At 39.1% G+C, this 1,045,917-nt stretch overlaps 2 protein-coding genes and 1 long non-coding RNA gene across 35 annotated transcripts in view; 2 read left to right on the top strand and 1 right to left on the bottom strand.

The window, feature by feature from the left end:
* Nucleotides 1-272,245: 272,245 nt before the first annotated feature.
* ESRRG (estrogen related receptor gamma) lies at nt 272,246-880,119 on the top strand. 33 transcript variants are annotated; one of them, XM_070501489.1, is made up of 10 exons: nt 272,246-272,375; nt 274,251-274,330; nt 453,635-453,723; nt 579,740-579,821; nt 697,524-697,939; nt 724,479-724,595; nt 815,127-815,237; nt 818,840-819,001; nt 864,061-864,330; nt 876,232-880,119. In XM_070501489.1, exons 5-10 carry the CDS (start codon nt 697,537-697,539, stop codon nt 876,474-876,476), a joined length of 1,308 nt encoding a protein of 435 aa, XP_070357590.1. In that variant the 5' UTR covers nt 272,246-272,375; nt 274,251-274,330; nt 453,635-453,723; nt 579,740-579,821; nt 697,524-697,536; the 3' UTR covers nt 876,477-880,119. The 33 variants fall into 33 exon arrangements, with proteins under 33 accessions (XP_070357590.1, XP_070357589.1, XP_070357587.1 ...); XM_070501488.1 differs by lacking the exon at nt 579,740-579,821 and adding an exon at nt 575,595-575,722; XM_044762909.2 differs by lacking the exon at nt 579,740-579,821 and having other exon boundaries at nt 272,247-272,375.
* On the bottom strand, nt 815,526-821,723 carry LOC139042553 (uncharacterized). Its single transcript, XR_011499397.1, has 3 exons — nt 821,097-821,723; nt 817,066-819,010; nt 815,526-816,243 (listed from the first exon to the last, which is right to left on the bottom strand). It is a non-coding gene; the product is annotated as an uncharacterized lncRNA (long non-coding RNA).
* A 67,314-nt stretch (nt 880,120-947,433) lies between the features above and the next one.
* Nucleotides 947,434-1,045,917, top strand: part of USH2A (usherin) — a 743,449-nt gene continuing 644,965 nt past the window's right edge. Inside the window, exons 1-9 of the mRNA XM_070501449.1 lie at nt 947,434-947,666; nt 948,289-948,971; nt 952,571-952,736; nt 1,009,476-1,009,608; nt 1,030,956-1,031,019; nt 1,033,301-1,033,595; nt 1,035,120-1,035,304; nt 1,035,774-1,035,995; nt 1,037,594-1,037,687. Coding sequence (XP_070357550.1) covers nt 948,493-948,971; nt 952,571-952,736; nt 1,009,476-1,009,608; nt 1,030,956-1,031,019; nt 1,033,301-1,033,595; nt 1,035,120-1,035,304; nt 1,035,774-1,035,995; nt 1,037,594-1,037,687 — 1,638 coding nt within the window. The 5' untranslated portion in view covers nt 947,434-947,666; nt 948,289-948,492. The remainder of the gene's footprint in view (nt 947,667-948,288; nt 948,972-952,570; nt 952,737-1,009,475; nt 1,009,609-1,030,955; nt 1,031,020-1,033,300; nt 1,033,596-1,035,119; nt 1,035,305-1,035,773; nt 1,035,996-1,037,593; nt 1,037,688-1,045,917) is intronic.

Below are 1,045,917 nucleotides of genomic sequence, written 5' to 3'. Positions count from 1 at the left end.
CCTTTCAAATGCGTTTTTTTTTAAGGCTTTATTTTTTTAGAGCATTTTTAGGTTCAAAATTAAGGGGAAGGTATAGAGATTTCCCATATATCCCCCCATCTCCCCCATTACCAACATCCCCCACCAGAGTAGTAGTTGTTAGAATTGATGAACCTGCATTGACACATCATAATCATCCACAGTCCACACTTTACATTACAGTTCACTCTTGGTGGTGTACATTCTGTGGGTTTGGACAAATATATAATGACATGGATCCACCACTATAATATCAGAAGTGTAGTTTTGCTGCCCTAAAATTCCTCTATGCTCCACTCTAATAGGTTTTTGAAAATTTGTAAGTCTCCAAGAGTTTTTTAAAGGGGGAGAAGGGGGTTTGTGCATGTAACAGACCATTTCCAGGGGGTCCCCTAAAGAAAGTACTGCCCGTTAGGGAGAGGAAGGTCAGCCTGGTATTTGCAAGCCTTGCTGGTTTGCGAAATGTACACATTTCTTTTAAGAATTATGTTCCTTCCTGGGAGATTGCAGTCAGAGGACGGGTTGGTTACAGACTACCAGGTGAGTGGCTCTTTTGAAACATTCTTATTGGATAAAGTAACCCTGTTGTATGATTATTTTCCACAAGTTTGTCACTTAGAAATTTGCCATTTTTAGAAAATGCTTTATGTTGAATTCTCATTCTGTCTATGTAAGGGGAAAAAACTGGGGGAAATTGTCTATATACTGGCTTAAAACTTCTTTCTGGTAATATAGAGGGCTCTAGGGTCTAGTCAAAAGATTCTTTTTCAATTCCATTGCCTGAAAATCTTCTAAAATCATTGAATTTTGAAAAGCTGAAGTTGGAGCCACTGATAACACACAATAAGGTCATTATAAGACTCGTCCCAAATTGCTGAGGACTTGACTGTTGTTTGTCATTTCATCATGTTCTAACCCTCATAGTGAGAAAGAAGAGAACTTAGACCAACTGGAATGGGGGACTCCTTAATTAAATATTGCAGTCTTTATGAATACTTTTTATCATTGCCCTCGTGGACAGGTACTCATCTCCTGAAGCAACTGCTCTACGATGCTTACTTAGCTTGGGTGTTATTTTCTAACACCCTTCCCCCCAAAATAATTCATGTTTCCATTTTCAGCTCATAGAAGAAATTTCTTAATCTTAACCTTGGGAGCCCTCTATATGGCTCACAAAGGGTTTAAAATATTTCTTATTCTTTGGAAGTGTTTATACAGAATAGATGAATCAATACTCAAAGCAGAGAAGAGGCAACATCGCAAGGTTCGCCCACACTCTCACACAGACGTACACCAGAAACGCATCCATGCCGTCACCATTCAGTCCTTAAGAAACATCGATGCAGACCTGATATTCTGTTTGTACCTGAACTTTACTGGAGAAAGAAACACTTACAACTAAAATATGGAATTTTTAATAAATCAAATGTCTTTTAAGATATGAAGCCCACTTATTTATTTGTTTTATATATAGTTACAGTTAATTTTTATGCCCACAGAGCCAAAAGCATCCACAGGAGTTTGTGATTTAGAATGTCTCATTCATATGTCCTTTAAAAGGTGGTAGGATTTTTCTCTGCTCCTTCGTGAAGTCACTCTCTTCTCTTCTACAGTATCTGAAGCCTCAGATCGAATTAATTGATTGTGCTAAAAATTTGAGAGAGTGCATAAGTCTCTTCCCTTACTATCTAAATTAGTCATTCCCCAGCGATACCCAAGAGAGGCTGAGCATGCCTACATTAAGAATGTGTAATTTTTTCTTTATATACTTGTTATACTTGATATTGACCAGACTGTGTGCTGGGATCATTCCTTCCTTCCTTCTTCCTTCTTCTCTCCTTCCTTCTTTCCTTCCCTCCTTCCTTCTTTCCTTCCCTCCTTCCTTCTTTCCTTCCTTCCTTCTCTCTCCCTTCTTCTTCCGAACGCAATTTTTAAGGCTATGTTCCCCTCAAATTTGTTTGCTTCCATTTTTTAATTATATGGTACCTCTTTAAAAGAAAATCCATTGCTAACTAAAATTTACCAACAGTTGTTCTCAGTATTTGAAAACATAGATTTTCTAACTCATTCTGTGGTTATCAAACAGAAGTTAAGACAATAGACTTAAAGATATGCATAATGTATACATATAGGTGTGTTTACAGGGCACATATGTGTCCACTATACAGACATGATTGCAAAATCTTGCAGTTTATTCATATGCTTATTTCACCATTGTGAATTGATATAAGTAATTGAATCAACAGTTGCTTCTTTTCAATACATTTTCATTTTGAGCAGATATTTCATGAAAGGAAAATCACTGTTGACATGCTTTTTAAAACCATTTCCTCCTGTGTTTTGTCTTTCTAAAAAAAGAAGTGATCTAAATTGATATTGTACAATGAAGTTGGTTAGCAAAGAATATTTTGGATTTTTTTTAGTTTGTTTTTTTCTTTTGGTAGAAAGCTATATTAATAGTACAACAAAGGATGAAAGAATAAAGCATAATATTTAAAAATGTTATTTATACGCAGTCATTGTCTTTGTGCTTTAAATGTTTCCCTCTTAAACTAATAAAAAATACAGTTGAAATTCCCTTTTTTTTTTTTTTGTTGATGAAGATTGGCCTTCAGCTAACATCTGTTGCCAATCTTCCTCTTTTTGCTTGAGGAAGATTGGCCCATAGCTAACCTCTCTGCCAATCTTCTTCTGTTTTGTATGTGGGTCACTGCCACAACATGGCTTGATGAGTGGTGTAGGTCTACATCTGGCCTCCAAACCCATGAACCCCGGCCACTGAAGTGAGAATGTGCCAAACTTAACCACTCTGCCACCAGGCCAGCCCCAAGTTGAAAGTACTTTAATAATTTTTTTTTAGTTCTACCCATTGACAATTAACATGTAAGTGTGCAGTTAAATTCATTTTTAATCTTTAAGTCCTGGAAAATTTCAATATTTTCAACAGAATTTTAGAGGAAAAAAAAGTTGCTAAATATATTTGACTCGCACATTTATTCACAGCCGATTGTACCCTGTTCTACCACATTTTCCTGTGTTTGTTTTCTCTAAAGGTGGGCTAACTTAAGGTATCTTTCCACTCAGAGATTCTGATTCTAAAGTAGCAAGTACAAGTTCTCTCTCTGGCCACCTGAAATATGATTCAGAATCAGATGTGTTACAGTCACTCCATTTCCTTCTGGAAAGCTGTCCCTTTCATAAACATGGTTGGATATTTTAAATATTTGGTAAGACTGATTAAAGTGTTGAGTTCCATTTGCTATAGGAAGCATCTCACTATGTTGATAAAATTTTATCTTTTCTCCCAAAAGACTAAGTAAAATTGTTAGAGTAAGTGAATTTTTTTTTAATCCAATAGGTATTAAACACTCATTTATGTAACAGGTTTGCAGGAATACTCCACTGGCAAGTGGACCATGAAGGCTCCTTCTGCTGGGTTCTACTAAACAAAGACTCATTACTTTACACACCTGACACCTTAAGTAGATCCAGATTTGTCTCTGGCGAGTCAGTGCCCATTAACTGCTAGGAGTATGATCTACTCTTGCCACTTTTAGTTTTATCTGTACATTAGAGTTGTCTTCTGTCTTTGAATTGTCACACAGTTTAAATCATTCCCAGATTTCACAGACCTCACTCCTGTTGCTTTCTCAGAATGTCCTGTGTTTACTCCTTAATCCTTCAAGGAGGAAGTTAGATGACAATTGAAGGCTCTTTTTGTGTTTCTGTAGGTTTTTTTTTTCTTAGTTTGAATTTTCAAGATAAATCACCATCATTTTCAATGTGTGTATAATACTTGATTCTTCAGCCATAAGATGGTAGTGACAAGATTATATTATGATAGTATTCCAAGTAAAAAGAAAACACCCAAAACTATTTTCTACCTATTTATAAAACTATTTTCATCTCCTATAAAATTTCAAAGAAATGTTTACTTCTTCCTGAAGGCAGCATTCTTTAATAAAAGCAGAAAGGATAGCATAGCATACTAACTAAATATATAGTTAAAATATGCTTTCTAAAAGCAAATTCTTACATCCCTTATTGAGGTGAATTTCCTCAAAAGCTAGAATTTCATAGTTATGATAAGCAAATAAGTTTAGGAGGGGAAGTTAAGATTCTGTTAGATGGCTGTGTGGCTAATGCGTGATTCTAAAGTTCTTCGTGGACGGCTGTTATTCATTATGAGAACTATAGATGACCCACGTACATGTGCCAAGTATGGAATTCACAAATAATTTTTTAAATGGATGTAAAACACTTGGGAACACACATTAAAGGCGTGCAATTTACAGTGCAAAACCACAGCACTTCTAATGCAATGGCTTCTGTTGTCTTTAGGTTCTCAGCAGGAAGTGCAGGGGTCCATAATCTGTAAAGCTTGGCTCTTGACCCTCCCCCATCCTTTATATGCCTCTCCTTTTATTGTACCACTTCTAATTCCTTTCCACACATCCTGCTCTACCCCACATGTTTTAATATCACAGGACAGCCTTCCAGAACGAGGAAACAATCACCAAGCAGAGGAAACCAGCATGTTCTGACTCCCGTGCCGTTGCATTTCTCCATTAGGTCCCTTAACAACTCAGCTAGAAACAAGCAGCAGATTTTTGCCCCACTCAGTGAGTAATTGTCTGCGCAGCCCTGACAGATGTGCAATATAGCAGCTTCTTCAGGAAAAAATTAACAGTTTGTCCAGCATGTCAGCTCGCTCTTTTTAGTGCTTGGGAGGTCTTGGCCCCATTATGGATGATTTAGAAATTGAGGCAAGCGAAGACCAGCTGCCCGCGCTGAAAGCCTTCGTTAGTCGCCCTCATCTGCATTCCAGGACTCACTCCCATCCAGAAATTGGTGGAGCCCCTCTGGCCACAAGATGAGTATGGGCTGACAATGCCTTGATTTGTTGAGAGAGAGAATAAATGGGTTTTTCAGAAGATGAAGAAATATCACCATTACCGGCCAATTTACAGCATTTTATCTGTTCCTCAAACATGTCACTTCTGTTATTGTTGCATGGTAATTACATAGTGAAACAGAAAGAAAACAAATTCTGGTTACGTATTCAGATGGATTGCGAAATCGTATAATCCTGATAAATGCCCATTTATGATACACATGGATGAAAGGTTCATTTTAATTTTGAATGGCTAGCTCAGCCATAAATAGGATATAGGATTAAATTCCAGAGAATCTGATTACATAAAAGCAAATCGTCTTTTTCTGCCCTTTTTCAGATCCAGGAAATTCAGGGAGGTACCGTAAGACGTTTTCACTGACAGGCCTTTTCTGAGACAATACAAACAGTGAATTCAGAATTGCATTCTGAAAAGAATGAGGACTTCCAATGAAGCTGGAGAGTTATCTTGTTCTGAGAATCAGTCGGTCCCAAATGCTGCTCAAGAAGCAAGTTGGGCCTAGACCGAAATCTTTCCAGCTTGGAGGAATGGCCCTATGTTTGGAAACTCAGGTTCCTGGTCCCTTTTACAATTTCACCAAACATTTGGATACTGAAATCAAATGTTTCTTCTTGTGTCCCTCTTTGTCAGGTTATTTCTCCTCCATTGTTGTGAGGCAGTGCTGCCTGTGGCAGTTTAGCTGAGCACACAGACAATGAAAAGCTTGAGATGGTAAGGAATAAGGGGGGGCTGGCCCCCCAGAACTGCTACTTAAAAGTGTCAGGTGTGTAAAGTAATGAGTCTTTGCTTGGTAGGAACCCAGCAGAAGGAGCCTGCGTGGTCCACTTGGCAGGTGAGTATATCTTGCCGTAAACCTGTTACATAAATAAGTATTTAATACCGATTGGCTCCCAAGTATGCTGTGGCAGGGAAAGAAAGATAGAAGAGGCACCCCAGCTCTTATCTGCCTTTGCCCAGGGGTGACGCGTGTCACATCTGTTGAGGATCCATTGGCCAGAGCTAGTTACATGGGCCCACCTGGATTCCAGGGGAGCTGCAGAAATTTGGGGAGCATGTAGATATTTGCAAGCACTATTTCTGCCACATAGTCTTAATATGACATGTCTAGACGTAAATATCAAAGCGGCATCTACCATATTTCATTGAATCTAAGATGCCATCAATTTTAAGATGCACCTTAATTTTGTGTACTGTTAAGAAAGAAAGAAGAAAAAAATACAATCCACTACTCATGGTAGGATGCAGCCCAATTTCAGAAATCCTAAAATGTGAGAAAATGATACAATATGTTCTCAAGTATCAAATGAGTGGTGCAGAGAAAAAAATTCTAAGGAATGTCAGGAAAGGCTGCATGGAGGGGTGGAATTGGAGCCGTTCCTTGAAGAATGATGGGGTTTCACCAGAAACAAGGAGGGTTCATTTTTACCAATAGCTGCCACTGTGTTTGTTGACCTTATATGATATAAATGGTACAGGCATTGGAGTTATTCCAAGCTGAATTCAATGCCAAGCCCTAACACCTTCTATGTGATTTGGGGCTAATCTTGTAAGTTTCAGGCTCCTTTGCTGAAGTTAGGAATAACAGTAGCTACTTCATTGAGTGATGAGGTCTAAATGTAATAATGCATATAAAATACCCCAGCACAGTATCTGGCACATAGTAGGTGCTTTAAATTAGGTATCATTTCTTTTCCTGTTTCTAATGAAGTGATAAATTGTTCTTGTTTCTTTACTCTTATGGTTGTGAGGGCAAGGTCAGAGAGAAGTGTTAGCACATTTTTAGTTTGCTAACAGTTCCTAATAAAGATAGTGATATTAAACAATCTTCCTAATTTCATAGCCTTTGGTGGATAATAGTAAACTTAAAATAATAATAAACCTCAATAATAAGCTTCTGCTGTAACTCCAAATATTTGGTTTTTAAAAATCCATTGACCTAAACCTGTAAACAATAAAAATACAGAATTCAACCACCTGCACTCAACAGTTTCTTCCTAGCTGACTGAAAGTCATTCAGGAACCATTGGCCATGCCCACCAAGGCCTTTGGGACCTTCCATGGCTCTCTCTCACATGTTCTGCTGATCTCACAGAACATGGAGACACAGAACCTAGTGAGAATGTAGTTGGCCCAGGACTAATGCTAATGCTTTGACAAATTCCTCAGATTAGGTAATCCCCAAGGCTTTGCCCGCATGCAAGCCCAGCCTTCTGTGGTAGGCCCTATTGAGTCACCTGCTGCAGCTCTCATCTTCTGGGAACAGTTCCCAACACCACCACCCTTCCACCATCTCCCTAAAACAATTCCCAGGAATTCGGAATTAGAACTAAGAAATTTCATTCTGCCTTGGTGTGACCGGTCTCTTGAATGGAGAAGCCATTGCACTGGGAAGAGGAAGACAGTATGTAAATGAGATAAAGGATGGACCAGAGAGCAGAGAATGAAGATGGAAAGAAAAATATCTGGGTTTCCTATAGTGGTGGAGCCTCGTTTAAGGGAGCTAGATGTTCTCTTCCCAAAAAACCAGAGGACCATTACTGGGAGAGTGGAGGAAGCGACAGTTTTCTGTAGGAGAGTATGACATCTCTTTCCATAGAACTGGCCTTCTAGATTATTGAGCATTATACTTACCACGTGAGTCTAAACGTTTTATTAGTGAGCAGGTAAATCAGAGGGTGAATCATTCACGTTACACAAAGATTTTTCATGCTGTGAAACAGCACAGAGTTCCTTTAGGTAGCATTTTCTCAGGTGCTTATTTACAGATCATTAAATACTCAACAAAGGAAAAAAGTAAAAACTGAAGTGCTTAAGCCAACATTTATTAAATATCCATCATAGATTCAGATAAAGCAAATTAAAATCATAATGACAGTGATTGTTCAGTTTTTAGATTTTTATGTTAGCAGACAGGAAGTTCAAATAACAGCCGGTCCAGGTTCAGACACCTGAGCATGCTACTGTGGTTATGATTCTTTTCTGAGGGTTTATCCTCAGTCTCATAAGACACCATTTTATCTTATAATAAATGTTCCTTTTTCGTACAAGTTAAGCTTTCTGTTATTTCTATATAGTACTAATTTTCTGCTGGATATTGACTAATATTTAAACGTATTATAAAACACCAAAAAGTGCTACCAAAACTTGGCCAACTGAATTTTCTCTGATTGTGCAATCATCTAAGAATTTATAGTTCTCAAGGAGCTATTACACCTTATAACGTTTTAATAAAGTTGCACCTGTGGCAATGGAGTATTTTAAATAACATTGCTTGATTTTTCTTTTTTTCTTTTAAACTGAGCCCAACTCTATCAAATTCTAACCTAGTGATCCCTAGCTATAGAGGAGTCCCATTACTTCAAGGGACTCCCATCAGACTGGAGAAGAATTCTGAATATTAGTTACTTTACTTTTTAAATATGTTAATGAATATGTGTCATAATATTTTTCCCTGAGCTGTTTTATAGTTTTTATGTGTCAGAGAATAGAAGAGAGTGTGGCAAATCTGGGAAAGATGGTTAGAAGCCACTTCCTTCAGTTTTTCTGTCCCATCTTATAGCTGCTTGCTTGCCACACTCTCAGGCTACTGAGTTCTACTGTTAGTTGGTGAGGGGACATGGCTGGCATTGCTAAAATGGTTCCCTTGGAACCAGCAGCTGCCCTCTTCACCCGGCTAGCTCTCCACCTAGCACCAGCCCATCAGACAGGAGTTCCAGGGCCCCTCTACAGGGAGGAAGCAACTAAGGAAGAGGAAAAAGGCAGAGAGCAACACTTTACTTCCAATGGTTTGCTTTCCTTTTATATCTGGGACCCAGAGGCATGAGTTAAGCAGAAGGAGCGCTGGAGTAGGAGGTGGAAACCTAGATTGAAGTTTGGTCCATCCCTTACCAATTCAGGACACCTCCCTGACTGTTCTGGTTTCTGTATCCAGAGCTATAAAATGAAGATGTTGAATGGGAAAAGGAATTGATGTTTCTGAGTGCCTGTTCTGTGCTGGGGATTTCATACCTAATTTCCCTGTGAACTTCACAGAAAGGTGTTACTACCTCTCATTGGTCTTTCTCAGTTATGGCACTTAACTTCAATAATGCAGACTAACTGGGAAAAAAAATTATTCCTAAGCCAGCACAAAGTCCAAATTGTTTCATACTTAAGGATATGCAATGTTATCATCATAGGTAAATTACTAGCAATTTAAATGAACATTGAATAAAATTTTATGTAAACTAATTAATATTCAAATCAGTGTTTGTATGCAAACAGTATTTCTATAGTAACAAGAGGTTTGAAAATGTTATTTTTCCTAAGTACTTTACTTCCTTTGAAACTTGCTTCTGCTGTTAATTTACTTGATAAACTATCATTATAATGCATAGGCGTACTAGCCCACCCCCAAATTTCATTTCCCACAAATTCCAATTTCATGGGTCCATATAACTAACATTTGACAATTCCCCTGGTATATGTCAGCCTCCTGATCATAGATACAGGATAAAATTAACTTAACAACAAGGCCTTGGGCAAGAGTCCATGCATGATTTCCCAGAACAGCGAAGAAGAAAGTGATGTTTTTTTCTTTTAAAGAACTGATGTCCAGAGTAGTGACCTTAACTCCATATACAATTTGAAGAATTGGAACGGGTTCAGAAAAAATCAAGACAAATGATTAAAGGCTAAAGGGACTGATTTTAAGAAAAATATAGGCAATGAATAATGTAAAGTTTGCTAAATAATGACCACAGAAAGGGTTTAATAGTCCCAAGAATATTTTAAAGACACAAACGTCTAGGAGGAAGAGAATTATTTCAAGAATTATCTTTTAGTTCTAGAATGGGAAAAGTATGGACTGGTTGATTTAAAAATTTTTTTTGAAAGGAAAATAGTGTTTGAGTAAAAGGAAACTGAAAGACATCTACTTTAATGGAAAACATTAAACTAATCGAAGGAGGAGCTCTCATCTGAATCTCAGAGTGAATTCACTGAAGCCCTTTGTGAATCAGTTAAAGGCAATGATTCAGCTCAACTTGGGTGTGATGGGCAGAAATAATCTAACACACCTGAGAGTCTAGCCTCAGGCTATTTCCAAACCACGTTGGCAGTAGGTTGGGCCAGGACAGGATTTTGGCGCACCTTCTCACTGGGCACAGCGTTCTCTCCATTCTTTTGTTGATGAGTAGCATAAGGTTTGGCTGTGACCCTTTCTGTGTCTATTCTTTAATCTGACTTTTGCAGCTGTGAAATAGCCAAAGTACCTCACAGGTCATTAGGCTAGGTAAACCGCTCATTACAGAGCAAAATGAGACCAATGATAGTCATATTCTGCCAATGCAGAATGTGTCTACTTCCTAGCATCTAATTAAATGCCACTTGCTAAGTATTTATGGAGCATCTACCATATGTTTATCACTGTGCTGGTCACTGTAAGAATTCTTAAGAATTTCTTATTGTACTCACTGCCCACAAGGGACTTAGAATCTTTTTGGAGACATCCGACATATATTCTAGAATGACATTTAAAAGATTACATAACAAGACTTACACTGGCTCTGGCCAATGAGCTTGGATATCCATCTCCATGTGAAGGAATACCAGCTATAAATAACTGACGTAGTATTATGGTACGTGTTGGTGAATACCAGCCCTACTTAAATCTGATTTTTTTAAAAGTTGGAGGAAAAAACTATGCCTAAAATGTTATGTTAAATATAATCACATGTCAACATATATGATGAAACATAAATGCTGTATATGCTGCCATTCCCTGTCCATGGCAGACAGCATCAATCAATAATGGTCCTCTTTCATGACGAATCTGGGAGCAGAGTCCTTGGCAGTCAAAAGCAATCAAAGTTAACTCTTATGATGAAGTGCGTTTCCAATCCTTTGTAGACACCATAAGTGTTGGTCATAGAAGAAGGATATTATCAAGATACCCAACCACACAAACCTCTCCGATGATACTTTCTTGATATTTTTCAGGACTCTTTCTTGCTTATCCCTTAATGAAGTGAATCTCCTGTCTTTCAGGTGTGCACATATTGGTTTTTCCCATTTCCGTTCCTTGCCTATGGCCTTCCTCTTGTCTGACTAAAAAGATTCCCCAGTAATCTGAGTCCATTTAGAATAGGTTAAATCTCTTCTCTTTCTACCAATCTTACCCTTACAACTTTCTTATGCATCTTTTCTAAGCACTGATTAACAGAGGAAAAATAATATTCTTAACTTTCTTTGAAGTAGGCATTACTTTTTAATCTTTCTCCCATCATTTACTTTGTATCTATCTTATATCTCCATTTTCATTTTAAGCTCCTCAACACAAAAAGTATATACCTGTCCACTTTTAGTTACACCATACAAGATGATAATTGACCCATAATTGAAATTAGACCAACTAAATGAAAAAGAAAAATTCTACTGGCTATATGAAAAAATTAAGGATGTTTAAAATTGCCTCAAATTTTTAAGAATGCCAAAATCAGAATAGCTGTTTGCACAATTTTATTTAAGGGAAAATACTTTTTCAAGCAAATGCAGTAGAAATGAGTGTAAATATTTCACACAGGGCTACCTCCGGCTGGTTTTCTTAACTAAGAGGAAAAGTTCACAGAAATCTGTAAACAAAATGCCCGCCAGAGGTGACAAGAGAACAGTCAGTTGCCTTCCCTCCAGTGAGTGTAATTTCTTGGTGAGGCCAGCTGGCATTTTACAAAAGTTTACCTGGTGTCAAACCTGCTGGTAACTGTGTTGTTCTGATTTAGAAATAAAGGATTGACTCAGAGGTGTCTATAAAGTCATTCTGCAGGAAGATAAATCCCAACTTGAACAGCAAAATAAGAGGTGAACCATTAGCTCCGGCTGCTGTTTGGACCTCGTGCTTAACTCCATCTTCAGGTTGTCAGTGTGGCTGGGGAGGAGGTTTCTGGTCAGGCTCCAGGCTGGGCTGAGCAGATGCAGGTCTGTGCTCGCTCTCTCTGCTGGATGCTGCATGCTGCCTGTGGAGGATGCTGCCATCTCGAGCCCTGTGTGAATGAATGGTCCCCAAGTCCACAAAGTGGTTTTTGAAATCTGAATAAGAGCTTAGCTATCATCTACAAAATTGTGGCTCATCGAGTAGGAATTATGAAGAGATCCTGTTTTTCACTTGGTTTTATTGGCAAGCATTCTTAGTGAAACTGACTCTTTCCATAATAAGCTGTCATCGGACACAATTGTTTCGGGATATCGTCTCCCGGTTTGATTGCAGGGTCTGCGAGCTTCAGACAGTAGGAATGCAATGTTTAAGCTTCTTCGCTTATTGCCTGCTGGTGTCCAAATACAGGATTTGGCAATTTAGCCTAAAGCCTTAGTCTCTCCCACTACATACATCCACTCTGGGAGGTATGGGGAATGCAACTTTCCCCAGGCTCTGAGACAAGGGGAGGCCCCTAATGCTGAAATCAGAGCCAAAGTGTGGGCCAGCCTCATGCATAACCAACTCACAAAATACAGTCTGACAAACCCCTTCCAACAGTTGAACTTTGAACTCTCCGCCACGGAAATAAAAATAAATATATAACAGCTAAATCCTCATAAATGCTGAAAAGAAGCAGCTGGTAGCCGAAAGACCACTTTAATAACAGGAATAAAAATAAAGCGAAAGTAGGGTACAAAAAGCTTATATCTGTTAAAAAAAAAAAAAGAACTCATGTAAAGAGAGATCAAAGCCATTTCTATATCCTGCATCCTTGTAGCAGAGGAAGGCAGGAGAAAGGAAGAAATTTCAAAATCAGAAACCATTCTGATACTCCCACCAGATAACAGCACACAATGTATTTTTAAAATGCCTATGTTAACATACTCTGACACGATAGGTCTAGAGTTATTTTAATTTCTTCTTGCATACAACAAAAATGTTGATGGAATAGGGTTCTTTATATAGGGGCATCCACGTTGACCCTGCTTAGCATCTGAGTCCTTGTTGAATTTTCTTAACAAAATGCTTTCTTTTAACTGCATTCTCAAGTTCTTTATGACTTAGTAGCCCGTCTATTTAGTGTGGCTCTGGCCACTATTACGGAATATTGATTACCCATGCCAGAATTCGAGTACATGTGCAATGTAAACAATGATTGATAAATTTAGTTTGTTTAGAAAACTGGGAGGGCAACATTTGAGGCTGTATATCAAGGTGAAACCTGGCAGGATTTGGAAATTTTGAGAGAAGTCAGTTAACTTTCTTTTCTTTCTGCCCCCACAGAATATTCAACCTAATACGGAAAGATAAGAGTAAGATTTTGAGATGCAGCATGGTATACTAGAAAAAGCATCCATTTGTGGTCCGAGTCCTGGGCTCAGCACACGCTGGGTTGTCCTGGGCAGCCTGAATCTTTCAGAGACTCGTTTTCCTCCTTTTTCTGCTCTCACTTTCCCAAAGGATTGTCATGAAGATCACATGAAATAACATCACGTAAAAGCATTTTGAAAATTCAAATGCTATGTCACTATGTACAGAAGCGTTGGTGACAAGTACCTCCAAAATTTATATAAAGCTATAGATGATCAAATATGAGAGATACCCACTTACAGAGGTGATTAAAGTAGGTTAGTTTTTCTTCTGAACCATAAAGAAAATTAAGCCTTCCGTACACAGAGATGGACGTCGGTATTGTAGGTGGAGGGAACAGAGTGTAAATAGAGGTAAGAAAATGTATACAAGGCTTGTTAAAAATCTGGAAGTAGTCTCCTTTGTCGGGATATTTAGTATTGAGAAAATTGTTGTTTTTGGTGTCTATATTTTAAATGGCAAAATTTCCCATTCTTTCATTTCGAATGTTAGTTACAGCAGCACCAACTCATATACCACATGCCACATCTAAATGGGTAAATATTTACAGCTCAATCTGTATTTTAGCTTTTCTACACAATAATCCCCACTGCAGACCGTGTTAACATCAACCATAAAAAAATTCAAAATAGTTTCCCAATTTCCTTTGCTGCTCTTTGCTATAATGGCTGATTTTTTATGTTAATGTTTCTATTGTTTTAATATTCTTGCTTTTCTCATTCATATTCTAAGAGATTATTGTTAGCGCCAGCTCATTTGATTTATCATTTAGAGAAAGCACTTGTTCAAAAAGTCAGCACTGGATATTAAATGATGATTGCCTGCAATGAATTCCTTCTCAACATCTGCAAAGACAATTTTGCCTTTTTTTCTTCCACTTAGCTCTAAATGAGAGATCTTAAATATATTTAAATAGGCTTCATATTGGCTTACAGAATATCTTCTTAAAATCTAGGATGTTAAAAACAGTAAAGTTTTTAATGCTTATTTTTTTTGGTTAGAGTAAAATGCGCACACATATGGGGGCCAGCCCGGTGGCATTGCAGCTAAGTTCACATGCTCTGCTTCAGTGGCCCAGAGTATGCTGGTTCAGATCCTGGGAGTGGACCTATGAATTGCTTGTCAAGCCATGCTGTGGCAGGTGTCCCACATATAAAGTAGGGGAAGATGGGCATGAATGCTAGCTCAGGGCCAATCTTCCTCCACAAAAAGAGGAGGATTGGCAGCAATGTTAGCTCAGGACTAATCTTCCTCAAAAAAAAAAAGAAAGATGCACACACAGGTACCAAGATAACATTGAAATATGGTACATATAATCTTTCCCCAAATCCTAGTTAATACTGTACAATTAAAATATTTCTGTTCCTTTTCATATTATTTTTATATTTATAGACAGCATTATAATTTATCTACTGCTCTTAATTTCAGAGAATATTTATTTCTTTTTAACCATTGAATCATAAAAATACAAGCAGGAAAGAGTGAAGATGCTATTTTAAAATAAAATTTTAAGTTTGTTAAGCCTCATCCAAATGGAAATACATTAGAAATGCTATGTGGCCATTCCAGCTGTATTTTTAATGTGTATATTCAGCGTTGATTCCTAACAGTTGGCTGGGGCTTCTTAACATTAAGGTTAAAGCAAATAGGGTAATCCTAAATTAAAACGACATCTCAAAGGAAAGTCTGGTGTAAACAAAAAATAAGTATTTTATTTTGTCTTTAGAAGAGATATCACTGAGACCAGAAAACAATTCAAAATGTTACTTTCATTGGTTTTTGTCACCTTTGTGATAGTGTCACCAACTCACTGCCCCGAGGAACTCACGGGTGGGTTTGGAAGCATTTAACTGTTTAAGAGATGCAATCACCAACCACCATTAGCCAGACCAAGCCCCACCAGGAGTGCAAGGCCTAGGAATGTGAAACGGTGCAGCCGCTTCGGAAAACAGTCCGATGGCTCCTCAAAATGTTAAACATAGAGTTATCATATGACCCAGCAATTCTACTCCAAGTGTATACCCAAGAGATCGAAAATACATGTCTACACAAAACTTGTACATACATGTTCATATCAGCTAAGATCTCCCCTCCAGGAGGAGTTCAGGCCTTATCACCATAACCTGCAGTGTATGTAGAAGCATGTTTTCCAACTGAGCCTGCACAAGCGAATACCCGCCTCTTGCCTTTGAATATTCATTCCCCATCCCAAATAAAAGGCCCCTGCTTCTCTTTGTTCAGGGACCGCCATGACTTTGGAAATGATTCCATGTGGCCTCCTATTTGCCACAAATAAGTTCTACTTTGTGTGACAACTACTTCTAGTCGAGAGTGTGGTTTTAACTCTGCCAGGAGGTGAACCCATTTGGTTTGCTAACAATAGCATCTGCTATTTTATTTGATGCCACTAAGACATTGATTCATCCATTCAAGAAACATTTCTTGACCACCACCATGTACCAGCCATGATAGCAGGAGCTGGGTAGGAGAGGCAGAAACGTAAAACCAAATAAGCTACACTCCTTGCCTTAGATAATCTTAGATAATAAGAGAAAAACAAGTACATAAACAAATAACTGTAATAGAATTTGGTCCAAACTAAAGATAGGTCTGTTCAAAGCATTTCATAAATACACAGGAGGGAACAACCCACTCTATCTTCATGTGAGACAACACTTTAGCTGGATCATAAAGAATGAGTGGGAACATGGCAAATAGAGAAGAGGATAAAGAATTATTCAAGGACAAGGTAATCACTCAGACAACAGCACAGAACTGTGAGAGCATGGTATATTTTTAGGAAGAATAAATTGTTCGGTAAAAGTGGAATGAAGGGATTTGGGGAGCAGTGATATGAGATGACGATGGATGTAAAATGAGACCAGGCAGAGAAGAACCATGTCTTCCATCCTAAGAAGACTGGATTTTGAAGCTGGGTACCTGAGGGTTACTGTAAATATTCAATAAGAACATGATTGCCTTTTGACCTTGCTCCCAACACAGACGTAGATGAATCTGGTCAATTTGCTGTTTTCTTGTTTAACTTGAGGGCTGACTCAGGTCTCAAGGGTTTGTGAGCTAGTTTTACAGAAGAAAGAGAATGCGTTTGGGGAGGTCGCGATCACCAGGTGGCCAGCCCCCAGCAGCCATTGCAGATTGCCCAAGAGCTTATCAAGAGTGACCCTTTGTTTCTCTGAAGCTCCTCCTGCCAAGCCCCTTAGCTCTATAAAACCCTCTGCTTTTTGTTCTGGTTAAGGCAGATTTGAGTCAACCCATGCTCCCATGTTCTTATCTTAGCCAACTTGAATGGGGCCTTTCTCCATCTCCAGGCACTGATCTCTCAGTGTTTGGCTTTCTGTACATTGGGCACACAAACTTGAGATTAAGAGGTTCAGTATCAATTTCATCCTCTAATCTGTGGATAGTGGGGAGTAGAAGTCAATGGAGTTTTCCAAGCAGAGAGATGACAGGCTGATGGCAACGATTATCCTAATATAGGAATGACTAGCATTTATAAAGCACATACTCTATTCCAGGCATTATTCTACATGCTCCATGTATTATAATATGATGCATCCCTGTGATGACTCCCATAACAATCCTATAAGGTTAGTACTCCAATATCTCTATTTTTCAGATGGGAAAATTGAGGCACAGGAAATTGAAATAAACTGCCAAATGTCACTGTAAGTAGCACAGCTGTGATCTAAACCTGATAGTCTGGTGCTCATCCTCCCAACCACTAGACCATAATGCATTGCCGCATTCTTGTTTTAGAATCAACCTGGCAGTGGTCTGGAGAATGGACTGAGTGAGAGAGAGAATGAGCACATTTAGGGGACTATGCATTCATTCGATAAATATATAAGGTGCCTACAGTGTACCAGTCTCTAAGTTAAGTGCTGGAGATAACAGCAGTAGATAAAATAATGTCCCTCTTTTCCTAGAGCTATCAATATAGAATAGTCTAAAAATGGTGAGTGTCTAAACTAAGAGACAACATTACATCAAGAATAGGGAACAAAATCAAGAGATAATTAGGACCATGAATAGGCAGACCTTGGTGACATATGAAAAGTGAACAGCGACAGAGAGGTGGAAATACAAGAAGACACTAAGTTTTCTAAATGGGGCCACTGGTTGGAGAGCAATGCCAATTTAGGGCAAGATCAGTTTGGGAAGAAGATAAAGAATTTCAGACATGTTGAAATAAAGGTACCTTTGAGATATCCAAATGGAAATACAGGTCCAGAGAGCCTTTTAAAACATTTGAAAATATTTTTGTGCCATTTTATACCCTCCTTTCCCAACGTAAAGAATTCTGAGACTATAATGCACAAATTAGCCTTCCATTAATAACTCAACATATGCTTATTAAGTGTTTATTAAAGTCAAGAACAGGGCCAGGTCCTGGGGATCCAATGGGGAGCAGGATAGATATCATCCCTGGCTTCTGGTTCAAGACTAAGCATGCACATCTGCCTTAGGTCTCATTAAAATGAATACAAAGGGATATTTTCAAAAGAAGAATGAAAATTATAATAGTCCAAGAGAACAAGAAAGGAGGCCCTCACTGGAGCTGGAGACACTCAGGCCCTCCACCCAAAAGAGAAGCCACCTTACCTGGGCAGTCTCTGCCTACCCACTCACTCCTACTTATACATGGGAAATAGCCTATTTCAATGCCCTACCCACAACACAGAGCTCTCAAGGGAAATGCTGTACATAACTGTGAGCAGACCCCTGCCAGCTGCCCACATTGACCAACGTAGCTCTTCACTTGTAAACATACAACCGAGGATCACTGACAAGGAAGAAAAAGAACAGCATAAAAGAAAAGCCAAGATGGGATAAAGCATAGTACTGTATTCTGGAAAAAGAGTATGGATTCTGGGAACAGACTCCCTGGATTTAAATCCAAGCTTGGTCATTTATTAGCTGTATGGCCTTGGGTAAGTTACTTAAACTCTCTTTGCCTCAGTTTCTGCATATGAGAATAATAATAGTAATGATGAGGATTATTTTAGGCTGGTTACTGTTAAAAAGTGCAGATGAGAAGGAGGTTTTGAGGAGTGGAATTTGCTTGTCCTTTGATGAGAGACATGTGCATTTGTGAAGGAAGTCTCCATCTGTGGGGGGTGTCTCCTTCTCTGCACCAGGAGAAAGGAGGGATGACCTTATCTCTAGAAACTCTTAATGGGGACAGGAAGGACTTAAATCTTGTTTATTGTTCTTGTCTGGTAACCTCATGTAGCTGACTCCCCCCACTACCAATATCCTCTTTTGTCTTTAGCTGAAGATAATATTTAAGGTGGTGGCTTGTGGCATTTACTTAATCCGGTTTGATTCTTATCTAAAAGTTATAAGACCACCCAATAACCAGACCCCACGTGTGCTGATATCATTTTAACAACTTTTTTTACATATTCTTTCCTTTGTCGTGTAAAGAGATAACTCACATACCTATGTCTTAAATTTAGCCCTACTCTCAACCCATGTTTGCAGCAGCAGCAGCAGCAGCAGCAGCAGCTCCTACCCATGGGTCCTGTCCCCACACAGCGGCTCTGACTGCCTGTGGGTCCTGTCCCCATGCAGCAGCAGCTCTTTACTGCCCATGGGTCCTGTCCTCAGGCTATTCCACACTATTCTCTAAATGAAAGAGCACTACTGCCAGACTTTGAGAGTCCAAGAAATCTTTCTTTCAACTCCTCGGCTCACTGATCCCCCATCAGTAATAATAGGGTCTACCTTAGAGGATTATTATGAGGAATAAATGCTTTCACAATTATAACTTTAGAACAGAGCCTGACACATCATAAGATCTATATAACTATTTATTAAATAAAGTAAACAGTGCAAATGACTCCAACCGGCACAGATATAATTTAGGGAACAAAAGAGAACTTTAAAAAATTTTAATTGGTATCTTTAGAGACATCTGAGAGGCTATTGCTACTAAAAACAAGAATAACTTGCCATAAAAAAGACCAATCAAAGTACAAGAAATTATTCTTGGAAATTAAAAATACAACTGCCAAGATAAAAAAAAAATTGTATAATGGAGATGAATAATAAATTGGTCAGGACAGAAAGAGGAGTGCCATCAGCATCATGGTGGAGGGAGCTCTTCCGTAAGACTATCCTCCCTAAGATACAATGAAAAGGACATTCATAAACCAATAGAGGATCTTCATACAACAAAAGACGTCTGAGAGACCCACACAGCCATATGTCTGAAGGTGGAGGTGCTGGACCCCTGGGAAGAAGGGGAAGGAGGTAAGGGAATCTCCTCTCCCTCTCCCAGTGGCAGCAGCCCAGGGTGTGGGACTGCACACAGCTCTGAGAAAAGAGGGGGGAGGGGCAGCTCTCCATGGAAACACCTTCACTTTCTGAATTCCCTCAGAGCCCATGGGAAAGCCTCACACAGTGGTGGCTAAGCTATTGCAGGGATGTCTTCATCAAGCTAGCACCCCTGGAGAGCAGATAGCAAGGGGAGAGTGAGAGTGTCCCCAAGATCACACAGGCAAAAGAAAGCACCCCTCCCCCAACCCAGCACTCCAATTCCACTAGCCAGCCAGAATGTCCCTGCATATGTTAGAAAAGCAGCAGCTGTGAGCAAGCAGACCAGCAATCACAGACAGGACCTGTCGGCATAGATTCTAAGGACAGGCACAGATGCCAGGGGTCATGGCAGGCTCAGAATATACAGATCCTGACACCCACCCCCCAAGTGGCAGCAGGTGGAATCTGTGACCAGGTACCATCACCATGCAAAGGCACAAATCCACGGTATAAACAGTCTTAAGAAATATATTAATATTCCAGACAATAAGGAAAATGACAAGCACCCAGAAACCAACCCTGAAGCCACAGAAATTTACAATCTAACTGATAGAGAATTCAAAATAGCTATCATGAAAAACTCAAGGAGTTACAAGAAAATGCAGATATACAGTTCAATGAAATCAGGAACAAAATTAAGGAACAGAGAAATTCTTCACAAAAGAGATTGAAGCCATAAAGAAAAAACAATCAGAGATGTTGGAGATGAAAAACATAATGAATGAGGAAAAGAAAAATCTGGACTCCCTGAATATCAGAGCTGATAATATGGAGGACAGAAGTAGTAGTCTGGAGGACAGGAAATGTGTCAGATGGAAGAGAGAGAACTGAGACTAAAAAGAAATGAAGAAACTCTCTGAGAAATATCCAACAGAATTAGGAAATGCAACATAAAGATTATAGGTATTCTAGAGGGAGAAGGGAGGTAGAATGAAGCAGAAAGCTTGTTCAAAGAAATAATAGCTGAGAATTTCCCAAACCTGGGGAAGAACCTGGAAATACACGTAAAAGAAGCTAATAGAACTCTTAATTATATCAATGTAAAAAGACCTTCTCCAAGGCATATAGTAGTAAAACTGGCAAAAGTCAATGGCAAAGAAAAGCTATTAAGAGCAGCAAGGCAGATGAAAATAACTTACAAAGGAACCCCTATCAGGCTTTCAGTGGATTTCTCATCAGAAACCTTACAGGCTAGGGGAGAGTGAAATGATATATTCAAAATTCTGAAAGACAAAAACTTTCAGCCAAGAATACTCTATCCAGAAAAAATATCCTTCAGATATGATGGAGAAATAAAAACTGTCCCAGATAAACAAAAGCTGAGGGAGTTCATCACAAGACCCTCCTACATGAAATGATCAAGAAGGCCCTCATACGTGACAAAAAAGAAACTGAAAGGATTTACAAAGCCTTGAGCAAGGAGACAAATAGGCAGACAAAATGTGAAAATGCAGCTTTCTGTCAGAATAGGTTAGCAAACACTTAATTATAACATTAAAGATAAAGGGAAGGAAAACATCAAAAATAAATATAATCTCGTCATTTTAACCACAAGCTCACAGCACAAGACGCAATAAGTTGTGACAACAACAACTTAGAAGGGGAGGAGGAAGGGATGGAATTGGCTTAGATTAAAGAAATAAGAAGCTCAGAAAATGGACTATCTCATCTACAAGATTTTTTTTATACAAACTTCATGGTAACCACTAAACAAATAACGAGAAAAGAGACACAAATGATAAAGAGAAAACTGAGAAAACCATCATAGAGAATTACCAAACTGAATTGGAAGTCTGAAATACATGGCATGAGAAAAAGGGAAATGCAGAACAAATGGAAAACAAGATATAAAAAGCCAGCATTGAGCCCTCATATATCAATAATGACTCTGAATGTAAATAGAGTGAATTCTCCAATCAAAATTCACAGAGTGGCAGGATGGATTGAAAACAAGACACAACAATATGCTGCCTCCAGAAAACAAATCTCAGCTCTAAAGACAAACACAGGCTCAGAATAAAGGGATAGAAGACGATACTCCAAGCTAATGGCAAACTTATATCAGACAAAGCAGACTTCAAGATAAAACAGGTAAAGAAAGACAAAGAGGGGCAGTATATAATGATAAAAGGGACACTCCACCAAGAGGACATAACACTTATAAATATCTATGTACCCAACACAGGAGCAGCAAACTACATAAAGCAATATTGACAAGCCTAAAATGAGATATTAACAAAAACAATAATAGTAGGGGACCTCAACGCCCCACTTACCTCAATGGATAGGTCATCTGGACAGAAAGTCAACAAGGAAATAGTGGATTTAAACAAACAACTAGACCAGGTGGATTTAATAGATATATATATGTATATATATATATGTATGTATATATATAGAACACTCCATCCAAAAACAGCAGAATATACGTTCTTCTCAAGTGCACATGGAACATTGTCAAGGATAGACCATATGTTGGGAAACAAGGCAAGCCTCAATAAATTTAAGAAGATTTAAATCATATCAAGCACCTTTTCTGACCACAATGGTGTGAAACTAGAAATCACCTACAAGAAAAAAGCTGAGAAAGTGACAAATATGTGGAGACTAAACGACATGGTACTGAACAACAAATGGACCATTCAAGAAATTAAAGGAGAAGTCAAAAAATATCTGGAGACAAATGAAAATGAAAATGAAAATATAACATACCAACTCATATGGGATGCAGCAAAAGCAGTCCTGAGAGGGAAATTCATAGGAATGCAGGCCCACCCTAACAAACAAAAATCTCAAATAAGCAATCTTAAACTACACCTAACAGAATTAGAAAAAGAAAAACAAAGCCCAAAGTCAGCAGAAGGAGGGAAATAATAAAAATTAGACAGAAATAAATGAAATTGAAACCGACAAAACAGTAGAAAGGATCAGTGAAGCAAAGAGCTGGTTCTTTGAGAAGATAAAAAATATTGGCAAATCCTTAGCCAGATTCACTAAGAAAAAAAAGAGAGAAGCCTCAAATAAATAAAATTAGAAAGGAAAGAGGAGAAATTGCAATGGATACTACAGAGTTACAAAAGATTATAAGAGACTACTATGCAAAACTATATGCCAACAAATTGGACAACCTGGAAGAAATGGATAAATTCTTAGGTTCATACAACCTCCCAAAACTGAATCAAGGAGAAACAGAGAATCTGAATAGATCAATCACATGTAAAGAGATTGAAGCAATAATCAAAAACCTCCCAAAAAATGAAAGTCCAGGGCTGAAAGGGAAGAGATTGGAAAATATAGGACAACTTAAGAATAATGGAGACTAGATTTGTATTTAGCATTAATTTGCTAAGAGTTCTAGGAGAGAATGAAAGCAGTGGAGGGGAGAGAAAATAAAAAAATAATCAAAGAAAGAAAATTTACTTGAGTTTCAAAAATATAAATAAACAATATAAATCTTGGCATAGAAATGACTCACCGAGTGCCAGCAGGACAAATAAGAGAAAGCTCTTTTTGAAGGGGTAAGAGAGGTGTGTGTGTGGAACATATTATCTACAAAGGAACATAAATCAAACAGACATCAGACTTTTCACAGCAACTAATGGATGCTAGAAAATATTGGAGCAGTGTTTTCAAAGTAATTAAAGAAAAAGCTTTGAACCTAGAGTTCTTCTAGCCAGTAAAACTATCAGTGAAAAGTAAGAGGAAAATAAAGACATTTTTAAACATGCCAGAGCTCAGAAATCAGACTACTTTTGAACTTGATATGAATAAAACTCTTTCAAACCCTATAGGAAAAAAGTTATTTGAGTACGTTGTCCAGCAGAATGGAAAAGAATCTATGAAAGGAGACATCATGGATATTAAAGTAGAGAAAGAAATGATGAGATCAGAAAGATTAAAACAGAGTCTTCTATACTGAAGGAATTGCTTAGCTAGGTTTAAATGATGTAGGATTGGATGATTCCTTCTCTTCTAAATGACTCCTTCTATACTAGTTGGCTCTAAAATTAAAAACATCTACATAACCACAATATTTTAAAAGCTGTTTCTTGTTTTAAATTTTTAATCAACCTGTAGACAAAACCTGGAAGGTCTAATGATAGTTACTGAAGGAAAAATAAACACGATTTATCTTGACAATGAAAATAGTAATAATACGAAACAAAATCTGGGGAGTTGAAAAATGTTCATTTTCTCACTTCCCTCATGGCTAGTTAGTAGATACTAAGTTGATAAATTAAGAAATAAGCAACAAATATACCACAGGTAAAAATAACAATAATAAAACATGGGCCATGGAGATGAGATAAGATTGTAGGAGATTGGGTTAATTATCGTGGAAATATACAAAATAACATTGGGATGTTGTTTCTACCTTTTGGGAGGTTTTGATGTGACTCAAAAAATAAAGGTCAAGTCCACCTTCTGTCTTGTCACATGGCTGCCTCTTTCTCATTCTTCAACTCAGACATCTTCCCTGGAAGACCTTCCCAGGCTATACATCGAAAGTGGCCTGTTATTCCACAAATGTCTAATCTTAGATAAATTGATTTATGACATCTCTTAAATAAATCGGAAGTCCACAGAAAATGGCATGGTGATATGGTTACGTAAGTTCAAGCCGGTGTTGCCTGGTCTAATAACTCTCCACTGGCAATGAATGAGGGGAAGCTAAATCGTGGGTCCATTTTATTCAACTGATTTTTTTATATCTGTAGTTCAAGAAACATACTTCCATAAATCTGAGAACATTTTCTAGCTGGTGAGTGTCTTCTAGACTCCACATAATTGTTATTTAGGGATAGTTATATACCCATGACAGCTCAGGAAACACACATAGAAGCAGACATGTAAGATAATATTAATTCCTGTCTAAAGAATTACATATTGGAAATTAACCTTAGGAAGATAGGTCACACGTTGTAATGTATAAATACATAGAAGAAATATTCCGTTGTGTATAAGGCCGTAAATTTTTAGAACTCACAACCCAGGAAGAGTCATACCGGAAAGATACATAAATGAATCAAAACAGAGTTTTAACATATTAGTAAGTGGCAATGCCAAAAACAGTTCCTAAAAGAAACTGGAATACAGTTTCAAAGATTCATCTGAGTATGGACATCAGTCAATACGTTTTAAGAGAAAATGCAGAGATACAGTCAATCTGGAAAGTCAGTTATGAGAGCTTTTACTATATATATGTGACTCTATATGTAAACTATATTGTATATGTATTTTATTTTACTATATAATAGACTATTTATTTTACAGTATGTAATCTATAAATTTATAGTGATTTCAAAGAGGACAGCCCTCTTTCTAGCCTCTGAAGCCACATTGGCAGGTAGACTGCAGACTGGACAGACTCTATTCCTGATTCAGTTTGAATCCAGGAGCCACTACGCAAAGTTGGATGCAAAAGGAGAATGAGGGTCTTGTTCCAGAATCAGTTTCATTAACGGGTAAGGTAGCTACTCAAACCATCTCTCTCACTTATGAGTCAGGGGATTCATTTCCTCAGAGCTGACATATCTCAAATAAAGGCAATATGTACCTAAGACCCCTGTGTAGATGCAAACACTCCTGAAAGGGAACAGGCCAGTGGCACATCACTGGTCATTCATGCCTGGGAATATAGCAGTTTGTAGAGAAGTAGTTCGTGTGGAGCAGAAGGAAGACTGGAGGATTAAAACAAAAAAGGGATGAGCATGGTGGAATATGATAAAAGGAATAATAAATGTCTAATACTAAGACACTATCCAAAAAGCAAGAGATGTGACTATATTAAGAATCTAAAAGAAGGAGAATTTTTTAAGGGAGAGATTTGAGGGAAGGGAATAAAAGAATGGACAAAAACCTACTTCCAAATATTTCTTATTGATAGTCCTGATATCAGTAGAATAAACACAGTATTTACAACCATGCAACCTAATTTTAAGTTCCAACTCTGCCATTTTCCATTTTAACGTCATTAGGGAAATCCTTCACTTCTTGTAGCCTAAGTTAGACCTGCCTGGACTACCAGCATGGTGAAAACAATAAATAAAAAGTGTTGACAAAAAACAGAGGATGCTGTTGTTTAGAAGATAAAAGCTTCTTAAATTAAACGGTGTTCTGGAATAAAGATAGCCTCACGGGTAGCTGTGGAAATGCAAATCAAAACAAAGAGGTACCATTATTCCACCATCCATTATTCATCCATTAATGGGAATGGAAAGAACTGGTAATGCCCGGTGCTGGCATGTATGTGGGGAAACAGGCTTTCTCATACATTTCAGGTGAACGGCTATTATATTTTGAGAAGGCAATATAGCAATATCTTCTAAAATTTAAAAAAGGCATATCCATTGACTAAACAAATTTCACATCTGAGATATAAAATCAATGATACACATTAATATAAGTACAAAGATATATTGCAAAATCATTTCTAAAAACATGAATTGGTAGAAAGTTATATATCCAGTAATTGAATAAATTCTCATTCAGATATGTCATTTAATACTAAGCGTCTCTTGAAAGCAATATAAGTATATATATGTTTGGGTTTAGGAAACTGTGCATAATATATTGAGGGAATGAAGGACTTATGCAGAATAGTATTCCTATTAGAAGCTTATTTTGTTTTTATGAAGAAAGACCTGATGTCTGTACATACATATTCGAATGAAGATGGGGACAGATGTGAAAGGAGGCTGGTATCTCCATCATCTCAGGTGGCTACAAGTGGAGTGACAGTGAGATGCTATTGGTTTGTTCATCTTTTCACAAAAGACATTAACTTTTGTAACCTAGAACACATTTTTTGAAAAGAAATAAAAGTAAATCCATCATAGTTTTTAAATTACAACTAATTTGATGGTTTAAAGAAAAAAGCTTGGAGGATTGAAATGAGATCAAAGAACCTCTCCTAACATAAATAGCAAAAATGATCTTGGGGCCCGGCCCGGTGGCACAGCGGTTAAGTACTCACATTCCGCTTCTCGGTGGCCCGGGGTTTGCTGGTTCGGATCCTGGGTGCGGACATGGCACCACTTGGCAAAAGCCATGCTGTGGTAGGCAGCCCACATATAAAATGGAGGAAGATGGGCATGGATGTTAGCTCAGGGCCAGTCTTCCTCAGCAAAAAGAGGAAGATTGGCCATAGTTAGCTCAGGGCTAATCTTCCTCCAAAAAATGAAAATGATCTTTAGGATATATCTGGAGCCCTTATGAAAATATTTACATATTATACAAAACTAAAAGAAAAGGTAATTTTAGGTTTTTAATCTGTGATGTCTCATATTATATTTTTAATAGCAGTACATTATGCCTATCACAAGTATTTAACAGAAAAAAAAGAGTAGCAATTAATGAAGTGAGAAAATTTCATCATTTAAATGTGCATCTCTACTATTGACAACTTTTTATTTTAATAACATGTTCCCCCTAATAGAAAAGGTACCACATCGTCATGGAGAAAAATCTCAGAAATACACAAAAGCACAAAGAACACAAAAATTTCCTGCATCCTACTTTCTTCATCCATGTTTTGACAATGTAGTATATATCCTTCCAGGTATCCATCCATCCATCTACCCCTCCAGCCTTTCCATCCACATCCATATCTACTATCTATCTATCCATCTATCTATCATCTAATGAATTGTACATAATTTTTTTAAATCATCAAAAATTCATCAATTTAAATCATCAGTCTTGTAAGTTGCTTTCTTATCTCACTTGAGAATATCAGGAACTTTTTCTTGTCTCCCACAATACCATTTCAGTGGCCACAAAGCATTCCTGTGCATAGCTATGTAATAACTTATTCTCTAGTTATCTGTGACTAGATATTTAGACTGATCAGTTTTAGCAGAAACAAAATACGTACAGCACGTCTACCCAAATTTTTTTAATGCTTTCTAACATAGTTTTGTTAGTACATTTTCATTTTGGTTTTTAGGTAAACTTAAATTTTCTTAGTTAATTAAAGATTGTATTTGGTAAGGGTGCCTGAAACTTCAAAGGATGGTGGCATCTCCGGAGTCTTACACATGGCGAAACAAATGGATATAGATGGTGTGAGGGGTCTGGGTCTCCAGAGAATCTGGAGGAAAAAGTCAGTGGAGCCTTATCAAGACCGACACCACGCCATGGTGACCAGGGGCAAGGATGCTAGAAGACTCCATAGCCAGTTCTTCATTTTGCAGTGGACCTGAATGAAATGATGATAATTATTGATCCAACAAACTATAATCGCTTTCCCTAAGTCCTTGGGGACTGTTGTGCAAATGTGTACTTAGGGACACTTAAATACTGCTTATTAATGGCTTGACAGGCCTAACAGCTCTAAAGGAGCCATTAAAGGACCATGGTGTAAATCCTTCTGAATTCTCACTTCTCAGACTCAACCTGTTGGAGACTGTCACACATAGACTGAATCAGGCTGCTCAGAGCAGTAAGTGATGCTCCAACTTCTGAACAATACATCCACAGTATCCAGAGCAAGTTGGCAATTTCTTCGGAAATTCATTGCTTTCCCCCACCCTTCTCTCTTTAACACAATGTGTTTAATTCATTCTCTTAGACATTTAAAAATAGCCTATGCAGTTCCTTAGTAACTTTATCTCTCATTTTTCTAATCCATTTCTATAGATTTTAGAACTATAGTAAAAGCTTTTGGATACTTACTAGTCTTTACGATGACTAGAATAAAGTGAAAAATTTATTTCTGGAATTCTTACATTGCTAAATATTTCATTCTGGATTGCCAACCATAATGACATAGTCCAGCTGGTAAAAATGAAAACTTTTAATCCTCATTATTGACTCTGGAGGCTTCATGCAGTGTGGTATATTTCACGAACGCATTTTCAACGACCTCCAAAATAACATTGCAATGGCGGGAATGCTGAGCAAACTTTCGCTCCAGCGTCACTCCAGTGCTCAAGCCGGACATTGTTTTTCCTTTCATAACCAAGTTCCCCTGAGACACTCATGAAAGCAAAATTACAATTTTTCCCCAGCGTAGATCTCATTTTGCGTTATCTTCTTTGTTTTACAAACCTAATCTGCAGGACTTGAACTTCCAAGGCCTGTGATACGTTGCCGGAGGAGCACACAAGAGTTTAAATTGCATCTTTTCAATGCGTTCTGGCACTGCAGCCTGAAGCCAATACTTGTTTTTTAACTGGCAACCTGCCTCCCACGAATGGACGAAGCAGATTGCCTCTTTGCTGAATCCTTAGACAAGGTGCTGATATAACAACAGTGGACAAGCAGCTGGGAGCTGGGCTGTCAGCCTGTCACACACTGACAAATCTGTTGTTCATATTCAGGCAGGATGTGTGTATTCGCTTGCCATCAGTATCATCCATCTAGCGCGGGCGGTGCGGAGTGGCCTCTCCCGTGTGCCTGTGGACCAGACGCTGTTATTACATCGTTCGGAAGGGGCTCGACTCAACAACTCATTTGCTTTTTTATGATGGGGCCTGGCAAATGAGACAAGATAGCCTGCTCAATTTTTGTTTCTCTTTCTTTCTTCAACATACCAAGACAGCCTGGATTGCCATTTCATGTCACATACATAAAATCATAACTCTAAATGGCTCCAAACTGATTTCCTGACAATCCGCGCGGTGGAAGGAAGGGCGAATATGAGAAATAATAAATTCAAGTGTTGTTGTTTGAGGGGGCAAAAAATCATTTGAACACAATGTTGGGTGGTTTTGTTGTTGTTTTTTTGCCTTTTATTTTTCAGGCAGGACTGACTTTCAGAATGATCTCTAACAATTTCCCCTAGAATCACTGAATTTGTAACACTCAGACTCTGACACTCTCTGCAGACTCATTTCAGGCTGAATGTGAAAGCCCACCTGAGACTAAATTTACAATTCCCCCGTCAGACCATATCTATATTTATAGGGGCCTTTGTAAATCAATGAAATATATTTTCTTTTTTAAATGTAGGCATTTGGGGGAATTTACGAGTGATTGAGGCTGTATCCCAGAGTTTCTGATAGGATGTCATTTACCGCTTGTTGGTCCTTACCTGGAAAATTTAAAAACAAAATTCTGGCTATGGATTACTGCTTTGAATCTGTTAAACAATGTGTGTATATATCCTGTTGTCTTTTTCCATATGACATTTAGCATTAAAAAATTTCATATTCCCAATGTTATCAGTAATACATCATTGCAGTTTGTAATTTAATTTTAAAACATTCTTCTAGGTTAAAGATACTTTCTGTCAGTAAAAAACAGTTTAAGTAATAATAATAGTATTTATTGAACTCTCATTATTTATTAGACTTGTTTTGCTGTATTGATACTTGTTAGAAGAAAGAAATCTATTAATTCTGTAACAGGTAGAGCAGTAGATAGAAGAAAACTGTTAACAGTGCAAATGAAAAAGCCCCAAAGAATAGTTTTCATCTTCTGTTCACTATCTAGAGTCATATTACACCCACATGATGATTCTTGTATAAACACAGAAATTAAGCAGTGATATTTACTACCAATTTTCCTAAAATTCTTTAAGTGACACCACTTTTAAGGATTGTCAAGAAAGCTATGTCGTAGTAAAACCTTAATAATAGTAAATCAAAATTATTTATATATGTGGGATAAATATATATACATAATGGTCTATCATTTAGGAAATGCAGCTTCTGGGTCTGTTTCTAGTAGCTTAATGTGAATAGGCTTTTAACTGAGGAAATATCTTTGATTCCTGGAAATATTATTATCCCCTCGATTTCCCTTGGTTTAAGGCATCACATAGCTTTAAGCAAGTCTTTTACTCTGTTACAACATATTTCCCGCATTTTTATGGATGTGAATGAGAAGAAAAGTGAAAATACTCTATGTTTAAATCAGTAGTGCAGAAAAAATATGAAAGATTGATTCATACTTTGGAAATGAGTTTGTCCTAATAGAAAATAAACCGTGAATTTTCAAGAACGCCAAATAACTCTTGTCAACTTTAACAATACCCACGTTAACTCCTCTATATACTCCCAAATTTTAAGCTTGTGCCTATTTTGAATACAATCATGACGTAAATTCCTCATCCTTATAAAATTTACGGAGGGTCTTTATTCTGCCCGGAGACGCTAGTGATTTTTGATTGACAGAAAGATTACCTAATAAACCTTCACTACAAACTAATTAATCACTTTGAATACAACACTAAATTGGCAGGCATAAAAAAGCAAATGAGATGGGTGTTGAAACCCATTTTCAAATGACCTTAGTTAAAAGCAAAGTACAGACTTAATTCTTCCTTCCTGGTGCCCTCTTCATGTCACAGGAGCTGGTTCAAGTGGATGCTTGCACCCCCCTCCCGCCATGCCTGCCTGCCGCTCCCTAACAAGCATTTAGTTACGAAACTGTGCTCCCTAACAAGCATTTAGTTACGAAACTGTACGAAGGATCAACAAGTATTTGCCGAGCTCTGGAATAGGAATATAACAATGTTGCCAGTTGGAGTATAAAAGGTCAAGTGTTCATGTAGTGTCCTACACCTCCCACCTGTCTCTGCTTCTGTAGCGCTCTGTCCATATTACTGCAACAGCATAATGACTTTTTATATGTCTGTGAGTTTCTTACAGGAACATCTTTCATTCACTTCTGCATCCTCCACACACGGCATAATATCCGGCACTCAAGACTTGTGCAGTAAATGCATGGCGTCTAGAACAGAAGATGGTGGTTTTCAGTCATCCTTTTGACTTGAAATTATTATTTCAAGTCGAAAGCTGTACTATCAATTCTGGCTAGAAAGACAATGTTCCTTAATGGAATCAAGATCCCTTTTCTATTGTCTAAAAAACAGAAAGACAAGAGCCAGCCCTGATGGCATTGTGGTTAAAGTTTGGCGCTCATTGCTTTGGCTGCCCCAGTTTGCTTGTGGTCGCAGAACCACACCACCTGTATGTCAGTTGCCGTGCTGTGACGGTGGCTCACGTAGACGAACTGGAACGATTTACAACTAGGATACACAACCATGCACTGGGGCTTTTGGGGGGGGGGGGGGGGAAGAGCATGATTGGCAACAGATGTTAGCTCAGAGTAAATCTTTCCCTGCCAAAAAAAAGGAAAAGAAAGAAGAGAAAAGGGGAGAAATACCTTGGTCAGTCCTAACCATTAAGCCAACTTAATGTTATACATATGATCCTGCAAGTTGACTGAAGTTTAAGATAGTTCATTACACACTAGTCCTGTCAATTTCATGTTTGTCTGCCAAGTGGGTGACATAGGATCCTTTTGGGTTTTTTCCCTCAGTATATAGGCATCACCACTAACATATTTCATCACTTTGGTCCCACCAATCTCTGGGATTAACAACTCTGTTAAAGGGGAAAAGATTTCACAAATCCATTCAAGGCATATATTTCACCAAGTCCCGGGTCCACTTTCCTTTGCTGTTTATCTCAAAGAAACAGACACAGTCCCCCAGAAATCCACCTTATTTGCCACTACCCTCTACCTCCGGCTCACTCCGCCACACAAAGAATGCCTCCATCTTTTGTGCTGTATATGGTATATGATCAAAGGACCAAAGGTGGAGGTATGAGGCCCTGCAGCAACAAGAAAACATTTTATAGATTCTTTCTGTTCCCACTTGCAACAAGTAGCCTCTCAAGGTTTATCTGATACTCATCTTCCAACCTCAGGCTGACAAATAAATGAGGACAAAAAATAAACATGGGACAGTCTAAGAAAGACAGGACTAGTAATTTATTACTTTGGAAGGGCTCTCCCCACCCCAGGCTCTGTCCTGAGTTGGCCCCTCTCTGCCTCCCAGTGTTGCCCGTGGCAGCTTTTGTCTGCTGTCCTCGTTCATGGCTGGCTGCCTGTGCTGGATGAGTGGGTCCCAGGATCTGTCTGTTGAGCTCCAAACACAGACATCCCTCCTACCAGACAAGCTGTGGCTTCCTGGGATACTAATGAGTCCCAGCCTCTTTACTGGGTCTCCCTTTCCCCAGCTCCCTTCCTCTGCCTCCTGTCTTCCTTCCCCCACTCCCAGCCCAGCCCTGTTCCTTCAGCTCTCTGCCTCCTTGCTTTTATCCAAGCTACTCAGAGACAGAGAGGAGAGAGGAATTATTTATTGTGCGTCTGTTTAAAATGAAAGGCTTTTACATTTTAATGAGCACTAAATAGGTTCGAGGAAATATTGTTCATTAGCTGTAATCTGTGGAATTGCTTGAGTGAACTTCCTTCGGAGGCTTCTTTAAACGGTTCACTCAAGTAAAGCAGTTTGTATGGTAATTAAGGGAGCATTTTTCTGTCAACATCTGTGCTGCTATTTATAACAGGGGAGGTAGCTCGCAGCTCCACCGGAAGAGTAGGAAGGGGTCCATGCTGAAGGATGCAGGTGGGGTGGGGTTGAGACATTGGTTGGTAGGGGCACACCTATTTCTTCTTGTCACCTTTACAACCACGACAAGCTCCTTTTTCTTGCTTTCCTTCCACTCAACCTCTAATAATTCTAAAAAAGAAAAAAATTCTTTCCCACTCTTCCTGGCTAGGAAGAATTATCTGTTTGACATCTCTTCATTAATCACATCCTTCACTTGGCAGCCCAGGCAGGGAGATTCAAGCTGCTTTGGAGAAGCAAGTGGGCTTCAGCTTTGTCAGATGGGTTCTTTCTGTCTGCCATCCAGTTTTCTCTCCATCGCCCTTCCACACACATACCACGGCGTCTAGATACCAGGATCGGAACTGTGGGATTCAGGGCAGGCAGAGATTGCTGGGAAATGAAGAACTAAATTGGATCCTTCAAACTCCTGCTCTTGTAAGGAACCCTACAGAGGGACAAGACAGAACCATAACCTGGGGTGAAGTGGGAATTTGTGCAAGTAGAGATTAAATCAGGAATGTTTATATGGGGAATAAGACAAGGACCCAGTTCCTGGATCCAGTGAGGTATAAGGTCTGAGCAAAACCAGGAGCCATCTGGATTGGTCATGTTACCCTTGAACAACTGGTGAGTCTTTTAATCTGCTCTGACTAAAGGCAGCACTATTCCAAATTTCTCGAAAAGAGCAGTTATTTTCCCCAGCTCTGAACGTCGTAGCAATCCAGGGACAAAGGTCAGACAGATCTTAACTACTGAGGGAAGACTAAAGATCATTTACCAGCTAGACTGGGATTCTCACGGGCAAGAAAAATATTCTATTCAGCCTTCTGTGCCTTCCTTCCTTCCTCTCCTTCCTCCCTCCTTCCTGCCTTCCTTTTTTTTTTTTTTTTGAGGAAGATCAGCCCTGCGCTAACATCGGCTGCCAATCCTCCTCTTTTTGCTGAGGAAGATTGGCGCTGAGCTAACGTCCATGCCCATCTTCCTCTACTTTATACGTGGGATGCCTACCACAGCATGGCTTGCCAAGTGGTGGGTAGGTCCACACCCAGGGTTCAAACCCGTGAACCCCAGGCCGCCCGAAACAGAACATGCGCACTTAACTGCTGCGCTACTGGGGACCCCTCTTTCTTTCATTTTTTGTACCTAGACAGTGTCTGACACATAATGGGTACTCAAAATAAATATCTTTTGAATGAAAGAATACATGATTGAGGATTCTGTCAAGAGTGGGAGTGACATAATAATGGAATGGAAGTGACAGTGATAATTGTCTACTTTTCTTCTCCTGGGGAGCTTTTCTTTAATTAATGAATTAGTAAAGAATCAGCAGACTTATAATTGAATACTCTTGTCCACCCGTTCAAACTCTTGATTTGGATAAATATACTGAGAAGTTCACACTAAGTGCTCATTGAAAGGGGTTCTAAGGGCGCATAGAAGCTCAACTTCTAACCAATTCCATCGTAACTCTAAATATCAGGCACTCTCTCTCTTTATTAAATATCATCTTCACTGACAGAACGTGTTGTTAAGCACAGTATTTTATCCCTATGCTATTTTTGTCTTGAGTGTATTTGTATTTGATTATTGATGTTTGGATTCTGTATTTTGTCCCAAGGCAATTTCACTAAATGATTGATTTTAAAGAGTCAAATAAAGACCTAAACAAATGTAGTAAACTTCAAATGACTAAAGATAATTCACACTTGGAGATCATGTGAATAACCCGGATCTACATAACTCCCAAGTTACTATCAGTTTAAAATAACTGCCTTGTTACACTCGATCAGTGTAATCAGCCTGGAAAACCTGTTCATCGGAGTTTTGTTCTTTCCCCACAAGACATCATGGTAGCAGAACACTGAAGACAAAAAGAAGAATGGAAGTAAATAGCATTGGATCATTTTAGTGTTATTTCTAAACCACTATATGTAATATACCTTTGCAGGATATGGTACGAGAGCAACACTGCTGAGTTAGTGGAACCAGAGTGCCATCTGTAAGAGTTCTGGAATTTAATTTTCCTACAGGACACACCACCAGCCTGTAGATTAAGCCTGATCCCAGCCCTCAAGGGGCTTTAGGTATAACCCTGGAGACAGATTTTAAATCAATAAGTACAATGGGGTCTTCTGGATCCCGTCACAGGTGTATGTACTGGATAGAGGGGAGCATAAGAGGTAATCTTCAATACTACCTGGGAGAAAGAGGCACCAGGAAAATCCACAGGAGATACAGATGGGTCTGGGGGAGGTACGTTGAGCTGAAGGGGTCAAGGCTGAGAGTTGTGTAAGCATCCTGAGGAATTTCACTTCTGCTTTTTATAGACAGTGGAGAATCACTGAAAACTTTAAGAAGGAAACAAGCGAGATCCTATTTGAGTGTTAGACCCCAGCGGGCAGCAGTGGAGATGGGATTAGAAGAGTAGAATTTTTGAGCCTTGAGGGAAACCAATTGAGAATCTATTTTTAATAAAATTACTTCTAATTTTGTAACATTACAAACTTGGAGAAAATACATAGGGAAGACTAGTATAGTAATCCTGCGAGAAAGGACAAGATCGGAACTATAGCAATAGCACTGATGATGGCCCATGGAGAAAGTCAGATTTTTCTACAAATACAGTGTCTATAGGACTCGGAGATGGACTAAAAGTGGTGAATGAGGAAAAGAGAGTAACCTTAGCAGGAATTTTAAGGTTTATTTATTCAACAAAGTTACTGATTGCTCATTATTACTGTTTAGACTCATTATTATTATTATTATTATTATTATTATTATTATTGTCACTGTCATTAGCGAGGCACAGACCTAGGCTCTGGGAATAAAACAAAGCATCAGACTTGGTACCTGCCCTAAGATTCCAGTATGGGTAGTTAATGGTGGCACCCCTCCCTCCCATAATAGGGAATCTTGATGTAGAAGCAGATTGGGTGATGTTTCTTTTTTATAATTGATATATATTTCACGTAGCATAAAATCCACTCGTTTAAAGTGTGTAATTCAGTGGCTTTTAGTGTATTTGCAAAGTTGTACAACAATCACCACTAATTCCAGAACAATTTCATTATGCCAAAAAGAAACCCTATACTCAGCTGTCACTCCCCAATCCCCCAGCCTGGTAAATCCAATATCTCAAACTGAATTTATTTTAGGAATATGTATCAGAGATACCTGTGGGGTATCCAAGTGGGGTCACATAGGAGGTCCTTGGATCCGGAGCTCAGGGAAGTCTGTATTGAAAATGGAAATTTGGGAATCATTGGCTGGGGATAGCCCAGTGGCACAACAGTTAAGTCTGCTTGCTCCACTTCGGGGGCCTGGGGTTCACTGGTTTGGATCCTGGGTGCGGACCTAGCACCGCTTATCAAGCCTTGCTGTGGCAGGCATCCTACATATAAAAAAAAAAAAGAGGAAGATGGACAGAGATGTTAGCTCAGGGCTAATCTTCCTCAAAACAATCAAACAAACAAAAAATGGGAATCATCGGCAAACAGGAGCTAGTGGAAGCCATGGCAGTGAAGGAGATTTCTCAGAAGGAGGAGAGACGATCTCCAGTCACTGGCCTGGAAGAAAGCTAACATTCAAGGTTTGAGTAGACCAATGGCAGCGTGGTTTGAGTCATCTGAACTGCGTCTTTCCACAAGTACAAAATTCATCTGGCCATTGACACACACATGGAACTTCCTATCTGTAGAAAGCCAGATGTCTATGATCATTATTTTTCCAGATTGACTCAAGTGAACATATCCAGAGGGTAGGCATTACTCATGCTCTTTTGGGTATCATTCTCTGCAAATTAGCTGCTATACTCACTTAAGGAAATCCTAAAAATATCAGATCTTTGCATTTTTTTAAGAATGAGATTTTAAGTTCATTAAGGAGAGGGACCTTGTCCCATATTTCTTCCTGTTCTCACTGGACACAGTGTTTATATATAGGGAATTCGAAATAAAAGTCTGTTGATCAGAAGAAATGATTCTATGGGTACTTATCACTAATAAGACACAATCTCCATATTCATTCATCTAAACATTTATTCATTTAACAAATATACTGAGTGCCTACTGGGTACTGCTACATGGATGCAGTTCACAGTAGGATGCAGGTTAAAATGTAAAAAAATGGATGCTCGTTAAAATGTAAACCAGTAAAACAGGTTAAATCTTATGGATGAAGTTAAAATATAGATATTTTCTTGTTTTACATTTAGATTTTATATTCACATCTTAATTCTTGTTTATTAATAAAGCAAAGATAACTGGTGAGTTAGTTATAAGAATCAATTTTAAAAGATAAGCATGTTGACTTTTAATGAAACCAGCCAGATTTTTTTTTTTCTTTTGGTGAGGAAGATTGGCCCTGACTTAATGTCTGTTGCCAATCTTCCTCTTTTTGACTGAGGAAGATTGTCCCTGAGCTAACATCTGTGCCAATCTTCCTCTATTTTTTGTATGAGGGATGCCACCACAGTGTGGCTTGATGAGCAATGTGTAGGTCTGCGCACAGGATCCAAACTCACAAACCCGAGGCTGAAGAAGCAGAGGGCAGGAACTTCACCACTGCGCCACTGGGCCAGCCCTGATATCATCTTTTTTTTTTTCCCCTAAAGATTGGCACCTGAGCTAACATCTGTTGCCAATCTTTTTTTCTTCTTCTCCCCAAAGCCCCCCAGTACATAGTTGTATATTCTAGTTGTGGGTCCTTCTGGTTGTGCTATGTGGGACACTGCCTCAGCATGGCCTGATGAGTGGTGCTAGGTCCACACCCAGGATCCGAACTGAACCGGTGAAACCCTGGGCCAACAAAGCGGAGTACACAAACTTAACCTCTCAGCCGTGGGGCTGGCCCCCGATATCACCTTTTAAAATGATTTCTCTTCATGGTTGGCTATGTGGTTGTTTTTAGTCTTGTATATTTTTAGCCCACTTAGGTAACATGGGGTTAGATATTTTAAAGCAGTCTCTTCAAAACTGAACAGAGAGTTTCCCTTCATCAGCTTTGTGTTCAATTTGACTATTTAGTGTTTATTACAGAAGTACTATATGGTGGCCGACATCGGATTATTTTAAGCTTGAGCCAATTTTTATTACTGTATGTGAAAAAATAGATTTTGACAATGGAATTTGGCATATGTAATCAATAAACCACAATGTTTTGCAAACTTAGGCTTTTAGCCTAATTGAGGTGTCATTGCAAATGTCATCACACTAAAATTCAACGTTAGGACCGACAGGGTGTAGTTGGGACCCCATTAACATTTGTTTTGGCATTAAAACTTGATGCATTCAACCGCTTTCTGCATACATTAATGGTCCCCAAAACATGCCTCGGCGTGACATGTTTTAGTGCATACAGAATGGTTTTTGGACTTTCCACTTGATTTTAATCCTTCTTCCCCAAATAGTTTCTGAAAAGGGCCTTTCTCAGCCTATCACCCACCTTTTAAAAACTTACAACTGCAGTATAAAAGATAATTGGAACAAACTTATTAGACTGTTTTCCTCTGCTGTTTGTAGAACTTTTACATGAATATGGACCTGGAGAAATAAAAATCACCGCTGGACACAGACTAAGGAGGAAAATTTGTTTAGACCTGAGTTAGAAGAGAGGACTTACAAAGTTCTACTATTTCTAGGTATTTTCAAATGCCGAGTAGAATTTGGAAGAAGCAGCTGAAAAGAGCTAAATTACTTTACATAAGTAATGGCAAGTATGATGGTTAAAAAAATAGAAGGAGGGTCTGAGGAGGGGTGAAGGGAGCAAGAAGACGAGTTAAGGCAAAGCATTGCAAGAAATATGTCAAAGAGACTGTTAGCATCTATAACGGGATTTGTCATGTTCAAGTTCTAGTTGTTTGTTTTCCTGCATATCGTCAAAATTCTCTGAAGTCGGATATGCACAAGAATGCCTCGTGTGACTGCTGTGTTGATTTGAGGATAATTCCTTCCATTCCTTTAATTTCATGTTGGAGGCGATGTGATCTGGGAGAAGGACGGTCCCTGTGAGCCAACAACTCACTACACAAGCTGTGCATGGAGCAAGTTAAGAAAGAGAATTTTCTAGAAGGGCTCTGGGCATGAAGCACAGTCCACACAGATACCAACTGAGTCACCCTCAGGGAATTACTTGCCTATTTTATTTATACCCTGTCTTGATCCAAAAAAGATTTTGGCCAAGGTGAATTGCTTAATCTCTGATAGCCTCAATTTCCTCCTTGATAAATGGCAATAATAATTCTGAGATGAGTACTATTTTGAGATGTGTTTTTCAAATTTCATTACCTTTCCATTTTGATCCCTCAGATAGAAGGCTGGACAGCACCCCCTAACTGAATCCACCAATTTTAGGTATACTATTCAGAAAAATTCCAGTTGTTGATTTTGAATTAGACTGGATTATGATCAGATTTATGGCTCCTTGGGTGTTACTCTGTGCATGTGATTCACTTATTCCTCATAAGGTTGATGTGAGGATTCAATAAGTCACCATACCTATGAAGCACTTAGAATAGAGTCTGTCAAATAGTGAATGTTCTGTTCACTTTAGCTGTTTTGGGAGGAGATCCTGTTTTGAAAAATTAATATGCTTTATTTTTTAGAGCAGTTTTAGATTCACAGCAAAACTGAGTGAAAAATACAGAGTTTTCACACACCCTCCCCTCGCCCTCCATGGCCACACACCCTCTACCCCCCCACCATCAACATCCTGTATCAGCGTGGTACACTTGTCACAATGGATGAACCAGCATCGACTTAGCATGATCAACCGAAGTCCATAGTTTACACTAGGGTTCACTCTTGGTCTTGTACATTCTATGGGTTTTGACAAATATGTAATGACATGTATCCATCACTATAGCATCATATATAATAATTTCCCTGGCCCCAATATCTCCTATTCTCCACCTATTCATCCCTCTATTCGCCCAAACCCCTGGCACCCACTGATGTTTTTACTTTCGCCATAGTTTTGCCAGCATATTAGCTTTTATTAAAAATAATAAAAAATCATTATTGCACCCTAATAGGAAGGAGGCATTTTATACAAATTATTTTTGTAATCCTCATCATAGCATTTTGTATAGTTTATTTTATTTAATCCTAATCACAGATTTACAATGTAGGAATTATTATTCTTATTTTACAGATGACGAACTCAGGCTCAGAATTTAAATTGTAATGCCTTTCACTTACCTGTAAGGTATTAAAATTGTCGAATTAAAAATGGTTTGGTGGTTACCAAAGGGGAAGGGGGTGGGGGAGGGAGAAATGGGTAAAGGGGAACACGTGTACAGTGACAGATGGTAACTAGACTTTTGGTGGTGAACATGATGAAATCTATACAAAAGTCAAAATATAATGATGCACACCTCAAATTTACATAATGTTATAAAGCAATGTGAGCACATTAATAAATAAGTAAATAAATTTTAAAAATGGTTTACATTTTGAATTACAAATTTATTTGAGATATTGCATTGGCTATCCCAGAATTTTTATATATCCTGCTTTCAACTTAAGAAACCTATGTATTAAAAGATTATTCACTATTACTACTATACTTAATTCAATACAATATCTTTATAAACTAGTAACTATTGATGAAATATAGATATGAGTCCAAGATTTTAGGATATGTTGGCCTAAGTGTTCATCTTAATTTATAAAGTGAAGTTTATAAATTTTGCAGTTTATCAAGTAAATTCTAAGTTGATACTGTATTGATAGAAACAGATGAATAAAACTCCTACTGTATTTGCAACTTAGTCTTAAATATTTGATCAAAAATGTTCACAGTATATTCAGGAATTGATCCATATGATGATATTCCTATATCAAATTCTGAGATAAATTCATTTCTCCTCTGCCTTATTTAAACCATTTCATTAGTTCTAATTTTTGACATATTATCAAGATCACATACTTGCTTCATACTTTGCTCACTAATACCATCATTCCTGCCTGTTTGAAGCCATCACAAACTATGAATGGATTACAAGTAGAAATACTTCAAGAGTGTCACAGTACAATTCAGTATTTGACATCCAAACTGCTTCATGAGTAAGTGGACTTACTCCTAGGATGAGCTAAGGAGATACATCAAAAAAATTTATTGGGGCCAGCCTAGCAGTGTACTGATTTGCATGCTCCACTTCTGTGGTCCAGGGTTCACCGGTTTGGATCCCCAGCGAGGACCTACACATCACGTATCAAACCGTACTGTGGCAGCATCCCAGATACAAAATAGAGGAAGATTGGCAACAGATGTCAGCCCAGGGCCAATCTTCTTCACCAAAAATAATAATAATAATAATAATAATCAATGAACCTAGTAAGTAAAAATATCTGAATACACTTCCTTATCAACACACTTCTCAAATTTGTCACAGCTACCTGCTTTTGGGGCAAGGGAGCAAGCATCAGATACTATATCTTTGGAATTTTCTGGATTTTTGCTGGGTAAAAAACAAGGTCAAGCATTTCTAATTCTTAACTTTCAAACACTGAGAAAAAAAGTTTTATAAAATTTTATAATTTCTTTGTGCACAACAAAGCATATTATGAGGGATGCATAGGAAAACCCATATGATTTCTGCTTGCAAAGAATCTCCAATATATTTGAGAAGAAGAAAAAATGTTTATATATCTACAGAGCCTACAGGGGAAAGACTGTGGAGCAATGTGTGTGAGCCTGTGTCCTTTCTCTCCACCAATTCAATTCCTGCTCATCCTCCAGCACTCTTCTCAACACTGAAGTTCGTAAAGACCTTATCAGAATCCTAAGGATAATCTTTATATTCAGAATTCCTTAAGCTCTGAGAAAGTCCACACCACGCTACATTTTAGCTGCTTATATTACTTTCCAACTATTGCATATAAATTCATTAAAAAGCAGAATAAATCACAAGTCCTAAGAGAATACACGTGATTCCTTCTCCCTGGAGTGCTCTTCCATGTCGCTTTCTCTGACAACCACAGATCCCTCCTTCAGCTCTCACTTTCCCGTGGGAAAGAGTTGGGTTGGATGCTTCTTTTCTGTGCAATACAATTTTCCCTCGTTTGTCCCTTCCAGGAAGACTTACGGTTCTTGAGGGCTGGACTCTGGGTTGTCTTCTGATTTATACCCAAGGGTTAGTAGAGTACTGAATACAAGGTTGATGCTCCGTAAATATGTGTTAAATTAACAAATAAGATTTGTGACCGCATTTTATTAAAGATTGTGTTGAGATGGTTGTGGAGGGAATGACTGTCAACTATTTTTTGGAAGTCTTCTATTCCCTTCTTTTTCTCACACCCCATATTTGTCCTTTCATAAATCCTGTTAACTCCGTCTTATGTCAAGAACCTAGGCTTTTCTCACCAACCCCACTTATAAATACTCTCTTTTGTTCAACAGACGCTGTGGCTGATCACTGAGAAAAACAGCAGTGGAGACTACCAGTGGCTAACACCACACACCTATTTCTGTTACCACTAACATTATAACAATCCAGCGTATGACTTATAAAACTCTTTAACATTCAAATTTCTGATTTTGTTCTCATAAGGTGCCTTTAGAATAGATATTCTTGTGCCTTAATTTAGTGAGGAAAAAAACCTCAGAAAGATAGAGATACGTCCAGGGTGAAATAAATAATTAAATGAATAGAATTGGGACTAGATCCAAGGCCTGTGATTCCTAGTTCAATGCTGATTCCCCGATGTTAAAAACTTAGATATTGTGTTCTGTTAATCTCACTAAGATGTTTTATGTTACCCAACAATTTCATATTATTTTTCCAAGTGTGTAAATTAAAACAAGTTAGATGTTCCATGAGATTAATTAAGCACATTTTTCCCTAGTAAATATGCTGGAAAAAGGGGGGAAATATGCATACAAATAATAGTAAGATACAAATGATCAGAAAACAATGCCCTCAAAAACAATCAACATTTTCTCGGAAGTCTGCTGAATATAACAAGCAAACAGTCTTAAAGGCCATGTGAAATGAGATTTCAGGTTTAATTTTGTTGCTCAGAATTACCTATCTTTCTATAGGTTATGCTATTTACCCCAAGTCAACATTTGATGAAGGTTATTGATTTTTTTTTTTCTTTTGAAGAAGAAGATTAGCCCTGAGCTAACATCCACTGCCAATCCTCCTCTTTTTGAAGAGGAAGACTGGCCCTGAGCTAACATTCATGCCCATCTTCCTCTACTTTATATGTGGGATGCCTGCCACAGCACGGCTTGACAAGCAGTGCATAGATCCGCACCCAGGATCTGAACTGGTGAGCCCGGGCCACTGAAGCAGAATGTGCTAACTTAACCACTGCACCACCAGGCTGGTCCCTGAAGGTCATTGATTTTAACCTCATTTAGTACAGTACTATGAACATTCATGTATATGAAATATTAAATATTAATAATTTATTGTTCTCCCTACCACTTTCATGTAGGTGATTGATATATTTTCCAAATGGATTTTTTTTCTGTAACTCCAAGGAAATTGCAAAAACATTTAATAAGTATTCAGAGATGTATATGGCTGGAGATGGCAATGAAAGAGGCCTACCATTCACAGAATCACTGGTCCTTTATGTGCTAGTTCAGAGCTGACACCTTTGATGTGCCCTCTTGGCTCACTGGTGTCCATCTTGGGTTGCGTCTTCCTTGAAGGAAGGATATGACCTTCCACCATCTTTGTCTGAGCTCACTTGGTTGCAAGGAACAGAAATTCACTTAAACAGCTCAAGTGCAAGGCAGGGAAGGAGATTATTTTAAGAAAGGAGGAGATCCCCTGGGAGCATTTATTACTGGGCAGGGGACCAGCCAGACTTCACGGGACTGGGAAATTGTTCCAGAGCTCCTCTAGCTATTTTTTTTTTTTAACAGTTGCCTGGTCTCTTATCTCTGCTTCTTTCTGCTTATCTATACCCTTATTTTCTATATTGACTAATTTCTCCTGCAAGTCTTTGGTTTCTGCTTACTTAATCTACCACGTTCTGCTTTGTTGTGGCTCAAACTGGAACTTCAACTCTAAATGATCTTTTAGTTCCAGTGTCTCTGTATCTTCATTGGAGAGAGGGTAAGAGAAGGCAGTCAAAAAGAAAACAAACAGCAAAATCCTATTGGCTCAGCCCAGGCTAGATATTAGTTCCCTTTGGGGTCATGTATCTAACTCTAGTCTGATCAGCTGAAGCCAGAGGGAGGCATAAGAAGGGCTGCCTAAGCCTACCCATGGGGACTACAGATTGGGAAGGAATTTCAAAGAAGGAAGTAGCAGCTGAAGGCGATGACAGTTGTTTCTACTATGTCTGTAGGTCACTTGATAGAGTCCTTCTATGCTTTATGGATGACAAGTCTTGAAGAAGACAAAGGAGAAACAAGGAGATCTTTCCCTCTCTCTCTGACTGTCTCTGTCTCTCTCACACACACGCTCACACAGACATGCACACACACAACCCAATGTAACGGTTTTAAACAACCTTCTGTCTCCTTTTTGTAACTATTTTCCATAAATTTCACCTTGTCTTAATAAATATCATTCCATATGCTTCTAGTTTTATGGTAATGATGAGCAAGGGGAAGGAGAAAAAGGAGATACGAAGTCACATTATTATTACAGTTGAATGCTGGAAAACCAGCGGGCAAGTTATAATTTACTGCTGTTCGTTAATCAGGTACCGCTTAGATCTCAAATAGAAGATTTCCTACATGCATATTCTTGTACGTGGTTAGGAGATGAGTATAATAAAGATAAACATTCCATGATAATATAACATTTTGCATTGTCTGGTAAGTTATCTTGTGAATGTGTTTTAAAATCTAAGAGTTTTGTTTTGTTTTGTTTTGTTTTGTTTCTCTCTGTGTAGAGCTTTTATTATAAATTTGTCTGTATACCATGAAAGGCAACCAAATACCATAAAAGAAACAATATTTTGATCTCATCAACCTTGGAGAGTCAATGCAGGGAAAGAGGTTTCGGTTTTAGGAGCCAAAAGTAAGAAATAGAGAGAGAATGAACACTGGCATGGGAGTGTTTGAGGCTCAGGGAGGAAAGCACGTGATCAGAGAAGAATCAGGGATCTAGAATCTGGACACAGAGTGTGGTTGGACAAGAGGCAACGCTGAGGGTCAGTACCTGGCAAGCAGGAGTTTGGCAGGCATTTGCTGCCTAAGGATGGGACACCTTCTCAGATCACACACAAGCTACAGGTCTGGACTACAGGCTGACATGGAGCAGACCCCCAGAAACCTAGCCAAAGGGAGACTTGAATAAAGAGTGATTAGGAGGAGACCCAAGCAAAGTCCAAGGCACTAGGGCAAAGCTAGGGATTTTTGGCAATAAGGTTTGTGAATAACGGCTGTAAGTGCTCTTGGCATGGGGGATAAGAAATCCCAAGAAGATGAGGATTCCTGGGGTTGGGGGTGGGGAGATAAATCTAACACCTTTTTACTAGGAAGGACTTAATCTTGCTTATATCCTGGCATAGATCCTACAGAAATAGCTAAAAATATAATCTGCCTTCTGATCTCAACAGGCCATTACACATGACGCAAATATAGAAATATTCGAGACAACATACATAGTAATAAAGTTGATATAATTATTATCTTGACTATAATATATTTTATGGCATCTACTTTGGCAAACATCTTGTTCATTTGAGGGAAGTTATGTAAAAGCTTGTTAAAGTTAACAGTGTGAACATTCTTGAGCACAATCTTTCTTTCTTTATATATTCAGATGTTTGTCTAACTTGTTTAAAAATCCACTCACTACACTTTGCTAGTAAAATGTATTTCCTGCCCTCAAAGAGATTAGAACGTAATAAATCCATCTGATTTTGCTTAATATTAAATGACTAATGTATATTGTTAGTTAATGGTGAAATTCAATGAAAATTTAGTATTTTAATTTTGGGAAGAACATTCGCTGGGGAAGAGAAATTTTTAATATTTACCAAGCCAATTGCTACATAGCATTTACAAGATCAGATAAATGCCAATATTTAAAAATGTTTAAGCAGCGTGTTCTATAATGCTAAATATAAATAATTCTGTTAATATAAAATGTTGATATAAAATATATTGATATATTAATTTCAAAGTAATGTCAATGCAATGTTTATATTCTTGGGATTATATCAAAGATAGTTTTTCACGGCAAAGTTTTTTTTTAAACATTAACTACTTTATGGTTGTACTCTGAATGAGTCCTCATTAAGCAAAGCCATAAGCAACCTGTTTATTTTGCTTATGTGTAGGACCATTTGGATTTAAAACATTCAAAGCACCTTAATGGGCTGATAAAATATCTTCATTTTACAGAAACTTGATTAATTTCCTTCCTCAGACCGCTAAAGGCTTATAATCATCTATTGAAATGGAATTTCATTTCTTTAAAAAAGTGCTAGAAAAAGTGAGTTCAGGCCACAGAATAAAAACAATCAGAATGTAATATGGTGTTTACTGAACAATATATCTAAATATGCTCTTTTTCAAATGGCACACTCCAAGCCAATGAGATTGTGATACGAAACAGATATGAAAGGAACAAAACCTAAAAGAAGCACAATCATTGTGCCAGTTATAAAGCTCTCTTCAAACACGGTTGCGTGGAGAATTATACTGTTAGCATTAACTACTCTGCTAAATGTAATTTCAGAGCAGCTTGGCTATGCTGGGACCAATAATGTTTCAGCAGATGTTAACAGTGAGGGAATTTAAAGATTACAGACTTTCATGGGTGTAGTAAAGCTGCGGTGGGAACAGAAATATTACCGTAGCTGTTATGTTCTGAGTGCCTCGCATTTACTGACAAGTAATACATGAGTGATAGTGAGGACCAAGGGACTGGAACTTTATACTTACTGGTCAGCAGCATGTAAATTCCATAAATTAAACAAAGTTTTATGTATTCTTCATTTCTTTTCAGACTGATCTTCCTCAGAGGGCCTTTGTTTCACGTTAATTCCATCATCAAGGCTTTGTTCAACCATACTGTTCTCTTTAGGAAAAGTAGAGCCTCATTCAGGGTTTGCTTCCACACATATAGCCCCATTATTTTTAAATCTTGGAGTGGTCTCCATGTGGAACGTCAAGGAAACTCAACATTTTTTATCATGGGCTCCATCAGCCTACCACTCCTTACATAAATCCCAACCTTGTCGATTTAAGAGACAATGTTCAGCTTACTTCTCTCCTTAATGATCTAAAAGGAACAATACTGTGATCTCCGAAGACTTGAATGGGAGAAAATTTGGTTAAGGGCATTATCTTCCCTTATGCATAATCTGGGGGTAAGGACAGTTTACCCTGGGGACAAATGGAGAATGGACAAAATGGTTCATATATTCCTTGGTGTGACCTCCAGGTTTTTTTAATGGAGCCATATAATCAGCCACTAGACAATAAAAAATTCTTGATGGGCTGGATATATTGGATCCTAACAATCCCATTGGATCTCAGGACAAAGCCAAAGTTAGATTATGAGACTTGGAGAAGCAACAGTGAAGTTATACTTTTGTAATACAACCAAGTCAGCAATAGTTTAAAAAAATTTAGATTGTATTAAAGTTGGAAGCTATAAGGGTTAAGTTGATAGGGTTTCGTGACTTCCAATAGACATAAAATTAGCCATCAACAAATCCATTTTTTCTAGCCATCTGGACACCAAGCAACAACTTCATAGATATCAGACCTCACCCCACCACACTGGCCAGACACTGGAGTAGAGTTTTCAAGCAACGTGTTGCGTATGGATATTCCCATTCAAAATCCTGAGGCCAGCCATGCCCATGTTGAGCCCTCAACTGGTACTTCTACCTTCTTCTCTCTCCTTCACTCACTTGACTCGTGTGTACATCCTTCTTGTTGCTACATAGTCAGCTAGATTGAGAGCACGGATTGTTTTATTTCTTGTTGTTCCTCTACCCATTGGCACTTTAACAGTCTTTGCAACAGTAAGCAAAGAAACAATGGAAAGAGAAAGGAAGAAGACATTGCCAAAGATCTTAGCCCTAGCTAGCTAGAAAGTACATACATTTCAGGAAATTGTGTTAAAAATATTCTTAAGTTATATGTCACTGTGTAAACATTTATTTCTGAATTTTTATATATAGTAGTCTGTTGGTGTTTCTATTTACCATAAATATTTCTTAATGTTTAAGTAAACCTGTGAAATGAATAGCTGGAAGGCACATTAATTGGTCATCTGATCATTTAACTCATCTTGTTTTTTGTCAGAAGGCTGAGGATTTTTTTTTCCCCAGAGATTCAAGAAAAGAAGAGTTTCCTCAATAACTATTCCCAACAACCATCATTATACTCACTTCCCACTGTTATGGGCAAAGGAAAATTGTATATTCTTAAATGCATAAATGTTGGGGAATAGTGACATATTATGGTTTAAAGTCAATGTTAGTCTCCTTTTTATTTCAAAAACGAAATTCTTTTTCTGAGTCCACATTACTGGTTACTTTTACGAGCTGTGAACGGTCTGAGATTTTACCTGTTTGTAAACTAAGAAGTTAGCCTGTTCATGGATGCTAGCAGAAGACACGAGACTCCTGGGTCAGAGATAAAGTACTGTGTTACTTATGACACAGGTAGAAGCCAGAGTATCAGCATTTGCACCAGCTCCCCAAGCCCCAATTCCCACAAGGCAATACAAAGAGGGTCACATGGTACCGGTACACACAGTGGGTTATGCTACAGGAATTCTGAGCTTCAAACCTGCCCTTTGTTCTGGAGAGAGACTCCATCTGTCTCTTCCAAGGCTGTTTGTTCTACAAACAACATGAAAAGACAGTCTGGAGGAAAGGCAGAGAGTGCCTCTGCTCACAAGATGTATAGACACGTGAAAGACCCATGGAGAAGGGTCGCCCAAGAGAGATCATCTAGAAGTGTCAGGTTGTTAACCTTTTACCTAGAAAGCAGTTTTATTGAAACATCACTTTCCAGCTCAAATGGGTAAGCCCCTGTGGTCTGAGCTGTGTGCGAGGTAAGATGGCAGCAGAGTTCTCTGGTATTTAATCATTCTATTTTTTTTCTTCTTCTCCCCAAAGCACCCCAGTGCATAGTTGTATATCTAGTTGTAGGTTCCTCTGGTTGTGCTATGTAGGACATCACCTCAGCATGGTTTGATGAGCAGTGCTAGGTCCGTGCCCAGGATCCGAACTGGAGAAACCCTGGGCCACTGAAGTGGAGCATGTGAAGTTAACCACTTGGCCATGGGGCTGGCTCCTAATCCCTCTTGCATGGATTCTGAGACAGATCTTCTTTCAAACAAATTCTTAGTCCACTGCAGGATGTATAAAGGGTAGAAGCTATGCACTATTGAAATATAAGTGGTGAAAGCAGTTTTAATTTTCTTGCTGGCGCTATTATCTTTTAAGTCCTAATAATCTCTCTCATGCACAGGCCTTGAGCCTATAAATCTGGACAAGTTCAATTAGTGATGTGGTAGAACTTTTCCTCGACAGTGCAAGGCTCTGATAAAAGCAAACAATACAATTCCAGCATGCTGCTTATTAAGGACGGAGACACCCACACGGCCAACGACAGACTGAAAGCCTTTTTATTTTGATGGTACTATTTCACTGTCTATCATAAACTAAGCGAAGCAGGTTTTCTCTATCCTGCTCTGCTTTTATTGGATATAAATCACCCCTGACAGGAAGTTTTATGCCTAAACCCGTTTACTGTCCTTGTTGGTAGTCTTTAAATTAATATTTATAAGCTGAAAGAGGCCTAAAAGGATACAGCAGTAAAATAGCTAAATGCTTCAGTTGGACTTGAACTGATATCCACCTCCTTGACCATTGACATTTTTTAATTACTCCTGACCCAGCCATCCCATTCTCAATGCTGTCCCTATGCCCACAAATCACTGGCTTTGGTGGAATTGTGGTGGACAAAATAGGAGTTCAGAAGGGTTGAGCCGAAGCCGGTGTTACATGTGAGTTTTGAAAAAACTCTAGTAGGCAAGGATAGAGACAGAAGAAAAGGAAAAGAAATTTACAAATGAGTTAAGCAGTGGCTGAAAAATGATGGCTTAGGAATTGTTCAAATTGGGATTGTGTAATGACGGATCTTTTAAAATTCATAAAAATGCACAGCATATCATAAAGTTACCTCCAAATCAAACACAAAAATCAATTGTTGAATTTTAATGTACGACGTTATCCTCACACTGTGGAGCAGACGAGGTTGATTCCATGCCTCCATTCTTCATTGTTGCCTTCTGTTAGCAGCTCCGATTATACTAGCCTTATTATGAGCAAGGGTCTACACCAGTCTTCCTTTGTCTAGCCATGTGCTGTAGGCAGGCTGCCCCAGCCCCACAGGGTGACTCTTGGACAGTCCAAGTCAATCACAGTATAGGCATGGGAATGTGACACAATTCTGGCCAATGTGATAGGCAGGAAAGCTAAGTAGGGAGCTTCTGGGAAATGCTTCCTCGCTTTCAAGAGACATAATGAAGAGTGGCCCATTTTTGCTCATTGTCACATCTGGAACTAATGTGGCCTTCTCGCCACTATGAAGGTAGCCAACTGGAGGTCAGATCCAATGCATAGAGGAAGACAGAGCCAATGGAATCTCAGGGAAGCAGAGTTGAAGCCCTGACATAGCACTCCTGAATATTGCCTTAACTATGGATTTCTTGTTCCTGAGGTAATAAAGTCCTTTATTGTTTAAGCCAATGAGAGGTAACACTTTCCAGTGCTTGCATCCAAAATCATCCACTACATTAAGATACATGGTGTTACTTAGGATGTTGAGACCTTACAACAAGTTCAGCATTTATATTTAAAAATACAGTATTAGAACAAGATAAGCATGTATGAATCCAGATTTTCTATGAGTCCTTACTTTTTCCTCCCTAAAATAAATATCTTCTATGAGTTGCATCTCTCTAGGAAGGTTTGTATCTCAGAATTCTCTTTTCCTCCTCTATCATCCCTCCACATGATTACATCTGTTCTTGTGTATGTTGTTACATATCCTTATTGCTTCCAATGGCACTGTATCTTGCTATTCCAAAGGCCTCTTTTTCTAGCTGTTCAAAGGGTGTTTAACTTGGACCTGAAAGATACTGAAGCATTGTCTTTCTCCAAACATATGCTGCTTCCTTATTTTTTCCATCTCTGCTGAGGAGAGTAATCATCTGTTTCATCCTTCACCTAGGAGAAGTTCTTGCCATCTCCCATGCAGTCAGTTACCTAATCATACCAATTGTTCCTTTGTGGTGTCTCCTGATGTATCAGTCAGATATTTGGGCTGCAAGTAAGAGAAAAGAAATCTGGCAATATCTTTCAAAATGGGAATCAGTTGAAAGGATATAGGCAGCTCCAAGAATTGATGGATGGCTTATAGAGCAAGCAAAAGGAGAAGGGGATGGGATTCCAAGCACAGGAAAAGTCAGGTCTCTATCTTCACTCCACTGCCACTGCAAGAATCTAATCTCACCTTCAACTCACATTCTTTTATCACTTCTTTAAGATTCAGAGTCCTAGGAGACAATGTCCCATTTGTCTAACTGAAATCTCATGCCCCATCCTCCTCTCTAACTCCTACTATCCAGTGGAAAAATGGAGAGCCTGACCCCTTTAGATTCCGTAGTCAGAGATGGACAAATAGACACTGACTCACCAAAACCACACACAATAGGGGATTCCTTCAAAAGAGAAATCAAAAACTCATAGAAAGGAGTGAGCATAAAGGGTTGGATGCTCAACAGAAAAAACCAACTAATGTCCACTAACCATAAATTTTATCTTTCAATTACCCCAACACAGCTTTAGTCCAGATCCCTGCCACTTTGTGTATTTGTTGCTGAATCAGCCATGTATCTGGTCTCTCTGCCTAATAGAACTATCCATGCCACATGCCCACTTCAATCACCTTGTGGCCTAAATTGGGAGATTTTCCTGCTCAAGGATTTCTCTTCTTAAACCTGAGAAGCTCATCACCACGTCTCAAGTTGTCTTTCTTATTTTGTCTTCAACATGACTCTTCAACATTTTCCCAAATTTACTGCCTCCTTGTCTGTATTATTTGCTCTCAATCTATTTTGATTTTGTTTTCTTTTGCTCCTGCACTTCCTTTTTCTCTTAAGTCCATCCAAAAATATTCTTCAATCAATCAATCAATCAGTCAATAACTGCCTCCAAGATTGTTTTCCTACCAAATCCCACCATCTTTATGTAACCTCCTCATACTCAATCTCTCTTAATATTTATGTATGAAGTAGACTAGTGAGCTATACAACATGAATTAGACAGTAAATCAGGAGAGAAGCATGAATGTGCCCCACTTCCTGTTGAAGGCTAAACAGACGGCAGGTCTGCAGACAGAAGACTTTCAATAAATATTTGCCATCCCATTTGTCTCCATTCCCAATGCCTGCCTCTCTCAGGCAATTACTTTCAACACTTCTGGGTGTTTCTTCTAGTATTTTTTAAAACATATTTCTGAAAAATATGGTTTTCTTAATTTTTCAATTTTAGGTATTTATGTCATGCTATGGAAAGAGTAAATTTACCTCTCTTATACCTCATTTGCCTCTTAACTCTTTCCCTCCCCCTCCACTCCAACACATCAATATAGCAACTGTCTTCCTATTTTTCCAAAATAGTTAGACTACTGTTTTTGGCTAAGGCATTATTTAGTAATTACATTATTTGGTCTATGGAAGTATTATGCACAGCTTAGTCACATGATGTTCTGTAGATATATTTCTTTTTCTCCTAGAGTTAATTACCTAGGTTTTGTCATTAGCTTAGGCTTTTATGCACCAGTCATTAATTCATCCCCAAACTCCCCAACGGATTTCTATAAGTTCTTTCAATATGATCAACCACACAAGAAAACTTAATCGGTTTCATATTTCCCTTGGTAACACCCCTCCTGGAGCCCTCTGACTTCTTGCTGTAGCCTGTGCTATCAGCTCTTCAGAATACCACTCAACTGGTGTTTCTGCCTGCCCTTTACCATCACGCTAGAAATCCTCTTTCTTGGTTTATTCTCTTGTTTTTAAAGAGCACATACTTTAATAATTTCCTGAGAAAATGATACATGGGAGGTAAAGTCTTTTTTCAGGTCCTGAATGTCTAAAATGTTTATTTACCCTCACACTTGATTGTTAGTTTAGCTGGGAACAAAATTCCAGGTTAGAAATCATCACCTCTTAGAATTTGGAAGACATTTCTCTTCTGTTTTCTAGCTTTTAGTGTTGCTGTTGAAAAGACTTGTGACATCCTGACTCCCAATCCTCTGTATTTCACCTTTTTTTGTTTTAAGATCTCTTTACCCCTAGAGTACTGAAATGCACGATGGCATGCCTTGGTATGGATCTTTTTCTTTTTTATTCCTTGTATTCTGAATCAGCTGGTCTATCAGAGCTCAGGTTGTTAAATTCAATGCTCAGTTCCTAAGCCTCATCTAACTTGACCTAGTAGCTGCCTCTGACATAGCCACTCTGACATGGTCACTCTCCTTTCTTCACTCGTCTTCCAGAACACTCTTTTTTCCTCCTACCTCACTGGTCACTTATTTGCACGCTCCTTTACTAGTTCTCCATTTCCCAGACCTGTTAAAATTGGTGTGTCCCAGAACTCAGTTCTTGGACCTCTTCTCTTTTCCCTCTTCACTAACTCTCCTGGTGATCATCTCCGTGACAGCTATCTTTATATACCACTTGTAAACCCCAGACCAACGCATTCAACAGCTTCCTTGACATCTCTGCTTGCATGGCCAAAAGACACCTTAAATACCAAGTATGCTCCTGTCTTAGGGCCTTTGCTTATGCTCAACCTTATCTTACAATTGTTGTGTCAGATTTTTTTATTTCTCTGATATTTACAGGAGTTCTTTTCTTTTGATGGCATCCTGCATGTGCACATGTGTGTGTGGCAGGGGAGTTACAACCTCTTCTCTAATCTTTCTGAGGATATTAACTACAGGGTTTTGAAAATGTTTTCCTCTCTTTGATCAGTTCCCTGCATCACCTCTCTTCTCTCCACTTTCTTTGCTGTTAGTCTCACCTTTCCTGGTAGAGACTTTCCTCACATATCTGGCGATCCCTTAGCTGTCTGTTTATCAACCAGGGTGAACCTCTAGGAGGCTCACTGGAAGCCTTGTGGGGCTTGTTGACTGGTAGACTTTACCACAGGGTGACCCAGTAGGGACTAGCCATTTCACTGGGGATCCTTAATTACAGAATTTTTTTTGGCTTTTCTCTTGGATTGCTCATATTTCTCAATCTACTGCCCAATGAGTCTAAGTCGGCATTTTGTTCATCAGACAGAAAGGAGCTGTAGTCTCACTGTTTAGCAAATTTTCACTTAATGGCCCATTTTTAGTCAGGTCTTCCATCCTTGCCTTGCAGACTGGTGTTCTAGAATGTAAAGTCTCTCTGGGTGGAGATTCCAAAGAAAGGCCCTCATGTCTTCTTCTGAGGCTGGGGAAGGGTTGCTGCCTGGCTGGGGGAAAGGATCTGAGAGTCTAATTGCTCTTTAAGGAAAGTTTCAACAAATCCTGTTTTTATTGCCCCCACCAAGCACTCCTGATTCTTTGAGTTGCTTGTTGCCGCTAATTCCTGAGGCAAGATTCTCAGGTAAAATCAGCCTCTCTCTTAGCTTTCCTCATGACAGGCTCAGGTTCCAGCTTTCTTGGGTCTGCCACGTCAAGGGCAGCTTCTCCATCCCCCATTTTGCAATTTCCAAAATATTGATTCCGGTTTCCCTCTGAACCTTCTCTCTCATTTTCTTTGTCTTTGCAGATTTATGCCTTTTTTCTTTCTTCATTGTCACTTTAGGATAGTTTCAGAAGGAGGCTGAAATAAACAGGTGTGTTTATATAATAGATCTTCTTTTATTACATATTTGACTTGGAAAACATAGGAACTAAATCTGCTAAGTAATATGCATCACCCTTCTGGGTAATGCTGTTTTTTGTCAAATGCAAACTGTGATGTGAAATAATGAGATTGGCTTTCTGATGTGGCTCATAATCCACCTCCAACGGCAATTTAAAGAAATCAGTGTCAAAATGTTTTGAGCAATAGCTGCCTAACCTCCAAGTGTCTAACCTCCAAGGGGGACTACTTTGTAGGGGACAATGCTCCTTTAGATGTTTTAATTCTGGTTTTGTCTCAACGTCGATTTTTACTTGGCTCAGATAATGCTTCAAAATTGCTCTTTAGCTGTTTCTCTTGGGTGTGTTTTGTTGGGGAAATCCTTAACTCCACCAGGGAGCTCTGTGACTCTCCAAGAGTGGCCATTGAAACACCTCTATCAAAACCATTTGGGAAATTAGTAAAAATGCACCTTCCTGAGCCCCAACTCAGACCAGATTGAACCTGAATATCTGGAGGGTGTTAGCCTGGAATTAGATTTTTAACAAGCATCCAGGTGATTTTTATGCACAGTAAAGTCTGAGAACCACTGCTTTAACTTTTTATGTGATTTGTAGTAACCTCCCCTCCACCTTATATTTGTTGGGCCAGGAGCAAGGGTACAAATGGAGGCTCATTTTCCCTATGTCTAAATATTTCTAAATCAATCAATTAAAAAGTTATAAATTAATGTGAAAATTGTTACAAATAATAAATTCCTTTCTTTTAGTTTCAGAGGTATCCCTTCATAACAGCTTGGAAGGACATTTTCAAATGTAGCATTCTCAAGCTTCTCAAAGTTCCAGCTAGGACATGGAAATGTGGAATGAGCTGACTCCATCCTCTGGCTTCCAGCCTGTGGCTTGTCTCTCTTCTCTTCCATCCCAGTTCAGATTCTCACTGTGAGTGACCTCAGGAACACATGTAGGGACAGCCCTATGTCCAAGCTCTGGGCACAGCTCCTTCGCAAACTGTACCCCTGGGGTTCAGGGGTGAGTACACGAGTGGGACAGTTCAGCCTCAGGAGTTGGATCCCTGGAAGGTCCTGAAAGTTGACTCAAGAGCATTTGGGCAGACAATTCTGGGGTCTTCAGTACCTGGACCATAGTTTTGAGGGAGGAGTATAGACTCAGTGTAGCCCCACAGACTCCTTACCTGGGATAGGGTGTGGCCAGAACCTTTTCCCTAAATCTAAGGGAGGTACCGTTCCTCCGTTCCTCGTGCAGCGTATGACAGCACTAAGCATTTAATTGGATGTAATAAAAATGAGATACATCTGATTAGTTTTATCTTGCTAAATGAATTTAAAGCACTGTTGTTGATCCTTAGTGAGGCATACTATTGTTTTAATCTTACAGAGAAACACAGAAGGACAAAGGGCCGGCCCCAGCTCATGCAAGTGTGAGACCAAGGAAACTTCCTGGCTTTTGTCATTTATTTAGCACGTTGAGGCAGCCAGTTAGCTCAGAACATTCTGAAAAACGGTGGTGACTCAGATTCCTGGGAAAGACCCTGAATTACTTGAACCTGTGTGAAAAAATTCTGACACTGAACACACCTTCAAATACTGACAAATGTGGATTGGTTTCAGCACACCCAGCCTCTGTGAGAACTTGGATGCTTTTTCAGACTTAAATTCAGCTTATTTGCATTTCTGCAGCATATAAATGACAGCCAGAGGAAGCATTAAGCAAGTCTTGCCTCCTGAGGTGAAAGAAAGATTAGAAGACTCTGTTCAGCACAGGGAATCCAGCTGAAGGACTGTGTTACAGTGGGTCAGAGTGAGAACAGGCAACATTGTGCCTGGTGGCGGCCTGGAGGCCACTGAGGCAACAGCCATAGGACTGTCCCAGGGGGCTTTGGCTCCTGTTGACTCTCCCGGGTGGTAGTACAGCCCAAGGGGAAAGAAAGCCCCTTTGTTATTCTCCAACTCCACTCACGGAAGGAGTCCCCATCATTGATGTCAGCTCACTTCACAACTAAGTTTTGTGACCAGGGAACCAGGCAAAGAAAGGGTCCCTGGGGATCTGTTCAACAACTAACATGGTCTGTCAAATGTTTTTCAGACAAGAAGAAACTATGTGTTCTGTTTTGCAGAGGTCGCTGTCCCCATTTTGCAGATATAGCTAGAAACCTGCTGAGAAACTTACACATTTAAAGCCAAGACCCCTGCAAAGTGTTCCAGCCCCAAGTGTCCTAAAGTTACCTTAAATTCATTAGCATCTTAAATTCTCCTCCTCTGGGAGGGTCCAAACAGCCATTTTTAGATGATGCAATGTATGTGATAGTATGTTTACCTGCTACAGCAGTTCCACAGTTGTTCCACAGTTGTTACCCAGTTGTTACAAATAAACATTGTATCTTCTCCTTTCTTGTGTATAAAGTCTCCAGCCCTGGGCTCCGAGAGACACTGCATTGAGAGCTATCCCTGGTGTTCTCCATTGCATGTGCAAACAATAAAACTTTTCCTCACCTACTTCTGCCTCAGTTGTGTTTTTTGGCTCCACACTCACCAAGAGATGAACCCATTGAGTTCAGTTACAGTTTTATCCTCAGCTGTAATCTTTCCCCACACATTTCTCCAGGAGCTAGTCTAGGCAAAGCTGGGGGAGGGGGAACCCAAAACAACAAGAAACCTATGCATATCAACATGGAGACAGAGCAGCATGGACACAGGGCTCCTATCCTGGAGAGACTGTGCATTGTGGCCAATGACTGAGCACTCACTCCCAGGTCAAGCAATACACGTTTGGACTTTCTGATGGAAGCAATGCCTGTGCATTATTCAGGACTGTAGAGTGTCAGAGACCAGGATTCAAATCCTGAGCCTTCACCTCACTCACTGGATGCCTTTAGGAAAAATATCTAAACTCCCAAAGCTTCTATCTCCTCTTCTAAAACGTGCCAAATACAATATCCTTGTGGCACGTTTGTCGAGTACCAAACAAGATAACAAATGAGTTCTATAAGAGCAGGAAATGTTGCCTGTTTGTTTACTACTTATAATCCCAGGACTCACAACAGTGACTGGTACACAGCAAGTGCTCAATAAATATTTATTCAATAAGTGAATATAGAAAAGCAGCAGTCATTGGTAGATGGTAAATATAAAAAACAAGTTCTCTTTATCTGAATTTTATTTAAAGCATTATGATGGCACTATAGTTTGTGTTTATATAACCCTCATAGATCAGTACTTTGAATAGTTTAAGAATTCAGTCATTCTTCTTGACTGTAAATAATGACATCAAGGTTCAATATTGTTGAAAGTCCGATTGAGTTTTAATATAGTACAATTTTCACTAGGACTGTGATTTCTAGATCTGTCTCAGATATCACGTGTAGCCTTTTGAGCAATTTCATCAGCATTGCCTGTTACTTGTATACTGTATTGAATGACAGTGAATTAGGTTGCATTTTGCTTTGTGATATGATAGGAAGAGCATGGGATTCAGTCTCTGATGACTGGATCCCATGGGATGCATCACATGGTGGCCATGTGATATTAGGAAGTCACTTAACCTTTCTGAGTCTTATTTTTTATATGTGTAAAATGAGAATAATAATATTGTCTTATAAAACTCCCAGAATCACTGGGAAGAAAGAATGAAATATGCAAAATATAAGCTAATGTTGTTATTGTTTGTTCTACTGGGTCAGACTGGTGTGAAGAGTGGATGAAGGTCATGATGCTCTGCACTTGGGATATATTGAGGGAGAAAAGCCAAGACTGAGGACCCTTTTGACAGTACAGCCTGGTGATATGGGCTGAGATGTGGTTTTGGTGGACAGGACTCCTGGGCAGTTGTCAAAAGAGAGGCAAGGTCTGAGGCTGTCCAGAAGGCAAAAAAGCAAACTACCAATGAAAAGCTTTGGAGACAACTGCTGACAGAGCCTTTGCTGTGTGGAGATGACGAGGACTCCATGGTCATCTTCTCTCAGTCCCTATACCAATGGCCTGACTTATTCACCTCTGGACAGCCGCCTGGCTTCCTCTCCAGTGTAGCTCCCATGTTGTCTCTACAAGTCTTAACACTTATTTAGCACCTACTGGTGACAGGTGCTGTATCAGTTTGCTAGGGCTCTTATGACAAAGTTAGAAAGCCTCAGACAGGGTGGCTTAAACAAGAGAAACTTATTTTCTCAAGTTTCTGGAGGCTAGAATTCGAGGTCAAGGTGTTGGCAGAGTTGGTCTCTTCTGAGGCCTCTTTCCTTGCCTTGTACATGGCTGTCTTCTCCTCTCCGTGTCTTCACACGGGCTCCCTCTGTGTGTGCCTGTATCCTAATCTCCTCTTCTTATGAGGACAATTGTGGTACTGGATTAGGGCCCACCCAAATGACCTGAGTCATCCTTAACAACCTCTTGAAAGACCCTGTCTCCATACGCAGTCACATTCTGAGGTAACAGGTTGGAACATCAACATATGAATTTAGGAGGGGGACACAATTCAGCCTGTGACACTGTAATTTATAATAAGAAATATGTATTTGATCTTTGTCCCCTATTCTGGCCAGAGGTCCTAAAACCCTTGGAATTTCCTAAGTGATGTGAGCCACAAAGGTGTCTTTTGTTGTGTTAATGAGGTGATTTGTGTAATGCCCCTAGGTTACCTAAGGATGGGGGCTCCTAACCAGAGGATTACTGGTTTGAATTTTCAGTCCTACCCCCACTCCCAACCTCCCAGGCTAGAGATTGAGTTTAATTACCAGTGGTTTCACCAATCACACCTATGAAATGAAGCTACTTTAAAAACCCAAAAAGACAGGATCCTGAGAGCTTCCTGGTTGGTGAACATGTGGAGATTCCGAGAGAGTGACGTGTTCAGAAAGGGCATGGAAGCTCCTCCTCCTTTCCCCATACCTCGCCCTAGGCATCTCTTCCATCTGTTCCTGAACTATATCCATTTATAATAAACTGGTAATCTAGTCAGTACAATATTTCTCTGAGTTCTGTGAGCCACTCTAGCAAATTAATGAAACCCAGGTTGGGGTTGTTGGAACCTTCAATCCTTAGCCGGTTAGTCAGAAGCACAGGTGACAACCTGTGCTTGCAACTGGCATCTGAAGGAGGGGGGACATTCTTGTGGGACTGAGCCCTTAACCTGTGAAATCTGATGCTATCTGGGTAGCTAGTGTCAGACCTGAGTTGAACTGTAGGACGCTCAGCTGGTGTTGAGAATTGCTTGGTGGTGTAGGGGAAATCCTCTAACACACACCTTCGCACACCCTCGAATTGGTGACCAGAACTTTTACAAGCCCATATCAGGTTCTTTACCCAGTGTTCCAGGGTCGTTGTTCTTTTTCTCATTTAAGAAATTCGGAAACTGGGGAACAGTGAGGCTGAATCGGTTGCCCAAAGCCACACATGGTTTCTAAATGCTGAGTTTAAATTCAGTTTGCTGGAACTTCACTGCTTCATGCTGGTAACCAATTAAGAGAGTCTCTATCACATTCAAGGCACTGGCTGCATAGATGGAAGAGCAATAAGTGTAAGTAAACGCCCTTAGACTTCCTATTTGCTTTTTCAAGCAACTGCTCTGATATCTGGACCTGAGTCAAGCAGGATTATAATCCTGCCACTGATTACATTTTCCTGCAAATCTCTGCCATTCTTATGAATACGGTCACACTGATGTAACCTCCTCCTCCGCGCCCATCCCCTACCCCAAATTTTCCATTATCTGAGCAAAGACAACTTGAAATGTTTTTACGGTAAGTGCTTTTAAGGAATATACTCCATTTCTCTCTTGTGTGAACCCATTTCTATTACTGTTCTTCCTTGAATTTAAGGGACATGGAACCTGTATTACTTATAATGTTCTCTCTTCTGGTGCAAGTTTGATAAGTGTCTTTTATTGTCATTTATAGATTGTACTTAGTAGGGCCAAAAATGCACAAAGACCAAGGTCAGACCTGTAACACCCATTAGCGTTAATACTAACATGGGACAAATAAGCGAGTCAGTAAATGAGTGTCAGTGAGCTATAAAATAGAGCGTAGTGAACCAGCTCTTTCAGCCACCTTTTATAGACAGAAGCTGGCTGCCAGAAGATGTATAGGTCTAATAAATCAACGGCAAGGAATTCCAAAATGGGTAAATCAATAGGCAAGCCGTCAGTGAATCCTACAGGTGGATGACAATGACCCATTGGGGCCTTTAAACCTCAGCCAGAAGCTTTAGCCAAGATAGTCTACAATGATAGATGAACTGAAATGATAAATACGTCTGTGAAGGGAGCTTGTATTGTTTGCATTTTTCTCCAAACCACCCTTTACGTACGCAGTGCCAATATAAACTTACTTTTTAAATCCCAAAGAATTGTTTCCTAAGAGTCTCATGGTAAATTCATACACCTGGGGCTGAGCTCCAAGGAATTAGGTCATTTGCATAAGTGATTTCAGGTGTGACTCGTTTGCTACATAATTAGGCTGGTTACCATTTGCATTTTACACATGTGCAATCATGCCCAGGCTGTTGATGAAAGCGTATATTAAGGCCTCCTTTCTCGAAGCTAATGTGGCAACATGTGTAGAAATACTACTAATCTTTCACTTGCTATTTTACCTCTAGGAAGCTAACCTAAGAAAGTCATGTGATGTTGATAAAGATGTTCGTTTCATCGTTGTTTATAATTTAAAAAATAGAAATATCCTCCTAAATGTCCATCAGTAGGAGACTACTTAAATTAACAATGATACATTCATCAAAAATATTAATTGCATATAGTAAAGAGATATTGTCAGGGAAATTTAATGATATGACAAAATGCTTACAATTTAAATTTAGATTTAAAAACAGGCTACAAGACTATTTATATAGGCAATATGATCATAATTATGTTTTAAAGTGATTTTAAAAATTATTAGAAAATATATCAATTAAGATATTATCCCTGGTTTGTCTTTCTTCATATTTTTCTTTATATTTCCAAGTTTTCTATAAGGATCTGAATTATTTTTGTAATTAAAAGGAGCCTCTTATCTTAGTTCTTTTCCATTGATCTCTTAATTCCACTTAAGAGAAGCCATCTTAAAGATATACTCCAAAACATTAAAAATATCATTATTAGCAATGACTGCTATGTGAAAAAAATAGAAACTTCGTGGGGCCAGCCCTGTGGCTGAATGGTTGAGTTTGCAAGCTCTGCTTCAGTGTCTTGGGGTTTGCCAGTTCAGATCCTGGGTGTGGACCTACACACCGCTCATCAAGCTATGCTGTGACAGCATCTCACATAGAAGAGCTAGAAGGACTTATAACTATGTACTGGGGCTTAGGCAAGAGAGGAGGAAGATTGGCAACAGATATTAGCTCAGGGCCAATCTTCCTCACCAAAAAATAAAAAGAACAGAAAAAAGACGTGAGAACTGTTATTGTCCATATTTAAAACAAAGAAACCAAAAAAAACCCTTCCTAAATGTTTCACACTAGGTTGAGTAAGAAAATTATGATATAGTTATATGATAAAATATTGGGAAGCCATTAAAGTTACATTACAATTTTGTGAACTTTTAACAATATGAACACTACATAATGTTAAGTAAATATTTACTGTATAATATTGTATATATGGTATAAATATTCATAACTTACAGTAATGAATTTTCCAAAATGCTAACTGTGGTTTGGATCTTTGGAAGATAACTCCATCAATGTACATTTATTCTTATTACTTTATTTTTCAAATATTCTACCATAAATATGTTTAACATTTATAATTGAATACTAAGAAATGAACCTTATTTTATCATTCTAAAGTCTGTCTTTGGGTATTAGTCCACAGTTTGGCATTGTCTTTCCTATACAAATCACACCCAGAATGTACTCCCCAAGACTTATGTTTCATTAAAATGCTACAAAACCTTAAAGACACTTGTGATGCAGTCTGATGGTAGAAAACTTCTAGATTTTTTGTAATTTATCCAGTGTTTTCTTTTTTTTTACATTTTTTTCCTTTTTCTCCCCAAAGCCCCCCAGTACCTAGTTGTATATTCTCAGTTGTGGGTCCTTCCAGTTGTGGCATGTGGGACGCCACCTCAGCGTGGTTTGATGAGCAGTGCCATGTCTGCGCCCAGGATTCGAACGGAGGAAACATGGCCGCCTGCAGCGGAGCGAGTGAACTTAACCACTCGGCCACGGGGCCAGCCCCACCCAGTGTTTGTATGTCATCTTTATGCTACTACAACTTTTAGTGACTTTCTGTCATTAAGTTTTCCAAAGAATTAACTTGGTTTTCTTAGAAAGCACTCTTCTTCTCACTAATGTTTAATCCATTTTTATAATACTTAGTTAATTCATATTTGTAATAGCAAGTACAGCTTGCATAACAGAGTTTGGGAACAGACACAATTGCGTCTTGATAAGCATCCAGCTCAGCTGGGAGGGTCAGAGATGCTCAGGCATGCTAGAGGGCAGCCCTTGTCTTTAAGGAGATCATGCAGAATGGGCAACAGTCAGCGTGTTTACAGGGAAGTGGGGAGCACAAATTAATCTGACCACTGAAGTGGCATGCTCATTGAAGGTTTAGCCCCAGTGCTAGATACTAGGGATACAAAGATGGATAAGACCCATGCACTGTTTAGTTAGCACTAACAGTTGACACCTGAGACCAGGCCAAAGTTCCTTAATTTGTTCACGCCTATGATTGAGCCACGTGTAATGGAACCTCCTCTGAGAATATTTTAAATGTAAGAATGAAATTGGAAACACACGAAAAGATGCTCAAACTTGTTAGTCATTAGGGAAATACAAATTAAAACCCAATGAGATACCACTGTCTAACTATTAAGATGATTACAATTTTTTAAAAACCTGACAATATCAAGTGTTGGTGAGGATGCGTAACTACTGGAATACTTATGCATTGCTGATGGGAATGCAAAATGATACAGCCACTTTGGGAAACAGTTGGCAGTTTTACATAAAATTAAGCATGTACTTATTATACGACTCAGCAAGTCCACTCCCAGCTATTTTACCAAAAGAAATAGAAACATAAGTCTACATGAAAACATGTATTTGAGTGTTTGTAGTGGCTTTCTTCATAGCTGCCCAAAACCAACACAGTTGTTCATCATCTGGGGAGTGGATAAACAGACTGTTGTTTATCCATGCAATAGAATACTGCTGTGTTATAAAAAGGAAAGAATTACTGATACACGAATTTCAAATGAATTATACTAGGTGATGGAAGCCAGACTCAAAGCTACATGCAGTAAGAGTCAATTTATAAGACATTCTGGAAGAGGCGAGCCCATAGAATGGAGATTCAGTTGCCTAGGGCTTCAAAAGGAGATAGACCCATGGCGTCGTGGTTAAGTTTGGTGCACTCCATTTTCGCGGCCCCAGTTTGCAGGTTCGGATCCCGGGCATGAACTGTGGCAGTGACCAGTATACAAAATAGGAGAAGACTGGCACGGATGTTATCTCCGGGTGAATCTTCCTCAACAACAACAACAAAAGAGGAGATGGAAACAAGAGAGAGGGAGGGAAGGGGCAGGATCTGAACTGCTATCCCATTAATCACAGCAATTTTTCTGTTTCAGCTTCATTTATCAGTAAAATAATACTTAAGACTTAACTCTACATTCCTTTTCAGGAGTCCTACAGGAGCTTCAAGGGAGTATGGGAAGCACATTACGTTTATAACTTGGGAGGCTGAGTTACCTCTCAGCTGAGAAGCTATGGATGATATAGTTTTAGTCTCTTCCCTAAGGAAGAAATTAATAGGCCGAGCTTTTTAGAGAGTAAATAACAAAGAAGGTTTTGAATCTCTAGGTTCTCCGGAGGGTTGGGTCTGCTCAGTTAAATATTGACTAAATAAAGGCAAAAATTTATAGCTCCTATTAGGCTGGTTTAAAACTCCGCGGTTGCTAAAGAAATTTAATTTTACCAGATGAACTTGAGGAACACATTTTAATACCAGACAAGTAATTAATGCTAGTATTTTAACTGTTTTTTTAATTTAAAAAATGTAATTACTAAAATAATCCTGAGTATACTATATTCCTATTGTAAAAAAATTCAAAGATATGGGGATCCTCTCACCTGACCTCATTGTACCATCTCAGTCCCGTTTGCAGAAGCTACCACTGTTAGCAGGTGACTGTGTGTCATTCTGGATTGCCCTGAGCCTCTGTGCACGTTCAAAGATCTGTTTGCATGCATGTGTGCATTATTATTTAATATACATGCACTTTTAAACTTATTTTTACATAAATATATACATTTGTGCAAACACACACGTCTGTTGTTTATTTCTTTTAACGTCTGACGATATTGAATTGAACGCATTGAAAATTTCTCAACATGCTTTTAACTGTTCACAAGGTATCATGGCTATATTTCTGTCACTACACATAGATTTCTCTTATTCTTTTAAACTTTGTACCATTTTTTATAGTGTGGATGGTATTATAGTTTTTATTTGTAACCGACTAGTTTTATTTGAAAAGCGGTACATAAATATGATTAAAAAAATTCAAACAGTACGTACGAAATGTATATGATGAAACGTTCTTCTCACTCCAGACCCTTGACTGCTTTATAGTCTTCATACCAGTTCCTTGTGTAGACTGGCACGTGTTCAAAGGCATTCTAAGAATATATAATTATATATATATATATATACATACACATAAACACATATATACACATATAGGTATATGCTAATGTTTTGTATATATTATTGTATCTGGAGTATACTTCCTTTTGTGTTAAAAATACTTGTGTGTGTGTATTTGTGTAGTATGTGGGGATATCATATATATCATGTGTAATATAGTTTATCTTATAAACGTATTGAATATTATATATATATAACATTTTTGAAAACTGAAATATATACTATACCCTCTGAACTTGGCTTCTCTCATTTACAACGTATCTTGTAATTTGTTCCATGTTACTGCACATGGATACATTTCCTTTTAGACAACTGCATAATACTTTCATATGGATTTATCAAAATTCATTCTACTATCTCCCAACAAATGGACATATATGGTATTTCCGGTCTTCTGTAACAAGTAACATTTCAATGAATTTTCTTGAAATTACAATGTTTTATGTGTGAATAAAAATTCCTAGAGGCGCCATAATTTATGCACCCATTCTTCTACTGACATTTAGTCAATTCCAATATCTTATTATTAAAAACAGTGTTACAACAGACACCCTTCCACATAGTTCTTGGTGGACATGCATGAATATTGCTCTAGGGAAAATATCAAGAGTTGGAATTGTTGAAGGTTTATTAAAATTTAATTTAAATAGATACTGTTAATTTGTCCTTCAAAAAAGCTCTATTATTCCCACCAAATGTAAATGAACAAATGTTACCCATACACTTACTATCAGGTAAATTTTGTTGACAATTTGATGAGTGGAAAAAATGGCATTTAATGATTGTTTTCATTTTAATTCTCCTGACTCTTGGTAATGTTTAGCATGTTTTCATGGGGTTGTTATTTGTAATTTTCTTTCTGTAAGCTACCTGTTCCTATCCCAGACTGGTTTTATTGAATTGTTTTTTATTGCTTCATAGAAATTCTTTACATATTGTGGATTTTATTACTCTTTACTCCATATACATTATAAATATATTTTCCCTGCTTTGGGCATTTCCTATGATTTCTTTCTTTTTTCCTTTTTTTTTTTTTTTTGAGAAGTATTGGCCCTGAGCTAACATCTGCCACCAATACTCCTCTTTTTGCTGAGGAAGACTGGCCCTAAGCTAACACCTGCGCTCATCTTCCTCTATTTTATATGTGGGATGCCTACCACAGCGTGGCTTGATGAGCAGTGCATAGGTCCGAGCCCAGGATCCGAACCAGTGAACCCTGGGCCTCTAAAGTGGAGTACGTGAACTTAACCACTATGCCACCGGGCTGGCCCCCTTATGATTTCTTTTGACACAGAGGTTTTAAATTTTGATTTAGCCAAATTTATCCGTTTTTTTTTACCTTTATAGCCTTTGCATTTTATGTCTTGTTTAAGAATGTCTTCTGTACATTCCCCTATTTTTACTTCTAACACTCTTATTTTTAACTTTTAGTTCTTTAATCCGTCTGTAATTTATTTTTATGAATCATGTGAGATAGTGAGCTTTTTATTTTTAAAATGGGTAATCTTCCAACACAATTTGTTGACACACTCTTTCCATATTGACCTAAAATTCTACCATTATCATATGAGAAATTTCCATGCGTCCATGACTCTGTGTCTGAATTCTCTCTGCTTCTGAATTCTCATGGATCTAGTTTTTCCTAAACCAATATCATGGTGCATCAATTACTAAGTTTTTAAAAAAATTTTGGATCTGCTGGGAGAATCTGCTGACCCTACTCTCAAAGTACTCTACTTTAAAAAAGTATTCCTGATTTTTCTTTTTACATTTTCTTTCTTGCAGATGAATTATAGAGTTAACTTATCAAATGTCATTTTACAAACTCTATTGATATATTAATTGAAGTTGCATTGAATTTAAGGGATAATTTGAAGAGTACTGTCAGCATTTAAACAGCAAATCATTCTGTTCCATGTAATCATAATTTTTAAGAGTATGGGTAAAAAATTTCCACGCTAGTTGAGGAAAATATATGACCAGGTTTATTTTTGCATTCTGCCATTTTGTACTCCATCTTGCAGTAAACTTTTCAACACCGTCCTAGATGCTTCTCACCTGTAATTTCCACTGAGTAGCAATCAATTACAATGGAACTTTATTTTCAGTTAGAAACGAGTCTGGGAAAACAGGTTTTGACTAAGGAAAGACCAAATCAGAGTCAAGACTGATCTCCTTTTCCTTTTTGCCCCAGTGCTTAACAAAATGTCTGTACTGTCAGTTTACTGGGAGCCAACCTCATAGATAGATGTTTTACCACCCTTGTATGGGGAAGATATATTAAGCCAGACTTCACTATTTTAGGATTTTGTGATAATTTATCTTTAGCTGGACTGATGATTCGCTTTTGCCCTACTTAAAAAGAAAGGTTTACTTAGCCAATTAATAGTGTAAATAGGCAGTGAGCATGTTTAAGCCACTTTGAACCCTATTTTTAAGGGCTTTAGCAAATTAATTTTATGCAAATGGTGTTGCTAATGCTACTGCTGCTAATCAGTTCATTAAAGCCAGAGGGAGCAAACTTTATTTTGGCAATTAGTTGAAGTTACTATATGTATTAAAAAGTACTAAACTGCATTTCTTCTAAAGTGTACGATAAATTTTCACTTTTCAGTAATTCAGACTTTTCTCCTTACGTAGCATGAAATCATAAGCTTATTTAGACTTTTGACTTGGGTAGTTGGAGGGAGGTGGCATGACTTGGAACTAGGAACATTAAGGGTCATGATGACTTTGACTGCAGGGAAAATGCACTTGGTCGGCTCATACCCATAACGGACAGGCTCACCTGCAGGGAACAGCACCACCATCTCCGATGGAGAGAAGCAAGGAGGCCACCCGCTCTGTCTTTCACCGACAGAGAAGAGCTGCCATTACTCAATAGGACAATGATGTGCCCTGAGACTTTATCAAATGTCAGGCTGCTGTGGCATTCAACTTTAGTCCCTGCTCCGGAAACACCATGTTGTCTGATAGCGTTTGGAACGAGAGACAGAGCAGGTGGCAACTATCGATGTGACCTTTCAGGTTATCTACAGGACACTGAGCGCATGGAAAGGGATAAAGTTGACATTTGTGGTTATGATCATTCATATTCTCGTCATCTGTCCATTGATCTAAGACACTGGTCACATCAATGTCTAGAAGCCCAGTGATAAATGTGACATCTGACTGATAGGCAAAAGCTCAAGTGAATTTTGCCATTTATTATTATAATTATTGTTGAGTCAATTTTCCTTTCCCCAATTCTGGGGGGGGGGTAGGGTAGTGAGCTGTCAAAAGGAAAGAGATGGCTGCCTAACGTCAGGGTGAGCTATAGGAAATATTTTGATGTAGAAAAACATTGTCTTTCAGCAACATATCTGCTTCCTTCTCTAATCTTTCCTCCATAAAATAATTTTTAAATGATTAAACTTATCATTTTGGGAGGAGGGTTACATTTACCAGATGCTTTATGTACTTTATTTCTTTTTATTCTCAAGTGTATTCATTATCTATTGCTGTGTAACAAATCCTCCCCAATTTAGCAGCTTTGAACAACAAAGTTTTATTATGAACCAGATTCTGTGGTCGGGAATCCTGGTGTGGCTTACTGGATACTTCTGCCCAGGATTTCTCAGAAGGTTGCAATCAAGGTGTTGGCCCAGGGCCCCTCACAAGGCCATGCTCAAGGTGACAGCTGGGGGCACATCTGCTTCCAAGCTCCCTCACAGGGCTGTTGGCAGGCCTCAGATCCTTACTAGCTATGGGTGGGGACATCAGTTCCTCTCCACACGGGGGTCTCCATAGGGCAGCTCACAACATGCCCGTTAGAATAAGTGAGCTAGCAAGAAAATGACAGTCAGTGCCTGAGATGGAGGTCACAGCCTTTGTAAATTAATCTCAGAAATGACATCCCATAACTTTTGTTAGAAGTGAATCACTGGGTCCAGCCCACACTCAAGGGGTGGGGATTACACAGAAGTTAAATACTAGGAAGAAGTAAGCATCCTTCAGGACTTCTTAACATTAGCCCTGAGCTAACATCCACCACCAATCTTCCTCTTTTTGCTGAGGAAGATTGTCCTTGAGCCAAAATCTTGTGCCCATCTTCCTCTATTTTATCTGTGGAACCATCTTCCTCTATTTTATATGTGGGATGCTGCCACAGCATGGCTTGATAAGTGGTGTGTAGGTCCATCCCTGGGATGCGAACCAGTGAACCCCAGGCCTCAGAAGCGGAGCGTGCAAACTTAACTGCTGTGCCACAGGGCCGGTCCCCTTCAGGACCTTCTTAGAGGCTGCCTACTACACAGTAGGGTCAATGGGTAATGGAGATACCACATTCCTTACATGTTTCAGAGACAAGGCAACTATTTTTACAGAGTTACGTGTAAGAACACAGGTAATATTCCAGCACAGAGATGTGAATCAGATCGTTCTGCTGCCTTGCACGCCTCTAATCACCACATGATACTGCCTCTGCAGATCAGGGGCAGATTCCTCACCCTCAGGTGTGCCAGAAAACGAGTTCTGCTCTCTCAGGAAAAGGTGAAATAAACACATTCTGGCTGCTAAGACTCACTCCCAGGGCCAAAGCACTAACGTTTTTGAAAAAAAACCTTCAGTCTGACATAGCTGGCTTTCTTCAACTACTGGCTTTATCACCAATCAGCTCTGTGATTTTATTCATGATTCCTAGTATCTCTGATCTTCATCTTTTCTTATTTTTCAAACTGGAGCAAAAAATCACCTCTTTCATAGAACTGTTTTAAAGTAAAAGCAATAATGGGGCTGGCCCGGTGGCTCAGCGGTTAAGTTTGCACATTACACTTTGGCGACCCAGGGGGTTCGTTGGTTCGGATCCCGGGTGCAGATGTACGCACCGTTTGTTAAGCCATGCTGTGGTAGGAATCCCACATATAAAGTAGAGGAAGATGGGTACGGATGTTAGCTCAGGGCCAGTCTTCCTCAGCAAAAAGAGGAGGATTGGTGGTAGATGTTAGCTCAGGGCTAATCTTCCTCAAAAAAAAAAAAAAAAAAACTGTTTTCTAGGCTAGCCTGGTGTCCTAGTAGTTAAGTTTGGCACACTCTGCTTTGGCAGCCTGGGTTCAGTTCCTGGGTGCAGACCTACACCACTTGTCAGTGGCCATGCTGTGGCAGGTGTCCCACATACAAACTAGAGGAAGATGGGCCCAGATGTTAACACAGGGCCAGTCTTCCTCAGCAAAAAAGAGGAGGATTGGCAGCAGATGTTACTCAGGGCTAATCTTCCTCAAAAATAAAAAAAAGATAAAAGAGATAGTATGTGTATAGATATTTAACTTTTACCTAACATACATAATTCATTTATATATAAATTTTATATGTATATCTGCATATACATATATACACTTTATACAGACACACATATATAATGTATAATTGGTGATCATACCCTAAACAATTGTGGACATTCAGCAGACAGAAACATTAATATTTTCTTTAAGCAAAGGAGCTTTACTTGAGCTACAAAAATCGTTTAGATGACTATCACTGCCTATGATTGGGGTCAAATCTTTAAAGGTATTCCATTCTTCATTGGTGAGGATTTTAAACTGATTTACCCAAAACCTTCCCTCACAGTCAGAGACATATGCAGGGCACCAGACTGGGAGAGAGTTGGAGACTGTGGTAGGATCAGCTGGGTCATATATAAGAGTTGGTGCCTTTGGAAGCAAAAGGTGCTTTGGATGGGAAATTAATTTTAATTTAGTACTGTTTCACTCTCCCTCTCCCTCATGTATATCTCTGAACTGAATACCATGGGTTGAATACTACCGGAGTTAAAACAGAATCACGCCTTCTACTCTACCCCTTATTTTTCCCATGTCCACCCCAGACTATTGTTATCCTGAATTCAATTCTTCCGATCCTTACTGAACCCATAACATCCAGTCTGTCATGGTGCAATTTCGCTATCCCCACTGTCATAAATCATTCCAATGGCTCGACTCATGAAACACCAAAAGGAGTGGAAGTGAATGGATGTAGAGGGCAATTTCTGTTTCCTCTCCCTATCTATTTTTTGTAAGCACAGACATTTCTTGGAGATATTTTGCTACAGAAAAATCTCAACCAAGTTTTGATAAAATGTATTTTGTTCTGTAGCTTATCGAAAAATAAGAGCGTTGTTGGTGTTGGATGGTTTCATGCACCAAAGTGTTAAGAGATTAGCCGCAATGTATCCTTGGGCTTCTTATGATTATTGATTTTTTTCTTAAGCTGTTTTTTTAAGAGGAGTAGTGGTCAGCCCCATTGCCCCCACAGACTTATGGACAAAAGATACCCTGTGCATTTTTAAATAGGACTTGAGTACTAACTCATATCTTCTTTAAACTGTCATGAATACAATACTAATTAAAGAGGATTAACTGACATTTGTAAAGCAACTACTATGTGAAAAGCACTGGGCTAACTATTTTCACCTCTGTTGTTTAATACTCCTATCAACTTTATGAATTATTATCATTTTCTAAATTCAGTGGATAAGCTTAAGGAGATTAAATGATTTCCCAAGGTTATATAGATAGTAATTCACAGAGCCAAGATTAGAACTTACACCTTCTGACTCCAAGTAAAAACCTCTTTCTGTTCTATGTCAAACATGGGTAGAAAGTATGGCCACATTTTTTAATGTTTGCCATTAATTACATAGGAGAGATATATTTCTGATGACATTGAGTCTTCATTCATATTCCAAGGAAGTACTTGCCAGTCTTATTGTTTTGCAGGAGAGCAATAAGAACTTCTATTTTAAATTTTGAATACCCTGCCAATTTCCTTACCCAAATTGCCTGCCATTAGAACCACAAAATTAGCATTCAAGGGTGAGGTGTTCTCTAGGATGGAAACCAGTCACGGATGGGAAAAAGAAAACACAGCCAGCCCTTGACTAATGAAGATAGTAGAGGACAGGAATAACTGAGGTCTGTAGCGAATCCCCATTTTTTTAAATTTTAGCCAGTAGTTTTAAGCTTTTTCTCAAAAAATCAATCTAACATTTCCTGAGTTCCACTAGGCAGAAGCTAAATCAAATATAATGTCAATTGGAATTAGGTTCAGCGATGGAAAAGGATACTCCCAAAACGATGAGTTAAATAGTTAGTTTCTCTGTCATATAAAAACAATCTGGAGATGGCTAGCACAAGGAGTGAGATGGCAGCCCCAAGTCATCAGGACCCAGCTGTCTTTTAGAAGCTGCCTCTCAGCATCTCTAGGATGTGGCCTGTGCTCCTGTCCAAGATGGCTGTGGGCAACAACCATCCCAGACACATTTCAAGCAGCAGGATGGAAGACAGGAGAAGTAGAACTCTACCCTCCTTTTAAAGAGACTTCCTGGAAGTCTCACATGACACTGCTCCTGATATCAAGATCACTAGCGTTAATACCATGGGAAGCTGGGAAATGTAGTTTTAAGTGAAGGTGCCAATATGTCTGACTGAAAATAATGGTTCTGTTAATTTGAGAGAGAAGTTGAGGATAGATCGTTGGTGGCAGTAAGAAATATCTACCCCAGATATTCAGCTACTTTTAACTTTTTGGGCTACGTGAAAATAATAACATCTGATGAAGTGACCAAAAAGCTGGCAATCAGGAGAAGTTTCAAGGACACTGAGTGCATCACTTCCTGGAAAACCAAAAGTGGAATGTAAACTCTCCATATTTAATAACTTTTGCTATTGGAAAATGTGGAGACAAAATCTTCACAGAATAAGAACAGCAGAGCATGGCGAGACCTATGATCCAACAGCCTTTGAGCGTGGCAATAAGAGATGTTTGCAAAAGAGAGGGATCACTTCGCTGATGAAAACCTGAGAAGTCTATTAACAAACATCTTCGCTTTCAGTACTAAGCTACATGGCCTGAGCATATGTTAATTTATTGAAGCTAGGCTTGAAACTATTCAATCTTCAACGTATCTTTTGGTGTAATGAAAATTTATCACCTACTGTATAAATTAGTACTTGCTTTAGTTGTCCAAAATTTATCTCTGTCAAGTTTCAAGCGCCTCTCCTTTAAGCTACCTAGCGTTCTAGGCTATGGCAAATAAGATTTGGCTCATTCTAGTCAGTTTGTGAGGAAAAAGTTACGTAGCGCTTCTGCCCCACCCTGACATCCCTCCTGGCGTTGAACCTGGCAATCCCTTTCCAAAAGGAAAATAGTACAAGTCTCCATTGTATATATTTAAAAAATGCCCTCATACCACCAAACCCATTCTTCTTCGCTTCTGCATCAGTGTTGCTTTCCTGTGCTGACCACATTTTTTCTCACTGTCGATGCCCTGACTACCACAGAAACTAGTGGTAACTGCATAGCTGATTGAACATAAACATTTTAGACTTAACACTTACGATTTTTTCTTGTCTTGGCTCAGCAGCTAACTATGTGACATTTTATCTCCCCGGGCTTCGGTTAACTCAATTGTAAAATGAATGAGTTTGGGCTAGACGGTTCCTAAGATCTCTTCCAGCCCCGGAAAAGTCAATGATCCTGTGACTCTACTGGCATAGGATCTGATAAAAGTGTGTTGGGAAATCCCATTCTTCTAACCACACAGTAGTGAATAGATCTGCCTATTCCTAAAAATGACACACAGGCTCCATCTGCCTTCTGCTAACTGCCAGTGGCGACCCAATTGTCTGGTCACCTTGCTGTCCTAAAGGCACTATGTTCTCTACACTACTCAAGAGTGAAAAGAAATTACTCTATGAGTTGACTTACACATAGTCAATTCTCAATTAACTAAACCAAGGAGGTATAAAGGTATGGATAAGTACAGATTCCAATTAAGTAGAAATCACTCATATTTAGTTTTGGCACTGTGGCACATTTTGTGGAGCACTGAGTTCTGCATAATTATATATTCTCCTGTCAAAAAAACTACATGTCTGTATATTCTGATGGCGCACGTTGCATCCAGAAAAATACTCATGCTGGAAGAGACTAGCCAAGAAACGGTGGTAGATAATCCACGTGTGGATAATCAAGAATGCAATTTCATCTACCATCTTTGATCAAAAAGGACTCGAAGCAGTTTACAAAATACATGGGACACCATGTCATTGAGAATTTATCATATTCTGTTCAATCAAAACCTCATGCCAGGGCAACTCACACATTCAACTAGGTGCATTTGTCTTTGGTAAGTTTGCAGCTAGTCAGGAAGAACTCTTAGTACGTGTGGAACTTTTACAAATAAGATAATAACAGCTCCCCTGCTGTGTCAATAAATCACCACACTTCCTATGTTAGAGACTGACAGCAGCTGTCAGAACACGGTTTCTTAGAGTTGCTCTATAAATACCATCGAAAGAGCCAGATTGGTCTTTTACAGCCTTGTTATCCTAATGAAATCACTCTGCTTCCTAATCTTTGCTCCAGACACCACCAAGGTTGGGCAAAGGAAGCCCCATCTCCCCAAATGACTCTAAACACCAAGTTTGGATGACAGATTAATGATTGGATCTGCCTCCCTATTAATTTATTTGCAAGAGACACCTGTGCCAATAACCTCGTTAGGGTTTAGAGCTTGTCCCTAGAAAGGCATGCCTTCCCCCTCACTGAATCCGCTTCCCATAATTCTTAATTACTTTCTATTGCCTGGTGGGGAGCAGGCACATGACATGGAAAATTTTATAGGGTCTAATCATTAACCAACTCTGTTCTCAAGTGGAGTTAGAGTATTAGAGAAAATGGTCTGTCTCAGTCCCCCGAGCTACTTTCAAAATCATTGGCCAAAGGAATTTTCCACGTGCATTTTCTGCTTGAGAGCCAGTCCCTCAAAGGGAACAGCAAACACCTTCAGAGCACTTACTTTGCGTCAGGGGCCGCCATCGTTGTTACTCTAAGTTTACAGATGAGAAGACTGAGTCACAGAGAAGTGTCACTTGCCCAGCTGGGAGAGCCAGGATTCAAAGCCAAGGTGTCTGGCTCTTACAACCATGCTCTTCTTCTTCTAGAAAGGAGACTTCAGGAAAGAGGCAACCAACTTTTGAACTTAGCCTTCTTTGTTTTTGAACATTTATCCAAACTGTGTTGGAGCTAACGGCAGTTCTGAGATACCCCTTCAGCATCACAAAACCAAGTTGCTCAGCAGTAAATATTTGAATTGCATTCTAGCAGCTGAAAGTCTGTTTTGTGTATTTGGCTCTCAGCTTCTAGTCCTGTGATTTGCAACTGGACTGCACACTGGAATCATCTGGGATGCTTTAAAGAATTCTGCTGCACAGTCTCTCCCTCTCTGTCTCTCTTCCATCATCTACCTGTCTGTCTGTCTATCTATCTATCTATACATCTATCCATCTATCTCTATTTCTATGTATCATCTATATCTATCTATAATCCGTCTATCTCTCTCTCTATCTGTCTGTCTATCATGACATAATGTCAAATAATGGTAATTCTATGAAGAAAACTAAAAACAAGAACGAGAATAGGGACTTATGGAGAGAGAGTGTTATTTTAAAGAGGGTGTCACCTCTGAGGCGGTGACATTTGAGAAGAACCTTGACTGAAGTGAGGGAGCAAGATTTGCCAACATGGGGAAAAGTGAGTGTTTCAAGCAGTAGGAACTTCATGTGCAAAGGCCCTGAGATGGGAGGACATATGCTTACTCTGAAGAACAGCAACGAGCTCAGGGAGGCTGGAGTGCAGCTGAGTGAGGCAGAGACTGGGAGAGGATGAGGCTGAAGAGGTGGCCAGGCACCAGATGGTGTGAGGCCTTGCAGGTCATGGTGGGGAGCCTGGATTTTACTCCAAGTGTATAGAAAAGCACTTGGACTCTATGAGCAGGAGAGTGGCATGATCTTGCTTATATTTTAAGTGGATCACTCTGGCCACATGTGGAAAATGAACTGGAAGGAGCAAGTATAGAAGATGAGACTAGTTAGGAGGTGTATGTAGTTTCCATAAAAAAGAGGCTATTAACTTAGACTGTGGCGTGAGCAGCAGAGGAAGGAGAAGGGATATGGGACTTGTTGATAGACTGGACGGACACGGGCTAAGAGGGAAAATGAGGGGTCAAGGATGGCTCCTAGGTTTTATGCCCGAAAAGTTGGATAGTACTATTTACAGAGGTTTTACAAAAGAAGACTGGAGAGTAGCATGATTATGGATTGGGAATAGGAATCGGGAGTCTGTTTCAGACACAGTAAGTTTGATTTCTCTTTTAGACATCCAAGTGGGACTGTCAAGTGGAGAGTTTAATAGTCAAGTCTGGAGCTCGTGAAAGAAGTCAAGCATGGAGATATAAATCTGGAATTCATCAGCATACAAATAGGTGATTTCTGAATGCTTTATAAGCCTCCTAAATCATATTTTTAAAAATATATTCACTGCTTAACTGTTTTTCTAATGTATATTTCTAGGTGCTTTAATCAAACTTAAATGTGAATGAAAACGTTGTGAATCATTTTCAGGCACCTAGATTCTCCTTGTTCCATCCCAACGTTGAAGGAGTTATATTTATTCCCATTCAAGTTCCAACCCATTTTTTCCATTTCAGCTTCAAATTCTTTTCTTTATCTCCTCTTATCTTTACTAGACTATTCCCACTCCTTACAAGTCAGATAATTTCAGAGGGGAATTTTCTTTTACAAAGACACTAAAATCCTTCAGTGTGAGTTGAGCTATGAATGCCTAGGGATTGAGGTGGTTCAGTGGACTAATAACTGCCTTCTCACCTCTGGGATCCACGTTCTAATATAGCCTTTGATTAAAGTGGCCCTAAATCATCCTGATTATCATTGCCCTTATTATAAAGTGGGCACCACTCTAATTTGTGTCGAGATAGTTTAAGAAGTTTTTTATCATTCATGTAACTGCCGGCCCATGAAACTCTCATTAGATTTTCTCTCTTACATCTTCTCCCTTTGAGCACATATGTGTGAATGGCCTGATGAGAAATAGAGATTTGGCCATCATTTGTTTAATGTAAGACCTGCAGGTACAAATGTACTTGCTTCTCAAAATGTTCAAAGACCAGCTCTGCTTCACTACTTTCTCCTCCTCTTCTTGCTTCTCCTCCTCCTCTTCTTCTTTCTCTCTCTCGTTTTTTTTTCCATTAGATGTATTAAGTTGCTCTATATTTTACTGCTAAAAAGGGAGCTCAAGAAACAGAAATGGACAACAACCATCGACCATTCCAATTCATTTCTAAACTATCTTTATAGTTGACCCAAACATTGATGTGAAGCCAATACGTTGATGATATAAACGAAAGATTGAAGATTATCTTAACTGCAATTAAAATTTGTAAGTATAAAGGTAAAGTCTTACACTGAGATTCAAAGATCAATGTCAGGAATGCAGCAAATGGATGGGGTCTTGGATTGATAATCGTTCTCTTGGAAAATATTTGGTGAGGGAAATTAATTGGCCCAGGCTCTGAATAGGCTAATAGCAGTGGAAAGCAGCTAGATAGTGCAAGAAACAACCTTCATTAATGGAAGCACAGTGCCCAGATCAAGGGAAGTAAGTGTCCCTTTGGCCAAGCCACATCTGGATTTTGTTTGCATATTGCACCACAAAATACTGACAAAATAGAATCTATCTAATGAAAGATGAGGATGGTAGGTAGTGAAGAGAGCAGAAAATCACATCATATAAGGTACTGATGAAGCCAGTGGATGTCTTCAGCCTGTGGAAGACCTAACAATAAGAGTAGGGAAGGTTTGGGGAAGTTAGAGCATGAGAGTTGTCTCTAAGTATTTGAAGGACTACTGAGTAAATGATGGGTTAGCCTCTGTTTGATGTAATTATAGAGGACAGAACTAGAAACAATAAGAAGATACATGATGGTGGTTCTTAACCTTAGCTGCTCCTCAGAATGATCCATAGAGTTTTTGAGATTAAGATTTCTGCGCCCCACTCCTACTGACTCAGACTCAGTGGCTCACAGGTAGGGCCCGGTAATCTGTAGTATTGAAAATGTTTCATGGAGAATGGTGCTCACTTTGGTTTGAAAACAGCTCTAAGGAGGCAATTTCACTTTAAGAACTTATTTTCTAACGATTTCTACTGTTCCAGAGCAGAAACTGAAATCAGTCTGCCCTGTGGGGGAAGTAAGCCACTTATTATTGGAAATGTCCAAACAGTGGCTAAATATTGAAGGGAAGATTTATCTTTTAAGAGCAGGTTGTGCTTAATGACTCCAGAGGCCATTGGGCACTTTACAGACCTATCAACTCTACCAGGGCAGGAATGGTATCTGGGTGCATTTCTCCCCAGTGTTTGGGTCATTGTAGGTGCTCAAATATCTGCTAACTACTGAATGAATGAACACAAGTACCTTCAGCCAGCAGGTAACAGGGACATAGTGGCTGGAATCTGATTTCTAAGACTCCTTTCTAAACCCATGCTACCTCACACCCAAACTTCAGTCCCTCTGTGCAGCATCTTCTTCCATTTTCCTCCACATTGGCATAACAGAAAGTCCCAATATATACATCCTGTGCCACCGAATGTCAATCAGCTAAAATGTAACATAAATGGTAACTTACAACATGAAAGTGGCTTTTCATGGTAGAAAATAAAACACAAAGTAATACAAACAATTGGTGCCATTTTGTAGCACTACCTATGTCCATCATGTCGCTGTGCCCCAGGCCTCACCACCAATCTCACCCTCCACCCCACAAGCATCTGCTCTAAGCCAGCCTCCAGCTTTAATTTCTCCACCTGCCTATTCTTTTCAGTTACCAAGGTTCCTAGTATCTATTTCCTTCAGAAAATGACCATATAGGACTTTAAAATTTTTATCCTCAAGATTCTCTGATTCTAGCAGGAAGAAATCACAATACTTTTTAATGCACTTCTCTGTCAGCTCAGAACCAGGAAGGTTTCCTCACCATCTGCTATACCCACCATGTTTATTTCCACTTCTGTGATTCTGTAAACGTTCTTTCTCCAAATCCAAATCCAACTCATCTTTTAAGATTTAACTTCGAGATACACTTTCCTCATGGAATTTTCCTGGATTACTCCAGATTTTGCTGATCTCCCCTGTCTCTGATCTCCTATAACATTTATATTCTAATCCCACCATTTGTGGTTTAACCAACTCCTCTCTTAAAATATTGCCTAACAGTGTTACCCTCTGAGAACATAGGATGTATTACATTGCTTGGTATTTTCCAGTGTTTTGGCCTGGATTGCACACAGCATATTTCCTTAGAAAATGCATACTTGTTGATTTCATGTGAGATTAAGTGCATCAATCTGGTTATGTTGAAAAACACCTGACATTGGAATTTCTTTGCTAATTTCTACACGAAGAGAACCAAAAATCCTACTTTCTGAATTACACACAGCCTCAGAGAGCTGTGTGTGTGTATTTATAATATGCTGTGGTTATGCCCAGACTCCCTGACTTCTAGAAAGTTCCATGTCCAATTCTGACTCATCTCCATTCTCACCACAGGCTTCACTCCCACCCAAGGCTGAAAAGGATGATGAAGTCCAGTTTGTCAGGATTTGTTACTTGCTAGCAAAGTAGTCACACCTTTGACAGAGCTGTCAGATTTTTGTCCCCAAACCAAATGAACACACAAACTGATTTTCCTCCCTCCAGACTGGAGGACAGTGCTTTAAATCAACTCCCAGAAATAGTTCAAGTCAGTGGCTCTGTACCAGCAAAAGCCAAAGGAGGGTAACTCTTTATCCGTAGATCGTCAGACTCCTAACAAAAGTGTCATCAAGTTTTAAGAAATTATTACATGTCCTTCCTTAGAGGAGGGCAATGGAGACGGTAAAGGGAAGCGGGAAGTCAGACCAGGTGAATGCTTAATGCCTTAATAAATGACACACAATCATCCAAGTCCGTATTTTTACAGTGAATGAAGAAGCTAGATTAGTAAATATGGAAATGAAATATCCTCAGAGACTTACAGAGAAAGAACAAATAAGAAATATTAGTAGTAGTTAATAATTTATAAAGTTAACATAAACTCAAAGTAAGCCAAAAGGAGTTGAAAATGATGGATAGTAAAAGATACACAAAGGTATTGGTAAAGAGGTAGAGGAAGGTGAGTTCCCAAGTAGATACAGGCTCAGATTAGGGCTTCTAACTTTAAAAAAAACACACAAAACATTACTTATCGGGGCTGGCCACACGTGCTTCAGTTTACACACTCCACTTCGGCAACCTTGGGTTTGCCAGTTCGGATCCTGGGCATGGACATACATGCTGTTCATCAAGCCACGCTGAGGCAGCATCCCAAACAGAAGAACTAGAAGGAGCTACAACCAGGATATACAACTACGTACTGGGGCTTTGGGGAGAAAAAAAAGAAAAACAAAGATTGGCAACAGATGTTAGCTCAGGGCCAATCTTCAAAAAAAAAAGAACATAACAAAACCCCACTACTTATAAAGATGTTTATTACTAATAGCTACAGGATAACCAATAACCGGAAGATCTCATTTGATTTAAGAAAGATTTGATGTGGATAGTTCTTGGAATAGAGAGTATCTTCCATATGTCCACTCTCCCCAGCCACCTTCAAGCCAAACAACTCTTGAGCTGATCCTATCACTAGACAGGCAGGGCCTGGAGGGTGGTGTGGGCCAGAACAGGGCTTTTTTCCCTGCATAATACTTGGCCTGTAGAAATCCATGGACCAGAGAGAGAGGCAATGCTGGGCTGCATGAGTGTTCTTGGAAGAGACACTGGGGAGTTTTTGAACAAGCAGTTTGAGTTCTACCAACCTCAAAAGCTGGGAAAGCACCAGCTTTTGAACCTGGAGAAATGGGAAACTTTCTTAACAAGAAATTGGCCACTTGCCAGCTGGTGTATCTTTGACTCAGTGCAGTGACTGCTGTTCCTCCAACTATATGGAATTGCTAACTTTTAAGCTACCCCAGCAGCAAGAGCTGAGCCTCAAGGATGAATTCAATCATGACAAGGAAAAGGGGAACATAACTCATTTAAGGGGATCAGTAACCAGAGAGATGAAACATAAGCAGAGTACCCAGAATATGAACTAGAACTTTCCAAGGGAGACAGACGGCAGCTTGAATAGCCACAAAGGAAAAACATATAAATAAAAACATATAAAAAGACTTAATTACAGCATAAAATGCTTTCTGGAAAAAAATACTTACCGAATTTTAAAAATTTCAGTAGTTCCAGGAGCTCTAAAGTGCAAATAGTAAGAGTTTCAGAAGAGGAAAAAGGAATAGATGGAGGAAAGGCACGAACTCAGTACATAATAGAAAGACAAGACTTCAGTCTGCATTTTGAAAGTGTTCATGAAGTTCTAGGCAGGCTTGATGATAAAGCACAAATTTAGTGCATGGTAAAACTTCTGAACTCCAGGAGAAGCTTCTAAATATTCTAGACTGAGTAACACAAATTACTTAATAAAAGAAAAAGAAGAAGAATCAGACAAACATCAGACCTCTCGGCTACAGCATTGAAAACTAGAAGATTTTCAGAATAACAGCTACGACTACTGGATGTAAAGACTGTGAGCCCCAAAAACTACTCCCAGCTGAGATAATATTTACCCATCAGAATGAAAGAAAGAAATTCATAGATATGCACTCTATCTGAAGAGAGTACTCACAAAAAAGCTTTCATCAAACAGCAAGTGAATCAGAACAGAGATTTTAAGGTAGAAGATAAAGAAATGAGAAAGCAAGTGATGAACAATAAACACTGCAATACATACAGTTAAATCTAAACAATTAATGATAGACCAAGGTGTGATATAAATGCTAAATAATGATGTTAAAGTAGAAATGACATTCCGTAAAGGAAAATCCAATAATTACCCCAAAGAAAAAGTGTTACATTATTGAAGCAAAATAGGAGTTAGTGGGTGTAGGAAAAGTGGGGAATAAAAGCTTCCCAAGTACTGTATTTATGGGAGGTGCTATGTGTACTGTGGACTGGATACATAAAAACCTTCTGAAAGTTGCATCTTATTGGGATGGACAGAAGCAGTGGAAGAAAAAAATAGAGGGTACATTACTAGCCATCTTGTTTCCATAAAGGAGTACAGACATGTGTGTTTGATTATGACTGTCAGGAATGGAAAGATAATCACTAGTAGAATTATAAAAAATGAAAATAATAGAACTTATAAATTAAAAATGGTGGAAAGAGAATGATGGTGATTTGATAAAACCAGAAAGAGGAAAGATAAAGGAAATAACAAAGTAATCACAGAGAAATAAAATGGTAAGAATAATATCAAAGATACCAGTTGTGACACTAAAGATGCATGGGCTAAATTCTCCTAATGAAAGAACATCACGTTGGACTGAAAAGCAAAACTCAGTTATATCATTTACAAGAAACACATTTTTAAAAAGCAATTTAAAAAATATTGAAAATAATAGGATAGACAATGAAATACCTAGTACATGGGAGAAGAAGGATGAGGAGGAGGAAGCAGAAGTTATGTGAAAGTCAGACAAGGAGAAAAGTAATATTTGAAGAAGGAGGCAGAGTAAAGAGGGAGAGTGCATAGTAATAAAAGGCAATCTACAAAGAAGATCTGAGTAATAAATCTGTGGTTATCAGACAATAAAGCAGCTAAACATATAAAGCAAAATATCTAAAGAAATGCAAAAAATACTAGCTAAAAAATAATCATTGTGGGTAATTTAAATATGCATCTTTTAGAATTAGGTAACTATAGTAGATAAAGAATAACTAAGAACACATATTAAGGAAATGGAAATTACAATTGATCAACTTTATATACTATGAATATAGACCATACATTGCCTTTATATTTCCAGTAAATACTAACAAAAATTGCTCATGTATTTGAGTACAAAGAAAATCTCAAAGAAAATCTTTAAACATGATTTTAAAGGCCATATCCTCTAATTATAGCCCAACACTATTATGAATAAATAATGAAAAGATGATCAAAAGTCTTCCCTTAACCATTTGGAAATTAAGAGACACTCTCCTTGCTTGAAGAAGAATATTTAGAAAGCAATAAAAAGGCGTATTTCACCTAACACAATTGTATGTCTAGGCTTATGGCTTTAACTGTATTTATTATTAAAATCCAAAGACTAGAAATTAATTGACTCACTAGTCATTTTGAGATTTTTTTAAGTTCCTCAAAATAAAACAACAAACAAAAAGAGGAAAATAATAAAGATAAAAAGTGTAATAAATGAAATAGAAAATAATTAATGGAATTTCAAAAATGGAAGTCTTTCTTCTTTGGGAAAATAAAAAGAAAGGGAACTTATAAAATAGATAAACACCTTGGAGCCTAATTAAGGAAAAAGAGAAAGAGAAAAAGTAATCAAAATTAGAATAAGGAAGAAGTCATAACTGCAGAAACAGGGGAGATTGAATATAAAAGGTAACACTAGATTTAAATCCGTTGAGAAAAAAAGAAAACAAAAATAAATTGAGTGATTAGACACGTGTGTGGTGATGGATTGTAATTAGTTTTTGCGTGGTGAACTTGTAATCTACACAGAAATCGAAATATATAACGATGTACGCCTGAAATTTATATAATGTTATAAACCAGTATTACTGCAGAAGAAAGAATCAAAAATCAGAAAAAAGGCAGAGTAGGTATTTTTTCAGATGCAAATAAAAAGACATCCTATGTTGTTGGGCGAGACAACTTAAAATTACAAAAATACTAATTACCCCAATATTTATTACAATCTCAACTAAAATTAAAGTAAAAAGCTATATTTTTGAGGAACTCAAAGATGTATTCTAAACTCTAATCAATAATTTATTTTAAAAATTCCAGAAGGAAAAATAAAGGTCCACTAAAAGTTAAGTAGCCCTGGAAAAAAAGAGTGAAGAGGGGAGACTTCGCTTACAGGACATGAAGAGATGCTTAAAAACCACGGCAGTTCATTATGATACAATTCAAGAATGGATGAATAGCCCAATGGAAAGATTAGAACTCTTAGGACCAAACCAACATGAATTTAATTTTTGATAAAAGGCTATCACAAATTCAGAAAGAAAGAACAGACAATTTAGAGATGATGTTGACTCACTCGATAGAGAAAAATAAAATGTATGTCTATTTAACACCAAATACAATGACAGACTCAAGATGGATAAAAGAACTAAACGTGGAAGGTAAAACTATAAAGTTAATAGAAGATAAGGTAGGAGAAAATCCTTCTCGCTTAGAGGTAAGCCTATTTTCATTAAAATCAGGAACAAGACAGGGTACTTGCCATTTCTATTATTGTTTTGAGGTTTCAGCATATACAAAAAGACAAGAAATGAAATAATAAATATAAATTTTTGAAAAGAGGAAATTACATTCTTTCTCTTTTGCTAATATGGTTCTTTATATCTAGAAAATTTAAGACATTCAAGTGAAATGAAACAAAAAAAACCCTGCCAGAATTAACAAAGTAAGATGACCTGATGCAAGAAACTTATCTTTAAAATCAATAATTTTTCTTTATCCTAGCAATAATTAGGTAGAAATAAAAAGGAGGAAAAAAGTTTCATTGATTAATTGACAAAAGACTATCAATACTTAAAAATTAATAAGAAAGGTACAGAACTTCTACTAGAAAAACAGATTCACTTTAAGGACATAAAACAGATCTAAACAAATGGAAAGCTATACTGTTATCTTGGATAGTGCCATAGACTGAATATTTGTGTATTGTCGTGTACCCCACCCCCGCCAATTCACATGTTGAAACTTAACCCCTAAAGTGATGGTATTTGGAGGTGGGACCTTTGGGAGGTGCTTAGGTCATGAGGATAGAGCCCTCATGAACCGTATTAATGCCCCTGTAAATGAGACCCCAGAAAGCCCCCTTGCGTCTTCCACCATGTGAGGACACTGCGAAAAGATGGCCATCTATGAACCAGAAAGTGGGTCCTCACCAGACGCTGCATCTGCCAGCACCTTGATTTTGGACATCTCAGGCTCTAGAACTGTGAAAAATAAATTTCTGTTGTTTGTAACCCACTCAGTTTACGGTATTTTGTTACGGCAACCCAAGCCGACTTAAGACACATAGGAAGACATAAGATAATAAAATATCAACTTTAAAAAACTGATGTGTAAAACTAATGTAGATCTAATTAGAATCCCAATACAAACTTTCTTTGGTTGTTTTTTTAAACCAATAATATTCCAAAAGCAAAATATTTAGGCTAAAATACCCAAGAAAAATAAGAGAGAAGAATGGCAATGGGGCATATGCCTTACTACAAGTTAAACTATGCTATAAATCCTTTGTAAGCAAAAGGATATGGTTTGGCAAAGGAATAGAAAAATGGACCAGTGGGAAAATAGCAAGTTCAGAAATAGATCCCAGGAAATAATGAAATTTAATACATGAGAAAGGTGATATTTCAACGCAGTAAGAAAAGATGGCTGTTTTGCAAAAAGTATTGGCACACTGACTATCCATTTGAAAGTCAAAAAATCAGATCCCTTCTTTGCATTCTATAAAAAAGTTCAAAATTGTTTCATCATAATTCACTTTTACAAAGAAAACAATAACAAATTTTCAAGCAAATGTAGGAAGCTGTACAAGTAATGTAGGGTATGTGGACAGAACGGAAACTAAGATAGATACATTTGATTACATCAAATTTTATTTAATTTGGTATGGCAAGATATATGATAAAGGAAGTAATACTATTTAACATTTTATTGAGTACTGTACATATACCAGACACTATCCAAATGTTTTTGTATATATTCCCTTATTTATACCATCGTAGATGTTACCCCCATTTTACTGAGGAGGAGAATCAGGCACAGAAAGATAATATGTCAAGATCATATAGCTTGTATATATTTAGCTGAGATTCAAATGTAAGGAATTGACTTTAGTTTCTACCCATTTAAACACTGATTTTAAATGCTTTATTTTATTATGAGACAAATGATAAATTGTGAAGAAATATCTTCAATACTTTTGACAGATAAATCTACAGTCAACAAAGAGTGATTATAAATTGAGAACAAAAATTCAAACAATATTGTAGAGGAACAGGCAAAGGTTATGAATAGAAAATGTATAGACATTCAAGTCTGATTTGCCAACCACATTGGAAGGTGAATTCACATTCACTTAGGGAAACATAAAAGAAAGTAACAAAGAAATATCATTTCCTCGCTGACTGGAAAAAGTGAAAGAATAATAACACTTATTGTTGGTAGAGTTGTGAGAAAACGCTCACTCATACTGTATTAGTCAAGGCAGTTTAAGCTGCTGTGAAAATACACGCTGAGATTTCAGAGGTTTAATACAATAGAGGTTTAATTGTCGCTCGTGTACAGTCCAAAAAGAGGGAGAGGGGTATTCCTGAGGGGAGGCAGATCTCTTCCAGGCAGTGGTTCAGGAAACCCCTTCCCTTTCGTTATTTTTATTCTATCATATTCAACACAAGACTTCCAAGACACTACTCATCTGCATCAAATCCAAGGGGAGAGAGCAAGGAAGATCAAGCATGGAAAGACTTTCTGTGCTAGATCCGGAAGTGGTATATGTCTCTTCTCACATTCCATTGGTTGGAAATCGGTCACATGGCCACCCCTAGCTGCATGGGAGTCTGGCCAGTGCAGTGTGACTCAGTGTCCAGGAAAAAAAGGAAACTGGTTTGGTGAGAAATAAGTCAGTCTCTGACACACATACATTACCAGTTATGCATTCTTGGAAAATAATTCAAAACCGAAAAAGAGATTGAGTAAAAGAAGGTGGACCAGCTAAAAATGAAAATGTCAATCATAATTATAATATGACCTCATTTGTAATACATATGTATATATATACAAAATCACATGCATGAAAGAATGGTTACTAAATGTTTTTAAAATTTTAAAAATTTGTTTTATTTTCCAGCTTTATTGAGATGTAAATGACATGTAACATTCTGTAAGTTTAAGGTGTATGACATGATGATTTGATACACGTATATTGTGAAACAATTACCATAGTATGGCTAGTTAACACCTTCATTACCACACGTATTACCACTTTTTTGTGGTGAGAACATTTAAGGTCTACTCTCAGAAATCTTCAAATATATGATACAGTATGGTTAACGATAGTCACCATATTGTACATTAGATCCCCCAAACTTAGTCATCTTATAACTGGAAGTTTGTGCCCTTTGACCAACTTCTCCCATTTTCCCCATAGCCCAAGACCCTGGCAACTCTGCTCTCTGTTACTGAGTTCTGCTTTTTCAGATTCCCCATATAAGTGATGTCATACAGTATTTGTCCTTCTCTGTCTGACTTATTTCACTTAGCATAATGTCCTCAGTTCCATTCATGTTGTCCCAAATGGCAGTTTCTTTCTTTCTCGTAGCTGAAAAATATTCCATCATATATGTATACATACATCACATGTTCTTTTTTCATTCCTCTATAGACAAATGTTTAGGTTGTTTCCATATCTTGGCAATTTTGAATAATGCTGCAATGAACATGGGAGTGCAGATATCTCTTAGAGATCCTGATTTCACTTCCTTTGGACATATATCCAGAAGTGGGACTCCTGGCTCACATCACAGTTATATTTTTAATTTTTTGAGGAATCTCCATACTGTTTTCCATAGTGGACACACCAATTTACATTCTCTCTGTTAGTGTTTCCCTTTTCTCCACATCCTCACCAACACTTGTTACCTCTTGTCTATTTGATAATTCCAACAAGTGTGAGGTGATAGCTCACTGTGGTTTTGATTTGCATTTACCTAATGATTACTGATGTAGAGCATCTTTTCAGGTACCTGTTGGCCATCTGTATGTCTTCTTTGGAAAAATGTCTATTTAGGCCCACTGCCTGTTTTAAAATCAGATTGTTTCTTTGCTATTCGTTATATGGGTTCATTATATATTTTGAATATTAACCCCTTATCAGATATGTGGTTTGCAAATATTCTCTCCCATTCCATCACTTACCTTTTCATTTTGTTGATTGTTTCCTTTTCTGTGCAGTGGCTTTTTAGTTTGACGTAGTCCCACTTATTTGTTTTTGCTTTTGTTGCTTGTGCTTTTGGGGTCAATCTAAAAGATTGCTGCCAAGACCAAAATCAAGGAGTTTTTTCCAAATGTTTTCTTCCAGGAGTTTTATGGTTTCAGGTTTTATGTTTAAGTCTTTAATTCATTTTGAGTTAATATTCACGTGTAGTTTAAGCTAGGAGTCCAATTTCATTCTTACACATGTGTTTATCCAGTTTTCCCAACACCATTTATTGAAAAGACTATCCTTTCTTCCTTGAGGATTCTTGGCTTTTTCATCAAATATTAGTTGATTGCATACACAATGGTTTATTTCTAGGCTTTCTATTTTATTTCATTGGTCTGTGTGTCTATATTCATGCCAGTACCATAGTGTTTTGATTACTATAGCTTTGCAGTATAGTTTGAAATCAGGAAGTGTGACGTCTCTAGGTTTGCTCCTCTTTCTCAGGATTGCTTTGGCTACCTGGGATCTTGTGTGGGCCCATATGAATTTAGAATTGTTTTTTCTACTTATGCTAAAAATGACATTGGAATTTTGATAGAGATTGCATTAAATCTATAGATGGCTTTGGGTTTTATGGACATTTTAACAATAGCAATTCTTCTGATCCATGAACATGGGATATCTTTCTATTTATTTATTCTTCTTCAATTTCTTTCATCAGAGTCTTATAGTTTTCAGTGTACCGATCTTTCATCTCTTTGGTTAACTTTATTCCTAAGTATCTCATTGGTTTTGATACTGTTATAAATGGGATTGTTTTCTTTATTACTTTTTCAGATATTTTGCTGTTGGTATATAGAGATTCAGCTGATTTCCGTATGTTGATTTTGTATCCTGTAACTTTACTAAATTTGTTTATTAGTTCTAATAGTTTTTTGATGAAGTCTTTAGGATTTTCTACGTATAAGATCATATCAACTGCAAATAGAAACAGTTTTACTTCTTCCTTTCCAATTTGGATGCCTTTGATTTCTTTTTCTTGTTTAATTACTCTGGCTAGGACTTCCAGTACTGTGTTGAATGGGGTTGGTGAAAGTGGGCGCACTTGTCTTGTTCCTGATGTTAGAAAGAAAGATTTCAAACTTTCATTGTTAAGAGTGACATTAGATGTGGTCTTGGCATAGATGGTGTTTTCTTTCAGCACTTTGAATAAATCATCCCACTCTCGGCATGTAAGGTGTCTGTTGAGAAATCTGCTGATAGCCTTACAGAGAGTCCTTTGTAAGTTACAAGCTTCTTTTTTCTTGCTGCTTTTAAGAGTCTCTCTTTGTCTTTGATTTTTGACAGTTTTATTATAATGTGTCTTGGAGAAGATTTCCTTATGTGGAGTTTGTTTTGGAGATTATGAGTTTCATCAACTTGGATGTCCAAATCTCTCCCCAGATTTGGGAAGTTCTCAGCCATTATTTCTTTAAATAAGCTTTCTTCTCCCTTCTCCCACTGTTCTCCTTCTGAGATTCCAATAATTTGCAGAGTGTTTCTTTTGATGGTATCCCATAGATCTCATTGACTTTCTTGACTCTTTTTTGTTCTTTTTTCTGTGTTTTCCTCTAACTGGGCTATTTCAAGGATCCTATCTTCTAATTCACAGATTCTTCATTCTAATTATTGCATTCTGCTGTTGATGTTCTCTCTTGCATTTTTTTTTCAATTCATTCATTGTGTTTTCAAGCTCCAGAATTTCTGTTTTGTACTTTTTGATGATTTCTCTCTTCGTTAAACTTCTGATTATGTTCATGTATTATTTTCCTGATTCCTTTGAATTGTCTTTCTGTGTTTTCTTGTAGCTCATTAAGCTTCCTTAAAATAGCTATTTTGAATTCTTTGTAGGGTAAATCACATATATTTGGAGCTGGTTACTGGAAATTATTATGATTCTTTGGTAGTACCATGTTTCTTCAGTTTTTCTTGTTCTTTGAAGTCTTGTGTTTCTGTCTTAACATGTGAAGTAGAAAATCTCCTCCAGTCTTTACTGACTGACTTCAGAAAAGAAATACTATCATTTAGCCCTGCTAGGGCTTCTTTTTTCAAATCTTCTATGGATATACCTGCTCCACACTTCCTTCTCCTTCTTAAGGAGAATTCTTAAGCTTGTATGCCCTCTCTTGACCCCACTATGCACTAGTCCAGGTGCTGAAAGCCTCTCTTTTGCTTTCCAAAGGGTAGTACTAAAACTCAAGTTTGTGGCGTTTCCACAGACCACAGGTTTGGGCCAGCTTTCTGCAAGTTCTCACTAGCTATCTGCCAAACCTCACTCTCCTTACCATTGGGAGCATGTACAGGGGCCGGCCACAGCATGGATATGAGTATGTGAGGCATATGGAGTGTTGGGTGTGCTCATAGGCCAGTTGGGCGAACCCATGGGCGAGACATCCCTAGCATCTTGTGGGAAGGCTTTTTGTTGGAGTCCATGACCTGATAAGTAGGATTCATGTCCCCATAATGCCCTCTGAGAGTCCTAGCTGCTGTTCTCCCAGCAGCTTCCAGCCCCCCTGTAATGCAGCTCACTCCTCAGTACCCTGGATGGGGTGAGAGAGAAACGGGCCACTTTGGCAGCATCCTGCACGGCTGGGGAAGCTGGGTGCTTACTCACACCCTCACACTTTACCCTGCAGAAGAAATCACAGGCCAAAGAGGTTTCTCTTGGCACTGAGCTCTGCTGCCTTGGAAGAGGGGTCACATGGGTAAAGTCAAACTGTTCTTGTTACCCTCTCCAATGCATCCAAACTCATATTTTTGCTCTAATGGTGTTCTGGGTCTTCTCTGGAAACCAGGACTTCCACATCAGCTCTCTCATCTGTGGGTGATTGTCTAAGACAGTATCCTCCAGGGACCCCCAGACCATGGCTGAGAGGGACTGGAGCTGGTTCACAGGCTGCTGCAGGGTCTACAGCCGGGACTGAGGTCTGTCTGCCTGTCACCCAATGCACAGATGGTCAAGACTCCTCTGGAGTACCTTGAGCACGGTGCTGGATCCCACAGCTCCCACAAAGGCACTTCTGTCCTTAGATGGATGCCAAATGCTGTTGTTGAGGGAAGGATACTGGTGAAGAACATCCTATTCGGCCATCTTGCTTACTCATTCTGCTCGTTACTAAATGTTAATGGTGATTATCACAGGATGGTAGAATATCAAGTGATTTTTATTTTCTTCTCTTTACCTTTATTGATTGATTTGCTTCTTTTTTTTAAATTTTCACAATGAGCAGGTGTCGTTTATATAACAGAAAAAATGAAACTAGTTTTACTGTGGAGGAAAGAGTCTTTATGATACTGAAATGAAATTTGCTTGCTCCCATCCTTTGTTTTTGGTTCTTGCTGAGAAAATAGTAAGATATTTATACAGTTTATGTCAAATTGCCAATCAACAACAATTATATTCCTGCCACAGATGATTTAATCTTCAATATGATATACTTATTTCTGGATTTTTGTTCTGAACATATATGCCATGAGCTTGGAGCTAGCAACTACCTACTATTTATTCAACATTTACTGTGTCAGATCTTTTTTTTTTTTTGAGGAAGATTAGCCCTGAACTAACATCTGCTGCCAATCCTCCTCTTTTTGCTGAGGAAGACTGGCCCTTAGCTGATGTCCGTGCCCAACTTCCTCCCGTTTATATGTCGGACGCCTACCACAGCATGGCTTGCCAAGCATTGCCATGTCCGCATCGGGATCCGAACCAGAGAACCCCCACCAAGAAGCAGAACGTGCGAACTTAACAGCTGTGCCACCGTGCTGGCCTCTGTGTCAGATCTTTTCAGCACATCCTCTCAACTGTTTCTCGGGTAAGAATAATTGTCTCCATTTTAAGATGAGAAAATTAACACAAGACAAACAGCTAGTAGGTAACAGAGTCAGTCTTCAAATCTAGTCCTGACTCATTTCAGAACTTGTACCATTTATCATTATGCTCTGTCACTAAGTCTGCAAAAATAATAGACCATACATCCTTGTCCTTACATGCCTGTAGTTTGTCTATTTATCTGCAGAGGAAGCTCATAAGTAGGTGTCAGCTCATTTAATCCTCATAGCATCTTCAGGAGGCAGAAATGTCTATTTTTAGAGATAAAGCAAGTAAAGCCAGAGAGAAGTTAAGCTCTTCCCAACACTGCACAGAATGTAGACAAGGGACAGGCCTTCTGCAGAAAGTGGTTCCTAAACTGAACCTCACCATTTCGTTCTCCCTGGAACTTTTGTGCTTTGAGATTTCTCACTGATTCGTGCTTCAAAGAAGCCTATCCAGGGGTCTGCAACTCCAGAGAACTTCTAGACTTATCTCACACTAAATATGAAGAATTAGGCTGCAAGAGGATCCATGCATTCCTTCCAAATTATCAGCACCACATTAGACTTAATAAACCATCTCTTCCCCAAGAACTCAGAGAGTTTTTCTTGTCATTGGAATCAATAGAAACATGATTTTGCCTTTTGTGCAGACAGAAAGAAGAGGTTTAAAACTATTGAGTAGTCTTTTAGTGTAACTCAAATTTCTCTATCCATCCTCAAGCATGTGCTCAAACAGAATCGACCAAACAGGAGATTTGCATGTTGCCAATTGACATACCTCAGGTCACAGATGTCCTACCCATTTGCATGGTGTGTCCTAGTTTGTTTTCCTTGAGAGGAAAACAGATATGCTGCGTACTCAGGGAAAAGAAGTAAGAGATTGAAGCTGGTTATAACGTTTCTATTTCTAAAAGACCTCTGCCTAGCCATGGGTTATTGGAGTACAAGCTGCTTTGTGTCCGTGAGGAGGTCCTCCAGCCCACCCTGCCCCCCCATCTCTGGCCCAGATCCCCCTCACATGGTCCGAGGACTGTGTTCATCACCTGGAGTGAAAGCTGACAGGAATGAGCCCAGGCAGGGAGCAGCGAGACACGCACACATTGTCATGCATGACTGGCCAGCAGCCATCAACGGCAATTAAACATGGAGAGCGAGGGATCTTTTTGGACAGGTTCAAGTTCCCTGGCACTGCTGTGATTAGATGTTTTGCACTGTCGCCCTGTAGTCAAGATGTGACATATTCCTTTCCTCTTGCTCTTTTCTCATCTCTTTTGTGCCATCCTGGTGCTGCCTGATCACCCAGCACAGACATTTAGATAACTTCATTTCGACAAGCCTTTGGTTAAAGCAGATGCAAGAGGAGCCAAATCAGAGTGGGTCCTAATTCAAGGGAAATCAGGTTTTTTTAATGCTATAATATTTTCCAGATGCATGAATTTTAGCTTAGTAGTTATAACCTGCCAAGGAGGAATTCCTGTCATTATTTCCTTTTCTTTGGGCTAATCTACATCCTGAATTGGATTCTGCAATTTGGTTTCTTTAGAACTCTGCTGTTTTTAAGGGAACTGAAAGAATGCTAAGCTGTGTTGTTTAAGTGTCTTTGGCCACTTAATCCTTACAAACTTTGTGATAGTCAGGTTGCTGTAATTCTTAAAATGGTTGATATGTAAGTAAACAGAATATATAATTATGAAATTGGCCTTGTGGGGAAAAGAAAGGGGTTCATTTTAACAAGGTTAGATACTAGTTTGGAGTACAAGGGATATGGAATTGATAAAGGAAAGAAACCCTGTCTCTCTAAAGATAAATGAAAACAGAAGGAGGAAATTGTCATTTATCTCTGCCCCTAAGATCTGCCTACAATCATGATTAATTTCTCTTAGTATGATCATTCCCATCGTTCCTCCATTAATTGCGTAATTCACCAATATTTAAGGAATGCCTTCTATGTGCGAAAGGTATAGAGTGGGGATACAAAAAGTATAATTCAATGTGACACTCATTAAGCCCCCATATGTGTTAGGAACTGTTGCAGGCATGGGGATACCAAGAGGACTAATGTCAGATGCCAGCTGTCAAGGAGGGGACGCAGATATGTCTACACATAAATGCAAATAAGAGAACCCGAGAGGTGGGATCCAGGAAGTAGGACTGTGAAGTCACAAAATTGTAGCGGCATCTGTATATGGAGCAGATAGAAAACAAATATCTATCAGATGCAACAAAGTGAAATGATTTTATAAGTTGTAACTGAGAGGGACGGGAGATAGTAAAATGTAACTAGCAGGTAGGAGATGATCGATTAAATTAAAAGCACAGTGTCTATTTTTACTCCTTTAAGATGGGTAAAATGTCATTAATGGAGATAAGTGTGCTGTGTATTGTTCTATTATTGGGAACATAAAAATGCTTGTAATGCTGTTCCTTGCATCAAGGCTGGCCTCTCTTAAGTTTTTAAATATTAAGGTCTCCTTCGAGGGTATTTTAGGAATTTAATCCAGAAGTTTGGGAAAGTACTATTGTACGTGATTTGGCTCCGAGTTAGGAAGAAATGTGTCTACTTCATGACTTAAGGTATTCCCTTTTGCCTCCCCAAAACTTGGGTTGAAAAGTAAGAGCTGTAGATAAATAGGAGGCTTTTCTGGGGGTAGACCCAGGGTGACAGACTTAAGCTGTTTGAAAGTGAGATCACTTACATTTTGATACATGACAGAGACTCTGCTTTCTTGCTGAGGAACAGTCCCTGCAGGTATCCTGGGATGTGGGGCTCATGACTTGCATCCTTATTGTGTGAAAGGAAACAGGAAAGGGACCCAGTCAATCCAAAAGAGAAAAGCGGTAAACGAGAAAGTGTGTGGGCTAACCCTGGCTGGAATTTCAGTTCTCTGCCTTCCTGGCTATGTGTTTTGGAGCTAGTTTCCTAACTTCTCCAGGCCTTAGCTTCCTGTACTGAAAAAGGGAAATTATACCTGTTAATAGGGTTATTATGACATCAGAGGTAATGGATTTGAAACGTACCTGACCCTTAGAAGGTGGTCCATAATTATTACCCATAATTATTGTGATTATTATTGGGTGAGTTCTAGCGACTGCAGCCTTGGAACAGTCTTGATGTTTTTTACACAGTTCAATAGGTGCCGGTTAGAAAATAAGAGGTAAACCAACAAAATTGGATTCTGGCTCTTTTAATTTTATAAACCCTATCTAAGCTCATAGCTGGCCCTGGTGGTCTAATGACTTAGATGCGGTGCTCTCACCACTGCGGCCCGGGTTCGTTTCCCAGTTAGGGAACCATGCCACCCATCTGTCAGGTGTCATATTGTGGCAGCTATGTGTTTCTGTGATACTGAAGGCTGGGCCACTGGGATTTGAAATACCAGTAGAGTCACCCGTGGTGGACAGGTTTTAGCAGAGCCCAGACAAAGGCAGACCAGGAAGAAGGACCTGGCCCACCCACTTCCAAAAAATTGGCCAGGAAAACTCTATGAATAGCAACAGAGCACTGCCTGTTATAGCGCCAGAAGGGGAGAGGATGTTGCAAAAAGATCAAGCAGGGCTCTGCTCTGCTGTCCACAGGGTCACCGGGAGTTGGAATCAACTCGATGGAGCTAACAACAACCAATTTCAACTTATGCTTGTAGTTTTGGAGTCCAGCCTTCAAGAACTGTCTGCACATCGTTAGCATCCTAATTCGCTTCTAAACATTTTTAGTGTCTGCTCCCTTGAAAAGTGTCTTAAGAGGATTTATCTTTAATGCATGGGATCTAAAGAATTAAGCATGTCAGGGCATCAATACTAGAAAAGCCACTTGACATTGATTTTTCCTCTCTGTGAAATGGGGATAAATGGATCATCCACTACTGAAGTGTACCTGAGAAGTAGCAAATAAAGCTGAATGGAAAGCAATGTAGGCAGCAGCTCAGTGTGTGTATCAGTTATCTTTTGCTGTGTAACAAACCATCCCAGAACTTAGTGACTTAAAACAATAATCACTTGTTAGCTCTCAATTCCATAGGTTGGCAATTTGGGCTGGGTTCATTTGGGCAGTTCTTTTGATGGTCTCACCTGGGCTCACTCATATGTCTACAGTCAATTGGCAAATAGATTGAGGGCTGAGTGGTCTAGGATGGCCCCACTCACACGTCTAGCAGTTGGAAGGCAGCCAGCCAAGACACCTAGGTTTTCCTTGATATAGCCTTTCCAGAAGGCTAGTTTGTGCTTTTTCATAAGATGGCCTCAGGATTCTAATTGCAGCTAGAGAAGGCAAACTCTAATATTGAAAGCAATTTTTGAGCCTCTGTTTGAAACGTATTTGTTAATGTTCCATTGGCCAAAGCAAGTCACATAGCTAAGCCTAGAATCAAGAAATAGAATCTGATGGAGGAATAGACTCCATCTCTTCATGAGAGGAGCTTCAAAATATTGTGGTCATTTTTTTTCTATCTACCACAGTGAGGAAATATAAATGAAGTAGGAGTCCCAGTTCTACCACTGGGCAGAAAGGCAAGGGTATAAAGGTCTAAATAATTTACAGAGCACCTGATAAGACTAGAATTGATGGAGCTTACTCAAGTAAAACTTCAAAAAGATAAAAGATCTTTTGAGCAGGTCTTCTGTGAGTAGGGGTGGATGGGAGGAGATTCTGCTTAGTACAATAGAGACAGCCAGATTTGCTATTGCTGTTAAGAAACAAGCCACATGGGGGCTGGCCCCACTGCATAGTGGTTAAGTTCAGCATGCTCTGCTTTAGCAGCCCAGGTTTGTCAGTTGGGATCCTGGGCATGGACCTATACCACTCATCAGCCATGCTGTGGTGGTGACTCACAGACAAAATAGAGGAAGACTGGCACAGATGTGAACTCAGGGCTAATCTTCCTCAAGCAAAAAACGAGGAAGATTGGTGATAGATGTTAGCTTAGGGCAAAGCTTCTTCATCCTAAAAGGACAAAAAAACAAGCAACAATCACATCCTGTTGGTTTGGTGGGCTGGAGTAGAGAGTTCAAGTTGTACAATTATGAAGAAGGTGGACAGTCAAGCTGATAAGTGCCAGTGGGAAAAGGATCTTTAATTAACGCTTAATTCTCTAGAAGGCAAAACAGGTTCTACTCCTAGCCTTATGATTCACTGAAAAATAAAAACTTTTACAAATTATTTCACTTCCTTGAAGCCTTACCTATCAAATGGAAATTATGGGATAAATAATCTATATTCTATTTGTGCTTTAAAACTTGATTTTACCTTTAATACATTTTCACTCAGTTAATTCATTTAGATCCTGCCTGCTTAGAGCTTACAGAATAATGCAGAAATAGACCATTCATTCCTCCATCACATATTTACTGTGTAATGGACGGTGTGCTAGAACTGGGAAACATCAGTGAACAAGATGAACAAGGTCCAAGTCATAGCTGATGGATGGAGTGGGAGCGGGGGAGAGAGAACTCACAGGGAAGCAATCAGCCAACATGACAGGTACCAATGATGTTAAACGTCACGAGAACAATCAACAGAGTGATGAGATAGAGTAAGTATGTGTGTGGGGATGAGTGGGTGTGTGTATATCAAAGGCTACTTTATTATCACCAAGGAGGTCCTTTCTGAGGATAAGACACTTAAACTAGATGAGAGGGAGCCTGACATGTAAAGAACAGATGTGGAAGAATGTTCCAGACAGAAGGAATAGGAAGTTTAAAACTCCTAAGGCATAAACAGGTAGTGAAAACAGAGAATCGTGGTGGGGAAAGTACAGGGCTCTACAAGAAACTTTGTAAAATCAAAGAAGAGAGCCTCAATCATGGATAGAGATTCTCCATGAGCCAAGCTCTTAAGCACCAAATAGTCCTATGAATAAAGACTAGCAGAAATCCTAAAAGACACTCAGGGATTTGAGAGACACTAAGAAATTAATTTGTACCTTAATCACAAGCAATACCAATTACAAAAGAAAATGTTGGGAGATTAGTCTACGGAAACCAATGGAAGTGACTAGATGAAGAATTCTCTCATGAATTCAAATATAAAACTGCAAAAAGATTGACCCAGGAAGACTGAGGCCCACAATGCGAAAAGCTCACAAAACTGGAGAGAGTAATAAAGAAAAATCTAACCATATTTGGAGACTGGAGGACAAAGATGAAAGAGACGCATATTTTGGGGATGTTTGGTGTAGTACTTAGCAGGTAGGTTATAGAAAGAAAGCCAAGTTCAACTCCCATTTGGCCTCTATCTCTTGTATCAAGTAAAATGATACTCAAAAATTAAGCATGTAGAACAAGAATGTTGAAAAAGACATTGAACTTCAGGATAGGGAACAGTGATGGAGGTCCTGGTACAGATAAAGCAGGCATAGGAAAAGAATGAGCTGAAGTATGGGGATATACTTGGGAAGGTTTGACATCAAGTGGCCAGTTATTTGTTGATAATACATCCTTATTTGCATTATCAGCCTGTATTATTATGGTTTCAATTTTGTCTAAAGATGAAGGGCAAATAAATATATTCTGCTTAACAGAATATTAATGGCACTATGGAATCATTTCTGTTATAATCAATATTTACATTCTCATGGAACTTCTTTCTCAAAAACTGTCTTTTCATTTCTACCCTCATTTATCACAAAACTTAGTCAGTTTCTTTCACGACAGACTAAGGTAATTGCTATGAGCTGATAATTCATTACCACCATCGTCATCATCATCTTCAACAACACCTTTATAGGGTGTATTGTGCTCTGGCACACTTTATCTTATATAATCTTTACATCTACTCTGTGAGGCAGGCAGAGCAACTATGATTTTACCCCCGTCTATAAATGAGATAGAGGAGCCTCAGAAAGTACGAGCAATATGTCATGATAACAGAGCTAGGAAGTTGCTCATATATACTCAAAGCCAGATTTTTCATTCCATGTCCAGTGCTTTTTATACTTAACCATCTTGTGTTCATTAACTTAAATACATCTCTCTCCCCTCCCCCCAAAATGTGGAATAAATAATTCACGAGTTTTAATTTATGAATGTGCCATTTGTGTACAGAGGATTGTCCAGGTTACACTTGAATTTCAACGTAAACAAGCTAACATCCCTGATTTTTCTCATTTCCATGCTCTTGACATACACGCTGTTCCTCTGATGAAGACACTTCTCAGGTCTGCTTTTGCCTCAGTGATGAAAGGCTCAGTGGGGTCCAACACACTGAGTTATTAGGGTCCTGTGATCCTGTGTTTTGTGACACTGTGTTTGGGAGGATTGCTACAGCCCATCTCTATGAGCCCCTCCAGCTCCCAGGGCTGGAGTTCTCAGGCCTTCGGAAGATAAACATCTTAATAGAACAGGAATGTAAGATCTCTATTATCACTCCAGAGGAACCAATTCCGGAGTAATCCTCCGTGTTTGGCTCATCTCACCAAATCCTTCTCTAAAACACAGCACTGTTCTCCTACAACGAGATAATCTGTAGGGAGAAAACTTACAATCAAAGAAGGGAAATGGAGAAGAGTCTGGCATTTCTTGTTAATTTGATAGTTACGTCTTAAACAAACAACTCAGAGGCATTTGAAATGAGTTATTTATTTTGCCTCTGACACCCCTGTCTCAGAACAAAAGCAAATGTACTATTAATTCTAATTTGCAACACTAGTCTGATTTCGATTTCCATCTCAATTTACTTATATGCTTTGTGGTGGTGTGGGTGTGTGTTTAGGATCCAGAGATGTTACAATAGAAAGATTGGAGTGTATTGAAACAGATGCTTATGAGGATTTTTGCTCGGTTTTTAAGTTTTACCTGTCTTTTGGTAAGTTTCCCCTCAATCTGCATATCACTAATTTGGTGATACCTATTCTTTTGAAAAGTGACCCCCTCTTTTTTTTTTCTGAGAACCTCTGAGTATTCCGTTAACTGCTAGATTGGTTCCACAATGTCTTTGTAATGGCTTTTTGCCTCCTGGGAGATTTCTCTCTATCTTATATCCTTAATTAATAAGTTCTTTACCAATTGCCACACAATAATAGAGTATTCTTTTAAGCTTAGCAAATGTGTTGGTGCTTGTTAACTCATTCTAGGTCTCTATCCCAGAAAATCTGTGTTGATACCACTGATGGAATTTCCACGCACACAACTGTAGGTACTCTAGTCCTGAGAGAAGGATGGCACAATGGATTCCCCAGCCTTCAGATGAGCTTAGGCAGGTAATCACTTCTGGGTGGGAAAGGCTATGTGGCAAATAACAGCAATAGTTGTAGGAGAACAAAGATTAAGAAAGTCATTTAGATTCTTGAGTGTTCCTGAGGAGAGAAAAAACCAAAAGGTGACATTACCAGTCCCCTGTCATAATGCATCTGACTACAACTTCCCAGGGGCCAGTAAGATGCAATTCAAGAGATATCTCCCCATCATCACCTCATTTACTCCTTCACTCATTCATTCTTTCAATCATTTTTCATATTCTTCAGTGGTTATTATATGCCAGGCTTAGACTGACAAAGAGGAATGAGACACAATCCTTATTCATAAGAGGAAAGTCTGTCAGGTGTCTTCCTGGAAGACCAAAAGAACAAGAGATATAGGGAGGGAGGAAATTACCAGTTGAATATTCTTCAGACAGCATAGGGAAGACTACTCCAGCCCATGCCCTAAGGACTTATATGCCATACTCTAATGAAATGTTAACCTGAAACTTTTCAAAGGACTAAGGGGTCCAAAGTAAGAAGCTAAAATGCCACCACAAACTGAAAAGGGGAAGGCATGGGAATGAGGAAGGGAGAGCTTGCAAATCCATTGGGAGTTTGATAAGATTAGAATATTAAATACTAGATTTGAAATACTAGAAAGTAATGGGCCTAAAGGAATAGTTCAGATCTCTCATTCTGTAGATGAGGAAACAGGCAGAGAGAAGTTAAGTACACCGTCTGAGGCGAAATAGCCAATGAGTGGTAATGTGACTCTTGCCTTGCCTTTCTCCATTCACGCTAGTGATGTCCTGCTGACTATTTCTGCACTCAAGTGTCAACCTCACCTCCTGCCTTCACATTCCCTCTGCCCTACTTCAGTCCTTCCTTGCCTGCCATCCAGACAATGCAAATAGCCACCTTCTTGATTCTCTTCTCCCAGTGTTTCCCACTCTATACAGCCCCCACTCAGAATTGGTTCTTTATTAAGAGCTCCCTGTTGCAAAATCTTTGATGGGTCCTGTGCCCTACTGACTAAAGGCGAATTAGGTACAGCATTCAAAATCCACCTAGATCTACCTCCAACCTGTCTTTCTAGATTCTTCCTACATTTTCTTATGAATCCTGTGCTCCAATGGCCCAAATCGCATATTTTACAGACCAGTTCTAAGTATTTGCTCCTGCTTTCCCCTCTGCTCCCATTCAAGTAACATGCATCACATACTATCCGAGGTGTTGGAGACACAAAGTTGACCAAGATAGACAAGGTCTCTGTTCTTTTGGGGATGATCTCCTAGTGTAGAGCCTTTGGCCAGTGTCCGTATAAATTACCATTTTCTTTATGTGCTATGACCCAAAAAATGTTTGGGAAACACTGTTCCAGTAAATGACTTGAATCTCTTTCAGTTCCTTCACTGTCTATCAAAATCATATCCATTCTTAAAGATTCAGATCAAATGCAAACTTCTCTATGAAGCTGTCCTCAATTCCCCCCATTGGTAATTTCCCGTCTGTGTGTTCATGTTTAAGTCCTTTGCAAGTTCATTCCATCAACAAATATTTATTGGCTACCCACTAAAAATGCCTGGCATGGAGCTAGGAGTTAGGGTTACAGCAATGAAGAAGAATAGATGACTCCTTCATTAGACCATAAGCAGGGACTATTGCTTACTCATCTTGGTATCCTTATCCTATTTAAAAGATTTCTGGATTATTTCATTATCTTCTACATTAAATTCACAATATGCTTAAATGCACAATTTGCTTAATGTATTTTATAATAATAATGATAAGAGTAGTAGTCATAATAATATTAACAATAACAATGGCAGGGCTGGCCCAGTGGCATAGTGGTTAAGTTCATGCACTCTGCTTTGGCAGCCCAGGGTTTGGCAGTTCAGATCCCGGGTGGGTCCTATACACTGCTCATCAGGCCATGCTGTGGCAGTGTCGCACATACAAGGTAGAGGAAGATTGACACAGATGTTAGCTCAGGGCCAATCTTCCTCACACACACACACACAAATAATAATAATAATGGCTTTCCATTCAGTTTCATTTAATCATCACAATGATCTAATGAAGTAGTTATTCTCATCATCCCCCCTTTACAAATGAGAAAACTGAAGCACGAAATTGTTAGCTAACTTCCTCAAGGTCACATCAGTGGAAGGTGGCACAAGTATTCGATAAATGCTTAGTGAGTTGACGTGTGTCACCTAATTGATCCCATCTTGAGGGCTAGGTGATATTTAAAATATAATTACTAAGAAATCACTGGCATGTTTTAGTGATTTTTTGAACCCAAATAACCAAAAATGTCTACAACCCCTTTATCCCAAAGTAAAATTGAGATCATAACCCTGGGGAACTGCACAATAAGCCATTCGCCAATTAAACACAAGAAACATGGGATGGATTAGCAACACCCAAGCAGTAGTAGTTTCATTAGAAGGTGAATTAATCACTTGCCAAAAGAGTGATCAAACTGGCTGTCTAACTCTAGAGGGTTATGCAGGCTTGGTACCAAGAAGTCACTAAACAAAATCAGTAGTTTAATAATGCACCTACCTGAGGGAGGGGACCAGATCAGAGGATCTCATGAGTCTGTCATTCTCTTTGGTTCTGCTCTGGTCAGTGTTGCGTCACCACCTTCTCTTCATCCTACAGTTCTTTTGTAGATAATACGCATTGCTCATGGGCCCACCCATCTCTGCCTTCTCATTGCAAGGCAAAATCTCTTCAGAAAAATGCTGTGTCAAGAGCAAAATGCCACCAAAACTAAAAATCACAAGAAGACATAGGAAAGGACTAAGTCTGCCGGGGGATTTGGGGAAGGGAGAATGTAATTACCTGAGTTGGAACTTGGCCAGCAGACAAGGATTAATGCAGAAACAGGAAGGTTTCCATCCTGTGAGGAGTTCCAAGCAAGCCTTTGGGACCAGAGGTGGTCAGGGTCTACGCATTACGTTTCACTTGATTTCTGCCATGCCTGGGAACACAGTGGGCCCTTGCTGAAACATGAGTTCCAAACTGACTTAAAGCACAGCATTGCTTCCTAAAGCATCAGCATTATCAATTACTCTGGACAGTCTAGGTAGCAAAAGGGATTTAAGTGTTGGCAGGATTATGAAGTGCAGTCCAGCGTGTGAGGAGAGAGGAAGGGAGGACGTGCTATTTCAGGAACATGGACAGGTTGTACTTAGAAACTCCCTAGTGGCTCTCAAATCTTGTTCCTCCCTTCCCTTCCCACGGCCACCAACAGTTCAAGTTTTTTCCCTTGTATTTGGCAAGGATTGTGGCAATGAGGACACTAAACTCTCGGGGGAGCTCAAGCTTCCCTGGTGGGTTATATGTCCTAAGTTGAAGGAGAAACTCTTGACGCTGCTTAGAAATGCAGTGTTAATGGGTGTTGTGGTAAGAACCAAAAAGTTGATGGCCGTCCCTCTGTCAGGAGTCCCTCTGTCAGGAGCTGCCTACTCTCTTGGATAGTTCCATCTCTCTTGTGCTGTCGCAAAGCAGCCTGGGACTTCGTACACAAAAGGCAAAAAAAGCTCAGTGATTCAAAACAAGGGGCAGGTCGCAGGGGCTGGAGGGATAGGGGAGCTATTGTTTAATGGGTTCAGAGGTTCAGTGGGGGAGGATGAAAAGGTTCTGGTGGTGGAGAGTGGTGGTGGTTGCACAGCAAGGTGATTTTTACCACCTCTAATTATAAAGTTAAAAATGGTTACAATGGTAAATTTTATGTTATGTATATTTTACCACAATTTTTAAAAATCTTTCAGCATGGATTTGGATAGATTCAAAGATTTAAATTTCTGGGGTATTGTAATGTTGGCATCTTTCAATAAAGTTACATCACTCTTTAAAACAAAGAAATGGCGTCAGGGGCACATAGACTGGGTGAGCCTCTCAGGTCAATCACCCTCCATATTCATCCTCTCCATGGGAAATGTGCTCAGAGAAAGCCAAGCCTGGAGTCCACCCTCTCATCTTGCAGAGGAGGAAACTGGGACCAATACATCAACCCGTCAAAATCTCAGCCCACAGTCCTGAAATTTCTCTCTGTGGCCGTGATGCTATTATCCCTTTCTATACTTTGCTCAGGCTGTCACCCAGGCCCTCACCTCCTAAAGCTTTATGTGGCTCGCTCATCCCCTCAAGACTCAACTCAAATATCACCTTCTTCTGTTGGGGTGCATGAGACATCCCTTCTCTGTGCTCACCTGTATTTGTTGTCTTTATCTCTGAATTAGTGAACTTCCAGAGTGTCAGGACCATCTTTAACTTCTCACCACAAAGGCAGTGTCTGGCACACAGTAGGTGGTCCGCAATATTTATTGCACTCAACTTCACGTAACACGAATCCCCTAAAGAAATCCCATTCTCCAGTTCCCACAAAGACTCCAGAATGACCAAGCTTAGAAAATGACCCACTCTGTGCAAGGAGAACTCAAATTTCTGTGCAAGGAGGTCACTGGAGAAATACGCAGGTGAGAGAACAGGGGCATGGAGTGGAAGCAACATCCAAACTCTAAATATAACTCTAAACCGGAAGCACGCTTCACAGAGTGACAATCCTCCACCACAGCACCAAGGTAACTTGGCTGTTTCATTCACTCCTACCTCCACTTGATGTCACTCTCACTGCCCAGTAGAACTGTGTCTCAAAGGCCTTTGGTCACAGAGCTCTTTGGAAAAACACAGCTCATCCGGGTTTGGGAGGCATTGGGGCTTTCCCAATGACAGAGTTACCTGCCATGCATTGTCCTGCCTGGACTCCCTCCCCCTTACTCCAAGAACAAGATACCCTCATCCAGTTTCATTTCCAATTTCTTTATCCTGAAGACAACCCAGAGAGAGATCTAGTACTTGTGATGCTTGGTCCTGAGCCAGGCATGGAAGGGTGAAGCACGCTTCACGCCTGAGATGGGAATAGGGACTAGGGATTAAATTCAGGAGCTTTTCTTCCTGTTCTCCGTAGGGACTTTATTTTTTCTGCTGTGAATTCTCCAGTTTATAAGTTGACCAAGTATATTTTTCCCCAGGATAGAAGTTTGCTTTAGGCTAGTTTGTAGTTCCTGAGAATGCAAAAAATAAAGTAAGAAACATAGCGTGGTCCATTACACAGAGTGAAAGAATCGGACTATCCTGGTTCTCTTTGTGGCCTGATATTCATTTACTAAGTGACCTTGAATGGGTCCCTTAAACAGACTATGTCTGTTAAAGGTGTTTTTTAAAATCAGATAAGCTATGTGGATAGTTTTAGGGTCACGATGAGAAAAATGTGACAATCTTTCTAGAGAACTTTTGAGGAATATGCACAATATAAAGCCTGGCTGGCATGATTCTCCGTTCTGAATCTGATCAGTAACTTACAACTTAGGAAATTCACAACGGTAAATACGAGAGGCTAGAATCATGAGTGTACTTTCTCCTCTCCTCTTTCACCCTGTAGCAGTCTCAACAAAGTGCCATATGACTGAGAATGAAGCACTTAGCTTCTTTAAGCCTGGATTTAAACAATTGCTCACAGTGAAACCCAGCTCTCCCTGGTGAGCCATTCATTGACAAAGCCCATTGGCCAGGATGAAGTACTTTGGGGGCAGCTCAGAGGAGCCTTGATCCTCTCACTGCTGTCTGCTTGTAGCCTGAGCCACAAACACTTGTCAGTTCACAGTTATTTCCTGGTGTCGTGGTCCAAATGAGATCTGACGCTGCTGCAGAATCGTGGCTCTTGTTCCTCTCCAGCCTGGGCATAAATGCTTTCTTTTTCTTTGCTGCTCCCTCCTAGTCAGTCAGGTGTCTTGAGGTCTTAGGTAGCTCTGAGGAGGGTCTGGGGAGCCTCAATGACTCAGCAATGCCTCCCGTTCTCTTGGGTTCCTGTACCTGCATGTGGCCTTGGTGACACTCAGACGAATGTCATCCAGATCATGCTCCAATTGAAAAGACAGTTATGTTAGCTGTGTACATAAAGGATCAGGAGAGCCACAGACAAGTTCCAGTTGCTTAAGAAAACAAAACGTTTTTCAAAAACTTTCCTTTCAAAGCCCCTACCGTTGATAATATATAGTTATATATTTTGTTTGTTTGTTTAAAATTGTGTTCCCCATAGCTGGTGAATTCCACAAGAGCACAGACCACGCATATTTTGTCCTCATTGAACTCCAGAGCCAGGGATGGTATACGGCTCATGGTTATACTCACCAGGATAATATTTAGTGGAAAAAATCAAACTCTTCGGAAATCTTTATTTCATAGACTCTTAAGGATTTAAAGCTGACAAAAGGGCTTTAGTGATTATCTTCTTCAATTTCCCTCTTTTGCAGATCAAGACATTGAGTCCAAAAGAGAGAAGTAACTTACCTAAGGCTATATAACTTTTTGGCAGCAGGGGACTCTGCTTCTGCAAGTTGGTTCCTATTGATTCTAGTTTGTTCCCTCTGTGTCCTCAGGGCTCGAAGAGCTCCTGGTCCATGGTAGGTGTCAAGATGTAGTTCCAGGGACCGCAGTGTGAGACCTCTGATCTAACAACACCAAGCTTCCTGTACATAGCTGAGACAACAGACACAGCCGAGATACTTAACCACAACATCTGGGACTTGATTATCCTTCATCCCCACCCATCTGTCACACAGCCTCTCCTCAGGGTCACCCACTGTGCACACTTCTACTACAGCACTTACCATATTAGAATGAAACTTGTTGTCTGCCCGTCGCTCCTATACAACTTTAAGCTCCTTAAGGAAAAGCATTGTTACCGAGCCCTAAGGGATGGGTGATCCACAAGTTGGTCCTTTTGCCCAGAGCTTTTCGTGCCAATAGAACGAGACTAGGTTCAGAATAGCAGAGCAGAAACGTTATTTGCTGATCAATGAATGGAGGAGGCAGAGCTTGTGCTCTAAAACAGCTTGTGCTGGAAGGGCAGGAGAGCAGGGTTCTTATGGGATGTAAGGGGGCGAGGGGTCTCCGCGTCATCACTTGGAATGGGGGCATTTTGGGCATGCGCAGGTCTTCCCTTCTTGCACACAGCACCTTTTGCACACATTTCCTTTTGCACAAGGCACTGTTTGCATGCATTTCTTTTTGCACACAGCACCCCATTGCCGTTGCGGACCTTTCTGGTTTGAACCAGTTGTGTGGTTTGGCCGTCTGCCAATGCTCTGCCTCGGTTCCTGTAAGCAAGCACAACTTAAAACAAAGCCTTAGACATGGAAAATGTTTTAGGGACTTCTCTGGGTGACAGCATGATATTCCCTCTCATCTCACTGTTGGTCTAGCACAGTGCCTGGGACATAAAGGGAGCCCCATAAATGTGTATGGGTGGGAGAAGAACTGAAAACAATTAGGAACATTCACTGTATCCATTTCTTCAGACTCGTGTGCCAAAGATCGTCTTTTCACACCCTGGTCTTCCAAACTCAGCAGACACCAGAGAATAGTTAAGGATAATTAAAATTGTGAGGAATGTTTGCAGAAGCACTTGTACCATTATACCCTAACCACACGTGATGTGTGTTCAACCAGGGGAGGAACAGTGCATGGAGGTGCCGAAGGAACAAGGAGATGTGTGTACAGAGAAGGAAGGATTAAGATAAATAAGGCTATTTCCTGGCATGGAGCACCTACTCTCCAAATGTTGTTGTTGTTTACTGTGAATATTAGATGCATCGGGCACATTATCCAACTTTGAAAATGAATAATTTACGTGGTGTTTCTGCACAGAGTGCAAATGCAGCAGCAGGGTCCTGGAAAACAGGCTGAAGGATCCTGTCTGGGCTGCTGAACGGAGTTGGGGAGTGCATTACCTGGTATAGGTCCTGACTGCGAATATTCTAGATGTCAGAAGTCCTGATGAGGGCACGCGCTTTGAAGTCAGAGCCCACTTAAAATCATGTCTCTGCTACTTTCTGACTGTGTGACCAGAGAAAATTGCTTAACCTGTTTGAGCTTCAGTTCCTTCATCGGTAAAATGGAGCTAAAATCTTGGCCAGTCTGAGGACTAGGTGAGATAATGGATCTACAGGGCCCAGCACAGGTCCACGCAGTTGGTAGATAATGAATAAATGGCAGCTATTATTATTCTACCAGCAGCTTTATAATATTCTGTATAGTCACAGAGATTTTTAACATAGGCTAAATGGATTCTCTTAATATTTTTAATAAAAAAAATTAGAAGGACCTTGATCAAATGATCAAAACACAGTTCCACCTTCACATGGCAAGAACAACGGTACCAGCATTCAAGGAAAGCTCTAGTGCACTTGTTTAGATTTTGTCATGATTTTGTCAATATGGGAGTAAAAATTGTCACTCAAAATAAATCCAAAATTAAAGTGGAAACTGAAAATGACAATGTTATTGTTATTATGTTTAATAACTCTCATTTAACAATGCCTAATATGTGCCAGAAACTGTGCTAAGAGCTATCTAACTAGGATTTCCATTTATTCCTCCCAAGGATTAGGAGGGACTTAGTCTTATTAGAAGATAAGCTCTTTGAAGTAGGTACTGTTCTAGGCGGTAAATACTATTATTGTCCCCATCTTAGAGATGAGGAAGCTGAGGCTTGGAGTGGAGCATCTCAGGAATGAGCCCAGAGATGAACACATGTGGCAAAAGTAACTCACCAAGGGGGCTGGCCCTGTGGCCTGGTGGTTAAGTTCACTGCACTCTGCTTTGGCAGCCCAGGTTTGGTTCCCAGGCATGAACCTACACCACTGTCGGTGGCCATGCTGTGGCAGTGGCCCACATACGAAATAGAGGAAGATTGGCACAGACGTTAGCTCAGGGAGAATCTTCCCTAAGCAAAAAGAGGAAGATTGACAACAGATGTTGGCTCAGGGCCAATCTTCCTCAGCAAAAAAAAGTAACTCATCAAGGTCACAGGCAAACAGTGCTTGGGACAGGACTCAAAGCTAGGTCAGCCTGATTCACAAGGTCATGGCCTCCCCCACAACCCTATACAGCTTCCCATATACATAATAAAGAATCATTCCATCAGATCTAAAGTCAGGTTTCCGAACCTGGAAACCAGGAGTCCTGGTTTCTGAAATCCCTCAGCATTGCTGATTTTACTGTCCAAACCAAGAAACATTTAGTGGGAATGGTACAACGTTCCAAGCTCTGTGCTAGCTGCAATGGGGGATTTACTAACGGACAAGTCCTGATTTTGTCTTCAAAGCAATTTGCAAATAGCAAAAGATATAAAAAGAAACCAAAACAGGGTACAGAGTTAGGCGTGGGCAAGGGGCAGAAGTGCTGAGTGAGTAAGAATCCAGGCAGCCTCTATCTTCCAAACTGGAACACTTTTGCTCTAGCGTGGGCCTCTTTTAACTCTCGTTTGAGTAGCACAATTCAAGACAAATTTATGCCAAGATCTGGGGCAGGCAGGCTGGATGGATTGCTTTAAAATCCACAGACTCCCTCCCGTCTGGCCCATCAATCCAGAATGCTGTTTTTTTCCCAAGATATCTCAGACGCGCTATCTTGGCAACTAAGTTGCATATCTAAGTTGAAATCGTAGGTTCAACTCTGCTGATATCTTCCTGGTAGTCTGGCTGCTCACCTTTTCCCCTCTCTGTCTTTTAAAAATGTCAGCATCTCATCTTAGCTGTTAACAGAGTGTCTTAGGAAACTCTCTTCTCACACTTCTCCACTCATTTCCTCAGGGTTTCTGGTTTCAGGCATCCTGGGCTAAGGCTGGCTGGTTAGAAGTGAGGGTGGACCAGACTAATTTGCAAAGAGGGATTAATTGGTGGAGGTTGTTCCTTACAAGGCATTTCTGGCATGCCTGCTGTGTCTACGGGGCAGGAACTCACAAAGTTTATGTGGTTGTTTTCAGAAATTAGTATATGATTTGCTTTTTCGTGTTTGACTTTATTTTTAAAAAAAACACTGGTTTCAGTTGGAAACAAAGGCAAAAACTTCATTTTAGTGAAACGCATGAAAGTCATGATATAAATATCAGAAGGCCTAAATAGGAATATGTACAGTATAGAGCAGCACATTTTGCTCCCAGCAGCAGTGGTCCATGAGCATGGAACAGTGTGAAATATAGGAAGCAAAGCTATAGGGATAAGAAATATGCAAGGGAGGTTTCAGTGTTCTTGGGGGACCAGGACAATATCAAGAGAAGATGGTAATGGGTAGTTTGGGGACTGCTTAGGGGTGTCAGTAAAGGAACCATGGAAGGAAAGGAGTGAAAGAGAAACAGACCCACCTGGACAGGAGGAGAAGGGAATAATGCTTGGGAGAAGGAAGGCGCTAGAGACAAATTTCTATTTCACTATTTTTCTTAGGTCCAAAAATGTTAGCTGTAACAACAACCCCATCAGCAGCAGCAGCAGCAGCAGCAGCAGCATCACAACAACGATAATAAAAGTAGTCTTTTACTGAATGTTCTTTATCCTGTGCCAAGAATTGTGCTAGATGCTCTCCAAGCACTTTCTCAGTTCCTTATAACAACCCTGCATATGAGTATAAACGATTTCTATGTAGAAACTGGCGCCCAGAGTAAGTCACGCAAGGTCAGACCATGGCAGAGCCAAAATTCAAAGTCAAGTCTCTCTGACCTCAAAGTGCTCAAGAATGCATCTTTCGCAGGTCTCATACCACACTTTCCAAGGTGGTGTGACACCTTGGGGATGGAAGGACGGGCCCAGATCACCTACTGTGTACCCAGTAGTGAGGGCAGGGGTCCCACCCCTTTCAGACCCCAGTCATGGCACAGCACACAGAGCCCCGACTGAGAGGATGATGGGCTGGAAGAGGCTTTGAGGCTTCTGCTCATGGAGGCTCATTCTTGGAGACTCAGAGAGATGAAGGACTCAGCTTTCCAGACTGCTGGTCCCAAGCCTTTTCTACTTCTTCAGAATTATTTTTATCAATAATAGCTACAGTTTATTGAGCATTTATTAATGCACGTTCTGCACGAAGTAAGTTACTCATTTCAGTCTGCACAATGTTTTTATTATCATCTATATTTTATTGATGAGGAAACTGAGGCTTTGAGGAAACGGCCTCATTGTCTGATGTTAAGAAAAGACAAAATAAAAACCTGAAGAGGTCTGTATAGAATCTTCAGAATCCCCCAGCCTCCTCCTACCAAGCTCAGTCCTTGTTTAGAATTCTCTTTGGCATGTAGGCCTGCCCTGTATTATGCAATGTGGGTCTTGTTTTCTCTTGTAAATTTGTTGTCTTTGTTTCATTTAATTTCACGTGAACATAAGCCCTAACTCACATTTGATTATATACTCCTTTATCCTACCCCACGCCATGCCTTATATAAGGTCCTACATGCAGTATGTGCTCAATAAGAATTTTAATTCAACATTTATTGTGAACCTACCATGTACAAGTCACCTTACATAGGTTGTCTCACTTACTTCTCACAGTGATGTTATGAGATACGGAGTAAGTCCCCGTTTTATAAACAAGGAAGTCAAGGTTTAGGATGCTTAAGCAGCCAGCCAAAGCTGATTTGGTGAGAATCAGGCCTCAAAAAAGAGAGGACTGTAAATGAGACCCCTAGGAAAACCAAAAGCATCCAAAAAGAAGTCTGTTTCTCTCAAGTCAGACAAGCGGTTTCTGTCATTTCAGTGTTCACTTTAAGGTAATCAGAAATTTTCATTAGCCAAGAAAATTTACATTCATTTTTTTAGTGGCCAAAACATGATACAACAGTGATCAAAAAGTCAGATTACATCCAGAGTAGAGATTTCAATGTATGCTTACAGATGCTCTCAGGCCAGGCTGTTACCCCCAGGTCCCCATAGTAGAGACATTCATTAAGGCTATTCTATCCTCAGTTGTGTAATCACTGTTCCTTTTGCATTGATCAGCCAAAATGAAAGAAAAACTGCATTTATTATATCTAAAATATGATCGGGGCCGGCCCAATGGCGTAGTGGTTAAGTTCGCACACTCGGCTTCACTGGCCCGGGGTTTGCCAGTTTGGATCCTGGGCACAGACCTAGCACCACTTATCAAGCCATGCTGTGGGGCATCCCACATAGAAGAACTAAATGGATGTACGACTAGGATGTGCAACTATGTCCTGGGGCTTCGGGGAGGAAAAAAAAAGAGGAGGATTGGCAACAGATGTTAGCTCACGGTCAATCTTCCTCACCAAAAAAAGCATACCTTAAAAAAAAATCATAAAATAAAATCAATTTAAAAAATAAAATAAAAGAGATCAGTGGGTATTCCACCCATGTTTAGGAAAGAGCTTAAGTAAGGGAACAGGGTCTTAGGTTGACATCTTTGATGTCAATAAACCAAGGTTGCAGATCCATCCCCATACTGGGGTACGGACTTTCAGAGAAGAAAAAGCTCCTCTTTGTACCTCTATTGAGCATATCTAACTTTATACAGTTTTCTCCCAAATAAGTGTGTAAGTTCTGGAGGGAATCTTGTGGGTCTGCCTAACTGGGCCAGCCCACTACTATGACAGAAAAGTTCTTGCCAATAATTCCTCAGTCATCACTGTTTTGTAGATGAAGGAAAGAACACATGCAAACGAGTTACATACAGCCAAGACTCCTTCATTCGGATTTCATTTGAGCATCAGACTTCATTAAGAAACTACTACGTCCCGGACAATGGGCCAGGCCCTGGGTGGACAAAAATGAATAGACAAGGTTCGAGAATTCAAGCAGCTCATGGTCTAGTTGGGGAGGATTATTCTGTGTTGGTGAAAAGCATAAATTACAATTAGTTTTAAGGTCCTTATTTCATAGAAAAAAAGGCAGTCAATTTGAATGGCTCAATTAGAAGTGCACTTTCTTGGGCTCGGAAACGCTATTTGTGGGTCCTAGAAATCTGTGTTTCAACCAGCCATCTGGGTGATTCTGGAGCAGCTGAAGTTTGAGAACTGCTGTATGAGAGCATGCGACACAGGAATTGCAGAAGATGACAAGGTGTAGGAAGGTGGCATAGCATAGAGGCACTGTCATGGACGTGCAAGGAAATTTCACAAAGAGATGCCACTGAAAAGTCTTCAAGCAAAGGACAAGCATGATCCCCATCTGCATTTTAGAAAGAGCTAGAAGAAAAGCTCCCTGAAATGTGCCTACTGTAATGATAGCAGACATATGGATGTTCACTATATGGCCAGCTCTGCAGAAGTGCAGAAGGAACCCAAGCAAAGCCAGAAGGCAACATCTGTGACTTCTTTTGGCTGTTAGGATGATCCTCCAGTCATGATTTAGAAGTTTAGCCGATTGTTATTTCATGAATGCAATAAGCTTCTTGGACTAGGTTTAAATCAAGTCATAACCTTGCCACTTCTAATTTGTCTACAAGATAGTCCTTCACAAATATTACCCTGTAAGCACTTTAGACATATTGACACCTTTATTTCTCATAGTGACCTTATGAGGTGCTATTATTATTGCCATTTAAAGGTGGGGAAACTGAGGCACAAAGGGGTTTCATAACTTGCTTAGAGTCATACATCTGGTAAGTGACAGAGCCAGAATTTGAACCCAGACCAGAGCCTAACTTTTCAGCATTGCCCCAACCACACTGTTCTGAGTTCCACTCCTATGGGTATGAAAATCAGTATGCCTATTTTTGTTGTGGGGGCTGGGGAGCTCCAAGAGACATTTAGGCATTTTCCAGATGCTGAGTGTGATTAATTTACACTATGTTTGTAGTTTTCCTGAGGACTACAGGGAGCAGGTGAAGTCGGCATATCTAAGAAACTCTGTCCAGTGGCTCATCATCCCAATTTGTCCACATCCATTAGGAATCGCTACAAACCCCGTGACAGGTGCCTTGCTGAAGATGCCACTAACTGAGCACTGAACTCTTTCTGTTTTGAATTATTTCTAACATGCTCTGGAGAACAGCACAAGCCTCTCCTGCTCAGAGGCTCCTCTGCATAAATAGACCAAGTGTGGGAGTTCTAAGGGCCAACCATCCCTAAGGACTGATTATTACCCAGCCCGTATGCTAAGCATTTTTAACAGACATCATCTCACGTAATAACCACAAGAACCAGAGGTGGAAATCACTATCTCTATTTTACCTATGAACCTGAGGTTAACTCACTTGTCCAAAATCATAAATAATAGAGCTGGGACTTGGAACTCAGTCCTGTCTAAAATAAACCCCTTGCTCTTTCCAACTTACTGTATTTGAGAGACACTTTCATTTGCCTCCCCAGAACGCTTCCATCCTTCATCCTCACTGACAGAATCCAGTGTTGTTCAGGCTAGCAAAGCTTCAGGCAATGGGCCACAGCCAACCATGACAAATGTGATTCTGGATTTCCCAGCCTCCCTTGCTGCTACAGGTGCTCCTGTGATACAGTCTGCTGGGGGAGATTTCTGGGAAAGATTGTGTTTCTTCCATAAAAGGAGACAGACATGACTGGCATGGATCTGTTCACCTAATTCCCTTCATCCTACCTTGGGTGCTGGCCTATGGCTGAATCGAAAGAAGTCATCTTGGAAGAATGAGGGAAAAACCAAGGAAATTGGACAGATAAAAGCCCCGATATGAGCCAACACCAGAAACCATTTACTACTTGACTTTTTTTTAAGTTTATTTTTACTGAGATATAATTGACACATAACACGGGGTAAGTTTAAGACTATAGTGTGTTGACTTGATATATTGCAACATAATTACCACAGTAGCTTACACCTCTGCCACATTGCATAATTTCTTTTCATCGATTTGGCATTTTGTGGTGGGAACAATTCCCATCTAGTCTCCTAGCAACTTTGTAACACAGTGTTGTTGTCTATAATCACTATGCTGGGCATTAGCTCTCCAGCACTTATTTATCTACTCATTGCAAATTTGTACCCTTAAACCATGTCTCCCCAATTCCTCTACCCCCGAGCCCCTGAGAACCCCCATTCTACTCTTTGTTTTCATGAATCTGACTTTTTTAGGTTCCATATATGTGATATCATACAGTATTTGTCTTTCACTTATTTCTTATGTCAGAAAAATATGCTAGTACAAGACAGGGTTTGTGTTTCGTTACTTGCAGCCAAACACATTCTCACCCGCTAAACTCTGTTCTGTCACTGAGATCTCTTCTCCTGTTTCCCAAACACATGTCCTATGAATTGTGATCACATATGATCCCTTTTCCCCCCAACATAAAGGAGGAATCATGGGTTATGGACAATACTGTGCCTCACAGACAATGAAGAGGTAAAGATCTTGTTATTTTTGTCCCCAAATCTGGCTCTGTAAAGAAATTATAGTTTATCTAAAGGAAGCTCAGATTTTCATTCTGCAAAACATAAGGAAACACCATGCATCCACTTTGCCATTATGTTCTCCTTTTTCTTTAATTACAAACAAAATGTGCTTCAATGCAACCAAGTAGATTCAAGCATTGAGAAGGAGAAGCGATTGGATGACATTCGCAGACGTTTGAGGGAGCGGCTCTCCTCCTCTGTTGCTTTGTGTGGGGAGCAGTGAGGACTTCGTTCTGCTGTAAGTTGCTCTGTGTTCCTCAACTCCACGAAGGCAGGAATACAACTGTCCTAATTCTCACACCAAGGGCTGTGCCTTCACAGAAGAAAACAACTCCTCCTTTTCAATCCCTGGAATTGTTTAAAAAGAACATTTTCTTTCCTAAAATTATAAAATGTGGACTTGGGAACAGCCTTGGGAGTCATTTGGTTCAATCTCTGCTGTCAAATAAATCAAAGTGAAAATCAGACTACCTTTGAAAAAAATTCCTTGAGAAGACAGATACCACAGTCGTCTTTGGCATAATTTGATTAAACTCGTGTCGAGTATTTCTTCCTTTGGCTTAATTGAACCTCCTTTCTTTAGTTAAAAATGTAAAAAAAATAAAAAGGGAAAAAAGTCCCAGAATATTGCTTATTCTCAAAATAATATTTTATGGACTTGCCAGTAATTACTAATTCTTTCTTCCTGTCCGAGACGGAACAAGTCTAAATATGAGTCATCTTAGAATCTTTACATTTTCCATGTTTCTATTTCATCTTTCAGAGTTAGGTTCAGGTAAGACCGTAAAATTGGGATGTGTAGGTCACACGGCCCTCCAGCCATCTGCTCACACACCAAATCCTTGTCCGTGTCCTTTTCTTCTCTGCTGCTTTCATCCTTCCCTCCTCCCAACCACACACAGACAGACATCTTCCATGGTCTTTAGCATCTCCCAACTCTCCTTGCATCTGGATGGAGGGGGAATTTGCTTCTCTCGGACTCAAAATATTCCCCATGGGCCCCCACACACTCAGCCTTCAACTAGGCTTGGTTGTTTTCCTTTGATATTCTGTTCGCCATCTCCAGGATTGCGGATTTGTTTTTTTTTAATGTAGCAATTCAAACTAGACGTGGGGCTGAACTCTCAAAAGGATATAAGCCTAGTGATTTCCTGCCTTTTCCTATTTTTATTTCTTTGCTCTCCATCCCCTTTTTCTGGGTGAGAAAATGCATTTTCTCCTCTGCCAGAGACCACCAGTCCAACTGGCCCCACCCATCAGGCTCGGGTAGTCAGGGAGAAGAAAGGAAGTTGAAAAGTAGGACTTACTCCAGAATTAAGTGCAGCGTGAGCCAGTGTTATCGACAGAAACTCTCTTCCTCATAATCAGTCTGCAGATAGACTCAGAGACTTGGAAGGCCTCACGCTTTGAAGAGGAGCCATAAGGTAAAGCTGTGTCCTGGCCTAGCCAGCGGCCAGCCTCTGAGTGATGGGTTGACACAACCATCCTCTGTCAGCACTACTGTTTCAGTCATCCCTGGAGACCAAAGTGAGCACAAAAGCTAAGAAAACCATGAACTCCAAAGCAAATGGAGTCACTCTCAAGGTTCTGTAAGTGGATTCCGCCTCAAAATGTGACTAACTTTCCTTTGCATCTCAGAGCACAAGAGGAGAGTCCACGGCCTATTTTCTCTGAAGAATATTATGTTTTCTAATTTTATACACTTCCAAACCTGTCTTTTCTCTGTGGAGACAACATTTCTCTTCTCTTTATTTACCATTTCTCTTCTTTGTATTTTACCATTTCTCTTCTTTCTATTTACCTTTTCACCAAATACAAAATAAAAAATTTTACACATATAACATATTTTAAAAAGTGCTCTTCTTCCATAAAGACCACTGCACAGATCCCTGAATTTTATTTTCTCTGTCTTTTCTCCTTTTCTGGTGTTGCTTTATGACGGTCTCCATGAGGATTTCCACAATCTTATTAATATTTAACATTTATTGTTAGTCTCTTGAGCCACCACAGAGACATATATTATCTCTTTGCAAGATTTAACGTCACCCTTTAGTGATTCATACTCTCAATGGTACACTTCCTACTTAGGGAAAAAAACCTTCTTCATCTCCAAATTAAAGCGTTCTGTGCCCAGCTGAAGTTCCACTGCTCAGGCAGAAGGAGCGGGTATAGATGATCAAGTTATTTATACTTTGTCCACCAGGGATCAGAAGTATTTCACAGAAACTTTTGGAATTATTCAGCTCATGTCCCATGTTTATATTTCTTTTGAGGTGCCTTAAAATATAGACTTTAATTAAGTTAGAAACTTAGAGAGGCCAAACTTATTCAACTTTGCACTCTCTGAGCAAAGTTTGCTTGGCAAGCAAATACTATAAACTCAATATCTTGGGATTGATTGACCTATCAATGGGAACAAATTACTTTTTAATATTTTAGCAATGCCCATCCACATACCAACAATTAACATGCTTATTGAAAACGATTCTTCTTTTTTTTGCTGGGAAAAATTCTCTCTGAGCTAACATCTGTTGCCAATCTTCTTCTTTTTTTTCCCCCTCTCCCCAAGGCCCCAGTGCGTGGCTGTATATCCTAGTGGTAAGTCCTTCTGGTTCTTCTATGTAAGACACCACCACAGCATGGCTACTGACAGATGAGTGGTGTGGTTCTGCGCCTGGGAATTGAACCAGGGCCATGGAAGTGGATAGCACCAAACTTTAGCCACTAGACCATCAGGGCTGGCTTGAAAATGATTCTTATCTATTCAAAAATGCAATCGGGGGCTGTCCGGGTAGTGTAGTGGTTAAGTTTGCATGCTCCACTTCAGCAGCCCAGGGTTCACTGGTTCAGATCCTGGGCACGGACCTACTGACCCCTTATCAAGCCATGCTATGGCAAGTGTCCCACATATAAAGTAGAGGAAGATGGGCACAGAAGTTAGCTCAGGGCCAGTCTTCCTCAAAAAAAAAAAAAATGCAATTGGCAGATTTCACTGGGAAATACTTTGTTGGTTTCTTTTGAGTAATGTGAACTCCAAGACATAAGCCTGAATTATTATTTTTTTAATAATCTCCAGTGCTGATTTCTATATTCCAAATTAGTCATTCACCTAATTAGTGTTTTTGGCTCCATCCCTACAATAAGAATTTGAATTTGCTCTGTAGTCTACGCAGTTCAATCATCTAGGTTAAAGTGGCAGACAGGCCTCATTCTAATCTTGACTCCATTTTTTCCTTGCTGTGTGACCTATAGAACAAGCATTTAATCTATCTAAAAATATTAGTTAGCATAATACCAGGAATAACAATTGCACTTACTGAGCTATAACTAAGTTTTAGTAACTTTCATTGGAGCATCTGCCAGTCATCTCTGATGGGTGAGAAAGTTCACATAGAGGGTCAGGTGACCCTGACCACATCCCTGAGCTGTGTACAAAGCAACATTATGTCACAGTGTTGGAGCCGTTTCTTCCACCTCGTGGAGAGCAGACACAGACCTTCCCCAAATGCATCCAATAAAAATTTCCAGTAGAGGTAAAACAAGGGATATGTTCTAGTATATCTCTATTTTAACATTTTTAATTATTTGATAACATTTTTAGATGAGCTACATGCTGTTCTCTTGCTCTCTAGGTTCTCTTGCTCTAGGAAAATAAGCACCTCCGATAGAGATTCTTCTTATCTTTACACACAGGGAGGTAGAGGAGTTCAGTGGGTAAAGGCTTTGGAGTCAGGATGCCTACAGCAGAGCCCCAGCTTTGCTATGTACTAGCTGAGTGACTTTGGACAAGTTAATTAAGCTCTCTGAGCCTCCATTTTCTCATGAGTGGAAAAGTAGGAAATAGTGGCACCTCCTTATAGGGTTTAACAAAAGATCAGTGTGCCCCGGTAGTCCAAGGTAAGTGTTTTCTTGCTCTTTATAGTGATATCGTTATCATTGATTTCAAGAAGCATCTTATGCGTCTGCAGATGATCCTAAACAGGAGGCATTTCACCTCCAAATATTCAGCCTCTGGTTCAGGAATATCTCTGCAATGTCTTCCTTTTTATTTATTTAGTACTCTGCTTTAATCTGGTTAAGTTGGTTGTTGCATTTGCCCCTCCTTTTGAAGATCTTTAAAATAAACTGCCCTCACCCCAAGAATTAGCCAGACAGCTCTAGTCTGGAGTTGGAACAAGAAGGTAGGGAGCATAAGACAACAATCTACTTTCCTGGATATTCTCTCTGTTTTAATAACGAATGCTTCTTAAGTGCTTGCTAATATTATTACTCCCATTTCACAGATGAAGAAAGTGAGGTCCCCAGAGATTGAGTGGCTTGTCTATGCTCATGCAGCTGGTAAGGGACAGAGCCAAGATTCACCCATTGCCTCTTGAGCTTGAGTGAGTCAACTTTGGCCTGCCTTGCCTCCTTCTCTAAACCAAAAAATCCACTTCAGTCCTTTTTGTTTTATTTTCTCACTTGGATTCTGTCTTTACTTCTTCAGTGTACCCCACAGGAACAAATAACCATGTTCCTGCCAATCTGTCACACCTCTCTCCTATAAGCATCTCGATTAGGATCAACTCACTATAGGTTACTCATGAACTGCCTGAGAACTATGCTTTCTCCAGCCTTCACAAAATTGTTCATCAGGGGGCTTTGTTTGTGGGGGAGGGTTGCATGAACAATACACGCTTCTTACTTTTCCAAGTTAATAACCAAGTGTCATATGGATACAGGATACAGAGAGATACAGATTTTAATTGGATTGTTTGTTTTTCATTGCTGAGTGGTAAGAGCGCTTTGCAATTTTGGATACCAGTCACCTAGCAGAGAAGTGTTTTACAAATATTTTCTCCTAGTCTGTGGCTTGTCTTATTAATTTCTTAACAGTGTCTTTTTGAGGGAGAAAGTTTTTAATTTTAATGAAGTCCAACTTATCAAACTTTTTCTTTAATGGATCATGCTTTTGATGTTGTCATTGCCAAGCCCAAGGTCACCTAGATTTTTTTCTTAGTTTATCTTCTAGGAGTTTTATAGTTTGGCATCTTTCTGTTTAGGTCATGATCCATTTTGAGTTAATTTTTGTGAGTAGTGTAAGGTCCAGATCTAGATTCTCTTGTTTTTGCTTGTGGATGTTCAATTGTTCCAGCGCCATTTTTTGGAAAGACTATCTTTGCTCTATTGTATCGCCTTTGCTCCTTTGTCAAAAATCAGTTGACTACATTTGTGTGGGTCTATTTCTGGGTTCTCTATTCTGTTCCATTGATCTGTCTGTTCTTTCTCCAGTACCAGACTGTCTTGATTACTGAGCTTTATAGTCAGTCTTGAAGTCAGGTAGTGTCAGTTCTCTGACCTTTTTCTTCTTCAATATTGTGTTGTCCTTTCCACGTCTTTCGTCCTTCCATATAAACTTTAAAATCAGTTTGTCAATATCCACAAAATAACTGGCTGTGATTTTGATTGGGATTGTGGTGAACATATACATCAAGTTGGGAAGAACTGACATTTTGACAATGTTGAGTCTTCTCGTCCACATACGTGGAATATCTCTCCATTTATTTAGATTTTCTTTGATTTCTTTTTATCAGAATTTTGTAGCTTGCTTTATGGATCTCATACATATTTTTCAGATTTATACCTGGGTATTTCTTTTTGTTTTTGGTGCTAATGCAAACAGTATTGTGGTTTTTTGTTTTTGTTTTTGTACTTTTTTGGTGAGGTAGATTGGCCCTGAGCTAACATCAGTTGCCAATCCTCCTCTTTTTACTTGAGGAAGATTGTCTCTGAGCTAACATCTGTGCCAATCTTCCTCTATTTTGTATGTGGGACACTGCCACAGTGTGGCTTGATGAGCAGTGTGTAGGTCTTCACCCAGGATCTGAACCCAGGAACCCCAGGCGACTAAGGCAGAGCACGTGGACTTAACCACTACACCACTGGGCCGGCCCTAACAGTATTGTGTTTTTAATTTTGAATTCCAATTATTCATTGGTTGCATATAAGAAACCAATTACTTCTGTACATCAGATATAGATTTTAAAGATCATATTTATTACTGAGTAAAGCTGGATTTGAGGATATGGATACAACTGTGGCTGCCTAACACTGCACAGAGGATGAGCCCATCCTGCCTACCCACTTAGACCCAGCTGAACCACCACAGGTGACTACCAGCCTGCCGCAGGGAGATGACCACAGAGAGGAGCTGAGAATATGTCCTGAGGACGGGCTTTCTACAAACAGAGAGAGAAACCCAGAAGGGGCAGAGCTATCCTTACTATCAGACAAGTCACTGCTTCTCTCAGGGGCAGGAGAGAGGTCAGGGGTTAAGAGAAGTAAGGAACACAACTCAAGCAGAAGCTGTCTGTCAGGGAAACAGAGACTGTGGAATAGAAATGCCCTCCAAAATCTTAACCAGCATCTCTAATTTGAAAAGATTAGGGGAGGGCCCCCTGGCAAAGTGGTTAAGTTGGCACGCTCCACTGCAGGCGGTCCAGTGTTTTGTCAATTCAAATCCTGGGCACGGACATGGCATCACTCATTGAGCCACGCTGAGGTGGCGTCCCACATGCCACAACTAGAAGGACCAACAACTAAGAATATACAACTATGTACCGGGTGGCTTTGGGGAGAAAAAGGAAAAAAATAAAAAAACTTAAAAAAAAAGAAAAAGATTAAAAGCATCAAGACAAAAAGAAAAAGGTAAAAGTGACCTCAAAAAGTAATTTGCTGTGTTTTTGTGGTGGTGTGTGTTTATGGGTGTGTGTTTATAGCATGTATATCAAACCTCTGCATAATCTGTCCTACTTAAAATACTCTCCCCTAAGCTCTTACATGCAGGGTAACTCACCAGGAATCCTGGTTTTCTTTCTAAAGTAATGTGCCATTTAGTAGTAAATTATTAATCATAAAATGTGGACCAAAAAAGCACAAATAAGCATATAAAAGCTACTTGTCATGTCACCACTCAGAGTTCGGTATTTTCCTCTACGCAGATGTACATAAACATATACATTTAAAAAGAGGGTAGTAATGTGTATATATATATATATATTTATAATCTGCTTTTTAACTTGATACATCTTGAAAATTTCTACATCATTAAATAAGCTTTCACAAGATGACTTTCAATGTCTGAGTAGTATTCCATTATACAGATATGTGGATGTACCATACTCTAAGTCAACCCCATTTTCCTAGACTATTAGGTTGTTTATAGATTTTCTCTATCTCAAGCAATCTTATAAGAACATCTATGTTCATAAATCTTTGCACAATTGTCTAATTATTTCCTAAAGTTACAACCCTAAAAAAAAAACTTCCTGTATCACTAGGTATGCCCATCTTTAGCCTTTTTAAACATTTTGTCAAACTACACTTTCACCTGCAACTCTCAATGAATTGATTCTCCTGGTTTCTTGATGATGCATTGGTAGTAAATTTGCCACCTTTGGAAACTTTTTACAGCCATTTAGGTTTTGTTTAGACCATGGACGCAAGAATTTATTGAAATCTTTCTGGAAAAATAATTGAATTAATGTAGATTCCAAAGTTAGAAAGTGGCTGAGAGAGCTAACCCCCCAAATACCAGCACATGCATGGTTGTGCTCCAACTTTCTAAACTTCTCAGTGTAATTGAGACTGCTTCTTTGGATAAAATGCTGTATGGAGAGAAACTCCTTAAGCTCTGAAATACCTTTTTACCTAGATCCTGATAGACAGCAAAATCTGTGGTGTGACAAATGGCATCTGACATCCAGGAAGGAACATATCCTGAAAAATAAATCCATATCTCTCATCCATCTCTAATTTCAGGGGACAGGCTCTTGTGCAAGATCCATATCAGCCTGTGCCTTCCACAAACACCAAGTCTTGGTTTTCTGGCCCTGTAATCAACTTGGCTGAAATGCAGTTACAACCCAATCTGAGTTAAACTTTGTTCCCATAAAGAACTCTGACATACTGCTTGTCTAAAATTGATTTCTAAGGAGAAGAATACGTGAGCCACCATTAGAAAGTCATATTTTTGCTGTTTTTTTAAAATAGATTTAAAGAATCCGTATTTTTGCATTCATATATATATCCATCAATGTGTTTGCGCTATTTGAGAAGAATATTTATAATAGACATTAAGTACTTAGGATCTTTTTGATGAGTAAATCAAAGCACAGCACTGTTAAAAATTAAGTATATAGGAGCTGGCCCCATGGCCGAATGGTTAAGTTTGCGCGCTCCGCTGCAGGCGGCCCAGTGTTTCGTTGGTTCGAATCCTGGGTGCGGACATGGCACTGCTCATCAAACCACGCTGGCGTCCCACATGTCACAACTAGAAGGACCCACAACAAAGAATACACAATTATGTACCGGGGGGCTTTGGGAAGAAAAAGGAAAAAATAAAATCTCTAAAAAAAAAATTAAGTATATATAGTCATTCTTCTTATAAATATTGAGTTCTACTTTGTATTTGGTATTGGTGATAGTAAAATAAATATTTTGATCCAAACTTAAGAATCTCTCAACATAGTTATGAACATCATTAGTCTTGTTGAGGCACTAGCCATTAGTCTGAGAAATAAAATCAAAGCCACAATGAGCTAGCACTTCATACTCACTAAGATGACTATAATAAAAAAGATGGACAATAACAAGTGTTGCCAAAAATGTAAAGAAATTAGGACCTTTTGCATTGCTGGTGGGCTTGTAAAATGATGCAACCACTTTGGACAACAGTTTAGCAGTTCCTCAAAATGTTAAACATAGAGTTACCATATGACTGAGCAACTCCACTCCTAGGTGTATACTAATGAGAACTGAAGACATTTGTCCATACAAAATCTGTGCGTGAACGTTCATGGCAGCAGTATTCACATTCCAAAGCCAAGAAGTGGGAGCAAATTACCATCAACTGATGAATGAATAAACAAATTGTGATAGGTCCATACAATGGAATATTATGCAGCAATAAAAAAGGAACAGCTTGCTGTAACATGGATGACCCCTAAAACCATCATGTTACATGAAGGAAGCCAGGCACAAAATGCCATATATTATGATTCTATTATAAGAAATGTACAGACCAGACAAATCCACAGAGATAGAAAGTAAACCAGTGATTGCCAGGACCCGGGGGAGGAGGGAGTGGAGATTGAGTGAAAATGGAATGGGGTTTGTTTTGGGGGTGATAAAAATGGCCTGGAATTAGATAGTGGTGATCAATGCACAACCTTGTGAATATATGAAATACCATTGAATTGCACTCTTTAAAAGAATGAAATTTATGATATATGAATTATATCTCAATAAAGATATTAATTTAAAAAAATATAAAGAAATTTCCAGGATAATATGATTCATCCCACTAGTAAAATAGGTTACCAAAAGGGTGGGGAGTGGCCAGCCCCATGTCATAGTGGTTAAGTTCAGTGTGTTCCACTTTGGAGTCCCAAGTTCATGGGTTCGGATCCTGGGTGCGGACCTACACACTCGTCAGCCACACTGTGATGGCAACCCACATAGTAAGTGGTGGAAGGTTGGTACAGATGTTAGCTCAGGGCTAATCTTCCTCAAGAAAAAAAAAGAGTGGGGAAAGGCTTCATGAAAGCAATAGGTACTAATAACTGCCTTAAATCAAGGATGCATAGGAGCAAGGTTGATGAAGGGAGCAGAAAGAGACATCTAAGTAAGGGAATGATGCAAACACCTAGTAGATATTAAATAAATATTTTTTGAATGCATTAATGATTTTGGCGATAACTTACTTGAAAATGTCATGAGAGCCCCCTTTCCAGGGGCCAAGATACTTGGGGACATGCGAAAACTATATGACCAAACTGGATTGAGAAGCATTTGGCTGACTGTACAGCGAGAAAGTTACGATCTTATTAGTTTTCTCTGATGTAAAACACCTGTAAATTTCTCTCTCTCTGTCATCTCTCTGCCTAGATTGATCCCTGATGAGCTCTTAGAAGAGATTATTGCTATTCTTTTGATCCTAGACTGTGTCTACAAATACAAATATTAAGCAAATGCTAATCATCTCCTATCATATAAAAAGGCAAAATTGTGTTGAATATTTTCATTTTTAACTTTTCAAACAACTTTCTCGTAATAGAAGACTATAGACTCATGTGTATAAATTCCATACACTTTCTGCGTTATGAGTGATGTTTATAGTGTCCATAGCTAATCTCTTCTATTCCTATTCAAGAACATTTAAACATGCTAAATGTTTAAAATGTATTAAAATTAAATTCAAAACCCACAATTTGAATCCCAGTAAGGTTTCAGCTATGGAAAAATTTAGCTAAACCAATGAAGGTAAGAGATGGCAATTAAATGGAGTTGGGTGCTACATAGTTTAACTTTAAGAAAAACACACTTAACCTGCATATTGTTCTGTACCATTGATTTTAAGAAGAAGATTTAGGGCTTGGATGATAACAAGAACCAACCTGAGTAAAAAACATTTTACCTGGGAGAAACTGTCAGTGGTTTGCAAACATGAAGAGAAGAGAATAGATGTCTGAGAGGTGAGTTAGAAGGTAATAGGATTTTGCCCCACTATGGAAACTTAAGCTACAGATTGGAAAGCTTTTATGTGCTATCGCCTTTTGAGTGACAACTGTCGATAGGCGTTGAGCAGTGGAGAGGTCAGTATGGATTTTTCTCTAGGTCTCCTGCTGCCATTGCCTGTCACGAGAGTTGTCATTTTCAAATCACTTATATGCATTCAGCTATTCTACTGCATCAGAATGTAGCAAAAACATCGGGGTAATAATAATTATTTGTTTAAAAATTTCTTCATCTCAACTCATACCAGGTTGGGAAATGCTCTGAATTCTGTTTAAAGCTTCTTGCTTTAAAAATAGGTTAATAATCTGCAAGTAATTTTTTTTCAAGGACTTGGATAATTTAATCCTATAGTGTATTTTATGTTTCCCTTAATGAATAGAAAATTACTTTTGTTTAAAAGACTTTCATTTACTCTCTTGTACATTTTTCATCTGATGGAGAGAAAAATCAATTATTTTAAGAGTTAAGTTCTTTCTGGCAGTTCATTTAAGTAAATCCTACTAAGTTAAATGACCGTCAGTATTTTTTCCTTATTTATCAACTCCAAGAAAAGTGCTATAATGTACAGAAGTGGAATATAATTTGCTGTTGAGGAAATGGCATTGATTTTCCTGTCGGTTAAAGACTGCTAGTTGGAATGCAAGAATAATATGTTAACTTCTACTTGACAAAATTTACTTGATAAGAATTATTCTAGAATTGGAAAAAGAAGTGGCTATTCCCATATCTATATGACCAACTTACGTCTCATGTAATAAATGCTAAGGTGGGAATAGAGAAAGAGTGGTGAGTTTGGAATAATTATAAGCAAAATCATAGCTTAATTTAGATGTTCATAGTGTTTCGAAATATATAAAACACTCTTACATACATGACATAATTTAATTACTAACACATGAATTGTATATAGTCAGGAAATGGGATCGCTAAAAGACCGCTTTCATATTGCAAATTAAATTATATACTACATCTTAGGGCCTGTCTGCATTTGATCAAAACACATGAGGTACCTATATCTGTTTCATTTCATGAGGTGCTAACATTTGATGAGGTGTCCACAAAACTGTCAAAATATATAAACTAGCAGAATATATACACTTCTCAAGGGTAAAGAGCATATCTTTTATTTGTTGATTTTTCTATATGGGTCCAGATATTGAAGTGACACAGTCAGTAACGATTTGATGTGCTATTTCTCCCAAATGCATTAAATAGTGAGACATATTTGTTGGAAATTTAGTGGGCTCTCAAACAGCTCCCTTCACCCCTAGCTGATTCAGGACCAATTTGAAGACAGGCGAGGAGTGAAGCAGGAGGAGCTCTGAGAGAATGTGGCTCAGGTGTGCGGCAACAATGGGCTTCATGACATCCTCCCCCAGCCCCTGGAAGACCAAAGGACGGGAGGTCTTCTTCACAGGGACAGAGCCTGCCGAGGTACAAACAGTGGAGCAAGAAGCAAAGATGAAAGAGAACAGGTAGTGGAACGAGTAAGGTTATCAAGTCCCGTTCCTCCTCCCAAACTCATCAGTGTGACGCTTTGGAGGCAAGTGAGGTGGCAGAGAGAGCCCAGAGCGACTCAAATGGATGTCCCACCTCAGTAAAGTCCCTCTACCTGGAAATGTGAGGCAGACGAATAAGAAGGTACTCCTAACCGCTGTCAACAACTAACAGAAAATAAATACATTCTCTATAACATTTTTAATAAATAATGTTGTGTTATGTGACGTCCTCAAAAATAATTCTGTTATGTGATTTTGGTGAATACTTGTACAATGTGTGATTAAGCATATATGTAAAAAATAAAAGAGAGAGAGTCTGTTAAGAAATCATCCTCTTAAATACCAAAACTAGGCGAGAAACACCTCCTGGTTATTTCTTGCGCTGTAAATTACCTCAAACCAAGAGAGGTTTGAAATAGTTTGAAAACGTTTATTCAAATATACATAGGAGAGCTGAAATCTACAATACTGCCAATAAATTTATCATTTAAAAGTTGTAAGCTTTAAAATTTATATCACATAGCAGATAATAGTAATAGTCAAAATAATATGACTGATACTTATTGAGTATATACTATGTTCTAGGTATTATATTAAGCATTATATATGTTTGTTCTCATTAAAACTTCAAAACTGCCTTAGGAGGTAAGTACTATTATCATTTTCATTTAAGAAATATGTACTTGACTTGAAAATTCCATACGGCAACATTCAAGTTAGATCTTATCTGTATTAACTGTGTTTTCTCTTTAATTAATGGGAGAGATAAACATACATCTTATCTTATCCTCTATCTTGGTAAATAGAACCAACGTCAGTTTTCTACATGTTGGCTCTTAAAATTATTCTAGTGAGGGGTATGAAAGCTATTATATGCCTACTGCGAGGCAGGCATTGAATAATATAAATGATTAGTTCAGACACGCAACGTGTTGTTTCAGGAATTATTAGTAAGAACAAATCAGAAAGACCTGGATTCAAGTGTTAATAGCACCTCTTTCTGGCTGTGTACCTTAATCTCTTAAAGATTTGGCTTTATCCTCTCGAAAATGGGAATAAAAAGTGCTAGGTACCTCACGGGGTTATTTTGAGAATCAAAGAAGATACTAAGTGCGAGAAGTGGTCTAAAATGAGTTGCATACATAGATGCAGCCTTTTCTCCTTTATTTTTCTGGGTTGCCCCTTCTTTCTCCAGCTCACCCCTGTGCCTTCTTGTGCACTCCTTCTCAAAGCTTGGTCCCTCCTTGCTCAAGGTGTGGACTTGGCCTTTCAGCATTCCATGGTAGTTGTATCTGTAGTCACATCATGTTGCTCATGAGTTTCTGTCTGCAGCTTGACTACAAATCACTTATTTTTTAATTTTAATTTTATTTTCATTTATTCATATTTATTTAATTAATTATATATTTTTATTTTATTTTGTGTTAAAAAATAAAAAGTACAAATATAAAAAAGCTGAAAAATACCTATTCCACTTTGGGATCAGGCTTAGAGAGAAAACACCTTTTTCGTGGGAAAGTCAAAGTCCTCGGAAAGGACATCTATCAAAATGAGATGAATTCCCTCAGAAATACATACTTTTTAAAACTAAAATGCACATGTTAAATAAAGGCCATGATGTTCAGATCCTTAAAGACACAAGGCTTTGGATTTTGTTTTTATAATGTCTTCCTAAGGTACTCCTTTGGTCAAGCTTTCTCGGATCCAGTCTCCACTCTTGACTTTTATTTGGAAATGAAACGAGAAAGCCACAATGATAGTTGGAGACTGCCATCTGAAGACCAGACATGAGCTGGAATTAGCTTCTATCAAGTCACTGACACAGGCTTTTCCATGGCGCCTGTCCTCGATCCTCTTTGAATTGTAAAGTGCTAGGATTGAAGGAATACTAGAGGTTAGACAGCTCAGAGGTTCCCTTCCACCAATGGAATATCAGAACCTCTTAAAAGATTTAAAAACACAAACATTACTTGGACCTAGATTAGCTCAATAGGTGAGAGAAGCAGATGCTAATTTCTAGACCTAAAAGTCTGGAAGACGGTTGGGGGACCAGTAATGTCACATAAGATGGAAACGATGTGCAGAGATTTTTAGTCTGTCTACCCCTGTTGGAGGGCTTGAAAAAAATTTTTCATTGGGGTTGAATGTGCTGGTTGTCCCCTCTTTCCAAAATGGTCCATCTCCTCCTTTTCATCCTCGATGTTTCCCAAATTCACCTCCTTGTGGCAAGATGACTCTCAGTGCCCAAATGTGTGTGAAGACAGGTGGCTTTCTCTACAATTCAACTTCATCCCTATTTCAAGCTTCCATTCTACCAGGGCAGGGAAAACCCATCTCAAGCAACTCAGAAATACTTCAGGGGCCATTCAAATGCCAAGATATCAGGGTGGAGATGAGCATAGACTCCTCACTGATATCATCTACACTGTTGGCATTCCTCATTCCTGTGGTCTATGGGTAACCCCCACCTCTGTCCACCATGGTCCACTCCTCTGGCTTTGGTTAAGGTCACCAGTGCCCTCCACATTGCTAAATTTAAGAGACCATTCTTGTTTTCCTCTTACTAAGATGCCCATCAGCCTTTGATCCAGTTGACTATTTTCTCCTTAAACCACTCTTTCCCTTGGCTTCCACACACCACACCCACCAGGTTTTCCTCTGGTCTTTTTCTTGCCAATTTTTTTTAAAACCTATCTCCATATCCTTCAAGAGAACTTCTGTTTTGAAAGTCTTCTCTTCTCTCTCTCCATTCTCTCCTAGATAACATCTTTTATTCCCATTGCTTCAACTACAATCAAATTTTGTTGACTTAGAATTTGTATCTTCAGGCCAGAGAAAGTGTTTCAACTTTATACTTGGATATTTGATGATCAACATGGCATCTCTACTAGTTGTCTCAAAGACACTTCTGAGAACAAATCCAAAAGTAAATTTAGAGTCATTACCTCCACAAAACATGAACCTCTTCTAGTTTTTCCACCCAGAACAGTATATTCTTGAATCTGTCCATTTCACTCTTTCCCCTGTACATCAAGTCCTATGACATCTTTCCCCCAAATGTATCTTAAATGCATTTGTATCTCTCAATCTCCACTACCGTGACCTGAATCCAGGCCACCATCATTTGCTTCTTGGACCACTGCAAATGGCCTCCTAACACCCATTCTTTTCTTTCTCTAGTTTCGTCTCTTCAGAGTAACCAGAGCGATCTCTTAAAAATGACCCTAATCATATTACACCCTTCCAAAAATTCTTCAGAAGTCTTGTGATTGCCCTTAGGATAATTTTGCTAATATTTACCATAATCTACAAGGACCTGTATGATGTCATCCCTGACTGCATCTCCTGTATCATCTTGTGTCACTGATCTCCCAATCATTATGATCCAGACACACTTTCCCAACCAAGCTCCTACATAGATCAGAGTGTTGGTACTTTCCTTAGAGTTTTAAGCTTTCCTTTACTGTCATGGTCTCCATCTTTCCTGTTTACCTGGATAATCCTTCACACCTAGACAAACTTACCCATTGTTTGCCTTATTTGGGGCAAAGTTTTCCCCCAAATCTTCAAAGTACACCTCTTATTTTATACTCACACAGCAGTATGAGCACTGCATTTGTTTAATGTCTCTCTTATTCATTACTGTATACCTAGTACCTAGCACAGTACCTGGTAAATAGTAGGCACTCAGTAAACGACTATTGGATACACAAGTATACAGCCTGTATTCGTTTCTTGTGGCTGCCATAATAAACTACCAGAAACTTTGATGGCTTAAAACAATAGAAATTTATTCTCTCACAGTTCTAGAGGCTAGAAGTCCAAAATCAAGGTGTCAGCAGGAACATGTTCTCTCTGAAGTCTCCAGGGAAGATTCCGTTCTTGCATTTTCCAGCTTCTGGTGCCCCCAGGCATTCCTTGGCTCGTGGCAGCATCATTCCAATCTCTGCCTCCATTTCCACATGGCTCTCTTCTCCCTGTGTCTCGTTGTGTCCTCTCCTCTTCTGATAGGGCGCCAGTTATTGGATTTAAGGTCCACACTAAATCCAGGATGATTTCATCCGGAGATCCTTAATTACTTACATCTGAAAAGATCCTCTTTCCAAAGAAGGTCATATTCTGAGGTTGCAGGTGGACATGAATTTTGGGGATCACCATCCAACTCACTACACAGCCAACCCCATGGTACTTCCTGCTGTTCCTTTTCTCTCCCTCCTGCCACCTCATCAGCTGGAGTTCATTAGAAAAGCTGGCTCCATCGTTAACATTTACAGCAGGATCTTTCTCAGCTGCTCAATTAGAGCTTAATTCCTGAAATCAAAATAACACCTTGGGGGGGGGAAGTCCCCTGTGATTATTCTTATTGGCGAAACAGGGAATATCTTTAGAAAATAGACTCTGGAGAAGGGAGAGAATTATTTAGCTTTCCAAGAGGCTGAGCATAAAAATGACACATGGTACCTATTTCAAACAGGAAGTGAACTTAAACATAATATTCACTTCAATTACATGTGTGAATGCGAAAAAAGAAGTGTATGATTTTGAAATCCATGATCACAGAATCAGCTGTGAATAATAAGGGGAGAAAAACTCTCAGATGGCCCAAACAAGCATTAGCTCAGTTAACTGTTCACTTTACAAATGTGTCTTGGGAAGAACATTCTATGACATGGAGCTTCCCATTCATAAAGAGACCCAGCCAGAAGCGCTCAGAGCACCAAATTCATTAAGTAACCCCAACTCTCTGCCCCTAAACCTGAGAAATTCAAGGTAATGATTTTCATATTCCTAGCATGTGGTTATACTTCCAGCATATTCCATGTCCTCTATACCCACTGGCCCTTGCTTTGCCAGACTTTCACTGTTGCTGATCTTGTGTAACCATGAGAAGGAGCTAATGCCCAATGCTGGCAAGCAGATGGTGAAGTTCTTCCACTCTTATGTTCTGATGGCAATATAAATAAATACGAATCATGATTAAAGTGATTTCAGGATATATGTGGGTTTTTTTGGAGGAAAATTAGTCCTGAGCTAACATCTTCCGCCAATCCTCCTTTTTCTTTTTTCTTTTTTTTGCTGAGGAAGACTGGCCCTGAGCTAACATCCATGCCCATCTTCCTCTACTTTATATGTGGGATGCCTGCCACAGCATGGCTTGACAAGCAGTGCATGGGTCCACACCCAGGATCTGAACCGGCGAACCCCAGGCCACCGAAATGGAACATGCAAACTTAACTGCTGCACTGCCAGGCTGGCCCTAGGATATATATTTTTAAATGTAAAATTAATTATTATGCCTTCCAAATTTAAGAGATTTACAAACATTTACTGAGCACAGGCCAGGCTTGGTGAAGGGCAGGGGGTATACGGAGGTTAATAAGGGATGGTTCCTGACATCAAGGAGCTGAAGTTTCATAGGGGAGACAGACATGTAAATAAATAATTATGACACAGAGGGAAATGTTAAATAATAGAACTATGCTCTTGGTTCAGAAATAGGACCAAAAAATTAAAAATCCCAAAACAACAACAACCAAAAAGGAATGTGTTCAATCTATTTGTATGCAAAGCAGAGAAAGGTTCCCAGAGGAGGGGTCTGACCAGATTTTTAAAGGATGAGTGGGGATTTTTCCAGACAGGCAGTCTTGGGGTGGATGGAAGGAGGGAAGAAGCAGCAATGTTGGGAAAAGGAGTAAGTTGTGCAAAAGCTGGAGACGGGAATAACAGGGATTGTCCTGGGAACTATGTGAAATTTGATAATTCTGGGACATACTGTGAGTTTGGGGGCCAGAGGTTTGTCTTGAAAGGTAGACAAAGCCAGATATGAAAGTCTTGTGCATCACACTAAGAATCATGGGCCTAGACCCAGAGGATTTATTGAAGAGATTTAAGCTGTGTGTGTGGTGGTGGCAGTGGCGGTGGTGGTTGGGGGGAAATATGTTCATAATTAACCCATTAATTTCACTCCTATGCCTGGTGGTCTAGTGGTTAAGATTCAGTGCGCTCACCACCATGGCCCAGGTTCATTTCCCGCTCAGGGAACCACACCACCCATCTGTTGGGTGTCATACTGTGGCAGCTGCATGTGGCTATGATGCTGAAAGCTATGTCACCAGGATTTCAAACACCAGCAGGGTCACCCATCGTGGACAGGTTTCAGTGGAGCTTCCAGACTAAGATGGATAGGAAGAAGGACCTGGCCACCCACTTCTGGAGAAATGGGCCATGATAAACCCTATGAATAACAGCAAAGGATTGTCTGATTCAGCACCGAAGGGTAGAGGATGGGGCAAAAAGCCCGGGCAGGGTTCTACTCTGCTGTACACAGGGGCACTGGGAATCAGAATCGATTCAAGGGCACTAACAACAACAAACTATTGAAATAACCCTAAAATAGTAAAGACACCTTTACTCCTAATAATAAAAAGATAGCCCAATAGCAAAAAGAGCATTTATTATATTTTTGCACATCAAAATAAGGAAATGTTATGTCACATTTAGAATATAATGAAAGACTTTGTAGCCACAGGGCAAAATTATATACTCTTAAGCATGCCTTAATATAAATAAAATAAGGTGGAGTACTCATAAACTGTGAAATTACTCCTTTATCCAATTCTTTGATTTTTCTACTGAATTTCAAATGACCTATAAGTAAATGTCACAGTGAGCATAAATGTTTAATAAAAATTAAATTAACTAATATTTATTGATGCCATTTGTTAATAGCTTAAAAAAATCATAATATTCACTTTTAAAAGAAGATTCTCAGCTGTTATCACATTCTCATCAAGCAAAATACAACCAAAAGTTGTATCTTGCTGTTGGTGCCAATGAACGATCATTGTCCACTAAGTCACTGAGTGAACATATTTGCCCAGGAGAAATCAGTGAGTATAAATCGCGGTGTTCAATTCCTGTCCTCTGTGTACTGCTCTGGAATTTGTAAAGGGCATGAAGGTATATTACTAAAGCGTGTGTCTGATGCACAGGAGTGAATTGCTTATTAAACAAGTTTCGGTTCTTGCCTGGGGAATTAAGAGTGTTTGGTTATTCAAGAACATAATTTAGTTTGTCTGGGTTCAACCTTCACACCGGTCTGAAGCCGCTGGCTCTCCAGCCCCTCTCAGAAAGAATATGTAGTGTCTGAAGTCTCCATGCAAGAATAACCACACAGTCCACCCTTCTCTAAGGCCTAAGGCAGGAGACACCAATGCTAAGGCCACCGGGAAAAGTCTCATGTCATGATGGATTTTTTTTTTTGAATAATAGTTGAAGTGACTCAACTACAGTAGGAAGATCTAGTAAGGTTCTTAATTTATCCATAATTAACTTATTCATTCTTTCTGAGGGTTTATTGGCTTCCTAGCAATGCCCAGCATTGCGTCTGGAGCTAGAGAGGGTAGGAAACTTTGTGAATTTACCAAAAATTATTGAACGGTATACTCACCATGGGTGAACTTCACAGTACGCAAATTAGACTTCAATAGAGCTATTGAAGAAGGAGAGAAAGAGGGAGGGAGACAGGTAAACCAACTTATCCAACCGTTGCAATGGGAATTCCAAAAGGAAGAGGGCGGGATGGAATAAAGTCACTTTTCCTAAATGTTAATCATTCATTAGTAACTTTCCATTATTTGCCTTATCATTTAATATTTATATTCTTATTTATCGAATAGGTCTCTATTTTTGGCTTTTTTTAAAAAAAATGTATAACAACTTTATTGTAATAGTTCTTTTTAAACCAGCTTATCTTTTTTTAACCTAAATTGATTAATTTTAACAGGAAGAAGAAAAAAGAGATGCCCTTGGCCTCTAGTAGCTAGACAATGTAGTTAGAGGAGATAATATACGTAAATATGCATCCAGGTAAAGCAAATTGTATGACAAATCAAATTTTAATCAATTAAATGCTATAGTTAATGAACAGAAAACAAACATTGTAGAAATTGAGAGAAAAGTGAGGTTACTGTGGGCTAACTTTGTGAGGAGAGTAAATCATAGAGATATTGGGAATTGACCTGGACTTTGCAGAATGGGTAAAACTTGGAAAGATGGTGGAAACAAACAATATTTGATAGGGTCCCTTTTTGTGCCCATATTATATGCTTTACACACAAGTGGCATTTATTATGTTATTTAAATATCATGGTAATCATGTAAAAGATATACTGTTACCCACAGGTTATATATGAGGAAGTTGGGGCTCAGAGAAGTTAATGGACATGCTCAAGGTCACACAATTTATAAGAGGTATAGTCAGATTTCAAATCCATGTCTGTTTGGCAACAAAGGCAATGTTTCTTCTGGAAAGAAGAACATTCTCAATAGGAGGAAACGGTATGAGTGAGGGTGTGAAGTCACGTGTACGACATGTGAGGAGCCTCTCCTGCTGGGAACAGAAAGTTCTTGAAAAATAACTCACCTCTCTCCACAGAATAATGATCTACTATGATAGTACGTCTTTCCACAAATAGAAAAGGAATGTTTACTGTTGAGAAAAAAAAGGAGATCTGGATCCCAGGGATTTCTGCTCCCAGCCAATCGGATGATTTAAAACTGTGGTTCTCTTTAGTAGTGCTGTATTCTTTAAGACTATCGTGTTTTTCCTTCTCTCCATCATGGGGCTCTTCCTCAGTGCAATGACTATACTAGTCTACCGCAAGCATTTTATTATTTCATATGCCCACTGTGGCTCAACAGGAAGATACCCCATCCCTTAAACACACAAACACACACACATGGCCGTTTGATGGCACGTGAAAAAGGATCAGAGTATCTTCTTTTGTTTCTTTGCAGTAAAAACTGGTATGAATTATGGTGTGAGCAAATAGAATTTGATTCCACTTTGAGAGTCAGATTCCACTTTGTCAGTCTAGTTCTTATTGTCTAATCTCAGAGGTAACATGTAGAAATGAAAATATCTGGGTTTAACTTTTAGATTTTTTACAGGATTTCTAAACAATATTTTTTGCATTTAGCTTTTTTTAAATAAAGATTTTCTTTCCTTTTTCTCCCAAAGGCCCCCCGCCCTGCCCCGCCCCGGTACATAGTTGTATACTCTTCGTTGTGGGTTCTTCTAGTTGTGGCATGTGGGACGCTGCCTCAGTGTGGTTTGATGAGCAGTGCCATGTCCGCGCCCAGGATTCGAACCAACGAAACACTGGGCCACCTGCAGCGGAGCGCAAGAACTTAACCACTCGGCCACTGGGCCAGCCCCTGCATTTAGCTTTGAGTTTAAGATAGATAACACATGCACCTTGTCATGTACCTGTTGGCCATTGTATATCATTTTTGGAAAAATGTCTATTCAAGTGTTCTGTCCTTTTTTTTTTTTTTTTTTTGAGGAAGATTAGCCCTGAGCTAACATCTGCTGCCAGTCCTCCTCTTTTTGCTGAGGAAGACTGACCCTGAGCTAATATCCATGCCCATCTTCCTCTACTTTATATGTGGGACACCTACCACGGCATGGCTTGCCAAACGGTGCCATGTCCTCACCTGGGATCCAAACCAGAGAACCCAGGGCCGCTGAAGTGGAACGTGTGCATTTAACTGCTGCGCCACCGGGCTGGCCCCTATCCATTTTTAAGTCATATTTTTTTTTGTTGTTTTTATTGGGTTCTATGAATTCTTAATACATTTTGGATATTAAACCCTTAAAGATACATGATTTCCAAATGTTTTCTCCCATTCCATGGATTGCCTTTCCTTTTTGTTGTTGGTTTCTTTTGCTGTGTAGAAGCTCTTTAGTTTGATGTAGTCTCATTTGTTTACTTTTGCTTTTGTTGCCTTTGCTTTTGGTGTCAAATCTAAAACATTATTGCCAAGACTGAAGTCAAGGAGCTTACCCACTGTGTTTCCTTCTAGGAGTTTTATGGTTTCAAGTCTTAAAGATTCAAATCTTTAATCCATTTTGAATTGATTTTGGCTTTGGTTTAAGATATGGGTCCAGTTTCATTGTTTTGCATGTGGCTGTTCAGTTTTCTCAACACTGTTTTTTTTTTTTTTTAAAGATTTTATTTTTTCCTTTTTCTCCCCAAAGCCCCCTGGTACATAGTTGTGTATTCTTCGTTGTGGGTTCTTCTAGTTGTGGCATGTGGGACGCCGCCTCAGCGTGGTCTGACGAGCAGTGCCATGTCCGTGCCCAGGATTCGAACTAACGAAACACTGGGCCGCCTGCAGCGGAGCGCACAGACTTAACCACTCGGCCACGGGGCCAGCCCCTCTCAACACTGTTTATTGAAAACACTATCCTTTCCCCACTGTATATTCTTGGCTCCTTTGTTGTAAATTAACTATTTCAACGATCTCACATTTTTCCACTTGTATTATGGTGAATACTCCCAACTAAGTAGAAAGACAGTGGATATACAATAGATTAACACATAACTCCATGGCTAAAACTACGTGGTGGCCCTTGATTGCTAAGCCTTTGTGCTGACAGTGAAAGCAGCATTTCTTGCCCTGGCCATAGCTTTGTTCTAACTACAACCCTCTTTACTTCCCCTGGCCTCAAAACTAGATTTTTAAATTGTCAAGATGCAAAGAGACGGAGAAACTATATCTACTGGGGAAGGGAGATGAATAAAGGGGGAACTGAGTTTGGTCAGAGTTCACGTACATCATCTAACTGCATGTCGTACTATGGCTAATACCATACTACATGATTATAACGACATGCTCTTGGAAACTCGAAGTATGTAAATCACAATATATGAAGTTTGTGAAAGAATTACAGAGAGCAGAATAAAAATATTAATGCGTTCCAGAGTAAGGTGTTTATGTCACCTATAGGTTAATAGCGTATGCATTTTGGGAGTAGACAGGAGAAAATATTCATCTTGGGAATAAAATCAAAGTTTAGACATTGCAAATCTTAGTTGAGCTGGGTTGAAAAGAAAGTATCAATAGTTTTGTACCAATTTATACTGTTAAGAAAAGAATGCTTCTTCCCACTCCTAATGTTGCATTCATTGTCAGTGGCACACAATAGTATAACCCCTGGTCTTCTCCATGCCTTTACTCAGTTTTAGGGAAGTGGAGAAACTACTAGTAAAATTGGAAAGTATAAACTGGAGATGCTAGACTTAGCTCTTCCCTTCTGCATCTTGGGAGCAAGCTGCTCATAGGAAACAGGCACTCCCTTCAGCTCCCATGGGGCAAGTTCTTTCCTCATCAAGTGAGGGGTAGCGGGGAAGAGTGGCGCCGTCATCCTCCAGCCTTGCCTGAGATGGAGCACATGTTTGCCTGATTCTCTTGTTCAGTTAGTAGGTCAATTTCACTCCAAATACTGTAGACACTATATTGCCCAACTTCTCTTTTATCAGTAACAAAAGTGACATTTTGCTTTTATCTGCCGACTCGTATTATTCCTCAATTGGCTCAGAATTCATGGGGGCAAGAGGAGTGCTAGCTATTATTTTATTTTTTCGTCAGTAGCAGCATCACTTAGCCATTCTTTTTGTATTGTTTTATTTATTGTCTTTCACTTGTGGGATCAGAAACCAAAATGCCATTTGTAAAATACTCGAAGAAAGGTACTATATAAGAAATGTGCTGTAGCATCATAACACCAGCAAAGCCCAGTGCCCATAGGCGACACACGGTGCAGGAGAGTAAACATACTTCTAAATTCAGCTCATCTTCTATGCGTTTCTCCAATAGAGTCCACATTGCTGCTTTAGTGTGCCATATTTGATGCATTCTATCTCTAGAACAGATTTTAAGTTTGTCTTTCAAATTCACTTTGCAGCAAGAGCTCTTCTTGTTGCATTTCTAGCTTTGACGATTCCCTGACAGAATGTTTAGAGAGAGGCTGCGTTTATCATTTCTGTTATCATAATTTAGGGTAATTTGTTGAATTTGTTTCTCTCTTAAGACAGAGTTTAGAGAAGAGCAAGCAGACCAAAAAATTGCATTTTACAGTAATGAATGTAGGAAAAGATCTATAGATAATCAGAACATGAAACCATTTAGTTCACTGTTCAGGATAGTGTGTCCCATTTCATGACAGCAAAGATCTACTTGGCAACCATAGAAATATTTTTTCCTGTGGCTAAAAATTTTGAATTTATTCTGAATACCAATGTTGATGTTCTTCAAATCAATATTGTGAATCTGTTTTCATGTCTAGAAGCTGGTATCACCTTCAGCTATGTTTTGCTCTCCTCATCTTTCCCTGGATTGCTCAGACACAGCCAGTGTTCCCATTGATTATGGCACAAAAACTTTCTTTGGTTTGTTAATTATTGTAAATGGGTTCTTATGGATGTTTTATACAAGATATTGAGTCAACTACTTGAATTTTGAAAGATCAAATTCTGAATGGGATTACTTTGCAATGGACCCTATTTCACAGGGTTGAATGACTAAATGGCCACCATATTGCCAATGCTGAAACCGACTCTACTCAGTTATTGAATGCTTATTAGGCGCTGTACACAGTGCTAGGCCAGAAACAAATGCGCATTCCCTTGGTGTCAATCGAGTAGTTACTTTTAAATCAGTTTGGCATCAATATTGTTGGCATCAATATTTTTTATCTCTTTAAAGTTTTCTTTTCTATTCCATGCAAACTGTCATGTTCCTCATTGGTTATTTGAAGAATTTCTAATTATACGCTGGGTAGAGATCAGCTCCAAAGAATGCCAAAGGGCCAATGACATGGAACATCCATGGATGGGCAATTTTGGGATTGAAAAATTTGGTAAATGACAATTTTTTTTTTTTGAGGGAGATTAGCCCTGAGCTAACTACTGCCAGTCCTCCTCTTTTTGCTGAGGAAGCCTGGCCCTGAGCTAACATTGTGCCCATCTTCCTCTACTTTATACGTGGGACGCCTACCACAGCATGGCGTGCCAAGAGATGCCATGTCCACACCGGGATCCGAACCGGCGAACCCCTGGCCACCGAGAAGCAGAATGTGCGAACTTAACTGCTGCGCCACCAGGTCGGCCCCCAATTTTTTTTAAAATTCGCACTTTATTTCAGACAGAAATTAGCCTGACTTAGAATATCCATTTCTCTGATTGTGTTTTGTTTCCCATTGGGTTTCCATTCTGTGAAACAGAGCTACAGGAAATTGTCGCAGGAAATGTGTACATACGTGTGGGTCTTAGTTAAAGACCTTGTCTCATGCGGCTGGACAGCGCCCGCAAGAAGTCAGGAAGGTGGCAATTCAAACCCTCCTGCTTTTGTGTCACGCACACACACCCACACACCACAGAACAAGTATGATGAAAACAAATTATTATAATGAAGTAAGAAACAAAGAACTATTAATAAGAGGAAAAACGTCAATAAATATTGTTTGTTAAAAGACTCTTTCTGGGGTGGCCCAGTGGGGCAGGGGTTAAGTGCACACGTTCTGCTTCTCGCCGGCCCAGGGTTCACTGGTTTAGATCCCTGGTGCAGACATGGCACTCCTTGGCAAGCCATGCTGTGGCAGGCGTCCCACATATAAAGTAGAGGGAGATGGGCATAGATGCTAGCTCAGGGCCAGTCTTCCTCAGCAAAAAGAGAAGGATTGGCAGCAGATGCTAGCTCAGGGCTAATCTTCCTGAAGCCGCCCCCCCAAAAAAAACAAAAACAAAAAAGACCCTTTCTGAGGCTACATGCCACTTAAACTTTATCAATGCCTGTGTTTAAACACAATACAATTTTCTGATAAGAAATTCAACTATATTACTCAGCATATAACAAGCACTGTCACTTTTTAACACTTTCTGGAAAAGGGGGAAATAGTTTATCCATTCATTTATTTTTCCAACTTTTGTTTCATATTTACTATGTGCCAGATTCCTTGAAGAGTTTTGCAAATAGAAAGTAAAATCGAGTTTCTAGCTGTGGGAACTAACAGTCTGTGTAGAAAGACGGATAACTAAATTCACAAAAACAGTGTTATTCAATTTGTGCTATAAATATGGCTACTCATGACAGCTTAAATTTAATACATTGCATGTTTTGCCTTAAAATCATCAAAAGTGATGAATCCAAAAACCAATCAGGAGAGAGTAATCATTATGAACATTCTTAATTCTAGTGTACCACAGAAGCTTCTTCATGGGGAAATTGTTCCTATTTAATTTTATGTCCTCCGAGGATCCCTAAAGTAGTTGAAAATGTATAGATATCTTATTTACGCTCCTATATATGAGATCTTTGGAGAATTGTGGCTTTCTAGAAAACTCTCAAGATTATTTTACACTCATTGTTACTCCTACAAATAGCTTACATTTATTGAGCCATTATTATGTGCACGCCTTTATACACACATTATCTTATCTAAGCCTTATAGCAATCTTATAAAGTAGAATTTTACATTTGAGATACCTGAGGCTTGAAGAAGTTAAATAACTTTCTTAGGATCCCACAACTATTAAATGATGAAGCGAGTATTTGAACCAAAGTCTACCTTAGTCTGAAATCTTGCTCTTAACCACTAGATTTATTGTCTCCCATTTTGTATAGAAGTTTCCATCAGTTTTTCTGCATTTCTGAGAAATGAGTGGAAAAATCCAAATAAAAGGAATGAATCACACAGGTTCTGTTGGTAATTTAATGTTAGAAGCTATTTAAATTGTAGGTAACTACAAAAAAAAACTACAAGTAAGGGGTCTCCATTGATATACAATTTTGTGGCAACTGATGGTTGTTTTATTGAAATACACATTATTCTCCAGATCAATAAGCCAAGAATTGGAGCAGTGGTTCCTGTCTACTTTTAGCAATGTCTTTCCACTCTTGCTTTCAGCACTGAGGGTAAGGACTTTAAAAAATGTTGATTCAGAGTGAGAAGACTGATGGGGAACTTCAGTAGTCTGAAACAAATTGTTTCTTATAATACCCAAGGCAGCGTACAGGATGCACTCAAAGTTCTCTTTAAGACCTGAAAATGAGTCTGGCTGGCGGGCCTATTTATAAAGTAAGGCTTTTGATAAAAATGTGTCTTGCAGCACATTAGGTTTGATTTAGCAAAGTCCACAGAAACAGTGTATTGGCCTTTGGAGCCTCCTCCTTAGGGATTTGGGTACACTGAATTACCCAGGATATTATCTAGACGTGAATAATGCCATGTTCTTGCCTCTAGTAGCTCCCTAAATCACTGGTCATGAGAATTTAGTGTTGATGCATCATGTTACTTTTCTGATGAGTCATGTTACATTACATACTCTTTGGCAGGGAAGAAGCATGTCATTTTGCTGAAATGAGTTACAGCCGGACACCGAAACAATGCAGAAAATACACTACCTAGTTAGAAAAATCACCTCATCAATAGGCCTGAAATATCAAACAGCTCTAATGAAAAGTACAGAATGTTCAGCCTGGAAGCCAGCAAACAACTCTCACCCAATCTGCTTTTCACTCTGCAGTCTCTTCATGGACTAAAAAGGGGCACCAAGTTTTCAGTTTCTAACACTCTCTTGCAACATATCACTCTATTTTAAAACAATAAATCACTTCACTTTTTGCAAATGCCAAACAACGTGTTATACTAAAAAGAACTCAGCTTGGAGTCAGAAAAATTGAGGTTCAGACAAGCCATTTCCTAGGTTTGACTTCAACCAAATTCTCCCAGCTTCTCTATCCTTATAGATAAAACCTTGCAGAGTTACAGTGTGTTTTGAAAGAGATCACTGATGTAAGATGCCTAGCACGATGTCTGGAGTCAATGAATACGTGGGAGTTACGTTTTTAACGGTTTCTTGTTACCCTGACTTTCCCAGATATATAAGCAGGATGCCTTTCTCCACGTGTTGTATTTACTCAACTCAATCAACATTTTATTTTTCTCTTTTTGGAGTTTCAGTCTTGAAATTCTGTGAAAAAGTGACACAGGACAAAAACTATGAGTCAGAACCATTAAGCATGTATGTCTCTGAATGAGTCGTTTGATCTCTCTGGAATTCCATTTTCTTTATAATATGTAGGAAGTGGAGAGCATCCTGAAGGTCCCTTCCAGCTCTGAAGTGCTATAATTGTATGGTTTGAACTTTCAAGAGAGGTAAAACCAGATCAAGAGAATGTTGTGTCCCTGGTTACTCCTTTAAATACTAATATAAGCTGATTAATGTCCAGTTTGTGAAACAAGCCATTTGATGAAAGATTCCCATAGTGAGAGAGAAGGCTTATCAGATGGCACACAGGCCAGGTCCACAGTAAGAGTATAAATGAGTGGTCAAAGAGAAAGAAAATTGTTCCAGATCTGATTGTGACATCTTGTCAGTATGGAGAATCTTAAGAGCATGTTGTAAATAAAGACAAATTCTTTTATAGATAAATTGAAATTAACTACGATGATGGCTAATCGATATTTACAACGAAAGCTTGATATAAATGACACGAATGCGAAAAATTAAGACTAACACTTGTTAGTCTTAGGCTCTATTCTTTCATCATTATAATCAACAATTATCAGAGTTATTTGATAAGCATCAGAACAATTCAATATTGAGCATATTTTATGACTGGAATGTTTATGAAATACAGTGTTTACTTTCTAAGTAAGCATTTCACAGAGAAAGTGACATTGATGGGCACTGGAGGAAGACTTTCTCTTTAAGAGCAATCACATTTTCTGAAACACTCGATCTACACAGGATTGGGAACCATGAGGGAAACTGCTGCACTATTGAAAAGCCATGTGGGTGGTAGAACTGAAACTCTGGAGGACCTATTTCAGTTGAGCATTCTGGAGACGCGATGACTCGCTAATGGGTACTTACAGTCTTGGTAATAATGTACTTAGCAGCACCCTGGCAGCCTACTTTTATCTGTAAAATAAGGGATAGTAACAGTGTCTACTTTATAGGATTGCTATAAGGATTAAATAAGATAAAGCTTCGCACATAATAAGTACTCAATAAATGTAAGTTATTGTTAGTAGTAATGAGAATATACTACTAAGGAGTACTTGGGAACTTTCTAGAAATCAAAGTTCCCAAACGATCTCATATCCAGGAGTCTAAATAAGATATTTGTACATCTTCAACTATATTAGGTTTTTTTGGTAGATATTAAACTAAAGATACAGAGTAATATGCCTCCTGAGAGAATTCTGTGTGTACTCTGGAATAAAGAATATTCTTAATAAATGGTAGTCTGACAATTCTTTTTAGAGAACTCATAAGTTGGGAAGGGGTGGAGTAAGAGCAGATTGTGGTATTTGAAACTGTTGGAGAAATAAATAACATGCGGAAATTTTTTAGGATCCACTGTATGAATTGTAATGCAAGAAACAGCAATCCTGACTTCTGACAGGTCTTCTCAACATTAGGGCACAAAGCTGAGCCAAAACATCACAAAGGAATTTTCTAAAGATGGGAAGATCCTTTGCCTGCTTCCCTGATTCAACCAAAGAACCAACCTTAATAAAGAAAAAGATATCCTTTCAGGTTAAAGCAATATCACTGATTACAGCAGAGCTCTACATAATGGAAGCCTTTTTTTTTCGATTACATAAGCTTTCTGAACCTTACCACATAGGAGTTGCTTCTGGAAATCCAGGTGAAACTAATAATCCGTTAGGACCTTTTCAAGCTGCAGAATAAAAAAGTTGGTTTACATCTGTCTTGACAGTTGGAAAAACATGTTTGTAGGATGTTTGCTTCTTAAACAACTAAAGAAATTTCGTGTCATTTCGTAATAATAGAGAGAAAACCATTATTCCCATTGTGAATCAGGGATCAAACAACAGAAAAGCACTAGTAACATCTCAGCTGAGTATACACATTTGGAGATGATGGAAGAAATAACTAAATTTGAATCAACCCAGACTAGATTTGAAGATAAGACAGTTGTTTCTCGAAGTGACATTTTTAAACACAAATTACATGGTTCTTTTAGGTGCCAGTTGTGTCACTTGTAGAATTCAGGTTTTTTTCTCACTTTCTTCAGGACTGAATTGGGCATCTACAAGAGATCAGTAAAGGCCCCAAGAAGCGCTTCCTTGCCTTGTCTTATTTGGCTTTGACTGCTTCAACACCATCATCCAGATTCTCTCTGGCCCCTCCAGACATCATAAAGCTTCTCCTGAAGTCACAGAAGCAAAGATCTTCTCAGCACCGCTCTTGAAAAGAGAAGTGAAATTCTCTCCTCCACATACTCCGCAGTGCCTCTCTTTTGGGACCACCCAAACACCAGTCTCCACCAAATGCCACGTAGAGACATATACTCTTTTAATTCTTTAAGTGTCAACAGACAAATGGATGTGTGCTATAAACTTCATGTAAGGCTGGGACATTATCTTTTATCAATTCTAAATCCATCATAAATGTTATATCTTTGTGGAGTACAATTTGGTGTTTACTAGAAGGGTTTCTTCACAGACTTTCAGTCACTAGGATTTTTAGGGATTGGTTTTCATGTTTTGAAATGATTCACTGGTTTTCTAGGGAGTCAGACACCCTAGACCGGAGCCTGTTTTTGTCCTGATAAGATCCTATGGTAGAAAAAATAATCCTAAAATACTACCTGGTGTCTTTTTAAATTTCTGGTAGCTCCTAGAGTTTCCCAGTTGGCCCATACATAGCTTTCCACTCATAGAATTAATTTCATTCCTGGCCTCAACAAAGGCAGAGCCAGGCTTTCACAAAGAAACTCAGCTCAGAGTTTCAAAATGAGTTTTTCAGAGCCCATGACAGAGATAATGGTCTGAAAGCTCAAAGGGCTTGTGGTTTGTAAGAGTCAAGCTTATGAGAAAGACATGTTTTCGAGGAAGCTAAAAACATGGTATCTTAAAACTAAGCCTAGGAACCTTGGGTCTATGAGTTCTATGTGTTTTCCATACTCGTTGTTGAAGCCCAGTTCAGTGAATGGGCCGAGGGAGGTAGGTGGAGGGAGGCAGAGGAATGGTCTGTGGTTTCCTTTAGCTCACAGCAGTGGACCATGAATGTGGGTGAATGTAGGACTTTAGAAGAATATGAGGCTAAATAGGAAGGCAGAGATCAGAAGAAGAAGTGTCCTTCATGCCATCCTAAGAAATTTGGATTTGATTCCAAAAGATAATAGGGACCCATTGAAAGATTTAATGCTGGAGAGTAATATAGCAGCTTTTCTCTTAGCAAGATTTCTCTGGCAGCAGCGAGGATAATTTATTAAGAGAAGTGGGAGTTATTTGACTTACGGCATTAGGAAGTGAGGAAGTGCTGTAATCCAGAGAAGGCATAAAGAGGGCCTAAATTAAGGCAATAGACCCTGAGGAGGAAGATGATAGAGCAGATTATTTAAACATAAGATTTGTGGGACCCCTTGACTGAGGATGTAGGAGAAGGAAGGATAGGGAGTTTCATGGGTTGACTCCAGTGTTTCCATCTCAAATACTGGTTCTCCCATTCATGGAGCAATGGAACTGAGGGCAGAAAAAGAAGTCGGCATGGTGGGGAAGGGTTGGAGATGGTACCAATTGTGGACATCTTACATTTGAGGAGGCAGGCAGAAGGAGCTGAGGATTTTGAATTGAGAATCTAAACTTGGTGGCAGATGATGCCAAACAGTTGGGTAAGATTTTTACCTGTATACTTTCTGCTACTCTGAGTCAATATTGTTTCTATCTCTTTTTCTAGATAAGAAATTACCTTGTTTTCACCATGTATAGAGCCGCATACATTTGGTAAAGCACTTTGAATTTCTTTAGGACACAGGAACCAGGTAAATATACCCACTATTTTCCAAAATAATTTCATTACATATCTATGATTCACTGTAAACCCTCCTAAGTTGGGAAAAATTAATTTGTGTACCTTCTAAGCATTCTAATTATTTTTGCATGTCCAACCTTCATTTTCTTTCAAACTTTTTTCTTCTTCTGCCCAAAGCCCTCCAGTACATAGTTGTATATTCTAGTTGTAGGTCTTTCTAGTTCTGCTATGTGGGATGCCACCTTAGCATGGCTTGATGAGCAGTGCTAGGTCCACACCCGGGATCTGAACTGGTGAAACCCTGGGCCACGGAGGTGGAGCATGCGAACTCAACCACTCGGCCATGCAGTTGGCCCCCCAACCTTCATTTTCTTGATTGAGTTTTTAGGGATGAGTTTTGAATTGGACTCAAAATCTAGTTCAATTCACTTCATAGGTGAAGAAATTGGGATCTAATCTCTGTCCCTCCAGAAGGTCATCCTCCAGCTATGACTTCATATTTTCCTCTTTCTCCACTTTTCTACAGCTTGGCTATTTCCATCTCTACTTCTTACAAAATTATCCACCTTCTTTATTCTTTCTTTTTTCTCTCCCTCAACACTTCTTCAAGCATTCCAGAGAGCAAGCTCTCACCCAATGAAAAATTAGATGATAATATTTTTCAATAATATTTGATATCTTTACATGGAAAAGACGTTGTCCTCTTTGGGTTATAAAAAGTAAATAACTTACTTGATATCCTTTAAAAATTACAAAAGGAACCTTTTTTTTTGTTATGGTATAGCTCCATGTATGAATTCTTGCACACTGAAAGTGTCTGATGGGTGTTTTTATATCTACAACATGGTGTTGAAGTTGAGTCTGGATGATGTATAGTGGTACTGATATATTTTTTATGCTTCATGTACTAAATTTTTAAAAAGTTACACCTGCAGATTTTTATCTGTGTTCCATCAGCATAAACACTCCAGGATCAGCACTTTTCAGCTCTCCCATGAAAAGTGATGAGGTCTTGCAAGGACTGGGGTCATATGATCTGTCTCAATGCTGTCTTAAACAGTGCCAGAAGCTAGGGCATAAAGTGAGTGCTATTTTGGCCACACTTTATCGAATTCCCTCTCCAGATGCTCTACATATTTCACAGCAGAATTAGCAACAGCCATCACTGTGGAAGATCATAAATGTCCCAGCTCCTCTCTCAATCCCCAAACCAGTTCACAGCTACTACTAGCTGAAGTTGATGACAAACTTATTCCATCCACCTGACTGTGCAAAAAGGCCATGTGCTGGAGGGCTGTGGAGTTCCAAGGGGGAGAGTAGGGCGGTTAGGGGAAGCATCATGGGAATACAAAAAGTTGGCTTTGAAGACTGAGATTTCCTTGCTTGACATTCTGTTTATTTTATAGGGCCTGAGAGGGCAGCCAGTAACTCTCAACCATGCTTCAGACCCTGAGCCCCAAAATGGACTTGTCATTTTCATTCCAAACTCACATAATCCTCCCACAAGCCCTTGCATCTGAATCCATTGTAGCATGTTATTTGCATAGCCAAACATTTCTTGAAAAATTGCTCTGGGGTGAGCTTACCTGGGAATCTCTATGGTGTCATCTGAAATAAAGTGACCAGGATTTTAGTTTTCGTTTAAAACTGCAGTCTGGCTCAGCAATTCCGTCACAGTGATGTTAACGCACAATGATATTCACAAGAGCCCGTGCCCAGTGGGAAGGTGTATTTAGAAGTTTTTCTTTCCATGCTGCTGGTTAAGGCAAGTGGATCAGTCTTCTTAGCATGGCATTACCTCAAATATAGCAAAAGACTGTCAGCAAATAAGTGCCCAATCAAACGAAATCTTCATTTTTATGCTACAAAATGGGAACAAAGCACACACCTGAACTTCAGGACCCTGCGGTAATCTTTATTATCTTTATCCACATGGCCAACATGACCAGGTGATAACTTTCAGATATTTTTCTCCAATGTTTATTTTTCTGATCAAGCTGTATGAAAACTCTAAATGGAGACACTTTCCTTTTAATGTCCATCAATAATTTTATACTTCCAGTACCTGACTTCTCTTTCTAACATCTGCCCTCTGCAGCATTAGAAATACCGGGAGATTCATTTATGTGAATGATATATGAATTTTAGGACATTTGTGTGCGTGTGAGGAAGATTAGTCCTCAGCTAACATCCATTGCCAATCTTCTTCTTCTCGCTTGAGGAAGATTGTCACTGAGCTAACATCTGTGCCAATCTTCCTCTATTTTATGTGGGATGCTGCCACAGTGTGACTTGATGAACGGTGCTAGGTCTGTGCCTGGGATCTGAACCTACGAACCCCAGACCATGGAAGCAGAGCACGCAAATTTCACCACTACGCCACTGGGAAAGCCCCCCGTGACGTGTATTTTTTTTAAAAAATCCCATGCCTCGTTAATTATTAGTGTTTTGGTGCTCAGACTTTTAGGATTACATATAATTTTAGGCCCCCAAAATCAGATTATCCAGTTATTGTAAATAGCATCCACTAATTTTCTCCAGTTTTTTAGGCTATTGACTATAGTGACCATCAAATCTTGGACTCTAACGTTAAGGAAAATTGTCCCTTAGGAAAACAGTTTTGAGGAGTTTAAACAAATTCAGCTCCCTGCATGCTTGATCCAGTTGATTGAACTATTTAAGGTGTTGATAAAAATGAATGGACGGAAGAACAGTCACTTTAGTGGTTTCAAGTTAATTTAAATCACATTGCTTTCCATCTTATTTTGGTTTATGTATTTAAAAGTTCAACTCATAGGCTTTGTTTAATTATAGGGGAAATATATTCTGCCACCCTGAAGTCTCTATAAGAAAATCAAAGATTCTTTGGCCTGGAAGTTATCTTGAGTAACTGCCCACACCATAAACTGCCTTCAAGCAGAAACATACCAGTATCATCTACGTGCTTTTATATTTTAAGCCTCAAGAAAGGACAGTTTCACAGCTGTACCCATGTTCCCTTTGCTACATCCAGAAAGGTATGTCTTCTCTACTTTAAGTGTCTGCTTCCCATCCAGTACCTCAAACACACACACACATACACACGCACCACCCTCCACGGTCGTAGACCATTTCCTATAGTTTCGTCCTTTCCAAAAACCTTTGTATATAACACTGGCTTTACAGCGGTTGAAAACACATCCCAGGTTTCTTATCCAGCTCTCTCCTTTGGCTGGGGTTGTGCGGATGTTAATGGCGACTGGTGGGGGTGGAGCGAGGCCTCTGTTATCATGCAAGCAATTGCTAACTGTGGACCTCTGACTTTGTGATTTGTTCTTTATGGACTCGCCTGCAGCCAATAAGCAAAATCAATAGTCTTCGCTGAAAAGTAAGCGAGTGCCAGTGTGTTATGTGACAGGTGAAGATACATGTGCTTACCAGGGGTCAGGGGGCCACATCAAATTTCTCTCTGACTTCTTTTCAAAAAGCTCAATCCATTTAGGGAGCATTCGTCATTGGAAAATGTTGCGGCGCGGAATAAGAAAGGCTGCGGCTCTTCTTTTCTCATTTAACGATGTTTGTTTTCAACAGCCTGTTCAATAATGTCACTGAGAAGAAATTATGTGAGAAGAATAAAGTGCTTAGAGTCTATTTATTTATTCATTCATTCATTTCTGTAGACTAACACGAGCTGTTGCTTTCTCATGTATATTAATACACCTGCGACATTTGTTTGCTCTATTCCTGTTCAAGAAATAGGTGAGTCTTTTTCTATCGCCGTGGAATTGATTACCTGTAGTTTAAGTCAGAGGGAAGGTTATACGAGCTTGGTGGGAGACACACATATCTCCAAGCCAATGTTACGGGAGGATGTAAATCTCCTCAATAACTTGGCTTCTGATAAGATGCCAAGAACCTCTTCTGTTTTCTCCTCGGAACTATCAGACATCAGGCAATTTTGGAGAACGATATAAAATAAAAGACTAACGAGTGCAAGTGGACTCAAAAGAGCTAAAATAAAATGGGCTTTTAGTCTTTGATATTTTATCACTGCATTTCTCCCTTTGGCTCCTCATATTCGAATTTGTTTGGACGTTCAGCTCAGAACCAGGTTTTCACTCTCAAGCAGGATTTCTTTTTTTTTTTTTTGTGAGGAAGATTAGCCCTGAGCTAACTACTGCCAATCCTCCTCTTTTTGCTGAGAAAGACTGGCCCTGAGCTAACATCCACGCCCATCTTCCTCTACTTTGTATGTGGGATGCCTACCACAGTGTGGCTTCTGCCAAGTGGTGCCATGTCCGCACCTGGGATCTGAACCAGCGAACCCCCCACCACCGAGAAGCGGAACGTGTGAACTTAACGATTGTGCCACTGGGCCGGCCCCACAAGCAGGATTTCTTAACCTGGTATTAAATTGAAACAAGTAAGGGACAGGGGATTCTCTTTTCCTTTTCTTATTCAGGAAATTTTGCAGAACCTGCAAAAGAACATGAACCCACAGATCCTGCAGTAACCAAGCAGGGTCATTCAAGGGACAGAATGCTGAGCAACAGCCCTGTGGTTGCCCCTTGGCAGGGGCTGAGAACACAGTGTCACGGGGCATGTAGTCTGTGGCTTTGACTTGGAAATGCTTCTAAAGGAACAGTTACATTTAGGACATGTTTATGCCGAATATAACTTGACTGTAGTGATTTCTGTAGTGATTTTGTTTTTGTTTTACAATCATAATCAATGTGTGTTTTTGCAGTGTGTCATTCCGAGGGCAAACATACACGCTTTGTTAAGAACCAATATAAAAACTAAGATGATAACCAGCAAGAGCTGATAAATGGAACCATGAGGCGCTTTGAAATCCTTTGAGGAATCAGAAATCTACGGCATCAGAATTGATGCTCAATAAGATTACAGCTTAGCTCATTTACATGTACTCATTACAATGAGAATTCCTACCTGCCAAAAGGATATATAAAACTCAGCTAATATCCTGCCTATTTCATGTTATATTTATTATCACAGAATTCCAGTGTGCAAAAGTAATTTGGGCAGCATCTTAGAGTTTATTGGGCCTCACGCATTTCTCCCTAAACATAGTATCAACTCCTTGAAAGTCAGGATTGTGTCTTATACTTCTTTGCATCCTTTGTATTTCAGCTACCAATTCGGTCTCATATGAGCAAAATCTGAATCTGAATTTGAGACTGACATATATACGCAAATTTATCTGCTATGTCTATACGTAAAATATACACATGAGATACATAAAGGTATGCCAAAGTAAGATCATTTGTTTTTGAATTGGATAAAGCTATATATACGAGCTCCAATTTTGTTAGCACATTATCACAGTTATTTTGTATTTATGTTTATAACAACTATGATAATAGGAAATGGAATAGAAGTCTTTCCTTTACAGGAATTCAATGCCCATTCCAATAAGTTACCTGACTACACTGCTATAAAGTAATTATAGAGGGACAAATGCTCTTCTAATTTTATTTTGTGTGCATGAGGAAGATTCACCCTGGGCTACATCTGTGCCAGTCTTCCTCTACTTTGTATGTGAGATGCCACCACAACAGGGCTGGTGAGTGCTGTAGGTCCACACCTGGGATCCAAATCTGCGAACCCCAGGCTGCCAAAGCAGAGAGTGCAGAAGCTTAACCACTTGGCCATGGGGCTGGCCCAATGTACTCTTCTAATTTATAGGTATGTAAACTCCTAGAGAAATGTGAAGCTATGCTGACCAATGTGGTAGCCATATGTGGCTTTTGAGCACTTGAAACATGGCCAGTCAAAATTGATACATGATTTAAGTATACACTACAGACCAAAGTTTGAAGACAGTATGAAAAATACAACGTGAAATATCTCGTTCATTCTTATTTTGTTGATTAGATGTTGAAGTGACAGTATTTTGGATATGTTGCATTAAATAAAATATATCATTAAAATTAATTTCACTTGTTTCTTTTAACTTTTTGAAATATGGCTACTAGAAAATTTGAAGTTTTATTTGTGGCTCATATTTTATTTCTATTGGGCAGAACTGATAAAGAATGACTATCCAATTTAACACAGGTTGTCACAACCAAATCATTATATCAGAGCCACTTGACCATTTATATAAATATCATTTCCTATTTGTATAGGCTATAATTAGAAGACTGTCACATTTTTCTACCTTTTTCCCTTCAAAAAAGACATCTAGGGGACCGGCCCAGTGGTTTAAATTTGCATGCTCTGCTTCAGCGGCCTGGGGTCAGCAGGTTTGGATCCCTGGCATGGACCTACATGCTGCTCATCAAGCCACACTGTGGGAGCATCCCACATATAAAGTGGAGGAAGATTGGCATGGATGTTAGCTCAGGGACAATCTTCTTCACCAAAAAAAAAAAAAAAGATATCTAATGAGTAACTACATGTGGTCAAATATTTCATTTTCATTATGCTTCTTACAAAAATGAATTTATAAACCAAACCAAAAGTGTTGCTTGACCTGGTATGCTGAGTTTTGGGGTATAAAAAAACAGAGTCACACTAGCAATTTGCAAATTTATTCCTTGACAGGTAGAAACCATGTGCAGATTTTTCTCCTGTTAATAGTGTCCACTTACCTGTTTGCCGTCCTCCTCCTCTGGCAATCTTGTTCCTTCGTGGTTCACCCCAACATCACTACACCTTCAGGTTCCCTCCAAATGCCCTAACTCAGAGTTTTCATGCTGTACATTTTTACGACTCTAGAATTGGGATGCAGTTCACGATCAATGATATCATAAGCAGTATGGCATAGTTTAACTGACAACATTTTTTTCTTTCTTAGAGACAGTTAAAATCATGCTTCCGTCTATAATGGATAGTATTTTAGATTTGACGAAAAGTGGTGAATCATGTACAGAAGCTTTGTGAAACACAGCTTTCAGGACCCCAGCACATACACAATGAGCCATAACATTTGGCTGGTGCGGCTTGGTAATCTGCTCTTGTCACACACTCTCTCTGGGATTCTAATGTCGTCCCAAGACCAATATCTCAAGGAACCACCAGTCTCAGCTCTTGTTTCTCGCAGTGTGGGCCCCCTGACAATGATGTCGATTCAGTTCATCCACAAAGCAACCTGTTAACCAACAACCGTTTTTACTTAGTAACAACAATTGCTAGGCCCTGAGTGGGCCACAAGAAATGGGTAAAACAGTTCCTTTTTTCAAGGAATTTATAACTTGCCTTTCACAGTGCATCAGGAATTTTTAAGTTGCAGCACTTTCCTGAAGATCAAATGTTGTATCCCTTTTGTCATTCTGGACAATCTGAAGAGAAGCATCGTTCAGTGGCAAGTTGACTAGTACCTTTGTGAAGAGACAAGACTGTGTGCTGACTGCTCTGGAGGCCAAACCTCCTTTTACTTAGCAATGGAGAGTGTAGGCCCAAACCTGTGCCAGAGATGTAATTTGAAAGCTGGATCACAGGTTGCACAGGAGGTAACGAGTTCCCATTTTTGTCTTAATTAAAACTTTAATGGCTATAAGGACTGAAGTTTCTCCTTAATTCCACACCAACTGAGGACAGAAGTCTCAGTCACTTTTATAATGTTGACCCAAAGGTACAAATAAAAGGGAAAAAAGCTTGACAGTACTAGGATCCTGTGTTATCCAGGTCGCTTTGAGCCCCGGGCCACGAGAACATTACTATCCCATGGCTTAAGTTATCTCCTACCTCTAACCTAGCTACTCGATATAGGTCCATCGACCTGCTGAGGCCCTTGAGGGACCATTTGGAGGAAGACGAGAGGCACATTCACAGAAATGGAGCTGGAATTTCAAATACTCTGAGAACGCAAGCAGCTATGCTTGGTATCGTATTGCAAGAACTCGACGGTCCCTTATGTGGCATCCATTGAAGAGCAACCAGAAGGAGCTTTGCTCCCTTCCCAGGAGAAGTTTTCTATTTGTCCAGTTGCAGATGGTTGAAATTTTCCATTGGAAATTCCTTTGGTAAGGTTCAGATATTTTCTTCGTTAGCCTGCAAATGCACTTAGTAAATATGACATATTAAAGTATCATTAGTCATCCATACCTTGAAGTCAAATACTTAATCATTCATTCAACCATTATTTATTGAGCCACAGGTATAGGTCACACACCGTGCTAGGCACTGGGAAGATAAGGTTAAGCAAAAGCAGGTACAGCTCCTCAACTCATGGAGTTTACAATCTAGAAGTAGAAACAAATATTAATAGAAAAAAATTGCAACATAAATGCATGAGCATAAACTGAGGTAAATACAAGAGAAGAGCATCAGCTTATGCATTAGACACTAGTAATAAAAGGACTTGAAACTAAAGTAGGAGGTCAAGGAAGGAAAGCTTCTTTGAGGAAATGACCCTTGAACTAAATCTGAGATAAGAATAAAGGGTAGGAATTGACTAGGTAAAGAAGGAAGGCAGTGTTTGAGCCTAACTAGAGTGGATTTCAGCCCTCTTAAACACAGATATTCTTTGATAGGATTTCTTTTTCGATAAGATTTCTTATTGACAAATCAAGAAGGATGGTATATCTGCTAGAACATGAAAATACCTTTGATAGATTGTTTCTGGTGTGTTTGTGAAATGAATCTTTGCATATTTATAAAATAATTTAATTGTAGTAGTGAATGGAATTTCTTTAAGGGAGTAGAGAGTATATAAAGCTCAGACAATTGAAATGTATGTGTAATGCATATATTTATTTTAGAAAACACTTTACTTTCTTCTCTGAACCAGAATGGTCTGAATCATATAAAAATAATTTGCGTGTGTTTGTGTGTGGGTTCCCTTTCTAGCACAGAGACTGCTAAAATAAGAAAAGGCTGGTCATCAGGGGGAAGGATAAAAGAGAGACTAAAACTCAACAGATGTACAGTGTAGATCATCCATTCTCAGTGGTGGCAGGAGAAGAAGTCAAGGTTGAGGGGAGAAGGAAAAATAGGAGATTCTGAGCCACTAATGGTTGAGCAGTGTGAGGTTTTCCAAATAGTGAAAATCGACACCATGGCGTTTTTGGTGCTGCTATACATTCTCTGAAAAAGGTAGCACACAAAAACTCTTTTTTTCCTGAATGAATTACATTGATTTAAATTATATCTAGCAAGTATTTTCGTCTTACATGCCAAGTCATACAGATCAGAAGCACGTTCTTAAGAGTTGAGTGTAGGATTGTTGAAACAACTTTCTAGAACAAGGTGGAGCCTCCCCTGCCTGGGTACCATGTCAGCAAATCGAAACTTAAAAACTTTCGCGTCCCTGTAAATGGTTCACTTGATCGAGTATTCAATATATCCAGTCAGCCCATCCCCAAACGCCAAACCAACTCTGAGCTCTACACTTATTTCCTTGTTTCTTCTCACCCCAAACCAGGTTGGCTATGTGGACCCAGCCAAACCCATATCTTCTATTTGTCTCTTCCTTGTTCCTTATTCTGTATCCTATAAAAGCTTCTTAACTTTCAGCCCCATTTTGCTGTTCTCTGAATGGAGACTGTCCACTTCACGAATTGTTAAATAAAGTTTGTTTGCATTGTCTTCTAAATAATTATCTTCTAATCTAAATTATCTTCTTTAATCATTTTTTTAACAGGATACAGAAACCATCTCTGGGCTTAGCAGGAAAGAGCATGCCAACTCATTAGCAAAGCCTATCATGGACCAGGCAATAGTGGTGTGATAATTTGTCCATCGCATTTTTGCCATCCCTGCTCTCAGCAGTCTCATTACCTGCCTTTTTCATGTTTTTCTATTTCCTTTGGCCACCTAGAGCTATTTCAAGAGACAAGGAAAAGAAAATCAGTTTTCAGATCTTTAAAAATTTTTAGTCTTACAGAAGCAACGGCAGCACATCGCTAGTTTCTTTCTTTTGATTATTTTAGAGGAGAAATAAAACCAGCAAACAACAAAGGCAATTTCTTTAATGTAAAGTTGAAAGTTCTAAAAGAAATTTGCATTTCCAGTGCTGGAAAGTGTCAGGTCTTTTTTGGACTCAAATCCCCTCATGTCACATGAGGGCAAGAAGGGTAATGTTTATAACATTTGAATCTCTGAACCAGTGACTAAAAGATATCAGTGTTACTTGGCTGAGACATGAATAAATATTCATAACGATGGCATGCACATAGCTAATTGAATGACTTTCGTTAATATTAAACTAGGTATTCATGGATATGTGCCTTTTTCTATAATGAAAATACTGCCTTGGGCTAGTTTTGTTTTTCTTGTCTAGAACAATTTATGTGCTTTCACTGAAATGAATATAAACTCCTATTCTCATGACAAAAGAATTCACCATTAATTTGAGGAGAGAATTTCTTTATTCCCTTTGTGGCATACTTTATGGAAAACGCAAGCCCTCAACTTACCTTGAAATTTTTGTTCATGCATTATGTTTAATTTCAACAATACATTCAACGTCTATAAATAGAGATTTCCAGCGTTATTAGGACTCGATGTATCGTTATCAAGTCCTTAAGAGATTTTTTTCTGATTAATTTAAAATGTGATAAAAACAAAGCAAAACCAAGTAAAACTGCTATGTGGCTGTGTATGTGAAGTTTGAATCTAATATCTTTCTTATTTCTTCAGTCTGTTTTTGCCCATCTTTTTTCCTCCCTTTCATTTTTCCTTATGTGCATGGCAATGGATATTTGGGTTTTATTAGCTGCTTTGCATTCATTCTCTCTTCTTAACAGCACCCTGACTTCCTTTTGGAAAATGATCTCTTTATTGTGACTGGTCCTAGTCCTACCTCCCACTAAGAAGTCTGAGGACCTGTAGCCACTCTCTCGTTGGCACTGGCACCATCAAGGGAGCTGGCAATGACCTAAGTTGGACCAATTAGATATTCTCTCTGAGAACTTTGAATGTTAAAGAAGGTAGACAAAGCTGAAATGAGCTCTTGAAGGTGTTCCATCTAGGAGGCAGGGTGTCAGTGTCCTGACCAGCCTGTTCCTGTGAATGAGATGGCTGTTCTGTTTCTTGCTTCCTAGACCTCCAAGTGTCCTTGGTTTCTGCTCATTGAGCAGCCCTTCCTTCCACCACCAGTCAGCTCAGTCAGCCCCCAATATCCTTCCAATAAGTTCCCTTTAGCATAAGAAAGCCAGAATCTAAGAAACACAGACACATACTCATCTATTTTCTACTCTTCTCTCTTTCTATTAAGTGATGACATTCATAGCTCAGCAATTTGGGCTGTAAAATAGCCCCCTATCAGATTCCAGTTTGCCAATACATTGATTCATCCCCTAACATTTGCCTGATACGACCTGATGAAAAGTTTCTGTGACCTGAGCAATACACTGAACACATGGGTATATAAAACTCACAGTATGGGGGCTGGCCCCGTGGCCGAGTGGTTAAGTTCACGCGCTCTGCTGCAGGCAGCCCAGTGTTTCGTTGGTTCGAATCCTGGGCGCGGACATGGCACTGCTCATCAAACCACGCTGAGGCAGCGTCCCACATGCCACAACTAGAAGGACCCACAACGAAGAATATACAACTATATACCGGGGGGCTTTGGGGAGAAAAAGGAAAAAATAAAATCTTTAAAAAAAAAAAAACCTCACAGTATGACCCAAGGGTTCCTTCAATTCACAATCACTCTATGGTGATGGTAAATGAATTGAACTTGAAGCTGTGGAAGCAACTAGACTTATCATGTCAGAGCCTCAATGTCACTCATTTGTTGTTTTCAGGGCTTAGAAAATCAAGAGAAGATCTCTAAAGACCTGAGAGATGCACAGGGATTGGTTGCTATATAACCTGCTACTCGGGGCTTGCTCACAGGACTTATTCTAGGGCAGAGATTTCCAAACTTGGTTAATAATCAAAATTACCTAGCATCTTCTGTGCAAACTCAAATTGGGCATCCTGACCCAATTCAGGAGATTCTGAGTCACTAAGTCTGGGGTGTAATTAGTGTTAACAAATGTGTGCTATTTAAAGAGAGGAGGACACTATAGTCAGGGACCCAAAACGAGATGATTTTGGCAATCCAGAGGAGAAATTTTGCAGTTTCCAAATTAAGGCAGTAATAACAGAAAATGAGAAGGAAGGAATGGATTTGAAATATATTTAGGAGGTAAAATAAACCAACTATGCTTATGATTCATTTAATGGGGTTGAAATAAATAGAGTCAAGCATGAACTGTAGATTTTAGCTTAGATGACTGGGTAGATCATGTCTCATTGTTAAGACAGGAAATACTGGAGGAAGAGCAAATTTAGAAAGAGGTATGTTTGGACAGAATGAGTTAAAAGGTTTTGTGTGATGCCCAGGAGAAATGTGCAGCATGAAAACATGGTCTGGTGCTAAGGGTAAGGCTAATGTCTAGAGATACTAATTTGAGCACTATCTGCATACAAGTGGTGGTTCTAATCATAGAAGGGATAAGATCACTCAAGGGAGGTTTGGAAAAGAAAATGTTGAGTGTGGATTAACCTTTCAGGAACATTAACATTTAAGGAGCAGTAGGAGAACAAACCTGGAAGGAGGTCTGAGACGAGATGTCCAGAGGAGAAAGGAGAAGAAGGAGCAAGTATAGACAGAGAAGAAGAGAATACTATGAAAGAGGAAGCAGTCACTATTGTCAGCTACAGCAAAGGTCCATGAATATAAAGAATGAAAAATGCAACTTGAGTTTTCAGAAGAGCTCAATACATTTTTGACCAAGATTGACAGGTAAAATTTTGAGAGCAAACTTCAGGTAGAAGTGGGTTGAAGAATCAAGTAGACGACACAGGTAGGCAATTCTTTCAAGAATCATCAGGTATTTCTTTAAGTTCAGATCTTCCATCCCATATATAGGCCAATCTTGGGTTCACAAAATGCCAAGCATCTCAATTCAGTGTATATGCAGTCAGATACTGCCCTAAAAGTTTCAACTGGATGGCAGAGATATTTAGCTGTTCACCAAAAATTCACGCAGCCCCTTTCCTTGTGTAGGATTGTTTCTGGTTGACAGCTGTGAAGCCACAGGCATTTCAAGCAGCCTTTGTGTTTAAGTGTGGCCATAAGACTAGTTCTCATCAATGTAATGAGAGTAGAAGTGATAGCTGTCACTTCCTGTCTGAGGCTTTAAGAGGCAGGATTCTCCACTTTTTCTTTCCTTTTCTGTCAGCTATAAGCAGAAGACTCCAAGACCCAAGGTCATGGAAGAGCACAGAATGGAAAGAGTCTGTGTATGCTGATCATTCAAGAGGAAAGCCACCAGCCAGCCAGGAACATCTGCATTGAATCATTATGTGTTACGTTACTGAAACATTGGCATTTGTTTGTTTGAACAGCTTTAATACAAACCATATCTGAGCATGATATGGACCAAACTGACAGATAATTGACTTATTTTTAATTTTTTTTATATATATGGCTGTATTGGCATCATAGATATGTAGGTTATAAGATTTATTTGATACAAATCTGAGATACTGTGGTCCATCCTCCAATTCTCCGTTTACAAACAGCTAATTTAAACTTCAGTGATGCTATTCAAAGGTAACAAGTGGTATTAAGTACTAATTAACTGATCAATTAATTCAATTTAGAAAGCAAATTAAGATCGTCTGGTAAATAAAATGCAACTTTTTCCACTAGATGATTAAACTTTAATGATTCACCAATTATTTTCCTTGTGGGTTACATTAAGATATCTTCCATTATTTCTACTCAGATAATTATTTGATAGTATACCTATGTACCAAAAGAATAGAAATAAAGATGTGATTTTTTTTTTTCTTAAATACTATCTTGAAAAGTAATGCAGATTTTGCTCTGGAGCCAGAGCAGCCATGTATGGCTCTATCCTCCTCAAGAGTGGAGTTAAAATCCTCTCCTGCTCCACTTACAAACCATGGGTGCAGGCAAGGACTGTGTGCATGAAGAAGGAGGGGACATCTTTTTCTAGTTTGTACAAAGGCAACATGTGGGAGAGCACTGACCCTTGACAGTGACCCTTTCTTTCCCATTTAATCTTGGAGCTTATTTCATACAAATACATAGAAAGCTACATTTTTCTTTTTAATGGCTTCGTAAGTTTGATTAATGGACATATTGAATTACTTTCAAATATTTGCTCTTATAGACAATACTGCCTTGAATATCCTTGTACATATGTGTGAGGATTGTTCTAGGATAAATTCGTCAAACTGGGATTGCTGCCTCATAGAGATGAGGTATTTGTGATTTTGACAGGTACTATCAAATTACACTCCATAAATTTTGGATTAATTTACAGTTCCTCCAGTAATAGACAAGAGGGCCTGTTTACACTCACCTCCAACAACGCATGTGCTAGCTGACTTTGGATCTTTGCTAATTTGATGGGTGAGCAGCCTCTTCTAGAGCAGTTTCATTTTGAACTAATTGTGAGGGGAGGATCTTCTCATATGTTTAAAAACCAATTTACGCCTCTTTCAGTGAACTGTCTTTTTATTTGTATGGTAAGCCTTAAAATTCTTCCATTTTTAACCTTTCTTTGTCAAGATGTTTTTAAGTGTGTGTTTATGGTATATATCATATGGTTGGATTTTACATTTTGGTACAATTTGAGAGTCTTTATCTTTTAATAGGAAAGTGTATTTCATTTATATTTATTGATATAAAATCTACCTTTCAGTTATAGTACTCTTACCTTTTTATGTTGCTCTCATTTTTATGCTTTTTCCAATCTTTTATTGTACGATTTTTGTTTTCTTTACTTTTTTTTAATACATTTCCTTCTGAATATTTGTATTCTATTTTTAATCCTCTAGTGATAAAATTTGCAACTAAAATTTACAAGATATGGGGCTATCCCCGTGGCCAAGTGGTTAAGTTCACGTGCTCCACTTCAGTGTCCCACGGTTTACCCGTTTGGATCCTTGGTGCGGACATGGCACCACTCATCGGTCCATGCTGAGGTGGTGTCCCATATAGCACCACCAGAGACACTCATAACTAGAATATACAACTATATTCTGGGGGGCTTTAGGGAGAAGAAGAAGAAGAAGAAGGAAAATATATATATATATATATATATATATATATAATCCTTTGGGCAGTATCTACTGTTTCTCTACTTCAAGCAATGATGAAATTAGTATATTTGTATTTCTTCCGAACTCTCATCCTCCCACACTTAATTTAACTAATCATATTGTTGTTATTAGGTTTTCTAGAGCTTTCCTGTGTTGTAAATATATTTTAACATTTGCTACTTAATGTGTTAGATTTATATCTTTGGACACCCACTTTCCCCTTCCCCCATTGTAAAAGGTGAGGAAATTAAGCTATGTACACTGCTTCCCTCCTTCTCCTCCCTGTCCACCTCACCATTACTTATTGTATTATTTTTTTTATTAGAGTAGTTTCAGAGCAGAGAAGAGAGAAAATACCACTTTACTCTGCTATAATTGGAAGTCTCAATTCATCTTTGTCTACTCCATAGTAGTAGGTACAGTATTCTGCATGTAGTAGTTACTCAGTATATCTAAAATATTGAGCTTGACCCGTCCATGGTTGAAATGGCCTGGAAGAGTGATTTGATCCATTTGAGCTTATACACTCAGGTATAGGGAACACTCAACAGTTACGGGCCTTCCTCCTCAAAGGTAGAGGATTTACCCCTGAGCTTATCATATGAGCAAGAGCAGACCAGTGCTCATGCTCGCTGCAAGTGGACAGATTCCAAATGTGACCTCCAACAGGGGCTGATCCATGCAGTTACAGTTCCTCCTCTGAAAGTCATCAGTCACGTAATGGTGGAGAGGAATGAAGGAGTGTGTAATAGAGGCCAGGAATTTTTTACTGGAGAATCTCTCTCCATATGGAAGGAAACATCAGGAAGAGGGAATGTGTCTCCCCCCACCCTCAACTATCCCATCCCAGTATCTCACCTGTTTCATATAGTTCCTGAAACACTTCCTAAGCAAACTAGGCAGTAACTAATAATCACAATAACTAATTCTAGAAGGAAGGTAATCTATGAGAACACTTTAACCCATAATTACTCATCTTTTGGCATTTGGGATTGTGGCAGGCAGAATAATGGCCCCCAAGGATTTCCACGCCATGCCTTAATCCTCAGAATTTTACAGCAAAGGGGTCTTTGCAGATGGAATTAAGATTACAGATCTTAAAATAGGGAGATTATCCTGGATTATCCGAGGGGCCCTATCTAATCACTTGAGCTTTAAAAGAGGAAGGCAGATGAGTCAGTCAGAGAGATGCAGCAGAAGGAGAGGTGGCAGAAGAGATGCTGTGTGATAAGGGTTCCATGCACTGTTGCTGGTGCTGAGATGCAGAGGACCATGTGCAAGGATTGGAGAGGGGTTTCTAGGAGCTAAGGGTGGCCCCCAGCAGAGAGCTAGCCAGGAGACAGGACCCCTGTTCTACAGCCACGTGGAACTGAATTCTGCCAACAACCAGAAGGAGACTGGAAGTGGAGTCAAGTCTCCAGAAACTAATGCAGTCCTGCCGACACCTTCATCTCTGCCTTGACTTACTCAAGCAGCATGTCAGCCTGCCGTCCCTGAACTTCTGACCTACTGAACTGTGAGATAATAAATCTGTGCTGTTTTAAGCCTCTTAAATTTGTGGCAATTTGTTATAGCAACAGTAGAAGACTACTACAGGGATAATTCAAGAAAAAGGAAATCCACTTTGGAATCTGGTGGTCTCCAATGGCTGTCCTCAAGATCTGTGTAGTCCAGCCCATGATATGCAGACACTCGACAGACAGGTAACTACAGGAAGCAGCATGTAAGTGTAAATAGACTTGAAGATCAGGCACTTTAAAATACCTCTATGCTATTAGGAAACAGCATAAATAAAAGCAATTGATCATTCCCTCCATTCGACAAATTCAAACATCCCAATCAGTTGCGGGCTTAGTTTTCCTAGTCTGACGATGTGTGAAATTGAAATTCGAAATGTAACTTTCATCACTCCTTCCTTTCCTGGTTGCCACCATCCCAACTGAGTCACGAAGGTAAGCTCCGTCAGTCAGAAGAAAGTAAGGACTAGGCGCTTACCACCTTCTGTCTTCAGTTGATATCTTGCGTTTCCTCAACAGAACATTAAAACAGTGAACCTGTACATTTCTATCGATGGGGTGAGTTGTCTTGGCCTGAGATAATGAACTAAACCGATAGACACTTTGTTCAATCAGATAGCTAAGCAACAGTGACAACCTAAAAGTAAATCAAAAGGAAGAACAACTTGCCCACAAGTTTTATTTTTCATTTAGTATTATTATTAGTTATATTTCTGCTTACAAATTATCTAAATGTTTTGCTTTGGAGATATTTGTTTCACTTAACCCTCACAATATTCCCAGATGTAGATTACAGATGATCATGGAAGTACAGAGCAGTTAAGCAAATTCACCAAGCTAACACAGTAAGTTCCTGGCAAAACTGGGGTTAGTACACAGGTTTTCTTATTCCCACCCACTGTTCATCTCACTTTGACACTGATTTTTTTTCCAAATAAGGAAATCCTCATTGTCCTTTAAATGTCCAGCCAGATGGATGGCCCTAAAACCCATCCATTGCCTTTCATTATAACCCAGTGTGTTACCAGTTCACAAAATAATGATTTCTCTTTCATTCACCATGTAACAAATGAATAAAATTTTGAGACAAACGCTTTTGTTAATTAAAGAAAATTTTCCCTAAACTTATAATTATCATTATTGCCTTCTAGAAAAATGATGATTTGCTGATTAATACAGTCAGACACTGCATAATGACGTTTCAGTCGATGACAGACCACACACACCATGGTGGTCCCATGAGATCAGTACCATATAGCTTGGGTGTGTAGTGGGCTATACTATCTAGGTTTGTGTAAGTACATTCTATGATGTTCACACAATAATGAAATTGCCTAATGATGCATTCCTCAGAATGTATCCCCGTTGTTAAGCAACACATCACTGTATTTAGGGAATTAGGTCTCATTGTTAGTCCTCTTCTGCATATTGTGTAGCTCTCAACGACTCACTAAATCTTAGCTTGTTTCTCCTTTGTTGATGGGTTGCCATCCTTGCTCTGGGCTGCCATACAGAAAAGAATTGATCCCTTTAAATGGGAAGATAGAAGTGTAAAGAGGAATTACATATATGTGAAACCAAAGAGGTTTAGTGATTTTCATACAAGGAAAAATCTGTTCTCATAGGTTATCTCTGAAAGGATATAAAGGAGGGAGATTTTCCCTGTATATCCTTTTGAAATTTTGAATTTTGTACTATATGCAAACTAGTACCCATTCTGAAAGTAAATTAAACTTGAATCTTAAAAAGAAAAAAGTTAAAAATAAAAGAAGTCATATAAACAAACAAAAAGCAAGCCAACGAACAAAAAGGAAAGAGGAGTACAGCTGTAATGGAAAATGTTAGTTGTCTGCCTAGATCCACAGGATCCCTTTTCCTACTTTCTGTGGCCTTCCCACCACCACACCCACCTCTCCATGCTTCCCTTCTATGGACCAACACCTGTGCCTCTGCCCTGGGGGGCTGCCCTTGGGCTACTGGGGCCATTTTGCCCACACTACACAGAGAGATCTGGATGTACCTGGGAGCTTGCATTCCAACTGGGTGGCCCTTGTCCAAAGACTGATGGATATAGAAGTACCAAAGTCTGGATCCCTTGCTTAAGATCGGGACAGTTCTGAGGTGTCACCTACACTCCAAAGTTCCTCTCAGAGATCTATCTTTGGAGAGACTTTTGCCTGAAATGGCACCAATGCTGGGCTTCTTCTCTTCTCCTGTGCTGCCTTCTTCACTCTTTAACTGGTCTTCCTGGGAGCATTTTCTGAAATTATTTGTATACAAATCCTCATCTCAGGGATGCTTCTGCAGACCTCTCCTGAGATAGTTGGCACTGGCAATGGGTCCGAGGAAGCAGACTCTGGGGACCAGATTCTGGAATCGGCTACTCAATGGTCACCTGAAAACAAAGGCCCTTTTATTGGTGCTGAATGGAGTAGTGACTATCCCTGGCAATAGCATACAGTCACTAAGACTTTCACCTGTCTGAAGTTGGGCTGGCCTACAGATGGAAAGGATGCTCTGACTCACTGGCTCACATTTGAAAGGTATGGGGGAAATCCCCAATAAAAGAACTGAAATGGGTTGGTTGTTGCTGTGTGCTATTAATGCATTAAAGAAAAATACACAGTTAGGTCAGTCTCTTACCAACTTTATGAATGACAGCAGGGCTTTAAGAGTGTTTAAAGAGACCCTTATATCCTTCAGCTGGAGGGAAGACCGAGCTGAAGACCAGGCACAGGACTCAATTGTTGGAGTAACAAAACTTCAGAGAAGGCTGAACTTACCTCAGCAAATACCCTACACCAAAATCAGGGCCCTAATAAGAAAGGAGGGGGACCCTGAGACTCAAGATATGTACTTCCTAGTGGACACGCTATAGAACATGGAATCTGTAGAGGCTGTTGAACCCTCTGGGACTGCAAAATTGACAAACTCTTTTTATGGGGGATAGCAGTTCCCTTTGTGCTTGGAAATTATTCAGAAGCCTCAAGTAAGGTACATTAAAGGTACACTTGCTCTCTTCATAATCTACCCCCAACCTTCTTTCTGACCACTAGACAATAAGTAGAATCAGGCCTCACTATGGCTTAATTAGGGAAATGCTGGGCTTATTAAAGGACGAAGAAATTATTTGCCAAAAGATTGTAGGATTTGGGTCATATATACTCTTAAGTCCTGAGAGAGCGGGCCTGGAAGTACATATTGAGGATGCCAGAACAAGATGGTGGATAAGGGAGAGTTTGTTAATATAGGGCCACTCTCCTGTGACTCAGTATTTAACACTCTGGCAAGGGCACCTGGAATTTGTCCTAGTATGCTGCTGGAATAGCTCCTGGAAGCTTGGAACAAATAACAACCTGGCAGAGTATTGAGAAAGAGATCAAAAAATTTAGAGGTATAGCATGACTATGTTCCTCATGAAGGCCCCCAGGAAGTTCCTTCACTAGAGCAGTGAAGAATGTGTGGGGGAGCAGGACATCGCAGCATTATTAAATTCAGCAGTGCTTGAGAGGAATCTAGAAAGGGTGGTAGAAGAGAGAGATGATAAAATGTCATCACGTCAGGACCAACTGCAGCAGTAAAGACTGTAGTTTGTTCGACTAACTCTCAAACTTACAATTTATCCCCAGAAATTTTGAGTAACCACCACCTTCAAGAATTTTTTATAGAATGGAGTGAACTTAATATGAAACGTGAGAGGGTTTGAGCAGGGAAAGGGGTGGACTGTAGCAGAAAATACTGGTACTTTGCCCAGAACCTCTCAGATTGTTTGTGATATTTTCCGTGCATAAACTCCACTGCCCCCATCACTGACTTCTCTGTGTTCTTAATGTCTGGGACTTAAAGCTCTTCTTTGAAGGACTGCCCTCAGGCTGCTGGAACTGCTTTATCATACACCTGGAGAGGAAATTGTGTCCGACTGGGGTTTACCTCTCCCTTAGGCTGGCCTTTGACAAATGACCATCAGGTGCCAGAACGTGACAGTCCAGCTCCTTTGCCTCTGCTGGGATAACTCTGGGGTTTAATTTGTTCTCTAGAGTTCTCTTGAGAGACCAGGCTGAAGGCCAAGCTCTGTGGCACACAGCCGGAGAGCACATCTGTGCTTAGCTCCCTTACGTTCCCTATTGTGTGTCTCACTTCCTTACTGGATTCTCCTGGAAGCACTTCCTGAATAAATCACTTCCATAAGGATCTTCATATCAGAGTTTGCTTCTGGAGGACCCAATCTAAGACTTCAACATTTAGTCTCATGTATTGTTGATGGAACTAACCATTAGTAAGACTTTTGGACAGCAGTTTGGCAATATTGCCAAAGACAGTCCACAGACTTTTAAAATATGTATAACTTTTGAACTACCCACCCCCATGAATATTTATGCATGGTTAGGTTTAATTCATTGTAGCTTGTAACAACAGTGAAATAGAATGAAAACAATCTAAATATACAATAATAGGAGATTTCGTCAGCATGGAATATTAGTGATTGGAAGTCAATTTATTTAAGAAAAAAGAAATAAAGAAACAAAAACATTCCTCTCGTATGTTCAGGCTGGTCTTCACCATCCAACCTGTCTACCTAATATCTCCTATTATGTAGAAACTTGTTCATTCATGAATCTGACAGTGTTTTAGGAGGCATTTCTAAATCATCTGGTAGTTAAGTGGGAACAAAGCTGCACTTGGAATACCAAAATCTTGATTCAATTCCAGTTATTCTATTTACTACCTATATGAAGCCTTGAGCAAACCACTTTACTTCCATTGCTTTGAGAATAATTTATGTTTCTTCCACTACGAGAGCAATAAAATCTGGGGTTAATCAAACAAAGGATGTGCTGGCTTCATTGCAGTAGGAGTCAGTGAACAAGATGGATAGAAAATATTAGCCCCAACAAAGCCAGTAATATTATCCAATGGTTTAATCAGACAATCCAGGGTGAAGCAGGGTTGTAAACATTAAATATTTTATTCAGGGATGTCTAAATCCATTTGAGGGTGTGAGTGTAGGAGATATTGACAATTGTTCCTCAATATGCATGCTTTCCTTCTTTGACAGTAACAGAACTTCTGATTTGGGCAGAAAAATAAAGACTACATTTCTCAGCTTCCCTTGTAGTTAAAGGGCAGCTGTGTGCTTAAATTCTTCCCAATAGGATGCAAGTAAATATAATATGTAACTTCTGGATGGTGCCTTAAAGAGAAAGGATGTTCTCTCTCCTTTCCTCATCTCGTAGTCGGAATGTGGATATAGGGGTAAGCCACCTTCAACTATTCAAAAGAAGGTAATGCCCTAGGAATATTTTTATTTGTAAGTGTTCAAAAAATATTGGCTGTCATTATGATGCACAGATTCAGGCACATAGTAGGTACTCTATAAATATTAGTTTATTTTTATACTAGTCTGCTTGGGCTGCCATAACAGAATACAACAGGTTGGGTGGCTTAAACAATAGAAATTTATTTTCTCACAGTTCTGGGACCTAAGAGTCTGAGATCAAGGCGTCAGCAAATTTGGCTCCTGGTGAGAGCTCTCTTCTGGGCTTGCAGACAACCACCTTCTCGTTGTGTCTTCACATAGACTTTCCTCTGTGCAACAGAGAGTGAGAACACTGATGATTCTTCCTCTTCTTATAGGGATCCCAGCCCTGTTGGATTAGGACCCACCCTTATGACATCATTGAACCTTAATTACCTCCTTAAAGGCCCTATCTCCAAATATAGTCACATTGGGAGTTAGGATTCCAACATATGAATTTTGGAAAGACACAATTCAGTCTATGACAATTTTGCTCATCCATCAGTCAGTATCTTCATATATAATTATTGTAAAGAAGAGACATATTAGTAAATAAGGAGATTCCTGGTAACAGTGTACATGAATTTCCTAAACTTTGATATATACTTGTTGAGTCATTTGTGTTGGACGTCCTAGCAATCATATGCTGGTTATATAAACTATGTCTAAATGCTTGTATTGGTACAATGTGAGGGATTTGATTTTAAATAGATTAAGTTGATAATTTTTCTACACAGTGGCAAAGTTAGAATGCTACTATTTTTGTTTCTCTGCCAATAAAAAATGTTCAAGTTGGCCGAAAGTCATGGTTGAAAGCTTTGTCTTTTTCTTTTTCTGAATGTGTAGCATTGGTTAGACTCTAATCTCTGCAAGTGCAGAGATGATATTTTTCTAGTTCATCACTACATAATAGGTGCTCAATAATATTTATGAATAAATGAAACTGATTTTTCTTCTTTGCCTATGCCGTAAGCCCTTGGATGGATCAAGTTCTGCCTTATTTTTTTTTTTTGATGTTGATCTTCTTTACCTCACTCAATGTCTAGCATGTTGGTATCCATGCAGAAAACCCTTTATAAAAGCTGAATTTGTATGACAAACTTGTAGAAGTTTTTATAGAAGTTCAAATGGTAAAACTCCTTGTCTTAGATATAAGAAGCCCTTTTTAAAGTTGGTACATTTTACAGAATAAATTGCATATTTTGGCCTTAAGAATATCAAGCCAAGATCCTTTCTAGGCTATTCCTCAAAAAGACAGACACAAAAAGTGACCAACACGTTGATGCTATTTACAAGGAATTTCTTTCCCAAAAAGATAATCTGTCGTCCAATGAAACATTTGTTCAATTTTTCATAATATTCCTGTGAATGTTACAGACCATTTTTAATAGAAAAGCCCTAAAATATCTATAATTCAGATACTGGGGACTCAGGAGTAGTGACACAATCTCAGACTCCACCACAAGAACATGAAGTCAGTGTTCAGGCGCTTATGCACCAAGCACTATGGAGAGGGGAATGCAGAAAGGGTGGGAGAGAGGAGTGTGGGAAAGGGCACAGAGGGAGGAATGGGCCTTCTGGACATATGTGAAGACAGTGACAAGGTTGGTCTCACTAAAATAAAGAATATTTCTATAATTTCCTTAAGAATGAGGTAGAACCTTTCCGTGAAGCTTATACTCATCATTGACTATACGAACTCCAGCTCCATCATTCTGTTGCATTCAAGTCTCTTCCTTTAAATAACACACACACACACACACACACACAACTTCCTGGACCTCACAGGTCCCTTTGGCTACTTGCCTATCTCTCTCCTTCCCCTGGCAGTTACTTGTATTGTCTGATTCCACAAGCTAGCACCTACTTGTTCTTCAATTTCCACTCAGCTGTCACCTTCTTACAGAGGTGTCTTTGGCCTCACTTTAGTCAAATACCCCTATTATGCACTCTCATAGACTCATGCACCTCTTCTCTTTAAACCTGAGCACAAATGTAATTTCACATATTTGTGTGTGATGATTTGATTAATATCTGCAACTCCACTAGACTGTAAGCTTCATTAGGGCAGGAATAGTGTCTACTTATGATGATTATTATTATTGCTATGGACCTAACATTTATGTCCCCCCAAATTTATATGTCGAAGTCCCAATCCCCAGGGTGATGGTATTTGGAGGTGTTGTCTTTGGGAGGCAATTAGATTTAGATGAGGTCCCGAGGGTGGAGCCTCCATGTTAGGATTAGTGTCCTTACAAGAAGAGGAAGAGACCAAAGCCCTCTCTCTCTCTACCATGTGGGGAGACAGCAAGAAGGCAGCCATCTACAAGCCAGGAAGAGAGCCCTCACCAAGAACCACATCTGGCCACACCTTAATCATAATCACGGACCTCTCAGCCTCCAGAACTGTGAGAAATAAATGTCTGCTGTTTAAGCTACTCTGTCTATGATATTTTGTTAAAACAGCCCGAATTGACTAAAACTATTATTATCATTATTATTATTTCTATTTTCCAGCCCCTAACACTTCATTGGAGAAAAACCTGGCATTAGGGGCAAGGAATTGTGAAAATTTGAGACAAGCCCAGTCCCTGAACAGCTCCTGTGTGTCACATGAAAGGTACTATTCCAAATAATTAGGCTGTTCCATGTCTTGACATTCTCTGGCACTTTTTGAGGTTGGCACCCAGCATAACTGTAGCTTTCTCTTGTTGTATGCCTATATTTCTCTGATTTGCTGTGTGCCTCAGCTGCTGTGAACACGTCTCTCCACACTGAGTTTTGCCTTAGACAGCCTCTCTTTCACGATGACCAGATGAACAGTGGTCACTGCAAATGAACTTGAGCCTTACTGGCTTTCCTCCACGCAAGCTGCTTCTGGATGACAATCCTCTGCCTCTTTCCAGATGAGCCGTTGTGGTCAATCTACCTAAGGCTGAACCTGAACATTGTTTCTATGGTGAATGTCTTTTCTAGAGCTTGCTTAGCTGAACTGATTATGGATTTATGAGTCTCTTACGAGCAGCTGCCGACCAGGCCAAACCGTCTGCTGGGGAATTTGAGAAAAACGTTAACTGGGGCTGAGTGGGAGCTTCCCAAGTTCAAGCTCACCCTGACATTTAGTGAAGACATTCGGTGCACCTAGCACAGTAGCCCGGTCCCCCCGGCTTTCATTAGTGTGATGATGAATTCCTTCCTTGCGGGGTTGAGTTCACTGAACCAAAGTGCGTGCTCACAGCCTACATCTGGCCAGGAGACAGGTTGCCCCTGGAAACATTTCTAGAAGCCAGGTGGTCAGTCTCATGGGAACTGAGGCCTTCTTGGGGTTCAGATGTCTGAACTATTTGCCACAACACCTTTGGATGTTACGAATCCACCTTTCAGAAAAATGCAGAGCAATTTGGAGTTTGCCATGAGACACTCTGGCCTCCTCTGTGGCTCGGTGCATATATAACCTCTGGTGAGAACAATTTAAATGCACCATTAATCCCTCGATGGTCACGAGTCGTTGTACCCTCTGGGGTTTCAGCGGCAGTACAACTGGCATCTACTTTCTCATGATTTAGCAATGAAGCCAACAAGCTTTGGCTCTGGATCTTGCTTCTTCTCCACAGTTTTATTCCTGATTCAATTTGTTGATTTCTTTTGTCATGAGAACTTTCTTTGGCTTCACCTGCTTGAGTGCCAATGCTTGGGCGCAGCGTAATGTTTTTGACTCTTTTAGAAGGTGAGCATGTAAAACAGAAGACAGGGTCTTATATTCCTCTATGGTCCTAACACCCAGTACAGTGCTTGGAAAATTGTGGATGATCAGTACTTATGGAGAACTGAACAAAATTCTTTTACATCTCCTAAAATTAAGGCTCTATATTTCCCTACTGTATTCTTTCGGTTCCTTTAATAGGAAATTAGGTACCAGTTATCATCATTATCATGATATCATTTTCTCAAAGGTTGTGCTTGTCATTACAGAAAGAAAATTTTATAAATGTAATTTTGCTGCTATAGAAATATAGTTCAAGGTGAGCAATGTTGTCCTGGATGTGTGTTGCCAGAAGCACAAGAGAATAAAGCATTAAATCAAAATAGAAACCTTCAGGTCATATTCAGGCGTGACTGCAGAGAAGGGAAGCACATTGCACTTCTCCAGGAGGCACCACTAACTTTGTGGACTATTGAGAAGAACCTCTTCTGCGCCCTTTTCTAGACACAAGGCAGACCCTCTGTCTAGAATCACTAAAGTTCGGGCCTGGAAGCAACAATAGAAAGCATCTAATCTAACCTCTTCATTTTACAAATGAAGAAACTATGACCCAGACAGTTGAAAGGACCCGTCCAAGGTAACACAGGTAGTTGGTGGCAGAGCTATGCATAGAATACAGATTTCTGAAATCCAAAGTTAAGATAATATATACAAAGTATCCAGAAGAGAATGTGACACGTGGGACCTACAGTGAGCTTAATGGGGGCTCCAAAAGATAGGTCCATGTTTATGTCCATGGAATGTGTAAATGTTACTATTTAGACAAAGAGTCTTCACAGATATAATCAAGTTCAGGATCTTGAGATGAGAGCATCCTGGACTACCTGGGTGGGTCCTAAATCCAATGACAAGTGGCCTTCTAAAAGGCAGAAGAGGAGAAGATATGGATAACAGAGGAGGAAACGATGTGACCACAGAGGCAAAGATTGGACACAGATGCGGCCACAAGGAATACCAAGAAACACCGGAAGCTGGAAGAGTCGAAGAACACATTCTCTCCAAGAGCCTCCAGAAGAAGGGTAGCCCTACTGACACGTTGATTTTGCACTTCTGGACTCCAGAACCACGAGAGAATAAATTTCTGTGGACTTAAGCCTCCAATTCTATGGTAATTCGTTACGACAGACACAGGAAACAGATAGGTAGGTGTTGAAGAAGTAAATTCTATTCCTTAATTCTGTTGCCCACTTCTTCCCTCTGCGTCAGGATGTTCACAGATCACTTCTTATTTTAAGTAAATGGCAGTTAGAGCTACTAGGAACCCCACTCAGCACCATGGCTCTGGGATCCAAGGTAATGTAGTGAAGAGACAGATCCGTTGGGCTCATTGAGTTTTAGGAAATTTTATTGATCACCTGATGCCTACTGGTATCTTGGGGGCAGGTAATAAAATATCCCATGCCCAATTTACAAAAAAAATTTTTATAACGATTTATATAGTTTTGGTCCTTGTTCATGTTATATAATTTTCCTCAGTTCATCCCATGCCCTAATTACCATAACAATCCACATCTCACAATATGCTACAAATGATTTATCAGGACATCTGGAAGAAACAAACCTGCAATGGCTATCTTAGCTTCCAATTCCAAGAAGATTATGAATTGAGATCCCATTTTTAGCTGCTGCTTATGAGCACTGGGCATCATGTGAAAAACGTACTAGTTCTCAAACACTAGAAAAGTTGCCAGGTAGACCTGGGCACTGTCAACGTCTCGACACACAGATACATCTCTGTCCTTCTTAGTGGCCAGCCTCATCTATAGACAAGATAAATATACAAATACAGAAATCATATTTGCCAAATAATGGGAAAAGAAAGGGCACTACTCCTCTTATAGGAGTCCTAAGACAAAAGGGATTGCCAGCGACCACCAGCTAGCCCTGTAGAAAATGAGATGTCAAATCTTAACAGTAAAAACATTATCCAGGGAGAGCAGAGTACAGAATAGTCCAAGGCCAAGCTGACTGCAATACTTGTCTCCCTAAACTGGGCAGGGACAGGCTGAAAGTCTTGAAAGAGTGTGTTCTCTTTCTTGCTACTACCAACAATGACTGCCAGTCGAAGGGCTTCAGAAAGAGAGAACAGAGAGGCTGAAATCTGAGAAGATAGGAAGGCTGTCTGAATAATGACACTCACCTTGACACGGCTCCTGACTAAGGCCTGCTCAGTGAGCTGCATGGCTGCCATTACCATGAAAATCAAGATATTCCAGAAAATGCTGGTTGTTTTAAATTTTCTTGGTTTTCTCTTGTGAAATGCAATTCTCTATAAAAGGAACCAATGAAATGACCATCTGTCAAGCATTTCTAATACCTCAGGAATGAATGAATGAATGAATCAATCTAATATTGTTTCCTTTTGATTGTGCACAGGAGTTTTGTTCCTTGTAGCAAGTATATCTTGGGGTGAACTTAAGATACAAAGAAACAGGGCAAGTACTTAATATATAGATAACTATTTCCTCCTCCCTCTACATTTAAGGAACATTCTTGGATAATAGACTCAATTTTGAGAGAACTCTTGAGTCTTTTTGGTCAAATATTCCAGGCACTTAAATTTCGCCCTAAATAAAAAGCTGCCTAATAAATTGGCACACTTCATTTCCAGCCTTTCCCAAAAGACTCTTTCATTCCCCGATGGGCTTAACAAACTGGGGATGTTCATTAAATTAGGATTACTATTTGACTCTGACAGACAAATGTGTTTCCTGGAGCAATGTTGCTTGTACATTTAGAGTGTTATATTGCTTTGTTTTAAAAGACATCAGACTGTTTCTTGGTGTGTTAGCAAGAGAGCGACATTAATCCTTACGGCCTCAAGTAAGAATAATTTTTCAGTGAATACAGCAGTGGGATTACAGCATTCAGGGATATAGAGCTATACGTCTTGCTGCCATAAAGCTAGGTTTTCACAAGATTTTATACTTTGAGCAATGAGTAACAAAATTCTCTAAGATTTGCTGATTCGTTCATTCAGAGTTTTGTTTCAGCACTCAGCACATATCTATTCTTCTGAGTGTCTGTTCTTTTTCCTTTAGCTCTCAGGGCAATTTCCTTGAAATCTTTAATAACAATAACTTGATTGACTTCTCTTCCATGAGCAACTGAAGTTTACCGCGATTTGACTTTCTAGTCTTACTCGGCTCTTCATTTCTCTTAGAATTACTCTTTTCATCATCAAACTTCTGGAAACCATTTGTTGACTACCTTTAAAACATTTCCCTGAGCCAAAAAGAGAAATCTGCATTTTCCTATCAGAATGCCTCACCTTCTGAAGAATTTCCAGAGTGGCCTTGATAAATATTAGCAGGAGCTGAATTTCTCCTCCTTTTCTGTAAGAGAAGAAAACAAATCTTTAATGTCTGAGTTGATGTTGCTCTGATGTCCTGTGCAGAGTTAGCAATATTTCAGATGTTTATGGGCTAAGAAAAAATAGCTTTAGAAATAAAGGACTTTTCTAGCTGCTTCTGTCCTAATGTTACTAAGAACAACAATTTCCTTCAGGAGCTTGTAATGGACTGATTCTGCAAGGAGGAGGTGTGTTCCTGGCTTTACACAAATCATGAATCAGCTCAAGGGAAAAAAAGATTGTATGTGGGATGCTATTTATGAACTGAGTCCAGCTTAACTGAGTCTAGTGTGAGTACTTGCTCAGGAGCAAATAGCCAAAGTTTTGGGAGGGTTAGATTTTTTTTTTAGTTGTTCATTTTAAAAACCAAGATAAACAAATAATCTTAGAGCACATGAATTTCTTGGATTCAAAAAAACTTGTTAAAGCAAGGAAAACTTATACCAGCGTTGAAAAGATAAGACAGCCCAAAGAAGAGCTGAAATCAGGATAAAAGAGTACAATTGATGAAAGCAATTTAAATGGGTTTTTGTCAAATAGTCACAGTGAAAAAATACTCGAATAAATCAACGGGCTTCGTTTTTATCAGAGGCTGACACCAATGAGGACGTTGGACTGGACAACAGCCAGTGCCTGACAACAGAACCCATCTTGTTTTTCCCTTCCTAAAGTGGCATCCAGACGTAGTTCAGCACTTGGATGGAGTATTCCTTATTGCACTTAAACCAATCAATATTTATTCATCTCATTGCAACAGAGCTCAAAATGTAACAGAGAGCTGCTTAAGTGTTAACTTAAACTCATATCTTAGCTCCTTGATAACTTTCTTGTATGTGTGTGTGTCGTGGAGACAAAATAATTGGACAAAGGGCTATTTGGGGGTTTTAATGGGTTGCTTGCTTGGATACCAACAAATTCAGCCCTGGGAAGGTCATGGAAGGATACCAAAACAACGCTCTTTCTATTCCTTTACCCCCATATCAAACCAATGCTCATGGTTGAGATTAAACCCTACCTCTTCCAAAAATCTCTGGCTGCTCCAGTGTACCACGTTCTCTCCTCTGAACTCTTACAACATTTGTCAGATGTAATCTTCATCATCGATGTGACATATGCTAAACTGCACGTCATGTACTACACTGCAGTGTGCTTGTTTAAGTCTTGTCTGTGGCGTGCCTCATCACCTCAATGAAACTTCAACTTGCTCAAATGTTGGAATTGAGTCTTACACCTCATGGTCTCTCTACCCAGCAGAGAGCTAGGCATACACAAGGTCTTTGATTAATTAATTAATATTAATTTAAAATATGTTTACTTATTTTATTATAAATAATGTAATTAATTAACAGTTAATCAATTATTCATTTACTCTACAAATGTTCATAAAGGATCCACCCATATAAGTGCTGGAGATTCAAAACTGATAATATCTCTGCCCTCATGGGGTGTGTAGTCTAGTCAGGAAGACAAACAATAAACAAATAATGAAACACATAAATAAAATAATGCCAGATTGGGATATGGGTTATGAAGAGAAATAAAGCTCGGTGAGTGAATAGAGAGAATTGGACTACTACTTACAGTAAGTTTCTTTGAGAGAGAAGGAATTTATCTCCTTGGTTCCTTCTCATCTCCTTCTCCCATTGGTCAAATTTCTCCCCATAAGGAGATAACTACCTTCTCCTTCTGGGCATATCATTGGGCCCTTTGGCAGCTACTTGAGAATTTGGATTCCTTATTCTGTGGTGTGGTCTTTCATCCAATCTGGAAGGAGAAGTCAGAAATTAGGGGGGTGTGGTTGATAGGGCTCAGATGACAGAACCGCAGATTTAGGCCAAAGTGGTGGTTCAGGCAGAACAAGTAGCTGAAGGCCTAGGAGACGGGTGACACTGAAAGAATATGAGGAAGCAAATAATATGTGCTTAATACAGTTACATTTCATTCTACTCAGACACACTCACATCCTCTCCATTTATATCCAATCCTATGCTACCATATGGGCTGCCAGAGTGTGTGTGAGCAAGATGCCCTCATTTCTTCCTGAGAGGAGAGCCACAAGCTCAGTTTCTTAGTCCCCTTCAGGGTGATAGCCCATCTCAAACTCCTGAAAGACCTAAGGCCTGATGCGGTGACCTGGACATTTATCCCCAAGGAGGCCGAGACATTAGTTGCCCTTCTTTATTGAGTTGCAATTGCTGTAATTGTCCATTAACAGTATTACTGGACCTGGAAATTTAAAAAATGATTCCCCTGGGATCCAGACATACTCCTCCCTATCTAATTATGTTGTGTTGTAGCAAGCCAAACTTCTCATTGTAATCAGGGTCAATTGCTCTCCATGATAATTAGCTACAATTATTCCAGTAACTCCTGCTGGTGTGCTGGCATGAGAAGCCCAAAGTGGGCAAGTGTAGTCAGAGCTTCCAGTTCAAGGGAATTGTTACTGTTTCTCCTGGAGGAAGTGTTCCGCATCTGAAAACCAGGACTCTATCCTGGTAGAGGTTTAGGCTACAGGTGTATGAAGTACCAATTGCACAGGTGCGTCGCTGAATGTGATGGTGAGATGGTCCATTCCAGCTTCCTTCTTTGGTTCCCAAACTCATATTCTACTTACAGAGAGATAATTCCATATATCACTCATTGGTTCGATGAATATACTACATACTGAAAGACAATACCCCAGACCCATAAGATGTCCCCCAGCTGCACCTTAGCTAAGCCTTCAACAGCTGACTGCTTTTGGATAATGGGGTACATGGTAAAACCAGTGAATTCCATGATCATGAACCCACTATCATATCTTGGTAACAAAAGCAGTCCTTTATTCTGAGGCTGTGGTGTGTGGGCTTTCATGTTGATGGCGAAGGCGTTCTGTAAGCCGTCAGGTTCTATACATGTCTGGCTGGCAGAGACACTGAGAGCAAGGAAGGAAAACTCTTATTCAGATTATATGCCAATTTGAGTAATTATGAATCTCTGCCTTTTCAAAGTAGAAGTGCAGAGCTATCTTTGACATACTAGTAGGTGGCTAGTTTGTGAATAGGGCCATATCAGGGGCTCAGCATTGTTTTCAGCCAATTGGGTGCTCAGCAGTGTCAGCAGCTAGAGCAATCTTGGTGGAAAGGAATCCATGCTGAGCCCAGAATAGTCTCCATCTTTGCCACCACGGCCATTCCGTTCATAGGCCCCTTGTACTGAAGTGACGTTGAACAAAGGCCAGCTGACATCCCCAGAAAAGATCGTTTGTCCACGTGGCAGGATGATGAGAATCTCTACTGCAGTAGAGATGTTCTTTGGTAGGCATCAAATTGAGACACAAAGATCTTCACCCCCATACGTCCAATCACATGGCTCTTCCCCAGACCTCCTTGTACTGATCTTCCAGTATTACTCTTTTCAGGCCCCTGGTCAATCAGGTAAACCATTTGCTTCTGCCTAGGAATCAATACATATCCATATTTCAAACTTCAGACCACCTGCCTTCGTACAAAATGCACAACTAAGTGTATCTCTCAAAGCTCTGCCCACTGGGAGGATTTCCCTTCCCTGCTGTTCTCCAGGCTCCTTTAGGTGGAGCTATAATGCAGCAGCAGTCCATTTCCAGTTAGAGCCAATATTCACAATATTCATCTATAAACTAGACCTATGTCCTTTTCTCTTCTGTTGGATGGTCATCAGGAAATCATCCTCCACCCCCCAACACACACACATACTCATCTCTAGTGAGGCCATGGTGTAGACTGAAGAAGTGTCATCGTAGAACAGCACAGGTGGGTGATAAGGGAGTCTGGGCTGCCTCTCCATGTAATTTGCTTGTGCTTTATGGATCTGCTTGAGGTTGGTCCTCAACGCATCACTTCCATCTTGTAATGAATAGCTGCCATGTCTGCACGATTTTATAACTCGGTGAATCCACTAATGCTGAGTTCGTGATGGGTAGCTCATGCTGAAGTCATTTGGGCCCTGTGGTCAGATGCTCAGTGTCTACGATGGCCAAGTAGTAAATCAAGAACTGTTTTACAAATGTGGAATGGTACTCCACCACATAAAGCATAGTCGTATCCCAGCAGCCTAAGGTCCTGAACTAAGGTCCTGCTAGATATGCCACACAACAATCTTATTCATCATGGAAATTTGTAGCACCATAAGATGCTGATACAGCCCAAGCCTCAAAGAAGCTCTCATCACAGCCTAGACCACACAGAACTCCCTCTTGCTATGAGCTTCCTTCCAAAACAGAAAGCTTCATAAATGGGTCATATCAGTATTCCAAAATGCAGTATAGCATTGCTTCCAGAATTCAAAGGGATCCAACAGATACTGAGCTGCTTTCTTGATGGTAAAATGAACAACGTACAATTTGATCTTCATCTCAGAGGGGATATCCCTGCATGTCCAAAGCCACTAAACTGCTAAAATCTTCACCAATGTGGTAGTTCTGTGAAGCTTTACGGTTTTCTCCCACTCTGTGGCACGCAGATGCCTTACCAACACTGTAGTATCCTTGCCATTTCCTGCTCCTCATGGCCAGTTAGCCTGATATCATCAATAGAGTGGATGGGTGTGATATTTCATGCAATATAAAGATGATGAGGTCCCCATGGATTATATTATGTCAAAAAGCAGGAGAGTTAACATAGCTCAGGAACAAGATAATGAAGGTATACTCCCGTCCTTGCCCTATAAATGCAAACTGCTTTTGATCCTCCCTATTACAGAGTTTCTAGAAGAAAGAATTTGCCAAACCAATGCTGACATACCAAGTACAAGAGGCTGTGTTCATCTTCTTCAGTGATGACACCATATCAGACAATAGTTGCAACTGAGTCTACCAAGTAGCTGAGTTTACAGAAGTTTATTATCATCTGCTAAGATCCATTAGGGTTTGGGAGACCAAACAGGTGAATTAAATGGACAGGTGAGAGACCACCATGTCTGTATCCTTCTGGTTTTTAATGACATTACAATCTCTGTCCTTGCTTTAGGGAATGTAATTGGCTTCTGATTTACTATCTTGACTTGGGTGGGAAGGTAGGAGGGACAGTATTAGGGACCCGGTCATTTTCCTATAATAATGACCCTAATTCCCATGTTAGGGAACAAATGAAGTTATCCACTCTATTACTTTACAAGGGCTGCCATGATAAAAGACCACAGACTGAGTGGCTTAACCCAGTTTACTTTTTCACATTTCTGGAGGCTAGAAGTTCAAGACCAAGGCGTCAGCAGGTTTGCTTTCTTCTGAGGCCTCTCTCCATGGCTTGCAGACGGCCACCTTCCCACAGGGTCCTCACGTGGTTTTCCTGTGTGTGTGCACATGTCTGTGTCCAAATCCCCTCTTCTTATGAGGACACCAGTCATACTGAATTAAGACCCACCTTAACAGCCTCATTTAGCTTAAATACCTCTTTAGAGAACTTATCTCCAAATATGATTACATTCTGAAATACTGGGGGTTAGAGCTTCAACATATGAATTCAAGGGGAATGCAATTCAGCCCAAACAATGTCTTAGGTTGTATTCTAAAATCCCATTATTATGAAATAATGTTAGAAAATTCAATTTAAGCGAAAATTTTGAGCTAGTTCTTTTATTTTTTGAATTAGGCTTCTCTTGTTTCATTCAAAATAACCTCATTTATAAATAGCCTAGAAATAAATTCTTAATTGGGTTTATAGTATATATATTTTAAAATTCCGGATGGTATATGCTGCCTAGTTCTTACTCCTACTCCCTAGCATTCTCTGGGTGCAGATTTGTTAAAGTGCAGTGAGCCTGGGTCAACTTGTGCACATGGTTTTCCTAACATCTGGGTGTTAGAGAGTCATTACTGAGGGATCCCACAAATGATGGTCCCCAGGTGTTCCTGAAGGATTGATTCCCTGTGCAGTTCCCAGGAGAGCTAAGGATCGCTGTTGCTGTTCACACATGGAAAGCAAAGTGAAGAATTGAGTCAATTACGTGAATAATGAAAGCTTGAATGAAGCCTTCTTCTCGCTATCTAAATATTTCAGGAAAATGTGAGGGCAAGGACTTATAAGATGTCTGAAAGACTGTCCCTATTCTCCACTTTTCTTAGGGTATATCCATGCTTTTGATATCAATACTTCTCAAACACGGGCGATTCCCCCCACCCATCCACCCAGGGGACATTTGGCAGTGTTTGGAGACATTTTTGATGTGACAACTTAAGAGCACTACCAGACTACTGGAATCTAGCAGATATAGACAATGAAGGCTGATAACCAGCCTACGATGCACAGGACAGCCCCCCACAAGAAAAACGTTCCAGTTCAAAATGTCAATAGTGTCGAGGTTGGGAACCAAACCGTGTTCTCTACAAGTTTATCTACATCTATGATATGTTACACCCAAAGATTTGTTTGGGAGAACTGGGGGAAATTAATAGGGTTCGTTTTTCTCTTTGATCATATTTATTGAAATTATAAAGCAAAAGTCCTCATTCAAAAGGGGAAAAAAAAGACAATCGTACTTAGGATACTGTGTAAGTCGCTAATTTGGGCCAGGACAGGGACCCAGAATGCATATAGAAAACTCATTTAAAAATTGCATTATAATTTTACTTTTAACAGGTAAATCACACATTTGAAATCCTAGCACAGCACGACAGATATGAACCACATTTTTGGTTGAATTTTGGTCAGATTTAAGTGTTTCTGCCCTACAATTAGTTTCATGTTATGTATCTGAATTTTATATCTTCAAAATCTTAATCTTGCAAAGCAACTATCTTTTTAAGAAAATTATACATTGTTCAGAAGAGTGGTTAGGGTGACTGCATCCTTTAACTCAAGTGGAAACTTCAGAAATTTTTCTTGTGGCATTAAGTTTTCTTCAATGAAATGGGGAAATGATCATTTTACCCACTGTTGATCTTTCCTACTGTAGGAAATTTAGTAGTGTATTTATGAGAAACATAATATTAGTGCTTAGATTAGCCACGTGGCATTGCAAAATCATAGAAATCCTAGTCATCAAGAAATGTGAGGAGGCCAGCTTCCTGGCTGAGTGGTTAAGTTCACATGCTCCACTTTGGTGGCCCAGGTTCACTGGTTCAGATCTTGGGCATGGACCCAGCACTGCTCATCAAGCCCTGCTGTGGCAGCAACCCACATAAAGGAACTAGAATGACCTACAACTTGGATGTACAACTATGTACTGACTGGGGCTTTGAGGAAAAAAAAAGAAGAGGAAGATTGGCAACAGATGTTAGCTCAGGGACAGTCTTCATCACCCCCACCCCCCCCAAAAAAAAGAGAGAGAGAAAGATGTGATTTTTTGATTCATGCCTCACATCCCTCATCTCATATCTCATAGGAGAAAGCACCCCTGAGGACACAGTAAGCTTGATTCTTTTCTCTAGGTTTTCTTGACTTGTCAGATTATAAGGAACACCAGAGCACTGTTTAAAACACATTTGCAAGTAGATATATTTATTTTAAAACAAGATCTCCAGGTGATTCTTATGCTGTGGCAATGTTGCAAAATACCACTCTAGGGTGTGGGTCCTCAAACTATAGCCCATGAGCCAAAACCATTCTGCCACCTGTTTTTATAAATAAAGTTTTATTGGAACACAGAAACACCCATTCATTAACTTATTATCTACTACTGCTTCAACACTATTATAGTGAAGTTGAGTAGTTGCACGTGGCCTGCAAAGCCAAGAATATTTCCTCTCTGGCCCCTTATGGAAACAGTTGGCTGACCCTGCCCTAGACAGGGGTAAAATGGGAAGTGATAGATAGGGATGAAACAGACTCACTCTCTGCCTAAAACTGCAACATAGTACTTGCTCCAAAACAAACAGAGCCATTTATTTAATTTCCCTGTGAGTCAAGCAATTTGAAGGAACTAATTTGCTGCTTCAATTAATCAAGACTTATTGAGTCCAGAAATGCTTTTAGAAATATTTTAAAACATGAAGACCTCTGCCTTTTGGGAAGTTGGCCCAATAAAACATATATAAGTCACTTAAAGCAAAATTATGTGCTCAATTGTATACTAGAAATTCACCAGAACGTAAAGAAGGCAAGATGTGATAAGGAAGGTACTAAGATTATGCTGGGCACGGAGAGAGTGAGTAGTAAATACGTACTCAGTCGGTTGACTGCTTGACTGACTAGTTTATTGGTGGATACATATCAGGAGAGTTTGCATCTTGATGAGAAATGGGAAATAAGATTGGGTACTGAATTCATTATCTATTGTTGCATAACCAATTACCCCCAAACTTAGTGGCTTAAAACAGCAAATCTTTATTTTCTCACACTTTTTCTGAAGGTAATGCGTCTGGGAAGAGTTTAGCCAAATGGTTTTGGTTCAGGATTTCTCATGAGGTTGAAGTCAAGATAGAGGCTGAAGTTGCAGTCATATGAAAGCTTGGGGTTAGAGGACCACTTCCAAGATGGCGCACTCACATGGTGTCGGCTGAAAGCCTGTCTGTTGCTGGCAGTAAACAGGGGAGCTTCATTCCTTAACACTGGACCTGTTCACAGGGCTAGTGAAGTGTCCTCACCACATGGCCACTGGCTCTCTGCACAATGAGTGACCCAAAGGAGAAAGTGAGACCAAGGATGAAGCTGCAATGCCTTTAATGGTCTAAGACAGATATGCCATCGCTTTTGCCATATTCTACTTGTTAGAAATGAATCAGTAAGGCCGACCTGTATGCAAGAGGATGGGAATTAGGCTCCCACATTTAGAGGGAGAAGCTTGAAGGATTTGTGGACATATTGTAAAATCACCACATACTAAAAAGAGACGTGAGTCAAAGCGAGAATCTGGGACTAGACTAAAGAAATGATGCTCTTCTCATCAGGCTCAGGAAGGCATGTGATGTTTTTCCACCAGTAAACCCCAAGCCATCAGCCATCATTAATCAACTGAATTATCTCATCTGTGGATTTTTCAACTGGCCTTGTCATAAACCAGCAGAAGGATGTTTTCTCTTGATTTACACAAGATAAAGAGAGGTGAGTCCCATAGGTTCCTCTCTCTGCATGCCCTTCCTCTTTTACCAGAGAAAAATAAGGGGAAGAGGGAAAAAATGTAACATTTTTTCCCCTTTTATGGCTCCGGCGTGTATACTGTTAAGCCATGCAGAAAAATCGTGATGCTTAATGATAAAAATACTAAGAAGAAAAAGGAAAATAAGTCTCTGGAGTCATTTACAATAAGAAGTATGAAATCTTACTTTTCATAGGTATTTAATAATAGACTATTGGTAAGTAATTACTTTAGTTTCATTTACAGTATTGGCTTGGTGTTTATACAATTGTATCTTCAGTCTTACGTCTTTTTTTAAATGTCATTAACCATTAACATGTGTGCTTAATATTACAAGCTACTGGTGATGAATTACAGGTACAGCTCAACTTAGTACCACATTTGTAAAGATGGTTCTAATAGTACCATTAACTAATTAATTTATTCAATATTCAACCATTCCTTAAATCTATTTTACCTGCCTCTCTCTGTGGTTTTGAACATGTAGTACTCTTTCATCATTCTTTTGGTAAAATATTATCTCAAATTTCACCTGAGAATCCACCTCTGGCAAATACTTCAAGACTTGCCTGGGGTTGATAATATTCTTAATGTCAAGGGGTGAACTCTGATGGCCTTAAGTCAATCAGCACATCCTATCCATCTGGCCACAGAGATAGGAATGAGTGCGTGACTCTATTCAGGCCAGTGAGAGAAAAGACCTGGGCTCTTTTTCAACTGTTGTGTGAAAAGGCTTAACTCCTTTCCTTGGAAGCCATTTTGCCGTCAGGTGGGAGCACCTTGCTTTGGAGTAGAGAATAAGCATGAAGCTCACACCACACCATAGAAGGAAGAACAGAGGGAAGCAAAGAAATGAGTCTTAGTAACACCACTGAGCCCCTGGATCCAGACTTAACCAAAGCCAGAGTTGAGTTTTCTGTCACTTGAAAATCAAAAAAATCTAACTGATGAAATATTTACTTGTTTGATTTAATTGAGCTCTTTTTTGTTTTTCTGTATATGGGTTTGCTTTCAAAATTCTTTGTGTATAGGCAGCACAAATTATATCACTGGGCACTCACTGGGCCATTTCTCAAGACTCTGGTTCAAGGAAATATTATTACAGTTGAGTTGTCTCGTTGTTATGTGAGCTTGGGATGGGAGAGTATGATGGGTTTTTGTAAGCATTAAGTTTCCCTGTGGGGCATGTCATTTGAGGCTTGCGTTTGTCATGCTTACGGTGCATTCAAAAACACTCACTAAATTCAATCTTTGAATTAAGCTGTAACCAAGCTTGTATATTCATTAGAGAAGAAAAATTCTCCTCGAAGAAGTTCAAATTGTTTATTGATTTTCATTTCTGTGTTCAAAGGAAGCCTGGGTAAGTCTGTCTCAGCACAGTCCCCATGGGATTGAACAGCCAACAAGAGCATCACATTTAAACCCAACCAAGCAGCTACCAACCAAAATGGGAGGATTCTTCTAAAACTGTATTAATAAATAGTAAGAGGACGAGATTTCCAGCTCAATAAAGTTGATTCTTAACAAGGAATAACAAATTTGCCACAGCTGGCAATAAATGAGAATTTAGGGGGAAAACTTGAAAAAAAATGGAAACAAAATAGGGGAAGTAGAAAGTGCATTTAGGTAGCTTCCTTTGGCCTATGGCTATGGGTAGAGAGAGAATTTTAAAAAATCAGTTCTGCCTCAACTTTGATAATTTAACTGTCTATGAGGTAACGCCATCGCATGCCCAATTGGGAGAGTGTATGAAGTGATTCAAGAAGGGGGGTGTTCCGTTTGTTAACAGCCACGTTTCTACATGAATGCCCTCTCAGGCACCTCTGAAAGGGGGAGATAGATACCAGTTGATGAAAAAGAGTATAAATATGAATATTTGATGTGTCTTGTAGCAAAATCTAAAAATTAGCTTTTAAAAATGAATGTGAGGGTTGCTGAATTTTCATGGCCCTTTGATAGATGTTTTCTATCAAAAAAAGCCACCACATCCTGATACAGATTGGCTGTAAAATCTTTGATTGCCTTCATTTCCTTTTAGAAATAAGATTAAACATGTTGCATCTTACCAAGTATAAAGATAAGCTTAGGAAGATGGATCTTCTCTCCTACATTCAAGGTTGTAGCTAAAGCGTTTTTGAAAAACACCAACATTTTAGTTTTTTATTGGGCCTGAATGACTCAACAAGAAAATGGACCAAAATCAGTTTTAAAATCAACCAAATTTTGTATTAGAAAATTATATGAAATGGATTTTTGCCTTTCTGGTATAAAATAAGAGAAGACATCTGTTGACTATTCCACTCCTCCAAAACTCAGTTTTTAGCCTCGGTTCTGCCAATGCTCTCTGTAGGCCTAGAAAGAACTTACTTTATCTCTGTGTAAGTTTCCTCATCTGTAAACTGGGGAGAAAAGTATTAGTTGCACCTAAGAAGGATGTTTTGAGTATGAAATATGATAATGTTGGCAATAGTATTTTGCAAAAAGACAAGCATGTAGAACTACAAAGTTTACCAGCAGGAGTGACGCCGATGTTATATGGGTGACATAAAGCAAAGCCACATCATCAGAAAAGCAACTGCTGAGAGCTAATAGAAGCGTTATCTAACAAAGATCGTTAGATGAAAAGTTAAGAACAATCAATGTCTTCCATACAAACAAAAGTATAACAGGGCAAACCTATAAGGAAATAGTTGAGTCCCATACTATCACATCAGCAAGCAGAAGGCATTCTGGGAAAGTTACCTGGGAGATCTAAGTCAAGATAATTCTCAGAAACTTTCCACACTATGGGAATACTCAACTTGGGAAGACTGAGAAAAGAGAATATGTAATTACAGGATATCAAAGTATTCAAATTAAAATGCAAAATCAGCCATTACCTACACAAAGATAAGGAATCAATATTTAGAAACTTTCAGCAGATTGAACATTTTGACTGCTTTTGACCCCAATGTTCAGCACTGAAGACTGTCCCAGACATGGAGTCAATTCTACAATGAGCAAAATTTCCATCTGATAAAGGTATTAAAATAAACTTTATCAAATTTAAGGCAAAAACAATCAGGCTGCCTCCAAAAAATAAATTTACAATAACTGGCTAGATTAGTAGTGATGTTGAGGGCTATGAACTATGTCAACATGATGACATTCATGTGAGAAGCCTAGGGAAAACGCATGGGTCCAGAGATTTCTTCCACTTATCTGCAAGGCTTCATTAAATTGCATAATTATAATTCTAAGAAAATAATTTTCACCATTTGGTATTAAAAGGAATCATTTTTTATTGAAAAACCTTGTCTGAACAAGAAATCTAATTTTTCAAAAATGCAGTGAAGTCCAGTGTAACAAAGTACAAGCAACATCTTTCCATTCTGGTCCTGGATCGAGCACTGGTTCACTGTGCAAGCTTAAGTAAATTGTTTATGCTTTCAGTGTCTACACAGACACAGCAAACATCCAGATATGAGTGAAGAGTATAGTCCTTAACCCAGGTATCTGTTAGAGCTCCAGGACTGTACCTTTCTCTGGTGACCAGGAAGTTCCCAGAAGAGTTCCAAGGGCCTTGGGTGCCTGGGGGTCCTACGCTCTGCAGAAAAACTGTCACACAGTCCTTCGCTTTCAAGATCCAGGGCATCCAGCTAAGCCAAGCCTCTTTTCCTCTTATAACTATAATCAACTGATTTCCAGGTTACTACCTCATATTCATTGACTAGCCTGGAATCCAGCTTACCATTTTCCTTTTTATTCCACCTCCTGACATCATTCTTAGTCATTACAATGTGCAATGAGCCAGTCAATAGATGAGTTCTTGGACTTCCTCAGCTTCAATGACCCTCACTTCTAGTCCCTTCAAACCTCTTGTCCTCAGGGTCACATTCTGAAGCTTCTCTTCACCTAGAGAAACTCTCTGTCAGCCTTAGACTCAAATATCTCTCTCTTGGAATATTACACACTTTCCTGGCAGCTCTCTTACTACTTCTCTTCTACTCCAGAGAGAAATCAGTCCTTTTGATCCCCTAATTGTTTCCAATCTATCAGAGCCCTCTTGGCTTCATGGCCTTTGCTACCCAGCTTGGACCCCATAATTGGTGACCTGCACCATTTTCTTACTGGTGCCTACCACCAAGGGTCTCTATGGCCTCCTCATTCCTCTTCCAGCCTCATCACCAGGCACTGCCTACCTCATCTTCTATTCAAGAAGAGTACCAACATACTTACAGGTCTCTACAAACATCACACAAGGCTGTGTTATGTCTTTGAGCCTTGCCATGCTGTCTGAAAATCTGGATCAGGGATCCTTTCACCTAGAATTCTTCCCTTGACACTTTCCCCCAGGCCTTTCCCAGACGGAGCTAAGGACCTCAGTCTTTGCACACACTGCTCTCATGGCCATCACAGCACTGACCACATGTTAGTGACAAGATCTGCTAACATTTCTGGCCTTCCCAGGAAACTAGAAGCTCTCCTGGAAGAGAGACTTTATCCTTTTAATCCTGATTCTCCAACACCTGTCAGAGTAGCTGGGATATTATAGGTGCTCAATAAATATTTCTTGAAATGAAATGAACTAAATCTCTGCTCTTCTTCCATACTTGCTCTTCAAATTCTCCAATCCAAACTAAGCAACCAGCCTTCTTTATTCTCTTACCACAGAAAGTCACCTACCCATTATCCTTCCAGAAGGCCAACTCCATGAGAGCTTGGCTGAGTCCCCAGTGCCTAGAACAACCAAGCAAATATTATATGTTTAAATATTTATGGAATTTGAATATTGCATCTAAAGTTACAGTTTTCCAATAATAGGTGGGCTCAAAACATGTGGAATTTTTTTCTTACAGTGGAGCAGCTTTTTCTCTTAGTTTCATCAGAGATTACTCCAAAATTCTCTCAGTCTCCTTCAGCTTTCTCACACATCTTCAGCTGATGACTCATACTTACGAGAAAAATTCACTCTGCTAAATACCAGTACTTTCATCAGCCTGATTATTGACTAACGTTAGGACTGTAACTCCACGCTTTCAACACAGGTAACATAAATAGGTCCATTGAAAAAATTATTTTGAATTGTTGTTAATAATTATTTGTCTTATTAAGTCATCTTACAATAGCCAAAAAGCTATACTGCACCATTGTAATCAACAACTAATTCACCTGGTCTGCACATATGGATGTCTGATCATGTGATCTACTATAGAAAATCTTGGGTGATCCCAAGGTGCAGAAATTAGTGTCGGCTATCACGTGAGTCACTCTTAACCAATAAGAGAAAAAGCATGGAGATTTTAATTATTCAGCTCTCTGCCCATAAAGACAGGAAATTTTCCATTAGGGTTGGGGTCCTACAAACACTGGTTGGTACTTCAAGACAGTTACACATCTTGCAAACAGTAATCCACCTAAACATATCTGGAAGGCCAATTATTTCCCCAAACAAAATCCAATTAAAAATGAAAAGATTAAATCTGTTTGATCTTTTATCTATGTTTAATCCACCTAAATCACAAGACCAAGTATTTTACAGTTTCCAGATATTTGGCTTTAATTTATTCCTTTCCGTATACGCCCTATGCCTTTAGCTCAAGAACCTTTCTTATCATTGCTTTCAGAAAAACTATAAATAAATGCAGGTAAGCCACTTTCCCAAAGTTCTCAAGGGATCAGTCAAACTTTCTTTGTATTAAGATTTTGTTGCAACAGATGTTACTTGAAATTGGGGAAAATAAGAGTTAAAAGTTTCTGGCTCTTCAGAATATATTTATGTCTAAAAGTATAGCCCTACCCAACATCTCAGATGATGCACAATCTTTGTAAAGACATCTCCTTTAAAAAACAGTCTCCGGCTTCAAAGGGATATTTCATTGCAATGTGATTTGTTGCAATGTAATTTAACCTGGATATAAGCTATAATCAAAAAGCAGAAAATGGCTTATCTGCAAATTGAGAGACACGACATATCAAAGTACAGAAGCTTTATTTATTGCTTAAAAACACAGAAGATTTATTTATGACTGAAAAATTATGAAGCTAATTTTTTAAAAGTATTGAGTTCAGAAATAATGAGTTTGGAACCAATTAAATTAATATCATTGATTTGAAACTAAATAAAAGCTTTTTTATTATTGTCATTATTTTTGAACTTACTATGTCAACTCAATAAGTGTTCGTTAATTAAATTAATTGTTTTTACTCAAGAAAAATAGACTTTTACATTAATGTCATCATTTATTTCAATCCCTGAATCAGACTTTTTCCCATACTTGGAAAGTTTTCTGCTGGTTTGCAAACTATTTGTCCAATTTCCAAACAAGCTGACTTCATTACAAGAACCAATATATAACCTCAAAGTCCAGAAAACTTTCAAAACAAATGGAAAGATCAAATGTGACTCACGCTGTCGAACATGCCCTCCTAGACTAGAATATTCTTACTACCAGAAATAAACATTACATAGAATTTTATTTTTTTAAGGTATGCTCTTTGGTGAGGAAGATTGGCCCTGAACTAACATCTGTTGCCAATCTTCCCCACCACCCTATTTTTTTCTCCCCAAAGCGCCAGTACATAGTTGCATTATAAATCATTCTAGTTCCTCTATGTGGGATGCTGCCTCAGCATGTCTTGATGAGCAGTGTGTAGGTCTGCACCCAGGATTGGAACCAGCGAACCCTGGGCTACTGAAGCGGAGCATGCAAACTTAACCACTCGACCATGAGGCCAGCCTCTAAATAGAATTTTTTTTAAGAGAAAGAACATGAACTAGAATGTATTTCTAGAAGGAAAAATAATGTGCATAAAGAAACAAGGGCAAAAGCAAAAAAGGGTGAAAAGACTAGAAAATATGTTTGCCTGGAGTTAACATACCCCATTGTAGTCTTTCACAAGAGAAAAGCGTATTTTTACTCATAAGAGTCTATTGTTAAAATCTTCATATTTTACATCATAACCCTTTTAGAGATATCATTTCCTATCAGGAAAATCAGCTCAGAAAACCAGGTAAAGGAGAATGTGTATTTCAACATTTATTCATGTAAACTGCTGGAAAAAAAAGTCTTTGAATATATTCATAAAGCGATTGTGGCCGGCCTGGTTTTATAGTGATGCCACATTGATCCAAGTCATTGAGAACTTGCCAGATTTTGTCTATGTCATTTGTTTGTAATACAATGGATAAGACTTGGTTTCCCTGTCTTGAGATCAAAGCACTAAATTAAGGTATATTCATGCATGACTTAGAGTGCTGCTGAATTACTCATGGCCAACTGAAACCTAGGTATGTGGCTACAGAAAGGAAAAACAGTTTTTGGAGGTGAGTTATTGGTCTGTATCACACCAACTGAGTGTGGGCCACTATAGCAACAACTGAAAATACAAAGTCAGTTCCTGAAGGAATTCATAATCTATTAGGGAGACAGACACAAAAAGAGATCATCATAAAATGATATAAAGATGCAATGATAGAGATGTTCTCGGACGACCCATATTGTACTGGGCCTTCTGGTGCAGTTCACTGCAGAAAGCGTTTCTCTCTTTTCAATTGTGATTTCAAAAAGTAGTCTATAAACCAAAGAAGTTCAACAATTTTATGAATTTGGCCTGATTACCTCGGTCAAGGTTTTTGTGGCAATTTTAATGTGTAGCTTCATATCTGTTGGATGGTGGACAACCCAAGAGTTGGTGCTTTAAAACTAGCCTGAATTTTAGATGGCTAAGATGAGTTCATTTCAATTCAATATCCTGTGCTCTTCAGAAACCATCTCCAACCTTCCTTGGTATGCACGCTGGTAACAGAATCACTTGCCACAAAGTAATTTGAATTTGAATTCTATTTTGCTGCAGTCTTAGAGCTTATGAGAAAAAAGTTCTTGCCAAAAACTCTGTTACAAATAGTTCTTGCAAAATCAGCACCTGGTGGTCCTTTCTTGGGTGTACTCTGGAGACTAGCGTTTGGCTACTGTCTTCTGAGTGATGTCTGATATGCTCACAGGCCTACCAAGCTGCAGCTTCTGTCCCCAACTCTCACCATGTGGGCCTAGGCTGCTTAATGGAGTTTCTCTCTCAGTCCTTTGGGTTGTGTTCCAGTTTCTTAATACTCCCTAACACATCTGTCTGGTCCCCTGCCCAGTTCCTGCTTCATTCTTCTCTCTCAGAAAGTAGACCTTACTACTTCTCTGAGACCTATTCCAATCTGATAAAACTCCCTAGAACCATGATTATGGAGCCACATTCTTCAGAGACTCCCGACATTAATCCTTCCATCATATTGGGTTCTTTGGATAGTGACCCTCTGAAAGTCCTGTGTTTACCATACTCCCTCGTTTAGAGGTGACAACAGTAGTGCCAACCACCTCCTCAGGTTAAACTCCCCAGCCCCAAGTTCACTATTCCCATAAGAATGCACTCTTTCTGGAGACTTACTTTATGTTCCTAGCTACCCTTGAAACTAAGACCATGAAAGCTATGATAAACATCTTTACTGAAATTGGAGCATAATTTTATAAATCCTGCTCCCTCCCTTCTAAGACGGGCGCAAAAAATAAGAGTAAGGAAGAAATTTGGCTATAGATGTCTGACATGGCAGAGGTGGTTCAAATGTTTCTGAGCCCTTGGTATGTTGCAAGCAAGGCACTAGGCAAAAGGAATCTTACAGTAAACCAGACAGAGAAACAGCCACAGAAAATATTCATGGTCTGATTGCAGAGATGGGCAAGTAAAAAAACAATAACCTTACAAGATGTGCATGCTGTGTCAGGTGCAAGAATACAGTGTGACAGCAACTTATGAGGGTTTCCTAACCCCGTTGTAGGAGTTCAAGGAAGATTATTTTTTTGGGGAATGATAACCACACTTTGATATTAACTATTGAGACAATTGCTGGATAAAGTAGAAGAAATAGAGAGAGGCTAAAGTGTTAGGGGAAGAGGCGCTACTGACAATACATGCAAAAGAAGAGATAAGAGAGAATATGATACATTTGGAGTCCCAAAAATCTTTCACTCTTGTAGGATTGTAATCACTAGAAATAGGTAAAAACCTAGAAGTAGACTCTAAAATCAATATGAAATATCCGGCATCCATAAAATTCATCTCTAATTTCTCCATGTAAAGATGCTCAAAATGTTTATGTGGCAAAGGTACCTAAACTCTTTGACTTCCCCTATTACAATGGGCCTTAATGTTCCAGTCTACCATCCTAAAATCTGTCATCGTCTCTTTGCTTTCTAGGTCTTCAAGGGCTGTGATGAAAGCAAAAATGGAACTCCCAAATGAAATACTGAGGCAGGTTTTGGATTGTGACAACACAAGAGTAGCTGACAGTCTTCATGGGTGTGCAATAAACAAACACATGGGTGAGGTGGGGGATAACAGTGGTGGGTGGTAGACTAGGAAAGACTGGGAATGATGATTTCAGAAGAATGGACTAATGGAGAATAAGGAATTTATTTTACTGTCTAGAGCATTGTATGAGACTATGCTTACAGAATGCAGGACTCAATTTTTTGCCTGGTTGCTTGGCTGTCTGTAGCCAATTGCTACAGTCAAATCCCCCTCCCTTCTAAGGCTGGTGCAAGTAAGGAAGAAATTCATTCAGACCCAAAACAGTGAAATTGTCTTCTGGTATCTTTTCACTTCTACCATGAAATTGACATTAGGTAACCCATTTCACTTTTTTCCTCTCCCTTTCTCCTCTATGAAAATTTCTCTCTCAGATCCCTCGATCCCACCAAGGTGTAAAGGAAGGCTGGATAATAATTAATGCTCCAAAGGGAATTTATATTTTAATGGATAAATGCCTAGCTCCTGAATTTCTAGGCATCAATTGTCAATTAGGTTAGAAATATTTCAGGGAAGCACTGGCACCACCCTGCTACCCAGATTCTATATCTGTGGATGGACATCTACTCTGCTCTAATTCATATGCCTCTGAGAAAGCATTTGAAGTATCCTGTTCATCTTGAATTGCTAACGCCATCCTGAGCAAAAAGAACAAAGCTGGAGGCATCACAATCCCTGACTTCAAAATATACTACAAAGCCATAGTAATCAAAACAGCATGGTACTGGTACAAAAACAGGCACACAGATCAAGGGAACAGAACTGAAAGCCCAGAAATAAAACCACACATCTACGGACAGCTAATATTTGACAGAGGCGCCAAGAACACACAATGGAGAAAAGACAGTCTCTTCAACAAATGGTGTTGGGAAAACTTGACAGCCACATGTAATAGAATGAAAATAGACCATTCTTTTATGCCATTCACAAAAATAAACTCAAAATTGATCAAAGACTTAAAGGTAAGACCTGAAACCATAAGACTTCTAGAAGAAAATATAGGCGGTACACTCTTTGACATCATTCAAAGAGGATCTTTTCAGACACCATGTCTTCTCAGACAAGGGAAACAATAGAAATAATAAACAAATGGAACTTCATCAGAGCTTCTACAAGGCAAGGGAAAACAGGATTGAAACAAAATCACAACCCACCAATGGGAAAAAATATTGCAAATCATATATCCAATGAAGGGTTAATCTCCACAATATATAAAGAACTCACACAACTCAACAACAAAAAATCAAACAACCCAATCAAAAAATGGGCAGGGAATATGAACAGACATTTCTCCAAAGAAGATATACTGATGGCCAATAGGCACATGAAAAGATACTCATCATCACTGATCATCAGGGAAATGCAAATCAAAACTACACTAAGATATCACATTCCCCACTTTAGAATGGCTAAAATAACCAAAAAAAAAAAAAAATGAGAAATGTTGGAGAGGTTTTGACGAAAAAGGAACCCTCATACACTGCTGGTGGGAATGCAAACTGGTGCAGCCACTATGGAAAACAGTATGGAAATTTCTCAAAAAATTAAAAATAGAAATAGTAGCCGTCCCACTACTGGGTATCTATCCAAAGAACTTGAAGTCAGCAATTCAAAGGGACTCATGCACCCCTATGTTCATTGCAGCATTATTCATAATAGCCAAGACATGGAAGCAGCCTAAGTGCCCATCAACTGATGACTGGATGAAGAAGATATGGTAAATATATACAATGGAATACTACTCAGCCATAAAAAACAATAAAATCATCCCATTCACAACATGGATGGATGTTGAAGATATTATGTTAAGTGAAATAAGTCAGATAGAGAAAGATAATCTCTGTATGACTCCACTTACATGTGGAAGATAAACAAACATGCGGACAAAGAGAACTGATTAGTGGTTACCAGAGGAAAGGGGGAGTGAGGGGTGGGCACAAAGGGTGAAGTGGTGCACCTATAAGATGACTGACAATAATGTACAACTGGATTTTCACAAGGTTGTAAACTATCATAACCTCAATTTTAAAAAAATGATAAAAAAGTATCCTCTTCCACAGGAAGGCCACTAGGTCTGAAGTGTGTGGATACAGATGACAGCCCTGGTCCAGGAAAGCATCTAACCTAAGGAGGTCAGACAGATAAAAGATAGCAATGGGAAGACCAGGCAGAACTAAAGAAAGTGAAAAGAAAGATGGTAGCAGGGAAGTCTCTGGTAGCAAGTTCCCAGACACTAAACTGGAACGGAGGGGCAGGACTGAAGTCAGGAAGGACCAGATGCTCAATTACCTAATTAGGAGGATCAGGGGTCAGAGTCAGACTTTATAGCAAGACTGACGATGGTGAATCTCAGACACTTTCTTGACCTTTAAACCAGCCAAACATATCCATCTACCATGTGCCCGCAGAAGTGATGAGGCAATAATCAAAGGCCTCCTCAACTCTTCTTGACCTTCAAGCCCCTCACTGTGTCTCTCTGATGTCTATACTTTATTTATGATCTTTCTCCTCTCCATCTGCATTTCAATCCCTTATCCAAGGCTAGGACTCCTCCATCGACTCTCCTTAAAACTTTACCACCTTGGGTATTCTTGCCATGGCCAGCCCATCATGAGGCAAGCCCCAGCTCCAGCCCATGATCTGGAACCCCATCTGACCTTTCCTACTTTTAGGGATAGGACATTGAGACATTAGGATTGTTCTAAAAGCCTGAAACAGGACTAAACTTACAGATGAAGGAAGCAAGTAGTCTATGCTTTAGGAAAATAACATAAACAACCTGGCAACTATTAAACACACCTTTAAATACAAATGGCTTCCAGACAACACGCAGTGTCTCTGACAACAAAAATAATAATATTTTGAACACACTTCCAACCACGGATTTATTCTGTTTTTGTCACATCATAAAAAGTCATAACCTCAATATTTACTTAATAGTGACTATGAGTCTTCTCTTTCCAGCCCTGTGTGAAAATTTTCCACTCTGTGTGTGAGCATGGCACTTATTCTCAATTTTATGCTTCTGAGTTCTCAGTTCACTCATGTTATAGCGGCTCATGATGATTGAACTGAATAGGACATATATATATTATTTTTTAACATTTCAGGTCTCTTTTAAAACAAATTCAATGTGATTAACCATACTGCAATCTAATTCAGACATTGAAACAGTATAAAAAACCCTAATTTTCATAACAATCTGTTAAAAACCTATGTAATTTTTTATTTCAATTGCTCCACCATAACACCCAGGAGCATGCTTCATTCTCCACATCAGTGAGAAAATCTTCAAAAAGAAACAATGGATCTAAGACCCACTCCTGAAGGAATCCTCCTGTCCCTCGTTGAGAGAGTCAGCTCACATTTGTACATTTCCATTAGTGAGAAATATTTCCAATGCCGTGAAGATGCTAATCTCAAAAGCTGTTTTTATAGTATGTCATTGGCAAGTCGACTTGCTGAAGAGCATTCTAATCAGTAATGTTGAACGCCTTCCATAAACGAGATGGCTGTCGCTGAAGTTCTCTTGTTTCTGTCCCGGGTGGCAATAAAAAAGAACAAATAAAAAGAGAAAACTATAATTGGTCTGGTAATTGAGCCGTGCAAATGTACTATAAAGAATGGAAACAGAAAGAAAAGCCACAGAAATGGTGGTATTCCAGATAATTCAACCAGCATTCCAGTAAGTCGCCAGTTCGTCCTGGTTGGCATATCCAAAAACATTTTTTTTCTTACTTTTTAACATGAAAGGAATGTCAGTGACGCTTTGGAAAGCAAGAGGATTCACTTCAGGATTTCCTCACTTCACTAGTGGAATGTGAAGATGGATCTGAAAAGGCTGTCATTTTATTCAGAGCTTCATTAATTTGACCCTTTGTCCTCACATCGGGAGCATAAAAGAGAACTTTTTTACTATAGCTGGCTGGCATATGACAATCTGAAATATTTCCCACCTCCTCCGCCCCCAGTTCTTTGATTTCTACCTAATCCCTTATCAAAGGAAATTTATTAACAATTTGCATTGGGGCATCATTCTGCGGTGAGGATGCATTCTTCTATAAAGAGAGCACGTGTCTGCCCTACACTGTGAAAAACTCCACCAAGACGAATCATTGATTGATACAGCCCCTGTTGAGACCACTGGGCAGAAAAGAGGACCAAAATAGCTAGCAAAAGGAAACAAAATGTTTTAATTCCAAAACTCAAGTTGTCCCGGGGAAGGGTAATTTTTGGGCACAATATGTCACTATGGCTAGTAAAATTTTTTAATCCAGCAGCTCTAGCACTGTGGATAAGCTTTTGAATTAAAAGTCTTAAGTATGAGTATAAAATAAAGAGCTGTAACATGGAGAACTCTGGTCATCATAGCTGAAGGTGACATTCAAGTGAATGACCTTGTCTTGCTCCTGTTGCTTCCTCTCCACCACACACACACACACACACACACACACACGCATACTGAGATAGTGGTGTTAGACAACTAAAATATTGTAACAACAGTGGAGGGGATGACCTGGCACAGTGAAAAACCACCTGTTTTCACTAATCACACCATGTGGCAGTGACTGCAGACTCTCCAGCTTCCCCCTCCACTTTCCTACAGGTGTTTGGAAGTCAGCATTGGCCCTTTGTGTGAAGTATTAGTTGTAATATATTCGGTGGTGGTGATGATAATTATTCATGACAAATCATTTCACAAAATCAGTCAAAACATTTATTGAACACTGCTAGGTTCTAAACACTAGTAACTGAATGTATGGAATTGAACGAGACACAGCCGTTGTCCATAAGAAGCTTATATTCTAAGAGAGAGACAGACCTTGCCCCCCCCAAAAAAACCAACACATGTAAATAACCATAAAAGTAGTTTCAAGGGGTCGGCCTGGTGGTGCAGCAGTTAAGTTCACACATTCTGCTTTGGTGGCCCGGAGTTCGCCATTTTGGATCCTGGGTGCAGACCTACACACTGCTTGGCAAGCCATGCTGTGGTAGGCGTCCCACATATAAAGTAGAGGAAGATGAGCATGGATGTTAGCTCAGGGCCAGTCCTCCTCAGCAAAAAAATTGTTTCACGAGGGCCAGCCCAGTGGTGTAGTGGTTAAGTTCAGCACACTATGCTTTGGCCTGGGTTCGTGGGTTCAGATCCCAGGTGCAGACCTATGTCACTAGTCAGCCATGCTGTGGCAGCAACTCACATATAAAGTGGGGGAAGATTGGCACAGATGTTAGCTTGGGACTAATCTTCCTCAGCAAAAAGCAAACACAGTTTCTTGTGCCCACCTGTATTTTGAAGAAGATAAAATGAGGTAATATAAAGACAATTATGTGGGAGTGGAGGCGGTTGTTTGTTGGGAGTCATCTCTGAGGAAGTAAGAGTCAGTATTTGAGTTGGATGACATTTCAAAAAAGATAGCCATCATGGGATCTGCGGGAAAGTGTTCCAAGCAGAAGATCAATTAAGTGCAAAGACCCTGAGATTGGAACAGAATTGAAAAGTTCAAGATGTAGAAATGAGGGCCACGTGGCTGGAGCAGGCTGAACAAGAGGAGGAGTGGCAGGTGGCGGGAGATGCAGTCAGACAGCAAGTGTGGGCTCAGGCTTCATAAGGTTTGATAGTCATGATGCAGAGTTGGATTTTATTCTAAGCATTGAGATGAGTATTTTTAGAAGCAATTTTTAGCAAGAATAGTGGTGGCTAGCAAGTGTCTAGATTTCTCTTCAGCAGGCATTTAGACTATGGCATCACTACAATCTAGCAACCACTGCAAAGTAGCTATGACAGCTATGTTATGACGGCTTTTCTCCAAGCTCAAGGTGAATATCGAACTCTTACTCCAAGGGTGAACTATTGGCCCTGAATTACATGGAATATCTGCAGGATGGGATTATCCCAGCCTGAGTCACCAGGAAGAAGAATAGGAGATTCTTTGGTGACAAGACAGTGGTTAAAATCATATCAATTTTTGAACATTTCTTTGGTAAAGTTTAAATACAGTAAAATGGGTAAAGTACAGTAATCTTAAGTGTACTGTTCACTGATTTTTTTATTGAGGTATAATTGACATATAGCATCATGTTAATTTCAGGTGTACAACATAGTGATTTGATATTTGTATCTATTGCAAAATGATCACAATAGTCTAGTTATCATCCCTCATCATACATAGCTCCAATTTTTTTCTTGTGATGAGAACTTTTAAGATCTGCTCTCTTAGCAACTTTCAAATAGGCAATACAAGATTATTAACTGTAGTCGCCATGTTTTCCCTTGTCCATTACATCCCCATGACTTAGTTATTTTATAACTGGAAGTTTATACCTTTTGGCTCCCTTCACCCATTTTTCCCATCCCTCACCCCCCACCTCTGGCAACCACCAATTTGTTCTCTGTATCTATGAGCTTGGGGAGTTTGGGGCATGTTTTTTGTTTTTTTATTCTACATATAAGTGAGATCATACAGTATTTGTTTTTCTCCGTCTGACTTATTTCACTTCACATATTGCCCTTAAGCCCCATTCGTGTTGTCACAAATGGCAAGATTTCACTCTTTTTTATGGCTGAATAGTATTCCAGTTTGTGTATGTGCCTGTGTGTGTGTGTATTAATCACACTTTCTTTATCCATCCATCACTGGACACTTAGGTTGTTTCCATATCTTTACTATTGTAAATAATGCTGCAATGAACATGGGGGTGCATCTATCTTTTCAAGTTATTCTTTTCATTTTCTTTGGGTAAATACTCAGAAGTGGAATTACTGGATTGTATGGTAGTTCTAGTTTGACTTTTTGAGGAATCTCTATACTGTTTTCCATAGTGGCTGCACCAATTTACCTTCCCACCAAAAGTGCACAAGGGGTTCCCTTTCCTCCACATCCTTGCTAACACTTATTTCCTATCTTTTTGATAGCAGCCATTATAACAGGTGTGAGGTGATACCTTATTGTGGTTTTGATTTGCATTTCCCTGATGCTTAGTGATGTGGAGCACCTTTTCATGTACCTGTTGGCCATCTGTATGTCTTCTTTGGAAAAATGTCTATTCAGATTTTCTGCCCAATTTTTAATCAGATTGTTTGGGCTTTTCTGCTGTTGAGTTGTATGAGCTCTTTATATATTTTGGATGTTAACTCCTTATCAGATAGATGGTTTGCAAACATTTCTCCCATTTGGTAGGTTGCCTTGTCATTTTGTTGATGGTTTCACTGCTGTACAGAAGCTTTTTAGTTTGATGTAGTCTCATTTGTTTATTTTTGCTTTTGCTATCTTTGCTTTTGGTGTCAAAAAACCATTGCCAAGACTGATGTTAAGGCACTTACTGCCCATGTTTTCTTCTAGGAGTTTTATGGTTTCAGGTTTTCCATCGAAGTCTTCAATCCATTTTGTGTTAAATCCAGTTTCATCATTTTGCATGTGGCTGTCCAGTTTTCCAAAGACCATTTATTGAAGAGACTATCCTTTCTCCATTGTATATTCTTGTTTCCTTTGTCATAAATTAGTTGATCATATAAGTGTGTGTTTATTTCTGGACTCATTATTTTAGTATTTTGTGATTCCATGCAAATTTTACAATTGTTCTATTTTTGTGAAAAGTGTCACTGGAATTTTGATAAAGATTGCTTTGAATCTGTAGATTGTTTTGAGTAGTATGAACATTTTATCAATATTAATGCTTCCAATCCATGAGCACAGAATATCTTTCCATTTATCTGTGTCTTCTTCAATTTATTTCATTAATGTCTCATAGTTTTCAATAAAGAAGCCTTTCATCTCCTTGGTTAAATTTATTCCTAGGTATTTTATCACTGAATTTTTACTTAAGTATATACCATGTGATCACTATTCAAATCAAGACATAAAATATTTCCAATATTCCAGAAGGGTATTTCATGTCCCTTCCCAATCAATATCACTCTCTCTCTCAATATGGCAGTCATTCAGCTATTTAATTTAACTTTAATTTAACCATTAAAAGAAATATAACCTTATTTTGGCTGCAAGTTTTGGGCCAAAAGTACATATTTAATTTTTCCTTAGAAAACTTACCTCAATTTTTTTCTTCTACTATATCATGAATGTTTTCCATGTATATAGGCATATTTTATAGCTGGTGGCTGCATAATGTTCCATTGTATGGATATACCAGTGGTATATATACCACCTTATATAACCAACTCTCAATAGCTCTGCCTTAAGATTATAATCAATTTTGAGCTATCTTGAAACAAAATAGCTGTGAAAAACCTTGCATTACCATTACGAGCATATATTAGTTTGCTAGGGCTGCCATAGCAAATACAACAAACTGAGAGCCTTAAACAACAGAAATTCATGTTCTCACAGTTTCGGAGGCTCAAAGTCAAAGATCAAAGTGTTGGCAGATTTGGTTTCTCCAAGGCCTCTCTCCTTGGCTTGCAGATGGTGGCCTTCTTGCTGTGTCCTCACATGGCCTTTTTCTGTGCATATGCATCACTCTATGTGTATCCCTATTCTTCTTTTTCTTTTTTTTTTTTTTGAGGAAGATTAGCCCTGAGCTAACTACTGCCAATCCTCCTCTTTTTGATGAGGAAGACTGGCTCTGAGCTAACATCCATGACCATCTTCCTCTACTTTATACATGGGGTGCCTCCCACAGCATGGTTTTTGCCAAGTGGTGCCATGTCTGCACCCAGGATCCTAACCAGCTAACTGCGTATCTCTCTTCTTATAAGAACACCAGTCATATTAGGCTAGAGTCCACACATATGACCTCATTTAACCTTAACTATCTCTTTAAAGTCTCTGCATCCGAATACAATCATATTTGAAGGTATGAGAGGTTAGGAATTCAACTTATACATTTTGGGGGAACAAAAAATAAGAAAGCCCAAATTTAAAACTCAGGAATCAGTCATTGATTTTTATCTATTTAAACAAGAACTTTCCTTTTTCCTTGGGTGAGATCATAGCCTCTAATACTGTATCTTTTGACTACTGTTCTCTAACAAACAGACTAAGCTTTTCAAAGTCTGTGGAGGACTGGATCCTAGGAGAAAAAAAAAGAATATGTCTACAGGCCTTTCATAATACCTAGAAAAACTAGCCCATTGTGTTATATCTATTTTAAAAATAGAACTGGACTTCTGCTTCCAGCCATGACATGGTAACTGGTTGTAGATTTTCCCTTCTGCTGAAAAATAACTATAAAAATGGACAGAATATACAAAGCAATTATTTTCAGGCCTATAGTAGCAAGCATAGCAGGACTGTGATCTTTGAGAGAATGAAAGCATACAAGATAAGCCCCATGATTGTCCTGGATTTCTGCCTGTATCACTTTTTTTTGCCATGGCGATGAGAGTTAGAGCCCAAGAGGAACAGAACTCTAGGTGAGATGAAGAGGCATGGGTTAGAATTCTAGGCTTCTAAAGTGTCTGGGATTTGCAGGATGGAGTACCAGAGAGAAAGGAGCTACACAGAGAAGGGAACCTGGAAGTCTGGGAAGGGATTCTCTGCAGTCCTTGGCTGTGCACCAGGATACCTAAGCACAGGGCAAACCTCTGGGAACCTTAGCAGGGACTGTTTCCTATGGATGTCATAACTGAAGAGTAATACTAGAGATCATGATACTCTGATAAATATTAAATTTGTGGGTGAAAAGATGTCACTGAGCACATTGGGCATTCCATTGAAACTCCAAAGGACCAAAATTTAGGAGCATGGATCATGCTAAAAATAAGAGCCTCATCACAGGACTATATTCAAAATTGAACTACATGTGCTTTAACAAAAAATAGAACCCTCTATGATGGGACCAAAAGGATATCATAGAAGAGTACACACCTACTTTAAGGAAAGATGACATAATCCATATTCTATGCAACGTTTCATTCACACTGTCCAGCAGACAATAAAAATTACTAGATATGTGAAGAAACAGGAAAATGTGACCTATGTTCAAGAAGAAAAAAAACCCAACACTGTGATTAAGCAGATATTAAAATTTGCAAACAAGTGTATAAATATACTCAAGGACATAAAGGAAAATATGGTGATGATGAATAATGGATGAGGAATCCAGAAGAAATGGAACCCATAAAAAAGATATAAATGGAAATTCTAGAATGAAGGGAATAACATAAAAGAAAAAATCACTATACAGACTGAAGAGCAAATTGAAAGTTACAAAATGAAGCATTAATGAAGTTTAAGGTAGAACAATACAAATGACCAATTCTGAAGAAAACAGAGAAAAGAGATTGAAAATAAATTATCAAATCCTCAGTGGCCTATGGGATCATATCAGTAAGACTAGCATTCAGATGTGGTATATCCACACAATGGAATATTATTCAGCCTTAAAAAAGAAGAAAATTTTGACATATGCTACAACATGGATGAACCTTGAGAATGCCATGCTAAGGGAAAGAAGCCAGTCACAAGAAGATGAATATTGTATGATTCCACTTATATGGGGTACCTAGAGTAGTGAAATTCAGAGAGAGAAAGTGGAATGATGGTTGCCAGGGTCTGAGGGGAGTTGTTGTTTAATGAGTACAAAGTCTTGGTTTTGCAAGATGAAAAGAGTTCTGGTGATTGGTTGTGCAACTACTGAAAGGTACATTTAAGAATGATTAAGATGGTAAATTTTATGTGATGTGCATTTTATCACAGTTTTCAAAAATTGAAAAAAATATATAAGATACAGCTGAAAGAGTGATCAGAATAAAATTTACAGCTTTAAATACTCCTCATATAAAAGAAGAAAAGTTTATAATTAATAAAATAAGCTTCCATATAACAAAGGTAGAAAAATAAGAAAAAATTAAAGCCAAAGTAAAGGCAGTAAATAATAACCTTGAGTGGAAAGAGATGAAATACTAAACAACAACAACAACAATGTAAAAATTAGTTAATTAAATTGATAAACCCCTAGCAAGACTGATCAAGAATGAAAGAGAAAACACTAATTCCAATATCAGAAACAAAAAAATGATGTATATGTGTGTGTGTGTGTCTGTATACACACACACACACACACACAGATCTTACAGACATTAAAATCATAAGAAGGCAATATTGTAAATAACTTAATGCCAATAAATTGTACAACTTAGATGAAATGGGAAAATTTCTTCAAAAAACACACAACTTATCAAATTCTGAATAGACCAATATCAATGAAAGAAATTAAATAAGTGATAAAGACCATTCTCACATAGAAAACTGAAGACCAGATTGTTTTAGTTGTGATTTCTATCAAACATTTAAGAAATAAGTAACACATTCTTACATAAGTGTTTTGAGAAAATAAAGAAAGGAACACTTCCAAACACATTTTACCAGGTCAACGTAACTCTGACACCCAATTTGACAAAGACATTACAAGAAAAGAAAAGTGTAGGCTGTGGCAGATCAGAATTTGCCACCCCCAATGGTGTCTCTTTGGATTGATTATTTTTAAGAACAAAATACTCCAAAAAAGCTTTGACTCTCACCCTTACTGTCTAAAAGAATTTAAGTTAGGGGGCCTGTTTCAGGAAGGAGCTATCACCATAGATAATTCTAGGTGTTGGAAGACTGGGAGGAACCTTGCTAGGACCATTTTCCTCAAAGTTCTCTCTCTCAGATCCCATTGTCTATAGATGGTCCAGCAAACATTTGTTTACCATACATTTGATTTTCCATCTCCATGTGAATTGCCTTCCTCCCCTTTAAAATCTCAAACCACTACCCCCACCATCCTCCTTTGTCTTTAGCTAAAGATGGTATTTAAGGTGATGGCTTCAGCCAGTTTGGCAAGTTCTCAGTTTTCCTGGGTTTCTCCCATACATACGTATTATTAAACTTTGTTTGATTTTCTCCTGTTATTCTGTCTCATGTCAATTCTTAGAGCAGCCAGGAGAACCTAGAGGGTAGAGGAATAGTTCTTCCTCCCTTACAAGGACAATCTCTCTCATGAGCATAAACATAAAAGTCCTTTGAAAATTACTAGTAAACTGAACCCAGAATTACTTGAAAAGATTATACATAATAACCAGCTGTAATTTATTTCAGATATATAAAATTGGTTTAACATTTGAAAATCAATCAATGTAGTTTAGCACATCAAAAGGGAAAAAAGGATAAGATAGAATCTATATGATCATCTCAATAGACACAGAAAAAAAGCACTTGACAAAATTAAACACATATTCCTGATTTAAAACAAACAAGCAAATCTTAAGAAATCTAAAACTAGAAGAGAACTTTTCTCATTCTGATAAAAGGCATCCATGGAAAACCTTTGGCTAACAATATGTAACGGTGAAATATCAAACAGGAAAGAAAGTCACCACTGCTTTTCATCATTGTATTGAAAGTTCTAGCCCATGCAATAAAGCAAGAAAAAAAAATAAAGGACACATAGACTAAAAGGGAAGAAGTAAAACAGTCTTTATATGCAAACAACATAATCATACATATATAGAAAGTCCTAAGAATTTTCCAAAAAAACACATCTTATTTAATAATGATTTAGCAAGGTTGTAGTATACAAAGTCAATACACAAAATCGATGGCATTTCTACAAACTAACAGCACTGGAAAATGAAATTTTGTTTCTGTTTAAAGTAGCATTAGAAAATATAAAGTATTTAAAAATATATTTTTTAAAAAATTGTGCATGTGTATTACCTTTCCAGTTGAAGCTACAAAACGCAATGGAGAGAAATTAAGAAAAGCCTTAATAAATCAATTTGTTGCAAATTGATCCATGGATTCCACACAAAATCTATCAAAATCCCATCGGGCATTTTCTTAGTAGAAATTAGCAAGTTGATTCTAAAAGTTTTATGAGAATGCAAAGCACTTGGAATGGTCAAAATAAGCTTGAAAAAGGACAAATTTGGAAGGCTGACTCTACCTGATTTCAAAACTTACTATAAAGCAAAAGTAATCAAGATAGTATGGTATTAATGTAAGGAAAGGCAAATCATTGGAATATAATAGAGTCTGAAAATTTACTCATATATAAATTTTCCACTGATTTTCAATAAATGCATTAAAGCTATTCAACACAGAAATTTTAACACATGGTGCTGAAAAAATATGAAGAAGTAAATGAACCTAAATCCCTCCCTCACAGTACACTCACATATTAATTTGAGATAAGTTGTACACCTAACATTAAAAGCTGTAATATAAAGCTTCTAGAAGAAAACAGAATAAGGTGTGACCTTGGAATAGGCAAATACTTCTCAGTGAGAAAAATTGTCATAATGTTCTTCATCAAAATTAAAACTACTGTTTACCAAGGAAAGTCTCTTCAACAAATGGTGCTGGGAAAACTAGACAGCCACATGTAAAAGAATGAAAATAGACCATTCTCTTACACCATTCACAAAAATAAACTCAAAATGGATTGAAGACTTAAAGGTAAGACCTGAAACCATAAAACTTCTAGAAGAAAATATAGGCAGTTCACTCTTTGACATCAGTCTTAAAAGGATCTATTTGGACATGATGTCTTCTCAGACAGGGGAAACAATAGAAATAATAAAGAAGTGGGACTTCATCAGGCTAAAGAGCTTCTACAAGGCAAGGAAAAACAGGATTGAAATGAAAAGACAACCCACCAACTTGGAAGAAATGTTTGCAAATCATATATCTGACAAAAGCTTAATCTCCATAATATATAAAGAACTCACACAATTCAACAACAAAAACATCAAACAACCCAATCAAAAATGGGCAGGGGATATAACAGACATTTCTCCAAAGAAGATATACTAATGGCCAATAGGCACATGAAAAGATGCTTATCGTCACTGATCATCAGGGAAATGCAAATCCAAACTACACTAAGATATCACATTCCCCGCTTTAGAATGGCTACAATAACCAAAACAAAAAATAACAAATGTTGGAGAGGTTTTGAAGAAAAAGAAACCCTCATACACTGCTGGTGGGAATGCAAACTGGTGCAGCCACTATGGAAAACCGTATGGAGATTTCTCAAAAAACTAAAAATAGAAATACCATATAATCCAGCCATTCCACTACTGAATATCTATCCAAAGAACTTGAAATCAGCAATCCAAAGAGACTCATGCACCCCTATGTTCATTGCAGCATTATTCACAATAGTTAAGACATGAAAGCAACCTAAGTGCCCATTAACTGATGAATGGATAAAGAAGATGTGGTATATATATAAAATAGAATACTACTCAGCCATAAAAAAGGATAAAATCGTCCCGTCCACAACAACATGGATGGACTTGGAGGGTATTATGTTAAGTGAAACAAGCCAGATAGAAAAAACACAAACTCTGTATGATTCTACTCATATGTGGAAGATAAACGAACACATGGAAAAAGAGAACAGATTAGTGGTTACAAGGGGGAAGGTGGGATGGGGGTGGGCACAAAGTGTGGAGTGGTGCACCTATAATATGACTGACAAATAATAATGTGCAAGTGAAATTTTACAATGTTGTGAACTATCTTAACCTCAATTTTAAAAAAAAGCATGAAAAACTTCTGTTCACCAAAAGACATATTAGGAAAGTGAAAGAGCAAGCCACAGAGTGAAATAAAATATTTGCATTACACATATATGACAAAAGACACATCTAGAAGATAGAAATCCTACAAATTACTTACAAATAGAAAAATACCCAGTAAAAATATATGCCAAAATCTTGAAAAGACACTTTACAAAAAAATTATCTGAATGGCCAACAATCACATGAAAATTTGATCAACACCATAGTCATTAGAGAAATTCATGATAAAAATCAGAATGGCTTATCACTTCACACGCAGAAGAAAAGTTAGAATTAAAAAGACTGAAAACACCAAATGTTGACAAAGGTTGTGGAGCAGCCAGAGCCAACAGTACAACTACTTCAGAAAATCGTTTGATAGTTTCTCATAAACTTAAAAGTTTACCTACCCCATCACCCAGTATTTCCACTCCTAGATATATACTAAAGATAAAAGAAAATATATGTCTACAAAAAGACTTCTACAAGAATGTATTTAGCAGCTTTCTTTAGAATAGACCAACGTTGTAAACAAACCAAATGTCCTTCAATAGGAGAATGAATAAATAAACTGTAATATAGTCACACAATGCAATACTACTTAGTCATAAGAAAGTATGAACTACTGATACACCCAACAACATAAATCTCTAAAACACTAGGTTGAGGGAAAAAAGGTCAAATGGAAGAATATATGCTGTGTGATTATATTTATGCAACGTTCAAGAACAGGCACAAGCAATCTACACAACAGAAATTTAAAAACAGGCAAAAGTGGTTGCTGATGGCAGGGAAGAGATTGGAAGAGGGCACAAGGGGATTTTCTGGGTTGATGGAAATGTTCTGACTTGGCTGTTGGTTGTATAAGCACAAACATTTGCCATAAGTCATCGAATTCTACACTTAAGATCTACACACTTCATATATAAAAATTTTACCTTAATTATCAAAAAGTTAAAGTTTTCAAAGATACAATACCTTCATAAACAAATCTATCACCCAAATAATTTTTGTGGTGACTGTTAGTCCTGGAAAAATAGAGAGCATGCTAGAGTACGTGCCCAAGTTTATGTTTTAAAATATAATAGAGAGGCTCTCTTTAGAGCTCAGAATCAGATCTCATGTCTTCAAATGCAACAGTGTAGTTATACATTAAAGGTGAGAGGATTAAAAATAGAACCTTCTAAATTTCCCTAGAAATAGACCTGCCCATGAGGTAGCAGCAGCAGCAGCAGCTAGAGCCCAGGCTTGATCTCTGTTGCCACCTTCCCTCAGCCTTGCTTTGAAGACAGAAGTGGGTCATTTGGTCTCCATGGCTTTCAAAGGCTGCCAATATGAGAGTTAGTCGGGTCACTGGCTTTCTGAGAAACGTCCCCCAAGAAACGCACTCAGATTGCCTGCTCCCTAACTGAACCTGATGGAATGTGATTGTAAACAGCAGTATTTCAGGGGAAGTGTGCCCCAAATTCACCTGGTAAATCACAATCATGATGATACATTTTTGTTCTCCCATCCCACTTGTCCAGTTCCCCAACAGATTAATTGGGAATTGTGTGAAGGCTTGCTGTAGAACTTAATCTATGAGATGCCTAGTCCTTACCTTACTCCTCTGGCTATCAGTAATCAGTAAATGAGTCCTCCAGAAGAGGAAGAGATCCCAGGCTTGCCAAAATGGGAGCAAGGATTGGCTGGAATGGTTGGAAGCTATAGTATTCTCCACTCCCTCTATAAGGACACAATAGAAAATGCATCCCTATATGACCCAGCTGTCACTCTAGATTCCACAGAATCTTAAATGATAGCCATTTGCACAAACAGGATTCAAATGTATCCTGAATTTTATTTTAATTATGAACCAAGAAACTGTGACGACAAACATACCAGGCCATCTTGGCAATATTGTTCTATACCACAGAGCTAACTGCTCCTGATGATGGTCAGAAAATTTGATTACTGTTCTATCAGCTGTGTCTACAATTATAAAAATTTTGAAAAATTAACTAACATCTGGGCATTTGTTTACCTGAATTCCACAATTTAAACTGCTATTCAATAGCTTTTTAGCTGGAGGGTTAAAACACTAGATCCTGGACACATTTTAGTGACACCCATGGGGGTGGTAAATGAAGAAATCATTCACAAATGCTGATATAGAGAATGCGTCATTTTTTATTTACATCATAAGTGTTTATCACCTATTTTGTTACTCAGCCCGTTTCTTGCTCCAAAGCAAACTACCCAAATTTCGTGTCTGGCTTTTTAAAGAAGACTTCATGGACACAGTTCAGTGAAAGGGAGTTCCCTTTCAAAAGCACACACATACACACAACCACCCAACAAGACCCTCCATCATTTCTTCATGATCCTATAAAAGGGACAAAGGGGAAGACAAACATTTATGGAGAGGGAGATTTTTCTCATAATGGCCCCAATAAATATGTTTGTTGTAGAGAAATAAATGTGGAGGGAAGACACGCAAGCCTGATGTTGAAGAAAGGCTTGTTCATACTTAATACATTGGAGAAATTTCCAAGAGCTGTTCAACCATGTTAAAAAATATTACCCCTGTAATGCTGCCAAGGACAGGGAGACCTATGGTGGCCAGCTGAATAAGTGCTGGCCGTTCCAGTTAAAGTGCCTGGGGGCAGAAATAATTTACGTACCCAATTTTTCCAGCATGTCAACAACTGAAATTTCAAGGAGGAATGCGTGTATCAGGGGCATACAGGCTACTTGTTTATACACACACGTGCGCACACATATACATGTACACTGGAGAGTCCCTGAAATGTGTCTTTTTTCAGAAAGTAAGAAATCGAGTGGAAGAAAATGTGCTGTCCATTTCCACTGACAAGAACCCTACCACCTCCCCCATGCCCTGGGATTACCTGTGGGCTAAGAAAACAATCCAAAAAACAATCTAAGGATACGGGTAATTCCAGAATACAGGTTGAAGGTGATGGCATGCTCTAGTCACAAATAATAAGAGAAAAGCCACATATCTGTAAGCTACTTCAAACATCATCCTCCAAAGCAAATTACTACAATTAGGAAAGCTAGACGACTGCTATGGTTCTTTCTTCCAAATGATACTGTTCACCAGTAATAAGATAGCTAAAAATTCAGATTTCACAATAGAATTGGGTTGGTGCAAAATCCTTCTCTGCCTGTGGCAAAATTTATTGCAACTCTGAAATCTCTCTGCCAATCACAATTATGATCACGAAACCGAACTGGTATTGCAGGTCATATAACCAAGTTTTCAAGGAGAGGATGACAAGATGGATAGGAATTTAATGGATTTATGGTATTAGACAATGAAGAAAAATACCTGTCTGGACTAATCATAAACTTTTCTTTAGCTGCAATTAACCTCATGTTGAAATACTATGTGGAGGCTGTGTAACTGATAGCACTTAAGGAAAGCAATGAATGTGTAATTGTCTGGAGCTTTTTGGAAAAAAGACTCTTGGAAATGAACATTTTTACCAAATAATATAACACTCTGGTTATATTTAGAGTGTGTTTAAAAGAATATTTTAGAGCTTCAGCTTACAATGAGAGATACCCAAGCATTGGTCCCAGTGCCAAAGACAGTGACCAAAATACATCTGTTGCTCAAAAAATTTTTGCTAAATAATTGTCAACATGTAAACCGTAAGAAGGGTATCATGTCTATGCCATTAACACAGTAACATTTGAAACGAATTTAGTGCCAGAATGAAACCTAAAGTGAAAGGACAAAGCTATAAGCTCCTTAAGAATAGAGATCTTACACTTTCTTGTTGCTATTGTGGTTTTTTTCTTTTCCTCCCCATTTTACATCCTGCATTTAACACAATGCCTGGAACATGATGGACACTCAAATATTTGTTAAAAGTATATTTAATAAGTGCCAGCCCTGATGGCCTAGTGGTTCAAGTTTGCCACTCTCACTGCTTTGGCAGCCCAGGTTCATTTCCTGGGTGTGGAACCACACCACCATCTGCCAGTTGCCGTGCTGTGGTGGTGGCTCACATAGAAGAACTGGAAGGACTTACAGCTAGGATACACAACCATGCACTGAGGCTTTGCAAGGGAAATAAAAAGAAGACAATCGACAACAGATGTTAGCTCAGGGCGAATCTTTCCCTGCCAAAAAGAAGTAAATTCAATAAATAAAACTATTTCCAGTCTCTGGTAAAAATGGTGTCTAGTCTCTGACCCTACACTTCAAACCATGTCATTGGTCTTCACTTACCTCCCCTAACAAGGGTTTGGTCCTGTGATAGTCAGGAAATAGTCTTCTACCAGAGTGGGAGGGAAATAATCAGTTAAACTTGGGCAAAACAATGTTTTAGCTATTAGATTTTATCTGATTTTACTTGATTTCCATGATATTTCCACATTCTTGGTCCTGATTTTTGACTTGAGCTACTTGAGTGACCTTTCCACGCAGGTAGTTTTAAAGGTATCATCTCTTACTTATCTGTGTCCAGCCTTGGGCCCACAGTTTCCTGTGACCTAGATATGTACATAGACTTACTTCATCAGTGCACTCTCTCTCTGAATCTTATTCTGATCCCTAATTATCTTTAGAATCCCAGATCATAGCACAGCATTTCTGGTCTCATAGAACATAAAAGAAATGGAGACTGGAGCTCTATTAATATATGTTATTGCTACATTCTTTGGTTTCAGGATATATTATGTGATGATCTTAATGTGCATGTACAGAAATACTTCTTGATAGGCTTGTAATTTTTTTAATTAAAAAAACTTTATTGTGAACTATGAGAATAAAACTCCCCGAATGCATAGTGGAAGGCAGCAAGTATGGAATGATTATTCCATTGTTGTCAAATAATTTGAATTGTTGTAACATAAACTGAGTTTGAATTTACCAATAAATACCAAAAATTACTATTTTTGAGTGTGTGTGTGTGTAAGTTCTGCTTTAATTTGCAAAGTATCCTGAAATGCATTGCAGAATGATTATATAATTTATTCTCCAAACTGAGATACATTTGTGTGTGTGTGTGAGGAAGATTAGCCCCGAGCTAACATCTGTGCCAATCTTCCTTCATTCTATATGTGGGACGCCACCACAGCATGGCTTGATGAATGGTGTATAGGTTGGCACCTGGGATCCGAACCCATGAACTCTGGGCTACTAAAGCAGAACGCAAGAACTTAACCAGTATGCCACCTGGCCGGCCCCCAAATGGGGACAATTTCAAGAGTGAAAGGGTGCACAATGAATAATTATCCCAGGACAAAAGGCATAAACTGAGACTGTTCTGAGAAAACTGGGATGTACGATCACTCCCAAAGAAGGGACTGGGGCTCATTTCAACAAAACTGATGGACACCTGGAAGTAACCTGCATGGCAACCAACACCTAGGAAACTCCGGTCAGCAGGTGCCCACATTCAGCCAGATTGTGAGTCATCATTCTGGAAGAAATTGGGTTTTCAGTCTGGACTTTAGCAGTGTTTTGTAATCTGTTTCCTAGAGATCTGCCAAGTTCTGGGTTGAACACATGGACTCTCTGAAAGCATCCATCATGAATTGTTTGGAACAAAAATAGATTTCAGAAGTCCCAGGGAAAATATTACAAGATTTCTATGAAACAGAAATGAGGATTAGAAGTATATACATACAGAAATGGTAGGACAGGGGGCAAACGGATGCTAGAAACATTGGAAAGAGGGCAAAACTTTTAGAGCTAGCTAATGGCTATAAGTATATAAATATGGTATATTGATTAAATTGAAAAATTAAGCTCTAAAAGAAGTCTTCTCTTACTGTTTTGTTATTTAAGTTTTTGGTTATTTTCAAAATCAGTAGTTGAAGTGGGATCTAATTTACCTTGGGGTCCTCGAAGGCATTCACCATCTGCTCTTATGCACCTAAAATCCCCCTAAAGAACGAATCCTTTACATGTGCCTTCTGTCTTGGATACAGATAGTTTCATTTCCGTGGCCGAGTAGTTAAAGTTCCACACGCTCCACTTCAGCAGCCTGAGATTCGTGGGTTTGGATCCTGGGCGTGGACCTCCTCCACTCATCAGCCATGTTTTGGAGGCATCCCACATACAAAACAGAGGAAGACTGGCATGGATGTTAGCTCAGGGCTAATCTTCCTCAAGTGAAAAAAGAGGAATATTGGCAACAGATGTTAGCTCAGGGTGAATGTTCCTCACAAACAAACAAACAAAAAATATTCTCATGATATAAGGTACTGAGATAGGCAGAATTCTAAGATGGTCCCAAGATTCCCATTGCCTGGTCTACCTGCTGTATAATCTCCTTCCCTTGAGTGTAGTGAATATGATTATGATAGTTACTCCCTTGATTGGGTAACATTAAATGACAAAGATAATGACATAGTCGCTCTCATGATTACTTTACTGGAAAAGCTGATTCTCAGCAAAGCTTAGTGTGAGGACTAAATAGGCTGGTTAGAACCTTCTGAATTGAACAAAGCCTCCCAGTTACAGGCAGTGTCTGAAAACCATAGGCTATGACACTATTACAGTGGGGGAGGGGGGGCAGAAAAGGCACACCCTCTGCACACAGCAAATCCCAGAACACCGAGGAGCTTAACTGGGCATGCTCATAACTTCTCCCAAACTCACCAGTTAGATAGCCCTCTCATCCCGCCCTCCTGGTGAAGGATGGGGCAAGGGAAAGAAGGTTAACCTAAGGGAGCTGCCTCCACATGGAATTATGAAGGCAGAGAAACATAAAATTTTCCTCCCAACAGAAAACTAGAAGTATATAATCAATCAGTTTTGTTACTTTATCTTGAATCTAGATGGCTGAAATATGCCCCTCCTCCAACAATTGAAAGAGTGATGTGGAAATATATAACGAATGCTCTCAATTCAATAATAGGAAGGCAATCAATCTGATTTTAAAAGAGACAAAAGATTTGAACAGATACTTCACCAAAGAAGATATATAGCCAGTAAGCCACTAAAAATATCACATCATTAGTTATGAGGACTAATTTCCTTAAGACTAACCAAGGAAATGAAAATTATAACCACAATGAACTACCAAAACACAAACACTAGAATGGCTGAAATTCTTAAATCTGATAATACCAAGTGGTGACAAAGACATAGAGCAAGTAGAACTCTCATATGTTACTGGTGCAATGCCAAATGGCATAGACACATTGCAAAAGAGTTTGGCAGTTTCCTATAGAATTACATATATATTTACCATAGAATTTAACAATTCCATTCCTAAATACTTACTTACCTGAGAAGAATGAAAACATACGTCTTACACAAAGAGTTGTAGATGACTATTCATAATGGTGTTATTCACGATAGCCAAAGGCTGAAAATAATCCAAATGACAATCAACTGGAATTGCCTAAGAAAGCTGCCTCCACACAGAATCATGAATACATAAACAAATTGTGGTATAACCATACAATACAATAATACTGATCAATAAGAAGGCACAAACTACAGTCATGCTCTGCATAATAATGTTTCAGTCAACAACTACCACATATATGACAGCGGTCCCATAAGATTAGTACCATACAGCCTAGGTGTGTAGCAGGCTATACCATCTAGGTTTGTGTAAGTACATACACTCTATGATGTTCACGCAATGACAAAATCACCTAACAAAGCATTTCTCAGAACGTATCCCTGTTGTTAAGTGATGCATGACTGTACAAATACATGCAACAATATGTTTGGATCTCAAAAGTATTGTACTAAGGGCCTGCCCAGTGGCACAGCGGTTAAGTTTGCACATTCTGCTTTGGCAGCCCGGGTTCACTGGTTCAGATCCTGGGTGCAGACCTACTCACCACTTATCAAGCCATGCTGTGGTAGGTGTCCCATGTATAAAGTAGAGGAAGATGGGCATGTATGCTGGCTCAGGGCCAGTCTTCCTCAGCAAAAAAACCCAAAAAAAACAAAAACGAGGAGGACTGGTAGCAGATGTTAGCTCAGGGCTAATCTTCCTTAAAAAACCAAAAGTATTGTACTAAGTAGAAGAAGCTGTTTATAAAATATGATATATTTTCATTTACAGAAAGTTCTCAAATAGGTAAAACTGTAGTTATAGAAAGCAGGTCAGAAGTAACCAGAAACCAGAGGTAAGGGAAAAGAGTTGAATGAAAAGGAGAATGAGGGAACTTTGGGGGATAATGAAAATATTCAATATCTTGATTAGAGTGGCTGTTACATGATTATATGCATTTGTCAAATCTCCTGAGACTGACACTTAAAATGAGTGAATTTTATTTTACGTAAAGATTGTAATTTCAGTCCTAAGATTATTTAACCTCTCAGGATACTGGAGAGTGATAGTCAGGGTTGCTGCATGTGGTTGTGTAAATTGTGTGTGAAACCTGCTCAGCTGAGTGCAGAATGCCCATCTGAGAACCCCCATAATCCCAGCTATCCACTCACTTGCATCCTTTCCCTTGTCTCACCCAAACAGCACAGAGAGCATCCTAAACCTGAAGTGGCAATATATTTGCCTTCTAAAGGCTTAATTAGGAAATCTTATCCATGCAAGTATAAAAACCTCAACTAAGTATGAGGCTTTACCACATTTGGTAGAATGGGGACTGAATAGATACTAATACACGTAGTGGACACATCTTGTCCATCTGCTTAGTACCCACTTACTTGGGCACCATGCCTTCCTCATGCTATAATTATCCATTTGACTCAATGTAAATTATGTGGGGTGGATATTGCCCTTCCTCCACCCCAAGTTCCAGGGTGGGCTCATAACCCAGGTCCAGCAAGTGTATTTCAGCCCCCTAGCTCCAGTATTTGATTCATGGAAGGTCATGTGACCCAAAGAGTAAGTTAGGAGTTGTGTTCCTCAGGATTGAAGGTAAAAAGACCACATAAAACTAAAGCTCTTGGTAGCTTTCTTTATGCCTCATAGAAAGAACCTGCCTGGGAATGTAGCCAAAAGCTAAAAGCAAAACTGAGAGCTGAAAATAAACAGAGCTCTGACAATACTTTTTGGGCATTTGAATCCCGCCATGCATGAACTTTTCAGGTCCTAGAGCCAATAAATGTCTGTTACATTTAAGCTAGGCTGAGTTGAGTTTCTGTCACATGCCACCAAAAGAGTGCCAACTCTTACAAAACATAGACTATAGGAGACTTCATATGACAGAACAAAACCTAAAATGTAGAAAACTTTACTCCGAATGATAGGCAGGTGAGATGTTGAATATTGAATTGGTGTCAAGACCCTCACCCTAATCCTAAAATGACCACTGACTCACTTTGGGACACGGAATCAATATCTGGAGCTTTCTAGGAGCAGTTTTCGCATATCAAAAATGAGAGCATTGAACGAATCCACTTTGAACTCTGATGCTGTAGGACTTTATGGCTGGCGGAATGAGAGCCCTAAACTGTTAGTGCAAACAATGCTCCTGCAAGATTTCCCAGTACACGTTATCAGCCATTGATAAGCACAGAGACCTTATTTTATAACCGGCAGAGAGGGTGTGGGTCTGGGTGGGAAGAGAAAGGACATGGCAATGGCAACACTGAGACTTCTTCATAAGAGTTCACAGGCGTTGTGAGAGGAAAGGCATGAAACAAGAAGGGGCAGCTAGGGAGGACACCGTGTGCTGAGACACTTGAGCACAGACTTGTGCAGGAGGCTCTGTTTGGGAGATTCCAAGAAATAACTGAGGGATACTTGATGGGGAGTGGGGAGGGAGATATTCATAGCCATCAGGCGAGAGGTGGCTCAAGGTTCTGATATACGGTCATGGAAAATAACTGAAATATGGAGACTGGCCTGGTGAGTAGTGGTTGAGTTCGCACGCTCCACTTTGGCAGCCTAGGGTTTGCTGGTTCAGATCCCAGGCATGGACCTATGCAACATTCATCAAGCCATGCTGTGGTGACATCCCACACACAAAGTAGGGGAAGATTACCACAGATGTTAGCTCAATGATAATCTTCCTCAAGCAAAAAGAGGAAGATTGGCAATGAATGTTAGCTCAGGGCCAGTTTTCCTCACCAAAAATAAAAATTTTTTAAAGTATCTGAAATATGAAAATAAGCTCAATGTTATTCATAGTAAAAATGAGAATTAAAATTATGCTGAGATAGTATTTTAGCCTATTCATTATTGCTTTTAAAAATCACTCTAAAACTGAGTGACTTATAATAACAACCATTTATTACCTCTCATGATTCTGTGGGTTGACTGGGCTGAGTAGAGTGGGTCATCTGGAGGTATGACTAGGCTGGAACATCCAAGAAGACTCATTCCCATGGCTGGGTATGGCTGTCTGGCAGCTCAGCTGTGGCTTTTTTTTTTTTTTTATTCATTTTTTATTTTTTTTTAAAGATTTTATTTTTTCCTTTTTCTCCCCAAAGCCCCTCCAGTACATAGTTGTATATTCTTCATTGTGGGTCCTTCTAGTTGTGGTATGTGGGACGCTGCCTCAGCGTGGTTTGATGAGCAGTGCCATGTCCGCGCCCAGGATTCGAACCAACGAAACACTGGGCCGCCTGCAGCGGAGCGCGCAAACTCAACCACTCGACCACGGGGCCAGCCCCTCAGCTGTGGCTTTTGACCAGAGTACCTTGGCTCTTCTCCACGTGGTTTGCACTTCTTATTGTCTGGGTTCTACAAGCTGAGCATTTCAAGCTTGAGTAAGCGAAAGCTGCAGATCTCTTAAGATCCAGCTCCAGAAGTTACACAATGTTACTTCCACAGCATTCTGGTGGTCTGAAACAATTCACAGAGCCAGTCCAAATTCACAGGCAGGGGATATAGACTCTGCCTCTCAATAGTAGGAATGCAAAGAATTTGCAGCCATCTTTAACCCAACACAACTTGTATAGAAGAAAATTCGACAATATCCATAAGAAGATAAAGACACGTATACTTTGACTCAGCAATTTATTCATTCAGTATTTTTTGCGATGGTAAAATACTGGGAAAAAGATACACAACTATCAACAAATCATGGTACATCCATGCAATGAAGTAAAAACACTGAGAATATGCTTTATAATATTACATGAAAATATATCTAAGATGAATTACGTGTGAAACAATGCACAGAATATTTTGTGAAATATAAAAATATCTAAAGTAAATTAAGTGATAAACAACAAAGAGCATATTGTTAAATTCATTACAATTTCTGGGATCAAAGGGTTCAAAAGAATAGCTCCAGCTCTATTATCTCTTACCTGCAATCTTTGACGCCAAATGGTTTTAGAATTCAGAGTATTTTGGATTTTAGAAATGTGTTATTGGACTTACACGCCTAGTGCAACCTGAAGAGGCACCCCTTAATCAAATATATTGATATTTTGGTGGTAAATATTTGCAAATTCATGTCAAGTAAGATAATTTAAGACTATAAATAGAGGGGCTGGCCCTGAGGCCAAGTGGTTAAGTTTGCATGTTCCACTTCAGTGGCCCAGGGTTTCACCAGTTTGGGTCCTGGTTGCAGACATGGCACCGCTCACCAAGACATGCTGTGGCAGCGTCCCACATAGAAGAACTAGAATGACTTGCAACTAGGATATACAGCTATGTACTGGGGCTTTGAAGAGAAAAAAAAGAAGAGAAAGATTGGCAACAGATGTCAAGGCCAATCTTGAAAAATAAAAAAAGACTATAAATAGAGATTTTTCAGAAAAGCAAATAAAGAATTGTAGACTTGCCTAGACACACATGCACATCCCTTTACTTACATAATATATCCATATATCCATAAGTGTAAATACATTTATTTAATTATTTGCTTGAATGTGGAAAAAATATCTGGTGAAGGACGTATGAAAAAATAGTAATGTTGGTCACTTCCAGGGAGGGAAATCTGTGACTAGACAACAGACGTTGTAGGGTAAATACCCTTTTATAACTTCTGAACTTTATATTATATAATTGTATTCTTATTTTAAAAAATAATTGAATAATATTACATTTTTCCAAGTCTAAACACTGTGATACAGCAATTCTACTTAGTATCTACTCCTAGAGAAATGTAAATCCATGCATACAAAGAGACATGTATAATATTATTGCAGCACTGGTTGTAACAGCTTAAAAATAGAAATAATCTAAATATTTATTAAGAGTAGAATGGTTATTATTCACAATAGCCAAGATGTGGAAGCAATCCATGTGCCCTTCTACAGATGAATGTATAAGGAAGATGTGGTGTATATACACAATGGAATACTACTCAGCCACAAAAAAGGCAAAATCGGCCCGTTTGCAACAACCTGGATGGACTTTGAAGGTATGATGTTAAGGGAAATAAGCCAGACAGAGAAAGACAAATACTGCATGATTTCGCTCATATGTGGAAGGTAAACAAATACATGGATAAAGAGAGTAGATTAGTGGTTACCAGAGGGGAAGGTGGTTGGGGGGATGGGTGAAAGGGATAAAGGGGCACATGTGTATGGTGATGGATAAAAATTAGACTACTGGGAGTGAGCACAATGAAGTGTATTCAGAAATTGAGAAATAATAATGTACACCCAAAACTACACAATGTTATAAACCATTATGATTTCATTAAAATTACTGGGAGAAAAAAAGAATGGAATGGTTAATAAATCACAGTATAGTCATATAATGGTATACTATGCAAATTTTAAACATTAAGATATATATACTGACATGGAAATCTCTCCAAGATACATTGTTGAATATTAAATAGCTCAATCCTCAAAAAAAAGAACTATGAATTCAGTACAAAAACATTATTAAACGCATGCACGCATACATGCTCAAACATGGCACTGAAAAGGATCTGAGGGTCCTAAGGAGCTTCAGTCTCTGTGTGGTTGCTTTTTTACAATGACAATTATTTTTTTAATTACTTGTAAAATTATACATTAATGAAATTAAATTAAATAAAAAATAAATACCAACTTTCGTCTCAAGATGGTGGATTCGGCACTTTCAAACAGTGGCTACTGAATTCTAAGGCTCACTTTCATCTTCTTCAGAACTCGTTCCACATGATTGAAATAGAAGATAGAAAGAGACAGGAACAGCTAAATCAAATAGTGGTGGTAAGTAGAACGTAGTGATACATAATAGGAGAAAGATTAGAAGTAATAAGCAAATAAAAACAAAATAAGACCATCACTTCCGCTACCAAGATACCAGGTAATTTACTAAAACGCATGGTAAAAATAATTATTTTGTAGAATTCTGTGTATGTGATTCCAATCAGTGAAACAAGGGCTGGTTAGCTGTCCTTCACATATTCTTGAAAAAAAATTAAAGGCCATTTTCCAATAAAAGTGAGATTGATAATGTGCTATAAACTGTCATATAGAATCCTTTCTGAGTTGAAATGGGTGCGAAAAAAATGGACTTTATTCTACATTTACGGGAGCAGTAGAGTGAACGTCTCCATTTCCTCATTAATTCATTCAAAGACAGGGCCTGAATTTTCCAGGTGAGATATGCAGATCTCGCAGAACCTGGTAGAAAGACAGGCATTCAAACAATCACAGCAAGCAAGTGTCTAAGAATACGGCTGGTAGACCACTCATTTGGGCTTCAGGGAAGCATGGAAGGATGGTTAGAAATTACTACCAACAATATTGTCACATCTAATACTTTGAGTCCTTCCTAAGTGTCAATCACTGTGCTATAAGCTATTCACTCTTTAATTCTTTCAACATCCCTGTGATGTAGATATCATCATTATCCCATTTTTCTGGTAAGGATTCTGATGGGTAGAGAAATAATCCCTTCGAGTCATACAGCCAGTCAGGACTGGAGCTGGATTCCAGCCCACATCTGTCTGGTCCCCGTGCCCTTTCTGTTTTGAGGAGCCATGAAACATCACTGGCCTCAGCAGGTGAGCTTAGCTGATATTTGATTGACAGGTAGGATTTGATGGACACTATGCCACTGGGGGGAAGTATAAGAGAAGGCAGTGTTTTTGAAGATCAACAGCTGGTTTAACTTGGCTGGAACTCAGGGATTGTGAAGGAAAGTGGCAAGACATGAGCCTGGACACATAGGCATAGGCTGAACCATAAATGGGTTATATGTCAGTAAAGGAATTTGGATTTTATCATATACACGATAGGGAGATACTGAAATGTGAGGACAAGTCAAGGATCATAATTCTGGCAGCATAGAGTGCAAAAGTTCTAAAGGTATTCCAGAAGTAAAGAGATCAATTAAGAAGATGTCTGAAGAGTCCAGTCAAGACATACAAGTATCTTGAACCAGTAAGAGTGGAGAGAGGGTCAGTGCGAGAATTGGTTGGCCTCTCTAATCCATTTGTTATCCTTCTGAGAGAAAAGTAATAGAATTGTGCTAAATAACAATAAATAGAATTATTTAGGCACCAAATGTACTGTTTCATTAACATTCACATTCCAACACTGTGGCTACAGCCACGTGTTGCTGTTTCCCCCCTGATTTTAACTCTTGGGCCATTGACCCCAGCACCAGAGCAATTCCTTTATTAACATAGGTCTGAGAGAGTGTTGATTTGACTTGTTGGATTTCATAGCTCAGAAGAAGATGGAAAGATATCGTACAAAGGTAACGCATTTGTCAGTGACTTACTACATGAAACGGATGGTCTTTGCTAACTATCATCTTGTTTACTAATTTGCAAAGTCTTTGTGTTTTCTATTTCCCAGTGTTCCAGGGTGAAATTCTCAACCAGGCTTGAACTGGGAAAAAGATGAAACTCAACTAGGTTAATTTTGCTGCTTGACTGCAGCCCTGGTAGAGGGTTGGTACACGAGGAGATTGAAAGTATTAGTTAAAAGCGAGACTTGGGATTTCTTTTTTTCCAATTATCCAATCACCACGGAAAATCAAGAGTCAGCCAGAGCGTCAAGGATCCTCCTGTGAATGGAACACATCTCATGTAAATGAGTGCTTATAGTGGATTACTTTGGGCTGCCTTTTCAAGTTGAAGGACACATTTTTTAAATGTGTCTATTTTAAAAGAGTATTGTAGCTACTACTTGTCACTATCCAGGCAAATATTTAGGGACTTAAATTTTAGATATTAAGGACAATTCTTTTCCCTAAGGAAAACGATCGATTTTAAATCTTTGTTATCAGAGACAAGAATTTAAGAATTTTAAAAATTCTGAATGCTAATAGCAATCAATACTAATTGAAAAGATTTGCTTTAAGTCCCTCTGTCACAGAGGAGGCAAGTTGTGCAAGGAGTGGTCCTGGTGACCAGAAGCTGGGAGAGCTGGTTTGCTCCTCTGTACCCACCATCATGATGGTATATTGCCCAATATTCCAGAGTTTCCATTTCTCCAGCTACAAAGTGGAGATAAAAATGATTTCCTTTATCTCTCCTTGGCTTTCTGGAGAAGATAAGTGATAGACCCAGGCCCACCACTTGGTGAAAAAATGAAGATTTTGGTTAATCAAATTTTTGGGCGTTTTTGAGATGACAGGAACAAAGACAGGGTCTAATTGATTTTTCCCACTAAACTGACTGACTTTTAGTTTCACTGAATTGATGCAGTTGGCCAGTGCTTTGGTCTACATTCTTAGACTGATCCCCTCTTCTCAGACTGATCCCACATCCCGTCAAGCCACGCTCTGCTGATTTTACCTTCCAAATAGTTCTCATCACCGCCTTCTCCTCTCAACACCTCTGCCACTTCCCCGGTTCAGTGACATTGCATCTTTCAACAAAGGTTGCAGGAGCTTTTTAAGTGATCTCCCTCCCTCCATTTTTGTCCTATTTACATCTCCTCTCTTGTTGTAACCAAAGTCATTTTTCTATAACTCAGCTCACTTGCCTGTGGCTTCCTATTTCCTGTGGGATGAAGTCCATGCACCTTAGCCCGACTTGCAATAATTTTCATGAACTTGCTCCCCTTTGTGTCATCAATTTTTGCTCCTTATGTTTCATGTCCTAGTAATATCAAAGCTCTTGCAATTCCTTGCCTACACCAGGCTGTTTCATCCCTCTAAGACGTCCCTCTACCTGGGACATCATTCCTACTTTTCTTCACCTAGGTCACGTTCCTCTTTACTTAAGGCTTTGCTAGTCATCATCTCCCCCCGGAAGCCTTCCCTAAACATTTGATTTGAATTGAGTCTCCTCTTCTGTTTTCATAGCCCTCTGTTCTTGCCACTACCAGTGCACTTAGTTTTTATACCAATGTGGCATTCCCACACAAGAATACAAGCTCTTTAATAGCAGGACCGTATTTTGATCATGTGTGTCTCCAAAACCTAGGACAACGGATGGTGCTTGGGAACCCTCAATAATGTCCCTTGCTCTGATTCTCCCTCGCTCTTCTATCCTCACTCTTTTGTTTCCTCTGTAGAAATTTAAAGCTGGAATTAAGAGACCATCTGGTTCAATTCTTTTCTCTCCAACCCCATTTACAGAAGAGAAAACTGAGGTCAGAGTTGTGTGCCCAAGATCATACAGCCAAATAGTGGCAGGGCCAGAAATAGAGTCTAGTTCTGCAGAGAAAAGGGGTTAAACTAAATTACACAAAAGTTACCATCAAGTTCTTGGCAGAAGGCCTAGCACATAGTAGGCACTTAGTTAGCGGTAATCCATTTCTCTTCTTAGCCCGGGAGTCTTTCCATGATGCCCATTGCCTTTCTGTAGGAGAAACTCTTCTGACTGCTTTCTTTTTGCTCTTCAGTCTCTTGGGTAGATATAGCTACAGTGATCAGAGCTTTGAAAGTACTCGAGAGGAACCATATTTTATAATTCCAACATTGCTGACTGCAGAAGCCGTGCCATTAAAAATGTTAACTCACCAGGACCAGATACACCCCAATGAGGGTGCAGAGTTTTCCTGTTACATTTAATTAAAAGATCATTTTTATGACAATATCATATTAGGGGTGATAAAAGGATCGTAAATTGCTTCATGAGGTCACCAAGAAAGTTCCAATGCCCCATTAGTTTTCATTGTCCAGTCCCTGGATATCAACACTCACTTTTATCACAAAGTACATAAAATATATGACCTTTCTGGTTGCAGTACACAAATGTTCCCCAAAATCATATTGAAATTGTTTCACATCTGAAACTTATTACTGCCAAGGGCAGATGTAAAATGTGACTAATATTTTATATGCCATAAAATGATGAAGTTCTGGAGAATTACAGATGTGTGTGCTTCGATCTCTGAAACTTAACGTGTCCTTCTGTAAATACCACAACGCCGACCTCCTATTTTTAACGATAAAATTACAACGTAAAACATACAGTGGAAAACTGTATAGAAACCCTATTGGTAAACAGAGAGGATAACTGTTTAACTGAAGCACGTGCGTTTGCTGTTTAGAATGGAAGAGAAAATTATTTTAATTCTGTTACTTATGGAAAGATGGATGTTATTCTGCAAAGATGCATTTTATCATAGTTATTAAGAAGTGATTTTATACAGTGTCAAAAAAAGGCTAACTATTAACCATAGCTTAACGGAGAACACATCAATTTCCACAGAGGTGACGGAATCTTCCATGTCTTTGTTACTTTGCTTAGGACATGCCTGCTGAATATTCGAAAAATCAGACTGTGAAGGAATTTCCAGAATTTGGATGCTCCAAAGTGGCTTTACAAAGCACTAATTTCTAAAGCCTTTATAAAACGATTTTTTTAAGACCTTCACTGAAAATCTTGATATTTTTTTATCACCTGCTTTGCTCCTCTTTCGAAAGGAAGTGACCAGCCAAAACTGTCTGTATGCAACAAAAAGATAAAAATTTCAATTAGGCCCAGTGCTGTCATAAGCAGACCAAATGAGAAAGCTTGAGATAATCCACATTACATATTGATGTCTATCAGCGCTGAGCCCACAGCCGTGTTTCATTCCAGGCCCCTTTTGTAGGTTTGGCAGCCACTGCACCCAATAAAGGCCTAATCATATTAATTTATGCCCCTATCAATTATACATTCAGATTCCCCAGATAGCTTGTCAGTTTTTATTCACTATTTTCCGAAAAATACGCCTATTACAGTTACCGTGCAAATAGTAGGACTGTCAGAAATGAAGATTTAAAGAACGTTACTTAAAAGAGGTGGGCTTCCTTAATTTATAAATGTTGTATTATATGTCACACATGTGCTAATTTTAAAATCAGGTGCCGTGTGAAGATAGATGTCACATGAAGGACTTTTGGGAAAGGAGGGGAAACCGTCTCCATCCCTTTGTCGTGTTTTAATAGCTCCTCAGACCAAATGATCTTTGGTCTATCTCTGTAAACTATCTCAGATATTTTTTATTTGAAGCCATCATTTATTTTTGTCTCTCCAACAAGAAGCATCAATTAAATAAGACTTGAAAGGCGCTCTGCTCACGCTCTTTGGCGTTGTGTGGTTCAAGGTCCTGTGAAGGTGGTCCTCGGAGCATCTGTGTACTGTCTTTGGAGATGCTATCTCAAGGCTGTGGCTAAGGCAGAACTGTGCCCCAGCATGGTGGGAGAATCTCCATCTATCAGCAAGGGATGAGAGACCTTCAGGATCCCAGGAACCAGGAATATTGGGGACAATTCTGCCAGAAAGTGTAGCTCAAATCCTAAGATTCTGGGAAGTGGGCAGTGACTTAGCCAGAGCAGGAGGAGGAAAGCAAATCGAGTCTAGCTCTGGGGCCCTCTGCTTCTCCTTTTTTTGCCTCCATTCCCCGTGTCAGCTGCCCACTGGTGTTTGTGCCTACAGGACTTTGCTAGCTGATAACTAGTTCTTGATGACGTAATTCTGAGTTGGCTCAAAGCTGAACCTTTCCAAGAAGAAGTGCAAAAAAGGGTCTTTATGTGGGTGACCTGAGTGGTCACCTAGCCACTATATGGAAGGATAGGGATGTTGGATCTGTTCAGATCATGTTGGGCATGGGAATGTCTTTTGTTCATTGGTGAAAAACATATAGAGGTCTGGGCCCCGCTGGGCAGCGCAATAGTTAAGTTCCCACGTTCCGCTTCGGCAGCCCAGGGTTCACGGGTTTGGATCCCAGGTGTGGACCTACGCACCACTTATCAAGCCATGCTGTGGCAGACATCCCGCATATAAAGTAGAGGGAGATGGGCACGGATATTAGCTCAGGGCCAGTCTTCCTCAAGAAAAAGAGGAAAATTAGTGGCAGATGTTAGCTCAGGGCTAATCTTCCTTAAAAAAAAAATAGAGAGATCTATAAAAGAGATGCAGGCTGATTCATGGAGCTTAGGTTCTATTGGAAGGGTGGTCAGCCAACAAATAAGATATCATTACAAATTGTGTTAAGTGTTATGAAGATGAATGTAGGATATTAGGAGAAAGCACATCAGGGGACCTCATTTTGATGGGAAGGTCCGGGAAGGCTTCCCTGAGGAAGGGACATTGAAGCTGAGAATTGAGTGGGAGTCAGCAGGGGCAGAAGAGCAATCTGAAGACACAGCTTATCTCTACTTCCTAACTCCGTAGAAATGACAACGAGGAATTTGAAATTATAAAGCCACAAGGACAAAATGAACGAGAGCAGAAACCACAGCAGATGTGTTAACAAGATGCAGGAAGCTGGAAAATCTAGTTTTACTTTGGGTTCCCCTGAAAGCAGAGGGTGAGAAAAGCCTTATATGGGAAGTGAACCAAGAGAGCAGAGATGCAGTGTCGGGGTAGAGAGAGGGGAATGTGAGACAGGAAAGGGGGGTTCATGAGCTGGTTACTGCCATGCACAACTGGGTCTCAGATCCTCTGGGGGCTTTCTGAGGAACTGCACAGAACCAGCTCAGAGCAGACTAGAGCATTCATTCATGACTCCCTCCTCCAACCATGAAGGGCTGCCTCCAGAAGTGTTAACTCTTGTACTTCTGGGTTGCCTCCAGGCAAGGACTTCAGACAGCCCCAGGGCAGCAAAGCCCAGAGAGGCTAAGGTGATATTTGATGTGGGATGCAGGCAGTGTGCATGGGACTGTCTACTGGTGCCCTGAAATCAGCTGGATTGAGGGCTTCTGGCCGACAGTCTCCCACAAGGTTTCTGCCACGGACAGAGAACAGAGGAAACAGGACTCTAACCGCCTGCAGGCGGAGCACCAATAAGAACAAAGCTGGCTCCCATAACAAACCCCACGACCTCTGAAGGCTGGGTGTGACATGGAGTTGACAGCAGTAGAATTGCTTGAAAGTCTATGTAAGTATTTGCTAACCCCAGCACCCTTCCCCCAGCCCAAGCAACCAAGCAGCTTCTCCTCCCTCTGCCAGAAGAATGGAAGCTGTTTTCCAAGGATCCCAGTGGGGACCGCCAATGAAACACAACCATTAGTGATAGTAATTGCTTCCACTCCTTGGCTGTCTTTTTTTATCTTTTCTTTCACAGTATTCTGAATAGCTGTAGTCTTTTTCTCTACTTTTTTCTTTTTACTATTTCTTATTTTGTTTATGTGGTTCTGTTCATTTTTTAATAAGGATCTTCCTCTATGTAATGTGAATCCCACAAGAACCCTTGTATGTGTATGTCACCAGGAGCTACTGTGCAACAGATGAATATTTTCTAAGTTCTATACTCACCCCATTGGAAGGAAAATCTGCTGAGTTGCTCTCTAGCCAGACACCTGTTCCCATTGCTTTCACCTTGGTAGATAATCCTCAGAGAATTCCATTTCTCAATTTTATCAAGTTCCTTTCTGCACTCTTCCATTCTCCCCCTCTACCTTGGTTCCAGGCCTAAAAGTGATGTGGGTCACTTCCACAAACATATCATTGAACAGAACTAGTCCAGTGGCCCAATTAGATGCAAAGGAGGCTGGGAAATGAAGGCCTCTTGTGCCCAGAGAGAAAACAAAAACACACTGCCTTGTCGCTGCACAGTGACCCTGGTCAATGGCCAGTTTCAGTATTCTCCAATCCCAAGAATATTATTCTCCTGCCACCTCACCCCCACCCCATTCGACTGGCACTCATCTCTCTCTGCACACTGACTTTCAGAGACCAGATTTAAATACCCACCACATGGAAGATACTGTCCTTGAAATGAATAAAATAAAGTTCCTGGTGTCATGAACTTCCATTCTTTGCGGGGAAGATGTGTGCATGAGCAAGTAAATGAACTAGAAAAAATCACATGGCAATAAGTGAGGTGAAGAGAATTCAACGAGGCAGTAGGATAGAGAGTGATAGGAGGTGGGGAAATCCTCTCTCAGATGAACACATTTAAGCTGTGGTCTCAATGAGGAGCAGTCCACCATGTCAAGATCAGAGGGAAGAATATTCCAGACAGAGGGAGCAGCAGATTCTTTGAACCAAGGACAAGCTTGTTAAATTAAACTGCTGTTGATAATGGGGGAGCCTATGCATGTTTGGGGGCAGAAGCTATAGGGAAAATCTCTGTACCTTCTGCTCAACTTTGCTGTGAACCTAAAACTGCTCTTAAGAAAATAATGTCTATTAAAAAAAAGAGAGAGAGCAGAATGAGATGATGTTGAAGAGGTAGACAGGGATCAGATCATGCAGAACTTTGAAAGCCAAAGATTCAGAACTGTCTCCTAGGTGTTGTTATAATTCTTCGCATCTCCTTTTTTGCCCATCCGTCTTTGCAATGCACCTTCACAGTGGCTCTCATCAAGAGGTGGAGTTTACTTCTCTGCCTCTAGAATCTGGGCAGGTCCTGTGACTTGCTTTGGCCAATGGGACATTAGCAAACATGACATAAGCAGAGGGCAGAAAAGTGTTGGTGCCATGGGGCTTGCTCTCCCTTGCTCCTCTTTGGAACTTTGAGTCCACCACGGGAAGAAGTCTGGGCTAGCCTGCTGGAGGGGAGATGTGGAGAAGAGGGGAGCCATCCAGGTAAATCCTTTCCTCCTTGGCCAACTAGCCAACCACAAGACCTCCGAGTGGGGTCCTCCTCAGACCATCTGCCCCAGGGGAGCACTCTTGACTGGAATGAATAATCGTTCAGCAGACCCACAGAATCAAGAGTAAAAATAAACATGTGTTGCTTTAAACCACTAAATTTTGGGGTGGTTTGAAATACAACCAAAGCTAACTAATCCAGTGTTATGCGAATCCTCTGGAGGGTACTAAGCAGAGAAGCTACCTGATCTGATTTGCGTTTGCGTGGTTTTTTAATAGCTCAGCAGCAGTGTGGAGGGTGAAGGGTGAAAGGGTAACGGGAACAGGAGATCAGTTAGAAAGTTAATGAGGAAGTCCAAGTAAGAGATGAAGGGGGCTTGGACAAGTCTGAAAATGTTAGTAATAATAATTGCTGTGATCCAGTTTCATGGTTTTCAATATCACGCACTTGCTGACGACTCCAAATTTACATGTGTAGCCTGGGCCTCATCCATGATTCCTGACTCATACATCCAATTGTGCCTTCTGGACATCTCCATTTTGAGGTCTAATTGGCATTCCCAATGGAACAGAACTGGTAATTCCTAATGATTCCACCTGCTAAAAATACATCAAACCTGCCCCTTCTATAGTCTTCTTGTTCTCAGCAATTGACTATCCCAAACTTCCAGCTGCTTAGACTAAACACCTTACAATCATCCTTGACACCTTTCTCTTACATTCCACCCACAGTCCTGTTGCTTTGGCCGCCACAACACGTATCATTGATCCAATGTATACCCTGATCCAAGCTACCATTACTGCCACATGGATTATTGCTATGGCCGCGTAACTTGTTTCTCAGGTGCTTCCACCATTGCCAACTGTATTAGGTTTTGATTGCTGCGTACAAATCATTACAAAGGGAGCGGCTTAAAACAACACAAATTTGTTGTGTATTATTTACTGTTAAAACAAGTTATTATCTGACTGTCTGTGCATCAGAAGTCTAGGAACAGGTTAGCTGGGTCTTCTGCTCAGGGTGTCATCAGCTGAACTCAAGGTGGCAACAGTCTCATGGGAAGCCAGGGTCCTCTTTCAAGCTCACAGGTTGGTGGAATTCCATTCTTTGTAGTTGTATAGCAGAGATCTTCATTTCTCACTAGAAACAGTGTTGGCCATGGACCACTCTCAGCAACTGAGGCGGTCTGCAACTCCTCACCGTGTAGCCCCCGTGGGCATTTCTCCATATGGCTCTTTGCTTTCTTTGAGGCCAGCAGGAGTGCACCTACTGCTGCTGCTTTTCTTTTCAAGGACCTACCTGACTAGTTCAGGCCCAGGGAGCCTCACCTCCCTATGTCAGCTCGAAGTCAATGGATTCGTAACACAACCACAGGAATGATCCCCCATCATATTCCCAGGCTCTACCCATGCTCTGGGAGTAGGAATTACACAGGGTATGTACACCAGTGGGAAGGGTCCTTGGGGACCATCTAGAATCCTGTCTACCACGCCAACTTTAATTCTGTTCGCCAAGTAGCAGGTAAAGTAATCTTGCTTTAAAAGAAAAAAAAAATTCAGATAATGTTAATCCTCTATTGAAAACACTCCAAGGGCTTCCCATCTCAGTGAAAGGAAAAATAAAGCCTTTATCTGGTCTGCAAGACTCTACGTGATTTGGCCCTCCATTGCTTTTCTTTACTTTTTTTTTTTTTTTGGTGAGGAAGAGTGGCCCCGAGCTAACATCTGTGCCCATCTTCCTCTACTTTGTATGTGGGATGCTGCCACAACATGGCTTGATGAGCAGTGTGTAGGTCCATGCCTGGAATCCAAACCCATGAAGACCAGGCTGCCAAAGTGGAACATGCAAACTTAATTGCTACACCACGGGGCCGGCCCCTCTCCACTGCTTTTCTGACCTCATCTCCTCTCACTCACACCCTTGCTCAAGTCATTCCAGCTGACTTGGCATCTTACTGGTCCTTAAACACACTAAGCATGCTCCCATCTCAAGGACTCTGCATTTGTTATAGTCTCTACCTGGAGCACACTCCCTCCAGATATTTGCACCCCTCCCTCATCACAAATTAATACATTCTACGCATCTGATTAGAAAGCCATTCAATAAATATTCTGTGTCTCTCCGAGTCACTTTTCATCTCCTCGACCCTGTTTTATTTCTCTTTTTCCCACTGAGTGAGTTTGCCTCCTCCAAGATGCAGATGACAAGATGGATTTAGAGGCACAAGGGGTTTACCGGAGGAGTTACCTTAGAAGGATAAAGGGAGAGGGCGGAGGAGGAGGTGGGAGAAGCCTTCAGTCTGCAATGCAGGTGTGACATCTGTGAAAGGAGAGGCGAGGGGGAAAGACTGGGGAGGCAGGGCAGGTAGGGAGGGCCTCAGATGGCAGTGCGGCTCTGAGAAAGCCTGGACCAAGCTGATGGGAGCATCACAGAGGAGCCCCACGTTGAGCAGAAATGGCCAGGCTCAGGCACCTGTGCTCAGTCACTGTGTGGGATCAACCTGGGTCAGAGGTCTCAGTGTGGACACAGGAGGGGGTCCAAAGGCATGGTGGTGGGGGCCATCAGCTCCCTAAGCTCTTCCTAGCTGGTTCTCTTAAAGGAAGATCAGCGACTCACTTCTACAGTAATGCAGCTTTTCTGTATATTTACTCATTTCTATCACCAACTCCCCCACCCCAGTAGAATGTAGGCTCCCTAAGGCCAGGATCTCTGCTCTGTTCCTGCTATCTCCCCAGTGCCGACCACATAATGACCACTTATAGCATTTGTGAATAAATGACTAATAAGAGCTAATGTTTTTTGAATGTTTACTGTGTACCAGGGATTGTTAAAAGTGCTCAGACTTCGGGGCTGGCCCAGTGGCATATGGTTAAGTTCGCGTGCTCTGCTTCAGCAGCCCAGGGTGTGCAGGTTCGGATCCCAGGCATGGACATAGCACTACTCATCAAACCACACTGTGGTGGCCTCCCACACAAAATAGCAGAAGATGGGCATGGATGTTAGCCCAGTGACAATCTTCCTCAAGCGAAAAAAGAGGAAGACTGGCAACAGATGTTAGCTCAGGGCCAATCTTCCTCACCAAAAAAAAAAAAAAAAAAAGCGCACTCATACTTTAACTCAACTAATTCTCACAACAACTCCATGCAGTGGTTGCTATTTTTGTCCCACTTTACAATGAGACAACTGAGGTAGAGAGAACCTGAGCAACTGAACTAAGGTCTCGTGTCTGGCAAGAAGCTCAGGGTTTGAACCCAGAGTCCAGGCTCTCACTGTCTGCTTTATTCTCTCCCCTTGAGAGAATAATTGCATTCAAACTCAGGATATGGCTGTAGGTAGAATCAACAGGATTACTAATGAATTTAATGAGAAAAGAAGAAGAAACAGAAAAACCAAAGAGCACTCCTCAATATTTGTCTTGGACAGTTTGGAAAATAGTAAATATTGAAATGAAAAAGATCGGGGCTTTCTCTAATCTTTTGTAAGTTTAGGGTAAAAATTGTTATAGCCAGTTAGTTTTGAGAGGTGTATTAAAGATCCCTGAAGTCACAAAATAGACATCTGAATATCCAAGCGTGGATTTCTAGGAAGCTGGAAATGCAGACTTAGAATTCGTCATCATACAGTTGCTATTTAAAGCCAAGGGGCCAGATGAAAACTTCTACAGAAGCTACAGAGATAAAGACGTGAAGGAGACTCAGGGAAGAGCCCTGGCTGGATCTTGAGGGCATTATGCTGAGTGGAAAAAAAGCCAATCACAGAATGTAACATACTGTGTAATCCCATTTGTGTAATATTCTCAATGTGACAAAATTATAGAGAATAGATCAAAGGTCACTAGCTGTTAGTCTCGCTGAGGGGTAAGTGTGACTATAAAGTGATAACACGAGGGATCTTCTTCGTGATGATGGAATGGTTCTGTATTCTGGTTGTAATGATGGTTGCACAAAATTATACGTGGGATAAAATTAAACACACAAACAAAGAAAGCACTTATTAAAATGGTGAGGGGCCATCCCAGTGGCACAGCAGTTAAATTCACGTGCTCCAGTTCAGCTGCCTGGGGTTTGCCTGTTGGGATCCCAGGCATGGACCTACACACTAGTTGTCAAGCCATGCTGTGGTAGGCATCCCACATATAAAGTAGAGGAAGATGGGCCTGGATGTTAGCTCAGGGCCAATCTTCCTCAGCAAAAAGAGGAGGATTGGCAGCAGATGTTAGCTCAGGGCTAATCTTCCTCAAAAAAAAAAAAAAAAACTGGTGAAACCCAAATACGAATATGGTCTGTAGTTGAGTTATTAGTATTGTAGCAAAGTCGACTTCCTGGTTTGGACAAAAGTGCTCTATTATATCAGATGTTATCAGTGTGGGGAGCTGCATGAAGGGTACACAGGAACTTCCTGTACCATTTCGATAACTTCTTGTGAGTCTGAAGTGCTTTCAAAATAAAAAAATATTAAAACATGTAAAGACATTCTTTCTGTAAAATTGCTGTCTATACATTTATTTAGATTTCTTTAAATGTTCTTCAATAAAATTTTATAATTTTATAAAGTCAAAAAAAAAGAAAAAGAACAAATTCCATCTAAATTCCTTTTGCTCCTGGATTGAAATATTGTAATAAAAGAAACAGACTGCATGGAAGTGTCATTCTTAACACTGGGGGCCATGAAATTCATTTATTCTTTCAACTGAACACGAGTACCCACGATGTGCTGTGCAATATGCTAGACAGACAGAGATGCATGTGTACATCAGTGGTGCACAGGCCTGGCCTCAGGGAGATGCCATTCTAGTGCGGGACAGGCCACTACACTAACAGCTACAACGCAATATTTTACAGGTGATTCAAAGTTCTCGTTGTGGTTATCTTATTATGGGAGATTTAGAAAGGAAAGCAGTCCCAGTTTAAAACCCTATAAATACTTACAATTTTTTTTAAAAGGAAGAGACATTAACTTTGTATTAGTCTTCAAGGTCAGAGGACAAGATTATTTGGGTTTCCAATTTTGCCAGACTTCAGCTCCTAATACTATTAAATCATTTCCTAAGCAAGAAAAATGACTTGGGTCAATAATAATTAGGCTATCCTTCTACCGCTCAGACCTCAGAAGTAAATAAGCCAGTGGAAAACCTACCCAGTTTTCATGTACACTTAGTGAAGTTGGAATAGGCAGGAAGAAATCCCCGCTTCTCATGATAGGAGGAGATTGCAGAATTATATGAAGACTGAGCCCTGATCCCAAGGAGGTGCTGCTGGGGTTGGTTTGTTGTTTTTCTTGAGACTCAAATCAACCCCTTTAGTTTTCTCCTAATAGAAGCCTTAGCAGAGACAAGCTGGGATGCAAAAAGGAGAATCCTAGACAGACAGAATGACCTGCCTTGGCATCAGTGGCAGGAGACTAGGAGAGACTGCAGGTTAGGGTCGCTTCCCTTTTTGCCCACTCTACCCAGTGAATTGTCCTTTTTTCCCTTTTAAAAAATGGTTGGAACTTGATGAGGAAGAAGTTATTTACATAGTCTCAAAGAATTTTCCACAAATTATCTATCACTTTAAAATAGTAACTTGTGATAATGGAGACATCTGGCAGACACACCTTAATCAATGATCAGAATTAACTAACTTCATCCGTGTCAGGACAGATGGACATCACTCAATGAGGCATTAAGAAGGACTCCACATCCCTTCTGGGGTATTCCTGCCCAAAATGGAGAAGCTGAATCTAACCATGTGGAACCATCAAATAAAGTCATATTTCAGGATATTCTACAAAATTAGTATCTTGTACTCTTCAAAAATGTCAAGGTCAAGGGCCAGCCCCAGTGGCCTAGGGGTTAAACTTGGCACACTCTGCTTCGGCAGCTCAGGTTTGGTTCCTGGGTTTGGACCTACACCACTCTGTTATTGGCCATGCTGTGCTGGCAGCCTACATACTAATAGAGGAAGATTGGCACAGATGTTAGCTCAGGGTGAATCTCCCTCAGCAAAAAAAAAAAAAAAAAAAAAAAAAAAAGCCAAGGTCCAGACATAGAAAGGCATAGGAAATGTTCCAGGTTAAAGGAAACTAAAGATATATGACAACTAAGTGCAACTCATGATCCTGTATTGGAATCTGGACAGGGAGAGGGGAGAGGGGACAGCTCAATTAAGGACATTATTGGCACAATTGGCAAAATTTGAAAATGGATTGTGCAATAAATAACAGCATTGTATCCACATTAAATTTCCCGATCTTGATTATTGTGTTCTAAGTATATAAGAGACTATCCTTGTTCTTAGGAAATACACTCTGAGGTATTTAGAGGCAAACAGATACAATCGTTCCAATTACCAAATAATAAAGGGAAATTTTGCATATATGTATACATGTGTGATTACGTATATGTGTACATATTACGTATAATGTATACACATATGTTACGTTACATATATGTATACGTGTGTATATCTATATATATTTATATACTGAGAGAGAGAATGATAATGCAAATAGGGCAAAAAGTTAATTGGTGAATCTAGGAAAAAAAGGAATATGGGAATTTTTTGAATTATTCTGGCAAGCTTTCTCTAAGTTTAAAATGAAATCAAAATGGAAATACGTGCTTGTCATTGAGTGCTCCAAGTGATCAGCCCCTTTGCGTGCATTACGCTGAATTAGGGTGGCGATTTTCTTCAGTCTCCAGAACCTCTGACTTGCTGGGGATCCATTCCAACCACAGGACAGCGGCAATGATAAAGGTGTGCACAGAGACTGTGAAAGCACAGAGAAGAGGCTCCTGACTCAGGCTCTGGGTAATAAATGACTGCCCATGGTTGGTGATCCTTGAACTAAGTCTTAAAGGATGGAGAGGAGTGGGCCAGACAATGGTGAGCTGGGTGGCAGTAGTGTTTGCAAAGGCAGGGAGATTTTGTATGTCTTTTGGTTCCTAAAACCAATTCTCTGTCCTTCCCCTCTCTGTGTCTGGAAGGTTGAGCTCTATGGACTACACCACTTGGTCTCCCTTGCCCTCCGTCTTCCAGAGGTCTGACCAATGGAAGACACTAGGAGGAGATGCAAGGGCAGGCGGAGAGAGAGGGTGGGTTATTTATTCTCACTGTGGTTTTGACGGTTCCTGTGTAAAGCTACTGCTCCTGTGACCAGACCCTTTCCTAGTTCCAGCATTCTCCAGGCTTCAGCATCTGCATTTATTCCTCTTGCCTCTTGGATCCTGGAGTAGTAATGGCTTCCTGCTGTTGCTAGTTCTGGGTGCCTCCCCAGCTTCGTTGGTTCCCCCAATTGCCCACTTTCCTGAAAACAATTCCTCATTAAACTATTTTCCGTTAAATTTATTTGCATATGTCATGTGTTTCCTCTAGGTCCCTTCCTAAAACACTTGGCGTGCCTGGAGCAGAGGGTAGATGGAGGAATGGTGGGCAAGGAGACTTACACGGGGCAGGGGTTAGACCAGAAAATGCCAGCTTTGGCTTTTATCCTATTATTGCAACAACCCAGACTTTACAGAAAGGACAGCACTGTGTGGGGAAGAGAACTCTGCCGTTAGAGAGACTTTAGTTGTGTGACCTTGGAAAGCGACTTAATCTGCCTGAGCTGTTTCCTCATTTATGAAAAGAGATTAACCTCGCAGGGTTAATGTGAGGAATAGACGGGGATGGAGCAAGTTCGCCTGAAAGCCCAATTCCAGAACCATCTCCTTCAGAAGGCTTCTCGGACTGTGTCAGTTCCTAGTGACCTCTCCCTGCTCTGAATGTCTGTTGTGCGTATAGTCACAGCCCGGAGTTTATACCTCATCATCCGTAATTATTTCATGTATATATCTGTATAGATGTTTTCTGGGCTTCTCCAACTACATTTGGAACTGTTTCATGTAAGTGGCCACGTCTTACACGTTTTTGACTCTCTTCATGTTGGGCACAGTAGGAACTTAATAATACCTCTTGGCTGATAAATGGAGAGAAATGATTTTGAGCATCAGAGCATTTAAGGACTCCTTCCTAATTCCCTTCCATTTTTTCTGACCTCTCTACCTCTACTATGACATTATTGGAGCCAAGGGGCACATAGGTATGTTGACATTTGGAAACTAGACTTTTAGTGGTGACCATGAGGCAGTCTATACAGAAGCCAAAATACAACGATGTACAGCTGAAATTTACACAATGTTATAAACCAATGTGGCCTCAAAAAAAATAAAATAATAATTGTAAAATCAAAATGAATGAAAAATCTTTCCTTCCTTCCTTCAAGCATATCTTTTAGCATCTACTATATATTAAAAGCCACAGACATTTTTTATTTGTTTCATTCACTATAATAATTTAGGAAAGGGGAATATAGAATTTATACACAGTTCCAAAATTAAGCTACATTCATGCTTCAAAAGAAAAAGTCTGGGTGAAATGATAAAGAAGAGAAGGTATTTCACAAGTAGACGTAACAGGGTCCCCTCTGTCACTGTATAAATTTTCTGTTTCTTTTGCCAAAGTTGTTTGGATAACCATTTTTCTTCTCCATCTTCTGCAGTGCTAGGTCTTTCCATTTAACAAATGTTTCCTTCAAGAGAAATGAGAAGCTTAAAATGAGTAGAACTAGGACTAATATTACCGTAACACTTGATAATTTTCTCACATTGCCTCGTTAATGTGCAGGGCACCGGCGAGGTCATTAAATATGATGATTATCACTTTTGGCCAAATTAAAATATCAAGGAACAGAGAGGTTAACTCAGTTCCCCACTCCCTACACACAAAGTTATTGTTGAAACTTGTAAATGGAACTCATTCTAAGATTCAGCCTGATTTTCATGGTCTCTCATTTCCCTCTAAATGTCTTCTCTAGTAAAGAAAAAAAAGAAGAAGAGATCCTAGACCAGAGAAAACTGGAGTTGGTTTTTCTAGGTCTGAAGGACCTCTCATGCTCATTTCCTCATGCTCTGTCATGCCGGAAACAACCCAAGACTGCCCTGGCCTGGACATGGTCAGAAATGGAACTGGTTAACAGCATGGGGCTGGTATCAGGCCAGTGTAGGTCCTACAGGCTGTCGCTTTTATGTGCTCCTTCCCAGGAACTCTCAGAAAGTGGGGTTCCCACTGGTCATGGAGCCATGGCTCCAGGAATGAGGTGGGAAAGAAGCTCACGAGCTTTTTTTACCTCTGTACTGAGATTGTGACTCAACAACAAAAAGAACCAAGGAAGGAATGACCCCCAACCTGCCTCAGTGTATTTATTTCCCCATATTTATCATTGACGAAGCCCATTAGCCCAATGCCCATTATTGACCTAATGTCTAGGGGCCTGGCAGTTTGTGTCCATGAGGAAGGGGGGCAGAGTTGACATACACGTACAGCTGCATTCCCAGAGCAAGTAGTCAGACCTTGGGCAAGTGCAAAGTGCAGGACCAGTCTAAAGAGACTAGTCACCCCCAGGACCAGCAGGCTGCAGCGGGGGGATGTGGGCCCATTGGAGGGAACTATGCCAACATTTTAAAAGAAGCAAGAAATCTGAATTTCTGTGGGAATATGATTTATGGAATCACTTAAGGCTGGTGTAAAACATTGTGAAAAGCAAACATTCCATGAGTAACCAGTTTACGGCCCCTTCGATAAGCAGAGATGCAGTTTGATTAATGAGCATGGTATTCATCTGGGGTTGGGGCTCCCACAGCAGACGCTGAGATAAGGTCTTGGGCGCAGGTAGTCTGTTGGAACATGATTCCAGGAAACACATGTGAACAAGAAAAGGGAGAAATGTCACTAGGCAATGCATTAAAGAGCAAGTTACCTCTACGGACAGCTGGTGTCCCATCCCCCTGGGACCCACTGAGAAATCTTGAAGAACACACTTTAGAATTAGAAGGACTGGAATGGTTGGGGCATTTACCCACGGACTCTCGTCCCTCATTGGTTGACAGCTGCCCCCAGAGGAATTATTGCATATGCATACTTTCAGGTTGCTCTTACTTACAGGGTAGCAAGCTCCATGGGGCCGTAGAAGAGAGATGCAGGTCAGGTGGGAAGCTGACTATGTGCTGGGAACCACTTTCTGCGCCCGCAGGTAAACTCAGGTGGGCTAAGGCAATATGAGGCAAGGCATTGGCAGCACGTGCTGCGCCTCCCTGGTCGGAAAGATGCTTTTCCTCCTCACCCACAGTTACATGAGATTGGTGACAGGCTTGAAGTGTAAATGATCCAGGTGGGAGAAAATGGGAGCTCAGGTTAACACAACACTTTTACGGCTGTTCTTTTCCTATGTGTGGCTCTAGCTAGGAGATAGAAGGGAGACGATGCGAATATTCTGGAATGCAGGAGAATAAGTAGAGGATGCAAATGAAGGAGCATTTTCTTCCACTTTTAAGACTAACTATCTCTATGATAATGAAAGAATTAAACGTGTATGTTGCTCAGCCTGTCATGAGAAGCTTGATGTTGTGCTCCCGTGTGGGGCTGTTTTTTGCAGAGTAGGGAAAAAGTTGACTGACTTCTCAAAGATGATCAGTTTCCCATATAGACACAAAGGGACCCTGAGAGGTCATCAATTCAGTTCAATAAGCATTCGTTGAGCCTTAATATTAACCCACTTCTCTGCTTCCTGTTGTGGCAGAGGGATATGTCTGTCCATATTTTAAACAGTGCTTTTGAGCTCCAGTGTGCAAAATAATCAACTGGGGAGCTTATTAAATGCAAATTCAGGGAATTTGGAACTGCATTTTAACTGAAGTCTACCAGATCCTGGTGTGGGTGGTGTAGATGACAGTTTGAGAAACTCACACCATAGCTTCCTACCACATCTGCCTCCAGTCCTTAGTGATGGGACCCACTTGATATCTTACATCGTTTTGCTGTCACTGAAGCCTGACTTGGAAAATTTGTACAAATGAGTATTGGTTACAGTTTTGAGGAAATTGGCACATTTACTATAAAGCTTTCAAAATAAGGACAGCTGTTGAAACATCCTGAGCTTTGAGAGACCAACTGTAGGAGTGAATGTGTGTGTTCACATGCATACGTACAGTGGCGGTAGGGTAAGTGTGGAACCCAACCAGTGATTTTAGAAGCTATTTTCATAGGAAATCAGCATCAAACAAAATCAAGCCATTTGCTTTTTGTAAACACTCACATGCTGGTGTCTTGGAATTTTTTATAAGAGGACGTTTGCGACTGGTAGAAGGTAAAATTTTGTTGGACTATCCAAAGGGACATTAGTTTTTGTCTTTGTCCAGTAGTTTATACTCAATAATTACAATGTTTGTAGCTACTAGTAGCCTGTAGCTGATGTCTTTTCCCCATATTTACCTATGCCCTAGAAACTCTGCCAGTGAATTGCAGGGTATTTTTCCCCTCAGTTTTGTGATGATTCCAGTTCACCAACAAGATGCTAGAGTTTACTCTGTCCCCTGGATGTCCTTTAGGACATACTATTGAGGCTATTGAAGGTTGGGACAAAAATATTCAATGCCAAGAAAGGGTAGATTATATTCAATAATGTGATGCCTGGGTAGCTTCTCTTTATATGATGGACACCCAGGTGACAAGTGACTGGAGGCCACCCTGTCCTCCTTAGCCAGACATGCCTCTGTCCATGGAGGGAAGGAATAGTGTTAGTCATGGACTGGAATAGGCCTGTTGGTTTTTGCTTCCACCTCGCATTTCAGAAGCAAATACATATCAGAACTGTCTCTAGAATACTCACAAATGTTTCATATTCCCCTCAAAAAATACTTGAAATATATTGAGAGATCATATTGTAATTTATATATGTGCCTTAAGAAAGTCCCATCCAGGCTGTAGTGTCCTTGGGCTGAGTGCCCATGTTTAATAACTTTCTCCAGCAAAAGCACTGTTTCGAGTGCCCCAAAAGATATGTTCTCCTTGACCTCTTAAGATGTTAAATTTTCTCATTGTTCAGATGGCTGCTCGACTCTTACGGTGCCATCACTATGCAGTCTCTTAAGTGGGAAGAATTCATGAAACTCTACCACCCTAAGTGGAGACTTCAATTACTATCCTTCTTCTTCCTGTACTAAAAATTCAAGAGAGAGGGGTCAGGGAAAATAAAGAATGATCTGGAAACGGGAGGCAAAAGAATATATCCTAATGGTTATTGTATTAGTCTACTAGAGCTGCCATAAAAAAATGCCACAGGCTGGATGGCGTAACAGAAATTTATTTTCTTACAGCTCTGGAGGCTGAACGTCCAAGATTAAGTGCTCTCAGCATAGTTTTCTGGTGAGGACTCTCCTCTTGGCTTGTAGATAGTTACCTTCTCACCACTGTGTCCTTACATGGCCTCCTCTCTATGTGTGCACGGAGGGAGAAAGATCTCTGGCGTCTCTTCCTCTTCTTATAAGGACACTAGTCCTATAGAATTAGGACCCCACCCTTACTACCTCATTTAACTTTGATTACCTCTATAAAGCCTTTATCTCTGGATATAGTCACACTGGGCACTAGGGTGTCAACATATGAATTTTGTGGGGGCATAATTGAGTCCATAACAGTTACTATCAGAATTTTAATTTGTAAGTATTGATCAATAAAATTTCATATACATAGGAAAATAATTCTTCTAACAAAAATTGTTTCAATACATATAATTTGTTCTTGTTTCTCTCTTTTTTGGCAATCCAGCCAATCCCATATCATCCTTTTGTTAGTAGATTTCATATATGAATATAACTATACGATATTTACATCTATCTGTTTATATCTGCATATAATACTTCTATATATAAAATATAGCTATATAGGGGCCGGCTAGGTGGCATATTGATTAAGTTTGCATGCTCTGCTTTGGTGGCCCGGGGTTTGCAGGTTCGGATCATGAGCCAGGACCTAGCACCACTTATCAAGCCATGCTGTGGCAGCATTCCTACATAAAATAGAGGAAGATTGGCACAGATGTTAGCTCAGGGACCATCTTCCTCACACACACAAAAAACAAAACAAATAAAATATAGCTATATAGAGAGATGCAAATATATATAAAGTGTATATCTCTCTATAAATGTACCTACAATACATCTATATATACACATATGCAACATATCTTTATATATCTATATACAATGTGTATATCTATCTATAGGTCGATAAATAAACACAGAGAGCTATATAGTGTGTACTTATATACTGAAACTTCAAGTTACTTCTCCCATTGTCCATCAAATGAAATATAAAAGTATCAATATAGGGGCTGGCCTGGTGGCAGAGTGGTTGTGTGCACGTTCCACTTCGGTGGCCTAGGGTTCACCAGTTCAGATCCCACGTGTGGACATGGCACCACTTGGCAAAAGCCATGCTGTGGTAGGCATCTCATGTATAAAGAAGAGGAACATGGGCCTGGATGTTAGCTCAGGGCCAGTCTTCCTCAGCAAAAAGAGGAGAATTGGTGGCAGATGTTAGCTCAGAGCTAATCTTCCTAAAAAAAAATAAAAAGTATCAATATATACTTGAAGGCTTCCCATCCTTGAACTATCAAACTCTAGTTGTCTTCTGGAACTTACTCTAGCCAAACTCACTGGCCTGTCATTAGTGTTCATTTGCTTTTCAGTTGGCAAGCTTCCTCATTTTGCAAATCACTGAAATGTGCCTCCCCTAACTCTCCACTAAGACTTGTGCTCACTTTCCTCCGAAACTCTAATCAAAAGGTACTTTATGCCAGGGAAAGAAAGAGGGAGGGAAATAAGGAGGGAGGTGGCAACCTCCCTACAATGGCTCCTTCCTCCAGAAGAGTCCCCCTTAATTGCAGCATTTCCTGAGCACCATTAATTTACATTACTTAGCTTTGTCCTTTCTGTGTGTTCTTAAAAATTTGTACATCCGGGGCCAGCCCTGTGACCAAGTGGTTAAGTTCGCGTGCTCTGCTGCAGGGGCCCAGGGTTTCGCTGGATTGGATCCTGGGCAGGGACATCGCACTGCTCATAGGGTCACGTTGAGGCGGCGTCCCATATGCCACAACTAGAAGGACCTGCAACTAAGATATACAACTACGTACCGGGGCGATTTGGGGAGATAAAGCAGGAAAAAAAAATTGGCCACAGTTGTTAGCTCAGGTGCCAATCATAAAAAAAAAAAAAAAAAAAAAAATTGTATGCCCTCTAAACACAGAGACTAAGACTGAAGCTAGAAGATACCAGCCAACTCATCAATTGGGTAGGAAGAAAGATTAGTCAAACTCTCTACTTAGCTGAATCAATCAACTTATTGACAGAATGACTTTTACTTCTGCCACTTTGTTTGGATCCTCCTACAATACGGCACATCACTGAGTCTATACTCATTAGATGCTCTCAAGGAAGCTGACACAGATTCTTTCTATGCCATAGAAAATAACTGGTTGAAAAGTGAAATTTTAGGCCTATAGAATTATCTACAGAATGCCAAATAACGGAATCTACTTTTTGTTAACTGCAAAAGTCATGTTTTAATCTGAATTTTCAGGCTTGATTGAATTACTGTTATGAAATGACCATCTGACCCAGTTCTGGGAGGTACAAAAAGAATTATTTTTATCTCAGAATACTTGAAACACACATATGAAGAAATATATGGATATTCACTATTCATATTCATTCTATACATACTGAGATTTTATGTCAGTCTAGTGAAATACGAGAATTTCTTCAGTTCAGAATAATTTCTATAATCAATATATCTCAGATGGTATCATTACCAAGGGTTTACTCATATACACACACAGTAAAACCTCATATATGAATCCACTGTTAGTAACAAATTAAAAAAAATAAGAAAAACATTAGTACAAAATTTCAAGACTGTCCCATGTCAAAATTTTACATTATGACCAATTACCACTGCAATTTCTGTTTTATAATCAACCAAGGAATGGCTGGCTGCCTATTTTGAGTGCCCAAAATTGGTCCCATGGTAGGTGTGGAAGTTTGGTCAGAATGACTTACCATGCTCTGTAAAACCAAACCAAACAGAGCAACTAGTCTACCAGGTCCTTTCAATTGTGTAGAAAACAAAGGAACAAAGTCACATTCAGTGTGGTCCCTGCCCCCAATCACCTGGGGTCAGTAGCAGGAGGTAGCAACAAGATCTCCTGGTTTTAACCATGTTTCTGTTGAAATCATTTGAAGCAGTGTTTTATTCGTGTGCTCTGCAAAACACTTATAAGTGAGATGCTCCACAAGAAAAGGATTCCATGGTCAAGCAAGCTGGAGAAACACTGACAGCTATGTCTCCTTCTAGGAGATTCTTAATGTACCTTAGCCTATTACAGGCATTGCAAAGCCACCGCGTACAACAACCTTTTAACTGGATTTAAAACAATATTTCTCTTAACATTCGTTTGGGAAATGCTGACGGGCAGATTTTAGTTTGGTCTTAGACTAAGCAAACTGATCTAACTTTTCAATGACAGGAAGATATTTGGGGCACTTTCCTTTTTGTGGTTAATTAATATAAAGGAAACCACAAAACTCTTAAAAAATTCCAAGAGCCCAATTATGACAAAGACCCCCATACTATTCCTCAAAAAGAGTAAAGGTAATAAGTGACACAATACTAGATATCTGGTACTGCCTTGTATTTTCCCACTGTCATCGAGCTGGTTTTTCAGCTGATTCAAAACCTGTGCTATACCAGCTGACCCACTGGGATCACCACAGGCTATTTCATAGGAATTTGCTAGAATAAAGTAGTGGAGAGGCTCCAGTGTATACATTTAAACACTAGATTCTGCACAGAAGAGAAAGGCATGCTGTAGTATATCTCAGTAATGACCCTTTGGATACTCTTATTTTGTGTCTTTTGGAGTTGTGCTTACTGCCAATACATCTTAGAGACGATATTTCACTGTGAAAATGATGTGTGTGTGTGTGTGACTCTCTGATAGCAATACCATCTGAGAAATGCAAGAAAAGCTACTGCATCAGACCAGTGGTTTATTCCAAACCTGTATTTTATCTGTGCTTTGTTGTACCAAGAAATGATGGAGCGAATCAGTGCTTGTGCCGTCCTTTGCTTTCTTCTAGGTAGTATGTTTTCTTGGCTTTACTGTCATCCTGAGCCTTGTTTTGGAGGGCAGAAGAATGCTTAGGTCATGTTTAGTTTTTATAGCCTCATTTAGTGGAAATGGATCCTTGGGGCCCAGTCTATGCCCATTGCCTAAATTTAAAGTTCCTTTTCTTGCAGGTGGCTTAATTTATATTTGTCGATGGCACAATGAATGCAAATAACCACGCGGGTGACCTTTAGGAGGCTGTAAGAGCCAAACCAGTTATGTGAGTGACTTGAATTCAGAAAGGGATTTTGATACATTTTTTGTATTTCTACAAACACCTTTTTCTTATAGAAGGAAAATATTTAATCACCGAGGAGGTATTTTGGAAACCTATAGAGAGCTAATAAATGACCCTGGGTTTCAAGACCACACCACTAGATGAGTTGTATGCTAAAAGGAAATCTGAACAGAATTACAGAACCACGAGAATAGGTCATCTGTTCTGTCCATTTTACCACTTTCTTTTCTGTGCTGGCAAGTCTACACCGATACCTAAAATGAGAAGATAATTAAGACTGGGTGATGACCTAATATGAAGTGATATATGAGACAAACAAATTGTTTTTTCATGATCTGAGAGCTCTTGTTAGGGAGATTCTCTCCAAGAATCTGTCTGAAATGATGCTTCGGCAGCAGCTAGTAAGGAAATCGGGTAAATGAAACACCTATCTTTAACCACAGAATAGCACTCTCTTTGTTTCCACAATATCTACCCAGTGATTAAGCAGTTCCCTTCCTTAAGAAAAAGGTATTTGTAGAAATGCTAATAATGAAAGAGACTCCTTGTCTGGAAGCAACAATGCAGAAGCTCCTCAATCCTCAAAATTTTTACTCTATTTGATCAGTAGAGCTAATCCCACAAATCTACATATTTGAGGCTAATAAAACTTATTTCAAATATAAACATGCCTAATTTAAAAGTTTATTTGAAATAAGAAAAAAGAAATGATTCTTCTGCACAATCGGGGGAAAGGAAAAAAGGGAAGATGACTGAGACTTTTCACTCATGTTTTGTGCTATCAGAACCTGTGTGATTCATGGCCTATTCATCTCTCCTCTCGCCACAACCCACCGCTAAGTTCTACTTTACTATCTGAAGGTCAGTCTTAACTTTAAGCAAGAGCTTCGCCAAACACCACGGCATCCAGTATTGCCACCCGAGTTGTTCTGATTGCTGGCACTCCAGTCCTGAAGACTGATGGTCCAGCTTATTCCACGATTCCCAACTGTCTGGTCAGTAACCCACCTTTACGTCGGTCTTAAGGAATGGATGCTTTTGGCTTTTTGATGGGTTGGAGGCTAGAATCTGATATTTTTTTAAAAATTATTTTATTGAGGTCATATTGGCTTACAACATTGTGTAAATTTCAGGTGTACATCACTATATTTCACTTTCTGTGTAGACTGCATTGTGTTCATTGCCAACAGTATAGTTTTTATCCATCACCATACATATGTGCCTTTTTACCTCTTTCACCCCCTCCCCACCCCGTTCTCCTCTGGTAAACCCTAATCCATTTTCCTTATCTATGTGTTTGTGTATCTTCATCATATGGTGTTTGTCTTTCTCTGATTTATTTCACTTAGCATAATACCCTCAAGGTCCATCCATGTTGTCACAAATGGCACAATTTTGTCTTCTTTATGGCTGAGTAGTATCCACTGTACATATATATATCACATCTTCTTTATCCATTCATCCATTGATGGGCACTTAGGTTGCTCCCACATCTTGGCTATTGTGAATAATGCTACAATGAACATAGGGGTGCATATGTCTTTTTGAATTATTGATTTCATGTTCTTTGGATAAATACCCACTAGCAGGATAGCCGGATCACATGGTTAGAATCCAATCTTTGAAGTCCACCCTAGTTGCCTAACTATTGGACTGGCACATAGACTTTCTCTGTACTTCCTAATGTCTACCAGCTTGGGGCTCTGGTCATCTCCTGATGGTGGTTTCCCTCATACTCTGCTTTGCTTGAGAGTGATTCAATGAATTTAATCATTCTAGCTATATTCTGTGACATAGCAAGTGTCTCATCTGTAACAAAATTGAAAAAAAAAACCTATAATATCAGAGCCTTCTTAGAAGATACAGTAAACTCTTCATTACCAAACTAATGAGAATTATAGAATCTTTGCTGACTCATTAGGATCATTTGAGTTTATTGAAAGGATTTCAGCATGGCTTTATTTATGGGAAATAGGGGCACTTAAATTGTTTAAAGTTAATGAAGAAGGAACAGAGTTTGGGCTGGTCTCCTCTGGTGACTTACTGGTTGGAAATCAAATAAATAAATAAATAAACTACTCTTAGAGGAGAAAAGGTAAAATCTCTTATGATGAAACTTGTAAGAAACAGCTTTAAAATCTATGAGATCAGAAAATATACATTATATTGGACAAAAAAAAAAAAAAGAACATTGAAACTAGGTTGAGGCTCCTGGAAGTCCTTACCCATCCAATAAAGCAAGAAAAGGAAATCAAAGACACACAGATTGGCAAGTAAGAAATAAAATTATTTGCAGACAACATGATTGTCTATGTAGAAAGTCCCAAAGAATCTATAAAAAATAAATCTAGAACTAATAAGTGAGTCCAGCAAAGTGGCAGATACAAAGTTAAAATGCAAAATCAATCATCTCTCTGTACCCCAGCAATGAACAATTGGAAACTAAAATTGAAAACAATACTAATATTTAAAATCGCACAAAAAAAGAGAAATGCTCAGGTAGCAATCTAATAAAACACATCTAGGATCACTATGCTCAAAACTACAAAAAGCTGATGAAAGAAATCAAAGGAAACCTAAATAAATGGAAAGATATACCGTGTTCATGGATTTGAAGACCCAACCTAGGAAAGATATTTAATTCCCCCGAAAATTGATCTATAGGTTGACTATAATTGCTATCAAAATACCAGCAGGATTCTTTGAAGACAGAAATCACTCATTTCTAAAATTATATGGAAAGGAAAGGATGTAGACTAGCAAAAAGATTTTGAAAAATAAGAATAAATTTGGAAGAATCATATCTCCTGATTTTTACACTTACTACAGAACTACAGAAGCAAGACTGGGGGCGTTGACAGGGAGATAGACACATAGATTAATGGAAGAGAATAGAGAATCCAGAAATAGACCGACACAAATAGGGCCAACAGAATTTGACAAAGATGCAAAGCCAATTCAATGGAGAAAACATAGGCCTTTCAACAAATGAAATTAGAACAATTGCACAGGCAGGCAAAAAATGAACCTTAACCTAAATCTCGTACCTTATATAGAAATTAACTCAAAATGGATCATAGATCTAAATACAAAATGTAAAAATAAAAAACTTCTTGGAGAAAATCTTGGTGACCTGGAGTTAGGCAAAAGTTCTTATTCATGACACCAAAAACACAAATCAAAAAAGAAAAAAATTGATAAATTGAACTTCATCCAAACAAAAAACTTTTCTTCTGGTAAAGACACTACTAACAGAATTAAAAGACAAGCTACAGACTGGGAGAAAATATTTGCAAATCACATATCCAACAAAGGACTGTTTCCAGGATTTATAAAAAACACTCAAACTGAATCATACAACACAAAAAACCCAGTTTAAAAATAGGCAAAAGACTTGAGCAGACATTTCACCAAAGAAAATACATAGAAGGCAAATAAACTCCCTGCAAACATGGTTAAGATCATTAACCATTAGGGAAATGCAAATCTATAATGAGATACCACTGCACACCTACTAGAATGGCCAAAATAAAAATTACTGATAATACCATGTGCTGGTGAGGATGCAGACCAACTGGAACTCTCACACACTGATGGTGAAAAGGTATGGCCGCTCGGAAGATAGTCTGGCAGTTTCTTGTAAAGTTAGACATACATTATGTGGCCTGGTAATCTCACCCCTACATATTTACCATAGAGAAACGAAAACACAAAACTGGCACATGAATGTTTATAGCAACTCCATTCATAACTGCAAAAAAGTGGGAAAGAACACAAATGTCCTTCAACAAGTGAATGGATAAACAAATTGTAGTATATCCATACAAGGGAATACTACTCAGCAATAAAAAGGAACAAATCCATGCATGCAAAAACTTGAATAAATTCCAGAGGCATTATGCTGAGTGAAAGGAGCCAGTCTCAAAAAAAGCATGCATACTGTATGATTCCATTTTGTGACACTGAAAAGATGGAGCTATGATGACAGAGACCAGATCAGTGACTATTTGACATTACAGATGGGGGTGGAGGGAGGGTGTGGTTACAAAAGGGTAGCACATGGGAGTTTAAGAGGTGATGGAATTGTTCTGGAACAAAGAAGATAAACCCATCCCCCCAAAAATGAATTGTGAGTCACAGGATTACACCCAGACAGAAAGTGCAGAAATACTTGGGTTCATATGTAAAGAGGAGCTGTAGGTGAGCGGGCCTGTAGGATGCACAGATCTCATTTTTTTTTAACTATTTTGAATTAATTATAGACCCAAAATAAATTGCTAAAACAGTACAGAGTAGTCCTGTGCACTCACCACCCAGCCTCCCCCTAGGTACCATCTGACATAACTATAATATATTATTAAAACCAGGAAGTTGACATTGGCATATTTAACCAGATTACAGAAAGAGACCCAAGGACACACGTTTGAGGAATGGCAGGACGTAGTCATACAGAGAATTAAAAAGAAATTTTAAGGAATTATAGGGAAATTTTGCTGTCCAGTATCCAGATTGTACTGGTGGTTACACAACTCCACAGACAGTATGTGTTGAAATTCAAAGAACTGTACCAGAAAAGGGTCATTTTTACTGTATGTTGTCATATTTTTATGAGAATCTCTTCTAAAAGAGGGGTAGCCTTCTAACTTCTATTTAAAATGTGAAATTGAGTAATTGATTTAGACTTGTGACTACAAGGCGATAACTTACTAAACTTAGGAATTGTGGAATATCTAAGAAAATTTTTAGTTCACCAAACACATATGCATCTTTTAGCTGTGTAGAAGTTATTTAATTCCTTTGGAAAGTTCTGTTAATTCAGCTACAGATAAGTGAACTGTTTAAAAATCAACTAGAATAAATACATTTATAATCTGTTTAAGTGCTTGGAGGTATTCAGGTAAGTCTGTAAAAGGGAAGAAACATTTTTGAAAACCTTTTTCTAAGTGACTGATCAAATCCGCAGGTTTAAAGACAATTTAATATTTGTAAGCTGATCTTAAGAGCTGAAGAAAAAGGTGAAGTTTTGAATTTGTCGTTTTAATCTCTTGAATATCAATTTTGAAACCCAAAATAAATTTTCTGGGAAAAAGACAACTTGATTGATCAGCGAAATTGTCAAGTGGCCCTAGGATCCAGGACCAAGAAACAAATGAACAAGACTAAAAAGGGCCACTTAGGAAAAGTCAAGAATTTAGTCTAAAGAAAGAAAAATGGAAAAATATTCTCCAGGTACTCTCTCTAAGTTAAGGAATGTGACTACAAAATTCTACTGAATAAGTAAAATAAAATATAAAAACACTCAGGGCCACCAAGTGATGCAGTGGTTAAGTTCACACTTTCCACTTTGGTGGCCTGGGGTTCACCAGTTCAGATCCTGGGTGCGGACCTACACACTTCGTACCAAGCCATGCTGTGGCAGGTGCCCACATACAAAATAGAAGAACATTGGCACAGGTGTTAGCTCAGCGCCAGTCTTCCTTAGCAAAAAGAAGAGGATTGGTGGCAGATGTTAGCTCAGGGCTAATCTTCCTCCTCAAAAAAATAATAAAATATATATATATTTATATATATAAACATTCTTGATTTCTAAATTAAACAAAGGTGAAAGAAAATACCCAGGATGGAAGGGAAGAGAGTCAAGATTGTTAGCAGAAAGATAGAAAGCTGGAGAGACAGACTCAGAGAGTTTCACATACAGAAAGTCACAGAGTGATACAGGAAGGAAAAAAGTTCTTTAAGTAACATTCACAGTGGGCAATTTTTCAGCATACTGTTACTATTTAAAGTAATTTTCCCGCCCCCGCCCTCAGCAAAGATTAAGGCAAAGTAAACAACTTCCTTGGTTCTTGCCAGAAAAGAAAAAGTCCAAACTGGTTATCCTAATAACATACAGTGAATTAGGAAGAGCACCTGACTAGGAGCTGAAAAATATGGGTTCTAGTCTCAGCTTTTCCTGAGAAAGCACACTCATCTTCTCTGATCTGCAATCATATTTAAATGGAAATAATAATCGCTGCTTTGCCTCTGCCACAGAATTTTTATGAAGATCAAAGAGATAATAAATGTGAATTTTGAAAAGTGTAAATCACTATATACATAAGATATGATTATCATATTTAACTGATGCAAATGAAGAGCTCTAAAGGAGTAGTAATTCTATTTGAATACATTTCGTTGTGAAAAGACAGGACTTTGTTGTATGTGAATGTTCAAGGTATTTGTGGTTTTGATTATCTCCTTCCACCCTAGCCCCAAAGCAATGATTTTCTTATTCTTTTGCTTAAAGTCTGTTTCTCCTTCTATTTCCTCATGTTCTACCACCTTGCCCACAAAAGCTCCTCTCTAAAAGTAGTTAAAACTCCAAAATAAGAGAGAACTCCTGTAATAAAAAAGATAATTTCTCCTCCCCAACCCTCCTCTCCGCCAAAAAAGCAATTGCGAGTTATAAGATTAGGTGCAGAGGGTGCAAAAATATTTGTATTAACATGTAAATATGAGCTGAGGTGAGACTGGCTTTTAATATGCATAGATCAAATTTATTTAAAAAAACATTTTATTTAGAAATAATTATAGACAAAAGAAGTTGCAAGAAAAATGCAGAGGCCCCACATACCCATCATTTAGCTTTCTCCCAATGGTAACATCTTATATAAACATAGCACATTATCAATACTAAGAAATCGACACTGGTGCAATTAACCAGACTATAGAAGGAAAGCTCAAGACACAAGTTTGAGGAGTGGCAAGAAATTAAAGGGAATTGTAGAAAAAGATAAAAAACCAAGAGTCAGTGGTTTTCAGAATGCCCTGATCAAGTGGAAGGAGCGAGAATGTGGTTTGTTAGAAGACAGAAGAGAGTTCACAGGTCAGATGTGGAAAGAAGGCATTTGAGGCAGTGTTCAAAGAAGCACATTTCCTTCAGTTTCTCAGTGATTTAAGATGGTATAAGAACCATGACTGGGTTTACACCAGAGGCCTGAATGAAGAATGAACAAGAAAGAAGAATGGTTAAGATGTATGTTGTACGTGAGATTTTGTCAAATTGAACTGAATCATACTGAGATTCTCTCCCTAAAACTTGTCTAATTTTCATTCTCCCAGTGTCTGGGCAACCTGCACCAGGAATAAACATCCCGGGTGGTCTAGAAATTAATAAAAGAAACCTTAATTACATTGGAGTTGGGAAGGCCTGTAGGGGGAGCTCTCATACCCTAACACATCATCAATTACACCAAACAGGAAAAGATGGACACTTGCATTCTGGACAGGAAGTAAAACTTCTTTACTACTGAAGGAAGACTTCTCTCCCCGCCTGGCAACAGCCCAGCCAATGAGAAACTCCACAGCTCAGCCAATGAGAAGCCATTGCCGCTCCGAACTGTTACCTTCCTTCCCCCAATGGATTTTCTTTTAGAACAGCCCCTCCCTATTCCCCTTTTTTCTCTATAAAAGCAGCTTCCCACCTTTCTTTTCCGGATTTGCCTACGGTTTACCGTAGCATGCACATCTAGAATGTCAATTCTTTTGTCTAACCCCAAATAAACTCATTCTGAGATAAAATAACAGGCAGATTTGCTTTTTAAGTTGACAGTGGGGAGGTTGGTGTGGCAGAGTCGGGAGGTATATGGGGAGAGAGAGAGAAAGAATCATAATATGAAGAGTCCAGCTTTGGGAGGAGAAAATCCTAACCCTTTTGGCAGGCGGTGAAGTAAAATCCATTTTCCAAAATGGGACATTTTGTTTGCCAGCAGCCGGGGTCCTTATTTCCTTATAACTTCAATGAGAACTCTTAAAGCAGCCCAGATCAAGTTTTATTGCAGCAAGTCAGCCACAACCAAAATGTATGAAAAGCAAAAACACTTTCAGTATTTCCAGTACGATGAAATAACTTGAGTTTAATTTTTATTTCTATTATTCTCTTGAGAGAATACTATTCTCTTTTATTCAATTGATAAATAATTTCAAAATTCCTCTGCTCTCCTTAGAATCATTCTCTGCAAGAGTCATATAAAGACTTGCAGGAAAGTCTAATTTATGTCTTTGACGCACTTTACGTGATCTTTACATTTTGACCTTGTTTATATTTTCAGAAGCCATGCGAGGAATTGTGGAGTTAGTCAATAAGATAATCCAATCATCAATAAGATACAAACTTCTTGTTTATTAATACATGATTAAAAATGTATATGATAAAAAGATATCGACTGTAGCCAAGTGTGTGGATGACAAGAACAATTATGGTTTAGACTCCTAATCACTATGTGAGCTGTGTACCCCAGCAAAAGTCAATAGTCTGTTTAAAAGTCACAATACATCCTTTTCGTCATCGTCTTCTTTTTTAATTTAAAGTCCAACAATGGGACTTGTTATCTTTTCTTTTATATCTGGGTTTACTCTCGTAACTTTAATTCACTGAAGAAACATTTGTCGCACAACCACCCTGGCTCCGATCCCACATTGGGCTCGATGATACAGAAAACATTCCTGCCCACAAGGGGCCACATGGACTGGATACCATCTAAATCTTCAGACTAAAAGAAGGAGAGGAGACCAAATGCATCAATGTTTTACCATCCTCATTTAGAGGTCAGTCACCAACAAGCATGAGCTCTGACTGTTTTAGTAAGGGTGTTAGTTTGTGTTCTCCCTTGCTATCTCCTCAGATAAACGCATTTTCCAGAGACCAGGGGTACACTCCATGACCCGGGAATGGAGTATGGACCATAGGCACCGCAGCAGCATCTTTGGTCCCGTTAACCAGCTAAGCCGCCCAGACAATTAAAGCTTCACAGGGACTACGATTATGCTTTTATAAACATAGACAGAAATGGGCACGTGTGTGTAACTTACATTCCAGTGAGTCTGAAATAGTTAAGCAGAGAGCTTTGAGGTGGCTGCAGCCAAAAAAGATGATTACTGTTTATATCAGATATTAGGAGGAATCTCTATTTCCTCAAGATGGAAGAAGAGAAGAGGTCTTTTTTTTTTAAGTCCAATCTGGAAACCTTCTTCCCAGCAGATTATAAACGGTGCCTTCCCACTGCCCAGCCTCTGCCCCCACTAAACATAGAACACGGGTAGGAGAGACAGAGATAGAGAGATGAGACAGAGAGAGAGAGACAGAGAGAGAGAACTACAATGCAAAACCACTTCATAGTAACAAATAGCTGGTGGCAGTTGCTTTGCAGAACCATTGAAGAAAAACAATCCTCTTAAACACTGGCTTTGAGCAGATCTGGAGAGTAGCTATAGTGTAGCAATATGGTTGGGAAGGCCCTTACGTAAAGTGTGGGCTTTGGAGAACTAAAGCGAGGATCTGAGAGCTTGGGCATCCTTTGCAATTATTATTAAAAGCTTGTATATAAGGAAACAATTTCGATCCATCCTAACATGACAACTGGACACACACAGGAAAAAAGGACGAACGAAGAAGAAGATAAAGGCTTATTTCCTAAAGCCAACCATAGATGACAGTTTCAAAGTTGGTTTAACAATTAGAAAAACAGAAGTGTGGAAGTTAATACCACCCCACTTGAAGCCACTTGTAATTGCTTACGGTATCTTTTTGCTAATACTAAATCATCTCCATCCATGGTATAAATTCAGTCATTCTCAAATAACCCTTTTGTAGCCCTAATTATAAAGTTCCTGTTTAACTTTGAGTAAAAGTACACAGGAGTCAAAGTACACGAGACAAGGTCAGCCAGCTGCCTGCCAAGAGACCTCCTAAGATAGTGTTTATAGCCCATGGAGAACACACCAGTTCCAGAATATGGTCCTTAAATTCAGAAACTTGATTTGGAGACTATGTTAAGATTGCATTCACTTCTGAGGGTTAGACTCAGGATATCACAGCTAACAAAAGCCTGATGTATAAAACCAGGCTAGTGCTTAAGAGTGTGTGGGCTCAGAGCGAAACAGACTAGTGTTTGAATCCTGGCTCTGCCATATCTTTAGCTGCATGATCTATGCCAGCCTTTTTTTCCACCTGCAAAGTAGAGATAACTTGCTTTAAAGTTGTGAAGTTTTTAAAAGATTATTTGGGAAATGTATATAAATTCCCTGTAATACAGCAAGCACTTAATAAATGGTGGCTACAGAAACATAGATTTACAGCGAATAATGATATAACTGTTGTAGGATCCAGGCCTTGGGTATAGATGTCCAATTTCTGCACCATTAACCCTCCCTTACCTGACTCTCTCTTTTTTCTCAGAAGCTTTCCTCAGGAAAGATACAAAATGAGTGGTTGGGCTTGTGCATAATAAATTAAAAATCACGTTCCAGTCTTGTGTTTCTGAGATTACACTTGGGCACCTTATCTGGAGTCTTAGGTGTTCCCTAACTTGGCATATTTACATCAACTCCTTGGTAGACACAATGCTTAATCACATTGTCACATTTTAGTCTCTCAGCAGCCAACTTTCTTTGCTTTATTTCCACGTTGTGTAGGAGAATTTCCCTCCTACCCCAAGCCCTGCCAAGAGTCCTTAGCTAAAGACTCTTTCTAGTTAAACTTGCAGATCTATATCTGGCTTAGATGGCCCCACCTGATAGTGACACTTATTTTTGTGGGCAACAGAGTGGACAGTCCAGATAAATAGCCCAGATGACCAACCTATCAAGGCCTTCCTCCCTAAACTAGTGAGTTTCAGATACATTTTTAGAAAATAATAGTTATTATTCTCCTGGGCACGCACATACACTAAAATCTGTTCAGAAATATCCAACTAAATTGTACCCACAGATTCCTAATGCTGACTGGCGGGTATGCAGCAGGATAGCATCTCTCTATATCTCGGTTTCCTCATCAGTCAAACAAAGCTAAGAGAGCCAACCTCACAAGATTGTGCGAGAATTACCTTGAAGAGCACATACAAAGCACAAATGCCAGTATCTGGTGCAGAATGAGTACCCAGTAGATGATAGGAATGGCAACAGTGATGGAGACCATGATGATGGAGAAAAATTTAACATATTCTCCCTTCTCCCCATTAAGGTAATTTATACTCCCCAGTTGTACAGCGTATTGCTGTTCCACTCAATAGAATACTAAAATACTCCAAAATATGTTTGTTGTCTGTCTTGGAAACATTATTGGGATTAATATTCTTGTACTAATTCGTGCCATCCACCAGGCTATTTTAACGTTTGGGGTTGTATGCACATTTTTTCACTTTTAATGGATAGAAATAAAAATATTTATGGATTTTGTCAAGCAGTAAGACCTAGAGCCTAAGAGCTGGAATATGCTACTAATAACTTATTAACATTATGGAAAATGATTGATTTTTATTATGATTTATAAAATTTATTTTATAGACTAGTTTTGGGTTCAAGACAAAACCTAAAAGCAGAAAATGTGGAGAGTTTCTATATACTCCCTCCCCCACAAGTGAACAGCCTCCCTGACTATCAACATCCCATCCCAGAGTGGTACATTTCTTCCAATCGATGAACCTACACTGACATCATTATCAACCAGAGTCCACTGTTTACATTAGGGTTCACTCTTGGTGAGGTACATTCTATGGGTTTTGACAAATGTATAACGACATCTATCCATGATTATAGGATCATACAGAATAATTCCCCTCCCCTAAATATCCTCTGTGCTCTACTATCCATCCTTCCTTCCTCCCAACCTCTGGCAACCACTGATCCTTTTACCGTCTCTACGGTTCTGCCTTTTCCAGAATGTCATACAGTTGAAATCATATGGTATATAGGCTTTTCAGATTGGCTTCTTTCACTTAGTGATACGCATTTCAGGTTCATCCATGCCTTTTCATAGCTTGATAGCTCATTTCTTTTTAACCTTGAATAATATTCCATTGTCTGAGTGTACCGCAGTTTATTTCCCCATTAACCTACTGAATGACCTCTTGGTTACTTCCACATTTTGGGAATTATGAATAAAGCTGCTATAAACATCCATGTGCAGGTGTTCACGTGGACATAAATTTTCAGTTCACTTGAGTAAATGCGAAGGAGTCAACTGCTGGATACTATATAAGAGGATGCTTAGTTTTGTAAGAAATTGCTGAACTGTCTTCCAAAGTGGCCGCGCCATTTTACATTCCCACTAGAAACGAATGTGTCCTTATTGTTCCGCATGCCCACTAACATTTGTTGTCAGTGTTTTAGAACTGGGACATTCTAGTAAGTGCGTAGTGTTATCTCATTGTTTTAATTTGCGATTTCCTAATGACGTATAATATTGAACATCTTTTCGTGAGCTTACTTGTATATCTTCTCTGGTGAGGTATCAGTTCCGGTCTTCTACCCATTTTTTAAATTGGGTTGTTAGTTTCTTATTGTTGAGTTTTAAGTGTTCTTTGTATATTTTGGATAACAGTCCTTTGTCAGACATGAGGTTTGTCTTCTCATTCTCTTGATATTGTCTTTGACAGAGTAAAAGTTTTAAATTTTAATGAGGTCCAGCTTATCAATTGCTTCTTTCACAGAGCATACCTTTGGTGTTGTGTGTAAAAAGTCATTGCCATACATACCCAAGGTCATCTAGGTTTTCTCCTGTGTTACCTTATAGGAGTGTTTCGTTTTGCATTTTACATTTAGTTCTATGATCCAATTTGAGTTAATCTTTGTGAAGAGTATAAGGTCTGCGTTAAGACTCATCTCTTGGAGCCAGCCCTGATGGCCTAGTGGTTAAAGTTTGGTGTACTCCGCTTCGGCAGCCAGGATGCATTTCCTAGTCAAGGAACCCTACCACTTGTCTGTGAGTGGCCATGCTGTGGCAGCAGCTCACACAGAAGAACTAGAAGGACGTACAACTAGGATATACAGCCATGCACTGGGGCTTTGGGAGGAGAAGAAAAAAAGAGGAAGATTGGCAACAGATGTTAGCTCAGGGTGAATCTTTCCCTGCAAAAAACAAAAAAAAGACAATCATCTTAAAAAAAAATTCATCTTTTGCAAGTGGATGTCTAGTTGTTCCAGGACCATTGATTAGAAAGACTATCTTTGCTCCATCGTATTGCTTTTACTATTTTGTCAAAGATCAGCTGACTCTGCGTGAGTCTGTTTCTGGGTTCTCTGTCCTGTTCCACTGACAAATTTGTCTCTTCTTTCACCAATACCACACTGCCTTGATTACTCTAGCTTTATAGTAAGTCTTGAAGTCAGGTAGTGTCAATTCTCCAACCTCATTCTTCTCCTTCAATATTGAGTTGGCTACTTTGGGTTTTAGCCCTTTTCATATAAACTTTAGAATGAGTTTGTCAATATCCACAAAATAATTTGCTGGGATTTTGATTGGAATTGTAGGGAACCGATAGATCAAGTTAGGAAGAACTGGTGACATCTTCACAATACTGACTCTTTCTCTCTGTGAACATGAAACATGTCTCCATTTATCTAGTTTTTCTTTGACTTCTATATAGCAGAGCTTTATAGTTTTCCTCATATAGATCTTGTGTATATTTTTTAGATTTATACTTAAGTGTTCAAGTTTTTTTGGTGCTAATGTAAATGTGGTGTAATTTTGGTGGTAATGTGTGTGTGTGTGTGTGTTTTGTACAGATTGGCCCTGAGTTAACATCTGTTTCCAATCTTTCTTTTTTTTTTTCTCCCCAAAGACCCCCCAGTACATAGTTGTATTTTCTAATTGTAGGTCTTTCTAGTTCTGCTATGGGGGACGCCACCTCAGCATGGCTTCATTAGCAATGCCACGTCCGTGCCCAGGATCTGAACTACTGAAACTCAGGGCCACCAAAGCAGAGGGTGTGAACTTAACCATTCAGCCACGGGGCCTGCTCCTTGTAATGTGTTTTTAGTTTTAAATTCCTTTTGCTCATTGCTAGGATATAGGAAAGCAATTGACATTTGTATATTACCCTTGTACCCTGCAACCTAGCTATAATTGTTTATTAGTTCCAGGGGTTTTTTTGTTGATTCTTCTGAATTTTCTACATGAATGATCATGTTATCTATGAACAGAGACAGTTTTATTTCTTCCTTCCCCATCAGTGTACCTATATTTCCTTTTCTTGTCTTGTTGCATTAGCTAGGACTTCAAGCACAATGTTAAAAAATAGTGGTGAGAGGGGACATACTTGCCTTGTTCTTGATCTTAGCAGGAAAGCTTTCAGTTTCTCACCTTTAAATATGATGCTGGCTGTAAGGTTTTTGTAGATGCTCCTTATCAAATTGAGGACGTTCTTTTCTATTCCTAGGTCACTGAGAATTTTTATATTGAATTTATGCTGGATTTTGTCAAATGCTTTTTCTGCATCAATTGATATGATCAGCTGATTTTCTTTTTAACCTGTTGATGTGACAGATTACATTAATTGATTCTTTTTGAATGTTCCACCAACCTTATGTATCTGAGATAAATCCTCCTTGGTCATGGTGTGTAAACCTTTTTATACATTCTTGGATTAGATGTGTTAATATTTTGTTGAGGGTTTTTGCATTTGTGTTAATGAGAGATATCGGTATGTAGTTTTTTTCCCTGTAATGTCTTTGTTTGGTTTTGATATTACAGTAATGCTGGCCCCATAGAATGAGTTAGGAAGTATTTCCTCTGCTTCTATATTTTGGAGGAAATTGTAGATAATTGGTATAATTTCTTCCTTAAATGATTGATGGAATTCAGTGAAATCATCTGGGTCTGGTGCTTTCTGTTTTAAAAGGTTATTAATTATTTATTCAATTTATTTACTAGATATAGGCTTATTTAAATTGTTTATTTCTTCTTGTGTAAGTTTTGGCAGATTGTGTCTTTAAAATAATCTTTTCACTTCATCTAGTTATCAAATTTGTGAGCATAGAGTTGTTCATAATATTCCTTTATTAGCTTCTTAGTGTCCATGGAATATGTAGTGATGTCCTCCCTTTCATTTCTGATATTAGTAATTTGTGTCTTCTCTCTCTCTCTTTTTTGTTAGCTTAGCTAAAAACTTATCAGTTTTATTGATCTTCTCAAAGAACCAGCTTTCAATTTTTTTGATTTTCTCTATTGACTTCCTGTTTTCAATCTCATTGATTTCTCATTTAATTTCTATTATTTCTTTTATTCTACTTACTTTGGATTTAACTTGTTCTTCTTTTTGTAGTTTCCTAAGGTGAAAGCTTAGATTATTGATTTTAAATCCTTCCCCTTTTCTAATTTATGCAGTCAATGCTGTAAATTTCCCTCTAAGCACTGCTTTTACTGCATCTCACAAATTTTGATAAACTAACTGTATTTTCATTTTTATGTAGTTCAACATATCTTTCAATTTCTCTTGAGATTTCTTTTTTGACTCGTGTTATTTAGAAGTGTGCTGTTTAATATCCAAGTGTTTGGGGATTTTTCAGCTATCTTTCTGTTATCAATTTCTAGTTTAATTTTATTGTGATTTGGAAACAGACATTGCATGTTTCTATTCTTTTAAATTTGTTAAGGTGTGTTTTATGGCACAGAATATGGCCTATCTTGGTGAATGTTCCATGTGAGCTTGAGAAGAATGTGTGATCTACTGTTTTGGATCAAGTAGTCTATTGACGTCAATTATATCCACTTGATTGATGGTGCTGTTGAGTTCAACTATGTCCTGACTGATTTTCTGCCTGCTGGATCTGTCTATTTCTGACAGAGGGATATGAAAGTCTCCAACCATATAGTGAATTTGTCTATTTCTCCTTGAAGTTCTCTCAGTTTTTACATCATAAATTTTGATGCTGTGTTGTGAAGTTCATACACATTAAGAATTGTATGTCTTCTTAGAGAATGACTCCTTTATCATTATGTAATGCCTTCTTTACCCTGATTACTTTCCTTGCTCTCAAATCTGCTTTGTCTGAAATTAATACAGCTACTCCTGCTTTCTTTTGATTAGTGTTTGCATAGTATATTTTCCTCCATCCCTTTACTTTTAATCTGTGTGTGGGGTTTTTTGTCAGGGTGGCGGGGGGGTGGGCGGTGAGAAAGATTTGCCCTGAGCTAGCATCTGTGCCAGTCTTCCTCTACTTTGTATGTGGGACATTGCCACAGGATGGCTTGATGAACAGTGTGTAGGTCCACACCCAGGATCCAAACCCATGAATCCGGGCCACCGAGAAGCAGAGCATACGAACTGAACCACTATGCCACCAGGTCTGCCCCAGCGTGTGTTTTTATATTCAAAGAGGTTTACTTGTAGACAACATCTAGTTGAATCTTGCTTTTTGATCCACTCTGACAATCTTTGTCTTTTAATTGGTATATTTAGACCATTAAAGTTTAAGTGATTATTGATATGATCGGATTAGTATCCACCATATGCATTACTATTTTCTATTTTTTGCCTTTGTTCTTTGTTCCTATGGTTATCTTTCACAACTTTTCTACTTTTTGTCGTTTTAATTGAGCATTTTATATGATTCCAATACCTCTCCTTTCTTAGCATACTGATATATTTATTGTTTTACTTCTTTTTAGTGGTTTCTTTAGAGTTTGCAATACGCATTTGCAACTAATTCAAGTCCACTTTCAAATAACACTATACCATTTCGTGGGTAGTACAAGTACCTTATAATAACAAAATACTCCTCATTCCTCCCTCCTGTCCTTTGTATCATTGCTGTCATTCATTCTCACTTATACATAAACTATAATCATTGAACATATTGTTGCTTTTATTATTTTGAACAAACTGTTATCTATTAGATCAATTAAGAATAAGAAAAATAAATGTTTGTATTTTATCTCCACTACACCTTCTTCAAAGCTCTTTATGTAGGTCTAACTTTCTGACCTATGTTGTTTTTCCTTTCTCTGAAGAACTTCTTTTAACATTTTTTGCAATCAGCTGTTCTGGCAACAAATTCCCTCAATTTTTCTTTGTCTGAGAAAGTCTTTATGTCTCCCTCACTTTTGAAGGATAATTTCACAGGGTACAGCATTCCAGATTGGTAGCTTTTTCTCTCAGCTCTTTAAATATTTCACTCCTCTCTCTTCTTGCTTGCATGATTTCTGAGGAGAACTCAGATGTAATTCTTACTTTTACTCCTTTATTGGTAAGATTATTTTTTTCCTCTGCCTTCTTTCAAGATTTTTCTCTTTATCTTTGACTTTCTAAAGTTTGAATATGATATGTCTAGGTGTAGTTTTTCTTTTTTCTTTTTTTTTGACATTTACCCTACTTGGTGTACTCTGAGCTTCCCTGGATCTGTGGTTTGGTGTCTGACATCAATTTGGAGAAATTTTCAGTCATTATTGCTTCAAATACTGCTTCTGTTCCTTTCTTTCTTTCCTCTTCTGATATTCCCCTTGTGCATGTTACATCTTTTGTAGTTCTTGCACAGTCCTTGGATATTCTATTCTCTTTTTTCTTTTTTCCTTTTTCTCTTGCTTTTCAGTTTTCAAAGTTTCTATTGTCGTATTCCCAAGCTCAGATAATCTTTCATCAGCCATGTCTGCTCTGCTAATGAGCTTATCAAAAGCAGTCTTCATTTCTATTACAGCATTTCAGATTTCTAGTATTTCTTTTTGATTCTTTTTTAGAATTTCCTTATCTCTGCTTCACTGTCCATCTGTCCTTGAATGTTGTCCACTCTTGCCATTAAAGCCTTTAGCATATCAATCGTATATATTTTTTAAAATTCCTGGTCTGATAATTCCAACATTCCTGCCATATCTGATTGGTTCTAATCCTTGTTCAGTCTCTCCAAATTGTGTTTTTTGCTTTTTAGTATGCCTTGTAATTTTTTTGTTGAAAGGTGGACATGATGTACTGGGTAAAAGAAACTGCAGTAAATAGGCATTTAGTGATGTGGTGGTAAGGTGTGGGGAGAAGGAAAGTGTCCTATAATCCTATGATCAGATCTCAATCTTTTGATGAGCCTTTGTCCCTGGAGTGTGAATTTCACCAGTGCATCTCAGTGTTCTCCCCCATTAGGTGGCTCAGGATGGCTAGAGGGGGCTGAAGTTGAATATTTCCCTTCCCTGGGATAGGTTACGATCTGATAAACCCCTATAGGTTAGGCTCTGGCAAATTAATTTCTCCTGCAAATAGTCCTTGTTTTAAAAAACCCAGAATGTCATGGCATATTTAAAAATGTTTTATTCCCCCTTCCTTCTGCTGGAAGTATGAGGGGATTTTTCTCTGATATTCACTGTGAGGACCTGGCAGAGCTCATGGAAATAGAACTCACAAAAGCATGGGGTCCCATCCGTAACTGGCTCCCCTTGGAGATTTTAACTCTCAGATTTGTACACACTGAGCCTCTAACAATTTGTCAATTGCAGTTCAGATTTTCCAACCCCAGTACTGGTTCCTGAGCTCTTGGGTTTCTATTCCCACAGGTTGTAATTGTCTGTATTCATCTGTCTGTCTCTCCAATTTTGGGGGCAGCAGTTTGCCCTCTGACCTCACTTCTCTGATGGCTTTAAGAAGAGTTGAATTTTCAGTTTGTTCAGCCTTTTACTTGTTGTTTGGGTGGAGTGGTGACTTCTGAGCTCCTACATGCCAGACTGCAATCATTGGCTTTTGAATATCCATATTATCTAGCTCATACTTCTTGGAAATGAGTATGAATAAATGGCTATAGAATTAAGCACTGACTTAACAAAACTTCTGTCTGCTTTTTGATTTGGATCTGCCGAATTAAGGGCAACCCATTGTAATGGTCTGTTTTATCTTCGTTAGCCATTATATTTCAAAGAGCCTATAATATTATGACCTGTGACAAAGAAAATCTTTGAGGGAAAGATAGAATTAGTCTGTGAACATAACAGAGAGATGAATGGGTAAGTAAATAAGTAATTTTCTCAGATCCCCCATATCCTACAGTCTACTGAAATCATTAATACATCCAGAAATGTTTAATGTCAAAATCCAACCTGAAGGCAAACAAATTATTTCTTTACCTTAAAGAGAATACACATTAAGGAGTAGCATCTGATTTGTATAAGTTTTAAATGATATGCCAATGCCCAGGCAGGTACAGTAGTGTTCCTCATCACGCCTAAGCTCTCCTCGTATTTTTGCTCCCTCTCCCTGCTCTCTGATAAATCTTGCCAGAGAGATTTCTTTTGGATTGCAGACATACACACAATCTCATCTGTATTTAATGCTGCGAGTAAGATGTGCATTTTTAAAAGTAAATCTTTTTATTTGGTTTGGGCAAATTCATTCACATTGTTGTTAGTCCCTCTTGTCACTTCTGGCACATAATTGTCCAGGGCTGGTTAGAGTTGGGCGATGTAATATGCAGCCCTTGACCACGGACACAATTAGCCCACAAGATCGACTCTGGGCCGTCTTCTCACCTAAACAACCAAGCTAATCAGCCAGAACAGTTGGCTGTTCTAATTATCCCTGAAATAGTTAATTGAGTAAAATAATGCAGCTGGTTAATTTTTCTCTTATATAATATTAAGCAACTATTTTTACTTTTATTCATATTATATTGAATTACTGTTTTAAAGTTGAAGAGTTGAAAAAAATGAAGAACTTTTGCACAATGGGGGGTAGGAGAAATTTGTTCTGTAATACCTAACACATCTAGGATTCAATTGAAAGGCAGAGACCTTAGCTACCTTCTGGTAGGTCAAACCAATGCACTGGTGATATTTGCAAGCATCTGGAAACAAGACATGAAAATAGCTTATTATTTAGGCGCGTGCATATTTACATGCCATTGTGCACGCACATTTATACAATAGTGCATGTTAGTTCCAAATATTTTAGGAAAAAGATGGATGGCACCTTTTTACTAATTATATCATTTCATTTTTTTCTTTAAATACCTTCTCTAGTGACCAAAAAAGCTACAACAAATGGAGGAAAAACCATAACATCTCTAGTAGGATGTCTTCATTGGTTATCACAATTCCTGATAGGGATTATTCTCTTTTTGTGTGCTTGTTTGTGTGTGTGTAAGATTTTTGTTTCACTTTGTAAATTCACGTGTATTACACCTGTACTTTGAAAATCTGAGCATGATTGTTCTCAAAGAATTCCACAACACGCTGAGTGTGAGCAGAAAGGAAAAGTGATTTTTAAAAATGTGCTTATGTTAGTCTCTTGGTTTGGGGCCCATAGGCTTCCTTGTCGCCCTGCCTTGATGACCACAATTTAAATGTGCAGTTTTCTTTTTAAAAAAATAGCCTGAGTGATTGAACAGATTCAGACCAAATAAGAAGCCAGTTTCCTTCTGATTTCAACTTGACATTAAGGTTCCTGCTGTTTACAGACTGCTGGAATTCGGGGAGAATCAGTAACATGAAACAGAGTTTAGGTAAGCTTAGATGCAGAGAACTGCTGTGGATACTAGACAATGGTGTTTGCACAGCTTATACAATGTCTGGAGAAGCAAACATCTTCTAGAACCACTCTTATGATCTCTGACACCATCATTCCATGCCAGTGTGGCAAGATCTTAGCTATCTGTTTTTTTCTTTTAGAAAGATTGGCCCTGAGCTACCATCTGTGCCCATCTTCCTCTACTTTATATGTGGGCTGCCTGCCACAGCATGGCTTGAGAAGCGGTGCATAGGTCCATGCCCAGGATCCGAACCAGCAAACCCCAGGCCACCACTTAAGCAGAGCACAGAAACTTAACTGCTACCCCACTGGCCCCAGGTCTTAGCTATCTTGATTCAAAAGTCTTACCTCTACCAAGTAGCAAGAAGTGAAGACTGATGACACAAAGGAGAGCGTTTATCTAATGAAAAGTTTCTCTAAGTCACTAAGCAAGTTAGCAGAACGTTGATAACAAAACCTTTTTCCTAAATACAGAGTCAAATCGCCAAAGCTCCTTTCTCTAAGCAATTCTTTTATTATATTTTATACTGTTAATCCATTATTATAATTTAAAAAAAAAGGAACCAGGAAGGCTAGCTACTTCAAATACTCCAAAATCTCCCAAAGAAACGGGTTGTTATAGGCCAGTTAGGTGCTGAGGGCCTGAAGGACACAGGAAGATTCCTGCGTCTTTAAAGTCTATATGGTTTTCCTATAAGCCACTTACCTACTTCCTTGGAGAAAGACAGAAGGGGGAAAACAAGATAAATGCTCACAGGAACTGATGATATAACACCGTGCAGCTGCTAATGCATATGGATGTGTCATGCAAATGTCCCCAGCAGAAACACGTTCTTTAGTTTAAGCCTGTAACCATATTCAGCAATAAAAAGAGTTTCCAAATCAAACTGCTGACTCCTTTTTTTTTTTTCTTATCAAAACACTCCAGCATCCATCTTACCGGGCAGAGTAAATCAAAAGAACCAGCTGGAGTTACCGTCTCTTGTTTTTTCCTGGATATCAGGTGTGTGCTGCAATTTTGCAGATCAATTTGTGAGCTGAAATAAGTAGCTGTGGTCCACTAAAACTCAAAATAAAGCCATTTGGGCAATGCTTGTGCTAACATTCCAAAGGCCTTGTCTTTGCAAAGGGACATTGTAATTTACCAACTGATTGGTTTTTTTTTTTTTCCTGACTAAAGACGTGTGTTGATTACATCTTTATCTGACGAGAGAAAGATCTGGAGGAACTCGGAAGAATCCTGAGGAACAGAACTTTGTTCTCTTGTCTTTATCTTTTCTATTCTTTTACTTTTCGATTTTGCAGATTCTCTGATAAGTTGATAGGAAAAGTAGATCCAAGGGGAAGGACAAAAAAAGAAAGAGACAATAAGAATAAGAAAGAAAAGGGGTGGAAGGAATTTGGGGAGCAATCTTGTCACCTTAAATTTTCCAAAGCATCGACACAGTGAGAGCAGATAGCTGTGAATTTACTGCGACATATACTTCTCCTCGTGCTGGTGCTGCGTATTTATTGAAAAGTTCTGTGTGGGGGAATGAAAAATGTCAAACAAGAAACTTCAACTGTTACCTAGAGGGGACGTTAAACTGTAACTTGGGGACAATTCGCTCCAACTTTTTTATGGCTGGGAGAAGGAATACCACTTTGACATTTTTTTATAGGGATGTATGCTGAAGCTAAGCACTTAGAAGAGCGAGGCAGTTGAGATTAGATGCGGAAAGAGAAAATGAGTACGTATCTGGGGATTAACCTGCATTTGCGCTCTACAGGGAAGCAAGCTAGGCACTCACTTTGAAGGCACCACTCCAGCGAAACGCCATCAATTCTGAATGAAATTACTTAGGGTGAAATTGCGTATCTGCAGGTGGCATCATGTGATGCGCTCCCGGGTTTCTTCCTCCCTCCAGCCGGGGTCTGACTAGCTTGGCTGGAATAGCCAGACTCCTGTGAAAGGGCCTACCGTCCCCAAAATAGCCACTAGTTTCCTTTGCCCTGGCCTGACAGCAGCGCGCTCCACAGAGAAGGACACATATTCCTCTTTCTTAGAACTAGGGGCCCTAGAGGTGGGGGCTTAGCCTCGGAGAGCCAGGGGCGAAGGCGAGGAGGTTGGGAGGAGGAAGGCCAGAACCGGAAAGGGCAGCCAGTGGCTGGTTCTCTTTCCACCTGGAATGTTGGCCGCCGCTTCTATTCATTAACAGAGAACTCAGTCCATTCCAAGAGCCCAGGCTGGGGACTTCAGCTCAGGCCCCAATCAGGCTGGTTAGAAATGGCTTTAGGGATCTTCCCTCCCATTCCCGCCCAGGGTCAAGTCACATTAAAGGATGTAAGAAGCCTGCTCCAGGAGCTGGCCATCTACTCTTTTCCTTTGTTGTTTTCCTAGAGGTGAGGCGAGGAAAACGTTCACAGAAAGAGAGCGATCGGTTGCAATTTGCAGCCCCGCCCGCCCCTCGACGCAGGCAATTCCTCGCACGCATCTGGCGGCGCGGGCCAAGCGGCATCCGCGCGGCTAATATCCATATTTCGAGGGGGAGCCTGGGCGGCTGCTTCTTCGCCGGGTCAATGTGTTAATTAAAAGTTGGTCCGACTTGGTCAGCACGCAGTCCCAGATGTGCTTAACAGCATGCAATTAACACATAAGGCAACTCTTTTTGAAGATACCAGAATTGAAACCCCCCCCAAAGAAACGCCACCCCACCCCTGCCCTTAACGTGCAATTGCAATGGCAAAGAAGGGAAATGTCATTAAAAAACGTAATTAAATGTGAGCCGCCGTTCTTGAAGGGGGAAGGGCTGGGAAAAAAATTCTCTAAATCTATATATTTCAAAAATAAATAGCAAATTGATTTTTTTTTTTTTTCTGCAGGACGTGCAGGCACGAGATCCGTTTTCCTCAGTTCCCACCCCATGTATATTAAACAGCGGGCGCGGGCGGCGGCCGCGCGGCGCGGTGACCCAGCGAGCGCACTGAGTTCCCGGCCTGGCGCGGGTCCGCGCGCAGCCGCCGCCGCCGCCGCCTGCGATTGCAGAGGGGCCTCTGGCAGCCAGATTGGTTTCTACATCCACGGATAATTGCGGCACGCTCACTTGCCTAGCGTCCTTCCTATTTTCCAAAAGTGCAGAGGAAGGGAATGTGTGTTGGGATAGAGTCAGCCTGATAAAATATATTTATATGAAAAGTGAAAGTACTGATGGAGACGCTTAATATCATCATCGCCCCCAGCGCAGAAGCCGGTCCGGATTCCACTCGCCCGAGGCTGCTTCTCCCAGCTCACGTCCGCCCCGCAGTTTTCTACCTTATTTAGCCCTTTGCACTGGGTTCTCAGGGCCCCCACGACTCAGTTGGCTTCTGTTTGTCCTATAATTCGGTTTTACTCATTTAATATTTTTCTTGTCACTTTTCAGGGCCAAACAAAGACCCAAATCTGTGAGCCCCCCATTCTCCCCTATACGCACATTCACACGGGCACGCGCGCGCACACGCACTCACACACACACGACTGCCAGCTCCTCACTTGCCAGGGTTTGCGGAAGCTGGATGAGGACTTGGTGCCCAACTGGGCACCTCGACGCCACACGGAGCCTCTTGTCAACTTCTTGGTTATCATCTTAGACTTGTGTCTTAGGATGGTTTGGTTTCAGGGATGACGTGATTCCATCACTTTCACCACCCAAAGGGGGACCAGAGGTAGCCATTCTAACCAATTAATTGTATGTGTCGTATCTAAAGGGCGTACCTTATTGATGACATCTAATGAAGCAAATAATGGATTTGCAGTATCTTGGCTATTCATCTGGTCCTTCCAGAAACCTGGGTGTTAAGGAGAGATGGATGGTGATAGATGGAGAGAGAGAGAGGGGAGAGGGAGGGAGGGGGAAGAGATGGGGTCGGCTACAGATCTTTGCAAACGGATCAGATTTGTTGAGCGTCAGCGAGAAGGCACTGTGAGCCATGATTTAAACAAGGGGCAGCATCATTGTTAACTAGTGTCCAACGACTGTCCCCACCCCCACTCTGCCTTCCCGCCGCTCCCTTCTTTTCTCTCTTTTGTAGGATACAGAAGGTGAATAATGAAACCATTTTGCTAATAGTTTATGAGCCATGAGATTGGAAATGTATATGGATAGACCCGAGCACCAGACTAAAATCATTTGAAAGAAGCGTGAGGCTTGGCAGAGAAAGAAATCCGCCGTGTCCTCTCTCCCCAGCCCGGAGCGGAATGGGACGGAAGAGGTGGCCTCGTGCCTCTCCGCTCCATCCGAGGGCAGCGGCTTGGCCCGTCCTCCCGCCAGCTCCTTACCCTCCTCGTCTCCCCGAGGGGCTACAGCGAGAGGGAGATGAATTGGGGCGATGGCGAGATAGCGAGCGCGGGAGATCATCGTTATCACCAGGATTTTTCTTCCAGCGATGGGGTCTAAAAGATCTATCCCACCGGGCGGCTTTCCCGAGGCAGAAAACAATAGACGTGAATTCGCGCAGCAGACAGCCACCGGGATGCTGTCTGTGCGTCTGTCACTTCTGACCCTACAGGGCCTGTTCCCCTAGTACGAACACCCAGAGCTTTCGAGAAACGCCGCAAGCACCCATCCGACCCCCACACTCGGCCCGCGACGAGGTTCCCACCCGCTTTCTTTGCGCACTTAGTACAGTTTCGAAGCCTGGGCTCTAGGGGCGGGATGAGAGGGAAACCGAGGGAATAGGGGGCAGTGTGTGTGGGGTGAAAGGTAAGGCGCTGGCCTGCACCCTCTCTTCCCAGCCCACAAAGGGGCCGCAAAGCCTGGGGAAATTCTCGAAGCCAGCTCGAAACAGTGGCCCAAGCCAATGGCCCGCGAGAGACCGCCCCACATCTGGCCGAGCGTCCCGGAGAGCGAGGGCGCGCGGGAGAGGGCGGGCTCCGCTGGAGGCGGCTGGCTCCAGGCCGGGCTCCCCAGGCAGGTCAGCAATTGGAGCGGGAAGGCCAGGACAGGTACGTAGCAAGGGGCACCCAGGGGTGCCCCAGGACGCCCGGGCTCCGGCCGACTCCATCTCGGGGCCCCCCTTAAGAGTACTTCGGGCCGGGCCGAGGGGTCGGGGCTCCAGGCGCTTGGGGAGGCGAGGACAGCGCAGCCGTCCGCCCAAGCGCCCGCTGCGCAGGCTTCCCGGGGGCTGGAGCTAGGCGCGTACCCGCCTGCCTGGAGTCGGGGACAGTGCGCACATCCTGCAGGGAGCGCGGCCACTGTTAACTCCCTTAGTACCTCTGCCTTTTCCCTCTCCTTCCCAACTCCGCTGGAATCTGGGGAAAACAAAATAACTTTTCCGCGGCCGGGGAGCGAACTGACGGAAAGAGGAGTTAGAAGAAGTGCGAATGGGGGAGCAACGGCCCCAGACCACCTGCACCGGAGACCCTCTTTGATCTTCCCCCAGGGGTAGGGGTAGGGGTTAGGCATTTGACATTTCCGTTTGCAGGGGGCAGGATGGTGGTGCTGGGCAGTGGAAGGCAGTGGAAAGAAGCAGCGCCACGGTTCTCGGCTCGCCCTCCCTCCCCCCAGCTCGAGGCCTCCTTTCGCCCGTTGGGCGGGCTTGGCCCCCGCCTCCGCAGGCCTGGCGTGGAGAATGGACCCTCCAAAGGGGGGCAGTGCAACCTCCTTTCGCCTGCGGACTCTCCCCTGCAGCATCCTCACTTTCTTCAACCCCACACCCACCCCTACCACTCTCCTCTTGACTGAGGTTCCCGTGAGACATCCACCATAAATTTAGTGAAGCAGCCACCTGAACTGGGGAGTTCGGAGTAGAGAGCGAGTGTCTGTCGCCCTTTGGGGGGTGGGGATATTTTTGAGGAAGTACCTAGAAGGAAAATGAAAATCGAACCAACTCAATCACCATTGGCAATGGGGCCCTGGCTCAAGGGAAGGGGGAGGGTGGACGGCGAGGGGTGTTCTGGAATCCCAGGCAAATAGATCTCTTCCGGTGGGCGGGTGGGCGCGGGCTCGGCCAAAAGGTGTCGGACCGACCGGGGGAGCGCGCGGGGAAGACCCCAGGGCGCCCTCCGGCAGGACACGCTTCCCCGCGAGCTTGCGAGCGAGGAGAGAAGGCGGCTGTGCGCCTTCGCTCTCCCTGCCCCGTCTGGGCCGAGTGTTCTAGTCAAATTGCCAAGAGCCGGGTTTGGGTAGCAATGGAGGGTTGCAGTTGCCCTTGGGAAGGGAAACCTGCACTCCAGGAACTCCTTCGTGCCTTCTGTAGTCTCCTTTCCCACTGCCCTCCCAAACTTGGAATTACCTAAATTCTAGTCCCGGCATCCGAAGAAAACCCCAAATCCTGGCAGTTTTCCGCTCTCCCTCTGTCGCTCCCGTAATCCCAGGGGAAACCCGGCTCCAGGTTCCCTCCCCCTCCCTGCTCCAGCCCACGCCAGGCGCTCCGCTCTCCTGGGCCTTTGCCCTTCCTGCCTGGAGTGCCCAGCGAGGGGGTGAGGTGAGAGTGGAAAGGTAGGCAGATAGGGAGGGTCAAAGAGCAGGAGTGGGTCCCCTCTCTTGCAAAAATAACAAAACTCTACTGTGAATTCTATCAAAATTAAATTCCACCCCCCACCCCCCACCCCCCAATCTGTCCCCTCCCAAGTCCAGCCCGGAGAGTGGCAGGAGAGGAGGTCGGGTCGTCCCCGGGAAGAGGGAATCCTGCGCAAATTTACGCCCGCTCTTCTCATTTGTTAGTTGATTCCGTCTAAAAGTTAGCTATTTATAGGCTACGCGCGGCAGCCCTGCGCCCGCTTCCCAGTGCGAAGTGAGAGAGGACCCCGCGGCGCCGCGCGGACATCTCGATTGTGTCCCGTGATTTGCTGTGTTTTGTTTCTGCCCTCACCCGGCAGGCAGCCGGGGAGCCGATCGCCGGGACAGCCGACGCCACCCCCTCGCAGGAGTTGAGAGCGCGGCGCTGCAGTCCCACCATGTGAGTCCGCGCTGACCCCGCTCGGCGCGCGCGGGCTGGCGGGCGCGGGGGAGGCGCTGCGCTCCACCGAGGCGCTCGCGCCCCCCCGGCCGGCCTCCGTCTCCGCCTCCGCCCCTGCGACCTCCAGCTCCTTTCTTCTCCCTCCTCCCTCTTTGATTTGTTCCTTCCTTTTCTCTATTGCCGTGCATCTCTGACTCTCTCTGCTCTCAACTTCCAGCTGAGTTTGCATCTGGTCACAGAAAGACACAAGCCTGGCCTTTACGTGGGAGGCGGGGTGGGCTGGGCGTGTGTGTTTTATAAAGAAGAAAACTGTGGGGCTGATGGTGGGGGAGCTGGGAGCGGGGGGGGGGGGGGGGGGGGAGGCGCGGGATGGAGCCGGCCTGGAGCGCGGCCCCGCGCGCTGGGGGAGGGGACGAGGCGCCTTCGGATCCAGATCTTTCCTTCCGCTCGGCACCGACCGCGAGACGGGAACGCAGTGCTCACGAAGCCTCGCCGTTTGGGACCATCCCTGTGCGAGGCAGGGGCCAATGTCTTAATCAAAATCGCGGAACCGCCCTGGAGGAGGGAAGGACGTAGGCACGGGCTGAGGCTAGCTGGGAAATAGGGTCGGGTCCCTACATTCCAGATAGAACTGGGCGCTGCGATGCCTTTTTTCCCCAGCGGCTGCGAACAGGACTCGCTGGCGCAGGCAGGAGAGGCACAAGCGGATCGCGGCAGTCCGTGGACCTTGATCTTGTCCTCTTTTTCTAAATGCCAGAGCCTTAAAGGATGCTTCTGTGTTTTAGAACTGAGACGTCAAGGGGGCGGGGAGCAGGGCTGGCTGGAGAGGTTCCCCGAGCCCCGGGTGAGAGGAGCGCTAGGGCGCGCGTCTGCGGCGCCGGGAAGGGCTGTGCGCGCCGAGCCCCGGCCAGGCCCGCTTTCTCGTAGGTGCTTGGCGGCGGGTGTGAGACTCATGCACCGCGGGTCAAACTACCCTTTTCCCCCAGATCCTCGGTACGACGTTTGCGGGGAGGAGGGGCAGGGAGGCAGAGAAGATTGTGATTGAAAATGATCCAAGGCTTAGATCCACTTGGGCGAAGATAAGAGCCCCACTGCGGAGGTGGGGAGAAGTTAGGAACCAGTGAGGGGAGAACCGCGGCCTCGCTTCCCGGCGCGCACAGGGCCCTGTGCCCTCGCCGGGTTAACTTCTTACCCGCCACCAATTTCTCCTCTCACAGCGTATGTCGCAATTAGAATCCCCCTGTGGCCTCATGTCCGAAGCGCTCAGTCTGCCGTTCCGGATAGACTAGTAGGGAGCCAACACCCAGCACTGGTTTGTGGCAGTGCCACAGAAAAGGGACCTTCCTTTCCAGCGTCTGTGCACCCAGATCCCCGTCACAGAAACGGGGAAGGAGTATGTGCCCAGCCCACGTCCCTGCTTCCCTCCTGGGCTCACACTGCTGGGGCAGTCCGGTTCAGACAGGACGGGGGCCGCCCAGACCTGACCCAGAGCTGCCCGGATTCTCACCCCGGCCTGCCCCAAACAGCTTTCCAAAACTCGACTGCCAAATAGAAAGCAGAAGGAAGGTTCTGCTGCTGTCCCCGGGACACATGCGGGGTTATGGGTAGATCAAACTCAGTACGACTCTGTAGGCAGAAACTAGCGATAGGGACCCGTAAATGTCAGAATTCGGCGTCTGGGGGTGCGATGTCTTAGTATCCTCCCCCTTGCCCCCAATCCCCCGACAGTAAATGCCACTCAGCTTTCCTGTCACAGGCTTGCTTGAGTCTCTAGTCTTCTTCTAAGTCCTAAGAGGAAGAAAAGCAAAGAAGGAGAGAACGAGATCAAAGTAAGAAAGATTGAAGTTAAGAGGAAATGAGGGAAAAGATGCGATGAAAGAAAGGTATGGTCAGAAAGAATGACCTCTAGCTAACTTTTTCCTCCTTGTCCCCTTTGAAAGGAACACGAGGTTTCCAGAGCAGTGGAGGTAGCCCAGGACAATCACCCGCCCTACCCCACGCCCCCGCAAGTTCTCTGGCGGTGGCCGGCTAGTGGACGCGCATCCGCTAACTTGCGCTTCTCAGCCTCCCCAGTTCCCCACCCTCAGTGACATTCAGCTGCCCTGTCCCCAGTGTGCTACACACGCGTTGCTCAGGAGCTGGTCAGTGACGGAGAAGACCGAGCGCGCCCTCTCTGCAACCCCTGCGATTCCACTTTGGCACAGAATCTGGGACCGCAAGGTGGGCACAGCGCACCGGGCTCCCGGACTGCGGTGGGAGAAGAGTGCTCCTTAAATCTTCATGCTTGTAGGAGTTTTGGGAACCAGTCGGGCTTTTTCCCGTCTCTGATGGGATCTTAGAACTTGGGCGGTCCCTCGGCTCGGCGAAGTAAAAAGATAAACTTGCCCTGAGCCCTGGCTTAGCTCTCTGGGCAGCCATGCCACGCCCGCGGTATCCTTCCAGTTCTGTCTCCTGGCGGTAGATTCGTGTCTGTCCCTGTCCTTCATCGCTTTGCCTCTAATGCGTGGCTTTCAGACCCCTTGAGGCTTTATCCGCAGGCGGAGGTGTAGATAGGAAGGACCTCAAGTTCTCTTCCTCAGTGTGAGTAAAGATGCCATTCCATCCGGACCAAACTAGGGAATAAACTGTGTGTATGGAAGGACGTGAGGGCAGAGAACGAGAAGGCCTGTTTGTTCCCAAATAACTAGTGATGGAAGAAGAAATGCCACTCTTTCCAGAACAGCTCGTGTTTTCAGGGAACTCTGGAAAGCACCAGAACAAGGGATTGTCCTGTTAGAAATTCTTCAGATCTGCGACCTATGAACCCTAAGAGGAGGCACTGAGAAGGAAATCGTGCACAAGAGTTTGGCAGAGAATCTCCTGTGCCCACCTGCGAGAGACCCTGCCCTCCTTAGATGGTCATAGAGCATAGTTAAAATCAGTGGCCACCATCTTATGGGACAATCAGAGCATAGGCACCTGACAGACAGTCCCTAAGTCGTGTCTTGCTGGTGCCAGGAGCTGCTGTGTCTTTGGGGGTGGGACGATCAGCTTAAACCATCCTAGACCAAGAGTTTCATGAGCCTAGAACCTTCCACCGCAGTATGCCAGCCCCTGCCTTCTTCCCCTTCACCCCCAGTCCCTTGGCCACCATCCTGTGCTCTCTCCAGCATGACTCCAGTCGTCCCCCTCCCTTTCCTCAGCTAGACTTGTGAGTGGGAAAAAAATTACTCTGCTGAGTATGTGTGGATGGCTGAAGGCAGTGACCCCCTTTCCTAAAACCTGGAGCAATGCCTTTCTCTATCTCCAGGAACAGTCATTCTTGGGTCGGTAAACCCCCAGGGCTCCAGCCATGGGGTCATTTCTAACCTATGTTAGGAATCCCTAACCTGTATGTTCTCCCTTTTAGGGACGTCTCTTGCTAAGAAGTGAGAGCTTAGAGGAGCTGAGTACAGACTCCTTCCAGGATTTCATTTGATCTTCACATTTACACATATCTGTGCAGAGAGTTGAGGCCTGAATGGTAGATGGATGAAAGGCTTTAGGCAGAACCCAGAGAAGAGCTAAGTGACTCTGTTGGCAAGAAATTTCCATTCACCCCATGCTTTCCTCTTCAGTCTTACCAGTTTAATTTCATTTTTCCCCCTTAGGTGAAGAAATGGAATTCTCAGCTTATGTGACTGTTTTTGCCCCATGTTTAGATGTATTTTGTGACTGAGCGTCTTTAGAATGAGACCAGTGAGTACATATGCAATGTGCAAAATCTTCTGTGCACTCCTTTATCTCACTTAATTTTGACATAAAATGTAAGCATTTATTCTCATCAAGTTCTTGTTCACCTTCAACAGGTTGGTTTCAGTTTCTGTATTTCTCAGATTTCCTTACAATAACAGTACCCGAACCAGATATGTTTAGCTTCTCTGAGCCAGGATTCTTCCCACTGCATTTCTCCAGGTCGTTCTGGCTAAAACTGCCTCTTCTTTCACCTGAATGAGACACTTCCTCGAGATGAAAGTGAGGGTCTTTTTTTCTAAAACCTGAATTATTCAAATACTTGTTCCTTTTTTTTCCTTCCGCCTGTTTAGAATGAACCTGGCCATATTAACATTTAAAGAGGCTTCTCGTAAGAGATGAACATGACTTTTTATGTAGAAATTTTCTTTGAGATTTTTAAAATCATAGTGAAAGTATTCAACATAATTTCAGGAGATTGTATCTTTGAAATTCATTGACAACAAGATTTATTTTCAGAACTTTCTGTGTAACTTTGTCATGCTGCTTTAAAATGATATTTTCTGCCCTAACTGAATCTACCATCAAATGTTTAACAAGTATATATTGAAATGAGGTTTCTTCCCTGACTTTTAAGTTTTTTCAACATTTCCCGTTTTATAACCCAGTTGACAAGAAAGTTTGTAGCTCAGAAAAATTATTTGCTGCATATAGTATATTCTACTGGCCCATTTATATAATCTATGTTTTATTGTTAACATTTTAATAGTAAACAAAGACATTTCTTTTTGAGAGAAAATATGTCTTGTGTTTCAAGGAGTCTTACTGAATAATTAGTTTTTCTCCAATGTTCTTTATTTTTTCGATCAGCTGTATCATTGTTTCCTTTTCATTTATTTCATGTAAATTCAGGAAAGATTCAAATAACTGACATGATCAATCATATCCCTCCTCTTACCAGAGTCGTCACTATTCTATTATTTTAAATCAAACATTTTAATGTAATTTAGAAGGGGAAAGTTCCCACATATATTCATTTATGAGTGATGGCCGAATTGGCTCAACTGTTGACGAGAAACATTTGGAAGTGAAGATGTACTATCAGAAAAGTTGAAATTTCTACTGGCAAACTGAGAAACCAGAAACGCCATTCAAGAGCAAAGGGCTACTGATAAATGACACAGTGAAATAGAAGGAATAAGGACAACTTGTCAGCTGCGGATTTTTTAGATGCAGTATTTCACTCCTTAATATCATTTGGGTGATCCATCGGGTAGGGTACTTTGGGGAGAAGCTTCTTGCTTTTCCTATTGGAAGTTCAAGCCAGTATTTTTTTTAATGAGGTACAGTTTCAGAGACCATGAAATTCACTGTTGAAACTGTTACAGTGTAATGGCTTTTTCCTACTTTCACATTGATGTGCAACCATCACTACTGTTTAAGACCGGAACATTTCATCACGCCGGAAGTAAACCCAGTACCTCTTAAGCCATCACTCCTCATTCCCCTCTGGTCTCAACCCCTGGCAACTACTAATCTGCATTCTATCTCTATGGATTTGCCTATTCTGGACTTTTCATAACTGAACTCATTTAACATTTGGCCTTCCATGTCTACTTTCTTTCATTTAGCCTAATGTCTTCCAGGTTCATCCATGTTGTAGCATGTGTCGGTACTTCATTCTTCTCTATGGCTGAATAATGTTTGCTTTTATGGATATACCACGTGTTTTTGTACACTCCTCAGTTGATGGGCATTTGGATTGTTCCCCCTTTTTGGTTATTATGAATAATGCTGATATGGGTTTTATTTGACTATATGTTTTCAGATCTGTTGGGTGTATACGTAGGAGTGGAATTTCTGGGTCATACTGTAACTCTGTGTGTTTTTGGAGGAATTTTGTGTTAAACTCTATGTTTAACTTTCCACAGTGGCTGCATGATTTTACATCCTTTCCGAAACTTCTGAGGGTTCCAATTTCAACACAGCTTCGCCAACATTTATTTTCTTATTTATTTATATTTTTTAAATTATAGCCATACTAGTAGGTGTAAGTGGTATCTCCCTGTGGTTTTGATTTGCATATCCCTAATGACTAATGATGCTGAGCATCTTTTCATGTGCTTATTGGCCATTTGAATATAGTCTTTGGAGAAATATCTATTCACGGTCTTTGCCCATTTTTTAGTGGAGTTGTTTGTCTTTTTGTTGTGGAGTTGTAAGAGTTCTTTATATATTCTGAATATTAGATCCTTATAAGATATATGATTTGTGAATATCTATATTTTCTCCCATCCTCTGGGTTGTTTTTCACTTTCTTGATAATGCCCTGCAGTTTGTGAAGTCTTTAATTTTGATAAAGTCTAATTTAGCAGTAGTTACTTTTCACAGTAGGTGCATTCCTGATACACAAGAAGACTCAGATTAAACATAACACAAAACAAAAATTTAAAACTCCAGACCCTAAAAAAGAGAAAACTGTTCTGTAATGTCCAAACAGCGACTTTATCAAATGCAGACTATCAGGCAGCAGGCAAAAATTACTGCTGTTGCTCAAGAAAAGGAAACAGCCACAGCTACATTGACCTTTCCCTTAAAAGAAGTCTTGAGTTATTCAGATAAGGTGTCTACCCCAGTGAATGAGATCTTTTATCTCAAAATGACAGTAGTTGTTTTTTTTTTTAAATTAGCATTATCAAATTCATCTACCAAGAAATTTCAAATAATCTCCTCTGTTTAAATAACATTAAGGATCTGCCTTAAACCAACAGCAACCAGGAAAATCAAAGGAAAGGTTGACAGGATGTTCCTGACTTAGCAGTTTCTAACACACAGCCACCCACGGGCTTGTGTAGCCAGGTGACATACTTGTAAAGTTCCCGGAATAAGGTCTTGGAGTAAGAGAGAAGAGAAAGTAAATTATTGCAAAACATTCTAAAAATAAAAATTAATAATAGAGGAGGAATAGAAATGGACGCTATGGGATGCAAAGGTTTTGCCTATTCTCTCAATTAGGCTGCTTTGTGATAATTAACTTAATGGATTAAAAATAAGCAAACAGTGGTTTGAATCGGATCTTCATTTTATGTAGTCATAGAGTAAGAAAGCTTACAGTGAACACTGATTTAGACATCTCTGATTCTGTTCATCGGAAGTCTTGGACCGGATTCCTGCATCTGTCATTTTATAGAACATGCTATTGTCCAGACCACCGGATGCTTTCTAAGTGTCTGTGCACAAGAGTTCCCGTATGAGCCACATGCATGGCTGTCATTCTGAACAGCCCTGACGGCTCCTGAGGGAAACCCAGTTTCCTCATTGGCAGAGTAACACCTTCGTCCCTCAGTTATGGTGGGCAAAAAATAGAATACAACGTGAAAATTATAAGACATTTTGAAGTTTTAGTGTGTGTTTCTTTGTGTAGCAGTCACAATGAACCCAGTGTGGTCCTAAGATTCAACAAATATTTAAAAATTAAATTCTCCAATAACCCTATGAGGTGGGTACTGTTATTTTCTCCCTTTTTTTTTTAAAAAAAGATTTTATTTTTTCCTTTTTCTCTCCAAAGCCCCCCAGTACATAGCTGTATATTCTTCGTTGTGGGTCCTTCCAGTTGTGGCATGTGGAACGCCGCCTCAGCGTGGTCTGATGAGCAGTGCCATGTCTGCGCCCAGGATTCGAACCAACAAAACACTGGGCCGCTTGCAGCGGAGCGCGTGAACTTAACCACTTGGCCACAGGGCCAGCCCCTATTTTCTCCCATTTTACAGATGAGAAAACTGAAAAGCAGAGTTTTTAGATAAGTTGCCCAAGGTCATAGAGCTGATAAGTGGCAGAGCTGGATTTTGAACTCAGACAGTCTGGCTTTAGAGTCCGTGTTCTTATTACTATGTTGTGCTGCTTATGTTTAAAATCTAGAGACTTCAGGTGATAATTGGAGTTTGTATGAAATGATTCAATAAATATTTATTGAGTATCCATTATGTGCCAGACTCTCTGAAGACCTTAGAAGGTCTGGGAATGCTGGGCTGCATTACTGCATTCCGTCATGGCAATAAACAGCTGGAGTTGAGTTGTCACTGCCATCTTTTAATGGGATCACCCAACTTGCCTTGATTCATTCATATGTGCGTGCACCCTGTAATCAATCACATTTGCTACTATTAACATGAGACACAGGCAATGAAAATAGATCACAACCAAAACACTAAACAGAAAGGCAAAAATGAACGTAGAAAATAAACATCACAGCAGGAATTTAGTTCTGTGATAGTCTCTTGCTGCTGTCATTAACTGCAGATCAATGAGCCAACAAGATTTAGTGGGTATCCTCTGAATGCTTGAGCTGTGGAATAAGCACTCAAAATTTAAGAGTTTAAAATCAGAAGAGGGAGAAAAACCAACATAAAAAAAGACTATAAAGTAATCTATAGGAAATATAGTAAAAATCCCACTAGTTGGAAATATTTAATAATTAGTCTTTTAGGCAGAGATCTCTCAGTCGTGGAGTTAGTTTTCTTATTTCATGCACAAAAGGTAAATAACAAGCAATATCAGATCTAGTCCAAAAGGCAGGCTTCAAAGTATGCCGTGAAGATGGGAAATAACCCCATCTCTAGTGTTTTCAAAGAATCTTGCAAGTATGATTGAGCAATATTCATAGCAATTACACTGAATGCTCCAGGCTCCAGAAGAGTCTTCTGAATGGAGAGAAAATGAAATGTGATGAGTACTGTGTTAGTACATGTATTCCATTGCATCCTACTTTTCGAACAATGGTTAATTATTATTAATGAGGATACTTGATAAGCAAGAACCTTCCTTTTGTAAATATGTAGATACCACCAAAGAGTTTATTCTAGTTGTATGCCCACTTAAGAATGAAGAGTCTGCTTTTTGAAGGTCTGCTACCAAGCAGAGGAAATATTTTGACGTTCTCAATGTTGTGGCGAATGCCACATAGCTTGGTCCTCGCTGTGACTTGACCAATACCGTGTCCATGAGCATGAGCCAGATGTTCTGTGGAGCACTTTGCCAGGCTGACTGACAAGGACGCCTACAGCACTATTGGCCCAGCCCTGTTTTATCTGTCTTTAAATAATCAGCAGCCACACTTTCTGTGTTGAACACTTGCTGTAATGTAGTTTGTTTAGTACTATTGAATGTTAAAATAACTGTGAACTTACTGATTCATTGAACAATGTGTGTTGAGTGCCTGCCAGTTTTCAGGGCAGAGTTTTACCAATGCTTTCTGCTTATACAATGCTATAAGGTGGGTGGGTAGGTAGCTAGGTAGGTAGGTTAAGAGATGTGTTATGAGTCCAACAGAGAGGAAAGTGAGCTTAGAGCTCACTGCCTATGACCACATAAGTAGTGAGGGTGCAGATCTGGGCCTCAATCTCAGGCTTCTGATACCAAGTCGAGGGCTGCTCTTCCATAACATCTCTTGATCTGCATTGCTGAGAGTGTGTTCCACCTGAACACCTATGTCAGAATGACCTGGGGTATTGGTGTAAAATGTAGAATCCTGGGCTGTAGTCTAGAAATACTGAATCCCCAGCACTCAGCTTTTTTTTTTTTTGGGTGAGGAAGATTGGCCCTGAGCTAACATCTGTTACCAGTCTTCCTCTTTTTGCTTGAGGAAGATTCACCTTGAGCTACCATCTGTGCCAGTCTTCCTCTATTTCGTATGTGGGTCACCACCACAGCTTGGCCACTGACAAGTGGTGTATGTCCATGTGCAGGGGCCAAACCCAGGCAGCTGAAGTGGAGTGCACCAAAGTTAACCACTAGGCCACAGGGCCAGCCCCAGGACTTAACATTTTTAATAGTCCCCTCAATAGATTTTTATACACAGTAAATATTAAGCATCGCTGGTCTAGATACTAAAAATCTTGAAATATTTGGTTAAATTAATTTGACACTAAGAAAAAATAGTTTGAGGAGAAAGGAGAAACTTTCTGACAACAAACAAGAAATGTCAGTGTACTCTTCATAGTTACCTCACAAATTGAAAGTTAAGTGAGATTCAAAGTGGTCTTCCCATTTGGGGAGGTTGTCCTTATCTGAAGTATTTCATAGAGTTGTGATGGTTTTTATAACACAGTTTTATAAAACATGTCTGTGAGATCCTCCGTCCAGGGCACATTCATTAAGTCATCAAATATTTATTAAAGTGTCAAGTACTATGTTAAGCACTTGATGACCAGCAGTGAAGAAACAGTATGGACCTTGACCTCATGGAACCCACAGTCTGCTGAGGAGAGATGTTAATAGGTATTTTGCCCTGAAAGCTTTCTTGAAGACAAATAAGTACGTGAAATAATGGATTCAACAGGTTTCTTCTCTGCAGGACTGTCAGAGCCTTCTGTGTACTCCTATGTACTGTGAATATGTGAGAGAAGATTCTCGCGTGTGATGTTTTCCAGACTTACCACAGCATCCTTCGTATAAAGACCAACTCGTAGGTCTCGTGTTCTACAGAACACCTTTTGGATCACACTCTGCTTGCACATTTCAGTGAAGTCCTGTCCTGCTGGAAGCCCCAAATCTGTATATATCTGGCGTAGATCTGGGGTATACTATGGAAATGGAATCCCAGTGCAGCCCCACCTCCCTGGGTAGTTTTGTTCCTATATCCTCGTGAGCCCTGGGGCAAGCTGTGGGCAGACTTTAGTCAAAGAATTAGTGTCCAGGGATATAGATCAACTTCGGACTGTCTTCCGAGGTTGGGCTGGGTATGAATTTGAACACGGACTGGATCCCAGGAGATGCCTCTGGTCTCTCCAGCTGGGGGCTGGTTAAACAGAGGAACTATTTCAAAGTCTTTCAGGAATGCTAAGGCCGTCTTGGAGCATTTGATGTGAGAAGAGGAGTGTTAATGGGGATCACGTGTAAGCCTTCTACACGGAAGGCTGAATACTATTTGAAGACCACTCGGCTTTTGACTAGGTGTATAATCAGATTATTTGCTGAAAAATACCTCCTGTCTATGCATTGCCTACTTTTCTGAGAATGGTTGTTGGGAAAAGGAAAATATAAGCATTTTCAGTAGGCTACCTAAATCCAGTTACACTCAGTTTTTTGCCTTTTCTTCTTCTTTTCTTCAGGCAGTGGCTGTATCTAAACAGAACAAAGTGACTTGGCAACTGCTCAGATAACTCAGAGTGGTGTGTTCACCTGATGGATGGACTTAAATAGTTTGGTTGTTGACATTTATCAAATTACCCAGCGAACTGCCGCATCACCGCCTCGTTTCATGCAGGTGGAAAATTCTTAAAGAAGCCTCTTCAGAATTGTTTGTTTTTCTTAGTTATCATAATATTTAAAGATATGTTGCTTTATTGTTTGTTAAGTACATGCTTTGTTCATTGGAAGGTCTTACCACAAAGGCTTCCTCACGGATATACAAAATAAAACAAAAAAATGTTACAGTAACTTTTTTTTCTCAGTAATTTTTCCCAATACTTTTCCCAATAATTCAGGTAATCATCACCTGCATAGATAAATACTGGAGACACACTTCTTTTTTTCCCTTTTCCAGAGTTGCCTGAATAAATGTTCACCTTTCTATCCTTTGTGAGGAGACGTCAGATCTTGAAGTTTTAGTCTGTTAAATTCAAAGTCTAAATTCAGTTTGTTGTTTGAATCACTTTGAACAAGAGAGTTTAATGCAATTGCTGTCTTCAGGGAGCTTCTCTCTTAGGTGAGGAGGTGAAGAGTAAGTACGTACATTGTTGTAATACCAAATAAATATCTGCCAAATGCTAAATGAAAAGGTTCTAAGGACAGTGATGGTCGTTCAAAGGAGTTTAGTCTGGCCGTGAAGAATTAGACAAAGCTGACTCCAGGAGACTGCTTTGAGATTGGTCTTTAAAAATGGGTAGCAGTGGAATTGGTGGAGCAGAAAAGAGAAGAAATGGGCTTAGGGTTTTGTGTATAAAGGCAAGAATGTGAATAAAGACACAGAAATGGGAAAATAGGAGGCCTATTTGGGACACAGTAGAAGTGTATTTAGGATGGAGGAAGCAGGGAAGTGAGAGAGAAGAAGATAGAATTTAACATTTCTGAGGGCCCCTTAGATGTGATACGCTGTTAGGTGCTTTATCCACCCATATTTGCTTTTCACCCTCACAACAAGCAGGCCAGATTATTATTTTTCTTTTTGGTGAGGAAGAGGTAACATCCACTGCCAATCTTCCTCTTTTTGCCTGGGGAAGATTGTCGCTGAGCTAACACCTGTGCCAGTCTTCCTCTATTTTTGTATGTGGGATGCTACCATGGCATGGCTTGATGAGTGGTGTGCACGTCCACATCCGGGATCTAAACCCGTGAACCCCATGCTGCCAAAGCAGAGCACGCAAGCTTAACCACCATGCCACCAGGATGGCCCCACAAGCAAGCCAGATTTCTTTTGAGGCTGCTGTTCACCATGATTCCTGTACCGTTTCCATTGTACAGTCACGTCTCTTAAGCACAGGGATGTGTTCTGAGAAATGTGTTGTTAGGTGATTTTGTGGTTGTGCGAACATCATAGAGTGTATTTACACAACCTAGATGGTGTAGCCTACTGCACCCCTAGGCCATATGGTATCTTATGTGAGCAATGTCATATATGCAGTCCATCATTGACTGAAACATCAGGATGCGGCGCATGACTATATAGTGTTTCTGCTGGGAAGTGACTGCCAAGTGACTGCATTTCCCAGACTCCTTTGCAGCTCGTTGGGGCCAAGTGATTGTTCTCAACAATGAAATGTGCATATAACTTCCAGGCTAAAGTGGTTTGGAAGCATGCGTGCCCTTTTCACTGTGGACTATGGAAGTTAGGCTGTAGACAAAGGACTTCAAGATCCTAGAGGAGAAAGAGCCATGGGATGGAAGAGTCTTGGGTCTTGCTCGGTATGCAACTGGACTTCACATAAATGAGAACTAAATTTCTTTGTGTTAAGCTACTGAGATATGGATATTTATCTTTATAGCAGCTAGACTTACCTTAATTAATATGGATATTATAGGCTTATATAATACAGGCTCATAGATGTAACTTACTCAAAATCCCATAAATAAGAAGTGGGACCAACACAAATCTGGCTCTGTCTTGAAGGTGCTTCTTTTTTTAATTCTATTCCCATGGTTTTATCTGTATGCTAATAGGTATCAATTCTCCGTTGTTGGTCCAGACCTCTTTTTGGTGGTCCAGACTGGTGTAGGCAGTTACTTAATGAATTTTCCTACTGGAAAGTCTGTATTATTTAGGGCATAAAATAAACTTTAAAAAATAAGTGCCCAGTATACAATGGATTAACTGTCTTTTTTGCCCCCAGAATAAGTGGTCCGAGTGCAATGCTTGGTCTGACCTGTCTGCTCCATTGACCCTTTGTTTTTTCCATAGTGTTTTCCTGATATTCCCTAAGGTGTTGTCTCATTGGCATAGTTAAAGCTAACCCAGCTCACATGTGAGCCTAATCACCCCTTTTGCCCTCCCCCCACTTTCCCTATGGTAACCACCAATCCAACCTCCAGTGAGATGTTTTTGTTTGTCATTGTTTTTATCTTCTACTTATGAGTGAGATCATATGGTATTTGACTTTCTCCCTCTGACTTATTTCACTCAGCCTAATACCCTCAAGGTCCATCCATGTTGTCACAAATGGCCGGATTTCATTATTTCTTATAGCTGAGTAGAATTCCATTATGTATAAATACCACATCTTCTTTATCCATTCGGCTCTTGATGGGCACCTGTTGCTTCCAAGTCTTGGCTATTGTGTATAATGCTGCAATGAACATAGGGGTGCAAATATCTTTATGCTTTTGCGTTTTCAAGTTCTTTGCATAAATACCCAGCAGTGGGCTAGCTGGATCATATGGTAGATCTATTCTTAATTTTCTGAGGATACTCCATACTGCTTTCCATAGTGGCTGCACTAGTTTGCACTCCAAAATGACTTCCTATCTTGTGCTCCCTAACTTGGTTAATGACTACACCACCCTCCTGGATGCCCGGAGACCAGATGATATACTTTGACTTTTTCTTTTACCTTACTCTCCATTGTCAGTCATTTTCATCTCTTAAATGTCCTTTGAAGCTCTCTGCTCCACTTAGTCCTCTAGATCTGCCTTGCTTTCTGCCTTCATCATCGCTCACATAGACCTGTAGGATGGCTGCCTACCTGGTCACCCTGTCTCCAGTATCGACCTATCAAGGACATCCTTCACACTACCAGGAGAGTGATTTTTCTAAAATGCAAATCTGATGATCGTTTTACTCCCTTTTTACAACCCTTCAGTGATTTCCCATGGCAAAAGTCCAAATTGCTTTGCAGAGCACAAAAGGCCCTCTGTGGTTCAGGCCCGGAGTCTCTCCAGCCTCATTTCTGACACTTTACTGTTCCCTTCCCCCAAACAGATCACACCCACAGCTTCAGTTATACTGAGCTGTGTCAGACAGTTTCATTTCTTTGTGTCTCTGCTCCTGTGTTCCTCTGCCTAATGAATGATTATTTATTTTTCAAGACCCAACACAGCTGACACCTCTTCTGTGACATTATCCTAACTCTTCTCTAGGCAAAGTTCATCACTCCTTCTTTGTTTTGTTTCTTTGATTCCATGAATTTTACTGAATAGCTGTTCCTTTTAGGCGTTGTGTTTAAGCGTTGGATGTGATGGACAGAAAAAGATGTGGTCCCTACCTTGTGAAGCTTACAATCTAATGGCAGAGTTGGACATTAGTCAAATATTCCCACAAACAAATGTAAAGCTATAGCAGTGATAAATATGATGAAGAAGAAAAAAGGGCACAATGATTAACCCATAGTTGGAGAATTTGACCTAGTAAGGGATTACAAGGAAGACTTGCACTGAGGAAGTATGCTTAAGCTGAAATGAGAGGGATGAATTAACTGGGTAAGAAAAAGGAATTGTGAGCAGAGGTAACAGTGTGTACAAAAACTTTCATTAGGAGGGGCTTAGGGATTGTAGGGGAGGAAGAAATTTCCCGTGACCCTCATAGGGTCCCTGGCTGGGTCTGAAAATTAAACCCACAAAGATAGATTAATGAGAGAAAATCACACAAAGTGATTTCATGTTTTATGTGACATGAGAACCTTCCTAAGGAAATGAAAACCTTATGAAATGGTTAAACCTGAATGTTTCTGTGGTGGGTTTGATGAAGAGTGGAAGGTCATGGAAAGATAGGATAAGGCAAAGAAGATGAGCTAAGGGTGGTAAACTGGGGGAGACTTAGCAAGGCCTGTTCATCTGGATTCTTCTCAACGTCCCTCCATCTTGGAGACAAGAATGTTCCTTTTCTCTGGGTGTAGAGAGAGCGCCCTTTAATAAGGGTCTTATGGCCTGCTTTAGGAGAGAAGGGTGGGAAGGTCAGAGTGACCTTCCTGCTTCTGCCATTTTCTCAAAATCCTTCATATTAAAATTTTCAGTATGCCAAGGTGCATTATTTTGGGGTTAGCATATCCTGAACCCCACCAGGATATCTGAAGGGACTGAATAAAGACCAGATTCACTGGGGGCAGGGGCGGGGGCATCCAGGTACAGGATGAGGCAGGAAAAGTAAGTAGGAGCTAGATTCTGAAGGAGGTTTCTCTTCGTTCTAAGAGGAATGGAAAGCCATTTAAAAGGAGATGGGAAAAATATGATCAGAGTTTTTGGGTTGTTTTTTTTTTTAAAAGAATTCATCCCGGCTACTGTATGAAGAATGAATTTGAGGGTTAGCCGAGTGGATCATGCTAGACTTGTTAGTTCAGACAAGAGATACTGGTATATTGAATTAGGGTTGTGATAATGGAAATGAAATAATTCGTATTTAGGATTAGATATGGTTGGTGGAGGAGGAGGAGGTGACAAGGATGGTCCCTGTGTTCCTGGATGGATGACGAAGCTGGTCATGGAGTTAAGGAAGACTAGAAGAAAACTAGTTTGGAGAGAGTTTGAATGTGAGGTGCCTGGGGCTGTGTAGGAGGAATCATTTCACTGTGTGTTAAGCGTATTTCTATTACTTCACGTACACTGTATTATAATTACTTTTGTGTGTGTTTCTCTTTATGAGATTATGAGCTCCTCAAAGGAATGGAGCCACATTTACTTATTATTATTATTACTCTTATTCATTTCTGTATCCCCAGTACCTATTACGGTAATTTACTTATAATATTTGCCCAGTAAATGTGTGTGAATAAATGATCTATCTGACCGCAAAGCCCACACAGTTTCTCCTGCACCAGTAATAGGGGCAAGAAAACACTGGAATGGCAAGTCGGGGCTCAACTGTAGAGTGTTTTTAAATACCTGGCTAAGAAGTTACATGATGACACAGAATGTAATTAAACCGTAAGTTTACGTTTGCTTCCAATCCAACCTTTGTTTCAAATAATGCTTCTGTTATTTTTAAAACCCTGTCATGTTTACTCAAGGGACATTCTCTCCTCAGTAAATCCTAGCCAGCCAAGCTACAAGAAAAACACGGAGATCATCCTCAAAAAATGAACTATGCCTTTCTGTTGCAGGAGTAAATGAAATTAGAAGGCATCTGCAGGAAGACGGTCGGCAGATACAAAAGAAATGTAACGAGGCCTATTCATTTTCTCACTCTTTCTTTCCATCTTCCATTGGAAGTTAGCACTCCACCATTGGGGCGTATCTAGAGCCGGTTCCGACATTCACATTGCTGGGTTATTTTCACAGCCTGGATGTGGCGGGATTGATGTTGAAGAGCCACCACTATTTCTTGGAGTCAGAGTGGTGGAACAATATTTTGAATCTGTTGAATTTAGTAGTAACCACACAGACAGCCTCTATGTATGGTAAAACACAGCTATGTCTATAGATGCCCTGTGAAGGGTTTGGGATGTGGGCCCCTTAAAACTGGATTGTGCAAGTCCTCATTGGAACTCAGTTGGTATACAATAATGAATGGTGCTGTTCCAGTTTCATTAACCCAGACCAACATGAGAATTTTTTCTACTCTAATCCTGAAATTGGATAAAATGTCCTTTATGGTTTTATGAGAAATCTATATTTTTAAGGCCCCATACCTATTGCACCCCTACATGAAATATGCAGACAATTGAGGCCTGAGTGTGTATCTTTTTTTCCCTTTGCACACATTTTTGTGTGATTCTTTTTCTTCCTTTGGAAGAGTGTATGATTCCTATCTAATGAGAACAAAGGGAATAGTGGTTGGCCTGAATGAACCTAGAGTTTCTTCTTATAGATCTTAATGATGAGAATCAGAGTTGAGCATCATGTGACTGATGGCCCAATCATATTGATTTTAATGACTGGTTGTGGCAAGCGTGAGTAAATATAGCCACAGCCTCTGAGACCAGGTCTACACAGTGCAAAGTGCAGATCTGGAAGTTATCCAGTAACTTCAGGCCACAAGGATGGCCAAGCTGAATGTAGGTCTTAGAACTGTGGGTGTTTGCATGAAGTTGAGTAGAGTGGCTAAGAGCCCAGGATCCAGAATCAAACTGCCTGGTTTCGTTTCTTCTCTTAGCCACGTACGAGTGGTATAACCTTGGTCCAGTTATGTAACTCTTTGTTTCTCAGTTTCCCCACATTTAAGATGAGGTTAGTAATATATTTACTGCATAGGATTGTTGGGAGAATTAAAAGCATTAATATTGATAAAATACTTTGAATAGGGTCTCGCACATAGTAAGTGCTAAATAATTTCTAGCTACTGTTATTACATTAGGAAGATGCTTAAGGTGGGGGCTTTATAAAGACAAAGATTTATGAAAGCAAGGTCAGTGCAACTTTTGGTGAAATGTAAAGAATTTTGAACTTTTTGCTGAAGCATTAAATATACATTATCTGCTTGACCTTTTAAACGGAATTATTTTAGAGACTGCTTTCTATAAATACTTTCTAAAGGTATTGCAAGTATCAAAAAATGTTCTAGAGAAGTTGAAGGTATAGGTGTCATTTAGTGAAGGTTAAAGACCTCAAGATGATTTTGTTTGGTGAAGAGAAAGCCAAAGAAAATTGACCAGGCTGGTCTTGGAAATGGGTTTATTAACAATTATAATAATATCAACTCTTTATTGAGTACTTACTACGTCACAGGGACTTTATTCAATTTCACTTTAATTCTTTAATTTCATTTAAGTTTTTAATCATTTAACTTCATTTAATTCTCATAGAATTCCATAGAGTATTGTTATCATTGTCTTACCTATTACTACACTGAGGCTCAGAGGGGTGACATGGCTTTTCAAGGTTCCAAAATTTAGTCCCGGAATCGGAATTTGAACCCACTTATGACAAACTGCAAAGCTAGTATTTTTAACTTCTATGATCTATTTCTCTCTCTATGCCGTTATTTATATTAATACCTATTATCAATATGGCATTTAATGCACTTTAAAAAGTCTTATAAGTTAAGCATTCTTTAAGTCCCAATTTAAAGATAAGAAATTTGAGGCTTAATGAAATTGATTGATATGCCCTGCATATCCCATTCATAAGGCTCCAGATTTTCTAATTTATCCACAACCAGCTAATGCTGGAGAGGCTGACCAATTCCATACTTACCACCTACCCAATGGGCTTATGAATGGAGAGCGAGAGCAGAAACACCAATGAGAAATAGATTCGAAGTGGGGGAGGGCAGGCAGCAAGGATGTAGGGAGCAAAGCAGAACTATAACTGCCCTGCATTGTCTCTGCAAGTTAGAAAATATCTAATTTGTTGTCATATTCTCAGTAACATGAAGACTGACTCCTTTTATTTTCTGTTTTTCATTAATGACGTCAAAATTATAACAGAAAATATTTCAGTTAGACTTCAGTAAGAATATGATGACTTCTGGGTGTTAAAATACTAAGAGGTTGTGGGGAATTGCTTCCCCCATAGTTTGTAAGAGAAGATATTCATCCTACTTATTACCGTGTCGTATTTCAAGTAAGCATCGTTAGGGTCAAAACATTCGGCTTTTTGATAAAATATTGTCAGTAAGTCCAGTGGATACTACAGGAGCTAGCTCTCTTCTTTAAACACATCAGGCAAATCATGGGTTGTTACTAGTTTGGTTTGAATTAGTAGCAAATTGTTATATTCTATTTGGGAACTTGCCAATGAGATGACAACCAGAGTTAGGACCTGCCAGCGATCACTGTTATCTGTGGTGATGGCTTTATACATTCCTCTCAGGATAATTAAGATATTTATATCCATAAAATGGAAAAGTGCTTCACTTAATCTAGTTTATCTATAACATCTACATAGAATCTAGACATTTTAACAGTCTGAGTATGAGGTGAGGATCTTGGAAAGAAACGCAACGTGAGTAGATCTTTCATTCAGTCTTTTCTCCTCTCCGTATCCACTTAGGCCAAAAGTTACCATTGAGAGACAGTCCACGGATTGGAAATGAGCCTGCCATAAACTCATTCATTCGTTCATGAAATCTATATGGAGCAGCTGTCAAATGATAGACACTGTTCCAGATGTTGGGTAGTGAATGAAACAGACAAAAGTCCCTGGGCTCATGGAACTTATATTCTGGTGGAGAGATAGATAGTGAACAATGCGAGTAGGTAAATATATGAGATATAAGGTAATGACCAGTGTTATGAGGAAAAGAAAAAAGATGGGAGGGGGTATGAACTGTTTGGGAGGGTGAAATTTAGGTCAAGTGGACAGGGAAAGCATCCGTAAGAAAGTGCCTTTTAAGTGCACACCTGAAGGAAATGAGGAAGCCAACTTTACAGACATCTGGGGGAAGAGCATTTCAGGCAGAAGGAAAAGCAAGTACAGAGCTGCTGTGTGAGGAGCATGCCTGGCATGTCTGAGCAAGGAGGACAGTGAAGCTGGAGCACAGTGAACAAAAGGACGAGTGTAAGAGATGCAATAGAGAGGTCGTGAGGTGGGAGGGTTACAGATCCTGTGGGGACCGGTAGGTCAGAGTTTGTAGAATTTGAATTCCTATCATGCCAAAATCAGGTAGATGGGGGCAGAGAGGGAGGAACTGTTCTAGAACATGCATGAATGAGACTCTTCATTTTAACTGACATTTATTGAATACCAACCACATGGCATGCACTGTGCTATACTCTGGAGACCCAAACTTATTTCTCCCAAGTGAAGAGTTTTAGACATGGATAAACACATGCCCAGCCATATTGTCCCTAGAAGTTAAGGGAAGGCTCACAATGACCACAGAGACCCCTCTCACCAGCAGCACAGAGTGACTGCTCGCTTCCTCGCTTCCCACATGCAAAACATCTCTCCAGAGAAGAGAAGACACAGTTAACGATAAAACTTTTTAGCTCTCCATGCACAAGTGACAGTGTACCCATTTTATGGAATAACAATGTTCTTGAAAAGTCATAGATAAATGGAATTGGGTTCCAGTGAGTTATAAACAAATGAATTCTAAGACATTTGTAATGCCAATAAATATATGACACCATCTTGTGAAATGAAACAGCATCTCATATTTTCTTCAGTAAGGCTAAATTTTCTTACTCTCCAAAGCAAGAGTATAGCTGTAATTAGACACCTCAATCAGGGAGGACTGATTTTCTTCAGCCTTGCCGAAATTGCCCTGTAGCAAGAGTTACATCTTTCTGGCTGATGGGCTACGACTGCCTTTTGTATCCAGGTCAGGAGGATATTGGTTATTTTCTTCTTGGTTGTTTTCTTCTACCTGGTACTTGTTTACAGTTTCACCTATCAAACTAGCAGGAAACATCAAATTTTAACAGTTTTTACCTTTTGTGGTGCAGCGTAAAGAAAGATCCCTTATCTGAGGCTTACCTTTAAATAGGGTTAGAGGTCCCACTCTCTCTCAGTCCAAATTCCTAAAGGGAAGAGTTGCCAAGAATTTGCAGGTGTCTTTAATTAGCCACAGTTTGCCCTCTGGTAACAAATTAATTATATTCTTCCCAAATGAAAAATACTCTCATTCCCTCCCAAGGCCCTCAAAGTCTCTTCCCATTGTAGTATTGGTTTAAAGATCAGGATTTTGTCATCTAAATCAGGTCCACACATGGATGGGGCTCTCTGGAGGGCAGTTCCTTGAAAACGGTTTCTCTTTATCTGAAGCCCTGTGAACTAAAAAGGTAAATTTCTGCTCCGCCCACATCCCTAACTCAATACATAGTGCTATCTAGGGATAAGAGAACTGCTGTAAACACTCCTATTCAAGTGTCAGGAAGAAACTTTGGGAGGTGATGGATATGTTTGAAAAAAAAGGGAAGGAAGAGGAATGGGGGGCACCTAGTAGTTACTGATCCATAGCAATTCTAAAATTGAGCTGGTTGCATGTTGCCAGTTCCTTGATTAGAGTGCAGTCTTGCTGCCTCAGAATGATTCTCTGAGGCTCTTGTCTCTACTCTTTGATGCCTTGTTTCCACCTTTGAATCTGCCTTGCCCCCACCCGCCCGAAAAAGGGCCCATGTTTGCAACTGAGTAGCTGTCTCTGCCTGTTTCCTGCTGGTAGAAGATTGGGAGTCTAAAGGCCTCTTTTCATTTTCATTTTGTATTTTCTCTGTCTGTTTTAGTCTCAACTAGCAGCCCTTCTACCAATACAATTCTCTTAAAAACATATGGGTTTCCCATGACTTGTTGGAATTTACTTTATTAGTCAAAAGCTTCACCTGCATATCTCTTCAAGATACATCCTTCTCTGCCTTGAGTCCTGTGTGAAGCTGCTGTAGGATAACACTTAAGATGCTTGAAAGTTCTATTGTTCTACAGAGAGAGTTTATGAAACTTACTCTTGGAATCTTAGAAAGCCCTTTGTGTAGCTGAATGGTTCTGTGGAGCGCCATCTCAAATCTTTCTGAGGTCTTAACAAAGACTCCTGATTTGATCTTTATCTTGAAGCAATTAAACCTTTCTTACTTTGAGAATCCTTTCTGAGAGTGACTAGAGATGAGAAACAGTTTCTTTTGAAACACAGCGAATCCTGAATCTAAATACTGCTTAAAAAAATTGAACAGTCTCTCCTTTAACCCGTCTCTCTCTTCTTGAATTTTATTATAGGCAGTTGGAAGAAGCCAAATAGCACTTTGAATATTCTGCCTGGAAATCTTAGTCGTATTGTCAGGATCATTAGGAGCTCTGTCTTCTCCATCATCCACATTACTATAGGTAATAATTTCCTAACTGTTCTGCCCATGTTTGATTCAGGTCCCCTTTTCTCCAACCTCCCATATATTTGACTCTCTGTCCTTCAAGTTCTCAACTCCTTGAGGCCCTTCCAGCCTTCACTAACCATCTCTTCAACACCCTAAGACCTAGTGCCTGCTTCTTCGTCCCAAAACCAATGCGACACATTTTAGATTTTTCAGACAGAATACCACTTCTGGAAACAAATTCTACTTCAGTTATGTATGACTATGTGAAAACTCACCCCAAAACTTAGTGGCTTAAAACAGTCACTTTATTTTGCTCATGATTTTGTGGATCTGGAATTTAGGAAGAGCTTGGTTGGACTGTTGGTACTTGGAGTTTCTTCTTCAGTGGCGGTCAGATGTTGACTAAGGCTGTGGTTCTCTGAAGTAGCTGGACATCCATGTGTGTCACTTGCATGACTGGCGGTTGATGCTGGCTGTTGTCTGGGAGCTCAGGAGGGGTTGTCAACCTGAGTGGCTATATATGGCTTTGTGTTGTGACATGGTCTTCTCACAAAATGGTGGCTGGATTCTAAGAGAGGATGTCTTGAGAGAGAATGTTTCAAGATACTCAGATAGAAGCTGCAAAGTTTCTTATGAGTCAGCTTTGGAAGCTCCAGAATGTCATTTTTGTTGAATTCTAGTAGCTTATATTGAATGGGTGAAACTATTGTCTTCTCAATGAGAAGAAGAACAAATAATTGGTGGCCATCTTTAATTTTCCACATGGATTATCAGAACCCTCTCAAACTACCCCAGATTTGGGGAGATATTGGTGATGTGTGCTTACTGATAGCCAGCTAGCAGCTGAAAATTTAGGAAGTTGTTCAGGGGAATTTGTGGTTCAGGGGAGGTACATAAGGAATTCCAATCTAGAGAAGTCTTCTTGCTAGAAGCTTTTTTGCCCTGAAAAAGTTCTGAAGTTTATGAAATCTTGTAAACCTTTAGAAGATGCCTTTCTTTTCTGGCTCATTCATATTGTTCCCATAGTTTTGAATGCCATGGACTAATCTGTACATAAATTTTGAAATTGTGTGAGTTCCTGTCAGAAGGGTCCATTTGTTACCTTCAGCTGGACAGTCCACCCTGTTTTATAGTCTCTAGCAAGACTCAGTGACCTTTTAACAGTAGTGTATCAAAATCTTGACCTTTTGTTTTGGAGAGCTGGGCGCTAAGAAGGCTGGAGTGGTAAAAAGTGTAGTCATACCCATGTGTGAAGGGGTATGGTAGGCTCCTGAGCTTATGCCAGCCATGGAGGCTTAATGGCTTTCAAGATGTGTGTTGGAGGGGATGGAAGGAGGGGGACCCAGGGCAATTTCAGTGAGCCTTTATCTTTGTCAGTCTTTGTGCCGTCTTGGGCTCCTGGTCCCCAGTGACTGACTTCCATCCTACCTCTTAAGGGGAGACCTAGTCCTACGACACTTTCTTGTATGGCTGCACACTTGGAGCAAACAAGTAAAAAAATCAGGACTTTTCTGGAACAAATTGGACATTTGGCCCCTAACCCTGAGTGGCATTCATGAACGGATAGGAGTGGAAGCAGGGTTGATTCTAACAGGGAGGAAACTAAAGCCAGGAGTCACTTGGGTAATGTTCAAGATCAGATGCATGCAATGGTTTGGAAACTGAGAAATCACAGCAAAAATCAAAGGCAGTGATCTCCTGTGGTCAACAACAGGCCAGATTTGGAGGATGAGATCAAGAGAGAGGCAAACCAGAGCAAAGGTTTGCTGTGGTTATGAGCAAGTTGAAATTCTGTGAATTAGGACAAAGTGGTGAAAAGTGACCACATTTTGGAAGGCAAGACAGACAAGTTTAGGTGATTTGAAGGGATTTCCTTACATAGGGATGGTATAGTGGTTTCCACTCACCGTGATCAACTGGTAGTTGCTTTTCAGAGTGTTTTGTCCAGAACAATTCCAAGATCATGTTTGGTATGTGCATGAAAGGGTGCCATGTTGATTAGCAATGTCTGCCATGGTTCCCTAGGCTGGGTGGGGTAAGCAGTCTGTGTGCCATGGGGCTGTCATCTGTGGCCAAGCTGATGAGGAGATGGCTGGCACATGGACTCTAGGGCGTGGCCTTGACAAGCTTTCTGGTTAGCAACAAAGTAGGCTAACTGAAGTAGCTTGGGATTGGAAACTAATTGAACAGGGATAATTTACCCCTGAAAAATGTCAGAGTTCACTTACTTCAACTTAAAAATGCTTTAAGGATCTGATGTATTCTGGAAGCCAGGAATTAAAACCTCTCAGAGTTTACTAATACCAGAGGTACTCATGAACTGTGACCATTTTGCCACTAGCCTCTGATTTTTATTGGCCTCTTTTCCACTCATATTTTTTAACTTTGCTAACTTCGTGTGTCTCAATCCCCCAATTTTTTCTTGAACATTGGATGACTTTAGACTTCCTTCTATCTAGAGTACTTGGCTTCCTTGACTATGAGAGCAGGTCAAGTAGATGATAGAAGCTCCCGCCAGCCCCCAGGGCAGGAGTGTGTCTGGTGATATGGGGAAATGTGTGGTTTAAGAAGGGGCTTAAGTAGATTTTGATATGGCATCTGTGGAGAGTATTGCCCTCCACCACCATTAAAAATTGCGAATGTTTACTATTTCCTAGGCTTCTTTGATGATATATCCAGGATGATTAGCACACATTTGGTCCTGTCCAAAATGTTTATCAGACATTTGGTTCACGCAAAAAGGTCCTTGATATTTGGTCATGTCCAAAACGTCCATCAGACATTTGGTCCATCAGACATTTGGTCCATGCCAAAAGGTCCTTGACATTTGGTCCTGTCCAAAAAGTCCGTGAGCATATTTGATTCCTGCCAAATGGTTTTGGACAGGACCAAATGTCAAGGACCTTTTGGCGTGGACCAAATGTCTGATGGACCAAATGTCTGATGGACATTTTGGACAGGACTAAATGTCCTACGGGGATCCAGAACTACTGAGTGTTTCATCTCGTTCATTCTAGAACATAAGCAAGCAAACACATCTGAATGCGTTTGATCGTAAGGAAAAGGAAAAGGAGCTTGGCTTTATACTTCTTGCTTGGGCATAAGATGGTCTCTGACTCTGGACCGGTAGGTGTTGAAAAGGAGTATAAGGAATAAGTATAGAATTTGTAGCCAATTTCCTGTGTGTTTTTGCTCAATGTCCCTGTAAAGCAGTGTTGCACAGCATCTAAATGGAAGGAAACTCTCATTCTCATTCCATATCATGAAGTTCTCTTGGAGCATTGTGTTCACTGGTGAAGAGAATTCCTGGGAACCTTGGTGGGAAAATCAATCTGATGCTTTGCTCTTGTGCATTTTCTGGTGTCCAAAATTTGTTTGCTGGGTAAATTCCTTGTCTTTTAGACTATCCCATTGCATTTTAGGGTATGGGCTACAAGATATCATAATTTAACATATGTGCCCATGCAATCTGTTGTAAATAAATTATTGTAATTTTTTTTTTAAAAGACCCATTTGATTTAATTCAAAGGAGTTCTCACAAATACGATCAGACAGCTGTAATGAACTATGGAGGTCCAAGTGGTGGAGAAATGATATGTGTAAGAGGAGACGGGGAATGACTACAGGGAGGTAGCATATAGCAGGACATTCGAAGGATGACTGAGATTGTGACAAATGGAACCAGTGGTGGAGTTTGAGAGAGAATCCAAGGTTTGGATGTAGTGACAACTGTATCTGGTTTTGTTTGAATAGGTTAAGAGTATGTATGGTAAAGAATTAGGAGAAAAGCCAGGAAAGATTTTTAAAAATTGTAGAGAGACTTGAATGCCAGTTTGCGGTATTTGTTTTTAATTTGGTGAGTTATGGGGAGGTACTGGATTTTTTTAAGCATAACGGTGAGATTATGAGAGTCGGGAATGACATGCTTTAAAGAGAGTTCATCTCAAATGGGCCACTCTGTTTATGAAGATTTTTTATCTATATAAGCACATAAATATGTACATATAAATTTCCACAGCCAAAGGGAAAGGTGGTATTTTATGGCATAAAATTATATTTTTTTGGCTCTGACTCAGCACTCATAAAATCTAACTATTTCCAAGCATAAGAAAGATGGAAAACACTATAACATCTTAAATAATTGTATGGAGGCCCATCCCCTGGCCCTTGTGCATAAGTAGCTCATACTGAATTTTAGGGGAGTTTTTTTCATACATTATATCTAATAGGTAACTTCTCTGTGAACTTCCAGTTCAGTATCTACAATGAAATGTTCGTGTATGCATTTAAATGCAACTATTAAGAAGAACTTTAACCTGTTCTTAGGTCTGCTGCTTAATAAAACAAACTTTCCAAACTAAGTCCGAGGAAAAGATGCAATATATATGTATAAGTTTCAGCTTCCAAGTAAGAGGAGGCAACTAGAAATCACACAGGACTCTCTATCAAGGAAGCATTGGCATTTGATTTGGCCATGAATAAGTGATGGCTGTAGTTTGAACGCTGGGTAATGTTGCCACTAATAAAAATTAATGCGACCTAAGCTATTAATACAGGCAGGAAAGTTGGACTCATGTGGAATCTGGTGAACATCAGTAACGGGCATCTTTTCAAGTGTCCTTAGGAAGAGAAGACTCGAAGTTCTGTTATTTACTTATCTTTAATTTTTCTCATGTAACATAACAGAGTGGCAAATTTTTCTTGTTTTTTTCTTCCAAGTTCTAAGCTTAAGCCAGATTATTAACATCAACCAGGGGATATTGAAATTAGTCAACATTTGAGTTCTGCTGTAATATCTTGGCTTAGCTTCCAAAATAGGTTAATATATAAAAAAAGATCAGTCTAATCCATACATTCAGATCTATTAAAACTGTTTATATTGTTTCTGTTTTTAAACTGAGTAAACTAGTAGGTGGTAAACTGAGGGCAAAGGAAGGGAGAGCAGTTTTTAAATCATGATAGGCATATAGAGCATGGTAAAAGCATAAAATTAGGTAAAATCCATTGTCTTCCGAGAAGAATTTTTACTGTGTTGTCCACTTCAGAGCAATCGGAGTGAGTCTGGCATAGTGCGAAGTCAGGCAAAGGAGGTTGTCAAGGTTAAGACAGGAGGGCTGGAGACCGGGTTATGGTCACAGGGGGAGGGTGACAAAATTCAAAGCCGAGTGTCTCATGTCAGCAAAACTTCAGGCTGGCCAAGCAGCTTGTAACAGGAGAGTTGATGTTACCAAGAGATCTGCTAACGGAATTTTTGTTTCAAAAAACCCCCTCTCCTGATAAGTGAGGCTCTTTATCCTAGTCAGTTCAGAGTTTTCTTTGTCCGTTATATCCTGTACCTAATAAAACCGTCAGTGTCTTTTTCTTTTTTTAAGATTTTTACAATTTTTTTCCTTTTTCTCCCCAAAGCCCCCTGGTACACAGTTGTATATTCTTCATTGTGGGTCCTTCCAGTTGTGGCATGCGGGACGCCACCTCAGCGGTGGCCTGATGAGCAGTGCCATGTCCGCGCCCAGGATTCGAACCAACAAAACACTGGGCCACCTGCAGCGCAGCGCGCGAACTTAACTGCTCGGCCACGGGGCCAGCCCTGCATCAGTGTCTTTTCTAACCTTGTCATCTCAGTTCACACTTAACTAAATACTTTCAGGGCCTAGTTATAGAATCACTTAAAAACAACCAAAGAAACCCCCACTGAGACCAGGTGATGTGAGAGAGAGAGAGAGAGAGAGAGTGTGTGTGGGGGGGGGGCGGGGCGAGGTGTTTGTGGTATAAGCTGAGGGTCTTCCTGAGCTGTGATGAAGCAGAGAGGGACAACCGAGAGGTGGTCTGGCCTTCATACTGCCATTTACTCAGAGAAATTCTCCTTTAAGCTCTTATATATGGAGATTCCTGGCACCATTACTTTAAAAAAACAATGATTCCCTTGCTTGAAAATTGTTTGAAATCTATTGCTCAGAAACTATTGCATTTAAAACTTTTCTGTAATCTCAGATTTTGTTTTTTTTGTCCTTAGAAGAAAACTTATTTTTCTCTTCTTTAGTAGTAAAGCCCACCATTTTGGGGATGTTGCGTCAATGTTTAATTTCTACACAGAGAAATGAATTCACCACAGTCGGATTCAGTCCCTGATTTAGCTCTTCAAATGATAAAATTATGTAGTCTCAAGGTTTATTTTTTTCTTCTAGAAAGTGAAATAAGGTGAAGGTCAGTATTTTTATTAGTTTCTACCTCATGAAGCCTCTAACCTTTCCCCTGGGAGACTCCAGGTCACAGAGCCCAACAGCTTCACGTGCTTGGAAATCATGGGCCAGAAAAACTAAAAGTTGAGACTGCAGGTGGCTACTAGGGTGGGGCGGGGGCCAGGTGGATGGTCCACCTGCAGGTTGGGGAGGCAGTCAAAGCGGGACATTACTGCGTGGAATCTGTTACCATGGAGACAGTTGGGCCCTCCTGTAGGAGTCAGCCTTGGGGAAGTCCAGGCTGTGGTAGATGATGACTGTTCCAGCCAACCAGGTTGCACAAGGGAGATCCATCAGCATCAGTCCAGAAAGACAGGCAGACTCTGGGCTTTAGATAGGACCCATGCATAGGGCCAGCATTCTGGAGCTGGGTTAGAGTACCCAGACCATTCTGATTGAGGCTTGGGAGAGGAACAGCTCAACCCAAATCCTAGCCCACCACTTGCTACTTCATGGCCCTGACTGAGTTATCTAATCTCTCTAAACTCCATCTTCTGTCAAGCCTATAAAAATGAGATAGTGCCCACAGTGTAGGGTTATTGTGATGTTAAAAATAATAAAATACTTAGGACATGCCTGAACCACACAAAGAATGCAACTGATGATAGCTTTTTAAAAAAATTGGTTATTAGGATTATGTCTAGAGCAAAGTGGGGATTTGATTATAGGAAAAATGAGTTCAGTTACTGGGGTTGGGAACCGGGTCAGTACAAGACCGGAAGAATGATGGTTCTGACATGATATTTAGGCTTCGTGGATTGCCCTTGACCAGAGGATGGATATCATGCTTAGAATGGAGCTGAACTTGCTTGTGCATCTGATGGGGTCTCTTTGGGAATGAGAGGGTCACAGGGACTAGGAACTAGATAGGATATTGCACTTCCTTTAATTATCCAACTGAATTCGCATGAAACCATGCTTAATGCATGATCCTTCAAAAGCTCTTTCCTAGAGACCAACCCGTCATGTGGACTTTCCCCAAGATTTGTTACCCACCGTTCAAGCCTCACCTGTAAGGAAGAGTTTTATGATGAATCACAAAACACAGAGTTTATAAAGTTGTTCTTTATTGCAAAATGCAAACTATTAGATATGAAATATACTATGAATGGGAAAACTCCTTTTCTTCACTTGATGATGTCACTATTTCTTCCACTTCTCCTTACCCTAACGCCCAGTGCCTTGAGCCACCCAACACTTGGTTGCTCCAGACTCTTTTCTACCTCTGTCTCCACTTCAAGACACTCCAGTTCTTTGGCTTCAAGACCTTGCTTGGGGACTAGTCAGCTGATAAGATAATGCTGTCTCACTCTCATACAGCCCATTATCATTTACAAAGTGCTTTGGCCCTTTGATCTCTTTTTCTATCTCCCTCCTCAACAGGGTGAGGCAGAAATCCTCTCCATTGAAAGTGGAGGAAATGAGGCTCAGATAGTTGAATCGCCCAGGACCTCTCAACTGGTAAACAATAGAGCAGGGTCTAGAAGCCAGGTTTTCTGAGTACAAGCTCTGTGACTTTCTCCACTTTACCATGTTGACTGCAAGCTGATGGTGGCTTACTCTTTGCTCCCCTCCTATTTCATTTGTGTTTTTTTTTTTTTTTAACACTGGTTACCAGACTAGGCACTGACTAGGTACCAGCTCTCAGCTCTCAAAACATGCTGTCCACACCAGCCCTGTTCATAGGGGCCACATGGGAGAAAAAGATGGTCCTGTCTTTGACTTCGTTTTTCTCTTGAGTCAAAGATAAGTGTATGATAGATGTAAGAATTTGTGAAACTTAAAAATGAATAGGCATTGAGGAAAGAGCAATGTTCGAGAATGTTTTGGGTGCAGAGGCCTGTTCTGGGAACAATCATGGTGTGTTATTCTGTGATAGCATCCAGGATCAGAGCAAACAGTGATTTTTTTTTTTTCATAATGAGTCAGTTCTCATTGCTCCTCTTCTCAGGACCCTCCAGTGGCTCCCATCTCTCTGATCTCATCCACTATCATTTTCCAGTGCCCCACCCTGTCCCACCTCTGACTCTGCTTCAGCCACTTGAGTCGGCTTGCTGTTTCTTGAACAGAAGGCCTTCACGCTTGGTGTTTCTTCCTGGGATGCGAAGAGGTTATACTTCCTTCTTTGGGCGTGAGGAAGCCACTTGAGGATTGTGAGGCAGGGAGTGGCATTAGTCACCTGCGTAATCCATTCTTTGACATAAATACAATCATGTCATTCTCCTTTTTTCTTTTGTTTTTTTGCTGAGGAAGATTCACCCTGAGCTAACATCTGTGCCAGTCTTCCTCTATTTTGTGTGTGGGATGCCACCACAGCATGGCTGATGAGTGGTATAGTTCCACACCTGGGATCTGAACCTGCAAAGCAGAGCACGCCAAACCCAACCACTAGGCCATGGGACTGGCGCCTGTCATTCTCCTTTTAAAATCCTTTAACTGCTGCCCATTGCAGCATGACATCCAGACTCCATAAACTGACTGAGGGACTCTCCATCTCCCCATGCTCTGCTTCATACTTCCCATTCTCACAGTCCAGCTGAAGGAGGATGACTGAGGGAGGATGCTTTAGTCCCATACTCTCCATCAGCTCCCTACCTCCTCCAAGCAAGCCCAAATAAACATGTAATTAACTTACTAAAACTGTGTGCTTCTGTATCAACCAAACTTCAAGAAAAATCCCCAACCCAAGCCTTCCGGATGGAGTCCTTGAACCCCTGCAACATAGAATGGCAGAGGCTATGCTGAACAACACAGAATTATTTGGAATCTCCTACTCACAGCATATTTTCCCCTCTGCCCAGAAAGCCCCCTCTCTCTTTTTTTTGTTTATTTCCAGCTTTATTGAGATATAATGACATATAACATTGTATAAGTTTAAGATGTACAATGTACTATTTTCATGTATGAATATATTGCAAAATGATTACCACAATAAGGTCAGTTAATACATCCATCACATTAGAAAGTTACAGTTTTGGGGGGGTTTTTTAGCAATGAGAATTTTTAAGATCTACTCTCTTAGCAACTTCCAAATATACAATACTGCATGGTTAATTACAGTCACCACCACATTGTACATTACATTCCCAGAGCTTTTTCATCTTATAACTGGAAGTTTGCACCTTTTGACTACCTTCTCCCATCCTCCCCCGCCCCCACCCTGGCAACCATCAATCTGTTCTCTATTTCTACGAGTTGTGTGGTTTTAGATTCCACATAAGTGAGATCATACAGTATTTGTCTTTCTCTGTCTGACTTATTTCACTTAGCATGATACCCTAAAAGTTCATTCATGTTGTTGCAAATGGAGTGATTGCCTTCTTTTTTATGGCTGAATGATAAAAAACGCATAAATATATAAATATACCACATTTTCTTTATCTGTTCATCCATTTATGGACACCTAGATTGTTTCCCTGTCTTGGTTGTTGTAAATAATGATGCAATGAGCATGAGGGTGTTGATACCTCTTCCAGATGACTTCACTTCCTTCGGAGATATACCCAAAAGTGGAATTGCTGGATCATATGGTATTTTTAATCTTTTGAGGAACCTCCATACTGTTATCCATACTGTTATTCATAGTGGATGCACCAATTTACATTCCCACCAATAGTGCACAAGGGTTTTTTTTTCTCCACGTCTTGCCAGCACTTATTATCTCTTGTCATTTTGATAATAGTCATTCTAACAAGTGTGAGGTGATACTTTACTGTAGTTTTGATTTGATTTCCCTGATGATTAGTGATGTTGAGCACCTTTTCATGTACCTGTTAGTCATTTGAATATCTTCTTTGGAAAAATGTCTATTCAGATCCTTTGCTCATTTTTAAATTGGATTATTTTTTTTCTGACTTGTATGCATCATATATTTTGGATATTAACCCCTTATCCAATATGTGGTTTGCAGATATTTTTCTCCCATTGCATAGGTTGCCTTTTCATTTTGTTGATGGTTTCTTTTGCTGTGCAGAAGCTTTTTTTTTATTTTAATTTTAATTTTATTTTATTTATTTATTGTTTCTGAGGAAGATTAGCCCTGAGCTAACATCTGCTGCCAATCCTCCTCTTTTTGCTGAGGAAGACTGGCCCTGAGCTAACATCTGTGCCCATCTTCCTCTACTTTATATGTGAGATGCCTACCACAGCATGGCTTGCCAAGCAGTGCCATGTCCGCACCTGGGATCCGAACCGGTGAACCCTGAGCCACCGAAGCGGAACGTGCCCACTTACCTGCTGCGCCACCGGCCGGCCCCAAAAAGCTTTTTAGTTTGATGTAGCCCCATTGTTTATTTTCGTTTTAGTTACTTGTGCTCTGGGTGTCATATCCATGAAATCATTGCCAAGACTGGTGTCAAGGAGCTTTTTCCTTAAGTTTTCTTCTAAACGTTTTATGGTTTCAGATCTCACATTTAAGTCTTTAATTTATTTTGAATTATGAGTGGTGTGAGATAGGGATCTGTTTTATTCTTTAACATGTGAATATCCAATTTTCCAAGCACTCTTTATTGAAGAAGCTGTCTTTTGTCCATCAAGTATACTTGGCTCACCTGTCAAATGTTTGTTGATCATCTATGCATGGGTTTCTTTCTGGATTCTTGATTCTGTTCCATTCGCCTATCTGTCTGTTTTTATATCAGTACTCTACTGTTTTGATTACTATAGTTTTGTAACACAGTTTGAAATGAAGACATGTGATGTCTCCAGGTTTGTTGTTCTTCCTCAGAATTGCTTTGGCTTTTATGGGCCTTTTGCGGTTACCTATGAATTTTAGGATTTTCTTTTCTATTTCTGTACAAAATCCCATTGGGATTTTGATAGGAATTACATTGAATTTATAGGTTACTTTGTATGGTATGGACATTTTAAAATATTTCTTCCAGTCCATGAACATTGGGTATCTTTCCATTTATTTGTGTCTTTTTCAATTTCAGTCACCAAGGCCCTCTCTTCTTTCTTATCCTTTTCTCTACCATATCAGCTTCCTGGCTTACTATACTAATCCACTAAGCTCATGCTTGACCTTCTTTGACCCATTCTCCCCCTATCCCATGCCATGCTGTCTTGGGGTTTTTTTCTGTCCACTTCTATAGGGTACATGTTACACATTATAGAAATTATCTGTGTATTTGCCACTCTCCCCCAAAGACTAAGAGCTTCTTGTAGACAAGGCCATGTCAGATTTACCTTGGATGTGTGAATGATGGATGAGAGAAATATTGCTTGGAAGAGAGTTGGTTTTCAATAAATGCTTTTTAAAGAATAAATGACAAGAACTAAGCTCTGGACAGGTTATTCTGAAATCTGAGTGAGAAGTAATTGGAAAAATTTCAACTTGGAGGTGCAGAGAATAGTTGGGAGGTAATTTCATTAGCCCAGGCAATACACAATGGAAACCTGAACTAGAGAAGTGTCAGCTCATAATCTGTGGGCCCCAGTTTGCTCATCTGCAAAAGCAGAGTTTTAACAGCATCTGTGTCATAGGATTGTTGTAAGGGTATACTGTGCTGAGAGCTCAACACATATTAGTTTATTTTAAAGATATGTACTATTATTGTTTTAAAGATATTAGCATCAGTCCTGTGTAGTGGTGAAGAGCACAGCTCTGGACCATTCTGTCAGGATTGACTTCCAGTTCCCAACCTAACCAATTTATGCCTCAGTTTTTACGTCTTAAAAATGGAAATAATAACAGCACTGAATTCAAAAGATGGTTGTAAGATTTATGTGAATTAATGGATATACAGTCTTTAGCCTTGGCATGTAGTAATGTCTTAATAAACCTTGGTTTAAAACACACACCACATGCAAGAGTGGAAAAAAAAATCGTCGAGGTAGAATCAACATGACTTTATCACTAAGTGAATGTGCATGTGGGTGGCTGTGTATTTGTTGGCATGGGAGGTAGAGTAAGGGAGGAGAAAGAATCTGAGATGAATTTAGTTTGGAGACTGAACGACCCTACAGATAATTGGTAGCTCGAACCAAGATTGGGAGCAGAGAAACTAGAATGAATTTGAGAAGTTGGGCCAATGGGATTAATTCACATTTGTGTCTCGTCAGTTTGAAATAATGATGGGCATCTATGTATTAATGGTAAGCAAGGAGGTTGGGATTTCAGATGTAGAATTTATGATTTAAGAATTATTAGCATGTAATACTTTTAAAATGATAATACTTAATATTTATTGAAAACCATGAACAGTGTGCCAAACATTTGATATACGTCATTTTACTTAATGCTCTCAACAAGCCTAGGAGGTAGGTACTATGATTAGCTACATCTCACAGATGGCGAAAACTGAGGCAAAGGGCAGATAAGTAACTTGCCCCAGTCACCTGATTAAATGGTCAGCAAGATTTTTGACTCCAGGCAATTTTATTCTGGAGTCTACACTCTTCATTCTTTTTTGGACTGTCTCCAAGGCAAAGGTTGAAGCCATGAGGTTGGCCAAGAGAGCATGTGAGAAGGAGGATGTGTCCAATAGGGATGTTTTTGACCTAACCATCCACATCCTTTCACTTGGAGCCTTCTCACTACCAACAGGTTCCTTTTTGTAAAACAAAATAGTAAAGACTCCATAATTGTTGGGTGAGTGAGTGAATGATTGGATGTTAAAGGTTCAGACTTTGTGGCTGTAAACTAGAAGAAGGTTCATTGGCTGAGACTGTCCTGGTAGCAGGGCTCTCAAACCCAAGTGCACAAAGAAAACTGGATGCATCAGAATCATCTGGGATGGTTGCTCAAAAACAGACTCCCAGTTCCCACTGCTGACAGCGAGTCGGGGTCAGCCTGGCACGCTGTGTCTTTCGTAAATGCCTGGGAGATTCCGATGGGCTGCCAGTTTGTTACCCACTACACTGACCAACCAAGATCGCCTAGGGTCGGAATGTATTTTTGTCACATAAAATGCAGGCATAAAGGTTTTCTTGTGTGAGTCCTAAACCAGCTAGGAAGGTGATTTGAAAAGAGGAATTCCCAAAATGTTGAGAGCAATCACAGGATCGCTATGGTAATCACATCGCCTCCCCAAGTGACTGTTTTGTCGGGAAATGCTCATTTAGATTTGTAGTTTCTAGCGTGTTTAATAAATACCACTTTCATTACTGAAGGAGTCTCGCTTCATAAATGTAATTTCTCTAGATAAAAAGGATAACATAGAGAAGCAGAGCCTTCATCTGTCATTATTACTAAGTATTCTCCACTTCGTTGTTACTCTCTGTGTTTGGAGAGGCATTGGTCAATTGGGTCATTTTCTGAGCTCCATGGACCATCATCCTCTCTGCTTAGATTTGAATTGTTCACGGCACTTTGACCTTTACAGAGAACAGCTCCACAGTGATGCTAAGCATTGTTATTATATGGCGGGGCCTTTGTGAAATGACAGGGGAGGACCCAGGTAAGACCTGTGCTACCGGCTGACTTCTAGTAGAATTCTATAGAACATTCCTCAAAAGGTGATTTGACCTATGGCAAATCTGAATCCAGGCAATGATTAACATAGTTCTATCAGGGGTCTGCTGAATTTTTATATCTTGGTTTTGGTAGATGGAAAATAGTTTCCTGGCCTGGTGCCTTAGGCCTCGGTGTAATTAATTCATGGCTATCTACACTTATATTAGGTTTCACAGATACTGTTGGAAACATCTACCATATACTTTATCCCACAATAATTACACAGAAAATTAAAAAGAATCAATTCTAGTTTAACCATCTTTTTGCTTAACCAATTTTTTTGCTCTGCTTACAGGTCTAATTGGTTTAATTCTCATTTTATTTTTCTATAAAGTAGGAATCATATCCACTTCATTAGATCGTTGTAAGGGATAACTAAGAACTAGAAAAGATATGTTTGAAGAAACCCTAACCGTGGAGAAGATACTTTTATTTTGAATTTCTTCCATGGCACATTTCTCTTTGGCCTCTCATTTGTACCTTCAACACGTATTTCTTGAACACCTACCTAGGGCCAGGTACCCTTCTAAGTACTGGAAATATCATCGTGGAAAAAAAAAAACCCAGCCAGAAAATGCCCTGCCTTTATAAAGTGTACAGTCGTAGAGGAGGAGGCAGATAATAAACAAAAACAGAAAATTATGAAGTCTCTTACAAGGTGTCAGGGCTTTGGGGTGAAACAAGAGGAAAGCAGGTGGGGAGGACTGCAGTGGGGACAAAGTGGGGTTTCAGTTTTAAATTATGTGCTCTGGGGGGTCCTTTCTGAGGGGGTGAAACTCAAACATTAAGTCTTAAAGGAGGTAAGGAAAGTCGTGGCAGCTTTTATTGAATGGCGTTCCAAGGGACATTAGCCCTGAGAAATGCTCAGCTTAAAAAGAGATTCATTGTTCCATGTTTGGAAATAATCATTTTTAGAGATTTATAGTGATTTTAGCATATTAAGTAATTTGAAAAGGCCTGCTGGAAAGAAACTTGTTTAACTCAAACATTGTTAACAATATTTTCCTTCCTCCCTCACATGCCAGAGCAGCTAGAGCATAGCTCCGAGGCAGCCTTCAAATGTGGGTCTGACCCTGCTGACCGATATTCAGTATGGCTGCTGAGGCAGAATGGTCCAGGGAAAGTGCTTCTGTTCTGGAACCCTGGACCCAAGTGTGAGACCTGAATCTTCCCCTTGTCCCTGAGCAAGTTGAGCATTTTTTACTTTTAGTTTTATCATCTATCAATTGGACATAATAATGGCGACTCTGCAAGTTGTTTTGAAGATTAAATAAGGTGTGAAAGTACCTCCTGCGTTGTAAGGTAGTACAAATACAGGTATCTTAGGTACTTTTTATTTGCCTTTTTGGTACTTGGGACGAGTCAGTCCACTGTTATTACCTTGTCTAGGGTTCCTTTATAAGGAGCTTGCACCCAAGGGGGCTGAAGGAGAAGAAGTGAGCATCCTGGGTCTGTGAAAGACTAAAGAGCTGCCCTGTTCTGGACCAGAATCCCAAACTCAGGCCTTATTAGCATCAGGCTCCAATCAGCTAAATGAAAGGGCCACAGGCTTGTTTCTCTGCCTTAGCCAGTGGTTCCCAAACTCTGGTGCACCCTAGAATAACTTGGGGTTTTCAAAAAAATTCCCGTCACCTGGCTCCAACCGTCAGACATTCTGACTTAACTGCTATAGGATGTCACTTGAGCATCAGGAGTTTTCAAAGTTTTCCAAGGGATTCCAGTGGGTGGCAAGGTTGGGAGACCACTGACATAGCTAATCCCTGTGATCCTCTTTTTTTAGCAGCCTGGCCAAGAGAAAAGTGTACAAGTTGATGGTGGTTACAGATCGATGAATTTGATTTTCTTTCCTTCTGGGAAGGTAAACAGGCAAGAAGGAAGAAAGGGAGGGCACAGAATTAGTGTTGATCAGCTGTCTCTTTTTGCCTTCATGTGCATTATCTCATTTAATCCTCCCAAGAACCCTGATACTTAAATATTATAATTTCATTGAAAGATGCAATAACTCATCATAGAGAGCTTAAGATCATTCTTCAGGAATTTGAAATGGGACATTCAGTTGTGTTTTCTGGGTTCTTTCTACCACCCTGTGGCAGCCACTCAACCTCCCTTTAGGTCACAGTGTCCTCTCTCACCTTCTTCATTTTCCTCTCCTTAGCTTTCCAGCAAAAGCTGGTATCCAGCATTTATATATCATGTCAAATGAAGTCAGTGTTAACCTTTTTTTGGAGGGAGGGGAGGATTTGCATTTTAAGCCTAAATATGATTGGGAAATGACATACTTTATTTCCTGATCAGAACTGTACACTTAAGATGGCATAATAACAGTAACTGTGGGAGTTTTACTAGAGAAAAGCCCCTTCTAAGTAAAACACACATACCATATAAGCTCTGGGCTATCAGTAAGGCTGGCCCTGCTGTTTTCATTTCCCAGATTAGCTAAAGAATTTTCCTGGAATAGGAACAGATGCAGGCGGATGCTCTCCTCTGATTCTAATGCATTTAACATTTGTGGAGAACCTACTGTGTGCTAGGCACTAGGAGGAAAAAGATCACGAAAACATCAGTTACTCTAAAGGCATTTACCGCTGAGCAGCAAAGACTGACATACTGATATAATTAAAGTGAAGTATGATAAGAGCAGTCCTAAAAGTATGTTGATGGGGACAGAGAGAAAAGAGTGATGGACCCCACTGGGCAGTCACAGGGAGGAGGGTGGGACGCTGCATCCGGGAAGAGTTCATCAAGGAGGTGACCTTTGAAGCTTGGGGTTGGGCTCACTCATGCCATCCCTTTGGTGATCACCTAAACACCAGTGCTCGCAGGATCACTCCCTGAGGATGGTAGGGCATCTATTCAAGAGGAAATCCAGGTTGTAAGAAGTTGCATGACTTTCCCTGGGTCGCAAAAGCAGGAAGAGAGAGAAATTAGACTCATGCTCAACTGTTCTGACTCCAAGTTTTGTGTTCTTTCCATGGCACTGAGTTTCCTCTGCTGGTTCAGCAACTGGCAGGGCCACATAGCTGAGAACATAGTCAGTGACTTGTGGCATCGGGTGACATCTTGATGATTTTTTCCAGTTGAACCTGGTTGCCAAGGAGAATTCTTCCTCCCTTCTGAACCCAGGCGGTGAATGCACAATCTCATATGGAAAATAGAGCTTTGAAATGAAAGAACTCCAGAAAACCTCAGGTGTAAAATAAAATTTGAGATGTATAGTTCTAGTTGGAAATTTCTGGTGCAAATACAGGGGTCTATAAATATCTAAAATCACTTACTCTATTTTGCCTTGGCTGTTATATAATTTCATATTTCACAAATTAGATTTTATTCGAATAAATGCAATTTTATTTCAGACGTTCCTAAATCATTTACATTCATAATTTCTTTCCCATCTTTATTACTAGCCGAAGTCACTGCCAATTCACTAATGATTCCCAAATAAATTTCCCTGGCCACAGATCTCTTCTAAATCTTTTCCAACGCCAGGGGATGCTGGCTGTTCCACAGGCCTTTAAACCTAACATATCCCAAACCAAATTCATTATTTTCTTAACATGGCCTTTATTTGTACCTCTTTAACATCCGATCGTTAATTCAGTTGCCCAAGCTAGACACTAAAGTCTATTGATTCCAGTTTCCTGCCAAATATCCCTCCAGTCTCTCCTTGCCACCTCTGTGCTATAATTCTGCTCTGGGACCCCATCCTTTGCCAGCTTACAGCTATAGTGGACCTTAACTCTGCTCCCCGAAACAATGAGAATTTCTCACACCAGTCTGCCGTTTTTAGCACACAGAGAATTATCCAGCCAGCTTAAACAAAACCAGAAACCTCTTCTTCCTTTCATTCGATATTCAAATCTTTCTAAAAGGCTGGTACATTCTCCTGTGTCAGTTAAGTAAAATACCTGGAAAATAAATTTCTTTGCTGATTGAGGCTTTTATTGTGTCTCAAGGCCATCATTCTGAATACTGATGATTATTGCATGCTATCCATGTTGTATTCACCATGACATTTGGCTTGAATGAATGTGTCCTTCTCTTTAAGATCAGTTTTAAAATAAACTATTCTTACATCAGTGGTTCTTAACCTTTTTGGAGTCATGAACCCTTCTGAGAATGTGCTGAAAGTTATGGGTCTTCTCTTGAGAACAGTGCACCCACGCACACATTTTGCCTACAACTTTAAGAGTTTCTTAATTCATTCATGGATCCCTAGAGCTATCATGCAATCTGAGTTGAGGATCTCTGCCTTCTATGAAATTGTTTTCATTCTTTTATGTCAGAGGCACGGTATACATTTCTATTTTAAATAAATGTTCTAATGAACGTGGTCCTACTTGATTTTATTCGCTGTAATACTTTCCCACAGTCTGTACCGTGTCTTTTGAGTGTGGACGGCGACAGGGCAATTGATCTGCACAGTCATCCTGATTCCACCCTTAGTTAGCTGCAGGCCTTTGTGACGTCTTATAACTAGCAAGACGTAGTAGAAATCAACTTAGATTCTCAGCCAGGAGACCTGAATTCTTGCTTCCATATGCCCTACTAAGTTCGCAAAATTTTTACAAACACAACTCTGGTGTAAAGGAAGCACACTGCCATGATAATATTTTGCTGTATTGTTCAAGTGCATTCCCTTCTGCTATTTCATTTTCTCCTAACAAAGACCTGGTGAGAAGGTTGATGAGTTAGAGTATTCAATGCATAAGGATAAATAGAGAAAGGGGCACAGAAGCTTGCTCAAAGTTAGTTATATCAGGAAATATGTACGAGGTCCCATTCTGGTTTTAACCCCCAGGTCTCTTCATCACAGACCTGTGTCCTTGAACTAACTTCATGATTTAATTCAAGCTACACATGAGTCTAAGGCATCCAGGCCGAAACGGTTGGATCCATTCATGTCAAATTAGGTCTGGACAACAATCTGATAGTGCTAGAAAGAAAGTAAGTTGTAGGCAAGCATGAATGGTGACTCATGACGTTTTGGCTGATATGGTGTGCTACTAGTACACTCAGTTTGTCATCATTTAATCTCATATTAAGGGGACCATCTTGGAAAAGGTAAGTTTGAACTTATTTTTGCGTACGGATGTTTTTCTGAGCTATACTTAACTATACTTGGGAATTAGAATATGATCTTTGTTAACTTAACCTCAGCTCAACAGCATATTTTTTGTATCCTCCAAAAAAGAAAAAAGAAACCAGTTTTACTAGGCTGCACCCTCTCTCTCCCTCCTTCTTTCTTATCTCCTGTTTCAGACTTGTAGAAGCTTAGAGCTGCAGGAACCTTGCAAATTGGGTAAATCTCTCCTTGTGCAAGAAGGAAACTGAGGCCCAAAATGATTAAGTAATTTGCAAGACGTCACACACAGTTGATCAGTAGGAGATCCAAAAAATAAGATCACAGGTCTTCTGACCACTGGTCCCCCCCCCCCCTTTTTTTTTTTGGTGAAGAAGATTGTTCCTGAGCTAACATCTGTGCCAGTCTTCCTCTATTTTGTATGTGGGATGCCACCACAGCATGGCTTGATGAGTGGTATGTAGGTCTGTGCCCAGGATCCAAACTCATGAACCCTGGGCCACCGATGTGGAGCGCAGGAACGTAACCACTACACTACCAGGCCAGCCCCAATTTTTCTCTCTTTTTAAGCAGAAAAATTAATTTCTTGACGCTGAGAAAACTCAAAACATAGAAGATAAAGGCTTGTAACTGCTAAAAATGTCATAAGGATTTAGTTTACAGTTGTTTTCCAAATACTACAGTTATACATGTGTTCACCCTCCTTCCCCGGGAACACACTCTCATTAAGTTCTACCTCATGAAAATATGCTTTTCCAATGAAATAATGTCACCTTTGATCTTTCTTGGTGTTCTGTAGGGTCTGTCTGAAATATGGAGAAATAGGCTTGCAGTTTCTCTAGTTAAAAGGATAAAACTTTGGCTACATAAAACTTTCAATTTCTTTCAAATTGAAAATGGGCCTGCTAGTCTCCAAAGGCAGTTTCGTGTCCATTAGTGCCTCAGAAGCCATTTAATGAGAGCCAGTGCTATACGTGGCCCTATGTTAGGCAAACCGGAAGAGACAAAAAAACAAAAAAAAACCCCAAAACAAAAAACCAACATAATTCTGTCAGAAAGGAATTGAGAGGTGAAGAAGAAATTAAAAAATCATCCCCAGGAACAGTTCAAGAACAGTGATGTCATATGTAGGAGTGAACACTGTGGAACAGAGATAGAATGATCAACACACCCAAGAGGAGTAAATAACGGCTTTGTGGGTGACGAAGGATTTGAGCCTCGCTTTGACCAATGGGTAGAAGTTGAATAACAATAAGGCAGAAAAGGGCATTGAATGTTTGGGCACTGACATTAGAGTAGGAGTACAGACTGTGTGAGATGGGCAGTGGGTGAGCAGCCTGACTAAACCACAGGTGCATGATTTGAGTCATTGGAAAGAAAGTTGAATAGGTAGGCAGAGAGCTTGAGAGTGGGGACTCGAGCCACTTGAATTGGAATCCCAGCTGTGTAATTTTGGGCAAATTACTTAACTTCTCTGTGCCTCCATTTCCTTAAGGAAAACGAGAATACCAAGACTCCCTCTCTCATTTGTTCTTGGGAAGATTTAATTAGATTTACAAAGTCTCAGCACAAGTCAAGTTTAGAACAGTGCCGTCTGTGTGTTCCATCCACCTTAGTAAGCGTTTTTACGCCCTTTGGTTCGCTTGAGCAGTGAAACCAAACATGCTACAACAATATTAACTGTTATATTTCGGGTGAAAACAGAAAATAAAGACTTGAAAGCAGTCCGAGGAGTTTGAACTGGGATAAACAACAGAGAGCCGTTCTTAGGCCTAATTTGATTGAGAGAGTCTGGCCTTAGAAAGGATCTATTCAAACCTCCAGAGAACTTGAACACTCTACTCCAGCACTTTGCTAGTCGCTCAAACGTCTCACCCCTGGGGAAGGAAATCACTTGGCTGCCTGCACTGGCATGTGGATTGGTGACAAACAGCATGGAAGGCATTTGTCGGAAAAAAAAAAAAAATTGGATTTCAAGGGATTAAAGTTAGTCAAATTGTTATGGTTCTTCCTCTTTGCCGTGGGTCTCTAAGGGTCCGGTTTTGAGGTTAATAAGTAAAAAATCTGGAGAACCAGGTTGGTTGATTGAATATTAACGAGCTTCTCTTGGATAGTTCGGGAAAAGTTACCCGTCACTTCGAAAGATGATGCCTACTTGAGTTTTGAAGAGGCCCTTACCTTTCTTAAGAGTCATCTTTGACACTGGTACCTTCTAAGCCCTGGACAAGTCTGCACCATTTCATCCTTCTGGCATTCCAAGGAGAGCCAGAGAGCCACGTCCAATCATTAAGAGTGGCGAGGCATTGTTCAGGTTTCGGAATGTGTCTACTACTCAATAGTCCTGCGACCTTCTTAGGTTTGCCTTAGCCAGTCTCTTCTCCTATTCTGTTCGTCTGATCTTCGCATAATTACAATGTCTTGCCTATGGAATTTGCTAGTGATTCTTGGTCTGTGACTCTAAAGAGAAAAGACCTAACAAGTTACTTGCTATTTTCATTAAACTTAGCCAAGCTCTCAAATAGGTAAACTATTTTTAAACCTACAGCAGCCGCCAATCCTCTGGGATAAATTCAAAAGTTTTTCTCCCGATCGGCTTTGCTGTTCAGATCTGAGACACTCCTGTCCATGCTGTATTTTTTTGCAACCTCGGCTTCTGCTGTCATCCTTTAGGAATTTGGAATCAGGAGGAACAGTGACTTTACCAATACATGATGGTGACCAAGGTCAACAAGAGGCTTGGGGAAAAAAATTCCAAACTCCATTCTTCTACGCCAAATGGGGAACTAGTGATTAAACAAGGCAAAGTATTTGCCAGACCTGGCGGTAGATATTTATTTTTCAGTAACACACACATAGTGATTAATATACACAATATTATGATTAATTGAAGCTACATGAGACATACCAACGTACGTATAAATAAACACAAACTAAATATTGTAAAAAGACATGGTCTCAGCTTTACCTGTCCTGTGGCCACACCATCTAAAAGACATTCTCATATTTGCAGAAATAAATATTAAGGGTTATTCTTGAGACTTTTCCTACTGATTCTAAAAAATATCATTAACAAAATGACAAATACATGAATAACCAGCAATAATATTTTCCTATAAAAAAAAGTTTTCCTGCTGTTGTAGAAGAATTCGGATAAAAGCCAGTTATCCTTTCTGCCCTTTCCAACTCCCCTAGTGGGGGAGATGCCAGGAGACCCCCAAATTTCGTGATGTGTCTGCAGAGACCCTGAAATCCCAGCTTGGGCTTTTCCTTCTTTCTCTTTCTGGCTCTCTCTTTTTCTTCCCTGCCCCCTCCCCATTTTTAAAAGGCTTTAAAGAACATCTCTGGGAGACAAAAATAGCACCAGTTGTGAGAGGCCTACACACTGGGAAGGCAACTGAGAGATGCAAGTCAGCAAGAGTGGGCGGCGAGCATGAGTGTCCGGCCCCGGGTGGATGCTCCTGGCCGTCTTGGTGCCGATTCTGTGCCTGGGCCCGGTGGGTAGAAGGGAAAATGCTTTTTTAGGGGTGGGAGGTGGGTTGGGGAGATTTGGGGTCCGCTAGTCAAAGGAATGGATACCCCAGCCTTGGGGCCGAGGGCTCTTCCTTCCCCTCCCCCCACGTTTTTAAAATTTATTTGGCCCAGGCGGGGATGGGCGATGGTCAAAAGGGAGCAGTTGGCACTGAATGTCACCCTGAAGGTAAAATGAAAGACAAAAGATGAATGCAGCCTTGGTTTCCGTTTGCAGTGGCTGCGGCGGCGGCAGGAGCAGCCAGATTTAAAGGGGAAAAAAAAAGCACACGCACATACACACAGATCTACACACCCAGAGGCGTCAATTATGCCAACGCAATAATGCAATCACATCCTGACAGTGCCGGGCATTTTTTTTTTTTTTTTTGCAAAAAATAGATTTATTTTGCAAAAGAGAAAGAGAGAAATGCATGCAGACAGAAACGTGCACATACCACGTAACCACCCGAGGAGAACCTGGCAGCCTCTCGCTTCTTCTGCCAAGTTATCATTGAGAAAACAGACAGGCATCATGACGTCCTGGGTCACAGGGAGTGCGGACCGACGCTACCAAGAGAAAAGGGAGGCGCCTCGGCGCTCCGGCTAGCCGCGGGCGCCCCTCTGCCCCTCGCAGCCCGGCTCGGTGAGTCCCCAGCCGCTCGGGACGCGGACCCCGGGGGCCAGGCCGGCCCCGCGCCCGCGGGGGCAGAGCGGGTGGCCGTGCCCTTGCCAGCGGCGGGCCGGCCAGCACCCCCTCGCCTGCTGAGGTCGCGGGAGCCCAGCGAAAGGAGGCGTGTGTAAGATGTGCAATGTTCCTGCATGGGGGTTTTGTAGACTTTCCTAGCCCAAGAACCCGGCTTCGGCTTCTTTAAAATCCCCGACGACTCACCTGCTTAACCTGCTGCAGTTGTGACCCTGCCAAGGTAACTGGTCCAAATCCTTCTCATCAACGTCTGGAGACAGACATTTGCATCGGGGGCATTCTCGATTTGCAGTCCTGGTGGAAATCTCTATTGCCACCCCCTTCCCCCTTCACTTGTTTAGAGTCTCTTGAAAAAAAAAAAAAAAAGGTGCCACCCCCCCCCCCCCCCGCCCCCGCCAATAACACAACCATAAGTCCTGTCCACCTCGGGTAGACTTGCCTTTACCATGACTGCAAAACTGTCAGCGTGTGTGCTAGAGACACGGATAAATTCTGATTTCAGTGAGATTTGTTTTTTAAACACCTCTCCCCTCCCCCCTTCCTGGAGAGAGACTTCAGGGCTTGGGAAAGTGGCGAAGAGTGAGGGCAGAGTTGGGGCACTGGGACCGGGAGGGGTTGGGGAGAGTCCTGGGGTCTTCTGGGGCGAGGGGATAGGGGAAGGGGTTATGGGGGAGGGGGTGGTGTCAGGAGTTGAGGACTGCTGTCATGGGCTGGAAAATCCTTCTGTGATTGCTGCTGCTGTCGTCCTAGGGGTCTCCCTGCCGTCCTCTACGCCTCGTTCCCTCCTGTCTCCCCAACCCGTTCACCTTCCCGAGGGAGTCTCTGAAGTTACACAGAGGTCACCCGGCCATCATTTAAGTATTTCAAACCACCTACCCCCTTCTATCCCTCAAGTCTTGTCAGAAGCATCTGCAGGACAGCGGTTCCCCCACTCTGCCAACCCCCCCCCCCCATGTTTGGTGATGGGAGACCCCCTAGAGAGAAAGACACAGAGGGCAAATCTCCTCTCCTCCCCTTCTCTTCCTTTGGAAACCTTTTCCTAGCTGCACCCCCTCCCCCTTTCGGGTTCTTATTGAGCAATTCTAGAAGAGTCCGGAAGGGCCTGGAGAAACCCCCTCCACCCTCAGTGCTGTGGAATGATTATGTATGCGTTTATTTATTGTGCTTGCTTCGGTTGTGTTGTGAATTTCCACATGGGTCTGCTTCAGCCAGGGAAACACGTTTGCTGTGTTTCTGTCGTAGTACCAGAACCAGCGGCCGTACAATAAGACACAGACACATACAGAAAGCAAATGATTTTGCTAACGTAAACCAGAGAGCAGTGTTGAAAATAGCACCTTCTCTCTCCCTTTAAAAAAAAAAAAAAGAAAAAAAATTCTCAGCATGTGAGTTAAGAGAAACTGTTAGGTCCGCATATGACCTCCTACTACTTTCAAAACCCTCCTGCTTAATACTTTAAGTCAAGATCAGTGACCTGCAGATGTTTTGAAGTGTTTTGGAGCAGCTGAATGACTTGGTCTGATTTTGAAGAGAAACTCTCCTTTGTTTCTCACGCTGTCCAAAGACCAAATAGGGGAGTGTGTTTGGCAAATGCCCAAATTCAGAAGCAGCAGGCAAGAGAGAAGAGGAAGAAATGCCCTCGAGCGAGCGGAAGGCAGGAGAATGTGAGTGGGGAGTGGGGTCAGAGTTCTTTTTCTTTTCCTGTCCAGTAGATTTGATGGTATCGAAATGAATTAACCAACCTGAGAAACAGTTCTGTCATTGTGGGAAAGAGAGGGAAATTTAAACAGTTCTCAAATCCGAGCTGAGGAACAGCTTACAGAAAGAAGATACAGGAAAACATTGATGGGGATGAAGTGACATGGATGGGGCTTCTTTTCCTTCAAATACGAAAAGAGTCAAGTATATGGCGAAACTGGCCTAGTTGATGTCTCAAACATAGATGTGTCTGAGATGCATGGCTTTGTTACTTTTACTAAAACAATTCTCATAACTCTTTAAACTCGCGTTACGTAGAATTAGAAGTGGGTATATTGAGAATGGTATCATTTAGCACATAAAACCGTCCATTGACTGGGGTGATGAAAGTAGGTAAAAGATCATTTATTTCTTTAATAAATCAAAATAGCATTTAAGTCTTGGTGCATGGTTTGTACTGAAACCTCCTGGTCTTCTTTAAGGGGAATTGTGAAAGGAGCAAGGAGCCTTTCTGATGGGTATTGCTTTAACAGAATAGAGCAGATCAATCGATTAGGTTTCCATGTGTGTGCCGCTCAGTTTGTTCTGTGCAATTTTTCCAGAAATTAAAAGGTTGCCAAGAGAGTACCTGTTCCCATCTCCTCCTGAGTACCTCTTATTACTGCCACAGTATTTCTATATTAAGTGATCTTCGAGATATTTCATCTTTCATTTTGAGTTCTGAATTTGAATCAGCATGCGAGTGGCAGGGCAGCAAGATAAGGTAGAGCTAACTATGCAGACAGCTGAAGGGCTGGGAGAGAAAGTGGTCCTGGAAAACATCTCTGGGGTTGTTCTCAGTAACCGTGCTTACAGGGACATTTTGGTTACAGCCAGAATTTTAGCAAGAGCCTACCAGAGGTAATGGGCTTATGTTTGAAATTGATCTTAAGTGTCTCTTTTTTCTCCTTCACAGACATGCTATGCACCTTAGCCGAACACTCAGGGCCCAACTTTCCTGGTGCCTTATGACATTTTGTAACACAGACAAATCCTTGGATTAGTGTGTCACAGAAAAGGGGGTTATTTACGAGGTGTTCCTTTTGTTTACAGATGTGTCAATACAAGTAGCAGTAGTACTGTTTTATTATTTTTTAATGTCTTGCGTCCTCGACTCTGTTAAATGCAAAACAAATCCTACTGAGAAAGTGAAATTATCCCTTAAAGATTGACCTATGACATTGGTTTCACTCACTGAAGATCTCATCATCCTGGTTAGGGGAATTTATGATATAAGGCAAGAATTTTGTATCTGTTTCAAAATTGTTGGAAAACTAGGGGAACAGAAGGATTTTGAGGGAAATGCCAAAAGCCACATTAATGAAGAAAAACACTGTTGAGATGCTTTTGAATAATAGATAGGCTATGTAATGGTCAACCACAAGATAAAATTTTTACACAGTATTTTTATGGCTTTAAATTGGCTGCATTGTAAACTAAGCTTACTACTCTGTTAGGTCATTATAGTTTTCAATTATTTAACATTTCTGGCCAACCTATCTTCTGTGGTCTTTTTCTGTACACATCACAAATGATACGTACAGTAGTAATTGTTTGTTGTTAGTGTGTGGGCTGTGCAATGCAGCAAGGTTTAATTTTAACTTCTTGGGACCAATATTACAAAGAATGCACAGAGGAAAAAGAATGTTATGGAAACAGACCGAGCCCTATGAAATGGAGATAGCTACAGCATCAAAATGTACCTAATACAATTTGAGTTATTCTCACTAAGAAACCTTGACAGTATCTGCCTTCTAGGTACGGTGCATTTGGAAACATATCTCCATTTAAATGCAGATCTTCCATTTTCTCTAGGGAGCAGTTGGTAAATCTTTCAATTGAACCACTGGTATGAGAAAACCAACTGAAAATTTCTGCATGAACAATAGAATCTGTCATTTGGAAGTAACGATTACCAAGTTTCGTAATATTGTGATTTTTTTATTCATTTACAATATCTTTAGAAAGTCAAAATAATGTACTGGGGCCTCTTGTGCAAACAAAGAAATTTTCTCTTGTCACTTTGTTGTCAGTTTTTTAAAGCTGTGAAAGAACACGACTTTGCAATTCAGTTTTTTGGTTCGCATTTCCATCCCGGTAGAGTAAATGTGCCTTAGGAATCAGAGCAGAGAATGATAAATAAGTTCTGTGTGCTCCTCACTCTCTCCTGCTGGAGGATGGGGTGGATGCGGTGCTATTGGAGAGCTTAAGGATCTTTCTCTGGAACGATGTTCTTTTGATTAGTTTGAACCTAATTTATAATCGTACTTTGTGTTGGAATCAATGGGGGTGGTGGCCAAGAAGGAGAGCCAGACAGATGCTGTGGGGTCTTCTTTTAAGATATGACTGCAGAAAGTAATACCGTCTTTTGGAATAGAATGCAGATACACTGCTTTATGGTTTCGGATCTTCAGATTCAGGTAGCTGGAAAAATCTTTGCGAATCTTTCAATTCCTGAAGTATACCTTGTGATAGTATTAAGACCCTGTGTATCGTTATCACGTAGCTAGGGATGTTTTCTTTTTCTTAGAGATTAGATACCATTCATTTACTCAACTCTGGTGAGTTCCAACTGTGCAAGGACACTATTCTCTTAGCTTACCTCCTCCATTGAATTGGGTGTCAATCTTACCTCCCATACTCCCTCCAATGTGTACACCATGCACCGATATTTATGGTGTATTTATACCATTATGCTTGATCACACCTGTAGTTGAGAAGACGAATCATTGGTACTTTTAAATCAGGCCTCTGTTTATATTTCTATTAGAAGGATGCTTTGTTCATTTAAACAAGGGAATGATCATAATTACCACAAAAGAGGGTTCAATGTGTTTGGAATCCCTGTGATAAAGGGCAAGACACTGGCAATTCAAAGATATTTTATTTACTTATGGCTGCTTATGGCTGTTTCCGATGGCACATCAACTAAAATAAGTAACCTAGATAGAACTTTATAAAGGATACTAATTAAGGAATATACTTATCTTACTTCTCTTCTACAAATTAATTTTTTTTAACTGGGCAAATATGCATATCTGAAATAGTGATTTTTTTTTACTGTTTTGAAGATTTAACTTCAGAATGCTAACTTTATATGAAGCCTAGCAAAACTTTTGTATTCCTGTTCTGATAGATACTTTGCAGTAGGATAAACAGTGTTTCCAGATATCTGTGTTACCAGAGTGGCCCATTTAAATTAGGTTTCACTCTAAGATATATTAGATTAATAAGGCTGATTTTATGACCAATATAATTTATATTTGTGAATACCTGTTTTTATTAGCACAATTATAGATTATAAGGCAAATTTCCATATATGTTAAATACTAAGAACGAGAATAACTAACATTTGTATAGAGTTATAGCTTATAACCATACATTATCCATAAGCTGTTCTTTAGAAGAATATATATTGCCCTTTCTCACTTAAAAAGGCAATCGCTTTTTACAATGCAAACATTATATGAAAATATTCTTTTATCAGAGTTTCCTCCCTCCCTTCCTTCTTTTTTTCCTCCTTCTCTTCCTTGCTTCCTTTTTTCTCCTTTCCTATCTTAATGGGGGAAAAAATCTGATGACTTTTTTTTTTTTGGTCGAGCACGTATAATTGCTTATCACACATTTCTATTAAAAAAGGAGCCATAACCAGCAATCCAACATGATTTTTGGAATATATCTTCTGCCTACCAGTGTTCTTGAGGAAAATGTAAGGTTGCAGAAATCATTTCATGCCCTGTATGTTTTCAAACATAAATCAGGAAAATTGTTAGCGAGTTATAGCTCTTCTTAGAGACTGTGGCTATCGTGCTATAGTAAACACAGGCTATATATTTTTCCAAGTTATTATGTGTGGAGAGAAATCCTAAGTTGGCTATTGAGATGAACAGTTTAATTCAGTTATTAGAAATTCATTTTCTATTTAGTGGGAACATTTATTTTCCTAAGGTTGCAGAAATGGGACATAATATTTGATGAGCCTTTGGATCTATCACCTTCAGAGATAGAAATTTGCTCTTTTTGCCTAATGTGTATATTACTGAACATTGATCTTTAGCTGAGGATCAGTCAGAATGGTCCTAAGCAGAGTTTATAAGATGATCTGGTTACCCATCTTCATTGGAGAACAGTGGGTCTTTGTTTCTTTATTTCTAAAATGAAGGGGTTCAACTTAATGCTCTTCAACTTACATGGCCCCTGTGATTCCGAATTAAGTGATTGATTAATAATGAATCAACCAATTAACTGTACTCCTGTTTATTTCTGTTCTATAAACTAATTATTTACTTAAGTATGGCCTTATGCCATGACTAGAAATATTAGTATGTGGAGTAGTAAATGAGTTCAGTAGTTTGAAATGAAAGCCTCATGGAATTTAGACACTCAAGTTCACATTAAAATTTCTCATTTGTAGATCAGTTATTAGATATACAAAACACACATTTTTTTCCCACAGGAAACAAGCTTAAAGGTTGATTACTGTCCTAGGTTAGACCGTAAAAGCCTATGTTACTTATTGCAGTGAAATATTGTATATCAAGGGTGGAAAAAAATGTGAGAAACAGTTCTATTATGATACAAGTGATAAACATAACATAAAAGCCATAAAATTGAATGATAGTTTATCATTTATCTAGACTCTGGAGAGTTGATGTTTAAGAGAATGCACATATAACTGGAAGTTAAAAAGATAGATGGAAACTATTGCAGAGTATCTGAAAGGGATGTTTAGAAACTTTCAGGATTTTTAGAGGCTGGTTGCAAAAGATGCAGTTTGTCTTTCCCTAGGAATAGTGTAACATTAGCACCACTTCTAAGTTTATCACCTGTGATGAGATCTTTTTAAAATTATTTTATTGAGGTCATATGGGCTTAGAACATTGTGTAATTTCAGGTGTACCTTATTATATATCAGTTTCTATATAGACCGCTCCGTGTTCACCACCAATAGTCTAGTTTTTGTCCATCCCCGTACATATGCGTCCCTTTTCACCTTTCACTCTCCCCCCATCCCCTTCCTCTGTGGTAGTCACTAATCTGTTGTCCTTATCCATGTGTGTGTTTATCTTCCACATATGAGTGAGTTCCACATATAAGTAGTTGTCTTTCTCTATCTGACTTATTTAGCTTAGCATAATAACCTCAAGGTCTATCCATGTTGTTGCAAATGGCACAATTTTGTCTTTTTTTATGGCTAAGTAGTATTCCATTGTGTATATATACCACATCTTCTTTATCCATTCACCAGTTGATGGGTACTTGGGTTGCTTCCACATCTTGGCTATTGTGAATAATGCTGCAATGAACATAGGGGTGCATAAATGAGATTTGTTTTTTGACACACAAATTCATTGAAAAGCAGGAGAGTGAGGAAAGCTGGAGCAAAAAAATTATTCCCTGAAATAATTGGCCAAGATGTGAGAGAAGAAAATATGGGAGGCAGCTGAAGATAGAAGAGAGAGGCATGTGCATGAGTGTGTATGTATGTGTGTGTGTGTGTGTGTGTGTGTGTGTGTGTGTGAAAGAGTATCTGGTCTGCATTGAAGTGATCTGTGGAATGAGAAACCAAAAGGAAAAAGGGGGAAACTAATGTGTGCACACTCTTCCTGAAGGGAAAGTATTGTATGTTAGTTCTGTGTAAAATCTTTAGAATTAGAGTTAGAGCAGCCATTTTGAAATATTTGCTGGGTCACTTACTGCCTGTATGATCTTGTGAAATTATTAAATTTTCTGATTTTGTCTTATATGGAAAAATGTGAATACTAAAAGCATCTTCTTCCAAGATGGTTATGAGAGCTAAGTGAGACTCATGGGTATATGTTTAGTTTTAGGTGTTGAGGAAAAGTCACTGGGTCGACCAGTTCTCCATCCTGACCAGGTCTGAGCAAGTCCTAGGCCAATTTGTTCAGCTCCAGAGTGGTCTTTGGTAGGCATGTTTCTTGTCCACTGTGGTCCAGGAATTGTGGTAGGTATTTCACATATTACTTTCTTTAGGGAGGAAGCAGGAAATAGTATGCAGCTGGCCAGTTGAATGTAGCAAGCTTGGCAATTCTAACGTATGTGATGCCAGTACGTGAGGAGCATATTTACTTTCCCTTACAGATGGCCACAGCTTGTCTAAATAAACAAGTGAATGACTTTGGAAACAAAAACAATGTATTCAATAATTGTTTTCTTTGTCTCAAACACTGCCTATCATTTACACTTTTGCCATGACATTGATATTAATCTAAAGTTCCTGGATTTTTGTTAAGGCTGAAGGAATCATTGCTTGGCAGTGAATACTTATAAATAATGATATAAGTTCTATTTTAAAAAAAGATTTCCAGGATATAAGAGAACTAATTAATGTAACACATCAGTTGAACTCCAAGTTCTAGATTCTATACCGGTCTCTTTCAAGAATATTTCCATTTTTATGTATGATTCATTGACAAATGTCTAGCCAATTTTTCCATCAGAAATGGACTACATTTCAAAGCATAAAATGAAGCAGTAGTTCCATAATTATTCAGGAAATTTGGGTTGTTTGTGCAGACAATGTACTTTTATAAAGGAGATCCAAAACTCTGCTTTGTTTCTACCTGACGTTGACCATATGCTCTGCTCTGATTCACAAGATAATGATCAATGGTGGAATTCTACACTTGGTGAGCTGGTAAGCCTAGAAACTGAAGTGAACCTAGAAATCAAGAGATGTCTTGGGATCAAATTTGAATTTAAAAGTAAATATTTAGTCGCTCTTACCAAAATTCTTTAGGCCCTCCATGTACAGAATAAGTGCTAAACAAATGAAGAAAACAGTCTTTGGGTGGTTTTATCATGAATCAATGTTAAAAACTTTGACATGCATCTAATTATTTGGCAGTTATTGGAGACGTACCATGAGCCCTGGAAGGCCACAAATAACCTCCAAACCATTATTTGTTGAGGAGTTGTAGCTCCCTATTAGGTTGACTATAGGTGGTAAAATTGAGCTTGAGTTTCTTTTAAATTTAGGAAAATTTATTAAACACGTTATATGTTTAGTATGATGCTAGGTCTGTCAGAGAGTACAAAGGAAGTTCAAGATACAGTCTCTCTCTTAATGGGACTTACACAGCTTTACCTAGTACCATATACACACATGATGCTATTAAGATAGCACAATATAGAATTGTGCAGAAAATGAATGCTCCATGCCAAATTCATACGTATCCTCTAAAGAGTATGCGACAGAATCAGAACTGGAGTTGACGTTCGGGCTGCCATTTACTAGCTGTGTGACCCTCACCTCTTTAAGCTGTAGTTTTCCCATTTGCAAATTGGGCATCGTTTCCTTTATCTCATAGGATTGTTATGAGACAAAGTATTTGAAAGTGTTTTAGTGCTTTTTGCTAGAGACTATGCAAATTACGGGAAGGAAGGAGGAAAGATCTAGCACTGGCAGCACTTCCCTTGAGCGTGGGGTCCCTGTCTCTGTTGACTTTGTACCCCCCGTTTCTGGCACTGTGTCTGGTTCTGAGAGGGGATGCAGTAAATGTGTATAAATGCATGCCTGCCAGGCACGGGGGTAAACCCTTGACATAGGTTATTCTTTACATCTTCAGATAATCGTGTATGGCAGATATATTGTCTCCATTTCATGGATAAGGAAACAGGAATTCAGAGATTTTAACCAACTCCTAACCTCATGCAGATAGAAAGTAGTGGAGTCAGGAGAGGAAGCTAACCCTCTCTGGTACCTGAGCCCAGACTTACATTATGTGGGCTCTCCAACGTAAGGGAATTATCATTACGTCTGAACAATAGTGTGGCCGAAATGAAAAGTGAAGGCCTTGGATGATTCACCAGTTGCCCAGGCAGCTCCTGGGCGGGCTTTCAGATAAGTCCGGCAACACTTCCCTTGCTGCCTGACACATTTATCACGGCCTTTTGTGAAACTGTCACTTCTTATTTCTGCCCTTTGAAGTAAAATACAAATAGTGAGAAAATACCATAGAACAGACTATAAACTAGACTATAATCTAGACTTGTCATAGGGACAGAAGGGAGAGGAGGGCAGTGAGGAACACGTAGATGATGAAGTAGTTAACCAATAATTTGGATTAAGTTTGTTACAGCAACCAGGAGCGCCCCCCATCCCCACTTTCTTATGTGCTCTCAACTTTTCCTCTTGCAAGGTCTGGAATTTCCATTCTCTTCCATAGTACGGGTGTTAAAGAAGGTGATTCCACTCTCCAACAGCATGTTCCATGTTCTTCCATGCTTGCCTGTTCCTACTATCCTTATAGCCTCATTATAGTAGTAGGTTCAGCTGGAATAAAGTTCTATAGACACGGCCAGTTTATAATGAACAGTAATAAAATAGTCCCCACCAAAACAATCATTTTAAAACTCCAGCCTCTGAATTTGGAGGCAGAATACAGAATATAGGGACCAGACCACCCAACCCTGTCTTTTTTTTTCCTCCGTATATTTACGAGGAACGTCAGAGGAGTCTTAAATACTCAACACAGGATTAGTAACACCCCGTGGCTTTGAAGGTTTATATAAGAAACAGAGGGAAACATATTTTAAAAATTGGGATTCATTTTTTAAATTCTGTGAACATATAGTCGATGGTAGGTCAGGACAGCGGAGGTAGAGATCGTATTTAAGATAAGTCCAGGGAATACCTTACACCGTTGTCCGAGTCCGGTCGGTAACAATGTTTGGTTTCCCGGGAGCTGCGCTAACACACTCGAGATGAAAGCCGGTGGGGAGACACTTTCCACACTCCTGCCTGACCTGCGGTGAGTCTGCTGGGTTGAATTGTGTGAAGTTGTCAAAGGTTGCTGTGCTCTCCAGCACTTGGCACCAGCGCCGCTGAAATGTGATGCCATTGGTTTTCAGTAAAGGTTCCTTTCTGCAGGGCTGCAAACACAGATCAGGCTGCTACTGTGTATACACAACCAGGGAGCAAATCAACCAGCACATTTCAAGCAGCCTTTTTAACCCTCAGACTTTCCAAGATCTCCTCTCCACGCAGGAAGTTTGCTTCTGTTGTCAGATTTAGCACTGTGCTCTTGTCATCAGATCCGAGCTAGGCTCTCTGCTGCACAGTAGAGAGGCTCCCTTAAGACATTTGTCCTTGAAACTGCACCAAACTCTTGGAAGAACCCAGAACGTGTAAGTATGTATGATTTAGGCAGCAATAGCACAGGGCAGAGCTGCAATCAACCATTATACAATATCCGATTAGCAGTGCAGGAGGAATTTTTCCGACGTTATGTTACATTCATTTTCAATTCGTTCTGAGGAAACAAATCAATTCTAGCTTCTGATACAGTGACTTTGCAGTAGATGGGGTTGTAATATGTTAGCTTTAACTATTTGCTGCTCTCATTTAGCATTTTGGCGTGACTTGTGGGACAATGATCGTGGGCATTAAACTATAAAACTTCTAAATTTTTATTAGGAATTATAATTGTTGGTCATGTCCATCTTGAGAAACAAGTTTGCTGTGGGGAATGTTTTGAAAGAATTAACCACATAAATTCATGGACAATAGAAAGAATTTGTACTGTTTGTGCTCTTAATAAGACATATTAGTTTGCAGTTTTAATTTACTGGTAAAGAGCATTCCACTGAGGTTTTGTCTTAATTGAATTCTACCCAGTGCTGTCTGTTTGGTGTTTTACTGTCTTGCATGTATCTGTTTAAGTTACTTTGCTGGGGTTGCAGACTGGTTAAATCTGTATTTGGGTACTCTTTAGATCCTAAGAACATTCAGGTAAAATAAATGCTCACCAGATTTTGGGGGGGGGGGCGGTGAATTTGCTTTAAAGGGTGGTCGTATTATCTTGGAAAGCTTTTTAGATGCACAACTTGAATGGCTGTCAGATGGAGACCACAGACGAACATTCTGAGTCTCTAAGTCAAATCTCAGCTTGTCCACTTTTGCAACTCCAACTAAGAAAAGCCCATGCCCCTTTTCTATCAATTTTTAATATGCACCAATACTTATATTTATAAGATTAATTTCTCTCAGATTAGCCTGATTGATGGCTGGATTGTGGTTTCTTAAGAGCTTGCTCCCTGAACCCCACAGCAGAGCTGCATTCCATTTAACTAGTGAATGTGAAGCGGGTAACCATGGATTCAGCCACCACTAACTGCCAGTGCAATGACTTGTTGTAAACAATACAAATGAGCCAGGAGAGCAGAGGCAACCAGACATGAAATGATTTTAATAGAAATTACGGTAAAAGGTCATGTGATCTGGTACCAGCTTCTGTTCAGTTTTAAAGGGAAAGCCTTTCTTTTCTCCCCCTTCCTCCCCCTCACCTATTTCTAACCAACCCAAGTAGGTATCTCCACAAACTTAGCAGGTCCCACTCTCTGCTTCCATGGAGAAGGGTGGCCAGTGTGATTCTGGGCAAAGTGTGGTGACTTGTGGATTTTCACCGGTAAGTACCTTTATTTTAGAAACCAAAAGGAAATCTGTATATTCCAGGGCTTCCTTCATGGAAGGTCACGCTGATTCTGTGCTAGAAGTCCTCAAGCTTTGATAGGAGACGAATAGCTAATTTTGTTTTTTAGCTTTTACATGATGCCACTGTCTTTTCTCTCCCTTCCAAAATCTCTGAATTATTTCGTAACCCCGGTCTTTCTGAAAACTATTTGCATTAGAAGCAACTTCTGCAATATGGTAATGAGCACAGGCAGATACTCGGAGAAGCGCTATACTTAACCTCAAGGTTTGCATCCACGCAGACCTTTGCTGAGTTCTACAAGGACCAGGTTTTACAATGCTATTTGCATGTCTCTGATAGAGAGGGTTTCCATATGTGAAAATGATTGTATTCATAAATTTGCCTTCAGCCAAGAAATGTTAACAAATTGTACCTGTGTTAAGTGCTAACCTCATGGTGTTTGGTGTACTGATATCAGCTATGCTTAGTAAAAGGAAATGAAAGAGGAAACTCTGGTTTTCAAAGTTGGGGAAAAAATGGACACACAGAATCTAGACTGGGAGGGAGAACCTAGTTGGTACCCAGTGTGTAGGAATTGAAGGAGCTCAGAGAACCACAGGCACTTTAAGCAAAGGTCTGGCTCTAAGCGTGTTGTATCTCAAGGTGAAACAGACCTGAACTGGTCTCCTGAGCCACACCACCCTCTACAAACAGATGGCATAAATAATTGCATCGTCTTGGAACAAAAGATAATGATGTGTTTATATTTTACCTCCTTTTAACATACAGATGCTTCTGAATAGATGCATAATTGTACATTCATAGATGGCATACTGAATAATAGAATTTCAGGTGTTTATTTTCCTATTAATATCTATGCCACGATAGACCCAACCAGCACATGAAAAAAGCATAGGGATTATAATTTAAAAGCTCAGTAAGCCGTAAGAGCATCAGCCCCCTCTGTATACACTCAAGAGTTTTATCTAGCAAACTCTTTGTTGACATCTGTAAGTGTTAACAGAGTACTTATATTTAAGCTTTTTCTTTTCTAAATTAAACTTTTTAAAGATGTTGGAGTGTCTTGCTGCATGCTGCGATGGAAGAATTCTTAAGAATGTTCTGGTTAGTTGTGGCCTCATGGTCTATTTGATAGTCTAATATTAGCTTTATTTATCAAAAAGAAATGAAAGAAGAAACTCTAGTTTCATTTTGTGGGGGGGAAGAAGCCATTTGAAGCTGATATGGGAACACGAAGTCCAAGTGAGGTTTTGGGTAAATCGTCATAAAACACATTATTTTAACTTTTCCTGGCCTTGATTCTCCAAGTTGGAGAACAGGAATAAAGTGTCAGTTACACAGCATTTAGGAGCCCAATCCTTAGAGTCAGACCTGGGTTGGAGTCTTTGCTCTGGACCTCACCGTACTTAAGGTTTTGAGCAGAGTGACTTCACCTCTCTCAGCTTCCACATCCTCATCTGTAGATTGAGGGTAATAATGCACACCAATGGGTAGGTGAAAGGGTTAAGTGAGATAATGCATAAGAAGTATCTCACACCATGGCTGGCATATAGTAAGTGCTTAATAAACTGTTGCTGGTTTCACTGTCATTTCTGATTGAGGAAACATACAGTTAAGTAGAATCCTGCTTCTAAGGGTTAGGTTAGAGAAAGACAATATTCACATCCTAGGTTGGTTCTGTTCCAGTGACATTTGTCCACTGCAGTCACTTGTCATTGCCTGGGAGATGGCCATTCAATTTCTAGCATAATGTAGTGTTTTATATAACATATACTAAAAGCCAAAAGTAGTATTTTATTACTGTATATTTTTTCATTTTCATGCAGATTATTTAGGAAAAATAAGTTTTTTTGTATTTGGGAATTCTGATACTGTGGGTATTGAGGCAACATGCACATTTCATCTATAATCCTATTGTTCGAGTTGAGAGCAGAGGGACACTTAAAGGTCTAAGACATCCGTAATGACATCAATCCTAAAAGCTTAAAACTAGTGATTACTGGTTGTTCTCAAAGACTATCATATATGCTAAAGAGCAGTGATAATTAACAGGCTAGTAAACATGGAAGTTATATGCGACCAAAGAGACATTTCTTGAGAGGATGGTCTCCAGGTTTGCTATGTCCTTCCACCTTTGAAATCTAAGCATCTGATTCTCTCTCTCCTTCCTTCCTCCCTTCCTTCCTTCCTTCCTTTCATCTCTTCTTCCCTTCCCTCCTCCCTCCTTCCTTCTCTCCTTCTCTCCCCCTCCCCTCTTTCCTTCCTTCCTCCCTTCCCTCCTTCCCTCCTACCTTCCACCCTTCCATCCTTTCTTCCTTCCTTCCTTCCTCCCTTCTTTCCTGCCTTCCTTCCTATCCTTCCTTTCTTCCTCTCTCCCTCCTTCCTTCTTTCCTCCCTCCCTTCTTCCTTTCCTACCTCCCTCCCGTTCTTCCTTATTTCCTTTTTTCCTCTCTTCCTTCATCCCTTCCCTCCTTCCTTCTAGCCTTCCTTTCTTCCTTCCTTTTAGCTCTTATATATTCTCTCAGCTATATAGTGTTTTCTTTTCCTTTGTGAACCAGAGGGGTTCAGGGAAGAGGAAAACAGGGACAGGAGACCCACGGTCTTTTTATGTCGGCCCTGGTTTTATAAATGGAAACTTTAAGAGGAGTCAGAAAAATCTGCTTTTCTTTTTCCTGCTATTGAACTGGAGAGGCACGTCTGAAGTGACCTGCAGACCCCAGGGAAGCCTTGCTCAGTAACTATTTGTTGATTCATTGATTAAGCGGCATGGAGGGAAGGGGCATCGAGCACGGAGATTCCCTTAGTAGTGAAAGCTTTGAAACCCCAAGCTGCAACGTGCAGTAGGATGGCTTCTCTGTGACCTCCCGACAACTAATCTCCTTTAAGAACTGAATCAAAGCAGTTAAAGGATTTTGTCAGATGGATTTTGCGTACAGTTGGGTTTTTGGCAGTTACATGTGGAAGGCAATACATTCTTCACAAGGATACGATTTTTTTTTTCAGAAAGGAATGAAGACAAGGTGCCAGCAGAACTCTCTAGAGAGGGTCTCTTGTTTATCCATGGTATTGTTCAGGCCTGGACAGCTGTAAGGTGGATGACTTTCTCACACTTCCCAGCCAACCTTCTCCTTAACCACCCTTGTCTGATAGTCTGGTCAATAGGCACACTAAGGCAGTGGGCCTTTCCCCATAATCTTCTCTTCCAAGGGCAGAGAGAAAGCCTGTGAATAGAATTGATAGCATAGGGGTGACAGTGGGTATCTGCTATCTATTTCTAAGGAGATCAGAGTGTAGAAATTAAAGCTGGAAACTATTCATTTATATGGATGGAGAACACGTCCAAAGTCACACAACTTATGTGTAAAACTAGGGCTTGAACTTGGGATTTGTGCTTCCTAAGCCAGCACTCTTTTGAAAGCTCCTACCTTCTAGTGAATAGACTGCAAAAGAGAGAGTTTATATCACAGTGGAAAAAATCCGGCTTAGGAAATGGTAAGACTCTCCTCAAAGGATTGCTGAAAAGTATCCTATAGGTCTGGTTCTAACCCTGAAGCCATAATTTATGAACTCTGTGATCCTTGGGAAAGATACTGAACCATTCTGACCTGTGGTTCCCTTCACTGTAAAATTGAGATTAAAATAACTAATCAATAAATATAACTAAGAAATAAATATAAGGCTTGTATTTTAGGCTTATTGTGAGCATGAAGTAAGATTACATATGTGAAGTGCCTACTCCAGTGCTTGACACAAGATAGATATCAGTAAATGTTATTGCCATTCCTCTTCCCTTTTCAAGGTCGGTGGTGGAGTCATGTATGGTTGGATTATGAGACAAGGCTTTTAAGTACGCATCTGGAGTGGTGTAGCTCAATGGCTTTCAATATTTTCTTCTCTTGTACACATAAAGAAAATGTATGTGCGCCAGCCCGGTTGTGTAGTGGTTAAGTTCGCACGCTCTGCTTTGGTGGCCTGGGATTTGCGGGTTTGGATCCTAGGCATGGACCTAGCACCACTCATCAAGCCACACTGTGGCAGCATCCCACATAAAATAGAGGAAGGTTGGCACAGATGTTAGCTTGGCAACAATCTTCCTCAAGTGAAAAGAGGAAGATTGGTAACAGATGTTAACTCAGGGCCAATCTTCCTCTCACATGTGCATGCACACACACACATACAAAACAAAACTTATGTGAAGAGTTACCACATGCCTGGCATAAAGTGATCAATAAGTAGTAATATGATGGTGGTGATGATAACGGTGGTGGTGGTGATGACAAAGATGCTGCTGCAGGTGGTGTGATGTGCATGTACCACAGATGAGCCCAGGGCTACAAGCAGTTCCCAGAGCCTTAGTTTGAATTGCACTGTTTTCTTTCCTACGTTAGAAGGGAAATCAGAATGTTGGTGAATAAGAACTGTGCCATTATAAGTGCCTGCACACTCATTTAAATTAAAAAGAAAATAATCGGCAGACATGAGGACTTTATTACTGGTAACAAATTACTAGCAACATACCAGTTGGTCTAGAAGATGCCATCTTTCTTGAGGGAACTATATTTTGAAAGATGCTTTATATCACAGCTCTGGACCTAGACTATGGGTTTGAACTCTGGATCAACCCACTCCCTAGCTGTGATGACCTAGGGAAATACCTGAACCTAAGCCTCTATTCCCTCATCTTTCATTGGAATAACAATGGTACCCACTTCATACGATTATGAATGAGTTAACCCCTGTAAAGTACTAGGAAAAGTGTCTGGCACACAGAAAGTCCTCAGTAAGCGTTAGCAATTTTTGGAGGTTTCTGTCTTCCAGCTGTTCGGTAGGGCAGCAACCTATCTTGAGATTCTCTCTCAAGATTGCCATTATTAATGTGAGCCATGGTGTCATCAATACGTAAAACTTATGTTTATCTTTCACATTGTAAAAGCTGATCTTTATTGTGCATTTACCATTTAACCGGGCATCCTCTCATGTGCTTTATATGGTATCTTAATTGATTTAATTCTCCCATTACTCTTATGAGATAGTGTTACCCCCATCTTATAAATGAGAACATTGAGCCTCCAAAAGCTGACAGAACTTGCCTAGCAGGAGAATGACAGAGCCACCCTCAAACTTATAATCATCCCTGCGTGTCTTCCCTGCATGGCCTCCTTAAGTTAGAGACCATTTGCAGAGGTGGTGGGAAAGGTGTATTTTCTGGAATGAAAGAGAGACCCAAGAATCATGAAATGGATTTATTCTAGGGCATTCAGAAGACTCAAATCAGAAACATGGAAGATGATCATGGTAACAAGCAATTTAATTTAGTTACTTACTTAGAAAATCTAGAAATATAACTTAATTCTATCTTATGGACAGGAAAGGATAAGAGTCGGAGGTGGAAAAGGAGAATAATGAGGAGGAGAAGGAGGAAGAGGAGGAAAAGGAGAAAGTGGTGGGGGAGGGAGGCTAGAGATCGGGATTGAATGAGAGAGAGAGAGGCCTCTCATTTAACATTCAAGCAGTTCTGATGGTCTAGGATCATCATCCTCCCCTTAGACAGGGCAACACAACTAGAAATAATGGATGCGGGATTTACACTATGGTGTTTTACCTTTAAATCCAGAGCTTTCTTCAACTACAGTATGCTACCATTTGTGACATCATACAAAGATATAGACACATGGAGAGAAAGAAGTACGGGTATATTGACATGGGGACAAATAATGTTAGAACCATCTTTTCGCTTTTTCAGATATCAACATTGGGGATTTTCTAAAGTCCTGTTGTGCTTTTGCAAATATAGGCATACGTTAATCTATATGTAGGAGATTAGATGTTTAATAATATTTAATACTTTTTATTTAAAAGTAGTTTTTACCTTCCTTATTGAATTAATTAAAAAAAAAAGTCTTGTGAGCTAAAGAAGTCACCTTTTCTTCCCAATTTTACAGAGGAAGAAACTGAGTTATACACAGGTTAAATTATTTCCCTAAGATCATAACAACTTTGGCAGATATGAAAGTCATTCTCTGGTTTTTGGCCCTCTAGAAAAAGATAATTTCTCTTTACCATGATGATCCCTTCTAATTGGTGTCGTTATCATTTAGTCAACTTCTGAGAACTTGGGGACACATGGATGCAGGAGAGTCACTCCTGCCATACTATTGAGGGCCTTTCCGGGAACCAGAAATAGAGGACTACCCTTTCATGCAGGTTTTGCACTTGCCTGCAAGTCTGGAATACCATCATCTGATCTTTAAGGAATGACATAAGGGCTGTGGTTTACAACATTCTTTTTTCCCTAGAATCCAGGCTGGACACGGGAAAGAATCCTGTGCCTTCTTGTGTTTTAGCCTCCTAGGGTCCACCAGACGCTGTGGTGTCTTCCCCAGACAGTTGCCTGCTGCTCCCACGATATGTCGGACTGGCACTCTGTTCGTGGAGCAGATGGAGTTCCCTTCTGAGAGATACCTCCTGCTCTGCCTGTTTGTTTGGAAGATATGGGTTTGGGGAAGTACGGGGGACCAGGAGAAGAGGGGTGTACCAAACTGTTGTGTGAGACCTGAGATGCAGGCCAAGGCAGAGTTGGAAGAGGGGAATGGGAAACTCTTGTCGTTTTCAAGCTTAGTGCCAAGCCAGACCACCTTCTTAAATCAGCTTAAGCAGGATCCCTGAAGTTAAGCCACTAGGCAAAGGCCCTCAACATCCTTCTTGGAAAAAATAATGGTAACTGCCAGTTACACTTTTCAGTGTTTATTTATTTTTTGGTTTTTTGTTTTGTTTTGTTTTTGAGGAACATTAGCCCTGAGCTAACATCTGCCACCAATCCTCCTCTTTTTGCTGAGGAAGACTGGCCCTGAGCTAACATCCGTGCCCATCTTCCTCTATTTTAAATGTGGGATGCCTACCACAGCATGGCATGCCAAGCAGTGCCATGTTCGCACCCAGGATCCAAACCAGCGAACCCCAGGTCAGCGAGAAGTGGAACGTGCCCAACTTAACCGCTGTGCCACCCGGCTGGCCTCCACTTTTCAGTGTTTAAATGATGGAGGTAGAGAGGAAGCATTGCAAGGGGGACAAAGTGATGGCTTACTTCTTTTTCCTTTAGAAGGTCATGGAACCATCTGACTAGCTTTGAGCAAAGCTGCTTGATAATAACTGTGCTTGTTGATAAATAATTGTTTTCTTACTGTGTCCACTAAAATAACATGCAGAATGACTCCCTTCCACTGTTTCTCTAAATTTAAGTATTTCTTCTAATAATACGTGTTATTTGTGTAGTGAAAGTTTATGAAGTCACAAATTATCATCTCCTTTTTACGGCTGAGTTAACTTAGCAAGATTAAGTGGCTTGTTCGGAGTAATAGAGCTTGTTAAAGAGAGAGCAGAAGACTAGAAATTGGGTCTTCTGACATCTAGATCTTCATTGATTCCACCTCTTAGAGAGTCCAGTCTTGGAAGAGGGTCAGTGCAGGGTAGGACTAAAGACTGGGTGTGAAGTAAATTAGGAAGGGGAAGAAACAGCCCTGAAATGTTGAAGAAACAGCTTGCTCTGGGTGTGGTATCTATGATGACACGGTGGTGCAAAGATTCTGATTTTTGTCCTCAACTGAAAAATGAAGGAAAGGGGAGGCTTGGAGGCTCACAGAAGATGCAGAGTACCTCTCTCTACCCAGTCCTCAGGCTTTCCTCTCTTTCTGAGGCCAGGCAGTAGAGTGGAAATATAATCTGTGCTTCTCAGAAGATGGAATTGAGGCAGCTCGAAGCAGAAGGGAAATGACCTTGTATGTGCAAGTTTAGTGCCCGCGTTCATGTGTAGTCCCACCCACTTTACCATGTAATAGAAGAGTAATCCTTGTCAGTAACATCATCCTAAAAGTGAAGGCACAACTAATAACATCCAGTGTGTGGTTAGACAGTACACATTCCTTCATCAAAGCAATTAATACCCTTAGGATAAAACCATGTTAGCCTGATACTCAGTAAAAACATGAGTGTCGTGTTTTTTTACCCTTGGAACGAAACCATCTAAGTCACGTGGATATCAGAAGGTGATGTGAATGCATGTTCTCTCTCATATGAGCTCTGTTTTACTAATATCGGGTAAATGAGATTGTAAGACAGCTCTGTGTAGGAGGGTGAATTTCTTGGCTGGGCTTAATTCTAAGACTATGACAGAGAAATTATGTATTCTATAATGGCTCTGAAATCTTCAAGTTGATCTGGCATTAGTCAGCATTTGACCATAGATTCCCGGTAGAAAGTCCATTCAAGCTATTGCTAATGCTTCAAAAGCACTGTATGTGACTGGCAGAGTGAACAAACCAGTGTCATCTGGACGTCAGCTTTTTGCCCTCAAACCATCATTAACCAGTAGCAGCTACCAGCTAATATTTCAGCATTACTTTTAGAATGTCAAACTATTAGTCATCATATGGACAATAAATATGTTCAATTAAAAGATGCATTTTTCAAAGCAAAATGGGACTTTGGGGTACCTCAATGTTGTTTGTACTCTAGCGGTTTACTCTATATTTCTCTTCATTAGATTATTTAATAATCAGTTTAATTTTAGTAAAGTTTCACTTTAATACTTCTAAAAACTAGAGGAAAATATTGCCTATACTCATTTGCTATTTTACACAGACACAGTACACAGCAAAGGTAAAAGATAAAAGATCAATTCTTATGGATCTCATAGTTCCAAGCCTTTAAGGCTGTCTTATAGAAACTTTGTAATTATTGTGGGTAATCTTGCAGAAAATTAAATGTTGAGTTTGCATATGTGAAGAAGTTTGGACTGTTTTGCTCACCATAGCTTGTTAGTGCTAAGCGGCTCCCTATCCCTGACAGGCTTTGAGTTTCACTTCACTGCTAGTTAAATGCTATTTGTGGAATAAGTGAAATCCACCGTGGGGCACACTGTCTTACGTCTGAGGCATATTTTAGAGAGCTTGTGTCTGTAGCTTACGTGTCTGTTTCAAAATGACTCTAGACCCGTGGTTCTCAGCTAGGGGCACTTTCGCACCCTCCTGCCACCCCCCAAGGGACATTTGGCGGTGTTTGAAGGTGTTTTTGTTCATTGCAACCAGGAAGAGTGTGCTCTTGGCATATAGTGAGTAGAGACCAGGGATGCTTCTAAACATCATCCAATGCATAGGGCAGCCTCCTACACAACAAAGACTTATCCAGCCTAAAATGTCAACAGTGTTGAGATTGAGATCCCTTGCTCTAGACTCTTCCGGAGTTTAGAAGGTGAGGGAGAATGTAGGTAACTTAAATATTTTCAGATTTTTTTGTGTGTGTGAGGAAGATTGGCCCTGAGCTAACATCTGTTGCCAATCTTCCTCTTTTTGCTTGAGGAAGATTGTTGCTGAGCTAACATCTGTGCCAGGTTTCCTCTATTTTGCATGTGGGACACTGCCACAATATGGCTTGATGAATGGTGCTTAGGTCCATGCCCAGGATCCGAACCTGTGAACCTAGGACAGCTGAAGCGGAGTGCACAAACTTAACCACTATACCACTGGGCTGTTCCCTATTTTCATCTTTTTAAAATGGCTGATTATATGATTAGAATTTTCCTCATGGGATGTAGAATAAAGATGAAGAATGCAAACAAGTCACATGGTTGCTTTAAAAAATATTTGGAATATAATATGTGTTGTGGCTAATTGAACTGCGTACAACCACCACCATCCCAACAATATCAATAGCTACGAATTATATAGAGCTTACCAGGTACCAGACACTGTCCAAAGCATCTGTCCTTATACTAATTCAGTTAATCCTCAACGCAATTCTGTTGAAGAGGTACCACAACTGTGTCCTCCAATGCACAGACACTTCAGATACTCGAGTCTGTAGGAATAAGGTGAGCTCCTGGCAGCAAGTGTAAGGAACAGAGCAATGGCAGCGCTGACAACAATATATCTGGAAAGAGGAAGGCTTTATTTTTCTAAATGCCCCTGGTTGCTCAAGCTTTTATTCTATGGTGCGATTATTGCAAAAGTGCTTCTCTGGGAAAGTAGGATTGCCATCATAAAGCAGGTTTATATTTGCTTCTACAGGGAGAAAAAGAGAAAGATTTTATAACTCTCTGCTTGCCAGTGCCGCACCTGGCCCCATGCCTGTCTGCCTTTTCATCTCCAGTAGCCATTCTCGACTGAACTGGTCTTCAGGTTCTGTGTAAATGACAGACAGTGAGTATCCACTGCTCTCAGCCTTGTAAACACCAAGTGGTCGCTTACACCTGTGGCGGTCACCGTCTAGTTGGCTGTCCTTTGAGTCTCGTTTCCAGAGTTTTCAAAGGGATATGAAGCGCTTCCTTTAAATTTCATCATCAGAGTGGGTTTGATCCACTAAAACCTCATGTTTGAAAGAAAAATAGGTAAAATTTCTCTAACCAGTCCCCACGGGAGATTCTCCCAGAACACACTTAACAGTGGATTTTCCCCTGGAAATGCCACACTGAAGATCATATTCCCGGTGTGGATTTCCGTGGGAATGGGAAAGTTAGCTAGATTTGCTGCTTTCACATCTACTGAGGGTTTTGAGTCTAGGGAACTAAGTTTGTCATAGCTAGACTTGTTGCCTTTGCCCAACTGGTCTATTGTATTAAACCTCAGTTGCCATCAAAAACTGGAAAGGAAAACATCACAAATCACTAGAAATATATCAGCGTTGTGAGCAGCAGAATTTATAGGGCACTAATGGATCCTTGGCTATTTATCTTTCTAGTAGCAGTTGCAACACCTCTGTCTTTTTCTAACTATAAAAGGCCTTCCTGTCAAGGAGCTGGAGTCCCCAAGGATGGGACTGGAGCTGGAGAAAGGTGGCACCCTAGTTCTTGTTTTCTTTCATTTCTTACTCTCTTCTTCCTTTTCTTTGTTGCCCTCTTCATTGAAAACCCAAAATAGAACACAGTAAGGATACATTCAAGTTTGGAGATTCTATACAGAGACTGGCATAACAGGGGTAGACAGTAGGATGGAAAGAGGCCCAAGTCACATGTTATTCATCCCCTTCTGTTTCGAAGGATAGCCATCATTCATTTATTCATAGTGGGCTCCTCTGTGCCTAAATGCTGATTCCTACATGCAATTCCTAGGGACTTCCTTGTTCATCAAGTTCCAATAAAGTCTACAGGAATGCCCATGCTTTGGAGGATATCTAAGATTTTCCCATGTTAGCTTCAACTTTCTCTCAAGCTCCTGGCCTCACTAACTGTTTTCCTCTTTGGAGAAAGGACCTGAAATGCGGGTGAATTATACCCACATCAGGAGGGGCTGTGCCTCTTTGGTTCCATTTGGTAGGAGCAGATCTAGGTTCTCTGCCTGACTTTGCCTTGGATCAAATTACTTAACCTTGCTCAGTTTTCATGACTGTAAAAATGGATTAAATTATATGTGTGTATATATATATGTATTATATTTAATGTACATGTAATATATATGAAGATTAAATGATGTAAAATATACAAAGCACAAAATATAATGAGTACAGGGTTTGGTGGTAACACTACTGAACACATTACCGTATATACTACTGGAGTCTGGAGAAACTTGCCTTAGGACTTAGCTTTCTTCAAGTATGTCATCCAAAGAACACAAATCTAGAATTGTCTCTGTACTCATTAACATGCAGGTTCCATGCCTCTAGCCCAGTGGTTTGAATAAGACTCTCTTGAGGGTGGGATCCAGTCACTTGGATTTTTAGAAACAGCTCATGTGATCCTCACTCACTTCAGAGTTTGAGGAGCACTGGGTTAGCCAATAGCCTTTCCCGCTCAGTGACGCTCTTTCTCTCTTACAGTGGTATAGCTAAATCTGGAGAATTCTAGCTCCTCTAAAAGAAGGTTCTCTTCTACCTAATGGAGTCCGTCTTCACGTCTAATAGCTCCCTCTCCAAGTTTATAAGCAGTCCTTTTTATGGTAGGCCCCACATGGTTGGGTAACCTAAATGATGTGATAATGAGGATGGACCAAAGGTCACAAGATTGTTAACATGTGTGAGGAGATTGTAGGCTTAGCCTATCAGGTGAGGGAAAGGTTAGCACACCAACTGTGTCCACACTTCAAAGCATGGAGCTGGTTTGCGCACTAACTTAATTACTTGGGCTGTTGGTATCTTTGATGAGCACTTCTAGACCCCGGATACAGTTACTTCACGGGAGGAGACAGCGGGAGGTGGCTTGTTCACTGGCCAACTTCCTCAAATGCTTTTTAGAGTCAGCTCAGTCGCTTAGTCTTCTCTTGCTCTTGGATTAAATATAAAAATAACTATGTAAAGCATATCAACCCTCTTTTCCCTGTCTGCTGAAACTGCAATCTCCTATGCTTTTTCTAGAACCCATTAAAGAGGAAGAAGGAGGGGAGGGGTAACAATATGGAAAACCCCAAAGCCCCACATCAGATATTCCCCTGAAACAGATCCTGCTGTTCGATCTCAACTGAGAGAGAACAGAGCCGGTCACAGAGGTACCTGCTTGGTTAAGGGTTGATTAAGTAGGCTGAGCCTGTCCTTCTTCTCATTGTTCTTCCTTTCTCTGTAGCCATATTATTTTTATTGACATCTCCACCAGAAGCCTGGAAGGGAAAGAAATACAACCCGAACCAGGTGATGTTTTCATTTCTAAGCTGTAAAAGTGTTTGATGTTAAGAAACCTTGGAGACTGTGGACTGAAGGGAGGCATCTGTCTCTATCCGGTTTTTGCTGATCCAAACCAGCCTTGTCCCTGTTTCCAGCAAAACAGGAGCACTAGTTTGCAGAAGCTTTCCAGAGAGAAGGACTTCAATCTCTGACACTCCCCTTTGATTGTAGCTCTCGGGAACAGATTTTCTCTATCAGGTGTGGCTTTAATTTTTTTCACCTCCTTACAAGGAGTAGTTTTGTGTTCATGTTCCTGAGTGGTGGGCATTATTTTGGAGCAGCTGATCTGTTGACTTTTCTGCAAGTGGTGTGATCTGAAATGTAAAGAGACAGGATTACCCATACCCCTCACTGCACTGAAATTGAATACGGTGCCCTGTTCTTTGACACCAAAATGTGGCCTGCTGTTGAAAAGCCAGGATGTTTAATAGGCAGAGACCAGGGGAGAAATTTTCAGCTTTTCATCCGTTTCATTCTTGTAAAGTCTCTCACACAGTGTGCCACAGCTTTCAAAACATGGTCATTTTAATGATAAAAATGCCGTGGAGAGCGTTCCAGGGCATCACGCAAAACCAGCTGCGGCATCCTGCGTGACATTCCAAATATTAATACAAATAGAATTAATTCACACGCCAGAGGTGTCTCGGGAATCCATTTTAAGTTGGCACTTAACATGGGCTTGAGATTTCCCCGTGACCGCCCAGGTTGAGAAATGTTTGCTAAACAAGGCAGTGCTGGGCCGTCCTCAATCTATAAACTGGCTCAAACTAATTCACGAACTAACGCCTGATTTTAACTAGAAGCAAACACAGGTTAAAAAGTAGATAGTGATTTCATGTCTTTGGTTAGCAGTGAGGTTGTTACAAATGTTATTCCTGGCCTGTCACTCAATTTATTTTGGGGAAAGAGCAAAGATGATACATCGATCATTAGTGGATGATTTAATGGCATAATTTCTTAATTCATTAAAGATTTACTCTAGGATTGAAAATATGTCTGGTTTGTAGATTCGGTGAAGAGGACGCTGATTCCTTGCTCCTTGCATTAAATTTAGTTTGTGGCTAGACTGAAGTGAGACTTTCTGTATCTTTCTACTTCTCCCCGGCCTTGTCCTTCTATTTCTGCACAGTGAATTTAATAAAGAAACTATCTTGGAGTAATAATTCCAACAAGCCCTGGACGTTCCTTTGGGGGAAGAGGACTGACCTTTTACTGTTTTTAATAAAACCTATGTGAATTTGGGCTTGCCTCTTCTGCGGTCCAGTGCCACTGTCTTTTTATTCCATATTTAAGGGTGGGGTGAGCCCCTTTATTTCCTCTGAATTGGTAGCATGAAAGTGGTCCGGCTTCTGGGAGCTTTGTATCCCTCAAGCCTGTTACATTTGGTAATTATTTACATGCATTTAGCCGCTTTGATTTATATTATCTCTTTGGTGGTGGTGGTTAGATTTTGTTCTTTATTTGTAATTTAACACCCCACCTATTTCTAAAAGAACTAGGAAGTCATGCTTTTGGAATACGAGGTTGAATTACACTCTGGTGTTTGGCAGGCCATTTTATCCTAACTGTGACACTGGCAATTTTAAAAGCTTCGTTTTTGTCTTTGTCTTGAACGAGGAGCATTTTACACGTTATTAACTCCTGAAAATCCCCCTGGATGGATAATTTGGAACGGAAGAACTTAAGACCTTTTGGGGAAAAAAGAACAAATCCACAAAATCTCTTATGATTATTCTTTATGGTCACTAAAAATATTTAGCATACTAAATAAAATAGCCTAGCCATCAAAGTTTTATATAGTTTAAAATAGAATAATGGGTATAAAATAATGATTCCTAAGGGATTTCTTATCCACCGTCTCAAGAAGATATCTGTGAATTTGTTTTGATTTTTCCGGCATATCCAGAGATATTTATTCCCTTGTGTCTGTCTGTTTCTTTATCTGGTGCTCAATGTCGTTTTGATTTTGTAACTCAAAGTTGACTCTTTTTCCTCTTGAGTCCTAGCATATTCCCTGAGAAACAGAGTAATTTAGATGCTTGAGAAGTCAAAATGCTCTGAATAAACTTAACATATATGACACAGTGAGCAGGTTTCTATTAAATCCCAATCAACAAAGTTAGGGTGGGTTTATCCATGTTAACAGCATCCGTGCATCCCTCTTCAGCCACATAAGGGTACAGTTTCGTGACCAGGGTTTATTTTGCATCATCTTTCTTTAGCTGTCGCTTAATTATACAAATATGAGAATCAAGTAAGTGATGGAAACATTAAGAAGTTCAGAGGAAAGGGGAAATCACTGGACTCATAAAAACCTTTAAGTGGATCTACATTATCTTCTAAATTAAATATAATTCTGCAAAGACTTTTGTTGACCTTCCCAATATGACCTCAATCATCATTTCCTAGCATTCTTTCTCACTTCAACCATGTACTGTGCATTGCCTTCTCAGTAGGAGATTGGATGGCAGCGAGAAACTCATACTCTTTTAAAAAACATATTTTTGTTGCAAATAAAGCACAAATAGAGAAAACTACATCAATCAAATGAATCTCCTGATGTTCTGTGTATCTGTATATTGTATATATATTGTAGCCAGCCCTGGGGGTTTACTGGTTAAGATCCGGGGCTCTCACCACTGCAGCCTGGGTGTGTTTCCCAGTCAAGGAACCACACCACCCATCTGTCGGTTGTCATACCATGGCAGCTGCATGTTGCTGTGATGCGAAAAGCTATGCCACTGGTATTTCAAATATTAGCAGGGTCACCCATGGTGGACAGGTTTTGGCAGTGCTTCCAGACTAAGACAGACGAGGAAGAAGGGCCTGGCCACCCACTTCCAAAAAAAAATGTCCATGAAAACCCTATGAATAGCAGCAGAGCATTGTCTGATACAGCTCTGGAAGGGGAGAAGATGGTGCCAAAAGACCAGCTTCCGCTCTGCTGCCAATAGGGATGTTTGGAGTCAACTAGAGGGCACTAATTGACTAGGGCACAACAAACAAGCAATATATATCATATAAAATATGTGTACATATATGGGTATATGTATATATGTATTGAATATGCATTGTATACTAGCCAGGACAAGAAATAGAATCTTATCACCCAAAAAACCCCTCCATGTGCCTCACCTAATCATAGCCCTTTGTATTTCCCCCGTAAAAAACCATTGTCCTATTTTAATAGTCACTTTGTTATAATTTTGGAAATAGGTTTATCAACAAGTGTGCATCCCCACACGCTATGTTCAGTCTTGCCCATTTGAAAAAATCGGTACGCCTGTAAGTCTCTTTTAATCTGTAAGTTCCTCCTTAATCCCTTTCATTTCCTTACAATTTATCCTTTGAGGAACCCCGGATGTTTGACCTACGATTTCCCTGAGCCTGAATTTTCCCGACTACACACGCCTAGTGCAGTTCAATCGTTCCTCTCCCTCTGTGTTTCCTGTAAATTGGCAGCTGGATCCAGAGACTGGATCACACTCAAGTTTAATCCCCTTGGCAAGACTATTGGTGGTGGTTGGCAAGGGTACAACCATCAGTGAAGCTCAAATTGTCCCACTTTAGCCAGTGGGACCTCTTTAAGGTGGGTCATTACCTTAAAAACCTTGAAAAACCTTTGGTAACTTCCCTGCTCTCTGGTAATACAAGATGTTCCAGGTTCATCTTATGTATTTCCTGCTCTAGGTCTGGAATCAGCCATTTCTCTAAGAAGCTATAGTTTCCTTAGGTGAGAAATGCTACAGTTTGGGCACTAGGCATGCTCATTGCTCCTGGCTTGGTCATTGTTTCCTAACCCTTTGTAGAGGACAGGATTGGGGATCTATCTATATCTATCTCTATATCTATTATCTATCTATATCTATATCTGTCTAATAATCTTGTAAGAATAATAGATATAAAACTATATAAATATATTTAATTTAAATTACATATATCTGTATTTTTATGAGTTTATTTTATTATGTATTTTATGAATTTACGAGTTCGTATTGATACTTCAATTCAAATATGAGATTACTGAGTTTTATTTAACCTCTTCTGTATTACATTTGTATATCCTTCCTTCCCCAAGAATCTTGACTGTCAAGGACACATGGGATAATAGAATTAGAATATCCCATAAGTACGCATTTGTTTTATCCTCTGTTATGCACACAGTTGTCTCAGGAGACCAGTACTTAGACAAGTACCAATGCACTTATTGAAAACATTAAAACTTTTTTCGCATATGGGTCCCTCATCCTTCCCTCATATTTACATGGTTGTGCTTTACCTACATTGTCAGAGCATATAGCCATTAGATACTCTGCTCTCTACCTTTTAGCTTCCTTTTAGTCTTAATTCTGTAGGTAACTAGGTATTTAAATATTTGCCACCAGTCCATATGTTGAGGGTCTCTCTAATTGGTTTGATTGCCTGAAACTCATTCTCTAGTCTTCAGAAAGGACTCCTGGGAACAATATTCTTTCAATTCTTGCCTATATCTGTAACTGCTTGAATCCTTTATACTTGCAAGTCAGTTTTGCTGGGTATAAAATTATTTTCTTTCCTCTAATGTATCAAATAGGCAACTCTATTTTCTTCTGACCTAAAGCATTGCTTTAGAAAAAGTCTGATAATAATTTAATTTTCTTTACACTATAGGTACTCTTTTTGCCTAAAAACCCAAATGATTTTATTAGGTCATGTCTTGGTATTGGTCTTTTGGGTCAGTATTGTCAGGTATGTGGTATAATTTTTCAATTTCATTTCAAGATTTTTTAATATTTTTGGGAATTTTCTTAGATTATGATTATTAGAATTTGTTATTTCCTTTGCTTTCTTCTTCAGAATCTCTTGTTATCCATTTATGTTCAATTTTCTTTGCCTACCTCACTCTTTGTCTCTTTCTCTTAAAAGCTTTTTACCTCCTTCATTTTGATTTTATTTTTAGCTTTCCTCATTTTTACCTTTTATATTTATTAAGAGATTATCTGTTGTGTTTATTTGTTTCTAGTTTAGTTGGCACTTACAACATGATTTTTTTCTTTTATTTCTAATTATTTTATGAGCCCTGTGCCATATTTTTGAGTTTTTCTATTCTGGTTGTGGTGTCCTTTTATATTTTGTATCATTTCTTAATGTCTTGAAGCTTCTTTTGAAATGATAAGTTATAATTTCATCTATTTTGTGAGAATGTCTTTCCAGCATGCATTTGTTGTTTTTAGGGATGTTATTCTGCTTCTTATTCTCCTTTGTAATTACAGTAACTTTGTATGGAATTTGGCCTTGATACTTTTCCATTGTTCATTTTTATGTGAAATTAGTTTTCCTGACCTTTTACAGTGAGGTAGGGTTCAGGAAATCTCACTGACTTCACAGAGCTTTCTCTTCCCTAAGTGTGTGTGTGTGTGTGTTGTGTCAAAAAAAATATGGTAGATTGCTTTCTCTGATTCTCTGCCTGCTTTCCCCTCTTCCACTTTGAGCTAGACCTTGGCTTTCTGTCAAATCTCTTATATGCTCAAATTTGATGCTGCTCTCAGAGTTTCTCATTAGTGGGGGCTTACAGTGGAAGAGAGTCTTGTGGCTTGATAGGTCATGGGGCTAACCTGCTCTCTCTCTCTATCCCTTTCTATCCTACTTGCCATGGGCCTCTTGCACTTAGGTCTTAAAATGGACAAAACCCCTTCCAGTTATAGCTGTTCTTCCAAATTGGCCCAATGAACTTCCAGTGAGTACTGTTGGCTGTTTTAGGGTTCTTCTGTCCTCCAGTCCATCAGATGTCATTCCCATTATTTCTTTCTTCTTCCTTTCCAGAGGCTGATTCCCTGTAGAATTTATGGCCTTTGGTGGTTTGCTCTATCACCTTGTATTTTGGGGTTCATGAGGAAATTTTTCCTCCTGGTTTTGTTTTAATGTTATCCATGAGTTTTGAGTTTTGTTGCCCCATTGTTCTATTTTTGTAGTATTCAGTGTATTAAAAACTATGCTGCCATTGCTACTAATATTTTTCTGGAATTCTCTCCCCTCATAGTCTTTTGAGTAGTGCCCTATGTGATTAGTGGCATGCATCTGAGAAACAGCAACCCAGGAAAAGGGATGCAGCTTGGATCTCCAGAATGGCTTTCTTCTGTTGAAGCTAACTAACCCCAATAGGGTGGAACCCATGAACACAATTTCAGTGGCACTATGTTCTAGCCAGCTTAGCTAGCCATTCCAAGTAAAAAAAAGTCTTACATCCTTTTGTTTTTGTTTTGGTATGAATTCAGCTTGTCTTCCCTTCAGTAAACATGAGTTCCTATTTGTCCCTAGATTGCATCCCAAAATAAACATATGATGACCTATAAAAATAGCCATAGTAACAAAAGATAAAATATAATTAATAATATCTGATTGAGTCCGTTAGTCAAAGTGGACTAACTGCTGAAACAAACACCCTAAACATCTTGGTGTCTTAAAGTATTTCTCGCTTAGGCCACAACCTAACTTGGATTGGAGGGGAGGAGAGTGGGGTGCTCTGCTCCACATAGTCATTCAGGGACCCAGGGCCATCCTGCAGGACCTCAGAGTCTGAAGCTCTGGAAGAGAGAGAACATAGAATATCTCAAGGGAGGGTTTTAGGGACCAGTGATGTCAAACATCATTTCTACCCACAGGCTACTGGCCGGAGTTCAGTCATGTCAGAACTATCTGACAGCAAGGGAGGCTGGGAAAGGTAGTATACCTGTGTTCCCAGGAAGAAAAAGAAATGGACCTTGGTGAGCCCAGCATCTGCCATGGCGAGGGAGAAGGATAAGGAATATTTACCAGGGTAGAGAGGGTGTTTCAGCCAGAAAAGAATTGTATAAAGGCCTGGATGTAGGGATGAGTATGTTGGTTTTGGAAAACTGAAAGAATTTCGGTATGGTTGGAGCATCAGATGAAGTTGGAAGAGGAGGCTGTGGTGGCCTCCTGAGAACAGGCTTGCTGATTATTATGGATTCTAAACCTTATCCTATGCGAGAAAAAGGGCTATCGATGGTTTATAAGCAAGGAAGTGCCATAATCCAACTGGTATTTTTGAAAGATAATTTTGGTCCCCAACTATTACCAACAGTGTGTCTGAAATTGAAGAAGAAACCTATTCCAAACCCTTCTCCATTAGGCACCTAGTTATCTACACCCAGGAAAAACTGAATTCACCTCTGCCCATCTAAATCATGCTTACTTGGTAGCCTCCATTAACGCGCTACAATCACAACCAGAGTCTGCAGTGAGTTCTATAAATTCAGACTGGAAATGTAATTTCAGATCTCACCGGGCCTGTGTTGTTTCAGTGATATTATAATCAATGGCTGGAGCTCCCTTTGAAGCTCATAAAGTGACCTCTTTTGACATTGATTTCTCATCTATTTTTTCTCTGACCTTTCTTCACCTCCTATGTCTCTTTATTTGCTAAGGCATAGTATTTTATTGCCAGGCACCCTTATAATAACCACAGTAGCCATACATTTAGCTTTGTTCAGGTCATTACTACCTAAATAGATGCTGTTGTGGCAAGATCTAGTCCTACGAACCAGTGCTGTAGCACTCTCAGAAGGAGACTGTTTTGTTTTTGTTTTGTTTTGTTTTGTTTTTTGTGAGGAAGATTGGCCCTGAGCTAACGTCTGTTGCCAATCTTCCTCTTTTTGCTTGAGGAAGATAGTCCCTGAGTTAACATCCATGCTAGTCTTCCTCTACTTTGTATATGGAACACCACCACAGCATGGCTTGATGAGCAGTGTGTAGGTCTGTGCCTGGGATCCAAACCTGCAAACCCTGGGCCGCCAAAGCGGAGTGAGCGAACTTAACCACTACACCACCGGGCCAGCCCCTGAAGGAGACTGTTTTTATTCTATTAGAAGATATCAAAGGGTGCTGTTGATAAGCTTGCCACATGAGTTTAGTTCTTTCTTTTGAGTAGAACTTTGAGCCCTGAATTGAGAAAACCTCAGAAAATGATCACAATTATGGCGTCATACCTCCCATGGACATTTCTGTGTCTTGCTAAAAGCCTGTAGGAGGTTAAATAGGAAAGTAAATGAAATGTGCATCTTCCTTAGAGAAGTGTGTGGTTTGTCTGGCATTTATGCTCCCCCCAGTGTGACCTTTAGAAGAGAATATGATCGATAGCCTATTGGATCGTCTCTAGTCTGGCTGTCAAGATCCAGGAGGGGGAAGTTGAGGGATTTCAATGAAAAGCATCTGAAATGGTGAAGTGCAAACTTAGTAGAAAAATACTCATGTTTTTTCGGTAGTTTCCAGAAGGTTCCTAAGCACCTGATGTATGATGGGCTTTTTCATTTTGGGCATCTGCTATCTTTGCCTAGCTCAACATTCCAGTGAGGGTTTTTTTTTTTTTTTCAGAACTCAAAACTGAACATGTCAGCAGTGAGCAGCCGCCCAGCTTTGCTAAGAATGCCATGGCCGACAGCTTCACAGCTGTTGAGGAATTGGCTGAGCCTTCTTGTAAAGCAGTGCCATACACAAGAGCCTTTGTGGCATTGGGACCCACCATGGAGTTTCTAAATGCCCTTACTCCTGGAAAAATATGCCAGCCCCTCCTTACCATGTTGCCCCAACGTCTGGTGATAATAACCATGACTGTAGTCAGCCCTTTGGTAGCTCTTGAAAGAACACAAAGGGACTCTTCTTCTGTGCTATCAGAGTCAAAAACCAAAACAAAACAACCACCGTATTTTAGGAACAAGACCATTAATTTATTTGTCATGCCACTCAAATTGTTTGGGACAAAAGAAATGATTTTGGGAGCACTATAAAAATTTTTGTTTTAATATTTATTCTTGAATAATTCAATAGATGTCTAGTGACTAGAAAAAGATTGACACCATTTTTCTATTTTAAGGGGTTTTTTGGGCAACCACTAAGCTATGTAATTTTGATATGATTAAGGAAGAATGAAGGAAGGAAGATGAAAGAAAAATACCTCTTACTCTCCATGTTCATCTCCCTGTGGCCTATTTATTTTCATCAGAACTCCCATAATATGCAAGAGCCCTCTTAGTAATTAAGGGTGATTAGTTCATGGACTCTGGCTGGACGACACGAGATTCCTTAACCAACTGCCCCAGATTGCCCCTGAGAAACCATTTAAGGAATGTCTTGCAGTTGTTAACTATTGCCAGCAACCACATTACAGTCCTTATTATCTCCCACCCCAATAAGAAGGTATAAACTCTCCTCTTCTGAAAGTCCTTATTGGTCATTGACTAACAGTTGCCCATTAGTAAGCCTAGAAGCCTTCAGCTAAGTCAAGGGGAGCTTTGGGTCTGTTTGAAGGACTCTTGGGTATTTTGTCAGAGCTATTATTAAACACCTGGTTTTGAACACATAGATCTCTTAGATCATTCTAGAAAGATAGGGAATGAGACAGAGTAACATTCCAGCATGAATGTAATATATAGTTGTTATTCATGTTGTAACAAGGAAATCACTTGGAATAATTTACAGATGGAGATTCCTTTCATGCTGATGTGTTTGGTCACTATGAAACTTGGCCCAGCATTTGTTTCAGGGTTGCCCATTGTGCCTTTAGATATAGGCAGATCATTTTCTGTACCAAGTCTTACAGTCGATCTGTTTTAAATCACCCCAGTTCATTCTGTGGCACTTCTTCAAACGTTGTATTGTATAAACACTTTCTTCATAGTTTTAAAATTCAATTTCAAAATGCAAGGTCGATTTCCATTTTATATTCTTAGTATGTCTTCCTGTACACCTTGAAATTCTAATGTGGTACTTTATTCAAAATGCATTCCCTGCTCTTGCCATTGTTATTTTCACAGAACTTTTGAGTATTTTATAAACAGGAAATAGGACTCCTGACGGGTTAAGTTGCTTTTGCATAATACCACTCAGCTGTTGAAAAACACGTCGGTACGTAACCCAGCTATCCTGTTTCTCAGGCCAACTCTTATTCCATATGGCTCGTTTCTCACTCACCTCTTTAATACAGAAAACGGCACGGTGACTCTTCCAGAAACCTAAGTAAAGGATGGTGCATGCCAGTGTGCATGCGTTGACTCATAATCATTGCCCTTTTAATTTGAAGCTTTAGCAGATGGAAAATTATTTAGATATTGCAGAAACAGCAAAAATAATGTTGGCCTCCTCTCAGCTTTTGCCTGGAGAAGCCCAAGTAGCCTGTTTCTTATAATTAGAAGGTGCGTGTGAACTTGAACAGTTAGCACAGCGTCAGCTACTGTGAGCATGAACGGATTCACCTTTTAGAAGTGACAAGTGAAGAAATCAGCCTAAGGTTGCCTGGAGCTTTCTTCAGGATAATACCTGAAGGGAAACCCTTGTAGGTTCAAGCCAAGAATTATCAAGTGACCCAGTCCTGTGTATCCATGCCCCACCCCCCCGCCCCCCCGCCATTATCTACTCTTTCTCTCTTGTCTCAGAACCACCTGAGGACATGGAACTGCTGACTTCAGCTTCTTGGCCAGTGCATAGTTCTTAGGTCCTGGATGTGAAAGAAGGAGGAAAAAAGTCTTCACAAAACCTTTCTTCCGTAATTTCATTTTCCCTGTTGTCAGCCTATATGCACATCTTAAAAAAATTTCTCTTTCTACCTTGGAGTCTGTTCTAGTCACTAATTCTTTCTCACACCTGGCTATTTCTAACCCGATGGCCAAAGCAATGCTCCTTGGCTGGAGCAGTCATTTTAAATGACGCTATTTTTATCATTTGGAGCTCTAGAAAGGTCTTCTAGTAACAGACGCAGACACAAGTCTTAGTGATGCAGAGCGTTAGGCCAGGACTATCCCCAGATTTCCTGATTATTGGTTTAGTGAGTGCTTTATTTTGGTGGGAGTCCCATTGGCTGTGACCATTTATAAACAAGCAAGTTGAGGGAAAGGCAGTACAGAGGAGGAGATGTGAATAATTGATCCCCATCTGGCTTCGGGCAATGGATAGCCTGGCCCTCCTCCTCCTGCCCTGAAGATCCTGCTCCTCCAACCAGAAGGTCATCCTGAGAGTATTGGTTATTGGAGGTTGGCATTTCCTCCACTGATACACAATCACCTGCGTCTCTGTGGAGTTTCTTTTGAACAGGAGGAGATGCTCAACTTTCCTGCCAGCAGCCTCCAGATGAGGAATCATTCACATGCAGAATGTCTGGCCACTCTATTATTCAAACTTGAGTTGTCCCCAAAACGACCTATGACCTCAGGTGATAAAGTTGCACGGGTTATGTGGTCTATCCCATCTCATAGAAAATAATGTAGTTTTTCTGGGGAAGCTGCTATATTTTATCAAGATCTTTCTCGTGCTAACCTAATTTCTGTTGGTCTGCATGTAATTTTACTACTTCAGCAACTTCCCTGGGCCAAAGAATCCATTTATTAAAGCTCTGTTGCCAGAAGTTCTTTTTCACCCCCCTGGCTCAGATTTCTTGGCACATCACTGGAGATGATTCTCGGGGTCCAGGTCAGAGGATCACCTAGGTAAGATTGCCTTCTAATAAGGTTCTTTGACATCTCAGTTATTAAATTCCTTTGAATGGGGTTCAAGCGCATCTGACTTACAGTGAAGTTTGCTCTATGTGGAGAATGCCATAAATCTTCTGATGGGAAGTTTTCTCACATTTCTGCTGTGCTTTTTAGATTTACTTACTTTCCTAATCCAAAATGAAGCCACCTCTTTCCCAGAGCATGTAGTCTTCCCAAATGGGAAGGAGAGAAGACCTTTTCTGTTCTGTATCGTCTTCCCAAGTGGAAGAGGAGAAGACCTGATTCCACTTTTCTTTCTGCCCCATTCTGACTCACTTTCTTTTCTTGTGACCTCTGTCTTCTGGCTACCAGAATAGCTGCTGTTGATTTCTCACGAGTGGCACTGGCTGGTCTCCCTGGATTGGAACAAACTCCAGTGCAGCCTGTGGTGTGGGAAGAAGGTGCTTGAGGCTCAGGCTGCAGCCATGGGCTTAGGAATTGGGTGGAAGGCGCTGGGCAGTGGGGAGAGCATGAGCGCCCAACATGGGGCAAACCCCTTAACGCGTCTGCAGATCTTCTTGACATGGCTGATGGACACACCAATTATTCTTTCCTTTTCTCTCCTCTGCTGTGTTACCACCTTATCAGCTCCTCCAAAGAAATTCCACATGGGGATTTTCCCACCACGGTAAGAGTTATTACTTCTCTTCTTCAAGAAGCCTTACTAACTTTAGTTATTCTTTTATCTTCAAAGAGACATGATTCTTGGTTCTGTGAATCTCATGTTAGCATTTACCAGGTGATTTCTTGCAGGTACTAGTTCTGTGAGGTGGAGAGAAGTGTTCCAGGTAGATAGGTTTACGAAACTGTGCACACTTCATCCTGCTTCTTGGAGATTCACAAGAGCATAGTAAAGGCTCTGAGAATTCCTGCAATGAGGAAATTAGTTTTTTGAGTAATCCTAGAATTTCCCATCTATAAAAATTCTAGTCAGAGAAAACTTGCCTGAGGAAGAAATAGCTAAGTTCTGACTTAGATGATGACTAGAATTTGAAGTGAGGGAGGACCTTGAGTGGTAATATTCTGGGCTGGGGAAATGAAAGTTCAAGGAACTCTGAAGACCATTGTGACTGGAGAATAGTGCACTAAAGTGAGAGAGGACCTAGATGAAGCAGGAGGTGGTGGTGGTGGTGGAGAGCATTGGAGGGCCTGCTCTGAAGGGCTTATTGGCCACATTAACAATTTTGATCACTATCCAATGGGCAAAGGAAAACCTAAGAAGAGTCTTCAGAATCAATATGATATAATTAGGTATGCATTGCCAAAACACCACTCTGGCTGCAAGTTGAGAGCCGATAGGAGGAGGGCTGGGGTATGTTGCAGGACTGAAAGTTTACTCACACTCTAAGTTTCTACTCCAGTGAGTAGCAGGGAAATGCATTACAGCCTAGTCTCCTCCAGTTTTAAATCATTTCCTTTCATTCAAAATGGTCCCATTCAGGTAACTGCTCAGAGTTCTCCACCCGGTCTCCTCCCCAAGATGGCGCTACTGGAATGGGAGAGCTACCTATGCTTGAGGCATTGGGGTGGTGGTGGGGGACCTAGTGTCTGCATATGAGTCTGTGGTTGGCTCTCTGGGTCTCACTACTGCCCTCTGCAGGAATGGTACTTCACTGTCCACCTGGTCCCTGCTGCCCTGCATCCATTTGCTGCTGAACTCTATGCCAGATGAACTCACTCTCTGTTCTGTTTTAGTTAGAACCTGGGCTCCTCTTTGCTGCCTCATTTGCACTTGAGCCCTCTGGACTTGTTGCATCGTGACTGCCTGGAGTCTGGCCCTGTGTTCCCCTGGACTCTAGTATGGTACCGACTGCCTCCCAGCCCTGGCCCCTAGTGGGCACACAGGACCTTCTGCATCCTTCTTTACTACACTAAGGCCAAGGGAGCAACTAGGGAGCTAGACTCAGTCTTTCTTTCCACCTCTCCATGTTACCCCACCTTCACTGTGCTGAGTTGCTCCAGGTTGGAGTTGGGGGGCACCCGGTAAGATGGTCCCAAACAGGGAGTGGAGAAAAACTCTTTAGGTGCCTACCTTCACCAGCACTCCACTCCAGAGAAATGAGTCAAGACACAAATTTCATGGTCTGTTGCTGCTATCTCTACCTATCTTCTTTCTCCCCTGACACCCGGGGCTGGAAAGGTGGGCTAGTTCTTTTCTCTAGTCCCATTTTGTGTTCCCTCTCCCTTTTGGCCTATAGTCAAACACTAAAATCCAATCTAAAAGCCAAAGATCTTACTATGGAATTGAGAACTCTCTTTCTTGCTCTCTGCATAGCTTGGCTTTGAGGCTTCTGTCCAGCTACAGAGGTCAAGCTTTGAGTCTCAAACCTGAGCACTGTGTTCTTTTTTCTTGGTCACTCCCATCTACTCCCTCCACAGGGACAATAATCCTCATGGCTCAGCTGTGGAAATGGATAGGTGCAAAGGATTATGATTTAATACATCAATTTAACATTTCCAAAATATTCTCCCTATTAAAAAGCGGGAATGAAGTCGGCTAAGAGAGCTATTAGTAACTTGGATTTGGGTGATGACAATGGGGATTGAGAGAAATTAATGGATTAGAAAAATATCTAGGTGGTAGGATTGACAGTCCTTGGTGCTTGATTAAATAAGGTGACTCGATTGCATGTGAGGATCTCAGGTTTCTGATTTTCATGGATAGATGGCGATGCCATTTGCTAAGACACAGAACACTGGAAAAAGAATTGTTCAGGGCGACTAGTCCACTTTTGGACATGCTATGTTTGAAGTTCTTGTGAGACATACAAGTAGAGATACCTAGTAATCAGTAAGATGTACAGATTTAGAGCTCAAAAATGGATGTTGCTGTAGGAAATCATATCCTAATCATAAGGGTGATTGGTGACTATGAAATTAGAAGAGTGATAACTAGATTAATCAAATGATAAATAGTTTGATGCAACTATCTCACAGTAGCCAGGGCTTACCAATGAGACCCGATGATAAATAAGTCTGTTGGTTAATATTCCCTCCCTCATAGCACATCCATGGTTTGCAGCTCTGCCCCTTCTTCTGAAGGACCCAGCCTGTACTGACCTATATTTACATATTGAATCAGTTCACAGCAAATCCTTCCAACTAGGGAATAATTTTGTCTCTTCCCAATGATGTTGCGTATCTGTATTCTGATCCCATTCTGTGTTCCTTTTAAGATTTTACTCTCAAAAGTCAATTTTATTTCTGTTATTACTGTATTTCCTAAATACTTGCAAAAATATTGATGAGTGATGAAGCTAGAAGTGTAGGTAGGAGCTAAATAGCTAGAAGATGTTTGGACTTTATCTTAAGGTAGGCAATGGAGAGCCATTGAAGGGTTTTAAGCCAAAGAGTGAGTAACGTCATTTGGGTGTCCTTGACTAGGATCTAACGCCAGCAAGTTGATTCATTCAGTCAATTCAATACCTATTTATGATCATCTTTTTTGTATAAGATACAGTGCTAGAGCTATGCGGATATAAAATTAAAAGTTAAAAAAATGTCTCTTGTTTTTATGCTAGTACCCATTTGGGATATAAGTGGAAAAAGTTGGCATTAATTTTAGGTTTGATTTGCAAAGGAATGCACGGCATGGGATGTCAATGGTTCTTGACATAATTCCTTTTACTGAAGGCAGCCTTAACCCTCTCAGGTCCCATCCGTAGACATTATCCTTTTCAACACTGGAAATGCATTCCTACTTGTTCTTGTGGTGTTCATCTTGTCATTTAGCAGAATTATTTTATTATTCATCAGATCCCTAATAGAAAGGCATCTCAATATATCCTAACTGTATATTTTGGTTTTATTTTTAAATACTAAAACAAAATGGAAGAAGCGAACAAACCAAAGACTTTTGTGGGAAAATTACATATTCCAAAAGAAATGTAGCTGCATAGGAGAATGAATGTATGTCTGAGGGAAAGTGGCAAAGGGGTTCTTTCAGCATTGGATTGTAACATCCCTGACCAGTTGGGTGAAAATTGTTTTGAAGATGTATTACATTCCCTGATCAAATGGAAAAAAATGACACCTGCCATGGTATCTAGGAAACACCCGGCTAACATGGCCAAGAGCCACACGCTCCTTCCCACATGGCCTTGCTGCGAAAGCTTTCCAATAGCCCATCCTTGGCAACTGGAGCAGCCTCGTGCCTCCTCATGGAGACCCGCCATCTCAGAAGATTAGGGAAGCTTTCATTATTTCAGTATCTTCCCTTGGAAGTTCCCAAGTATAGTTAATGGGTGATCTTTTCTTTCTAACATTTTACCTAGCAATTCTCCCTTTTCTGCCACTTTGAATACCTGCGTCAACTTTGTAGATATTTTCACTTTAGATATACGAGTCTGGAGGTTTGGTTGGAACCATGTTATATTAAAAATTTCTATCGGATGCTCTTCAGGGTTCTGCCAATAGTTTCCTGGGTTTTGAACTTCCAGTAACTTGGTATTACGGTTTTTTTGGTTTTCCAGTCCTGCAGGGGTTAATTTTCTTCGCTGCTGTTAGTGTTTGATGTGAATCCTTGTATATTAATGTGGTTTTTGAAATGAAAAATCCCTACATGCACAAAGAGTGCCTTGGATAGTTTTGCATTTGCAAGTAAAGCCCTAACAAATGCTCATTTAAAAAAATATATTTTCCCAGCTGAGCACATTAAGGCTATATGCTGTATCTTTGTATTCACTTCAATAAACCAGGTGTGCTTCTGGAGATTAGCTATTTTTTATAAAGAATGATTTTGAAATAAATGACAATGGGCTCATTTCTCTTTATGCTGAGGATAACATTAAAGGAAAACGGCCGTGATTAGTTTTAATATCTCAGATAGCTTAATGAGTACTTACTAAAATTGTGAATGTGCGTGTGTGAGCGCATGGGCGCAAAAGGTAGATATATGTGTACACATGTGCCTGAATAATTTTCTAACATCTTAAGTAATACCTGTCAGGGGTTTTAATAACCCAGTGCCAGTGAATTATTCTAGTGGCTGTTTTTGCTGAGGCTTTCAGCAGGAAGTCCATTTTCCTGTGGAGCTGGGTTTTTTTAAAAAAAGTGCCACTCAGAAAATATGAAAATGGACTGGGATTTTATGTGTCAATGATAGTCAATGATGGCGTGCGTCTTCATAAGTTAGCTGAAGCTCTTTTGCACCTTCCGTCTCATATGAGGTGGGAGTCAGCATAGAGATGGGAGGTGGATGGGTTGGGTTTGGAATAGTTAGTGTGTGGATTACGTTAGGAACCAGTAAGAGACAGATTAAAGATTTCCAGCAAGGGAAGGGAAATTCCACATTAACTTTTATAGAATGAACTTGGAGTAGGATGGAAGTGTGTCATTCCATGGATCTTTCTAGGACAGTCCTGTAGTTAATGAATAAGAGTGAGTTCGTGCAGATTGTGGGAGGGGCCCCGTGGTTGAGAAAGTTAGGTAAGCGAGAGCCTGGGGTATTAGAGGGCTAACAGAGAAGTGGCTAATCACAGGGGCCAATCTGGGCAGGGATTCCCATGTAGCCAAAAGAGAGGGTGGTGGGCAGAGTCATTTCAGAGGGATCTCTTGGCCATCCTGCAGAGGGGAAGGAACCGCTGTGGGCTGCATTTCAAGGTCCGCTACCTAGTTCAGAAAACTTGAGAGGTGATTATTGCTTTCTTAGAGAATTCACTAAGTCTTGATTTTTTTTAACTTTTCTAAGATTGGCACCTGAGCTAACATCTGTTGCCAATCTTCTCTCTCTCTTTTTTTCTCCCCAAAGCCCCCCAGTACATAGTTGTATATTCTAGTTGTAGGTCCTTCTGGTTGTGCTATGTGGGACGCCACCTCAGCATGGCCTGATGAGCAGTGCCATGTCCGTGCCCGGGATCCAAACCAGCAAAATCCCAGGCTACCAAAGCAGAGTGCGCAAACTTAACCACTCAGCCATGGGCCCATCTTGGTTATTTAAAGACAGATTATCTAGGGTACAATAGTCAAAGGATCCATTGGGTTTTCTTTTTCCTTTTTTGGTTATTTTTTCCCTTTTTCTTGCCTTTAGCTATTTTAATGCTATTGATATTTTTCTAGAAACTGGGGAAAGAAAGGTGAAATTAAAATCTGGCAGTTTTTTTCCTTTTGTTCAGAATTCTGGTTGCTGATATACAGAAGGGAGGAGATTGAAGCTGTTGCTAATATGCAGGTGGGCGAATATCCAGGAAAGACAGTTATGTCTGTTTTCTGTAACCCTAGATAATCGATCTTTAGCGCTCCATTTTGAGTTCTCAGTTTTCGTTTTGTTGTATGGGCACAATCTATATAAAGAGCTTTAGCAGTTTGTCTTTAGAAATGTGACTTAAATTACTGTCTATATGTGTTCTTAAGAGCCAGGATGTGGATGCAGATAAACTTTATTCTTCTGCCTCTTATCCTGAGAAGCTGGCTCGATATGAGAGTAATGAAAATAAGAATAAAAATAGCTAAATTTAAAACTCTGGGTTAAGATAATGGCTCTTGAATAAAAGTATTGAGGAGCACTATTGACACAAGATTCGTTTTTGGCTATCGTAAGACTGAAAAGGGTCAGCAATGATGTGTTTCATTTCCGGAAGTATGACAGAGAATTTTGGTTAATGAGACCTAACTGGTGCAATACTCATTTATTATTGATAGGTTTTGAAAATGACACAAAGTTTTCAGGTTGAGTCTGCTGATTTTATATTGTTTGTGTAAATGGGAGAGAGAGGCTTCCTCTCTGTAACTGAACCCAGCTTCCTCCTTTCCATTTATGGAAAGCATCTTTGTGGCCCAATTTAGCCACGATCGGTGAGGGCGCTCACTTTGCTGTGTCTAGGATTGGAATGTGGTATGATCGCCCCATAGATATATAAAGTTTGTCTTCTTTGCTGAATTTCCTAATGGATGTTGGGGCTTGAGCATCTAGTATAAGGCTATCATGGAGTGTTTTTCTTGTTGTTGTTTTTTGTGAACACCAAAAAATGTTTAATGTTTGACATTAAATTTGAACTGGAGCTGGGAGCAAAAGGAGAAATAAGGATTTATGAGAGTGTATTTTTGAGGATACAGGGGAGACATCAGGCCATTGAGTAATGGGGTAACTAATATCCCATTCCAGAGAAGGCGGTATCATACTATGACAATGGATGGAAATTGTGGCTTTCTTCACTAGGAATCAGGAAGCGTCTCTCATGGTACAGTGGAAAAGCTGACAAACAGCAGTTCCCTGGCTGTGTCACCAGAGCTCATTGCTCCTTGCCAAATCAAAGCTTACTGGCTGCTCTCATTTAAATAAACCCTTTTGGAGAGCTTTTTCAAAAAAGTGAACAGATCGGGTTTCTAATTTTAGCTGTGACAGCTTATAATTAGAAACATCTCCAAACATACTTGTTTACAAACACCTGCACCAATCCTGTATGTTTGCTGTTTTAGAATGGGCCTGTGGTGGCACGGAGAATGGGGGGTGGGGGGGTGGAGTCCCTCTATTAGTGTATTCTCTTACTGCTGGTGGATGTCTGCAGTGTGCCTGTGTGTGTGCATGCGTGTGCACGCATGTGTGTTTGCTCGTGTGTGTGTGCAAGTTTTTTCTTTACTTCCTCTTGGGTGAGTGCCACAAGCCTCTCCAGCAAATGTTCTGGCCTTCGTCACGCTGCAGAGCTCTCCTTTCTTGGGAATCAAAGAAATCGGTGGTCAGTTGTTCTTTGGGACATGGTTCGATTTAAAATGACACCCTAGAGAGAAATTTTAGTGACTAATTTTAGCAATTCAGGATCTGCATTAGATAAAATGCTTTCTCTATTTCCATAATTTCTATATTTATATGTCATTCAGCATAATGTATAGCTGAGTGATTCAAGAAAAACAAATGGAGAGCTATCCATCATATAAATAATTCTACATTTTATCAAAGTAGAAATACATATCTATGGTTAGAATGAGCCCACCTGTGGAAATGATGGTTTCTTTCAGACTGAAATGGGATGCTATGAGGCAGCATCAAACGATGACAGCAGTTGAAGGATAGAAGTCTAACCTGGTTCTCCATGATTCCAGATCATAGAACATCTATCTGTTTGAGAACTTATAGTGCGTTGCTTTGAATACAACGGTCATGATATTTTAGGAGAAGCCTGGTTATTCCTTTCAAAGAATGTAAAGGAAATATCGCATGCCAAAGCAAGACTGAAAATAAGAAGTAAAATTAGAGCACGTGCTCACAGACCAATATCTAATTCTAATTAAACTGGAGATTCTGTGGGAAACGAAGCAGGTGTTGGCTTTAACTGACACTTGAGTCTGCCAGCTGGTAGGGTGACAGTCAGATGCCTGTTGACTCTCTAATATCCAAGACCACTTAATGTTCCAGAGAGGAAACGAAGTAGAAACAATAAACAAAAACTATGTATACAGGGCTTGTTGTGGAAACTGATTTATCCGGAGAAGGAAAAGATGGAAAATTTACTTTTCAAATCTAATCTGGATCTAGCTAGCTTCTTTACTGTCATACATGGGATCAATTAGATGAAGTGACTATTTTAAGTCTCTAATGAGTCTGTTCCTTTTAAAATTATGTACTGTATTCTATATGGATGGATGTGTGCTTATGTGGGTGAGTATGTATATAGACATTCTTTCAACTCCTGAAATGCGCTACCTTTCTACCAACCTGCAATGAATGTTTAAAGGATTTAATGCATTTGCTGTCTTGTATCAGAAGAGTGATGGGGGGATTAAATGAGGAAAAAGGGCTTTTGGCACAGCTTGCAGGCTGTTATTTTCACCAACTGTGGTGTCAGCTATGATCTTTTTTCAGTGTTTCTGACTACGGGGCCTCTTAGCGAGAGATCCCTGGGTCTCTGTGATTTCATTTTTTTAATAAAAAAGATGAGACTATTTTTCAGGCTTTTACTGAGCACCCACTCTGGATAGAGTTTTAAGCCAAGATTGAGGGGGAGGGTATGGACTAATATAGGAGACCACCCTAGCTGTTGAGGGTGCCCAGTGTGGAGGAGAGGGGCTGAATATTTGATAGGGCTATGGGATGTATTGCCAGAAGCTACCAATAAAACTCAGCATGCTCTATGTTGAAGTAATTGATATGGTATGTCTTTCCTTCAAGCCTAGCCAATTTCTGAGCCTCGCTTTGGGTTGAGTGGAGTAGGGCCAACAGGGTCAACATCTATTGAGTACCACTGTGTACCTAGCACAGCTACAGGGAGTTGGGTTTGAAGTCAAATTAGGTTGGTTGGAATCATTCAACCTAATTACCCGCTGGCAGCGTTCTACCTTGGACAAATTACCTAACTTCCCTAATTCACAGTTTTCTCATAATCCAAACAAACCATCTCAGGCTTTTTGGAAGGTTAAAGGTATACCAGCATTGCAAAGATATTTCACAGGAGACAAAACAATTTAACTGTTGATAGAAAAATCCCAAAATACTTCAAAACTCAAACCCACATCAGTGAGAAAAGAAAAAAATAGTCTGATTGCTAACTTACTGCCATAAAAGTTGAACTGAAGGGGCTGCTCCCGTGGCCAAGTGGTTAAGTTCACGCGCTCCGCTGCAGGCGGCCCAGTGTTTCGTTGGTTCGAATCCTGGTCGCGGACATGGCACTGCTCATCAAACCACGCTGAGGCAGCATCCCACATGCCACAACTAGAAGGACCCACAACGAAGAAAATACAGCTATGACCTGGGGGGGTTTGGGGAGAAAAAGGAAGAAAATTAAAAAAATCTTTAAAAAAAAAAAGTTGAACTGAAGCAACAGTTTTACTTATTAAATCTCAAAGTAAGAAGATGAATAATCTGAAAAGAAGGATAAAATTCCAGTTCAAAAGCAAGTGAATGTGGAAAGGAAGGAAAAGGGGATGTTTTCTTCTCTGTGGCGGACGAGTGTCAAGATGACGCGGGCATCCTCTCAGCTTCCTTCTTCATCGGACTGTAGACAGGAGACAAAGCAGTGACTTCAGAACTTTCTCAGCGAAGCTGCTGAAGAGACAGAATGTGACTTCACCAGCCTAGTGACTTCTTCCTGCCATCTGCCATGGGCGGTCCAAAGATCTATCCAGTTGCCACTTATATAACCCATTTTGAGACCACCAGTCTGAAATTTCTTTTTTTTAAGATTTTATTTTTCCTTTTTTTCCCCAAAGCCCCCTGGTACATAGGTGTGCATTTTTAGTTGTGGGTCCTTCCAGTGGTGGCATGTGGGATGCTGCCTCAGCGTGGCTTGATGAGTGATGCCATGTCTGGGCCCAGGATTCGAACCGGCGAAACCCTGGGCTGCCGAAGCAGAGCATGCGACCTTAACCACTCGGCCATGGGGCCAACCCCTGAAATTTTAAAAGAATATAGTGTCAGAGTTGTGATGAAACAGAGGCCAGGAATATGAGGGCAATTATGTATGCCACGGGAGATATCACTACACATCAAAATTAAGCTTTTAGGGGGCCAGCCCAGTGGTGTAGCAGTTAAGTTCACGCACTCTGCTTCAGCGGCCCAGGGTTCGCTGATTCAGATCCCGGTGCAGACCTATGCACCGCTTATCAAGCCATGCTGTGGCGGATGTCCTACGTATCAAGTAGAGGAAGATGGGCACAGATGTTAGCTCAGGGCCAATCTTCCTCAGCAAAAAGAGGAGGATTGGCAGCAGATAGCTCAGGGCTACTCTTACTCCAAAGGAAAAAAAAAAAATAAGCTTCTAGTTCTTGTTATCCCTCATTTATCTCTCTCTCTCCCCTCTCCTCTCCTCTCCTGTGTATGTTATGTGTTTTGTATGTGTGTTGTGTGAGTGTATGATGTTTATCTTTATTTCCCATGGAGTCCAGCCTGCAAAGATTAAGACAGAGTTGATGTTGTCACATGGATCACTCCGTGACTGGTTACAGAATATTACTCTTCAGGAGACATTGAGACAGAGTTGGAAAAAAAAGTCTTCCAATTGCAGGAGCTTGCATTAATGGTGGAGAAACAGAACATACCGTGGTACAAACAATTTGAGAACACATCAAAAGTTTGTGAAAACAAGTACAGGTTGACAAGATGAAACCTGTGTGTAAGTGCTTTGAAAGGAAACTTGTGGTGGATTTAGTTAAATCAGAAAAAATATCAAACTTGTGCAGTAGTGAAAATACTCTTCTTAAAAAAATGTGGAGGGGCGGGATGTTAGATAGCTACCCTTTCTGAGTATTCGAGAGGGATCTCAAGAGACCAGAGATAAAGGGGAAAGCAAAATATTTGTCATCAGGGAGCAGAGTCAGGCTCCTCGAGTCCTTTGACAATACTGCACCCAGTTTTTACAGAGCAAGCGCAGCCTGTGACCCGCAGGCAGGCAGCCTGGAAGTGATTGCTTTGACCTTGGAGAGCTTCTTCCAGTCGGGATTCAAAGAAAGGATGCTGCTTAGCTCACAACTTGGGCCTGACTGAGGAGAGCTAAAAAGGAACGAGGTAGGGACCAGCTTGGGAAAAGAAGGACCGTGATGTTGACCAATTGACTGGTTTCTTATTATGTATGATACTCATATGAATGGGGTACAGACTTCGGCCAGAGGCACTAATGTGACTTGGGCTAACATGGGAGTCCTAGATTTTCTTCAAACTCTGAGAAGTACTTTAGCATTTCTTTGGAATAGCTCTGCCTCCAGCTCATAATTTTTTCACAGAATCTCTAAAGCTTTAACTTCCAGAGAGTTTTTGACTTTTGTATGAAACCTAAACATCCTGTTAAATATTGCAGGGCCTTGTGATTCTTTTTCTATATATATCTCACTTCTGTGGCCAGAGATCTTTGAAGGGGCTGGCCCCGTGGAGAGAACTGTCTGTAATTTACTAAGAATACAGGCCTGCTTCTCCATTGGCATTCTGAGTAACCTTGACCTCATTGCTCAAGTTCCAACTTCTTATATACCCGCTAGGACTAGTAGTAACAACAAGACCTATTGATTATTGAAAAAGTACATTTACACTTTGCTAAATATTTTTTGTAATTGAGATATAATTGACATATAACATCATACTAGTTTCAGGGGTACTAAACACTGTCTATACATCATCTGTTTAATTCTCACCACAATCTTAATGAGACAGATATTATTAGTCCCACTTCAACAATGATGAAATGGAGGCCAAGGCATGTTCAGAAACCCGGCCAAAGTCACACAGCTGTGATGTGAACTCAGGACCAGCCTGCTCCACCTTGTCCTCCACTAACAAGGAGGATTTGGTATTGAATTAGAAAACCTTTTGAAATACTTTGAACACGTAAAAAACAAAGTTATTTGTAGATAGAGGGAAGGTGTTCTTTTCCGTATAACATGTGGAATCCTAGTTCTTTTTTTTTTTTTTTTTTGCTGAGGAAGACTGGTCCTGAGCTAACATCTATGCCATCTTCCTCTACTTTATGTGTGGGACGCCTACCACGCCTGGCTTGCCAAGCGGTGCCATGTCTGCACCCGGGATTCGAACTGGTGAACCCCAGGGTGCCAAAGTGGAACGTATGCACTTAACTGTTGCGCCACCAGGCCAGCCCCAGGAATCCTAGTTCTTGACCCTCTAATTTATGGTGAAATGTTCCATCTTGGATAGCTTGCCAGCAACTCCTCCATGTTATTGAAAACACTGTTAAGCACACAGCGTCCTTGCTGTGATCCACAGTGCTCTGTAGTCTGGTTCCTGCTCTGTCCTCACAAGCCTCTGAGCACAAGGGAGAAAAGAAGGAAGAGTGGGAGGGACTGAGCTGTCTCACCTTGCTTCCGTGCTTTCGACTTGCCCCCATCTTTGTTGATCTGTGTTAAAAAGGTTTTGTGAGAGAAAAGTTGGCTTTTGTGTCAGGGGAAGCAGCGATTGTCCCGGTGGTTCAGATGCCAGTACCCTGGACAACAGAACAATGTGTTTAATTGTTCTGTGGCCAGCGTGAAGCTTACGAGAGTGCCAGATCCCCAAGTGGTTCAGAGGACTAGGCTGAATTGGGGAGCAAAGTCCCTCCAGGCCGATCTGAACTTCAGAGTCAGGCATGGCAGGGTTTGAGACAGACCAAGAGGAACAAAGAAATTTCAAAAAGACATGTTGAAACAATAACCAAAAGAAAAAAACCCGAAGCCTGACTTTGACATAAAAGGATTTCAGAGTTGAAAAGGGAGAATTTCAGTAATGTGGGAGAAACAGGAATGTCTTCAGTCTTCAGAGGCCATTTCTGCTCTAGCCTCGCTGAGCTCACAGGACTGGGAGCACGCTGTGGCGGTTCAGAGGAGGCATGGCCTCTGGGACTCATGGGTTTTGAATGGGTGATGGATGGAGCAAGGGTACCAGCTGGAACTGGGCATTGCAGAAATGAGGGCAGGTGCTTCCGGAGGGAGAAGAGCTGCGACACAGCAGGGATTTGTTTTTTCTTTCACCGTTGTCCCTCTGTCCTGGCCATGGGCCACTCTGCCTCCCTTCGCGGGCTGCACTCCGAGCAAAGTCCTTGCTGGGGACTTGACACAGCACTCCGCCATTGCTAATGAGGTTTCAGGGGGTGCTTTTCTAAATAAATAAAGGATTACAGGTGTACCTCCTCTTCATCTTCCCCTCCCTTCAATAAGCCTTAGTCATGGGTTGCTGCAGGCATGCGGCCACAGGGGACCGGCTATGCCTAAGGCTATCAGTGGAGATAGCTATTTAAGAGGTTTTACTTTTACTTCTGAGCAGCCAAATTGTGCATGTAACAATGGGGACCAATTATCGCACAATAGAGCATCCCCGATGAAACATAGAGAGCGTGTGTTTAATATGCAGTGAATGACACCATCTTCTCCTAGACAACGAGAACATTTCCATGCTATTTGGAAGAGCGGGGCTTCCATTCTAAAGTCTTCGCTGCTTGTGGAAGTGATATGTACTATCATTTCATCCATGATTTTCCAAACGATCACCCCAAACTAATGAAACAAGTGATAATAAAATGTCACCATTTACGTTCATATATCTGGGATATATAACTCTTCTGGGTTCGAAGTATCATTTATATGTCCTTTTCTTTGGAAATTGGATCTTGTTGGGTTCTATTTTTTCTCAAGTTCAAGCAATTATAGTGTGGAACAGTGTAAAACCCTTAAAAAAAATCCATCCTATTGACGATTGTTGTCCAGTCATCCTGAATTGAACATGAATCCTACACTGAGAATTCTCATTTCCCGAAAGCTTCTTAAAATCTATTTTGTTCTCCAACAGAAGTCACTGGGAAGAATGCATTATCTACTCTGGATATTTCATAGAGGAAAAAGCGAGGCCCAGAGAGGCTAAGGGATTTGATCCAAGATCATAAAATGAAAGAACTGAATGGTCAATGGAGAACTTACTGAAAATTTAATTTTCAATAATTAAAAGGCAATGTATATAGGAGAGGCATTTCTATTAGAAAATATGTGGTTAGTAGTGCCTTCTTCATATAATACAGCAGCATAGCTTTCACTGGTCACATTTAAAGTGACCAGCTCATCCTGGTTTGCCCAAGACTGTCTTGATTTTGGCACTTTAGCAAAATTCAGAAAGTCTTGAATTCCAGGAAACCTCTCAGGCCTGGGCCAGCAAGGATGGTGGGTCACACTGAATTTGGCCAGGAAAAAGAAAAAAAGCTACAATATTAGGTTAAAGTTGTCAGATTTTCCCCTAGGAAAGTTTCTTCATACTCAGCTATTTTCTCTTAAGAGGGAAACTGAACTCTGTAGGGTAGCAATGTACTAAGTCTGTCGCTACTATGGTTAGACAGGGGGAAAATCAGCATTGACTCTGGACTATCCCTTCCTTCTCCTTCTGGAATTCTCTTATCCTTTCCACCACATTTAGGACAAAGGCAGGAATATGGAAATTCTCTCCAAGAATAATTTTTCTGGCACTGTATTCAAGACTGGAGGATTTCTATAGCACCCAAACTCTGCAAGAAGCAGCAAGGGGGAGGGGGTTGGGAAACTTTCTCTATAAAGGGCAAGATAGTAAATATTTTAGCCTTTGTTGGCCACATGTAGTCTCTAGAACACACAGTCTCTCTCTTTTGCCTAAGCAACCTTTTGAAAATGTAAAACTCTTTTTGGCTTTCAGGGTGTATAAAAATAGGCTGTGGATCAGATTTGGCCCCCATGCCAAAGTTCTGTAGAACGTTGCTGTCCAACAGGGATATAATGTGAGTCACATTTTTAATTTTAAATTTTCTAGTAGCCACATTACAAAAAAGCTAAAAGAAACAGGGAAATTTAATTTTAATAATGCGTTTTACCTAACCCGATATATTGTAAATATTACCATTTCAACATGTAACCAATATAAAAATTATTAATGAAATATTTTGCGTTTTTTGCTACTAAGTCTTTGAAATCCGGATTAGCCACATGTCAAGTGTTGAGTAGCCGCATATGGTCAGTGGCCACCATATTGGACAACCCAGCTCTGGAGCCTCCTCCTAGTGTATAATTTGACAAATGTTCAGCCTCTCTTCTCTAGTCCATTAACCTGTCAAGGAGCACAGAAAAAACGAAAAGATCTTAGAACTGGAAGGTGGTTTAGAGATCATCTAATTTAACCCTTCGTTTTGTAAATGAGGAAGCTGAGGATCAGAATGGCTAAGCAGTTTGCCCAAGGTTACCCAGCTAGTTTAGCAGCAGACCTGAGACTAGAACTCAGATCTCTGGAGCTGCCAGTGACCTTCCCACCCCACTGTGGCGGGGGGGGGGGGGGGGGGGGGGGGGGGGGGGGGGTCTCTCAATTATGTAAAGTTGGCATTAGTGACCCTCTGCCTGGGGGTTGTCGGGAAAATGGTTGATTCTTTGGTCATAGTGATGTGTTTATCCTATGCACAGCTCAATGTTAAGTCCTCCTTATGATTTGTGGGAAAATTGTGGGAGGTCTGGTTGGGAAAGGGGTTCTGTCTGTAGCCAGAGAGAAAAGTGGAGAGAACAGAAGACCTGTGCTTTGCTCACCTGGATCACGGACATGTAGATGAGAATACGTGCATGTGCGTGCGTGCGTCATGTGCGCATGCGTGTCTGTGGGGCGCTGCTCCTGGACCATCTTCTTGTCTCTTTAACGTAGACAGCATCCTAGATAAAGGTGGGATCTGTGGGCTGGAGTCAGGCGTGGTGACGAGGATACTGAGCGTTGGTGGTTCTCTTTTTTTTGCCTGGGAAATGCCTCCGCCTTGTCCTAGAGGGAGGACTCAGTTGAGTAAATATTAGTTGTGTAATCAGAGTAAATGGAAGGAAGAGAAGTTTCATTGCTTTACAAGCAGCCTAAACCCATGCCTTTCCTTAGGCATTGTCTTTCTTTTTGGTTAGTGTGCATTTTCTTTTTTGGCCCTGACTCCTTTTCTGCCCACTTAAGGGAGTTACAGACCAGCTAAAGAATTTTATGAATAGGAAAACCCTGTAGCACATTTAGCTTGGGAAAATGTCCCTTAGAATAGATTGTTTCTGAGTCAAGTGTATAAATATTCTGGCTCAAGACTATACCCTTTTTTCTTAATGAATTGGTCTGGCGGTAGTTAAAGCCAAGTGTGGTCTAGCAGAGTGCTCCAGAGAGAAAATTGAATGGATACAAAGCCCAGTCATAGTTTTCAACTTTATGTAACGCGTTTCGCAATATATTAGAAAATTAACTTTACGACAACTGGCAGAACCTGTTGTGTAAGTCGGTCATTTTGAAAGTAGTTTGGTGTCTTTTCTTCTTTTACCTGACCATCCCTCTTTAGTGAATGTTGAAGACACAAACAGCTGCCATGGGGCCTGCTCAGTTTCCTGTTAAGTCATTCAAATTTATCGTCCCTTACAAGTCAATTTCCAAGCTAGTGAGTATAAAAAAGGAATTTTTCATGGACTACTTTAAAAGAGGGCTGCTAATCAATTTTTCTTATTATTTTATGCCCTCTGCTTTTTACACTACCCCCACCAGCTGGTTAATCATGCAAAAGCTGAACACTTCATTAGCCAGTGCATGTTCGCCCATGGGCATTTCTGTAGTAAATTAGTTCTTTCTATTTATACAGGTAAGTCAGGGCCAAAAGTCTTAGAAGGTGCCAAAGGTAAGGGTGTAGAATTAATTTCTTCTCCTTCTGTTTTTTTTCTTTTTTTGAGTTTTATAGAGAACTCATTTTAAACTCAGATCTCTGTGATGCACAATTACTTTTGAATTTAAAAGGAAATGGGAGGAAGGTATTTTTCTGGAGAGTCCAGTATTAAAGTATAGGGATGGCCAAAGTGGTTTTTGGTACAACCTTTGAATTTCAGCAAGCAGGGGCATGGGGTGCCAAACTTAGTATTTTTTTCAGAGCAAGACCCAGAAAACTATTGTGAAGAATCTTCAATTCAACGAAAGGCAGGGTAGAGACTAGACCAAGACATCAACAGATTCTACTCCAGCGCTGGTGCCATATACTCATGTAGTTGGCTATATGGCCTATGCACAAGCTTATTAACTACATATGTTGGGTTTTTTTTGGGCATTTGTGCTAATTTCCAGGAATTGGAAAATATTCTTTGCCAGTTTTATTTTGTCACAAAAACTACTTCTGTATTTGAGGGGAAATAGTGATGGCCGACTCCTGAAATTTGCTGTGCCTCAAGACCCAAAATTCAACCCGGAATCTCTCTCACTCCTCTCCTGGGAGGAATTATTTTCACTAGAGACTCTACAGTTTTGCAAATTCAGCTAAACGGGCAAAGCTCGGACCTCGTCTGAACTAATCATCAAATCTTGATAAGTCTGTCCTCAAACGGAGTATTGGGCTTGTGTCTACTGGCCACAATTCTCTGCATGTATGAGTATAGTTTCTGTCTCCAATGTGAATTCTTTTAGTCTTTCTGTTTTCTGCACAAGAGTCTTCCAGCAACGTTTACTCTAGTTGTTTCCTCCGTGGATGTTGTAAGTCCTTCCAGATCTCTGGAGTGATAATGGTGATGGAGGTTGAATTCATTCCTTCCATAAAGCTGAAATAAGATGCTATTCTGTAAGGTCTGTAACCCTTTATAGATTATTTTAAGAAAGGGGACATGCACCGATAGAGGTGGCAGGGGTCCAGAGGTTGTATAGAAATTCTAGGAACGGGATCCAGAGGGAAATGCAAGGCCAAATGCTTATCCTTTGAATTTTTGTGATGCTTGTTACAATTCCCAGAAAATGGGGATACATACCGGTTGATGGTTGCTTATTCTCTTTCCCAACTCTGGGAGTAAGACATTAGTTTGGAAAACCTTGACAGGCATGAAGATTAGAGAAATTGGCACAACAGTTATGTCCAAGTGACACTCTTGAAAGAGAAGACATCTTTCATTCATTTCACTCTTTAAGGTCAAGTGTTGTACCATATTGTTATCTGTCTGCTTTGTCCTGTCATATTTTTATGCTTGGGGTTTTCATAAAATCCCACCATAAGCTAGGAACCCAAGCTTTGCCTGACAGGTTCCACCTCCCTCTGATCTGTGGATAGCTTCGTTTTGCTTGATAGGCCGATGATTGCTGGGAGTGAAACTTTCTTTTCACGTACAGCTTTAATTCTAGTTTAATGCTGTGGTTTGTGGCTCTGTCCTTGTAGTTTTCCATTCCTGTTTAAGCACTAAAATCTATTGTTTGTCTCCATTTCTAGATGACATAATTGTGTTGCTAACTGGCAGGAGCAATTAAGTGTACAGCATTATGAAGAAATAAAGGTTCCAGGCCCTAAGATTTAACATGATTTCTAATTACACTGAATCCCCTTCATAAGGGTGGCTTTTAAGAGCTGAAGAATGCATGTAAGAAAGAACTAGAATGTAAGGAGAGAGGAGATGATTCAGTGGAGGTTTTGGTGAGCTGATCGTCTCTAAGGTGATCCATGTCGCTGGGCAGAAGATTGGTGACCATTTCTTCTATTTATTATATGAGTTCAAGCTTTATTCATTCTTTTTTGGGAACTGGAGACAGTAACAAAATTGTTCTCTGTGATTTCTCTGGAATTGTTATAGTCAGTAGGAAGTTGTTTTGGGGGACGGTATGTTTTGCAACAGGATGAACATGTGGCCTTTGTGGTGGGCGATTTTTTAAAAAATTTACATAGAACACTGAAAATTCTTACCTTATAATATACATCTTTTCAAGCAATCTTGGAGGACATGACATGCAGTAAAACCTAGAAAAGAAAGTGTACCACCTGGTCAGAGAAATTCTGACAGTTGAGTGAAACCATTAATACCCTAGACTGGGCTCTTTTTGGGGGGGTCCCAGCCAGGGTTGGCAGAGAGGGTATCCCTTTTGACGGAACACAATTTTCCAGCAGTGGAGCTCTCCGTGGAGTGTTTTTTGTTAAGCGAGTCATCCATAAGGCCCCGTAAGCTGTTTTGTGTAACAGTATGTTGCAGGCTACAAAGTTAATGCAGTTAATATTCAACTGAACTTTTGGGGGGTTACTAATCCCTTAGGCGGATTCGCTAGAAAAGGCTACACATTAATACACTCCAAATCAGACACCCCCAAGTGGATAGCCACACGTGCTATCACATGTAAAACATTAGACCATTTTAACCAAACTCAGGGCAGAGGTGCTGTTTAATCGTTTCTGGAGCCCTGACCTTCTCTGAACCCATAACTCTTTGAGAAGAAGTGAATAGCCTTGAGTGAGTGGACATTTTACATACTCTTTAATTAACACTGAGTGATGTCTTTAAGACTCTTGCCATTTGCAGGGTCTTCCAATAAGTGTGACCGACTTGGTTCTGATTCTCTGCTGAGTTTAATTGAAATGACGTCTTGATGGCATCTCTTTCTTTGCCTTAAAGGGAAAGATGTTCTTTCGCTTCGTGGGGCCGATGGCTGGATCCAGGAGGGGATCCAGTCGACAGGTAGAGTGGTGGCTGTCGCGTAGGCCACAGGTCAGGGCTCTTTTCATGCCTCGTACTCAGGTAGGAATTGAATCACATGTTGCTAAAGTTCCATGGGGCCCAGCAGGCCGGATGAGAGGTCAGGAAACTAAAGGCGAGATGTTCAGTCACTATCCTCCGCTCACCTCAGAGGGGAAGAGTGGGACAAAGCTTGTTCTCTGCTGGGGCTCCTGGGCTGAGATTTTTATCATTTTACAAGAATTTTCCTTTTTCAGCTATTTCTCCTCTCATCTTAGGCCATGCATTATTCCAGATAGGAAGAATATGGAAAGGGGAGAATTGAAAATCAGAATGAAAATGGCCTCCCACGACTATGGTAATTTAATGGTACTGTAACCATATAACCATATATTAGCAGTTTTCCAGGCTGAGGATCTCCTAAGACTTTGGTGTGGTCCTTCATCTTAAACATGATTTGTTAGTATAATGAACATTCATCCAATATTTCCAGGACACTTGACTTTGGTTGTATTCTTCTATTACCACATCAAACGTTTTGATCCTGGGTTTCTACGTAATATGAATACGCACTGCATTTGGACCTTTCTCCATGGGAGTCGGCAAGGACAAGAGGTCAAGCTCCTAGAGATCACTGTCTTACTGGTGCACAGCCTTAGTAGGTAGTAGAAAAACATTACCACTTGAGAATGACTAAAATAGAACTTTCAATGATCTGTGGACATTCATGGCTTTCCCCACTGTCCTTGACCCCAACTAGTTAAGTTAATTTTCTTGTGCACATACTTTATCCACAGTACATATTGATTTACCCCAGAAGTTAGAACTAAAGGTCTTAGACTGATGTTATTTAGGATTTTTAAAAAGAGATTTATTTTTGCCCACAATTACTTTAAATAGACATCATTCTATTGAACTTTTATTTTTATTTTATTTATTTATTTATTTTTGATGAGGAAGATTGGCCCTGAGCTAACATCTGTTGCCAATCTTCCTCTTTTTGTTTGAGGACGATTATTGCTGAGCTAACATCTGTGCCAGTCTTCCTCTATTTTTTTTGTTTATGTGGGATGCCACCACAGTGTGGCTTTCTGAGCGGTATGTAGATCCGCTTGTAGGATCTGAACCGGTGAACCCCAGGCCACCGAAGTGGAGCACATGAACTTAACCACTATGCCACTGAGCTCGCTCCTGAACTTTTATTTTTGATGACTGAAACTGGTGAAATCATTTTGCAGGAACACGTGCTAAATAATTCTGGCCTTGTTTTCACTAAACAAAAGCGATCTGTGGATACCTTTTTCCTGTTTCCTAGATTTCTAAAGACTTTTTTGAACCTGATGACACTGTAGACTCCAGGACCGACCAGGAATGGCTCTTAGCCTTCAGCATGGATCCTGGTACCCCAGCCTTCCAGCCCTTGGGTCCCTAGTAGGATGATGAAGAACATGGGGGCGTGTTTAGAAGTACGGGGCCCACAGTCAGGTGACTTGGCTCAAAACCTGGTGCTGCTTCTTATGAGAGGAGTGACCTTGGGCATGTTTCTGAAACTCTTCATGCCTCAGTTTCCTCCTACATAAAGCAAGAAGGATGTTATTAAATCCTTCATAAAGTGGTAGTGAGGAATAACTAAAATAGTGTTCATAATGTACTTAGCACTGTGGCTGGCCCGTGGTAAATGAACACTAACCTTTAGTAGTGGAAGCAATATATATAATGGTTAAAAGCAAAGACTCTGAAGCCAGCCTGCCTGGTTTAAAAATATCTCTGCTGCTAATCTGCTGAGTAATCTTGAGCAAGTTGCCTAATCTCTCCACACCTCAATTTGCTTTTCTGTAATAAAATGGGTTAATAATAGTATCTACCTCATAAGGCTGTTGCAAAGAACAAATAGGGTGGTGAATATTAAAACACTCAGAATAGTTTCCAGCATAATAAGTGCTGTGTAAATCTTGGTGTTATATTATTATCCTTATAGGTGCTAGGGAAGAAGAACTAAGACATAGTGAAGGAAAAGTAAAAGATGTTAAAGATTGGAGTAAGTGAGTAGAAATAGAGAGAAAAAAGGAAAAATGGGACAGGGAAAAAAAGATGGAGATTAAGAATAAAAAAAAATTGCATTTGATGGTGAATGATTGCATGATGCTCATGTCTCCAGGACTCGGTGTCTTTCTCTCTTTTTCATGGAAGTTAGAGTGGGTGGAGCTGGTGGGTGTGGAGTGGGTGATTGCGAAGGTCCCTCTTGGCTCTAACCTCTGGTGTTGTCATCTGAAGCAGCCATGACAAAGACAACCCATGTGTGTTAACCTGACGTATGTACAGCTCTCAACTTTCTTTGAAAACCATATACTACAGTTGTGTCTTCACCATTCATGGCAAAACCATTTTGTTTTCCAAATGCAACATGTAAGTTTAAGATGTCGTTTGAATTTTCTTGCCATGTTGTGACTATATCTTCTAGCTACCTTCCCTATTTAAAAGATGGCTCTGGGGCCAGCCCCACAGCCTAGTGGTTAAGTTTGGCATGCTCTGCTTTGGTGGCCCAGGTTCGATTCTCAGAAATGGACCTACAACACTTGTCAGTGGCCATGCTGTGGTGGAGACCCACCTACAAAATAGAAGATTGGCATGGATGTTAGCTCAGGGCAAATCTTCCTCAAGCAAAAAGAGGAAGATTGGTATAGATGTTAGCTCAGGGCAAATCTTCCTCAGCAAAAAAAAAAAAAAAAAAAAAAAAAAAAGGGCCCATCTAATCATCCTTTGCCACATGTGGTGACTTTTCACAGACTGATCTGGAAGTTGTTAGTCCTGATGGGCAGTCAGAAAGAGCTGATGTATGACACAGATGGTCTTCACCAGGTATAGGTTCTCAGTCTCTGGGAGGGTAAGTATTCCCCACCCCTACCCCCAACTTTTAGTTTGGGGAGTGGGGTCGTTGGGAGGTGAGTGGTCATATCACAACAGAATCATGCCAAGGAAGTTCACACTCCTATAATTGTTCCAGGAAAGCATTGCAAAGGAGATTTCCAGAGCTGTTTGTAGATGGGTGGAAGGTGACTTTTAAATTGTAATTGGTGTTGTATAAGTCTAGCTGTTAAAGATTTTGCCTTCTGTCCAAGGAGTTCCAAGGAATGGTAAAAACACACCATCACTGACCGGTGATTTCAGTGTCTCCAGGCTCTGTCTCTCCATTGAGGAACTGCCTCAGGACAAATCAACCTTGTCCTTCAAGAAGCAGGAGTAACTCGTAGCCTTGGGAGACTCCCCCTGAGTGCCATGTGGATGCAGGAGGCAGGAGTGATACCCAGAGTTTCTCTGTGTGTCTTCCTTCCCACTTCTGGGCTTCTGCTGCCCCCTCTGTACTCTCCAGAGTGGCCTCATCCATCTACAGGGATGGATACACAAATGCAGCTGATTCCATTTCTTTAAATACGTTGAGGAGCCAACTGCAAGAAAATCTTAGGAAATGTTTTAGAAGCACACTGGTTTTTGTTCAAGCCTAATGTACATTTTGATAAAATGATGCATTAAAGTGTTGCATTTGCTTCTTTTCTCCATTGTGAAGGGATCTTGGCCAAAGTAGAAGGATATAATGGTTTGATAAAAGAGAATGGGTTGGGCAATTTTCTGTGCACCCACCCTAGGTTAGTTTTCAGAAATACATCCATCCTCGTACACAAAAGGAATATTTATTTAGAAGATGTGACAAACTTAACACCTTAGTCCCACTGGACTGTCAGCCTTGCTGCCTCCTCACCTCCCACGTGTCTGTTGAATGCCTACAATGAGTAATATTGCTCCAGATGCTGAGGGTGCCACACTGAACAAACAGAGCTTACAGTGCTTCCTAAAGCCTTAGAAGGGCCATGCTCCTTGGTCATGGAATCCTACAGTCACTAGACATACTTGTCAAGGTGCCAGGTGAGCACAGGGTCGATGCCTCCATTAAGCTGGCCCTGGTAACTGCTGTTGCTGCAGCCTCCCAGCCGTGAGGACCATTGGGAAGAACTCATTTGCTATAAAGTATAATCAGCATTAAAAGAAATGACCATCAGTAAATTTGGGAAGTCTTCATTTTAATTTCCTCGCCTCAGTGTGTGCATATGAGCGGCCTGCTATTTGCATATGGGAATCCTGTCATAACAATTTCAGGAAGTGATTTGTTAATAATCAAGTTCTCCGAATGGCCCTAAATCTGTAATTGATGTGGGTCTGGATAACGCGTCCCTTCCACCCGCCTATTTTGGGGACCATGTTTTTGGCAGAGTTTGAGCCAGAATGAAAACTAGCCATCAGAACAAAATTTAGGACAGCTGGGGTGCTTTGCAGCAAAGACTTTTGGCTCCACAGTTCAAATAATCACAATAGCAGCTCAATTTAGCCTTTGGCTGAATGGCTTTGGCAGGGCACAATGAAAAATAATTATTTCATGGCCTGCTTATTTTTCCCTTAACCAATAAACTCTCAGACCTCTTCAGGCTTATGTAAATATTCTGCTGTGGAGGAGGCTGAGCACACCATAATATCCCCATTTAGGAAATGGTTGTATTTCACCCTTGCGGAACGGAAAGCACAACTCAACAACTTTTTGAGATATCTGTTTAGGATGGGGAAAAGAAAAAAGATGGGAAGAAACTGAATGGCTGGAAAGTGAGCCCACAGTCACAGCTGCAGAGAAAAGAAAGTTGAGTCCCAGGCCCTCACTTAGAAGGCAGGGCTTGAGGACGTGTTATTACATCCAATGTGGAAGGAACAATATTGAGCAGAGTATGCTGGGCTGTGCTAAGTGGAGTATAATAATATGGAGGAACAACAGACTAATCTTTGGAGCTGTAGCTTTTTAGGCTGTAGATAATGGCTCTCAAAACTTTTTGTGAAGTGCTTGCCTGGTTAACTCTCATTGCGTTCAGTATGCAGGGACTCTGTCCCTGTTTCTTAAGTCCTTGCTTTCGCCCTGGGTTATTTGAATGGAGTCGTGGAGAGGTGGATGAGATAAATGAAGCATGGCAGCAAGCCGAACAGCCACCCAGACCTGAAGCCCTTCAAGGTTTTTGCTCAAATCCCATCAATCTCCTGTATTTTATATCTGCCTTTTCAGGTCAGCTGCATCTCGGTGCAGGGCATCTGTGCCACTTGATCACCAATTCCTATTCAATGTGAGTCCATGGGTTTGCAGCTCAGTTGGTCAAAGCCGAGTGTTAATGAGATATTGGTCATGGGTTTGATCCCTACAGGAGCCGGTTAACTCCATTCTGTCCCATTAACCCCCGCCAGCTGCCTTAGGTCATGGGTGGAATGGGGTGAGAGAGTGTGAATGGCTCACTACAAACCATCCCCATTACTGGGCAACCAGCTAGTCCAACTGACAGTGGGTCAGGAATGTTCTCTCTGAATGGCAGCAGATGGAGCATCAGAAACCATGAGCTTAACGCTACTTCCCCTCCCCTGTGTGTGTGTGGGTGCCCGGGTGGGGGGGCATGTCAGGGTAGGGGTGGGCGTCTCTACTGTTATGAAAGGGTAGGTTTTTCCCGCTTTGAAAATTCTGCACCAAATCAAACTCATACTATGATGTTCATGATCTGGGTTTAATGAGTGGCATTTCTTCTCAAAGTATCTTCTTAAAAAAAAAATTGGTAGTCATGTCATGCATCAGGATGAATTTCTAAATGTAAATGAGATTCTCCCAGTAATTTATTTACATTTGTTTTCAGCACAACAAATGAGACATCACGTAGCTTCATAATTTTCCATGACCGAGTCACCAGCATGCAGTGTGTAATTTACCATGATTTAAGATGCTTATCTGTAGATTTTTCAACAGTACCTTATAAGGCTTAAACAAGAGAAAGAGAGCCTCTGTACCATTTCACTTCTTGCTCTCCTTGTCTTTGCCCCCCTCCCCCACAGGTGTTCTGGGGCCCACTGAAATCTCTAATCTTGCTTGCATCTTTGAAGGATCTTGTGTGGACAGTAGAAGATATTGGTCTTTTTTCCATTTCAAGTTGGGCTGTTATCACTGACAAAACTCTGATATAAAGAAGAGGAAGCAGTATTTCCCTTTGGATGTTAGAATGCGTGAACACGCATAAGTTACTGTTCCAGGCTTGGTTCCTCATTGTAAAATGTTATAGTAGATAATCTCAACAGTTTAGCAATAGCATTCTAGGCCAAGGTGGAAGATAGACTGTGTTTGATGGATAAGTGAATACTTTATGAACTCTACCCAAAAGCTTGGAAAGTTTATTATATTTTCCTGCAGTGTGTGTGTGTATATATATATATATATATATATATATATATATATATATTTTTTTTTTTTTTTGATGAGGAAGATTGTCACTGAGCTAAAATCAGTGCCCATCTTCCTCTATTTTGTATGTGGGATGCCTACTACAGCATGGCTTGATGAGCAGTGTGTAGGTCCACACCTGGGATCCAAACCCAGGAATCCCAGGCCACTGAAGCAGAGCATGAACTTAACCACCTTGCCATCGGGCCAGCCCCTGCAGTTTTATATTTTTAGGTTTAAAATGTGGCACTATGATACTAGCCTTCCTCAATGGTGAAAATCCAGGTCCAAAATAGGAAAAGATCTCCTAAAATTTAGTAAGGGTCACTTAAATGCTAGTTGCCCCAGGGATTTGTGTGTGTGTGTGTGTGTGTGTGTGTGCTTCTTGTTGATTTGAAGAAAGCAATGTGAGGGAATACCAGGATCTTTGAGATTTAGGGAACAGCAGGAAAGGGAGAGGCCACGTAGTAATTCTGCGGCCCTGAGTGAGCCTATGGCTGAAGGTCCCTAAAGAGTGGCATTAGGGAGACCAGAGATCTGGCCATTTTATCTGGATACCTAACTGTGAATAATTCACAGTATAGCCTTGCCCTATTCTGAGCAACCATGGAGATAAGGAAATTAGAAATACTTTCTAATTAGAGTTAAGATGTAGAAAGGGATTTTTTTGAGTATGTTCTCTGAGCAAAAGTTTCTAGTTTTGTCCAGTAAACAAATATTAAGAGCTTTCTGTTAGACAGCTAGTGTACTAGGCATTGAGGATGAATAAGATATAGACACTCCTGCCAGTGCTTGTTCTGGTCCTCTTAATGTAAAAGAAAACCTCATTTCTAGAAAGAAAAACTAAAGATGAGTAAAAGAGAAGAACAAATGCCACAGGCTCAATAATTCTTAATACATAAAGCATCTTCTTTAATTATTTGTCCCCAATTCACCTGGAATGTACTAGTTAGTAGTTTCACTGAATAGTATTTGAATATCTCAGGTATGTGTTTTGGTCCCAACAGATTATCCTTTCAATCTTTGCGCAATCTAAGCATTGTCCTGCTTGGAACATTTTTCTCTTTACACAGATATGCTTACAAGATATTTGTCAGGCTTTTGAAGACATTGGCATGTAAGCAAATGCTATCAGTACATTCAAAATCTCCTTTGGAAGTGGTGGGAAAGTCATGCGTTTGTGGAAAATTCTGTGGATCTAAGTCTTCCCTCTGAATCTTTCTTTGCTGGAAAGCTTTCCAACTTTGAGGCAAGATCTCATTAGCCAAATTCCAATCTTTGTCTAGTGCTGGTGATAGCTGCTTAGATGCTATCTATTTCTAGTTTGTTCGCTAGAGAAAGGTCAAAAGCGGAGAATTTTCTTCAACCTGAGCATTAAGCTGTTTAGAGTTCTTCCATGAGAACCACAGATAGAGAATAAATCTAAAATTTATCTTATAAATAAAGATCACTCACTCCTGGGTGGTGGATGGATTGGATAGAAAGAGGAAGACCAGTCTAGGAGGCTGTCAAGATAGACCGCTGCTTTACACTGTACTTGCAAGGTTTGTCTTCCTGTTTTACTAGAGAACCTGGCCTGACGATGTGGAAACTCAGAGAGTTTTAAAAGAAGGGCAGTGGGAGGATGAAAGAGTTGGGGTCTCAGTTCAGGAAGGGAAGTGAAATGAGAATAATTTAGTCAAGATGCAGAAAGGCCAGGGGAAAATATAACAACCATATTTCCATAGTAAAGTTTGACTCATATATCAATATATAGTTCAAATCGCAAATCTATTATCCACAATTCTGAAATCCAAATTTGTTTTATAAGTTTGGCCACAAAACTTATTTGGCAGCAAAATCTGACCGTAACTGACATCAAGCTAATTACATTCTTTTGTTTATTCCACTGTGTGACTATGTGTATCTTTTGCTACAGAAATATTAGCGGTTTTGATTATAGCCCTGCTGAGGGATTGTGTGTATGCCTCTTGTTATCGCTGCAGCTGCTGCCACTATTAAATCTTACTATCCACTAACATTTATATAGCATAATATGGCTTTTAGGACATTTAATATTTTTTTATTTCAATTGACTTTTTCAAAAACTGCATGGGATAGATACTATCAGTACCCCATTCTAAATACATGAAAAAAACAGAGGGACAAAAAAGTTAGGTGACTTGGCTAAAATAACATATTTAACAAAGGGTCAACCAGGAAATGAAGCTCTAATTTCTCTTTTTTCTCTAACTTTAAACAAAGTAAGCAAGAATGTCCTGACAGGGAATACTACAAATAGTGCAATAGGTTCCCCTTCTTTTGAGTTCTGTAGACTCTCTTTTCTCCAGGGATCTTGTAAATAAAAAATCAAGATAGATTCCGTTGTATCTGATGTGACTCAGATGTGATCCTGTCTGACAACAGCATGAATAATAACACTTTCATTTATTCTCAATGTCAACGAGGCTGAGAAGAGTTGTTTTTATTATATTATGTTCTTCTCCATTTGTGTGTTGGTAATTTCCGCTATAATGTATTGCATTTCCCTCCTCCCTTGGCAGAAACTAGTGAAAAGACTAGCGTGATGGCCATCGATTAGAGACTCCTCCACAAGGTAGTATAGCTGTAGAGCTGGCCATTGGATAACAGAACTGATGTCTACAGTTCTAAAACAAGAAGCTTTTTACTTGTATACCATGGCAGAGCATTCTGTCGCAACTTCTGATCTATAGCGTGCTTATTGCTGAAGTCAACATCCTAATGTTACCAAAGAGAAAAACCCTACATCACTTATTGATTTGCAGTCTGTTAAAAGGTGACAAGAGGCTCTTTTGGTTATGTCTCAATAAAAGAGTTCACTTCTCAGATTTTCAGTTCTCCGATGTTGTCTAAGGATAAACTATATACACACATGCCCGGATAGATAGGCATCAGGTGTCCAGGTTGATATTTACAGTTTGTAAATGAATTCTCTAAATACTCATATTTTACTCAGATTTTGCGTTTCTTAATGACATTGGCCAAACTGGATCCGTTTATAACAAAATTTAACAGAATACCTAGCTTTGGAGACATCAACAGGGTCAAAGCGAGGGGATATAAGGGAAATAGCTTTTGAGGGTTCTCTTCCTGAAATTGCAGGTAAATTATTTGTAAGTGTGTGGTTGCAGGGAACAAATGCTAAAACAAGATTTCCAGCCTAAATATTTCCCCCAGCTGATGATGATGACGACAATGATGATGAGGATGATAATGGAGAGTAGAGGTTGGAGGAGGAAAAGAGGCGGGAGAGGAAGAGGAAGGAGGAGGAAAATAATGGTAATAACTTAGGTTTGAAGAGCAGTTTACAGTTTCACTAAATGGCTCTCAGAGAAGTAAGGTAGGTCAGGCATTATTTTAAAATGAGATTGAGTCTCAACTAAATTGTTACTGGTATAAGGTCACTTCTCCGATCACTTGAGAAGCCAGATTCCATCTCATCTGACTTGAAGTTTGGTAATTGTCCCATTATGCAATCTCAAAAAAAAAAAAAAGATACAGCGTACCTATCTTTATAAAAGTATATGAATAATGCTATACTTATGATGAGTAAGCTGAGAGCATCTCCGTCTACACTATGTTATATATAGTTCATATAGAACATACAGTACTTTACATTAGAGAATATATAGTACATATTTGTGCAGTTTAGCATTTTGTTAGACTAAATTTTATTCTTATTTTGTCACTCTCTCCCTTTCCTAAACTCTCTGATTTTCCCACCATCTTTTTGTCTATGTTCTAAGATTTGTACTTCACTGGACTTTTTGGATATTTTGCAGTAAGAGCAGAGAGATAGATTTCCCTTCCAGCCTACTCCCCAAATCGGCTGTTTTAGCCACAGGAAGGAGAAGGTAAGATCAACCCAACTCTCCTTCTTGATCTATTTCTTCCCATTCTCACTCAAAATCTAGCCAAAATAATCTGAGGTCCTTGAAATGTCACACCATGCTTTGTCATGCATAATTAAGTTCCTCACTAATACCTCATATCTTATACATATATTTTCAATTAGTGATAAAATATGACGGAGTATACAATTTTAGTTTATGAAGCAAATTTTCTTACACTAAGATGGCATAAATACTTAGAGATTCTGTGTAGAGAAAAAAAAACCTTCAAATGGAATGATGAAAAGAAATTGTGTGAGTTTGAGCTAAGTTTTAAGAAAATGTCTACCTTTCTATATATTTTACTTCCTCCAAACTATGGATTTAATTCATGTTTAGGTACTATAAATCTGAAGCATAACCAAGGGGAAAAATTTGGTTTTCTAGCAGGGGTCTGCTTGATGGTCCATAACAAATGCGAAATTTGGCATTTATATAAAAGGGAGCTAAAAAAGACCAATAAAGAGATGGCAGAAATTGACTGCAGCCAGAAACACACAAAGTAATGCATACCCTCAGCTCCTGCACTGTTTTCAGAAATCCGCGAGCTGACCTATAAGGGGTCCTGGGCTGTGTTGGTATGTGGAGTAGTATAGAGAGATACTTGTTATACAGAAAATAGATGATTAGATTCAGGTTCCTAGGAAGTTGTGTTTAGAGGAGGATCACTTCATTATTTGCAGAGCATATTATTCCATGGGTTTCTGCTTTATTTTATTAGTGATGCTTGGAAAGTATTCAGGATTCAGTTGCTTTTTGGGCTCTAATGAATGTCTGGGGAGTGAGGGTCCTGAGAAATAGGAGATTTGAGTCTGATTAGTACTTGGTGTGGAAGTCGTGCATGTTATTTAATCATATAACCAAATATCCAAGAGGCTGGTAAAGGTGGAGAATAAATAAATGAATAAAAATAAGAGGAATTGAACCCAACTTAAATCTAAGGTAACTAATATGCTCCTCTTTTCATATCATACATGCGTCTTCTCTCTGGAATCTTTTCTTTAAAAGGCTGGGATGAAGAACTTGTCCAGTAAATATGGCAGGCTGGCCAACTCCATGATTGTACTCGTTGGGAATTTCTTTGGGAAGACTGTTCAATGCTTCCTATTACTTCAATCTTCTTACATGCACAGTTTCATAGGGGTCCAATATCATAGGGGAAATGTGAAGAATAAGAAACCAAGGAGAAAAAACAACAGTGGAAGGCACTTGTTTTAAAGCAACAAGTTATGAATACAGATGCGGAGCAGAACGGTACAGAATGAAAACAATTGAGGGTTTTGATAGATATGTTAGGAAAGAGTCACTGAACGATTTCCTGTTAATTCTGGGGCACTTATACTATTTTTAAAATATCCCACAAACTTTTGCCTGACAAAGAAAGAGTACAAAATAAAGCCTTAGTCTCTGCAGTGACAGCTATTTCCATAGCAACCTGCCTGTCAATCAACACCCACTTCATCGAGCTTCAGAAAACACCCCCAGAAATAAATGTCAAAAGTCTTATGTGAGTTCCAAATTTAAATCAAACTTTAAAATAAATTAAAATAAGAACCCAAACACCCACAGCAGTCACAAAAGTAAATTTTATTTTGGAAGGAGGGAGAAGGGGGTAAAAAGCAAAGGCCAAAGGATTCTTTAAGCAGAGGCAAGATGGAAAAGAAGGAGGATAGGCGTTCTTCAGCCCTTTCCTAAGCATCACTCACCTAAGGAGCATCAGCTGTAATCCATCCATATCTTTTTCTGCTTGCTTTGATGCTTGGCTTTCATTTCCATGGGCATCACATTTTATTCACCCTCTCTATTCCCTCCAGTGTGCTAACGGTTCAGCCCCTCATTTTGATGGTATGAGGTGAGACAAGGTGCTAATAGCTGGTCAGGGGGAGGAATGTGCTGTCCTGGGTCCCTCTTTCAGGGATGACATTAACTAACACTGATTGGCTCTCCTGGCAAGTAAGATGATCTCACATGCCATTTTAGGTCTTTATGTTGAGACGAAGAATTTAGCACTAAGTAATTCCCACTTCTTTTATCTGGAGATGGTACATTTGAAGCCTAACACCACACTTCAGGGGTAAGTCATCTGACTTCACTTCTCTTTTCTATGAGTCTTAAGTTCCTTAGCAGAGGGACATTTTAAGGAGCTGTAAGTTATCAGAGACTATGGGATGCTCATCCTTCAAAAGTGGAACATGTTGAGTTAAATTGTTAAAATGTCTATGGCCGTGGAAGCAAAATCGATGAGGGTTATACAATTTCATGTTATTTGCCAAATTTATTATCAATTGTCATTCAACATCATATCAATTCTTATACCTCTGCATTTTGCTATTAATGAAATGCATTCTTCAAACACGCCATTCGCATCCTAAAGTGATAGATGCTCGGAAAACTTACTTGTATATGGTCACCTTAGCAGCACATCTTTTTGCTCAGTGTGTAATAAAGAGAGTTTGTGATAGTCCTGTTAGGGATTGGATTGTGTCCCCCTCCCGAAAGATATGTTGGACTACTAACCCCCAGCACCTCAGAATGTGACCCTATTTGGACAGAGAGTCTTTACAAAGGGAACTAGGTTAAAATGAGGTCTTTGGAGTGGGCCTTAATCCAATATCACTGGTATCCTTATACAAAGGGGAAATGTGGACACAGACACAGATGCACATAGAGGAAAGAAAATGTAAAGAAACTCAGGAAGAAGATGGTCATCTTCAAGCCGAGGAGAGAGGCCTGGAATGGATCCTTCCCTCACAGCCCTCAGAAGGAATCAAGCCTGTCAACACCTTGGTTTCAGACTTCTAGCCTCTAGAACAGAGACGACAAATTCTGTTTTAAGCTACTCAGTTTGTAGTACTTTGTACGACAACTCTAGCAAACTAAGAGAAGTCCCAAGGGTCTAATTCAGTGATGTTCAAAGAACTCAGTGAGCCTTGCTCACTGCTCATTGTGGAAAGAGGCTGGAGAGCTTCCTGGCAGAGTATAGTCACTGAGGGCAAATTGGGAGACCAGGGAGGGGAGGTGGCTCAAGGAATCTGGAAGGAAGGAGAGAGATGCTCTCATACTCTCCACTTCTTTTAGCCTAAACTTAGCCTCTGAGTTTGCCTTTGTAAAATTGCCAATGTCAACGTCAACTTCTTGCTATCAGTAACTGAAAACAAGGGCTTTCTAATGCTGTCAGGTTAGGAGCTGTTCCAAATGCTGTCAAATGAGGTGTGCATCAGTAACTGTTTCCAAGATAGTAAATTGGGTCCATGAGCTTCTTTTCCTCAAATTTTATTGGAGGTCTGGGGCCTCTAGGATCCCATCTTCTCATCACTTTTGTTATTTACATCAGCGGATATTGATGGAATGCCTCTTGTAGGCATAAACATTTGCATGTTTTATTAGATTCTCAAATTCTAAAGGAAAACAGAGTCTTAAGTACTATAGAAATAAATGGGCTTCTCAGAAGGTTGGCCAAAGCCTTTGATGGCAATCCGCTAGAATTATGAAGATCTAGTCAGGGGGCAGATTTACTGAGGTGCTGGTGAGATTTAAGCACCAGCTCATCAAACTTGCCTGGACCCACTCCAAAGCTTTGTTTGTAACTCTATCTTTATATTTTTTTATTCTTTTTATTACAGAGAGCCCCTCTTCAATTGCATAAGTTTCAGCCACCTCGGGACGGGGATATGTCCCTGGTTCCAATGATGGTGGGACTTCTAGGAACCTGTAAATCCTGCAAAGGGAGCAGGAAGCCAGAACAAGAAGAAATTAGCACAAGGCTGAGTACAAAGATCAGGGCTAATGATATGAATAGTCCAAATGAAACAGGTGCCCGGAAACTAGTGGTCAAGGATGAGTTGAGTTTAGCCACTCACAGCCTCTCTTCCTTCCAGAGCTAGTGAAAAGAATCAGCTAATTTTACAGTTTTCCAAGTCACCACTCACATGGGCTCTGAGAAGGCCAGCCTTGCTTCCTGGCACTGTAACGGCCACAGGTACACTTGTTTACCGAATGCCAGAGAACTCTCATTTCAGTTGGGGCTTTCTTTTATGTTGCAAATATAAGCTAAAATCAGGAGAAACAGGTTTGGAGGCCAGCATTTTATATCACTTTTACTTGGCTTCTTTCAGTGCTAGTCAGGCAATGTGTCATTTTCTCTGTAGAGTATATATACAGCTGGGAAATGAGTTATTTATAATAATAAGACTTTGCACGTATGTAGATATTTGCATAGTAAGCAGATCATATGGAGTTGGTGGCATCTGGTGGGTAACCTTGGAATCATCAGTGTATCTAATTATTTAATGTGGCTTGTTGGAATTTGCAGAACGTTGCCCATGAATATTTTAGCCTCTTGGTGCTGAAAGCTGTCTGCCAGAGATCAAAGGCATTTTCAGATCTAATCTGTCTTTAGGGATGGGTAAGGAGGTAAGGGGCTGGTATCGTAGAAAAGAGAATCAAATTTCCCCATCTTCTTTCTTTTCTGCCTCGGCTTCTCAGTCTCTACTGCACACCTAGCTTAATCTTATTTAGCCATATTTTGTATTCAAGGTCATTGTTTCCCTGGTCTTTGGCTATGTTATTCCAACTCTCTTAGCCTCTCCAGACAGTCATTCTTCATGACTTCTGTTCACAGGGCAAAATTCAATATGATGGTCCATCTCCACCTTTCATTCCGTATCTTTGAATGAAAAGATAACCTTTGACAATGCTCGGTTCTTTATGAAGATCACTCTAGCACGTTGCCTGACGGGTGGCATGTATGTGGGAGAATTCATTTGAACAGATTTTCTATCGAAGGATAACTACACCCTCAAATCACACTGGTAATCAGAACCAGCCGCCTCATTTCTGATGATTTTACAAATCAGTTGGGTTTCAAAGATGTGTCCACATGACGCTGTTCCCACACAGAGTTGTTTTAGCTGCAGGGTTGACTGCTTTTCTCTCTCTTTTTTCTCTTTCCAGCTGCATTCGTGAGTGTTTTCATCCTTTGCTAAAATATGTTTTTAAAAAATGTGATTAACAGTCATTTTCAGATACACATATTGGCTCTTCTTCGCCAAAGAGTCACAGCGTGCAAGAACAGGCAAATATCAAAATAATACAAAAGGGTATGTTTATTTATCAGAAACTGAGTTAATGACTACATCTGCCCGTCTCATTTTGGGCTGGCTGGGATCATCTCTGCTTTTCTGATTTGCTGATGTTTCCCCCTGCAGTGAAATCTCCTCGTTTGGTACCCCGTACATAAAAAAATCCCCACGGTTGTTCTGATGTTTATGCTCCGAGTGTAAGTTAGAGCGATTTAAAATTTGAAAACTATACTCAATGGGTTGTGCTCATGAGAAACTTGGACGTGGACGTCTGGCACTCTGAGCATTTCTTAAACAACTTTCAGATCTAAGCTCTTCGTGCCAGACACCGTTAACAGTAGACAATGAACTGACGTGCTCGCAGAGCATCATAAAGCAATGGGAAATTTACCTTTGTATTATAGCCTGCCATTTTTGTTGGTTTATTTTTCAAGTCAAATAAAATCGTGGACTTATTTGAGTTGCTTGGGGCTGTGTCTTTGGATATTTTGGGCTTGACAGTTTTGAAAGATCCCAAGGCCAGTGGCTTGATCACCAAAGGACTTGCACCTACTCTAGGCCAGTTTTGGCATAAGTGTACATTATCTGCCATCCTATGGAATAAATTTTAAAGAGCAATCATGGAGGTCATACCTTAAAGGAATAAGTCAGCCAATACATAGTATCCCCCTGTGACCTCTGTGTTGTGCTAGGTACTCTGAGAGAGGGAAGAGGGGGTAATACCTAGTTTTCAGACATGTAGAATTTCAGGTTGACTTGAGCAGGAAGCATTTAAAGAACAAGGAAGCGGAGTAAAATTACAGAGATGGAGATGAATGTGACACATCGAGACATAAAATATTTCTCTTACCATAAAGAATGAGGATATTTTAACTGCTTGCAAAGATAAGTTTGGACATCTGCAAGATAATCCTCCCAAATATGTTCGCGTCAGGTAATAGAGAAACCTGGCCACTAATGTATCTGGTCAAAGTTTTAGAAAGGTGTTTCTTGAATTTCTGAGTCCTGCAAAATATTCCTGGTGTCTGGCGGGAAGGTGCTCATTTAGCCCGCAGTTGGGGAACACTGTTTTGTTTCAGTAAGTGTCTTTACCAGAGAAGGAAGTGGGATTTGTTTCAACACAGTCACAGAGTAAAACCTTGGAGGTATGGACTTAAGTGGTAAATCAAGGGCCACTATTCCTGATTAATAAAATAAGATCTGTAAAATTTCTGGAGGTAGAAGTTGGGATGCTATTTCACATGGCCACTTGTCATTGACGTCTGTGCTGCCTTCAGAGTTTAATTCTTTATCACTTCTTGTCTTCCTTAATCCCCGCTCCAGGAGTTCTGACAGCACCAGCAGCACCAGCCTAGAGAGTACAAACAATCTAAGGAAATACAGTGTGTTTCCCATGCAACTTCAAGGAAATCTTTCCCAACCAGTTGCCATCCAATATCCCATTGCGTAGATATTCTAGAGCAGTCGCTGGAGGCAAGGCAGCTGCTCTGTGCTTCCCTGAGCACATATTCTGACTGTGGAGAAATAACATAGTGTGTGGAAAAAGCTTTGCATTTGGAATCAGAAGTCTATGTTCAAGATCTTGGTTCTGCTATTCAGCTTTGTAACCTTGAACAATTCCTTTGCAACTTTTTAAGTTTCACGGTACTCATCTGCAAAAGGGAGATAGTAAGATTTACCTTGCTCATATCACACTGGCTGTCAGGCTCAAATATGAATGATTTATCCTGATGAAGATTTTAATGTCTGCTGCGCTGGGTTTGTGGTTTTGGTGTTGTAGCTCTTTTGTCTTAAGTGCCTAGTTTTTTAGGATACATTTGAGCACAGTGGATTAAAGGTGAGACCGTGATGTGGGACTAGACCCATGGGGCAGAAGAGCTGAGGGTTTTTGACTCTCCTTGGTAGATGGTTCTTCTTGTTTATATCATGGCTCCTATCTTGAACACCCTATGGATCACTTCAGACCCTTCTCTTCATCTGCATCTGCTCACACCTCCATCCCATGATTGGGTTGGGACTTTTTTTCTTATTGACCCCTGACTCCACAGCACCTAGAACCATGTTTGGCACATAGTGAATGCTAGTACATCTATGTTGAATGAACGGCTGAAGGAACAAAGGAAATAAGAAAGGAAGGAGGGAGGGAGGAAGAGAAGAAGGAAGGAAGTCCAAGTAAAGACTTCTTTGATAGGTTTAGAAAACTTGGTTTCATCAAAGAAAATTGCCTAAGAATAGGACAAGAAGGGGAACCGTCTTATGGAGACTTCCTTGATAAAGATATTTACAAGACTGAAGTTTGTCACTCCCTAATCCTCCAAAAGGAAGTCATAAATGATTTTTGACGATAATCCTTACAAGTGCTGATATTTTCAGGCACTGAGCTGAAGATAAGGATAATGTCCCTGAATTATCCAGTAGCACAATAACAATGTTCGCAGTTTGTTCTGAAAATGCCATTGGCTTAGAGTTTCTTTCTTGTTCCCACTTCCCCCTTTGGAAGGAGAGACTGAAGTTACTGAGTTAGCAGTTACATGGTAGCATGGGAAAATATCTGAAAAATTCTAGACTGAAACCATATGGTGATGGCTCTCTCTCTCAACTTTCCCTCCATAATTTCCAGAGGAATTGCGAAGTCACATTCAAGTCTTAACTTTTTGGGATGGTGGAACATTTTGCTACATTTAGAGTACTGTATGTGTATGTATAAGGGATGATGAAATATCCCTTTTGCTCTTTTTGTGAGTTTCCTGTGAATTTGATCTCTGGCGTCTCTGAGCTCATTACAGTCCTTTTAAAGATCTAAAGAAAAATCTTGATGGATTACTTAAAGCATTAAATCACAAGAATTACAATGGTTATTAGAAACCCTAAACTGGTGATAAGATTTATCAAGTACTTGTGGGGAAGCGAGGCTTTATTACTGATGGCGATAAATAAAATAGCACAGCAGCTTAAAAAATTACTTTCACAAGATTTCAGTTTACTAAATAGTTAAAATCAATCATTGTTATTAAGCAAGTTTCAAGGTAGCTAGAGTGCAATATTGGCTCCACACGTCCTGTGAGTCTTATTGAAGTTATATATTTATTATAGTCTTAAAGTGAATAAGCTAAATTATCAATGATATTATTAATAGGATAAATTTAAGTTATATATATTAATCACTCAGATAAGTATATCACCAATAATATTAAATAAAAATTGTGAGTCTTTACAGTATCAAATTAATTGTTGTAATATTTAGTTATATTTTTTAACATACTTTAAAATGATTATTAAATTTATTGTTAGCAGGATAAATTATGTCGAATATTGAGCATGTGTTTATTTTTCTACACTGTATCATAGTATAACAAAAATTTTTTAAAAGTCTGTTAATAAGCCCAAAGGACTTAGTTCTGTGGTTTCAAAGCCATTCCAATTCAACCTGGACTCAGCCTGAGTTAAACAATAATCTCTTGGTTTTAAGATTGAACCAATTCTCTTCCTAATTATTATTTGTTGCTGTATTGAAAACAAGGTATAGCATACTTGGGGATAAAATATGTATCAATAAAAAGCCCATGATTTACATGGTAATGAATTTAACTGGCTCTGAAGTTGACAATTTAAAAGTAGGTGAGAGTGTTTTTCCTGTAAACTTATGTAGGCTACTTGACTTAGAAACGCATAGAAAAAAAGAAGAGAGATTTTTGATATAAAAAAGTTGTGGTTTTGGACCTTTTATGAAAATTTTTTTTTTCTAATAGTCAGAAGAGCCATTTCAGAATCAACTCTAACGTTACCATACAAGACATGAAATGAGAATTCAGGATAGTGTAGATGTCAGGTTATCTTTTGAGTTAAATGTAATAAACAGCAGAACTTTCTCTTTGGTTGACATTGACACTTTGAGAAGGAAAACAGGACCGAACAAGTCCTTTTGTATGTTGTCCCATCTCTTTAACTTTCCTCAAGTCCTAAAACTTTCCTGTTACTTTGGAGGGCTTATCTGTGAATGCCAAACAACGATTGTGATAGAAACTTCTATTGATTTGACTGATTGAGCTGGTTGTTGTCGTGTGTGAACCCAGAGTGATTTTAGCATAATGGGGCAAAGATACCAGGCTTGGCTTTAAAACCTAATTTTCACTCTTGCACATGCCACTGTTAAACTGTGTGTCCTTGGACTTATCATAGAACCTTTCTGGTCTTGATCTTCTTCGAAAGAAGGCGGTTGGGTCTGCATAGTTCTCAATTTAGGATCCTTGCATGAAGTAGTGGGGAAATAACTCATTTTCAAGATTTAAAAAAGTCTAATGAAAATAAGACATCAAATGGGCACAAGCTAACTAAATTTTCTTTTTGATTTTGCTTTTGGTTGGAGTTATATACCCTCCTCTTTTTTTTTTTTTTTTTTACATCATTGAGTTATCTTATATAAATTCTGACTGGCAATAACATAGCTTTTTATTAATAAAAGTAGAACCATTATTATTAACTAAATACAGTTTAATTGCCAAACACAAAACAGTATGAGTCATGGGAGAAAACTCTAAAAGATGTCAAATTTCCTTGGTAGTAAAATGTCCAGGTCCCTTTTACTCTTTTTAGTTCAGTAATTTCAAAGTGACGTACTATTTGCCATGGCAGCTAGATACCAAAATATTATCCTCACTTCACAGGCATTATATCTAACTGTCAGACAGCATCATTCATGAGAATAAACAAATGTTTTTGGAATAAATCAATTGGTTGACATAGTCACACAGATTACTTTCTTAACCAGCACAATCTGTTTTCTTTCAGAACTTTAGATTACAGGCCCATGGTTTGCTATATTTGGGGAAATCTTGGATTGGGTACCATTTGCCTCATTGTAAATTTGGTCGGTAATCCATTCTGCTTTATTTTTAAATCCTCTCTGAAACTTGTGTAAACAGGCAGGATAAATAAAGTGGGTAAAACGTACCTCATTGTGTGTCAGTTCTACTTTGCAGAAATCACTAAAGAGCGAGTGCTAGGTTTGAAGCTCTTTGGGAGGTTCTACTGGAGTTTCCGTGCCTCCAGTGCTTATTAGAGTGTCTGGCACACGGACCATGTTTAATTACACAGGACCTTGGTAAATATCATGGATCAGGGTCAAGATTCTAGTATTAATTTCTTGTTCCTTTTTTTTTTTAAAGATTTTAATTTTTCCTTTTTCTCCCCAAAGCCCCTGAATACATAGTTGTATATTCTTCATTGTGGGTCCTTCTAGTTGTGGCATGTGGGACGCTACCTCAGCGTGGTTTGATGAGCAGTGCCATGTCCACGCCCAGGATTCGAACCAACGAAACACTGGGCCGTCTGCCGCGGAGCGTGAACTTAGCCACTTGGCCACAGGGCCAGCCCCAATTTCTTGTTCCTTTTGACTCTATAGACAATACTTTATCCATTCATGTGCTTATGATTAATAAAATAATTGTGAGTATTCATTGTGAGTTGTCATATTTCCAAATTAGAGATTGCCATTCAGTTAATTGTACTCTTGGAATTAATGGTGACTTCCAATTTTTTTATTTTTTTGGTCCAACCGTATAACTACTCATATGTCATCTGGTCATCGAAGTTACTTTTATGATGAAAATCAGCAGATTAAAAATAAGCCTCAAATCTGATCGAATGCAATAGTGGATCTGATTCTGTAAAGTATTTATTTAGATATTTCCCCTTTCCAAAATTTGCATGACATTATTTGATTGATAACAGTGAATTACTGATTATTAATACTCTGAGTTTTAGTTAGAGACAAGCAAATAAAACTTAAACACACACATTAATTTGTTATTTTTGGAGTGTTTCCCTTTTCAAAACAAACAGGGCCCAGATTCATTTTAATAAACGAGAAACTGATGTTTGTTGAATAAAATTATTTGTACACATTACCTTTCTTAATCTTCTCAACAGGGTAGCTAAGCATTGTGTTCCCTGTTTTGCAGATGGAGAAACTGATGCTTGATCACTTTAAGTAATTTGCTCAAGCTAGTAAGTGACAGAGCCATTATTCATACCCATTTTTTTTCTGACTCCAAAGTCCATGCATTTTCAAACATTCTATATCACTTCAAATGAGTCCTTTTTTAGTTTTGGTATTTCAGTCAAATGAAAGTTTTTGGTGTATATTTTTGCAATTCCCAATGTAGTTTTATCTGGTTGTGCTCTTATTCCTGATGTTTAGGTTGAGTTCAGAAATTCAAAAGCAAGTTCAATAAAATAAATGTTGTAAACAGTAGCTAAGTGATGACCACTAGAATGTTTGGATGTTAGAAAGTATAACAGTTATCTATTACTGAGTAATGAGTAACTCCAAAACTTACTGTCTTCAAACAATAATAAGGACTTATGCTCTCTCATGGTTTCTGTGGCTTGGAAATTTGGGTGCAGCTTTGTTGGGAAATTCTGGCTCAAGGTTACTCCTGAGGTTGTGTGTCACCAGGAAGCTCCAGTTGGACGTTGGCCAGAGTTACAGACAGAGGAAGGTTTGAATGGGGCTGGAGGATCCACTTCCAAGGTGGCCAGTCAAACAGCTGGCAAGTGGTTTCCTCTCCCTGTGAGCCTCATCTCATGGCATGGTGGCTGGCCTCCCTGGAGTAAATGATTCTTGAAAATAAGGCAGAAGCTGCAATGTCTTTTATGACCTGGCCTTGAAAGTCATGTACCATCACTTTAGCCATTTTGAAGTGGTCACGCTGGCGAGCCCTAATCCACTATTGATTCACTACTCATACAAAAGTGTGAATATTGGGAGACGAGAGTCATCACAGGCCATCATGGAGGCTGGCTACCACAGATACAAATACCATATATACGTAATTTTATAGATAATTCTTTTTATTTCTGAGGAGGATTTGCCCTGAGCTGCCATCTGTGCCAATCTTCCTCCATTTTGTGTGTGGGTCGCCGTCACAGCATGGCTGCTGATGAGAGGCGTAGGTCCTTGCCTGGGAACTGAACCTGGGCTGCAGAGGTGGAGCATGCCAAACTTAACCACTAGGCCATGGGGCAAGCCCCTGTGGATCATTTTATATCTGTACTAACTCCTTAATTTGAAAGAGTAGGAAATAGAATCGAGGACTTTTCATTTAACCTTAAGGAAGAATCTAACTTAAAATGAACGTTGTACAACATGTATAACATTCTCTTTATTGGTTCTAAACTCATTAACAGTTGGAGATTGGAGCTTGGCTTGTGTCTAATAGAGTTTCGTCATGAAGGGCCCTTTACGTACGCTGAAGGGTTTAAGCTATCCATGCTTAGCCATTACCTTTTGATGAGCAGATGACTTTTCTGAGGTAAAAGAGATTTTAAAACATAGTTCTGGTTAGTCACCTTGTTCAAAGTGCTGTTATGGCTCGCATTTCCCTCAGTAAAAGTCAGAGTATTTATAATGTCCAAGAAGACCTATCCTGAGGTGTCCCCCCTCTCCTCCCTCAGCTGGTCTCTCACCCTCCACTCATGTCTCTCCTCCTAACACCATGGCCTCCTCGCTATTCCTCACACCTACCAGGCTTGCTCCTGCCATAGAGTCTGGCGCTGGCTGTTTCCTCTATTGAATACTCTTTTATATAGTCTTGTGATAAACTTCTTCCATTATTCAAGTCTTTCCTCAAACGTTACCTTTTCAATAAGGTCTACACTGACTATCCTCTTTCATATTGCTGCCCTTAGCCTAGAACAATGAACTGGAGACATAGCAGGTGCTTGAACTTTTTTTATCAAATAAAAAAATTATTAACGAAGGCTTAGGGAGGTGCTGATGCTGCTTTTACTGCCCAAGGCAGTTTGGTATCATCCACTTGGCTCATTTTCAGACACTGGTGCTTGGTCTTTGCAAAGAGTTTCTAAAGGCAGTAATCAAATGTGAATGTGCTTTATTTCTGTGGGAGATTTCCTGTTATTCAGAAATCAGCACCCGTATCTTTAGAGTTGTAACATAAAAAAAGAACAGAAGAAAAGAAAAACACTTCTATTAATGCATATTGTAGGGGACAGGTTGATATTATTTAAGAGAGAAAATTAATTGAGCCATTTCTGTAGACATTAGACAAATTATTTCACTCAGAGTTAAAAAGCAGCTTGGGAGTATTAAAATATAGGGTGCCTGCATGCACTTTATGATGGTCTTAGTTTATGACCTTATATTGCTTTTATTTCTCTATTAAATCAAGATATGTCTCATTGAGGCTGCCATCCCATATGACACAGCATGGTTCACTTTGATGCGTGTGAGCAGAGTTCTCTTGGATTGAATGGCAAACTCTATCTGTCTTTGACATGCACAAAGTGTGGATGACCTCAGGCTGGAGTATTGTCAGCATAGATCTCCATGCAACGGGAACTGATTGGACAGGCCCTCACCATGTGGGTTGAATGCTTTGCTGAGCTTCCCCCTTCCCTAACCCTGAAGGTGTGTCTTGCTTTCTCCTCTGTGGGTTCCCTGTGAGATGTCCCTACATGGTCCTTTGCTTGGAGTTAGTACAGCAGGAGACAACTGAGCTTTTAAAATTTATGAAGCATCTAAAGAAATCAAAATTTTATAAAAGATAACTGTTACGGGTTGAACTGTGTCCCTTCAAAAGATGTGGAAGTTCTAACGCCCAATACCTAAGAATGTGACATTAATAAGTAAATAATAAAGTCTTTGCAGACGATCGAGTTAAAAGGAGATGAGGTCATTAGGGTGGACCTTAATCTGGTGTGACTGATATCCTTATACAAGGGAGAAATTTGAACACAGAGAGAAACACAGGGAAAATGCCATGTGAAGATTGGCTTACACTGCCATAGGTCAAGGAACTCCAAAGATTGCCAGGAAACCACCAGAAGCTACGAGACAAGAATGGAACAGATTCTCCCCCACAGCCCTCCAAAGGAACCAACCGTGGTGACATCTTGATTTTGGACTTCTGGCCTCCAGAACTCTGAGGCAATAAGTTTGTTTTGTTTAAGGTACCCAGTCTGTTGTACTTTGTTACAGCAACTCCAGCAAACTAATATAATAACTATTCACTTATGTCTCATAAAGCAAGCATTAAACAGCATTCAGATGACTACAATGATCCACTTAGCACATTTTACATGTGAAAAAACTTGAGTACAAGCAAAGATGTATAGAATAGATTATGCTCATGTAATGAAGTAATTGTTTAATCCACGTTTCAATGGGATGTTATTTGTTAATTACAATAGCTTGATATTGACTTACCTGCTACAAAATGACTGCAGATATTATTTGGGTATTAGAACAGAGGTGTGAAGAAATATTACCCCTTTAAGAAGCTAACATGGAGGGCCAGCCCCGTGGCACAGTGGTTAAGTTTGCACGTTCCGCTTCAGGCGGCCCGGGGTTCGCCAGTTCGGATCCCGGGTGCGGACACCGTGCTGCTTGGCAAAAGCCATGCTGTGGTAGGCGTCCCACGTATGAAGTAGAGGAAGATGGGCACGGATGTGAGCTCAGGGCCAGTCTTCCTCAGCGAAAAGAGGAGGATTGGTGGCAGATGTTAGCTCAGGGCTAATCTTCCTCAAAAAAAAACAAAAAGAAGAAGCTAACGTGGAAATGATCTTGTCTAATCTCTTCATGTTACAGAATAAGCACTGTAATTAGCCTCAGTAGGACCACACAAGTTAAGGAGGCTGGATTCCAGACTCTCACTCACTTTTTGTTTTTGAACCAAATTTCCTGTCTTACAAATTATGAATCATCATAGGGGAATTACTCAACCAGTGTTTGCTGAATGAATAAACAAATCGAAAGATTTTTAAGCAAGGCTTTAGGGTTTTGGTAAAATACCATATATTTTTCAATAGTTTAAGTAGATAAGAATTTTCTCTCTTATAATAGGAAGAAAAGGGGATGTGGGCTGGTCTTGAATCCCAGTGTGCCCACACTTTGCTGTGTGAGGTTGGGCAAGTTAGCCCCCTAGGCCTCCAGAGTCACATCATCTTCATTACAGAGATGAGAATACCTTGCAAGGTTATTGTAAGTATAAGATAATGTCTATAAAGGATGGAGCACAGTTCTTAACATGTAAGTGCTCAATAGCGGCTCTTTGGATTTAAGCGTCTTCAAAAATGGTACCCATAATACCTTTATATATCTGAACTATGGTGTCCATATGGCAAGTCCATTCAAGCTGGCTTTATGTTAACGATGATGAGGTGTGAACCCAGTTCTAGCTCTCGCCTTCCTCTAATCTTCTTTTTATCCAAGAGCTGGGCATTCTTACGCAGAATTAATTGAGGCTGTGTGGTCCAGAGAGGGCAAAACTGAGTAGTTCGCACAAGAGTCCAGTCCACAGCCTTCTCTTTTCTGACAAATTGTTGTACTCAACCCCAGCAGAGAGACGTAAATAATCACAACTCCATGCCACGGGTGATTATTTCAGTAGTGTGTAGGAGAGGAGGACGTGGCACACTGGCTCCAGCCCAGGGTTCCTGGGTTGCATGAACCATGCAAATATGAGTGTCCATGTTGGGTTATCTTTTCTGCAATCTGATTCCAAGGCTGGATATCACCCAGGTTCTCTTGATGGTCATTTATCATTTTGTCATAAATTATATAAATTTGTTGAAATGCATGCTAAATCCATTTATATTTTTCTTACTTTTCCAATAACGTGGGGTTTATGAGATCTAGAAGTTCATTTCATGCTGGATGGAGGAATATTTCTACTTATCTCTTATAAATAGAGTGATTGGGGTATACTCATATATGCACACTGCTGAGACAAAAATCACTGAAAACTGATTCTTAATTGTGATAATATAAATAAAATGTGAGCAAAATGCTAAATTATATAGGGATGATGGAACGATAGAAAATATTATACATGGCTTTATATTTGCAAAAGTGAAGTAATGGCTGGGTAAAATATGCCATTTTCAAAACCTATTTTTAGACTGATAGTGCTCAGTGAAATGAGGATAGCATAGTAAAATAATAAGAATATAATTGTCCCGTGTTGGTAAGCAAACAACACTGGCAAAGGTGTAGAAAGAGCATATTATTAACATTTGTAAGTTCATTTTTAGTTTCTTTTGTTTTTTCCTTCATCCTAACTTTTTCCTGCAGCTTTAAGAAGTAGACTTATAGACAACATTAGTATCTATTCTTCAGATCAATCATCTATTTTACATTTTAGGTATTTAGCTTGTCTTGCATTTTATTGTAAGAAACAATTGCTTGCAAACAGCATCTTTGTTTCACAAGAGGTTAGCTGCTTCCACTTGAAATCACAAACCTTTGTGATATTAAAATTAGCTCCTTAACAGGAACTATGATGTCACCAAGGTGGCGGGTGAAGCAGCCGCAGTGTACCAAGGGGATCAGTCCTCAGGAAACAAAGATCCTGTTTTCATGCAAATACCTTTAACAATTGAAAAAGGAAAAAAAAAATTGAGCATGGATGAAAGAGCTATTGGTGCTACCTTTTAAGAGAAATTGCTTAAAGCTATTTAGCCATGCAAACTGATGACCTTTACGGTTCTCTCAAGGTTAATGGGGTCCAGGAAAATGGTAATGTAATAATTTGGGTTTCTTGGATATCCCACTGACTTACATTGTATGTCCGTCAAATTTGCTAGCATTTTCTACAGTGCAGGAGGGTAGTGTTGATTATAAAATGTGTTTGGAATCCCTCTGTCCTTGTGCTAAGCTCCTTTCTACTTAGAATGGTCCAAAGTATATGAGGGAAGATGACCTCAGTAGGGAAATTGTATCAATTCTCCCTTTTATTCAAATTCAATGGGAAGCTACAATTTGTAGCCCAAATATAAAATAGTAAAGCACATTTGTTATAGGAAATCTGTAATGTAATATCACAACGCTTAAAATCTGAGACATTTATGACCAGAAAACCTCAAAAGTTGGGGATTCAGTAGGACCGTGTTGGGGAGATATGCGTCTAAAATGTCTCCCCACTGTTCCCTCGTGAAGGGAAGCTGCTCACTCCTTTGCTGAGGATCCAGGAAGTGAAGATGGACCTGGGTCTATGTTTGTGTCCACACGGCTGCCAAATGAAGTGGCTGCGGGTTCCTTGCGCAAATATCCTGCTGGTGGCAGGCTCTGCAGGGCCACCTTTAAGGAGCTCTTGAGAGGCCAAGAGTTTTGGCGTTATCAAGAGGGGCTCATTATACCAAGGGAATCAATTTAGAATGACTTTAATGGGATTGGAGTCAAACTGCAGTATACCCTGGTGACAAAGAGAATTTAAAGTACCCTGTATTTATTATGCCTTTCTCTCTTTAATTATGTCTGTCTTTAATATTCTACTGTTAGCTCCTTTAATGTTTTTCTTCACCACGTTTTTGGCATTTTTATGATTTGCAGTTCCATTCTAAATGGGCACATGTCATCTAATTCTATTGAGAAAAACGCCCCCGTTTCCTGTGGCTTTTGGCCAAGCCATACTGTTACTTTTGATGCTGATATTTTTTTCCACAGATTATGTAGGTTGTGCAATACTGAGTAGAAGATTCTTTGCAATTTGAAAAAGAGATTTAATGCTTCCTTTTGCAGTCTCCTTGCGGTCATTGGTGATGTGTCTTACGGTCAGATCCTTAACACCTAATACAGTGTCTGTCCGCTGAGAATACTTAGTAATTGTTAGCTGAATAAAGGAATGAATGAATGATATCAGTATTCGGACCTAATCACATTATCTTCTTTAATATTAATATAAAATAGGGTTTTGTCCTCCCTTGACTGAGTTGGGGGAGGGCCCAGCACTTTTGGGGTATAATGAATAGATAACAAGGTAGACTGGATCAAAGTCCAAATATTTTAACCTTTTTGGACATTCCTTGACTTTTTCCTCATCTCTCATTCATTTGTTTATTTATTTATTCAAAGGTCAAAATAAGACCCCTACTATGTGCGAATTACCATATTACATTTTAACCTCTTTTCTTCTTCTTGCCTGTTCTTTGTCACTTCTTCTCCTCTGATTTATCTCTTCATCTTCTTTGATTTTTACTCTTCTTTTTCCCTTGGATCTTACTATCTCCCTCTCATCCACTTTTCCTCCTCCCCTGTCCTTACTGTCTCCATGCTTCCCCCTTCCTTTCCTTGATCTCCTTTAGTAACTATCACTTCTACTTCCAATCCTCTGCATATATATTTCTTACACTCTCCTTTTAAGAATACATCCCATCTCCTTATCTACCTGTTCCTTCTCATTTCCTTCTTTTCCTTCTCTGCAAAGTCCAAAGAAGCAGAGATATAGTCATGGAAGGAATCATTCCAGACTCTTCCCCTTCATCTTAAAGACTTCAGATTTGTTTATAACAACCACTGACCCAGTTGATTCTGTGATCTTCAGGTAAGATCATGCCAAAAACTCTTCAAGCACAGGATAAACCATCCTTTAAAAAAAGAAAAAGTAAATAAGAGCCCTCGCCAAAAGGCTCTGGTTTGATTTTCCTTAGTACCCCATCTTTGGAACCCTAGCTTTGAGTGGAGATCCCAGTTCCCTCTCCATTTCTGGTGGTTTCTGCTTTATGTGCAGAGAGGCCCATAGCAAGAAAAAAAAGAGCAGAATTTGATCAATGTGATCAGGTTGGTTTATCACACAACAAAAAGAATAGGACAAATATCGTCATGGAAGAGAGAAAATGCTATAAGCCATTCTTAAAATTCTGGTCTCTTTTATGTATTTATTAAACTAAACTAAACTCTAGATATCATGTTAGTGACTAGGGATTCAACAATGAACAAGACACAGCTCCTCCCGAAGAGGATAATATTCCATTGTAGGGCGGTGAGTTGCATGATGGGGCTATAAGAACAGCACCCAATGCAGAACTTGGAAGGATGAGGATACACTCCTTGGAAGCCATGACAGTTACGCTGAGGCAAGAAAGATAACTTAACAAGACCTAGGAAATGTGGGGGGAGGCAGCAACCCATACCTGGCAATTGGAACAAATATAGGAATGACATGGCTGGGGCATATGGTTTCTGTGATGCGACTACAGAAAAGGATGGCACAGGGGTGAAATCATAAAGGTCTTATTGGCTATGCTAAGGAATATGAACCTCATCCAGAAGCAATGGAGAGCCACTGAAGGGTTTTAAATAGGGGAATGACATTTTGGAGAAATGCTCTGAAAGTATCATGGAGAATGCTTGGAGTAAAATTGCAGACAGGGACGAGAGAAGGGTGTAGTATCAAGGGGAGAGATGGCAGTTGCCTTCCCTAAGGTGGTAATGGTGATGATGGAAGTAAGTGATGAATTGAGGGTATATGAAGCGGATAGATAGACAGGCCATGCTGATAGATTGGATGCAAGAGATGAAGGAGGAGCAGGAAGTCAAGAATGGCATTCAGTCTCTTGGGTTCTGAGGAAACGTATTATTTCTGAGGAGTCATATCAGTTGTCTTTGATCTTTAAGTGCAGCCTAGTGTTCCTAAAAGCTTCCAAATTGACATCCCTGAAGACTAATGCCATCTTCTATCTCATCACAGTGAACAGCAAGGCTAGCTTATGAAGGTGCTCTTCATCTGTTTGCAGAAATCCTGCATAGCAAGAGCAGCACCACAGAGGGTGGTAGGCATTGTCTTAAGTTGTTGAACACTTTGGATTGAACTGAGTGTTGTCCAATAAATGGCTAAAATATATTTCTTGTTGTCTGTTATGCATGAATTCAGTCAAAATTGTTGTACCAGGATGTGTATACGTGTCTGTGTTTATGTGTGTATGTATGTACACGTCTTTATACGCGTATGTCCATTCACAATGTGCATATGTGTGCATACGTGTGTGTTTGTGTGTACAGATATATCTCTTCCAGTTACCCCATCACTGAGAGGATCTTGTTTAATGCCTTTGAGATGATGGTGGTACTTGTGTGATGGGTACCTAGGAATAGGTACTGGAGAGGAGCCATTAACCCATGTCCGAAAAAGTAAGCCAAACAATTGTTGGTTATGACTTTTTTCTCAGTGCCTAAAGTCTGGGCTAAATTTGAACTGGTGACTTCGAAGTGAGTGACCCCATAGCCCATTACCAGTCATTATGTAATACACTTTAGAGAGAGAATTTAAAGAGCCTACTATGGGAAATGTAGTTAGCAAGCTCAGAGATATGCTTACATTTAAGAACTCTCAGAAACACACTTACAGATTTAAGAAAAAAATCTTTGCAAGGAGTAAAATGTGCTTGAAAGAGATGATTCATTTTATTAGAGCAATTAAAACATTGGCTCCTGTTTTCATCCATCATACTCAAGAAATAAAAATATATTGGAGAAAAAGTGATATTTACCTGGATATAAAATATAAAATATAAGGAAGATAAAAGTCCATTTTTCTGAAGGAAGTCACTGAAAATCTGCTGGAGGTTATAATTCAGGCAGAACCTCATCATTATGGACCAGGAGCCGGAGTGAGATCATTGTGGAACAGGAGCCAGAGTGAGCGCAATCTCTACCCAATATTTTTTGAGGCACAAACGTAGCCAGGAGTGAGTCATTCAACAAGGTACCTCAGAGGTGGAGGGTCTTGGATATAAATGGGCAAGACTGCAGTACAGGAAAATCCGTCACCTTAACCTTGGATGTGCCGTCATCGTCTCCCGGTGAGTTCACAGAAATCAACTTCTCTGATTCCGTTCCGTGCCTTAGGCCGTGTCCACACTGCAGTGATGCTCAGGTGACTCAGGGATAGCTCATAAATCCGACTCTCTCTGCTCCCAGACTCCAAGTGATATAACCCTTCCTTCTTGGGTTGCAAATAAGTTACATGAAAATAACATGGGAAATTATTAATGTGTGTGGACTTTGCTTGTTGCCTTCCTCTGAGAATGTGCCAGTGACGAGAGACCTGGGGACTTTGGTTCAATCAAGGAAAGGTAGGAGAAGAAGGGAGAGGGTGAGGGAGGGAGAACTTTCCCTCACCTTGTTTGTTTATTCAACAAGTGTCAGCCGGGGTACCAAGAAGAACTTGGGACTTAGAGAAATATTTCTTGGAGCTAAATGTACTACTTTGCAGAGTTGTTTTAAAGGGTGAATGAACTCATTCCACACATTCATTCATTCATTGAGTGTTTATTGAGTTTTTATTAATTGCCAAAGAACCAAGCACGAATGATAGAAAGTGCCTGCTCTTGTGGAACTTACATTCTAGTGGGTTGGGCTTGATCTAATAAACAGTTGAACTAATAAATACATAAAGTATCAGCAGGTGAGTGATAAAGCAAGGTAAGGAAGGAGAGGAACAAAATGGTGGTGCTATTTGAGGTATGAGATTAGGGGAAGCCTCTTTGATTGAGGAGGTGCCACCGTACGGTGACCTGTGGATGAAGTGAAGAGAGAACAGTATAGGGAAGCATCTAGCACATTCCTTGGCACATGGTTAGCGCTTAATCAGTGGTCACTATTGTTATCATCACGGTCATCATTATCCTTGATAATAATGATGCACAGTAAGCTTGCATGCCCTTTGGAAATTTTGGGAGTCTATAAAGCATTATAAGAAGTTTGCTTTAGAGCGCACTTGGAATTCTGTGTATATAAAAGTTGTTAATTTTCAGTTACAATTTGACTTCAGAGATAGTGAATAACGTCTCAGAAAAATCAAGAAAAGCTGATTGTTTTGTGTGGTTAAATATCTTGCAATTTTTTTCTCCCTTCAGTACAATGAAACATTTCTTGCCCACCTACTTTGTGTTGGGCACTCTACTGGGTGCTGGGTCAACGAAAATGTGCAATTGAGTCTCACGAAGCTTAAAATCTTATCTTTCCCCCTCGTAATTCTAGGCTCTTGCACTATTTGTTTCAATAGAACCTGCTGGAAGGATTTATATGCTGACAAGGCTCTATCAAGTTTAGAAAAAAACAAGTTGCATTTGAGTGTTAACTTTGATGTTTGTTTAGTTTTATAAAATATGTAAGAGGCTTTTCCATTAGTGAATAAGACTTTCAAAAAGCTCTCAGAGTCTCATGTCACAAGCAGTAGTTAAATATCACTAAAGGGGAGTCACAAAGACTGACAGCTTGGAAACTTAAGCACAGTTTGTGGTTTAGGATGTGTGGCCAGAGCGCAGCCCCCATTCCCAACTTAATTGAGGTCATGCAGGTCCAACTGATTCATTTGGTCTGAAAAATCCAGACTACATGGGAATCCAGAATCCACGTGGCAGCCTTCTGTTATCCTTTGGCTTTGTAAGCAGCATGTAACACCCTATCTGGGGAAAGTTAGGAATGAAAATCTCAGCCTATGCATATTTCAATGCTGGAAGGAAGTGGAACTTGGGAAAAGTGATTGACATCTAAGAGACACATATGGGGTGCGTTAAGTGGCGCAAATAAAATACACCTGGAAGTTGCTTTCCAGCTGTTCCTGCTCTTTCGGAGTCTGCAGTTTTCTTTGGGACCAGACATGGCACCTACTCAGAGAGGCCTCCCCTACTATAACATAGCCATGGGTTATACACTCTACCTCCTTTCTCTTTTTAATGTTCTTCAGAGGAATGTTCCATTCTGTTCTGTTCCGTTCTGTAGTTGCCTATTAGGCGTGCATTTATGTACTTATTGACTGTCTCTCCCATTAGATGTGTAAACCTTGTGAGGGCAGGAACTTTGTCTTATTCACCTGTGTATGCCCAGTGGTTGGCCCAGAGTAGGCTCCCAGTGAAGATTTGTTGAATTAATGTGTGTGGCAATGATGGATGATAGCGGCAGGAGTAACAACAACAAAACCTTTCAGATTCTGGAGAGTTTGGCTAAAGACAGTCAACACTCTGTGAAGTCAGAGCAAGGCTTCTAATCTTTGGTCAGATGGCAGGACACATGGTGCTCTTGCTAGGACCACATGAAATAGCGATACATGAAATTAACTATTTTTTCTCAACTTTATGATACAAAAGTGATACTATGTGCCAAATGTTAAAAGAACTATATGGATGGGACTAATAAGTTGTTTGCATTGATTGTTTTAAAATATGTACACTTTTAACCTTTAAAAAAATTTTATCTTTGCAATTTGGATAAGGAATGTTCTTATACAACTTTAACAGTAGGACTCATTGATTCAGATCACAAAACATCTATGTTCTGGGGTGGGAGTGCATATTGATTAACATCCGCTGCTCTAGAAACATCATCTTTGCCCTTCATCCTGTCCTTCAGGTTATATCCTTTGCTGACGCCACTGACAACATCTGGATGGTTTTACCCAAGCGTATCCCCATGTTGGAAAAATCTCTGATGACATTTCTTTGTGAGTTCAGATAATTTTAAGAGAATTGCTGGATATGACAGAGATTTTCTTAACATTTCTGTGAATTATTTATGTAGCTTGTTAATCATCCACGTTTCAACTAACAGTCATTGTAAAAAGCTCAGGCTATCCTCCCTCTCCCTGAACCTCACCCCCCTACACACACCATTCAGCTAGGCTAAAGCCAAACGAAACTTCTCAGAAAGTAAATTTTCTGGAAACTTCAAATATGCCAGCAATTACTGATATAGAAGAATTTTCCTCTCACCAACCCTTTCCAGTGGAAAATGTCTTGCAAACACTTACTGTTGAGGCATAGGTGGAAGCCCATGAAAATCCAGATGTACTGCCTGGAAGCAGAAAGATGCAGGAAGACACTTTTTCTCTGAAAATGAAGGAAAATGTGAGCCGTCACTGAGTTGTTGAGCATAGCGAATAATGAGTACACATCAGCATGGCAAATTGTAGGAAGGAAATGTGGTGCTGTATTTAAAGGCATGCCTGTGTATACGTGTTATCAAAGATTTGGGTTGAAGTTTTGATTGATGGTATGTTAGAAATCATATTTTCACCTAGGGCTTAATGATTTTAACTGGAGAAAGGATGATACATTAGGTAAATCTAGAAATCTTGTTTTGAATGAGAAGATACTCACACTTGATGTTTAATTCCATCTTATTGACAGGAATTACCCACCCCCTCAGTTTTCAGATGAGTAATTAAATACAAACAATGGGCCCTTGGGCAAGCAAGAAAGGCTCCATCTGCACGTCTGCCTTTCAGGTCTTATGGCAGAAGGGTGGCAATTGCCATTCCAATGAAAGGGATGTGACTGAGGGGCTACAGTTAACTCTTAGCCTTCCTTCTAGTGGAATAGAAAACTTGAGGCACTCCAAAAATGCATGTGAGGCTTTTTCTTGTTTTTTATGCATGTTTATTTTCTCATTCTGTTTTGTCTGAATAAGTATACATCATAGATGTTCTCCTTGAAAATGCGGTAAATTCCTGGGGAAAAGGGAAAGGCTACCTAGAAGTGTCTGGTCCTGCTCTCTGAAAGGCACAGGTCAGCTGGGAAGATACCAAGAGTAGCATTTGTAGGGAACAGAATCTTAGCCAGGGGAAGATATACATGTGAGGTCAGCAAACCCAAAGGCTTACCCAAGCAGAGGAGCCAAGTATGAACTGAATTGTCAAGCCATCGAATCGGAACCCAGTGGATCTGAGGGATGGCGTTCTCAATCAAAAGGGTGGAAACTAAGAACAAGGCCAGAGGCAAGTGCTAGACAAACAAGAAAACTAAGAAAGGAGCCCCATAAAGCAGGCAGGAGGCAGCCGGCTTGTTGCCTAGAGCCTCTGTCCACAGCAAAGTCACACCCTGAGTGATGAAAGTTAGAATGAGGCAAGCAAAGGACAAGTGTGAGAGATTGTGGACAGAAGTCAGGGTGAGACACAAATGTCACAGATAGTCCAAGAATTCTCTACAGTTTTCATGGAATACCTAAATCCTGATGGAAAGGCATTTTTCCCCTTTAAGTCTCTTAGTCAAGGTGACTAGAAAGCAAAGATGCTGATGGACATGTAGAGCTTCTGGAGTTAAGTATAAGAAGTAACGTAATAGTAATTATGCAACTCTGGGTGTGTCTTTACATTCTTCCAAATGAGTTTTCTCCGTTGAGGCTTAAATGCCCCAGAGCCTTAGTTTGAATACCCACAGAAACAGACCCCAAGACACGGATTCAAAGGCAAGTAGTTTATTTGGGAAGTGTTCTCAGTAAAAAGTGAGGAAGTAACACAGAGAAGGGAAGGCAGCCAATGAAAGGTTTCATTATCAAGGAAGTTACTTCTGTGTGTAACTGGAGCTCAGTCCCTCTCGGAGGCCTCCGAGTGATCCCACCAAGAGGTGAAGGAGATGGAATGTTTGTACACCGACTCTCCTGTCACTCATTGGTTAGGGCTGCGGTAGGAAACTGATTCCCTGGCACATCGCCACTGCCATGCAAGCAAGCAGGTACAAACCATCATGGTGGCCAGAGAATGCCTTCTGGCAAAAAAATGCAGGTGAGGGCAGCTGAGCCAGTCTATACTAAATTGGTAAGGGAGAAGGGATGTGGGCAGGGACTGGTGGCCTCTGCTATATCTGTACATTGAGCGCCTTGGCTGACTGTCCTGGTCTTAAGCTCATATGGCAAAAAAAGATAGACAAGAAATGAGTACCATCATCAAACTCTTGACCTGGGCTCCTCTGTGGGGCCTAGTTGGAAAGCTTAGATGAAACCTCCAACATTCCTTCACATGCCTTTTCCCCCTGAAATTAGATTTTCCCTTCAAAGAGGAAGTGGGATTATAATGACATCACATCTCTTAGGAAAGTACACGCACTCAGATGTTCCCAACCGTTAATGCTGGAAAGGTATTTCCAAGCAGGAGGAGGAAGCTGGACCAGGCAGCAGCAATGATTATTCTCCTTGGAGAACCAGTGATGCCATTGGCTTTCTGCTTCTCCATGGGTTGATGGCTTTTCTTTACGTTTTTGGCCCAAGCATGGCTGCATGCTCTCTCTCCTTGGCACAGCCATGTTAGAGAAAGGATATAAAATAAAAAATGCAAAATTAGCTACAAAAGTGAATATTTATCCAGAATGAGAAAGGAAATCACAACAAATTTGAAATTTAACGAAGCCTACAAATATCACGACATTAAAAAAATTCAGAAAAATAACACAATTTTAATTAACTCCCTGACACTCCTATAAAACATTTTTTCCTCCCTTTTTGGCTACATGCTCTTTGATTGCCTCTTCATGTGACAACAAAGATTTTATAATATCATTTTCTATAGAGAGAATAGAAAGATAATTTAGTCTTTCCTCTAGCATGTTGATTGAAATTTGTTCTTTGTTATTGATGGCTTAAAAAAAGCTTCTTTCAGTTGTGCTACTCATTATTGGCAATGTTATGTAAATTTGTAGGATTGTTGCCAAATTTTTGGAAAAATTCTATCAAGCTTCTTTCATATATGAACTGTGAGATTTAGAAGAATTTTCTAGACTAGCATTTTGCTTTATACATTTCAAACCTGTTCCTCTTCCATGACCACATACATTCAATGCCAGGCCCCAAAAGGACATGTTTACATCTCAGTGTGACCTTTGGCCTTGTGTTCTCAGACATGGTGCCTGTGGTTGATGAAGTGGTAACACGCTCCCGCAAGTTTCTTCTCCATGGGTGTGACTAGCGGTAATTTAACTATGTGTGGAGGCGATTGTCAGCCACATAAATATAAGCTACTAAACCCACTAAATGTATTGCCAACTCAACGGTCCATTAGCTAAATTCCAAGAATGCCTGTGGCCACTCCTAGGCCACTCAACCAAGGAGAAGTATGGAGGGAAAGTCAGGGATCAATTGTAGTTAAAATATCTTGCTCTGGGAAATGTCACCAAATATACAACCATGTGTACACAGGGCCTTAGGAGGGACCTCCATAGTGAGGCGGGACCTGAAGCTTAGATTTCTTTAGCTTCATGATCAATCTACCTTTGCCCACAGGGTGGCCTTAGAAGCTGTCATGGTCTTAACTTATTCAGTTGTGTCTAGGAGATCTATATTCTAGTTCCCAAGGACTGGTATACATTTGTATGGATCTTGTCTACCCCTTTGTTCCCAATTTCTTGACTATCTCTATGTGGCAGCCCCGCCTATTCAAACTGACTCTTCTAGATCAAGTCTAAGGCAAGAGTTTTAATGTGTTTATCCTCTTGGGACATTGCCACTAGCTGTCCTGAGTGCCTCCCTCCCCCATGAGTGATAAGATGATGGTCGTTGATACCATAAATGACATCAGACAAATGGCTTTTGAGTAAGACTTGACCACCGTTGCCTTCCACAATATAGAAGAGGTGAGTTTTATCCCATTTAACTTTATGGGAAAGCAACTTCTTAACTGAAAGTGATAAACAGATCAGTTCCATGAAAAATACAGCGGTGATGAGAATTTTTCCATCATAGGGAGATACAAAGCCATTGACTAGAATTGAGACATCAGGGGAGCAACTTTGCCTTTGGAATGTTTGGAGAAACTTGCAGTGCCTATTCTTTCTCCAGCCTGGCTCTGAGGGTGAAGTTTCCAGCGTATTCCTCCGAGTTTTATTGGCCAGCCTCTTCCGGTGTGGGGAGGTTCTCTGGGGGAGGCACATCTGGCAGCCAAAGAATCTCTTTACCAGGGATCCTTTCCTGTGGGGTTGGGAAAACAGTGGAAGGTGATTTAGAAAGCTGCTCAAAAGAATGTCTTCTCTATCCCACCACTCTGATACTTACAAATGCATTTTGAAGTTCAGAGCTATCCACAGACTCTCTCCAAGTGCTCTTTTACAGATTTGGTTTTGTGAAACTGGACTTGGGATCTGGACCTGCCATAAAAAGGTTCCACACTGGCAAAGTCCTCCAGGATTCTGAAATTGGAACCTCACGTTTGCCTGTGAGGACGCCATTGCAATAATAAGGAATAATAGTTACAGACGCTGGTGATCTGTATGAAATTATTCTTGAGTTTATTATTTAATAAAGAATACTCAGAAATAGGCAAGTAAAAAATGCCATTTACGTCACAGATGAAAAGGCTACATATACGTATTAATGTAATTCATTCACAGGTTTATGGACCCACGCTTCTCCTGGGACTCCACAAATCCACATGCTTGTAGACCCCCTCTCAGTTTGACAGGAATGTAGATTAGTCACCAAATATTATCTATGAATAGACAAGGATTATGCACATAATTCTCTAGTGGGTTCCGTAAGGGATTTTCTCCTGTAGTATACAACCTAGGAAAATTTTGAGGGGGGCAGCCCAGAGATTTTCAACCATTTGGGTTGGGTGTGCTTTTGCTGAGCAGACGTTTTTATAGACGCCTGGGCCATCCTCACTCCACAAAGAATCTTTGTAAACCTTTCCTCTAGTCAGCACTTTCCTGTTAGAGGAATGGTTAAAATTATCAGGTGTCGTCCCCAAAACAGATGTTTCTGCCAAAATGTTGTAAAAAGCAACCATCTTGAAGGTGCTACAAAAACAAATACTTGCAACTGAAATATGTACTCTGCTTGTTAAGACTTTGCCAAATAAAAGTTTGATGTTTAGGGAGCTATTTCGCATAAAACTAGTGCCAGTTCCTGTGAGAAGGTCATTCCCCAAGTGTAGTATGTATTCAACTGGAGATGGGAAGGTCTTAAAGTCATCGTAAGGATTTATTTTGAGCTCTCCGTTCTTCAAAAGAAAAAAATATGCAGAAGACTATATTCCTGCCAGAGGCTCAGAGAAACCTGGACGTGGCCCTTGTTTCTTTTGTTTCGTGAAACAAAGCATGAAGTTTGCTTGAATCCCACACATGGGAAGCTCTGAATGTACTCATGCTCTTTGGTTATTTATAGCACATGAGACACCACCTACCCTCCCTTCTTATTATCTCTCAGCCCCCTCCCCCCACACCGTGGCCCTATATTTAGATCTGAAGCTCATCTTTAGACACTGTGTGACCACAGCAAGGTTGTGCCTCTGAGAAGTGTGGCAGGATCTGGGGTTATTTTGCCTAATGGAGGAGACATCCATTTGGAATATTTTCACCTTCTGGGGGACAAGGCTTTGCTCTATGTAAGAAACACAATTAGCAGGCAAGATCTCTTTGAAACTGTTTTATAGAAGGAAACATTTTTGTAATAATCTGGTGTTCATTGCAAAAAGTGCTGCTGTCGTGTATTACCAACTTTTTGGAGTAGATTCTTTAAAAATATATGTGTATAAATATTCATAAGAGAGGGATCACTTTATTCATATTTGGTAAAATAAAAATTCTAGTTAAAAACAACAAAAGTTTTCATCCAGAAAGATCTATGATACCTACTTTTGAAAGAGGAAATAAATATTTGGAGATATGTCAGGAAATTACCAAAAAAAAATAATCAATGCCACTGTGTTTCATATTAATTTTAATAATATCGAAATACATGCTAAGTACATTTCATGTATTATTTCATTTAATCACCATGCTACATACCAGGTGTGTAGTAGTGTTCCCACTTTGCAGATAATAAAACTGGGGGTTTGAGAGTTAAGTGACCTCTTCAAGGTCACTGAGCTGGTCAGAGTTCAAACTTAGGTGGTCTGACTCCTGGGCCAGAGCTTTTAACCGTTATCCTAGTTGCCCTTAGATACAATTCTTTGATGACTCATGTTATCTTGTATGTGTGAAGATAAAATTGATAATGATTGTGACCTAGGCAACTGCAGGTGGCCTGAAAAGACCAGTGCATATAATGTCACCCTTTATACGGGCAGAGTCCTTACTGCACATTAAACTCTAGGTGTCGATTCAGAAATATCAGAAAGCGCCTGTGTATTGCTTGTTGTGGGGTGGAGTTCTCCCCTCCAGCTCTCTTGCTGGCTGGAAAGAGTAAATTTGGAAGCCACGGATTGTTTTTAAGTAAGGTGTTCTACTATCTACTCTTCCATTCCATTAGGATAATTTCCTTTCTTTGCCTTTTCTGTTGAAAGTGCTTTATAAAACCACAAGCTCTGCAGAAATTGCCCTTGTCACCCTCCCCTGGCATCCCTGCCCGTGAGTACAGCATTGGGATAAGCAGGTGCACTCTGTATGGGAGGAATGGGGAAAGATATGCTCCAGATATGGCGGGGCTTTGTTTATGGGGGAAAACAAGCAAACAGTGACAGAGGAGCTCTCAGTTCTGTTGTTTAGACTTAGCATACCATTGCCCATCTAGGACAAATCACTTTTGCCTTGTTCCTTTTCAAATCTAAAAAAATACTTTTTTTCTCAGAAAATACCCAGCTTACACCTGCGTGTTTTCTATCTGGTGAAAGGGAGTACTGTGGTATTTGTATTAGAGAACTTAACATTTTGTTATTTTCTTCTTCTTGTCATGGCATTGGGTGCAGCTAAGCTGTTGCAGGTGATGTCAAAGTTTCATGTTTAAAAGCATCCGTTTTTGAAAACGGGGAAAAAATCCTGGCATTTTAGGGAAAGGTTTTCTCTGAAGGAGGGAGGAGAAAAATACGGAGAATAATGAATTCATCAAGCTGAAAATGCATGAGGCAGCGAAGCGCCCAGGCTTCAATACATGGCAAATGGAAAGAGAGCTCCCATTACTGTCGAGATGCACAGACAGAGCCCTGCTAATCGCTTGGTCATGCTTGGGAGACACTAAGTCATCACAGGCCATGACATGGTGAGAACAGGGTGCCAGGGGTTTGTTGTAAGAAAAAATTGTTGATTTGACATCCATAACCAGCAGCACTCCCTTCCCCAACCCTCATCCTCAGATGACAAGCCTTGGTTGGAAAAATGCTTGTATGTATGTGTGAGTGTGCACGCGTGCGCATGTGTGTGTGTGTTTAACTCTTTAGGTTCAACACAATTGGAAATAATAGGGGAGGTAAAAATTGTTGAGTAAGTGACTGCTTGAACCAAGAGATTCATTTTTGTTTATTTCCACAATTTATTGTCTCATATGTAGATCTGCAGTATTAAATCTAACGTAACCAAAGTTAACATTTATTAGGAGTTCCTTTGTGCCAGATGCTGTTTTGAGTTATTTACTTGTATTAGCTCATTGATTCCTCATGACAGCCCTAGGAAATAGGGTATCATTATTGTCTCCATTTTATAGAAGATAAGTAGCCTGACCAAGGTCACATAATTAATGAATAGTGGAACCAAATTTGGAACTGAGATTGGCTGACCCCAAAGCCTATGCTGTTGGTCACTGTGCCTAGCATTAGATTATGTCCTTGGAGAAATCCAGAGAAACCAGAGAACAAATTAGTTGAAGAGACAAAGTATACTTTTTCGTTCTTTCAACATATTTTATTGAGTAGTATAATTATGGTAGAGTGGCAGGAATGACATGTACATAACTCCAACTTAATACCATTCTTGCTGTAATGGAAAGATGCATTAGGGCCAGGGGTGGCATGGAGGAAAAGGCACCCCTGTCTCTGGGGATTGCTTTCACATGCACTGCTATATAACCAGTTGCTAGCGTCATAGCTGGCTCTCTTAGTATGTACTCGATAAATAATACAGTCAGGAAAGGATGCAAATGGATAACATTGGAGCTGAGACTTTATGGATGAATAGTAGTTTCCCTACGGACAAGGTGGAAAAAGCCATTCCAGGATGAAAGAAGAATGTGTGTAAATACAGGAGATCACCTGGAATGTTTTAAAAACTATACTGGTTCTATATTGCTGGAGCATAAAATGGAAGATGAATGAGTGGAGGCAAGAGAGGGAGCCAGGGTTGGTTAACAGGCAGAGTTATCGTGGACATTGTGTACCATGCAGTGGGATATGAGTTTATCTGGAAAAGTGAGGAGATCATTGAAGTAAGAGGTTAGGGAAGCAGGCCTTGGATGATAGATTGAAGGAGTTGGGGGAGTGGTCAAGACTAGCGTCTATTGCACTGGTCCTGGATGAGGTTATGGGGGTGTGAACTGGTACAGTGCCTGTCGAGTTGGAGAAGTGTGACAGATTTAAGCAATAGTCAATAGATAGAATAGATGAAGCTGGTCCTTCATTAGATATGAGGAAAGAGGAGATGGGAGGAACTGAGGATAAATTTCTGGTTTGAAAAACATTAGCCAGGAGTGCTGCCGTTAATTTGATAAGGAATGTGAAAAAATGGAACAGATTGATTAAAAATTGTGAGTTTAATTTTGTCAATTTTGTCAGGTTTAAGGTTCCTTTGAACTATATGTCTGGAGACATCTAGAAGACAGTTGGACATTATGACTCAAACTTAGGCAACAGGGCTGTATTTGAACAAGAGCCATCAGCAGACATGGAGGTCATAGCTAGTGAATTTTACTAAGCAAGGCTGTCGTTCCATGCATGGTGGTGCAGTACAGAAGGCAACCATTAGTACTACACAGATTCACAAATACGCAAGACAGAGTAGAGTTTAGTAGGCTATAGATGGGGTTATTAAAAGGACTTCATGAAACAAGGGATTTGGGACTAGAAAGTTAGGTTTTAAATTGAGGGGGAAAAAAAGAAGGGCAAACAACAGTTTTGTATGGAAAAGTCCTTGGGTTTAGCAATGTGATGTTTTAGAAGCTTCTCTTGGGAGATGTCCATTTCAAATATTGGATCATTTGGCCCTGGAGATTATGGTGCTGTAGGAATTACTTTAAAAGGAACTAGTGAAACATACACGCTTGTATTAAATCATTGTTAAGCTCTCGTCTGAAATTGGACAGCTGACTATATGTGTAATGTGTTGATGATGGTCTTCCTCTAAAGTAAAATTTTGATTTTCAGTCCAATTATTAAACACATATTATTGTCCTTGTTATGGTACCCATCATAGTTTTAAGTACTTTATATCTATTAACCCATTTAATTTTCACAACACTTCTATGAGGTAGGAACTCTTATTATCCCATTTTACAGACAAGGAAACAGAGGCGCAGAGTTTGAGTGATTGGCCAAGCAGCTAATAAGTGCTGCTTCTGGATTTTGAATCCAGATGTTCTGGCTCCACTACTCTACACTATATTGTCTCCCTGATATCATGACCAGAAGACCCAAGAATCTAAGAATCCTGGCCGTGATCAAGCTTTCCATCTCGTGAGAACCCCAAGGGATGTTTATGACTGGCAAATCACAGGTTAGGTTGGGGGTAGAGAGTGGGGGTAATACTTTATTGGGGCTGGGTGTTTGATGCCCGATCCCGAAGCAGAACTCTGGTATGTTCAGAGGAGAAGCTTATCATCCCATGAGGCCAATCCTTAGTCACACATTACACCCTTCAAGGAAAGGCCTGTCCAGCACATCTCCACCAGGGAGGAGCTGGGGCTGGAGGAGAGAGTCCCAGAGAGGGGGGAGTGCTAGAGGGGCTTTGCAGTTTTCAGACTCAAGCTACTGTCAGCTACATCTGTGCGTATACCTGGCCACCTTCCAGGAGAAAAGGAAAGAGGGAGGAGGAGGAAAAGGGAAAGAGAGCATGGGAACAAATGTCCATTCTCAAAGGTGGGCTGGCTAGTCAGATGGAGTGAGTGAAGGAGAGGAGGTCCCTTAAGAGGTTTCACCTCTTTAAGCATGTAGCCTAATCAACTCCAGAAATGTTTGCCTCTGGGAAAAGACAGTGGAGAGAAGAGGACAATAAAGGAGAGAGAACTTGGACTCCTTCAAGAATCCAAAATGGCCCGCAATTCTCATTTCATCAATGGATACACAGAGAAAATTTCTTTCTCAATACAAGGTACCTGTACATTAAGGGAACGTGCATAGCGATAGCTCTTTCTGCCCTGTCATTGAAGAGATTGGCATTCACAAGCATTGCACACAGCCTTGGGGAACTGAGACTTGGGGTTGGCCATGGGGTTAGAAATATGGATAGAGATTGAAAGACAGATATTGGGTATGCCTTTGCAGAGTTCAGCCCACAATGCCTAGGAGATCTTTCCTGATTCTCTTAGAGTATAGATGATGTCTTATTCTCTGTGTCAAAAGAATTCAAAAATCTGAGTTTTAATACCAAATTTGATACTAACTGTGTCCTTTAGGCCAGGAGCTAGCAAACTTGTTCTATGATGAACAGATAGTAAATATTTTCTGTTTCTATTCAACATTGCCTGCCCTTGTAGTGCAAAAGTGGTCTCAGGCAATACGTAAATTAATGATTTTGGCTGTGTTCCCAAAAAACTTCCGTTTAAAAAGCAAATGGGGGTAGGAGGGTAGAAGCTGGGTGAGGCAGGTTTGGCCTCCTGGCAGTCATTGCCAACCCTTGTTTTAGGCAAATGACTTGACTTCCCCATGTCTCAGTTTCCCTACCCATGCAGTTGGTTAATTATTCTCACCCAACAACTCAGGAGCTTGCAAATACCTGGCATAATAAATAGTTCATAGAAGAAATGAGGCTGGGTAGAGAGACAGGACATTCAGGCTCTTGGAGACCAAGGCACCAGCCAGTTGTGGCACCTTGGGATTGTACCTACTCTCAGTTTTTAAGGACCTTCTCAGCTCTCACATTCTATGTTGAAGCATTTGAGAAAAGCGCTCTCCAAATATAAAGTAAAATTAAGACTATAAGTGTAACTACAGATTTACTTCAAAAACTAGACCACCTCCTCTCTTAGGTTAAAAACAGAAGTACAAGTCCTTACTGGAAAATCAGTTTCTGTAGTCTCTGATTTTTAAGAACTCGTCCTCCTAATATCCTTAAGTTGCCTTAGAATTTGACTCCTAAGGGATTGACAGACAAGGTGCAAAGCCCTAGCAGGAGGCAGAGGAAATGTGCCATAGTCTAGAGGATGGCAAAGAAAGTTTCTCCTAAAAAATTTTCAAGCCAATAATGGAGTGAGGTTATAATTTCTTACTCCAATGTGATTCCCAGAATTTCTCCAAACAATGTGAGAAACAGACATAAAAGAAAAAGAGATGACATTCCACTACCTTTAACCCTTTTGTGAATATAAATGTAAAAAGTACTGAGTGTGATATAAGAACGAGAGTGATTCCATTTTTGCTCTAGCTGCTCCATACTCTGGAGTACACCGTGATTAAACTGATGTGGGCGTGAGGGGAGGGGAAGCCCCAGATTCTCTTGTTTCCCCTCTGGTGCACTTGATTTAAGGCAGGATACAGAATGGAATGTGCCTAAACCCTCCCTTTCTCTCCCCTTCCTTATGAAAGTCATCGGAGTAATAAGGAGGAAAGACAGATTCATTTGAGTACAATCCATCATTTAAGCACAAAACAAAACACAAACCTCATTATTGAAGAGTAATAAAAATGAGTCTAAGTGGCAGTTAGGTTCCTACAAATAAAAATTGCTACCCCTGCTGCCATTGCTTGTCTTTGTGAAATGAAGAGTTGAATGCTACCTTTGTTCAATGAGCCCATAATTAAGAGGTGTTTAACATTGAAGGCTATTGCTTTAAAAAGGTATTGCCGTGTAAATGTCAGACCAATGGAGACACTGGGTTATGAAGGTTACATCTGCTAAAGGTAAACTTAATAACACAGCCAGTGGGACCGACGTGGTTTAGAGATTCACCCAATGGCTTAAACCTTTGCAACCTCATGGAATAGCATCCTAGTTTAATTCTTTCGAACTTCTTTTGGTTTTAAGCTGGGAGTGCTGGAGTCGATGGAGGAAGGGAGTAATAATATGGGTGCTTTACACATACACACGATTTTAGAAGCATTTTCTCCTTTAATATGTTGGGTTATACTTACGTAGCTGAAAGTGACTATTAATTTGGAGTCATTAAAGTGCCTTGTATTTTGCATATTTATACATCTTGAACACCTAACAACTTCTTCATTCTATTTGTATTAGCACTAGCAACTTTGCTGGATACACCTTTCCGAGTAACTTGGAATGGATGCTTCTATTAGTTGGTGTTAGATACATTGCAAGCCATGCTCTGAAGGAGATTTCAGCCCTGGGAGAATTTTAGAGCTAATGAACCTCCGGAGATGGTTAGATCTATCATGGAAAGCAGTCCTTTCTTGCAATTTTTGTCACAGCTTAAGACAGTTTGGTGCTGAGCTCTTTGGGGTGAGAGGTTAAGGTGATTTGTCCCAGATATCTGCTCCTTGAAATGGAATATGTAAAGAATCCTACAGGGGACTGGTACGCAGAAGGTGCTCAACAAATGTGGTCCTTTCCCACTGATGTAAGAGATGTTTTGGTTATTCCATCAGTTGCCAGTTTTTTAATCCCTTTGATTAAGGGTGGCTCTTTGCAATCAAAGAGATTAGATTCCAGACCTCAGTGTCTCTAGCACCCCCCCTCAAGGCTTAAAAGTAGAGTAACAGAATCTATAAAATTCTTTTAGAATTCTATGCATGCCTTTTCAATGAGCACTTTGTATTTCCAAAGTGCTTGAGAATCATTGATTTCTCTAACTAAATGAGACCAGAGCCAGAATAAAGGAAGGACCCTCCAAGATCCAGGACAATCCAAGTTGGCAGGACAGTGACATCACGATAGAAGAATTTATGTCTCCTATCACCCGAGCTCAACCCTTGCTCCTGGCATCCTGTGCTTTCTGGTTTTCTTCCTTTTGGATGCTGGCTGGACCAAAAACTAAACAGAAGCTGCTGCTTTCTGTCTTCCCCTTTCCATATCTGTCCTTGATCTGGCCAGATTGCTGTATTAAAAAGGTGATAAAAGATAGGACGTTGAAAGAAGAATGTGAAATAGGACGATGGTTGTTCCTTGGTTGATAAAGCAATCTGATCTCATTTCTGAGTCTCCAGTTGCTGTTTGTTTGTATTAAAAATGTCTGTCAGGGTAACTGTTCTGAGTATATTATCCAAGGTAATAACATTAAGTAGTTTTGCTGCAGAATCAGTAGGAGGAGCAAAAATATACGTCTGCTGATTAAAAATGACACAAAACAAATTTGTTAACTAAGATAGATAGCCTTGACAGTTTGAGCATACATCGTATGATGTTAAAATCCTATCCAAAGTTTTTATTTTTTTGGCAAAAAATTAATAAATTGCTTTTTAAAGTATGTTTGTAGCCTGCTGAGAAAATTCTGAAAAAAAAAGAGAAGGCTAACCCAGAAACTGCCCTCCCTATTCTCCGAGGGGAGAGAAAAAGAGAGAGAATGGTGGGGGTCTGGGAGCGACAGAGACCTGCATAGTTCACCCAGGGAAAGTAATTGAAAATGCTAATTCTGTGCCCACAGACTAAAACTTTGAAGGACAGGTCCTTGTCATTGGACTCCTCGAGAAACAGCAGAGCAGAAATAAAAATAGATCATTGACCAAAAATACCCCTTTCCAAATGAGAAGTTTTAAAGTGCTGCTGCCCAGTTTGCTGTTGAAAAGATTACAAACCAGCCTTTTTATTCTTTACCTGGAGAACTTGGGAGACTAACGTACATGTGTTTTAGAGATAGACATATTATGAATCTCAGTTTAAGAAATGTCGAGATCTTTTTATTGCTATTTTTCCCCCCGTTTGGAAAATGAATTCCCTGCAAGAGGCAAGTCTAGGTTATTGTCAGATCAGGAATTTCAGAGGATTGAGTCAATAGTAAGTTTTGAGAGGATGAGCATAGTGGAAGTTACCTACTTTTTTCTTTAAATAAACAGAAATGTTGATGATGATTCCAATTATGCTAATAATCCTTTTCCACTTTAACTGAAAGCTCACAAGTTACACCAGTATTTGTGACTGATTTGCAGTGTTCTAACCAGTGGGATACGGACAATTACGGCAACATAGTTTTGGAAAGTGCCCTGATCGTATAGTACATTAAAAACTAAGCGTGAACTTAGTGGTTCGTGAGAATTGAGAATGTTAGAATGCAGGGCTAGATTTGGAATCCATTCCTTCTTTCTTTCTTTCTTTTATTCTTTAACATATATTTATTGATCCCGCACTGTTCTGGGCACTGGGCATACAGCAGTAACTAAAGGAGACAGAGCCTCTGTCCCCATAGAACTCACATCCTGGTAAGAAAGTAAACAGATTAACAATAATAATAGACAGTATGTCAGGTGATGGAAAAAGTAGAGTGAGGGAAGGAGGGTTGGGTTGTAATTTAAAGTAGAATGGTCAGGGAAGACTCCACTGAGAAGATGACATTTGCAACAAGACCTGAAGAAGTCGAGGGGGTGGTTATGTGGATGGCTGGAAGGGGTGAAGCCAGGTAGTGGGAACAGCAGAGACAAGCATTCTGAGGAAGGGAGGTGTCTGATATGTTCAAAGAAAAGACAGCAGTGGGACTGGAGTGTGGTCTACAAGGAGAGAACAGGAAAGAAATGGGGGCAGACTAGGTGTGGAGGGCCGTTTAGGTCACTGTCGTGGCTATGGCTTTTACTGTGAGTGAGAAGAAGTCATTTATAGGATTTTTTCTTTTGCAAGGAAGATTGCCTCCAGGCTAACATCTGCTGCCAATCCTCCTCTTTTTTCTTGAGTAAGATTTTCCTAAGTTAACATCTGTGGCAAACTTTCTCTAATTTGTATGTGGGATGCCACCACAGCATGGCCTGAGGAGTGGTGTGTAGGTCTGCACCCAGGATCCGAACCTGCAATCCCCGGGCCACCAAAGCAGAGGCCGCAAACTTGACCACTAGGCCACCAGGCCAGACCTGCCATTTATCAGATTTTGAGGAGAGGAGTGCGGTGATCTAGCTTACACTTAAAGGATCGTTCCAGTAGCTATTTAGAGAATAAACTGAGGAGAGCCAGAGACAGAAGCAGGGAAACCAGCTCGGAGGCAAGGCAGTATTCCAGGGAAGAGGTGACAGTGGATTGGACCCTAGAGGTACAGAGGGAGGAGGGGAGAAGTGGTTGGGGGTCTCTGAATATACTTTGAAGATAATGGCAGCAGGATTTGGTAATAGTTTGGATGGGGGGTAAGAGAGAAAGAAAGTCTTTGAATTGTTGACTCTCATTCCACAACCTTAAAAACCTGAGATGATTTCTAACTCTAATATCAACTCTAACAACGAAAACTTATGTGTGCGCCTATACTGTACTTTAAAAATTGAAAAACTTTTATTTACCTTATATTAGTTGAACTATACATTGTTTTAACTCATCCTTCATAGTAAATAACAGAGGCCTGGCGATATTAGAAAACTCTTTACCAAGTTTGCCAGTCCATGGCAGAGCAGACACTTAAACTCAGATTTCCTGAAGAATTGGTATCATAAAGATAGTATTCCTAATTAAGTGGTGCGACCATAGCTTATGGGGTTCCAGCATTTCGGTTATCTAGAGTTTTTTTGAGGAGTTGAGTCAATGCAAAACATTTCTAATACTGTTGTTAGGAGTTACGATAGTATGTGAACATGGATTATCTTTCAAAGATGGAGGTGCTGACCTCCAACGAACCACATTTGACCAGGCACTTGGTGTTCTCTTTTGCTGGTAACTAGCAATTAATTTACCCAGTTTTGGCCACTGCACTCTCAACCAGTGAGTCTTGTGTAACCCACTGGCAGTTATTTGTGGTTTAGGGATGTCTTCTGAATTACTGGAATAGAGCAAGACTAATTAACCTAACCAACAGATGAAAATATGACTTCGACCTCTGTAGTTAGGATGCTAACCAGCTGACTAACCTATCACAGTTTACCATCTGTTTATGGATGTGGGCAACAACCGGCATTGTTTTAGCATATCCAGGGCTTCAGCAGTTGAGAAAGCCAACTGGCCACGGTTATTGGTCTAATGGATGGATTCAAGGCTAAAGAGTAAGTTGAACTATCTATTAATGGAAAATAATATAAATAGAAAAAAAGACCTACCAGTTTATTTCATCAGAGGTTGTAACATATAAACACCTTAACCTCAAAATCATTAGTCTTGAATATCTCAATCAATATGGATTCTCTCAAAAATCAATTTGCCGCTACAAATATGATTGTTTAATAATTCACAAGTGATGGACCTTCAGGCTAGAAAAGGTGAGTGTAGCTGAAGGAAACGAGGTAATCTCCAGCTCCAATAAGATTTCAATTAAAAGGAGACAATGTCTATGAAATATAGTTTAATGTTAGACGTGACGATCTTTCATGTGTGTGTGTTTTGAGCTGTATGTCCTACTGGGAAGATATCACTTTAGTTCAGTTTCATTGTTCGCTTTCAGATCAGAGCTATTTAGCTATTTTCCTGAAGTATCCATAAATATTTTATTAAAATAAACCATAGCAAATTTCAGTTTTACTTACTAGATTGAAAACAATAATTTTAAATAGCTAATGACTGGTGCCAAATCACATAGACATTCTCGTCTGCAATATTGGAGAGAAAGGACATATGACTCTTAGAAGGCATTTTGGTAACTGTTTTCTGACTTTTCTGTTTTACATCAGAGAAGGCGATGTTTTGTAAATTTTGCTTTTGGAGTGGCCCTTGCTCAATATCATCAGTTCGGATCACATGAATTCCCAGTACTTGTAATTCTAACATATCTCTTTCACGATAATCTGTTCGCTGAAAAGATGTTTTTAAGCCTGGCTTCATGAGCGTGGTCCCCTATCTGGCAATTATACAATGTGGACATAGCAATTACTGATGATTCTTACAGGTCGCGCTTTGATTCTCTTCACTCTCCATCTGGAATCTTCCAGCCCGAAAATCTCTTTAAGCTGTCATGAGGAGAGGCCGTTTTTGTATTTTGATTTTTTTTCCTCAAACAGCAGTTTTTGCAGCCACTGACTAAAATGGTCTTCTACATTATTTTATAATGGAATAGATAACCGTTGGGATAGGGGTTGCCAGGGTCACTGCTGTACACCTAGGAGAATGTCCTGTCCCCTGAATGACTTGGTCCTCCCCCCACCCTGGGCCACACCCCCATGTAGGGCTGGGTGACCTTTCTATCTATTTGCATAATCTTCCTTCCTTGGATTTATTCTCCATGCCTGGGTCAAAAAATGGGGCTCATTAATAAACATTTATTGAGCACCAACAGGGTATTTTGTTCCAAATATATTCCCTTCCCTGTAGGCTTGGAATCCACAATTTTGGCTCCCAGCAGTCACCTCTGCCCTGATTTTGAGAAGAGTAAGTTATCTAAGCAATTGAAAGGACATTCAAATATTTGTGAACTTCAAAGGGAGGTAGTCCTTCATCTAAAATGTCCTTTTAGATGGTCAAAAATTTCTAAATAGTCTACTTGTCTAGTCAAGTCCAGTGAAATGTGAGTTTCTGGGATGCAGATAAGCCTTGATAAGGTTAAAAATATTAACACTCATAGATAATAATTAGGTAATCAAGTTGAAAGCATCTGTTCAGTTAGGTGTGAGGACTGTAGAGAGAGAGAAAAAAGAACCTCATAAAAATTGAAGAACATTGTCAAGGTCATCGGCATATAATTTTTAAAGTCATTTGGGCTAGGTGCCGTTGTGCGAAAAATTCGATCAGTAGGCAAAGTTGAAGAAGACACTGTGTTGTTAGGATGTGTGAAGCATTTTACTGAAGCATGATAAATAATTGAAAATGCCTTTAGCAAATTCCTGTTTTAATGGGAAAATACTTTGTCATGCAGTTTTTCAATTAGTATTCACTAATTCAAATTGGTTTATCGTTTAGCCAAATGCACATTAGATTTTTAGCGATGCATTTTCTCATCGTCATTTTTCTTTGTGGATTTTCCTGTTGATAGTAAAACTTTGGGTGGCTTTAATAATCTTTCTACTGGTGGTTCTCACCATTTTTCTGCTTGATGCAACACCTGAAAGATTAAATAAAAAATCAGCATCAGTGACTCAGTTAAACCTGATTTGGTGAAGGACTATGGGATTTGTAGCTGTTTGAATTAGAATCTGGGATAGGGAAAGGGGTATATTTAATTTGAAATAAAGAAGGTGGTGATTCTTTTATGTGCTTTTACCTCCTCCCCTCAGATTCAAAGGAATCCACGTGTAACAGTTTTGAAAGGCATTGTCTATCTCAGATTTAACATTCATCTTTGTAAATGTCTATAGAAGAGCCAACAGTCCAAAATATGCTTCCTAAAACATCAGTCAGTCAATTGTTTAGTATTTCTTAAGCACTGAAGGTGAACTCATCATTGAATTACTTCAAGACCCACAATCAATAGAGATCTAAAGGAGATTCTCGATCTAATTTTTTTTTTTCAATTTGGTGAAGGAAAAGGCTGACCAAAAATAAAATTGCTTGATTTCCATAAGGGACTTCAATATTCATTCATTTATTATTTAATGAGTACCCCCACAAGTGGGTAACTGCTATCAGAAGGATTTTCTTATGTTTACATTTGTTTATTGCCCCCCTTATCCATTAAGTAAGTTCTATGAGGGTAGAGAACTTTGTGTGTCTGCCTTATCCACATAGCTTAGAGTAACAACTGACACATAGTAGAAATTCCATATATATTTGTTAAATGAATGCATGAGTGATTGAATGAATAATTAAATATGTGCTTAAGAAAGATTTCTCAAACCAAGTGACAGGTAGTCTGAGACCTGAAGATTCTGTAGGAGTTAGTCTAAGAAGAGGCGAGAGTAAAAGTAGAAGAAAATTCCTTGCAGAAGAAAAAGTGAATGGCGATACCATTGATATTAGCACCCCAAAAATGAAATACTTAGGTATAAATCTAACAAAATATGTGCAAGATCTATATGAGGAAAACTACAAAAGTCTGATAAAGAACTAAATAAATGGAGAGCCGTCCCATGATCCTTCCTGGGGCCTCAGGAACATGCTAGAATGAGGAAATTAGAGCGAGAAAGTTGAGCGCAGTGAGAGAGGAAGGTCAACACTGGAGAATCCCCCAGGATAGGGATGTATCTAAATCACAGGTGAGCCTGCTCCCACTGAAGGCATACACCTTCCTGAGTAGGAGTGGCAAGTTTCTACTCTCTGCTCTGGGTCCCCTGGATTCTGTTTACAAGATGATTACTAAGAATCCGAGTTGGAGCCAAAGGGCTTGGGGACAGTGAAGACAGGTGAGTGGACTTGCTGTGGGAGCATGAATCCTCTCTTTGTTTACAGGCTCAGAATTAGAATCTGTGGACACCCTGAGCAACTACCTGGTGCATTGGTTGAAGCAAAATTAATGAAAGCAAATTAATCCTCTGTCAAGACTTTGTAATCCCACCAAACTCCTCCCTTATGATGACATCTCTATGAAAATGTGAGGGGTCACTAATGAAAGAGAAATTCAGGGATGTCCTTAACATTTGCAGGGTTAGGGCAGGAGTACAGTACGTGAACCACAGTTGTTCGAAAGCTACAAATCAAGGTAAGAAATTGTTAAAGAAAACATGTTCTATTGTTCTGCCTTGACAAATAGATCTTCATGATCCTTTTTACGTAAAGTCTGGTGCGCATACCAGCAGCATCAGTATCATCTCAGAGCTCATTGGAAATGCACACTTGCAGGCCCTACCTCAGATTTACTGAAACAAAATCTACGTCATAACAAGACCTCCAGGGACTTTGTTGGCACATGAAACCTGGAGAAGAACTGTTCAGGATGACCTGGAATGCCGAGTTCTAGTGTAGAATCCCCAGACATCTTGGAGTACTGCCCCAGAACGTGGCAACATGACAAGAACTGTCTCTCAGCCCCCAGCCTTTATCCGGACCCCCTTCTCTTCTTACTCCCAGCTTCTCCCAGCATCTCAAAGTGCCTTGTGCACCCATGAATGGATACCCCAGTCTACACATTCACATCCCTTTGAAATAGCTGCTTTTTGACCTCCCCTTGGGCCCAGGAGTGTACCATTGGCAGAACAGTCAGCCACTGGGAGGCTGGAAATTCAGGCCTGAAGTAAGCTTAGGACAATTAGAGTAGGGCCTTTCAGGATCCCAGGGCTTAACAGGATCTAGGGCATGGGCTCTAGGTGGGCACATCCCCTTGACCTTATAGACATTTCATACCATGGAGAAGAGCACAGCCAAAGATGGGCCTGCTAAAGTGTGGGGCCCAGTTGGAGTTCCTCTTGCTCTATTCCGAGCACGGTGCTGGATAAATCTATCTCTTTCTCTGGCTATGAGATTATGGTGGTGATGGCATTCAAACTAGAGTGTCTTCAACAAAATCAGGTAAAGAATAGGTGGCAATTTGCTCTAGAAAACTCATCCACATAGTGAAAAAAAATGGAGCTGTTGAAAGGCATCCAGTATCATAGACCTGGGGGGATTATAACTCTGGGATCTGAGCTTCCTGCTCCTTGGAATGGTTTGGAGGAAAGATGTATCATGAAAGACTTAGGAGATTGGCCCCTGACACAATAAATACGAAGAGTAGGGAAAAAAACCATGTGTGCAATTTTTCAGTTGAATAATATTTGACGTGTCCATAATAAATTTAACTTGCATTTTTATGGTTAGTCAAAAGCTAGCTCCCTAAAAGATATTTTGTCCCCTCTTTCAAAATCTGACTCTCCATCAAATGGAATTTAAAAAAAAAAAAAATGTAATGAAATGTGATTAGTGCAAATGTCTGTGAAATTTATTGTACTATTAAAATCCTATCGGCTCTTTGTTTATGAAATGTATTTTTCTGTATTTGAAGTTTAGGAAGCCTTGATAATGAGGCTTTGAAGATTCATGGCCTCTTTTCTATGGCTTAATTTAGGCTCTATATCAAATATGTAAAATAACATTATATCTTCCCACCACCTCCGTGAATCATGCATTTTGTTATTATTTCCCTGCCAGGGCTTTTTTCTTCTCTTCTCCTTTTATAAATACAGAACTACTAATAGTGGAACATTTTTAATATAGAGAGCCAGTATCTAGAGCAGAAAGAAGGAGGAAGTTTGGACAATAATTTCTTCATCCTGGTCTACCTCTAGGGTTAGATAGACGCATACCGATTCACGTTCCTTGTCAGCCACCACCCTCACCTTCATGTACACTAATTCCATTTTTGGAAGTGTGTATTCCATCCTCTACTACTAATACCCAAGCTCCTCATGGCCCATCATTCAGTTTCTATGGGGAGTGAATGACTTGCTCAGCAGAGTTGCCCATGGGGTACAGAAATTGAGATGATCAGGCTGCGTGGTCCACTCCGGAGGGAGATAAGATCGTTGGTGGTACACTTGTGTCTTAAGGAACCATCTGGTGATTTTTGATCGTCCCTCCATTTCATCACAAACAGCTAAGGCCATTCCTCATCCCTTCCACAAGCAATTCTTAGGTTCTGCAATTGACTTTTCTCTTGACGTACGTTGCACCAGTGACTTCACATTGTTCTAAGGATAAAGACCAAAATCCTAAACGTGGCCTAAGAAGTCCCTGTCTGGGGGCCAGCCTGGTGGCACAGGGGTGAAGGTTGCTCATTCTGCTTTGGCGGCCCGTAGTTCAGTGGTTCGGATCCCAGGTGCAGACCTACACAGCGCTTACCAAGCTACGCTGTGGCAGGCGTCCCACGTATAAAGCAGAGGAAGGTGGGCACGGTTGTTAGCTCAGGGCCAATGTTCCTTAGCAAAAAGAGGAGGATTCCTGGCAGATGTTAGCTCAGGGCTAATTTTCTTTAAAAAAAAAAAATCCCTGTCTTGTCTGGTCCTACCCTCCTCTCTCACCTCATCTCACCCATGCTCTCCACCCTGTGCGCCTGCCCTGCTACCTCCTTTCAGATCCTTGCCTTCACCATTCTCCCTTCTGCCACTGGATATTTGCACCTGCTGTTCTGTCTGCTTAGAAATCTCCAAGTCTAATCTCTGCCTAGTTAATACCTACTGTTTGCTCAGATATCTGCTCTATCTTCTCATCCTCAAGTAACCCTGACTTGGCTTCTCCGTATTGGTCAAATCTCTTTATTGTACACTTTCAAGGCATTATTTTCAAGAACGTGGCTTTGAGTAACGTCTGCCTCTCCCCCTGACCTGAAACTCCTTAAGAGTAGAGACTGTCTACTTTGACTTTTCCTCTGTCTTCCCAACACTTATCAGGGCCCTTGAGGTCCCCTGTGGGAAGGATGTTCCTTTTTCCTGGGATTGCCCAAGGCTGGCCCTGAATGTTTGATATTTGGCAAAATTCCATCAAATTTTATAGGTTGGTGGCTCATTTAAAAACACTTCATTTGGGAATAATGGAGGGGATAGCGAGGGCTTCATACAACTTTTTCAAGAGGGAACCAGTAAATGCTTTACAATTTCATGGTTTGATGCTCTTAGATTATATATGGTATAGGTTGTCTTTATAAGACTGAACTGGCTAAGGGATTTTATTAACATTGAGCCCAATTTTTACCCTGGATGGTACCAGAAAGTGTCACATACTCTATCCTTCTACTTCTAGGCAAGCTTGTTTTCTTTTCATTTTTTTTTTAAAGCATGCTTTTTGGTGAGGAAGATTGGCCCTGAGCTAACATCTGTTGCCAATCGTCCTTTATTTTTGTCTCCCCAAAGCCCCAGTGCACAGTTGTATATCTCAGTTGTAAGTCCTTCCAGTTCTTCTATGTGGGATGCTGCCACAGCATGGCTGGATGAGCAATATGTAGGTCCACGCCCAGGATCTGAACTGGCGAACCCTGGGCCACCTAAGCAGAACACGTGAACTTAACCACTACACCTCTGGGCCAGCCCCCTAAGCAAGCTTGTTTTCATTCTCTCAAACATGGTGGTTTCTACCTCAGAAAGCGGCTCCATTCCTTCCCTTGTAATCAGCATCACAGTCAGAATGCTTTTTCTGCTGCCTAATATAAATTCCTCTTGCTATGATTTAATAAGCCCATTTCCTTTGTTCTTTCCTCAGGGAGAATCCGTTTAGATAATTATTCTTTAAACAGATGAATCACATTTATATAGTGTCTTCGAGTTTACAAAGTGTTTGCAGTACGTCATCTCATCGAATCTTTGAGCAACTCAGGGAGTTGAGTATTATTTCCCCTCCTTTCACAAAACAGCCCAGAGAGATTATAGAACTTATTCAGGGTCACATGGCTTGTCCATGACACAGATGGACAGATGAGTCTCACATCCAGGTGTTTGTGTTTCTAAACCCCAAGTTGTCTCCACCGTATCAGGAGCCACCATCTGTATGCAAGAAGAGTGGTATTTACCTGGATCTTCCTTTGGCTTATCACCATCTTGTCATATTAATGTTTATGTTTTCTCAGTTGCTATTTTCCACACCTGTTTTCATTTTCACTGTTTGTTTTCTGAACTCTAAGTTTTCTGTGTATAATAGTGGTTATATAGCCTTGAAATACAGTGTCTTTAAAAAAAATACAGTGTCTTTAAAAAAAACAGGGACCGGCCAGGTGGTGTAGTGGTTAATTCACGTGCTCTGCTCCTGTAACCTGGGGTGTGCAGGTTCGGATCTAGGGTGCGGACCTAGCATTGCTCATCAAGCCATGCTGTGGCAGCATCCCACATAAAATGGAGGAAGATTGGCACAGATGTTAGCTCAGCGACAATCTTCCTCAAGCAAAAAGAAGATTGGTAACAGATGTTAGCTCAGGGCCAATCTTCCTCACAAGAAAAACCAAAAAAACCCCACAGACTTTAGAAAGATTAGATGTCAGTGATTCTTTATATAGTGCATTTCTATTCATACATTCTGGTATCGTGCTGGCTTGGTTTTTTAGCAACGGAATTTGTTAGCCCAACAATGACTTTTATAATTTAACAAAAAAAAGAGAGAGAGAAGGTCCTACTTGTGGGAACTCGAGATCTAAGGGACAAGATAACAGATACCAGACTTTACAGGTTAGATATCTAGTCTGGAATCTTCCTTCACACCCCACCCTCTGCCATGCTTTCCTGTGGGAACACTTTTTTAAACATTCACAGACAAAAGGGAATTTTTGTCACTTAATTATACTATGCTTGTCTTCTTGGGATGAAAACAGAGAGGAAATCAGAAAAAGACTGTCACAGAGGTCCCTAGACAATAGGAAATAACCAGGTACCAGCATTCAGTAGTCCTTGGACAACACCAACGCCTCACACTGCAGTTACCCACCTGTTGGCCATGGTGCACATCTATAGTAAGAGTGCTGTTCTTCCAGATTCTTCTGAACTACTTCCTTCTTCTCTCTAGTTCTTTCCATTTCTTTTGTTTATTCCATAGTTTAGAATTAGAACAAAGCTTAAAAATCAGACTTTTGTCTTTGCAGTCTGACAAAAAGGAGAAGAAAACACTTTTTTCTTTATTTGGATTGTGTAAATTATGTCATGTTTGACTGTTGTTTTAGAATCATTAAGAAGTTTATTAGGTAAAATAATTGCAATCATGGGCTTGTAACAAGAGCCGTACTAGGTAACTCTTTTAAGATGAATAATCTGTGGTAAAGAGTGTGTCACAATTTATTTTGTGTGTGGATATGTGTGTGTGTTTTTCTCTTTTAGCCAAATGGTTTTCAATAGCAATTACTGAAGTGTCAATGACCTTCTGGTTCAATTGAATTAAAAAACTTAAATGAAGTTTTAGTAGTATCAGTCTTTGCTGTCATACAGGTAATTGAGAACATGATATATGCTACAACAATGCCACCTATGGTTAGTAGCCTTTGTTTAAAGCAAGGTAAAATTTTACATATGCTGCAACAGAAAACAGCCGAAAATAAAAGTCTGTTAATCAACAATGTTTATGGAGAACCTACCATTAAAAGCACAAGGAAGAAATAAAGAAATAGTAAGAGGATGGTACTAAGACAGTGACTCTTTCAAGGAAGATAGGACTATAGTTAAAAAAGAAATCTTTAATGAGAAATAGATAATATGTGTCCCAAACAGCTTCTAAGAGTAGTGGCTTCCCCATTTATTTTCTTTATGATATCCTAAGATGAAAAGATTTTCTGACTTTTAGTTAGATAGAATTTATCAATCTTTCTCTTTATGGTTGGCACTTTTTGCGTTGTCAAAAATAATTTTCTTTTTCCTAACAGCTTATAAAGATATTCTCGTGTATTGTCTTCTTAAGGTCTCAAAGGTTTGCTTTTCATGGTTTTTAATCCATCTGAAATTTGCTGTTGGCTGTAGTATAAGGTTGGATTCCTTTTAAGGATCATCAGTTATCTTAGCTCCATTTACTGAATAGTTCATCTTTTCACAGATCTGCGATTTACTTTTATTAGGTACCAAGTTACCATCTGGAGTGGTCCTATTTGGTTCTATTGATCCATTTGTCTATCCTTATATAAATATCATATTGTCTTACAGTAGCCTTATGATGTGTCTTGAAGTCTATAGAAGAAATTGGCAGAAGGATGGACAAATAAATCTGGTATATTCATAAAATAGAATATGATAGAGCAGTGAAGTCAATGAACCACAGCTATGTGCATCAACAGAGATGAATCAAGAAGCTTGATTTTTCAGGAAAAAACGCAAAACAACCAGAAAGGAGTATATACAGCATGATACCATCTTGAAAGATCACGTAGAAATAAATCTAACCGATGTATCGTTTAGGGACATATTCTTGTGGTAAAATTTCTAAGAAAAACAAAAGAATGATATGCACACAATTCAAGATAGTCTTTGCTTCTGGTGAGGAATGAAGCTGGATGTGACTGAGGAAGGGTCCACAAATAGCTTTTGGTGATGCTCATTGCTTAAGCTGGATAGTAAGTTCAGGAAAGTTCATTCTATTATTATGTTTCATAATTTACATATGTGATACATAAATTCTTTTCATGTTATCTATTACAGGAATAATTTAAAACTATAAAATATGTACGTTATGATAATTTTATAAAAGCACATGCATATTAAAAATTTAAAACCTCCAAGGGACTAGAATTATGTTTTCTTTTTTTTGTATTCCAGACTTCTTTCTTTAATGTTCTAATTCGAATTAAATTTATACACATAGATACACATATGTGTGTGTGTGTGTGTGTGTGTGTGTGTGTGTGTATATATATATATATATAAAACATTTGGACAAACTGATACAATATAATACAGTTCAAATTCTGGCTCTGGGACTGACTAGCTGTATAAACTTAACAAGTTATTTAAATACCCTAAGCCTCAATTTCCTCATCCATGAAGTGGAAATGGTCCCTCATGGGGTTCTTGTTAGGATTAACAGTTCCTGGTGCTTGATAAGCAGTCAGGAAAGATTATTTATTTATTATTTATTTATTTTGTTATTGCTCTACTTCATAGAATCTCTATATGTGGGTGTGTATACAGATAAATATATATATATATATGTAATTTTTCACTTTGTTCTAAAAAGTCTATTTGGTTCATGTGTTTACTTAGCCTCACTTTTTAAGAAAACATGTCATGGATTTTAGCATTGTGTTTGGAAGCACAATTTTAAGGTTTTTTTCTTTAAATAGATGTATTTGCAGGTTTTTAAAGGAAATGTAGTTGAAGACAAAATTTGTGTGTTTCAGTTTGCAGACAGTCCAGATACACAGTCTTCGCAGTACTTTTTAGAGGGTTAAAAATTTGTTCTAGGATCTGGGAATATGGCAGCGAACACCATATTTGTGGAATGAAGGAACATACAGCAGTGAACAAGGCTTCCCTGTTCTCATAGAGGTTACATTTTGGTAGAAGGAGACAAACAAACAATAGAAAGAAAGAGAGAGAAGGAGGGTGGGAGGGGGAGAGAGAGAAAAGAGGAAAGAAGGAGGGAAAGAAGGAAAAAAGGAAGGAAGGAAGGAAGGAAGGAAGTGAGTAAAAAATAAGTTTAAAAGTAAGCACATCTTAATGCTAAGTATCATGGAAAAAATAAAGCTGGATAAGGGGAATAGAGAATGCTGGAGATGTGGTGGCTGTCTTATGTGGAATAGTCCAGAAAGTACTAAAGGAGTGAGAAAACAGGCAGGTAGATATCTGGGACAAGAAAGTCCCCACAGAGGGAACAGGGAGGAGACTCTGAGATGGTGCTTGGTTGTTCGAGGACACGGGAGCCTGCAGTAGCTGGAGCAGCCGGAGCAGTGATAGGAGACGAAATCATGGGGCTCCTTGGCGGCAGATTCTCTAGTGCCTCAGTGGATGTTGCAAAGGTTGTGGTTTTTACTAAGTGAGCTGACATGCTACTGGACTGCTCTGAGCAGAGGAGTGACAAGACCTGACATATTTTTAAAAGATCACTCTTTAAAAATGGGCAAAAGAGTTGAACAGACACTTCAAACAGCAGACAAATGGTCAATAGGCACGTGAAAATATGTCCAAATTCATGAGTTATCAGAGAAAGGTAAATTTAAAAGCGTAATGAGATACCACTTCATACCCACTAGAATGGCTAAAGTTAAAACCAACAACAGCAACAAACCCTACTGACAACAATGAAATGCTTGTTAAGTATGTAGAGCAACCTGAACTTTTTTCATTGCTGGCGAGTGTATAAAAATAGAACATTTGCTTTGGAAAACAGCTTCTATAAAATTAAAATTTTCTACCCTTTGTGTAGCAATTCCACACTCAAGTATTTACCTGAGAACAATGAAAACATAGGCCCAGAAAAAGTCTTGTACAGAGTGTTTGTGGCATCTTTACTCATAATAGCTAAAAACTGGAAACAATTCTAAGTATCCATCAATGAATAGTGAATAAATTACAGAGTACTTATGCAATGGAATACTACTCACTAATCAAATGGTATGAACTACAATTACACTCAACAACATGAATGAATCCCGTAAATATTATGCTTGCTGTGCAAAAGGAAATTAAGTGCAAAAAAAATTGCGTGATATACGTTCCATTCCTGTGAATTCCTGAAACAGGCAAAGCTAAGCTTTGATAACAGAAATCAGAATACTAGTTGCCTCTGTTTCAGAGGTAATTGACTGGAAAGGGACATAAGGAAAGTTTTCTGGGGTGATAGAAATGGTCAGTAGCTTGATTGAGATGGTTTTAAGGATGTTTATACATTTGTCAAAACTCAACAGTTAGTACTCTTAAATTCTGTGCATTTTTTGTAGGCAATAGTTAATTAGTAACCTAATACTTTAATTTAAAAAAGAAAATAGTATCACTCTAACTCCTCTGTGGAGGAGATTGAAGAGGGTAAGGGTGGAAATAGGAGACCAGCTATGATGCCATTGCAGCGGTCCAGGAGAGAGAGATGATGGTCGTGTGGATCAGAATGGTAAGGATAAGTGATGAGAACTGGTCAGACTCTGGATATATTTTGAAGGAAGAACCAAATGGATTGCATGAGTGGTGTTAGAGAAAGAAAGAATCAAGAATGTCTCTCAAGTTTTTTGTCTGAGCAACGAGAAGATGGAAAATATTGGGGAAGTGTAGATTTAGTTGAAGGGTGAGAAGAATCAGGAGTCATTTTGGAAATGTTGATTTTGAGGTGCATAGTAGACATCCAAATGAATTGTGCTGAGTAGGAAGATGGATAAATGAGTCTGGAGTTCAGAGGGGACATGTCAGCTAAAGTTATAAACTGGGGATTTGTCAGCATATATGTGGTATTCTAAACTGTGGAGGCTAGCTATGATCACCTAAGGAGTGGGTGTAGAAAATAAAAGAAGAGGGGGCCGGCCCATTGGCACAGCGGTTAAGTTTGCACGTTCTGCTTTGGCAGTCCGGGGTTCGCCGGTTCGGATCCCGGGTGCGGATACGCCACTGCTTGGCAAAAGCCATGCTGTGATAGGAGTGCCATATATAAAGTGGAGGAAGATGGGCATGGATGTTAGCTCAGGGCCAGTCTTCCTCAGCAAAACGAGGAGGGTTGCCAGCAGTTAGCTCAGGGCTAATCTTCCTCAAAAAAATAAAAATAAAAGAAGAGGTCCAAGGACTTAGCTTCTATAATGATTAAAGGATGGGGAAATGAGGAAAAATCAACAGAGGAGACTGGGCAGAAGTAACCAGTGAAGCAGAGAGCAAAAAGAAAGTGGGATCCCCAAAGCTTAGCAAAGAACATAAGAATCTAACTGATCCTTTTCCACTTCTAGGTTCTTTTTAATCACTTTTATCCGTCACTCAATATTTTTAGCATCACGGTGATATGGTGCTTTTCATAATCTGTCTTCATAATCTTGAACTCTTTATCAACTTTAGGATTGAAAGTATAATTTTAAGGTTATTGCAGAATACCAGGGTTTTGTCTGGCTTTCGTTTTACTTTGTTGTTTTTTTCTATTTTAGTTAAACTTTAGGTTTTGTTTATTCCTTGATTGAAAGCTTTTGAGGGTTAAATGATTGGCACATGAGTGACACAGGAATTGTTCACACCAATCTCTGTTAGCGTCCAAAATTTTATAATTTCTTCTGAAAGACTTGGCTATTTCTATTGTCCGTAACTTGCATTGTGAAGCATGTGACAGGCAAGCTCCTGTGTACACAATGGCTTTATTTCCAGCGCAGCACCACAGGGCAATCTTTTTTGAAGGCATTTTAAGAGATTCAAATTTAAGTTAAAACCAACTCCATATGCTGTTGCCAATGCAAATAGTTCCAATGAGGTGACAATCAGATGAACTGCTATGTTCACATGTGCTGGGGCAGGATCACTATGAGATGTCATAACTTACTCCTCTGCCTGTCAGCTGGCAAGTACCTTAATGGAGGAAACACAGCACATATATTCACATGAATGATACCCATTTGTATAGGATACCCTTGGTATTCGGAGGCATACATTATATATACATATTTAGAACCTGATTAGGTAATCAGAATATTGTTCAACTGGTGGAATGCTCAAGCCATGATCATTCGCTCATTTAATATAACGTCCCTTTATTTACACATGCCTCCATCAACTAATTAGCAACTTTTGAGTACATTATATTTAAAATGGCATAATGCATTCTTCTTGTGTTTCCTTAGAACAGGCCAAGATTCATATGTTAAATTAAGCAGCAAGAAACAGGAATAACAATGGCGTTTCCAGAGCATAGAATGAAGCGACCTCAACTTGGTTTTGCTGGCTTCCAGGCAGAGATAGGGATTTTTTTTATTGTTGGGTGTCTTCACAGAGCTTTCTTGAAAATGGCCATATGCAATTTGTGACACTTCTTCAGTGGAGAAGGGCTGTATTGAGGTTTTGTCCAAAAAAATGTTATTATACTGCATTATTACTTGTGGCATTTTTTTTACCCATTCAGTCTTACAATTAAAGAAAAGTAGTGTTGGAACTTGCATTAACAAGTCCATTATCTCATAATTTTAGAGAAATACTCAGAGATGAGATATTACGATGCAACCTTGCTCGTAAGCTAAAAATCCAAGCCAACAACTAATTGATGTTTCGAGATAATTTCTCTTCCCTTTAACAATTAAAAAATAAGGTTGAGCCTGGAGTCTGTAAAGAATCCAAAGTCGGGATCAGTTTTTATTTTGCATAGACTTTTAAATGTTTTTCTTCTTATTAGTCTTATGATTTCTTTTTCCATTGCCTCCCAAATTAGGAAATCATTAATGATGGACCATAGTATTGTTTTTACTATTTACAACTTTTTCCATAAAAAGAGCATGGATTTATTCATTTCTCTAAGCATTTTGAAATAAGACATGAAAGGGTATTGGAGCTACGTTTTATGTTATTTCTAAATAATTTTGACTTTCTTTCTACTTTGCAAGGGGAACCTTGCTGGTACAGCGCTTTGATTTATGACGACATCACGTCCTTTCAGAGACAACATTATTATGTCACTGAACCCGAAGTGGTGAGGTCAAAAGTACACATGAAGTAATTATGGGCCTGGAAGACCAGGCTTCAGTTCAAAGGAGAGCCAGCAGGGCCGAGAGTGAGGCTGAAGAGGCCAGGGCAGAGGGGAAAGAAAAGAAGAAAGAGAAGAAAGCAAACCCTGAAATATGGTCATTGGCCTGAGCGGAAATTTTACCCTCAGCATTTTCCTCCTCTGCTTTGGGAAATGAAAAAAAAAAAAAAATTAATGAAGGAAAAAAAAAGCCAGCCAGCCTTTAAAACTTTACACCATGGCATTACTAAGAAAGGCTTTGGAAAACAGAGGGGTTACATAAATGAGAGCAGGTGCGGTCGTGCAGAGGTAACTATTCAGCATATGTAAGTGCAGTTGGAAAATCATTGTCTTGCAGAGACTACTCGAAATTGGTCCCTAATGGCCTTGGTTTTTGTCATATGGTCTTGATTATAAGGCTAAAATTGCATTGCCATGCCTTTACTGTGAATGAGATGGATGGATAATTATTACGTGCGTTGAATACCTTTCTGCAAGGAGGAAGCAGGACATCCCTGGTCACTGTAGCTACCATTTCGCGTGGCTGTCAGAAAAGCTCTCAGTGGCCAATTCATTACCATATTTATGTGGAGGAGAAATGGAAATGTGCCTCGGTGGTTGGGTGTGCACACTCCCACGTTACGTATACATATGCAGATTGTAGACAAACCCGCGTGGCCCAATGTGAGTGACTGTGAGGCAGTGTTCAGAGAAGCAGGAGCATTCATGGAAATGAGGGGTGCAGAAATGAAGCAGTGAGCTCTGCAGAGAATTGAGGACTCTTGGTGGAGTCCCCGTGCTCATTGCGGGCACCAAAACAGTACCAGCAAAGATGTAGGACTCAGGTTGATATGTTGCAGGAAGTTTAAAATGATTGACAATAGGAGGTGCCAAGTAAACAAGAAGTGTTTATGGAAGACCAATGTTTTTAGATACACTAGAAGATAAAAAAAAAAGTCTTCCTTACATTAATATGTATTTTTAAAACCAATTTTGCCATTTTGCACAGCTCTCAGGATCCACTCAAAAAGTAGGTATAATGACAGTAACTAAATTTCCAGCTGCTGCTTCTGTGGAGGATAAATTTCATGGCTGTTTATTAGTCACCACCACCACCCCTTCTGGCGAGTACATCAGGGGTGTGTGCCATGGGGAATAAGAACAAACCCAGTGCTTTGTCCCGAGTGAGTAAGAATCAGGATGGCACTGAGGTCCCCAATTATGATCACACAACTCATTCATCGCAGCAATATTTATTATACATCCTGGCCTTGGGGGGCTGTGACTTCGCTTTTCCATGAAACTCTTTGCAAAATATGGGCAATTAGCTATGAGGGCCACTATCTCTTCCACCCTGAGCCTTGAACTTTGAGGCCAGCACTGAGGGGAGAAGCAAATCACAATTCGTGAAGCGCTTATGGAAAGTCTAATGTGAAAGTGGACACAGATTCGAGAGAGCAAGGTTCTGCATCCAAAATCAGCGTTTGGAAGTTTTCTGATTGTGGGATATAATTTGCCACTCAAAGCTCAAATAGTGTGTGTGCATTGGAGGGGCTACGCAAGTTGATTGATCAGATAATTAATCAATCATCCCAACTGTTCTGCTGGTGATATTTTGATCACTTTCCTGCAGGTTGTAGGTTGTAAGTTAAGGAGTAGCCAAGACATTAAGGATGAATGTTTCTTTGTAAATGAAAGAAAAAGAGGGAAAAATAAGAGTGTAGGACCAATGTATATATACGAAGAACCAACATATTATGTGGAACCAATGTGTGTACGTGTGTGTGTGTATATATATATTCCTGTGCAAAAATATTCAATAGAAAGTATCAGAAAACCTGTACTGAGTATTTTAGCATATTTAATACAAGTTTTTATTCGCAGATATATATATTGCAATACATGGCTCCATTATACCCATTATCATGCTATACCACATGGTAATTAAATCTGGGATTCTGGGGCAATAAAACATGAGAATTACACTATTTCGGTGCTGTTTTTAGCTTTCCTTTCTATTGAAAGATGCCAAATTAGTAGCATTTTATGATTCCTTATTTAGCTCTTTTAATAAGAAGCAGAAGCTAAAAACAGCCCAACCAAGCAGTTGAGGTCTTATCACAAGCCGGTAAGATCAATAAGCTAAAAAAAGTATGAAAAGTTTTTGAGTGACAGCTTAAAAATGGAAAAATTAAATATGTATCACTGCCTTCTGCTCCATTGTGTAACACAGAAAGCCCATTTTGGCAGTACGTTTTTAAGCAGTCAAGGAAGTGATTTGTTAGTATCAGTGGATTTGTGTTTATGTTTCATGCTGTAAACTATGCTTATAGCAATATATCTGTATTAAGGCATTAATACGAGGAGTGCTACCTAAGCTTAACATCACTAATATTGTTCAAAGTGTAGTTTATTACGCTATAAATAGTAACATCAGTATTGACACTTGCTGCGTCGTCTAAGTGCCTGGATAACTTGTCGGATGCTAAATGGCCCTGCTGCTGCTGACAGTTTATATAACATAAATAGTGACCACGAGTGATATGTCATGGCTACTGCTGCTGTTTCTACTCTCCTTTGGTCTGCAGAGGAGTACCGAAGCATCACTAGCTTTTCCTGGTGTTTATTAGAGGGATATCATGAGAGGAAATCATATCTTGATTTTAAACATTCTTATTTCACGTGACCACAAATTTTGTGTCCCAGATAAGAATAAATAATCATTGTCCATAGTAATGAAAGGATACTTAGCTAATCAGAAATTGAATTGGGTTTAACTTTCTATACCCAAGCTAGGTTTTTACCTTGATACGAAACTGCTTGCCATTTATTCGTTCACTTAACAAGTTTTATTTTTATTTTTTTAAAGTGGTTATTAATTTGATGGTTCTTCTGTTTAGCTTTTTTTTTCTTTTTTTTGATGATAAATATTGGCCCTGAACTAACATCTGTGAGTAGAGACCAGGGATGCTGCTAAACATCATACAATGCATAGGGCAGCTCCACACACAACAAGGACTTATCCAGCCTAAAATGTCAACAGTGTTGAGATTAAGATGCCTTGCTCTAGACTCTTCCAGAGTTGAAAAGGTGAAGGAGAGAGTAAGTGGCTTAAATATTTTCAGCTTTTTGTGTGTGTGAGGAGGATTGGTCCTGAGCTAACATCTGTGCCAATCTTTCTCTATTTTGTACATGACACACTGCCACAGCTTGGCTTGATGAGCAACGTATAGGTTCACATCCGGGATCCAAACTGCAAACCCTGGGCCACTGAAGCTGAGCACATGAACTTAACCACTATGCCACCGGGCTGGCCCCTTAACAAGTTTTAATTGAGGATTGACTGCTGTCTTAGTCCGTTCGGGCTGCTATAACAAAATAGCATAAACTGGGTGGCTTGTAAACAACAGAAATGTTTTGGCAAGCTGGAGAGTCCAAGATCATGGTGGTAGCAGATTTTATGTCTTGTGAGGTCGGCTTCCTCGATGGCTGTCTTTTCGCTCACATGGCGGAAGGGGCAAGGGAGCTCTCTTAGGCCTCTTTTGAAGGGCACTAATCCCATCAGGAGGGGTCCACCCTCATGACCTGATCACTTCCCAAGGGCCCACCTCCAAATGCCCTCAGTGTTGGACATTGAAATTCACCATATAATTTTGTGGGGGACATAAGCATTCAGTTCATAGCAACTCTATATGGTGGACACTGTTGCCAATGACCAGTATATGTTCTAAATTTGATTTCTTTTGTTGAAAATCAAGACAGTATTTCAATCTGTTTGAATTTCACCAGATGCACTCTCTTTATTAAAGGCTATAAACAATGAAAACGCTCTTTCTTAAAAATTGGCTTCAGGAGGCAAAACGGTCACATAAATCATGAGTATGCTAATTTATCTAGGTGTTCCCAACTTCACTTTGCAAAGGCTAATGGCATGTATTAAATTAAGCTTGGAGTTCCTTACAATTGAAAGAGAATAGTCATATCTTGTAATTCATTCCTTCTTTCATTCAACATACTTTTATGGAGCACCGGCTATGTGCCAGAAACCGTGTGGCTCTCTGGAGAATTAACAATAAATGGAACACATCCTTTATCCTAAAGACACAATCAAATGGTATCCCATTTTGCTGAGGTAATCCAAAGGAGTTATGAAGAAGTTATTTTTCTCCCAACCTAATAAAAGAGAGGAATTCGATGCATGATATGATAATGATCAAACACAATTTTGTGAGTTTGTAATTTCTTGCTAGTTTGTTGTAGAATATGAGAGAAGTAAGCTCACTGAAATGCTCAGATAGTCATGTCCTTCTCCTGCCCTTTTCACCTCAGATGTCTTACTTTTTGGAATTGATTGGGTGCTGACAAGAAAGATACCAGTTTGGGTAACCCATAGAGGATAGACAGCTTCTGATGTAAGATATTAACACGAGGTGTGCTAGCTATGCTGAGTGTTATTAATCTTATTTAAAATGAACGTAAGCAAGCGTTGACTGCCATTGTTCAGTTGAGAGAAGGTAAGTCCCAGAGAAGATGGTGAGCTGGGAGAAGGGGCCTTTTCTGATCCAGAAAACAAGAAATACATGTTTATCTTTTCAAAGCCATAAAAGTTTGTGCCTTGATGAAACCTTTCATTCTCTCTTAAAGAACCTTTAATATTATTTCACTTATTTTGTGGTGAATAAACCTGCATCCTTTGCATGTTTGCAGATAGTGGCTATGTGGTTAAAGTACAGGAAATAAAGAATAGGGGGGTCACCTGGAAAGTTCTTTCTCTCCTTTCATCCACATGCAGAACGAGGGAGCTGGATGGAGATGGATGTGGCCGGTCAAAACAGCTCCATTCAAGAAACCAGGAGAAAAAGGAAACATTAAACTCTAGAGCTTCTGGATGGTGAAGGTGTTGGGAAGGCAGAGTGCTCTCTTCTTTTCTAGTTGGTCCATCGACAGCATCCAGAACAGTGTTGTGTCCATGATAGATGCATCCCTCCCCTAAAGTCTATCAGAGTTCCGTAAAGAACTCAAAGCACATTAAACACGTTGGCATTTCTTGGACCCTAAATAGATCTCTGTAACAGTGCACAAAATGATGGCGGAGTAAAGGCTAGCAGCCCAGGGACCTATGAAATCCAGTGGTTTTTCATTAATTCCTCATCCCCTCCTTTGTTAGTTGAAACATTCTTCTTTGGTCTAAAAATCAGCTAACAACCATATGCAAAAAGCTTATAAACAAACACCCACTTGAACCATCTGGTCTTGTAACACATACAAGTGATTAAGCTTCAGAGCTATGATTGTTAAATTTTTAAAAACACAACAATCCCAAACACCCCTAAATAGACTCCTTATACAAGTTTATAGGGAAGAAAACGTCTGATGGTTTACATAGTAAATAATATGGAGAGATTAATATGATTTTTAAATTTCTCTACTTCTCTCTCTCCCTTTCTTTCTTTCTTCATCATGAGTGTTATAGAAAGAGAAAGGCTTAAGATACAAACATAAGGACTAATAATACATTTATAGTTCCAGTATTTTGAGTCTAAAATGTTAACAACCTAGAATGATTCCTTATCGTCACCTTCTTTATTAATTTTGCCCTTGACATTTTGACATAAAGAGAAACATGCTTGCTGGAATGTATGTGTGTGCATGTGCGACACAAGGGGGTGTCTTAGTTCCTTCTAGAATATCTTAAGCAATTTGGGCTATTTGCAAATAATGAATTCATACTTTTTGTCTATAATGACTGAAGAAAGTCAGGTCAGGGGGAAATTAAATATGTTAAGAGCTCTCATTTTAATTGTATAATATCAATACTGTCTTTATAGTTAATTTCCTTGACAAGTCGTAGGGCATATGGATTGGATTCTTCATATATTTCTAACGTGGAAATGATTCTAAATTGGAACATTTCATTTAGGTGACATCACTAAAGTGAAAAAAAGTCAGCTGCACCCTGTATCCCAAGCATATGGAAATAACACAGCTTTCCAGCTGATGACCGTTGAAATGAACAACACACAGAACCAAAAACTCTCAAGTGAAATAAAAACTCTGAGAAATCAATGTCATAGGAGGTCCTCTGTTTCTATCTTCTCCATCTTGACCAATCCTCATTCCTAAATTTATCATATCAGATGGAGGGAAGAAAGACAATAATTGAAAGAGGAGGAGAAAGAGTGTTTAGTTACAGTAATGGTGACTGGCATATCAAAAAACCCTCAAATATTAAATGGTTCAAACATAATAAAAATTTATTTTTTCTGGCATATAAAGTCCAAGGGGGTATTCCTGATTGGGATGACTCTCTTTCAAGTGGGGATTCGAAGACTGAGTTCCTTCTAACCTCTTGCTGTCTGACTTCAATGGATGGCATTCAAGGTTGCCCATATCATTGGCAAAAGGCTGTGTGGAGGGAAATGGGACTGAATACTGTGTGTGGGAGGGTCTTATGGACCAAGTATGGAGAGGCTTCTATCACTTCTCTTTCTGCGTGGAAGAAAACTCAATCACATGACCATACATAATTGCAAGGGTGGCTGGGGATTATTATTTAGCTATGTGCCAAGGACCAAGAGTTTGGTGAACTGCTGGCTAGTCTCCACCAGAAAGGGAAAAGAGAAGAAAAAGATGGGTGTTGATGCAATACACTCTCTAGTACTTTTTCTTTGCTAAGAAGGAAACAAAATTAAAGCCTTTTTCAGTGGTGTGCTGGTAAACTGTCTCTCTGGGGGTAAAAGAAAAAAATGCACTTGATATGTAGTGCTTGCCAATTTCCTTGGTGTAAATACTCCCACTGTGTCTGATTGCAAGCTGCCAAGAAGAAGTTTTAGCAAGCTGCAACAAGCCACTCTAGCACTGTATTTTACTGATGAATTCTGAGAAAACACATCTGAGGCAGCTTATTGTGGGAAGGAAGTGAGCATGCATTTTCCGCTTCATATTTGACACAAGATTCACTTCAGAATGGAATTATCATCTAAAACACCCTCGATATGATGTATTCATGTCAAGAACAGATGGGGGTATTCACATCTTTGAGTCAGAGAAAAATAGCACCAAGGACATGATGAGTCAAGGCTGCCCATCTGTACTGAATCCTGGGTCACTCTATGGCAAAATTTCAAGCTTCTAGAACAACTTTCCAAGGAGTGTACCAAGAAGTCAGATGTCACTTCTGGAATTTCGTATGACTGTTCCCGTAACTGTTTTCCAAAAAGGGGGAAAGATTTGGAGATGGAATGGATAATGGTGATGAGAGAAGAGAGATGCCAAGGATGATTCCTTTGTGTATGTCTGTAAAATGAGTTGGATGGTGGTATCGTTCCCTGTGAGAGAAGCAAAGAAGTGATCTGAGCCGGTCCGTTTTAAGAAAACAACTCTGAAATTCAAATCGATGCTCAGATCTCAAGTGGCTAATTAATTAAGATTGTTATTAACAGACCAATAGCTGTATATCCTTCTGAAATTTCCACTATTGTTTGTCTACTTTCGCTGTCCAAAGAATCAGGCCATGTAACGATCAGTTTGATTCACTCTTACCATTCTGCTTGATCCACGCAGATGTCGCCCTCTTGAATCAGTTCCCTGGTCCACATGGACAATCAAGACATGTGATGCACTAAGCTTCAGCCCAGTGGTTTTTGCTTTGTGTGAGTTTGTTCCAGGTGTTACAGTGTTTCAAGTGCAAAGATGTAACATCCCTTGAACTGATGGTGTAGCCTGAGTCTACATTGTAAAGGCTTGGGGTTTCGTATTAGGTGCTTATTTCTTTGTTTAATTCAGAGGGTTACAAAGACATCACTAAGATTCCAGTGGTACTTTTTTGTGCAACACAAGCTAAGGCAGATCAAAACGTAAGAATGAATCAAATCTGTGCTTTATTGGTTCTAGTCAGTTACTGGTTTATTTTAGTCCAGTTGCTATTTTTGGAAAGTACTACAACTGGTAATGACGGATCAGCTATTGAGGTTTCTCCAAGAGTTAATCCATTCACTTAGTAAATAATGAGCTATTCCAGGGAACAGCTCCCCTCCTCTCATATTTTTTAATGATGGTGGAAAGTAAGCTCCTCTGAAACTAACTTTGCTCATGCCGACCTACCCTACTGAATTTTTTCTTCACTATGGTCTGCCAAAAAACGGAACGAACTAGGACTTGGCACACCAGTTTTGATCTGACTAACCATCAGAATCATAATGTCCTGAGTACAAAGCTCACTAATTGAATTTCATTCGCTGGACTTGAAATATAGTGGCCAAGACAGAGAACACTGTCGGCTGTTTTTTATGAGGTCCGGAGTCTAAAGCCATTTTTAAAATGTGAGTGATGCAATTTCTTGTGTCTTTCATTTAAAATGCTACTTGGTAAACAGTGTTTCACATTAGTGTATTTGTAATTTAAATGAAGACAATACATCAAGCTGAATCTGAAAAGAAAGGAGAAGTTTAGGGAATTATTCATTTCTCTTTCTGTGTGATCTACTGTAGAAAATAATAAATAAATAGGGAAGGAGAGGGGAAAAGAAGGGGCGTGGATTTTAGGAGACAAAATTGAACTATTTCTAAAACAGAGTCAGCCCCAATAGCTAAATCTTTGCTTTCTTCGAGCAGACTAATACATTCTGCCTAATTCATTTTTTATTTTCTCTCGGGGTCTGCTTGCAGATTTGCCTCAACAAAGGAAGCCTCATGTTACATCTTTTAAATAATTGATGGCTCTCAGTCCAAGCCAGCTTGAAGGAAATTCTGAAAATAGGTACTGATTGAGCAAATGCCTTTTTCCTCCCCCTTCTCACCTTCAGCACTCTCCACTCATCTTTGCTTAACAAAACCTACTTTCCCCTCCTCCTTTTGTTTCTTCCCCTCTTTGACTGGTAGAGGATAATGATGTCATTTGGATCTAAGCTTTACTCCCCACTTGGTGTCCCTCATTTATTTCATATCATTTTGTATATTTTATTAAAGACAGGGGGAGCTGTTAATTATAAGCTGACTGATGTAATGCAGAGCTCTTAATTAATCATCAGAAATGTTATGTCATAATCAGCACCAGAGATGGTTTGTTGGGACTGTAAAACATTGGGCTTAGAGCTTGTCCCTCTAAATTTGGAATGTGCTATCTCCAAGGGTCAAATTACCCTAGGAGCTGGGTCAGCTGTGGCCTCGCCCACCTCCAGCTGTTCTGGCAGATTCAAAGAGTGTGAGCTGATCTTTGTTTTCCCCCAAGAGAGAGAAAGGCCATCTCCATCTTACCTCACTGTTGGGGTCATTAGTGATCATCTACGACTTGGAAAAGCCATTACTGCTTTCAGGCAGCTGTGGATGGTAGAACATTAGACTGGTCCACGTGAACCTGGCTTCTAGGCATGACTTGTAAGTCACTTTGCCTTCCAGGGGCTCCCTTTCCTCACTGGTGAAATGAGGGCTTTGGAGTGGATCATCTGCAAGAACTCTGTCAGTGATCACGTTCTTGAATCCTCTAGAGAAGGGAATAATAAGCTAAGGGGAAGTTGCTCTCCATTTGATTTTGGGTACATTAATCGTATTCCCAGTTGGCGTGAATACACCATGTGCTCCCCCGTTGTTAACCTTCCTCTTTCTTCCCATTGTTTTTCTTTTCTCTCAGTCTTTCACTTATTTCCTCTTTTCTGCTATGTGTCCCTTCCTTGCCCTTCCTGACTTGCTGTGTTTCCAGAGTTAAAGTAGAAAGAAGATGATTGGCAATGTGTTAGAAGGAAGCATCTTGACCGACTTAAGGAACAAATCACTTATTTTTAAAATATTAAAATATATTCTGTCTTCCCTTACAGAAAAGCTTTGTCCTTCAGAAACTGCATCAGAAGGCAGCCAATATTATTGAATTGGGGAAGATTAACAGTAGAGTGGCAAATTTTGGAAGATCTAAATCTGGAATTCTCAGTTTGAGCTCGGTTTAACTAGGGGAAAGCCTTATATTGTGTCTATCACTGAAAAAGCTGTATCTAAATTGATGTATTATTGTGCCCTCTCAAAACTGTATCAGTCTCTGACCCACTCTTCCTTTAAAGAGACATATGTTGGTTATAGTGTTCCATTTTTCTCCCTTACTAGAGCAAGCTTGAGGTAGGGAGGGCTAAAGTCATCTTTATCCCAAATCTGCCCAGTAACCAGTGACTCGTGTATATATCCCATGCTTGCCCAGGATAATCCTGATTGGCTTTATTGAAATCCTAAAAAAGATCTTCAAATAATCAAACCTATATAGACCCACGAGACCAACATATGACAGGGAATCTAGAAAGCTGAGGAATTTCTTCTGTTTATCTTTTACTATCTGACTGCATACTAAAGTTATATTCAAAAGGATCATAGGAACTTTTTGTGTTTCCCATTTTAAAATCTTCTGCTGTCCATTTACTTTTTGAGAGTATGTGATGCACACGTTTTCTTAATCTATATGTAAGTAGGTTCCAGGTAAATCCTCCTAGTAAGGTGCCCTCCTAAGATTTTGGAATCAAATTGTGCTTTCTCCAAATATACCTGTGTTGTTAGTAGTCGGATTCCTCTGTGATGCCCCTATGTTTCAGGAACATTATGCACTAAATGGCTTCTCTTTTTATTGGAATATCCATTCTTCATTCCAGTTTAGAAGCCGAAGAACAGATTTTTCTCTCTCTGAAAGTAGAGAGATAATTCTTCGAAGGAGATGACTACAACAATCCAGAGGTGGCTGCTGGTGGGGAGAGGGGTGGTATAAGTCCTATTGCTTTAGGGTCAATGACTTTGTGAGTGAAAAGACACTGATAATTTAGTTCTTTGTATTTGCTCTAAAAATGTTCTCTAGGATAAGGAAGGGAATCAGATGCTTCCTCTCGCAATGCTACATGGTTGGGTGGCACCATTCACACTACAATCTGTGTGAAAGAGGCCCTCTGGAGGTGTGCAATGCAAAATCCATGCGAATGTATCTGGTGTTTCTTAATCTTGGAATTAATTTCCTTGTTGTCAGTTCATATATCCAATCTTAATAATTAATTGAGTCTAGGCAATTTCCTAATTCACAAAACAGTAGTGTCCGAGTCTACATTTTGAAATTGGTTGTTTGTAATTCAGAATATTTGCAGACAGGGAAAAAAACGGGATAAATAATAATGAGTTTCTAGGTTACCCACAAAAGTCTTCTCAATCATACTGTAACTGAACTTCTAAAGGTTTATAGCAGTCTTGTTTTCTGTTCTCCAGTAAATTATCTGCACTATCGAATAAGAAAGCTTCCAGTTGGGTTGATTGTCACCATTTAGAACAGAATTAATCTGGGAAAATGTATGCTGCATTCTATAGTAAGAGGAGATCACCGAGGTCACAGGAACAATTTCCACGTACCCTTCCAGTGCCCCATTGTCTTCCCTCGCTCCCAAACCCTGAGTGGGACAGAGCATGAAATGAATGAGAGCTGTGTGTGGTAAGAATATGCAGAAACTGGAGTTGGGGGAGAGCAGTCGAAGAGCTAGGTTCTAATTCATCCTTCACTCCTACTTCCCAAGAACTCCCAAACAGCAAGATCCCAATTGCCCATGGGACAATTAGTTCCTGTATCTTTGGGCCAGGAACACTTCACATTCTTCTGTAAGGAATTGTAGAAGCACTAGGCATCCATCTTTTCTCTCCTCGCAACTCCTAAAGGTCTTGTGCATGAGTGAAAGGGAGGTTAGTGACTAAGGTAGTAATTGCTCCTCCCTGAGACAGTGAGAGCAGAATCCCACTGCCCGCTGACCTGGGCTGCCCCAGTGTTTATGGACAGTCCAGGTAAGATGATCCTGCATTGAATGGCTCAGCTCCGAGATAAGGTCTGTGTGTGCGATCAAAAGAGAACTCCTTCCAGAAACTATTCTTACAATGTGAATGTCATTTTGAATTTTTATTTATTTCAGAGATGGGCTTTGACAAGTTATATATTTCAAATGTTAACTTGAAATCACAACCATGTTGTTCATGACCGTTGGTAATATTACAGGACAGCAACTTATTATCTGATGAAATCAGTACCCGAAGGATTTTTGTTCCTTCAAATCCTTCTTTGGTACTTCTTGAGTCCTAAGCTTTCTTTAAAAAAATAAAAAATAGTAACAATCTTAATAAGTTCCCCTCAGGCTTCTTACCCTGTGGTATCAGTTGGGTGGGTTGTCTCCTAATGTTTCTTCATACTTAAACAAATTACAGCTTTTTAACAGGCCTCCTATGGTTACAGTCCTTGGAAGTAAGTAGGGTTGAATTTTCACATTCGAATCATCTTGCCTTCTTTCTCACTCATGAATGTATTGGAAATATCTTCCTATTTTTATTTGCAAAACACCTTCTTTTCTTGATTCTAGACTCTTTCCAATTCCGATTTATACTGGAAGCCCCGTTGGTCTCTGGGCTCAGTGGGTCTTCAGCTCTCACTCTAAAATTCTCCCTCTGTTTTCCAGTACTCAAGTAGTTTCTCTTCAACCTGAAAGCAAATGATCAAAGTTTGATTCCAATTGTTTTTTGTAGTCTTGGGATATTAAGGTGAGGTTGGAATTGAAACCCCAATCTTGTTTAATTGTCAAGCATTTTACTTTTAACTTCATTCTTTAAAGAAAAGGGGAAGAGCTGTGGGCTTGAAGGGGGTCTTTAGTGAATACAATTTAGGGCCCCTTTGAGCATCTTTTAGTCACAATACAGGCATCACTTTGAAGTGTCCACTCCCCAAAGTTTACGGTTACCACATTCATGCCTCAAGGAGTGTGAAGGAAGATGGCCTGGTGCCACCTGATTAATGAGTTTTCTTATGTCTTTTACATAATAAAGTGCACCAAAGTGTGCACCAAATACATTATTAGGGGCATTTCAGTTGACCCTTGGTCACGACCTTCTTTTCTTTTGCCTTCTCCCTTCCACTGGGGTGCAAATCCAGGACAGAATTCCCCTGGACATCCAAGGAATCACTCTGTTGTTTTGAACAGTTTTCTCTGGTATAAAGGTAAAGATATGAGAGGTCTTTAGTTAAATCATGTGGAATTGCCATTTTTGTCCATCAAGATTGGAAGAATATTGGCAGTTTCATGAGGTTCAACCTAATTGTTTCACCTGATAAACCTTCTACCTAAAACAACGTGTTGAAGGCCATATTTAGCAATAGCCCACTGTGGGGTGGTTTAAAACAGAAGCTTCAAGTTTTTCCAATCAAGAAACTTGTGCTTCTCCGCCTATGCCCTTTTCTTTCCTCAGGACCAGAGAAATAAGACACAAACCCCTCATATTCAGAGAAACGCGTATATTTGGAGATTAATGTGAAACAAGTCGAAAGTTTCTTGATCCCTGTGATAGAAGAATTTTGTGTTTCCTGAAAGTTATAAAGGAGTGTTATAATGGAAAGTGCTTTGAAACCTTAACTGGAGCATTCTCTATAAATAAGAAAGGAGCAGAAGATTAAGAAATCTGATAAAGCTGAGGAGGAAGAAAACGTAAAATAAGAAATGAGGACTGTATGTTAGTTTGAGTGTTAATACAGCCCTGAGTATATATATAGGAAAAATCAAAGACTCGCTGAAGGCAGAAGGTACTAAGTCAGAGCTATTAATGTGCGCTTAACTCTATTGCCTGGAAGATTTTATTAAATGCAGCGGCCAAGGAAATTGACCTTACTTTTTTTTTTTTTCCTTTTTTGGGTCGGATCCTTGCTCACGTCACATAAATGAATAGAGCTGACAATTTACTTGTTCATCAATGAAACAACATTAAACTATGAAGATGTAAAGAAAAAACCCTACGCTAACGTTGCAGTTTGAAAGGTAAGCTGTTCCCCTACAAGATTAGGAGATAGGAGTGTTCCTTGACAGCCTACATAACGTAATGCCACATGGTACACATTGGAGGGTGAAGAGGCCTCTTGACATCTCTGACTATCACTGTGGGCCTGGCGTGCATTTCACCAGCAACGTACATGAAGTGGCTCTCATGGTTTCCTCGTTCTGTTTTTTAAAAGGCAGAGATACCATTTTTCATGCTTTTAAAGTGTTTTATTTTATGTGATATTCTGACAAATTGGACTTTACTGACTGTGTGTTGCTGTGATCACATGATTCCCTTTGAAAGATTTTGCCCTTCTTTCCGTCGCTTCACTCTATGGACCATTCAGCCGTGGGTGTGAGGGAAAACACTATTTCTTATTTCTTGTCTTTGGTGATGCACAAGAAGTAAAATATTATTTTTCTATATGTCTTGTCCTGTGCTTAAGATAGGAAGCCTTCTCTTCCTAACTCGACCTTCTGTGAACTTACTAAAAGTGCTCGGGATGCTGTCAGCTACCAGTTGAACACCCAGGTCTTCCCAAGTGTGTCTAGATGTGAAGTCTCCTTCAGTTCACTTTTTGAAGAAAGAACATGTAATGCGTACTTTTCTTGGCTACCATCAATTGCTCAATTGGTCTCCAAGACTGAGGTGCTTCCCTTGCATCCATGGACCCCATTGTAATGACTGTCATCTAAGGATCAGAGTGTGGAGGGGTTCTTTCAGTGGAGAGGGTCTGTGCTTCTGTCTAACTCTCAAATGTGTTCACAATTCAGGAAAGGCGATAAACCACTGCTCTAAATGGTTAGCTCCTCCAAGGCAGAGTCAGTGTTTCGTTTGTTACCCCCAGTACTGCTGCAGTGCCTGGCACAGAGTAGGTGCACAGGAAACCTATACACACTTGCTGCCAATGATGCCTCTCCGTCCTGCTTGGTACTGAACCCTCTGGAATAAGTCAGATTTTCTGAACAGCATTCAGCAGATTCCTGCTTCGATGTGGAAAATGGCACTTTAGAAGTTGAATTACCTTTTTCATGGCACCCGAGTTGCTTAATTTGCAAATTGAGAATAATTTAGGCAACAGGAGAATATGTTTCCATGTGTGATGTGGATTGAAATGAGTTTGATGTTCTCTCTGTTCCTTCAGCTCAAATGATCCTAGAATGGCGTTCTGGCCAAAAATCATTCAGTTACGTGATTCTGGGATATCCTCTGTTGTTTTGTGTAATGTTGGTTTAGTTTTAATTATTGGCGATGCTTAAATCTGTGCTTCTTAAAGCTACAAGTGTGCCCTGCTTTAAGAAAACTGGAATATGTTTCAAATTCGTGCTTATTCAATGCCTTTGGGTGAAGGGGCAATTATTTGCGCTCTCAAAATAGCTTGGCTTCATAAAATAATTTATCATAAGATTCCTTTAAATAACCAGCTCTCTTGGAGCATTTAAAATATGATGTGATTTGAAAAATCAATGTTCACTCAACTTTTCAAGAACACATCTGCTTTGTAATGCGAGGCCGGTGAAGGGGGAGAAACCAAGCCACAAGAACTGACACTCTTAAGTGAACTAAATTCATTTTAATTTAGGAAAGAATTTGCTTTTCTTGAGTTTCCCAGGGAAAACACCTTCACCTTTATCGCCTCCAAAGTCCATAAGAAAATAAAGGCAGGCCAATTTGAGTTGGGAAAAGATAAATCTATATCTTTGGTGGGTGGCGTTCTGCATTATGCATGTGCTTAAAAGTGAGGTTTGCTTTGATCTTGACTATTAAAAGTTTATTTTTAAACTCAGACTGGGCAGGAATCCAGAGATGCTTTCTCCCTGCAGCACATCCTGGTTTCAGGTCCCCAGCCTAGCGGAATGCAGCTAAGCAGCAGGAAGTAGTTGAAAACTGGAGACTTGATTGGTGCTGAGGGTTTTTTTTTTTTCCTCCTTCTTCCCTTCCATTTTTGAAATTCAAATTGAATGCAATTTTCAGCTCATTTGAGCCAGAATATACTGTTGCTGAGCTTCAGTGGCTCTTAAATTCAAACTCACAGGAGAAAACAGATATCATCTGTCACAGTGGGTGGGATCTTATTCAAGGGAGGCAGAGCTCTAGTAACTAATTCAAACCTTTCTGACTAATCGACTAATCATTCACCAGCAAACTTATCAACTAATCAATGAAAGCTTTAAGACACTCATCTTATGGGCTCCGGGAGCAGTTTCTCTCTCGTTTTTAAAAAACTAACCGTTCGAGTCTATTTTTGTATTGTTGGCATTTGAATACCTTTTTTGCAAACTGAGACAGAATATCATGGCAATCTTTCTTCTGCCCTTCCTGACTATTTTTATAGTTTCCATCTTTAATGTCTTTGTCAATGCTGTTTATTTATGACTGAGAATTAGCAGAAAGCTTGCTGCTGGCTAAGTGGGGCCAACGTTTGGAGTTTTTTCTTCACTAAACAGGCAGCCTGAAAAATATTCTTCTTTCTTGGAGCAAATATAAGTACCAATTAAAAGAGGAAGACCCACTCATACTGTCCTTGAGTTTGCAAATGTGTCTTATCTACAGGGTGGCTGTTTCAAGATGTCTTGAGAACGCATCTCTTTCTGGGAAGCTTCTCTACTGGGTATGTTCCCGGGGAACACAAATGGCTTTGAACAATTGGTCATCTGAAATTCCTCCTCTGATTTCAGGAAGGATGTGACGGGACACGCCGGCACACTGGTTGTGAAATGTAGGTTTTGTGCTTTACCACGGGCGCTTTGACTCTTAGTGTAAGCCAAAATTTCCATGGGAACATGGAGGCCATTAGCTTTTTCTTGCTTTTATTTTTTCTTTTTTGTCGAGGTCTTTGAGAGACAAGTTAATTATGATGTTATTTCAAAGTAAGTAGGAGTAAAATAATTTGATCCCTAAATGCGATCATTTCTAGTGAAATTAGTTCATAGCATCACACTTGGGGTTTAAAAATGTTTTGCAGTACGTGTACGATTAGGCCATATATATTTATACCTACCTCTGTGTGTGTGTGTGTGTGTGTGTGTGTGTGTGTGTGTGTGTGTACACATCCTCAAGGTCTCCAAGAATGTGACAGCAGGAATTTCTAAACAGTCATATTCATGTTAATAAAGGCAACAACCACTTTTTCCTCTTGTGATAATGTGCTCATGTGTTGGGTTCCTGATAAAAGACATTTATTTCATTTCCTCTGTATGAAAGAATACTGTGACTTGTTAACCCTTTTTCTCATTATTATACCTCATCTGACTACCAGGACTATATTGTTGTTTCTTTGATGTAGCTATAAGAGACCAATAACTTACCTTGACAAGGAATCCAAATTTTTAGCTAATTACAAAATTAGTTAATAAAATTTTAGTTTTTCTACTAAAATATCTGCTCTCTTCACTATACAAGTAATTACTGAGTGTTTACTATGTGCCAGACATTCATTGTTCTAAGATTTCTAACAGATAAAACAGCGATTTTCTTACCTAAGCGAGGTAGACATTGGAGATGAAATATCAGCGTCCGTTGGCTGGGAGAGGGTGAAGCTTGAAAAGGCCCCTGGGTTCTGAAATGATTCCCAAATACGCAGTCCCCCTCCTTTTCCTCAGTTGATGAAAACTAGTATAAAACAAATATGATCTAATATCGAGGTGGGAGAAAGGATGATACACGAAATAAGCAGTGAACAGGATCATAAAATATGCATACCGAGGTGCTCAGTGTATTGTATTCCTAAATGCCTACAGCATGGGTAAGGGGAGGACCAGTCGGGTGCTTACACTGTAGGATAGGCAAGCAGGGGTCAGTGGAGGGAAGCAAGAAGGACCAGGTCAGGAGGAAGCCAGAGTTGGAGTCAGGGAGGATGTTCGAGAGAAGGCCCTCAGTGGTGTGCTGGAATCTGCTCATACCGAGAGAGCCAATGACTAAATTTCTGGGAATTTTGTGAGCCAGCTTTTACAAAATATTATTAAAAATTAAATTATATAAACTTACAATAAATGAATGATATTGAAAAGAGAAGTAATAAATACCCAAAACATCACTTTCTAATTATTTTTTCCCCATATATGGCTATCATCTATGCTTTTGAGTTATGTCTGTTGTGTCTGGATGGTGGAAATACTATCTAAGAGTGAGCTTCTGCACATTTCTCCCCAACTCTGTGTAGCAGGACGTCCTGTTGTAGCTTGAAATAAGCCATGGGGGGAGGATTTATACCACAGAAATTGGCAAATGCTGAAAATTGGGGCTTTTTTTCATTGGAGAGCCAGTTATTAAAATTTGCCGAACACCGAGGTTGGGGTGGGCGTGGGATTAAAGAACTGGAAAGTGTGAGCGGAAAAATGTCAGAAGATGGAGTTACGTAAGGAGAATGGTTTCATCTCAGTGAGGAGCAGGCCATTAAGTCAGGCAGTTTACAGTTGACTTGGAAATCCTTGGGAGCCGCTGACTATTTCTAATACATTTTTATTATTATAGTAATATATGTTCACTGTAGAAAATTTGGAAAATAGCATAAGAGCTTACACTTCTGTAACACTTTCTCTGTGCCCCACACCTTTTAAGTGCCTGAAATATAAGAAATCATTTAGGGGCAGACCTGGTGGTGCAGTGATTAAGTTTGCGTATTCCACTTCGGTAGCCCAGGGTTCGCATGTTCAGATCCCGGATGCGTACCTACACACTACTCACAAAGCCATGCTGTGGCAGGCATCCCACATATAAAGCAGAGGAAGATGGGCATGGATGTTAGCTCAGGGCCAGTCTTCCTCAGCAAAAAGAGGAGGATTAGAGGCAGATGTTAGCTCAGAGCTAATCTTCCTCAAAAAAAAAAAAGAAAAAAATCATTTAATCCTTGAAACAGATGCATCGAGTAGTTGCTATTATCCCATTTTGAAGATGGGGAAGTTGAGGTACTGAGAAGTTAAGAAGTTTGGCCAAGTAGAGCAGTGCCACATTGGAGTTCACTCTGTTATACTGTTGCTCAATGAAGACAATGACAACTAGTTGTCACCTCACCCCTGGAGCACCTCTGAGAAACTGTACTAATCGTGGGGTTGTTTAGGAGGGAAAAGGGTACTTCTGGTTGTAGACAATTAGGATGCAAGATGTGGGGAGTCTAAGTGACGAGGCTGCCAAAGCAAATGAGCCTGGAGAAGGAGTACAAGCCCAAGTGAGACAGTCCCCACATGTCGTCATGAGAAAAGGTTGATCATCACAGGGATTAAGCAGAGAGGGAAGAGTGTTAAGCAAAACTAAGCTTTAGGAAGAAAAACAAGAAAGTGAATCAGTGAGTGAAAGAATGAGCCTGTGGAAGAGGAAGAAAAAGAGAGAAGCATACAGAACAGTGTCCTGGAGATGAGGAAGGAGAGATGGGGGGAGTTCTTGCTAAGGAACAACGCCAAGGGCTTCAGGGAGATTTTATAATGGTGACCACACAACTTGTCATCCAAACTGAATCACCTTGTGTGTGAAAGGGGGCAGCACTATTAATAATTAGGCAGGAGGCAGACTTGACCAGCAGACAGTGATGTATGGTCGCACTCGGCTCTCAGATGGATGAAACAGGCAGATTTCTAAGAGCTCCCGGTGGTTTGCAAAGGATTTCTCTTTAACCGACACTTACTGAGTGTTTACCATGAGGCATGCTAAGTGTTGAGCATAAAGATATATATGGCAAAGTTAAAAAATATTTTGTAGGGGCGGGCCTGGTGGCGTAGTGGTTAAGTTCGTGTGCTCTGCTTTGGTGGCCCGGGGTTTTCGGATTTGGATCCTGCAGATGGACCTACACACTGCCCATCAGCCGTGCTGTGGTGGCATCCCACATACAAAATAGAGGAAGATTGGCACAGATGGTAGTTAGCTCAAGGACAATCTTCCTCAAGCAAAAATAGGAAAAATTGGCAACAGATGTTAGCTAAGGGCCAACCTTCCTCACCAAAAAAAAATATATATATATATATATATATATGTGTATATATATATATGTGTGTGTGTGTATATATATATATGTGTGTATATATATATATTTGTAGGGGGAAAGAAAACAGAGAAAATTGGTATAAGAAGCATTATCATCCTTTGCCATGCACACCTAGAGGTAGTCACTATTGACACTTTATTAATAGCTTTGTCTACATATTTCAGTGTTTACAAAGATAGCTAACTAGTTTCATTTTCAACTAAAAGATGCAACCATGCCAGATATAGGTCTGCAATTTAGTTGTTAACATATATACATCTTCTCACATGGGTACGTATTTAGTACCCCTTTCAATGAATATGTTCTCTGATTGATACACATTTAGCCTTTTTACCCCCTTTTTTTTTTTTTGCTATTTCCAATAGTGCTATATAAATTTTTGTATTCTCATGTCCTATTATTTCTGTGGGATAGATATCTAGATAGTGGGATTGCTGAGCCGGAGTGTATCTACATTTTCAATTTTATAAGAAACTGTTGGTGGATCATCAAAAAATTGTATAAATTAACACTTCCACCAACATTGTATGAATGTCCATTTCATAGTCAGCCGTGGTTATATCAGACTTTCAAATTTTTTGCCAACTTATTTTTGGGAAGGGGTATCTTATAGTTATCTCAATTTGCATTTTAAAAATTATTAATGAAGCTGAGCACCTTTTTTAGTGAATTTGCACTTTCGTATTCTCTTGCCCATTTTTTCTATTGTTAAAACTTCTTACATACTAAGAATATTAACCCCTTGTCTATTCAATGTGTTACAAAAATCTTTCCGTGTTTTATTTTACCTTTCCATTTTGCTGATGATTATCTTTCATCAAGGGGAAGTAGTCAAGTATGTTTATTTTGAGTTTTTGTGACTTTCCATTTTCCTGTCTTGCTTAGATTGAATCCTTCTCCCCCAAAAGAAAGTAATGTTTATTTTATTTGGTTTGCATATTTTTTTGCATAATTCCTATTTGTGTGTGTGAGGAAGATTGGCCCTGCGCTAACATCTGTTAGCCTGTCTTCCTCATTTTGCTTGAGGAAGAATGGCCCTGAGCTAACATCTGTGCCAATCCTCCTCTACTTTGTATGTGGGACGCCAACGCAGCATGGCTTGATGAACAGTGTGTAGGTCCATGCCCAGGATCCGAACCTGCAAACCCCAGAACACCAAAGCAAAGTGTGCAAATTTAACCACTACATCACTGGCCTGACTGGGCCCATCATGTAATTCTTGATTCCCCATAGCTCATACACGAGTTGGGAAGACAGCTGCAGAAAGCAGGTATTTCCACATCATTGGGTTAGTGCTCTGAGGGAGGCCCCAAGTACCATGAGAGCCCAGAGGAGGGCCCTTCATCATTTGGGTAGAGGGGGTTGTGGGGGTGGCTGGGCTTCCCAAGGGGTTGATATCTCAGCTGAACCTTAAGGCTGGGGAAGCAGAGGTGTGGAGGGTTTCCAGCTGAGAGAAATGGCAGGTCAAAGAGACTTGGAAACTTTGAAAAGGCAGGAATTTTCACAAAACAGAGCAAGAGAGAGACCATGTGGTTTCTCAGGTTGGGTCAAGGGAAAGCATTTTAATATGAGGGGAGAACTAGTTTTCTGAATTTTTCAAAATTTCCGCTAAGGGTAGATAGTACTTTTATGATCAGAAAAAGGAATTTTAAGCTCAAGTAAAAGAAAACTCGGAGAGTGGCATTAAATAAACTAAATAATAAATTAATAAGGGTAAGAAACACCTCCCCACAAAGTAATAGGGATGAGACCAAGGAGGACAGGGATCCTTGTTTGAAGATTAGGAGGAATGTGCTTGCCATCTTTAATATCCATGGGCCTTCCTCCGGTGACTTTGGGACCAGATGGTGACAGGTGCCACCTAACTGAACTTGGCTTTCAGCCTCTCAACTTTCAAGCCTCATTGCAGGCCACTCCCGAATAATATCCCATTATCTGTAATGAGGTCCTCCCTGCCTAACTTGGCAGTTAAAATCTCCACAATGTTATCCCAACACACACTCCTAATTCTGTCACATCACTGTGTTCTTCTGCTCTTCACTTTAAAAAGCTTAATCACGTTTCACAATATATGCAAATTTTGAGTCATTATGCTGTATACCTGAAACTAACCTAATGTTATATGTCAATTATATCTCAAAAAGAAAAAGCATAAACACTGTGGGACCTTGTGTGTTCCACCCATGTGCTTTGTGCTTGCAGTTCCTTCTGTTTGAGACCCCCTCCTTAATTCTTTGTCTGGCCTTCTGGAATCTCACTTAGCCTTCAAGGCCTAAAATTCACCTCTTTCCTGGAGCCTTCCCTGACCTCTTTAGCTAGAAAGAACCTGGATGTTGAAATGTGCACTGTGACCAAGTAGGCTTCATCCTAAAACAACAGAGTGTTATAGCGATATAGTCCTGCATGTTCCTAACTAGATCGAAATTTCTAGAAGGGCAAGAAACACATCTTCCACTTCGTGGCACTTCTCAGACCCATGGACAGCAAAGGCTAGGACCGATGAAGGATAAGGGTGCTCACAGAATAAGTAGAATGGAAAGTCATTTCCTCAAAATAAGGGGTTAGGAGCTTGAGGAGAGAGTAATTCTGAATCAACCTCAGAGGGAGGTGAGTCCAGGACTACAGTGGTGATGACTAAATGGATTACCTCGTATTCATGGTGGAGGGCCAAGCCGTAGTTATACAGAATGTGCTGATAATGAACCAGATTCGCGTCTTCCTTCATATTTGGCGACCGAAGAGCAACGTGGGTGCAAAGGGGACCTGAGAGTATCTGAAGCAGAAAGAAAGAGGTGAGAAGAGAGATTCAAGACGCAGGAGGAAAAGGAAGCTTGTGGAAAGGTAGAAGTGAGTCAGAGAAAGGTTCTTCAGAGGGGATGAGTCAGAAAGGAAGATTACATAATAAACTTGGCCGAATGTCTATGAAGTGAAGACAGTGGTGAGGAGGTTAATGTGGGCTTAGAGAGGAAAGACATCCGGTGAAACTATGTGGTGCCTAATAATTCGAATGAGGTCAGAGTGGTACGGTGTGGGCAGGGGCCGGTGTCAAGGGGTGTTCTGGGGAATCAGGCACAGTTTCTGTGAGGACATTGGGAGGATGATAGCATAGCAGGCAAGGCAGTTTGCTTGGAAAGGGGTCACACACTTAGCATCTTTACAGTTGAATAGCATCGTAAACCTGGAAGGGGCCTGGGAGATCTGGCTTAATATTCTCGTTTGGTTTAGGAAAAACAAGTCTACAGTGCTTAATGCCATCTCTCAGGCCCCTCACGGTCTACTCTCTGTCTGCCTTTCTGGCTTCATCAGATGCCTTTTTCTTGTCTCTCTAAACTCTAGCCAAACTGCTTTCCATCCGCTAAACATTACATTCTTTCTCATTGGCACCCACAATTCTCTCTGTCTGGAATATTCTTCGGTTCTTTGCCTAACTTCCATTCAAATTCTAGGTCTCAGCTTAAAAACGTTTCCTGAAAGCGTCCTAGCTTGCCCCTCTCCTGCACACTAGGTAGGATCTTCATTACGTGCTTCCAAGCGCTAGTCTCCTATGTCTTAACTTTTGTGGGACATCTAGTTACTTCTTGACTGTCCCTTTTATCTTCTAGATTATAAGTTCTAGTCAGTCCCGTCTTCTAGCACCGTACCATTCACAGAGTAGTAGTCCAGTAAATATCTCTTGAGTGAGTGAAGGAAGGAAGAAACATAAATTTAAGTGACAAGTTTTCACCACCAATTGTTGACAGACCTTGCAGAGCTTTTTCTGAAACTAAGTACGATCAGGCTAATTCAAGTGTGACTTGAACGTGCATACAGATTTGGGAGGCCAGCGGTAGTGTTTTTTTCCCCAGGTTTTCTTTTGAGGAAGACTAGCCCTGAGCTAACATCTGCTACCAATCCTCCTCTTTTTGCTCAGGAAGATTGGCCCTGAGCTAACATCTGTGCCCATCTTCCTCTACTTTATATGTGGAACGCCTGCCACAGCATGGCTTGCTGAGCGGTGCTAGGTCCACACCCAGGATCTGAACTAGTGAACCCTGGGCCACAGAAGTGGAGCACACAAACTTAACCACTACACTGCCAGGCTGGCCCCTCCCCTAGGATTTTAACCATTTCTAAGTGTACATTTCATGGCATGAAGTCCATTCACATTCTTGTGGAGCCATTGTCACCACCACCCATCTCTAGAACTTTTTCGTCGTCACAGACTGAAACTCTGCATCCATTAAACCATAATTTCTCATTTCCCCCTCCCTCCAGTCCCGAGCACCCTGAAATCATTGACTCCTCTAGATACCTCACATAAGTGGAATCATATAATATTGTCTGGCTTATTTCACTCAGCATGTTTTCACAGTTCATCCGTGTTGTGGCATGCATCGCAATCCCACTGCTTTTTAAGGCTGTTCAATATCCCATTGTACATATATATCACATTTTATTTTCCCATTCATTCATTGATGGACATTTGGGTTGTTTCCACAGGAGACCAGTGTTTTAATCTATCACGTAATCTAGTAACCTAGAGGATGGTCAGTGGTTCACAGTGTAGTGGAGTCAAGCAGGGGAGGAAGGTAGATGGAAGAATCATCATGTGCATGTCAGAGTCACCAAAAATGTCCAGGAATGTGGAAACTTAGACAGGAGGGAGAGGAAATGTTTCAGTTGGGTCTTAGCAGCCTTGGAATGAAGAGGGTGCTAAAGATGGGTGCCATGAATTTCAAATGATAGTAAATATGGAGAAGCAGGATCGAGAGAGACTCATTTTTCCCTTTCCCTTGTTATCAAAATGGAAGAGTGGGATGAATGAGAAGGGGCATAAAAAAATGAGACATCTGGGGCCAGCCTGGTGGCATAGTGGTTAAGTTCACATGCTCCTCTTTGGTGGCTCGGGGTTCCTGGTTTTGGATCCTGGGTGTGGACCTACACACCACTCATCAAGCCATGCTGTGGCAGTGTCCCACATACAAAAAATAGAGGAAGATTGACACAGAGGTTAGTTCTGGGCCACCAATCTTCCTCACCAAAAAAACAAAAAAGAGAGAGAGAGAGAAACATCAGCTGAGAGGAGAAACAGGAGAACGAGGTGAGAAATAGATGGAGGATGAAGGGGAGTTTGGGCACAGTCTAAGAGGTATTCCACAGGGCACAGGGGAAAGATGTAATGGCAAAGGAGGAACCAATCACGTCTTAATTCAAAGCCATCCTACAATCTTCCTGTAGGAAGAGCCCTCAGCACTATGCGAGCGATGATTATATTCTATAGTTAATGACAATCTGAAGAAAGAGATTCCACAGCCACCATTAGGCAGCAATCTCTCACATTCAAGACTTTCTTCTTTACAACTGGACTGGTTTGGGCACTTTTCTTCTTCTTAACTTTTCAGTAGCTGGAAAAGAATTGTTCATGCTTATTCCATCAAAATCCCTCATATGCCTGAATTCTTTCTCAGTTAAAGATTGGAACTGGATTAAACTCTTTTCCCCTTAATAACGTTTTAGTTACAGTTTTCTAAGCCTTTCATGCCCTTGGAATTGTCTGCTGTAAGTACCCTTGAGCTGAAGTACACCAGTTGGCCTAGCCAGATTTTGTCATATCCGATTTGAAGCCGGTGTCGCCTTAATTATCTGGTAGCTCCACCTCACCATGCCACTCTCCAGTGTGGCACTGGCCTTGCCTGGGAGTGAAAGGGCGTCATATTTCTGCAAGTAGCCTCATGAGAGGGGGCTCGTTCCGTGCCATCCCCCTCAAGCTCAACCTCTCAGCCTAGAGGCAGAGCAAGTAACTTTCCAAGATATTGCTGGCCTTGAGATGCTGTTACCTTTTTGGAAAAATTATTATTTTCTTTCTACTTCAGAAGGCCAGACCGTGGGCCCATTTCAAGTTGCCTCTGATCTCTAACTGCTGCTCCTCAGCCCCTTGAATCTGTCCTTGGGGATGATCTCACTGGTCACTTTGCAGAGCCCCCTCAGGCCAAGAAAGCCTCCTTTGCTTTGTTGCCACTTAACCCTTGCCCTTCATGGGGCTGAGCCTCCTTCTCTGGGCCGCCTGCCTTGTAGTCTGTTATTACTTGCAGGTGATTAGCAGGTGGCTTCTAAGCAAAAAGGAACATTGCCCCAGGCACCACCCTCCCCTAGGCTCTCGCCATTTTGCTACAAAAGAGAAAAATCGAGCCTTTGAAGAGTGTCTATACACTATTCATGTAGTTAGAAAGAGAGGAATGTCTATAAAATTTCAGGAACTGTATTAGATTTTACTCAGTTATCAGAGGGCAGAACTACTGGGTTCCGTCTCGAATTGCTTTTGGAATTAAATAGAAGCAGTTGCCATAGCGAAGCGTCTAGTCTTTTAGTTAAAGCTTATTTGAGAATTTCTCTCCGGACGCTATTCTCCCAAGAAGTCGTATTCCAGTGAGGCAAAGTGTCCAGGAAATATAGTAATTGGGGCTGTGTTGAGCTATGCTTTTTGCAGGGCGAGCTAGCTTGGTGACAGCCTCCTGCACACCAGCCCCTTATTTGACCAGATAAAAGCTCCCTTCTCTACCTCGGTCCTCTAGGCTTCTTTGTCACCTACACTGCTACCTTCAGATCCCCCAGGGGACATATTATATGCTTCTTTCAACATCTTGAGCTACTGTCTCCAGCAGTAACTGAAACATGCACTTTTTTTCCTGGATCTCTAAACTATTGCTCCACGTGCCTTGTCCCACTCAGCACGAGTGCGAAAGTAACCAGTTCCTCTTCCTGAGTTTTAAATCACTAGTTTCTCTCCTTTTATTTTTAGTTGAAAACTAAAATTAAAAGCCCAGCAGAACGTCCTCCCCTCTCCTCCTCTGCCAAGTAAACATTCCGAAATCCGTCGAGAGTCTTTGGTTTCCAGGTGTGGAAGAGCCCCAAGAACATACAGGGAGTCATTTTTTTCATGGGTGGTCTCGGTTTTCCTGGGAGGGCAGCTGGTTGTGTTGAAGTAGCTGGGTGTGTAGCAGAATCATCCAGAGAACAAATCCTCTGCCTCCTCCGGTTCTAGTCCTCTGGATTTAATTCTTTTTTTCATGAGGAAGATTGGCCCTGAGCTAACATCTGTTGCCAATCTTCCTCTTTTTGCTTGTGGAAGATTGTCGCTGAGCTAACAGCTATGCCGATCTTCCTCTATTTTGTATGTAGGATGCCATCACAGCATGGCTTGAGGAGTGGTGTGTAGGTCTGTGCCTGGGATCCGAACCCACAAACCCCAGACCACTGAAGCAGAGTGGTCGAACTTAACCACTATGTCACCAGGCCAGCGTCCGAATTCTTTACTCAGTTCTGAAGATGTGGTGTGTGCCTCAGAGCACAAGTTCATCTATTCTGGTGTCTCCCACATGTGCCCAGACCTGCTGAAACAGACACTCCAGGGCAGGGCCTGGCAGTCTGCGTTTTAACGAGTGCCCGAGGTGCCTCTTTGGGTCCGGCAAGGCCAGCCCACCCTGGTCCGTTCATTCTCGCTTTTTGCTAACAGAGGTGTGCCGGATCTCAGGGTTGCTTGCATGGGTGTGGAGCTGTTTGTGCAGCCTTTTTTCTTTTGCTTGACTCAGATTGCTTTGTCCTGAGGAGATCACCAACACTGAACAGCAGGCCCATTTTAAACGAACCAGGAAAAGAGGGAGCCTATTAAAAAAAAAAGAAAAACCAACCCAAAACAAAACCTGAGGGGTGTGTTTTCTTTTATTTGAGAATAACCTTAGGAGGTATAAAGTTGAAATACTCCTCAGGGTGATGACTGCTGTCTTGCTTGTCTCAACATGTTTCATATGACAACAATAATAAAGGCTGTTTCGCCATCCTGTTTAAGTCACCAAACCAAGTGGATTCTTTGTTCCCCTGCATGAGAACTGCATGTGGCTCCTATTCCCTGATAAGGTGGCTTAGAAAAGTGACCTGTTGCGATGACCTGGAAATCTTCTTGAGTAAATCCTCTAGATAGTGGTAGATGATAGGGAAGAAAACCAGGAAGCTTTAGGATGTGCTAGCAGAGCCGCTGGCTGTAAATATACATAAGGCAGACAACACACTTCTATTATCTCTTGAATAAGGCAGGCTGGGGACTGAGGGACAATTGCAAACAGTATCTTGGGTACATAATTGAGTTTTAGATTGTCTTACCTCACCCGGGGTTGCTCTGCTGTGTGCCCAAGCCCCATTTCCACCCTGCCATCAATAAACCCAAGCTGGGGCTGCAAACTATATCAACAACAAAAAAAGCCGTGACATTAGCCTTTCGTTTATTTGCAACACTCTTTGGATTGCCATGGCAACAAGAGTTTTAATTATGGAGAGCCAAAATGATAACTTGTATATCAGATGTGGCTCACTTTTCCCCGTGGATGAAACTCTGATTGGAGCATCGCTTCGTATGTGGCTTTCCCTTCTAGGCTGGATTTTATTATCTGCTCTGACGGACAGCTCTTTTGCTCATGAATGAACCAGGGGAAGCTGAAGTCCTGGCTGAAGGGGCTGCTGGCCAGAGGCCCTGGTAGAGATGAACTGGACCTTTTTTGTCTCGGAGGCAGCCTGATGTGCTCATCCCTCATGAATTTAGAAAGCGAGCGAGCCATTCTTCTCAAGGGCTGCTTTTGGCTTCCCCTTTGGACCAGTGGAAATCCACATGTTAGGATAGAGACTTGCATGAAGTATCATCTGGTAATCATCCTTGACAATGTTCAGGATTATGCTGGGGGGGCAAACAAGTAATTCGATTGCAGTAACAGTCAAGGAAATACACAAATCATTGCAGCTTTGCTATCAGATCTATGGAGGGGAAAATTCGAGAGAAAGCACATCTTCCTCTGCATGTGCCCCTCTGCCCTTCATTTCCGGATCTGCTTGCCCATTCCTTGAATTTCTCATGAGGCTTGGCGAGGTACTGTGCAGTATCTAAATATTTCCGGGCTTCCTGCTTCTGAAAACTCTTACAAAGCTAAATAATCTTGCCCTTAGGTAAACATAAATCATTGTCTACCTTCTTTGCTCCTTGAGTAGACCTTTCGATACGTTCATTAATTATGGCCGCTGCCTGGTGGCACAGTGATGGCTGAGTCACTGCCACGAGCATCTTTCCTGGAACGCCCCCATTTCTGACACTGAGCCCTCAAATCCAATTCAGCGTTCAAGAAGCTCTTCTTCTCTGAGAGGGACAGCCGGATGGTAGCAAGGAAAAAAAATGTGCCTGGAAAATGCAGTAATGTGCGTGTGGGATTGAGGGTAGGAGAGGGATGGATCCCTGAAATGTTGATGCAATGATATCCTTAAACAGGCTGCCACTGTCTCGGATCTCTGGCAACCCCTGGAATAAGACCTTGATCCCCTGCTTGGTAGATTTGCTGTCTCCATCAACAGCCCAGTTAATCACAATCCCAGCTTTGGGAGGCCAGAATGCCCATGCAGAACTGTTTAGAAATAGGCACCGCGGTTCTGGTTTCTAATCCCTTCCCACATTATTTTTTTTGAAAGTCCCCATTTTTGGTAAATCTTGCTTAACTAATGACATAGTCTCTGTTTGTTTTGCTTCCACGTTCAGGAAGCTTTGCGGCTCTGATTTTGATTTTGGAGTTTAGGCATGTTAATTAAGCCTTTGTATGAAAGCAGAGGGGTTCTGTTTCTTGTTTGTTAGTTTAATAAGATTTTGTGTCAAGAATGGCGCTGCGAAGCTGTCAGAATTAGCTTGGCTGCATATGTGTAGCTCGGTGCTGTGAGACCCTTGAAATGTCTGTTTTTAGGACATCAGCAGGGGGCTAATGAAAAGGCTTTGTTGATTTTAACGAATTGCAAGCCACTGTAGCCAAAATAAATATAATCTGCTTTTTGGATTAGTTGTCACAGATGATTTTACCTACTAACAGTGATTAAAGAACCCGAATGGACCAGGAACATAGCCGCTCTCCAGTGACTCTTGCTAAAATAGCAATAAACAGAAGTAAATAAAGACTTAGGGCATTAGTTATCTTTAATAAACAGTGACACCAAATATACTGCGTGCAGGCGTGAAGGGGTGAGAGTGGGGGCTCAGGGAAGATGGGGTTGTCAAATACCTGCATGGCGCCCGATTGTTAAAATAACTAGAGTGCGCGTCTGTAATGTTCATCCCAATAAGAAGTGAGTGGTTAGAAATGCAGAGCCGTCTGCTGCTTTCCCAGCCCCCAGTCCAAAGCCAGTCCCATTCATTGCCATTCTGCTCTCATCTTCCCGTGGACTCTGGGACCAAAGTTGAAATCCTGCAACTATAGGATTAGAGTATGAGAATCAAGGAAGTGTTAATTACTTGTGTAATTATTAACCTTCTTGCCGCAGTAATTCTACCCGGTTAATGAAGAGGAGACCAGCATTGTATCCTTGCCTGTATTTTTCTAGCCTGATGAAAAGAATGACTTGCCCCAGTGGACAAACGTGAGCCTCAGATTTCCCCGGGAACCTCTGACTGCGCCTCCCCTCATTGCTGCTTAACTTTAGCCCGAAGAAGAAAAGTTGTGGCTGAAACCCTCTAAGATGGGATGTGTGAGTGCCAGCTGAAAGATGCGTTTAGTAGGCAGAAAAATCATCGGATGTGAAAAGCTATGGTTTTTCCTATTTTTAATCGTATCAAATGTTTTCAATCTTGCTGTGGATACTTCATCTCAGATGGCAAAGCAAGCAACAAACGGAGCTTTCTTTAGCTTCTTTCTCCCCTGGAGGGTAGATACTATGGTATCTGTTTACAGATGCAGAAACTGATGCGCTCAAGGCCCACAAGTGAGTCATGGCAAGGCCCAGTGATGGGGCAGTGGCCTTCTAGTACCCTGGGTAACCCGGGTATTACTGGCATTGTTGACTGGCCTGAAGGAGCACATACTTACTCCCAATTCCAAAGACTATCATCTTACCTATGGTTATACACCCTCAAGAACTAATAGCCATCATTTATTAGGTTCTTACCATGTGCCAGGCGCTGTACTAAGTGTCTTCCAGATAGCACGTCATCTGATAGCTTACAACAAATCCATTCGTCCCATAAATATTTATTGGCTGAACCCGGTACCAGGCTCTGCTGTAGAGATACAGCAGGGAGTAAAATCGATCCCAATTCCTGCCCTCTTGAAGTTTTTATTCTAGTAAAAGGGGTTAAGATGATGAACATGACAAATTAAAAAAAATAGTGTTATATTAGAAGATGGTAAGTGCCAGGGAGAGAAAATGGGGAGTGGAGGGATGCCACAGTTCTGAATAAGGGGAATGGAAAAGCCTCACTGAGCAGGTGTCTTTTGAGCAAAGACTTGAAGGAAGTGAGGGAGCAGCCACGTGGGTACCTGGGAAGTGCGAAGACAAGAGCACTGACCTTGAGATGGAGCTGCCCGGAGTGTTTGAAGTGCAGTGGGCAGCTAGTAAGGAAGGGAAGGGATAGGGAGGTGGGAGGAAATAAGAGGTCAGGTCTGCAGGAATTTGCAGCCCCTTGTAAGGACTTGGTCTTTTCCCCAGCAGAAGGTGGGCTGGCCCTGGGGAGTCTTAGGCAGAGGAGTGACATGATCTCTCCCACATTTTCAAACCCTGCGAGGTACGTAGTATTTCCTCCTTTCACCGATGGAACAGAGAGAGGGTGCAGAGTACGTACAAGTACATCCTTGCAAAAAGTCAGTGTGACTAAGACCAGAGAGCATGAGTTCTTTCTTCTCAACATGACTACAGCACTCTGCCTCCTGCTGAAAGACGGGTCGCATGTTTACGTGAAGTCTTTCTTCCCGCCACATGGGAAAAATCTTGTAAATGTATTGTTCAGATGATACCTTCTGAATATCTAGATTCAAGGTCATGAGTCATTGGACCATGCAGGATACCATTGGCAACATCAAATCCAGTTTCCAAACAAGACAGCAGAATGCGGTGAAATCTAGAAATTGGGTGAAATTGCTTGAGGTCCCACTGGGGGGAAGTGGCAGATCTGAGATTTGAATCTAGGTCGGTTGCTCCACTCTGACTCTCGTGCCTTGCTCGTGGCATCATGCTGCCTCTACTGAGTTTATAACTTTAGACACTAAGATGCGTTCAGCATATACTGAGAAGTAGGTATGGTACTCTGCTTGTACTGAGCAAATGCCTATAATAGCGACCTTTTTATACAGCTCCTTCCTTTAACCTCTTCCTCCATGCTCCATGACAGATCCTCAAGCAGATGCTCAATTACTACATGGGCAGGTATTGAAACCCTATAGCTAGAGAGGGCAGCAGTGTAATAAGCAACATAGCGTTGTATAGAAGTAGTCAATTGGGGACCGTCCCTAGATTTCATTTGTCTTATTTCAGTAATTTCTTTTCCAAATCCTATAAGCCACCTCTAAGTGACAGAACTACCATTGAATATCAGTAAGGGTCTAGTCTTTCATGGTGAATTTGAAAGGTAAATAAGCATCATTAAATATTCTAAACTAAGGTCACGCCCAGTCAGACACAACTGTACATACAGGCAAATGTACACACATGGACACACTCACGCACCACCAGAGTCCTCTGTTTTCTAGATCTTCTGTGCAACTTTGGTGTTAAGTGTCTTGATCAAATCTATTTGTAGAAGTTAAATAATTACGCTCCGTTTTGTGAGGAGCCAGGCCTTGCTGGGGTCAAGGCCAAATTCTGGACATGACTTTTTAAGAAGACTTTATGTTGAAAATCTTTAGAATTTTGATGGGCTGAGTAAACACTAGTTTTGTACCACAAGCACAGCCTTGCTATGTTCCTTCTCTAAATAACCTTGGATTTCGACCTTGGATTTTTTACCGAGGAGGCACTGCTACATGAATGAGCGATATACCACTTGATCTTACCTCCTGCCAAAGTTTTCCGTGAGTATGTTTCTGAATTGATCACACATTGTGGTTTTACCTTTTTGTGGGGTTTATGTGGCATCTGCCACCATTTCCTTGAATAACCTAACAAGATGCCAGCGATAGGCAGCCTTAGACTTATTAGAATAAAATTTAATACAGGTGTCCTGTTCATTTTCCATGGAAGTCTTACTTGGGTGTCTGGCATTTTGATATAAGAGGAAGTAATTATCTTGTTATACCACTATACACTGACAGGTGGGACGGACCTGTGCAAAAGCTTGATTCTGCTTAAAATTCAAATTAACACCCGGGTCAGCTCTGCGATAGTGTAGAAACACGATATTCGTCCACCATGCAAGACTAATTCGGGTACGCGAAGCGAGTTGCTCTGGTCTGATTTCTAGAGAAAGGGCCTAGCTATCGTGAGAGTCTGTTTGTTTTTTCTTTGCCTTCTTTAAGGGAAGAATAAAAGGAATGCATTGTGTTTTAATAAGTTATTAAGGAAGCACACTTTGTTTACTAGAAAACATTGTTAACCTAGCAACGGATTTGTATTGAGTGGTGTTCGAATTTCAGAACTGCTTTTCAGTCTGAGCGAGGGTTCTAGGTGTGGGATTGGTCTTCTCGCCAAAGCCTTGGAAATAAGATATTTCTCAGTTCAAACCCGGAATGCTGTTCCAAGAGTGATGAACATTGTGACAAATTAAACGTAGAAATATTGCTGCCGTGTGGATGGCGTCTTCTTTAAGAAGGGAAGGGACAGGCTACTAGATGACTTAGAATTAGCAAACCCTTGGCTCTAGGAGAGAAAGCATCAACTGAGCAGAAAATCCTGTGAGGCCTCACATTTGCGACCTTCAAAGTGATGGCAAGCTAATTTCCCATAGTCCCTTTCGTCATTAGACATAAATATTTTTACTCTTAAATGGAAACATTAAAGAAAGTGGCTTTATACCAGTGAGACTGGGATAAAAATATGTAATGGCTAATGCCAGAATTTAATTATTATCACTAACTTTATTTGTGGTTTATGAAATGTATTACTCATTTGATATTTATAAGAAGTCTGTGATGGGGCTGGTATGGGCTTCATTATCTTCGTGTGATAGATTAATAACTTAGAGTTCAGGGTTTGCTTTGTCTAAGGGCATAGAGCTTATTTTGGTTTTCAGATTTTCTTTCAGATTTTATTTGAAATATAGACCTTTAAAAATTATATATGGTTGACTTTGATGGATTAATTTTCTTTTTAGCTAATGCTCCACCTTATGGTATATATATTTTATTTTAGCTTATCACAGAAATTTGCGTTATAGAGAGATCCCTTAGATTGCTATCATTTTTTTTTTATCTCATAGTGGAAAAGTTAATAATGAGACAAGAAAGAAGATAGGAAGAGGTTTGATGAAGTTTGAATGTCAGCAGTAAGATGGACGTATAGCTTATCTATACAGAGATGCATGCACGATTTGAAACTGTAGGAAGGAAAATTTGCACTTTACAAATAGGTAACAGCTGGCAGCCTTGCTTTTCTTCTCCCAAGTTATAGAGTTGAGGTAGAATGAGTTAATAGAGACAACAAGGTTTTCCTTCGAAGGAACAATGGGTCACATATTCGTTTTCCAAACTCTCTGTGTACACAGAGGTGACTACATTCATTAGTACATTTAAAGTGAAGGGTAAGAGAATTTTGAGTATTTGAAATAAACTTTAAAAGTCTATATCTGAAAATAGGAATTTTCCCAGAAGTCAAAAAAATTAACTCTCCCAGAAGCTGATGTTTGGAACAAAATTACAAATGCCTTTGTAGATTTTAAATTTGGCAAAACATATTCTACCGTCATTTAAAAATAACAACTTTAAAGGGCTCATAAATAAAGACATAAAAGGCATTTTGACATTTAATACAAAAACAGCACTTTGATGAACTGGGTAAAAATGAATCATAGACATATGGATTACATATTTCTTATAGTGTGCCTGAGTTTTAAAATTGAGGCAGTGGAAATCTGGCAAAATATTTTTGGGGAATTTGTTATATAGACTATATTTGAAAGGAGGTGAAGATGAATTCCAGACTGCTATGATTGCTCATGACATTGAATTTGATAACTTTTCATTTGCATATAAGAAATTCTTGTGAAATAGCTCAATCTGTCCATGTGTTGTGGAAGTAAGTTGCTGGAGACAGTGTATACCAATTCATTTGGTCACATAGTCAATCAACAAGCTCTTATTACCAGGTGCTTGCTGAATTCTAGGCTCTGTACTAGGCACCGGGATGACTTCTAAGGTGGCTAAGATGAGCTGGGGACTCTGCTCTCATGGGAGGGCTAGACAGTGGTAGGAAGAGCTGACAAATTTCTGGGTAATCCAAATAGTTTGGGATACACAAGAGAGACTATTTACAGAGTTTTCAGTGTCAGTCTGATCAGTTTACATTCATTATCATTTAATTGTTAGATCGCTCCAAAAAATAAAGATATTATTATTCCCATTTAATAGATGGGGAAACTGATGTTACCTCAAGCTGGATAGATTAACTGATTTCTTAAGTGGCAGTGGTCGTCTGCTACCGTGGTGGCTCCCAATGACCCATGCCTTCTGTGTTCACACCTGTGTGTACGGTCCCTTGACTCTGGGCTGGCCCTGAGATTCCCTTGAACCATGGATTGTGGTAGAAATGGCATTGTTCCAGTCCTAGACCTCAGCCTTAAGTAGGTCTGGTAGCTTCCACGTTTGTAGTCCTGAAAGCCCCGAGTCACTGGGTCAAATAGTCTAGTTACCTGCTGAAGAGACCCTGTGCTGAGATCGTGTAGAGAGACACATGGAGCGGGAGAGGCCCTGAGACTGCAGAGAGAGAGAGAGAGTCCAGCCAGCCCAGCATCCCAGCCAAACCAAGCCCCCCGCCAACCAGCAGCTAGATGAGGGGCCGCCACTAAGACCATCACACGAACCGTCCCACTGAGCCCAGCCCAGACTGTAGAATTAGGAGCAGATACAATGATGGTCGTTTCAGCCACAGAGTTCTGAGTGGTTAGTTACACAGCAAAAGACCAAAGCAGTGGCTGAGTAGGATTTGAACCCAGGTCAGTCTGACTAATGTATGTATTTTTCTTACTGTGTTTGCTCACAGGTTGGGAGGCAGGAGGAGGGGAATGGAATCTAGTGATATTTGAGCACCTCTCCAAATGGTCTGCCTCTGACATGAGGAAAGAGTGAAAAAGGAAAAGGTTAGAAGACTTCTGACTTTGTACGTTGCAGGGAACGAGAAACATTCCAGTGGTAAGGGCCCATCCGTAGGGCCTTCTTGCTGTGTGTACCTTGTAGGGCACGTATCAGAAAGAACATAGGCAGATGGCCCCAAATTCTCATTCCTGATACTCTTTCTGGGCAAATGCCATGTAAATGTTTGTATTGACTTTATTTCGAATTATCAAACTATTAACCGATGCTATTGAATTCCTCTCTTTCACCTGGGAGTTTATAAAGTGAACATGGACAGGAGCTTTAAAAAGTACACAAGTGCAACACACACATAGACACATGGGGGATGTTACGAACGGTGACATAAAACAAATGGTGATCAAAAGATGTGAAACAGGGGCAGCATGCCGCGGTCAGGGAGAGTGGAGGGTCCCTGGCTGGTAACACAGGGGAACACTTGAAAGGATCATTTTCTGGCAAGTCCACGTTTGAAGTGATGTCATCTTTTTTATTCTCTCAACTCAATTGCTTCTCTGAAGATCACGCTTTCCATTCTGATGAGGAGCAAAAATCTGACATCAAAGGTTAATGCTTGAATTGAGGCTAAAAGGGAGAGGAAAGTGGATGGGCGCATGTGCGCACACACACACACACAGAGGTAGAGAAAGAGAGAATCACAAATGACTGAAAGTTCTTAAAAGTATGATATAAAGGAAAATAGCCGTCTTCCTCCCCTGATGAATAGTTCACAAGATGGCCTGGAGTTTGAATGTGAACAGTCACTCTGCATACCAACAAGGGTACTGTCACTGGCTGTTTCCTTTGGAAGCTTGTGGTGGTCAAGGGTGTGCAAAGGGGCATCGTAGGACCATCAGCACTTCTGGTCCTGATTTGCCAAAATAGCCTTTACTGGTTCTTTTCTCCGCATTCCCATGAGATGACTTAACAGCGTTATTTTTCCAGTCTTCCTTTGGAAAAGATCTTGAGTAGACTCCCCATGTAGCCCATGTATGCAGCACAAGGACAGTAGTTCAAATTTCTCTTTGTCGTCAAGTACACATTTCCATTTCCGGGGATTTTTTTCAAAGCTGTGTTGGCTGTTTTGGGGTGGATGGTAGGTAGGTTTACTGCTCTACGAATGCAGTCTGCATGTTGAAAGAGCGCATTCTCCCTTTCTCTTCTCCATTCCCTCTGCAACCTCCTTGAGGATGGTAAAATGTGTGGTGGTTTTGCTCAAGTTGTGGCAATCTATTTGGCTCTTCACACCAACCAAGAGATGAGAGGGTGAGGGGTGGCCTGGCTCCTGGGTGACCCTGCTGTTTCATCTTACCTGTCTTCTTTCAAATAGCCCCTCGGAGGGGTGATCCAGAAGCTTCCTGGGTAACTGGCAAGCACAGGATGCCCATTGTAGCTCTTTGAGGGGTGATGACAGTTTCCAGCAGCCAGACCAAGAGAAACTGAGCAAATGGAAGAGATTTGAGGAAACTTCCATGCTTACTGAGAGAAATTTGAGGGAGAAATTTGAATATAAAGCATAACTTTTCACAAACTAGTGATTAGTACTCTTACATCCAATTTCTTCAACTTATATTCGGATCTTTGAACAAAGGTCTTGAGAGTCCTACTTGAAAATGAATCCCTCCTGGTTTTTGAACATTTTCTCAGAATCTAGGATTCCTGCATGGGGTAAGGAAATAGGTGAAGGGCCTTTGCCCTGTCACCTGCCTGTCTGTTGACCTGTTTGGTCCTCCAGCCAAGTAGCAGTTATGGCGGCCAGTTCCCAATAGGCTGCCTTTGCGTGCAAGAGATGGGTGACCTCCTGCATTTCGTCCCCACTGCCAGATTGTTACATTGAGAACGAGGAATGGGGGTGTTGGTCACCCTGCTGGTCTAGCAGAGGAAGTACTGAGGATTGAGGTGCACAAGAGCGAGCCCTTCGCACTGCTAGCTAAGTGAGCCCTTTTGGAAATTGTACAGTTCAGTTTTTTAGTGGTTTTGGCTACAATTAGACGTGTTTACATGGTCGAAGCCCTTTTTCATACTGAGACATTTTACCTGAGTGCTCCTTCTGAGAAAAGCTGCAAGTTTTAGAAAATTGCAGGGCCACTAATGGTTTGAAAAATGACCTCTTCGCGGTGTGTTTCAGTTACAGCGGGGGAAGAGTGAACGTTTTCCTAAGTAACATTTTATTTCATTTGTGTAACGAAGCTCATATAGTAATCAATATTAAATATGCGATGCTATCCTGGGGCCAAGTACACATATGGATATGCTGCTAATACTAATAAAAAAACGGAGAATTTTCCTCTTCAGGAAACATTACAAATATTTGTTTATTAATCCCCCGTGGCAGAGCTGAGATTAGAACTCAAGCTTTTGCTGCCAACTGACTGACTTTATCCTCTGATGATAACAGAGCTCATGGAAATAACATACAGGAGGAGAGTGTAAAGTCAAAAAAAATTCAAGGAGAGTTGATATAATTTTTTAGAACTTGAAATAGATTTTTCTTGACCAAGAGCTACTGGAATAAAACTCTTCTGGTGCTTTCCATGTTGCCATTTTCTCTTTGTAGATACGGCATTGCAGTTGCTTCTATTAGTACTGAAATATGATGCATTCTCTATTTTTTTTTCCTCTTCCTAATCCCTCAGGATATAACTGTGGTCCTTTCAAAGTCATAAAAGGGGAAAAAAACATACAACTACTGCTTTAATATAAGCCTCCTCAAGGTTTGTAATGCCCACTAACAGCAATGCTTACAACATATAGAGTTTTGTACGTTGTGAAGTGCTTATTGCCTTCATGATATTATTTGACATTCACAACTGCCGTTTGAGGTAGGCAGATAGAATTTTTTTGTTTTTTTCCTGAGGAAGATTCACCCTGAGCTAACATCTGTGCCAGTCTTTTCTCTGTTTTGTATATGGGTTGCCACCTCAGTGTGGCTCATGAGTGGTGTAGGTCTGCGCCCAGGATCCAAACCTACAAAGCCTGGCCCACAGAACCTGAGTGCACTAAACTTAATCAGTGCACCACCGAGCTGACCCCAGTGACAGGTATTTTTATTCCCATGATAAAAGTAGTTAACAGACTCAACGTGCCTTGTGGATCCTCAAGGGTCACAGAGTGAGTGAGCTTGGAAAAAATACAGTCACTGCTTAAACCCAGGTCTCGTGACTCAAAGGCCACAACCTACTCATCATGGGGAACAATAATGGCACATTTTAAAAACCCTGAATATTGAATACAATATTCTCTATACTTTCTTCTGGTATGGTTGGAAAACTATAAATATGAAGGATGCCTATATAGAGAAATACTGAACCAGAATTTTATATGGGCACACCTCAAGACTTTTCAATAGATATCATGATATCATCAGTAATCTAGAACTGAACACACAGGAGGTGCTTATTTAATAGAATGTTAGTATGTGTTATTTACTAATATGAATATGCCTACTAATATATATGAAGAGACAGATGTAAAAGAGGTTGATTTGAATAAACATATGTTTGTATTCTCCAGGTATTTTAAAAATATACATAAATGCAGACAAGTGTGGGCTTCAAAGTTGTGCAGACTAGGTTTGCATCCTGTTTCTGCCATGCATAAGTGACTGTAAGACTTTGGACATATTAATATACCTTTTCCAAGCTTGTTGTTCTTTTTCAACTGTAAAATAATGATTAAAAGACCTACTAGAGGGGCTGGCCTGGTGGTGCAGCGGTTAAGTGCATACATTCTGCTTCAGTGGCCCTGGTTTCGCCGGTTCAGATCCCGGGTGTGAACATGGCACCAGTTGGCACGCCATGCTGTGGTAGGCGTCCCACATATAAAGTAGAGGAAGATGGGCATGGATGTTAGCTCAGGGCCAGTCTTCCTCAGCAAAAAGAGGAGGATTGGCAGCAGATGTTAGCTCAGGGCTAACCTTCCTCAAAAAAAAAAAGACCTACTAGGTAAGATGATTTATGTTGGTTAAATGAGTGCTGAATAAATGTATATAAAGTGTGTTGGATATAAAAAGCATTCAATAAATGGCTATTACTAATAAGCAAAAGCAACAGATGTATAGAGGTACCATTTATGTTGGAGTATAGATTAACTGCGCATGAGTAAATGCTTCTTTTTTTACTTTCTTTCTTTTTTTTTTTTATTGGCACCTGGGCTAACAACTGTTGCCAATCTGTTTTTTTTTTCCTGCTTTATCTCCCCAAACCCCCCCGTACATAGTTGTATATCTTAGTTGCAGGTCCTTCTAGTTTGGGATGTGGGACACCACCTCAACGTGGCCTGACGAGCAGTGCCATGTCCGCGCCCAGGATCCAAATCCTGGGCCGCCGCAGCAGAGCACACAAACTTAACCACTCAGCCACGGAGCTGGACCCTCTTTTTTTGTTTTCTTTCTATGGTAAAATTGGTTTATAAAATTGTACAGATTTCAGGTGTATGTCATTATATTTTAATATCTGTATAGGTTACATCATGTTCACCACCCAAAGATGAATTACAATCCGTCATCAGGGTATATGCTTCTTAATGTGGACATGCCTACAGTCTCAAAACTTGCTTAGAAGTTATCCTTGTCATTTAGCTTTTTTCAGGGCCCCTTCTTATCCGTGTACATAGGTGAGTTTTAAATAAGTTCACGATCCTGGTAAGGAGCGAGTCCCTTCACACATTTGGTTTATTCCAGGTCAAATAGACTTTCCATATAGGCAATGATGGATAACACACCTCACCATAACAAGGAAAGCATTGTCTGCCCCATTTCCTGCCATCAAGAGTAGAATGGTGTTCTGTCAACCTTATTCCATGGTGTCCTATTTATTAGAAATGCCAAATTCTCATCCTCTGTCCAGTCTTGTGACTTGTGCTAAATGACCGTGAATTGCTTTTGTAAGGTCAAGGCCTTTGTGACAATACGGTGAAAGTTTCAAGGAAGATGGTGATGATGGATTTTTCTTTAATTCGTTGGAGTGCTTGTAATAAAACTAATGAATGGAAAGGACTGAACATTTTCACTTAGCTGCATAGAGTAAAATCCTAAAAATAATTAGTGGCTGAGATGCTGTGTGGTTATTTTAAAATGCTGTTTCTAGTTTGTAAAGATCTTGGTTTAGCTTGCTTTGGAATCAAGCCATTTGGGAAAGAGAGAAAAACCTACAATGTGTGTGTGCGTGTGTGTGAAGAGCTTTTTCATTTCCATGCAATAAGAAAATAATAGATAATAATTAATGTTTTTTTAGTGCTTTATAATTTCACAAATTTTTCTCTTATTCATATTAACTCATTCCTCACAAAAATGCTTCGAGGTTAGCTTTATTATTCTATTTATTTTAATGAGGATGGATATGGCTATATGTGATTGAGATTACCCCTTTAAGTTTACATAGCTAATAAGAATCAGGAGTTTAGCCAGGTTTTTTGACTCAAAATCCAGTGTTCTTTGTACTGTACCACATTCGTGTTTCTGGTTTTTTCTTTGTTCTTGTTTATTTGTTGTGTTGGTTGTTGACGCTGGGAGTTCGGTTTTATTTTTGAAACAAGGCTTCAACACTTCAGTGCATTTAGGTTTAATCACGTGTATGTGACTCTCAGATCTCAGTTCAACAAATAGTTGTTCCACTAACACTTTCTGAGTGTCTAATGTATGGAGGGCTTGGTGTTGGCATTGTACTTGGCTCCAGGAAGTCAAAAGTAGATTGGGTGAGGCCCTTATCCTCAGGGAGTGAATCGTATAACTTAGTGTTGGATCTTTGCAGTCTGGTTTTGCCCTCTGGGAACTGGGTACCAATCCATGGTTTGATAAACCCCCAGGTGACTCTGTGCTCTATCTTTCTTAGACAGGGAAGGTCGCAGGGTTATTGGTCAAAACTGGATTTTTGTGAATCTGGATCATATGTGGTCTTGATTGAGGCTTTATAGCTCTCGATGCCTTATAGATTATGACGTTCTTCACATGTATTATCTCATTGGATCTCCATGTTAGTTGGTGAAATATTTTTTATTACCTTCAGTTTAGAGATGAGGAGCCTAAGGCTATACAAAGTCAAGGCATTGGGCCTCATTTTCCTTATCTGTAATGTGATCTAGTTGAAAGTTTCTGGAAGTTTCTACCCATGTATTCCAAAAGCAAGGTCAAGGAACAGGTATGTGTGACTGGTGAGGGTCTTAGTCAGTTCCAGCTGCTATAACAGAATACCATGGACTGCATATGGTGTGACTTAGACAACAATCATTTATTTCTCTCATTTATTTATTTCAATGAATAAATTAAACATTATTTCTGGAGGCTGGGGAGTCTAAGATCAAGGCACTGGTAGGTTCAATGTTGGGTGAGGGCCTACTTCCTGATTCACAGATGGCCATCTTCTCTCTGTGTCCTCACATGGCAGAAAGGGGTGAGGGAACTCTCTGGAGTCTCTTTTATAAGGACATCAATCTCATTCATGAGGACTCCACCTTCATGACCTAATCACATCCCAAAGGCCCCCCGCCCCCAATACCATTACATTGGGGGTTATGATTTCAACATATGAATTTTGGAGGGACACAAACATTCATTCCATAACAGCAGAGATCTGGCCTGAAATGGCCAGTAGCAACCAAAACATTAGTTTTTTTAAGTCTTTGCCTTATTTTTACTATGCATATGAAATTTGCATTTTACTCCATAATATATGTTTTAATGTAAAAAATTGTTCCCCAAACCCAAATCAGAATAAACTCTATGCTACAGGGAGCATCCCGGGTTTCTTCCTGGGGGTGAGTACCCTCTGGCACACTGCCTTATATGGGGGGGTACCCAACAAGCCCGGGTAAATCCTGCATCCTTCCAGGTTTAACTCTTCTATGTTAGAATTAGTGATCTTCAGTTCAGCCCAAGGTTTTACAGTTTGCTCTCTCTCTTTTTGTCTATCTAATTGATTATCTACCATTTTATCCCAACAACAATTCCAGGGAATTCTCACAAGGACATACAATAAAATATATAACATCTGAAAATGAAGATGAAAAAAAGAACATAGGCTGTCCTCGCAAGATTAAGTTGGGGTGTGTGTTGGGGGGAGATGCCTATCTCTCGCTCTTGCAAATTTACTAGAAATAGACAATTGATTTGGCTCAAAGCTGCTTCCCGTCCCAGACACTCTCAGCCCGAAGTTTGCCTGGTCTGTATCATCCACACTTACCAGGAGCCCACACTTATCCTAGTCCTGAAGACTGAGGGAAATTTCACCTTTGGGTCCACACAAGATGGACACAGTCCCTGATTGCCAGCCATCCTGATTAACACTCCCATGGCAAGACTCACACAGAGTGTGGTTTGGCTGCTTGGTACAGCATCCCTGAGGAAAGCTGGAGGATGTAATACCAAAACCCAGTGTGACTGTGACACGCCTCAACCCAGGTTTTCTGCCTGCAAGTGCAGTGTGATGTCTGACGAGGGTGGATTACACTCTTGTTTCTTCTCCGTCCAAATTGCATTCTGGAGAGAGTTAAGAGAAAATGTATAATAATATTTTCAATGCGGTGTTTTTCTCATTAGGAGAGAAAATGAGTAAGTTGGAATTTTAATGGTGAGCGTTTTTAATAGCAATCCTTATGATTTATTGTTCTCCTTGGGATTTTATTCACAGTCCTAAAATCTTAATAAAAATATATATAAAAAAAGAGGAGTTGCCTTCTCGCTGGGGAGCAAGTTTTCATAGGAAAGGGGAAGAAGAAATTTGCACAGGAGACTCAGAAAGAATGATCTTGATTCTTTGTGCCTTCCTTCATTAGATGAACAGGAATGAGAGCCAGCAAGAACAGGAAATAGATCAACTGGCATTGTTCGGATCACGCACTTAATTTGAAACTTTTGATTTGAGGAGGTCTCAGATTATGCACTCTAAAAATATGCATTTCTAAAGTTTATATATGTCTGGTTTATTCTAGTTTGTATACACAGTAGTCAGCCACTTGTGAGAGGTCACAGTACAAAGGCGTCTTCTACTGGTGGCAGAGGTGGGGGCAATCGCTATTCCTTGGTGATTCAGGTTGGCCAACAGTAGTGATAAAAAATTAGACTGGACTGCATACATCATGCTCGTTCATTTTGAAATAGACTCACAAATTGCTGCAAAGCCCTCGCTATTTCTTCACAGCCCTTTCCTGGTTCCAGACGTTTGCTCACAAATGCAGCATTTCCCCGCTAATGCTGTGCAGGTTGATAAAACAGTTGCCGAGCCGGAATCCCTAAAGAAATTATTAATTATCTGGTTAATGTGCATCAGGCTGTGGGAGTGTGAGATTAATCACCAGCAGTGGGATGAGTTGCTGAAGTGGATTTTGGTTTTTTGTCTCCTGTCACTCGGTAATGGCTTTCCCTTCCTTCGCCATCAGGTGAACAGGTGCAGAGATGCTGTATTTTCATTTTCCCAGAGTCAGGAACAGCCGGTGGCCAGGCGATGCCTTTTCCTCAGTCCTGCTGCATGAGCAGTTTACAACATGGAGTATCACCTACTCAGAATGTTCCAGCTCTTGGAGATTCTCCCAACGTGACAGGTCCTACGTCAACTTTTTCAGTGTTCCAAATGCATGCGCGTATATGCGCACATCCCCCCAGCATACGTACACTCACGTATACACATGCGCACACCTACGCAGACAGTTCTAAATGTACACAAAAAACATTTGGAGGTATTTCTGGATGCGATGAATGAATCCATGCTAAACACTGCGTCTCATTTCTTTCTTTAGAAACATATTCCCTATCTCTACATGTAAAAAAAAAAAAAAAAGAAAGAAAGAAAACAGAGAGTAAAAAGCTGTATGTGGCTACTTCTTTGAGAGAGAAAGAGAAGTTCCACACTAGTCATTTGGTAGTTGGTAATATAACACAGATATTGCAAGAACTTTCTGGATTCTTCCTTTACTTTTTCTCTTCTCACCTAGAAGAGCGAGGGGTCCCATGACCTAGGATGTTCTCTTCATTCAGGTCGATCATTCATGTGTGACATAACCTCCTCAGTATGACAAACGTATTTTCAGAATGTGAATCTTTGGTTTCCGGGATGTTAACGTGTCTTGGAGTTTGTGAAGTTGCTGAGGAAGGTAGGCTAGTGTTGCAGGTTGTAGAATGCAAAGCCCATCCTCGCAGCAAGTGAGCCGAGAGCAAGTGACTCTGCTGTTCAATTAAGACTGTACTTCCCAACGGTCTTTCCTCTGGGCGATGACCGGCCCTAGAAGACCACGGATGCTGGAGGTTGCCATGGATTGAGTGAGTCCGTGTCAAATCTAGCCTCTCTCTCTTCACCTTAGACTGGAGGCTGAGACTTCTCAGGAGAGTATTCTGCTCCACAATGATGCTAAGGATATAAAACAGTCAGCAGCTTATTATATTTATCTAGAGTTGAACACTTTTTCTCTTTCAGTTTGAATAAATAAAATGGAATGGGGGCATATATAATGGGAAGATAGGGAGAGGCAGTCAATTGAAAATAGTAATAAGACTGAAAGGTAAAATTTAGGAAAATATGATATTTTATTGCTCTCTAGTACACGCTGGGCTTCTCAAGTTGTTTCTAAGTAGAGGTCTTTAAGGATCTCCTTTAACCTATATATGAAATATTTTGTAATTAATTTTCCTTTAATAACCTGATATTTCTTGGGAGCTCCAGATTCTGGGGCTACAGTAGTGACAAGACAGACAGCGTCCAAGCATACACAGATCTTAAAGTCTAGTGGGGATGTTCCATTATTTAAATAAGTATACAAAGAAGTGTATAGAATTCCAGACAGTGGTAACTGTTAGGGAGAAAATAAAATGGAGGTACGATGGAGAATGACTAGACAGTCAGAGAAGGCTTGAACTTTAAGGGGTAACCTTTGAGATGAGAACTGAATAATGAGAAGGAGCCAATTGTAAAAATTGGCTGGCAGAATGTTCTGGAAGATGAACAGCAAGTGGAAGGGCGTTGAGGTGGGGATGAGCTGGGCTGGTTCAAGGAACAGAAAAAAGCAACACAACTAGAGCCTAGTGAATGAGGGACTGTCTGAACTTGAAGTCTGCAGGGAAACTGAGACCCAGGAATATTCGGTCTTGCAGCCTCCAGTAAGAAGTGTACATTTCATTCTGTGTGTGGGATGGACAGCCGTTAGTATTTGTTGGCGTGAAATGTGTTGAAAACCTGAAAGTTCATTTAAGTACACCCTGTGCAATATTTCTTGCATCTTTAATTTGCTTCGCTAATCTTTCTTTATGCATGCTACGAAGAAAAATTCAGCGTATATTGGATTTTCACAGGAATTCTGAAATGATTCCAGTTTGAATGAAATAAAATGCCATTTTGTGCTGGATGGCATTGAAACGAATGTCACAGGCAGTTATCTGCCCTGGGCCCTTAATCTCATTTGGGGTGAGGAATTTTCCTTGAGCGGTTCAGAAGAGGGTAGCCTTCTGTTATGTGTATTCTCTTTATATCTCTGCTCCGTGCTAAGATCCCAGTAATCGCTTAGAGCCCCAGAATGTCTGCCTTGTTATAAACTTCCAGGCAGTGGCTGGGGTTTGCAGCCACATAAAATGCAGATGATTCATTTGTGTTTCGAAAATCTAAGCCTGCCCGATAGTCACACAGCTGCAGCGGGGTTGTTGGTGTTAAACCGTCTCCTGGGCTTCTCGTTGAGCATCCTGTCTCAGGTGTTTGGGTTACTCCTACCTACTCGTAGGGCTTCCTGAGCTCACTCTTAAGTAAAGCCAAGTCTGCTTTGTTAAGCTCAGCAGTTCCCAGCAGTAAAGAGATAAGAAAGAAGGAAAAAAAAAAAAATAAGTATCTTTAGCAGAAAGGAAGCTGTGTTTATAACAGGCATTAAGTACATTTTTTAAGTGATTTTATTTAATTTTGGCAATCGCACACAACATTTACCAGAATATTGAAATAGCCTATAAACTTTGATGTTTAACGGAGGGTTTGATTAAGCTGCTTGTTTCTGGCAGAACCAATTCATTTGCAGGTAGAATCTTCTGGATTATTTTAGGAATGTAACTCACAGTGTGTCATCCGTGAGGGGGGATTGTTATTGTTTATCTTATTTAGACAATTAAGAAATGAAATGTAACTAATTATCAGCTGGGGGAGTGATTGATTTGCAGTAAATATTATAACCTGTAGCCAGCTCTTGAGTTTTCATGAGTTACTACTTGTGGAATCCCACCTATTTTGTGCTAGAAATTTTATTGGAATTAATAAAGCAACCCTGCAAACCAGCCCTGATGGTCTAGTGGTTGAAGTTCCACACTCTCACCACTTTGGCAGCCTGGGTTCACTTCCCAGTCGCGGAACCACACCATCCATCTGTCGGTAGCCATGCTGTGGTGGCAGCTCACATAGAAGAGCTAGAAGGACTTACAACTAGGATAGACAACTATGTACTGGGGCTTTGGGGAGAAAAGAATAATAATTATTAGTAAAAAAAAAATACAGCAAGCCTGCAACGTTGGTATGAATACTATCCTTGCTGTGTAGATTAGGAGACAGAACCTTCCAGAGGCTCAGGAATGTGCCCCAGTAGAGAGTTGCAGCCGGGCTGTTTGCAGAAGCCCACTGCCTCCTTTCCTTGTGCCTGGGGCTTTGTGCCACCCTCCTTGAAGCAATGTCCAAGTGTCTAAGCAAGAACATAATTGGATCCTGGGTAGAGTTACCTCATGTCTTGTTAATGAAATAATGGTTCGTACCTGGTAGCCTGCTGTCAGTGCTGGGGAGGACGGTTGGTGTAGACGGCATGTAAGTGGCATTCGATTTAACCAGGACATCCAGTGCCCTCATCCTCAGTTCCCCAGGGCACTTCTTATTTTCTCAGATGGATTTTTCTCCTCTTCATCTCTGGGTATTTCTCCAAATGAGGCTCAGTGTATCCCCTGAGTGTATAGGCCAGCAGGGACCAGCTGTGCAAGGTTCTGCTGCCTGCTGTTCCCTCTGTAAATCACTTTCACACCCTCCATTCCTTACCGCTAGGGAATCAGATCCTAAGCATATTGCTTCAAACCTGTAATCTTATTTCCACTATTTCCTCCATGGTTCCCCCGATCCACACAAACACAGCCACACATGTACATGCACATACAGTCAGTCACGAACACGCACAAGTGTGCACACACTCTCTTTGCCTAAGTGACTCTTTTAGCTTGAAAAAGAGATTGACCTAGTGCTAGATAAGTCATGGTCTTTCAAAAAAAGCACTCCGTAAAGAATTACCTGCTGGGTAATGTGTGCTGTGAACATTTCCTGTGACAGAGATTTGCCACGGTGAGGTATTATGCAGTACTAGTAAGGTACACTTGAGGACATGCGTCTTGGATGCACAATAGACTAAGAGAGTCAGAGTGACACGATTCCAGGTATGCTTTACAAAGCTGGGAGAAGCATGTATGCACATACACACAAATATGCAAACACACACATACATACAATTATACTCAGGTGATTCCCTTAACATCGGGTTATGAAAGCAACCCCAGTACTATGCTCTTCACACAAAGGCTATTCATAAATGTTTGATGAAACAATGAGAGCTTTGTACTATCCGGACAAGTGGGAACATGAAAACGGAAAGAAGTTCGGTTGGCCGGCGATCACTGTAGACCTCAGGCCAAATATGTCAAGAGTAGAGAAGCGTCACTAGAAAAGCTGGCAGGTCCAGTGCTACACGTGTAATCTATCAGCATGGCCCAGGAGGTGGAGCCCCCTCTGTACTGATCATTGTTTCGGGTCTTGGGATTGTTTTCAATAGGGAGCCACAAAACCATTTCCAATCTCTCCTGTTTTCTAGCAGGTAGAAGTCTCAGAAGAGATGGGAATCTTCACCAACTCACTACTAAGCTCCAGAAGGTGTTGGAAATAGGTCCAGTGTTGACGCATGTGTAGGCGGATACACTGGAGGATGCACAGAGAGGACTCAGGTTTCTCCTCTCTCTTTTTTCATGGAGGCAGGAATAATTAGCATTATTTTCAAGGTCAGAACCACCCAGGACCACAGTACAGGATTGATATAGAGGATGAAGAGAAGATTCAGAAATTAGAAGTTTAGGAAATAGCAGTTGGGGGATGAGCCTTGTGAAGATCATGCTGATGGACTTCAGGTAGAGAAAGAAGTATTGGTAGGCAGCTTGCTCCTAATTGATTTGTGTGAATACAGCTACATAGCTAAAAAGAATACATTTAAATTTTAGAAAGGGGAGGGATGACTTCAATTATACACGGAGGAAAATCTCCTGGAACCAGATACAGTGTCCTACATGTTGGAAGTGGAGAAAGGAGGATTAATAATTCCATGCAGGTGAGTGACTATAGCTTTGCTTGGAGCACTGTATAAATTCCCAAGGGCCTTTCTAGCCTCTGACTCTCTGATTCTGCTCCTCCCTCTTTGCACAACAAGGTAGGTGCATTTCTTGGCTATCCCAGCCCACCTCCATGTGCCCTTTCCATTCCAATCATGTTTTCCTAACACACATACATCATCACAGGATTAAGATGCACACCACAGCAGCAGTGAATCTGGGATTGCCTCTCATCGTGGAGCCTTAGTTTCCTCTGACATGACTGCCAGGAGCAAGTGAGTGAGAAATTTGGGCCCCCTGCATGAATATTCTAGAAGCTTATTTCTCTTGGCAATGTGACACCCTTAGTGCACTTCTAACTTCTGCTATTTCTCTCCATAGTCATTATCTGAGATTCACGAGAACTGGATATGGTTACGGGTCCTGGAGTTCTCTCTGGTGTACACTTTGCAATTTAAAGATCAAGATATAGTAAATGTGCTATGATTACCTGTGAGCTCTTAGTGTAACTAAAGGGGATCAAGCTGCCGTGGTTTAAAATTTTATTACATAATCTACCCTTGGTCCACTCCTTACAGTGTCAAGGTCTTTATGATTTGGGACCAAAAGATAAAACGAGGCTAACTCTTTATATAAAGGTTTGAGATAATATGATGGGTGTATTAGGATAAAATTTATACACTAGGTTAAAATTCTTTCTGCCTCAAACCAGACTGAACTGTTACTGTTTCAGAACATACACTGCAAGACATGCACACACACTCTCTCTCTCTCTCTCTCTCTCTCTCTCTCTCTCTCTCTCACACACACACACATACTCACACACACACCCCAGAAATCATTTTGCTGCATTCTCTAACTGCTTCTGGGAGCATTGTTCCCATTTCTGCTTTACTCTGGGAGCTTTCCAGTATCCACAGGCTGACTTCTTCCCCCACCCTTCTGGAGAAACAGTAAGCATGTTGATTTAAACCTGAATAATTAGAATATTTTGTTTGTCTTTAGCAAAACTCTGAGAATTCCAGATTTGTGAATTGTCAGCCTGGAAACGTTGGTCGATTGTTAGAGGTAACTTAGTTTATCTTCTTTGACCCTCCTCTGTAGCTCCTGACCATTGAGGTCTATATTAAGGGCAAAAAATGGTTGTTTATGGGATATTCTATGCCTCATTATTTAAATCTTTTATAGAGAGGTTATAAAAGCTTCTGATTCTGAAAGGTAAAAAATAGCTACTTTGGATTTCTTAAACAGCTTTATGATAGCACACAGAGAGAACAAAATTCTTGAATTTACAAAAGCAAAGAAGCGAAGGGAAAACACCCATCTGGTCTACTGGGTGAGTGATTCTGATACACGAGTCTTAGGCATAAGATATAAGGCAGTGGATGAAGCAGTGGGTTATGGCTCTACATTCAGAGACTTGGCAGGTAACCCAGCTACCTTCTGGGCCACTGTGGCTACCAGCACCTGCCAGGTCTCCCTTCTGGATGGGCTGATTGGCTTCTGTTACTTTTGCCACCTACCTTTTGTTTGGGCGTTAGCCAAACTTTCTCTGTCTTCCTCCATAAGCATATCAATGTTAGCCTCATCTGAGTATCTCTGACAGCTTCTGTAGAGGCTGTGTGAGATCTGTAATGGCATGTTTGTCAGTGCAAGTGGGGAGCAAAGCACACTGGAAGAGACCTTATGCAAAGCACCTTCAACTTTCGTCATGGCTGGTTAAGTCCCTCCAGGTGCTCACACGTTGAAGTCAGAGAGGAATGTCAGAGGCTTTCTGTTCCAGTGGGAATTCCAAAGAGATCTCCCAGGTCTCCTAGATGGCTAAGTCTAAACTAAGCATCTCTTTCCCTCATCTTCAGTGTCCCTGAGCAGACAACCCATTGCCTTTGAGCCTTTGTTTTCATGGATAAAATTAGTGGCTGGAGGAGCAGAAATAATAACGTGAACGTCTTTCTTTCAAATCAGTGTTCAACAATAGTGAAGAACATAAGCACTGTGAACATTGTCTATAACATTCAGCACTCATGAGACTATTTATTCAAAGAATAAATTCCAAATGGCCCAGTAAATACTATTAATGAAAGTGGTTAAGTACTCATATGGAAACAAAACCCAGGGTAGATAATTCATGTGTCTTTGGTTCTTAACCTTGAAACTTTCTTGTCACTATCTGTAAAGTTTCTTAACCATTCATCTCCTAAAATTGTCCCCAATTTTTTTAAAGGAATTCACAACATATGTACAGATGACCAATCTGGTGTGCCCTCCTAATTTTCTTGAGACCCTTGGAAGTCCTTTCTAGCCCTACCTGTGACCCAGGATCCTGCTAGAGAGAAGCACATGCTCTTCCACTCCGGAGGCACTGGAGTTAATGAGAGTGTATTGAGTTGAAGAAACTAGGGCTGGAGTGGCCTTTCTCATTGCCAAGCTAAGGTCTCCTTTCCACCTTGGACAATGGCAGAGGAAGATGTATCCTAGTGTTGCGTAGACGTGCTTTCCCATAAAAACAATAGTTCATTTACTTATGAATTACGTGGGCTTCTCATGTTCTAGGCTCTATGCTAAGGGCACAGCCTCATCATCCCATTTCACCCTCATAATTTGTGAAGAAATGGTTTTATACTTATTGTACAGAAGTCTGCTTTTGCCTAGAATGTGTACTCGTTGTCCAGATGAGGAATGCCTACTGTGTGCCAGGAAATGAGCTAGACCCTGTCCAAGATCACATCCCTACTAAGTGACAGGATGGGACTGGACTTAGACACAGCTCTTCCTCCCCATCTGCCACGCTGCCCATGTGGGTACAGCAATACTGACATGGTGACTCCTCTGTGAATGGAGAGGCGATGTCTCACTTTTTTCAATGACTGAGTTCTTCAGAAATAGTGTCCCCCACAAAAGGAAATGATTACAAATTTTCCTAAAATTGAACTGAGGCAATCGAACCCTGACAGTGAAAACACCACCATCCTGTATTTTGGATGGGCAAGGTAATTTCACATATTTGAGCCCTTTATTGATTCTTCTAAACCCCTGCTCCCCTTTGCTCCCTTGCTAATCATACTCTTGGAGGCTTGATTCTAAGTCCTAATCGTACGCTTTGCAGGGAAAGCCTATATGAACAGGTTGAAAGTCTTTTTGAAATGGCAATGCCATTTAAGAAAATGTGTGCTCTTAACATTGGACAGCCATTTTCTGGGTGTCGTTCACAAACTCACTGGCAGTGCTAGTTAAAAATGCAGATTTGGGGCCAGCCCGGTGGCGCAGCAGTTAAGTTCACACATTCCACTTCGGCGGCCTGGGGTTCACTGGTTCAGATCCCAGGTGCGGACATGGCGCCACTTGGCTAGCCATGCTGTGGTAGGCCTCCCACATATAAATTAGAGGAGGATGGGCACGGATGTTAGCTCAGGGCCAGTCTTCCTCAGCAAAAAGAGGATTGGCAGCAGATGTTAGATCAGGGCTAATCTTCCTCAAAAAACAACAACAACAACAAAACTGCAGATTCAAGCCAGCCGCAGTTGTCTAGTAGTTAAAGTTTGGCGCTCTCACTGCTTTGGCAGCCCGGGTTCACTTCTTGTTCGCAGAACCACACGACCCGTCTGTCAGTTACCATGCCGTGGCGTCGACTCACATAGAAGAACTAGAACAACTTACAACTATGATATGCAACTACATACTAGAGCTTTGGGGAGGAAAAAAAACAAGGACGAAAACCAACAACTTTAAAAACAATGCAGATTCCTGTGCTCCTTCCTTGATCTATTTAATCCGCATTTCTCAGGGTGGCCCAGAACTCTGCATTTTAAACACCATACAAGGTGATCTTCAGGCACACTGATGTTTGAGAACTACTGATGCAAAAACAGGTGATCTAAGGCAAAAATGGGCAGGGGCATCTCAAGTGCTCCCCCTCCAAGAGTTAACTTAGTGCTTTTACTCTTAAGAACTTTTTTGTATGCCAAATCCAGAGGGTCCTTCCCATTTGTACATTTCCTTCCCCACCATTCATTTCTTCCCAGAGTTACTTTTTCAAACTTCCGTGCTCTTCATGACTGATCAATGAACTTACACATGAAAGCCCAACTTAAAGTCTTCTCATCTCTTTTCATCCCCTCCACAGCAAATGCCCTTTCATCTTCTCAGACATTCCAAAATGTGGCAAAAAAGATGGCTCGGCAACAGATGCAATTCTTTCTAGGTCTCTAGGTAACATTTTAACCTGTGTAATGTTCACTGCACAGCATCTTAAGTAATATTCCAGGAAATACGCTGCTGCTTGTTAAAAAGGATAGGACCCCAGAGATGTCTTTAAATATGCCTGTAAAGTGAGAGGTGCCAAGAGGAAGATAATATGGCTGATTATAGTTATTTACCTTACATTTTCATTCGCTTTTAACTGGGTGTAATTTAGGGGCATGAAATCTCTTATTGGAAGTGTATTTGCATTAAACAGCTCTAAGCAACCATGAAAGTGCAGAAACTGAAAAATTGACAGACTGGGTTCCTAGAATCCCAAAGTAGCATTTTTGTAATAGGCATACAAACAAATCGAATAAACATGTTTTGCTTCAGCGATTTAAAGAATATGGTCTTTGGAGTCATTTGTCTTTTTTTAACTATCATTTCTAACCTTTTCATTGCCTATCTCTAGTTTGCAGCTCCCCCTAACAATCTGTGGCAATTTCCCAACCAGCTGTTGGTGTTCTAGTGCTGGTGTTTTGTTTCCAATTCCTTGAGCTATCAAATCAACCTATAAAGGGGATTACCTGAGTGCCGTGGGTTCCCAGGTTTGCATTTAGCGGTAGGTTTGTTTTTTTGTTTTTGGTTTTTTGTTTTCTCAAGATGCTTCATTGTCTGGAAAGTATGCTTGGAAAATTGCAATGGCCCTGAATTACAATGCTAAGGCCAAATATCAGAAGATGCTTCCCGGGTGAGCTCCTCTTTCTTCCCAATTGACAGCAACAAACATAAGCATCGATCTGTTGAAATTTTAGCTTGATTTTTTCAGATATGAGTAAGGGTTTGCATAGACTTTCTTTGGAATAGAATGTGTGCTCATTTCATTAGTCTTGGCATGACTAATGGCAATGGCTAACTGAAAAAAAATCATTTGTATATACTTACCCCTGGAGACAATGAGCAATCAACAAAATCAGTGTTTACACTTGGACTTGGAAGAATGAGTAAAAGGTGAAGCTTCATCTTTTGCTTAGGATTTTGAATCTCTAATTCAAGAGAAAGAAAGGAAGCCTATTGTTTGTGTTCTTTATGGTTATCTTCTTATTTTCACTTGGACACACTTTGCAAACGCTAATTTTTCTGTTTCATGAGGGGATACTGGCACTTGTCAAATTACTAAACAGAAAGAAGGAAAGAGGAAGAAAAATGAGGCCTGAGAGAGGAGTTTTTTTGATTCCTTTTTCCTTTTCTTTACCCCGCCCCACCCCCCACCAAGTTATATTTTAATTCAAGTCTGTCTGACTCTAGTTAGTGAATGTGTCTTCAGTAGCATCTCCATCGTTAGGAGGAAGAGTTGGATCTAAGCTTGTTTGCAGAGTCATAAATAAGATTTTCTCATTTGAGAAGTCCCTTTAGCTTATCTGGAACTTGCTAACGTAGGAGAACATTTGTCTCCTTCAGAGGAAAATTTTATCTTCCAATTAGAGCTGAGGAAAAAATTCTCAATGAGAGACTCTGTGTAAACGGACTACCTTTGTTTTCTCACCATCCTGATGAAATGACAAGGACTTTTCCCCCTAATTGGCCCTCTAGTTTTTGATCCCCATGTATGTTATATGTGCCTTCTATCAAAAAACCCCAGAGATCAGGAGGTCTTAATGAATAGGCTTTATGGTCTTCCTCTTAGATAGATGTCAGTCATAGTTTTTTAAAAGTGAGATACAAGCAAAAATAGTTTCCAAATAATTTCCCTCACTTGAAAGAAATGAGAGGACAGTCTTATGTCCTGTCAATAGCATTTTTTTTCATAGTCCACTTAAAAAATTGAGGGCAGTTTTACATCTCAAGGAAAAGGGATGTCCTTTTATAAATTAAAACCAGTATGAACGCTGATGGAAAGAAGGTAAAAAGAAAAATCTTATTTCTTTGTGTATGGGGCAGGTGTTTATACCGACCTAATTTTTATGGTTTGTCCTATTGATTGAAAGAAATAAGTATAGGGAGATACACTATAAATACATAAATCAGAGCTGTACCTTAGCTTTGAAAAGAAATATATTTTAGCAAGTTTTTAAAAATTAATTAATGGATAATTTTTTTTTTTTGGTCAGGATAAAATGGACTAAAAATAAACAGCTGTATACTACTTCATTAAGCTGCCGCTCGGAGTGATTTTCCCATTGATTAGTTTTAGGGCTAATGCTGGTTCATTCCTCATTTCATTGCTAATTAACATCAGCGCAGCTTCTGACCACTTGACCGTGTTCTCTGGTGAACATGTGCTGGTTTGGCAAGCAATAGATCTCTCTCCCTCCCTCCCGTCCCCCCACTGCCTCCTTCTCCAGTCCCCCCCTCCCTCATCTTTGCTTCCTCCTAAAAATAAGGTTTTAAGCCAGGAGGGAAGGAGAATAGCCTTTAAGTTATAGCCTGATATTTCCTCTGTAAAGACAGCAAACTTAATAAAGAGATTATATGCAAGCAAGAGAAATAAATATAGCTACTCTCCCCAAGCGTTTGATTGAGGGGCTGTGTCAATAGAGCTGATTCACTCAGGCTCCCATCTGAACTGGCTGGCTCGGTTCATTTTGCATTTGTCTCGTTGATTCAGGCTTTCTCAGAATATTTACAGGACAAATTACCTGACTCTTGGAGTTATGACCAAAGACCTTTAAAAGAGACATTGACAATTGGCTTTAAGGCATCTATTTTTTAAGACTGTGTACCCTTTAGTTACCGAGTCTGTGAAATGAAAGCCACCGCCAGGTCATAGTTTCTTGATCTGACCCATAGTTAGAGCTGTTGTGAGATGATCCCCCGCCAAGCAGAACGTGGGTGATAATCGGAGCAGAATACTCAATTTGGCAGCCCAGGATTAGGGATGGGAAAAATCCACCGTCTAAACATAATGAAAATCACTTGCTTCTGTTCCAGGTCAGGAGGTCAATATTTTGACAAACTCAAGCCAACATGCGTTTTGGAAAAGCCTTTCCAGAATCATTGAATAATGTGTTGTTTTGACTCAATTCCAAATCATAGTGTCTCTTTTAATTGAATCAAACATTACATTGCCTTTAGAAAATAATTTCAAATTCGTTTTGGTTCTTGCAGTTCCATGCATTGTATTCCCCAAGTAATCACACAGAAGGCTTCCTTCTGATCCACCTTTTAGGAGCAATCTCTAGAAGACAACCTTGACGTTTCTTCTGCTTTGTACCATAGTCATTTTCCTTGACATCATCATTATTCCAATAAGCATTTTAGTATGTATCTCTTGCCTTTTTGTTTACATCTTATCATCTATATAAGATTGGAAGCTCCTTGAGGAAAGGAACTATGTCCTATTCATATTTGCAATTAACTATAGACGTATTGGTGGCTTTCTACTTGCCAAACCTTGGGCTTACAGCAAATGATGCATTCAGCTGAATGAATGAAGGAGATCCATGTTTCTTTAATAGCAACATCATTCTTTGGTGATTTATGTTTAACGTTCATTTTATTCCTATCTTTAAAGTTCATGTCTATTCCTGTATGCCTGATGGGGCTCTGGCACTCTATTAGGCACGGTCGACTTTTAGTTGATGTGATAGAAACTGGGGGTAATTACTACTTGCTGAAGCATTAGAAAGACCTTCGGGAATTATTGCTGAGTCTCAGAGGATGGTTTAGATTTTGAGTAAATTATAAACTGTGTCTACTTGTTCACCAATATATTTCCAGTATCTGTGATATTGCCTGGCAAAATTGTTTACTCAATAAATGCTGTTGGAGGAAGCAAAATGGATGAGAGAGAGCATTACAGGCAGCAAGAACCGCATGAACACTAGCTGGGAAGCTGGATGTGTATTTGTTTTTACAAGAAATAGCAAATAGTTTGTTGAGTGTGGTATATATCAAAAGAAATCATAGAGAATATGTTTGGAAGGGTAGCTTGGGACCAGACTGTGAATAGTCTTAAATGTCCAGCCAAAGAATTGGGACTTTCTTCTTATGGGCATAAACTGAAGATGGTTAATGACTGATAACTGATAACTGATGTTTATTTGAAGAAAGAGACCTTAAAACAAGGTAAGCTTGGCCATTGTATAAGAAGAACACAAAGAGTTGGCTTTTATTCTGGTTCTAGTGATACCAAGCAGGGCGAGTGGTGGGAGGATGGTTAATAATTCAGATGTGCCTGCTGTAATTGCTGTAATAGCTGACCGCGGTTAAAGTATGTGAGGACAGTGCTGGGTTTGTTGCTGTAGATCAGCTTGCCACTGTTTCGCCCTTTCACTGAATTCAGTTTCTCCTTATTTTCTGGTATAAATTAGCTCAAAGAGAATCCAACAGACTCAGCTTGAATAATGAGGCTCTCAAAACCGCAATGTCAACTTTTGCTTCCTTAAAGAGAATGGAAGGAACTGCTTTAAGTACCGCAGCTAAATACCCCATAATATTATTTATGTTATATAGGAACTAGTTTTCTTTCCCCTTTTGGGGGTAATGTATAAACCCCATAGGGAACCTTCAGGGTAAAACGCAATGCTCTTAGTTGAAACCTAGAGTGCTAGTGGCTGAAAATCAGAAAGGATGTCCCTTTTCCTCTGAAATCACCAAATAAACAGATCCCCAGAGAGAGAGTCTCCTTCTTGGTGACACCTGATATGATATTTGCCCCTAAAATAGTGTAAGGCCAGAGTTTAAAATTATGTTCTAGTTATCTGAATGCCACAAGAAGCACACTAAAAGTTCTTCATTAAGGAATGTTTTCTTTGGTAAATTATACCATAACTTCAAATTTAAATATCTGCTCACAAAGAATCCACTGACTCAAAAGTAGGCACAGAGGGAAAGACACATTTCCTCAAAAGTCTTCTGTTTGCTCTCAAAACCTCCATTCCTGCTGCCCTCTAAAGGGAAAAGGTCTCTGTGAACAAAATTTAAAAGACTAAGATAGGGGCCAGCCCAGTGGCCAAGTGGTTAAAGTTCTGTGCCCTCCAATTTGATGGCCTGGATTCACGAGTTAGGATTCTGGGCGTGGACCTACTGCACTCATCAGCTATGCTGTGGAGGTGTCCCACATACAAAGTAGAGGAAGATTAGCACAGATGTTAGCTGAGGGCTGATCTTCCTCAAGCCAAAAAAAGAGGAGAGTTGGCCATGGAGTTAGCTCAGGGCTAACTCACACACAAAAGTAAATAAATAAAGAAATAAATAAATAAAAGACTAAGATGGAGAACCAGCTCTGGTGGCCTAATGGTTAAGTTCAGCGTGCGCTGCTTCAGCGGCCCAGGTTCAGTTCCCAGGCACAGACCTACACCACTCGTCAGTGGCCATGCTGTGGCAGCAACCCATATACAAAATAGAGGAAGATAGATGTTAGCTCAGCGTGAATCTTCCTCACCAAAATAATGAAAAAAAAAAACCCCAACTAAAATGGAACTTTATTGAGAATTCATCTCTTAATTGACCCACGTTTTGACCCACATTTTGCTGTTTCCATGGTGTGTGACTCTCCAGAATATAAACCAATGAAGTAACTGCAAGTGTCTTTTGCCAAGCTTGGGGTGGGTACTCAAGACAGAGGTAGGATCGTAAGTGAACCACCTGTTATATGTGTGTGTGTGCTCATGCACACATGTGTGTGTAAAGGAAAGGATTTTCTTATTGGGGTTCAAAGGAAAAGTAAGTTTCTTTACTTGAGCATTCAGCAACAGAATTGATGGTAATAAGGCTCATTGTTTGACTAAAACTCCTTTGCTTGTTGAGCTATTAAGTGACAAAAAGGATTAAGAGAATTTTTTAAAAATCTAATAAAGATGTTAACAGTGGAGCATTTTGTGAAATTTGCACGTGAATTTATAACATTAGAATCTGTCGGCAGACTGCTTCGTTCGGCAGAAGGGAAAAAAACTGTACCATACATAGAGGCATAAAAAATGCAACAGCGGAGTTTCCGGCCAGGAAACCTTTTTTTCCATATGGGCATCCATATGTTTTATCTTGAAATCCATATTTTTGGCCTTGATATCCATATGTTAGCTTTTTGCCCAAATAAGATTGTGTAATCATTCTTTATTATTTCTTCTTTCCTAGAAGTTATTACTCTAAGGTTTGAGGGGTAGATAGAAAAGTAAATGGACAATTTTACATACTAGGAATACAGACAGGGAAAGAAGCAGTGTTAGCGGAAAGGCACACACAATGTGCGTGTGTGTGTGTATGTGAATATATATTCATTTTTAAATACGAGGTTCGAGTCTATTTAGTCAAGGCGAGACTCCCATAGGTTGGGTTTTTATATCACAGGCCATCTGTCTCAGGTTAATGCATCCACGTGTCCTACTGGGCAATGAAGAACACTTCCAGAGTCGGGGCAGAGACTTTGGCTGAGGACGCTCTTCTGTCCATTGGAATTGCTCAGGAAATATTCACTGTAGAGCCCGGATTTTATTATTTCCAGCCCAACAGGAGCAAGGATGGGGTGCATCATTCATTATATCCTAACTGTCTAATTACGTGTGAGATTTCCCCTCTGGACCAGGAACTCCTGGAGAATAAAGTTGGAATTGTATTTTATTCATTTTTGCATCCCTAACTCATGGCTTATAGATGGATTTCAAGAAAAGCCTTCAGACCTTTCAAAAGGGAAAGATGTTATGGGCTTTTATAAAACCCCTCAAATCAACAAATCCTCAAGCAAGTAAACACTTTATCACAAGAATTTAATGTGGTGATAAAATTAATTGTATTCAGTCTGTGTGCTGGGCTATCTCCATATTAGATTCCATCTAATATTTTCAACTCCAGCCTAAAGTAAATGAAAAGAGACCTTTCCATCTTTTTCCTCCACTTTCTATACATAATGGAATAATATTAGATTTAAATGACCTCCCATAAATTCACCTGGAATTAACTCTTGATTTATTGAGAATTGATTTACCAAGAATGCAAAGCCAATGGAGAGATGAAATGTCCCACTCAATGAGAAATACTGTTGAGAAACAAAACAAAAACCAAAAACAAAACTATGAATACCTGCTTCTAAAAGGAAAGCCACAGAAACACAAAAATTGTTTCTTTCATGTCAGCACCTCGTTTACCTTCTGGAGATTTAGGTGAAGCAGAAGATGGTGCACAACGAATTTGCAAAGGAGGCTAGAGGTAAGAAATTTCTTTGAGCAGTAATTTTATTTCATTGGAGGAATTTCTGCTGTCAGCTGCTTTCTATCCTCCTTGTCCTGGTGGCCCAGCAAGGTCAGAAGTGAGTGTCCATGGTCTGGCCGCCCCAGGACCTTTGATTGACAGACTGCTGCATTGCTCTTTGCAAAGAAGGCTGCTGCATTGTGCCTAGCATGTGCAAAAACCCTCTACGTTGACCATTTCCCAGGCATTTTGGCTTGAAATTTGTGCTTCAGCAACCTTCTTGAAAATGTGTTAGGGCCACCTCTGCTGGATATCTCTCCGTGTCGAGAGTCAGCACTTTGACCCCCTCCCACCAAACTAGAAAGATGTCAGCAATCTTTCACTTATTATATTCCTCGGAAAAGATGCTGAGGTAACTCTGAGCACTCAGGTGTAACTTCAATTGACAAGCAGAGAAAGTAACAGTTCTCTCCTCCCAGGGTTTTCCAAGGATTTTCTACTCTGAAATCCTGTCTTTTGCCTTTTCTCATTCTTCTGAGGAATGGGATACAAATAGGAGCTTATTTTAAGATTCCTCGGGGCGGCAGTTCATTCCTTGACTCTTCTACTCTTTGCCGCATTACCTCACTGCATTAGTGCTTGTATCTCCCACTGATGGCATCCAGTTTCCTTTCCATTCACAGGGGCCTGCCGGGGATCATATCTCTGATCCACTTAGAAACACAGTGAGCTCTACCCCTGAGAATGTAAAGCCTTTCTCAGTCACATCTATTGATCTTCAGAGCGCTATTTCTGGATTTCCATTCACACACTCATTTGGCATTTGGGATATTGGCTGTTCCTTTGAGGGACAAGAGTTAAGTTGGGTGCTGGGAACCCAATAAAGAATATTTCTCTGATTCTGTAGAAGCAGATTTTTATATAGGTATTGATGGGAGTCTGCATAAGTCCCATACTCCTGTAAGTAAACTAGAGAAAGGTAAAGTATAGTAAATTTATCTTCTGGGCATGCTCAAGGAAAAGAGCACTAAAAAAAAGAAAGATTTTAATAATGTGGTCCTTTCATTGAAGTTTATTATGGTGGAGCTAAGTGTGAAATAAGTAAATAACTAAAATAAACAAACAAATAGTCAAAGAAATTTAGAGGATGATTCTTAGATTGAAATTCCTATTTCTAAAGAACAACAGAGCATATTCCTTTCAAGAGTCAATGATTGCTATAATTTGGAGATAATACATTTTATGATGTGGTAGGAAATAAGGAAAAGGAAGGCTGGAATCGGATTAAAAAAATTCTTCAGCTGTAATAATGAATTGTTGCCATGAGAAAAACACCTAAATTGGAAGAGAGTGACTGTCTGTCTTAATAAGAGCCATAGTGGAAAGCCCTTCTTGAAACAAAAGTAAAATAAGGGAAGAATTGCATTGTTGAAGGGCTAATTTGATGAAAGTACCTCAGTAAATTGTGATTGCACAGTTAATAAACCCTAGAGCTTTTTTTGGAAGACAAAATTAATTGTTCAGTGGTAAAAAAAATCAATTACAAATTGTGTTGTCTCCTTTAACCAATCAGATGGAGAAACTACCATAATAATGAATACGCAAAGTGAACAGAACCTATGATTGAACTTCATTTTTCAACAGGAGACTGAAGACTGACATTTCTAAATGGGGAAAATATTCCTTCTTAGGCATTGAAGAAATGTTTCCTGTTCTTTTCCTATAAAAGGTCTATGGAGAGATATGAATGTGTTTAGGTAGACCTTTTAACACAGTTTAACGAAGATAAGTATCTTGTGGTGTATTCAGAGGGGAAGAATTGGGCATTCAAAGAAAGGGGTGGGTGTTTCTGCAGGTAACAGAAAATCGACAAACACTTATGATTAGGTCAGTTATGTTGCTAGGTAGAAAAATGAAGGGTTCCATACACAGAACCATAGTATATATTTTTTTAAAAAATAAAAAAAAGCATTATTGCATTTGTGAAACAGTTCCAAGTACATGCCAGGATGTACATGTAATACCATTTTTTTAGAAAAGTGACTGCCTCCTTAAGGACCAAGAGTAAGTCTCCCCGTTTTTCTTGACCTAAGTCAGACATGTATTAGGACAGAAAGTCTTGGGATGAAAAGTGATTGTGTTCTGATAGTTCTGACATTTCAAGTTTAGAATCAGTTCCTTGAAACTTAGAAGGTGTTTTTCCACAGTAAGAACGTAATGTATGGCAATTGGACTATTTTGGGAAAGCTTACTTCACTGATATGTGGCTGAAATATTGTACGTGGGAAACCTGGAGTGAAATTGCTCAGAGGGGCCCTGTGGGAAGACCTGGGCTTTGGAGTAGGCCAGAACAAAATTCAAATCTTTCTCCCAACTCAGTGACTGTGGATGTTATGTTGCCACTTGGACTTTCACTTTTCTGATCCGGAAAATGAGGAAAATGACATCCTCTTAAAGGGTTGTGAGTAAATGTTCAAAGAATGAAAGAAGTTATTATAATATTTGGAGATCCTGGCAATCTAGTAATTAAGAAAATAGAAAAACAAGACGCTATTTTTTAAATTGAATAATGCTCTTTAGCTATTAAATGAATTCTTGAGGGAACACGGGCTTATAGGAGGATGAGGAAGCTTCCAAAGGCCTATTCACAGCACATTCATAGATTATGTTGGCGTTGCCAATTCTTCATTACATTTTTTCGTACCCAAATGTGGCCTAACTTTTATTTCTTGCATGTTTTGCTAGATATGCTTCCTCTATGAATACATTTTACACGGCATTTAAAATTTTAGATTGTAGCTATCAGTTTCTGTGAATGTCTTCCCGCTATGACCACAAAAGTATTCTTATGTTAACCAGCCAAACAGATTAGGGGACATGGAATTTTCTTAGCTCTGACCAGTGAGGTGTAAGGAGGGACAGTTCCCTGTTCCAGCTCCAGGTGGCCCTAGAGGCATGGGACAGTATGATTGTAAAATGGAGTGAATAAAGCTCAGGTTGGCTGGCATGGGGGGAGGGGAAAGGATCCTACTTGTGTTCAGCTAATTGTTCCTACATAAGGGACAGTCACACTCAGAGATGATCCATACTACGTTTGGCCTGGCAATTCAAATCTAAAAGTGAGAGCCAGCCCTGATGGCCTAGTGGTTAAAGTTCAGCGCTTACCACTTTGGTGACCTGGTTCGGTTCCTGGTCGTGGAACCACACCATCCATCTGTCAGTTGCCAGGCTGTGGAGGCAGCTCACACGGAAGAACTAGAAGGACTCACAACTAGGATATACATGCACTGGGGCTTTGGGGAGAAAAAAAGAAGAAGAAGATTGGCAGTAGAGGTTAGTTCAGGATGAATCTTTCCCTGTCAAAAAAAGTAAAAGAAAAAGAAATAGTTTAAAACAAACAAACAAAAAAGTAAAAGTGCATTACAAAACATGGAAAATATCTTCAGAAACCAATGGCGTTCATTAGAAGGTCAAATAAAGGAAAGGGAGTTAAGAAAAGGGATGAAGGTGACTATTGGCTAGAGTTTCTAGGAAGGGATTTCTGTAGGAGAGGGTCTGAATTTGGCTTTAAAGAATGAGTAGTAATTGGATAGGTGGAAAGAATTGGAAATAAACATAGCTTGTTTTATCAGAGGAAGAAAGGAGGGCCATGTGCAGATCAGCTTCTCTGAAGGAACAGGAGGGTGCAGCTTTGAGGAGCAGTGAAAACTCAGACTGGAAAGGGAGTGAGGGAGCAGGAGACTTCCCCCGAACAAAATCTAACTTGGAAACTTGGAACTCTAATTTATAGAATACATAAAATGGAGCCCCGAAGGTCAGTGGTTTCACCTACTCTGGCTCCCCCAGCCCACGTCTCCCCTCCCCAGGCAGCCTTGGAAGCAAATCTGAGCAACTCTGACTCATAGTTCTATTCACATGCATATTTATAGATCAAATAGTTATGTATTCTATATATGTATTATACTATATGTGTTCAGATAGCATATAGATGGCAATATATTATATATTTTATGTATATGGTTAAATGAATATGTATTACATGAACACACAAATTATATATATTTTTTCATATTTAAATGAGTCAAACTCTCTCTTTCTGTCATATCTTCTGCTATCCTCCTGAAATCTGCTCTGAACCACAAGTCATCTAGCCTGTTTTCTCCTTCCACTTGGACTATCTGAACTTCTGAACATAATGATTGATTTTCCCTTCATTTGAAGGACCAATAAGAGCTGAGGGGAGAGAATTAGCTGAAGGCAAAGTCATTTGACTTCATCCTCTTCTCTACACCTCCAAAGCAAAAACAGCAACAAAAAGAACAAGGTATGAAAGTATGTGAAACGTAGCTAGGCTCTTTATTTACTGCTGTACCATGTGGCTGTCGCCAAAGGTTTAGTTAATTTGTTAGGAAATTCTTCATAAACCAATATAGAGTCCAATATTGGACTTCAGAGTCAAATATAGAAAGTAGCAAATGAACCTTCAGATATATTGCAAGTGAGACATCATGTCCATTCCTCTCTCCAAATCCTTGACAGAAAGTTCCAGAGAGAGATGTGCTGTTCTAGACTAGAGAAACCCGAGAGGACAGCTCCAGATGTTGAAGAACCCTCAAAGCAAAGATTTTAGCAGCCCATGAGAAGGTTTGCATGTCTCTGAGAAGCCTTTCTCTTGTTGGTGTGGTTATTCTAAACCTTGAATCCAAAGGAAGCCTGAGGACGGCTCAGACACCACTACACACGTAGACCAGGGTAAATGCGTTGATTCTGAAACAAAGACAAAGTTACCAGTAGCTGGCACAATGCCTTGGACGTCGTAGGCTCTCAATCAGTGTTTCTTGAATTGGGATACATTTTTTCTGGAATCCTGTATATAACAAAGGGTGAATTTGATTTTGTTGACTTTTGAACATGACATTTGCCCTGCTACATAAGTCTTCTTTGCAAATATATCTGTGGCCCAGCATGCTGGATTCTTCCTATATGTTCATAAAACAACAAATTTGTGTTTCAGTCTAAAACCAAATTGACAAACCTAGTTTCCCGCAGCAGAACATTACGTGACTTGCTGGTAGGATTCCAGAATATTCCTTACAAGGCAAAAGGGGAGCCAAGGAAAGATAAAACTTCAGGAAAACGTAGTCAACAAGGTAAGAAGTTTGGTAATGCTGATTTATAAAGACACTGTAACTTTTAAACGTGTACTTTCAATCTGAAAGACTGCAGTGGGGATTTAAAATATGACTATTTAATTTTTTAAAATTACATAAATTAAGTGAACAGCCCATTAGCAGGACGCCATCAGGATCACATGGCCAATTCAGATCAAGTTATATTATCTTGCCTGCCAGATTTGAATAAGAATTAAGAAATTACTATTCCAAAGTGGTGCTGGACATTGATCCTCATTTGCAACGATATTCTTCACGGTAACTACCTGGAACTGAGTGCTCTGACAGGCGTGCCCCTGAATCTTTGTGGTGCTACCATTGGGGGATGAAGGGAAGCAGCTAATTAATTGTCCTACCTGCCTTGATGAAGCCTTATCCTGCAGGGACTTCATGTTGGAGCAGGAAGACATACCTAATTCGAAAGAACCCAAATAGGGCGGCCATCGGGCTTCATCTTTTCGTCCACGTTGCTGGATTCAGTTTAAGCTTCATGGCCACCTTGAAGCAGTACAATCTCTCTCTTGTCACTACTGACTCCCTTCTGTAACCTGCCTATTTGAACTTTTTATTTTAAGCAAGTGAGTCATGACAATCACATTGAGCAGTGCATCTCAGAAGCAAATCCTACTTAAGAAGACTGACCACTGCTTCTGCAACTGGCTTAGTATATTATTGGTACTCCATGCAGAGTTTAAATGAGGAAAAAGGCGGATCTCAGTCAATTCAGATTTATGCCTTTAGATTGCATTATTTTTATCTAGACGATAAATTCAAAACTGTGAGTCTCTGAAAAAATAGTGAAAATACTAATGCATATTTTGCCTCTTGGACTCTTCAACAGCTAACAGAGTGTGAGAATAATTTAATTTCTTATAAGGTAATTTTAGAAATTAAAGCTAAAACAAATATATTCTCAATTTTACCAATATCATATTTAATGCTATTTTTAAAACACTAGGCTCGTGCTTCTGCTTTATTTTTGTCTATTGAAAGGCCCTTTTCTACCCCTTCCTATTTTCTCTGCTATTAATAAGTTAGCTATTTCCAGGTACAACTGAAATCCTCACTTCTGTGTGAGCCATCCTTGATACTCTTGTGCTTTATATTGAACAATTTAGTTCTAAAACGTTCTACCGGCGCTGACCATTTTGTTACCTTTGGGGCAGAAATCTGTCTTTTGTTTATTTGTTCCAGCATCTATCACATTGCTGAGTTCATTCTAGGTACTAGGAATTGCTTGGCGTTCCTTTCTGCATTCATCCATTCGACAAGCTTTCAGTGTTCTCCTAACAGGAAAGGCACTGTGCCGGCCCCAGAATCATTCATCCCTCCCCTCGAGGAGCTTACACCTAGTTGGTGAGCCAAAAGAGGATGGATGCTCTGGTGGTCAACAAGGCTTGCATTCTGATCCAAAGCCTACAGGAGGTCTAAGGAAGTGAAAAGATCGAGGAATTTATAGTCCAGTCCTGACTCTGCCACCATCATCCGGGTATCCTTGGGAAAGTCACTGAAACCCTTTGGATCTCAGACACCTTGTCTGTAAAATGGCAATTGTCATCCTACTGCCCACCTACCCATCGACGGTTGTGAGGGCTGAACAAGGATATGATATGGAGACTGCTTATGTTAACCTCTAGAACACCACACAGAATTTTATTTAGAGGTCAGGTCCATGCCTTTTCTTGAGGATTTTTTTTTTTTAATCCAGTGCTTCTAACTTATTGCATTCAGAAGGCTCATCAGCACAGTTTTGGAATTCTGTACTTTGAAAACATGACAACAGATGCTAATGTATGGGGCTATATAAGTCACTTACCAGATGGTTCACAACACATCTTCCCTATTAGATTTATGCCATAAATCTTCCTTCCCCTTGAAACGTTTGCTTGAATGTGTCCGTAACTTTTTATCCTCCTTTCATGTGTTTGTGTAGTACACATCTGGCTTCCTTAACATCCGATTCTAATCAGGGTCAGGTATTATTTCCCTGGACTTATTGGCAAAATTAAACCCTACTTTTTTTGTAGAAGGGAAGGTGATGGCAAAAGAGTTTGCGATAAAGATGGGAACCTTAGCTAAACAGGGAAGTTTGGGGGGTCTTGATGTTTTTACACCTCCTTTGATGTGGTTACGGCCCCTCTCTCCCCTTGAACCTCCAGCTCCACTCCCATTCTCCTTTAACTTCCGTTGTGATGTTGAGGACAAGGGACGTTGTGTGGCGATTCATAGGCAGAGGAAAAGTAGTTTGCATCTGTGAATATCTTTGAAAAATGACTTTCCAAAGCTAATGATAGTTGTTCATTACAGTTAATCTCTTCAGATAAGGATGCTTTATTTGACAGGCTACCAACATCTGCTTTCTATCGTTTTATGTATCTGCAGAGCATCCTTCTTCAGTGAGAAAATTATGGAAGGTGTTGAAAAATTAGGAGTTCAGGAACTGGCTCACTCTAAATAATTTTACCAAGATTTTCTTTGATTTCCATTTATTCACGTACATTATAAAAAGCATTTAGTAGACATAAAAGTAGAAGCATTGAAACTTTGCTACTTTGATCTATGCCTTTTTTTTGCTTTTATGCTGTGTTTTAGGGATTATCCCTGTAGCTCACTACAGAGCGACCTCAGCTCCAATTAGTGTTTATTTTTTTATCTGTAGGTTCAATTGTTTTAAGGGAGAAAGAAAGCATCTTAAAAGGCAATAACTATCCTGGTGTGTGTTCAATAATAATGGACCAGCAGTGGTTTTTATCTTTGCAAAATAGTTACAGTTTATCTTTACATTGAATGCTTTTAATATAAATGAGAATACTTTTGAGAATCCTAATTTTCTCCTGATTGTAGATTCATACCTCGTGTTCCTTAATAATAGACTTTCCTACCCTATGTATTTTTTTACTGTCATATGATTATAAATCAGTATGTTAAATATTTCCTAGATAAATAAAAAGAAGAAAGCAAATGATGTTGGTGTTACAAATGTAATACTAAAGTTAGAAGCATATACTTGCTTAAAGTCAAGTAAAACATTAATAAGTGCGATATAAAATTGTGAATGCAGTTTGGGAACTATATTTGGATTAAGTGGATGGAAACTTGCTTAGTAGAAGTCTTGCGGTGCCTGTCTTAATGATTACATCAAGTCTCTTCCCCTGTCTGAGTTTTATGTTCCTCGTCTGTGAGATAATTGTTAAATAAAATTATTATTATTATGTTTTTCTGTGAGGAAGATTCGCTCTGAGCTAACGTCGGTTGCCAATCCTCCTCTTTTTATTTTGCTTGAGGGAGACTAGCTCCAAGCTAACAGCTGTGCCAATCTTCCTCTTCTTTTCATGTGGGATGCCTCCACAGCATGACTGATGAGTGGAGTCTGGAGTCGGTCTACACCGAGATCTGAACCTTCGAACCCCGGGCCGGGGAAGTAGAGTGCATGGAACTCAAACCACTCGGCTGTGGGCTGGCCCCAGATAAGATTATTTTTGTGGTTTCTTCTGGCACTAATGGATCAACCTTCTCAATATTAGTGCGTGCACCCAAAGTATTGAAAGTGCATAACAATAGTTTATTTTTTTAAGTAGTTTAATATTATTTACAATAATTTGTAAATAAATACACACCTTGTTAGTATAGAGGAATTTTAATAACTGTCTATATAGATCACAAATTTGGAATTCATGGAATCCTAAATAATGATGTTTTATTTGATTTTATTGGTGCCACCAAGACATTTTGTTAGTTTAAATGTGATGTCAGTGTACCTTATTTGGAAAAGGACATTGAGAGATGGGGATGAATTTTGGGAGAGAAAGATGGCTGCTAAATCCTCCTACTTTGGGAGGAGAACTGCATTGGGACTGAGATAATTACGGACGGTAACCATTTCGTTTCTCAGAAAATTCCATGACAGTGCTTCCATTAGGTCTCGAGAGGTATTGTCACTAAAGGGGTGGGGAAAAAAAAGAGAAATTCCACAGCGAAATAGACATCTTGTCTTCACTCTGCTGTGTCTGCATTAATGCAGCATCGTTGCAGCTGCTGTCTTTTTAAACAGCTCTCTTTTTTTTCCTGGTGGCCTTTTTTTTTCCCCTGTAGAGTAAGCCGACCAGATTTTCACTTTATAAAACTGGGACAGCCTAGCAGGGGACGAGAATTTCCATGAACCATCTTCTGGGGATAATAATATCAGTAATCAGAGAGTGTCGCGGCAATTGCAGGGAGAGATGAATTGCAGTGGACAGGAAGTCAACACCGTTTTGTTTGTCTGTTCTTTTGGGGACTGAGTTCAATGCTCCATAACCATTTACCAAAAAGTTGAGCTTGAGTGCAATCCTCTGTAAACTCTTGAACTCCAAGTTATTTTGAGACAAAAACAGATGGCAAAGCAGATTTGCTAAAGAATTATATAAATGGACTATATTCCAGTGGCTATATGTTCACCTATTTGCCTTTAGAACTAAACTATTTGTGTTTAAGCCAAAATTGTTGGTTAAAATCCAGTTTCTTTCATCTCACATTGAGTCTTTGTCCTCTGTGGTCACATAGCACTTTTTCTATATGTCTATATAGTTGTCATTTAATAATTTCTTCTTTCAAAAATGTATTCTGTGGCCTATTTTTGTCCTAGGCATCATGCTATATAATAGGAAATACAAGAATAAATAAGATAAGCAACTCCAAAATTTACATGGAAAGATAAAGACCTCCTAGCACTTTGTCCATACTTTAGTAAAATTGTAATTATAATATCCATACTTTTGTAAAATCTATACTTTTGAAAAATTATCCATATTTTTCTAAAATTATAATTTTGTAAAATGAAAATTTATTCATTCAACAAGTTTGTTTTGAATATTTCAAACAAGCAAGAGAACAGTGGTACAGAATAAAATCACAGAGAAACTTAGATTGTGACAACTCCATACTTATTAAAGGGGGCATCAAAAAATTAATAAGAGCACAAGGAAACCTATGTTATGAAAACTTAATACGTAATAAAGGTGGCATCAAAAAATTAATTAAAGATGGAAAGGGCAGATTGTATTTTATGTGGCTTTCTGATCATGCTCACCACATGGAGAAATATGAAACTGGATCCCTTCCTAAACCTTTTACAAAGATGTGCTATAGAGATAAATGTGGAAGGTAAAGTTAGAAAAATAATAGAAGAAAATGCAGGAGAATATCTTTGTGATCTAAAGATGGAAAAATATTTTTAAAAGCTGAAAAGGATAAATTCAGACAAAAACATTGATTAACTTATTTATATAAAATTTGTTTTATGTTCAACAAAAAAAAACCACGAATAAAATTAATACTCAGTTAATAGAACAAAATAATTACTTATGGTGTCTAATATGATGTGGGATTAGTATCTAGGCTATAAAAAGTACTCCCTCAAATTAGCAAGAAAAAGAGAGCAAACCTGATTGAAAAGATAAGCCAAGGATATGACTTGGCAATTTAAAGAAGAAACCCAAAGAGCTGGCAAGCATAGTTAGAGGTGCTCAAATTCATTAACAATTGCAATAAGAGAATATTAACAATTAACAATAAGAGAAATGCAAATTCCAACAGCATGAATTAGATAGGCAAAGATTAGAAATTGGAATTGCATAATGCCCAGTGTTGGCCAAAAAATGAGATCTGGGACTCCTTACATATGGTTGGTGGAACTGTAGACTGATCTAGCCAATACCATAGGCCCTCCTGTTGATAGGTTCCACCTGTTCAGGTTCAACCAACCGTGGATGGAAAGGCCCAGGATGGTTGTATCTGTACTGAACATGTATAGACTTTTTTTTCTTGCCATTATTCACTAAACAATATAGTGTAACAGCTATTTACATAGCATTTACACTGTGTTAGGTATTATAAGTAATCTGGAGATGATTTAAAGTAGTATACAAAGGATGTGCATAGATTATATACAAATCCTATGCCATTTTATATTAGAGACTTGAGCATCCATGGACTTTGGTTTGGCAAGCAGGGCCTGGAACCAATCCCCCCAAGATACCAAGGGACGACTGTGTATGCATTCTGCATGCTGCAAAACTGTGCAACAGTTTTGTTCCTGGTAGACCTCCCAAAGAACTTCTCCCCTGTCCATAATAATATAGATGCAAGGATGTTTATTGCATATTAGTTGTGGTGGCAAGGAGCTGGAGTGTCTGTCACAGGAAGACTGGATAGACACATGTGGTGGGCGTATACCCTGGAGTACGGAGCAGTAGTTAGAAACAAAGGTCTAGGTGTGCTCATAGCGATGTGATATCTATTCTGTAAAACATAGTGCTGAATGAAAGAGGTAAGGAAACAGTGGATTAACACAATACTGTTTCCATATAAGAAAAACACATACACACAAAATAGCAATGCATACTTTGCAACAATACTTAACGTATATGAATGAGCATACTTGCAGTTTTGCAGTAAGGGCATGAGAAACAGAAACTAGAAAACATGAGACGGGTCTTGCACAGACCACCAATGATGACGGTAGGAGTGGTGTGAGGGACGACCCCTATCCACCAGGAGCTCACAGTATAGTGAAGGAGACAGACACGTAAGTAATTATAATGAACTGTGGTAAGTACAATCATAGGGATCTGTACAGAGTATTAACATGTATTACTTTTCTGCTAGACTAAGGTTCCCATTAGGGCAAATAGTGTTTTGTGTTGTTTTTGTTTACTCTTGTACTCTTTCGTACATCATATACATCCTCCAGTGATTACATTAGTCATGAGACTGAAGACCCAGGTTTAAATCTAGGGAGGTTTGTAATTCTAGTTTTTCATTTTTTTCCTGATATCCATTCTAGATGATGACGTTTCTCTCTAACAATGGTTGTTTCTCTATCAAACATACCTTCCTTCTGCAATTAGAGTACTCATATCTGCTGGTGGGAATATAGACTATTAAAACCACTCTGGAAAACTGTAGTATTTACTAATGCTGAACACATGCATAACCCCTGACTCAGCAATCCCATTTCTGGGAACATACTCAACAAAATGAATGCATATATGCACCAAAAGATGTGCACAATATCTTCATGGCATCTTTTATAACAACAAAAACTGGAAAGAACCCAAATGTTGGTCACATGGGAATAAATAAATAAATGAGTATAAATAAATATAGAACTCATATAAGGGAATACTATATAGCAATGAAAATATACCACTGGTGCTATATGCAACATGGCTATAGCTCATAAATAGAATATCAAAGAGAAGACACTAGGCATGAAACATGCATTTTGTGTGGTTCTATTTATATAAAGTTCAAAAACAGATAAAAGTAATCTGAGGGGGCTGGCCCAGTGGTGTAGCGGTCAAGTTCCTACGTTCCACTTCGGCAGCCCAGGGTTCGCTGGTTTGGATCCTGGGTGTGGACATGGCACCACTAGGCAAGCCATGCTGTAGTAGGCGTCCCACATATAAAGCAGAGGAAGATGGGCCTGGATATTAGCTCAGGGCTAATCTTCCTCAAAAAAAAAAAAAGTAATCTGAGATATTAGAAGATTAGAAGCCAAGATAACAGTTATCTTTGAGGAAGACGGGAGAGAGAATGATTTGGAGAGGTCTGGTAGGTTCTGAGGTGCAGGAGATGTTTATATGTGGATGAAGTGGTAGTTAAAAAGTGTGTTCACTTTGGGACAATTAACCAAGTTGTATGTGTTTGAGCTGTGTATTTTTCTATATATATGTTATACTTTAATTAAAAAGTTTATCAAAATATGAAAAATAAAAGCTAAAGAGTATATTGTTCAGGGTTATATCCTTTAAAGTGATAAAATCATAAAGGGGTACAAGAGAGTGATTGCCTCTAAGGTCAAGTTACTGGAGAAGGAGGATAGCATGAAAAGGATGCACAGTGGGATTCTACGGGACTAGCTAGTGTCTTCCAGTTTTTAACTTAGGTTGTGGTACACTGGTATTCATTATGCTATTCTTTAAACTTTGCATATATGTTTTATGTTTTATATTTGGTGTCTGATACATTCATTTCATAATTTAAAAAAATTTGAATGGAGTTTTGACTCTGGATAAAATGGAGTGAGCACAATCTACCCTGTGTCTCCCACTGAACTCAGCTATAAAACCTGGACAGAATTCATGGAGCCACTATGTGAGGACAGTGAAGAGTAAATAGTAGCAGGTGGATGGGGGAAGAAGATAAGAATTGGAAGTACCCCTACACCAGTGGTGAGTTTACCATTGTTCACCTTCTGATATCTCCTGACCTGATCTCATTGGAGTTGACACCCAGGAGTGGTCACCAGAGCTGCAAAAGAAAGAGCTCCAGGAGAAGTCCTCTAGTTCAGCCTTAGGCGTGGTACAGGAAGAGAGAAGGGTTTTTTCTTTTCTTTTCTTCATTTCCTTGCATCCATGCCCTATACAGTTCTTTGGCAATGTCAATAATAATGGCAACAGGAGCAAAGCATCTGAGAGAGGGGAGCCTTCTTCTCACATCAGTGGAGCTGTGGTCCCAAGAGGTGGAGCACATGCACATTGCCTTTTCTCTTTCTCCATTCTTGCACTACTTGGCAGCTGAGTAAGATAACCAAAGCCCTACATTTACAGGTGGAAGACTAAAAACGAGAACCTGAGGAAATAGAAAATACCAGAGATAATGCAGTGGGTTAAGGGCTTGAGAAAGTGACCCCATAAAGATATTTATGTACTCCTGGGCTCACCCCTGGGCTGACATGCACAGATTCTAATGTATTGTATCAAAACTTTGAGAATTAAACAGATAAACCAGGATCTATGTCCATACTGGCCACTGCGGGGCACATACATAGGAAAAATGTGAATAGCACTGCAAAGGCTTTGAAAACTGACCTAACATTGGAACCATAGCCCACAGAAGACTGGTTGGAACTTGTGGGCTGAACCTCAATAGTTTGATTGCCTGATAAAACAAAAATATCACATCATCTGTAGGATTTAAACAAGATACATAGTCTTATAAGATAACATTTAAAATGTCCAAGATACCATTCAAAATTACTTGGCATACAAAGAACCAGGAAAATTTCACCCTGCATTGAAAAGACAATCAACAGATGCCAATAATGAGAAGATACACAAGTTATCTGACATAGCCTTTCATAGAAGCTATTATAAAGAATACTCTAACAAGCAACCACAAACACTCTTGAAACAAATGATAAAATAGAGTGTTTCAGCAAACAAATGGGATGTATAAAGAAGAATGGAAATTTTAGAAGTAAAAAATACAATAACCACAATAAAAATCTTATTGGATCTACTCAGTAGCAGAATGAATATGAAAGACTAAAGAGTTAAAAAAAATTGGGGGAAAAAATAAACAGAGCCTTAAAGACTCATGGGACAAAAAATAGTCTAGCATTTTTGTCATTGAAGTTCTAGGAGGAGAAGAGAAAGAATGCAGCACAAAAATAATTTTTGAAGAAATAATGGCCAAAACTTCCCTCACTGAGGGCAAGAAAATTACCTATAGATTCGACAAATTCAGTGAAAACCACACAGGATAAACTGAAATAAAATCCATGTACAGACACATAATCAAGATGCTATGAAAATAGACACACAAAAATATTTTGAAAGTGGTCAGAGATAAAATAGGCATTTCCTATAAGGGAACAACAGTTTGAATGAATATGGATTTCTCCTCCAAAACCACAGAGAACAGAAGGAAGTGACACAACATTTTTAAATTCCTGAAAGGAACTGCCAACCCACAATTCTATGTCCAGCAAAAATACTGCTCAGAAAGGAAGGTGAAATAAAGACATCATCAGATGAAGGAGACTAAGAGAATTTGTTGCCAGCAAACCCACTCTGAAAGAATTTCTAAAGGAGGTTCTCCAGATAGGAGGAAAATAATACTGGAAAGAAGCTTGGAACATCCAAAACAAAAGAAGAGCAAAAGAAATAGAAAATATTTGGGTACACATCATTGACTATCTTTCTCCACTTGACTTCTTTAAAATACATTTGACGGTTGAAAGCAAAAATTTTAACTTTGAATGATGAAGTTTTCAGTGTGTGTAGATGTAATGTATGAGGTGACTATAACACCAAGAAGGAAGATACAGGGAACTAGAAGATAGTAATGTTTCCGTATTGCTCTTAAAGTGGTAAAATTGATTCTAAGCAGATTATGAAAAGTGAAGGATAGATGTTATACTCCCAGAGCAGCCACTACAAAACTATACAAGAGAAGGTAAAAACCCAATAGATAAATTAAAATAGACTGCTAACAATGGTCAAGTAACTCAAGTTTCTTCTCAGAAGCTGAGAACTGAATAGCAGAGAACAAATAGAAAACAAATAATAAATTGGTGGTGGGGCTGGCCCCGTGGCCGAGTGGTTAAGTTCGTGCGCTCCGCTGCAGGCGGCCCAGTGTTTCGATGGTTCGAATCCTGGGCGCAGACATGGCACTGCTCGTCAGACCACGCTGAGGCAGCGTCCCACATGCCACAACTAGAGGAACCCACAACGAAGAATACACAACTATGTACCGGGGGGCTTTGGGGAGAAAAAGGAAAAAATTAAAAAAATCTTAAAAAAATAAAAATAAATAAATAAATAAAAAAATAATAAATTGGTAGATATAAATCCAAATGTGTGAATAAATATATTAAATGCAAGTGGTCTAAACGCAACAAGTGAAAACAGAGATTATCAGAAAGGAGTAAAAGAAAACATGACTTAACTCTGTACTCTCCACAAAAAACTCCTTTTTCCTATAATGATGTATGTAGATTAAAACTAAAAGGACAGAAAGAGATGTTCCATGGAAACACTAATCAAAAGAAAGCCGGAGCAGCTATGTTAATAAGATAAAACCGACTTTGAAGCCAAACCCACCCCCAAAAACAGAAGAACAAAAACAAATAATAATATCAGGAATGAAGAGGACTACGACATAATGATAAAGGAATCAATTCTCCAAGAAGATATAACAATTCAAATGTGTATGAACTTAAAAACGAAGTTTCAAAATGCATGAAGCAAAAACTACCAGAACTGAGGGGAGAAATAGACAAATCCACAATTATAGTTGGAGACTTCAACACTCCTCTCTCTGCAATGGATAAAACTAATAGAAAACTACCAAGATTATAGAGGAACTGAACAACGTTGTCAACCTACTGGGTCTAATTGACATATTTTAGAACACTCCACCCAATAAGAGCACAATACCTATTCTTTTCAAGGGAACATGGAACATTCATCAAGATGAACAATATCCTGAGTCATAAAACTAATTTAGAAAGTGTAAAATGATTCCAGGTCAAGATGGCAACATAGGAAGATCCTAAACTCACCCCTTCCCCCAGACACTGAGTCTACAGCTAGATAGGGAACAATTTCCTCTTAAAAAAAACCTAAAGCCTGGTTGAGTGATGACTACACATCGGGGCAAATGACAAGGAGACCACATGGAATGGGTAAGAGAGGCTGGGACAAACCTATAAACACCACCCCTAGTGTGGCAACCCACAACCTGGAGAAAACTCACATTTAATGCAAAATATATTCTTGGGCCATAAAGAATTAATTTATTAATTAATAATAGAAAGCAGGAAAATATCCAAACTTGAATATTAGACAATTCATTTATGAATAATCTATGGTCAAAGAGGAAGTCTCAAGAAAAACTAGGAAATATTTTGAGCTGAATGGAAATAAAAGTACACATATCAAAATGTGTGTGATACTGCTAAAGCAGTGCTTACAGGGAAATTTAGAGCATTATATGCTTATATTAGACAAGAAAAAAATCTTCAATTAATACCCTAAGTTTCCACCTTAATAAACTAGGAAAAGAAGACCAAAATAAACCCGAAGCAAGTAGAATGAAGAGAGTCATAAAAAATGAACAGAAATGAATAAAATTAAAAACCATAGAGAAACAAACAAAGCTGATTCTTTGAAAAGGTCAATAAAATTGATAAACTTCTACCAAGATTGACAAAGAAAAAAAAAACCAAACATATAAATTATCAATATCAGGAATGAAATAGAGGACATTACTACAGATCTCACAACCATGAAAAGGATAAGAAAATACGGTGAACAATTTTTTGCACAGAAATTTGGCAACTTAGATGAAATGGACACATTCTTTGAAAACTATAAACTACCAAAATTCACCCAAGATAGTTCAGGTTACCTAAACACTTCTATACCTGTTAAAGAAATCAAGTTCCTCTTAAAGTCCTTTAGAAAAAGAAGTCTCTGGGCCCAAACAGTTAAAGAAGAAATAAGACCAATTCTACAAAATCTCCTTCAGAAAAAAGAACACAAAATATTTCCTAACTCATTTTATAAAGTCGGGAAAATAACACTGATACCAAAACCAGACAAAAGACAGTAAAAAAAAAAAGTGAACTACAAATCCATATTCCTTGTGACCATAGATGCAAAAATCCTCAATAAAGTATTAGCAAATCGAATCTATCAAGATATAAAAAGAATAACACAGAATTACAAAGTGAGATTTATTCTGGGATTGCAAGGCTGGTTTAATATTAGAAAATCAGTCAATGTAATGCACCATATTAATAGTCTAAAGAAGAAAACCCACAGGTTCATATAGATTGATACAGAAAAAAATGTTTGCCAAAATCTAATATCGATTCATGATAAAAATTCTCTAAAAAGTAAGAATAAAAGGAAACTTCCTCAACCTGAAAAAGGCCATCTACAGATACTTATAGCTCATACAATTAATGGTGAAAGACTAAATGGTCTTAGAAACAAATAAACGAAGTTCACTTATAAAACTCCTATTCAACATTATACTGAAAGTCCTAGCCAGAGAAGTATGTCATGAAACAAACAAAGAAAAAAAGCATGTAGATTGGAAAGAAAAAGATAAAGCTGTATCTTTATGCAGATAACATGATTGTCCATATAGAAAATTTCAAGAAAATTACAAAAAAACCTCCTAGCGATGGTAAGTAAATTTCGTAAGTTTGCAGGATACAAGATCAATATACAAAAGTTATTACATTTCTGTATGCTAGCAAAGTACAATTGGAACCTGAATTTTAAAAATTAAAAGAAAAACATTTTAAATAGCTCTAAAAATGAAATACTCAGAGCTTTTGCAAGGCAAAGGAAACCATCAACAAAACAAAAAAGACAACTCATCTAGGGCCGGCTCTGTGGCAGAGTGGTTAAGTTTGCGCACTCTGCTATGGCTGCCCAGGGTTTCACTGGTTCAGATCTTGGGTGCAGACATGACACCGGTCATCAGGCCATGTTGAGGCCGCATCCCACGTACCACATCTAGAAGGACCCACAACTGAAATATATAACCATATACTGGGGGGACTTGGGGAGAAAAAGCAGAAAAAAAAAAGACAACTCATCAACTGGGAGAAAATATTTGCAAATCATATATCTGACCAGGGGTTAATCCCCATAATATATAAAGAACTCTTACAACTCAACAACAAAAAAAAAACCCAATCAAAAAATGGGCAAAGGATATGAACAGACATTTTTCCAAAGAAGATATGCAGATGGCCAATGGGCACGTCAAAAGATTTTCAACATCGCTATTCATTAGGGAAATGCAAATCAAAACTACAACAAGATAGCACCTTATACCCATCAGAATAGCTATAATTTCCAAGACAAAAAATAGCAAATGTTGGAGAGGATGCGGTGAAAAGGGAACCCTCATACACTGCTGGGGGAAATGTAAACTGGTATGGCTACTATGGAAAGCAGTGTGGAGATTTCTCAAAAAATTAAAAGTAGAAATACCATATGACCCTGCCATCCCACTGCTGGGCATTTAGCCAGAGAACTTGAAATCAACAATTCAAAGAGACTTATGCACCCCTATGTTCATTGTAGCATTATTCACAATAGCCAAGACGTGGAAGCAACCCAAGTGCACTGCTATGGGTGTATGGATAAAGAAGATATTGTGTGTGTATATATATATATATATATATATATATATATACACAATGGAATACTACTCAGCCATAAAAAAGGCAAAACCATCCCATTTGCACCAACATGGATAGAACTTGATGGTATATGTTTAGTGAAATAAACCAGACAGAGAAAGACAAACACCATATGATTTCACTCATATGTGGAAGACAAACTCTAACACATGGATAGAGAGAAGAGATTTGTGGTTACCAGAGGAGAAGGAGGTAGAACCCTCAGGAGATCTCCTACATATCCACTAGAATGGCTAATTTTTATTTATTTGTTTATTAATTTTGAGGATGATTAGCCCTGAGTTAACATCCACTGCCAAGCCTCCACTTTTTGCTGAGGAAGATTGGCCCTGAGCTAACATCCATGTCAATCTTCCTCTACTTTATATGTGGGACGTTTGCCACAGCATGGCTTGATGAGCAATGTGTAGGTCTGTGCCTGGGATCCCAACCTGCAAACCCCGGGGTGCTGAAGTGGAGTGGGCAAAGTAAACTGCTGTGCTGCCAGCCGGCCCCTAGAATGGCTGATTTTCAAAAGTCTGACGACACCAGGTACTGTTGAACACGTGGTGCAACTGGAACTTGCATACATTGTGAGGAGAAATGCAGCATGCTACAGCCACATGAAAAAAGTTTGGCAGTTTTTTTAATAAAGTTAAACATATATCTACTATATGACGTAGAAATGCCCCTCCTAGGTCTTTAACTTAGAGAAATGAAAAGTTATGTTCACACAAAAACCTGTACATGAATGTTTATGGTCACCTATTCATAATTGTCCCAAACTGGAAACCATCCAAATATCCTTCAAGGGTGAATAGATTAACAGGCTGTGGTATATCCATACAATGGAACACTACTCAGCGTTAAAAAGGGACAAACCATCCATGCATACAATAATGTAGGTGAATCTTCATGCTGATTGAAGGAAGCCTGTCTCAAAAGGTGCTATATGATGCCATTTAAATGAAATTCACAGAAAGACAAAACTGTAGTGCTGGAGACGTATCAGTGGTTGCCAGGACTTACTAGTGGGAGGCAGTTTGCCTATAAAGGGAGAAAAAACTCCAGAGGGAATTGCGAGGGGTAATGGAATTGCTGTGTATCCTGATTCTTGTGGCAATTACGTGAATCTAAGCTTGTGTTAAAATTCATAGCACCGTACACCAAAACAAATGTTGGTTTTATTAAACTATAATTTAGAAAATAAAATTTAAAATATTTTATACCAAAAAGAAAAAGTTACCTGCCATCATGACAAGTACAGTATAACACGATTGCATTTACTGCTCATAATGGTGCTTAGAGATACTTTTTAAATTAAAACTTAAGAATGATTTGCTTGTCAACTTTTTGTAGTGAAATGGTTGTTTCTAAATTAACAGAAGCCCATAAAGCTATTTTATCTTATGCAGTTAATTTCCCCTATGCAAATTCGCTTTGCTGTTAATTACTTAGAGAAATTTTTCTTCATAGATATATGAAGGCAAAATTCTACCCAAGCTATAAAAATTATTGTAAATTTTAGGTAATGATGTGTGAATTGATGCTCCAACTTTGGCAGAGAATTTGGCTGTGTGTAAAAATGAAAGTTTAGAAAAATATGACTAAAACAAAAGAGAGTTATTTTGAAAAGTCACTTGAATTAAATTATTCTCTCTCCCTCTCAATGAGTTTGCGTGTGCAGAGATAGTCTTTATAAGTTGTTGGACAAGTGATTTTGTTCTGTGCCTCAGTTTCCCCAGATGCATAATGTAAGGATAGTTATTCTGGCAGCGGATACACTTCCTGAGACCATGCCAGCATACATATGGCACACATATTTAAGCACAACGCCCAAAGGCCCTTGAAGGAGAGCATCAATATTTACAAAACGTTGCCATTTAATTTCTTAAAACTAAATACATCTTTTCCTCATTTCAGAATTTGAACACTAATGAAGAAAGTGATAGAAACTTGTAATTAAGGAAATGTAAAATATTTAAAGTTAAAAAAAAATGTCTGTGGAGCAGGAGTGAAGGAAGAGAGATGACTTTCCGCTCTCTTTTCAAGTTTGAAAATCCGCATCAGAGAATGAAAGGGAATTTAATCACAAATGCCAGAATTTGAAGGCTGTAGGCAAAGCCATGTGGAAGAAGAAATGTGGCCATACCTTCAGACCCTTTCGAAGATAAAGATAGCATGAAATACATATATTTCTACCACATTGGAGAGATAGTATATGTGATTTTAATGTGGTCATCCTAGGAAAGCTTAAAGCAGACTTACAGTAGCCACTAATATGTATGCTTGTGGTTTTCCCCCGAAAAATACATATTTCAATATTGATAAGGACATAAATATTTAAATAATAATAAGAGCATTCTTTAAAATATGTCATTGTGTTGCTACAGTTGCACAGTACCAAGTGGATATGTATATGTATCATATTGTATATGAACACTTAAACTATGGCCACTTCATAATCTGTCCAATGAAATGTGCGTATGTATTTATGTATCTGCATAGTTTGTATGGAGGCCCATTTAATAAATATGTTTATTACTTGAGAGTCTGTTCTACAACATTACCGTTCATAAAAGTGGTAGCGATGACATTTCGCTGCTGTTAAACAGCATGTTCACAATATTTGCATTTACTGAGCAAGAACGAATGGGAGCAGAATTTCGGTGTTAACACAAATATCTGGGCAGCTGAATTCAAGCATGGTTTATAATTGTGCTTTCTAAAGATAAACTGGGGGATCTGCAAAATGTCATGTCTTCTCTTGGAGGATCTTTCCTTAAACATTTTTGTTGGCATTACTGTAAGGTGTAAGACTCTGGAATTTCTACAAAGTCAAAAAGTATATATGTGTTATATTAAATATGGATGTAAAAGCTGCTAATATTGTCAGATACAGGACTCAGCACATAGAAAATACAAAGACGACTTTAGTCTTGGTCTGTCCACTTCCTTTGCTGTTGTGACATTGCAAAAGGAATGTCCATGTAAGTAACATCTCAGTGTCACCAGGGAAATGACAAACTTTTCTTTCCTTTTTAGCATTACTCATCAAATAGTAAAGAGTAAAATCTTAAAAATGGTGTTCTCTTGGGTTATATATTTAATATGCATTGGAATTTTGTATTGTTCCAGCTGCTAAAGTAATTGCACCCTGTTTGCTTTTTCAGTTTAGTCAGATTTTTTTTTTTCCTTTTTGATTGTAACCTAAAGTTTTCAAAGACAAAGATGAAGAAAGGCCAGCAGTCCCATCTGAGCTGTGAAGCCAGTGGGAAGCTTCGCTACTTGCTACTACGGCATACTTTGTCAATGTGTTTCTGAAACCCTTAAGGTAAGACTTTAAAAAAAAAATTGGACAACTGTCAAGGATGGTTGACTTTTAAGGCTTAACTACCTGAGCAATGTTCATTTAAAATAACATATGAGTCTCAATCAAAATGATCTAAGCTGGGCAAACGGCTGCTTTGTCCTTCCCTTTCAAGGAACTTCTGAGGTGCTCAGAATCTGCGAGAGTGAAATTTCTTCGCATAGTGCTCTTTATTCCTTGTCGGTAATATAGATATTTTTTTCTGCAAAGCTTTAAAAAATTCAAGCCATTGGAAACCTTCTTATAAGAAATTTTCCTAGTCAGAGCCCAAAATGTAGGTTCACCAGAAAGAGTGTGAAGTACAAGTTTTATTTTTGTGTGTGAATCAGATTTTTCCGTCAGGGATCCGTTCTGTTGAACTGAGGGCTGGGATCCATTATGCTTGCTGGGGTGTGGCTCCCAGCTGTTGGCCTCTGCGGTGGTGGTGGAATCTGGAAGTCAGCAGCCCATATCTTAAGCCAGCTGTTTTGCTAGGCTGGGGTTATTCGGTGCCATCCTGCTTTCCAAACGTTGACTTACCTTCCCAGAGAACTCAGGGTGTCCTCCCACGGGGCTGAGCCTCTAGGCAGCGTCTCATTCAGTGGACAGATGCTTCCTGCTTGAGTTGGTTCACTTCTTCCACTCTGACTAACAACCCCTCTAAGTGTGTGACCATCACAATCATTCCTGAGAGAAATGCCTAGGTGTCCCCTACTTTACTTTGCGCTCTTGGCACCTCTTTCCTTCTGGTTGAGATGAAAATTTTGAGGAAAGACTTTTTTTACCCTGGGTCATTTTTATTTTTTTATTTCCTTTAAGCTTCGTTTTGGGCTATTGTAGCAGAAGTCTAGAATCATGAATAAGTGCCATCAGGATTCTAAAAAGTAACCCGAATTCATGAGCAGACATTTTTCAATGGCTCTCATAAATGTTTTAAATGTGTTCCGATACAGCACTGACCTCCTCATAGGGAATTCTGTTAACAGGACTGGCCTTTGGTTGCTTTTTACTGACTTGTTGATTTAGGGACCAGCTGCCTCCCTGGAAATTGTGATCAAAAGCTATAAAAGCAGACCATAAATATGTCAAATGCATGAGTAGGAATTGAGAAACTTGATTTGTCCTGCAGTCCCATCTGGGTTAAAGCTTGGTGCCACTTGAAATGACTATCCTTGGAGAAGTCGTTAACATCCCCCCAGATAGTTTGTCTGTGCATGTATGCGTGTGTATGTTGTGTATTTATATTTTCATCCCACAACCTTCCTCTCCAACTTTACGATTATAGATTTTGTTACCCCTGTCTCCTTCCTTCTCTATCCCTAACACTCTCTGTAACTAAGAGAGGATCACGGAAGCTGGAATCTCCCAAAAGCTACTTCATTAAATTAAAGAGAAATAATTTTTTTTTAAGAAGTAGAATGACTATGGTAAAATGATTTAGAAGAAAACACTCAAGAGTTGACCTTTGGAAGTTCTAGATGGAAGCACGCAGTGGAGACCAGGAGAACAGAACGGTTACCTAAGTAGAAGGGTAGGTGTGGGAGTCCTCAATGGAAAGTTCTTCAGAGTTGATGTCTAAGCTCAGACTTCATTAGAATTAGCCAGATGAAAGTGAGCAGGTAGGATAAAAAGTGTTATCCTTAAAGGGAATAGCAAGGATGAAAGCCCGTGATTGAGAAAGAGATATTAAATATTTTTATTGAATTTTAATCTACAATAGTGGCTATTTCTCAAAAGGATGCAGCAGAATAGTTGAAATATAACAGAATGTGGGAATAAAGGGATTTGACTAGTGGGACTACACCCTTGCCTGATTCTTAATTCACTCACTGTGTGAGATTTAATTGCTCTCTGAAAGGACGACAATTGTCTAAGCCCGTGCAACTTGTCAGAGATATACCTGAAAGGCCTGGAATTTTCTGTAAGAACATAATGAAATTTTAGGAGAAAAAAATTCTTCGAATAAGATAAAATTTTATTTGGTTAAATTTTGTTTTAGTTCCTTGTGAACTTAAGGAAAAATAAAAGCTTTTCAAAAGTGCCCTAATTCCTCCTTTTCTGAATTTGCCCTTTATTCTGTAGTAGTCTATTCTCACATACACATGAGCGAGTGGTTCTTAAAGTGTGATCCTGGAACCAGAACCACCATTGTTAACTGAGACTAGTTAGAAATTCAAATTATTAAGCCCCCTCAGACCTACTGAACCAGAAACCCTGGACATTGGACCCAGCAACCCTCCTTCCAGGTGATTCTGATTCACAAGAAAGTTTGAATATACTATTTATGTTTTATGTGGGAAACGATTTCTACTGTCTTCTCATTAATTAAATTAATTGTGTGTATATGTTTTATTTTAATAACTTAATTTTAAATCCCTTATGGACAATGATCCTATCTTTGTTTTTAACAGCTGTATTGAGATATAACTGACATATAGTAAACTGCATATTGAACGTGTACAATTTGATCAGTTTTGACATGCATATGCACCCCTGAAACCCACACTATAACCAAGATAATGAACAGGTACATCACCCTAAAAGTTTTCTGTGATGCTCTGTGATCCTTTCCTCTCACCCATCACAGACCTCCTCTCCCTATCTCAAGGCAACCACTGACCAGCTATCTCTATGGATAAGTTTGCATTTCTTAGAGGATTGTATAGATGGAATCATAGAGTATGTATTCTTTTTTTGGTCTGTTTTTTTTTCCTCAGCATTATTTTAAGATTTACTCACGTTCTTGCATCAATAGCTAGTTCCATTTTTTTACTGAGTACTATTTAATTGTATGAACATACCACATTCTGTTTATCCAGATCTTGGTAGACTTGTGTGTCGTTTTCAGTTTGGGCTGCTGACAAATAGGCTGTCATGGACATTTGTGTATAAGGCTTTGTATGGCCTTAGGCTTTCCTTTCCCTTAGGTAAAAATCTAGGAATGGATTGCATATTAGACGTATGTTTAGCTTTATAAGACAGCGCCAAACTACCTTCTAAAGTAGTTGTACCATTTTACATTCTCAAGAACAGTGCATGAAAGTTCCATTTGCCCTAAATCCTTGATGTATTCAGGCTTTTTAATTGCAGTCATTGTGATAGGTGTGTAATAGTGTGTCATCGTGATTTTAATTTGCGTTTCTCTAATGCCTAATGATGTTGAGCATCTTCATGTGCTCATTTGTGGTTTGTATATCTTCTTTGTTGAAGTATATATTCCAATCTTCTGCCCACTTTTGTATTAGGTTTTTTGTTTTCTTATTATTGAATTCTTACAGTTCTTTATATATTACAGATACAAGCCCTTTATTAGATTTTATGATTTGCAATAATAATAATAATAATAATATATTCTGCAAGAGTTTTCTTGACTTTTCATTTTCTTAACAGTGTCTTTCAAAGAGCATATAATTTTGATGAAGACATTCATCAATTTCATCTTTTATGTATTGCAATTTTGGTTTTGTATCTAAAAGAAAACATTTTCACTAAGCAAGTCACAGAGGTTTTCTCCCATGTACGTTTCTTGTAAAAGCAATATATAGTTGAATCTTGCTTTTTTTAATCCAATCTGACAATCGCTACCTTTTAATTGGGATATTTAGACCACTTATATTTGACATGGTTATGGTTAGATTTAAATCTAGCATCTTGCAATTTCTTTTCTATTTATCTCATCTTTTCTTTGTTTCCTTTCTCTTTATTTATTTACTTTTTTGCCTTCTTGGGGATTAACTGAATAATTATTTATGGTTCTATTTTATCACCTCTGTTAACTTCTTAGCTGTAACTCTTTGCTTTGTTGTTATACTGGTTGCTTTAGGATTTATAGAGTACATCTTTTACTTATCACAGACTATGTTCAAGTGATATCATACCACTTCATTTATAGTTTGAAACTTACGATACTAGACTACCATGACTCTCCTCCTTACCTCTGTGTTATTGTGACACATCTTACTTTTATGAATATTATAAACCCCACACTACATGGTTACTATTTTTTTTGTTTAAACAGTAAGTTATCTTTTAAAGAGATGGAAATAATAAGAAAAAACATATATTTATCCGTGTAGTTACCATTTCCAGTGTTCTTCATTCCTTTGTGTAAATCCAGATTTCCATCTGGTATCATTTTCTTTCTGCCTGAAGGGCTTCCTTTAACATTTCCTTTGACAATGCAAGTCTGCTAGTGATTAATTATTTCAACCTTTATATGTCTATAAAAGTATTTTTTTGGCTTTGTTTTTGAAGGATATTTTTATTATTTCAGTACTCTAAATATGTTGATCCACTGTCTTCTTACTCATGTTGTTTCGAGTGAGAAATCTGCTGTCGTGCTTACCTTTGTGTCTCTGTACTTAGTGTGTTTTGTCTTTGGCTGCTTTTAAGATTTTATCTTTATCAATGATTTTGAGCCACTTGATTATAACATGCTTGGTGTAGTTTTTTTATATTTCTTATCTTGTGATTTGTAGAGGTTCATTGATCTGTAGGCTTATAAATCTTCCTTGCCTCAACTTTAGAACATACACATTATAGTTATTATAACTGTTTTAATCTCCTTGTCTGCTAATTCAAACATCTGGGTCAGTTTTGGGTCTATTTCAGTTAATTAATGTTGTTCTCTTCATTTGGCGTTTTATGATCTGCTCTGTTTGAATGTCTACTAACTTTTGATTAGATGGCAGACAGTGCGAATTTACCTTGTTGTATGCTGGATATGTTGTATTTTTATTAATACTCTTCAACGTTGTTCTGCGATACAGTGAAGTAACTAGGAGAAAACTTGATTCTTTAGGACTTATTATTATTTTTTTTTGCTGAGGAAGATTCGCCCTGAGCTAACATCTATGCCAGTCTTCCTCTATTTTGTAGGTAGGTCGCCGCCACAACATGGCCACCAATGTGTGGTGTAGGTCCACGCATGGGAACTGATCCCAGGCTGCCAATGCAGAGTGCACCGAACTTAACCACTAGGCCCTGGGGCTGGCCGCTATACTTTAAAGATTTGTTTACTTGAACTGGAGCAGTGCTCAGTCTAGACTAATTATTCCCCACCATTGAGTCAAGATCCTTCTGTGTACCTTACCCAATGCCCCATGAATTATGAGGTTTTTCCATTCTGGCTGATGGGAACAGGTACTACTCCTGGGCACTATTACCTCTAATCTTTTCCCAACCTTGGGTACTTTCTTTATATGTATCTGCTGATTAGTATTCAGCTGAATACTTGAATGGGACCATCTGCTGACCTGCAGAGTTCTCTATCTGTGCAGCATTCTCTTCTCCAGTGCTCTATCCTACAAATTCTAGCCACCTTGAACTCCCCAGACTCTCAACTTTGCCTCCTTGACTGAAGGAGTCTGCTAGACTCTGCCTGACTTCACTTTCTTGCATATGACCTGGAACGTCTCTCAAGGCAGTAAACTGAGATGGGCATAGGTCTTACCACATTTGTTTCTCATCTCTCCAAGCTCACTGTCTCTCCTTACCTCATTCCACTGTCTTACAAATTGTTTATTTTGAGTAGTAGGATAAATCTGGTGCCTGTTACTCCATGTTGGCTAAATGTAGAAGTTACTGATCCTATTTTATTCTCATTTTATATATTAGAGCTTATTACACAGTGCTGGAAGATAAGAGTAATAACATTTGTTCATATTTATTATTTGCTATCAGCCTGGTATTTTTCTAAACATTGTACTAACTTATTTGATGCTCCAGAGATAAAAGTTGTCGGTATTTTATAGATGCAAAAACTAGGGGATGAATGATGGGCCCCAGGTTTCAGAGCCAATAAATACCAGGGCCAATATCTCAGCACAGGTTTCCTGAACTCATCTCTTAACCTTGCTTCACAGAACTGCTATGCCCAGAAGAAGCTCAGTGTGCAAGGCTCTATGGGACTGGGTCGCAGTCTGCTACTTAGGCAAATCTCTAAACCATTCTGGGCTTCATTTCCTCATTGGGAAATAGGGGATGATCATTCCTACCCTAGAGAGTTCTTGTGGAAAGTGAAATAAAATACCAAGTGCAAAGAACCTAGCGTAGTACCTGGCCACTTTACTCAAAACTTGCTGATTAATTTTAAAGTGTGGTCATGCTCAGCCTTGGAGAATCGCTTACCACCAATTGGATAATAAAGTTTTTAGCGCAATTCTAGTGAGGACATACAGCAACTTCGTTTAATTACTTATTTTTAATTACAACGTGTAGTGGTTTAGCTTTCAGAGAGTTTTCATATCCATATTTTCATTTCATCTTTACAATCATGCTTGAACTAAGATCTATTTTTCCTCCTTGTTTTACAAAGGGAGAAACTGAGACTCAGAAAGGTTAGATGACTTGGTCAAGAACCCATGGTTAGCGAGTGGTGGAGTCAAGGTTGCAGCTCAGGATTTCTGACTTACATCTAGTTCTCTTTATCCTGTGGACAAAATTGTCAATCAATAATTGAAAAATGCTTTGAGAAAGTCCGTCGGTGAACTTTTAAGTGACTGTATTTGTGTTCTGCATGTTATAATTAAAACTCACATCCTGGGTATTTTTTCTAGCAAATGGGCATGTGTTTGGGTGAATGAGTCCTTATGTTGCTAAGAATGAAGAGAGTTGTTTTTTGACACTGGCTTTGTTGAAAATTAGCATCTGGACTAGACTTAGTTTTCTGAATGCCATGTGACACTAGCATGACTCCCAGAAATTATGAGATACGCAGAGTCGCAAAATTAAATTTTCATTTCTCCTTCCAGACTTTTATATTGTGTGCATTTTTGAAGACCACCTTTAATGTTTATTTTTAAATGTGATACTATGTGGGTGATAGTGGTGCCTTTCTTTTTATGTGTCTGGAATTTATGTGCCAGCAATGAATGCCATAGTGAGATTGGCCCCAGACAGTTAATAAATTCTAAGCAGAGATGCATAAATCAGCAAAGGGTATTTTTTAACTTTTTTTTTTCCCAAAGGGTGGTTAAGAGAGAACAGGAAAGAAATGTCTTTCGAGAATTGTTTTCCATCAGTTCAGAAAATAGAGGAAAGCATTGAGCAATGCCCAATGCTGGTTAGCAGATTGTCATTCTTAGGTTTGATGTTCCAGGGTTTAATTGTCTTTCATGTGAACAATAGCAGACACTCTCTGGTGTGCTATGCTAGCATGATAAAAGGGGGTCGTTCTTGCATAGCAATGCCTTTTTTTTATTATTAACGTAAAAAATTAGCAAGCTGGAAGTCGTTAGAAGGAGTTCCACTGGCATTAATTGTAATGCAGCCTAAATTTGTTTGCAGACCAGTGCAGGAAGACAATAGCAGGGAGAAAAAAGAGCAATATTAATAGCCTTCTACTTATTGTATCATTTTAGTGGGCCTTAATAAGGTGTCTGCTGTCAACCGGAATTTATTAAAAAAAAAAAAAAAGACATAGTAATTGATGTATTGCAGTTAGTATGAATGAGGCCTCAACTTGATTAATGTATGAGTTGGCTTTTTAAGGCATTTTAAAAAGGCTTCTTAACTGGGTCTTAAGAGACTGGCACCAGACCACTGTAAACTACCTCTTTGCAGTTGGAAAACAGCCTGACAGCTGCGGATGTCTCTTGTGGGTTTTTCTCTTTTTTTCACTTCCTGATCAGAGAAAACTGAAGCAATATACTCCTCGTCAATAATTGCAGTGCTTAAAAATCTTATAAAGGGATTTTGCTCTTCTCTCCGGAGATAACTTTCCAAAGGTTAAAGTAGTTTTACTTGTGTATACTTCAAATAGCACCACTTTCAAGTAAGGAGTGAATTTGGTTTTTAAATAAGCTGCTATTTTGTGCGTTGCTTGAACCCAGACCCAATGTGACAGAAACTGTTTGGATGAAGGAAATGGACTTGGTCCAAGGGCAGTTTGAGGTCAAGATCAAGATCCGTTTCTTCATTCTTAGGTGGCTTTTGTTATTTCCTATCATGTGAGTGTGTGTGTGAGAGAGAGAGAGGGAGAGAGAGAGTTTAAGCAACTGGTCATATCTATATGGAAAAAGCAAAGAGCAGGCTTCCTAGAAAATTTTCATTTCCATCAGTTTGAGATCCATTCTTCCTTTAGCTCAATACACAGTGTATCAACTCAACTCTATATTTTCTCTGCACAGAAAGTTTTTTATAAGAAACAAAGCAACTGAGTTATAATCCCTGGGGAGACAGGAGAAAAAAAAAAAGAAGAAGAAAATCGAAATACTTTGCTTTCTTTGGTATCCTTAGGTGTCAACACAATGCCTCAGGTAGTAGGTCACCTCTTTTGATAATAAGAAAAAGAAGATATTTAAAGAATTCCAAGCTGGCGGAAAGTATCAGGCTATCACTGTGTGCTGGGTTGAAGTAAGGACCTCATCATTATTCAGCACCATTGCCTTCTCTTGAATGGAGAGGAAGTCCATAAACATGAGAGAAAGAAATGAGAATGGAAAGAGTTGAAGGGAAAACGTGTGCTCTGCACAGTCCTGTGGGGGGACTCGTTTGCTCAACTGGATTTGCAAGTTGACAACTGTCGTGAGGCGTGCCGTGCAGGTGTCCCGGCAGAATCATCTTTGCAGCTGGGCCTTTCTCGTTGGTTCACAGATGTTTCGGCTTATTTGTGAGTGAGCGAGAGGGCAGGCATGGACAACTGATTGGGTGAATTAGGTGCAAATATGTCCCAGACAGGATGCTTCTCTCCATGTGTCACGTATTCAGACTTCTTGCTGCCTTGACATTATCATCGTCACACTGAATGAAAGACGCGTTTTGTTTTCCATGTCAGCTGGCCACAGGTCCTAACTTACTTTTGATTTCATACTGGTTTCTGTTTTTAATTGTTCAGAATTTGAGTTTTGTCATCGGTAAAATGGAGAAATAATGATACCCACAGAGATTTTTCTAAGAATTAAATGAGATAATTCACAGAAAGCACTCACTCCAGTGTCTGGCACCAAATAAGCATTCAAGTCAGCTGTAATAACATCCGCAGCCACTTTAAGCTCAAGACTGGGCTACTGTTTGTTGTTTCTTAGGTGCTGTTGCCAGGAAGCTGGCTTTGTCCCTAAGCCTGGTATTGTTCAAGCCGACTTTAACAAGAGTGATTTTTCGTCTCAGAATATTGACTCCAAGTATCATATCAGTTATCCATAGGTCCCAAGAGATTTTGAAAAAAGTATGTTACCTTTTTTCTTCAGGATGAAAATACATGTAGAACAAATTCTCTCAAAATGGAGCCTGACATTGACCCAGAGAGCTAACCTGGAAGACGCTCCAGCTAGCAGCTTTCTGTTGGCCCACAGGTATTTTCAGAGACAAGGCATTTCTAGAGCGTTGAGCAATGTAACTTGCTAGGTCTGGTATCCATTGGCCAAAACTCCTAGAGAGCCATAAGTAGCACCCCTCACTCCATGTAGACATTACTATGTGCCCACCTTCTGTTTCTCCTACTTGGAGGCACAAAGGTAGAAAGGGTGAGTACTCTTATACTGGGCAGTCGATTAAATTGCATTTCAATAAAATCTGTTGTATACCTAATATGCTCATATTTGTGCATACATTTGGGTACCTACAAGGCATTTGTTAGATGCTCTAAGATGTACAAAGTTGGATAATACAACTCCTTGATCTTCAAGGAGATTACAGTCCAATAAGAAAAGACAGATGGGGGTGCTTGTGGCAACTGCAGAAGCATCCAGCTGAGTCTAACCTCCAGCTTCTTCACAAAGTAATTGGTGGCATTGTGTCTGGGTTTATCCTCTCTATCAGGATTATCAGAGTGTTTCAGATTTAATAGAAGGCTTACATTTTCTAGAAGATATAAACAGACTTTTAAAAACTATAAGTGGTAAAAAATATATCGAGTGAAGAGATAGATAAGCAGTTGAATCATTTCATCCAGAAATTATCACGAAATGGTTGAAACGTAACAATGATGAAATAGATGAAAGCTAGAGATTGACATCAAAGGAACACACGGTGGAAGTTTATAGGAACAAATGTTTCATGGGGCCTCAGGGGATAGGGAATGGCATCTTGGAGGACCAGCCAGCTTAGCTTAGCTGGTCTTTGAAAGGAGAGTAAAATGTGATGGGTGAATACTTTGTGGGGGTGGGGCGCTGGATACAGAGAGATACGTGAGTGTGTGTCTGTGCAGGTTGAGGGGATATTTAGGGTTCCAGGATTGCATGAATAAAGACAAGGATGTGTGAGAAAGAGACAAAAAAATGGAGAAACTAAAGTGGAAGTGTGTGTAGAAACTGGTGGGATTACTAAATAGACTGCTAGATTGAGCACAAAATAGGAAAGATCCCAAATATTATACAAAAGAGTTTGGGGTTTATTATGTAGGAACTTTTACCATTGAACGTTTTTGAGATTGTGCCTGACATATCCACACTGGATATTTGGAAGCCAACTGGCACCATGCGAAGGGGGCGTTTGATAAAGACGTTGAGTCCACTCTGAAAATTAAGCCTGGATTCAGAGGACTTCTCTTTTCTCTTTGATGTCGGTCAGCCAACTGGCCTGCAGATGCTGCTCCGCAAAAGAAGTTGGGCTGTTTTCCACCTTTAACTTGATTCACATCTTTAGCATAATATACACCTGTCAGGATAGAAACGTTTTTGATGTGTGTTGGTGTCCTTGGCAAAGCTGTAGAGACCTACAAAGTTTGCAAACTAGTTGCAAAGGGCAGAGCTGCTAATAGGTTTAGATATTGAAGGCTAAAGGCACTGCTATAAAATCTCATTTACAGAAAATATCTGGAATGGGGGGCAGGACCGTCTTTCGGGACTTAGAAAAGTGAGGAGAGCCATGGTCAGAAGGACTTAACTGTATTTCCAGACAGTAGCCCAAATAAATCTTGATCTGGAGAGTTTTCTGGCGAGAAGTTAGAACACAAGCATGAATGAGTGCCATCTCTGGAGCTGAACTTCCTGAACTTGAATTAGATTCTCAGCCATCTGGGGCCTCAGTTTCTTAATTTGAAAAATCAGATTATTCAACTACATTTTTTTCTTGACATTTCAATGATTTTTCAAGAGTCCCATAAATCCAATTTTGTTCAAAATTCAGTGTAATTACAACATATATGTGCCTGCTTACCTATGCTCAATTTTGTCCTATGTTTCACAAGATAGCAAAAAATATTTTCTTGCTTTCTAGGAGTTTACAATCTCATTGTAGAAATAAATCACAAGAGGGGCCGGCCCTGGGGACGAGTGGTTAAGTTCGTGTGCTCTGCTTTGGTGGCCCAGAGTTTTGCTGGTTCAGATCCTGGGTGTGGACATGGCACCCTCATCAAGCCATGCTGAGGCAGCATCCCACATGCCACAACCAGATGCACTCACAACTAGAATATACAACTATGTAATGTGGGGCTTTGGGAAGAGAAAAAAAAAAAGATTGGCAAGAGTTGTTAGCTCAGGTACAAATCTTAAAAAAAAAAAAAAGAAAGAAAGAAAGAAATCACAAAAGAGCCAGCCCAGAAGGCCTAGTGGTTAAAATTAGTGCTCTCACCGTTTTGGCGGCCTGGGTTTAGTTTCTGGTCACAGAACCGTACCTCTGTCTGTCAGTAGCCATGCTGTGGCGGTGGCTCACACAGAAGAACTAGAAGGACTTATAAGTAGAATATATACTACTATGTACTGGGGCTTTAGGAGGGGGAAAAAAAGAGGAAGATTGGCAACAGATGTTAGCTTAGGGCAAATCTTTCCCAGCAAAAAAAAAAGAAAGAAATCATGAGATATGTTAAATTGCCAAAATATGTGTAATACACGATAAAATGCTTGTGAGATAAATGAGCTGTTTTTCCCAATTATATCAGAACTCTCTGGTCTTACTTATGTCTTTAATTGCTAAGCTGTGTACCATGGTTTCTATGCCAAGGAATTTCCTATGCAATATACTGCTTACCATTGTAGTGCTCATTATCTTGATTAACTAATATTGGTTCTTTATTAGCATCCTTGGAAGAGAGAATGCCAAGAACCCAGCGAATATCAATAGTATCTATAGAGAAGCCCGCATTCACCACTAACTTCTTTAAAGCTGGTGACTAATTAATTTCAAGAGTGAAGGACTCAGACTACACATAATTTTCAAGGAACATTTATCAGTTTTAAGTAAACTGAGCATAGGCAACCTTTTTGAGACACTTGTTTTTTCTCTTTGCTTTGAATCTTCATTGATTTAACTGGTAAACTTCTCAACCGCAGTAGGTTCATCTGACTCTTTCTTGATCACTTTTCTTTCTTACTGTCCATTCTGAGGTCTCTTTGTCAAGGTTCTGGGTCCTCTACTTTTGATTGAGCCATTTAGTGATTCTTTATACTTCTTTATTAGGTAAAGTTGAAATCAATTATTACCGACCTTAAATACCAGTTTCCTAGTATTTGTTTGATAGGTCTTGTTTATTTCTATACTATTCAGGAAAAAATAAAAGGACCTTTGTTAGGGGCAGTGGGAGATGTGCATTTCTGCAATTGGCAGGCAACAGTAGTTCTGTGCTAAATTAGTATATTTCAGAACTGATTTTGATGCCAAAACAGAAGAAGAACAGAAAATGCATCTTTTTGGCTTAAGGGCTCACACTCACTCAGAGTGGGCAGTTTTTGGTAATGAGTGGGCACTCTGAAAAGTGTATTTATTCCTTCTTTACAAAAAATTATCTTTCTAATTAAGCATAGGTCTATAACCTTTCTTGCTGGTCCTGCCAGGCATTCCAAGAAGAGACTAGAAAAATACAATTATATCATAATATTTGATCAAGTAAATGATGCATTTAATAAAAGCAAAATATCATGTTGGTGGAGAGAGTTTTACATATACTATGTTAGTTAAGTAAACTACACATCTAAACACACATCTATGTCACACTTTTTTTCTAACATTGACACAAATTTGCGGGAAGCCACTTCTTCAAGACAAAACATTCATCAGCTCTTCAGATTACAGTTTTGATAAAATACAGTGATACTATCTGAGCACTTAGATGCTAACCAAGTGATATTTCCAAAGATCTTTTTGACCCTTTCTTTCTTGGTAAACTCTTCATCAGCAGATTCAGTGAGAAGTAGAAACCTGTAATCAATACCATCAGTCTTTCTCTTTCCCATTTTGGAAAACAGCAGGCTATTTATTACAGATTATGAGTTTAATTTCTAGGGAAAATGATATGTAATATACTGTTTTCGTATTAAACTCACTACCTTTCATTTTGCATACATTGAAATGTCATCAGGAAGTGTGCCTTTGGTTATTGGTGTAAGGCAGTTGGAACCCTGTAAATTATATAATTATCAGGCCAAAGATACACATACACTTGTTGATCACCAAATCTCATTTTCAGCCTACTTCCAGACATGGTACAATTCCTAGATGAGGTGTTTGTTTTGAAACTCCCTATGGTGAAGTGAATAGTGACTATATCTCTTTTAAGGATGCGAATGTTAATGAACTTCGTGCCACTCTCACCAGAAGTATGTTCTTAACATTAAGACTTCCTAAAATAACTAATGAATGATGTTTTCTTCTGGAAAAGAGGAAAGGTAATAAGGTAGCATTTATTAGAAAGTATATTTAGGTTGACAACATAGGTAAAAAGCAAAAACCTAGCTGCCCATTTAACAAACATTTCACAATTCATTTCATTGGAAAAAATAAAATTCAAGGAGTGATTTTAAAGAAAATATTCACTAGGAAGCTGCTGCTTATTTGGCCATCTACATTTTTAAATTGTGCGTATATTTTTATTTGAAATCGTTGTAAATATATTTAGCTCATTATAGACCTAATAAAATGTCTGTGAAACTGAGAAGTCTTTTCTTGTAGAAGGATCCAAAATAAAGTGCATTATACTTCTCAGAGTCTCCATTTATTTCAAATCCAAATTTGAAGGTGTAATTAGAAATATTCTTACTAAATCAGCCACCCAGAAAGAAACTTCATAACTATCTTGCTGCTGAAGCAGATCCTTCAATGGAGACACTGAAAAGAGCCTTGTCCTATTTTTAACCCAGGACACGATCTGGGAAAACCGTACTGTGGATGGGCTCGATTTGCTGTTGTTTGGCTAAGCTCTGTTGAAGGAATTCACACAGCCTTCTAATGGGGAAGACACTGAGAGTTCAACGAAAGCAGTTGATATTTCCGAATATTTGGGGAATATGGGCCTTTTTGTCTTCTTATTAATCTGTTTCCCAAATAATCAGTATCGAAGCAAGTTTTTCAACAGATTGTTCCTGATAGCCAATGCTGAAACGAAGCAGGAAGAATCCTTCTGATCTCTTGTGAGTCAAATCTGTTTGCAGATAATGCCCACAAGAGCTTTTCTGTGCCTTGGCTCTCCAGTGTAGTACGAACAAGTGGAATTTGAGTTCAGCAAAAGAAAAATAAAGAAATAAATGGAAGGCTCCTATAAGCTTTTGAATGCATACCTTTAACTATCAAAAGATAACCATTTGTATAGCGTTGTTACATAATGCACTTCTTGTCTTCCGTGGGGTTCATGTGACGAACTCCAGTTGATAAGCCCCAGACTCTGGAGTCACTTGTCTGGCTAGTTATTAAGATTAAGATAAGTGCTAAGAACTAAAGATACGGTGCTTTATACGACCTTTAAGGGATTGGCCCACCTAGGAGTCCGAGTGTCAACAATAAGTTAGTTCACCCTGACTCTGTAAATAGTTGTGAAATATGATTGAAGCAGAGTATAAGGATTATGTTTTTAATAGGAAATATTTTTGAAATTACCCCAAATCCTCAAATATGGATAAATGTGGCAGTAAGTTTATAGAAAAGAGATTTATTGTCTAATTGTTCTTGTTATGTTGGGATTCAGAAATGAAGAGGTAATTAATGGGTGGTAGGTAGTCCATATCAGAAAGGCATTTTATCCTCATAAAATATGCCAAGAGGAAAAAATACAAGATATCTAAGTGCTTTTAGGGGACAGTAAGATGAAAGATGTATTAGTAAAAAATATATTTCTAATGCATATTCAAAGCTAATATTGCCTATTACATGCTTCTCACTAATTTTTCAGAGTGAAAAAAGTGCACGTACTGTTCTCTAAAGCTGATGAATGTTCCAGAGGCACACCAAACAGAGACAAATATTTTCTGAAGTTCAGTCAATGATTCACACTAAATATAGTAAATATGAGCTTTGCTGCAAATTGGTAGGCGACATTTCCAGCACAGCAAAGTTTAACTGTCTATGCAATCGCTGGAGGAGTGATAGAAAGGGGTAATTTAGCAAGCATTCCATAGCAACACGCTGCGCAACGGAGAGCGCTGGGTAGCTATTAATTTTTGTTAATGAATTTAAAACTAGATGTATGGAAATGGTTAGATGAAATGTATACACTGCTAAACAGTTAACTAGTCCTTAGGGCTTAAGTTTAATTATCTGTGTGTAAATCATTTTGAGCAGGGCGATCTAATGAGTCAAAAAAAAAAAAAAGCCACCAAGAAACCCATATTTAGCTTTGTAATGACTGCTCAACGCGACAAGCCAGCTACTCCGAGCCGCAGGTAGAGAGACAGTCCACATGTGCGTGGAGGGCTCCGTCCTCTTGGGAGCTCTTTTCAGGACTATGTGTTCGTTGCCTCTCCCATCCCAGAACCGTATCTCACAGAGGAGATGGCCCAGGGCAGTGTGTGCTTCTAGACACTTCTCTGCCTTTTGGTTGCCATCTTAGGTCTCTCTAATCCCATGGTTCTCAACTGGGGCAATTTTGCCTCCCAGGGCACATTTGGCAATGTCTGAAGACACTTTTGATTGTCCCAGCTGGGTGACAGCTACTGATATCTTCTGAGTCAAGGGCAGGGGTGCTGCTAAACCTCACGGGATGCACAGGACAGCCCCTACAAAAAGAATAATCCGGCCCCCCATGTCAATAGTGCTGAGGTTGAGAAATGCTGTCCTACTCCAACACTTTGGAATAGCATTTATTTATGAGATTTGAAAAAATATATGGTAGCTACAGAAGAAGGCAAGAATAGTGTTGTCACCCTGACATTCCCTAAACCTTTTGTTGTGTGTTAGAGTTTTATAGGACAAAGCCACTGCCGTGGCGTCTGTGGCCAGCCAGATGCCCAGTGTCTGTCTATCTGTGGACCCTTCAGCTCAGCAGTTGTGATGTTTGGATAAGACACCACAGACAAAGAGCAGGTTAACCCCGGGCTTAGTACCTCTTAGTAGAATCGCAGATCTGGATGTGCCCAATTTAGAGAGACAAGATGCTGAAGAATAATGAAAACGGCTCCGCCGACACAGGAGCCTGGACGGAGATGACTCATGAGATCCATTCCTGCCTCATCGTCCCTGATTGGTTGTGGTGAAAGGGATATATTTGCACAGTTAGGAAGAAAACATGACAGAATGCAAAAAAAAACTGCTCCTAGTACCCTGAAGAAAGTCATGTTAGGAATTAAAATGTCTCCCTTCCTCTCCACTCCAGTTAATCTTGGTGCCTTTTGAACTCCCTTGAGGCATCTCTTAAGATTCCTTCTCTGCTGAGAATAAAGATAAATAACAAGCAGGCTCTCCACCCCTGTACAGTTTATTAAGTAAAACTAAAATTGGAACATAATGCCATGTTAGAGCAGATTTATAGGGAAAATACTAAACATTACTTGAAAACTTTAGATGGAAGACATTTATACCCTCACACATTTTCAAACTTTAATCGTAGGCTGTCCTGGTAGCAGGAATTGTGCACAGAAGGCCTTGATGTATTATAACTGGTGTTGTCAACTCAGCTTTGTGGCCTAAACAGTAATCATAAGTCATGATTAACAACCTTCGTGTCTTGCTCATTTTAAAATCAAAAAGCAGTTGTTACCCTGCCGTTGATGGCCGCTGAATTACTTACCTGGGAGGAATATGGAATTATCAAAGGGCTGAGAATTTAAGTGTGTCTTTTCTTGGCTTGGTGACTGCACTGTTACAGGGGTCCAGAAACTCGCTTTCAGCAACCGGATTGGTTGTGAAAGGTCATTCTTTGAAAAGAATCTGATCCATCAAATGAAGCTGAAGACCTGGGCTCAGCCTTATCTGAGCCTCAGTTTCCCTCCCTTTTGAAGAATGTTAATTGGGTCAGAACTCCTCTAAATTACCAAACAAATGACTTTGTTACTGTGAAAAATCAAGCAAACAACCTTACTTGAGATCACCAATGGGTATAAAAAATCTGCTACAAATGTTCACACCCTTTGGCCGAGAAATTCCACTTTTATGCTCCCTGGGAAAGTAATCAGAGCTCTAGACCAGGGGTTGGAATGACTAACTATTGTCCCGGGACCAAATCCTGTCCAGTGCCTATTTTTGTAAATAAAGTTTTATTGGAGTACAGTTACTGTCAATATTTGCATATTGCCTGTGGATGTGGCAGAATTAAGTAGTTGAGATAGAAACATATGGCTCAACAAAACCTAGAATATTGTGGAAAAATTTACTGACCCCTTGAGACAAAGACATATGTTTATTATTTCTTTATTTATAAGTAGAAATATTATTTATTATAGAGCATTGTTAACTAAATGGCAATAAATCCCTTTAATGAAATATCCTTTCCCGCCCCAAATGTTTCTTAAGGATTTTTAAAGACATGGAGATATTTTCACAATACAGTAAGGAAAAGTAGATTTGGAAACTGTATATAGAAGATATTCACCGTATAAAGATATCCGAAGAGAATAAAGGGAAACAAATCACAAAACAGTTATTTGGGGATGGTAGAATTATGCGTAATTTTAATTTTCATCTTTTTACATGATCTAAATTTTCTGCTGTTTTGGTGTGTATGTCTTGGGTGTTGGGAAGATTGGCCCTGAGCTAACATCTATGCCAATCTTCCTCTATTTTGTGGGATGCTGCCACAACATGGCTTGATGAGGGGTGCTAAGTCAGTGCCTTGGATTTGAACCCACGAACCCTGGCCACTGAAGTGGAGCACTTGAACTTAACCACTACACCACCGGGTCAGCCCCTCTACTGTGTTTTTTAAAAATTGCTTTTACTGTCAGGAATAAAAAAGGTTAAGTGATTATGGTAAAAAAGAAAGAAAAGATAAGAAAAGGAAGAAAAGAGGCTCTGGGAATTCTTCCGTAGGTTGTTTCCTTCTTGAAACCATGGAATCGAGGTTTCCTTTCCCTTCCTGTAGGAAAGGGCTGGAGCAGAGAGAACCTAGGTGGAGGGTACACCACTGTTCCAGGAGCGTGAGGTCAGGCTCACTACCAGCACCAGCTGTCACTTATAGATCCAGAGGTTTACAGATTAGCTTAAGCCTAAAAGCAGAGACGGGAGAATGTGATGGCTGAACTTGGATATTTTGGAAGGACAAAGATGAGTCAGAAAGTTCCAGAGTGGGAGTATTCTGGGGGGAGAGGAAAACTGAGTCAGGTACTGAAAGGAGGTCACTGAGCATGCTGGAACGGAATAAGGGGAACAATACAGTTCAGCAGAAAGGGTACCGAATAGGGGAGGTGGGGGTGCAGCTCTGACAGGCATCCCCTGTTTCTCAACTTTGCCCAGAGTCAGCTTTGCTCTGAGTCAGACTTTATTTTCAGCTCTTCCGTATCTCCCCACCAAAGCAATGATAGTTACCATGACCAGCTTTGTCTTTCTACAGGAGGTGGAATAAATTACACCAAATGAATACAGTCCTTGTGTTGTTGAGGTTCTTTATTGCGTCACTGGTAAAATTAGGTGAAGAAAATTTGCATCATCCATAACCCAATCCTGATAAAGGCTCTTGCATATTTGACTACTTTTGGTTGAATTAGATTTTTTCACACTTAGCAAATATTCATGGCACCCTTTCTACATCAAGTGCTATTCTAGTGCTAAAGACACCAAGGTGGGCAAGACAGAAAAACATTTTATTGCCCTGGTGGAAATTGAGTCATAGAGTGGAGAAATAGACAACATACATATACTCACACACATGCATACGTACATGTAATATTTCAGATACTGAGAAGTGATAGGAAAATGATAAAACAAAGTAATAAGCTAGTGACTTTGGAGAGTGGGTTGGGACAGTACTAGAGGTCCTTTGTGGAGAAAACATTTGATCTGAGATGGGAATAATGAGGCAGAATCAGCCATGGAAAAATTCAGTTCCATTCAACTAAACAAATATTTGCCGTATGCCAGGTACTGTTCTAGTCACTTGGATTATAGTTGTGAATGACACAAAATCCCTGCTTGGGTGGAGTTGTCATTTGTCTATGTGTATGTGTGCATGTGTGTCGCATATAATACTCTTTTGCAAATACATGCACATGTGTGCTATGAAGAAAGATAAAGCGAGCGTGAGACAGCAAGCACATGACTTGAGTAGGATGGGGCGCGTGAGTATTATTTTATAGCAGTGGGGGAACAACCTGTAAGTTTGTGTTTGAGTAGAAACCTGAAAGAAGTCAGGGCAAGGTGTCCAAGCAGAGCGCCTTAATGGAGGAGGAGGTGGTGTGTTTAGATGATCGGGAGAAGGTTGGTGAGACCAGAGCTCGGTGTGTAGGTTGCTGAGCAGTGGACTATGGCATCAGAGAGTTGGAGGACTTACCAGAGATAAAGGTAGGAAAGATGGTATAAATACTGATTTTAGAGTTTAAAATATCCAGGCAGTGCCCATCCATTCAGTTCCCCCCGGATTGGAACTTTTATCTGAACTGACCTCAGAAAGAATGAAAGATTCACGGAGGATCTGCTTCTTAATTCGCCAGCCTCTTGCTGAATTTCGAGTGCCATCCTCTGTGTTCATAAAGAGGTTCATCTGGCTGCAGGGAAGGAGAAGAAAAATTCTCCCTCTTCCTTTTCCCCTCCCCTCAGTCCCTTAGCTTTATTAAGAAAAGAATTGTGGGAGCCGGCCCAGTGGCGTAGTGGTTAAGTTCGTGTGCTCCACTTCAGCAGCTCCGAGTTCGAGGGTTCAGAACCCAGGAGCGGACCTACATACTGCTCATCAAAGCCAGGCTGTGGTGACATCCCATATACAAAACAGAGGAGGATTGGCACAGATGTTAGCTCAGGGACAATCTTCATCAAACAAAAAGAGGAAGATTGGCAATGGATGTTAGCTCAGGGACAATCTTCCTCACCAAAATAAAAAAAAAAAAAAAAGAATTGTATTTTCATTCCCTAAGCACTGCATATTAAGAGAACAAGCCAAAGGGGAATGCACCCAAACAGTGCCTGAGGTGAAATTAGGACAATGCTTGAATTCCTGAGGGCTGTAATTAAAGCTATCTGGATTAAAAAAGAGTTATTTCAATTCAGATTTATGTTCCAAGGAAACAGAGAAGAAAGGATGGGAAAATGAAATACAGCAAAAAGAACTCTTAATTCCAATGTATTCAACTCACCCATCAGAAGAAATGGCATTAATTCAGGTACCCAATTACAGTAATGTGGTTCAAAGCACCCCAATAGGTGCTTCAATATCAAGCCGGGACTAACATTTGTAATCCTTTAAATGCACTTAAGAAATTGATGTTACAGCCCCACAATCTGTTAGGGGCCTTGCTTGCTGGATGATTGCAAAGTATCCCACCATTAATTGGATCATCAGAATGTGATCCGCGTCCTGGTCCCAGGATTATGGAAGACTGACTCTGCTCTGACGTGTTGAACCAGAAGCTCCTTTTGCTAGAGATTTTGACCCTTAATGTAGATAAGTGGTATTTTTCATCAATCTTAGCTTGCATTAAAAAAGGGGAAATGTCAATTCAATGTGGGGCATTTAACTTATTTCAACATCTTTTAATTTAATACCTTGGAAAAGTTTGTCTCCCCGACCGACCTCACACTTCTGCTGATGGAATATTTTGTAAAACCCTGCCGAAAAAAGGTTGTCTTCCATTCGTGAAGAAAATCACGCTTTTGAAACTCCCTGCTTTTCATGTTATTGTTGCAAGAAAAAGAAAAAAATACATTTCACAAAACCTAGGTAAAACGGAACAAACAAAACTCAGTTTCTTAATAGCTTCCTTTGTTGAGACTGTGTTGAAAAGATGCATGGGGAAAAAAAGATACATGGAAATAAAATTTAAAAAATAAATAAATGACGTGTCTCATTTGTCTCCTAGTCATCTGTGTTGGAGCTATGGAGGAACTAGATGGTCTGTTTGGTGGCCTGGTCATCATGAATTTAGGACAAGGTAAAAGGGATAATTTTATTCCCTTCAAGGCAGAAAGAAAGGAGAATTAATCCATACTAATGTTTGTTCACGGTCCGTCATTTTTTGATGGTGTATATTTCACAGGTATAAAGTCTGGACTCCAGTGTAGTGGGTGTTTAGGAAAATTGTACCAGCTCAAAAAAGAATTAAATCCCCGCGTTTGTGTGTATCAGCTCACACCTGACCCATGACGCGCTAAAGTAGACTTCAGCCATCTTTTACTTCTTCGAAGATTTCTGGTATAAAAAATACAGTGTCAAATCCATAGCACCCTTGCTTCTTGGATTAGTGATGGTGCTTTGCTGCCAGTGGGTAGATAAAGATACATGTCTTCCTGGGAGAACCGTTTACAACTTAGTCACATGGCCAGGTTAGTCTCCGGCTGGGTTATCTTGTAAGCATGTCACATACTGCTTAATTGGAGTCTTGGGTGACAGTCAGGTTGCTGCTGCATCTCCAGGCAGAAAGTCCCTCTGCCTCTTGCTTCAAGGATGCTGTAGTTTGGAGAGAAAGGTGGAGTTTGTGACAGAGGACTGTGCTGGCTCCTGATGCTCTGAAGACAAATAGAATCTCAGCCAGAGCTGTGTCAGTCAGAGCCCTGGTGTTCCTGTTCAGGCGGCTTTCGGTTCAGACTTCCGTGTGCCTTTCGTTCCCAATGGGGTCCCTTGGTAGTAAGTGCCACGTGAGCACAGGATGGATGAGATGCTCTGCAGACCTGTGTCCGACTTCCCTTGTAAGCAATCTCTTAACTGAACTATGAACCAGGGTTCTCTTAAGCCACAGTCTGAGGCTATAAATTCAACTCTGAGACAGAACAAGAAAAAGAAGTTAAGAACCGTACATAGAACAAAGTACTGTGAATAGGTTTATAGCATAGATTTCCTACGTAAGACAGTCCCGTACCCAAAAGGATCTTTGGTTGTTGGGTATTTTGTTTTAGTTACTCTTGCCAGTATGAATAGTGGAGAAAAATCTCTCCTCGCCTTACTTTGTCCAGTCTGGCAAGGAGCTTCTAGATAAATTAATTTTATTCTCTTTAATGGCCCCAAATCTATTTTATATTAGAGGGTTACGTAATTCAGCTTTGAAAAATGAAAACTGGATGTGAAAAGTGAACCTCATTAGGAAAAATAGGTTCCTCTTTTTTAGAATCATCTGTGCCATCCTAAGTCTGGATATTTTCTCTTGTTTTTCTTTTTTAAACGTAAAGATTAATAATAATGATAATAAAGTGAGATTTGCTCTATTTGCTGGACCTGCAGGAACTAGCATGTACATTTCCCAAAGGTTTCCTGTTAGAACCAGACACTTGCCTTTTCCTCTTTTATTCCAAACCGCAAGCGACGTCTGCCCCTGCAGGGCAGGGGGGAGGTTAAGAGGTGCTGGCTTGATCAAGTAAAGCTGCCATAAGCTACCTGTCTTATTGTTTTAGGTTCTCACCTGGCTTGCCACTGTCCTGAGGAGGCATTATTCTTAACTGCTCTCCAAAGTGGGCAGCAAAATGCTCCTAGACCTTGTTTCTTCGTGTTACAGTTCCATCCTAAATGAAGTTGGCAGCTGTTTCTGCCCAGTGTTCATGTACCTCTACAGTTTGCTTCCTGATTGAATTCCTCTAGAATCCCCCAGGACAAGGATAGTGTGCAAACCAATGCTGACCAGACTCCTAGTCCCTGGTATTAAGAGTAAGATGTTTACGCTGAAAACAGACTGTTTCCGTGCTCTGAGATTTCCTAAAAAGCGAAAGAGGCTCATGGGAGGCCAGCGCTGGGAGTCCACCTTGTGTGTGAGTGTCTCTCTCTATCTCTCCTTCCTGCTCCTCCTCCTGCTCTGTCTCCAGAAATTAGAAAAACAAATCCTATTTTAATTCAAAGATCCACAGTGCCCTTTAATAAAGAGGCTACCGATTCAGTTTTGAGCTAGTTGGTGATAATTATAACTATCTAACAATGATTTCAACCTTAAAGAAGTGCTGTTTGTGGTAAATGTAGTTGATTAGGGCGTGGTAAATTGAGGCCAAGCTCATGAATTCCATCTCTGTCTAGGCCAGTTATTTTCACTCTTTTTTAGTAATGTCACAGTATTCTTCTAAAATTCATTGAATGCCTTAACAACGAACGTGTGCCTCCAGTCACTGTGTTATTGGAAAAGGAGGTGTCAAGCTTTCAAAGTCATTATCAAAACTAGGGGTGACAAGTGACAAACGTATGTATGCTAATTGTCAGTCGTATCATCTTTGTATACTAAAAACAACACTTATGTAGATTGAAAAGCAAACGAAACCCGTTTTGATGCCATACCACAACTTCTGTCATCCATTACCGGAATCAGAACTAATTTTCACTCGATGATACTGAGGAATTATGACTTGAGTAAACAGAATGATCTCGGTCTTCCTTCTCAATACCTGGTTTTGGATGCTCAGCTAGGAGGGAGGTCTAAGCAGAAGAAATGTGTTTCATCTGGTGGGTACAAATAGGACACAAAAGCTGGCTGTACGAGCAGCTTTGGTCTCCATTTCATGCCTTCTCAAATACAGCTGTATAAAGGAAGAGAGAATTTGGGGACAACAGACTAAGGAAAGCTCATCTTCCAAACCCGGGTTGGAGTAGGGCTTTTAGCTACATGTCACCCTAAATCTACTCTCCCTATTAAAAAAGTTCCTGCAATGTAAAGCTTCTGAAAGTGGGCTGCCCTTGTAACCTACTTTATAAGAAATCGGCACCCATAACTATTAGACGAAATTAATTTCAGCACTTTTTAAATTGTTAATCTCACAAAGGACAGCTCCCCGGCTGATCCCACAGGTCGTCTTTCCTTATGCTGGAAGCCAGCATGCTGGAGTGGTCAAGGTTCATGGCTCAGGACCCCGCCAGCCTGCTTTTTAGCTTCTTGTTAGCTTTCAGGATGAATTCCTCATCTTCTCCAGCCCACTATATCGAGTTCTCTTGATGATCGGTGACTTGAGGGGACCTTGGACTCTGGGCACAAACCCACTGGTGTATCCCAGGGTTTGCCAGTCCTAAATCAGTGACTCTCTGCTCCTCCCTCAGGAAGGATAATTAGACATCAGCACCTTAATTCAAGCATGAAATGACAGTTTTAGTATTCTAAAAGTTGGAGATTTCTATGGAAAGGGTTAATTTTTTTTTTTTTTTTGAGGAAGATTAGCCCTGAGCTAACTGTTGCCAATCCTCCTCATTTTGCTGAGGAAGACTGGCGCTGAGCTAACATCCGTGCCCATCTTCCTCTACTTTATATGTGGGACACCTACGACAGCATGGCTTGCCAAGCAGTGCCCTGTCTGCACCCAGGATCTGAACCGGCAAAACCAGGGCCACCGAAGCAGAATGTGCGCACTTAACCACTGTGCCACCGGGCTGGCCCTGGGTTACATTTTTTAAAGCTAGATAGATCTTTACCTGTGAGTGGACCAATGCTTTATCATATGGGAGTTTATTTCGTATTCCTTCCTATTATAAGGTGGTCTCGTGCTTGAACTGACCGGTACTAAAGCTTGGAAGCAGTTTCCTTTTCTTCTCTGAGGTGTGTGTGTGTGTGTGTGTGTGTGTGTGTCTTTGTGTGGGTCTACCTGTGTATCTAGCAGCCTGTTTTGTCTGGGATTATCATTCTCAGTTATTTTTCTTCTTTCCCCTTCTTTTGTCTCTGCCACTCAAACCAATTTCAGCCATCCTCCAGCTCTCATTTGGGATAATAGCCTCTCTTTTGGCCATCGTCTTGTCATGTTTGATTCGTCTGCACGAGGATTTTAAATTAGCCAAAACGTTTGCACGCTGGGCTCACTCCGCTGCAACGACGTGTTGTGGAGGCACTGCATCACTTGATGCTGATATTGATGATTGCTCAGAAAAAAAATAAGAACTGGTTGGTGGCGGTGGTAAAACTCATTCACACCGGGCCCCTTTTATACAACAGAGATGGGAGAGGAGAGAGACGAGCTGTGTTCCCGCTGCCTGGCTGGTCGTCCCATTGTGCTGGTGCCAGGCTCCCGCTGGGAAATTGTGGTCTTGTTAGGCCTGTGATTGTCGAAATAAAAACAGTAAAGAAGTAAAATAAAATAATAAGATGTGTACAGTTAAATTCAATGACTTGCTACTGATGGGTGTTAACTCGCGGGCGAGAAAGCTACCTAATTTTCTCAATTCCTTTTATTCTCCTTGCACTGAAATTTACTTATTGGAAACTGACTAACAGAACTGATTCTTGCCACGTGAAGCTTCAGGTAGAATTACGATAAAGGAAACTAGAGGACAAGAGAGTTTTTTGTTTCTAAAATGATTTTCTGTTAATGCCTGAATTGGTCTCTCATAATCCAAAATCCGCCAGTTACTTTCAATATTTTCATTAGGTTTGAAAATCAGTCTAATGATAAGCAATATATTTCTAATGGACCATTCCAGATTTTTGTTAAAATAGCAGCATTGGCTGCCTCCCTCACCCTGCATAAGCAGGACCAGGATCTCTCAAAATAGGGTACTTGGTTTGGAGATAAATACATAATTGAGCATCTACATATTTTTGTTTTTCTTTTGCAGGGAAAGATTCACCCTGAGCTAACGTCTGTTGCCAGTCTTCCTCTCTCTCTCTTTTTTGTTTCTCCTTAAAGCCCCGGTACGTCGTTGTATATTCTCATTGTAGGTCTTTCTAGTTCTTCTATGTGAGCCACCACCACAGCATGGCAACTGACAGATGGGTGGTGTGGTTCCATGACTGGGAAATGACCCCAGGCGGCCAAAGTGGTGAGAGTGGCGAACCTTAACCACTAGGCTCTCAGGGCTGGCTCTCAATATACCCATTTTTCAAACAGTTTTTCTTCCCTTCCTTTCTAAGTTGTCACCTCCTGACTATCTGATTTTGTTAATGGCCAACCCTTTACTCCAACATCCATGCTAAAAAACTTCCCAAGTCATTGTTGACTCTGCCTTTTTCTTGTCTGATTCTGCAGCTTGTAAAATGCATTAACTGTATAATATTTTATTTCATCCTCATTGTAGTGCTGTTAGTTGGACAGTGCTGTCCAGATGTTCCTTCTACAGATGAAGAGCTGCAGACTCTTGGTCTCATCTCCTCTTCAGCATTCAGTGTTCCGTACCTCCCACTGCATGGAGACTAGCTCCCTAACATGTCAGTAGGGCCCTTTCCAAGCCAGCCTCAACATATACACTACTTTAACCATTATGTTGATACTTGCTTAGTCTATAAAGCTACGCATGAGTAGCGTGCTGGCAAGTTTTCCCCAGCAAAGTCTCGAAGAACACTTCTTAGATAGACTATGATATACAGTAGCCTGAGGGCAAGTATACTGAGAGAAATTTGGTAATTGGATAAACCACCTTGATTTAGACAGATGATCTTTCTCTCCCCTAAATTTAGCCTTAAGCAGTGTCTACTGGCTGTTCCTTTAAAAGAGGGGTAAAAAACGAATGCCAAGTGGCGGGACTAATTGGCAAATTTTGTATGTCAAATTTTTCACAGAAACAGTGAGTCCAGATTTTGAAAAATGACCAAGCCACCTAGAAGGAGTAAAGTTTCACCACACCATAAACTGCAGAGCCACAAACAGACGTCTTATAATTATTATTAGAACGGATAGACAGCCTAGGAAATTGTGTGTAAGGCAACTAATGATTCTTACAGCCTAGGAACTGAATATCAAATGCTATGGATCTCCTGATTGAATTCTTATGACTAAATGGATCTCCTCACTGGATGTGTTATTTCTCAATTTCTCGTTTTCAAAATACTATGTGATCAAATCCTATCTTTATAAGATTTGAAGCATAACATTTGTTGTTCTTTTGAGAAGGTCAATCAACAGGTAATTTTTGGAGCACTTGCTATATACAAGGCATCACATGAGATCAGTGGAAAGGTTTCGGCTAATCAGTTCTGGAGCTTCTGAGCAAAGTGATGGAGAATCATGAACACATGAACCCTCATGTCGCCGTGGGTGTTAGTGTGGTCATTGCCTTTCAGTCATTCAGATCTGCTGGTACTTTCCTCAATCTTGGTGGATGACCTACAGGAAAAAGAATGAAATTCAACTAAAAAGCAAAGATGGTGATGAAGGAATTAAAAAAAGAGTGTAATGAACTGAGATGACCTTGTCTTCCCCCCGACTTTGGTGTTGGGGTGCCCTATCAGTGGGGGCATTTCCTCTATTAGCTAATAGAACCATTTTACCAAATGACCTCATAGGCTTTCATTTCCAGGGTTGTCGATGGAAGATGCTCCTCAGGCCCCTGCTGTTTCTAGAAAGGGTTATACATCTGACCCTGAAGCAGGATGATGTTTTGGTAGGGAACTTGTCTCTCTCTCCTGGATTAGGAGAATAATGCTCATGTTTTCCACCTACCAGAGGAACCTGGCCAAAATCAATAGTTAAAAGGAACTTCCCATTCAGCTTAGGAGCTTCAGTCAATGTTGAGCAAGGAGCAATCCTCCGAAATGTGTATCATAACTGTCCTTTCCCCTTACAATGTTTTACTTTGTGCTAAAGTAACTGCTGTTCTGGAGGAGAGATGGTGATGGCTTTAGAAATAAGGAAGGGGGGGTTAAAGGAAAAAAATTAATCAAAGTGTTGTTAAATGCACATTGATATCAAAGAAGCAATTTCACAGTGTTTCTTGTACAGACGAATACATGGTCTTATTTTGCGTTAGTATATCGCCTCTTGTACAGCCTGGAGGGCCCAGAGGCACCTGGGAGCACCTTGAAGTCTTTGTGTAGCAAAAGAAATGCAAAGAATCGTTTGCACACACAGGCTACCCACTCAGGTGAAGGGGAGAAACAACTTGGGAAAAAAGAACAATAGATAATAGTCTTCAAACTTGTAAAATATATGCACCTAGTGAATGACAACATCTTTCTGATCGTTCTTGGGACCTATCTCTACGCCATCTTGGATCAGGCCTTACATTTAAAGACCCAAGAAGGTCTTCATAATAATAGTGAGTCCTGGTTTTCCTCAAGTCTTTGCGTAGAAAATTATTTGTAGATGATCACAAATGAACTACATCCAAATGCATATTATGTTTCACTGGGTGAGAATTCCCTAAATTTTTTATCTAATAGTTTATCTGAGATAATTTCAAATTTACTTACTATTTCTATTATTAATATTTAGTATAAAGTCTACAGCTTTGTCTCTGTCTCTCTGTCTCTGTCTCTTTGTTGAATGAGAGGCAGAAAAACCCTTGTTTTCCCCAGAGCTCTGTCTTCTCAGTCTTCTTTCGGTAAAAGTGAGTTTAGATTAGATAATTTCAGTTCTTTGTGTGGAGCTATTTTTAAATGTAATTTTTGCTAATAATGCAATTAGTTGTGTCTTGTGCATAATTTGCAATACGGTGTTGAAGTTTAAGAAGCTTCATTTTATTTTAATTAACGAGTGATCGGTAATAATAACCACGCAGTTGCTAACATTACCAGCCTTAACTCTTAAAAAAAAAAGGCAGCAGACGCACTAACACCTCCTCCTCCTTCCCCTCCCCCCTCTGATATATTTAATAAGAATGCCATGTATAAAATTACCCTGTTGGAGAGAACAGGAGCTGCATCCCAATATAGATCCAAGAGGGAAATCACTCAAAATTGCATGAGCCATCCCTCCCCCAGCTTCCCATCACACCCCCTACCCCCCTCCTCCTCTCCTTCCCCGACTCCTTTCTAATTGTCTGTCTCATAGTTCAGTTTCGGGGGGTGGAAGCGTGCACGGGGGTATTATGACATTTCAGTTTACTGGTTCCTAACAATTCCTTTGCACATTCCATTAGCACGTTATTTATAGCTTCATAAAAGGGCCCTTTTTTTCTTTCTTCGAACAATATCCTTGTATCTCTCCTGATCATGCTATCAGAGGATTGAACTGTTCTTTTTAAAAAAAATCTATTCCCTAAGTTGACTCCTCATTGGCTCACTCCATTCAGCATCCCTCCTGCCATGCTGAAAAGTCAGCCCGTAAATCCTCTCAAGAGACATGGCTCAAATGGAGCATCTGAAAACAGGTCAAGAGAGGCTGGGAGCCCAGATCCGACATCTTACAACCTGCAGCTCCGAGGCCGTCGAGAGCCCTGAACTCTGGATGGTTGTATAAACAAGACTTCCTAGAAGTCATTACCTCATAACTCCTCATAAGCTTACACCTGACAAGCCTCTCAAACCGAGAGGGCTGTGTTTTCCCTAATAAATTCCTTTTTGAACCCACTTGTTAGTCAAGCGTTGTGCACACAACTACAGAAAGGACCCTGTGTCTGGGGCATAAATTACTCTTCTGTGCCACTGTCTTCCGGCACCCCCCAGTTATGGATTACTTCGTTCTCGACTTGACAGGAACATAATTAGAACTGTTGATGAAATCTACCAAATTGTTCCTCCGTGGCCTCAGTGGTCAGGAAATTTGGCTGCGTCTTATTTGTCACCGATGTGGAGGCTCTAAACACTTCATATTAACTATGTTATTAATGTGCCCATGAATTGGTAACACTCGAAGTGAGCCCGGCCCTAATGGCACCTTGCAATGAATGCATTGTGCTGCTGCATTAAAAATTTCAGCAGAGAGAAAATGCTAATAAAATTCCTGAGTGTGTGTGTGTATGTGTGTGCTGTCAGCACATTGATGCATTCGTTTCAAAACATGGCCTTTTTTAGGCCTGTACGGATCCCACAGTTTGTGCATTATTGAGTTCACTGCAATTTTAGCCACTGCTTTATCCCATAAATCCTCTGAAAGGTAAGAAGACAGTGAAGTAGAGTGGTTAAGAATGATGCTTTTTGGAATGAGTTAGGTCTGGGTTCGAAGTAGAGTGGTTAAGAATGATGCTTTTTGGAATGAGTTAGGTCTGGGTTCAAATCCTGGCTTCCTTGCTTGTTAGCTACGGGCTTTTGAAATACGTTACTTAACCTTGTTATGCCTCATTTTCCTCATCAGTAAAATGGGAAGAGTGTAGTTGTAAGGAATTAAATGAAAACAACTCTGGAAGAATTTAGCGCAGTGTCTGGTTAGTGGTCATTGAATGGTCATGTGGTGATGATGATTAATTGCAACCTAACCCCTCCTATCATCAGAGATTTCTCCTTGCGTATGCATGCGGACTCAGAGGCATGCTCCAGTGTGGCAGGAGTTCTGGTGCTCTTTGAGTAATGGTTCTAGTATTGAAGAAAGAATAAACTTCGTAGGTTAGCAATACCAAGGAGCTGTTGGTTGTACATTGAATTCCATAGTCATTCTATCAATGTGATTCATATTTATTGAGACAGCTTAATCTTCTAAAATAAAGTAATGAAGTGTGTCATTTAAGCATATACCCATACCCCATTGTTTTTCCCCTAACGTTTTTGATTTGCTCTGAGCTCACATTTGTTGCCAATCGTCCTCTTCTTTTGCTTGAGGAAGATTTGCCCTGAGCTAACATCTGTGCCAACTTTCCTCTATTTTGTATGTGGGTCACCACCACAGCATGGCTTGAAGGCTGGTGTAGGTGAGTGCCCAGGATCCAAAACTGCGAACCTGGGCCACCAAAGTGGAGTGCGCCAGACTTAACCACCATACCACAGAGCTGGCCTCCTGTTTTTCCTATCTTTAATAAGGATTTGAGCCCCTTCTCTGTGTTCATATTCAATGGGATGATCCTTAACACTGCATATAAATCCCTAATCATGGAGCATTGGGACACCAACAGACTGACAAATGTTAACTGAGCCATGTACCATGATCAACTGTTAGAAAAACAACGTGGACTGGGATGATGGGTTAACAAAAGAGAAAGGATAAAAGATGTGCCACTGGTGAGAGGACATCATTCTTTACATAGTGGTTCCAGCATCACTGAAAACACATAATGAAGTTATTGGTCACTGAACTGTGGCCTTTGGTTTGATCTGTTAATTAGACATGTAAAAACTTTAAAATAACTGTTTTGTGACCAATTGTCCTTTTTGGGTTAATGCACTGAGCCTAGGTTTTCTACCTGTAGAAAAAAAATACAAATGCCAACACATGTAGAGACTACAAGCAATCTCTAAAATATTAAGGAAAAGAGCTTGGTGTGTATGTGTGTGTATGCACCTCTCCTGGACAAGAGTAATTAGATAATTTTGTTGAGTTGGTATGCCTATTCTGATAATGTGATTTTTATTTTCCTTCATTTTAAACATTGATAAGGATTTTACTGTTGCTATGCACTTTTAATAATAACCCTCTGATATGGGTACTATTAGCATCCTCACTTGGCAGATGTGGAAATATAGCTTTGGTAATGTGGTCTCCATTTTTCTCTTCATATCTTCCTTATGTGAAGGATTTGCTTTGCAAAAAACACCCACCTGACCAAACACACAAAACAATAGGTTAATACGTCCTTACATTAAAGTATTTTTAGAATTTGAAGCCCAAACCAATCAAACAAGAACCCAACTTGCTTTCAAACCTCAAATTTGCAGAATACATATAAAAATTTGGCTTTCTAACACGATTATTGTCAAGAATCTCAAGAATCCATTTCCTTCAAAGCCTCGTTAGCTATGAAGTTCCCAGGCTCCAGACCGACTCTCCTCCCTCTAGGAAGTTGCCTCCAGATTCCAACTCTGGGTTTTTCTTGGGCATGAGAGATGTTCAGTCATTGCTAATTTCAAACAGGAAGGAGTTGGGTTTTAAGCAGAGAATAAGGAACAGCAACACTCTGGAAAATGATGTGTATAGGCACAAGACTTAGAGCTAGAGATGTAAAGAGAATTCAAAACTTCGTAACTTTTCTTAACATGCCCCCCATTTCCAGCCTATGAAATTCTGCTCATCTTTCAAAGCCCTACTCAAATGGTACCTTACATATGAAGTCTTACTTGCTTCTGGTTCTGTTTGGCATTAACCTTCCCCTTCTCCAATTTCCCTTAGCCTTTAACTTGTATTGTGCTTATTTTGATGGGTCTATTAGGTTCTACTTGATTGTGGGTGGCCAGCTCTTATTTACCTTTTACGTCTTCCACACATCCAACCTGACGCTGGATATGCAGTTATATACTCTTGCATTCATTTATTCATTTGACCAATTGGTGAACTAGGACAATACACAAAAAGTCAATTTAAGAAAGTCTAAGTGTCAAATGACTTACATGAAATAAGTTCTGTGTTTACTAAGAGGGAAGAAAAATCATGGAGGACTCAAGAGTTTTAAGGAACTTCACCTCCATGCAAGAAAATAGATATTATAATTCCTGCTTTAGAGATGAAAGAGGTTAAATTACTCCAGGTCATGCAGTTAGTGAGGGACAGAGCCAGGATTTTATCACAGCTCTTCCCACAGTTATTGTCAGATGCTAGAAATCAGAAGAGAAACCAAAGGACATCAAATAAATGCACTATAACTACAGATCACATTTTACTAAGTTTTTAAAACCAGAACAGAATAAGGAGAGTGTCTTAGTACAACAAGAGAGAATATTTTACAGAGATTTTTAAAAAATACAGTCATCAGATTAGTATATTACCATGTTATTTTTAACATAACGTTTTCAGTAACAAAATAATGCATATCTGTTGCACAATATTTTAAGAATACAGACAAACCTAAAGAACAAAATGAAAATCACCATCGTTCCATTATACACAGAAAGCCACTGTTGTCATTTAATATAAATAATTCTTCCAGGCTTTTTCCATGGCCCTAACCTGTAGATCTGAGCTGTAGTTTTCTTTCAGTTTTGAAGCAATCACTACTTCATTGTCAATGTCTGTGATGGATGGCAAGGATCACCTTCCTTCTGAGGTAGCTGGGAAGGAGAGAAGAGAGAGCTCAAAGTACTCTCCTGAAAATTTTGCCCCTATTATAGACACTGAATGTTACTGACCAGTGATCACCTGGTCAGTTGATGATTGCAGAGATTTCCAAACCCTTCTAGAACCAATGTATGGAAAAGCATAAAGGAGCCATTTTAAGTTCCTTTCTGAACTGAGAACCGGAAGCAATAATGGTGTCATTCTACTAACGATTATGGGATCTAATCTGAAATCAGAATCTATGTAGTATGGATTGAGCGCAAGACCTTTGGATTCAGAAATATTAGGTCCCTTACCCTCAGTTTCCTTATCTGTGAAGTGGGATCAATAATATTCAGCTCGGGGCCCGCCCCGTGGCTGAGTGGTTAAGTTTGCACGCTCCAGGGTTTCGCTGGTTCAAATCCTGGGTGCAGACATGGCAACCACTCCACTCATCAAGCCACGCTGAGGCGGTGTCCCACATGCCACAACTAGAAGGACCCACAACTAAAAGAATATGCAACTGTGTACCGGAGGGCTTTGGGGAGAAAAGGGAAAAATAAAAATCTTTAAAAAATAATAATAATATTCACCTCAAAGGCTTATTAGTATAAGGATGAAATTAAACTGGGAAATTTTATAAAACAATTTTTCACACACTATCCAATAATATTCTAATAATATAATAGCACTGTTATCACTCACCTCTGCCTATCATGTATCTTGACTTCTGAGCCAGGTTGTAAACTACGCTTGATATGGCTGGCAAGCCCAGATGACACAGCTAGTACTAGAAACTCAAGGTCAATGGCTATGCCAGAACGCGTTATCCCACACTGTATGTTTGATTCTGATAGTATATTTCAGTGTACTGTTTGTTTACGAAGCCAGATAAATGTACTGTGTTAGAACTGTACCTTTAGCTAATGTGCGTTAACTTACTGATTGTACACCGTCTGTGTGTCTCTATGCGTGTGTGTGTTTTTTCCTTAAACAGTTTGCTTGGATCATGGTGACTTGAGCACTTTCTCATTAGAACTTAGCTTAAATTCAAAGTAACTCCACCTGCCTTCCCTGTACATCTTGGCTTATGAGAAATTTTAGGTAAATCTTGCCGCCCCCCCTAGTTTTGTTAGTAAGGAAAAGATAAGAAACTTGAGTAGGATTTGAATTCCCAACTAAATACTACAAAATCAGCATTGATGGTCTCTTCAATGCAGATAATAGATTGGCTTTGGACAACAGGTTGGTTGGGAAGGTTTTGCCACAAAGGAACTAATGGATTCAGTTGAAATCTGGGGAACTAGTAAGTGATGGGAGACTCAACTGCTTATGACTATGTACCTTTCAGTACTTGGCTCAGGACACCCTATCATTACATTTCCAGAGGGTCCTTGTTAGGATGCTAATGCCAAGAAGTCATGTTACCTTAAGTCCTTCTCAGTCTAAGAAACTTTGTAGAGTGTAAGCGACTTCACTGAGGTTACACAGCTATTTGTTGGCAGAGACTGGATTAGAACCCAAGGCTGCCCACGTCTACCCACCGTGTACATTTCTAGCATCAATAGGAACCAGACTCATTTGTCTCATTCATTGACTAACTTATTTCTCTCTCATTAAATATAAGTTAGAATCCACATCTAAGATTTTTCAGGCTACCCTTTCCTTCTTTCAGCCATTGAAATGTTGCTAACAAATTCAAATGACTTTTCTTATGACAACACATTGCATTTGCAAAGCTCCTTACAATATATCTTTGCCTGCAGTATCCCATTGGACTCTTACAACATTCTGATGTAGATAGTATTGTCCAAATTTTACCCTTTTCTTTTTACAAGGAGAACATCTAAGCAATATTTTATATAACCCTAAGTAGTGGAGCTTACTCCCAAATATTGTTCTTCTGAGGCTCAGGCCAAGGGTTTCTCCATTAAACCTTGCTTTAAGAGGCAGGAAGAATATACAGAAAGGACTTGTTTCTGGGCCCAGAGCTTTCAGAGCTGACATGTAGAGATAATGATCCTGTGCTTCCTGCATACCTTGTCATGAAGTAGGAAAGAGCAACCACCATTACCATCATAATTTTCATGGTGTGGGGCCAGAATCTGATGACAAAGAGAGGCTCTCACAAGAAGCAGGCAGATGAGTCAAGTTATCAAGGATAGGCCTCTACACCCCTGTGACAACTTCTCTAGACTCCTGACCTTTTGATCCCCGTATAGGCACTGTCTTCAAGCAGGACCCCATGCAGACAGATATAGAATGTATGTTTTTAAAACACTCTTCTTCATTTAGTAAGGTGGGGCAGGCAGACAGCAAACTCAACATGGTTCATGGATTATTACTTCTCATCTTCATTTCATAGACAAAAATGCGCTACGAATGCGCCATTATAAGACACTAATTTGGTAAATTGGTGTGTGCTTCAGCATTCCTTATCTGGAGCATATGCTAGTGGATGCTGGTGTTTGAAAGGATGACTCACAGTTAATCATCATAAGAAACAGGCTTACCACTTCATAAACTCTAGGAAAGACTGTTTTCTTTTCTAAACATTTAAATTACTCAGCCATTTTATGCATTAAAACCCAATTATAACTTAGTATGTTGGAGAATTTCAAAATCTATTCCCTGCAGGATCTGGGTCTAAGACTACATTTTATCATTCAGTAGTTCACACTCTAATACAGGCTTTAAAAAAAAAGAAGAAGAAGAAGCTTAAAACACAGAGGCACTTGACGAGACATTGGGCATCGCTCCCTAATGTGGCAGTTCTCGAAGAATACAGGGGAAAGAATGTCACTTTCCAGCTTCTGTAGATTTTGCTCCATTATTAGATGTGCATGTGGTTATATCAGAAAAGGGATAAATTAGAGAAATGTCTTGCAGTCAGAAACCTGTCCCCAAGTCCTGCAGAGCTCCAGCCAGGTGTATTTTGTAAAGGGTCTATACAAAACAGGCTTGTTTTTTCCTTTGTAATGGAGGACAGTTGATCAGGAGCAAAAGATGTGAATGTTACTTTGATACTTTCTACGCTACAAGTTATGAAATCATAGGCGGTAGCCAGTAGAAGTTTTGGATTGCCCTGAGAAGTCTCTTTTAGTCTAATGCCTTGAATCCTGTAAGGAAAGTTTACGTTCCCACCAGAAACCTGGTGGCGCTAACACTCTAGATGAGACGATAAACAAGTGAGTTGAATTGGAAAACCTAAAAGTTGGGAAGAGTTGGAATTCAATTTATTGGTCCACCTAGAAAGGAAATGGAAATAAGATTAAGTGATTCAAATTTCTTAAAAAGAATGTGTTTTCTTTTATGTTTTTCCGCCTAGCACTAAAGCAAAGCCATATTCAAGTAGTAAAAGGAGTAACTAAGATTATGGAATTCCAAAGGAAATATAAAAGGACTCCCCACCATCTCCAACCCTATCGCAATACTAACATTTCCGAAAATCATCAGAGAAACATGCAGTTAGTTTAGTTTCTTTCTAAACATAAAGGAAACAACACAGAGAGTCCATAGCCACCACTTGGGATGTTTTGTATAACCTTATAAGCTACAGTACTATGGCACTCTTTCTTTAGCTATGGATATCAATCAATCAATCAATGTCATCATTGTAAATGCATTAAATAGTAGAGCAATTGGCTGTTAGAGTTGAAAGGGGTCTTTGCATCCAGTCCTATTTGCTCCCTATACAGATCAGAGACATTGTTCTCAGGGAAGGTTCATGACTTACGCACAGTTTTTCAGATAATGGGAATACTGGGTCTGAAATCCAGGTACCCTGATGTTAGTCTAAGGTTCTCATCACAGGATTTCTTTCTGAAATATCTTTGAATTTGGGGAGTGAGGAGTGGGAGGGAATCAAACAGCTAGAAGGCTAAGATACAAGTCAAAGGCCCTCTTTCCCTTCTCTAAGTGGTTAGACTCATCTTGCACCCCAGCGAAAATTAAGGAAAACAAGCAAAACTGTGAGTTGGCATCATTATTTTTTGGACCTTGTCTCAAATCAGGATGGTATCTTCTACGTGGAGCCTAAGTTAAGATAAGCGTCTGGGTTGTGTGCCGTCTTTGTAAATCTGGAAGATTGTATTAAGGTTTCAAATGATACTGAGACTTACTGAGTAAAGTCCTACTTGTCAATAGCTCCTCTTGTTGGATATTTAAAGTTCAAGAGCTTTGTTTGCTTCCGTTAAGTGCTGTGAAGTGTTTCAACAGCCATTGGCCCATTTATATAAACAAATGAAGGAACACACTGATAATCCATGATACCTGGAAGCAGCTGATCCGAGGAGTAGCAGAAATCCTCGATGACTCAAAGATAAGCCTTCCACACACCTGCCTAATTCACTTTGTTAAACAACAGGTGTGTGCCCATGGGCTCAAATGGCCTAAGAGGGACGGACTGGGAAAAAACATTTATTAATTTAAGGATGTGTTGCTTTCTTTAAATTTATTATTTTGTGAGTCTTTTGCTAAGAAGTGCAATGACAACTTTGATACCACTATTTGTTTGCAAGAGAGAAATTTTCTTTTGTTCTTGGTCATCCCTTTTATGCTTGAGACAATTTTAGTTGGGTTTGTTAAGAGATTGGTTTCCTCCAAGTTATTTTGTATAATTTCCCATCCATTCAGACTTTCAGAGAATATCATTATTTCTTAAGGAAACTCCATTTTAGAGCAGTGACTTTTTTTTTTCTAGTTAACATTCATCACCATACGTAGTTACAAAACTTTTTTCTTGTAATGAGAACTTTTGAGATCTACCTTCTTAGCAACTTTCAAATATGCAATACAGTATTTTTTTAAGGATTTTTGTTGAGGAAGATTGGCCCTGAGATAACATCTTTTGCCAATCTTCCTCCTTTTTTTCTTTTTCCCCCCAGAGCCCCAGTGCATAAGTCATTCTAGTTCTTCTATGTGGGATGCCGCCACAGCATGGCTTGATGAGTGATGTGTAAGTCCACACCCAGGATCTGAACTGGTGAACCCTGCATTGCCTAAGTGGAGCATGCAAAGTTAACCACTCGCCCACAGGGCCAGCCTCCTGCAATATGGTATTATTAACTATAGTCACCGTGCTGTACATTACATCTCCATGACTTATTTATTTTATAACTGGAAGTTTATACCTTTCGACCCCTCTCACCATTTCAGCTACCCCCAGTGGAGAGTTACTGAGCGACATTAGGACATGGAGGGCAGGAGGCTGAGCTTTGAATCCACATAGAGCCAGTTTTAAAGCCCAGCTTTTGTCCACAAGTAGTCATGTGACACTCTACAATAATAGTAAAATGGAGATGATAGTATATACCACAAAATACCATGGTGGGACTCAAAGGAGACAATGTATTAGGTTGAATCATATGGAATTTTCAATATTTGACCATTATTAACCCCACAAAAAATATCAACAATTTCAAGTGGTTCAATTGAATGGGTAAAAGATTTAGAATATTTCCCAGCAAATTGGAAATCCTACTAAGTAGCAACTTCAAAAAAGGAGAACATGGGCTGGGAAGAGGGAAAGCTGAATTTTCTAGTGAAGGTAAAGCACACATCTGTGCCAGGCAAGGTAAGAGGGATGACAGCGGCAGTGGCCCATGGCTGTTCTGTTCCAACTGTCCACGATGGTTGGCCTAATGTTATATGAATTAACACACATGTAGCAGAATCTATAAAAACAAGTCAGGCTCTAAAAACTTCATAATGTAGTTTGCTCACGTTATGGAAATATTTTCCCAAAAACCTCTGATCAAATATTAGCAGCTCACGAACTTGGGGAAAGCAAAGTTTATGAAATATAAAGAGAGAGCAGGTAGACAATGGAAGGAATACTTCCATGAGAAAGGGAAGACAGCTTTCATGAATGGAGTTGGCACTTGGTATTGAGTTTAAAATGAGCCAAGTCTTACCACTTTCTCTGCCCTATCATATGTGACACCTTGACCTGTTGTCACCAGTTAGAAACATCGGATAATATATTAACCCTAACAAGTCTGAGTGGCTGATCGCAGAGCAGCGTACTGTCTATACAAGGCTTAAGCCAAATGCTGGATGTGCTCGGCAAAGACTCTAGAGCAGCTGAACCACCTGCTCTGGGTTAACACATCTTGGTTCACACAAGAACTTGAGAACACTCCTGAATTCTTGAATGATTGCCTAGAGTCAAAAGGCTCACTGGCATGGGAATTTGAGCTGAAAAAAAAGATGATATCATGTTGGAGATGAGATCCTTGTGTCATAGTCAGAACTGAAGGCATTTGTTCTGACAGAAGACAGGAAGGGAGAAGGAGACATTAGGTTTGATTTTTCCTACAATTTACATCAGCTTTAACCAATAGTTTTCTCTTCTTTTCTTCTTCCCATTTGTCACACCCTATTTTCATTATTTTTTTTCCCTCAAGTTTCTTAATGTCTTCAAAGAAGAATGAGGGAACCAGCTTAAAATCTTCAAGGAGGAATTGGATTAAAATTTGCATGGATTCTCAGCTTATCTTGACTCTGGAATATATTGTAGGGTTAGAGAGAAATGGTGACCTTTCTGGGCAAACGGCAAAGAGGGGTTGGCAAGGATTTTAAGACTTGTAGATGGGACGAGAGGACTTCTGAAGTCTTTCCTTCTCATTTAACATTTTACCAGGCTATGCTTTCATATTTTTTAAATTTGGGTATAGAGGCATCTCTTTTCCTAAAGAAACCCCCATTTTTCTCCCAGAAGTAGAGTGAGGAACTCTTCTTCTCCTCTCTGCCATATATCCCCTTCAGGGGGTACACATCTTCCTATTGCTTAGTAGTAATGGGAATTTTCATTTCTAACATTTTATTGTTTGTGTCTGTTCCATATCCTGTAAATGTTCTCATTGTTCTGCCGAGCCACATACTCTCTTTTCTGTTAGGGTCAGTGTTTGAGCTGGCAGGGCATGCAAGTCCCTCTCCAATTTATTTTCTCAAAGGTGTTATATCTCTGTGTTTAGCATCGTTCATGGAAACTAACCACATCCACAACTAGTAGAATTGTCTAACTGGAGTAGTGAGCTGAAAAACAGTGAGTATAACCGAAAGAAAAACACAGTAAAACTAGTTTCAATCAATTCAACAACAACAACAAATTACTAATACCCACTAGATGGAAAGAGTTGTGATCAGTCCTGAGAGAGAGAAAATCATGGAAGGGAAGACACGACCTTTGCCTTGAAGGGACTTAATCCTGTAAAAGACATGCTTATAAGGCAAAGGTCACATCACAAGGCAGAACATGATTTGGGCCATAAGAAACTTGCTAGCAATATTAGCATAAAGGAGGGACCAGTTCTTTTGAGTGAATGGAAGAAGCCCTCTTAAAGAAGGAGATGTGTGTGAGTCTTTAAAGGATGGATAGCATTTTATGTAGTTTCTGTTATGTTGGTTTTCCTCCTGTTGTAAGGCCATACGTGCTCATTAAAGAAAAAAATCAGAATATACAAAGAAACTAAAAGAAGATAATTTCAAAACATCATACCTGCTGGAGGACAGCTGCTGTTAACCTGGGGCAGTTAGACCCTGGGCTGAAAGATGAGGGTGCAGCCCCAGGCACCTGACAGTTGAACTGACTGCTGGGCATCTGATGTTCAGTGTGCCCTTCCCCTTTCCCAGACTTCCAAATGCTCTCCCAGAAGTGCTCATACCAAGCCAGGTGATGCTGGCTTATTGCTCTGTAATTTTCTACTCGCTGTTACAATATTTATTAATGCCCAGTAGACAATCTCATCTCTCTTCAAGGGAAGGTGAATGAAGTCGAGATGAAATGCCCACCTTTATTTTATTTAAATGAATATCCTATCAATCTATTAATTGATAATTAAATGACAAAAACATCACTGTCCCCCTCCCCGCCCCCATGAATGACACCAACTTCCCTTCCACCCAAAAAGCTGTTTCAGAAGGTTTTTGTGGGATGAATAAATTGTCTTTAACACTTTTGTGGTTTAAAAATGCTATTGTTTCATTTGAGGTGCAAGAGATGTGCTAACCTTGCCTTTGTTGGTGCAGCAGAGCAGAAATGATAACTGTATGTACATTTTTTTAATAAAAATACAGAGGAACAGGAGGGAGACAGACAACTTATTTAAATCCTGAATACAGTCAGACCTCATATGCATTGTTAAAAAAAAAAAAAAGCCCTAAAGAATTGCATATGGATTAGAGGGATGAATATTCTATTATTTCAGTCTGTTCTCCTGATCTTCTTATTGTGACTTTGTGCTCCGGAAATCTGCTAGGAATTTGGCTTTGCCGTCGTAGGCAGTAATTTTAAATGTGTATCAAGTACTTGATAGTGTATGATTTGCGTGCTGTTGCATTCTTATTCCCTAAATTTTCCACCCGTTTATTACTTTTTTCATACTGTTTTAATATTTCAGGATGATGAATATATACAGCATCATTAAAGGTAAATAAAAAATGCATGAAATTAAAAAATGGAATATTAGATGTTTCTTTGCTATAATCCCTTGGCCCAATAGGAACGAAATGTCTCTGTTCTAGAAAGTAATCCCTAAACATGATTAGGAACCTGGGAGTGTCCACACAGCCCACATAATATTTGTATCATCTAAGCCTATTTATGTAAGGTTTGAGTAAAAGTTGTTATTAGAAGACCTGTAAACCCATTTTACAATTCCGGAAGATATGCTTGCCTCTTAATCTTTTCTACTTTTATTATTTTTGCTGGAGTTGGTGACAATATGCTCTTAATTCATTCTTCAGAATGCTATTACTGTGCATTTTTTCATACTTAGATGAGACATTGGCTATTCTATCAAAGCACATTTTAAAGAGCAAGGACTGAGTTTGGCAGTTCATTTGCATCTTGTAGCTGTTTTTTCAATATTTATACGAGGGAGGAGAATTCGTTTTCTAGGAGCTTTCACAACTTCCAGACATTATTTGATGCGTGTCTGGGGCAAATTTTCGCAAAGCATTTTCTCTTTTAAGGAAGTCTGTTCCATATTGACTTACTAAGCTCTTGGTTTTTTTTTTTTTTTAAGTTGTTCTTTAATAACAACAGTTTGCACTATTTGATGCTTTGCGACAAAATTGTTTACATTTGCGTTTGATTTTTGATCCAAAGAAAGCAGTGTTTTGTAAAGAGAATATCTGAATATAAAAAGACCAAAAAATGTTTTCTGTAAATCGTAAGATAAGGAAGCCTTGATATATGCCCCACATTGCTTAAATGCCTTCTTTGGCAAGATATTCTGTCTTTATTAGCAAATGCTCATATTCATCCCTTTTGGAAGACCTCTTCCAAGAGAGAAGGTTTTTCATAACATCTTAAAAGTCATATGTAATATTCCTTTTTTCTCTTCCCTCCAGTTAGATTTTAGAAGATACTAGCCATCTCTTAACTCAATTTAGTTCTTTTAAATGTGCGAATATTGATCTAACACTTGCATGTAAACATTTGAATTTCAGGAAAGTTAGGTGTTGCACCAATTGCATTCTTCTTCCAAACACATTAATTCCTAGAGCATTTGTGAAAGTTTGGTTACTTTCTGTATCATTGCTTATTTTTTGCTTTTTTTTCTTTTTTGGCTTAAGCACAAAAGGCATTATTTTCCTATTCACCTCTAACCAAAGTCATGCAATATGAAGATCACAATTATGAAATGTGTTCAATAACCACAGTTTGCAATGAACACCTACCGATGTGGTCTATTTTAAAGCCATGTTTCAGACAGCACCCCAAAGATATGATGGGACCTTTGAAACCTTTGCTCCTGTTTTGACAAGTTAGCTCTGATACCTAAGATGAATCCTAGCAGTGAAAGAGGCATTCCATGAGCATCTGTGTAGGTCAAGTTCAAGCTGGCTTTTCCTGCAAACACCAGGTTTGAGTGGAGGAGCCACCCTTTGCAAGTATGCCGTTTGGTATCCACGCTGTCAGCAATTGTGAAAATTTTCCTCTGGAAGCCAATTTCTATGTGTTTGTTCCTCATTTTGCACAGAAAAAAAAATGATACCAAATAACATATGGCTGATAGTCCCCTGGCTGAACTTTACCCCTGGGAAGGCATTTAAGAGCTTGGAGAAGAAAAAAAAAAAACGGTTTTAAATAGTCCACACGCTTACGCTAGAAAAATTAGCAGCGAGCCTGTGCTTTCGTAATGGTCGTGTGACATTGCTGCCCCATTGTGTTCAGTTCATCGGAAACCTGAGCTGGGCTCCCACCACCAGCTGCGCTCAACCGTACCCAAATGTCTCGGGTTCAGTTGGCAGATAAAACTCTGCTGTGTCGCAACTGCAGTGTGTGGGGGCTACCAGGTGCAAAGCAGCGGGGGAGGCCTGAGCCCGGGTGGTCTCCTCGCAAGGCAGGTGGCAGGAGTGGCCTTGCTGTGTGTCCATTTGGGAGATGATCCACAGAGCCCCAAAGGAGAGGGAAAATCTGGGCTCCTATTCTGAAAGTTTTCTAGACTGGGCATGCAGTATATGCCATTTCTTGGAGCCCTTCCAGATAACACTGAAGCCAGCGATGTAGAGAGCAGTGTGGCTTGTGGGTTAGAGCTCAGCCTTTGCCGTTAGTTTCCAATGTCTCTGTACCTCAGTTACCTTACTTGCAAAATTAGGATAATAACATTGCGTATCTGCTTCGAAGTATTAAATAAGATAATCCTTTTAAAGTGCTTAGCTCCGTGCCTGACACATAGTCAGCGCTCAACAGTATTCCCACTGTGAAACTCTCGTTTGTGGTATGTGCAATGCTTTCCTTTTATAAATGGAGAAACTGAGGCTGTAAATGATGAGCTCACCTGGGACCACTTGACCAAGAATAGAATTCACGTTTCCTGGCTTTCAGGCTCTTATGCTAACCACCAGCCTCTGCTTCTTCCCCGCAGCCAGCCCTTAACGTTCCTGTTCTTGATTAAAGGCAGGGAAGGATTTAAGAAAACAATAATAAGAAATAACCTCATAGAGATTAACCTAATCTGCTACATCTCATGCTTGAAGCTGATCATATTTGAAATAGAAAACAATATGTTTTCAGTCAGCATCTCCCCACAGCTAAAATTATCGCATTTTTTAAAAGAGAAGTTTTTACATTGTTGGTGAAATTGGGGAGTTTTTAAAAATAATTATTTGGGGTAACTCTGTGGAATCTGGTATGCTTCTGGAACTGTCCACAGACAGTTAAGTGGGCTCTGAACCTTGGGCAGAAAAAAGGTGGAAAAATGTTTACAGTTCAGAGTTGTGAATTGTGCTGGAGTATTTTGCCTCAGGCAATACAGAAACTCCTGGGATAAGCAAAAAGCCCATTTTCAAAGTGAAACAGATTGAAGCTAGTAGCAGAAATATTACATGGCAAGATTTAAAACCATTTAGGAGGCCAGATTCAAAAGGACAGACGACGAAGAATCTTTATGCTGCTATGGATAATGAGTTGTGTCTACTTTCACCAATTACTTGGCAAATTAATATTTGGAGTTGGCTAAACAAGTGGCTATTAATTTTTTGAGAAGCAGAAAGTTGAATTCACCAGTTATTTGAGTGATTTTGACATGCAACTCCCCCAACAAGCAAACAAAACAGTTTGTGGATATAGGCGTCGAATAACTCAGCTCCCTCTAGGTTGTAAATTTCATCCTACAGATGGAATTCTCTGCCACCCCGAAAATAAATACGAAATAAGCCCAAGTGTGCAGCGCATGTCCACAGCACCGGCCAGCTGCTACCTTGGTTTGATTACTAGATACAGCTCAGTGGTCGGAGGGTGTTTCTTCTCACCAAATGACAACAGGATTGTGGTGGGTAGAGCAGGAGCTTTTTCTTTTTTCTTTGTCGCCAAGGAGCAAAGCCTTTTGGGCACATTAGCACTACTTTGAGCAAGTAATGCAAAATGGGAAATAATTGGGTTGAGGAGCTCCTGGGATATGAGTGGTGCTACAGGCAGGAAAGCAGGCATTGGAAAATAAATGACAAATTAGGCTGCTTAATCTCTTTATTGTGAATCAGATGGCGCGGTAGAGGTTCATAATGTGTTAATAAACACCAGTTAATGCAACTAAGATACTCTCTCTTAAATTCACGAGAGTGGTAAGAGTTCTTTCTGAGGGAGTCAGTGTGTTTACCAAATGATCTTCCCCCTGAGGAAGCAGGACTGTGTGGTACCAACCCAGGTAAATGATATTATCCTTAGGTGTGCATAGTGCTTATGCAGTTATGGGCAGTTCTGTACCTATCAACCTGCGTGAGCTTCACTATGATATCCTGGGAGGGACAGTTTTCCTATTTTCCCATCTTGCACATAAGCCACCTGAGAAGTTAAATGAGCAAATGTCACTCAGTGTCAGACAAGCAAGTATTTACATGCTGATTTTGTGGCTTCAACGCTTGTGTTCTGGCTACTCCATTACCCCACCATGTAGAATCAAAATCTATATATTAGTATAACTCTATATAATATAAATTTAGATATCCTCTGAGTGGAGTCGTGTTCCCTGATCCATGGTAACTAAATTCCATAACATTACAAGTATAACGAAATTCCAAAATATTGCGAAGTTCCTGATGTTACAAAGGCTGCCTTGACATGGCCCCCTAGCGCTCCTGACATAAAGGAGTCCCGTGGCATTTTACCTCTGGAAACTCTGAGACACGCAGAAGGTCACAGCTGAGCCCGTTGGCATCCAGCAGTATCATTAGCCAGGCTTGTCAAGGTTGCATCTCTGGGTGCTCTGACTTTTAGCTGATCTGATCATGTGTTTGACGAACAGCAGCATCTGAGTCGTGGGCTTTCCACTTTAGCGTCTCCAGAACATGAGTCAGCCATCACAGCTCACGGGATCTGTTAGTGACTGGGCATCTTTACGGTCAAGCGGTCCAACTTCCCTTTGGCTGCTCCTCTGGTTTATTCTCCACAGTACCAATGCTTAACTAGGCAGCTGTACGGTGTTCTTTTGTGCTAGTTAACATGGTGTTTCGTAATTATTCTAATGCTTGTCATGAGAGGGATATTTTTGTCTGTGGAGTCCCTTCTATCCTCATTTACACCAGCCCTGTCCTCATTGCTGTATGGTATCAGGCACTAAATTTAGGCTTATTGGTGAATTGACCAGAGAGGCTGTGACTAACCACAGTGTTTCTTATTTGTTCACACAAGAGCACCTATTCTGGGGCCGGCTCCGTGGCCGAGCGGTTAAGTTCACACGCTCCGCTGCGGTGGCCCAGGGTTCGGATCCTGGGTGCGGACATGGCACTGCTCGTTAGGCCACGTTGAGGTGGTGTCCTACATCCCACAGCTAGAAGGACATGCAACTTAGATATACAACCGTGTACGGGGGGGTTGGGGAGATAAAGCAGAAAAAAAAAAAAGATTGGCAACAGTTGTTAGCCCAGTGCCAATCTTTAAATAAATAAATAAATAAATAAAAGAGCACCTATTCTGTGCTCAGTTAGGATATGGTCATAATAGTAATGGGAAAGAGAAGATCTTATCTGGCCAAGGTCATGGAGAGGAAGGAGTAGATTAAAAAGATGCACAAGTAGGGGCTGGCCCCGTGGCCTAGTGGTTAAGTTCAGCACACTCTGCTTCAGCAGCCCGGGTTTGGCTCCCAGTCGTGGACTTACAGCACTCGTTGGTGGCCATGCTGTGGTGGCAACCCACATATAAAAAGCGGAGGAATATTGGCACAGATGTTAGCTCAGGGCTAATCTTCCTCAGCAAAAAAAAAAAGCACGAGCGATGCAAACCATAAAAATTAGACTTATATTTGAGCCAGAGTTATCAAAACGTATTTCTAAGAAAGAAAGACTCATGGCTAAACAGAAGAGGACAAATCCTGGTACATATTGAAGAATTTCCAAAGCAAACATCTCTCCTTGTCTCACAGCATCTGTGGATACTGCATCTATGGGGTCATAAATGCGTCTTTTTCGCCTTGTTCATTATGCAGTCTACTGCATGAACAAAGAGCTTGCAGAAATCGGAGGCAGTGGTCCCCCAAAATAAGTTAAAGGGAAAAATTCTCCATTCAGTGATAATGCAAACATAAACTTTTTAATAATTTGCGTTTTGCAAAGCACTCAAATGTATCCATTTAGTGTTGTCAGAAAAAAGCAAAAATTTCCCTATTCTTCCCAAATGAGTTTTCAAGAAAAGTGTGAACAACAGAGAAGGGAAAGCACCGTGGATTTCGTTTCTTTGTATAGTAGCTCCCTTCAGCATTTCTTTGAGTCTTCCCCTGATTGTTTCTTTCGGCATCTACTCTTGAGAGTGGGACTCAGAGATTTCCAGGGTAATTATGCCTCCCTCCTTTCTAAGGACAGTCTGTGACTGTTTTCTCTAAATAAGCTGTGATCATGTAATGGATAAACAGTATTACCTCTGTTTTAATGACCCCTCTGATTTTACCGGGGCCGGCAGTGTGCCAGAGTCAGTGCCTAGGACTCCGTCTTTGTTCTACAGTCCTCAGTACTCCGACAAAAACTATTTACGTTTTGCTTGAATAGCTTAAACACCATTTTAGAAGACTTTAGATTGCTTTTCAACATATTTGAATGCATCTTTAGCCATCACTGGGCTTAAAATGGAAACCCTTTCTTCAGCTTATCTGTATTAAACACCTGTAAAAATCAATGGTACTGTATTTTTTTTCTTATAATGCTGTGTTCCTTTAACTAATGCCAGAAATAATGCACAATTTATTGTAGCGTGTTCTTTCCCCTTTGCCTGATGTTCTCTGGTAGTAAGTGGCAGAGTGTATAAGAACTCACTTCTGCTGACTTAGTAGTAAAATCGCCAAGTTGATGTTGAAATGCAACCAATTGGAGTCTAATCCCCAAGAAGAAATTTGCTGTCTCTCCTGCCGATTATCATCCATCTTCTTCATAACGAATATGCAGAAAGTTTATTTTATTTTTTGCAAGTGCACACACTTATATAAATGACCAATAGGAGAGGTGAGAGTTAACTAGAGATGTTTTTCTGAGCATTGTTATTTTTCCCTAAAATCAGAAGTCATTACATTTATATTGAAAATATTGAGTGGTTTGTATGAGCTTTATGCCAAACTAAGATTAGTGTGCTGTAGCCCATTACAAATGTGGAAGATTGACCATTTTTTATGAGTTAGAATAAAAAATATGATAATAATGTCTTCTCATCATCATAAAGAGAGATGATAACGACTAAATGAAATATTTATATTATCTCATTTTATTTGATAGTTTTCATCTTCTCCCACACCAATCACTTCCTCGAGAGCAACCATAGCCTCCTGTTTAAAAAAGAAATCTTTGTAGTATTCAAGTTCTTCATATGTGTGCAAAGAAATCCAATATTTTACTTAGTGTTTTGCTCTCTGTAGTTTCTGAAATTTGTTTTGCCTCTCAAAACAGTCCAACGACCTAGGATGTCTTGATCAAGGGTGTGCATAAAGGCAGGTTACATTTTAGTTTCTATATGAAACTCCTATTTGTCTGCTCCTAAGTATTGCTTTTTAGAAATTGGGCTACTTCTTAAAGAAAAAAAAAATATATACATACATACATATATGTGATATATGCCCTTTATTGCTGAGCTGCATATTCTGTATACCAGCCTCTCTGTTCATCACCTGCATTTTAAGCTTTCCCTATCCTGTGTCTCTAACGTTGTATCTCCTCCCTCCTGAATGATCTTGCCTTCTTCCCAGCTGGACCCTTTCCAGACTTATGTTTTCCTTGAGATTTAACATATAAAAACACTGACCTATATGCCACCATAATGTCATGTAAGGATGGTTTTATAACGCTCATGCTCTGAACATAGGTTGTAACCAGGAACAAAAAGGAACAGCAATGGCATGAAAAAAAGATCAGGTGTTCCTGCCATTAGCACAAGGGCATCAATGCTTGTATTGCAGTAGCCGGTGCAAGTTTGGGGAGGGAGACCAGCCCCGATGCCCTGAATGCAGCAGAGCGGGTGCCTGGGCTCTGTGGCTGTTCTGGTTTCGCTGCCACCACTCTCATAAAAGATTCTGAGTGCCAGGAACCGTTTTCAGACGTGTAGCTGTGTCACACTGCTTTCATGTGAACTGAACTGTGCCTCTCTTTTCCTCCATCTCTCTCTTCCTCCTTCCCCACGCTCATCTTATTGAAGTTGGAGAAAAGAAAAAAAGATTTGAGGCTTGGCCAATTTGTTCTGACATAAAAAGATGTTCAGCTCTGTGAAAGGTGGTAGAGGTAAGCCGAGCACTTGACTGACATTTCAACAGCGTGTCTGTGGGGACTGCTTACTCCCTGTCCCTCTGCTGGCCTCCCGGCTCCCAGAGAGCTGTCATCTACCTTCCCCTGAGAGAGGCGACAGTCCCTGGGGCATTGACGCTCAACACCTTGTTAGATCTGCTGAAAAAAGACAGTGTTCCCAGTTTAGCATTTGTTTTCTGCAGGAAGTGTTCAGGTTTGCTTAAAGCCTGAATCTGAGGAATCTAAACTTTTAAGGTGAAAAAAAAATGCTCTATTTTCTGAACACATTGATTCGCTCTCAGATTTTCTGAAGTTTCAAGAAAACATTTTGGATTTGTACAGAAAATTTTGCTATTGCCCAGTTTTCCTTAAATCCCTAATCTGTAAGTCTTCAAATCCTGGAATTGTAACTCATCTTCTACTTTGTCCTTGGTGCTAGTTATTGGCCCCAAGTCACTGTCTTCTGTTCATGGATGATGACCAGAGGTCTGGTTTCTGTTTTCTTTTCTTTTCCTATAACAAGACAGACCCATGTTCAGTTCAGATACTACATTAAAATTTTACAACAACAAAAACACCAAACAGCCTTGCGTAGTGGGGAGGAGCAGAATCTTAGAGTGAAAGTTCGTTCCGGGGCCCTGGCTTCATTAATTATCCTTTCTAAGTCTTCTTGACTTATCATTAACTTTTAGAAAAAGATAGTTGGAGAAATAGTACCCACCTTGTGGGTGTTGTGCGAACTTAATAAGGTAACACGAAATGTAACACAGTGCACAGTATGTAAACGTGTAGATACGTACACACGTACGCGTGTAAATCAACATAGCACCTGACAACTACCAGCCACTTAGTTTCTTCTCTCTTTTCTCCCTTCCTAAATTCTTTCCTTCCCATTTGAGAAAAAAAATGAGAAAAAATATCCTTTGACAAATATACATGAACTGAAACTTGCTGTTATGCATACTGATGTTATGAACTGAGCAATGGTCAGGTTGGGGCTGGTGCTGGGAATAAATAATATTACAAGGAAGGGCCAGCACCATGGCTGAGTAGTTAAGTTCGCTCGCTCCACTTCAGCGGCCCATGGTGTCGCCGGTTCGGATCCCGGGCGGGGACATGGCACTGCTCGTCAGGCCATGCTGAGGTGTCATCCCACATAGCACAACCAGAGGCACTCACAACTAGAATATACAACTATGTACTGGGAGCTTTGGGGAGAAGAAAAAAAATAAAAGAAGAAGATTGGCAGCAGTTGTTAGCTCAGACGCCAATATTTAAGAAAAAAAACAATAACAATAATACAAGTAAACTATTGCATTTACTTGTTACCAAATCTAATGTTTAGTCTCCAAATTGTTAATTTTCCATTCCTCGGTGATTTCTAATCAAGACTCATCCAAGTTTCCGGTTCGGAAGGGGCTGTTTTCAGCCAAGTCATTTTTTGTGGACTTTGTCTTGTCCAGTCAAAGCCGAGATGTTGTGACGCGTCATGTCATCCATGATCTGCGCTTAACTTTAGAGTAATAATAGCACCCGAACATCAGGAATTCTAAATTTTCTTATCAGTCTGGATCCAAAAATGTTAGGAACATATTTGGATGTTTCTCTAAATTCCTGCAAAAAGACACAAGCCTGGGATGAACCTCATTTCAATCCGCCAGGGCAGGTGTAAGAGGAATTCCAATTGGAGGGAGGTTGGGTGAGTACGTTTCTAAGATTTCATTCAGCTCTAGGGTTCTGCGACCTTTCGATTCTAAAGTAGGAATGTGCCACACACTCCAGCGTCTCCATGCCCGGGTGAGAATTGGTAAATTTCTTTTGTTTTCTACCCACTTCGCACACCAAGTCCATGACTGTGTGAGTGCACCTCGAAAGCACTCAACAATGGCTACTATCGTTACTCCTTAATGAGCCAGGTTATCTTACGTAGCTATCCTCGTCTCTCCCCCATCCACCCCTTTTGAAAACTGCGATCACAGTTCATGATAATTTTTTTTTTACTGGAAGTTTTTTTGTTTATTATTGAGGTTATGATAGTTTACAACCTTGTGAAATTTCAGTTGTACGTTATTATTTGTCAGTCACATTATAGGTGCACCACTTCACCCTTTCAGTTCACCCCCCACCCTCCTTCCCCCTGGTAACCACTAATCTGTTCTCTTTGTCCATGTGTTCGTTTATCTTCCACATATGAGTGGAGTCATACAGAGATTGTCTTTCCCTATCTGGCTTATTTCACTTAACACAATAGCCTCAAGGTCCATCCATGTTATTGGATGTTAATGGGACGATTTTATCCGTTTTATGGCTGAGTAGTATTCCATTGTCTATATATATACCATATCTTCTTTATCCAGTATCAGTCAATGGGCACTTAGGTTGCTTCCACGTCTTGGCTATTGTGAATAGTGCTGCAATGAACATAGGGGTGCATGAGTCTCTTTGAATTGTTGATTTCAAGTTCTTTGGATAGATACCCAGTAGTGGGATGGCTGGGTCATATGATATTTCTATTTTTAGTTTTTTGAGGAACATCCATACTGTTTTCCATAGTGGCTGCACCAGTTTGCATTCCCACCAGCAGTGTATGAGGGTTCCCTTTTCTCCACAACCTCCTCAACATTTATTTTTTGTCTTGGTCATTGTAGTCATTCTAACGGGTATAAGGTGATATCTTAGCGTAGTTTTAATTTGCATTTCCCTGATGATCAGTGATGATGAGCATCTTTCCATGTGCCTATTGGCCATCCGTATACATGATAAATTTTTATATTGGCACAAGGAAGAGAAGCTGCTGCAGATGGGTATCTATTCCAGCGTGCTGAGCCCTGCCTCCTTTCTCTGAACTCTCTGCAGCCTAGGGTTCCTTAGATGACCAAAACGAGACACCTGTTCCCCAGAAGAAAAACCATTGTGTCCCATCCATTGAATGCTTTCCATACTACATTTTAAGTATTTTTAATGACGTCAGAAACAGAAAAAAAAAAACTGTTGAAAAATGGTAACAAATTAGGATGGGAAATCCAATTGGCAAACTAAACTTGGTATTTCTGATAGCAAGGTGTGTTTTTCTATGATTTCTGAGGACCATTCTAATATGACTACAAGACTTGAACCATATCCAAGAAAAAAATTGAAGAAGAGAGTTTGTTCACCCTCACTAAATGGCAACATATATCTCATAGAAAATTATGGGATGCCCAAGAGAGGCCGCCTACCTTTGCAGGTAAACCAACAATGTGGGGAACTTCCAACATGTTCTCCGGACCAGAAGCTAGTTTACTAATGTGCATGTCAAACCATGACTCAAGGCTGCCATGAACTTGATTGTTAATTGTCAGTTACTGATTACAGCTGCCTCCAGAATGCGTTAAAGCTCAAGAAATACAGAATTGGGTCCTTATCAAGAATGTGGGATTGCCAGGCTATCACAGCCCAGAAGAAGCTGTAGATGAGTTACAGAGCTATGGAATCATAGATAGGATTCCTTTACAAGCCCACAGGTGCCCATTATGCATTCTCTCTCTACCGTAGTGAGGTAAACGCAATAACATCATTTGATGACAGCTTTATTCTCTCCAAATTTCCAGATTGAAATAGAAAGACGACACCTGAATGTAATTCCCAGGATGGCCAAGCACTGTCCAGTCCTCGCAAGATACACAAAAGCAAGCGAAGCTCCAACGAAGTCTATTAGGGGATTTGTTTCCTGAGCTCGGTATTTCTTCCATTCGAGTTTTACCCGATACTTAATTTAACTCCACAAGTAATATAATACACTGGGGCAGGACTAGAGCGAGGTGAATGGTGTTGCCGCCTGCACGTTATGCCTGACCTTGCAGCTGAGTATTAATTTGGAGTAGTGGAATTAAAATTTCCTATTCTTTTGCATTGTCATGCCTCACGTTGATAAGCACAAAGAAATGTAAATAAAAAAGACCTATTTCAAAACCTTCCATACAACCTTTTTGTTTTATGACAAAAGACAGTTAATTAACATACTAGCAGTAAGCGGCCTTCCCAAACTCATGCTAATTATGTATTCTGTTGACCGTGACGCTAGTCATAAGGTAATTGGCCTGCAGCAACATGACATTTCAAATCATCTCTTGAAATTACATCAAAAAGCCAGCCTGTTTTGTTTTGATAGGGGAACAATCAATTTGATAAGTGGTAACACAGCTCATTGTTTCACATTAATTAGACTAATTGCTGCGTGTTAGCCTCTGAAATAGACAGAACTTGGAGAAGACAAAGGCTGCGGCCTTTAGCATGCAGTGCGTGTGATGGTTCCACTTGCTTGCACAGACTGTAGGCAGAAAACAGGGCTGTGAGGAGGCAGCCTTGCGGGAGGCTGAGTGTTAACAGTAGTTTGATGTGTTATGCTTAATACACTGGCTTTCAATTATAGCATCCGGGTTCCACATTCCCATAGAGGAAAGAAAGGACGAGTCCAAAGAACTGTTTCCCAGCTAACCAGGTTTGGGTTTGAGGGTGTTAGAACAGCCTTCCCGTCTCCCCCTCTCCTTCAAAACCCATAGGCTGTAAGTCAGACAGAGAGAGTCAGATACTTAGGATCTCACTCATAAGTAGGAGATACAAACAACAACAAACAAACACATAGATACAGAGATTAGATTGGTGGTTACCAGAGGGGAGGGGGTGCTGGAGGAGGATGAAAGGGATGACAAGACACATGTGTACAGTGATGGATGGGAATTAGTCTTTGGGTGGTGAACATGATGTAGTGTACAAAGAAATCGAAATATAATGATGTACTCCTGAAATTTATATGATGTTATAAACCAATGTTACCACAATAAAAAAGAAATCAGTAAAAATTAAAAAAACCCATAGGCTCTTATGTTCCTGCCAGGGAGACTCTCCTTACATCCCTTTGTAGTACTCTGGGCATAAATGCCTTAAAAAATAGCCTGAGGGCTGGCCCAGTGGCTAGTGGTTAAGTTCATGCGCTCTGCTTCGTTCGCCCAGGGTTCGCAGGTTCGGGTCCCGGGTACAGACCTAGCGCCGCTCGTCAAACCAGCTGTGGCAGCATCCCAGGTAGAATAGAGGAAGATTGGCATGGATGTTAGCTCAGCGACAGTCTTCCTCACACACACACACACACACACGCCAGCCTGAAACAAACCAAAGCTGAAAGCAAAACAAAAATACCAAAAGGAAAAAAATTCCTTTTTTCCTTTTACAAAACAGTGTTTTAACCCACAGAGATTCAGCAAACTGTCATTTGTGGAAACTGAGCACTTCAGCCCTGCCAACGCCTTTCCTCTTGACAGACTGTACCTTTGTTCAGTCTCGAGACCACCAATTTGGCCAAATTGGACAGTGCGATCTTTATGACTAGAGCACATGTCGATCTCAACTGGCAACCAAGTGGATTTCACTTGTGACTTGCTCGAACTTCTCGTGCTCACACAGGTTGATGATATCGCGTTACTGGGCGTCTGATGCAATGGAACAGAACCCTTTTCCAAGTCAAAGGCATCCAGCACTTAAAAACACCAGATGCCCTGCCTCTGTCCTCTGCGGCCATCTAGTCATCCACACACAACTTTGGAATCTTGCTCGCTAACTAAACAAATGTGCAAATCAGCCGCCTGTTGTGTGTGTACCTATTCATGTCTCTACTGCTTTTATATGTGAAGTGGGAAATCAGTCTAAATATTTGATGCCGCAGTTGCATTTCACCCAATTCAATGCGGTTAGACGGTAAATCATCTTGCTGGCTTTGGGCTGTGTTTGACCTATAAGACAAAGTCTCAGACGACAACAGGCTCTGCTAACTGCTACTGCAACTCGATTCAAAGAATAGTTTTCACATGTTCGTGGTGTGGAAAGGACTTTCTGGTTCTCGCTAGTTTCTTCCGCTTTTTGCCAGGAGTGGTGCTGCCTTTGAACAGGAGGGACAGCAATATATAAACATAACAGTTTTTTCATAAGACATACAGCTGCATTACACATCCCAAAATTGTAAGTATGATGTTCCTCCATTTGTAAATGCTGATGGGCTTTCACTGAAATTACAGAGGGAAATATGACAGTAAATTCGGACCTGGCTTGGAAAATGAATTCGAAACATTTAAAGGAGAATGATTTGCTTGTGTGTATGAAAACATCTCGGACGGGAAAGGCGGGGGTGTGGGGACATTTGTACCAAAGGAGAGCATTTCAATTCTTCTTTTTATCACTCCCTCAAAGGAATGATCCTTTTACAGAAACTTCAAAGCACAAATTTGCGCGGCAGGTTTAATTTGGTCATTTAAAAAAAAAAAGTGTGTGGTGTAGCAGAGGCAAGCAATTAAATGATCGTTCCTACAAGTTAATAAATCTTCTACAGCCTTTTAAAAAGGTACAGGGATTTGTGATTTAAGTGTGCTAATGTGCTGTTTTCCCTATGAAATCCCAGGGTTTATTCAGAAGGTAAATGATGGAAAAAAAAAAATGTACCAAGATTGAAGCCCCTTAACATTCAGTGTAAGTGCTGGTTCCACTTGCCTGAGCACAAGTTGGAAGCAGCTCTGTTAGGATTCCAGCCGGCCTCCCTGTCACTACTGGTTCTGTGTAGTCAAGCCCCTCTCCGTGCCCAGCAAATCTTTGCTCAGTTAAGCGAGCGTCAGTCACTGGTAAGCTTGGCTGCCGGCCCAGGGTTCTTAGACTTTTCCATGCTACACCTGAATGAGATATTGACGAGACATTGCTCCCCAAACAGAGTTGAGAAACTGAATAAAAAAAAAATTAATTAAATTGTCATGGGGCTGACAGAATAATTTTGAAAATGCTACTTACACTTCCAGTGTACAAGAAGAACGTAGAATCTACTACTGCTTGCTTGGGGTGAGGCGGTGTATCCTTTGGTGGGTTGAATTTTCTTCTTTCTTTCCACCTCTCAATGGTAGATTTGGAATGGGAGTTGGGAGAAGAGAGAGGTATTGGCAGATTATTAACCTGTATAGAACATTTTGGTCAGTTACTTGCTCATTTCGAATAGGCCTGTTATCTACTGAACAAAGGCTCCCCCAAAACCTAACACTGTGGAATAAAGTTACAAGGCTTCAGAGTGGGGAGAAGACTCTGACAGTAGGTAGTTTCTGCTGAGGAGAAAAATAAGAATCAGAGAAAATCAGGGATGGAGTGGAAAAAAGACATAAAGTAGGAATAGTTTTTAAATAGGATTGGCTGGCAGAGCTATTAATCACACAAGACATTCTGAGCTACAGGGTCGTGTGTGCTGCGAAGACCAAAGGACAGAGGCAGGGCAGAAGGCCCTGAATACACCCCAAAAGCTTCGCCCAAGTGTAAGAGGGATGACCCGTTCAAATACACTAAAAAATCTATATAAAAATCTAAGGAGTTTTAGTAAATATTTAGAGTCTTTGGTTTTTACCGTTGAATTAATGTTCTGTAGGGATGGTGGCAATTCTTATTCTCATCCTAAGAGGAAAAGGTGAATTTCACTGATGGCAATAGATTATTTGGGTTATTCAACAGCATTGATGTGTGGGGGAGGGGGGGAACACTCCGATGAACCTGAACACTCCAGCAACTCCTTTGTTTCCAGAAACTATCAATTGGAGTTTTGCCAAGAGAAATCAGAAATTACTGTAGGTTCTGAAGATTGAATAACTTCTCTTAAAATAGATTCAGTACTTCAGTTGTGTGCACATGCTTTTTAATGCATAATTTCTCATGGAAATTATGTCGTTTCTCCTTATAGCTGTGTCTGTATTGAAAAAGGACAATTCTGCGAGTTGCTGGCCTTTTGCTCCCTCCACGTCCACCTCACATTCTTACTGGAGGTAAATGTTTTGGGACTCCGTGGGGTGGTGTAATTGTCATGGTGAATGGTGGCTCTTCATTCAGTCTATCACTTGCTACCATAAGCACAAACTCTCTGGCCGACTTCGCAGAATCTGGACTTTCATGGCCCAGGCAAAGACGAACCCATAGCAAAGAAATAAAAACATCCACTTACAGACCACTGTTGGGCACTTACTGTGATCCAGTGTGGCGCAAGGCATTGAGGCCTTATCTTCAAGATATATAGATACTTTACATCTCTTAACTTTGGTTTCATAATCTATAAGTGGGGATAGTAATGTCTACCTCATAGAGTTGCTGAGAAAATTAAATGAGTATAACACTCCTAGCCTGGGGCTTATCACATATTAAGTGCTTCATGGCAGCCATTTTGAGAAATGTGGGTTATTTATCTATGATAGTAAAGAATAAGTGCACACATTTGAAATTTTCTTCTAATATAAGCCGGACCAGATTCATGGATGTGCAGCCTGTGTAGTCACACGGGACCCACTGCTCAGAAGGGCCCCGGGCTTCATTTAATGGTCCGCTGTCACCATCTTGAAATTCTTAATCATTTTTGACCAAAGGCCCTGCATTTCCATTTTAAAGTGGGCCACACAGTTATGGAGCTGGTCCTGAATATAGTTCACTGATTTTGCCCACGGTAGTTTCTATTTATTTTCCAATTACTACTTTTATTGGATATTTTAAACTAGCTGTTGGCATCATCGGGTACAAAGTAACCACTCAATAATTAATTGAATCCCTTTTTGGACTTTCTCGGTTCTTCATTCCTTCATTAATGTCTAGTTTGCTCCAATCACACAGCAGTTCTTACCCTTCGCTGGCCCCACAGTCGCAGCCCCTTGAGAAGATGTACATTGCTAGTCCTTTGTGTCATGAGTACCCTTCCTGCACTTCCCAGATCACCCTCACTTAGCTCCATATAGGTCAATTTCTCCACTTCCCCAAGCAGAAAGAACTCTTCCTCAGGGGGGTCCACAGAGCATCATGTTATCCACTTATTTTAACACTTAGCCAGACACTACACTGGACAGTCAGCTCCTTCAAAGGTAGAGACCTTCTCTGTTTCAAACCTATCTATGGCCATTCTGATGCAAAGTCAGTATTCAGAGTTTGTTGACTGAATAAGTCAACAAATGAACCAATTCCCCGAGTTCCCAAGAGTACAACTAACTCATTTTCATCTTACCTTTAAATTTTTTTCTCTGCTTTTCTTCTGCAAAGTATTTTTGAGCAATGGAATGCCTCCGATGTATGCAGTAGGAACCAAATGGAAAAACAACTAGACAGGATTGCCTTTGAGGTAGAAATGAGCTCCTAAATATATCAAAAATTGTGTGAAATTAAATGGATATCATTGTATACCACACAGTAAGTAAAATGGAATACTTTTGTAACTCCTATTCTATTTGCTAATATATTAAGACCTTTCTTATTCCAAGGTCTTAAACATGTTTCTTTAGCACAGAGATTTATAAATTCAGGAGTTTATAAGCCTTTAACACATAGTCCCAACAGGGAACCCATATGCGAGGATGGGTTTGATGGTGGGCAGAGATGTGAGTCAGTAAATTCTGTTGAAATCAAATGCTAAATTTTGTAAGCATGTGAAGTTTCCTGAGGAGAAGGTACCTGGCTTTCATCGGATCTTCAAGGGGGTCTCTGGCCCAAAAGTAATTAAAGGCCCCTGCTTTGGTATTTCAATTTGAGAAAATGATGTTTCTTTCTTATTAAAATAGAATACTGTATATAATGACTTACCATTTTTAAAGGGATGCGTTTCTGACTTTTAACAGCTCCCCCCCCCCCGACACATATACCCCAGTTTATCAATTGTAATTTAGAAAAGGTCTTTCTTCAATGGTCTCAAGTTGGTTGAAATATTTGTGCTTGCTTTTCAACATCTGCGTTGTTTTCCTCTTTTTCTCTCTGGCCTGTAATCTTCCTGCTTTTGCAAATTCTTCCATGTATATGCACCAGGAAAGGGCAGTTGAGAAAGGATGGTGCCATTGCTTGCCCACTGGTGCCTTCCTTTTGTTGTTCTGGGCTGCTTTTAGAATTCATATCATGGATGTGCTTGGGGTATTGGTGACAAGATGCTAACGGTTTCCTGACTGGGCAGACAGCTGTGTTGAGAGGATGTTAAGTTTTCAGTAAAATCTTCTGTTTTATTACTTCAAATTTACCTGCAATGTTAGCTCATTTACAACTGAATTTTTGATCTATTTTTCTCACCTTCAGCAACTTCCGTTTCCTTTCTGTGTTTTAGTGTAATTTCCTTTGAAAGGTACTGCGATTCCTCCTCTTCTCTCCTCAGTAAGTTAGGATGTTTTTCCTTATAAATAAGTGTGTGGTTGGGAGGACTCCCCTTCCTTGGGAACATTATATGGTTCTAGGACTACATAAGTGATAATCCTGAATTACCGTCAAACGAAACATTTGCAGTTATCGTTCAGATAAATTCACCCAGCTTAGAAGAGTCTAGCACGTTTCTGTTTTGTTCCTTCTAGTTTGTGTTTCTATTGGGGATGTAAGCTGTGCCAGGGGTGGGTAGAAGCACAATTTTGTCCTCTTGGTTGAGATGTTGCGAACTTTTTATTGACGTGCATGCTTCGTTGTGATGATATATCCCAATGTTCTTGGCTCTTCTTGTCCTTGCACATCCCTTATTCCCTCTCCTCTGAATTCTTTTCTGTCCACCTATAGTCTGAATTGAGATCATTTATAATTTCTATAATCTTATGTCCAGTCTTCCTGTGTATGGGCTACCCTTGCCTCCATATATAAATTGGAAGTTTCTAGAAGACAACGGCCCATCTTCTTTGTACTGCTGGTAAATCCCAGCATAATGCCATACCCATTGTTCATCTTTTAAACCCTTGCTCGTTCGAAGATTAGAATGACCCTCTTCTATCCTGAGTAATCAAATCGACCCTTTAAGCAGTGGTTCCGGAAGCTTTGGTCATGTCTTGGATTTTTAAAGTCAGCTGAGATAGAGTCTTTCCTGAAATACTTTCTCAACATGGCAGGAATAGCCACATAGAGTCGCTGCCTAAGGGGTAGAAATGCTAGACCAGATTCCACTGGCCCTGCATGTGAAATGTTCAGAAATGAAACATCAGTGTCATATTTTTCAGAATTCCTTAGTCAAGAGAACACGTTTTCATCCATTGTCAGTTTATTTGAAAAGGGTCTGATGGGTATTGCCGTGGTGTAGGTTAAATAAGATAAGGCAACGTTTATTGAGTGAATTCTTGGGGACAGCATACATAAGAGCCGATGGTCCTCTCGGAGGAGCAAAGAATAATGGTTAAGAATATTAACTATTTAGGACTGGAGAAGGTCTTGGAAATTATATAGCCAAGCTTCCTCATTGTGTCTCTGAGGGAACTGATAATCCAGCTGATTTAGATACGTATTCGAGATCATATAATAGATATTAATAACAATTTTTCTATGAGCCAGGCACTTCTCTAAAGGCTTTGCATATACTACCTCATTACCTCACAACAGCTCCACGAGGTGGGTAAACAATTATCCTTCTTGTACAGATGAAGAAACTGAGGTACAGAGGCTAGCCCCGTGCCACTCTGGTTAAGTTTGCATGCTCCACTTCGGTGGCCCAAGGTTTGCTCATTCAGATCCCAGGTGTGGACCTACGCACCGCTTATCAAGCCACACTATGGCAGATGGCCCACATATAAAGTAGAGGATGATGGGCATGGATGTTAGCTCAGGGCTAATCTTCCTCAAAAAAGACAAAAAAAAAATAAAACCAAAAAAAAAGAAACTGAGATACAAAGAAGTTCGTCACTCACTCAAGATCACACACTTCTGTCTATCTCTTGAATCTGTCCTTTTCCTCCATCTCTACTGTCCCTAATTTAGGCCAAGCTACCATCACCTCCTATCTGAACTGATACAGAGGCCGTCTAATGAGTCACCCTGTATCCATTCTTACTGCCAAGATAGATTCTGCCTTTGTCCAATTTATCAATCTATGTAGAACTCCAATCTGTTCAGTCCGTTCATGACACTGTTAGTGGCCACACATAGCTTATAGGATTTGCAAGAGACAGCTCTTCCTGCCTTTCCAGAAGCCTCTTTCATCCTCTCCCCCTTGCTTGTGGTACTGGAGTACTTCCTCACGTATCAGAGTCTTTGCACATGCTGCACCTCTATCTAGAATACTCTCTCCTTTCTTGTATCCCTGTTTCATGGACTTACTTCTACTCACCATTCAGATCTGAACTCAAAAGTCACCACCTCAGGGAAGCCTTCTCTGATCTCCTAGCTAAATTGGATCCCACTTTTATAAACCTTTGAACCCTCAGGGACTATACATATTTGACTTACCATTGTGTCCCTAAATCTAATACACTGCCTGGTGCACGGCAGACCATCAGTATTTGTTAAAGGAGGGAAGGAAAGAAAGAGGAAAGTCCTAGGTGCCAGGAATAAGTCAGTCTCTCTCGTTTCCATCAAGAATCAGGGCATGGAGTCATAACATCTGACTTAGATCCCCACTGGACTGCTTACTTACGGGGAAAATGCATGAAATGAGGATCAAAGACGTGAGAAGGGTCAAAAGTGATGCTGCGAAAAATTCCAAAAAATCTCTATAGAAATTCTGCCCTGAAGGAGGAGGAACATAGCTCCCCACTTCTTCAGTGTGTGCTCTGCAGAGTGACTTTCTTCCCAAAAGCACGATCTGGAAAGACTAACTTTACAGTAGAGAAACTAGACGAACACGACCTCAGCCAGGTGTTCAAGGTCAGCCTCAACAGTGATAAATCATGTTGATTGTATGTATGTACCTTTGATATGATGTGATGAAAGCAGCATTTTTCCTCTGTGGTCTTCTGCCCCAAAACCCGTAACCCCAGTCTAATCATGAGAAAAAATATCAAGCAAATCTCAGTTGAGGAATTCTGTAAAATATTTGACCAGTACTCCTCAAAACTGCCAAGGTCATTGAAAACAAGGAAAGTCTAAGGAACTGTTATAGTCAAGAGGATCCTGAGGAGTCAAGACAGCTAGATGTAGTGTGATATCCTGGATGGAATCCTCGAACAGAAAAAGAACAGTAGGTAAAGGTGAAGGGAATCCGAATAGAGGATGGAGTTTAGTTAAAAATACTGTATCCACGTTGGTTCGTTAGTTGTGACAAATGTACTCTACTAATGTAAGATGTTAACAGTAGGAGAAACTGGGAGCGAGATATATGGATGGGAAGTCTCTTGTACTATCTTCACAATTTTTCCGCAAATTTAAACTATTCTAACATAGAAAGTTTATTTTATTTTATTTCATTTTATTTTATTGAGGAAGATTAGCCCTGAGCTAACTAATGCCAATCCTCCTCTTTTCTCTGAGGAAGACTGGCCCTGAGCTAACATCCATGCCAATCTTCCTCTACTTTATAACATGGGACATCTACCACAGCGTGGCTTTTGCCAAGCCGTGCCATGTCCATACCCAGGATCCCAACTGGTGAACCCCGGGCTGCCGAGAAGCAGAATGTGCGCACTTAACCGCTGCACCACCAGGCTGGCCCCAGAAAGTTTATTTTTCAAAAAAAATGATGCTGAGGTTTTGAGGTTAGGTGACTGGGAAAGAGTCATTAGTGTCAAAACAGCAGGGGAATGAACCAAGAAGTCACTGGCTTTGAGCATCAGGAAGTGTGGAGGGCGCTGATGGTAAAAGTAGACCTCAGGGTTAAGAAGCCAGGAGCTGAGGAAGAGGAGGGTCCATAGAAAGTTAAGAAGGGAAAAAAAGGAAGGGAATTGGGTTGGATCTAGAAGACACAATAGAGGCCAGGGAAGGGTTTTTTCAAGATTTGCGAAGATGCGTATTTGTTTATAACACAGGAGAGGAAATTGCTCAAATGCTTCTTCCATTCATTTTTAGGAGAAGAGGTGATTGTTAGAGGCATAGTTAGGGACTGTGGTTGGGTTGGTTTTACTCTAGGATGATTTTGTTAGCCAGCTTTCTTTGGTTGAGAGAATCCCAAACTATTGGTGCCTGTAGGTCTTTTCTCTAGAACTTTCTATTTCTCCCAGAGTCCTCCAGTGCCCTGCCTTGAGGATATACAGTTGCCTGAGGGCATTCTGGGAGCCCAGTGGGCAAGGGAGGTGAAGGTATGCAGAGTTTCTTCAATGCCCTCATTTTCAGCAGGGTCTTCTGAGGCACCTCTGTGCCCTCCCTTCCCGTCTCCCTTCTCCCACTGCTCCTGCTATTCCCGTCATTAGAATTTCTCTGGCTCAATTACTCCAAAGACAAAGTAAGGAGGAAGAGTGGTTGCTGTGCTTTGTGGGGCATAGGTAGAGGATGCAGGGAGCAGACTTTAAGGCAGCTCCACCTGTTTTTAGCCCCATTCCTCCCCCGTGCCTTGCACCAATATCTGATGCCCAATGCCCTTGATTCCTGAGCTTTTGGAGTGAAGAGTCCTGCTTCTTGTTGATATCCCACTTTGCCTATGGCTACAGTTCACTTCCTGCATATCTCTGGAGCAGATAGCACTCTGGTCTCCGCTTTTCAACTTCGTGTACCAGGCTTCAGGGTCAAGTACGTCTCCTATTTTTATCAAAGATGAAGAATGCACTTCTGTTTCTCCTTCTGATAATTTCGGAGATGGAGGGGACAGAAAAGTCTTTACCTTCTTAAAATCGAAATTCCAGGGTCCAACATTTCAAATCTCCTTTGTTTGTGTTTTTTAAATATATGTTAAAATTTAATGTACATTGGTTGATTATTTATCTGTTTATTTTAATGAAAAAACAGATGTAACCAAGGATTTAATATACATGGGCCGATTATTTATTTGTTTATTTTAATGAAAAAGCAGATGTAATTAGGGAACAGAGCTATCAATTTATGTTTCCAACTCTGTTGGTTTAAGGTTTAGTCCTTGGAGCATATTACTTTATGCCTCTGGGGCAGTCCTCACATTTTTGAGAGTAAGCAGTCTTTGTCAAGTGATGCAAGAAGCAAAGCTTGTTTTCTGGAATGGAAATTAACTGAACCTGAGGCCTTTTCTTGTACCACCCCTTTTGGTTCTTTTCTCTTTTAATATTTTAGTGGTTTTTTAAAAATGACAAAAAAATTGATTCTGGCTCTTGGTTTCTTGAGCTGTATTCACTTGTCAGCTAGTTGAGGGCGGAGGGAAGGGAGATGGCTTTTCCTGAGTCTTTTTTTTCCCAAAGAAGGGGAAGACTAGCGATAACCCAGGTTTGTGGTCCCTAAAGATAGAGCTCGTGCAATCTGGGGAAATTATTTCCCAGTCAAACGCTGTCCTTTTCATTCACGCAACTTGAGCTTTCCTTTGGTAAAACTTCAACTGTGCTGAGCAAAACCTTTCCCTTTCTTCTTTCTACTCACTGAACCCTTTTCATTATGCTCCGGAGTAATAACTCCGATAACTCTCTCCCGGAGGAGATCACTGTCTAAGAAAGGGGCTGAGTTGGTAGAAAAAAAAAGAAATGTTGCCCTGTTAGTAAGTGTCAACCCAAACAAGCACATCTCCTAAGAGGTTTCCAAATGGATGCATCTTCATTTCTTGACATGGTAATGTGGTTATTTTACCATTTTATGTAACCTTTGTCTTCCCAATAGAAATAAATAGAACATGGGGGCTTATGGATCTGGAGGGATGGATATTCCATGAAGTATCTATCACAGCAGACTCCTGTTACTGCAGAATAGAGTTCCTACCTACAGAGCCTGAGAAATTGTTGGGTCCCTGATTCTCTCCAAGCTGTCAAGTTCCCAAGGGGTACTTACTTTTAGGAATGTTTTCCCTAGGTCATATTGAGTATAACCCTCCTGTCCCCTAAAAACCAAGACCTACAAGAGTTTCTTTCTTTTACACTTACGTCAGCCTTGAGTCTTTCTCATCACGCTGTCATGTCTTAGCTGGTGAGGCCAAGTTTGAGTTTGTAATCATGAATGCTTATAAGGCAGGAGGCCAAGGCTGCCGAAATTGCTCACTGAGCCTCATTGTAAATTTATATTGAACTCTTAATGGTGGGAGCATTAAAAAAATTGGAGCTTCTGAAAGGTGATCTCATTGCAGAATTTTTTCCTCTTCTACATTCTCTGAGTTAAACCACATTATTTAAAAAAAAAAAAAAAAATCCTTAGTTAAGCCAGAAGTCTGGAAGTGTAATTGTCATTGAATTTACTTTAATGATCAAAACAGGAAGGAGGTGATCATTCATTCAGAAAATGGTTATTGGATCTGCCATGTCCTCAGAAACTCTGTTAAACCTAAAGATGAATAATATATGGCTTCTGTCTTCAAGTCACTTAAAGATTAGAAGAAAAACAAAACAAAAACAAACACCCTATAATGCCTGTTAGTATATATTATGCTGCGTAACTAATTACCTGAAAACTTAATGGTTTAAAACAACAAATATCTATTATGTCACATAGTTTCTGAGAGTCAGGAACGTGGGAGCAACTTAGCTGATGAGTTCTGGCTCCACGTGTCTCATGAGGTTGCACCAAGGTGTTGGCCAGCACTTTTGTCTTCTGAAGGTGTGACTGGGCAAGAGGATCTGCTGCCAGGTTCACTCACATGGCTGCTGACTGGAGGGTCTTGGGTCCTTACCACATGGGCCTCTCCATATGGCTGCTCACAAGATGGCAGCTGGCTTTCCCCAAATCACATGATCAGAGAGAGAGAAAAAGAGGTCAAAAATGGAAGCCACAGTGTTTTTTTTATAACCTAATCTCAGAGCTGACATACCATCACTTCTGCTGTATTCGATTCGTTACACAGTCTCATCCAGGTACAATATGGGAGGGGCCTATGCAAAGATATGTATACAGGAGGGGGGAATCTTCGGGGGCCATCTTGGAGGTTTGCCACCACAGTCTTCCATCCAAATACTGACCTACTCACTTTCCAAGACTAGCAGTGAAGAAGCAGGATCAAAAATATCTAGAAGTTAGCCAACACCATGGGAAGAAAAGGCTAGTAAAATTTAGAGGTGGGTGGTAGGCATGGAGTATAAATATGAGCCGACCAAAAGGGGCAGCAGCCTCGGGTATCGGTCTAGGAAATTTGTTATATAGAAATGCTGAAGTCTGTCTGACATGATTCTGGCTTTGCAAAGAAAGGGATTTAAGGTTACTCATCATATTCCTATTTGCAGCAGACTAGGAGTGATTCTTTTTCACTAGGGGATCATGGTGCTTTATGAAAATTGAAATGGGAGCAGCATGAGAAGCTGTATTTGAATGAGTCCCTTCTCCGGCTTCTATGGTATGGTACCAAAATCAACTTTAGCTATGCAATTGTTCTTCATGTATCACTATATTTAACGCACCGAGGCAGAGTTTGTTGTAAGATAATCTATGAAAAATTTTTGTCAGTGCATTTACAAAATTATTTCTGATTTGAACTGAATCGTTGTATTCTACTGTGTAGTTTGCTTAATGACTGAATTACTTTACATAAAGAAGTCTATTAAATAGCGTTTCTTCAACCTGAGAAAATGCACTAGAGTACTCTATGCATTTTCCCTATTACTTGCATCTCATCTTTGCTTCAAATATATAAAAGACACCTAAGCAAATCCGATTTTTACCTCCCCTTTTCTCCTGAAGATTTGTTTTTGAAGGAGTAATTGAGGGCTATAAATATCCAAAGCAACTTTTATCCCCTGGCCTTTTCCTGCTTTAACCTGGCGAAAACCTTGGGAGTGTATAGCGAGAAGTAGCTAGAGAGAAGAAAAATAAATTACATTGGTATTATAATCGTGTCGCTTAACAACGGAGATATGTTCTGAGAAATGCATTGTTAGGTGATTTTGTCATTGTGAGAATATCATAGAGTGTACCTACACAAACCTGGATAGTATAGTCCACTACACACCTGGGCTACATGGTACCGATCTTATAGGACCACCATTGTATATGCTGTCTGTCGTTGACCAAAATGTCATTATGAGGCACATGAATGTACTTTCTTGTACTATAAATATGCTCAGACTGACTTCCAATCTTTGCTTAATTTAAGTCTAGATCTAGGGAAATAGGCCAGATATAGGAGATGATATGAAATGAAATATTTAGCACATCATGTATGGGTGTCACAGAAACAGTGAATAATGCTGACAACATACTACTTGTCCTTGCGTTTGTGCTCAGATATATCCTTTGATTTAAGTGTTATTAAAATATTCCACCTTAAAGTTAATATTTAGATACATATGCTACTGGTAAGATGCACTAATTATTGGTAATGCCAGGAAACCTTGACCTTCCCTCTTTGAGCTTTAAAATAAACTTTTCATGTATTTCTTACACTGGGAACAAATAGAAAATCTAATTGACAGCAGTGGGATTAATTGTGTTTTTTTGGTGGGGAGGGAGCAAGAGCTGTGTTCTAGGTCATGGCTTTCAGCAAGACATGGAATAGAGTACATCTGTAAAGCTATAGAGAGCCAGCCCTGGTGGTCTATTGGTTAAGATTCGGCACTCCCAGCACGGAGACCTGGGTTCATTTCCTGGTCAGGGAACCACACCACCTGTCTGTCGGCTGAGTGTTGCTGTGATGCTGAAAGCTATGCCACCCGGATTTCAAATACCAGCAGGGTCACCCCTGGTGGACAGGTTTCAGCAGAGCTTCCAGACTCGACAGACTGGGAAGAAGGACCTGGCCACCCACTTCCAAAAACATTGGCCATGAAAACCCCACGAATAGTAGAAGAATATTAACTGATACAGAGTAGGAATATGAGAGGATGGTGCAAAGACACCAGGCAGGCTTCTGCCCTGCTGGACACGGGGTTCCTAGGAGTTGAAATTGACTCAATGGCACTAACAACAGCAAAGCTATGGAGATCTAGTTGACTTAGGGTTTTCCTAGCTCTAAAATTTTATCAAAAAATTTCTACTGGTTGACTTTCTTCAGAATATATATATATATATATATGTACACATATATATATAATTTTTATGCACCAATAGTATGGTAAAAATGATAGTGCTTTATAAGTACAAATTATCACCCACAAAAAAGATTTAAGAATGCTTTCAGCTGCACGTAACGGAAATGCCTATTATGTTGGTTAAAAAATAAGCATTTAGTTATCCCATATCATAGGAAGCTCAGAGATAAGTACCTCCAGGTTTGTTCAGCTGCTCCACGGTGTTGAGGTTCTGGGTTGACATCTCTCTGATTCTCTTGGCCTTTCCATTATGGTCAAAAGATGGTTGTCCCAGATCCAAGCAATGCATCTCTATAGAACGGTACCTCAAGCAGATAACTATCCTCAACCAAGCATGGGTAAAGAGGATGAAAGTACCACCACTAAGATCAATCAGAATTCATTATTCTAGTGTTCAAGTCTTTCTTACCCCCTGCAATCTGACCCTCAAATTTATCTTCCTGCCTTCTTTCCCATTCCTCTTCTACTATCTCCCTCTACTATAGGCAAACTGTCTTCTGCTGTTCTGTGAAAAATGCACCGTCTATTTTTATTTTTATTTATTTATTTTTAAGATTTTATTTTTCCTTTTTCTCCCCAACACCCCCTGGTACATAGTTCTGTATTCTTTTTTTAGTTGTGGGTCCTTCTAGCTGTGGCATGTGGGATGCTGCCTCAGCATGGCCTGATGAGCAGTGCCATATCCATGCCCAGGGTTAGAACCCGCAAAACCCTGGGCCACCAAAGTGGAGAGTGCAGACTTAACCACTTGGCCACTGCACCAGGCTCTATTTTTATTTTTGCACCATGCTTTTCTCCACTTTTGTACATCCTCTTTGCAAGTTAAAATCCTAACCAAATATTACTAAGATTCATCTCAAGTTCTTCTCTTTAATCTTCTTTGATCACTCCAGCTGGAAAGAATTGCTCTCTCCTTTGAGTTCCTACGCTAGTTTATATTTTAGGTTTGTATAACAGCATTTCACACAATGATATATGCCCATAATCCATTAGGTAAAAAGAGGTAAAATATGATCATGTCCATTTTACAAATAAGGAATAGTCTCAAAAGGGATTGAGCGACTTTCTAAGCCCTCCATCTACCCAGAGTGAGATTCAGGACCTGAATGAGTCGAGGGCAATAAGCTTCTGGAACAAACATTCTCCAAAATAGTGTGGAATAAAGAATATCAGTGTTGATTTCTCTCCATGTGAAAGACCAAAGCAAATGCTCTAGATTGGCAGGGGGCTCTGCCCCTCACAGGTATTTAGGAGACCCAGGCTGCCGGTATTTTGTGTCTTCAGTACATGGCCTCCAAGGTTGCACTGACCTTGGTCATTCCAGCTGAGGAAAGGGGAAAAGAGCAAAGTCGAGGTCCCGATATTTTCTCGTGAGTAAGAGAGGTGGAAGTTGCACTTTTGCTCATAATTCGTTGGCAAGAGCTTGGTCTTGTGGCCCACCAGCTGCTAGACTGGGCAATGCAGTCTCCCTTTGAGTCCAGGAAATGAGGAAGTGCACATTGGAATGAACATGGAGCCCTTGTCTGTCACAGCCCATGAATACAGGTCTGATTCTAGTTTGCATTACTGATCACTGTCCTTTTGTCCCCTATGATAAAGTCAAAAAAGGAGGGAAGTCTGGTGGAGGATGTCATCCTTACAGCGCTTGAATCTCTGCGTAAATTGCAATAATTAAACCACGCAGAGGAGGGAATCCCCTTAGTACTCCTGGGTCACTTGCCTCTCATTTTAAACACTCTGAGCAGCAGTTTTCTTCTATAGACACAAAGAAATAGCACACCAGGCCTTGTCCACTTCCCCAGTGGCTGACCTTTAGGGAGTAGCAGATCAGACATATTCCATTCCATGCCACCAATTGTAGCATGGCTAAACTCCCACCACTTGGAGCTGGGCTTGCACTCTGCCATCACTGCTTCAAGCATGCAGCAAAACATGCAAAATGTTATGATTTGTTACCATGCTGACAGTGTCAACTTAACTACCGCTGACAAACAGTTTTTAAATAGAACATGTCAGTTCATTACCGTATTTTCCATCTGTGTTTTTTTTCCTTCCCCACACTTAACACTGAACACTTGAAGATTGTCACCGCAAAGGTTTGCTTTAGACTTCCAGTCACTTACGTTAATGACTTGTTAAAAATTTTATTTGGAAATGAGCAAAACAGTAAACAGTGATTTTTTAAAAAAAGGACACCCTTCTCTTGCTCGAAGAGGCAGTTCTCAAAACCGTTTTGAGTGGTTTGGTTTATACTGCCTGGCATTCTTTTTTGCTTTCTCGTGCTTTCTTCGGCTCTGATATTGCCACCGACACTAGCTTTTCCCTCCAACTCTGAGCAAAATTTCTATGAACTTCAGAGGGCCTGCTGCATGAGATACAGGCCTGAGCAAACCGTGCCTAACATCATGGTGTCTAGAATACTGGCCATCGTAAATGCTCGTCTCGCCAGCTCTTGACATTTTGCTGACAGGGCAGGCTGCGTTCCTATTTCCATTCTCTACCTTCTGGACACGTACCTGCTCAGACACGCCCCTTCCCTTTCCTCCTGCTACTTATTGAACAGAGAGACTGACATTCCCCATTAGTAACTTAATGTCAAAACCACATTAAATGCCCTAATTGTATTTTAAATGATGTCTTCGGTCTGTGTGCCCTTATAATGAAAGTATAGAGTGACAATGTTAGTCTTCAAAGTCTATTCCTGTGATGGTTCAATTTGGCTAGCCTTTGTGTCACTACGGATTTTTAAATTCTAAAGAAATTTGATTTAAAAAAAAAAAAGTCTTGTTAATACTCTACTTTTCATTCCGGGCACTGAGGGTATTCCTTGCTGTTTTCGTAGTTTAGGCTTTGTCTGCAAATGTTTGGACATCGGCTCAGAACATCGTCTCCGAGGGAACATTTTGCAAGTGTTATCTCCTTGTTCACAGGAATCCAAGGTGGCCCTAGTGGAGAATTGTTTAGTGATAGAAACTGAAATAGCAATAAAAAGAGGGATGGCCAAATTATGTAAAATCAGAGCGCATGAATAATTCAGGACTCGCTTGAGTGTGATTTTTATTTTTATTGTTAAATAATACTAGCATTTCTATGAACTAATAACACACAGACTCACCAACTGGTAAGCTTTTTGTTGGGGGTTTGGGGTGACAGGGAGGAGGGAGGAAGAAAGGAAACTGGGGCCAAATCGTCATCTTTTAGAAATGGAACGTGCTCAGTGAAACATTCATGTAATCATCTGTTTCATAGTTCCTTAATTACATTGAAGATGAGGAAATGAAACCACAGAGAAATTCATCAGTGCATCTTTGTTTTGACATCATCTGGCCTAATTGTCATGTTTTATAAACTTCTTTCTCTATTGAACCTCAGAATTTGAATCTAGTGCCTAATAAATAAAAATATATATATATATATATATATATTTTTTTTTTTGAGGAAGGTTAGCCCTGAGCTAACATCCTCTGTCAATCCTCCTCTTTTTGCTGAGGAAGACTGGCCCTGAGCTAACATCCATGCCCATCTTCCTCTGCTTTATATGTGGGATGCCGCCCACAGCATGGCTTAACAAGCAGTTTGTAGGTCCACATCTGGGATCCGAACTGGTGAATCCTGGGCCGCTGAAGCGGAACACATGAACCTAACCATTGCACCACTGGGCTGGCCCCTTAATATAATTTTTAACATGAATTCTAGGATAAGTGTGAGTGCATTCCTGTGGTCATAGAAGTAAAGTACTGGGGCCAGCCTCATAGCCAAGTGATTAAGCTTGCACCCTCCACTTTGGTGGCCCGGGATTTAGCCGGTTCGAATCCTGGGCACGGACGTGGCACTGCTCATCAAGCCGTGCTGAGGCGGCATCCCACGTGCCACAACTAGAAGGACCCACAGCTAAAAATCCACAACTATGTACTGGGTGGCTTTGGGGAGAAAAAGAAAAAAAAAAAAAAGAAGTAAAGTATCTAAGGGTTTCTTTTATTATGACTCCTGATATGTAGTTTAGATATAGATTTATGGTGGAATAGAATGAAGTCCTCTGCAAGGAACATATTTTAATCTCAAGCAAGTTATTCTTAGCTAAAAAGAGAAAAATCTTATCTACAATTAACTCTAACACCATGGATATTTTGAATAGATTAGGAGAGAAATGGAAAATGAGCAAAGGTGTTAAACTATTGAGAAAAAATTAACCATTGGAGAGAGAAAAAAATAAGATGCAAATAGTGAAAAGGAAGCTCTCAGAGGAGCATGATGGGGTGACATGAACTTTTAGCTAGGGTAATGAATGGACGAACACTGCTTTGAATGGCCTTGCTTCATCTAATGAAATTGTAATTAGCTCAGGAAGAAAGAACTGTATTAACCAAGAGATCAAGAAACAAAAGCAAGATGCATGGTGCAAAACAAGTGGATGATACCCCAAATTATGGTGAAATCAGCCAGTATTGCAAAAGAATGCAAGATAATGTGATTTTTGAATTTTAAAATCAAATATATTCTTTTTAATTCTAATTGTTTGAGAGATGGTGCAAGAGATTTATAAAGCAATGGTGGGAAGTGCCTTGGACTGAATATAGACGAGAAAACATCCCCTGGATTGTCAGAGCAAAGCTCAGACAGGGGTCCTATGGGAACATAGTCTTGGGGAGGTCCTTTAGAATACAGTTTTGTCCCCCTGGATGTCACCACAGTGTCGTCCAGATGCTGCAAAGGGACACAGGAGGATTTGAATTCCATTAGGAATTTGTGAGAAATTGAAGAGGGAGGGGCCAGCCCCATGGCCGAGTAGTTGTGTTTGCACGCTCCATGTCAGCCGCCCAGGTTTTCGCAAGTTCGGATCCTTGGCACGGACACGGCACTGCTCATCAAGCCATGCTGAAGTGGCATCCCACATGCCACAACTAGAAGGACCCACAACTAAAATATACAACTATGTACTGGGGGGCTTTGGGGAGAAGGGAAAATAAAAAAAAAATAATAAAATAAAATAAAAAAAGAAGGAGTAGCTGGACTGAGATTGGGAAATTATGAATACATATAAGAAACTAGTCTTTTAGCACAAAGAGATATATTTCTAGCTGTACAACAGAAACTAAAGGCAGAATCAGCAAGTGTGGTTTCCTAGGAGGTAAAATAATCTAAATTATTTTTAACTTTAATTAAAGATTAGTGATGACAAAATCGGAAAAGACAATTTCTGAAGGAGATAGATGTTATAAGGCAGACTGTGCTATTCTTAAGTACATTAATAATTGTGCATCTGATAAAGTAGCATTGCTTTTATAAACATCCCTGTGTGTGTGTGTGTGTGTGTATCCCATATCCTAAAGTCTTAGGATTAGCTTTAGTTTTTTGTTTGTTTATGCAAGCTTAGCATAAAGAATATTTTTAAACATCTCGTTTTGCTTTTAGCAATTTTTATATTAATAGGTAAAATTTAACCCTTATTTGGTTCTTGATAATCCATTCTTTGCTTTGTCTTAGGTCTCATGATCTGAGTGCGTACCCTCTCCGGGCAAGAAACTACACCAATATTTGTTCCTGTTAAATAACAACTTTTAGTTTTAGCTTGTTTAATATTGAAGTCAATAAATATCACCATCGCTAAAAAAAAAACAAGCAAAACCACACACACATATGAGGATGTTTGTAAAAGCTATGCTACTTTATTAGCTGCACAATTATTAATATTACTATACACACACACACACACACACATATATAAAGGGTCATTATTATTAGGCCCATTTCCTCAGACACAGTCACTCTGCAAAGAGTTCCTTCTAGTAAATGTATTGTCCTAATGGAATAGAGATTGGAGCCATTCATAATATAATTGAGACATATGATCAGGCAAACCAAGGAAATAAATTCTAAGTTCTCAATCAGAAGATGTATCAGAGTCACCTCAAAAGCATTTTCAAACTTCACGAGCCCATCCTCTCAACGCCCTCAAACCCCGGTCCCCCAGGACATTCTAATAGGCCCTCTATTAGAATATATAGAAATGTAAGATCGGAGTTATTTCATTCCTTCTTTATTCCACTTTCTGATATCTATACATGAGATTATTTATAATGAACACAGGACATTCGAGGGGAATTTCTTTTAAGGAGAAAGAGAAACAAAGAAAGAGAAAATATTTCCCCAGATTTCTCATTGGTTCAAAAGATTGAATACCTGTGAAACCTGACAAGGAGTATTTTTTATTTTCAACCACCCATTTCCTGTCTCCTTCTCTGGCATGCTTGTTTTATTTATTTGTAAGGTAGAAAATGATGACTGTCAAGCTATTTTTGTCTAGGATCTCCTACTTTGACAAAAGGAATAAAATGGAGATCCCAGACTCTCGCTGGCCTTTCATGAATGATGATCCTTAATCCTGTTCTGAACTATTGACATGTATAGCATTCTTAAGAGCAGAACTTGTATTCTTTTAAATAAAGAACTATTTAATTAGAACCTCTTTCTAATGAAAATGACCTAATTCAGCTGCCAAGTGCGAACTTAAAAAAAAAAAGAAGAAAGCTAAAAGATAGTTTGCAAAAATGCATATTGAGGAGGCTGTCCCAGGGGCGCAGTAGTTAAGTTCGCACATTCCGCTTCTCAGCGGCCTGGGGTTCGCCAGTTCGGATCCCGGGTGCGGACATGGCACCGCTTGGCAAAAGCCATGCTGTGGTAGGCGTCCCATGTATAAAGTAGAAGAACATGGGCATAGATGTTAGCTGAGGGCCAGTCTTCCTCAGCAAAAAGAGGAGGATTGGCAGTAGTTAGCTCAGGGCTGATCTTCCTCAAAAAAAAAAAAAATGCATATTGATCCACATAAATCAGTAAGTTAGGACATGATTGAGGCTTGAATTCCTGTAGACTTTCCAAAATGTCCTCTATTTTCCCAGTGCGATAGCAGAAAATGTTAGACTGCATTTTGATATCCAACATGGAAATTAGATATTAATATATACAGGGAATGACAGAGACAGAGAGAAAATCCTTAACACCCCAAGAAGGAAGGAATCGTGCCATTACTCACAAGTGGCAAGGCCATGAGTGACTTACTCAGTCACCCTGTAACAAGAACACATCTTTCTTTTGGACCAAAAAGAAAAGAGATTTAAAAGGCATCTACCAGCCCTATTTTATTTAAGTGATTTTGTGTTTTGCTTGAAAACCCAAGCCTTTGTAATCGGGCTGTAACTATTTACTCACACAAGCCTTGCAAATAACAAAAAGAAATGTGAAATCAGTTTCTTTTTTTAAGCTGGGAGAAATGGGGTGTCATAATTATTTTGGAAATGGAGGACTAGCTGTTTAAAGCTTATTAGGGTTTATTTTCTCAAAATTTCCTCTTTGTCAGCCAAGGTGACAGCAAGGCCAGGTGACCCCAAATGAGACTTATCGACGTCCAGACTTTTCAATCAGAGGCTTGTCACCTTGAACTCGCTGGCATTTGCACACGGCATTGCCTGTATACCGCTGTGCAGGACATAAGTATAAATCTGACTGATCTGGCTTCTCCTTTGCACATTAACAATTCTCAGGAATTGTCTGGAAATGAGCTAGAGAGTTAGGCTCGCCACTCCTCTATGATTTTTGTCTTACCTGCTTACATGCCTGGCTTTACCAGGCAACCACAGAAGGAGATAGGAGTGAAGAAAGGGACATTTGCACATACGAATGTTGTCTCTCTTGCATCAGGGCACCAGGGCTGGTACGTATGTTGGCTGGTTTATTTTTGCGTGCTTTGATTAGTCTGCTAAAATTAAGCTCTTTTGAACTGTGACAATATGATTGGTTTAGCATTTGGAATGCAGAAGTCATTAAATGAATGTGAACTGATTGGTTGATGGACCTCATCTGCATATGCTCACACGGTTAAATCCATTATTGGACGCAGAGAAATAAGAAAAACTTGAAGGCTATTTAAAGAAGCTTGTAAATAGAGTATTTACTATCTACTGTTTTCATCACTGCTCTTTAAAAAAAAATAACAACTAAATAAATTTACCTGGATTTCTCTATGGTGTTACTCTCTAGCAAAACTGAGGCAAGAGACTTTTTCTGTTGCTGTTCACGGGTGTATTCCTAGTGCTGAGCATGGTGTCTGTCACATAGTAGATGCTCAATAAACATTTGCTGAACGAAAGAATGTTTTATGCAACTAGTGAAGAAGTTAAAATAGTAACGTACTGTCCTCGTCTATGGACTTATTACCCAGAAACCAGGTGTGTTTCTTACTTGTTTTAGATAAGACAATGATATTACATATTATTTTTGATTTGGTTAAAAAAGTAAGCGCATAGGGGCCGGCCTGGTGGTGCAGTGGTTAAGTTTGCACATTCTGATTTGGTGGCCCAGGGTTTGCCAGTTCATATCCCAGGTACGGACCTACACACTACTTGTTGAGCCATGCTGTGGCAGGCATCTCACATAAAATAGAGGAAGATGGGCACGGATGTTAGCTCAAGGCCAGTCTTCTTTAGCAACAAGGGGAGGATTGGCAGCAGATGTTAGCTCAGGGCTAATCTTCCTCAAGAAAAAAAAAAACCCTAAAAATAAGTGCATAGTTAGTAATTTTAGATTGCATCAGAAAATTATTTATTTTGAAACTTACTAGTTGCAGTTAGTGCTGAAGTAGAAGGATCAGGGAGCTATGTGTGTCATTGACAGACCAATGGATCCCAATAGTCACCATACTTAGTGCGTGTCATGAACATATAAAACTTTGTTTTGCTGAATACATTCTACTTTCCTATGCTAGAGCCACAATCCAGAAAAGACATGAGGGATGTGAGAAAGAACATGGGTCTGGGAATTGAGTTCCCATCATTGCCTGTCACTAACTAGCTGTGGATCCTGGAATCCCCTCCACTTTGTGGACCTCTGTTTTCTTTTCTGTAAACCCTACTCCCACTATGAGCTTTGTTTATTATAGAGATAATATAGATTAGAGGAGAACAATCTGGAGTCAAAGAGCCTCCAGATCTCTCTCTGCTCTAGCTTTCTCTTTGGCGAAATGAAGGCAATGATAGTGATGGACCCATAGTTTCTTTGACAATTACAGAGGTAATTTACGCACAGTGCCTGACTCAGTAAGCATTTAGCAAATTTCAGCAATTACTGGATCTCACTCTATATCTAAATATATACGATTCCATGAGAAATTGTCCCCACTTATCAATAAATCAACTTAAAAAATGTCCAGGCATTCCCAGGGTCCATCCTGATAACTTCTGTCAGGTAGAGAGAAGAATTGCTGGGTTTTCCATTTCAAATCTTATACACGGAGCATTTTCAATTTTGAAAATGTCAGCACTTTGACAGTACTCCTTTAAAAGCAGCTTTGTTGTTTTTAAATTACCTTTGTTAAGCTTGAAATCCATAATGTGAACGATAGGCCCTGGTGGTATTTATATAAAAATTAAAACTGTCAAGTTGTATTAAAGTTTAATCACTGAATGGCATATGAGCCACAATTTCTTTGCACTTGCCCTCTTCATACACTTTTTTGATTTTTTGCTATAGATCTGAGCTGTGGAAACATCATGTGGCTTTTGTTTAAGTTTTAAGACTCCTGTTCTTGGAAAATTCCTCAGTGAGTTTATGTAGAAGGCAAGGAAGCAGAAGAAACTAACATTTGTTCGATGCAAGGTGCATATAACAGGTTGGATGCTAGTCAGTTTGCATATGGCGCCTCACTGATGTTTAATCCTACCCAGTGGTGTGTTATTGTGCCCTTTATACAGGTGAAGATACTGAGTCACGGAGAGATAAGCCAAGTGGCCAATGTCATTCCCCAAATACTGAATCCTCACCTTCTATTATATTCTTCTAACATCTACCTGGATGAATCTCATTTCCCCTTTTCTGACCTCAAAGGTCCTTCTCATTACCTTACTATTTGTGACTAGATTGTTAAGAAGATTTGTTAAGATAATTTTAAATCCATTATGGTTCCAGAAGTAAGAATGTAACCAATAGTATTTTCTAGAAAATAGTGGAAGTCTTTTGAAGGTGAATTGGATATGTGTATTGCCCTGGCAGTTTATATATATATATATATAATATATATATATTCCAAAAGTTTAAGGCTCCTCATAATAACAGAGATACAAATAACATTTGAATAACTACTAAAAAAGGGATTTTCTTCAAAGTTCAGGTTTGTATTTTGGCATTGTTATGGTGTTGGGTCAGAGTTGAGTGGCATGACCTTGGGGCAAAGGCCTGTGGATTCACACATTAACATTGCTACCTCATTGTGTCCCTCTGAGGACCTTTTGCCATAGATGGGTTTCTTTCCACAAGCTTAGGTTTTCTCTCAACTCCAGTGGGTTTATCACATTTGAGAGATGAGCCTCTGTTCTTGCTATCTCCTCTTCTCTGAACAGTGAAGTTAGGTTTTTCTTCCTTATGGGTTTAATTCCAACTTGGTATCACTCAAAGCAGAGGAAGATTTATTATTCATAATCCAAGTGGTAAAGTTTCGCGATAGGCATACTATACATTTCAGCCAAAGGTAAGCCTCTCCCACAAGTCTACGGTCTCTTGGGGCCTGGTGAGCACTCCTTGGCCAGGAATTGCTTCAGAGTCACCAGGAGCCCAGCCTCTGAACCCTGGGATGGGCTAAGGAAGGTGACTAGAGACTGGTTCCACAGTCAGTGACCCAGGAATTGACAGACCTGACAGGCAGAGTCTGGCCTCTGACTCTATAGGGGATGCTGTGGTGTGCTGCCCGCATCTCCTTCCAGGACCGAGAAATTCATTCCCACAGCTGCCAGGAGTGATGCTCCACAGTGGAGTCTTTCTCTGGAATTAGCCCCTGACAAAGGAAGCTGCTTTTCCCAGGGCTCCGTGACTGCTCTCAAGGACCATTTGAGCTCTGGAGCTCCTAGTGGGGTCCACCGCATAGCACTCGCACCCCTCCCTCTTCCCATTCTGCTTCCTGCACCACTCAGTTCTTAAGAGCACTTCCAGATAGACCTCTTGCACACAAATGCCAGAATCAATTCCTCAACCTCTCAACCTAGGACAACCTCTAACAAGTTTCTCTGTTTGGTCAGTTTTATAATTTCCAAAGATCTGAGACCAGATCCTCAAATGGCTCCTAGATACTTACTCATTAAAATTAGTCTCAGCAGGTTGCTCTGCTGATAATTAGTTTGCAGCGACAGGTACCAGGCAGGTGAGGGCAGCTATTGTTCGAATTTAAGGCAGCAGGCAACTCTAGGTTTGACTGTGGATAGCAGCCCTGGTTGTATTCATAAGTCAGCATGGGAGGGACAATGGAATAGAGAGTACGTGGATCATTCTACAATTAGAGATTTCAGAGAAACATTCCTGTCTGGGCATTCAGAATAGTAAATGCCAAGTTGTGTGTGTGTGTGTGTGTGTGAGAGAGAGAGAGAGAGAGAGGGAAAGAGAGAGGGTGTGAATCATTTGCAATAGGACTACTACATTGTATTAGAGGTTGGGACTATAGAGATGAATAAGACATGATCCCCATTTTAAAGATGAAGAAACTGAGTCTGCATGATTATCCAATAGTCACATAATTATTCTGCGATGAGTCAGAATTCTTACTTAGATTTGACTCCGGTACTGTTATCCTTCACGTAACACCTTGCTGATTTGTATCCGTTGTTTTCAGTGGCCTGTAACATATTAAAAAGAAAAGCCTATATATCCAATGGGTGGAATCGAAACGAAAGTAACACTGGTCATTTGACTTGAGGTCATAGATATTTGAGCAAGTCATTAGCTCTTGTTGAGAAGGTCTTTATGTTGAGCGGGCTGATAGCTAGACTGCGGGGGTACCATTGGGTAAAGGGATGATCTGCCAGGCAGAGTTTTAGCTTTCCCTCAGAACGCCATCTCTCACAGACTTAAATGCTGGATCCTCTCTGCTAGAGGAGTCTATCTCTGGTGCTTTATATTCTATTACCCATAATATACAAGGCGTTTTATTTATGTTAGTCATCTTTTATACAGAACTGTCACAAAATACATCCCTGCTGATTACTGCCTGTATGGGCAAGCTACACCAGTGAATTATGCCCCTTCCCATTGATCACGCCAGTAGTACCTGGCTGGGAAGAGAGGAGGATAAATCCAAAAACGTGATGGATGTACTTCAAGAGGTGAAGAGATGCCTGGGTGTGGAGACAAACCTACAGTTAAAAATGCGTAGAGATGCCCTCCCCTCTATCTTCTAACTTCTGAGTTCCCCATTTGTCTCTTTAGAACATGCTCTTCCCAACTGTTATGAACATTTGCGGCTCCTCATCGCCCACCTAGCCACACTCCTAGAGCTCCTCTTGTCCTTCAGTAGCGGCCATGACCGTCACCACTTTCTCCTTTAACTTTAGCAGGATTTGCAGAATTTGCCCCCCTCTCTTGTGATATCGTTTTCGGAGCCATGCAATACTCTTTTACCTCTTGAACTCTATAAAACTCTTACTGCAACATATTTGAATGGGGTTCTATGTTATATATATATATATCTCTAAATATTTATAATATAAATTTATAAATCTGTCTAAATGTCATGTATGCTAACACATTGGGTATTTGAACAGAACTTTAGAAATAGCCATTCAGCATTTATTTATGCAGTGATAAACTAGATGGGAGACCGTGCTAAGGATGCACAGCAATGAGTAAGACACAGTCCCAACCCACTAAGAGTCTGAAGTCCAGTGACGGAACGCAGACCCGTGAACAGCCCATTATCATAGAGTGTGGTAAGTGCTAGAATAAGGATAAGCCCAGGGTCCTTGGCATTACCTGAGGTGCGTCTCAGTCAGCCTTGGGAGGCTGGAAAAGTCCCGAAGGATAGACACTAGGATTAGTCAGGGGGAATTTGTGTTGGGGATGGAGTGGGGAGGGGTCACCGTATTGCGCAAAGGACAGAATATTATTGGAGTACTGGAAGCCACGGTTTATGGTCGTCATGGTTGGTTGTAGTTATTAGTACGGTTGGTAGGGAAGGGAGAGGCGATACAGAGAGAAAGGAGTCTAAATGCAGGCTTAGACCAGGTCCGAAAGGGCCTTATTAAACACATTAAGCAGTTTGACCTTAATCCTACGAGTAACGGGGAGCTATTAGAGGGATTTGCCTAGAAGAGTGGCAGGAAGAGCTCACTGTTTTAAAATGATCACTCTGACTTCATTGGAAAGAATGAAGGTGAGATTGGGCCTTTTGCAACAGTGTTGGTAAGAGGCGAGAGTAGGCTCGGTTATGACCTGGGAAAAGAGATGAGTGATAAATAGGGGGTAATTAAAAAAAAAAAGACATGACATTTTATTTATGTAGGAAAGACTCCATGGTGTCAAGTCTGAACAAGTGAGAGGAGAGTGGTGTGGCTCACCAGCATGAGGAACACAGGAAAAGGAACAGGTATGGGGAGTTGAGGGGCTTATGGACAGTCAAGTCATGTTGTCCGTTAGGTTTCTGGGTACATGGTTGCAGAGCTCAAGAGCTAGAGACAAAGAACATTATCATAGTTACAAAGTAAATAAAGGGATAGTGTGGATGGATTCACACAGGAGGAATTGGAAAACCAAGAGGCGACTGATAATAGGAACCCAAAAACGCTTGTTACATAATAAATAGATGAACAGCAGATGGCAGGAGGCAAACTGAAAATGGGGTCGTATTTCCATGTTCACATTTTTGCTGTAGTACAAATAACATTCTCAACAACAATTAAAAACCAGGAAAAAAAAGAAATCATTCAGTATCCTTCTGCCTTAATTTTTTCCACATTCCTTTTCAGATCCTGTTCATGTGTATTCACAGTTTTCATGCACTTTTAATCAGCATGTGGATTTACTGCTGCATTCTAGTCCTTTTCATTAGTATATTATCAGTGTTTTTCGCGTTATTTCAGAGTCTTCATTTATAAACAATGGCTTTGAACATGATAGTGCCTTTGGGAAAGGGTATAGCACTCTACTTGAAGAAGAAAAAGAGACAGATTTGGAGAGTTTAGCAGCAAAGATTTTCATTCATAAAGTGAGAGAGTAATATGACGATGGCACAGCATGACTAATGCACAGAGGAGACTCAAGTTTAGAATTTCATGTCACTTTTGCAATTCATCACCTCCCACCACGCTGTGTAACGGAACATCATGTGCTCTCACATGTGCGACCTGAGCAATGCTCCAGCGCAGGCTGAACTGTGGCCCCTGCTGCAGACTTGTGTCACGGGGTAAATCAGCATCTTGAAAGGAGCCTAAATGTTTTCTCGTGCCTCCCCACACAGCTTCCAAAGTCCAAAGGGATGGGAGCCAGGGAGAGCTACAGAATGTCAGTTCTGTTGCCTCTGACAGCAAAGTCTGGCCAAGCTCTTTAAAGAAGCACAAAGTCTAAGTGCCCTGGTCCTTTGGTCAGAAAGTCTGTGTTTGGGTTCAAATCTTGGCTCCACCACTTCTAAGCTTTATGGCTGTGAGTGCATTCACCTTTAAACTGTGGCTCAGTATCTGTTTCATAGAATTGTTATGAAGACTAAATGAAATAATATATAAACAATGCCATACTTCAATGTTAGTTACTGTTTCATTATTTTTATTATTATAATCATCCAGTACTTAACGCATTATGTATAAAATTCCTTTAGTACTTTGGCATCGTATGATTGGAACAGCGTCTGTGCCAAGGAACTTATGAGGGTCTTGTCCAGCATGAATTCTAAAGGTCCTCTCGGGCCGACCCGGTGGCGCAGCAGTTAGGTGCGCACATTCTCCTTCAGCAGCCCGGGGTTCGCTGGTTCGGATCCCGGGTGCAGACACGCCACCACTTGGCAAGCCATGCTGTAGCAGGCATCCCATGTATAAAGTAGAGGAAGATGGGCACGGATGTTAGCTCAGGGCCAGTCTTCCTCAGCAAAAAGAGGAAGATTGGCAGCAGTTAGCTCAGGGCTAATCTTCCTCAAAAATAAATAAATAAATAAATAAATAAAGGTCTTCTCATTTCTACAAGTGTCTGAGCCTATTCATAACTTTTACCCCTCATGGTTCATCTTATCTTTTTTAGCCTCAAAACAAGCCGAGCTGCAGCTACTTTCTCAAAAAGGTCCAAATCTAACTATTTTCCCTTAGATGGATCTCTCTCTTTCCTTCATGAAAGAACTGAGGGACTGCCTGTTGGAGATTTATGGATTTTTTCTATCTTTTGGAATTTACTGAAGCCCTGATAGCTTCTTTTTTTCTTTTTTCCTATGCTTCTGATTAGGTCTATCAAATATCATTTATACAAAAGCACCTTCATCGTTAACCACAGTCAACAATCTCATCAAAAGTGGGGATATCCCTCAGGTGTGCCATGCTCTTCAGTGGGATCAGGAATGCAGAAATCAATTCCCTAAGTAGGATACCGTATCTATATCGAGGCAGTCCATAGAGTAAATAAAACTCTCTGCTGCTTAAATTATATCATTGTGTTTCTGGTGAAAGTTGTAAACCAAAAGCAAGCTATCTGTGTGTGGAAAATGCATGAATTCCACCATGAATCTTTTATCTGCTTGGGAAACCATCCAAGTTTCTGATTCCAATCTCTTGGAAACAAAAACAGTTTACAGTCTTGGACTATGACTATTACAGAAAGGCATATGTAGTTTAAGCCCAAATTTTTCTGACTTAAAATCATAGTTTCCTTGCTTGAATTTTTTTTCATACCCTCATTTGCTTGTCGACTTCTCTGTCCACCCAAATGGTCAGATCAAAATCAGCTTAAGACCTTTAGAAACCGTCTTGAGCCTTAAAAGGGATGTCCACCTCTTCATCTCCTACCTAAACGTAATTAAAAATTGAAAAAAAAAAACTCAAATTACAAGATAGTGTAAGATAGCCACAGAATTCTGAGTTTTTTTCACCTTAAGAGAACTTCAGTTTTTTCTTTTTTGGAAACATCAAATATCAATTTCTTTCCAAAAAAAAAAAATGTATTAGTGTCCCTACTTTGCTGCTGCCCAAGCACATTTCTTAGCTTCTCTTTGGGTAACCTGACACTAGGTCAGATCCACTAAGCTGTCCGGGAATCTCGCTCCACGGCCAGAAGATGTTGGTGAGCGAAAAATAACTCAGTACGTCGTTCTATGTTATAAACTTTCTCTGAGGTCGTTGGCAAATAGCACATACCTTTCAAGCTAAGATCTTGCCTTTAACTGTTGAAGAATGGCAAAGAATATGTTTTGACAGTTAAAAAAAGTACTTTGGAGAAAGAAAGCTTAAGTCCTTTAGCGTTCGTATCTTAGTGTCAGAATTACTGTTTTTCTCACATCGCGTTCTAGCTATGGGATAAAGTAGAGCTGTGTTTCTGAAATGCTGTGGAGTTGAAGAATCTTTTGGACCTAGCCATGTGCAGCTTCTGCCCCAGCTACTGAATTCCTCTGGGATGTTGGAGTAGAGGGAGGGAGCGCTTGAAAAGGGCAGAGTTCTCTGGGGAGCTGAACGTCATAGGCCCTCTGTTTTTTTGTTTGTTAGTTTGTTTTTTGAGGAAGTTTAGCTCTTAGCTAACATCTGCCACCAATCCTCCTCTTTTTGCTGAGGAAGACTGTCCCTGAGCTAACATCCGTGCCCACCTTCCTCTACTTTGTATGTGGGATGCCTACCACAGCACGGCTTGACAAGGGGTGCATAGGTCCGCACCAGGGATCCAAACTGGCGAACCCCGGCTCACTGAAGTGGAACGTGCAAACTTAATCGCTGCACCACCAGGTGGCCCAGGCCCACTGTTTTTGAACTGGAAATTACCTTTGTAATCTTCCAATGCAGATTTTGCTAACTGGCTGTATGTGGGCTGCAGATATGGTTTCTTTCTTTCTCTGTTGGTCTGAACGGTGTTATTAGAATTTGCATGTATTTACATGGCGCCTCTTTTCTCTAGTTCGCTATGAATCCCATTACTCCATATTGCTAAAGCCTGCCTAGTACCTGCCTGGCCCCTTTACGAGCTGGAGTTTACAGGACTGCCAGCTTTATAGAACTGCCATCAGTTTATGCTGATGCCATCTCCTTTTATAAAGGGGGTGGTCTCAGAGGCTGAGAGAGGTGGGGTGGTGTTCACCTATGGTCATGTAGAGCTAAGACCAGAACTCAGGCCCCCACTGCTTGAGCAGCATCATTATCACCACACAATTTGGGGTCTGAAATTTAAATGTACCCCATTAGCTATATCCGTTCCAAAAAAGAAAACACACAGCTTTAAAAATAAATACTATACATAAATTTACCACCTGCATATCTAATGATATCACAGGAAAAACATAACACAATAGAGTAAATAAACTCAACAGAGCTGTCCCACATTGTTTTCTCAAAATATTTCCAGGTGTAGGCTTATTAATTATTTTTCTAGCAGTGCATAAGGAAGCTTTTAAATACAGTATATGAGCATCAGTGAATAAAGATGTAATTTTTCCTATGGCAGGAATATTTTAGACGCATACTTAGACATAGTTATCAGCATCTCCCAGTTACAAAATTTTGACAAATTCTGACTTTAGATGTATATTTTACACACCATTAGAATACATTAGAATATATTATAAATTCCCTGAGGGTAGGGCTCTTCTTCGTTGTTCTACATATTTTACTTATTAGATAACTGGATGCACATGCTATGGCAAAGATAATAAGGCATTAAATTAGAAACGTGCCTAATTTAAATTTTCCAATTGAATTTTTTCATACTGCTATAAGCATATGTGTATTTATGTTAAAGACCTATTGAGCATCTTTATGAGAGGAGTAAAATTAATATAAAAGGCAAGTATCATATTCTTCTCTTATTTATCAGGACTTTAAAGAATTCTCAGTAATTGAAATTTTGTGTTTGGTCTATTTGACAAAGAAATGTATATTTTGAAATTATTTGTAACAAAGCCAGATGATAAATCAAGGCTGATGTTTTATCTTATCCAGTACCTGGCATAGAGTAAGTATATTTGGTGAATGAAAGGATGGGTGGATGAGTGAATGGATGAATGGGTCTTTGTGGGAGGGCCATAACCATGGATCTATTATCAGCTTTTTAAGGAAAGGCAGGAGGGGCCGGCCCCATGGCTGAGTGGTTAAGTTCATGAGCTCTGTTGTGGTGGCCCAGGGCTTCGCTGGTTCGGATCCTGGACGCCAACATGGCACCCCTCATCGGGCCACGCTGAGGTGGCGTCCCACGTGCCACAACTAGAAGGACTCACAACTGAAATATACAACTATGTACTGGGGGAGTTTGGGGAGAAAAGCAGAAAGAAAAAAAAGAAAGAAGATTGGCGACAGTTGTTAGGTGCCAATCTTGAAAAGAAAAGGCAGGAATTGTTGAATAGTTATGTACAAAACGTAATACAAAAACAAAACAGGTATTTGTTGTTCAAAATGTGGTTTTCAGAGATTAAATGAGAGAATTCATATAAAGTATCGTATACTTAATGCTTAACACTTTTTACCTATTATTATTTATTGTCATCATTATTATTTGCTCCTTTTTTTCTGTTAATTTTTTAAGTTTTGAGTGCCTGGGGCTGGCTCCATGGCCTAGTGGTTAAGTTCGGTGCACTCTGCTTTGGCAACCTGGGTTCAGTTCCCAGGAGTGGACATACACCACTAGTCGGCAGCCATGCTGTGGTTGCAACCCACATACAAAATAGGGGAAGATTGGCACAGATGTCAGCTCACGGAGAATCTTCCTCAGCAAAAAAAAAAAAAAAAAAAAAAATTAGGAAAAATTTTAAGTGTCTGAGATATAATAAGATGCAGAAATGTAGTCAATGAAAGAAAAATATTAATGTTCTACTATGACTTGAGAAGATTATGTAGGAAGCAAAAAGCAATGGCTTACCTGTATCCCAAAGCTAAAGGACCTTGGCACATGCTTAAAACATCTACTCGTGAAAAGATGTAACCATTTATAGAGTAAATATGAATAAATACTAATTAATGCAGAGGAATCCAGGACAGTGGAACTAGTTTTCAGGCTGCCTCCTATTCATCCATGCTCAATTCTCCCAGGTACTTAATAAAAAATTAAACCAGTCTAGACCCAGCTATGTTCATGAGCTGAATCTATCTTTCTCCTTTCTCACTACCACCAGATTTCTTTAAAGTGACTTGACTTTTGGCCTCCAGCTACCAGCATACTGAAAGACTTACCAGTGTTTCATATTGCCAGCTTGGGTGACTTTTTGTTTCTCATTTCTTATTCCTCAGTCTCTCAATGTGTACAGTGTTTTATATCATGGACAACCTCTCACCCTCTTGCCTGGCTTCCCTTTGCTCTTTCAGCCCTACCCTAATTTACTTGTCGGTTTTCCTTGGTAAGTAGCTCTGTCTCTTTGCTTCTGCCTCCTAAAAGTGAACTCAAGTTTGGTTCTATTCCTCTTTATTATTCCTCTATTCTCTTTCTTAATATTATCTACCCACTATTTCTATGCAGAAGAAATCCGAATCTTAATTTCCAAGCCAACTCGTACCTTCACTCAATTTCCATTTTTTCAAATGTCCACCAGAAACCTCAATTCAGATTTTCCTTCCGCACTTCAAATTCAACACTTCTCAATGTGTACCTCCATTGCTAGTCATTTGGAAGTTCCTGCAATTTATCCTTGGCGTTGCTTCCTGATTTTTGTCACTTCTTTCCATCTCTACTGCTACCTACATAGGACTGTAATTAGCATTAATACTTACTCTGTTGCAACAGCCTCATCACTGATTTCTTGGTGGATATTTAAACACTCTAGGCCAACTTACACATGGCTGCTTCAGGTACACCCAAGATTTTTCCTCTTCCATGGTTCCCCAAGACCTACAACAAAGTCCATATTTTTTAGCTTGAAAGTTGAGACTTTTGATGGCCATAAATGATGTTTCAGCTCACACAATTTCCTTACATACACAAAATGCTGGGGCTGGCCTGGTGGCACAGTGGTTAAGTTTGCACGTTCTGCTTCTCGGTGGCCCAGGGTTCGCCGGTTTGGATCCTGTGTGCGGACATTGCACTGCTTGGCAAATGCCATTCTGTGGTAGGCATCCCACGTATAAAGTAGAGGAGGATGGGCATGGATGTTAGCTCAGGGCCAGTCTTCCTCAGCAAAAAGAAGAAGATTGGCAGCAGTTAGCTCAGGGCTAATCTTCCTCAAAAGAAAAAACTAACAAAATGCTTAAGCTGATTTGGCCCTGTCACTCTCTTTCTCTTACCCATGGTGATTTATACCATCCCATCTACCCAGAATGTCTTGTCAAAATCCATTATTCCAGGACTACCCCATAGGACTCCCTTGGGAAACAGTCCCTGATCACTCTATTTGGAAGTGGTCTTTCCTCTCAGATGGAACTGCACTCTGTTCATTCGTATTTTGGGACACTAAGCAAACATTGCTGCCATCATGGCTTTATCACTTTCTTCAATTCTCTCGCTGAATTCTAAGCTCTTTGAGGTCAGGAGGCAATGCTCTAAGGATTTCTTTGGTCTCCATTTCCCAAAGCATCTATTTCAAGCTGCTCATGTGAATGACATATATTAGGCACTTGTTTAAGTATTTCATGATCCATATGTGCTTTAAAATAAGTCAGTTTTAGATTGGATTGCTGGTTACCATAGGGGAATGGGGAGGGGGGAGGGCAAAAAGGGGGATTAGACACACATGCGTGGTGATGGAATATAATTAGTTTTTGGGTGGTGAACATGATGTAATCTACACAGAATTTGAAGTATATTACCATCCACATCTGAAAGCTATTTAATGTTATAATCCAATGTTACTGCAATAAAAATAAATAATTTTTTTCAAAAAGTCAATTTTTATTTATAAAGACAACTACTGTATGATCTCTCTAACATGTAGAATTTAAATAAATAAATAGAAACCAAACTCATAGATATAGAAACAGATCGGTGGTTGCCAGAGCCAGGAAGTCGGGGGTGGGAGAAATGGATGAACTGTTTTTTCTTTCAGTTTAAATAAATTTGAATATTGAAAAAGAAAAGAAAAGAAACATACGGCAGCTTTATTCACTATATCCAAAACCTGGAAGGACCCAAGATATCCTCCAACAGGGGAGCAGATAAACAAAGTGTGTCACAGTGGTTGTTGACTCTTGGGGTATACATGGGCTGCAGACACAGGGGAGGAAAAAAAAAGACTTCATGAAATATTTGTCCCCAGTCTAAGCTGGAGTACCTCATTACATAGGGCATTTATTGTTAAGAACATATTTCCTGCAAATCCTAGGATTTTCACTCCTTGAAAGCTGGCTGTGCAGACTCTGTTATCCCATAATATAGGTTTTAAGACGAATCATTGTCATAGCTAATCATTCATTAAGCTCTGGCTATATGGCTCTATCCTAACTGTAATAGGTACTTTAGTATCTTGTCTTTACTCCTCTCAATAATGCTGCCAGGTAAGATTCATCATTTTACATGTGAGCAAGCTAAGGCTCAGAGACAGTGATCTACCAAAAAATAATAGTAATAAATAAATAAAAATTAATTAATAAATGATAATAGCTATTTGAGGGCTTACTATACACTAGGTAGTCCGTTGAGCGCTTTGCATCCATTTCTTCTAATTGTCAGGAGAATGTGAAGAAACTAAGCCACTGAGCACAAGGCTTTGTACATTGTGGATAAGCAAAAGCTATCCAATGGGTGAGGCTCAGAGAAGCTAATGAGATCTGCTGCCGGTGGGCCACCTTATGGAGCCTGGAGCAGAGACACCCCCCTCCAAAAAAAAGCTAGTTCTATTTTAATGCTAGATTTTGAGGCTTAAAATACTGCAGTTCCAGCATAGGCTCTGAACCACGTGCTGGGATGTAAATCTTGCCTTCTGTTCTTTTCGAATGTGATTGAACGTGATCCTAGACAAGATAGCAACTCTCCTGAGACTGAGCTTCCTAGTGTATTGAACTTATTTATATAATATTTACCTCACAGGATAATTGTAGGCGGTCACTAAATAAAAGTGGTTCCTCCTTTCTCCAAAAAAAGTTGTTTTTAAAGGAGGACAGTATTAGAATGTGAAAGCATAATTTGTTCACCTGAAGTCATTTCAGACCAACCCTTTCTCAATGGCATATGGATATTTTATAGACTATAAAAGGGCAATGTATTTCAAGGCTATAGCTTGGAGTTTGGAGCAAGACATTCCTGAATTTGAGTGTAGATTCTGTAATTCTTAGCTGCGTGGGCTTGCTCTGGTCACAGAATAGTTCTGAGCTTCTGAGCTTTGGTCTCCCCAACTGGAAAGTGGGTTTATAACAACTCTCTTACATGCCTTTTGTGAGGATGAGAAACGATATATGTTAAATGCCAAGCACACCATGGGCCACCTTCAATAATAAAGCATCCAAATGATTTGGGTAGGTGCAAAGCTGTTGTTGACTTTTTACCTTGACTTTTATTTCATTTTAGCCAATAATCTCAGGCGTCACTCCCTAATAGTTGACAATCCTCTCATGGAAATATTGCTTTGTGAATAAAGTCAAATGACACTTTAATCAGTTCTTTTTTTAATAGACCACCCTTTCCCCTGCCTCTCTTGTCCCCAGATCTTGTCCCAGGATTGAAATGCATACTTCACTTTTGAAGCCTGGAATAAATATAAGTTATCATAGAAAGAAAATTCATCTTAAGAAGAAAAACATGCCAAAGGCTGTCCCATGCCATTAAGGCATTCACACAGCCATAGGCAGGTGACCGCTTTCTAGTTACTCAGCTATCTGCTTGACATTGTATAAGTTGTGTATCTATTTAAGTAAACTGTACTAGTAACAATCAAAGGCTGAATGATTGCTTATATTTTTCCACCATGAGATATATTGGGAATTACAGACATCATGGAGCTATAGCTCACAAAAACCTAGTATCTCGTTATTCAAATAGCTTTAAACTTACTGTTGTCATAACCCGTGATAAACACTGCATGTGATTAGATTATGATTAGCCTATCTCGATGGCATTTAGGCTCAAAACTTCCCGTCTTCTTTCCCTACGCCCTTAGTTTTCAGAAACAGTGTCTTTGAAATTTTGGCCTGTACCCACTCCTTTGTGTGTTTTTTCTTTTCTTTTTTAGAAGTCAATGTGACTTTAAAAATATAAGGAACAGGGAAAGAAAGGAAAACCTTGTTAACGCGGGATAGTTTGCTGAGTCAGCATGATGAGCAAATCAAACACAACCATGTGAGTCAGGTTCGCTTCTTCTTCTGACCTTGGACGAGTGTCTTTCCCACCGCTGTGCCTCAGCTATCTGTTCGAACAAGGAGTTGGATCAGATGATCTGAAGATCCCTTCTCGTTCTTAAGTTCAGCAATTGTAAGTGATTTGAGCTTCCTCAGGTTTTGTTTGTCGGGGAAGAGAAATTGGTTTAGATCAGAAAGGAGATTATGTAATAACCACAATCAAATATATAACATCTACACTAACTGAGTAATGGACAGAGAACACTGGATCTACAGCCAGAGACATTCAGTCTGACTCATGTCTGACCCGAGAGAGCAGAATTATTGAGACGAGGATGGATAAAGTAGAGGCTTCAAAGGGAATTCTGATTCCCTTTTTATGTAACTACTGATAACAGGTCAGTGTCTGTGGTGTAACTTCTGATATAAATTATGAATCTCTTCTTGATAATTAATGAAGCACTCGTTGCCATGTCATCACATATCACGCTACTTTTCCTACTAACTCAGGTAAAGATTTTCAAAGCGACGAGATGTTTTCCCACTGGAATGTGCTGCTGTCCCAAAGCAGTTCATATGGTGTTGGGGAAGTTCCAGTAAATGAATGAACAGTTTTCTAATTTCTTTTTCAGTCTTAGAAATCCCCAATTTGGACTGAGGTTATAAAAATGAGTGAGAAAGACGGACAGAATAGGAGCATCAAGAAATACCAAGTAGCTAAGAAGGAAATCAGCGTTGCTTTTGTTCTGTTTTCTCATCACATTTTCCTCTGTCCTTCCCACATAATTCCATCCACACATTCATCTTCCTTGCATAATTCTACCTCCTGAGTGCCCCTATGGGAGGGGTTGTTATCTTCATCCTTGTGGTGGGCTGAGAATTGACTGACCAAAGAAAGAGAGACATCGTGCTAACAGAATAATAAGGACCGTGTTCTTTTGTCACCATTTTACATACGAGTGCACCTCTGTGAGCACAAGTATGCTGAATGAAGAGATCAAAACCCGACAGGTTCGCTTTACAAGATTTGTTACGAAGATTGCTTTGCTTTACTATTACATTCTATTTTTACCTCCACTGCCTTGAGATATTTTGAGCTTGTGTTTCTATTGCTCCTGGTATAAAACGTTATATCAGTAGCAAGAAATGAAAGGTGAAAAAGAACCAGGGATCCGTAATACTCCATTTGTGAGCCACAATAAAGCTGACTTCCACCTCAGCATGTTGAGTTCAGCGAAAGCCCAGGGATTAGCTGAGGGCCCGGAGGAACAGCATGTTCAAAGCTTTGTGGACGGCTCCACTGCCAGGATGAAAAAAAGCAACTCCAAGGGATGGTGTTCCAGGCTCTCCAGAGCCCTCAGTGGCTGGCCACACCCCCCTCCTCATGTTTTCCTCACATGCTGGCCCCTTATATCTCTCCTATGCATTTTCCTCAGCTTAGAACCCACTTTCCCTCAGAGAGCACCTTTGAGACAGAAGAGCAGTGTCAGCACAGTCCCAGGGGGCAGCTTGCCTCGGTTAAACTCCGCTTTCTGTTAACTAGCTGTAACCTGAGGCAGGTAAGTTAACCTTTCCAGACCTTGGGGTCCTCCTCTGTGATGAGGATGATAACAGGGTCTGATGTATGAGACTGTAGGCAGGATTAAACACCTTAGTACATGGAAAGTCCTTAGCAAAGTAATGCATAGTGAAAACTCAGTAAATATAGCTGTGGTTATCGTTACTATTGTTGCTAACATTTTAGTCATTCTCAACCTCAAGATCTGTTTCATTTGTGGAGTCTTCCCATCTCTGCTGTCAGCCCTCTCCTTCTGTTCCATGCCAGTTGTCTTGTAGTTGCCCCTCCAGGTCAACCTCCAACCTTTCACTCTGGCTTCCACTCCAGGAGGTGACCTCTATAGACCGTATCAACAGGGCTCCTGTGTTCCCCGGCTTCCATTTGGTTCCGGCCATTGCAGAGGTTCCATAGGAGATTAGAGAGAGGAAGAAAAGTGAGAACAGAGTATTTATTCTCCGAATTACCACCTCCGCCCAGACTTGTTCTGGCTAGGTCCTCAACCGAAGGTCACTGCTTCTCTGAAGGAAGGCTCCGCATACAACTCTCCCTCTTCCAGGTTCTGCATCCGTCCTTAGAGCCTTGGCGTGGTAACCCTTCCGCTGCTCCTCCCCCTGGGTTCCTGCATTCTCTCTTGTGGTTCTGCTATGTCCTGTCATTGGTCAGAAGTAAACCCTCCTGCAATCATCCCAGGTTTAGTGTGCCATCTGTGTCCTTTGGGTCCCTTCCTGATATATTTCCTCTTTCCTCCTTGTAGATTCTCAAACTTTAGCGAACATAGAAATCGATTAGTGAATTTGTCGAAAATGCAAATTTGCAGATTTCTGATCTAAAACTGTAGAGATTCTACTCTATAGGTCTGACGTGGGACCCAGAAATTGACCTGATTGACAAGAGCCTGCGTGGATTCTGATAGCTGTAGAAGGACCATGCCTTATAAGACATTGCTTTTAACCATCTTAGCATTTATTTCATTCTGTTTTGAATTTCGTTTAATTTTTACGGATTTGTCTTCTCTACAAGACCGTAATACATTGAATACCTACTATGTGCTAGTTTTCCCACTGATTACAGTTAATAATCACAAACCTAGATAAGGCATTATTCTTACTTTATAGATGACAAAATTAAGAAGACCTTGAACAGTATATGCAGAGCTCGTAATTGTCTGCGATCTATCCACTTCTCCAACTGTTGGGATCCAAAACCTTTGTTCTTCAAATCATGTGCTATTACTCATGCATGGTGAAAACTGTAACAACTTAATGTTGGAGCGAATTTAAGCACAACTGCAAATCAAACCAGATTTTAACTTAGCCTTACCATACCAGGGGAGGAAATAATTGATTTTAAGCAACCAGAAACGCTAAGCATACATTAATTTTGTGACCAGTTTTCTCTTTGATGATTTATTGCCATTCTCTTCTCTCTTTTTCTTTCTCTCACTCTCCTCTTTTCCTTCTTATCCTCCACTATATTTTATTGGTCAATAATGTGAACTTAAATGTGATTTGTAAAAAGAAGGTATTCAAAGTTAGCATAACCATTTCAATTGAGGGCAAAGGATTGTTTTTCAAATAATAAAGATTCTGTTTTTCTTAGTGATTTATTGAACATTGTGGTACTTCCTAGAGAGGCCTCAAGATCAACAAGAATGTTATGGCCTGAAAATATTCATACTCTAGCCATTTTTCTTAGGAAGTATTATATGAAGGTGTATTCAATACATTTAGGAAGGAGACCAAAATGAAGATGTGAAAATGAGCTAAACTGATTTTCTCATATAAATGCCATAGCCCAGTGTAATTTGTCCCCAATATGATTGTCCCCCTGTCTTGCCTCCACTAATCTATTTTGGTTTTGAGGAAGATTAGCCCTGAGCTAACATGTGTGCCCATCTTCCTCTATTTTATATGTGGGATGCCTCCACAGCATGACTCGATGAGTGGTGCACAGGTCCGCACCCGGGATCCAAACCAGGGAACCCCAGGCCACCGAAGCAGAGCACACAAACTTAACCACTACACCACCAGGCCAGCCCCTCCACTCGTCCATTTCTTAAGTTGCTTTTTTTAGCCTATACACGATGAGAATGGATCGGAAAAATTTTTTTGTAGGAGTTGGTACTCTTAGGTAATTTGTGAGTTTAATCCAGAAAGCGTTTACTAAATGCCTGCTGTACGTGCTGTCAAAAATGTACAATCCTGGGAATTTCACACAAATAATAATCCAAGGATCTGTTTGTGTAAGGTGCTGCTGTGCTGTATATTGTCCTTCGCTAGCTGTCTTTAGGAAAGCATCTTGAGTTCAAGAATTATGGCAAGTTTGTAGGCCTTAGACTTGTCGAAGAAAAAGTGCTTCCTGACCTGATTCGTTCCTACAGGGCCCTACTAGCTCGTGGCCTTGGGCAATTACACAGCCCTCCAAGCTTCATTTTCCTTATTTGCAGGAAAAAGGGGCATTGAATAACATAACACCTCTCCTAGAGTGGTGTGGTGAGAATTAATAAAACAATGGGTCTCCAGCACTTGGCACAGTGCTGGAATTATTATTGTTATTGTTAACAGTCACTGCAAAGTGTCATTATTACAGTACTTGAGAGTCAGACAATTCGAGAACTGGATGCACACCCTTGGGCTGTAATCCATGAAACGGATTCCCTGAAAACTGGGCAATGCTTTGAAGAGCTGGACAGCTCCAAGTTGTAAATGTCGAGTCATGAACCAGTTTGCATACCAGTTCAAAGAAAGGATTCGGAGATGTGCTGAATTGCTGCTTCCCTTTACTTGACAAGTATGAAGTTATTTCAAATTGTGGTCATATTTCAGCCTACTGTGGAAAGCCTGGACTTTTCAGGGCTTGAAAATAAAGGTAAAAGATTAATTTTGCTTCTTTCCGAAGGTATTTTGTTGTTACTACTACTGATGTTTTCAAGTGTTGTTTTCTTTAGATAGTAGGCACTGGCAGAGGCAGGGAGAATATGATGAATCCAGATCCGCCTGTTAGGTTATTTGCAACCACTCTGCTTTAGGATTGTCTGGGGTAGATATTTGCAGTCATATGAAATTGTGGATCATTCATTCACTTAACAAACATTTCCTCAAAGTCAGGAAATAAGATTATTTGTAAGAATTTTTTTTTCCTAGCTTCCATTAATGAAATTTGCCACTTTAAAATTTTGTTTGATTCTGATGACCAGTGTACTCTTTGCATGAATTATATAAATTAATAATCATTTTACTCAGAGCTGACCCTGAAAGATCTAGAATTGCAAAAGGGAAATGCCAGGTATTGATAGAAAAGAGTACGTGAAGTGGGGGAACTCACTTTCTAAAATCTTTGTTTTTTTTTTCTTTTCTGGACCTTATGGTCTCTCCCCAGGAGGTTAAAGTGAACTTTGGAAGGGAAATTGATGGGATGGAGATGCTAGATTGAGCTTCTGCGAACAAAAGAAACTGAACAAATGAGATACTTGTACCCCTTCAAAGGAAATTCTCTGTGCCTTTACTGTCTTTGTTTTGTTCTCTCTTCCTACACTCCTACATTTTTAGAATTAGAATGTTTTAATCATCTTTGCCCACCTTATAATGCCTACCAGTGTGCGGCCACTATCAGCCAAGGTCTAATGACGATTTGTCAAGTTGAACGGACACATCTTAATAAAATATCAATTTCCTTGGTCAAAATTGCAAAACACAACAAGTGGACACACCTTCTGTCTTCTGATCCCTCTATTCTTCCACTGAAGTCTGCCCTTACCGTCTCTGGGAAGTTTGAAACTCCATCCAGAATGTTCTTTATTTACTCTTAATTCTAATTTTAAAACAACAAAATCTCAGGCCATGGATATCAGTTAACTGCCATCCTTCAGATGATATCTACCTGATAGGATATCTATATCCTATTTCCATTTTAAAAGGATTGGAGATATTTTTGATTGGTTATGAGAATAAAATAATTTACTCTAAGATAGACAGTCTTCCATCCATCCATCCATCCATCCATCTATCCATCCATCCATCTATCCATCCATCCATCCATCCATCCATCCATCCATCCATCCATCTGTGCATCCATCCATCCATCCATCCATCCATCCATCCATCCATCTATGCATCCATCCATCCATCCATCCATCCATCCATTCATCCATCTATCCATCCATCCATCCATCCATCCATCCATCCATCCATCCATGCAGACAATATTTATTGAGTGCCACCTCTGTACCAGGCAATGTCCTTCATGTTGGGGAGACAACAGTGAATAGACAGACCAGTCCCCATCTCTCGTGCCGCTTACAGTCATGTGGGGCTATGCACAGGCCGTAAGTGCTAAGACAGGGGAAAACCCTGGATGCCCTGGAAGCCACGGACACTCACCCTGTTGAGGGCTGCAGTGAATGGAGACATATCCTTAAAGACGACACATCTGATCTAAGATCTGAAGGCAGACCAGGAATTAGCCAAGTGAGGGAAGGGATGATAAACTACTAGGCATGTGAACTGTGTGTATGAATGCTTGGAGGCAAATGTGCTTGTCCCTTCTGAGGAGCCGCAAATAATTCCAGAAGGCCAGAGCTGAGGGATAACGAATGAGGCATGACCTTCAGATTCTCTTTAACAAATTACTCGAGCAAGAGAAAATTGTTATATTAGTACAGTAGGTGTGTTAGGAAGCAAACGCTGGTACACCTTGTGCTTAGCCTACTTCTGTGGACATAGAAGGTACTCGACAATGTTTTCTGGTTGATTGGCTGGCTGAACGACTATCCAGCACTATGCCATGAGCTTCATACTTTGATTTCTGCCTTTCAGTATCTTTTCATTCTATTATGGGACTGGTAAAAGTTTAAAAACAGCAAAAAGGTTTTAAAAGTTGAACAGGAAGTCAACAAAAAGTAGGCAGGTTTTAAATGCCTTGTGAGTGGGTGGATGGCCAAGCGGTGGGTGGAGGAGATACTGGGGGGATTTGATGAGGTACGTGGGGCTGTAACTGGTACCCAAGTTTCCACCTGTGGAGACTAAGTCAGCTTGGCCGGAGCCCCTGTTAGGCTACAGTGAGGAAAGTGAATAGTTACGTGTTGGAACTCCGAAGTGGCCTTCACCACCTGGGCCTGCAGCAGCAACAGGCAGCCCGGTCTTAGAAACTCTAGCCAGCAACCATGGCAATTTTAATGTGCCACTAAAAATCTGGGGCACATTAGCTGGCAGGGTATGAAAATGTCTAAGTTAGAACCCTCCCAGGAACTCCAGAATATATGATCATTATAGACATGAATTTTCAAGTGGGTGTGATGACCAGTTTTCATAGGGCCTTATGGCTGGGAACAAATGCTTAAAGCCAGTTAGACCTGACGGATCTGCCTGGTCCCAGCAGTGTGACCTTTGGTAAATTTCTTCAGCTCTCTAATCCTCAGTTACTTTATCTGAAAATGGGGATAATAAGACCTTCTTAGGGATCTTTTGGTTGAGTCAATGAAAAAATTATCAGTGAATCTTAAGACTATGCTTGCGACAAAGTATGTCCTAAATAATATTATGATTATTTTAGATAATAATAATAAATTAGCCTAATGTATGGGGATAATTAGACCCTTCCAGGAGTATATAACCACTTGAAGTCTTCCACTTTCCAACTACCCGTCATTCCCAGGTCTGTAAATGTGTTTTTGTTCTCCGTTCGGCTTTTTATCAGGATTCCCAAACTGACTGATTAGGCTGGCTCTTAGGCGCCAACCTGAAAAAGTATTTGACTTTGTCAGTATTGGGAAAATATTTGTAAAATAGTACAGTCAGTAAAAAGATATAACGTAGACTTTGAGTCGCTTTAAAAAAATTGCCCAGGGGGTTAAAAAAAAAGAACATTCTGGGCGCACTAGGTGAACTGGGTTTGGTTTAGTATTTGGACAAAGAAATCCCTGAACTGAACAGAGAGATAAGCGCCTTGACTTGCAATAGATTAAGAGACCTGCATTGGCGAGAACAAACCCAGCTGAGGCGCTCCCTGAGTGCCGCCACATTTAGATTTCAGATTATCTGCCGCCGAATGGTGGCACGGCTGTTTGTTTTATGAAACAATCGCTAATGACATTAAACAGAAGGAGCCCCTTCCAAGACGATTGTTCATTTGCGATAAACTGAGAGAAGCCCACGAGAGACGGAAAAGGAAAATTCCGAAGTGCTTCATTTTGGGGCTCTTACGGTATTCCACAGGAGGTGACAGTGAACGGAAGTGAATGAGAGTCTGATTCAGAGCACATTTAGGTGGAAGGAGGAGGAAGGCAGCAGAGAATTGATGTGAATTTGCTTGCTTTTCTATTAATTTAAGGAATTGAGTAATCATGATTTCATGACAAGTTTTCCAAGGAGATTGTCTGTCTTCCTTTTTTAATGCTGTCCGTCTGTTCATATACCCCTACAGCTCCTGGCAGCTTAAAGCTGGCACTAACCATTAGCTGTATGAAAAAGAGTGCTATCTATTAGTTCAATTAGACATTAGATATTTACTTTCCAATATATTTGAAGCCTGATTTGATTTTGGTCCAGTCATTTAAATTTGAGAGAGCAGACCTGTCCAGATATCTGAAGCTCTGAAGTCTTAATTGCAAATTCAGATAAGGATTAGACAGGACTATATCTCTCTAGACCAAAGGTATTTGCTCATATCTGAGACAGAAAGGGTGGTAGATTCTGTATTTACTAATTCAGGCTTTTGCCTTTGGATTTTTATTGAACTTTCAATATTTTGATTGAAAACAACAGTTTGCACCAGCATTAGGAGGATGTATGTAGGTAACATCTCAAACAAGCCTCGCTTGCCTTTTCATCATTTTGGTCCAGCTCAAAATCGAAATAGTGTTTGTTTTAAAAAAAATTGTCAAAGGCCATGTTGCAGCATTAAGCTTTTGTTTTACACACAAAGAAATATATTAATGAAAAGTGTTTTAAGTGCTTATTATAGAGATGGTTTGTTTTGAAACACGGGCTTTTTCACAGCAGTTTTACACTTCATTGTGTACCATGAAAGACATTCTAAGTAGAGGTTGTCAGTCTCTCATCAGAAGTAGAGTACGGCTGGGGAATGGAGCCATTTAGGGTGTCACTCAAGCAGGACTAATCTAGAGTAGATATCTTATAAATAACCAGTAACGAAAAAACAAATCATTCCTCTCCCCACCAGAGCAGAGAGAATTACTGCTTAGGAGAAGGAAATCTTTATAATAAAGATTTACAGTTTGAATTAGTGAATTGTTTGGAGCAAAGCATTGCACAAAGTTGCAATGACAACCTTCAGATAGGAGCTCAGGAAGCTGTGAAAAATGCTTCTATGAGGAGGGGCAAGGACCTTGAATATCTGCGTCTCTTCCTTTGGTCTTGGGGAGGTGGGGGTGGGTACCCTAGAAACCTACAGTTGCTGGATATGGGTTTATGATAAGATTTTTCAGTCTCTGATACACGTTCTTCCTCTTGCATCCCAAAGATATTTTCGAAATGGACAACGATGACCAGTTTTTAAATAGAAAATTGTGTACACATTTAAAGTGATACATATGAGTATGATGGATGGTATATATAAGAGATGGATATAATGAGTATTCTTTTTCAACTCTATGTTATTTCAACTGTCATTGTTTCACTCTTTAGTTTCTTGGAATAAATACTGGCTTCTGTAGATATTTGCAGGTTCCCTAGCTTTGGAAATCTTACCCATGCTTCCCTTCTCTTGACTTGTTCTCTTTTAAAGGACCTAAAAGGAGCTCTCTCTCAGTTCCCAGGGGGGAAAAAAAGGCTTTATCAAGACCCATTCTGAGAACTATATCTGTCAGAGACAGAACATGATTTTCTTGATTCTGATAAGTACAAATTCCTCCTGTTGAGGTTCCTTGTCCCAGTTGTGGTGATGTGCAGAGAAATGACTAGGAGTGTTTTGCTGGTTAAAATAATTTCAATATCCCCACTTGAAGTCATTCTCTTATTCCAGGACCAAGAAAGGGCCTATTTCCTGGGATCTTGGAGCCTGTCTACCATACCATGCCATTCTGATATCCTAGAATACAGAGGGAAAGATAGAAAAACCACTATTTATAAATCACTTTTTTTTTTCCCAGTAGTTTGATTCTCATGGGGTTGGCAGAGAACAGATTTTATGGAATGCCAGAGTTTTCCATTTTATTTCATCTGTTCCCATACATGCCTGTAAGTTAGAGCAGATGCTATCGACATTTTTCAGGTGAGAAAATTAAAGAACACAGGCTTCCTTAAGATCTGGCAGCAAGAAGCCACATTTATCTGGGGGGTATCAGCTTTGGAAATGGACCTTCCTCAGGGATGCAAACCACTTCCGATTTCTGTGGCAAGAGAACCTGTAACCTGCAGTGGGCCAGGGTCAAGAAGGGTCTCTGGACTGCTACTTTTAGGGGCCCATCATCCAAGGGGAAGGAACTCATTGTTTAACTAGAATCCTTGAAGTTGGCAGATGCAAATAGCCCCTGGCCCATAAGAAGCTGAAAAGCTTTTTAACATTGTATGTTGCAAAATAAATTCTTAGCGTAAAAAATACATACTGCTTCCTGCTGTCTTGGCCATGGATCATTTAGACTACAGAGAGGGCATTCAGTTCTATGAACATCTGTCGAGTGTGTGCTCTGGTGGAGCCACCTGAGAATCCACAGAATATGAAGACTGGGTGCGGGGGATTGGTGGCACAGCTGAGTTCAAGGTCACTCTTCCCTGACATGTGGGGACCATGTGAGGTAAATATGACTAAAAGTAAATTTTATTTTCACCAACAACAGTATAATGTGCTGTTCTATGTAATAAAGTTATATAAAGATGTAGATAGATATACATATATGTAATCAATAATTCAGGATAAGAAATTCTGTATGAAAGATGCATGATGCAGTCACTTTGACAATTCATTTAGTCACTTATTTAACCAGAAGCTCCTTTTTCAGAACATAGTATGGAATGCCTGAGTTTTGGGGGCTCTAGGCTGTAGGGTTCTACTCTAAATGGACTAAAGACAAACCATGACTTGAAATTTCCCAAATTAATTTCTGCTTTGAAGGCAAATGATGGAATTTGCTACCACTCTGAGTAGGATTTAATATAAAACCATAATTTAGGAATTTAAAGCGTCAAAAAAGTCACCAATTTCCTGCTTTGAAAAAAGTAAAGTCAGATTTTATTAAGAATATCTTATCTCATTAAAAGAATAGTAGAAGGGATAACGACATGAATTGCTTTGGAACCCATAAAATATCCTTTATGAAACCTACTTCTTTTTACTGTTCTTTGTAAATGTGTGTGTGGAATACCTGAAATATATAAACAAAAAAGATATACTGTCCTTCTTCCATATTCTGTCGTAATCTGCCTCTTTTAAGGAGGCCTTGTTACATGTTAGCAAATTTGATGTCCCTGTCATCGTCTTGAAATATTTGTTGAATGAATGGATGGATGCATTCCCCATCTGTGTAGTCAGTTCTCAATTATCCATTATAATGGAGTTGAAATAGGAAAGGAACATTTGAGAGTGAAATCCACAAATCATTGCGAAAGTTCGTGGGAGCCATTACTTACAAAGTTTCCCACCAAATCTTTACCCAACTTGATTAAAATGTGGCAGAAGTGGCTACACATGAGTTCTTTCTCTTTTTCCTGGCTCGACTGACTTCCATGCTGAGGAATAAAATTCTAAGTCAGAGACTGAAACAGGTATCCGGATAAAGCCCAGAGGCTGAATGATTATCTCTGAGTAATTACGATAGGTTAGGCCTGATTTATTGTCCTTATATAGAGTTTAGAGGAGGAATTTTTTTAAGAATTGTTGGCAAACTTGAACTAACAGATCAGGAGGGTAAGATGCCCCTAAAAGGATATTGAACAATGAAAGTTACTGTCACCTTTGCAAGAGAATAGAGAGAGAAAAACACAATTTAAATGTTCTAGAGAGTACTTTCAGAGACTGGACTCTGGAGTAAACGTGTGAGATACTTCTGTCCTTTTGTAACAGCGATTCCCAAGATAGGACGGTGCGTGCGTGCGTTTCCATCTGCGCATGCGTGCTCTGAAGAGAGGACTTGGAATTCCCTAGGGTCTGGACCCCTTCAAGAAATGAATAGGCTGTGTCAAGGTCACATTCCTTCTTGGTCTTGTGTTTCAGAATATTTGGAAGGATTTTTTTTCTTTCCTTCTCTTTTAAAACGTCTAGCTGCTTCCCATTAAGTTCCTTTTGAAAGCTCTTATGGTTTGGGAAGAAAAAAGTGGCCGTAAAATCAGCATGGTCTCTGACTAAAGGCCTGCAAGCGACATTGGTAGGATAACCAAATGCCACGCAGAGTTGATAACACCGAGTGGAGTCATGGCTGAGCAGCACAGCCCAGGAAGCCCAGCTTTATGTCGCGTGCAAGATCACTGGTGGCTGATTTTATTCCTGCTCTGAAGAAACTGTAGACAATGCATGCACACCTACTCTTCTTTCTCACCGCTCCCTGCCCCCATCTCCTGTGTTATTTGAAACCGGGGTTTCTTACGCGCGGAAATGAAGTCATCATACATAATCTTTAATATCTCCACATAGCCTTTTTCTTCAGCTAGGAAATTATGTATGCTTTAAGTTTATTTAGGCTATACCTACAGACTTTGTTAAAGGACTAACAGACATGAATGTAAGAATAGTACACCTTGATGTATTTGCCCAACTATTAGAAAATATGCAGAGAGCCCAAATGGACCTCTCAGATTATTTTTTTTTTAGTGTAACCTCAGCTTAAGATCAAAGAAAACCTGTAAGTCGTAGTTGTATTAGTTTGTTGAACTCCTTTACTGAAACTTTTTCTTACCTTGTTTTTTCTTTTTTTTTTTTGAAAGAGGGTGGCGGTAATAGTTAATATGGACTTTTAAAACATCCTTTGATGGTTCTCTTTTGCCATGTCTCATAAATATCAACCTTCTTTGATCATGCGAAGAACCTGATATTACAGACCAGGCAAAAGTCTCGGAGTATTAATTGAAAGAATCCAATTGAATTGACATATGTTTGCCAAGATGTAATGTACCTATAATCACTAGTGTGCAGTTTTATTTATGTATTTATTTATTTTTTTGAGGAAGATTAGCCCGGAGCTAACTACTGCCAATCCTCCTCTTTTTGCTGAGGAAGACTGGCCCTGAGCTAACATCCCTGCCCATCTTCCTCTACTTTATATGCGGGATGCCTACCACAGCATGGCTTGCCAAGCAGTGCCATGTCCGCACCCGGAATCCGAACCCTTGAAACCCAGGCCTCCGAGAGGCAGAACGTGTGAACTTAACCGCTGCGCCACGGGGCTGGCCCATAGTGTGCAGTTTTAAACTGTTAATACAAGAAACATGTTTATGTATGCATAGGAACATCCAAGGATACTATGGTGTGTGTGTGTGTGTGCGCGCGTGCCTGAGATCCTTTCCTTCAGTTGTCATTTGCCCATAATTGGTAATGCCTGTAGGTTACGAAGACAGCAAAGTCAAACAGATTATTTCCATTAATAGAAGTGAGACCTCATCCTAGTGTAAACTTACCTTTAGTTGCTAATCTTGCCTTTCTTTTATTTTCAATCCTTAGATACAAATACAATTGAGTGAGAAGACAGCAAAGGAATCTCACTGAAACAGTTTTGTTCTCAGCACCATAACAATTTGACTCTTTTAATTCTCCCACCAAGCCAGTCAAGTAGTTACTGTTATAAACCCATTTTATAGAGGAAGAAACTGAAGCACCGCAACATTCAATCACCTGCCCAAGGCCAGACAGCTAATCGGAGGCATGGATGGGACCCAGACATTGGTTCCAGAATTCATGCTCTTGATCACTATGCTATACATGCTGCTTCTAAATACTAAAATATAGGAAAGATAGGTATAAAGCAAGAAATGTGGAAGACTAAAGTAGTTAGTAATTCCCATCGTACTGAATCCATCCTGGCCTAAACAGTTCTTTGATTTGGCTAGTTTTAGTTGTAATGCCCAGCAGTTCTTTCTGAAGAGAATAGGGCCTCTGCCAGTGTATTCTGAACTGCTTGCCAGAGGTAAAGAGAGGTGTGTTTCTCCTGTTTGCTTCGGGAAAGAAACATACATAAAAGTAAAGAATTAGTTCCTGTCTGGCATTTTATCAACTTCACTAAAAACTTTTATTTTTTTTCCCTAGAGGCAGCTGGGATGAATTGTTGCAAAGTGCCTACCTGTTCAATAAGAAATCTATTCTCTCCTGTCACATGCACCTGTAACTTCCATTGCTGGAACCTTTCAGAAAATGGAAATGAAATGTATGTGAAATTTCTTATACAGAGAGAAAGCAGAAAAAAAGGGAACTGTTTGCTCTTTTGCTATTGAAACAAAGAGCAAATCCTGCTCTCTCTCTTTCTTCTTTTTACTTGATTTTTAAAAGCGATCTATAAATAAAACACTTAACTCTGATTTCCTATTTTCCCATCTGTTAAATGGGAATAATAGCCTTTCCAAGTGCGTGAATATTCTATGGTTAAAAGGCTGACTGGGTTTGGAATGGAAATATATTTCTTTGCTTTTGCTGTGGCTGAGGGCTCCTTGAAGTAACCAAGCCACAGAGCAGAGATGATGGCCTTTATCATGTAGAGAGTGGACGACCAGATGGCAGAGCCCACTCTACATAATGACTCTCACTCTGGTGGTTTGTAATTTATGAAGTGGCCTTCTCGTCAGAGGCGCTGTTGGCTGCCGGAGAGCTCTGCCCCAGCATGGAAACAGCTTCTTCCAAAAAAAAAAGTCAACCCGATATTCTTCCACTTAATATGATAAACAGTCTAAACCCAAGATTGACAAAGACAATTCTGATTTTTGTTTCATAAACCTTGAGGAAAGAAGACATGGGACAGATTATCCAGGGAGCACTTTTCCTTTGACTCTCTCAAGGAAGAGGCAGCAAACATTTTAGCCACACTTGTGACTTGCATCTTTAGGGTCCGCTTGTGTCTTGCAGGCCCTGATGACAAGGCAGTGGGGTAAAAAAGGGAAAAACAGAGTGGATGAAAAGGAAAAGGAGAGAAACAATGAAAGGGGTTTGCACAGCTGGGCTGAGGCAAAAGACCCCCACCAAATGTCAATGTGAATCATAGGCATCAAAAAAACATTGGAGGAATTTCTCTAATTTCCATAACCAAAACTTAAAAAATATAATCAGGTGTTTGATGAAAATGGTGATATTTCTGCAACCTCTTCGCATAGTCTCTAAGATTTCGCCTCTTCATCTGTTTTACTGGAGCTCAGATTCCTATCGTTCATGATCCCAGTTCTTTTTCTAATATGGCAACGGCCTTGCTAATCCAGCTACAGACACAAAGACATAGTCTCCAAAGAACTTTGCTTAATTTAGAGGCATACACTGCCCCATTTTCCCTTAAGCGTGTAAGGAGACTAAGAATAACCCATCCACGACTCGGGGTTGGGTACATTTTCAATCTGGCATGCCAAAATTCCCAACTCCGGGGTGAGAAATAAATCTGTTTCTTTGAATAGCAATGAGAAAGATGGGTAAGCATTTTAAAAGGGTAGATGATGAGAGCGGGTAGTGGCGCTAAATGGAATTTTATGTTCTTAGGAACCATTCGGGGTAAAATGATAGAGCGTTTTCTGATTAGGTGATTTTAGCTTTTATGGTGAGAAAATGGTTAAACACAGGACACTCTCCTAAGGAATTTCATGTGAATGCTTTTCTCCTTTACTGGAAGCCCGTCAGGGAAATGCATGCTGCATCTTATTTGCTTTAAGTGAAACAGTTCAAATTGTTATGGCTTTGAGTTAAAAAAAAAAAAAAAAAAGTAAATAGCTCTCTTTAGTAAGGAACTGGATCTACAGTATGTTCTTCCACAGCTGGTGGCCTGGTGCCTATCAGTGTATCAATTTGTGACCTTTGGTAGCCACTATGTCTCTGGACACTAGGCTTTTGGGACATTTATTAAAGGGCCACAGCCTATGGAGTTTCATTTTTTTAAGCCAAGATGCTAGCAGTAGCATAGTCTCTGAATGAATTGCATTTAAATGGGATTAGGAAGAAGAGCAACAAAGTAAGAAGAAATGCTTGGAGGACAGCTATTCATAACCAGAAAAGCCAAGAGATGTTAAGCTAGATCACAAGCTATCAAATAACAGCTTTTTAAAGCAGTACTCTGGAAACTAGAAGTCGAATACAGACCGAGAGAGGAAGAATCCAGGGAGCTTTCCGAGGAGAGAGAGAATGTCCACAGCCCTGGAAGGTGGCACCAAGGTAGGCGAGCTGGAAGGTGACCACGAGGAGAGGAGCGATTTTGTTCTCTCCGAGGCGATCCGTCTGCCAGATCAGAAGCATCAGTGCCCTCTATTGTTCGCAAGAGAACTACAGGATTGCCTGAGAACAGGCCGGGCATTTTTTGCCTTGTAAACAGACATCTCTGCAAACTGCGACTGATGATGATCAGTCGCGTTAGGAAGAAAGGAAGGAGGGAAAGAGGAGAGAGAGAAGAAAGGGAAAAAGGAAGGAAAGAAGGAAGGAGGGAGCTGATTGGTGGCCACCTTTGTATTATTTGAGCACTAACTCTTGTCCAGATGTTTAAAACATGAAATGTATTAAACATGTTTTTTCTGGCCTAGCCATTTGAGTTTATTAACATGGGAAGTACTCCTTAGGAGAAGGGTAAAATTTAAATTTAGGAATGATGAAGACAAGGTTAGTAATGGAAAAGTTCTATTAACTTCATCATACTTCCCTTTTTTTGTTTTGGTAAACCTCCATTTACACATCAGCATGTAACAAACTTTGAAAGGAAAATACTGATGTAAACATCCAGTGTTCTCGTTGGCACAGTTTGTATTTCTCAGTCATGATTTTTGTCTGTCGTCAACATGGAAAATACAGGTGTTGGCAACTTTTTTTTAACTGAAAGAACAGTAAAATGAACATTGCTCAGCTCTGTGTTTTAGTAAATTAAAGGTTGCTGTAGGAATGACAACTTCATTCAAGCAGATCATTTGGACTTACATTCAACAGCTGCTATTAAGCAGCTGACGACAAGGGAGACCATTTTGATCTCACAGCCCTGGAACTAGCAGGGCGCTCCCTGCTCCGGGTTACCAAGAGCACACTGTGCTCCTTCAGACCCACACACAGCCTACTCCCCATTGCGCTTGTTGCCAAACACGGGGTTTTGTAATCACTTTGTATTCACTCAGAGATCCAGGAAGTCCAAAGCCAGCCAGACAAATGCAGAACAGCTTAACAGAAGCAGCTTTAACAGGTGCCATCGGTAAGGTTGCAGGGAACCTGAGAGGCCCCACAAACAATGGGGGATGTTGGTCAGCAGCATCTGTTGGTCCTGGTGCACAGGATTGCACCCGTCGCTGAACAGCAGTTTGTCACAGAGGCCGGTTAATTGATCCTTAAGTGATGGCATAACAGCGCAAAAAAATATTTAGACACCTTAGCTGTATAATTCCCCTGCAAACAGACTATTGCTGGATGTCTCTTGTCTGCTCCCCCTGCTCCATATAGTGCCAGAAACAGAAGGGACTGGAATAAAGAGCAGGTACCTGTTCAAAATTAAAAGCGATGGATGAGAGAGTCGATTTAAGCAGGTGCCTTCCTATTTTGAAAATAGGCAATTGAAAAATGCCACCACATAAGCATCTTCCTAATTGAATGGGTCACTGTCCCATTCTGTCCTTGTCTGCAAGGCTATGTGGTGCACTGCAGCAAACCCCACTCGTATGCCACGTGGCATGATTATTTCCAGTTTTCGAAGCCACTTCGTTCAGTTGTGGGGATCACCTACCTCAATAATAACACTTCATTAAAGTGAGCTTGGAAAAGTTGGCTGACCCTACATCATCCTTCCGGATCCTATCACCTTATAAATACAATGATGACATACATTCCCCATAAGGAATAGGAAATTGTGCAGTGGCCAAAATTTCGTGAACTTACGTGTGTACCCTAAGCAAGCACGCGAGAAAACCTTAGAGGATCCTGTGTGTTTAGATAGAGCAAATTGCACAAGAAATTTGAAAAATCTGCATTAAAGTGGAAAACAGCCTATATACATAGTTCTATTACTATTCAGACTCTTGGTTTGGTACTGATAGTAAAAGGAAAGAGAGAGAGAGAGAAGCAAGACCACATTTTAAGTTCTTTGAAATTACTGAGAAAGTATTTGCTTCTGCAGTTGGGAAAACCTTTGACTATTTTGTATATTTTCCTCATTCTGGATAAAAAATGAGGTCGCAGTCAAATGAGGGTGGTTTGGCATTCTGGAATCACAGAATGTCCATTTCTTTTCTGTCTGGGTAATGTGGATTAAAAAATGTGATATTTGTAACCTGTTCTGAACAGGCCTTGATCAAGGATGCACATTTACAGGTGAATTAAGAGTCCATTCTTTCTGACAGATTCCAGCTTTTTACCCTCTGATTCAAAAAGCCTATTCTTTTCTAAATTGTAAATCAATAATTATATTCCAATATAGTCCTATGAGAACGCACACACAAGTTTTTTGTTTTAAGAGTAGTGACTCTATTTCAGTACTATTTATTATTAGAAGTGCGTGTTACCAACCTTGTAGAATTAATCTTCATGCAATCCCCTTTCCAGGTCAGGAAACTGAAGCAAAATGGAGATGATGGATTAAGCAACATTATACACAAAATAAGGGTGAAAATGTATTGGACTCTTCTCATTAATCGTGTTTTTTGGCCCCCTGAGCATGGATGCTCCTTGAATTATACCAAATGCCATTTTCATTGATTAATACTATTCTGGGGTTTGAATGGACTCTTGGTATAAATTGGTCCATTTCTCTCACTGTAAAATCAGTAAACTGAGGCCTAAAGAGATTGAATGACTTGCCCAAAGTCACACAAATTGTTCATAGTAGAACCAGGACTGAAGGGAGGCTACCCATAGATATTTTGGTATTAAGTGTTTATAAATTGTTTGACAAAATCATCACATCTAGTTTAGAAGGAAATGCAATCATGGCGCCCGTACGTCCAGTTCTTCTACGTTCCCGTATCAGGGATATCTGGAGAAATCAGAGAGAAAGTGGCGGTGGGGGTGGGGGGAGGGGGAGGGGGAGGGGAGAAGGATTCAGCCCTTTCATTACATCGTTGTGGTGATATAAAGGAGCTGCGCAGAGGAGCAGAGCTGTGTGAATGATCTCGTGGGGATCCAGCAGGGGGACGAAGGGGTATCTTAACACTGCCGTTATTTTTATCCCCATGGTCTTGCCACGGAGCGAGGTGGAAGAATGGAGGGGGTGCTAAAACAGAGAGAGGAAGCCTGGTGGGACTGGGCTCTCTACGTTGGAGACGCTCTCTGCCACTTTAGGTAATTTAAATAGCGTCTCAGAATGTTTGCTTCAGAATCTACAGAACTGAACAACGAACATCATTTATCTCACAAATAGGTAAAGGGACTAAATGAGGTTGTGTGTGAACAAGGATTTTAGAAGCTTTCAAGTGATATGTTTGTGCTAGAAATGAATAAAATAAAATATGAGGCCCATAAAATTGATCAATTCCATTAAGCCCATTTTATGGGTTCTTAGATGAGGTTTTCTCCACTAAGTCATACTGATAATTACTGCTAATAATCTAAGGCCTTTTGAATATGTTGAAGAAAAAATTTTAAGTTAGGGGCCGGCCCGGCGGTGCAGCGGTTAAGTGCGCATGTTCCGCTTTGGCGGCCCAGGGTTCACTGGTTCGGATCCCGGTATGGACATGGCACCGCTTGGTAAGCCATGCTGTGGTAGGCGTCCCACATACAAAGTGGAGGAAGATGGGCACAGATGTTAGCTCAGGGCCAGGCTTCCTCAGCAAAAAGAGGAGGATCAGCAGCCGATGTTAGCTCAGGGCTTATCTTCCTCAAAAAAATTAAAAAAACATAAGAATTAGTGAATCTGTGTACCTTTTCAAATTTGATACAATTCTTGTTCTATTATGACTCAAGAAAAAAATGCTATGAAAATAAAGAGCTTTAAGCAAAGAATTCTTTTAAAAGTTGGCTTTGATGCTTCTGCAATTTGCTGTTATGCGGATCCCAAACTGGTATGTAAAACAGTGTACACATGAAATTAATATTTCGCTAATCAGAGCATTTTGCCTATAGGTATCAGTGTGTCCTCAGTTTGGTATCACTTTTCTTTTGTTCAGCCTACCCTGGGCCTACCTTACTTCCTCCCATCCAGGAAAAGCGTGTGTCCTAGCAGAAAGGGCACAGCCTCTGGGACAGAGTCCTGGGGTCACACCCTGGTTCTGTCACCTACTGGCTGGGTTTTTTTGGATAAGTTATGTTTGAGTTTCACTCCCTTCTTTTCACTTCTTCATAAAATGGAACCATCATCATATCTACTTATATATATTATTGACATTAAGTTGGGTAATTGCACAATAAAATTGAACTTTTTTGAGGGTAAACAAAGTAATATGCATAAAGCACACAGCACAGTCTTTGAAACATACCAGGCACTCAACAAATGTTTTCCATTTTTCTTTGACACGAGCTCTACATTAAAACCTATATTCAACCCTACCCTAAATAGTAATACCATCTTCTATTTGTAGACTTCTTTGTCACTTACAGAATGAGTTTAATACACAGAACGAGTCTAATGCCCTGTAAGAAAGACTGAAATATAGATAGAAATCACCATAATACAATTAATAAATAATAGCCACTCTTTATTGAGTATGTCTCTTACAGATGAGGAAATAAGTATAGAGAGGGGTTTATCTTATTATGGAAGAGACAGAGGTGACTTAGAAATTTAGCAACCTCTTAACCAATAGACTACTCAACCTTCATGGCTATGTGCAGTGAGATCCTTGACAAAGGGACAACTGGGGGAAACCCCAGCCTTTAACTCAAAAGGGTCAAGATTCCTGTGTCTAGCATAGTGTCAGGAGCAGAGTGGGTACTAGATAAATATTTCTTAAATAAATGAAAGAAGGAAAAGCCAAATTCAAAGGAGGATGGGAAATTTCAGGAAGTAGCACCTTTAACAGACACACCTCTAAATGACATATGGTTATAAAGAAAAATTAAGGCCCTGTACCAAGCCCTCTGATGGCTCAGCCAACAATATCTTGAGGAACTTCAGACTCTCTATTTGACCCTAGCAAAGTAGGCTGCAAGCTTTGGTAAATAGAGCAGAAACATAGACGTTTGCTAATATGGAACCAAAATTAAAACCTGCTCAGAGAACTACAGAAAAATATACTTGCCTGATCTCACCTGGAGAGCGAAACAAATGGGTACTAGAGAAAACCTCGTCAAATGACATCATGAAGGCTGATGGAGCTCCAGTGGCAGTAGGCCAGCAACATTGCTAGAAGAACAGATGGAAGATGGGACACATTTGTAGCCAAAAAGAGACTACTCATAGGTAACACAGCATGCATTGCCAGGAATAAAGATGGTGCAATGTAGAAATAACCTCTATAAGTCCTATGTGTATGGATTTCTTAAACTCAGTTTTTTATTGTTGCATGTATTTTAAAAGTCTTCAACTGAAATCTGTGGATCCCTGGCATTGTTGAACCTTTGTTTTCAGGAATGTGTGTGTGTGTGCATGCACACCCAAGTGTGCAGGACTCAGATGAGATAAAAGATTTGATTAAAACATCCACTGAGTTACTCTGTGAATGTTGCACAGTTGATGTTTACTTTCTAAGGAAAGGATGTAGGCTTGAGTTTCTCTTGTGTGTAAATATTTTGCTTAGCTCCTAGTGCAGTGCTAACAACAATGTGATAAATGCTTGCCAAATATATTATAAATAAATAAATTGATTTGATGCCCTGAAGTTAGGTATTCTTTATTTTATTGCCATTTGTTCAGACGTAGAGTAAAAGAGACTCTAGCAGACAATGCATTTCTTACTCCCTCATGGTTCCTTGCCCACTGGATAGATTGATCTCTTTAGCTTTGTTCTCTCAAACCACTTAACCCCTTCAAATCTTCTTATTAGCACCTTCGATAAAAAGAGGGATGCAGCAAATAAATGAACGGCACCACATTCCATGTGGCACCATATTTAGAGCAACTGCAGGTACAGGAAGTTCTGATCCCCAATGGCACATAAATGGAACGGTTAAGAGCACAGGTTAAGTTCCCATGAGCAGGGTTAGAATTGTTTCTGCCACTTACTCAGTACGGAACTGGTAATAAGTTATGAAGTCTTAGTTTCCTAATCAGTAAAATTGGAATATTATTAGGATTATTGTGAGGATCACATGAGCTAAATTATGGGAAATGGTGAGCACAATCCTAACACATTGTAAACTCGCGATACTGAGCAACATTGACCATGATGACAATGCTGCTGATGATGGTGCAATGGTGATGATGATGACAATGAAGATGATGACGATGGTGAGAGCACTTGGTGGCTAACAGCTGGCTAGGCAAACTCTTAAAAGCAATCGTGCAAGATCTGTTTCTAGTTTACGTTTCTGGGACTAAGACTTCCTTCCAATATGCTCTTAGATTTTGGAAAACTTAAACCAGCTCTCTAAATTAAATTACCCTGAAGACTTTGTATTTTTCACATGAAGGATTTACTGAATTCCATGCCATAGCCAGAAAAACAGTTTTATGGCTGAGATATTTATTCCAGGGTTCTCTTTGTGATACTAAGAGTCACTTTGAGCTTGGTGTATTGTTTTATTTCAGCTGCCTTGGCACTCTCTCCTACCACTAATAATGAATGAATAGGTTGTGCCTAGGTTGTAACTTCTTCTTCTGCTCAATGACTTTTCTCATACGTAGCAAATTTGGCAAAGGGATAGACTTTCATTGTATGCTACTGGTGCAAAGTCATATCTTCTTGGGTTTTAAAACACCTTTTGTACAAAGACCTGTAGCACAGCTAGCAGCCTCATTCCATTGGTCTCCGGTGACTCTCTTGGTGAGGCTGTGACTCATAAAAGGAACAATTCACTCCATTAAGCAAATATACTGGAGGCTCCATACCTTGTTGGAGTTAAGTATTTAATCTGTAGCAATGAAGCAAAATTGAAAGACAGCGCACTTCTCATTCAATGCTACACCGATTTTGCATTTATCAGGAAAGATAGAACCCTCCTTTTCTTGAGGTAAAATCTTCCTAAACTCTAAGTTTGAGGGATTTATTGTCTGGAAGAGTCCAACACCAGTGGGCGATGTGAATACAACATTTTAGATAGTTTTTATATATGGTTTATTTAGGGTGTCTAAACAAAATAAGCATATTTTGTGTTCATAACCATTAATTTTTCTTCTTAAGAACTCTTTTTCTAGGAACTGAAATTTGTTTCACTCTGTCCCTCTCCCTACTTTTGCATGTCCTGAAGAACCTTTGAAAGATTAAGAAATCATTCATTCATTTAACTGGTATTTATTGAGTACCTACTATATGCGAGATACCATATTAAAGATTTGGAAGGAGTTAGTACAGGAACAGGTAAAGAAATATTTACTGGTCAACTGCTGCAGACAAGTACTCTGATAGGTTCTGTTGAGACTATTAAGATGAACCAGGCAGTCCTGTCCTCAAGGAACTTACAGTCTATTGAAAAAAATATGACTGTGCTTCTCTTCTGTGATTAACTTTGACTTACCCTGAATCCTTTCTCCCCCAGCCATCTTTTAAGTTCAGAAAACCTGCCTACTTTCTTCTCTTTCCCAACTAAAATTAGCCACTTCCATTTTTAAGGCTCCAACCTTCTTCTAAAGACATATTGCATCTAGGAAGAGCATACAAATGGGGAGTCTTTCAATATATGCTGGTGGGAATAGCTGGGGCAAAAATCCTGGAAAGAGGAACGCATTCAATATGTTCTAATTAAGTGGAGATTGTTTTATTTTGGTTGTTTAAAGCAGAATTGTGAGAACTAAGCTAGGAAAGAGGATTTAGGTCAGTTTGTGAACCGACTTGAATTTCAGGTTATGGAAGTCTTGATTTTGTTCTGTAGAAATGGAAAACGTGGAGCAAAGTGCTTGAGAACAGCATGAGAAATGGATTAGAAAGAAGGAGAAAAATGGAGGGAGAGAGACAAGTTCAATCACTAGTAAGAGAGCCAAGCAGTTGGAAATTAACTTTAAGAATACAGACATGACTTAAGGTTAGAAGCAATAGGTCTCGGAAACTTAGAAATTTATCCCAAGCACTTACATACAAAGTGTGGTACTTTTTGGTGGCTGTCAATTAATCTTTCTCATCACAGTAACAATTCAAAGCTCAGAAGGCGAGTGCCTTGCTATGCTTGTATTCATTCATTTATTCTGTAAACAGCTATTGAACAGCTACTCTCTGTCAGGCCTTGAGCTGTGTTCCAAATATTTGGAGAGGAATAAGACAGGGTTCCTGCCTTCAAGGAGCTCACGGTTTAATGGGAGAAATTAAATTATGTGCAAACCCTTAGGAGAGCACAAAATGATGGTGCAATAAGAGAGGCCTCCAAGGAGGTGATCTTTCTGAGTTTCCAGGTGAAAAAAAGATATGTGGGTGTGTGCAGGTGTGTTGGGATGGGGTTACGTGGATGGTATTTTTAGTCTGAGGGACCAACATGTATAGTGACATAGGATTGTGAACAGGTATAAAGAAATAATTATAATGTAAATTATACTAAGTCCAGAGAGCTTTCACTTTTCTAGGAATAGCTCTTCTGTTTAGACAATGTTCTGTTTTTATAGCCAATATGATTCTCTTATGTCAGTCTTCCCCTATGAGGATGGGGCTGTGAAAGAAAAGAGAAGACACTGGTCAGGGACCATGATAACTCAGTGCCAGTTATATTGGAGAATGAATTTCTTATATGATTTAAAAAATTGTCAACTGAAAATTAACACTGAAATTCTGTCCAGTGAAACAGTTCCATTGAGAAGGTGGAAAAACTAAAGAAAGTCAATATTTATAAAATCCCATATTGATAAATGGGATATGGTAAGTTCAAAGCCACTCCAATAAAGGTCACATTTAATACAAAACACCTCTGCCTGCAAATAATCTCTAGGAGTGTGGAAAAGAGTACAAATAAAAAAATGGAACCTTTTAAGTTCTTGCTAATTTTTTAGTTACTCTTGGTTGTATAGAAAGGGGTGTGGAGAGCATTATTTTTCTCCAAGCATCTAAGGCAGAGTTACGATTTCTTTTTCTTCTTTTTTTTTAATGTTAAGCACGTTCCTTTGCAGGGCTGTTCCTCTGCAGGCCTTGGAAATCTCTCCAGTCCAAAATTGAACACAAAAGGCCTCCCCTTGTGCTTTTTTTGTCAGGCTGATGAAGCCGTATAGAAATGTAAATGTAATGTAAGGAATGGTATGTGGGAAGCTGGGGTTGCTCCCTTCCCTTATCCACGCTCCCTTCTAAGAAAATTCTCCGATTTTGCTGTGTGTGTATGTCTCTTGTGTAAGGCCATTTAATTAGCTGCAAGTTACAACAAAGACTTTTGAAAGGAAAATATATCTGTGGCGCAGACGCCTTTATTTTCGTTCAGCGAACAGCCACGTTTTTAACTCCCTTATCAAAAGCTGCGTGAACCGCCCAGACTAAATTGGGAACATCTCCACGCTGTTTGACAAATAGATTTTTTGTAAACTGATTTAGCCTTTTCATTGTTTGCATTTCATTATATAGCAGACTTCATGTCACAAAATCGGTATTCATTCAAAATAGAAAATTTAGAGATAGGACAGTAGCCAGATAAAAAATATTGCACTGGTCAGGCCTATGAAGCATAGAATAATAGCAAGGCAGTGATCCAAGGGGTTGTTCTTCAGCAGGCAAGGGGCTGACATTCCTGGGGTCAGGAGTCAGACTCAGGACTTGAGCTGTGGCTGTGGCCACATTTACAAGACAATCTGCCGGGAAAATAGTGAAGAATGAAGGCGTCTGGCTGGATAAACTAGAGAAAAGAGACAGGTTCCTTATTTGCATCTTAAACCTCATTCTCCTGAGGGGCCAGAAGTGGGAATTTTCAGTGTAGCTGTGATTCAGTCTGTTCTGAAACACTTGCTCTTCAGGGTTTGGGATTCCACCGCCCGTATGGAAGAGCCAATTTAGGGAAATCGACTTTGAAAAGAGGTTGAACACTAAGACTGCTTTTTCATTTTTCTTTAGTTTTCTGTAGTTTAGACCAGTGGGTCTCAAGCTTGAGCATGGATTAAAATAACCTGGCAGGGGGCCGGCCCTAGGGCCAAGTGGTACGTTCACGCCCTCTGCTTCTGGAGGTTCCCTGGTTCGGATCCTGGGCACAGACACATGCACCGCTCATAAAACCACACTGTGGCAGCATCCCACATAGCAGAACTAGAATGACCTACAACTAGGATGTACAACTATGTACTGGGGCTTTGGGGAGAAAAAAAAAAGAGGAGGATTGGCAACAGATATTAGCTCAGGGCCAACTTCCCTCGCCAAAAAAGCGTACTGAAAAACATAATGCATAGGGGCTGGCCCCGTGACACAGCGGCTAAGTGCACGTGTTCTGCTTTGGTGGCCCGGGGTTCGCCGGTTCGGATCCTGGGTGTGGACCTGGTAGGCGTCCCACATATAAAATAGAGGAAGATGGGCATGGATGTTAGCTCAGGGCCAGTCTTCCTCAGCAAAAAGAGGAGGATTGGCGGCAGATGTTAGCTCAGGGCTAACCTTCCTCAAAAAAATAAATAAATAAATAAAAATAATACATAAAACAAATAAAATAACCTGGAAGATTTGATAAAACACAGATTGTTGGGCCTCACCCTCAGGCTTTCTCCAGGTGGGGCCTGAGAATTTCTATTAACAGTTAATAGGTAATATCGATGCTTCGCTTTGAGAACCACTGGTACAGATTCTAGTCTACACCAGTCCCTGGAGGATCAAATATTAGCATTTCAAAGCACCTACCGGTTAAATCCACTGGGCAAGGGCCCTTGGCAGTTGTCACTTAACCTCAAGTAGAAAGGCCAAAAGATCCCATCAGCAGTTTATGCAGAGGAATTTTTTTTGTTCAGTGTTCTTAAAAAAACAAAGCTATAATTGTATGACACTTTATTGTTGCCTCTGTAGGAATTCCTGCCTATTTCTCACAGCCAGGCAGCTTTTTAGTTCAGTTTAATGAGTCGTTGGAAATCACCTTTTGGGCATTTGTCCTAAGAGCTGGGATTATTTATAAAGATGCACAGGACGCAGTTTTATTCTCAAGAAGCTTCTAGTCATGGTGGAATCAGACACCTAGGAGGAAAACGTCAATAGCATTTGGTTAGTGGAGATGATGGAGCATGCTGGGATCTCTAGTCTACAAGAACCTCCTCTGACCACCCTCCCCCCACCCCAGGGTGAACTACGTATTAAGGATAAGTAGGATTCTGTGAAGCAGAAGGAACAGGGAAAAGCAGAGAGAGGTAAAATATGGGGGTGTGCATTCAGGAATCTGGCTAGGAGTTTGAAAGTTCTAGAATTTTTCACCTGAGCTCTCTCAGGTCTGGCATCTGTATCTTCCTGTACTCCTTTTCCTCCACTCATTCTACTTTTTTCCCTCAAATTTCATTTGACTGCTATTATCTGTTAGAAAAATAATCCACATTCATTGTAAAACCATTCAAACAAGGCATGAGAATCTAAAGAAAATGAAAGGCATCAAAGTTTTATTGTTTATGATACCATGTTCGTATTTGGCTTGATCATTTCACGTCTGGTTTTATTCCGAAGCACAGTGTCAGAATCTACTTTTAAATTACACTCAGCACCCCGGTGATAAATACTTTGCGGTTCACTTTTTTCTCCTAGATGCTTGGCAGTATTGCACTTTTTTGAGTGAAATTTCATAAACTGATGGATCCGTGGAAATTTGGCTCCTCAGCATTACATCACACAAAAGCTGAGGCCCAAAAATGCTCTTCAATTTCCCTGAAGCCACTTCCCCAATGCTTAACTTCACCTTCTTTTCCCCCGCTTTCTCAACATTGGCTGCCGTTTGGAATCACCAGTGGACCTCTTTCTAAAAATCCCACTGTGTGGACCCCACCCTCAAAGACTCTGACTCAGTGAGTTTGGCTGAGACCCAAGTTTCACGAGTCTTAAAAAGTGCCCAGGTGGGCTGGCCAGGTGGCACAGTGGTTAAGTTCACACGTTCCACTTGGGCGGCCCGGGGTTGGCAGGTTCAGATCCTGGGTGCGGACCTACGTGCCACTTGTCAAGCCATGCTGTGGCAGGCGTCCCACATATAAAGTAGAGGAAGATGGGCACGGATGTTAGCTCAGGGCCAGTCCTCCTCAGCAAAAAAGGGAGGATTGGCAGCAGATGTTAGCTCAGGGCTAATCTTCCTCAAAAAAAAAAGAAGTCCCCAGGTGATTACAGTATGGAAGGAGATGGTCTCATTCCATGATTACTTTTGGGCTTGGGGATATTAACAAAGCCTCAAAGACAAAAAAAAGGATGCTCCTCGGCAGGACTAGTAAAGGTCTAGAAGTCACTTGCCTTTAGTGACCTGACATGTAACATGGGCCATGGACATTTGTGCAGGTTAGAAATCATTTTTATGGGCTACATGTAGGAATAATCTTTCCTTACATTTGCATAGTTCCTGATGGGTGTGGATTTACATTATCTCATTTGTTTTCACAACAACCTTATGAAGTAAGCAGGACAGGCATTTTTTTAGCCTCTCTTCCTTCTTGTTAATTGTCATTCCTAACAGATGATAACATCAAGACAAAACAGTTCAGGTGCTCGCCCAAGATCACAAAGGCAAGAGCCAGGACTGAAACTAAGCTGTCCGATACCAGCATTTATGCTTTCACTTCAACTCCCTTTCTGTGGTTCCACAATGGCCAAATGATTCCAGGTCCTGTGCTAAGCAATCTACCAGGGGTTCTCCAGTCTCAACTTTGGCAGCATGTTGAATTCACCTGGACAGATTTAAACACTCCTGATGCCAGACATTATAAATTAATTGGCTGAGGTACAGCCTGGGGATCAAGATTTTTCAAAAGTTGAAACCACTGATCTATAGACCATTGCATTTGATTCTCTTAACACGAATAGGAGGTTCGAGTCATCACCATTTTAAAAGTGAGGAAGCTGAAACATAAGAGAGTTTAATCCACCAGCCCACCAGTTCCCCCCTAAAGAATGGCAGAAGCCAGACTCGAAACTGGGAGCCAACCACTGTCCATAGCTCTTCCACTCACCATATCTGCCTCTCACAATGTTAAGGGTTTAACTTCAAATCTTGAAGCAGGAAGAGGTGAGTGAAACAAATGAGTGTAGACTAACTAAAAAAAGAACCAAATTTCGCGTTTTCTAAAAGTTCAAGAGGCACATTCCTGTCTGTGGGTCAGCCATAACAGTCAACAGCAGTTCATTTATTTGTTTATTCTGGCTTTTATTGTTGTACACCTTTATTTATAAAACTCAAAGCATTGAAACATGAATCTTAAGAAACCTGGGGGACAAGAGGTGAATAACGGTGAATTCTGAGCTATTTGTTAGAATAGAAGCTCTGTGTGTTCGGATGATGAAACTGTAGAATTTTAGAGCAAAAAAGAACTAAAGTGGTCCTCTAGCCCAGTGGTTCTCACATGTTGGCACTTATCGGAATCACCTTGAGGGTTTATTAAAACACGGCTTGCTGCGGGCTGGCCTGGTGGCATAGTGATTAAGTTCGTGTGCTTCTCTTCAGCAGCCCGGGGTTCACAGGTTCGGATCCCAGGCACGGACCTAGCACTGCTTGTCAAGCCACATTGTGGCAGCATCCCACATAAAAAAATAGAGGAAGACTGGCACAGATGTTAGCTCAGTGACAACCTTCCTCAAACAAGAAGAGGAAGATGGGCAACAGGTATTAGCTCAGGGCCAATCTTTCTCACAAAAAACACACATACAGATTGCTGGCTCCAAGCTCCTGAAGGTTTGGATTCAGAGGTCTGGGCTGAGGCCTGAGGATTTGAATTTCTGACCAGCCGCCAGTGGATGTGGATACTGCTGGCCCGGGAGCCACACTCTGAGAACTCCTGCAATAGTTCAGTCCCCTTCTTCACTGAAGCCCAATAAGATGAACGCCAAGCCCAAGGTCACAGATGACCAAGAAGCACCACCGCCCTCCAAGTGTTCTTCCCGCCACGTCTCACTTCTCTGGGCAAGATGGGGGAACTTCAAAGACTTCCTTTTCTCTCTTACCCTAAAATTCAGCTTGACTTGAACTCGAAGGGAGAAATAATGGTGGTAAAATACTCTTCAACTCTTCAGAAGCATCAGATTTTGGATGAATTACACAGTCTAAAAAGGTTACTCATTAATATGCTAGGAACCGGCACTTGGGAATTTTCCTTCCTGTTCTCTTTCTCAAGAAGAGGTGAGTATAGTGACCCAGAAAATCCAGCTCTTAAGTAAATCATTCAGTTAACTGAGACCAGTCAGGCCCACCTAAGGTTGTAGATTTATGTATGAATATGATCTTAAGGATTCAAAACTAGTAAATAATTATTCTAGAGGTTCTCATGGATGGCGGGGGTGGGGAGAAAGCAGGACTGTGCCATCACGGTGCAATCCCATCTTAAGAAAAAAAATGAATACCGAAAAAATGTAGTCAACATTTTCTTCTTATCCACCTGGGGGGAAATTCAGCACTAACAACACTCCTTTCTTCACAAGTCAAAGTACAGTTTCTTTTAGTGAGTAGTTAATTACAAAAGAGTAAATATATTAGCCCCATTAAAATACTGACAGGATTTCTTCAGAGAAACATTGAAACTCATTTATTAAAAAAATCAAGCAGCATGCATGTGATGATTTTACCAAAAATCAGCAATTTCTTGGGCAAATATTTATTGAAAGCCTAAAGTGTCCACATTACAATACGAGGCACAGCACAGATGATTAAAGGCCGTCAAGAAATTTACTCAATGGAGACACAGTAGAAACTACCTTGATACAAACCAGTTGACCAGTTAGTGCAAAGTATTATGGGACACAGAGGAGAGGGAAGTTGATTCTGCCTGGGGACCCTGGAGGAGACTCATCGATAGCTTCAGCTATCCTTAAAGGACTGGATGGGTATTCTGTCTACCCTGGGCATTGTGTTGCTAACCATTGTAGCTGAATAAATGACAGCCAGAATGACAAGGAAAGGAACACTTTCTTTGCTATACTACATGGTTTATTTATAAATATGTAACTTTCTCCCCCGGTAAGAGCACACGAATTCCATCTGGTAAAAATAAACAAAGTGTTTACATTTACATTCTGTCCATCTCAAAATATTGATAGGGATTGAATAATTGAATAAGACTAACTGCTCAATCGATGGAAATGAGGCCATTGGTGGGGCCGAACTGGAAAGCTCTAACCACAGAAAGAGCCCATTAAAGCTAATATTGTCTCATTTAATCATCGTTGCTAATACAGAAAAAAAAAAAAAATGTGGCTGTGTTTCCTTCCAAGATCTTCTTAGCAATAATACACTCAGGCCCAGGAGTACCTGGCACTACGCAATGCAATCCCCTTCTATGGCTTTCTGGAGAGAGTAGAGATGAAATAGGATAATTCCCAAGAGAACGCTGATGTTTATAAAGCTGTTACATTATATGAGTTAGTCATAGTTCTTTTTTATTAATGAGGAAATCTTGGAAAAATTCCAGGCAAATGTGGTAATTTTTACACTTAATTTAAAGTTTTTAAATTGGTGCTTCTGTTCTAGTGAAGAATGGTTTTGCCTCTCCTTAGCTTTCTTTGTTTCTTAGCTTAGATATTGGAGAACAAAACCCTGATTGCATTAGTGTAAAACTGTAAGGAAAAGAAGTACTCAGTGGGGAGCGCTACCAATCTTTCTGAGTGAAATCAGTGATAGGAAAGGGAACTTGAGACCTCAGGTTTCCTTTTCGTATTTTAAATTCTCATTAGTATTGTATGTGTTTATCTCAGGAAACTCACCCTGGGCCTGGTACAGAGCAAGCATCCAAAAGGTGAGCATTTCCTCAGTAAGCAAGGAAGAATGGGGAGGCCAGCCCAATGGCCTAGTGGTTAAGTTTGGCACGCTCTGCTTTGGCAGCCTGGGTTTGGTTCCCAGGTGCGGACGTACACCCCTCATTGGCGGCCATGCTGTGGTGGCTACCCACATACAAAAGAGGAAGATTGGCACAGATATTAGCTCAGGGCGAATCTTCTTCAAGCAAAAAGAGGAAGATTGGCAACAGATCAGGGCACAGATATAAGCTCAAGGCAAATCTTCCTCAGCAAAAAAAAAAAGCAAGAACAGAGTGTATATTCTTAGGAACAGCTTTATTCCACTTTCCAAAAACAAAGCTATTTGTTAGGGGACAAAAATGCATGCTGGTCAATGCTTTTCTGTACTCCTTGTGTGTCTTTTTAAGAGGATGCAGCAAGATTTATGGGAAACAGCTTGAGATTAGGAGTGCAAGAGATGTAGAATTTAAGAAACAAGAAATTCAGGTCCTGACTTTGCAAATAACAATCGAATGTCTTTGGGCAAGCAAATAAACCCTTTAGACCTCAGTTTTGTCATCTGTCAATTAGGGATAATAGTAATATAGCTTCTACTTGCCCCAAGGGTTGTTGAGAGGAACAAAAGATACATGGGTGATAAACTGTTTTAATGTTAAATTATAGCAAAAATATTAGATAGTCCACTTACTAATTATAATTTAAAAATTTTCTAAACAGCTAAGTTTTTCTACCTGGCTATACTTGAAAAATATAAAATTTGAAAAACCTTATTCTTTTGATAAATTTTACTTCTTTATTTAGAGTTCTAATTTATCGAAGAATGAATTAATCTGTTTCTTTTCTCACTAATGAAAATTGTCTTTGATTTATTTGGTTTTCTAATTCAAGTGGTAGCTGAACTCTAGAAAAAAATAGAGTTTCTAATTATGTTATTTGCTTTTCTGTAATATAAGGTTTGATTGGATAAAGCTTGTGATACAAATAGCTGTGCCCTTAGTGACAAACTACAGGTGAGGAAAGAGCCCCCAGGGTTTCAGTGTGACGCTTGTCCTCATGACCCCCTCCCCCATCACCATTCCTGTTACTTTAATCTACCAGGGAAATGAGAAAGGAATTCTTTGCCTCCCACTCTTTTGCGTCCACAGTGCAGTTTTCTAGAAATTTCTTTTGGCTCTTCCTGATAGGATGTGTTCTCATGAGTGTCTTGCTCTTGGAATGAAACCACCACACAGAAGATACACGACTTGGTTAAAGAATTACAGGCCGTTAAGAGAGCTAGAGAGTGGCCTAAACAGAGACCTTTGTCTTTTTCTGCTGATTAATTAATTCCCTTCTTCCTTTCCCACAAGAGAAATTCACCTCCTTTCTGAAATTATTCAGTGCTGCTCTAGCCAATGCCTACCTCATGGAAATAGGAGATGTGGAGCCATTCTTCATGGGATCCTTGTCAACATTTAACCAGTGAAACCCTAGAATCTTTAATATAGAAATGTTTATGTTGCATACAAGAGCTATTTTTGAACGCTATTTTAAAAAAGTATCTGTTTTCAGGATATATCTGGGATATTATGATTTTTTTAATACCTTTTTTGTCTTATTTATTTATTTATTTTGAGGAAGATTAGCCCTGAGCTAGCATCTGCTGCCAATCCTCCTCTTTTTTTTTTTTTTTTTTTGCTAAGGAAGACTGGCCCTGAGCTAACATCTGTGCCCATCTTCCTCTACCTTATATGTGGGATGCCTGCCACAGCATGGCTTGCCAAGTGGTGCCTTGTCTGCACCGGGGATCCGAACCGGTGAACCCCAGGCTGCTGAAGCGGAACGTGTGCACTTAACCACTGCACCACCGGGCTGGCCCCTGGGATATTGTGATTTTTAAAAGCACTACTGTCAGGCTAAATGAGAAAATACTTCCACGTTACCCTGATAATGGTGGCTGCATGGTTTGTTTGTTTGCTTTTGTTTTAGTAATAAATATTGTTTTTCACCATCTAAGACTTAGTTAATATGAGTATTTGGAAAACAGAAAAATAGAAAGAAGAGGAAGAAAGTGACCAGTCCATGTTGCCCCTTCTTGACTCTCAGAAGAATAAATGGTGAGAAAGTGCTGGAGAACCTTAGGATGGCAGGCCTCATCCTCATTCTTTCTTCTCTTTTGTCTATTTTTGCCAACCTCCCTAGTCTCCATTTACTTTTTTTTTTAAAGTCACCTTATCTTTTTACATTTCCCTATATAACTCTAATAATCCAACTGAATTATAATCTTTAAATTTGGCAGCCTCCCTTAAACTGAATAATAATAAACCGAGTAATAACGTTTGTTGTTAGTTCATTCACTCACTCGTCCAAGACATATTCATTGTGTTCCTATAACATAGACAGGAATATTCACCGAGTTCCATGACTGGCCAGGGGACACCATCAGATCTGGGGCAGCTCCACAGATGACAGTTGGGTGGGGGCTAGGGTGGAGAAAGGAATGGCTATTTAATAAGAACTGGGTCCTTAAAAGAAATCAGAGTCAAGATGTGTTTATAAGAGGACAAGTAATTAGCTGGGGAGAAGAAAGAGAGTTTCTCTTTACTAATTCATCCCCACTTCTTTTTAAATATGTGACTCTTTTTATCTTTCTAAGTTTTTGGAGAAAGTGGTGGACAATGTGGTAGACACTTGGGTATGTATTTATCTCTTGGGATCAGATGTCCCTTGGCTCCTCCTCCTTGGGACCTTCGTCCTTAGATGGCTCAGATCTCAGCTGGAGTTCTGTGCGCTGGTATATTGTCAGCAAATGCGAGATTAACATTAGTAGCTTGTTACTAAGTAAGCCCTGGAAAGGGGAGAAACGTAATCTTTTCTAATGTGAGCTTTTCTGTTACTTGAGTGTGTAACTTGGGTTAAAGCTCTTAACCATTCTGAGCCTTATTTTTCTCACCTGTAAGGTAACCAGGTTGGACTCATAATCCCTCTGCTCTTTCCCTGCCTCCAATTCCCCATTGCCCAGACTTTCTCTTCCGCCATAGATTAGGGGCCATTCAACGTAACAAGAACAAAGCCTTGCGAAGAAATTGAGTTCTTGGGGTATCTGATCAAAGGAGCCCGTGGGTGAATGAGCTTGTGCTTGGGATAGTAATAAACTCAGCAGCATTATTGACTGAACTGCTAGGGTAGAGGGATGTGGAAGAGGGGTCTGAGAGGAAGAGAAAAGGACTCTGAGCAATTTCTCTCTCCCCTTCTTTCTGGTCAACAATGGACAATTGGATACTGGCGAGTCAGCAAGATCCCCTCCCTTCCCAAGCTTGTCTTCCTTATCCTCTGCACAAAACATGATGGTAGCTGGAAGGGGGACATCTTTTATTTTTCCCTCCCCTTACATTGAGCCAATCTAGATGCGGCAGTATTCCAGCAAGCAGTTCATATCACCTCATAGTAAAACTTAGTCCGTTCACTGGGGAAACACTTGGCGTTTCATTTTCTTTTCTACATTAAGCACCTTGAACTCCTAGTCAAAGATGAAGACCAAATGAATTGACAAGGCCATTCTCTTATATCTCTTTTTTCCTTTAGTGAGATGTAAAAAGAATATGGCTAACATTTATGGAAGGCTCACTACATGTAGGATGACGGGGAAAATTTGTTATCCAAACTGAGGCACTTGGGAGAGTGTAAGGAGAGAGTACTGTAAGTTATTAGGCTGGGAAAACTAGCGGCAGCCAGAATGCCCTTGGCCCACTGAGTTATAGGGTCCCCCTAACCAGGACCAGACACTGCAAAATCGATTTAACATGTATAATCCCCGTAACAATTTTACGAGATGTGGTTATTGTTACTCCCATTTACCAGCTGAGGAAACTGAGACTTTGGTGAGTAACTTGACTCCAGTCCAAAGCCTCGTCTTTCAGAATTGGGTTGTGAGTCCAAGGCCTGACCCGCTTGCTGTATAGTCTCCTGACTTCTCTCAGACATGACAAACACACAAACCCCAAATTAATTCGCCTTGGTTGGGGGAAGCAGATTTTTATCAAATACGTTCATTTCTAAAAAGGCATCTTAGAAGAAGTGTGTCAGAGAGTTCTAACTTCCAAAAAAAAAAAAAGCCTAATAACCTCCTGAAGCTTGTTTAGATGGACACCAGATGCTAACTATCTCACTTTTTAAAATTGTTTTTTTACTAGTCCTTTGAAAATGTGGACAAAAGGGTTAACAGAAGCCATAGGAAAAGAGAACTTTCAGATAGTGTTGAAGACTCACATATGTCAAGAAAAACTGCTTTGTGCTTTTGTGATGTTTCATGGATGTATATACATTTTTAGCTTCAAATATCCTGTATGTTGAACAGGGCGGTTTGGATGGGTGCTTTGATCATTTTACAGGTATCAAAGCAACTATTGCGTATTCTGAAATCTATCATATCTGTTCCCCCTCCTTCTGTCTCCACCACCCCCAACCCCTCCTCTCAGAGTTAAGCTCCCCTTTATTTTGGATAACGCTATCACACACATGATTGAGTCAACAATTTATGGCTTTTTAAAATAGGGATTTTGTCCTCTCTTAGTTTTATTGTTTATCATAATCATCTTTCAAGTGAAAAGGCTAATTTACTCTTTCTATAGGAATATTTTAAGCTTGATTATCATAATATTACAGCTGCCTGAAAAGGTCTAAAATGGGACATTGACCTTGAATGTTTTCTGCATTTAGCTCCTGGTGCTTAACATTCAGGAAAGAATATAATGGCAACTCATTTATTAACGTATAATCTCAAAATGTTAACTATTGCTCTGTAAATACATGCCATGCAGATTATAGAAAGCTTGTAGGAGACTATAAAAGGCATTTGGTATTTTACCGGGCTAAGTATGTTGGAAATACAACATAACTAAAGTCAGTTTTCCCATTGGAGCTACTGTAGTTTATAATTTAATTTTTACTGACATTTTCCCATGTCTATTATTAGCTTGACAAAATGAAAGTGAAATAATCCTGAATTAATTAAACAGAAACTGAATTGCTTCTATTAGTTTCTCTGTCTTCCTTTGATTTCTCTTTTTTTCTTTTTTTTTTCCGCTTTCACAAACACACTGGGAAAAGAGTTTGGTGTGTTGTGGAGGTGAGGTAATTGCTCCCCAGAGAATGGGCATTTTTTTTTACATGGCCTCGGTAATTTGAGAATGGGATGGATTTATAGGACAAGAGTTTTGTCAAAAGGAAAGGTTTTTATTAGTGCTTCCGCGGAAGTGATCACTTTCAGTAGAAATGATTGCTTCTTGCCAATCGAGACAATAATTTAAATATCAAAGCCCGTGCCCTAGAAATGAAAGGCAAGGGAAAATGAGGTATGATGAATTGATGGAGGTTTGGTGGTAATATAAAATAGTCATACTGACTTCGAAAGGAGTCTTGGTGTTCTCAGTGGGAAAGGCGTGTTCTTACGCAGGTTTATAGCATAAAAGAAATCCCAGTGATGAGGAAACTAGGGACAGACAGGTGAGGTGACCTGCTGAAGGCCACACACCTCATGAGGGGGCAGAAGGCAGCCTGGGGCCAGGCCTCCTGCCTGTCCTTCAAGGTTCTTTCTCTAGGGATGTTCCTAGTGGGTTTTCTTTTGAAGTTAAAGATAGTATAGCAGGGAAGATGGTTCAAAAAGTTAAACAGCCTTTCAAAGGTTTTATGATCTCGAGGAAAGATGTGAAAAGTAGATTACAAGATGATTGGAAAATCTAAATTTACAACGCCTTGTTTAGTTCTAAATATTTAACAAATGGCAAATGTGCCATGTAAAATCAAAATTTGCTTCAAAAATAGTGTGGCAACTGGGGATATTTTAATACACATTAGTCCTGTTAATTTTCAGAAAAGGAAGGTGGGAACAAAAGTTAGCTATTAATATGCAATAATAGCAAGACTAAGCATTTCTTTTAGCAACCTAAGAATTCACTCTTCACATGTAGAGGAATCTACCATTTGTTTTCCCTCGAGTTTTGTTTGTTGCCATTTCGTTCTTTCAAATGGAAATGAAGTATATTTTCTGCTTGGTGTGTCTGTGCCTTCGTTGGGGCTTGAGAACAAAGTTGGTGGATGTTTGTGACCGCATTGTTTAAAGAAGAAGAGATTGGAACTCTGCATGGACCCAGGGCTGATGCGCTACAGACTGATATTAACTAAGGTATATTCTTTGTGAAACAGCCGTCAGAGGTCCTTTTGTTTGGTTCCATTTTTCCTGCTTTAAGTAGACTCCTTGTGGTAAGACTGTGAAGTGTATAGACTAATTAGCAATATGTGTTTATTCTAGGCTGTTTATCTATTTATTTGTTTCGCTTTTTCCAAATCCTTTGCAGCTGAGATTCTTAAAGGTTTTTTTCTTTATGCTCCGTATTGCTCCTGGTGTGTTTATTTTCTATGATTATCCACTCTTTCTTCCTTCACTGTGAGAAAACTCTGTGACTAGGAAAGATTCTGGAGATGACTAAGCTGTGTGTTTATAAAATACTCTGGACGCCGTCTCACAAGTTTAGGGCCGTAGATATTATTTTAAATTTTAAATTGGTTAAACTGGATTCAAGACAGTAAGTGTAATCTTAGGTCCTTGACTTGTAGAGGTGACACATTGATCCCAAGGGGACAACACACAGCTCTACAAACCTTGTACACTTCTGGTCATTCAGAAAGCAGCTAGTTCAGTGGACACTGCACGCTTCATAAATGAAATATGGTGAGTGAAAGATCAGAGTAGACTATACCGTGTATTTTGTACATGGATCTTTGTGAGCGCAGAAAAAAAGACTTACACATGAATATGAGTCTAAATATGTTTAAAAATATATACCACTGAAATTGAATGGTTCATAATGGGTCAGATAAGGACGCAAAGGGACATAAGAAAATTCCAGGAAATAAAAGATAACTCCTATGAAATGTGGTGACTTAAGGACCATCGGTAAATGATTGACTACAAATCTTGTCTTTAAAAAGCCATTTCAAAGGAGTAATAAACAGGTTCTGTCACAGCATGATAATGCAAAGAAACTGAATACAGTACAGGATTCTGCACAGGTGCAAAATCTGAAAGTGTTCAGTACATGAAGATGTGTGGAGTACATTAAATAATTTTTATTTTTAAAAAAAGTCTCTGGACAAAATGAGAAGGAAACTTTTTTTGGTATATCTTTAAAAAATGTGTACAATTGGCTGTATTAATTACCCTGAGAATTTTAGTTTATTCAGAAATCAAGAGAGCAATCTTTGAACCAAAGATGTTTTTCTGTCTTTCTAATGCACTATTAGCTTCCACATCTCTTTTATTGCATTTTAGAAAAATCATGTTTCTTTTTCAAATGCCTTTTTATTTACCTTTTTAATTATAAAATGATTACGTCTCATTTTAGATTGAATAGACAAATCTTTTTTTGGGGGGTGTCTGCAGAAGGCTTGGATTCTCTGCGACATCTCAAAGCTTTTTTAATTCACTGCTCACAACCAAATTTACATCTTAATTGCAGAGTTCACATTTAACAATATAGACAGCATAATGCTCCTGGTAATTAAGCTTTTACTACCTGCTTTTATACAGCATTCTCAGGCCCAGTTTTTGCTATGTGAGTTCTCATCTAGAAACTTGTCTGCGTTTAGACCACAAATAAAAAGAATCAGGCCCATATCTTAGATTTGGCTAAATACATGGCAGGGAAATTGCTCTTTTCTTGGGGGTACCAAATCATGTCTGTCATTTTTATATTCTGAATTTTAATGTGGCTCTTCTGTTTCAGTGTTTTGTTTTTTAAAGACCCAGAAAATTTGAGAGGGTTGAGAAAAAAGAGTTGAATTCTGATTTAGTGAATTTAACACACACTGAATATCTGAACTAATTTATTTTGATCTCAAAGATTATACTATTTATATCATGTAAGACTTGAGGTGCAAAAGGTTGGTAAGCAATCGAGCTGAATTATATCAAAACTGTGGGTCTTTCACTCCCCATAAGGGAGCATTTATCTCTTTGCCATAAATAGCTAGTATCTATTCCAATGTCCATTTGCTAGTATAAAAAATTCTGTATTTTAAAATGGACCTAAGAAAACTCTTTGTTAGATGGAAACTAAAAACATACTATGCAGTATTGGAGGAAAAACATCTTTCTCTTCTTATATCTCCTTTTTTTTAAAAAAATGCTTTTGATTGAGAATTCTTAGTTTTGAGAATTAGTATCTGTTTGAAACTAGTTCTTATAATGACCAGACTGCGTGATTTACAAAATTTTTCTGAGTAGATTTTTTAAAGCATTCAAGGTGTGTTATGTATAGAAACAAATATGTAAACTGCATTTTATTTGAAAACTCATGTTTTGGGTAAAATCATATATATTTGTATATGTCTCCCAGTTTCGAAGCTTGTATTGAGATAAGTATATGATTAAGAATATTTCAGTGCACTGTTTAGTAATGCTCTCCCTACAAAAAATACAGTCTATATTTTGTCAAAATGCATTAAGATGGACTGAATATTCTATTTACCCCACAGCCCTCAGTCTCCCACCCCTGAAGCTGGAGAATTCACTTTGCTCTACAGTTGTTCACCTTTGTTTTGAAAAGCTATGCATTGTCTATCTATATGTAGAGAGCCAGCAGCAGGTAAAGAAATGTTTACACGTGTAATTGACATAGGCCTTCTCTCAAATTGTCCGGATCACTATTTCCTCTTCTGTGGTTGTGCAGAACTGCATTCCACCTCAAGGATGACGATCCCAGTTCCCATGCCCTACCCATTTGGAAGAACGTCTTTGATTTTTCAAATGCCCAGGACGTATCAGGAAAACAGGAAAAGACACGAGCACGAATAACTGACAAAGTACCGCACTACATAAGCAGTAGCCCCCCGTGGGATCAAACAGACAACGGCAGGACAAACTTCATTCTCTACCTTCCGCAGAATCCTTTCCCAAATTAACTGAGAGTCTGCGTGAGTTCTTCTTTGCAAGGCAACAGAGATCTTAGGATAGAAACCAAAGACAAATCCCTCCAGTGCTTAGAGAGTTAAGTTAATGTTTCTTTGGTAGCCTCCCAGAAAAAAAAAAAAGAAAAGAAAAGAAAAGAAAGAAAAGAAAAATCACAGTCTCTACTGGGAGCGTTTCGATCTCCCTCGTCCTCGCTCTCTTTTTCTCTCCCCCTCTCAGTTTCCAGCCCCCTTCCTTCTCTGCACCCTTCCTACCTGCCTGGCTCGGCTCGCTCCGTGCAGCCTCCCGTCGCCTCCCTCCTGATTGGGCAGAGGCCCCCCAATCGGCTGCGCGCCTGGGCCGGTGGGACTGCATATGTAAAGCCCTACTTCATATTAATAAGCTCCAATCGGGGCTTTAAGTCCTTGATTAGGAGAGTGTGAGAGCTTTGGTCCCAACTGGCCGTGCCTATAGGCTTGTCACTAGGAGAACATTTGTGTTAATTGCACTGTGCTCTGTCAAGGAAACTTTGATTTATAGCTGGGGTGCACAAATAATGGTTGCCGGTCGCACATGGATTCGGTAGAACTTTGCCTTCCTGAGTCTTTTTCCCTGCACTACGAGGAGGAGTAGGTACCTTTTTCTTTCCTTTTGAAACTCGTCGTGGGGGTGCGTGCGTGGGGGTGGACAGAACGTATCTTTGCACGCTGGTTCAGGTGATGCCCTGGGTATTTTGCGTGCACGAGTGCTTGTTTGTGTCTGTCTTGTGCCTTTTGTGTGGAGGGTAATCTTCTAATTCAGCAAGTCGAGAATTGTTCTCTGACTACACTGTTACCTTTGAGGCAAAGCTCAGTGACTGTCAGTAAAACAGCTGTGTGACAGTCACTTCTTATTCAGGTACTAAGAATAGGCACTTGGCACAAATGCTTAGTGAACTGTTAAAACGCATCTTTTACCAGGACCCATTTTCCCAAGGAGAGATGTTTTAAAATACAATATTCAAAATGATTTATACTATTGAGTGCCTGTTATGTATTTGCAGTTTGACAGATATTTTCAGCTCCCTGTCATTTCTTACGGCGCAGAGTTAGAGGCGAAATTGCACATTTACTAATTCTCCTTCGGAGAACAATTTAAAAACTAGCCCTCTGCAATTCAGGGCTAGAATAATGTTATTTACATGGCTAGCGTTAAGTCAGCACTTAACTGACAAATCACTCCATTAAGTAACATGAGATTTTCACACATTATAAATATTTAAAGGGATGAAAAACTAAAGATAAAACAGTAGTGACTTTTTAAATTTCCCCTTGAAGAGACAATGCTGAGACTGTGGATTTGTTTCGCGTATCATGTCCAGAAAATATAGAAAAGTACTTTTGTTCTTAAATGCAGTTTAATTCGTATTTGTGGCTGTCTTTATGCTCATGGAAATAGATATATAAATTTGGATTACTCAAGGTGGGAGAGAAGCGCGTAGGGGGTAGGAGAAGTAAATTAGGCATTCTCGTGTAAGTGAGGAGGTCATAAACTTAATTTCAACCCACTGTTAAGATAAAATATTAGTGTATCATGGGAGCTGTCACTGGTTCATCTTTCTGTCGAGTCAGTTGTATAGCTTTGCTTTCACGTTACAGTAATACCAACTGTTATAATTCTGAAACGAGTGCTCTTGGCAAACATTTCTCTCTATAGATTGTGGAGAAAATGTAAAACTCTAGAAGATGAGGTCGTGCATTATAGGTAGATGTCCACTAGCTGTCCTTAGTGACTGCATATTGCATCGCTGTGGAATTAAGTAAGAGAAGAAAAGTGATTTGCAGTCTCAGTGGCTATTCGTGTGTGAATGAGTGTGAGTGTGTGTATGTATACGTATGCATGCTTGCACACACATACACACTCACACAAGAGGTATTAGCCAAGAGATGGACTTAGGAGAAACTGAGGAGAAACTGAAAGATTGGAAGGCTGTGCTTGCATGACTTTGAAATGCTCAAAGGAAGAAACAACCTTAAATTGTGTGAAAATAAAAATGAAATACAAACAAAGGTAGGGTTGCCCACTCCAGTCTAGTTTGAAGGTTAGCGTACGTGGGACTGTAGAACTGGAGAGTTTAAAATGTCTTCGTGTCAGGAGGAATGCATTAGCCAAGCTCACCCAGATTCTGAACTTTCTCTCGTAAATAAATAAACCAAACAAACTTTAAACCGCCCCCCCCCCCCAGGCTTCTTTTGAAAGTAGTTCCCTTGAATTGAACTTCTTATAGCTAATTTGAATAATTAGTTTAGATAAGCCTCTTAAAGCAGATGCATTGAAATGAAATCAGGGCACCTGTCCTTTTGGCTTTGGCGCAAGATTCAAACTAGCTTTCTTTTTGGCTCAATTAAAAGTCATCTTTAAAAAATACAGATTTATTGTCTGGATGCGGTTCTGATGCTTACGTGGTTCAGTGGACAGAAAGATCTAAAGCTAAGCAACGCATCTGCTTCTCTGTCTCAATTAATAAACCACAGAATTTATACATGCTATTAATATTCATAGTAATTGTGCTGGGTTAAACCCCCTCACGTGCATGTATACATAGAAATGAAACTAGAGTTATGCTGTTTCCGAGGGAAATATTGGACAATTTCTGCTTTGGAGGCTGTTAAAAAGATTCATGCAATTTATTGACCACCATTAGGACAGCCTAAAATGTGAACCCATAACTGTGTATTTTTTATTTTCGGAGATGTGCCAGCACATTAAGGAACATACTACTTGAAAGCTTGTTTCACATTTAATAGCAGTAATAACTGATAGCATAAATAGATGAAAATAATATATCTGCTCATTTTGACATATGTGTCAGTCTAATCATTCTAAATGAGTGTGCTCGTCACATGAATCCCTTTCAACCTCTGATTAAAATGTAACATTGACTACAGGATTATAGAGCGGACTTAATTTTACTGACTGTTTTAACAGTTGTCACAGCTGTTGGAAGAAGGAAGGCAATTGAAACTCTTCAAAACAGGCAAGGCGAGCAGGGAACAGTTTTGTGAATTTCAGCCCGATCACTGAAATCCAGACGTTGAGAATTAAACAAATTTATGTTTTAAGATTCCTGTTTGGAACTATGCAAGTTTCATTTTGTATGGTCCACTCTTTCTGTTTTCAGGTTTTGATTTTTTTCTCTGCCTTGTATCGCCTGATGAAAAGCTAAAGTAAATTGAAATACAACTATCCAAAAGTAATGTTATAATATTAAAAATATATGGAATAAAAATAGGCAGGAAGGAGAAATTTATGCAGTAACAGCAACAACAAAAAGCCTAAATCAGAGTGGATGCAATTTTTTTAAAAAGATAGGAGCTTGCCTAAGTCACTTGAGATGTGAGGTTATTTCAGAACTGTGAACAGACACTGGAAGTTTATTTTTCTAAGAAAGAACACTTAAAACTCTAGACTTGGAGCTCATATTACTTTTCTTTCTGTTCCTTCTCTATAAATGTGTTGAAAACACCTGCAGCCTTGAAGGTAGGTGGTGAAGGTGGGGTTTGCAGACGATTTCTTTGTAAATTGCTGGAAGTGACAGCCAGCTGCACTTGGGGGTGAGTGTTCCTGAGCTGTAGAGTCTCGTAACCTTGCCCATCACATCACTAAAGCGAACAGATTAATGCTGTTTTTCTAGAAATTAGATAACCACTGTACGTATCCAAAACAATATATAGTCGAAATAGCCACGCAGTGTGTATTATGTAACATGTGATTTTTCTCCCTGGAATAAACAGAAAAAAGTGTTTCTGAGTTAATGGAATAAATGTTGAATGACAGTCGTGAGTAGTTGATGCCCCCCCATGTTTCACCAGCCCTTTGTGTCAATGTATTTATATATAACCTTAGACACAATTGGTGGTAAGTTTAGAAATCCTCCTTTTTCAGAAAGGGCTGGAAAACAGCTTTCCATTTCCTGGGCAGAGGCAAGTGTGATGGTTGGTGGTTCTTATAGAGATGGTTTCTCATCTTAATGTGTTTATGGCACTGCTGCCTTATTTACTGAGCCTAGTGTGTTGCAGCGGTAATTAACCCATGTTATTAGCAAAGCCCTTGTGGATATCCATTAATTCTCTTGCATGGATGATCATTTTTCCAGTGTTTTCCCCCCAATAAGGTATCATTGTTCTTTTTTTAAATTCTGAATTGATGGCCTTTGATATATTCCTTTGATTTATCTGACCTGTAATGTATATTGGCCATCTTACAAAGAAGGGTATTATAATTCAGCTTTTAAAAAAAGCTAATAGAAGCCAGAGAAAAGATTTTTTTAGTTATTCTTTTCAAAGTAAAAAAGAAAAGAAAGGAAGGTGTAAAAAGAAAATAATGCAGGAAATCAGTTTTCACTCCAAATTTTCCACATCTTGGAATTTACGATAATTTGTGGTTTTGAGGTCTCTTAATCAGATTTTTACTTAGTTGATAATACTTTAGGCATTTTTGTAAAATATTGAGCCAGCAGAAACATACTTGTGCTTCCCGTGCTGAAAAAAAGATAAGGTCCATCTCATTAGCAAGGCCATACTTTTGCAATTAATTTTAGATACATGGTGCTATTCATCAAAGAGGTCAGGTAACTTCTCTCTGAGTCTATTTAACAATACTTTCACATTAACGCACTCCTGTGAGAACTACAGACAAAGGAGACACCGTTCTTTTGGAAGGTAGGCATAATGCCCAATCTCAAGTCGGTATCACTTGTGAAAAATTCCTCAACATTTGTTTTAGCCTAGTAACTAAACAAAATATTTCTTTGTCTTACTGCTAAAGAGCTGTTCAGCACCGAAGGTTTTGCTTCTGTTATTTCGTAAAAGAAGTTAGAATCTGTGCTGATGGTTGATACTTTGTTATACAAGTGGCAATGAATAGCAGTGATTTCTCTCAAAGCAATTAATATCCAGTAAACTTTGGAGAATCACCTATCAAGGATTTAGAAATAAGAGGGCAGCATTTGAGGTACCGCAATAGAACTTTCGAGTCATTGCTGCAGATAAGTGTTGCTCTGAATTTTGCTTCATAGCAAATTCATGGACGAGAGAAACAATGCAATGTTGATCTGTTATAAGTGTGTATGAGCTCCGGCTCTTTCGCCAGCTCTCTGGAGAAAATCTTTGATTACACTGGCCCAGTTTGTTCAGTTTTTATCTCTTTTACATCCACTGGCCTTGTATTAAATTGTCATTGTCCTAAAGCACATGAGATAGAAACGAATTGCTGCTCTCTACATTCTCTGACAGTGAAATATTTAGGTTCTCTTTCTCCAATCATACTTATGTGTATATTGGCCAGTGCAAGGATGACACCAGCAGCTCTGCCGCTTGACATTCTTATTACGTTTTGTATATTTTGCTGTTGATTGCTATTCTCATAGCCATGTGTATATGAATGTACATGGTCTACACCATTATAAATAAATAAATACACGTATGGAACTGTAAACCCCAAAGCAGTCGATAGAATCCACCACACACGTGTGTGTATCTGTGTGCATGTATCGTATGCATATGAAATATGCATATATATGGGAAGAGGTACGTATGTAGACTATAGATATGTTGCTAAGACTGTGCAAGTACATTTATATAATAAAGTGGGTCTCAAATATTTTCTAATCAGTCAGTTGCCAGTTAAATTTGCCAGGCATGATTTTAACCTGGAGTTAGTATTTCCCAGGTCTGATTTTAAACTAAATCTCTTTAAGTACCATATAAAAGACAGGAAACAGGTAACCTAATAAGTAAATTTGTTCCTGATTTTATAAATTTTTAATTGTTATCATTCCTAAATTTAATATCTAGTAATCATAAATAATTTGTAAAGTAGGAAATAAGCTACTAATATTAAATGCATAATTTAATGGTTTGGGCCCATATCCAAGAAACAGTTTTGAATTAGCTCTTGGCTACATTCTTTTCTTATGCAATTGGGCCTGACAAATATATCTTAATGTAAACACGATAGGTTTCAAATAAATGCAAAATGTGAATTTCGTTTAGCTGCACTACATAAATACGTCATTTGTTTGGGGGTTTTTTGCTAAAAGCAAAGGTAGAAAATTAATAAGTATTCTATTTGTATAAAGTACATCAGAGACTTCAGAATTTTTGAATTTTATTCTGAGAGGTAAGTTTAGAGGTCTGTGATTTTGCTTAGTAAATCTGAATGATTGTTGAGAGAAAACACTTATCCAAATGCTCTTTCTATTCTAATTCTTGTTCAAATTCTTAGATTCATTTTTTACTTTGTGTGTGTAACACTTTAACAAATTTAATGTTTTGTGTTTAAAAAAAAATCCTGCTGTTTCTTTGTGGCGATCCATCAGATCAAAGTTAGCTCCTTTATTATCTGAGGCTGATGAGTGACAGCCTGCCGCCTTTTGAAGGATTCACCTGGTGTCCTATTCTTGTTTCAAGTTCATTTTAGACTTATACTTTTTAAGGTCTAGGAGACTCAGCTAATAAAAATTCATTTCCATTCAGAGTTTTAGCAAACACACCTTTCCTCTACTTCTTTTTTTCTTTTATTCCGGAAGTGCCAGATGTTTCTTTTTCTCTGATTTGGACAATATTTCTCAGTATTTTCCAAATGTATTTTCTAATTAATTATACAAAACCATTGAACTGAGAAGATTTAGATTTTGTGTGTGTGTTGTGTGCGTGGACATACATACATCCTCCCTTTTGATTAAAAAAAATTATTTTTAAATGTTTGGAGGGAACTTGCTTTTTATGTCTTGATTTCTTTGAATGTTAAGCCATTTTAATTTATGGCAATGCATTATATTTGGAAGATAAGGCACTAAGACAAAGCAATAAAGAAAAGGTACAATTTTAAATAAATTGCCTTCTCACTGGTCAATTAAAGTCCATTTCAATATACTGGTTTAGATCTCTATGTGCATTTGAATATAGATATACAACATGCAACATTAGCCATTAGAAATGCAGCCTATGGCTATGTGGAAGTCTTTCACACAATATACTAAACGAAAACACTGGCTTTTGGCATTTAAAATCTATTATGTATTAACAGTGTTAAACTCATGGAGAACCTACCTAAGATTAGATCACATTGTAAAAAAAGAAGTTAAAAGTAAATTTATATCTTAATTCTAAAAGGCAGTTCTTTGTCAGATCCATTCCTGTGCCTTCTCATCTTGCATTGAGTGAAAAAATTGCTTATATACTTTTCATCATTTTGATTGGAAGTGCGAATTGTGTGTAATATGCTTTGGCAGCACTTACCTAGCCAAAGAAAACAAATTAATATTGGGCATACTGAGGGCTGTCAGGCATTTCACAGACGTGTCAATTTAACTTTCCTTCATCATACACCTTCTCCGCAAACAGTTGGTTAGGATGGTACTCAATGAAAGGGAAGCTACCAATAAATTCTCCTATTATATCAGAGATTGATGCTAGAAGAAGAGTAATGAAAACCAGCTTGCTTGCTTACTTCTCTTTAAAGCTCTGTGGGAATAGAGAGCATAGATAATAACGGGTTTTGCAAAAAAAAAAAAAGAGTATGACAAACTTATTCAAATCTTTCTACTATGTTGGAAGTAACAATGGGATGTATTTTTTGAAAAGTCTCTGAACGGGTGAACCTCAGTTGCTCTTAGGTGTGAGGTAAATAGAGACATTAAGAAGTGAAGAACCAGAAGGAGCATTGTCAATCCACTTTGAACAAGGGACATCTCTTTTTTGTTGCACCGTGCATACATCTTCTGAAAAAGGAAAAACATTTATGTGCTTCTTTTTGTATGGCTTATTCAATGTGCAAAAAATGAAATTTAAAAAAGTAAATTAAGAACTTACACACAGAAAATAAGCAGAAGCACACTAAACTCTTTTTTTCTTCCCTATGGTCTGAATAGTATCTTTGTACATGATAATTCCTTTTTCATCTACTCTAGGAAGATTTGACTCATTTGTAATGGCTTTTGAGAATTTAAACAAAGGACTCATTAACTAAATACAATTTACTTTCCTTTTAATACCCCCAAAGTGAGTTAAAATGTTTTAAAAGGTATACCTTTAAGGCAGTTAATCTGTTGTTACATTTTGTATTTATGAGAATTTATTTTGCTTTGAAAAGAATGTCTAAAATTATATCCAGAGTTAGCAAAAATAGTGGGTAATATGAAAAATTGTAGTGACTAAGCTACTTATTTAAGAGAAAAAAAATCAAATGTGAGTTTCTTTAACTGACTGCCATTGCCTTACATAATTCCAAATTATAGTAATACTCTAACTTCTTCAAGAATGTAGGATAGCCATGTTTAATTGTATTTATTTTTCCGTAATTGAAAGACTACTCTGACAATGCTTTCTTCACAGTCATTGATCTATCAAAACAGATAGATATTTTGAGGAGGAATGTACCTATAACCAACTGTTCATGACCAAAGAAAAGGAAGGATATATATGGTTAATCAGAATTGCGTTTTTTCCTACGAGAAAGTGACTGTGTACAGTTGGTGCTGGGTCCTATGAAATGACAGAAGCATCCGTTTTATCCATAGACTTAACTGAGACCTGCCTCACCAGTCATGGGATCCTAGTGTCACAGATGGAAAAGCAACCATCAGCTGAATTGTACTGAAGTACGCACTTGGCTAATTCATCTTGTTGCTCTTCACATCTAAGGAAAGGCTCATTCTGTTCTTGGAGTCTAGACAGAATCAGGAGTTGGGCTCAGGTGCGAGCATGTGGCGCCTTTTTCTCTTCTCTCCTAGCCATTCAGCAAAGGGAGGTGAGGAACAAATGGACAGTTCATGCACAGAAGCCCAGAGATTCTTTCCTAGGGTCAAGAATTCGTTATTCAGTTCAAGTAAATTTCAGATTTCTCTTCTTTTTTTTTTTTTTTTTTAAAGATTTTATTTTTTCCTTTTTCTCCCCAAAGCCCCCCGGTACATAGTTGTGTATTCTTCGTTGTGGGTTCTTCTAGTTGTGGCATGTGGGACGCCGCCCCAGCGTGGTCCGGTGAGCAGTGCCATGTCCGCGCCCAGGATTCGAACTAATGAAACACTGGGCCGCCTGCAGCGGAGCGCGGGAACTCAACCACTCGGCCACGGGGCCAGCCCCTCAGATTTCTCTTCTGTTCTAGAAATGTCATGGTTGTCTTTCATGCTCCAGAGAACTACCCAAAAATGGTTAGGTATGTCTCTCAATTTGGATGAACCATGAACTGGTTTAAGCATTTTTTTAATAGATGGAAATGGAGAGCAGATCACCTGCCTATGTTAGTCTAGATGTTGATTCTTTTTGCATACCTTTATATGGAACTGTTCAGTTGGTTAAGTCTGAAGAATGAGAAAAATCATGAGGTTAAACACTCAAATTGTATTTTTTTAATTTTTTTATTTCCTTATAGTGAACAAAACTTTAATGTCTAGAGCATTTATGAGGGTTTTAATGATTGGAAAATCTGTCCTGAGAATGTGGTCACCATATGTGACAGCCTTGCTTTCTATCTTGTCTTCAGTTTATGGGGTAAGTTTGGTGAAATTGTCTATTGTCTTATTTGCTTACATTAAAGAACCTGTCTGCCTCCGCATTGTGATAACCTGAAATGTGGGAAATTCCTGCTCAGTTCTAAAAAACTTCCCTGAACCCCCTCAATCCCAGCAGTATTTTCTTTTAAAATTTGTGTTTCTGTTCATCTGTTTTGCTAAAGGATCAGTTACTTTGGTAAAAGGTAAGTACATGCTATTCTTCCCTCTTTGCCTACACAGTACATTTTATTTCCCCCTCTGAGTTCCAAAGAGATTGCCTTCAACTTTTCATCTTTGTTTCCCTTTTGTTTCTGTTTGTTGTGCCTTCTAGCTGAGTGCTTTTATAGTGTTTTCTTGATTGTTGTCGGTTTGGGGTACTGGCTGCTGACATTTTTGTTCAGTTAATGTCACAGCAGAAAAACCAGTGGCAAACTGGAATCTGGCCACAGCGCGTGGAAGATCCAACTTCTGTTTGATTGTGTGTAAATACAGTTAGTTAGTCGGGGCTTTATCAGATAGCTTGGCAGAAAGAGAGAGGAGCAGTACAAACTGTTTTCAGTAACTGTGCTGTTCATACACCTGATAAGATTGAGAGAGCTTTTCGAAATGCTGATAGGCCCTGAATAAGAAAAGAATAATCACTTCCACTGGCACCAGCTTATCGGGAATGAAGTAAAATGCCAACACTTTTGCATTAGCAAAAGTAAATGTTTTAGACACCGTGCCTTTTTTTCATTCAAGTTAAACAGCCGGGGTGCTTTTGAGTGTTCTGTAATGAATAGAAGGATTTATTACCTTGACTAAATTACAGGTGAATATGTTGATAAAGGAAACTTCAGCGTCAACAGCAGCTTCCTTGATAACAGGTGCATCTAGGTTGTACGTTCTCTGGAGAAATTGTCTTCCTTTTTCCACCGCAATTCTATGAAACATCATTTCTGATGTTAGAAGATGTGGTTCTGTCCTCTGGCAATCGAGCCTCCTTGTTTTCTAGCAGATGGGTGACAGACATTGGAAACTTAGCCTATCAGACTTGTAAAATGCTGCTTTGCTATGGTTCAGTTGGGGCATTTGTAAGTTTATATCACTTTTGCTGTACCAGCAAACTCCTATACAAGAAATCTGCTTTTTTTCCTCAGGAATGCAATGAGATTAATTATCAGTTTAGGACACTTTAATGAGAAGATAAATGTATCTACCCAAGGAATAGTTCCTTTTCAAGCACCTCCCCTTAAAAAAAGAGAGATTGGTTTTGCTCTTCAAGATAAACCATCAAGTTTCCCAGCTCTACCATTTTCTCTGCTGTGTGGCTTGATGCCTACAAATAATTTGGCGTATTCAGATTTGATAAATGATAGTGCAAGAGCAGATTGATTGATTTTGGATTACTATTGATTACTCTCAATGAGATCACTGTGACACACTCGAATCAATGGTATTCGATTAAGCAAGGCACCAGTGTGCTATACATTCAGCAACACTGGGGAATTCAGGAACAGAATGTTCACGAGCTGATAAATTGACAAAGCGTTCAGCTTTAAATAGCTCTTTGTACAAGACTAGATCCTTAAAGTATATTTCATTGGAAAGTTCGCTTTTGCAACTCTGAGCCTTTCTGTGGAAGAAAGGTCATCAGTTTAAGCTTTATTAAATTTTAACTAAAAACAACTGGGCTCCATTTAGGTGTAAAATCATTTGAGTACTTACTGCGGGCCACCTTAAGGTTTTGGAGCTGTGGCTCAAAGGTTTCATTCTTTTACGGAGATGTCAATTGTAAACATAAAAATGCATCACTGAAAATGGAATAGTTTAAGATTCAAACTGAAATAATCAAAATTCCTGCCTCAGGAAAAGCACTGTAATCAAAATAAGGTGGTCTTCGCTTTCTTCAGAGGTGGGCATGCTTAAGAGCAGCGCTGGAAGGCAGCGACAGGTACAACACCTTGATCAAGCTGCTGTTTCTTTTTTCCCTTCTTATCTGAGAGTGTGCATCACGTCGCCAATACGACATGCAAAACACTAAATATCATTTGATCTGAAAGCCGCTACCACGGCTGATGCGCTGAAATCTTTCTGTCCCCAGTGAACTTACAAAGTCACTGGGGAAAAAAGAAATCATCTATGTTGCAAGTCCTTTAGGGAAGGACCTCAAAGATAAGATTTTCCATCACATTCCATCGAGTCTTGGCACTTGGAAAGAAGCTTTTGCTTTTCTATTATATGGCATTGCCAAGTTACTTCTCAAAAAGGCGAGCGTCGTACTCTTATAGCAAACGCCATTGAAACGCCAGTGAGTGTTCTTACCTGCACGACTTGACTTCCCATGAAATTTTGACTACTAGGGCCTGTGTACCCCAAAATCTTAACAAGTTCAAGTCTTGAAATATACTTAGATAAATTCTCTCATTTTGGTAATAATGAAATAAAAAAAAAACAGAGCAAAACTAGAGGTGGCTATCCCGGGGAAAATCGGTAGAAAAGTGAAGTTTGGAATCATGAAATTCCCTGAGAAAACTTCAGGCTTTTTTGCATGAGAGTGAGGTCATAGGATTCTCATTAGATTAGGTTGGAATATATGTAATTGCCATTTTTGTAGGTCAAAAAATGGTCAAATATCAGCAATTTCATGTGACTCAACATAATAATTGAATTTATTCCTATACTGTTCATGTTTCATAAACAAATTGAAAGCGACAACTGTTTTTTTTAATTTTATGATGGGCTGTGTCGGATTATGGGAGACACATGAATGCTATCTACAATTATGGCAAGTATATTATACTGTCATTTTTGGGGCAACTATATATTTTGTTTAATACCATTAGAGAGTTCCCAAGTATACAGTATTATACACACTGAAAAAATGTGCATTTATCTGGCTTCTCTCCTGTTGGGTAGCTAAGCTGCTTCGGAGCGTGCATGTAAATTTTTCATCTGCTAAGGAAGAGCATAGCATACTCCAGGGAATAGGGTCAAGTCCTGACCCTCCAAAAAGAACACATTGGGAAGGGTAAATAGTTGAAAAGCAAATTGGGAAAAAGATGCTGACCCCTCAAATTTTTCATCCTCACATTCATTCGTTAGCAGAACGTTAATATGCTAGTTAGCACTTTTCGTGCTTCCCCCTAGAGAAGTGTTAAAACTGTGCTCCATTAAATCTGTGCACCCTTGTGGGTTAGGCAGATGCAGAACCCCCTGAGTTGGCAGAGGAGCCCAAGATGCTTTATTGGCTATGGCAGGTAGGGAAGATGCTTCAGGAGATGTAATAAAATGGTCCCAGAGCCTCTGTTTGACCCCCAAGATGTGCGGCTCATGTTGGAGCTGTGCTGTGCTGGCCAATAGGAGCTTTGTGTGCCCACCTGTGGGCAGAATCATCTCCCAGATAGGAAGGAAATTGGCTCTGTCTTGAGGTAGAAGGGAGGGGCTCCTGTGCCACCACTGGAGATGTCAGCACACAGTGCATCTTGACTTAGGGTCACGTCAGGACGGGGTAAGTTTTTCTCACTCTGGGTAAGCACACGCCAGCTTACCTCCTGTTTCAGAGAGGATGGTGGGCATTGTTTCCTGGACCTTGATTGAGTGCCTGCCTCCAACTGGTCCCACTGTCAGTCTCGGAGTTTTCCCTTCGTCGTGCATCCCTCCCCTGTCTGTGGCACTGAATTTGATTTATCGCTGGTGCTAGGATCAAAAAAGAAGTCATTCCTTTTGATGTTTGCTATTAGGCACATGCAGCGCAGGGTGGGGGGTGGTCTTAGCATCGAAGTCACTGCCCTGGTCACACAGTGGCCTCGGATGGCAGAATATCTATTTTGTATCTCTGTTCATTTTGGAGGTAAAATTCTATGAATAGAGAGATTACCTATAAGGTATTTTAAATCAATAATTGGGTTTGTTTCAGGTACAGATTCTTTTGGTAAGGACACAGAGAGTGGCTGGCATGTACACCTGATTAGAATGACTTTTTTTTTTTTTTTTTTACTGTATTAGCATTAATTTTGCCAACAGGCATAAAAAACTGAGGGATATAAATAAGCCAATAGAGTTCAGTCTTTCTTTCAAAAAATTGGTTGCGTTTATTGTTGCGTAGCAACCTTGAGACATTGGAGGCTTGTTTGCAAGTGAGAGGAAAGATTTTGTGGGGTCTGCTTCTCCGGTGTCCTGGACCCCGGTCAGGCTTTGTTTCCAGTCCTGCGCAGTAGCTTTTGTCCAGCTTCTCAGTTCGTGGGATGTCTCTGAGCAGCGTGAACCCCAGCCCATCAGCAGGCTGCTAGTCAGCAGCAGGTGTGAACAACATAAAACAGGATTAACACTGAACCAAAGTGTGTACTAAAAACAGAACCCCTGCCTTGCTTTTAAAAGGACGGCAGGACTGGAAGAGAGAAGCCACTCTGGTCTTGCACACTCCTGTTTACTAAACAGTGTTCAGTGGACTATGCAGATGCCTCTGTTTTGGGGCCCAGAAGGCGTGCAAGGACTCATTCTCTGCCTTTTCTTTAAACTATAAACTCAAAACTCCTGTAGAAAATTCTTCTCAGCCTTTCAGAGGGGAAGCAAAACAGAACAAAAGTGGTCTGGGGAGATCCTGAACCAGGATTACAGGTGAATATCGCAAAGATACTGTCCTTGCTTACAAGTGACAAGTTGATAGCCGTTCAGTGTGCCCTATTTCCCACTTGTAGAAAATATTATTGGTTGGTGTATTATGAGGCATTTTTTGTATTTAATTATGTGACAATTTATATTTTCACCTAGGTGGATAAACTACAAATGAGTAAAATAAGTAATTTCATTATAGGTTATACTCCCTCCCAATTTTTCTGCAATCAGCGCTACCTACATAGGAACAAGAAAGCCGGCAAAAAAACAGACAAACCATAGTTAATATAGGAGATGGCATGAGTTTAACAAATTGGGCATTACATCGAATTTATGGCATTTGCATCACTTTATTAATATTTTGTTTAAGAGAGTGAAAGGTGGCATTTAAAAATATGTTTCTCTTTCAATTATACTATTTTCAGTATATACTATGAATCAGATTAAAATTTCAATATCTGCGTTTTCTTTATTAGGTTTAGACTAACTTGTATTTTGAAATTTTAAGACTTGGGCCCATCCAGAACGGAGTCTGAAATAAGGAAGTAACATTTCAATCAGCTGGAGAAATTGTATTTTATACACACACACATACATATATATACACAAATACAGACACACACATGAACAACTCTTTTTTAAACACAGGAAAAGCAAATGTGGGGTTCTTTTGCATGTGTGTGTAAAGGCATTACACTGATTTCTGATACTCTAAAAACATGTTCAAATAGAGACATTTATATAAGATGGGTCTGTCTAAGAATATAATATAGACTACACTAAGAGAATAATTTTAAAATGTCAAAAATTAAAATTTTACTTATCAATCACTGTCAGCAGCATCTTATAATATATATTATCTTTATTATCTTTTATATCTGAGGCTTAAATTGTAATTACCTCCTCATTCCTTCAGCCTTTGCTTATATTTACTGTTTTTTATTTTTAAAATGGCCATTTTTTTTTTAGTTAAGACTTTTCTACCACTTTTATTTTAGAAGTAATATTGTCTACCAGTTTCACTGTGACAGTCTGAACACACACTGGCTATACAAAGAATATCTAAATCATTAATTATCAAATATTAATTCTAAAAATATTCTAAAAATATTATTTTGATTCCACTGTTGTTTATCTTTAAATGTTAATTTCTTTCTATTTGCCTTATAATCTGCTTCTCTCTAAGAAATGCCCATTTCCTTCTGATTGGTATTATTAAGTACCCTCAGTCATGTACGTTAATTAGATTGTGGGTAAATAGCTTAATGATAGTTAATGAAATCAGGTTTAGAAGATATCAGTTTAAAATTGATTTTTGAAGAGTATTTTTTATAACTAAGTCTCTGGTGTCAAATTGATTGCGTATGGTAACTTCTCATATTGCGTCAAAAAAGATTACATGCATTCCTTTGCAATTTTTTAAATCATTAAAGTCATCAATTTAGTGCATTAAACTGCATTTTCTTGATCAGTCATTCAAAAATATTTGATTATGTACAGGCACTGCCCTGGGCACTAAGATCGTGAAATAAATGATAAAAATGTAAAATGATCTTGAGTGTATAAAGACTTCAAAATGGGACTTTTTAATACCTAAGTCTCCAAGGTAAACTTAGGGCCGTTTTCAGAAAATGACTTCAGGAATTTAGGTAGCAGGAGTTCCACATGAAACTTAAGCCAATTGAAGCTTCCAGCCTGATTTTCTGGTTTGGGCTTTTTAGAGCTCATGTGACGTGAGCATCCTGAACACAATTAGGAACCGTACATCTGGACCCTGATTATTGCAAGAGTGTGGTTGGAGGTCTTGGTGTAGTCAAGTCTGGTCCAGCCTGTGCTCCCGCAGCTAAAAATCTGTCAGATAGCACTTGCTTGTGAAACCGTTGAAGATTTGATCCTCAAAGTTGCCTTTATATCTTAAAATTCTCTAAATTACTTGTACCTGTAGGTATATGTTTATTTTTAGACTGAAAATGAAAGGGGGAAGACTGCTTTGAAAAGATCATGCAAGAAGAAGTATTTCCAAAAAAAAGGAAATATATCCCAGATTGTAGGGAAAGCAAAGGGAATTTATTTGAGCTCTAGGCTTATGAGGTTTCACTTTGAGGCAAAGGTCTGAATTAGTAAATTCATTCTAATCAAAGTAAATGTCTATTGAAAGGCAGTTTTTATAAGGAAACCTTGCCCTTAATCTTGAGATAATCTACAACTACCGTCTTTGTCCAGCATTCCTGCAAGACTGCTCAACAGAGTACCCAAAAGCTGGGGATTTCAATTTGCCCCAGGACTCCAAGATGGAATTCAAAGCAGTTTTGGTCTCTTTGCAGCATCTCTTCAGTGATGCATTTTATGAAAGTGTTTATTTATTGTTTTGAAGATACAGATTGCTTTGCTGCAGGTCGTTGAAATTATTGTCTTTTGCATTTTTAGGTGTTTAGAATGAGGTGATTAGTGAAGTTAGGCAATAAGATTTATATTGGCATCAGTTAAGTTTAATCAGGATTACAATCATGGTATCGTGGTGCCTTTGCCAATCGGAATACGCCAGAAATATCTCAGGAGAATTTTTGTCAAATGTTTATGCTCAATTAAAATTTACACTACATGTTACTGAGTGATTGTCTCATGACAGTTTGGCATTATGATGTTGCAAATTTTCAATTTCAAGAGATACGAAGTGCAATTTGTTTTGTGTTATAGTACTATAGAATTACAAATTTTGGAAGGGAAATGCCACAATTTTTGGAAATGACGCTAGAAATATGAGACAGAGAACTATCTCAACTTAGGCACAGTTAATATTTCCTGCAACCCCAAAAATCTTTAAAAATACAGTTTTTATCTCCTCCACTCGATATATGCAAAGGGCAGCTTACCTTTACGTAAGAGCATTGCAGCCATGAGCTGAGTCATCTCACCTGTGTTTTTGCAAAATATTTGTGAAAATCTATATTTTTCCTCATCTGCCTGACTTTTCCGGGATCACTTCCCTTGAATCCTCCTTTCTTCGCTTTTTATTAAGCTGAGGTGGAATTCTAAAAGGGATGCGTCTTTCTTTATTCATAGTGCCAAAATGCATTGCGAAACCTTCACCATAGTCTTAAAAAACCCACTCACAAAGCAACAGCGTAAAGCATCTCAGGGGTGGCTGGGGGTGGGGGGCGGGAGGAAGAGGGCAGCTGGTAATTTATGATTCCTCTGGTATTGCATGTAAAGGATTTGCCAGTGTCCCACTTCCACCCCGCCCCCAAACTACACACCGCTCAGTGTTCGGATGATGATAATGTACCTGGAAGGAAAAGGCAGCCCATGCTGGAGCAAGCAGCATCAGACAGGGCGCCTTGCCGTCTGCCCCACCTGCTGCATCCAGAAGTCCATCTGGTGACTGCAATAGCTCATTGTAGGCCTCTTCTGAGGAACCTGCGGGCTGAAAAGCAGGCAGAGTGAATTATTTAGGTAGCTAGTATAAATAAATAGAGGCAAAGGAGAAGAATCGGAGAGAACCTGATGCTCCCTTAGCCCTGGAGCTTTGGAATGCTCGAACGCATGAAAGCATTCCATTTGCATATAGATTTAGATGTATAGATCATTGTGCAGATTACAAACCAATGAGTTTTATCTAGATTTAGATAGCGCTCAGCCTGTTTTGCACTTAAAATATGGCCACCTTCAGGTGGAGAATCTTTAGGGATTTCACCATAAGTGAAACTGATGAAACGTAATATTTTCAGGCATTGATTTAGCAGAAATAAAACAACTGCGTGTCCTTTCTGGAACAGACGACTCATGTGTGTGTATGTAAGAAGGACATTTTGGACTTTTTAGTGAATTGTGATTTGTACATATTGTGTCCTTTTTTTCCCTAGTTGATAGAAAAAATTAGAAAACGTTTCTATGTTAATTTTATTTGTAGCCAGTCAAAAATATTTTAGTTAGCTACTGTGTATAAGACACTGTTTCTGAATTCAGCGTGCACATTAATACATACTAAATATGAAATGAAAGCTTTCAATCATAGAAATCTGTGTATGACTTTGTGTGTTTTGGGTCTAGATAGACCCCAGGGAGAGGCACAAACACCCTAGGAATTACCTGCTTAACATGAAAACAAAATACTTAAAAGAAATTGTTAACTGGAGTCAAATAAGTCATTTATACTGGAATAGTGTCTTTATTGAAATAAGGAAAGTTTAAACAAAATGCTTTTAAAAGACTGATTGGTATCGTTTTATATCTAACACGATAGGTTTACAAGGCAATCATTGTCATTGAAGTCTGGGAACCATCTCGTTTGTATAAAAATGATTCTAAATTGTAAATGAAAGTTTAAAACTATGACTGGAACTGGTAGTATCCAGGCTTGAAACAAACTCTTCTTATTTTCTTTCCTGAGAATCATTTAGAGGATAATATAACTTGGGGGTGGGGGGGAGGGCATCATTTAAACTAATTGATGATTATGTATGCTTCTTGTTTTTACTTTATAGATTAATACAGATATATGGATAATATTATATATCTAGCCTGTTTATGTTTTAGCTGGCAAGCCTATGATAGAGCCACGAAGAAGAGAATGTGTTTGTGAATATTTCCCCTGCTTCTATATATACAGAAAGGCGTGTGCTGTTTTGTGTTCTAGAATAGACTAGATTCTTTAGGATTCCTTTACTCCATCCCACTTGACTCAATTCAGTTGCAAAGTAAATTTAATGGATCTGCTTTTTTGAGCCAGTGAAGCTCTAGCCGTCCCTTAAATAAGCAACGTCTATCTGGAACAAAATATGCATGGAAATGAATCATATTGCTAATTCAAGATATAGCCAGTAACCCACTTTGTATTTGTTCAAATAAAATCCTTTTTATTTTAAGGAAATTTATTTATAACCAGGCCCTTTCCAAAAAGTATTTGAGATGATTCCTTTTTCTCTGCATTTGAAACCATTTTCCAGTGCCAAATAAAATGAGAGATTTGTCTCAAGCCAGGGAACTCCGTAGAATTTCAGGGCGTTAAATAAAATTCAGGAGCATTAGGCAACACCTCATTCTCCCCCTCACCCCGTCTTTCTTCTTTGGCTCCCACATTTCCTCCTTTGACATCTCGGCTCCCTCTCTCCCCACATTAAACAATACTACCCCACCCCCCACCCCCAGCTTTGAAAACATGCCATTATGAAAATAAAGCCGAAACAAAGAAAAAAGGTTATATTTTCCCAAAATTATTAACAAAGACCTTTACTTACTTTTCTGAAATTATCTTTTCCTGGAAAACAATCTATTCCTCCTACAGTCCCTTGGATACTGTTTGCTCATGACAGGCCAAGAAGGACGAAGTTGACGGAGACATAAATTAATTAGAAGTAACATGTACGTGGTAGTCGTGGTGGTTAACTAAGAACAACACTTGACTCTAATTGGCAACTTCAAGGAACACTTATAGATGTTTTGAGGCCCCATAAATGTACAAAGTAATCAAATGTTTCAGAAAAAGTTTTAAATACATCTATATGAGAACACTTAAGCTTTTTACGTATTGCCTTAAATAATTGCATTTATTCACCATGACTTGCTGTGGCCGCTTTTAAAATTTTGTTTCTGTTTAAGGCAAGAGTCCCCCTGAGCATTGGTTTATCGCCTTTTGTGTTCCAGTGTTAGGGTGTTGCAACGTCTCTCTCTAATCTGGACAGGGCCAGCTTTGTAATATCTTTGAGTAATTCACATGCATATGATTTCATCAGATCCTGTGTTTGTGTCAGCTTTGCCTGGGATATATAATTACTTACTTTATCCTAAGATCATGAAAAAAAATATATTTATTTTGACGGGAGGCGTTTAGAGTGTTTATTTCCATAAACTGACAATGGAAACTAAGGAGATGAGCATGTATCGGCACGTTGTACCTGCTGTAAACTTCTCTTTTTAGCATTTTGTGATTTCTTCCTTCATTCTCTCTTGTAAGACCAGAAAATTCACAATCTGGTTGTTAATTTTATTTTCATTTGACAGGTGTTTTCGTTGATGGGATTATTTAAAGACATAAATGTTCACTTTCTTTAAAGAAAGCCATGTGCCCAAATATTTGTCAGGAATTTTAAAGGAGAAATTTCATAATTTGTCATGGAAATACCCAGAAGGAAATTAATTAGTGTTACTATTTGCTTTTTAAGAATGCTGACTTTATAATTGTGTAGTCAATTGGTAAATCTAATGATTTAATTACAACCAAAAAATAAATAAAGTAAATGTTACTAAAAGCCTTTGTGTAACACAGTGTCTACTTCACACGTAAATCTCCTCTTAGTGGTTCTTCTCGAAATTTGCCATTGACGGTTTAGTCAAATCAGCTATATTTATGGAAGGCTAACTGCTTTAAATACTGCTCTCTAATAGTGGTTATGGTGTTATTAATTATATCAAATAAGTAGCAAATAGTAGCATGCATGTTACTTCTTAATAGCCTCCTATAAAGAGCTTCATTACCCCATTCTTAAGGAAGAAGAAGGATGAAATATATTATAAACCATGAGTATTTAAGGGCTCATAAGTGGGGAGGTCAGGTGACCATTTGGGGTTTCCCTAAAGCAAGGCTAATAAATAGAATGGTATTTACTTAACACTGAAGACAGTCAGCATGGCCTGGTCATCTTTTGTTTTGAGGTGTTACAACTGGCCCAGGCATGATGCCAGATTTCTTTCTTTCTTTCTTTCTTTCCTTTTGTGAGGAAGATTGGCCCTGAGCTAACATCTGTTGCCAGTCTTCGTCTTGTTGTTGAGGAAGATTGTCTCTGACCTAACATCTGTGCCAATTTCCCTCTATTTTATGTGGGATGCCACCACAGCATGGCTTGAGGAGCAGAGCTAGATCTGCACCTGGGATCCGAACCTGCGAACCCCTGGGCCACTGAAGCACAGTGTTCGAACTTAACCACTATGCCACTGGGCTGGCCCCTATTTTCTTAAAATATATACATTAAAAGTTGGTTGTGGGGTCAGCCCAGTGGCGCAGTGGTTAAGTTTGCACATTCCGATTCAGTGGCCTGGGGTTCACCAATTCAGATCCTGGGTGCAGACATGGCACCACTTGGCAAGCCATGCTGTGGTAGGTGTCCCACATATAAAGTAGAGGAAGATGAGCACAAATGTTAGCTCAGGGCCAGTCTTCCTCAGCAAAAAAAAAAAAAAAAAAGGATTGGCAGCAGATGTTAGCTCAGAGCTAATCTTCCTCAAAAAAAAAAAAGTTGGTTGTATGTGATGGGAGGGAACCCACAGCAAGAGAAGAGATAGTTCTGCTGTTGAGTGCAAACAGAAGGAGCAGCATCTGTGCACAGAGAGGGATGAAGCAGTTAAGAGAAATCTACCAGGACCTTTCTGCTACCATTTCCCATCAATTTCTGGCAGAACCTCCTCCTGTGACTCTCATGGTCATAGTTGGAGGGTCGTATTGGGTGCAGGTTTTAAAAATAATGCATTTTATTTTGGGACATAAGATGCTGTGGTACAGAATGTGGGTTTGGAAGCTGGAGAAATTTATGCTGTTGCTTCAAGTATGTTAAGTTTAATGATCTAATAAAATCGTATGCAAAAATTGCTTAGTGAGAGCGGGCAGTCAATAAATATTTCATGCCCCTTCCTACTTTGCGCTTAATAAAGGGGTTGTTAGTAGCACCAGAAGAAAAGTACAAAACTGAGATTTCACTACTCAAAGCCAAATTAGCTTCTTACCTCAACCGACAAATTCTGAAGTCGCAATGAGTCATAATAAGGATTAGTCAGGGAAGCTTGATTTGAACCTATTTCTCGTGCGTGTGTGCCTGCTTATCAGTCTCCTACTACTTATAATTGCTGGATTCACTTTCTGAAATTAGCAAAGGGGGAAGCCAAGTAAAGACAGAAACCTAGCTGCTTGCAGATTTCTTCCCTGCCTAGAAGGTTTCTGGGTAAGTATAGGAATATAAAAATATAATATTTAATTATTATTATTAGAGGAAATGTAGAAATAAAACCATGAAGGAGAAAAGATAGAGTCTAGCGGATGACTGTGTGGTTAAAGATATTTGAAGAGGTTCTCTCGTCTTCAGTTTCTCCTCTCTTTTATTCCAATCCAGCTGGGATTGGAATGATAAAGTAAACACTGCAATCTGGCTTCTGAAGTTAGAAGTCTCTACAAGCCTTGTTACCAGCAGTATGAGTGCCTGGCTCCAATTTTTAAGGATGTGAGTGTGTGAGTGTGTGAGTCTGTGTGTGTATGTGTTTGTGTCTGGGAGGTGGTCCTCACTCTATTTCAAGCGAGTTTTCTGAAGAAAGAGTTAAATCAACTGGTCGAGCTGATTTTACTCTCCTGTGGTGATATTTTATTTATATGATAAAATGCTTGGAAACTGATTAATTTGTCAGGGGAACATCTTGTTACTGTAAATTTGCTGAATATGTAATAAAATTGCCATAACATAGATGGGAAAAGGAAGAATTTTTAAAAACCAAAATAGCCAAAGGGTCTTCCTGTATTTCCGTCAGTTTCTTTTTACTTGAATTTCTCGCCTTAAAAACAATAGCTTTGAAGGACTCCTAGCTTGCAGTTAAGGGAGACATCTGAGCTGGTGAGGTTAAAAAAAATAGGGAGGGAATATAAGGGAAGAAGCAGAAATGGGGTGCTGGATGTTGGTGCCTCGTTCTCTCTCCCCGGACCACCGATGACTGATACATCCATTAAATTTCAGCCCAGGCTGATTGACTGAGTGGATTTATATAAATTAAAAACTACAGGTCACATACCTTTTCTGATAGACTGTAAATGAGAAATAGGAATTCCTTTAAACCTCAAAGGAGGAAATCCATAGGCGAGACTTTCTAGTCAATATAGCATTACAGCATCAACTCTTCTTGCTGTGTTTGTACAATAAGTTTTAGTTAATGGACAGATATTAGACCAGCCCTTCCCCGACTTTTTTCCAGCAAGAGATAATTTGTAAATTAGTTCACTCGGTGTTGAAGATTTTTCCAGCTTTTGTCGCAATTTGAACTTGCGCTTTCTGGACGTGAAGGAGGCAGAAATCATTCCTTGCTCCATTTTTTTTTAGTGTAACAAGTGAAAATGGCATTAGTTAAGGAACAATGACTTTTATTCACACTCATTCTCTCAGCTCCATGTCCATTTGTCCATTGGAATGAGCCACTTATCATGCTTCCGGGTTTTCCCTCTTTCAACATCAAGAGTTATGAAAGGAAAATTCCATTTTTTCCTGGCCCTCCATGACAGGCAGACTGAAGATTGTGGTCATTTGGATTAAAAACATATCCATCACCACCAGCAGGCAGGTTATTATGATGTCTCCTTTGAATATATGAATTTCATACACTGCATGTTGGAAGTCTAAGAATGCCAACTTTTTAGATAAATAATTATCCCGTTGGTGATGTACAGCATACTGTTGCCATATTTTCTCACTTTTACAGCATTCTTGCCCTTATCACCCATAACATAAATCTTTTGCCTTCATATTTAATAAAACTACTAGGGTAACAACCCCCTGTGCTCAGTATATAGTCAACCAATCACACGCCGTCGTTTGACTATCATTATTTGTTTTCTTGCGACAGATAGTTTAGTAGATTGTCTGGCTTAAATTTGACAGCATATTTGATACAGCGATGCCGGTAAATAAGCGAATGACCTTACTTATGTGCTGGCTGTGACCTCAGCATGCAGCCCTCAGCTTCATGAGCTTCCTTGGATAGAAAGATGGATGGATGAATAAAGTTCTCAACATCAGTCAGCATTATTATCTGAGCCTGCTAATCTGTCAGCTGAATTTTGGAGAGTGGGGAGACATAGGGACATGTCGGGGAAGTGGCCATTTCTCAAGAGATTCCTTCTTTCTAAGCCTCCATTCCCTGAGTCACAGAATCTTTGGTTCCTTGGGCACAGGAGAGAGGCCATTCATTACTCCATCTCTCATATGGAGGTTTCCAAAGTGTTGAAACCAAACTCTTTACTCCATTTCCCATTTCTTTTTCTAGTCTCCTACCCCCCACCCACCGCCCAAGTTTATTTCTCACTATGGGCCTCACTTTCCATGTCTGTAAAGCTCATGCCTTTATGTGGATCATCACTTACTGTGAGTTTTGCGGTTTTCCAATAAACAAGCAGGATTAGATATGAGCATGGAGTTTGCATGAGGGCGTATACGCTCCAGGAGGAGACTCAAAACCTTATCCAGCTAGCTAGCTAGCTGCTATGTAATATTGGTCAAGTGTTTCATGAGATGGACTCCACTGATCTTTCCATTTGCCTGTCTTCTCTCAATGTTCCCTCCTGGGCTTTGAATAAGAATGAGAAATATTGCTGCCCTGTCTTGCCTTCTAGAAAATGGACAGATTAACTGTCATAGAAGAGCCTCATCTTAGAGGCAGACAGAGGAGGCAGGGACTTTTAGGTCTCTTGAGAGTGTGACCCAGCAGCTGCGAACCATTGTAGCTAATACTGTGCATTGGTGACATAATTCCACAGAGGAGTTTTCTGTGGTTCTTTCCTGAAGACCGTGCCATTGGTCATAGGAGCCACTTTCTACCAGGAAGTGGTCGTAGATAGGTTTATCCACAGTATTGTGTCTTGTTCTCGTTGCGGTTAGTTGCTAAGATGTTTGAAAATTAACCACTTTCCATTTCAGAAGTTGTCTCTAACTGCATTTTTTCCCCAGACCTGTGTTAAATTAATTGTTATCCACATTGAACATGGTAGAAAAATCTAACCTCATTAGTTTCTTGCTTAATTTCCACCCAACTTAATTCTTAATATAATATGACATTATATTATTATAGTATATATAATATTATATAATGTTATATGAATAATATTTTCACCTTCTCTGAAACTCACCACATTTTCCTCTGGGAAAAGATCTCATTATTTTTCACAGCCAGTGTCATTGCTTGCACATAGTAGATACTAAAGGTCTGTGAATTGATTCATTTAAAGCTCTGTTAAAAACAACTAGTATGACTTCTTATTCTCAGGTACTGAGAAGTTAAGGAGATCATTTTGTGTGATATTGTGAGCTAATGTTGGTGAAGGATCAGTAAAAGTCAGAATGATTATCCAAGTTTCTAAATAAACACAAATCACAACAAATGTCAAAATTTGAGTAATTTTTTTTTGTGAGAACTCCAAGTAAGTATGGATTTATATTTCGAATCTAGGTGTAGATTTACTTTCAGATTTGATTATTCCAAAGTTGAAAAATGAGGTTTTGGGGCTGGCCTCATGGCGGAGTGGTTAAGGTTCCTTGTGCTTTGCTTGGTGGCTGGGGGTTCACAGATTCAGATCTGGGGTCAGACCTACACCACTCATCAGCTGTGCTGTGGAGGTGTCCCACATACAAGGCAGAGGAAGATTGGCACAGATGTTAGCTCATGGCTAATCTTCCTCACAGAAAAAAAAAAAATGAGATTTTGTCCTGCAAATTTACAGTAACACTTTACATTTGCATAATGCTTTATACTTTTCAAAGTTTCCACATCTGTTTTCTCTTTTGAGTCTCAACATTCCTATGCATTAGTTGGTATAGACGTTAATTAGTAACCCCATTTTGATGAGCAGATAACTGAGGCACAGTGCATTAATTTTTACTAATTTATACATATTGATTCAGTTAATTAATGACAGCAGCTAATTGGCCAGAAAGTTCTGCCTAATATCTAGCTCTATTTTTCCATACTGTGAAATGAGTCAATTTCTCCTTATTGGATGACTCTAATCCCATACCAATTAAGTAATAATCATACTTTAGACTTCTTCTTTCTGTGATATAAATAATCTAGTATTTTCTAAGTTAGTCCTTTTGACTTTTCAACCTTATTATTCTTTCTTCTCAGTCATTTAAGGATTAAACTCCTTTTTTTCTTTTTGGTGTATTTCTGTCACATTTTTGTTATCATGGGTTCGAATAGTCATCACATATACATCATAGCACTTACTGAGTACCCCATTGTTTAATAAAATTAAAGCGTTGAAAAGTATAGTCTTTAGAAGATTAAAGTGTTATAGTTACGAGTATGACTCCAGTTGACGTATTTAGTTAGCTATTGTAAAGCATTGTTATTGAATCTTCGTGGCGCTGCATTTTCTAGTTCAGAGGACAGAATTTAGATGTAGAAAGGTCAAGTTCAAGTTCTGGATCTGTTACAGTCCTGTTTCCTCATCTGTAAAATGGAGATAAAACTTGACTCACAAGGTTGTCTTAAGAAGCAGTGTGGGACTGGAGCTTCTTTTCCCACCATGAAAGAGAAAAAGGAGAAAAACTTCCAGAGATCTTCTTGGGACGTATGAAATCATATCGATATTTCTTAAGAACATCATTTTGAGAATTCCACCTACTCTCTTAGAAGTGGCAGAATAGAGGACCATCTATGCCATCATCTTCGTGACCTTGACTAACTGGTTTCTAGTGTCAGAGTTTTGTTATTTAAAAGAATGTGATAGACAGATATAAACCAGACATAGAAACCTGTGTGATCAGGTTTATAACAACATTAGTGAAGAATAGTGATGCCTTCAATTGGTATAATGCCTTGTAGTTCATTCATTTAGTCATTCAACAAACATCTTTTAAGTGACAAGTTTATTGAGTAGCTAAATGAGTCCAACTTAGTACAAAGGGCTGAACTTGCAAAGTCAAATAGGCTACAGCCCATGTCTTCAAGGAAAACGTTAATTTTAGAAAAACTTTCTATTTTGAGATAATTGTAGACACACATGCAGTTGTAAAAATAATATAAATCCTCATACCCTTCACCCAGTTTCTTTTTATGGTAACATTTTGCGTAATTATAGTATAGTATCACAACCAGGAAAGTGCTATTGATGCAATCCACACACTTTATTCAGATCTCACCAGTTTTATATGCATTCGTATGTGTATTTTTTTTTTTTTAAGATTTTATTTTTCTCCTTTTTCTCCTCAAAGCCCCCTGGTACATAGTCGTATATTTCATTGTGGGTCCTTCTAGTTGTGGCATGTGGGACACTGCCTCAGCGTGGTCTGATGAGCAGTGCCATGTCCACACCCAGGATTCGAACCAACGAAACACTGGGCCACCTGCAGCGTAGCGTGCGAACTTAACCACTAGGCCACGGGACCAGCCCCTCGTGTGTGTATGTTTTGTTCTATGTAATATTATTATATATGTAGATTCCTGTGACCACCACCACAGTCAAGATAAAGAACGGTTCCGTCACAAGGTGATAATTTGTTTTTATATTATACTTTATAAAAAATTATACTTTGCCAAAGAAATTTTAGCTTGACTCATATATTATTAATGGATCATTAGGAGTACAAAAACCTCTTTTGATGATGCTTTTAATATTTATCTCCTGTTTTTCATTCTCTTTGCCACCATCTTGGTTCAAGTCTTCCTCCTCATTTATCTGGATGGATATAGTAGCGTCCTAGCTGGGCTGTAAACACCGTGAGTTCAGAGATCTGCTTTATTTATTTTATCAGGTTATTTACCTGAAACACAGTTAGGATAAATGAGTGAATAAATAAATAAAAAGGACAGTGCTACAGCCAAAACTGTGGTTAATGGAAACACAAATTGGGACATGTCTCTTTTCTCTTTGGAAATCTTCAGTAGCTTCCTGTCGCCTACAAAATGACATCTGATCCGCATCCAGAACCGGTGTTCTGGACGTTCCACAATCTGGCCCCAACCTACTTTCTGACCCACAGCAGATTCCAAATCTCCCGCAGTGTTCTTCACAACCACCCCCAACTTTATTCTCTGAGCCTGTCTTGCCCTCTCCCACTTCTGAGTCACCCTCCTTCATCCTGAAATGTTTTGTTCTTCTTGTTTGCTGACATCCTCTGAAGTCAGTGCAAATAGCTTTTATTCAGTCTTCCCGCAACTCGCCATGAGAAGTACTTCCCATTGACAGATTGAGCAACTGAGGTTTGTAGATTACATGTCAGAGTCCACGTTAGTGAATGACGCTGCTGATGAACTCAAAGCCAGTTCTTCTAGTTAAAAATCCTAGAATCATTTGTTGGTCCCCCTGTAGGTATTCTTGTTTTGTTTTGTTATGATTTAAATCAGATCTCTTAGCAGGTTTACTGTGACCTAGAGAGGTATGAAAATAGCTCTTCTGTGCTTAATGCTTTGTCTCGCAGATTCTTGAGATTGTATGAACAACACTTTCATTTAGGAAATTTGTGTTCTAGCGTTTAAAGTCCACCACTTTTTGTGCGTGTGTGCGTTCGCGGTTTGTCCATTCATTCAAAAACCCAGGTACAAGGCTAAATTTTAGGAATAGAAAACAATTAATGCATAGTCCTCCTTAAGTGGAGGGATAGAAACATAAGTCTATACATGACAAACAGTGTGTTGTCATGCAGTTGTAGTTGTAGAAGGATGCTCATGGAATTCTGGGAACATCAAGTGAAAGGAGTGTCAGGAAAGATTTGCTGGAGATGTGATCACTCAGTTGAGTTTTTGCTGATGGATACGAGCTAGCCAGATGATGAAGGAAAGGGAAAAAAGAGATGCACTCCAGGGAGAAGGGGAGGCTGGTTGGCACGGGGAGTTACAAATTGTTAAGCATTGCATCTCTGTAAGTCACAAGGCGGGAGAAAAGAGATTGGGGTTGAAGAGGATGGCACAGTCAGTGATGATGGTGACATCCAGCCTCCTTGGCTAGGGGGCTTGGTTATCAACCTGTAGAGTCGTTGAAAGAGAGAGATCGTAAACTTGGCCAGATTTGTCTTCAGGAATGTACACAGTTTTATTATTCTGCAGAATCCTCTTTTCAGGAAAACGTGAATATAATCATGTTGTTTCTCCTTAGTTACTACTAAATGCTGTCACCCTCATGTGTATGAAAGTTAAAGAAGGGAAGATATGTGCTCTGTGATTTTTTTTTCCTTTCCTGCTAAGGAAAATCATCTAGACATTTCTACTTGAGAAGCATCTAGTAAATTGACAATGAAATCATTTTTTAAATTTTTATTATTATTTTATTGAAGTCATAATTGTTGATAACATTGTTAAATTTCAGATGTATATTTATTACTTATCAGTATTGTGTATAGACTTCATCATGCTCTTGTTGATGAAATCATTTTTAAATTTAAGTTACTATGCAAATTTTCTTTCCTAGCAGCTTCTTAGAAATTATATATTTCTTTTGAAAAGTATAATTTTACCTACTCAGGTTTTATATATTACACCTTTTCCCATAATACTTTTACTTTATGTATGTATATCTAAACCATGTTTTTAAAAATCAGATGACTCTCCTTTTTTTTCTCATTTCCACTTCTTAAATCCTAAATTTTTCATTATCTCCCATAACACCTACCTCCTTGTTGCAAACACAACCAAACCAAACAAAAAAAGTTTTAAAACAAAAAAATTTTAAAGTTCACCTTTACTGACTTACAATGACACATTACCACTCACATATTGCATATTTGCTAAAACCACTGTTTGGTGGGCCATGTTTTGGGGGAAGACAGTGGGGAATGAAGTCAGGTTAGCTTGATTTACTTCCAAAATATGCACATGAATGCCTCTCTCTCTCTTCCCTCATCTGCTGTGTCCTTGTGTGTAAATGAGAAGTAGAACTATGTGCTGAAAAAGAATATTCTAGACCTGATTTTTTAAGACCTGGTTCAGGGCAGAGGAATGAATGAAAACTTCAGTAATACAAAGTTATGATGTTTAACTTATTGTTCAAAAGTTTCTTTTTAGGGGCCGGCCCCGGGGCCGAGGGGTTAAGTCCGAGTGTTCTGCTTCGGTGGCCCAGGGTTTCGCTGGTTCAGATCCTGGGCATGGACATGGCACCGCTCATCAGGCCATGCTGAGCTAGTGTCCCACATGCCACAACTAGAGGGACCCACACCTAAAACATACAACTATGTACTGAGGGGATTTGGGGAGAAAAAGCAGGGGGAAAAAAAAGATTGGCAATAGTTCTTAGCTCAGCTGCCAATCTTAAACAAAAAAAAAGTTTCTTTTTAGATCAATTTTATGAGATAAAACTTACGTACAAAAAAACACTTATTTTCCATGCACAGTTAGACGAGTTTTGATGAACGTGTAACACAAACATCCACCAGCTTCCTGATGCCCCTTCTAGGCAATCCCCACCCCTTGCTCCAGACTACCACTGGTGATTTCTATCCCTGCAGATTAGTTTTGCTTGTTCTAGACTGTCACATATCACAGTCTTAAGCTTGTGTCCACCTTGTATCTTGTGCTTGTATCCACCTTATTTTTGCACAGCAGCGGTCTCTGCTATTCAGCCGTGTTATTGCATTTATCACAGTTCATTTCTTTTTCAGTGTTGACTAGGATTCCATTGCTTACATGTATTACAGTTTATTTATTTGTTCATCAGTGATGGACATTTGATTTGTTTTCATCTTAGGGCTATTATGAATAAAGCTCTGATACACATTGTGTACAGTTCTTTTTTGTGGACATATGTTTTCATTCTTAGTAAATATCTAGTAGTGAATTGTTGTGATCTGCTAAGTGTCTGTTTAACTGGGTAAGAAACTCCTAAACTTTTTTTTCCAAAAGGATCATACCATTTCATCCAGCAATGTATGTGAGTTCCAGTTGCTCCACATCCTTACTAGCATTTGGTGTTATCAGTCTTGTGAATTTTAGCCGTTCTTATGAGTGTGAAGAAAAAAAATTCTCTTTAGTTTACAACTGTCAGGGAAACTCTAAAAACTGTACAAGACAAATTGCCATATATAACTTAGGGATATTAGAATTAGCATATTCCTTACTGAATTTTGAAACCTTTAACAGTGTTGTCTTATATTTTATCATCTTTAATCACATGTTCATTTATGACACTCACTGATGTTTTTATAGGTGATGTGTATATAATATGTTCATGTGTGTATACCTATTTATTGTAGTCCTAAGTTTTTTTGTTTGTTACAATGTTATGAACAGTTCATCATCTTTCATAATCTCCCATATCTATTTTATTTTATTTTATTTTGAGGAAGATTAGTCCTGAGTTAACATCTTCTGCCAATCCTCCTCTTTTTGCTGAGGAAGACTGGCCCTGAGCTAACATCCATGCCCATCTTCCTTTACTTTATACGTGGGACGCCTACCATAGCATGGCTTGACAATTGGTGCCACGTCCGCACCCGGGATCCGACGTGGCAAACCCCGGGCCTCCAAGAAGCAGAACATGTGAACTTAACCACTGTGCCACTGGGCTGGCCCCTCCCAGGTCTCTTAAAAATTAGACTTTTATTGTTGCTGATAGTTGAAAATATCTGAACACCTAGTCAGAAGATTCTTTCCTGAAAATGAGAGATTCTTTCCTGAAAGTTTACATCTTTATATGTTTTGGATTTTTAAAAAATTGAGTATTAAGACTCTGCCGGTTCAGTGATGGATTTTACATGTTAAAATCTTCCTTACACAACTGTATTTATGGGTGATAATCATATCAATTATGAAAATAAATATTTTGATCATAGCCTCTCCAATTATTTACTGAAACTTAGGGATGGATATCATGTAACCCAGCTAGTGTTCTATACTACTGGTTTGGAGAACAAAAGGATAATTCTTCTAACGTTCATAGAAGAATTAGGTAGTGAGCTAGTTGACTAAACGTGTAATCAAAGCTTCTCACCCCAGTATTCAAACAATATCTTTTCTCATTTTGTAATGTATGCCTACAGATCTTTATGTACTATTGCCGTTAGAGATAACAAATTTTCACAGTTAGAAAGCAATAAAATATATTTAATACTAAATCTTTACTGAGCATAGTTTAATCTTTCTCCGATGCAGAAAACACTTTATAATTTTATAGCCCCAGCACCTCATTATTGTGAATGCTCATTATTATACTGGCTAAGAGTAGAAATGATGCTGAATCAAAAGTGTGTGCTGATGGAGTCTTAGATTGAGAGAGGAAAAGATGTGTTTACCCATATGCATCTCTTTACTTTAAATTCTATAGGATTTCTTTTCCATTTCCGGTTCTTCTAGGTTTTCCCCCTACCCTACTCTACTCTTTCTGAATATATACATCAGTCTCTTGATTTTCTTAACAAAAATACCATTTCAGGCTTTCTCTCTATGTGAAAACCATGACAAAGTGATTTTATAGGCAGTTCTGAAACGGACTAAATTTGACAACAATTGTATTTTATGACAACTTCTGCTTGCATGTCCCTGGCCTACTTTGATATCCGCATTTTTTTTTCTTACCCCAAATACGAACCGTTTCATAGCTCTGCTTTGGCTGAAAACAAATCCCGTTACCAGGAATGCATTTTCATGGAGAAGCGCATACTTCACTCCAGCCATCAGGGCCTTAACACCTTAACTCTATAATATTCAATTTCTCACTCACCAAGAACCGGAGCCTTTTTTTTTTTAGTGGTTTGTGTTCATAGGGGTTGAGGAAGAATTAGTGTTATGGAACTAAACCAGATTAAGGGGGAATGTGAATTAGATTTGCTAACAGATGGTGCCGTGGAAATTAAAGGTTCTTTGCGAATGGAAGCGACAGCAGCTTGCTTCTGTTCCTCTGTCTCTCCCGTCCGTGCATTTGATAGACGGGTATAAATCACGACAATCCTGTCTTGACAGCCAATTTCGAGAATTTGATCTGGTTAAAGACACAGCTTTCCTACTCCGCTCACCGAAACCTGCTTCTATTTTATTTTTACGTAGCGCCTTGTCATCTTTAGAAAAGCAGACTCGCCCGCCTCACCTTAATGAAATTTTTCTTAATTACAGTTTTAGCTCTTGAGTGTTAATTACTTTGCCATTCAGCCTGAATTTTCGTAATATCTCTGAGGGATTTTTTTCTTCTTCTTTTTTTTTTCCCACCCTTTTTACTCCTGCATATGCCTTTGTTGTTACTAAAGATGTTTTACATTGTGAGAAGTTGTTGCCAGAGAACGCTGTTTGGGAATCCCAATTACTAAAATCATTATTTTTAAGAAGGCCTTCCTGATACGTAGTCAAATTACCAAATCAGAAAAATGTTTAAAGGTGTTAGAAGCAGACACTCAAAATAGCAACTATTTCAACAAAATTGCACGCAAAGGTGAGTGACAACACTTTTTTTGGCTAATCAGGGCTGCAGAAAAATCTTCTCCGTCGGCTGAAATAAACCCCAAGAAGTCAAAAGATGTGACCGCAGTGTGGCCAAACCAGTTTGTGTTTGTGTTGACCTTGTGATGAGCTAGGAAATGAGAATAAAATACAGAGCATCTAAAGGAGAGACTAGAAGTATTGAACCAATTGTGCGGACCCCCTTGCATCCAGGCGCTCAGGTCCGACAAGCTCAGGAGACAAGAACCAGGGTTGCCTCTTACAAATCTACGTGGCATGTGGGCTTAAGACGTAGCAAGGAAGAAGAAACAGAAGAGCGGGGAAAAATCACTCCAGAAGTGAAGAGAAGATTCTTTGAGCGAGCCACTAACAGTTGGTAGAAATGAAGCTTCCTACTGGCAGTCAAATCAAATGTAGTAACAACTCCGGGGCCCCCGCTGCTCGCTGACAGCGTGGTGTCACACGCTGGGACAAACATTCACTTAAACACTGATTGCAGGAAATTGCCCTTTCCGCCAACGCCTCCCACCAAAAAACGTAATGAGCAGAAAGAGAACCATTTCTAGGAAAAACCAAGAGGCCTGCCCCTCAGCTCCCCCCAGATTATCACGGAACGGTCTGTTCCTTTGTATCCCACTGGGCTTGATTCCTCAGTTGAATTTTGTTGCTACAGTCTCGCTGTTCTGTAGTGAGTTGTTTGTGCAATTATTCCTTCTCCTGCAGCACACACACACACGTGCACATGCGTGCACACACACAGAGGCACACGCACTGCCATGGGCCTGAGTGGTGGCTAAGGACAGTGGCAGCTCAGGAAATGGCAGTTTAGGGAGTGGTCTTTACTGCCATGGCCCTTGCCCTCAAGTCTGATCTGAATCACAGGCCAGTGTGGTTTTTATCTGAGTAAAATACAGTTTTTAAAAACGGACAGGAGTTACTTTCGAAAGCATGGAGGCGAATCCGTTCATTTTATAGATGAGGAGACTGAGGGTCAGAGTGGTGCAATGACTTGTCTCAGGTCACAGCATATCAGATCCAGAGCTGGAACCCATGTCTTCTACTGTGAGAAGACAGGGTTTCCTGAGAAAGGAATGAAAACAAGCAAGCTGTGGGAAGTCTGGATCAGTACTTTTTTTAAAATCAGCTTTTTCAGAATTGCGAATAAGATTTGCAGATTTTTCTCTCCTGTTTATTTTTGGATCTTTGAATGACAACAACAGACAAGTCCCTCCCATCTGAACTCCCCGCTTGTCGATGGCTTCCATCAGCTTCGCTGGATGCTGTCTCAGTGCTGAATAATCCCTTTTACAAAACCCATTCTGCCGCAGGACAAATCCTTCATCATTTCCACGGCTTGCATGAAACATAGGTGTGCATGTGTGTTATTTTCCCTTGCCTGCAAATAGCGGCTTCTCTGTTTTAGCTTCCCCTCAAGCAGCTAGCTCGTTGAAATGTTTCAAGAAAGAGGATAGAGGAAGAAGTCTTAAGATGAATAATTAGCTGATTCCAACCCCCTCCCTTTCTCCCCCGACTCTCCTACTTCAGCTGAACAACACCTGATACCAACAGAATATCATTGTAACCTCTGCTATCATAGATCACCCCGGACCAGCTGCGTTCGCATCCAGATGTTAACTACTGCAGACTAAGCTGTTAAGTTAAAAGTATAAATATAGTTTAACCGCTGTCCAACAGGGAAAGATGTGGTTGACTGTGTTGGTTGTACTGTGAATCTCTCTCTACTATAGAAATGTTCCCACGTGCTTGAAGCAACCTTTATTTCAATAATGATTCCTTCTCAGCACATAGATTTTTCTCACCACTGTCATTCACCCAGTTTCAGGGTACGTTTTAGAGTTCCACTCCAAGTGAACTGGCCTCTCTCTATGGAGGCAGCTGGTTTATTGGTCCTTGTAATTGCTTTTGCAAAACATTTTCTTAATGAGTAACGGGTGACATCGATATTATGATCTCAGTATCCTTACCTCAACTCCTGATAGCATTCTTATTTCCTCTTTCAGTGTAGCAAAGACAACAGGAAAGGGAAAGTCAGGCAGCCTGAGCTTTCATTGACCCGGATTTGATTTGTGAACTCCATCACTGGGGGGTGTGTGCGTAAAGCATCTATGTTCGATTGTAATTTGTAAAGATCAGTGCATAGACTTTCTATGAGTTGAGTGTCTGCTTATTTCTCCTCTACGAGAGGCTCTGAGAAGGTCTTCATTTAGCTGTCAGTCCCCTCCTGTTGTGTCGGCTTTTTCTCTTCGGTGTGCTCCCTGACTGCTTGAAACAGAATTGTCTGAACACAAGCAAACTTTATTGATCCATATTTCTGTTTGAAAGACCAGAGATTTGTAGAAGTAGGAGACTGCTTCTTTCTCTAGAAAGCTACTGCAGAGGAGGTCTCATGGCGTAGTAAATCTCCAAGATGGAATGAATGTTACATTCAGCATATATCGTAAGCTTCATTTTAATGATTTATCTTATGCGGGTTTTTTACCCCATCCTAACCTTCTTCCTAGCCGTGGTCCCCACCTCTGGCCCAGGAATGTTTCAGTCTAACCTGGGAATAGTGACCTGGTCAACTCTTGGGCATTTACTACCCAAGTGGGTTGACATAGGGTACACTATTCTGATGCCCATCTAATGATCCTTGGGCTTTTGGTCCCAGGAGAGTAATTTGTATAAGGAAAGAAATATTCTTTTGGGTCGGAGATAAAAGGCTTGTTTTGCATTAGTTGTGCATCTGAGTTTCTGACTGGGCATTTCCTGAGATTCTCCTTCAGCATCCATAGGTGTCACAGAGTTGGGCAGTTGTGAGAATATAGTTAATTAAGCTGCATTAGGGCAAATATACACACTTGTTAAAGCACTTAATTTGCCTCAATAATATTGATTACATGGCAGAAGTTTGTTTAAACTAAATGCTATTTTTCCCCCTCCTGTTACAGTCCTTGAATGCGATCTGTAGAATAGCTAATAGCCATCATCAGTTAAATATCATGTTAGTTATAAAGTAATGTCATAAGAATTGATTGGGACTTGGCAATGGAGGGAGGAGAGCTCAAAGCTGAGGGAGATGACTAGCCAGAGTTTTAAGCAGAATCATGGTTCATATAAACCGTGTATATTTTATAGACTTATAGCTACTCTATATTACATGAGTGCCCATTATATTCAAGAAAAGCTCAGACAGTTAATTATGCAAAGCATCATGTATGCAATTACGCAGCATTATTATGCATTTAACAGTTTTATTGATTTGCCAGTAGCTCACTTACTGTATTTAGAGCTATAAACAAGGGATGTTCACCCCCAGATTGAAATAGGTCCAAGGAAACAAGCTAAGGATAAATTACACTGCTAAGGGCCTCTGCATCAGATCGAATCCTTAAATACAGAAACTGTCAACAATCATAATGTGCAACACATTGTGATATCACAGGACCATTTCTTTTCCCATTAATAAAGTTTATCAGCCAGGAAGCATCAGAAATCACCTGGCAATACAAATGGAAGCAACTGCAATTTCCTACATCTAAAATAGGCCGGATAACGCAACAAGGCAATCAGCAGTGGCCTCCAGCATTTTCATGGCATAGGAAAATGGGATGCTGGTGTGTTTACAGGCACTTTCTAACATATACATGCTTACAACACCCCGAGTCTTGGTGGGTTGCATGCTCTTGTTAGTGCATTTTTCTTGCCGTCTTTCTGGGCCTTCATTGTTGAAGAATGTTGTCCATATAGCCCCCCTTAGTGTTGGAATGGATGGCCGTCCCTCCTGGTTTGCCTGGTACTGAGGGCTTCCCAGAACATGGGATTTTGGCACTTAAACCAGGATAGTCGACCAACCTAATGTCAGAACAAAATTGAATAAGAAATTCTAGAACTTTCTTTTAGGATTCTAGAATCCTAAAAGCAGACAGGGTTTCAGGGAGATCCTCCCAGTCGTGGCTTAGTCAGTAGGTATAAAGTTCTATTCATGGGGCACTTACCTTTCCATGACTGGCCGGAAATTAGTCGAGTCTCTTGTTTATATCCTAAATTTTCTTCCTTGGTGTAGTGCACAGCCTTTTACAGAATTAGGAAACCTTTCAGCTTAAACAGAGGCTCTGATTTGTTATTTTAGGGAGCTGGCCCCCACAGTACTTAGCCATATCGCTTGTCGGCAACCCCAGCGCCGCTTTGCAGGCAGCTGTTTGCTTACTCTTGTGCTTGATGGAGTAAGTTGGAAAGAGTCTTTTAGACTAAATGCACAAGTTATTTGTTCAAAACATCAAGAAAGAGCATTACGAAATCATTGTGATCCTGTAATGCTGAAATCTGTTCCATTAGGTGGTCCCCAACATTTATGACAGAATGCCCAAAATTATACATAAGTGTGTGTGCATAGTGTGCACGTGTGTTTTAATCTTTCCAAGCGTGTGGGTCAGGATTTACAATTCTTTCTTTACAATTAATGATCTCCTTCCGTCCGGTTAACCAGGCAGACCTTAAGATATTTCTTATTAAAAGAAAAAATCCTTTCTCTTCCTTCCCCAACTAAGCCAGTGTACCTTAATGCAATGATGATATGTTAGACCCAGCAGTTGTCAAAGCAGCGTATTACTGTGATGCCATAATGACACCCTGTCTGTCTAAAGTAGTCATGTTTTCTCAAATCACACGTTGCACCGTTGATTTCTGACATGACACTTCATTCGGTTGCTCTCCCTTACTTCAGCATCACTATTCTCTGACAATAGCAGCTGGTGCCCATTTTCTTCCTAAGTGATTCACATTTTGCCACTTTACGAGAGTGCAATTAGTTGAAGCAGGGGAAAAAAAGAAAAGCTCATTGTAAAGTAGCGTGCTTGAAGTTGTAACTCAGGCTGCAAGGGAGCTGCTGGGGTCAGGGGCTCTGATGCCTGGGCCTCTGGGAGTTGCTGCATTAGTTTTGGAGGTTTTCTTCAAAAAGCATGAAAACAAAACAAAAAACCTATAGGCTAATAAAAGCTTTTTATTTTTTTAAGCAAATATACTTAACTATTTAATCTGATGGTTTCAGAAAGTAGAAAACCAACCAATCCTCATCGATTCCTTCCTATCTTGAATAGGTAGTGTTCAGACGGTAGGACTTGACAACCTTCCTTTCCAACCCTGAAATTCTGTGATTCCATGAGAGAGCTAAGGATTCTGTCTCATGTCTCTCCTTCCCTCATATTTGTGAACTTGCAGGTTTGCTGGCTTCAGTGTCCTTATATACAGATTTTGAATATAAATTCATAAAGTGTTTCGACTTTATAATGATGATGGGTACTTTTTCGGACTCTTAAGGATGACAAAGAAGAAAAAATACTGACTTCTTAGGTTGGTTGTCATTTCTTTAGCCTATTAAGGTGTCTGTCACTGATAGAGATATAAAAAAGGTTGTAAAAGGTCTTACCTTAGTGTAAAGATCAGGAAGGCCAACGAGACCTGTGCACGCATGTTCCTTATAAGACATTTATGCACCATTTATTTTAGTTGGGAAAGAAAGTAGCAGATAAATTTGAGTTTGGTATAAAATTCAAAGGATGAAATAGACTCTTTGCTAAGAACTTACAGTGTGATGAAAGGGTTAATAATATATAAGCCTATGGAACATTCTAGTTAAACCAATGTTTAGCAATTACAGTATTGGTCACGCTTAAGTCTCTTTATGGGAAATGTTGACCATCCGGGACATGTACACATGCGTGCTGAAATTCTGGCAATTCCTTCAAGATCACATACCTACCTGGATCTAGGTAGGATCTCTGAAAACAATTAAGCTCGGTCATCATACTATAAATTGAATATTAACTTACAGATTTTCTTGTTTTCCCCTACAGCAGCAATTTTAATTGATGCTTATTCTTTCTTTCTCTCACTTTCTCTCTATATAGGCACACACATACACACAGTTAATTACCTTTCAAAAATTATGTTTTTAAATAGCCCAGCAAAGAAGTTTTATTTGCCTGGTCCCTTGTGTCTAAGACTGAAGATAAATTTTATCCTTGCGGACCCTTAGGCAAGACTAGTCCTAAGTTGAAGCATGATAATCAGAATTATTTGAGACTGTATCTCAAACTGGGTTGAAAATGCTTTTTAAGACACTGAAATTTCCCTGGCCTTGGGAAAGCTGTTAAATTCCTCAAATTTAGTTTCTTATATGGAAACTAAATGTTCTTCTTGACGTAGGTATCTCTCCCTCCAGTTTATTCTCAGGGTTTTCACTCAGAGAACGTTCTTGGAAAGTCAAATGTCTTGCTCTCTTGTGCTTCTCATCTTTTCTCTTAAAATAATAAAATAAAAACAATAGTCCTAAGGCTTTAAAATAAATATTTCCCACATTTTCCAACACATGTTATTTCTATTCATAATTCCTAACGAAACTTAGATTTTTATTAATCCAATGTGACCTAAAATTTCTGCATTAACAGCACAATGTGGAATTGGGCTTATTCTCTTTGGCTCCAGATAAAGCCATCATCCTGAAAATGGCTCTTTCTGACAAAAAGGTGTTCTTTTGAAATAAAGTCTTATTCACTACATTCCTCTTAGAGTTAATGTGAATTTTAGTGCCTCTAATTTTAGATTGAAGTGAAGTCTAGAATAAAACCCACCAGCTGACAATTGAATTTATAGATAGTTGTGAATATTTCAGGTTTGAATAATAGAGCTGTAGAATTTCAGAGACAGAGAGGGAGAGAATTAAGACCTGCTGTAGTTTTCGGGTATAATGTAATGATGTCTAGGAAGTGTTCAGTGTAATGGGCTAAGTAGTAATTAGGAGACAAGTGTGTTCTTTCAGAGATTCTGTTTAGGCTTCTCTCCAACTGGAGAGGGTCACAGGGCAGACCTCCAGTCAACGTGGCGGCCCCTTCCGCCCATTTCCACTCACGGGTGAGCTGTGAATATAATACAGCTACCCCTGCTTGTTTGGCTGTTTTTAAAAAAACAATGAACACCTTTAAAAACTCTCTGTTGGCTTCAAGACATTTCTGCATGGACTTTGGAGTCAGACCTGAGTTCACACCCCAGCACTGCCACTTCCTGGCTCTATGACTTGCAGGAAATTGTGTGACGGCTGAGTCTGTTTTCCTAAAGTGTCCTACCACCCACACGAGGTGGTCTTGGGGATTAAATGAGGTAATATTTGTAAAGTGCTCAGGTTAGGGCCTGGCACATAACGAGCACTGGATAGATGGCAATTCTGAGTATTATTATTTCCACCAGGCAAAAGCGATTAATTAAGAAAGCAGTTCATGGCTGAAAGAAACAAGTACGACCTATAGGACAAATCCAGCTTGTTCACTGTCATTTACAGCTTCAGTGGCCAGACCTTGTGTAGGAGAAGATATTGCCACTGTCTGGACTTCTCTGACAACTTGAACTTCCTTGCTTGCATCCAGGTTATTTCAAAGCGACGGACTGGGGTTATGACTGAGACAATTGCCTGCAGACTCAAGTTTTCAGGGACGTTAACCACATTCGCCTGACACATAAACATCTGATGACTTAGCAAATAAATATTCCCTAAGTAGGAGGGTAATTTCTGACCTTGTTCCTTAATCAAAAGTTGTGCAAATTTTAGAAGTCCGTGAGAAAAAACACAAGGGGAGGAAAATTGGCATGAAATTAACTATAGACGACACCAAAAAAGAAAGAGAAAAAGGGGGCCTGGAGAGAGCATGGTGTGTTTTGTGATCAAGCTGCTCACAAAGACTGTCTTATGGAAAAGGGAAAAAAAAAAAGAAAAAAGAAATGGTGCCTTGCGGGCAGATGGCGAAAGAGTTAATTGTCATAGCTGCGAGAAATTCAGTGCCCGAGAGAGGAAAGGGGAGCAACCATGTTTTAGTACCCTAATAACTTCTAACTCTCGTCTAAGATCATAATGTATGTGCGAGCAGTCCAGTAATTATAAGGTAATAAGTGAAGTGGTGGGGTAAGTGCTCTAAATTAAAAGGAATTCGCAAGGCTGCTGTAAGTCAGTGCCGACCCGCTTTCTTTCAAACGTTGACTTGAGGAAAAGTGCTTAGCCCGGAGAGCAAGCCAGGAGACAAGGAGAGCGATCTATTAATTACAACGCTCATTAACAGTGACGGGTACAAGGCAGCAGATGCAGAAGAGAGAGGACGCCGTAGCTCAGGCTGGTGAGGGGGATATTTTTCCTTTCGCTAGTTCTTTGGGAAAGGACATCACAAGTGGGTGGGCGAAAGGCACAAGATATTTTTGTGGATTTCTCCTTCCTCTTTGCTTTCTTCACGTCCTGAAACTGCTTTACTTGAGAAAGCAGAACAAAATTGCCAATGTGCCGTAGATTGATTGAGAGGCAAATTCTTGCTCTTGAGCCTGGCTTCTTGGAACAGTTCAGTGGACATTCCCGATAGGAAATTCCATCTTTTTCTTCATTTTAAAGTAACAGAATAGTGGGGGGAGGGGGACCTGGAGGAGAGCATGAAAGCTGAGCAATAATAAAATATCATTAGATTTATAGTGAAAGAGATAATTGCATCCCTTTGATTATATGGTGGCTACTCCCCCAAATTCTGGTGAATGACCATTACCCTGTGGGATTCCCATAAATCAACTTTCCACTGGGAAGCAATTATCTAAGTCCCTTTCTCAACTCTCACCTCTTATAGTGGGCTCTCAGAAGGTTCTTAGAGACTTTGCTAAAAGGGGTTTTGCACTATGGCTAAGCGGAAAGAAAGTAGGGCCAATTATATCTTTTCATCTAATTACCTTTTCAGAAATTTAATCACTTATGGGTCCAACAAAGAAAGAGCGGCAGTGTGTTTCTTCTAGATAAGAGAGAGAGTTTGTCAGATTAGATGCTTCATCATATTTCCTTTTAGGAGGTACGATGTTAAAAGACCAAAAGAAGGGAGAAAAATGAGCAAATCTCATTTTTTCAGGACAAAATATGATACATTCTTACTTTGCTGAATATAAAGTATCAGACTTATAGACTCACAAGTATACAGAAGACTCAAATGGCTTTTACTGATTCATCTTCCGAATAATGGCAGATCACACCCATAAACACACACACAAACACACACACGTATTTAATCAGTGCTGGTGATCATTTCACTAAGTTTTCTGGGCTCTAGAAATCATCCTTAAATATTGGCTAGAGTTTTATACTTGATGTCTTTCTATATAGCTAAATGGCTATGCAATAGAGCGATTTAAATAAAGCAGCAAACTGATTGAGGATATATTCCCTATGTGTCTTCATCAGATCAATAAAAGACACAGTTATGCTTATGGAAGCGTGCTGACAAACAGTAATTACAGAGCTGAGGAATCGTCTGTTCAGTCTTGAAAGTAAAAGTTTGATTCCACTCATCATAAAATGTTGGCAGCCTCAGAACGTAGAAGGGAAAAGTAGAGTGAAGATAAATACAATTTTAGAAAGGATATGGACTCTGCAAATCGCTCCTCTACCAGGGATAAATTTAGAATCGAGAGAGTTGATTTAGATATTGACATGGTTCTCCAGGAGAAAGGTAAAATAAAAGGAATTGGACCCGTTAGAGCTTTTGTTTATGGCCTGTCTGGGCACTTTGATGTAACCCTGCCATGGCCTAATGCTGATTACCTTCTTGTAGAACAAGAGATATTGACTAGGGAATGAATGATGTGTAATCCCCAGCTCTTAGGCAGTGCTCTCAAAGAGCGATGTCTTTAACATATGAATTCTTCTCTTTTTTTTTTCTCCTTTCATCCTTCTCTTTCACTGTCTCTATTTTTTCCTCTTCTTTTTGTTTCTCCCTCTTTTGGTCTCTGTGTTTGACACTCTCTCCTTCTCTTTCTCCCTCTCTCTGTATCTCCCTGCATCTCAGGCTTCTCTGCAGAATGTCAAACAAAGATCGGCACATTGATTCCAGCTGTTCGTCCTTCATCAAGACGGAACCCTCCAGCCCGGCCTCCCTGACGGACAGCGTCAACCACCACAGCCCAGGTGGCTCCTCAGACGCCAGCGGGAGCTACAGTTCAACCATGAATGGCCATCAGAACGGACTTGACTCGCCACCTCTCTACCCTTCTGCTCCTATCCTAGGAGGTAGTGGGCCTGTCAGGAAACTGTATGATGACTGCTCCAGCACCATTGTTGAAGATCCCCAGACCAAATGTGAATACATGCTCAACTCGATGCCCAAGAGACTGTGTTTAGTGTGTGGCGACATCGCTTCTGGGTACCACTATGGGGTAGCGTCGTGTGAAGCCTGCAAGGCATTCTTCAAGAGGACGATTCAAGGTTAGTGTGGACATGGGAATACCCTACCCTCTTCCAGCCTCACGTGATGGTTTGTTTGTTTGTTTTCCTAGTCTTTATCCTTTCGCACTCTTAATTCTATCTTGAGTATAAAATAGAAATAGATTAAAATTGATAGTGGAGGATTTATAGAATAAACTCCTCCCAGATATGCCCCTTATCAGTTAATTCTCCTTTCCCTGTGCTGTAATGATGGAATGATAGTAAGCTTTGGGTGGAGTTTAAAAGAGCACAGCTATTATTAGAGTAATGTGGGTCTGCTTAGCAACTGAACAAGTGCACACTGGATTAATAGTGCTTTTTCCCCTTCAGATCTTCTTATAGATGCATGGAAGTAACAAATGCTTCAGACCAGTGGTTCTGGAGAGCTTGACAAAATGCAGACCCTAGGCCCCACCCCCAGAGTTTCTGATTCGTTAGGTCTGGGGTAGCAGCCCAAGAATTTACATTTCTAACAAATTGTCGGGTGATGGTGATGCTGCTGGTCCGGGGACCACACTTTGAGAACCACTGCTCCAGACAAGTTTAATTATCTACTCCCTTCTTTCCCTGTAATTGGGTATACTTTCTCCACTTTTTAATGAATTTGCATAAAAAGTCTTCCTAATTATAAAGTATACCATACACATAAGACATACCCAGACCTTTATAGATCTCCAGACTTATAAATAACAATTATTTCCTACATAAAATATGGAAAAATGTGACTGAAATTGGTATGTGCCCTTTTAAACTAGGAATCCACCAATACAGAACTCAGCTCAATTTAAAAGCTATAGATACATATTCTTATAGAAAATGATATTTCACTTTTTTAGATCCTTTGTGATACTTTTGAAGAAAATAGGGGACGGAAAGAATAACTTCATTGAGGATCCTTGGCACACCAGTGATTCCGTTCTGTTCAGTGGTTTATAAAATGAATCTTCTTAACAGCCAGTTGTGGATACAACTACTTATCAGTAGTTCTCAACCTGGCCAGCTCATTGGAATCACCTGGAGACTTTTAAAAAATACAGATGCCAGGGCTTATACCCCCAAATTCTGAATTAATGGGCCTTCGGTGTGGCTGGGGCAAGGAGGGATTTTTGAAAGCATCCTGATTAATGCTTGACGTAAAGCCAAGGTTAAGAACCACAGCACCATACTGTGCTGTGTTCTATCACAGTGCTTCTCAAAGTGTGGTCGCTGGACCACCAGGGTCAGCATCATCTGGGAACTTGTTAGAAGTAGAGATTCCTGGGCCTCATCCCAGATTATCTCGGTCAGGCCCTCTGGGGGTGGAACCCCACCATCCCGTTTCACCTAGACCTCCAAGTCAGTCTAGTCATTCTAAGGCTCACCCAAGTTTGAGAACCTCTGCTTTATACCATGCTGCTGCTGATTTATCACTGACAACTGACCATTGTCATCTAATGGTCCCTTGTTGGATGTGACTGAAATCAGTGTAATAACTTAGTGATGTACTCGTTTTTAAAGTGCAAAAGAGATTATGTTTGCTAAACTAATCTTTCTAAATATTTTAACAAAATTCTGAAACCCTTATGTGCACAGAGAGTAATCTCCCACCGTTCCCTTTGGCAAGTCATCTTCATCAGTTGCGCTGAAGATTTTAGTGACTGTGCTTAGTGGAATAGCTTGTACCATCTCCCACTTGCTTTTGTGTTGTGTGTTACATAGCTTCCTTGATTTGTGGCTGATGAATACACAGTTAAATAGTTCACTTAAAGTACGCAGTGTTTCAAGACATCATAACTCTTATATAATAGAGTGGCTATTTAAGCCTAACCTTTCCACAGCCTTTTATAGTTTTAACTGAAGAACACAAACCAAGCTAGTGTGGAGTATGCTAAATATTTTCATATCTGTATCTTCATATTTTATGCATCGTCCTTGCCCTACTTTCTTAGCGTTTTCTTATAAAAACCCATCCGCTACTGGATCTATATTTTTTTCTCATCCAAAAATTGAAGGCATTAATACCCACCTCATGGAATGCTTAAAGATAAAATGTAAAATCACGTGTAAATCCTTTCACTTTTGGGCATTTGAAAAATCTCTTCAGCCTATTGCCTGACACTGCAAAATTTGAGAACGAAAACACACTTCAAATCTTCGAGTTCTTATCAGCCATTGTTCAACCGTATTAGAACACTTATGTTACAGAGTTTCTAAAATTTAAACTATTAGTAATTTGATTTTCTGAACTAAGTTTACACAGCTCTGTGTCTAACTACACAAAAATAAGCAAATATTTTGGAACAAATTAACAAATACTGTGTCTGCTGATATAAGCAAGAAGCTCTGAATATGAAAACCACTCCCATTTACTCAACAAATGTTTACTGAGAACCTACTGTGGGCCAGGCAGCCTCCTGGCTGGAGTTTCATCTTATCAACATCTTTTTAAAGCTTTGTTCCCAAAGGTTTGTGGATTGAGGTGAATTCCTCCTACAAATGTCTCCCGCCTTGAGGGAATACCAAAATTTTTGGATAGGGTGGGGATTAAACTCCTTGGTCCTCAGTATGTTTTCTAAAGAAAGAACAACTATGTGAAAAAATTTCCCGAGTTGCTTAGAAAGCAATCGTATAGCTTAGATATGAATAGCTGTGCAATGATTATTTCTTACTTTTCTACTTTTTTATTTTATTTTTTTCAAGTAATTTTATCGCGATCATAATGGTTTATATCATTGTGTAATTTGAGGTGTACATTATTCTTTATCAATTTTTGAATATACTTCATCGTGCTCACCCCTAGTAGTCTAATTTTTGTCCATCACCATATATATTACTTACTTTTCTTATTGAGATCATATTGGCTTTTAACGTTGTGTAAATTTCAGGTGTATGTTACGATATTTCAGTTTCTGTGTACATTGCATTGCGTTCATCACAATAGTCTAGGTTTTATCCATCACCATACACATGTGCCCCTCTACCCCTTTTACCCTTCTCCCATGCAATGGTTATTTACTGAGCAATAACTGGAATAGAGCAATTGAAATTCTATGCCCGGTTCTTCCTTAGGATGCTGAAATGCTCCCAAAAGCTTAACAGAGCAGAGCACAGGGTGATTCTTGGCATTGATATATAGTGCTCAGTTTTACTCCATATTGGAGAAAGCCACTTTCAAGGATTTTGAGCAGGAGACAGAGATGTCACTGTCCAGATTAGCACTCTGGACTTGCCCACCTGGCTGTGTTTGTAGCTGGCAGCTGGGCAGCACTCAGTAAGGCTACCCCGCTCGCGGCATCCACAGGCCTCACACTGTGGTGCTTACTTTGCCCCAAAGAGGCAGTGAGGCAAATAAAGGGATTAAATTGTGAAAGTGTAATGTAATAATTAGGATGGTGATTGTAAGGAAGATGGGAATGGCCCCTCCTCTCTGTGGCCAAATAGCGATTGAACTCCAAAGATGCTCGCAAAGATGTGGCTGGAAGAATCTCTTGTCTCATCACAGATTCTTATTCTGGTGCTGAGGGACCATAGAGTCCGTTCTCAGGCCCTGAGGCAGAATGACAGCCAAACTATCCTCGACAGATAGTAGGTGGTCTCTCCCTTCCCTCGCTTGAAGCTCTCCAGGGAATGAGAAGGGATTTCAAAACCCCCCTTAAGAATGTGTCTTTCTTGTGTCTCACCACCTTTATGGCCAGGACATTATGTAAGTGTGGTTTCTGCCTCAACAGAGCTGGCTTCTCCTGTCATTGACAATAATCATGGGGAATATTGCCTCTTCACAATCTTTATTTCTTGTTACAATAATTTATTTTTAAAATTGCTTATAAAATGTGTAATAAATATAAATATTAAAAGTTGGGCAAAATATTTCTTACATTTAGAGCCAAAAGCACATCTATCCAGAACACATCTTGAGAAAAGTCATTGGAATTGTTCTTTTCAAAGCTGAGTCTGGTATTCTGGGTTGTAAAAGGCAATTAATCATAGATTTCAATGAAAGTCAACCAGAAAGGCATATTTTATTTATTGACTGTTTGCACGTTATCATTGGAAAACTAGTGAAAGAGCTCAGTACTTAGGTAAAAGTCAAGGTTTTCATTTTGTTTTGTTTTTCTCCTGACCAACTTTTAGAGGACATTGAGAGTCCTTCCCTATCATCCAGCAGGGTTACAAATGGCAGCAATGATTTCACTGTCATTTTCTAGGTTTATTAACTTTTGTGTTTGCGGTATCATTATTCTGATTTTTTTCTCATTCCAGTTTTGGCCTCAATTCATAAACGACAGAGGATTATTATTATTATTATTATTATTTGGACATTCTCTTTAAGAGTTTTCCCTGGATTCTTTTTTTTATAATTTAAATTTTTTTTTTTCCTGAGGAAGATTAGCCCTGAGCTATCCACTGCCAATCCTCCTCTTTTTGCTGAGGAAGACTGGCCCTGAGCTAACATCCATGCCCATCTTCCTCTACTTTATACATGGGATGCCTAACACAGCATGTCTTGCCAGGTGGTGCCATGTCCGCGCCCGGGATCCAACCGGGCAAACCTGGGGCTGCTGAAGCAGAACATGCAAACTTAACCGCTGCGCCACAGGGTGACCCCATCCCTGGACTCTTGTTAAGGAGACAGGAGAAGGAAAATATCTTTATACCCTAAAAAGGTCAATACATATTTCATTATTTAATATACAAAACACTAGCCCCCTGAAGTTTTTATTTCTATATAAGAATGTGGAAAATAAGTTTTATATTTTTTTATATGTATTTGTGTGGTTAATATGGCCATTTCAACTTCTCAGGCGAACAAGAAGGCACTCTTTTTTTCCCCCACTTTTAAAAAAGGAAATTAGATATTTAAAAATATGGAATTTTTTTTTAGGTATTTATTGTAGTTTGGATTTTGGATTTATATAAAACCGGATCCAGGGGCCGGCCTGGTGGCACAGCACTTAAGTTTGCATTTCCACTTCGGTGGCCCAGAGGTCGCCGGTTGGGATCCCTGGTGTGGACATGGCACCACTTGTCAAGCCATGCTGTGGCAGGTGTCCCACATATAAAGTAGAGGAACATGGGCACAGATGTTAGCTCAGGGCCAGTCGTCCTCAGCAAAAAGAGGAGAATTGGCAGCAGATGTTAGCTCAGGGCTAGTCTTCCTCAAAAAAAAAAAAAAAAAAAAACAGATCCAAATCTCAACCACTTACCAGCTGAGAGAACTTAACTTCTCTGCACCTCTATTTCCCAGGTGATAAGGGTTAAGTGAGAGAATGTGCTGGAAAGTGCCTGAGCCATAGTAAGTGCTCAATAAATTACTGACATTGCTTGGTATTGGCAATATGACTGGGACACTCAAGCACTGGGTGGTTCAAATATTCTAGCACAGAGAGGCGTCCTCATGCTCAACCAGAGGGACGCCTATCGTCCCTCAGCTCACAGCTGTTCCCCCTTCTGCTGTCATAGACTCTCTTTCCTTGTAGCCATTCCTCACCAATGCCAGGAGGCATTCAGGTGGGCTGGCTGGGAATTCCGTTGGTTTGATGGTAATCAGTTAACTTTTCTTTTTCTGTGACTGTGGATGGGAAACTGGGTAAATCGGAAAGGGAGCCTGGATCTTGGAACTTGCCTAAAACATCAGATTTCCAGTTGAGCTTTGCCTGTGGGATTTAAGAAATGAAGAATCAGAATGTCTTTGATGAGACGTACAAGTCACCATTCTGAGAACTAAGTCCACTCGGAACGTTTATGGGACCTGGGACAGGAGTGCAGTGGACACTCACATACCATATATGTACATATTTAAAAGTTTATAAATCAAGATAACAAACTGCTAAGTAAAATATGTCCCATTCTCTTAGTTGACAAATGTACCTTCATAATGGGCTGGGAGGCCAGCTTTCCATTTTAGTTCTGAGACTCATAGGAGATTTGTGTCAGAACGAGGCACGAGAAGGAGAGCTAGTCAGCCTGCAGCCCACCCATTTCTCTTCCTCCCCCTCCCCCTCCCATCGTGTCTGGTACATGTGGACACCCCTGCCCACAGTCCGAGGCCCATCCACCCCTTCCAAACAGCTCCCCCTTGACCATGCATGGACCTCTTAGGGTGCGCACTGGCAGGGCAGTGCAGTCCAGGCCAGCTTGCAGAGGATGGGCCCCCAGGAGAAGCCCACGCAGGCCCTGCAATGGAATTTGTGGTGATTTTCCCAGGGAATTTGAGAGTCCCAGGTACTGGGGATTGTGGGGTACAAAGGGGTCGGCTCCAGCTGGGCTTGTCCTTTTAGCCTATTGGAGGGCTCCTTGCTCTGTGGATGGCTTTTGGATAGAGACTCTTCTTGTCTGGGTCTAAAGGTTTCATTGATAAGAACCTAAATAATATCACCATAAACATGGAGCGTTAAAGATTAGGTATCTACCTGCAAGCCATACGCTCTTGGCATGGCCTCAGGATCAGATGCTGCTGACTTCTTTTCCATCTGAATGCTGACTCCTTCCTGAAGGGTAATTCTAGAGGATTTTTCCTGGATGTCACATTTTCTTGGCTATCGTGTACTATTTTAGTCTTAGAATATTTGTGGCACTGGAGGAAATAAGAACTTAGAAGTTGAGTATCTGAACAACATATGAAGCTTCCAAAGGAAAATAGTAAAATATTATCTATTTAACTTAGTGTTTAGAGAAAATAATTACCCCAGTTTCTTAATGGCAGCTTTAAAATTTTAATATGTTCTAAAATTAAAATCCAAAAGAATATGGAAATGTTTAAATTGGCTTGAAGAATCTCAGTGATTATCAGTTTGGGGGCTGTATTAAATTAAATATTGAGGTAATATTTTCAAAAGAAATATTGTCTGAAATTCATTTGCTTTAGCTCAGAGCTTGCTTTTGTTATAAGTTTAATTGACTTTTCCACTTTTGCTTGCATTTGAGGACAGCTCTGTCTGATTTTGGGAAATGCATTAATGTTGCCAAATGAGAAATATTATTCTCCTCCTGCTATTTTAATTGTTAGCTTGAGTGTTTATTTTAATAGTAAAATGTAGCAGTGCAGACTTTCTCTGTTGGTAGATAATATGCATTATATGAATGCATGTTCTAGGAAACAGCGTCATTTACGGTTTCATTTCTCTCAGTTTTGACTCACTGAACCCAGTTTTTAGGATAAATGAGTGGTGACTCCTTTTCTGTGGTTTGTTCTGACTTTTAGAAATTGACCCAAATTGTCGTCACTTCTGAGGTTGTTAAAGAGCTACTCGTCAGCAAACTTTTTCTGAAAAGGGTTAGAGAGTTAATCCGACAGTAAATATCTTAGCATCTGTGGGTCATAGGCCTTCCCTCTCACATACACAGCTTTGCTTTATTTTATTTTTTAAGCTGTTTGAGAATACAAGAAACAGTCTAAGCTTTGGGCACACAAAAACATGCCTAGGGCTCCAGTTGACTGCTGGTTATAGTCTGTGTAACTGCTCGCCAGAAACACCCTCACTTTATCTTCCTTTTTTTTTTTTTTTTTTTTTGGTGAGGAAGATTGGCCCTGAGCTAACATCTGTTGCCAATCTTCCTCTTTTTGCTTGAGGAAGATTGTCCCTGAGCTAACATCTGTGCCAGTCTTCCTCTATTTAGTATGTGGGATGCCACCACAGCATGGCTTGATGACTGGTGTGTAGGTCTGCACCTGGGATCCAAACCTGCAAACCCCAGGCTGCTGAAGTGAAGCAGGCAAACTTAACCCCTGTCTTCCTTTTAGTTAACATTGACTGCCAAAATTTTCATTCCAGAGGACTTCCTAGGCGACTTTGCTTACATATCACTTGTTTAAACTGAAAGCAAATTCTCTATCTTGAAGACGTTTTTAGTCTATTATCTCAGTTTTCAGAATATTTTTACTTTTTTCAGGATCAGCATTTTCCAGTCTCTTTTCACTGTTCACTACGACATATACGTGTGTGTATCAGCTTGCTAATCAGAAAAGAGAAATCAACATAAATTAACATAAAGTAACATTTAGAGTGGCTGACAAAAAGTGGGATCTTGGGTTGTATAAAATGAGTGATTATTTTCAGAAATTAAATTGCATGGTTGATCTTTGATCAAAGAAAAGAAAATAGAAGAAAATGTCACAATCCTCACTCTGTTTTTGTCCGTCAGATGTTAGGAGTTCAAATTTGCAACACCAGAATCACTGGTTGTTATTCACATGTTTATTAAACACATCATATTATGTTACTATATTTTGAAAGTCATTTAAAATCCACAAATCATTTTAACTTTTGACTCAAAGGTATATTTTCCAGTTGGGTCACGCTGTATAAGAACCTGTCCCATGTGAGAGGGTATATACCAGTGCATTCAGGGAGGAAATGAATTTGCAATGAAACTTTATTTTTTTGTGAAAAAGATCGGCTCTGAGCTAACGTGCATTCTCAATCTTCCTCTTGTTGCTTGAGGAAGACTGTAGCTGAGCTAACATCTGTGCCAATCTTCCTCTATTTTGTATGTGGGAAGCCACCACAGCATGGCTTGATGAGCAGTGTGTAGGTCCATGCCCGGGATCCAGACCTGTGAACCCTGGGCCACCAAAGAGGAGCCCATGAACTTAACCATTACACCACTGGAACAGCCCCTCAATGAACCTTTTTATGTCATGATAAAATGTCCAACTGTAGTTTACTCTCAAATTAGCGGGATTTGATAATTAGTCAAATTAGCAACGAAATTCACTTTCTTAGCGATATATTTGCAAAATGAGTGACCCTCCCTTCTACTATCATGTTATTTCACAGTGGTTGGGAAGGAGGTATAGTATGTGTTTTATGTCCCTCTGGTAAACTATATTACATTTATTTTTATTTAAAAAAAGTTTTTATAGTAGCAATATCACTAACTCTTAAAAGTACAATAGTTCCAATTAATAAAAGGGCAAACTTTTCAGTAACCTTTTAAACTTAATTCTTTCTTCGTCCTTTCTCTGAACTTCTAATATATCTGTAATATTCATATATTCTCCATTGAGTCTGCTCTTCTATGGGCTGCATTATAGGATCAGGAAAAATAAGGATGTTATTCCGGATTATCTTTGCATATGCATGCTTAAGCGCCTATGCTCTCTTTTATTTATTTTTGGAAACTTCTTTTTTCTTTCACAAAAACCTCTGCACTCAGAAAATAAAGTCAATTTTCCAGGATTCGCTTGAGCCAGTGTCCTCCAAAGTATCAGCAGGAAAGAAAGGTACTTTCAGGGGCTGATTGTGGCTAGAGCTGGCATGAGACCTGGTACCCCTCTGGTTCCGGGGTAATAGCATCCGATATCCTGACCCCCTGGGCCACTGGAACATACCTCTCTCCCTGACTCAGTCACTCTCAGAAAGGAAGCACATTCATTGCCCTTTTTTTCCAAGGATTTTGGTGGAGAGTAATTCTCTTCTCTTAGCCTGCCCCAGCCTCCTGGGCTCTCCCAGCCTTCCACGCCAGTCCTCCTCCCATCAAGGAACTGTTGAGTAGGCAGTTTGTGTGGTTCGCATGCTCAGTTCTGAGGGACTTCAAGGATCGGTTCCAATTAATTCGTTAAAAATGCCAGTTACTTTCCTGTCTGTTAGAAGGTGGACTTTTTACGTTTGTGATGGGACTTCCTAGCTCGTGGGGTGTGGCTGTTTCTTTCCCTGCAGCTCACTGGACTTTCCTGAGGATATGTCCTCCTAGTCACCCTCAGTTTGTCTGGTGACTGTTTCCATGTATGGGCTGGAGACTATTCTTTGATTTTAAGATAAACACTCCAGCAGAGATATCAGCGCCTCTCTTAACATTCTAATAGCTTTCATTCTTTCTTTCTTGTTCTCCCATAACCCAGAACCCAGCCCTGACAAATAAGGCTGTTTTCATTCAGAGGAACAATCAAGAAATTACCTTTTTAGAATAGCCCCAGTCTACAGAACACGATATTAAACTCTCAAATACAAACAGCAAGAATGATACGTGTACTCTGTATTTTCCCAAATGCATGGTTTTGTTCTTTGTGAGGTTTTTTTGGTGAGGAAGGTTGGCCCTGAGTTAAAATCTGTTGCCAATCTTCCTCCTTAACATCTGTGCCTGTCTTCCTCCATTTTGTTTGTGGGATGCTACCACAGCATGGCTTGATGAACGGTATGTAGGTCTGCAACCAGGATCTGAACCTGTGAACCCTGGGCCGCTGAAGTGGAGTGCACGAACTCAACCACTATGCCACTGGGCCGGCCCCTCAAAATGCATGTTTTTATACATAGGTTAAAATAATTACATGATAAGATCCTCCCTCCAGGAAACTAGACTTTTGGTGGTGAGCACAATGCAGTCTATATGGAAGCTGAAATAGAAGGATGTGCATCTGAAATTTACACGATGTTATAAACCAATGTGACTTCAATAAAATAATGAAAAAAGAAAGAAAGAAACTCAACATTGGTTATGGCTAAATCCACTTAGAGTAGATGAAAATGTTCATCCTAAAGGTAGGAAAGAAAGCAAAAAAAGGAGTGATGAGAGTTTTTTTGTCTGAAGTTTCGGTTGATGTGACGGTGGGTCACTCTTTTTGGTACCTGGTTGTAGGAGTCAATGTCTCCGTATGATTTGCTGAACCCCAAGGAAAGGGAACATCAGTACTTGTTAAAATTCAAGTTTTGGAAGCTGTGAGGCAGGTTGTGAGGAATGGCAGGGTGGGGTTCAGTGGCGTGGCTCACGATTTGTTTTGTTTACTGGGAACGCCTAGGGCAATGAGTCATTTCTCTGAGATATGAGTGGATAAACTGAGGTAACATCTCAGAAGTGATAAAGTATACACACTGCCTTCTTTTGAAGTTGCTGATTAATGGGATTCAACCACGTTAAGGCCTCTCTTGTCCATTACACAACTTTAAAAAGTTTTATGCAAAAGCAAAATTAGGTAAAGGATGCTGGTAAATTATTCTAGTTTATACTAAAAGTAAATATAAGTTCATATTTTTAAAAAAAGCTTCAACATTTATTAACTTTTTAATTAAAAAAATTTTATTGTAACAAACATAAAATACATAAAACATAAAATGCACATAACATAAAAAATACGTAACATAAAATTTTCCATCTTAACCATTTTTAAGTGTACGGGATATTAGTGTTAGCTCTATGCTCCTTGTTGTACGACAGATCTTTAGAACTTTTTCTTCCTACAAAACTGAAACTCTATACCAATTAAACGACTCCCCATTGCCCCCTCTCCACAGCCCCTGGTAATCACCATTCTACTTTCTATTTCTGTGAGTTTGACTTCTTTAGATCCCTCCTATAAGTGGAATCACATAGTATTTGTCTTTTTTGTGACTGGCTTATTTCACTTAGCATAGTGTCCTCAGGTTATCCATGTTATAGTGTATGACAAATTTCCTTCTTTTTTAAGGCTGCATAATATTCCATGTATGTATAGAATGCATTTTCTTGATCCATTTATCCGTCAGTGGACATTAAGTTGTTTCTGCCTTTTGGCTACTGTGAATAATGCTGCAGTGAACATGGGTGTACAAATAACCTTTGGAGATCCTCTTTCCAATTTTTGGGGATATATACCCAAAAGTGGGATTGCTGGATCATATGGTAGTTCTATTTTTAATTTTTTGAGGAACCTCCATACTGTTTTCCATAATGGCTGCACCATTTTACATTCCCACCATGAGTGCACAAGTGTTCCAATTTCCCTGCATCCTCTCTAGCACTTGTATTTTCTTTTTTTTGATAGTGCCTAATGAGTGTGAGGAGAATGTTTAAACATTTTTGAGCAGTTTCAGATGCTCCCCAAATTTGAAGTTCTAATCTTTTACTTCCTTCAGCTTATCCATAAGTAATGACATATGTGGACAGTATAAATAGTTGTTTTCAGCCTCTTGAATTAATACAATGCCTTTACAAATAATGGATGAAGGGTTTGTTCATTTGTCCTAGTGATAATGAATATATTAGCTTTTAAAATGTGCCACCCATTATTGTAAGTGCTTTACACTGATTATCTTGTTTAATTCTTCCATCCTCCCAAGGAGGTAGATACTACTATTATAGTATTATTATATTATTTATAGATGTGGAACTTGACGCACAAAGAAGTAATTGCCCAAACACCATTGGGTGTCAGACAGTCTGAACCCAGAGTCCCATCTCTTGACTCCTCATTCCGCTGCCTTGTATATTTTAAAAGCTTTTAAAGTATTGAATAATTTTAGACTGAATTTTTCTTGCGAGGTTTTAGGCCATGGGCAAAATTTTCCATTAAGTTGTTAAAATAAAAATGGGGAATTAAGAATAATCCCAAAGTTATGATTAGATAATATCCAAGGTTTTTAAGAAGGAGGCAGTCAGAAGTTAGTCTTAAAAACATCTAAATTTTTAGAATTCATTTTCAGAAACCCCCTAAATAGGAAGTGTAAGAGTTCAGCTCTTCACCTCCACCCTATCAGTTTTCTGTCTCAGTTCTCTGGATTTTTATCTGCTGACACTCATTTCGCCACTGGAATTTTAGTTGCTAGTCTTCCGTTGATCCTAAAAATGTACCTCCCGACCCACCACTGATAACACTTCCCAGACTCTGTAATTCTTGATTTCGGGAGGAAAGAGGCTTATTTCTCTTCCTGTTTTGATATGAGAATGATGGTCCGCTTGCATACACTTTGTGACCATGACCGAGGACACAGCTCAGGATCGATTTCTTTTCTTATGATGAGTACTAGTCAGAAGGAGGGAGGAAAAAAAGCATGATTATATGACTGGATCTATATTTTTAAAGAAAAAACTTATATATTCTTTGGGATTAAATCTTGTTTTATTTTGGTTTGAACAAGCTTAAAGAAACAACCACATTTTTACATACTTTATTGTAAGGTCATCGCTGCATTAAAAAGAAGAGAATGCAGTACAAGGAAATCTTGATTAATTTAGAATTTAGAGGTTGAAATCCGAATGTACCCTTAGAGTGAATCGGAAACATACCCTAAATCTGCATTTTGATATCCACTTTTTCAGTGCGTACTATTAACATAGTTTCCACTTGAGGAAGATCAGAGGCAAATACAAGCATCTTCAAAAGAGTGAATCTAGCCCAAGATTTTGTCCTTGATTTCACCTTTTTTTTCCTTCCACCTCCAAAGCATCTTCACTACTCCCCAGGTACCTGTCTGCTTCTGGAACACCCTCACTGTCCCCCAGAGTCTTCAGACGATGTTTTATACAGAGAACAATTCCGTATGTTGTAAATATTTAAAGCAAAAGCTCTCCAACTCTATTCGTCCATTTGTTCTTCTCAGATGTTATCAATTTACTAAGATTTCTTTAGTAACATCTGTACCGAACTTGCCGGAAGCTACTTGATAGGATTGTGAGCAAGAATGGAGTAATAGATTGTAAAGTATTTCTTATCATTGAATGACCTGCAAAGCTGAAATATTTACACTAGGGGCCTTTAAGAAAATGCTTGTTCTATGACAGGCTGTTTATATGACAGAGTGAGAGTTAATCAAGATTCCAGGAGGAGGAGGGAGACATCCCTACCCCACCCTCCCCTGGGCAATCATCAAGCAGGAAGCCCCCCACTGTCCCCAGCTAAGGTTTCCCCTATAGCCTTCCTTGCTGAGGAACTGCCAGGCACTCTTCTGCAGTCCCCGTCATAGCAGACAGTTTAAGTGCATGGGTTTGATTTCAGAGAGGAAAATCTTCAGGCGCAAACACAACACAGTTGGAGTTTTCATAGCTCTTGGACTTTCTCCGTTTTATTCTCGATCCAGCTGGCAGCCCTATCTGAGTTCCTGACCCTTGGGGTAATGGGTCATTCTTCTTTCTTGAATGTTCGTTCGCTTGCATTTCTCATAATGTGCCTGTTGATTTAACAGGCCTGCTTGTGCCTACTAGCCTTCTGCCTTACTAGCACCAGACCAGGAGAAATTCTGCCTGGCGTTTCCTTACTTCTGGGCTGAGAACCAGCATCTGGGACCTTCTCAAGCCCTTCTTAGCTCCTCTTCTGTGTCCTGAATCCCTCCCCTGAGTCTAGTTACAATGTTGTCATTATTGTTGATAATCAGTGCTCACTCTGTGTCACGCACGCTGCTGGGTACCTTAAATACTTGATCTCATTGGATTTTCCCAGCAAGCCCGTAAGGTACCAGTTATTACGACCCATCTCCATTTCATTCGCAAAGAAAGTAACTTCAAATCTGAATGTTTTCCCCGAATCACACAGCAAATGGTAGAACCGGGTTTTGAAGGCAATTTGACTCCAGCATCTTGTTTGTGTTTGCTGTTATAACGCCTCCTACAGCTTAAGTACAGGTCAGGTACCATCGCTTGTGTCAAGCAAGATTCCCCAAAATCTGTACCAACTTTGGAGGATGCAGATAGGTACCTGTTGAATACCTGAACTTGATCTTGGAGGAGCAGTCTAGTACCAATGTCTCTTTTCTGACAAAGCTCTGGGCACATTGATAGCATTCAAGAACAGCAGCATTTAGGGACACTGTTAGGAAAGGATGTGCTTGCTTTCACTTGTGTAAGGTACACAAGGACAATCTCAAGATTGGGATGAAGTCAAATTCCTAATGAAGAGTCATTTGCTTTGGTCACGTGGGGTAGGATCCAAATGCCCCCACACTTGTCATATGGACTTACTGTACCAGTTGGTAACTGCCACTGCAAAATGTACACATTGAAACTTTTTCTGTTCAAAGATAGCAGATGAATTAGACCTAATTAGCATCACTTTCTTTCACTATTATTTTATTAACAAACCTTTCTTTTTAGTTGTCTGCTTTTTTTTTTTTTGAGGAAGATTAGCCCTGAGCCAACACCTGCCTCCAATCCTCCTCTTTTTGCTGAGGAAGATTGGCCCTGAGCTAACGTCCATGCCCATCTTCCTCTACTTTATATGTGGGACGCCTGCCATGGCATGGCTTGATGAGCAGTGCATAGGTCCGTGGCCAGGATCTGAACCAGCCAACTCCGGGCCCCCGAAGAGGAATGTGCGAACTTAACTGCTGTACCATCAGGCTGGCCCCTAGTTGTCTCTTTTAAAAGAGAGATAGGCAGACTCATATCAAGGTTGTTTAAAATTTGTAGATAGAGAAAGAACATATAAAAGTTCATGTTGGATACTGAGCACAGCAGATTTGGGGGTTATGCTGAGCTCAGATGCGATGCCTTTCTTGTGGCAGTGTTGTCTATGAGCTCATTATGAAGGCTTCTGTGACCCCTTCCATACACTGGAAGCTTAAAAGCTAGGATGAAGTGTCTGTGCACAACACGTAGCGGATGTGTCCCACGCTGGAGAAGAACAGTTGCCTTTTCCAAGAAGGTATCATCACATGGAAACTAAAAACAGTGAATTTCACCCTGGATGAAAGATGTTCATATCCTCCACCATTTTCATCAATGAGCGCATTTTTATGATACACTTCTTATTCTCTTTTAAATGCATTTCAGATCACACCCTCCTGATGATGAATTCCTTCTTTTCCCTATCATGAACAATAGCATTGTTTTGGGATCTTTAAAATGCATTGTTTACAACTCGACACCTGTTGCTTTGGTGACATGGTGTGTTTTGTTTCTGTGGAATTAAACTGGTCGCAAACCAGAGTGGTACAGAGACAAGTTGAGGGATTTCTTTGGGAGGTGTTGAGAGATTCCATTCTCTAAAAGCAACCCTATCCTCTGCCACAGCTGCCCTTGCGCCAGAAGCCTGACAACAGCAAAGACAATGCCAAGATCCACTCTTACCCTATTCTCCCAGGCATCAAAATTTCCCTTCCAACCAGCAACAATAGCAACAACAACAGCTACACAAAGCACCCTCTCAGAAGATAGAATTTCAGTTTTTATTTCTATTCCAAACAGCACTCAATTAATTACTTATAAAAGATGAGCGTCAGGCAGCATTGTGTCATAGTAGGAGCGCAGACTTTGAGTCCAGAGCACCTGGGTTTAAATTCTGCCTCTGATACTTGTTAGCTATGCGATTCTGGGTATGTTACCTCTTTTCTCTGTGTCTTAATTCTCTCATTCTCTCATCTGCAAAAGGAGAGTTCTCATATGTAAGGTACATAGAGGAGTTCCTGGCACTCTGAGTGTTTCTTATAGGTATTGCCTTGTAAGTTTTAATGGGTGCATTTAGGGAGCATTGGGCTGGATGTCAGGATATTTGAGTTCTAGTCTTTTTTCTGCAATTAATTAATCCTTATTCTTATAAAGAGGGTCAAGCGATCATAGATAAGTCAGTACCTATTCATCTCTCTGTGGTCTACATAAAAGGAGAGGGCTGAACCAACTGGAATTTAGGATCTCTTTGAAGTCTAATATCCTATAAATCTGCATTGTTTTAGGCTAAAGGATATATTATTGGTGGATTGCGGTCAGTTTTATTCTAATTGACTACACTTAGGATTTTTTTAATGAATAATTTGGGGCTCACCATTAAAATGATGGAATGAGGAATAGGATCACTAAAAATCAAGGTGACAGATAATGAGTACTTCCTGTGGCTCATTGACTTGACTGGACATCGTGCTGGACACAGGGGACTGCAAGGAGAGCATAAGTCCTTGCCCTCGTGGAACACACGGTTGGGACAGGAGGTGAACAATTCAATAGACACACAGAATAAAGTATGTTCAGCACTAAGAGAAGGACTCACCTGATGATAAGTGCAAGAGAACTAATTACACCGCTAAGGACCCGCACCTCAGTCTTGCGGGGGAGCTTTATGGAAGAGATGATAAAAGAAGCACATGAGAGGACCAGCAGGAAAGACAGCGCTGCTTTCTAAGAACTTGGAGTAATTCAGTGTGCTTGTCAAATAAGTGGGTGGCTTGAGATAGGGGTAGAAATTGACCTGGGACAGTGGCAAGAGATAAGACTGGGGTGAGATTTTTGAAGAGTTTTGCAAATACTTTACTTTCAATTATAATCAGATTATACTCAGTGATAGGCAGTGTATGAACTCCAGTCTAGTAACCAGAAATGTTCACGAGAAGATGTGGTTGACATCTCAGAAATTCACTTCTTAGACAACTTGATACATTAAAAAAATAACGTGAGGGGCCAGTCTGGTGGCATAGCGGTTAAGTTCACATGCTTCACTTTGGTGGCCTGGGGTTCACTGGTTCAGATCCCAGGCACGGACCTACGCACCACTTATCAAGCCGTGCTGTGGCAGCATCCCACATATAAAGTAGAGGAAGATGGGCATGGATGTTAGCTCAGGGCCAATTTTCCTCAGCAAAAAGAGGAGAATTGACAGAGAATGTTAGCTCAGGGCTAATCTTCCTCAAAATAAATAAATAAATAAATAAAATAACTTGAATTATTATACTTCTTCCTCTCCTCTTGTATCTGTAAAATATAACTCTGTGTACTGGAGTTGTTGGCAGGGCAAATCTTCTTTGAACTTCTCTGGGTGAATGGCGAATTCATTTTCACACCATTGCATAAATCTGAGGAAGGTTGTTTTTATACTATTCCCAAACTCCAGACTTAAATCTTAGAGTCAAAGTATTTAATAATCAATGGAATCTTACAGTGTTTCTCCCTTTTCTTCTCAGAAGGGAGAACAAAACAATATGTGGTGGGTTTTTTTTTTTTTTTGAGGAAGATTAGCCCTGAGCTAACATCTGCTGCCAATCCTCCTCTTTTAGCTGAGGAAGACTGGCCCTGAGCTAACATCCATGCCCATCTTCTACTTTATACATGGGACACCTACCACAGCATGGCTTGCCAGGTGGTGCCATGTCCACACCCAGGATCCGAACCAGTGAATCCCAGGCCGCCGAAGTGGAACGTGTGCACTTAACTGCTGCGCCACTGGGCCGACCCCCGATATGTGGTTTTAATAGCTCTATTTCATGTAATGCTTACCATGTTATAAAGCAGATGTGATTATTCCTCTTCTGCAGTTTAGCAAACCTAAACTAATACAAGTAAAGTCACAGTTCAAGTTCACACAGCTAATAAATGGCAGAGCTGGAATTTGGACCTAGGGCTGCCATGTCCTTCCTCCCTCTTCTCTCTGCCTGTGCCCTCACTCATTCATCCTCAGATGTTTTCCTGATCCATAAGAAGGCAGGAGCTCAGGATGGACATGCAGTGGGCATACAAGAATTGTTTCCACCTTTTCTTTGACATGAACATGCTCAGTGCCCAGTGTTGAGTTAATTGCTGTGGAATTAAAGTGAAAAACAAATGACCATGCTCACATATCTGGGGGAAACTGAGGCAGGATATGTCTTTCCAGTTTAAACAACTGGAAAAAAATCAAGGCTAAGTAATTTCATCCCATTTTATAGCCTTGTTTTTCTGCTAAACCATTTTTTTGTTTTGTTTTGTTTAAGATTTTATTTTTTCCTTTTTCTCCCCAAAGCCCCCCGGTACATAGTTGTATATTCTTCATTGTGGGTCCTTCTAGCTGTGGCATGTGGGACGCTGCCTCCGCGTGGTTTGATGAGCACTGCCATGTCCGCACCAAGGATTCGAACCAACAAAACACTGGGTCGCCTGCAGCGGAGCGCGCGAACTTAACCCCTCGGCCACGTGGCCAGCCCCTAAACCATTTTTTATTCAATACAATGGGGAAATAGGATCTTGTGATTAGATATACTGTACTGGGAGGTGGTCAATGTTGGTACCCGCTGTAGGCTCAGTAGCCCTCCCAACAGGGTTCACTGGAGGATGAAACCAGAGTATGTGGTCCCAGTCTCCAGTCGCTGGACATGGCTCAGGGTTTATAAGCCTGCCTGCTTGTGGGTTTCTTTCTGATCTTCTTTCCTTAAAGGCAAAGCATCATCTATTCCCATTTGGGAGTGAGCCCTGAGTTTCACTGTGAAATTCAGCAATTTGTGTCCACATACTATTGTGGCTCTTAAATACTGTGTCTGTGATTATCAGAATTTAATCCTACAGAACCTTAAAGAACCAAATATCAGAAGACCTTTTCTATACCCACCTTTCTCCCACCTCATTTTTTAGGGGGTAGAGGGACAGCGAAAAGGCAAGGGCAATGAGACTTTGGTGTAACCCTCTGTATGAAATTGCTTTGATAAGAAACGGATGTGACTGTTAACCTGACAGGACATTCCTCTCCTCCCACCTCAGTATGCCACAACCTACACTTCACGGTGGTTTGGGGTCCCTTTAGTTGTCTGGCACTGCCATTCCTTGTAATATTTGGGGCGTCCTCTTTTAGGGCTGGAGGCAGATTCTTGAAATACCTTCAGTGATCTGAAGATCTTTGAAATCTGAAGGCAGATTTAAAATTTAATAATGGACCCAAATCATTTGGCGTTGCATCTTGTGATAAAGAGGCCAGTCAAATGTTTTGAGTGAATATGAATGAAGTGGCATTTGACTTCTTCCTCCCTCACCCCCATAGCTTGTAAGGTGACTGCAATGGCAGTTCTAAAGGAAGCTTCAAAAAGTGTTCAGAGTAATCCCTTGGGAACAGGTATAGTGTCCCTGGGTAACTTATTTTGAAGTCTAACTTTGGGTGTATTCTTTGAAAAAAGAAATAGCATCCTTAACTGTATGTGCACTGATGCAATTATGACCCCTTTTTTTTTTTTTACCACAGATACATAATAAATTATTATTCCATGTTATCTAATACCAACTATGGATAACATTATTTTCTTTTTCAGGTGGAATGAGCAGAAAGTAGCTAGAAACAAAGGAGCATTAAAAACAAGAGAGAAAAGAAAGGAAAGGGAAGTTGTGTCTCTGTATAGAAAACCCTTTACTACTCTAGAACAAAAGAGAGGGTTTTCTTTCTTTCTTTTTTATGTTTTTGGGCATTTGAAACCAAAATACTGCAGATTATTGCCTGCATGTTTTTAATGTTCTGTAATTGTGTACTGAGGCAAATCCCATTATTTTTAAATCACTTAATGTTGGAAAACAATTGGATAAACCCCACTTGGAATGCCCTGTGGGTCATCTCAAGCCATTTGGTTCTGTTAATAAAATTAAAACAATTGAGAGAAATATACAGATGCTTTCAAATTGGTTTTACAATTATGATGTCTGTATGTATGAAAAAGAGGGCAACTCTCAGGAACTCCATAAAGGGAAGTGCATCATTACTGTGTGTGTGAGCGATGCGAGTCGGGAGTAAAGATTTGACATATATTTTTATTTTGAGATGCCATGCTAATTTACATCATTCAGTCCTTTCACTGCCAAACTGTAAAAGTCCATTAAGTGACTGAAAGGAATATACAAATTATCCACTGGCACTCCAGGCTGGAGTTTTACATACACCCTGTTATTCTGTCCGCCAGCTAGCTGCAAGATTCTATTAAGCAGTAAGTGAGAAAATTATATTGCCTGCAAACTAATTGTACAAAAGACTCTGAAATAAGTAATCAGAGCCCAGGACTTTCTGAAAAGCCGCCAGGAGATATTATAAATTGCTCTATCATTCTTGTCAGCCTGGTTTAAAAACCCACAGCTTCTGTGTTGATTTTGTTCCCTCTGCAGCAAAACTCACTTCCCCAGCTATTGACAAAGCTGGGAAAATTCCAGTCGTGTCATCAGGAGCTGCCCAATTTGGTCCCTGGTGCCATCTAACAAATGTGTCCCAGAAAATAGCAAGCTAGAATCCAAGAAAACTCTGCGTCTGCAATGAGAATCCTAGGCTATGAACAGTCGCTTCTGCATCCTCCTGAATGACTGTCCAGTGTTAACATTCCAGGTGCCACAGTTGCTACTGGAAATATTTTTGTCTAGTTTCCACTTTTCGTGAATCGGAGGAAAACAAGTGCCCCATAGAGATCATATGGTCTACTGGGAGTAATGGCTTTGAGCCATTACCAAAATAGATGGAATGCTGTTACCCAGGTGCTTGGGGCAGCACATTTTTAGGCTAAAATGTTTTCTGTATTGAATAGAAAAAGGACCAGGGAAGGTTTTTCAAGGGCAGAATCTCTGTAGACTCTAACGTGGATCAAAGACCCTTGGGTGGGTGATCCTAGCCAGCGAGGATGAACTATGCAACTCAATGGGAGGGCTTGAAAATTACAGAGATTTCCCTCCAGCAAATACATTCTTTAGAATGATGTTGATTTGTTTTTCAAGATATAAACCAGTGTTACTTAGTGAGATCAAGGTTATCATCCATAAACGTCAAGACAAATTTATTGAAACAGGACATCTGGCTGAAAGATACCTGATTCATTGTACACAATTTCTATGCACTTAGCTGAAAACGTGTCATTTATGAAAACACTCAGGACCACTCTGTTTTCTATCCGTTCACAGTGAGTTTTTTACAAAAATGTTGTATCCTGTAGCTTTGGGAAGATTCCTTTACCCCGAGGTACTTATTTATTCCTTTTTCACAGCACAAGTCAAGCATTTGATCCTGTGTGAAGAATTCACTGACTTTTGTAAGCGTGATTCCTGCATTTGTGGAAATGTATGTGTGTGCACCTTCATGGCGGTACTCCAGAACCACTGCGCCACGCGCTAAGTTGTGTTGTGTTGTTATTTGTTGACATGTCCTGTCTCCTTTGTAAGATGGTAGACTCCTCAAGAACAGGAACTACCTCTTTCTGTTCCAACCCTGTGCGTGATACAGAATTGCAGGCTCCTTCATGAGCACTGCGGATTCAGCAAAGAATAAGACAGAGCTCCTCCCTCAAGGATTCATTCTAAGGCACTATTAAAAATTTCTCTGGAGCCAGCCCTGTGGCATGGTGGTGAAGTTTGTGTGCTCCACTTTGGCAGCCCAGGGTTTGCCAGTTCAGATCCCGGACGTGGACCTTCATATCACTCATCAAGCCATGCTGTGGCAGTGCCCCACATACAACATAGAGGAAGACTGGCACAGGTGTAAGCCCAGCGACAGTCTTCCTCAAGCAGAACGAGGTAGATAGGCAACAGATGTTAGCTCAGGGCCAATCTTCCTCACCAAAAAAAAGGACACACACACACAAAATTTCTCTGCCTCTACATTTCCCTTTGTCATTCAGGGATTATGGAATGTAAGCGTTAGAAAGGAAACAGAGCACTTTTTTTTTTTTTAAAGATTGGCACCTGAGCTAACAACTGTTGCTAATCTTTTTTTTTTTTTTCTGCTTTATCTCCCCAAACCCCCCTGTACACAGTTGTGTATCTTAGTTGCAGGTCCTTCTAGTTGTGGGATGTGGGACGCCACCTCAATGTGGCCTGACAAGCGGTGCCATGTCCGCGCCCAGGATCCGAACCCTGGGCTGCTGCAGCGGAGCGCGTGAACTTAACCATTCGGCCACGGAGCCGGCCCCCAGAGCACTTTTTTATGTGTGCTCTAAAACTCTCCTTTGGCGATTTGACAATTTCCCTTCTGTTTTTCGAAGAAATTTAAAAATCTTTATGCAATCATTCATAGAAGGATCATTCATAGATTTAACCAGTATTGTGGAATCACCCCTAAATATTTTCTCCAATGTGGCTACAATTCTTAGAGCACCTATTTTGTAAATAATAATAAGTATTATAAAAAGATAAAATTAAATAACTTTTAGTACCATCTATCTGTATTTTCATATTTTATATTTCTTTTATTCTTCTCCTGTTCGTATCAAGATGTACTTTTATTTCCTTTAAAGTCTGTTAACAGTTTTCTTTTTCTTTTCACACTTTATTCCCCAGAAGCCTTTGTATTTTTTCTGATTTTCCCCTTGATGTTTTCCCCTATTTTGCCATGCATCGCCATTTTTGTCAAAGCTACTTTTCAAGGTTTTCAAAAATTAACTAGACTTTCTTGTGCTTTTTTTGTTGTGTGGAATGGTTTTCCTAGTGTTCTTAATATCACTTCCAAATGAGACATCCAGCTTACCTGACCTAGTGGACATTACTACATTACAACACGCTAATTGATGTCCATAAAAATGACCTTGAGGAGCCAGCTCAGAGGTATAGTGATTAAGTTTGCACACTCAGCTTTGGCACCCTGGGGTTCTCAGGTTCAGATCCCGGGTGCAGACCTACACATTGCTCATCAAGCCATGCTGTGGCGGGCATCCCATGTATAAAATAGAGGAGATGGGCACAGATGTTAGCTTAGGGCCAGTCTTCCTCACCAAAAATACTTTTTTAAAAAATGACATTGAGATAGCAAGAACATATTAATTCTAAGTGCATTATTTTACTTACATACTACTTTTCAGTGGAAGATTTCTATATGGCATTAGAAATGGTCCTTGCCTCCAGGATCCTACCATCTAATGGGTCATATGCATATGAAAAGTGTTAACAAAATCTGGCATGTCTGTGTATGATGAGAGTCCCTGAAAAGATAGGAGAACCAAGAAATCATTTTCTGCTAGGATGGCCTGAGAAGCTCTCATGAAACATTTTGATGGAATTTGAGTCGAACACTGAGCCTTGGAAATCATTTAAGAAAAGGGGGTCAGAGGTAGATCCTTCTAAGAGGGGAGAATGAAAGACACAGCAGAAAATGAATGCATGGAATTGATTGCATCTAAAAGTTCATATAAGGTAATAATTGAAGTGTTACTGGAAAAGTAGATGAGAGTTACACTGGGGTTGGGATTTTATTTGCTAGGCTAATATTTTTTATTTAATTCAGGAGGCCATAGGAATCATTGATTTTTTTTAGTTAGGGTAACGACGTGATCAAAGCAGTCATCAGGAGAGGAATAGGATAGGGTATGCGACATGGATTAGAGGAAGCCAGAATGCCCAGTTAGGAGTCAACTGCCACAGTCCAGGTGCAAGGTCACACCTGCTGGTTGAGCTTCCTGTCAAAAGCGTGTTGTTGTGAAGGGCGAGGATATAATTGTCAAAGAGGAACTAGTTTGAAAGGAAAGATGATCATTTTGTGTGTATGATGGTGGGTCATCGTCATAGAAGTTTCCAGCACTGGGTTACAGGTGTAGGACTAGTGCTCATGCCTTGATACTGCAAAGTGAACAAAATACGACTTCATATGGAGTTTTCAGGAACAAAAAAATGGGAAGAAATGCTGTTTGGAAAACATCTTTTTCTTTCTAACTCATCATCCTTCTAATTCTTCCTAAGAAAGCATCAACCTGGGTTTCTTTTTAAGTAAGTATAAGGAAAGCCGTGTGGAGTGGAAAGATTTGGTTGTAGAATACTAATTAACCCCTAGGAAATTACTAGCAACACTCTCTTGATGCAAAATAAATTTTCAGTGATGGTTAAAGAAACTGCAGTGAAAAGTGGTTCATCTAGAGTTCAGATTCCAAATTCTTTTATCCTCAGCCGTGACCTAGCCAATCTGATTCCTTTGACATCTCCTTGGTTTTCTGATCATAGCATCAGTAATATCTTCGAAGAAGGTGATAGCGTGTGATTCTGTTGATGCAATTCGTATTACTCTTGTTATTTAACCTCTAATGTTAAAGAGTAGTTGCTTTTATTATTATTAATGCCCTGAATTAGAATGCTGATTTAGTCAAACAGTTTTGATAGGCTTATCTCAAGTTATAATGCACAGCTTTTTTTTTTTTCAATCGTGCGTACTTAACCAATTTTCAGTAGTTAGAAGTGGTTAGGTATTACTTCCTGTTGAATTAGCAGTTGCCAAGTAGTGGAGTCTTTGTATAATCCTGCAATCCACTAATGTGATATTTAATGAGGAGACATCAGTCTGGAGAAAGGTAGTCAATATAAATCAGTGTTTACAAAGTGTGATTAACTCTGAAATATTTCATCAATGCTGTGGTCCCAGGCAGACTCTATGCTAATTACCAGAATCTGCGTATGTTTCAGGGGACTCGGCCAGACCCTGGGTATTGCAAATATGGAGCAGCAAAATTGCAATTATGCTCGGACCGTCTCTGATGACAATTTATGCATTTGGTGTGATGACCTCCTCCTTCCCAAGAGGGCAATAAACAGAATGCATTTTCATTAAGATACTAATGCACTTAATCACAAGGGGAAAGGGTTAGGAAGTAAGGAAAGACCTTCAAGCACTGTGTGATGGAGCTGATAGGGGAGAGTGGTTTTATTTCAAAGGCAGCTTCTTTGCAAAGCTGTAGGCAGCCCCAGAGCACATCCCACATGGCTGTCATTGGTGCTAATTGAAAACATTTCAAGTTGAAGTTTGGATCTTCTTCCGGCTACATCCTCATTTCAAATGTGTGTGTACTACCGTAAAAAAACGTTAATTTTGACATTAAAAATATCCTAGCAGTTTTTTCTCATTTGTAATAATTCCACGGAGCTGGAGTGTTTGGAATTCATTATGCAAGTAATGTAACAAACGCGATGATGACTATCATCATCACCATCATCATCATCATCATCATCAGTAAGCATTTACCAAGCATAGAATTGTGTTGCAAGGCTCTGCTAAGTGTTGCAGGAAAAACCACGTTACTTTAGTCCCTGCCCTCCAGGAGCTTACTAAAAGGTCCCAAATTAGCCTGCTGATCATTTTGCATAGTGGGGTTTATACCATCTAGTATCAGAAAGATGATAAGGCTGATGCATCAGAGCATCCATAACCAAAAGAAATCCAGGATGGATGATACAAGAATACAGTTTTGGGGGCCATCCTGGTGGCCTAGCGGTTAAGTTTGTGTACTCCGCTTCAGTGGCCTGGGGTTCACAGGTTCAGATCCCAGGAACGGAGCTATGCACTGCTTATTAAGCCGTGCTGTGGCAGCATCCCACGTATAAAATAGAGGAAGATGGGCACAGATGTTAGCTCAGGGCTAATCCTCCTCTTCAAAAAAAAGAATACAGTTTTTTTCTCTTCTTCTCCCCAAAGACCACCAGTACATAATTGTATATTCTAGATGTAGGTCCTTCGAGTTCTGATATGTGGGATGCCACCTCAGCATGGCTTGATGAGCAGTGCTAGGTCCACGCCCAGGATCCAAACTGGAGAAACCATGGGCTGCCAAAGTGGAGTGTGCAAGCTTAACCACTCAGCCATGGGCCCAGCCCCAAGAGTACAGTTTTGATGTTAATGTTTTTATAGAAATAAACTGCTTTGAAATTTCCTTTGGATTGTAAGATTCTGGAAGACTGTTGCATGGGTAGACTAAGCATAATGTTTTGTTTTTTAATTTTTGGGGGCTGAGGAAGATTGGCCCTGAGCCAACACCTGCTGTCAATCTTCCTCTTTTTTGCTTGAGGAAGAGTGGCCCTGAGCTAACAGCTGTGTCCATCTTTCTCTTTTTGTGTGTGGGTCCTGCCACAGCATGGCTTGATGAGTGGTGTAGGTCTGTGCCTGGGATCCAAACGAGTGAACCTGGGCCACCAGAGCAGAGCACACCAAACTTTACCACACCACCGTTCTGGTGCAAGCATAATGTTTTAAAGGCTAATTTTAAACTTACTCTTTTGAAGAGCTTCACTGTATGTTTTCTCCTTGTTCAATGTATCTTCATTGGTTACAGCAGAGTGTCCTGTCCATGACATTTGTGACATCCTCGTGAATCCCATGTGACTTTTGTTCCTAGAGGTGGGGGAGGAGTAACAGACTTGACATTGCCTCAAGATGTTAATATTTCCTGGATCTTGCCAATCTAACGGCTTCTTTTCTTCAAACTCTGTGTTTTAGGTAATATCGAATATAGCTGCCCTGCCACGAATGAGTGCGAAATCACGAAGCGCAGACGTAAATCCTGCCAGGCTTGCCGCTTCATGAAGTGTTTGAAAGTGGGCATGCTGAAAGAAGGTAAGGCGCTTTGCTGGTGGTCCTGTGCTTTGGGTTGGGGATGGGGGGAGGGTGTGTGCATGGAATTACAAAACGTTAGAGAAACCAGGAAAAGATGGGGTAACTGTAAGTCCCCTGGAACTGATGGCAGAATACTCCTTCTTTACAACTGAACTTTCTGCTACCTCGTGGCTAACTGCTTGACGTCAACAGGAAGGGACAAGGTAGGACACATCTGATGCGCATCTAAACACACCAGGTATGCTTGATAGTTCTGGTCTTTTCATCTATACGATTTGCAGAAGGCAAAGGATGAAGGACAACAAGAGGCTGCTGTCATTGTCGTTTTGCTTTTCTTCTCATTACTAGGTTCACAGAGAAATTTCCCCCCATCTTTCTTGGGGTGTAATTGACAACTAAAAATTCTACTTATTTAAAGTATGTGACTTGATGTTTTGATATACGTAGGTATTGTGAAATAATCGCCACAATCCGAATAATTAACATATCCATCACTTAAATATGGTTACCATTTTTCTTAATTAATCTTGTGTTTAAAGCACTGTCTATTTTTTTCTAATCTTATCTTTTGGACTTATTTTCTGTTATAAAGAGCTTGTAATAATGATATTAAAATTGTTTTCCATTTGCTTTCAGTTGGAGGTAACAGTGACAAACACAAAATAGTAACAATGAACACATATTCTGTGCTAAATGAATTGCCTAATAAGCTCAGCCAGCTAACAGGTGGTGGGGCCAGGAACAGAACCCACTTAGTCAGAGTCTAGAATTCACTCAACTCTTCCATCCAGGTCAAAGGTCCTGAAGTATTTGTGTATTTCAGCATGTCTAGTAAAACTAACATTTTAGCTTGGAGATGGGGAGAAATTCTTCTTTTCTTTGGGAGGCCTAGATTTAGTTTTTTGGGGTTTTTTTTTAAATGTATCTCTGTACATGTGTGTGCTTTTGTAGATGTGCATTTTACATACTGCATTTATATTCTACTGTTTCCTTCCCTTCCTAAAATTTGCCAGAGTTTAAAGTAGATATGGTAATTTTATAAAGTAACAAGATAAAAAATGTAGTAATTGATGTTTGAAAGACAATTAGGTAAAAAAAAAAAATTTAAATATATAGCTTCTGTTAAGTCATATCATATGCTTGTTCCTGCGGTCAGCCCTGTGAGTTGGTATATTTTGTTGTTACTGGGGATCACCTATTTTTTGGTTCATTTTGGTTTTTTTTTTTTGCTGAGGAAGATTAGCCCTGAGCTAACATCTGTTGCTAATCTTCCTCTTTTTTGCTTGAGGAAGATTAGCCCTGAGCTAACATCTGTGCCAGTCTCCCTCTACTTTATATGTGGGTCACCACTACAGTGTGCCTGACGAGTGGTGTAGGTTCATGCCTGAGATCCAGGCCACAGAAGCAGAACACACCGAACTTAAACACTACACCATGGGGCCGGCCCCAAGATCACTTATTTTTTAACTTCTAAATTCAAATAGATCCAAGTGTTTATTCCTCAAGAATGAACCAGAGCTTCAATGGGGTGTGGCATTACTATATCTGGTTTGTTCTTATTCCAAGATTTTTTTTTTTTTTTGAGGAAGATTAGCCCTGAGCTAACTGCTGCAAATCTTCCTCTTTTTGCTGAGGAAGAGTGGCCCTGAGCTAACATCCATGCCCATCTTCCTCTACGTTATACGTGGGATGCCTACCACAGCATGGCTTTTTGCCAAGCAGTGCCGTGTCCACACCCAGGATCCGAACCAGAGAACCCCTGGCTGCCGAGAAGCAGAATATACGCACTTAACCACTGCGCCACCAGGCCGGCCCCCCAAGATTTTTACTGTGAACAATGTTATAGAAAGATGAGTGGATGAAATTTTATTTCGGTACATGGAATTCATGCTGTCTTTCTCTACTTTTTGTCCACTAAGAACTAACTCCCCCTTGACTAGGAACGAAGAAGCCTCTCTCAAGTTCTTCTTGTCTTCAACTTGAAAAAAGCTGTAAACAAAGTATATAACTTTATACTTAAAGCCTTATGAGAAGATGGCCAAGATATATTGCCAAGTAAAAATAAACAAATTGCCTCATAGTATGATTCAATTTATATATAAGTATACTTCTATATAAAAATATGTTTATATTAAATTTATATTAAATAAATTTTGTGTGTGTGTGTGAGGAAGATTGGCCATAACATCCATTGCCAACCTTCATCTTTTTTTTTTTGCTTGAGGAAGATTGTTGCTGAGCTAACATCTGTATCAGTCTTCCTCTATTTTATGTGGGATGCCGCCACACCGTGGCTTGATGAGTGGTGCTAGGTCCACACCTGGGATCCAAACCTGCAAACCTTGGTCCACCAAAGCAGAGCACACGAACTTACCGATATACTATAGGGTTGGCCCCTTAAAAAATTTTCTAATGATTTACATTAAAAATACTGAGAGAGAGAGAGAGAAAGGAGAAAGAATGGAAGAAGGCAGATACACAGTGCAATGGTATATCCATGGAAATGTGGAAGGAAAGATAAAGATTGGTGACGGTGTTATACTGGTGAATAAAAATGAAGATGAGGAATACTTCCCTTTTTCACTCTACAGTCTTTAACACTGTTAGGACTTTTCACGTTTGATGTGAAACATGTTTGATGTTTATAATCCATTTGCTAAACAGTTATTAAGTTCCTCCCATGTACCAGGCACTGTTCTAGGCTCCAATGATGCAACAGTGAAAAAGGTTGATATGGTTGCTCTTGCTAGAGAAAGCTTGTATGAAAAATGCCGAAAGGACAGTTTTGTTTTGTTTTGTTTTGTTTTGCTGAGGAAGACTGGCCCTGAGCTAACATCCACGCCCATCTTCCTCTACTTTATATGTGGGACGCCGCCACAGCATGGCTTGGCAAGTGGTGCGTACGTAGGTGTGCACCCAGGATCCAAACCAGTGAACCCCAGGCTGCTGAAGCAGAACATGTGAACTTCACCACTGTGCCACCAGGCCAGCCCTAGAAGGACAGTTTTGACAAAGGAAAACATACAAATAAAAACCCAACATTAACAACCCAGCCCACATGACAAAGAGGTTTCCTTTCAGGCCTGTGGTGAGAGTTACTTTTTTGAGGTGGAAAACTTTATCCTAGCAATTGCCTTAAACCCTAGAGCAGAGTAACAAACAAAACATCTTTCAGAATATAAGTGATAATAATGATCAAAAATTGTTAGTCAATTTTTGGTCTTCATATTGCCACTTAGTTGAGCTGTAGAGACTCAAACTAAATTTATGCTCATTCAACAAGGCTTAATTAAGAGTTGAGAGTTGAGGGGCCGGCCCCATGGCCAAGTGGTGAAGTTCACACGCTCTGCTTCGGCAGCCCAGGGTTTCGCTGGCTCAGATCCTGGGTGCGGACATGGCACTGCTCGTCGGCCACGTTGATGCGGCATCCCACATGCCACAACTAGAAGGACCTGCAACTAAGATATACAACTATGTACTGGGGGGTTTGGGGAGATAAAGCAGAAGAAAAAAAAAAGAGTTGAGAGATGAGGACACATTATTTTTAAAAAGCAAATCAATTTTTGAAAAATGTTAGAAAAGTAATATATCAATGAACACTTGGAATTGGTGAATCCTACATTTGGATTTTGTTTCAAAAACTAAAGTACATGGAGATAAGCTTCCCTGTCCAGGTTGATTGAATTTTTTCATCCATTTGATTTTACTGCTGTAGTTTATTCAACCACTTACCTTTCCAGGTTTACGGAGGAAGTAGAAAAAATATTTTCCACTCAATAATTTTCCCCATTGTGGTTTTCAAGCAGGAGCAGGCTTGAAGGGTGGTTAGAATGACTGAAGAGGTGTGAACTGTGTTTAATTAAACGTTGTTGGTGAAAGTGAATGGGCCAGCGCTTATCTGTAATTCACACCTCTTCAGTTGCTGTGATCAAGCCTTTAGAGAGTCTGTTTTTAAGGGAATTGCTGCTGTTGCTGGTATACTCAAATAATAATTTATTTTCCTTTGCTTCCTTATGCCCACTTTGATGGGAAAATGTCAATTCTCTAAGCCCCTCCCCCCCATAGAAAGGATGGAATGGGTATGAGTAAATATGGAATATTCTTTTTCTTTGTACTTAAAAAATGCAGTGAAATATAGCATATCACCGTGCATATAAATGCACAATTATGTTTGGCCAGCTCCTTGGCTCAAGACTTGCCTTCTCAGCCTGGAGAGAATGATACTGTCTTAAATGTATCTGTATGGATGGAGAGACATTTCAGTCCCATGTAGTATGTCAGAGATCGTGATGTAGTAAATCTATTCAAATGTAACCCTGTTCAATTCAATTACCAGTCCATAATAAAATTTGCTCCCACAACCCCCGTGTTGACCACAGCAGTCCATACAAGCTGATGGCACAGCAGGTCTGCAAATTGACAGACAAAATCTATTTAAACAAAAAACAACATTAGTTGTAGAATCTGAAATGAAATCAGATTTCAACAGCTTTGATGGGAATCTTCTTTCCTTTAAGAGGTATTTTTATTCAACTAGCCAAATGCATCTTAGATCAAGTGCCGCCTGAGGGAAATGAAAAAGTTTTCATTAAAAAGGTTTATAGAAAAATGAGACTGTTACTCTTTGAAAAATAATAATCCTTAGTTTTATTGACTGGCATTTCTGATGTGGAGTGCAAAAGGGAAGTGATGGCTTAGTGGGCAAACAATTCCAGTCGCATCACATCGCACATAACTAAATTCTTGTAAGATGCAATTTCTCATTAGCCAGCACCAGAATTATATCTGAACGAACATTTGGTTTTAACATTAGAATTTTTGAGTCAAAAAATTCTTACCAGTTGAAGCAAAGAAACACTCGTGTAGAGAAAACAATGAAATACCGCAACATAACAAAACTTTGAGAAGTACAGTTAAAAAAATGATAGTTGTTCAAATCCAAGTGGTTGCGCCATTCCGCATCATGAAAAATCCCCTTCTCTTTTTCTGGGCTCTACTTTGCTGCTGAGCCTCATGAATGATGGACCTGCATCATTTTTTTCAGCATTATGCCATACTGTATGTCAGAGAAAACCCATCTATTACAAGATATCTGGTCTTGACATTCCCTTTTCATTTTTTTCAGGTATTGCTTATTTGAAGGAAAAAACGAGAACTAGTCAAGGTGTACCTATAAATCTGGTCAAGATTTATTTTGATTTTGATCTCTCTTCTTGGTTATTTAAAGTCTGTTGCCAGACATACTGGTTCCGTTTTCTCTCTGTTGGTGGCAAACAGAGACATTTTAGGAAAGCAATAATTATTTTCTTTAGATGTGGAATTCACTGATCAAAGAATTGAAGGGCTTTTTGCTGTATTTTGGTATGATGGTTTCCCCTTTGGCAACTCAAGGATTTTTCTTGAACTCTTGCAAATGAGAGCAAGAGATCCACGTTTATGCCTAACATTGCAATCCCCAGGCAGGCTAGCCTGCATGCCAAAGTGTAGATAAATCTAAACAGCATGGAGGACCAGATTAGCTATTTCATGCCAAAGAAGTGTGCTTTTTACTTTGCCTTTAAAACAAGAGTGACTTAACCTTCCTAATCTTCCTTTTCATCATCTGAAGAATGATGATAGCAGTAGTAGTATTTGCAAGTAAAGTATTGCTGTAAATATCCAATAAGAAACTGCAGGTTAAGTACTTAGCATACCATGTGGGCCAGAGTAAGGACCAGGTCAACATTAGTTATTGTTGGAGGCACTAGGGGTCTAGATTTAGGGTCAGGTGGGCCTGGATTCGAGTCCTGACTCTGCCGTCTCCTGGAGCCGGGGCAAGTTATAGAGCCTCAAAGACCCACTTGCTTCAGCCTATTTATTTGTAAATAGGGGATGGAAGGTAGAACTTGTGAGGTTTTTGTGAAAAGCAAGAGAGCTAATATAGACACAGAGTCTGGCAGATGGTTAGCGGGAGAAACTAAGCGAGAATCTGGATATCATATATCATATTGACCTGCGGGACTAACACAAATTAATGTGATATTTGTTATTCTTTGGAAATATCAATGACCTGAGGGGTCCTTTCCAAACTTTTCGTAGAAGCACAGCAATAGGTGAAAATTTACTGAGAAATTTCATGAGGAAATTTAGTCTTTAATATCTGACCTTAGGTCAGGCGAAGAGAGACAACAGCATAAAAGGGAAGAACAATATAAAACAGAAAATATATACTGTTTTGTATTGACAGCAATACAAAAACAGTAAAAAGAGGAAAAAGGGCTTCAACCCACACAGAAGTTTTTACCAACCACATTACAGGTGAAGAATGCCTTTAATTCTCAGTTTAGATTCAGAAAGGAGAACTCATTCCTCTGTCTACTAAAGAAAATGGACAAATCACAGACATTTTCAAAAGTACGAAAAGAATTAGGAGAATTCTACTAACCTCATAGGTACATTAAATTTTACTGAGGAAATTTTGATATGAGAGCATAGTGGAAAAAATCAGAGGATGGAAATACATTTTACTACACCTCAATAAATATTAACTGAGCTCTCCCCATGTGTCTGGCAAAATATTTTGCTTTAGCTTTTATTCTGATTTTTCCACTACCTAGCATTGTGATCTGGGGCGAGTCCATTCAACTCTGTCTCCATTTCCATATGTGCAGGAGGGCAGTTGGATTATTTCCTCTCTCATCCTTTCTATCCTAAAATTATATAAATTTTGTTAAAAAAAGATACAGTGTCTGCAGAAACATTATACCAATATATGACACAAAGATACTTATAATTAAGATGATGATGATGACGACTATATTCGCAAGTTTGAAAATATATTAAGAACTGTGATATGATAGATGTGGCTAGTGAACTGTGCTGTTTTTTTAATTTTGTCTTAACTGAATAATTCTTTGGATGCTCTTCATCTTTTTAGAAAAGCAGGAAGTATGTTATTTTTGTCAAAGTTAACAGAAGTGAGAGTTGAAGGAACAGTAGAGCAATTAAGAGAGATTTAAATACTTAGGGACTGAAGTTTTGGTTATGTATTTTTATCTGTGTTTAAAAAACTTTTTCTCTATATTTCCTCACAGTCCTTGCCATCTCTTGTCAATATGTTGAAGTGAAGTGAGTAGAGTCTTCTTTTTGTGGGCATCTGAATCTCATCACAGATTGCTGTCTTGCTACCAGTCAGATTTATCTGATGCTGCCTTTTAAAAATAAAAATATTGACATAACTGGAAGAGGAGAAGAGCAAGTTTATATAATTTTAAATGTCTTTTATTTTTATTTATTTATTTAAAATTTTTTGTGTGTGTGTGTGAGGAAGATTAGCCCTGGGCTAACATCTGTTGCCAATCTTCTTCTTTTTGCTTGAGAAAGAGTGGCCCTGAAATAACGTCTGTGCCAGTCTTCCTCTATTTTGTATGTGGCACACTTCCACAGCATGGCTTCATGAGCAGTGTGTAGGTCCACGCCCAGGATCCAAACCATGAACCCTGGGCCGCCAAAGCAGAGCGGGTGAACTTAACTGATATGCCACTGGGCCGGCCTCTTAAATACCTTTTAAATACTTCCTCTTGGGAAAAACACGAGTCATTAAAATGAAACAAATAACCTAGTTATATGTTGTTTTATTGGTAACCATTTTTGCTTTGCATATTTGATTCGAGATCTTTAAAGTAAGTTTCTATTAGAGAGGTGCTCAATATTTTTCCCTACTTTGTAAAAGTCTAAAAATTAAGCATGAAGACTACATATTGTTTAGGCAATTTAAAGAATAGTATGTTGAATTGTTAGTCCTCATGTTAAGGATGAAGTCAAAGTAGAGGTTGGGAATTAGCATTTGGAATAAATCGCCATTGCATGTGGAAAGGGCACAGGATATTAAGGTTTCATTATCACCTTAAACCTCACTCAAGAGAGAAAAGTGGGGCCCTGGGAGTCAGATTCTCATTAATCAGATGAGGAACCCAAGGTTTAGAACGTTTTAGTGACTTAACTAAGGTCTCATTGCAAATAAAGTGGGAATGGGATTGAAAGTCAGGAAAGTCGTATTCTCAGGCCCATCTTGTATCTCTGTCAAGCTGTGTGTTGCAGCCTTGGCCAAACAATGGGTCTTTCCTGCCCCAGTCTTGGGTCAACTGCCCACAATCTCGGCACAGCAGGCCTGTAGGGACCTGAAATATTCAGTTGGGGGTGGACGAAATGGGAAAGCATCTTGGAGCTCCCAGAAACAGCAGAGCTTAAGGATTTAACAAGTGGTTTGTGCCTGAGGTGTATATGTAAGTTACATTCATAAAGAGGGGTATTCTGATCTCAGGAAATCCAGCTTCTCACCTGGGGTTTGATGTGGCCCCTGAAGATACAGATAATGGTGGGTTTGGTCCAGGGAAAGTCCTTACAGGATAACTGAGCAGCTAGAGTATCGAGCTGATTATGAGTTGAAGAAGGCATCATGTGTCAGGAGCTGTGGAGGTCAAAATGGTAAAGTTTAAGACACTATGTAGAACAATTTGTTTAGGTCCATTCGTTTTGTTCAAGCTGAGTTCATATCTGTCTCTAGATACGTCCCTGGGAAAGAAGTTAAATTAAAAGAGTATGAAAATCTAAAGTGATCTTTTAGTTTCCTTCCTTGATGGATCTCAGTACCTTAAAAGGGTCCTGTCATCTATGCCCTACTTAAACCCTTTGGCTTGATGAGTGATCTTAAATCCATCAAGAATTACCAGTCTCTATAGAACGGAACCCCCCCCCCCTCATCTTTTGCCCTGACTCATGGATTATGAGGACTGACCTAATTAGGCTATTGCACACTAGGCTATGTGCAGTGCCCTAATCTTTAGGAAATCTGTGGGTGGAAGAAATGGTAGGAGTCTAGAGGCCGTAGTAACTCTTCTTCTTTCACGTTAGAGGGTTCTTTGTCTACAGGCCCTCTTTATCCTAAGCTACCTCATCACAATCCACAGGGTATAATTCCTATTTCTACTTTTTCATTTAGAGAAGGCATTTGTGGGTGTGTTTGTGTGTAGGTATATATCTGAGTCAGAGCATGGCTGATACGTTTCTTCACTTAGCTGCCATTACATCTCTCCTGTCAGTTGTCTTGAGCCCCCGGGATATAAAGAAAAATGATCCCAGAACTGTTTTACTGAAAGCACAGCTTGTGTCTTGATTTATACGTGGTAGGGGGAACTCTGAGAGTCTTTTGGGTTTACTCTATCAGCAGGAGGAGGAAAGACCAACTTACCTGTCTAATTACTCTACTGTTTCATATCTTCCATTTTACTAAAATGTTTGCTTACAGAGTGTAGCATTTTTCCAGGCGGGTTCTCTTTAAAAAACAGAAAGCTATTCAGGTCATTTAGTAACAAGCAGGTTTGTTTTTACTCCCGTAAAGAACCTGCTTGGTGCAATTTATCCTAACAAAATATCTTTTGTAAAAACCTCTGAAGAAGACATTGCCAAGGTGAATTTTTTTTTTTCCTCAAGTCTAATATCATTATGCTGCCAAGTCGAAAACAGGAATTATTGGTAGGGAAATTTGGGTTCCTACTGCCTTCAAAAAGCAGAACAAAGAAAAAGAGAAAGCTTTAATGGTATTCAAGGAAAATATTTCTGTGTTAGATGACAGTTAATAGAACTGCTTTGACCTCACTGGTATTTCTTGCAATCTCTGTTGTAATATTATCCTAAGAAGCTCCCTCATTAATGCAGAGTGTTCAACAAAACTCCCAAGTTATGAGTAATAGCAAAGAGCACTTTCTTTGCGAGCTTTGTCTTGACATTAAACCATTTGGGAATATATTTAAGGTGCCACAGAAAGTTCTTTCGTGCACAGAGACTGCGTTACCAGATGGTGATATTTTTGTCATTCTTTGTTGATATGAAACTTGAATAGTCTGCCTCAAAATGAATAGGAAAGATTTCAAAGGTAACGGTCATAACATATTCTTGAGAGCTTCATATGCGTTAGGCTCTGTGCAATGTGCTTTCGTTAGATTTTTATGTTTTTGCTAATCCTTACAGTGACCCCCAGAGGTGCATATATCGCTATTTCACCAAGAAAATAGAAGTTTAGAGAGATTGTGTTACTTGCCAAAGTTCTCACAATGCAAGATGGAGTCCGGATTTTATAGCAGGCATTCTGGCTCTCGTGTCTGTGCGGTGTATTTGTTGAATACAGTTTTTTTTGTGAACCGCGGGAATATTCAAGTATACATTTAGCTTGGGATTCCTCAGACGCTATGGGTATTATGAGATACTGAGCTCTTAAAAGATGACTGAAGTAAACCTTTTTTTTTGAACCGGAGCTCACTTCACTGCTCTGAGTTCTTCACTTAATGTCCAGAAATAGAATGAGCCGTGTCGGAAGGCAGTAAGTTTCCCATCACTGTGTGAGATGTTGCAGGGAACAAGTTCAAGTACCATGTGAGGGTTAGACTAGAATATCTTTTATGGTGACTTCCCACTCTGAAATTCTTGAGATCCCAACATAAACTTTGGAATAACTCGCCCGTTTATCAACTGTGTGAATAAACATCAGCACAACTCAAGCTGTTCAGTTCCTGGGAACCCTATTTCAGGGGTCTGTGTTTTTGTCAAACAGTGTGTGACATCTTACTTAAATCCAAATTGGAACACAGAGGAACATTTGGCTTATGGCGTAGTTTTTACTCTCTGGGACCAGTTTTTAGAAAGTCAACTTCAGAACCAAATTCCTTATAAATTTTGCCTTTGTAGAGAGGAGTGGATTAGATTCGCTGAGTTTGAGCAGCATCTGACTCAGTTGTTTTGAGGAAATGACCAGAGTGTATCACTGGGGTATTACTATCTTATCCGTTTTATAAATGGGGGAAATTTGATGTACTAGTGTTCTAAAGATCTATCCGTGATTCTGTATATAATCCAGGGAGCTCTTAGACTATCATATGCTCCCTGTGCATGCCTGGTTCCGTGGAACAGTTTTATATTTATCTATTTTGCCAAAATAACAATTACATTAAAAATGAAGTAGATAGATCCTCTCACGTGAACTCACCAAACGTAGTACCCAAAATTATTTGAACTGAATAAATTTACCCCACTGCGTTGTGTGAAGCCAGAAAGATTGAAATGATAAGAAACAGTTCTTTTAACCCCCTCTTCCTCCTGCTTTAATTGGAATACTATGAAAAGTTAATCATTTATTTGATTGTCCCCATTTGTCATTTCCATTTGTGAACATAAAATGGGAAGCCAGCATTTATCTGATATGCTACAAAGTTTTATTCCTTTTGGATTATAAAAAAATCCTCAATGGATTTTGCCCCAAGGGGGGAAAAACCTGCTTCGACATTTGCTCGTGCACTGAGGCCCAGTGACAGCATGGTAAGTGGTGAGGGAGGGGGGCCACAGCCTATAGGACTCTGTTTGATATGGAATTGTTTTCCACTGGCTTCCAAACAACAGATTTCCGTTCCTTTTCCCCAGTGCACACATATATCAACGTGACATTGATGTTTATGACATTGTGCTTAAATTTAATGTAAAGGAATTCTGGCATACATTTGAATAAGGCCTGTTTCGTGAAGTGCTTCCTGGTTTTATTTCATTTGGGCACCATTCCTAACTTACTAGTTACCTTTCTTGTTAAGACTATGCAGAGTTCTACTCCATCTATTTTATATCAGATATCATACATGATTTTGTTCCTTCCTAAGTCCCCCTCAATCGAAAGCGAGCACTGGTCATTTCTTGAGAGATTGTTCTGTCGTTCTGCCTCGCTCTCGCTTAGTAGGTTGTAGAGCCACCAACCAGCTTCCCTAAGGCAAGCTGTCTGCAAAGGAACAAGCCAGCTGGCTTGGCCAAGGTTGATCAATGATGAGAGGCAGGCTGGGTTCCAGGTTCACAAAAGCCACTCAGTGGAGAGTAGGTCAGCGGCTTCCCCAAAGCCAATTAGCTGGCAGAAGTCTGAGGTGCCTGGTGCTAGCCAAATTCCCTGAGCCTGATGGTACTGGTGGGGAGTCCATCCTTGGGCTTCCTGGCAAACCAGACTTAAGTGAATGGCAGATTGTGCTGTTTGCGAGCCAGTGTGGCTTTGTGGCTACTAGAACAAATATCAGGGACCTGCCACTCCCACACAGCCTTACCCAGGTAGGCTGCACAGCTCAGGCACAAAAATGACTGATCCTCAGGTGCGATAGATTTCAGCTGATTATCCACATAAATTTGTTTTTATCCGACTTAGCTTAAACGCTTGTTAAAGTCACCATGAATATGAATCATGCTGTTAAAAGAGAATAACATGGAAAATGGAATGGTTTTGGAAGCAAGAAGCATTAATAGAGACCTTTGACAGGAGTGTGGCAATGTCTACTATTTTAAAAGCCCCAACTGTAAGGGCATCTTTTTTTTTTTTTTGAAGTGTGCTTTTTGGTGAGGAAGATTGGCCCTGAGCTAACATCTGTTGTCAGTCTTCCTCCTTTTATGCTTTTTTTCCCTCCCCAAAGCTGCAGTTCATACTTGCGTATCCTAGTTGTATCTCCTTCTAGTTCTTCTCTGTGGGATGCTGCCACAGCATGGCCTGATGAGCGGTGGCTAGGTCTATGCCCAGGATCCGAACCTGTGAACCCCAGGCTGCCAAAGCAGAGCACGTGAACTTAACCGGTTGGCCACAGGGCTAGCCCCAGAGCCTCTTCTTTTATAGGTGACTGTCTATATGGTAAAACTGGACCTATGACAAAGTCCAAAATGAAGATTTCTTAGCAATTCCCCTTTGGTTAAGCTATTTCTCCAAAGATTACGTGGATCTAGGATCATAATCCCTTCCTTATTTTTCTCTACTGTTATGTTTTCAGCTATTAAGTGTTTTCTACATAAGCTGTGTAATCATCTTTTTAAGATGCCTGGACTATTTCACTAGCGTTTTTAGGTATATCAGGGATGTGGGGAATTTAAGGAGTAGAATATATGAAAGAATGAGATCATTTACATTACCTAACTTAACTTGGCATCTGCTTCTACTTAGATCTGTACTAATTTCCAGTTCTGTTTCTCAGTTCTAGCTCACATGTTACCCATTAGGAAGTTAAGTCCAGTTTGCTGAGCTCTAAGCGTTTTCCTTAAGGCCACCTGAGTGGCTTCTCCCTGGACTGTCCAGTTAATTTCCCTCAACTAAACTTCTCCCTCATACATCACTTTTTGGGACACACAACTTCCTCTCCCCACCCCCCTTTTTTTAAAACTTATTTTGTTCCAAAATTTCCTCTAAAAGCGAAATGTCTTCACAAGTGTACTGAGTTGCCATTTGGTGATTCCCAAGCTTATGACCTTCATAATTATCCCCTCCTACCCCCACCTCCGTGGAGTCACCTCTCTGCTCCCTTAGAATTTATCTCCAGGCCTATTAAGGCTCTTCAGTATCAACATTATCATAATCATTAGTATATTTGAAGCCAATTAAATGGCAATTACTCTGACCTTAGCCAGACTTAGGTTATTATCAATTCATGCATAATTTGGAAATATTTGGAAGAAAAGTAGAGTCTTGCCTTATGGTCTAATCTGTGTAAACATTTCTATCTGCTCTCCGAGAAAACCACCCTGTTCTTTATAACACATAGAGTTGGGGTCAGGTGATTCCTCCAGGAGCTGCTTTCTAGATACTGTCTGGCCCATTTTCAAATATTTATTCATCCATCCTTCATCCACCCATTCAATGAATATTTTTTGACGTGTGGCTCCATACCACTGACTTTATTAAATGCCAGGGATTAAAAGTGAACATGACAGACAAGTTTCTGCCCTCATGGAGTTTATGATCCATCATAAGCCTGATTAGTTACAATTATATAGGTTTCCCCCCTTTCTGAATTCCACTAGCATTTATATTCTGTTTCATACAACTTAGCATTTTAACTTCGTGTTTTCCCTTTGGGAAGTAGAGTGTAAAGATAAAAAGCTTGATCTCTCAGATCAGACGGAGTCTGTCACTATTGATTGAGCCCTCGGAATGTGTCTAATGCCACTGAAGAATTGAATTTTTAACTTTAGTTAATTTTTGTTAAATTAAATGGCCCCATGTGGCTGGCGACTACCGTATGGGACAGTGCAGAAATAGAATCTGGGCTCTGTCCAAACTTTGCCACTTACTAGCTACGTTATCTCAAGCAACTTCCTTTACTTTTTTAAAGTCTTATCTGTAAAATGGGGGTTGTAATTATAACTGCATCAGAGGATTGTTCTGAAGTTTAAATGAGGTGATAGATGTAATATTCTTGGCACAGTGCCTGGTAAACAACAAGCACTCAGAAAATATTGTGTTAGTATTAATTTTTAGTACTCTATTCACCACTTAGAATGTCGAGAAAAGCCTAAACATCTTCAGGACAGTGGCTGTGTCTTTTTCTGTTTTAGTCCTCTGTGACATCTAGCATAATAATGATCCCGTGGTAGGTGCTCAATAAAATATAACTGATTAATTTTTTCTTTCTTTTTTTGGCTTCCAGTTACTTTGTTAAAACTTGAGTGCAGGAATAATTTTGTTATAAATAATGATTTTAGAAACAATTCATCGGCTATCATCATATATAAATTACTTCTCCATTTTCCTTTATATGTGTGTGTAACCCTGATAGAATTGTATTCAGAAGTCATGCTGTATTGAATTTATAGTGAATACCGAAAATATAGCAGTTGGTGTATCCTGAGTCCAAAAAAAAAAAAGGAAAAGGAAAAAAGATGAGAAATGACATTGTTTTTCATCTTTCTTCCCCAGAGACATTTGATAAGTTCGTGAATATAAATGAGAAAACTAAGACCTATTTTAAATAACTTGTATAAATAACTTGCCTAAGATCAGACAACTATTAAATGGTAAAGCCAGGCTTCGATCCTCATTTCTCAGACTCTGAAGCTCATATGCTGTACTGATATTCATAATGAAGTCTTTTCGTTCTTCTCTTAATTAGTTAATCTTACTGGAGTGTCAAGAGGTGAAGTATTATTTCCATCACATGGAAGCCACTGGTTTCTGCTATTACTTCCTTTTGTGAGCAAGGAGACCTTTATTTCAGGGAGTGCTTTTGCTGCCAGAGCTGTTAGAATTCCAGAATCATTCCTTGTTTTAGCCACTCTGAAACAGGAGGGCTGTACGGGAACAGAAACATTTTCTGATTTCTGTAAATATTGCTCTATGCAGGACCACAATATTATTTCTTAAAGTTTCTATGTGGAATATTTCTACCTTTTCTTAGAAATGGTTTAAATAATGTTGGAGCTACTCGTGTTTCTGAACAGCATCCCTTCGATGGAAACTATCATAGGCTATTGTTTAGTGGGAAAGACTGCCAGTGCCTAGCATCTGTCCCCAAGAGGCAGTCCAGGTCATTGTCTGATGATTTCATTTTCCATTTGTAGCATCACTTTCATGCTCTGCAGTCAACAGGTCCAAATTGGCGGTCTGTGAACAAATGTATTTTTCAATGATTCCGTTATATGTCTGTAGGTCTCCCCAGAAGTCATTAATTAGGATCTGGAGGGGATAGTTTAAAAAAAATTAAGCTTCAGTAATGGGGACAAAGTAAAAAGAAGAGAAATTCAATTCAAACGCTGTGTGCCTAAGAAATGGTAAAGAATCTCCTGTTTATCTCACAAAATCTTTAACTATTTGGTTATGTGCTCCGGCAGAGAAAATCCATCAAAAGTTTTGTGAAGGTAGAAAAGAACAAAATCCCCCAGCTTTTGCAAGTAATTCTACTTCTATTTCCATGCCACTCGGGAACTGGCCTCTTTGAAAGTTCCCAAGCTTATAAAGCTAGGAATTCTTCCCTTCCTCACCTTTCTTACTTAACTAGCAGCCTCAGTTAATGCATTGATTTTAACTGGAAACCCTGAAGGAGACAGTGCTGTCGTCAGCTGAACTCTTAAACAGTCCTAGGAGACGAGTCATTTGCACATCGGAAAACAGCTAATGGGCCAGGGTAGCAGAGGTTAGTTGCAAGGCCGTTCCTACTGTCTCCTTTCTATCACACCGAGAGAGATCACTGAAAAAAAGTCTTCTGAAGTGAAGTGCTAAGGCACCTATACCATATTCTTCTTTATTTTTACTTTCATTCTTCTTCACTGCTGGATGGTTTTAAGAAATTCAGAGCTGAGGGAAGAGGAGGGAAAAATGATGAATCGTTAGTTTCTTCTCCCATGGCAAATTCCAGGAGGTAGTATGATATCTTACATAGGCTTGGGTTTAAGATATTTGTAAAATAAAGATATTATATTTAGAAACGTATTATAAACACATCATTCTCCATAAGATATTATTAAGATCATGGAATTTGCTAATAGCCCTGAGTTTCTAAGTTCCCCGTTACGAGCAAGTTTCTTAATGTCTGTAGTCTCAGATTTTTTACCAATAAAATAGTGATTATGATAATAATACCTACCTTATACAGTTTGCCTTGAGGATTAAATAAGAAATGTATTTAAAATACTTAGCACAATATCCGACAAATATAAGTCCTTGGTGAATGTTAGCTATTATTATTATATTCATCATCACTATTATTCTGTTGTCTGTTTAGGACACTGCATAGCTAACCCCAAAACAGATCAGCTCTGCCCGGTCTCAAATGTCATCTTTCTGGAAATCTTTTCCCTCCACAATGACCGAGTGCTCTGTTCACAGCAGGCCTGGGTCGTCTTTACACTGCTGCTCTCCATGGCTCACTGGGGTCAGAGGTCCCCGATAATGCTCTGTGTGACTCCAGCCTGAGATCTGAAGGTGACAGGCAGGGTCAGCAGAACCTGCCAGAAATACAGAGACCCCTCCGTGGGTTGTGGGGGGACAGCAGGAGAGTCTGTCACAGACCAGAAACAATTGACCTTGAATCCATGGCATCACTTGTCCAGATCTTTGCTAACTTTTCCAAGGTGTAATTTATGGCATCTGCAGTTACTTTTGTACATGCTGATGTGTTCATTCAGTTCTGGCTTTTCAGGGTAAACAATATATGAGTCATCGATGAAGAAGAGGCTTTCTCCCACCTAGAACTTTTAACAACTGTGCCAGCACTTCAAAACTGTTCTGTTTTAGGTTTTTTGTGTTTGTGTTTTTAGGTCTCTAAACAAGTTGGGTTTAAAGTTGCAGGTCACTTGGAACCTACGGGTTCTTTGCTTGTCTTCTCAAGTTCTACCTCAAAGCCACTCTTCCAGCCAGAGAAGTAGAGAGTATAAATTACTCCCGCATGGGAGTCCTTCTCTTCATCTTTCCTGCCTCCTTTCTACCCTAAGATTGACTTGAGAACATCACAGAAATGGCAGCATCTCAGAGTTCTGTTTGCTTTCAGGCTGGCATTATGTCTACGCTGCAGTTCTCATGGCAATGGTTTCAGGCCTCAATATGGGGGTTGGAAGTTTTGACCTAGAGAGAAAGAGAAAGCAAAGAACAAGGAGGGAGCAGAGAGAAAGGAGGCGATACAAAAAAGGAAAAATAGGCTTAGAGTACCGATTACTTCTCTGCCTGTCTTCAAATTTGCTTTCTGTAACACATTTTCTATTCCTTCTCTGTATATACAATGGCAAAGGGACAGAATACTGATGAAGCCAAAATGATGTTTGAAACCTCTCTGTGGCCCACCCACCCACATCCCAGTGTCCTTTTGGGGAAGGAGGAAATGTACCAGCCCCCAGTTTGCCCGTTTAGTAAGTTGCATCCTTGAGAAAGAAACTCTTCCCTCTGGGCAGTCTGGTTACTAGGTGGACTGCCTGTCGAGAGCTCTTCCTGCACTGGCTCGTCTCTAATTAAAATACTTGCTATGAACGATTTTTAAGCACTGGCGCTTTAATGAAGTTAGAAAAAGGATTTGGAGGCAGTTTGTGAAGACTTCAAATTGTTTGAGTTTTTTCTCTAGGGAGGACTGTAAAGTCTGGAGGCATTTTGAATTACTTACAATGTATTCCATTTTCTTCTTTTAAAAATTTCTCTTTTAGTGGTGCAGAGCTGGGAAAAAAGCTCGCTCCCCACCCCGCCCCCCTCCCCCCAGGAGAACGCTGTACCTCTTGCTTTGCAAAGTGGCTTCTTGGGAATTTACAAGTCTTTGAATACTGTTATCTAATTAAAGGGATGCCTGTGTCTTTAATTCTCATTGGCAGTTTTACCTTTGACCCTGCGGTATCTAGGAGTTGAAAGTAAAGTCACATTCATCCAAGATAACCTGAAGCTTGTATCTTTGGAGCTTGTTCTTTTACTGATGCCTGGAGCTCTGTGCCCCAGAGATACTGGGCTGAGCAAGACAGCAGGGATCTATACAGTTCTATGTGGATCTATGGAGTGAATTCCTCTGTCCATTGGTCGTTTACTGCTGACCAGTCAAATGCTTCCTGATACCTTCTATTCGAGATCGGAGTAGCAGTAATTTGTCGTCAATAGCGGTAATTAACTTTATCTACCCTTTTAACCAATACCATAATCTTTACCAGATTGTTATTGTTTGGGGCTATTGAGAGAAATTCAGAAAAACTATTTTAAAGATTGATTTCAAAGCAGTTCAGCCCTTTAGGGGTCCTTCCTTTTCCATCCCATCTTCATTTTCCTCTCAAATATTCAAATGCCTTGTCTGAATAAAATGTCATGGGAGCATGTCATGTATCTGAAAAATAATTAATATAATTGACAGGAATGTCGGTTTTCTGCTGAGGTGTGTTTCTCCTAATCCCATTGTGCAATCTTTAATATTGATCCAATTGTTAGGAAGTCTTGTCATTCTCCACTTACCATACCTGGGCGAAAGATTTTCAGGACGGAAGATCCTTGCACTAGATAATATTTACATCTGTATTATAATAATCGGTTGACAAAGATGGGTTCCCTTTCACTTCTGTGCTGAGGCATGGGGACATAACATCTAGGCATGCAAGGGGTATCTGCAGCATGTATATGGGACTTGTGTGAAGCAGACAGTTTATTCATTGTGTACATTGCATGCAATCTTGCAAATGGCACGTCAGTGTGTTGGAATCCAGGCAATAGGAGTTCAGCACTTAAAGTGTCCAGGTTGCACCTGAACTAGCTGGAGCCTGCCAGCCCCTGCAAGCCCACTGAGAGCATCTGTCTCGCCACCGCCCCGCTCCTGCTGTCTCCTCTGCAGGCCCTCCGATTCTTCTGACTATGAGCATAAATCATCCACCTGTCAGGAGCTCTTGCTGCCTGGATTATGCAATGTGCCTGCCTTCATTTGGAGGTGGTGTGAGCAGAAGATTGCGGCAAATGGTTTGCATTCATTTTCATGCCATCCCAGCATTTCTTCAGCTTTAATGAGGGGATTAGGGTGGTGACAATGACTTTCAGAGACAATGAAAGTCTTCAAGATTCTGGAATTCGCTTTGTATGTTGGGGATAGCTTAGTTTGAGATTTCATTTTTTTTTAATCCCAAATAAATCAATGGCTTAAACATTTAGGCAGAGGAATAGGGTATTGTGCAAAGCCAGCTGTCTACAGCTCTATTTATTGGGTTTATAATAGTTCCCTCCAGCTGACGAACTTAAAATCAGACAAATTTATTGCTGATCCTTAATTAGTTACTTTTGTCTTCTTTCAGGAGGTTGCATTGACACATACTAGGGAGGCCCATCCCCTCCACCCCTCACCCCACTTTTCTCGTTTGCTTCCTTTTCTTACTCTGGAAGTAAAACACTGGAAACTTTTCAGTAATTTCAGCTTCGCTAATTGTTGACTAATAATGGTGAATCATGCTCTTAAAAAAACCTCCCTTTTGTGTTTTTAATTTTAATCTTTGCTGGTATATTTAGAACAACCTCTATAGCGAAGATTGAAATTCTGCTCCTCCCCACCAAACTGTATTAATTTTTAATGAGCTCTTTAGTCATGTCTGCATTATATAAATGATACATGCAAAAACATGGAATTATCATTTTCTTTAATTAATAGGCCCTTTTGGCATATTCAGACCTCAACCGAAATGAGACACAACTTGGACCGTATTTATTTGAAATTGAGACAATGAGAATTCCAGTGATTCTGCCGCTTTTGAATAGCGGAAAGTGTTCACAAATGCTGTCATCACGTATAGGAACATACGTTGTCATAAGATCGGAGGATTGAAAGGAAAAATCACTTTAAAAATGGGGCTTGTGGGGCCAGCCCCGTGGCACAACAGTGAAGTTCACATGTCCTGCTTCGGCAGCCCCAGGTTCGCCAGTTCGGATCCCAGGTGCGGACATATGCATCACTCATCAAGCCATGCTGTGGTAGGCGTCCCGCATATAAAGGAAGATGGGCACGGATGTTAGCTCAGGGCCAGTCTTCCACAGCAAAAAGAGGAGGACTGGCAGCAGATGTTAGCTCAGTGCTAATCTTCCTAAAAAAAAGAAAAAAAATGGGGCTTGTATCAGTGAGCCATCATCTAAACTCAGAGTAGTAAGATAGGAGATTACATACGTTTTGCAATATCTTTTAAAAATGTTTGGATATAGTTTAATATAGGAATATTAATGAATTAAATTGTATGATAGTATACTGGACAGAGTGTGTGTGTTTTCTAAAATACAAGATTCTTTTGTTGTCATAGACCCTGAGATAAAGTAAGCGTCAGATTTCAATTTCTACATGGGTTTCTTTCTCAGAAGCCTCTGGGACCTCCTCCCTGAAGGTGGTATCCAGGGCCCCCTCAGGAGTCAGGGAATGACAGTTCTTTCCTGGCATCCTGTCCCCCTGTTTCCTTTTCCCAATCCTCTTTCCATCTCTTCCACTATCAAAGCCAGAAAGCTTCTTTGAGTACACGTGTGAATTTTATTAAAATCGGAGACACTCACATTCATGGAGACTAACTTTGACATTCCTTCCACTGTTTGTGTTACATATATGTATTGTATATGCACACATAATACATGCATGGTAGATCCATATACAATATGTATATATGTATATGTACACCATACACACACACATGTGATGTGCACGCATACGCATAATACATATATAATGTATATAATATGTATATAACGTATAATACATATATAGCATATATGATACATATATAACACACAGACATATAATACATATATAATGTATATAATATGTATATAACGTATAATACATATATAGCATATATGATACATATATAACACACAGACATATAATACATATATAATGTATATAATATGTATATAACGTATAATACATATATAGCATATATGATACATAGATAACACACAGACATATAATACATATATAATGTATATAATATGTATATAACGTATAATACATATATAGCATATATGATACATAGATAACACACAGACATATAATACATATATAATGTATATAATATGTATATAACGTATAATACATATATAGCATATATGATACATAGATAACACACAGACATATAATACATATATAATGTATATAATATGTATATAACGTATAATACATATATAGCATATATGATACATAGATAACACACAGACATATAATACATATATAATGTATATAATATGTATATAACGTATAATACATATATAGCATATATGATACATAGATAACACACAGACATATAATACATATATAATGTATATAATATGTATATAACGTATAATACATATATAGCATATATGATACATGTATAACACACAGACATATAATACATATATAATGTATATAATATGTATATAACGTATAATACATATATAGCATATATGATACATGTATAACACACAGACATATAATACATATATAATGTATATAATATGTATATAACGTATAATACATATATAGCATATATGATACATGTATAACACACAGACATATAATACATATATAATGTATATAATATGTATATAACGTATAATACATATATAGCATATATGATACATGTATAACACACAGACATATAATACATATATAATGTATATAATATGTATATAACGTATAATACATATATAGCATATATGATACATAGATAACACACAGACATATAATACATATATAATGTATATGATATGTATATAACGTATAATACATACATAGCATATATGATACATAGATAACACACAGACATATAATACATATATAATGTATATGATATGTATATAACGTATAATACATACATAGCATATATGATACATAGATAACACACAGACATATAATACATATATAATGTATATGATATGTATATAACGTATAATACATACATAGCATATATGATACATAGATAACACACAAACATATAATACATATATAATGTATATGATATGTATATAACGTATAATACATACATAGCATATATGATACATAGATAACACACAAACATATAATACATATATAATGTATATGATATGTATATAACGTATAATACATATATAGCATATATGATACATAGATAACACACAAACATATAATACATATATAATGTATATGATATGTATATAACGTATAATACATATATAGCATATATGATACATAGATAACACACAGACATATAATACATATATAATGTATATGATATGTATATAACGTATAATACATACATAGCATATATGATACATAGATAACACACAGACATATAATACATATATAATGTATATGATATGTATATAACGTATAATACATACATAGCATATATGATACATAGATAACACACAGACATATAATACATATATAATGTATATGATATGTATATAACGTATAATACATACATAGCATATATGATACATAGATAACACACAGACATATAATACATATATAATGTATATGATATGTATATAACGTATAATACATACATAGCATATATGATACATAGATAACACACAGACATATAATACATATATAATGTATATGATATGTATATAACGTATAATACATACATAGCATATATGATACATAGATAACACACAAACATATAATACATATATAATGTATATGATATGTATATAACGTATAATACATACATAGCATATATGATACATAGATAACACACAAACATATAATACATATATAATGTATATGATATGTATATAACGTATAATACATATATAGCATATATGATACATAGATAACACACAAACATATAATACATATATAATGTATATGATATGTATATAACGTATAATACATATATAGCATATATGATACATAGATAACACACAAACATATAATACATATATAATGTATATGATATGTATATAACGTATAATACATATATAGCATATATGATACATAGATAACACACAAACATATAATACATATATAATGTATATGATATGTATATAACGTATAATACATATATAGCATATATGATACATAGATAACACACAAACATATAATACATATATAATGTATATGATATGTATATAACGTATAATACATATATAGCATATATGATACATAGATAACACACAAACATATAATACATATATAATGTATATGATATGTATATAACGTATAATACATATATAGCATATATGATACATAGATAACACACAAACATATAATACATATATAATGTATATGATATGTATATAACGTATAATACATATATAGCATATATGATACATAGATAACACACAAACATATAATACATATATAATGTATATGATATGTATATAACGTATAATACATATATAGCATATATGATACATAGATAACACACAAACATATAATACATATATAATGTATATGATATGTATATAACGTATAATACATATATAGCATATATGATACATAGATAACACACAAACATATAATACATATATAATGTATATGATATGTATATAACGTATAATACATATATAGCATATATGATACATAGATAACACACAAACATATAATACATATATAATGTATATGATATGTATATAACGTATAATACATATATAGCATATATGATACATAGATAACACACAAACATATAATACATATATAATGTATATGATATGTATATAACGTATAATACATATATAGCATATATGATACATAGATAACACACAAACATATAATACATATATAATGTATATGATATGTATATAACGTATAATACATATATAGCATATATGATACATAGATAACACACAAACATATAATACATATATAATGTATATAATAATGTATAATACATATATAGCATATATGATACATATATAACACACAAACATATAATACATATCTTATATGCACATACGTATACATGTACAAATCCACATTCAATACACTTTCTGAGAAAATACCTAAATCAGGTTTTGTATGAATGCTGAATACACTGAGATTTGTTCTGCGTTGGGAGGTGGGGAAAGCAGAGTTAACAATGCTCTAGAGAACCTGGGCTTTTTGTAAAATCATTCTTCAGAACTAAACAAAACCAAGTTTTTCCATCAACAATATTTTTAACATCTTAGTTACACCCAAAATTCTTTAATGTATTGAAATGTGTTGACAACACATTTTTCCAGGATGCCTCAAACCAACGCAGTCTACCAAGCTAATAGAACCCTCAAAACTGGAAGTAGGCGCCTTCTGTCTACCGTTAACAAGTCACAGATTCTCCTGCGTGTGGAGGAAGTGACTGTTGGAGACACAGTTTGAACAGAGCACCTTCCTGTGGAAATTTCGAGGAAGCAGTTGGCCTCAGTGAGTGAGGCCTACAGACTTTGAGTTGAGAACTTGGCAGTTTATTAGACGACTAGTAATAAGTGAACCTCCCACTCTGCGTGCCAGTTTTTAATGTGATAGAAAAAGCATTACTTTTTTTCTCCTTTTCCCTCTGCAGTAACCTGAGGGACTCGGCTTCCTAGAACAGAAAATGTGTTTCATCATCATTTTTCCCCCATCACTGACAAATCTAAATTTATGTGTATTTTTAAAAAAAAGAAAACAGGAACATTTGAAGAGATAAATGCAACACAACACTGACAAAAAAAGAGTGATGAAAAATCTCACTCTTTTATCTATGGAGAAATTAGGTTTATCATCAGGAAAGCATTCTCTTTTCATTTTCTAAAAGGTGCTTTTTGACAGACCCTTTGCAGTGGACGTCACACTCACAAAACTTGCTGTCACAGGGCTATTTGAATATGGTGACAGGCTCATTATCATGTTGAAGGCTCCTGACAACATTGCAGAGGGGAAATGGACAGGACTGCCAATCAGCTGTTGAAAAGACTGTGGTTGAAATAGGGTTTTTTGTTCCGAGAACAGTAGTACAAATTGACTGCATTAATTCTTTTTATTATAGCCGTGCACACTGTAGTTAAAGACTCGGGAGGGTTTCCATTATCAACCCCTGTTTTCAGCAGGTTTATTAGCTGGGCATAAAAATTTGTTCCCAGCTGAAATTTGGCAGAGGTGGAAAGCTTTTCCTTTAAGATTTAAGCATGTGTGTTTGTGTGTGTGTGTTAGCTTTACTAACAGTTCAAAAAAAAGTGCCAAAATGAAGTTAGATGAGCAGGTAGACAGAGCTTCTAAAGTCTTACTAGAATTCAGCGATCATGCTAGGTTGGAAGGGAAAAATAAGTGAGGCTCATAATCTGGGATTGCGATGTAGGGTCTCTCTCTGATCACAGAGAATGAAAGAACCTGACGATTTACACACCAAAATTCGGAAGCGTGGCTGTCATGTAGCAAATAGTTTTCCATGGCGCTCCTCTCATTTGTTGTCATCGAATTCTGACTTCATGGTGAAAAACCAATATGTGCTTAAAAGCCAAGTTATTTCCCAGTCTTTCCAATGACTTCGCCACTTCACCAGGATTTTACTTAGAATGGTGGTGTCAAGAATTTTTATCTTTGTGAGTACGTGTGGCTTTTTCTTTTCTTTTTTTTGAGAAGAATTAACTCACTAGAATATCTAAAATAACGTTATTGAAGTAGTGTTTGAAATTAACAATTGACAACCGGAAGAATTATGAACTGGCTTTGTTTTCCTTCCTTTGAGCCCTGTGAATGTGGGTAAGACTTGGTGTTTTACCCAAGTCTCCACTCCAAGGGCAACTAAAAAAAAGCATCAAATTCTAACCTTCATATAAGGCGAGGGTATTTCTCTTCATGAGTTCCACGTAACTGTTTCTAATGATCCCTGTTCTGTTCACTCCTGCATTACTTCCTGATGGTAAGACACTTCGGGAACCCACAAGAGGAACATTAATTCTCCTCTGCCATTTGGTGTATTTCAGCTTTTACACACTTGATTAGACTCTGCTCTGGTGAAAAAAGTTACCATTCTTATATAAGAGCCAAATTCTCCCCAGGGAGTGACTCAGATATTGGAGCTAATAAGTCCAATAGGGAAATTTTACTTACCTTCCAGACTTATTCCATTCTGACTTAAGTCGCTAACTATGTCTTAAATTTGCTTCTCACAATGCTATCTTATATCCATATGCACCCACCATGCAAAATTACTTGGCATCCAAACATTATGTTTGGGGAAAAATATCTTTCTTTCCTTTTTTTATGTTTAATAAAACTGAACCCTGAGTATCCACTTTCCACTCATTGGTTTATGTGCCGCTGCACTCATGCCATTTGAGTTTAATTCCTTTGTTTAGTCATTGATTCATTCAACAAAGGTGTATTGACTGTCTCCTTTGCTGCAAGCAGTATTCTACGTGATGGGGATGAACTGTGAGCAGGACTTTAAAGAGTTTACTGTCTAGTTAATGGTGGGAAGAGGGTAGTGGTGGCAGCCAGGTGGCATGAGAGCACATAGGAGGGGCATCTCCCCCAGTCTTGGGTTTTTGAAGAAAGTGCTATATGATGTGGTACCAGAAGAATCAGCACCTAATGGAAGGCAGGGATAGGAGAGCAGAGTTCCCAGTAGAGAAGTCTGTTGATGCCAAAGCTCAGAGATGTCAAGAGAGTTCTGCTCCTTTGAGGAAGTAAAAATTGCTAAATTTGGCTAAAGGATCATGGATGGTCCAAAGAGGCAGGTTAGTCGTGATGAGGATGGAGTCAGGGACTTGATAGGAAAGATCTTGGAATCTAGTTAAGGGTTTTAGGCTTTGCCTGAGGTTAATGAGGAGCTCTTGAAGGTTTTGCTCTTTCTTGGCTAGGATGCGATTTGTGCTTTAGGAAGAACACTGTGGCTACAGCTCATGCCTAAGGGTAAGGTATGTCTAGACTTGCTGCCATTTTCAGGAAGAATTTTATTCACTTTTCTTTCCACTTTATTTCTGTGATCTCTCTCTCCCCAATCAAATTCAAAAATAGGATTTTTTTTGGCTTTTTTTTTTGCAGAGAAGGATTCACCCTGAGCTAACATCTCTTGCCAATCTTTTCCCTTTTTTTCCTTTTCCTCCCCAAAGCCCCAAGCACGGTTGTATATCTAGTTGTAAATGCTTCTAGTTATTCTATGGGAGCCACCACCACAGCGTGGCAAGTGACAGACAGGTGGTGTGGTCCATGCCTGGGAAATGAGCCTGGGCCGCCAAAGCAGAGAGTGCAGAACTTTAACCAGTAGGCCATCAGGGCTGGCTCAGGAATTTTTATTCATATGATGGTAATAATCAGGCCCATGTTCATTCATGTGCTTCTCGACTCCAGAAGTAAGACCATAAGGGAGCCTACTGCAAATTGGCTTTGAGCTTGAGTCTTTGAGATTTGATCCTGTCAGGCTCAACAGAGTTATTTGTATTCACAGAATGTTCAATATGAATGTAGAAAGGGCACGGATGAACGTTTGTGGCTCCAGACTCTGAGATCCTTTCCAACTCTAAAAGTTCATTATTCTAATCACTGGGATATGTATGCGGAGTATATCAGAAGAAAGTACACCATCAGGCTCTAGCTTTATCATACAGTTCATATTTCATGAACATTGTAAAGTAACTATCCTCACAGAGAAATATCTTATATGTTTTCCAGAAAATCATAGCCCTGCCTTTGTGATGAAATTAGTTTTCACATGATTCCAAGCATGCTTTGTATTCTGTAAATATAAAAACAATGCTTAAGAATATTTTCATTTTCCTAATACTTTAAACTTTATCACCCAGTATAAGAAAAAAATTCTTAATAATCCCTAGAGGATATTTCACAATTATCAAGTAAAAATTTATATTTAAAAGGACTGTGCTAAACAAAGCTTCCATAGTAGGGAAAATAATCATTTGCCTGTCTTCTATTTCTTGACAGAATATCCCTTATAGCACGTAGTGCTTGTGCTTTTATTGAATTGAACACATTTTAATTTTCTTCAAATAAGCATGCTGTCAGAATTCTAAGTTTCTGTCTAGGTATTTGGGAAATGGGACTTAAGTTATCTAACCAAAGTAAAAGTTTTCATACCTTTATATAGATATCGTTTCCTACATTTATTTCTTAAGCCTTCACAGTTTTTTAAGCTGGCACCATGCTGTAAAAAAAAGCGTTCCACTAGATGGAGCAGAGTGGAAGTAAAACTAAGCAGGAGTGGGACGTGTTGACAAGCTGAGATGGCATCTGAGAAAGTAAGAAGCAGATTCAATGTGACCATAAAGAGAAGGAAGGGAATTCAGGGGTGGGCTGCATGGGAAGCTAGAGGTAGAGGGAAGTGATGAGAGAGGAGGGTTATGAATGATCAGGACATTTGTGAATTACAAAGAATGACCCTTTGGAATGAAGGGATTTCCAAAGTTACAGATGACGTTTTAAAATTCATAGCCACTAACTAGTTATTTTTGTATTGATTCGAGGCATTTTAATTATTATTTGCATCCACAAGGTGCAAGACTTTGTATATCAAATCATACCATCATAACCATATGTAATATTTATTCCAGTTCTGGAAACCAGTGCCTTGAAAATGGGTTAGGAAATCTTCTCTTGAGGATTCCCTTGACCTTCGATAGACATTAGTGGCCTCAAACCCCAGTGCTCCTGCTTTTCTTATGTTTTAAGTCTTTTAGGCTCTGGCAGAACCACTGAGCACAAAGCTATGGAAAAAGAAATGTTAGCTCTATGGAATAAACTAATGGTACAGCATTGCTGTTTTTAACTCCAACCTACTGTATTTGTCCATCCTTGCCCTGAGTATGTCTCAATATAAATAACTCTTTTAATGCCTCTTGTGAACCTCAACCAATTATCTCTACTTTTGTCTTGTGGAGCCACACAGAACTTTATACTTTCATGCATATGAAATCAGAAATGGCAAAAATCAGAAATTGTTTACTTTTCCCTTCTTCATGCTTTTCTAGGCTACGTATCATTAATTCTTCCCTAAAACTACTTTCAGGCCATTTATCATTCTGGTTGTCTTCCTTTCATTATTTTTTGCTTAATAAATGTCCTTCTTAAAAGCATGGTTCTCAGACCTGCACACAACAGTGCTGCTATTTTATGACTAAATACTGCCCACCAGATCTGGGAGCTCCCTTAGATATTACAGCAACTCTTCCCACGCTGTTGGTGCTGTTGACCTGCTCGTCTGCCCCAATCCTCAGGTGTTTTTTTCATTAATCATTATCTACTTCTGACTCCCTTAGTCTTCATTTGCCTAATTGATTTTTCAGCCTAATCTTGAATTACATTTAGCCTTATTAGTTTTTTTTTTTTTTTAAATCTTCTGGAACTGGATCCTATGGAATCACTTTGTCATCCTATATAAGCTATACACTTCTTCTTTGGTTCACCTGTAAATATTATAGCAAATTTGAAGTCTTTGTCTTCAAGTTATTGTAACTAATGTTGAGCAAGACTTACCGTAAGAATTCCTAGTCTACCTCTGGAGTTCTCCTTCCTGAAAATTGATGTTAATTCATGAATACACATAATTTGGGTAGGGTAGTACATACAGCTCTGAGTCTCCCTAACTCTAATGTCATTCAGCCTCCAATCTTCTAAATTTACTGTCATCCACTCCACCTATTTCTGTCTTGTCCACAGGATTTTCATGGAGATTTTGTAAGTACCTGTTGAAAGCACTATCAAGATGCCTGTGGTATTCCCCTCATCTACTAGGAGAATAACCCTATCAAAAAGGATATGAGGTTTTTCATGGTATGATATAATTTAACCTTTAAATTTTTTTTCTTCCATTTTAAAGGGATTAACTATTCCTTGTAGAAAATGAATGTGGAAAATGCAGAATAGGAGGAGGAAGGAAAATTCACCAAAAGGCAACTGCTGTTAATATTGTGTACTTGAGTGAGCACTTGCTTGCCCTTAGGGCACTCAGTCTGATTCACTCCAAAATTTGGTAAGGATGCACATTAGGATATGTAGTTGATAAAGTCCTCTATTTCCCCTTTTCTGGAGAGTCTAGACATGTTCACATCTATAGATGAGATTCTTCTATTCCTGTGGTTTTTCAAAGATTAAAGAAAGTGCGTCTTTAGTTTCCTAAATATGTACATTATCCTAGTACTCTGGATGTGATCTCCTTGGGCCTAGAAATTTGTGTTTTATCAAAGTGTGTAATGCTCTCTTATTATTTTATTTTGTAGCATATTCAGTTTCACCCTGCTTTAGTTAAAGGATGGAGGAAACGGAAAAACAACAAAAGAAAGGAGCAGCAAAATAGTTTACTATCACTTGGTTAGTTGTTCTTATTACATTATTTTGCCAACCAGGGCTCCTGGTTGCAATCAACAGAAATCAACTTTAGTTAACTTAAGCAGAAAATAAATATACATGGGCAGGAAAACTGGTAGCTCAGCAGTCAATGAGAATGCCTGAGAAATAGGCTCAGGACATGGGCAGGCACCACAGGAAGCTGAGTGACTGGACCACAGCTAAGTTCGTGCCCAGGCGCATCCTCTAAGGGACACTGCTGTGGCCACCACAAGAGAGCTGCTTCTACTGGGCACTGGGTGCTCCTGTGGTTGGCCCTGGAATGAGTTCTCAATGCTCCCTTCTTTGAGTCGTATTGCCTTCTGGGGGATCAGGCAGGGGGTTCTGATTGGCTGAGCATGTACAGCCCCACCCCCCACCCCCTCTACTGGGGCTCAGGTTAGCAGATGTCCTGAGTTTTAGTTGTCTTGTGATGGGAGGTGGGACTCTCCTCCCCCCAAGATTCACACACTAGAGGATGCTCGAAATGTAGGAGGTCAGTGCCAGCCAGCCATAAATAAGTACATACTTACTAGAACCATCTTTCCTAAGAATATGAAAAGCAAGACAATTAAAATGGACTGAAAGATATTTGGTATTTTGACATCTTTTATAAGCCCTGACTAGTTTGGGAATATGCATTTCTTATTTATAATTTCCTCTCGTCCTTTTGAATTTTTCTTCATTTTTCTCTCCTTTTGCTTCCATTTTTTGTGTGTTTGTTAACATCCAAATTTGTGAAAGAATGGCCCGCAGTGGGATGGTGCAATTAGAAAGGTTCTAGGCCAGAACCAAGGGTTTGACTTTTGACTGTACCACTTAGTAGCTTTGAACCTTAAATAAGCCATTTAGCATCTCTGAGACTCAAATTCCTCATCTGTCAAATGGAAACAACAATACCTACATTGTAAATTAATTGAAGAACTAAAGAGAAATGTTTCAAAGGGCCTAGTCTATAGAAGAAGGTACAGTAAATGATAGCTTTACAGGAACATTAGCCACATTGAGTTCTGAAGATAATGCATTCTTTTCTTCCCTTTTGAAATTGTTAACAATTTAATAATTAGATTTTAAAAATTAGATCTCTAAAAACTGACTTTCCTTTGGCATCATGCTTTGTTTTTAATCTTTCAATTTTTCCATTTTGAAAGCAAATTTATAGCAAATACAGTTTTTTGTGTGTGAGGAAAATTGGCCCCGAGCTAACATCTGTTGCCAATATTCCTCTTTTTGCTTGAGGAAGATTGCCGCTGAGCTAACATCTGTACCAGTCTTCCTCTATTTTATGTGGGATGCCACCTCAGCGTGGCTTGACAAGTAGCGCTGGGTCCACCCTCTGGATCCGAACCTACAAACGCTGGGCTGCCATTTTGGAGGGCATGAATGTAACCACTGTGCCACCAAGCCAATCCACAAATGTAATTTTTACTTTTATTTCTCTATGATCTCTTTATCACACATATATTTCATCATTGTAATCATAGTGTATACATTATTTCTTACATATATTTTTGTATTTTTCTTAAATGCCATGTCATTAAAAAATAATGTCATTATTCACCTAAATATTTGTTTCAAGGGGATCATTTGTTGTTTTGGGATTTTTTTTTTCCCATTATAAATAACATCATCCTACTCTTCTTTATGGCATTTTTCTTCTTTTGAATCATTTCTTTCAGATAACTTCATAAGGGAGGGAAAACTGGGTCAAGTTGTATGGTCAACTTTATAGTTCCTGATGTGACATAAACATCACTGAATTTTTTTGCATCTGTATCTATATCTACATGTCTTAGAGTCTAAGTTACGTGGTCACACATTGCCAGCATCACCTCTTTCACTATTATAAGCTGCAAGATGATGTGGTCTCTTACTCTTGAGATTTCTTTTACTTCCACACTCACCAGTATTTTTACCAACCGTGCTTCCATCTCGTAGAGAATTACACTATTAATCCTCTTGATATTATCTCTTTCTCCTGAGAGGTTACATTATTAAGCAAGGTCATTGTGAATTTAAACATTTTTTTAGATCAAAAATATTATGATGATGGCCATTATGCACTGAGGACTGCAGCCAGGTTCATTCATTCATTCATTCATTCGATAAATGTGTATTAATCAGCTACTAGGTACCAGTTACTCTTGTGTTTTGGAGATAAGGTGATGAATAAGACGTGAACCCTGTCCCTAAAGAGTTCAGTCTATGAGAGGGACGGAAAGTAATTATAAGATATCAAGAATTGCAATAGTGTAGGTATGCAGAAGGTGCAAATGAAACACAAGGATAGATTGCCTGATTCGATCTTGGGGAGTCAGGGGATTCCTGTGGCAGAAGTGACATCCAAATCTGACTCTAAAGGACAGGTTGGAGTTGGGAAAGCAGAGAAGGGTGACACGAGAGAATTCCATAGAGGGAGTAGAATCCATGAAGGAGAATGGCACCTTTAGGCAGCTACAGGTTGTTCAGTTTCGCATCTGAGAAGGCAACTGATGAGAGATGATGCTGACAAGAGAGGCAGGGTCATGATGAAGATCGTCTCCAAAGAGTTTGCATTTTATCGGGACAGGAGTGAAGACACAGTGAAGGGTTTAACCTGGGTCCTGATATGATTAGATCCCCATTTTTAGAAAGATAGTCAGACTGTAGTGTGGCCAAGGAACAAGGCAGCCAGCAAGGCTAGTTATAAAGATATCAGTTAGGAACCTGCTTTAGGAATCTAGAGTAGAAACAATGATAGACTGAAATCAGATATTAGCCCTGTACTGAGACACATGGACAGAGTCAGGATGTAGTAAGGTAGTAGAATGGACAGAGCATGGTAAGTGGGATGCCGGTCAGGGACATACACAGGCATCTCTGACATAGGCCATTGGGTCGACGGTGCTACATTTCACTGCCCTAGGGAAACCAAGATGAGGAGAGGACTTGGGGGTGAAGAGGAAGAAGGGATGCATATAGCTTTTGACTTACTGAGTTTGAGGTAGGATAGATGAGCAGAGACACCCAGTAGGCAGAATGGAGTGCTATAAGAGATGTGGGCTGAGGCTGAAACCGGGGGACCGGTCAGCGTATGATGGTAAAGAAAGCCATGGGGAAATTGTTTCAAATGTAAAAAGAGGAGTGAGTTCAGGACAGAATCCTGGGGTTGCTGATATTAAGTCAGGGGTAGGGGGAGAGGAATCTAAAGGAGATTAAGAAGATCAGAAATGTGGAAGGAAGAGCCAAAAGAATGCGGTGTTGCAGAGGCCAAAGAAATGGAGATTTAAGGAGGGAGTGGTTAAAAAAAATGTAAAAAGCTGTAGAATAGTCAATTAAAAGAACTGTAAAGTATCTTTGGCTTGGCAACAAGTCAACACGATTCTAGCAAGAACAGTTTCATGAGAATGGTGTGGGCAGAAATCATATAGTGGTACTGGGAGGGTTTCCTGGGTTGGATGAAGGAGAAATAATGAACATGGACAGATTTTCCCCCAATGAGGTGGGATGGGGGTGAGGCTAGAGGTAAGAAGAGCGAGAGAGAATGAATGACTAGTAGAAATATAATAATAACTAAAAATAATTATTAACCATGTCATGTCTTCTTCTAAGCGCTTTGTATATCTGTCTATATGCTGTTTGATTCTTACAATAGGAAGTAGATATTAGTGTCTTCATTTTACACGTGAGAATACTGAGACACAGAAGTTAAACAGTTTGCCTGAGTTTATATAACTCTTAAGTGCTGGAGCTGGGATTGAACTCGAGCCGTCTACCCCAGAGTTTGGATCTCAATCATTACAGTTCATTGCCTCTTATTTAGTCTTTGTTTAGGGAAGCATGACATTCTCAGGTGAAAAAATTGAAAGCAAGACAGTATTACAAGGATCACCCTCATAAAGGGAACAAATGTTAATATAGATGTTGGGGATTTTTTTGCCAATAGAATGACAGTAAAGAGTGCACCTAAGTGTAGTTAAGACAAAAGCAATCAAAGGGTGGGATGGGGACATTCCCTGTGTGATAAGGGTTGATAGGTAACGTGGCCTCAATTTAAAGAGACATTAAAAGACAGCTGTGGTAGTTTGGAGTTAAGGTAACAAACAACCGGGAGGCAGGATGGGTTCCTAAGAAAGGAGAAAAGCTATTGTTTCGGTGAATCCTAATCCTGTAGAAGCAGTGAGATTAGATGAAAGGGGAAAGAGACAGCGGGTAATCGTGCTAAGCTAGGAGGTAGCTTCATTGGCACAGGTATAGGTGATCAGCGTCGGATTGAGGGTTGTAACCTTCAGAGAGGTAGTTCTGACAGCGTTTATGAAGAAAGAATTGAGGGATTTGGTGAGTATTTGAGTGAGGGTCGAGGGAGGGGGTGGTAGTGGGGAACAACTCAGTGAGACTCAATTATTTCAAAGAAGCAAAGAAAGAAACCAGTGGCTGGGAAACAGAATTGGGAACTGTGGGAGTTGAAACTGATATGGGAAGAAACAACGATTCATTCAACATGTTTTTTGAGTACTTTCTCTGTCCTATGAGCTGAGCCCTCTGATAAGTGCTGAACATGGATTCGTCATGAGTTTACTTCAGTGGTGCTAGGTTTCACAGTAATATTGGGGTATCCAAATCCAAAAGACTCCTAGCAATTAAACTATGAGGCTGGAATCTGAGTAAGAATTTCAAGGATGGAAACACTCATTTGAGAGCAGTAACGTAAAGATGAGAGTTGGCTCGTCGATCGATTCAAGGATCGTCTCACCTGAAAGAGTCCTATTTTTTTCTTGTGTCTCTATGTGCATTTCCATGTGGTATTGAAGGCGGGTATGCTGAATATTCATTTCAGAGTATGTTATCTGGTCCAGATAGGGCGTAGAAATGATGTCTTGATCACCTGTCATCAAATATCTCACGGCACTTTTTTAGAGTTAGCACTTAGACCCGAGGGTCATGGCCCCAGTCTACTGTAGGTCATTGTTTCTTACCTCTGGGAAATTTTGACAGGTTTCTTAGAGGTCTGGAATTATTTCTGTTCTAAACCGTCTCCTATTATTAGACACTGTTAAGTATCTGAATGCTTTTTCATCTTTGCAATGATAAGTGAACACAGTAACAGAAACTCACAGTATTGCTGGAAAAGGGTGGAGGTAAGTTTTTATTCATGGTTCTAGAAATTTCTCTTCAGACTTTTAGTGCTCAACATGCTACTGCCTATCATATAGGAGGGAAAGAGACCAAAGCTAGCATTTGGTGTCATTCATGGTTTCTTTGTGCCTCCTTGAGCTTTTTTTGTAGGCCTTAATGGAAATGATATTGGCCAAGCATACTATGGGGAAAAGGACAGTGTTTCAGGTTTTTTCCAAATAATATTCATGTGAGAATGTGGACTTGGCTAGAGGAGCTCGAGTTATAAATGATAATCCTGCTGGAACAGTACATTGAAGCCACGTGGATATATACACCTTGAGCACAATATCTACTCTCTATGTAGGCCTGCCGTTATTATATATTGATTTGTGTTCCTGTGCATTTTGCTGTACATGCACACACAAGCTATTTATGCCCATTCCAGCCTGTGTACAACACTAGCAAATCCTCAATATATTTCTCATATTTAGTTACTCGTAACTTTAACATCATTCAGAGGGTAACATCTCCTAGAGATGCCATTAGTTTAATGTGACATGGATAAGTTTTCAGTGCTGCGGGATGTAGTTATCCTTGTCAGTATTTGTAAGCATCTGGTTAGTTCTAAGATGTCTTTGTTCCTTCCATGCACCCCCAAAAGTTGAAAAAGTAACTCTTCAATTTCCTTAGACACTCAATAGCCGAGTGTTGACACTGGCACCTTTCCTCCTTCACCAGAAGAGCAGGGGCAAGGAATACTTTACATTAGTACTTTCTGATCTCACATTGGGGGATGTCGTTCGTACGATGCAAGAATTTCGCTAGATAATGATATGGGTGATGCTAATCTGTATAATGCTGCAAACAGAGGCTTTTCTGTTCCCTGGATTATATTTGCTTTTAAAAGGTACAGTTTAACAATTTTGGCTGATGCCAAGTTTAGTCATAAGTTGCGTTGAACTGTGACTATAGAAGAAGAATATTGTTAAAATGATGACATCTTCTACAGGAAACATTTAGATTAATTCACATGACTCTATCTCCCTTCTTTCTGTATCTCCCTATCTTTAAAAAATGCCAGTGTCATCTGGAAATAGGGAAATTCCTTTCAAAGATGAGTAATCTATTTATCTTGAGGCTTCAAAAGACTCAAATCAGTATAGTGTATTTTGAAAAAAGAAAGTTGGAACCAGAGTGATTCAGATGCATCTAAATTTCTTCTTCAGGAAAATTCTGCCCTTATAAATAGAGCTTTCAAGAAGCAAAACACTCATAAAAAGCATGGTCCACTAATGAAGTCATCATGTGTACCACCTTATGGGGAAACATATATATAATTATATATTTATATAATTATACATAATTTTTCTTTGTTTTCCATTGGAGCTATTTAACAAAAGGGAGAAACACACGTTTCTCTTAATATCATAGTGACCATCTTTTCCATTATCTATAGGTCCCTCTAATATGTACAGTGAATTTCAAGTGTAGAGTCTGTACCCCTGAAGGTCTGAGGATATAGTTGAGAGAGATCAAAGAACTCCTAAAAGAAAATTCACAGTTCACGAGAGCACAGTCGAGGTCTCATGTAAATATGGCTGACACTAGCTGTCAGAGTTTAGTTCCTGAACTATTAAAGATGACCAGAGTGTTTTAACAAGTCCTTTAGAAGTGGACTTTCTACTGTTTTGAAAGAAATGTTAGTTCTTTAGAACTGCAGAGGTCAAGAGGAAGGACTTTCCTCGTAGGGGCAATTGTGGTCAGCAAAGTCACACAGGTATAACTTAAGTCACAGGTATAACTTAAGAGGGGTTTTCAGGGTATGGTAAGTATCATTTTGGCCAGGCCAAGATTTTGCAAAAGGCTGAATTTGGAAATACGGTTGGAGGAGTAGATAAGGCCTGGATCATGAAGGGTATTGCTCAAATTCCAGGCCAAATATGTGCCCTATATCCTGTAGACAGTAGAGATCTAGTTAAGGCTTTGTGCCTCAAGAGAAGTCACAGGGCCACATGTGTCTATGATGGAAGAATGGAGAGAGGGACAGGCATGGAGTCTAGTGAGCATGTCAGTGCAGATATTTCAAGTGTCAAACAATGAGGGCTCACGCAAGAATGTTGGCAAGGGACTAGAAAGAAAGAGATGGACTTGAGAAACATTTCAGAGGCAGAATTAATCTAATCCAATGCCTGACTCGATTTGGGAATATGGTTGGAAGGAGCAAGAATCACTTCATCAGAAAAATCAGTGTAGCTATCTATTGCGATAGATTAGTTCCTGCATGCCGTCAATCTGTAGTTTAGAACAGCAAAGCCAAGGTGACTTGGGAGAGTGGAATTTTGTTTTCTGTGGTTGATGACCTGTCCCCAAATGGCTTGATTAATTGTGGGACATTCTGCTTCCTCAAGATGACAGTGTGGGAATGGCATTGTTGAGAACTTTTAGACATTGACTAGAGATGAAAAATATCTGAGGGGATCCTTTCTTCTAAGGGGTGTGGCTTCATCATCACATACCCTGAACATGTGGGTTAAGATCTTTCTCTGTCTCCTTTTCCCTCACCTAGCAACAAAATGCAAGGCTGCGACCAATGGTTATCTTTTGATTGCATATATGGAATTGACAAAAATAATTACCGTGTGCAGCCCTCAATATTGCACCTCTTTGTCAAAAGTCTTTTAAGCACATATCCCTAGGATGTTTCTTTTAGTAGTACCGTGAGGTAGACAGGCATAATTTTCCAATAAACATAAAGAAAAGAAAATTCTTTAAATTGGATAATAAATTGGATTTTTGCCCATCTGGATAGGGTAGGTCAAGGTTAGTGCTTTGAGTGCTTTAGCCTAGAATATGTAAGCAAAATTTTTATACATAAATATCACTTATGTGCCACTTACATTAAGTTTCTGCTGTGGATACATATCGAGGGCTGCTTGCAGGGTCTTATCCATATTCATTGGCTGATATAAAAGCAAAATAGGATGGGAGTCTTCATTGGAAAACACCCTGCGTCTTGACGTCTTGTGTCCAAACTTGATGCTGATATTGATATTATCTCAAGAGATAGCAGATTTCAGATTGGTGAGCCAAACATGTTTAAAGATCAATTCCCTTTCCTACATCATTCAAAACACTGCTCTGCCTTGAACTATTTTCTAAAACTAGAGAATATTTAAACAAGTAGGTGCTCCAAGTGGTAACTATAGACTCAGATCAAAGGATCATGAAGGGAAATTACCACCTTACTGGGATGTACATTCTTGTAAATATTTACTTTTTTTTCTCTAGATCAAATAAAATACCTCTTAAACATTTTCCTGGGTCACATATAAGTAATTAAACCCCTTATTCATTTTGTGCCCACAGTGTAATGTGGATGAATTAGAATTAGTGAAGGGAGAATTAACTTATATAATCCAAATAACTACTCCAGCTCACCAAAAGCCATGCTTATTGTCAAGAGTAGGCCTTATTAATTCTTTTTTGCTGGTTTGCCATTTCTTTAACGGTGTGTCCTTCTCCAAACTCTTTTCAAGAACACAAACAATTGAATAAATGAATAAAAGACTGAATAGGTAAAGAAGATTCTCTGGGGGTGGCATAGCATTTAAACTAGCAAGTTGTTCTGTGGAGGACTGATCTCGAATGTATTAGCTAGTAATCGTGGGTTACAATTGGAGCTTACCTTGTGTTCTACGTGTTTTAGGTGGATTAAGTCATTTCATCTTGAAAACAATATTATGGATTAGGTGTTGCTTTTAACCCATTTTGCAGATGAGAAAATTGGGGAAGGTATTAAATATCTTGCTCAGAATCACACAGCTGATAAGTTAGAAAGCTAGGATTCAAACCCAGAAATTGACTTCTGAGCCCGAACTTTTAAAAACTATACTGTTCGTTATTATAGAGTGGAGAGCTCTTAAATTATATGAAAAGTTCTTTTCTACATATATTGAGAGCTTTTTTTATATCAGAAGGGATTTATTTAATTTTTGAAATGCTGGGAAGGACCATGGAATGGAGAAGCTGTGTACTTTGGATCTTCTTGACTCAGTTTTGTACATTCAGGGCTTCTTTAATTCACATTAAATGAGCATTTCAGTTTAAAAACATTTTAAAGTATCTTACTGACTAGATATTTCTACTTAAATTTGACTCTCTGCTAGCCACGTGTTTTGGGTGTACACTGGATTATTCAGTTATCAAGTCAGTTTCCTCGGTATCTAACTCTTCAATTAAACAAACCACTCTATATTGTGCCAAATATAATTGGATTTTGATATTAACCTCAAAAAATATAATTGGGAAAGTTCGCACGCTTCCAGAGAAAGGACCATAATACATTGCAAATTGTTGTTTGTGGTCTTTCATCTTCCATCACCATTGTATGTATTTAGAATATAGCAGAATTTCTAGTCTAGTGTTAGCTACAATTTTGCAGAAAAAAAGTTAATGTCCTAACTGTAAAGCTCATATAGTTGCCATATAAATTGTTGCTCAAGTCTGCTTATTTGGCAGCCAATGAAGGTGAGAGACCTTAATTCCCATTTCTTCGAAAAAGGGAAGCAGGAACAATAACACTCATGGGCTTTTTGATGAAGTCGTTATCCACGATAGAATGAAGATGGCCCCCAATATTTCTGATGGTATCTGTTCTCTGTTTATTTAGATAATACTTCTGAAAACATCACTTGGCATTTTGTATTTAGTCTTTTCTGTAAATTTCTGATTACAAGAATCTCTGTGATTTCTGTAATAATCGCCCTCTTTCATACACGTGAGCAAGTGTGTACATGCACACACACCACCCCCAAATCAGGACTGGATGATGTTAGGAAGTCTTTCATTTCTATGATTTCATAGTGTTAGATACATTGTAAATTCACTAAGCAAGGAAAATAGCTAAGGACGGAGACATTGGTGTCACCTATTTATTTCTCACTGGATTTTGTGGCGCTGAATGCCTTGTCTAATGAATTTGCCACCCATGAGCCTCAAATTCTGACAGATCCTAAAGAGTTCTAGTGGGTGTGTTTGCCTGTAAATCACTGCCCCAAGGAAACCGAAGCAACCTATGTCAATGGCACAGCCATTCTCAGAAGGCATCTTTGTTGACCCCAGACCACCCATCCTTCCTGAGCGCCCACATATATCTCTCTCTGAGAATTTCTGGTGGCCTACTCTTCACTTGAGTTCATTGAATTTACAGTGATCACTCTTAACCTTAAACATATAAGGTAAAGAAAACAAATCCTTTCAATCTTTTTAGGTTCATTTTCTATGTTGGAATTGTGTGTAAATTGTGAGGGTCACAATTTTGAACATTTTCTTCAGTGTTCTAAAATGTTGTGAAAAATCAACTAAATATTCTGTCATAGTGCTTAAGGACTAGGGCTTGCATAAATATTTAAAATTTTTTTAAGTTAAAGCAAGCCACATATGTATATACATACAAGTGTGGGCATAGTTATGTACATATGACACATATAAAAGTAAAACCAGGTGGTACACTTGTGTAAGTGTTTACTTGAGCAAAATAGAACACAGTACTAAATGAGGCTGAGGTTTCATACTCATTTCCTGTCCAGCCTGTTTAGTTAATTCTGTTCTTAATCCATAGATTGAACCCCTGACTCTTGGTCATATCTGGTATAATATTGCAGCTGGTCCAAAAAGGCAGAGTGAATGAATCAGTGCAACTCACCCGACTTTTGGGAAAACAAGCAAATATTTCAGGATAGACCCATAATGTATCTGTTCTTTTGAGGGCAAATTTAATTTTACTCTGAAATTCATGTGATTTTGATATTACTATGTAAGCCTTGTTAAAATATGTAAATAGGGCATTTGCTAAACTGTCTTTATTTAGCGTTCTTTTAAGTGATCATAAAATTTTAATGACTATTATTACCGATACTCTAATAAGTACTTCAATGAATTTTTTTGATGGTTAAATATAATTTGTATGTTACTCTGGAATCTCAATATGGGGATTTTAATATTGAAACATTACCGTAAAATATTCGTTCCATCAGCCTTCCATATTGCTATACCATAGAATAAATGCATGTTGATTTGAACTTAAATCTTTCTGACATTCAATGGTTTGGGTATCACAAAATCTCGTAATGCATTAGTCATTCAGCTGAGGGAAAGTGACTTGCATTTTCAGAGTATTTATAAAATGATGTTAAAAACCATTTGATTCTAGCCAAGAAGACTCTTGCTTTGCAGTCTAATTTTGGACATATATGTGGGTTACTTAAATAGAGAGATAACATTAAGCTTTCACTAGCAACAAGTGCTGGGTGAGGTAAGGCCAAGAGTTTAGCATTCCTCTTATCAAAATGCTATTGTCGGACTGAAGGACCGCAATATATGATCACTGCTGAATGTTCAAATAATTTGGATTCTTTTGAACTCTGCTAAGTGATGTTGTATTTCCTCACATTGTAAGTCCCCCCTGTCCCCTGAACTTTTTTTTTGCAAAGGCACATCAGCAATTCGTAAGAGTGGTTTCACCTCCTGCGCCTGTGATTAGCTTGAGGCCAAACGCAGCAGCTCATGATACTGTGTTCATGCTGCTATTTATGTAGGCATTAGGCGCAGGAACAGATTTTTAACAATACGACTGCTTGGGATTTATGTTACACACCATGCAGCATTTTGTTGATGCTTTATAAATAGTGTCACCTATTTATAACCTTCAGCCACTATTCTTTTCGCGGCATTCTCAAGTGGCCTTTGGTTGGGTTAACATCAGCCACTCTTGTGCACTTCTGCTCTGTTGCTTGAAAAGTTAGATGGCAATATGAGTTTTCACCAGCCGGTCTAATGAAGCTCTGGGAAATTGGTAAGCGGGAGGGAAGTGAAGCCGTAATTGACATCATATAAAAAACATTGAAAATGTTGAAAAGAAACAGATCGGAGGAGTTTTATATTATGAAAATGTCATTTGACAGATACAGAACGGTAGTTTTATTTGAAAAGATCTCTACATATACTGAGAGTCTTATATTCCATTAAAAGAAGAAAAAAACCTGAGGTGACAGGAGATTCCTGTGGGGGAAGAGCTGTCTGTGCATATTTCAGGAGTCTGTGGGGGACATTTATTCTCATCTTGGAGATAGAGAGAAGATTTTAAAGTTAATACTGTTTCTGCCACCTTCGTCTTTCCTCCTCTTGTGCTTACAGGCAAAGGTGAAAACCTGCCCTTTTTCCCCTGTGTGTAATAGAGAATCCACATCAAAAGCAGGAAGGCGAGAGAAGAGAGAGGAGAGAGAGGAAAAGAGATCAGCTCAGTGGTTTGTGGCAGCTTATAAAATCAGCAAAGACCTTACAGAAACGGGAGCCAGGCAAAACTCCCACAAAGTAGAAGCAACTTGTTCGCAAGTACAGGCCAGTTGACGACCCAGCGTGACTGCTGTTGGTCATCACCATAGGTCCAAATCAACAGACAATTCTAACACGTTTGCATTTGTAAACAATGTGGAGAAAGAGCAAGAGGAAATGAAGGAAATAAAAAATCAGCCTTTCTAAAATTTTTCCTGTGGCGTGTTTTGATTTGGAAAGGATTATTGTGAAGAAAACATTTGCCAAACATGCATTTGCTGTGTTAGATGCCCTTGCCCAACTGGGCCAGAGCAGAACGTCCACTTTTAGTTCACTCTCAGCCTTCTGGTAGGCTTTCAGTGATAACAAAAGCCGCTCACTCCTGCAGGTTAGGATAGCCCTGTAGTAGTTACATTCTAGATGTCTATGGGCACACAGTAGTGGAGCCAAAATGCGATGGACCTTCTGTGATCATCCAGGGCACCACCTCTCTTAGTAACTCCTGACACAGTAGAGCTGCTGGCCACAAGCCCTGGATGCCTCTTGTTGGGGTGAAATGCTTTCTCCTGGCTATAGAAATCAAATGCATGACTCTTATGTGATGTTCAGACGCAAGTTGAGATCTGCCTTTAATAGGCAAGGTCTGTAGGTCTTATGGATCATATTCTCCCTTTCCACATATGGTAACAATAGGGTGATGACAGGCATTAAGGCCTGGAGAGGATATAAAGGTCCACCATAATAAGGGTAGATTAGTGTATATCACAATGCCATGTGCCAAAAAGGGAGGTGACTTCTCTGTCCCAGCTGATTACTCTGAAATGACATAAACTGGGGTCTGAGTTTAGGAAGCAGAGTCATTAACAGGGATCATACATCAAGTGGAACAGTTACTTGAAAATGTGGGCCAACAAGCCCAAAGTGAAGGAAATGGACCAGGATGAGCAGAGTTAAGTTGAGCACTCACGGAGTGAACCACACGGTAGAAAAACACTTTATGCCCAAGAAGCTTAAAGTATAACCCTAAAAAAAATGCTCAAAGAGTTTAGATATCCTTTTATTCTTTGTAAACAAAGTGGTTTCAGAGTGATTTCCCTGAAGGTTGGCGTTACCCTGCCAAAAGGTTTGTGGTCAACAAAAGTCTTTTGGGAAAGATTTTTAGCCACTTTGAAGTAGAAAGTCGATGTCTGTTCTGAAATGTGGCGGACTCATAAACCCCAGACAGGTCTGAATGGAGTGGTGGCATGAGAGAAACAATTCTCCCTGCCATTCTAGTAGTTGAAAATCTTAGAACTATCTTCCATCCGTCTCTCGAATCTTCTATTTTCTTCTTTTAAGACTATGCCAGCTATAATAATCCAGCAGGTTATACGTTTAAAGCACACTGAGAGGTCTGTTAATTAATCTGGGCTGTAGGTTCTATCAAGTAGCCCTCAATTATTTCCCATAGTCGGTGGTTTTTTTAAACCTGGCAGTGATGTCAACTTCAGTAAGTTAAGATGCTACGCTCTCTTTGCTGTTTATGCTTCGATGCCTTATTAAATGCACCAGCTAAACAGAAAATGCCGTATAAATATGTTTCGTGAGTCATTTAAGGATTCAGCCAAGAGACGTTGCAATTGACTTTTGAGTCCATTTTTAGAACAAACTCTTTCAAGACTCTTCTCAACAGGAACACTTCCCCCTGTGCTAGAACTGACAAGACTGTGTGCATTACTTTATTTTGATACTGACATTTAAACAATAAAATAAAGCCATTTAAAACAAATAGTAGTGCTTTAAGTGTCTGGGCTGTCAAGATATCAAATTATATAACTTGGGAAAAATCAGAATTCATTGTTAATGGTATGCACTTAACACAAAGGGTCGCTCGAGGACTCACCAGACATATATTCAGTTACCATGTTGGAGCTAACAGGCTGTATTCCTTTAGATAGAATTGACTATATTCACTTAAATGGACTTGACTCTAGCACAATCACTGTATTCAAATGTCAAAAAAAAAAGAGAGAGAGAAAGAGGATGTCACAGAGGGTCACAAATTATGTTGGATTTTGACAGATTGTAGCCTTGCTTTACAAGAGCAGTAACATCTCATTTGTCACTGTTTGATCTGTAAGTGCAGGAAGGGGAGCGGACGGCCCTCCATCTCCGCCACCATTTAATCGCTCTGAGGCCGGCAGCGGTGGTGGGAGCCACCTGCCCATGCACCGCGCTGCTGATCTGTTTTAATTTAATCGTCCGTCAGCTGGATGAAAGCATAAATCGTCTCTCTTTGATCTGCAAATGGTGGTTTTTGTAAAGCGGGGTGTGGAATCAGGGAGAAGGGACTTCAAATTTAGTGCAGCCTGGATGGACAATGTGGTCCTACAGAGACACCAAAAGTGATGTTTTACTCAACAGGAGTTGCAAGCCAAGAAAAGACTCTCTTGAAACTTTGGACCAAGCAGGGAAAATAGCGGAAGGAAACGTATTTGTGTTAAAAGGTTCACAATGAAATAAAAGCTTATGAGCATAATAAGATATTGTTCTCAGAACACTAGAAACAGTTCTCCCATTCATTTCCATCATCTTTCAAATACATTTTGTTGTTGTTAGTGTTTCAACTCTGGCTGCCAGAGAAACAACAGAGGAAGATGTTAAAGGACTTTTTATATTGCCACTGTGAATGGTCAGCATTATTAACGCGACCTGAAGTTTTCCAGGGAAGATGTGCACAGTAAAAGATGATTTTGTCCAAATTGGGATGTGTAGAGAGGCACGCACTTTTAAATAAAATAAATGACATGATTGAACACATCAAAATAGTTATTATGAGGCTTTAAGGGGTCTCATAGACAAACATTTTAAGGTGCTTTCCACATTATTTCATAGCCTATTTCCAAGAATCCCAAGTAATATATTTTTATAAATAAAAAGGAAACACTTTATAGCACTTCTGCCAAAAGTAAATTAGGGAATGAAGAATTGTCAAAAACACATTCTGTGTTTTGTAGGCAAAAATAAAATAATGACTTTTTACCGCAGAGGTTAAAACAAAGTAGTACAGGGTTTCATAACAATTAGTAGAAACACTTCCACCATTGTAAGATGTTACCATTCTGATAGTATTTTTATGAATCCTGTAAATAGAAACTTGAGGGCATGCTACAAATTTTTATACAAAAATTTTCCAATGTATTTTTTAAAGTATAGCCAAATTATTTCTAAAGAAGTTTCCACTTCAGGAAAAATCCCCAAGAGTAACCCAGAAATTTCCAGAAGACTTCCCCCAGTCCACAGGGAATCACTCTACAAACCAAAGAAAAATTCCCCCTGAAATTCCTTTAGGATACCATGGAAAGCAGAAACAATTTACGGTTCAATTCGAAAAGCTAAAATTTCTTCACCGGTAATGGTTCTAATAAAATTACCAGCAGAGGAGAAGGCCCCTGAAGACCATTTGAATCATTCTGCTTATTCTGGCCCATGTATTTCGTTGGCTTTCCCCTTCCATAATTCCCATTAATGGCTTTTCTAAGCAGTATTTGCATAGGAAATATAAAGGTGTCTCTGCCACTTCCATTTATTGTTATTCCACTGTGCTGCTGCGGGCTCAGAGGTAAACATCGCTGAAATTTGAGGTCAAATAAGTCCCACAAAGCAGTTTTGGAAGAACCTGAATTCTTATAATGGGATTCTGAGGAGTGTAAAGTAAATTGTGGTTGTGACACTAATGTTAGTGTGTGTCAAATGGGAGAACAGATCATATGGATTCTTCCTGCCTTGTAAGTCTAGGCTCTGCTGATGTGTTTGGGTCTCCAGGAAAGGAGCCTGGGGAGGTGGGGGGGCGGACAGAATAAAGAGGAATGGAGAAAGCAAGTGTAGAGAGTGTTATGTTGTGTATATATTTTAGGAAGTGGTGAAGGGCCGCCAAGAAGCTTCTTTAGGTGCTCTTCACTGTAACCCAAGATATCTACTCTTCTACTTCAGTTTTCCAGCATCTGGCCCAGTGGTGTAGTGGTTAAATTCTCATGCTCTGCTTTGGTGGCCTCGGGTTCACTGGTTCAGATCCCTGGCACGGATCTATACACCGCTAATCATGCACAGCCATGCTATGGCGGCATCCCACATACAAAATAGAGGAAGACTGGCACCGATGTTAGCTCAGCAACAATCTTCCTCAAGTGAAAAGAGGAAGATTGGCAACAGATGTTAGCTCATGGCCAATCTTTCTGAAAAAAGAAGGAAAAAGAAAAAAAATTGAAACAATTCTTTTCCTGCCTTTTCCTCATAGATAAATTCATCTGTCTGTCCTTCCTTCCTTCCTCCTTTCTTTGTTTTTGAGCAAAGCTTAAGAGCATGAAGTATATAGACTACTGTCATTAGACATATCTGAGAATTCATCCTGCATCTCTTCAGTTACTAGCCTAGTGGATTCTACTTGCAGAAGATCCTTTGAATCCACCTCTTTCTAGTCATCCTCTTTGCCACTGTTTTGGTACCGATCACTTTCCTTTATCACCTGGGCTACTGAAATAATCTCCACTGGTTGGTATGTCTTCAGCACCTTCTCTTCCCATCTTTTGTGCATCTTTTGCACTGCACTGGGTAAAGTCCCAACTCCCTAGCAGTCATGTAAGCAGCCATTCACAGTTAGAACCTGATTTATCTCCCCAGCCTTCTTCAGGTAACCATATACTGTAACCAGCTTGCTCTTCTCACGATTGCCTGCACAGAGCATGCCTTTCATGCCTTCATATCTCTGCTTGTTCACTCCCTCAACCTGGACTGTCCTTCTCACCTTCATCTTTGCCTGGAGAAGTTCAACACATCGAGAAGAAGTCACTTCTATTTTGTGAAGACTTCCTGAATCCTCAGGCAGAAGTAATTGTCTCCTCTTCTATGTTCCCATAAGACTTTTTACATACCTCTACCGTAGTGCAGGATGTATTACAGTGAGTTATCAACGAGTCCCCCAGTGGCTTCTGGGCCTTTGAGGGCAGACACTAAGTTTCATTTTTATCTGACCTCCTCCCCTTCTGCCCCTAAACCCAGCATCATGTTTGTGAACTGAGTTTGTGTTCCATCAATATTGATGATAAACTCATTGTCAGTGGATATTCCAGGATCTTTCTTTGGAAGCCTACTTGAATTCTGTGTGTGTGTGTGTGCATGAGCACATGTGTGTTTCTATGTCATTATATTTGTTAGTAGGCTTAATATTTCTATACACTCATAAGATTTTGTATCTAGTGACTGGGGTCTGTTACACCAACTGAATTAGTCCTTCAGGGTACTCTGGCAGTCCTTCTGGCTATTGATTTATGTGAAAAGGAAACACAAAGAACAGAGGGACAGAGAGAAAGATAGAGAAGAACCTGCCATTTATCCTGAGGGCCTACTGTGTGCCAAACTATCCTAGATGCTTTTTATAATCTTAGTTATACCTCTCAGAAACAGTACAATAGCTAGATCTCAGGTCTGCCATTTTTGTTGCGTAAACTTGAGCAATTACTCAGCCACCATGTGCTTCTGTTTCTTTTGCTTTTTTCCTTATAAGATTGTTATAAGAAATAAATGAGGTAATACACCTAAAGCAGTTAAGACATTGGTTTGATAATTGCTCAATATTGTTAACAATAAGATATATAATATACAAAAATTTACACATATATAAAAATTATTTAATATCATTTACTATCCTCATATCCTTAAAGATAGGGAAGTTTAAGCTTAGAGAGTGGGTATCCTGCCCAAAGTCAGATAGCTAGTAAATGGCAGAGGTGGGGGCGAGGGGTGGGGGGCATCCAGTTCAGAGCTTTAGGCACTTATGTTTTTCTTCCAATGCAGCTTGCCTCTTTCTCCAACATTCACCATTAGCGCCTGTCCTAATCATTGGTTAAAAGATTCAGAAGAAGAAAAAAATTAAGACAGTCTTATCACGCTGAAGCTAAGTCAAATGGAAAAAAAAAAAATACTCCTCTAGTCTTTAAATGCCTTCAAGCGCTGTAAGCTGTGTTGACTTAACCTATTACAGAGATGGGTAAATTAAGCAAGGATAAAGTTGGTTCATGGGGATATTGTAAACCTCTATTTTTCTAAACTCAGTGTTAAATATTGCCAACAATAAAAATTCTGGTTGGGGAAATGGCAGCATCTTTAGGATCGTTTTGGAAGCTGGAGCCAAAGAAAATATACACACTGAATTTTGTACAATTATCTTGACTTTACTCTCAGGGCACTTTATGTTTGTAAAGATTACAAGTCTGTTTTAATAGCTTATATTTCTATTGCTAAATGTGTGACCTCTACATCGAAGGCACACCTGCTATTGTACACTCCGCTCTGTACCAAATACTGTATAGGGAAATAAATGAGGGCCAGGCCCTTCTGGGATGGTGAACTTCATTTTTGAGGAGACTGATTGCTCTTGAGAGGTGATAAATGCCAGTGAAAAGATACAGTAAGCCATCACATATTAAATATGGAAAAGTACTTTTAAATAATACTGAAACGTGCAAAATAGAAGCTTACCCATCAGGAAATGGAACTGTGGGCCAAGATTTCATTTGGCAGAATTAACAACTAACGAAAATTTTGCTGAGAAATGCCAGCATACACAACATATATGTTAGCTAATGTGTCACCAACAATACTATTTTTATTTCTACGTCTCCTGTCTTTTTCATGGCAGATTGAGCTAAAAGTAGATACTTTTATCTACTTTTAAGATAAAAGTAGTCTTGTTACTTCTAAAGCGGTTTTTCGCAAAGATTATTTAGTGAATTCCAGAGTATTCTGTTTTATGGAATCTGATTAAAATAGTTAGGGATTCTACTTTGCACTTTTTGATAAAACCGCTATTGCCAAAACATGAAACCTTGGGTGTTGCTTTCGTTATTTCTGGATGGAGGTAGGAGTGCAGGAATATCAGAGGCTGTGCCCACCTGGAGCTCAGGCTCGGATGCAGAAGTTGTGGCAAGGATGAAGTGAGTTCTCCTGGGCAGGTAAAGACGGGATTCTATTAAAAGACTCTCGCGAGACAAGTACAGAGTAAGTGTTGACTTCTTTGAGAAAAGGTCTGTGTCCTCTTCATTTGGCGTTTGTGTGCCAGACACTGTGCTATGTTTGAAGTTTACAATGTAAGCAAAAGTCAGCATGATCGTGTTCCAGAAAAGTTTATGATCTTGTGTGTAATAATCTCATGAGTAGACGTAACTGTGAAGGTGCTGTGTAGCAAAGGGAGATGGTGCCACAAGTTTTATGTGTAATAGAAAAACAAGCACGACTCCTATGAGTATCTAATGTTCTACACATTACAAACATCCATTCGTGATAGAAATTTTACAAAGAGGTCACTTTCCTTGGTGATGGTGCAGTGCCAAAGAGAAGGCGAAAGAAAACTAAAATCCAATAACTAGAAAAGATGCTCGTGGCCTGGGGACTCCTTTGGGCAATACAGGAGATATCTATGTCCTTTATTTGCATATCTTTCAGACGATACACTTCCTCCTTTTGTTTTTTTCTAGATGATTCTGGATATACTGATTTCAGAGGTGTTTTGTGGAGTAGAGGAAATTGGTAAAGGTGTTTTTATAACAGGATGCAATCTGATGGCTTCATTAAATTTTAATACTATGCTTGGAGGTTTCTGCCTATTTTAAATGAGCTAGGATCCCCAAGAACCGTCAGACTTGGGAACTGCACAGCTGCATCTGGTGGGGGACACTGATTAAGCTAAAGGCGGCAGCTCATCCATTGTAGAGCCAAAAACAGAGCACTGGCTTCTGAGTTCAGCGCCTGGGCACTACAGTATCCCTCACATTCCACACACAAGGGCCCAGTCGCGTGATCCAGCCCATCGTTTCTGTGAATTGGATACCAAGAGGTCCAGGGAGGGTTAGGTTCCGATTTGGAGAATCTTAAGATGTCTAAAAAATATCTCCCTTTCTGTCCTGACACTTGAGGAAGTCTACTTTCTGATCCCCTCAGCAAGAAGACTGGAATGAATTTGAGACCTTCATGCTTATATTAAATATTTGCCCTAACAGCTATGAGACCAGGGCAACTATGCATGTAGAAAATATGCATTGTTTCCGGAGAAGATTTTCAGAATCTGCAGTCATGACAGAAGCAATAAAGGAGGATAATATTTAAGTTGATAAAAGATGCAAACATGGCTTTATTGGGTTTCTAAATTCAAATTAAAAGAATAAATATTTCATCAGTGATACTAATTAAAGATTGGTCAAAGATTTGTCTGTGTCTCATATAGCAAATACCAATCAGAACTGATTAAGAGAAGTAACATTTATGGGACTGTTCAGTTATGGAAAGAAATGATTACAATGAAGTCCATTTTACTGAGTAATGGTTATTTGATTATAACTTGCTTTTCAAACGACATTAGTACTCCTTGATATCGTGGCACTCTGTTCTTTCCACGGAGTAAAATTTTGATCTGAAGGTGGGAGGAATAATGCCTTGGGATGGTTAATTAGTGGTTTTGTGTGGTTATGTGTGCTTTTAGTGCTTTCATTGGGTGCCATCCTTACTTTTAAAAAAAGCCAATTAAAAAATTGGTTGAAAGGACTATGATATTCATGAACTTATTGTTCGCTCAGCATAGTCACGTTTCTTTTCTGTTTTAAATATTTATATGTCTCATTAAATGCAAAATTCTGATAAAGTAGTTTGTCTACTCGGTAAAATAGCAATTGAAGAAACAGAGATCAGAGGAGGAGAAAATGTAGTATTAGGCTGTGGTCACTGGCTTGAGTCCCCTGGTGCATCAGATTGGGACTGTTCTGGGGTGGGGTCCAGGGGCTGGTATTTCAGAAGCAGGTGTGAATATGGACACATAGGGCCTATGCTGCAACATCTTTCTGTTCATTTCATTCTTTAGATTTTTTTTTTTAAGTATGTTTTTTTGTTGAGGAAGATTGGCCCTGAGCTAGCATCTGTTGCTAATCTCCCTCTTTTTTTTTCTCTCCCCAAAGCCCCAGTACATAGTTGTGTATCCAAGTTGTAGGTCATTCTAGATCTTCTATGTGGGATGCCACCACAGCATGGCTTGATGAGCAGTGTGTTGGTCCGCACCCAGGATCCGAACCAGTGAACCCCAGGCTGCCAAAGTGGAGTGTGTGAACTTAACCACTTGGCCACAGGGCCAGCCCTTCATTCTTCAGATTTTGAAAGATGTAAATTACCTTGCAACCATCCACTTTGTCCACCTTTCTGGACCATTGTGCTTGTTCTGGATTTCTTTCCGTTTGTTTTGTAAGTTCGGCTGATGCAAACGTACCTTTGCTTGTCTACATAATAGAGGTGGAAAGTGAAGCAGAGGTCACCATGGTCTAGCCTGTGCTAACGTCAGCCTTAGTCGCCAGTCTTTTTGGCATCTAACTCCATCCACTTTTCTCAAGGCCAGGGTCATGGTGGGTGAAGATGTGGTCAGCATTGAGGTGGAACTATCTTTAACCCACTCAGGAATCTGCATGTATCGGAATAGACTGGAGATTTCATTTCTACTTTCTAGCTAACATGCTTTCGTGAATGTAGAAATTCTTTTCAGTTTCCTAAGGACAACAAAACCATTACGGATTCAGTTGCTATTGTAGAGCGAGTGAGTTCTCTGTGTACAGCCTCTTTCAAAGAAGATCTACAGATCAGTCTGTGGATTTATCTAACGATAAATAACCTTTCTCTGTTAACCAGATGAAAAGTACTAGAGCATTGTGACATCGTCTCCTTTCCCCCTCAATTTCCCCCTCATTTATGTAGACACGTGTCTACCTGCAGCCGTTTTTACGAGCAAATATCTGAAGCAATGAAGAGTTAAAATAATTCTCAAACTGACCTCCGCATGCTGCTCCCACACTGTCTCTCTTTCTGTCTGTATGTGTTACATACCAGGTACATTAAAATTCACATTTAAATTTCAAATGAGTTAAATACACCATTGCTTTCAAATAAGTGACTGATTTTTGTTCCTCTCATGTTATATTAATATTAATATTATGGAATCCTGTACCCTTGCATTCCTGGCTGACTATCTGATAATTGGGTTGGGGGGGGAAGCACGGAGGGTCATCTTGTTTAGCTTATCTCGGCAAGAGAAAGAGTGGCCAATAATAAGGGAAAGCGGCAATAAAATGGTAACAAAAAATTGAAAAGAAGATTTAATCTCTGGCCAATTTGAAACATATCCCAGGAAATCCGTAGAGAAAAAGATAAAGTGTGACTATGAGTAAGTTAACTAAACACATTACCGTGTGTGAGAGCAAATGGAGTTAGTCCATTGTACATGTTTAATTTCCTATTAGTCTCTGGTGTTTACTACCCCGTCTGAGTTGGGGCATCTGTAAATTCAGTTAAATACAGAGCATTGTCTAAACATATCACAGCTCCAATCAGTCACCTCAACCGCTGATAAGAAGCCCCTTGTATTATTGAATCTACAATGGGCAGGCTCTGCAGGCACCAAGATAACAGCTAGGTATTTCACTTTTAAGTACGGAAAGAGAAAAAAAAAAAGGGACCTAGCTGCCGCCTTTGCCTCTACAGCTCTGACATTTATTACTGCTCTCAGATTTGCTTTATATAGTGATGTGATTTTGGTTGGGGCTGCATTATGTCTTTCTTTGGTTTTAACTTAAACCTGGGAATCAAAGAGAAAGACGGCAAGCAAGGGCGGCAAAGTATTGCAAACAAACAAAAAAAATTAACTTGCGCGTTATTAGGAAGATAGTCACAGCTCCTTCAGAAGGTATTTTTTGTTTTGTTTTAATTTAAGCTCTCTTTATTGATTTTTGCTTTTCTTCCAGGCTGGGCAGATAAGGATGAAACTCAGTCTTTCGTTTACTTTTCTCTTTCATAGTTTCTTTGAAATTTTTATTGGAGGTCCTCTAATGATTGATCTCAGAAAGCAAATTACTTTGGCTCTGATGAACTAGAGGGCAGATCTATGCATAATATAGCAAATATCTTTGCAAGCTTCCACATACAATTTTTCTTTCCTGTCGTTATTATTACTTTATTTAGCCTTGTATAATTATATTACACTAATCGTGCTACTGTTGGTGACAGTATAGACACGTACAGTCATTTTTAGATATAATGCTATTTTATGTTTTAAAAATTTCTTTTTGCAAGAGAGATGTTAACAGCTACTCTCATTCCCGGGAAATATTCACATAACGTTTTCTGAAACCTTATTCAGATACTGGCTATTACGTTATGTGAAGATCATTATGTTACCTGTTTCACACTTTGTTTTTTAATAGAATGATTGATAATCTTCTGCAAACTGCTCCATATGTCTAACATTCACATATTTGTGAAAGTACAGATCGCATTGCCTTCATTGCATTTTATGAGTTTATATTTCCTCTTTCCCAAACAGATGTTTTACTCCAGCTGCTATTTATTTAGTAAATTGGTTCAAAGGCTATAGTGCTGTGTTCAGATAACATTAAGGATCTGACCAAAAACATTAATGCAAAAAAAAAAAAAAAACCCAAACCCACTTAAATCCTTTATCAAATTCTGCTTTGAGCTCTGTTTGTTGGTTACGTTTTTTGGCCTAGTTTTGTACTCTGGTTCTCTTTACAATCGCAGCCTCGTTGTACACACATATTCACCCGCCCCTCACATCCACCCATCTCCGTCTCCCCCTCCATCCACCTGTCCACCTGGTAACAAGCCAAAGCAGCTCTAAGGCCCCAGGGCTAGGGTTTCAATATATTCCAAAGATGTATTCATCCTACACACAAATACTACAGTATATTTGGTGACAAGTAATGATATGATTTGTCTTTTCAAGATTAAAAAATACGCATTTAGATCAAAGAGTAACAGATACATATTTTAGGTGATGGAGGCCATGTTAGAGAATGTGCACGTGGGAGTTAGGGGTGAACACTAGTTATTAGCAACAGATTATTGGCTCATTCAAGTGATCCAGTCCCTTTCTAATGCCATAGGATGCGCTTTTATAGAAAGGTTACTGTTTCTTAGAGATGAGGTTGATGATCCTGTTTTGAAAGCCTTCTTAAGCCCACATGCCCTTTATCAAGCTATTGTGTCTCAGCTCTAAACCCACCCTTTTTTGTGGTGCGGGGGCTGGGATTCAAGGCAGGAGGAGGGAGAAGAAATTTGATCTTTATGTTTGCATCCTGTTGGCTTGTTCCTGACAGTGCCACCCCATCAGAGACCCTTTGCCCTGGCACTGACAGTTGGCACCGTTTCTAGCTCTTTCTGGCACTCCAGATCAAGCCCCATAGTGCACCTCGGAGGACCCAGCACTAGTCACCGGCTTCTGCTGCTCAGAGGTCTGAGTCTCAGCCCATCAGGGCGTCTTCTCTGGGCCTTCCAGATTCTCAACGCCCTGAATTCTTCCTTTTGTTCCCACAATTTAGCGAGGCAGCAGTTGCTTCCTCCAGTTCTCCTGATTCATTTTTGCTCTTACAATTCTCCAACATCCTTTGAACCATTTTCTTATCTTAAATTCTCCCTGTTGAAATGCCTAATGTGGTTTCTGTTTTTCTGTCTGGACTCCGACAAAGATGGAGCAACAATTTCCTAATTTTGTATACATTATTTCTTTTCATGTCACATCCTATTTCCTCACTGGGTGCTAGAATGTGTGACTAGGATGTGATGGCATAAATTAAACAATTTTTCTCTTTTCTTTATTGGAAATCTTAGAGTTTTACAGAATAGTTTGAAAATTGCTAAGATCAGTGAATCACTGTGTTTTTTAATTTTTTCTATGTCTGTAACTTAAACTGATTGGCAGCGAATGATCTTTTGCAGGATATTCACAGGCTCCTTAGCATTCAATAGTGCCTTTTTATGGTGAGGATTAAATAGAAATCTATCTTCATCCAGCTAGTAGTCAAACCAGATAAAGCAGATAGATAAATACAGTTATAGCAAATATTTGCAGACTACTTCAGGGAAAATTGGGGTCGATTCATGGATTGTGTCAGTCTTCTGAGAATGGATGAACAAGATAAATTTTGAAAAAGTTTGTGTGGAATGTGGGTTTTGAGTTATATTTTAAAGTAAGCAAGCAGTTTAGAGTTAAAAATGAAGAGGAAATATTAGTGGAAACTAAATCATATTATAAACTTCATAGGTTAATTGCCTTTAAAAATGTCGTCCAACATATCTAATGATTAAAATGAGGTTTTAAGTAATATCAAATATAAAGGGAGAAAATTAACATGGTTATTGTGATCAATATAGAGAACAGCTATATTCAATAATTCAAGTAAAAAGATAAATGCTTTGAAATCTTTATCATCAGATTTTGCCATCTATATAGCAATCAAATTAAACAGAGTATTTCCACCTATCGTTTTCCATTCTGCTATATAGATATAGTTTAACACTAAGTTATGATACAGCTGAGAAATTATTTTGTCTTAATTTTCTTTATGTAGGCAATGAAAAACAATGTCAGATTTTGATCAGGTATTAATTTAAAGACTAAATTAGTTTACAGTGAGTGTATATTTATTTTCTGAACCTTGAGCCTGGGGAAAATCATTTCAGGGTTCTGTTATCTGTGAAGATGATGCTCAGCTAGGTAATTCGTTGAATCATAATTTTGAAAAGTTGGTTCACCTAGACTGTATGTCAGAGAAATTCTTGTAAATTTTTGAATAATCCCTGCAGATCTTTTCTCTGTTGCACTGAATCAGCAATGCACTGGGGAACATTTAACCTGGAATAGATAATCCAGGGAGGCCTGGCATTCAAATGGCCCGAGTGTTCCAGGTCAGAGCAGGGATTACAGTGACACAATGGCTCATGGAAAAATTTTATTAGCACCTGTTATGGTTGGCCCTCGTTTTGATTTTCTTATCCCAGCCTTATTGTTTGAAAAGTGCAAAGAAACAGATGATATTTGGTGTTGAAGAATATTTGCTTTCAAAAGCAAAACTTTATTTTTTGCCTTACGTTTCACACCAAAAGCTGCTATGTCCCTGGAATAGTCAAGAAGTCGTGTCAGGCTCGTGACAAGCTAGGATCTGTGAGCATTTGGCCTCGTCGGACAAATGTAATGGAAGAGGAATCTTGTGGGCAGCGTAGCCAGGTCCTCCTCATTTCTCCCCACTAATCGTTACAAAACCCCTGCAGATGTCCAAGGCGCATTCAGGCCAGACTCTCTGTGCTAATGTGGTTAATAGCCTTAACTGTGTGTTAAACCATTGCTATATTTGAAAGCACCGGGAATTTAAGCAGAACGCAGAGAAACCAGGATTTATTCCGACATTTTCATACATTTTTATCTTATGCTCCTTTATTAGCTGTGTGACCTTAGCCAAGTCATTCAACCATTTTGAGCCTTCATTTATTTATTTGTTAAATGGAGGCATTGTAAGAATGCTCCCAAAGCTTTGAATGAATTTCAGCCTTTAAATTTATGTAGGGTACTTTAAAAAAGATTCTAGAATTTTATGAAGTATGCTATAGAAAGCCTGGCAGATTACTAATAGTTAGGGAGCTATAGAACGTGGTACTTTTTTTTGTCTTGATGCAAGTGACTTCTTCCTGTGTCTTTATTTCTCCTTGTAAATTGTAGGTAATATCTTCCTCCTGTTGTGGTGATTAATGAAATAATCTTCCAGCCTGTGGGCAGGGGGGTTGTGGGCACAACAACTACTACAAGGGGTGTGGGAAATAAGCCACTGGAGAGAAAGCAACTGAGGAATGCTAACTGGTGCTAAATATATACTTCCCAAGTGGCCCCCATTCCTGCCTCGAATAAAGGTGCGTCCTTCCTGATTCACTTTGAAGTCTGAAGTCGTGTTTTACCGTCAGAGCCCAAACAACTCATGAGGATAAATACTGTTTAGTAAATGCTTTAAGTAATGTACCCACTTGTTTCCTCATAACACTCAAGATGTGTTTCTTATACATAACTTGAGTCTCTAGTTTTCTGGGAGATTCCCTACCTCACTGGGGCCCATCCTCTGTGTTCTTTGCCTCTGACGCTGGCTCCTGATGCACACAGCACCCTCGTGGGCTCCTAGGCAGTCCCTGGAAGTCTGCAGACGGGGGCCAAGGGAGGCAGTGGGGTGCACTGGCTGCCTGCCAGCTTTCTTGCACAGGGCATCCCCTCCACCCAGCTGCCCATCGTGCTAACAGAACCCCTGGCCTGGCGCCCATCGGGGGCCGGGGGACAGCCTGCGGGTGGTGGAGGGCTGGAGCTGGCATCTTGAGCCAGGCACTCCCTCCCACCCACAGCTGCAGCCACTGCCGGCTCGGGAGCCTCTGCAAGACCCTTAACAGCCTACGAGAGCCAGATCCCAGCAGAGAATTCGGGAGGAATGCAGAAGCAGCTTTTTCTCCCTCATAATTTGAGCTACTATTTTATCTTTAACAATCTGCTCAGAAGGGAAAACTCGGAGGGAATATATCTGTCAAGGAAACAGGATGCTGCCTCTGTACAACTAGAAGGCCTCTGTTACGTTCTCTGAGATCAGCTTTAATTCCAGTCGTTCTGCATTGGTTACTCTTGATGTACATACATTTAAAGGATGGAATTAAATAAGGAAATCTAGCTGAAAACTGCATGATCCTTTAGTCTAAAGTTCTTTCATAGGACTTGGGATAAATGCAGGAATCCTGTAGACACCAAAAGTGGATTTTTTTGGGAAAGGATTCTATCTTTTTCTTTTTCATTGATTTTCTTTTTTTTTTTTTCTTTTTTTGAGGAAGATCAGCCCTAGGCTAGCATCTGCTTTCAATCCTCCTCTCTTTGCTGAGGGAGACTGGCCCTGAGCTAACATCCATGTCCATCTTCCTCTACTTTATATGTGGGATGCCTGCCACAGCATGGCTTGGTGAGCAGCGGCATGTCCACACCCGGGATGCGAACCCGCCGACCCCGGGCCGCCGAAGCTGAACTTAACCATTGCGCCACCAGGCCAGCCCCTCATTGGCTTTATTTTTTAAAGCAGTTTTAGGTTCACAGCAAAATTGAGTGGAACACACAGAGAGTTCCTATATACACCCCTCCCCACACACACGTGCACAGCCTCTCCTACTGTCAACATCCCCCACCAGAGTGGGACATTTGTTACAATCGATGCTACATTGACACATCATTACCACCCAAAATTCGTAGTTGACACTGGGGTTAACTGTTGGAGTTCCGTGACTTTGGACAAATGGTGTTGTACATTCTGTGGATTTGGACAAATGTATCATGACATGTATCACCATTTTAGTATCGCACAGAATAGTTTCACTGCCCTAAAAATCCTCTGTGCTTTGCCTGTTCATCCTCCCTCCCCCCTAACCTTTGGCCAAAAGTAAATTTTTAAAAATTACGTGTCCGAGAAGAGGTTTCTGCCTAATTAGTTGCTGGCTTCCTTATGGACTGCTTCCGCCTCATAGAGAAGACATTGGGGCATGAAGCCTTCTTTCGCGGGTTAGGTGTTGTTAAGAGGGGCTATTTGTGTGCATGTGACTTGTTAAGCCCCTTTCTGCTGAGGGGCATCTCCAGCCCAACCCATTTTAATTAACAGGGAAATGCTCATCTTATTTTGGTACACTGATTGCAGGCAAAGCCGCAGTCGAAGTCAGTTTGGGATCCCAAGGGATTTCAGTGCTAAAAAATGCATAGGGTGCCTTTTTCTTTTCTTTCTTTCTCTCTCTCTTTTTTTTCTTTAATTCTCCTTCTCCAAGAATTCCAGATAAGCAGCAGGCCCGAGCCCGATTTCATTACCATCACGCACTCTTCATGGTCATCTTTTAATATTTGAAAGGATCATTTGTTAACTGGAAATGGTCAATTTTTTTTCTTTGGCTTTTGAAATATAATTTTCAATTTTTAATTTGATTCATTTAGATGAAATCATTAATCAGGGTTGAAACTGAGTTAATTTTCTGGAAAATAAATGAGGTTGTTACAGTGAACATTATTAAGTGGGCTCTTTGTAAGAAAGGAATAATAGCTAAAAATCTGGAATACTTCAGACCTGGAGCACGTGGGCAAAAATCGAAAGGATTTTTTTACTTGTTAAGTGGAATAATTCATTTTAAAAATTAGTTAGATTGGAGGGTTTTGAGCATTAAGCATTATAAACACCCCATTAATTATATTAGAAATCGCAAATAGCAAAGTTTTAAGAAATTATAAGCAAAATACACTGTATAAAGTTCTCTTTCCTGTGAGATGGATGTACTTTCTCCTTAATATACTTTATCTTTCATATGCTTTATTTTCAGATTTTTAGAGCCTTTGATTTTGGTTTTATTGTAGAATAAATCAGAAAGAATTCATTGGCACCCATTACAAATATCCAAACCTACGATATGTTTAGTTCCCAACACTTCCTACACGACCTGATTTACAATGTGTCCTCCAGGTCTTCTTCCTTTCTTCACCCCATATCACTATTCTCATCACTTTATCCTAAATAGCACTCAAGCATTCGGTTTATAACACCTTATTTTAAATATTGACTGTTTGTTGCTTTTAATTATGGTTGTATTTCCTATATGTACATTTGTCTCTTTTCGCTAGATTTTACAAACTTTGAGTGTCAGAATGATGAGTTTCTTTATATTCCATGAGCTCTTCTCTGCACGCAGTAGGCATTCGATTAGTTCTTTTTGACTGGTCCACTTAGTGAATTACAGCAAAGCGATGGGGATTTAAGAGTCTAGCTTGGAAAGAGATCCAGACCTCTTTTTTAAATTTTTTCCATTGGAACCTGGATCAAATTTTGGCCATTAAAAAAGCCAGCATATTTCACTAGCTTACCGTGGAGCACAGCATGAGTTTAAGTGATTATGATCGTGAGCGAAATACCCTACCTAAGAAAGTGAAGAAAGCTGAGATTAGGCCAGACATCCGGCCATCTCAATTCACCATTTAAATGAGATGCAGGTCACTGGAGAATCCACTGCTTGTGATTGCTTATAATTGTTGCCTCCATTTCTTAAAGTTTTACACTGTGGATTTTCTATATGAACAGTTTCCTCCTGAGCTTTTAGTTGAATTTTCCATGTAGAGAAGTTGCCATCAATGCAACTCAGGAAAGTTTTATTGACACATCCATGAATGCCGTATTACCCATTTGTGGATCTATGTAGCAAGCACAATCCACTTAGCCCCCAGCTTCTAAGATAACCTGCTTAAGGCTTAAGTTTGGTTGGCAGGAGGAATTACACTGTTGATTCAACCTGTCCATATGTTTTACTGTAGTTATTTCTATTCACAGTTCTTTATTTCTAGTTTCACAAAATAATATAAATATAAATGAAGAATTAAATAGAAATACTGGCCTATATTCTCATCAACATGTTTCTCTAGGATATCTTCTCCCCCCCTTGGTCTTAATGAGTTAATACATGTGAAATATTTGGGGCAGTGCCCAGTTCACAATAAGCATTCAATAAATGTTGACTATCATTGTTATTATTATTGTTACTTGTTGAAAAATAAAAGAGGAGCAAAGCATATATGGTTGGTATACGTGTGTGTGGAATAACTGTGTGTGTACAAGTGCGTGTGTGTCTATGTGTGCCACCCTCCACACTAGCTTGAATGAAGTTCTTTCTGCAACACAAATCTGATCAAGTTATCCATGTCTCTCTCCCTCATTTACTCGCACTACTTATTCCACCACTTTAATTCATCTGTGGATCTTCAAATATCCTAAGCTAAAGCCTCCATTTCTTTGAGCGGTTTCTCAGGATCTACAAGACCAGGTGCCTTCCTACATTTCAAACCTCGTCGCTTGTCACTCCACAAACGTCTACCTTTCTGAATCAGCCCTGGCCAATAGAACTTTCTGCCATGATGGAAATATTCTGTAACTGCGCTGTTTAATATGGTAGCCACATGTGACTATGGGCCATTCGAAATATAGCTAGTATAACTGAGAAACTCAATTTTAGATTTTATTTTCATCAGTTTACATTGAAATTAAGTAGCCACGTGTTGGGCAGCACAGTTCCAGATCCTGTTTTCACTTCTTCTCTACCACTTCTATTCTCTGTCACTAAAATATCTTTCTGTCTTCCTCATCTACATATGTACTTTCATATCTCAATTCAATGATGCTCAAGTGCCTTCCTCGACTTCCTCAGAAAACTTAGATTTTCTTCCTTGTGCTCCTCCTAGAGTCTGGCCCGTCCTTTAAATGGAAGGCAAGCCTTACTTGGCTGTAATTATTTGTCTGTGTGCCTTCCTCCCCACCAGACCATGAGCCATGGAAGAAGTACTCTAATCTTGCCCCATGCCTACCACAGAGCCTGGCACATAATAAGCACTTCATATATATTTGACCAAATTGAATTTGGTGAATCCAGTCCCTTTTAGATATGATAGAAAACTAAATGTGTGTTCCATTTATTGTTATTATTATTATTAGATGGGGCAAGTTTAAACACTTTAAAAATACAACAGAGAAGATCCTCTAGCTTGTCAGCAGCTCTTACCTTTATCACAAACATGGTGGATATCCAAGGGGCCAAAAAACAATGTATAGTCTTAATTAGTTAACCTGTCCCCCTCTGGTATTTGCAATACATTTAACCCTAGGAATTGTAGAGCCTTAATATTTAGGATGCGATGGCCTGATCAGATTTGGCCCAAGTTGTATTGTAGACAGATGCAAACATATGCCACTGATTGCAAAAAAATTGAATTTAGTTACCGTTTGGACGAGGAAGCCTGAGCTGCGATTCACTTATTTCGGAATTGACTGCATTGTGATGGTTTCGCCATCTGTCCCACATGTGAAATGTTCAAGCTCACGTATACTTGTGACATTGAAATTGGCTAGTGGCGTTGGCCAAAGTGAGTGCAAATATTTAATGTTCACAAACAGAAATTGGTTTAGAGATGGCTGCTCCATTTCTCCTCCCTCCCTCCCCGGCTCCCTTCACTCCCAAGTCTTGAAGCATTGTAAAATAAAAGTGAGGGCAGTAGAGGAGGAAAATGGCTCAGCTTTAACTTCCTTATTGCAAGAGAGGCTCCTAGGTCACTTTCAATCCCTTTCAATCATCCTCCTCTGCCTTTGCAGACAGGGCATCACCCCCTCCATCCTGGAGCTGGGCAGTGGCCCTTCTTGTTTTCCCGCACTGCAAATAAAGTGTTCACATGAGCTCATTTACTGGGAGTGGAGTTGGCAGACTTATCAGGGGAAGAGAAAGGAGCTCTGAAGATGAAAAGCTCTCGCAGTGACAGAAGTCTTTATTACTTTGGGCAGTAATGGAATGCGGTGTGCAGAGGCTAAAGGGACAGCTACCTAGAGCATTTAGGGAAAACTAGAGCAGTAATCGTGTCTTATGTTGTTCCTCATCTGACTTGCTCCACGAGCCAGTTGACCCCAGGCATGGGGCTCCTGCATGTTGGAAGCAATGTAAGAACGCGTGTTCTTCTCTAGAGAAAATGGAGCTGCGAGTAATCCCTGATTGCTCGTGGAATTGACTTTGGGGCAGCTTGTGTCAAAATAATGCATATGAAACATGGCAGGAAACCTTTGTTTTTTCCCTACGTGGCTAGAACACCCAACTTGTTGCAGATTTTTATTTTTCTACCATTTTTCTACCAAAACTGTTTGGAGAAGAAATGCTATGAATGCTCTGTATGTGCTTTCATAATCTAGCGTTGTAGAAAATAAAATCATCACTTAATCCCAAGGGCTTTGAGGCAGTTTAAGCAGAAATTCAGCATTCTAAAAACTCAGAAGTTGAGGAGAAACAGCCAGGAATGCCCTTAGCTTTTCCACTGAGTTGTACTTGAATAGACAGCTAATTAGGCTCTCTCAAAATTTATTTGTCTCCAGAAATAGAGGAAAAGTGCTAAAAGCATAATAGAAATGAAATCGGTGCTGCTCCCTTTCTGAGAAATTGACATTTTATGCATTTGACATTTGATACCAGCAGTTTATTTTTTAAATTATTGGAAATTTAATTCTCTGAAATAGTTTAAACAGGTTCTTAGTGTCCATGCTTCTCAGTGAATTTCCAGAATATATTTTATCAAGCAGGAAAATAAGTAAGGCCAATTATGATTGATTAGATTAGATTGTACCAGTTGTGCCAGACCAGAGTTTTCTGTTTCTGTATGTATCATGGCGCTGTCATTTTTGAGCCAACCTGAGTTCTTCAAGTAATGAGAGCTGAGTGCCAGGAGGACTAGAGAATTTTACACGTCAAGTGAGCCTTCCCAAGTCATAATACTAATCTTGAAAAAACAGAAAAAAAACCCATGTTTTCTATCATTAAACATTGTTTAATGCGCTACATAATGTTTTGTTTGAATCATACTAGCTTTCTCTTTTCAAACATATATTTTGAATATTTGCCTAGAAAACAACAGCCCTCTCGTCTTTCTTAGAAGGAGGGGAGATAGATTTCCCACTCTCACACGAGGACTTGCAGGATTTTTCGTAGGGGAGTTAACAGAAACATCACCTCTAGCATAGTCTACTCTGCAAGATGGATTGAGCGATTGCCTATTGCAATGTGACAGATGCTAGAAATGCCCCAGGTCTCAAAATATCTTCTCTACTCAGATACTACCGAGCCCTGAAATACCACCAATAAAGACTAATTTCTTTGCATTGCAGTTGTTTCTATGTTCATCCTTCCTGGGAAGGAAGGTGAAGGCCATAGAGAATAATGTTTACTTAGTGTCTGCTATGTACCAGGTACCATGCTAGGTCTTTTGGAAATGTTGTTTTTCTAATACTTCACACTAACTTTACAGGAGAGGAGGAAAATGATACTCAAAGATGTTAATGAATTATGTAAAGGTCAGACAGTGAGAAAGTGTGAGAGCTGTGATTCAAACTCAAACTGATCATTGTTTCCACTTCACTTTATTGTGAACTAAGTGGTCAGATTTCATTAGTTGGTTCCAGGATGCTGAGTGTTCTGGTGAGCTGGTAGATGGAGGTGGAGGACCACTTTGGAAGGTGGGAGTGATAGAAGACAGTTGGCCAAAGGTCTTCGCTCTAGACTGCATGGCTGGCCACACAATTGGGCTGATGGGACCATGGAGCAAACAGAAATTCATGGGTTATCCTCAAAATATTCCAACTTGAAATAGTATTCAAAGAGGTATAAATAATATCATTGTCCGTAAAAAGCATTAATTTCTAGATAGGAATTCGAAAAAGTAAAGCAAAGTTTAAAGGATGGTAAAGTGTGCTTGTAATGCAAATGTAAATACTAATAATAGCTAACATTTTTGGTACCGGAGATGCATCATCTCACTTAGTCATCCTGTGTCTGGGAGATACATACTGTTACTATCCCCATTTTACAAATGAGCAAGCTGAGGCCTAAAGGGACAAGGATCACACATCTGGGAAGTGATAGAGCAGGAATTTGATCCCATCTCATAAATTTAAAGTCACAATGCCACCACTAAGTGCTGCCTTTACACCAATTATAAGACGTTTCCCTTGTGTTTCAGAATTCGCTCTACTATTAAGATTCAGTCAGTGAGTGGGATAAATCTTAGAATTATTCACAGGGAATTTATTCAAACTTATATATAGTTCCTTTTAATTTCAAATCTGCAAACTCTATCAAATTGCTTTAAACTAGACAGCTGTCCAACTTCACAAAAGTGTGCAAAGTGGTAGACTTGTTAGATTTTTAGAGAAATAGTTAGAATGTGGGTGGTTATTTTCAATTGGCCGTAATCAGAATCTAGTCTTCTGGACAGGGGCTGGCTTGGTTGTCATAGATTGTTCCAATTTGAAAAAGACTGGATTGGAGTGTGGGAGAGGGCCGGTATCAGGGTTGGAATTGTCTTTTTAATGTCTTTAAAACAATGGGTCTATATTTCTATTTAATTAAAACAGTAAAGTTGTGCCTCAAATGTGTGGAATTCACCAACAACTGTAATTGATTTTGTTCATTTCCTTTTTTTTCCCTTTTCACTTCTTTAAAAGAAATCACAGTTAACAATAAAGGACTGTCTGTTTTAGTTAAAAAGCTAAGCAACAATGGAAAAGAAGACAGATTACTGCAGCCTCCCGTACGGTAATCAAGATGGCATCGTGACTGTTACTCATTCACATTGAGCGACCTGAACAATACCGACTTATTTCAGTGGCAATTCTTTGTCTAATTGATTCCTTTTTCTTTTTTATAATGCTGAAATGCAGACAGTTCCCTGTATATGAGGAAGGCAGCCATGTGGTACTGATGTTAGAGTACTCGCTGTAGGCCTTCATCCTTGTAACAGATTGAATCAGCCTCAGTTTCCTCGTTTGTAAAATGGGAAACATAGCAAGACCTATCTCTCAGAGTGGATGTGAGAATCAGAAGAAGTAAGCTGGGTGAAGTGCTTCAGAAACCAAAAAGCAGTAAACAAATATTCTTCAAATGGTCACCTCTGACAGGTTTTACCAAGATGGCGGCACCATCCTGAAATTGCATTAACTCCAATGTCATTAAAATCAATTGAAAATATGGGTTCAGGATGTAGAAAAAGAGAATCAAAATCTGTTGTGGGTAAATGGGCATTTTGGTAACACTGCTTCCAGGTAACTTTTGGAGTCTGGGGAAAAGGAATGATGAGGAAAAAAGAGAAATGGAAAGACAGAAGAGTGAGCCACACTGAAGGAACTAGAAACAAAGATATTAAGCTCAAGGGATTACTGAAAACTAAGACCAATGTATTTCCATCTACACAAAATATGGGTTTATAATTAAATTTACATTATTCCCTTGACTTTCATGCCTGGTAATTTTGAAAATTTCAGGCCAGTTATTTTGTACAGTGTCCTTGGATTTGGGTTATTATGGTGTTTCTTCATGATTAAATTCATGTTATGTGTCTTTGGCAGGAGAATCACAGAAGTGATGGGGTGATCTCATTGCGTTGCATCAGGTGGCACAGGATCCCCCCCCGTTGTCTCATTACTGAAGACATTAGCTAGGTCACTTGATTGAGGGTATTTATCAGGCTTCTCCACTATGAGGTGGTTCTTTTCCTCTGAGAGTAATAATAACTTTCTGGGGTGATAATGTGAGACTATATAAATATTCCATTCCCCACCCAACCTTCAATTTATTCATTTATTTATTTATGTTAGTATGGATTCCTATTTCATTCAGGAAGTTATAATCGTTGCTCTCATTATTTATTTTGATGCTCAAATTGTCCCAGATTTATCCAGTGGGAGCCCCTTCAAGCTGGCTTCTTGTGGGTTTTTGACATGTCCCTGTCATTCTTAGTTCACTTTTTTGCTTTTCTGGAATAAAAAGATGATCCAGGTTCATTTTGTACTTTCTGTGCCACAGCCTTAGAGCCAGCCATTTCTCCAAGGAGCTTTAGTTCATTGCAGAATGGTATAGAATGGTGTAGAATGGTATTAAGAAACCAAGATCTAGACACTATTACTACTGGTATTTTGTTGTTCTGGGGTGTTTTCCAATACCAACAACCAATTCTCTGATTCTCCAGATACCACTTGGGTGTCCAGCAATTCAATTCAGTTCTGACACTGTCTACCTAGAGTTAACATCAGATCCCACAAGTTAAGGGCTCAGTCCCACAAGACTGCCTCCACTTTCAATGCCAAGTGCAAGTCCCAGTCCACCCATACTTTTGGATAAATCTAAGATTCCCGTGATCCTCCTCAGGTCTGATAATTTGCTAGCATGGATTATAGAACTCAGGAAGGCACTTTGCTTACTATTACTGGTTATTGTAAAGAATACACCTGAGGGACAGCCAAATGGAAGATATGCATAGGGCAAGGTATGGAGGGAGGTTCTGGAGCTTCCATGCCCTCTCTGGGTACACCATGCACCCAGCACCTCGATGTATTTACCAGCTTGGAAGCTCTCTAAATTGTCTCTCTTCATTTAGAGTATTTTATGGAAGTTTCCATTAAATAAGCGTGATTGATTAAATCGTCGGCCACTGGTGATTAACTCAATCTCCAGCCGCTCTCCCCTCCCTGGAGACTGGGGTGCAAGGATGTAGGGCTGAAAGTTCAAAGCTTCTAATCAAGCTAGGTCTTTATGGCAACCAGCCCCCCATCCTGAAGCTATCTAGGGGCTCAACACGAGTTGCCTCATTAGAACCAAAGAGGCACCCTTATCTATCATTCAGGCAATTCCAAGAGTTTTAGGAGCTATCTGCCAGGAATGGAGACAAAGACTACCTTTCTATGATAGAGTAGTCATTGTTCTTTGATTGTTTTCATAAACGGAACATCACCTTACCACAGGGTACTGGTGCTGTGTTGGTAGAGCTTGAGTTTTAGAAGGTCATGTGTCAATAAAGCGTAAGCTTTAGGGGACAGTAGAAAGAACATATGTTATCATCTCAACCTTCAGTTACTGAATGTGAGTCTGATTGAGGAACTGTCTTGTGTCCTATATGGTCTTTTGTAAAACAGGGTTGAATTTGTAGTTCTCATGTTCCTCTTCCATACTCCCTAATGAGATGTTAGACAAGAACTGTATATATTTTAAGACTTGAAGTCACAGAATAATATTCAGTCTTTTGGGTTTTCATGATTAGAACCAATTCTACTGTCCTCTGCTTTTATTTTCTTCAAATGTCTGTAACTAAACTTTTCGCCCAGAAAATATATCAATAGTCTTTGTAAGTGAAACATAATTTTACAGTGTCAGACTTCAGTAGGGTTCTCATTTCCTGAACACCAGACAGAGAGGAAAGAAGCCAGTTTGAACTCCTTTTTCTGTGTACATCCAAATGCTTTTGCCCATCCTTAGTATATGTAACACCCTGGCAGAAATCTGTGTTGATTGTACCAGTCTCTAAGTTCATAACCTTCAGGTACTCTGAAGTAGTCGAGTGATAACTCATAAGAGATTGGTTCTTTTGGGGATTTAACAAAAAATAACAGAAATACCGAAATTAATCCAGTCCCATACCATGGATATTAGAATTGTTGGTAGCAGGAAGCCTTGTGGTTTTTCTAGAAGATATAAGGCTGCTAACATTCCTACAGTTTACTTGGGTGTTGATATCTGCTCCTTTGATCTACTCATTTTGTTCAGTGTGTTAAAGAAAATGAAGGGATACATTGTCACCCAAATACTAAAGATTTCCTTTAAACAGACACACACACACACACACACACACACACACACAAATAGAGCAGTAAGAGAGGATATAATAGTTTCCTTTTTGATATCATTTATTATGGTTATATATTAGTCACGCTGTTAATAATGGTTGCTTTTAGAAGGGTTTTGGTTTAGATAAGGATCCGTGATACTGAATATATTTTCATCAGGGTTGATTGAAAAAAACATTTTAAAGAATATATATGCACACTATTTTGAAGACACTCAATTTTATCATAACTTATGGTAATATTGCCATGTGTTCCTTAAGTTGATATGATATTATTTCTTCAATTTTACTATCTCCATTCTTTTTGTGAATTTGTGGGAATCTCACTTCTTACTAGTTTCTCCTCCCCTGGTTTACATGGTACAAGAGTGATCAATTTCCCCCTTCCTACTTTTGAAGTCAGCCTTTCTTAGATTCATTCTCTGATTTCACTTGTTGTTTCTCCTCTGTATTTATGAGTGGTTCCCCAAATTGGTCCCAGTCCTCATATTCTACTTTCTGAAAAACAAATCTATGCTTCCATTTTCACATATCTGTGTTGTGGCTCAAGTTGATACCGCCAGTCCTGTGTTCTTACTGGAACTTCAGTTTTGAGTTCTCTGTGATAGATCTTGGATTGCCCCAAATCATCTCCAACTCGACAAGCAAAAAAACCATACTTTTAACTCTTTGTTTAGAAATTGATTCCCTCTTCCATTTTCCCCCTTTTGGCCAAGAGCACTGTTTTTCTGTGCTTTAGGATCTAAATTTTGGCACTTCTTTTGACTCTGTCTTCTTTTCCCCTCCCACACATTTAGTGGTGAGTCTTGGTGATAATACACTTCATGTCTTGTAGATTTCTGCCTCTCACTTTGTTCCCATTGACCATACATCCTCAGAGAATGACACAGGAGATAATCAAAGTGCTCCTTTAGGGGACAACGGGGCAGGGAAATCAATGAGTGAAGGATTTGGTTTTCTTTTCTTTGTTTCTTTCTTTTTCTATTTCTTCTTTTTAGAATTTTTTTAAAGATTTGGAAAATGGAGATATATATATATATATGCTGGTATAAAGAGCACTTGGAGTTAGAAAACAAGTCCAAGATCTTGACCACAAGTTATTTAATTTCTCTGAGCCTATAAATTGGAGATAGTAATCCCATACTTACAGCACTGAGCTATGCAAATTAAATGAGATGATCTGTATGAAAGTACTTTGTAAACATTAATAATTCACTTGAGTGTTTTTATTTACTGTATTCCAAAAGCTTTCAAATAGAGGTGATTAATATATTTGAAAAATCTGGAACATCAAGGTATTAAAATTATAGTTACTTATTTTTATTTTATATAAGGCAATGCCAGAGTTGATTCTTAATAATAAATTTATTAATGCTAATGGTCCTGATTGGCTTAACTTTTCTGTTGTTGTTTTTAATGCAGTAGTTCCTCACTCTCACATCTTCAAATATTAAAAGTTTATAGAAGAAATAGCCCAAGGGGACAAAAGAGATAACAGCGGTATAATTTGCAAGTTTGCTAAACTCAAATAGTACTGACTTCATATGCTAAAATCCCTGGTGATCAGTGGACATCAATCAAATTAAATCAGTAGATTGAAAATAAAGGTGAAATCACAGGTATAATCCACTTATTTATTGATATTGGTTCACATTAATTGATGATTGAGCATTAGCCAAGGGGAGCACATGTTAATGTACCATGCCCACAAAGACACGGAGGAATTCACACAACTATGATACATTTCACATTCATTTCATGTTTATACTGTTGCTGCTAAAATGGGATCTTACTCCATTCAGAGCTCTTGCAATTTCAAAAGATGTTTAATGTAAAATTAGGATTAATGGCTCAACGTAACCTTTCTGAATAGAGTCATACTTCGGAAATGGACACACCTCAGCAATAACAGACTGCTCGCATGAACACTAATTATCCTGTATTGTGTTCATAGCAAGCCCGCCGGCTATCCTTGCTTTAAAAGGGTTTATTACTAAGGAAAGAACACTGTACATGTTTCTTACAGATTCCGTTTCTTTTGTCTCTTTCCCAATAGTTTTATTTAAAAATATGAGTTCTTTTTTGAAACTCTAAACATAAATGCTTTTATAAGAGCAGGAAGGGAGGCAAGCCTTCTCTTGTGGCAATTATTGTCCTTATTTTTTTATTTATTCATTTTTGGGTTAGTTTAGTCTGGCTAAAATTACATACATATTCATGTTTCTTAATAAGAACAAAGCTTTACTCTTGGTTATTTTCCATAAATTTGTCCTCATAAGCAATTTGATAGACATGTACTTTAACTATTAGAATGAAAGTTTGCAGTGAATCCATGGGACTTGGTTTCAGATCTATAATTCATTAACTCCTTTCCCAAAGGTCCAAATGCTTCTTTATCAGATTATAATAAAATTGCTACTGCTTTTTTTTAAAATTTCAGAGTGGGCACATATTGTAATCGAGGTATAGATTGTCTAACTGCTACTGAATGCGTTAGAGTTTCTGAATGCAATTTCATTTTGGTCCAAAGCGTTGATTTGAAGCAAAATTATGGATTGCGAAATGAGTTATAATTTTTCAAAAATGATTTTCCTGCTCAGAATTCCATAGAATGTGTGTCTAAATTTTTATACGTTAAATATAGCATTATTTTACTCCCATTGCCAGTTTATCATATATATGTGTGTGTGAGGTTTATTAATCCTAATTCATATTGAAGTATCAATGATATGATACTATTTATTAAACTCTCAATTATCATATAGGGTATTGGTTGGACAACAGATATAGAAGTTGTAAACAGAATAAAATGTCTCAATAGAAGTTGTAAACAGAATAAAATGTCTCAAGTATTATGACAGTGCTAATAGAGGAGGCTTTTAGAAACTCAAAAGTTACTTAGGCTATAGCTTCTTGGACAAGAAGAAATTGACATAGAGTTATCTATGATTTCGCTGATTAGTTGTATAATTATTATGTATTACATTTTAAAATAATTAACACATCCCTCTAAAGGCCAAAGTTCATGCACCTTTTAACTTTGTCATTAATTTGCTTTAAAAGAAAACATTTACTATTGGTTTTCAAAATGCGATTGTTTCTTCTATGGCAAAAACATCTTTTATTCCAGGATTTTAGCAAAAATTTTGCTAAAGTTTGTTTTGGTAAGGAAGCTGAAACCCCGGTAGAAGCTAGACTTTGCCATACAGGAAAGTGGAAAAGTTGCAAAGATTTGCATTTTCCGTTTAAGGAATTATTACTCCGGCTGAATTATCATTTGTATTATATTCATATTTCCTTATATGAAAAGTGCAATATTGTTACTGGGATTTCTTTAAACAATAAAAGAACTTTTAAAAATAAAAGGTAGCTTTATTTTTATGTATTTTTTGTATTTATGTATTTTATGTATTTTTCATTTGAGTCAGTCATTGGGGTTGGTAAAATTTATATAATTGGTCCTATATTTCTATCTATGTTTTATTATTCGATAGTGACATAATATTCAATAGCAATACGTTATTGTGACATTTTTCAACTTATGCGCAACTGTTCACAAACATCTATTTTGACATTATTTGAAATAATTAACATCCTGCTTTTGAAAGTACTTTTTCTCAAAGATCAGGTTTCCTCCCCCATTTATTGATTCAGTGAATATTTTAGAATTTATTTACTCTCTTAAGCTGTACTTAACTCCTTGCTGTCAAGAGAAATTTTACAATTATATATTCTAAATTCAGATCTGTCCATCTTGTTCTCTAAAACAGGCAACATAAGATTCAAATTTAGAAATAGTACAGTGTTTGGTGTAATTACATGCTGGAGACTTTACATGAAAATTCAGAACATGTTAGCGGTTTACTAAATGTGGTGATACACATTTAGAGGCTATGCCATATTCTTTATTTTCCTTTTCTTGAAGTGTGTCTCAATCCTGAAATAGAAAATCCATAATAAGCACCAGGGAAACATAAAAAATACAGTATTAAATAAAGTATTCAAAAAAGTATTTTCTGTAGATGATTTTTTTTTCCTTTTTCTCCCCAAAGCCCCCCAGTACATAGTTGTATATTCTTCATTTGGGTCCTTCTAGTTGTGGCATGTGGGACGCTGCCTCAGCGTGATTTGATGAGCAGTGCCATGTCCGCGCCCAGGATTCGAACCAACAAAACACTGGGCCGCCTGCAGCGGAGCGCGAACTTAACCACTCGGCCACAGGGCCAGCCCCATGTGGATGATTTTTTAAACTTTCATATGAGGCCCGTATCATATCTTATTTAACTTTTTAAGTTTATCTCAATTTTGGGCTGAATACATGTTGATAGATAAATGAACTCTTATTTTACTAGAACCAATAATTAAAGTAATTCCAGTTATTTTTATTCTCATCTTTGTTAACAATAAACTTTTATTTAATATTTCTGGTACCATGAGATCTGGAACATTTTAACACACTTTCCAGTATTTAGCATATAACTGATCTTCAAACTACTCCATAACGTATTGCTATTCTTGAATCATACCCTCAGCAATAAAAAGTAAATTATGCTATGGAGCAATGTATAGAGAGTTACAGAGTTTAACCCTAGGTTAACAATACCTTTCTTATTTTCCTTGATTTTATAAGTAGCAAGTAAAATACGTGTAGAAGTGTTGTGAAAATTTTAAAAAGATATGCAAATTTTTCATAATGGCTGGGAAAATTATTTGAAATCTGTGAAATAATTTGAATAGTGCTATGCAAGGAATACTCAGAAGAGTTTACTCATGTATTCATGTTTTTCCCATTTACAACATAAGTTTTTAAAAACAAAGTACGTTGATTTACAAAAAGTATAATTTTAGAAACATCTGATCACTCCTATATATATATATACATAATACATATATGTGTGTGTGTGTGTGCGCATGTATAATTAAATTGATTGGCCAGACAGGATAAGTAAGGAAGAATAAGGGAAAGAATGACTTTTCTGTTTCCCCACCAAAACACATATATTCTTGACTATGTTGACCATCTCCCTCAGGATATGGTTAAATGCATGAGTAAACCAAGATAAATGACTATCCAAAACTTTTTTTGAAATCTAAGCATTGTACTTTCTTCCCATCTTAACATTGTGATGGGAAATGTTATGATGACATTAAAGTATGTTGCTGGGCTGTTTTGGTGGCTCAGTTGCTGCACTTTCTTGACCTGCCATGTGGTAACTTGGGTTCAATTTCACGGTCTTTCATTTCCTTGGCCAGCAGAGACTCTGAGGGCTGAGAGGGCAGCAAGGAGGCCCCTGTAGGTGGAGGGGACGCCTCATGCTGCCCAACAGCATCCTTCTTGACTGATGAGGGCACTGCAGCAACAACGTCCAGGGGATTCCTGTCTGGTGCTCTTGATGGCAGCAGGGATGAGAGGTTTTGAAAAGTGAGTTCTGAAAGACATATAGCTAGAAGAAACCATTACCTCTCTGTCAGAAGCCCAAGTTTCTGGAATGCTTCGGTGTTAATAGGGCTTATGGAGTAACCATTGAGGCCAGCAGGTGTACACATTTGGCTTTCACCCGTTACTAATAAGTTTATATTTTTACTGATCCTGGCTGCAGTGATATGTTGACCCAGGACCTATTGCTGGCTGTCCACTATGTGTCATGGCTTGTTTAGAAACTTACTTTTTCACCCTATGTACTATACTATTTGGCGTATGGAAAGTTCTTCTTGTGCCTGCATATTCTTGAAATGTTTATAGAAAAATATTTTTATCTTCTTTATAGGTTTTATTTTTTAAGCACTCAAGAGTCTTTTCAAATTAAATTTCCTTCCCTTTCCTTTCTCTCAGAATATCTTTGGTAGTCGTACTATCTTGCCCATGTCCCACCCACACCCAGCCCCTCCAATTTTTCATTCTAGCATCATCTTCTGGTCCTTTGTGTTCCATGATCTACTAACCCAAAGAAGCACTGTGAAAACCTAATTCCTCCTAGGACTGTTCCAAAAAGCATTCAGCATCGTCTTACTCTTTTGCCAGTTCAAAGACCTTCTCTTCCATGTAATGGAAGAAGTTGAGGGAGAAAGGGTCCAGGCCAATGGAAGAGTGATTCTTTGTTGGCTGACTTCCAATGATGATTAATTTCGTGTAATCTTAGTGACAATGGAGACACACCAATTGTATTACAAGAATTGACTTGCAGGTTCCAACAGATTTCACTGGGCAGAAAGATGTTCCTTCAAAAAGTGAAAACATGTAGTCAACATAAGGATGAACTTAAAGAAAGCCTTTGCTGCCATTTGCTATAAATAGCAGTGGAAACCTGTGTTTAGCAAGAGATTCTTTAAGAGGGCTTGTGGGAACCAAAACACGTCAGCGTTCTTTACTAACAGGTGCTATGTATGGGCATGGATGGGCATGGATGATTAAACTTTTACTCTTGTTTGAAATGATTTCTAATGAAAATCCTTATATTTTATTATTATACTTGAAATCCTACTAAATAGCAATTTAAAATTAGAATTTCAAGATTTTGCCTATAGAACACCTTAAGCTGTTAGGTCATTGAATTTATGCTCATATAATTAGGGCCTAAACAAAATAAAAGCATAATTTCTAAATAGATACCAACTTGTAATATGATCAATTCAACCAGCCGATTGTCAGACTTGGTTTTTATTAGGGAACTTCTAACTGTAGGCCCCTGTGTAAAAGAAGGTACACCAAAGGCTATAACTGGCAGACTAAGGGCCACTAATTAGCTCAAATACTGTGTGAACACTTAAACATTGGGTGATGTTGTATAAAGATCCAGATTGCTGACTTCTTTTGGAAATAGGAACTCTCATAACACTGGGCTCACATTCAGGCGTGCCTACTGCACTCCTACAAGGCAATATCACATTGGTGCTGGCAGAGGCTGTTCACATTTTGGGGGCAAATTCTCTGATTCACCACAGTACACTCCTCATTTTTTTTTAACACATAGTCCATTTCACTCGTTCACTCTACGTAAGTGGTACTAATAGTTGTCTGAATTCGCTCCTCCTGCTATAAATATTGATATAAGCTTACATAACAGGGGCTTTCTTTGGAGAGAAAATTTTACAAATACGTAATTCTCACAAAATCATTTGGCAAGCCAAATCTTTATCAGGAAAATAAAGAAATTGACTAAAGTCTTGTTGGTTTGGAATTGTGTGTGTGTGCATATCTCTACATCTATGTATCTATGTGCATATAAATGTATATATACTATAATTTCTGAAAAAAAGATCACTATAGATGCTGAGATGAAATAGTACTCATTGTGGTATATTTACTGAAATCTGGTCATATTTAGCCAAATGCCTTTTGATTTTTAAGTTCTGGATGAAATTCAGTGAAATAACACAATAGCCATTAGCTACTCATTGGTTGCTTTCAAAATACGCGTTATTCGGTCATATGCTCCTCTCAGTGTATTCTAGTCTATGTGTTGTAAAATGCCCACAAATCTAAAGCTGTTCATGATTTTCCATACTTCAGTCTCCACTGCACTGTGCAACAGGCATTGATCTTTTCCTAATGCAGTAATAAGCTTGAAGCATTTTTCAAACATGAGCACTTTATTTGCTTTATTATCGTCAAGAACAAAAGGAAATGCATTTGGCCAAGGTCAGTGTGAAGGGAATGCTGAGACCTGTGCCAGAAAGCCTTCTGCTCTTCTGGTTCGTTAATGCTATCCATTTGGCTCTGGTCTTCCCTGATTTAAGATATGAAGTATGTTGATGTTTCCAACTGCCAAGACAGTTGTCCTACTCTGAATCTGTGGGTCAATTCCATTTTCTTAAGTACACCGTTTCATTCACAGAATCTCAGACCTGGAAGAGAGCTTAACACGTGATCCGACTCATTCATCTGCTTCCAGGCAGGAGAGCAATAAAAATGTCTCGGAAGGAGAATCGTTTTCTTCATTTGTCACATTTCCCAGATATAGGGACTAATGGTCTTTCTTGCTCAATACGCAGTATCTAAATATAATTCTCATTAGTAAGCTTTTCTTAGTATCTATCTAAAGTTTTCCCAGCAAATCAAATACTGTTTCCTCTCATATTGTCCATGATGAATATTGAAAAATTCTGATGTCCTACCTTTCAACTCTTTTTTTTCAGTGCTTCATGCTATTTTGTCGTCTTCAAGTTTTCTCTACCTTTCTAAAGTTATAATGTGCTGGTGCATTAAGAAAGACATGACAAACAAGAATTACGAAGAGAACTGACAAGAGGTCCATATCTTTCTGCATGTACATTTCTGGGTTTAGAAGCATCAAAAGAAAAACAATCAAATGAAAAAAATCTGGTTAGTGCATGGCTATAAAGCACATTGTAAATACATTTATTCACTTACTCAGTATTTTTGAGTGCCTACTAGTGGCAAGCAGGTGGTATATACTGCGTGTGCAATGATGAGCAATATACAATTAAAACATACACCCAAATCATTGGGCTATATTTTGATCCTTTGAAGCTGTTTAGAGTGTCATGTCTCGTCATGCCCTCAACCCTCAATTTTTTGTGGAATTAAGCTGGATATATATAATAAATAAAATATCTTGAAAAGTGAGTTGAGCCCGGACGGCATTTCAGAAATATAGAGAGAGCCAGTTGACAGGAAAAGAGTAAGAAAATGTGTCAGTATCCTCCCAACTAACCCCTCAGGTGCCAGCCATACATGGTGAAATCTATCAGGAAATTCACGACGTGATACAAGCACAGGCTTTCCTCAGCCAAGACCCAGTATATTTGGCATTTGGAAACATCATGAGCATTTTCTGTATTCTTTCACACACTCTTCACACATCCTAATTTAAGAATAAAAGAACAGGCTGTGAACTACACTCTGCCACAACACTTTAAATGTACAATTTTCTTATTGGCCCTCAGGGCATGCACTTCCCCAGCGGTCAATTTCTTTCTTTAAGAGAAACTTTTTGTACATTTCGATTTATTTATGTATAACTCTCCCCCAAATATTTTTTTCAATTATTTTATTGACATCATAAAGGTTTATAACATTGTATGATTTTGGGTGTACATTATTATTTATCAATTTCTGTCTAGGCTGCATCATGCTCATCACGAGTAGTCTAATTTTTATCCAGCACCATACATATGTGCCCCCTTTCCCTTTTGACCATCACCCAGCCCCCTTCCCTTCTGGTAACCACTAGTCTGTTCCCTTTATCCATGTGTTTGTTTATCTTCCACATATGAATGAAATCATGCAGTATTTGTCTGTCTCTGTCTGGCTTATTTTGCGTAACATCATACCCTCAGGGTCCATCCATGTTTTTGCAAATGGGACACTCATGTCTTTTTTTATGACTGAGTAGTATTCCATGGATATATACACATCCACATCTTCTTTATCCAATCATCAGTTGTTTGGGCACTTGGGTTGCTTCCATGTCTTGGCTATTGTTAACGATGCTACAATGAACACAGGGGTGCATAAGTCTCTTTGGATTGTTGATTTCAAGATCTTTGGAAAATACCCAGTAGTGGGATAGCTGTGTCGTATGGTATTTCTATTTTTGATTTTTTGAGAAATTTCCATACTGTTTTTCACAGTGGGTGCACCAGTTTGCATTCCCACCAGCAGTGTATGACTCTCCCACAAATCTTTAACATTATATACCAATTAAGCATGACTCTGAAATAGCTCCTTATTAAAACCTAGATTCTCGGAGTAGTAAAATAAATATGTCCTTGAACATTTGGCTTGAAAATCAGATGTAAAAAAGAAATAATGTCTTTTTGTACTCATATCGTCTACAGCAAATCAAACTGAATTTACAGTCATCTTGCTGAAACCAGGTGGAAGGGAGATTCTGAAACCATTCAAAAGATCAAAGGATGATAAATGGAAATTTATTGTACAGGAAACATTACTTATTTAATGTGCCTGTTATTGATAGCCTTTTAATATTTGTCTTTATTTAATTTTAGTGAATATATCATTTATGTATAAGTGATTTCTTATTATTACTGCCACTCATGATTCCCCTACCCCAGTTTTTCTCATGAGGTCTTAAATTCTTCAACAGTCTAATTTGTCAACTTTGAGGGAGAAAAACTGTATTTTAATTAGCTTGAAAATGTGCCACAGTAGCTATATGCTCTTCTGGACATCTCAGGGCTCAAGGCAACTGGGAATGATTCTTTTATGCTTGTTTTCTCCTCTTCTGAATTCTGCAAGGCTTATACCATTCTCTCATATTCTCTCATTTTTCTTTTCTTTTTCTCCATTAACTTTCCTCACAAATATTTAACAGCACAATTGGCAGATGAATGGCAGTTAGTGATGGTGTATAGAGTTGGTGAGAAGGGAATGGAAACCATTGTATTTTCTTTTTTTTTTTTTTAAGGTATACTTTTTGGTGAGGAAGATTGGCCCTGAACTAACATCTACTGCCAATCTTCCCTTCCCCTCCCCCCCCAAGAGCCCCATAGTTGTAAATTGTAGAGTATCTCTGTCCTTTTTTATGTTCCTTCTTTTCTTCTTTTTTTAGTCTGTTTGGGCTGCTATAACAGAATACCATAGACTGAGGGGCTTATAAACAACAGAAATTTATTTCTCACAGTTTTAGGGGCTGAGAAATCTGAGATCAAGGTGTTGGCAGATTCAGTGTTTGGTGAGGGCTTCCGGGATTATAGACAGCTCTCTTCTCGCCATCCTCGTGTGGTGAAAGGGGCTGGGGAGCTCTCTGAGGTCTCTTTTATAAGGCCACTAATCCCATCCTAAGGATTACACCTTCATGACCTAATCACCTGAAACCTAATTGGGGATTAGGTTTCCACAAATGAATTTTGGGGAGACATTCAACATGGCAGCTCTTGTCTACTCCACTGAATACTTAGGGTGGAGCCACTCGACTCTATGTTCGTTTCCATTGAGTAAAACAAAATGGCTCTGGCTCTCATCCCAGCCACTTGAAAACCAGCTTGTTTAATTTCATATTTAATTCATTTTTACAGGGTATTGAATTTTGCATAAATGGTATTTGTACTTCTGTTTACACAGAGCATCCCCATGGAATGCTGTGCCTTGTTATTACTGTTATTATTATATTAAGCTTATTGCTGCCAGTGTCACAAGAAATAAGTGTCACAATGCCTCAAGAAAATTTCTCACTGGTATGAGACTTGGGCATCTAGACATTAATATTATATTCACATTTAATCTCTATTGAACTAGTTTTTTTCCCACACATTTTATGTTAGGTATAATTCTCTTTTCACATGGCCCGGGCATGTATATTATGTTCTTTGTACTAGATTTACTTTATTTTGAATCTCAACTTTGCCAAATCGTAATCATCAGAAAAATGTTATTAGCCATCATGCATCACTTTGGTATCTTATAATTGGCTCTCAGAATTTCTGCTTGAGTCTGGTAATACATTTTTATTATCTTTGGTGAGTTACTAATAAATTGACCAGGACTTAAAGTTTTCCCTCCTGTAATCATCGTAAGCTTCTCTTTCAAGCTTCATAAGCTCTTCCTTGACTATCCATGTGACCTAGAGTCACACATGCTGAAACCAAATGACCTCCAGACTCCCTGCCACCTTTCTTTGTCACCTATTTCCTTTTTTATCTAACCCATATTCTCTTTGAAATCCACGTCTGCTTTTCTGGTCATTAGATTCCACTGTACTCCTCTTCATTGAATGAAACAAAATGACTATGGCTCTCAACCTCGCAACTTGTAAACCAGCTTGGTTGATTTCATATTTAATTCATTTTTACAGGGCATCGAATTTTGCATAAATAATATTTGTGCTTCTGTTTACACAGAGCATCCCCATGGGGTGCTGTGCACTGTTATTACTGTTATTATTGTGTTAAACTTATTGCTTCCGGTGTCACATTTAATTGTGAATTAGGAGAATCACTTTTCCTCATGTTGATGTGCAACCACATTTCATGTCTTTATCCGCTAATTCATAACTTTATTCACAGGAGTAGGCAATTTCAATAAGATAAAGGAACGAGTCACCATTGTTAAATAGTAACAAGACAAAATCGAGTTTAGCCAGGCATAAGTCACAGCAATATCTCTTTCAATGGTTTATGAAATTTTTAACAGGCAAAAAAAAGGAAAGCGAAGATTTTCTTCTTTTCTTTAAATTCAGTCTCTATGTTTAGCAAATGCAGGCCAAGCATCCTCTCTCTCTCTCTCTCTCTCTCTCTGACATCAAGCAAAGTAAGAAATAGTGCCTTTTGAATAGGAGATTTCCTTTAATTACATTGGGGAAGTGATAATGGTAGGTATTGCATGTTTAATGTAATGTTCTGGATGCCTCTTTTTCTTTCTTTTTTTTCCCTCTTCACAGCCACCTCATCTTGAGCAGAAATAAAAGGTTCAAGGCTTGTCAGCATCAGTTTATAGATAGCTGTTTAAAAATAATGAGATATTGGGTATTGTAAGGCTCAGGGCCGTCTTGCCAGACTCATTTATTTCCATTCCCCTTTTGTCAGAATTGCAGACAGAAGACATTCAATTAAAACTTGTCACCTGTTGCAGATGACCTAATTTGTACTTGTATGTGTCATAGATTAGGACTCCATGCTTCAGATGAAGCAACTTTACCCCGGATGGAACAACATTTCCCTTGAAAAATATCTTCTCAATGCTTATTTCAAATTTCTATCATTTGATTTCAGTTCCAATCCAAATTATAAATTTAGCACTTATGCCCCAGAACCAGCCAAGAGCAGTGAAGCACGCCTTGAACAAAAGGAGGAGGAACTGAGTTGGGGTTATGTCCTATGCACAGAAATCCACAAATGTATTTTGGATGCAACTTGAATGTGAAACGGAGGGAAGCCTTTGTAATTTCCTATGCAAGCCTCCCATGTTTAATAGTCCTGATAGCTATCAGGAGACCAAAACGAAAGACTTCCCCCTTGCTAATTGTTAATTCATCTGTAGAGCAAGAAAGCTTTAATGTGAGTCACGGCTTTTATCTCTTTTAGTGATTGAGGACTCAGTTTAAAAAAAAAAAAAGGCCCGCCTAATGGATATGCACTTTCTCTTCCTGTGTGATTTTTTCCTTTTATTTCTGCCGATCTTATAGTGTTTCCACAGGCACCCAAGCAATTTCCAAAGTTCCTGAATCATTGTCATGATGTTCCAGAAGAAGTAAAGGTAACCATTGGCCAGAGGTGTGTAGTGGAAAGGCTGCAGTCTGGAGCTCCCTTCTGAACTGTAAAATTCAGCCAGGATGTTGCTTTGCCTCCGTGGCCCTGGCAAAGCAAGTCTTGTCTAATTTGCAGTAACATTTTAAGGAGGCACAAAGAAATTGATATCTCTGGGTCCCTGCCTCCGTGGAAAGGTAGAGTGACTGGAACTTTTTATCACTTTTGGTTTACCCACAGTCTCACAGCTATAAACTTTTCTAAGTGAAGACACCTTATGGAATGATAGATGCAAAATTACAAGCCTTTCAATTGAGTGAAAGTGTTCATTTTTCCCCCTGCTCATTCATCATTCTGCCTACAACTTCCATGCACCCCATATCACCATGCAAGTATTGTTTACCACAATAATCGGGGTTTTATCTGCCTGTGCTGCTGCTTTTGGAGTATACACCAAATGCTCTTTTCCAAAAATAGAATTTGATGACAGAGAAGCAGTATAAACATAATGCTTTAAGAATGTGAGTTCTGCAGCCATTCTCCCCAACTGCCACTCCTGGCTCTGTGTCTTACTAGTTCCAATTTTCTCATTTTTAAAATGGGAGAATAATGACACCTGCCTCATAGCATCGCTATAAGGATTAAATATGTCCACATATGTAAAACAATTAACCCATTGCTTGGACTATCATAAGCTCTCAGTAACCAATGACTATTAGTAACTGGCTATTTTGTTTTTTCCAAGATATTTCATTCAAAGACTGATTCATTCAATTAGCCATGGAGACATTGCTTGGGTATAAGGAGTCAAAGACTGTTGAAAGAGGAAGAAAGGGACTAAATCACGATGCCATGTTTAACCATCTCTCTGTTTATAATGGGAAAGGGCAATAGTCGTTAGAGAAGATTTCTAGGGGTTGGCGTGTTATATTGTCTCACATGATCCTCAAGAATTTAATACGGTTAGCTGCTCCCTGGGGTACATGTGTGAATAGACAAATGATTTTCACTCATCCCCTTACTGAGAAGCATATAAATATGCGCAACGACTCTAGGTTAAACTGGTACACGGTGTCAGGACATTGTCCCAAAGGAGAATCCCATCAGAGGCTGCCACTAAAATTCCCACTGCTGTGTCTGATGCTGCTAATCTGCCTTTGCTTGTTTTCCGGCAGCTTCTCAAGGGAATTTTTCTCTCTCCTCTGTTTATGGTGGGTCCCTCACAGAAATCTCAGGAGAATTCAAGGGCGCCGCTGGGTACTTCTCTTTCTAAAAGGGAAGGAGCGAGGTTTCCTTCCTCAGCAAAGAGGGCTGCAGTATCAGGAAGACAGTGCAGGAGAAAGTTTCCACCCACTGCACCATATTTTATCCGAAGTCTTGCTTTCCCGGTCCGCTCCCAATACTCAATTACAAGCTATATTTGATAACATTTATTCAATACACCTATTTATTTAGTATTCATTAAATTCACTAATCTTTTAGAGAATGAATTCACTATCTTTTAAAAAATCATTATGATGTTCATATGACTGTTTGCATCCTTCTTAAGTATTCCAGGGGTCTATGTAATTGATGTTTTTAACAAACCTTTGTTCGGAAACAACACTGTAAAAGGCTTTAATTTAGGAAAGTAGGCTAGGGTATCCTTGTGTAGTTCTCTTAAGGGGAGATTTTTTTTTATTATCCTATGAAATGCCTCTGACTTCATGCTATTAAAAAGGTGAGAAATGCTTTTGACTTTGGACTATATAATGTTATACAAATTTGCGTTTAGGCATAAAATGTAGGCTTCAAAGGAGCTGACTTAAGAAGAGCTTGTGCTGAACTGTTCGACTTCTTTTGGTGTTTATTCGCCTCACAGCCTATTTTTTTCCTCCTTGCTCTAGTCTTGCTTTCTCAATTTTGTAAATTCTGACAATGTATAAGATTTAGAATTCCCTCGTGGCACTGTCGGCACACGCAGTATTTGAAAGAAGCAGCAATGTGAAACGTTCTACTTGGTAGGTAATGCCAACTATTAAAAGTCTTTTATTTAAAAAAAAAAAGATAATGGTAGTTTCCACAAGAATAGAACATCCAGTTGCCTTAATTAACTTCAAGTCTTGTCAGACATGGAGCATTGTGGGTATCTTGTTTCCTGGGAGAAATCTTATTCTTAAACTTTTTCAAAACTGGTTTACAAGTGAAGTTCAAAAGGAAAATGTTTATAGTTAAGATTGTAAAGGGGCCGGCCCTTCGGCCAAGGGGTTAAGTTCACATGCTCCACTTCGGCGGCCCAGAGGTTCGCCGGTTCGGATCCTGGGTACGGACCGAGCACCATTCATCAAGCCATGCTGAGGTGGCCTGCCACATAGGTGACATCCCTAGATGGATCTAAAACTAGAATGTGCAATTACGTACTGGGGGCTTTTGGGGAGAAGAGGAGGAAAAAAAAAGATTGGCAGCAGATGTTAGCTCAGGTGCGAATCTTTAAAAAAAAAGATTGTAAAGATGTAAAGAGGCAGACTTTGTCACTTGCAGTGGAAATATTTGGATTAGATAGATGTTTGTTTACGTCAAATATGGATTTCCCAGGTCTTGATCATAAATATTGTTGTTTCTGCTAAAATAGTTAGTTTGAGACTTTTAAATGTATTAGGATAATTAGCTAATTATCAGTTTTCTAATCACCTTTGTATTGTGTGCTTATAGCTAAACTCAGGGAAAGCTAAACCTCTTCTTGAAAGAATTTGGATGGGCTGGCCCCGTGGCCGAGTGGTTAAGTTTGCGTGCTCCGCCGCCCATGGTTTCTCTGGTTCGGATCCTGGGAGTGGACATGGCACCACTCATCAGGCCATGCTGAGGTGGCTTCCCACGTTCCACAACTAGAAGGACCTACAACTAAAATATACAACTATGTACTGGGGGGATTTGGGGAAAGAAAAAAAATAGATTGGCAACAGTTGTTAGCTCAGGTGCCAATCTTTAAAAAAAAAAGATATCCATCCTAAAAAAAAAAAAAAAGAATTTGGATCTACTCTGTATCTGTTATAAAATAATCATATACCTAGATGACATTATTAGTGACGGGGATAAGTGGTAAATAGAATGAGATACTGAATACTTCTATAAATCACTTAGACATCAAAGAGTATCATAGTTCAGCTGGTATCCTTTGAATTATCTTACCATTCCATCACACCGCAAATCTGTTTACCTACAGAATTGAAGCAGAGTAGACTGTCAAACTCCCTGGGGATAGATTTTCAATAAATGATCATGATGCAAAATATTTTTGAGTAAAGTAATACAGCAATATTTCAACAAAATAATGATATAATGACAACTTCCTTACTTTCTTTGGCATTTTAAGGTTTATAAAATATTTTAATAATGCATTTGTATAATATCCAAATATATTAATATAATATTGGATCATTGCAGCAAAACATCAGGGAGAATATTGTCTTTATATCCATCTTACATTTGGAAAAGCAAATAGGTTAAGAAACTTATCAAAGTTTGTAGAGCTAGTTAATGAAACAGTCAGGAAAAAACCCTCAATGGTTCTGATCTGCAAACTATGCTTTATGTTTTTTTTACATACCCTTCATATAATATTTAAGAATAAATTATTATTTTATTACAGTTGAAAACATTAAAAGGAAAATCTTTAATCTTTTCCCCAAATCCTTATTGCAGACAATGGACCAAGCTAATAGGGATTTATAGATGGTTGATTGGTGATCCTTTATTTTGATATATGCAAGGCTAAAAATTTTAGGCCAGATAATCTAGGAAATTTTCTACAAATTAATGGTAGTTACAAACAATTACATAAAAATACTCTTTTTGGGTGATTTTTATTAGCTTTCCCTTTTTCTCTGAACTCTCTTCATTTTGTTATGTGTATGTATTTACTTTTTAGCTCAACCTATCATTTGCATGTATTCCTACTAATGAGAAATTGTGGTTTAAATCTATGTCTAGGCAAGTGCAATAGAGTTAGAATTTTCATTCATTGTGTTTGATTTAAGTATTTTAATTTAAACTTCAGTAGCATTATTTTTTTTCTTTGCTGAGGAAGATTTGCCCTGAGCTAACTCTGCTGCCAATCTTCTTCTTTTTGTGTGTCAGTTGCCACCACAGCATGGCCACTGACAGATGAGTGGTGTAGGTCAACATCTGGGAACTGAAGCCAGGCTGCTGAAACAGGGCGCACCAAAGTTAACCACTGGCCCATTGCTTTCTCATTGAATATTTCCATTCTTTGCAATCTACCTTTTATCTCTATGAAGTTAGCATCCTAACAGAAAGGGGTGCAGTATCCCAGTTATGTGGAGTTTGTTTTCCATCTGCTTTTCTTACAATTATGAGAGATGCTGATCATAATCCAACATTTGGTTTCCTCTTATCCTGCCCTTACTAGTGTTTTAATTGATGTCTTTCATTTTTAAAATATATTTTTCTAGAAAAACTTTACAAATAGAAATAGGTTGAAAGTGTACAGACAGCTTAATGATATCTGCATAGTATTGTTTTATCAGATCATGTAAAAGAACATTATTAAAATTTAAGTGCATATGTTATTATGATGCATATAAATAAACCTGTATATTTTTTCAAAGATGCACAAATTTAACTGCATATGTTATTATGACACATATGAATAAACCTCTCTATTTTCAAAGCTGCACAGGTAAAGGGATTGTGTCCACATGTTTGAAGACAAATTTTGGGCTGATTTAACTCTGAGAGCTATGTCGCCATGTGTAGGTGTGTTATATGATTGTCCTGGAAAAAAAACAGACTAGTTTTACTGAGTGGTGTTTTTCACGCAATAGAAGTGAATAAATTGATGAATAATTTTGGCATGACATAGAAGTAGTTGTAGGTGTATTACTAGCACTTGGGTTTAAACATTTTATTCAATATGAAGTCAACGAAACTAAACCATCAGCATCGTCATCATCAGTATCATCATCCTACAGGAAGATGCATGAGAAGCAGATTTTTGAGATTTTGAAAAGAGGCTAAAAACAGTAGAGTTATTTTTTACTTGGTTTGAAGTACTTGAAGTTGTTAATATTTGCCTCCTTTTGACCCCCTAAAATGGGAAGGAAAATTTCACATATATAAATCATTATGATCTTTTAAAATATATTAACTCTAGAAATTTTTACCATTAATTGTTATCTAAATTTGGCAGGAACAGTTTACTGCCCATTGACTCTCCATCAACTTTTACTGTATAATTATATAATCTGAGGGTTTTTTAGGAGTACCGATATCTGATTTTTTTCCTCTATGGTAGTCTACTGAGTATCGTACACGTAAAATTACAAATCATAAAAGAATGCTTTGTCTAACTGGTCCTTATTTTAGGAAATAAAGAAAGTGCAAAACCATGGCTTGTGTAAAAAGTTCTTGAATATTTAGAAGCTGGACAGATAGATGGATGGATGGATGGATGATAAAAATATTTACTCAAGGGTGTGTGTTTTTTCTTCATGATGTGTAATAACTAATTTTCAGTCTTGCACTTTTCCATAGATTTGGCCCACTTGGCTAAGCTGATTGGTAGCATTAGTGTGACATGACTGTGTCAGAACGGTTTCCAGCTAGGACCTTGAATCAAAGCTTCCATCCACGATCCTCTTCTACAGGTCTTTGTGATGGACAAAAATCCATTATCAGAAACTCACCAGCTCTGACTTCTGTGTTGGAAAATATGTAGTATACTGTTCAATATTTGGGGATATGGGAATTTATTGCTAATGGTGAATGCATTCGCTGAGAAGCATTGAAAGCAAATTAGGAGTCCACAAAGCTAATCGAGATTTCTTCTATAAACTTTCTTGGATCTAACAGTTTTAGAGATGTCCAAAAATGTTCCCTCCTTCTTTAGCCTTTGTCTGACATTGTCTTTCTAGCTCTTCATTTGTTTCTCCCTGCCTTCTCTTTACACCTCTAATCATATCAGCTTGTCATTCTCATTGGGTTAGAGTTGAATGATAAACGTGTTAAGATACAGTGAGTGTCATATGCTTTTAATTTTCTCATGTGAATTAGAAATTTTCTGAATCACTTAGAAATTAATGTGAATTTCTAATTTTGAATTTTAAAAACTCTTCTAGTGAAAGGTGAATGTATCTTAGATGACCAGATAAAATGGGACCACCTTATATAAACTGGAAAAATATCTTGGAGAAAGTTTTGAAGAGGAAGAAATGAAGAAAGATAAAAAATGATAATAAGGGAAAGAAGGAGAAAGTGTTAAACTTTAGTAAAGCAAATATAGACACAGTAAAAATAGAACATTAGAAATCAGATGAGCTTAGCCATAGAACTCTTCTGTAGGCACAGAGTGCTTTAAAAGAAGTAGTTAAGGGAGCTGGCCCGGTGGTGTAGTGGTTAAGTTCACATCCTCTTCTTTGGTGGTCTGGGGTTCACAGGTTCAGATCCCAGGGCGTGGACCTAGCACAACTTGTCAATGCTGTAGTGTTGTCTCACATAAAATAGAGGATGATTGGCACAGATGTTAGCTCAGCAGCAATCTTCCTCAAGCAAAAAGAGGAAGATTGGCATTGGATGTTAGCTCAGGGCCAATCTTCCACATCAAAAAAAATAAATAAGAAGCAGTTAGAGAAGATTGCTTCTTTGTGACTCACATGCACCATTATTGTCAATGACTACTTAGACGCCGTACCTAATTTCTTTGTTTTTTGATAATTGTTTATCTAAACCTACTTAATTACTCTTGAAGTTGTCTCCTGATTTTATTTCAACTCTGCTCTGATGTTTCAGTATGATATGTCAGGCTTTATCTAGAACCAGGTGTATGTTTCACTAAAAGATAATCAACTCTTAAAGTAGTATTATTCAGATAATATGAAAAATTGTGTTTTTCTTTATCTCGTGAATCAGTACTAATCGTGGACTTTTGAGTGTATATATTCACCTTTAGGATTCACATAGAGATATATCAGCCTTTCCCAAACTGTTTCATGGAACTCAGATAACCCGCAACTCACATGTTCCATGTGATATTAATAAATATTCCAAAAACAGGACCCTTGGTTACATTGATTTGCAAAACATTGCATAGGCCATATCTCCCTCTGAGAGTTTTATAGAGGCTGTTTGCATATTAAAGGCTCTGAGAGGCCCTTCAGTGAAACAATAATTCTGATGATGCTGTTAAACCAAATCTATTTTCAAAACGATTTGAGAAATGCCAAAATATGTACAATGAATTACTTGGCTGAAATTATTAATGGATAATGTTGCACTGTTTTATCAATTAAGGTAGAACCTAATACCACAAAAAGAGTCTCTCACCTCGTTTTACTCCCAAGTAATCTTCTCTTTATTTGATAAAGATTTATATGATCCTGTCCTAAACCTAAACAAAATTACAGACTGGAAACCAGATTACTAACAAGCTCTTACCCACCACTCCCCCATAGAAATGAAACGTTTCTTTATTTTTAAGCCCTTTCTTTCCCTTTTGTCTCTTTCCTTCATCCTTTAAATCTACTGCCAGCAAAAACTCCCTGATTATTGACCCAACCCATCACTCTTTGGGTAAAAGTTTTCCTAAATGCCTGTCTACTCTCACCTACTTCTAGCTTCGCCCTCTAGCTCTGCTCTACCAACCAACACAGCCCTCCTTCAACATCCTAGCCTTCTGATTTCTCTCAGGAAGTTCCTCTTTCTATCTTGTGTTCAATTCAAACCTGTTGTCGGTTTTCTCTCATTTGAAAGAAAATACAAATATGTGTCAAAGTGTAAATAACATTCTCCTTCTGAGATTTGTTGACATAATATGGAGCCATCCTTTCATCTTATCTTGCGTAGCATAATTCTGGCTCTCCACAGCGTGTAGGTGCTCTCAATTCAATTCAGTTCCACAGGTCCACAGAGTCCTCTGGTAGACCAGCGGGGCTTCCATAGTTTTCTGGGTCTGCTGGTCTACTTGATCCTACACAATGAGCTTTCAAGGATGATTGATAAAAAGGATACAAATTACTGTTGTCTTTAATTTGAGACACTACACTAAGACCAAATAATAATTTTTTGTGTTAATTCACATGGAAATGTGCCTTTTCTTTGATGTATAAATATGACTTTGATGGCCTTGCATAAATTATCTTTTGGGTTTGTTATCCTCTGTCAGATTTGTTTTCCAACCCTTGGTAATCTTTGTTTAACTACCACTTTTTTACACTCCTCTAATACCCTTAGACCATTCTGCGTTCTACTATCTGTCTCCATAGCACTCATGGGTGATACTCTCTGTGTATTTAATTGGTCTCAAAAAGATAGCTACCTCAACAGTAAGCCAGTGCCTGTCTTTGCCCGCAGGCGTGCGTCTTGACAGAGTACGTGGAGGTCGGCAGAAGTACAAGCGCAGAATAGATGCGGAGAACAGCCCATACCTGAACCCGCAGCTGGTTCAGCCAGCCAAAAAGCCATGTAAGTACAGCAGACGTGTCTGGCTTTCCAGCACACAAAATCCTCCCAGTTGGCTCTATGTCTATCAGTTTTGGCGTGCCCATCTCTATTAACTCCAAGGAGATTTGTCTTTAATGGGGGGACATGGCTCTTTTCCCAAGGATTGCCTTTGAGGAGCGATGACAACTCAGCTAATTATCTTTTTTTCTATGATTTTCTTCCCCCTACCTTTTTTCACCTAGTCATTTTGTGGAAGCATAAGCATATTAAAGCATAGCTTATATAGTGCGAATTTTACATTTACTGGTTATCTTTATTTTCAGAGGTACATAAAATGGATCATACTGCGATCATTAGTTCATTGGAGCTGTTAGTTTCAGATTTCACAAGAAGGTGATTTTTGTAGTTTTCACGAACTAAATGAGTTTGACTGCTCAACCTCCCAATGAAAATACATTAGGAGCCTCATTAATTTGGAGCTATAGAAGGTTAACACACTAGCTAGCAATAGATTAAAACAAGAATGGGCCTTCCTAATAACAAGCATAGGTTGGTGGTTCCATCTCAGATGCCCTTATGGGCATTACGAATTGTTTCTAAAGAGCCCATGGTTTTATAACGCCAGGTTGCAGTTTGAAAGGATGACGGGTACATTGCTCAAATGCAAGCCCCATTCTCTTTGTCATTAACTAAAAAGAGCTGAAATATGGATTGAGGCAATAACTGTACCCCATTTTCTGAAAAATCGTTTTGTAGCTATAATACAACAGAGCTAGCCTTTTAGGATGTTTACACAGAGTTCGTATTCGGCGCTGAGAAGTGCTTTGGTGAAACTCTTACATTTATCTGTCTTTGTCTCAGAAGACACAACGAGCGCTCATCAGAGGAAGCTGCATCTAAAGCAGTTCTAGAAAAGAGCGGGTAATTTTTGATCTGCTTTCAAGGGAAGACAGAAAGTGTCCTCTTCTAATTCAGATTCTCCAGGAGGGGTCGCTGCTGTGCATCATACATGTGAGCATATGGGGATCTGTGAAATAAATAAAACAGACCCTGAACTGTAAACGAAAGGACACTTTCGCTATGTCAAAGGGAAAACAACCAGTTTTACATAAAATTAAAGCTTAGGCGAACATATGGCATGGTTTCCTTTTGCCTTTCCAAAAAACATTATGTTGATTATGCCGTCAATTGTCCAATCTGGCATCTTCTCCTCAGCCTGCATAAGCTGTTTGGCTTCTGCAGATGGAATCTGGGACTACATTAAGCAGATTTTGCACATTATTATAAGAAACTTTCTGATAATACAATAAAATGCAATAAACACTAATGCTTAATTTCATTAGAGGGTTAGTTTTCCTGGATTCAGTAATGCACAGACTGCCTATTTCTCATTCGTTTTATACAAACGTTGACTGAAACCATTGATAATTTCCTCCACTGAGAGAAAAATGAGCACCAGCCCATTTGTAAGCCCACATGAATGAGGAACATCTATGGTTTTCTGCGTAAACCTGAGAAATTGGGAAGTGGCTTGTCAAGTACCTTTAAGAAGATTACAGCAATTTCAGTGAGCTCCATTTGTCTGAGATAAAGAGGACTCCTAATAAATCATTACTCATTATCTCAAGGCCTCTGTGTTAATTTTCTTTAGTCCATCCAATTAGTGTGTTTCTGTAACAAACATTTATAAAACTTAATTTTCAGATCCTGTCAGATAAGTGTCGAGAGACGGTCCACAGGCTTTGCTGAGATTTCTAGGCCCTGACTGATTGTTTGTGTATTACAAAAGCCCAAGAATGAAAATTGGGTCCTATTGATTCTAATTAGGGAAACATTAAATAAGATTTACCTAGAAACAGTGCTGCCGGCAATTCCATTTTCTGAATGATGGGAATTCCTCAGCTTCAACCAAATTTCTCTGACCCCTCCAGTCAGGTATCCATTGACTTGAGGAAAACAGGTACCATTTTCCTTGACCTAGAAGAACTGGAATCAAGCTTTCCTTCGGTTACATGTTTGCACCCTTTATTATTGCATTTTCTTCTAATCCTGCGCATCTAGTGGCTGCTGACAGGTTTTGTTACATTGTCAGAGCAATGGAAGTTGAAACTTTTCCAAGCGTAACTAAAAATACAGGGTGTTGTTTCTATAGCATCTGCAAGAAAGAAATGTCATTCTTTGCAGATCCTGCAAATTAAAAAAGAATCTTTAAATTTAAATTTTTTTAATTTTAAATTTTTTCTCTAGAAAATATCATATTTGGGAATATCTCCTCCCAAATCTGCACTTTTAATTTGATGATAATTGAGTATTGCTGCCAGTGAATGTTTATCTGTTGCTTATTTGCAATAAATATAATTCATATGGCAGCCATAATAATAAAATTTTAAAATATGTCAGAAAAATTGCTAATTATGACATGGATAAGCCTGCTTGTTGTTTCGTTAAAGGAGGCTAAAAAAATGCTGTTTTCAATTCTAAAGTGTATTTTGGGTTAAAAAGTTAAAAACTCACGGTGAAAGAAAAATGATCCACTAAACGAAGAGAAAACTTTGCCTTTCCCCACAAAAATCCCATTTAATGCCCTAGTTTTCTAGAGTAACAGTACATAGAACATTGAAATGTTTGGGTTTATTCTTACCCATTTGCGTCTCCTCACTTCGAAGAAAGTATAAAATCTAAAGCTACACACAGAAATGGAAAACAGGGCCAACAAGAAAAATCATTCCATTGGCGAGGCTTTACAACCCCCTCCATAAACTGGCACATGCCCCGAGCCATAAAACACATTTGATATGAAGCTTTCCATTTGTCTCTAGTGTTTATTTTATGAAGGATTTTAAACACATATATCACAAATTTCAGACAGATAAATCTGAACCAGAGAATGAACTAAAGACAGCAGATCAAAAGAGAGGATTAAAGAATTAGACACTCTGAAGACAAAATACTGTAACATTTAAGTAGGAGTATTTTTCTGGAAGCTGATAGTGGCTATATTTGGAAGATTGGCTGGGTGTGTGAGGAGGGGGAGAAAGGAAAGAAATTCCTATTTAATGCATCCCACAGAGATAGAGTTATATAGCCAGCAATTCACCCAGGCAGAAGGGCTCTGACCTTTGCCCTTCTTTAAAGGAATTAAGACAATTAACGACTTTCATGGCCATTACGACTGTAGGCATTAGTAATTCTTTGCCTCCCACGTTATATTCTATATTTCAATGGTTTACTGTGGATTTTTATTTTAAAGCTGTTGTATACTATTTAATCTGCTTCCCCAAATCCCACTTAAGAATCAAAGAGGAAACCCAGAAAGCATCTAACTTCTCTTATCTGTCTGCTATAAAAAATTTCATTACAGGACAGATGCTTCATTCCAGCCAAGGCAGGTAGAGCAAAGAAGAAGAAGAAAGGGATACATTCCATTACAAATGCAGCGGCTTCTTTCTCGCTATGCATTTTCCCGAACACTGTTTAATATACATAAATTGATCCGTAAACAGAATAGCTTGGGTTTATCGCAGGTGATTTGAATTATTTTTCAAAATGCAACATCCTTTAGGGTTTGTGAAAGAGGGGTGATGCTACTAGTGATTCTGTAGTGCTCTGGTCTCATCCTGCAGATAACAAGATCGTCTCACATTTGTTGGTGGCTGAACCGGAGAAGATCTATGCCATGCCTGACCCTACCGTCCCAGACAGTGACATCAAAGCCCTCACTACACTGTGCGACCTGGCCGACCGAGAGTTGGTGGTTATCATTGGATGGGCGAAGCATATTCCAGGTACATTTTCTGAAAAGAAAAAAAAAAATGAAAAAGAAAAGAAAAGGTTGCAATTAATTCCCTAGGTTGTAGGTGTAGATTTAGGCAAATTCAAAATCTCCTCATTAGGATTTTTTTGAACCTTTACATTTGTTTATATCTTACTTCATTTAGAGCTTTTCTAATCCTAATAGAATCATAAACCTTTTTATGTCTGTACCATCTTGAACTCTTGTTCATTATTTTTTCTTATGTGAAAGTACTATTGCCAACATAAGATAAAGAGAATAGAACTTTTAAAAACATTTCTTTTAAATGTTCAAAATTCTGAGCTTTCCCCTAAGAAAATACTTCTACTTTTCTTTTCACTTTAAAAAATCTTTTTGCCAGTAATAATCTAATGTACCTCTTTTCCTTTTAAGATTCATTCATTTTGTTGCTCCTGGTGGCTATTTATACTGAATTGCTGTTCATATGCACAAGCTTTGCTTTGGTTTACAATTTGATATTTATCATAAATTTACACATAAGTTATGAAGATAAATGTTAAATTAACATCATAAATTTTCTCCTTTGGTAACTTAAAGTAGTATTTTTAAATCTCCTATCACTTTTTTTTCTTGGCCCATCCTGTGATACCAATAAACACATACCCAATCACAAGTTTTGAGAATTTTAGTAATTGAATGATTTTTTTGTGTGTTTGCTTGAACTTTGATCTTTAAATGGTTTATAAACAAGTTTTGGAGAGATGAGCAATGTTTTTCTGGTACAGTTAACTTATTTCTGTCTCCTTAAACTAGTTTGTCTTTATGCTTTGAATGCTACAGTAATTTCTTTAATCAAATTGATGGAAGCCTCTTTCCCAGCCCACACTGAAACCAATTTATTGGTCATGATACGCCAGCCATGTTGCTAACAGTCGTAACGAACTGTCAGGCGATATCGCAGTGAAGCTAATTTGAAGTCATTAGGTGTGCAGGGTGCAGGCGACAATTTGTTACAGTGGTTAGGAACACAGCTGACATTTCTGAATGGCTTGGTTCGGCGCAGTTCTAGATGAGGCCAAGCAAATTGTAAACTAATTTAAACATCACTCTGTATTATACCAGCTACTTTGTCTTACACTGTTTGCTAATAAAGCACCCCAAATTAAGTCAAAACTCGTTAAATAGGTGAGCTTGAGTGTGTTCTGTAGAAGATAGCTACACAAGGGCTACTGCGTGTAAAAGAAGGATGAGAATTTGATCAGGTGGATAGTTGATATTGCATTTGGGTTGTAGTCACAGCTAGATAACTTTCAGAAAAAGCAAAAACAGCACAATAGGATATGCTAAAAGATGTTAAGACGTTTGAGAATTGTGGCAATGGGAACAGCCAGAATTTGCTTGCACAATATATGAACATTTATTTGGAAAGGAAGTGTTATGAAGGGTTTTAGAGCAGAATGAGACAAAGCTAACATTTGTTGAGGTGTTTGGAGGTACTATTTTAGACAATCAATATATATTATATCATTTATATTCATGTATTTTATCATTATATATACACTCATGTGCATAATGTATATGTGTACACCCACACATGCGCACATATACATATATACTCACACATTTGAAATATTGTTATTCTAACCCAGGTTTCTTAGCCTTGACACTATTGGTATTTGGAACTAGATCATCCTTTGTTGTGGGGGGCTGTCCTGTTCATGCTAGGATATATAGCAGCATCCTTCGCTTCAACCCACCAGCACCCTTGAGTTGTGACAAAAATGTCTGTAGACATGACCAGATGTCCCCTGAGGAGCAAAATCGCGCCCCCCTCCACCCCAATTGAGAACGATTGTTCTAAGCCAAGAATGAGATATTATTATCCTTAATTCAAAGTTAGGGAGATTTGAGGCAGAGGGAGGTGAAAACACTAGCACAAGTTCACAAATGTATCCAGTGCTTTCAAAGCATATATTTAGCATTGCTTCCTGGGGTAGAATTAGGATATTTTAGTGTCCCAGTTGATTGCACTTGAAAGAGCCATTTCAAAATAATGATGATGATAGTTATTGTTATTAATAACAACAGCATGAAAAGCTATGTCACTATGACTCCAAACTACTCACTCTTTCAGAGAACTCTACCCAAGTTCTTCCTGAATGAAGGGATCTGTTAAGCCAATATTTTGATATGGTGCAGACATTCCATAATAAGGACGGAGAAAACTCCACAACTCCTTTCCAACGTTCGCTAGTAAAGAAAAGTCAGTGATAAATTTGTGGGTCCAGTTGTGCTTCTAAGTAGAAATGTCAGCTTGCAAAAGAACCTGTCACAGTAAAGGGGCTCTAGTGACTTTTGTGAAGACAGTAACTTTAAATAACTATGAGTAACTGCATTTCCAGTGGTGGAAACAATTACTATACGATTATGTGTTCCGTCTTAAGCTGAGGCTTAGAATTGGCGGAGACTGACGTTATTCTCTCCCTCCATGGCAAATGCCAGAGGAGGTCACTGTGGAGTGATGACTCATAGCTCTGGTTTTTGTGATACCCTGAGGGTGTTTTAAATGATTGCAAGGAGTGTCTTGGCTTTTCAGAAAGGGATTAGCAAAACAAGAATTAAATGAAATTCTTTTTAACTTTTGAACAGTAAGTGTGCCATCCAGTGTTTTGAGATGAGAGAGGATGCTCTGCATCACATTGCTGGTATACCTGGGCTCAGGGGGCTTGGGCACAGCAGCAATGTGGAGTCTGGGCTGGGAGGGTAAAGACAAAGAGAATATAAAGATAAAAGTCACATTTCTGCCTTGGTAAAAGTAAAATCGTGTTCTTGATAACAGGACCCAGTCCTGATAACGGGGGTTAGAGCTGGAATGAAAGGCAAATCAGAATTGAAATTTTACTTGTCTTAGTCTTAACTTGAAAACTCTGTTTTAGTAACCATTATGGTGAAATTAAAGTGAAATCTTTTTTTTAATGTAATACAATTTCCATCTTTGCTCTCTGTATGCTATTCTCAGTTTGTATAATCACACACACAGACACACACAGAAAGACACACATACCTTTTTAAAATTAAATTTAACCTCTAAGATAAGATCGGTGGTCTTTCTGCACTGCTGAGAATGTACTCTTGTATCCTTGCTTTCGCTACATAAAAAAGTAAAGAATTCAACAAAAGGAAATATTGAAGAAAAATACATATGGAGTGGGGTTTCTTTTATCAGTAAATAGAATTAGTTGACTGACTTAAATAAATCATATAAATGGAAAAGTGTGTTGTTATGAAACATGACCAGACTTTATCTATAGAAGAGAAAAGATCACGAGGTCTTTAGAAAAAGCTTGACTTTACTTGGAGGAGCATGAGGGCACAAGAACAGATGATGGTGCCCTAATAGCCCTTTTTAAGAATGACAGGGCCCCGCCATTAGCATCCTTTTATATCCTTGGAAATTGCTCATGCCTCGCTTTTCTGGTTCCTATCTGCCTGAGTCTTTTTTATTTCTCTTTCAATTTCGTCCGCGCTCGGATAAGCGCATGCTAACACAATATGATTGAGCTGTAGAATGGAACGCTGTCGCCTCTAATCTCTTTTATGTAGATACGGAGGTGCTGCACACTCCACTTCATTCTCTCTCCATTGTTGGCCTTTTTTAGAATGGGCTGCCAAGTCATGGAGGCTGCGTCAAATATTAGAGCTAGGTTTCACCCGGTGTGATAAGACGATTATCAGCCCAGCCGTCAGATCTGTTATTGTTCTTTGCGGTTGATTAAAATATTATTATGTACTGTAACTTTCTTAGCAAAATGCAAGAAGGTGCTTAGTCAGATGGTGCTTAAAAAAGCGTAACCCATATTAGCTGACCTATATAAGTGGCTTAAATATATTTATGGATCTCGCCAGACAGTTTATTTTAAAAGAATAGAAAGGTATTTGGACAATTAAGGGGATGGATGCATTTTAGAAATTTTTTTCCTTTATTAAATGTGGCAACTTTTCGGGTAGACTTGTTTATTTTTAATGTGAGAAATTAAACAATTACCTACTAAGGAAGGAATACTCTGCTCAAGTTTGGGGCCTATCAGTCACATTTCTAAAATCATGTCTATTGTAATAACATCTAGCAGGAAAAAAAACTATAATTTTTCTTCATACGAGTGAAGGCAGGAAATATTAAGCTCTAAAAGAAAACCACGCTAGGAAGGTAATGTGATGAAGCAATCGTTATGTATAGTTATTCACGTTAGAAACAGAAATCTAAAGTGTGGAAATCATTATTTTCCATTTATGCAAAAACGTTTTTTTGCAAAAACATTCAGTTAGAACAATATATCAAAAATTGCTCAATGAGTTGGCTCTTCATATTTTTCCCAACAGAAGTATAGACTTTTCTAGAAATGACAAATCTCTAAAGAACATGGATAAAGTATTTTCTACGTTAGGATACAAATTTTGTGGGAGAATGCTAAAGCATATTTTGAACATTTATTGCTAGTGATACTGTTTAAAGATATATTTGTTGTTTGAATGCATTTTATGTAGAGATCAATTTTTAAGATTATATCATCCCCCAACCAAAGTTGTAGAGGTTTCATCTTTTACATGCCCATTACTCATCTTAAACTGGTAGCCCCATTAAGTCATTACAATATGTGCTAAAGCACACAGAAAAGTGGTGGGAATAATTACTGTAAGAATATGTTTCCATTTTGTAACACAAAGTATGTTTCCATGTGTATTTCTGTGTGATTATGGTTTGATGTTCAAGAAACAGGGCATGGTTGACTAAGAGAGAGTTATATCATATGTAAATAGCATATCATGTATAATAGTTATATCACATGTAAGTAGCACCTAATACTCTGTTTCAGATCTCTATCATTGACACTTGAAAAATGTTTTATTGATTAGTTGATTAAAAAATATGTATGGGACCAGCCCACTGCCGTAGTGGTTGGATTCACACACTACACTTCGGCAGCCTGGGGTTCACCGGTTCAGATCCCGGGTGCAGACCTACACACCACTCATCAAGCCATGCTGTGGTGGCGTCCAACATACAAAGTAGAGGAAGATGGGCACAGATGTTAGCTCAGGGCCACTCTTCCTCAAACAAAAAGAGGAAGAATGGCTACAGATGTTAGCTCAGGGCCAATCTTCCTCACACATACACAAAAAATATTTATATATGCATAGCACAAAACTGTTAACTGACTCTGAGGCTCTACCCTCCACCCCATCCCATAACTGAATCTACATGTAGTTGTAATTTCTACTTTGCTATGAATGAATGAAAGTGATCATAGCTTCTTTTCTCAGGATTAGTTTTTCTTTTGTGTGTGTAACATAATGATTTCAGAGCTATGAAGTAGTTGAGTCTTTTAGTTAAGTGGAAAAAATGTCACTTAATAATACTATTTAAACAATAAATATATGCATTTACCAAATATTTGGAGGTTAAATTTTTTTTTTTGCTTTTTCTCTCCAAATCCCCCCAGTACATAGTTGTATATTTTAGTTGTGGGTCCTTCTAGTTGTGGCATGTGGGACGCCACCTCAACATGACCCAATGAGTGGTGTCACGTCCTGGCCCAGGATCCAAACCAGTGAAACCCAGGGCCTCAGAATCGGAGCACGCAAACCACTGGGCCATGAGGCAGGCCCCCTGCAGGTTAAATTTACTGTAGCTGGTAGTTGTATACCTGTGTACCCGGAGTTGTGGTATATAAGGTTAGAATGATTCTGAAAGTAAAATCAGAAAACCTGAGTGGTAGTTGAGTAATTTTTTTAAGTTATTTAATTGCTCTAGCCATTACTTACATTGTGAAAATCAAATGAGGAAGAAAATATACATGCAAGTTATACACATATGTATAATTAATTTGCAAATTATAAAGCATGACCTAAACGTAAAAGATTCAATGTTCATTTTAGTTTCTAAGAAACTGCACATATATTTGCCATTTTCTTGCAATTAAAATGAAGTGACCAAAAAGTTAGTATTCATAAAAGCGGTTTTAAAAAATATTCAGAATAAATACCAGTTTCAATAGCAAGTGGAGGGTGGGGAGCTTATGTAATCAGGAGGATCATTGTATGGACATTATCATGGTTCTGTGCTAGGTGGGCAGGATCATTAGTATCTAAATAATGTAGTCTGTCCTCCTTGGCCAAACCTAGAATAACTGAATGCTTATCAGTTTCTGAAGTCACAACTGTGACATGAAAATATAGGATATGTTGTGGAAAAAAATAATCTGAAATATCTCCTAAAGACTTCTTCATTTTCCACAGCTACCCTTGCTAGAAATGAAAAAGAACAGACCAACAGACAAGTTACAAGGTTTCCCAGACAGAGACCCAGTTTCAAGAGACACCCCAAATATTGTTAAAGATGCTCCCAGAGACCCATCCTCACCATTCAGTGCCACTGTTTGTGACCTAATGCTCCATGTTCTGTCACCATGTTGAATTACCTGTGCTCGCGTGACCTCTCTTCCAGCATTACTTCTGCTCAATTACAAGCTGCCCCCAAAATATATTTGCCATCCATACATGGCCATGCCATTGTATACATCTGATCAAAGAGAAATCATAATTTCATAGCAATCATGCATATAATGTCAGTATTTGAGTGTCTGGTCTGTACCTAACAGTGTGTTTGGTACTATGGGAAATATAAAAGATATTTTATAGAAATATAAAAGGAAATATAAAAGAGAGATTTATGACATATCTCTACCATGAATCATGTGTCTATGTCTACATAAATGTATATGCATATATTGTGCCTATATGTGTGATAATCTCCTTTTTCATGGGATCAAGCTTTAAAGACAAAAATAACTAAGATCTGTATAGTTCTTTATTGTTTATGAAGCACTTTCACAAACTTTTATTGGATGTCCACAACAATTGTGTAGGTAGGTTTTATTCTTGTTATCCCTGCTTTATAGATGAGCCAACCTGAGAGTCAGGAAGTTTGACCCACACTGTTAATAATGTTACTCACACCCATAGAATATTTAATTTAAATGACTTTTTACCAGTAGCTTCATTATGCCTTTCTTCCCACTCCTTGTGTACTTCCTCATGTTCTTTGTCATTTGTTCCACATTACCCACCCGCCTCTCATAACAAGTCTTGGCGAATGGGGAGCATATTTTACCTATCTTTAAATTTTGTCTATACATTTACAAAATGAAAGATCAAAGGAAAAAAGGATGAATCAGAAAGGAAATGCATGACACATCTTCAAATCGGTAAAAATCCAGGCGTTTGGATGGTAGTCTACCCTAGAGATCCCTGATCACAAATTTTAATGAAACACAGAATGTCTGTTTAGCTGTTCATCTGAATAGGTGGAAAAGTCCTTAAATGATTGGTGGCTAAAGTAAGATGCCCCCCCTCCCCGACTCTGTTCAGATTCACTGGGCATTGAATTTGATTGAGAGTTATAGGTAAACTGGAGCAGAAGTGAGTTGAGTGACTTCCAAGCATAGCAAATATCCAAAATATTAGCTTCACCACTTAGCATTGAGTCAGTTTCTTCCTCCCTGCTTCTCTTCTCCTGTTCCTTCCTCCCTTCCTTCCTTCCTTGCATAAGCGTTTCATGAGCTCTGTGTCAGGCACTGTGCACGAAGGACACACACATGCATACAGCACGGGTTCTGCTTTAAAGACCCTTCCAGTGTAGCCGGTGACTCAGAAAGACAAATTGACATCTGTAACCCAGTGGTGAGGGCTGGGATAGTGCTCCCACACCGAGTCTCATAGAAGCATGGAAGGAACAGCGTGGGGAGAAGGTATGGCGAAGGCCTCATCACGAAAAACCTTCAATTTCATGCTAAGGAAATAACACTTTACACTCAAGGCAAATGAGGAGCCATTAAAATTTTGAACTGAGTGGCATGGTTGGAACTGCCTTTTGAAAAGATCAAAATCAGAGCTTTTGAGTCAACTTACATAAAGATTACCCAACATTTTTGAAAATAACGTTACATTCCCGGGTGTTGAAGATTTCTATAAGTACTGTGTCCTAAAATATGATAACATTTTCACGCACGTGCTTGGTAATTGCTAAGCTCTTTAGAATGATAAGGGGACAGGATGACTTCAGTCATGCAGTGTATTAGATACCATGATCTTTCAGAAGCCTGAAATAGCCTGGAATCTACCTGAGGATGATCAAAACACAGACATCCTACAGAGGCGGCCCAACTCCTAGATAGGTGTTCTGGAATTCTGTTTGCTAATGAAGCTGTTGCTTCTGACTTTTAGGTTCTTCTCAAGGCTACTTGATGAGTTCAAGAGAGAAAGACTTTTGTGTCTCATGAAAAAATTGTTATATGAAAGCTGGTGTAGTTAGGATAATCCATATATCTTGAAATGCTTAATTAAAATATCTTTTTCAACCTCTAAAAGGAGAATTTGAGGGAAAAGAGCAGGACAGGATGCTGGCATGTTTTGCTTCTCCCTTTGCTCCTTTTTGACCCTCTCTCCAACCCTAATCCCACCTCCCTTCTCTGGGCTGCTTGCCCTTTTTCCCCTGTGTCCCCCTTTATCTGCCTCAGCCAATCTCCAAATGAATGCGTGTCTATCCTGGCCTTGGCTTTGACACTCTGGATATATTGATTAATAGTTGCCCTAAGCTCCTTTTAGCAAATCAAATTTTCACTTTTAGCAAGGATTTCGCCTCTGATTTATTCAGCAAAGTGAAATGCACTAAATTGACTTTGACATTCAGGGAAAATGGCTGAAAAACAAAGAACAGAGGAAAGAGATATAAATTGTGTGGCAGCTGGAGACTTCGAGCATCAGAGAGACAGTTTTCCATAGAAGACAGCATCATCTAAAAGCACTTTTTAAACACACAGAGAAGGAATGTCTTCAAAAAGATTTGACTGCTGAGTCTTCTTTCTGCAGGAGGGTGTAGGTATTACTCAGCTGAACTCAGAATTTCTGGTACCATACGTTATATTTTGTAGATAAAAAATAGCTGCATAATCCAGGATTGCATGTATCAAAATTAGTTTATGAAAGCTGGGAAAGCAGGAAAAGAAATGTTCAAGTCATCCCACACAAAATCGAACGGTCAACCTGAAAGTGTTAGTGCATCATCGTAGTGTGTGTGTGTGTGTTGTGTGTATGTGTGTGCTGTAAAGAATGGAGCTTTTTCATCACCATAATGAGAATTCGAAATAATTTTGGATCACGCACCTTGGTCTAGAAAAGCCATGTGACTTTGCTTCTCTGTATTCCTTTTTCCCAAGAATGTCAGCCTTGGCAGTGTTCTTTATGGGACTAAGTCAACCTACTTCCTTGTAGACCAAGGTTCAATGAATAAGGAGCCGTCAGGTTCAAGATACAAAGTGTGATTGGATGTGTAAAAAGAAAGGGTGCTGGTGTGGATGGAGCAAAGAGGAAAGGGAGTTGAACGGAACTCACGCTGGGCACTTGGGGAGGAATTAAAGGTGTGAGGAATATCGGGGACTATTTTTTGATATTGTGATCTAATCGACTGTTGCATCACCTCTGTTGAAAGATTATCAGAGTAGCAAAAGGAGAAGGGGAAGATGAAATCCACAGCTGGAAGTTGCTGTTCATTTACCTCCTTCCTGTTCAGTATGAATTTTCCTTCTTCACCAAAATCGGGGTCCACAATAGTCAAGGGCCTGCCCTCCCTTCACTATATATTTTATGATTCTCTTTCCTTTACTTTTCAACAAATCTATGTTCACATTGACCCAAGCTGTCTGTATCAGTGGCATTTTACAAGTCAGGTAATATCTTAACACTGTGCCAGATGCGCCCATAGGCACGTGGTTTTCCTCAAATCAAGCTGCTTCCTCCCCATTTCAAGCCAGTTTTCAACCCTCATCAATGACTCGTAATTAGAAGAATCCAATTAGAAAAACCTGTTTAACCTGCCCAAATCATTTTTTTTTTTTTTTTTTTTTTTTTTTTTTTTTTTTTTTTTTTAAAGACTTTATTTTTTCCTTTTTCTCCCCAAAGCCCCCCGGTACATAGTTGTGTATTCTTCGTTGTGGGTTCCTCTAGTTGTGGCATGTGGGACGCTGCCTCAGCGTGGTCTGACGAGCAGTGCCATGTCCGCGCCCAGGATTCGAACCAACGAAACACTGGGCCGCCTGCAGCGGAGCGCGCAAACTTAACCACTCGGCCACCGGGCCAGCCCCCCAAATCATTTTAATTGACCACACTTTCTAAGAAGTTTATGCTGTATGATAAACAGACCTAACATCTCCATTTGTTTATAAATACCTTGATATTTCTCTTAAGAAGAAAACTTTCCTCTTTTTTTCCCAGAGTAAAAAAACCATGATTTTTTTTTCTCTGAAGCTATCAACTACTTTTATTTTTATTTATTTTTGACAGGGTATTTTTTTTTTTGCTTCCAGTGAGAATCAGGAATGACGTACAAATGTCCAAACTCCAAGAAAAGAGGGTGTTCAGCTTTCGTTTTATACGTGGATCTCTTATGGTGCCGTTCAATATTATTAGAATATGAAGTAAAAAGTACTGGTGCATTGTAATTTAGTTCAAGAGAAAAATATAAGGGATAAATACCATCCCTTGGTAATTCTGAGAGCTCTAGTCAATTCAACGCAGTTAATCCCAAAATTTTACCAGTCTCCATTAATCACATATCTTTGCTTCCAATAAGGAAATTATATTTCCATTGCCAGAATGGGCATTACATCCTAAATGCACATTGTTAGTATTACAAAATCCAGAAGGAGAAAAGAGCCATGTCTTCAACTGCGTTTTAGATTAAGCAAGCGAATGACTGGATGTCCAGGTCAGCAGCCCAGCCTATCCAGTTTCAGAGTCATCAGAGCCCAATTAAACACCGTAACTCCAGGGGTGTCTCTGAAGAGCAGCTCCCTCCTCTCCCTGGGAAAGAGACTTCACACCTGCTTAACCTACATTAGGAAAGGATTAATTCCCCGAAGTGCTGGACCCCTCAGCCAGTCAGTACGCTTGTGCCAGGGCACATGGTGGCCTGGGCTGAGGAGTTCCTGGGAAGACTCACTCCTCCTGACGTGGTCAGCACTTTAGGAAAAAGAAAGTCCAACTGTACTGACCCTGGTGCTCTTCTGTGCCATGGCAGAGCCCAGTGGCAGGGTGACTTCAACAGAGATTTGTGTACCTAAAAGAGGAATACACTCCCGAAGCTTGCTTCAACCGTGCACGCTACTCAGATTAACCTTTTGTGGGAAAACATGGAATAATTGCTTAAGGCATTTCAGGTTTATTTCTGTGAATTGTTTTTATTTGGAAGTAAAGTGCTCTATGATAGATTTTCCCCCAAATTTTAAAATATGGTTGCTTATTCAGAATCGTGCCTAGAGGAAGCTTTGTGACACCTTTTTTGAATAAATGGAATAATATCAAAGAGAGATCTCTTCACCCACCAAAAAATCAATTCTTGGATGATAGAGCCATAATGGACCTTAGAAATCATTTGCTAGAATTTGGCATTTTAAGAGGAGGTACTATATTATTGTGGGTAGTGTACCATTTTTGGAGTTAGAGACCTTGGTTCAAGTTCTGATATTTCTACATGCCATGAACGCAGTTCATTTGTGTATAAGATAGGGATAATGATGTCTACTCTGTAGATTGCTAAGACAATCCATTGAGCTAGTAAACATAAAGTGCCCAATCCACTCTTTGACATGTAATTGTAAGTGTGCACTTAATGTTAAATGCCTTTCCTTGCGAATTCACTTGTGGATAAAGACACTCAAGACCAGGAAAGTTGAATGACTTACCGAAAGTCACAGGCTGATCAGTGGGAGAGTTGAGACCAAACTCAGATCTTTTAACTCTCAGTTGGGCACTATTGATATTTATTATTGTCATTACAAGTTTTTCAGAAAAGAATATACGTCCTTATGCATAGTATTAAATCTTATCAAGTTATCTTAACTTCATCTCTATTCTATATTATACCACATTATATTGCATTATATACAAACAAATGTATTTATATAGACAATATATTTCCTTATGATAAACAAGCAGTGAAAGTGTTATAAAAAATTATTTGGTATATTTCAAAAGTTGTATGCTACAAATTATAAGCAATAGATCCATCTTTTGTTAATCTTTGATATAGCCTGGGTATGGGTACAATATCTGAGTTTATGAGATCAAACCCTTTGATTTATCTATAGATCTGGCTTAATATCCTTCTATTTCATGCAGGGGGGTATGGTAGGGAGAAATCCCTGACTGAGGCATGAGGTTGGAACATGGCCTACAGCCCAAAGTGGCCAAGATTTTACACGACGGAGAATCTTGTTGCATAGCTAAGTGTCTAGATAACATAAGGATAAAATAATGTGAATGTACATTAATGTGAATGCTTATTTATAAAGCATTTCTGAATATACTTGCTATATAAACACTGATGCTATCTTTGCAAACAATGTCTCTGGCAAATCAGTATATAACATTTGGTTAAAATTATCTTGCAAGTAATCCATGGAGTTTAATTAACCTAGTCAGTTATCCGACCCATTACACTCACTGAGGGTTTTAAATTTTAACATCTCTATATTTGCCATGAAACTTTAACTGAAGCTTCCAAGGCAATTTTATATAGTTAGAATAGAATTATTTATTATTTAATTTGAATCTGACCATACTGTATGGGTATGGATGAATAAATTTTATATGGGCTGAGAGTGGGTGATGCGCTTATCTTCAAAACATCAACTATGAGAATATTTGAGTTATCTGAATATGGTAATAGGTGCTATAAATTCAGTTTGACATTTTCCTAAATACTTTGTAATATTCAATTCCCCAAGACAAATACCGTGTATAATATATACCTGTAGCAAGCTAATACCTATTCATTCATGCACTGAACCAAAATATATATTTTGAGAACCTACCATATGTGGGCCTTACCCTAAAGCTGCTGTTTTTTAAGAGATTGTTTCTGTCATTACTTTATGATTATGAGGCATAGTTGATCTACTATCAAAATAGCTTTTGAATTTTTATTTCGAGAACATTGCTTGGCAGCTCATTCAGGATCATGGTTTTCGTTTGCTGTCTCACATGCTCAAGAATCTTGCAGAAATGTTTTGAGAGTGATCGAAGTCAGATGTCAACCGTGCCTCCTGGCCCAGTATTTCAGAGTCTACCACTCCACAACTCTCCATACCTGTGTTCTGTATATCAGTGATATTTTGTGGACGAAATTGAGGGCCAGCAGCTGCCTGAGAGGGTTTTTATGGTATTTTCCAGCCATATATATGTGGTTGTTCTGAAACCGTTGGATTTTAAATGGTTAAACTACCTGGGAAAATGGAGTCCTTTTATGAATAGAGGCCTACTTACAGCATTAGAGAGGATGGCAGTATTTTTACTTTAAGAAAAGGTTTTTCTTTTACCTTTACTTAATATGGGAATATCGAGCTGATTACAGCTATAGCTTTTCTCAAGATTATTAAGGTCACAGTGCATCTCCTGACATTAACTTTTGTTCTTGCCCGCAACAACACAGTTCAGAGGTGCGGGCTCCATGTTGCATGCCTCCTTGGCTTGTTATCCTCTTATCAAGCTCTTAGCATCCCTTTGTTTATTTGAGGCGACAGGAAGACTGTGTAAAGGCTGCTTAGTCAGGGATATCAGCCTTGTTGGCAGGGGAGTGATTGCCAGTTGAAAAACAAGGCATTATTGCTCATTTTTTCCCTCTTATTAGTTTGATTACATTTGCAAATCAAATCAATCCATCAGACATGATCAGGCCTCGTCCGCATTTTAAGGAATAGTAATCTCCGTCTAATAAGATGCAAATGTGTCACATCGGTAAGTAACCAATAAATCATCGTCTTGTCTTTGGCAATCATTAAATATCAGAACCAACAGTCAATTTTTAGTATTTTCAATTTGCGATATGCCGCTGGAATATAAAGATAGATGGACGTAATTACACAAACCAAACACTATTTCAGTTCATTCCAGACAGCAAATTTAGTGGAAGGTATAACTGGCTTGTCATCACACTACATTATTCCTAGCGGTTCATGCAAAGTTCACAGACGAGCTTCAAATGGACATTGGTTTTTTTTCAACTTCTAACAACGTCCCCACAATGGCAGGCAAACTTTGATGTAAGGACTTGAACTGACTTCCGTACGGCTGTCGCTATCAGATGCCAACGTGACAGGAGACACATGCTCCCTCCCGTCAGAAACTGCTGGCGGGGCCAGCTCCAATCTTCGATATTTTCTATTAAAAAGAAAATGAACTCACAAATGTAAAAATAAAGAGAAACAAAAACAACCAAGAACTCTTCAGATGATTTATGCCATCCTCCTCTATTTTGACAGAGTAGTTTACCCCTGGGGAAAAAGTGAAGACGAACTTCTTGTTTTTCTAAGTTTCGCATTTTTAGAGCTTCTCTGTTTGGGCACCGTTTCACCTAAGCCATTCTCTGTGATGATGTGCGAGTATGCAGTGATACCGCCAGGGAAGAGAGAGTGTGTTAATTTTGGGCACAATAGTGAAATGTTGACACCTATTAAAAGTTATAATTCAAAGGATCAGAAATGGAGTTGTTTGGATGGAATATCTGATCTGAATGTCTTTTTCCCTAATTATGCTTGCTTGGCAACTCAATATCTTCCAGTGAACTGTGACAATTGCCCATTTATTTATTTATTCACTCATTCATTTATTTGCAGAAATTGTCTTCTCACAAATGGAGAATCCTCCCCAATCTCTTTTGCCTCTATTTGATTATCTCAATGTGATCAATATTCATATTTTTCCATCCTTTCTTAATATTTTTCTCTTGTCTGTTTCTCTTTTTCTGAATTCTACTACAAAAAAACCTTTAAAATCATTGATCTGATGAAATTTAAAATTTGCAACATTTCTCTCTTTGATTTTGTTTTTCTTCTCAGCCTCATCTAGTTACCAACAACACTTTGATTCTTTCCCTTTCTTCTCTACAAAAGTTATTTACTTTCTCCAGTGTGAGTCGCTAAATAGGATGTGAAGAACATCTTTATATGACCTTAGTGCACCTGCTGCTTATTTTGGTGACAGTTCCAATTGTCACTGACTGATTCCAGTTTGTTGACAGATTTATCATGTTCTCTATGGTTAAAATTTAGAGCTTAACATTTGGCAGTGCCATTCCTTTGGCCTACTGGAAAAAGTGGTGAGAAAAGTAAACTCTTCTGAATATTATTTAATAGTAATATCTTATTTAAAGTGGACACAATTAAATTTTTGACTACATTGCTCATTCACTTTAAGTGTGTTGGTACCTGTATGCTAATCACTCTGCTAGACGGTGGGACCCCAAAGTAAATGGGGTAGATGTGGTCACACTGTCATATAGCTTAGAGTCTGTTGAGGGATACAAACAAGCAAAGAGACAATTACAACACATGTTCTAAGGGTGTTGATGGGTTAGCACAGCACCCAAGGGTCCATCATGATGGAGATTCTAACTTTGGGAAGCACGAAGGCTTCTTGAAGTCTGGAAGGTTTCTTGTGTAGGCATCCAGTGAAGATAAATGTATAGGGAGGTATCAAGATGCAGTTTTAGTTGAGCGTTAGCTTCCTTCTGTTAATGAAACCAATAGTGTTGGTTAAACAGGCACACCTTCTGCCCCATTTGTGAGCAGTACTGAAGTGTGAGTACTGAAAAACATCATTCATTGAAGAATGAAGAACATACTTTCAAATTTTAAGAAATTATAATATACAAGTTCGATTAGATTCTGATTATAGACTGGCCAGGAAGTTTCAGATTTAGACAATGAAAACATGCAGTAGCTTGAGGTCATGCTCAAGACAACGTTTTGAATCAGCATAATCAACTTCTTAAATGTCTCGTGTGTATGCTTGTCAGATGCCCTCTACATGTCATACATTTGGGCGGGCTAAATGCACCATCACTTTATGAAAGCAATTTTATGCTCTTCTGCACCTCTTCCTATCTCCATATCCACTCAAAGTTTGTAGATTCCCAGGACTCTTTGCCTTTCTGAAAAACTGTTGCGAATTTCTTAAATAGAGCTCCAGTCTTTCCGATGATGGTTTTGCCAGCCAGCCCATGGAACTCAAGGAACCCCATACATAGCAGCAATTGCCAGGAACCCCTATGAGTTACAGCTGATGAAACTACACAGCTCATGCCTTTGAAGCTTTGTACCAGAACCTTATGCTCTCTCTAACCGATTTACATACCACCATGGTATGTTTAATTTGCTTTTTCATCAAATCAATAATGGGTCTAATTGAAAAAATTGGCAGTGCTACGTGCAACCTAACTACTGATCTCAATGTTTGCCGGCGAAAGGGAATGTTGCATAGCTCCGTTCAGACACCTGTGTTATTGGTGTGCTCCCGCAACTAATGCGTACAAAAACAAACATTAATACAGGTGGAGCATCTGCACCAATTGATCACTATGCTATGAGAATTAATCACCTGGCTTTCAGCTTGAAGAATAAAATTTACATCTTTAATGTATGACATGTATTAACACACACGCTTGCACCATCGACTTAAGGGTGATGTCAGCAGTCAAGCACGTGCAGCCCCATTCAGATGTGTTCCCCTGGACATTTGCACCTGGGTGTGTAAATTCAGGGCCAGGTTTTCCAGCACTTGATAGCACACTTTCACTTTAGATTTGAGACTTGTTTTTAATAGTGATTGGAAAATATTGGGCGAGTATGATTCAACCTAAGAGACTGACACTTTGAACTCTGGAAGTCTGCCTTCAAAAACTATATGATGAAACTTTTAAGGTTACATTTTATTTTCTCATCCCAATCCAGAATGGATTTTGGCAGTATCATCACATTCATTGAGCACTTACCAGATGCCAGGCCTAGTGCTAATTGTTTTCCATACATTATCTCAATTGTTCTTCAAAGCAACCCTGTAATTGAGGATTGCCTCTGACACCATTTTATTTTATTTTATTTTTAAATTATTTTACTGAGGTCATATTGGCTTATACCATTGTGTAAATTTCAGGTACTGACACCATTTTATAATTGAGAAAATGGAAACTTAGAGAAGTTGAACAATTTGTCTATGATCCCAAAGCTAATAAGGTAGAGGAGATGAGATTTAAATTCAGATCTGTTGAATTCCAAACCCTGATTTTTATCTACTATGCCAAACCAAATTTCTGCTATAAAGCAGTTCATTTTCCAACCTGATTTTTTATTTAGCATTTTAGGATCTCAGAAACTTCTACTGGCAACCATAGATTTCATTGGTGCAGCCCAATAATTGTAGGACTAGCTGCATAATTGGTGGGATCCAGTGCAAAATGAAAATGGAGAACACCAATGTTAAAAAAATTATTAAAACTTTCAAGATAGCAACAGCAGAGCATTAAACCCAGTGTGGCTCCCTGTACAGGTCGCACACCCATGAAACGGGCCTGGTTTAGCTCTAGAGATGGAAATTTTGCACGGGGACAAGTTTAGAAATAGAGGAGTCCCTGTTATTCAAGTCTGTGTATGGTTAGGTCTGGAAAAGTGCTGCTTAGACCAAGACCAGCTATTTTTGATACTATCATGCTCAACAACTAGTAATTCATTTAGAAAGGAAAAGATGTTTTTCATCGTCCCTAACCATTGGTTCCCAACCAGGGTCAATTTTGCCTCAAAGAGAACATTTGGCAATGGCTGCAGACATTTTGATTGTCACAATTAGGGAGGGAACAGGAGAGGGGAGCATCTAATGGGTAGAAGTCAAGGATAGTGCAACTTACTCTACAATTCACAGGACAGCCCTCCACCCCTTGGTCTCCAACAAAGAATTATTCAACCTAAAATGTCTGTAGTGTTGAGGTTGAAAAACCCTGTCTTAAACCATCATACTTGTAAGGGTTTGAGTTTAGTATTCCGTGTTGCAAATCTTAGAAATGAATACATAAATACACATGGTGGCCTTATTATCAAAGAGAAAGCCTCAAATCACAAGAAGCCACCTTCATCAAAAGATCAATAATTATCGGGCAGCCGGGGTGCATTTGCACCAGCCAACCTATAAGTTTTATCTTTGGTATTTAGAAATAAAACAGAAAGGTTAGTGAACTCTGAAAAGTGACTGTGGCACATTTGAATTAAGAGCTTTCTTAGAAAGTTTATAGGAGATATTTATTATGTGGCTAATTACATATTCTCATATAATGGTGAATAAGGGGTCATTGTAACACATTGGGTAAGCAATATGCATTTTAACAAATATATAAATATGTCTTTATTCATCAAACAGAAACATTTTCTTAGTTATTTGGATGTAAATAATGTTTATAAAAATTCATTAACATTAAGTGACAATTGTTCTAAGGACTCAGGTAAATACTACGTGTATTTAACGACTTGAATTTTTGACAGAGAAATCTTTCATATGAGCTTATACAAATAACATTAGAATAACTCTGAAGATGTTAATATTAATCTGGACATTCTTAGAATTGGTGAGTTGGGATGGATATGTCATAAGCTTGTCAATGAATTGTGTGAAGTTTATATAGAACCCATTGTATGTAAATATATTGCTATATTGCATTAATACTTTGGCAGTTGCTTGTAAACTTGGATAAGGCTATAGAATTCAACTCTTACTGGCATTTTCTAATTGTTAAACTATTTTTCTAATAATTTAAGAGGAAAAACAATAAACCATAATAATCATATTTTTATGTAGAAATTTCCATTTAAGTAAATTTTACGCCACTATCTTTCAACTCAGTGTCTCTCCATCTAGGGATAATATATCAAATTTGGAACAGCCCAACTCCCTGTAACATAACTGAAGAAAAACAGACAAACATTTTCTGGGTAACTTCCAAAGGTATTGTAATTGTGGAGCCCCTCAGCCCCTCACTCGTAGGCTATGTAAACCCTTTCTGTGAACCAGTCTAACTAGCTTAACTCCTCTTTGAATACACAGCAAATTTGAGGAAAGATTGATGCCAAAGGGAATCCCATGGACAGCAACAGAAAGTAAGAGTCTGTATGCAAAAATATAAAATATGGGGGCCAGCCTGGTGGCGTAGCAGTTAAGTTTGAATATTCCACTTCAGTGGCCCAGGATTTGCCAGTTTCGATCCTGGGCACAGACCTATGCACTGCTCATCACCCATGCTCTGGCAGGCATCCCACATATAAAGTAGAGGAAGATGGGTATGGACGTTAGCTCAGGGCCAGTCTTCCTCAGCAAAAAGAGGAGGATTGGAGGTGGATGTTAGCTCTGGGCTAATCTTCCTGAACAGCAAAAAAAAAAAAAAGAAAAAATATAAAATGCAGATCAAGGACTAAGAAGTCTAGACCTGGAGGCTATGTAGCGTGGGTTTGGGCAGCCCCACATTCCTCATTTACCTCTCAGGACATCTCAGTGTGTGGCGGGTCTCCCAATGGTTCTTGGTGTTCTGATTCTGAGTCATCAGGAAAATTAAATGCCCATTTAATACACTTGGTTTAAGAAGACTGAGAAATACCTAATCATTTTAAAGGAACCTACCCAAGATGACTAAAATCCTTTAAAAATGTTTGGGAGTAATGAAATTCACCTAGGTGAGAAACCGCCTTCCTTTTCAAGTCTGAATTATTATTACTATTAATGAAATAATAGTAATGACAATGACTGTCATTTGCATAGTCGTGCTCAGATTACAAAATGATACCGCATACATTTGACGCTCGCTTGCATTTGATATCTACAACATCCTTGTGAGGTTGTTATGTTCATCCTCTTGTTTGTTCAGATAAGGAAACCAAGACCCAAAGATTAAGTGATTTTCTCCAAAAATTCACACACTTGACTCTGTATACACATCTATCTCCTGAACAGTGTCACTCAGGTAAATTGCTATTCACATTTTACAAGATATGTGAATTCAACTTATCAAAAGTTTACGTTATCTTGCTATTTGAAACAATTTTCTAAGATTTTTTTCTTTTAACATGTATTAAGCATAAACACAAAAATGATAAGCTTCTATAATCTCTTCCTATTTTTTAAATGAGTCTATCTCATATAAAAGATATGTAAGTAACTTTGTCCCTGTGATGTTAAATGTGGATCGAATCCTGCAAAGTTTAGAATGGTGCTAAAACTCTGTTCACTTGATGGCGAGCGCTATATTTTTGTTCAACAGACAAAGAGGACACCCTACAAATGTAATCGTAATTTTGATAGTGAATCCATGGGAATAAATGAAATAATGGTGATAATACATGTTGAAATGCAGTGTATCTCTAATCCAAATTTTAGTAGTAAATCTCCAAGAGGCAACAGACGTTAATATTGAGATAATAAAACAAAATTAGAAGCTCGATAGAATCCTAATGTGATATAAATGTGTGTTGCCAAGATGATTTTCCAGCCGTGGGATTCAAGGAAGTTGATTCTTCACTCTTCTAGAGTTGTCAGGGATTAAAAAAACGCATAGAAGAAATTTCCTAGATATTTGTGCTAAAGAAAGAAATATATTTGAATCCCTAAATTTTTTTAATGGTGATAAAGAATTTCAAAAAATTCCAGATAAAAGGATGTATAATGATATTCTTGAAGGCAGATTTGGAAACAAGGCTACAGCCTGACAAATTGTGTATTTCCGTGGATTTGGGATGGACATCCCAAATCGAAAAATTTCAGAACACACAATTTCTTGTCAGTGATTTGAAGATGATCCCATGTGCCTTGTTGCAAATGGCAACTGTGTAGTCAATTTCCGATTTTATTTGTCCAGTTCACTTAACTTGCAGTGTTTTTCAGTGGAGTGCTGTTGTCATTTAAAATGAGAAATTGTTTATTTTGCAGAACTTTTAGCATCCTTTGGTTCTGCGGCTAAAAGTCTTGGTTCAAAAGATACCTGCACTGGGGCCAGCCTGGTGGCGCAGCGGTTAAGTGTGCATGTTCCACTTCGGTGGCCCGGGGTTTGCCGGTTCGGATCCCGGGTGAGGACATGACACTGCTTGGTACACCATGCTGTGGTAGGCGTCCCACATATAAAGTAGAGGAAGATGGGCACGGATGTTAGCTCAGGGCCAGTCTTCCTCAGCAAAAAAGAGGAGGATTGGCAGATGTTAGCTCAGGGCTAATCTTCCTCAAAAATAAATAAATAAAATAAAATAAAACAAAAACAAAACCAAAAATACACGAGCATATATTTCCAAATGCACCTGGTGGGAGAAGGACAGAGTGGGTAGTACTGGATGAGAATAGTTTAAGTGGAGTATACACTAAATTCACACGAGTACAAATCAAAGTGAACTTTTTCGTGCATGGCAAATACAAGACTATATGAACCATAGAAAAGTGTGGACCTAGAGCATATTAGTAAATGAGTAGATAAATAATAAATAGATAGAAAAAAATTCAGTCCTACAACATCGAGTTTTTTTGTATGGAATGTGCTGTTTTGAAAACACCATCCAGTCATTAAAATCTATTTGGAAAAACAGTATACAACTTTGAAAGTTTGAAAAACAGAGATTCCAAGGACAATTCAAGATACTTGTGGAGTAAATGCGACAATATGTCCTAACTCAGGATGAGAAAACAGCAGCTTTCTCAATATTATTGAAGTGTAGGCCTCCAAATAGTGTCCCATCTCTTCATTCTCCCATTACATTGGTTGCTGATAGAGAACTCTAAGGATATATGTGATGCATGATCCATCCTTGCCTGAATGTGGATCTCTGTTGCATCATTACATATTGATGTCTCACTTATATGTGTATTTAAGAGCCATAGCTGATTTTTAAGGATTACTTCATAAGGAATCAAAAAGAGGTGCATTCTTTTATTCTTCCAGGAGAGCAAACAGCTTGAATCTTGCTCAAGTAATTAAATAAGAAGTTCCACCTCTGGGAAGGAGATAGAAAATAGTTCAAGAAAGAGGAAAAAAGGCAGATCAGCTGGATTTGAGCATTAGAAGGGATTTCCTTTGCAAGTAGCATAGAAGGATAGGAATTGATCAACCAGGATTATTACTAGAATCAGAAAACTGCCTGACCCCTTCCTGCCCACACACGTAATCCACCCGCAGAGTGTAGTATAGCCAGTTCTTGAAGACTCACCAGAGTGTGTTCTAAGTCAGTTTATTACCAGGAAATTGGCCTGGGTTAGGCTCCCAAAGCTGTGGACAGAAAGAAAAAACCCAAACCGTTGGCAGTCGAACCTTCCAGGGACCTGCTCTGTAGTCACATTGGGAGATCACAAGAAGATTTGATGTGAGGGTTTTTAGGATAAAGGTAAATGGACTATTTGAGAAAAACTAAAGTTTTGGCTGAGAGGGAGTCTGGCAGGATTTTGGTCTAAAAATGATTACAGACATAGAATAAAATAAAAGTTCCAAAACATGTTCAGAATGCATAGCCTGACTTTAACGAGGAAGGAAGACCGAGCTCTTCTCGCATAGCCCTTCGTCGGATGCTCGTGGCCAGGGTATATAGGCTGATGAGAAAAATAGCTAACAGACTCAGAAATATCTGAACAAGCCTCCTTTCCTTAAATATCGTTATTTCCTTAACTTATTTTGAAAGAGAGGTTCACACTCCATAATGTGTAGCAACGTAGGAGAGATGATAACGCCATTGGCTAAGAGATAACGCTGAGCTCTCAATCCTTCTGTGATCCTATTGAATTTGCCTGTTAAATTCGTGCTGTAATTAAAGCAGATAGGAGCATTCATACGTTTTGTTGCAAATTGATATGATCTCTTTTGTCTGTGATCTAAGTGAGATTGCCCTGTAGTTTTTAATTTAGCAGGTTAAGAAGCACAATTAAAATATCATGAAAAAGATCATAATCAGACGCCGTCTTTTGGGTTGTCCCTGCCAAGTTGAGAAAGGGATCGGTGTGTTTAATAATTACCTCCTTCGCTGTACATTTGTTCTATTTGTGGGCTGAAGTGTTAATAAATACCTTGCGCTATTCCAGTGGGAAAGGCTTTCCACCTAATTAATAAAACTTGGAAGAATACCTAGGACACTGAACCATATCTTTTTTATTAGCGCTGCCTGCCTCCGAAGAGAAGCTCTGTCTCCTCACCACATTAGTAAATGTCATCTTCCTGGGTTATAAAGAAACCTCTTGAAAAACTGCCAGTTTTCAATAGGAATACAAAAGCAAATTCTTTGATTTTTTTTTTTTAAGGTATAATTCAACCATTGAATTTTAAGTAGTGAAAAATCCTAACCAAGCACAACAGGAATTATTCTGTCTAAAGAACATACCTTAGTAAAAGCACGAGAATAAAGAAAGGTTCATATCGGGATATAATTGGCTTTGAATGACTCTATTTCTGGCTGTTGTTTCTCCTCTAGTCAATTACTCAAGTACTTTCTAGGCCTTCAGCCTAGAGAAACTCAAATAGCATCTAGCATCTAGCACATTACCTCTACACCTTTACTGTTAATTTTTAAATGCCAAGTTACTTGTGAATATTTTTATTTATATTAAAATTGAATTTAGAAATGAAAAGCTTGAAGATATATCATTATTTCAAAGACGGTAAGGGCTAATAGAGGCAACTTGCCCTTGTGAATTTATGCATTGAATGACTATTTGAACACCTACTTTCTTTTTTATTATTATTATTATTATTATTTTTATTTTTTAATCATTTCTTTTTTTTTTTTTTTGGAGGAAGATTAGCCCTGAGCTAACATCTGCTGCTAATCCTCCTCTTTTTGTTGAGGAAGATTGGCCCTGAGTTAACATCTGTACCCATCTCCCTCTATTTTTTTTCTTTTTTTGAGGAAGATTAACCCAGAGCTAACATCTGCTGCCAATCCTCCTCTTTTTGCTGAGGAAGACTGGCCCTGAGCTAACATCTGTGCCCATCTTCCTCTTCTTTATATGTGGGATGCCTACCACAGCATGGCTTGCCAAGCGGTGTCATGTCCACACCTAAGATCTGAACCGGTGAACCCTGGGCCACCAAAGCAGAACGTGTGAACTTAACCACTGCACCACCGAGCCAGCCCCTTTTTTTCTTTTTTTTATGTGGGACACCTGCCACAGCATGGCTTGACAAGTGGTGTGTAGGTCCACACCTGGGATCCGAACTGGCGAAACCCGGGCCGCCGAAGCAGAACGTGAAAACTTAACCACTGCACCACTGGGTGGGCCCTTGAGTGCCTACTTTCTGATGTAAACGATAGACCAGCCAACAAAGTAAATAAGGTCTTTTGTCAATGGCCCCATGCGTCTTCAGTTACAGGCTTAAATTATGAGTCTGATGTTACACCTTTTTGTTCTATTTAAAAATGTGTAATAAAGGAAAAATATGTGTAACATCATCTATAAAATTTTTCTCAGCATAGAGTATGGAAGTTTACACCCGTTTCCTTATATATGAATTGTTGAGTCCATTGGCTTTGCTGAGATTCTTCAGAATATGGAAATAGCTGTCTCTGAATTCTATGAGAAGTGTTAACAAGAGAGAAGGCTCACAAAGCAGCCTATGATAGAGGAAATATTAAAGTATATAAATTCCACATGCAATGTGGACACCAGATGGTATCTCCTAGAATGATTAGGGAAGGGCAAAGAGGGTCTATTTTAAATTTCTTTGTTAAATTATGGTATTTTTCTTCCTGTTTCTAACTTCATTTTAAATATTCTTCTAATCCAATTAAAATTTAAAATAACATTTTTTAGACTGCTCTTTAGAGGGCAGATTGGAGAAATATTTTGAAAGAAAAAATTTTCATGTGTTTTTCTTAAATCTCAAATTAAGTTAATTGGTCTTCCTTTGCATTGAAGTTGGGATAAGAAACTAATGCACTTTGAACACCTTCCATTAAAAACTATCTAACTTCACATTACCATGCTAGTGCTGAGCATACTGTCATTCATCTCTTCACTCATTTATTCGAGGATTTTATAAAGCATATACTCTGTGTGAGGCTCTGCTAAATACTAGTGATGGTGCAGTGAACAAAAGTGACAAAACATCCCCACCCTCCAGTGAGAAAGACAGAAAATGGACAGGAGGGACTGTATGTGCAAAGGTCCTGAGGCAAGATATACTTGAATGTTATAGGAATAGTAAGGAGGTTGGATGGTTGGAGTAGAATGAGCTGGGAATGGAGGAGGTGGTAGAAAATGAGGTTGGGGGGAGAACTGACTGTCATGGTATTTTCAAGTATATCACCTCATTTAATCACCTATGTATTAATATCCTCAATCATCAACCAAATTAATATTTTACACTTTCAAGTGATGCTAGGGACATGCCATCCTTGTTAAACGTTTATGCTCTATGTGAAAATACACCAAATTCAGTAAATAAAGAAATTGTCAGCAAACACATTTTAGCATGTGGCTTGGCCAAAAATGTCCATGTTGACTTCATCCTGTCTTATATCTGAGGAGCAATCCCTCCAAAATTTAAAGGTAGACTTGATTTTACTTGTGCAATCAGATGGTTATCCTCATTTCCTAGACTGTATTTGGAATATTGGGCTTATGTACAGTTATGTGTCACACAATGATGTTTGAGTCAACGACGGACCGCATATTGACAATGGCCTCATAAGATTAGTACCATATAACGTAGGTGTGTAGCAGGCTATACCATCTGGGCTTGGGTAAGTACACTCTATGATGTTTGCGCAACGAGGAAGTCACCTAACGATGCGTTTCTCAGAATGTATCCCCATCATTAAGTGACACATGACTGTACATATGAAAATCAAAATAATTTTGGACATATATCTTGACAATAAGCGTTTAAGTCCCACTTTTGCTAATTAGGGTAATTGTTAACCGACGTAACATGTCCATGTAATGATGGAACTTGTTTTCTTAAGGACCGTGAGCTTTCTCATCTTTTTTTTTTTCGGTTTTTTGAGGAAGATTAGCCCTGAGCTGACATCTGCCACCAATCCTCCTCTTTTTGCTGAGGAAGCCTGGCCCTGAGCTAACATCTGTGCCCATCTTCCTCTATGTTATATGTGAGACGCCACCTCAGCATGGCTAGATCAGTGGTGCTAGGTCCGTGCCCAGGATGCAGACTGTCGAACCCCAGGCAGCCAAAGCAGAACATGCAAACTTAACCGTTATGCGGCTGGGCTGGCGCCTCTCATCTTTTAAGTGAACATTTTGAATAAGATAATTTTTAAGACCATTTCCTGGGCTTGTATCCCATGCTCTTTTGGACCTCATTTAATAAACACCTGGTAACTCACCATACCGCGGCATTTAGCTTCTCAGAGTGACCTTGAAACAATTTTGCTGTTAATTGGGTGCCTGGCATCCTGGAGATTCAACCCAAGAATATGGAGCAGTAGCTTCATGTTAAGCTGGGGAATAGGCCCATGGAATAGGATCCTAAGGTCCTTTAAAGAGGTTTTAACGTGTTCTTTTTGGGCTACGGAACTCATTTGCTGCTTTTTCGCTCTCAAACTCCTTCAGCTTCTCAGGCTTATCCTGTGTGCCCCTTGAGGAATTACTCAGCGCCTGAGTCGCCTCTGGCTGGGCAGCAGCTGTGGAAAGTTGTCACTGTGGTCTGATTCCAGCCTTTAGAGTGGAAAGCGGGACCAAGTATGGGGTTGGGGAAGAGGTGCTAGGAAGCTCTCTAGCTGCTTGGCTCTTAGCTTTTCTCAAGACCCACTGCTTTTGCCTTTACCCAAGCTGTGACCACTCTCCCTTCCCACCACGCATTTATTGTTTCCCAAACATAGATTAAGGCCATTTAGGTCCTTGAGACCATGCAAGCCCTGGACATACACACACGAAAATATTTCAATTAAAAAAGAGGACTGCTAGGGGCCGGCCCCATGGTGCAGTGGTTAAGTGTGCACATTCTGCTTCGGCGGCCCGGAGTTCACCGGTTCAGATCCCGGGTGCGGACATGGCACTGCTTGTCAAGCCAAGCTGTGGTAGGCGTCCCACGGATAAAGTAGAGGAAGATGGGCACGGATGTTAGCTCAGGGCCAGTCTTCCTCAGCAAAAGAAGGAGGATTCGCAGCAGATGTTAGCTCAGGGCTAATCTTCCTCAAACAAACAAACAAAAAGAAATGCTATTTACCAAGCACTGGGGCTACAAAGATGAATGAGTGGTTTGATATCACAGAAGAGATAATGACTTCAGTGATGTCATCTCAACATGGAAACAGGGCAAAACGCTGGAGGAGAAAGCAGTAGAGGAAGAAACATTGCCCTCCCTAAGATTGTGAAGGAAATGTTCATGGAAAAGTATTTCAGATGTGTGTGGGTGGTTTAAGAAGGGTTTGCCTTGCGGAGAGGAAGGGAAAAGGCGTTCGACACAGAGGTACAGAAATATCTAAAGCACAGAAGCACAAAAGAGTATGGTTTGTTTGGAGAAGGTGAATGATGGTTGGAACGTAGGAAGAGAACCATGTGCTGTGGCACACTACAGGGTCTGGACTCAATGGAATGAGTGCAGATCGTAACTCTAGTACTTTTAACCGTGTGACCTTGAATGGGCTTGTACCTCAGTTTCCTCGTGGGTATAGTAGGAAAGAGAATGACACAAGCTCCAAAAGGTTTTAGTGAGAGTTAAATGCTTGTAGCTGCCTCGTTCCTCTCCACACCCAGCCATCTTTTTCAAATGCAAGTCAGATCCTGTCTCCTCTTTCCTTCAAGCCCCCAGTGGCTTCTCATCTCGCTCCAAGTCAAAGCTGCAAAAGTTTGCAAAAAGTTGCAAAGCCTTTGTGACCTGCGCCCTCGCATTATCCCGGCAACCCCATCTCCTACTCTTCCTCTCCAGCCGCGCTGGCCTCTTGGCAATTCTCTGAACTGCAGAGAGAAGACACCTCCTTCAGCGTGTGTGTCTTTGCCATTCTCTCTGCCTGGCATGTTCTTCCTCAGCTAGGTGAAGGCCGTCCTCTCAGCTCTTCCATATCTCTGCTCCAAGGTCCCGGATCAGGGAACCTTTCCTTGACCACCATGCTTAAAACGCTGCCCTGGCACCTATTTTCTCCCACAGTTTTGTGGAGTTTTTTCTCCATTGCACTACTATGTTACCACCTATTGTTTTTAATTGTTTATTTTTGCCCCACTCCCCACCCCTCCAAAGGTAAATCCCCAAATGGCTAGGACTTTGTCTTTTATTGCGTCCCTCATGCCTGGCTCATGACTGACACTCGACAGAGAAATGGAAGTGCTTAGCGAGGTGCCTGGCACATAGCAAGCCCTGAGTGCATTTTATAAATTTTCGTCATCACCATCCTTCTTAACAAGAAATACAGGTAAATTGAGCCCTGTGTGAAGGATTCAGGGGACCTCACAGAGAGAAACCATAAGAGCAGGGAAGAGACCATCCTTGTTTGATATAGATCTAGAAAGGAGGAGCTTGGCGTCAGGGAAATCAGGAATTAGGTTCAGGTGGAAGATAATGAGGGGCTGAATTAGGCAGAGGCCTGGACATAAGAGGTGGAACTAAGATATTTCCTAGGGAAAATGGAAATAGGAGGAGAGCCAAAGATAACTCCAAAATTTCGATTCTATCTGGTTGAGTATTTGATGACACTCTAGGGGATACATTGGAAAAATTTTGCAGGGGATGAGTTCAATTTTAGACATTTGGAGGTGAGTTGCCCGTGGTCCATTTCAATGGGAATGGCCTGCAGGGAGTTGGAAATATAAAAGTCTGGCTCTTTGGGGAGAAGTGTGTGCTGGCATTACGTGTTTGTTATATCCATTGAAATGAGGAGAGCAGGTAACAGGAGAAGAGAAGAAGCCAAGGCAGAATTATTGAAAGTATCGCATGGAAAGGATTGGCCCAAAAGAAGGAAGGAAGACCAGGAGAAAGATGTGGTACAAGGGCCAAGAAGATGGGGGAGTGTTTGGGGAGGAAGAAAGAGGGCAGAATGGGCTAAATAGGTCAAAGAGATCAAATAATATCTGGAGGAAGATAGGCCATTGGATTTGGCAACTAGGTAATTGTTGTGACCAGTGTGATGGAGGAGCTGAGACACCATCCGGACTTCAGTGGGCTGCCGATGAATGGTAGTGGAGAAGTGGAAATACACCATTTTGTCAGGAATTTTGATGGTAAGAGGGTGGGGGGAGTGGAGAGGGAGATCCAGATAGACAGACAGACAGAGACAGAGAGCTAGCTAGGGAGGAGGAGCCAGTGTGGAGGGAAGACTTTGTGAGAACAGAGGGATGAAGGAATGGAACCTCAGGAGAAGGAGAGATTAACAGAGACAAAAAAGGGAGAGGGGCCGAGCAGAAAACTGATGGAACAAAATCTTCAAGGTGGCCAGAGCAGATGGGCTTAGAAGATAGTAAATGCCTTCTTTGGAAAAATGAAGCAGTCCCTTTTCTTTAGAGACAACCAGGAAGGTGTTAGGAATTGGTCCTGGTACAGATGAGAAGGGAAAGTAGGTCAAGGGTATTTATCTCCAATGTTGTCCATTTCTCCCAAAAATGGGAGGTGAGACCATTTTGGCAGAATAAAATACAGTCAAGCCTAGAAAGGGATCCGAGGCAGAGAGACCGTCCATTCGTGTAGAGAAGGTATGTTTTGGATCCACACTTTCTCCTGCCCAAAACAAAGAATGTTGAAGATAATGGCATGTTCGATCTGGAGTGTACTGTAGCCTGGCGCGTCCAGTCGAGCAACCTTGTCTGGTAGATAAGGAAATTGAGCAATTCAGCGACTCACTCGAGGTTGTGGAGCTAGTTTTTTAGAAGCTGAGATTGTACTGAAACCAGTTTTTTTCACTCTTAATCCATACTTTTAATAACTGTTTCAAGCTGCGCCTTCCAGAGACTTAATGTCACTTAAATCAATAATACATCCTTTTTTTATATGCACCACCCCCCTTATGCACACATACAGCCCACTCCCTGGCCAGCCTTCAATCTCAAAATCAGCCTCCGTGCATCCTGGCCCTTTTCTTTCTTGCCTTGCGTGGCCCACTGTTTGCCTTCCTCAGATGGGCTTTTTCCCCCTGGATAGGCCACATTGCAGACGGGCTGTCTGGTCATATTCGTGAATTGAGCCAGCATGAGGCTGATGCCGTCATAAGGACCGAGAGCATAGGCTCTGCGAAGTTGCTGCCATATCCCAAAGGCAGAGTTGAACTAGATGCTCCCTGGAGTGTGGCACTTATGGTTGTCAAATGAACCTCCTAGCTGGCCCTTTTCCATTGGACTTGATATTTCAAAGGATCTGCATAAATGCTTAATTCACGAAAAGAGATATGTTGGAAATATGTTAAGCCAACCATAATTTTATTCATTCTTAGGCTAGATGAATTCTTACATTCCAAAATCAAAATATTTTTGAGCTACAAACATTTTAGTTATATATATTAATATGACTTTATTTTCCCTGCCTCCATTTCAGCATGGGTTTTTGTTGTTCTTGCATTATTTTTTTAAAATGTTGATGTCTATGAGAAAGGTACTACTGATCATCTAATTTGTTTCAGAGGGCTTGTTGTGGGTTGCTGTATGAATGCAGTGTGCAGGGAAAAAAATCCAAGCTAGTGCCTTTTTTTTTTTTTTTCCACCACTGAAATAGATGTTAGGATATCTGAGTAGTTTCTGCCCTTTAAATAATGCACTAAATACAATGCTCATGGACACACTCACACCCCTTTCTCCTCTCATTTGATTTTGAGATACAGAGAATAAATGAGACGTTCACTTGGGTTTCGCTGTCTTTTATGAAATCCAACCCATTCTGGAGTGAATGAGCGAGAGACACAGGAGGCCGCCTTCCTGGGACCAACGGCCTTTCCCAAGTGTCTCCCTGTGTCATCCCCAGGCGATGTGCCTGCATTTGTGTGTGTAGATTTATAGTTTATCTTTATCTATGGCTTCATCTGTAGGTAGCTATTATAGCTGCCTCGCCTGGATATTGTTTGGGCCTGATAGATCTGTCTGTAGTTCATCAAAGGGGAGCCGGGTGCCTAAAAGCCATCGGGTCCAGCTGAGGATGAAATACGAGCCATCAGCCTTGGTAATGGCTGTAAAATTTCATAATTACACGGCCTTTATTACATTGCATAATGATCCTGAAGCAGTATGGAACAATTAATTAAGATTTTCAACCGTGGCTCTTTCAGAAATTAAAAGGTGCTAGGAGCTGAGAAATGGGGATCTGTCTTGTCCTAAAAGCATTAGGGATGCTTAAGAAATACTTTCCTGGGCACTTTCATTTTTTGTTAAAGAGGAACATCTCTTAGATAAAAAGCATTAGTACACTGTGCCTATTAGCAAGTTTTTATTCCAACTTCAAAACGGATGTTTTAAAAGGAATGGGAGTAAACATAAGCTAAGGGTCTATATTACTCCCTAACTTTCCTTTTCTCTTCTTTGAAAAATTCTATTCAGCCTCCTGCTGTAGCCATTTATCACATTTATGGCTGTTCATCTCCACACATTAAATAAATGCAGGCTCGGAGACAGAGGGTCAGCTACTGCCTGCTATAGTATACTGACCAGGAGTTTCTCTTATATACTCTCATATCTTGAGGCATTAAAATTCTTTCAAGATCTCTACAGTTTTGACTGTCATCCCCAAAGGAAGACTTTACTGTTTTCATTTATTATCCTGTGAATGCAGCATGTCACATCTAATATATACCTTTTATTTTTTTTTCCATCATCTCATCTTCACACCCCATAAAGAGTAATTAAATTTGGTGAGGGCCTGTAAGAGCCAGCAGGAATTTGCTATTTTTAAATAATAACAGAAGGTAAAGAAAAAGCTATAGTGTCCATTCATATGTGCATGCATTTACACATACAAATTGTGACCCATTCTTGACTTTATTTTTCATGCCAAGGAAATTATGATGGAGATGGTTGCCTATAATAAAATACTAATGAAAAGATAGTGAAAATAAGCTCAGTATTTTTATGATGATGATTCTAAGCCATATCCCAAGCTTTCATCCACCTATTCGATAGGAAATAGATACGTTTCAAGGAAATGTTATCAATGGTATTGTCCATTTAAATGAAAGAAAATAAAAAACGAAATGCCTGTCATCATTGTGATGTGCACATAACGCCTGGATATTTGTTCTCGTCAAGTATTATTGTTTTTAAATTGACAATCATCATATAACGTTTTACGGATCTAAATATTTCAGAGGAGACGAGAACTCCCCTTGGGCATCCCCAATAATAAACTTTCCTCAGAAAATTTGGAAAAGATTATGCACTTCCAGGAGGAGCTGCTGCTTGGAGTAAATTCTCTTGTTGAGGCATTTAGTCCCTTAATAGGAATTTTCTGATCTGCTGTCATTCTTGTTCACACACCGAGTGTCACTGCTTCTAAAACACTTGTCATTCTTTAATGGAAACAAAATAGTCATTGCAGCCAGAGCCGCAATGTCATTCCACTACCCCTTGCTGCGTCGGCAATGGCGAAAATGACAGAGCGGCTCTCAGTAGGGGTAATTAAAATGTAAATATTGATATTTTATTATTTGAAATTACTTTCCAGTGCGGCATTTAATATCTCTCCATCTGTGCGGCTCTGTTTAGCGGTCACTTTAGAGGAGCTCTGGGATACCAGGCAGCGGCTTGATCCCCGTTATGTCAAAATGCTTGTTGCTGCTTAATTTTGATATCTAATTAAGTGGAAAAGTACAGTCCACACTGTAATCCATGGCATCTTAACCAGCTGCTTGGGTATATTTAGAATTAATCTCCACTATGGAGTCATCCTAATGTATGCAATTAAGAGTCTGCCGATGGCTAATTAGGTGTATTAGAATCAGGCAGCTTTTTTTTCCCTCTCTCTCTTTTTTCCCCCCTTTTCATTTTGGACGGTTGCAGACGTGAGTCTGCTTCCAGAGGTAGTCTTAATGCTGCTCAAATCAAGTTAGGAAGCAGTGCAACTCCGATTCATCCTCAGACGGTAACCCTTGTATTTTTCTTTGCTTGTTTCCTCGAAGCAGCCTAATATAGGAATTTCTAGGATTTCCTGGATCTCTGTGCAGGATCTCAGTGACAAGAAAGGAACTAGTCACAACACAGAGGAGAGTGGGATACATTGATAAATGTACTTTCCGACACATCAAATCAGGGGGACTGCAAGGCATTGCTATGAGTACTCTTGTTCATTTAGGGAGGAGAGGAATTGTAGCTCAGAGCGTCTAAACAACTGCGTTTCCCTCCTCCATTCTACTTTTGAATGGAAGAGTGTCTCAGAAAGAGTTATTGTAAGCAGCACGGGTTTGATTTGGATATTATGTATCCATGGTAAATACGACAGGCAGCCTTTTACCACTGATAACGATTCTGCATTCATGTGGTTGCAGAATTCCAAGGGCTGTGTTGTTTCCTGGTTTTGTTTTTGTTTCGTTTTAACTTGGCCAGTTAGCCAAACTGGGGGCAGCGTAGAGAGGAAGAAGGGAAGGCAGAGAGGAATCGAAGGGGTTGCCTCTATTGTCAATGAGAAGATAAGTGGTGGCCTCCCCAGTGGAATGGATGCCAAGCCATAATGACTTAGCTCTGCGTGAGCCAGCAAACGCCAGCCGTGAACTTGGGAGTAAATATTCGTAAACAGATCTTCATTAGCCACAGAGAAAAATACTGTGGGAGCCTGACTTGAAACCAAACTCTCGGGGCTAGAAATTCAGAGAAGCTGTTTTTCCATGCTGTCCAGAGCACAGATATGCCCAGATTGTTCAGCATAGATAGCGAAGATTTCTAATATTATTTGAATGTGGAGTTTCAGGGTCAGCATGCTATAATTTCATATCTGTGACATGCATCTCATGGCTAACATATTTCTTCCGCGTTCTTTCATGAATACATATGACACTTTATTTTTAATGGCCTATACTGTAAATCCTTTAACTTGTGTTTTTGCAAAAGACCTTCCTGATTATTTTTTTCTGCCTCTCCTCCTTCTAGGGCTTTTGTTGGAAACACTGAGTTATAGGGTCTTTCTATTTTGGGAAAATCAAGTAAAGCACACCTGAAGGTTTTGGGGTTTTTTTCTTTTTCTCCTTTACTTGTAACCAGTAAAAGTGAAAGTGAAAGAAGGGGAGATATTAATGTTAACTTCACAAACACAGAGTCTCTTAGAATTAGTGCTCTTGTTGGAATTTGTGTTTCTATATCAAGGGACCAATTAGGTCAATTTGAAAGGATTCGAAGGTGTGTTATTTAAAATTATATAGAAATTATAAGTGATTTTCTCTTAGAGATCCCAAGTAGAATCAATTCTTGATCATTTCAGTGAAAGCACACAAGATGATCACAACTCTCTATTCTTTTGTAATTGGTAACTGAAACAAAATTTTTAGATTTTTAGATGAGCTCTTGAAATAACCCAGGTTTTCACGATGCCAACATCATTTCATGCCTCAACGAAATGTGCATCGGTGTGGCCTTACAAATGGGAAAATAACAGAAAGACTTCTTTGAGAAGATACTTTGAGCCTTAAAGCCAGCAACTCTGCCTTCACTAATGCAAGCAGAGGCATTGGGAGAAACCCTGAATGCTCACCTTCCTTGTACAGACAGCATTTAACCCAAAATCAGATTAGAGTGGATCAAGCATGTCTCTTTTCCTTCTCATTTCCTCTTTTGTGCTATCTCAGTAAATATATATATTAAAAATGTTTTTATCCACTACAGATTATTCCTCATTTATCCAATATGTGGAATGTGCTTTTAGATTTTTCAATATCAGAATATTATGTTAGGTCACATATAATGGAAACAAAGCAGCCATAGCTAACTGTCTATTTTTTTTAATTGCAGTAACATTGGATTATAACGTTATATAGCTTTCAGATGTACATCATAATATATTTCGAATTCTGTGTAGATTACATCATGTTCACCACCCAAAAACTAATTATTTATAGATTTCCTTCCATGGTTGAATGTTCCCAAGAGAAACAGTTCATTAAAAAAAAAAACAAAAACAGAAGTTATTAAACTTCAGGTTTGGGCAAAAGAAAAACTTAAAAATTCCACTTTTGACTTACAATATGCTTTTGGGTCAGAAACAACGGTAAAAAAAAAATCAAATACTAGAAGCTATAAAGGAAAGTGAAAACGACCAATAATTATTGGTGTTTAAAAAGTTAACCAAAAATTACAGTTGAAATCGTTTCTCCAATGGTTCTAAAGGATGTTAGAGACACTTGTTTCTCCCACTGAAGTGTAACAAGCGATGCGCTCTGTTAATAACTTACTGGTTAGTTCATTAAAACTTTGGTTGGGTATTTGGTATTTGATCCTAAAATTTATGTTAGCAAAATTCATCTTTTTGTGTTTCTCCCCATCTCTCTATTTTAAATGAAAAATTATAGTCTCCAATTGATATAATTTGTTTGCTCACAAGTCCAAACTCTCAGTTAAGTATGTGCTAAAGATGGAAAACAAACTTCATACAGAAATCATGTGAACCTACTACTTGACTTATTAAAAATATTTTTGGCCTCCTGCTTGATTTCCTCGTGGTCCGACCTGACTGCTGTTAGACTTAAATGGATTCTCCTTTCCTTGACCAGAATCTTCACACAGGGCTATCTACAGCTGTGGTTTTTCTGGCAGCAGGTGGAAAGGGTTCCCCTTCAAAATTATTATGTAAGAATAGATATACAAACCAGTTTGATAAACCTGAAACATGTCTAAATGGCATTTAAATTACATTAACACCTACTTGTACAGACACAGTGGAAGGTCATAACCGACAAGTACCATCTTCGCTGTTTGTAAATGTCTAATTTGCTGCTTTAAAACGAGAAGGCACTTCACTCCCTCGGTGCCACTCAATGACTGTAGTGTTGCAAATACTTCTGACAAGTGAGTATTTACTTAGTGAGAATCCATTGTTCTAAAATGGACTGAGAGGGAGACGCCGCATGAATGCGTTTTTATTGCATTGCCTTCTCTTTGCTGTTTTTGATTCACAGAGAGGAAACCCATAAAGATAAAAACCCAGGCCTTGCCATTTTTTTAGAGTGCGAAAACTGCCTTTATCAGTTCCTTGGGCTCTACAAAACTAAATTTGGAATCTGCAATCCAAAAACTAGATTTGGAATCTCCTAAGAATTTATAGAAAATAAGTAGACGTTCAAATTTTTATTCCTGCAAGTAGGAAAAAGCAAGGAGCATTTGCTTTCATTCCTGCCCTGACGAGGTTAGGATTTGAGAGGTTAAAAATGCCAGCTATGGAAAATAAATTTACACATTGTCAAAATAATTATAAAACTAGGATAAAGTAGAGAAATTAATTACAGATGCTTGTAAATAATAAAAAAGTCATTGTGACATTATCATGGAATCTGTTGTGAATGGTTATTTGTAAATACAAGAGAAAGCAGTCAGGTCATATGATTAAAATGTCAACTTTAATTGCAAATTAAAAAGGAGCTGAGTGAGGTTGAGAAATTTAGGCAGGACTTTATCAGAGTTTACCTGGCTCCAAAGGAAATTCTATATACTGTATATATGCTTATAAGCAAAGAGCTTTACATATAATCAATGCCTTAATAAACACTTGTTGTATTATGAAAAAACATTAGACAGCTTTTTTTGTTATGTATTCAGATGTTTTTTCTTGAGGGAGAGAGCTAATTTCTGGAATGTTCATTTCCAGCCTCTCATTCTTTTTGAAAGCCAGTCAACGAGTTGTCAAGGAATTACCTATTCATTCATTTGGCACATAATTATTGAGCAGGTGCTATGTGGCAGGCACTGTTGGAGGCGTAGGGGATACAGCGAGGGACAAGGAAGAGGAAGTCCTCTCTGTGAAGAGCTCGGAGAACATGGCAACCCACTGAGAAGGATACAGATAGATCTGTTAGGCAGCACATCATCACATCCACTCCTCTACTTGCATAGATCTTTACCTTGAGCTCCTCTTTTATCATTTTCAACTTAACAGCTGTTAATGCCACTGGATGCTACACAGGAACATTGATAATGGCACTAGGAATGGAAAGGAATGTGTGTATTTGATTTCAGAAATATAAAAGAGAAGACTCGCGGATGGATCAGTGAAGGGCTAGGAGTGAGGTGGCTAGTGCGTGGTGAAGCTATTAATCCGGGAAGCAGTGGAGCTGTGGGTTTTGACTTTGGGGTTGGGAAAATGAGCTCACTTTTCCACGTGTTAGGCCATCTACAGAGGAATTACCAGGGTAGGATTTTTCAGGAAATACAGCAGGAAAGGGAGAAAAGGGCCAAACAGTGAAAGAAATTCCATATTGTGCCTGAGAGTTTCAGTTTTGTCCTTTAGAAGATGTGGAAGCCAAGAAAATATTTTGATCAGCAGAAGACATACTTACATTTCATATTTAAAAGAATGCTTGAATAGCCATGGGTAAGATTGAAGAGGAAAGTACCAGATATAAGGATTTCGGTATCACTTTATCCCAAAAGAGATGATGGAAGCCTGAACCAAAACTATGGAGGGGAAAAAGGAGAGAGAGTGATGGGTAACTTTAGGAGGATGTGTACAAGCAAACACCAATCTTTCATCCTCTGCATAAAAATACACTTTAATCATCCTTTATGGCACCTACGTTTTTTCCTCATTATGTTCTAATCTACTGTTACAGTACTGTAAAATCTTAAAGCTCAGAGATTATATTGTACTCATCTGGTATATTCTAATGGTGCTAAGCAGAGTGCTTCACTTATCATAGATATACTAAAGATCAATTGATTTGAATTTCGTTACTGTGGAACCATTGGAAACCTAATAATGTAGGGCTGGACCAAACCTTCAGGAACATTTTTCCCACTTCATTTTACACAGATGGGAAACCAGGAACCAGAGAAGTTGAGTCATTTCTCAGAGTCTCATAGTTACTCGGTGGCAGAAGTGGCACCCAGTGCTAGGTCTACTTACTCTCAGTCCAGTGATCTTTGTCTAAGGTGCTCACTGTTACTCACACTCCCTTGTGCTTCTTGTAAGAAGTTCTCAGTTTGCTACTCTGAACCAGACAGTGTTGGAACTGGAAGATCCTTCAGTGCTGTCAAGTCCACATTTTGAATTTGACAGATGAGGAGTCGACTGTGGGTCTGTATTAGTTTGCTGGGGCTGCTATAACAAAGGACCACGAACTGGATGGCGTAAACAACAGAAGTGTACTATCTCATAGTTCTGGAGGCTGGAAGCCTAAGGTCAAGATTTCAGGAGGGTTGGTTCCTTCTGAAGGGCTATGGGGGAGAATCTCTTCCACTCCTCTCTCCTAGCTTCTGGTAACCTCAGGCATCCCTTGGCTTGTAGACGGCGTTCTCCCTGTGTATCTTCACATCATTTTTCCTCTGTTTGTGTCTCTGTGTCTAAATTTCCCCCTTTTTATGAAGTTACAATCATATCAGATTAGGACCCACCCTAATGACCTCATCTTAACCTGACCATCTACAAAGACCCTATTTCCAAATAAGGTCACATTCACAGGTACTGGCAGTTAGGATTCCAACATCATTTGGAGGGATACAATTCAACTCACAACAGGGGCCAACTTAACACCATTGGTTGTAGCGTGGGTGGAACTAGACCCCAGATCTCCAGACCTCAAAGTCATTGCTTCCCACACTAGCTTCCTCCCTCATATGTCGCTCAACGAAAGTAAACCCTTAGCTTTTGGGTATTTGACATTAAATGTTTTCCATAGATTCTTTAAAAGTCTGTGGAAATGTCTATCAGCCTTACAGATCCCCAGAGTTCGAGATAGAGTCGGTATGCATTTATATTGGAGGTGTGATTTTTCAATCAAGTATTGGACCAAATTTGATGCAGACTCCTTGGGAATTTCCTGAAGAGGGCAGTGCCCGCCTATCTGATGGCCACCCTGGAGTGATTTTCCTGGACTACTGGTCAGTGCCCTGTAACAGCCTATGATATTTCTTGATCCAGTCCTACCAGCAATTGGGTAGCGCAAGTCAGATTCAAGCACAGGTTCTTTGTCTTTCAAATCAGTAATGTGGCTTCAAAATGATGCTTCTCCCTTCTCAGTATCCATCTAAACCCGAAAAGATGCTGAACATGCCCTTTGATAAGATTTTTTTTAGAGTCCTATATTATATGGCACTCCTTTCCTTTTTTTTCTTGATGGTCAAACAAATTTTAGTCACCTCAAAAAGGAGAGCTTCCCAGGCAGAATTTTCTTGCTTTCAACTAGTACAAAATGAAGGTTGTAGGAAAAGAAACCCATTAGGTTTCCCTCCTATAAAGCAGCTCAGCCATATTTGCCTCCATGCCCTACGCCAATTTTTCTTTCTTCTTGCCTTAGATGAAAGGATAGAAGTAAAGTTGAGGCCAAGTAAGAGAGAATTTGGGGAAAGCTAAGGGAATGACCGCAGATCCTCTGTAGTCATTCAGACGTGGTAGGTAAGTGGGATTTCCAAAGAGAAACTGCACACTGTATGTACACATTCTCTACGTTCTTATTTTGCACTCATCTGCCCTATAGCTGGTCCTTTCGTGAAAGCAAGTTAGCAATTGTTCAAAACCACCCATTCACAGGAACGAAGTCCTTGTCATTTTGAGGCTACGTTGCCGCTTGGAAATATCTTTCCTTAGCTGCTGTTATACTTTAAATTTTTCTAGCAAGCTGGATTGGGAAACAAGGAACACTTGCTAAAGAAAGCATTTCGCCAATGCCATGGGGCCACGTTTTCAATTTCTCTGCTCATGAGTGGGCTAACTGTAAACTCCTGTGGCTATGCGCGTAATCAGCATGCGTGGTCAGTGGCCAGTTGCAGCTGTAATCTCAGTTAACAGGGATGGTTCTGTCTTGGACTGGTAGATATTGCCATCACAATTCTGTTCTTCCCTCCTTTCACTTATGACCACTACCCAGACCATTTGCTAAATTTTTCAGATGGTAGATAATTCTGCCACATCAATATAAAGTAATTTTTCAATCTGAGTTCTGTCTTTCAAGTTCTCACATATGTCCTGTGAAACCACTATTTTAAAATAATGGATCCATAAAATCTCTGTGAATTCTACTCGAAGTGTAAAAACAGAACTAAAGAAACAGCTTTCTTATGGAATCAACAAATGTTGCAACAAATGGTCGAATTTGCAAGAAAGGGAGCTATCCCATTTTTGTCACTTGTTCTTATATTTCACCCAAACCAATTGTGATTGAATATAAATTTTTGAAACCTCGATTACAATCAGGCTAAAAGAATAGAGATTGAAAGGGCAACATTTTAAGTATTGTATCTAATGCTTAAGTACTCCTATAATAGAGAATAATTCTTGTCCCTTATAAAGAACATTTTTAAATAAAATGCTTCTGGTGGCACCAGGTAGATATTCCAGCATTGGCATTTTATCATCTTGAGCTGCTTAACTCTAATACTTACTGAGTTCTGGTCCATGAAGTCCATCTCTATGGGAAGAAACAAAACGGATAAAAACGTTTTCTATATATATATATATATATATATACACACACACACACTACAGCCCCAGAGCTGTGTGTTTTGTGAATCAGAGAGCAAATGATATGTCTGCTCATATGTGAAAAGAGCAAATGGCTTAAAAACACAGAGCAAGTTTCTTCACACAGTCCAAGGGTTATGCATCTGTGTATCTATTGGTAGCTAAGACCAAGTCTTCATTCTGTTGTTGTTGTTGTTTTTCTCCCCTAGTTCCCATAAACATTAGGTTTATTCATATGGGAGACAAAGAATCTAGCTTCTGCCACGTTGCTCCATCAGTGAACTTTGTTTGCAAGCTCAGTGAGTCATTATGGCCTAATTACAATTCCAGCATGATATGTTATTTGCTGAAAAGTGTTTTTGGTGGAACAGAGAAACTACAGTTCAAAACCTGAGAGCGGGCAAAACCATGCCATGATGAACTGATATTGACAGACACCCCGAAGATTTAAACTGCTGGCTCTCTGTTTCAAAAAAGCAGCCGAGAAGAAAATGCCTAGCAGGGGTTAAACCCAAATGGCTACATGGCAGCCTATTTCTGTCAACACTCTGTTCAGGAAATAAACATTTATGCTTTCTGAAATGAAAGTGTATTTTTGAAGACTAGCCGTCAGATATTTTTTGCCCTTCACACTTTCAAATACTTAGCCTTTTTTGTAAGTTGACTGCAAAGTGCATCAGTTTGCTAGGCTCAAAAAAAAAAAAGGACTTGACAAGTGCCCATGGCACCACTGTCATTCTCCGAAGTTTCCGGTAGAAGGCAAGAGCATTGGCACAAAACATGCTTTCTTCAAGTCTATTACTGCAGGGGTACCTGCCTCTTGGGAAGCTTTTCAATCCTTCCAAATGATGCTATTCCCCACTGTCATCTGGTTTATTTGGAGCACACTGTACTGCAGATAAACACGCTATTTTAACTACGGGTCAAGGTAGAGAGTCATTCTGCTCACAAAATGTCCGAGATACATTAAATGGCACTGACTCCAGGACAGAGATGAAGAGAGATCAGAGTTGTCAGCGATGTGCATGGAATGGACTGTAGCTGAGGAAGAAAAAAATGTGCTCTGGTATCAGTGTATTTTAAAAAGCTGTAATACGGCTGAACATTTAAAACTATAACCTGTCACCCACCAAAGATTAAGATCCCAGGATGTTCAAAACATGAAGTTCAAACGACACGACTGCAAAGCATATTTTATCTCCCCTGGGAAAATGGTTTCTCTCCAAAGATAGCTCAGTGTTATAGATGAGGGCCTCCAACTTGTAGCCTCATAGCTATAAAGTAGCACTAACTGCTGGGTAGGAGCATAAACAAGTAATTATCAGTGGGATACAAGTATGCGGGCGCCAATAGAGCAATAGTGTTTTTAGAAAATTCCTTAGACTCAGTTTATTAAAACATGCATTTTCATTTAGAGCTTGGTCATTTAGGTTTTTATACTTTGCTCAGGTCTACTGACAAAAGTATTATTTTATCCGTGTGTCTTCATGTATATAAAATATAGCTGCACTCATAAAGGATGGGTAGAAGAATTTTGTGCAATTATAATATAATCTCTGTTATGTATTTAGCTTCCTCAGTGAGCAGGTGAGCACAGCATCTCATAACAAGGTGATCTAACTGCTCCCTTGGCATCTGGCTGGGAGAGCTCTTTGTACCAGCTTCCAGATTGCAGAGGTGAGGTAGGAAAGGGTTAAAGTATCGAGATTCAGCTATTTCTAGACCAAGAGGAGATAAAAGTCCAGACTTTCATTTATATTGCGTAAAGTGTGAATTGTCTTTTTTTCCTCTCATTTTGCAAAATTACACTTCCTTCAATCAGCTGAAATAGAGTTGAGGATACCAAGCAAGCAAACTTGTCCAACCTTTTGTGCTAGATCCATCTTCTCATCTTCCTCGACCAAAAAAAAAAAAAAAAAAAAACCATTTCTTTATCTTTTACCTTTTTCCTTCTTTTTGTGGCGTTAAGTGAAAAGAAGAAGTTAGGTTTACAAGAAGGATACACACACACACACAGCCATCGATATAGAAGAAACAAAATACAGGATCCTCCTAAAAAAAATGACATGCTATTGTTTTTTGCTTAATTAAACGCCAAAGAAATGTGTGAAACATTGTTATGGCTGAAAAATTGTTAATTTGTAAATCGCAGGGACAAAGGGGCCCCCTGTGCAACTTTAAAGTTTCCGTGCACGTAAATGTCGATAGCGCGACTTCTCCATCATCAGCACTAAATTCACATTGATGCCTCTTTTCTTCTCCGTATTGATCCTTCCATGAGAACGTAGATTTGTATCTGTTAATTAATGCGTCCTGAAACAGCGTTTGTATTAATCAGGCAGATAAGAAAAATTGGATGCCTGCATCCTCCTGACAACCATAAAAGTGCTGGCCCTGATAAAATCGTGGCTGGACCTCAATAAAAAAGTTCCTCCTTCCACTCAATAAACTAATCATCCCGCTTTTAATTATTCGGCAGAAAGATGTGTGGAGATTGGAGAATGTGTAAATCTATTTACTAACAGCAGTGTCTGGGAGGGAGAAGAGAGCTGTCACAGGCAGGTGCTGCAGGCTCCGCGCTCTGTCCATCTGCTGCGGCGGAAAAACTGCTCCTGGGAGCTTGAAAAGGAAGAAGGGAAAGAAGGCAAATGGAAAATGCCCATCCCTCTTTGCTCATAACTTCCTAGCTGATCATTTATTTTTTCGCCTGTGTAATTGACAAAAGAAATTCCTACTTAGTCCCTTTGCTTGAGTTACATAGTTGGATTTGCGTGGCTTCTTGTTTTCTTGGGAGGAGAGAATAGAAAAAAGAGCAATATCGTCTGTTTCTTGTGAGTATAACATTCTCAGAATCAAAAGCAGATGGAGCCAAACCCACTCCAATTAGATCATTATTTTTCCCTTTTGAGTCTCTGTTTAAAATGTTATCAACGGTTATATTTCTAATTCTAACAGGACATTTATTAATTTAACCCCACATAGAAATGACAAAAAAGGACAAAAAGACTTACACAGCCAGTCCCAAAGAAGATCTGTCAAGGAGTATATAAGCAGCTTGATAAATAATGAAAGAAATGCGTTTTACACGTGCTAGAGACCCCCTTAAGGAAAGCTTGGCTAATCCCTTTTGATGATTTTATTAAACACTTCTAGGTAATGTCGCCAAATGGCAAGCTACTAGTCCTCACCAACAGGCCAGGAAATCTTTTCCTTTTCTTACGGTGCTCTAGTTCCTAATATCATGTGGGATATGAACAATTTGATATGAATGAAAATAACAATAACAATGACCACAAGCAAGAGCATAAGAAGGTTGGGTGGCAGTAGATATTTATGATTTGGGTATTAGAGTCTAGAAAGGGAGTAAAAATAGATTTTATAAGTTGTGCTATTAAAAATTTCCCCCTTCTATAGAATTACTGCTGTCTGTACCTTAAATCATGGTAGCACTGTCCTCAAAAGCCGTTGAGAGTGGTTGGTCACCCTTGGCTTCCTGGGCCTAACCTTAGAAATGAAAGTGAGGTTTTCAGAAACATTTCTTTTTTAGGACTCTTGGAAAAAGGATGTGGCCGATCATCAGGTGTATTCACTAAGACTTCCTTTTAGCATCTGGATCTTGTCCCTCTGAGATATAAATACATATCTCTACTGCTAAGTAGGTTTAATTGTATGACTTCATCTTTCCCTTTTGAACCACATTTTCTTTTTAACTTTTGCAAATGTTTCCTGAAGCTGAGAAGCAACTTTAAGCGTGCATGTGTGAATGCAGACCAGACTTTTAGTAAAAAGTGGAATCAGTCATCCAGATACTTCAGATAAGAATATTATATAATATCGCTACACTTATTGAATGCATATTATAAATTAATGCTTGGCTGGATGTTATTTTATATTGCCCCAAAACAAAAATTAAGGTACAAGTAAATTTTCTTGCTCAAAGTAGAGCCAATATTTAAATTCAGGATCTGGCTCTGCTCATATCCTATCCATCAAGCGCCATTGCCTCCATATTTAATTTTTTAAATAACTGGATCTTAATACCAAGAATAAACTTGCTTTTCTATTTGGTGGGCAGGCCAGGCTGCTAAATATTCCACTCTCGTTTATACCAATAATCACCATTTAAAAAAATTAATGTTAAATATCAGTGGGGATATTAAATATCTTTTGGGTGTTAAGTATGCTCATTGTTCACCGTGCTTGTGGCTAGTATAGAGAAATGTTTCCAAATTGTACTCTACTGTGTGGCCTGAATTGTTTGTTTTTCTTTATTTTTTGGCTTTTTTAAAACTTTTATGTTGTTTATCACTAGTGGTTTTTAGAGATGAGGTAGTTGAAAATCTGATTTTCTGTAAGACAGTCATAAAGACTTCAGCCAGAAATCACACATGTGTAAAGATTACCTGATATTTTCTTCTCAAGTGAAAGAAACAAACCTACTTCTCTCTTCTGTTCCCCTTGGCTGTGTCTGTAAACGCCCAAGAAGACACCAACAAGTGGAAGCTGGTTTGTGACTTTTACTTTACCGTTCGCAAAATGATCAGGGGAAATTTTAAGAGCATCTAATCAAAGCTCAGCATAATTTTGAGCACTGAAGCAGAAGCCGACTACCATATGAAACTAATGTTGCATTATGAAATTATGGCTTTAAAGTAACTTGATCTGCCCATCTTCTCATGCAGGCTTCTCCACGCTGTCCCTGGCGGACCAAATGAGCCTTCTGCAGAGCGCTTGGATGGAAATTTTAATCCTTGGTGTCGTATACCGGTCTCTTTCATTTGAGGATGAACTTGTCTATGCAGACGATTATATAATGGATGAAGACCAGTCCAAATTAGCAGGCCTTCTTGACCTAAATAATGCTATCCTGCAGCTGGTAAAGAAATACAAGAGCATGAAGCTGGAGAAAGAAGAATTTGTCACCCTCAAAGCGATAGCTCTTGCTAATTCAGGTTGGCATATTGACATGGTTGTTGTTACATTTTTTAATATGTCAGTTTTACCCTTTCCCTTAACTTTTTCAGGGTTTTCCTGAAAATTCTGTATGAGTCAGCAAAATTATAATCATTGTAGCTTTCTAGTGAAAAGTTAGAAATAAGTATAATCACCTTGTAGGGCATTATTTTTATTTTCTGTGCTGTTGAAAGCTGTGGAACCTTTACCACCTCATGACTTTACTAATTTGGACCATCGCTGAAAGTAGTGTAAATGGACACCCTCAGGACAAAATTAGCTACATTGTCTTGTATGCACAAGTGAAAATAAGTGTAAATTCTGGATACCTACAAACCATTTTTTCCTCTCAAAAATGCAAATTTTGCAACTGGAAAAAATATTTAGTGGCATCTTTAGTTTTGGTTATTGGTTTCTTACATTCTGGAATTCTCTAGAAGTCAAATTCTGCTGAAGGAGTGTTTTCCTCAAAGGCACTTCCTACGCAGTAAGGGTTAAGAATTATGGGAATAAACGGTCTTTACGTTCGAACTGAAATGTACTAAAATAGGGAGCAACCCCTGATAAGTAAAAATCGTTGGTTCTTTGTTGTTTTTCCCTTTGTGCCTCCCCTCATGGTTTATTGTGGTCTTAAGTCTCTTTTAGCATTTGCATAAAGTTCAGGATAGATCCCTCCTTAATGACGTGCAGGTCATTAGATACCTGCGTGTCAATAACATGCTCTGATGCTATGTACCATTGACAGTCACACCGTGCCCCTCCATCCGCTTTTGTTTTGACCCTATCTTTGAACTTTATCTTGGTTGCCGGCCAGTAGTTTTCCCTTTAATTACAAGAAGGAAACTGTCAATAAAATCTGTTAAATGGGATGCAATGAGTGGCTTGAATGGGCGGACGGCTATTTGTTCAAATTCTGCAGCATTCAAGGTATTGACAGTTTGTTTTCTGGGGCCATATGTGACGATCAATCTCAGGCTGGGCTCAGCCACGCTGAAAAATGAAAAACCAGATTGCTTTTGCTTACTTGCGGATGACGACTTTGTGATTTGGCGCGGTCCTAGTGAGACGAGACCTTCTGCCCAAATTGCCCCCATGAGAGCCAGGGACGCGTGACTGTTTTGAGAAATAATTTTTAATTGATTTTGTAATTAACAGTTCATCTACAATATTGATGCACGAATCCTTGGACTGATAGGAGGGAAATTGTTTTCAACAATGAAGTTGTACTTTCGTTATTTGTCTTCCTAATGGAGTTTAGCATTTCGCACTTTTAATTGCAAGCGTAGCCTTCTGCCTTATCACGCCATTTATTTCTCTTCTACTCTCCGGTAAAGCTGCAAAGTATGATTATGACAAACGGCTCTGTTGTTACAAACCCTCAAGAACCCCTTGTCTTGCTCTCTAGAACACCAGAGTGGGAGACGGGATAGAAATTTCCTGGGAATTTATCAGTTTGCATGGACTTCACATTATAGCATCTTGCATAATTAGATGAACGATTTGGCAGTGACAATTTGGGGAAGAATTTTTATTTGGTAATCGTATAGTTATTCTAATTTAAAACATTTACTTGGCTGATTATTTTTAAAATACAAGCATGTTTTATATCTTTTATGTTTCAAATTGCTTTTTGAAATTAACTAATCATGAATGCCGAGCAATGCTAAAACTTTATCATCAAAATTGCTAAAATTTTATAATTTTAGATGCTAAATGCATACTTTATAGCTATGGATTATAATTTAGAATACCTGAATTAATTAGTAGCAGCATTTCTGTTTCTGTTGTTTAGAAGTCTAATCATTAATATTTTGAGATATAAATATTCGAATCCCACATACTCTGCTGTTAGCAGGAGGAAGTGACCTACTTAAGGTAGTGACTGGTGATTAGAAAGAATTTAAAGAACTAGTTAGTTTATTTTTCTTGTTGAAAGCCAGAAATACTTAGCAAGCCCTTCCTTTTTTCTTTATCCTAGTACTGACTAGCATTACTTTTTCTCAGAAAATTTCTGAATGTTGCAAAATTTTCCCACAAATTATTTTTACATTCTTTTAGCCACTCAATACCAAGAAAAATTAATTGAATCAGACCCCTAATAAAGGAGAAATGATTAAGTACTGTCAGGAGTATTTTAATTTTGAAATTGTGCCACCTCTCCTGTGTTGTATAGATGTGGCCTTTCTCTTACCGAGTCAACCCATAAGCTCCACCATTTTTGCTTGGGCCAAACCACTCAGAAAGTCATTTTCTTTGCTACTGTCAATATGATGCTATTTTATTCCATTTTTTTGACCATTAATTGAAGGACAGCAATAAAGTTGTAGATTCGATGTTGCATAGATCCAGTGGTTCTTAAACAGCTCATAAACACATCAACAAGAAAGTGTTTTAATACTTTTCATAGACACCTTAAAAAGCTCATAGATTTTCTTTTAGTATTTACAGATTTCAAATTAACTTAAGTGACGTTTTGCGCAAAAAAAATATATTTTAGTGTTATTTATGGTATCTTAGCATTCCCTATATGGCTGTAGGTGCTAATAACCATTGTCTCGTTAATCTGAATTTCAGCTTATTTTAAACATCTGTCTTTGTTAAATAATTATAAACGTTGTGCTTATGCTTGGGAAACAGAATTGGCTGCCTGATAATGGCTGTCATATTTTTTGTAGCCATGTTTCTGTCATATGTGAATTCAGGAATACTTATAACAGCAGAACACCATTGGCAGTATATTCCCTATCTTCAGGTATATGGCCAAAAAACCCCAATATATCATGAACTAATACTTTAATTCTCACATTCAAATATTTGAAGACCCTAAATAATTGTTCCAGTTGTTTTTGAAGGGAAGAATTCACGGCTCACCTAAATTACGTGTTCTCTTATTTTTGAGTGCCAATGACCTCTTAAGCAGTTTTTGCATCCCTGATATGTCCCTGGGGGACTGAATTTAAAAAGGAAAATCTAGGTCACAATTTTAACGTTGTCATTGTTAGGGCCCGATTTTCTCATGTGTACCAGTCTAAGAGGTTAGACTGGTCTCTAGAATTCTTTCCATTATGGAAATTCTATGATTCTACAATTAATTTCATGCGTTTATTGAAAAATACAGTGAAATATGACCACAAGCATTCTAGGTAAGATTATATCATGTGATTCTGTTCTCTCAATTGGTTCTATTGATTCTTATGTCTAAGAATCTGTCTGAAACTGTTATCACTGGCCCCAAGGTAGTATACTCGTTTTTATATAGTGGAAGACAAAAGCTGTTTAAGATTCAGAATTACTTTCGTCTGATCATCCTCTTTTGCTCAAGTCACAAGATCCTCCAGCTCTACAGCTTAAAGTCAGAGTCTGCTCGCTTAAAGTCGAGTTTTCTTTTTACCTCTACACAGTACTTCTGGAATAATAGCATCTATCAATAGAAATCTGCAAGCGATGTTTTGGTCATCAATTTTAAATCATAAGTAACTATAATCACTCGTGACAGTATTTTATTCTTGAGGACAGACAGATACTACTTGTGCATAACTGTAGCGTAATTTCAAGGGATAGGCTGGAATGGGGCCATATTTAATTAGAAGAGTGGACCCTCATGCAGTTTGGACGAGTGTTTCTCAATCTTTTTTCATTATCACTCCTTTTTACATAGCTTTTTCCTAATAAGTCTGCAATGCAATATTAATATCACAAATATACTACATACATGTTTATGTACTATATACATATATGTTTTATCTAAAAAGAGATTTTTTTCCTGCTCTCCAGTTCCAAATTTCACCTCCTTTGAGAATGCATGGCCTAACCATAGAACTATTTTCTTGTCTGTAAAACGAGGCAGGTGAATTAAATAATGTCTAATATTGCCTAAGTGGCCTAAAATTTTTGTCAGTTGCATTTAAGTGAGGATGATGAGTTTGGCCATATATTTTATGTGTGGTGTGTGTGTATTTGTGCTGAATTTGCAATGTAGAAATATTAACATCTTCACAGATCTGAACAACTAGGAAAAGAGAAAACCCTCTTCAGTTCTTTTGTATTTCCTGGGCAGTCAAACAATTTTACTGAAATTTTGACTAAATTTGCTGAGTTGATATTCTGGAAATAGTTTTCACTATCGATCAAGAGAGTATCCTCCTTTAGAATCTCTCTGTAGGCATTTCTTTTTTTATAGCCTCTGCTTGAGGATCTCATTTGATTTCTGCAACATGTTTGGGAGGTAGACATGCCCAATACCAGTTTACAGGCAACTGAAGTGAGCGATAAAGATGTGTGGCTACTCTGAGGCAGACGGTTGGGCTCTGTGTCCCTTGCTATCAATAAGCTATTTCTGTTCCACAAGTAAGTATATACCATGTCTTTAAAAGGGTGCACGTGGAAGACTTTAGCCATTGCACCTTCACATCTGCCAACCCAAATTAGTATTTTTAATTTTGTTTAGAATTTTGTGCCCCCTTCCTTTATCTTCCTGTCTTCTTAGAGTTATAGTACTATAAAGCCACCCAGAAAAGTGACAAAAAGGTTTGGAGACAAGATATTCACAGATTATAGCATTTTATGAGAATAAATATGGGTAGGTCTTTGGTGGCAGGTAGATATTTCTTCTTAACTTTTACCCAGACCAAAGCATAATTAGTACTATCAGGTAAATCAGAAATCAAAATTATGGCTTTCCATCTCCTCATCTACGTTTCTTTGGGTTTTGCTCAAATATACCATCACTGTTTCGATTATTTTAATTTTATTTAAGATGATATGTTTGGGTTGTTTTTTAATTTAATGCAACCCTTAAATTTCATATGTATTATGATATTTCAAATTTTTATGTAAAAAATAAAGACTGGTTCTTAAATGTTTCTAATCATGTGTAATGATTGTTATGGCTTTACATAGTATAGGGAATATTTGCTACAAGTATATCTGTGCTTCCAACCTGGGTATTAGGCACATAAAGTACATTGCTGTTGCTTTACTGCCAGGGAGTAACATGACATCATTTTCTTTTATGGGTCTTAAGATAATGAGAAATCTGTTACGAAAGATTATTAGCATGGTGCAGATCATTTATGATGTTGTGAAGGTGAAATATTTACCACCCAAGTTGGTATCGACATTCACTTATCGGTATAATTGTCTTTATCACTTCTAGTAAAAGGAGTTAGAAAGCTCCTAGAAAAGTGTCAGATGCCAGAGGGAAAGAGAAGGTCTTGAACTTGGGAGTAGAAAAGGGAAGAGAGTAAGGAACTAGAGAAGACCTAGCAGGGAAATCCCATTACGTGAGGGAAATATAACAATGATAACAATAATTTGGGATTTGTGAGGGCAGCCTGGAGTAAAGAAACTGTGGACCACAGGTGGTTCAACATTTCCGCGGTTCAACATTTTATGTAAATGCAGTCTGAGAGTGACTCGTGTGGCTGATATAGGTGTAGGAGAGGCTGTCTTTACAGCCACAGCAAGAAATGAAGAAAACAGCTTTCCTGAAAAAATTAGTGTGTCTTAATGGAAAGCTGTGAAATCGGAAGTTCTGTTCTTCTCAACGTGGTTAGGCACAAAATCAGAATTATTAACACTATTTACAATAATTAGATTGTAACTTCTCTGGGTTAGAAAAGATCTAAAACATTTTTCGATTCAACTCCCTGCCTGATATGTGAAGAGCTTCCTTGGTGTTTCTGCCAAGCCTTCCCACGGTCTTAATCGTTCTCCTTGACTCACTGCTTTCTAGAAGGGAGCAGTCCATCAGAAGTTTCTCACTTCTTCTCTTTATCTCTTTCACCATTTTAATGTAAAATAAAAGAGATTTTCAAAGAGCAAATGTATGACTTATGAGCAGATTAGCTTCCTATGGCTGCTCTAACAGATTACCACAGCTTGGTGGCCTTAACACGTATCTATCCTCTTACAGTTTTGGAGGTCAGCATAATTAGTTTCACTAGGCTATAGTCAGGGTGTCCACAGGGCCACGTTCCCCCTGTACGCTCTGGGGGAGAATTTCTTTCCTTGCCTTTTCCAGCTTCTAGAGCAGCATCCCTTGGCTCATGGCACCTTCCTCCATCTTTGAAGCCAGCAGTGTAGCATTTTGTTTCAGTGGTGACATTGCCTTCGTCTTCCTTTACCTCCCTCTTATAAGGACACTTCTGATTTCATTGAAGGCTCATTTTGAAGCCTACCACAATGAATATATAAGCAAAGTCAAGAAATAAAATTTGGGGAGGTATCCCAGAAATCCCTCCTGTCCCAGCCTCCAACCCATCCCTTCCCACAAAAGTAACCACTATCTTGTCCTCGCTCTTCTAGTCATCACTTCTTTGTGTTTCATGATGGTTTTATTACTAAATCTATATCCCCAGACATGATAGTATAGTCTTGTCCATGAAAAACAATTTTTTCTATAGATTTTCGTTTCCTTTTCCAAAAGTTCTTCTTTCATTTCATTTTCCTGCAGTTTATCAAATGTCAGGGCATTTGACCTGCTGAGTTTCTCAGAGTCTGGACTGCACATGACAGACTGTACGTGCAGTGCATTGTGTTTCTCTGCCCTTTGCATTTTATGCAAATTAGCAACTGGATCCAGAGACTTAATCAGACTCAGTTTCCATCCCTCTGGCACCTGTAGGGGGTGTGTTGTTCACTGGGAGGCACATAATGGCTGGTTGTCTCTCTTTTTGTGATGGTAGCAGCTGTTGATGCCCATTACCTAAATCCATTAATCTCTGGGGGCTGCAAAATGATGATTTGTAACTTTATCATTTCTTTTTTCATTCTGTAGTTGGGGTACTTACATAAAGTGATGTTTTCTCTCATCCTTATTTGTTTACCAGTGGTACACTGTGTATAGGAGAGGTAGGATAAATGCTTGATTCTTTCTCTTTGTTCACCAATTTTCAAGATAAAGAATTGGTACCCTATCTTTTTTTAATGTCGTTATAAACATGTGTTTAAACCTATTCCGTGGATTTCAATCAATTGCATTTATAATCCTTTTGGAAGCTCATATTGTCCCATTTTGGTTCAGTGGGAACCTCTTCAGGTTGGCTTCTGGAATCTTCTTGAATGACTTAGTAGTTGTAGATAGTGTCCTTCCTATCTAATATAACAAGAAGTTTCATACTTATCTTAAATATTTCCTGGCCAGGGTTTGGATTACAACTATAATCTGGGTGCTAGGTTGTTCATTACTCATTACTGCACTTCTGGCTTGGCCATTCTTCCCAGACCCCTTCAGTGGACAGAGCTAGGAACACAGAAACACACACTCATCCTGATTGCATATGTGTGTGTGTGTGTGTGTCCTGGAGACACCTTGTCCCTTAGTCTTGTTGTAAGTGTTGTCTATGGATCTTTGGCTTTGCCATCTACTTGTTATGTTTTATCACGTGCAGATTTGGAAAGATCAAAAACTCTTCCTGCCACCGCTCCCTTCTTCCTAGAATCCTAGGATTTTTAATCAAAACTTTATGATGGGCACCTCTAAAAAAAAATTTAGGGTCAACTATCTGTGTTAATCATGAGCCAATTTGCATGGCAGTCAACTAGCGTTCCTCAGCACCCCAGCTGATTGGAACCAAGAGGGTCACTCTGTTAGACTCTTCATATGTTGCTGATAAAAATTTTGAGAGGAAAATTATCTTTTAGAAACTGGACCTTGCTCCCTTCTCTGTCTTTTCCATCACGCTGCATTTCATTCCTTTAGTGATTGGCAAGACTCGCATTGGCTGGCCTCTTACTACCCCTCTTCATGTAGGCAGTTTATAAACACTAAAGAAAATCAACACTTGTGTTCCACAGAAAAGGTTACTTTGAGTGTTGGTTTATGTTATGTCCTAGACTTGACTCTGAATATACTTTGGCTATTTCTAATATTCAATTCCACCCTCAACATCAGATTTGGCACCATTGAGAAAACATTGCCAGGAAAGAGCTACAAGTCCTAAAGATAGTTCTCAAATAGGATTTGGGCATTCTGGAGTAGCTTTGCCCATGCCCACAATAATTCATATTTTTATCATAAAGAAGGGCAGTATTTTATTCCAGGTAGGATATACAAATAAAATCTTCTTTTGCAATGGCTCTGAGGCTCACTGAATTTTGCAGCAGTAGGTGGAAGGATATTTAGCTGTCTTCCCAAAATAAATGATCTGAACTAGACACATTCCTTTAGGATCCTGATTCACAGAGTAAAATATTGGAATTTAATGAAAGGGTTCTACTTTATGATTAAGTGTTGAAACTTAATATATGGGTGACAATACATGCACCATTTGCACTCTGGTAATCTTTTGAAAGCTTGATGCTTTTAGAACAACATCTGTTTCTCTTGTAGTCTAGCTCTGTAGTTCTCAACCCTGGCTTGCCCATGGAATCACCCACATTTTAAAAAATACTGATGGCCTGGCGCTGGCCCAGTGGTATAGTGGTTAAGTTCATGCATTCCACTTTGGTGACCCACGGGTTCACGGGTTCAGATCCCGGGTGCGGACCTACACATCGCTCATCAAGCCATGCTGTGGTGACATCCCACATAAAAAATAGAGGAAGATTGGCACAGATGTTAGCTCAGGGCCAGTCTTCCTCTCCAAAAAAAAATCAAAAACAAAAAACCCCAATACTGTTGTCCTGTATCCAGCTCCAATTTTCTGATTTAATAGATTTGGGCGTGGGCCCCAGCATCCTAGTTTTTTTTAACACTCACCTGGCGTTTTTAATGTACAGCCTTGCCCTGTGTAGTTAATTCATAAACCTCTGATTTCCATTATTAAGTTTAACTGGTTCCCATTAACGCAAATACTGGGACTATTTCCTTTAAAACATAAAGTTAAAAAGAAACCAATACCAACCACCAAAGCTAAATAATTACATAAATTAAGGCCAGTTCTATTGAGACTGACATAAATGTATAAATTCAGCCAAAAGAACAAAACAGATTAAAGCCACAGACCCAGAACTTGAACTAGGATCCCTAATGGAGATTAATATTTTCTTCAGCAGTCTGCCAGCTGAATCACGGTCTAATTAAATAGTTCAGATTTAGTGAGTTTGCATTTAAAGTATTAGCAGATCCGAGAATGGGTAAAGCTGAAATGAGTTAGAATCTTTTCTGTAAATGGGAAGTTAAATTATCATAGTAATTTGATTAAATCATTTTTAAATCTCTCAAGCTAAATCATAGCCTTTAAAGAATAGTTTGAAGTCTTAATTGCTGTTTGTGAGCATATCTCTCTGCTATTTGTTCTCGCCTCATTTCCTGTGACATCCTACAATATATCTCCTGCCCGGCAGCAGTAGTGGGGAAGGGCAAGACTTGGGGTGGGGGCTGAGGTGGCTGAGCAGCCGACTTCAAGCGTTTAAAGATCTGCCATGGAGAAGAAGGACATTTACCCTGTATCGGTCCAGTACTTAGAACCAGGACCAAAGGATGGAAGTTGGAGACAGGTTTGAGAAAAGAAGAAGATGACATTTCTAGTTGTTCTGTCCCTTGTGAAACAGAATGTTCTACATACAACTGGATATGTCTTCATTAGAAATGTTGAAGATGGAAGTTTAAATGAGATGAGCTCAGAGGATAATTTCAACTTTTTTTTTTTTTTTGGTGAGGAAGATTAACCCTGAGCTAACATCCGCCACCAATTCTTCTCTTTTTGCTGAGGAATATTGGCCCTGAGCTAACATCTGTGCCCATCTTCTTCTATTTTATATGTGGGATGCTTGCCACAGCATGGCTTCATAAGCAGTGCTTAGGTCTGCACCCAGGATCAGAACCAGCAAACCCTGGGCCATCAAAGTGGAGTGCAGAAACTTAACCACTAAGCCACCAGGCCAGCCCTTCAACTCAGTTTTTTTTTAAAAAAAGGAAATGCCATGTCCAGTGTTAGAAATTCTAGCAGCATAATTTGATTCAAGGAAACCTGAGTTTAAGCCTAACTCTGACACTTAGTACCAGTGCCCCCTGACTTGCAGGACTGTTGGAGATGAAATGAGCCAGTGTGCACAAAGTGCTTATCAGAGACTTCACCCAGAGCAAGTACTTAACAAATGGTATAACCTGCTCACCGTTTTCCCTTCAGACAACATATAAGTTCAAAAATAGAAAGAAAAAATATCCGAACGTGGTCACCATCTCCATGACTATTTTTCTGTCACTAACGTTACCAACCATTAGCCAACTTTGGAAATTATGATTATGTGTGCTTGTTCCTAAGAGAAGACACATAGGAAGTAGATGCAAATGCCATCCATCCAGGAGCCAGGTTAGAGAAAAGCCTAGGGAGAAACAAGTCATGGGGAAAGGCCAGGATATATGGCGGAGAATGCCTTGAGTTCCACTCCAGGGCACGACTGCCAACCTTTCCAACTGGGAAGAATTGCTTCTTTTGGCCCCACCAGGTAGGAATCATGTCTCAAGCAGTCGACCCTTATAAGAAACTTGTACTCCAGATTATTCGAAGCTCGTTGAAAGAAATGTGTCCTTAGCCACCTCATGTAAATAGTGGTCAGTTCACCAGTGATGAGGTGAAATGATTCAGGACAATGTAAAAGAAAAAACAATAAACAAAATGCAAAGAAACACATTCCTGCATATAGTCATCTGTCTTTTCATTACTTTGCCATCATTTTTTTTTTATCATCTGTTTGGCCACTTGATCTTAAATTACATTTCCCTTTCTCTTTTTGGTGTATGTGATCTGATATGTGAATTATATGAAAGATTGGGCTAACTACATATATCTTAGAGCTTGGCATTCTCAGAGAACTAGAATTATTAAACATGAAGAATTCCCCAAAGACTCCATTATGTGTAATTAACAGATAAACTGTCATCAGAATCAATAAAACGTGCTAAATGATTCAAACTTGTATATAATTAAGTGTCTGTTTTAGAGCTAGAGCTGTAACTTATTTTTCCCCCTACATCTCGCATTTCTTGCAAGAATAACTGTGGCAACCCTGTTAACCCTTTCCTTGCTTGATTGGATTAGGTTTTTAAATTACTCACTTAAGGGCAGAGTTCACCTTCACAAATGCGGAAATATTTCAGAACTCATTAATTTAAAGACTTCCTTGGTTTTTCAGTACAGAAGTACACTGTGTAAGGATCTTTTAATGAACTGCTAACAGTATGTTAAAAATCCTAAAAGGATAAGCAATTTATTGTGGTTTCTTTTTTTTTTCCCTGAGGAAGATTTGCCCTGAGCTAACATCTGTGGCAAATCTTCCTCTGTTTTATATGTGGGCTGCCACCACAGCATGGCCACCAACCAGTGGTGTAGGTCTGCATCCGAGACTGAACCCAGGCCACTGAAGGAGAGCACACCTAACTTAACCATCAGGCCACTGGGGCTGGCCCTCTTGTGATTTCTGTACAGTCTAAAACCAGAGTAATGTTAGATTCAGTGTATTTACGTGGAATTCTTAAAATAGTAGTCATCAATCAACCTTTTTCTTTCCTTTTGTGAAATATGGGCTTTTTGAGGGCAAGATCAGAATTTTATACAACCTTTACCCCCACAGCACTTAGAATAATACTTTTAATAGATGGCCTTCCATAATTGTTGAATGAATGAATAAATACATAAGTGAGATAATGAATAAAACAGCCAAGTTTGTAATCTGTGAACAGGAAGTCTTTTCTTGCTCAGTTTCAGGAAGGAAAAACCCGTGTGTTTTAAATAATGTATCTTCCATGGTAAGTCCCATATTCTAAATCATTATTGGAAATTATCTACCATAGTGAAATTTAGGGAAAAAAATAGAGATTTTTGGCAATGCGAGACTCTCTGAGCAAATCACAGCTTTGAGATGTTCAAGAATAACATTTAACTTTCTTAGCTCTAACCTACATGGGTTTATTAGTATTAATATTATTGTTGGTCTTTTCTTGCTCTGTTGGACAGACTCCATGCACATAGAAGATGTCGAAGCCGTCCAGAAGCTTCAGGATGTCTTACATGAGGCCCTGCAGGATTATGAGGCTGGCCAGCACATGGAAGACCCTCGTAGGGCTGGCAAGATGCTGATGACTCTGCCACTGCTGAGACAGACCTCTACGAAGGCCGTGCAGCATTTCTACAACATCAAACTCGAAGGCAAAGTCCCCATGCACAAACTTTTTTTGGAAATGCTGGAGGCCAAGGTCTGACTAAAAGCTTCCTGGGCCTTCCTATCCTGCACGCTGAAAAAGGGAAACTAAACCCAAGGATGATGTCGAAGAAACTTAGCGTTTAGTTAACAACATCAGAAATCAACAAAGACTGCACTGATAAATTAGCAGCAAGACTATGAAGCAGCTTTTAGATTCCTCCAGATCCTCCTTATGCATTTCTTTTTACCTTATCGCATCTTCTTTTCTCCTTTTGTTTTCTCATTCTTTTCCTTTTTGTTTTTTTTCCCTCACTCCCTTATTCCTTCTCTCCCTCATTTCTTGGCTTCCTCCATTAGCAGTTGCCTCTCTCCCTCCTTTCTTTTCTTCCTTCCTTCCTTTCTCTCCTCTTTGCATCTCTTCTCTCCTCCATCTTTTTGCCTCCTCCCCCTTTCTTCTAAATTTTAAATAGCTCTAGTTGTAAGAAAATTTCTCGTCCTTGCCTTTTCTTTCTTTGCTCTTACTCCTTCCTCCCTTCCTTCCTTCCTTCTGCTGCTGAACTTCTAAAAGAGGTCTCTGATTGAAGAGAAATGGAAGCCAGCCCTGCCAAAGGATGGAGATCCAGAATATGGATACCAGTGAACTTATTGTGAACCATCACGTCCCCAGTGACTAAGGAATCAAAGAGAGAGAACCAACAGACCTAAAAGTACAGTGCAACATAACGAATTGACTGAGTGCAGTATTAGGTTTCATGGGAGCGGCCTCTAATTAGACAACCTAAGCCACGTTGCATCGGCTGCTTCTAATCATTGCTTTTCCATCTAGATCAGTTACAGCCATTTGATTCCTTAATTGTTTTCTCAAGTCTTCCAGGTATTTGTTAGTTTAGCTACTATGTAACTTTTTCAGGGAATAGTTTAAGCTTTATTCATTCATGCAATACTAAAGAGAAAAAAAGAATACTGCAATTTTGTGCTGGCTTTGAACAATTATGAACAATCATGAAGGACAAATGAATCCCGAAGGAAGATTTTTAAAAATGTTTTGTTTCTTCTTACAAATGGAGATTTTTTTGTACCAGCTTTACCACTTTTCAGCCATTTATTAATATGGGAATTTAACTTACTCAAGCAATAGTAGAAGGGAAGGTGCATATTATCACGGATGCAATTTATGTTGTGTGCCAGTCTGGTCCCAAACATCAATTTCTTAACATGAGCTCCAGTTTCCCTAAATGTTCACTGACACAAAGGATTAGATTACACTCATAGTGACTCCGAGTAGTCACGTCTGTCAGTTCTGCACATGGAATACAGATCCTTAGAATTATCAGGAATGCATCTCTTTTCCTGGAAGGTACAGTTGCCATATGATTTCTAGCTGCCACTGTGGTTAGGAATGAGATACTGCCTGTTTGCAAAGTCCCATACCTTGTCCCAGAAGGAGCTGTGAGCCAGTCTAAGAGGCAATAAGGCAAATGCCAGAATTTGGGGAAAAACAAAAAAAGTCATCAAAGACAGCAGACGCCTGACCAAATTCTAAAACCTAATCTATGAGTTTATTCATTTAGGAATGTTTGTTTAAATTAATCTGCAGTTTTTACCAAGAGCTAAGCCAATGTATGTGCTTTTCCACCAGTATTGTCACAGCAAGAAAGTCAGTCAGGTTCCAGACTGTTAAGAGGTGTAATCTAATGAAGAAATCAATTAGATGCCCCCGAAATCTACAGTCGCTGAATAACCAATAAACAGTAACCTCCATCAAATGCTATACCAATGGACCAGTGTTAGTAGCTGCTCCCTGTACTATGTGAACAGTCTTATTCTATGTACACAGATGTAATTAAAATTGTAATCCTAACAAACAAAAGAAATGTAGTTCAGCTTTTCAATGTTTCATGTTTGCTGTGCTTTTCTGAATTTTATGTTGCATTCAGAGACTGTTGTCTTGTTCTTCTTGTGGTGTTTGGATTCTTGTGGTGTGTGCTTTTAGACACAGGGTAGTATTAGAGACAATATTGGATGTACAATTCCTCAGGAGACTACAGTAGTATATTCTATTCCTTATCCGTAATAAGGTTCTTCCTAATAATAATTAAGAGATTGAAACTCCAAACAAGTACTCATTATGAACAGATACACATCAAAATCATAATAATATTTTCAAAACAAGGAATAATTTCTCTAATGGTTTATTATAGAATATCAATGTATAGCTTAGAAATAAAACTTTGAATATTTCAAGAATATAGATAAGTCTAATTTTTAAATGCTGTATATATGGCTTTCACTCAATCATCTCTCAGATGTTGTTATTAACTCGCTCTGTGTTGTTGCAAACTTTTTGGTGCGGACACAAACTATTGCTACTTTGTGTGCTTTAAACAAAATACCTTGGGTTGATATTTCATCAACCTCGTGCTAGGAATACTGTGTATCTATCATTAGCTATATGGGACTATATCGTAGATTGTGGTTTTCTCAGTAGAGAAGTGACTGTAGTGTGACTAGATAAATCATCATTAGCTATTCATTCAGATGGTCAATAACTTGAAATTTATAGCTGTGATAGGAGTTCAGAAATTGGCACATCCCTTTAAAAAGAACAACAGAAAATACAACTCCTGGGAAAAAAAGGTGCTGATTCTATAAGATTATTTATATATGTAAGTGTTTCAAAAGATTATTTTCCGGAAAGTTTGTGCAGGGTTTAAGTTGCTACTATTCAACCACACTATATATAAATAAGGTATATACACTAGATACACTGTTTTCACTGGGTCACATTCAAGTACTTGGGCTTCAGAAGTAAGAGCCGGCCAACCGAAAACAAGAGATGGAGATATATGTGAGAAGAACGTAGTACAATTTTTAGTTTTCAGTTTAAGTGACTCTCGGCATGACAAAGAACAAGTCTCACAAATAGGAAATACAACTAAAATGTAGGTCTAAAAGAATTGCACGGGCTTTGGGGTAAATGCTCAGTTTTAACCTTGCTTGAGGTCAGTTTTTTCAAGTTTCAAGCAAGACCATTTACTTAATGTGAAGTTTCGGAAAGTTACAAAGGTGTATGTTTCAGCCATATGATTTTAATTCTTATTTCGCTTCTTTTAGGTTTGTTCTTATTTAAAGCAATATGATCGTGTGACTCCCTGTAGTTACACTCGTGTTTCAATCAGATCAGATTGTTGTATTTATTCCACTATTTTGCATTTAAATGATAACATAAAAGATATAAAAAATTTAAAACTGCTATTTTTCTTATAGAAGAGAAAATGGGTGTTGGTGATTGTATTTTAATTATTTAAGCGTCTCTGTTTACCTGCCTAGGAAAACATTTTATGGCAGTCTTATGTGCAAAGATCGTAAAAGGACAAAAAATTTAAACTGCTTATAATAATCCAGGAGTTGCATTATAGCCAGTAGTAAAAAGAATAATAATAATAATAAAACCATGTCTATAGCTGTAGATGGACTTCACATCTGTAAAGCAATCAATTGTATATTTTTGTGATGTGTACCATACTGTGTGCTCCAGCAAATGTCCATTTGTGTAAATGTATTTATTTTATATTGTATATATTGTTAAATGCAAAAAGGAGATATGATTCTGTAACTCCAATCAATTCAGATGTGTAACTCAAATTATTATGCCTTTCAGGATGATGGTAGAGCAATATTAAACAAGCTTCCACTTTTGATTGCTCTTTTGTATTGTGTTTTTCTTTTCCCCACTAAAGAACCGAATCAATAAACACTGCCCTTTGTTGCTCCCATTCAAAGAGTATCTCTGAGTACCTGTTCCCTAAAAGTAAAGTCGGAGTTTAAATAAGAGCTATAGAAAGACTTGTCAGAATGAATTCTAGGGCGCCAAGAGACATTTTGCATATTTAAGAGTATGCAAAGTGTCTCATGGCACATTAGAATTCATTCTGACAAGCCTTTATATAGCTCTTATTTAATCTTAAAGCATCTCCCATCATCCTGCGTTACTCAAAATCATTGCCTCTATGTCAATGTCATAACAGAAAACTTTCCCCCTATTTTAAGATCATATTAAAATCTGCTAGAGATACCTATTATTTCGCTCCATCCACAATTAAATCTTGCCCTTGCAGTGAGCTCGGCAGCAAGCTGCAGGCTTGGTGGAGCAGCAGTGGAGTTGCTGACCAGGTTTCCTGAATGGAAGTCAGCAGCAGAGCTTATAGATCAGTGTGCGTGGGGAGGGGGAGCTGTCTTCGGATTCAAGAGGGTTAAACAGCACTGCTGACAGCAAATGGCTTCCCCTTGCCTATTTCACTGGGAGAGGTTACAGCCCTTGCTGCCCAGGGTCAAGCTGCGCTTCCACTGGACACTCCTGGAGCCATCACCGAGGTGCTAATATGTGCCTTCTTGGCTTCTCTGCCTATCTTCAGAGTGTTTTGTCATTGTGTTTGCCCACCGTATTTCTCACCTTTCAGAAGTGTCTGGTTCTCTAGAGAAACAAGCTGATGACACAAAGGCCACGAAACTGAATGGGATTTAGCGGCATGAGATTACGTAAATCACTAAGATGCACTAGCCGGAGACATAACTCAGAGTTGTCTTTTCCTATTTTAATATCCTCTGAGTGGAAATAGCTCAACGTAGAATCGGACATGGTTGACATTTGATGTTTTCAAAGTACTTGGGTGGAGCTGAGATGATGCAAGATACAAACCTAAAAAGAGATTGCGTCTGTAATCTTTCAATGAGGTCCTCGTTTAAAAAGTGTATGTTATGCACACGTGCTTTTAAGAATTTACATGTTAGAGTTCTCTTGCTGGTTTTCATAATTTAGAATTATTACAGAGTATGTTTCTGGTCCTGACATAGCTATCACTGATGCCTCAGGTGTAAAACAAATGACAAAGTAGGATTTCGACATTTTAGCATGTTGTATTTGTCAATATATAAACAGCAAATAGCTGTGACAAATGGGTTGTATTTGTGTCGAGATCGCTTGTATTTTCACCTGTTGCTTATAAGTGACTTTTTTTTTTCTTTAAACTAGTGGTTCCCAAGCTTGGCTGCATATTGGAATCATCTGAAGGCTGTTAAAAATTTCGATGCTTCTATCCCACCCACCCACCCACAGGAGATTGGGGTTCCATTGGTCTGAGATGTGGCCTTGGCTTTGAAATACTTGAAAAAAAATCTCCAGGTGATACTAATGTGAAGACAAGATGAGGAAACCATTGCTTTTAACTTTTACAAATTTCTCAAACAAGACGAGAATGTTCTAAAAAATAAAAAAACTTTTCAAATGTTGGCTCTGAGTTTTTCTGAGGATTTTAGACTGTGTTTTTTTAATCTCAAGACAAAAGACAACTTTTTTTTTTACTTACAAACCAATGAAATAATCTTGGATTGTTTTGACCTCTGCTTCCTCCCACCCCATTCTCACCCTTCCCATCGCCGTTCTTCCCCAGCACACACGGAGAACACATTTTATTTGATGACTCCCAAGCCACATCTTTGGTTATAGCCCACATATATATGGAGATACCTGTTCAAAACCTTGGGCAAAATATCTCAAAATCTGTTTTTACTTTTAATCCTGCTCATTTGCCCTTTCGTGTGCTTTAAAATTAATTTAGGTGTGGTTCCAAATACCTGTTTTTCCCTTCTAAAACCCAAAATTAGAACAAAATTGATTTCTTGGAATGACTTCTCTTACCTGTATTTTCCAAGTTGCTGATTTAGGTAAGAGGTAGAAATGAGATAGAATATTTCATTCTTGGGCCTATGCAAAAACTTTAGGTACACTTCACTTATTAAGAAATTTAATTTGTGATTAAAATGTAAGAGAAAAGAGAGATGTGCTTGAGGTTTTTTAATCATTCACAATGGTTTACAAACTGAATGGCTACGTCCGTAGTCCAATAGATAGAGAAGTGTTTAAATCAGTGTTTCTAGCCTTTTCAGAGAGTCTAGCTTCGAGCTCCTTGGTAGCGTGGTAGCGTGGAAAAAACAAAATGAAACAAGTAGCAGTAGACGGATTGCACGTTGCATCTTATTATGAAACAAAATAGAAAAGAAAGGAATTTCAAAATATAATCCCCCTTTCCCAGGAGTATTTGTCTTGTTCTCCATGAAGTTAAAGGTCTGAAATAATGTGCCCATCACGGGCTCAATGTTGCATGTCCATGCCAGTTGGTCCAGGGGCTTGTTATGATGGTAATGACCTACTGCAACGTGAGCTTGGATTGCAACAATACGATTGCTACCAGCTCACCCGCTGGGAGAAATATTTTATTATTGTCAAATGTCCTCCATAGAGATTTGTTTTGCCTGTTCCTGTTTAAATTAAATTCAAAGCAGAACTGCATTACTATTTCTCTGGAGTATATTTGAGATAAACAACTAGTCTTGAAATTTAGGATTCCTGGCTAGTTCAAATTTGTTTATTAGCAGAAAAATTACAATAGGTGACACCATAGCGGCAGGAATATTATGATTGCAGCCACACAAGAGATTTATGTACTGAGTCCATGGCCTAAAAGCAAAAGAATTCCTTTTTCCATTACAGATGCCAGCCAGATTAATAATTAACTCTTCCATCAATTGTACAGTCTTAAAAAAAAGATGTCTCATATACTAAACGCATCGCCATAACATGCCACAGGATTTTGGACGTGAGAAAATTTGCTCCGAGTAAGAAGTGTTTTTAAACTTAAGATCATAAACCAAATGTGTGTGTGTAAAAATATTTTTAAACAGCAGCATAATGGACATAGCACAGAAACCCAAAGCGTGAATGAAAACGCTCTTGAGTGCAATATACTTTTTCCAGTATTATTTTTAAAAAGAATTGGAAAGAATGTTCTAGAATATAAGGAGTCATTTGGATCATTTTGCCAAAGGCCCTATGATGCAGCTTTGACAAAGGATTCTGAGACAGTGGCGTTTTAGTCAATACAAATTTTGTTACATTCAGTCAAATTAGAACTGGACCTTATGCTACAAAAAATGCCTGTTAACCTTAGTGAAAATTGTAGTGGCCTGTGTGTTTCATAATGGACCGAACTTTGGTGAGCTGGTTTTGGGAAATGCAAACAAACTGTTGGGAGGGGCTGCTAAAAGGGCCTAACAGGAAAACATTCAGACTAGCAGAAGCATCAAATCACGCCATTCACACTCCAGTTCCAGCTGCCACGCTCAGTCGAATTTCACAGTTTTCTTGGGAAGTGAAGAACTGGCTGCTATTAGAAACAGCAGCACAGAAAACTCAGGTCCGAAGAGCTATTTCCAAAACCAGATCTAGAGCTCTGTAAATGTTGGCTTTTTTCCTTTAAAATACATGCTTTCATATCATAACAAATAAAAAATACTAAACATTAATGTCTTAAAAATATCCTTAGATATTTTTGTACTAATGTCTCTGAGATTCTTTTTCTGCACTAGACTTTTATTTTGCCTTGATTTTCCTTTAGTGAACAAAATGAATTGATTGGCCTTGAATATCACCTTTATGCTTATAAATGACGACAGGTTTTTAACTGTAGGTATTGAAAAAAAAATCCCTTCCTCCACAGAAATAATATATAGTTGAGAGTAATTCCTGGGCTGGGTAATAAGTAAATGATGTTTAGATATGAGGATGTTTTACACACAAGGATTTCCATGGCATGTGACTTCCTTATGGTTCTGGTTTGATAAGATTTGATGGTGCTGAAATAGATGGGAAAATGATCACGAGAAACAGCACACCATACTAGTTTCACGAGTGGACTTCAAGTCCATTATCCATGCATTCAAATCCCAGGTCTGCCACTAACCAGCTATGTGACTTTGCTAATAAAGCCTATTCAGTTTCTATAAATGGGGATAAATATACTATTAAAGGATTATTGTTAGAGTTAAATTAGATAATTTAAGGAAACACCTTGTAGTTAACAAAAACATTTAATATGGTGACAATTAATTTTATTTGTGTTCTTTTTTTCCTTTCCCCAAAAGAGCCTAGATCAGACTCCAGAAAATCCAATTGAGACTGGGAAAAAAAGTCATTAGGGCTGAGGGAAAATGTGGATCTTTTAGATCCAGATGCATTGGAGCTTCTCTGTGGAGCTTCTCTCGCGTGGACAACGCTGACATAGTCCAGAGTCAGCGTGGATGTGGCTATGTGCCGTTTCAGGTTTGGCCAGAAACCAGTCATGGACCTAACTATGTTCTGGGCCCTATGCGAGTTCTCTGAATGCATTATAAAATTTATAGTTCACCACAGCTTTATGAGGTAAGCACCTTTAATAACTCCATTTCATAGATGAAGAAAAAGAGGCTCCCAGAAGTTAAATACGTTGCCCAAGGATCATACAGTTAATACGCAGCTCAATTAAATTTGAATCCAGTGTGTCTAGCTCCTGATCCTAATATCTTAAAACACTAACCCTGTATTTAACAGTTTCTCAAAATTGAATAATAGATCTTTTTTCTTATTTGGACATACAGGGCACAGGGTTGAATTCATTCCATTGCTTAGATCAAGGATTTCTGTCCTCAATCCGTGCTATTACCTTCATTTCCTTCCTCCACCATAAGTCTCATTGTGAATCCTTGGAAAGTAGATAATGTTGGTTTGTGCATCTAAGAATTTTCATATGCAGAAATGGTGCTGTGTTGACTATCTTGTTCGGTTTCTTAGTTTTTACTCTACACTAGATTTTTAAGATTTATCCATCTAAAACAGGAGGAAATCTAGTGCAGAGTAAACCGTTGGAAGCACAGACTACATTTTATCTATTTCCTGTGATGAATGATAAGGTTGCTTTCAATTCCTAAATACAATCAATAATGCAATGAACATCTTTGGGTGTGTTTTCCTTATGGACCAATGTAATTATCATCACAAGTTATATGCCCAACAGGGACTTACTGATTATTAACCATTGGTATGTTTCTTTTCACTGCAGAAATTATTCTACAGAATTAGATCAATTTGAACTCTCACTAGCAGAGTGTTCAAGTTTCATTTTCCCTCCACAGTGCATAATTTTATTTTGCTCTTAAATTTTTACTAGTTTGATTATTTTTAGACTGGTATAGTCTGTTTTGATTTACACTTCTCTGAAATCTTTTCTTATTCTTGTACCAGTTCAGGCTCTCCATTCTGTGAATTGCCTATTGTAACCTTTGCTCTTTTTTCTATTGGGTTTCCTATCATTTTCTTGTTGGTTTGCAGAAGTTCTTTGTATATTCTAGATATTGATCCTTGTCAGTTTCAGTTTTAGCAAATGTCTTCTCCTAGTCTGTCATGCATCTAGTAACACTGACTTTTGTCTTTGTTCACTAGAAATTATTAATTTTAATAGAGTCAAATTCATCAATTTCACCCTTATGCTTTAAGAATTAAAAATATATTTTTCTTTTTTTTGCAATTATTCTTACAATTTATTTTTCACATTTACGTCTTTTTCAATGCAGTTTCGATATTTTTAACATGATATAAGATTCCACTTTATTTTTCAATCTCTTTTTTCCCCATCAGTGTATGATGTCACATCTATACTATACCAAACTACCATATAGAAAGTCTACTTTTTAGTTTTTTTATTCTACTCTTTGGACAATCTATATGTTACTGCCACAATGCCATATTATTTTATGACTATAGTTTTGTAGTTTCTCTTAATAGCTGATAGAATGTGTCCTCCGCTCACCCCCATGCAATTTGTTTTATTTTCCAATTCTTAGTTTTGGGAAGAATTTTATTTTTCCCCATAAACCTCAAAATATTTTTTTAAGTTCTCAAAATGATCCCTCTATAAATTTTATTAGAATTTTTAATGTACAAATTATTCTGGGGAAAATGAACATTTTTGCAACTCAAATTCAATGAACGTGTTATATCTCTTCATTCATTCCTATCTTCCTTTATTTCTTTAATAAAGTTATTTTAAAATTACCTCCATAAAGTCTCATGCTTTCTTTGAGTCCATTCTTGGATACTTTATAGATTTGTAGTTGTTTCAAATTTCAACTTATTTGCTATATATTAGTGAATTACTTTTTGGTTTTTGTTTTTCTTTTTTTAAAGATTGGCACCTGAGCTAACAACTGTTGCCAATCTTCTTTTTTTTTTCCTGCTTTTTCTGCCCAAATCCCCCCAGTACATAGTTGTATATTTTAGTTGTGGGTCCTTCTAGTTGTGGTATGTGAGAGGCAGCCTCAGCGTGGCCTGAGGAGCCGTGCCTTGTCCCCGCCCAGGGTCCAAACCAGCAAAACCCTGGGCTGTGGAAGCGGAGGGAACGAACTTAACCACTCAGCCACAGGGCCGGCCCCTTTTGTTTTGTTTTTGACTAAAGGAGAGCCACTTCATTTTGTACGTTGATGTTATACTTGAGAATTTGCTAAACTTCCTTATTAGTTTTAATCATTTGTTTACAGTCCTGGATTTTCTATGTAAATGATCTACATTCCCTCTAAATTCAGACTGTAAACTGACCGGTTAATTTCTGAGTCCGTCTCTTTCTCGTCATACCTTTTTACAGGCAGTTAAGAGCAATCAACTCAAGCTTTCAGCGTTCTGACTATAAACCATCTTTCTCAAGTCCATAACTTGTTGGATTCATTTTCTTTCTTCCAAGTTACTATAGGCAAACTTCTGAATGACTTGCCAGTATATAACATGAATTGCCAATTTTCCAGCCTTCAGTAATATTTTTCCAACTTCTCTAAATGCTCCCCATGGCCTTTGTCCCAAAGTCACTTCCACATATTTTAGGTTTTCATTGCAGCAGCAACTCCATTGCTAGGTGCTGATTTTTCTATTAGTTTTTGCTGCGTTAACAACCACAAAACCTCAATGAGGAATAAAACAGGTGCTTATTTCTTGGAGTTGGTTGGAGTGGCTAGATAGGGCTTGACCAAGTGGCTGTTCTTCACCAGGTGGATCTGGCTAGCTCAGGTCTGCTCCACATATCTCACTCTGGGGTCCAGGCTGAAGGGGCAGCAGCTACTCAGAGACCCTCTTGTCATGATGACACAAAGGGCACGAGAAAGCAAGTCCCAAGGCACAAGGTTATTTCCAGCTCCCGCTTGTTTTGTGTCAGTTCACTTGCCATTGACCAAAGCAAGTCATGCAGCCAAGTTTAAAATCAAAGACCAGGGCGATACGCTCTGCAGTTTTGTGGGAGAAACTTTAAATTTGCATGGCAAAGAGTGTAGATACAGGGAGGAATAAAGGAATAAAGACAATAATTCAATATACCACCAATACGTTGATCATTTCTACTCAATTTACAATTTTTTTAATAACTGTATTCAAAGCCACTGCTTTAGCAGTATTCTACAAAATTTGGCATGTGGTGCTTCTGCTAGCATTCCACAGTTTTTCTTAGGATTTTCCCTTTAATCAAGGGCTTTTTAGCAGTGTCATGTATATGTGTATATTTTTGCAGCAATATGTTTTTAAATATTTGTTATTGATTTCTGATTACGTTTTGTTATTATCAGAGAACATAGTCTGTGTGAGGTTGAATCACAAAATTTAATAAAGCTTCTTTTGTGGCTAAGTTAGGATTCAATTTTTGAGAAAGTTCCACTTGTGCTCAAGTGCTCAAGAATGAGCACTCTGAATGGTGGGTGAAATTTTCATGTTAGCACCTTACTAATGTTTTTTAAATATGTCATCACTGCTTATTTTTGTCTGCTTGATATTGGAGTTTCTTAGGGGAATGTGTTAGAATCTCCAGTTACAATTATTGATTTCTTTGTATGTTTGTCAGTTAATGCTTTGTATATTTTGAGTCTATATCATCAATTACATATATGTTCGTTATCTTCATGACATTTTGATTGATCATTCTTTTTGACAGTAAACAATGTCTCTTTTTAAATATTTTTAAACATAGAAAAGTACATAAGCATAGATATTCCTTGATGAATTCTCATAAACACTCTTGAAAGTATTAACAAAATCAAGAATTAGCACATTATGAGTTTTACAAATAATGCATCTATGCCTCTTTCCCAAAACACAGGTAGTCATGATCCAACTTTCCTTCTAATCATAAATCTCTAAACAACATAGTAGAAGTTTGTCTGCTTTTGACATTTATATACACTGAATTGTACAGTACATAATATTTTGGGGCCTGGTTTCTTTCAATCAATGTTACTTTTTGCTTTTATTATTGAGGTTATAATAGTTTACAACACTGTGAAACTTCACTTGTGTATTATCATTTGTCAGCCACCATACAAATGTGTCCCTTTAGCCCTTATGCCCACCCCCCCAACCCCCTTACCCTCTGGTAACCACTAATCTGTTTTCTTTGTCCATGTGTTACTTTATCTTCCAAATGTGAGTGAAACATACAGTGTTTGCCTTTCTCTGTCTGGCTTACTTTGCTTAACATAATACCCTCAAGGTCCATTGATGTTGTTGCAAGTGGGATGATTTTGTCTTTTTTATGGCTGAGTAGTATTCCACTGTGTGTGTGTATACATACATATATATATACATATCACATCTTCTTTGTCCATTCATCTGGTGATGGGCATTTGAGTTGCTTCCACATCTTGGCTATTGTGAATAATGCTGCAATGAACACGGAGGTGCATAAGTCTCTTTGAATTGTTGCCACATTACTTTTGAGAAATTCATCCATGTTGTGATTATTAGTAGTTTGTTTATCTTCAGTGCTGTATACTACTGTTTATTTTTCCAAATGATGGACATTTGAGTTGTGTACAGTTTTTGCTAGTACAAATAATGCTTCTACAAACCTGCTTGTATACCACACCACCTGGCTTGTATGTACACGTATTTGTTGCCATATTCCAAGGGTAGCATTACTGTATCACTGAGCCTGCATAAGTTCAACTTTAATAGATAATCCTAAACTATTTCCAAAGTGGTTGTTCCAATATATTTTCCCACTAACAGTATGGGAGAAAATTCTGAAAGTTTGAATGTTATCACAAACTTTTAAATTTTAGTAATTCTGATGACTATGTAGTGACATTTTATAATGGTTTTCATTTTCCTTTCCCTGATGACTAATAATATGGAACACTTTTTTATACTTTTGTTAGCCATTTGGATATCTTTTGTATGAATATTCTGTTGCAGTCGATTGTCTCATTCCCATTTCTGGTGGTCTGTGCTTATTGATTTGCAGGTGTTTTTAATATATTGTGGGTACAAACCATTTGTAGATTATATGTGTAGCAAATAACTTCTTTAACTCTGTGGTTTGTATTTCCACTCTCTGAATGCTGTTTTTTGATGAAGAAATTCTTAATTTTAATATGATCCAAATTATCAATCTTTTTCTATAGTTTGTGTGTTTAGTGCCCTATTTTTAAAAATCTTTCCCTTTTTTGAGGTTATGAAATTACTTTCAAATATTATCTTCTAAAAGTTTTACTGTTTCACCTTTCATTTTTATGTCTTCAAATTACCTGGGGTTGATTTTTGTGTATGACATAAAGTGGAGGTCAAGTTTTCCAACTTTTTCTTTTTCTATGTGGACACCCAATTGTTTAAACACCCTTCATTGGAAAGCCTGATCTTTCTCTACAGCCCTACAATGTCACCTCTTATATACACAGGTCCATTTCTAGTTCATTTCTGGGTCCCTGCTTCTGTTCTATTCATGCATTTGTTAGTATTTGTGTCAATCTTACACACCCTTAGTTTCTTTCTAAAATACTTACAATAAGGCTTGAAGGCTGCCAGAGCACTCCTCTGTGCTGTTGCTTTTTTCCTAATTATCTTGACTTTTCGCATTTCTATATAAACTGTAGAATCATCTTGTTAATTTACATACATGCATACACACCTGTTAATATGTTAATTGGCATGACATTGAGTCTGTAGATCAATTTGTAGAAAATTTAGATCGATGTTACATTGAGACTTCCATTCATGAATGTGTTATGATCCTCAATTGTATTTTTCTTGAACATTGTTATGGCCTTGTAAAATAGCATCTTTAAAAAAATTCTTGAGTTCTTATAGCATAAATATTGTAACTGTTTGAAATATTTTGCTGCTATTGTAAAGGATATATATCTATAGTTAGTTTTAAAAAATTTCATTTTCTATTTTTTGCTGATATATAAAAATAAAGTTTGATTTGTATATTTATTTTTCATCTGCCAACCTGGATAAAATTAAGTATTAATTCTAACAATTTATTGGTGGTTTCTTTAGAATTTTTCACATGCCACACATATCTTTCACACATAATTACTGCTTTATTTATCCCCTCTCAACTCGTATATCTTTGACTTCCCACCTTTGTCTTGCTATACTGGTAAAGACCTTCATTTTATGTTGAATAAAACTGGTGAAAGCAAAAACACTTCTCTTATCCCTATCTCAAAGAAAAGTTTTAAGCTTTCACCGTTAATTTTGGTATAGTTTCCTTGTAAACACCTTTAATAGATTAAGGATGTTTCTTTCTTTTTCACTGGTTTCTAAAAATATTTATAATGTATGGATTTTGAACTGTATCACAGGCCTTTTCTTGCACCTACTGCGAAACTTTATTCTGGTAATGTGGCAACTTATATTTATTGCTCTTTTAATGTAAAACTAATTTTGCATTCCTGAAATAAATCTGCCTTGATCCTGGTGTATTAATCTTTTTATATATTGCTGAATTTGGTTTGCTTATATTTGTTTAAGAATTTTTCCATCTCAGAGTCTCTTCAATAAATGGTGTTGGGTAAACAGGACAGCCACATGCGAAAGAATGAAAGCAGACCATTATCTTACACCATGTACAAAAATCAACTCAAAATGGATTAAAGACTTGAATGTAAGACCCCAAACCATGAAACTTCTAGAAGAAAACATAGGCAGTATGCTCTTTGACATCAGTCTTAGCAGCATATTTTCAAGTCCCATGTCTGACCGGGCAAGGGAAACAAAAGAAAAAATGAACAAATGGGACTACATCAAACTAAAAAGCTTCTGCACACCAAAGGAAACCATCAACAAAACGAAAAGACAACCTAACAATTGGGAGAAGATATTTGCAAACCACATATCAGATAAGGGGTTAATATCCAAAATATACAAAGAACACATACATCTCAACAGCAAAGTAACTAACAACCCAATGAAAACATGGGCAAAAGATCTGAACAGAGATTTCTCCAAAGAAGATATACAGATGGCCAACAAGCATATGAAAAGATGCTCAACATCGTTAGCTATCAGGGAAATGCAAATCAAAACTACAATGAGGTTTCACCTCACTCCTGTTAGAATGGCTGTAATTAAGAAGAGGAAACAAGAAGTGTTAGAGAGATGTGGAGAGAAGGGAACGCTCATACACTGCTGGTGGGAGTGCAAACTGGTACAGCCACTATGGAAAGCAGTATGGAGTTTCCTCAGAAAATTGAGAATAGAAATACTATATGATCCAGCTATTCCACTGCTGGGTATTTATCCAAAGAACTTGAAAACACAAAGGCATAAAGATCCTTGCACCCCTATGTTCATTGCAGAATTATACACAATAGTCAAGACTTGGAAGCAACCTAGGTACCCATCAAGGGACGAATGGATAAAGAAGATGTGGTATATATACACAATGGAATACTACTCATCAATAAGAAATAATAAACTAGGCCATTCGTGACAACATGGATGGACCTTGAGAGTATTATGCTGAGTGAAGTAAGTCAGAGGGAGAAAGTCAAATACCATATGATCTCACTCATAAGTAGAAGATAAAAACAATGACAAACAAACACATAGCAACAGAGATGGGATTGGTGGTTATCATGGAGGACGGGGGGAGGGGCAAGGCAAAAGGGGGGATTGGGCACACATGTCGGGTAATGGATTATAATTAGTCTTTGGGTGGTGAACGTGATGTAATTTTACACAGAATTCGAAATATATTAAGATGTACATCTGAAAACTATATAATGTTATAATCCAATGTTACTGCAATAAAAAGTAAAATTTGAAAAAAAAGAATTTTTCCATCTCTATTTATGAACAAGAAAATCCTACCATTTTCTTTTCTCATAATATAATTGTCAGGTTATAATACAAAAGTTTTTATAAAGCAAGTTGGAAAAGATAAAGGAGCTCTTCATCTTATTTGGGAGAATTTGTCTTAGATTCTTGTTATTTCTTTGGTAAAGATAAGATAGAATTTGTCAGAGAAACGCTGTGGGACTGATATTTTCTCTAGGTAAAGTTATTTACTTAGGATTATGTTTTGTAACAATTATAGCACCATTCAAACTTTTTTTTTTTGAGGAAGATTAGCCCTGAGCTAACATCTGTGCCCATCTTCCTCTATTTTATATGTGGGACACCTGCCACAGCATGGCTTGATAAGCAGTGCATATGTCCACACACAGGGTCTGACCCAGCAAACCCCTGGCCACTGAATCAGAGCAGGCGACCTTAACCACTACACCACCAGGCAGGCCCCAACAACGTTCAAATTCTTTTTAATCTCTTCTTGTATCCTGTTTGGTAGTTTGCGTTTTTGTAGGAATTTGTGCATTTTTTTTACATTTTCCAATTTATTGGCATAACATTATTCACAGTTTTCTCTTATTAATTTTTTAGTGACTTCAATGTTTATAGTCGAGTGGTTGCACTAATTTCCTGTGCCTGCCTGTAACAAATTACCACAAACTCACGGGCTTAAAACAACAGACATTTATTCTCAGGCCGGAAGTCTGAACTAAGTTCCACTGCTCCAAAATCAAGATGTCAGCATTCCCTTCAGCAGCTTTAAAGCCATTCTTCGCCTCTTCCAATTTCTGGGGGCTGCGGGCATTCCTTGCCTTGTGGCCATATTAGTCCAATCTTCAAGGGCAATGTCTTCAAATCTCAGCTCCATCTTCACATGGCCTTCTCCCTGCATGTATGATATTTCCCTCTACCTCTCGCTTATGAAGATACTTGTGATAGCATTGAGGACCCCCCAGGACAGGCTAGTACAATCTCCCATCTCAAGATCCTTAACTTACTCACGTCTGCAAAAACTCTTTTTCCAAATAATGCAACAACTACATGACCTGATCTCTTTGGGGACCATTATTCAGCCTGCTACAGTGGTGTTTCCTTTTTCATTCCTGACATTAGTTATTTGCATACGCTCCTTTTATTTCTTAATCAGTCTCTCCAAGGTTTATGAATTTTAAAAATTTTTTCAAATAACAAACGTGGTTTTGTTTTCTTCCTCCTCTGTTATATGATTGCTGATATGCTAATTTCTAGTCTTATTCTGTCCTTTATTATTCACTCCTCAGATTCACTTGCTTTATTTTCTTAACTTCTTGAGATAGATACTTATTCATTAGTTTTCATCTTTTCTTTTTTTCTAATATATGTTATGAAATTTCCTCTTTGACCGATTTTGCTCATCCATATGTTTTAGCATTTAGTGTTTTGTTAACATTAAATTCAAAATAATTTCTGATATCCCCAGCTATTTCTTCTTCTTTAAAAATTTATTTCTTGATTTCTTTCGGTTACTAATTTCCATCTTAATTGCACTATGTTCAGACGACATTCTCTGTATAAATTCAAACCTTTGAAATTTGTTGACACTTACTCTGTGGCTCGTTATATGGCCAACTTTTGTAAATGTTCATATTTACTTGAAAAGAATACATAGTCTTCAGTTGCTAGGTCCAGTGTTCTAGATATTTCCATTAGTCCAACTTTATTGACCAAATCTTCTACAATTTTTATGATAGTCCAAAAATCCTACTGATATTTTGCCTGCTTGTTCTACAAGTTACTAAGAGATGTATTTCACCATCCCAATATGATAATGGATTTGTCTATTTTTTTTTTCCTTTTTCTCCCCAAAGCCCCCCCAGTACATAGTTGTATATTCTTCGTTGTGGGTCCTTCTAGTTGTGGCATGTGGGACGCTGCCTCAGCGTGGTTTGATGAGCACTGCCATGTCCGCGCCCAGGATTCGAACCAACGAAACACTGGGCCGCCTGCAGCGGAGCGCGCGAACTTAACCACTCGGCCACGGGGCCAGCCCCTGGATTTGTCTATTTTTTGTTGTAGATTTGTCAATATTTGCTTTATATTCTTTGTGGCTATATAAATTTAGACTTGTTATGTGGTTTTGGCAAATGACAACTTTACCCCTAAGAACCTTCTTTCTTTAGCTGTAGGATCCATTTTTTCCATGAAGTCTATTATTTTTCTCAGAATATGGCTCCACTAGCGTTGTTTGTTTTTTAATGACATACGTTTTCCCATCCTTGTTTTGGCCCTGCTCTCTTTTCCTGCTCCTCAGTGACAAACTGGAAGGTAAGGGGGAGTGAAGTCAGGATGCAGGGGAGAGAGAAGGCCCGAGAAGAAAAGTCTTCCTCACTTCCCCAGTCTCTCTCCTCCTCTGTTGTCTATTCCTCTTCAACTCTTGGTGCAGTTTTCCTCCCACACAATACCTAAAGTATTTCTCACTTTTTTTCTTTTAACACTTCATAAGTACATCTCATTTTTGTGGCATCTCCAGTGTTGAGTACAGGGGGCTTTAGCCGCAGCTCCTGGGAGTTAGTAATCTTGGTGCATTTAAAGGAAAAAAAATGTCTTCGATCTCCAAGATTTGCTTAATTATCTTTTATAATAATGCGACTTAAATAATTACAAATGCAAAATTAGGTGCACTTCTTATGCAATTATACAGCAAAAGCATCTACAAGGTAAATACAAAGCAAATGAATGAGCAATTGACAGATGATGCTATTTTCTTAAAACTAGATTATTTGGTACAATGTCAATGTGGTGCCGACCACTAAAACTCAGGTCCTATGGCATTTGGCATTTATATGCTACTGTGAATGCAGGTGTGGGGAGGGTGGTGGTTGAGCATGCACCCCGTGAGCTGAGTCATGCGTGTCTGTGAGGTCTGCCCTTGCCTGGCCAGTATCTTCATGCTCGAGGAACTGAGACATTAAAGAGCTGATAAAACACCATAATAGGTCAAGAGAGAGTCCATGAGAGAAATACAAATGCCTTCCCCTTCCCCGCTTTTTGAATAAGAGGTTCCATATTTTCATATTGCATCATCCTGCAAATTATATAGTTGGTCTCGATTATGAATTTGATTCTACCATTTTTCTCTGTATATACTACTCAGAAATCTCTGTTCTAACGCACACTGTGCTTTCATTCAGCACACATTTGGTGCCCCGACAGAGCAGTATATATTAAATATACCTCTATACTTTGCTCACATTCACGTAACAATTTGATGCGAAAGTAATGGTGGACACAGACAGACGCAGATGGGCACTGACATTGTAGCTGCACGTGGTGGGCATCCAGATGGAATGAAGCAGGCTTAACCATAGACATGTTTGTGTTTTTATTAAAATAAAAATGCAAAATTAATATTAAAATTTCTTAGGAAGAGTCCTCGTACTCCACAATGTGAGAACACTGAAACAGAACAAAACAATTGATTTAGCATATAAATCCAAAATAACAATCTGTGAAAGGTCACAATGAGTTAAAGATAGCTCACAAAAATTAAAGAGTCAACAAAATTTGACTTTACTTGCCTATATAGATTTTTTTTTTTTTCACTTGAGGAACACTAGTCCTGAGCTAACATCTGTGCCAGTCTTCCTCCACTTTATATGTGGGATACCCACCACAGCATGGCTGAGTGCTGTAGGTCTGTGCCTGGGATCTGAATCCGCGAACCCAGTCCGCTGAACCAGAGTGTGCTAAACCTAACCACCATGCCATGGGGTGGCCCCTGGAATTTTTGCCTGAGTTTTTCTCACCCTGTGGAAAAGTTAGTCAGTCATCTGACCAAAGTGTGTTAAGTCTTGCCACACATGACTTAGGCTAAAGTCAACGTAGCTGAGAGAAAGGAAAACAGGACCTTTCTGACCCTAAGGGATGTGTTGCTTGTGTGTTGCTGTTTTTAAATTAATCCAGGGCTCTTCCACTTAGCAGCTGCCTCACTTCGTGGTTTCATATGTGGTATGTGTTGGATTTGTAGATTCGCCAATAGTGGTACTCCTCTCTCTTTCTTCTCCCTGTGTTGGTTTCTTTCTCTTAACGGCCATAGAATAAAATAAATTATTTATGAAAGCATGCAGTGTTTTACACATGCGCATTTTTGTATTTCTCAAAGTGATTTGAATGTGACTTTTAGAAGAATCTTGGAGACTTTCTAAATGAAGTTTCTGATGATTGCTTCAGCATTGTGCTCCCGGTTTACCCACAATAGCTAAGACTGGGACCACAGAAAGAGGCTACATTGTAGCCCTGTTAATCTAGAATTCAGATATCTTTCTTTATGCTATCTTTTTATAGTATAAACAAATTTGTAGCATATTAGAACTTTAAGATACTGAATGGATTATCTGCCCAATTCATTTATATTACAGATGAGAAAGCTGACTGAGAGGGTTTGGAGCATCAATTAGTTGCTTGATTTTTTTCTTCTTCATTCCATCTCTCTTCTGTTTGGTGCCATGCCCTCATCATTTTATCCTTCCAATGACGCTACTGTGCACTAACTGACTTCCTTGTTCTCTCTTCCCTTTTTCCCTCTATGTTGGGTCTCAGGTTAATTATCATGTCTGCTGGTTAATACCATTGTCTGTCACATCAGCCACAGAATTTCTTTTCTGGCGTTAACTCTCTCTATCTCTGCCCCACCTTTTGAAGCCAGCCTTTCTCCAGGGTCCCAGAGATCAAATCCTCCCCTGCGTCTTCAACGCCACAAGTACATGATGTTCTTTTCTTCTTTTCCACCCTTACTCCTGCTGTTCCTTTCCCACTCTTCTCCAGGAAGTCGGGCCCAGCTTAGGTTCCCTCTTACTTTTCTGAACTTCTTGTGGATCTGCACCACAAAGGGTAGTTTTTCTTTTCTGTTGTGTATTTCAAGTTAGAAAGCAAATAGCTCAAAGCCAGAGTTCCTTTCTCAGATTTTTATGTGTATCGTTTCTAACCTAGCATGCTGCTACTGGGTACGTAGGGTGGAACCATGCCCATGATCGAGCCCCTAGACCAGTAATTGGCATTCTTCTTTCTCCCCTCCTATAAACACCTTTCTAACAGCAATTCTTGCTCCCTCACCTTTCTTAGATCTTTGTTCAGATCCTCAGTGAGGTTTTTTTTCAAAACTTTTCTTTTTTTTAAAGATTGGCCCTGTGCTAACATCTGTTGCCAATCTTTTTTTTTTTTTTGCCTTCTTGTCCCCAAATCCCCTCAGTACACAGTTGTGTATTCTAGTTGTAGGTCCTTCTGGCTCTGCTGTGTGGGATGTCGCCACAGCATGGCTTGATGAGCGGTGCTAGGTCTGCGCCCAGGATCCAAACTGACAAAACCCTGGGCAGCCAAAGCAGGGCGCGTGAACTTAACCACTGGGCAATAGGGCCAGCCCCTCAGTGAGGTTTTTCCTAATCACTTTATTCAAAACTGAAAACCCCTCCCCAGCCTCACTCTCCCCTTTTCCTGCTTTATTTTTCTCCAGAGGACTCACCATCATCAAATATTTCTGTATGGAGTACCTCACTTATTCATGTGCTTGTTCCTTGTCTCCCCTCATAGAGGGTCAGCTCCACGCAATGGGGTTTTTATCCATTTTGCTCATCACTGAATGACGTGTGCTTAGAACAATGTCTATTACACAGACTGAAGAAGTCTATACTGCGAGTCCATATGAGCTGGGTGTCGTGGTACCTGGAGAAGGATGTGAGAAAAATAGGCATCTTCCCTGAGCTCATATAGTTCAAGGTTAGAGGGAAGACATTCTTTGAGGAAAAGATTAAACTATGGGGAGTCTTTATAAAAAGGAAGTCCTGGCTGCTGAGGCGTGTGAAATGAGAGCCTTAATGACAGCCTCTCTAGGTTGAAGGAGGCCTCTCTGAATAAGAAATATTTGAACTGAGAATAACTAGCTGTTAGCTTTCCTGAGGAGAGAGTGGAAGGGAGGGGAATACATTGCTATGGGAGCTCTTAAAGCTATGCACCAAATGAGTGCTCAGCGACAACAACCAGAGGCCAATTGTTGACTTCCCAGTTGTCCCTGAAACCACATTTCATGGCATGTAAACCAACTGGGTGCCATGGATGTTTGCCTTTCCAATTGGTTCTTTCAACCCCCAGCAGCATTGTCACACTCCCAATGCAACTGCCCAGCCTAAAACTGCCCATTGAGCTCAAGTAATAAACAAAAGGTCTTAGAAAACAGTCCTGATTATTAGAATTTTGACTAAGTTCTAGTTCTTTCCTTCTACCCAGCCACAAAAGTTCCAAGTTTTAATTTTTCAAGACCGTATTTGTGTTTCCTCACACAAAATCTTCATGGCATTTCTGTCCATAGAGCATCCCTGGCCTGTGTCAGAGCTGGGTACCATCTGGACTTGCTACTGTTTTCCTTGTGCCAGATGCTTTTTATGGATGGGGAATTGATTTTCATCCCTATACCCACTCCTTTTCCTTAAGCTTAAGGTTTATATTCATTTATCTCAGGTTAAAAAGGAGACGGATTTTTCTTGAAAGTAATTCTGTGATTATCCAGCTTTCTGTATACTCCTTGCAAACCCACCCAGTAGAATTAGAGAGGAATCAAATGACAGCTTCAGACTGGTTTTAGTAAAGTTATGTGGGAAGTGGTTCTAACAATTTAACATCCTTGTTTTCAAAGTGGCAGAGCTGATGTATAGAACTTTTCACACCACATCCATACTTGTTTGGCCTTCGTCAAAAGGAGGTAAAATAAAAATTTAATCACAAGAAAGGAGGCTGGGGCCTATAAAAAAGAAACTTCTTTAAAAAGAGAAAAGGAAGTCATACTTATTTCAATTAGTCTTCCCCCGGACAGATCCTGTGGGATCTGTTATTATCTCCATGTTTTAAGGAAAGAAACAGAGAAAGAGAGAAAAATCTTTCAGTGAGTGAGTTGGAGAGAAAGAGACTTGTATCCAGGTGTCGATGCCTCTAGAGTCTGTGTTTATCCATCATGCCAAATGGCCTCCAAGAAGGAATGAATGCATGATTTAACCAAGGTGAAAACAAGGGAATCTTGAAAAAAGAGGGGGAAACAGTTTGTTTCTTTCGTATGAAGCTTTCATTCAACAACTGCAATTAATTAAGTGATTTTTCTGGATAATACTGTTATTCTTTGCTAGCTTGATTTTGGAACCAGTACTTGATTTCTTAGTGTAACATTGCTGGATATTGGAAATTAACTTAGAATGTCAGTGGAATCCTCTTTAAAACAAATAATGTACTTGAATGCTTGTGTCCATGGGATGTGAAAACTCTTCTACTGAGAAAAGCTGAAGGGGGACGAATAAGCAAAACAACAGGACAGTCTTATCTGTTAATTGATAGCTAGGTAGGGGTTAAATGGGAGGAAGAACCCAAATTCAAGCTCTCTTGCCTTTTGTTTTGCTTCCCGAAAGTCAGAGGCCAAGCCTAGTGGGTCTTTTTTTTTTTTTTTGAGGAAGATTAGCCCTGAGCTAATTGCTGCCAATCCTCCTCTGTTTGCTGAGGAAGACTGGCCCTGAGCTAACATCCGTGCCCATCTTCCTCTTCTTTATATGTGGGACGCCTACCACAGCACGGGCGTGCCAAGCGGTGCCATGTCCGCACCCGGGATCCGAACCGGTGACTGGCAGGCCGCCGAAGCAGAACATGCAAACTTAACCGCTGCACCACCAGGCCGGCCCCTCCTAGTGGGTCTTGCTGTAGCGCTGGGAGTGTCTCTTCCACAGACGATGAAAAAGGAGACTGTTCTGTGACTTCCACGGAGGTTTGTTGGGTGATCTGTGCAGGGCGCTAGCATCCCTCTGTCCAGGGACTTCAAATTCACTGAGTTGCACCTGGAAGGAACGTTGGGTGGAAGCCAGAAGATGCGGAGTCCTGTCGGCGATTATACCTGTGACTTTGCGCAAGTCGTGTCGTCTTTTTAACACTTCGTTCCATCATCTAGAAAATAAGAGAGTTGCATTAAATTATGTATGCGGTCTTTCCCAGCTGTAAAATCATGATTCTACATATGCGAAGGATGTGTTTCTAAGACAGGTGCTGGGAAACCATTCAGAGTATTCAGAGAAGACAATTAGGGGTTTAAATCGAAGGAAAAGAAAGTGTGCAATCAAAAATATTCTCATTTCCTTAGATTATTCACTAGATCCACTTAGACATTATAAAATTATGACAGACAACCATTTGCTGGGGACAATTTTGGCATAATAGCTCCCAGTTTAATACTTCACATATTTTATTTCATTTAATACTCAACACCTATGAGGTTGTTATTATTGTCCCCACTTTGACAATGAGGAAGTTGAAGGTTGCTGACATAATTTTCTTCAGGTTACATATGTAGTAAGAAGCGAAGCTGGGATCAGACCTCCATCTGACCTAGACCTTGACAACCCCTTGTCTTAGATCAAGAAGGGCCATATCAATTTGTGAGATCCCTTCTTTGATTTTGTGATCATGGAACAACTGATAAAATTTTGAATACTACGTTTTTTTTTCAGATGTTACCCATCAAAGAATAAATATCTAGTGTTTACAGAAATAAAAGTTCTATTACATTTCTTCATGTCAGAGTATACAGAGGGTTTATGTGCTTCTCTGGGAAGAAAAGGAAATACAGCTGTTTTGCAGGTAATAACAGTTTATTTTATGTCTTATTTTCTTTAACAGTGATTGCTCTTACTTGGAAACTCGCCTGGCATTTTGTAGGCAATAAAAACGTAAAAAGAATGCTCTTTGCAGAGTTTCGGTAGTCTGGCCCCAGTTCATAATCTGCGGCAGAAGGCCTCGGCGACCTGATTCCAGAGTGACTTATCAAGACATCCAACAGAAATGTATGAACAACGCCCACTCTTCTGACATGCCTTGGGTCAATTCTTCCATCACTGGAACTTCCAACATCATTTGAGAAAAAAACAACAATGCCAATTTACGAAAATGCTGAGGAAAACGTGTTTTGCAAGGAAGAAACAAAAGTTAAAAGTTGACCATTGCAAAGTAAAATTTATAATTTGATGTTAATAACGTTTAATTGCTGTCTGATTAAATATCCTTGTCCAGGCCTCAGGCTAGTCTAGAGCAGAACCATAAAAAAACTGGGGACTGGCCTGGTGGCGTGGCGGTTAAAGTTCAAGTGCTCCATTTCCACAGCCCAGGGTTCACTGGTTCAGACCCCGGGCACGGACTGACACACTACTCATCAAGCTGTGTTGTGGCCGCTTCCCACACATAAAATAGAGGAAGAAGGGCACAGATGTTAGCTAAGGGCTAATCTTTCTCAAAAAATAAAATAAAATATACTGTGTTTGAAGCCTCGAAAGACTCCTTATGAGGCATCCTCATTGCTTACCCCACTGTAACCCCTTGCTCCCCTGTCTCTGTAAGGTCCCATTCTGAGTGACCTCCAGGGACAAATCTTGTTTTCTGAACCATCACTGCTCTTCATTTGAGTTTCATTGGACCTTACTTGCTACCAATAAATTAACCTGGATGAATGAGCCTGGGCGCCACTGAATTATTTGCCTTTTTAATTTTAACTTTGGAAAAATAAAGTACCTATTTAAAAATTACTGCTCCGAACTAAGCATTGTGTGTAGGTGCTTTATGCAGACAGGCTTTGAGTCTTCCAAGAGCCCCGCAAGATGGATATTTATGGAGGAGGAATGGGGGCCTCAAGAAGGGGAAGGATTTGCTCAGGGCCCCACGGAGGTCAAGTGGGAGACGATGGAAGCAAAACCTGGGCCTTCCTCACTTCCTCATATCCTCCCCATGACCTTTTAGCCATGAGCATTGGACATGATGCTAAAATTGTGGGCTACTCAGGCTTCAGGCGGACCCATGTGTAAGAGCGAAGAAGCAGGAGGGGTGCTTAGCAGCTCCAGCTCTCTTCAACTGAATCAACTCTGGAATGTTTTATCCTCTTCATTCATTCTCTCACTATCCACAAACATCTAATAGCATGATAATAACAATACCCTGTTATACTCTCTTACAATCTCATAATACTTTGTTATATTGTTTCAACTTAATTAAGAATGAGATCTTCTGAGCCAGCCCTGACGGCTTGATGGTTGAAGTTGGATGCTTACCACTTCTGTGGTACGGGTTTGGTTCCTGGTTGCAGAACCACACCACACACCTGTCAGTTGCCATGCTGTCATGGCGGCTCACGTAGAAGAACTAGAAAGACTTATAACTAGGATATACAACCATGCACTGGAGATTTGGGGAGGGGAAAAAAAAACCAAAGAGAAATATTGGCAACAGATGTTAGCTCAGGGCAAGTCTTTCCCTGCAAAAAAAAAAAAGAATGAGATCTTTGTCCCAGTAGTGTTTGTTTCTCTCAGCTGCTTTTTGGAAGTTTGGAGAAGTAGTAACACTACTCCCTGGACATTTTGAATTTGTAGGGCTTGAGTGAGACTCACGGTGGAAATTCAGGATAATTTTATAATTGTTATTATTTTATCCCGTTGCGAGGGGACTTTGAGGCAACTTTTCACGAGTGTGAGTAGTTGATGTTTGGTTGTTTTAATGGCAATGGGTGTTCAGGAAGAAAAGAATTAAGAAAATCTCATGACCTATGATAATTTATTGACATTGAGGTCAGCATGCCCATGGGGAAACAGTTGAACAAAGTATTTTGCAATTTATAATGACATTCTTGATTAAATTCATGACTTAAAGGATAGTGGTGGCTCATGGTGCTGAGAATAGGACCTCCTGAGTGTCCCCTAAACATACATATTTCAGTGTTTTAAAGATCAATTGGCAGATCAGATCATCAAGGGCAGCACCCTGGAACATTGTTGGTCCACAAGCATCACCAATGGGTATATACTGTAGTGTCTGTTCACTGATCAGAGCGGGTGCTGCAGAAAGTGCCCTCAGGGACAGAATGCAGGAGTCCCCAGCCACTGTTAAGTAGTGAATTGCAATCAGGTACCTGCGAGGAAAGTGAGGAAAGGCTTCAGAAACATTTGCTAAGACACAAGCTGTCAGAGACAAATGAAATAGTATTTAAGCATTTACAGGTTGTAACAGTGCTGGAGGCAAGTTGACCATTCTATCTACTTTTGCACAAATGGGAAAAAAATACAATTGCATTAGGATCTAAAAATACGGACAACAATGTTCAGAGGCAAAGCTAGGAATCTGGCATCTCACGTAAGAATTTCAGAAGGGGTTTCATTGCCACAAACTATGTGCATTTCTTACTCTTGGAATACAGGGGATGTTAACACTGCTTCCACCTAGAGAAGGAGTCGTCTCTCCCTTGCTCAGAGACTTTGTGCTAAAGAGCTTTTTGGGGTCAGCCCCAGTGGCCTAGTGGGTGAGTTTGGCGTGCTCTGATTCAGTGGCCTGGGGTCTGTTCCTGGATGCAGACCTACACCACTCCTCTGTTGGTGGCCATGCTGTGGCAGCGGCTCACGCACAAAAAGAGGAAGATTGGCAACAGATGTTAGCTCAGGGTGACTCTTCCTCAGCAAAGAAAAAAAAAGGAACGTTTTGCCTTTTGCCCACATAGAAGTGTCACCCGTCTGATTAACTCTGAAGAAGTTAAATAATCAATCCTTATAAAGCGTCTCTGAAATATCAGCAATGTTATTAGAAGCGCAGTGGTTTTTGTTTTTGTCTTTTAGCTTTTGAAGTTTTCTGACATTATCCTGCAAATATGGTTCTTATTACATTATCTTAATATTCCTGGTAGATGTAAGGTTATCTCTTGCTGGCTAGATGGCCTTTCTTGAAACTTTCAGCCCCAGAGTCACCAAGTCTTACCAGTATTTCTTGTATAATAATTGACACGTTTCTAATAATAGCTAAGTTAAATGTGACTGTGAAAACCTTAAGAAAAAGCCTATCTAACATGAATGAACATATTAAATAACTATATATTATTTTTTGTCGTTAACATGATTTAATATTTAAGGTTCCTTCACACCATCCCTGGGACGTAGCAGGACTTAATTATTGAATAAGTAAACTGATGTGCATAAAATTGATAATACTGACATATTTACAGAAAAATCAGATCTGCCAGAGTAGTTCTAGCAAGTAGATTGATTGCCCTGGTGCCCTCAACACAAGTCGAGGGCCTAGATATTGAGGGTTTAAAATGGAATATACCCAATACACTACTATTAAGTAGACTTATTCGGTTTGACTGACATGTGCGTATGCCAGGTGCTACCCCTAGAGCTGAAAACCATAGATAAAAAGGCATAGCCCTATTTTCAAAGGGGTTGTTGGGTACTCAGACACAAGTGTAGAGTTTATAGATCACATATAGTTACATTGAACGTACACCACACGTAGTTTTACATATGTGTGTAAACGTGAGTGTGATATCTGTTGATCACCCAGAAACATCAGAGAATGGGGTGAGAAAAAGCAAATGCTATTTATTAAGCATCCGCTATGGATAATATCATGACATGTACGTAGGTATTTACTCACTATAGTTCTGATGATGTGCGCTCCACTCCCCACTGTACACGGATGCTGAAGTTGAGTAGAGAAGAACAATTTGTCTGAAGTCACGCATCTTATAGATGGAAGAATCAAGTATTGAATAAAACATTTGTTTCTCCAAAGCTTTCATTCCCAAATTCCACTTCATCTCCCCTCCTTCTATCTCCATTGCACCCTACTGCATCAAACACTGAACATTTTTTATTTATTTGTGTTTTATGCCTTGGTGATGCATTTCAAATATTCTTTCTTGGCCCCCTATGCTTGCTTTTGCTGAGTATGTCGGGGCAAACGAAGATGAGAGCTAGCCCAGAAGATTAGTGTCTGATTGCACGAGGCTGACCAGCTGCCAATGAATGGATAATTCACAAAATAAATCTCTAATTATCATCTATTCAAAATATAAAACGTCGGAGCTGGAAAGGACCTTGGAGGCCTCTTCCTTCATTTTACAAATGAAGAAACTGAACCTCACAGTGCACAGTTAGTTATAATCCATTAGTCAATCACTTATTAAATGGGGCAGCAGAGAATTTTATTTGAGGATTATTCAAGCAATGATTTGCAGGAAAAGACCTACTATTTGTCACTTGGATTCTTGCCACTATTTTTTAAACTATGTTTGATAAAATAAATATACGTCTTCGGAACAAATGGATTACTGGTATGTTCTTCTTGCCTGGGATTATGAGTTTCTGAAGTGTTGGATGGAATCAAACTATAAGGGAAAATCTAGGGGGAACTAATTTTGCAGATTAATTTTGTTCTCCCACCCTGGTTTATGGGACAGCAATCTCGCCATGCTTATTGATTATCAGACGAGACTACTAATCCCCTTAAGGTCATTAAGTGTACTTAATTAAAGAGCAGTTAGCAAGCTTCTCTTTACTAAAGTCATGTGGCTGTTAAAAGTGATTTGTACTTTACCAATACGGTCTCTATTAATCTGAAGGTCAATTTGTCATTTATATTTTCCCAAACAATATATTTGGTAGGTCAAGTGAGCACTGATATTTATCACCCGCCCCCTTGATGCACTGTATCTGTAACTGTCAATTGAAAAGGAAACTTTCAAAGGCCCAGTCTAAGAGAACAGCCATTTCTATCTTTTTGAGCATCACATCCAATTACTGTTTCCTTGACAATCTGATACCTTCCTCCTTTTACCAAGGCTGTTGGACGGAATAGTGTTGATTTGAAAAATAAATTTTTTTTGTAGGTTCCTCTGTTTCAAAAAGAATTTGAACAAGAATGAAGGAAGCAGATAAGTATATATGATGGAGTAGTTCCAGAAATTAAAAAAAACAAAACTGAGTTCACAAAATTCACAGTTGGAAATCACAGGCTGCTGCATTTATTGTATATAATTTCATGGTGTAGTTGTAGGAATACGCAGAGGATAGAATTTGTTGACTGGCCTCCCCTAGCAATCTCTGTTTGGTCCTTCATGCATGTTTTAGGATTATACTTGCAATACAGTAAATGCTCAGTAACATTGTACCTTCTAACAAACACCTGTGTGGGTGGATGGTTAGGTATTAAGGGGTTCCTCAGGAAAAGGCAGAGCAATCACATAAACCATACTAGCGCTAATGAATGCCACAGGCCGCTTCTGTTGGGTGTGGCTGACGCTGCAACTGGAGTTCTTACGGGAAAGACTGGGGAAGTTCCCAGCATTCAGAGAAAGGATGACAAACTTGGGAGCTATCTTGTTGCCGTCTCTCTTTCTTCCAAGCTTCCTTTCTATTTTCCAATTGGAAAATGGATTCCTAAAGATGGTTCTTTCATTTGGGAACACATAAGAAAACATTCAGCTCCCTGGAGGAAACAAAACCAAACAAGCCAACAAGGTTTTATTAACAGAGGTTATTTTTGGTCTGTTTCTCCAAATTACAGGTCAAAAGGTTAGACCATGATAAATGAGGGGAGAAAATACTGTCGGTGTTTTTTGTGAGGTGAGCAGCAGGGGAAAATATATCTAAATGTCATGTTGTTGAATGACAGGTAGGGGGATTCTTGACCCTTTTTGACTCCAGATCCCTTTACGACCCCAGCTACCATTTCCTGGTAGTGTTCACCTTCAGAGCTGGACCAAATGTGCGAAACCTAACAACGCGGTGGCTGGCACAGTTGGCACAGGCTCCAGCCAACTAACGTCGGTCAGCTTTCCCTTCCGGCTCTGAGATATCAGTATGATGGCACTGAGATTGTCTACTGAATCTGATTTTGCTTTTGGGATGGAGACAAACATTTGGGGGTAATTACCTGACTCTTTGGGACTGTCTCTGACATGGTCCCCCTTTGTATTTCCAACCATGGTTAATCTAGCATACATAATTCAGATGCATTATTGTAGTCCCAGGAGAGCAATTTGATGAATCATGGCCCAAATTAAGAGGTTCCCAGATGGCCATCCATAGGGGGTTGAATCTTGGGGTTGGAGACAGTTAGTAAAGCTTAGGAACTTAGAGGTGTAGTGTGAAGAGCATAACACACTTTATTTATTGAGCTTGTCGGTCCTCCCAGGCATGCGGTTACCTCTCGTCATGCAATCACCCATGAGGCATTATTATTAGCGCCACTTAGCAAGTTAGGGGATTGAGGCCCAGCACGATCCGACACCTAATAAGGTGACTGGGGTGAAGTGCTTCTCGTTATACCACCACTTTAAGAAGGGAGAAGGGCAGAGGAATGAGCACTTAAGAGGAGTAGCCAGAATCATCCCAAACCACATCCCACCGATACTCAAATATTGAAGGACTCATCATGATCATGACTCTTACTGTCAAGGTGAGTGGTGGGAAAAAGGGTTGGTAGCTTCAAGTATGTCGTGTTTCAGAAGGTTTCTTAAGCTCTCTCTGGTCCAGTGGAAGAGCTGACTCCTAATGTAAAACCAACCAAATTCCAGAGAAAAGCATTTGACCATGTTTGTAGTACTAGAATATCGTAATTATGCATTAAAAGCACACTGTGCTATTCAACATTTTTACTGGTGTCAGGATTGATGCATCTAAAGCAGCAGAAACCAATACTTAACCATATTAACCAAAGTCTTAACTTTTACTCTGTGATTGGTTTTCCGAACTGTTATTCTGGGCTTTTCTTTAACTTTCTTTATACGTATTCATGTTTCCCAATGTCATAGCCATATCCAGGACATCTCTTTAATATTCCTTCAGTGACTATTAAATTTGGTTTAAAAATACATTCATTTAGATATTTTCAAGCTGCTTACCAGTTCACAGTATTTTTAATGTCCTATTTATCTAATACAGTTGTTTGTGCTGTTTTCATAATCAGATAAGGGTCATTAAACCATTTTTGAGATTAAATAGCACAAAACCATTTTTTCTGTTTATGTGCCCCATTAATATTGGAGCTTATGCTTACTATGGCTTAATGTTTCAGTTTTTAAATATCATTTATGTTAATATGAAAAGGATCTATTATCTAATTGTGAGGATCATTTCCAATACCTTCCAGAATAATCTCTGCAAATATTGGCCTCCATATTTCTTTGAACTGACAGATTTTTAACCTTGGGCATTTCTCAGGACATCATTCAAAATCCTGTTATTTACCATTACTTATTAAGTTTTATAAAGATTATTTGTTTAGAGCAGTTTTAGGTTTACAACAAAATTGAAGGGAAGTACAGAGATTTCCTGTATGCCCCTGCCCCCACATATGCATAGCCTCCCCAATTATCAACATCACTTACCAGAACGGTATTCTTTTTCTTTTTACCAAGGATAAGCCTACACTGACACATCATAATCAACCAAAGTTGATAAACCATAAGTTTACATTACGGTTCACTCCTGGTGTTGTACATTCTATACGCATGGACAGTTGTATAATGACATGTATCCATCATTATAATATCATACACAATATTTTCACTGCCCTAAAAATCCTCTCTGTTCTGCTTATTCATGTCTCCCCTCCAATCCCCACCAACCCTGGCAACCCCTGATCTTTTTATTGTCTCCAGAGTTTTGCCTCTTCCAGAACGTCATATAGTAGGAATCATACAGTATGTAGCCTTTTCAGATTGGCTTCTTTCACTTAGAAATGTACATTTAATGTTCCTCCATGTCTTTTCGTGGCTTGATAGTTCATTTCGTTTTAGCGCTGAATAATATTCCATTGTCTGAATGTATCACAGTTTATTTATCCATTCACCTACTGAAAGGGATCTTGGTTGCTTCCAAGTTTGGCAATTATGAATAAAGATGTTATAAACATTCATGCACAGGTTTCTGTGTGGACCTAAGTTTCAACTCCTTTGGGCAGATACCTAGGAGCGTGATTATTGAATCATATGGCAAGAGCATGTTTAGTTATTTTAAGAAACCACCAAACTGTCTTCCAAGGTGGCTGAACTATTTTGCATTCTCACCAGCCATGTATGAGTGTTCCTGTTGTTTCACATCTTTGCTAGCATTTGGTGTAGTCAGTGTTTTGGATTTTGTCCATTCTAATAGGTGTGTAGTTGTATCTCATTGGCGTCTTAATTTGCATTTCCCTGATTACATATGATGTGGAGCAACTTTTCATAGACGTATTTGCCATCTGTTTGTCTTCTTGGTGAGGTGTCTGTTAAGGTTCTATTAATAGCTGAAACACAAGGTCATTGTAAATTTTATCCAACATCACTTACAATGATTTTAGAGAAGATCTTTCCATGCCAAGACTACCAAGCCAGCTCTTTGCTCAGCCTTTCAATCCACAGAAATGGGGTAGTGCACAATGCCACACAGGTGACACCTCCTTAGGTGGCTGTGCTTGTTATGCTGGCTCAGTCCCACAAGCTGGCCTCTTCCATCAATGACCCAGGGCACCCACCACTTCTTCCTGTGCACCCTGCCCTTTCCCAATTCTGACGTCAATGTCAACAATGATTCAGTCTCTAAATATTAGGCGTCTCTGGATAAAGTAATATTAGTTTCCCCACCTTTACTTATGGTTTCCTAAAAGGAGAATGACTCTTGTCAAGCGTAGCTGAGGATGCACATATTGTGGCAGGAGTTCTGGATTTGGATTTAGGACATGGGGGGGGGTCCAATCCCTGCTCTCTCATTGACCGGAGAAGTCTCTTAATCTCTCCAAATGTCACTATTCTTTCTTAACAATGAGGATCAACATCACTACTTCTCAGGGCTCCTATGAAGATTAAAATAGATAAGAGTACATAGCTATGGTTTCTAAATTGTAAAATGCCATTTGAAATTTAGATGTCCCCAAACTTATTCCCAGTAGTAACATATATAAATGTAAACACATAATAGCATCTACTATTACCAGACTCTGTCCCAAGTGCTCTGTTCTGTCCTACCCCTTCAATGACTCCTAACATCCCCTAGAGGTGGGTACAGTGAATATCTCCATCTTACAGATGGGTAAACTGAGAGGTTAAGCAACTTCCTGCAGTCGATAGCTAGTAAATGAATGAGCGGGAGTTTGACTCCAAAGTCTATGTTCATAACCACTACCCTATGCTACTTCTTGAATAACAATAATAAAGATGATAAAAATAATAATTACAGAACAATAATATGTATGTTTCCTTTATGGATCAGTAAGTTTGACTTTTTTCTGATCATCCAACACTCCTTAATCATTGACCCAGCTCCTGAATAAATATTTTTGGTAAAGTAAGGGAATGACTCGGTGTACAGAAATTTAAAATACATGTCCTAATACAGTGGGTCAACATCTCATTTCCCCTTCTGGTGACAGTGTTGTTAGGAACAGCTAAATTTAAATAGTAATATATTTCCATTTGATATAAAATATTAATAACTATTTTAAACTATCTTTTCAAGGAAATTATTGGTCCCATCTGTGTCTACAATGTATTCTGCCATCTCCTTTATTTTAGCTGTCTTCAATTTCGATAAAATGCATTAAACTTGTATTTATCTCTTCTCAGGTATTCATGACACTTTAAAGATTGTTTAGTTACACTTAGGATTGTCATCCCCAGCATGTAGCTTGCCAAATGGAGTTACAACGTATGCTAATAGATGTGAATGCTTCCTAGCGTACTGTGAAACTTTGTCCATCACCCCACAAATCTCTTCAATGAGTCTCTATTCCCCCTGATGGCCGAACATTTTGTAGTCAGTTCTGGATTTTCTCAGTTATTTTGGATTTTAACTCAGTTAATTAAAAAATTTCCCTTCTTTATTCTACCCCCATGGATATCATTTAATTCCTGGGGCTTAGGTAGCATCACGGCATCACAGAGAAGTGCCTGGCCATGATGCCATTGGCTGAGATGGCCACAGTTCTGTATGGCCTCTGGTCTTCAATCATGTACTCAGTAGCTTCCTTGTTCTGAACTCAAGACCCCCCTTTCTTTACCTTGACCCAATCTGAACACTTACACAATTCTTTCGGGGGCATGGGAAATTTGAGGAAATTATCTTGTGCCCTCTGGGCTTCCGGAGATTTGTGGGAGCAGAGGGGGGAGTTGGGGAGGATATTGTCTCCTGTCTTCTCTACCTGATCCTGCCCCTGTGTAATCCCCCTGACTGACACTGCTCTTCCTGCATTCCAGCATAGCATCTCATCCACATTGTTGGGCTCCACCTGAGTGACCTCAAGCCCTTCCTACACTTGTGTAATCAAACTTATCTGAGGGTTCTTCTGCAGCCTTCAACTCTGCTCCCTCTCCCCAGGAGGAAGATGATGCTTTTCCAGTCTTGAGGTAAGAGTCGGGGTTTGGAGATGGAAAGAGTATAATACAAAATGGGTTCTGTATGATTGCACATTCTTACAAATCTTTCTTTACAGGAAAAAATTAACACCTGAACTAAAACTCTGAAGTGAAAATCAAGATGATGATGGTTTTGTCAATCATCCCAGTGTACATATTTTCCTATCGGTAGGTGCTTCGAAAACGAGAGAGGGTTGAGGTTAGACAGTGTATGGGACTGGGTGGGCGGTGTGTGTCCTGCCAGTATCACCTCATGACATATATTTAATTGTACTTGCCAAATCTAAGTCAGTGCAATTGACAGGGGAGCGTTTGTCCACTTTCATTTCCTTTATCCTTTCCTTTTAAAGATGCATGTGAGAGAGGCATGGTGCAGTTTCTGTTGCTGAAGAAGGAAAGTTGTAGTTCTGTTTCTCTGCCCCAGAGAAGTCCTTCTCCAGCTATATTGTCTGACTGCTGTGTGGCAGGGCACTAAAGCTTTCTCCCTCTCTCTCTCTCTGTAAGCCCTGGACTATATTCTGCCTGTCCAATAACTTTCTGTTCAATTATTTACATTTGTTAGCAATTTAAGGTTTAATTCTAAAATTTACTTTATTAACATTTTAACAGATAAAAAATTGTAAATGAGGGCTCAAATATCTAAACAATGTCCTTATTGTTTCTTTTCAGCATATTTTTCAAATATTTACTGATATGCCCATGTAATTCCTTGTGCCAACATTGTTCCGGACAATTGAGATCTGGCAATGAACAAAGCAGATAACAGTCTGCTCTTTCACGAATTTTTTTAGGCTCTTTTATAAGCAGGTTATTAGGTACTAACAAAGAAAGATAGTGGGTGCAATGAAGGTGGAGTAAAAGAAGTTGCCTATGTTACGGCCATAGTTTTCCAAATATGCCATGTGGTATAAAAATAGAAGAAATATGTACCTGGCATCAAACTGAGGTTGAATCATTCCACCACCATTCCCTGTGACTCAGAAGAACATATCGGGGTGGAACGTTAATGCAGATTCACCATTACTTATAAAGTACTGCAACTGAGTGAGCATAAATTTGGTGCTTCCCAGGATGTTAAAGAGATCCTTTAACTGACTAAAGAAAAGCATATAATGAAAATACAGCTTCTTTTATGATATAAAAACTATAAAATGTATATAAATAAATATACTTTATTATTTTATTTCAACATTAAACATTATAGGTATAAAGCATGATACTGATGAGTTTGACAAAAAGATTCTGGAATGACATTCAGCCTATTCACCCACAAAAATAGCCATGACTACATTGGAATTCGTTGTTAAAAATAAACCAGCATGGAAATATGACTCACTCATAATCAACTAAAAAGTTTCTGTTAGGAAAATTGAACCAATGCAGCAAGCAGAAACATTTAGGAATCAAATAGTTGGATGGTACCTTATGGTGGAATTTGTACCCATATTCTTAAAACAATCATGAGAAATTTGGTTGGCTTCGTACTAGGTGACCAGAAATAAGATCCACACCTCAGGAGTCCTGGTCCCAAATTATACTTGCTTTTATAACACTGTTTCTTTTCACCTCCAGTACTTTCTTTTTTTAAAACAAAGATTTCCTTTCACCAGAATTGTGCCCACAATGTGCAGCCCTATCTCTATGAACAATGCCTGCCTTACGTCTAGCCAGATAAATAGGCAATTTGCATGTTGCTGATTAAAATGAAAGTCTGTATATGTATATGAATGTCTGGTCACATTTAGAAAAAAATCTCAAAAGCTGATAAAATACCTTCCCCTTTTCTATACAATCCAACAGCTTGAGTTCTTGTACACCCACTAAGCCTTATGCCATACCTTTTTAACAAAGAATGAACCCGTGCATGAAAAGCAGCCAGGAAGACTTTGGCTTCGTGGATCTGCATGAAATAAATGCCCCAAGAGAACCTCTTCCTGCTCCTCCACTCCTCTGTTTCAGAATCCCTGGCTGCTGGTATTTGAATGATGTAGCAATAGGTGCTCATGGGATTTCTACCCGGCAGTGAGAAGAAGCCCAGTTTTAGATCATAATAGACCAGCTACTGGTGGAGAACACAGAATGTTATCAGGCAGCTTTTACATTGGTGCCTTGGACAGGGATTGGGGGTGGGGGTGGGGAGCAAAGCAGAAATTGAGCAGAAGATGCTGCACCTTGTCAATTTCCAGAGTTACACTGGGAAACCGTGAAGACAGACATTCATTCTAAACTATGTGAATAACAGCCATTGGTAAAAATTAATGTTCTTTCAAGAAGTGGCAGGTTGAGAATAAGACAGCTACTGCTGATATGGTCAACGAGGTCATTTTGCATACTTACACCTTAAGGTATAATTAGAGAGGTGCTCACAAAATCCTTCCCTTCTGGGAGTAAACTACGTGGCCACTCACTGTTTTCCCAGAACCTCTCAAAGCCGAACAAGTGAGAGAAACACCCTGCCTTCTAGTTCTGAAACCAATCAATACGTTCATCTGCATCAGATTTTTCATTTAGGTCATTTATTTACCTTCTAACTGAGTCATAAAAATAAGAACAGTTGAAATCATCAAAAGGCAAAATTTCTCTCTCTTCTGGGAAAGATGGGAGTGGAGTTTATTTTAGATTCATTTGTCTTGCCTTTGCCGTTAGAATTACACTATTTTACCAAACTAACTTACTGTTTACATTTATGAAGTGGGACTAGAAATTTTTTTTTTTTTTTTTACCCAAGATACATTTAATGTTTGATGGGCATCGTGTGAGGTTCTGGGAATAAAATAAAAAAGAATAAATACATAGAAAATGATAGTCATCTAGCACTTAACTGTTGGCATGTTGTAGATGTTGAATAAAGGTTGTTCATTTGAAGGACGTCTATTATGGGAATAAAACCCTCTTGGTAGCTCTAAAGGAGTGGGCCACTCTCTTTGGGAAAGCCAGGGAATGGTTCTCAGAGCAGGTGACATTTGACTTCGGTCTTTAAGTATGATTAGGAATTCACAATTCAGAGAAAAAAGGAGAAGTTCATTTTAAAATAGAGTCTAGGATATGTGAAAGACATGAAGGTACAAAATACAGAGCACAGTTAGGAAACTCTGAGAAATTTGGTGTGAATGGAGTACAAGAAGAGAGAGGATGGAGAGGACGCTAGAAGAGGGGGTAAGGTCCAGGGTTCAGAGAGGGATGGCCCTGTATTTTACTCCCTATTGCACGTTCAATAAAAATAGTGCCTGCTTTCTAGTATGGGTTGAATGGATATTTGTTGAGTAAATGAATGGATAGATGGGTGAATAGATGGACGGACGGAATGAATCTTATGATGAGGCCCTTAGTCTTCTCTTATGGACAGAGAGGTCATTGAAAACTTTTGAACACAACGGTGACATCAGATGCATAGCTCTGATGAAGAGTTTGTGGGCTGGGTGATGGGGAGACTAGCCAGGAAGATCACTGACATAGACGTGCAATTGTCTGTTGATAAATTTCTAAGGGGAATTTTGTCTAAGGTAAAATAGTACTGAGGGAAAGAGCTAGATACAAAGCAGAATCAATAGATGTTGTTAACCCATTGGATATTGGGGGTGGAGAGTTGAGGGCGACTAGCTCAGCAATTGCTTCAGATTAGCGGCCCTTGAAGAAGTTGCATAGGTTTTAGATAAAGATGTCCTGTAGGTTAGACACATAGGTCTGGAAGTCACATGGGAAAGGTGGGTGTTCAGGATATTGCAGAGGGAGTCATTAGACTATAGATGACACTGGAGAATAGAAAACATGTGAGGGTGGAATTTTGAGGATTATTAAGTATATGGAAAGGTCCAGAGAGGAGCTAAAAATTCAGAGACAGAGACTCCAAAAAACAACCAATTAAGAGAGAACCAGGAAGAAGTGTGACTGTTTTTCATTTCTTGTTTGCTCAGTGGGACACTGAGCAATGCCATGTATTGGAGATCCTAAATGAAATTTTTTTTCAGTCTGTTTGTACTTTTCACTTATCCTAATGCCCAAACACTTTCTACTGGTTGTTGATTTAATATAATTATGCCATTTAACTTGGCTTAATGAATATTTAGGATACAATGCTTCTTTGTGATTTTTTCAGAAAGATGCTTCACTATTCTCTAATGCTAAGATTATCTCTATTTTCACTTATTCATACCAGGTGAATACTTTGCACAGTATTCTAACTTTCAAAGTAATACTAAGGACACAACTATTTTGTTAAAATCAGGCATGAACCTAAAAAAGACAGTGAAAAACTTAGGCTAGAACGTAAGATTATTTTCCAACAAGGGGAAGAGGAAGGAAGGGTAGAGATGGGGGGACATCCACACCAACCCTGAGAGATTAGAAAATTTCAAGTTTGTTTTTCTTCTTTTGAAAACTGCTCACTTGGGATTTGTCGGCAACTCAGAAAACCCAGGTGAGTCAACTTCGCTTGAGTGGCCATTTGTCCAGATCCCAGATTCGATACAATTTAGTACAAATAACCAGTCTGTGCTGAGAATAGCAGGGTCTGCTTTTCCACAGTTCTCCAGAATGTTTGACAGAGGCTTGAGAAGAAATTGCTGCGTTTACGGGCACTAAGTCATTAGTCAGCATTTCAGTCAGCACCAGCCTGCTGTGTCTTTCAAGACCCAGAAAGCAGCTCTTGCCCGTTCAAGAAAATCAGGGAAAGTGTGGAGCCAAAAGGAAATCAATTAATTCTACAAATAATAACAAATACTAATAAGGTAAATGAGATCATGGGAACAAATTAAGAAATGCATTGCACTTCTTTTTTTCCTTAGCACACAAATTAGTTTTTATAAATTAGGACATTAATGTATATATAAATCGGGTTGCTACTTACACCATTAATTTATTATCCTTTCCCGAGACAAATGATAGCTATTTAGGTTCTATTAAAAGCATTAGTTGAATTTTGAGCTGGTTTATGAAATGAGGACCAAGTGTCCATTATTATTCATCATTTATTTTCTGAGACTGATTAAAAAGATGATTTGACTGTTTTCTTTAAAGTCTTAATACATATTACTCTATTCATGAACTTAGAGTTAATATACTGAAATATGGAAGGAAAGATCCTTGGATGGTCAGAGTTTTGGTTTATAATCCTGGGTTCGTTTGCCATGGGACCCTGAAAAATCTGGTTTACTTAACCCTGAATTACCCTTAATGTGAAGACTACATGCGTTCAAAATTTTTAGATAAAGCTCACAAGACTTTTCTTCCCTTTTTCTAAAATTCGAGCACTTTCCTCAAGACAAGGCAAAAGAATACATAAGACAGTGAGAAATACCCTCTTTCATTTAACAATCATTGAGTCCTTTCTATGTTTAGTGACTGTGATGGGGACGATGAATACAGTGGTGAGTAAGATAGTGCCTTGAGGACTTTGGAGTTGCTAGTTCACAAGTCCACTGTGGAGAAAACACAAAGCAACTATGATATAATTAGATAACCATAATTATCTACACCAGATAGAACTTTTAAAAATGTATTTATTTATTTACCCTCTCACATACTTATACTCATTTATTCCACAGAAGATTTGGGGTATTACACACACACACACAAATGCACACACTTTTACAAGAGTAGAAGTAGATAACAGTTGAGGAAAAAGGAAAATATGGACAGTAAAAGAATGGCAAATAAAGCCAGGGATAAAATTGCACCCAGAAAGTATACCATTTGGGTCCATGCAATTGCGGTGGTGACTAGAGATGGTCAGAAAAATTGGTCTGTAAACATTCCAGAGGCAAAGCAAAGAGGAAAACAGTCATTTACAAGATTAAATGTCCCAAAGATAAAAGCATTATTTCAATGATGTCATCTGTAGTCCCCATGTATTTGGCACTTACATTTCTTAGTTGATTCTCCCAGTAACTCTGAAAAAATAGAAGGACAGAAAGTGTAGGCAACTTGCTCAAGGATCCTCATCCAGTAAGTAGCAGAGGTGAGATCAGAAGTCAAGGTTATTGGACTTTAGAGCCTGACTCCCATGTGACCCACCATACTGTCCTCTTCTCGAATGTTCCTTGTCTCACAAGACCCATGGGAAAGACTGTGCCTGGAGTCACGACAAAGTGATATGTTAGAGGCATTTCCAAAACGCCATGGAAAATAGAGAAGGAAATATTCCTGTCTGTAAATGTGAGAGGAGGTGTGAATTTATAGAAATATTGGTATATATATACTTTTAAATAATTTGTATGTTTTTACGAAAACAGTTTTTACAATCACCGGATTCCTTTTCGGTGTTTTCTTCTAGACATGCAATCACACGAGCCTACATATCATCTTTTTTTCCCCTTCCTAAACCTTTTAACAATTCTAGAAGATACAATGTTGGTTATTGAGATTGATTCAGAAATCTTATATTAAAAGAATTATCAACAAGGTTCACAAAATATTTAGAAACGTTCCAAAATTTGGTTGCAACATATGATATTTCTTTAATCAATAGGCCAAGGATAAATGTGCTGTTTCAGAGCTGTGTTTGAAGGCTGGTAATCAGTAAAATGGTATTTTTTCATGAGTTGCATAAATGCTTTGTTGTGTTACTGAAATATCTTAATTGCTTTTATGAATGTATTTAATGAGTTCCATTTAAAATGTGGTGTTATTTACCTTGTGAGACTGCGAATGATTCACTCCATCCAGACAGTGTGCAAATCCAAAGGAACATTGCTTTTTGCCTGCGGTGCAGGGTGAACCAGAAAGCTCTAACTCCAACTGTTAGTCGCTCCGCTCTGCCTGTGTGAGCTGTGTGCTGTGCCCACAGGAGATCTGGGCTGGGGACTCTCCATCCAGGAGCCTCTGGTCTGGTATCCAGGCTTAATTGAATAACAGCAGGGGCTTCAACTAGAAGAGATGAGATGGCCAGTCAAGATGGCTGCAAGGTCAAGAAACACCTCAGAGGAAGCAACGTCTATGTCACAGAGTCAGTGGAAGATCCATTTCCAACAGTTTGTGAGTTGCTGAGAAGAGTTTTGCTTTGTTGTGGAACGAGGAAGAGGGAAGGCAAGGTGAACACCGATTATGCTACAACCCTAAGAACCAGTGTAACTCAGAGCCAAAGGTCTTATTTTTCTTTAAAATCTTCTTTATTTCCATCTCTTTTCCCCATCATTTTATACTCCATTCATTATACTTGGGTCTAAGTAATAATAATAGCTCATTCTAATGAGCCAGACATAGTACTAAACACTTTTACCTGCGTTGTCTCTTTTTGTCTTCTCAGCAACTCTATGAAGTAAACATCACTATTATTATTATTATTATTTTTTTTTTGGAGGAAGATTAGCCCTCAGCTAACTACTGCCAGTCCTCCTCTTTTTGCTGAGGAAGCCTGGCTCTGAGCTAACATCCGTGCCCATCTTCCTCTAGTTTATACGTGGGACGCCTACCACAGCATGGCTGCCAAGCAGTGCCATGTCCGCACCCGGGATCCGAACCAGCGAACCCAGGGCCGCCGAGAAGCGGAACGTGCGGACTTAACCGCTGCGCCACCGGGCCGGCCCCAAACATCACTATTATTATTATTCCAGTTTTACACATGGAGAAACAAAAGCTTGTTGACTTTGCTCAAGGTTATGTAGGCATTAACCACTAGAGGTAGAATTTGAATCTAGTTGCTTAGCCACAAAGTTATCTTGTCATTTATATATTTATTGTTTTGAGTCAGATTTGTTGCTACAATATGCATGTAGTACAATTCACTTTTTTAAAATGTATAGTTCAATGAGTTTTGACAAATCTCCACAATCACGTAATCATTTCCATTAAGATGTAGAGTAGAATATGTCTATAATTTCAGTAGGTTCTCTCATGCCCCTTAATAGTCAGTCTTCTTCCCTCACACGCAGCCCGTGGTAACCACATTGACTTCTGTCTCTATGGTTTAGCCTTCTCCATACTATCATAATGGAATAATACAGTTTTAATCTTTTGTTTCTGGATTATTTCACTTAGCATAATGTTTTCTAGATTCATCCATGTGCACATATTAGTAATTTGTACCTTTCATTCCTGATACTTTTCCATTGTATGGAGGTATCGCAATTTATTTATCCCTTCACCACTTGATGACATTTGGCTTCTTTCCAGTTCTGGGTTACTATGAATAAACCTGCTATTAACATTTGTGGACAGGTTTTGTATGGACATATGCTTTGTTTCTTTTTTTTTTTTTTTTAAGATTTTATTTTTTTTCCTTTTTCTCCCCAAAGCCCCCCGGTACACAGTTGTACATTCTTCGCTGTGGGTCCTTCCAGTTGTGGCATGTGGGACGCTGCCTCAGCGTGGCTTGATGAGCAGTGCCATGTCCGCGCCCAGGACTCGAACCAACGAAACACTGGGCCGCCTGCAGGGGAGCGCGCGAACTTAACCACTCGGCCACGGGGCCAGCCCCTATGCTTTGTTTCTTTTGAGTAAATACCTAGGAGTGAGATTGCTGAGTTGTGTCGTATGTATTTAACTTTATTAGAAGCTGCCAAACTGTTTTCACAAGTGGTTGTACTATTTTGTATAGGAGTTCCTATTGCTCCACATCATCATCAGCATTTAGTACTGTCTATTTTTAAATTTTAACCTTTCTTATAGGTGTGTAGTGGTACCTCATTGTGGTTTTATTTTGTATTTTCCTGATGCCTAATGATGTAACATCTTTTCGTTTCCTTATTGACCATCTGTATATTTTTTTGTTGAAATGTTTGTTTAGCTTTTTTGTCTATTTAAAAAATTGGATTGGACTTCCAATTTCTGGTTCTGCATGTAAGGATCTTAGAAGTCGCCACTCCATCCTAACAAGTAAAAAACTGAAAAATCAACAACTCATCTTGGGTCCCTAAGAGAAGGGATGAAACAAAGTAGACTGCTGCCTCCAAGATTGGAGAGACAGACAAGCTAATACAGGTCATCACCACTTGCCAGAGCAGAAACCACAGCAGGAACCAGGGCCAAGGCAGGAAAACCTGAATGACAATTGACAAATTGCTGGAGGCTCAGCGTGGGCAATTCAGAGAGTTAAATATTCCAGGGGTATGTAGTTATATGGGGGTTCCTACAGTTTTGTGAGATTTACCTTCAGGAGCTTGACCAGGTTCCAAGAGTAAATTGTGGAAAAAATACCCTCATGCTTTTGGTAGGGGAAGGGAAGAAGAACCATTTTGAAATACACCAGAGCACTCTGTTCTTAACAAGGTCTGCCCTCAGGGGAAACTACTTAATCAGAGCCTAACCTGCTGCCCTCAGAGGAAACTACTTATCAGAGCCTAAATGACCTGGGGAAGGGAAATACCTAACTCCAACCCACTCTATTCATCATGTCCCACCACAAGGGAGGGTGGTGAGGGACCTGAGAAACTGTCATGAAGTTCACAGTCCAGAGGCACAGGCTCACTAAAAGACTGAGACCTAATCACAGGACTATAGAATGCTTCAGGTCCAGCCACATCTCACCACAACATTACTAAGGCCTATTTACACACCGTCTTTCACTTGGTACATCATGTCTGGCTATTAAGAAGAAAATTACAGGGCATACTAAAGGCAAAAAACACAATTTGAAGAGAAAGAGCAAGCATCAGAACCAGATATTGCAGAGGTGTTGGAATTATAAAACAACTTTGCACACAAAACTTTGCACAAAACAACCAGGAATATAAAACAACTTTGATTAATATGCTAAGAGTTTTAATGGACAAAGTGGATGGCATGCAAGAACAGATGGGCAATATAAGTGGAGAGATGGAAATCCTAAGAGAAAACCAAAAAGAAACACTAGAGATTAAAAACATTGTAAAGGAAATGAAAAACGCCTTTGATGGACTTATTAGTAGATTGGACACAGCTAAGGAAAGAATTTCTGAGCTAGATGAAAAAGTAATAAAATTATCAAAAACTGAAAAGCAGGCCAGTTCAGTGGCATAGTGATTAAGTTCAATGTGCTCGGGTTCGGTGGCCCAGGTTCGCTTGTTTGGATCCCAGATGAGAACCTACACCACTTGTCAGCCATGCTATGGTGGCAACCCACATACAAAATAAAATAGAGGAAGAATGGCACAGATGGCTCACATGGCACAGATTGGCTCAGACCTAATCTTCCTCAGAAAAAAAACAACCAAACAAATAAATCCCTGGAAAGCAAAGAGAACCAAGCAAAGAGAGAAAAGACAAAACAGAAAATCAAGGACTGTGCCACAACTAAAAAAGGTGTAACATAAACATAATGGGAATACCACAAGAAGACAAGAGAAAGGAATAAAGAAATATTTGAAACAATAATGACTGAGAATTTCCCCAATTTAATATCAGACACCAAATCATAGATCCAGGAAGCTCAGAGAAAACTAAGCATGATAAATGTGAAAAAAAAAACCCCTACATCTAGGCATACCATTTTCAAACTACAGAAAATCAAAGATAAAGAAAAAATCATAAAAGAACCAAAGGAAAAACTCCTAACTTAAAGAGGAACAAAGATAAGAATTATCTCTAACTTCTCAGAAAACTTGCAAGCAAGAAGAGAGTGGAGTGAAATATTTAAAGCATCAACCTAGATTTCTGTACTCTGTGAAATTATCCTTCAAAAATGAAGAAGAAATACAGACTTTCTGAGACAAACAAAAATTGAGGAAATTTGTTGCTGGTAGACCTGCCCCACAAGAAATGTTAAAAGAAGTTCTTTAGAGAGAAGGAAAAGAATATAGGTCAGAAACTCAGATCTATATAAAGAAAGAAAGACCACTGAGGAAGAAATAAGTGAAAATAAAACAAAAGCTTTTATTTTTCTTATTCTTAATTAATCTAACAGATAACAATACAAGAAAAGAAGACCATAGACCAATGTTGCTCATGAACATAGATGCAAAATCCTAAGATTTAGCAAATCAAATCCAACAATGTATGAACAGAATTATAAATGATGACCAAAGGATTTGTCCCATGTGTGCAAGTCTGATTCAATATTTGAGAATCAATTAATATAATCCATCACATCAACAGACTAAAAAAGAAAATCACATAATCATATCAATAGACGCAGAAAAAGCATTTGACAAAATGTAGTACTCATTCATGAAAAAAATCTCTCATTAAACTAGGAATAGAGGGGAACTTTCTCAATTTGATGAAGACTATCTGCAAAAAGCCTACAGCTAACATCATACTTAATGGCAAGAAGCTTGAAGCTTTCACACTAAGATCAGGTAGAAAGTAAAGGTGTTCCCTCTCACCACTTCTTTTCCACATTGTGCTGTAAATCCTTGCTAACGTAATAAGGCACGAAAATGAAATAAAAAGTATACAGATTGGAAAAGAAAACATAAAACTGTTTTTGTTCACAGACAACATGATTGCCTATGTAGAAAATTTGAATCAACAAAAAACTCCTGGGACTAATAAGCAATTATAGCAAGGTTGCAGGATACAAGGTTTATACATAAAATTTGATCCTTTCTCTCTATTCCAACAATGAACAAGTGGATTTTGAAATTAAAAACATGATACCATTTACAGTACTGCCCCCAAAATGAGATGTTTATGTATAAATCTAACAAAATATGTACAAGACCTATATGACGAAAACTACAAAACTGATGAACAGAATCAAAGAAGGACTAAATAAATGGAGAGATATTCTGTGTTAATTGCTAGGAAGACTCAATATTATCAAGATGTTGGTTCTTCCGGACTTGATCTACAGATTCAATGCAATCCCATCAAAATTCCAGCAAATTATTTTATGGATATTACAAACTGATTCTAAAGTTTATAGGAAGACACAAAAGACCCAGAATAGCCAACACAAAATTGAACGAGAAGAACATTGTGCACTTTAAACTTACATATGTTATATGTCAATAATATCTCAATAAAGCTGGTGGGAATAAAGAGAACAAAGTTGGAGACCTGGCGCTAACCAACTTCAAGATTTACTATAAATCTATAGTTATCAAGATAGCGTGGTATTGTTGAAAGAATAGGGAAATCAATGGAACAGAATAGAGAGTCCAGAAATAGGTCCCCATAGACATAGTCAACTGATCTTTGACAAAAGAGGAAAGATAATACAATAGAGCAAAGGTAGTCTCTTCAACAAATGGTGCTGGAATGACTGGACATCCACATGCAGAAAAATGAACCTAGACACAGACATTAAACTCTTCATAAAAATTAACTTGAGATGAATCATAGACCTAAATATAAAACACAAAACTATAAAATCCTTGAAGACAACCTAGGAGAAAACCTAGATTATCTTGAGCATGGTGATGCATATTTAGGTATGACATCAAAGACATGATACATGAAAGAAATAATTGATAATCTACACATCATTAAAATTAAAAACTGCTCTGCAAATACAATGTCAAGAGAATGTGAAGACAAGTCACAGTCTGGGAGAAAATATTTGCAAAAGACACATCTGATAAAGGACTCTTATCCAAAATATACAAAGAACACTTAAAACTCAACAATAAAAAAACAAACAACCCAGTTAAAAAATGGGCCAAAGAGCTTAACAGACACCTCACCAAAGAAGATACAGACGGCAAATAAGCATATGAAAAGCTGCTCCGCATCATATGTCATCAGAGAAATGAAAATTAAAATAACAATGAGACACCACTGTACACCTATTAGAATGGCCAAAACCCTGGATGCTGACAACACCAAATGCTGGTGAGGATGTGGAGCAATAGGAACTCTCAGTCACTGATGGTTGAAATGCAAAGTGGCACAGTTACTCTGGAAGACAGTTTGGCAGAATTCTATAAAACTAAGCATACTCTTACCATATGATTCAGCAATCATGCTCCTTTGTATTTACCCAAATGAGTTCAATACTTACCTCCACACAAAAATCTGCACAGGGATGTTTATAGCAGCTTTATTTCTAATTGCCAAAACTTGGAAATGAGTCAGAGATGGCCTTCGGTAGGTGAATATATGAATAAACTGTGGTACATCCAGACAATGGAATATTATTCAGTTCTAAAAAGAAACAAGTTATCAAGCCGTGAAAATACATGGAGGAACACTAAATGCATATTGCTAAGTGAAAGAAGCCAATCTGAAAATGCTGCGTACTGTATGATTCCAACATTCTGGAAAAGGCAGAACTGTGGGACAATAAAAAGATCAGTGATTGCCAGGGTTGTGGGGTGCCAGAGGGATGAATAGGCAGAGTACAGAAGACTTTTAGGGCAGTGAAAATACTCTGTATGATATTATAATGATAGATATATATCATTATACATTTGTGCAAACCTGTAGAATGCACAACACCAAGAGTAAACCCTAATACAAACCATGGACTTTGGTTGATTACACTGCGTCAATGTAGCTTCTTTCCTTGTCAAAAATCTACCACCTTCAGTGATGTTGATCATGGGGGTGGCCATGCATGTGTACGGGCAGGGGGTATATGGAAGATCTCTGTACCACCCTGTCAATTTTGTTGTAAACCTAAAACTGCTTGGAAAAAATAAGGTGTTAAAAGAAAGTAAGGAAAAGAAAAGAAATAGTTAAAAAAGTTGGATCGTTAGTCTTATCATTGACAGAATTCTTTATATATTCTGGATACAAGCCCTTTCATTCATCTGTTATTCATTCATTCTGCTTACCTCCTACCTAATAATCAATAAACGATTGTTGACTATTTCTTACAGACATTTTAGTGGGTTCAATAGTATCCTCCAAAATTCAGGTTCATCTAGAACCTCAGAATATTTGACAACGTATGACAATATTTGCAAATAGGTTCTTTGCACATGTAATTCGTTAAGGATCTCAAGATGAAGTCATCCTCGATACAGAGTGGGCTCTAAATCCAATGACCAGAGTCTTTATACGAAGAGGAGAGGACATAGAAACACAGAGAAGAAGGTCATGTGAGCCTGAAGGCAGAGATTGGAGTTATGCTGCCGCAGAGCAAAAGCACCAGAAGCTGGAAAAGGTGAAGGATTCTCCCAGAGCCTTCAGAGAGAGCATGGCCCTGCTGACGTTTTAATTCCAGACTTTGGGCCTCCAGAACTGTGAGAGAATAAATTTTTGTTGTTTAAGGCACTAAATTTGTGTTCCTTTGTTGTGGTAACTCTAAGAATCTAAGATAGACACTATGCCAGGAAAATTTGGTCTACTAAAATGAACTATATGTGGTACTTGTTTTTAAGAAGTTTATAGAGGGATGATACAAAATAAACCAAGAGCTTTCTACTGAAAGCACGTGCAACATGTGAACGGAATTAGCAATATATATATATATTTTTTAAGGAACATTAGCCCTGAGCTAACATCTGCTGCCAATCCTCCTCTTTTTGCTGAGGAAGACTGGCCCTGAGCTAACACCTGTGCCCATCTTCCTCTGCTTTATATGTGAGATGCCTACCACAGCATGGCTTGACAAGTGGTGCCATGTCTGCATCTGGGATGGGAACCAGCAAACCCTGGGCTGATGAAGCGGAACATGTGAACTTAACCACTGCACCACTGGGCTGGCCCCCCAGAATTAGCAATATTTGGACTATTTATTTATTTATTTATTTATTTTTTTGAGGAAGATTGGCCCTGACCTAACATCTGTGCCAATCTTCCTCTATTTTATATATGGGACGCCACCACTGCATGGCTTGATGAGCCGTGTGTAGGTCTGTGTCCAGGATCAGAACCACCAAACCCTGGGCTGCAGAAGCAGAGCATGAGAACTTAACCACTATGCCACCTGGCTGGCCCTTAAACTTATTTTTAAAAGGATGATTGGGCATTGCCTGTTCAGAAGACGGGTGGGCGGAAGGAGCAGAAAGGCAAGATAGGCAGGGCAGACATAGCAAAGTTATGGAGCCTGAGGGGACTTGGTGGGGATGGAAATCGTGGGAATCTCACCCTGGCCAGAGCAAAGAACGAGCATGGTAGGAAATTAGGTTGGAGAGGTTGGGAGCTAATCTGAACTGCCTTGTGTGCCATATTAAAGAGTCTTCATTTTATTTTGTAGGCAGGGTAGAAGCCAAGATCTTTTTTTTTTTTTTGAGGAAGATTAGCCCTGAGCTGACTGCTGCCAATCCCCCTCTTTTTGCTGAGGAAGACTGGCCCTGAGCTAACATCCATGCCCATCTTCCTCTACTTTATATGTGAGACACCCACCAGAGCATGGCTAGCCAAGCGGTGCCATGTTGGTACCCGGGATCCGAACCAGTGAACCCTGGGCCACCAAAGTGGAACCTGCGCACTTAATCGCTGTGCCACGGGGTCGGCCCCACAAGAAGCCAAGATCTTAAAGATGGAATACAATGTAATCAGACATCAGTATAGATTAAGAACACGTGCCTGGATTTGAATCCCGGCTCCGTTGTTTATTACGTATGTAAACTTAGGCGAGTTTCTTATCATCTCCCATCTGCCAAAAGGAGATAATATAGCTCCTAGGGCAAAGTGCTGAGGTGAGGGGTAAATGAATTACTTAAACAGGCATAATTCTTAGAACAGTGCCTGGCATATACTAGGCACTTAGCTGAATGTTAGTCATTATTACCTAATGTGCATTTTATTAATAAAGGTATTTATTCTGGCAGCAATGTGGAGATACTAAGGCAGATACAACAATTATAAAGTAGTAGCATTCATTTAAGAAAAAGTCTCAATGTAGTGAGGAGGAAAAAGAGGTTTTTGGAGACATTTCTTACGCAGAGTCAAAGGGTTGTATTGATCGATGGGAGGTGAAGAATTAGGAAAGAAGGAAAGATGTTGGCTCAAAGATTTCTGCCTTAACACAGAGTGGATATTGGTGCTATTACCAGAGGGAATATACAGCAAGCAGTGGGATTCTGGAGAGGTATGGCAGGGAGCAGGGAATACGTTTAATTTTCGATGTGATAAGTTTAAGGTGACTGTGACATCCAGGTAGGAAAGCTTGGAAGGCAGTTTAGAAGGCATTTCAAAAGAAAGGAAACAGATGAAAATTCTTAAAGTAATATTTCTTAAAGGGGGCCACTTGAACGACATTTTATGAGAATTATCTGGGGTTCTTGTTAAAAATGCAAACCCAGAGATCCCATTCAAATCCTACAGAATCAAAATACCTGGCAGGCAGGGCTTGGGGAGTGGCACATTAAGGATTCTTCCCAGGTGATGCTCATGCATATAAAAATCATTGGCTTCTGGAAAACCTGTAAGCTTCCAATCCTGGCTGTTTGTTGGAATCATCTTAGGAACTTAAAAAAATATTGATGTCTGGGGGCTGGCCAGGTGGTGCAGCAGTTAAGTTCGCACGTTCTGCTTTGGCAGCCCAGGTGCCCCTGGTTTGGATCCCAGGTGCAGACATGGCACCGCTTGTCAAGCCATGCTGTCGTAGGCATCCCACATATAAAGTAGAGGAAGATGGGCATGGATGTTAGCTCAGGGCCAGTCTTCCTCAGCAAAAAGAGGAGGATTGACAGCAGATGTTAGCTTAGTGCTAATTGTCCTCAAAAAAAAAAAAAATTGATGTCTGGGCTCCACCTCCAAGTGATTGTGATTTAATTGGTCAGGAGGAGGGAAGGGAGGGAGAGAGGGGAGGGGAGGGGAGAGGGAGGAGTGGGAGGGCACAGTTTCAGCCTATTTAAAAAGTACCCCAGGTGATTCTAATTTAGAGCCAGAAACTAGAAGGGAAAAAAAGAATTCTTGAGAAGGCAGGAGAAAAGACCATAAGATCAGAAAAGGATTCATCTAAAACAAGAATGAAGATTTCTGGAAGTCTAGTGAGGAAAGGTTTGTTAAAAGTAGGAATAGGTGATATTAGTAAATTTGATAGATGTTGACAGAAAAGATACAACTGAAAATAGTTTAGTGGATTTGACCAATAGGAGATCAGTGATGATTTAGGGAGGGTGTGTTAATGGAGTGGAATAGATACAGGAACAAGAGAAATGGTTGAGGACACAGAGACAAGGATAGACTGTCCTTTCACATAATTTGAAGAGAGACTGACACAGCTTACAGCAAGAGCAAGGTTAATATTCTCTCTGTCTCTGTGTACGTATACATATGAATGAATGAAAATTTCAGAATATTTGCAGTTGAAAAAGAAAGTACCAGAGGAGAAGATATTGAAGATATAATCTTAAAAGATGTATTTCAAGGAGGAAAGTCTAGAAAAGGAGAAGAAATTCAGAGTTTTAGATCTAAAGAGGAAAGACACTTCTCTCCATAAGGATGAGAGGTAATGATGAAAGAAGGGGTGGTCTGCGGGGGTGGGAGCGTATTTACCATTATCAACTGCTGTGAGAGAGGGAGTTGGGGGCCGCTGGAGGGCTGGAGGGAGTGTGAACTGTTTGCAAGGGGAATGCAAGAGGAAACTGACTAATGACCAGTATAAACACTGCTGGATAGTATTCAGGAGTCCCATTGGGATCTAAAGTCATGGATTATAATGGCAGCAAACCATATAGCCCAGTGATTTTCCCTAGCAGTATTTAGCAGTTTATACCTAGGAAATAGAGGCTGCATCTGGGTTAGGACAGGCAAAGGGAGGGTAAAAAAACAGAAGTAAAAGTGATGATATTTTAGAGCACTGTGAAAGTGGTTGGTATCATGAGTTTGTGGTATGGGCAGGGGTGTGGAGAGGAGAGGCTAGCCTAGGATAATAAAGAAGGATGATGCAAGAATTAAGAGTCTTCATGAGCTCCTGCTGTACATTTAATGGAAGTGAGGGAGTGAGGAAGAGCAGGGAAGAATGAAGATTGTAAACAGGAAGTGGATTTCTTAAGATTTCCTAGGGGTGAAGACGTTGGTGATCACAGTGCCACTGGTGTGCTTAAGAGAGTGAACTGCTGATTGTAGCAGATGAATAGTCAAATGGAATGAGAGAGAGAGAAACTGAGACCAGACGCCTGGGTTCTCCATGAACTCGCACAGTGCTTTGGGGTTGGGAGATAGGAGCGATGAATTTGATAAAGTCGGAGATGTAGTTGGGGTTTGTAGCCTCTGAAGAGAGATTGTTCCGGGTTGGAATCCTAACGCTATCACTTACCACCCGGATAATGCTGGGCAGCTTGTTTCTGAGCCTCAACTTCTTCATTATAAAAACAGAGAGAACAACAGTTATTTCCTAGTGGATTTTTACTATTTTATTTCTAGGATAAATAAAACAAAGCACTTAGCACCGGTTCTGGTACTTACAAATGCTCCTGAAACATTAATTCCCTAACTTCCCCCACCTTCCCTTATTCTGTGCTAACCAAAGAGTCTGAGGTCATCAAGCAGATAGTTCTGAAGTGTGTACTCATACTAACAAACTCTGTAATTGAGATAAGCATGAATTCTAAGAATTTTCTCAGTTTATAGAATTTTCCAAATTTATTGGCATAAAGATATTAATAATGTAACCTTATTTTGTTTTTAGTATCTGTATGATTTGGAAGGTGTCCATTTGATACTGGTAAATTTTGCCTCTTTCTTTTTTTTCTTGATTGATTAATTATCAATTTTGTTAGTCTTTTCAAAGAAATGACTTGGTTTTCTTAATTTTTCTCTGCTATACAATGTTCTTTGCATAGATATGTGTCCATTGGTTAATCATTTTCTTTCTTCTTGTTTTGAGGGGATGTCAATTTATTCGCTTCCAATTGCTTGAGATTAATTAATTTTTAATCCTTTCTTCTTATCATATATTATTGTAGCATTTCATTTTTCTTTAAGATTTTTTTGTCTTATTAAGCTCAAAATATTTTCTAATATCGTTGTTGTGATTTTTCTTTGATCTATGTTAGAAATATATTTCTCCATTTCCAAACATTTAGGGATTTTCTGGATATCTTTGTTATTGATTTCTAGCCTAATTTCACCATGGTCTTATAAATACTCTAATTTACTTGAATCTCTTGAAATTTGTTGAGAATTGCTTCATCACCAAACATATGAAAAACAATTGGTAAGTATTCTTTGTGCACTTGAAAATGATATCAATTCTATCATGATTGAGCACAGTGCTCTCTGTATGTTGATTAGGTCAAGTTGGTTAATTTTGCTAAAAACTCTGTTTAATCATTATTGATCTGTTTATTAATTATTAAGACAGGTGGGTTAAAATTCTTTGTTTATGATTGTGAATTTGTGTATTTTCCCTTTAATTCTATCAAATATATATATTTTGAAATTATAACTACAAATATATAAATTTATAATTTTTTATGTTGTTCTCATGGATCGACCCTTTTAATATTATATCATATACATTTTTATCTCCAAAAATGCTTCTGAAAGTCTATGTTTTCTGAACATTTTGTTATAACTACCCCAGATTCTTTTGGTTGGTGCTTGCTTGGTATATCTTTGTCCCTACTTTTACTTTTAATCTTTCTAAAGTATCCCGTAAGTAGAGTATAAACTGATGATCATATATAATCCATTAATATTTAATGTCCTCATGAATACTCCTTACAATTTGTTTTATATTTTCCCACCTGTTTTATGTTCTTGTTTTTCTATCTTCTTGCACTTTTTGTCACGATCCCAGCTTTTTTCTTGTAGTTGATTTTTAGTTTCATAGCATTATGCTCAGAAAAGATGCTTGATATGATTTCAATCTTCTTAAATTTATTGAGGCTTGACTTGTTTCCCAATGTATGGTCTATCATTGAGAATATTCCATGTGCACTTTAGAAGAATGTGTAGTCTGCTGTTTTGGGTGGAGTGTTCCATATATATGTGTTAAGTCCATCTGGTCTAGTTTTTCATTTAATTTTGCCATTTCCTTATTGACTTTCTGTCTGGATGATCTATCCATTGTAATGGATGTAAGCGGGGCGTTAAGGTCCCCTACTATTGTTGTGTTGTTGTTAATATCTCCTTTGAGGTTTGTTAATTGTTGCTTTATGTACTTTGGTGCTCCTGTGTTGGGTGCTTATATATTTATAAGTGTCATGTCTTCTTGGTGGAGTGTCTTTTTTATCACTATATACTGCCTCTCTTTGTCTCTCATTGTCTTTTTTATCTTGGCGTCTACTTTGATGTAAGTATGGCAACCCCTGCTTTCTTTTGTTTGCTATTAGCTTGGAGTATTATCTTCCAACCCTTCACTCTGAGCCTGTGTTTGTATTTAGAGCTGAGATGTATTTCCTGGAGGCAGCATATTATTGGGTCTTGTTTTTTAATCCATCTAGCCACTCTGTGTCTTTTGATTAAAGAATTCAATCCATTTTCATTTAGAGTGATTAATGATATATGAGGGCTTGATGCTGCCATTTTATCACTTGTTTTCTGCTTGTTCTATATTTCCTTTGTTTCTTGTCCCATGTATTTTGGACTGCCAATTCAGTTTGGCAGTCCTCTATAATGGTTTTCTCAATTTTCTCTTTATTTATCATTTCTGTCTCTGTTTTGACTTTTTGTTTAATGGTTGCTGTGAGGTCTGTGTAAAAAATCTCATAGCTAGCCCATTTTCTGATAGCCTCTTGTTTCCTTAGTCTAAGCAAGTTCCATCACTTTCCTCTTCCCCTTCTAAGTTATTGCTGTCACAACTTATTCCATTTTGTGTTGTGAATTTGTTGTTAAAATGATGAGATTATAGTTATTTTTGATGTTTTCCTTTCCTTTATTCTTAATGTTGTAATTGTTTTCTAACCTGTTCTGAAAGAGAGCTGCAATTTTTTGACTTTGTCCGCCTATTTATCTCCTTGGTCAAGGCTTTGTAAACCCTTTCTTTTTTTTTCTTTTTTTTTTTTCAGGTATGAGAGCCTTCTTGATCATTTCTTGTAGGGGGATCCTGTGGCGGTGAACTTCTTCAGCTTTTGTTTATCTGGGGAAGTTTTAATTTCTCCATCATATCTGAAGGATATTTTTGCTGGATAGAAGATTCTTGGCTGAAAATTTTTGTCTTTAAGAATTTTGAATATACCCTTCCGCTCTCTCCTAGACTGTATGGTTTCTGGGGAGAAATCCACTGAAAGCCTAATATGGGTTCCTTTGCAAGTTATTTTTTTCTCTGTTGCTGCCCTTAACATTTTTTCTTTGTCATTGACTTTTGTCAGTTTTACTAATATATGCCTTAGAGAAGGTCTTTTGATATTGATGTAATTAGGACTTCTATTAGTTTCTTTCATGTGTAATTCCAGCTTCTTCCTCAGGTTTGGGTAGTTCTCAGCTATTATTTCTTTGAACAAACTTTCTGCTCCTTCTCCCCCTCTTATCCATATGGAACACCTATAGGCCTTATGTTGTATTTCCTAATTATTTCAGATATTTCTTCGAAAATTTTTTCATTACTTTTCAGTCTTAGTTCTCTCTTCTCCATCTGAAGTGTTTCTATATTTCCGTTCTCCAAACAGCTAATTCTGTCCTCCATAATATCAGCTCTGTTATTCAAGGACTAGAGATTTTTCTTGATTCATTGTATTTTTCATCTCCAACATTTTGGATTGGTTTTTATTTATAGTTCCAATCTCTTTTGTGAAGAATTCCCTCTGTCCATTAATTTTATTCCTGATTACATTGAACCATCTGTCTGAATTTTGTTGTAATTCACTGAGATTTTTGATGATAGCTATTTTGAATTCTCTGCCATTTAGATTGTGAATTTCCATGCCTTCAGGATTGATTTCTGAGTGCTTGCCATTTTCCTTCTGGTCTGGAATATTAATATACCTCCTCATATTATTTGATGGAGTGGGGTTTGTACCTTCACATATTGGTAGTATCTAGTCATAGATTACTGAGTGGGGGAGAAGGAGCTGTGTATTCTGAGCCTGCCGTCATCTCTAGAATCTGTGCCTGTCCTTTGTAATCTCACCGTATCAGACTTGGACCATGCTGACAGGGCCCATCTGTGATTGCCTGCTTGTGGCTGCTACTTTACTAACATATATGCATGCACTCTGGTGGGGGTCCCTTGTCCCATTGTCACATTTATAGTGGAAATGGAAGTATCCTTAATAAATGGTGCTCTATTGATCAGTTAGTTTTAAACATAACACAAGTTAAAAATAATATGATAAAGTGAGTAGAATATGTAGATGAGTTTCTTGCAGATCATGGGATAGTTTATACTGTTTTCAGCATAAAGCAATAATCGCAAAAGAAAAAAGAAAGATTTGGGTAAATATACATCTAAAGAGATAAAAATCACTTATGTTAAAACAGATACATTGACAATAAGCACATGAAAATGTGCTCAACATCAAGAATCATTAGGGAAATGCAAATCAAAACCACAGGGAGATACTACTTCATATGCATTAAAATGACTATTATCAAAAAAACCCAGAAAGTGACAAGTGTTGATGAGGGAGTGGAGAAATTAGAACCCTTGTGAATTGCTGGTGGGAATGTAAAATGGTGTTGCCATTGTGAAAAACAATATAGTATAGTGACTTCTTAAAATATTAATCGTGGAATTATCACATGATCCAGCAATTCCACCTCTGGGTGTATACCCAAAAGAATTGCAAGCAGGAACTTGAACAGATACTTGTACATCAACATTCATTGCATCATTATTGGCAATAGCCAAAATGTGAAAGCAACCCAACTGTCCATGAACAGATGAGTAGAGTAACAAAGTGTGATATATACTTACCGTGGAATATTATTCAGCCTGGGAAATGAAGGAAATTATGCTACAGCATGGATGAACTAGAGAACATTATGCTGAGTGAAATAAACCAGACATAAAAGGCAAATATTCTATGATTCCACTTATGTGAGGTACCTAGTGTAGTCAAATTCAGAGACAGAAAGAAGAATGGTAATTTGGAAAGAACTGGAGAAATGGCAAGTTGTTGTTTAAGAGGTACAGAGTTTCAGTTTGGGAAGATGAAAAAGTTCTGGAGGTGGATGGTGGTGATGCTTACAGAACAATGTGAAATGTACTTAATGTCACTGAATTATATGCTTGAAAATGGTTAAAACAGTAAGTTTTATGTTATGTATATTTTACCACAATAAATAAACACACACACATATACTTCCCCTGAAAAAAATTAAAATGTACACAATAAACTAGGGAAAATACTTTCTATGGGCATGCCAAATTATTAACATCCTTAAACTATAGTATGTAATCTATTTTTTAAAAATTTAACCCTTAACAGAAACACAAGCAAAGGAAATGAATTGATAAAATAGAAATGGCAAATAATCTTATAAAATGTTCAACTTCACTAGCAGATAAATGAAAATCTTGAAATAAGAATAAGATTTTATTCACCTCTTGTCTAATTAGTGAAGATCAAAAATCTGTAATATTCGCTGTTGACGTTGGTGGAGCGACTTGAACACTTCATATAGTGGATAAGAATAGCAATTTATTATAGCTTTTCTGGAAAGCAATTGGACAATATGTTTTGGGTCTTTAAAATGTCCATTCTCATTGATCAAGTCATGCCTCTACAGGAATTTATTCTAAGACAATTAGCAAATACGGAGACAAAAATGTTCCTTATGGCATTATCATAATAGTTAAAAACATTGTTAAATAAAACAATCCTAAAAATAATTAATGAAAATTTATTAAGATTATAGAGACAAAAATAACTAGAATAAAAAAGGAACAGTGTGCTAATTGTGGTAACTGTGGTAGTAGATTTATGGGTGATTTTTCTTGCAAGTTCTCTATGTTTGAAAATATTCTATACTGATCATGTATTAGTTTCATAATTTAAAAAGTGTTATTAAATAAAGAACATATTCTTTTATTTTTATTTTATTTCATCTCTCCCCCTGGCTTGTTATATTATGTTGGGGAACTATTGTGTTTATAGTCGAAGTGGAAAGATGGGAGAATGAAGAAACAGAAACCATTGAGTGGCTTAAGACAGGAGGGTCACAAGCCTGCTGAAGTGATGAAAGCTGGGGACAGAGCAGTTGCTGCTTGTGTGTCATCTCTCTGCTCTCAGAGACAAACTCAGTCGGCTTTAGTTTTCAAGATTCTGTCCTGAAAAGAACAAGCTGAGCTAACGTGTTAACAAAGATACAAGAGAATGTTGATTTTTTAAAAAGTCCATTTTGAACTTCTGAGCCTGTTTCCAATTCTTTTAATTTTTTCCCTCTAATTCTTTTGGTTTCTGTTTTTCCCCCTGCCGGCCAGTCCTCCACATCCTTCTTACCCATATGTTGATGTTTCGAGGAACTCTCAAAGATCTCGAGTCTCGTGATGGCTCTGGGTCTTGTATGTCCCCCTCAAGCTAAAACTGGAGCATGGAGTATGGCTGTCCAGCGTATGGGTTGACAACCCAGCCATGAGTTGCATTATAGATTTGGGTCATTCGTTCACTCATTCAACAATCATTAATTACTAGCTATCGGTTGGTGTTCAATCAGACGATGCAAACGTGCACAGCGGGTCTCTCTTTGATTAAGTTGCTGAGGATTTTGTAAGTCCCATGGTCAGTCTTCAAGTGCTTCTCACCTGGGGTCCACTTTCTTCCCTCCTAATTGTCTCCTTGGGCCTCTGCCCAAACTGATTGTCTCTTTTGAACCTCACTCTGCTTTAAATGGGTCATCTGCAGACTGTACTCGAGCTCTACTTCAATTCTGGAGGCCAGTCCTGCAACTGCCAAACAAAGAGCTCTTTTTTGTGGTCATAGTGTCTTGTCAAGTTAGGTTACTCTTTATTACATTCTCACTGCAAGCTGCAATTCAAACAGAGTATTTATCCAAGTAGAAAGAATTTTACAACCCCTATAGTGGTACTTTAGGTTAAAATTATAGCTGATTCATTTGCCCCTACATAAAATGATTCCCTTACCGCCAATAACTTCGATCTTATCAAGTACTCATTCAAAACCGTGCTTTCCTTCTCACTTTTCCCATCATCATGGCTTTTTCTCAGATGATCCTTCTGAATGTGAGCTGCTGTTCACGTTATCCTAGAAGAACAGAATTGGAGGCATCCGAACACACGGCAGCTAAAAGGAGCTGCTTCTGTGGATCACAATTAAACTAAGGGCTTGCCGTTCCCTCCTAAAACAAAATCCCTTACTGTTTTTTCAAAGCCAAAGGCCACAAGAGTTTTCTTAGGACATTCCTCAGTTAGTGTAGCACAGTGCCAGGTAGACCGCAGATGCCTACTATCGCCTGAATTACTTTAAGAGATAAGTTTAGAATATGAGAAAATGTCTAATACTAGAATGTTCTTTGAGATTGTTGCTTTTAAGGATAACCTGGCATTGTCGTGAAAATTTAGATGAACTAGATTTGAATCTTGTTTTTCTTCCTAAATATTTATTGTCTGACTTTAATAAATTATTTGATATCCAGGTCTCAGCATCCTGATGTCTAAAATAGTGGCAGTATTAATTATTGCTTGAGGTTTTATCTAGATGAGATGAGATAGTATTTCCAACATACTGCCTCATACATACTGTGCATACTCAGTTAACATTATTACTATTGTTACTACTCAAAGGGATTGCTCACATGCTCGTGTTAATTCCTTTCCTCATGAACGTTTTTCTTTTACACAGTAATCAAATGTGTTCATGGGTATGGAATGAGGTAGAAGTCATTCTGGTCTGGTCATCAGGAAATCTGAATTTTGGTTTAAACTCTAACAATAATTAGTTCCATCAGAGATGACTCTCATGTCATTTCTCTCACATGCGATTTCCTTCTCAGTAAAATTGCTGATTTCTCAAACTGTTTTAGTTACACTGATGACGATAGTATTTGCATATGTTTTAGAAACTGTTCTGCATATGTATTTTGCTCAAATTTTATCTTAGTTGTCTTTCTAATTCTTTTGTTTTGTTTTGTTTGTAAGGAAACTTAGCCCTGGGCTAATATCCACTGCCAATCCTTCTCTTTTTGCTGAGGAAGATTGGCCCTGAGCTAACGTCTGTGCCCATCTTCCTCTACTTTGTATGTGGGATCCTGCCACAGCATGGCTTGATAAGCGGTATGTAGGTCTGCACTGAACCCTGGGCCGTTGAAGTGGAGCATGTGAACTCAACTGCTATGCCATGGGGCCGGCCCCAATCTTAATCATTTTTCTAATTCTTGCTCTTCTCTTCTTGAAGTCTTTGGCTTCTGCACCCAAAAATCATATTCATGAACCACATAAATAAATTAACATAGAGAGTTACAGAGACCTTTTAAAAAACTTTACTGATATAGCATATTCCATATTATTTCCCCTCAATTAAAACGAAAAAGCTCTCAAACACATAATGTTTGCTTTTTCTCCTAAGCAAAACTCTTTTTGCTCCCATCATTATGACTTTTATGTTTCTGTTTCACTCTAAGTGTGAAACATCTTTTTCCCTCTATGGGGCTGTTTCAGGTGTTATTCAACTGGATTGAGTTTCTAAGACCAAATATAACCTTGTCCCTGCATAGCTCACTGTCCCCTAAATCCTGCTGTGTCTTCATGTTTCCTCCCTCAATATAATGGCACTTTCTGAAAAACGTTCTGAAACCACATACCCATGGGTTTCAGGCAATCCAGGTCTTTCCCACTTTGTGAAAGGGGGGCCACGTCATTCTAAGGAGCATTGCTCTCTGTAGAAACTTGAGCCTTAATTATTGCCGATTGCTTGTTTGGCTTGAGCTCAGTTCTGTGCTGTGCTCTGCCTGCTGTCCTTCTCTACATTGTGTCATTTTCATTTTCAGACCCACACCCACCTATTTGTCTTGCTTGCCAGCCATTAACTAGCCTGCTGCTATCTGTCCCAGACTGCTTCGCAGCTGTTATTTCCCTGCCAGGCTCAGATCTAGAAAGCCACTCTTGAATTCACCTGCCAGGCTCAGTCTGGGCCCTTGCCCAGGCTGAGGAGAAAGAACGGACAGGAATTAGATGGCCTGCCACATGCTATCAATGGTATCGAGTTCTCCTCATGTCCCAGCGTACCTTGAACTATCAATGCGAAGCTTTTATGCCTCAAACAAATACTATTGTTGGATCATCCGAGAGTTTGCATAATTTAAGAAGTATAAGAACATGTGTTCCACAGGTTTGACCAAAGCAACAGAATGAGGACTGCTAGGTCCTAGATAGTGAATAAAATACTGAGGCTCCCAAAAATTACTTACAATACCCTTGTTAATGCTTTGAACATTTTTAGAAAAATCTGGAAATCTGATAAATTCTGTTCTGGAGGGCTGAATTGTATGTCTCTAGGTATTTCTACAGGAAATTGTGTTCTATAAATGTAGAACTGTCTTCTTCCAAACTCAGTGTCTTCATTCATATTGTTCGGTCACGTGAAATGCTAATTTTTCTCTCCTCTATCTATGAAAACTGTCAACTCTCAAGGCACAGTTCAAGACCCCACCACTTCCATGAAGCCTCTGATTATTTCAGCCTTAGGATCATGAGAACGGTGCTCAATCTTGATAATCTGGGCTTTTGTCCAGGTTTTGCGACTTACCAATTAAGTGACTTTACAAGAGCCACTGTAGTCCTCATTCTCATTTTCTTCATGTGTATATTGAGAGTGATATTATCTCTGTGCAATTTGTAGGATTGTTATAAAGATCAAATGAGGTAATCCATAAAAGTGTTTGGTGAACTCTAATGATATAGAAATGCATGATAATATTTCCTCCAAATATACTTATTCTCTCTATTGTTTTTGGATGTACAGTTACAGAAAAACTCAGTAAGTATAAATCGGAAAAAAATATAATGAGAACTAACAGTGAAGACCCAGTCATTGCTCTGTGGTCTAGATATTGAATCCCCCAACAATCCTAGGAGGTAGGTAATATTTCCATTTTATAGATAAGGAAGCCGAAGCAAAAGGAGGTTAAGTAACCTGTCAAGAACACATAGCTAATGGGTCGTGGAGCCAGGGTTCTGACCCAGGCTGTCTCTGGAGCTTGCATTCTTGACCACTATTTCTTCTACCTTTCATAAAGCTCTGGGTGATGGAGGATATATGGTCCATTCCTTTAACCTTATCTATTCTTTTTTTTTTTTTGACATCTCCCTAAAACATACTATGGCCCTCATCAGCTTCTCCGCATCCTCTGGGAAATGAGGCTGAGCCACAATAGCGAGGCATCATACTTTGTTACTCTTTTTAATGACTGCTTCTTCAGATTGGGAACTGTTCCTTCACTGTGGCCTACGAGGTCCCCAAGGGTCACATCCCTGAGGCCAGGTCTCTGGCTACTCCATCAGGTAGTGGTGCTATGTGGCTTATCTCTTTCTGTCTTGTTTTCTTCTTGGTTGTGAGAGGTTCTGAAGTTTCTGAGATTCTCAAGGAGGCAAATACTCCATTATCAGGATTCCAGGCCTGGCCTTGAGGATCAAACGATTCAGAGAAGTTAACTTCCACGGAGCCCCTGGGTGAATGTCTAACCCACTCCAAGGAAGGCAGCTTCCCTTCTGTGGCATATTGGAGCTTTCCTAGAATTAAGACATAGCCTCTGCTAGAGACTTAACAAACCAATGTGGGTGGTATACAGGGGAACTCCCTAGGTGCCCTCCTAGACTGGGTGTGTGCCTGGCAGTGAGATTGTTTCACGAATGATCCCCCTGCTGACATCTCTGGTTGTTTTCTCTGTCTTGACGTGCTACCAACTTACTAAGCTCTTAGCCTTCTGTTCCAGCCAAGCCCTTAGCTGTCCTTTTATTCCCACAGGGCCTTGTCTGGGAGCTTCCCCTCTCTTGGAGAGTTTTATTTCCTAAAATGAATTGTCTCTTTTTCCAAGACCCATCTGAGAAGATTGTGGCTAGATTTTTTGTTTGTTTTCATAGCCTTTTCCAACCACCTGGGTCCAACATTGCTAAAGGGATTCCAGCCTCCTGTGGGCCAAACAGCTTCTGCTTCCTCAGATATAACTGAAGAGTTAAAGATGCAATAGCTTCCTTCCAGGGCCTGCAAATATATGCTTCCATGCTGCAGGGTCAGCCCTGCCAGGTGAATGAAGGGGATGTACTTTTATAGATGCAGGTTAGGTCATTAATTGTCCAGAGAGCCCCAGCCTTGTCTTCAAGTGCATTTGATAGGATTGTCAGCAATTGTCCTACTGCAGATATAGCCATATAACGAAATGCAGCAGGCCTTGTGCATCACATAAAGTCATCCCTACTGTCATAAACAATCCTGAAATCTCAGTGGCTTAAAACCACATGGGTTGATTTCTTCCTTCTACTGCGTGTCCCATATGTTTCATGTTCATTGCGGGTGATCTGGATATTCTAGGTAGTGTTGTCGTCATTTCACTGGATGATGAATATTCCCTCTCAATATAATCACCACATCAGAGGAGAGAGAGTCACACCAGCGCTGACTCTTTACACGTTCACCTACAAGTGACATATGTCACTTTTACCCGCGTACCATTTCTTAGAATTACTCTGAGGCACCTTGTAGTACTAGTAACCTTAGAAAGACTTTGAAAAGCAAATAATATGCAAATTATCGCTGTTCACCAAGAAAAAAGTGATTTAATTTACTCTCTGCATTTGAAGCATTGCAAGGGATTATATTGGTTCAGAAAACTGCAAAAGAAAATGGAAGAGAATTTTCGAAAATAGGAAGCATTTTGCTAAAAATTTTCAGAATGTTGAGTCTGTTTTGTGTAGAATACATGTATTTCATGTTTATAGAAAAGGTCAAAATTCTAACAGTAGAGGCATAATGAATAGACTATGGTGGCATATGGATGAAGTCTTCAATTTTGTCTCTCCATATTGCTTAAAAATTTTTTTACAGTGTTCATATGTTACTTGTGGAATCATAAAAGAGGAAGAAAATATATGGGATGCAGGAGGAAAGAAACTTGGTTTTTCCTCACTTTGTTAAATATGCCTTGACATATATTTAAAGCATGTCAATCTGAATGGGTACGCCTTAGCCTAGTTATCCCTAATTCCAGACTAGGTGTTGTCTCACCTACTTCTCTGAACAAGCAAAATACGCCTCCTGGTTCATAGTGTTAAGATTTTCTGATGAATATGCATAAGTAGCAACTTGTTTCTTAGGATATATGTAGCTTCAACTTTTCTAAATATGCCAAATTGTTCTTTAAAGCATTTGCATCAATTTACCCTTCCATCGGAAATATTTGGAGTTCCTGTTGCTCCATACTTCCCATAACCGTCAGTGTTGTCCTAATTTAAAATTTGTGCTATCTATCACATGTAAAAGAAAATTCATTGTGGTTTTAATTCACCTCTCCTCGATCACTGATAAGGTTGAACACTTTCTGTAAGTGTATTGGTCCCTTGTGTTTACTCTTCTGTGAAATGCTTGTTTATATCGTCTTTTTTTTTAAAACGAAAAGATTTGTCTTTGATTTGTAGGAATTATATAAGCATTTTGTATATTCATCCTTTTTCCGTTGCATGTGTGACATCTGTCATGTTGTGCCTTGTGTTTTCACTTTGTGGGGACATTTGATGAACAAAAGTTCTTAATTCTCATGTAGTGATACATATTTAACTTATCTTGTATGTTTTGTGTTCCTTGTATCTAGTTTAAGAAATATGTTGCTACCTCAAGGTCATTAAAATATCTTCTTTAATTTCAAAAGATTTTAAAGCTTTGTCTCTTACCTTTAAGTCTTAATCTCTCTGGAATCAATTTTTGTATATAGTGAGAAGTAGGTATCCAATTTCATTTTATTTTTCAATAAGGGTAATCAATTTTCCTTGCAAAAGGTACTCACTAGTTCATCCTTTTCTTAATGTATGCAGGGACAAATAGAAGTCCATATATGTGTGTGAGTCTTTTCTTGTGTTTCTTTGTTTTTCTATCTCTGCGCGAATGTTATACTCTCCTAATTTATATGGCTTTAATATACGTCTTGATATCTGTTAGCAAAGTTCCTCCCCTTTGTCTTCGACATCTGCAATGCCTTGGCTATTGTTGGCTGTTTGCTCTTCTTTATATGCTTTAGAATAAGTTTGTCAAGTTCTGTGAATGACTCTTGTGATTTTTACAGGATTGGATTCATAAACGACTGTAGGGGGCCCTGGTGGTCTAGTGGTTAAGATTCTGCACCATCACCACCAGGGTCCAGGTTCATTTCCCAGCCAAGGACCCCACCACCCATCTATTAGTCGTCATCCTGTGGCAGCTGTGTGTTGCTGTGATGCTGAAAGCTATGTCACGAGGATTTTAAATGCCTTCAGGGTCACACACGGTGGACAGGTTTCAGCAGAGCTTCCAGACTAAGACAGACTAGGAAGAAGGACCTGGCCATCCACTTCTGAAAAAAATTGCCCTGAAAACCCTATAAAACAGCAGCAGAGCATTGTCTGATAAAGTTCCAGAAGGGGAGAGGATGGCGCAAAAGCCCAGGCAGGGTTCTGCCCTGCCACTCACAGGGTCACTAGAAGTCGGAGTCCACTCAATGGCACTAACAATAAAATAGATTACTATATGAAAATTTAATTCTTGTGATATTTATTTCATCCAAGAACATAGTATATTTCTCCATTTGTTTTAGGTCTCTTAAATGTTATTCAATAAAACTATTTGTTTGTATTAGTAATGAATTTTTTAGATTTCTTCTTAAGTACTTCATAACTAGCATGTTTTATTTAGTTACATTTTTTGATTTGTTTATGTCATTGACTAAGTGGCATAGAGAAGTGTGACTGATTTTTGTTTATTGATTTTTGTGTCACTCAGATTAGGCTAAGTTATTCTGCAGTAATAATGCCAAAATTTCTAAAAAGTTCACTTAAATAATAAAAGTTTATTTCTCACACATGCTATGTGTCCAACAGGGTCAATAGGGAGAACTCTGACCTGTCTCCCAGCTGTGGAAAGAGGCTGACAGAGCAGCCACCATGTGGATGTGGCAGAGTGACGGAGAGGGTAAGCATAGTAAATCACACACTACTACTTGTAGCTTCATCCTGGTAGTGGCGCATGTCACTGCTCATCTTTCATTAGCTAAAGCAAGTCACGCGACACTCTGTAACTTGACATGCGCCTAGAAAAAAGAGAGCCCCCCAAATTGATGAACAGCATTAATTATACATACGTCTCTCCAGAACCTGTGTCAAATATTTGTCTTTAGATTGTGTAATCTGGAGAGCTATGTCACATTTGATAATCATTTCCTGTACTTGTCCTTTGGTATTTATTTTCCTTAAAATGTTGGACAGAGGGAGTGCCCATGTTCTACTCCTGATTTTAACAAAAGTGCAAATTATCATGAAGATTTTTATTATTATTCTTTAAGATGTTGGTTATTTTGTAAATGACATGTCCAGTTATAGAAATTTCCTTCTGTTTTCAGTTCTAAGTAAGTAGTTTTGGAACTAAATAAATAGATCCTTTATTAAGAATTTTGGTCCTAAATAAATCATGTAAAGTTTTTCCTTTAATCTATTTTTATGGTGAGTTGCATTAATACATATTTTTAATTTAAGCCAATTTTGCAATTCTGGAATAAACCCAACTTGATCAGGAGATTTAAGCTTTTTATGTATTTCTGGATTCAGTTTGTGTTTTTTTCAAAATTTGATTTTTTTGCATTTATGTACATGAATGTGATTGGTCTGCAATGTTTTTCCTCATGTTCTCCTGTCTGTTTTGTGTCTGCATGTTTATATCTATATCCACAGTTATCTATCTATGCATCTCAAGGTTATACTAGCCTCATAAAATAAGTTGGGAAATAATCTTATTCCATCTGCAAGAGTGTTTGTAAAAATTGGAATTATAGTTTTCCTACATGTATAGTATAATTGATTTGCACAAATGTCTGGGCCCATTATTTTCCTTGTGGGAATACATTTGCACAATATTTAATAAATAGAACTATTCATATTTTTTAAAATTAAAAAAATCTACTGTTCTTTTTTATCGGATGTATTTTGCATAAAGTGCACAGACCTTAAATGTACAGCTTGATGAACTTTTTCAAATGTGTCTACCTGTATAATCACAACTTATATCAAGATACAGAAATTTCCAGCACTTGTATAGGTTTCTATGAACCCATTCCCATGTGATCCTCTGTTTTAAAGAGACAGCACTATTCTGACTTCTATCACCATATTACCTTTGACTATACTTGAACTTTATATAAATGGAATCATACAGTATGTCCCTGGGGTGTCTGGCTTCTTTCACTCGCGACCATGTCTGTGAGGTTTATCCGTGCTGTTGCTTGTAGCTGTAGGTCATTTTTCTTTCGTTGTGCTACCTCCTTCCAGTGTATGAATACACCACAGTTTATTATGTATTTTGCAGTCGATGGACATTTGGGTTGTTTCCAGCTCTCTTTCTTCTTAAATCAGCCTAGGTTGGAGATTTTTTTAGGAATTTGCCCAGTTTGCCTAGGAATTCAAGTTTACTTCTCATAATATTGTCTACAGTATTTTCTTATATTTGTAGTCACATTGCATCTATAGTTTATGCCTCTATTTTCATATCTAGTGTTACTTTTTGTATGTACACTTTTTTTTTTCTGGATCAGTTATGCCAGAGGGCAGTCAATTTTAATAGTAAATCCAGGGATGCTAAAAATCCAAGAACGGGGAGGTACCCCTTGATTTTGTCCATCAATGGGAGCTAAGCCTCAACTGACTGAAAAACTAAGCCTTTTAGAGTAATCTTTTCCAGGATAATGAAAAAGAACTTGCTTATAGTTGTCTAACTCGAACACCATTTTCTTGACTTTTTCAAAACAGGGGAAGTCTGATTCAATGTGACATGATGTCTTTACAACTAGGAAAAGAAATTGCTAGCAACTGTCTGTGGTAGATTGCACAAGGTTCTCAAGTTCTTTGCATCCTGTATGTGCGCCCCTTTGTTGCAATGTAACTTTGCCATTCTCTCTTTGAAGAGTGGAGTCTGTTTCACAGCCCTTGAATCTGGGCTTGGTCCTGTGACTTGCTCTGGCCGATGCAACATTAGCGAATGCTATGCTAGCAGAGGCCTGAAATGTACCTGCTCATTAGGGCCTCCTATCTTATGTTGCTGGGAATTTTTCTGCCGCCCTCAGAAAGAGCCTGGGGTAGCCTTCTGACACTCAAGCCAACTGCTAGATGAGAGAGTAAGGCCAAGTCAGACCATCCCACCCCAGCCGAGCTGGTCCAGACCGGAAGAACTACCCAGTGAATCCACAGAAACATATGCAAAAAATAACAGCACACGGCCACTTACGTTATAACTAAACTTTCCTCCTGTACACTTTTACTTTTTTCCCTGTACTTATTTCTCAGGCATTTATAGGGGTGGTGGAACTGCTAGTGCCCAATTCATTTACCAGATGTGTCCTCAAGATTGATAGCACTGAATTGCAAAAGTTGAGGGATGTGTCAATCCATTGTCTGCCTTTGCAAATTACAGGCTGAGTTTCTGAATGTGGAGCAGAGTCGCTAATCTTAGATTGTCTATTTTGAGTCATGAGTTCCGACTACAAAGCAGGAGTTGTTAGGTAGTGGAAGAATTCTTATCCTCGGAATGGTGACCCAAAAGATACACGGAAGTACCACAATTAAAAATGAAAGTTATTCTTCGGATTCACAAGGCAGGAGGAGAAGCCAGCCATTAAGTAACTTCTTCAAAGACAAACATTAGTTACATGTTTTGTATCAGATCTGAACAATCCATTTATCTAATTCACTGTGTCCTATATATCTATTTCCAAACATTTTCCAAAATTCTCAAAAGTCCTTATATTAGCTGGTTTTACATTAAAATTTCTTTTTAAGAAAATTTGCCCTTGCAAGATTGTAATAATCAACAAGTACAGAATAGGATATTTTGACAAAAGGTGAAGGTTTCCTCCAGAAGCGCCTAGTTCTAATTGACGAAGTTGATATATAAAAGGATTGTTGTTTCCAGGTCTCTCATCAAGAGAAATTAAAGGAAATCTAAGTTACCTGAAATTAAAGGAAATTTGGGTTTGTCTCTAGCTGTCTTACTAACAAGAAACACCATCAAAACATTTCTCTCCTTTCTAAACATTTCTCTAAATATGATAACTTTAGGGAAAAAAACCACAGTTGGCTAGTTCTTTCCCAAACGAATTTTCCCTTTTTAAGTTATAAATGGGGGGCTAGGAGTATTAGTTGCTTTAGAATATTTCTCCTCTAGGATGAGGTAGCCCAGATGGTAGAAAAGAAAGAGTTTTGGGTGTCATGGAAACTATATAGAATTGACATCAAATACACATTTATAAATACATACATATTCATATCCAATGAGCAGCTTAAAAAGTCAGCCATTCTATTGCTTCTGCAGTTTAGTTAAAATCCCTAGGGGCCTGGCTGGTGGCGCTGCGGTTAAGCGCACATTCTGCTTTGGGGGCCCGGGGTTTGCCGGTTCAGATCCCGGGTGCACACGTGGCACTGCTTGGCAAGCCATGCTGTGGTAGGCGTCTCACATATAAAGTAGAGGAAGATGGGCACGAATGTTAGCTCAGGGCCAGTCTTCTTCAGCAAAAAGAGGAGGATTGGCAGCAGATGTTAGCTCAGGGCTAAGCTTCCTCAAAAAAAAAAAAAAAAATCCCTGATCTTCCAAATGCAACATTTAGAGATTACATCAGATGCTCCCCAGAGTCTAGAGAAGCCTGTGTATTTAGGAGAGGCTATCCTGAGGGAAGGAGGCAGTAAGACTGAATGGTCAACAGAAACTTCCATCCATGGACCAAACTTTTAGCGCATCAATATATTAAGATTTAGAATCTCACTTTGTATCCCAGAAAAGAGAAAGAACCCTGGAAATTGTTCATTGTGTTACTGTCTAACAGTAGCAGGTCATTTTGATGACGTGATTAAACGGATTGAGGTGCATGAAAGCGGGAAAGAGGAGGGGCGAAAAGGGGATTATCGGATAAGGTGTACTGCTACTTTAAAATTATGCATGCCTGGCCCCATCCTGGTCCCTCCCACTGCTCCAGGCACCTGCTGAAAACTTGGGGAGCTCAGTTCCAGGCGGGCCACCGAGCAGACTGCGCTCTGTGAGTTTCCGGTAACCAAGTGTTTGCTGTGCAGAACACTTTATTGGGCGCCCAAGTCTTCCTTGCAGCCATCCTGCTGCGGCGGCCTCTTTGCTAAGAGTCACCGGGGGTTGCTGCAGCGTTGCCAGGCAACGAGGGACAGTGAAGGCAACAACGGTCCTGTGAAGAGCCATTTGTCACATTGAGGGGACTGGTTGCAATGCAATAAAGAAATGGTAACTCAGCTTATTTATCAATACAATTACTTACACAGTATTAGGGGTCCATGTTTAACTGACAAATACCTAGTCATATGAGGAAACACACAAACGTTTGCTAAATACGAAAGCTTGGGACAGACAGATGGTGTTGGGTTTCTAATCAGCTTTACTGTGAGCTTAAAGTTGTTGCCCATGCTGGGATAAGGGGGCAAGGGCCAGCGTGCTCTGGCAGCTTTATTTCGGACATCAGCACATTCCCTCTGTGTTCCAGCACACGGTTCATGTGTAAAGGAAATCTATACAATTCTTTACCTTGTTAAGTAGAGTGGATAGTGCTAATTCCCTGGGGCGGAATAACAATCTGAAATTGCTGTGTGGTGAAATATATTAATAAAAACCTGTTTCTATATGTATCTATAAACCTGGTTGTCCGGTGGACTGTTAAAATGCTTGATTTGCCCCGTAAAATGCAGATATTTACTAAAATAGTTAAAATACTCTAGACAATGGACTTCAAAATGTTTTCTGAGAAGTTCGATAATGTTTCTTGGCAGGGGCTCAACTCCTCATGCTTAGGATGAACTTCGGGTTTAAAGATGGAGCAGGATTTTCTTGACACTCTGTTTTTGATTCTCAGACACCAGCTGCTACTCATGTCTTCGCCATTGCTAAGAACGCCTTTGGTACTACCTCAGTGTGAAAACGTGTCTGCGATTTCCCGAAAATGGAGATTCTCAGTGTTACTTAAAGCATCCTGCTTGAAAGTGTTGCTGGCGAGCGGCGTTGGCCCTATTATTTATTTAGGAAAGCTTTACTAGGAGGAGAATGCGTTTTTGTAAACATGAATTGCCTAGCTCTTTCACTGGGCTTCCGCTTCTCGTTTCACGTCATTGAAACATTGATCTTTGCTTATTTTGTTTCCATATCGTTGGCTCACTCACAAGGTCTTTTCCCAAGGCTGGAGAATGTGGGAGCTTTCAAGAAGGTTTCAATGGTGCCAACCCAAGCAACGTGTGGACTCCCAGACCGAAACACTTTTTGTCACAGTTCTGCCGAAAGTCTCCAGTTCTGCACCCAGCGATTTTGCATTCAGGACTGTCCACATCGATCTTCATCCCCGAACTTTACTGCCCTGCTCTCAGCAGGGTTCAGAGGCTGCATCACCGCAGACCAGCAGGATCTGCGTCCCAACTCCCATAGCAATTCGACAAGTTTTATTTTTGGAAATCACAAGAATTGCTTTTCTTCTCCTCCTCCTCCAACGCTGGCGGCATCGTTTACTTTAGCTGTGTGGTTGAAACCTGAGCAAGAGGGTGTAATGTAAGTAGTCGAGTGAGTGTCAGCTTTCTTAGGGTCCCGAAAGATCAGCCGTTGTGAAGACTATTGTAGCTCCAATTCCCAACTAGAAAGGAAAGCTAGTATTTGGAACTCACGCGATTGAAGACCGACTCCTATGTTCTTCTTTCCTATTCAAGTTTACACTCCAAACATTTTTTTCCTAAATTTAAAATTTTTATCTCCTTCCCGTGGATGAACTGAGCCCTCAGAAAAGAACAGGTTAAAATAGTTTCGTTGCAGGCAGACGTGTTGACACCTGACTCATTTTTTCCTAGTAGTTTAGCTAAACTTTTGGTCTTAGTCAAATCTTCAGAGGCTACACCAGGCTCAGGGTGAGTTTTAAGGCACAGGGACTAATAATACAAATAATTGATATTTTCAAAGTCTTGGTCTGGGTTTGTATAAGAGCCTGCCCCTATTACAGTATAAAATTTTCATCAGACAGCTAGCTCTCTGTGGGCTTAGAACTGTGTTTAATTCATCCCGATTTCCCCAAGAAGAGATGTCTGTTTGACTCATGGAAGATGCTCAGTATGAGTTGAGAAAACGAATAACACTCCATCTCGGAAAAGACAAAGCTTTTGGCCCTCTACCTTGTGGTATTTTCATCTTCCAGGTAGTTAGGAAATACATAGATAAGTATGAAAGATTCTCAAAAGCTTTTATGCCATTGATTTTCTGTGAGTTTGGAGTGTGGCGTCCTTAACATCATTTTTTGTTAGTTTATGTCATCACCTGTTTTTCATTCTCTAACAGTTTCTAAAGCTGATGTCTAGTGTGTTTCCCTTAAGCGTCTAGAGCCAATCTAGAAACTGGAATAAGTAGGACAATTTTGAAGCATTTTTGGCCTATCTTCCGTCTTCCTGTAGGGCTTGGTTCTTCCCCTTGTGACGTTTTCTTTGCGTAAGAGCATTGGCCAAATACCTAAAAACTTGTGAAACAAACCAGAAAAGTCTTATAATCTCATAAGCAAATATGACTTCAATGTCTTGGGTGTTTGGTTTTAATTTGCCAAGTAAAAGTTGGCATATTTTCATTTTGTTTTATTTGGAATGAAAATAATCACAAACCGTGATCCCTATTTCTATTTCTCTCCTAAAAGAAAATCCTGTTTTCTTACTATTTGAAATGTCAGTAAATCCAGGCTACTTGGTTTATGTAACTAGTGCCCAAAGTGACTCAAAAAATTGTTTCTCGACAAATATGGCTAGGATAAGATGTTTTTCCAGGGGTATGTCTCTACTAAATTCATCTTCTATTGGTATCATTTTGTATAAATAAGACAGAGGAGTATTTATAGAGGCAGTAGCACATGCTTTATGATTTGGAGAGTTCCATGCATCAAGGTCATTTTCATTCTCAAAACTAAAATACCTATGGGAATTGGGAGAATTTCGGGGTGTTTGCACTAGATAAGTAAAACAAACAGAACATGGATTATCCAATTATTGTTTATCCAGGAGCAGAATAAATCCAGTTCCTAAATATTTTGCTACCTGCCTTCCTCTCACATTCATTATCTACCAAAGCTAGTATGTTTACAAGCAAACAAAATAGCAAGGAAGATAATCAATAACATATTAAGAAATGCATTTTCAGTAAGCTTGGGGAAATAAGCCTGCATTTGATAAATACATTCTTGAGTAATGGTCAAATTCTAACTTGTAGATTTAAACTCAAGTAAAACGAATAGAGGCAAACTCCTCTTAGATTGTTTAAGACCTGGAGGCAGGGAATAAAGAGAAACTCTTTCATTCCATTGACTTAGAAATATCCAACTACCAAAGGGTTAAAAGAAATCACAGTAGAATTTCTATAAAACCTTATTTCTACTTTATGTAAACTTTTATGTCAACTAAACCTATTTGCCTAAATTAAAAATATTCTTGCTCTCAGAACTTTGTCACCAAATACATGTACAAAATATACAATGTCACCAAAACATGTACAATAAAATAGTCACTATTAAGTGTTTTCCAATCTTATTCTTACCTCTCAACTTGGGGAAAGAATAAGCGCAAGTGAGAAGGAATGATTTGTGAAAAATGTGCCCTTTAAGGAAAGTTTTAAAGCATCTTTAGTAATAATTCTTGGTTGGCTTAATCTTATCTTTGCCTCTTTGATGCTTTCTACTCAGTTTGATCACTAACTCATCATTTTTCGGGGATCTACAATATACTGGGCTATGCTTCTGTCCTCAGAAACTCATGATCTAATGAGAAGACGGATGGATTGGCCTTGTTACCAAGGCAGCACAGTGTGTTCAGTGAGCAGAAAGGAAGGCCTCTTCAGCAACCTTGAGTGGGGGGGTTCCAGGATCAGGCTTGATCATGGAAATGCCTGCTAAGTAGGAGGCAACGAGTTGGAGAGAGAGACCCAGGCTTCTCCAGTAACTGATGAAATTCTCCTTCTTTGGGTGTACCACCTTCTTGACTTCTTGTCTATGAGATGCAGGCTGATGAGCATCTTCAATAGCTAGTTATTTGGGGAGATGTTGATGGCTAATGTCAGTGGTATTTCTGTTTAACTGGCAGGTCTTTGGGAATAACCCCCTCAGAAGGCTACCAGAAAGCACTCATAATACTCTCTCTTCTGCTAAAAAGTTGAGTTGCTAGGTTGAAATGTGATAGAGAGGGATGGGGCTTAAGTTCATATCTGTTTCTCCTCATTGGGTACAGTGTGGTCAGAAACTGCAATGATATAGTTAACATAAAATAAAATAATTTCTATTAAACATAAATTCATATAGAAAGTGAAAAATGTTTAAAAAAATGCCATATGTCTGTTTAAAGGGATGGGAAAGGAGTACCACTGTGATAAGGATAGAAGAGACTTTTAAAAAAATAATTTGATAACTAGCCTGACACAAAACCTAGAAATTTTCTGAAAATTCTTCTATTTTATCAAAATATTGTTTCACTATGTTCTTAGAAGATTAGATAACCTTTCATCCAAGATCATTAACACTACTTCAGTGCCTCAGTTGGGCTGTGTAGTCATGGAGAGCTAGCCAGTCGTCCTACAGACGCTGGCTTTGGCTTCTGGCCAGTTGATGATGAGGTAAGTAAAGACTATCGTTGTCTATTCTCCATTTCATCATGGGAGTTAAATAGAGCGATTCTGACTCCAGGGCTAGCAGTTTAGAGCCTTCTATAGACACTAAATTCTCTTTACATTAAAAAAAAAAGAAAAAGATTTGCACTGGTAACTCAATACTCAAGCAGGATGTAGTGTATTGTGCCGCTTCCTATAAAAGAAATATAAGAGGAACTAATGAGCCAATAGGCTAAATGTTAGTTTTGCAGGATGATTCAACCACTTTAGTTTCCACCGTGAATCTCTAATAAAGGGTGTTGAGGTTCTGGGGAATATATTGCGAACAAGAACTCTATTTTTTATTGAAAGAAAAGGGCTTCTTGATTGCAATAAAGCTTGCTTTGAATGCATTGACCATCAGGCACTTATTCATAGTATACCCTTTGAGTGGAGTTTGCTGTCAGTTTTACACTGTAGCTGTACAATGCCTTAGCATGCCTTTTGGTTGGATGCTGACCTTTTCTTTTTTCTGGTTGCTTCCTAAGGTGTGTTATAGAAAAGACGGCGGATGGGCAGATTGTGTTCAAACTTACAATATCTGAGAAAGAGACCATGTTTTATTACCGCACAGTAAATGGTTTGCAGCCTCCAATAAAAGTAATGACACTGGGGAGAATTCTTGTGAAGAAATGGATTCATCTTAGTGTGCAGGTGAGTAAAATAAAAAATATTTAACATTTGGTTAAACACAAGGATCTGTCTTCCTTTCTTTCCTTTAAATAGCATCTTCCCACAAGATCTGAAGTGGTATCTTTTAGGTTTCAGGTATGTGTAAATGAAAACTAAAGAAAAACAATATTTAAATAACCTAATGATGTATCTCTTGACATATCAGCCTTTTTCCCATCAGACTTACTGTGAAAATTGCCACAGAAGCTTAGGACGATGCTCTTTAGAGAAATAATATCCTCAGGAAGTTTTTGTTTTCTTTGGTTAGTATAGATTGTTAAAAAATGTGTAAGGGCTCTTTTAGTACTAATTTTACTAGTCATGGATGTATTTAAGCCCCTTCCTGGTAGTTACAACTGTCTTTCACAGACAGCATCTGATGATGTGAATAAAATTTGGCTGTTGCGTTAAAATGTTGACCTCAGAACTAATGAACTTTACAGTTCAAACACTCAAAAGGTGTTATATTATTACTTTAGTTGTCAGCCACAGTTTGTATTAGCCATAAAAGCTGCTAAAGGCTGAAATAGCTGTAAGATGTCTGTATTTTGGTTCCTGGAAATACAGACAGTTTATTCTTTTGTTTCTTCAGGGTACTGGAATGGCCCGATGCAGCCAAAAGTCATTGTTGCCTTTCAAACCGGAGGTACTCTGTACCTCAGTTCCCAGAAGATGCTCTCAAGGAGAGAGCAATTGCACCCTTGTTCATTTTATGAAAATAGTCTTTTACTTCTCATACTTTTCTTCCAAACTGAAGCAAACAATGAGTAGACTTCCTTAGAGGGTCCCAAGAATTGTTATTTGGATTTTAAAGTCTATTTCAGGATTGAAATAGTTCTTGAAGATTTAAATACAATTTGTATAGCTCTTTATTTTGCCTGATTATAACTGTGAAATTCTGCCATATATTTGCATAGTAGCACATTAAAAGCCTTAGGAAGAACGTTTAAAATATAAATGCAGACAGGTAACAATGGCTGATTTCTTTGAGAAGGTATTCACAAAGTAACATTCAATCAGCATGTTATACCTTATCTACTCAGCTTTTTTTTTTGAAGAAGATTGGCTCTGAGCTAAAGTCCACCACCAATCCTCCTCTTTTTGCTGACGAAGATTGGCCCTGAACTAACATTTGTGCCAATCTTCCTGTATGTTGCATGTGGGATGCCTGTCACAGCATGGCTTGATGAGCGATGTGTAGGTCCATGCCTGGGATCTGAACTGGTGAACCCCGGGCCACCGAAGCAGAGCATGCAAACCTAACTGCTACACGACCAGGCTGGCCCTTCTACTCAGCTTTTAGTTAGGATAGGAGTTTAGCAAATGCATTTCGTAGGGACTGCCATTTCCATACTATCAGGCTTGAAAGGACCTACAAAAGGCTAGGTCATATGGATGTCAGCTCCTGTCTATAGTGCATCATGGTTTCAATCTGTTCCTGCTTACCTCTCATTTGTTAGTAGTTAGCAGGTAGCGAACTAATTTGTTCTGTATCTTGAAGTTTTCCATTCCACCCACGCACCAGTGCAACAGAATTGGGTCATAATGTCAAAACATGTGGAAATAGAAACTGCCAAAGAAAGGGAATCTGCAGAAGACGTGAAATAGACATGTTTGTTGCATATTTTTGTATCAACGATGATAAAAAAAGAATTCCTTTTACTTGCCTTTATTTTGCCGTATCTGTGAAACTGTGCCATGTTTTGGCAGGCGGTAGTACATTAAAAGCTTCACAAGAAAGTTTAAAATCCAAATGTGAAGAGGTAACCATGGCTGAATTATTCTCCAGGGAGTGAAATGCTCTTAGAGTGCCTATTGAAATCAACATTATCATTTCCATACATGTCAGATATGAGTCATTTCCTAGTTTAGGCAAAATTTCTTTATAAATCTTTAAATCTTCCCCTTCTTTTAAGAAAAGGTTGAAGTACTTAGGATTTAATGGGACTGCTTTATTTCAAAACTGTTTGACTAGCAAGAGAAAACTTGTCCTTTCAATTTGTGCACTTTTATTTATTTTTACATAAGATTTTTCCCGTTCTACATTTTACATTAAAACTACAGAACTAAATAGTCATAAAACAGAAAAACCCTGCAGATCGGTCATTTATTGCTCTGGCATTTATTGATAGATTTTGGAGGTACCCAGCCTTGTGAGAATCTGGATTCATTCAAATGAAATTTAAAGAGCAATTATTTACTCAAAATTGGAGATATGCATAGGGTTCCTTTAAACTGGACACCACTCTGAATGCATTTAAGATATTATGAAATTTGTAATAATTTATATTATAAATATTTAATAAGAAACACGCTTGTGCCTTAAAAGTTGTTATAGGGCCAGCCCAATGACGTAGTGGTTAAGTTCCCACACTCTGCTTCAGCAGCCTGGGTTCGCAGGTTTGGATGCTGGGTTCAGACATGGCACTGCTCATTAGGCCATGCTGTGGTGGCATCCCGTATACAAAATAGAAGAAGATTGGCACAGATGTTAGCTCAGGGCTTATCTTCCTCAGCAAAAGGAGGAGATTGGCAATGGATGTTAGCTCAGGGCCAGTCTTCCTCACACGCACAAAAAAAGTGGTTGTAAAAAGTAGTGGAAAGGGCAAGAGATGAGAAGTAGAGAAATATGATTCATTTATTGCTACTCTGTAGTCTTAACAAATTCATTTGACTCAGTTTCCTTCTTTATGAAGTAAGACGATTAGATGAACAAAATGAGGCTTCTTTGAATTCTACATAAAAAAGTAAGAGGAGTACAGAGGGAGGCACGATTTATTCAAGTATAGAAAGCTGTCGAGTTGTGTAGGGTCGTTTAGGCAGTAAGTGACAGAGCTAGCTCCATCATCTGACCATCAGGCTTGTCTTGTTTCCCCACGCTGTCTGGTATTTACACAGAACCATCTTTTTGGTAGATTTTATGGCCAAGATATGGATAAATGCAGCTTGTAACTCTTTAGCTGTATAAGTGCCAAGAATATATATTAAGATAAAATGTAACTTACCGAGTGTTGTATTATTCTGTAGCACATCCAAATTCTGTGTCATTTCGGGCTTAGGGACTTCCATCATGCTGGCCAGAGGTAGAAGACGTAATTGACAATATGGTTTAGTCAAGTTTCAAATTGCAAGTCTGTAATGTGTATGCATATTTTTACTCATCCTCCAGGATGGCCACAACTCAATGAATTTATGTGGTGTGTGGATGTGTGTATAAAACTAAAACATAACCTTTACTCATGGGATTGGCTCAGAAATCAGAATTAACTTACAAGGCCCAGTGACATAAAATTAATTAACAGATCTGACCTTACACCTCACCCCAGACAGTTCACTCAGTATCAGCTTTCCAGCAGTGAAATCAGAATTCTAATTTCCCAAATTCATAAAAGAAATGAGTTTTAAATAATGAAATCCCCCGGGGGAAAAAAAAGATGCCAAGAAGAGTCAGACATACTGAATATCGGAGGTCTGGTTTCGTAAACAAAAAATGCCCGATGTTAGAGTAACGGATCTAACTGCTTTTCTTCACCAACTAGCATTTCGAAGCTTCAACCTGTTGGAAAATGATTAGTTTTCAAATTAATATTCATTCAGGGACTTGAATCTGACACGATTGCCAATTTAAATTTCACTTTGGGGTTTAATATATTGGCTATTGCAAATTACATCAAGCTGAAATTCGTTATGTCGTATTTTTTGTACTAAAACTGGAAAAAATCAATTCAGACTTTTTATTATCAAACGGGGAGCACTGATAACATTAGCAGATTTTTTAAAGCTTAGTTTTCATATTGAATCAGTACATGCTCTAGTTATTGTAAGAGATCTCTCTTGGTTTTCCTTTTGAAAAAGTTTTGAAATCTGTAAAAGGATTTTACTGAGGCAATTTGTTATGAATTGGGAAGTAAAACAACTTGGAAGTATTTTTGCATTTGGTTGCATATCATTTAAAAGTAAAACCCAGAGTTTCCCATGAAAATACCGTTTTCCTTTAAGCAGTTCCACACATTTTATAGGACGAATAGCGGTAAAGAATCGTTAGTATAGTAACTCTTTAGTAATATGCTGAAATGCAGTAAAACAATTACTGTAATTTAAAGCTGATGCAAAATGGAAGCAAGAAATGGTTTAGCAATGGGGTTGTTCACGTTTTCTATGCTATTTTGAGGGCTCCTTGATACCAACAATTCAAGAGCCGCAGAAAGTTGTAGCTACAGTAATGAGAAAAGGAGCAGTTCTAACCTGATACAATGAAGGATAAAATGCATGGTAAATAAAGTTTTAGCAATCGATAGATGACGAATAGGGGTTTCATAATCAGAGTTTGTTCATGAAATATGTTCTTTTGATTTATGTATTCAATCCAACACAGGAAAACTATTGATAGTTCTAGAGAAAAGGAAAATCCAATTTAACCAACATTTGTTAGAATAGACAAAGCAAGTCTCTCAATTAATCTCTGGAGTGTATGCCCACGTGCACGCTTTATAAAGTAATTTCCACGTTTCTATTGATCGAGGGAACATAAAATATCCACGCAGCCTCCTGGAAGCTTCCTCATTCAGTTCAGTAGACTCTATGTCCTGGGATTCTCATGGGAATACTACCTGAAACCCCCCACCCCAAGAGAATCTCAGTCCATATCGTTCCTTTAATCATTTTCATTGCTTGGAACTATAACAATTATATGTATATGTGCACGTATTAAATAATATTTGTGCAAAGCCTTCTGTTGGTATCTAGCCAGCTCAATATCACTTGTGTGAGTTAAATAGCTTAGTTATTCAAAACTAAGTAAAGATCAATAGAATTTAACGAAGCTTTTCAGAATAATCAGTTAAAAACAATGACAATAATAACTGTCATTTTTGAACACTGATTATGTGTACTGTATTAAACATTGTACATACTTAAATTTCAAATGCTAATAATAGTTCTGTGACATTGGCTTATATTATCTCCATTATAGAGATGAGACAAATGAGCCTTAGGCAGATTAAAATAGCACCTAAGTTTACAGTCTCAAGTTTCTCTGACCTTTAACTTAAAAAATAATAAATTGCCATGAACCTAGGTCACTGAAAATTTAAGGAGTAATTAATTTTTAACGTGCTCTGGATCTCCACGGCAAAAAACAAAGACCTGAAAAAGCATATTTGTAAAGTAAATGTAAGTTCATTTTTTGCATGTTTGTACATATTTGTAATGTAAACATTTGTAATGCTCCACGTATTTACGTGATTTGTACAAAAAATTAAGATCAATATATTTTGCAGCTATATCCCTCATTGATACAAGTGGTTTAAACGCACGACGGAATGTAATTTTATATGAAGTTCTGCTCAATATCTCTGTGGTTTATGGCAGTCACGAAAGACTACAGTGTATTAAAAAAAGATGATTCCACAAGCCAACCCTGATGACCAAGTGGTTAAAGTTCGGTGCTTTGACTTCAAACTTTGGCACTTCAGTGGCCCAGGTTTATTTCCCTGTCTTGGGACCACACCACCTGTCTGTCAGTTGCCATGCTGTGGTGGTGGCTCATATAGAAGAACTAGAAGCACTTACAACTAGGATATACAACCATGCACTGGGGCTTTCAGAGGAAATCGAAAAAAGAATGTAACAATATTCCACTTAAACATCCTGATCAACTGATCCATGCCCTACAGAACAAGCCAAGTTATGATACGATAAAAACAAGAGGGGGGCTTCTTCTCATTTGATTATGGAGAGGGTTAAAACCATCCAAGTAAAAATTAATTATTCTCTGTGCATTTTTGCGTGGGACTGTAAAGTACAATATTTGTCAGAAGGCAAGGCTTTAATTCTTGACATTTTACTTAAAAATTGTGCAACCTGGGGGCCGGTCACATGGCCGTGTGGTCAAGTTCACATGCTCTGCTTCGGCAGCCCAAGGTTCACTGGCTTGGATCTTGGGTGCAGACCTACACACTGCTCATCAAGCCATGCTGTGGTGTCACTCCACATAGAGGAACTAGAATGACCTGCAACTAGGAGATACAATTACATACTGGGGCTTTGGGAAGAAAAAAAAAAAGAGGAAGACTGGCAACAGATGTTAGCTCAGGGCCAATCATCCCCACCAAAAAGAAAACTTAAAAAAAAATTTTGCAACCCTAGGAAAATGATGTAAATTCTCAAAACGTTAGATACCCACAATAAATTGAGAACAAAGGTAAACCCAGCCTATTTAGCTTACACCATAAATGTGACATGTAAAGAAAATGATGTCTGCAAGAAGATGTAGAAAATTTGAATAGACTGATCACCAGTAAGGATATTGAAACAGCAATTAAAAACCTCCCAAAAAATAAAAGTCCAGGACCAGATGGCTTCCCTGTTGAATTCTACCAAACATTCAAAGAAGACCTAATACCTATCCTTCTCAAACTCTTCCTAAAAATTGAAGAGGAGGGGAGGCTTCCTAACTCCCTCTAGGAAGCAAACATTATCCTGATACCAAAACCAGACAAGGACAATACAAAAAAAGAAAATTACAGGCCAATATCACCGATGAACATCAATGCAAAAATCCTGAACAAAATACTTGCAAATCGAATACAACAATACATTAAAAAGATCACACATCGTGATCAAGTGGGTTTCCTTCCGGGGATGCAGGGATGGTTCAACATCTGCAAATCTATCAACATGATACAGCACATTAACAAAATGAAGAATAAAAATCACATGATCATCTCAATAGATGCAGAGAAAGCATTTGACAAGATACAGCATCCATTTATGATAAAAACTCTAAATAAAATGGGTATTGAAGGAAAATACCTCAACATAATAAAGGCCATATATGACAAACCCACGGCAAATATCATTCTCAATGGAGAAAAACTGAAAGCTATCCCTCTAAGAACAGGAACCAGACAAGGATGCCCACTGTCACCACTCTTATTTAACATAGTATTGGAAGTCCTAGCCAGAGCAATCAGGCAAGAATAAGAAATAAAAAGGATCCACATTGGAAAAGAGGAAGTGAAACTATCACTCTTTGCAGACGACATGATTTTATATCTAGAAAACCCTAAAGAGTCCACTAAAAGCTTTTAGAAATAATAAAGGATTACAGTCAAGTTGTGGGATACAAAATCAATGTACAAAAATCGGTTGCATTTCTATACACTAGCAACGAAGTAGCAGAAAGAGAAATTAAGAATACAATCCCGTTTACAATTGCAACAAAAAGAATAAAATACCTAGGAATATACTTAACAAAAGAGGTGAAAGACCTGTACACTGAAAACTATAAGACACTGTTGAAAGAAATCGAAGAAGACACAAAGAAATGGAAAGATATTCCGTGCTCTTGGATTGGAAGAATTAACATTGTTAAAATGTCCATACTTCCTAAAGCAATCTATAGATTCAACGCAATCCCTATCAAAGTTCCAACAACATTTTTTACAGAAATAGAACAAAGAATCCTAAAATTTATATGGAACAACAAAAGACCCCGAATAGCCAAAGGATTCCTGAGAAAAAAGAACAAAACTGGAGGTATCACACTCCCCGATTTCAAATTATACTACAAAGCCATAGTAACCAAAAACAGCATGGTACTGACACAAAAACAGACACACAGATCAACGGAACAAAATTGAGAGCCCAGAAGTAAACCCACACGTTTATAGACAGCTAATATTCGAGAAGGGAGCCAAGAGCATACGATGGAGAAAGGAGAGTCTCTTCAATAAATGGTGTTGGGAAAACTGGACAGCCACATGCAAAAGAATGAAAGTAGACCATTCCCTTACACCATGCACAAAAATCAACTCAAAATGGATTAAAGACTTGAATGTAAGACCCGAAACCATGAGACTTCTAGAAGAAAACATAGGCAGTACGCTCTATGACATTGGTCTGAGCAGCATATTTTCAAGTCCCATGTCTGACCGGGCAAGGGAAACAAAAGAAAAAATGAACAAATGGGACTACATCAAACTAAAAAGCTTCTGCACAGCAAAGGAAACCATCAACAAAACGAAAAGACAACCTAACAATTGGGAGAAGATATTTGCAAACCACATATCAGGTAAGGGGTTAATATCCAAAATATACAAAGAACTAATACAGCTCAACAACAAAAAAAACCAACAATCCAATTAGAAAATGGGCAAAAGATCTGAACAGAGATTTCTCCAAAGAAGAAATACAGATGGCCAACAGGCATATGAAAAGATGCTCAACATCATTAGCTATCAGGGAAATGCAAATCAAAACTACAATGAGGTATCACCTCACTCTGGTCAGAATGGCTATAATTAACAAGACAGGAAACAACAAATGTTGGAGAGGGTGTGGAGAGAAAGGAACCCTTGTTCACTGCTGGTGGCAGTGCAAACTGGTGCAGCCACTATGGAAAGCAGTATGGAGTATCCTCAGAAAATTAAGAATAGAAATACCATATGATCCAGCTATCCCACTGCTGGGTATTTATCCGAAGAACTTGAAAACACAAAGGCATAAAGATACTTGCACCTCTATGTTCATTGCGGCATTATACACAATAGCCAAGACTTGGAAGCAACCTAGGTGCCCATCAAGGGACGAATGGATAAAGAAGATGTGGTATTTATACACGATGGACTACTACTCAGCCATAAGAAATGATGAAATCCGGCCATTTTTCACAACATGGCTGGACCTTGAGGGTATTATGCTGAGTGAAATAAGTCAGAGGGAGAAAGTCAAATACCATATGATCTCACTCATAAGTAGAAGATAAAAATTACAAAAAAATCACGTAGCATTGGAGATTGGACTGGTGGTTACCATTGGGGAAGGGGGGAGGGGCGAGGGCAAAAGGGGTGATTAGGGTCACATGTGAGGGGATGCACTATAATTAGTGTTCGGGTGGTGAACATGATGTAATGTATACAGAATTTGAAATATGATGTACATCTTAAAAAAATAAGAATTAAAAAAAAAAGAAAATGATGTCTGATAAAGCACTTATAGTCTGCTAGGACGGACCTCACAGTCTATTAGGAGGAAAAGACAATCAAATAATCACACCAATGAAAGCAAAATTATAGCTGTGATATGTTCTGCGGGATCATGTGAAGGATGATTTGATCAAATCACTGAAGTCAAGGAAGGCTTACTTGAAGAAATGAGATTAGATACGTGGCTTAGATTTTAGGCCTGCCCTAAAAAACGAGTCACCAGCTGGTTAGCATAAAACAACAGAAATTTATTCTCTCCCAGTTATAAGGGCTACAAGTCTGAAATCAAGTGTGCACAAGGCCATGCTCTCTCTGAAACCTATAGAGGAGTTTCTTCCCTTGCTTCTTCCAGGTTCCGGTGTTTACCAGCAATCTGTAGCTTTTAGATGCATGTTGTGAAAGGGAATCTGTTGCACATGAGAAACTAAAAGGCCGGTGTGGGTAGAGTGTAGCAGACAAAGTGAAACAGCACAGAATGAAGCCAGAGCAATCGGAAGATGCCATTTCTTTTTTTAAAGCTGAGGAAGATTAGCCCTCAGCTAACATCTGTTGCCCATTTTCCTCTTTCTTTTTTTTTGCTTGAAGAAGATAAGCCCTGAGCTAACATCTGTGCAAGTCTTCCCCTATTGTTTTTTTTTTTAATATGTGGGTTGCCGCCACAGCATGGCTGACGAGTGGCATAGGTTTATGCCCAGGATCCGAACCTGTGAACCTGGGCCACTGAAGCGGAGCTTGCCAAACTTAACTACTATGCCACTGGGCTGGCCCGTGAGCATCATATTTTTGATACTCAGTATGTATGAGCTAGACTTGGGCTCAGGGCAATAATTCTGAACTATAGACATTCTTAGCATCATTGAGAGACTTTAAAAAATATTCTGATGCCCACACTTCATTATGTCTTTATTGGTCTGGGATGGGGCCCACCCATTATATCTTCCTTCCTTCCTTGATGGATTAAAAAGTGTGTAACAAAATAAAATAATCAGAATTCAAGACAGGAAATGATCATCTCCAATTCAGGTATGGCAGGAAAGATAAATGAAGAAGGTGGGAGGTGAGTTAACTCTTGAAGCATAGATAGGTTTTAATAGATGGAAAAGAGGAGGAAGGAAGAAATTCTATATACCAGGAAGAAGGGAACAATGCCTGGGAGACGAAAATAGCAAAAGGTGTCAATAAGAGTGGGAGTCTGGGTTTCTTAGAAAGAAATGTATCATGTGCTGAAAAAAGTAACGTAGAGGCATAGAACTAAAAAATTTTCTATTTTTTCCCCCGATAGACAAGCCATGTTTTTTCATCTGCTGCTAATCCAGTCTATTTGGTAACTGTCATGAGCCATTAGTATATACACACTGCACATGTATACACACACACACACACAAAGTTTTGTTTAGCTAATGTGTGCAAAAGGACCATCACACATCACATTACACTGTGTGCCTACTATAAGTCTGAATGTTATCAGTCTAATACTTCATAGCAAAAATTTGAGTTCATTAAGATCTTTCTTATGGAAACATCTTCAATCAAGTTCTAAAGCAAGCCAGGAATAAATGAACATTCAAACTTAGAAATTGATATTTGAAGAATTTAGCAACTTTTCCTGCTAGAATATGGCAGATTCTCAGCCAATAGCTATAAAATTTACAATATATACAAAAGGAAAATATATACAAATATTACAGTGCACATTTATTACATAAACTACTAAAATTGAAAATTGCTAGAAAAAGAAGAGTATTTTCCAACACCTGCTTATTTGTTTCCACAATCTCTAGTCTTGAAAATGCCACTATGGTAATTCTGTCAGATTTATAATGGTTAAAATTTGATGGTAGTACTTTTTAAAACCTGTATTATCTAATGGAATTGTCGTTTATACTATGTCACTTTCATATAAAAGCCAGATATAAGAAGACATAATTTTTGCTTTCTTTGAGGGTAGGCATTTTTGTGCCCAGAGGGCTCGCTGATGCTTTCAGTTATACGTGAACGATTCCCACTGAAGTCAGAAAGAACACCGTGCATAAAACCTACGGCAGAATTTGGCCTATCGTATGTATCACTTGGTAATGAAATGGAGAATATGACTTTATTTAACCATGGGCTTGAGTCGTTTTATTTTCCCATCCTGTTTCCCTTGGTATATCTCTCTTAAAATGCAACATTCAGGAGTATTCCAAGCAGCTGTATTGTTCTGGATGCATAACAACAGCATATGTTCAAGACACAGTTTAGATATCTATAAACCAAAGAAAGAATAATTAAAATTTAAAAAAAAACTAAGAAAACTCTTCTAAGAATGGAATGGCTTGAATAGGTTTGCTAAACTTTCAATTATCTAACTACAGCAGTGAAAAAATACTGATATTTACAAATTTATATATAATTATATATGTATATACACATGCTTGTCAGAAAAGCAATTTCAGTCTGCTTTCAAAAGATTACATGAAATGATTCCTGAAAAACATTGAATTCTATATTCTAGAAGTAGAAAAAATAATAATTTTTGTTGATGATTCGTGTTCATGGTTCTCTATCTGGGGAAGCGGGAAAGAAAGACAGACAGACAGAAGGGGAAGGACCAGAGGTGTTTGAATTGGTGAGGGAAGGGTGGAGAAGGTCAGAGCCCAGAGGCTGAGTTGCAGATTGAGCCCATGTCAATTTCCCTGTGGTGGGATTGACCAAGAAAGTGCAGATTATGAATGTACAGTATGTAATTTTAAGTTGTTTGTTTTCTGGAAGGCAAAACCCTTGTGTTATTCTAATTAATTTGGCCAAAATCTGTTACATATAGCCATTTTGGGGGTGTTGGCACTTTAGGGAATTTATAGAAAGGAGTTGAGTTCAGTGTTTGGGTTGAATGTGAGGTAGACAGAAAAAAACAATCAAAAGGACGAGCTGCCACTGATATGAAATTCTGTGGGAATGCACGTTGGGACAAATGATGACCACTATAATTTAATCTCCTAAAATACCTGCAGCCATCTTGGGCAGAGCATCTCAAATAAGAGGGTTTTATAAATATTAAGGAGAAGTGCGACCCCAGAAACTTTGAAAACTGGGTAGCACTAAGTTTGGAGAGGTCCCGGATAGATAGTGCTTGTTTGTTTATTTTTAATTAAACTTTTTTTAAATTTAGAAATTTGTAGATTCACAGGCGCTTGTGAGAAATAATACTGAGAGATCTCACGTATCCTTTAGCCATTTCCCCAAATGGTAACATATTACAACTATAGGATGATACAACAACTTGGATATTGACATTGATAGGAACTGATACAATCCATCCATCTGATTTAGATTTCCGATTTTTCTTGTACTTGTGTGTGTGTGTTTAGTTCTGTACAATTTTATCATGTGTAAATTTGTGTACCCACCATAGTGAAGATACAGAACAGTTCCGTCACTAATCACAGAAAATCACATAAGTGTCTTATAACCACACCCTCTTGTTCCTTCCTTCACAACAGCGCCAGGTCCCTAACTTCTGGCAACCACTAATCTGTTCTCCATTTCTACAATTTTTCTTTTCAGAATGTTATATCTATGAAATCACATGATATGTAACCTTTTGACATTGGGTTTTTTCACTCAACATCATTCCACAGAGATTCATCTAAGTGTTAGTATATCAATAGTTAGTTCTTTTTTATAGCTGAGTGGTATTCCATGGTATGGGTGTACCACAGTTTGTTTAACCATTCACCCTGTGAAGGACATCCGGGTTGTTTCCATTTTTTGGCTGTTACAAATAAAGCTGAGACAAACATTTGTGCTGGGTTTTGTTAACATAAGTTTTTACTTCTCTGGGATAAATTCCCAGGAGCGTAATTGTTGGGTTGTACGGCAGTTGCATGCTTAGTGTTTTAAGAAACCAACAAACCGTCTTCCAGAGCGCCTGTACGATTTTAAATTCTAACCAGCAATGTGCACCTGGCTTAGTTTCTCTACATCATTACTAGTATTCCGTGTTGTCACTATTTTTATTTTAACTGTTCTGATGGGTATGTAGTGATATCTCATTGTGGTCTTAATTTGCATTTCCTTAGTAATTAATGATGTTGAGCATCTCTTCATGTGCTTGTTTGCCATCTGTGCATCCTATTTGGTGACATATCTCCTCATGTCTTTTGCCCATTTTCTAATTAGATTTCTTGTTTGTAGCTTCTTTTTCAGATCCTCTTAACAGAGTCTTTTACAGAGTAAAATTTTTAATTTTAATGAGGTTCAACATATTAGTCTTTCCTTTTATGGATCATGATTTTGATGTCAAGTCTATGAATTCTTTACCTAGCCATAAATCTTAAAGAATTTCTCCTACATTTTTTCTAAAAGTTTTGCAGTTTTATGTTTGGTTTTATTTATATAGTTATATGTTATTCAAAATATTTTATTTTAATATTTTAAAATATGTATTTATATTTTATATTTACATTTTGAGTTAATGTACAAGATGTGAGATTTAGATTTATTTGTTCATTTATTTTTTTGCCAGTGAATGTCCAAATGGTCCAGTAAGAGTAACCGAAAAGAGTATCCTTCATCCCTTTAATTACTTTTGCACATTTGTCAAATATCAGTTGGGGTATTTGTGTCAGTCTCTTTCTGGATTCTCTATTCTGTGCTATTAATCTATATGTCCATGCCTCTACCGATACCACAAAATTTTGATTACTATGGCCCTTAACATCTGGCAGAGTGACTCTTCATACTTCTCTTTCTTTCTTTTTTTCTTTTTTTTAACATATTTCAGGGCCTGGGCCTTTCCATATAAGTTTTAGAATAATTTCGTCTATGTCTACAAAATATCTTCTTGAGATTTTGACAGGAATTGCATTAAATCTATAGATCAACTTGTGGAGAATTGATGTATTTTGCTATGTTCAATCTTCCAATACATGAACATGATAAATATCTCCATTTATTTAGATTGTCTTTGATTTCTTTTATTGGCATTTTGTAATTTGCGGCATACATATCATGTACATGTTTTGCTAAGTTTATTCATTGTTTTTGGGGTGATTGAAATTTGTCTTGTGTTTTAAATTTTGATTTCCACATATTTATTGTTAGTATATAGAAATCTTATTGATTTTTTGGGAGTTGATGCTATATTTAGAAACCTTGCTAAACTTACTTAATTCTTTTAAATTCACTTATTAGTTCCCTCATTAGTTCTTTAAAAGTTCTTTTGTAAGTTGTTGGAATTTTTTATGTAGGAAGTTCTGTCATCTACAATTGGGAGCAATCAGTATGATTTTTATTTCTTTTTCTTTCTCTATTGCAGTAGCTAGAATTTCTAGTGCTACGTTGAATAAGATGGGAAGAGCAAACATCCTTGCCTTGATCCTAATCTTAGGGAGAAAGCTTTCAGCCTTTAACTGTTAAGTATTCTGTTACCTGTAGGTTTTTTATAGTGCTCTTTATCAAGTTGAGAAAATTTCCCTCTATTCCTAATTTACTGAGAGTTTTTGTTACAATGAGTGTTGGATTTTGGCAAAGGCCTTTTCTGCATCAGTTGATATGACCCTGTGATTTTTCTTCACTACCCTGTGAATGTGGTTGATTACACTGATTTTTCAAATGTTGAACCAGCCTTATACACCCAGAATAAATTCTAGTTGGTCATGATGAATAACTCCTTTTAAACATTGCTGGATTTGATTTGCTAATATCCTTTTGAGGATTTTTACATCTATGTTCATGAGATATATTTATCTGTAATTTTCCTTTCTTGTGCCATCTTTTTATTAGGTTAATGCTGCTCTCATTTCATTGGGAAGTGTTCCCTCCTATTCTGTTTTCTAGAATGGATTTTGTAAAATTGGTGTTAATTCTTCCTTAAATGTTTGATAGAAGTCTTCAGGTTTCCAGCGAAACTGTCTGGCCTTGGAGGTCTCATTTTTGGAGATTTTAAATTAAATTACCTTTCTTTAATAATCGTAGAAATATTCAAATTATCTTTTTCATCTTGGTTGAGTTTAGATAGTTTGTGGTTTTCAGGGAATTGGTCTGTTCTAAATTGTTGAATTTGTGACCGTAATATTGTTCATATTATCCTTTATTATCCCTTATTATCTTTTTTCTAGCTACAGGATCTAAAGTAATATCCCCTGTTTCATTCTTGATATTAGTAACTTGTGTCTTCTCTCTTCTTATATTTGTTAGTTTTGCTAAAAGTTTCTCAGTCTTATTGATATTTTTGAGGAGCCTATATTTCTCCCTTTGATTTTTCTCTGTTGTTTTCCTATTTTCAATTTCATTGATCTCTGCTCTTATATTTACTATTTCCTTCCTTCTGCTTGCTTTGGGCTTATTTTGCTCTTCTCACTTGTTTTGCTCAAGAAATTAGATTTTGAGGTAGGAGCTTAGATGGATGTTTCAAGACCTTTCCTCTCTTCTAATGTAAATATTAGGTTTAGTTTAGTGCTGTAATTTAATGTGTAATTTAATTTAGTGTTTAACTGAATTTAGTGCTGTAAATTTCTCTCTTTGCACTGTTTTGGCTACAACCCACATATTTTAATATGTTGCACTTTATTTTCATTCAGTTCTATGTATTTTTAAAATTTTCTTTGAGACTTCCTCTTTGACTCATGCATTAATTAGAAATGTGTTGTTTGGTTTCCAAGCATTGGAAAATTTTTAAAATTTTATTTTTGTTGTTGATTTCAAATTTGAACCCATTGTGGTCAGAGAATACACTCTGTATGATTTCAGGTCTTTAAAAATTTGTAGAGGTCTTTTCTTTCTTTTAATGGTACAACATGTGGTCTATCTTGGGGAATGTTCCATGGGCACTTGAAATTAATGTGTATTCTGCTATTGTTGTGTGGCATGTTTTATATATATATATGTGTATATATACACACACACACACACACACAGTGTGTATTGAGATATATGTATATATATATATATACATATATAAATTATCTACCTACCTACCTATCTATCCATTTACCTATCTATCTAATTTTAATCCATTTTGCCAATCTCTGTATTTCATTTGGTATATTTAGACCATCTACATCTCAGCTTCTTGTTGATGTGTTAGGCTATGTCTGCAATTTTGTCATTTGTTTTCTATTTCTTTCTTCTGTTTCTGTTTTCTCTGTTTCTCTTTCCTTATCTTGCTGTGGGTTACTTGAACACATTTTAGGATTCTATCTTTATTTATTTATAGCATTTTTGAGTATGTCTTTCTGTATAGTTTTTTTAGTGGCTCTAGGTATTATAATGTACATAGGGAACTTATCACAGTCTACTGGCATTGACATTTTGTCACTTCCATTGAAGTGTAGAAGCCTTACTTCCATTTAGGTCCCTTTACCTCCCCCACTTTTCAACTGTAATAGTCTTGAATGCATCTTCTCTATACACTGAGCACCACATCAAATGATGTTATCCTTTTTACTTCAACCATCAAATGGTATTTAATAAACTCGTGATAAGAAGGATGGTCTGAATATTTACCCCTAATATTTCTCAATCTGATATTCTTATTTCCTTTGTGAAGTTCTAAAACTTCTGTTATTTTGTTTCTATTTAAAGAACTTCCTTTAGTCATTCTTTGAGGGTAGGTTTGATGAAAACAAATTCTCTTAGTTTGCATTCATCTGAAAATTTCCTAAAGGAAATTTTTGGGGAATCTAAAATTCATGATTCACAGTTAATTTCATTTGTTACCTGAACGATGTTCTACTCCTTTTGGCCTACATTGTTTCAGATGAGAAATCCGTTGTCATTTGAATTGGTGTTCCCTTACAAATTTTTGCATCATTTGTCCTCTGGCTGCTTTCAAGATATTTTCTCTGTTGTTTCCTTAAATTTTTTTCCAGAAGTTTATATTGAATGCCTTGGTATGAATTTCTTTGGTTTTAACCTATTATTTGGAGTTTGTTCAGCCTCTTGAATCTATATGTTTATGTCTTGCTATATCTGCAATGTTTTCAAACGTTATTGCTTTAAAGACATTTTCAGCATCACTCTCTCTCTCTCCTGTCTTTCTAGAATTCCGATTATATAAATATTAACTATTTTGTTATTGTCCCATAGATCCTGGAGGTTCTTTTCATTTTATTCCTTTTAATCTCTTCTTTCTCTTTTGTTCAGATTAGGTAAACTCTATTGATCTGCCTTCAAGTTCACAGATTCTGTTCTGTCATCTCCACTTTACTCTTGACCTTGTATAGCAAGTTTTTATTGTTTCAATGGTTGGTTGTTTTTAAAATTTCTTTTTGCACCTTTCTCTTTAAACTTCTATTTCTTTGCTATTTTCTCTTTTTTCTTTTATTTGTTTCAAGTGAACTGACAATTGTTTGTGGAAGCATTTTTATGATATCTGCTTTAAAATTCTTGTCAGATAATATCAACATCTGATTGATCTCAGTGTTGGTATCTGCGGATTTTCTTTTCTCATTCAAGTCATGGCTCTTCTCGTTCTTTATATGATAAGTGATTTTTATTTTGTACTGGACATTGTGGATATTGTATTATGAGGCTCTGGATCCAATTTAATGTTTGTTTAGTTAGGACACTGTCCGCATGTTGAGGTGTAGCATAATGGCCAGGTTGGTGTGTTCAGCTTCCCACTTGTCTCTGCCAGCACCATCCCAACAAGAGTGGGGCACTGACACTGCCTTGTTGCAGGTGGGTGGGGTGGAAGTTTAGCTTCCCCTAATACCTTCCCAGTGAATGTGGGACACCTACTGGCACCACCTTGGTGGCTTTGATTGGTGATGTATTCTTAACTGCCCACTGAGCGGCACTGACACCAGGGAGGGGAAAGCACATTAATGACTCACACCTCTTTGTTGCTACAGGGTGGGAGCAGAAACTCAGCTTCTTGCTGGTCCTTATTGACACCAGGGAGGGGGTCCACCAGGAAGGGGGAGTGGAGGGTTAAGAAACTCCCTCTCCTATCACTTTATTCTGCCTTAGTGATGCCAGGTATAAGTAGAGGCTCAGCTTCCCAGTGGGTCCAATTCACAAAGAAGTGAAGAGGGAAGTGCGGTGCTGACTAACCCAACCTCGTATCACAGCCTTCAGTCTCCCTCATATCAATGGGGATGGGGGCTCAGCTCCCCACTGGGGCCTGCTCACTTGGTGGAGGTAGGGTGGGAACCAGAAAACCAGAATACAGACTAGCCCTGATACATAACGCTTCATTCAGTCTGATTTCTCTGAAGTGGGTGTGGAGGTACAGCTCTCAACTGGATCCCCCCGACAGCAAGAATACTTCCTTGTTCAGTCTTGTTGATACCGTGTTAGCATGAAGGTTCAGCTCCTGCTTGGCCCTGACACAGGTCAGGGGGAAATGTAGAGTGCTGACTGGCCCTGCCTTGCCCTATCTCCTTATGTCTTCTTGTTGGCAGGTTGCGGGTAGAGGGGTAGGTTCAGCATCTTGCTGGACTGAGGTGATACTACCCTGGTGAAGAACTGGAGTACAGCCTACTTCAGCCAGATGGGGGATGGTGCATCAGCTCTCTGCTCTCCCTGGCAATACTAGTTTGCAAGAGGAGTCAGAGTGCCACCTCCTTCCATCGAGCAGGGGATGGAAAATAAGCTCTTTACTCAGTCCCACCAAGACTGCCCTTATAGTTAAATTGGAGAGTCGCCTGCTTCCACCAAGTGGAGAGTGGAAGCTCAGTTTCTTGTTTGGTTCATCAGCACCACCCTGCAGGGGAATTGGAACACTGCCTGCTTTTGCCAGGAGGAATGGAAGATTAGCTCTCTGCCTGGCCCCATCAACACTGCTATGTACAGGGATCAGAATACCGCAGCTTACTTCTGCTGGGTGGGAGGGTGGGGTGGATCATTAGCCTCCTGGTGGGCTCCGATGGAACCTTGAGAGAGAGAGAGTGCACGTGTATTTGTGTGTGTGTGTGTGTGTGTGTGTGTGTGGTTTTTCCAATGGTATTTGGCTAGGTAGGGCAGACAAGGCCAAAAAAGTTTTCTGTTTTAGGCTACCATTTTCCTGGTCCTTTATCCAGGAGAAGGAGACTTTTCCTGGAACTTAGTTTATCTGAGTCTATTGAAAGTTCCAGAATAGATGCTCCTGGAATGCTTTGTCTAGGACGTATGGGTGGTAATAAGAAAATCTAGGAGATTTATTGCCACGGTGTTTCTCAAATCCTGAGATCCCTAAGTTTTTTGGCCTTCTTCTTCTGACCTGGAAGAGTCATTCTATACTCTGTTGTGTTGTGTCCAGGGTTTCTGAGTTGTAGAGGGAGGACCTGGGAGGAATAGGACTCCTCCATCTTTGTCAGAACCAGAAGTCACCGTGTTTTAATTAGGACCTTGTCTACCATTTTTTAATGCTTGTTGTTTTCAACTCTTCATTATGTTTAAGACCTATTGGTTAAAATGGTGGGAAGTAAGGCAGAATCCTTTGTAAAGTGAATTGGATGTAGGACAAAGAACAGGGAGAAGATACACTGGTCAAATATTGCAACATCAATTCTGACAAAGCTAGACATGGTCTTATTTACAAATCAGAGTTTGGCATAGATTGGCACAGTGTTCAGATGTACTGGCTAATTGTAAAGTGGGAAACCTGTGCATGAGCATTTGCACATTCTCTTAACATTTTTTGGCAAGAGTTTTGTCAAAATTGAAGTTGAAAGATAGGTTGACATTATTTCTGAACCAAATGTCACACTGGATACATGTAAAATAGGTACATAGGCCAACAAGGTGTGTCCTTTATTGCCTGCGACTACTGCTGATGGCAGAGAGCCTTCCCTTTCATGTGGGCATGTAGAAGATTAATTCTCAATTAGAAACATAGGCTTGATTCAAGGGTAACATTTAACTTAGCATTAGAACGTCAACATTTCAGCTAATTTACGTGACCAGGAACACTTCAGGGAAAGAGAAATCGCTAATGTTTCGTATTAAACACAAGAATGGAGCTGGGGAAATAATACACTTTGTCCTTTTATACATTTCTTTCAATTAATTTTGGCAGGTATGTCTTTTTGAAGCAACTTTGGATGTTGAAAAGCTGCTTGTAAACCCTTAAGACTTGTCTCTTTCCATGTTACACTTACCATCACCTTGGTTTGTATCTGGTTTGTGAATGGGGGAAAATAGAATCATTATGATGCAAAAGCAATTGTCATCATTAATAGCAGATCTCACGACCAGGAGTTTCTTGTGTTAATATATGTAGTTCGATGTTCGTTTGTACCCTGTGTAACTGGTTCATGTAGTGATTAAAATAATAAGCAATGCTTGATCATGGTTAAAATAAATACCAAGGATAAATTCTTCTATTAATTAGTGAGAGCTTATCCAAATTAGCATCTATAATTATGAGCTGTTGTTAATTTTTGTTGCAGTCCATTGGATGTACTGTCCCAAATCATTAACACTGGTATAATTGAACATTAACGATACGTAACTTACTGTTTATACATACAGTGGAGGTGCCCATGGAAAATGTGCACTAATAAACACACATTTTAGATAAGATTTCCAACAGAATCCTAGAAAATTCATGTGAAATTTTAGATTTAGCATAAATATATTAGGTTTGCTTATTGAGCCATACATTAGAAACCAGAACTGTGTCCCTTTGCAGAAAGTCTTTGAGTCAAGGTTTCCTTGAACTCTCATGTTTTAATGGTTTTCTGTTTTCTTAAGTCACATTACATTTATTTCTATTACAAACTTCTGATGTATTTTTAAACTGGTGTAATCTTATGCCTTTGTATGACAAGTGGTAGAGAAAAAACTATTACTGCCTCTTGATATTGAAAAATCTCACCTACTAGTGTGTGTATGTAGCTGTGGAATAGTTGAAACAGAATAAGTGAAATGCCTAGAAATTGCCCCAAGTTTTGATTTTGTTTGTGCTCAGTTTTTTTTTGAGGAAGATTGGCCCTAGGCTAACATCTATGCCCATCTTCCTCTATTTTATATGTGAGATACATGCCATTCCAAGGCATGGCTTGATAAACAGTACATAGGTCCGTGCCCGGGATCCGAACCAGTGAACCCCGGGCTGCTGAAGCAGAGTGCGCAAACTTAACCGCTTTGCCACCAGGCCAGCCCCTGTGCTCCCATTTTTATTAGTGTGTGTCACATTCTTGACTAGGTTAATTGCTTTGGGGCAGGATTTCTCAATCTCAGCACTAGTGACATTTTGGACTGGATAATTCTCTGTTGTGCGGGCTGTCCTGTGCACTGTAGGATGTTTAGCAGCATCCCTGGCCTCTACCTACTACATATCAGTGGCAAACCCACCCCTCGACCTCTCTACATCCAGTGACAATAAAAAGTGTCTTCAGACATTGATAAATGTCCCCTGAGGAGCAAAACTGCCTTTCTTTGAGAAAAACTGCTTTCGAGTTTAATCCTTAGCTATTTTATTTCCTTATAATATACATAGTTTATTTATTTATTTTTTGAGAGGCATAAGATATGATGCCACACTTCTACAGAAATGGCTTGGATTTCAGGTTAACCAGATTTGAGAGAAGTTTATTAAAGCACACAATAAGAAAAACAGGGACGAAAAGGAAATTTGAAAATGGCTTCTGCAATTTCTAAAAAATGGCTAATAAGAATTCTGATTTGGTGATACACTGTATTTTGACATAAAAGATGAGATCAGTTAAAGAAAGTAAAGTTAAGTCGATTGTTAAAATTTCTATTCAAAGAAAGTGCCTAGAATTGTTAGCATCAGAAATATTGTGCTGAAGAGAGAAAGAGGCTCAATTATGTGACAATAATAGGATTTCAGTAAATAGTTGATTTGAAAAGGCAAACAATCTCACGGGAGTCTCAAAAGTGTTTTGGGGGTGACATACTGTCTAGGTATGAGATCAGACGGTTAGAGTTCAAAATGTCTGGATCACTTATTAACGCCTCAAGTTGATGCTCTAAACCATCTGACAAATTGACAATTGAGAGACATTTGCAGGTGATGTTTGACATGTCTATGAAAAGTCAGTTAGTTATTATTCCGGCAAAGATTTTGAAAAGGCTCATTACCACATATTTGTATGATGCTTTTGTCTTTTTCCATTTTTTTGTTCGTTTAAAAATACATTGACATAAAGCAAAATTTACTCCCTTTCTTGTGCACAGTTCTATTAGTTTTGGCAAATGCACACTGTTATGTAACCCCCATCCAATGAGTGTATAGAAGAGTTCTATAGCATCTAAATATCCCTTTGTGCTACTGTTTTATAGTCGTATGCCCTCTTCCAAGCCCCCACCCCTATCAACCTCTGATCTGTTTTCTGAATAAATATCTAAGAGTAGGAATGCTGGCATATGTGATAGGCATATGATTAAATTTATCAGAAATTGCCAAACTTTTCTCCAAAGTGGCTTCATCATTTTGCATTCCCGCCAGCAAAATGTAAGAGTACAGTTGCTTTGCATCCTTGCCAACACTTACTTGATATGGTCAATTTATCTATTTGTCTGTCTGTCAATCATATATCTATCTGTCTGTTTATCAGTCAATCATCTGTTTATCTGTCTATCTATCTATTATCTACCTTAGCCATTCCTCTAATAGATATTTATTGGTATCTCGTGGTTTTGATTTGCATTTCCCTGATGACTGATGACATTGAGGATCTTCTCCTGTGTTTATTTGTCCTCCATGTTGCTTTGGTGAAGTGTTTGTTCAAATCTTCCCTTGGTAAAAAAATGTGGTCTTTGCTGTCTTATTATGGAGTTTCAATGGCTCTTTACGTATTCTGCTTACAAGCCTTTGTCAGATATTTGTTTTGCAAATATTCTCTCAGTCTGTATCTCATCTCTCCTCATTCTTGCAGCAGTATCTTTTACAGATCAGAAGTTTCCACTTTTCCAGGTTTTGACTCTCCTCCACAATCTGTATGCTTTGGTTCATTTTTCAGAATCCTTATGTAGTTGCATTTGGTATTTTGTCCAGAGTTTTTTGTCATATCAGCAGAGAGAGTGGGCTTACTCCATCTTGGTCAGAATCAGAAATATTTGTGATTGCCATTGTCCACATGAGAAAATGAAAACATCAAAAACCATAAGATTTTTTAACTTTAGAAATAAATAAAAACCACCTGGAAATAACCAGTGATCTCAAACACCTGGAACAACGAAACCTTAAGAGGTTAAATCCTATTTAATGTGTTCTGACTGTAAGCCCCTAGAATGCAAGTTGTTTTACTTATGTACCTTATTGAATTCTTACTGATGTTTTATATATTATTTTTAGTATTTTTTGAAACTACTTTGATTAAATTTTCAACTTCAAAATTTGGAAAATAAGAAATTTTTAACAGCTATGTAAATAAGGTTGTCAAGGAAGTTTATTTTTTACCACATGCAGGTGAGTCTTTTTTGTTCAATATTCCTTGGTGACACAATAGTGGCTGACTCAGGCAAGTCCGCAGTATGCTGGGTGAGGAACCACGTGTGAAAGTCAAGATTGGCAAATGTGTCTTTTGTAATTACATGTAATAAATTGCAAAAAACTTCTATGACCATTTTCCTAGTAAACGAGTCAAATCCTCTTGCTTAAAGCATTTTACCTTTATGAAAAGACCATGGATATTTACTGTGCACACAACACTTTTTAAGAGTTTTTGAGGTTACTGAAGATAGTAAATCCATGGCCTCTCTCCTCAAGAAAGCTTACATGGGAGAAAAGAAACAAGGCTTGAGGTTGGGTAGAGATTTTGGGGAAATAACTTCTGAAAAAAATGAAATTTTTAAAAAAATCACAAAAGTTATAGAACCAATATTTTGGAATACTTAGAAAATAAATGAGAAAAAAGAAGGACAAACGCAACGAACCCCCTACAATAATTTTGCTATAATATTAATGCAATTCCCTCCAGTCTCTTATTTGCATATTTTATATAGTTCTAACCATAGCACATCCTTAACGCGTATATAACTTGTCTGCCCACCTCCTTTTTTTAAAAGTTGACACTGCACCACAATTTATTTTCATGTAGCTTCATGGTTCAGTGTAGGTCTTGAGGGAAGTAATAGAGAATTCTCTAAGAGAACATGAAGGATGTTGCTAAAGAAGGGACTAGCACGAGAATTCAGGAAACTGCTACACTCTGAACTGATTTTCGTTTTTTTTAATAATGTAAAAAGTTATGTACTCGTCCTTATGTCCTGTAAAGACTTGTCTTTAACAGTGCAATTTCTCTTAGACTATAGGTTCTTAGAGGGATAGGATAGTATTTACATAAGATTTTAAAAATTAAAATATCCATCTACCCATCTATGTCTATTGGCTTCCTAATGAGTCAAGGGTTTTACATGTACCATTTTATGAACTACCCTATGAAGAAGGTACAGATGAGACTGGTGAGGCATGGAGCAATTGAGGATATTTAGCAGAAGTGAGCAGAGCATCATGAGCAGTTTGGAACTCAACGTATTTTTCTTGGTTGAAAATATACACCGACAGAAAAGGAATGGATGGGAAGTTTGTTCAATATAGGATTAAGACCTGGAACAAAAGCATATGGGCACTGGCAGAACCTGCTTGAGAGAGGTCACAATGCCCAAGGGGAACAACTCTAAGCAAGTCATTTAACCTCACTCACCTTAGTTCTCTTGTTGGTATAATGCAGTGCTTATGCAAACTCAATACATGTCAAAAAATATCTGCAAGGCATTGTCTAAAATTGACCCTCTGGATTTCTTCATGCATGTCTGGTTATTATTTATTAAGATGTATTGGGGGCAAGTCTCAAATGGTAGAAAAGATAAAAGGCAGATCTGTGAAAGGAAGAAGTGGGGTTAAGCACAATGCAACAGAAACTCTCGTACTAATCCAGGAAGGCTTTACCTGTCAATCAAATCTATATTCATTATTTTTTTTAAAGATTAATAATGGTTTGTTAACTGAGCAAGTCGGCAGACGTTAGAGCGTTGAGATGAGATCTTGGGGCGTCTATGACCAGTTGATGACTGACTGACCAATTTCAAAAGATGCTGAAAGGATCATAAAGTTTAGTTCCGTGTGTATTTTGATGATAGTTGCATCTATATTTAAAGCTTTCTGTCACTGAAAGCACTCTTGGTGTTGTCAGACTGTCTATTGGACTGGATGAGCTGCAACTTCTTGCAATTGAATGTCAATAAGACCAAAGCAATTTTGGTTGATTCATAGCACCAGCTTAAGCATATTCACTTGCACAGATTACATTTGACAGATAGTTACCTTCAGCTGAACTCTGTGGTTAGAAGCTTGGGCGTATTCTTGACAGTGAGCTTAGAGTTGATGCCTAATGTTTATTTCATATGCTGTTTTTACCTTCTCTCATACTGCATGTGTAAATCTATATTTAAATATATTCACAGCTGATGTTCTCGTCAGTACACTTGTTATCTCTGGACAGAATGCTGTAATGATTCAATTTCATTATTTTAATAAAAATAACTTACACTCTTTCCGGTTTTAATGTTATTAAATCAGATGAGTAATGATTAATTTTAAAGGGTCTCTTTGACGAGTAATTGTAATACTCTAGTAGGAAAATGCCCAAGTGATGGGCGTCTCTAATAAACATCTCTAATAAACTTAAAATCTTTAAATTTTATTGTATAATTATGAGACCACAAAAATATATCCACATTTATTTGCTGTGCTATTATTCCTTTATCTTCTGTTAGTTATCTAGCTCCATCAGTTCTCTTCAAAGTTTGGGTATAGAATTACCCATTTCAAGAATATTTAGCTCCTTAAAATGAATATAATTTAAATAAGATAGTCTAAAATGTTTTCGTTGAACAATAATACACATATAACCCAGTACACTATAAAATAGACAAAAATTATTGACACTTCTGAATATTTAGACTGGGGAAATAATTAAGACTTGGGGTTTTATGTTCCGGAAGAAGTGGAATTATGGTGTGAGTTCATTCTTCATTATAGTAGTATATTCTTAACTTTTCGATTATGTTAAAATTCATTAAGATTCTGGTTGGGGAATTGAAGGGGCATATAGATCTAATAATCTAAGGCTAAGTCTCCTATTCTATACAAATAAGACTGCAGATCTCTGGAATCACTTTATTTGACTAGGTGAATGGCAGTGGTGTTTGCATCAGCCTCAACCTAGTTTGGAAATAGTGGTTTCAAAGCAAACACGTTTTACTCATGCATTTCCATCTCTTCTAGAATCTGCGCTTTTAAGACATCAAACAATTCAAATTATGTAGTTATACATTTCACAGAAGAGAAAAACTCGTACTGAAGTAGGTAAAATATTTTTCAGAATTATCTTCTCTGCATTTACTGGTATACTTTCTCTTTCTTACTCTTTTTTAAAAGTGACAGGCAAGTTTATAATTTTTCTCTTTTACTGACAGCTAGTAAACGTCCTGACAGTTGAGAAGCAAGATGTAAATGTAAGTCAGTATTATTTTGTCCACCTGATACCTGAGTATTAGTGGAAAAGCTTGGCTATATTTTAAAATAAAAGCTAAATCATTTCCAATGGTTCTGAAGGGAAGATGTAGAGAAAAATTGTTCTCTGTAAATAAAAATGTGAGACAGTAGTGCATTTAGAAATACCATACTTTCTATTGGCTATAAATCTTTTCAGCATGTAAATCTCTTTCAGAAATTAATGCAGAATATATAAGTGGAGAAAAGAAAGCAGGCTAAGAAGTTAATGAGTATCAGATGAAGAATTTGCTCCTGCTTAAAGATAAGATTCGAGCTTAAAAATTGTTTTATTATAGGGGGCCGGGCCGGTGGCGCAGCGGTTAAGTTCGCACGTTCCGCTTCTCGGTGGCCTGGGGTTCGCTGGTTCGAACCCGACTGCGGACATGGCATTGCTTGGCAGCCATGCTGTGGTAGGCATCCCACGTATAAACTAGAGGAAGATGGGCACGGATGTTAGCTCAGAGCCAGGCTTCCTCAGCAAAAAGAGGAGGACTGGCAGTAGTTAGCTGAGAGCTGATCTTCCTCAAAAAAAAAAAAAAAGTTTTATTATAATTAGAAAGATCCTGTTTAGTAGATTTATCCCTTGAAGAAATGCTATATAAGTGGTTGAATATGAAGAATTATAATTTATTGGTAGAAGTATGTTGAGCCAAATTGGGCCAACACTTTTATTACAGAAAGACTAATTCTTTACTTCCTTTAAAAAGTAATTTGTCATTTCCCTACATTGTCAATAATAGCTGAGTTTCAAAACACAAGGAGATAAACGGTAGCGTTTACTTATTTACAACTTAGCTAGATTGTATTCCCAGGATTCTAGGATTTTGTTTCATCTTTTTTTCTTTTTAGTCTCAAAATTATTCTTATGTATGTGGGAATTGCTAGAGTAGAAAGACTTGGGATTTATAGATTTTTATATTAAAGCATGCAATTATAAATTGGTCGATTTCATCCATGAACCTTTTCTTTTCACTTACACTAGATACTCAAGAGAGGGGCCCTTAGTTTCTTTTAATTGTTTTATTCTGCTTCTGTAACAACTTTTTATAGTCTTATCCTTGTACCACAATTAGATATAGCTTTGTGAAAATTTGTCATATAAGATTAAAACGGATTTGCTTGAAATATGGTAGTTTCAATACCTCTTTGATTGTTTGAAAAACACCTATTGAGAGGCAGGTAAAGGCCTGCATAATAAGTCACAAAAGGCAGGAATTTCCTCACAGAAAAAGCAGCAGGCGTTTCCTTGCCAGGAGCTTCGGCAAGTGTTGTCAGCAGTTTAGAAGTTGCCATTGGACTGTCGAGTGTCATGCAGATAAATTGTAGTGCTGGCTTGTCCTCCAATGTCATTCTTTGATTTCTCTCTCTGTTAACATGGCATTTGCATTTTGGTCTGACTGAGAACAAGGCCCTGGGCAAATGCCTCATGACGTGTAGAAAGCTGCTTTTATGTTAAAAATATGTTTTCTTGTTCACTATGTTCACAATAAAAATTCATCTTCTGAGTCTTAAATCATTGGGAATTCCTTTGTGTATTTGCAATTTCTCTTTTAAGTCAAAATATTCAAATACAAAGAGTGGAAAAGAATTTTTTTTAAAAAACTATAAAACTACAAAAACAACAAAGTTTGTGGGTTACTGGCAGCAATGACTGAAAAACAGCATAAACAAAACACAGAAAATTAGTGGATTTCCAGTGAAAGATAAAGTCCTTAAGCAAGAGATCCTTAAGAATTGCTCTAAAGTGAGCACCCAAGAAGGGAAAACATTGATAGGAAGTTTCATGTATGGAAACACTCGTTTATAGAAAAGTTCATTTATAGAAACATTTCATTTATAGAAAAAGTGTTATTCCTTATTTCATTGACTTCTCAAATTGGAGACACCTTTTGGACACTCTTGCCTTACATGAAAGCTAGACATGTTTTAAGAGAATAACCGTTGTAATTAAACTCACTGAGTTAAATTGATAGAAGTTGGTTGCTTTTAACCTTAAATAGCCAGGTGACTGGATTGTGGCAGAATGTAGTCAGTCCTGGGCAAGGACTCCTTCACCTTTCCAATAATGCTATTCAAGGGGAAGCTAGTTACTGTGTGACACATGCATGATTCTCAGGAGGTTTGGACAAAAGAGAGGGTTACGGGGTCAGGAGAGCCTGCTCTGATTCAATGAGATATTTGAGTCGAATTCCCACACTAGAATTTGGCCTCATCCCTAATTCAGACAGAGTAATAATGGGGGAAGTAGAGAGACAAGGGGGGGTGGGTGGTGGAGATGTCCTTTCAGGTTAAATGTTAAAATAAGATCCTTTATTTCTGTCTCGTGTGGTTCAGGGCATTAAAGACCCTGTGACACATTTTGGAAGTGTTCTTCTAAAATAGATTTTAACGTTTGAGAATCTGTAAAGGATATTATTGAGTACTTCGTTTCTGTGTTTGCCTACTGAAGTCACTACACAGCCAATATCTACCTCGTTAATTTCTAAAACACTTTGGAAACTGTGTACTATATTAAAACTCTTTTCCCAGTCTTATTGAGAAATAATTGACATCCATCGTTGTATAATATGAAAGAGTACAATGTGATGGTTTGATTTACATATACTGTGAAATGATTACCACAATACGTTTACCTAACATCCATCTTCTCAAATAGATACAATAAAAAGAAAAGAAAGAAGAAAAGAGTAAGGGACAACAAATTTTCTCCTTGTGATGAGAAATCTTAGGATCTCCTCTCTTAACAGCTTTCCTATGCACCATACGGCGGTGTTAGCTAGAGTCATCCTGTTGTACATTACATCCCTAGGACTTATTTATCCCACAACCGGAAGTTTGTACCTTTTGAGCGCCTTCCTCCAATTCCCCCTTGCACCACCCCCCGCCTCTGGTAACCACAAGTCTGACCTCTTTTTCTATGAATTTGTTTGTTCGTTTTTAGTTTTACACGCAAGTGAGATCATCCAGTATTTCTCTTTCTCTGACTTGCTTCACTTAGCATAATGCCTTCCAGGTCCATCCATGTTGCCACCAATGGTAGAATTTCATTGTTTTTATGGCTGAATGATATTCCATTGTACATATATACCACAACTTCTTTATCCATTCATCCATTGATGGACACTCAGGTTGTGTCCGTGTCTTGGCTGTTGTAAATAATAACTGCTGTTACGTGGGGATGCAGATATCTTTTCAGTCAGTGTTTTCATTATCTTCGGATATATTCCCAGAAGTGGAATGGCTGGATCACATGGTAATTCTATCTTTAATTTTTTGAGGATCTTCCATACTGTTTTACGTAGTTGCTGTACCAATTTACCTCACCAACAGTGCACAAGGGTTCCCTTTTTCCCATATCCATGCCAGAATTTGTTATTTCTTGTCTTTTAGATGATGGCCATTCTAACAGGTGTGAGTTGATATCTCACTGTGCTTTTAATTTGCATTTCCCTGATGGTTAGTGATGTCAAGCATCTTTTCACGTACCTGTTGGCCTTTGTATATCTTCTTTGGAGAAATGTCTATTCAGGTCCTTTACCTATTTTTCAACTGAGTTATTTGTGGTTTTTTTTTTTTGTTATTGAGTTGTATGAGCTCTTTATATGTTTTGAATATTAACCCCTTATCAGATAGATGATTTGTAAATATTTTTTCCCATTCTGTAGGTTGTCTTTCACTTTGGTGATGGTTTCCTCTGCTTTGCAGTAGCTTTTTAGTTTGATGTAGTCTCACTTGGTTGATTTTTTATTTTGTTGCTTGTGCTTTAGATGTAATATACAAAAAAATCACTACTAAGATCCATGTCAAAGAGCTTTGGAGCTTTGTTCCTATGTTTTCTTCTAGGAGTTTTATGTCTTACATTTAAGTCTTTAATCCTTTTTTTTTTTTTTTTTTCCTGTGGAAGATTCACCCTGAGCTAACATCTGTGCCAGTCTTCCTCTATTTTGTATATGGGTTGCCACCACAGCATGGCCGCTGACTAGTGGTGTAGATCCACATCTAGGAACCAAACCCAAGCCGTCAAAGCGGAGAGCACTGAACTTAACCACTAGGCCATGAGTCCAGCCCCTCTAATCCATTTTGAGTTAATTTTTGTGGGTGGTGCAAGATATTGGTCCAACTTCATTATTTTACACATGAATTTCCAATTATCACAGCACTATTTATTGAAGAAACTGTCTTTTCTCCATTGAGTATTCTTTGCTCCTTTGTCAAATATTAGTTGACCATATATGCCTGAGTTTAATTCTGGGCTCTTGATTCTGTTCCATTGGTCTATTTATCTGTTTTTACGCCAATATCATACTGTTTTGATGACTATAGCTTTATAGCATAGCTTGAAATTAGGTGTGATACCTCCTGCTTTGTTTCTGTTTCTCAGCATTGCTTTGCCTATTCAAGGTGTTTTGTGGCTCCATACAAATTTTGGGAGTGTTTTTCCTACTTCTGTAAAAAAACACCATTGAAATCTTGATAGAGATTTCATTAAATCTTTGGATGGCTTTTGATGGTATTGACATTTTAACAGTATTAATTCTTCCAACTCATGAACACTTTCCCATCTTCTTCAATTTCTTTCATCAGTGTCTTGCAGTTTTTAGTGTAGAGCTCTTTCACCTTCTTAGTTAAATTTATTCCTAAATATTTTATTGGTTTTGATGCTATTGTAACTGGGATCAATTTCTTTATTTCTTTTTCAGAAATTCTGTTGTTAGTGTATAGAAATACTATTGATTTTTGTATGTTAATTTTGTATCCTGCAACTTCAGTGAATTCATTGATTATATCTAACAGTTTTTTGGTTGAGTCTTTAGGATTTTCTATGTATAAAATCACATTGTCCACAAATAGAGACAATTTTATGTCTTCCTTTCCAATTCTGATACCTTTTATTTATTTTTTTCTTGCCTAATTGCTCTAGCTATGACTTTCAGAAGTAGATTAAATAGAAGGGGTGAGAATGGGCACCTTTGTCTTATTCCTGATCTTAGAGGAAAAGCTTTCATCTTTTCACCATTAAGTATGATGTTAGCCATGGGCTTGTTATATATGGTTTTTATTATGTTGAGATGTGTTCCTTCTATTCATAATTTGTTAAGAATTTTTATCGTGAATGAATACTGAATTTTGTCAAACGGTTTTTCTGCGTCTATTGAGATGATCATATGCTACTTTTCTTTCATTCTATTAATGTGATGTATCATATTGAATAATTTGCTTTGTTGAACCATCCTTGCATCCCAGGGGTGAATCCCACTTGATCACGGTGAACCATCCTTTTAATGTTCTGCTGAATTCAGTTGCTAATATTTTATTGAGAATTCTTGCATCTATATTTATCAGGGATATTGACCTGCAGTTTTCTCTTCTAGTAGTGTCATTTTCTAGTTTTGGTATCAGGATAATGCTGGCCCTATAAAGTGAGTTTGGGACTGTTCCCTCCTCTTTGATTTTTTGGAAGAATTTGGGAAGGACTGGTGTTAATTCTTCTTTAAATGTTTAGTAAAATTCACCAGTGAAACTTGGTCCTGGGCTTTTTATCATTGGGAGATTTTTGATTACTGATTCAATCTCCTTACTGGTAATTGGTCTAGTCAGGTTTTTTATTTTGTCCTGATTCAGTCATGGTAAATTGTATGTTTCTGACAATTTTTCTTTCTTCTAGGTTGTCCAGTTTGTTGGTATCAGTTGTTGATAGTAGCTAGTTATCCTTTGAATTTCTGTGGTATCAGTTGTAATGTCTCCGTTTTCATTTACAATATTGTTGATTTAGGTCCTTTCCCTTTTTTTCTTATTAGTCCAAGGGTTTGTCAATTTTGTTTACATTTTCAAAGAGCCAACTCTTAGTTTGGTTAGTCTTCTCTGCTGTTTTTCTGTTCTCTGTTTCATTTATTTCTGCTCTAATGTTTATTATTTCCTTTCTTTTGCTGACTTTGGGCTCAGTTTGTTCTTGTTCTAGTTCCTTAAGACATAAAGTTAGATTATTTTAGATCTTTCTTGTTTCTTAATGTAGACATTTATTGCTATAAACTTCCCTCTTAGAAATGCTTTTGCTGTATCTCGTAAGTTCTGGAATGTTGTGTTTTTATTTTCATTTTTCTCAAGAAACATTGCTTTTCTTTTTAATTTCTTCCTTGATCCATTGGTTGTTCAGGAGAGTGCTATTTAATTTCTATATGTTTGTGAATTTTCTAGTTTTGTTATTGATTTCTAGTTTCATGACATTGTGGTCAGAAGAGACACTTGATATGATTTCAATCTTCTTGAATTTGCTAAGACTATTTTTTGTGCCCTAACATATGGTCTATCCTATGAAATGTTCTATGTATGCTTGAGAAGAATGTGTCATTTGCTCTTATTGGATAGCATGTTCTGTATATGTCTGTTAGGTCCATTTGGTCCATAGTGTTGTTCAAATCTGCTGTTTCTTTATTGATTCTCTGTCTGGATGATCAATCCATTGTTGAGAGTAGGGTATTAAAGGCTCCAAGTTTCCTTGTCTTACTGTTTATTTTTCCTTTTAGCTCTGTTAGTTTTTTGCTTTCTATATTTAGGTGCTCCAATGTTGGGTGTAAAAATATTTATAATAGTTATATTTTATTGATGTATTGACCCCTTTATCATTATATAACGACCTTCTTTGTCTCCTTTTGTCATTTTTAGTTTGAAGTCTATTTTGTCTGATATAAGTATAGATATCTCTGCTTTTTTGGGGGTTACCATTTGCTTGAAATGTCTTTCTCCCTCTCTTCACTCTCTGTCTATGTATGTCCTTAGGCTAAAGTGAGTCTCTTGTAGGGACCATATTGTTGGATCTTGCTTTTGTATCCATTTAACCATTCTATATCTTTTGATTGGAGAATGCACTCCATTCACATTTAGAGTAAATATTGATAGGTAAGGACTTACTGTTGCCATTCTGTTAATTGTTTTCTGGTTGTTTTCTAGATCCATTGTTCCTTGTTCTTTATGTTGCTATCTTTTTTTGTGTGTTTTGATGTCTTTTGGTTTCAGTATTCTTTGACTTCTATATTGTGTTCTTTTGTGTAATTACCACAAGATCTTCCCTTGTGGTTACCATGAGATTACATAAAATATCTTAAACTTCTAACACCCTATTTTAAACTGACAACAACTTAACTTCAATAGAATTTGCATGCTTTACACTTTTACTCCTTCCCTCTGACATTTTAGGTCATTGCTGTTACAAGTTATGTGTTTTTTATATTGTATGACTAATAACATTATTGTATTTATGGTTATTTTTGCTACTTTTTTAAACTTCTAAGCTAGAGTTGTGAGTTATGCACCACTATTGCCGTATTGCAGAATCTGTGATTGCACATTTACCATTACCAGTGAGATTTGTGCTAACTTTTTGTTTTTTTATGATGTTAAATAGCATTCTTATACTTCCATTCAAAGAACTTCATTTAGCATTTCTTCTAAGGTAGGCCTGGTGGTAATGAACTCCCTCAGCTTTTGTTTGTTCAGGAAAGTCTTTATCCCTCTTTTATTTTTGAAGAACAGTTTTGCTGGGTATTGAATTCTTGGTTGACAGTTATTTTCTTTCAACATGTCATCCCATTCTCTCCTGGCCTGAGAAGTCTGTTGATGGGAATTCCGTTGTATGTAACTTCTCTCCTTTCTCTTGCTGCCCTTAAAATTCTTTCTTTGTCTTTACTTTTGGCAATTTAATTTTAACATGCCTCGGTGTATCCCTACTTGGGTTTAACCTATTTCAGTTCATTTGGGCTTCTGTGATCTGGATTTCCATTTCTTTCCCCAGATTCAGGAAGTTTTCAGCTATTATTGCTTTAAATATTCATTCTGTCCTTTTCTCTTTCTGTCTTCCTTCTGGAATTCCCATAATGTGAATATTGTTTCTTTTCATCCTCATGGTTCCCGTAGGCTTTCTTCACTCTTTTTCATCCTTTCTTTTGTTTTTGCTGAGGTAGATTTACCCTGAGCTAACATCTGTTGCCAATCTTCCTCTTTTTAAAAAAAAAAAATTTTTATGTGAGCTACCATCACAGCATGGCCACTAACAGACGAGTGGTGTGGGTCTGCACCCAGGAACTGAACCCAGGCTGCTCAAACTGAGTACACCAAACTTAACCACTAGGCCACAGGTGCTGGTACCATTCTTTTTTCTTTTGGCTCCTCTGGATAATTTCCAGTGTCCTGTCTTCCAAGTCACTGATTCTTTGTTCTGCCTGATCAAGTCTACTTTTGAAACTCTCTATTGAATTCTTTGCCTCAGTTACTGTATTTTTCAACTTTAGAATTTTTGTTTGGTTTTAGTTGATGGTTGCTATTTCCTTGTCAAACTTCTCATTTTGTTCATGCATTGTTTTATAACTTTGTTTAGTTATCTGTCTGTGTTTTCTTGTAGTTCACTAAACTTCCTTAAGAGGATGATTCTGAATTCTTTGTCTGACAGTTCATAGATCTCCATTTCTTTAGGGTCAATTATTAGAACTTTGTTACTTTCCTTTGGTGGTGTCATATTTACCTGCTTTGTCATTATCCTTCATTCTTTACATTGGTATCTGCTCATTTGAGTAATGGGGCTCCTCTTGCAGAATTTATGTGTTTGCTTTAATGAAGACATTTCTTCACCAGTCAGCTCGGTTTGGGTTTCTGGGTATGTCTTCTGGTAATATCTTTGGGCAAGTGGGCCCTGCTATTATGGTCTATTTTTGGGTGAGGCAACTGTTCAAGCTCTAAGGATGGGGATTTTGGGATGTGCCACTGGCTGAGAACAGTTGGATAGGACTGCTGGCTTGGTTCCCTGTCCAAGTGAGGCTGAAGGATAGGCTCCACAATTGCCTGAATTCTCTGGTCTGGCTTCCTACATGTTCTGGATTGGGTACTATCTTCAGTAGTAGATGCAGATGATGAATTAGCTTCCCTGCCCTGCCAGGGCAGCAGGCTAGGTAATGCGGCCTGTACGGCTCATTTTTTGGATGCCTGAGTCAGGCCTGAGTGTGCACTGAATTCCCTGGTCAGGTGAGGCCACTGTTTCCACTTTGTGAATAAGTAAAGCCACAGTCTGTGCTCTTTATTCAAGTGCCACTGTAGGTAAGGCTATTGAACGGGCTATACAACTTCCTGTGTGCTCTGGTTAGGTTCCCTGGTCAGGCAGAGACTGTCTTTGTTTCTGAAGTTCAGTAAGGGGTGACTTTAGTTTCATCCTCATGGTCTAGGATTCTCAAAGCGGTGTCTTGCTCTTGAATACATCTTAGTTGTTCTTCTTGTAATGGGGAGCAAAGTCATGAATGTTGACATCATTCCCTAAAACAACTTTTATACCCAAAGTCTTCTTGTCTAATCATTATAACATGTTCAGCATCTGAACAATATTGTCTAAATCCCACAATATTGGTCTTGGATAGTTGAACTTGCATGGAATATCCCATGTGGAAAAATTTGATCTATATTGAAGACTTTTTTCATCAGGTCAGTTGCATCACATTAAATTGTGAAATGGAAAAATAAAACTAAATTGTTAAAAATGGATTCCATAGTTTATTTTGATGGCCAGAATGTTATTGTCATTTAAGTCTGTTACTCTATAGCTTAAGAAAACCAAATTTAGGTATTGTAAGTGATTACATTTTCCCTGTAACCAATCTCTTTATCAAATTGATGTTAGTTTCCTAAGTATTTCTGATATTCAACTTATTTTTTTTATTTTTGCCTTTTCCAAATTATATCTTATTACATTCACAGAAGTATAAAGTTTACACATTCTAGATCCTTCTTAACTTGTATTGTTTTCTCCTTTGTGCAAAGTAATTAAACTGTGTTCTTAAAAGCAATTCCTCTTATTTTGCTTCAAAACGTCTTCGTGACCTGTCAGGATTTTCAAGTTGTTCGATGATAAAAATTCTCAGAGTCTGGGAAACTATATGGTGGAGTTAGTGTTTGAGCTCTCCCTAGAAAGCTGAAATAGAATAAACAATGTCAGGAGTTACTATTCTTTTTGATGGCTTCTATTCTATTCACTGTTTCTGTCTTTACAATTGCTGTACAATTTAATTTATTTTTCAAATTGAATACTATGTACAAGACACTGTGTAGAGGCTTTGGAAGTGACAAAGTTAGCTTAATAGAATCTTGGTTCAAGGGAACTTCATGGAAGAGTGGATAGATAAACACTGGTGATTATAACATTTATAGAATAATAAATATGAGTGGTCATGGTTGTTGAGAGCAAGTCATGATCTCTTTTGATTGTGGTGAAGCTTCGTGAATTATAAAGATTTTAACCTGAGGAATCAGAAAGTTTTCAAGAGACAGAAATGGGGAGAGAAGAATTCCAGTTTGGGGGCAGGGATGTGGAAAGACGCAAAGGTTCAAATATTAATATAATATTGGGAAAGGGTGCTAGTCAAGTTTGCCTTGAATAGGTTTTGTGCAAGAACATAATAAGGTGAAAACCTGCAGGAAGTTTAGTGTCAGATGATAGAAACATGAATGAAGTTGAGAATACTGCTCAATAATCAAAAGAAAACAAATGGAAGTTTTAAGCAAAGAAAGGATCTGATTAAAATAACCCTTTGTTTATTTATTTTTAAAACAAGAGGTAGTTTGACTCTATCTGTGCCAGTACAGAGACACTTTCACCCCCAAATTGCAGTTGAATTTAGAGCAGTTAATCCCACAGGCTTCAATAGCCCTGCCATCCTTTGTTATCATTTATACCTCTTCAGTTATGTGTCTTGTCTCATATCCTTATACAGTTATTTCTCTGTCCTTCCTTTCTTTACTTTCATCTTCTATATTTGGACAACATTTTATTATTATTATTATTTTGGTGAGAAAAATTGTCCCTGAGCTAACATCTGTGCCAATCTTCCTCTGTTTTCTATGTGGGACACTGGCACAGCATGGCTTGATGAGCAGTGTGTAGGTCTGGGCTTGGGATCCAAACCTAGGAACCCCAGGCGCCAAAGAGGAGTACATGAACCTAACTACTATGCCACCAGGCTAGCCCCAACCATTTGTTTTACATCTTTTCCCTCCAAGCACCCATTCGCAAATCGTTCACTTGACTGCCTTGCTAGTGCCTGTGTATAGACTGGAGAATAACACTGAGGAAAAACAAACAAGTGTGTAGACTGAGGCCATTATAAATTAATGATTTCCAACTGGAGCTGGTCCCTCAGTGCAGCCTTAGGGTAAATTTCGTAGGTTCAGTTTTTTACTCAAAGTGTGTTCATAATTTTATTTTTGGTACATATTAACAATTGTCTTCAGAAAATGTCTGACTAATGTAGACTCCTACCCAAAAATCATAATGCCTTTTCTTCAAATTCTTGTCAATACAGGGAATTATCTTTTTTATTTTCCCCAATTTGACAGCCAAAAGAATATTAATGCATTCTTGTTTCATTTTGCATTTCTTACCCTAACTTGTAAGTCTCTTACTTTATCTAGGGTTATTGGCTAGCCATCTGTATTTTTTTTCTTCTGAGTAATACTTGTACATTGCTTTCTTTTTTTAAAACTAAGAGATTTGCATTTTATTGATTACTAAGAAATCTTAATGTGTTAGTAATGGTCTCCTTCTGGGAATTTGGAAAAGATTAAACTTGGTTTTATTTATACTAGTGATTACTTTAAAAATTGATATGTAAAAATAATTTAAGCTAGTATTTCTCAAGTCATAAATTTCAGACACGAACTATATATTAACTCCCATAGGAAAATAAGGGAGTTCTTGTACCTCTGCTTTTAGAGTTCTTTCTCTTCTAGTTTTTGTTAGAACAAATAAAGATTCTTATGCCACCATATTATAGCAAAATCATTCCATTAAAATGATGTTACTTTTATTTCAAGCAGTGTAACATTTCACAACTGTTATTTAAAAGTATTGTGTTTAAAAGGATTCAAATCTTACTCAGCATCCTTTGAGAACATACTTGTCCAATTTCTTAATTCTTATTGAGCCTGCTTCTATTTGGTGAGAGTATTTCCATTTTCTGAAAGGGAACATGGCTGGTGATGTACCTTCTGAATCCTGGCGTAGTTGAGAATATATTCTAATGCTTGTACCCATGAACAAAGACTTGGATGAGAATGAAATTCTTTTCATATCCTCTTTCATTTCTGAGCTTTTAATAACCACATCGTGTTTCTGAAGAGAAATCTGAGACAAACTTCAGAATTATTTTCCACTGTGGGTGTCCTATTTGTGTGTGTATGGTAGGTGTGTGTGTAGGATTCTTATGGGTTTCTCTCTTTATTCTTAAAATCCCAGGATCATTAGCGTATATCATGGTGTTAATTAATCTTTATTTGTTTTTATGGGAATATCGTAAGCTTTTCTTAGCTGAACTTTCAGATAGTCTTCTATTTTGTTTTGTTTCTGAGGAAGATTGGCCCTGAACTAACAACAGTTGCCAGTCTTCCTCTTTTTGCTTGAGGAAGATTGAGGCTGAGCTAATGTCTGTGCCAATCTTCCTCTATTTTGTGTGGGATGCTGCCACGGCATTGTTTGATGAGAGGTGCTAGGTCCATGCCCAGGATCCAAATCCATGAATCCTGGACCATGGAAACGGAGCATGTGAACTTAACCACTATGCCATGGGGCCAGCCCCAGATCATCTTTTTAATCAGTAATTGTTGATTTCAGCTATGTCTTTGAGTTTGTCTTAATTATTTGTTTTTTTAAGGCTTCCATCCTGTAAGATAAATCTATTCCTTTTATAACAAGTTGTGCATAAAGTTGTATATACTCTAATGAACATTCATTCATCAACTTACTCCAGTCACCTCAAACCTCTTTTTCAAGAACTTCTCTTCCTCCACTCCAGCTCTTTATTTTGGTATTTTCATGGCTTTTTGCTGAATAGTATGCACTTTTCATTTCTCACACTCTCTCTGGGAGACCTCATTCACAACCACGACTCCTAGTAGTACCATTTCTATACTCTTGATGACAAAATCTCTAATTCCTAAATGTATATTGTCACAGTGCTGTCAATGACCTTTCAAAACTCAAAATATCATTATTCTTCTAAGTTTTAAGATTCCTTAGCTTAGAACAAAGACCTTCAATGATTAGCCCTGGCAACTGCACAGCCTCATGTCCTGTAAGGCCTCCCCATGTATCTTTCATTCCACTAATGCTGAACTATCTCTTCTTCCAGGGCCTCAGTCTTTCTTACATCTGTATAACGGCACGCCTTCTTCGCTCTCCCAAGAGAAGTCTCCCCCTACTGTATGTTCAATCTAATCCTTCTTCTCCTTTAACTCATTTGGCATCAAATTCTTCAGGAAACCTTTTCTTATCTCAAAATCTGAATGAGATGAGCTCAGTCCTTTTGTGAAATCATCACAATTAACTCCATGTTCTTTATTTGTATCCCCCACTAAACTATAGAACTTTAGCCAAGGGCTTTGCCATATTTACCGTTGTCCCCTTCAGGGCTTGGAGTCATGTCTGGGTGTGCCCAATTCTCAATAAATATTTTTTGAATGAATAAATGAGTGAGTGAATGAATGATATCATCCAGTAATGGAATAAGGAGATTTGGAAAATAAGACTATCAATTTGAGGGCTCCTACAATACAGATGAGGATTAATGGATTGAATATGTAGCAGGAGAAAACTAAAGGAAAACACAAGTTGATGAGGCAGATTAACAGGAAACTGAGAGAATTCGATTACTAATTCAGAGATTAGAGGAGTGGTAAAGATGACCCTAAAGTTTTGAACAAAGTTCTTCACAACATGGCTTACAAGTAGGAGTGAGAAAGAGGAGACTTCATTAACTTTTACTTTGTATATTGCAACCCATTTCTAATGGTTCACTTCCTACCCCCCTACCCCCTATATTTTCAGTTACTTCTGTCTCCACAACAGCCTCCATAGTGAAAACTGTTTTCTTTCTAAAATACAAATGTGATTATGTACTTCCTCTGTTTAAATAAACTATGTAGTTACCATTGCTTACACTCTAGAGGATGAATTCTCCTTCTCTTAGCAGAGCTTTCAAGACCCTTCAGAATTTGTTCAACTCCACGCTGGCAGCCTCATTGTCCTAGGTACTTTGAGCTTGAACTATGCTGGTTTCTGAGTCTACGAAAACTGTGTAGATGATAGTCTCATCCAAGCTCTTCCTGCTTCCTTCATTCAGTATCTTCTGCCTTGTTCCTTTCTTCCTCTCCCTCTTGACCCCCAGTTCTTTGTATACACATTTCAATGACCAGCAGAAATGCAAATTCCTTTGTAAAAGGCACTCTAACATCTTCTCCCCTTTTCTCCTATCTGCTCCCATAGCATTTTTTTTTTTCATCTTGGTCATATGATATTTTTTTATATGGTAGATTTCATTAGATACATACAGGTAGATTTTGAATTTATTGATGGCAAATACTTTTTTCTTCATTTGTTTGTGTCAAGAACATAGCAAAATGTCTGTGGCATGATGGAAGTTTAATATAAATAAATATGTACACAAATGGAAATGAGTGAGTTTGGTAAAGAATGGTGATATTGAGAAAAATGGGATGGATATGTGATGGAATGAAAGCTTTAGATATTTTTTAAAAGATAAATGAACTTTTACAATTTTACTAAATTCTATATAAATTCTCTCTTTCTGTTTCCTGAACAAAATTCTGTTTCCCATAATTAGTGATCGTTTTGTGGTCTCTTCAAGTGAGGACGGTTGTATAGCTCAGTGCTCTCTTTTCTCCAACTGGTTAAAAAAAAAACTGACTAGGGGTTGGCCTGGTGGCATAGTGGTTAAGTTTGCGTATTTGAATTTGGCGGCCCAGGGTTTGCGAGTTCAGATCCTGGGTGCAGACCTGGTACCACTTGTCAAGCCACGCTGTGGCAGCGTCCCGTGTAAAATAGAGGCAGATTGGCACAGATGTTGGCACAGTGACAATCTTCCTCTAGCAAAATGAGGAATGTTGGCAACAGATGTTAGCTCAGGGCCAATCTTCCTCACACACACACACACACACAGAAAACACTGAAAATAAACCTGACTAAACTAGTGATTCTATTCTTTGCCTCATATTTTGTCTCATGCTGAATTCAGTGATATTCTTTTCTGCCCACAGATGTGCTGACGTTTAGCCTTTTTGAACTCTGTTACAGCCCAGAGGATAACTGGGATTTCCTTCAAAATAATACACATTTTCTTAGCTTTTCATATGAATGAAAAAACACACAAACACTGGCTTTCTCTCACATCCCCTAACTTTTTTCTTCTGCATTTGGCATTTCTGATCTCTGCTTTCTCATCATTCCAGCTCTGTATTCTGGCTGGTGTCTGGCAGAGTGTTGCCCCCTAGTAAATACAAGGTAGTGATAGTAACACTCATACACATTTTGAGCTACTTAGAAAGAGATGTTATTTAAAATGTGTGTTCTGGATGACCTTCCATTTAAATAGAGTGAATCTCACACACAATTTCTGCCTGATATTTAACCTCCTACATTTTCTTTTGGTTTTTTTTCCTGGTGATTTTTGCAATACCTATCAATTTAGAGTCATCTGCACATTTTATTAACAAACTCTTCCTTGCAGATCATTAATGAAAAATTGAAATAAAACTGGAATTCCTTATCAATTCCCCCTTAATTCCATTAATATCTAGTTTTAAATACAGTGCTTGGATTCAAGTTTGTATAAAATGTTATGTCAAATAAGATGGAGTTTTGATGCGTACGTGGCTCCTTGGTTCAATTATATTTCAATTTTATTCATTTTGTTTTCTGCTCCTTTGCAGTATCCTGTGTTAAGCTTGTCCATTAAAATATATATCCCTTCTGAACTCTGGTTAGAGCAGAAGTGGTGCAGCCTCTGGGGAGGTAAATGTAATTTGTTTGATTGGATGCTCAAGCATCCTTATTCTCCTTAGAGAAATAGAACCTTTCTGGCTTTCAGGTCAATTGGTGTAATGGCTGGATTCAGATGGAATGACTTGTAAGTCTCCAGTTCCTCAGAGAAATCCTGGAGAAATCTGTTGACAAGTTGCTGTCATCTAGCTGGTCTAATGGTATAAATGACTTGGACACTGATTCTGAATGGTGTGGAAACCTAATGGGGAAGTGAAATTTTGAGAAGATCTCAAGTGCATTATGAATGAGGTACTTAGGCAGCACCTATATGCACTTCTTCCAGTCAGTTGATCAGGTCTTTGCTGTGTTCTGCTACAGAAAGGGATTTACAATCTAAACTTGCTCAGACATAGCAGTGGCATCAAAAATGTTACTACTGCAAGGTATATAAAAAAAGACGATTATTAGGACATTTACTGGAGGAATCTATGAAGGAAGAAAGGAGATGAGGTCAGATTGGCAAAAGACACAACAGCCCAAAATACACATGAGAGACAAAAGCTATGGTGGAGGAGATCGCTGAGTCATGCATGCTGTAAGGATAGAGTTGATGGGCTCTGCAGACTGGAGGACGTCGGGGTGCAACTACCAGGGCCATGACTAGGCAGACAGTACTCGGAGTGACAGTTGGGGTCAGCTTCTCATACTCTTTCCTACCCTTAGCCATCAGGCAGTGGAGACATTTAACCTTAGTTTGGAGCACAGAGTGTGGGCTCCAGGCCACAAGAATGGGCTGATGCAACCAGGATGAAAGGGAGTCCCTGTGCCAAGAAAATGAGTTGTATTGCATATCTCCTCTTTCCCCACAATGACTGGGCCTGGTCTAGAGTGAATAGAAACATGTCCACAGACAGATCCAACATCCCCCAAGTAGGAGTTTCAGATGAAAACAGAGCAAATGGATGGGGAAAAAAATCATAGATCATAGAAAAAGCTGTGTTAGAGATTCAAAAAGAAACATCTTTGAATCAAAAGGGCTTTGTGCTGGATGCTAGGACTCATGCAGTCAACTGATCAGAGCTGGTATTATTGCATGTGTGTGTGCGTGAGCGTGCGTGCACACGTGTATGTTAAGGCATGGATGGAAGAGGAGAAAACCTAAACAAACAAGAAATATATTGAGAGAAAAGTAGTATCCAAAGAAATAAAGTAGGATAATATGATAGAAAGCTATTGGGTGATTATTTAGGCCCACTTGGGCATTAAAGAGCTCTCTGAGGTGGCAATATATAAGCTGAGATCTCAGTAACAATAAAGACCTGGCTAATCCTATATGCCTTCGTCCCTATGACCTATGCAAGAAGGAAGTCTCATACGGCCTGAAATCTCCACTTAAATTGAGTGTTTAAGCCTTATAACTCAAAGGCGAATTGGTAGAAGGTAGAGGTAATCTACTAGCTAATGATACATACCTGGGAGGGAAGTTTTACTAATTTACAAACATCCATTGATACGAGTATTAGGAGGTGTAAAGCCCCAGTCAAATATCCCGAACAACAAATGTTATGTGAGTCATTGGATATTATGCTGATTTTTTAATATTAGAAGCCTAGTAATTTTCACCCTTACTTTTAAATTTTCAGCCTTTAAATATCCACCTTCATTCTTGATTTTCTGTTTATAAGGATATCCTGAAAACAGTTATAAAACTGATTATTTTTCTTTTTAACAAGTAAAATCAACATGCAAATGTCTTTCCCACTCAGTGTTTTTCTCCAGGACCTCACACTTCTGAGGTTTGTTACCCTTTGGAGAAGTGTATTGCGGGCTTTGCAAAAAGAGATGAACTGTTGTAAATACACAGCTCCACCAAATTTTGAGGTTTATGGTTTTTTGTTTTTTTTGGTGAGGGAGATTGACCCCGAGCTGGTATCTGTGGCAAGCTTCCTCTATTTTATGTGTGGGATGCTGCCACAGCATGACTTGATGAGCGGTGTGTAGGTTTGCGCACCGGATCCAAAGCTGTGAACCTCAGGCTGCCAAAACAGAGGGTATGAACTTAACCACTACACCACTGGGCTGGCCCACAGAGATTTTTTTTGGACAGCTGCTGCTTACCTGCGGGAAAATGGATTGGACTGAATGAATATGGATTATAAAAAGACAATGAATATGATTTTCAACAGCCCACTTGAAACTGGTAACCCAAGTGCTAGGACAGGGTTCTTCAGATGATAATAAAAACATAGAGATACATTGCCCAAATTGATGACACGGTCCCAGTTTTTTTGTTGTGAAGGAGGTAAAAGATAAGAAACTGCTGCATTTTCTGCATTTCACATGTAACTAGCTACTTCTGTTTTTCGGGCTGATATAATCCTTACCTGGAAAGAATGCCTGTTTACTAGTGTCATTTCTTTTTGTCTAAACCAAATTAAATGTGTGTGCTTCTCCATTACTGATTGAGGAAAAAACTGCTTAGACAATTACTATCTCCACAGCTTTAAGGGCAGAGAGCACCACCTTTAAACAAGGGTCACTCTGAAGACGTTACTCTCAATTCCAGAACGCCTTCAAAGATAAAGCAGTTCCCATTAGAGTCCATGATACAGTTCTCTAAAGGAGGTTAAAGAGATTCACATTTTTGCTTTGGCCTAAAATGACTCTTCTTCGTTTAGTTTATGAAACATACTTTTAGTAAATTTTGCTCAGTACTGTCGGAGCTGGCAAAAAGTCTAAGAGGACACAGAAAGGCTGGAAGATAGGGTCTTGTGGAAAAGCATGTATGTCTTTGAAGAATGTAAAATGAGTAAATAATCCACTAATTATTTAATGGAATATTCTACCCATGTTGATGACTTTAGTGGGAGTAACTCGTGCTTAGTGTAAGTGGACGTTTTACCTCTGTTTTGTTCATATGGTAGGACTCTCTTTCCGCTTACACATTCCTGCTCAGGATCTTTAAGATGTCAATCAAGTACTGGCATGAGGTTCAGTTTTGAACTAAACGCAGAAATGGCTTCCTATATCCCCGTCTACATGTCGAGGCCTTGATTGATGACCTTTCTTGACTTGGGGTCAGGAGTGAGTTTACATCTCTTGGCAGGGCGTTGACTTACTCCTTGAAACTGTAAACAGAAACCCAATGTCCACCATTTTTATTATCTTCCTTTAGGCGTAGTTGGATTTAGTGATATGCAACTTATCATTACAATTTAAAGAAATTTAAAAAACTGGAAATGATCTAAGAAAAAGTGAGAAGGATGATTTTTAAATTCAACACATTAAAAGGAAGAAAAATTTAAAAAATGGGATTGATCAGCATAGGTGGAAGGCTTGGGGTAACTTTTAAGTATCTTTCCATTTTCTTATTTCTTGTATTTTTCTCTCTTTCTATAGCTCACTTATTCCCTATTCTCTACCATTGCTGGACTTTGCTAATTCCTATTAATCCTTCACAAACTAGTTTAGATGATGCTTCATTCAATAATGATTAAATGGGAACGTCATAGTTACTAGTTACTGTTCTGGGGGATGGTGGAGCAGCAGTAAACAAAACAGAGAAAGGAAACAAAACAGAACCCCCTCCCATGGAGTTTATATATTAATAAAAAAGAAAACATGCAATATGTTAGGCGTGGATAAGAATAATAATCAGGAAAGGGGGTTAGCAAGGATTAGAGTCAATAATTTTAGATAGGTAGCTAAGAGGGGTTTTGGTAAAATGACATTTGAGGAAATATCTGAAGGAGACGGCAGGTGTCTGTAGGCAAAACATCAAGGAGAGGGAATAGAAAATGCAAAGACTTTAAGGAAAATAAGCACCTGGATTGTTTGAGAAGGGCAGTGCTGCTAGAACAGAGAGCACGGGGGCCATGCTAATAGGAAATAAGCCAAACATAACAACAGGCCAGATTGGGTAGCGCTTTGTAGAACCGTAACTTTTATTCAGGGTAAGACTCATTTCAGGTCTTTTTGCAAAGGAGTGACATGAGCTGCCTTTGTTTTAGCAACAATCCTTGGGCCACTGTCTTGAGCATATACTAAAGGGAAACACATACCAAATTAGGGAGGGTGGTTAGGAGACCACTGCAAAAATCTAGGGGAGAGGTGGTGGTTTAGGCCAAGGTTGTAGCAAAAGAGGTGGGGAGCAGTGAGTGGATTCTGAATATATTTTGGAAGTAGGACCTTTGGATTTGATGGGATGGATGAGAATAATGAGGGAAAGAGAGGAGCCAATGAAGACTCCAAGGATTTTGGGCTGAGCAACCGGAAGAACGGAGTTGCAGTGCTCCAAGGTGGGGAAGGCTGTGGAATGAGCAGGTTTTGGGCATAAGAGCAGAGCTCTGTTATGGAACATTTGTGTATGAAATGCCTAATAGACTTCCAAGAAGAGATGCTGAATAGAAAGATGGATGTAGGGGTCTAGATTAGAAGTCTGAGTTAAGAGATAATCATTTGGGAGTAATCAACCCAATGATGGCATTTAAAGCATTGAGATTAGATGATATTATCAAGGGAGTAGTTTTATGCAGAAAGGAGAAGAGGTAAAAGAAATGAATCCTGGGACAATTCAATATTTATGGGTCCAACAAAAGAAGAGAGTCTAGCAAAGGAGACTGAGAAAACCAGCCTGAGGGGTAAGAGGAAAATTAAGAGAGTTTGATGTACTGGCAGCCAAATGACAAATCTGTTTCAAGGAGGAGGGAATGATCAGCTCTATCAATGCTGTTGATGGTGCAAATAAGATGAAAGCAGAATTTGCCATTTGCTTTTAACCTCACGGAAATCATTGGTGACCATGGTAAGGGAGTTGCGATGGTGTGGCAGGCACAAAAATGTTGGAGTGCGCGAGCTTGAGTGGAGGGACGCATTCATGGAGGGAGTAGCCTGGCACAGATGTCAGGACCTGAGCATGAAGAAGAGGTGCCCTTGGGGGCAGGGGTGTCATGACAACTGGAAATTGGTTAGGTGTAAGAGAATCAACCAAAAAAGTACATACAATGAGGATAAGGGGAGCCCGGTTTCTCCCTTTCAAAGAAGGGAATTGAAAATATGGGAAGAGAGAAAACTAGAATGAACTCTAGGGTCTTGGGTTAGAATTGAATTTATCAGTGTAATCTCATTTTATCTATGTATGTGTGTGCATACATATGTGTGCATAAATATATATGCATAGATATAGAAATAAATGTGTATGTGTATGTCTCTCTATCTCTCTCTCTATCTTTCTGTCTGTCTGTAATCTACCTTAGCCGTTCTTCTGATAGATATCTATTCCCTGCCTCTGTCCACTGAGAGGGAGAGGGAGGGTCTAGGAGTAGTAACACCCAAATAACATGAATATGCTTAGTACTGAATCTTTGTTCCTCAATGTCATTCATCACGTAAGGAACCAAATTTCCTTGGAGGAATGGATGAGTCCAGGGCCCAGGGAGGGAAGTACAAAAATAAGCCTGGGACATCTCACGTCAGAAAGCAAGAAGATGCTCAAAGAATTATGAAGACATGTGAATGTGACACAGAATCCAGCTTTATGGGGCCTCCACTGTCTAAACATGGGACAACTTGAGCATTGAAATTGACATATGTATTGTATCATATCCCACTGAATAACGTAAGGATTCACGAGTCCATACAGATACAAATAAGTAAATGCAAACAATGAAAGCTTCATAAGAAACAGGATATTTACACAGTCTCAAAGTATCTACTCACAAAATGACTATTACTTGCAAAAGGAAATTTTGTATTTTTACAGTAGAGAAACCTGGCAGATACCACCTTAATCCAAATGATTAAAGTTAACTGCATCAATAATGGAACAAATGGCAATGATGTATCACATGGTAAGATGTAATGAGATGATCACTGAATCACCTGAATGCAATCATGAGGAAACATTAGACAGACCCAAATTGAAAGCAATCTACAAAATAAGTAGACTGTAGTGTGCAACAGAGTTAAGATCATGAAAGCCAAGGCAAGATTGAAGAACTATTGCAGATCAAAGAAGGCGATCTAAGAGTCATGACAACTAAATGCAACATATGATTCTGGACTGGATTTATCTATAAAGGACGTTTTTGGGACAATTGTCACAACTTGAATGGCATCTGAGACTAATACGGTAGTGATGTGTCAATGTTAATTTCCCGATTTTGATGGTTGTATTGTGGTTATGTAGGAGAATGTGTTTTTTTGTAGTGAATGCATGTACAGAGGTCATTCACCCCCCAACCTTCCAAGGACACTGAGCCAGGGCCCCACACAAAGGAATGTGTCTGGGCTCAGGGCCAAAGATGGCCACTTCGGCCTTGACTCGAAGGCACAAGTTACAAAAAATACGTCCTGTGTCATGTTCCTTGCTGGCCACCCCGACGGGCACCTGACAGGACTTTAGAAACATCCTATCCGTGGGAACAAAAAAGGTAAAAACACCACATCCGTGGGAGCAAGAAGAAATAACCCAAAATATACAAATGTCTGAAACCCTGAGTCGAAACCCAGAGAAACCTTAGGATAAAAGGGAGTCACAGGCATAGAATAATTGGAAGTCTCACTGAGGAAAGGACGCTTTGCCTCGGACCCGGAGAATCGGCACTCCCACCCGCTGTACAAACCATTGGGACTTCCCTGGCTGATTGTGATATGGATGTTATAAATACCAATTTGTTGTTCCTCCTTTCTCCCTCCCTACTCCTTGTTCTGTTTCCCTTTATCAATAAACTTTGATTACTTAAACAACCAAGTAGCCTTCTTGCCCTTTGCTGTTGCGGGCAACAATGTACTACTATATTCAGGGATAATGGGTTAATATGTCAGCATCTTAATCTCAAATATTTCAGAAAAATAATTCTTGTACTGTTCTTCAACTTTCTTGTAATTTTGAGATATTTTTTAAATAATAAAAAACAGAAACCATCAATTGAGCTGCATTACAGAGAGAATAGGAAGAGAGAAAATGGGAAAGGCGAGTAGAGACAATTGATTGAGAAATCCCACTATAGTGGGAAGGAGACAATAGGGAAGCATTTGGAGGAGCAGGATTCTAAGATGATTTCTCTGTCCCTAAGCACTCTATTCACATTTATTTTAATGAATTTACCACCTTGCATTGAATGTATTTTTGCATGCCTATTTCTATTGCAGATTGTAAATTCCTTGAAGAAAAGGTCTGTGTTTTACGTACTCCTTATGTGTAGCATGACACGTAAGAGATCATAACATGTTTATTAAATATTCAAGCAACGGAACCATTTTCAACGAAGCCATGGTTTTTAATGAAGGATATGATAAGCAGTTTTCTTCCTAAACATGGAAGAAAAAATAAGAAGTCGACTTACTTTTAAGGAGAGAAAATTGTAATTATAACAAATAAATAACTGCTAGATTTTGGGGTATAAAATACTGTAAAGATTACTAAGATGTTTTACAGCTAATTCTAATAATCTTTTGGAAATCATATGTTCTGTATATATAAAATAGAAAAAGAAACCAATGACATATTGAGATAATTCAGAGTGTAGAATATTGTGATGATTTGTGCACCAAAAGCAGTCTTAAATGTGGAATTGCACATGAAATGATCCTAGGCAGCATCTACAGAAAATGGACTGACTCTATCCTTATTCCTTGAGAAATCAACAATAAATCAGACCATTGGCAGACTTCTCATCATGTATATGTATAAATTGATAGCATTTTTTGAAGTAGAGAGAGAAAGAGAGTAATCTAATAGTTTGGGAAGAAGTGGCCACAAGAATTTCACATCCAGTTGAGATTGGACAACGAAAACTACTTACATTCCTATGTTAAATTTTTTTTTTTTTTTACTTTTTTTGCTGAGGAAGATTTGCCCAGAGCTAACATCTGCTGCCAATCTTCCTCTTTTCTCCTTTTATGTGAGCCACCGCCACAGAACAGTAGCTAACAAAACAAGTGATGCAGGTCTGTGCCCAGGAACCAAACCCGGGCTGCCAAAGTGGAGTGTGCCGAACTTAACCACTAACCCACTGGAGCTGGCCCTAAATTTTTAAAGATTGATTAAATTGGAGTCTTGTTAGTAGGAGGATGCAGTATATGAAGAACTTTAACAGATATCAAGGGGAGAAGAGAAAATCTAAATCATCATACCCAGGATGAAAACATGGTACAATTAGGCATGGATTTCTTCAAGGACCTGGCTTATCTGAGTTACTCAGACGGGAAAAGCAAAAGTGAGTGTGTGTGTAGGGGGTGGGGAGAGAGGGAAAGGGGGTGGGAGAGGGCAATGGAAGGAAGAGGATCAAGTGTTGAAACAAAATATATGAGCTTATGGGAAATGGAAAACAGAAACAAAAACAAACAAGAAAAATCTTTGAGGAACGTATATCTGTATATGAAGTCGTTTCCGTGTAGTATCCTTCTCACAGTCAAAGAGAATAAAGATGGAAACAGTTATTCAGTGAATTGAAATGGTAGTGGGAACATGTTCGCATTCCAAATATTTGTGGGCACCCCATGTGGTTAATTTCTACCAGAGCACCCTTCCCTGAATAATTGCTTCAACTTTTTTTTCATATTGTTTATATAAATATAGCTTACTAGATAATATTTCATAGCCTGGAGTATTTATTTACAATTATATAAAAACTCATGTTAGTAAACAAGGTCACTCTTCAAAGATGGAGAATCCATCTATGATACATTTTATGTTAGAAACTGGTGCCTTTTTTTATTGCTTAGAATTGCAACATAGTGTAGATTGCGTTGGTGGTTTTATTTTTGGAATATCAATTAGTCAGTCAATCAATTAGTATTTATTGAGCTTCTGCCTAGCACATAGGGCACGCTCATCAAATTTGCAAATGACACAAATCTTGGAGGATGGTAAGTACATTGGATGACAGACATAGCATCCAAAAAGATTTTGACAGCCTGGAGCAATGGGCTGAATCTAACAAGATGAAATATAACGTGGATAGATATAAATTCCTCTCCTTGGGTCCACAAAACTAACTGCATATGTACTGGATGGGGTGAATGTGATTTAGCAGTGATGTAAGTAAAAAAAGACTTCGTAATTTAGTGAATAGTCAGCTCAATTTATCAGTTTTAGCTCCATGATGCCATTGCCAAAAATCTAGCATGCAATTTTGGATTATATTAAGGTGATAATCCTGTTTCAATTTGGCAAGTCAGACCACACATAGAGGTTGTAGTATTTCTGGAGCCGCATTTTAAGAAGAGAGAGACCCAAAAACCATGTCGTACTTAGAACACTGCAGAAACTAAACATATTTATTCTCAAGAAGACTTAGGAGAAGAATGACATTTTCTTTACATCTGTGTAAGTGCTCTCAAGGAAAAGGGATAAGATGCTTGCTATGGTCTCAAAAGAGCTGGGACTTAGGAATTGAAGTTAGAAGGAGATATTTTTCAGTTCAATCATTTATAATAGTAGAAGTTGTTCAAAGATGAAAAGCTTCCCAATTTGGGGGATAATAACACTGCAGAGGGGCAATCGGAGAACTCAATCTAATTAAAGAATTCAGCATGGTACCAGGCATATGGCAGGCAATGGTATGGCTCATTGGGGATGTTAGCCCTTTTTGCTGTGGAAGGTGTTGACACAAAGCCTGAGTCATCACTGTGTGGAGTTACAGCAGAGAGACTCAATGGATGGGTCACATAAATTAGATGGCTGCTACTTCTAAATGCTAACTAGATGTAACTGACTAATTAAAATTGGTTAAAACAGGGGCTGGCCTGGTGGCATAGCAGTCAAGTTCACTTGCTCCACTTTGGTGACCTGGTGTTCACCAGTTCGCATCCTGGGCGTGGACTATGCACCGCTTATCAAGCCATGCTGTGCCTGGCATCCCACAAATAAAGTAGAGGAAGATGGGCGTGAGTGTTAGCTCAGGGCCAATCTTCCTCAAAAAAACAAAAACTTGGTTAAAACAGTCTCTGGAGCCAGTCAACCTTCTATGTGACCCCCTTTTTTTTTTTCAATTCTCTATGATTCGGTTTCATTATCTTTAAAATGAAGATAATAATAAACCTGCCTTGGGTTGCTGCAAGAATAAAAAGAATAAATGTGCAGAAAAATTTTAGAGCTATGCCCAACATGCTAATTTACAATAAAAGTGAACACTTTTTATAATGCTGAAGTAGTTGACAAAGGATTATTGGAAGATATAGGACCTGAGATATATGCTTTGAAAAATACTGAAAATCTAGGTAAAGGAAAGACAGTAGCAAGGTTGTTCCTGTAGGTAAAAGCTTGAATAAAGCATAGAGATGGATTTAAGCACTGTGTGGTCATCCGACAGCGAGGAGACCTCACCTGTTAGATTAGGTTGGCTGTTGGTGACTAGTTAGAATTGGATGGGATGAGCAAGGGGAAACCTCAGAAAATCTTCGCTGTAGGATGGTAAGCAGTAAGAAGGGCATTCTGCATATTCTCAGGAAGAGGAATAAAACACATGTGTGATAATTTAAAATAACTTTATGGAGTTTTCAGAATAAATTGCCTTCCTTATGCTTCAAAATTATAGATGGAATAGTAGAATCTTTTATGCAAATTCTTCTTTAATCTAGAAATAGAAATTCTATTTCAGGGCAATTTCTATTTCAGAAAGTCCAAGACATTTTTCCCTCCATAAAATTTTCCCTCTGGATTCCTATCCTAGTGGATTTCTTTTTTGTTTGAATTCCTTAGCATTCAAAATGGTCTTCTTTATATTTGTATTACCCATCATCATCTTTTGAGAGTGAATTTGAGTTCGAGATACGTTGCCACATTACTTTGTGTTAAATCTATAAAAAAAGGTGTTCTTCAAAATGCTGAAAATGGTTTTGCTTTAAAATGAAACCCATCAAATTAATGAAACTGATATTCTCGGGAAGCTTGTAAGTTAGCTCTGAGAAGGCAAGACTCACAGAGAAGAGCCAAAAATACGTTCTACTCCACACATTAATGGATTAAGGTATAACTTCTCAGAGCAGATCCTTGAAAAAGACAACACTTCATTAACTGAACTGAGTCAATACTTAAATCAAAAACAACCGTCATCATTTAAAGTGATTCACACACTCGTATATCACAATTACTTTGTTGTTTCATATGTACAAGTTCCTTGAGAGAAAGGATCATGACTTTATTTTCTTGGTGTAACTCATAAGGCCACTGTGAGTACTGGATTAATGCTTTATCGAATTAAATTTAAATTAGAAGAATATAGGCAACAGGGAAACTATAAAACTATTTCTCCAGCGAGGAAGTCCCCATAGGTACTCTATGAATTTCCTAGCCTCAGTCAACAGTTTCTTTTGGTTGTTGATGGCCAGCAGGGGTAGAATGGCAACAGATTTGGCATTTCTATGGAACAGGTGATTGTGGACAATTACAATATTCAGGTCTAGGTGGACTTGGTATTCTTTTTCCCCTTGGTAGCTTCACAGGTATTGTGTGACTTTTTGGAATTTTGAATTATACTCCCCTCTAGTCAAGCATGAGCATGATCAGAAATTCTATGTTTAAAAACAATCTAATACATTCTTGTGATCAAAGGAATGAGTACCGCCTATCACAGGGACAGAAATTCCACCTCCCCGAAAATGGTTAAAATAAAATATGGAACCCTGAGAGAATGAGGGCTCAGGAGTGACCTGCTCCCCTCTGTCTTCTTTCCAATGCAGTTTTGGATTTCTTAGGAAGGAATTTAAGGCTTTTCTACAACTGCTACTCGTTTTGTCAATTCATTCCTTGAAGCCACACCAATAAAAATGTACCAACTCCTCTAATCCTCATAGGGCTGGAGAATGAGATAGGAGGGAAGTTTACTTTAGCAGAAGGCTTTATTTCACAAATCAGAAATTCCATCATATATATTTCTATTCCCGTAAATAACTGGCAAGGGAATCATCAGAATGAGCTATTGCAAAAAGCCATCTTCATCTTCACAGTGTGATGGGGCCCCAGACCAGAATTGCAAAGTAGTTTACAGAATCTTGGAATATAAAACATGGTACAGAACATCAAAGAAGATTTAATCTTATTTATAGAAAGGTGGTGAGTAGGGGAGGGGACAACAGACGAGAGTGGCTTGGGATCATCATTAATCATTTTTTAAGTGCCAACAAAGTTAAAACATCCTTCTGGAATTCACTGCAAGTGACACTGAATCCTTGTACTAAGCAAATATGTGATGAGTTGATAAAAAAAAGAAAAGGAAGGTCCTGAACTCTTGACTACAGATATAATACAGTGAATACAGAAAATCAAAAACATGCTTTCTATCTGACTCAAAATAAAGGTGCACTTAAACTTGTAAAAGACAACATTTTTATTTGAATGATATGACAGAACTGTCACAGGAGTGTTACCTGCTATAAAGAAAGCCTAAGAATTATTACCTTTATTAGACCGGTGACACTGAGCTTTAGCCATACATTTCTAACTTCTGTCCCTCTACAGAGACAATTTTCTTTTCTTAAATAAACTGTCATGCTAGTGTTAATATATTGTTGGCTCTCTCATGCTCTGAGAATACTGCTGATATAAAACATGTATATGTTAGATTGGTAATAGTATCTTTAGTGTAGCTGACTAGAACAAATGTGTTTCTCTCATGGCTGTGCTAATGTGATAAAGGAAAATTGGCTGTTCATCAGCTTTTGGCTGGGTAAAGACAGTAGAGATGGAACCACATTCTTTTTTATGCATTAATACCATCGAGAACTTTTCACTAGTTATATTTCATGTGCCTGCATGTTGCGCGAAGATGTTGTAAAACATGAGATAATGCTACAAATAACAAAGTAGAAAAGCCTGTATCTTTTATAATGATAACAGTCAAACACCAAATGACAGTAACAGGCTGTAAAAAATGGAATGCAAAAAAAAAAAAGAAAAAGAAAATCCAGCCGTAGTACCCAGTAGAGAGGTATATATCCAGATCCACAGGGAGTTGGTGTATGATTATATGATTTTAGGTCTTTATGTTAAAGCTTTGTTTTATAATTAAGTAAAATGCAACACTGGGTCAGTGAATTTAAGAACTGGTTTAAATGAAGGCAAGTTGGAAAGAATGAAGAAAAGCCATATGGAATAACTTTTTGAAAAATTAATATTACCGAGTAATTCTGGTGATTATGATGTTAACTCTTAGGTTTTGTTTTGTTTTGTTTTTGAGAGGAGTTTGTTGAAAGGGGTTCTTCAGGCAATCAGCCACATAATGATTTAAAGTTGCCAGAGAACAGTTTATTTTCATCAATTTTTGCAAGGCCATTTTAATACAATAGCATTGTGAATGCTACGATTTGATATACTTTTTATTAAAATGTTAGCATCTAACCTTTCAACTACAAGACATTAAATTTCTCTTTCTCTCTCTCTCTTTCTCCACCCTCACCCCTATCCCCGCCTTGTATTGTTCATTTCAGTCCTTTTACTAATTAGAGTACCAATGATGCCTTTTGAATTTAAGTTAAAAACACTTGAACAGGACTATTTGTAGAGACTAAAGTTGATGTCAAAACAGCTAATCGGTTTGTTCAAAATATATGCAGTCATTAAAGTTTTTCTGTAGATACCACCTATGAAGTAGTCTGCGTAAAAGCTGGATTGAATTGCTATTCAGCGATCGCGTCTCACAAACAAAAATTTCATAATTTTCTATGGTGTAATCCAGGGATTGTCAAGCTACAATTCATGAGACAAGTCTGGCTGGTCATTTGTTTTTATAAATAAAGTTTTATTGGAACATGGCCATGCTCAATCGTTTATTTATTGCATATGGCTCTTTTCCTATTACAACAGCAGAGTTGGGTAGTTGTGATCTGGACTGTTTGGACCAGAAAATCAAATCATTTGGCTGGCAAATAAAAAAATATTTATTCTCTGTTTAAGGAAAAGTTTATTGACCCCTGGTGTAAAGAGTTGTTAGATTGCCTGATTAATTAGCTTAGAATATGATTGGCAAATGTTTATGTTATTCTGTATTGGAGAAGTACAACTGAAAATTGCCAGTTGGATACCAACGCCTAAGAAAGTAAACTTTCCAAGAAGTATTTTGTACAGCAACTTGAATTATGTCCACATGCAATCCATTTTTGGTATATCTCGTTTTGAATTTCTCCCTTTTGTATTCATTTCTCTTTATTTCTAAATAACAACTTTAACTAGTATCTAAATAAACAATATATCCTAAAAAAACTGATGAAGGCATGGCAGTCAAAGCTGTTAAATATATGAGAGGAACAATTATGGTTACCTGTGAATACCCTAGTAGATACCATCGCAGCACAAAACTACAAAACGTAGGATTGTATCTAGATCTATAAACACACAGATATATTATTGAGCCATTAAAAGAAATTATTTTCAGTCTTTCCAACCGAATAAATTGGAGAAGTAGAAAATTAGCTCGAAAAAGACTGCTGGAATGCAGTCATTATAAAACAAAAGGTTATGCAATTAAAATAATGATGGTGATAATTTCTTACAGGTGCATCAGACAAAAATCAGTTTCTTCATTAATGGTTTGGAGGAGGATAATACAGCCTTTGATGCAAGAACTCTAACTGGTTCCATTACAGATTTTTCCTCTGGTACCATGCAAATAGGACAGAGCATCAATGGTAAGATTCTGACTCCAGAAAATTATCTTCTCCAATTATATTGTTTCTAAAAAAAAAGTCAAAAATAATATTTTAAAATTTATAAGTGTATTTGTTTCCTAGGACTGCGATAACAAATTAGCATCAACTGAGTGGCAGCTTAATACACCAGAAATTTATCCTCCCACAATTCTGGAGGCTGGGAGTCTGAAACCAACGATCCGTGGTGTTGGTTCTTTCTAGAGGAGCTGAAGGAGAATCTGTTCCATGCCTCTCTCTTTCTGGTAGCTTCTGGCAAACCTTAGTGTTCCTTGGCTTGTAGCTGCATGACTCCAGTCTCTGCCTCCAGCTTCACATGGCCATTTCCTCTGTGTCCTCTCCCCTTCTCTTCTCTTCTAAGGACACTTACGGTTAGATTTGGGGCTCTCCCTAATCCACTTTGGTCTCATCTCAAGATCCTTAATGACATCTGCAAAGACTCTTTTTCCAAATAAGATCACAGTTGCAGGTTCCAGGTGGACATATCTTTTGGAGGCCACCTTTCCACCCACTTTACCAGGCAAGCTTTAAAATTAGAACGTCTCTGTTGTCAATTTCAACATGTAATAAACTATTTTCTCTCTTTTTTCTGGTTTGCATTTTACTGGTAGGGCTCTTGTTAAAGTAGGACGTAGAATGTTAGACAGAATCTGAGAAATAATATTCAACATGTAATAACCTGGATTTACGGTGTTCCTATCTTCTTACCCTAAAAATGAGTCATATAGTTTAAGAAGATAATATACATTACATCTTAAAAAGAACAGAATTTGAATTTAAAATTATCTTGAAATAACTAGCACAATGGTCTATAAATTGTCTACACTTTAAAATGGGAATATCATTTTATATTATTAAATAATGCTCATTTTAAGAAAATCCAAACAATACGGAGCATTATGAAATACAAAGGATTTTCCATTTTTCTACCTTCGTAGATAGATAGTTAACTTTTTTAGACCCTACAAGAATTTTAGTACATATATCTAGAGACATGGTTATAAATATAATAATTTTCCAAAAATGACATTATAATACATATGCTTTCTCTGAGCCCTCTAAAAATAAATACTTCCCCTCCAAATATTATGACAAACATTTCATGTCAATATGCCTTCTCATTCAAAATGGTTGCATTGTGTACAATTGTATAGCTGTAACAAAAACCTTTCTAAACAGCCTCCTATTAATGGACATTTAGGTTATTTCTAGTATTTCAACGTTATTAGCATTGCACATATCTGTATTTTTGTATCTTTTTCTTTCTCTACATAGAAAACACTACATATAGCTGTATTTTTGTATCTATTTTTCTCTCTCTCTTCTCTAGTATGAACATATACACATACAAACATGGGCACTTGAACAATTGTCTGATTGTACAGTTTCTTAAGACCTTATGCTTTGGCGTCGATCTCCCTGAGTTCAAATTCCATCTCCCCCCTACTAGCCATGTGACCTCGAACAATTTTATAATGTCTCTAAACTGTAGTTACCTCAAATTTAAATTGATGATAATAATGATGATTTTACAATTATATTGTAAGAATCAAATATGTCTTGAAAAGCATACTGTTTCTCCAGCATCTGGTGCACAGTAGTTGCTCAATATTTGTTGAATAAGTGCATAACTGTGACTTCTATATACTAAGCCATATTAATATGTAATGTATTAATACTATTATAATTATTTCCCTAACATAAATCTATAGAAGTTGAATAGGTAGGTTGAAGTATATGGCCACTTTATATTTTAATAACATATTAGAAAGATTACTCTAACGCATAACAACAGACTACCTCCAGAAAGGTTGTGAAAATGTACAACCTTATTTAAAAATATAGTCAAGTACTTGCTTCCTTAAATACCAACTGACCTTGAAAATTACCCATTTTTTTCACATTTGCCATTTGTCTCATTGGACAATATTGTTGGATGGTGCCTCAGAATTATTTGGCCATTAGTGAGTTTGAATAGCCTTCCACATATGCCTTGATCATTTACATTTCACTTATGAATTCTTTGTTCATGTTGTGTGCCCATATTTACACTCTGGAATTTCTTATTTATATGTAAAAGCTCTCTAATGTCAAGAATATTATGTTGCACGTGTTTTTCCAGTTTTTAGATAGCCTAATAACTTTGCATTATAGAAATTTAAAAATATTATTTTAAATTTTTAGTGATGGCATAACATGCATACAACATAATACAAAAATATTATGGGCACATCTTGACAAATTTTTAATCCATGTATATAGCTGTGTAACTCTCATCCAGAAAAAGTTATAGAACATTTCCTGTATCTCAAAGACCCATAGCGAATACCAGCTCTAAAAGTAAACACAGAATAGTGTCACCATAGGTTAGTGTTGCCTATTCCTGAACTCATGCAAATTAAATTAAGCCAAAAGTGCTTCTGTGTTGGATTCCTTTTGCTCAGCACCGTGCCTGTGAGATTTATCTATATTGTATGTTGCTCTTTCTTTAGCTTTAGGAAATACTTTAGTTTTCTAAAGTGCATGTTCCAAGCAGCAATATTGGAGAATTTCAGCTGTTCCTCCTCTTTACTAACACTTAGTATTGTCATGTTACTGTTGTTTGCCTTTCTAGTGGGTGTGGTGTATTTCCTGATGACTGATGATATTGAAAACATTTCATGTACTTATTGATCAGGTAGATATACTCTTTTGTGAAGTACCTATTTAAGTTTTTTACCAATTTTTTAATTGGATAGTCTGTCTTTTTATTATTGATATATAGGAGCTCTTCAATATTTTGAACATGAATTCTTTGACATATACACGGATTGCAAATATCACTTTCTGGGTTATGGCTTACATTTTCATTCTCTTAATGATATTCTTGGATCAACAGAGTTTCTTACTTTTAAAGAAGTCCAATTACTAATTTTTATTTTATACTTAGTACTTTTTATGTCCTGTTTAGGATATCTTTGCAAATCCTGATATCATGAAGATATTCTCCTGCACTTTATTCTAGAAGTGTTATTATATTACCTCTCAAATTTAGGCCTATGTTCTATCTAGAATTGATTTTTGACCATGGTATGAGGTACGGGTCAAGATTTATTTTTTTCCTATCTGAATATCTAATTGATCTAGAAACATTTTCTTTAAACTCATCGTCATTTCTCCACTGCTTGGCAGGGGTAACATTGGTGCAAATTTTCTATCTGTATGCATGAAGATGGGTATCTTTCTAAGTTCTCTATTTTGTTCTAAAGATCTGTTTGCCCATACTTGAATCAAAAATTTAGTTTTCATTATTGTAGCTTCATAAAAGTCTTAATATCTAGAAGTGTTTAATTTCTCCAGCTTGTTGCTTCTTTCAAGATTGTTTTGTATTACATGAATTTTAGAAGCAGTTTTCACAAAAATTTTGCTAGTTTTCACAAAAAATTTAAATCATTAACTCAATTTTTGGAGAATGGAAATCTACACAATATTGTCTTCCAATCCATGAACATAGTGTGTTCCTTCATTTCTCCCAGAAACGTTTTTGGTTTTCAATATAGAGGTCTCACTGATATTTCTAAGACTTAGTGCTGTGTTTCTGGTTCTTTGTTCAGAGAATTATGCTTGGGATTGTTTTTAGACTTCATTTTCTAGTTTTGTTTCTATTATACACAAATATCATCAGTTTTTATATTGACCTTAAGTCCAATGACCTTGCTAAATTTTAATTCTAATAGTTATACAATCCCATCATTGATACATAGTATGCGCTCAAATCTTTTCAAATGTTTGCAATAAATGCACAAGTGGCCCTGACTTTAGAGTTGTCATAGAGATATTTATAGGTGGCATTATTATTATTAATTTTGAAATAATGTAAAATTTCAGTTTGCTTTCCCCTATGACCTGAGTTATCTAGACATGTGTCTAGTTTAAAGAAAGAAAGTGTATATTTTTAATATTCAAAACACATTATAAACACTGTGCTGAAATTTCCAAGCTCTGGTGTCAAATAAACCCAGAATTGAATCCAATCTAGTGTGTGCCTTTGATCCAAATATGTATCTTTTTCAAGTCTTAAGGTTCAAATCTATTAAATAATGTTTTAATAAATAATTCTATAGAGATATAAGAATTATATGAAATAATGTATGTCTAGAATATGTTGCTTGTCATATAGTAAAGATCAATAAGTGGCAGCTATTATTAACCTCTTTGAACATCTGTCTTCTTGTGAGACAGAATAAGAAATTTGTGAAGCAATTTCCATAGAATTCTTGAGAGATCAAAAGAAAGAATGTCTATAAATGACTCTATTATTTTAATTTGTGTATGCTCTTTGATCAAGCTAGACCTATATGAAGAAGTAACATTTTAAGGAATCTATACATTTAGGAACTTGGTTTAAGTAATTAGAATATTGAAGAATTTTATAAAGCACTCTGAATGCAGAATTTCTTAATAACACACTAAATCTTGTGAGCTTTATTTCAATATTTAATCCCCATTAGTACTTCTAAAAGTGTTTTATTGCACCAAATGTTGCTCAAAGTACTTGATAGTGTTGTAAATTTGTCTACTATGCACTATGGGGTTGAAATGACTTACTTCTATTCCACTTCCGTATACTAAATGTTGAATTAATGCCTCAAAAGGACAGTGTGGACTGAATATGATACTCATTTTTATACTGTGTAAAAATTTATCTTCTGATTAGAAAACATATCATTGGAAAAGGGTTTCTTTCAAATGTTACTTAGTTTTTATTACAATTTTCTCCTTAAATTCTGAGTATCAGTGAGCTACGTGAGGAAAAGATATTTAAAAATAATTTTTATCTTTATTCTATCAATTTATAGGTACAGTTGTACCTACTGTATCTTTTCTCTAATTAGAGATGGCATATAGACTGGCTCATTACTTCTGCCTAATGAGCCAGGCTCCATGCCACCTCTCTAATCAGAAAAGAGATAGGTACAGAATGTTCCCATGGACTTATTATAAATCATTTTCTTTCTCTCGCTTGCTCCTTTTTTTAATCAAAAAATTAAGTCGCTGTCCTCCATACTTTTGTCCATATCCAAGATGGTTTCGCTCAGGAGAGGTAATTGTGCAAGAGATTATTGCGAGCTGAATTAAAGGCGCTCTCATGCAGTGCCAGGCCGGCTGTCTCTGCTTTGGAACAGACACTGCCTGAGACACAGTCACGTCAAACGAAGGCCTATAGGAGATCAAGATGGCTTTTATTTCTTTCTCTGGCTAGGCTTAACTTGTTTCTCTGTTTCTGCACCCAGGAAGCAACAACTTTTCACATGAGTGTTGGCTGCTATAGAGCTTTTTCTTTGGGTCTCGTTTTTAACTAGCATAACTTTCTAGAAAAATATGTTGCCAATGACACTTTCTGTTGCTGCAGTCCGTGTCTTTGCCTCTGTTAGGAAATTAACCAATGGAACAAATGAATGCTTTTCACTGAGCCCTGTATACATATTAATGGGATATGTATCCATTTAATTTTTGATGGGATAATCTGATTTGGTCAGGCTGATTTTTAAATATACAAATAGAAACACCTTAGACCATCCACATCAACCAAGATGTGTCTGTCCCCTTTCAGACCGTTTTCTTCCGTTGTAGGTTTATTTCAATGCCTCCAGTTGGGTGTAAAACCTAGGAGAGGTGTGGTAGCAGACGTGTAATTGTAAGGAGTCTCTAAAGTCATCATGGTAACAAACTACAACAGTCCTCCAAATTTTGTATTTAAAAATACAAAATCAGAGGCTAGCCCAGTGGTGCAGTGGTTAAGTTCACGTGCTCCGCTTAGGCAGCGTGGGGTTCACTGGTTCAAATCACGGGCATGGACATATGCACTGCTTGTCAAGCCATGCTGTGGCAGGCATCCTATGTATAAAGTAGAGGAAGATGGGCACAGATGTTAGCTCAGGGCCAATTTTCCTCAAAACAAAACAAAACAAAGCAAAATCATGTGAAGCAAAATTTTTCAGAGCTATTTCTGAACTCATTTATCAACAGAGTTATAATTTCTCTTTAAATATGGGAAATTCTATATTATGCATTTAAAAATGTGTAGCTTTTTCTTAAAAAAGTAATTGATGATTAAGGAACCAATGAACATTTATTGTGTACCTATGAAAATGAATACACAGGGTAGAAAAAAAATCATCTAAAGATAACTCCAACTCCCCTTCCATGTCTTCTGTGTTTTGTATCTTTTTTTTTCTTTTTGTGGTGAGGAAAATTTGCCCTGAGCTAACATCTGTGCCAATCGTCCTCTATTTTATGTGGGATGCTGACACATCATGGCTTGATGAGCAGTGCATATGTCCATGTCTGGGATCCAAACCTGCAAACCCCAGGCCAGTGAAACAGAGAGTGTAAAGTTAACCACTGCAACACTGGGCTGACCCCTGTATTTTGTATCTTAATCCAGCTGCTTTTTCTTCATAATGGAGTTGGAATACTGCTCAATTTCTACTAGTGTCCATGGGTTAACATGTCTAACCTGAGCTAGGTAAGGAGTCCATTTTCCTTTTAGTTCAGGTGAAATTATGCTAAAATTTTTCTGAGAAAATTTTTTTTCGGAATTAGATAAAGAGAAAAGAAATAGAAAGGTTATGGAAATTGATGAATTAAGACAGGTAAACGGAATGGAAGAAGAGTATGAGAATAAGGCACATACAGGAATAGAGGGGTTTAATTACAGATAAAGTCAGTGTTTCAGATTACCACAGAAGAGATATCTAGGAATGCTGTCAGCACAATTGGCCAGCTATGTTCCAAAAATAAAAAGATCAGTTAAACCATACTATACTAAATAAAATCATACTAAATAAAAACTGCAGATGAATTAAAATTTAACTGTAAAATATGTAACCATGAAAGAGTAGAAGAAAATGAAGTAAAGTTTCTATAATCCTGGCATATTGAAGACTTTTATTAGCACGATACCATGGCCAGAAACACTAAAGGAAATTATTGAAACATCTGACTAATAAACTGAGAATTTAAAATTCAAACAGTGCTTATCATTTTGTACTTCATTTGGCAAGGAATAAAAAAGAGATAATACTAACGTTGGAAAGACTTTAGGATAACCTGGCTAACTATGGAAAGTACAAATGGTGAAAGCTATTTAATCTAAGAATTCTACTTGCAGGACATTATCTCAAGAATATAATTAGACAAGGCCTTAAATATGTACTCAGAAATGTTCCTTGTAGAATTATTTAAAGGAGCAAAGGATTGGAACTAGTTAAAAACTTCAGAAGGAAATTGATAGAATCATAATTCATACCTACAAAAGAAAAGTGTGCACCATTAAGAGAAATGAAATGTATCTATTTGTAGACATGGCAACAGGTTTCTGATGTGTTATTACATGAAAAAAGCAAGAGTGTGTAGTATAATATACTCTAAATTTAACATGGGTTGAGGAAATACAAATCTTCATTGGACATTTAACTCCTTGTACGTACAAATTATTATTGCTCCAATAATTAGTGCCTGAGAATCAAGGCATGAAATTTAGAATCAGAGAGAGCTGGATCTGTATCCCAACTCAGCTTCCTAAAAGCCAAGTGACTTTGGCAAAGAATTTAAGTTCTCAGTCCAATTTCCTAATTTGTTTCCTCATCTGTAAAATGCGTTTTATAATACATAGTTTTCAAGGTAATTGTAAAACTTATGAATAACATATACATGGTTCCTATTAGGTACTCAAAATTTTGCTGTCACGTATGTTAATGTTAATATTGCTAATTTAGATATTAAGTTTACTGGCTTTGTGAAACTTAAGTATTTTAAAATAATGGTCATGGGGCTCTATTCAATTTTTTTGGCTCCAAATCAAAATTTTCCAAGGTGGCAGAGGAAAAGAATGTTCAGTTTGGAGCAACGACATACTAGATGTTTAAAACTGCTGTATTTTGTATAGGTAAATTCCATGAAATAATTTCTTTCTCTCTTTAAAGATTAGCCCTTTCTGGTACTCTTCAATATTTCCGTTAGGTCCTGCGTTCCACCCGATGTTATTTCTCCTCAGCCTGAGGAACTTCTTTTTCCATTGCTTATGGTTCAGTTGGTGGGAACCAAACTCTCTAAGCTTTAGTCAAAACGTCTTTAAATGATCTTTGCTTTTGAGGAATATTTTCACTAGATGTAGAATTCTATATTGCAATTTTTTTCTCCGGCACTTTAATGATTTTTGTTTCATTGTCTTCTTGCCTTCATTTTTTCTGGTAAGAAATCAGCCATCATTCATGTCGATGTTTCCATGTAAATTTAAGATTTTCTCTTTGACGTTAGTGGTTTGAGTATGTTGTGCCTGCATGTAATTCATTGTATTTATCCTGGGTGAGGTTTGACCAGACTCTTGGCTCTGTAAGTTGATGCTTTCATTACTTTTGGAAGTTCTTGATAATTACCTCTTTAAATTTTTCTTTCTTTTTTTCCGTTTTCTTTCTCCTTTTCCTCTAGGACTTCAATCACATTTATGTTAGAACACTGGATATTATCCCACAGATCTTGAGCACATTTTTGTTTATTTCTTTTTGTCTTCTCTATTTTTTGTTTGTCTTCCTGTTTCTCTTTGGATTGTCTTGAAATTCACTGATCACTTTGTACTTTGTATCTAATCTGCTGTTAAGCCTATCTAGAAAATTCTCCATTTTTAATATCATACTCTTCATTTCCAGCATTTCCATTGGGCTGCTTCTTTGTAGATTCCATCTCTCTGCTCATATTTCCCCATATATTCACACATATTGCCACCATTTCCACTAGATCTTTTAGTATTTTCGTCCTAGATATTTTCAAATCCTTATTTGATAATTCCAAAATCTGGGCCATGTCTGCATTGCATCCTATTGGCTGTTTCCTTTCTGTACAATGGGCCACATTTTCTTGCTTCTTCATGTGTCTTCAAATATTTTTATTATTGTGTGCCAGACATTTTATATAAAAGAATGGAACAGATGGAAGTAAATAATATTTACCTCCAGAGAAAGGAGCACTGCTTGTTCTATCAGGCCTCTGGACTGTGTGTGTGTGTCTGTGTGTGTTGGGGAGAAGTGTGTAGGAGAAGAATACCATCAAACCGATTTGAAGTTGATCTGGATGTGGCCTTCATGACAGTTTTCATATTATTTAGTTCCCACTGGTTTCAGGTATTTGAGAATAGAGTCAGGATGGGTGCAGACTCACCGTGGAGCTGGCGCTCTTCGGAAGCCTAATCTGTCATTCAGCCTCCTTGTGGCTGCTTTCCTCTCTGATAGGGATGGGAGCAGCCCTGGGTCTCATGTCTCCTATAAAAGACTTGTTGCTTTCTAGAATTTAGTTCATTTAGATTTCTTTCTGTCCTCTACTTTCTGATGGATTGAAAAAATGATTTTGTAGCTTATCTGGCTTATTTTGGTCATTAGGTTGATAGCAAAGTGATGGTCTCTTGCAACTTGCTACATCTCCATCAGAAGCACAAGTTTAACTGTTATTGTAACATCTGATAGGTACCTCTTTTCTTTCTTTGACCAACTCCACGCTTTATCTCTGCAGCCCTCTAGGTTCTCTCAGCTGTGGCCAGTCTCTATACCCATTGGCCCCAAGGATTATTTTGGTAGAATTCGAGTATTGGCCTTCTAGTTTCTTCTTCTAATTTTTCCTGGAGATTTTTGGCTTTTGTGGGCCTTAACTCTACCTCTGACTTTTTAAACTTTTACTTCTGTTTTCTTTGGTTTGCCTGAAATCTATTTCCTGCCAATATTTAAAACTGAAACACGTTGAGAGTTCTTCACTTTTTTTGTTACATATGTAGCAGTCAGATCTGGCTCACTAGTGATCATGCGATTATGCTGAGCAGCATCTTTGCTTTTCACCTCAGTGTTTCCTAGCAGCTGCCTCTGTCCAGAGCAATCTTTTAATTACTTTGTGTAGCATATAAATTTCATGGTTTTCCCTTTTCCATTAGATATAGGCTTGCCTTTATCAGCTGTACCTTCTACTACCCTTAATCCAGTAATCTTTCAACTTCTCTGGGGTCTTCAATCAACGGATCTAAACAACTTCCCACTGTCCCTCACTCCCTTGATGTGTCCTGTCTTTTCTTACTCAGCCTAAGTTTCACGGCCAAATATTATAATCACTTCCTTGTACACACTTTGACTCTCCTGCTTTTTTTTTCTCACTTGCTGTATTGCCTTGATATTGCCACAGGACTAGTTAATATACCCAAACAGGATGACTTTTAATGCCTTAAATTTATGACCATAGACCTCATATGTGCCCCTAAGCTGCCCTGCAATCAGTCCATATTTCCCTCGTCCATTTACTTTCCCTGCCTATGACAACTGTGTACATGGTTAGATATATGTTCTCTCCTTATCCTGACTTACTCCTTATCCTGACTCTCAGCTGATGATATTATGTCCTACATCACTATGAAAATTAAAACGAATCATAAAAGAACTTCTATAGATTCCCACTGCTGTATTTACCCACCTCTGTCATATAATTTGGATCTTACCCAAGTTATTTCCTAGCGTTTTTCCCCATTTACTCCTATATTGTAAAATTTTCTTGTATTAATGGAATATTTTTAAGGACCTGGAAATATGCTGTTATTCTTCCTTTAAAAAAATTTCTTGATCCCATTTCCTCCACCAGCCACTGTTTCATTTCTTGATTTCTCTTTTTAAGTGAATCTCCCCCAAAGTATTGCCAACAATGCTGTCTTTAATTCCTCTTTTCCAATTCTATCAGCTAGTCAGGCTTTAGGTCACCACTGCATTTCGACTACGCATGTCAGATTTCTACAGACTTTCACATCTTAAATCTAATAGTTACTTTCAAGTTCTTATCTTACTGGACCCATCAACATCATTTAACAGACTTGAGATCACTCCTTCCTTGATACACTTTCTTCACTTGGCATCTTCAAAACGTATTAAAATAATTTAAAAAATCCTTAAATTTAAAGATCCTCCTCTCCTATTCTGTATTTACATTTGTCATTCTCATGTTTTTTTATACTTTTATTATATGGTTGAACCATATAAAATTGCCATTTTTATAGATTAAAAATGGCTAAATATTAATTATTTCAAATGACTCAACCTAATATATATGTAAGTATCCTTAAGTAATGTATGTTGTTATCTTCATGTTGTTAAAATTTACCTAAGTGGTTTCTTAGTATATTTTCAACTTGGCTTTTCCGTAAAAATTGTTTTTGAGAATTATTTTTTTGAGATATGGTTCATTCATTTTAGCTGCTCTATTAATATCCATTTTATGAATAAAAGCATATATTATTTATTTGTTCCCATGTTAAGAGTTAGGTTGTTTTCTCTTTGTATAATTTGTACAATTGTGTAATTAACATCTTGTAAATTTCTCCTTGTACACATTTGTTTTACTTCTTCCCTTGTAATCTGGAAAACCTTTCTTTTTCTTGCTTAATTGCCCTGGCTAGTAACTCCAGAACAATGTTGAATAGAAGTGGCAAAAATGAACATTCGTGTCTTGTTCCTGATCATAGGGGAAAAGCATTTCCTCTTTGGCCATTAAGTATGGTGTTAGCTGTGGATTTTTATAAATGCCCTTTATCAGATGAGGAAGTTCCCATGTTTCATAGTTTGTTGAGTGTTTTCATAATGAAACAGTGTTGGAATTTGGCTATTGCTTTTTCTGCATCTATGGAGATGATTTGGTTTTTGTTCTTTATTCTATCAATATTGTGCATTATTTGATTTTCACATGTTGAACCAGCCCTGCATCTCTGGAGTAAATCCTACTTGCTTATGGTGTATAATCCTTATTTATGGTGTTGGATTATGTTTACTAGTAATCTGTTGAAGATTTTTGCACCTATATTCATAAGACATATTGATCCGTAACTTTTCTTCTTGTGATGTCTCTACTGGTTTTGGTATCAGAGTTGGGTGACTTCACAGAATGAGTTGGGAAGTGTTCTTCCTCTTTTATTTTTTGGAAGAGCTTGTGAAGGATTGGTGTTATTCCTTCTTTAAATGTTTAGAAGAATTCACCAGTGAAGGCATCTTGTCTAGAATTTTCTTTGCGGAAATTTTTTACAACTAATTTAATCTCCTTACTTATCATCTCTCTATTCTGATTGTTTCTTCTTTAGTCAGTTTCAGTAGTTTATGTCTTTTTAGGAATTTGTCCATTATATCTAGGTTATCTAATTGTTGACATACAGTTCATAGAATTCCCTTATTAATATTTTCATGTCTATAAGGTCAGTTGGAATGTCCCCTCTTTCATTCCTGATTTTAGTAATTTAACTTTTCTCTTCTCTTTTTTTGGTTAGTTTAGGAAAAGTTTTGTCAAATTTGTTGACCATTCAAAGAACAAACTTTTGATTTTGTTGGTTTTCCCTATTGTTTTATATTATCTCTTTCATTTGCGTGTACTCTAATCTTTGTAATTTCTTTCCTTCTCTTTGCTTTGTGTTGAGTTTCCTCTTCTTTTCCTAATTTCTTAAGCTGATTATTGATTTAATAATTTTCTTCTTTAATATGTATTTACAGCTATAAATTTCTCTTGAATCACTGCTTTACCTGAAACTCATAAAGTATGATATATTTTGTACTCATTTTCATTTATCTCAAAAGATTTTTCTGGTTCTTGAGATTTCTTCTTTGACTCATTGGTTATTTGGGATGTGTTTATGTGGTATATTTTTTTCTATCTTTTAACCTTTAACCTATTTGTTTCTTTGAGTTTGTCTCCTGTAGAAAGCATATAGTTGGATCGTATTTGTGGTTTTGATATTGTTTCATTCTGCCAATATCTACTTTTTTATTGAGGCATTTAAACCATTTACATTTAATGTAATTACTGTAAGGTATCTGTGCCTATATAGTTTTGTTTCCTTCCCTCTTGTTATTGTCATACAAATTGTGTTGTTAGATGCCCATCAACACAGATTTATAGTTATTGCTTTATGCAGTTGTCTCTTAAATCAAAAGAAAAAAAGAATTACAAATAAAAATACATTTATATTGTTTTTTATATTTATCTATGTAGTTACCTTTAAAGGTGCTCTTTATTTCTTTATGTGGATTAGAGTTACTGTCTAATGTCCTTTCATCTCAGTCTAAAGGTTTACTTTACTACATCTTATAAAGCAGCCATGAATTCTCTACTTCCATGAATTCTCTCAGTTTTTACCTGGGAATGTAATATTTTTTCCTTCATATTTGAAGATAGTTTTACTGGAAAGGGAATTTTTGGTTGACAGTCTTTATTTCTTTCAGTACTTTAAATATGTCATCCTACTGCCTTCTGGCCTCCATGGTTTCTGATGAATTATCTGTTCGTAATCTCTTTGAAGATCCCCTGTATGAGATGGGTCATTTCTATCCTGATGCTTTCATAGTTTTCTCTTTGTCTTTCAGCAGTTTGATTATGATATATATATAAGTGTGGATCTCTTTGAATTTATCCTTCTTGGAGTTTATTGAGCCTCTTGGATGTGTAGGTTAACAGTTTTCACCAAATTTTGGGAGGTTTTAGTGATTATTTTTAAAAATATTCTTTCTGCTCCTTTCTAACTCTCTTCTCCTGGGATTCCAGTTATGCTTACATTAGTATACTGTATAGTGTCCCACAGGTCTCTGAGGCTCTGTTCATTTTTCTGCATTTTTTTCTTTTTAATCGTCAGACTAGATCATCTCAGTTGACCTATCTTCAAGTTCAATGATTCTTTCTTCTGTTCATTTGTATCTGTTGATGAGCTCCTTTAGTGAATTTTTCATTTTTATAATTTTTGTCTCTTTACTCATATTCTCTATTTGCTGAGGCATGCTTTCCTTTAGTTCTTTAGATATGATTTCCTTTAGTTCATTGAACATATTTTAAATGGTTGAGTTAGAGTCTGTCCAGTAAGTTTAATACGTGGTCTTACAATTGGTCCCGTTTCTATGGCTGCTTTTCCCCCCAAATGTGTATTAGCCATACTTTCTTGATCTTTGCATGTGTTATAATTTTTTGTTGAAAACTGGACATTTTAAATAATATAACATTGTGAATCTGGAAATCAGAGTCTTTCCTTTCCCAGGGTTTGTTGTTGCTGCTATTTGCTATTGTTGTTGCTGTTTGCTTGTTTAGTGACTTCCCTGAACAAATTATGTAAAGTCTATATTTTTGTCATATGTGGCCACTGAAATCCCTGTTCAGTTAGCATAGTACTCAGCTAATGATTGAACAGAAAATTTCTTAAATTCCTAGAACCAATGAGTTTTTCACTCTTTTCTGAAGTCTCTGTATGTGTGTTGCACCATGCCTTCAACACTCAGCCAGGTAGATTAGTACTCTTCTTTAGTCACTACCTCCTGCTTTACAGAGCCACAAGGTCAAGCAGAGGTGAGAGTTTAGGTTCTTCTCAGGTCTCTCTTGGGAATGCACATATCTCTGGACATACACATCACCCTTTGCATGTGCATGGTCTTCTAGATTCCCAGGAATATGTCAGAGCTTTGAAAAGCCCCCTGTGAGTATGTCATTCCTCAGCTTTTCCTTTTAACACTTTTGGTTTGTTTTCCCCAACTGTTATTGCTACCTTAGGCAACTGCCATGTTAAGCAGTTGCCACTAATTGTTTTCAACAAATATCCCCAGAGAAAAGACTGTTTCCACTGGGCAAACTCAGAGCCAGTTCAAGCTTTACTCATAGGGTTTTCTATGGTACTGCCAGACAGATTAAATAATGACAATTTTCTGAGGTTGGAGCTTTGAAAGGGCTCCAATCTCGTTCTGATTCCTCCAGTGGCTGCTACTTTTCACTGTGATTATGGAATGTTCATTTTCAAGGTTACCACTGAGTAGCAGAGAGGAAGGTGGAAATAGGGAAAGTTAAAATGCCACAAAACATTTTTAAAAATAAACACTCCCTGGGTTCTTGAAAATCTTTGGTTAATTTCCAGAGTTCCAGAAAAGTTGATTTGACACTCTTTGCTAGTGTTCTCATTGCTTTTACAGCAGAGAGAATTTTTATTGGTTCTTCCTCTGTCATTCCTGATGACATCCTGTAAATATTTCATCATTGTCTTGCAGTTTTACCTACAGATACTGCCATCCTTTGTTAGATTTATAACTAATATTTCATGTTTGGGGACAATATAAGTGGTACTTAAAAAATTTTTTTTCCAGTGTTTCATTCCTATTGTATAGAAATTGAATTGATTTTTATATATTGAAATTGTATCATACACAATTGCTGAATGCTAGTAGCCTTTGTGTAGATTTACTGGGATTTTCTAAGTAGGCAGTTATGTTATCCAGAATAGAGGCAATTTTATTTCTTTCTTTCCAAATGATGTGACGTTTATTTATTTAGTCTTATTGCAAACCTGTTTTACCCTGATGTATATATTAGATTATTTACTCACAGTTTTTCCATTTAACTAATTTTGCCATGCCACCAGTTGCAAGGTGGATGTACTGCTTGTTTTCAGTCATTATGTATCTATTTTCTGAATAGAAAACAATGAGGTCTTTCTGGTATGAGTCATGTCTATTTCTTTGATCAATTTATATAATTTAGACCTATCTTTGCCATATGAATATTTTTTCAAAGAAGAATCCCTTTGTGAAATGTTTATTCCAATGTATATCTGTTGTTAAAAAATTGGCAACTAGCAAAGGAAGTAAAATCCACCCTTATGACTGTGTCCTTGAAATATTTTATGATATTGTCCCCCAAAGTCAAAATCATAATTCTCTTGTTTTCAATGGATGATTTACATTAACTCTAGGTCTTTAGAGAACTTTTTGTAACTTTTTTTTAGAGATTCCTTCAAATATGAATTCCATAGTAGAGGATGTGATTGTTCTATGTTCAGACTCCGGAATTTAAAACTAAAATGGTTTTTAAAGGTCATAAAACCCAGCCCCTTTATTTTATGGATATTAAAATAGATTTCATTATCCCTCTGCAGCAGAGCTTCCCTTTAACTATTATTAAAATATAGAAAGTGAATTCTAATTTATCAGCATTGAAATGTACACTTCTACTTCTACACCCTGGTCTTACTACCATCATCTTTCACTTGGATGACTATAATAGCCTAACTGGTCTCACTGTTTCTACCCTTGTCCTCATACATTCTATTCTTAACACTTTTGAATAAACCTAAGATCATGTCACTCCTCTACTCTAAACCCTCCAGTGACTTTCTATTTCACTCAGAATAAAAACCAAAGTCCTTACAATAGGCGACAAGGCTTTTAACAATTTGAAACTCATCCCCCTAGCCAGTTACTTGTCTGACCTAATCTTCCAATAGCCTCCCCTCTCTTATTCTGCTCCACAATGCCAGCTCCTTGCAGTTCCTCTAACATACCAAGCATACTGCCTTAGGGGTCTGTGCACTCATTGACCCCTGTCTGGAATATTTTTCCCCTAGATTTATGCATGATTCATTCCCGTTCCCCTGTCAATACCGTGTTTCAGTGAGGACTCTCTTGAACATATCATTCAAGTTAAAATCCAACTCTGCTTTCCAAACTGCTCTAATTATTCCATTTTTCATAGCATTTATTGTGTTCTAATATGCTATATAAATTACTCATTTATTATGTTCATCTAGCTGCTTGAATGCAAGCTCCATAAAAGCAAGTTTTTTTGTCTGTTTGGGTTTTTTTCTGCCTGTTTTGTTAACTGATGCATCTCTGGAACCTCTGAAAGTGCCTAGCACATAATAGGCTCCCAATAAATATTTGTTGAATGAATGACAGCACAAAAATATGAAGCCACTCTGACAATTTAAAGCCATGATTTAGGCTTTGACAAAATTACAGCATTCATCATTTTTGCTATCTTTCAGTTATAGTAGGTTGTTGAAAATCACAAGTGATTATCCCTTTTTTGTTATGATCTGTATTTTCTGGGTACTTTGAGATAAAATATTCCCTACAGATACTATATAAGACATTTTAGAAAATTTTTTATACTGGGAAAACAAATTAGATAACATGGAATAGGTCTTATAAAATTTCATTTTTTCTCTTTGATAACTCCTTATGTTAACAAAAATAGGAAATGATGACTATATTAGTTTCCTGGGCCTCTATAACAGAGTTCCACAAACTGAGTGGCTTATAACAACAGAAATTTATTGTCTCAAAGTTCTGTAGGCAAGAAATCTAAAAATCAAGGGATCAGCAGGGCCATGCTCTTTGAAATCTGCAGATAAGGATTCTTCTTTGCCTCTTAATTAATTTCTGTTGGTAGCTATTAATCCTTGGTATTCCTTGGCTTGTAGATGCATGACTCCAGTCTCTGCCTCTATTGTCACCTGGACTTCTCACTGTGTAACTGTGCCTTCTCATGGAGTTTTCCTCTTCTTATAAGGACATTAGTCATATTACATTAGGGCCCACACTAACAACATCACCTTCACTGGATTATATCTGCAAAGACTCTATTTCCAAGTACAATCATGTTCATAGGCTCTGGGGGATAAGACTACAACATATATTTTTTGGGGGGACAAAATAGAACCCACAACAATGTTTTTCTAATTAATAGGGCTATTTCTTGACGCAAAGCATGCTTTGAGCATGGTAGGAAACTTCCTGTTGTTCCATTAGTCGATGCTGCCAGAGCAAGATCTGTGTTGCTCAGCTTTTGTGTAGTCCCAGCCAGTACTAATGTGAATACTCTAATTGTTTCAAATATCTTGCCTCCTTACGTTTACCACACTCTTCTTTGATTTATTCAGATGCCCAATACCTTGACTCCTCTCTTTTCTCCTGGTCTATCTCCTCTCATCTGGTTTCACTTTCCTGTCCACTTAAGTACTGTGGTCCATCACTTCTACTCCTCTATTATGAGAATCTTACTTCCCTATTCTTTTCGTCTGATGCACTCTGCCTGAAAACTCTTGACTCTGGATACCTCCAATCATTTGATACCTCTCTTGGGTTATCAGCATATTTAGGGAAATCTCTTAGCTTGCAGACTTGTGCCAAAGCAAAGTCACAATCTCTGATTTTAGATGGCCCTCAAAATACTTCTTAAGGATCTTTGTATTTTCCCCTGGTCAACCTCCTCACTCATTTGCTGTAGTAGCCATTATAGATCTTCATTATAGATACAAATACCTCTCCTTCTCCCTATGTCCCACCTTCCTTTTTCCTTCATTATTAAATACTTTTTGCACAACTTACCATATGCCGGGAACTTGACTATGAGCAGGAGATAGTAGAGAGAATAAGACCAATTATTATTTTGTGTATCTTACCAGGGAAGTTTATTTAATATACTTTTAGCTCAATAGGCCAGATAAAGAAGTAAACAGATGTTTGCAGTACAGAACGAGAAATGCACAGTGCTATAGGCGCTTATAGGATCCTGTTGGACCATAGAAAGTTTCCAGCAAGAAGTATTTCAAAGCTGAGAAATTAAGGGCTGGGGTGGGGGAGAAACATTTGAAGCAGGGGAAAATCATGTGCGAAACCTTAGGGCTGAGAGAGCTTCATAGTTGCGGGGTGTTACAAATTCAGTCTGTGGAGCTGGAGCATAGGGTATGAAGGATGCTGGGGGGAAAAGGGCTGGGTATGGGTAGGGATGAGTGAAGGTGAAGAAACAAGCAGGAGGCAGATCCAGCTTCCTTCGTTCTAGGCAAACAACATTTCCTCTCATCTCAGAAAGAAAATTCATACCATGAGGAGTATTTTCCTTGGTTTGTCTTCCCTCATCCCCAAACAAAAAGCACACAAGGACACAATCACTTAACTGTATTCACATCTTTTCTTGCATCTTTCCTTCTGTCTCCAAGAAAAGTCTGCCCTTCCTTATGCCATTCCCTACTTTGCTTAGCTTTAGATCCTGGATCCAGGTCAATATACCAAGCTGCTTGGAAAGCGAGTTTGCCAAATTAACAGTTGATCACATTTTCTTATCTCTTTCAGCTAATGATAAATTTTAAACCAAGTTGTGTTGGAAATCTTCTAAGAATTTCTGCAAGCTTTTAATAGAGTGTTTTTTTGTTTTGTCTTCCTAACACCGCTTTGAGTAATAATAAATTGCACTACCCCAGTTGTCTGTTTCTGGGCAGATAGGGTAAAGAAACTCTCCTACAGGAAAGTCAGAGCAGGAGGCTGCGTGGAATACCTTCTTCCTGTAGGCCTGGGGTCGTGAGGCCTGTGGAAGACAGAGACCAAGAGGCAGAGAGAGAAGGCTAGTTGATATAGTTTTTCTTAGAATATACCAGTTGAAAATATTTATACTCATGAAGAGATATTCTAATGTAAAATATCTTTCTTATTTTATTAAATACATCTTTTGATATAAATATAATATAAATATATATATGCACACATGCACGCACACAGAAACATACTCTGTTTATGACCCTGAATCTCACTCTCCTTTGCTCATTCATCTTCTCCTGCTTCTGAGATCAATATTTCAGACTATTCAGCATTCTAATTCTACTCTGCATCTTTTATTCATCAGGCATATCCTTACTCCACCCCACTTTCTTCCAAAGCATCACCAAGGAGCTGCAACAAAGATAGATCAAACATTCTTTGAAACTCTTTTATCTTCTACATGTGAGTGAAATCATATGGTATTTGACTTTCTCCATCTCACTTATTTCACTTAGCTTAATAACCTCAAGTTCCATCCATGTTGTCGCAAATGGTGATATTTTGTCTTTTTTATGGCTGAGTAGTGTTCCATTCTATGTATATATACCACATCTTCTTGATCCATTCATTCACTGATTGGTACTTAGTTTGCTTCCAATTCTTGGCTATTGTAAATAATGTTGCAATAAATATAGGGGTGTATATATCTTTTCAAATTAGTGTTTTTGTGTTCTTGGGATAAATACCCAGAAATGGAATAGCTGGATCATATGGTATTTCTAGTTTTAATTTTTTGAGAAATCTCCATACTGTTTTCCATAGTGGCTGCACCAGTTTTACATTCCCACCAGCAGTGTATGAGCGTTTTTTTTTCTCCTTATCCTCTCCAACACTTGTTATTTCTTGTCTTTTGAAGAATAGCCATTCTGATTGATGTGAGGTGATATCTCATTGTAGTTTTGATTTGCATTTCCCTAATGATTAGCGACATTGAACATAAACAAACACATAGATACGGAGAACAGATCAGTGGTTCCCAGAGGGGGATGGGGCAGGGGGAGGGCAAAATGTGTATGGTGATGGATGGAAACTAGAATTTTGGTGGTGAACATGATGCAGTCTTTACACGAAATATAATGGTATACACCTGAAATTTATATAATGTTATAAACCAATGTGACCTCAACTAAAAAGAAATTCTATTATCAAGACAAAATAAAAGCAGAATGGTTAAAAAGTAAACACATTTGAGGAATGGTCATTTGGTGAATTGACGGCTGTCGCTCTAAATTTAATATTTTTTGAAACCCACTTAATTATTTAATTGGCATTATACATTAGATCACATCCTCCCTTATGTCCCTATGATCCAAACTCTAGGTAGAATTTTTATCAAGTTTTTCTCATCAAAAACATAACAAAAAAGTTAGAGGTGGTAGTTTTCTTACTTTTTTCTGTTCCCACTCTCTTGGGCTTATCTACTATTATAGCCTAAATAAACATTTGGTAAATGAATTAATAAAACAGTATTGTGTACTTTAAGGTTGATATCTACCTATACCTTAAAAGGTCACCTAATTCAACATGGTTTTGAACCTGGCTTGCTTTAGAAGAATTCCCATGAGGTGATGGAATTTTGAGACTGAGCTAGGATGCCATTGATAGATGTGCATAACTCAGAACTCATGAGGCAGAGGTTTTCAATTTATCCTCATTTATTGGAGATTTTGTAGACCAGGCATTAATCTAAGTTTGGAGAGGAGTCAAACTGATGCTATGGAGCTTGGAGCTAGAACAGGTAGGATGAGAATGTGGGGAGTCTTTCTCTTGGCAATGCAAATGCTCTGAAAATTGCAGTTAGAAGAAGATGACAATCAAATTTAGGGCTGATGAGATGACAGATTTATAGGTTCATAGACTAGAGAGAAACTTGATTTGAGGCGGGGACTTCTGGAGAGAGATCACGAGTTGGGTCAGGAAATAGGCTGGCCAAAGGATTCACTCTGACATTGGTTCTGCAATGTCTGTGGAGATAACTACAATTATTATTATTATTCATGTGAAATTCGCAAAATACATATTAATCTGTAAGAATTTGAAAGGGCTGTGATATAAACATGATTACAAGTTTTATAATTTAAAGGAGTTTCAGTTGAATATTTGTCAGCCATTGTTTGCTAAACTGAGACTTATTTTATTGTACATATATGTATTTTGCAGGCTTAGAGCAATTTGTTGGAAGAATGCAAGATTTTCGGTTATACCAAGTGGCACTTACAAACAGGTAAGCAGATATGGTATCATAAAGCTCAGGAAGTAGAAAGTTAAATGCTGAATTCGCTTAAATAAGAGTAGCATGAAGATTATAGCACTTTTCATCTTTACAGCATTTGGCAAATATCACCTAATTAATGTTTGCAGTGCCTGCTTTGGCTTATTCTGTGGTTGTTATTCTCTACTCATTATTCTATTGGGTAACTTCTCATAAAATGAAATTGATCAAATTCTTTACAAAGAATTTCTTCTAAGAAAACTAGATTTCTGATCAAGTTGTATTATAGAATTTGGAATACATTTGTTTAAACGTTCTATAAAGTAGTTTCTAATACTTTAGAAACTGCTATGTCTGCCTTTTAAAATTGCTTTCTGAATTTATAAGTACTAGAGAATGTAGAACAATGAAAATGATTAATTATTTTGATATATGAGAAAGTTTCAAGAGACTGGGCTATTAGACGTGGAGACAGGATAAGTGAGTAATTTGAAGTATTGTCACGTGTTTTTCTATTTCCAGTGAACAAATAATTATGTAGACTTTGACTGGCTTTAATGAAGTATTTCCTCATCTTAAAATAGGTGGGAAGTCTTTCTTAGAGGTTCTTAAAGATGTGTAGGTTTCCATTCTGTTCAGAAAAGTTCAAGTGAAATTTTCCTTAAGATGTCCTCTGAATTTCTTTCCCGAGTTATGATTTGATGATATGATAGAATATTGTTGAATGGATGAATTGATCTTATTTACTTCTATCAAAGATCAAAAGGAATAATGTTTATTCATATTTCTTCAAGGGAGATGTAGATTAGTATGGTGAATTTCCAAATCACCAGACTGGCTCCTGTAAATTTGAGAAGCGTTGCTCTTGAGGTAATGCTATGGTCAGTGATATGTCCATTAGCAATAAAAATATTCTTTTTATTAATCAATATAATCAAGAGATGCCCAAATAAAGGATGCTGTAACACTGGAAGACATTATTGGGGAGATTTACTTCCACCAGCCTCATTATTTTTTAAATCACCTTCTCAAAAATTCTGAAGAGCAGTGTTGTGGTAATTTTGGAGAAATAAATTTTTTCTTGGGAGCAAAGATTTCAATGGATAGTCACTTTTGGACTGATATCAATTTAAAACCTAGTATAGGGGCTGGCCCCGTGACTGAGTGGTTAAGTTCGCGCGCTCCGCTGCAGGTGGCCCAGTGTTTCATTGGTTCGAATCCTGGGCGCGGACATGGCACTGCTCATCAAACCACGCTGAGGCAGCGTCCCACATGCCACAAGTAGGTGGACCCACAACGAAGAATATACAACTACGTACCAGGGGGCTTTGGGGAGAAAAAGGAAAAAAAAATAAAATCTTAATAAAAAAAAACACCTAATATCAATTGAAAAATATCAATGAGATTTAAAGAAGAAGGTGTGACTTCCTGTGATTGAGTGAATGGAAAAACTGTGACTCCATCCACCATTGCCACATGGGGGTCTGAGAGAAGGCCTAGTCTCTCTAGTTAGACTTGGGTTGCTGATAATTGGCCTACCTGAAATGTCTGGAAAGGCGTCATATGGACGAAAGCCTATAAATAGAATGAGTAATTCTGATCTAGAATAGGTATATTGCCCTTAATGGAAAAATTAAATATATCTGCCTGGAATTGGCATTCTTCTTTGAATTTTGGCAGCTGCCATATGATCTGAAGCCATTAAAGCATTTTAGGGTGCCAGAATCCATACTGATGAGTCACAGGAAACCCTTGACAAATGGTCTTGGCCTCAGTCCCTTTACCTCAAACAGTAGCAGATAAAATGATACTTGTTTTCTTACTTTCTTTTCATGGATGAATGGGAGACCCTGTCTATAACTCTCACTGTTTTCGATATATTATTGTTGACTCTCAGTGGTAAGTCAGTTTAACAACTTAACTGAAGGTTACCTTTATTTTTATCACAAGTAGGCATAGTAAAATATTAAGATATTTAAATCAATGTCTTGATAATCAGACAAGGGCTTGCGCACACTTCTTGTAAAATGTTAACACTTAAGAATTTACTGTTTTTGATAGCCCTTTTTATGAGAATGAGTATGTTTATTTGGCCAGGAATGAGATTGATTTTATCTTCTGTTTAGAAAATTATTAAATTATTTATTTATTATTTATTAATTATTATTTAAATTATTAAAACTAAATGGGTGCTATGAAACATTAAAATAGAGATATTGTTTTGTCGCAGCTCACAGAGGTTCTATCATTGTTGAGCTATTTGTCCTTACAATCTGCCTCTTGATGCCCACAGAGAGATTCTGGAAGTCTTTTCTGGAGATCTGCTGAGATTGCATGTTCAGTCACATTGCCGCTGCCCCAGCAGCCACCCTCAGGTCCATCCTTTGGAACAGCGGTACTGCATTCCTAATGACGCAGAAGACACAACCAATAATAGGGTGTTACGGCTGAATCCTGAAGCCCATCCTCTTTCTTTTGTCAATGATAATGATCTTGGTACTTCATGGATTTCACATGTGTTTACAAACATTACCCAGCTTAATCAAGGAGTGACTGTTTCAATAGATTTGGAAAATGGACAGTATCAGGTAATTTGAAACAATGGGGCATGTACTAGTTTCCCATGGCTGCTGTAACAAATTTCCACAAATTTAATGGCTTAAAACAACAGAGATTTATTCTTTCACAGTTCTGAAGATCAGAAGTATGAAATCAAGTCATTGGCAGGGCCATGCTCCCTCCAAAGGCTCTAGGGGAGAATTCTTCCTTGTCTCTTCTGGGTTCTGGTGACTCCTTGTGTTACTTGGCTTATGGCAGCATAACACCAATCTCTGCCTCCATTTTCTTTCTTCCTAGTTTCTGTGTGTATGTCAATTCTTTCTCCTCTTTCTCTAATGAGGACCACTGTATATGAAGGATGATCGCATCTTGAGATTATTAACTTAATTACATCTGCAAAGACCCTATTTCTTTTTGTTGTTGTTGTTAGGTACCAAAGAGAATACAGCAACAATGAAAGCGTTAGAAACAGCTCTAAAGATGCAGTGACGATATGACTGTTATTATATTAGAGTCTAATATTTAACTGTCTTATCTTTTTACTTATTGCAATCTTTGTGAGGGTAGAGTTGTATCTTGCTTGTTATTACATCACCCCAGACCTATCCCAGTACTTTTCAAATAGTAGTTCCCAGCAAATATATATTTTTATTGCAGTAACATTGGATTATAACATTATATAACTTTCATGTGTACATCGTAATATATTTCGAATTCTGTGTAGATTACATCATGTTCACCACCCAAAGACTAATTACCATCTAGACTCTATTTCAAATAAGGTCACATTCATAGGTACTAGGGGTTAGTACTCTGACATGTCTATTTGGAGACACGATTCAACCTACTACAAGGTGAAAACTGAATTAGGCAATTGAACATTACCTCACTAAAGGAGTGTATTATAATGTATGAAACAAAAATGTTTAAAAGAAGATATGCAGAGCTTAATTTTTTAAAGATTTGTATCAAAATCATGTTCTTGAAACATTTTTTTTCCAACTAATTTTACTGAGATCATAATGGTTTATAACATTGTATAATTTCGGGTACACATTGTTATATATCAGTTTCTGAATATACTTCATCATGGTTTTTATCCATCACCATACATATGTGGCCTTTTATCAGTTTCGCTCCCTCCCCAACCCACTTCCCCTTTGGTAATACCTAATCTATTCTATTTATCCATGTATTAACATTAAGTAGAAAAATTTAATAAAAACCGGGATGCTTATTCTAAATAACAACTTAAAAAGAATACATATAACAATTATTTCACATAAGTAATATTCTTTTTTCATGTCTTTATTTCAAACTTAATTTTAATTTCCACTTTAATTTATAAAACCCTTGAGAAGAGAGACAGCTATGCAAGTATAGAATGTGTTGCCATAGGGCTGTGAAATTTCTCGATGTCTAATAAATATTTGATAATTATCCCTATGAGGGAGTAGCCATCAACGATTGAATCTAAGAATTCCATGGTTTGATTTATACTGATGGGTCAAACTTAAAACTTCAATGACAATAATCAACTTATTCATTTTCAGGTGTTTTATATTATCATTCAGTTCTTTAGTCCACAACCAACAGCAATAAGAATTCAAAGAAAGAAGGAGGACAGCCTAGATTGGGAGGATTGGCAATATTTTGCTAGAAATTGCAGCGCTTTTGGGATGAAAAACAATGGCGAGTTGGAAAATTCTGATTCTGTCAACTGTCTTCAGCTTCCCAAGTATGAATATTTTTGAAACAATTATCTTTGAAGCCATTTAGGAGTTAATTTTAATAGACTAATGGGTTAGTAATAACCTATAGGTAGACTAACTCACTAGTCTGGCAGAGACTTAGCCCCATACTTACTTTCTTGAGGCAGATTGTTCTAAGACTCCTCCCTACGTTGAGTTTTAAACTATGTTTAAAGTTCTCGTAAAAGACTTTAAAATCTCTTGCTTACAGTCTCATTTATACTTTATAATCTGTTTTTCAGATTGTTTAGCAAGTTATCTATATTAATAGAATTTTTATGTCCTCAAAGAAATGTTTTACTATATTTTCTATGATAATCCTATATTGTTTGCATATGAAATATGTTTGTTTTCCCAGAATGAAGAATTTAAACTGTTCCTAATATTGTGTTATAATTTCTGTTTTGACAGAAATGTGAATAGCTTTTCATGATTTCAAATTTCTTTCTTCAACAGTTTTACTCCATATTCCCGTGGTAATGTCACATTTAGCATCCTAACACCTGGACCAAATCGTCGTCCTGGATACAACGATTTCTATAATACCCCATCTCTTCAAGAGTTTGTAAAAGCCACGCAAATAAGACTTCATTTCCATGGGCAGTACTATACAACTGAGACTCCTGTCAGCCCCAGACACAGATACTATGCGGTCAATGAAATCACCATTACTGGAAGGTAGTGTTCATTACCAAGGTTGCGATTGCAGTGTGCAGTGTGCCTTTCACCATGAATCTGGTTTCAATAAGATTTCCGTCCTACTTACTTAAAAATACATTGACTGAGACATTAGGTCAAGCCAGATTCAAAGCTTCATGTGTTGAAATGGTTTCCTACTCTAAGATTTTTTGGGGAGATTTGTATGTATCTTTCCAATTTTCAAAAGCTATTGGGTTTAGAAGTGATGATCTCTTGAATCCAACTTAGAAATAATTCACCAAATATTTAGCTTGTTTTTTTTCTGGAATATAATTTTCAAGTATTCTTGAAATCAAAGAGAAGAAGCTGGATTTGTAATTGTAGCTACTGTACCAGCTAGTTTATATGTACTGGGCTTGGTCTCTCTGATAGCACAATTCCTGAGTTTATGAGAAACATTTGTTTTCCTTTAAAGGAAAAATCTAATATGTCTTAAGTAATTTATAAATATCTGACCATAATTGAGGACATGGCTCACAGAATTTAAATAGATATATAGCTGGAGAACTACAAGGCAGCATACTCTCTCGTGTAGAAATGGTAAATATATAGACTATACTTAGAATTGGGTTGTGCTAGAAGAATGATATGCCCTGTAGATAAGTGCATCTTTAAAAGCAGACCAGAATACTAATCTATAAGTGTTATTTGGTAAGTAATAGCATAGTAAAAAATAATACTATTGGGCCAGCCCTGGTGGCCTAGTGGTTAATTTTGGCACACTCCTCTTCGGCGGCCCAGGTTCAGTTCCCAGGTGTGGACCTACACCACTCATCAGTGGCCATGCTGTGGTGGTCACCCACATACAAAATAGAGGAAGATTGTCAGCAGATGTTAACTCAGGGTGAATCTTCCTCAGCAAAAAAAAAAACATAATAGGGGCTGGCCTGGTGGCATAGTGGTTAAGTTTGTGTGCTCTGCTTTGGTGGCCCAGGGTTTGCAGGTTTGGATCCCGGGCACAGACCTACACACTACTCATCAAGCCATGCTGTGGCAGCATCCTATATACAAAGTAGAGGAAGACTGGCAACAGATGTTAGCTCAGGGACCATCTTCCTCAATCAAAAAGAGGAAGATTGGCAACAGATGTTAGCTCAGAGCCAATCTTCCTCACACACACACACGCACAAAATTTTTTAAAAACCCATAATAATAATAATAATGCTATTAAATAGTCATCCATCTAATTTTGGAAAAGATAATTTGAAATTTGTTAACTTCATTCTGCAGTTTTTTCTAAATCTTATAGTCTTAACTGTATTTTCAATAATAGTTTCAGTAAATGTCTTCTCTGGGACAGTTTGTGGTTGGTATAGGTGTAAACTACCTAGAATAGGCTTGAAAATTACCGTCACAATCGATATGGTTTGGATAGCAATGACACTCCTTCGAATACTTCAGGATTAGTTAAAAACTTTCATGAAAGTCCACATGATTAAAGAGAAACTGATTTTTTTGTTGATTAAGATTCTCATCTCCCTTGATGGATTCATACAACGGGTATATACATAGACCCTTAAATATGTTTGCAGTTGAGTTGCTGTTTCTTAGGAGTTGTCTGATGCTCATGTTCGCAGATGTCAGTGCTATGGTCATGCTGATAACTGTGACATGACAAGCCAGCCCTATCGATGCCTCTGCTCTCCAGAAAGCTTCACCAAAGGACTTCACGTGAGTTCTCTGTTTTATGTATGGAAATCTCAAATAGACGGGGAGGATGGGGGATGGTAAATACAAATTCCTTAAACATAATTTTGGTCCAACTTCTGGGTATGAAGAAAAATGAATTGATATGAATTTAAATGTCTATTATTTCAGAAAAAAATTTTGTAGAGAAAAATAAAAGCCATCAATAAGTTGAAAATTTCATTTAAAAAAAAAACTCTATGAGAGAAATAACAACTAAAACTAAACCCAGAGGTTTTGTTTTCCCTTTCTTTTCCTTTCTTTGTTTCATCAGTATTATCATAGTTTATAAAACAACTTTTCAGGTGTCTGGATAGATGACACTAAAAAAAAGAGTTTGATTCCTACATCTAAAGGGTATTTACACAAAGGTGTCTATACAAAAAGAAGAGTCTTTAGATGCAGAGAGCTCTTTATGTATTTGCATCAATCAAGTTCAATTCATTGCTGATATCAGTAATTTTAAGTAAATAATTTGAAAATCTGTAGTAAAATGACTTAGGAGTTATGTTATTTTAATTTGTCTATGATGGTCGGGGGAAATTTCATAGTTGAAGGGGACATTTAGCTACAGCTTTAGGAATAAGAGGTAAATGGAAAACGAATTTGAGAGACATTTGTTGATCGAAATATCCCACATTAACATCAGTAACAGCTGATATGAAAGAGGGTACAGCAGCAGCAATAATCATCCTATAATAAAAATAAATAGTATGGAGTCTTTAGTAAATGGTGTTTGAGGCAATTGGCTGCCAATTTGTAAAAAAACAGTTACAGCCCTACCTCATGGCATGTATAGAAATCTAGGTAGCTTGGAGATTAAAATGTAAAAATAACTGTAAATTTATTAAAATAAAGATTAGAACAATATTTTTAAATCTAAAGCTGGGGACCTTTATAAGCAAAATATATGAAATACACATACAAGCAAAGAAACCTATCAGGAGCCATGAAGGAAATTATTGACATATTCTGTCATATAAATATTTAAAATTCTGTACAGTGTAAGGACTAACATAATCACAGTGTATCGATCAGTGATGGGCTGATAGAAAATATTTACATTGCATTAACAGGTAAAGAGTTAAGATCCCTCTAAAGAGGAAAAGCATACTGTTCCTTTACTTATACTACTTATAACACTTCTGACACCAGATGTGTGGGTTTTTCCATGCCAGCAATTCTCCATTTCTCTGTGGACACCACCTGGGTGTCTTTAATTTAATTCTGGCACTAACCTGAGTTTGCACAAACCCCATGGATTAAGAGCTCAGTCCCACAAGACAGCCCCCACTTCAGATGCCAACTGCAAGTAGTGGTTAACTACAACTTCTGTTTGACTTAGCTACAAATTGGGGGTTCCCATTACCCCCTCCTTGTGTTCAATAATTTGCTGGTATGGCTCACAGAACTCAAGAAAGCAGTTTATTTGCTGGCTTACCATCTATTATAAAAGGATGCAATTCAAGAACACCAAACGGAAGGGCTCATAGGGCAAGGTATGGAGGAAGGGACACAGAGTTTCTGTGCCCTCTCTGAGCAGGCCACCCTTCCAGCACCTCAGTGTGTTTAGCAATCTGGCAGCTCTCTGAACCTCTCAGGCTAGAGTTTTTGTGGAAGCTTCAAACATAGGCATGATTGATTAAATCATTGGCCATTGGTGTTTGAACTCAACCTCCAGCCCCTCTCCTCTCCCTGGAGATCTAGGGGTGAGGCTGAAGGTTTCAACCCTCTAATCACGTGGTTGGTTCCCTTGGCAACTAGTCCCCATTCTTGAAGGGTTTCCCCAAATCACCTTATTAATGTAAACTCAGGTGGGGTTGAGAGAGGCTTGTTATGAATAACAAAAGATAGTCCTTTCACCTTCATCGCTCTGGAGCTATTTCAGAAACTGGGGACAGAAACCAAATATTATAACAAAAGATGCCCTTAACCACGCTTATCACTTGGGAAACCACAAGAGTTTTGGGAGCTGTGTGCCAGAGACCAAACATGTTTCTTATTATGTCATAATCCCTAATGCAAAAGAACACTTAAAAACAAGAAAAATACAACCACCTAATAAAAAGGAGTAAATATATGAACAAGCAATTTACAAAGGAAGAACTAATAATTCTCAATAAACGCTTGGAAGTTTACCTAACTTCAGTTTTAATCAGGAAAGTGCAAATTATAATAAAAGTTTGTTTTTAATGTCAAATTAGAAAAAATTTTAAAGATCGACAACATTTAGGATTTGTGAGAAGATGAACTTTTGTACCTTGGTTGATGAGACTGCCAATTGGTACAATGGTTTTGAAGGATAATTTGACCATATTTAGAGTTGTGTGCAGGAAAACAATGATTTGGTCAAGATCGACCACATATATGATCGTGGTCCCATAAGATTAGTACCATATAGTCTAGGTGTGTAGTAGGCTATCCCATCTGGGTTTGTGTCAGTACACTCTAGGATGTTCACAGGGTGACAAAACAGCCTAACAATGCATTTCTCAGAATGTGTCCCCATTGTTCAGTAATGCATGACTGTGTTAAAATTAAAGTTACAAATATAGTGAAATACATTACATAAATTGCCATTCCAAAGAGCAGCTCTTTATGACAAGAGTCACTGAAGACTCTGGTAATGGTTATATTTGTATCTTTTGTTATGTAAATATGAGCTTATACGTTAGTGTATTTTAGCTTTACAATATAGCACTGTCTCATAGACTCCTGTATGGCTTGTGAACGTCCCTGCCTCCTGGACACTGCTCTGTCCTTGTGTTTAGTTAGTCGCTTCACTTCTCTGTGTAGTTTGTTTTAGCATACCATGAGACATCTTGTTTTTTTAAAAAACCATCCATCAAGGTTTTGGTGAAGTTCATTTCTGTCTCCTGAGATTCTTAATCTGATCTGATTTGGTTGTTGACTACATTAGTGCATATAGTTCAATGGCAAGAATATTACCTAAAATGCAGACGTCTTCTAGCACACTTAGGATGTAGTGCTTATCCTGTTTCAACTCAGTCTTTGATTTGGTATGGCCTCCTTTCTTTCTTCCCATGTGCTTAAACCCAAACTTTCGTGTTCTACTTCAGGTGTCCCTTTGGACTTACTCTCCAGATCATTGCTTTGCATTGCTGACCTTTTTATTTATACGTTTAGTCTTCACCACGGGTTGATAATCACTTTGAAAGACGGAATCCTTTACATTTTTTGGATTTTGAACATCTGGAGTCTTTGAATTTGGTTTCATTAGTATATCATGAGAAAAAAATCTTTTTAAAAAGCATTGATTTTAATGTGTTTGATTGTTGGCTTATCATTTTGTCACAGAGGAAATTAATTGGACTATGTTGATTGGTTCACTCTTTATTCAGCCATAATTGTGTGTTTAAGTTTTTGGCAATTTGATTTGTTCTTGATTTTTAAAGTTAAAGTGACATTTGTTTTACTTTTCCTAGTGTCTTCTCCTTTTTATCTTTTAAGATGGACACTTCTTTCCTTGCAATCAGTGATTTCTTTCTTTAACATCACCCCTCTTCCGAAAACCCACCAATGGCCCAATTAAAAAGTGCTCTGTGGTGAATTTAGTAGGGCAGCTCAACTTGAATCTATCTAGTGTATGTAAACCAAGGATTGGCTAATACTTTTGTATGATATATTGTTTTCTGAGCTTCTTTTGCTTTGTTCAACTAGTTAGTCCCCACCTCCCACCCCCACCTCTTCTTCCTCTTGATGCTCCATCCAATTTTTTCCCTTTTCTCTCTCTTTAATTACTCACAGTTCAGTGACTGATATTATATGATTCTTGGGTGATTTCATGCTTCCCCTTAAAAATAGAGCCATTAAATGAATCAAGGCTTGTGATTGGTTTCAGAAGTCAAGTTGGGATTTTCAGACTCGGTCTCAGGTGGTGACTGTTGGCTTACGAACTAGTGAAATAATTAACTACAATTTAGATTGAGAATACATTTTAATGCTTCTTATTTAGACATTAAGTTCCTTCTGAAAACAAAAGTTAAAAACTTGACTTTTCTGTTATTTTCTTCCTTGACATATTTTGATAATTCATGAGTTAAGCCATAAATAAAAAAACAACAAAAGAACAGCAAAGTTTGGCAAATGCAGCTGAAGGGAAAAAGTCAATAGACTGTTAAGTTGAATGATTTCTCAGTCCTATGATATTTTCAACAATATGTTGAAAATGAAAAATGATTTTATAAAGCATTCATAAGCATGACCTTCTCTTTTTGTTATCATTCAAAGTATTTTAATGCACATGGGACTTACGTATCTGAAAATGTTGTCTTGCAATAATTTGAAAATATACTTATTCGAATGCTTTTCACATTATTCCACTTTTTAAAATAATTAGTTTTAATACAAGCCATTCATTTCCTATTGGAACCAATGTTCTTTTTAAAGATCTGGACATAATCCAAAAAGAATGTCTTCAATTTCACAGTGTTATGCTAACCATTAATAATATTACTCAATAAACATGGCTTTTCTGAATTATATTACAGACATTTGGCAAACAGATGAAAACGTAAGCCTTGAGAATGCCAGTTCTTGGCAATTGTCAGTCCTGTGAGAAAGTGTTTTTAGCGAAAGTGAAAGTGAATGAAGTCAGGAGATAGGATTAGAATGGTGAATTCAGAAGCAAGTTTATATACTTAGCCATTCTAGGAAATTTTTTGATGAAACTTTCTTCAGTTGTTTATAAAGTTGATGTCACAAACTGGTGGTCTTCATGTGGTTTAAATAGTTTTTTATTTAATTTCCAACAACAATTTTCACTTTTTTTCAAAAAATCTCTGGCTTCTCTTAATTAGAAAGTCGTTCAACACTATGTCCATGTTCCCCTACAGCAACAGCTAGCTAATTCAGGGTAGCAATTACGCTCTTTAGAGGAATATCATTCTTCCAGTTGTCATTGAATTCACTACAATCCACAGCCTTATATTGAGTGAGCTCACTTATGTTTACTACCTAGCTTGACTTTTGAGCTTATGAACCTTAAAAAGCAAAACTTACTAATAGTTTGAGACTTACACTAGTTAGCTAGCATACGCTATCACTTATTCTGGATATAGCAAGACCAACTGTCTATTTCATAGCTCCATTGATAACTCCTATTTCTTTTGTCCATTCATAAAATTAAAAAGCTCATAAATAATCAAAAGCAGCTCAGGGAAATCTGTTACCAAAGACCCCACTGATCCTGAGATGAACTTATAGCCACACTTCCTTTTTCCTTAAGTATTCCATTACATTTTGTGATATCTAAAACATCTACCTTGAGGAGGCTCAGTGACTTTCCTCAGTGCCAATGGACTAGGAACTCTGACATATTTTGGTATTATATTGGCAGTTTTAAGGCCTTGACTTTAATGTATCATGCATACCATAAATGATAATGGCATATTTCATTAATAGAGAGTAATTTTGGATTTGTATTTGTCACATTTCTTCCCCAGAAATGACTGAAGCAGTGAATAATTAATTTACTGGGTCCATTTTAGGATTAATCTAGGGCAAAACAAATCCCTAAAGACTAGATACTATTTAGTAACTTTCAAGCAGAGTTGAAAGTTTCAAAGTAGATTTCAGGATTACACGGCATTCAGCTTGCATGAACCATTTGATAGGAAACACATATACTGTTCTTAAATGATTAATTTTATTTGCATAATAAATAACGACTGTTACTTGTACATGTATTTCAAATTTTCAAACAAATTTTTTCTTTTGAGACAATTTTAAATTAATATATGGTTGCAAGAAATAATACAAAGAGATTTCTTGTATGCTTCACTTAATTGAACCCATAGTAACATCTTGTAAAACCACTGTTGTTCCTTTTTCAATGATCTTTCTGAAGTATGATTTGCATACAATAAAGTGCACCCATTTAAAAATGTATAATTTGATGAGTTTTGGCAAATGTATACCCCTGTGTAGTAACCCTAATCAAGATGTAGAACGTTTGCCTCTCCTTATTCTTTGTTGACTGTTTATGGTCAATGCCTACCCCAACCCTCAATCCCAGGAAAGCATCAACTTGCTCTATGTCACTATAGATTAGTTTTGTCTCATCTAAATTTCATCTCCTGGAGTTATTCAATATGTATTCTTTTGGTACATAGGTTCTAAATCCCATCCTCCACCCCCTTGTTGTTTTTTTTAGATCATTTCCTAACTATTTGTGCTATTAGCTTTATCACAATAAAGTACCTCTGGTCCACCTGCTCAGGAAGTTCATTATAACTATCAAAAAGTATATGTTAACTTCGTAGGTGCATAATGCTACTTAAGAACTGGAAGCTTGAGTATGTATGTTATGTGTCAACTCACAAGGTTGCATAGCTACAATATACCTATTCTTTTCTCCTCTTATCTAGTACTTTCCTTACCTGTTTTAACAGTTCAAGTGTTGATAGAATCTAGTTTTAAGAAAAGTGTTATCAGTTGAAACTTGCATCCTTTGATTTTTCATTTTCCTTTAATAGCTACGCTGCCTTCGCAGGGGCTCTAGGCCAAGAGTGAGACAGTGATCAGTGCCTCTGCCAAGCCTTGGCACTTTGTTGGCTACTTAGTTATTCTTTCATCATTTTGTGACATCATTACTTGCAAGGGTGGCCAAGCGTTCACAGAGCAATTTATTAGCAACCATGAATACTTCTCTTATTCTTTGGCTCTGATTTGTGACACTTTTATAACATTAATCATGGCTTTTATGAATTAACTACAATCAAACTATCAGTATGCGTTTTTGTTCATGTTATAAATAGCAGAGCTAGCTTAAAACATTTTATATAATAAGCCTTTCTACCATTCAATAATTTGAATGGTCCCAACATCACATTCTGCAATGCTTATTATTTAAATGAATATTTCCTGTTATTTTAGAGAGTGTGTTCCTTTAGAACACTACAGTCCAAAAGTATGAGTCATCAGGACTAACTTGTGTCATATTTTTATTACACATCAAGCTTTACCACTACTTATGTTTTCTATTTGCTCACAGATTTTACTCTAAATGCATTTCATTTTGTATTACAACTTTTGTAATACTAAAAAATTAATTAATTTTCATGTAACTAGCATTCAGGGAGTTCATATTATAGAATCTATATTAGATGTACATTTGGTGAGTCAAGGTCAAGAATTTCATTTCCTCTCTGGTACATGGTGGGTGACATTATTAATCTTGGAAAAACACTTACACTAGTTATTTCCCTGAGATAGGTATGTGCATAAATGTATTTAAAATTTAAGTTAAAAACATGGAAAAGAGGTTAAGAGCATGGGGATAGATTCAGACAGCTTTATAGAAGAAGAAAATAGAGATAAGGAAAATATAAAAATAATTAAAAATTATATTCAAAGGGATAAGGGTAAAGAATTTTCCAAAGTCGAGGAATGACATAATTCTTCTGAATTCTAAGTAGGCTAAGAAAAATAAATACATACATGGGTAAGATATAATAAATGTACTGATCACCAAAGACCAAGAGTAGCTCCTAAAAGTAGCCAGAGGAAAAAAAGACAAATTATTTATAGACATAAGTTTATAAGAAATTATGACATTAGATCTCTCAAGCCACAATGGAACCCAGAAGACAGTGGAATAGTATCTTTGAAGTGCAGAGACAAACTAACCAACAAAACTAGAATTGTATTGGTAGCTAGACTATCAGTTAAAAGCAAGGGAGGAAAAAAATAAATTTTCTGTCTAACAAAAATTTGTCAATGTTACCACCTGTAGACTGTCACTAAAAGAATTTTTAAAGGATGTATTTCATGTTCCTAGACAAAAAGTCCTGATATGCAAGAAGGAATGGTGAACAAGTAGACCAGGAAATATATGTTTGCTGTATTAAATAATAATAAGGTTTAATATATTTAATAAATATAAATTGCATTAATTAACAATAATGTTATAAATGAGGGGAATGTAAAAAATAGCAAGACATCACTATAATGAACATTAAAAATAGAATTCAGAGGTAGGGAAATACCCAATTTCAGCTCCCTCTATTCATCCTGTTGCACCTAAGGGGTGAGGAGGGGAGTGACTGTCACACACTTGTTAAAAGACTGAGACCAAATCATAGACCTGTATAACACTTCTCCTCCCCCCACACATCACCCCCATATCACTAAAGGCCCATCTTTTTGGAGTTCCTTTTACCCAGTACATCATGTCTAGCTTTCAAAATGAAAC

This window comes from Equus asinus, chromosome 30, assembly GCF_041296235.1.
Source record: "Equus asinus isolate D_3611 breed Donkey chromosome 30, EquAss-T2T_v2, whole genome shotgun sequence".
NCBI classification, from domain to species: domain Eukaryota; kingdom Metazoa; phylum Chordata; class Mammalia; order Perissodactyla; family Equidae; genus Equus; species Equus asinus.
This window is presented reverse-complemented; position numbering and strand designations above follow the sequence as displayed.

Bases quoted from the DNA above. Each gene is read 5' to 3' on its own strand.
- ESRRG (XM_044762908.2), top strand. From the start codon at position 655,008: ATGGATTCGGTAGAACTTTGCCTTCCTGAGTCTTTTTCCCTGCACTAC. The intron at 697,940-724,478 runs GTTAGTGTGGAC...TCTGTGTTTTAG, and splicing joins CTTCAAGAGGACGATTCAAG to GTAATATCGAATATAGCTGC. The intron at 864,331-876,231 runs GTTGGCATATTG...TCTGTTGGACAG, and splicing joins GATAGCTCTTGCTAATTCAG to ACTCCATGCACATAGAAGAT.